Here is a 1,022,025-nt window from a genome sequence, read left to right on the forward strand (position 1 = left end):
CTTAATTTGTGATCTTGTCTATGCATTTCAGGTCAAAATTAGCAAAAAATAGAAGTTGGTTTTGCGAAAAAATGAATCACAAAAACCTCATCCAATTTGCAATTTAATGTTGACCCCAACCCTTTTCTACGTAATGGCAAAAAGTTGTCACAGGAAAGTTGCTTTGGTTGCCCCCTGGGACTGTTTTTGCTATCCTATAGGACATAAGATCCTCCTGGAGGCTCCTCAGATCCTTGCTGTGTCTTGTCCGATGCAGCTGCAATCAATTTTTTTCTCTTTAAATAGTTTCAGTAGTTCGTCATGGGTCACCGACCACAGGAATTGTTGTGGACAAACAAGCAAATCACTTAGTATGGATATTAATGTTGATGGCCTTCAAAACTTGAATTTGGGGATTTATCACTGATATGAGGCCTAAATAATCACTATCAACTTTGCCAGTTTGTTTCAGTTAAGTGCAAAAGAGTGTAAATGGCTTTTCTGTGAATGCAGAAACACTATGTCTGTGTTGCTGTCACTGGCTGATAGTTGTATACCTTCATCACGGCGTTACTCGCATGCCTTTTCTTTCCTGCACACAAGACGGACACACCAATCTTTTTTGTCAATTATTTGCGACGCATTGTTGTGGAAAACGCGCTCGACAAACCGAAGTAGTATATTCCACGTAACCGACGTAACACATTCACCAGGACTCGCACGAAAAAGATACAAATTTTGCCCAGAAAGATACGGTACCAACGATTTACACAGGACTAAACGCATACGTACCCATACCGCGAAGGTATATTTATATGCCCACCCCCTTTTGGGTTTCTCTAAAAATAAAAGCCTTCGTGGCTTTCTAGCGATTACAACCTAAAATTTGTACGACAACGGCAGCGGGTAACTTTAACGTACACCTTGGTGCCATATTCGCTCGGGACAAGAGGATAAAATCAATTTGGGGCAATTTCACACACGGTAATTGAGACATTTACAAACGTCCACTTGATTGGACAATTCAGAGTAATACTGGAGGAAACACACATACAGTCTGATGAGGGTTTCGGATACGATATAGCGTTTTGGCTCGATTTGCCCGGTTCAATGGCAAGGCGACTGCTTTATGGCACAAAAAGTGTGACTATTTCAGCAAAACCAAGCGATAGAAAGGAAAAAATACTGCAGAAAGTTGACGGCGAATCTCAATTTATCAAATAATATTTTCGTTTTGTCAAAGGGCTTCTTCTTTCAAGGGAATTAATCGAAAAATTCAATCTAAGCAATCAAATTAAATAATGTCCTACTGCAATTGGAGTATGTTTCCGTAATCTTGCCGATTACAGAAGAAGTACACGACACAAAAAAACAGTTATTTCAGGTGCGAAATGAACACAAATTTACTCAGTTTCGACAGCCGGTATTTTGATAGCTTTAACACCAAACCAATCCTTTCCTAAGGCAGCCAGCCAAGCGCCGACGACATGAAAAGATCACAATACAAATACACAGAATCCTAATTGAAATATTTTGGTAACGACGCGGTAACATTTCAAGCGTTTGTGTTCAACACCTGAGTGGGCACATGACGAAGTTACGGGAGTCGAGCACTGCGATTTACGATAAGAAAATGGTTCGATATTTTTTTCGGAGTTCTCGCAGTGGTAAAAGCCATAAAATCTTTCGGGTAAAACGCGAACAAGTGCTTTTTGCGAAACAAGAAAGGTTTACGGAACTTGGTGCGAGCTGATAATAAAATTCGCTGCATTTTAAGAAGCCATGAAATGATAAAAATAAAATGTATCTAGGACCAGGTGTTTGCGCCCAAATATAACCACGATGGGAAACTTCGTAGCAATGTAGAAAGCCTATAACACCCGAAATTAGATGAAGTGATTTGGGAACAAAGAAATGTACGGCGCTTGATAAACGCTCGCCAAATTCGCTTCTCAAAATCTACTCTACCTCTGATACGACAGCATGAAAGTGCAGATGCAGTAATAGGAATTACGCGAAAAAAAATAACGTACACGATATACATGATCGCTGAAGCAAGAGGAAAATCTGCGCCCGGCCATAAAATGCCAACCGCATGTATAACGGGAAATAAATTGCCTGTGCGGTAACTGGAGGAGCTGCATGCTCACAAACGATTAATGCCCTTCGACTTCGGTGCCGCCGGTTTATTGCTTCTTGTTGGGACTTGGTATGAATGGAAGGCTCGGAGTAGGAGTAAAGGCTGGAAGAATCTATCTGGAAACAATAAAATACAGTTTATGTTGTCCGAAGCACGCGAAGGCCTGCATCGGCCCGTTCAGAAAGAGGCTCCCAAAGCGCTGTGGGGAACTATGTTTCGAACATATTTTGCTAGAACAGTAACGACAAGACATGTCTTCCGTGGGTCTTTCTCGCGTTTTGAGCATTTCAATTTATCCGTTACTACCATTAACCCTTCAAATTGTTTTTTTTTCATCGAGCTGAAATATAACCAACCCCATTTTTGGCGCAAATTACTTATTTTCTGATAACCCATGGTACATACCGCACGAATCCTTTTCAGATTTTCTATACTTGGTAAATGCGCAAGAACGGCCAAAACCGACAGCAAGGCCTTAAACCAGTGAACATCCCTCTCCTGCGCCACTAGATAGCGTAGGTGGGCATCAACGGCGGCGACGGCTTGACGCCGAGTCGGGACAGTGTCAAACACATCTCCCATAAGTAATGTCGGCTAATATACAGGGGCATTATGTCAGGGGACTTATTTTCCTATCGCACGACAATGTGGTTATGAGTGGGGAATTAATCATTACGACGCGCTGCTTACCTCATTATACGATAATAACTGGCCCACGTAATCTAATTGTGGAGCCACACTTAGCAAGGTTTTTTATGCGCAGGATAATATGAGTTTATGCAATTCGTATATACACATGCATTGTTTGGAAAATGGACGGTTTTTCGCATTTTGAAAGTAAGCTGCAAAAATATTCCAAGGATCGCACCACCATTAGGATATATCAATTGTGGTTCTTAAAATAAGCGTAAATACCACAACGCAGTGATTGCATTGCATGTACTCGGCAGTTCGCTGCAACACCGCACTGCGTCATGTATATTCCTTTCACAGCAGTGCGTGTCAAACGGGTTTGCGACCGTATCCTATAAACCCCTGCGGTCGCCACACGCCTGCGTGTCTATGGTCCCTAAGTAGCTTATGCTAAGAAGTCAAGTCGGTGGCAATACTCACCTTGGTCGGCTTATGTTGCAGGCTTCTGTTGCTGTGACGACACGTTCATCATTCGAATTCGCGCCGTTGCCGTGGCGACGTTGATGGCTTGCTGCGGGTTAAGAAAGCCGGGGTTAATTGTGGGTCTCTTATTACGTGACGATACAAGCGGTGCCAATGTTATCAATTCCTTTTTTTCTTGTGTTTTCTTACGTTTTTCTTGCGTTTTTAGTGTTTATTATGCGCTTGATGCATTATTGTTGACATAACCCTGAGGACGTCTCGCCGGATGGAAGACGAAACGTTGGTTTTAAATAAACACTTTAGAAACTTAAGTGCCAGAAGAACAATTCTGATTAATTAGTATGCCTGGCAGCAAAAAAGAAATAGTAGTATATCGGAATATTACGTTCGCATGAGCTTAAAACTAACAGGGAGTGATTGCTAACAGGGTTCGTAGTAGTGCAAATATGCGGGCACATGTAAAGTAAGTAAAATTACAACAAAAACCAATCACAGCAAAAAATGTCTTTTGAAAAAAGTTACGGGAACATGTTAAGGAAAAATACACACAACGAATTGTTATTTCTTACATCACTACAAGTGAAAAATAAAGGCAACCAACTTTAAAACCATCCAACCAGTTAATATATCCATAAAATTAAAAATAACCGTTTTTCTCAAAAACGGTACGTCTATTTTATGCACTTCAATACGGCACCTGTAACTTGACAGCATCACGGTCACCAAATGCCTGGCGCGCCCCATAGATTCAATGCGCATTATCTTTAACCACGCTCGGATCGTTTTACACGAGCCCGTCCTTCCACGTATAAAAGCTTGCCCTAAATTGCGACTTGAGAGCTTACACTTAATCCCAGCTATTGTTACCGAGCAAGCCCTGTGAACAGCGTACAAGGTAACGAGCAAGTTTGGCAGTTTGTCCGATGTCAGGTAAACTCCTCTTGTGGGGACACCTTCCTACACTGGAACTGACACGTGTCATATGTGACAAGACGTGGCACTAACTCCAGTTTTCGAATGGTATCTTGTAGCTGACAGGGTCATTTAACGGTTATTTTAGTTCAACAACCTGCCGTTTGTTTATGTTTTTCGTACTTCCTATTGACGCCTTCCGTTCTCTCGTGTGTTACGAAGTAACCTTTGCAGCGAAAACACGTTTAAAACACTCGCACGATATCCGAGACTTTTGGTAGACCATAATATTATTTTTAGAAAAAAATGGAGACAAGGTCACGTGACTTGGGGAAATCACCTTCCATTTGTTCCTGGCGAAGTTCTTCTTGATGTTCTTGCTCACGTGGTCGTGGATGTTCTTGCTGCTGGCCGCGTCACCGGCGATCCTGACGTAACAAAGCAAACATTATTACATAACACAAGCGCATGGGCGTCGGGGTAGTGGGCGGCATCGATTCCAAAAGCTGTATGCCTGAAAAGTCCCTAAGGTCGTGTTTCGACCACAAAAAGAACCAATCAGTTGGCCTGCGGTATGGGCAGTTCATGCAGTGGACGATTCTCATCACTTTTTTAAGGTTTTGCGACGACCTTCAGCGGAACTTTCAGTTAATGCGTCGGCGTAAAATGGTTGCTAACTTTGTTAAAACAAAAAGAAGCCGCAACCCTCGCGGGCCAACAACTGTTCTGACTTTGAGCGTTGATTTATGACTGATCATCACTTAGCGACATAAAAGCCAACGCGCTTTTAAGCTAATGGCTAGTTTAAACACTAGACAGGGTTGGGTGAGCGATACTGAGATTAAACAATTGAAACTTAATGGGAGTAGGGATAAAATAACCCCCCGGTAAACATTTTAAAGATAAAGCAGACCCTGATGGTGATATAAATTCCGCATCATCAACAAACCACAAAGCCAAAGAAAAATAAGTTGCAATCTTTGAATGAACCTACAGCAGAGCAACAGAATTGCATCGTTGGTTTAGAAGAGCTTCTGAGAAATCAACTAAACGCGAAAGCAAATAGAGATTTTATGAAGTGGCTTTTGACCGAGATCGATAAATGATTTCTTTATTTCAATATTCGGACGGTTTATCGATATTCGTGCGGCAGAGTGAGCTCACTTATATTCGAGTGGCATAATCATGGAAAAATCAAACGAACGAATGTACTTTCAATTGTAAAACAACGTTGCTTAATCCTATACCGTATAATTTAGTTTTGTTAAAATATATAATTTCAAGGCCAAAAGCTATACTGACCACGAATATCTCTAACGCTATATAACAAGACAGATTCGTTTACCCTTCCCATAGTTTGCCCGTGCAAATTTTACTGAGTATCAAGGAAGGATATTACGCGACAACACTGGTTGCATCAGGTTGATTGTTCTATACTTCCATCTTACACAACTTGTTACTTGAGCCTCTCCGAGGAAACACAACAGGGCAATTTGCAATAATCAAAACGGCCAGTCTTTTTTATTCAAAAAGAACAGCGGTCAATAAGTTTAGTGAAAAGCCGACAGACAAAACAGGTCTGGGAGAAAAAAACCTTGCGAAAATAATGGCCTTTTAGTCTGCCCGCGTTCGATAAATCAAAATGCCTCGGCCCTGGCCCTTTGACTGGAAAACGTGAAATCAAAACCCGAGGATTCGTGAATGGAATGGGAGGCAAAATGTCGCGCAAGGCGTTTGCCCAAATTTTGAAAGCCATTGCAAGTGAGTTTAAAATCAACCTATTGCACTCAAAAGTGGTGGGAAATAAAATTTCTACATAGAAGGACAACAATAGGGTTTTTTGGCCATTACTTCATACCATGCAGGTCACTATATGAGCCTCCGGTCACGTACGGTTCGATTTGACCTTCATTATTGTCCGGTCGGCGCGCGATTATTTGAATGTAATCAGTAACTACGGTTTGTGAACGTAATCCTGGTTTGCATTGCCTTCGATTGGAAGACAGCGTTACCAAACCCACAAGTGTAACCCTGATGATGGGCCGTTAGCCATTTGGTAGGCATGTGACTCTAAATCAAATCTAGGGATATATTTGTTCAAGTTGTGTGTCGTTAAAAATTTGCCTCAAGAGGTCGTTAAATTTAATAAATTGTTGTTTTTACGCTGGCAACGTCGATACATCGATACATCGATACGTAATTAATATTATGTCGCGCGTTGGTCAAAAGTCTGAATTATTCAACACAGGAGTCACAGAAAAAAAAGCACCAGCCGCCATTCCGGACATTCAGCATTGGATTCACCACAAAGAATGTTCCGCGAGTTCACGAACAAGCAGTCGTTTCAGGCGGTCAAGTTTTCAATCTTGGTGAGGCACATAGATCGATACGAGACCCATAATGACGCCAATTCAATCGGCGCGCCACCAGTGTCCACCGGGCCGGCACTTTTGTTCCCACTCGGACGGAAGGGGCCTCCCGGGACCGAACGGCCCCGCGCGGAAAGGCAATTAGGGTCGGTCACAAGGGCGATGGAAAGTTTAGTGATGGCCTCCAATTAGACAGAACAACGACGTGTCGTTACAAATGAAATCGTGGTCGCGTAATGTTAAGGCACATGGTTAAAAATTTAGGGGCTGGTCACAAACGCTGTGTTTGTGGCTGGTGGTCTGATTGAAAAGGGGGAATAACTTGAATTAGGCATAATTGAACAAGGCAGTTCGATGCCACACTCCGTTTGAACGGATCAAGTACGAATCAGACTAACATCTCATGTCCAAGTGTCCGAAAATCAACAGTTTTTAAACTATTTAGGAATTTAAATGCTATGCTTGGTTTAGTTGGAAGACAAGTAGTTGATTGCACTCACCAAGGATCATTGAGGGCTTGCTTGCACGTGTATCGCTTCGACACTTGCTTGTGCATCAGATTTCGAATAAAGGCCTTGGCTGGAAAAATAGCACATAGTTTACGAAAAAGTAACTTTGTGTTTTTCGTCTGGCAAAGTATCACAGAAAACGGTAGGCGTAAAAGTAAACAAATCATTAGTCTTCAAACCACGACGGCTGGCCCGAGGTCATTCGAAGTTGATGCCATTGTTCTCTTGACATTACGGCGTTCGATTCCATTGTTGTGGTATCAGCACACAAGCAAGTGCTACGGATTCATTAGGTCACTTTACGATAGACAACGTCTCTTGTGGATGTTTTAAACTTCGAAAGCAAATTTGTGACAATCGGCTACGTTGCCTTGACGTAATGGAAAGTGAATGTGACGGACTTACTGGCACCTTCTCCACACCAAGGCATTGTACAACACGGGACAAATCGTATATGTTACAAGCTGGATAATAATTTCACCTGATTCAGAAATGTCGTCCCAGTATGGCGAATCGAATTCGTATTCTGCCTTCATAATTTGCTCGAAAAGTTTTTGGTCGTTTTCGTCGTAGAACGGTGGATATCCACAAAGTCTACAAACAAAATTGAAAACACTGCAGTGCATATGTATTTTCTTGTAAACAATTGGAAGCATAACACCATAGGAAACTAATCTCCACTGCGAAAATTTGTTTGGTTACATGTTGCAAGCAATGTAACTGACGATGGTTTTGTGACATTTCTGCGATTCTGTGGGAAAAGCTCTTCGACATTTCGCCGAACGCACAAAATAATTCAAATGCACTACAAATAAACTCGTACAACAGCTGTGGGAATGACCCCATACGCCGGGATATCACTGCAACATTAAGCCAACGCCTGACAGCTATCAAGTACGTAGCAACATTTCAGAAAGGGATTTCCTACAAAAGTCAATCGTAATGTCAAAGTTATGTTGCAATGAAACTGCGACTGGTTTATTTCCAAATTCGCCATCTAGAACTTCTTTTCGACATGTTGTTGATTTACATTCTGCGGCAGTTGAGTTTTGTGTTTACATATCGCATGACAATAGAAAGCATCGGGCAACCTTTTCCCAGGGAGGATTACAGGCTTAATCCAACAAAAGCACCGGGTACTTACACAAACATGCCTGTTTAAGCCTGATGCGTGGTTTTCAGATCACATGTCAAACACGGTTTAGGGATATATTCATGTATGTAACCAGAAGGCAAAAAATATGCCTTAACTAGTACATGATAAACAACAGTAGGGGGTATAACACACAATTCCCATAAAATATTACCTAAGTCAGAAAAAACGCCAATTAACAAACTACACACAATATCACAGAACAAGACCAACTGCTTGGTCTCAGTTTACTTACAAGATGTACGCGATGACACCAATCGACCAGACGTCTACTTCCTTCCCATAGGGTTTCTGCTTGAGAACCTCAGGTGCTGAAATTCGAAAGGATGCAAGACTTATGATTCAGCAACAAGTGACACAAAATGCTGATTATGATTTGTTTCGGTCTCCCCATCAGGTGTATACAAAAGTAATATGTAGTTGTGTATATGGAGAAATTATAACCTTATTTGTAGCGATTCATGCACATACAAGGCACACTTGCAAAAGGATAGTAAATTATACACTGCTATGCATTAAACATTGAACATGTCCGTACAAAACAATTAGACATGTCACTAAAAGCCAGGTACATGGATGGCAAGCATAATTGCTGCAAGTACTGAGAATTATGTTGCCCCAGGGAATGTGATATTTTTGCGCACACAAATACGCAAAGCAGGTTTTACTACAAGAATCATATTTTTTGCTAAAAGCCATTGCCTATTTCCCAGAAAATAATAAAAAAATCTCATAGCATTACAAAAGCAAATCACATCTGTGATTTTGGCCATAAAGGAATTTGCATTATTTACAAGGACAACAATGTGAAGGAAAACCAGGGCAACCACTAAACATTGCCATCACAACTTTTTCCACTTCTTGGGAAAATGGAAGCCTAGGTACCAAGCACTCCTTGATACAGTCAATCAAACAACATTTCTATTACATGAACGCAGTTAGGCCCTTTTGTGTGCCGAGATGTATTTTGCCTGGCTGCTTTGAAGGCCATAAATGCCCCACTCGTCAAAGCAAACAACATGTATACTCGGTGGGCTGTGCCTCCTGGCAGTTCGCCGGGCTTTGGTGACTAGGTCACAATAAGGGATTATAAGTTGGAACTCGGTGTATTGCAGAAAAACATGACAGCAGTTGTAATTTTTGAACAACAGGTGGAGGTCTGAGGGATAAATCGTTTGGTGAAATATTATGGTGCAATGATTTTATTGATTGAGCACATATTTGGAAATATACAAAATCAACAGAGTTATATTGGCGTTTTGTTTATGTCAACATTTCATCCCAGGTACATTAAGCCACACACATTTCTAAAATCAGATTCCAGTCAAAATTAAATTCAACACTTGTGACTTTTAATTAAGGGGGGGCAATGCAATAGTTCCAATACAAAGTGAGTTAAAAATGAACTTTGGTTGAGTTACCTAAATGTAAAAATAATGTTTTTCCTACATTTTTAATTCTTTCTTCCTTAAAAAAGAATACAATCATTTCTCCACAGATCCAAACTATCACAGAATAAACAACACTGAAAAATTCTGGGCCAAAATCAAAACCAGCTTAATCAGTCGCAAAGCCAACAAAAACATATTGGCAATGAATAATTCATGCCATGTTTGGCAGCTCATTTTGAAACCACATGCCAGTCATGATTTACAAAGCTCATCCTTTCCCAACCCTTAGTTGATAATTATACGCTACAAGCATGCAAAGCGTGCATAATGGGGCTCTCCGTAATGGACACTGTAATGGGTACGGCCCAAGGCCTCACATAAATTATGCACTACAATGTCGAACATTGTTTGCTATATGTTTGACTATACTATTGGCAATGAGTTGCGTCAGCAACATTTCACCAATTTTACACAATCATAATATTTTTACCCAATGTTTTCGAGTTGTAACCATATTTCATTGCTCTGCTTTAGACGGGAAATATAGAAACAGTTTGGCAGAAAAATTATGGTGCCTTGTACACTCATTTTTTTATTTATAAATCTTACACTTACATTACCCTTTAAAATCTAGTTTCCCAACAGGTTTGCTGCAAATGGCAGAGGTATCACTGAACATGACTTACCGACATAACCTGGTGTGCCACAAGCAGTCCTCAGCATTTGGCCATCCTCCTCCACTTTCGACAAACCAAAGTCACTGATCATAATCTTGGAGTCTTCATTGCTGCTGTGGTATAGAAGGTTTTCCGGCTGCAATGCACAGCATAAATTGTTAAGTTTGGGATTTTTTCAAAACTATCTGGCCCAGTCAGGCCACTGTTAAGTGTTAAATACATTGGTTGCATCCTTTTCAGTTGTAATGATTAAACATGGCACTTTTGACAGAAGGCTGCAGAATTGCAACTGCAGGAAATTCAATCAAAGAAACAAAAAAAATCAATCACAAGCGGATTTGAGTTTAATAATTTATTATGAGGGCGTAAATATCTGCACAGATTTTTTTGATTTTTGCATTGTTTTTTTTCCAACTCAGACTATGAACAAAATTAGGTGACCAAATGTTGTGTGACAATAATAAGTGCTACATGCAAAAGCTAGAATTGAAAAGAGAAACACACCAGACCATCTGGAATTACAATACAGTGGCAATTTTGTGCTGTGTACACACAAATTTTGCACTATTTTTGAAACAGCACAAAGTCTCGAATGCTCAGACATGCATGCCAAGCAGGAACAACAACCACTTATTCTTCTATTTTGGGACATTGTGTCAACAGTAGCAAAATTTGAACGCAAAACAAATTTTATCATAAACTTAAAGTTGTTTTCATGTGCGCAGGTCAGGACACCAAGGTCAATCTATATTATCCACAGGTCATACAAAATTTATATTGCTGGAGTTGTATAACTAACATGATCTTGAAAACACTACAATGGCTCTGTGGTTTGAATTTCTAGTCGACTACACACATGATTTACACAAAACATTTCTGGGAAGTTTACACCTGACTACCCATGCTTAAAACCACATTTTTGCTGTTAATTAACGCCTCAAGATACAGTAGCAATTGTTGAAAAAAAAAAAAAACTTTTAACTTAGCAATTCCCCTATTTTTGCAATTTTACTTGTTAACAGGATTGATAGATGTATCAAACAGTGCCTCAACTGTGGCATGTATTTGTTTCTAACAACAGCATTTTGTGTTCTTCCAACAACTTCTACAACAATAGTTAATTTATGGTTGGAAATTTACAATCAAGGCACCAGTGGTTATAGCTTGAGGCACAATACTATCAAAACCGAAGCCCAAAGTGGTTGAAAGTTACCCATGCATTTGCAGGAAGTAGTCGATTGAAATATGTGTTATGGTTGACAGGAAGCCGTGATACACTGTCAGTTCTGTTTATATCTTCACATTGTGAACACAAATTTGTTCAATATTGATACAGTATTATCTTGGAATACACACTAGCTACTAATAAAAACCATTTCATGGTTAAATATGAACAAAAATAAATTAGCAATGCTTTGATAATTGCCTTTAAATCTCTGTGCACAATATCCTTGGTGTGGAGGTATGCAACCGCATCCAGCACTTGAGAAATAACATTGCTTGCATCTTTTTCTGTGTATGAGCCTTTCTCAACGATTCGATCAAATAGCTCTCCTCCGGTAACTCTGGAATTTTAAATATATTCAGCAAAACAAATCGTGAGTGCTCGAGTACCATATGTCTGCTAAGTTAAGGTCAAAAAGTTTTAGCACCAAGTAACATTTTTCTTAATACTTTTAAGGATTAATTAATGGTAGCCTAGTTTCAACTACAGGTACGCAAATTTTACTTACAATTGCATCACCAAGTATAAATGGGAAGGGTTGTCATAAATTTCAGTCAACTCGACGATATTTGGATGTCGTAAACTGCATGAAAAAAGTACATGGTATATACACAAATGCTTGCACTTGTTGTTGCTACATCAAAAAAAACTACCATTTTAATACTGCAATTTCATTGTTTATGCTGTTTTCTTTTCCCTTAATCAGTCTTCTTTGAATGCACTTTACTGCCACCATTTTCCCCTCTTTTCGGTGTTCCGCTAGCCATACTTTGGAAAAAGCACCTCTGCGGAAAAAATGCAGCATTCATTCGTTGTGCGTTGTGGTTCAGAGACACCCACACAAAAGTATGGCATTCTGTATAAACTATCATGTGGGCGTGCTATATCGTTTGTCATATTATTGTTCGAAGTTATAGGCATAATGTAATTAAATGGGTAATTATACTGCTTTCAAAATGAACTGGAACTGGAATAACTTAAAAAACAGAACAACCATTTACAGAAATTTACAAAATGCAGAAACTAAATGCATGAGGATTCACTTACGTGCCCAAAATCTGCTTAAAGTCGTACTTTGTCCGAATGTCGACCTTATATGAATCTGCACTCATGATTGTTGCTCGGCTGTCCGCACAATTTGGTCTTTAAAAGCTGCAAGATTTGTTCTTTAAGTTCCCTACATTAACGCAACATTCTAAAAGCAAAACAATTAACAGCTACAAGCAAGCTCGAATAATTGCAACTTCAAAAAACTTTTCGAGTTAGATGTTAGACAAAACAACGTGCTATCATTTGCCGCCCAAAAACAAGTCAGACGATTTCGTACTCGTTACCCACGCATAGTTGGGCTAACATAACCAGTCTATTCTTGTAACACCTGCAGGCACGAAACTACGCGAAAAACAAAATTATCCGTAACTGCTCCGCCGCCACAAAGGCAAACGCGATGACGACGTAACCACAAACGCAACTGTCCAACTTCTCCCAGCAATCACTGCTGCCCGCTCGCATGTCATGTGAACTGAAGCTAATCGGAGAGAAGGCGTGGTAAAAATAGAGCGGGCTGTGTATCTTTTTCTTCCGCAAGCGATGAGGCATGTCTGCATTTTGAAAATCATCGCACTCGCTTCGTTCACGTTTGGGGCCCGCGTTAACTAGAATTTTTTGGTAGTGCTAATTCATTGTGGCGTAAAACGCTTCTGCGCTGTCACACTACGTTATCACACGCTAGAGCCGCGTTGACCTGCCTTTAAACTCGTTTCGCTCCTTACAGCGCAATGCAACAGTGAATCGCAAAATATTTGTATGCAGTCGGCCAAATTTGTTTTTTTATTAGTGGTCTTGCTGCAACTCGAGTGCCTGCATTGCGAATAAGCCATCAAATACGCTGCATATTGCTTGTGCACTGGAAAAGTCAAATGACTATTATAGTTCAAATAATTACAGGCATTTTCTTTCAATTGCGTATGTCACTTTTGCACAATAGAAAAAGGTCTGTATTTAAACGCTAAGTGCATTGTATATATAGAACTGAAACAAGTTGTCTACGCTAGTACCTTCATTGACAAGTAGTTAAACCTTAAATATGCTGGTTTTGACGCTACTTACAAGCTTGCATTTTGTCAGGAATTTGTCACAAACTTGTAAGTTGATGGCGCCGCGCGCTTTACAAATAAAACGATTTTTGTAAGGTACCGCCATCTAACGGTTATAAAAATTTGGGTGAACAATACGGATTCTTTGAAAACGAACTATGCTATTTATTGTGCAGATTTGGGCAAAAATTGTTGAAAAGTAAATAATGAAACAAGCAAACAATGTACAAATATTTGAAATATTTGTAACAAGTAAGGAACGGGTTAATGTACACCGAAATGTTATATATTTAAAAGTTGTATATTTTGAGCCAGGATAGACAAATTACGAACGATATATAAACTCCCGTTTAAACGATAAGTGGATCACGAACACGATAGATTAATGTACACATCACACAAGAACGACCGTTCTATAATAAAGAACAAGTGGCATAAAAGTTCTCTCCTAAATCGAAAGCAATACCCACTGGAGGGCATCCACGAGCAAGTTGGTTGAACGATGTGATTTTTTTGCACAAGAACATAACCATTGTTAAGAGTTTGTGGCTTCAAGAGTCAGAAGATGAGCGAGTCGAACGAAAGACACCAACCATTAAACATTCAAAAATCATGCGCACCTTTCAAATAAGGGATAAATAAAATTTAAGCGCACCTCGTCAAGACCTTTCTTCCACGCCCATTTAGATTTAACCCCGGCGCGTTGTATTATAGGGTTTTGGTGAATCAATCATCGCTGGCTGTCTGGGTGTTTTGATAGTTCGCCATGCTTTCGATTTCCCAAAAAGTCATTAGCCCACTCAACTTCCTGTTCTTGTTTTCTTGTTGACTTTTATCCTGAGAGCTGATGACCGTGACCTATTTTTAAAATATGATTTCTATTTTGCGTCCCGAACCCTTTTCCACGAGTTTCCTTGATGTTACATTCCTTTGCTTCAATATGGTTGAAATTCCCCAATCACAAAAAAAAATTCGCACTTTTAATTATACAAAAAGTTTTTAAGTCAGCTCTTTTAACGGGGAAGTAGTTTTGTTGCAAACGTAAAGCAAGGATACCTGCGTAAGTTACATTTGGGCAAGGTGTAAAAGACCATTAAACCACGTTGGAAAACAGGACTTGGATATTCACAGCTTTGGCGGTAAACTCAAATCAGCTTACGTTTTCCTGTCATTTCTCACCACTTCAGGGTACAGAGGGTCCACGCTGTGCTGTACCACTGCGCCACCATAATCGTTAATCACGACTTGTACGTATAGACTTTGACTCTACGGCAGTGCCTTTGAAGCGGCTCGAGTCGGCGCGTAAGTCCTGTTTACTGTAAACCTTCGAATATCGGGATCATGGAAAGTAGATTGGCGTGACTTTGATCGTGCAATAGTCCGTGTTTACGCCGTGTTATGTCCGATAGATTTTCGGCACCGTCTTGGCGTCGACGCCACCATATCAAAACCGTCTGAAAGCCGATTACAAGCTGGTTAAGGATTGATTGTTCCAGAAGTTGCCGTCGTCCGTTTATTTTAAGGCGTCAGGCAAATTTAGCTTCGAGATTTTGAGGTTTTTTGAGCCAGCCGCAATTTGGAAACCGCGATCCTTCATTTGCTACGTTGTTCAGGCATAGTATATGTCCAATAATCGGATTTTCTCGTGTGCCTTTGATCCCGATTTCAATTTTTTTTGAAGAGTTAAATTAATCATCATTTTGTTATGAGTTGATAATTTTGTCCATCAAAATTAAACAAAAGCATAGTCCGTCCACGTACATGCTTTCTGACTCTTTTACATTTTCCCATATACGGACGAGCTTGACTTTTCTCTAATTTTAGCTTTTTCCAGCTGAACTTAATTTGATTAGTATTCGTAATTGAAATCATAATCTGTATTTTTAGCGCAGGGCGTTTTCCCAGCTAAATCACATTAAAAAAATTTTTCCAAACCATAAGTTTTGCATGGTACATGTGCAATACATCAGGGCACATCCGTGATTAGTTTGGGAAAACGCCCTTTCACATCCGTGATTAGTTTCCACGTGTCAGAAGCGGCACATCCAGAAACAAACCCCATTCGGCAACCAGAATTCAACTTCGATTACTGCGTTTAAGCAGGTCGTATCTACACCACAAGGGTAGAACCATTAAAGCCGACAATGGGGCCGGAATTTTAGCCTGACAAGCTTTTATATTAAAGAGGCACGTCGCCGCGTTCACGATAAGGATAAAAGCTGTGGACTCACAGCGGGCACCTTTCCATTTGCATCTGTCGCTCAAACAGATCTGTGCACTGGAAACCGGCCGCCTGCTTTTGCAGGCAACATTTATCCCTTGTTAGCAGCTAGACAACAGATGTGGCTTATACGGGGTCTGGGAAAACGGACGTGACTATTTACGCCTTTGTGTAAACACCAATAGGTTTTCTAAAATAAAAAAATAAATGCAATGTGGGTTTTCACTGGGAGCGTGGTTCACGTCAGTTTGTTATACCCGTATGCGTCGACATTATTGCTGTATGTCACTTACAACTACCTTTCGCCGTACCTGTGATAGGATATAGTGCAGGGCTGCATTGGCGTGCGTAGATATGGGCTACTACATTTAAAGAAGTGCCTTACCCCCAAACGGATTTCCAAGACAAACTTTCTCAGGTTCTAAGTGGTTTTGTCAAAAGCAAACTTTACCTTCATGATTTCTAACCTTACACATTTCGCAAGAATAGGAGCAGGTCAACATACTAACCCCCGAGCCCTAAAAGAGGCCGTGTTTGTTCAAGTAATTCATCCGCACGTCGAGAGGAGCGGCAAAGCGGTGCAATCGGTGACAAAGCACCGTGAATTTTTCCCATAAATTAGTCGGCAGACCGCTCGGCTCCTTTAGTAGATCTTCAGGCATTTGCTGGGAGTCTTGTTTTAATCTTGCGTGGTTGCTGCCGACAAACAATTTGTTTACCTCTCCATTTTGTCCGGCTTTGGTGTAATGACCGTAAACAGACAAGCGCGTGTGATTTCTATGTTATGCCCTATCCAGTGTCCATTGATTGTGTTGAATTCAAAATGGCGCCTATATCGGGAGACAAGCTGGGGAAGCAACATGTCGCCAAAACGTTGCTCGGCCGATTTGGCGACTAGTGTTGCATGATACTACGCGGATTTGGATTTGCACAAACATTAGATAGAGCATGCTATTATTTGCAAACGATGGAAAACGACTGAGACAGGTATTATAGTTTTAAATGTTTTTTAAACAAACTCATTGTTATTTGTTCCCCAACTTTTCTCCCTAACGTCCTTAACAAAAAAACAGCATGTTCAACAGACTATGTCGATTTTGAATCTATGTTGGTATAGCTTGCAAGTGCTAAGAACAAACATACATAAATTCGAATTTTGCGTGGTGATGTGGATCCTAAAATGCTTGTTAAACTACCAAATTAAACACTGGTAAACAGCAAGTACGTTGCGTACGACGTTTCCTTTTAAGTGGTCACATCGCATCTCAATTGACAACTGTTTACGTTTAAACGTCAGAACAGAGACTGGCCATTCATCAAGTGGCTAGCGACAAAGCGCAGATTATGACGTGACAATGATATCTTGAGTGCGAGCGACACTCGCTTTTCCAGAAACGTCGGAAGCGGCTTGTCGTCGCAACTGATAATTAAACCACTGAGCAAGATAATATAAAAGTATTCACGCGCCTGGAGGAGGAGTGATTTGACAGATAGAAACTTGAAAACCACTTCTTAACGAGTTTATCCCAAAGCCTAATTCGCGGAGTCATTTGAAACGGCGACCACCTCTACGTTGTCTTTAACGTTTTTCGAGTGCCTTTAATAACGTGTGAACTTTGAACAAATTCAAAAAAGGTCACCAGCGTTTAGTACGAAAACACGCCTGTATCCTCAAAAACATATTCCCCACATACATAGTTTTATAATTGTAGTTGTATATTAAAGTGAAACACATTTTAAGAGATAAGATGTATGGTCGAACACACTGTAAACGTAGCCAATATTTTCTGCAAAGCTCGTTTCTCTGCGTAATGGAGTTGATCGCCGTGGCATCGTACAGATGCAGTTTCAGTGATGGTTGAGTCACGGCTTACTACAGAGCCAATTCTTTATCAGACGATAATCGCGATCTTGGTTTATTTGCGGCTCTGGAGCTCGCCTGATACAGCATGGCCAGCTGTGTATAATCTCCGCAAAATTTCAGAATATACATAGCGTCGTGCGTTTGTTTTGGTCAAAACAATATCATTATTGCGACATACAGTGCGATTGGCGCTGGACATGTCCGATCAAGGAATGGAATTACTGTTATTCAGTTGGTCAGGTATATTGAATTACTTAAAACGTATATAGATGGGCCTACTGAAAATATTAAAAGAGGGCATTTTAATGCGATTTGATTGTTTATTGAACGCACAAACAAGGTAAACCGTATATTCTATTATATGTTAAACATGTTGGACAAAGCGAGTGAAAATCTTGAACAAAAAAGTTGCACTTTAGCGGAAATGTTTCAGCTGAAAAAGCGGAAGACTTGAAAGGGAATTTTTGACCGTCGCGAAAATGTTAAAATTATTTAAAAAACACGTTGGTTTTGGAATGAACTTTAGTGAAGACAAAATGAAAGAGCCGACAAGGGAACGAAGTGTAAACAGTGAAACTCTGCGAACACGATTTCGGGAATGAAGAATAGCAAAGGCGTGAAACAAAAAAAAAGAGAGAAACCATTTTGAAACGACGCAAATGCAGTTTTCGGCATCCAAGCTGCCAGAAACTGCGCCCACTGGACACCACTACGATAAAACGGCAAAATACAACAATTGCTCTGTGACAAAACTCCTTCAAATAAAAATATCCATTCAGGGCTGAACAGAATGTTTGTGGCGTCTGTACAAAATTGCTGAGATGTTTAGGTTACACTTCCATGACGCGCGCGCAAAGTCGCAGGCGCTCGTGAGGTTTACACATTTTCCTGGGGTTTTCACATAGATTTACGGGACGTAATTTTCTTTTCCTTTTTATTTAAAATGACGTTCAGGCGTTTTGGAGCCGAGCTTGGAGATTGTGAAGTGCGAAGAGGGAGGCGTTGCGTAGACACATGGCGTCTGGTGCTGGAATCGGAGTGCGCGCCAATGCTTCCTGTTGAAGTTGGCTGATGAGTCGTTGAGCTGCCTGTCGTTCCGCTTCTCGTTCTTCTGTGGTTTGACGCCTACATAGAAAAAAAAACGATTCAGTCAAGATATATTTTTGGGTAAAAACGGCTTCAATGGCAATTTTCCAGCCGGCCGTTGAGACTGTTTAAAAAAGTCGTCACATTCGCACAAAGCACTTGCCTATGGGTGGGGCGAATATTCTTTTCTACATTATACCAGCTTCATGCTGATGTTTAAACATGTGCTTTGCGAATGTATTGTTATACTGAGAAGGTCATAAGTTGTATATTTGTCATCGTCTGATGAATTGTGGTTTAAATCCACATATTCCTTACTAGAAATATTCTTTTTAACCGACAGTTTATTTTTTTGCTGTAGGTCGTCCTAACCTTGCTTCCACCAAACAATTGAACTGTCAGGTGGTGAATTTGCACCAGAACCAGCAGCAGAATGTGGACTTAAACCTAGGTCATTAATTATCCACACCCCGCCGTACACAATTCGTCACAAAGATTCCATCACCTTCATACTGCGTCAAAACGATCCGGACTAATTTGTTTCTGTGAAAGATTCGCATATAGCGGGTATACCGCGCGAGCGAACGTCAAACCAGCACTCTTAAAATGCGTGAAATTTGTTCGCGGGCGCGTGACACGAATCTGGTCGAGGCAAAACAAGATGGCGCGATAACGACCCGGGGTCAATATCTCCCAGCGTTTAAACACGCTACATATTCACCAAAAGGGACGCCATCGGGTTTCAGAGTGAAAGCATCGTTTCAAAATATTACCACACCATGTTGGGGGCAGCAGGTGTTCGCAGATTTATCGTAAATGGCCGTGACATCATTTTATTTGCCGTGTACCTCATGAGTCCGTATGCCAGGCCGTCATAACCGCATTGCTGTCACGCATCCCCCAATGCTTTTATACTGAATATGTCACGGATTATGGTTGCAGGCACACAACAGGTGTTGCGCTGATACGTTATGAAGATGGTGTCAGGACCACACTGGAATAAAGCTTCGGAATTCGACTAAAGGGTGATATTACTATTTTTACGAAAAGAATGAGCTTTTAAAAAGTTTTGCAGCTGAAGGGTAACCCGCATTGTTGTTTTGGTCAAGCAGCTTTTGAAATTATAACAAGATAAATTAATGTAACAAAATCCATGAAACGCATTGAAAATGTTTTGTCATTTTGACACCAGAAGCACAACTAAATTAAGAAATCAAACCAAAACACATAAAAACAAAATCTGTCGTGTCCACCTACGGAAGTAAAAATTCAAGACCATATCAATTTTTCTAGTAAGCAGAAATTACAACCACAGAGAATTGTAGACATGGCACACCATGTGGTCCCCATTTCATCAACACATGGGTAATGCCCAAAACCCTTTGAACACTTGACCTTTCGCTTACGTGTAAGGCGGGAGCTCGGGCAATCAACGCGAGCCGTTTGTCACGGCCAATTAAGAAGAAATTAGGCAATTGCGCGGAACTTACGAAGCGCTAAAAACGATTCTTATCGAAACGAGATTCGTCTCTCTGCACATCCATCCCAATCGGCCGTGGGATGAAGTTAATGCTTGCGGAATATTCAAAATATTATGAAGACGTGGCAAATTTAACGTTAAGAGCACTTCTTTTCTTTCTAAACATCTTTTGGGGGCAATTTTTGACATATTTTTTCCGAACCGTTGCTGCTATGCCAGCCAGGGAGTAAACAGCTTCTGAAGTGAAACACAGGAAGAACATCGTTGCGTAAAAAGCCGCCACTTTTACAAAAACGCCGCAAGTAGAACGTAAAGTGCTCCTTCAACGAGCGGAGCTTACCCAGTGGGGTCGAAGCCCCTTTACCCACACTCAAAAACACCCCCGAACCGAAAAAAACAGCTCATCGCCGGAGGGCGGGAAAGTATTTGGCGTTGTAAAAGACGCGTGAGCGTTAAGCCCAGGCAAAAACAACACCGTCTGCCCGGTACAGCTGCGCCCAAGCCCGGCGAAAGCCCCATACAGTCACGATGTCACTCGGCACCTGGGATAAGGGGGGTGCGTTAAGGGGGCAAGAGATAGACATCTTCGTTTGAAGAGCCCGTCGGCCGACGAGTCGGGTTCATACCAAGTGATACGAATGGCGGTCAGCAGCTGCTTTTGCGATTGCAAGGCGCATCGCCCGGGTCACGGCAAAGACTGAATGGACTGACAGTTGTTTTGTCAATGTTGGAACAAGTGTTTTTACCTTTCGCCAAGGCATAGCTGGATTACATATTCGTGCACCCAAACTGGATTTCCTTGTACTTCCAGACACCGAATTGAGACCAACAGTAAACCGTGCATTGTGTGGCGAATCTAGTCATTCCTGGAAAACCACCGTGAGTTAGCAAAAAAAACTAAATCACTTCTGAGTCACAACTTTTCGCGAAAGACTTTTTATTTTCTATCGCCAACGCCAGCGGAAAAACTTGATTCAAAGTCATTGCCTGGAACGGAAGAACTTGCGTCATACATTTTTTTATGCCAACAAACGTACGAATGGTGACGGTAATAAACTTGCATTGATATTCTGACGATATTTACGCCTTCACAAAGGCAAACTTTGTCAATTTTTCCCGAAAAATTATGTGTGAAAATGTGGGTCGAGTGGAATTAAAAAAATTTTTTTTCGGTACATCCGGAAAATAAAAAGATGCAGGAAAATAAGCGGTTTGTGCTGTGTATGTAGATATATAATCCGCATATGAAATATTATCCGCTTTTAGGGATTGTATTGTCTGTATGATGCCTTAAAAGAAATTTCACCGTTTGCTACATAGATGAAACAAAATGGCGGAATGCAACGTTAGCAAAATGATTTTATCAGCCCCAAGTTATAACGGTATTTCGTAACCTGGACGCATTTTAGCAGTTGTCATACTTTTGGCGAAATAAAAGTCTAACCAGCGATTTCCCCCTCATAGATTTTAACATCAAAAGGGGAGTGAAACTTTTCCTTCGAAACTACTTCCATTCTCGCGATATTTTCACATTTGAAAGAAAATGGGCCATACGCTAATCGTCTCTAGTGCGAGTTAACTACGTTCACAGAGTTGGCCCGGGGGCCAAAGAGGTCCCTTGGCAACGTGAATCTTTCGGCAGTTTGTGCTCCCGCCCCTTAGAGTTCGCAAATGAAATGCTTCGTTTCCCAACGCCGGGGCGGTCGCGGCCTTACGACGAAACTCGATAACAAACAGGCGCGAATTGATTCGTCCGCGCACACTTGACTTTTATGCGGCCTTTATTGGCCACTAATGTTGGCCAATTGATTTGCTACGCGTCGGCGTGCTCGACGTCGGACAGCCAGCAGCTCGAATCGATGCGGAATCATGGAGGTGCGTTTTGGGATGGAAATCGCGTTTCATCTGTCTGACGTTAACGCGTTTATCTCCAGTCCCCCCCCGCCCCGCTCATAATCAGGCGCGGCAAATTAAAGCAAAATTAAAAACTCCAAGCTGCAGCGGTTTGTCAAACGCGTCTTGCGAAACAAGGGCGAGGGAATATTTAATGAAGTTATAATCACGGCCAAATTGAGAATGAAATTTCGCCTTGAACGAGAGGTCCCGGCTAATGTCAGAGCTTGGTGTTTGTAGCATAGGAAAAGGATTGGGCCCTCAGGGAAAGGGGTCGCTTTTGAGTAATGCTCTTTGTCCCGTGGCGGGTCGATGCAAAGCGAATTGGCGCGGATTGCGCACGGAATTATCGCCAATTAAAAAAATATTGCTAACCCTTTTCCAATATGAGGGAAAACCGGGGTGTTCATTAAGGGCGCTGAAAATAAGTTGTTTTGTTATTTGTTCGATCGATTACGAAGAAAGCTGGGAGAAGAGAGATATCCAATGTTTGGATGATGGTCCGGTTGGTAGAAGTTACTGGGCGACCTCATATTCTATCCGATATACAGTGGCATTGCAGCCAAGCTGAATAGAGGCTCCTTTTTGATAAATGGAGGCGAACCTTTCTTATCATATGACACGGTATGAACTGTTTCTGCGTTATATTCTGGGTTTAGCGATAACCTTGAGAGGTTGCTGATATGCATAAACTTACTACTATTGTCTCGTTTTGCCTATCTGTGCATGCGGAATGCAGAGCTGGGGTCATTTGATCTGAACATTATACCCATAAAAATAATTGGCTTGATAGTCTTTCCTACGAAAGCAAAAATTGGTGCTTTATAATTTGGCTTACCGTTTTGTACATAATTTAATAGTTTTGTACAATTTTAAATGAACTATAAATTAAACGTGCCCGCGTCCAACTGTTGCAAGTAAGGCCGATAACAAGTGCGTAACTTTCAAAATTCCTAATGTTCCAAACCGTTTTTTTATGATTGCATATTGATTTCCGACTACAGTAACGTTATTAACTAAACGCAAATCCCTTTGATATTAACAGGGAGAAATTGCCTACTAGTAGTTTATTAGAGACCATGAAGTTATTGATGTTTTACTCTAAGCTAAATTTCAACTAGCTATCTCCCCGCCTCGGCATACGCTGACAACTAAACGTAAACAACACGGAAATATCAAAGCGTCGACGCCAAGGAGATTACAACAACGATCCAATCCAATGACGGCAAAAAAGCACTTCTAATCTTCAAGTTCGACGTTAATCGGATGAGGCAAATGTCGACGAACTGCTTGTTTCCCATGAGACCAACGGTTGGAACAAAAAAATATGAGAAAGTTGAAGCTCAAAAATAACCGTTTCCATGAAGGTTCTTAATTAATATTTTGAAATACAACGCTTTCCATTCCTTTCATGTATGATGTATGTAAATGTCTGTTCTATGACGTCATAATAAAACTAAAACATTGCAAACGTCGAAGTCGCCACGAACTATAAGTGTAAATTGATCCCCAGAATATATTTCAACGAAACCAGGGATTATTTAATTGCATTGGCGACACTGTTATGTTTTTCGTTTTTTGATCAAATCCAAGCATTTTATTGGCAACAGCAGACGAGTGTTGTTGAAGTGACGGGCTCCAGCCAGCAAAAATTGACGGGACGTCATTACTGCTATGAATAATGCACAACACGATTTGACCAGCAGTTTCTGAATGTTGCCAGCTTATATCCGATACAGTTTATCATCTCAATTTTAATATATTCGCGATTCGCGCGATCGTTATGGGGTTTTGACATCGTCGACCGCTTATTGAGTCGAATTTAAAAGAAAATCGTTGGCGGTTTTATCGAACGTGTCAACTTGTCTCGCGCGGGTGTTGTGGCTTCTGAGAGATGAGGGATTTGCTTCCAGAAACGAAAGAAGTGTTCGGTGTTTGGACATTTTTACTGGAGAAAACGACTTGCCTTGATTAAAAAACTTTACTCACATGCAATTTCTTTGGTACACGCCTTAATAGAGTATTTTAAGCAATATTAAATTCCTTGCCAAGCGCGTATGTGTGACATCTTTTATCATTTTGCTATACGTGACAGCAAACTGACGCTGAGATGCAAAAACGTAAACAACCGAAAAATATCAAATTGTTGTCGCAAAGGAGATCATACAATAGATCGGAGGCGAATCAACAAAAATGGCCGCTAATTGTATATTCGTAAGCAGCATCCTTACGACCGCTTTCAAACGTGTTTAAAATACATTAACCCGTAAGAATGCATGACGGGAAAAAGCAAAAACTTTGGGTGCTAAGAACATGACAAAAAATGTGTTATTAACTACCAAACCGTACTCCACCTAACTTAAAGAAACCTTTAACGAAAATGCCATTGATAAGCGCATTTGGACGCTCGCAATGAAAAATGCAGAGTTAAACGCGATTTCGCCGCCCGCGTTGAATGGAACGTCCGGTATTGACGGTCTGTTTGCCATCTTTTACAATCCTACTCACATCTGCGATGCCCCGATGCACTCCTCCTGTAGAATTGAGCTTTAAAAATAGACTAACTCCAGTAACATTGTCTTGGGCCGCGAGACGCCGGTGCTGTTTGGAAAGCAAACATGGACGTGGACTTTATACGAGCACTTGTGGTACCCCACCTGCAGCAGGCCAAAAATGATTCAAGGAAAGGGGGGTACGTACAACGCGCTGTATAAACACTGCCACCTCGGGTGCCATATCTGCGTCGGCGTAAAAACAGACCGGGGCTTGAGGCGCATTTTAAAGTTTATTTGCGGTGTCCCGCAGCCTGGTTACGAGTCCGACGTGGTCGATTTCGCGAAAAGCTGTGCAGTAAATCTTGCTTTTATTTTCGATATGAGATTGGTTTTCCACCATTTCCTGCGGCCGGATACGTAGGCTTTTTGTGTACAAATAGCGGAAAATATATGGCGGTCGGTTTGCCCCTTTACGTAAAAATGCCCTTTTGTTGTAAAACATCCCTAACGGAAATTAATCCGCGAATACAACTTATATTTTGTGAATCTAGCGTTTATAAATGTACTACTACAATATGGAGAAGAAATGCCCATATTTCCCCTTTCAAAAACGGCAAGAATAGCAATGTAATCTTCATGGACAGTATCACCGAACAAAGTGTCCCCAGACTTGTTTACAGAAGATCATTTTGTGCGCCAAAATACGATCCTTTCTGAAAACGTCCGCCTGACAAAACAAAGACATTTGAAAACCTCTAAATATAGATCAACGGCGCTGCTCCCTAAAATCAACGACCTTACTTTCAAAACATCTCCAACGTTACAAAATGCCCCATAAAGCGTCGCTCGGCGAATACACAAGAAATGCGGCGTTGTTTTGACAGTCAGAGCCAAGAAAATTGATCTGGGCGCTTTTCCATGCTCGCCTTGAGGCCTTTAGAGGGTCGGCGTGAAGCCAACGACCGACGGGAGGCCCACGCGGACCTTTAAATTAATTGACGTTAAACAGTCAAACGAAGTGACTCGGGTTATCCACTGACGTAGGAGGGAGTTTGAACGGAAGGTCTTTGGCATGGGAAATTGCGATATCTAAAGAATGCATCCTCCTTTACGCCGGTATGTTGAGTCATTCTGCACCGGGCGAAATATTGATGTTGCGAATTGCTTTCTGCGACCTCGTAAATCAACTCAATTTCAACGTCCAGCTTATCTGTACTTACCACTGTTAGTGTGGAAGATGTGGGGAATCGAAGGTGTAGATTGGGATATATGACTTAATGTCCATTAAGGAGTTCGGTAGTTGTGCAATTCTGTGTTTATTTTCTCGAGTAATAGCTTAAACGATATTATACACGGAGAATAGAACAACAACCTTATTGTAACTGAAACTAGGTTTAGATTACCAGGTAACATGATTAATACGAAATTGTTCGTTTCTTCCGTTGAAAAAACAAATTCTTTTTAAACAAAACGTGCAGGTTATTGTTTTTTTTTTACCGAAAAAACGACCAGTTTAGTGTTCAAGCTTTTTTTAAGTCAGCCATATATCAGTCCGACATTTTTTCTTTAGCGCGTTTACTTGTGGTTGAAGCATGATGCGCCATTTACACCTGACAAAGTGAGGGCGAATCCCGTAAAGTTGATGAATAAACAAATCATGCGCGAAGATCGGGCAAACGGTTTTAGGAATATACACTGCCGCTGTATTCCGACAAACCGCGTGAGTTTTTGTATATTATTGTTGTATGGCGTTTTTATACTGATATATAAAACGCGCCGAACTGTGGTGTAATTTTGATTGAGAAATAATTTTAAAACTTTCTCCAAAAGTTTCGAGCCCCCAAAATTACAAATTTTAAAATTGCTGTTTTGAGGTTAGTGTAACAGGAAACGCCTTTTTTGCAATTTTACCTCCATTTCGTTCGCCTGTTTTGGAACCACGTTTTCACTTGGGCGTCGGTCATCTTAAGGTTCTTGGCAAGCGAGGCTCGCTCCGAGCTGGCGAGGTATTTCTGTCGGTGAAACCGCTTTTCCAGCTCACAGATCTGGATTCGACTGAACGATGTGCGGGGTTTCTTTTTCTTCGGAGGAGTCCGATTCTGGTAGGGATGCCCGATCCTCCGCGTCACTGCAACATAGAAATCACACTCAGTGTTAATTTTGTTTAAGCGGGGAGTAAACATTTTTAATTTTTTTAGTGGGGAGGGAACAGTTTTGTTAACGACATCTGTCTGTTTAAACGCGAAGTTTTTGGTAGGCTATACTAGGCATATAATGTAACAGTCTGTGCTGTCAATGCAATAGTTTGATTTAATTTGACCAAAACAAACGCTATGGTAACGTTTTCACTTGATAAGTCACCGAAAACGTAACAGTGTGTTTCGAATCTTGACTCGCTCCATTTCAGAATGCATTCAAGGTCATTTGGTGCCAGTGTGCCGCTGAAACTAAGCACCACAAGAGCCACAACACTACTGGCACGGCGCACCGCCCGCGCTTTGTTTATTGTTTCAAATCCAGCGCAGGCCGTAAATAAATCCTCACAATTATTCGTTATCCTGAAGGCCAGTGAAAGTCTTTCCCACAAAGCGCAACATTCCAGAGGGCCCCGCAACCAACCGGCCAAACCGTACAAGCCGGTCTGGTGTTTATCGCCATTCGGGCTCAATCGAACCGCCCAGTCCGCCCTGCGGTTTCCCGGCGAAACATCAGAAGCAAATGCCAAGGGCAATGCAACACAGAGGGAAATGGATGGGATGTAGCATTTGTGTGGTTTACTTGTTACGCCGGTATGAGAAACAATGGTTAAAAACCATATGTTGCTGCCATATGCATTGATTCTCACTAAATTCCGCTCAACATTTATCCACATAGTGCATTGGTTGGGAAACGTCAGTGTAACATAAGGTATTAAAATCATAATACTTGACACCCAAACAATCATGGACACAAGCCTTTTTAGTAAAAACTACAAGACCTTATAATGATGGAGCTACACTAACCGCGTCATTCAAACTGATGATGGCATAAGTTCTTCCCGAAACGTTTTTCAAACATGACAATGTTAATAACAGTATGGGCCAGTCTTTTTATTCTCAGAATTACAAGACACATATTTGGCAGTAACGTTTTTGGCATCTAGTTGACATAATTTAAGGAAATATATTGCAATCAAAATGTGTTGTTAAATTGAAAGTTAAACTCTGTGTTATACACAACTAAACACACAATTACAAAGTTCTTTTTCGATTTATGTAAAAAATGAGACCTACATATTTCTGGGCAAGTTTGCTTGTCGAAATTATGAAATCTTTAAATCTTCTGTCCTATAATTATTTTGGGGGTAACAGCACTGGCCACCATTGTGACATAGGGGCCTTGTTTTGTGAATTTTCAACAAAAATTCAAACCAAAAGTACAACTTGGAATATTCAAATGTTTTTGTAACACACGAGACGAAATGGCCTCAGGAAAACTACACGAAATGTTTCAACTTAAAGTCTCATGCAAAATCAAGTGTTTTGCTTTCCCACTTTCAAAAAGTAAACTATCAATTTCTTCTTTTTGCGCAACGAGGTGTCGTGCACCCGGTTTTTCAGCGATATTTGAGCAATAATCCCGTATGTTAGACACAAATAATCGGCATTCCACAGGCAGAGACACCAGAGTTCGATCCAATAAGTCGTGGCTAATTGTTCCAACCCGCATGACTCCACGCCAGATTATCCGCCCATCAAAGCTCGGGCTGCACGAACTGCTGGCGCAATACAACATTTCAGGCAAGTAATCCACAAAAACTTGGCGGACACTCGCCAAGATCACAGCACTAAATCGTATCGCTTATGTCCACACAACGCATACCGGCCATATATACAAGAACGTGCTTAATTCCTTCGCACACAAATCGTTCTTTGATTAGCCGTTTGCCGCCTAAACGAGATCCATAAACCGTCCATTAATACCCAAACTTGCCGCAAGCATTAGTTAGTTTGTTTTAGAGTTGTATGTACGTTGGTGGGGTGTTATTAGTCCTTACTTGGTTGCTCAAAGGATTTTGGAGAAAAACAAATAGTTTTATTGTTTCTGAATATTTTATGTTTTTTTTCTTTTACTCCTAAGTACATTTACAAAAACATATATCTTAAGCATAGATTAAAGTGCCATGCATTGGATTGCGTGATAACTTGCACAAACAGGACATGTCAAAAATAAAATAATCCAGATGTGTGTACAAAACCTAATTTCGCGATATTTTTACCTTTTTGGGCTCATTTTGGTGTGAGAGTCAGTCTCTATGAAACAAAATTGAAATGTGAACCACGCAGAAAGACCAAGAGCGCAACAAAAAGAAGCACGAAACAGCACAAGTCAATTGAACCAACCCCATTACCAAGTTCTAATAAACACCCCAACATACGAGACAAAATGGCGCCAGTCAAGGAGAGGGCAACGAGTGCGTTGGAAGTTTGCGGTTAAACGCACCAACCTTGCCAAACAAGGGGTCTGACGGAAGAGGTTTGGGACACATGCACAAATCAGCTGCTTTCAAAACCCGGTAAGATGGACGTCATTTATTATCAAGACACACTGTAAAATGTTACTAAACTGTTGGATGATTTTGGGACAAATTTATGGAGTTCTGCGCAGATTCCCCTAGTAAACAACACGGTCTTGTCATTAATAATAAATGGGAGGCGACTCTGGTTTGAGTTTCAAGTGTGGGCAACCTTTGTTGAGCGTTTTCCGTCTTTTAATTTAAACAAACGAGGTTAAAGATGGGGTCAGTCATGTTACCAGCGGTTTCAATGACCCACGTACGTTGCTGAAACCATGCGCTAAAGTTGTTGTGCAACTTATTATTGGCTTTTAGTAAGTGGCAATCTTTGTCTCGGGCAGTTTCGCGCACATAACTGGGGGAACACAGTTTTAATTTTGAAAATGAGAATTTTGGTCACATCAACGACAACTGAACAGAAACAGTCACTTGTGTCTCCTGATAACACTAACAAAACAAAGCACTTCGGAATATCATTAAATACAAAAGACTTACTCATTTATACTCGCTAATGCTTTTTTTGGATTAAAAATTGCGCAAACTGTTATTGTGTGCTTGTGTGACGACTAATGGTTTCATCTTTAGTCCATCACAAATAGTTTCTTTCATACACCGCGTAATCGAGAAGTTCTACCAGAGTGTAACATATACGCTTAAGGCTATGCAACCATTACAACATAATCGCTTAACACCCAAACAGAGATGAATCTGATTTCAAAGCTTGGCGGAATTGTCAGGCACTTTACTGGGTTCAAGTTAACCGTTAATCAACCGAATTCAAGTCGGTGAGACCTTATATGGACGGGAAAATATCTTTCGCAGCAATTTATCTGTGGGGAATATATATACTAAAATTAACTTTTATTTGAAATATTTTGCAAATACTGTATTGTGGGAATTCTATCGGTGCTCTGTGTTTCGATGCTCAAAACAATTCATTTGATCCATGCAATTTAAATATGCCTGTGCGTGCAAACGTTTTGTGTCGGGCAACAGTAAATGACATTTCATGTAGGTCGATGTTTTGAAATCGTGGTTTATGGTCCGCAATAGGAATTCACCCTTTGGTAAATTACACTTATGAGTAATTTGGTTAAAATTTAAAACTTATTTTTATCTAAAATTCTTTCACAAATTGTGCTGAAGTAGTAGAGTATTAAAACTTGATGTCTGGCCTCCCACATCAAGGTTTTCTTATCGATAAATTTTGACGTGTTAGCTACTCTATATTTCAACACATGGTTTTAACGTTGAATTTGAAAATGCATGCTTTCAAGGAGTACTGAGAGTAAAGACTTCTTCGGGGACTTTAAGCTGCTTCACGAACCCAAGCAAATTAACGTGGAGAAATGCTTTACTCACGTGCAATCCGCTCTCTTCGGCTTTCCATCCAAGGAAAGGTTAAAAGGGAGGGTCTTGAAAGCTGCCGGTGAGTTGGCATCCTTATTAAACTCCCGTTGCCGACCGACACTGCGGCTACAGCTGTGTCCACTGCAGCCATGGCAGCCGCCTGTTGGTTTAGAGCTGTTTGGGAGCTATTTACGGAAAGCGCCGGTCCCGCAAGCCCTGAAACGCCGCAGGATGGCGGCTGTAGTCCTGAGGAAAGCAGTGCGGCCGCTGTCGCATAGCCGTTACAACAGCTTCCATAGCATTTAGCAGCAGAAAATGCGCCTGCGTACCCCGCGTGTTGTCCGGTTGTCCTTTCGTGTGCACACCCCCCAGAGTTAATGACGTCATCACCGCGTTTGACTTCACTAGAACTTGCGTTTGCCTCATGGTGATAACGACAAGTGCTGTAGGTCGGAAAATGGCCGCCGGGCTCGTCGCCCCCTTTGCCTCGGGGGCCTTCGGTTTGCTGATGGCTGTTTCCGGGTGACCCTGAATCGGACGAGTTTAGGGACGGGTAGCCATAGCAACTGTTGTTGTGGTCGGCTATGGCGTTGCTGGCACCCTTGTCATAATTGTTTATTGTGGCGTCGACGTTAAGCTTCTGAGAGTTCGCGTTGTCGAAGGAAAGGTGATGTGCGGGGTATTCGTGACCGTAAAGCCCGGAACTGCGGTTGTTGTAGCCTGGATAGTAGAACGAGGAGTCGCGAATACGACACCCATTGTAGTACTGACCGTTGTACAAATCCCCACCCCAGTAGTTTCCAAACTGGGGATAGAAGTAGCCGTTTCCAAAACTGCCCCCACTGTTGCCGTTGTCAGTTCTCTGCTTGTCATGATTGCTGCTGTTTTTGTTTTCACAGTAGGGGTTGTACGCATAGTGGTCTCTGTTATCGTCTTCCATTGGTGACCCGTCCGAATTAGGACTGAGGATTTGGTTGATGCTGAACGAGATGTTTTCCTGACCTTGCAGATGGGGTGGCATGGGCCTCGTCTGGTGCATTTTTGAAGTGATTTCTGATCCAGTTGATTCAGGCTGGTCGTGCAGGGTCGGCTATACCATTTCTGCTAAAACTACCTCAACGACTGCATTAATTATACTTGTCGTTATTACAACTGTTGGTCAAGCAACAATGGGTAAGTTAGTTACACTTATACTTAAACATGAAAGGGGACAAAACTGTCACAATATTATCCTCTAAATATGTGGCAGTACATGGGTCTGTCCTGCCTAAATCAGTTAAAAACACAAGTAAATTGGTTTTAATAAACAACAGCTGCTAAAACATTTACACTTGCGGTTACACTTGGTTGTTGAAAATCTAACTGGTGCTTTTACAATGTGCTATCCAATGCACCTAAGCACAACACAATTGCTGCACCTTCAAGATTCTGGTTCTCCAGGAAATACACTGCCGTCAACAACAGTTCAGCGAACTTCTTGAAACATGACTGACCAAAAAATAATCTCCCTTGTTCTCTCTCCCAGGCTGCGTTTAGCTTCAAGAAACCTTTTTCTCCGGCCTTCGGTGGGCGTTCTCTCTGTTCATGGTCGCTGGCCCGTGTATGCTTATACACAGGCGCCCATTTTGTGAAAGATTTCCACGTAGTCTGGTGTGTATCCATGTGTATAATGGTTTGTCACTGCACCTTAGGGTGGAGCACGAATTTTTTTATCGAACAAGAAACTGTGTGTAATTGACGACTTATTCACTGCTTTGTAATTCTGTAACAGGCTGAAAGGAAAGTAATTGCCCCTTGTAATTGCAAATTTCGTACATTAAAACATCATTAGTAAAGAAAGCTTTACACAAAAATGTGGGTAAAAATATCAATTGGCATTTATAATAACGTTGCATACTTATCTGTACAACAATTAAAAAATAAATTTGCAAATGAACGTGTTTGTGGGAATGTATGTACCCCAGTATGCCATACGAAGAGCATGCTGTGCCCAAATTTTAGTCAATTTCTTGCCATTAAAAAGTTTCCCACAAAGAGGGGTGTACTCCTTCTAAAGCTTCATGATTCATAATATCGAGTCGCATCGCGTTTGGTGCATCGAGCACCCAAATATGTGAATGTGCTTCCAATTAACGGTAACAACATTCCATATTTTCATTCCGAAATCGACCTTTTCTAACGCTACTTGTTGTGCGTGACGCAGGTGGAAACTTCACGTTTGCAGAATTACAATATAAAAGGTAATTTTATATTGTAATTCTCCAATTAACGGTGGTTTACATACATTCCACATATTGTCACGCTAAACGCAAAAGGTGCGCAAATTTCTTCCAACGGTAACCATATTCACCTTGATTGACATCTGTTTCAAACACTGGAAATCTCTAAATGTCAAAATATACTAAATTCACGGCATGGATCGTTAAAATTTAACCGCGTTTTCCCGTCGAAAGCTTATTAGACCCCCATTATTTTTACTCCCGGTTTCTTTCGGTCCGCGCCATTAAACCGTCGTTTACAATTATTGCCTGATGCCTGTCAATCAGTGGCGGCCGTGAAGGCGTCAGATTCAAGGCTCATCAATCTCTACAATTTCTCCTATAGGGTGGAGTGTGAAATTGTTGACAGGCGTGCGAGATTCGGTTAGTGGCTCGTCGCGCAGGTTTTTAAGCGCCCGTCGGGACCCGGTAAAGTTGTTTCAAGCACGGGGTTATTAAGTTGGCATTGGTCTCGCCCAAATTCGAGGAGTCGGTTTGAATTTCGCGGCAAGAAGGGAACCAAGAGAAAAACACGGTCAATTGACAAAAAATAACAGATTTTTAATGATATTTCTCATTGGTATAATCATTCAAATTTAAATATGATGAAAACAAGGCAAAGAACTTTTGTTTTTGCCATCTGCTCGTTTGCATAAAGCACATTTTGTCATCTGTTCGTTTTGCAATCGCCAGTTAACGACCACTTCGACTACATAGGTTTGAAGAAAGGTTCTACGAAACTTGCATTATTACCCGACCCAATAAAACGCAAAATTTATTGGCCCGAGGGTTAAAGGTTGAAATGCACTTATTAACAATTTGTCACTACTTATCGAATTACATCAGCGCAATTTCAATATAATTTAGGCCTGATAATTTGCCAAAAGCGCTGATCACTCCCAAAGCAACTAATATTGTGCAACTTCGAGCGGCGGCAGACAAAAACTCCTGTCTTCCTTTTTTACGTCTAAACAGATGGAGTGCCGCACGAACCGCACGAAACGCACGAACCGCACGGCGTTTGGTAAAACCTGCAACACTTTAACAAACTACCTGCTATAAACCGACACGACGAGATATCAAGCTTTAAGGTAACCTGGGTCGACAAAATGACGGCTCGCGCGGACCTTTTACGTTAAGACCCATCTGTGTCGAGACATTCCTCAACGAATTAGCTCCCCCATGCGGACCCGAGGCGGCCAGCGATCAAGTTCAAAGTCGCCCCCGGCTCCCTGGCAGTCGATAATCACATGTTGGCCCAACAGGGATCAGGCGCTAATGGTAGAAGGGCTTTGGATTAATTTCCTCAGGGTCCGCCGAATCCTGCTCTTCTGACCAAGCTCCGATATTCCGGGGTCATCCGATAGCCATCTCCCCGGCTCCGTCATCGATGACGCTAATGAGGCGTAGCGTAACACCATTCAGGCGTGTCGCTTGTTGTGATTGGAGAATTCCCACTTCTCGCGCCGCCCGGATTGTCATCGTAAGGATCTTATATCGATAAATTATGATACAACGGTCTCTCCTAGCTATAAGTACACGTTTTTTTTGGTAAAGCCTTCTGACATCGGGGCGTTGATTTAGCTTCAAGTAGTCGATATTTCAGAGCTGTTGTGTATTTATTTTGCAATATTTTTAAGGCGATATTGTTCTATGCAAAAAACTGCAAGAATCAAGCACTTGTTTTTTGGACAATGTTTCCTTTCAACAACAAATGTTCTATACATATTATATCATCCGTTCGAAATAAACGTTTCAGAAGGTTGAAGATTGTATAGCGACTGGGTCGTTCTTTTCCTAGCTTCCCTTACCTACAGCTGCGATTGCCAGTTCATTTCAACAAATCTGACAAGTTAATCTTGTAACGCAAATTGCCCATCAAACGTATTGGTAGCAGTTTCGACAAGCACTTGACTCGCAACAATCAAAGCGCAACCCACAACTTACGGCAGAGCGAACAAGCCCAACAAAATTTTAACAAATTTGGTCGTCCTCTTTTCAAGGTGGAGATGTAACAAGTTGAGCAAGTTTGGCGGCGCGAATTTAATCCTCTCGGGTTTTGGTTACGAGACCATGTTTATAACGCATCGGTCAGGAATAAACGGATCCATTCTTCGTAGTTTTAACACCCTCGGATCATCAGGGGGTGCGTGGAACCTCTTGGGCCACACAGAAGCAGGCGGTGGGCTAGTTTTTGCCACAGCCGGGGGCACGCCACCCAGCACTTCAAAGCCGTGGCTAAGCGAGTTGTTCAACGGCGACGCTCTATGTACAAAACACGCCGGTATATCTTCTTCAATTAACGCCCTCTCAACTTACCAACCCCTCGGCCGGCCGTCAAAATAATTCCCAATCTGTGTGTTGTTTTAGCGATGTGCCCCCGCGGGCCTGCCGTTCGACGCCCGCCGACGCCGCGTGGCCACTTCAGGGCCCACGTGCAGGACCTATCAACGGCCGCTTTCAATGGGCCGTGGCACGGTATTTTCTTGCCGTCAAAACGATTAGCTCTCGCCCCACAAGAGTTTAAACACCAGCGATTACAAGGCAGCACACGCGACACAGAAGGCACTATGACATCACAATTCCAGCAGTGTCATCGATCAGGCACGCGGACGTTTAGCGTTACAGCTGAGACCTGTTTGTGTTTTTTGCCGCAATTTTTCGGAAGGCTCGTTTCTGTGGAATCGCCGGCCAATTGAGCAACCCTCTTAGGATGACAGGAGCCTTTTTTACGCTCATTTCACCGTAAATCGAAATATTTGCTCCCCCCTCATTAAGCCGGAGGGGCTTTCGTTTGCTAAATCAACTACGGCGGTGTCACGGCACAGAACAACTTCTTGAGCCAGTTGCGTGGAAAAGAAATGTAGATTTGATTGATACGAGACGTAAGAACTAACTTTCTCATTAGAGCCGCTTTCAGAAGTTGGTTTTGTAGTTACGTCACTGAAAACTCTTCTCGCATGTATAATCCCAATACTCTATACATGCATCTTAAAATATTGCCTATATTTTTGCTAATGGCAATAGGTTGGTGACAAGGCCTACAGTCTTTATAGCCTACTCTTTAAAACTGAATTCGAACCCAAGTGGAAAACAGTGACTTTATACATTTTTTTTTGTTTTTAACACCTTGGGATTGGAACCTAGTTTAATCTGAGCAAGAATCCCTATCAGTTTTTTTTTACTTGGTATATGATCGAGCGCGATTTTGCCCGCCAATTGCCCGTCCGGTGATCTTACTTGGCCCGCGGTCCTATGGCGACATCTTGGGAGTAGCAAAAAATTGAGTTGTTGTTGTGTCAGCAAACAACATAAAAAACACATATCTGGAGATGTCCTATGCAGAACATTCAATCAAAGAATAGTATTTCACTAAATTTTTTTATTGGTTAGTTCCTGTAGGACCTACACAAAACAAATTGCTGGATCTACTAGTTCTTTTCTGCAACTGCAAGATATACTAAAATGCTATCTATTGACAAAAGTATAGCCGAATTAACACAAGCAGTCAGAGTTAAAACCAATTTGCTTTCAGAATATATCAAATATACATTGCTGAACACAGTCGGTTTTTGTACAAACAACACAAAACAAATGTTATTAACCTGGAAATGCTGTATCTGACGTCACATTTCTCGTATGTTATGTTGTGTTTACGTTATGTTGTATATCCATATCTTAGATCCCTTCAAAAGGATGTTTTGCCGGTACAGTGCATTTAGGGCCCATGAATATCAACAATATTTCAATAAATATTATTGTTTGTTTTGAAACTAGGAGTTTCTACCACAAGAGCCCTGTCATATTTTAAACACGCCCTGCACACAACCAAAAGACCTTGCACGTCGAATAAACAAGCAATAAAAGATTGCTGAAGTTCAAAGGTTGCGTCCCTAAGAAATTATGATGGTGATAATCTAAGCATGTTTATATCTTTCAGAAAATATTACAATCACTGCCTTATCGCGATTAATGAACCATCCGAAAACAATACATGATTTGCACCAAAACAGCGCCTCTAGTGTCAGGTCGGGGTCAGGGGTTAAGTTGTGCTACGCGAGCGAAATGCTGTTTGGTGTGATAGGAAGTTTTGGAAATAATCACTTATTTTGTTTGTTATACGGCTTTGATTCTAAACTGAATGTCAGGACTTGGATGTTGCGTAATTGGTTGCAGTAACAATCGAAGAAAACTGCGTCGGTGGAGATCTAAACAATGACATGGTGAAATTCATGAATGCAATCTTGAATGTAGTCGGTGCCGCGGTGCGTATGTGATTCTCCATTCGTGCTTCACCCGTTTCCAACGAATTCAAAACATAAAGAAGATCATGATCGATGGGTGAATTTTGTGAAGGTCGTGAAAAAACGCAAATTGACTCACAATTGCTCCAAACAACACTTTGTTAAAGGCAGGCCAACAACACAAAATGCAGTTCCTAATTTACACAGATGTAAGTGAACTTATTAAACCGAAAACAAATGTATTGCAATGATGTCGATGTGAATTTAACTTTCTGACATCTTTTGAGCTGTTAAAATTGAAAAAAAATGAATTTTTTCAAGTTACTAGATAAGAGATCTGTTGGGATGAATTACTGGAAAGATTCAAACTTCAATGCAACAAGAAGCAAACAAATCTGCATATGTCTGTTATTTGATGATGAGTTGGTGATGACATTCATGAGATTTTGATTTGAACTGTTGGAAAAATGTTTAACACTGAGATTTGGCATTTCTTGCTCATCGGTTTCAAGAATCATTACAGCATTAACAAAATTTATTTTGAGGCAACTAAAAAGTCATAGTATTGACTTGAATGTTGACCTATCCGAGCCTTTTCATAAACCTCTTTACAACAAAGTTAATACATTATTGACTGTACAGAAACTCCTAAAAATGTAATTGCAAATTTTGTTTCTGATGGAAGAGGCAGTCGACACACCACTGTTTGGCGACTTTGTGATGGCTGACAGGATTTTTCACATTTGTGAGGAGTTGCTTGTCAGACATTGTGATTTATTGAAGCCATGGTAGGAAGTCCGGAAAACTAAACAATTGGCCGATCATCGTATATATGTTGAAAATGTTTTTTATTTTGTTGCTGATATTGCCATGATATGTGTAATCTAACAGAACTATTTAGTCAGAAGAAATATTGTTCACATGATTTATTTAAGTTGTTGCTTACTTAAAAGTTTTTGTCACAAAGAAACGTACTTAAGTGTTAATACAAATGTTTGCACATAACATTAATAAATCAGGACCACGGTGTGAACACAAGAATTTTCAATTACACGAGGTAATATGACAGTAAACTGAAAGGAACAAACAAAGGCATTGAACAAAGTACAACATAAAAAGGGCAGTTTAACAATGTGCATTTAAATATATAAAAATAATCACTTGTTTTGTCTAAGCCAGATTGCTAGAAATCTATTTCTTTAGCTTTCAATGAACCTATAAAATTTGAGTTCGATACATTCCTCTGAAAGAGAAGTGAAGTGCACGATTTCTCTTAATTTTGTTGCTGTAGCTTCGGCTCGATGCTGCAATGTGATTGCAGTTTTGATTTAATCTAAAAAAATGCTGGTTTCAAGGCATATATTGATTTTCTATTTTAGGCTACTTCACAATTAATAGGACTACCCAAACAACTTACCTGTACAGATGCAGAATGCCCGCAAAATTTCTCCACATGGTCTAACGCAAGGAGAATCTTTTGGATGGTGTACACTTTTGGATGCGAAAAATCAGTACTCAAGCAATAGGCAGCATTTTTAAGGTTTAATATAATGAGACTCCAGGTATTCAAATGCTCTGCTTATAGGTTGACATTTAGGAGCTTTTTGCCCACGTAAATCGACATCGTTTTCATTTAGACACAGCAGATTGTCCTTTGCAATGCCATCACATGGGTCAAGGAGTTGCTCTTTTTCAGAAAAACATAAAATACTTATGTAGGCTACTTCCCTTGCTGGTTTTAACAACTTAATTTTACACCCATAACATCTGAGGAAAAGACCAATATGTTCCGACTTTGTTTTGTTATTGGTTTGCAAACCAAACAGCTTACAATGTTCGCGCAAACTCCCAACTATCCACGTCCGCAACGCCTATGTCATACTTAGGGTCTTTGTTTTCCATTTTGCTACAAAAAAAATTAAAAACACCCCAGAACCGTTGTTATACTTCACATTTACCAACCAAGTCCTATCATTTTCTACACAACAAAACGCGCGTAGCACAACTTAACCTATGACCCCGATTCTCGCGCATGCGCATTGGCGTTGGTGCAAATCATGTATTCCATATGACTAATGAATGTATTTTATTTCTATGAGAAAGGGGTATTCCCCTGAAAAAAGTTCTGTAAATCTGTAAGTGGAACCTTAAAAACTCAAGACAGGAAACTTAACAATGCCTTCCTTGTCCGATATATTGGAAGGAATTTGGGAAACGATTCGTTGGGACGATCCGCGCCATGTTAAGAGAAGAAAGCCGGTTTGTCGCGAATGCGAAATCATAGCGAGTGGTACTTGCCTTACAGGAGCAGCCTATGTTGCGCATGTAACGCGGATGGGACGCATCATGCCTTTACCTGGAATGACAATAAGCATTGGTATGTTCTCTCCTGTTTCAGACCATTGCTACATTGCAAACATGTTACGTATATTTAAAATGTAAAACAGTACTTAACAATTCCTGGCAAATTTGCAACTAACTCTACTGTCTGTATTAGGTTGAATTGTGTTTATGTTTTAATAACAATTGTACAAGTCAAGATGCACATACATCTTAAAAAAAAAATAATTGCCACCTTGCTGTATACATCTATGCAAAGTAGTAATGCACTTTATTTCAATTTCACATAGGTATTTTATAATTAGAATGGAAGAAACCATTTTGTGAAAACAAAATAGATAATATAGTGCCCCTTTACCAGCATTTTCATGTAATGTTTTTACCATGAAACATGATAGACATTATCGGACAAACGTCACCGGAAACTAAAAATTTTCATTCTGTGTTTTAGTATTGGCCTGTGCTGCAGTTTCTTTAATGTTCAGCTTTCCACCAGATGAGAACCTGTCCATAAGACCAACAAGTTTGTATTTAATCTTTCAGTAAAGTTATTGCAAAACTAAAACTGTTTTCTGTTAATATGACACAAATTTGCATTGTTTTTTTATGATCTTTATCTAAAAACTACATTGAGTGATGTTACTGCACAGATAAAGAACCTACTACAGAAAATAACAACAAGAAAGACTGAAGATGGAAGTACTCCCTTGATTAAAAAAAAAAAAAATAAATAAAAGTGGATGCAGTGTTGCACAATTCATAAACAACTGTGTGCCTTTTTGACAAGCCTGGCCACAAAATGTGGTAAACCAAAAAATTGCCAATTATTGAAAAACAATCAATTATTTGATACAAAACTTCTGATCAACTTTCTTCGCACATATTTTATGTATTTCGAAAACATTTACATCTTATTTCAAAAATAAAACTTAATTTAATCTCAGCCTTGATGCGTAGCAGCACCTCAGATAACCCTGAAAGAATGGTATGTAACAACGTTTGCAGAATTGCAGAGATGGTCTTTGCAAACTTGCTTACCTTCCTTTTTATCGCAGGTGTTTTATAACATCACGTGACTAAATCAACTAATCAGCTTCCTATAGTTCAAGCATAAATAGTCGTGTGTGTCTGCAAATGTATTCTATTGCGGAATAAACATTGTAAAACAGCCTATGATTCTGTTGAAATTAACGCTATGTTCCTTCGTGCTGACGTCTTACAAGCTAAGCCAATCGTGGAGATTGTGAATACAATATATCCCAGAATTCTATTGCAGGACTGAATTTATTACGAGGACGAGAAGATATAGAACAAAGGTTCCTAACCTATCTCATTTTCTACTTGTTTTAAACGGACGCCTTAGTTCCCATGTATATAATTTTAAGAATTTAATTACTCCAATTTTACTGTTATTGAAATTTTCCAACCGCATGGCATGACCAGCAATTGCCGAAAAGTATACGACACACAGTGAATACAGAACATAATGTTTCTCCTCCGACTACTTTGTATATTTTAGTGCCGACTAATTACCCATCTACAACTCTATGATTTTCCACCGGTCAAGATCCACTGATATAAAACAATTGGTACTTTGTTCGGGTGCTGTTATCGAGGCTCATACGCTGGAAAAGCGCCTTACGGGATTTGTAAAGTTCGTGTTATCCGTACACAATAGCATTACGAATACAACACACGAAAGCAACTTCCACACGAAATAATTTGACTAAAAAATGCATATTTATTGTATGACCAAGCACACGTTGAATAATGTTTTAAACATTTTGGCACATTAGTGGACATCATTAAAAACTGAATAAAAAAATGATATTTGGGAAGCATAGTTTCGCATGTTAGTAATTTTTTTTCACCCCACCATTGGCAAACGCCCTGGAGTTTCAGACGTCCAAACCTGCCAACAAGAATGCCCAATGCCAAATAAATAAGAAACCATAGAAATCATTTTTTTATTTTGTTTAGGCTGAACTGAAGGAAAAGAATGCGCTTGACGCAGTCACAAAGAAAGAAAGAAGTTGGATTATTGTTACATTGCGCTATTACGTATGCAAGATTTCAAGCTGTTGCGTAAATGAGACACCAGGGATGTTTTTCGCGTTGTGATCATAACGGTTAAATATGAAATGCGAATTCGGAACTTGTATGTCCTTGTGCTTATGTGTCCCCCAGTAAAAACTGTTAATTTATGAAAAAACGTCTTGAAATTCTTCTATTGTTTATTCACAAGAATCTTCTTTATTTTAACAAGTAACATAACTTATTGACTGCCAAAATGTTTCGTCCTGGATTTTCTGATGATCCGTTTTTTCAGTAAGTTATTGATTTTCTTTTAATTTGGCAACATTTTCTGTAGTTTTTGAAATGATAAACCTCTATTTAATATTTTGTATGTATTGACTACCCATAACATGTCAACATTAACATTGTGTTGGTGTACAATAAACCACCCTTTGATATTACAGACCATATGGTTTTGTTTGTTGTCCTTTTGTTGTGCTTTTTCTAAAATGTTGTATCCTTGCGACCTTTTTGCCTTACTTAAGTTGTTTTGGGTTTAAACATGGTGTTTAACAAGTTTGGAATATTGTTGTTGAACTTCCTTAAAATAAAAAAACAAATCTCTTTGTGATAAATTCCAACTTTTCCACCAGCACTAATATCTTATGTTTTTGTCCTTGCAGGGACCCATTTCAAGATATGCACGCAATGATGTCACCAAGTTTACACAGAAGTTATACATCAGCGGGCAGAAGACATACAGAGGTATAAATTTGTTCTAATTTATGTGAGGTCTATGTACAATGTATATTAAGTCAGCAACTGCCTGATTGTAAAAAAATTGCAATGAATTATGCTCATAAATTTTTGCAATTTTATCGACAATCTGTAAAAAAAAACAATTACTTTATCTATGAACATACAAAAAACATCCGCTTGTCCATGCAAATTACAAACTTTCCAATGTATTTTGAAGTTGATGAACCATTTTTGTTGATTCCAGCTGTATTCTTTTGTACACTATATATAATTATAACATAAAACCATATTTTTGTTCAGCCACACATGGCACTTACCCCGTTTGGAATGTTCGGAGGAATGGGATACGGCAACATGTTTTCTCGAATGGATCAAATGATGGGTGGAATGCAATCACAAATGCAGATGATGCATTCAGGAACTGGGGTGAACAAAATCGAACAAAACATTTTGTTTTTTCTGACTAAATTCACCAAAGGCGTTGTTTGGTTGGACTGTGGCCTGCCAATCCTGATTTAACTGGTGACACGTATTTATGTCATAAATACCCAGCAATTATTCTTGTCGTAAACAAATTTTGTTGAAAAACAGACCCAACTGAGGAAGAAACTGACACCCAAGTTTTATTGTGGAAACAATATTTCTGAATTATCTTATTATCTTAAACAGTGTATGATGTTTCCTACCATACTTTGCTAACATGTTTCGTACCATACTTTGCTTGGTATTATGAGTTTGTGACAATAATGCATTCTTGTGTTTAGATGCCTGGCTCTTCCTTCCACTCTTCTTTTACATCCATTAGTTACGGTGGAGACGCCGGCCAACCAGAAGTTTATCAAGCTTCTTCATCAACTAAAGTCGGACCAAATGGGGTAAGTATCCCCTTTTATTATGGTAGATACCCAGGCTTCTTTTACATGGCTGCTGTAATTTGTAGGTAAAAGAAACCCAAAAATCAGAAAGAAACTCTACAACAGGAATGCAAAAAATGGCTATTGGTCATCATATAGGTAAAATCAAGATTTACTTATAAATATCTATGTCTTCATGCTTTAGTTAATGTATTGATATTCTGTTAATGCCTTTACGCTGTGGAATCAGTTCAGAACTGAAACACTGTAAAAATACTTGTAAGCTGTAAGACAAATTTGGTTAGTTGTGGTTTAGCATGTACTTTGCCTAACATGGGACTTATTTTCTGAAAGGTGAGCGAGCTCATGTCATTGAAAAATCCCAAAACAGCAAAACCGGAGAAAACGAAGAATCCCAGGAGTTTATCAACATCGAAGAAGGTATATTACATTAGTAGCTTTGTGTTCCAGCCTGTATGTATGTACACTGTGGCACTGCTAATGTTTTTATTGACCACAATTGGGTAGGGATGTGATATGATGTCATGTGCCTTTTTTAACAACCTTGACACATAGACTGGAAAACTGGGGGCGCCACCACTTATCTTCCATCTGCCAATTAGTTTAACACTGTATCCTATTCAAAAGGGGAAAATCGCTGGTATTAGCGTATTTCAACACCTGTTACTGTAATGCACTACTGGCACTGCCCAGCTTAGCGCGAGGGCTTTGAAAGCACCCAGCCAACGCTTTACTATGTTTAAGCTAGGACTGGCTTTGTTTCGAATTGACCCACTTCCAAGCATTATTGCAATCGCCGTTGCAAACCTCATGGGAGCGGACAGACCTTTGTGACGTAACGGTGCTGCGCATTTGTTCGACGTTGGACGTTTTTGCGCCGACTGAATAATTAATACGCGCCGCGTGGGCCTTTGCTTAGTTATTTGGCGATTGCTTGCGTGGTGGATCGCGATGACAAAAAAATAGCCCACGGCTACCATGGCAGTGTTGTTTAAATGTTAATTGAAAGGGATTATTTATGTTCATGTTTCACAACATAGCAGGTGCAACAGTCAAACAGGTTGCTCTTTTGGTCAAATGTTAGCAAATCAGTAAAGGAGATGGTAAAAATGACATCGTCCTTTCAGCCTGATTTTGTAAATTACACTCTTGGAGAAGGAAAACCGCAAACACTATTAGGGTATATAGCTTACTCTAAGTTGCATACAGATGGCCACTGTTTTGACCTATAAGGTCTCATCAGTCCAGCCTGGTATGACTATAGACGATACAACCTTGTTCACCTTGTTTCTCCGAATTTGTATAGTCATCACATAGCGGAAGTCGCTGCCTGGGCGTTTGAGAATAGGAGTTTTTTTAACTTGGGTGTTTGTACCCCGGGCAAACACTCTCGTTTAGAACACTTGCCTGACAAATGCTATATAATAGTATATATAAGGATGTAAGTGAGCCAACCATCTTGTTGCAGTTGTTAAAACACATTGACTTCACCATGTAAACTTAGAAGGTTCTTTTAACGTTTGATGAAATGTAAATTCGCTTATGGTTTTTATGTTGCTGTTGTTGCATTACAATCTTACTTATTTCATGTCAAACTAAAACCGTGAGCCTTTCATAGCAAAATCGTAGATGTGTTGTGTAAAGATGGGGATCTAAGTTTATTTGGTAACAATCGTGCCGTAATTTCCTTTCCTTAAAACCATTCCCATCAACTGTATGTCCGCAGACGATGCCACGAAATTCGACCGAGAATGGAACCAGAGAATACGCAGTGCCCCCCAACAAAGAGGGGTCAGCTACCACCCTGAGCGACACAGACCTTACCATCCCCACCACCGGCAGCCACAAATGGCGATCGAATACACTGGCGAGCCGACACGTCACCGACGCAGGGAATATTGAAAACAATTTAAGTCACAACCGACCGGGTATTTTTCCTACATTGTCCTTCGGGCGCCTTTTGCAATTATTTTCAACGTTTTTAGTTGTTCGCTGAACGTTTTCTTCTTTCGAACCGTCATCGTGATTTATCAATGTGCTCATACATAAAGCTTCCATGCAACTAAAAAAAAGTCCGACAAGTTGTTTTGGTGTTTTTGTGTCGTTATGACAACATACTTGTTATTTCTGAAGCTACCGTAAAACGGCTCCTGTGTGTCGTGTATTTATTTCAACCTTAAACAACCAAAACATATTTGTCCGCTATTTAGATGAGGTGGAACAACACGGTCGGGTATATTCTCGAACACCCACCGACAGTCTTTTAATTTTGGTGATTGTCTTCTGTTTTTCGGTGTCTTTTGTACCTAAACCTGTATTTTGTAAACGTGAATAAACAACTGGCAATGGAACATGTGGGGCTTGTTCACAGAAAGCAACGTATAGTATTTACTCAAGAGCAAAAAGGAGGTTAAAATTTATGTTACTTTCGTATTTTCGCTTTCGTAAAGATCAGGGTACGTTGGCGAACTGTAAACTAATAAGTTGTAAGCTGTGTTCACGTGATAACGGCAAAATCGTTGCGTCAAAAACCCAGTAAGTAAAAGCAATTTGCTAAAAAAAGCACCAATCATGTGGCAGCAATGCAAACCAACCTACTTGCATGCATAAATCCAACCCTTAAAACAGGATAATCTGCGCCGTATTTGGCGAAAAAAGTTGAGTGCGACTTTCCGGTTTAAATTTGAACTCTGGGAACACGTGTTGAACTACGTCACCTCGAGCATCAGTGAGGTCACAGAAGCCAAAAGACAATCGCTTTGGTCACGCTTGCTGAGCACGCTTCGTCGATCAAACCCTACTGAGAAAGGTAATCTGTTTACTGCAAAACAAGGTTTTTTCCTGTGCGTAATTTGGCAACGTAAACCACTTTCTGGGTACAAAAGGTTGTCGTATTTACTGTTTTCCTCTGTCTTCCGGAACTTTAGGGTATAAAAGCAGAGGCTTTGAAAACCATGGTGATAAGCTTCGAAAAACACTGCTGTATCGCATAGTTTATGGTGGACTCAGCACAATCGCAGAAAATTTGTAAACGCAATCTCTTGTCTTTGGGTGCAAAACAGTCAGTGCAAGATTCAATAATGGCAGGCGCGAAGGAGTTGCGCACCAAGTTGAACGACGAATTTTTGACGTGCCAAATATGTCTTAACATCTACTCGGATCCAGTGGCCCTCGAATGCCAGCACTCTTTTTGCCGCGAGTGCGTTGGTCAGTGCCTTGCCAAAGTGTCAGGATCACTCCATTGCCCTATGTGCCGACAACGGACTGCACTTCCGAAAAAGACTGGATTATTGAGCTTAAAGAAAAATTTCTTTCTACAGGTAAAGCAGTTTGTTAAGTTGTTGCAAAATCTGTTGTCACTTTGAAACTACACAGCATGTATAGTGTGATTTAAATTGCTGGCATTTTTACAGAGTTTGATCGACGCTTTAAATGAAAGACGAACGTCTTATGTATCTGTTATTTCGAACGACGACTTGGACAGAGTAGGAACAAGCCGAAACAAACGGTAATGCGTGTTTTTGTTGGCAAAGTTCGTCCCATATCGTTCCACAAAGTAAGATGTTAGTTACGACAAAACGTTTGCTGGTCAAATTATGTTTTAAGTTGTATCCATGCAGCTATGGTTGTTTTATTGCACTGTATGTTTCAGTGGTAGCAGGTTGACTTGCGACAACTGTCAGGCGGAAAAGGCATACGCTGTATCACGTTGTCTTGACTGTACCGACTACCTCTGCCGAGACTGCAACCTCGTGCATTGCCAGACTAAGTTCACTCGAAAACACAAGGTAAACTCGCACTGGCAGTGCGTAACCAAATACAAATACCTAAAATTTGGCTTTTGCTGATAGGTTGTCCCGTTAAAAGAGTTACGATCTGGAAATTACGCTGCAGAAATCCAGTCACGCGCAAAGATATTTTGTTCTTCTCATCCAGAAGAGGTTTGTCTTTATTTCACTATCATAACGTTTTGCGGATTTTACGCAACAAGTGTGCCTATATTTTGACGTTCGCAGATTTGTCGTTCGCTTTGTGAGGACTGTTCGATTCCAGTGTGCCACGAATGCATCGAAAATCAACACAAAACTCATATGAAAGTGGACATCAAAGGTATTACATATACATTGAATATGTATTTTGTCGAAAGTTTTTCGTGGCTTTTAAAAAACGGATTTCCGACGATCTCGATAAAGTATATGGTTGTAAGTTCTTTTAAAATGGACAGATGCGGTAAACCACCAGAAGAGCCGCGTCGTCCGACTGCTCGCATCCAGTGAAGCCAAAGAGGAGGAGCTGAATGCCTTTTTGTCGAACGTGCGACTGAGTCGGGATAGGACGAGACGCGAAAAGAAGAATGCTCTGGATGAGGTACAGAAGCGCACCAAGGCGATAATGGCGGCGGCCAAGGCGCACGAGGATAAGTTGACAAAGGTTAGAAATAGAAAAATTTCAAATTTGTATGACGTTACACATCCGTTTATTTAGACCCAAACAAAAATGGCACCAGATGCCGTACTAAGTATTTCTATGTAGACGGGCGCTTCAGGATAACATACACAGAGAAGAATATTGCGGTGCCCCGCAACATTACGTCGTATTTTGGCCTCCAAAGCTAGTATGCTTGACGCCTCATGTCGCTTTTCAGTTAATCAAAACTCTCACGAGATCGCGAAAGCAGGCTCTAAGCACGAGCGAGGATGAGTGTAATGACAAAGTGTCCCTGCTGCAATGCCGGATATCTACGCTGAAAGAAAAATCCGACCAATTGCTGACATCCGGGACACCGCTGGAAATCCTGTCGCTGAGATCGGCGTGCGATGACGTAGAGGACATTGTCACACGCGTTTCCGCGTGCCGGATGAGCAAAGATAAGGAGAACTGCACAGGTGAGCGGACTGTTTCTTAAACTAATCAACATTACGGTATTATTTTGCGAGAATATGTTTTTTTGTTGCTTGTACGCGTTTGCATTCTTTATATTTTACATTTCAATTACTCAAAAATGATTGGTGTAGCTCTTTATTTAATTGCGTCTGATGTTATAACTTAACTCTATTTCAGATTGGAATATCGTACCTGCTGTCAATGCCGACCAATCATCAAGCTTTGTTCTTGACCGGATCAAACCGGTTCTCAAAAAGCTGATTGGCTCCATACAAAGTAATGCCGACGACTTGACACCCGATCTTGTGGATGAAGATGTTCTTACGCACACCACTAGGGGGAGTAATGCTGTAAACTCAAATGGCGATCTTGATAACGATGGAACTTACTGTTATATGAGATCCTGTAAGTGCTCACATCTTTGTCGGCAAAGCTATATGACCTAAAATTCGCGCTGTATTTCTTTAAGCTATATATAAAAGCTTTATTAATAAGGTAACTGTGCTCATATTGCAGCAAATATTTTGAAACTAAGACTTTCGGATTTAACATAATTTCCGTGTTGATTTTGTTACATGTTCTTTCCGTGACAGTGCTGCCTCCATCGGACGACTCTCGCCCGACATCAAGCGGACACACACTTGACTTCACGAGCGATGATGACGAGGAGGAAGCGGTGGCTGGAATGTATTACAAGCTGGGTCCTGTTGCTAGAAAGAAAGGTTTAAAGAAAGGTTAGAAACACTCTAAACAACAAAAGTAATAAATTAATGGCTGGATAGTGTTTTTTGTCAACCTGTGCTAAATTGCAATGTAGGAAAAGTTGTAATTAAAAGTAATTATACCCTAGTTTTCACCCCTAGTAACACATAGCTTGATTGAACGTCAGAAAAATGAACTGTCATAACTTAAACTTTAGCTCAACCAAGTCGTCCTGCGCCTCCAGCGGTGGCGGAATCCCCGAGTCTTAACTTGATGAGAAAATTCCCACCTCGCGGCGAGGACGCGAGGAGAAAAAATGGGGTAAGCGAACCCGAAGACGGCGAAAAGGCAAAACTGGGCGCCCCGAGAAATGCGTCTAAATCCGACGCGGCCAATAAAAGCAAGGTCGTCATTCGGTGGAGGAACAACAGAAGCAAAAGCGCCGATCGCGGTGTGTATTAATTACATGCTTCGTTAAAAACAATTGTTTTCGAAAAGAAAAATATCAAATAATGTCCAAACTTTAGTGTTGGACGAATCTACCACCTCGTCAGCCCGTCCACGGCCGTACTCGGACAGCCCCAAGTCATCATTAATGACGTCATCACCAGAACGCCCTCTTTCCGCATCACGCGGTCGAAATCGGCGTCGTAGTCTTCCTGGCTCTCCCGGGATTTCGACTTTGAGAGCGCTATCCTCACCCTCTGGGAGTTGCAACTCTCTGCTGCACCTGGCGACGTCGCCCGTCGCCGCTCTGGCCGAGAACCCGGCCCGCTTGGGCATCTACCAGATCCCGGACCCGACCTCGGATGCCGCAGTTGCGTCACTAACTCACACTATTGCGTCGGCGCCGACCATGGACGTGATTAACGGCACCGATGGCGGGAGAGTACCGGTTTTGGCACAAGGGGCTACCCCTAAGTCGTTCGAAGGACTTTACCCGATGGGATCCGACGACAATGTGTTTGTGAAGTCGTTCCATGTCGGCGGTAAGGTGACGTCATTCCGTTCCGCGCCGAAGCTCGCCGTCACGCCTGACGGTCATGTGATTGCGACCGACTACAAGGTACAACTTGTTTTTCAACGTATGCGGTTTCACAACACATTTGCAACAATTTTTAACGTCGGTTTTGTTGTTTGAAAGGCCCAAAGGGTATTTACGTTTGGTGGAAACGGGGCACCGGTTTTTTCAATCAAGACGAAGGCATTCGGGCAGAAGTCCTTGCATCCCATCAGCGCCACGTCGACGAAGAAAGGCAAATTGCTGGTGGCTTGTGGGGATGCGCTGTACAAGTTCACAGCCAATGGGAAGCTAACGAAGTGAGATTTACTTTTGTTTCTTTAAATAAAACGTAAAACACAATATCAAAATTTAAGAAGCTTCTAAACCCTGTTGCATTCCTATGTTGGAATTCCATGATGGTTAGAATTATGAACATACACACTTTCATGCAAATATGGGTTGGCAATATACAATATAGCGTTAAAGATAGCGGCTATTTTTAGAAAACTCGGCGCTGGATGCTTCCGCAAATGCTGCGGTGTTGCGCATGACGTCAAGAACGACAAAATCGTTGTCACAGACATCGAGAAAAAGTAAGTCACACTTATGTGTTTTAACAAGCGCGAAACAACTCACAAACGATCTCTTCTTTCAGGAGCGTGTCCGTGCATTCTGCGGACGGTAGTCTGGAAAGAATTTTCCGCGGCGACGCAGCACCAGACAGCTCTGGTGAAGGCGGGCAGGTTACGGGTTCGAAACCCGACCTCACCGTCCGACTTGAAACTCCGTATTTTGTTGCGGTCGACCACACGAACAGCAACATTATCGTCTCGGACTGGGCAAATAATGATGTCAAGGTAAATTACGTCTTTTGGTTAACATACGTGTTTTGTGCCAGTTGTAAATGCAGCAACTCCACAGCCTTAAACTTTTCCCACCAGAGTAAGCACAATATGCCCATTAAATAGAGTATATGTCTATATGTTTTCATTGGAATTGAAAATGAGACTGTTAGGCCTCAAAATCATAACTGATAAAATGAAGAAATACAGCAGCAATAGCATGATATTCACAAGAGTTTCGTGTAGATATTCGACGTCGAAGGTTCCTACATATCTTCCATTTCAACCTGTTCCCCTCCGAATCCGAACACTCCCTTCTCTCCTCCTCCCGCCGTTAGCTTCTCGAATCCCGCAGGCGTGTGCTGTGACGTCAGCGGCAATTTGTTCGTCGCCGATCACGGGCGACACCGAGTGGCGATGTTTAACAGAAACTGGCAGTTTCAAAGGTACAGGATAATGACCGGTATTAAAGTTCGAAATATTTTACATCCACAAAAATACCTGACCTTGCATTATATTTTAGATTTATTGCAACTGCGACGGACGGTCTTCAAAATCCGTGGTCTCTGGCGGCATCTAGCGATAGAAGTCTTTACGTGTCCGAGTACTGGAGTAGAACCATCAAAAAATTCAAATACTGATTACACAACGCGCCGATTTTCGGGAACTTGCTGTGGATGTTGCCACTTTTTTATGGCTGTGTAGTATTTTGCAACTCGCGAATATTATTCTAAATAAACGTTTATCGCTGCCTCCTAGTGTATATTGACTTATTTGTGCCCAGTGTCTGGTAACGCAGAAGTAATGCCATGCTTACGCATAGCAAGGCGGGATCGCCCCACTGCGCAGGCCCTTTATGCAATGCCTTGGCTGCGAAGCCTGTGAACCAGTGTCTGGTAATATTGTTGACATAATATGTCTGTAGGTGATGGAATACACACCAGGTTTAGAAACACAAGTTTAAACATTTAGAAGTAAAAGTATGCTGTACCTCTCATGATATAAAACCTATGGGTTCGGCCCTATTGTCCTACATTGAGCCATTTTTATTGTTGTTGTCTTTGATGCTTCACATCACCGCATACTATGTAGGAACATTTTCTAAACATTAATTTCGTGGACCTGTGTATACAAAAAAAATTCCAATACAACTTGAATAAAATTCTGACTTGAAAGAAAACCAATCGAAACTGGCACGAACGTCCGGGAAAAGATCTTTATTAACATGTGTCTTTAACGATCCTCAAGACAACACCACACCATAAATACGAAGTTCCGCTAAACGATTCAAACTGCCATTGCACGCTATTTTGCAGCATGTTTCCTTAAATAAGCGTCCCGAGCTTCTTTGATGAAGGCGTCTTTCCTTTCCTGCAATGACGAATGCCGATGCGTGGGGTTACGACTGAACGACTTTTGGCCCTCGCTGGGTGACGGTTTGACCTTCGACACAAGTCAGAGGATTGACAATAGAAACATAGTGAAGCAAGTAAACTTTGAGTCAAAGTCAAGTACCTTGGAAGTACTTGGCGACGATGTAGAAGTTATGGGTTCTTTTCGTTGTTCAGGAACGTATTTCACAACCCCTTCCAATATGTTTGCAACAGTCACGTCTATTGATTGTGTTTTTTCTGTGACCAAAGTATTTTTTTGAATTAGTATGTTGAATAATACCTTAAAAACGTGCCCAGTAAATATGGGTCTACAACAACGACTTAGACATTGAACGAATAAAGTAACATAAATATGTCAGAGCACATGGTAAAATTTTTGGTCTAAAACTGTAAAAATTCTCACCAATATCTGTAACTATAACTGCAAGTGGTACGTGTGGTAAAATGTCCTTCACTTGTTTGGCCATTTGTGTCGTCCGATGGTCAAGCACACCTAGACCACGCAATTTATTTAAAAAAAAAGACAATTTAAAAAAGACACCCAGGTTTTGAAGTCTAATTTATATTTAATTTATCCATAGGAACCTCTAAAATGAGACCAGTACAAAATACTCATTCATTATATAGTTACACAGCCAAATCCCATTTTAACATAACCTACTAAATAAACATAAGAGCTAATATTGCACTGGTATAAAGAATTTTTCGGAAAATTTACTACATGAATAGCATTACCATGCAAATGCTGTTGTGGTTTTCTAGCTTCAAATCTCATACGTTTTAAACATTCGTTTACATCTGCGGATGTAAAATGAGTGCAAGGGACATCGAGAGCACCAGCTATGGACTGTAACCAAAAAAATTTTTTTTAAGCATAAATTTGCACTGGCCATTCACTCTGACAGAGTTAAAAAGTTATAAAATAAGCATGTACCTATGTTAACAGTTTCCAGTTGACACAAATTAGTATAGCATTAATTCATTGTCAACAAGTTACACTGCATATCACTTTGGAAAAATTCAAACTAACAATAATATCAATGAAAATTACCAATATTCTGTGAATAGCATATTAAAAAAAAGAATACTACTGTGGTTAAAAGCCACTTGCTTAACAACATGTTGTTTACTCATATTGGATCATAACTGCACTATTTATTTTGCATGATGACTTTAGAGGTTTACCTTTCGCACACGTTCACCAAAGGCGGCAACATCTTCATCAGATTGCATGGCAATTGGTGGCAAGTACGTGATGTTGTAAACAGTACAAAGAGAAAAATATGTCCAAAGAAGATCCTGCCACCATGTACTGTCGATGGTGCTCTAATAAAAAGGAAATACTCTTGTGTCATGGTTCAAAATTGCTGAGTCATCCTCAAATACTTACACATGATACAGGTAGCAGTCTTGTGGTTTGCACAGCAACAGGCTGGACTGAAACCCCCAATGAAAATGGCCATTCACTAAAATATGCAATAATTTGATAAATGCTTGGCATTGCACATCAACACTAAAGTTAAATGCAAAGGTTTGCACAAAATATTGTCTTTATCGACCTGATCAAAACATGCAATATTTGTTAAAACACAGGCTATCACAAAAGTTACTGACATGAATTTCATGAGGCCAATGTTGTTTGTTGGTTGGTGTTGTGGAAAACATATCACTGACTGCTTGTTTTCATGCAGTACTTTGATAATTTTTAATGTTTCTTCTTTGTTTTCTGGTAATTTCTCAAAACGTAGCAAATCTTTTAGTACATTGGAAGGAGCACTTTTGTCCAGCTGAAAAAAATTTTGGTTATGTTGAAAACCTAACAATTTGGGAATGTGTACTAGTCTAGATAGGCTACCATCCTACCAACCAAATCTTGTGATGTATTGTATCGCATAATATATGATAAACCTATAGGTGTATCTTACAGAAACATAATTGCACAAAGCTGGAAGAACCAAGTGGTCACATCTACAAAGATTGTTGGCAACCACAATAGATTTGGTGTCACGAAGAGTTGACTTCTTCTCAACAACAAAAACTCCTAAAACTGCTAGAATGATTTTTTCCAGTAATCTGTCAATATAAAGTCAAACTTAAATTTTGATTGTGTCTTTTAGTAATTCTACAAGATAGGGAAATACAAAAAGGTACATAGTTCACAAATAACTACTTTATAAAAACGAACCTTCGAGCAGCATTGCTGTGTAAACAGAGTGCATTAAATACGAGTTGAGAAAATAATAAATTCAGCGTCAAAAACAATCGGAAAAGCAGCAGAAGACTTCCCAATGGCAAATACAGAAATATGACAATGGCTCCAATGGTGGTTTCAATTCTAAGGAAAAAAATAAACGTTTTAATTAAATATTCATACAATTTTTTTGTGACCAACAACACTAAACAAAACGCATTTTTTAACGCATATTTCCCACATTTGGGCAAATTTTTACCTTTGTAAAGCAAAAAGCTGTTTTATATCCATCTTGGTTATCCAATACCAACTTTAGGAATCATATAAAAACGCACATGAACGTTGTCTAACCTGATGACATAAATCTATCATAGTAATAGAAGAAAACCAATTGGACGTCAGAAACCCAGCGATTTAATGGGTAGATTGGGTAGATATCAATATCCAAGTTAATTTATGAAATTGTACCCGTAACGTGATTAAGGACAACTGGCTGATACTTCCTAATATTATTATTTTCTTTAACTAAACTTTTTAAAACACTTATTTCGGGTAATACTACATTGTAATAATGCTAGATAAAGAAAGTGGCCAATGCTTTTAAACCTTTTTTGACATACGGCGCACCCCAAAGTACAAAAACATTTCTCGGCAGACATTGGGGAACCAAAGAACGTCCTCATCGAAACACTACCATAGATGTTACAAAAATTTTCATAGCAAAAAGATCAAGAAAAGCTAACGACATATTCCGTTATAGAATGTTGATGTCCACGATGACATGAAGTTTGCCTGTTGTAAAAGCTGAAACAAGAAAAATACAATCGTGTGAGTTTATAAGTTATATGGGTATGTTGGTGCGTCTGTAAACGACAATATGGGGGTCATACAGGTTTAACAATGGCGCGACGTGTTGGTGAGTCGTTGAATTGTACGTTTTATTTCTCTGATATTTTCTGCCTCGTCTGGTTAATTAATCAGGACTCAGAAAGTTCTTCGCATAAATAGTGTATTCATATATTTCAATAGGCTCGGCATAACAGTATATAACGGTTTCTTCGGTTAAATTGTAGAGTATTTCGATCTTGATATGATTCAGTTAAAAGAACGAATTTACAGGTGCACACAGAGCTTTTATGCTTGGGTTTTCGGAAGCTGATTGGTTGGTCCAGTCACGTGATGTTATTCAACTTACATTTTAACATATATCTCAAACATAAGGTACATATTAACACTAAAACAAGGATGCAGGGTGATATAAACGTTGGCGCATCGTTGTTATTTGGCAAACAGGATGTTAGGTGATTCACGTCGAACTGAAGACGATCGATTATTGCGGACACATTTCGGGGTTATGTTTACACAAAATGCGTGGTTAACAGGATACTATGCTTCCCGAAGACGTTGTTTGGTGATGTTACGCAAGAGGCTGCAATCGGTTGCGATGTCAAAGTGCTTAAGCAATGCCGAAAAGGTTATGACGACACGACCATACATATTTGGGCTTTTATTTACAGAGAGCACGACCATGTACACATTTAAGACACACACGAAAGCACCATTGCAATGAAAACAGCGTAGCAAAGCGTTTGCATACAAACGAATCTAATTCTAGGTGGAACTTCAGTCTTGATATAGGTAGGGAACCCGCGATTGTTGATAGGAACAGAACAGAAATATCTAAATTGGTAATTATCACAAGAAAATGTTTCTATAATCAAAGGGGCGCGCGATACGTTTTTATTCGACAAAGTATTTTGATTGTTCCTCCCCAACCCTCGTTAATTATTATTTTGTTAGAGAAGAAGCATCCAATAAATCCAGGCAGATAGAAATCATACACGTGTAATGAAAACAGTATTGTTTTTTGTAACTGTTGGTTGATCATACACGAAATAAAAACCACCTGAATCATATTTGCATTAGTAACTACAGCAGTGTGCGTTGTGTTTGCTTAAAACCCACTGAACGATACTATACGCAGATAGAACACACCTTTACCATTACAAAAACGTGATGCACGTAAATAACTGGGCATAAAATTCCACTGTCTTGTTGCATGAAAAGAAAAATCTTCGAACATTACGCATAGAGAAGTTTGCATCGCACCGATGAATAATGACAAGCAAGTTCACAGCATTTCAGCTGCGCGTAAAGCTAGCTAAAAGGTTGAAACACGATAAAAGGTCAAACAAACTGGAATGCGACTGAGCATCAATCTTCATGGGCTATTTGGACGGGCACACGATGCCATGCATTTCTAAAAAAATAAAAATGACATACGGTTATTTAATTGAAAATAAAATCGGCTTAAAGACTTGTCGACAGTGGAGCGTATAATTTCATATTCAGACCCCATAGAACACGCCACAACACTGAAAAAAAACCTGCAGTGGCAGATAAAAGGGTTGTCTTAAAATTGATTTTCATTTATCACACCATCGTCATTCTTCAGTAGTGCGTTATATTGCACTTTGAATATAGAAAAGGAAATTTCTGGGATCCGCCCTTGGTCGGTAGCAGATCTGTCATCAAAAATTCTTTACTCAAAGGTCCCATAGTTTTGGAAAATACGCTGTAGCACTATGTAATTTACGAGAGGGCAAGCAATAAAAAATCAAATGACTGCAAAATGCAAAAGAGCAAACAGCTATGTTAGTGCTTTAACTGCTCGCTCTCTCTTGCATATTCCAGTAGTTTACACACTGTAATATTTGATTTTGCTTTGCTGATACTTTGAATGCACGCAGTAATTCCAATGACAAAACAATATGAAGCATATATGACTCACGTATGGTCCCAATTACACGGACGAAGACACAGTTACTGTTTTTGAAAATACTTGTTCGCATAACTGTGGTTTTCAGACGCGAAACAACGAATAACACGCAAACAACTGTTTCACAAAACTATGGATGCTGTTAGTAAAGATTTTCTTCCTACAACAAACTCAATGGAAAACTTACGACAGAAATCCACGGAGATTCCAGATTGCTCCCATGCCTTCAGGCTGGCAGTTGAAGGCGGAGTCGACGGCCTACATAAATAAGGCGGTATAATTATATAAGAAGTAACCCCAGTGCTATAGCTGGGTAGTTGCTATAGCCGGGCTTCACATGCATATAAATCACCATAACGTTAAAAAAACGTGACACTTTCCTTTAAAAGCGCGAAATAAAAAACGGAACACTTTCCTTTAAAAGCGCGATATCAGGAACATGAATATATTACCTTGCACACTAGCTCCACCTTTTGACCGGGTTTTACAGGAACATCGGCACTCCACAACGTCCACGACCAGCAGTGGGCTGAATCATCAGCATTCGGTTCGTCTTTTGTCAGTTTAGCCTCCTAAACGAGTTTTCGAGCGTGCCAGTCAGGGTTCGAATTAGGGTAACGTGTTGCTACAACTATGGGGATAACTAGGCCGTCTTACGACTGTCCCTGCCCCTTTAACAGTCAAACCTGCCAGGTCTTTCCGCCGTCCGAAGAAACGTCGACACGGACGATGTCTCTTCCGCCACCGCTCCACGCGTAACCTTTGACCTCCACGTGACCTTGCTCATCGTAGACGGTCGCGTTGGCAGCTGGTGAGGAGATGGCAGATATGACTGGCATTTCCTGTTTGACCAAGGTTTATAATTTACCACAGTATAGTTTTTTCGTATACGGGGTTACACCGTTTGTTAGTTTTTGTTCCTTATAATGGAAATAATTATTAACTTGGATAGGTTAATATTTTAAACTAATCAAATTTTAATGACAGCATATTTGACGCTATTAACCCAATTATTCTATAGCAATACCTCACACACTGGCGGCAATCGAGGTTGTTTTGAGTGCGGTAAACGTATAAGCTTATACATATTCTAATCTCGGGGCATTATTTTACCCATACCCAAGACTTGATTAAATATACACATTCATGTTGTCATCAGTAATCTTCTTATATGCTGTGGCGCTATTTTCTACCACGTGTTGCCTATACCTGTATGGAAGGCGCGGTCTTGTAGTTGGCCGTTTCGAACGTGGTGCTGGGAGAGAAGGCCTTGTAGTCGTTGCGTTGCCAATGGGAGTGACTTTCTTCGTGACTCACGCATACCTTGTGGACCCACTTGACGTTTCGGGCCCCAACGTACCCAGGTACAATCGCACGGACGGGGTAACCGTGGTCCCTTGTGTAAAAAAAATTTCGTCAAAAAATTACCCTCGACATTGTTAATTCTTGGAAACCCTTTCATTTGCAGAATTAGGTTTGCGATACTAATGGTTATAAATTGCAAATATTCGGACTGGGGCCTACATTTATTTACTAATTAACAAAAGCACACATTAGACAGCAGTATATTGTCACGTGGCCACCCATAGTAACAAACGGGAAAATTATTAGCAAGTTTCTAGAATAAAAATTTGAAGCGAACATTTGCTACACTGTAACAATTAAAACGTTTTGCACTGCACTGCAGTCAATCGTAATACACACAGCCCTCGTGCACGTTTCGTCCACTCGGTTATCTCAAGTGCGCGTCAATAATAACAAACTGGCTGTTACGCAACGATCGAACGTGACCTTTTCCTAATATCGCTGTAGGCGACCGAAGATAGTTATGTAATAGCTAATACGGCGAAATTTAACGCAAAATTCAAGCGAAAATCTGCGCCTTTTGCTCTACAAAGGTCTGATGCAAATACCCTCAGCAATAAGCAATAAATAAACAAATGAATGATAACCTTCCTATTTTAAGCATGCAAATAAATTGATCGTAGTATCAAAGTTAACAGACTGAACTTGTGCAACTGCACATTACCCAACAATAGCAACGTGTAAGCAAACCTTGGAATATCAACGCCGTTCATTTTATAAGCAAGGATGACGTCACCATCCGCTGCCATTGCCTTGCCAACTGGTATCGAGCCCCCGTAGCAAGCCTTGGTAATGTCGTCGTCCTTTCCATCGAAGTGGATGTGCTTCACATTGGGATCCTTAGGGTTAATGCCCGCATCCAAAAGTATATCTCTGAGTCTACATGAGAAAGGTAGCTGATACATTTTAAGTCGTTAAGGTGGAGGTTAGTTCTCACAGCTAGAAACTGGATAACGTTTTTGTGTGTCCAATACAATCAGACAACCAGATGCAAAAGAGGTTTTGACAAAAGATATAAGGCCGATGAAATGCATCATTTTCATACATGTTAACAAAGGCTTTACCTCTTCACAGTGACCACATCAGAACTTAAGGGGCTGCACAGGAGCAACCCACACAAACAGAGATAAGCAAAGTCACACTGTTAAATATTTATTACCAACAGACGTACTAGGCAACTTTCAACTATAATTAAAACCCTTTATCTGCGTTTACCAAGAAGTGAAAGAAAATGTTTAACTTATTCCGAACGTTAGGTCAGGCTGTTTATGTACACGCTAATTAAAACGTAGCCTCACGTGAGAGAATCACGTTTATGAAAGGATACAAGCACAAAGTGATTCGTAAGGTTAAAAAAAACAACAATTTCCATTTAGAACAGGTGCAACCTGCGTCTTTTTCCAAAAACACGGGCAGACAAAACAAAACAACGTTGTGTCCCACCCACTTGACGTTGCAGCCCAGGTTGAGCCGTTTACAACGAAATTACGACATGTTGTATCAACAGCAGTCGCTCAACTGTGTGCAATGGATTTATGTGCTGACGCAGACCATTTAAAACGAGTTCCACGTGTATGCGGTGACCGATATGCGAACGTTCGCAAGCAATATGAAAAAACATGTCACAATAAGCAGTTATCGGACACGTTTTCCAAACCTTGTAGCCGCATTGTATTTTTCTTTAACAAAGAAAACATGTTTTCTATGTAATAAGATCTATTTAACATTATGATAAACAACTAAATGTTTATAGCATGGTCATTTGGCCATGGGGATAATTAAACACGTAGTTGTAACGCGTAACCACCAAAATCTTGGAAACTCGGGTTTTAAAGCGTTTGGAAACAAATTTGGCCTAACTGAAAAATTTGCCTGCAATACTACATTGTTCTCGAGAAGGTTGTCCCAATTTGTTTTAACCGAATATTGCGTTTTCGTGACGCGGTTCTTGTGATGTTTCTTTTGAATTTATTAAAAAGTGCTGATAGGGCACCCAACAAACTTGAACCGGGTCAACCGTAGGCTAAAATGAGAGCAAACAGTCGCCCACCGACGTTACCTTTATAGCGCAACAAACCAGACGTGTGAGTTTGCTGAACCAGCATTGAACACCGGGTGAGCATATTTACATTGCTCGGTTCAAACCTTACGCTGCAGCGACAGGTTTCAATCACAAGCCAAGGCTTTCAGCATTGTTGCTAGGGTGTATTTCTTGTACTCTACAATAGTCATTCGGTACCTTTCGTTGCATATTCCAAATAGATTTCAATTACCACTATCCATTACAACGTGATGCTTATTCTCCTCACAATACACCCGTGCTTACCTTACTCCGGTCCATCTAGCCGTGCCGATTGCGCAGGGGCCCCAGGACAGTCCTTTCACCGTTTTGAAGTTTGACATCTCTTCGCGGCGATTTCCAGCGCACTGGATGGTGGTCGTTATGGTAACGGGCTTATAGCGTTTTTTCAGTTCGTCCAGCGAGAGCTTGATAGTCCGGCGGCCAGCGTTTACCTCTAGCCTGGAGGTAGCAACATAGATTAAGATCGTGAAGTTCAACTGTTATTTTACCAAAAACTGAAAACCATATACCGTTATAAATGAAACTGCACTGTTACATTCGTACATATAAACGCTCGATGTCCATTGGTTCATGCTAAAAACGCGTACCTGAAAGTCTTGGGGTCTATGGCCGGCACTGGAAGGTGGTTGCGTACGTAGAAGAGTTCGTTAGGCGTGATATAACTATCGGTCAGCACTTCCAGCGGCGGTTCGGCGTTAAACGGCTTCTTCGAATTGACTTTAAAAACAGGCAGGCGAGAAGGTTCGTTGGCGAAAGGGTCATTGAGGTCAAGCGCTTTCTGTCATAGAAAAAAATGTCATTAAAATACAGACTGAGTATTTCCTGTCACTGTCTGTTAGGAATTGTTATATCAGCAGGGCTAAATGAATAGCCTGCCAATCGGTCCACTGTTATACATTACCTCTTTACATGATACAGAATATTGTACATACATAATATGTGTATTTTGTTTATAGCTAATAGTTTCTATTTGTTACAGCAAACAATAAAAACGTAACGGTTTAAACAATTTAGGGAAAAACACAGACAAGTTTGTTGAAGTTAGAGAATAACTTAACTTCAATTTATGTCACAATAATGATTGCATGGTTAAGACAACCTGGTCTTTCTTGGACAGCGTTCCAATCTTATACTGTTCTAATATTTCCAAAACTTCTGCTGTCTGGTGGACAGCATACATGTTCCAGAAGGCATCAATTGGACCACCAGCTCCAAGAAGAATTTTGTCTCCTAAAGTCAGAAGCCAATATTGAAGTTGTTCCTTCCAAACAGTTATTACCCAGTAAAAAAATGGTAAATTACCTCCAGGATGACCCTCTACAAAGTCACTAATGTCATATACAGCATCCTTATATGAAACCCAAATCCCTGATGATTTTGTTGAATGCTTTGCAACATCATCTGCAGAGTAAACTGGTATTGCCTGTGCAAGAACAGAATACACTGGTAAGAAATTGGCACCAATGCCAGGACATACAGTACCTTGGCATGGGCAATCGTACTATTTCTAATTTTCCACTCATCGGGCAAAGCTTTATAGAGCAGATAGGCTGAAAGAGCTCCTGCACCAGCAAGAGATGCTTTTTTCCATCTAGATTTGGTAAAATGTCATTTGTTTAGGTAATTTGTGCACTGACAGCTACAAATCTACCAAAGATATTTACTATAACCAAGCCAAAAATATATTTTAAAACAATGCAGAGCTGTTAGAGAGATTTAATAACAAAACACTTGAAAATAAAATAACACTAATAAGTACATGAACTACTGGACAGTAGCATAATCATGGTATTTGAAATATTGATTACCTGGAGCTTTCATGGAAGTGATTAGAGTTACTTGAGTAGGCAGAAGTGAGTCTGAAACATAAAAGTGTGAGTAAACATTTGCTCACAGTCTGACGCTATCTCATGTGTTTGTTTAAGATTAATCCATTGTTCATAGTTAATCACATGCAAATATGCACAGCAAAATTTTCAGAAACGCTACAACATTATCAAACATCTTAAATGATTGTTATGGTTATATGTACTTGGACAACAAACAGAGGTCTTGAGTTTTTTAATGTAATTTTTGTACATACAACATATGGCAAATGCATTACCAAAGATCATTTTATTGAAAGTGCACTATTACTACATTGCCACTGTTGCAAAGATCAAAATACCACCTAGCACATGGCTGAACTTTGATGAGCTGAACAATTCCCCTGCCTTGGTTTACTCTGGTTAAGACCTGTAACATACATTTGAAACACTGCTGTAAATACATGCAATGTCAAGATTGCGTCATAAAAATCACACACAAGTAAGTTTTTTCACTAAAACCATTTTAATTGGTTTTTTATGATAAACGCTGACCAACAGCTTGCTAAAAAAACATTGTATATACTAGGCACAAAATGTACAAGCAAACTTACACGGAATGCCATGATCCTTCGATGCTACAAAATAAATAAAAATACTACGGGAAAATAATCCACAACTTGCAATAGGTTCAATTTTACGCTCCTTATGTGAACGTGACTGTCTTGAACTTTTAGGCAGAAAGCCACCAGAGCGTGCAAGCAATATTGGGAAAGTACCGTGTTCGAGGTGATTCATCAAATTCTCAAGCCGTGCAGGTTAATCTTAAACTTAAAGGTTCGCAAATAACTCCACAAACAAATTGTAGCGATTACGTACGTTTACAGTATACCAGCAATCGACAGTGGAAATTACAAAAACGCATTCCGTCACACTGTACGGCTCAAAAACCTGCTAACACATTAGTTAATAATGATGCACCGAAAAACATGTGCTTGAATGGATCTGATCCTATCATACAGCCTTTTATTGGCACTTAAAGAATGCTGTACCAACTGCTTAAAGTTGACAATTTCGATGACAATTAACAAATAAAACAAACTAGTACAGTTTGAACAATGATTCTAAACTGTACTAAACTTTGCGTATCAGTGTTACATGCAGTAACAAAGTTTCGGTTTCGGCCGAATTTGGCAAAAATATTCGGCCGAAACCGAATAATTATAAAAACCTTGGTTTCGGTCGAATAAATTCGGCAAACCGAACTTTCGGTGCACCCCTAGTAGTTATATACAAATGTTTTTTATTCAAGTTACAAAACGACATGACAAATCGAATGCTTGCATTTGTATATGACGTCACATTTCTCGTATGTTATGTTGTGTTTACGTGGCATCTGTATTTTATTAACGTCGAGTAATACGCCACGAACCCATTTCAACATACGGCGGATAACACGCTGTTTATTGTATGCACGGAAGACAGCTAATTATCCGGCTATTCAAATTACGTGACCCTTCCATCAACACAGCTGTCATTTCAAATGAGTCACGTATCAGTCCGAACCCAAACGACCCTGTATGCGTTTTCTATATAAGCCACACCACTTTGGGTAAAACAGGAGGAGTCAGATAGAGTCACATAGAGAAATATAGAGTCACGGAGAGTCGCATAGAGTCATTTTAAGTCAAGACATTAAGTCGATAATTTTCAAGCCAAACAGACATACATTTTAGTACGCGTGGTTTGTAACGTTTTATTGTAATATTCGTGCGACTGTTATTTATGCATTAAACTGACAGATTAACTTTGGTTTAGATAGTAGACTTTTTATCAGGAGTCAGATATACGGCAGTGTTAATATTTTGTGTAGACGTTTTAAAGAACGCCCTACACATTGAACAATTTGAGAAAAACCTAAAAATACAAGTGTCAGCCCCCAAGTGCGCTTATTGATAAAGGAAAAACATGTGCCACTGCGAAAGAGACTTTTTTAATATCACAAGCGATTGCTGGGATGATCAAGCCTTTGCTGTGCAAATTTCTTAGTTTCGAGGCAAACAAAGGCGCCCATGGGCTTGTAACATACGTCACAGAAATCAGTGTTTATATTTCGTAATGTTTCGTGTGCAGCAATGCACAAGTTTTGCAAAATCCCATACTGCGACCCATATGGTAAACTTATCGAATGTTCTCGAGTAAAAAGTGATTCATTCAACATCCTGTTTACCCCATAAAATGTTCTCCTATGCTTATGTCACATCACACATATGTTCTTGTATTATATTACTTCAAGCGCCTCATGATATCACGTGACATTATTGACCAATCAGCTATCATGCTGGAGAGCGTTAAAGAGCCCAGTTTTTACCTGTAAATTCAGTCTAGTCTTCGCCATTCTGTACGCTGACATTCTATCAACGTTGTATTGAAAAGTTGTAATGTACCGTCGTAATGAAGCAGATAACAGAAATGAATATAATTATTCGGAAAGATATCCTAGTTCTGGGTGCTTTATAGGACGGGGTAGAAGCAGGTTTAACAATCGAAGAGACTCAATTCGCGCTCAGGCCATCGAAACACTGTTAAATATCTCTGAGACACTTAAAGTTATTTACAGGCTCCCTTTTTTATTTCCCTGGCCCTCTTCGGCACAAGTAAAAGAAAGCCGCCTCGGAACGCTCTCCGGCAAAAATCCTGGGCCGTTTATGTCAAAAATAGATGCAAAAAACCTAATGCCAGCACAATTAAATTAATGTTTTGCACAGTTTCAAAAACCTTTTGTTTGTTTATCGTTCTAATGTTCCGGTGAGGAACATTATCTACTCATACATCTGATTATACTGTCACAAGACACATTCTGCCGGTCAGCACCTGAATTAAAGCACCTAAGAGTTTAACTTTACTTTGCAACACAATACATGCCGCATGTAGTCCAACAAGACACTTGATACTTACTCGAGAGTTTAAATTGTATTTTATTTGAGATTTACCTCCAAAAATCAACTGTGTGATATTATGCTTTGGATTTCTTTGAAAAAAATCCCATGATGGAAGCCTGTTTGTTCTTTTTTACATTAAGTTTCACTGCAGTCGGCGAGGTTGCTGGTGTCGGCTCGTTGACGCCTTCTTGTGGTTCAGTGCTTCTCGTGACTGGTGTTTCGTCTTCGCTTGAGCAAGAAACTTCTTCATATCGTTTTTCAGTTAACATTGAACCGTCCTTGTCGACATACGTGTGGCTTTTCAGAACCCTGTTCGGTGCAAAGAAATTGGAAAATCACATGACGTATTAAGGGACGCTAGCGGGATTAAAAGCAGCAAATTAATGTTTCGTCATGGAACATTCTACTTTTTTTTAAATTCGACTTTACCAAATTAGTAGAAAGGAATCACGCCTGCATACATTAACAACTGGAAACCTTATGGTCTCCTATGCAGTATGTAACATCCAACTTCTCCTAACATGAATCTTATTGTTAACACACAATATGATCCATAATTACAATTATAGCCAATATATTGTTTCAAACTTTCGTCATAAAATATGGGGAAAGATTAATCGGAGTTTCAACTGTTCAACAAAGAGTTTAATTATCAGGTACACCCAGTAAAAAAACATCCCCATTGGTAACAAATGTGCAAACACCTCCTTTTCCTTGCATTCTTTGGCCCCACTTTTATTACGCTGGTGCTTTTTGCCATCACTGGCTCAGGGGAAGGAGGAATAATATCCTCGTTAAACTCTTCTTCTGAGTCATCTTCACTGGACGAGGACACTTCCTAAAATGCAAAAGTATTTTGTTGCTGTAGGAATTTGCCATCATCATTTGCAAACCTTGATTCTTCTGCGTTTCTTTGCAGGTAATTCCCCAGAGTTGGTTCGAGGCTTCTTCACCTTTGGCTTGTTTCTTTGACGAAAAGAATAATGTGACATAAATGTGACACACTTTCAATATACTATTTACCGTTTCTCTTTGGTGTGTGTTTTGCTCACAATATCTTGCTGAATTGCCTCGTCTTCTAGCTCATCAAGAAGCTAAAGATTTCCAAGGAATTATTTGTGTTTGTTTTTTTCACAATGCAAGTTTAATTTGCAACAATAAAATTACAACAGAGCCATCTCGATACTTGAAAATCTGAAGGCACACTTTTCACACACAAAGACAGTTTTTCATTCACAAATTTGAAGCTGCAGTACACTAAAAGTAATGCTTGCATGCAATTATGTTATGCTTAAAATCCAGAAGGTTTAACCCACATCAGGCTTAGCGGTGTCTCTAGTTGAATCTGTTACTTCTATTTCCATTTCTTCGACACTGTCAACAGCATCAGGAACTTTCCCAGATTTTGGAGGAGATTTTTTTAATTTAGGAGGCGCTGCTTTTGTTTTGGGCGGAGATGTTTTGGATTTTGATGAAAACAAATCTTGCTTTCCTGCAAAGAATTTATTTTACCACCAAATAACATTTCACAACATGTACAAACCTTTCGTCATAAATGCACCCATTCCAGAGCTTTTCTTTGCTGGTTGTTTCGCGGAATCCTCCCTGCTTTGTTTATCTGTCAACAACTCTAAACTGCTGTATTCCCATATTTATTTCGGGGTAATATTTAAAATTCAGTGAAGTACCTTTCTGAATTGGCGAAGTATTAGTTTCAGATTTCAAAACTTGTTCTGTCGTTTTTATCACCTCTCTGCTATTAGTATCTACAAGAGGAATTAGGTATATATACTTAATTACTGTAAATCAAGGATATATTTATTCAAGCAAAGGATGGAACCGTAAAAAAGTCTGGAAATTGCTTGATATTTCTTAAATGACTAACCTCGATCAGAAGCAGCAGCTCCTTTTGAAGATTTTGCAAACAAAGAGCTTATACCCTTTTGTTGAGTTGACTTTCTGCATTTTTAAAACAATCAAAGAAAACAAATATAACATTTAAGTTTATTCATACTTAAAATACTCATACTTGGATGGAGGCACAGTACTACTGGATGTGTGGTGTGAGTCTGCAACAGTCACTTTCCTCATGGAATTCTTAACTTCAGTTATTTCTTCATCTGTCATAGACTGCGCCCCGTTGTATTTTACAGAACTGTAACTAACAGAGATTGTATTTTACAGGTGGAGAAAGGCCGCAATAATAGTACAGTGAAAAATTTACATTTGAAATAAAAAAAATACTTCTTTGCTTGTACACACCTCCCACATTTAAACAAACTTGCTTTGGTCATGTCATAGTCGGCAGTGTAGAGTGGATTGGGATCCTTTAGCTTAGCTTTATGTACACTGTAGGGGTGACAGGACACCACAACGTCCAAGTGAGACTTTGCAGCTTTTAAATCCACATCGCGAATCAGTGCCACATGCAATCCTTTAGACGTCTTTCCTGTGACAAAAATGAACTGTGAATGCCTAAAAAAGAACAGAAAAATCTAAAAATAAAATTTTACAAAAACAGGCCCGTGTTTACTTGCACAGTTGTAACCACACTTAAGGTAAGTTATTCAATAACAAAGTTGTTGAAAAGCGCCATACCAACTAATGAATAAACTACGGAGACCATGTTCTTTTCATTAGCTTCGGCATATTGTTCCAAGACCCTGAAAAGTCAATCAATTAAGATTCTAAAAATGAACAGAAAAAATGCAAACCTACCGTTTTGCTTGACTTATTGGTAGTGCAAGGTGTTGCGACACATATTTATAAGTTACCTAAACAATATTGTGAAAGGTCACATTATTTCCATTCCTTTAACATGTATATTATAGAGATGAGCTGAACTAAATACGAATAGTAGGTTTTTTTTAAGTTTCGCTGAATTCAAATATCGACATTGAATCTGAATATTGACTTCAAATCAAACATTTGCTGTATTTTAAATTGTAGCAACGACACATGGAACTGCCCATTCAAATTGAACACATAAATAACGACATTACAATAAAATTATGTTGCTATAGAAAAACCTGTTGATTTTTAACGCAAATTTATTAATTCATTAAATATTCGCATTCGGCCGAATATTAGGTGCATGTATTCGGATTCGAATCTTTGCTGTTTTGCCGGAATACCAGCATTAGGTGCAGGTAATCGGATTCAATCTTTGCACATCCCTAACATATGAATTGAAGTTATAAGTTGTAGCAAAAGATAAAGAAACTTACCAATTTGTTTTCATCATCAACTAGTTCGTCAATGGCTGCAAGATGCATGTCTAATTTCTCCATGTTTAAACAAAGAAATAGCTGGTTGGAGTGTAAACAATGTCTTGAAAAATAAATAGAATTAAGAATAACTGTAGAGTGTAGAACTGTAGACTAGCGAGAGACTGAGGGTCATGAACAAATCAAATTTGCATTGTAATCAGTCAACCGTGATTTCCCGCGAAATAAATATTGCGTCAATGAGTTACAAAATAAAACAACAGAAGATTTTAAATTGATTTTAAAATGATTGCATCTTTTTTTAAATTAAATTTGTTAATATATCACAAAACAAGCCGAAAAGTATTACAAATAACTTTTATTAGAACAGTAAAATTGGAGTTTTGCGACGTCTTCGCCAAATGGAAAACATAACCTTGCAAAGGTTTTCATTTAAAGTGTGTGCATGGCTTGTGACTTTGTTATATCGTCAAAAACACTCACGCGATGTCGCCATTAAGTAAATAGGCAAGGACCTCGTTTCTCCCTTTGATCGTCACAAGGCCGTCGGTTTCCTTTATCTTGCTTACACACATTTGTGGGTGCGGCGTTGCACGTTCGCGCTAACGTACTTGAGTTCCATAAATAAAACTGAAACTCACAGCGTTTGCCCTACGATAAGGGAACATATGCTCATCGAAAGTAAGCCAATTTTTGCAGATGTTGCCCATTTGCTTGCGGTAAAGCTTGGGCGCTACAGTTCAACTCCATTAAACTCCCTTGAGAAAGCAGGCGTTTGTGTGAAAACAATGGGTGTGTGAACATGTTGAAGTGTATTCCATTTTTGCGCGTGTATGAGCCTTGGTGGGTGTGCATGCGGGATTGTAACGCCAAGTGTGAGTAATGACCTTGGTACCATATACTTGTTCCACTACAAAGCGCTTTTCCTTTCTCCCCCCCAAAAACATTCTCGGCGCCCAGTAAGTTGAAAGGGTGACCCCCATTACATATGGTATTTTATGTGAAATCATCAAACCACTTCACTAACAGGCCCAGCGTTTTCGTTTTTACGATAGGACAAACAATGGCAAACAAAGAGGCCTGGTAAAATTGCACGCCAACGCAGGCTTGACTTGGCAAATGGGCTGAAAGAAGGGAACTTTAACCCAGACGATTTAATAAAATGATTGTCACAACAATATGTTATATTTTGGGAGAAGTTTTTCGCCCTTTTGCGTCCAATTTATTGGTCCCATCACGCGAAGCTAATAACTGCAATACGTCGTGCAGGTTGCTTGTTAAGTATGCTGTTTTTATAAGCCCAAGCCTTCGTGACTAACAGCAAGCAGGCGATTGCTGGGTGTTTTGCGTTGCGTTGGCGAAAGGAAGTGCTGTGCCAGTTCGCGTCCCTGTGAAAGAACCTATATCACGTCTGTACTGCAACTGACTGAAACAATAGAGTTTGGCAGCAGGCACAGGTCTGTTGTTACGTCAGCAATCCCATCGATTTGCCTGCGCGTGCGCTGGTGGGCTGATTCTTGCCACTGTAGGAGACAAAATGATGACATGGCAACAACTCCCAAGCAATTACGCAAAAACGGACTGAATTACATTTTGAAACGTTCATAGATGTGTAAGGTAAACAATAAACCTATTTTTATTTCGCGAAGCCACGGAACAATGACAATAAAACTAAGATAACAGAACAGCCAACGAAATCGTTTTATGAGTGTTTATAGCTTGCGGTTCACCGATGACGTGGCAATTTCACAGCTCAACAGTTCATTACACTGGTTCACATGCACAATGAACGGATATTTATGTTGCGCAAATATGCAACACCTTGCGGTTTTGAATGCAAGAGTTGGGCATCAGGAGAAAATCTCATACAAGATGTAAAATTTCCACAGCACCAAGACAGGCTGCAACAACGATACTAATAAGGCTGGGGCTGATATTGATTTTCCGCCTTGGCTGAAGTCGTCTTTTTGGTAATGTTTAACTTTTGGCTCGCGCGTGTATGCTTCCGAGGAACTTAATTCTAAGCGTTGGCGCTCCAAAATCTGTTGTGCAATATCGGAAGCGCGTTAGTCCCGCAGCCTTTTAAAGTAATAGCGTCCCCGGGCGGCATGACCATATTTGGAACAAGGAAGAAGGAGGTGTTCCACGCGTTGATGCTCCGGGCTTCGACTCTTTTTTATCACCATCACAAACTTTTTCTACGCAACACCGACTAAGACCCAATGACAACATGTTGCCACGGTGGAAATGACGCAATGTCCTGGGCTATTACATGGTTTCCGTGAGGGAGCAAAGAGCACACGCGGCAACAGGGTGTGTGCACGCGCGACCGTCGCGGAAATCATTGGCTGAAGGCAGCCATGTGCGCGCCTGTGCGAAACTATAAGAGAGACAAACCGCTGACGTCACCCGGCGGCGGTCGCAGAGGATTGGGAAGTACTTTGTTGACGCTTGAATCCGAGATAAACGTGTTTCCTCGTGAAGATGTGAAACTTTAATTGCCCTTTGGCTGAAGCAACCAAAATAAGATGGTTTGATTCCACGACTCGAGCAAACCTAACAAATTGGTCGAAACACAAATGTTTGCAATTTGAAAATGTGTTTTCACTATTTTCGCCGGCTTTATAGCTGTGGTTGTTTGAGCCATTCTTGCCTGGCAGTCGATACATCAACTCACCACTGCATGTTGTATCCGTGACGCTGTGCAGTGAACAACAAAACGCATATCCACACTAACGCCCCTAAAATAAAGAAATTGCTAAGGTAAACAAAGTTTGGAAGGTTTAACAGGTTCGTCACCTTAGTGAAACCATATTGACTGATGGTACATAATGCCTGCTCTGAATACTTTCGCATTCGGTCATCGTGACTTATTGACAGACTAACTAAGGTCAAAAATTTTGCATCGCCAAGTTGGGCTGTACCTTTGTTTAAGGAGTTGTTCGCACACAACAACGTCCTCATTTCGCTAGCGAAACGTGCTTTTCCAGAACATTCTGGCTCGAATTTGCGGGCAACCGTACAAGAATACTGATGTACATATAATTAAGGGTCATGTTTTTGAGGTTTGCTAGAGAATATTGATTAGCGCTGATGTTATTTACCGCAAAGCGCTGGCGACTTTCGCCCGTTCATACAATACAGTTACAAACAATGCTTATTTTGCTTACTAATCATTGATTGTTCTGGAAACATTTTGTCGCATACTGCAATGCAGTTGTGATAATATTCCGAGGCCATATTTGTGGACAAGCAGATGCGCAAAATACCATTCTCGCAAGTATGTAAACAGGCGGCAGCATGAATCATTAAACTAAAACTCGCTGCTCGCATCAAAGAATTTTTATGACGCCCTCCTTTTGTGAGTCAAACGGAATCGAGGCCTATTTGAAATAAAGTTGCAAAACAGAGTGGACAACTGGGACAAAAGGTACATTGATCACAATAATGGGGTTACCTATTAGTTAATAATCGTTTCGCACCTGTCGTCTTGTAGTGTGTAGTGATTAGTGTCACATTGGTTTGGACCGGAAGATTGGAGCGAATTTATTCCAACGTAGTCTTCTTTTACCAGTTGAAGCCAGCGCAAATACCAAGGCCATAAAAACCCAAGTGACGCCAGTGATCAAAAAGCGGCTAATAGCTAGCTCACACCACGTGATTCAGACATGCCGACAGGGAGAAGGCTGTTTCCTCATCGGACCGATGCGTCACAAGGCCTTAAAAGGCATAAACTCACATTGTGCGATTTCGCTAGCACACGCCTATTGTCAATACTCGAACTCTTTAGGCTTGCTGGCCAAAAAAAAAGATTAAAAGAACTAATCAAAATGACAAGTATGTGGCAACAAACACGACGTGGCTTCATGCTGTAAGAGAAACAAGACTAAAGCGATTATTGTGTTACAGCTGCTAATGTTACAACCAAGTAGTTTATTGTTGAATTTGCAACAGCCTTTTTACGGGGCGCCAATAAAATATTGATACCTTCGGCACGTTAAAACATATACGCCAGTAACCTCACCACAGAGCCTTGGGAATGCATGTTTAAAACTAAACCACGATTTTAGTCCCAAGTGTGTTTTAAAAATCAAGCATGCACCGTTTTAAAGCTATGAATTCTTTCTTTTATGCATAAATCAGAAAATGCTAACAACTAAACTGACGTCTAGGCGATATTTGCAACGCCCTTAATCACTTTAACAACTCCCACACAGCTTTAATTCTTTCTATTTATTGGTCCGGGTATGCGGTAAACTATCCACGTGACAATAAATCGAAAGTCGCCTGATGGCAGAGGTTAACACATTCGGAAAAGGAGAATTTACGAATAATATAATTACAGCTATACACAGAATGTGGTTGCGGCGGTTACTTCCCGGAAGCAAGTTGCAAGTCAGGTACTGAATGCTGGAAATATGGAGTAAGGACATATTCAATAAATGTATACTGCATATGCACACTAGGAAAAGGGTAACTTTGCTTGAAATACACGGAGATTGGATATAGACTTTTTGCGAGTTACACTGTATCCACCTTTCCACACTTGCTGGATAAGCACTAAAACAAAAAAATAACATTTAGGACTTATTTTATTTATAGGCACAAAGCATTTACTGACCTTTCATTAGGCATTATCCAACTCAGCTAATAGATGTTCAACCAGAGGTATAATTGCATTGGCCTTGGTTCCACAGTCACCAGAAACAAACACGCATCCTTGATAAAAAAAAAACTTAATAAAAACAAATTCTCCAAAATCAGGTTTTTTTAACAATGAAGACATCAGTAAGCATGGTAGCAATGGTAGCATTTAGCACTTTGCCACTAGGCAATAAGTATTAATTTTATTTTCTCATTTTAATAAACTTATACCACCTGCACTGGTATGCCAGCTTTGAAGTGAAACATTTACAGACCCTTTTAAACATAGTAACACATTCTTCTCTGGACTCCAATGTCAAACAAAATAAATTAAAACTGCTTTTTAATGGAATTATACTCACTATGTTGTCCTGGTGGCACCACTACAATTGCCATTTCTTCTCCTTTAGGGCTTTTAGTCACAAATATCTTGTAATCTGTCTCATATGGGGGAACAATGGCCTGGAATTTGGTATCTCCAATCTTCCATCCTATTCCAACTGGCAAGGTTTGCATTTGTTTGATATCATTAAACTAAAAAAAAAAAAATTCTGGAATAAGATGAAAGCTTTTTTCTGAATATATCCATTATTAAATAACAATTTCAATTTAGGTGATCAACAAAGACAGCATATACAACTTACAGATACTTTGGGTATTTGGCAATGCGCATCTTCATCTGCCCAAACGGCTCCATCCCTATCAAACAAGCAAATTTGTGCGTATTTGATACCTTTTGCGCAAGCAACATCCTTACAGTGGGCGTTCCATGCCATTTTGATGGTTTGTTAAAATAAACAATTTTTAAAAATCTAAATCTGAAAAATTCACTTAATTAAAATAAGTAAAATTGTTGTTAAAATCTCCTTGTGATGATTTTTTTTAATGCATTCATAATACAAGTTATCAACAACAAAAATTGTTTTTTATTTACAGCCTCAAGAAGATTTATGCCAGTCACAGAATCAAAATATCATTTTTCATTATCATAATATAGGAAACCATATGTGTATTGTATGCTGTAATTTGTAAGGGGATGATTTTTTGGCAAACAATTATCGCAGCCAACACTATTTAATGTTTTATACTGACAAACTGCACACAGCATTATTACCAATCAAAAAATTCCCACCCTGCATAATACAGCAAATCATATTCTTTTTAATCTGCAGTGCTTGCTGACAGTGACACTATACCCTTTCTTAGTGACATTGATATATTTTAAACTGCCAAAACGCCTGGTTGTAAGGAATGGCGTGTAATTTTGTTAGCAACCCGAAAAAAAACAATAAACTAATGCATTAACATACGAAAGACGTAAGTTGAAAAAAAAATCGACATCAAACAATACGGGCAAACCGTAAAATAACATCTATGTCATAAAATTAAACATTTTATTTTTCATTGAAGAACATTGTTGATTTAGAGAACACTTACATGTGCGATATTTTGTACTAAAATGCCTCAACTCAAAATTACCCAACTGATACGCTAAGTGCCGGTAAGCACCCCTCCCTGCACGCGGAGAAAAAAGAAGCACAACGCGGAAATACAACAACTAACCAACAAAGCGTGACGGAAAAAATTGTGAGATTGTGGTTTTAGATTGGATCATAGCGCCCTCTACATAACAGGCCTGAACACCGGTCGCGATTGTTTCAAAACGTTGTTATGGTTTATTTTCCAAAAATTAGACAGGCAGTTTATATCTTGCGGCACGATATGTTTTAAATGAATGTCAATAAAACAGGCATTTCAGATATAACAACTGAACCATTGTTGTCTATTAACGCAATAATAATAAATTTAAGCGATTATTGTGTCCTTATATTATCCGATCGATAGCATAGTAAAAACTATCTCCTGTGTATCATCTTATTAATAACACAGTAAAAAGTATTTGCACGTCTCGCACAACCGCAGAAACCAGTTAAAACACATCCGCCTTCAGTTTTAAAACGAGGGCATGCGGTGTCCAGGCCTGTTATTTAGGGCGCCATGGATTGGATGAATTTTGAATTGTTTTGCATTCTCAAATGCCAAAATGGATGAACTACCAACTCACTGACCCTCTCATATGATTCATAATTTTAGAAATCAGTAGACCAAATCAGCCAACATATCCATGTCCTTTTCGTTACGTAACTTACCGACATCAAACATGCTCTTTGTTACGTCACAATTACACCTGCATACAATGAAAAAAATGTGTGTAAACGCACAAAAATGCAGCACCAAGGGATCGAAACTTGCGAAGCGTGGAGAGACTGCGATTCCATCAGCCATAAGCATTGCGTTAAAAGCTGGCGTAATCTTGTGCGTTTATGGAGAGCACAAAAACTTTGCGACGTCACTGTTACTGTCAACTGCTGCCGGTTCAAATGTCACGGCATTGTTTTGGCCACTGCAAGCCCATTTTTCCGCGAAGCATTTGTGAAAAAAGTGGAAATGTCGGCGGCGGAATCGTTTCTCAGCGACCGCGAAGTGATTGTGGATTTTCTGAGTGAGGATATTTTTTCGCAGGTGTTGATTATTTTTCCTGGTTATTGTTTGACCTAAAAATTGGCTAAACAGCAAATAAAGACTTTATATAAATTGTTAAGGATGCTGCCAGGCATATTTTTATTGCTTTATACTGCTCTTCTGGCAAACTTTATTGTATTTACGTTTCTTGACGTTTCGGCTATTATGCAACAGCCTTCATCAGGAGGAAGTATCTAAGTTTAGCACAGTGGACACATTTGTTTCTTGTCATTGAGTGATGACGCATGCACAAATGTGTCCACTGTGCTAAACTTAGATACTTCCTCCTGATGAAGGCTGTTGCATAATAACCGAAACGTCGAGAAACGTAAATACAATAAAGTTTGCCAGAAGAGCAGTATTAAGCAATAAAGACTTTATAATGGGGTGTTGAAAAGAACATTTTTAAGTCGGACTTTTGTGTGGTAGGTGCTGAACTTTATGTACGCCGCTGAGATCAAGATAGAAAAAGAAAACGTGCGCCCACTTCTCCTAGCCGCCGCACGCCTGGAAATGCAAGGGTTGGTAAACGCCATCATGAGCGTAGTTCTGAAGTGGGAACAATTACCGGCGACCGAGACCCGCGATGCGAGGACACATTCACGGAGCAAGCCGCCACATAGGGCATGCAAAAAGGTTGAAGAGGAACACCGGAGACGTAGAAAGAGGAATGACTTTGGTGCCAACGATCAACATGGTTTGGAACTGTTGTTATTTTCCCTCGCCGCATTGAATATACATGAACTATATGGGGCACATTCTCCATTGCAAAGAATGAAAAAAAATATATTTACAATTTTTTGTAAGAAAATTTGCTGCAGCCTGCATTTAAATTCATTGTTCCAAAAATAATTCGGGTGTCCCAGAGCGGCCCATTCCCTTTTTTACGGAATCTACAACAGCAGAACGTTAAGCACAAATTACTTACCATTTATGTGTGCCAATACCTTACATTTGCAAAAAACTGCGTGAATATTCAGCCGCAGGTGGATGCTTCGGCGATTTTCAAAGCGAATGTACCTCCGACGAGGACGATTCCACCTTCCTAAACATAGGAGATAAACACCCCGCTCCAAGCGACGAAAAAATAACTGTTACGGGAATCATGGACGAGTTGCGCCTGCAGGGAGATCTGAAAATGCTTGAGCTGGTCCGCAATTTCGCCGCGCGCAACTTTGGACAAGTTTCACGCCTGGATTCATTTCTGTAAGCCCACAAGTGTGCGATAATTTGAAATTTATAGGTTTATCAGAGGTATGAAGTTGCTGGTGTTTTTTTTCAAATGCTGCAACATTGGTTTGTCGAATGCTTGGTGTTTTTAGAGGTGTGATGCCTGGCATTTTTGAACATACTGTAGGTATTTAAGCCTGCCGTGAATGGCAAATGTTAAAGAAAGAACTCAACGACAGCTGTTCGAAAATGCAAAGTGTATTGAGAGTTGCAAGAAATTGTTTTTTTGTTTCAGGGAGGCAACAGTCCATACTGTGGCATGTCTGCTGGACGACGAAAGATTGAATGTCAGCGAATTCAAAGTTTTTTCGGCGCTTTGTAGATGGCTGGAGGCCGATCCTTTGCATTTGGTACACGCCCCCTATCTTCTATCAAACGTAAGGCGATTGACAGTTTTATGGTTTTGTTTGCGACATAGGAAACACAACTCTAAATTACTTGCCCAAAACCAATAAGTTTGGATGGGTCTTGTGTGTGGAATTAACCTCGGTTGTCATTCCTTCACAAGTCGCAAAACCTTTTTTTTTACTGCTTCAGCTGCGTCTACAACTGCTTTCCCCTCAAGAGCTTGCTGACCATGTGGAGACCAAGGACTATCTGATGGGCAAGAAGAAATGCAGGGTCCTTATATTGGAAGCATTTAGGTTTCACTGTCTGCGAGCTCAATCTGGGGAAGACTCGACATCACGACGAAAGCCTCGTGACCAGCAGCCTAGAAAGGGTGCCACGAAGTACGTGAATAGTTGGCAATTCTCAATTTCCTATTACGACTCAACATGCTGTTATAACAGCAGCAAAAATGCACGAAAGCATTTTTGGTAAATATTTGACATTGTTTTTTCTGCTGCGAAAGCTTTTTGGTGGTCAACGACTATCCTTTACTGATATTGGCACCCAGTTCGGGTGTTCGGACCACGTAAGTGTTTGGTCCCATCAAACCCTTTTAATACCAAGAGTTCCTATTTTAAAATTGGTCAAATTGTTGCGCCACCTTGTGTGTTTTAGAGACTACGACTCTGACGAAAATGATTTGAAAGTCGACGAGAATCAAGTCTTTGTGAAGAAGAACCCAAAGTCGCCATTTTGTCCTGTGAAGCCCTGCGCGTGTTGCCCGGATTACATTCTTCTGTCTGGAGGTATGTCGCTCTACAAAATACGCTATATGCACCAAACTGAAATAATTCTACTGGCAAAGTTTACTTAATATAGCAAGTTTGTTTCATGTAATGAAAACTATTACATTGTTCAGTTTCGTATGATGTTAGAGTCGGCTAGACACCAATATGTTATCATACCAAATATGTTATCATACCAAATCATTCACATTAATAATTTGTAAACTCGCGACTCACGCAATATTAAAAAATCACTTGCTTTTGTAAATAAGCTTTGTGCATGTACACTTACAGCAATAAATACGGTACATTTATATTTACAAAGAGTTGTTTTTTATGAATTTCACCAAAAGTAAGGGGAAACCTGATGTTTACTGTGCCTTGAGATTTGTTCGGCCAACAATGTTGTAGAAGCATTTATGTAAAATAAAATACTTGCATTCGCATTGAGCAGGAATCGACGTAAAGGAGAAGTCGCCATCAGACGGAGTCTACAAGTACGAAGAACGCGAAAACACGTGGCTGAGATTCGCCAAAATCCCCCAGGCCAGAAACCACCATGCTGTCGTCTACTGCAAGGGGGCGCTATACGTTTTAGGTGAATCTGAAGATGATTTGGAGCTTTCTTAAAAGCGACCGAGCCCTTTCGCATGCGTAAACTTTAACTGACTTAAACTACATTAAATTACATCCCGTTGTTATAAACATACAATTAGTAGGTCATATTTTGTTTAAAAAAATAAACAAATGCAATGGAGATTTAATGACTATTTAAGCAAAATTATAATCAAGACACATTGGTTTTGAATAACGCGTTGCTGAAATTCCAATACCAGTTCGTATGTTTCGACTGGAGTGTTATTAGTTGTATGATTTGATTTTCGGGTGATATTGATAACTTGTGTTATTTTTCTTGAAACTGTTTATATTGATGTTGGCAGGCGGATCAGATCCATCCATGACCGGGCCTGGGGCAGAAGTATGTCCGGTCGGCAACTGCTACAAACTCTCACTTGGATCTCTCAAATGGACCAGGATAGCGTCCATGTCAACACCGCGAATGTCGTTACAGGTTTTTATTTTATTGCTGCTTGGAATATTTTTTCTTTTCGTGCAACGCCATATCGCTGTTGCGTCGAGTCGAGAACTGGAAAACAACTTTGGCCTTTGCTAAGGAAAAGGGTTGTTTTTAAAGAATACACAACACAAAAGATGAGGGTCAAACGAACGTGTCAAATGCAATCGAACGCGTAACCTGCAGACGTATTTGGTCTCCACAAAAACACAAAAAAAACCCTCAAAACTCTTTATCAGTCAGGTGTCGTTCTACACAGGCAGTTCATCTCAACGAATACATTTACGCAATCGGGGGTCAGGACCACAAGCAAAGGATGTTGCGGGACGTGGAAAGATATTCTCTGGAGAGAGGTGCATGGGAGGGCACCGGCTCTCTCTCTAGCGCCCGCGCGGGAATTGCCGCTTGTGCGTTTGACGGCCGCATCTGGGCGCTAGGGGGTTACTGCCACAAGCAGGGCCAGGTTCTCGATATCGTGGAAACATTCCAGGAAAAGTTTGGAAGGCAAGTATATTTTTGCACAAATGGAAATCAATTTTATCCATTGATCCCTTTTGCTGGATCGATCTTTGTATCCAGCTGGGAAAGTGCGATACCCTTGCGATTTCCGAGATGTTTCGCGAACGCCGCCGTGTGTCGAACTCGACTCCACATTATCGGCGGAGCGTGGCTCGATTCGGAGTTCGACTGTTCCGTTTTCAGCAGCGTCTATGACGTAGACGTGTACAATGACGTCAGCAAAGTGTGGGAGGGGATTACGGCGCTGCGCATTGGACGTCATGACGCCGGTGTTGCTGTCTTGGGTAGGATGAAAAATAACAGGATATGAAAACTACAATGATTTAGATTCAGTTCTTTTTGACAGATTACCTCTAAATTTAAACAAATGTCCATGATATGTTGTTCCCAAAGGGGATTTCCGTTGTTTGTATGAGAAACATAAATAACAATAATATTTTTTTTGTCGGTACAATGGAGTGCAGCACAAATGTCGTAAACGACGAACCAATACGTTAACAAGATTTTATTATTTGTTCTTTCCAAATGTTGCAAGTTTATCCGAGCTTTTTTTGAACTGCATGTATGCAGGTCCACGGATTTACGTTGTCGGCGGAAAGAATTGCGACAACGGCTCAATAAAGAACCTGGACACGGTCGAATGCTTCGACGTGGAAAAGGGCGATTGGTTGGAAGGTGTCTCTTCACTACCTCTGCCTCTCCTCGGGCCCGCCGTCTCTTTCACGTGTTAATAAAAACTTTTTTTACATGAAAACTCGCAGTCTGTTCTGATTTGTTATCGCGTAACCCTTTACACGCGGTTACATTCCGTTCCCTCCTGGCAACCCTGACCAATACTTGACAGTTTTGTTTCGTACTTGTACCCTCTCGGTAAAGGAAGGAACACACAATTGTTTACAAAAGCAATTACTTTATTTCCAACAGAAGAAAGGGAAGGACGAGTGTCCCGCCAAAAATGCAGGACGCCAAAAAGAGAACAATTCAAAAATAGTGTGGGCCCGACAAAGGCAAAATCGCCTTTCGGCCGCGAGCGTTTGTTGCCGAAAAGGTAATGGAACAGTTGGAAAACTAATATTTATCCAAGCTCATGAGTTCATCAACTGAATTGCAGGCGGCGGCGAAGAGGGTCCTCAGTTTGGGGTATTCCCCGATTCGTGTCCGTTGAAATGGTGGGGGTGGCGTGGCTGGGAAGCTCTACGCCGCCGATTTGTACTTCGAGAAGGTTCTGCAGTTGACAGATGTACTTGGCTGCTTCCACAACAACCCGTGTGTTGGAGTTGGTGCCGCCATTGCACGATGGTACGATTTGGCGAAGACGGGAATACAGGAACCTGAACGAAGGAAAGTATTTGCATTAGCGAGCTGGAGGAATGGAATAAAGCACACTGCTGTGTATTATTCTTATATTTTAATTAATTGTAGAAGGTGTTTTTATAACTAACTAATTTATAAATTTGTTGACTACAAATTAAACAATTTTTTTTTATTTTACATGCAGAAAAATATGTTTACGTAATTGGAAATCTTACTTTAATTCTTCGGTTTCGTTGCTCTTCTTTATCTCTTTCAGCGTGTGTTGGTGACCTCTAGCGACAAACGTCGGCTTCCTGGAGGTAAACTTCTCAGGAGAATTGATGCTCGATCTCGAGATTGCCATCTTCACGAGTTTTACCGACTTTACCATATTTGTTAAGCTGTTCTTGCTGTAATGCTTGTGAAATGAGACTGATGTCGAGTGTGCGTGGGCGCCCGGGTTTTATGCAAACGCCGCGGAAACAGTTTCAGTTTACCGTTTGTCTTCTTTTGTCGCGCACAATCTGTCGGTTTACTGCACGGCTGTGAGTTCTAAAGCCGCTTCCCTTCATTAGCAGTCCCGTTGCTCGCTCGTTACCTTTTGTTCCGCCGTCAGCGCTCCTCATTAACCGCTCGCATTCGCTTTTGAACGCAATCGCGCCGGATTTCCTTAAAGGGCGCGCGGACGCTCGTTTCCACCACTTTAAGGCCCATATGTCTTCGACACCTTTTGACGAAACATGTCGGTTAATTAAGCAGCGCAGAATGCAGTTGTAAAGTCGTTGTAAAGGTAACGGATGAGATTTCCCCTGACAATGTAAAAATTATCTCCCCTTATCTCATTCTAAGTGGATTACCAAATCAGATACACGTTACAAAGAGCCAGCGTTTTGTTTGGCCGTTTCTCCAAACTTGTTTTGTAATAAAAATCCCATACGCTGGAAAACTCGTTTTCATTTTGTTAGAACGATTTGTGACATTATTCTGGACAGCATTTTGGATTTCATTGATGGCAATATAACAAGCAATAATATTTATGCATCATTTACAGAATAACACTGACGTGCATCCTAACAGTCCCATGCACGTACAGCAACTGGTCCGGTCATTGTAATCATCCAAATACGTTTCTTCAAATATACTCCGCACTATAGAAGTGACCACCAACTGCGCATATACGTAATCGCTGGAAACCCCGCCAGCGGTAAAGATCAAAAGGTCTGGAAATTGACCGTGGAAACGCAGCGGCAACACTTGCTTTGCCCCCGTGTGACCGCCGACTGACTTGCGTTTGTTTATAATTAACATGGCGTCGACCCCGACTTTGTAGCACGTTCTCACACACACCTCTTATTGTGTAGAACAGGTCAATCGCTGGACGTTGGGGTTACGTTCGTTGCATCGGCTCAATCCAGAGGTTCCAAAGGCTGCGTCGCGCGTTTTTGTGACGTCACAAGCTTACCTTCAGGTTTTGCTAAATTGATTTCTATGTCAAACTGAGCAGCCTCGTAATTGTTGCAGAGAAAAAAACTAACGTATTACGCAAGCGAATTTGTATCCAAAAAAGCTCAACTCTTATTGAGCGCGTCACAGGTTTATGATATTGGGGAACCACATGGTTAATTCAATGCATTACCAAGGACCGTTAACTGCCCGAGACTGAACAACGTCATCAGCGTCATACTTCTTGCTGATAAGCAGCTTAACCAACATACATATTTATGAGACAAATCCTCTGCATTTTTACTATCTGCACTGATCGAAGTATATTCATACGAATAACAGGGTTTTATTTTCCACAATTTCTTTTCTTTTTGGACAACTTGGTAAACTCTACCTAAAGTTAAAAGCCACCCAGAAGGCAAACATGAAAGGAATACTGTAGCACAGAAAAAATATCTTATACACGCGAAAAACGCGTAATGACAAAATGACACGCCACATTAAAACATAACAACAATCGGAAAACAAACTGGGGACTGCACTGCGCATCAAGGGTGGTCAGGTCCGAAAGTTACGGTATCCAACTCTGTGGAGGAATGCTTGTACGAAGAACCGTCGGGGAAGGTGGACGAAAAGGTGGAAAAAAATTCGCCCGCGAAGCCGACGACGTCGTTGGGCCGTCGCAACAGCAGGAACTGAAAAAAATCGGCCAGAAGTGCCGACGCCTCGGGGTGCTGACGGAGGTACGTTTCGTGGCCTGCCTTCAGCTCTTCCTTGCGCTGTAGGAAACGGGAGTTCATCTCCATGTCCTCTTCCCAGTTGAGGGACTTCTTCCCGAACACAGGTTTAACCTCCACTTCATCCCGCTCGATCAAGCGTGGAACCTTCTCAAGGGTTGCAATGGCTGGTGAACCCACCTGTACCCTCATGGTCATGTGACCATCTTCCATAAAAAAGGTTTGCCAAGTGTATGGAAGGTCTCTATGTGAAGAAATGCTGCGCTCGATTCCGTACACCTGCAGCTCCTGCATTCCCACCTGTTGCTTTCGTTCCTCAAGAGGTTTGTACTCAGTGTCCACCAATTTCCCGGAGTCAGAATCGAGAGTAATGAAAGTCATCTCATCGCGCACCTCTTGTCGAATCAACAGGCGCTGCAGAAGAAGATTGGTACCCTCCGTGATAAAACCGCTTAGGTCTTGCGGTTCAAACTTGTGGACAGTTTTTTTAATTTCATCACCCTGTATAACTTGTCGCTTGACAGTGAGGATTCCTGTGTCAGCTTCCACAGACATTTGTGTCTTTTTTTCCAACTCATGCCCAGGGACCTTCACATACTCTATGTGATCTTGCTGCACAAGGGACAGATCATTCGGCTTTAAATAGGTGGTAATGGTTGTTCCCATTGGAGTGTCTTCTACCTTTCCATGACTATTTGCATGAATAAGAATCAAAATATCTCCAGCACGTGTAACTTTTTCAACGTTGGTGGTAAATTCACCAACAGTTTTTCCATCATCAGACACTGTTACCAATTCATCTTTGAAAATGCATAAATTCAGATCGTCTTGATCAATATTTTGCAAAAACTGAACAGCATTGTCACTTGCTTGGGCCAACTCCTCTTCTACTGGAGTGGAAGCTTCTGGATCTGAAGGTTTTGGGATCTGTGATTCTATGTCATCCATTTGTAACCAATACCTATCCTGTGGTTCTGCAAACAATGTTATGATGTGTTAATTGTTTAGCCTTAATCATGAAATTTGGTGCAAGGAAAAACACAAAAACAAGTATAAAACATTCAAAAACAACATTAACACATAGACACAGCACAATTTTTTGAAATAGTTACAGTTTATTGCTGACAAATGTCACATTACGGCAATGGTTTCGATAATGTAAGCATTAAACATATGTGTATGGTGATGGCCAATTTAGAATTTACATTATTTTTTTTGAAAATGGTATGTTCTTGTCTAATCTGCAACATATATTGTTAAACCTAATCTTAAAAAATTAGCATTCTGACTATACAATGAACAAGGGAAGCTGCTTTTTTGAATTCAGTTATGTCATATACCAGAAGTACTGTCGTAATCCATTCTTGAGCAGGTAACAACTACTAAACATGGGATATTCTGTTGGTTAGTTAGTTTAACAAGGAATAAGTACAAAAATTATTAAATATAAAAAGAAACACAAACACGGCATCAAATTACTTTGTAAAAAGAACTCTAATGGATCAGTCCTTTCGCTGCTCCGATATAAACGCCACTTTTGTGGTTGTCATGGTACCCATAGAAATCATAAAATTTGCAGTTCTTTTTTAAAGTTGGCCATCTTGTTTAGTTGTTAGCTTGTGTAAGTATTGTATCAGATGTATTAATATTTCCAACTAAACTTTTACTATGGAATAACAGTAAAAATTTTCAAAATTTTATACTAATTCTTCATCTCTCAAAAAGTATGAACAGGCTAATTATACCATAAACTTCTGGACAACAAAAAAACAAATACTTTGGGTCGGGCGTGATATTTTATTTTTATTGATTAAAGCAAGGCTGTTTTTTTTCGAAACAGGTAAACAGGAATCATGTCATAAAAAATTATCAAGCGCAATTTATGATTTTGAAATGTACGCATTAAATTTAAATTAGTCATATTACTTTCCCTAAATGTAATCATTTCGATTAGGCGAATATGAGACTTTGAAAGGGTGGAAATTAACCAGTACCATTGTCTGTATCCGGATTTGTGACAGCGGTCTCAGCGGATCATGACGTCATCAAAACATCTTGCCATCCCGCTGTGAGTTAAATTGGATCGGAAATGCGCTTGGTTTTGGCTGGACTTCGCATTGGATGATCCGCGTTCGCTTTAGCGGCGCTGCGAAGTTTATGAAACTTTTGACGAACAATGACCTCCCGCTAGGAAGAGTGTGCGTATCACTCTCTACTTAATTAAATTACCAGCGCGAGGATACTTTTGTGAAGGCGATGCTTTTCGGGAAACAGCTGGCGAAGAACTTGCACAGTGTCTTTCGCGTTCCACGATGAACGATAAATTTCACTGAAATATTATTCTCCCTGTGCTATCATTTTTTTGAACTGCTGTTTTTATTAGGGTGTGATATGATTTTAATTTTATATGGTAGTTTTGTAAAAATTGTTTGTGGTAACTTTCGCACATGCTGTTTGTACTTCAAAAGTAATTTTTACCGATAATCGTTTAAAGATTTCGAAGTAGCTTGAAAAAATAATTAGTTTCAAATCTATACAAAGGATGATCGAATAACTGTCAAAATTTCGCACAGATGCATTACTTGCTGCAATCAACTTTATCAACACGAATTAAAACAAAAAATAAACTTCCAAAAATTAAAAACCTCATGTCAAATGAAGAATCTACCGACATAAAAAGTGATCGAGTCTTTGATGTTCCGAAAAAAGTTTCCTAATCCGAGTCACACCAAGGAGTAGTCTAAGAAAGTTTGATTATATTAATGGAAAACCGCAGCACGGCTGCATGCAATTAAATAGCGTGTGAGGTCGTTTGTGTAGGTCACCCAAATGCGACAATAAAAGCATCTCGGTGAATTGCAACGGGTGCAACGCAAATCAAATTATCTCAAGTCGACGTTCTCAGCTCTGGAGTTTCCAGTCCGCGACTTTAACCTCAATCGCCAATACCGTAACAGTGTGATAGCATTATAACCACTGGTCTCGCACGACTTTTAATATACCCTTCCCCTCCATAAACCGATTATGCGCTTCGTCGATCCGGGTCGGTGGGGGCTACTTTATCCGGCACGTTTACGCCAAGTCGGGCTTCCAACCGCTGCCAGGTCAGGCTTTGACTCGGAACAGTTGAATTACGCACTAATTGCCCCTGCACGCTTCGAAACAATGGCGGGCGGACTGGGTGCGTTTATGAGTGATTGCTTTTGCGCTGTCATTGCCTTTGCCGCGTTGGCGTTGCTTTGAAATAAACGCAAGCGCCTTGACTTGATGACCCCTTTGGGAGTTGGTCGTTGTTTGGCAAGGTTTTACATCAGGTCTTGTAACTTCAAATGACCAAAACATCCAGAAATGTAGATTTTTAGCATTTAATGCAAAATGTTCGGAGGTGGACTTTCAAACTTGAAACAACCGTGGGAAGGCGTCGCACAACTTTCTTTAAGTCAACCAAAACTTTTTAAACTCCCAACTAAAAACCTAATCCACATTCACGCGTTCGGTCCAACCACTTAACACCCACAATGCACAAAACCGCATTGCACTTCATTTAAAAACCATCTCGCGACTCCTAATCCGCCATTAAACGGTGGATCGCGGGCGCATGTTTATATTTCCCATGCTGATGTCGATTGCATTTGGCGCCAGGCGGCTTACCAAGTCTCGTGCGCGCGATTTTCTAAATCCACATTCTCGCCTCCTGCCCGTCCGGTGGCGCCCGGCGGTCTGCACCCCTCACCGTTCCGGTATCGACGTCCAATTAACCGGCGGTGCACGATTGATATTAATTGTTGCCGCATAATGCACGGGGCGGTCCATCAATGCTCAATCATCCTGGCGCCTTCGTGTACTCCTTGCCCAAAGCATCACATTTTCCCGTACAAAGGTTTGAAAAGTTCGAGGCAAGTCTTGCGTCGGTTGTAAAACAAATTGCTGACTTCTGACGAAGTTTGATGTCTGGAGTTTGTAGTAATTAAATCATAAAATAGTTATTTTGTTTGTGGCTAATTCAAAAGTCTCGCCGCCCTGTTAACTGAAGTTGTCAATAATACCAATGGAAATTCCTTCTACACTCATTCCACATTTTGAATATATTGTATCAAATTACATATCTCGCTACATACTCTATCAAAAATAGGCATTATACATAGTTCCTTAGCGAGAGTTTTGCCAATATGCGGAACGGAAGATGTACACTCAATGCAATTCGAATCACAACGTGATCGAAGTTACATAATCCTGTGTGGGAATGTAAAATTTAACCAAACACCCAGCGTCGTTTACCTTCCACTGTCACGAACTTTGTGCAAATCTCCCGCTTGTCCAAGGGACACGCAGAGCTCGACACACCGGGCGTGTGGGAAAGTTTGTCCTCACCGTTGGAACCACAATCGCGTGTCCAATGCAAACACACTTGACTCCAGCATGCAACAAGTCACGGGAAATTATTTCCGTTCGTCTGTGTGCGATGCTATTGACAAACGTGGCTGGGTGGAGTTGTTTTGGCAAAGGTTGGATGTTTGACGTTTGTTTGAAATAGGTAATACAATTTTAGGTCCAACAAACAGAGACGGCCATTGTTTTTTAAAACTCGAAAATGTTTTGATGGAATTTCGTATTCCTTAGGTGAGCTCGATCTTGATTCTATTGTATCTTTTGTTTATACATGTTCGTGTTCCTCGCTTGTTGGGAATAAAAAAACTTTTTTTCCAAGCGATAACAAGTCTATCAAAGGCGCGCTTGAGACATGTTGTTTGTGTGTAAAAACGAACACAAAATGCATTTGCTTTAGAAAGCGGGATCAGACTGATTTGATAAAACAGAGTATTTCACCTTACGGGCACCTTATTCAAATAGTTGTGTTATATATGAAACGGTAAAGCACACAAACCAACAAACACTATCCACTTGTTATGCAGAGAGTACGCAGCTTGCATTTAAAATTGGCATTCCGACGTCACGTGCAGCATGTTTTTTGTATACTTGCTTTTGTAAGCTAAGTTTTTTGCAGTTTTTGAGGAGTATCGAAATTGACACTGAAGACGACGAGCCTCGAAAGACGTAAACAGGATGTGGGCAGATGTTTGAAGCGACCTTGACGGGCGGAAATGCGGCTTTGAACTAATCACGTCGAAGGCATTGGACGCAGGAGAGAGTCTCCCTAAGGGGAAAAAAGGGGGCAGCGGAAATGTGAGAGAAGAGAAGTAAGCGAGAAAATAGAAGAAGGGAAATGTGGTACAAAACCGAGAGGCCATTACCTGCATTATCATTCTTGCTTTTTTGACAACTTAGAAGTAATCCTCAATTAACAAGATATTAACATGGTGAAAGCACCCAAATCGTTTTCTGTCCGCGGTGCAAGATTTGAGCCCTTTTGTCACCAACGTGAGGTTAAGAAGGTCCTAAGGAGATCGTTGGAGGAAAACGTTCTACAAGAGATTGACCACCGACCAGTTTCCGACGAAAGGCAAGAACTGAGGTATATTAAAATTATGCTTATTTTTCTCTATGCGCGCTAACGCAACAGCGCACGTTACGAAAAATCTTCCATGGAAGTTCAAATGGATTGCTGTTTCCATTCTTTTGAAAAAAGGAACGTATTTTGTGCTCGGACAAAATTATATTGAGAAATATACAACAACAATGCTGTTATATAACTCACATTGTTGCTAAAAAATTAACAAATTTAATATTTAACCGACGTTTCGTCCGCCTTGCGCCAACGGTTAACCCTGGTCCGTATATTTCTTTGCCTAACGCAATTGCATTTGTTTACTTCAGAAACTTGTACCAAAAGTTGCGCGACGTCATTCCGTCTTGTCAGACGAAGCCAGTAACAAGCGTGGACATCGTGTTGGGGGCGGTCGACTACATTCGCAATCTCCATTCCATGCTGGAAGACAAACTCGTCGAGTCGGGCAAGGCCGACGAAGACCTTTTGGTGCTTCGAAACTTGTGCGGCCCAGAGCGTGTGGGAGCCATTGCGAAGGTACGTGTGCTAAAATTTGGAAGATAGAAAATGTGGAAGTGTTATGTGGACAATGAGTTAATTTGCATTTTAGACTGTGTTACTTAATAAATGGACAATAAAGTCGTTAACGCATTTTATTTAACGCGTCATTTGCAGCACCTGATGAAGCGAGATTAGGCTCGCGAAAGCTCGTGCAAATAAAATTATGTAACATTCAGTCTGCTTAAAGTTGGTTAATTTTTTGCGGGTAAAGCCCTCCTCGTATACCGTTAGTAAAAGCGTTGTTTGATTTTTTGCAGGAGATGTCTTGATCGCAAAACTTCCCATAGAAGTGCGATGCAACTTCTACTGACTGAAGGTGGGACATTTTTGCATTTTTACTCTTTCAAAAATAATATTAAAGGGAATAATCCGCTCGATTTTCTCAAACTTTTTTGTCGTAAACTTGGACACAAGCAAGTATTTACAAACCATAAATCACTTTTGGCATTGTTAGTGGCGGAGGTAAGACTAATTCTCAACCCTTATCGTAAACGCCCAAGTTTATGGGCGTTTTTAGATCACCTAATTGTCCACGGGTCGTAACTCAGGTTAATCTTACGACTGATTACAGGATGGTCAGCGGAGCGCGACGGAGGTCACGTGACAAGGTCGCAGAGACCAGGAGACGAACGTTGAGCGGTGGTGAATGCTGGGAAATATAACATTTTTGTATTTTGCCTCTGCTGGTGCTTTTTTTCTGCAATAAAATGAGAATCACGCAGTCTGCCAAGGCTGATGAACTACTTTGTATTGAAAAACTTAATCTGAAATTGAATAAACAAACTATGCAAGATGTCATTATTACTACGGGTTATTAAGCTGTGATGGCGAGCATTTGAGACAGTTTTGGTTTTTGGCTGCGCCAGAAAGTTAGAGTTAAAGAATGTGAGAAAACGCGGCAATTGTCAACACCGATTCTCCTATTATCAACAGCTCGGGGTAAAAATGTCGGAGTAAAATTGATAAACGAGCAAGACAAAAACACACATTTTGCTACGCCATCAACAAATTCCTGGCGGGACTTTTGTGTTGGTGTGGATTCGAAGTGAGATTTTGTGCATTATAATATTACACTACATGTGATTAAGGTTTAGTCGACTACAAAAATGTTTTGTCGACCAGCGTTTCTTTGATGTTAAAAACACTGCAAACGACCTTTATTTCTTCTTCTTTCGTGGTCTTCGATACGTTTTGATGCCAAATCTGCCTCTGGGCTTTAAAGTAGAATAACCATAAACGTTTTGCACATGTACGCCAGCGATGGTACGATGACCCGTCAATCGACTGTTTCAAGAATATCTCGAATTGTTTTTGACGTGGTATGCGTTTTATTTGAGAACATGCCCCACCATAAAGGCGAATAACCCGATATCCCCGGCTGTATGTAAAGGGCGTCAACCTAATCCTGTGCAAGGCAAAAGGGGGCAAGCTTACATAAGACAAAGGTGAGTTGCAGGTAATTACTGTAATCAAGGCTACTTATCCGCATTCACCGCCTTTCTAATTGCCCCAATGACGTGGAGATGACTTTGAAACACCCTTCAAGTTAAAGAGAGAGACATTTACATTGCTGAAGGATTATTTTAATTGCATTGAGGTACTGCCACACATTTGTCGTGGACTATGGTAAAACTTTCCGACGACAAGATAATTTAAACACATATTGGTCCGGGGTCGCAAGCATTTACAGGCCAAACGATTTTTTTCTTTTTTTTCTGCGAGAACGCCGCTTGATGTCGCAGTTGAGTAATGCCCAAACCCCTCGACAAAAAACTTTTGCATTTGTCTGTGGCAACAAAACACCCAAGTGACTTATCATCGGCAAAAACAATGTTTTTTTGACATGGTAATAGGAGCGAGCAACAATAACGTTTCAGTTTCTTTGACTGACTTAATATACGCGAAACTTTACGATGGTTTAGAAACAAATGTTGCACAGTAACAGTTTTGCTCCAAGAGTAAACCCTTTCCCATCAGTACAAGCAATCTGTGAGATGCATTTAAGTGATGGTACGATTTAAGCACCAAAGGTTTTGATCCTCGTTTTTTTGCCCTGTGTGTGGAAATACCGAGCACATTAGAATTAATCAGAGGAAGTCGTATCCCCGCTTCGACCTCACTCTTCGCATGATCACATAACAACCAGGAATTCACCATATTTGCATTTTCTGAAACAATGCCCTTTGTGAAAGAAACCAATCTTTGATATAAACGCAACTGCAACTATAAAGCGAAGATTCGATCTCTTTGTGGTAATTTTGTGTTTGATTTATGAAACTATGCACAATTTGCACCAGAAAGTATCCAAACGTGTCGTTGCAATCGTAAAACACGCGCGCTTCCGGAAGTATGCATTCTAATTCTTCAAAACACTTAATTCGGAGGTCGTTACGATCCTTGGTCAAGGATTCAACTTGCGTGTGGATTTGCACGTGATCCGATCCGCTTTGAGGTAAAAGAAACGAATAAACTCCCATGAATGAGTTTAAACAACGGACTAAAAAATAAACTTTATGTCTACCCTTCACGAACTATTTGCAACTGTATTTACTGTAATGCAACCACATAAGCCAGATATAAATGTATTTATTCACAATAAGAAATATACTACGACATGGATTTATTTATATTGCAACAAAATTTTAAATAAATACAAACATGCAAATATACACAGCATGAACTCCAGGGTGCAACTCTTCCGACTCTGCTGCAAATAAATAACAAACAAAAGTTCAATAAAGTGATATATATCACCAGATGGTGCTTCGTAGAGGTATTCCAACACTGAAAATATTCGGATTCAGCCGATTTTATTTTTGTTTTAATTCAACTTTTCTTTGTTGTGTCGCAAGCCAGTTTTTTTATTAAGGAAGAGAGACGTTTACTGAGGCATTCAAGCATATTACAACAAAACGATTGCCTCACCTTACTACTTGCCGTCTTTGTCAGACTTGTGCTGGCCTGTGGAAAAGTTGTTCAAACGATTATTCAAAGAATAAAACTTGTCACAATGAAAGATAATGCAATAATACGGAAGTCGCCTGTTGCAGGTTTAAACGTGTGCGAAAAAGCGGATTTACCCTGATTTACAGTCCCATGATCACCAACGTTTGCAGCGTGAACTGTTGCACCAGGAAAAATATATTTTGATCCACCGTATGAGTCACCAGTGTGTTGTGACCATGAGTAAACAAAGTTGAAATTGGCAAAAATGTTTTTATGGTTTTCAGTGGGAAATATAAAGTTTCGTTGCGTTCTTTTTTACTTGGTGGACAAGAGGTTCCATTTACCAGTGATACAAACTGCAAAACTACCACATTTAAACCCTTTTACTCACCCGTGTTCACGTTCCTTTGCACCCCCACAACCGACCCTCCACTGATATTCGCACCTTGTATGTTCACTTGTTGCACCTTGCTATCCTTGTTTTCTGCACACAAATATTTTAAATAAGTTTCTAAATAATGGTTGGTTTGTGCATGTCGACTATCTTATGTGGATTTGTCGATGTGCATATATCCTTGTACTTCGTTTATCTCAGTATTACCAGTAAAAGTGCAGAAGTTGTTTCGGACAGACATGGCGCCACCAAAAATGTTTTTAATAAAGTAATTGCTTTCTTGATGATACTTATAAGTAGGGATGCACCGAAAGTTCGGTTTGCCGAATTTATTCGGCCGAAACTAAGGTTTTCGCAATTATTCGGTTTCGGCCGAATATTTCTGCAAAATTCGGCCGAAACCGAAACTTTTTTACTGTATAAAACGCTGATACGCAAAGTTTAGAAAAGGTTAGAATCCTTGTTTAAACTGTAGGATTGTGTTCGTTTCATTTGTTTATTTTCACAGAAATGATAAAAATCAAGTTATAGCAGTTGGAACAAGTCGAGGTTATTCTTTAAGCGCCAAAAAGGCTGTATGATAGGATTAGATCCAATCCAGTACATCATGTTTTGTTTAAATTTATTGCGTTGAAAGAGATGGATACCAAAATTAGTTTCGGTTTATTCGGCCGAATTAATTCGGCAACTTTTGCCGAATATTCGGTTTCGGCCGAATATAAAAATAGCTGTTTCGGTGCATCACTACTTATAAGCAATATACCTGGTGGGTTGTTGGAAGGCCTTTCCATTTCACTAGAAAGTAATTGCTTGCAATCTGAAAAACCTTGCACATAAAACCAAAACAAAAAATATATTAGTTGAACTTGAAAAAAGTTCGCGACGCTCTTCCGACACGTATGTGCTTGTCTTTACTCAAAAGGATTTTGGATTGTACGAAAAGTGCATTAAACTGCGTTATTCACATTATACATTAAATTATTAAACGTGCCGTATCAGTCTTTATATGTGTACATTAGTTTGTACATTATAGGCTACATTGTTTCTTTACAAAGTAAAATTATATATTCTGAAAATGTTTTCTGTCGAAGTCCTTTACATTGAAATTAGTTGCCCACTTGCCGCACAGTCAACTAGCAAACAAACCAAGCAGGAAGCTTACAAACTTCTCGCTTAAATACGCGAAAGGACTTATGCAAACTTGGGTTACGCCACTGATATCTAATAAACAAAGAGATCACTATTCACCAACGCCTCTTTTGTCGCAAACTTATGGTGTCGTTTGAAGTAAGAAAAATGTAGGGTCGGACTGTATAGCAGTGGTGTTGTATATGCCGACTATGGCAGTACAGTTTCTTGGACAAGACATACAAATCCCATTTTTCTGGTTCCCAAGACGTGCTTTAGTCCGACATGATGGTTGGAAGGAATTTTTTAGAAACCAACTGATATTTCCATAATCAGTGTACAAAGGTCCTGTAACGTGCTTTTTCTGCGGATCGGCGGCGCTACACACTAGACAGCAGTTTTTTGGCCTTTAGCCCAAACGCGTCCCATCCAATCTTCTAGGTAGCCGAGCCCGCGAAACACAACAGACACTTGTATTCGATACAGGAACGACCAGCACAACAACGCGCCAGAAATGGAACGGTTTCTAGTTAAAGAAACACAATTGTACATTCAATATATAGACAAATTCAATCGCACTTACCGAACTGTTTTGCGACCGATCTTATTCCGTAAATTATCAGTGGTGACAACACATCTTTCAGTTGCATTAGTAATCCAGTAAACTTTGCAATTGTTGCAAAGCAGTCATCAAACTATTTCGCGTTTTGCAACTAAAACCTTATTCAAATAGAATCAGTATTATTATATGTACCACAACAACTGGCAACACAACTAGCAATGAAAAACATAACCATGCGGTCTGCACGCGCACGTCTACTGCGCAGCCTTTGTCACATAATAACGAGACTTGTGCCAAACATAGAAAACATAACGTGAAAGAATTAACGAAATTGGGTTTGGGAATCTACAGTCCAAATTCTGGAAGTCACCTTGCAAGGCGCGGTTGCTAAAGAAATAGAACAAGGATGAATCAACTGATTGACTATTTTTCAAAATGAAACTGCTTATTACTGTTGTTTCAATTAGTCAAGTCACATTAGCATAGTAAACAATTAGGAGAAAGAAATATTTTCATTTATTTTTCCGCAAATGTATTGGACGTGGTTTTAGGTAACTGTGGGGCAACAACGCACTAATAACGTGTATGGGGGTCTAAGTGTGACTTTAACGTACTGCAGTGACCAAGGAACGGCGAATCAGGGTATGCTATGTTTGACTAACGTTAGACAATTATACCGCAGGTCACCACAGGTCACTAACGCGTATAAATCGGCTGTTTATCAATTTCACGTAAGGCAAACCCGCCTGCGTATTAGTGGTTATTTTTGTCAAATGCAATTAGACCCTGCAGCGTAATAAAGTATAAATCACCCTCAATGTTGTCATTTTGGTAGAGCATAGGTGTATTGTTTGAACTTGCCGTAACATTCTTACATATATACAGCGTACGGAATGACTCACTAAATTGGATTTTGTTGGTAGATGAAAAATCTAACACAACGCTTACTTGGTTATTGTGGTTTATAAAAATACGGCAATTATTAAAAATGCAGTTACATCGTGTTTTTTGTGCTCGCCTAAATACCGACATGAGACACAATAAACGAAACGTGGTAAAAATAAAATATATGTTCGAGAAACCAACAAACAAACCACTATTATGGGTAACGTCTGAGTTACATTTAATGTTTGGGTGAAGTAATTCCCCTTTGCTGCAAGTTTTACACTAAACAAAATCATTTACAGCAATATTGGTAGTTAGTGGGAAATCAACATCATCGTTTAACGCAGATCAATTTCCTCATTGCTTTCTCTTTTCGGTTGCATCGGTGGCGGTTGATCTAAAACGACAAAATCAGAAACTGTTGGAATGGAGCAATTTTATAGATTTGCACAGATTTGTGATAATACTACTGTAAAGTATTTTTTTTTACTTGTACACCATGACATTCGCGTAGCCAAGGAGAGCCATGGCTCCCAATACCTATGATAAAGATTTGTAAGTTTCGGCGTTAAAGAATGTCCAATTTGTGGCCAGATTTTTGGGGAAAACAATTTGCCATTAGCAGAACAAAGTCGCTTTGTTGGGCGAAGTTTTATACCGTATTCTTTTACTAACTTAAACCTGCACCCCATATATTTTTAGCCCCAACCAAAACTTTCTTCCAAGCGTGTACATTGTATTAAGATAGCACTTCTGCAAGGACCTAAATCGTTTACAAAACGAGTCTAAATACACCACAATGTCACTCAACCGTAGAGAGATTTGTCCTGGTCTTGGGTTGGTTTTTGAATTTCTTCTTCAGATGCATCGCTAATAGGTGATGTATTTCCTATGCACAAGCATACGCGTTGATTGCTTTTGTGATAAAAACAATGAGCAACTTACGAGTTATCATAATTTGCGCCAAATAAGTGGACAACTAATATAAAATTTATGATAAAAAACATAAAATAATTTAGATTCATTAGGTTCACTGGCATCACAGCCAATATGCATCAGTCTCTTCCCCAAAATCCCTGAAAAATCAAACTTGAGATTCGAACTAAAGACTCTGGAGTTACCAGGCCCAACTCCATATCGACAAAGCTGCAAGAGCTCAGCGGTTAGTAGGTGTAAATTGTGTCAAGAGAGCATTTCTGCAAAGACCTAAATCATTTACAAAAGGTTAGTATAAATACACCACAACGTCACTCAACCGTAGGGAGATTTGTCCTGGTCTTGGGTTGGTTTTTGAATTTCTTGAGCATTTTGGTGCACGCCGGTTTCTTCTTTGCCTATGTATGATGTTAAAAAAGTTGTAAATTGGTTTAAATCTGGCAAAAATCTAATTTATAACTGCCAGGGCAGAAATTAGGTATCGTTACCCCCATCATGTTGATACACGGTCATGTCTTTGCCGGATGTATGAAACGTTGGGTTTCCTACTATTTTGGAGTTACCGCTGAATTGTACAGACATGGCGTTGGGAAAATTATTTACTGTCGCTTGAAAATCTTTTAACTCAAAACAAAAACAAGAATGTGGATAATTCAAACAGAAAACACCATTTTATTGAATGTAAAAACTATCTTGGTTCTTGTTCTATGTTTAGGTAAAAATTATATCTGACAGTCATGGCACGAGAACAACCAATGTTAAGGAAGAAAAAACAAATTCCAAGAGTTAAGGAATGTGACAGGTAACTCAACTAACCCTTCACCAACAAAGCTTTTCGGTTGTTCTTGTGTCATGCCTGTAAAATTACAATAACTATTATATTTTGCATAAACTAACTTAAAGTGACACCAATTTCACCTTTTGTCTGCAACTACCTTTAGTTTTAAGCCTGCACACCTGACAAATCGCCCCACGTATGGCTTGATTATTCCTGTTATGAGTTTTACGTTTTGTTTCGAGTTCCTCTTTCACCGTGACGTAGGCAAGCTAGTAACAGCAGTGAGCGCGTCCTCGCTGTAATCTAGCTCTAAAATCTCCTCGCAACAACGCTGAATTAACCGCTTGATGCGACAAAAGTTGATCATTTTTACCTTTCCTGGTCAAAACAAAGAAGAAACGGTATTGTTTATTCCATTTACGGGTTTACTGGAAATTTAGCGATGCAACAAAACCTATTTTAATATATCTCACAACCAAACAGTCTTAAGAGGATTATATCAGCAATGTAACGTTTGTGAAGTTCAGTAAAGTTGAAAACAACTGTTATGTATTGTTTGTTGTGGTAACAACAACGCATCTGCGTCTCCATGTAAGCTGAAAACAATTTTACATTCCAAAGAGGTTGTTTGTTTCTGTTCGGACACGATGTTGGAACCAGTGGGCTTCTGTGACGCCAACAAGGCAAATACGTCACAGGAATCGCCCACCTGAATGAATGTGGGGAGTCTGTATTGTCAAACCCAGCTCTTACGTGGGTTACCAAATATTGATGCATTACTCACCTTTGAAGTGGTTACTGTATAGTCAGCATCGTCTGTGGGTGGCTTTAGCATTGCGCAAAGTGTGGATATGGATGTTATTTACCATCTATTGTGACCAGATACATTTCATACATTACAAATTTATAAAATGCCTTTGCCTAATGGTTAATAAGGATACATAGTCCAAGGCTTTTTGCATGCCTTACAATGCCTGAATTCAGTATAATGAAGTCGGTTCCAAAATTTCATTGGACTGGTATTTACACATTGCAATATAAAGCTTCCTCATTTTGAAACCAAATGCGAGGAGTCAGATAATTTACAACGGTAAAGACCATCGGCACAAATTTAGCCGATAAGTAGTTGGGTAACCACGATTTGGTTTGAATTTTAACTGTTTGATGTTGACATTGGTCTTGATTCCTTAGTGTAATTAGTCGCATTCGTAGATTCAACGCAGAAGTATTACCATGCTTTCGCATAGCAAGGCAGGATCGCCCCACTGCGCAGGTCCTTTATATTTGGCGATCTCAGCTCTCGTATTTTGATCATAAGGTTCACAGGTTTCGCGGCTAAGAGGTTTGAACTCACGACTTGATTTTTTAGATCTCGTTCCGACTTGTCGGGAAAAGTGGCTGATCCGGCTTGGCTGTTACTACTAACTTAGCTCCCTCGTTTAAACAGAACTTGCTGTTGCAGCTTTTGCTGTAGTGTAACCACATAAGCCAAGGAGTATTTTATTCCCAACAACAAAAATATTTGGATATATGTGTTCAATGTAAAAGTGTTTCTTTATGCAGCTTTTCATACCTCTGTGGTGCAAACAATGTGTGCACATAAACGTATAATGTTCAAATATCTTGCCCCCACGTCATTGCATTTGGGCCTATTTACGACGGTCATTAAAAAACTATCATTGCACCATATGACGTCAGTCAAGCAGTAATGAGCAAAATACGTTAATGAAGACGCCAAAATTAACTTTACCAAGGACGAATCAGTCCAAGTCGATTTATAACGGTTTGTTTTTGTTTTTCTGCTACCCTGTCTATGTACGGTTACTAGTTTTTGTTTGATGTTGACTATCTGCAACGACGGATTTGTTATTATGTTAAATCTTCATTGGCGTTGAAGCGAAATACATTCAAACACACATTTATGTTGGTTTGCGTCTAATGCTGCCTTCAAGGAAACAAGGACTGGATAAAAAGATAGTTTTGTAGGAGGACGCTACCATTGGTACGAACAAACAGCATACGAACCAAAACACCCAGCCATGTACATGCTTCCAGCAAATATACCCTCTGTATCAACTAATACAATCATTTACGACAGTGAATTCAAACAGTGCCTAAGTGAAAATCCAAACCATAATCAGATATTTTTAAGTTATTGTTATATTTCCAAAATATGCTTACACTCGAAGCGTAGTAATCAACAGCACATTAATGCAGTATGTACATTTATCTAAAGTAGTAAAAATCAAATAGTTCACCAGTTAGAAAACTTAACAGTTAAAAGAAGTTTTATGTTACAGTACTACAAGAATAAACTTGGAAGCGAACAAAATGTGTGGAAAAGCGGTTACAAACGATGAAACTCTTACATAAAAACGCAAAACACTCACACCACATAATTAAAAATAGCGCACTTTGAACGGCTCCATATGGGTTGTTAAGTAACTTGTGGATTATTTACAACGTTAATCATTTCATGTTTTGCACATATTGATATAATGGCCAGCCAGGGTGGTCAGATGTGTTTAAAGAGTTTTGCAAAATTTTCTTCCATATTTCCACTTGAAAAATCATAGCAGGTCTTTCTGGCCACAATGAAATCTTAAAACATAAATTGGCAGTTGGAATATATAGATGTTTTAATTTTTGTGATGTATGTAAACATAGTTTACTTTATTGAATTCAGATGAAAATTCCTACAGTTAAACTTCCAAGTTTAGTAAATGTTTGGATCGAGCAAAAAAAACTTGTAACAGACAGATGACACCGTGACAAACACGTTTCAACATTTGACATGTAGATGACTCACCTAACTCATTACTCAGGTGACCAGAATGAAGTTTAATTGGAATGATTTTTTTCTTGTAGCCAGCCGCCAGGCAGGCTTCCCGCATACACTTCTCGCTTTTGCAGTAGGCGTTAGACATACAAATCAACACCACATCCGCTTCGTTTATGGCATCGCCGAGTTGCTCGTACATGTTGCCGCGCATCTCTTCGGTGTCAATCCAATCGTGTCCTAATTCTTTCAGTTTTGCTCCCAACTAAACAACGATTAAACACACACGAAATAATTTGTTTTGAAATTTCTTGTGCGTACAAACAAATTTACCAACTGAAACAAAACAAGCCTACATTGCAACAATGTGTTGACCAGAAAGGAGCTATTGGTTTTATGACCATCATTATTCCAGTGTGTGATTCGATATAGACGTTATTTTTTCTCGGACGCAATCATGATTAACAACTTACATAACGTGGAACTTTCTTGTGTTTCCAAGAATAACTGATCATTATCTTCTTTTTTCTTATCTAAACAGACTGAAAATATTAAGGCACATATAGTGTAGAACAGTGATTCTCAACCGATGGAAAATTTCCCAATAGTGGGAAGGGTAATTAGGCGGCACCTAAATATACAGAAGTAGTTACAAGAGAAAGACTATGTTTTGTATTCACTGTGTGTCGTACACTGTTTGAAATGTGATCACGAAATGCTTTAAAAATACAATACTTAAATTTTAAGTTTCAAAACTTCAAACAGTAGTGGGAAATAACGATTCCGTTTAAACTAAAAGAGGAAAATCATAAAAATCTTATAAACCACTTGTTTACAATATTATATTCAAAAAGTGTTTTTTGTTTACACCAAACTCCTCAACCCACATGAAGTTCGGCTAAAATTGATAACAAGTAATTAATAGTTTGGGTCCAAGAGTGTGGCAATAATTTACCTGCGACGATCCCGGGTTGGTTTCTTGCGGACTTCCTTGTGGCAATTGTGAGTCACCTTTACGTATACGATGTGTATCAGTTTAAGTGCAACTTGTAGTATACAGTGTGCTGGATAACTTAAATAACAATCACAAATGTTTCTTGATTGTTTGGATCGGTGTAACCAAAAGATTTACTGATACAATTTTTCTGATTCTTTTGCACAACCGGTCTGGAAATATTTTTGATACACCTTATTCTTTTACCCTTGCAGCATGTGAAATTGCCATTAACCTACCTTGTTTGGCAGTACCCTTTTCCCCGACGATTTGCGACTTTACAGTCGCACCTCGCATGTCGAATTTCGATCCACCATAACTGTCACCGTGGTTGTGTTGTCCTGCAAAAACACAAATTGTTCCATGTGTTGGAACAGTAAACGATAGTAATGTGTTGCAAGCAGTTGCAAGCAGTTTCAAAATCTATTATAAATATGAGTTCTCTATACATATGCTCGAGCACCGTGACGTAAGCAAGTTACTGATTAACAGTAGTCGTTGCACCCACGCTGTATCCAAAGTTCTAAAATCTTCTCGCGCGAAGTGGTATGCCTACTTTAACTGGTATGCCTACTTTCTTGTGATTGATTTAGCAAAACTGACCCTTTTCCCAACTAATTATTAAATTTCCTTAAGTTAAAGGCACACCAGTTTCAACTTTTATCTCCAACTGCCTTTAGTTATAAGCCTGCACACCTGACAAAAATCACCACATGTATGACTTGTTTAATCCTGACATGAGTTTTACGTTTTGATTTGAGTTCCTCTTTCACCGTGAATAAGCAAGCTATACTAACAGCAGTGGGTGATTCCTCGCTGTATTAAAAGCTCTAAAATCTCCTCGCAACAACCCTGAATACACCGGTGGACATGCCATTTATCATATGTGAAAAGGAAGACTTGAGGTATCTTGGCCACGGGTGGGATATTAACCATGCAACAATGAATTGATCCAATACACTTCATAAGCTTTTAACTGTTTGTAAACACCATTCTTTTACCATTATAACGACATATGAAATCGCTATTACCTTGGTTGATTGTACCGTGGTCACCGACGTATTGGGCGTTGATAGTTGCACCTCCCTGTTCAATTTTCGATCCGCGGTAATTGTCACCATGGTGAGCTTCAAAATACACAGTTTACGTATGTAAGGACAATATAGTAATTGAATTTGAAGTCAAACAGTAAACGAATTTCGAAAGTAGCAAAAGGGTTTTCAAAATAAGTTTTAATGCTCGAGCATATCTCGTGCAACAAGTTTAATTAACTATCGTCATGCAATTGAATTTGCGCAATAGGTCAACTTACAAGGGAATGTCAGGATATATTAGATCTAGTATATTTATTTAATTTTAAACGCGTCCATTGTTGGAAAATAGGAACAGGGTTTGGGGGCACAATGGGTTTACAGTCATGCAGCTCAAACTGTATGGTTTCAAAAAAATGTTTTTAATTTTTAAAAGATTTAATTGAATAAATGAGAAGAACCGTTGTTTTAAATGCCAGCTAATAACTCACTGTCCTCCTAACTCTAAACATCGATCATGTATTCATTCAAAAAACTTTTACACTGTGACAAAGTTATAAAAAGTATATGTGTCTTAAATCGTTTGCTGAAATTACCCCCATAATGTTGATTCACGGTCATGTCTTTGCCAGATGTATGAAACGTTGTCTTTCCTTCTATTTTGGCGTTACCGCTGAAGTTGACAGACATGGCGCTGGGAAACTATTTACTGTTGCTGGAAAATCTTTCAACTCAAAACAAAAACAAGAATGTGGATAATTCAAACAGAAAACACCATTTTATTGAATGTAAAAACTACATGAGTTCTTGTTCTGTCTTAAGGTAAAAAATTATATCTGACAGTCATGGCACAGGAACAACCAACGTTAACGAAGAAAAAACAAATTCCAAGAGTTAAGCAATGTGTCAGGTTACTCAACTAACCCTTCATCAACAAAGCTTTTCGGTTGTTCTTGTGTCATGCCTGTAAAATTACAATAACTATTATATTTTGCACAAACTAACTTAAAGCCACACCAATTTCACCTTTTGTCTGCAACTACCTTTAGTTTTAAGCCTGCACACCTGACAAATCGCCCCACGTATGGCTTGATTATTCCTGTTATGAGTTTTACGTTTTGTTTCGAGTTCCTCTTTCACCGTGACGTAAGCAAGCTAGTAACAGCAGTGAGCGCGTCCTCGCTGTAATCTAGCTCTAAAATCTCCTCGCAACAACCCTGAATTAACCGCTTGATGCGACAAAGGTTGATCATTTTTACCTTTCCTAGTCAAAACAAAGAAGAAACGGTATTGTTTATTCCATTTACGGGTTTACTGGAAATTTAGCGATGCAACAAAACCTATTTTAATATATCTCACAACCAAACAGTCTTAAGAGGATTATATCAGCAATGTAACGTTTGCGAAGTTCAGTAAAGTTGAAAACAACTGTTATGTATTGTTTGTTGTGGTAACAACAACGCATCTGCGTCTCCATGTAAGCTGAAAACAATTTTACACTCCAAAGAGGTTGTTTGTTTCTGTTCTGACGCGATGTTGGAACCAGTGGGCTTCTGTGACGCCAACAAGGCAAATACGTCACAGGAATCGCCCACCTGAATAAATGTGGGGAGTCTGTATTGTCAAACCCAGCTCTTACGTGGGTTACCAAATATTGATGCATTACTCACCTTTAAAGTGGTTTCCGTATAGTCAGCATCGTCTGTGGGTGGCTTTAGCATTGCGAAAAGTGTGGATATGGATGTTATTTACCATCTATTGTGATCAGTTACATTTCATAAATTACAAATTTATAAAATGCCTTTGCCTAATGGTTAATAAGGATACATAGTCCATGGCTTTTTGCATGCCTTACAATGCCTTATACAGGGCATGCCTTACAGCCTAGCGTTATAACTGTACCTGTTCCTGAGTTTCTTTATCTAAAAATGCCTGCCAATGAAATGTATGACGAAAATTAGGCATGGTTTTGTTATCACAAAACTTTTTATTTGACATCCTAATTGATTGTGTTGTAAAGTTTGACTAAAATTGGTAACAAATACTAAATAAATTAGATCTGTGGCAATTCAACTTACTGATTTCAATTAAGTAGTTCACTACTTTGACCAATTATGTCGCCTGCGTCACTAAACTGTTTTTCAGTGTTGTCGATTTGGTGGCAATTTGTAAAATGTGTAACACGGAAATATCGTTGGAATCGCTACGATGCGACAAAACCTATTTAATCTCACAACCAAACTGTCTTAAGATGGTTATATCAACAGTGTAGCGTTTGCGAAGTTCAGTAAAGGTTGAAAACAACTGTTATGTCTTTTGTGTCATGGCAACGACAACGCATCTGCGTCTCGATGCATTTATCAACTGAAAAAATACTCTCTAAAGGTTGGACACAATGTTGCAACCAGTGGGCTTCTGTGAAAGCTTCCGCCAACAAGGCAAATACGTCACTGGCAACGCCCACCTGGATGAATGAGGCGACTCTGTTTGTCAAACCCAGCTCTTACGTGGGTTTCCCAGTATTGTTGCAAAATTGCTCACCTTTGAAGTGGTTTCTGTATAGACTGTTTGTGTGTGGCTTTGGCACTGCGCAAAGTGTGGATATGGATGTTGTTTACCATCTATTGTAATCAGATACATTTCATACATTACAAAATTACAAAACGCCTTTGCCTTATGGTTAATAAGGATACATAGTACATGGCTTTTTGTAGAATTTATACAATGCCTTATACAGAACATGCCTTACAGTCTAGTGTTAACTGTACCTGTTCCTGAGTTTTCTTTATCTAAAACTATCGGCCAATGAAATATATCATGGTAATTGGGCAATCAAATAATTCACTACTTTGACCAATTATGCTCGTCTGTGTTACTAAACTGTTTTTGCAATGTTGTCAATTTGGTGTCAATTTGTAAAATGTGCAACATGGAAATGTCGTTGGAATCGCTATATCTTTATAACATCTTGCAATGGTGGGACAGTGTGTTAAAAAAAAGCTTTGCTGGCATTTTGCAAGCATTTCTAATGGAAGCATCAAAAAAATTGTTTTTGACGATTTAGAATGAAAGACCAAGCACATATGTTACAAGTAACTGAACTTCCTCGTTTAATTAGAACCTGCTATTGCAGCTTTTACTATAGTGTAACTAAAAAGCCAAAGTGTACGTGTATTTATTCCAAGAAACCAAGTGGCGAATGGCGACACATTCCGGCGTTATGTTTCGACACATGAAAAACGTCGATATTTATTTTCTGCACCAAAATGGCGTATTCCTTCAGCGTCTATATTCGACGAAAATTTAACGAGAAGATTTTAACCACGGTTTATGAAATGTTTGCAACACAACATACCACAGATGGCTGTTATTTGGCGTTATACATAAAAAAAAACACGCAGATCGTCAAATAGTGTTGGACGGGTGACTTACGACATGCATATCAATTGTGTGTATTTGTGCTGTGCGTAAACTATATTTTACGCCCTAGCTGATAAATTTGTTACAATTAACAAAGCAAATAAATATAACGCAGTGGTTCCCGACTTTTATAAAGTGGCGACGCACTCAAAAACATATTATGATTTCCATGTCAAATATAGCTGCACTCTGACCTCTTGTGGCTGGAATTTTATTCATCTATCCATATAAAAGCATCCGTTACTTAATCCAATAAAACATTCCATAGTTGTACAATAAAAATTAGAAAAGTAATTGCAAACAAATGTATTTACATGCGAAAATTAACCGTAGAAATGAACTGTCGTAACATCAGGTCTGTTCTTTGCAATTGCTTGTTTGGTGCAGATAAAAGCAGCAAAGAATTAGTTGTTTAATAATGGAAATTAGAGAAAATAATTTAGGTTTCGTCCATAGCCTCCATGCTTTTGGTTTCCTTTTGCATATTTCGTGGCGGTTGATTTCCTTGTTGATTTTCTAAAATAATATAATCCCTGTGTACTTAATGCAACCAGAACATACATCGTAGAAATGGAGCAACAAGGTATATGAGAATACCAGAAGTACTTTAATTGCATTACTTTTAGTTTAACAACAAACTGTGTTTCGAACAAAATGATTTATCCGTTATGAAATTACAGGAACATTACCACAGCATTAGAAATGATTGATAAGAAGAGAAACTATTTGTTATTTTACAAACAAATCCACATATTTAATACCGAAGTTGCAAGTTTAAGTTTCAAGTAAGTAGGCTATAGTCTTACGTTTGAGCCAGCTGGCTGTACATTGTGTACTAATACCATCACTACCAATTGCACTTACTTATACGAAGATGGTTAGTTACACTTTTGACATTTTTAAAAATTAGTAATACTACTATTTGCGTAATATTCGCAGTACCATCTCTGGCATCGTTTTTGTCCTCCGTTCTCTCACGTCTTTCATTTGTCTCGCGTTGGGGTGGTACTCAATTTACAAAAACAAGTTATTAGCATCGAACCAAAACACAACAAAACAAAACAAAGTAAGGTAATATGCGTTACATTTGGCAATAACGTATATAATTAAATTCAAGTAATAATTACCCATATTCACAGTGTTATTGTCACCGATGCTTCCGGCTTGAACTGGACCTTGGAAGCTATATTTGCTTTGTTTTTGACCTATACACAAACCATGTAAATTCACTATTGAATGTAGACTTGAAGATATATAAGATCACTGATAAAGACAAATACCCTATTTTTAAACCTATTTACTCAACAAAATTATAAAACCAAAATGCCTTATGTGTGTATATAATTACCTTGTTGGTTATTGGTCGGTGTCGCCATTTTACCAGGAAGTAAAAAGTTACGAACTATAAACTGACAAAACAAAAATACGGGAATAATGCAATTGAACTTTTTATTATGAAGTACTTTTTCAAATACCAATTATTAAAGCTGCACAAGTAAAAAAGTCCTGTGTTACTGCAAGTCAAAATCTGTACCTGAAAATCGGGTTACTACAACTTTACAGTCAACTGGTACTGAAGGCTAGCGCAAAGCAGTTCACAAATACTTCACGCTTTGCTTCACATGTTTAGCTACTGGGTAACGGACGGTAACATGATCTTTTTACCTTTAAAAGTATTTGGATGGAAAACTGCAAACTTAACCATGTAAAGCTTTCTTGATATTTAGGCCCTAGTCTTTGTCAAGTAAGCACACATATAGTTGTTGTTCTGGTTCCCCTTCTCGTGTTGCTGTTTCAATATTTGTTGAACTGTTTCAATATTTGTTGCGCTCGAAAAAATTGTTCGACTTACCATATTAAAGCAAAGCGCAAAGCACTGTTATATTAAATGCTAACTCTACTTAAACCCGCGTTTATTGTCAAACATGACAGTTAAACAACAGACAAGAACGTTTTTGTTGGTTGGTCAACCGTGACTTAATTCCGAGCTATTTATGTGAAGAACTTACATGTTGAATAAACGGCAATTTCAAAAATAATGGCAGTGTTTTCCACAAAACCTGATACAAGCGTCATTGTCGCAGTGAAAATAATTGTATATTATATAAATTTAAACTAATACACCAACGTTAATTTTTACCGCCTGTTACGTTTTACTACACCAGGATTCGAACCCGTGTTATCCTGCTCATGAAACCCGTCTGAAATTTTTACTGGTGATGTGGTTCTTGTGCCTTGGTTAATCTCGCCAAAACTTGTCAACCTGTGGGCACTTGTACTTACTGCAACTCCGATGTACCAGTAGCCACAATTGCCAACAATGGGCATAAACTCAAGCAGTAATTTTTGTATCCAGTTTTCAACCTGTCGCTGTGTTAACAATTATCTCACTTTGCCACAGGCTGGCTTCAAATTTTGACAAATAGCAAGGGATTTGTAATTAAGTATTAAGTTTCTCTTTTTTAGTGAAGATGTAGTTTTTTATACATAAAAACGTCTTATCGACTGTTATGTTGCTCGCAACAGTTCACCAAATCTGACATAACAGATGTAAACAATTGCATATATGTTTATGATTTTAGAATATTGGTAACGAAGCAGTCCTAACCTAAACTGCGAATACGGTCTGACTAGAAAATTATGTTTTTGATGCTTGTTCTTCGTTTGCAGTACACCTTCAATCGCTGTATTGCAAACCGCCTAAAATTGAAACCTCATTACTTGATTTACGCTTTGTACAGAACTGGGCAGCGATCGTTCCAAGCTTGAACAAACGTTTTGTCCAAGGGTGCTCAGTTGCCGTTGATTTTGACACAGTCAGTGATGTCGCAAACGGTCGCGTTGGCTACTTTGTTATCCACCAAAACATAACAAGCGCCTTTCAAACAGCTGGTTGTTTTGACAAAGATTTCTTTCAATTGTGTCTGATCACTGTACTGGGCGCCTTTGTGATTTTCTGCTTCGAAGGTTTAAAAGTACAACTTTTTACATTTTTATTGGTTGTCTGCACTGTAATGTGTCATAGATGCAGTGTCAAAGTACCACATACAATGGCCAAGTTAATGTTTAAAGCCTATAAAAGATGTTGTTCCAAATCACTTAACCAAAAAAATAAAACAAAAATGCGTGAAAGGTATTTACAAACAACTTCTTTACCTTTTTATTGGTTGTTTGCACTATGAAGTGTCCTACATGCAGAAGTAATATACGCAGTGGTGACAAATATAAATTTTATATTTAAGCTCAAGGAAATTGGAAAATGTTTCACATAAATATATGTTTATTTTCCGGAAGAAGAAATAATTAAGCTTCGGACCCTATTCTATCTGTACCCCCTACAAACACAAAACGAGCAAAGGTTTTGGTAAACAAACACAACTTTGAACCATTGGGTTTTTATATTTGCCAAAAAATGTTTCACGTCATGGTGCAACGCGTCGCAGTCATGGCGCAAGAACGCACTGCCCTATTATTCACAAAACGAACCGAGTATTGTACAAAAGGCTTTTGTTACAGAGCGACCCGGCGAGACAATGACTCTTCTCTGCGTGGGACCCACATGACTATGACTTAATCGAGTTGCTGGTTTTAGGTTTATAGCCGAACTATGGTGTTGTTTCTTTGTATCGAAATCTACTGAACCCAATGTGATAATTTAAAGTTCAAATATATCTCATGGAATACTGTCAATAAAAGAATCGCTGTTTACTTTATTTCTGTTGTTGCATAGAACTTTCCTTGTTGAACTTGCAATGCAACAATGTTGCCCTCGAAGCTGGTTTTAACAGTCATTTGATTGAGCAAATTTTTTTGGTTACAAAACAAACCTTTAAACAAACAGTTGTTTACAATTTGTTTGGTTGCAAGTTAAAAGCACATTGTTACATTGCAAGTATATTCTGTTACGTTTGGGGATACAGTCAACTTGCCGGACATTTTGCAACAAATTTAAAACATTATAATTTTTTAAACATTTTTATAAACATACACAGGGCGTAAGAATTGGCATATGTTTTCATTTGGTTTTTCCCCTAGTGGTACAAACATGTACCCGTGGCGCAAGAAGGGGTTCTTTTGTTTGGCGAACCGGGACGGAAACAAAAAGGCTTTAATGTTACACAGGTGGCCCCAAGCTAACAAAACAATGGTCGTTTGAATACAGTTTGATGAAAAAATGGAAAGCAAAACAGCGTTCTTTAATGTGTTTTGTTTAACTTGAAAATGTGGTTATCGATAAACTGATGGGTTAACTAAAAACAAAGATATGAAATTTAGTAACATAGATGCAAATTCCTAACAAACTATATTAACTACGCTGCTTGTTGACCAACAAGCGAACCGCTAATATTCGCATCTGGCAACATATACAACTTTTAATTGTTTTTTTGGGAATCGTTATTTTTGATGCCACAGTTACCTCTTGTGGATTTATCAATGCACATATCTGCTTGGTGTATCTCTGTCGTCATATGAAACGTGGTGTTGAGGCTGTTTTTAAAGACATTCTAGGAAGCAAAAATGTGCCTGTTTTATGTATAAAATTTCTTACTTAACGTCTACCAAAAAGCAAAAACAAACGATGTTACTTTGAACGTACATTCTATTGCGTTTAGTGTTGTTGTGCTTTTGTTCCGCTTAACGAATTTCTTTCAATTGGCATTTCGGCTGCAATTCACCGCACAAAAATCCTAAATTGAAACGCATTGGCTTAACGCAGTTGGAATTGTTTTATCAGACTGTGCATTTTTGTAAACAGACTGGGTGTTGTCCAAAACCCATTTTAACGAGTCTTCTGCTTCGTTTCTCTCAGGTTTACTGTTAAAACTGCAGTTACTGAAATTGTTGCAAACAGACATGGTGCCAAAAAAACTATACAGATCACCAAACAAACGTGCAAAGCTTGCAGCGACAAAGTAATCGTAATAGTGTACTTGTAATGCTGACTACAATAAACAACTTGTTTGTTCTAATGAGCGAATGTATGTTGATCGATGAGCTAACCTAAACTTGGATTCAAGTCAAACCTTACAAAATTTTTCCCACGTATGACTTGTGAAATCCTGCAAATAGTTTTTTGTACTGGTTGAGTTCCTCTTTAACCGTGAGTCAGCCGTAATGCGGTTGACGTTATTAAGGTTGATAATTGGATTAATTTAGAAAATTGATAATTGGTGGTTAGTTTCTGGTCGGACACGATGTTGCAACTATAGGGTTTATGTGACGCCCACCAGGTAAATACGAACCGAGTATTGTGCAAAAGGCTTTTGTTGCAAAGCGACCCGGCGAGACAATGATTCTTCTCTGCGTGGGACCCACATGACTAAGACTCAATCGAGTTGCTGGTTTTAGGTTTATAGCCGAACTATGGTGTTGTTTTTTTGTATCTAAATCTACTAAACCCAATGTGATAATTTAAAGTTCAATTATATATCATGTGGAATGCTGTCAATAAAAGAATCGCTGTTTACTTTATTTCTGTCGTTTCGTAGAACTTTCCTTGTTGAACTTGCAATGCAACAATGTTGCCCTCGAAGCTGGTTTTAACAGTCATTTGATTGAGCAAATTTTTTTGGTTACAAAACAAACCTTGAAACAAACAGTTGTTTACAATTTGTTTGGTTGCAATTTAAAAGCACATTGTTACATTGCAAGTATATTCTGTTGCGTTTGGGGAGTTTGTGAACTTGCCGGACATTTTGCAACAAATTTAAAACATTATAATTTTTTAAACATTTTTATAAACATACACAGGGCGTAAGAATTGGCATATGTTTTCATTTGGTTTTACCCCTAGTGGTACAAACATGTACCCGTGGCGCAAGAAGGGGTTCTTTTGTTTGGCGAACCGGGACGGAAACAAAAAGGCTTCAATGTTACACAGGTGGCCCCAAGCTAACAAAACAATGGTCTTAACTTTCTGCCTGTCGCGTTTGCGCTAATGTGCGGAAAATGCGTTTGAATACAGTTTGATGAGAAAATGGAAAGCAAAATAGCGTTCTTTAATGTGTTTTGTTTAACTTGAAAATGTGGTTATCGATAAACTGATGGGTTAACTAAAAACAAAGATATGAAATTTAGTAACATAGATGCAAATTCCTAAGAAACTATATTAACTACGCTGCTTGTTGAACAACAAGCGAACCGCTAATATTCGCATCTAGCAACACATAAAACTTTTAATTTGTTTCTTGGGAATCGTTATTTTTGATGCCACAGTTACCTCTTGTGGATTTATCAATGCACATATCCCCATCTGCTTGGTGTATCTCTGTCGTTTCGAAAAACGTGGAGTTGAGGCTGTTTTTTAAAGACATTGCGGAGCAAAAATGTGCCTGTTTTATGTATGAAATTTCTTACTTAACGTCTACCAAAAATCAAAAACAAACGACGTTACTTTGCACGTACATTCTATTGCGTTCAGTGTTGTTGTGCTTTTGTTCCGCTTAACGAATTTCTTTCAATTGGCATTTCGGCTGCAATTCACCGCACAAAAATCCTACATTGAAACGCATTGGCTTAACGCAGTTGGAATTGTTTTATCAGACTGTGCATTTTTGTAAACAGACTGGGTGTTGTCCAAAACCCATTTTAACGAGTCTACTGCTTCGTTTCTCTCGGGTTTACTGTTAAAACTGCAGTTACTGAAATTGTTGCAAACAGACATGGTGCCAAGAAAACTATCACCAAACAAACGTGCAAAGCTTGCAGCGACAAAGTAATCGTAATAGTGTACTTGTAATGCTGACTACAATAAACAACTTGTTTGTTCTAATGAGCGAATGTATGTTGATCGATGAGCTAACCTAAACTTGGATTCAAGTCAAACCTTACAAAATTTTTCCCACGTATGACTTGTGAAATCCTGCAAATAGTTTTTTGTACTGGTTGAGTTCCTCTTTAACCGTGAGTCAGCCGTAATGCGGTTGACGTTATTAAGGTTGATAATTGGATTAATTTAGAAAATTGATAATTGGTTGTTAGTTTCTGGTCGGACACGATGTTGCAACTATAGGGTTTATGTGACGCCCACCAGGTAAATACGAACCGAGTATTGTGCAAAAGGCTTTTGTTACAGAGCGACCCGGCGAGACAATGACTCTTCTCTGCGTGGGACCCACATGACTAGAGTTGCTGGTTTTAGGTTTATAGCCGAACTATGGTGTTGTTTCTTTGTATCTAAATCTACTAAACCCAATGTGATAATTTAAAGTTCAAATATATCTCATGGAATGCTGTCAATAAAAGAATCGCTGTTTACTTTATTTCTGTTGTTGCATAGAACTTTCCTTGTTGAACTTGCAATGCAACAATGTTGCCCTCGAAGCTGGTTTTAACAGTCATTTGATTGAGCAAATTTTTTTGGTTACAAAACAAACCTTGAAACAAACAGTTGTTTACAATTTGTTTGGCTGCAATTTAAAAGCACATTGTTACATTGCAAGTATATTCTGTTGCGTTTGGGGATTTTGTGAACTTGCCGGACATTTTGCAACAAATTTAAAACATTATAATTTTTTAAACATTTTAAAAAACATACACAGGGCGTAAGAATTGGCATATGTTTTCATTTGGTTTTTCCCCTAGTGGTACAAACATGTACCCGTGGCGCAAAAAAAGGTTCTTTTGTTTGGCAAACCGGGACGGAAACCAAAAGGCTTTAATGTTACACAGGTGGCCCCAAGCTAACAAAACAATGGTCTTAACTTTCTGCCTGTCGCGTTTGCGCTAATGTGCGGAAAATGCGTTTGAATACAGTTTGATGAGAAAATGGAAAGCAAAATAGCGTTCTTTAATGTGTTTTGTTTAACTTGAAAATGTGGTTATCGATAAACTGATGGGTTAACTAAAAACAAAGATATGAAATTTAGTAACTTTGATGCAAATTCCTAAGAAACTATATTAACTACGCTGCTTGTTGAACAACAAGCGAACCGCTAATATTCGCATCTAGCAACACATAAAAGTTATAATTGGTTTCTTGGGAATCGTTATTTTTGATGCCACAGTTACCTCTTGTGGATTTATCAATGCACATATCCCCATCTGCTTGGTGTATCTCTGTCGTTTCGAAAAACGTGGAGTTGAGGCTGTTTTTTGAAGACATTGCGGAGCAAAAATGTGCCTGTTTTATATATGAAATTTCTTACTTAACGTCTACCAAAAATCAAAAACAAACGACGTTACTTTGCACGTACATTCTATTGCGTTCAGTGTTGTTGTGCTTTTGTTCCGCTTAACGAATTTCTTCCAATTGGCATTTCGGCTGCAATTCACCGCACAAAAATCCTAAATTGAAACGCATTGGCTTAACGCAGTTGGAATTGTTTTATCAGACTGTGCATTTTTGTAAACAGACTGGGTGTTGTCCAAAACCCATTTTAACGAGTCTTCTGCTTCGTTTCTCTCAGGTTTACTGTTAAAACTGCAGTTACTGAAATTGTTGCAAACAGACATGGTGCCAAGAAAACTATACAAATCACCAAATAAACGTACAAAGCTTGCAGCGACAAAGTAATCGTAATAGTGTACTTGTAATGCTGACTACAATAAACAACTTGTTTGTTCTAATGAGCGAATGTATGTTGATCGATGAGCTAACCTAAACTTGGATTCAAGTCAAACCTTACAAAATTTTTCCCACGTATGACTTGTGAAATCCTGCAAATAGTTTTTTGTACTGGTTGAGTTCCTCTTTAACCGTGAGTCAGCCGTAATGCGGTTGACGTTATAAAGGTTGATAATTGGATTAATTTAGAAAATTGATAATTGGTTGTTAGTTTCTGGTCGGACACGATGTTGCAACTATAGGGTTTATGTGACGCCCACCAGGTAAATACGAACCGAGTATTGTGCAAAAGGCTTTTGTTACAGAGCGACCCGGCGAGACAATGACTGTTCTCTGCGTGGGACCCACATGACTAAGACTCAATCGAGTTGCTGGTTTTAGGTTTATAGCCGAACTATGGTGTTGTTTCTTTGTATCTAAATCTACTAAACCCAATGTGATAATTTAAAGTTCAATTATATATCATGTGGAATGCTGTCAATAAAAGAATCGCTGTTTACTTTATTTCTGTCGTTTCGTAGAACTTTCCTTGTTGAACTTGCAATGCAACAATGTTGCCCTCGAAGCGGTTTTAACAGTCATTTGACTGAGCAAATTTTTTTGGTTACAAAACAAACCTTCAAACAAACAGTTGTTTACAATTTGTTTGGTTGCAATTTAAAAGCACATTGTTACATTGCAAGTATATTCTGTTGCGTTTGGGGATTTTGTGAACTTGCCGGACATTTTGCAACAAATTTAAAACATTATAATTTGATAAACATTTTTATAAACATACACAGGGCGTAAGAATTGGCATATGTTTTCATTTGGTTTTTCCCCTAGTGGTACAAACATGTACCCGTGGCGCAAAAAGGGGTTCTTTCGTTTGGCAAACCGGGACGGAAACAAAAAGGCTTTAATGTTACACAGGTGGCCCCAAGCTAACAAAGCAATGGTCTTAACTTTCTGCCTGTCGCGTTTGCGCTAATGTGCGGAAAATGCGTTTGAATACAGTTTGATGAGAAAATGGAAAGCAAAATAGCGTTCTTTAATGTGTTTTGTTTAACTTGAAAATGTGGTTATCGATAAACTGATGGGTTAACTAAAAACAAAGATATGAAATTTAGTAACTTTGATGCAAATTCCTAAGAAACTATATTAACTACGCTGCTTGTTGAACAACAAGCGAACCGCTAATATTCGCATCTAGCAACACATAAAACTTTTAATTGGTTTCTTGGGAATCGTTATTTTTGATGCCACAGTTACCTCTTGTGGATTTATCAATGCACATATGTAAACGTCTATGTTCGTTTTGTTTTTCACACGCTTTATTTCTTTTTGTATTTTCACTTCACCTTCACTTTTACTCACATGTTTTTCTTTGTTTACTTACACTCACCTTTTATAATATATTTGTAATTATTTCTATTTTACTCGTTTTTATACGCCCGAGCAGTCACGCTTGCGTGGCAAACGTGGACAGTGATAATTGGTGTAAGTGCTGGCGGCGAAAAGAATAAGCGAAAAGCCAGGCAGTTCTCTGGTGGTGGCGAGTAGAAAGCACTGTTTTTATTGTGGCGAGAAGTGATTGTTGTGAACGCTATATGTGCAGTGGAAAGTCCTTTTTGTATAAAAAACAACCGTTGTTTTATCCGTACTTTTACCATTTTACGCTTTTATACCTATTAGCGCTTCCATTTTATTACAAAACTAGCCACCTTGGGCGTGTGACTCCAGGTCTTGGCGATAGGCCGTTAGTGCGGAGTAACCTGGGCGTTAGCCGGTTTAGAGAGAAGCTAATTTCGGTTACATTTGGCGAGCACGCCAGGACTCTGCTATCGCTTATAAGGGGTCACACGGCTTTCAGAGAACTTAATGTCTTTTAATTTGTTTTTATCGCCACCGCGCTTTGTACCGGGACAAGATGTTGGCCAGTTTGTTGCCTTATTTGAATCGTACTGTGAGAGTGTGAAAGCTAGTGAGGAAGTTAAATGTCATCTTTTTTTGACATCAATTGATGATGACCTCCGCTGGCTAGTTCAGGGAAACGACAATAATGTTTTTCAACTGAAGTACGATGAGTTAATTAGCCGCGCCCTAAAGCAAGGTTCTGACCACTCGCGCCTCCATGAAACACGCGCAATGTTGTTTGGCCGGCGGCAGTTGCCACAGGAAAGCATTAAGGACTTTGTGTATGCTTTGAAAGCTCTTGGCGACAAGGCTTACCCTACGGAAGAGGCTGTTAAAAATGAGGTGTTATATTCATTACTCTTTGTTGGCATGTTGGACCAGCACATGGCCAGATCCCTGCCGCAACGGTTGGAATATAAACGGGACTTTTGGACGGCCGCTCAGATGGTCTTGTCCACGCATGTACCGGAAATGTCCCAGGTTTTAGGCGTGTGTCGTCGTGATGTTCAAGGTCCATCAGTATCAAAACAACCGGAAAAGGATGCAGACATCAGCGTTCGAGAATTCAAAAAAACTGTGACCGCGCTCCAGAAGGACATTGAGCTTGTACGCCGCGAGGTGCAGCGATTGGGGAAACCAACACCACATCAGATGGCAGACAGGTTGGAGCGACGCTGTTATGCCTGTGGAAAACCAGGACACTTGCAAAGATTTTGCCCAATGCAAGGTAAGCGCGGCTTTCATACCAGTTTTACGCCTCGCAGGAATTTCAATAAAAGACCTGGTACCCCTGTGACCCAAGAGGCAAAAGCAAGCGTATGTTTGAAGGACACCGAACCAAAAACTTCGAATCCTACCAATAATCAGAACACGAGCGAGAATCCCACCAAACCCCGATTAGTACGGTTTGTCAACATTTCTATCGCTTCAGAGCCGGTATGTGCTTTAGTTGATACTGGTGCAAGTGTCTCTTTGATTAGCCAAAAGTGTTTAGAGACGTTGAACAATGATCGCCTCAAAATCTCCCCGCTGGGCCAAAACGAACGTTTTTCTGGAATTAACGGTAGTTTGGTTTCAGTTATTGGGAAAATCACTGTAAATGTTAAACTGGGAGGGCTAGATGTACCCACGTGTTTATATGTCGCGTCGGGCGTCGCTCACCACTTAATTTTGGGTTTGGATTTTCTGCAGAAGAACCGCTGCAGTGTGTGTTACGACCAAAATTTGTTGACAGCGGGCCGTGCTAAGGTGCCATTACTCTCGTCGTCTTTCGTACAACGTACCAGAGATATTTGTGTGACCGATGCCACAGAAGTCCCTCCAATGTCGGAGGTGTGGGCCACATGTCGTTACCACCTTGACGTCCGCGGAGAAGACATCCCTGACTTTGAAGTGTATATTGCGCGAAGACCGGGGTTCACAGAAAAGATTGGACTCTGTACAGCGAACTGTGTTTCAACTGTGCGGAAAAATGAGGTAAACATACGTATAGCCAATTTTACCGATGACCCAATCCTAGTACCATCAGCAACTAGGGTTGCTGTCGCGATTCCAGTACACGCTTTTGGCAACGTTGCATGTCCATTATCGGAATGGTGTGTTGTTGTTGAAGATAGCAGTGTGCAACCTACAGAGGAAGTTTGCAATATCTCCTATGCACAGACACCGACCAATGAAGAAAGTTGGGAATGCATTCACCAAGGCGTGAGTATCGGAGATGGGTTGTCAGCAACCCAGAGGGAGGATGTTTAAAAACTTCTTCGTCGCCATCAAAAAGCATTTTCGACATGTAACTTTGACCTAGGCCGGACTGATCTTGTTCGACATTCGATCGTCACCGGGGATGCGGCGTCAATCCGTCAACATCCTCGAAGAATGTCCATCCATCATAAAACGGAGGTTGAGAAGATCATCAACGAAATGCGAAGCCAAGGACTCGTGAGACCTTCAACCTCGCCATGGTCAAGTTCGATTGTTCTGGTGAAAAAGAAGTCTGGTGAGTTACGATTTTGCGTCGACTATCGACAAGTAAACGAAGCAACCAAAAAAAACAGTTACCCTATTCCCCGGGTTGATGATAGCCTGGATGAAATGTCTGGGTCACGTTTCTTTTCCACCCTTGATCTAAAATCTGGCTACTGGCAGATCCCCATGGACGAACAATCAAGGGAGAAGACAGCCTTTGCCAGTCACATGGGTTTGTTTGAATTCACCGTGATGCCTTTGGGATTATGCAACTCAGCGGCAAGCTTCCAACACCTAATGCGTATTGTGCTGCAGGGTATAGAGTGGCAAGGAACACTCGCATACTTAGACGATGTGATTGTTTATGGTAGAAATTTCAACGAACACATGCAGCGTCTTGAAGATGTTCTTTCACGCCTAGAGTCGGCTGGACTTACACTAAAGCCCACGAAGTGCGACCTGTTCAAAGATGAAGTGCGATTCCTTGGTCACGTAGTGTCAAAACATGGAATACGATGCGACCCCGATAAGGTGAAAGATTGGCCAGTACCAAAATCTGTAAAACAGGTACGTCAATTTGTGGGTCTTACATCGCATTACAGAAAGTTTGTTAAAGATTACGCTCGTATTGCCTCCCCCTTGCACAAATTGACAGAAAAGGGACGTCGTTTTGTCTGGACGGACAGTTGCCAGCAGGCGTTCGCCAGACTGAAAAGAATTCTGACAACAGCTCCAGTCCTACAGTATCCCGACTTTAGCCGACCCTTCGTGTTGGACATGCCTCGGACACAGCCGTAGGTTGTGTTCTCGGTCAGGAAATTGACGGTAAGGAGCATGTGATCGCTTACGGCAGTAGGTCATTGAGCAAAGCTGAAAAGCATTATTCCACAACTCGCAAGGAATTGCTGGCCGTCATATTTGCGACTAAGTTGTATCGCAGTTATTTGCTCGGATCGAAATTTTTGTTGCGCACAGACCATTCATCCCTTCGCTGGCTGTGGAGATCCAGGGAACTCTATGGACAATGTGCTCGATGGGTTGAACACCTGGCTAGTTACAATTTTGATCTTCAACACCGGCCCGGAAAGAAGCACACAAACGCAGACGCGCTTAGCCGGAGGCAACCGGAAGATGACGGATTCCCTTACACAGTTCGTGAGGATGAGTCATTGGAAGAGGTACTTGCACTTGATTTAAAGGCGGAGTACGGGTATGAGTCCACCCATGTAGCAGAAGCGCAGTATGGGGACTTAAGTTTGCGTCCTGTAGTAAAATGGGTGCAACAGGGTATAAGGCCGTCTTTTCGCCACGTCAAACGCCTGTCGGCAGAGACAAAACACTTATGGAGCCTTTTCGAGCGGCTATCATGTCACGGTGGGGTGCTATTCATTACTGACCCTGGTGCGGTGCCAGGTTTAAACGATGTTCAGAAAGTGTTGGTACCCTTTGCCATGCGCAGCGAAGTGCTGTCCGCGTGCCACGACCAGGTACACGGCGGGGGACACTTGGGAATGGCTAAAACCCTGAGCAAACTGTCACAGCGTTTTTACTGGCTAAAATGGAGAGAAGAGACCGAGGCTTATTGCCGTAAATGCGAACACTGTCAACGAAACAAGAAACCAACCACTACCACCCGAGCACCGTTAGTTCCATCACAAGAAATGCGACCGATGCAACGCGTTGAGATTGATGTGCTTGGTCCACTTCCGTTAACCAGGACAGGATACCAGTATATCCTAGTCGCTTGTGATTTATTCACAAAATATGTCAGAGCGTGGCCTATGCGGCATCAAACCGCACATGAAACAGCGAGCATTTTGTTTCACAGGTGGCTAACGGTACATGGGGTACCTGAGGTAATTCACTCCGATCAAGGGGGGAATTTCGAAAGCAAATTATTTGCAGAACTGGTGAGGTTGATGGGTTATAAAAAGACCCGAACAACGCCATATCACCCCGCGAGCAATGGGGGAGTCGAACGCAACAACCGCACCATCATAACAATGCTCCGCAATTACGTACAACGCGATAGTAAACAATGGGATGAAGCACTGTCGGCGGTGGTGGCTTCGTACAACGCAAGCCGGCATGAAAGCACGGGGGTATCCCCTCACTTTCTACTTACAGGACACGAACTGCGCCTACCCGCCGATCTCATTTCTCCAGATCATAAAGTGGCAACGACTCCGCTGGTTCATTTGGATGGGCTACGAGCTCGGTTGCGACTGGCCGAGGAGGTAGCCAGAGAAACCCTGACGACCCAACGAGTTCACATGCAAGAACAATATAATAGACGACGGCATGGAGACGAAATCACGAAAGGCGACATCGTTCTGTTGGAGAATCCGGTGGTTCCGCCTGGCGAGTGCCGAAAATTCATCAGACCATACAAAGGCCCTTTTAAAGTTATTGAGCAACACGGTATGGTGAATTACCTTATTGAAGGAGAGGATGGCAAACAGCAGCAAGTACATTTTAACCGCTTGAAAAAGGCAAACATGCCTTACCATGAAAAAGAACGCCGAAGCACGCAGCCGGATGAGCTCGGGCTGCACGACACAGACAATTTTGTTATCTACACACCACAAAGCGAAACACGCACGGACGCACCCACTGCGCAGGATACTGGGTTGCCTACACGGCCATTGATGGACGTTGGTCAAGGTTTGGGCGCCGACATAAATGACGCTGCGGCGACGATGAATGATAGCCGGCCACAGCGAAATCGGCGACAAACCAAATTTTATCAAGCGTCCTAACGGAGTAGGACAATTTTTAACGTGGGGGGTGTAAACGTCTATGTTCGTTTTGTTTTTCACACGCTTTATTTCTTTTTGTATTTTCACTTCACCTTCACTTTTACTCACATGTTTTTCTTTGTTTACTTACACTCACCTTTTATAATATATTTGTAATTATTTCTATTTTACTCGTTTTTATACGCCCGAGCAGTCACGCTTGCGTGGCAAACGTGGACAGTGATAATTGGTGTAAGTGCTGGCGGCGAAAAGAATAAGCGAAAAGCCAGGCAGTTCTCTGGTGGTGGCGAGTAGAAAGCACTGTTTTTATTGTGGCGAGAAGTAATTGTTGTGAACGCTATATGTGCAGTGGAAAGTCCTTTTTGTATAAAAAACAACCGTTGTTTTATCCGTACTTTTACCATTTTACGCTTTTATACCTATTAGCGCTTCCATTTTATTACAAAACTAGCCACCTTGGTCGTGTGACTCCAGGTCTTGGCGATAGGCCGTTAGTGCGGAGTAACCTGGGCGTTAGCCGGTTTAGAGAGAAGCTAATTTCGGTTACACATATCCCCATCTGCTTGGTGTATCTCTGTCGTTTCGAAAAACGTGGAGTTGAGGCTGTTTTTTAAAGACATTTTGCGGAGCAAATATGTGCCTGTTTTATGTATGAAATTTCTTACTTAACGTCTACCAAAAATCAAAAACGAACGACGTTACTTTGCACGTACATTCTATTGCGTTCAGTGTTGTTGTGCTTTTGTTCCGCTTAACGAATTTCTTTCAATTGGCATTTCGGCTGCAATTCACCGCACAAAAATCCTACATTGAAACGCATTGGCTTAACGCAGTTGGAATTGTTTTATCAGACTGTGCATTTTTGTAAACAGACTGGGTGTTGTCCAAAACCCATTTTAACGAGTCTTCTGCTTCGTTTCTCTCAGGTTTACTGTTAAAACTGCAGTTACTGAAATTGTTGCAAACAGACATGGTGCCAAGAAAACTATCACCAAACAAACGTGCAAAGCTTGCAGCGACAAAGTAATCGTAATAGTGTACTTGTAATGCTGACTACAATAAACAACTTGTTTGTTCTAATGAGCGAATGTATGTTGATCGATGAGCTAACCTAAACTTGGATTCAAGTCAAACCTTACAAAATTTTTCCCACGTATGACTTGTGAAATCCTGCAAATAGTTTTTTGTACTGGTTGAGCTCCTCTTTAACCGTGAGTCAGCCGTAATGCGGTTGACGTTATAAAGGTTGATAATTGGATTAATTTAGAAAATTGATAATTGGTTGTTAGTTTCTGGTCGGACACGATGTTGCAACTATAGGGTTTATGTGACGCCCACCGCAGGTAAATACGTCACTGGCAACGCCCAATAGTCAGCATCGTCTGTGGGTGGCTTTGGCACTGCGCAAAGTGTGGATATTTTACGTGTTTGCGTTTGCAGGGACGTCACGTTTGCAAAAAGAAAACACCCGGAATCCTATGACTATATAAAAACATTTGCCAAGGACTACCTTCGCGACCTTTTAATCAAAATATAACGATGACGAAACATATCTTGGATGACAACATATAACGTTAAATGCGGCGACGAGGGCTAAAAACATTAAATAACAAAGTTTTGATGCACTTTTTCTGGGCTACCGATGCGTAACTGGTGAAGCAAAATTGTTTCAAAGAATACAATTAGAAAAGTGAACAAGAACAGGTACGTCGTGAGACATTTGCCGGAAGGCCTTGTCAAAGAGAAAGCTTTGCATCGGAACGCTACCACTGGTGCGAATATGTTTTCAGCAAACAGATTATGTGCCAATTAATTATAGCATTTACGACCACGAATTCGAAAAAAGTATCAACAAATATACTATAGGCTGGTCTTGCGAAATGGATTAGGCTTTCATTTGGTTTGTCCCTTGGTGGTACACACAGATGTACCAATGGCACAGGAAGGGGTTCGTTTGTTTGGCATACAGGGACGGAAACAAAAAGGCTTTAATGTTACGCAGGTGGCCTCAAGCAATAATGTTACGCAGGTGGCCTCAAGCAAAACAAAACAATGGCCTTAATTGTTTGCTTGTCGCGTATACGCTGACGTGCGGAAAATGCGTTTGAATAAGCGAAATAGCGTTTATGTTGCCGAGCAACCGGTATTAAGCTATGTTTTGTGTGCGGTGTGTTTCCGCTTTTACCCCAAGTACGAGGCAATAAAAAAGCGATTACTTCTGTCTCTTGCCCGAGTCAGAGTTTAGGATTAGCTTTCCATCTACCCTTTGCGAACAAATAGCGATTTGTTTTTGTTGCAATGCAACCACATATCCAGTGTTTAGTCTAAGCATCTTTAATGCCTTTTGTTCAACTTGTAGCAAACTTGGCATTTAACAATAGCTGTAGAAAACAGTACTCGGGCTACATTTTCGTGAGTTACAAAGGAAAGTTACATAATACAAATTGCATAATACAAAAGTGATGACTCACACAACGTGAGAAACGTTTGTTAATTTTACTTCACCCACGCATTGCTCCCGTGTGTTCCCAATCCACACATACGGATGCATTTCGTTTCCCCTACATTGTATATTTTCTTTAGTCTAATCCGCGCGATTGGCCCTGCAGCAAAAACTTCTACGTATTTGCTTTTTCTTGGCGACCAATGCGAAACTGGTGAAGCAAAACTTTTCAAAGAATACAATAAGAAAGGTGAACAAGAGCAGGTACGTCGTTAGACACTTGCCTGAATGCCTTAACAAGCTTTGCAGCGGAACGCTACCACTGGTGCGAATATTATTCCAGCAAACAAATTCGCAAGGCACACTACACTGCAGTAAACATGGTGTAATAGTTATAAACAAACAACATCATGCTATAAAATTCATCAAGTTTTACATGCTTAGTCGTTTGAAACTACATTTTAAAAAGGTACAACATGCTAAAATTAAGAAAATTAAATATATCAAAAAAAGAGTGTGAACGTTTTGCTCTTCTCACTAAAAATTGATGCCATCTGTATGCAAATTTTTTTCATTTTAGATATTTCGTGCTCATGGATTATTCAAAACTGAGAACTTTTAGCAAATTTTAATTTTGCTACTTGCCTGCATTTTTAACGTTTCCCACAACACCAACCTTTCCGTAATAATTATTTTGGGGCCCTGCGAAATATAAAAGAGATTTTGGTAAAATTAACACAAACAGTAACACAGAAGTTGACCGTAGCCAGAAAAATTAAGTCCCATGATCACCAACGTTTGCAGTGTGAACTGTTGCGCCAGAAAAATTATAATTTGATCCACCGTATGAGTCACCAATGTGCTGTGGCCCTGAGTAAACAAAGTTGCAATCAGCAGAAATGATTTTATGGTTTCCAGTAGAAAGTATAACCATTCATTGCGTTCTTTTTAACTTGGTAGGAGAAGATATACCATTTACCAGTGTTACAAACTGCAATCACATTTAAACCATTTGACTCACCCATATTTACGTTTCTCTGCACTCCCACAACCGATCCTCCACTGATATTCGTACCTTGCAAGTTCACTTGTTGTACCTTGCTATCCTTGTATACTGCTCACAAAAAATTGAATAATTTTATAAGGAATGGTTGATTTGTACAGGTGGACTACCTTTTGTGGATTTGTCGATGTGCATATCTCCTTGTGCTTCGTTTATCTCAGTCTTCCCGTTAAAACTGCAGTTACTGAAATTGTTGTGGACAGACATGTGCCAAAGAAAACCTTACAGATCACCAAATAAAGGTGCACAGCTTGCAGCGTAATCGTAACAGTGTACTTGCAATGCTGGTAACAATAAACAACTTGTCAAATGAACTAATGTCTTTATATCTCAGACCAAAAACGGAGCTTATTTTCAAACCACATCTGACAAAAGTCGTCCCACGTATGACTTGATCAATCCTGTCATGGGTTTTACGATTTGATTCGAGTTCCTCTTTCACCGTGACGTAAGCAAGATATTAAGCGAGCTACCGTGACGTAAGCAAGCTACTGATCAACAGTAGTCGTTGCACCCACACTGCATCCAAAGTTCTAAAATTTCCTCGCGACAACACTGTATACACTTTTAAAACTTCGTTTTCTCATTTTTGTATGTTGCTTATAGCGGCGCAGATCAGATGACATTACAAAGGTTGATGATAATAATAAAGAAAATGCGGAATATTTGTTGTAAATTGATCGGTACCACACGGTGATTAAGGCCAAACTTGACGGGTAAACCACAGAGTAGTTGCGACTTTTAACTGGTATGCCCACCTTATTGTGATTGATTTAGCAAAGGTGACCCCTTTCTCAGCTAATTACGAAATTTCCTTAAGTTAAAGGCACACCAGTTTCAACTTTTATCTCCAATTGCTTTTAGTTTTAAGCCAGCATAGCTAACAAAAATCGTCCTACGTATGGCTTGATTAATCCTGTCATGAGGTTTACGTTTTGGTTCGAGTTCCTTTTTCACCGTGACGTCAGCAAGATACTAAGCAAGCTACTAATAGTAGTGAGCGCGTCCTCGCTGTATTCAAAGATCTAAAATCTCCTCGCAACAACGCTGAATTCACCGGTTGATATGACATACAAAAGTTGATAATTGGATTAAGTGAATGCGGAGTATTTGTTGTAAATGGATCGTATCCAAACGGTGATTACGACCAACCATGGCGGTTAAACCACAGAGTGCTTACGACTTTCAACCTGTATGCCTATATTTTATTGTAAATAATTCAACAAACGGTTACTCCTTTCCTTCACAGTTACAGCAAGGCGAAGAACTCCGGAAATTAACAATGGCTGTGAAAAATTAAAAAAAACAATCTAAACTAACAAGAAGCGGTATTGTTTATTCCATTTACAGATTTAGGGCAAATCAGCGGTGCGTCAAAACCAATTTAGTTATATCTTACAACCAAAACAGTCTTCAGATGCTTCATATCAGCAGTTTAACGTTTGCGATGTCTGGTTTATGTTGAAAACTTTAGGCACGGATCGGTATACATTGTTGATGGTTATGGAAACAATGTTCATAATTAGGTGTGTTTGAAATATATTGTGAAAACAACTGTGCTCATAAGTTTTAAAAGTATAAACGCACAATGTCTGATAATTTCAGTGCGGAAAAAGTATTTACACGCAAGCAACAAACATAAAGTGGATACAGGTGACAGGTAAACCATGGTGTCACACGGTGTTGGGAACTGTTTGTCTGCAAAAAGAGATAATATTTAAACAACCACAAACACATTATGCATCCCTCACTGCTCACCTAATCTCCACCTTTAACAACCTTGGCCGTTTGGTAAACTTCAGATGCATCGCCACTAGGTGGCGGATTTCCTACGCACAAGTGTAAGCGGTGATTACTTTTGTGATAAAAACAATGAGGAATTTAGGAGTTACCATAATTTGCGCCAAATAAGTAGACAACTAATGTAAAATTTATGATAAAAAACATAAAATAGTTTAGATTGATTAGGTTCGCTGGTATTACAGCCAAGCTGCATCAACCCTTCAACAAAATCCCTGAAAAATCAAACTTGATGTTCGAACTAACGACTCTGGGGTTACCAGGACCAACTCCATATCAACAAAGCTGCAAGAGCTCAGCGGTTAGTAGGTGTAAATTGTATCAAGAGAGCATTTCTGCAAAGACCTAAATCATTTACAAAAGGAGTCTAAATACACCACAACGTCACTCAACCGTAGAGAGATTTGTCCTGGTCTTGGGTTGGTTTTTGATTTTCTTAAGCATTTTTGTGCACACCGGTTTCTTTTTTGCCTATGTATGATGAAAAGAAAGTTGTAAATTGGTTTAAATGTAGCAAAAGTCTAATTTATAACCATATGTAACAGGGCAGAAATTAGGTATCGTGGTCACGGGTATGGTATTAACCTTGTAACAATGAATTGATCCAGAATAACACATCACAAGCTTTTAACCGTTTGTAAACACCATTCTTTTACCATTATAACGACATATGAAATCGCTATTACCTTGGTTGACTGTACCGTGGTCACCGACAATTTGGGCGTTGACAGTTGCACCTCGCATGTCCATTTTCGATCCGCCATAACTGTCGCCGTGGTGTTGTGGAGCTTCAAAATACATCGTTTAGGTATGTAAGGACAATAGTAATGGAATTAGAAGTCAAACAGTAAATGATAGCAGATTTCGAATGTAGCAAAAAAGTTTTTGAAATAAGTTTTAATGCTCGAGCATTTCTCGTGCAACAAGTTTAACTATCGCCATACGATGGAATTTGCGCAATAGGACAACTTACGATATATTAGATCTACTATATTGATTTAACTTTTAAACGCGTCCATTGTTGGAAAATAGGAACAGGGTTAGGGGGCACGATGGGTTTACTTTACAGTAATGCAGTTTAAATTGTATGGTTTTTAAAAATTGTTTTTAATTTTTAAAAGATTTAATTAAATAACTGAGAAGAACTGTTGTTTTAAATGCCAGCTAACAACTCACTGTTCTTCTAACTCTGAACATCGGTCACGTATTCATTCAAAAAAACTTTTACACTGTGACAAAGTTATAAAAAGTATATGTGTCTTAAATCGTTTGCTGAATTTACCCCCATAATGTTGATTCACGGTCATGTTTTCTTTGGATGTATTAAACGTTGTGTTTCCTTCTATTTTGGCGTTACCGCTGAAGCTGACAGACATGGCGCTGGAAAACTATTTACTGTTGCTGGAAAAACTTTCAACTCAAAACAGAAACAAGAATGTGAAAATTTCAAACTGAAAACACCATTTTATTGAATGTAAAAACTACACGAGTTGTCGTTCTGTCTTTAGGTAAAAAATTATATCTGACAGTCATGGCACAGGAACAACCAACGTTAACGAAGAAAAAACAAATTCCAAGAGTTAAGGAATGTGCCAGGTTGCTCAACTAACTCTTCATCAACAATGCGTTTTCGATTGTTCATGTGTCATGCCTGTAAAATTACAATAACTATTATATTTTGCACAAACCAACTTAAAGCCACACCAATTTATCCTTTTGTCTGCAACTTCCTTTGGTTTTAAGCCTGCACACCTGACAAATCGACTCACGTATGGCTCGATCAATCCTGTCATGAGGTTTACCTTTTGGTTCGAGTTCCTCTTTCACCGTGACGTAGGCAAGTTACCAAGCAAGCTACCGTGACGTAAGCAAGCTTGTAACAGCAGTGAACGCGTCCTCGCTGTATTCAAAGCTCGAAAATCTCCTCACAACAACGCTGAATTAACCGGTTGATATGACAAAGAATAATGATTGGATTTTAGGGCAAATTTAGCGATGCGACAAAAAACCCATTTCAATATACTTCACAACCAAGCAGTCTTAGAATGGTTTATATCGGCAGTGTAACGTTTACGATGCCTGGTTTATGTGACGCCAACCAGGTAAATACGTCACTGGCAACGCCCACCTGAATGAATGACTCTCTTTTGTCAAACCCAGCTCTTACGAGGATTCCGAAGAATTGTAGTATGACTGCTCACTTTTACTGCAGTTTTTGAAAAGTCAGCATTGTCTGTGGGTGTCTTTAGCATTGCGCAAAGTGTGGTTATGGATGTCATTCACCAACTATCGTGATCAGTTACATTTCATGCATAACGAAATTATGAAACGCCTTCGCCTGTTGGTTAATAAAGAGACACAGTCCACCGTCATGCGTAAAATATGTATCACAATTGAGGATCAATTACATACTTTTTGCGAAGTAATAGTTCATGGGAAAGTAAGGTATCATCAGAACATGCGTCAAACTATATTTATTGCTGAGTCTAGAAGTGGTTGGCTTTCTTGTCTGCCAATGAAATGAATTATGTCCGCCTGTGTTACTAAACTGTCTTTTTAGGGTTGTCAATGATGTGCCAATTTGTAAAATGAGTAACATGGAAATGTCGGTGGAATTTTCATAACTTCTTGCAATGGTGTGACAGTTGTATTAGAACGTTTTGCTGGGATTTTGCAAGCTTTGTGGAATCTGGTGACGAATACAAATATTGACTTTTGAATGATTTCCTAGAGGAAAATGTAATGGAATCATTAAATATGTGCGTGAAGCCTTGAAATTCGTCTTGACGATTTAGAATTAAAGTATAGCGAGCAAGTCTGTTACAACTAACTTAGCTTCCTCGTTTAATTAGAACTTGCTGTTGCAGTTTGCTTTTGCTGTACTGTAACCACATAAGCCAAGGTGTACGAGTATTTTATTCCCAACAACAAATATACCAGGATATGTGTTCAATGTAGAAGTGTTTCTTTATCCAGCTTTTCATACCTCGGTGGTGCAAACAATGTGTGCATATAAACGTATAATGTTCAAATATCTTGCCCCCCACGTCATAACATTTGGGCCTAATTACGTCGGATATTAAAAAACTATCATTGCACCATATGACGTCAGTCAAGCAGTAATGAGCAAAATGCGTTAATGAAGACGCCAAAATTAGCTTTACCGAGGACGAATAAGTCCAAATCGATTTATAACGGTTTGTTTTTGTTTTTCTGCTACCCTGTCTATGTACGGTTACTAGTTTTTGTTTGATGTTGACCATCTGCAACGACGGATTTGTTATAATGTTAAATCTTTATTGGCGTTGAAGCGAAATACATTCAAACACACATTTATGTTGGTTTGCGTCTAATACTGCCTTCAATGCTGGGAACTTACATTTTATCATGTCAACATATTTAAACAGTAAAAAACAGTTTCGACAAAAAAAAATCGGTTTATCCTCAAGGAACCCAGTTAAGCGTCAAATTCCGGCACCAAAATGCCATATTACTTCGGCGTCTTTATTTCACCTAAATTTAACGAGGAGATTTCCACGTATGTTTATGCAAGGTTTACAACACAGCTTACCATAGATGGCCAGTATTTGTCGTTAGATTGTCAGCAAAAAGCTTTTCTGTTTGTGAGCGTTTTGTGGCAAAACATGTTTCATCATATGTTTATAAACGTGGGGCAGATAGAAATCCCGTACATCGCCCAATAGAGTTGGACGGGTGACTTACGATATGCATATCAAATTGTGTGTATTTGTGCTGTGCATAAACTATATTTACGCCCAACCTAGTAAGTGCAATAAATTTGTTACATCATTGTAATATGGAAATAATTAGCAAAGCAGATAAATCAAACGAAGTGTTTCACGACTTTTATGAACTGGCGTCGTACTCATTCCTAATGATTGTTTTGATGACGTACGAGACCAAGCGTACAACAAGAATTCGTTTTTAAGGTCAAGCAGTTTGATGTGAAAATAAACTTGTGACGCGATAACAACATTAAAACGATGCACCAGTGAGTCGCAATGCATAACATTTGTGAACCTTTGGCATAACCAATGCAAATGACAATTTTCGACCTTAGCTACTGCATCTCTCCTGATGAGATTTTAATTTTACCGATTCCTATTTTTGTATTGACTTTGCGGCCAAACAAAAAGGGAATCAATCAACCCTTTTGGTAAACTGACGAGGTCATCAACTGTGCAGACGTTATGTACTACGCAAGTCTGTCGAAATACGGTTCAGTTAAAAACAAACATGGGAGACTCACATTTGATATATTGTAGTGCGTGGAATGAAGTAGAACTTTCGGAATTCCTAATAGCAAATCACAAATCATTGACTATTTTTGATTCGCAATCGATTCGCAACAAGAAAACCAATACATCGAAGGTATTTACATCTTTCCTAAATTTCATTGTGAACGGAATATGACTGATTTTGGGCATGCCAAGAAGGGTAATAGAAAAATTAAATGATAACAAATCACGATTTTGTGAAAAAGATATGATGATTTCTATTTGGTATATGGCTGCACCCCGACCTCTTGTGGCTGGAATATTCATTATCTACTCACATTAAATTTCAAATATCCGGCATTCTTGTTTTGCAAAATTACATCAGGATCGGCACGTTATTTTCATGTTATTATTATATTTCTCAAATATGCTTACACTCGAAGCGCATTAATAATCAACAGCACATTAATACAGTATGTACATTTCTCTATAGTGTATCAAATAAAATCTATAATGTATCAAATAAAAACTTAACAGTTAAAAGAAGATGTATGTTACATTACTACAAGAATAAACTTGGAAGCGAACAAAATGTGTGGAAAAGCGGTTACGAACGATGAAACTCAGAAAGTGGATTTGGGTGCGTGGTGTTAAAATTTCTCAGGAGTATACACATTGCAGCAGCAATGTATATTACAACACATACAGCACTTAAAGCAAAATTCCCCCTCATTGGTTGCTGGCGGCTCCTAAACATACAAAGGTAGTTGCAAAAGAAATATTATGTTTTGTATTCACTGTATGTCTTACACTGATTGACATGTGGTCACGCAATGTTATACAAATATAATGCTAAAATTTTAAGCTAAAATTCATAACAAGTACTCATTAATTTGGATTCAAGAGTGGAAATAATTTACCTGCGACGGTCCTGGTTGAGTTCTTCCTTGTGGCAATTGTGAGTCACCTTTACGTATACGATGTGTATCAGTTTAAGTGCAAATTGCAGTATACAGTGAGCTGGGTAACTTAAATAACAATCACAAATGTTTCTTGATTGTTTGGATCGGTGTAACCAAAAGATTTACTAAAGCAATTTTTTGATTCTTTTGCGCAACCGGTCTGGAAATATTTTTGATACACCTTATTCTTTTACCCTTGCAGCATGTGAAATTGCCATTAACCTACCTTGTTTGGCAGTACCCTTATCCCCGATGTTTACAGTCGCACCTTGAATGCCGAATTTCGATTCACCATAAGTGTCACTGTTGTGTTGTCCTACGAAAACACAAATGGTTGTTGTGGGGACGGTAAACGGTAGTATTGTTTTGCAAGTAAATTTAAAATATATTATAAATATGAGTTCTCACGCTCGACCAATTTACATGCAGCAAGTTTTACTTTTAATACACGAGTATTGATAACTAAGCAGTCCAAACCTAAACTGCGAATACCATGTGACTAAAAAATTATGTTTTTGATGCTTGGTCTTCGTTTGCAGTACACCTTTAATCGCTGTGTTGCAAACCGCCTAAAATTGAAACCTTATTACTTGATTTACGTTTTGTACAGAGCTGGGCAGCGAACGTTCCAAGCTTGAACAAAACGTTTTGTCCAAAGGTGCTCAGTTGCCGGTGAACTTGACACAGCCTGTGATGTCGCAAACGGTCGCGTTGGCTACTTTGTTACCCACCAAAACATAACAAGGGCTACATACAATGGTCAAGTTGATGTTTAAAGCCTAGAAAAGTTTTTTTTCCAAATCACCAAATCAAAAATGAAAATGCTTCCAAGGTTTCAAATACAACTTTTTTACATTTTTTGGGGTTGTTTACACTATGAAGTGTCCTACATGCAGAAGTATTATATGCAGTGGTGAAAAATAAAAATTTTATATTAATGCTCAAGTAAATTGGAAAGTGTTTGCAAAGAAATAGATGTCCATTTTCCGAAAATAATCACGCCTCGAACCTTATCTGTACCCCTTTATTTCTGTTATTCTATAGAACTTGTTGCCCTCGAAGCTGGTTTCAACAGTCATTGTTATATTCCAAGTATGTTCTGTTGCTTTTGTGGATTTTGTCAACTTGCCGGGCATTTTTCAGCAAATTTACTTTAAGTTGGTCTTGCGAAACAGATTAGGCTGCAGTGACACCGATTACTCGAGGTTTGTTGTTTTGCTTATTTTGTCATCAAAGATGTTTATCCGTTGTGAACTTTTCTGTCTACATTTTTCTACTTACCCCCTTTATGTTTTTATGAATAAATCTTTAACTTTTGTTGGTTTTATTGCTTGTTGGCTCATGTTTGCAATGTGCGTTGAAAAATAAATATTGCACGTTCACATGTAAATATATCTACACCATCGAGCCCCAGGCCCAGGTATATTCATTTCTTGCGCAAGAAGGGGTTCTTTTGTTTGGCAAACCGGGATGGAAACAAAAAGGCTTTAATGTTACACAGGTGGCCTCAAGCTAACAAAACAATGGCCTTAATTGTTTGCTTATCGCGTTTACGCTGACGTGCGGAACATGCGTTTGAATACAGTTTTATGAGAAAATGAAAAGCGAAATACCGTTTATGTTGCCGAGCAACCGATATTATGCTATGTTTTGTGTGCGGTGTGTTTCCGCTTTTATCCCAAGTACGAGGCTATAAAAAAAAGCGATTGCTTCTGTCTCTTGCCCGAGTCAGAGTTTAGGATTAGCTTTCCACCTGCCCTTTGCGAACAAATAGCGATTTGTTTTTGTTGTAATGCAACCATATACACAGGGTTTAGTCTAACCATCTTTAATGCCTTTTGTTTAACTTGAACAACAACCATATGTGGAGTTTGTTAAAACTGATGGTCAATTCCAAAGAAACCATATTAACTAATCCGCTTGTTCAACAATAAGCGAACCGCTAATATTCGCATCTAGCAAGACATAGAATTTTTAATTGGTTTCTTGGGAAACTTTACTTTTGATGCCACAGTTACCTCTTGTGGAGTTATAAATATGCATATCCCTTTCTGCTTGGTGTATCTCTGTTGTTCCATAGCGCTTGTTCGGGCTGGTTTTGGAAGACATTTTACAAAGCAAAAATGTTATGAACGAAATTTCTTACTTGTCGTCTACCAAAAAGCAAAAACAAACGATGTTACCTCTATTGCGTTTAGTGTTGTTGTACTTTTGTTCCGCTTGACGAAGTTTATTTCATTGGCATTTAGGCTGCGATTCATCGCACAAAAATCCTAAATTAAAACGCATTGGCTTAACGCAGTTGGAATTTTTTTATTAGACTTTGCATTTTTGTAAACAGACTGCGTGGGTATTGTGAAATACTCATTTTAACAAGTCTTGTGCTTTGTTTTCCTCAGACTTCCCGTTAAAACTGCAGTTAGTGAAATTGTTGAAATCAGACATTGTGCCAAGAAAACTATACAAATCACAAAATAAACGTACAAAGCTAGTAGCGACCAATCGTAATAGTGTACTTGTAATGCTGACTACAATAAACAACTTGTCACATAAACGAAAGTATTTTGATCGCTGAGCTAACCTATACGTGGATTCAAGCCACACCTTATAAAAGTTGTCCCACGTATGACTTGTGAAATGTTAATAGTTTTTCGTTCCGGTTCGAGTTCCTATTAAGCGTGGCGTCAGCAGGTCGGTTGACGTTACAAAGGCCGACAATTGGATTAATAAGGGAGTACTTGTTATGAATCGAATCAAACGGTGATTAAAGCTGTTACATCAAAGGTATGTAGCAACCCCGTCATTTAACAATAGCTGTAGAAAACAGTACTCGGGCCACATTTTCGTGAGTTACAAACGGAAGTTGTCTACAGAAATCTTTCATTTTCTTTGGAAAGATTGTTTGCTTGCGTTATTACATAATATAAAAGTGATGACTCACACAACGTCAGAAATGTTTGTTGATTTTGCTTCACCGCATTGCCCTCCTGTGTTTCCAATCCTCACATGCGGATGCATTTCCTTTCCCCTACTTGTATATTTTCTTTAGCTTAATCCGGGCGATAAGCCCTGCAGGAAAAACTTTTACGTATTTGCTTTTTCTTGGCTACCAATGCGTCACTGGTGAAACAAAACTTTTTAAAGAATACAATTAGAAAAGTGAACAAGAACAGGTACGTCGTGAGACACTTACCGGAAGGCCTTAACAAGGAGAAAGCTTTGTTGCGGAACGCTAACACTATGGTGCGAATATATTTCCAGCAAACTGATTGTGTGCCAATTAACTACTGTTGTTGGTTTTACTGCTTGTTGGCTCATGTTTGCAATGTGCGTTGAAAAAAAAACATTGCTCATATAAATATCTACAACATCTAGCCCCCGACCCAGGTGTATTCGTTTCTCCTGTTGACAAAATTTGATAAACGTTTTAATAAACATACACAGGGCGTAAGAATTTGCACATGTTTTCATTTGGTTTTTATCGTGACCTCCTTACCGCCTCTAGCGTCCGCTAATATGCTATCTATATGACCGCTTCTGGGTATGGTGACCTGAGACTATGTATGCGTGGCAGTAATGTGAAGGACTCGTTGCGTGATATATACTCTACTGTAAATGAAAGGTTTGCAACACAACATGTCACAGATGGCCGTTATTTGGCGTTATATGTAAAACACCACGCAGATTGCCAAATCGTGTTGGGCGGGTGACTTACGACATGCATATCAAATTGTGCGTATTTGTGCTGTGCATAAGCTATATTTACAACCAAGTGCAATAGGTTTGTTACATCATTGTAATATTGGAAATAAAGGAAATAATTAGCAAAGCAGACAAATCAAACGCAGTGTTTCCCGACTTTTATAAACTGGTGACGCACTCAAAAACATATTATGATTTCTATTAGTTTTATAGCTACACTCTGACCTCTTTTGGCTGGAATTTTATTCATCTACCAACATAACACCATTTGTTACTTAATGCAATAAAACAAACCATAGTTTTAGAAAAATTAGAAAAGTAATTGCAAACAAATGTATTTACATGCGAAAATTAACTCGTCGAAATAAACTCCTGTAACATCATGCCTTTGCAATTGCTTGTTTGGTGTAGATAAAATCAGTAAAGAATTCGTTGCTTAATAATGGAAATTAGACAACATGATTTATGTTTCGTCCATAGCCTCCATGCTTTTGATTTCCTTTTCCATATTTCGTGGCCGTTGATTTCCTTGTTGGTTTTCTAAAATAATATAATCCCCCGTTTACTTAATGCAACCAGAACATGCATCGTAGAAATGGAGCAACAAGATAAATATACTTAAAAATCACCAAATAAACGTGCACAGCTTGCAGCGACAAAGTAATCGCAATAGTGTGCTTGTAATGCTGGGAACAACAAACAACTTGTCAAATGAACTAATGTCTTTCGATCTCAGACCTAAACGGAGATTATTTTTAAACCACACCTGACAAAAGTTGCCCCACGTATGGCTTGATTAATCCTGTCGTGGGTTTAACGATTTGATTCAAGTTCCTCTTTCACCGTGACATCAGCAAGCTACCGTGACGTAAGCAAGCTAGTAATAGCAGTGAGTGCGTCCTCGCTGTATTCAAAGCTCTAAAATCTCCTCGCAACAACGCTGAATTAATCGCTTGATATGACAAATGATAATTTTTACCGGTATGCCCATACTTTATTGTGATTGATTTAACAAACGGTGACTCCTCTCCTAGTCAAAACAAAGAAGAAACGATATTGTTTATTCTAATTACAGGTTTACAGCATATTTAGCAATGCGACAAAACCCATTATAATATCTCTCACACCCAAACAGTCGTATGATGGTTTATATCAGCAATGTAACGTTTGCGAAGTTCGGTAAAGGTTGAAAACAACTCTTAGGCCTTGTGTGTTGTGGTAACAACAACGCATCTGCGTCTCGATGCATTTATAAACTGAAAAAAAATTACTCTCTAAAGGTCTGAAACGATGTTGCAACCAGTGGGCTTCTGTGAAAGCTTCCGCCAACAAGGCAAATACGTCACTGGCAACGCCCACCTGGATGAATGAGGCGACTCTGTTTGTCAAATCCAGCATTTACGTGGGTTTCCAAATATTGTTGCAAAATTCCTCACCTTTGAAGTGGTTTCAGTATGGTCAGCATCGTCTGTGCGCAGTGTGGATATGGATGTTATTTACCATCTATTGTAATCAGATACATTTCATACATTACAAAATTATAAAACGCCTTTGCCTTATGGTTAATAAGGATACATAGTCCATGTTTTTTTGTAGGATTTATACAATGCCTTATACAGCGCATGCCTTACAGTCTAGTCTTAACTGTACCTGTTCCTGAGATTTCTTTATCTAAAAATATCTGCCAATGAAATATAGAATGGAAATTGGGCAATCAAATTATTCACTACTTTGACCAATTTTGCCGCCTGTGTTACTAAACTGTTTTTGCAGTGTTGTCAATTTGGTGGCAATTTGTAAAATGTGCAACATGGAAATGTTGTTTTAATCGCTATCTTTATAACATCTTGCAATGGTGTGACAGTGTGTTAAAAAAACGCTTTGCTGGCATTTTGCAAGCATTTCTAATGGAAGCATCACAAAAAAATTTTTTGACGATTTAGAATGAAAGTTGACCAAGCACAACTAACTTAGCTTCCTCGTTTAATTAGAACTTGCTGTTGCAGCTTTTGCTATAGCGTAACGAAGAAAGCCAAAGCGTTTTTTTTTTACATATTCTCAAGAAACCCAGTGAATGGCGTCAAATTTCGGCGTTATGTTTCGACAGATGAAAAACGTCGATATTTATTTTCTGCACCAAAATGCCGCATTCCTTCAGCGTCTATATTCGACTTAAATTTAACGAGAAGATTTTAACCACGTTTTATGAAATGTTTGCAACACAACATACCACAGATGGCTGTTATTTGGCGGTATAAAAAAAAAAATCACGCAGATCGTCAATTAGTGTTGGACGGGTGACTAACGACATGCGTATCAAATTGTGTGTATTTGTACTGTGCGTAAACTATATTTACGCCCTACCTGATAAATTTGTTCCAATTAATAAAGCAAATAAATATAACGCAGTGTCTCCCGACTTTTGTGAAGTGGCGACGCACTCAAAAACATGTTATGATTTCGATGTCAAATATAGCTGCACTCTGACCTCTCGTGGCTGGAATTTTATTCATCTATCCATATAAAAGCATTCGTTACTTAATGCAATAAAACAAACCATAGTTGTACAATAAAAATTAGAAAAGTAATTGCAAACAAATGTATTTACATGCGAAAATTAACCGTAGAAATGAACTGTCGCAAAATCATGCCTGTTCTTTGCAATTGCTTGTTTGGTGCAGATAAAATCAGTAACAAATTCGTTGTTTAATAATGGGAATTAGAGAACATGATTTAGGTTTCGTCCATAGCCTCCATGCTTTTGGTTTCCTTTTGCATATTTCGTGGCGGTTGATTTCCTTGTTGGTTTTCTAAAATAATATAATCCCTGTTTACTTAATGCAACCGGAACATACATCGTAGAAATGGAGCAACAAGATATATGAGAATATCTGAAGTACTTTAAGTGCATTACTTTTAGTTTAACAACAAACTGTGTTTCGAACAAAATGATTTATCCGTTATGAAGTTACAGGAACATTGCCACAGTATTAGAAATGATTGATAAGAAGAGAAACTATTTGTTATTTTACAAACAAATCCACATATTTAATACCGAAGTTGCAAGTTTAAGTTTCAAGTAAGTAGGCTATAGTCTTACGTTTGAGCCAGCTGGCTGTACATTGTGTACTAATACAATCACTACCAATTGCACTTACTTATACGAAGATGGTTAGTTATACTTTTGACATTATTTAAAATTAGTAATACTACTATTTGCGTAATATTTGCAGTACCATCTCTGGCATCATTTTTGTCCTCCGTTCTCTCACGTCTTTCATTTGTCTCGCGTTAGGGGTGCTAAATTTACAAAAACAAGTTATTAGCATCGAACCAAAACACAACTAAACAAAACGAAGTAAGTTAATATGCGTTACATTTGGCAACAACGTATATAACTAAATTCAAGTAATAATTACCCATATTCACAATGTTTTCGTCACCGATGCTTCCGGCTTGAACTGAACCTTGGAAGTTATATTTGCTTGGTTGTTGACCTATACACAAACCATGTAAATTCACTATTGAATGTAGACTGGAAGATATATAAGATCACTGATAAAGACAAATACCCTATTTTTAACCCTATTTACTCAACAAAATTATAAAACCAAAATGACGTATGTGTGTATATAATTACCTTGTTGGTTGTTGGGCGGTGTCGCCATTTTACCAAGAAGTAAAAAGTTACGAACTATAAACTGACGAAACAACAATACGGGAATAATGCAATTGAACTTATTATTATGAAGTACTTTTTCAAATACCAATTATTAAAGCTGCACAAGTGAAAAAGTCCTGTGTTATACTGCAAGTCAAAATCTGTACCTGAAAATCGGGTTGCTACAACTGTACAGTCAACTGGAACTGAAGGCTAGCGCAAAGCAGTTCACAAATACTTCACGCTTTGCTTCACATGTTTAGCTACTGGGTAACGGACGGTAACATGATCTTTTTACCTTTAAAACTATTTGGATGGAAAACTGCAAACTTAACCATGTAAAGTTTTCTTGATATTTAGGCCCTATTCTTTGTCAAGTAAGCACACATATAGTTGTTGTTCTGGTTCCACTTCTCGTGTTGCTGTTTCAATATTTGTTGCGCTCGAAAAAATTGTTCGACTTACCATATTAAAGCAAAGCGCAAAGCACTGTTATATTAAATGTTGACTCTACTTAAACCTGTATTTATTGTCAAACATGACAGTTAAACAACAAACAAGAACGTTTTTGTTGGTTGGTCAACCGTGACTTAATTCCGGGCTATTTATGTGAAGAACTTACATGTTGAATAAACGGCAATTTCAGAAATAATGGCAGTGTTTTCCACAAAACCTGATACAAGCGTCATTGTCGCAGTAAAAATAATTGTATAATATATAAATTTAAACTAATACACCAACGTTTATTTTTACCGCCTGTTACGTTTCACTACACCAGGACTCGAACCCGTGTTATCCTGCTTATGAAACCCGTCTGAAATTGTTACTGGTGATGTGGTTCATGTGCCTTGGTTAATCTTGCCAAAACTTGACCACCTGTGGGCACTAGTACTTACTGCAACTCCGATGTACCAGTAGCCACAATTGCCAACAATGAGCATAAACTTAAGCAGTAATTTTTGTATCCAGTTTTCAACCTGTAGCTGTGTTAACAATTATCTCACTTTGCCATAGGCTGGCTTCAAATTTTGACAAACAACAAGGGGTTTATTAGTATTTGCTGTACATTGCAGATTTAGCCACTGGGATTTATCGTTTAATGCAATCAGTAATTATAACAGTTTCTATCAATTCTCAAAATCCAATGGTCATCTGTTTGTTTTTGTAATTATTGGTAGTATCACAATTTCAGACATTGCTATGCAAGATAAAGTTGCCATACAATTCTCCAATACGTTGACAATAAAACATTTTCATAAAATTTTCAAATAATAATTGATTTTTATTTAGAGCATTGATTACATATAGTAGTGTATGTTTTGTTGGATAGCTACGACAGCTCAGACAGAAATGCAAACAGTTTTACAAAAGGTTGCACCACCACGAAGAATTCCCACTTTTACTTTTTTCCCTGCGGGAATCAAAGAACAAGTTTGAGCTTATTTTCGACACACAGGGTCTCATCAGTGCAGGTGGTGACTGAGCCTGGTCGATTAAGACTAGCCAGGCAACAGGTTTTTACACTTTGTGAGAGTAAAAATCGATCCTTCATCAGCTGCACTGCTAATACGTTATATAGACAGAAACAGCGTGTACTACGTGCAAATCACCGATCGTTATAACGCACTTAAATTACCATTGGTGATTTACCCCACTGTGAATTATTCGCCTTTGTTGTAAATGTTTTTGAAGGTGTTGTATTACAGACATACGCAACTCTAGCGAAATGTTTGGTTGGGACCATCACATTTTAACTCTTCAATTATCTTACCTGTCTTCCTTCCTACTTTCATTATGTCTTCCCTGACCTGAATACCAAAATACATTAGAAAAATCATTAGTAAACATACAAGAAAAAAGAAGTTATGGTCAACAATCCTGCTGAGTTTTAAAATCACAAAAATGAGACAAGCATTTGCTACTGCAACTCAAATGAGAGCTCCGCTGCGTTTCGCTTTCGACAACTCCAATTGGTCTGACCACAGCATAAAACCTACAGATGCTCGTTAGCCCACCGCTAGGTGTCGCAAAATCAATTTTCTTTTGCAGGGCGGCGAAGGATGACCTGGGGTCAATCCCGGTTTGGTGAATAAAAGTTTCGTACTAACAAAAACAGCTGTTTTTTGAGGAATGTCTTTGGTCCCCAAATCTAAGCACTTATGGCGAGACACATGAGTAAACGTAATTCCACTGTGGGCAACTATAGGAACTGTTTTTGTTTCGAAGATGTTGTAACGTAATTTTACGTTACATAGCAACGTTTGCATTCTTGGAAATATGAACTATGGTCACATAACAGCCAGTTTCGTCATCAACGTCCGGAATCTCTTTCCATGGGTTTTTTGTGTAAAGGCATTCTATAGGTAGCGTCTTGTCCAGCATCTCATTTCAAAATGTATAGCAACGGTTGTTTTCTCACGTGATTTGATCTCGTTACTAGTTTCTACGCAACAGCTGTGTTTTCATGTGATTTTATTGGCCAGCTTAAATGTGTCGCCTTAGAGAAGTCCTTCATTGTTTTGTGTGAGAGTGCGTCTTTTGTTAACTGTTCGCTGACCGTTAGTCCTTGGATCGCCTTTCTTTCACGACACTTCGTTCGCTTTGTTTCTCTCCGGTTTTAAATAATGAAACTTTCCGTGTGCGTTCAGCTGAGGTGGAGCGGGGCAGTGCAGCGGTACTGTGCTCTCCTCAGTTCGTAAATTCACTTAGTTTGGCGTTGGTATAATTGCGTATGTTAATTTCGTATCCAAAATTGTTCGTGGTAAATAAATATTGTTGGAATGTTTGCATCGAGAGTTAATTAAGTCAGGTTAGGAAAACACAACAATTAGAACTCACGTGCGATCTAATGTCAAATGCGCTAATCAAATAGGATTCCCGTCGATCATAAATATATTGTTAAGACCCAATTTGAGACTAATAATTGACATAACAGATACGCAACAGATGTGTGAAAACAACAGTGGCAGCTTTGTATTAACGATATTATTATAACCCGACGCGATAATGCTCGTACCTGTAGTGGAAGCTTGTTCCCAGCTACTCTCAGAGACAGTGATATTTTCAGGTTGACCACCATCTGTATTTTATCCTATAAGAGTAAAGTAAGTGTTTTTTCTACTTCCGAGATAGCCTAAAATGTGCATTAAAATTAATTGCTTTTGGAAAAAGGGGTATATTTAGAAAGTGAACACAGCCTGCTGATCAGTGTTATCATATCAGCAGTCAATGAGCTGCTACTTTGCATAAATATATCAATACATTAACTTTTTGACACATTAACTAGATCCATGCAAATACTGAGACCAAACATCAATCGTCTTACTTATTTCATCTTCGGTTTCTTGCCTGTTTTCCTCGTCTTGTGGCTTTCGAGTAGTTGGTGGAACACCTGCTGTATAGAACCTATATTAGACACAAGCGGATTCAACATTGAAAATACAATGATAAACGGTGGCCCCATTTCCAATATTTTTGGCGTCGACAGTTGCATCAGAGAAATCTAATTTTGGTCCATTGCACTTGTCACCTGCGTGCTGATGACCTACAACAACACAATTACAGAGCACAGCCTGCAGAAGAAGTTTCCATTCTAGCCACTGAAGAAAAAAATTTTACGTTTTTTATGGAACTAATTTTTTACCTGAACTTGATCCAGCATCTGATTCTTGATTGCTTTTCCTGACTCTTTTCCTCTCAGTCTCATCTACCTTCTCAGGTGCAGCTGCTGTTTGTGTGAAGCGTTTTTAGCCATTGTATAACTTTAATTAGGGCAAATACTTACGACGTTTTGCAGGTTTTGAACCATTTGATCTGTTTTGTTGATCTTTAAACCGCTCATCTCGAGAATCTAATAAATTGTACAAACTTTGAATAGATATTGTTTTTCAGAAAACGTCAGTTCATGGAAACAATATTCAGCCCAATATTCAAGCAAGAATGTAAAAACGGAAGAGATTTTGCTAAAATTAATACAAACAGTAACACAGAAGTTGACCATATCCAGTTTTTAACATGTACGTAAAAGTGGATTACCCTGATTCACAGTCCCATGATCACCAACGTTTGCAGCGAGAACTGTTGCACCAGGAAAATTAAACTTTGACCAAACGTTTGAGTCACCAATGTGCTGTGGCCCTGAGTAAACAAAGTTGAAATCGGTAGAAATGATTTTATCGTTTGCAGTGGAAAATATAACGATTTATTGAATTCTATTTTATTTGTTGGACAAGAGGTTACCAGTAACACAAACTGCAAAACTATCACATTTAAACCCTATGACTTATCGACGTTCACGTTCCCTTGCACTCCCACAACCGACCTTCTACTGATATTCGCACCTTTGTGGTATTGTGGAACTTTAAAATACACCGTTTACGTATATAAGGGCAATAGTAATCCAATTACAAGTCAAAGAGTATGATATATTTCCTACTATTTTGGAGTTGCCGCTGAAGTTTAAAGCATGGCGCCGGGAAATATATTTAGTGTCGTAAAACAACATATAAAACATGTATTAATTTAAGTGCAGCTTGTATTAAGGTCTACTGGGCAAGAAACTCAAATAACAACCACTACCTGTATCTCAAATTTATAGCAATTGAATAATTTTTACCTGTGATCTTTTGTTTTGTAAGAAAAAGTGTTTCATTCAGGACCTCTTTTCTCCATTGTTCTGTTGTTAAAGTGACGTTGAGTTTTTTGTCAGCCAGGGTTTCGTTTGGTCGACTATAAAATTTTTGCCATGTCTCACCTGTTGACTAACGCTTTAATACAGATACAGCAGTACCCATGGCGCAGGAGGTTCTTTTGTGGGCAACAGACCGAGACGAATACAAAAGGGTTTTAAGTTACAGAGTACCTCAAGCTGAAGCATTGGCCTTACGTTTTCTGGTAGAAAGAAACTTTGAATACAGTTGTATGAGTTATGGAAAATAAAACGGCGTTGATGTTGCCATAAACTATGTATTATTGTCCTATGTTTTGTGGTTTTGCTTTTACCTCCAGTTAAGTGCAATAAACTTTGTGTCCACCCTTTACGAACTATTTGCAGCTGTATTTACTGTAATGCAACTAAATAAGCCAGATGTAAATTTATTTATAAACAACAAGAAATATACTACAACATGAATTTATTACAAGCATTTCTTTATCCAGCTTTATATACCACAGATGTGCAAAAAATAAATCCTAAAATTTATTGTCCATCTGCAGCAACGGATTAGTTACAAGTGTATGCCAAAGTACACTATGTTAAATCTTCCTGTGGGCGTTGAAGCGAAATACATACAAACATGCTAATATATACAGCGTGAATTCCAGGGTGCAGCTCTTCCTACTCTGCTGCAAATAAATAACAAACAAAAGTTCAATAAAGTGATATATGCCACCATTTGGTGTTTTGTAGAGGTATGCCAACATTGAAAATATTCGGATTCGGCCGATTTTATTTTTGTTTTAATTCAACTTTTCTTTGTTGTGGTGCAAGAAGCAAGGTTTCTTTGCTATAGGAGGGAGCCGTTTACTGAGGCATTCAAGCATATTGCATCAAAACATTTGCCTCACCTTACTGCTTGCCGTCTTTGTCAGAATTGTGCTGGTCTGTGGAAAAGTTTTTCAAAAGATTATTCAAAGAATAAAACTTGTCACAATAAAAGATAATGCAATAATATGGAAGTTGCCTGTTGCAGGTTTAAACGTGTGCGTAAAAGCGGATTTACCTTGATTCACAGTCCCTTGAGCACCAAAGTTTATATTTTGAGCAGGAGCAGTGATACTATACTTTGGCGCACTGCATGCATCACCAGTGTGCTGTGGCCCTGTGTGCACAAAATTGAAATCAGCAAAAATGTTTTTATGGTTTCCAACGGAAAGTGTTTAAGTTCAAAAATTTGACTCACCCGTATTCACGTTCCCTTGCACTCCCACAATTGCTCCTCCAGTGATATTTGCACCTTGCATGCTCACTTGTTGCACCTTGCTATCCTTGTTTTCTGCACACAAATATTTGAAATAAGTTTCTAAATAATGGTTGGTTTGTGCATGTCGACTATCTTATGAGGATTTGTCGATGTGCATATCTCCTTGTGCTTCGTTTATCTCAGTCTTGGAGCCACCATATACGTCGCCAGTCTGTTGTGTGTCACGTTTACCTGTTTTAGATTCGTTGATGTACATATCCCCCTTTGCGTTGTTTACCTTCACCTCGCCTTGAAAATTGTTGTTATTAAACTTAGTAGACATTGTGTGACAAATCAATGTTCAAGTCGGTCTAAGCTGTTGGTCAAAATCACTTTCAACAAAAAATAAAAATAACAGCAATTATAACCCTGCATATCCCAGTTGTGTACATATTGCAATGCTGGCAACGATTGAAATCCTGCAAACTTGTAATAACTTTCCTGAGATTTAGGGCTCCTGTCTTTGTCAAGGAAACCCAAAAATAACTAGTGCCGTTGAATGCCTTTTTCGTGCTGCTTCGAGTTCCTCTTTTTCTCATGACCCGTAACAGCTTTGTGCCTTTCTACTCTCAAGTTTCAAAATACAACTTTTACATTTTTGGTTTGTTGTTTGCACACTGTAAGTGGTTACATGCATTTTTAAAGTAATATAACCAGTGATCACAAATGTAAATTTTATATTGATGTCCAAGTAAATTCAAAAATGTCAACCGGACCTTTATATTCATACTTGGACCCACTTGTGTGAGTCACCATTTTGTTGTAATTCAGCAAATGAACCAAACTGCTATCAGTAGAGTTGCACAAAAATTTATGTAATCAGCAAAACTCCTTTTCTTAATTTTTTACCATGTTACCCGAAAAATTTATTAAATCAGCAAAACAACAACAATATGTCGTTCCCGTTTAACAGATTGGTTAACCGAAAACAATGATATGAAATCTAGTACCTTTGATGCAAATTTCCAAGAACCCATAAAATAACCACACCCTTAACAAGCAGAAATACAACAACAAGCCAAACGCTGAAATTCGCATGTTGCAAAACAAAGAAATATTAACCTTATATTACCTTGTTGGTTATTGGACGGTGTCGCCATTTTACCAGGTAGTAAATAGTTACCAACAAAACATAACCCTGTAACCGCAGTACTGCATTTGTTGATATGTTGGTAATGCTAAACACCCTGCAATTAAATCGAATGACTGGATCTCAGAGATAAAGCGACACCTGTTACCAAATGAGCCCTAAGAATGGCTTGTTGAGTCGCACGAACATAGCATGGCATGTGGCTGTTTGTTGTTTGATTCTTCCGACACCATCACTGTTTGTTCGTAACTTGATTTACGTGTCATTGGATGCTGGGTTTATGCGAACACATCTCGCGCACGTAGGCAGACTTTGTTTAGTTTTAAATGAATATTTGCAAAACATTTGGCGTGTATTGCGAAACAAAGGCAATATCACGATGCGATGGTTAGTGTTAAAAAAGAAAAAAATATATACTGAAGTTTACCAAGAATATTAAATTTTAAAATTTTTGCCGTTAGGTTTTGGAAAATGCATTGCTTTAAATCTGAGAGTTTGCCAACAACCTTTTGAAAACGTTACGAACGTCAAGCGTGTGCTGTCTGATTGCCAGGTATAGAGTGCATTTACCAAGTGGGAGTTGAACGACTGTTATCTTGATATTTGCACAGCTTGCTTTGTCGGTACTGAGAAAAGAGTTTTCACCTGTGCAATACGTTGCGTAACCAAACTGAACAGAACGCACAGGGCTGTCATGCTGGTTCTACTGCCAACGGAAATTGCCAGTAATTCACAACACTTAAAACTAGATTGAATGCAGCTTGTCTGTTTATTTAAAGTAATCTGCATCAATGTATTTTTTTGGGGTCATTGCTTCTCGAACATTTTGGAACCAGACCTAACTTTTACCACACAAGAAGCAAATACCTACCACGTACATTTATGTTTGTATTTCGGTCAAATATGAACAATAACCATGAGTGAGAAGCAATCCACTCGTTCATCACGAGTCCAACATTTTTTTTGCCTTTTTTATTCCATGATTCCTCTGGGCACCAGTGTTATTAGCCACCCTTGTTTTGTATTGGATCATGTAATAATCGACATAATCAATTATCATGCTAGTTATTTAATGTTTCGAAACGGTTTCCAACTACAGTCTCGCACAAACATGATATTGTATGTGGCTGCTTGATGTTTGATTCTTTCGACACCGTCATTGTTTGTTGAAAAGTTAATGTATAACATACCAATGGATCATGACCTTATGCAAACACATCTCGCGCACGTAGGCAGACTTTGTTCGCATGGCAACGGTTGGTTTCCTGTACGTTACAACGATTGAATACAGCATCGCAAACATTTGGAATGTATTGTGTAAAAAAGACAATGCAATGGATTGTGCAGAACTCAAATTTCTGAAACGTCAATCTTTTACAGTGACTTTTCATGATCCTATGGCCTTACTAACATAATTGAAAATGAAATAATAGTGTTGTTTCAGACATTTCATGTTTGTTTTGTTTTTTATTTGTAGTGCATCTTCCATCACTTACTTATTTATTATTTCTATTTCTTGTCATATACGTTTTGAAAGTCAAATGATTGCTGTAGGGGTTTCCAGATATGTATTTACCAATTGGAAATTGATATAAATTTGGGTTTACCGACTGTCGTTGCTACAAATAGTCTTGATATTTGCACAGCATCCTTTGTCGGTACTGAGAAAAGAGTTTTTACCTGTGCAATACGTTGCGCAACCAAACTGAACAGAACGCACAGCGATGTCATGCTGTTTCTACTGCCAACGGAAATTGCCAGTAATTCACTACACTGAAAACTAGATTAATTGCAGCTTGTCTGCTAATTTGAAGTATTTTGCATCAATGTATTTTTTTGGGTCATTGCTTCTAAAACATTTTGGAACAAGACCTAACTTTTACCACACAATAAGCAAATACCTACCACGTACATTTATGTTTGTATTTCGGTCAAATATGAGCAATAACTATGAGTGAGAAGCAATCCACTCGTTCATCACGAGTCGAACATTTTTTTACCTTTTTATTCCATGATTCCTCTGGGCACCAGTGTTATTAGCCACCCTTGTTTTGTATTGGATCATGTAATAATCGACATTATCAATTATCATGCTAGTTATTTAATGTTTCGAAACGGTTTCCAACTACAGTCTCGCACAAACATGATATTGTATGTGGCTGCTTGATGTTTGATTCTTTCGACACCGTCATTGTTTGTTGAAAAGTTAATGTATAACATACCAATGGATCATGACCTTATGCAAACACATCTCGCGCACGTAGGCAGACTTTGTTCGCATGGCAACGGTTGGTTTCCTGTACGTTACAACGATTGAATACAGCATCGCAAACATTTGGAATGTCTTGTGTAAAAAAAGACAATGCAATGGATTGTGCAGAACTCAAATTTCTGAAACGTCAATCTTTTACAGTGACTTTTCATGATTCTATGGCCTTACTAACATAATTGAAAATGAAATAATAGTGTTGTTTCAGACATTTCATGTTTATTTTGTTTTTTATTTGTAGTGCATCTTCCATCACTTACTTATTTATTATTTCTATTTCTTGTCATATACGTTTTGAAAGTCAAATGATTGCTGTAGGGGTTTCCAGATATGTATTTACCAAGTGGAAGTTGATATAAGTTTGGGTTTACCGATTGTCGTTGCTACAAATAGTCTTGATATTTGCACAGCATCCTTTGTCGGTACTGAGAAAAGAGTTTTCACCTGTGTAATACGTTGCGCAACCAAACTGAACAGAACGCACAGCGCTGTCATGCTGGTTCTACTGCCAACGGAAATTGCCAGTAATTCACAACACTGAAAACTAGATTAATTGCAGCTTGTCTGCTAATTTGAAGTATTTTGCATCAATGTATTTTTTGGGGGTATTGCTTCTCGAACATTTTGTACCCAGACGTAACATTTACCCCACAAGATCCAAATACCTACCACGTACATTTATGTTTGTATTTCGGTCAACTATAAAGCAGTAAATATTAGTGAGAAGCAATCCACTCGTTTATTATGTGTCGAACTCCGCGCCCCAACAAAATTTTGTCCTCTCTATGTTAGAACCATTTTTAAAATGATATCTTTTTTTTTAAATGCAACTAAATATATACTAGCGGGATTCTACATGACAAATAACCTTTGACAAATGTTTGGACGCGTGTAACTCAGCGATCTTACATGGTAGCAGCATTTTTTTTACACGTAATATTTCATATGCTGATCTTTCCAAAATATTAAAATTGACGAAGTAAGCATAACACTATTTGAGTTTGCATATAAGAACAATAACTTCTCACTGCGCAAACATAGACGATGGCAAAACAAATCCTTTGCATCAAACAACCCAATGCTGCCCTGCTTGCAAATGATATCAAACTTCACTTCAATATAATTTCTATAAGTAATTGCAGTAATCAGTCAAAGGCTTGTAGCCAAAATGTAATGCTTGGGCGTAAATTCTTAACAAATTAAAATTATGAGGTTTACAGGCTTGGCAGCCCAGGCAATGTGCAGCCTAGCTGGATCAGCCACTTTTTCCTGACAAGTCGGAGCAAGATTTGAAAAATCAAGCTCCCGGTGAGGTTTGAACTCACGACCCTGGACTAACCAGGCCCAACGCTCTACCAACTGAGCTTCAGGAGATCAGTGGTTTCACGGGGTATATTGTGACCAAGGTACACTGGTGCGCAAGCGCACAACTTGCCAGGCGACCTTCACATATACGTAGGGGATCTCTACCACCGTATCAGATAACGCAGTAATGTTACATGCAATGGCATGATAGGCAGGATCGCCCCACTGCGCAGGTCCTTGCTTGGCGATCATAGCTAACGTAACGCGATCATGAGGTTTACAGGCTTGGCAGCCCAAGCCATGCAGCCTAGCTGGATCAGCCACTTTTCCTGATTGCATTGCCTGGACTGTAAACCTCATGATCGTGATACGTTAGCTGTGATCGCCAAGCAAGGACCTGCGCAGTGGGGCGATCCTGCCTATCATGCCATTGCATGCAATATTACTGCGTCAAATTAAAATTATGTTTAAATTGTATAATTTTCCTACACTAAAGTCTGTTTAAACATATGCTTAGTGATCATGACAACTGTATATTCTCCTTTTTTTGCATTTTATTACATTTGATATGCTTTAAAGCACGCATCGGTATACGTTGTTGAAGTTTATGGACATAATGTTCATAATTAGGTGTATTTGGAACATATTGTGAAAACAACTGCTCATAAGTTTTAAATGTGGTATAAACACACAAGGTCGAATAAAGAGAAACCTTCCATTGCGAAATACGTCACATGTGAAACGACCAGGTATTTACACACAAGCAAGAAACATAAAGTGGATACAGGTGACAGGTAAACAATGATGTCACGGCGCTGAGAACTGTTTGTCTGCAAAAAGAGATAATATTTAAAGGATCTCAAACACAATATGCATCCCTCACTGCTCACCTAATGTCCACCTTTAACAACCTTGGCCGTTTGGTAAACTTCAGATGCATCGCCACTAGGTGGCGGATTTCCTATGCACAAGCGTACGCGGTGATTACTTTTGTGATAAAAAAATGAGCAATTTACGAGTTACCATAATTTGCGCCAACAACTAATGTAAAATTTATAATAAAAAAACATAAAATAGTTTAGATTCATTAGGTTCACCGGCATCACAGCAAAGCTGCATTAACCTTTCCCCACAATCCTTGAAAAATCAAACTTCCGGTGAGTTTCGAACTAACGACTCGGAACGTGGGTAAAAAATGTTAGTAGAGGTGTAAATTGTGGTCATGATGAACTGGTGCCCAATATATCAAGATAGCACTTCTTCAAAGACCTAAATCATTTACAAAACGAGTCTAAATACATCACAACGTCACTCAACCGTAGGGAGTTTGGTTCTGGTCTTAGGTTGGTTTTTGGATTTCTTGCGCTTTTTTGTGCACGCCGGTTTCTTCTTTGCCTATGTATGATGAAAAGAAAAGTGTAAATTGGTATAAATCAGACAAAAATCCTTTCTGTAACGGACAGCATCATGAGGTTTTCAGGCTTGGCTGCCCAGGCAATACACCGTTCGAGCATTTCACGTACAACAAGTTTTACCATCGCTATACAATGGTAATTACGCAACAGGATAACTGTTTGTTCACGCGACACCTGTTACCCATTGAGCCCTAACAATGTCCTGTTGATTCTGTCAAGCGGTTATGTTAGTTAATGATCCTTTTTTGTCAGGGCTGGCGGCAATGACGTAGCCAAGTTATTTATTCACAGGTTCTAGGGTAGTTGTTGTGTTCAAAACTTCACAAACTACCCCAGGATAACATCGAACACATTTAACCTAAACTGCGAATACTGTCTGACTAGACGGTATCACCAGGTGGATGCGTTATGCAATATTGTGACTCACGTTTCTGAAATGTCAATCATTTGCAATGAGATAATACCACGGCCTTGCAATCATAAACTGAATAATAGCAGTGCTTTTCCGGACATTTCACGTTTATTTGTTCTTTTATTTGCAGTGCACCATCACTGCATTATTTTTTTTCTATTTCTTGACATATTTTCTTGGATGCTTCATGCCTACTCTTAGGTAAATATAACATTTCACAGTCAAGACGCTACAGAGCAACCACTGGCAACGAAGATTTATCCGTAAACGAAGGTAACAGGCAACTCCACTAAATCTTCACCAACAACGAGTTTGTTTATTCTTGCGTCATGAAATAACAATAACGAATATATTTTATATAATTAAGTTAAAGGCACAGCTTCATATTTTTTATTGCAACTGCCTTGCAAGAGTATTATAAACGACAACGGGGTTTGTGAAGATTTTTTTAAATCCATGAAACACTTTTCCTTTCATGACATGTTGTTTGGGGCTTGGTTAAACTTTAAAAAGACGCCTAGTTGGAAACGGCACAAATTACACCCGTAGTGGAAAGAGATCTTACAGTGTACGCAAACTTTCAGCACTTTCATATATCAAACCTATTTTGTGACCCTTGCAAAAAAATTCCTGTCAAAATTTTAATTCGTGCCTTTTCGATAACGGTTCCATGGTGGATAACCTTTCTCGTTTCGCTATGCATCAGTTTCTGCCGATCAAAAATGTTAAGACAGATTTGTAAACCTTGTTAACGCCTAAATGTGTTTTACAACAGATTTGTGTATCAACGAAAGGTTTAAAGACCTAAGCTTTTAGATTGGTATTGTTGCTTCACGCATCCAGTCTACATTAGGTGTGCATAGTAAAAAAGTAACATGCGAGTTGTGAACAAAGAGCTTCGATACGTTTTTCATTTATTGCACCACACGAACATAACATGGTGTTGTTTGCTTCTCTTTGTGACGGTTTTATAAATGTTTGTTCGAAACTCGTTAAATGGCATGACGATGGTTGGTGACCTAATGGAAACACACTTCGCGCACGTAGGCATACTTTGTTCATTTCCAAACAAACTATTGCAAACTACTGGGGTTACAAGAGGTCAGGTACTGGCTGGAGGAGTTCGATTATATGTTATGAATATCGACATACTGTGGGTTTACTTTGTATTTGGCATTGCGTGTGTTCATGTGCATGGGAACATTGTACTGATCCTTGGCCAGATCATATGAACATACTTGGGTAGAATTGATTTACGAAACGTTTTAAATTTAACGAATGGGTTTGGGAAACATATTGCTGTATATTTGAATATTCGCCAATAATCCTTTTAATTCTGAGAATAAAGAGACTGGCCTACACTGTTGAAAATATTAACATGTTTTATTTATTCAAAGCGAAAAGTCGAACTGATTAACCTCACAGATCGTAGATAAGGCGTCTTTATTCTCAGAATTATAAATAAATCCGCAAAAAAACTGCAGATATTTCGATATCAACAATTCCAATGCCCACACTATGCAATCCTATGCACGCTTGTTTTCTTTCCGCTGGGTGTCGCCAAATCGCAAAAAGCTAAATGTCAGCATTGGTCAAACGCCCGACCGATATAAGGAGGAAATCTGATCGGGATTCGTAGCCAGGATGCCCTGGGTTTAAATCCAGGTGTGGTCAAGAAAAGTTCATATTTATTGGCCCGTGAACATGGAATTACGAAAGAAGTTGATACGTATAAAAAGTTTCACTAAGAAAATTTCACAAGGCACTTTTACCCCAAAATCAAATGAATTTCAAAATTTCGCACAAGCTTTTTTAAGTAATAATTTTTGGTTAAAAATCAATGCATTCAAAATGACAAACATGAGTACACGCATGTGAACTGCTGGTAACTATGGAACTTCTTTCCTTCGGAGAATTGCAAATCCGATAGTGGAGCTTTATGACTCTTCAGGTCAATTTCCTGTAAACGCAAATGGAAAACTTCCAGTTTTCGCTTGTAGAAGTTACTTTACTTTAAGCTACTTAAGGAAATCTGTTTGTGAAACTTATTTCTACATGATGCGAGAAAAGTTTTATACAACTGCGTTCCGTAATTGCATAACCATTTAACACCTCCAATCTCGTTCTTGCTTATCCTTTGTGCAATACAATCTTAGCAATCAAATTTTGAAACAGCTCAAAACCTTGCTCGTGTTCGACTTTCGGCAGAGTTGTCGCCCTATTTCCATCCTCTATTTTGATGGCCAAAGAGATCAGCTGTTTTGGCCAAGTACTCGGCCTGCGTCATTTGCGTCACTTCCATATTTGGTCACATGGCCCAAATACATGGACAAAACTCGCGACATGGAAACGTAGCATTTTGTGGAGTTGCAAAAAATCAGCAACTGTTGCCGGAGCGATAAACATTTCCTGAAATCGTTGCAACATCATGCAAACAAATTTATTGGGTCGTCGACCTGCTCTTGTGCAAACGTAACGCCCCTAGGTTGGTGAACTTTGTTGCCTTGCAAAATATCAGCAACTGTTGTGGGAACGATAAACATATCCTAAAACCGTTGCAACATCGTGCAAACAAACTTATTGGGTCGTCGACCTGCCCTTGTGCAAGCGAAACGCCCCTAGGTTGGTGAACTTTGTTGCCTTGCAAAAAATCAGCAACTGTGGTAGGAACGATTAACTTATCCTGAAACTGTTGCAACATCGTTGCAACGTAGCTTTTGAGTCGTTGACCTGTATTGAAGGCAAAAACCGACCGAAAGCTAGCAACTAACTGCCGACATGCGCGCGTTTGACCGTCTATCACTGGTTGCAAATGTATTTTTTAAGGTACTGGATTCTGATGCATTCGACCATTGCATTGTATATGTTTCAAAGAAATTTCTACTAGATTTAGGTAATCGCTTGGATAAACGTAGGCAATGTAATCAAATAAAATTGGGATAAAAGCATGCGTTTTCAGTGGTGACGGAAGGTCACACAAAAAAGTCCAATTACCTACGATTTGTGAAATAAAAGTCATTGTCAAAAGCAGGGATTCAATTACCTGTTGACAGTTTCTCTTGTTTGCCAAAAATAATGGCTGGGTCTGATGTCTCCTGAAAGGGGACTACTGTTGCTCAACAGTAAAAAAATGATTGCAGCTGCATTTAGAGAGCATATGGGGAGGTTTTGCAAGGTCCTGTAGCAAAATTGCCAATCCTAGGAGGAACAAACAGCCCTGGTTGCTCAAGATGTGGAGCTTGGTTAACGTTGTTTAAGCTAAAGACTAAGTAAGCTTGTATTTATTTTTAAAACTTTGAATTATTTGTTGTTTTCCGTTGTAATTTGTTTAAATGAACAAAATAAACCAATCAAAAAACGATCGTCTTACAAATGGCCTTATCGTCTAACTACAAAGGAAACATCTCATCACAAAACTTGGGGACTAATGTATTTAGTCTTATCGCCGTCATCCGTCCGTCACATTACTTATCTCGACTATCGGTTATGGTAATTTTATAGAAAAGTATAAAGTTTGAAAAAGAGAACGTGTAAAGCGATTGAATCGGGAGACCAACGACCCCCATAGTTTGTTTTTAACGGTTTTAAACAGTTTCGGGATACGTTTATGGTTCTCGTAACAGTTGCTTCATTTGGAAACCAACAAAGTTCATTAACCTCGTGTCATTGCGTTTGCACAAGGGCAAGACAACGACCCCAAAACAATATTTTTACAATGTTCAAACGGTTACAAGAAATGTTTATCTTTTCCACAACAGTTGAATTGTGAAAAGAGGCTATTCACAACTAATACAACATACATATTTTCACGATCAAAAATTATCTTTGAGATTAATAGAGGCGTTTTCTTTCATTAATGCAGGTCGACGACCCTAAAACAAGAGTAAACATTGTGCTGGAAAAGCTTTGAAACATATAACCATATTACTAGTTCGTCGGTCTGCACTTGTGGAAACGCTCGATTGCAACCTGGGAATTGACCTTGCTTTTAAGTTGTTTGCAAAGATATGCTGTAAGGGCTGATATTATGAACTCAATGATACTACACGAAAAATAATTTACCCTCTAAAGCACAATACGCTTTGGCCAGAAATTCGCTAGGTACATACGGACGGAAGTTGTCTTTAGAAATCTGTTAATTTTCTTTGGAGACATTGTTTGCTTGCATTATGACGTGAAGTGAGACTTATAACCTAATCCACACTATAGGTCGTGCAGTAAAGCGTTTTATCATGATAAACACGGTAAGTTCAAAATTGAACATATAAACGACTCACGTAACTCAACATTCAGCTGACCACGCTCAAGCTTTATTGGAATGATTTATTTCTTGTAGTCAGTCGTCAGGCGGGCTTCCCGCATACAATTCTCGCTTTTGCAGTAGGCTTTAGACCAGCGGTGCACAACCTGCGGCCGTACGGCCGCATGCGGCCGCGGACGCTATTTTTCGCGGCCGTGCACATTTATATCAAAATATATGCATTGGCGGCCGTCGTTGCTTCTGAAACTTGTTTTTCTAGTGGTCTCAAGAGTTAAGCTTTTAATTAGGCCCATTTCCATTTCCGCGTTATACACATTCGTTCTCTGTAGCGAGTAGTAACTGGTGCAGCCACCGCAACCGAGACACAGCGCAACAATAGGGATGGTGACGTCATAAAACATCAATAGCATATCGGTAATTGTAATGTATGCATGTACAGTTGTCGTAAAGCTAAACGTTGGAATCACTCAGTCATGTCGCTGAAACGTAAAAGGTTGTTAAAACAAGAGAAAAGGGCGTTTAATCCCAAATGGGAAGTGGATTATTTTGTGATGTGGACGTGAACCTGGCGTGCAAGAACAAGGCAGTCATTGAATAATTCGACATTTCATTACATTGTAATATACGTAATTTGGCAAATGTAAATAATAAATAGTGCACATGTATGGGACATTCCTTTCTAATAATGCTCACGTCAACTTGTCGTAATTATCAGCAGTATATCGTTGGAAAAGCAGTATATTCAATGGCGGCCGTTAGCACACAGTGGTGTGTGTGTTGCGGCCGGCAATAGCAAAAAGGTTGTGCACCCCTGCTTTAGACATACAAATCAACACCACATCGGCTTCGTTTGTGGCATCGCCGAGTTGCTCGTACATGTTCCTGTACATCTCTTTGGTGTCAATCCGAACAATGAGTCACAACTCTTTCGGTTTTATTCCCAACAGAACAACGACGGTTAAAATACAACATGTTAATAAAATGACATTATTCTCCTTGCTATTCTTAAAAAAAACACAAGCTTTTTCCATAAATTCATTTTTTAAATCGCACCATGTGACTGCGTAATACGTTTCTTAAGGCTTTTAAGTGCTCTTTCATTTTTGCAACCTTTTTATATTTATATTGTTGTAAAATGACAGTTTAACATTTACTATTGTTGTGAATCTCAATGTCTACAATGCTTGGGCAAAGATAACAATTGGTTTTACAAACATGCAATTTTTAGGTCTCCCACCGACTTGCGCAACCAAGCGTAAATTCGTACGATAACGGATTCTGTGTACAGTGCCTTTTAACGGATAGTTCAGAACAAAATTTCGTTCCGTTTACGTACGTAATCTGACGGTCCTTTTCTCATACGATTTACACACGTTAACGTAATACGCATCCTGTGTACAGCCAGCTCTAAACGCAAGCAAATACCTCGCGTGGCTAGTCACATGACATGTCTGCTTCACGTTATACATTCTTAGTTTATTGTTGTACCAATGCGTTTGTACATTTGGTGCCTTAAAATTGCAGATGTACAGTCGGTTCACCAACAAGTTTTATCCGCACAAATCTTGTGTATGGGCTTTAACATCAAACGTATTATCTTAAAGTTCTATATCGTTGTTTAAACAAACACACAGTAAATAACAACTGATCAAGTAACAGAAGTATTTTTTACCAAATACCCATGCACAACAAACAGTGTTTCACTGGTAACTATGCAAATTTATATTTTTTTTGATGAAAAGTTGGGCAGGTGGTAAAAACAATCAAAAAACTGATAATCTATCTTTATTCGCTAAGCAGACTACACTGTAAAAATGTGAAAAAGTTAAAATCGTAAAACATTACGCTATAAAATCCTACACTATTTTACATGTGTAGATGTTTGCAACTGCAGTTTTGTGAGATACAACATCTAAGATTTTTAAAAGAAACATTGTTTTTTTACATGATTACAATGCAGTGTATTTTTTATAAGAGATCTTTTTCCAATATATTTTCAGATTACAAGGCTATGCACTAAAATTGCAAAAGGTTGCACCATCCTGAAGAATTTCCACTGCTACTTTTTTCACTGCAAGAATAAAAGAACAAGTTTAATAATGAGCTGCAGACAGTGCACACAGCTTCAACCAATAAGACCTCAATTAGTGCAGCTGGTAACCGAGTTTGGTCTAGTTGCTATAACCTTTCCCACTTTGTGGTACTTTGCAGTAAACGCTTGCCACGAAATGCACTTTGATACCGCATAGGTCGAAACAGCGCACATCAGATCACGTCGTTATGACTTACTACTATAACGTATTTAAATCATACGTACGTAAATTATCATTGCTGTTTTGGCACACGGCACAGTATCCTGTATAGGCGGCTTTGTTGAAAGTTTGCAAGTTTTTGTGTCACAAACTTACGCAAAGCTAGCGAAAACTTTGAATGAAAACATTTTAATTATCCAATATTATACCTGTCTCCCTCGTCACTTTCATGACATTTTCGCCGACCTAACTATATGAATACTTCAAAAAGTTCATATAAAACAAACAAGAAAAAGATAGCTTACCCTGTTTATAGCAGCATTGTCACCAATGCTTAAAGCGTCAACCGGACGATTGAATTCATACTTGGATCCACCGTATACGTCACCAGTGTGTTGTTGCTCTACAGATAAACGAAATCACGAACAGTTGAGTTGTATAAAAGTTTAGTTAAGCAGCAAAATTCCTCTGAATTATTATTTCGTCATGTTAATACGCTTTGTTTTAACATAGAGCTCCCGTCTTGGATTAACTGTAAGCAATAATATCAAATTATGCGAAATCTCGGAAACCATAGCCCTCCTGTAGAACAACGTATATACAACATGTATTAGTTTAAGTGCAACTTGTGTTGTACGGTGTGCTGGGTAAGAAAATCAAATAACAATCACTAAAGGTATCTTAAATCTATAACATTTCAAGAAATTTTACCTGTGAGCTTTTGTTTCGTAAGAAAAAGTGTTTCATTCAGGACCTCAGTTTCCTTTTGTTCTGTTGTTAAAGTGACGTTGAGTTTTTTGTCAGCCAGGCTTTCGTTTCCTCGACTTTTTAGGCGATACATTTTTTCAATTCTTTGTTTGTACCAAACATCTTCGAATTTCTTCTCCTTCATCGAAATTCCTTCATCGAAATCAATTTCATCGCTTGTCAAATTTCCGTCTAGATTTTGATCTGCATGTCTGAACAAAAAATTATGTAATCGCCAAAAACATCTTCCCAGGTCGCTTACTCGATGAAAAATGAAGTGTTGATAATTTCACCAGGCTCGCTCTTGTCTCCTGGCAGATTATCGCGAATCCTAATGGTGGCGACAAGTTTAGTTGGTTCTTCTGTTCCTCGAGGAACAACAAAAGCAAATGACTTTTCTTTCTTCATTTCTAACCGGTCTGGTTGTTCGGCTGCAACCTTGAATCTGTATAAATATTTCATTTTGAAATTACTTTAAAACTATGACACATTATTAGTTATACTTAGTAAAATGTTCGACTTCAAATTTAACCAAACTCTGTCCGCGTTCCATTGCACCTTTTTTCAGTGTAGAAAAGTCAGTTTTTGCTTCTGCGCTTAAAATCTAAAAAATACATTAAATTTGTGATGCAGCTTGTTTACCAACTATCATTTCTGGACCTGTGACGGTGAACAGTACTTTAAAGACCTTTTTTGATGTTTTGGAGGGAAATTGAACGGAACGTTGTATTAGACAGTTTTGCTGTTACAGTTTGACTAACAACTTGTGTTTTTAACTTCCAAATGTGGCGTCCTCTTGATAATATATGAATTCGTTTGTTCTTTCTTACCTCAATATCAACTTTTTTGTTTGTTCGGTAGCAGGTGGGAAGAGTAATTTCAACAGGCTTTTTAAAGTGCAACCCATCTGGTTTACACACTATTGTAGGTGTGAGGTCATCATCTTCATAGTATGTATCAACTTTAATCTTTACTTCTTTATCTAAGGCGCCGGAAGGAATTGAAAGTTTGCAACCGTCCACATCAATTGTTCCTCCTTTGATTCCTATTTTCCTCGTAACTGATCTGTGACTCTGTAAGTGTTATGTTAATGTTGCCATGACAAGTTACCAGTGCAATACAAGCTAACATGGCATGATGATTTCATCTTACCGAGGTAACGTCGATAATGCTTGTTCCATCTCCGATATGTTCTGATGTGCTTGATTCGTGTTTAAGATATTTGTTTCTCCGATTGGGCTTCTGTCGTTGATCAGCTGCAGCTACATAACAAAAACTTATTTGTATGTGTGTTTGTCTCGAAGGGAAACTCAAGCCCGGTTTTAAAATGCGATCTAGAAGTGTGTAAAATTGAAGGTCAAACATTGTGCAAAAAGTGTGCCTATATATGCAACTCATACTGAGGTAGGGTGTAGGCGTCACAATTGAAGTTCAGTGCATGCGTATCTAATTTTATAAAAATAAATAAATAACATGTTCTCTTTATGTTTGTAACATGCAGGCCCAACGAAAGTGGGGTGAATTAGGTTTGGCATAACAGGGCACATGTCGTTTTGGGGAGCCCATTAGTAACAAAAGAGGAGCCCCCGAACACCATTGTTCGGAAAAAAATAATGGATTTCTATCGTAATTGCTGGCTTTCACCTATAATTTAAGTGATCGCCCAAAAAATGGTTCTCGTTTCGGCACATTTTTTTTATCTGAAGGGCCCAGGTAACACGTAGACATAATTTTGGTAATGATGATGAACTGTAGACACAATTGCACAATATTTATGTACTTCAATTATAACTCAACTAACATGCACACCTGTCTGGCGAATATCTATCACATTTCTATATGGGTTGTAAGTTTGCAAGAAAAACGCCTTCCTGGAAACGGCCCACAAGTATAGGTCGTGAATAATATTTACATAGCTACTTAAATTTACGAAAAACCTTAAATCTAGTTAATATCATCAGGTAAAATTAGTACCTACTTCCAAAAATTTTTCAAAACACGATGAGGAAATTTCAGTTTGAAACGTTTTTATAAATAATCTCCACTACAGCAAGCCAAAATAAAGCCATTTGATTTCTATCTTGATCAATCTATTTATCTTTACGATGTTGCGAAGTTGCAGTTGGTTTAGTCACTTACGGTTAGACTATTGAAGGGTTTGTGGGTTTGTATTCACCTACGTATGGCTCTTGTTATTAACATTGCCAATCAATTAAAAGCAATCCTTGTGTGACACGTACGGTATCAAATGGAAGTTAGGTTGCCAGGTTTTCACGTATAAAGAGATTTACCCTGATTCACAGTCCAATGATCACCAACGTAAACTGTTGCACCAGGAGTATTAAATTTTGATCCACCGTATGAGTCACCAATGTATTGTAGCCCTGAGTAAAAATGTTTTTATAGTTTCCAGTGGGAAATATAAAGTTTTGTTTCTTTTTTTTAACTTTGCGGTCAAAAGGTTACATTTACCAGTGATAAAAACTGCAAAACTACCACATTTATACCCTTTGACTTACCCATGCTCACGTTTCCACACACTTCCACAACCGATGTAGTGATATTCGCACCTGGTGTGTTCACCTGTAGCACCTTGTTATCCTTGTACACTGCACACAGAAATACCAATAAGTTTCCAAGAAATAGTTGGTTTGTACAGGTTGACTACCTTTAGTGGATTTGTCGATGTTCACATTTCCTTGTGCTTCGGTTATCTCAGTGTTACCAGTAAAATTGGAGTTATTAAACTTGTTTTGGGTAGACATGATGTCAAAGAGTACGATCAAATCTATTGGATCTCACTAACCTTCCACAATCAATAGAACAAAATCGTAAAACTATAACCCTGTAACCTTACTGATCACCAAATAAACGCACAAAGCTAGTATCGACCAATTGTAATACTGTACTTGTGATTCTGGCAACAATAAACAACTTGTCAAATAACCTAATGTCTTTCGTACTCTGAGCTAAACAGAGCTTTGTTTCAAGCCACATCTGACAATAGTTGCCCCACGTATGACTTGTGAACCCTGGTAATAGTTTTACGACTTGGTTTGAGTTCCTTTTTACCCGTGATGTCACCAACCAAAAATGTCCTCTCGACAACACTAAATGCAGTTTTCAAACTTCCATTTCTCGTTTTTGTATGTTGCTTATAACGGTACAGATCGGGTGACATGACAAAGGTTGATAATTAGAATAAAGGCAATGCGAAATTTTTGTTGTAAATTGATCGTAACCACAAGGCGATTAAGGCCAAACTTGACGGTTAAACCACAGAGTAGTGGCGACTTTTAACCGGTATGCCTACTTTATTGTGATTGATACAGCAAAACTGACCCCTTCCCAGCTAATTACTAAATTTTCTTAAAAAGAAGGCACCCAAGTTTAAACTTTTGTCTGCAACTGCCTTTGGTTTTAAGCCTGCACACCTGACAAATCGACCCACGTATGGCTTGATTAATCCTGTCATCAGGTTTACGATTTGGTTCGAGTTCCTCTTTCACCGTGACGTAGGCAAGATACCAAGCAAGGTACCGTGACGTCAGCAAGCTGCTAACTGCAGTAAGTGCGTCCTCGCTGTATTCAAAGCTCTAAAATCTCCTCACAGCAACGATGAAATAATCGGTTGATACAAGAAAGAATAATAATTGGATTTTAGGGCAAATTTAGCGATATGACAAAAAAACATTTCAATATATCTCACAACCAAGCAGTCTTAGAATGGTTTACATCGGCAGTGTAACGTTTGCGATGCCTGGTTTATGTGACGCCAACCAAGTAAATACGTCACTGGCAACGCCCACCTGAATGAATGACTCTCTTTTGTCAAACCCAGCTCTTTTACGAGGATTCTGAAGAATTGTAGTATGATTACTCACTTTTACTGTAGTTTTTAAAAAGTCAGCATCGTCTGTGGGTGTCTTTAGCATTGCGCAAAGTGTGGTTATGGATGTCATTCACCAACTATCGTGATCAGTTACATTTCATGCATAACGAAATTATAAAACGCCTTCGCCTGATGCTTAATAAAGAGACACAGTCCACGTTTTCTGCATGCCTTGTACAATGCCTTATACAGCGCATGTCCTATTGCGTAAAATATATATGACAATTAAGGATCAATTACATACTTTTCGCGAAGTAATAGTTCATGCGAAAGTAAGGTATCATCAGAACATTCGTCAAACTATATTTATTGCTGAGTCTAGAAATAGTTGGCTTTCTTGTTTGCCAATGAAATGAATTGTGCCCGCCTGTGTTACTACACTGTCTTTTCAGGGTTGTCAATGATGTGCCAATTTGTAAAATGAGTAACATGGAAATGTCGGTGGAATTTTCATAACTTCTTGCAATAGTGTGACAGTTGTATTAGAACGTTTTGCTGGGATTTTGCAAGCTTTGTGAAATCTGGTGACGAATACAAATAATGACTTTAGGATGATTTCCTGAAGGAAAATGTAATGGAATCATTAAATATATGCGTGAAGCCTTGAAATTCTTCATGACGATTTAGAATGAAAGTAGACCGGGTACATATGTTACAACTAACTTAACTTCTTCGTTTAATTAGAACTTGCTGTTGCAGCTTTTGCTGTAGTGTATCCACATAAGCCATGGTGTACGAGTATTTTATTCCCAACAACAAATATATCAGGACATGAATTCAATGTAAAAGTGTTTCTTTATCCAGCTTTTCATACCTCTGTGGTGCAAACAATGTGTGCATATAAACGTATAATGTTCAAATATCTTGCCCCCCCACGTCATTACATTTGGGCCTAATTACATCGGATATTAAAAACTACCATTGCATGAGTGCATATACGTTAATGAAGCCGCCAAAATTAGCTTTAAAGGGGACGATTGAGTCCAAGTCGATTTATAACAGTTTGTTTTCGTTTTTCTGCTACCCTGCCTATTTACAGTTACTAGTTTTTGTTTGATGTTGACTATCTGCAACGACGGATTTGTTGTTATGTAAACGTTCATTGGCGTTGAAGCGAAATACATTCAAACACACATTTAAATACACAAAATGCCATATTACTTCGGCGTCTTTATTCCACCTAAATTTAACGAGGAGATTTCAACGTATGTTTATACAAGCTATACAACACAGCTTACCATAAATGGCCAGTATTTGTCCTTAGATTGTCAGCAAAAATACATTCTGTTTGTGAGCGGAAGAAACTGTTGTTAATTGATTATCTAAACCTTTTGTGGCAAAACATATTTCATCATATGTTTATAAACATGGAGCAGATAGAAATCCCGTAGATTGCCAAATAGTGTTGGACGGGTGACTTACGACATTCATATCAAATTGTGCGTATTTGTACTGTGCGTAAACTATATTTATGCTCAACCTGTATTGTTTAAATTTTACCGCGTTAATGCGATTTGTTTAACTTAAGCAACATTAACATGGAACTCCCGTTATGGGGTTAACTGTAGGCAACGATATCAAATTTGGCAGGGACCCGGAAACCACTGCCCTCCTGTGGAACAACGTATACAACATATATTAGTTTTAGTGCAACCCATGGCGCGAAAGCCACAGACCAAGACGAATACAAAAGGGTTTTAAGTTACAGAGTACCTCAAGCTGAATCAATGGCCTTACGTTTTCTGGTAGAAAGAAACTTTGCATACAGTTGTATGAGTTATGAAAGTAAAACAGTCGGACTGTATAGCAGTGGTGTTGTATATGCCGACTATGGCAATACATTTTCTTGGACAAGATATGCAATTCCCATTTTTATGCTTCCCCAAACTTGCTTTAGACCGACAAGGTTGGGAGGCATTTTTTAGAAACCAACTGATATTTCCATAATCATTGCTGTACAAAGGTGCAAATACTGGCCACCTTGCAAGGGGTGAAGCGGTTGCTGAACAAATAGGGGAACAAGGATGAATCAACTGACTGAATATTTTTTGCTGTTATTACTGGTTGTTTCAGTTAGTCAAGTCACATTTGCTTTTTTTCGCAAACGTATTGGACGTGGTTTTTGGTAATTGTGGGGCAACAACGCACTGATAACATCTTCGGTGGTCTAAGTATAACTTTACTGTACTGTAGTGATCAAGCAACAGTCAATCAAGGTACGTTATGATAGACTAACGTTAGACAGTTATACCACAGGTCACTAACGCGTATAATGTTGACTATTTATCAATTTCACGTAAGGGGAACCGCCTGCACATTAGTGGTTATTTTTGTCAAACGCAATTAGACCCTGCAGCGTAATAAAGTATAAATCACCATCAATGTTGTCATTTTGGTAGAGAATAGGTGGATTGAAGCAAATGACCAGCAGTACACAGCAGTTTGTATTTCTTTATCACATATACGTAAGGTATAGAGACGCCATTTGAAAAAAAATCATGCCTTTGTTTGAACTTGTCGTAATATTCTTACATATGTACAGCGTACAAAATAACTTACTAAATTGGATTTTGTGGGTGGATGAAAATTAACTAACACAACAAACATAGTTATTGTGATTTATGAAACTACAGCAACTATTAGAAGGCAAAATGTCGATGCATCGTAGTTTTTGTGCTCACCTAAATGCCAACATAAGACACATATATACATTCGAAAAACCTTGTGCTAAATAAAATCAGTTACAGCATTATTGGAAGGTAGTGGGAAATCAACATCATCGATTATCACAGATCCAAATACTCTTTGTCTTCTGTTTTCGGTTGCATCGGTGGCGGATCTGAAACGACAAAATCAAAAACTGCAGAATTTTTGCACTGATTTGTAACAATACTACAGTAAAGTCAAGTTTTTTACTTGTGCACCATGACATTCGCATAGCCAGGGAGGGCCATGGCTATCAAATTCTAAGATATAAAGATTTGTAAGTTTGGGCGTTGTCTAATTTGTGGCCGGTGTTTTCGGGATAATATTTTGCCACCAAGCTGACCAAAGTCGCATTGTTGGGCGATGTTTCCCACCGTAATCTTTTACTAGCTTAAACCTGCACCCCATATATTTGTAGCCCCAACCAAAACCTTGGTCTGGCTACCACACTTCATCATCGGTGGTTTACCAAAAATGTATAAAAATGTATAAAATGTATATGCGAGCACTGGAATTTCACCTTGAGCGCAAAAATAAAAGGAAATACGTACCTTGTTTAACCGCTGCTGGTTGATCAGGTTCAGCCTTCTGCTGAACCTTATTTGCATCTTCGTTAAGTGGTAGCTGTCCTAATACCCAAATAAACAAATTACACATGACTGACATATGTTATGCCTCTGTCTACCTAACAAAATGCGGTTGTTTTTTGCCAAATGTTTCTTGATTCCTTACTTAGTGTATTTAACCGGTTTTCAAATATCTACATATATTCAGCGGTAGCTTGTATTTAATTACCGTAGTGTCACAGGCCACGCAAAATAAAGTACTGCATATTTTTTAGTTCCTTTTGGTCAAGATAAATACTTTTTCCACAGATATGTGAATACAAAGAGCCATGATAGATTTGTAAGGTGATGAGGATAATAATCACATACATAGGAGACAGGCAACATTGGTCTTTCATCATGTTAGCTGTGCAAGCCAGGCGGAAGAAGGAAATACGTACCTTGTTCAGGTTTAGCCTTCTGCTGATCAGGTTTAGCCTTCTGCTGACTTTTATTTGCATCTTCGCTAAGTGGTAGCTGTCCTATACCCAAACAAACAAATTATACGTTGACTCACATATGTTCTATACGTCTATGCATCGACAATTCCTAAAAAAACATTTCAGGCTATGACGTTAAAAAACTAGGTTTACTTCGACACCGAAGTTTCATAATTTTATCATATGAATATTATTTGACGTCACCTGGTTTGAAATCCTGGTTATCCTGGCCATATTACAAGTAATAAACTCTAACCTTTGTTATTTTTCTGATCATCTGGCTTGCCTGATTGCTGTTGTCCTGATTGCTGTTGCCCTGATTGGTGCTGGCCTACAGAAATATAGGAAAGAACAAGTTGTGTGTTGTCAAGGTAACAGATAGCATATTTAAATCTATCTTTAATAACATTGTGTGCAACTCCCAAGTACAATTCGCTGATTTGTATAGAGTACAGCAGCAACATAATTTTTTATTAATTTTGATGAAATTTACAAACGTGAACTCTAGCCGATTGTTATAAATATAAGGGAAAACTTACCCTGATTTACTGTCCCATTGTCACCAATGATTGCAGCGTAAACAGGGCTTTGGAAGTTGTTCTTAGAGCCACCAAATACGTCGCCAGTGTGTTGTGTGTCACGTCTACCTGTTTTAGATTCGTCGATGTACATATCCCGCTGTGCGCTGCGTACCTTCACCTCGCCGTGGAAAGTGTTGTTATTAAACGTAGTAGACATTGTGTGCCAAATCAATGTTCAAGCCGATCTAAGCTGTTGATCAAAATCACTTTCAACAAAAAAATAAATAAAAGCAATTATCCCTACATATCCCAGTTACGTACATATTGCAATGCTGACAACGATTGAAACCCTGCAAACTTAAACCATGTAATAACTTTCCTGAGATTTAGACCTCCTCTCTTTGTCAAGTAAAGCCAACAATGACTAGTGCTGTTGAATCCCTTTTTCGTGCTGCTTCGAGTTCCTCTTTTTCTCATGACCCGTAACAGCTTTGTGCCTTTCTACTCTCAAATTTCAAAATACAACTTTTACATTTTTGGTTTGTTGTTTGCACACTGTAAGTGGTTACATGTATTTTTAAAGTAATATAAGCAGTGATCACAAATGTAAATTTTATATTGATGTCTAAGTAAATTCGAAAATGTCAACCGGACCTTTTGAATTCATACTTGGACCCACTTGTATGAGTCACAAGTGTGTTGTAATTCAGCAAATGAACCAAACTGCGGTCAGTAGAGTTGCATAAAAAATTGGTAAATCAGCAAAAATCCTTTGCCTTAATTTTTTGCCATGTCTCACCTGTTGACCAACGCTTTAATACAGATACACTGGGGTACAACCAGCTGTACGCATGGCGCAAGAGCCACAGACCGATACAAATACAAAAGGGTTTTACGTTACAGAGTACCTCAAGCTGAAGCAATAGCCTTACGTTTTCTAGTAGAAAGAAACTTTGCATACAGTTGTATGAGTAAAACAGTGTTGATGTTGCAGAATATCTACCCATTACGAACTATTTGCAGCTGTATTGTACACTGTGTCGTCATCGCGGGACGGAAAAAAACTACAGAAGGCCTCGGAATTGACCTTAACTAGCAATTTTATTAGATAATTACGGTACATAGTAACCAAACTAATGACAGTGGTAATAATTAAAGAAAGCCGCTCACAGGAATGCATGATATACACTTGTTTTGGCGGGAGTACTATATGAATTGATGTATACAGCAGGACGTCTTTCTTGCCATATTCACGTTCAAGGACTGTGACAATTGACTTTTTCTACCCATGCCGCTTTGGTAACATTAACCCGGGAGTAAGTTTTTAAGATAAACTATATAGTGGCCTTTGAATACACCTTTAGCAGCCAATATAGACCACAGTCCACAGTCCCGTTTGACGTAAATTCAGCTAATAGAGTATATAGCAGTCAAGGTACTGCAGCGTACCAATTGAATCCCCGGTCGGCTGCTTTGTTAGAGCTAAAGTCTGCTTGCGTGTTCTTGATGTATAGGTTACTAAGTTCGACTCCGTGGCAGACTTGTTTATTAATTGAAAGGCACGATTGCAATACCAGGTGGCTTAAGTTTAATTTGTTTCGAGCGCGTTTAACACGTGACTGAATTGCAGCGAATTAACTATTAAAAGAACGTGCGAACGTTTACAGCGCGATGGCGAGTAAACAACAGGGCCGAGAGAGTACGAGCGACTAAGAGAGTAGACTAGACTAGACTCAGTTCAAGGATTACGAAATGGGCGTTTTATAACAAAGTGTCAGAAAAAATGTGTTATCCAGCAGGATGCCAGAAATTAAGCTTGTGGATGCTCCTGCAGGAAAGCCTAACTCCGTCTGCAGTCTTTGGTCCGTATGTGTTCAAAATGTGTAAAGAATTAAGTAGGGAAACATGCGTGTTGCTACAGTACGCTATGTTGGGCAAGCGCAAATCAAGCTGGGTTCACATTAGACGTTTCACATTTCCTGTAGTAAAAAGCTGCTGGAAAACTTTTGAGCTGGCTGAAGATGTTACAACTGCACGATTATCACTACATAATGTACAAGAAATATAAAATGTAACAAAAGCACACATATACACATATTTTCTCCCAAATGTACAAATTTTCATTTCTTACAGTGAGGTCTGGGGCAGTTATAGGTTTATTTATAACTGCTTTCAAAGGTTTTCACATGTGCTGCAAATCGAACGTGCTAGACCTAAGAACCAAAAAGTCCGTCTAAAAAGTGATGGCAACTTGTATGTCCAGCTTTTGGCACACCCATCAATGTGTGCGCTATTACAAAATTTTAATATTTAAACATAACAAAAACTTTTCTCTTCTTTTCAACAGCTTTCAACAATAATTGAAAAGTTGATCGACAATAAAACACACTGAACTTTGCAAAGGCAAACAAGCAACTCGCCGTTTACAATATATACAATGTTATTCACGTTGACAGTGCATAACATTTTCAGCTGTGAAAATGTCACAATAGCCAATATACTAAACGTACATAAAAAATGTGACCATTTTTATGACGTGGAAATGGGATATACACAATCATGCGCAGTACAGTAACCGCGAAAGCAAAGTAAATACGGGACAAAGTAAGTGCTTTTGCTCTCAGGAATGGATCTTTGACTTGGTGATAAGTTACTACAGTTGAACTGCAAATTGCTAAGCCTGTTACTGGTTCCAGTTAGTCACAGTAACATCTCCCATCACACCACGTATAAACCTTTGATGGTTGCACCTTTAAACGTTTGTTTTTTCACCTGCCTTTGTGCAGTTGGGCGGGATGCTAAATATAGATATACCAATTGTAACACACTTTTATGTTACACATTAAGTCAGCAAATTGGTTGCACGGACGAATAATGAACACGTCGTAATAGCTTTCAATTCAAAATGTAGTCAGCATTAAAATTTTTCATCATTAAATAATGCATTTCAAAAAAGAATCGAGCGTCTCCATTTAATCCTGAATCCACACAATTATCGGAACATAAACTTATGTCCGGATGGAACGTTCCTGTCCTGCACGTGTTGACCTGTGGTATCTACAGTAAAACATAAACATTTTATTGAAAAAAAAATCTTTTTAATGATAAAATATGGTATTGTAGTCCGAACCGTTTTGCACGTTGCCCATCACCCCCAAAGTGGAATTCTCCATCGTTGCCCTGGTAAAGTTGTTGGTTTGTTTCTGGCTGTTGTTGTATTCTGCACAAATGCATGAGCGTTTGGGTATTGCAATTTTTTATGGTCAACCGGGGAAATCACAAATGCCCCAAGCGGTCAAAAATGCATTTGAAAAATATTCACGATTCCCGACTATAACTGCTCGAAACAGGCTCGAATTCGCCCTTGCATCAGCTTATGCATGTGTGCTCACTCAACCGTAAAACTCACCCTATGCATCACTGATTGCTTTGTGGCGTCCTCCTACTATTGTGACACATGACAGAATACAAGGTGGGCTGTCTGAACTGATTTTAAAGAAATGCCATCGTGCTTTAACTTTTGCGTACTGTAGATTTACGGATGTGACTATATGAATCATTATTACAACTTTTGCCGAATTGCCCTCCCTCAATCGTTTCTGGTGAAGCTGTATCTGCCACAACAGACGTTTAGTGCCGAATGCCTTTCTCTTCCTACTTATTAGGAGGAAGCTAAAAAGTCGTGGGAGGTTTCTTCATGTGTATGCATGTATAAAAATCTTAATGTTTTTGTACTCTGCCTTAGGAAGCGCAACAAAAACAGCAAATAACAGCTCATTTCGAAAACTTTCATAAAACGCATACTTAGATTGAAGACTATTTACTTATGTTAACCTTACCGTTGTCACCGATATGATCAGCAATGACTTTGACACCTTTAATATCATATTTCGGACCATTGTATGCATCTCCAGTGTTTGTTTCTGAACAAAACCGTATGTAATTATTTGAAGCAAAGAGAAACTGTTGTAAAAACTCAGTTTTTATTTCTCTGTTGTGGCCGTGAAATCTGACCCCACCTGCCAATATCCAAAGAATACAATGGAAAAGTGGCAGGCGATCATCGTCATTTCGATATCATATTTTTTATTTCAAAAATGTCTAGTTTCTAGTCTAACAGACATCGCTTTACCCACTAAGCTACGGGAGCTCAGAGGTTTTGGGGGATAATGCCTTGACTACAAAGTTATCAAACCTAATGATTTTTGTTCAACAAATATTTGTAAATGAAAATCATTAGCTACACTACAAAATACTCAAAACTTACGTTTGTTATGATTAACTTCACAATTCTGTAAAACCATCATGGCTTGAACAGGTGTTTCAGCACTGCCCACTAGCAACACAAATATTTTTTTACCGTTTTCAATAATAACCATACGAACGTATTTAACGTTCCTAGAAAGCAATAGAATCTTACCTAGACTTTGTTTTTTTATGTAGAAATGTTTGTTCACAAGTTCTGTGATTTTGTTCTTCGATGCTATTTGAATTTTCATTTTTTTATTTGCCAAACTCTCTCCGTTTTGGCTTGTTAAGCGGAATTGGCTTTCGTCTCTTGATCTGTCCCAAATTTCAGTTATCTTTTTCTCCCCTTCATCTATACTTACTTCGTTACTGGTCAGTTTTGCAAGAAGATTTTTATCTAAACGTCTAATAAGTGGCAACAAAGAAAAGCACATGTATTTTTTACTCAGGTAATAAACTGATATTACTAACTCAATGGGAAAGTTTGAGTGCATAATTTCATTGAGTTTATTCAATGTTTTTGCCAATGGAGTGTTGTCACAAATAAACATGGAGGCAATGATTTCTGTTGGTTCACCCGCGTCTGGTGGAACAGCAAAAATGAGAGACTTTTCCTTTTTTCCTGGCGTTTTTCCTGGCGTGATATTTTTCATAGAAATCTTAAACCTTTAAGAAAATATTTTACTTATTCGACAAGGTTTCCTGCTGTGCAAAAAATAACTTATTCCTTACAGAGAAAAGTGTTTGGTAACAAATGTAAACGTTTTGGTGTTTTGTTTCAAATAAATATCACTGACTTTGACGAAGTCTGAAGTTTCATCGGGTGCATTTTGTACCTAGATAACAAAAGTACATCTGACAAAGATAACTGGTATAAATAAAAGTGCAATAGACTGGCAAACTTCGTTACCTCCATACATATATCTTCCTCTGATCGGTAACAGGTGGGCAGAGTGATTTTAACTTCCTTCTCAAAAGTTAGTCTATGTGGCTTGCAGATTAAAGTAGGTGATACATCATTGTTATCGTAGCAGGCGTCCACTTCAATTTCAACGTCCGTATGCAAGGCATCAGGAGGAATCGAAATTGTACATCCCCCAATGTCGATATCTCCACCCTTTTTTCCAATCAATTTTGAGGTATGTTGACGGAATAAGTATTTCTAAAACAGTTTATTTTGTGTAAATCTTGTTTTCTGTTATTAAATGGTTCGTTGTTGTTTTGACAATCGGAGACTGACGATTAGTACGCGTTAAGCAAGTCGATGCTCCCAGCGCAATTATACTTTCATCGTGATAAAAAATGGATTCAGTAAATACTTAAAGCAAACGTCCGCGCAAATTGGTCCTCCTGTGTCAAATTTTTATGATAAATTATGAGAAAAAATTTCAGCAACAAACCTTTTCTGGAGCGTTTTCATCTAAACCAGTCTTAGGATTTTCTGTTTTGACTTCTTGGTTTGAATTTTTACATGTTTGTTCCATTGCTTCGTTCCAGTTAGTCAAAGTAACATTTCCAATCACACCACATATGGATCTACTAATGGTCACACCTTGAGCGTTTGCCACCTGCTTTTGTGCAGCTGGGCGGGATGCTAAATATAGATATACCAATTGTAACACACTTTTATGTTACACATAAGGTCAACACACAGGTTGGACGAATGAACACATCGTAATAGCACTCAATTTAAAAATTAGTCAGTTGCTTTGGGGGCAAGCAATTTCATGTTGGTTGGCATATTAAAGCCACAAATCATATCCTTTTGGATGATCACAACATTGGAAAAATTATATCTACCCTCTGCAGGCCCCACATTGCCCATGACTACTGTTGTCGAGTCTATGATGGTTGCACCTGCAAAGTCGTTCTGTATTTTCGACGCATTGTGAACTGAAACAACATTATGTTTAACTTTTGTGTTCTAAGGCGCATGTGCTGCTCCGACTTGTCGGAAAGAATAAAATGGCTGATCCAGCTAGGCTGTGATGCCTCGGCTGTAAAGCCTGTAACCTAACGTTGCGTTGTATTGCATTTTAGATATGAACTTGATTGCGGTATTTTGTGTACTGTTACAGCAAAAAAGATCTTTGAGATCAAGAAATATATCAATGATTTCCACCAACCTGTTCGGCTCTGGTCGATGTTGATATTGTTTCCGGCTGTGTTAAAAGTTGCATTTCCGCTCATCTTGCAACCTTTAAAAACGGTTTGAGCAGAAGACATAGTGTATCCAATCCCTATAATTCATAAACGATTTTACTTCTGCGTATACAATTCAGTTTTATTCGGCTTTCTCAACAAAAATCAAATACCTTTAAACCGTGAAACAGTTTAACTGTTCTGCAAAATTAAACTTTCAGCCTCAGGTTAACCCCGGCAAAACAAATCGTATTGGCAACATGCTGGCAGCGAGCACTGTTTGTACATAAAAATACCATGCAAAGTAGTAGGGGGGATTTCTGCGTGTTAAAATGACCATGGCGCCTTGTTCGACTACGTATTGCAATTTTAATTGTCGCTATGGCACTTTAATTTGGATGTCTGTGTAATTGCAGAATCGGTAATACTATACGCCGAGCATGGTGTTTTAGACAACACGGTTTATCGAAACAAACGCGCTGTGAACAGCAGAGGTGGTAATTTTTTCAACGCAGAGAGTTGCATCATTATTGTATCCATCGAACTGGGTCAAGATTGTGATACAGTTAGACAGCGATTTTGTTTGAGGAAGCCAAACTCTGTGGCCTTAACCGTTAACAAACCAAAAGGACTATTTGTTTGTTTTATGACGCAATCTATTTTCTTATTATGATGCATTTGTTTCGTGGACTCAATTGATCCTAGCGACAATTCTGCATCCAACTTTTACTGGGCCCATCCAGTGCATTCAGTTATTAGTTGTCGCTGATGTTGAGCGCAGTATATATTGTTCTAAACGTTTACCTTGTCCTTGCTTAACAACATACTTTTGAATCTATACGTGTTGCAACGATATAATTTTAACCAGACGCGATGATGCTCGTACCTGTAGTGTGAGCTTTGTCTGAACTAGTCTCAGAGACAGGATTATTTTCAGGTTGATCACCATCTGTATTTTCTCCTATGAGAGAAAAATAAATGTTTTTTTTCTACCAAAAAAATCTGCAGTAATATAAATTAGATATAAGGACTAATTCGGAAAAGAAAAATATTTGAAAGTGACCACAGACTTTTGTTTAGTATTATCATATCAGCGGTCAGTGAGCTGTTACCTTGCATAAATATGTCAACGCAATAACTTTTTGACGCATTAACTAGCACATGCAAATAATGAGACCAAGCAATCGTCTTACTTATTTCATCTTCAGTTTCTTGCCTGTTTTCTTGTGGCCTTCGCGTAGTTGATGGAACACCTGTTGTATAGAACCTATATTAGACACAAGTGGATCCAATAATGAAAATACAATGACAATTACCGTGGTGTCACAGGCCACGCAAAATAAAGTACTGCATATTTTTTAGTTCCTTTTGGTCAAGATAAATACTTTTTCCACAGATGAGAATACAACGAGCCATGATAGATTTGTAAGGTGATGAGGATAATAATTACATACACAGGAGACAGGCAACATTGGGCTTTCATCATGTTAGCTGTGCAAGCCAGGCGGAAGAAGGAAATACGTACCTTGTTCAGGTTTAGCCTTCTGCTGATCAGGTTTAGCCTTCTGCTGACTTTTATTTGCATCTTCGCTAAGTGGTAGCTGTCCTATACCCAAACAAACAAATTATACGTTGACTCACATATGTTCTATACGTCTATGCATCGACAATTCCTAAAAAAACATTTCAGGCTATGACGTTAAAAAACTAGGTTTACTTCGACACCGAAGTTTCATAATTTTATCATATGAATATTATTTGACGTCACCTGGTTTGAAATCCTGGTTATCCTGGCCATATTACAAGTAATAAACTCTAACCTTTGTTATTTTTCTGATCATCTGGCTTGCCTGATTGCTGTTGTCCTGATTGCTGTTGCCCTGATTGGTGCTGGCCTACAGAAAAAAAAAGAAAGAACAAGTTGTGTGTTGTCAAGGTAACAGATAGCATATTTAAATCTATCTTTAATAACATTGTGTGCAACTCCCAAGTACAATTCGCTGATTTGTATAGAGTACAGCAGCAACATAATTTTTTATTAATTTTGATGAAATTTACAAACGTGAACTCTAGCCGATTGTTATAAATATAAGGGAAAACTTACCCTGATTTACTGTCCCATTGTCACCAATGATTGCAGCGTTAACAGGGCTTTGGAAATTGTTCTTAGAGCCACCAAATACGTCGCCAGTGTGTTGTGTGTCACGTCTACCTGTTTTAGATTCGTCGATGTACATATCCCGCTGTGCGCTGCGTACCTTCACCTCGCCTTGAAACGTGCTGTTATTAAACGTAGTAGACATTGTGTGACAAATCAATGTTCAAGCCGATCTAAGCTGTTGATCACAATCACTTTCAACAAAAAATAAAAATAAAAGCGATTAACCCTGCATATCCCAGTTACGTACATATTGCAATGCTGACAACGATTGAAACCCTGCAAACTTAAACCATGTAATAACTTCCCTGAGATTTAGACCTCCTGTCTTTGTCAAGTAAACCCAAATATGACTAGATCTGTTGAATGCCTTTTTCGTGCTGCTTCGAGTTCCTCTTTTTCTCATGACCCATGACAACTTTGTGCCTTTCTACTCTCAAGTTTCAAAATACAACTTTTACATTTTTGGTTTGTTGTTTGCACTGTAAAGTGGTTACATGCATTATTAAAGTAATATAAGCAGTGATCACAAATGTAAATTTTATGTTGATGTCTAAGTAAATTCGAAAATGTCAACCGGACCTTTAAATTCATACTTAGACCCACTTGTATGAGTCACAAGTGTGTTGTAACTCTGCAAATGAACCAAACTGCGATCAGTGGAGTTGCATAAAAAATTAGTAAATTAGCAAAACTCCTTTGCCTTAATTTTTTGCCATGTCTCACCTGTTGACCAACGCTTTAATACAGATACACTGGGGTACAACCAGCTGTACCCATGGCGCAAGAGCCACAGACCGAGACGAATACAAAACGGTTTTAAGTTGGGCAGACATGATGTTAAAGAATACGATCAAATCTATCGGTTCTCACTAACCTTCCACAATCAATAGAACAAAATCGTAAAACTATAACCCTGTAACCTTACTGATTACCAAATAAACGTGCAAAGCTAGCATCGACCAATTGTAATATTGTACTTGCAATGCTAGTAACAATAAACAACTTGTTAAATTACCTAATGTCTTTCGATCTGTGAGCTAAACAGAGCTTTGTTTCAAGCCACATCTGACAAAAGTTGCCCCACGTATGTCTTGTGAAACCCTGGTAATAGTTTTACGATTTGGTTTGAGTTCCTTTGTACCCGTGACGTCACCAACCAAAAATGTCCTCTCGACAACACTAAATACACTTTTAAAACTTCCATTTCTCGTTTTTGCATGTTGCTTATAACGGTACAGATCGGGTGACATGACAAAGGTTGATAATTAGAATAAAGGCAATGCGGAATATTTGTTGTAAATTGATCGTTACCACATGGCGATTAAGGCCAAACTTAGCGGTTAAACCACAGAGTAGTTGGGACTTTTAACCGGTATGCCTACTTTATAGTTATTGATTTAGCAAAACTGACCCCTTCCCAGCTAATTACTAAATTTCCTTAAAAAGAAGGCACCCAAGTTTCAACTTTTATCTCCAACTGCCTTTAGTTTTAAGCCTGCACACCTGACAAATGGACCCACGTATGGCTTGATTAATCCTGTCATGAGGTTTACGATTTGGTTCGAGTTCCTGTTTCACCGTGACGTCAGCAAGATACCAAGCAAGCTACCGTGACGTCAGCAAGCTAACAGCAGTAAGTGCGTCCTCGCTGTATTCAAAGCTCTAAAATCTCCTCACAACAACGATGAAACAATCGGTTGATAAAAGAAAGAATAATGATTGGATTTTAGGGCAAATTTAGCGATGCGACAAAAAAAACATTTCAATATACCTCACAACCAAGCAGTCTTAGAATGGTTTATATGAGCAGTGTAACGTTTGCGATGCCTGATTTATATGTGACGCCAACCAGGTAAATACGTCACTGGCAACGCCCACCTGAATGAATGACTCTCTTTTGTCAAACCCAGCTCTTACGAGGATTCCGAAGAATTGTAGTTTGACTACTCACTTTTACTGTAGTTTTTGAAAAGTCAGCATCGTCTGTGGCTGTCTTTAGCATTGCGCAAAGTGTGGTTATGGATGTCATTTACCAACTATCGTGATCAGTTACATTTCATGCATAACAAAATTATAAAACGCCTTTGCCTGATGGTTAATAAAGAGACACAGTCCACGTTTTCTGCACGCCTTATACAATGCCTTATACAACGCATGCGTTATACTGTCATGCGTAAAAGATATATGACAATTAAGGATCAATTACATACATTTTGCGAAGTAATAGTTCATGCGAAAGTAAGGTATCATCAGAACATGCGCCAACCTATATTTATTGCTGAGTCTAGAAATGGTTGGCTTTCTTGTCTGCCAATGAAATGAATTATGCCCGCTTGTGTTACTAAACTGTCTTTTCAGGGTTGTCAATGATGTGCCAATTTGTAAAATGAGTAACATGGAAATATCTGTGGAATTTTCATAACTTCTTGCAATAGTGTGACAGTTGTATTAGAACGCCTTGCTGGGATTTTGCAAGCTTTATGAAATCTGGTGACCAATACAAATATTGACTTTATAATGATTTCCTAAAGGAAAATGTAATGGAAACATTAAATATATGCGTGATGCCTTGAAATTCTTCTTGACGATTTAGAATGAAAGTAGACCGGGTACATATGTTACAACTAACTTAGCTTTCACGTTTAATTGGAACTTGCTGTTGCAGCTTTTGCTGTAGTGTATCCACATAAGCCATGGTGTACGAGTATTTTATTCCCAACAACAAATATATCAGGACATGTATTTAATGTAAAAGTGTTTCTTTATCCAGCTTTTCATACCTCGGTGGTGCAAACAATGTGTGCATATAAACGTATAATGTTCAAATATCTTGCCCCCCCCACGTCATTACATTTGGGCCTAATTACGTCGGATATTAAAAACTATCATTGCATGAGTGCATATACGTTAATGAAGCCGCCAAAATTAGCTTTAAAGGGGACGATTGAGTCCAAGTCGATTTATAACAGTTTGTTTTTGTTTTTCTGCTACCCTGCCTATTTACAGTTACTAGTTTTTGTTTGATGTTGACTATCTGCAACGACGGATTTGTTATAATGTAAATGTTCATTGGCGTTAAAGCGAAATACATTCAAACACACATTTAAATACACAAAATGCCATATTACTTCGGCGTCTTTATTTCACCTAAATCTAACGAGGAGATTTCAACGTATGTTTATACAAGGTTTACAACACAGCTTACCATAAATGGCCAGTATTTGTCGTTAGATTGTCAGCAAAAATCCATTCTGTTTGTGAGCGGAAGAAACTGCTGTTAATTGATTATCTAAACCTTTTGTGGCAAAACATATTTCATCATATGTTTATAAACATGGAGCAGATAGAAATCCCGTAGATTGCCAAATAGTGTTGGACGGGTGACTTACGACATTCATATCAAATTGTGCGTATTTGTACTGTGCGTAAACTATATTTATGCTCAACCTGTATTGTTTAAATTTTACCGCGTTAATGCGATTTGTTTAACTTAAGCAACATTAACATGGAACTCCCGTTATGGGGTTAACTGTAGGCAACGATATCAAATTTGGCAGGGACCCGGAAACCACTGCCCTCCTGTGGAACAACGTATACAACATATATTAGTTTTAGTGCAACCCATGGCGCGAAAGCCACAGACCAAGACGAATACAAAAGGGTTTTAAGTTACAGAGTACCTCAAGCTGAATCAATGGCCTTACGTTTTCTGGTAGAAAGAAACTTTGCATACAGTTGTATGAGTTATGAAAGTAAAACAGTCGGACTGTATAGCAGTGGTGTTGTATATGCCGACTATGGCAATACATTTTCTTGGACAAGATATGCAATTCCCATTTTTATGCTTCCCCAAACTTGCTTTAGACCGACAAGGTTGGGAGGCATTTTTTAGAAACCAACTGATATTTCCATAATCATTGCTGTACAAAGGTGCAAATACTGGCCACCTTGCAAGGGGTGAAGCGGTTGCTGAACAAATAGGGGAACAAGGATGAATCAACTGACTGAATATTTTTTGCTGTTATTACTGGTTGTTTCAGTTAGTCAAGTCACATTTGCTTTTTTTCGCAAACGTATTGGACGTGGTTTTTGGTAATTGTGGGGCAACAACGCACTGATAACATCTTCGGTGGTCTAAGTATAACTTTACTGTACTGTAGTGATCAAGCAACAGTCAATCAAGGTACGTTATGATAGACTAACGTTAGACAGTTATACCACAGGTCACTAACGCGTATAATGTTGACTATTTATCAATTTCACGTAAGGGGAACCGCCTGCACATTAGTGGTTATTTTTGTCAAACGCAATTAGACCCTGCAGCGTAATAAAGTATAAATCACCATCAATGTTGTCATTTTGGTAGAGAATAGGTGGATTGAAGCAAATGACCAGCAGTACACAGCAGTTTGTATTTCTTTATCACATATACGTAAGGTATAGAGACGCCATTTGAAAAAAAATCATGCCTTTGTTTGAACTTGTCGTAATATTCTTACATATGTACAGCGTACAAAATAACTTACTAAATTGGATTTTGTGGGTGGATGAAAATTAACTAACACAACAAACATAGTTATTGTGATTTATGAAACTACAGCAACTATTAGAAGGCAAAATGTCGATGCATCGTAGTTTTTGTGCTCACCTAAATGCCAACATAAGACACATATATACATTCGAAAAACCTTGTGCTAAATAAAATCAGTTACAGCATTATTGGAAGGTAGTGGGAAATCAACATCATCGATTATCACAGATCCAAATACTCTTTGTCTTCTGTTTTGGGTTGCATCGGTGGCGGATCTGAAACGACAAAATCAAAAACTGTAGAATTTTTGCACTGATTTGTAACAATACTACAGTAAAGTCAAGTTTTTTACTTGTGCACCATGACATTCGCATAGCCAGGGAGGGCCATGGCTATCAATATCTAAGATATGAAGATTTGTAAGTTTGGGCGTTGTCTAATTTGTGGCCGGTGTTTTCGGGATAATATTTTGCCACCAAGCTGACCAAAGTCGCATTGTTGGGCGATGTTTCCCACCGTAATATTTTACTAGCTTAAACCTGCACCCCATATATTTGTAGCCCCAACCAAAACCTTGGTCTGGCTACCACACTTCATCATCGGTGGTTTACCAAAAATGTATAAAAAAGGGATAAAATGTATATGCGAGCACTGGAATTTCACCTTGAGCGCAAAAATAAAAGGAAATACGTACCTTGTTTAACCGCTGCTGGTTGATCAGGTTCAGCCTTCTGCTGAACCTTGTTTGCATCTTCGTTAAGTGGTAGCTGTCCTAATACCCAAATAAACAAATTACACATGACTGACATATGTTATGCCTCTGTCTACCTAACAAAATGCGGTTGTTTTTTGCCAAATGTTTCTTGATTCCTTACTTAGTGTATTTAACCGGTTTTCAAATATCTACATATATTCAGCGGTAGCTTGTATTTAATTACCGTAGTGTCACAGGCCACGCAAAATAAAGTACTGCATATTTTTTAGTTCCTTTTGGTCAAGATAAATATTTTTTCCACAGATATGTGAATACAAAGAGCCATGATAGATTTGTAAGGTGATGAGGATAATAATTACATACATAGGAGACGGGCAACATTGGTCTTTTATCATGTTAGCTATATGCTTGGCAGGCACCTTTGTTTCGAGCTGTTTACAATGAGTTGTATTACGGGCTTAGGCAAGTGTGGCGAAATGTTTCGTTGTGAATATCATATTACAAGTAATCAACTCTAATCTTTCTTGTTTTTCTGATCATCTGGCTTACCTGATTGCTGTTGCCTTGATTGCTGTTGCCCTGATTGCTGTTGCCCTGATTGCTGTTGCCCTGATTGCTGTTGCCCTGATTGGTGCTGGCCTATAGAAATATAGGAAAGAACAAGTTGTGTTTTGTCAAGGTAACAGGTAGCATATTTAAATCTATCTTCAATAACATTGTGTGCAACTCCCAAGCACAATTCGCTGATTTGTAAAGAGTACAGCAGCATCATAATTTTTTATTAATTTTGATGAAATTTACAAACGTGAACTCTAGCCGATTGTTATAAATATAAGGGAAAACTTACCCTGATTTACTGTCCCATTGTCACCAATGATTGCAGCGTTAACAGTGCTTTGGAAGTTGTTCTTAGCGCCACCATATACGTCACCAGTGTGTTGTGCGTCACGTCTACCTGTTTTAGATTCGTCGATGTACATATCCCCCTTTGCGTCGTTTACCTTCACCTCGCCTTTAAAAGTGTTGTTAGTGAACGTAGTAGACATTGTGTGACAAATCAATGTTCAAGCCGATCTAAGCTGTTGATCAAAATCACTTTCAACAAAAAATAAAAATAAAAGCGATTTTTGCACTGATTTGTAACAATACTACAGTAAAGTCAAGTTTTTTTCTTGTGCAGCATGACATTGGCATAGCCAGGGAGGGCCATGGCTATCAATATCTAAGATATATAGATTTGTAAGTTTGGGCGTTGAGTAATGTCTAATTTGTGGCCGGTGTTTTCGGGATAATATTTTGCCACCAAGCTGACCAAAGTCGCTTTGTTGGGCAATGTTTCCCACCGCAATCTTTTACTAGCTTAAACCTGCACCCCATATATTTTCAGCCCCAACCAAAACCTTGGACTGCCTACCACACTTCATCATCGGTTGTTTACCAAAAATGTATACGTTATGCGAGCACTGGAACTTCACCTTGAACGCAAAAATAAAAGGAAATACGTACCTTGTTTAACCGCTGCTGGTTGATCAGGTTCAGCCTTCTGCTGAACCTTATTTGCATCTTCGTTAAGTGGTAGCTGTCCTAATACCCAAATAAACAAATTATACATGACTGACATATGTTATGCCTCTGTTTACCTTACAAAATGCAGTTGTTTTTTGCCAAATGTTTCTTGATTCCTTGCTTAGTGTATTTAACCGGTTTTCAAATATCTACATATATTCAGCGGTAGCTTGTATTTAATTACCGTAGTGTCACAGGCCACGCAAAATAAAGTACTGCATATTTTTTAGTTCCTTTTGGTCAATATAAATACTTTTTCCACAGATATGTGAATACAAAGAGCCATGATAGATTTGTAAGGTGATGAGGATAATAATTACATACATAGGAGACGGGCAACATTGGTATTTCATCATGTTAGCTATATGCTTGGCAGGCACCTTTATTTCGAGCTGTTTACAATGAGTTGTATTACGGGCTTAGGCAAGTGTGGCGAAGTGTTTCGTTGTGAATATCATATTACAAGTAATCAACTCTAATCTTTCTTGTTTTTCTGATCATCTGGCTTACCTGATTGCTGTTGCCTTGATTGCTGTTGCCCTGATTGCTGTTGCCCTGATTGCTGTTGCCCTGATTGCTGTTGCCCTGATTGGTGCTGGCCTATAGAAATATAGGAAAGAACAAGTTGTGTTTTGTCAAGGTAACAGGTAGCATATTTAAATCTATCTTCAATAACATTGTGTGCAACTCTCAAGCACAATTCGCTGATTTGTAAAGAGTACAGCAGCATCATAATTTTTTATTAATTTTGATGAAATTTACAAACGTGAACTCTAGCCGATTGTTATAAATATAAGGAGAAACTTACCCTGATATACTGTCCCATTGTCACCAACGATTGCAGCGTTAACAGGGCTATGGAAGTTGTTCTTAGCGCCACCATATACGTCGCCAATGTGTTGTGCGTCACGTCTACCTGTTTTAGATTCGTCGATGTACATATCCCCCTTTGCGTTGTTTACCTTCACCTCGCCTTTGAAAGTGTTGTTAGTGAACGTAGTAGACATTGTGTGACAAATCAATGTTCAAGCCGATCTAAGCTGTTGATCAAAATCACTTTCAACAAAAAATAAAAATAAAAGCAATTATCCCTACATATCCCAGTTACGTACATATTGCAATGCTGACAACGATTGAAACCCTGCAAACTTAAACCATGTAATAACTTTCCTGAGATTTAGACCTCCTCTCTTTGTCAAGTAAACCCAACAATGACTAGTTCTGTTGAATCCCTTTTTCGTGCTGCTTCGAGTTCCTCTTTTTCTCATGACCCGTTTGTGCCTTTCTACTCTCAAATTTCAAAATACAACTTTTACATTTTTGGTTTGTTGTTTGCACACTGTTAATGATTACATGCATTTTTAAAGTAATATAAGCAGTGATCACAAATGTAAATTTTTTATTGATGTCCAAGTAAATTCGAAAATGTCAACCGGACCTTTTAAATTCATACTTGGACCCATTTGTATGAGTCACCAGTGTGTTGTAATTCAGCAAATGAACCAAACTGCTATCAGTAGAGTTGCATAAAAATTTATTAAATCAGCAAAACTCCTTTTCCTTAATTTTTTACCATGTTAATGTGTTTTGTTTAACTTGAACAACAGCAATATGTGGTTCCCGTTTAACAGATTGGTTAACCGAAAACAATGATACGAAATTTAGTACCTTTGATGCAAATTTACAAGAACCCATAAAATAACCACACCCTCAACAAGCAGAAATAGAGCAACAAGCCAAACGCTGAAATTCGCATGTTGCAACACATAGAAATATTAACCTTATATTACCTTGTTGGTTATTGGGTGGTGTCGCCATTTTACCAGGTAGTAAAAAGTTACCAACAAAACATAACCCTGGAACCGCAGTACTGAATTTTTTGGTATGTTGGTAATGCTAAACACCCTGCAATTAAATCGAATGACTGGATCTCAGAGATAAAGCGACACCTGTTACCAAATGAGCCCTAAGAATGACTTGTTGTGTCGCACGAACATAGCATGGCATGTGGCTGTTTTGTTGTTTGATAAACAACCAACGTTAACGAAGAAAAAACAAATTCCAAGAGTTAAGGAATGTGTCAGGTTACTCAACTAACCCTTCATCAACAAAGCTTTTCGGTTGTTCTTGTGTCATGCCTGTAAAATTACAATAACTATTATATTTTGCACAAACTAACTTAAAGCCACACCAATTTCACCTTTTGTCTGCAACTACCTTTAGTTTTAAGTCTGCACACCTGACAAATCGCTCCACGTATGGCTTGATTATTCCTGTTATGAGTTTTACGTTTTGTTTCGAGTTCCTCTTTCACCGTGACGTAAGCAAGCTAGTAACAGCAGTGAGCGCGTCCTCGCTGTAATCTAGCTCTAAAATCTCCTCGCAACAACTCTGAATTAACCGCTTGATGCGACAAAGGTTGATCATTTTTACCTTTCTTAGTCAAAACAAAGAAGAAACGGTATTGTTTATTCCATTTACGGGTTTACTGGAAATTTAGCGATGCAACAAAACCTATTTTAATATATCTCACAACCAAACAGTCTTAAGAGGATTATATCAGCAATGTAACGTTTGCGAAGTTCAGTAAAGTTGAAAACAACTGTTATGTATTGTTTGTTGTGGTAACAACAACGCATCTGCGTCTCCATGTAAGCTGAAAAAAATTTTACACTCCAAAGAGGTTGTTTGTTTCTGTTCTGACGCGATGTTGGAACCAGTGGGCTTCTGTGCACCAACAAGGCAAATACGTCACAGGAATCGCCCACCTGAATAAATGTGGGGAGTCTGTTTTGTCAAACCCAGCTCTTACGTGGGTTACCAAATATTGATGCATTACTCACCTTTAAAGTGGTTTCCGTGTAGTCAGCATCCTCTGTGGGTGGCTTTTGCATTGCGAAAAGTGTGGATATGGATGTTATTTACCATCTATTGTGATCAGTTACATTTCATACATTACAAATTTATAAAATGCCTTTGCCTAATGGTTAATAAGGATACATAGTCCATGGGTTTTTGCATGCCTTACAATGCCTTATACAGGGCATGCCTTACAGCCTAGCGTTATAACTGTACCTGTTCCTGAGTTTCTTTATCTAAAAATGCCTGCCAATGAAATGTATGACGAAAATTAGGCATGGTTTTGTTATCACAAAACTTTTTATTTGACATCCTAATTGATTGTGTTGTAAAGTTTGACTAAAATTGGTAACAAATACTAAATAAATTAGATCTGTGGCAATTCAACTTACTGATTTCAATTAAGTAGTTCACTACTTTGACCAATTATGTCGCCTGCGTCACTAAACTGTTTTTCAGTGTTGTCGATTTGGTGGCAATTTGTAAAATGTGTAACACGGAAATATCGTTGGAATCGCTACGATGCGACAAAACCTATTTAATCTCACAACCAAACTGTCTTAAGATGGTTATATCAACAGTGTAGCGTTTGCGAAGTTCAGTAAAGGTTGAAAACAACTGTTATGTCTTTTGTGTCGTGGCAACGACAACGCATCTGCGTCTCGATGCATTTATAAACTGAAAAAATACTCTCTAAAGGTTGGACACAATGTTGCAACCAGTGGGCTTCTGTGAAAGCTTCCGCCAACAAGGCAAATACGTCACTGGCAACGCCCACCTGGATGAATGAGGCGACTCTGTTTGTCAAACCCAGCTCTTACGTGGGTTTCCCAGTATTGTTGCAAAATTGCTCACCTTTGAAGTGGTTTCTGTATAGACTGTTTGTGTGTGGCTTTGGCACTGCGCAAAGTGTGGATATGGATGTTGTTTACCATCTATTGTAATCAGATACATTTCATACATTACAAAATTACAAAACGCCTTTGCCTTATGGTTAATAAGGATACATAGTCCATGGCATTTTGTAGAATTTATACAATGCCTTATACAGAACATGCCTTACAGTCTAGTGTTAACTGTACCTGTTCCTGAGTTTTCTTTATCTAAAACTATCGGCCAATGAAATATATCATGGTAATTGGGCAATCAAATAATTCACTACTTTGACCAATTATGCTCGTCTGTGTTACTAAACTGTTTTTGCAGTGTTGTCAATTTGGTGTCAATTTGTAAAATGTGCAACATGGAAATGTTGTTGGAATCGCTATCTTTATAACATCTTGCAATGGTGTGACAGTGTGTCAAAAAAAACGCTTTGCTGGCATTTTGCAATCATTTCTAATAGAAGCATTAAAAATATTTTTTGACGATTTAGAATGAAAGTTGATGAAGCACATATGTCACAACTAACTTAACTTCCTCGTTTAATTAGAACCTGCTATTGCAGCTTTTACAATAGTGTAACTAAAAAGCCAAGGTGTACGAGTATTTATTCCAAGAAACCCAGTGAATGGCGACACATTCCGGCGTTATGTTTCGATACATGAAAAACGTCGATATTTATTTTCTGCACCAAAATGCCGTATTCCTTCAGCGTCTATATTCGACTTAAATTTAACGAGAAGATTTTAACCACGGTTTATGAAAGGTTTGCAACACAACATACCACAGATGGCTGTTATTTGGCGTTATACATAAAAAAACACGCAGATCGTCAAATAGTGTTGGACGGGTGACTTACGACATGCATATCAAATTGTGTGTATTTGTATTTGTGCTGTGCGTAAACTATATTTACGCCCAACCTGATAAATTTGTTACAATTAATAAAGCAAATAAATATAGCGCAGTGGTTCCCGACTTTTATGAAGTGGCGACGCACTCAAAAACATATTATGATTTCCATGTCAAATATAGCTGCACTCTGACCTCTTGTGGCTGAAATTTTATTCATCTATCCATATAGAAGCATTTGTTACTTAATGCAATAAAACAAACCATAGTTGTACAACAAAAATTAGAAAAGTAATTGCAAACAAATGTATTTACATGCGAAAATTAACCGTAGAAATGAACTGTCGTAACATCAGGTCTGTTCTTTGCAATTGCTTGTTTGGTGCAGATAAAAGCAGTAAAGAACTTGTTGTTTAATAATGGAAATTAGAGAAAATAATTTAGGTTTCGTCCATAGCTTCCATGCTTTTGGTTTCCTTTTGCATATTTCGTGGCGGTTGATTTCCTTGTTGTTTTTCTAAAATAATATAATCCCTGTTTACTTAATGCAACCAGAACATACATCGTAGAAATGGAGCAACAAGATATATGAAAATACCAGAAGTACTTTAAGTGCATTACTTTTAGTTTAACAACAAACTGTGTTTCGAACAAAATGATTTATCCGTTATTAAATTACAGGAACATTGCCACAGTATTAGAAATGATTGATAAGAAGAGAAACTATTTGTTATTTTGCAAACAAATTCACATACTTAATACCGAATTTGCAAGTTTAAGTTTTAAGTAAGTAGTCTTACGTTTGGGTCAGCTGGCTTTACATTGTGTACTAATACACTCACTGTCAATTGCACTTACTAAAACAAAGATTGTTAATACTTTTGACATTTTTTTATGTTAGTAAATGTAATATTCGCAGTACCATCTCTGGCATCGTTTTTGTCCTCCGTTCTCTCACGTCTTTCATTTGTCTCGCGTTGGGCTGGTACTAAATTTACAAAAACAAATTATTAGCATCGAACCAAAACGCAGTAAGTTAATATACGTTTTATTTGTCATAACGTATATAATTAAATTCAAGTAATGATTACCTATATTCACAGTGTTATTGTCACCGATGCTTCCGGCTTGAACTGGACCTTGGAAGCTATATTTACTTTGTTTTTGTCCTATACACAAATCATGTAAATTCACTGTTGAATGTAGACTGGAAGATATATAAGATCACTGATAAAGACAAATACCCTATTTTTATTTACTCAACAAAATTATAAAACCAAAATGACTTGTATGTGTATATATATTACCTTGTTGGTTATTGGGCGGTGTCGCCATTTTACCAAGAAGTAAAAAGTTACGAACTATAAACTGACAAAACAAAAATACGGGAATAATGCAATTGAACTTTTTATTATGAAGTACTTTTTCAAATACCAATTATTAAAGCTGCACAAGTAAAAAAGTCCTGTGTTACTGCAAGTCAAAATCTGTACCTGAAAATCGGGTTACTACAACTGTACAGTCAACTGGTACTGAAGGCTAGCGCAAAGCAGTTCACAAATACTTCATGTTTTGCTTCACATGTTTAGCTACTGGGTAACGGACGGTAACATGATCTTTTTACCTTTAAAACTATTTGGATGGAAAACTGCAAACTTAACCATGTAAAGCTTTCTTGATATTTAGGCCCTAGTCTTTGTCAAGTAAGCACACATATAGTTGTTGTTCTGGTTCCCCTTATCGTGTTGCTGTTTCAATATTTGTTGAACTGTTTCAATATTTGTTGCGCTCGAAAAAATTGTTCGACTTACCATATTAAAGCAAAGTGCAAAGCACTGTTATATTAAATGCTAACTCTACTTAAACCCGCGTTTATTGTCAAACATGACAGTTAAACAACAGACAAGAACGTTTTTGTTGGTTGGTCAACCGTGACTTAATTCCGAGCTATTTATGTGAAGAACTTACATGTTGAATAAACGGCAATTTCAGAAATAATTGCAGTGTTTTCCACAAAACCTGATACAAGCGTCATTGTCGCAGTAAAAATAATTGTATAATATATAAATTTAAACTAATACACCAACGTTTATTTTTACCGCCTGTTATGTTTTACTACAACAGGATTCGAACCCGTGTTATCCTGCTTATGAAACCCGTCTGAAATTGTTACTGGTGATGTGGTTCATGTGCCTTGGTTAATCTTGCCAAAACTTGACCACCTGTGGGCACTAGTACTTACTGCAACTCCGATGTACTAGTAGCCACAATTGCCAACAATGGGCATAAACTCAAGCAGTAATTTTTGTATCCAGTTTTCAACCTGTCGCTGTGTTAACAATTATCTCACTTTGCCATAGGCTGGCTTCAAATTTTGACAAACAACAAGGGGTTTATTAGTATTTGCTGTACATTGCAGATTTAGCCACTGGGATTTATCGTTTAATGCAATCAGTAATTATAACAGTTTCAATCAATTCTCAAAATTCAATGGTTATCTGTTTTTTTTCAAATTATTGGTAGTATCATTTCAGACATAAAGTTGCCATACAATTCTCCAATACGTTGATAATAAAACATTTTCATAAAATTTTCAAATAATATTATATTTTTATTTAGAGCATTGATTACATATAGTAGTGTATGTTTTGTTGGAGAGCTACGACAGCTCAGACAAAAATGCAAACAGTTTTACAAAAGGTTGCACCACCATGAAGAATTCCCGCTTTTACTTTTCTCCCTGCGAGAATCAAAGAACAAGTTTAATAATGAGCTGATATTCGACACACAAGGTCTCATCAGTGCAGGTGGTGACTGAGCCTGGTCGATTTAGTCCAGCCAGACAACAGGTTTTTACACTTTGTGAGAGTAAAAATCGATTCTTCATCAGCTACACTGCTAATACGTTATATAGACAGAAACAGCGTGCACTATGTGCAAATCACTGATCGTTATAACGCACATAAATTACCATTGGTGATTTACCCCACTGTGAATTACTCTTTATAGGCGCCTTTGTTGTAACTGTTTTGGAAGGTGTTGTGTTACAGACATACGCAACTCGAGCGAAATGTTTGGTTGAGAATATCACATTTTAACTATTCAATTATCTTACCTGTCTTCCTCCCCACTTTCATCATGTCTCTCCTGACCTGAATACCAAAATACATTAAAAGGAAACATTATTAAACGTACAAGAGTTTACGAGTTTTAAAATCACAAAAATGGGGCAGACGTTCGTTATTGTAACTCAAATGAGAGCTTCGCTGCGTTTTGCTTACGCCAACTGAACTTGGTCAGACCACAGCATAAAACCTATGGATGCTTGTTAGCCCACCTTTAGGTGTCGCAAAATCTTTTTTCTTTTGCGGGGCGGCGAAGGATGACCTGGGTTCAAATCCCAATTTGGTGAAAATAAAGTAAAAAAACAAAAGTTTAAATTTCGTACTAACAAAAACAGCTGTTTTAAGGAACGTCTTTGGTCCCAAAATCTAAGCACTTATGGCGAGACACATGAGTAAACACAATTTCACTGTGGGCAACTACAGGAACTGTTTTTGCCTCGAAGATGTGTGAAAACAACAGTGGCAGCTTTGTATTAACGATATTATTTTAACCCGACGCGATAATGCTCGTACCTGTAGTGGGAGCTTGGTTCGAACTACTTTCAGAGACAGGGGTATTTTCAGGTTGACCACCATCGGTATTTTCTCCTACAAGAGTAAAGTATGTGTTTTTTCTACTTCAGAGATAGCTATAAATCTGCATTAAAATTAATTGCTTTTAGGAAAAGGGGTATATTTTGAAAGTGAACACAGCCTGCTGATGAGTATCATCATATCAGGAGTCAATAAGCTACTACTTTGCATAAATATATCAATACATTAACTTTTTGACACATTAACTAGATCCATGTAAATACTGAGACCAAACATCAATCGTCTTACTTATTTCATCTTCAGTTTCTTGCCTGTTTTTCTCGTCTTGTGGCTTTCGAGTGGTTGGTGGAACACCTGTTGTATAGAACCTATATTAGATACAACGGATTCAATAATGAAAATATAATGATAAACGATGGCCTCGTCCCCAATATTTTTGGCGTCGACAGTTGCATCAGTGAAATCGCATTTTTTTCCTTTGTACTTGTCACCTACGTGCAGATGACCTACAACAACACAATTACAGAGCACAGCCTGCAGAAGATTTTTTCTACGTCTGCTGTTTCAATATGTAGGAAAACTGTAGGAAAATTTTTTACCTTTTTTATAGTACCAATTTTTTTTTACCTGTACTTGATCCAGCATCTGATTCTTGATTGCTTTTCGTGACTCTTTTTCTCTCAGTCTCATCTACCTTCTCAGGTGCAGCTGCTTTTAGAACAAATATATGCATGGAGCTGTTTTTCAGAAAACGTCAGTTCATCGAAACAATATACAACCCAATATTCAAGCAAGGATGTAAAAACGAAAGAGACTTTGCTAAAATTAATACAAACGGTAACACAGAAGTTGACCGTAGTCAGTTTTCAACATGTACGTAAAAGTGGATTACCCTGATTCACAGTCCCATTATCACCAACGTTTGCAGTATGAACTGTTGCGCCAGAAAAATTATACTTTGGCCCACCGTATGAGTCACCAATGTGCTGTGGCTCTGAGTAAACACAGTTGAAATCAGCAGAAATGATTTTAACGTTTGCAGTGGAAATTATAACGATTTATTGAATTCTATTTTATTTGGTGGACAAGAGGTTCCATTCACCAGTAACACAAACCGCAAAACTATCACTTTTAAACACTTTGACTTACCAACGTTCACGTTCCCTTGCATTCCCACAACCGACCTTCTACTGATATTCGCACCTTGGTGGTATTGTGGAACTTTAAAACAAACCTTTTACGTATGTAAGGACAATAGTAATCCAATTACAATCAAAGTAAACCGTAAAAGATTTCCTACTATTTTGGAGTTACCGCTGAAGTTTAAAGCATGGCGCCGGGAAATATATTTACTGTCATAGAACAACATATAAAACATGTATTAGTTTAAGTGCAACTTGTATTGTACGGTCTACTGGGCAAGAAACTCAAATAAGAACCACTTAAGGTATCTCAAATCTATAGCATTTAAATAATTTTTACCTATGATCTTTTGCTTTGTAAGTAAAATTGGTTCACTCAGGACCTCTGTTCTCCATTGTTCTGTTGTTAAAGTGACTGTGAGTTTTTTGTCAGCCAGGCTTTCGTTTCGTCGACTTGTAAGGAGACACATTTTTTCAATTTTTGATTTCCTCCAAACATCTTTGAATTTCTTCTCTCTTTCATCGAAATCAATTTCATCGCTTGTCAAATTTCCGTGTAGATTTTGATCTGCACGTCTGAACAAAAAAATATGTCATCTCAAAAAATAACTTAAATGTCGCTTACTTGATTAAAAATGAAGTGTTGATAATTTCACTAAGCCTGATCTTGTCTCGTTGCAGTTGATCTCGAATCCTAATGGTGACAGAAAGTTTAGTTGGTTCTTCTGCTCCTCGAGGAGGAACAACAAAAGCGAATGACTTTTCTTTTTCCATTGCTAACCGGTCAGATGGTTCGGCTGTAACCTTGAATCTGTATAAAATATCTCATTTCATAAATACCTTTATACTACGTCACTTTATTTGTTATACTTTGTGAAATGTTCGACTTCAAATTTAATCGAACTCTGTCCGCGTTCCATTGCGCCATTTTGCAGTAGAGAAAAGTCAGCTTCTGCTTTTGCGCTTAAAATCTAAAAAATACATTAAATTTGTGATGCAGCTTGTTTACCACCTGGTATTTCTGGACTTGGTGAACATTTCCTTAAAAACCTTTTTTTGATGTTTTTGGAAAAAAAATGAACAAAACCTTATATTAGACAGTTTTGTTGTTACGGCTTGACTTACAAATGGTGTTTTTAACTTCCCAGGTTGCGTCCCTTTTAAAATATACAAACTCGTTCGTCCTTTTTTACCTCAATATCAACTTTCTTGTTTGTTCGGTAGCAGGTGGGAAGAGTAATTTCAACAGGCTCTTTAAAGTGCAACCCATCTGGTTTACACACTATTGTAGGTGCGAGGTCACCATCTTCATAGTATGTATCAACTTTAATTTCTACATCTTCATCTAAGGCGCCGGAAGGAATTGAAAGTTTGCAACCGTCAACATCAATTGTTCCTCCTTTGATTCCTATTTTCTTCGCAAGTGATCTGTGACTCTGTAAGTGTTATGACACGTGACTAGTGCAATACAAGCTAACATGGCATGATAATTTGTTATTACTTTGGTATCATCGGTATTGCTTGTTCCATCTCTGATATGTTCTGATGTGCTTGATTCGTGTCTGAGATCTTTGTTCCGTTTGGGCTTCTGTCCTTGATCAGCTGCAGCTACGTAACAACAGCAAATTTGTATATGTGTTTGTCCCGCAGGGAAACACAAGCTCGTTTTTAGAAATGCGATTAAGACTATGAGCTGTAAACTTCATTTGAAGTTGAATATTAAAACCCATTAAAGCATTTTTAGTATTTATTTCCTAATAAAGAAAACAACATAAAGTGGTCTAAAAATGTAGAAAATAAAAATATAATTTCTTACTGATTATAAAAGTGGTCACACTGCTTATATTTGAAGGCCAAAAATTGCCTCAAAAGTGTGTCTATATGCACCTTATTTGTACGGTTGTATATTAGTAGTGTTTTTACCTGCTTCAGAACCTTTTCTTTCAGCTGTCTGCAAAATCTTGCTGCGGAGTGGATAGCGTTGAGTAGGGATTGTCCCACCATGCACCTCTATATTTCGTGTTAAATCACAAAGAAGCTGGCATGAATTATACAAAACTAAGAACGTTCAGCAAATTTTAATTAGACTTTTTAACCCACATCAGGTACACAGCTTCCCTACTTGCCTGCATTTTCTACGTTTCCCACAACACCAACCTTTTCGTATTTAATATTTTGGGGCCCTGTGAAATATCAATAAACTAAAACTTTATAATGTCAACGTCTTTATCAGCAAGGTTGTGTTTGACATAAATTATATTAGTTTGGCCTAGAGTGTAGAGTTGATTTGTGTGATTTTCTCATAATTATGCATGCAGCTGTTTCAATGATACAGCAAATCCCATGAAAATTATTGAGAGAACGTAAGTTCATCGAAACAATATACAATCCAATATTCAAGCAAGGATAGAAAAACGGAAGAGATTTTGGTACAATTAACACAAAAAGTAACACAGTAGCCAGTTTTACATGTACGTGAAAGTGGATTACCCTGATTCATAGTCCCATGGTCACCAACGTTTGCAGCGTGAACTGTTGCACCAGGAAAATTATACTTTGACCTACCGTATGAGTCACCAAGGTGCAGTGGCCCTGTGTGCACAAAGTTGAAATCAGAAGAAATGGTTTTATGGTTTCACGTGGAAAATATAAAGTTCTGTTGCGTTCTACCTAACTTGGTGGTCAAGAGGTTCCATTTACTAGTAATAAAAACTGCCAAACGACCACATTTAAACCCTTTTACTCACCCATGTTCACGTTTCCTTGCACTCCCACAACCGACCCTCCACCGATATTCGCACCTTGCAAGTTCACATCTTGCAGCTTGCTATCCTTGTACACTGCACACAGAAATACCAATAAGTTTCTAAGGAATGGTTGGTTTGTACAGGTCGACTACCTTTCGTGGATTTGTGGATGTGCATATCTCCTTGTGCTTCGTTTATCTCATTGTTACCTTCAAAAATGCAGTTACTAAAATTGTTGTAGGCAAACATGGTGCGAAGAAAACCTTACAGATCACCAAATAAACGTTCAAAGCTAGTAGCGACCAATCAAACTTCCTCTAACTCAATATTTTACCATGTTAATGCGCTTTGTTTAACTTGAACAAACTGTAAGCAATAACTGTAAGCAATAATATCAAATTAGGCAGGAATCTCAGAAACCATTGCCCACCTGTAGAACAATGTATACAACATGTATTAGTTTAAGTGCAACTTGTATTCTACGGTGTGCTGGATGAGAAACACAAATAATAAGCACGTGGGTATTTTAAATTTGTAGCGTGTAAAGAATTTTTACCTGTGATCTTTTGTTTTGTAAGAAAGACCGTTTTATTCAGGATCTCTGTTTTCTTTTGTTCTGATGATAAAGTGATGCTGAGTTTTCTGTCAACCAGGCTTTCTTTTTTTCGACTTCTTAGGACACACCTTCTTTGAATTAATGATTTATTCCAAACTTCGTTGAATTTCATCACTCTTCGATCGAAATCAATTTCATCGCTTGTTAAATTTAAGTGTAGATTTTGATCTGCATGTCTGAACAAAAAAATATGTAATCGCCAAAAATAACTCCCTATGTCGCTTACTGGACAAAAAATGAAGTGTTGATAATTTCACCAGGATCGCTCTTGTCTCCTGGTAGCTCATCGCAAATCGTAATGGTGGCGACAATTTCAGTTGGTTCTTCTGCTCCTCGAGAAACAACCAAAGCAAATGTTTTTTTTTTATTCATTATTGGCCGATCAGATAGTCCGGCTGTAATCTTGAATCTGTACAATAATTTCATTTTGAAATTACCGTTATACTATGACACTTTATTTGTTATACTTAGTAAAATGTTCAACTTCAAATTTAAACAAACTTTGTCCGGGTTCCATTTCACTTTTTTTCAGCAGAGAAAAGTCAGTATTTGATTCTGCGGTCAAAATCTACAAAATACATTAAATTTGTGATGCAGCTTGTCAACCTACTATCTTTTCCAGACCTGTAACGGTGAACATTTCTTTAAAGACGTTTTTTGATGTTTGGAAAATTTGAAAGGATATTTTTTATATTAGAACATTACGTGAGATTCATTATTACAGTTTGACTTAAAACTAGTGTTTTTAACTTTCAAATGTGACATCCCTAAAAAATATTCAAACTTTGTTCCTCATTACCTCAATATCAACTTTCTTGTGTGTTCGATAGCAGGTGGGAAGAGTCATTTCAACAGGCTTTTTAAAGTGCAACCCATCTGGTTTACACACTATTGTAGGTGTGAGGTCATCATCTTCATAGTATGTATCAACTTTTAACTTTACATCTTTATCTAAGGCGGCAGAAGGAATTGAAAGTTTGCAACCGCTAACATCAATTTTTCCTCCTCTGGGTCCTATTGTCGTCGTAATTGATCTGTACCTCTGTTTCTGTTGCCATAACACGTGGTCAGTGCTATGCAAGCTAACATGACATTATAATATCTTCTTACCAAGGTAACGCTCTTTTTTTTTCTTTGATCCAAATCTGATTTGCTTGATTTCTCTTTGGAAGCTTTGTTTCTCTGTTTGGCCTTTTGTCCGTGATCAGCTGCATCTATATAACAACAGCGACAAAATTTGTGTATGTGTTTGTTCTGAAAGGAAACACAGGCCTGGTTTTGAAATGTAACTAAGACAATGAGCTGTAAATTCATTTGAAGTTGAAAGTACGAAAACGAAAACACTGCGAAATTAAGTCACGCCTAATTTCGAATACCATGCAGGATCACTCTGCAGCGTAGGCCTCACCCATGGTACGTTTTAACTAAGGACACTGGGCATTCAACCACTACTTTTCTGATAAAGCTATGGCATAAAAGTCACACTGGTGCGCAAGCCCAAAACTTTATACTATCTAATCACTGTATCCTAATAACGCAGGTATCAGAAAACGCAGAAAGTGCTTTCGTGTTGTAAGGCAGGTCGCCCAACTGAGAAGTGCGGGAAAAAACGAACGTTTTGTGAATTTGCTTCCGGTTTTCACAAGTATAATTTTAAATAGACGATTTTATCATGTTGCAAAATTTTATTAAAATTTAATTAAAAATAAGCAAATGACTGCTTGTCAACCTCTTTGCAAACCGGTCATGACCAGCAGGACTCCATACAAATCAGCCCGTTGCAACGCTTATTCGTTTCTCAAATCAAAGCCAAAGTACTTAGAAGAAAACTGTTTACACAATTCAGTTTTGTATAGACGGTAATATCGTGTTGCACAATGTGATTAAAATTCAACAAAAAAACAAGCAAATAACATCCTGTGAAAATCTATGCAAACCGGTCATGACCTGCGGGACCTTACACGATCGGCGCCTCGAAACACCTATTTTTTTCGCAATGAAAAGCCAAAGCACTTTGAAGAAAACGGTTGACACAGTCCAATTTGAACCAAATCGTATTATCATGTTGAAAAATTTTAATAATATTTAACTCAAAACAAACAAATCACAGCCTGTCAACCTGTTTGCGAACCAGCTACGACTAGGCGACTATTCGTTTTTCACTTAAAAGCAAAGGTCTTTAAAACAAAAACGGTTTGCACACTTCAATTTTAAGTAGATGTTACTATGATGTTGCAAAATTTAAAAAAATAAGTAAAACAAGCAAATGACAGCTTGTCAAGCTGTTGTGTACAAAACTGGAATCCATACGAAACGGCGCATCAAAACACCTATTCGTTTTACGATTTTAAGCCAAGCAACTAAGAAAACTGATCTATTTTTAATAGACGCAAGGATTATGCTTCAAAAGTTAAGGTTAAAACAAACAAATGTTAGCCTTTCAACATATTTTTGGACGAAATATATATTTGTTTCATAGAATATGAAAGCTTGAAATATACGTTTCCATGACTAGTAAGTCATAGCTTGAGAAAAACTGCCGCCCACATTATAATGACCACTGTTAACACAACCATAATATAATGTCCAAAGAGAATGAAAATATACATGCACGTCTTTGAATTCATATCCAATGTAGCCACCTAGCAAGTCATATATTCAACCCCTCCTTGCTTCCAATGTTGGTGAAACATTTATTTTTGTTATGTTGGATCGTGCAGAGATAAAACTGCACAAATCAATTCGAGGAAGTCATATCTCCTCAATGACGTCACACTTCACACGACCACATTTCAATTTATAACAACTTACCTTTCTGGTGCTTAAAGCAAACGTTGCAACTCATTAAGTATCATTGTATACCTCGCACTAACAACAAACACGAAACAGTAAAAGTTACTACTGGACCGCTATCTACATAATAACTACGTAGCTTACTGACGATTGCCCGATGAAGTTGGAAACGAAACCAACCATTAATAAAGTTGCCACCATTTTCCAACAAACTTTACAATGTCAACGTCTTTACCAGCAACGTGGTGTTTGACATAAATTATATTAGTTTGGCCTAGAGTGTGGAGTTGATTTGTGTGATGTTTCCACAATTGTGCATGCAGCTGTTTAAATGATACAGCAAATTCCGTGAAAATTATTGTGAGAACGTCAGTTCATCGAAACAATATACAATCCAATATTCAAGTAATGGTGAAAAAACAGAAGAAATTTTGGTAAAATTAACACAGAAGTTGACCTTAGCCAGTTTTACATGTACGTAAAAGTGGATTACCCTGATTCACAGTTCCGTGTTCACCAACGTTTGCAGCGTTAACTGTTGCACCAGAAAAATTATATTGTGATCCACCGCACGAGTCACCAATGTGCTGTGGCCCTGAGTAAACAAAGTTGCAATCAGAAAAAATGATATCATCGTTTGCGGAGGGAAATAGAACGTTTTATTTCGTCCCATTTACCAGTGATACAAACTGCAAAACTATCGCATTCAAACTCTTTAACTCACCCATGTAAACGTCCCCTTGCGCTTCCACGTCTGTTCCTTCACTGATTTTCGAACCTTCCAAGTTCACTTGTTGCACCTTGCTATCCTTGTATACTGAACACAAGTATTTGCAATAAGTTTCTAAGAAATAGTTGGTTTGTACAGGTTGACTACCTTTTGTGGATTTGTCGATGTGCATATCTCCTTGTGCTTCGGTTATCTCAGTCTTCCCGTTAAAATTGCAGTTACTGAAACTGTTGTGGACAGACATTGTGCCAAAAAAAATTTACAGATCACCAAATAAACGTATAAATCTAGTAGCGACCAATTGTAATGGTGTACTTGTAATGCTGGCAACAATAAACAACTTGTAAATTAACCTAATGTCATTTAATCTCTGAGCTAAATAGAGCTTTTTGTTTCAAGCCACACCTGACAAAAGTTGCCCACATGTGACTTGTGAAACCATGTTGATAGTTTTAGGAATTGGTTTGAGTTCCGTGACGTAAGCAAGCTACTGATCAACAGTATAGTCGTTGCACCCCGCTGTACCCAAAGTTCTAAATCTCCTCGCGTCAACACTGAATACACTTACAAAACTTCCATTTCTCGTTTTTGTATGTTGCTTATAACGGCGCAGATCGGATGACATGACAAAGGTTGATAATTAGAATAAAGAAGATGCGGAATATTTGTTGTAAATTGATCGTTACCGGAAATTAAGGCCAAACTTGGCGGTTAAACCAGAGAACATATACGACTTTTTACTGGTGTGCCTACTTTATTGTGATTGATTTAGCAAAGGAGACCCTTTTCCCAGCTAATTACTAAATTTCCCAAAGTTAAAGGCCCACCAATTTCAACTTTAAGCTGCAACTGCCTTTAGTTTTAAGCCAGCGCAACTGACAAAAATCACCCAACGCATGACTTGTGAAATCCTGTCATGAGGTTTACGTTTTGTTTTGAGTTCCTCTTTCACCGCGACATAAGCAAGCTACTAACAGCAGTGGGTGCGTCCTCGCTGTATTCAAAGCTCTAAAATTACCTCGCGGTTGACATGACAAAGGTTGATAATTGGATGCGAAGAATTTGTTGTCAATTATTACCCTGCAAACGGTGATTACGGCCAAACTTGACGGTAGTAAACCACAAAGTACAAACAGCTTACCGGTGTGCATATACTTTATTGTGATTGATTTAACAAACAGCGACTCCTTTCCTAGTTAGTTTAAAGACAAAGATTTGTGAGTTTGGTTTTGTCCAATTTGAGGCCAGATTTTTAAGGAAACCATCAACTTTTACTAGCTTAAACATCAACCCCACCAAAACCTGTGACAGCTTTGTGCCTTTCTTCTCTCAAGTTTCAAAATACAACTTTTACATTTTTGGATGTTGTTCGCACTGTAAAGTGATTACATGCATTTTTAAAGTAATATAAGCAAAGAAATCCTGTGTTACTGTAAGTCAAAATATGTACCTTGAAATCGGGTTACTACAACTGTACAGTCAACTGGTGCTAAGGTCTAGCGCAAAGCACTTCACAAATACGTCACGATTTGCTTCACACAGTCAGCTACTGGGTAAAGGACAGTAACATGATCTTTCGCAGTCAAGAGAGCAGTGCCATTTTATTCACAAACGAAGCGAGTATTGTACAAAAGGTTTCTAGTTACAGTAACCCCGTTTACATGACGGTTTAAGACGGCTTCGAAGCTGACTCGCCGATCCGACTCTCTCGTTTTCGGCGAAGAGAAAAAGGCAAGCGTCTTAAGCCGTCTCGGCCTTCGATCTAACGCGGAGAGTGGTTTACTGGACAGCTTAAGCGATTAAGTCAGCTTAAACCCAGTTGCGACAAGTGCCGCGAAGAAGTTAGGACTAGGTAATTTGTTTATGAGGTTGTGCGTTGAGGGTTTGCTGTTTACAATAAACCTTAAAAGTAATAAACTAGTTCTAGTACAACTACGTGAGTATGCTCTATGCTGCAGGGGCGAGAAGGATGTGCTTACTCGAGTTAATTTTGATAAATACTACGCAAGTGTTAACTGAATTGTACAAGCATCAAGATACAAACAAGCAGCATTCGTTTTGAGGACCTAAGTTGCATTTTGGAGACCTGAAGGAAACAAATGCATTGCAGGAATGCTGACACTTGTTTGAAAGAAGAATGCACTTGTGTTAACTGTTTTCATTTGCTGCTGGATGTGCTATAATATAACAAGTCAATGCAAAGTGGTTGTTTATTCATATTTAGGCTACTGCATCTTATTTATGCAAGGATTATGTGAACAACAATCAACCATAAAATACAAAAGCAGGCTTATGTAAACCTTTTCTGTTTGTAAAAAAAAACAAATATGACAAGAATGCCATGACACAAGTTTATGTTATGTAACTATCACATCTTCTGTATATTTGTTTCAAATTAATTAACATTGGGCTGGTATGAAACATTCCATTCAGTCTTTTCTGACACTCAATTGTACATGGGATTACGGGATTAGACAGCTTCTGAAAAGGATCCTGTGAAGAAGGACAGAGATAATTAATACTACTAAACATGAAATTTTCACTTGCGGAATACTCTTACCATGGTGTTGTTGTGAACACATTCCAGGAAAATGCAGCCTTTTAGTTTAATCAGAAATTAAAAAAATATGGGTTGCAGCAGGCTTTTTAGTTAAATCATCTATTATATCAGGAAAAGTAAACTCACATTATAATCAAGGACCAATTTGCAGCAAGCATTTGCGTAAACTAACTGCCAATAACTTTTCTCTGCATGCTTAGATTAGAAATATTGATAATTTATTTAGTACAGAGTCTGAATTTACAGCCTGTCAGCCCGAGACCGCTTAACTTAAGCTGACTTAAAAGCCTGTAAATTCGTCGTTTTCGCGCGTCGAATTTGAAAATCACGTGACCCGGTCACGAGTCGACTTGATGCTCAAGTCGACTTGGCCATGTAAACAGGGTTAGTGTTACTCTGACGAATCAACGACCTCACCTGTTAACTTGTTGCTTTTAGGTTTAAGTACAGTTGTATAAAATTTAAGGACAATTTTACTTTGAGTTTTGGAAACAAAAATTTCTTTGTCGCGTTCTATTTAAATTTGGGCATCATTAGACAGTTCACTTAATCTGATGGAACATCACTAAATAATTTTAACTTACCCATGTTCACGACCCCTTGGACTCCCACAACCGACCTTGCACTGATATTCGCACCTTGCAAGTTCATTTTTTTTTAACTTGCTGGTCTTGTATACTGCACACAGAAATATTAAATGGTTTCGTGAAAAGGCTGTTTAATTTTTGTGTCTCTTCCACCTGTGAAAAGTGTTGTCATTAAAGTTAGCAGACGTGGTGTATAATTATTGTTCAAGCATACGAAAGATGTTTTTTTCATCAGTTTATTTAGTAAAAGTAGACCCACATACGACTGATATGACGTAAGCAAGTTCTCATTTTAGCCTGAGCGTTGTTTTTCCCATGTATTCAAACCTACACTAAACCCAATGACAAAAACCTTTTGATTTTGAATATATCTCTTGGAATGCTGTCACCGAAAGAATGGCAGTTACGAAAACTTTGCTTGAAATGAGTAACGTGGTAAGCGAATGAAGAATACAGCAAATATAGTCAACAGCCAGCATTCTTCGTCGAAAATGCATGTGAACCCCCAAAAAGGATTTTTAACTCGTAGGTCAACCGTGACTCCATTATCTATGCAGCTATACCTCGCTTTGTGTTCTTTATTATTTTAGCAAGCAAATTGGCTGTCAATATGATATGTTCCCATAACTGTTTATTTTTACTTGCTTTGTGTATGGAGCTATTGCATATTGCATAAACGGCAATTTCAGAATTCCTGGCAGTATTTTCCACAATACGATTTGACACAACACTTTTCTCCTGTTTTGTATTTTAGAGGTTCAGATGCATATTTTTAACTTCCCATATTTGAAGTAATGAAGTTACACAGAATGAACACAATAATATGATATAATCCAGTATAAGATTTCTATTTGAATGATGGTTCATGTGTCTTGAATAATCTTTGCCAGAACTTGACTGTATTGTTGAGGCAACTTGCACTTACTGCAACTCCGGGGTGCCATCAGCGGTCATTGCCAACCATTAGCATGAATTAATTTTTATCTATTTTTCGACCTGTCGATGTATGGATTTTATTTTATAGAAGTACTTTTTGCATTAGGACAAATCTTACAACAACTTTATCAAACAAACACACAACGAATACCAACTGATCGTCTAACGTAAGTGTTTTTTACTAAATACACATGCACGTTGCAACGAGGAATGTTTCACTGTCAACTTGGTAAATTATTCTTTGTGTTTACTGAGAAGTTGGGCAGGCGGAAAAATCAATCAAACATCTGATAATTTGTTTTTATTCGCAAAGCATACTACGCTGCAGTAAACAAGGTGTAATTGGTGTAAAAATTACAGATGTCAAAGGTAGAGTATGATCGTTTTGTTTTCCTTACGAAAAATTGATGCCACCTGCATACCAAATTATTTAATTTTAGAAATAGTTTATCTTTTAGCATACATTTCGTGCTCAATAACAAAAACGCTGGCATGGATTATACAAAACTAAGGACGTTTAGCAAATTTTAATTGGACTATTTAACCAACATCAGGTACACAGCTTTTCTACTTGCCTGCATTTTCAACGTTTCCCACAACACCAACCTTTTCGTATTTAATATTTTGGGGTCCTGCGGAATATAAATAAACTTAAACTTTATAATGTCAACGTCTTTGCCTGCAAGGTTGTGTTTGACTTAAATGTATTAGGTTGGCCTAGAGTGTAGAGTTGATTTGTGTGATTTTTTCACAATTGTACATCAACTGTTTAATTGATACAGCAGATCCAAAGGAAATTATTGAGAGAACGTCAGTTCATCGAAACAATATACAATCCAATATTAAAAAAACTTGACCGTAGCCAATTTTACATGAACGTAAAATTGGATTACCCTGATTTACAGTCCCATGGTCACCAACGTTTGCAGCGTGAACTGTTGCACCAGAAAAATTATACTTTGACCCACCGTATGAGTCACCAGTGCATGTGTTGTGGCCCTGAGTAAACAAATTTGAAATTAGCAAAAATGTTTTCGTTGTTTCCAGTGGGAAATATAAAGTTTCGTTTCTTTTTTTAACTTTGTGGTCAAAAGGTTACAAGGTTACAAAGCTACGGTTTTCGATGTAAGGTGTTTCATTTCTTCAAAAACTACCTACAGGGCCGCAGTCAATATACCACAATAAACTCGGAGCAATCCACATTAAAAGACGTATTATATGGAATTCCTCAAGACAGCATCCTGGGGCCATTGCTTTTCATTATTTACATAAATGAAATACCGGACGTCACCTCCATGCACTCAACCATATTCGCTGATGACACCTGTCTTTGGTTATCAAACTCAGACCCAGCAAAATTAAGCCAAGAAGCTAATTTACAAATGAACCGCATACACCAATGGCTTTGTGCTAATAAATTATCATTAAACTGTAAAAAAACAAATTTCATAATTTTCACAAAAAACAAGAATTACAACTGGTCAACTGTTCAGGTGCTTGTAAATGGGAGTCCTCTCACACAAATATCCAATGTGCAGTATCTTGGTATAACTATAGATAATAATCTAACATGGCAAAATCATACAACAAAAGTTGCAAAAAAGTTGGCACAGTCTGCAGGAGCTATGCTAAGCTGAAAAATTATGTAAATAAATCAACGCTTCGTGCAGTTTATTTCACTTTAGTTCATCCTCATTTGCTTTACGGACTGTTAATTTGGGGTTTTGCACCCTCCACATACTTACAACCAGTTTTATCCCAACAAAACAGAATCATAAAAATAATGCCAAACAGCCCTTACAGGGCACATCATGGGCCCTTGTTTCATCAACTCAAAATATTGCCTCTTAAAAAAATGCACATCTTACAAATCTCTATGTTTGCCTTTAAATATTTCAACCATACCTTGCCGTCAGTTTTTAAAGACAAATATTTGCGTATCAAACAAGTCCATCACCACAACACACGTTCCGCCACAACAACAGCTCTACACCTCCCCAGTGTGCGCACAACCACCTGTCAAAAATCATTAAATTATTTCTCAGTTATTGTTTGGAATCACCTACCAGAACAAATTAAAAAGTACAGCTTACATAGTTTTAAAAGAGGGGTTATTTCATTGTTGGCCAAGGATGCCTTTGTTATACAACCTCATTTCCTGTAATTTCCACGTGGTCTTGTTCAACTTGTTTTTGTTTTGATTACGAAATTCATGCTTTAGGGACTATTTACTGTGTTTACTTCATTATTGCCTTATTGTACTTGTTGCCTCCAACCCTACTTTACATCAACTGCTAATTATTTGATTATACTGGATAAGAAAATTACTTTCGCTTCAGGCTGTATTTTAAACTGATGATTTCTTTTTCGCAAAGTGAGTTTTCACAACGATTCGCCAATGCAATTATTTGTGCTTTTTTTTTTTCAAAATTACTTTGCTTTATTCAGCAATTATGATGCTTTCTTTATTTTTTTGCAATTATTTCTTGTACTTTTTTTCTGTGCCTCATTTTGGAATTATTGTGTTTGTTTTCTTTTGAAACTAGCGTAATGTCTGCTTCCTGGAAATCAGTGGTACTGGTGGTTGATAAAGGATTTTTGTGTCCTATAGCCAGCATCACCCGCTGTACACAAAATATGCACATTACTTTATTTTATTTTAATTCGCGGAAATAAACGTTGACCGAGCACATATGTTACAACTATCTTAACTTCCTCGTTTAATTAGAACTTGCTGTTGCAACTTTTGCTATAGTGTAACTAAAAAGCCGAAATGTACGAGTATTTATTCTCAAGAAACCAAGTGAATGGCGACACATTCCGGCGTTATGTTTCGACACACGAAAAACGTCGATATTTATTTTCTGCACCAAAATGCCGTATTCCTTCAGCGTCTATATTCGACTTAAATTTAACGAGAAGATTTAAACCATGGTGTATGAAAGGTTTGCAACACAACATACCACAGATGGCTGTTATTTGGTGTTATACATAAAAAAACACGCAGATCGTCAAATAGTGTTGTTGTGACTTACGACATGCATGTCAAATTGTATGTATTTGTGCTGTGCTTTAACTATGTTTACGCCCAACCTGATAAATTTGTTACCATTAATAAAGCAAATAAATATAACGCAGTGTCTCCCGACTTTTATAAAGTGGCGACGCACTCAAAAACATATTATGATTTCCATGTCAAATATAGCTGCACTCTGACCTCTTGTGGCTGAAATTTTATTCATCTATCCATATAAAAGCATCCGTTACTTAATGCAACAAAACAAACCATAGTTTTACAATAAAAATTAGAAAAGTAATTGCAAACAAATGTATTTACATGCGAAAATTAACCGTAGAAATGAACTGTCGTAACATCAGGTCTGTTCTTTGCAATTACTTGTTTGGTGCAGATAAAAGCAGTAAAGAATTTGTTGTTTAATAATGGAAATTAGAGAACATAATTTAAGTTTCGTCCATAGGCTCCATGCTTTTGGTTTCCTTTTGCATATTTCGTGGCCGTTGATTTCTTTGTTGTTTTTCTAAAATAATATAATCCCCCGTTTACTTAATGCAACCGGAACATACATCGTAGAAATGGAGCAACAAGATATATGAGAATACCTGAAGTACTTTAAGTGCATTACTTTTAGTTTAACAACAAACTGTGTTTCGAACAAAATGATTTATCCGTCATGAAATTACAGGAACATAACCACAGTATTAGAAATCATTGATAAGACGAGAAACTGTTTGTTATTTTATAAACAAATTCACATACTTAATACCGAAGTTGCAAGTTTAAGTTTCAAGTAAGTAGGCTATAGTCTTACGTTTGAGCCAGCTGGCTGTACATTGTGTACTAATACAATCACTACCAATTGCACTTACTTATACGAAGATGGTTAGTTATACTTTTGACATTTTTCAAAAATTAGTAATACTACTATTTGCGTAATATTTGCAGTACCATCTCTGGCATCATTTTTGTCCTCCGTTCTCTCACGTCTTTCATTTGTCTCGCGTTGGGGTGGTACTAAATTTACAAAAAAAAGTTATTAGCATCGAACCAAATCACAACAAAACAAAGTAAGTTAATATGCGTTACATTTGGCAACAACGTATATAATTAAATTCAAGTGATAATTACCCATATTCACATTGTTTTTGTCACCGATGCTTCCCGCTTGAATTGGACCTTGGAAGTTAAATTTGCTTTGTTTTTGTCCTATACACAAACCATGTAAATTCACTATTGAATGTAGACTGGAAGATATATAAGATCACTGATAAAGACAAATACCCTATTATTAACCCTATTTACTCAACAAAATTATAAAACCAAAATGACTTATGTGTGTATATAATTACCTTGTTGGTTATTGGGCGGTGTCGCCATTTTACCAAGAAGTAAAAAGTTACGAACTATAAACTGACAAAACAAAAATACGGGAATAATGCAATTGAACTTATTATTATAAAGTACTTTTTCAAATACCAATTATTAAAGCTGCACAAGTGAAAAAGTCCTGTGTTACTGTAAGTCTAAATCTGTACCTGAAAATCGGGTTACTACAACTGTACAGTCAACTGGTACTGAAGGCTAGCGCAAAGCAGTTCACAAATACTTCACGCTTTGCTTCACATGTTTAGCTACTGGGTAACGGACGGTAACATGATCTTTTTACCTTTAAAACTATTTGGATGGAAAACTGCAAACTTAACCATGTAAAGCTTTCTTGATATTTAGGCCCTAGTCTTTGTCAAGTAAGCACACATATAGTTGTTGTTCTGGTTCCCCTTCTCGTGTTGCTTCTAAACTGTTTCAATATTTGTTGCGCTCGAAAAAATTGTTCGACTTACCATATTAAAGCAAAGCGCAAAGCAGTGTTATATTAAATGCTAACTCTACTTAAACCCGCATTTATTGTCAAACATGACAGTTAAACAACAGACAAGAACGTTTTTGTTGGTTGGTCAATCGTGACTTAATGCCGCGCTACTTATGTGAAGAACTTACATGTTGAATAAGCGGCAATTTCAGAAATAATGGCAGTGTTTTCCACAAAACCTGATACAAGCGTCATTGTCGCAGTAAAAATAATTGTATAATATATAAATTTAAACTAATACACCAACGTTCATTTTTACCGCCTGTTACGTTTTACTACACCAGGATTCGAACCCGTGTTATCCTGCTCATGAAACCCGTCTGAAATTTTTACTGGCGATGTGGTTCATGTGCCTTGGGTAATCTCGCCAAGACTTGTCAACCTGTGGGCACTTGTACTTATTGCAACTCCGATGTACCAGTAGCCGCAATTGCCAACAATGGGCATAAACTCAATTAGTAATTTTTGTATCCAGTTTTCAATCTGTCGCTGTGTTAACAATTATCTCACTTTGCCATAGGCTGGCTTCAAATTTTGACAAATAGCAAGGGATTAGTAATTAAGTATTAAGTTTCAAATTGTGTGAAAATTAGTGAAAGTTTCAAATAGCAGTCTGCTGATTTTAGTGAAATTAACTGAAAGTTTCAAATTGCAGTCAGCTGATTTGTTAGTAATTATTTGCTGTACATTGTTGATTTAGGCACTGGAATTTATCGTTTACTGCGATTAGTAATTATAACAGTTTCAAACAATTTTCAAAATTCAGTTGTCAAGTTTTTTTTAATTATTGTTAGTGTCATGATTTTAGACATTGCTATGCAAGACAATGTTGCCATACAATTCTCCAATAGGTTGAAAATAAAGCATTTTCAAAAAACTTCCAAATAATCATTGATTTTATTGATATTTAGAACATTGATTACATATAGTAGTAAATGTTTTGTTGGAGAGCTACGACAGCCTAGACAGAAATGCAAACAGTTTTACAAAAGGTTGCACCATCTTGTAGAATTCCCACTTTTACTTTCTTCCCTGCGAGATTCAAAGAACAAGTTTAATATTGAGCTTATATTCAAGCTACAAGGTCTCATTAGTGCAAGTCTTGACTGAGTCTGGTCGATTAAGACTAGCCAGACAACAGGTTTTTACACTTTGTGGGAGTAAAAATCGATTTTTCATCATCTGCACTGCTAATACGTTATATAGGCAGAAACAGCGTACACTATATGTGCAAATCACTGATCGTACTTAAATTACCATTGGTGTTTTACCCCACTGTGAATTACTCTGTATAAGCGGATGATTTGAAGAGTTGTGTTACAGACATACGCAACTCTAGCGAAATGTTTGGTTGGGACCATCACATTTTAACTGTTCAATTATCTTACCTGTCTTCCTCCCTACTTTCATTATGTCTTCCCTGACCTAAATACCAAAATACATTAGAAAAATCGTTAGTAAACATACAAGGAAAAAGAAGTTAACGTCAACAATCCTGCTAAGTTTTAAAATCACAAAAACGAGACAAACATTTGCTACTGCAACTCAAATGAGAGCTCCGCTGCGTTTCGCTTTCGCCAACTGCAATTGGTCTGACCACAGCATAAAACCTACAGGTGCTTGTTAGCCCACCGCTAGGTGTCGCAAAATCATTTTTCTTTTGCAGGGCGGCGAAGGATGACCTGGGGTCAATCCCGGAAAACAGCTGTTTTAAGGAATGTCTTTGGTCCCCAAATCTAAGCACTTATGGCGAGACATGAGTAAACGTAATTCCACTGTGGGTAACTACACGAACTGTTTTTGCCTCGAAGATGTGTGAAAACAACAGTGGCAGCTTTATTTTTTACGATATTATTTTAACCCGACGCGGTGATGTTTGACCTGCAGTGGGAGCTTGGTATGAAGTACTCTCAGAGACAGGGATATTTTCAGGTTGACCCCCATCTGTATTTTCTTCTATAGGAGTAAAGTAAGTGTTTTTTCTACTTCAGAGATAGCTATAAATCTGCATTAAAATTAATTGGTTTTAGGAAAAGGGGTATATTTTTAAAGTGAACACAGCCTGCTGATCAGTATCATCATATCAGGAGTCAATAAGCTACTACTTTGCATAAATATATCAATACATGAACTTTTTGACACTTTAACTAGATCCATGCAAATACTGAGACCAAACATCAATCGTCTTACTTATTTCATCTTCAGTTTCTTGCCTGTTTTTCTCGTCTTGTGGCTTTCGAGTAGTTGGTGGAACACCTGTTGTATAGAACCTATGTTAGATACAACGGATTCAATCATGAAAATATAATGATAAACGATGGCCTCGTCCCCAATATTTTTGGCGTCGACAGTTGCATCAGTGAAATCTAATTTTTGTCGTTTGTACTTGTCAACTACGTGCAGATGACCTACAACAACACAATTACAGAGCACAGCCTCCAGAAGGTTTTCTACGTCTGCTGTTTTAATTCCACTGTAGAAAAATTTTTTCGTTTTTTATAGTACTATTATTTTTTCACCTGAACTTGATCCAGCATCTGATTCCTGATTGCTTTTCCTGACTCTTTTCCTCTTAGTCTCATTTACTTTCTGAGGTGCAGCTGCTGTTTGTGTAAAGTGTTTTTAGCTATTGTATGACATTAATTAGGGTAAATACTTACGACGTTTTGCAGGTTTTGAACTATTTGATCTGTTTTGTTGACCTTTTAACCGCTCGTTTCGAGAACCTGAAGAAATGTACAAACTTTGAATAGATTTTTTGGACATTGGTACCATAAAACATAATAATGCATGCAGCTGTTTTAAATGATACAGAAGATCCCATGAAAATTGTCCAGAAAACATCAGTTCATCGAAATGTCGTAGTAGTTACACAAATTAAACGTTTGTTACTGCAAATCAAATGAAAGCTTCGCTGCGTTTCGCTTTCGCCAACTGCAATTGGTCTGACCACAGCATAAAACCTACGGATGCATTTTTCCTTTGCAGGGCGGCGAAGGAAAACCTGGGTTCAAATCCCGGTGAGGTAAAAAACAAGTAAAAAAAACAAGTAAAGAAACGGGATTAAAGAAAACCTGATCGGGATTGGTGTCTAGGATATCCTGGGTTCGAATCCCGATGCGGTATGGAAAGTTTTGTTATATTTTTTGGTCCGAGAAGCAATTTTCAGCTTAAAAACTGCTTAAGTTCGTTCATTATTTATTGGCCCGAGATCAAGGAATTTACGACAGTGGATGATGTGTATAAAAAGTTTCACCAAGAAAATTTCATGAGACACTTTCACCCAAAAATCAAATATTTTTTTAAATTCGCACAAAGAAAAAACTGCTGTTTTAGGAAATGTCTTTGGTCCCCAAACCTAAGCACTTATGTCGAGACACATGAGTAAACGTAATTCCACTGTGGGCAACTACAGGAAATGCTGCTGTTTGTGCAAAGTGTTTTTTGTGATTGTATGACTTTAATTAGGGTAACTACTTACGACGTTGTGCAGGTTTTGAACTATTTGGTCTGTTTTGTTGATCTTTTAACCGCTCATTTCGAGAACCTGCAGAAATGTACAAACTTTGAATAGATTTTTTGGGCATTGGTACCATAAAACATAATTATGCATGCAGCTGTTTTTTGAGGAATGTCTTTGGTCCCAAAATCTAAGCACTTATGGCGCAACATGAGTAAACGTAATTGCACTGTGGGCAACTACAGGAACTGCTGCTGTTTGTGTAAAGTGTTTTTAGCGATTGTATGACTTTAATTAGGGTAACTACTTACGACGTTTTGCAGGTTTTGAACTATTTGGTGTGTTTTGTTGACCTTTTAACCGCTCGTTTCGAGAACCTGAAGAAATGAACAATCTTTGAATAGATTTTTTGGACATTGGTACCATAAAACATAATTATGCATGCAGCTGTTTTGAATGATACAGAAGATCCCATGAAAATTGTCCAGAAAACATCAGTTCATCGAAATGTCGTAGTAGTTACACAAATTAAACGTTTGTTACTGCAAATCAAATGAAAGCTTCGCTGCGTTTCGCTTTCGCCAACTGCAATTGGTCTGACCACAGCATAAAACCTACGGATGCATTTTTCCTTTGCAGGGCGGCGAAGGATAACCTGGGTTCAAATCCCGGTGAGGTAAAAAACAAGTAAAAAAAACAAGTAATGAAACGGGATTAAAGAAAACCTGATCGGGATTGGTGTCCAGGATATCCTGGGTTCGAATCCCGATGCGGTATGAAAAGTTTTGTTATACTTTTTGGTCCGAGAAGCAATTTTCAGCATAAAAACTGCTTAAGTTCGTTCATTATTTATTGGCCCGAGATCAAGGAATTTACGACAGTGGATGATGTGTATAAAAAGTTTCACCAAGAAAATTTCATGAGACACTTTCACCCAAAAATCAAATATTTTTTTTAATTTCGCACAAAGAAAAAACTGCTGTTTTAGGAAATGTCTTTGGTCCCCAAACCTAAGCACTTATGTCGAGACACATAAGTAAACGTAATTCCACTGTGGGCAACTACAGGAACTGCTGCTGTTTGTGTAAAGTGCTTTTAGCAATTGTATGACTTTAATTAGGGTAACTACTTACGACGATTTGCAGATTTTGAACTATTTGGTCTGTTTTGTTGATCTTTTAACCGCTCATTTCGAGAACCTGCAGAAATGTATAAACTTCAAATAGATATTTTTGGACATTGGTACCATAAAACATTGTTATGCATACAGCTGTTTTAAGGAAAGTCTTTGGTCCAAAAATCTAAGCAATTATGGCGAGACATGAGTAAACGTAATTCCACTGTGGGCAACTACAGGAACTGTTTTTGCTTCGAAGATGTGTGAAAACAACAGTGGCAGCTTTATATCAACGATATTATTATAACCCGACGCGATAATGCTCGTACCTGTAGTGGGAGCTTGTTCCGAACTACTCTCAGAGACAGAGGTTTTTTCAGGTTGATTACCATCTGTATTTTCTCCTGCAAGAGTAAAGTAAGTGTTTTTTCTACTTCAGAGATAGCTAAAAATCTGCATTAAAATTAATTGCTTTTGAAAAAAGAAGTATATTTTAAAAGTGAACACAGCCTGCTGATCAGTATCAAAATATCAGGAGTCAATAAGCTACTACTTTGCATAAATTTATCAATACATTAACTTTTTGACACATTAACTAGATCAATGTAAATACTGAGACCAAACATCAATCGTCTTACTTATTTCATCTTCAGTTTCTTGCCTGTTTTTCTCGTCTTGTGGCTTTCGAGTAGTTGGTGGAACACCTGTTGCATAGAACCTATGTTAGACACAAGCGGATTCAATAATGAAAATATAATGTATGAAAATATAATGATAAACGATGGCCTCGTCCCCAATATTTTTGGCGTCGACAGTTGCATCAGTGAAATCTAATTTCTGTCCTTTGTACTTGTCAACTACGTGCAGATGACCTACAACAACACAATTACAGAGCACAGCCTCCAGAAGGTTTTCTACGTCTGCTGTTTCAATTCCACTGTAGGAAAAATTTTCACGTTTTTCATAGTACTATTTTTTTTTTTACCTGTACTTGATCCAGCATCTGATTCTTGATTGCTTTTTCTGACTCTTTTCCTCTCAGTCTCCTTTACTTTCGCAGGTGCAGCTGCTGTTTGTGTAAAGTGTTTTTAGCCATTGTATGACATTGATTAGGGTAAATACTTACGACGTTTTGCAGGTTTTGAACTATTTGGTGTGTTTTGTTGACCTTTTAACCGCTCGTTTCGAGAACCTGAAGAAATGTACAAACTTTGAATAGATTTTTTGGACATTGGTGCCATAAAACATAATTATGCATGCAGCTGTTTTAAATGATACAGAAGATCCCATGAAAATTGTCCAGAAAACATCAGTTCATCGAAATGTCGTAGTAGTTACACAAATTAAACGTTTGTTACTGCAAATCAAATGAAAGCTTCGCTGCGTTTCGCTTTCGCCAACTGCAATTGGTCTGACCACAGCATAAAACCCACGGATGCATTTTTCCTTTTCAGGGCGGCGAAGGATAACCTGGGTTCAAATCCCGGTGAGGTAAAAAACAAGCAAAAAAACAAGTAATGAAACGGGATTAAAGAAAACCTGATCGGGATTGGTGTCCAGGATATCCTGGGTTCGAATCCCGATGCGGTATGAAAAGTTTTGTTACATTTTTTGGTCCGAGAAGCAATTTTCAGCTTAAAAACTGCTTAAGTTCGTTCATTATTTATTGGCCCGAGATCAAGGAATTTACGACAGTAGATGATGTGTATAAAAAGTTTCACCAAGAAAATTTCATAAGACACTTTCGCCCAAAAATCAAATATTTTTTTTAAATTCGCACAAAGAAAAAACTGCTGTTTTAGGAAATGTCTTTGGTCCCCAAACCTAAGCACTTATGTCGAGACACATGAGTAAACGTAATTCCACTGTGGGCAACTACAGGAACTGCTGCTGTTTGTGCAAAGTGTTTTTTGTGATTGTATGACTTTAATTAGGGTAACTACTTACGACGTTTTGCAGGTTTTGAACTATTTGGTCTGTTTTGTTGATCTTTTAACCGCTCATTTCGAGAACCTGCAGAAATGTACAAACTTTGAATAGATTTTTTGGGCATTGGTACCATAAAACATAATTATGCATGCAGCTGTTTTAAGGAATGTCTTTGGTCCCCAAATCTAAGCACTTATGGCGCAACATGAGTAAACGTAATTCCACTGTGGGCAACTACAGGAACTGCTGCTGTTTGTGTAAAGTGTTTTTAGCGATTGTATGACTTTAATTAGGGTAATTACTTACGACGTTTTGCAGGTTTTGAACTATTTGGTGTGTTTTGTTGACCTTTTAACCGCTCGTTTCGAGAACCTGAAGAAATGAACAATCTTTGAATAGATTTTTTGGACATTGGTACCATAAAACATAATTATGCATGCAGCTGTTTTGAATGATACAGAAGATCCCATGAAAATTGTCCAGAAAACATCAGTTCATCGAAATGTCGTAGTAGTTACACAAATTAAACGTTTGTTACTGCAAATCAAATGAAAGCTTCGCTGCGTTTCGCTTTCGCCAACTGCAATTGGTCTGACCACAGCATAAAACCTACGGATGCATTTTTCCTTTTCAGGGCGGCGAAGGATAACCTGGGTTCAAATCCCGGTGAGGTAAAAAACAAGTAAAGAAACGGGATTAAAGAAAACCTGATCGGGATTGGTGTCCAGGATATCCTGGGTTCGAATCCCGATGCGGTATGAAAAGTTTTGTTATACTTTTTGGTCCGAGAAGCAATTTTCAGCTTAAAAACTGCTTAAGTTCGTTCATTATTTATTGGCCCGAGATCAAGGAATTTACGACAGTGGATGATGTGTATAAAAAGTTTCACCAAGAAAATTTCATGAGACACTTTCACCCAAAAATCAAATATTTTTTTTAATTTCGCACAAAGAAAAAACTGCTGTTTTAGGAAATGTCTTTGGTCCCCAAACCTAAGCACTTATGTCGAGACACATAAGTAAACGTAATTCCACTGTGGGCAACTACAGGAACTGCTGCTGTTTGTGTAAAGTGCTTTTAGCAATTGTATGACTTTAATTAGGGTAACTACTTACGACGATTTGCAGATTTTGAACTATTTGGTGTGTTTTGTTGATCTTTTAACCGCTCATTTCGAGAACCTGCAGAAATGTATAAACTTCAAATAGATATTTTTGGGCATTGGTACCATAAAACATTGTTATGCATACAGCTGTTTTAAGGAAAGTCTTTGGTCCAAAAATCTAAGCAATTATGGCGAGACATGAGTAAACGTAATTCCACTGTGGGCAACTACAGGAACTGTTTTTGCTTCGAAGATGTGTGAAAACAACAGTGGCAGCTTTATATCAACGATATTATTATAACCCGACGCGATAATGCTCGTACCTGTAGTGGGAGCTTGTTCCGAACTACTCTCAGAGACAGAGGTTTTTTCAGGTTGATTACCATCTGTATTTTCTCCTGCAAGAGTAAAGTAAGTGTTTTTTCTACTTCAGAGATAGCTAAAAATCTGCATTAAAATTAATTGCTTTTGAAAAAAGAAGTATATTTTAAAAGTGAACACAGCCTGCTGATCAGTATCATCATATCAGGAGTCAATAAGCTACTACTTTGCATAAATATATCAATACATTAACTTTTTGACACATTAACTAGATCCATGTAAATACTGAGACCAAACATCAATCGTCTTACTTATTTCATCTTCAGTTTCTTGCCTGTTTTTCTCGTCTTGTGGCTTTCGAGTAGTTGGTGGAACACCTGTTGCATAGAACCTATGTTAGACACAAGCGGATTCAATAATGAAAATATAATGTATGAAAATATAATGATAAACGATGGCCTCGTCCCCAATATTTTTGGCGTCGACAGTTACATCAGTGAAATCTAATTTTTGTCCTTTGTACTTGTCAACTACGTGCAGATGACCTACAACAACACAATTACAGAGCACAGCCTCCAGAAGGTTTTCTACGTCTGCTGTTTCAATTCCACTGTAGGAAAAATTTTCACGTTTTTCATAGTACTATTTTTTTTTACCTGTACTTGATCCAGCATCTGATTCTTGATTGCTTTTTCTGACTCTTTTCCTCTCAGTCTCCTTTACTTTCGCAGGTGCAGCTGCTGTTTGTGTAAAGTGTTTTTAGCCATTGTATGACATTGATTAGGGTAAATACTTACGAGGTTTTGCAGGTTTTGAACTATTTGGTGTGTTTTGTTGACCTTTTAACCGCTCGTTTCGAGAACCTGAAGAAATGTACAAACTTTGAATAGATTTTTTGGACATTGGTGCCATAAAACATAATTATGCATGCAGCTGTTTTAAATGATACAGAAGATCCCATGAAAATTGTCCAGAAAACATCAGTTCATCGAAATGTCGTAGTAGTTACACAAATTAAACGTTTGTTACTGCAAATCAAATGAAAGCTTCGCTGCGTTTCGCTTTCGCCAACTGCAATTGGTCTGACCACAGCATAAAACCCACGGATGCATTTTTCCTTTTCAGGGCGGCGAAGGATAACCTGGGTTCAAATCCCGGTGAGGTAAAAAACAAGTAAAAAAAACAAGTAATGAAACGGGATTAAAGAAAACCTGATCGGGATTGGTGTCCAGGATATCCTGGGTTCGAATCCCGATGCGGTATGAAAAGTTTTGTTACATTTTTTGGTCCGAGAAGCAATTTTCAGCTTAAAAACTGCTTAAGTTCGTTCATTATTTATTGGCCCGAGATCAAGGAATTTACGACAGTAGATGATGTGTATAAAAAGTTTCACCAAGAAAATTTCATAAGACACTTTCGCCCAAAAATCAAATATTTTTTTTAAATTCGCACAAAGAAAAAACTGCTGTTTTAGGAAATGTCTTTGGTCCCCAAACCTAAGCACTTATGTCGAGACACATGAGTAAACGTAATTCCACTGTGGGCAACTACAGGAAATGCTGCTGTTTGTGCAAAGTGTTTTTTGTGATTGTATGACTTTAATTAGGGTAACTACTTACGACGTTTTGCAGGTTTTGAACTATTTGGTCTGTTTTGTTGATCTTTTAACCGCTCATTTCGAGAACCTGCAGAAATGTACAAAATTTGAATAGATTTTTTGGGCATTGGTACCATAAAACATAATTATGCATGCAGCTGTTTTAAGGAATGTCTTTGGTCCCAAAATCTAAGCACTTATGGCGCAACATGAGTAAACGTAATTCCACTGTGGGCAACTACAGGAACTGCTGCTGTTTGTGTAAAGTGTTTTTAGCGATTGTATGACTTTAATTAGGGTAATTACTTACGACGTTTTGCAGGTTTTGAACTATTTGGTGTGTTTTGTTGACCTTTTAACCGCTCGTTTCGAGAACCTGAAGAAATGAACAATCTTTGAATAGATTTTTTGGACATTGGTACCATAAAACATAATTATGCATGCAGCTGTTTTGAATGATACAGAAGATCCCATGAAAATTGTCCAGAAAACATCAGTTCATCGAAATGTCGTAGTAGTTACACAAATTAAACGTTTGTTACTGCAAATCAAATGAAAGCTTCGCTGCGTTTCGCTTTCGCCAACTGCAATTGGTCTGACCACAGCATAAAACCTACGGATGCATTTTTCCTTTTCAGGGCGGCGAAGGATAACCTGGGTTCAAATCCCGGTGAGGTAAAAAACAAGTAATGAAACGGGATTAAAGAAAACCTGATCGGGATTGGTGTCCAGGATATCCTGGGTTCGAATCCCGATGCGGTATGAAAAGTTTTGTTATACTTTTTGGTCCGAGAAGCAATTTTCAGCTTAAAAACTGCTTAAGTTCGTTCATTATTTATTGGCCCGAGATCAAGGAATTTACGACAGTGGATGATGTGTATAAAAAGTTTCACCAAGAAAATTTCATGAGACACTTTCACCCAAAAATCAAATATTTTTTTTAATTTCGCACAAAGAAAAAACTGCTGTTTTAGGAAATGTCTTTGGTCCCCAAACCTAAGCACTTATGTCGAGACACATAAGTAAACGTAATTCCACTGTGGGCAACTACAGGAACTGCTGCTGTTTGTGTAAAGTGCTTTTAGCAATTGTACGACTTTAATTAGGGTAACTACTTACGACGATTTGCAGATTTTGAACTATTTGGTGTGTTTTGTTGATCTTTTAACCGCTCATTTCGAGAACCTGCAGAAATGTATAAACTTCAAATAGATATTTTTGGGCATTGGTACCATAAAACATTGTTATGCATACAGCTGTTTTAAGGAAAGTCTTTGGTCCAAAAATCTAAGCAATTATGGCGAGACATGAGTAAACGTAATTCCACTGTGGGCAACTACAGGAACTGTTTTTGCTTCGAAGATGTGTGAAAACAACAGTGGCAGCTTTATATCAACGATATTATTATAACCCGACGCGATAATGCTCGTACCTGTAGTGGGAGCTTGTTCCGAACTACTCTCAGAGACAGAGGTTTTTTCAGGTTGATTACCATCTGTATTTTCTCCTGCAAGAGTAAAGTAAGTGTTTTTTCTACTTCAGAGATAGCTAAAAATCTGCATTAAAATTAATTGCTTTTGAAAAAAGAAGTATATTTTAAAAGTGAACACAGCCTGCTGATCAGTATCATCATATCAGGAGTCAATAAGCTACTACTTTGCATAAATATATCAATACATTAACTTTTTGACACATTAACTAGATCCATGTAAATACTGAGACCAAACATCAATCGTCTTACTTATTTCATCTTCAGTTTCTTGCCTGTTTTTCTCGTCTTGTGGCTTTCGAGTAGTTGGTGGAACACCTGTTGCATAGAACCTATGTTAGACACAAGCGGATTCAATAATGAAAATATAATGTATGAAAATATAATGATAAACGATGGCCTCGTCCCCAATATTTTTGGCGTCGACAGTTACATCAGTGAAATCTAATTTTTGTCCTTTGTACTTGTCAACTACGTGCAGATGACCTACAACAACACAATTACAGAGCACAGCCTCCAGAAGGTTTTCTACGTCTGCTGTTTCAATTCCACTGTAGGAAAAATTTTCACGTTTTTCATAGTACTATTTTTTTTTACCTGTACTTGATCCAGCATCTGATTCTTGATTGCTTTTTCTGACTCTTTTCCTCTCAGTCTCCTTTACTTTCGCATGTGCAGCTGCTGTTTGTGTAAAGTGTTTTTAGCCATTGTATGACATTGATTAGGGTAAATACTTACGACGTTTTGCAGGTTTTGAACTATTTGGTGTGTTTTGTTGACCTTTTAACCGCTCGTTTCGAGAACCTGAAGAAATGTACAAACTTTGAATAGATTTTTTGGACATTGGTGCCATAAAACATAATTATGCATGCAGCTGTTTTAAATGATACAGAAGATCCCATGAAAATTGTCCAGAAAACATCAGTTCATCGAAATGTCGTAGTAGTTACACAAATTAAACGTTTGTTACTGCAAATCAAATGAAAGCTTCGCTGCGTTTCGCTTTCGCCAACTGCAATTGGTCTGACCACAGCATAAAACCCACGGATGCATTTTTCCTTTTCAGGGCGGCGAAGGATAACCTGGGTTCAAATCCCGGTGAGGTAAAAAACAAGTAAAAAAAACAAGTAATGAAACGGGATTAAAGAAAACCTGATCGGGATTGGTGTCCAGGATATCCTGGGTTCGAATCCCGATGCGGTATGAAAAGTTTTGTTACATTTTTTGGTCCGAGAAGCAATTTTCAGCTTAAAAACTGCTTAAGTTCGTTCATTATTTATTGGCCCGAGATCAAGGAATTTACGACAGTGGATGATGTGTATAAAAAGTTTCACCAAGAAAATTTCATGAGACACTTTCGCCCAAAAATCAAATATTTTTTTTAAATTCGCACAAAGAAAAAACTGCTGTTTTAGGAAATGTCTTTGGTCCCCAAACCTAAGCACTTATGTCGAGACACATGAGTAAACGTAATTCCACTGTGGGCAACTACAGGAACTGCTGCTGTTTGTGCAAAGTGTTTTTTGTGATTGTATGACTTTAATTAGGGTAACTACTTACGACGTTTTGCAGGTTTTGAACTATTTGATCTGTTTTGTTGACCTTTTAACCGCTCATTTCGAGAACCTGCAGAAATGTACAAACTTTGTATAGATTTTTTGGGCATTGGTACCATAAAACATAATTATGCATGCAGCTGTTTTAAGGAATGTCTTTGGTCCCAAAATCTAAGCACTTATGGCGCAACATGAGTAAACGTAATTCCATTGTGGGCAACTACAGGAACTGCTGCTGTTTGTGTCAAGTGTTTTTAGCGATTGCATGACTTTAATTAGGGTAACTACTTACGACGTTTTGCAGGTTTTGAACTATTTGGTGTGTTTTGTTGACCTTTTAACCGCTCGTTTCGAGAACCTGAAAAAATGAACAATCTTTGAATAGATTTTTTGGACATTGGTACCATAAAACATAATTATGCATGCAGCTGTTTTGAATGATACAGAAGATCCCATGAAAATTGTCCAGAAAACATCAGTTCATCGAAATGTCGTAGTAGTTACACAAATTAAACGTTTGTTACTGCAAATCAAATGAAAGCTTCGCTGCGTTTCGCTTTCGACAACTGCAATTGGTCTGACCACAGCATAAAACCTACGGATGCATTTTTCCTTTTCAGGGCGGCAAAGGATAACCTGGGTTCAAATCCCGGTGAGGTAAAAAACAAGTAAAAAAAAACAAGTAAAGAAACGGGATTAAAGAAAAGCTGATCGGGATTGGTGTCCAGGATATCCTGGGTTCGAATCCCGATGCGGTATGAAAAGTTTTGTTACATTTTTTGGTCCGAGAAGCAATTTTCAGCTTAAAAACTGCTTAAGTTCGTTCATTATTTATTGGCCCGAGATCAAGGAATTTACGACAGTGGATGATGTGTGTAAAAAGTTTCGGCAAGAAAATTTCATGAGACACTTTCGCCCAAAAATCAAATAATTTTTTTAATTTCGCACAAAGAAAAAACTGCTGTTTTAGGAAATGTCTTTGGTCCCCAAACCTAAGCACTTATGTCGAGACACATAAGTAAACGTAATTCCACTGTGGGCAACTACAGGAACTGCTGCTGTTTGTGCAAAGTGTTTTTTGCGATTGTATGACTTTAATTAGGGTAACTACTTACGACGTTTTGCAGGTTTTGAACTATTTGATCTGTTTTGTTGATCTTTTAACCGCTCGTTTCGAGAACCTGAAGAAATGTATAAACTTCAAATAGATATTTTTGGACATTGGTACCATAAAACATAATTATGCATTCAGCTGTTTTAAATGAAACAGAAGATCCCATGAAAATTGTCCAGAAAACATCAGTTCATCGAAATGTCGTAGTAGTTACACAAATTAAACGTTTGTTACTGCAAATCAAATAAAAGCTTCGCTGCGTTTCGCTTTCGCCAACTGCAATTGGTCTGACCACAGCATAAAACCTACGGATGCATTTTTCCTTTTCAGGGCGGCGAAGGATAACCTGGGTTCAAATCCCGGTGAGGTAAAAAACAAGTAAAAAAAACAAGTAAAGAAACTGGATTAAAGAAAACCTGATCGGGATTGGTGTCCAGGATATCCTGGGTTCGAATCCCGATGCGGTATGAAAAGTTTTGTTACATTTTTTGGTCCGAGAAGCAATTTTCAGCTTAAAAACTGCTTAAGTTCGTTCATTATTTATTGGCCCGAGATCATGGAATTTACGACAGTGGGTGATGTGTATAAAAAGTTTCACCAAGAAAATTTCATGAGACACTTTCACCCAAAAATTAAATAATATTTTTAATTTCGCACAAAGAAAAAACTGCTGTTTTAGGAAATGTCTTTGGTCCCCAAACCTAAGCACTTATGTCGAGACACATAAGTAAACGTAATTCCACTGTGGGCAACTACAGGAACTGCTGCTGTTTGTGTAAAGTGTTTATAGCGATTGTATGACTTTAATTAGGGTAACTACTTACGACGTTTTGCAGGTTTTGAACTATTTGATCTGTTTTGTTGATCTTTTAACCGCTCGTTTCGAGAACCTGAAGAAATGTAAAAACTTTGAATAGATTTTTTGGACATTGGTACCATAAAACATAATTATGCATACAGCTGTTTTAAGGAATGTCTTTGGTCCCAAAATCTAAGCACTTATGGCGAGACATGAGTAAACGTAATTCCACTGTGGGCAACTACAGGAACTGTTTTTTGCTTCGAAGATGTGTGAAAACAACAGTGGCAGCTTTATATCAACGATATTATTATAACCCGACGCGATAATGCTCGTACCTGTAGTGGGAGCTTGTTCCGAACTACTCTCAGAGACATAGGTTTTTTTAGGTTTATCACCATCTGTATTTTCTCCTATAAGAGTAAAGTAAGTGTTTTTTCTACTTCAGAGACATTGGTATAATAGAACAAAATTATGCATGCAGCTGTTTTTCAGAAAACGTCAGTTCATCGAAACAATATTCAACCTGATATTCAAGGATGTAAAAACGGAAGAGATTTTGCTAAAATTAATACAAACAGTAACACAGAAGTTGACCGTAGCCTGTTTTCAACATGTACGTAAAGGTGGATTACCCTGATTCACAGTCCCATGATCACCAACGTTTGCAGCGTGAACTGTTGCACCAGGAAAATTATACTTTGATCCACCATATGAGTCACCAATGTCCTGTGGCCCTGAGTATACAAAGTTGAAATCAGCAGAAATGTTTTTATGGTTTTCAGTGGAAAATTTAACGATTTATTGAATTCTATTTGATTTGGTGGAAAAGAGGTTACCAGTAACACAAACTGCAAAACTATCACATTTAAACCCTTTGACTTATCGACGTTCACGTCCCCTTGCACTCCCACAGCCTACTGATATTCGCACCTTGGTGGTATTGTGGAACTTTGTGGAAATGTTCATATATATTACCCTCGTGTAACTAGACGAGCTCAGAGGTTTTGAGGGATAATGACCACGAAGTTATCAAACATAATGATTTTATTTCAAAAAACATTTGTGAATGAAAATTATTGGCAACACTACAAAATACTCAAAACTTACGTTTGTTGTGATTAACTTCACATTTATGTAAGTTCGTGACTTAAACAGTTGTTTTAGTACTGCCCACTTGCAGCACAAATATTTTTTTACCGTTTTCAATAACAACCATACCAGCGTATTTAAAATTCCTAGAAAGCAATAGAATCTTACGTAGACTTTGTTTTTTTATGTAGAAATCCTTGTTCACAAGTTCTTTGAATTTTTTCTTCGATGCTATTTGAATTTTCATTTTTTTATTTGCCAAACTCTTTCCGTTTTTACTTGTTAAGCGGAATTGGCTTTCGTCTCTTGCTATGGCCCAAATTTTAGTTATCTCTTTTTCACCTTCATCTATACTTACTTCATCACTTGTCAGTTTTGCAAAAAGATTTTGATCTGAACGTCTAATAAGTGGTAACAAACAAAGCACATGAATTTTTTGCTCAAGTAATAAACTGATATTACTTACTCAATCCGAAAGTATGTGCGCAGAATTTCATTGAGTTCATTCAATGTTTTTGCCAATGGGGGGTCACAAATTAACATGGAGGCAATGATTGTTGTTGGCTCATCCGCGGCAGGTGGAACAGTAAAAATGAGAGACTTTTGCTTTTTTACTGGCTTGGCATTTGTAATAGAAATCCTAAAACTTTAAGAAAACATTTTACTTATTCGACAAGGTTTCCTGCTGTGCAAAAAATAACTTATTCCTTACTTTGAAAAGTGTTTGGTAACAAATGTAAAAGTTTTGGAATTTTGTTTCAAATAAATATCACTGACTTTGACAAAGTCTGAAGTTTCATCGGGTGCATTTTGTACCTAGACAACAAAAGTACATCTGACAAAGATAACTGGCATAAATAAAAGTGCAATAGACTGGCAAACTTCGTTACCTCCATACATATGTCTTCCTCTGATCGGTAAAAGGTGGGCAGAGTGATTTTAACTTCCTTCTCAAAAGTTAGTCCATGTGGCTTGCAGATTAGAGTAGGTGATACATCATTGTCATCGTAGCAGGCGTCCACTTCAATTTCAACGTCCGGATGCAAGGCATCAGGAGGAATCAAAATTGTACATCCCCCAATGTCGATATCTCCACCCTTTTTTCCAATTACTTTTGCGGTATGTTGACGGAATAAGTATTTCTAAAACAGTTTATTTTGTGTAATTCTTGTTCCGGCTTTTGTTCTTAATTGGTTTCCTGTTGTTTTGACAATCGGAGACTGATGATTACTACACGTAAAGCAAGCTGATGCTCCCAGCGCAATTACTTTCATCGTGACAAAAAATGGATTCAGTACATATTTAAAGCAAACGTCAGCGCAAATTGGTTTTCCTGTGTCAAACTTTTATGAGAAATTACAAAAAAAACTTCAGCAACAAACCTTTTCTGGAGAGTTTTCATCTAAACCAATCTCAGGATTTTCCGTTTTGACTTTTTGGTTTGAATTTTCACATGTTTGTTCCATTGCTTCGTTCCAGTCAGTCATAGTAACATTTCCAATCACATCCCACATGGAATCTTTCATAATCGCACCTTGAGCGTTTGTCACGTGCTTTTGTGTAACTGGGCGGGAATAAATATATATATAATATATATAACAATTGTAAAGATCGTTTTGTTTTCCTTACGAAAGATTGATGCCACCTGTATGCAATGTTTTTTAATTTTAGAAATAGTTTATCTTAGTATATATTTCGTGTTAAATCACAAAGAGGCTGACATGGATTATACAAAACTAAGAACATTTAGCAAATTTTAATTGGACTTTTTAACCCAATCAGGTACACAGCTTGCCTACTTGCCTGCATTTTCAACGTTTCCCACAACACCAACCTTTTCGTATTTAATATTTTGTGGCCCTGTGAAATATAAATAAACTTAAACTTGATAATGTCAACGTTTTTATCAGCAAGGTTGTGTTTGGCATAAATTATATTAGTTTGGCCTAGAGTGTAGAGTTGATTTGTGTAATTTTCTCATAATTATGCATGTAGCTGTTTAAATGATACAGCAACTCCCATGAAAATTATTGAGAAAACGTAAGTTCATCAAAACAATATACAATACAATATTCAAGCAAGGATAGAAAAACGGAAGAGATTTTGGTACAATTAACACAAAAAGTAACACAGAAGTTGACCGTAGCCAGTTTTACATGTACGTGAAAGTGGATTGCCCTGATTCACAGTCCCATGGTCACCAACGTTTGCAGCTTGAACTGTTGTACCAGAAAAATTATACTTCGGTACAGATGCTGGATTACCAAGTAACAGCCCGGGAAGTTGCCCGATAAACAAAACATAAGCAGTCCAAAGCAAATTAATTTTTATTGCATTTTACTAGAGACTTCACACTCCATTGGTATTGCGGAGGCTAAATATAGATATACCAATTGTAACACACTTTGATGTCAAACATTACTTCAGCAAATAGGTTGCATGGACGATTAATGAACACGTCGTAATAGCACTCAATTTAAAATGTGGTCAGTTGCATTGGGAGCAATCAATTTCGTGTTGGTTGGAACATGAAAGCTACAAATCATATCCTTTTGGATGATCACAACATTGGCAAAGTTGTATCTACCTTCTGCAGGACCCACATTGCCCATGATTGCTGTCGTTGAGTTTATGATGGTTGCACCTTCAAAGTAGTCGTTTTTCTGTATTTTCGACGCACTGTGAACTGAAACAACATCATGTTTAACACCTTCATCATCGCACATTGAGCGTTTGTCACGTGCTTTTGTGTAACTGGGCGGGATGCTAAATATATATATAATATGTATAACAATTGTTATGATGGTTTTGTTTTCCTTACGAAAGATTGATGCCACCTGTATGCAATTTTTTTTAATTTTAGAAATAGTTTATCTTAGTACACATTTCGTGTTAAATCACAAAGAAGCTGGCATGGATTATACAAAACTAAGAACATTTAGCAAATTTTAATTACATTTTTTAACCCACATCAGGTACACAGCTTGCCTACGTTTCCCACAACACCAAATTTATATCGTATTTAATATTTTGGGGCCCTGTGAAATATAAATAAACTTAAACTTGATAATGTCAACGTTTTTATCAGCAAGGTTGTGTTTGGCATAAATTGTATTAGTTTGGCCTAGATTGTAGAGTTGATTTGTGTAATTTTCTCATAATTATGCATGTAGCTGTTTAAATGATACAGCAACTCCCATGAAAATTATTGAGAAAACGTAAGTTCATCAAAACAATATGCAATCCAATATTCAGGCAAGGATAGAAAAATGGAAGAGATTTTGGTGAAATTAACACAAAAATTAACACAGAAGTTGACCGTAGCCAGTTTTACATGTACGTGAAAGTGGATTACCCTACAACAACACAATTACAGAGCACAGCCTGCAGAAGATTTTTCTACGTCTGCTGTTTCAATTCCACTGTAGAAGAAATTTTTACGTTTTTTATAGTACCATTTTTTTTTACCTGTACCTGATCCAGCACCTGATTCCTGATTGCTTTTCCTCTCAGTCTTATTTACTTTCTCAGCTGCAGCTGCTGTTTGTGTAAAGTGTTTTTAGCCATTGTATGACATTGATTAGGGTAACTACTTACGACGTTTTGCAGGTTTTGAACTATTTGATCTGTTTTGTTGACCTTTTAACCGCTCGTTTCGAGAACCTGAAGAAATGTACAAAACTTTGAATAGATTTTTTGGACATTGGTACCATAAAACATAATTATGCATGCAGCTGTTTTAAATGATACAGAAGATCCAATGAAAATTGTCCAGAAAACATCAGTTCATCGAAACGTCGTAGTATTTACACAAATTAAACGTTTGTTACTGCAAATCAAATGAGAGCTTCGCTGCGTTTCGCTTTCGCCAACTGCAATTGGTCTGACCACAGCATAAAACCTGCGGATGCTTGTTAGCCCAACGCTAGGTGTCGCAAAATTATTTTTCCTTTGCAGGGCGGCGAAGGATAACCTGGGTTCAAACCGCGGTGAGGTAAAAAACAAGTAAAAAAAAACAAGTAAAGAAACGGGATTAAAGAAAACCTGATCGGGATTCGTGTCCAGGATATCCTGGGTTCGAATCCCGATGCGGTATGAAAAGTTTTGTTACATTTTTTGGTCCGAGAAGCCTGCTGCTGTTTGTGCAAAGTGATTTTTGCGATTGTATGACTTTAATTAGGGCAACTACTTACGACGATTTGCAGGTTTTGAACTATTTGATCTGTTTTGTTGATCTTTTAACCGCTCGTTTCGAGAACCTGAAGAAATGTATAAACTTCAAATAGATATTTTTGGACATTGGTACCATAAAACATAATTATGCATACAGCTGTTTTAAGGAATGACTTTGGTCCCAAAATCTAAGCACTTATGGCGAGACATGAGTAAACGTAATTCCACTGTGGGCAACTACAGGAACTGTTTTTGCTTCGAAGATGTGTGAAAACAACAGTGGCAGCTTTATATTAACAATATTATTATAACCCGACGCGATAATGCTCGTACCTGTAGTGGGAGCTTGTTCCGAACTACTCTCAGAGACAGAGGTTTTTTCAGTTTGATCACCGTCTGTATTTTCTCCTGTAAGTGTAAAGTAAGTGTTTTTTCTACTTCAGAGACATTGGTACAATAGAACAAAATTATGCATGCAGCTGTTTTTCAGAAAACGTCAGTTCATCGAAACAATATACAGTCTAATATTCAAGGATGTAAAAACGGAAGAGATTTTGCTAAAATTAATACAAACAGTAACACAGAAGTTGACCGTAGCCAGTTTTCAACATGTACGTAAAAGTGGATTACCCTGATTCACAGTCCCATGGTCACCAACGTTTGCAGTGTGAGCTGTTGCGCCAGAAAAGTTATATTTTTGGCCACCGTATGAGTCACCAAAGTGCTGTGCTGTGGAGTATACAAAGTTGAAATCAGCAGAAATGTTTTTATGGTTTTCAGTGGAAAATTTAACGATTTATTGAATTCTATTTCATTTGTTGGACAAGAGGTTCCATTTACCAGTAACACAAACCGCAAAACTATCACATTTAAACTCTTTGACTTATCGACTTTTACGTTCCCTTGCACTCTTGACCACGAAGTTATCAAACCTAATGATTTTATTTCAAAAAACATTTGTAAATGAAAATTATTAGCAATACTACAAAATACTCAAAACTTAAGTTTGTTGTGATTAACTTCACATTTGTGTAAAACCATCATGGCTTGAACAGGTGTTTCAGCACTGCCCACTAGCAACACAAGTATTTTTTTACCGTTTTCAATAACAACCATACGAACGTATTTAAAATTCCTAGAAAGCAATTGAATCTTACGTAGACTTTGTTTTTTTATGTAGAAATGCTTGTTCACAAGTTCTTCGAATTTTTTCTTCGATGCTGTTTGAATTTTCATTTTTTTATCTGCCAAACTCTTTCCGTTTTGGCTTGTTAAGCGGAATTGGCTTTCGTGTCTTGCTATGGCCCAAACTTCAGTTATCTCTTTTTCACCTTCATCTATACTTACTTCATCACTTGTCAGTTTTGCAAGATGATTTTGATCTAAATGTCTAATAAGTAGCAACAAACAAAGCACATGTATTTTTTGCTCAAGTAATAAACTGATATTACTCACTCAATCTGAAAGTTTGTGTGCAGAATTTCATTGAGTTTATTCAATGTTTTTGCCAATGGAGTGTCGTCACAAATTAACATGGAGGCAATGATTTTTGTTGGTTCACCCGCGTCAGGTGGAACAGCAAAAATGAGAGACTTTTCCTTTTTTCCTGGCGTGACATTTGTAATAGAAATCCTAAACCTTTAAGAAAACATTTTACTTATTCGACAAGGTTTCCTGCTGTGCAAAAAATAACTTATTCCTTACAGAGAAAAGTGTTTGGTAACAAATGTAAACGTTTCGGTGTTTTGTTTCAAATAAATATCACTGACTTTGACAAAGTCTGAAGTTTCATCTGGTGCATTTTGTACCTAGACAACAAAAGTACATCTGACAAAGATAACTGGTTTAAATAAAAGTGCAATAGACTGGCAAACTTCGTTACCTCCATAGATATATCTTCCTCTGATCGGTAACAGGTGGGCAGAGTGATTTTAACTTCCTTCTCAAAAGTTAGTCCATGTGGTTTGCAGATTAAAGTAGGTGATACATCATTGTTATGGTAGCAGGCGTCCACTTCAATTTCAACGTCCGTATGCAAGGCATCAGGAGGAATCGAAATTGTACATCCCCCAATGTCGATATCTCCACCCTTTTTTCCAATTAATTTTGCGATGTGTTGACGGAATAAGTATTTCTAAAACAGTTTATTTCGTGTAATTCTTGTTGCAGTATCTGTTAATAATTGTTTTTTTGTTGTTTCGACTATCTAAGACTAATGATTAGTACGCGTTAAGAGAGTTAATGTTTCCAGCGCAATTGCTTTTATCCTCATAAAAAATGGATTCAGTACATGTTTAATACAAAAGTCCGCGCAAATTGGTCCCCCAGTGTCAAACTTTTATGAGAAATTATGCGAAAAACTTCAGCAACAAACCTTTTCTGTAAGGTTTTCATTTAAACAAATCTCAGGATCTTCCGTTTTGGATTCTTGATTTGAATTTGCACATCTACTGATGGTTGCACTTTGAGCTTTTATCACTTGCTTTTGTGCAACTGGGCGGGATGCTAAATATAGATATACCAATTATAACACACTTTTATGTTAAACTTTACGTCACCAAATTGGTTGCACGGATAATCAATGAACACGTTTTTATAGTATTTACTTTAAAATTTAGTCAGTTGTTTTGTAGTCAAACTTTAGAACTGTTTGATCAGCAAATAATGTATTACAAAATAGAATCGAGAGTCTCCATTAAATCCTAAATCCTCACAATCATCGAAACATAAACATCTGTCAATAAACACAAGTGTTATTCCTAAGGAGAATTATCTTACCGGGTGAAACGTTCCTGTCCTGCAAGTGTTGACTGGTGGTGCCCACTATAATGTTGATGTTCTTCTTGGTAGTATTAACATTTGGTTTTCCGCTGTAGCGAACACAACGTATATTAATATGAAACATGTATTATTGACATTGTTTATATTCGTGACCTGTTTCCGACGTACAAAAGGACAAACCCAAACGCGGTGCAATACTAACTACAGACCTTTAAACAACCACCGCCCTGGCTCTAAAACAATAAAGGACTCTAAAATGCGTAACCTGTTGGTCCGCCCTGACATGCTTAGCGGGCAGATGTGACTTGTGTTCATGCTTTATATGGGCCTTATTGAATTGCATCAGTATTCCATTTTACATGTGGTTTCATTTGGACTGCTGCCGTACGTTTCCGCCATCTTATTAAAAGATTGTTTACCTGATTGGTGTCGGACATACGGAGTCTATGGAAGAACACGCGATAAACTCAACATCGCCAATTTCACAATCGCCAAATAAGACTTTAGCAGACGGTTCCTTTTCCATTTCAAGTTCTGCATGAAATTAATCTTAAACAACTGCAGTTTTGTCAACTGTAACCAGAGTAATGCAAAAAAACAAACAAGCCCGATAAATATATCCAGATTCAAGTTACCTGTTTCTTGTTGATTTGAATGCAATGAAGCGTTTTTTGGCCTTTTTTTGGATTGCGGTTGTTTAACGCTTCGAGCAGTATCACCTGAACCCAAATGCGCACAAGCATTGCGTAAACATATACTGTACTTAAATACATAGTAAGGTCAGCCAACTACATACACAACACGAAAAAGAGGTAGATACCACACATCAGCAGTGATAGGAACCAGCTTGCAAATACAGAAAAAAATGTTGGTAGGCATATTCACAAATTATATTCTTTCGTCTTGTAACAACATTGGAAAATTATATCTACCCTCTGCATGTCCCACTTTGCCCATGATTGCTGTCGTTGAGTTTATGATTTTATGAGAACGAAAGCACTGCGTCATTAATTCACGCAGAATTTCGAATATCATTCAGGATTACTCTGCAGTGAGGGCCTCAGCCACGGTAAGGTAAGGACACAAGGCATTCAACCACAACTTTACTTAACAAATAAAGTTCACCCTCGCACTGCCCTCTGCATTCCCTTTACACAATACTTGTCAAAACTTTTCGCTTTTATTATTAAGTGAAGTGAGGCTTATAACCTAATCGCGTGATAAGCCCTGTAGTAAATCCTTTTACGTATGCACTTTCATTGATACCTACGCATAACTGGTAAAGTGCCAATTGTTGTGAAGAAAAACTTTGGCAATCGTACATGGACTGTTACCTCGTGATCCAAAATTTGATGTGCTTGATTTCCGTTTGGAATCTTTGTTTTTACGTTTGGTCTTCTGTTTGTGATGCATCTGTATGACAACAGCAAAAAAATGCATATGTGTTTGTCCCGGAAGGAAACACAGGTCTGGTTTTTAAATCCGTTTTTGAGGACACTGGACATTCAACCAATAATGTACTGATTAAGCAAAAGCCTAAATTACGCTGGTGCACAAGCTCAAAAAATTATGTTATCAGAAATCATGCGTGGTTTCGCGTTGCAAGAGAAGGTCCCCCACTGAGAAATGCAAGAAAACAAAAATGTTTTCTGAATTTGCATTTATGTCCCCCCTCCCCCATTTCATAGAAATATTGATTTTTTTTCTCTAACAACCATTAAATACGTATTTTAGCAATAGAAAACACCACAAAGTACTGTATGAAAATTCGTAATATATATTTTAGCTTGCTATCTTATTTTGTTTTTATTGTAATAGTGGATACACCACTTATATAAAAAAGGGCAAACAAATGCGCAAAAAATGTGCCGATTTCGCATTTAATTGATGTGGTTATATATTTGCCGGGTTTTCCTTTTAGCGCAATTTTTTGTCATTTCTTTTAGCTATCTGCGAAATTTTCCGACATTGTTTATCTGGAAAATCTGAAACAAAGAAATCAGTGTAACGCAAACAAAAACTCCTAACATCAGTGCATTTAAAAACGACCTATCTGTGTTTTTTGTGGAGTAGATAACCTTGAATAGGAGTTTGCCAACTATACCGAGGTCGAGTGAATGCGCCGCAATTGATTTCCAGGGTATGCGCACCTTTTTTTTTATAACGCATAAATAATTAGCCCTCTTCATGTTTCTAACATGCTCGCCCCGAGGGAGGGGTGTGCAGTAGGTTTAGCGTACCAGGGCCAATGTCTGTCTAAGCTCATCAATTGCATAAGGGGCCTCTCGAACACCATTGTTTGAAAAAAATAATCAATTTCTTGCGCAATTGCTTGCTTTCACATATAATTTTAAATGCATCCATACATTTTTTCTCTCAAGGGCCCAGGTAACATAAAGTGTTCTGTGGTCCTGAATAAACAAAGTTGAAATCAGCAAAATGTTTTCATGGTTTCCAGTGGAAAGGAAAATATAACGTTTTATTTCGTCCAATTTACCAGTTTTACAAAAACTATGACGTTTAAACACTTTGACTCACCCATGTTCATGTTCCTTTGCTCTCCCACAGTCGCTGGTTTTCTGATTTTCTGCGATTTTGGCATCTTGCCACCCTTGTATACTGCACACACAAATACCAATAAGTTTCTAGAGGATGGTTGGTGGGTACGGATCTCATAAACCTTTCACAATTAAAAGAACGAAATTGTTAAAATATAGCCAACCGCATTATCGTACTTTTGTATGCTGGTAACGACAAACAACCTGTAATTAAATAAAGCGACACTTACAACCAAAGGTGCCCCACGAATGGATTGTTGGTTTCTATCAAGCGGTTATATGTATTGGTTCGAGTTTCTGTTTTGCAGGGCCCTTACAATGACATAAGCAAGTTACTTATTCAGAGTTTTGTAATAGTCATTCCATTGTATTCAAAACTACACAAACTATCCCAGGATAACATCTAATACTCTTTTTTAGTGAAGATGTAGTTTTTTATACATAAAAACGTCTTATCGACTGTTATGTTGCTCGCAACAGTTCACCAAATCTGACATAACAGATGTAAACAATTGCATATATGTTTATGATTTTAGAATATTGGTAACGAAGCAGTCCTAACCTAAACTGCGAATACGGTCTGACTAGAAAATTATGTTTTTGATGCTTGTTCTTCGTTTGCAGTACACCTTCAATCGCTGTATTGCAAACCGTCTAAAATTGAAACCTCATTACTTGATTTACGCTTTGTACAGAACTGGGCAGTGATCGTTCCAAGCTTGAACAAACGTTTTGTCCAAGGGTGCTCAGTTGCCGTTGATTTTGACACAGTCAGTGATGTCGCAAACGGTCGCGTTGGCTACTTTGTTATCCACCAAAACATAACAAGCGCCTTTCAAACAGCTGGTTGTTTTGACAAAGATTTCTTGCAATTGTGTCTGATTACTGTACTGGGCGCCTTTGTGATTTTCTGCTTCGAAGGTTTAAAAGTACAACTTTTTACATTTTTATTGGTTGTCTGCACTGTAATGTGTCATAGATGCAGTGTCAAAGTACTACATACAATGGCCAAGTTAATGTTTAAAGCCTATAAAAGATGTTGTTCCAAATCACTTAACCAAAAAAATAAAACAAAAATGCGTGAAAGGTATTTACAAACAACTTCTTTACCTTTTTATTGGTTGTTTGCACTATGTGTCCTACATGCAGAAGTAATATATGCAGTGGTGACAAATATAAATTTTATATTTAAGCTCAAGTAAATTGGAAAATGTTTTTTTAACAAAAATATGTTTATTTTCCGGAAGAAAAAAATAATTAAGCTTCGGACCCTATTCTATCTGTACCCCCTACAAACACAAAACGAGCAAAGGTTTTGGTAAACAAACACAACTTTGAACCATTGGGTTTTTATATTTGCCAAAAAATGTTTCACGTCATGGTGCAACGCGTCGCAGTCATGGCGCAAGAACGCACTGCCCTATTATTCACAAAACGAACCGAGTATTGTACAAAAGGCTTTTGTTACAGAGCGACCCGGCGAGACAATGACTCTTCTCTGCGTGGGACCCACATGACTATGACTCAATCGAGTTGCTTATTTTAGGTTTATAGCCGAACTATGGTGTTGTTTCTTTGTATCGAAATCTACTAAACCCAATGTGATAATTTAAAGTTCAAATATATCTTCGCTGTTTACTTTATTTCTGTCGTTGCACAGAACTTTCCTTGTTGAACTTGCAATGCAACAATGTTGCCCTCGAAGGTGGTTTTAACAGTCATTTGATTGAGCAAATTTTTTTGGTTACAAAACAAACCTTCAAACAAACAGTTGTTTACAATTTGTTTGGTTGCAAGTTAAAAGCACATTGTTACATTGCAAGTATATTCTGTTACGTTTGGGGATTTTGTCAACTTGCCGGACATTTTGCAACAAATTTAAAACATTATAATTTTTTAAACATTTTTATAAACATACACAGGGCGTAAGAATTGGCATATGTTTTCATTTGGTTTTTCCCCTAGTGGTACAAACATGTACCCGTGGCGCAAGAAGGGGTTCTTTTGTTTGGCAAACCGGGACGGAAACAAAAAGGCTTTAATGTTACACAGGTGGCCCCAAGCTAACAAAACAATGGTCGTTTGAATACAGTTTGATGAAAAAATGGAAAGCAAAACAGCGTTCTTTAATGTGTTTTGTTTAACTTGAAAATGTGGTTATCGATAAACTGATGGGTTAACAGACAACAATGATATGAAATTTAGTAACTTTGATGCAAATTCCTAAGAAACTATATTAACTACGCTGCTTGTTGAACAACAAGCGAACCGCTAATATTCGCATCTGGCAACATATACAACTTTTAATTGGTTTTTTGGGAATCGTTATTTTTGATGCCACAGTTACCTCTTGTGGATTTATCAATGCACATATCTGCTTGGTGTATCTCTGTCGTCATATAAAACGTGGTGTTGAGGCTGTTTTTAAAGACATTCTACGAAGCAAAAATGTGCCTGTTTTATGTATGAAATTTCTTACTTAACGTCTACCAAAAAGCAAAAACAAACGATGTTACTTTGCACGTACATTCTATTGCGTTTAGTGTTGTTGTGCTTTTGTTCCGCTTAACGAATTTCTTTCAATTGGCATTTCGGCTGCAATTCACCGCACAAAAATCCTAAATTGAAACGCATTGGCTTAACGCAGTTGGAATTGTTTTATCAGACTGTGCATTTTTGTAGACAGACTGGGCGTTGTCCAAAACCCATTTTAAGGAGTCTTCTGCTTCGTTTCTCTCAGGTTTACTGTTAAAACTGCAGTTACTGAAATTGTTGCAAACAGACATGGTGCCAAGAAAACTATACAAATCACCAAACAAACGTGCAAAGCTTGCAGCGCCAAAGTAATCGTAATAGTTTGCTTGTAATGCTGACTACAATAAACAACTTGTTTGTTCTAATGAGCGAATGTATGTTGATCGCTGAGCTAACCTAAACTTGGATTCAAGTCAAACCTTACAAAATTTTTCCCACGTATGACTTGTGAAATCCTGCAAATAGTTTTTTGTACTGGTTGAGTTCCTCTTTAACCGTGAGTCAGCCGTAATGCGGTTGACGTTATTAAGGTTGATAATTGGATTAATTTAGAAAATTGATAATTGGTTGTTAGTTTCTGGTCGGACACGATGTTGCAACTATAGGGTTTATGTGACGCCCACCGCAGGTAAATACGAACCGAGTATTGTGCAAAAGGCTTTTGTTACAGAGCGACCCGGCGAGACAATGACTCTTCTCTGCGTGGGACCCACATGACTAAGACTCAATCGAGTTGCTGGTTTTAGGTTTATAGCCGAACTATGGTGTTGTTTCTTTGTATCTAAATCTACTAAACCCAATGTGATAATTTAAAGTTCAATTATATATCATGTGGAATGCTGTCAATAAAAGAATCGCTGTTTACTTTATTTCTGTTGTTGCATGGAACTTTCCTTGTTGAACTTGCAATGCAACAATGTTGCCCTCGAAGCTGGTTTTAACAGTCATTTGATTGAGCAAATTTTTTTGGTTACAAAACAAACCTTCAAACAAACAGTTGTTTACAATTTGTTTGGTTGCAATTTAAAAGCACATTGTTACATTGCAAGTATATTCTGTTGCGTTTGGGGATTTTGTGAACTTGCCGGACATTTTGCAACAAATTTAAAACAATATAATTTGATAAACATTTTTATAAACATACACAGGGCGTAAGAATTGGCATATGTTTTCATTTGGTTTTTCCCCTAGTGGTACAAACATGTACCCGTGGCGCAAAAAGGGGTTCTTTCGTTTGGCAAACCGGGACGGAAACAAAATGGCTTTAATGTTACACAGGTGGCCCCAAGCTAACAAAGCAATGGTCTTAACTTTCTGCTGTCGCGTTTGCGCTAATGTGCGGAAAATGCGTTTGAATATAGTTTGATGAGAAAATGGAAAGCAAAATAGCGTTCTTTAATGTGATTTGTTTAACTTGAAAATGTGGTTATCGATAAACTGATGGGTTAACTAAAAACAAAGATATGAAATTTAGTAACTTTGATGCAAATTCCTAAGAAACTATATTAACTACGCTGCTTATTGAACAACAAGCGAACCGTTAATATTCGCATCTAGCAACACATAAAACTTTTAATTGGTTTCTTGGGAATCGTTATTTTTGATGCCACAGTTACCTCTTGTGGATTTATCAATGCACATATCCCCATCTGCTTGGTGTATCTCTGTCGTTTCGAAAAACGTGGAGTTGAGGCTGTTTTTTAAAGACATTTTGCGGAGCAAATATGTGCCTGTTTTATGTATGAAATTTCTTACTTAACGTCTACCAAAAATCAAAAACGAACGACGTTACTTTGCACGTACATTCTATTGCGTTCAGTGTTGTTGTGCTTTTGTTCCGCTTAACGAATTTCTTTCAATTGGCATTTCGGCTGCAATTCACCGCACAAAAATCCTACATTGAAACGCATTGGCTTAACGCAGTTGGAATTGTTTTATCAGACTGTGCATTTTTGTAAACAGACTGGGTGTTGTCCAAAACCCATTTTAACGAGTCTTCTGCTTCGTTTCTCTCGGGTTTACTGTTAAAACTGCAGTTACTGAAATTGTTGCAAACAGACATGGTGCCAAGAAAACTATCACCAAACAAACGTGCAAAGCTTGCAGCGACAAAGTAATCGTAATAGTGTACTTGTAATGCTGACTACAATAAACAACTTGTTTGTTCTAATGAGCGAATGTATGTTGATCGCTGAGCTAACCTAAACTTGGATTCAAGTCAAACCTTACAAAATTTTTCCTACGTATGACTTGTGAAATCCTGCAAATAGTTTTTTGTACTGGTTGAGTTCCTCTTTAACCGTGAGTCAGCCGTAATGCGGTTGACGTTATTAAGGTTGATAATTGGATTAATTTAGAAAATTGATAATTGGTTGTTAGTTTCTGGTCGGACACGATGTTGCAACTATAGGGTTTATGTGACGCCCACCGCAGGTAAATACGAACCGAGTATTGTGCAAAAGGCTTTTGTTACAGAGCGACCCGGCGAGACAATGACTCTTCTCTGCGTGGGACCCACATGACTAAGACTCAATCGAGTTGCTGGTTTTAGGTTTATAGCCGAACTATGGTGTTGTTTCTTTGTATCTAAATCTACTAAACCCAATGTGATAATTTAAAGTTCAATTATATATCATGTGGAATGCTGTCAATAAAAGAATCGCTGTTTACTTTATTTCTGTTGTTGCATGGAACTTTCCTTGTTGAACTTGCAATGCAACAATGTTGCCCTCGAAGCTGGTTTTAACAGTCATTTGATTGAGCAAATTTTTTTGGTTACAAAACAAACCTTCAAACAAACAGTTGTTTACAATTTGTTTGGTTGCAATTTAAAAGCACATTGTTACATTGCAAGTATATTCTGTTGCGTTTGGGGATTTTGTGAACTTGCCGGACATTTTGCAACAAATTTAAAACAATATAATTTGATAAACATTTTTATAAACATACACAGGGCGTAAGAATTGGCATATGTTTTCATTTGGTTTTTCCCCTAGTGGTACAAACATGTACCCGTGGCGCAAAAAGGGGTTCTTTCGTTTGGCAAACCGGGACGGAAACAAAAAGGCTTTAATGTTACACAGGTGGCCCCAAGCTAACAAAGCAATGGTCTTAACTTTCTGCTGTCGCGTTTGCGCTAATGTACGGAAAATGCGTTTGAATACAGTTTGATGAGAAAATGGAAAGCAAAATAGCGTTCTTTAATGTGATTTGTTTAACTTGAAAATGTGGTTATCGATAAACTGATGGGTTAACTAAAAACAAAGATATGAAATTTAGTAACTTTGATGCAAATTCCTAAGAAACTATATTAACTACGCTGCTTATTGAACAACAAGCGAACCGTTAATATTCGCATCTAGCAACACATAAAACTTTTAATTGGTTTCTTGGGAATCGTTATTTTTGATGCCACAGTTACCTCTTGTGGATTTATCAATGCACATATCCCCATCTGCTTGGTGTATCTCTGTCGTTTCGAAAAACGTGGAGTTGAGGCTGTTTTTTAAAGACATTTTGCGGAGCAAATATGTGCCTGTTTTATGTATGAAATTTCTTACTTAACGTCTACCAAAAATCAAAAACGAACGACGTTACTTTGCACGTACATTCTATTGCGTTCAGTGTTGTTGTGCTTTTGTTCCGCTTAACGAATTTCTTTCAATTGGCATTTCGGCTGCAATTCACCGCACAAAAATCCTACATTGAAACGCATTGGCTTAACGCAGTTGGAATTGTTTTATCAGACTGTGCATTTTTGTAAACAGACTGGGTGTTGTCCAAAACCCATTTTAACGAGTCTTCTGCTTCGTTTCTCTCGGGTTTACTGTTAAAACTGCAGTTACTGAAATTGTTGCAAACAGACATGGTGCCAAGAAAACTATCACCAAACAAACGTGCAAAGCTTGCAGCGACAAAGTAATCGTGATAGTGTACTTGTAATGCTGACTACAATAAACAACTTGTTTGTTCTAATGAGCGAATTTATGTTGATCGCTGAGCTAACCTAAACTTGGATTCAAGTCAAACCTTACAAAATTTTTCCCACGTATGACTTGTGAAATCCTGCAAATAGGTTTTTGTACTGGTTGAGTTCCTCTTTAACCGTGAGTCAGCCGTAATGCGGTTGACGTTATAAAGGTTGATAATTGGATTAATTTAGAAAATTGATAATTGGTTGTTAGTTTCTGGTCGGACACGATGTTGCAACTATAGGGTTTATGTGACGCCCACCGCAGGTAAATACGTCACTGGCAACGCCCAATAGTCAGCATCGTCTGTGGGTGGCTTTGGCACTGCGCAAAGTGTGGATATTTTACGTGTTTGCGTTTGCAGGGACGTCACGTTTGCAAAAAGAAAACACCCGGAATCCTATGAATATCAAAAAACATTTGCCAAGCACTACCTTTGCGACCTTTTAATCAAAATATAACGATGACGAAACATATCTTGGATGACAAAGCGGCGACGAGAGCTATGCTTCAATTGCGTAACGTTTCTTTCTCCCTCAGTCTTAAGGCTGATTCCCACTGGCTAACGATACGACAACGATTGGGAAATACCCGCGCCTCGCCCGATTTCGCAAACCGTCTCTGATACGACGCTGCGATGGCGCATGTACACTGGTACGATCGTACGCTACGCAAGTGCTTCGGTGTGTTTTGTGTATAGTTCCAGTAAAGTTAAAAGTTCGCGTGCAAACCTTCTTCAAAGCATCTTGTTTATAGAGAAATAATTGATAGAGCTCCAAAACCACAATGTTGATGCATTCAAAATTTATTCACGCTTTCAAAACACATGATCAACAATATGAAAGAATTGTAAATGATTTGCTGCTATTATTTTCACAAAACTTAATTTGTTGTTTTTTGAATATGTACAGAACATGCATTTTGTGAAAAACAACCCAATTACAAGCCTAGTAAGTAGGTCACTTCATTACCAACTGCTTGAAATACAATCTGTTGTTTTTTTCTCTTCTGTAAACAATAAATTTGTCAATTTTATTAAGAACTGAAGGTGTTACCAGGAATACATATAAATATCTGACAATATTAAATGCTTAAGCATCAAGTACAATTCAAATTATAGGTATTCTGCTAGCAATCACTGTTCCATTTATCTTTTTAAATTGTCAAAATATTTAAAAATATATATTTTTTTGAGTTTAATTATTACTGACAAACCACAAAAAGCTATACTGACACTACAATATTAAACATTATGTAACTTGAGCAAACCTATACACACATTCTGTGTGAAAAATTCCATTACAGGTATATGCAAAAATTCCTGGTCCTAGTAATAGTAAATGACTGTAACAAAAGCACTTTTTGATAAACTGCTGCTGCTACATGCTAACATCTTGTACATATTCACTCTTACATATATTGAGTCCTAAAATTGCATTTATTTGTAAGCTATTACAATTGTTATAAAGATAGTTGTTTTAATATAACAGATGTTTACAAATAATAATTAAAAACTTTCATTTGTAGTTTGATCACACATGAACCATCACAAATTTGTTGTAAATATCATGAAAAATGGGGAAATTTTTTTTTTTATATAAACTTGAATCATTATTCACCAGTAGTGAGCATTAAAACAATCCTAAATCACTTGTGAACAGCACAGCGAATCATATTTTCAACTCTGCAACAAGCCATTTCGTTACGACGTGCTTACGACGTACGACGGAGTAGAATTCAATTCTACTCGATCGTAGCGTCGTTAGATCGACTTCTTTCGTCGTAAGCGGCGCCGCCGAATGCTTCTCCGACGGCGCTCCGACGCAGTGGGCATACAACTGCTCCGACGGTCGTTACCGTCGTATCGCAAGGCCCTTACGACGCGCTTACGACGGCAGTGGGCATCAGCCTTTAGGGTGGAATGCAGAAACCCCGCTTAACTTTAAGCCCGGCTTAAATCCCCGCTTAACTTTTAAGCGCTATGCAGAAACCCCGCTTAACTTTAAGCCCGGCTTAAATCCCCGCTTAAAACGTCATAAGTTAAGCGGGGATTGTCGGGCGCTTAAAACCCCGCTTAACTTTTGGACGTAGCAACTGCTTGACGACGGCAAAACTGCGCTACCAGGTCCCTGAGTTCGGGTGTAGTCGACAGTCGGTAAAAACGGCAAAAATAGCTAATATTTGTGCTACAGGTGGCAGAATGTAAGAATTTTTGTTAGATTATTGAATATTTGTTCAAAAGAGAGGGTGCTGGGGTGTTTTTCAGTGGTAAGTTGTCTGAAAAAGGTGATAGTATAGTCAATTTTTTAATTTTATTGGGCAAAATGATTTGATGTACATTGACATGTTATATTTTAAGTAAATTTTACAACAACATGATTTAGCAATTAGACTATTACCAAATAGAGCATTTTTTCTAACTTGGTTTCAAATTTTATTAAATTTAGGCATTATTTAAAGAAGTTGATCTATAACATTTAAATAATCTGCTAAAATGGAAACCTTGGACCTTCTATCATTTCTTGATGATGATGATTTAGATCTTGTGGAAGAAACAACATCAATTCCACACAGGACTCTTCATGACTGGCAAAACCCTTTGGAGCGTTACACTGATGCAGAATTTAGATCCCGGTACCGTTTTACAAAAGATGTTGTTGGTGAACTATATACCAAATTACAACCTGGTATTACACAGCGACAGCAAGCCATACCATCTATGATTCAGCTGCTGATTACCTTGCGGTTTTTTGCAACTGGTCATTTTCAAACTAGCGATGGAGATTTGGTTAAATGCCATCAAACCACTGTGTGTCGTGTTGTAAAGCGAATTACTTGTTTAATTGCATCGCTACACCACACTCTAATCAAGTTTCCAAGTGCTAATGAACTGTCTTCTGTGAAGCAAAAGTTCTATTCAATATCTCGGTTTCCCTCTATCATCGGAGCTATTGACTGTACTCACATACCAATAGTCTCCCCTGGAGGTGATAACGCAGAAGTGTTTCGCAACCGTAAGGGTTATTTTTCCATCAATGTCCAGTGTGTCTGTGACCCATCGATGCAAATTACTAATGTTGTTGCACGATGGCCTGGCTCCACTCATGACTCCAGGATTTTCGATAACAGCAGGTTATGTGCAGAGATGGAAGACAACCAACACTCTGGCATTTTACTTGGTGATGGGGGGTATGCATGTCGTAAATATTTGCTAACCCCCTTGCAGAATCCCCAAACACCAGCTGAAATTCGATATAATCGCAGTCACATAAAAACAAGAGGAATTATCGAAAGAACTTTTGGAGTTTTGAAGCAGCGGTTTCGATGTCTTCGAATTCCTTTGCGGACAAAACTTGAAAACTCTCTTCCAATTATAGTTGCAGTTGTGTGCCTCCATAACTTCGCAATTCAAAGAAGAGATGTTATTCCTTTTGAAGCCAGTGATGAAGAAATCAACATCACACCACCTGCAGAGGCACCATCATCAACTAATGGTAGAAGATTTAGACAATACTTTATTGAGCATCATTTTTCATAATTTGTATTGTATAATGCCTTTGAAATTTTGCAGTTTTTGAAATATGTAATAGTTTTTTTCATGTAAAAGCAGGTATAATAGAGCTCCTGGCGAAAGGTCCTGCTTACCAAAAAAACCTAATGATCGCACAGGGATTACCTCATGGGTGCGATTGGAAAATCTCAAATTTTGTGTACAAATTCTATTGTGTTTTATTATTCTGCCTGCTCAGTCCTTTATTACCCTGCCGCTTTTCTTGCATGCACTCATTGTAGTACTGATGATGAACGCAGTTAGTGTTCGAAACGTTTACTATTTCTAATGTATAACAGCATTTTAGCTTTGGCTTTCATCTTCAAAGTTATTAACTCCAAATATTTTGCACCCAAGTATTCTGTATGGCTTATGGAATAAATACTGTAACTGCAACAAGTGTTCGTTATTGAACCAGGGGCGCCTAAACTTTTTTAAATGAGGAATTTCTACAGGTGAAGACGCCCGCAGGCCGGTGTTTTTCTTCGTAGGCAAAAATGCAAATATACGACTGCATAACAATCGTTTCGTTTCCCAAACTGCTAAGAAGGACAGTGAAGCATTTTATTTAACTTACATTTTTAAAGAACTTAAATGCCCAAATCAATACCGCAGCGGTCCACTTTGGACACCCATACATTAAAAAAAGTGCATATGTCTCGATGATGACAATGTTATCGACTGAAACAAAAATCCATCCATTTATTGCGCATTTATGCAATGGTTCAAACTGTAAAAATAATGCACTTTATTTAGCCTTTTGACTCGACTTTGTCGATCTGTCCTGCTGTCCTACCTAATACATCACTTCTCAAGGTTTTTTTTGTTAAAGCAGGACAGAGGCCCTTCCTTGAGATCAATATTAGGATTATAGGACAAAAACAAACACTAAAATAAAAACAAAGTAAAGCAATGAACAAGCAGGCCCTCTTGTTCATTGTAATAAAGAAAGAAGAATGAAAACAAGAAAAAATAAAGTTCAATAAAGTTTTTTTATTAAAATATTTAATTTTTAAAATTTTTTGTGTTAATTTTATTTACAATGATTAAGGAGGGAACAATTGGCCAAGTGATTAACCTTAGTGACAAAACAACAAGAACAAACAATTGCACTAAGGTTAAATTACAAAAACATCAAGTAGGTAAACAAACTGTTATATGCACTAATGTGAAAATGCATCAGAGTAATGTTTGTTAAACCTACATAAATCAAAAAAACTACAAATTAACTCTGCTACATCTTCATACAAGAATACATACAAAAATTCATAAACCTAGCTGGTGTTTAAGAAGCAAAACTTTAAGGTCATGTTCGATCTTTTCTCTCTCCTCCTTCCGAACCTCTCTCTCCTCCTGGTTGCGGAGCCACTGATGTTGTTCGGCTCTCCGAACCATCTCCTTCTCTAACATCTCCCTTCTCAGATCAGCATAGCTGTGCTGAGGGGCAGACCTTGCAGAACTGCAACACCCTTCAGCATTGCTCAGGGGTGCTGCAGCCTGCACAAGGAAGACGACAGGATCCACCTCTGCATGACCATTTACAAGTTCTGCCATATAATAATTCTTGCATAAAAATCTCTGTGTCTATAGAAAACATTTTGTCTATCATTTCCTTTTTTTCTTTAACCTGTCTCTGAATAACCCTGCCATAACTGTTTGATACTATCTGTCATAAACTACTTTGATGATCTAAGCTTTAAGCCCTCAACACAAAAAACCTCACCAACTTCTACTTGACCAGAACCAAGTTCCGCGTCCTTGTCGAACAGGTTGCACAGCGGGTGTACCTGCCCGGTTATCATGGCTACAAATGCAAGCAAAACAATTTTAGCAAATCATAACAAAAATTTGTCAAACGATATCTGTATAGGCTACCTGAGACTCTGCTCGACAAAGCATCCAATGGCTCAGCTGGCTTGCCGCCTCCAGTTTGGAAAGTGGCTCTTCGCTGGGCGGTTGACCCCTTGCGAGCCTTGTCTTTGAGGTTTTTCCATAACCTCTGCAAGGCGGCCACATTCCTTGCCTGCGATGATGTGCAGGCATTGAACTTGTCGGCAACAAGCAACCATTTTTCCTGCTTGGTCTTCAAGCTTGCCCCATCTGTCCTTTTGTTTTCAATTATGGAGAAGAAATTATCTTCTCCAATAATGTCAACAAAGAGACACCGCTCAGTTTCAGTGAAGTTTTCACTGCGCGGTCTTTTCGCCTGTGAGGGTTGGATGGGGGTGGATGGCATATTCTGAGCCATTTTCAAATAAGATTTTTTAATATTTTTGTTAGGAATGTAAAATAACAAAGGTACACCTATCTGCAAATACAAGAAAACTTGTTTATTTCCCCAAAAAACTGTACTACGACTACTTAAACTAGTAAATTATAATTTTGTAGTTCACCTTTGGTAAAATAATAAAAAAATCTTCAAATTCAATTCACTACAAACGTAAAAAGCTCTATTTTTAACTTTTTTTGCGCCGCATCTTCGAAAGAAGTGGCCTGTAATGTGAAAACACTGCACTGCCAATCCACCGAATGCCTGACAACCGGGATCTACAATTTCCCGCCAAAAGTTAAGCCGAGCTTAGCTGAGAAGGAGTTAAGCGGGGTTTCTGCATAGCAATTTAAGCCGGGCTTAGATAAGCCGGGCTTAAAAGTTAATCCCGGATTAAGTTAAGCGGGGTTTCTGCATTCCACCCTAGTCCGCACTTAGTTTATTCCCTTTTTAGCTTATGGCCGTGTCGATATCTATAACGTAGGCGAAATGAGAAAAAATATTAATATGGACAGGATTATTAAAAACGTCGATTTGATTATTAAACCCAAAGCCGATTTTCCATATGTCAGAGATTTACCCGTATGTCAGAGAGAAGCGAAGCGATCACCCCGAAATACCATATGCGCATGTACGCGACGTAATTACAATTTGGCACAAAAAAAAACATTAAATAACAAAGTTTTGATGCACTTTTTCTGGGCTACCGATGCGTAACTGGTGAAGCAAAATTGTTTCAAAGAATACAATTAGAAAAGTGAACAAGAACAGGTACGTCGTGAGACACTTGCCGGAAGGCCTTGTCAAAGAGAAAGCTTTGCATCGGAACGCTACCACTGGTGCGAATATGTTTTCAGCAAACAGATTATGTGCCAATTAATTATAGCATTTACGACCACGAATTCGAAAAGTGCGTCAGGCAAAAACTGACCTGCGACTAACTCGAGTTGTTTTCTTGCAGGTTTCCTTGTGGTTTTTGTGAGTTAACTGTACGCATGCGATTTGTATTAGTGCAAGTTGTGTTGTACAGAATATCACAAAGGTTTCTTATTGGATGGGTGTTAACCACGTAGGCAGATTCACTAATACGACTTTTCCGATTCTTTCGCACCACCGGTCTAGATACTTTATTGAGATACTTTTTGCATTGGGGCAGAATCTTACAACAACTTTATTAAGCAAACACACAACGTATACCAACTGATCATGTAACAGAAGTGTTTTTTCCAAATACACATGTTGGCTACAACAAGCAATGTTTTACTGTTACTTTATAAATGATTCTTTGTGTTTACTGAGAAGTTGGGCAGGCGGAAAAATCAATCAAACATCTGATAATTTGTTTTAATTCGCAAAGCATTCTACACTGCAGTAAACAAGGTGTAATAGTTATAAACAAACAACATCACGCTACAAAATTTATCAAGTTTTACATGTTTAGACGTTTAAACTTGCAGTTTTGAAAGGTACAACATGCTAAAGTTTTTAAAATTAACGCAGGTGGCCTCAAGCAATAATGTTACGCAGGTGGCCTCAAGCAAAACAAAACAATGGCCTTAACTGTTTGCTTGTCGCGTATACGCTGACGTGCGGAAAATGCGTTTGAACAAGCGAAATAGCGTTTATGTTGCCGAGCAACCGGTATTAAGCTATGTTTTGTGTGAGGTGTGTTTCCGCTTTTATCCCAAGCACGAGGCTATAAAAAAAGCGATTACTTCTGTCTCTTGCCCGAGTCAGAGTTTAGGATTAGCTTTCCATCTACCCTTTGCGAACAAATAGCGATTTGTTTTTGTTGCAATGCAACCACATACCCAGTGTTTAGTCTAAGCATCTTTAATGCCTTTTGTTCAACTTGAACAACGACAATATGTGGAGCCTGTTAAACTGATGGTAAATTCCCAAGAAACCATATTGTCTACGCCGCTTTTTGAACAACAACCCAACCGCTTATATTCGCATCTAGCAACACATAGAAATATCAATTTGTTTCTTGGGAATCAATATTTTTGATGCCACAATTACCTCTTGTGGATTTATCAATATATATATCCCCTTCTGCTTGGTGTATCTCTGTTGTCCTATAGAACTTGTTCTTTGGGCTGCTTTTAGAAGACATTTTTCAAAGCAAACATTTTATGAACGAAATTTCTTACTTATATCGTCTACCAAAAAGCAAAAACAAACGATGTTACTTGGCACGTACGTTCTGTTGCGTTTAGTGTTTTTGTACTTTTGTTGCGCTTAACGAATTTCAGTCAATTGCCATTTGGGCTGCGATTCACTGCACAAAAGTATTGAATTGAAACGCATTGGCCTAACGCAGTTGGAACTTTTTTATCAGACTGTGCAGTTTTGTAAACAGACTGCGTGGGTGTTGTCAAAAACCCATTTTAGCAAGTCTTGTGCTTTGTTTCCCTCAGACTTCCCGTTAAAACTGCATTTACTGAAATTGTTGAAAACAGACATGGTGCCGAGAAAACCTTATAGATCACTAAATAAACATACAAAGCTTGCAGCGACAAAGTGACCGAAATAGTGTGCTTGTAATGCTGACTACAATAAACAACTTGTTACATGAACGAATGTATGTTGATCGCTGAGCTAACCTATACTTGGATTCAAGCCACACCTTATAAAAGTTGTCCCACGTATAACTTGTTAATTCCTGTTAATAGTTTTTCGTTCCGGTTCGAGTTCCTATTAAGCGTGGCGTCAGTAAGTCGGTTGACGTTACAAAGGCTGATAATTGGATTAAGGGAGTATTTGTTGTGAATTGAACCAAACGGTGACTAAAGCTAAACTTCGTTGTTACAGCAATGTAGCAAACTTGGCATTTAACAATAGCTGTGGAAAACAGATAGAAAAACTTAAACTGCAAATACGATTTGACTAAAAAATTATGCTTTCTTCGTTAGCATTACACCTTCAAATCGCTGTATTGCAACCGCCTAAAAGTGAAACCTCATTACTTGATTTACGCTTTGTACAGAACTGGGAAGCGATCGTTCCAAGCTTGAACAAACGTTTTGTCCAAAGGCGCTCAGTTGCCAGTGATCTTGACACAGCCAGTGATGTCGCAAACGTTCGCGTTGGCTACTTTATTAACCTCCAAAACATATAACAAGGGTTACATGCAATGGTCAAGTTAATGTTTAAAGGCTACAAAAGATGTTTTTCCAAATCACTGAAAAACCAAAAAATAAAACAAAAATGCTTTTGAGGTTTTAAATACAAGTTTGTTTAGTTTTTTGGGGGTTGTTTACACTGAAGTGTCCTACATACAGAAGTAATATAAGCAGAGGTGACAAATATAAATTTTATACTTAAGCTCAAGTAAATTGGAAAATGTTTTCAAAGCAATATATGCTTATATTCCGAAAAAAAGTAATCAAGCCCCGGACCCTATCTGTCCCTTTTATTTCTGTCAATCCACAGAACTTGTTGCCTTTGAAGCTGATGGTTTCATCAGTCATTGTTTTATTATATATTCTATTGCTTTTGTGGATTTTGTCAACTTGCTGGGCATTTATCAACAAATATACTATAGGCTGGTCTTGCGAAATGGATTAGGCTGCAGTCACACCAATTTCACGTGGTTTGTTGAACTTTTATCCGTTTCATTGCTTGTTGGCTCATGCTTAAAATGGGTGTTGAAAAAGGAAACATTGAAAGTTCGCATGTAATTACCTGCAACATCAAGCCCCAAACCCAGGTGTATTCATTTCTTGTGTTGACAAAATTGGATGAACATTTTAATAAACCTACGCAGGGCGTAATAATTAGCACACGTTTTTTATTTGGTTTGTCCCTTGGTGGTACACACAGATGTACCAATGGCACAGGAAGGGGTTCGTTTGTTTGGCATACAGGGACGGAAACAAAAAGGCTTTAATGTTACGCAGGTGGCCTCAAGCAAAACAAAACAATGGCCTTAATTGTTTGCTTGTCGCGTTTACGCTGACGTGCGGAAAATGCGTTTGAATAAGCGAAATAGCGTTTATGTTGCCGAGCAACCGGTATTAAGCTATGTTTTGTGTGAGGTTTATTTCCGCTTTTACCTCAAGTACGAGGCAATAAAAAAGCGATTACTTCTGTCTCTTGCCCGAGTCAGAGTTTAGGATTAGCTTTCCATCTGCCCTTTGCGAACAAATAGCGATTTGTTTTTGTTGCAATGCAACCACATACCCAGTGTTTAGTCTAAGCATCTTTAATGCCTTTTGTTCAACTTGAACAACGACAATAAGTGGAGCCTGTTAAACTGATGGTAAATTCCCAAGAAACCATATTGTCTACGCCGCTATTTGAACAACAACCCAACCGCTAATATTCGCATCTAGCAACACATAGAAATATCAATTTGTTTCTTGGGAATCAATATTTTTGATGCCACAGTTACCTCTTGTGGATTTATCAATATATATATCCCCTTCTGCTTGGTGTATCTCTGTTGTCCTATAGAACTTGTTCTTTGGGCTGCTTTTAGAAGACATTTTTCAAACCAAACATTTTATTAACTAAATTTCTTACTTATATCGTCTACCAAAAAGCAAAAACAAACGATGTTACTTGGCACGTACGTTCTGTTGCGTTTAGTGTTTTTGTACTTTTGTTGCGCTTAACGAATTTCAGTCAATTGCCATTTGGGCTGCGATTCACTGCACAAAAGTATTGAATTGAAACGCATTGGCCTAACGCAGTTGGAACTTTTTTATCAGACTGTGCAGTTTTGTAAACAGACTGCGTGGGTGTTGTCAAAAACCCATTTTAGCAAGTCTTGTGCTTTGTTTCCCTCAGACTTCCCGTTAAAACTGCATTTACTGAAATTGTTGAAAACAGACATGGTGCCGAGAAAACCTTATAGATCACTAAATAAACATACAAAGCTTGCAGCGACAAAGTGACCGAAATAGTGTGCTTGTAATGCTGACTACAATAAACAACTTGTTACATGAACGAATGTATGTTGATCGCTGAGCTAACCTATACTTGGATTCAAGCCACACCTTATAAAAGTTGTCCCACGTATAACTTGTTAATTCCTGTTAATAGTTTTTCGTTCCGGTTCGAGTTCCTATTAAGCGTGGCGTCAGTAAGTCGGTTGACGTCACAAAGGCTGATAATTGGATTAAGGGAGTATTTGTTGTGAATTGAACCAAACGGTGACTAAAGCTAAACTTCGTTGTTACAGCAATGTAGCAAACTTGGCATTTAACAATAGCTGTGGAAAACAGACAGAAAAACTTAAACTGCAAATACGATTTGACTAAAAAATTATGCTTTCTTCGTTAGCATTACACCTTCAAATCGCTGTATTGCAACCGCCTAAAAGTGAAACCTCATTACTTGATTTACGCTTTGTACAGAACTGGGAAGCGATCGTTCCAAGCTTGAACAAACGTTTTGTCCAAAGGCGCTCAGTTGCCAGTGATCTTGACACAGCCAGTGATGTCGCAAACGGTCGCGTTGGCTACTTTATTAACCACCAAAACATATAACAAGGGTTACATGCAATGGTCAAGTTAATGTTTAAAGGCTACAAAAGATGTTTTTCCAAATCACTGAAAAACCAAAAAATAAAACAAAAATGCTTCTGAGGTTTTAAATACAACTTTGTTTAGTTTTTTAGGGTGGTTTACAGTGAATTGTCCTACATACAGAAGTAATATAAGCAGAGGTGACAAATATAAATTTTATATTTAAGCTCAAGTAAATTGGAAAATATTTTCAAAGCAATATATGCTTACTTTCCGAAAAAAAGTAATCAAGCCCCGGACCCTATCTGTCCCTTTTATTTCTGTCAATCCACAGAACTTGTTGCCTTTGAAGCTGATGGTTTCATCAGTCATTGTTTTATTATATATTCTATTGCTTTTGTGGATTTTTTCAACTTGCTGGGCATTTATCAACAAATATACTGTAGGCTGGTCTTGCGAAATGGATTAGGCTGCAGTCACACCAATTTCACGTGGTTTGTTGAACTTTTATCCGTTTCATTGCTTGTTGGCTCATGCTTAAAATGGGCGTTGAAAAAGGAAACATTGAAAGTTCGCATGTAATTACCTGCAACATCAAGCCCCAAACCCAGGTGTATTCATTTCTTGTGTTGACAAAATTGGATGAACATTTTAATAAACCTACGCAGGGCGTAATTAATTAGCACACGTTTTCATTTGGTTTGTCCCTTGGTGGTACACACAGATGTACCAATGGCACAGGAAGGGGTTCGTTTGTTTGGCAAACCGGGACGGAAACAAAAAGGCTTTAATGTTACGCAAGTGGCCTCAAGCAATAATGTTACGCAGGTGGCCTCAAGCAAAACAAAACAATGGCCTTAACTGTTTGCTTGTCGCGTATACGCTGACGTGCGGAAAATGCGTTTGAATAAGCGAAATAGCGTTTATGTTGCCGAGCAACCGGTATTCAGCTATGTTTTGTGTGCGGTGTGTTTCCGCTTTTACCCCAAGTACGAGGCAATAAAAAAGCGATTGCTTCTGTCTCTTGCCCGAGTCAGAGTTTAGGATTAGCTTTCCATCTGCCCTTTGCGAACAAATAGCGATTTGTTTTTGTTGCAATGCAACCACATACCCAGTGTTTAGTCTAAGCATCTTTAATGCCTTTTGTTCAACTTGAACAACAACAATATGTGGAGCCTGTTAAACTGATGGTAAATTCCCAAGAAACCATATTGTCTACGCCGCTTTTTGAACAACAACTCAACCGCTAATATTCGCATCTAGCAACACATAGAAATATCAATTTGTTTCTTGGGAATCAATATTTTTGATGCCACAGTTACCTCTTGTGGATTTATCAATATATATATATCCCCTTCTGCTTGGTGTATCTTTGTTGTCTCATAGAAAATGTTTCTTGGGCTGGTTTTAGAAGACATTTTGCAAAGCAAAAATGTGCCTGTTTTATGAACGAAATTTCTTCCTTATCGTCTACCAAAAAGTAAAAACAAACGATGTTACTTGGCACGTACGTTCTATTGCGTTTAGTGTTTTTGTACTTTTGTTCCGCTAAACGAATTTCATTCAATTGCCATTTAGGATGCAATTCACTGCACAAACATCCTAATTTGAAACGCATTGACCCCACGCAGTTGGATTTTTTTTATCAGACTGTGCAGTTTTGTAAACAGACTGCGTGGGTGTTGTCAAAAACCCATTTTAGCAAGTCTTGTGCTTTGTTTCCCTCAGACTTCCCGTTAAAACTGCAGTTACTGAAATTGTTGAAAACAGACATGGTGCCAAAAAAACCTTACAGATCACTAAAAAAACGTGCAAAGCTTGCAGCGACAAAGTGACCGAAATAGTGTACTTGTAATGCTGACTACAATAAACAACTTGTCACATGAACGAATGTATGTAAGCGACAAAGTGACCGAAATAGTGTGCTTGTAATGCAGACTACAATAAACAACTTGTCACATGAACGAATGTATGCTGATCGCTGAGCTAACCTATACTTGGATTCAAGCCACACCTTATAAAATTTGTCCCACGTATAACTTGTTAATTCCTGTTAACAGTTTTTCGTTCCGGTTCGAGTTCCTATTAAGCGTGGCGTCAGTAAGTCGATTGACATTACAAAGGCTGATAATTGGATTAAGGGAGTATTTGTTGTGAATTGAACCAAACGGTGATTAAAGCTAATCTTCGTTGTTACAGCAATGTAGCAAACTTGGCATTTAACAATAGCTGTAGATAACAGACAGAAAAACTTAAACTGCAAATACGATCTGACTAAAAAATTATGCTTTCTTCGTTTGCATTACACTTTCAAATCACTGTGTTGCAAACCGCCTAAAAGTGAAACCTTTTTACTTGATTTACGCTTTGTACAGAACTGGGCAGCGAACGTTCCAAGCTTGAACAAACGTTTTGTCCAAAGGCGCTCAGTTGCCAGTGATCTTGACACAGCCAGTGATGTCGCAAACGGTCGCGTTGGCTACTTTGTTAACCACCAAAACATGACAAGAACTACATGCAATGGTCAAGTTAATGTTTATAGGCTACAAAAGTTGTTTTTCCAAATCACTTAAAACCAAAAAATAAAACAAAAATGCTTCTAAGGTTTCAGATACAACTTTATTTGGTTTTTTTGGGGTTGTCTACACTGAAGTGTCCTACATACAGAAGTAATATAAGCAGAGGTGACAAATATAAATTTTATACTTAAGCTCAAGTAAATTGGAAAATGTTTTCAAAGCAATATATGCTTATATTCCGAAAAAAAGTAATCAAGCCCCGGACCCTATCTGTCCCTTTTATTTCTGTCAATCCACAGAACTTGTTGCGTTTGAAGCTGATGGTTTCATCAGTCATTGTTTTATTATATATTCTATTGCTTTTGTGGATTTTGTCAACTTGCTGGGCATTTATCAACAAATATACTATAGGCTGGTCTTGCGAAATGGATTAGGCTGCAGTCACACCAATTTCACGTGGTTTGTTGAACTTTTATCCGTTTCATTGCTTGTTGGCTCATGCTTAAAATGGGTGTTGAAAAAGGAAACATTGAAAGTTCGCATGTAATTACCTGCAACATCAAGCCCCAAACCCAGGTGTATTCATTTCTTGTGTTGACAAAATTGGATGAACATTTTAATAAACCTACGCAGGGCGTAATAAATAGCACACGTTTTCATTTGGTTTGTCCCTTGGTGGTACACACAGATGTACCAATGGCACAGGAAGGGGTTCGTTTGTTTGGCAAACCGGGACGGAAACAAAAAGGCTTTTTAATGTTACGCAGGTGGCCTCAAGCAAAACAAAACAATGGCCTTAATTGTTTGCTTGTCGCGTTTACGCTGACGTGCGGAAAATGCGTTTGAATAAGCGAAATAGCGTTTATGTTGCCGAGCAACCGGTATTAAGCTATGTTTTGTGTGCGGTGTGTTTCCGCTTTTACCCCAAGTACGAGGCAATAAAAAAGCGATTACTTCTGTCTCTTGCCCGAGTCAGAGTTTAGGATTAGCTTTCCATCTACCCTTTGCGAACAAATAGCGATTTGTTTTTGTTGTAATGCAACCACATACCCAGTGTTTAGTCTAAGCATCTTTAATGCCTTTTGTTCAACTTGTAGCAAACTTGGCATTTAACAATAGCTGTAGAAAACAGTACTCGGGCTACATTTTCGTGAGTTACAAAGGAAAGTTGTCTATAGAAATCTTTAATTTCTTTGGAAACATTGTTTGCTTGCGTTATTACATAATACAAAAGTGATGACTCACACAACGTGAGAAATGTTTGTTAATTTTACTTCACCCACGCATTGCTCTCGTGTGTTCCCAATCCACACATACGGATGCATTTCGTACATTGTATATTTTCTTTACCTACATTGTATATTTTCTTTAGTCTAATCCGCGCGATTGGCCCTGCAGCAAAAACTTCTACGTATTTGCTTTTTCTTGGCGACCAATGCGTAACTGGTGAAGCAAAAATGTTTCAAAGAATACAATAAGAAAGGTGAACAAGAGCAGGTACGTCGTTAGACACTTGCCTGAAAGCCTTAACAAGCTTTGCAGCGGAACGCTACCACTGGTGCGAATATTATTCCAGCAAACTGATTATATGCCAATTAATTATAACGTTTACGACCATGAATTCGAAAAGTGCGTCAGGAAAAAACTTACCTGCGACGAACTGGAGTTGTTTTCTGGCCAATTAACTTGTGGACTTTGCTAGTTAACTGTAAGCATGCGATGTGTATAGTAAGTGCAACTTTGTTGCACAGAAAATCACAAAAGTTTCTCATATACGATTGGTGTTAACCACGCAGACAGATTCACTAATACGACATTTCTGATTCTTTTGCACCACCGGTCTAGAAATTAGCTGCTATTCTGCCTTGCATGCATACATAAATTACAGCTAAAATGAAAAAAAAACTTTCTAATATAATTTTATTTTATTGAGATACTTTTTGCATTGGGACAGAATCTTACAAAAACTTTATTAAGCAAACACACAACGTATACCAATTGATCATGTAACAGAAGTGTTTTTTCACCAAATACACATGTTGGTTACAACAAGCAATGTTTCACTGTCAACTTTGCAAATGATTCTTTGTGTTTGCTGAAAAGTTGGGTAGGCGGAAAAATCAATCAAACATCTGATAATTGGTTGTAATTTGCAAGGCACACTACACTGCAGTAAACATGGTGTAATAGTTATAAACAAACAACATCATGCTACAAAATTCATCAAGTTTTACATGCTTAGTCGTTTGAAACTACATTTTAAAAAGGTACAACATGCTAAAATTAAGAAAATTAAATATATCAAAAAAAGAGTGTGAACGTTTTGCTCTTCTCACTAAAAATTGATGCCATCTGTATGCAAATTTTTTCATTTTAGATATTTCGTGCTCATGGATTATACAAAACTGAGAACTTTTAGCAAATTTTAATTTTGCTACTTGCCTGCATTTTTAACGTTTCCCACAACACCAACCTTTCCGTAATAATTATTTTGGGGCCCTGCGAAATATAAAAGAGATTTTGGTAAAATTAACACAAACAGTAACACAGAAGTTGACCGTAGCCAGAAAAATTAAGTCCCATGATCACCAACGTTTGCAGCGTGAACTGTTGCGCCAGAAAAATTATAATTTGATCCACCGTATGAGTCACCAATGTGCTGTGGCCCTGAGTAAACAAAGTTGCAATCAGCAGAAATGATTTTATGGTTTCCAGTAGAAAGTATAACCATTTATTGCGTTCTTTTTAACTTGGTAGGAGAAGATATACCATTTACCAGTGTTACAAACTGCAATCTCATTTAAACCATTTGACTCACCCATATTCACGTTTCCTTGCACTCCCACAACCGATCCTCCACTGATATTCGTACCTTGCAAGTTCACTTGTTGTACCTTGCTATCCTTGTATACTGCTCACAAAAAATTGAATAATTTTATAAGGAATGGTTGATTTGTACAGGTGGACTACCTTTTGTGGATTTGTCGATGTGCATATCTCCTTGTGCTTCGTTTATCTCAGTCTTTCCGTTAAAACTGCAGTTACTGAAATTGTTGTGGACAGACATGTGCCAAAGAAAACCTTACAGATCACCAAATAAAGGTGCACAGCTTGCAGCGACAAAGTAATCGTAACAGTGTACTTGCAATGCTGGTAACAATAAACAACTTGTCAAATGAACTAATGTTTTTATATCTCAGACCAAAAACGGAGCTTATTTTCAAACCACATCTGACAAAAGTCGTCCCACGTATGACTTGATCAATCCTGTCATGGGTTTTACGATTTGATTCGAGTTCCTCTTTCACCGTGACGTAAGCAAGATATTAAGCGAGCTACCGTGACGTAAGCAAGCTACTGATCAACAGTAGTCGTTGCACCCACGCTGTATCCAAAGTTCTAAAATTTCCTCGCGACAACACTGTATACACTTTTAAAACTTCGTTTTCTCATTTTTGTATGTTGCTTATAGCGGCGCAGATCAGATGACATTACAAAGGTTGATGATAATAATAAAGAAAATGCGGAATATTTGTTGTAAATTGATCGTTACCACACGGTGATTAAGGCCAAACTTGACGGTTAAACCACAGAGTAGTTGCGACTTTTAACCGGTATGCCCACCTTATTGTGATTGATTTAGCAAAGGTGACCCCTTTCCCAGCTAATTACGAAATTTCCTTAAGTTAAAGGCACACCAGTTTCAACTTTTATCTCCAATTGCTTTTAGTTTTAAGCCAGCACACCTAACAAAAATCGCCCTACGTATGGCTTGATTAATCCTGTCATGAGGTTTACGTTTTGGTTCGAGTTCCTTTTTCACCGTGACGTATGCAAGATACTAAGCAAGCTACTAATAGTAGTGAGCGCGTCCTCGCTGTATTCAAAGATCTAAAATCTCCTCGCAACAACGCTGAATTCACCGGTTGATATGACATACAAAGGTTGATAATTGGATTAAGTGAATGCGGAGTATTTGTTGTAAATGGATCGTATCCAAACGGTGATTACGACCAACCATGGCGGTTAAACCACAGAGTGCTTACGACTTTCAACCTGTACGCCTATATTTTATTGTAAATAATTGAACAAACGGTTACTCCTTTCCTTCACAGTTACAGCAAGGCGAAGAACTCCGGAAATTAACAATGGCTGTGAAAAATTAAAAAAAAAAATCAAAACTAACAAGAAACGGTATTGTTTATTCCATTTACAGATTTAGGGCAAATCAGCGGTGCGTCAACACCAATTTAGTTATATCTTACAACCAAAACAGTCTTCAGATGCTTCATATCAGCAGTTTAACGTTAGCGATGTCTGGTTTATGTTGAAAACTTTAGGCACGGATCGGTATACATTGTTGATGGTTATGGAAACAATGTTCATAATTAGGTGTGTTTTAAATATATTGTGAAAACAACTGTGCTCATAAGTTTTAAAAGTATAAACGCACAATGTCTGATAATTTCAGTGCGGAAAAAGTATTTACACGCAAGCAACAAACATAAAGTGACACAACCACAAAAGTAAACAACCACAAACACATTATGCATCCCTCACTGCTCACCTAATGTCCACCTTTAACAACCTTGGCCGTTTGGCAAACTTCAGATGCATCGCCACTAGGTGGCGGATTTCCTACGCACAAGCGTAAGCGGTGATTACTTTTGTGATACAAACAATGAGGAATTTAGGAGTTATCATAATTTGCGCCAAATAAGTAGACAACTAATATTAAATGTATGATAAAAAACATAAAATAGTTTAGATTCATTAGGTTCGCTAGTATTACAGCCAAGCTGCATCAACCCTTCAACAAAATCCCTGAAAAATCAAATTTGATGTTCGAACTAACGACTCTGGGGTTACCAGGACCAACTCCATATCGACAAAGCTGCAAGAGCTCAGCGGTTAGTAGGTGTAAATTGTATCAAGAGAGCATTTCGGCAAAGACCTAAATCATTTACAAAAGGAGTCTAAATACACCACAACGTCACTCAACCGTAGAGAGATTTGTCCTGGTCTTGGGTTGGTTTTTGATTTTCTTGAGCATTTTTGTGCACACCGGTTTCTTCTTTGCCTATGTATGATGAAAAGAAAGTTGTAAATTGGTTTAAATGTAGCAAAAGTCTAATTTATAACCATATGTAACAGGGCAGAAATTAGGTATCGTGGTCACGGGTATGCGGTATTAACCTTGTAACAATAAATTGATCCAGAATAACACATCACAAGCTTTTAACCGTTTGTAAACACCATTCTTTTACCATTGTAACGACAAGTGAAATCGCTATTACCTTGGTTGACTGAACCGTGCTCACCGACAATTTGGGCGTTGAGAGTTGCACCTCGCTGGTCAATTTTCGATCCGCCATAACTGTCGCCGTGGTGTTGTGGAGCTTTAAAATACATCGTTTACGTATGTAAGGACAATAGTAATGGAATTAGAAGTCAAACAGTGAATGATAGCAGATTTCGAATGTAGCAACAAAGTTTTAATGCTCGAGCATATCTCGTGCACAAGTTTAACTATCGCCATGCGATTGAATTTGCGCAATAGGCCAACTTACGATACATTAGATCTACTATATTTATTTAACTTTTAAACGCGTCCATTGTTGGAAAATAGGAACAGGGTTAGGGGGCACGATGGGTTTACTTTACAGTAATGCAGTTTAAATTGTATGGTTTCAAAAAATTGTTTTTAATTTTTAAAAGATTTAATTAAATAACTGAGAAGAACTGTTGTTTTAAATGCCAGCTAACAACTCACTGTTCTTCTAACTCTGAACATCGGTCACGTATTCATTCAAAAAAACTTTTACACTGTGACAAAGTTATAAAAAGTATATGTGTCTTAAATCGTTTGCTGAATTTACCCTAGGACAACATCAAGCACAGTTTTTAAGTTACTATGTAGGTTTATCAGCAGGTGGATACATTATGCAATATTGTGACTCACGTTTCTGAAATGTAAATCATTTGCAATGACTGTATATAATACCATGGCCTTGCCATCAAAAACTGAATAATAGTAGTGTATTTTCGGGCATTTTATGTTTATTGTGTTTTTTATTTGTAGTGTACCTTCCATTACTGTATTTTTTATTTTTCCCATTTCTTGTTATATTTTCTTGGATGCTTCATGCCTACTTTTAAAACCATCTGACCAGGCAATTTGTTTATTTTATTAACTTCTTATTCCATTCTTCCTCTGGGCACCAGTGTCATGACTTACCATCAACCAATTTTCACTGCCATGCACACCACCAAATTGGATCATGTAATAATCGATATTATAAATTAGCATGCAAGTTATTTAGAGTTTCGAAACGGTTTCCGACTACAGCCTCGCACGAACATAGCATGGCATGTGACTGTTTGTTGTTTGATTCTCCCGACACCGTCACTGTTTGTTCGAAACTTGCTTTATTCAATGGCTGGTGGGCTTATGCAAACACATTTCGCGCACGTAGACAGACTTTGTTCAAAGAATATGAAATGCTGGATGGCAATGGTTGGATTCCTGTACGTTACAACGAATGAATACAGCATTGTAAGCATTTGGCATGTTTTGTGCAAAAAAGACAATGCAACTGCTTGCAAATTATATCAAATTGACTTCAATATAATTTTAATAAGTGATTGCAGTAATCAGTTATGTTTGTGGTCAGAGTGTAAGGCGGGTGCTTGGGCGTAAATACTAAACAAATTAAAATTATGTTTAAATTGTATAATTTTCCCGCACTATTGACTGTTTAAACATATGCTTGATATTCATGACAACTGTACATTCTCCTTTTTTGCACACACATTTTATTACATTTGATATGCTTTAAAGCACGGATCGGTATACGTTGTTGAAGTATATGGACATAATGTTCATAATTAGGTGTATTTGCAACATATTGTGAAAACAACTGCTCATAAGTTTCAAAAGTGGTATAAACGCACAAAGTCTAATAAAGAGAAAGATTCCAGTGCGAAATACCTCACATGTAAAACGACCAGGTATTTACACACAAGCAAGAAACATAAAGTGGATACAGGTGACAGGTAAACCATGGTGTCACACGGTGCTGGGAACTGTTTGTCTGCAAAAAGAGATAATATTTAAACAACCACAAACACATTATGCATCCCTCACTGCTCACCTAATGTCCACCTTTAACAACCTTGGCCGTTTGGCAAACTTCAGATGCATCGCCACTAGGTGGCGGATTTCCTATTCACAAATATACGCGTTGATTACTTTTGTGATAAAAACAATGCGCAATTTACGATTTACAATAATTTGTGCTAATGTAATGTTTATGATAAAAATTCATAAAATAGTTAGGATTCATTAGGTTCACTGGCATCACAGCCAAGCTGCATTAACCCTTCATGCCCATTACCAAAAATCCTTAAAAAATCAAACTTTCAGTGAGTTTCGAACTAACGACTGGGAACGTGGGTAAATAATGTTAGTAGGTGTAAATTGTGGTTATGATTAACTGGTGCCCTATATATCAAGATAGCATTTCTTCAAAGACCTAAATCATTTATAAAAGTAGTCTAAATACATCAAAACGTCACTCAACCGTAGGGAGATTTGCCCTGGCCTTGGGTTGGTTTTTGGATTTCTTGCGTATTTTTGTGCACGCCGGTTTCTTCTTTGCCTATGTATGATAAATTGGTATAAATCAGGCAAAAATTTTTTCTGTAACGGACAGCATCATGAGGTTTTCAGGCTTGACAGCCCAGGCAATAAAGCCTAGCTGGATCAGCCACTTTTTCCTGATAAGCAGGTGAGGTTTGAACTCACGACCCTGGGCTAACCAGACCCAATGCTCTACCAAATGAGCTACAGGAGCTCAATGGTTTCACAGGGTATATTGTGGCCAAGGTAAACTGGTGCGCAAGCGCACAACTCGCCAGGCAACCTTCACATATACGTAGGGGATCTCTACCATTGGAAACGAAGCAGTCTTAACCTAAACAGCGAATACGGTCTGACTAGACGGTTAATCACCAGGTGGATGCGTTATGCAATATTGTGACTCACGTTTCTGAAATGTAAATCATTTGCAATGACTGTTTATAATACCGTGGCCTTGCCATCAAAAACTGAACAATGGTAGTGCTTTTCCGGACATTTTATGTTTATTTGTTCTTTTATTTGTACTGCACCTTCCATTACTGCATTATTTATTTTTTTTCTATTTCTTGACATATTTTCTTGGATGCTTCATGCCTACTCTTAGGTAAATATTACATTAGACAGTCAAGACGCCGTAGAGCAACCACTGGCAACGAAGATAGAATAAATTACCCGATTTATCCGTAAACGAAGGTAACAGGTAACTCCACTAAATCTTCACCAACAGCGCATTTGTTTATTCTTGCGTCATGAAATAACAATAACTGTTATATTTTATCTAATTCAGTTAAAGGCGCACCAGTTTCATTTTTTTGCAACCGCCTTGCAAGAGTATTTTAAACGACAACGGGGTTTGTGAAGATTTTTTTAAATCCATGAAACCCTTTTCCGTTGATGACATGTTGTTTGCGGCTTGGTTAAACTTTAGCAAGACGCCTAGTTGGGATCGGCACAAATTACACCCGTAGTGGAAAGAGTTCTTACAGTGTACGCAAACTTTCAGCACTTTCATATATCAAACCTATTTTGTGACCCTTGCAAAAAAATTCCTGTCAAAATTTTAATTCGTGCCTTTTCGATTACAGTTACTTGGTGGATAACATTTTTATCGTATCGCTACGCATTAGTTTCTGCCGATCAAACATGTTAAGACAGATTTGTAAACATTGTTAACGCCTAAATGTGTTTTGCAACAGATTTATGTATCAACGAAAGGTTTGAAGACTTTAGCTTTTAAATTGGTATTGTTGCTTTCACGTATCCAGTCCACATTAGGTGTGCATACTAAAAAATTACTTGCGGGCTGTCAACCAAGGGCTTCGATACGTTTTCCAATTACTGCACCACACAAACATAACACGGAAGGTCGCGCTTTGTTGTTTGCTGCGCTTTGTGACCGGTTTGTAAATGTTTGTTCGAAACTCTTTAATTGGCATGACAATGGTTGGTGACACTGCGCAAACACGTCTCGAGCATGTGGGCAGACTTTGTTCATTTCCAAACGAACTATTGCAAACTACTGGGGTTACAAGAGGTCAGGTACTGGCTGTAGGAGTTCGATTATATGTTATGAATATCGACATACAGGGGATTCACTTTGTATTTGGCATTGCGTTGGTTCATGTGCATGGGAACATTTTACTGATCTTTGGCCAAATCATATGAAGTTACGTGGGTAGAATTGATTCAAGAAACGTTTCAAATTTCACGAATGGTGTTGGAAAACATATTGCTGTATATTTGAATATTCGCCGATAATCCTTTTAATTCTGAGAATAAAGAGACTGGCCTGCACCGTTAAAAATATTGACAAGTTTTATTTATTCAAAGCGAAAAGTCGAACTGACTTACGTCACAGATCGTAGATCTCTTTATTCTCAGAATTATGAGTAAATCCGCAAAAAACTAAGCAACTTAAAAAACTACGTCATGCAAAGGTCTAGCAAAGTTTCATTAGCACACAAAATGGAACAGATGTTTGCAATTTGAAACATGGATAGTAAATAAAATAGGAGCTTCGCTACAGACATTTGGCCATCGACAATCCGAATTGGTCTGGCCACTATGCAATCTTATGCACGCTTGTCTTCTTACCGCTGGGTGTCGCCAAATCGACAAAAAACTAAATGTCAGCAGTAGTCAAGCGCCCGACCCATACACAAAGAAGAAAACCTGATCGGGATTCGTAGTCGAGATATCCTGGGTTCAAATCCAGGTGTGGTCAAAAAAAGTTCATATTTATTGGCCCGAGAACATTAAATTACGAAGGTAGTTGATACGTATAAAAAGTTTCACTAAGAAAATTTCACAAGGCACTTTTTTACCCCAAAATCAAATTAATTTCAAAATTGCGCACAAATAAAAAGAGCTTTTTAGGCAATGATTTTGGTCCAAAAATCGAACAATTCAAAATGACAAACATGAGTAAACGCATGTCAACTGCTGGCAACTGTGGAACTTCTTTCGTCCGGAGGAATGTAAATCCGATAGTGGAGCTTTATGAATCTTCAGGTCAATTTCCTGTAAACGCAAATGAAAAACTTCTAGTTTTTGCTTGTAGAAGTTAATTTACTTTAAGCTACTTAACGAAATCTGTTGTGAAACTTATTTCTACATGATGCGAGTATAAGTTTCACACAACTTCGTTCCGTAATTGCCTAATAACATCTCGTTCTTGCTTATCCTTTGTGCAATACAATCTTTGCAATCCAATTTTGAAGCTTATCAAACCTTGCTCGTGTTCGACTTGCGGCAGTGTTGTCGCCCTATTTCCATCCTCATGTTCGTCGCCCTGGGGGGCAGCCGTTTCTGTAACATGCAGGAAATGTATTATGATTGTTACATGGTTTTTCATTACTATGTTGTCATTGAATCAGGAAATGTAATGTTGTTGGTGTGCAGACAACTGTGCGACATGTTGTGTGCCGTTCACGTACAGAATTTGTGTACAATAACAAACTTTTTGAGCGTCTACGGGCAAATGTTACGAGTAAACAGACGATAATATGAGCAAGTGATTTGAATATTTTCAGTGAAACTACGTTATTTCTTACTGGCAGGCCTACTCCATTCAAAACTTATTTTGGGTTGGCGTCACTTGTTATTGGTTACACTTTCATAACGAAATCGTGATAGTAAAATTCAATACGTTATAGATGCAAATTATTTGAAGCGTATACTTTTAAAAGGAAAACTGTCGATGCTACTTTGTAGGACTGCTTCAGACCTTCAGACTCACTTCACAGTTTCTACGTCACTTGCTTTCCACTTGCTGGGGTGAGTCAGTGCATTCAGTTACCACTTGTCGCTGATGTTAAAAGCAGTGTATATAGTATTGTAAACGTTGCCTTCCTTAACAGCAGACTTACAGCTTTTTCTTTCCTTAATCTATACGTGATGCAACGATATAATTTTAACCCGACGCAATGATGCTCATACCTGCAGTGGGGGCTTGGTCTGTAGTACTCTCAGGAACAGGTGCGTTTTCAGGCTGATCACCATCTGTATTAGGTATTTTTACTTCAGAGATGGCCCAATATATATAAAGATATTTTGGGTAAAGGAAAATTTTGTGAACACAGAAAATAATGTTGTTTGGTATCACCATATCTGCAGTCAATTAGCTTATCAATTGCATAAGCATATTAACGCCATGGTTTTTTACAGATTAACTACATCCATACTAAGATTAAACAATCGTCTTACTTGTTACATCTTCAGTTTCTTGCCTGTTTTCTTTATCTTGTTGCGTTAGTGTAGATGTTGGAACACCTATTTTATAGAACCCATGTTAGACAAAACAGATTCAAAGATTAAAATACAATGACATGCAAGTGTTTCACGTCAAGCGTAATTAACCCTGATAAACCGTGGCTCCGTCCCCAACATTTCCGGCGACGACAGTTGCATCAGTAAAGTCAAATTTTGCTCCATTGTACTTGTCACCTACGTGCTGATGACCTATAACAACACAATTACAGAGCACAACTTACAGAAGAAATTTTGTCGTAAAACCTCCAATCATGCCATTATAAAAGTTTTTTCTATTTTTTGTCGTGTTATTTTTTTTTACCTGAACTTAATCCAGCACCTGATTCTTGATTGCTTTTCCTGACTCTTTTCCTCTCAGTCTCATCTACCTTCACAGGTGCAGCTGCTGTTTGTGTAAAGTGTTTTTAGCTATTGTATGACTTTAATTAGGGTATAATAACTACTTACAACGTTTTGCAGGTTTTGAACTATTTGGTGTGTTTTGTTGATCTTCTAACCGCTCATCTTGAGAACCTGAAGAAATGTATATACTTTCAATAGATTTTTTGGACATTGGTACCATAAAACACCAACACCTATATAAAGAAATATATAAGAATGTCAAAGTTACAGTATATGTGTTGTTCTACAACGTATAGGCAGTACCACATCACGGTCGGGGCAGTTACAATACCTTGGTACACAGTGCTGTTGTCACCGACATTTCCAACTTTCAGGTTTGCCCCTGAAAATGCAAACTTTGGTCCTGTGTAGCTATCTCCAATATGTTTGGTACCTAAACATTGGCTGTAATCAACAATCTCATACATATGCAGTTAAAACTGTACAGATTTTTTTTCAAATGGTTTACTGCACTTAACAATAGTTGCACATCTGTCAGATGTTCAAAATGATGTCTTATATGTATGCTGTGGTAGTAACACCTAGCAAATTGGTTTAAACTTGCAAACAGTGTCTTATTGTCGTACCCAAACTTACCTTCATTCTGTTGATTCATGGTTATGCTTTTATCGGATGTAATAAACGTTGGTTGTCCCACAATTTTAGAGTTATCGTTGAAGTTAATAGACATTGCAACAAAAGAAACTAAAAATCTTATTTTAAAGATATTGGAGCTTTGCAACTAAACAGATACACTACCTCCTGATCGGACTACAATGTTACAATTACTTGTCGATTAAACCAGGTACATTAATTTGAGTTATATTTTAGCTCCAAACTACTGGCTGACTGTTGCACTACAGAGAAGCAGTAAGCCTGTCTGAGATATAGAATTTGAGGGTGTTTTCCCAGGTTGCTTCCCCTGAAAGTTTCCGGGGTTTGGTACAGTGTGACGTCATCGCGGGAGGATAAAAAGAACTACAGAAGGCCTCGGAATTGACCTTAACTAGCAATATTATTAGATAATTACGGTACATAGTAACCAAACTAATGACAGTGGTAATAATTAAAGAAAGCCGCTCACAGGAATGCATTATATACACTTGTTTTGGCGGAAGTACTTTGTGAGTTGATGTATAGAGCAGGACAAGTCTTTCTTGCCATATTCACGTTCACAGACAGTGACAATTGACTTTTTCTTTCCATGTAGTTTTTGAAACGCCAAATTAACCGGGGAGTATGTTTTTGAGACAAACTATATAGTGGCCTTTTAATACACCATTAGCAGCCAATATGGATCACAGTTCGAGTTCCCGTTTGAAGTCAACTCCCTGTCAACTCAGCTACAGAAGTTCAGGTATTAGAGTTTACGGCGGTCAAAGTGCGCTCTGTTGGGAATGCGCAAATCAAGCTGGGTTCACATTAGACGTTCACATTTCGTGTAGCAAAAAGTTGCTGAAAAACTTTCGAACTGGTGGAAGATGTTGCAACAATACGATTATCTCTATATAATCTATACAAATACAATATGTAACAAAAGCAAACATACACACACATTTATTCACAAATGTACAAATTTTCATTTCTTACAATGAGGGCTGGAGCAGTTATAGGTTATTTATAACTGCTGTCAAAGGCACCTAGTTTGGTGCCCTATGGATGACGTTAATTGTATAGCCACCACAAAGTGGAAGTTTTGCTTGGCCGTTTGGTCAGCAACGTCGTCTGATAGTCACACCAGCTGCACTGATGAGACCTTTTAGGTCGAAACAGTGGTCATCTATCTGCAGCTTACACAATATTAAACGTACGTAAAAATGTGACCATGTTTATGACATGGAAATGGGATATACACAATCATGCGCAGTACAATAACCGCAATAGCAAAGTAAAACACGAGAGTAAGTGCTTTGCTTCTCAGGAATGGATCGTTGACTTGATCATAAGTTGCTGCAGTTAAACTGCAATAAGTTGCTAAGTCAGTTACTGCTTCCAGTTAGTCACAGTAACATTTCCCATAACACCACATGTGGATCCTCTGATGGTCGCACCTTGAGCGTTTGTCACCTGCCTTTGTGTAACTGGGCGGGATGCTAAATATAGATATACCAATTGTAACACACTCTGATGTCATATATTACGTCAGAAAATAGATTGCACGAACAATTATTGAACACGTCGTAACAGGGTTCAATTTATAACTTAGTCAGTTGTTTAAGAGTTAAACTTCAAAAAATTTTGATCAGCAAATAATGCATTACAAAAAAGAATCGAGAGTCTCCATTTAATCCTAAATCCACACAATCATTTAAACACAAACATCTGTCAAATAAACACAAGTGTTAAGAAGATGTAATTTACCGGATGGAACGTTCCTGCCCTGCACATGTTGGCTGGTGGTACCTACAATGAAACATAAAAAAGTTATTTAAAAAGATATTTTCAATGTTTAAATATGCTTTTTTTATAGTCAGAACCTTTTTGCACGTTGCCCATCACCCCAACAGTGGAATTCTCAATCGTTGCTTTCTCAAAGTCGTTGATTTGTTCCTGGCTGTTGTTGTATTCTGGGCAAATTTTTCAGCATTTTAATATTGTTTTGGAACAGAAAGGTAGTCGACGTCGAAGTCACACAATAGGCATCAAATTACCTTTGGTTGACCTGTCGATGTTAATGTCCTTCTTGGCAGTATTAAAATTTGGATTTCCGCCAATTTCACAATCGTCAAAGACGGTTTTGGCAGTCGGTTCCTTATCCATTGCAGGTTCTTTAAGAAATGAATGTTAGGACATTTACGGTTGGCACAATTTATCGCAAATATATGTAAACAACTGCAGTTTTGTCAATTGTAACCAGGGTGATGCAAAAAGAACTTTATACACGAACAAACCCGATAAATATATCCAGATCCGACCGACGTTTCAAAATCCAACTAACCTGTTTCTTGTTCATTTGAATTCAATGAAGCGTCTTCTGGCTTCTTTTTGGATTGCGATTGTTCAACGCTTCGAGTAGTTTCACCTGAACCAAAATGCGCACAAGCATTGCGTAAACATATACTTTACTTATACATGGCAAGGTCAGCCAACTACATACACAACATGGAAAAGAGGTAGATACCACACACATGCAGTAATAGGAACCAGCTTGCAAATACTTTGTTGGTTGGCATATTAAAGCCACAAATCATATCGTTTTGTATTGTAACAACATTGGAAAAATTATATCCACCCTCTGCAGGTCCCACATTGCCCATGATTGCTGTTGTTGAGTCTATGATGGTTGCACCTCCAAACTTGTTCTCTTGTATTTTCGACGCATTGTGAACTGAAACAACATTATGTTTAGCTTTTGTTCTAAGGCGCATGTGTCGCTCCGACTTGTGGGAAAGAAATGGCTGATCCTGCTGGGCTGCAATGCCTCGGCTGTAAAGCCTGTAAGCTAATTTTGCGTTGTATCGCGTTTCAGATTTGAACTTGATTGCGGTATTTTGTTCACTGTTACAACGAAAAAGGTCTTTGAGATCAAGAAATATATCAATGATTTCCACCCACCTGTTCGGCTCTGGTCGATATTGATATTGTTTCCGGCTGTGTTAAAAGTTGCATTTCCGCTCATCTTGCAATCTTCAAAAACGGTTTGAGCAGAAGACATAGTGTATCCAATTCCTATAATTTTCAAACAGTTTTACCTCTGCGTGTATAATTCAGTTTTATTAGGCTTTCTAAACGAAAAATCAGATAGCTTTCAAACCATAAAACAGTGTACCGCGAAATTAACCTCACAGCAAGTGGCCTGTAGCTAACCACCCCGTCTTATATGCTACTCAACATTAGCGACAAAGAGGAACCTTCTGAGTTCCGCCTATGACTGTTCAGCGCAGCTACCAGCAGGGACTTTCCCAGGTTATCACAGGTGAAGCAAATTAGTCTGACAATAAACAATCAGCATACATGCAGCCAGCCAAGTGGGGGATTTTTCAATGTTAAATTGGACCATGGCGCTTTATTCGACTCAATATTCTCATTTTGATTGTCGTCATGGTACTCTAATTTGGATGTGTGTGAAATTGCAAAATCAAAAATAATGTGCAAGGTCAATCATGGTTTATTGAACAACACGGTTCTAAACCGACTCCCTGTGAACAGCAGAGGTACAGTAATCGTACCACATCATTATGACTTGACGTACCTTGTGTTAGTACTTAACAACAGACTTAACAGCAAACATTTTTGTCTTTTCCCTTTTCAATCTATACGTGTTTCAACGATATAATTTTAACCCGACGCGATGATGCTCGTACCTGTAGTGGGAGCTTGTTCTGAACTACTCTCAGAGACAAGGGTATTTTCAGGTTGATCACCACCTGTATTTTTTCCTTTAAGAGTAAAATAAATGTTTTTTTCTACTACAGAGATAGCTCAAATTTTGCATAAAAATAAATTGCGAGGTTTGTTCTGGGAAACGGAGAATATTTTTAAAGCGAACACAGCCTGTTGATCAGTATGATCATATTAGCAGTCAATGAGTTTTTACTTTGCATATCGTCTTACTTATTTCACCTTCAGTTTCTTGCTTGTTTTCTTGTGGCCTTCGTGTAGTTGATGGAACACCTGTTGTATAGAACCTATATTAGACACATGCCGATCCAATAATGAAAATACAATGACATGCAAGTGTTGTGCGGCATGCGCAAATAAGCCAATGCTAACCCTGATAAACGGTGGCCCCGTCCCCAATATTTCCGGCGTCGACAGTTGCATCAGTGAAATCGAATTTTGGTCCGTTATACTTGTCACCTATGTGCTGATGATCTACAACAACACAATTAGGGCACAGCCTGCAGATGTATTTTCCATTATAGCCACTGTAGTAAAATTATCCACGTTTTATAGTACCGTACTAATTTTTTTACCTGAACTTGATCCAGCACCTGATTCTTGATTGCTTTTTCTGACTCTTTTCCCCTCAGCCTCATTTACGTTCTCAGGTGCAGCTGCTGCTTATGTGAAGTGTTTTTAGCCATTTTTTTGCCTTTAATTAGGGTAACTACTTACTACGTTTTGCAGGTTTTGAACTATTTGGTCTGTTTTGTTGATCTTCTAACCGCTCATCTCGAGAACCTGGAGAAATGTATATACTTTAAATAGATTTTTTGGACATTGGTACCATAAAACACCGATATCTTAATGAAGAAATATATTTAGGAATGTCAAACTTACAGTACATGTGTTATTCTCCAACGTACGAGGCAGTTACAATACCTTGGTACACAGTGCTGTTGTCACCGACATTTCCAACTTTCAGGTTTGCCCCCGGAAATGCAAACTTTGGTCCTGTGTAGCTATCTCCAATATGTTTGGTACCTTAACATTGGCTGTAATCAACAGTCTCATACATATGCACTTAAAACTGTACAGATTTCTTTTTCGAATGGTTTGTAGTACTAAACAATAGTTGTACATCTGTCAGATGTTCAAAATGGTGTCTTATGTGTAAACTGTGTTAGTAACACCTAGCAAATCGGTTTAAACTAGCAAACAGTGTCTTATTGTCGTATCCAAACTTACCTTCATTATGTTGATTCACGGTTATGCTTTTATTGGATGTAATAAACGTTGGTTTCCCCACAATTTTAGAGTTATCGTTGAAGTTAACAGACATTGCAACAAAAATCTTATTTCAAATCTGTTAGAGCTTTACAACTAAACAGATACACTACCTCCTGATCGGACTACAATGTTACAAATACTTGTCGATTAAACCAGACACATTAATTTGAGTTACATTTTAGATTCGTAGTACTTGTTGTCGCAGGTGACTTAAGAGGAACTGGAAAAGAGGAACTGCTGAATTTCGTTTTTTTTTACCACCAGGGGCAGCCCATGGGTTCAAATCCCGGTGTGGTCAAAAAAAATGGGGAAATCTTTTATGTTAAATTGATCAAGGCGCTTTATTCGACTCAATATTGCCATTTTGGTTGTCGTTATGCCAATTTAGTTTGAAGGTATGTGAATTTGCGAAATTGGCAAAAGTGTGCATAGAAACAACACGGTTCAAAAACAGACATCGAAACTGACGCGCTGTGAACAGAAGAGGTAGTAATTGTTACAACGCAAAACTGTATCAGGTTTCGTTCCACATTATATTGACGTGACGTTCGAATTGCGTCTTTTCTTTAAAACAGCATTGAACTGGCGCAAGTTTGTAATGGAGCAGGGCAGCGATATTGTTTTAAGGTTTAAGGCTTTTAGGGCTGAAGCAGTTGAGTGGGACAACAAAGAGCGGTTGCTCACTTCCAGGGGAAACACCACTCGGTTCAGTAAACGTTTTGCGGCCGATGATGGCGCAACGTCTGTGTATATTTGCCCACGTAGCTAACAAACTAAACAGACCACCAAGAACGAATCCATTTTCATTAATGTGATGAATTTTTTGTGGATTTAGTTGACCGACAACTAATTTCTATGCAGTAAAACGCGATGGCACAACTTGAACTATGACCCCGATTCTCGAGCATGCATTGGTGCAAATTATGTATACTGCCAACTTCTATGCAACGTTGCGCTGTACTCACTATTTTGATTTCATTAATTTTGTTTTGACTTTTATTAATGTTGGTTTTAACTGCGTTATTTTTGTGTTTTTAGCGATACTGATGATGCCTGCAAACACTGGCGAACGGGTGCGCTTTTGAAATCGTTTATTGTTCAATCATATATCAGGTATAAAAATCACACAAGCTTTACTTTTTTCTGCTATTCAGCATCTTTCATAAAAAGGAATAAATTTGCTACAAACATTGAAACTTGCAAAAGATATAGCAAACAAACAACATGCTTTAACAATAAAAAGACAATGTAAACACGATACAAAGTAAGTGGTTGGATTAGGATTTGCTTATCAGGAATGTTAGTTACTGATTCCAGTTAGTCTCAGTAACATTTCCCATCACACCAAATATGGATCCTTCGATGGTTGCACCTTGAGCGTTTGTCACCTGCCTTTGTGCAGTTGGACGGGAGGCTAAATATTGATATACCAATTGTACCACACTTTGATGTCATACATTACGTCACCAAATAAGTTGCACGGACGATTAATGAACACGTCGTTATAACGTTCAATTTAAAATGTAGTTAGTTTTTTTGGAGCCAAGCTTTAAATTTTTTTTCTTTAGCAGGCTAAATGATGCACTACAAAAAAAGGCTCTAGCGTTTCCATTTAATCTGAAATTCACACAATCTGACAAGTAAACACAAATCTTATTCTTTGAGAAGAATAAACTTACCCAATGGAACGTTCCTGTCCTGCACTTGTTGACTGGTGGTACCTACAATAAAACATTAACATTCCATTAAAAAAATACGTTTTTTATTTAAATATGGTGCTGTGGTTCAAACCTTTTTGCACGTCACCCATCACTGCCACAGTGGAATTCTTTATCTTTGCCTCCTTAAAGTTGTTGGTTTGTTCCTGGCAGTTGTTGTGTTCTGGTAAATATTTTAGCGCTTTGGTATTGCAATGGAGCCGTGTCAATATCCATAGACTTGGAGGTCATACTATGGGCATCAATTTACCTTTGGTTGATCTGTTTATGTTAATATCTTTCTTGGCAGTATTAAAATTTGGATTTCCGTCAATGGCGCAATCTTCAAAGACCGTTTTGGCAGCCGGTTCGTCATACGACTTATTTTCTGTCAGAATCACAGTTTTAGTTGCGTAATTTGTGGGTTATTACTGCAATCATATAACAAAATTGGCATATCCAAACAAATACAGCATGCTTATAAAACAGTAACCTGTTTCTTCTTGCTTTAAATTTGATGAAGCGTCTGGCCTCTCTCTGGATGCCGTTTGTTCTACGCCCCTAGAAGTTTCCTCCAAACCTGAAAGTTTTGTTCAATGCATGGTAAAGGTAACCCGACGATGGTTTCAGTTAATACTGAGCATATTCAGTGATGCATATTCAGTGATAGTTACCGGTTACAAACGCAAAGTGATATTACATAGGTTGTTAATGTACAAACCATACATGAAATTAATTATTATACTAAAGCAATTAGTTTATATTTACCTTCCTGAGGCCCCACATTCCCCATCACCGCTGCCGTCGAGTTTGTGATCGTTGCACCAACAAAGTTGTTGTTCTGTATTGTTGACTCATTGTGAACTGTAACAACATTGTGTTTAGCTGTAAGGCGTATTTATTGCGAATCTTAGATTCACACGTTATGGATATTATGTATACGTTTTCAGCGAAAAAAGGTTTTTAAAAGATCAAAAAAAGGTAAATAACTTCCATACACCTGTTCGATTTTGGTTGATATTTATATCCCCTCCAGCTGTATTAACAGTTGCGTTTCCACTTATCTTGCATCCTTTAAAATGAGTTTGCGCAGAAGACATATTGAATTCAATCCCTAATACTTTTAAACGTTTTTTGTTTCTGTGGGTACAATTCAGCTTTATTCAGCTTTCTAACTAAACAAAAATCAGACAACTTTCAAATCGTGAAACAGTACTGCGAAATTATACTTTCAGCGGGCCTTGTCTGTGGTGTTGTTTGTATGCCTCACCTTGTGTGCACATTCACGAAAAAGAGGAACTGCTGAGTTTCGCTTGTTGTTTTTCAGGCAGCTATTAACAGGGACATCCCCAGGTTAACACCGGTAAAACAAATTACAAGTTGGGGAATTTTTGTGTGCTGAATTGATTATGGCGCTTTATTCAACTCTTTATTGCCATTTTGGTTATCGCTATGCCAATTTGGTTTGAATGTATGTGAATTTGCAAAATGGGTTAAAGTGTACAAAGGCCAATCATTGTTTTGCTGAACAACACGGTTCAAAAACCGACATCGAAACTGACGCGCTGTGAACAGAAGAGGTAGTAATTGTTACAACGCAAAACTGTATCAAGTTTCGTTCCACATTATATTGACGTGACGTTCGAATTGCGTCTTCCTTTAACAGCATTGAAGTGGCGCAAGATTGTAATGGAGTAGGGCAGGGATATTGTTTTAAGGCTGTAGGCTTTTAGGGCTGAAGCAGTTGAGTGGGTGGGATACAACAAAGAGCGGTGGCTCACCTCCAGGGGAAACACCACTCGGTTCAGTACACATTTTGCGGCGGACGATGGTGCAACGTCTGAGTATATTTGCCCACGTAGCTAACAAACTAAACAGACCACCAAGAACGAATCCATTTTCATTAATGTGATGAATTTTTTGTGGATTTAGTTGACCGATAACTAATTTCTATGCAGTAAAACGCGGATAGCACAACTTGAACTATGACCCCGATTCTCGAGCATGCATTGGTGCAAATTATGTATACTGCGCCCAATTTCTACACAACGTTGCCCTGGACCCACTATTTTAATTTCATTATTGTTGATTTTCTTGTATTAGTATTGGTTTTAACTGCGTTGTTTGTGTGTTTTTAGCGATACTGATGATACCTGTAAACACAAGCGAACTGGTGCGCTATTGAAATCGTTTATTCAGTGACAAAAAAAACTCGGTAATAAGAAACACACAAGCTTTACTTTTTTCTGCTATTCGACATCTTTTATAAAAAGGTATAAATCTATTGTTAAAAATTGGAGCTAGTAAAAGATCTAGCAAATAAACAACATGCTGTTAACAATATTTGCAATGCCCTTAACGTTGCCGATGCATACAATCCATTCATTTACTTGCTCCATGAGATGCAGAATTTTTAGTTAAAAAAATGCCACAATAACATTATTAAAAACGGAAAATTAATAAAATCGACATGAAAGCTAAGGAAATTGTCAGCAGTAAACATGATCCTGGCATAGAAAGGTGTATACAAAACCATGTACAGTAACCTTGAAAGCGAAGTAAACACGATACAGAGTAAGCGGTTGGATTAAGATTTGCTTCTCAGGAATGAATCTTTGGCTTGGTCATTAGTTTTTGTTTTTCCGCAGTTAAACTGCAATAAGTTGCGAAGTCAGTTACTGCTTCAAGTTAGTCACAGTAACATTTCCCATCACACCACATATGGATCCTTTTATGGTCGCACCTTGAGCGTTTGTCACTTGCTGTTGTGTAGCTGGGCGGGATGCTAAATATAGATATACCAATTATAACACACTTTGATGTTACACACTACGTGAGCAAATAGGTTTCATGGACGATTAATTAACACGTCGTAATAGCGTTCAATTTAAAATGTAGTCAGTTGTTTTGCAGTCAAAACTTTTTATCGGTAAATAATTAATTACAAAAAGAATCGAGAGTCTCCATTAAATCTTAAATCCACACAATCATCGAAACATAAACATCTGTCAAAAAGTCTCATCCTTACGAAGAATTAACTTACCGGATGGAACATTCCTGCCCTGCACGTGTTGACTGGTGGTACCTACAAAAAAACATGAAAAAGTTATTTAAAAAAATATTTTCTATGATTAATAGGATGTTTTTTTTGTAGTCCGAACCTTTTTGCACGTTGCCCATCACCCCAACAGTAGAATTCTCAATCCTTGCCTCCTCAAAGTTGTTGGTTTGTTTCTGGCTGTTGTTGTATTCTGGGCAAATGTTACAGCGTTTTCATTTTGCGTTGGAACAAAAAGGTAGTCGACGTCGAAGTCACACAATAGGCATCAAATTACCTTTGGTTGATCTGTCGATGTTAATGTCCTTCTTGGCAGTATTAAAATTTGGATTTCCGACAATTTCACAATCGTCAAAGACGGTTTTTGCTGTCGGCTCCTCATCTATTTCAGGTTCTATAAGAAATGAATCTTAGAACATTAACGGTTGACACAATTTATCGCGAATACATGTAAACCACTGCAGTTTTGTCAACTGTAACCAGGGTGATGCAAAAAAAACATTAGTCACGAACAAGACTAACCTGTTTCTTGTTGATTTGATTTCAATGAAGCGACTTCTGGTTTCTTATTGGATTGCGATTGTTCAACGCTTCGAGGAGTTTCACCTGAACCCAAATGCGCATAAGCAAGATATACTGTACTTGAATATGTAGCAAAGTCAGCCAACTAGATACGCAAAACGGAAAAGAGGTAGATGCCACACACATGTAGTGATAGGAACCAGCTTACAAATACTTTAGAAAAAAATGTTGGTATAGGCATATAAAAGCGCCAACTCGTATCATTTTGTATGGTCACAACATTGGAAAAATTGTATACCCTCTGCAGGTCCCACATTGCCCATGACTGCTGTTGTTGAGTCTATGATGGTTGCACCTCCAAAGTTGTTCTCCTGTATTTTCGACGCATTGTGAACTGAAACAACATTATGTTTAACTTTTGTTATCTAAGGCGCATGTGTTGTTCCGAAAGAAAAGGCTGATCCAGCTAGGCTGCAAGTGCCTCGGCTGTACAGTCTGTAACATAATTGCGTCGTATCGCGTTTCAGATTTGAACTTGATTGTGGTATTTTGTTCACTGTTACAGCGAAAAAGGTCTTTGAGATCAAGAAATATATCAATGATTTCCACCCACCTGTTCGGCTCTGGTCGATGTTGATATTGTTTCCGGCTGTGTTAAAAGTTGCATTTCCATTCATCTTGCAACCTTTAAAAACGGTTTGAGCAGAAGACATAATGAATTCAATTCCTAATGTTTTCAAACAGTTTTACTTCTGCGTGTATAATTCAGTTTTATTCAGCTTTCTAAACGAAAAATCAGATAGCTTTCAAACCCTGAAACAGTTCAACTTTACTGCGAAATTAACCTTACAACAAGTGGCCTGTAGCTAACCAACCCGTCTTATATGCTACTCAACATTAGCAACAAAGAGGAACCTTCTGAGTTTCACCTATGACTGTTCAGCGCAGCTACCAGCAGGGACTTTCCCAGGTTATCACAGGTGAAGCAAATTAGTCTGACAATAAGCTAGTAGCATACATGCACTGCTTGTATATAAAAGTACCAAACAAAGTGGGAGATTTTTTCATGTTAAATTGGCCATGGAGCTTTATTCGACTCAATATTGTCATTTTTATTGTCTTCATGGCACTTTAACTTGGATGTGTGTAAAATTGCAAAATTGGTAATAATGTACAAACGCCAATCATGGTTTATTGGACAACACTTTTTCAAAACAGACGTAACAAACGGACGTAACAATTACGTTATTATGTACATATCGAACTGGCTCAAAATTGTAATACACTAAAGAAGCGATCTTGATTCAAGGCTAGGCCTACGGGGCTGGAAACAGTTACACGGGTGGCATACGACAAAGGAAGGTGACCCACCTGCAGGGGAATCACCAGTCGGTTGTGTTTAATTTGAACAATCGGTGGTGCAACCCTGTGACGTATTTCTGCCCACGCCGTTAACAAACGAAAAGGAGTCGTTGTGTGGGTGCAACTAGTTTATTTTTGACCCAATGTGTTTTCTCAATATGATGCATTTGTTTTATGGACTCATTTGATCTCAGCGACAATACTGCGTCCAACATCTACACAACATTGCGCTATGCCCACTGTTTTAATTGCATTTCAACTTTCAACGAACAGAACAAAATTTTGCTATTTACGAAATTATGCGACATCGAATGTTTTTGATAAGGCACGGCATGTGCAGGGGCTATTTTGCATAAAATTTGGAAAAAAGAAAGACACAGTTCGTGATTACCGTTGGGGAACTAGGTGTAACAAAATGAATACACAGATTCACATCAAAGTTGTGAAACAAAAAATCACATAAAGATAGCACCAGAAATGTTACAAAAATGTTCGTATAGTCCCCGTTGAACTGTTGAGGTGGCTTTAGTTACATGACGTTGATAGGAGCTTGCAAAAATGCGTAATATGCTGGAAATTCGTTTAACGTTACTCACGCCTGGTCCCACCGCCTGCAAAATACAATAGCATAGACAACGACTCTTATCCGCAGCAGATCGACAACATATGACGACTGTATAGGGCATAACTATGCATTTACGCATTCTATCATAAACTTACAACTATCTCTCACTTAGCATTACACCAGATTATGAGTGGAAATTACGTCAATGTTTCCGAATAAAACATTTCCGCGGAATCCTGCAAGGTTTTTTTCACCCTCAAGACGTCAGAAACGGCAAATAAACCAGATTCAGCCCGAGACAAGTTAGTGGAAGCATTTATATTTATTTGTAAAACCCTAGGGTTGAGCGGAACCTAATTTGTGAGACGCTTGTTTACGTACCACGTTGTTGTGAAGCTGTCTGATATAGGTGCTGTTGGGAATTGTCGCTGCTTGGTGCTATTTGGTCTGAAAATTCATATGTTATTTAATATAAGAAGTACACACGTGCTCGCGCAAGGCGTATAGTGGAAAACTGCATTGTAGTACTTTAAATATAACAAACCAAGCTATTGGAAACCACGGTTCGAAATGCATATTCTTAATCATCCTTCTGTGTACTGGGTACGTGACGTGAGCTTACTTGGTCCTGATGTTTGCGGTTCGCATTCACGACTTCCGGAAGTTTCCCCACTTGCCTGGCCTCGGTTCGCTTGGTTTTGCGGCGTTGTGGCTGCTGGCTTATTACTTTCATTTTGTCCTACATAAAAAGTTACACATTTGAAAGTCGTACTGAACGCAATGCATGAAAAAATTACACTGGGATTGGAACAGGTGTTTAATGAACAAAACCAACTAACCAAAATTTACCAAAGTTCGCACCTTTTTCGCCTTGATAAACGGTAATGCTCTCCTTGGAGGTATTGAATGTGGGATCACCAGTAATGCTCGAGTTCGTAAAGTTTACCGACATTTCTTACCAGACGAAATCTTTTCAATTGTAACACAATTTGTCACTATTCAAAATAAGCTGTACAAGATAACAGTGCGAAATAAAACATCGCGCGCACAATTGATTCACGGATTAACCCAAAAACCTAACGAAAAACATGCATATTCGTCTCCTATAACGCCCACTATACTAAACTTAGCCATTCAGTAAAACAGCCAAGCTTAATGCTGAAGCACACAGAGCTTCTTCTTTTTTTCAACGGTGGCTTGAAATCTGATATAGCTAAAGCCGTCGTATCTTTGTTTGCACGGGTGAATGCTTCGCTATACTTGGGCCACATGTATGGTTTAGTCTTGTGTTGTACTTTTTTGTTCTTGGTGTGTGTGTGAAAGGCATGTCTTTCGGAAGGGTTTGCTCAAGGTTTGACAAAGGCAAAAAAAATTTTTAGACAGCTTGTGGGAAAGAAAAATGAACAACACCCCACCCACCCCAGAAGAGGTAGTAATTGTTACAACGCAAAACTGTATCAAGCTTCGTTCCACATTATATTGACGTGACGTTCGAATTGCGTCTTTTCTTTAACAGCATTGAACTGGCGCAAAATTGTCATGGAGTAGGGCAGGGATATTGTTTTAAGGCTGTAGACCTTTAGGGCTGAAGCAGTTGAGTGGGTGAGATACAACAAAGAGCGGTTGCTCACCTTCAGGGGAAACACCACTCGGTTCAGTACACATTTTGCGGCGGACGATGGTGCAACGTCTGAGTATATTTGCCCACGTAGCTAACAAACTAAACAGACCACCAAGAACGAATCCATTCTCATTAATGTGATGAATTTTTTGTGGATTTAGTTGACCGATAACTAATTTCTATGCAGTAAAACGCGATGGCACAACTTGAAATATGACCCCGATTCTCGAGCATGCATTGGTGCAAATTATGTATACTGCGTCCAACTTCTACACAACGTTGCGCTGTACTCTCTATTTTAATTTCATTATCGTTGATTTTCTTGTATTAGTATTGGTTTTAACTGCGTTGTTTGTGTGTTTTTAGCGATACTGATGATACCTGTAAACACAAGCGAACTGGTGCGCTATTGAAATCGTTTATTCAGTAATAAAAAAACTCGGTAAAAAAAAGGTATAAATCTATTGTTAAAAATTGGAGCTAGTAAAAGATCTAGCAAATAAACAACATGCTGTTAACAATATATGCAATGCCCTTAACGTTGCCGATGCATACAATCCATTCATTTACATGCTCCATGAGATGCAGAAATTTTTTAGTTAACAAATGCCACAATAACATTATTAAAAACGGAAATTATTAAAATCGACATGAAAGCTAAGGAAACTGTCAGCAGTAAACATGATCCTGACATGGAAAGATTATGTACAAAACCATGTGCAGTAACCTTGAAAGCAAAGTAAAAAACGATACAGAGTAAGCGGTTGGATTAAGATTTGCTTCTCAGGAATGAATCTTTGACTTGGTCATTAGTTTTTGTTTTTCCGCAGTTAAACTGCAATAAGTTGCGAAGTCAGTCACTGCTTCAAGTTAGTCACAGTAACATTTCCCATCACACCACATATGGATCCTTTTATGGTCGCACCTTGAGCGTTTGTCACTTGCTGTTGTGTAGCTGGGCGGGATGCTAAATATAGATATACCAATTATAACACACTTTGATGTTACACACTACGTGAGCAAATAGGTTTCATGGACGATTAATTAACACGTCGTAATAGCGTTCAATTTAAAATGTAGTCAGTTGTTTTGCAGTCAAAACTTTTTATCGGTAAATAATTAATTACAAAAAAGAATCGAGAGTCTCCATTAAATCCTAAATCCACACAATCATCGAAACATAAACATCTGTCAAATAAACACAAGTGTTAGGAAGATGTAATTTACCGGATGGAACATTCCTGCCCTGCACGTGTTGACTGGTGGTACCTACAATAAAACATGAAAAAGTTATTCAAAAAAATATTTTCTATGATTAATATGATGTATTTATTGTTGTCCGAACCTTTTTGCACGTTGCCCATCACCCCAACAGTAGAATTCTCAATCCTTGCCTTCTCAAAGTTGTTGGTTTGTTTCTGGCTGTTGTTGTATTCTGGGCAAATGTTATAGCGTTTTATTTTGCGTTGGAACAAAAAGGTAGTCGACGTCGAAGTCACACAATAGGCATCAAATTACCTTTGGTTGATCTGTCGATGTTAATGTCCTTCTTGGCAGTATTAAAATTTGGATTTCCGACAATTTCACAATCGTCAAAGACGGTTTTTGCTGTCGGCTCCTCATCTATTTCAGGTTCTACAAGAAATGAATCTTAGGACATAGACGGTTGACACAATTTATCGCGAATTTTAAAAAAAAAACATTAGTCGCGAACAAGACTAACCTGTTTCTTGATGATTTGATTTCAATGAAGCGACTTCTGGTTTCTTATTGGATTGCGATTGTTCAACGCTTCGAGGAGTTTCACCTGAACCCAAATGCGCATAAGCAAGATATACTGTACTTGAATATGTAACAAAGTCAGCCAACTAGATACGCAACACGAAAAAGAAGTAGATGCCACACACATGTAGTGATAGAAACCAGCTTGCAAATACTTTAGAAAAAAAATGTTGGTAGGCATATTAAAGCGCTAACTCGTATCATTTTGTATGGTCACAACAATGGAAAAATTGTGTACCCTCTGCAGGTCCCACATTGCCCATGACTGCTGTTGTTGAGTCTATGATGGTTGCACCTCCAAAGTTGTTCTCCTGTATTTTCGACGCATTGTGAACTGAAACAACATTATGTTTAACTTTTGTTATCTAAGGCGCATGTGTTGCTCCGAAAGAAAAGGCTGATCCAGCTAGGCTGCAAGTGCCTCGGCTGTACAGTCTGTAACATAATTGCGTCGTATCACGTTTCAGATTTGAACTTGATTGCGGTTGTACTGTTACAGCGAAATAGGTCTTTGAGATCAAAAAATCTATCAATGATTTCCACCCACCTGTTCGGCTCTCGTCGATATTGATATTGTTTCCGGCTGTGTTAAAAGTTGCATTTCCATTCATCTTGCAACCTTTAAAAACGGTTTGAGCAGAAGACATAATGAAATCAATTCCTAATGTTTTCAAACAGTTTTACTTCTGCATGTATAATTCAGTTTCATTCGGCTTTCTAAACAAAATTACAGATAACTTTCAAACCCTGAAACAGTTCAACTTTACTGCGAAATTAACCTTACAACAAGTGGCCTGTAGCTAACCAACCCGTCTTATATGCTACTCAACATTAGCGACAAAGAGGAACCTTCTGAGTTTCACCTATGACTGTTCAGCGCAGCTACCAGCAGGGACTTTCCCAGGTTAACACCTGTGAGACAAATTAGTCTTACAATAAACTAGCAGCATACATGCACTGCTTGTATATAAAAGTACCAAACAAAGTGGGGGATTTTTTCTTGTTAAATTGGCCATGACGCTTTATTCGACTCAATATTGTCATTTTGATTGTCTTCATGGCACTTTAACTTGGATGTGTGTAAAATTGCAAAATTGGTAATAATGTACAAACGCCAATCATGGTTTATTGGACAACACTTTTTCAAAACAGACGGACGTAACAATTACGTTATTATGTACACATCGAACTGGCGCAAAATTGTAATACACTAAGGAAGCAATCTTGATTCAAGGCTAGGCCTACGGGGCTGGAAACAGTTACACGGGTGGCATACGACAAAGGAAGGTGACCCACCTGCAGGGTAATCACCAGTCGGTTGTGTTCAATTTGAACATTCGGTGGTGCCACCCTGTGACGTATTTCTGCCCACGCCGTAAAAAAGGACTCGTTGTGTGGGTGCAACTAGTTTATTTTTGACGCAATGTATTTTCTCAATATGATGCATTTGTTTCATGGACTCATTTGATCTCAGCGACAATACTGCGTCCAATATCTACACAACATTGCGCTGTGCCCACTGTTTTAATTACTTTTCAACTTTCAACGAACAGAACAAAATTTTGCTATTTACGAAATTATGCGACATCGAATGTTTTTGATAAGGCACGGCATGTGCAGGGGCTATTTTGCATAAAATTTGGAAAAAAGAAAGACACAGTTCGTGATTACCGTTGGGGAACTAGGTGTAACAAAATGAATACACAGATTCACATCAAAGTTGTGAAATAAAAAATCACACAAAGATAGCACCCGAAATGTTACAAAAATGTTCGTATAGTCCCCATTGAACTGTTGAGGTGGCTTTAGTTACATGACGTTGATAGGAGCTTGCAAAAATGCGTAATATGCTGGAAATTCGTTTAACGTTACTCACGCCTGGTCCCACCGCCTGCAAAATACAATAGCATAGACAACGACTCTTATCCGCAGCAGATCGACAACATATGACGACTGTATAGGGCATAACTATGCATTTACGCATTCTATCATAAACTTACAACTATCTCTCACTTAGCATTACACCAGATTATGAGTGGAAATTACGTCAATGTTTCCGAATAAAACATTTTCGCGGAATCCTGCAAGGTTTTTTACACCCTCAAGACGTCAGAAACGGCAAATAAACCAGATTCAGCCCGAGACAAGTTAGTGGAAGCATTTATATTTATTTGTAAAACCCTAGGGTTGAGCGGAACCTAATTTGTGAGACGCTTGTTTACGTACCACGTTGTTGTGAAGCTGTCTGATATAGGTGCTGTTGGGAATTGTCGCTGCTTGGTGCTATTTGGTCTGAAAATTCATATGTTATTTAATATAAGAAGTACACACGTGCTCGCGCAAGCCGTATAGTGGAAAACTGCATTGCAGTACTTTAAATATAACAAACCAAGCTATTGGAAACCACGGTTCGAAATGCATATTCTTAATCATCCTTCTGTGTACTGGGTACGTGACGTGAGCTTACTTGGTCCTGACGTTTGCGGTTCGCATTCACGACTTCCGGAAGTTTCCCCACTTGCCTGGCCTCGGTTCGCTTGGTTTTGCGGCGTTGTGGCTGCTGGATTATTACTTTCCTTTTGTCCTACATAAAAAAATACACATTTGAAAGTCGTACTGAATACAATGCATGAAAAAAATACACTGGGATTGGAACAGGTGTTTAATGAACAAAACCAACTAACCAAAATTTACCAAAGTTCGCACCTTTTTTGCCTTGATAAACGGTAATGCTCTCATTGGAGGTATTGAATGTGGGATCACCAGTAATGCTCGAGTTCGTAAAGTTTACCGACATTTCTTACCAGACGAAATCTTTTCAATTGTAACACAATTTGTCACTATTCAAAATAAGCTGTACAAGATAACAGTGCGAAATAAAACATCGCGCGCACAATTGATCCACGGATTAACCCAAAAACCTGCATATTCGTCTCCTATAACGCCCACTACACTAAACTTAGCCATTCAGTAAAACAGCCAAGCTTATTGCTGAAGCACACAGAGCTTCTGCTTTTTTCAACGTTGGTTGAAATCTGATATATTTAAAGCCGTAGTAGCTTTGTTTGCACGGATGAATGCTTCGCTATACTTGGGCCACATGTATGGTTTAGTCTTGTGTTGTACTTTTTTGTTTTTGGTGTGTGAGAAAGGCATGTCGTTCGGAAGGGTTTGCTCAAGGTTTGACAAAGGCAAAAAAAATCTTTTAGACAGCTTGTGGGAAAGAAAAATGAACAACACCCCACCCACGCGACCTTGACACGCACCAGTAAACTTCACGCTTCCTTGAAATTGGTAAAAGGTCACTGATAGTTACTGTTATTACAAATGTCAAACAAAAGCTGAAAAACCACTCATTTGTGCATAATCAAATGACGAGGTAAACACCCCCAGGAATGTTATAATTCAATCAGACACGACACCAATTAATCAAATAATTATCGCAAACCTGCCGCCAGCACGTGCCGACATCACGTGCCTCAACATAAGTCCACACTCCACAGACGTGCCTAGATATATCTTCACACCGTCTAATGTGTTCTGCCAAGCTTATTAATGATAGATACGTAACACATCTTTTGTTGTTGTTGTTTTGTTTTGTTTTGTTTTCAAAAAACAAAAAAATGTAAAACTAGTTGATATAAAAGGAAAAAAAAATGAAAAGTTTTTCTTCCAGTTGCCGATATGTGTTTGTCTTTTTGCAACGCCCGTACCTTCCATAGGGCCGGTCATATGACCAAGAATGGTTCCACCGGTCCTTCGTCACGTCACCAGTCGAAATGATTGCTGCAAGTTGTTGTGCGTATTCGATGACGTTTGCGAGAAATAAAATGAATTGAATTGAATTGAATCACATGCCTCTTGAGACCCTTGAACTCAATTTTGGACTTGTATCTTGCCTTACAGCACATATTAGAAAACCGAACTTACAATACTTGCAACACTTCTGTAACTGCATACAACAACGTGCAAAACAACTTACAATACTTGCAACACTTCTGTAACTGCAAACAGCAACGTACAAAACAAGGCTATCCTTTGCCGCATAACTTGTTGACTTTTCGATAACAAATTCAACCTCCGCCCATCCCTTATTTGTTCAACGGTGAGTTGACTCTGGCGAAACAGCATAAAGCGATACGAACGAATTCAACATTGGTGGCATGGTCGCGGTCGTGCTAATTTTAGGCCTGCTGCTTTTTGAGTTTCACTTCCTAACACGAACGGAGTGCACTGCAGGCAAACAATACAATTTTTCATTTCATAGGCTTTTCATCAAGCGCAATATTATGCACACACGGGATTCTTGGTCAAGCGGTCCATTTTATTTCGACCAGTTTAACATTTTTGCTGATTTTCAAGTAAAGATCATATCATCAAAAAAAACAAGCGGATGGTAAGTGGTTATCGAATCGTTTATCTTTCTGCAAGACTTGTGGACCTATCACAACAACTTGTTGCATAATGATCGGGTGGATTGTTTCCTGTGCAGTTCCCACTGTAATCGCACATTTGAGATCGATGTAACGTTTATGCAGTTTGGCACATAAGCGTTGGTTGATCATACTAACTCGTGAGTCGTGACTAGATTTGAACAGGCAAGATACAAAAAGAACGGTGCTCAACCAGGCGGGGAAACACCAGTAGGTTCTTTGGAACTGATGGCGCAATACTTTGTCCTGTACCTACGCTGCTATACAATTTCACAAAAGTCCAACTACGCGGTGACTCTTTTCAGGTCATAAAGCTTCTTTACTGTAGATTGGGCGCAATTGACACCAAATACCCCTTCACAGAAACTGTTTTTCGCGGATAAAACTCTGTTTATTTGTAGCTCTGTTTTAATCAACACCCTTGTTTTCCTATGTATATTCTGGCTAATTCGTGAGGTTACCAGATACCTTTTTAAATACACCTTGACTGAAGAAGCAAGTTTGAACTTATAATCGCGTTCCTTTAAAACTGTTTTATTGAGCGAGGCGAAAAAGAAGCAGCACATACACACACAAAAAAGCCGGATTTATTTACAAATGTACAGTTCTTCATTTCTTTAGTGAGGGATGGCATTGTAGAAAAACAAAAAGCAACCACAAACATTTTACAAGAACTTGTTGGTATCGCAACCTGATGAGTCAAGTACGTTTCTCTCTCTCCATTTGTCTTTTATGCAGAAGCGATCTGGTAAGTAAAGGATTAGTTTGAAAACCAACGGGAACAGAAGATTGGATTTACCTTGTTTATTCACAAATACATTCATCTTGTTATAGCAGAGCGTTGGCGTACAGTTCCCAGTTCTCTGCTTAATGCTGGACAGGGCTGTGTCACGCAGTAGAAGAACTACATTTTCCCTTCTTCGTCGACCAACCAAATAAACACGCGAGGTACTTTACCCATATAGAGAATGAATAATAAATTCTGAACGATAAACCGCAACACAACACTAAACCATATATGGCCGACGGATAGCGAAGTATCCATCCATGCAAAGTTATAGGCCAAATCAGATTTCAAGCCACCGTTAAAAAAAAATCTTTGTATGCGTTTTTACCGAATAGCCAAGGTTAGTGTCGTAGGCGTTAGGCGAAAAATACACAATACAAGATCAAAGTAGTGATGTACTGAACCCTCTAAAGTCAGGCGAATCGGCCAAATCATTTGTGACGTCACGCAAAGCGCGTATGCTTTTGACAGAGTTTTACTGCAAGACAGACAGTCGTGCTACAACAGGATAGTTGTTCAAATTTTATCGTAGTTCTATGGGTTTTAAGGTTGTCTTGGCCCTCGTTGGTAGTTTCCAAGTGTATTACCGATCCTATACCAATACATGTATGGTATTCACAAGTATCCATTAGGTCCACACGCTATTGTTGGTATTCCAGAACGTTTTTCTTGGACGTCAAGGACCTATGTGGTAATTAAACCAGAAAAATCCTGTTTTCAAGGCCCTTGCCTCTGCAATAATGCTCCTGGCAACTGTCTGCTTGTTTCCTCATGACCGTTGCTGGATCTTGTGACTTATACAGGGACCTAATATTCATCAAAGTTTTTTAGGACTTATTGCTCCTAAATGAGACAGTACACAGCAAGGACTTGTTGAGCCTCATGGAACATCTTGTGACCCTGCAAGGGGATAAACAGCCCAACTAATTTTGGTACTGCTATGCAGACGAGAGATTGGCCTTGTAGAAAACCAAAAAAGAACTCATTAGTGAAACGATCATGAGGTATTCAGGCTTGGTAGCCCAAGCAATGCAGCCTAAAATGAGGCTGATCCAGCTAAGATGCATTGTCTGGGCTGCCATGCCTGAATACCTCATGATCGCGATACGTTAGCTGTGATCGCCAAGCAAGGACCTGCGCAGTGGGGCGATCCTGCCTATCATGCCATTGCATGTAATATTACTGCATAGAGAAACGATTCATGTTTGTGTAAAAGCCGATTTGCAACTTTTGTTGCTCTTTCACTCCAAACAATGTCCAACCGGGTGAATTAAATGCCCCCAGGGGCCAAAATTGCATCGGTCCAACAACCAATTTTGATCAGAATGTGTAACTGAGGGATGGATCTTTAACGAAACCACAAATAAATGTGCACCCTTCCATTGTGACAGAGCACTACACGGTGGCTATTTCCAATATGTGTCCTAAAAGTTCGGTTTTGGCCGAATTAAAACATATTATTCAGCCGAAACCAAATCTTCGTCAAAATCGCTGATTTGGCCGAATAAATTCGCCAAATTAAACCTTCGGTACATCACATAATTTAAAGTGTATGCTCTTACATTCCAAGAAAAGAATGTCCATTGCCGTTCTGTTGGCCAATTTAGGGAGACAAATTGGCTTCTTAGAACTTGTGGCATTTCATACAGTTTTTAATAAACTTGTAACATTTACTAACAGCATTGAATGCAAACAATTTTGAAGGTGCATTGCCATGATTAAAGGTTGACATTTGTGAGTGTTTTTCAATCTATTGCTGTGGAAATCATGTAGGCTACAGTAAAAAATGTTGTGTTGGCGCCGTCTACCGGCACTTGTTAAAAAAATTGCGAGACACTTGATGTCAGCAAAATCTTACACGGTCACGCACTTGGTTGATCGATCAATGCGCTCAATCCACGTATAAAGTAGAAAATCTGTTGTGGTTTCTTGCCCAGGATAACCCAGCTACCAAGTTTATCTGCGCATTTTGTTGTTGGGAGAAAAATAGTTTTCGCAAAGCTTTGATCGCAAAATGTCTATGTTAGGCCCGCAATCAGTGTTCTACCGACTTGAATAAACTCATGCGCCGGGAGTACGAACTTTACGCATTTTAGTGTAGATTTTGGCGTTTAGACATTTAGTTAAAAATCACTTCTGCACTGTGTTAAAAAAATTCTTTGAATGCAGCAGAAATTAGATGGATTGTAAAGAAAAAAATTTAACCAACGCACAATGAAGGGTGTCTGTATGTTAGTTCTTTGTTTGCTGGAAAATCTATATCAACTACACATGGCCCAAGGTTTTAAAAGGCTCTACAAGTGTGCCCTACAGTTGCAAGTTGCAACCACATTTTATTCCACTAAAGATCAGCTGTGTTATTCCTTACACAGTAAGCCCCAGCCATTTGTTCACATGAAAACAGTCCGTAGTTCCACCCTCATAAAACTTTAAAATCAAAGCTTGGGCCTCCTTGGTTTGGGCCTGATTTTGTGAGATAAAGTTCTAATATTAGATGGCAGAGAGATTGCAAGTTGACCTCACAAACATGTTCGGAATCAAACATCCTCGGCTTTAACCTGGGCTACTTCCTTTTAAAACAAACTTCCTCGAGGTCACATGGTAACATCAGGTTTTATTGAACACAGAATATTTGAACCAATGGGTGACAAATTTCAAAATAAACTTCACAACCAAAAATCCAGGAACTTTCAAGAGTAAAAACCTGAAAAAAGACAAATATGATCACTAGCATCACATGACATTGTCCACAAGTAATGTCAAGACATCAAAAATGCCCAGGTTTCTGTAATACTTGGTGGATGTCAACTAGAAGTTTGTTGCCACTTGTCCTAATAATTCACACTTACTATGTTAACATAACATGATATAAGATCAAGTTGCTAAACCGTGTTTACAGTGGGGGGTGTAGGGTTGAAGTGTATTCGGCTCTTACAGCGGCAGCTCAATGTGTTTTTAGACATGTTTAATATTTTTGGAAAGCTTGATTTTTGAGCTTTTGTATGGTTGTAAATTGAAACTTGGGCCATAACGATAAAAAAAGTTATTAAGGAAAAATCGATATTTTTTCATGTTTCAAAAATATAAATTCATTTTTCTGTATAAGCCCCAGCGAATTTTTCAAAAGTTTTGATATCGTTTGAAAGGGTTTAGCGCGTAGAATGTTATGCTTTAAAATTTAGCGAAGCGAATCTTGTTTTCGCGACTTATGTCATAATACGCATATGATATTAATAACCAAATTTGAATATATTTTTTTTTAATAATTTTGGTATCGTTGGAAAGATCAGCCTATGATCTGTATCGTGTGAAAAAATCATGGCGCTACCTCGTAAGGTGGCCGAGTAACGCGCGTTCAAACTTTTGTTAACTGGCGATTTTTTTTTTGTCAACTAACATCCCTCTGGTCATAAATATGGTATGTAACATTATTTGCAAAGTGGTCTGGGTTGATTAAAAATCTAGGTCGAAAATAAGACCCACAACATGAAACAAAATGTCAACATCACTTTCCTACACCATTAGCAATATTGTTAATCTCAAGTTTCTTGTGCACTTCACACAAAAGTAATAAATACTGATAAAAATACAACAATTACTCACTTATTCTTGCCACGACGCCTTGGCACTCCTTAGAACACCAAATTCACGAATTTCATTGAAGACCTTCTCTTGGTCAAGGTTGTTGTAAAACTTGTTGATTTTCTGACTGTGTCTGTAGAAGAGTCCATACTAAAAACAAAACCAAAATGAATTTCCAAGACACAATAAAACTTATCATTGAACAGCATATACTTACATACATAACTCCAAACACACCGTAGCAAAAAACTGCAGCAGGAAGAGAGGCTTTCCTGACTGCCTCCAATCGAGGTCTATACATGCCAGTAGGTTTTTGCAGTGGCCCTTTTGCCAAGGGTGCATATGCTTTTTTAACCAGACTGTCTGCCATTTTCTTGATTGGTTATCAGTTTTAACCTGTGGCGCAGTTTACATGTTAACACAATATTTCAAAGGCAGTTTATTTAAACAACTTTTAAAAAACACATTTAGGTGGTGAAAGTTTAGCACAAATAATTTTGATGGAGTTTCTTTAAATGTTCATAATGTAAAATGTAATTATGATTTATTACAAAACATGTTGTAAGATGCAATATCGACAGCGGATGCAAAACCTGACACTTTTTCAAATATTATGACAGTGTCGCTACAACATCACACATAATTGCTACAAGTCACAAAACAGATTTCTTACCAAAACTTCCGACAACCAACTCTGCAAACCAATGAACGCGTAAACTTCTCAACCTTCACGAATGCTTTATTTTCACAACGGCAAAAGAGTCACGTAGCTGACGAAGCTAAATAAATTTAATTTTAAACATTGCTGCTGTCTAACACTTGCCAGACTTGTCTGCTCAAAACAAATGATATTTTATGTGGCAAATTTATGAAACGTTACTTATATTTAAAGGTATCGTGATTCAACTATACAATATAATCGTCGTTTTAATTCAACAATATACTTGTCGCGAAATTTAAGGTAATGAAATTAAATTGCAATTTTTTTTAATCTAGTATAAATTCAAACAAAAGAATAAATTTCAGGTTGACCCCAAGAAAAAAAAATGGTAAGCGTTGGGTATATAACAAGATGTGATGCGCAGTTGGTGGTCAGTTGGTTTGTTTCGGTGTAGTGAGCGGAGCGCTGTGGTAGAGTGGAAAGGAATAGGGAAGGCGGAGTAGCGTTGACATTAGTTGTTTTTGTTTCGTTTTTTCGCCCTAAGCGTAAGATCAGCGTTCGGTTTTAAACAGTTACAATACATTAATATTAGTGCTAGCAGTTAAACAACAAAACGCGAGTCACCTTGGATCACTAATCATGCTTATCGAGTTGGCGTGGCCATGCTATGCGTGTGATTTCCGTTAATTAAACCTACACAACTTAATTCCTGTGGTTCGCAGATCAGCTAAATTTAAAAACATCATTGCAACAGATGACCTTTGGTAATACAAAAAAACTAATTACACAACACAAAATGCATATTACGATGATATAGAATAGGCTACATATTTTGTGTCTTTTATAATTGATAAAGGTAGACGAGGTTTTAATGTTGGAATTTTACTAAAAGATTAGTGGTAATTATTCAAACATTTTGTTTTGATTCAAAAACATTTTCAGCACTACTTGCGGCTAGGTTTGGTCATACTATTGTATCCTTTAAAATTGCTGGTTGCCAAACATGGATGAATATGGTGGAACATTTTTTGATTTGGTCTCTTCCACCCCATCCTACCCTCTGTGCAGTGGAGGAGCTTATCCAAATGATCTGGGCAGTTTCACAAATGCAGAAACATACAGTAAGCTGCCCGGAGCCTCCATTCAAGAACAAGTCAGTGATCTGGACTCCTTGCTGTTACCGGCTGCAGAAATTGCGACAAATGCTAATACAATGACCATTGAGAGCAAGACGTCAGAAATACACAGAGAAGTAAATGGCAACAATGAAGGGATGTTCAACTTGCTCTCGAACAAAAGCATTAAAACTGAAATTATGCAAGACTCCTTTTTCCAAAACTCTTCAGTTGGCTTCATGGAGCAATCCCAATCCCTTGACGCAATTTTAGATCAATGTAACACTTCAGTGATGACAAACAATGCAACCGTGCACAGTCGAATAGCAACTGCACCAGTAAAGTTAGAAAAATTACCTAATGTCCCAAGAATAATTCGTCCAGATGGGACTGTACAGACTTTAACTGCTGGAAGTAAAATCCAGATACAAGGACTATCTGCAGGCTCAAAAATGATAAGAGTATGTGTAGCAAAATCAAATACTCAACTGAACGCAATGAAATCAGTTCCGAATGTTCAAATCGCACCAGTGCAATGTAAACAAGAAGTATTTGACAATAACCCAGAGACATTTACAATCAGTGCAGAGAATTTAAAACCAGTGGTATGTTATTTTTGGTATTTTTTTTGCTTTGGCAGTTCATGTACTTTAATATAAAAGTTTAAATACTTTAATATGTAAGTATAAAACTAATTGAACTTATTGCAGGAAAACATGAAAGAAGATCTTGACAACCCAAAACACGTCAAAGTGATTGTGTCCAATGTTGTTGCCTCATTTCGTGTGAGATGCCATTTGAGCCTTCGGAGGATCGCACTTGAAGGTGTGGATGTTGTTTATCGAAGAGAATCGCAGGTAAGGCCCCAAATTCTCTTATATTATAAGTATGTTTTATTGCTTTAAAAAGCATCACAAATTCTTATTCAAATTAGTTGCAGTAAAACAAATGTTGATACACTAATTAATAACCATTGTGCATTCTACACTAATATGACCTTTTTGGTTTATGATATAAATATTCTGTTGATTTTTTTTTGTTCCTTTTTATATTGAGTAAAAGGGACCTTTTTTATGTATTGATACAGAAGGTGGTCATGCGCCTTAGAAATCCAAAGTGCACAGCTTATATGTGGTCATCAGGAAAGATTGTTTGTACTGGCTCAAGTTCAGAACCAAATGCAAAGAAAGCTGCACGAAAAATTGCCCGTCGTTTAGAAAACATTGGCTTCAAGGTATTACTATAGCACTGTTTGTAGAGTATGTGATATGGCTTTCACCTAAGATTTTAATCTCAATGACAAAAAAAATAGTTTACTTTTAGAAGCATCTGTTTTGTTTCATTTTTATTTTGTAAAACATCCTTTTCATGTTAAATGTCAGGCCAAACTGACTTACATAAAATATGCTGATGGTTTTAATTATACTGTGACTCTGTAAGCATTTCCCAAATTAAGCTATCTTTATTTTTGCAGATTCGGTTCTCTGAATTTAAAGTGGTGAACGTGCTGGCAGTTAGCAAGATGCCGTATGCAATAGACATCAATGAATTCTCTCAAGCTCACCGTGGCAGGCATTGCAGGTTTCTACATATTATGCTAATATTCAAATTAATTCATAGTATCTCATATGCATATGTGTGTATGAATATGCATGCACCATGCCATTTGTATGACTTACTGGTCGAATGTGGATATATTAAATCATTTACTGTGCAAGGTAAGACTATGGCTGCAGGGTGACACCAGCATGGTGAATAATTCATTACTTGAACATCTTTTGGGTCTTCAGTGGAAAACAATATAATCAAGTGGTGTTTGTGATTTTGGCTGGGTTTGGAATGACAACAGTAAATATTTATGCCCTGCAAATAATATATGCATTGGCCTTCCTATAAGTGTTTCAGTTGAGGTCAGCAGATGGGATAAAAAGGGCCTTGTTGCCCTGTCATGAAATCTTTTAAACATTCCAATACAAGACGTTTATATCCAGCAAAAATAAGGCCCAAACAACTGCAGCTGCAGTGCATCATTTTTAAACAACTATCGCCAGGACGGAAGTTGCCATGCACTGTATTGAACTTTGATATGGCAACTGCCTAGAGTTATATTTTTTTATGTCCGCCAATTTCAATGACGAATCGCCCATGGTAGCAGCCGGCCACTGATCTAAAGATGCAGGATATCGCGCAACAACCATACATTGCACCCTTTGTGAAAAGTGTGAACATTTCGCACGTTTACCAAGATGCGTGTGAACGTCATTCACACCGCGGCCACCCCGCCATGTACAACAAAGGGGTGTTAGATTTTGACCCTTGCGCAGCCAGCGGCGTCACCCGCCACAGCGGCAATACGGCCTTTTGCGTTAGCAAGCCAGGAAGCTGCGTCGGGACTACCTAATGACCGTAATCTGCCGCTGGTAATTGCCGGCAACACGTACCTTTAGCGCCAGACGCAGGTATTAATTCGGCGTTGTTAATTACTCTCGCTTACCTCTTAAGTGAGGAGACGAAAGAAGGGAGACGAAAGTGAAAGTGTGGGACCCTGAATGCACATTTTGTTCTCCCTGTTGTCAGAATCGCGTTTTGCCTGTGCTGTTTTTTTCGCACACTACCTTTGTGCCACCCACAAACATCGACAATACCTTTACAGTTATTTGAAAGAAACTCTCCATTTTTGGGGGCCGCCTGCTTGCTCACATGTAATTTGTATCATGGTTCCTTCATCGCTGACAACACAGCCGTCATAATTTTTAGCTGCTTTTTGTCCACTCAATGCTTGGGAAACCTAGTTCCTGTGCCAGAAAACAACTGTGTCACCGTCAGTATGCTCCTCAGCGTTTTGCGATAGCCCGAAATAATGTCAGTTCAGTGACGACTGAAACTCCGCCATGTCACGATGACATTATGCCACACAGTCGTTCTTTCTGTCCCGCCCAAGCCAGTCTGATCACGTTGTCACGACTCTGACCCTATGAGGCTCGTGGCAAGTCCACGAACCAGTCGCTTGTCCAAAGCGACGTTCAAGCCTGATGCCCGAGTTCCTGCATGCAGTCTGTTACAGGGTAAACAACAAAAATCACATCAGTTAATCGCTGTATTATCTCCACAAAAAGCCCACTTCCCAATTCAGATCATAGTTAGTTAATTGCCTGCAAAAGCATTGGTATTATCACCCCGGACATAGTAATATATGATAGGTTGACGAAAATACAAAATCACATCAGTTAAGTGCTGTATTATCTTCACGAAAAGCTCACTGGACCATAGCTGGTTATTCGCCTGTAAAACCTTTGTAATATAGCGCGGTGACGATGAAAGTGGTTCGTTGCCAATGTACCGTAAAGTTTTACTGCAAGCAGACCACAGTTGTCATGTTCATGAAACCAATCAAGGGTATTTACATATGAGTTACATGCTGATAGTCGGGCCAGTAAGCTAGGATCAGAGGACACAGGCCCATGTCGCTTCCTCGAGTTTTTAAGGAAACGTAAACAACATGACTGAAGCCCATTGGATGAAATTCTCGGTGACGTAGAGTCGCCGGCGCTTTTCCGTCTGTGGACTGGCATCGTTTTCCGGGGTTCAGCAACAGTTTGTATATTGTCTGGCGTGTGAAAGGCTGTAGCGAAATTTATTAGGACTTAAGTAAAGGTTGTAATAATGTCAATATGTGAAGCTAAACTTGCTTCTCTTTATCAGCTACGAACCGGAACTGCACCCTGGCGTCACCTACCGGATCAACGACCTGAAAGCGACTTTAAAAATATTCTCAACTGGTTCTGTGACGGTCACAGCCAGGTCTGTGCAGCGGGCGGAGGACGCGGTCAAACAGGTCTATCCATCCTTCAAGCCATTTTACAAGTAAGCGCCATCGCCCTAGATGCGTGTTTGGGCAAGTTTTGTTATTTGTTTTTTTTCTTTACCATTGAACCGATTGATTAAAAAGCGTTGAAGTGAGTTCAATAGACGTGTCGTGGCTGTTTTTTGGGAAACTTTTTTCGGAAAACGTTTAAATTCGTTGGCTTTTTTGGGGAAACAGCAGCGTTGTAAAACCAGCAGAAATGTTCATTACACTACCAAGGCTCTGTTCAACGAGAATTTCCGTGCAAGTTAAGCAAACTTACAACAGCGAGATCCTAAAATAACGCAAGCCCCGTAAAAAATGTATTGCTTATTTCACAGATTCGACCGTCCTAATCACTGGGGCGACTTTGAAGATGCGTTGCCTAGCGACACCGAAGACTGCAGTTGATGACGCCATCATAGTGTTTATGCCTGTATCGTTATTTGGCCGGTTTGTATAAACCCCGCAAACTGCGGAATTCCTCGAAATTTTCGCTGCTTCCAGGACGAGAAAGCAACAACTCTCGTGACGCATCCACGATATTCGTCAGTTCGAAACCGACCCATTTACCCACACCGTGGTCGGTTTGCAATATTCGTTTGATTTATAAAAAATCCGCTGCACGGAAGTTTTCCGTTTGTCTAGCCATAAGTTGCCTTTTCCTCTTTCCGTTCTTGTCTATAGGCGTCAGTGTCCTTACTTCTTCGTATTAAGTCTGTGCCCTTTTTAAACGCGAATCCAAACGGCTTTAGTAAAAAACGTCTGTCGTGACGAGGCTTTCCTCTGCGCACTACATTGGATCTTAGCTAGTTGGCCGTTTGCGACTAGTTTACAACAGTAAAGTGTGCGGTTACTGTCTGTTGTTTGCTTTCTGTTTTTTGACGACCTCGTGTCACACTTTTCTTTGTGTTGTTCGTATTTTTCGCACCCGCACACCATAGGAACACAATGCGTTATCTTTATTACGCGTGCTTTGATATTCTTCTGTGCTTAATGTATACAGCGACACCCAGCGGTTTTGTACCTTTAGTGTGTTCTGCCGCTATGGGTCAGTCGCGCGCATCTATATGCTGTTTTCCCGCTGCGCGATCTCTTTTGGCTGTGTTTGTCAAATAAACGATTTTGTTATGCTGTTAAGTTGCCCTATTGCTAAATATGCATCGAAGTTACTAACGTTTAGGGAGTTGTAAGCTGTACTTGCCACGATATAAGACAGTGTTTCTCAACTTTTTTGAGGTGAGTTATGGCCCAGTAAAACTCGAACATAAAAAATGCCAAAGATATGATAGGTTGAAACAAGGGCACTTTCTGCAGTTTACTTTTATTATTGCATGTACTGCATTTTAATCATTTTTTATGTCGACGAGATGCCCGCGAACTTCATTGAATTCATGGACTCAGGTAAAGAAACACTTCAAATATATCAAAATGGCGCGTGACAGACCAAGTAAAAAATGTTAGTGAAGTTATTGCGTCACGGGTTCGCTGATCACCAGCAGCTGAACTTTAACAAGGTTGGGTAGGGTTTGCAACGTTTAGATCCCGCGGGATTGTTTAAGTTGACGTTGCAACTTGGCGGTCTTGTGCTCAGCCTGTTTAGCGATCGACGCAAAGCGAGTTAATTACGAGGCCGTAGGAATAGGTACAAAATAAATAGTTACAGGCAACTCCAGAACCTCATGTTTTAGTTAGCATTGTCGTCTGACTTAATAGCCTTTATGGTTTTATGTCATTCTATTTCTTTTTCGTTTTAGTTCATCTGCGTAGTTAATTTTTTGCGCAAAATATACACATGATTTGACTTGATTTTGATTTTTGTGAGATTTTGTAATGACGAAAACTTGGACTTCCAATGTTAAATGTTCTGAATTTTGCAGAGAGAACCAAAATGCCTGATGTTTGTTTAGTTGTCGTCCTCCTTTGCATGCTAACGTTTGGTGCTCAAAAAACCATCTCATCACCGGCAAATTTCTCAACGGAAGCCCGACTAGCCACAAACCTCTTGTTAAAGTATAACAAACAGGTATTTGTGCATTAACACTGCGATAAGAAGGTTTCGAATCTATTACGCCAGTTGCGTTGTGTTGTATAATTTCCAGATTCGACCAGATGGGATAAATGGTAGAATTGTTGTGAAAGTTGGTATGGACCTGCTGCAGATCATAAGCGTGGTAAATGAGACACTTTTCAGTTTGTTCAAAAACACCAACTAAAATACTTGTGTACATATTTCGACAACATATTGAGCTGTGAATTATTGATATGCAAAGCCGCCCTTTTAAAGAACGCCAAATCCGAGCTTTTGACAACGACTTCCTATATGACGTACGTGTGGGTCGACAAGCGCTTGACTTGGACCCCAAGCGACTACGATGGAATCAACCTGACACGGATTGGCGTAGATTACATTTGGACACCCACAATAATACTAGAAAACAGGTAGCACATTTTCAGGCTGCTACAACAGCACAATTTTAACACGCTTGGTTTCAGTCAGGTTCGTCACATGCAAGAAAGTCTCCGAGTTATGGCTCTGGTGCATTTCGATGGTGAAGTAGAATGGCTTCCTCCAGCTATTTACAGAAGTTCTTGCATAATGTCGGTAGGGTTTAACAGCATACGAGTGGCTTTGTTTAAGGCTTTTATATTATTTGTATTTATTGGCCTTTCGTTTTCCCACTGTCAACATATATAGGTCTTGCGAGGTACACTTGCCTGATGTCTTATTTTTCGGTTTGTTAGATGAATATGTTTCCGTTCGACTGGCAAAACTGTTCGCTCGTTTTTCGTTCATCCAACTTCGACCAATCGCAAATGACGTTTGACTTTGCTTACACAAATCAAATCACTGTGGACAAAAACGGTAGTGTTTTTTGTTTTGTTTCAACATCCTTGGCTAATAACGTATATGTTTCCACATCAAACCACATGAACGTACTTGTTGAAAAAAAACTTGTTGGCATGTGTCTATTTTTTTTGGTGATGCAGCTTTTGTTCCAAACGGGGAGTGGGACTTGCTCCAAAAGCCAATTACAATCCTGCAACAGAAAGACGACAGCAAGTTCCAGAAGGTCAGCTTCAACTTAATAATCAAGCGACGTCCACAGTTTTACGTCATGAATCTTCTGCTGCCGTGTGTGATGCTCTCCATATTGGCTTGTTTCGTATTTTACCTCCCAGTGGTGGCCGGTAGGTGGCGTTTTAGCTTTTTCTACATGATTTTTTTTGGCAGCATTGTTCAAGCGCTCGACCCATATACCGAGAAGAAAACCTGTTTGGGATTCGTGGCCAGGGTTTCTGAGTTCAAATCCAGGTGTGGACAGTGGTCAAAAAGAAATAAAATAAAAATAACATGATAATTTTTTTAAATTTGTTTTATTTCACCGGGATTTGAACCCTGAACTTTTCGGCTACAAACCCCATTCAGGTTTTCTTCTTGCCACATGGGTCGGGCACTTGACCAATGTTGCAAATAATAAGAATAACTTATTTATTGTGATCACTTATTCTGCTCAGGAGAGAAAATTTCTTTGGCGATTTCGTTGCTGCTTGGCTATACTATTTTTATTTTTCTTCTTGCCCAAGTCATGCCCTCAACGTCGCTGGCTGTCCCTATATTTGCTTCCTATTTGCTCTTCACGACGATCCTGCTGTGTTTTTCTATATTGTGTTGGTAGGTTTGTGAATAACATACGCGTTTTCTGCGGGTCTCATTCCATGAACGTATTTTCAGCAAAATGGAGTTATGTTCTTGATAAATGTTGTAATGGTGTAGATTGCAATATGTTGCATTGCAATACACGTCTTAAAACAAACAACTTTAAGATTAAAAACTGTTTGCGACGCCTTCAGGAACGTGTGGTGTTTGAATATTGTTGTTTTTTCGACAGTGTTATCGTTTACAACTTCCACTTTCGATCTCTCAAAACTCACAAAATGCCGAAGCGTTTTCGGGACGCTTTCCTCACGGTCATCGGACCGTTTCTGGGCTTGAAACAACCAAATTTGAAATGGAGAGCCACGAGTGGCAAAGCCCAAACAGGTGAACCCAGGTCTAAAAATACCCTATATGAAGACACATGTTAACTGGTGCATATGAATACAACATAATATGGCTGATTCGCAAAGCGAACAATTAAGTTACCCGAATGTTTTTACTGTTGTTTAGCAACCGAGAATAAATCTACGCCAAGCAAGCAAATGTTGAATGGAAACACACCGAATCCAGATTGCGGAACCACCATCTACCAAGAACAGGTTTCGTATCAACAAAAAAACTTTTAGTTTTCATCAATAATACTAGCTTCTTTATTATCATGAAAGAAAAATTGAAATGTCAGGATTTTCTTTCGCTTTGCGCATGCGCACAGGCACAGAGGCTTGGATTTCGACCGCGATTCAAGCAATCACGTGACAAGGAAAATGGCGAAGGATTGTTCGTACCCTTGGCTGTCCAAAATGCCCCGGTGGAACTGAGACCCACGCTCAACTTTATCAACTACGTTACTGGGCATGTGAGACTAGACCGTAAAAAGGAAATCGTAAGAACTTTGTCATAGATTTAATTCATTGGAGCTGTTGAATTTAGTTATTTTGATAATGCGACTGACGTAAATTAAGTGCTAGGTTTTTTCCACCAAATTATTTGCTCGAATCATTTAACGTCGGCAAAGTAACATTTCATCAATAAAGAAACAAAACTGAAATCTTTCACCAGGCAACGGATGACTGGGCCTTTGTGGCGTATGTGTTGGACCGTCTTGTTTTCTGGATATACCTGATGGCTACCCTTGGGGGACTCGTTGGCTTCTACGTGCGCGTTCTCACCGCTCATTACCCTGAGCTGATCTAAGCGCAAAAGAGCAATTCTACGTCTGTCCAGAGAATTGATGAATCTTGAACAGTTTGTCTTCCGCTAGCTGCCGGTAAAGAGCACATATTATGAAAATCGCTTCCAGCTGTTTTTCTTTCGAAAGCGAATGTATATTCAACAGACAAAAGATTGCAACACATTTTCATCAGTAAACGAAAAAAGTCAAATAATGTTTTGAAGGTTATTTTCACTGACAAGGAAGGACGTCGTCGATTGTGAAATATAAGATTGTGCGTTGTTTTCGCTTTTGCTTGTATTCAGTTCCCAGACGAAAATTAACAAAATAAATTAGTAGTCACTTTTTCCCCAGCAGCACTTCACCGGCATGAGTCCACAAAACTGGTCGAATTTGTTGCAAACTTTTAAGAGTTCTTTTTCGGATAGTCGGCAAAGGTCGTCTGCAGGAAGAAGGCGAGAGTTCCGAGACCGAAGACAGCGCAGTATAACCACAAGAGGAAGTAGTCGAGCACGCGAGCTACGTACGCCCAATCGTCCTGAGACTGTAAAGCAAATGTGTCATGATATTTACTATCTCGGTCCCTTGCGGATATTTTTTCACGCAAGTTGATTGCTAAGGAGAGCACTAGACTTTCTTGTAATGCCATAGTAAGGTCTTATATTATGGTAAACACAGTGGTTTCTGTTACAAGAAATTATACAGCTTGCTTTAGGATGTAATAGGAAAAAAACCACTTAAGCACTGACAAATCAATACCAAGTTTATCTAAAGTCTTTGACAATGCAATAATTAAAAAATCCACTTCTATGTTCTAAGACTGGTTCCTTAATTTTCCCAGAATCCAGCCCTCTGATTGGCATTGTATTTTCTCGGCGACACCAATTTATTTGAATTCTATTTGAAGAAGAAATTGATGGTGCCTTTGTAGGCGAAATCGATTTTTCGTATTTCATAAATTAACCGACTGACGGTAATCAGAAACACTTGGTTTCAAACTTTTGCTATCCGCTAATTGCTGTCGCTGGTTTTGAGACAGTGCCACATCAGGGGCTAGATTCTGTCTATTTTAGAGATTACTTTTCGACACCAATTTTTTTTGATAATAGGTCAATGTTATGAAACTATCAGTTGACTTTAATTGGAAACGTCCATGTTCTATTTGCGAAACAAAAGCATGAAATAGTTTTGGGCGTACCGACGATTTGTGATCCTCCTCTTTCTTGTGTCGCACGATGTAGTTGATTGCGTCTACTGCTGGTTTCAACGGTTCCGGGACATTTTGTACGGTGGGCGGAAGCAGTAAGTTGTCCGCTTCGCTGTTGCCATTTGACAAGTTTAACTCACTAAAGCCGTATGCGTTCTTCGTGTGTCGGGGTCGGAAACCGTATCTCTCCGCCTGTCAGTACATTAAAATGTTTGAGTTAAACAAGAGTGGATTGTAGGTCACTCTGATGCAGTAAAGTATTTTAAATTCGACTTTTAATGGACGATGGCAGTATGAAGACTGCCAATATAATCAGGGTTACCATTTCGTGTTAACTTTTGAAGTTCATGCTTATTTTGAGTCCTCGCCAATCAGCGCTCCAATACTCGGTCTGGGCAATAACGCACACCACATGTTACCATTGGTCAATAGGTATGAAAATTTAGTACTTCTTTATAATGGTTCATCATAATTCGAAATTAAACGTTACCCGAAAATAAAAATTCACTTATATGTGGACTTTTCCCAATGTCCTTACCGCAAAACCAGATGGTTTAAATCTACTTATACACACAAACCTGCTGGTCGAATATAATCTCGCTCGGCGCTTTCCAGTTGCTCCTGTCCCTCATCGCCTTCCGCACTATCACCGAACTCGCGCGTCTTCTCATCACCACTGCAACACACAAGTTCAAGATCACGCATAGACTAACAAAACACGCTGGGTCTTCTATTCGACACGTAAAGCGCGAGCCGACGACTGAAAGAACGTGATTTATGGCGGGATTTGGTGAAGTAACTCCTCGAGTTTTCGGTATAACTTTATCGCCAGTTTAAAAGCGGACATGATGAAGTTGAAAGATGCGGTTGTGTTGGTCATGGTTCAGTGTCAACCAAACGGGAGCGCAATTGACCGTGATGCCACAGGTGTGGCAGATTAGATACACAAAAGAAGACTGATTTACGGTTTATGCGATTTGTCTAATCTCTGCATTCACACGCCAAAGTGATAAAAGTCTAAAAAATTCCTAAAGTTAAACAAAATTGATCAAGGCAGTAACGTGACTAAGTGTATTACGTCACTTACCGCCGGCAGGCTCTTCCTTGCTCTCATCCGATCCTGGTCGCTCCACTTTTAGAAAAGGACCCAACCAGTCCATGAAAATCTTCACCACCCAATCGGACATGACGTGTGTGACGTTGGAACGGTAATGCACGTTGCACACAATTACGCTGCCAGAAAGAGGAACGTTATAGGCTTGAATGCAAAGATACCGATCTGACTGTTACCAGATGAGAAATATTTGTTTTCACTCTGTTATATAATTATTTTTACAAACAAAAATAGTATGTTTTCTGATTTGTGAATTATGAAGCTTAGCTGACAAATATAAGTTACCCTAAACCGTATCCCTCCAAACCTTTAGCGTGTGCTAAGTTGTTTCAATTTCAATACCTTGTTATGACGCTGAGAATAACGAGAGTCATGCAAAAGAGAAGATAGCCGGCGATGAGTGGGACGGCCAGTGACGTCTCCGGCATCCGCTGTGCGATAAGGAAGAGGAACACAGTCTCGCCGAGTAAGATGGAAATGGAAAGTGTCATCTTTTCACCTTCAAGAGACCACAAAAGTCATTGGTCTTTTTCACACGAAACGAATGAAACCGTAAATGGTCGATTTAGTATTTACGCAAGCAAATGGTCTTTTTACACACGAAACGGGTAAAAGCGTATTACGAATCACTCTCCAGCACGATAGCTTCAAAACCATACAGTACAAACGATTATTTTTTTGTAACTGACACAGTAATTTGAAGGTTCACTTGGAAATTCCTCACTATGGGACTCACATGAGATGGACGGAAGATAAAAGACGAAGCAGGAGAGAGACGACATGAGGATGCACGGCAGTATGAGGTTCATCACGTAGAACTGGGGTCGACGAATTATGACGAAATAAAAGGTGACGTCCTGGTATAACTCGTCCTTAGCTTTGACGTTTACTCGAACTGGCTTTTGTATTAAATCCCATTCACCGTTTGGCTGAAAAGCTGAGAAGAAGAAGAAGTGCAAAAACGTGATTCATGTTCGACTTGGGTCTTAAATAAGTCGGTTTTACAAAAACACAAACTATAACTATACCGTTTTGAAAAGCAAGCACCTTCTGAGAGTTTTCAGTCGTTTCATTACAATAAACTGTTGCCATAAAATATCTGAATACCACTGTCAAGCAGGAAAAGCATGTGCACATTGCTTGATTGGCGAACTATAGCTTTGAAAAAGGCAACAAAAGCTTTTTTTTTACCTGCAGGGTCAACGTAAATCTCGCTGCCATACGCAAGGCCTAACTCCATTTGTGAACGATCGTACGTCGCCGATTTAAAAGTCATGGTGCAGTTCTGCCAGTCGAATGGAAATAAAGCCACCTAGAGTTAAAACATGCATGATTATAACTTCTATCGTGACATTACGTCCCAGGTTTGAAACAACCCTCAGAATACAATACATTATTGGGATTTCTGAGCAGGAATTTTACCTCAATGGTGCAAGAGCTCCTGTACAAGGCTGGAGGAAGCCACTCCATGTTTCCGTTGTGATGAACAAGAACGTTCGTCATTAAAGAAACATCGAAGGAATCGTCTTTGCTGTAAATCAAGTTTATATTTACGACCAAATTGCAAATGGAAAACATTGAGTAGCTTTTACGTAATCCAAACTGGACAAACGTGTTGTGGACTTTTACTACACGACGAAGCTGAATTTTCATTTTAAACAAACGGAAGCAGTTTGGCGGCTCCTTAGTGTTTGACAGCACAATATAGTAGTACTTCCGACACAACATTTTCTAACGCCGGAAATCATGGCCCAGTCTGAACCTGTTCTGCAAGATGATTCTTGGAGTCCACACAGCCGATGGAGGAAGACGCATAATCGTGATTCCGTCGTAATCTCCGGGACTCCACCCGAACCGTTCGTCAAACCACTCGTGTGTCATGTATACCGACGTTGCCAACTCTTGCGATTTCTCTTTCTGTGTACAATGTATGTGGTCAGAATTGCTATAGATGTTAACCCGAAATTAGGAACGATAAAAAAGGACCACGATTTACCTTTAATGGCGTTTACAAGCCTGCAATTTCAATTTAATGACCTTTTTTAGTCGCAATGTCAAAATTCCCCAAAGTGCCTGTGTTTAACGTTATTTGTGCCAAAACATATAATTACATAAGGACGCCTGTGGCTTAAACAGCTTAAAATGTCTAAAAATGCGATTCCCTGTCACAAGTAAGGACAAATATTTGAAACAAGGAAGCTCGTATTTTTCGACATATCGACCTTTAAAACTAGAAGAAAATGGCAAATCTGTATATGGTGGCTACTTGTTTACTTTTGTTGCCATGGAATCACGTTTAATTCGATCTTGAAATACTCGAGTTTTTCGAACAAACCACAATTAAAATGTTAACTACACAAGGTAACATGTGTAGTTAAGTCTATTAACTTTGTCCTTGGCTTAAAGCCATGACGCAAAAGAATTCCAGTCGTTAGTGTGACAACATGCTGAAGTTTGCCGCCGAACACCGAAGACAAACAATATATACAGTCCTGAAGTGAGTTGTGGCGAAGTAAATTGGGGAATATCAATTCCCTACGGAGAGCATATTGAAGAGTTAATAATGAAGTGTTCCTTGAATCGTGGGCCGTTGGGTGCAAGCAAATACCAATGCCTGTTCCCTATGTACGGTCTTCGGGAAATACGACCGTATTGTACTGTATACAAACCTTGCAGCAGTACCCTTGTGTCATACTTGCAATGTAAGTGAACAACAAAGCGCATAAGCGTATGATCACAAATTAAGGTACAGATAAAACTAGAAGTACGATTTAACGGAAAATGTGGGAAGTGTAAAATATGATACCCACCACGCTAATAATCTGTGAAAGGGTCATGCCAAGCTTCACCAAAGTGCGGTTTTGGTAGTTTGGATTTGGAGGTCGCATCTGTCGAAAATAATACAATTTAAATGTACGGAGAAAAATCTCTATGTATAAACGCAAGGTCGAAAAATAATAAATGGGAATTAAAATTATAAAAAATGGCAAAGAAAAATCCTATATTTTCTATGTAGATATTCGCACTTCTCATTCTCATTTTCATTGTCAGTGAAATCACTTCCAAACTTAACACTCCATTTTGCGAACATGCGAATCCTTTTATTAATCCATGACACGCAAAATGGCGCCAGAAATAGCTCGAATCGTAAAACGAAAAAGCGCGTCGCCATCACATTTAATAAGACCTTGGCTCAGGTGCCAAACGGCACAATTCAAACACCGCTGTGTCCCGGCCCAATATTTGTGGAGCTGTGCAACTAGAACATTCTATCCCGATTTTGCGAGGGCCGGTTTACATACCTGGGCGTTGTAGTTTAGCAACAGCTTCTCCGTTAACGCTGACTCGAGCGACTTGAACTTGGCGCAATTCCCGCAAGCTGCCAACGCCGTACACGTGACAAGAAACCGCACAATAACCGAGCCTGTACAAAACCGCGACATCGGTTTAATGTTAAACACTTACTTTACCACAATTTGATAACGGAGGCGGGATTAGAAGAATTACAAATCGCATTTCATCGCATGAAAACAAGCATTAAAATTCCTGTCGACAGCTAGGCATGTGGAGAAACAGTGTTCTCTCATACATGGCGCAGGTGTTTCTAATTAAGCGCGACCACATTATTATGAAAAAGCGCATCTGCTTTCAGCAGTACCATCAATGGTGAGGAAATACTTTTATTAAGCATATGTTAATATATTTAATGAGTAACCTACCTTCCATTTTAAAGAAGTTGTTTGACATTCGAAGTGCAGAACCCGCAAACTGCCCTTTACCCTAAAACCAAGTCAGCATGGCCGTTACCTAATTTAAATAGCTTCCCTTGCAATTATCCTGACAGTAGACTTGTTGTTCTGGGTCTAGTCAGCAAGCAAGTATGTCTCTCCAGTAACTGGGGATGTCCAAATCGCACCATGGTGACGTCACAAACAGCTGCGTCCTGCCAAATGTAATAAAGTTAATTTGCCGACATCGCGCTCGTCTTGTCGCAAGGTCTGTCGACAACCATCCTGGCTTAACCTGTGAAAATGTTGGCCGAATGCTTGGCAGCGCCAAATGAATTTGTTACAATTCGGCGAAATCAAACCAGTGATCTTTTCGCCGGAATCGGAAATCGTAAAAAGGAGAATTAAGCAAGACAAGGACCGCCCATTTTCTTGATTATGAATATCGCGTGCATTATGAAACAGGTACTGTGTAGTTTAGAATCTTTTATACAACAAAATGGGTTTTAAGGACTTACACGCGAATCAAAACAGACCTCTTTGCGCTTTGGAGGCGATTGGTGTCCCGATAAACCTGCAGATCCCTACTCAAAATGCACAAATGTGAAAGCCTTGTAAGAGGTGACAGAAGCGAGCACGAAGCGTTAGACAGGGGGCGCCCATTGATTACGAGGCTGTGAGTTTTGACACGTTAGATGCGCGGCAGTCTCTTATCATTGATCGATGGCACTAATTGGTTTCTCCTGCGGTTGCGACCGCGAAAATCTCAGCTTTCGGGCATTTAAGTTTTACCGTCAGTGCTGTCATCGGCCGATAATATACAATAACCATTGGGCCGGTTCCCCACCTCCCGCACACTCCGAAACGCACATGCAAGATAAATATGCGCGACGAGGTTTGGGGCAAATCTCCTTAGATCCCTAGCGATTACGCTGTGCCCAAGTTCGAGCCTGGCGCCGCGCTGTCTGCCGGTGAGCTTTCAAGCGCTCGTTGACAAACATTACCTGGCGCTCAACAACCCCGTGTTGCGCCGCCTAAGAAATATCTGCGATAAAACTGCTGGAATTATGTGGGCCCGTATTAACAGCGCTAACGTTGAAACCAGGGCGCAGAGTTTGTTGTGGGAGATACGCTGGCTTGTGAGACCAATGCTATTTCACGGCAATTAGCCGACAATTAGTCTGCGGCATGCGGACGGATGGTGGCGCCAAAGATGACGGCCTGGTGATCCGCGGTCTTGCTTCCGATTTTGATTAACGACAAGTTGATGTTTTTCAATGACAGTTTGTCGGCCATAAAATGGTTAAACACGGTTTGTGTGCGGATCGACTTGAGGCGGGTTATAGGTTGTTGTCGTCATAAACTTCAAAAGAGAAGAAAATGGGTGTATTGGTTTGGCTTGACCTTTACCTTAAATGTGACCTACGTTCCTGTTGACTCGATTTTTCTTCGATTTACAAATATGTTTTTTTCCTGGGCTTCGAATCGGCTCGCAAGACTCGATAACTTTCATGGTTTTATCGATGCCAATTCCATTTTGTTTCTTTCGTATGTTGTTTATCTGCGTAATTGCTTTTTTGTGCAAAAAACTCATGATTTGAACTTCACGTCGTTTTAATTTTGATACTTGTTGTTCGTTTGCGGCGTGTTAGTTCACTAGGTAAACTAACACATTTAATTGGATTGGATATCCTAGGCACGCAAAGACGTTTCGTCCACTCATGTTTCAGTCGACCACATCTCGTAAAGGAAACAGTTATATTGGGCGTTCAGGGAACATGGGCGAATAAACAGTGTAACCGGAAATGCAGCGCAAATACAAAAAACACAAATTTGCAATGGAGCGTGGCAATATTGTTGGGATCACTGGATTGAAAAGGGATAATAGCTTTTTTTCGGAAAATGTGATCCACCTTGCAACAAGTCAGTTTGGAAAGAAGAAATTAAGCAGATCGTCGATAAAAAAGGGCTCAAGTTGAAATTCGGAACAATATGTAGTTTGCGTAAAGTGATTGTCGCTGGAATGGTTTGTCAGTAATCAGTAAAATGGTATCAAAATTAATACCAACAATAACAGCGCTTCAACAGAAGCAGAAGCACTATTGAAACACACTTCTACAACGTGCGAGCCAATTACCACTGATGACGTAACATACCGTGCATAGCGTTTCAAAATTTTCAGAACAAAATTTTCGGCCCCTTGTCCTTCAACGCGACAGAAAATAAATACGCGATACCTGAAAACTGGGAAAATTGCCTGTCACGTATCCGCTCGGCAATGAGGCCCGGGATTTAACAGAGAAGATTCGACAGGCGCCGTAGCTGCAACACTTCTGTGGACAAATCGCGTAGGGATCAAATCGGCGTTCTGTACACCAAAGGAGTTTTCTGGCATTCCGAGAATCGATTTTAGAGTTCGAATATACGCGATCGCGTTGTCGATTAAGTCCACAGCTTCGCGCTCGTTATCGCGCGTCTCCGTCGATCCGCAGTCATTCCGAAGAGGATCTGAAAGGAGATGACCGGGGACAACGCGTCTTAACTGCTCGAGGAGTTCCTGCAGTTGGACAGAATCGCTTTCCTCCTCATTGGAGCGCGGCAAAGTGTCCCTCTCATGCTCGCTGAGGATGCGGGTGACGATTGGATCACTTGAAAGGTCTCTCTGGTTGGATAAAAGGTCCGTCATCGCCATCAGGGATTCGTTTGTAAACGCGGATGGAGCTTTGCAAAAGAAAAACTTGCCCCTTACCGTCGGCTTAAACTCGTTCGTTATTCTACTACGTTCGTCCATGTCGCTGCGCAAGAAAAATAAAATCGAAACGTTAAAATCCAACTTAGAATGCCGCAACTTCAATTCGAAACAACTTTATGGTATTCAGAAAGCGTGCTGGAAAAGCAATACTGTTCCAAAATCACGGGCGCAGAACGTTTGTTGTTCAAGACCCTCGACAACCAAGCGGCCTCTAAGCTGTTTAACAACTGTTGGCACGTGCGTCACTGCCTTGACAGACCTATAAAGGAATGCCTCCCTGTCGGAAGTGCTAAAAATAAGACAGAGAAAAGTTTTTTACAAATCGAGGCGTCGGGTTTCGGGCAGATTTTCAAGCGGCTCCAAAACGCGATACAACTGTCTGACTAAGCCGTTGAATCGTGTGTATTGCCCTAACCGCGTCTGTGGATTAACGACACAGCGGCCCACAGAGTCGGCGCCCGGCGCCGTGCCCGCGTGGGCCACAAAGGCCTGGTCCGACCCTGGCGCCGGGGCCCTCTTGCGCGGACAAAGCGTCTCTGCCCAATTGTGGGTTTGTATCGTGTTTGCGCAGGTCGTTGATTGTGTCACATTCGCGTGCGACTGTCCTCTGTTTGTTTCTGCCCCGTCGGAAGCGACGAAACCGAGTCTATCACGCAGAGATACCCTTTCCTTCGAAAACGGAATAGTTCCTCTTAAGTAATTTCAAAGTAATGGTGCAATTCGTTTTTCCAGATCTGATCTGAAATTATTCCAATACTTTTGCTGCGGAACAAACTTGATCGCCGCTTTGTTCACCAAAAAATACGTTTTCTACTTGTCGCTGTCAACAACGATGTTATACATCAATAAATACTGACACCTTTTGACTGAAAACCTCGCAGTAGCGTATACCAACACATCTATACCTTTGCCCATTTACCGAATCGACTCTCACATACCAAATCTACGCATCTAATTCCAAAATCGTAAAGAATTCCGAATAAGGCTCTCGTAAGTCTCGAGCAGGACCCGGTACAACGTCTCTGTCCGCTGTGAAGATCTCAGCTTTCCATGCATCTCAGCCATCAGCGGGTGCGGCGACGGCAGGAACGCAGAGCCCGATTTCGGGTAAACTTTTTTGCTCGCCACTTTCGCGCACACAGGTGCGCTGGCGCCTGGCAGTCTGGACACGCACGGCGTTTCGGCAGGCAACAATCCGCTAGGTCAGGGACTGTTTACGCCCGGGCCCTCGCACCTTGCATAGAGCCGGTGCGTTGTCTCTCCTTGTTCACGCCTGGGCGTACAAACCGCGACCGACCGATAGAAAGATTAAACCATCTTTGTGAGAAGATGCCCGGTAACGATATGAGACCTGATTTATGTGTTTTATGTATTTTTCGTCAACAAAGAAGTAACGGCGCAAAAGTAATTGTTACCCGTAAAAGACTTGCAATTTGTTGTTCTAATAGACGACAACACATTGCAATAATTCTTCCCTGTGGTGTGTCCAAAAGCTCATAGCGTTGTGAATACAACTTCACCTAAACTCGAAGATGGCCAAGCGCGCAAGAACGATTCGTCAACGTCGACCGAACGCGGGAGATTGATGTTTGCTCAAGGTTCGCGAACTTCCCATAAATGTCCTCACGCTTCGCCCTTGCCTCAAATAAACCACTTGCTTTAATTAAGGCACATTCGTTGCCAAATTGGGATTCGGTTTGCAGTCATTTGCAGCGTCGATTGGCCGATTAAAGCTCTTATTTGGGGTTTGATCACATACCGGACCGGTCGCCAATATGCTGTGAATTGGCCCCTTAGTGCACCTGTGCCTTCTTGAAAGTCAATCACAGCGCTTTAAACTGCAAAATAGGTTGAGACGTTGGCAACCTGCGTTACCTAAGGAATCGACATAGTTGTTTATCCACTAACGCACACATAAGGAAAATATATTTTGTGCACTACCTACTCCAAACAATGATTTGATTCATCCAATTTGACACTTTCTACAATGCCCTTCAGCTATACACTGCAGTGCACCATGGTACATTACTATTTGTTGCTCCCCGCTTGTCTGCGCAGAAATCAAGCGTATTCCACGCCAGCGCCACTCGACGAGCTTATTCACACTTTGCCAACAATCTACTGACACGGACAATCAACGCAAACCCTTGATGCGGGCGCTCGGGTTGTAATTAAATGTTTTCGTCGGCCGAAATTCGATTACAGGGCCGGCGCGTTTGCCAGGCGTTGGAGGGGCACGGAAGGGGGCCTTTACCCCTTTGCTGGAGGGCACTCGCGCTTGCGGAGAGCTCTGGAAAATCGTTACACAGGCGTTTGGGATCAGGTGCAACAGCGCTGCAGATGACAGCTGTCTGAATACTGCCAGGCAGCGAGCGCCAAAGCGCGCAGAACGCTTCCTTCCTTCTCTCGGCGAAGCAGGGAGTACTCCAGGGCAGCTGGGAACGCACTTCGCCATTGCCCAACTGTTGGGAGAGTGGCGTGGCGCGCAGGTGGACAACTAACCCGGGTCTGCAGCCGTCCCCTCGCTTTCGGCCATCGAATCCCTGTCAAGTTGCCGCCGGGTACTGTTGACGATTTTAATTTTCTCCCTTAATTAGTTCCAGGCGTCGAGTAGTGGATTTGTTAAACACGCCGGTGGCGTATAGTGTTTTGCTGTGACGCGGTCCTCCAAACTGGTTGTCATCGACTTTTATGTAGTCACAATTATTTACCCTATGCAACCAAATAGTCTTGCAAAAATACTAGTAAGTTTTAACCATTAAATCGTACATACCACGTAACTCACGTTTGGTTGAATTTCACCAGGTGACAAAAAGGCTATAAAACAAGGGTGGCAATTTTCCACGTGTGGTCCTCAATTGTATGTTGTTTTAAATCCAACAAAGCTCATCTAAGCCTTTTTGCAAATCGGTTTTCAGAAGTCTATTACTACGTTTCCATGGCCACTTTTCAGGCGCAGTACTCGGCCCGAAGGCCGAAAAACGGAAGTGACGTAGTAAAACGAGGCGCTTTACTGCGCCTGAACTGGCGATCGGTCGGGCGGTCTAGAAGGGGTTGCCTGACCGAGTTGAGGCGGAGTATACTCGGCCCGACGGATTTCGTTTTTTTTGAAGTTGTAACTGTGCAGTCGTGTGGTGATAAGAAATAGTTCTACGAATGGCGTTAGTGTTGTTAACTTGAGTAGTAACAATTTATTGAAAATATTATCCATGCAGGGAGACAAAAATGTGATTAGCCACCTTGCAAAAATGCTATGAACCGGATTGTGGTAGACTCACTGTACAGCTGGTTGCTGATGAAATTTTCACCATTTATGACTAATTATTTGCAATTTAATTCTTTTTTGTAAATTTATGGATATTAATTGTCAGGTAGCTACTGGCTTGAAAGTTCAGAAATCAAGTTGTATTTGAAGGAACTTCCCATTCTACAAGGATCACCATATGCTTCCCTTGTTATCACATACATTTTGATGACTTGTTATCACATACAAATGTGTTGTAAACAATGCATTAGGTTGTTAATCCAGTAAACATTTAAAGCACATGCAGACATATGAAAATGGTCAGTCATTAAAACTTCACATGAGCTTGATCATGGTGCACAGTATTATGTGTGTATGGACCTAACCATTGAAAGCAAATGGGCCTGGTGAATGCTCACCTATGAATGAATTTGTGTACCATGTTTTGTTTCAATTCAATAAATAAAATCACAAAGTTTTGTGTGGATTAAAAAAATCAAAGATATAGAAAATATGTCTACCAGCATTATGATGAACAGCATTCTAGCTTTGGCTTTTTTATTTAGACTATTTAACTCCAGATACTTTGCACCCTAGAAAATATGTTACTGTCTAATGCTGGGCACAGTTATATGATGGAATCTGTAATGTGTACAACTGTTTAAAACTTCTTAATTTTCACAAAAAGTGGAAATAGACATGGTTGGTGGTGTTTTACAGTATTTTATAATTTTCTTGGGAATTCAATGTTCTGTGGCACCCTTTTATGTCTAATGACCAGAAAGACAGCATTATTTGGCCGTACTTTCCACAACATGCACAAGTCTGAACGGACATGGAAACGCAAGCCGTTTTGCGCCTGTTCGTTCGGGCCTAGTATATGATCGGGCCATGTTTTCGGGCTATGTACAAATGTGGCCATGGAAACGTAGTATAAGACTCGAAAAAAGTCTCACAAATCTTTTTCACGCGGTAGATCGTATGCAAGAGAAATGACATGCATTGTTGTTTCATTTGTGTACTCCCTGACTACAAAAACAGGTTGTCAAAATTTAACGGCTCGTTTCACCACATTACAGGTTATCTACATTATTCGTAACGACCTGGTTTGCGGTGGTTTTCTTGGGTATCCGATCTACGGATGTCCGACCCCAATCACCCAAAAATCACAATCGGAGCCAGCAATCGCCCATTAGTATTAACGTAACGCGATATAAATTCGTTGTGTGTTGAGGGTTCCAGCCGGACGCCGGGCGCCAAGCGGTCGCACCAAAACTCGACACCTTCGTTCGGTGGGGTCCGATTACAGACACACTTTCGACCTGTTTTGCCTGATCGTCTGTTTGATGTTGTGATTTCCATTGAAAAACTATTTATTGTTCCTCAATCCCAGTGAAGGAATGATAAGATTACGTCTTAAAATATTGTCAACTTGGTTTAGGAATTTCCTCGGTCTCGCCAGTGTCCGTGATGTGTTACCTCTACGAAATCATTCGGTTTCGCGTTAGTTATTCTTGTATATCTGCAGCCATCCCATAGGTCAAAATAACATACCTTAAACCTTGGTAGCATAATCTGCACCGCCTCAAGTACGACGCGGATAGTATCCTGCTGACTGTTGTAAAAAAATTGCATTGAAACGCGAATACGCTGCTTCCCTCCAAACCCACTGGTGCTAAAACTAATGCATGGTTGTCATAAACCAATTTTCATTGGATTTTTTTATCATACCGGAATTCGAACCCAGGATATCCTGGCCACGAACCCATCAGGTTTTCTCGTAGGTATATGGGTCTGGTGCTTGACTGGTGTTGCCAAGCGCCCGCTGTTTTTATCTCTCTGACCTTGTTGTATAGCTCACTCGTGTGGCCAGGCTGTATTGCTGATATTTTCCGCTTGAAGGTTGCAACCTGGTACTTGGTCGAAATGCGCGTGGTCAAGCGCCCGACCCATATATTAGGAAGAAAATCTGATCGGAATTCGTCGCCAGGATATCCTGGGTTCAAATCCAGGTGTGGTCCAAACAAATGTTGCTAAAACGAGATGCTGCCGCGTAAAAAACAGCGGGTGAAATTTCGACGCCATGCACTTATATGAATACCATAATATTTACGGTGAAACCATACAAATGCTATTTAAGATCTACTAAAAGCACCAAGTTGTCCTTAAATCATGGTTTGAGTAATGAAACGTGGAAAAGTATGTCTAATATTTTTTCAATTTGATCCTAATGTTTTTCCCATGCAAGCACTTGGTTTGGGTTAAAGCGAAACATGAGGGATTGACGATTGCATTGCAGCCAACCATTCACATACAAAAGTATAGATACTTTCGGTTGAAAGCTGAGTGACGAAAATGCTACAACGTTGGATCTGGAAACAAAATCCATGAAACCGTTTCACTACTACAGGCTTCCCACAGTATTTCTCAAACACAAATGTCCTTTAGAAACGTCGATCTTGATGTCGCTCACCGGATTCAGTTCTGAACAAAATACGTTCAGGAACAGCAGCAAGCGACAAGCTAAAAATAAGTAACGGTGGTAGCGAGATAAAAGGCATGTTTGCCCAAATGAATACAATAGAGCATTTTCGCTTCCTTCCTACAAAATGTCATATCTTTTGTTGTTGTTAAATACTACTGATTTTCCTCGTATGTTATTGAGTTGACAGTCATATAAACAAGAGAAACACGATTACTGATTCAGAATAATGGTAGAGCAATGTAATTGGGTAAAAAAAGGGATGTGAGAGACAGTACAGACAGAATGGAAATCCTTGATAACGTCAGTTGAAATATTAAAATCGAACCTATTACATCAGCCTGCTTTTCATAGGAATCTTCAAGGGGACAATAGAAGATGGACCCAAGTCCGACAAACGTGAGCATTCAGTCGAGCCCGGAAAGATATTTTGTAGCCATTATTATTTTTCTCGCATCTTTCATTCGCGGGTTCAGTGCAGCAGTATTCGGAGTCATCAACGATGTCCTCTCCAAATACTTTGACGTAAAACCCTGGCAAGTTGACTGGCTGACCAATATCGGTGCCGTTGTATTCACGACAGCCACAATACCACTGTTCTTGTTACTGAAACGAATAGGACTAAAGCAAGGAGTTTGCCTGATGAACATGTGTGTTGCCATTAATGTAAGCCTGATTTGCATCGCCTTTTCATTTCGCGCTGGCTACGCGTTGGCTGCGTTTGGCCAAGCGTTTGGCAGTGCAGCCCTGATTGTTTATGTACCTCTACGAAGCACGGCTTGTTCTGTTTGGTTTCCAAGAAACGAAGTTTCGGTTGCCCTTGCTTTTATGATCGTTGGATGGGAATTGGGTGAAGTTACAGCTGTGGTGGCTGTTCCCCATTTGGTTTCGCCTCTTGAAGAATCCTCCATCGTAAAATTGAGATTAGTTGGACTCTTCGGTGCATTTGCGGTAATAGCGTGGTCTCTTTTTGCAGTCGGAGCAATATTTTTGAAAGAAAGGCCTAATTTTCCTCCAAGTTTGGCGGAGGCCGAAAAAGCACTAAAGACTGCTGAGTCAGATACACGCACTTCGGTTTGGAGTGATTTCATTCAATTCAAAGACTCACAACTAAAGTTGATACGAAATGTACCTTTCCTAATAGTTCTTTCGAGTAAATTGATATTTTCTCCGTTGATACGAACTAACACGACACTCTACACTTCTGTTTTACAAAAAACTTTTCCTCATGCGAAAAGCATGGACATTCCAGGCGGTTACATGCTGTTGGGAATGTGGTTCGCGACGATAACTGGAAGTTTTGTTGCCGGACCAATATTAGCGAAAACCAAACGCTTCAAAGCGGTGACTTTGGCAGCCATATGCACTGGAATCGTATCAAGCGTTGCAGGCATGGTGGGGGTAGAACTTAAACGAATTGAATTCTTGTACATCGGGCAAGCTCTGTTCGGCCTTGCTGCTGGAATCAACGTTGTTTCCCTGTCAGAACTTAACGCCGAAGTTACCTTTCCCATACATTTCACGGAGTCATTTGCTCTAATGATGACGAGCTTGGGCATTACTTGGATGGTCAATGCCGTAGTATGCAGAGTAATTTTGAATGCTTTTGGTTCGTTGGCCTTTTTTGCGTACCAGCTTGTTCTCACGCTTGTTACTGCGATCATTTTGCTTTCAAAAAAGTTGGAATTTCGTCGACAGCTAGCGGAGGATGCTTCGCTGCAGCCGCTTTTGGGTGAACATTCTTCTGACTGACACCAAGCTCAAGCATGTATATAGTATAGTACACTTTGCGCTAAACGCCCCTTTTGTTTTGCCACATACTTTCAATCATATTGTGTTGCACGAATATGTGAACGAGCAAGCGAATTTGCATACAATTGAGTTTGTGTACGGTATTCATTTTGTTTAAAAATAGGCTAGGCAATCTGGTGCATCAATCCCATAGCAGCTTGAAGCACCAAGCGGCAGGTTTGTGAGTTGTTTTAGAAAGAAATCCATCTGTTTCACAAATCAGAAGAATTGTGGAAAATGTTTCTAACGTGTGATATGTCAATTACTTTGTAGTTTTGTTTAAGTTTAGGGAAGATTTTCCTTTCCATAGCAGCGTAACACTGCGATGTCTCCAATTGTCGCCTAATTTTCGTCTGTGTTTAAATGCTTGTTGTTGAGCTCGCTCATGCGTCTGGAATGTAAGGTACTCTATTTCCGCTTGAAGGCAGGGGCCACGCAGCGCTCATTTGCATTATAATAACACAACTACATCCTCTAAACAGAGAATTTCGACACAGTATGTGCAAAGCTAAACAGTTTTACTTTAAATACTTCCCCTCGCCCAAAAGGCATTAAATCCTGGTTTGTATATGAAGGCTTGCAGAAATTTAATTAAATGAACTCCAACATCCTACTTGCTGAATAAGAAGATTTTCCCGGTCTCGGTTGGATTAACTTTTGAAATTACATTTCTAAATACAGCTCACCTAATGTTGTAGGAGAACAATATATTTCTTACCTCTGTGCCCAGAAGTTAACACATGACCTTTGTACAAGCTGTGCTACTACTAGTGTACAAATTTGCTATAGGTGAGAAAGCCAGGTATGAAACACAGCCGTTAGACCCAAATTGTTTAAAAAGTCTGTACTGGCCATAGTAAAGCCCTGTTTTTAAGGGCGAGAGGCTGGTTTTATTTATTATACTCAGTTCACACGCATTAGACTGAGTCTTCATCAACCAGATTGTTAATGATTTATATCTGGAATAGTGATAAAGTTAACAGTCTTCTAAGGAAGGGGTCATACCTATGCAGGTGTACTCAAAAATATATAAAGTATTTTTAACGTATGTTAAACTATCTCTTTAAGACAGATGGCAAATTTTGGGCAACGTTTCTGTTTTATCTTCAACCATTCTTAATGTAATATTAAACAATTTAGCCTGAAACACAAGAAACTTATTTTAGTAATCGCACTGGCAGCAAAATATACATGGTACTATTAGAGCTGACATCACTTTAATAGCACGGTGACAATTCTCAGCCTCTTCATGTGGCCTCCAAGCCAAGTTCAATTTGAACAGTGTATGTTCGTAAGATACAGCTGCTGGAAAACTTGCAACCACGGACATTTTACAATAGATAGCACTTGGCACTGAACGCAGCGCTGCCTCTTTGGCGTTCACCTGAAAGGGTCAAGTGAGTATTTGCGCCAACAGCTGCCTGGCTAACAGGCATCGCTTTTTCGAAGTGGCGACCTTTGACATGTGAAAAACGTCAGAAAGTCTCGTTTATATCGTATTGTAAATGCTATTTGGTACTCGACCGCCCTCGAAAACGCACAATCCATTTAACATTGCTTAGAAAACGTGCTTACAAAGGTGTATCTGAACTTCGCTTACCCAGCTTACCGTGCGTCATTGGCTTTCAACACCAATTCCTTTTGCTTTGCAGCCGTCCATCAATCTTGCAGGATTCACAATCGCAATTCGATGCCAAACTTTGAAGCACAAACCCTCTTCCCCTGGAGCACCTAAGGGACTCTTCTGCGAGGGTTAGTTCGGACAGTATCCGGGGAAAAAATAGCATAAATATGGACTTCGACGGACAAGAAATCCAATTACTAGAAACGGAAGATCGAAACTGCACACATGATGAGACTTTTGATCGCACTCTTTCTGGTTGGGGCGGCAACCGCCATCGACATCGAGATCCCAGGTATGTTCAACTAATTGCACTGCAGGTGATATTTTCACTAATTCGTCGTGGTTCGTGCAGGCGTTTCCATTTCAACAAGCAGCTCTGCTTTCGCCAGCAGCAGCAGCGGCAGCGGATTTTCAGGTGGCGCATCGGGCCTGATTGCTGACTGCTTCAAGGAAATTCAGGACTGTTTCGGAGACATTCCATGTGCTCCAACGAAAATCGTCACACCATGCCCAACGCCTGAGGTTATAATTCCTGACCCTTGCCCAACACCTCAAGTCATTCCAGATCCCTGTCCTCCCAGAAGGATAATCAGACGCCCTAGACGGATCATTAGACGTCCGTGCCCACCAACCAGGACCGTCTGCCCTCCTTGTCCTCAAAGAAAAGTTATCAGACGTCCGTGCCCACCAACCAGGACCGTCTGTCCTCCTTGTCCCCAAAGAAGAGTTATCAGACGTCCGTGCCCACCAACCAGAACCGCCTGTCCTCCTTGTCCTCAAAGAAGAGTTATCAGACGTCCGTGCCCACCAACCAGGACCGTCTGCCCTCCTTGTCCCCAAAGAAGAGTTATCAGACGTCCTTGCCCACCAACCAGGACCGCCTGTCCTCCTTGCCCCCAAAGAAGAGTTATCAGACGTCCGTGTCCTCAACGTAGAGTAATCAGAAGACCATGTCGCAGGGTCATAAGACGTCCTTGTCCAAGTGAGTGACAAGTGAAAAAAAATTACCTTGTGCTTTATCTGTAATAATTATAACATTTTTCTGTGCAATTTGCCCAGTGTTAGTCTAAATTGTGCGTTATTGTTGTTTTACAGCACCAACCATTATTGAACCATGCATCAGTAAGTGCATAATTGTTTTTCCTACATGCAAATATATGTTATTTTAAAATATTTTTACCTCATTTGCAGCACCAACTGTTATCGAGCCGTGCATAAGTAAGTACAAATACTTGCTATTAAAGATATATTTTTATGTGTTCTGTTCACCTTCAATCTTCGCTAAACTGTAAATGAGTTTGCTTCTTTTGAACTGTAAATGAGTACAAACTAGTTTCGCTTCTTTTGACCTAACTTATTTTGTATTGTTTTGTTACGCAGCACCAACTATTGTCGAGCCGTGCATCAGTAAGTGTGTTTTTCTTAAATGTTTTTCTTAAATACAGTTATTTGTTATTTTAATATATTTTTTCGTCATTTGCAGCTCCAACCATCGTTGAACCGTGCATAAGTAAGTCTAAAAAATCATTTTAATTAATATTTTTATTGCTGTTTTTGATTTTAATAGAAGGTTGCACCACCATCTGTTATCAAACCGTACATCAGTAATTACAAAAAAATTCAACATAATTAAAAAACATTTAAAAGTTTAAAAAATCTAATGAATGCTGTAGCGGGTTTTCAGTATCTCTTTTACTCGGCAATTCTTTCGGTATAACTTTTCAACAGCTTGAATGTTGAAATAAAAGTTCTTATTTTGCACCCGCTATCGTCGAGAAGCGCATCAGTTATTCAAACACTGAAAATATAGAAGAAGCTTTTCTAGCAAGAACCACTTTATTTCCGGAGGTATTGTTGCAGACGAGCCTGTATTGCCTTGCGATGAACCCGTCATCATCATTGATGACCCGGTATTGCCGCCGTCCAAACCAGAAATCATTATCGATGACCCGGTGTTACCGCCGTGCGATGAACCAGACATCATCATCAAAGATCCAGTTTTGCCGCCTCCAGTGGAGCCAGTGATCGTCAAAGAATCTGCATCAGTCATTCCGTGTCTCGACGGAATATTTGACTTCAAGTTGCCGAGTTTAGATGGCACTTTCGCAAGTGCAAGTGCAAGTGCATCTTCCAGTTCAGGCGGAAGCACTTTTATAGTAAGTTACTAATATCTTGTGGCTAATATCTTGGATAAATTATGAGATGGAAATCACATGCCATGCAAACAAAGGAAGGGAATTTTAAGCCTTCCGAAGGCAAGTAAGACGCGTAAAGTACTTTTATGCCGAAAATTAATGTGTTTTTGTTTTGTTTTCGGAAATCAATGGGTGTCTTATAACAAAAAGAAACAACCTGTCTTTTTTCTGTTTGTTCAAATAATGTATATTTGTGACTATGTTTACACATTTTTCAGATCAGCAAATGAGCTGATGGCACCCGGGAGCACGCAGACTAGGTAAGTGTGCGTAGATGAATACGTAAAACATACGCTAGAGTATTTGGGATTAAATTGGTTACAGTTCCTTCAGTGCTCTCAAATACATTCTGTGGTTTTGAACAAAGCACCAAAAACTGTTCACTCAAGAAAATTATGTTTTTCAGAGGTAGTGAAAGTAAAAGTCTCCCAGTATAGCACAAGCGGTGGTCATTTATTCCGACAGATCAGCAGATGGAACTTTGAATTGCTAAAAGTTTTTCGTCCCAACTAGGGGATAAGTGTTACTAAACAAGTGCTTTCAAAACCTTCTTCTTCTTCTTCATGTTCTTCTCTTCCTTCTGTGTGTTTTTTTTGTATCTTCGCTTTTTCGCATCGCTTGTCGGTAATAAATTGACCACGCAAAACGCTTGCTGTGCTGACTGAAACAAGTTTGATGAAACGGTTTTCTTATACAACATATACGCTATTACTATAACTGTTTCGAAATGACAAAAACCTTGACATATTGCCAAATGTTAACAAGGAGAAAGCGTGGAAAAACACTAACAAATGTTCTAATCTACTTTAGGGGTGTTAAGAGTGATCGTGAGTATGAAAACCAATAAGCAATCTTTTTTCTTTCGATCTCTAAAATGAACTCGCAAGAGGGGTGCAAAGCTGCTATCACTTGCACAACTGTGGAAACAAGTTCGACGCTTGTCGCTACTTGAACTAAACGCTGAAGCCAAACAAAGTTGAAACAGAGAAATCAGCTGCTAAAGGACTTGTCAGCAGGCCAACGTCTGCAGCTTTCAAAGCAATTTACGCTTGGCTCTGTTTGCAGCGCTAGCATCTGTCGTGTACTTAAAACGTGAAGTGCGTATTCCGCGGGCACGCAACTGGTTGATTGACGAATGTTATTCGTTCACAGTACGCCCTTTGACATGGAAAAAACAAACGAGTTTGTCCGTAAACGTATTTATTATAAGGCGTAAGTGCTGTACAACAGTCCAGCACATGCCACATAACACAAAAATGCCCCGTTGAGTAATTTGAGTAGCAGTGATCGACTACGTATCATTAACTTCGCGCGCACTAACGCTTTCCATTGCAAATGTCAATCTATGTCCCGTAGCTTACCGCTACGCTTGACAAACACGTCTACAGACCAATGCCAAAATTTCAAGGACAAATTATCATACCCTTGAGCACACAAGGGACACTTCTGTGAGCGATAGATGTGGCAGTATCCGGGAAAAAATAGTATAAATTCGGACCTGGTCAGATCAGTAACCATATCACTGGAAACGGAACAACGAAAGTAGAAAACAAGATGAGACTGTTGATCGCACTCGTTTTGGTTGGGGCGGCTTCCGCCATCGACATTGAGGTCCCAGGTAAGACGATTTTGTCATATTTTGCGAAACGTCGAAGTGCAATGCGTTCTTCTCGCTGCAGGAATCTCTATCTCCACAAGTAGCTCTTCATTTGCTGGTAGCGGCATTGGTGGATTCTCCGGAGGTCCATCAGGTCTGATTGCTGACTGCTTCAAGGAGATCAAAGATTGTTTCAAAGACATCCCGTGTGTACCGACTAAGAGGGTTATTCCATGCCCACCAGTTCGCACCATTTGCCCTCCAAGAAAAATAATTAGGCGTCCTTGCCCACCTTGCCCACCTTGTCCCCAAAGAAGGGTCATTAGACGTCCTTGCCCACCACCCAGGACCTACTGCCCACCTTGTCCTCCAAGAAGAATTAGGCGTCCTTGCCCACCTTGTCCCCAAAGAAGGGTCATTAGACGTCCTTGCCCACCACAAAGGACCATTTGCCAACCTTGTCCTCAAAGAAGAATTAGACGTCCGTGTCCACAATACTACAACCCATGTCCTCAACGTAGATGCGTCAGAAGACCAGCATGTCGCAGAATTGTCAGACAACCATGCCCACGTAAGTTAACCAGCAGCAATTCTTTATAGGTAAAGCTGTATCTATAACTGGTGTGTTTTGCAGCAGCAACTGTTGTCGATCCATGCAGCATAGGTGTTTATCTTTGTAAACTATTGGATTGTTTATAAATATGAATAACATATGTTTGTAATAGTTTTACCTTGGTGTATGCAGTGCAAATTGTTTTAACACATCGGGTATCTTTAGTACAATGTGTGACGATCTTGCCAACCAACTAGCAATCTACACTTATTTTTGAAGTTTGTACTCATTTTAATATTACTAAAACTCACATTTATTTTTAGCGACCAAGATCATCACCCCATGCATAAGTAAGCACAAATAATTTATTCACAAAAATGAAGTAGAAAAAAAAACTAAGTGACAATTGGCTGGAGTATATGAACTTTTCCCCTTTTTTCTCCAGTAACCAAATAATCAACCATTGGGATGTATGTTATGTCTGTTGGATAAGGTTATGCAATTACAAACAGATTTGTACGTAACTATGAAGGAGGGTTTCAGAAATCTTAATCAAGCAAGATATATAAGTGCAAAATATTCACGCAACTAAATTCAACTCACTCATTAGGATTTTACTGAAACTTGCATGTATTTTTAGCTCCGACCAAGACCATCGATCCATGCATCAGTAAGTACAAAAAACGTATTCAAAAAAAATACTATTAAAGTGTACAAATATGTAAACCCACGTCACTGTAATATTAGATATACTTGCAAGAAATCAATTAAAAGTCCCCCCTCTAAAACAGCTTACAAATAATAAATTAATACCTCTTGTAAATGTTTCTGGAATTGATTCTTTACTTCTTCGTACAACAACTTTGTTGGGCACTATGCAAAAGTTGTTTAGATTCTATTTAGCCTAAATCGTATTAGGTGGCGTAGTTGAACTGTGCGACCTGAAAAGAGTCCCTAGACACCCGAAAACCCGGCGGATTTACCGTTTGGATCTTTAAAAGCATATATGTTAAAAACTCCAGTCGATCCAGTCATCATCGATGACCCCGTGTTGCCTCCTGGAGAACCCGATATCGTCATCGATGACCCCGTGTTTCCGCCTGGAGAACCCGATATCGTCATCGATGACCCCGTGTTGCCGCCTGGAGAACCCGATATCGTCATCGATGACCCCGTGTTGCCGCCTGGAGAGCCCGATATCGTCATCGATGACCCGATCGTAGATCCAGTAATACCAGCACCAGTGGCACCAGTTGCCCCTGTTTTGCCAGCACCCGGGTCAATCCTTCCCGACATTTTCAACTTCGACTTGCCGAGTTTTGACGGTGTATTTGCAAGCGCAAGCGCAAGCGCCAGCACCAGCGGTGGAGGCACTACTTTCACAACAGTAAGTGGTAGCTGGCGTTTCGTGTAAGCTTCACTACCATGCTCTATACAAATATTATTTTTCAGGTGTGAGTCAAGGCAGAGGCCTTCGGGAGCATAAATAGGTAAGCTTGAATAACATGTTATCGAACAATAATCGAGTAGCCTTTGTAAATAACCTTTCAATGCAACATTAAAACTCAAAAAGCACGAAAATATAAAATTTAATTTAAAATAGACTGACCTTCTGGTATAAAATTAACGTACTTTATAAAATTAATTTGATGCCAGTCTATTTTGAATTACAATATTCCTGGCAGCAATAGTACAACATCTAAAATTCAGTTCAAAATATAAATGCTAAATTTGACGTTGTTTTTCAAAAATAAAAGAAAAAACTTATTTTTCAGATGTAGTGAGATAAGTCTCCCCAATACAGTGGCTGCATACAGTCATTGATAGAAAATGCGTGGTCGTTTGTTCCGGCAGAATTGGAAGTTCGAATTCTTTGGTGTTTTTTCGCTGCCTACCTAAGGAGCAAAGTCTGTTGTAATGTTGAAGAGGTGTCTGGTTTTTCGCACTCTTCCTCTCTTTTTCTCTTTTGTTTTCCAGTATGTCTTCTTTTTTTCCATTACTGTCGACAATAAACTGACTGCTATTAACATTTGCTGTCTGGTTATGAATTAAGGTGAAAATAAGAGAACCTCATTTTTTTCTACTAGTTCAGTTGCCTGACCAACTCTGCGCTTTTTTATAGCTAATTCGCAAAACGTACTAATGATGAACGCAGCAAGTGTTCGAAACGACTATTATGTTTAACAGCATAACAGCGTTGGTTTTCCTGTTTAAACTAATTATCAAACATAATAACTCATACAGAAAACCCAAGCATCGACGAACTGAAATTTCCAACTATTGCCCCCAAAATAGGCATTTCAAAACGTTGCTCAAATCAAAGCCACAAAATGTGGACATGCAAATCACAGTTCATACCGTTATAAATTGTTGCTTCAGACAATTATAAATCTCTCGATTTTCAATCAAATTGGCTGACTGACAGACAAAGTGCGAACACAGCTGTTTTACTTGCGACAACGGGACGACCGATATCAGAATATACCAACACTTGACATTGATTTTAAAGTACAGCAAAGTTGAAAAAACTTGAACAGCGACACTTGGTAGGCTCCAGCTGTCGCAAAACCTTGTTAACTTTCCCGCATTGCGTCTCTTCTGCGGTAATTCGCATGTGAATCACCTTTCGCAAAGTACTTTAACAGTCAAGTGCCTAAATTCTCCTTTTCGGATGTGCTGGTGACGTGCGCAAAGGTATGCTGTTTAACGTGAGAAAACACCAGATTTGCTTTTGTTTTAAGAAAAATATATACAACGCAACTCTGAGTCTTTCGAATTCACACAAAAAATTTCACTCTTGTTTTATTTCGTAGCCATTATTAAATTACACATATATTTCAGTGCAAAGAACCAGCCAAAATAGCATGTAAAGTCTTTATAAATATTATTGGTCAATTATTCAAAGGCTTAGAACACAAAACCATTTGCTACGCTGCCATCAATCAAGCTTGTATCAGCCTTCAGCAGCTTTTACCACTATAGGCTGACTAAACAGCTCGTTGCGCTCTTGAATATTTCAAAAACCCTTTCGCGTGAAAGGGACTTGAGTGAAATCCGGGATAAAATGATATAAATAAGCACATGTAAGAATAAGAAACCCAATTATTTGAAACGGACGATCACAAGTGCAAACAACATGAGAATTTTGATTGCGCTCGTTCTAGTTGTGGCTGCATCCGCCATAAGCATTGAGACCCCAGGTAATATTATTTATTTTTACCTCTTCTTGTCAAGCGTTTTATTGATGCCCTATTTTAGGTGTTTCTATTGCGACCGGAAGAGGCCTAGAAGACCCAAGACAGCTGTTTGCCGAATACTTACCCAGGAGAAGTTCACCAAGAAACGTTATCAGTCGTCCACGTCTCCCGGTTAGAGCTCCTTGTCCACAAAGAAGAGTTAGACGTCCTTGCCCACCAGCCAGGACCTACTGCCCTCCCTGTCCTCAGAGAAGAGTTAGACGTCCTTGCCCACCAACCAGGACCTACTGCCCTCCCTGTCCTCAGAGAAGAGTTAGACGTCCTTGCCCACCAACCAGGACCTACTGCCCTCCCTGTCCTCAAAGAAGAGTTAGACGTCCGTGCCTACCAACTAGGAGCAGTCCACCGCGCAAAATCAGAAGACCTTGTAAGTTAGTCGCCGTTGCGTTATTAACCACTGAAAATAATCCATGCATATGTGAGTAAATTATGTACTTCAAATGTTTGTTTAATCTCGAGTCGATATTCTCATCATCAACAACATAGAATGGGCTAGATTCTGAAAAAACTAAGCAACTAGTTCAACATAAGAAAGTTGCCTTTTTTGAACAAAGTTCGTTCTGAAAGTATGCAAGCTACTATCTGGTACGGATGATGTAATAAATACAAATTATGCATATGCCGACGTTTTCTTTTATTTTCTATATATGCAGTTTTTATGTATCAACACTAATTGCATTTTTTGCAGTTCCTGCGATAGTGGATCCGATCATCAGTAAGTACTGATAATAAAAGTTGTTGTTTATTCCATAATTACGAACTGTTGGTTGGTTTGCGTCTATAACAGCAGATTGAAATGCGTGCTTCAAAATAAAGCTCAATTCAGTGTGCGCAGTAATGTTTAGGTGTCGACCAAACGCTGAGGCCTTTGTTGAAATGTTCACCTTATGTGCGCAAGTAACGATGTGTTTTCTCTTGATTCTAAACTTTTGGGATAAATTTTAGCTGACCCCGTCCTCCCACCGGTTGATAACCCCGATATTATCATCGATGACCCCGTATTGCCCCCTGGAACCCCCGATATCATCATCGATGACCCCGTGACACCTCCTGGCGATGAACCCGACATTGTTATCGACGATCCAGTGCTGGAACCAGCAGAGCCATTCGAACCACTCTCGATAGCACCAGAAGAGCCATCCGAACCAGTCTTGCCAGGACCAGAAGAGCCATCTGAACCAGTCTTGCCACCACCCCCAGGATTTCCAAACTTGCCGGGAATAGGATCCACTCTACCTGACATTTTCGGGATGAATCTGCCTGATTTTGTCGATAACGTGATTGCAACCGCAACTGCCAGCGTTAATGAAGGAACACCCTTTGCTGTAAGTGATCCTCTGTGGATAAATTAAAGAATAGAAATAAGTTATTCCACGGCGTGAATAATATGTCTTTCCTGGTACCAGACAAATAAATCGTTGGCAGAGAAACATTTATTCCACAATAAAATTATAAAAAAATGTTATTTATTTGTGTTTTAATTAGTTAAAATGAGACGCATCTCATGTATGTCCCACAAACTTTTGCTATGACTAAACGTCACTTGTTTTGTTTCATTTTTCAGAACGTTACCCCCTAGGGCAGCGGCTACGGGGAGCACAAGATAGGTAAGCGTGGTGAAGAACCATTTATACTTCATTAATTCATTGCATAATATGTAAATCTATAAGCGAGTTTTTCCAAATTATTAAAACGTGTCTCACAGTGTCTGCTCATTGATACTAATGACACCAAAAGCCTTTTTAACGTTTCTGCCCAAAAGCTAGCTGTCCATAAAGAATTGGATTAAAAGCTATTTATGTCGTTGTTTAGTTATCTTATGACAGTAATTTACTGCGAACTCGTATTTGTCATTTAATTTATTGAAATAAGAAAATAAAGTCACAATGTAAATGTATATATGCAGAAAATCCAAAATTATTAGTTTTGCTTAATACTTGCCGCAAACACTCATTATAGGAAAAAAATAACGGCTAAACCAAAACGATACGTTTTTATTTCAGATGTAGTGAAAGTACAAAGTCTCCCAAGAATGTAGTGACTGTACACGGTCGGAAGTAGCACAAACGGTGGTCGTTTGTTCCTGTCGCTTAGATGGAAGTTTGATTTGTTGGATGATATTCCCTTGTCTTTCTGTGGTAAAGTCTTTTATTGGTTGAATTCGTATCTTGTTTTGTGCTTTTCTTTTTCTCTTCCAATTTCCACCTATCGTTTTTCCGTCGCTGTTGGCAATAAAATAAACGACCAGCAAAGTTCCATGAGTTAACGACCAGTTTTTATCCCATATTATTGTTAGTTTAAAGTACGCTTAAAAGAAAACACAATTCTAGTGTCAGTTGTTAAGTTATTCAAACATTGCCCATAAACGCGATCCATGAAGCCGAAGACTTGATCTAATTAGCAAAGGGGATTAACAGTTCGACGTGCAAACAAGAATAATAGCAATGAAAAACGGTGGCAGGCCAAAGAGATTAACGGGGATAAACGCGCCACGTGCATTTCAAGACATATTGGCCACCGCTTATGGAAGAGGGCCATGACCAATCTGTCAACTGGTCACCATCTTGGTGAATGGGCAGCAGGAAGCCCAAGGAGTCTGGCACGCGTTTGATGCAAACTCCGTCTGCCGTTGGGCCCATCTGCTTGCTTGCAGGGTCACCTGCGTAGTTATTGATTCTGGGCTTAAAACTTCGGGTGCGGCCAAGTGTTGTTCCTAAATATTACCGCTCCAGTTACGTAAAGAAATTTCTATACAATATTTCCTTTTGTTCCATCAATGTTGTCATCACGACTACATTTTTTTACCCCTTCCAGAGGTTCTAAAATTGGTCGTCGCTAAGCACGGGTGCACCGTATTGTCAAGGCTTACTGTTATATAACATTTGCAGAATTCATCTTGATTTCTAAAGAAGCATCATAAAGTTTAATCCCGACTGACACACTATGTTTGTGCGGTGCCGGTTTTTCGGTTGTTAAAGAGAAGTTCAAACGGGGACGTTGGGAAATGCGACTCGCTGTTTTTTAAATTACATCGCTTTTTTGAATTGTTATAAGTCGCAGCTTGTGAGAGGATCTTTCACGATGAAATAACGAAAGTAAATGTACGTCGTTATCACATTTTGTAAGGGATCGCAGGTTAATGAAAGTTTGGAGCCACTACCCTATTCTTTTGTAATAAAATCAAAATGAAACACGTTCTTGTGGAAAACTCGGGCTTCAGATCGATTAGCACTTATTGTTAGTTAGCAGTTCTCTATCAAATATGCTCGACAAATAACAGTCGTTGCAATTGAATCATTTTACTTTTAACGCGTGTGCATAATTTAGGCGTAACATTTGGTTGAAATATAGAAAAGAAACTAAAAATTCAGCTTACTTTTCCCTGATTTCCTTTCGTGAGGACTCTATAAACCGCACAAAAAATGGCGTTTTGTGTTTTATTAGAAAAGGGGAATGAAAATCAATAAACATGTAAAAAAAATCGCAAACGACGCGGGTAAACGTACAGTGGGCAAGTCGGTCTAGTCAAAACACAAATAAATAACAAAAACGTGAAGCAAACAGTGTCGGCAAAACTGATTGTCGACCAGCTGTGTGATTGTGTCGTCGACGTTGTCTCGCTGAACTGCTGGGAGTATTGAACTTGAATGCGTGTCGTCTCGCGCTGTGGGCGGTTGCCCTTGTTCAACATTCTTGTTGGTTGTCACGGCTTGGTCTCTCTGGACTGTTTGGCAACGCGCCATAACATGGTTTGATTTTAACCAAGGATGGGGGAGGATTTCTGTGAACATAAGAAAGATATCGTTTAATTTTGTGATTTTTGGCGAATGCATCGGTCGAAATATTTCCACAGTTGGTAAATACGCGCAAATATACTAAATACTTATTACAGCGGCTAAAAAACAAATGTAGTATAAATTGGCTTCTGGATTGACTAAATTTTACGTGGAAAATGCTTTCAAGAGGTTAACCCACAATCATATATGCCGAATCTCACCTGTACAAATTTCAGTAAACTTCAGTGGGCAAAGTGTGCCTCGTACACGAAGTTGTGGTGGAATTCTCAGGTATCGCGCTTTCTTCCACGTCCAAAGCTGACCACAGATCGTGGATGTAGAAAATTGCATGCTGGATAATGTCCAGAGAGGTTACGTTGTTAGCTGTTTTGTCATGCAGACTTGGCACTGCTTCCTTCAGTTTGACCATCAGGTTTTTTAAATGTGGTTCTTCGGGTGACTCCTTTTTGATTGTAACGGACTGTTGCGATACGCGCAGTGCTGCGCTCTCTCTAGATTCTTGGCATCTTTTCTTAGCTGCGGTTGCCTTCACCATTTTGACTGTTATGCTGTTGTATAAAGACTGTGTACAATAGTGCTGTTTGAAGCTGATAGCGATATGTCTTGCCTGAGACTGCAGCGCGCCTTTTTATGCGATGTCAGTCGCGCGTTTTCTTTTTTCCACGCGCAAGCATGTTTTCTCACACTAGACAAACAAGGGCGCCGCGGGCCGTCTGGTACTGCCGCGCCGTTGAAATAAAGGCGAGCCAAGATTAAGCTGCCTTTGTTTTCGCTCGCCATATCGACGGCCAGCTGGGCACGTGGAAAAATTAATCAAATCGAATGCGCGCAGAGAATAATGTTATCTAAGCGGGGGAGGCATGGGACGATAAGACTGGAACAAGAACTTCCAGACATATTGTGCTGGCTTGTAACGACTGGCGCCTCACTGGTTGCTTGCAGGTGCTGTGTTTTGCGACATCGTGTTTATCTTGCGCAAACGTACGTTGCTTACCTACCCTAAAGAGAAAATGCGGGAAAATGTGTTTAGGACTCACTTACTGACGTCTTTCGTCTGCTGATGAAGACATCTATGTCATTTATTTGATACATTACAGAAAAATGGGCGAATCCTTCATGGCGGTGATAAATTAACACGATCAAACACCGCGGCGCGAGTTTATACGAGCAATTTTCCGCATGTCCTTTCACGCAAAGTTTCCCACGCGCGTCGCACCTGCCCCCGTGCTCTGCATCGCAGTTCAGGCTCCAGAAAATCGCGCGCTCCACGCCTTACCTGACGTCACAAACGCGTTGACAATGAGGACGTCACGCCGACGCGAATCGTTCCCACGGACGCTTATGGCTTGTTTACGCTCCATAAATCCAACGCTGCATGCTTTGCTAATCACCAATTAACCCGGAATTGCTTGCGATGGGTGCCATAAACCTTGTCTTTACCTTGGTCCACGCGCCGTTTGTTGCGGTGTCTTCGTTCCGATGGGAACTGGGTTGTGGATCGTCAACGTTACGGAAACTCATTGTCGACTTTGTGAATGGGAAACGCGAGCGGACAAAACGATACACGATGAATGTCACTTACAAAGTGACTGGTCGGCTGTCAAGTTACATCCGCATCGGTTGAATGCGTTGTGATGGATGTGGACGTGCTGGTTTATTATTTCTAGCTCATTCTCATTTCGACGTATTTCAAATTGTTTTATAAGCCCAGATGATATTGTGAAGTTTGTTTTCTTCAACAATTTTGCCCTTTTTGGTATTTTGTGTGCTTCACATTGGTCAGCCTATTAGGGAAAGCCTTGTTGCGTTCCAACTTGGTAACTTGGAATACACCTGAGGATTGCGTTGTTTTCTTGTGTTGTTACTTACATGCTGTACGTATATTTATTATATTCGTCTCATGCAACCTGTTAAAAGATTTGAACGTCCATGGAATTTGCAAAGCGGTTTAGCCCGAAACGCCCTAACAGTTCTGTGAAAGGCAAAGAGAGCGAAATGTTTCCACAAACGAAACAGTTTAGTATATTGCCACAATTCTTAATTTTGTCAAGACTGTTGCAGGGCATATGGCATACCGCAAATCAAATAAATCGATGTACTTCGATGTCGATTGCGCGTGGCATACGGCGCGGTCATCCACACAACCTGACGTAGCTTCGTTAAAAGCCATTCCCTGGCGACACAACAGGCATATTGTCCATATGCAATGTACGCAGCGCTGGACATTAGCAGAAGATAATTGCATTGACTCGCGTGGCCGGCTGCCGGACTTGGTTTCCCCGACGACAGCTTGCGACTTCTTAACACGACATAAGGCGCACTTTCGATTTTTCTTGCAAGTTTTATGTTTCCGCGGTGTACGTGGATTAATTTTGATTTCTTTCCAAATCGATTTAATTTTTTGTCGAATTGTTTTATCAGATAAACGAACTAGAAAATACGTAAAATTAAATGATGAAACCTTGAGTCAAAAAATGATCGATTCCTTGCGAATGTATAGGATCGCATTTTGCTTGTGGAAATTACATGTATTCCGTTGTCGTGACACACCGAATCGAAGCAAGAATCTTGTTATGAAAACAAAATATTTTTGTGCCTCCGCAATTATTTGTGGTTCTTGTTTGGTATTTATTTTCTTGTAAGTTCTTTCACTTTAACGTTGTGTAAATAAAAGAATGATCTCAAATACAATCACGTATTTTGGAATAGCGATTTGAAAATAACATGTCGTATGCAGCAAAGTCAAAACACAAAGAAAATTGCAAAGCCGCGGTGGCGAAGCAAATCCAGGTACCTCGCTGCGTTTTCAAATCGCGCGCTAAATTTAAAATCAGCCGTCTTAGGAATTCAGCGCGCCACCCGATTCCACCAACATGTGGCCTTCGTTGCTATTACCTTAACAACATCAATATGTCGTGACTCTTATTCAACGGCAAATGCTGTCCGGGCATCTGTCTCATTCGCAGGGGCGGTAAAAGGCATCGATTAAGTCTGCGCATTAGCTGGGAGTTCTTACATATGTCGTTTTCGAATTTGCCGCCTCGCGAGGCAACGCTCTCTCCTATCCGACGCCGGCAGATGCCCAGCGTACCGTAGACCGCTTCACTCGATTCTCGTGCCGTTTTATGGTGTATAAGGGGTGAACCGTTTGCCGCCTTTTTGGGTTTACCGTTGAAGAAATTAGCTTATGACACGCCGCTTAACATTCGTCTCTATGGTTAGAGACCGCCAAAATATCAACGGTTACCGTTGGTAAAACAAAAGCAAACATATACCTTCTGTTTGAATAAGCACAGAAATTGACGATTTAAATATTTCTGTAAAATTTTAATTGAAAGATCGCACTTAGGCTGATCGTCAATCACTCTTTGCGAGTTATTTCAGTTACCTTGACTTGTTATTTTCAGAAATATGATTACCTTATCTTTCAGTACTCGCCGTAGCTTGTGGGTTGTTCGTGACCCCGGTTGGTTGTTTTCGTCAATTGGTTGTGTTCGACCACATATCTTTGCATTAAAAAAAACGTGTTTATGTACATAGGGTGAACAAATTCATTTTTTATTACATCGATATTGTTTGGGAAGCGATGGCAAGTATATAAACGCATCATATCACTTAAACTTTTATCAGAAGTGACCAACAACGAGTAAAATTACCCGAAATATTTGAGACATAGCTTTATTAAATATTAAATCAACCCTCGGTTTATGGTATGTAATAGTGATACCATGCTTTCGCATAACAAGGCAGGATCACCCCACCGCGCAGACCCTTTATATTTAACGATCTCAGCTCTAATTTTCCGATTATAAAGTTCACAGGTTTCGCAGTGCAGCCAAGCTGGATCAGCCACTTTTCCCGACAAGTCGGAGCGAGATCTGAAAAATCAAGCTCCCGGTGAGGTTTGAACTCACGACCCTGGGCTAACCAGGCCCAACGCTCTACCAACTGAACTACAGGAGTTCAGTGGTTTCACGTGATATATTGTGCCAAGGTACACTGGTGCGCAACTTGTTAGGCTACCTTCACATACGTGGAGGATCTCTACCACCGTGAAACCACTGAGCTCCCTAGTTCAGTTGGTAGAGCGGTGGACCTGGTTAGCCCAGGGTCGTGAGTTCAAACCTCACCGGGAGCTTGATTTTTCAGATCTCGCTCCGACTTGTCGGGAAAAGTGGCTGATCCAGCTTGGTTGCACTGCGAAGGCTGTGAACCTTATGGTATGTAATATTTTCACTACTAATGATTAGGTCTTTACTATGTATTTGTTTTAATATGTTTTTTTATGTATTTAAGATAAAGTAAAAGCAACTTGCCCAATTGTTGCTGCAAACGTGGTTTGAAACAAAAATGTTAAACTTCGTAAATCGCCTTTTATCCAACATAAAAAATCAAAAAAGTTTCAAAACTTAATGCCCTATGATTCGAACACAGTGTATATAACTCGATTAACAGCAATAACACGATTCGCTTCTGCTTTTTGCGTGTGGTTGGACCGGTGAATGTCAACATATCTTGATATATTTTGCGAAATCCATTATGGACAGTCACCTGGCATACTTACATCTACATATAACCTATAAAAAAACGCCGCAGACCAAACCATTTGACAACGAGTGGGAACCAAAGGCGCCCATGGGCGGTTAGGTTTGAAGATATTTTAAGCCGCGTGATAGCGCTCCTAAGTAATATGCTGAATTGTTAATGCGGCGATTGGCAACATCGGTCAAGCGCCCGACCCATATACCTAAAAGAAAAGCTGAACGGGATTCAAGTCCATGGCATTCAGGGTTCAAATCCCGGTGTGTTTAAAAAAAAGTTGAAAAACAAATTGTACGCCAGATCATTGTAAAGGATTTGCCAAAGCAGAAAATTTTCAGATTTGGGTTGTAAAATTAAATGCTCACCTTTGTATTTTCGCTTTATCGATCTTTAGTATTTTACTGTCGTTCACAAAACAATTTCACAAATAACTCTTTATTGCAAATTATTTCAGGTGAATTTAATTTGTTACCAGGTTGAACTCCTTCATTAACTTTCTTTCTTTTTTTAAATTTGTCCCTGTAATTTCTTTGCACACTGGAATTCGAACCCAAGTAATCCCGGTCGCGCATCCGCATCAGACTACCTACTTTTTTGTCTCTTGGGCACTGTGCGACGATGTACCATAAACGCCATACAGCGGACAAAATCAAAAATAAATTGGCCACAAGGTGGCGAAAAAGAATAAGTTATGCTCACAATGTTTTGTTGAAGGTTACGCTTCAAGAAGAGAAGCCGTGTATTTAAACTGAAAGTCCAACAATCAGCCTCAAAAACATCTTTGTAACCCCGTCCATTTTCATCCAGTGTGCCTAAATCAGAACGATAGCGGTAACTTCTACTTTTGCTGTAAATTCTCGCAAATATTATTACTTAAAACCACATTTCATTGCCAAATTATCTTCTTTCTTTTGCAGTAGTGCAATAGCCTATGTTCCGTGTACAAGCTGCAGACAGATAGCCACAGCTTATGTTCCGTTTGACGAAGCAATCGTGGTGTTGTACACTGTGACAATTGTCACTAACAAACAACAAAGAAGGTAAATATATGTTTTGTATTAACTCGCGCCATATAGCTGGTCTGAAAAACCTTTCTGTGTGCAGTTTTGTTGTGTGGCTTGTTAATGTTTTCTCACGCATGGCTCATAAAGTTGCCACAACCCATGAAAATGCTCCTATTACAGGACACTTGTCCGCGGCAATACTTCGCAGCTGGCATACAACGTGCAATTTCCTGAGTTCAGACGGGGAAAGAGACCATAAGCGATTAAATGCTTTGCAAGGATAATTAAATGCAACGAACGCTGGCAGTTTCGCGGGTCATTCGAGTTCGTACAAGCCGTCAGAGTTCGGACGCAATCCCTCGTCGCCCACACGCGTTGCGATACCCCAATAAAATTGCCTTTAAAGCGCCGGTTATTAAATGCCAGGCAGCTGTCGAGGAGGGGTGGGTTCGAACAACAACATGAAACTGCGCTGCACGTGGGGGATGGATGGATGGCGGCAAAAACTGATAACCTGTGACTGCAGAAACGCGTGGGAACGTTCATGCCCCACGCGAGCTTTTGGCCCCCGAGGGATTCATGTGAAAATCACAACTTCACACAAGCGCCTTGCAATCCGGTGTTTTCCCCTGCGGATAGTGACGTCACAATGGGCGGCGGACAGATGGCTGGCGCGTGGGAATCGCCGTGTAAACGCTAATATTATGACGGCATAATTGGCGTGCGCGCTATTCTTATAGCGATGCAGTTTAGAGCTAGGGGAGTGGCGGGATTCTTGTTTGATGATACCTGATGTATTGTGACACTTACGATGGGAAACGACAGTCGCGCATTCGGAAACTGTTTCATCTTCTTGCATTGCATCTGGGCCGGTGATTCGGGAATTAAATTCCGTCGCCATAACGACCTTCATTTCCCATTCGCCCATTCATGTCCAACTGTCCGAAGGTATTCGCCTACTCAATTAGGATATAAAGTTTACTTATTGTTTCAAGGTGGTATAATACAGTCATAACAACGGATCAAGTATGCAAAAAGAGAATATTAAACGTAAGACGCTATCTAGTAAATTTGTCAGAGCTTAATTTAAAGCAAGGCTTTTTTGGTTGTACGGTTATCAAATAATTTGTCTCAAATCAGAGGTACGCAACTCAAACTGTTATGCGTGCGACTATTTATCACGTGCGAAACATTTGTTCGAAAATTTTTTTTTCTTATTTCATCTAAACCAGCAAACAATAAAGAAAAAACACAAAAAAATGAGTCTGTGTGCAATTTTTAAACCAATGGGTTCCAAACTTGGTGGGCATTCCCTGTGTTGTTTACCCCTGGTCCAAATTATACGCTGTTTGTCACATATTACCGTTTACGGTTTGGCACTGAATATGTTCGTTGCACGCAGTTTGGAAAACCCCGATATCCTATATTTCAGTCTGCCTCAAATTTCCATTGTGTTGATTTCGAATAAAAAAAAGCACCAACCAACAGAATTCCCCAATTTAGGCGCGTGTCCGTGTAAGTACAAAAGTACAGCAATCTGACACGTATCAAACAGAGACAACGAAAAAAACTTGTTTACGGTGCCACAGGTGCGCCGAGGCAAAATCCTGAGTCATGACACAATTCTAGTTTCCCTTCGCTGCTCAACCGTTCCTCACCCCCTCGTATTTCCACCATGGTCCCTTTTTGTCGTCGATGACGAATTTGTGACGTCATTGACCCTGACACGTGTTTGTGTGTAAACATTAGCTGTAGTGGAGGCTTAGGGCACCGGGAATGTTGGGACAAATCATTGTTTTTTTCCGCATCCTGTACTGAATACTAAAATTCACCAATAAGACAATTAGCCTGGGCAAAATGTGAACAGGAATGATGGATAACAATGTATGCAGAATCACTTTTATTTCCGATTATTTTGATCACCAATCGTACATTACCAAATGACGGAATTTGTTTTTGCGTATCCATGATTAAAAACATTTGTCCATATAGTTACGTTCTAAATTTTAGTGTGCGTATGTTATTTCAAAATTAAGTTAAGGCAGTGCCAATTCGTGAAGTTTTCACGATACTTATCGAAATCGGAGTGTATTTTTGTGTGTCTTAGTTTTTTGGTTCTGTCTTAAACGCGATATTTTTGGTCAGACAGTCAAGGAAATTCTCTTCTAGGATTTAAATCCCACAAGCGTCGTCGGTGTATAAAAATAGCCTGAAAACAGGTGACACTAAAACAGCTCCCACCTGTGGGCACAAGAATTTATATACCAGGAAATTTTTAGACCGTTGGAAGCGGTTGAACTTATAGCACCTATATGATTGAAAAGCATGTGAGTTCACACATTCGATCGATCTGTTTGTGCGGTAGTGTTTGTGTGACACTATAAAGATTGGGAAAACGTACTGTGTGATATGTGACAAAATAACGGCGATCTTCAATAAAGCACCCGCATACACCTGTGAGGTATTAACTCTTCAACGTTGGGAAACGCTTACCTTTCACGTCCTTGTGCACGAATGTATCGTTTTTTCAAACGCGTCTTTCGCAGCACGAACGACTTTCGTCATAAACCGGATTATCGCCAATGTTGTGGGCGCAATCCAAGGTATCAAAGTCGATATTGTTTGGCGGACAACTCTTAGAGTCGCTTAATCCCGTTGATGAGGCCATACACAGCAGGTGCGTTCGCGATTCGCAAATAAATCATTCCTCTGTGCATTGTGGCAACCGCATATGAGTCATCTCGACTCTTGTGTACTTGGAAATTTCGCCCTTCCACCGAAACAAAGTCAGAAATCCAAACAGGTGTTGCGTCACTTTCTCCCCTTATTTGGCTGCGAAGATATTGTCGATAGATGATTTGCTCTTATGGGACCGCGATTAGGGCGCTTATCGTGGGGAAGAATCTCGTCAGAACAGGATTTCAGCATTAAGCGTGCGTTTACATGGCGCAAGAACCCTGGTTTGAGGCGTCTGTTGGTAATCTGGCGTAAACAGATCATTATATTTCCCAGTGCACTTCCTTCGACCTTTAGGTTCTTACCCGGCCACATAATTACTGTAGTGTTTGCCCTATTATAATTGAGCGTATTTATCCTAATGTAAAATATACGAAAAATCTTAAAATGGTGAACTTGTTCATCCTGTTGTCGTTGTCGAAACATCCATCAAGTAAGGAAGAAAAGTCAGTTTAGGCATAACAAATCAAAGGAGAAAGGTACAACAAATACTCATTTCACATTACCTCCCAGTTAAGCTACACAAACACTATCACGGAGTACAATAGAAAGATGTATGGACGATAACCATCATTCGCCGCTGTGTCAACGTTGCCATAGGTATCGTATCGTACTCTGCAATCGCTGTTTAGGAAAGCGACTTATTGTCTTTTCCCACATCCATCCTTCACCCCATTGTCCCCGTGTGACGTCTATTGCGCCAGGCCTAGTTGGGCCATTGCCTTCTGCCAACAGAAGCCGGCCGCTGTTCAAACGACCAGCCACTGTTGCCCTGGTGCGGTCGTTGCAGGCTGTTTGCATTGCGATCTTTTGATGCTAGCACAGAGTATCAGCTGCACAAACTTGGCTCTGCGACGGCAGCTGCGTGTCAGTTTGCGCAGGCCGAGTGTCCCTCGGATGGGTTGTCGCTGATATTGACCAACAAGATCAATTGCCTTTGCTCAAACAGTTGCCCTCTTCGTTGTACCAAATCGTATCAGTGGTACTAAGTTGTGCCTTTGGAAGCCTATATACGAGGATTCGTGTTGTTTTGGTGGCGTAAAAAAAATCAATGAAAAAGTCATGTATGGCCGCAACGACTAAAATATTTACATAATTCAGATAAAAGGGTTTACAGCAGGCGTAGTTGCACCGCTCTCTCCCGGCAGTTCTAACGCCAACCGCTAAAAACCACATCCAAAGCGTTTCCGATTCTCGTCCGGAGAATGTGACTCCCATTTGCACATAGGTCGCTGAAAATTCACGCATAATGCCCCTGTCCGGCACCTACTGTGTTGGCTTAAACCGAACCAGATGTTTTGGCACGTGCACAAACACTAGACTTATGCATTCCGCCGTAGCGCCCGGCACTTTCAATGACGAAATTCAGCCGCTTGAACACGAAGGCTTGGCCGCCTGTGTCAACTCCCCCGACGCGAGGCGGTTTGTTTGCCTGTCGTGACGTTCTCGCTTCAAGTGGCAAATAGTACGAAGTACACGTTGTTTGCTGGGCGTTCTTTACCGTTGCGGAGTCCATTGTGCAAGTTTAGGCAAAATCCTCACCCAATCAATGTGAAGAGCATGCGTCCAGGATTGAAATACAATTATATGTTTGAACAAAAGACTGCGGCGAAATCGTTTTTTTTAATGTTGCAATAAACCTCTATATGAAACGTGGTGTTTCAATTTATTGACTTCAGAGGATGTTATGGCAAACAAATTATACCCATGTATTTTATAGCAATAATATTAAACTACATATCCCTGCTATTGTAGAACAAGTCGCTTTTATTTGATCAAAGTCCAAGTTTATAGTTAATCTTTCGTAACATTAAGTAAGAACTTGGAATTAAGCGCCTAAAAGCGGCTCAATGGGATTTTCCACAAACGGAAGTGTACAGGACGTTATTTGGCAAAAGTGCAACCGATTGCATGCAAGTCCTGCATTTGTCATGCAATTCAAAATAGATGGCTGTTCGCCGAGCGGCACCGAAACCCGCAGGTGTATTTATTTGTGTTGAGTTCTTTATTTGTGTTGAACAACTGTCAGCTTAAAGTGGTGCACTGTGCCGGTTCGAGCATCCACACCTGGTGCTGTCATAATTTTAACACCTATGCCTCCGCATGCGTTGTTTGGGCGCTGAGAACGGTCGCCATTCATCAAAGCTCTAATCTGCCTGTTTGAAACACAGAAAAATACCACATACGTGCGCATGTGTTTGCTAAAGGTTGCGTGATGTCATTGCGATAAAACCGCTATACCTATTTTTGCCTTGGTTGTATTAAAACGTGAAAGTTTATCGCAAACACGTGCTTATTCACGACATGGTTGAATACAACTAACAGGGCCTGCGGTAAACCTGCACGTGTCCAATATCATTAGTATATTCGTATGGTTAAAACTTCAACACACGAAGAATGATGTAACCTCGTGTTAGCAGCCATCATATGGGGAGTTTCGCTCGACGCGGTTGAGCGCGTGATTTGCTTTCCACGAAATCGCATTCCTTCTCTACGGAAATGAGGAAACCTCACAAGCGGCAGCATCAAATTTCTTCGGCGGCCACAGCTTGGTTTGGGGACTTTGGCCGCAATTAAACGCGCCCGGCGACGCTTAAAATAGCATCATGAGGAACACGTTTTCGATGGTTACTCAGTAACAGTTGCCCACGCAGGTGCGGCGTACAACGGCTGCACCAGCCTCTGTCGTCCCAGCTTTCTCATGCAGCTGCGGCTTTTCAGTTTATTGTGGTGTTCTATGTCAGCAGGCCGCCATTCAATACATCCGGATGCGGCGTAATCTGTAACACGATTTGGCGTTTAATATACTGGGAGGACTGGAGCCTGGCAAAGGCGACTATCAAATGTTAATCCGTTTAGCCTGTAATTGTTCAGCGAGGGGTGACGTTTAATTGCTCGCCCCGCAAAGCCTTTATAACCACAACACACTGCTTGACACCCGTTGCTAGGCGCTTACGCCAATTAGGCACATTTTTGTTGGAAAATTCCTACTGGAATTATCCCACGGCAATATGCAGTAACAGAGCAAAGCCGCTTGTTACGCGACCCAGCACGGCATGCATATAGTAACTCAAATCCTCGCTGTTGTACTTTGATTTTAAGCGCGGATTTGTTCTGGGTTGCATGCAAATTAACTCTATCGTGATGTATACACAATACACAAAACGCACTACGCGATACGCGATACGCGATAAACTTGTGTAAATTGCATCCGTTTGTATCTGTAACTGTAGCTGATATTTGCTTTCAGTGAATACAACCTTGATTCGCATGGATACATATTCAAGTGTTGTCTTGTGTTCAAAAACAGCGCCGCATTTTTTGCAAGCAGTGCCAGAATAATGGACGGGAAATCAAAATTAAAAAATAAATTCCTTTCCGTTTATTCGCACATAAATGATAAAAAAATGAAGGTCACGTTATGTTTTCGTTCGTATAACTTTTCCAGTGCAGGTTCTTCAACCACTATTCCCCAGAGCACACTATTTCTGATTATTTTACATGTATTCCAATTTTTAGCATTTTTATCTATTTCTTCCTGAAAGAAATTTAGCACCTCAACTATTTTACTAGGTGGCAGCAAAGAATGCCCAGTTAATTCCCAAACTTGTTTTGATTCGACTTCACGCAGCGATTATAAATAGAAAACTTTAATAAAAATAGCTTTGAAAGTATCCTCCCATATGTTCAAGTTTGGTTTCGGTTTCCAGTCGGTTGTTACACCTACCGGAACACGGCGCACGTGGCATCAGGCAGCGGCCAGTCGCGTTGTGTGGCATTGCGCTGTTCGGTTGCCGAATCCAAAAACACCACATCACAGCGCCTGTCAATAATCACAAGCAAAGGTGGGCAACTAGTGTGGTCTCCAACACCTGAGCGAGTCCGCACCCAGTTTATGTATGGATACGCTCACAGTCGGGCGTAAATAAACCCCTGGTAGCTGCCACTAGGGCGTGTCGTCCTTTCACACACCGAGTTCCGTACACGGAAGTTTAATCCCAAGGGCCTGAAACTCACTGACAACAGAATCTGCGGCAATGAGGTCGCGTATACAATATGAGGAAGTTAACTTGTCCCTGATGGGCTTTTAGTAGGCGGAAATGCGGCCGCATCAGTTCGTCCCTCGCTTTGATCTGTGACAACGATCGATAGGAATGAGCATTCTGTAGGACAACTGTCGTGGGATCAGTGGCAACAGATCAATACGTTGTTGTTGAAAACTTCCAGAATTAATCTACCATGTCATGTTGTCCTTGTTTGGAAGTCGTCCCAAAATTGGGTAAAGATCGTCATATGTTTTTTTGAATAAAAAAGCCAAAGCTAAGATGCTGTCAATCTTTTTCAGTAAACGTTTCCTATACTTGGTTCATCATCAGTAGAACTACCAAACCAAGTATAGGTTCGAAACATTTACTAAAAATGATTAACAGCATCTTAGCTTTGGCTTTTTTATTCAAAGTTGTTAACTCCACTTATTTTGCACCCATCGTCATATGTTTTTGAAGATTCTTGTCTCGTTGTGACGATTTACCATCATTAAATCTTTCTTGGTTTGGAGAAAATTTGCTCTATCAATACTATGTCGCAAAGAGCACGGAGTTCATTTCACATGTGTTACCGCAAAATATTTTTCGACAATGTAGATTTTATTGCGTTCAAAACGAGTCAGAGTGAGTGAACGGAATTTTTCGCGAGCCTTTTAAAGTGTTATGGTGTGAGTATAAAGCACTTCGCCAACACCGTGGCCCACGAAGGACATATTCTCCTCCCAGTCAATGTATATTGCCGTCGACGTCACTTGTTAATCATGCTGAACCGCAGCGTAAAAATCGCTCATCAACTTCACTTCAAAGCAGCGATCGGGTGTAGAGACGGCTCATCGCGACGCTCATTTTTGTCACGTGGTTACTCGGGTCGTCTTGTGTGCCCAGGTGCAGTGGCGCCTCGCTGTCTGCGGGCGGTTGATTGGCCGGTGTTTGACAAACTTTGCTGCGCAGTGCTCTGGGACGCGCTATCCGCGGCCTTTTATTGGCTCCGCAAACACCACAGCGCTTTTCCCAGATTCGTGTTGCGCACAAGCGATTAGGTGGAAATTTTGAAACATTTTTCGAAATGCGGAGAGATAAAGAGTTCCTGAACTGGGTGCAACCTCAAACGTTGTAACGTTTGTAATCAGCGATTTCTCCGACAAACATGTCTACCTGTTAGCTTGGCCAGCTGTTTATCTTATAATCTTTTTCTCCATTTTTTGTCTTTGAATGCATATGGAGCTATTTTGACGATGGAATTTTGGAAGCCCACCAATTACACACAAGCGGGCGAGGGGTGGCAAAAAGAAGTTCGGCGTAATGGGGATAAAAGTGCAATCATTTACTGCGGCATAAATCCCCGTATCGAGTGACCGGGCAACCCTCATCACTTTTCGTTATGGGACGCGAAATTTCAAAGGCCCGCGCAAATGTTGTGCAGCTGCAATTACATCTTGCCCTTCTCCGTTGCCTTCTGCAGGTGTGGACGCGCGCCTCGATCGCCGCTTATACGACCGCGCATAATTTGCGAACAAAACGGCCAATTACATACTCGTTATGACGTCGCTTCACGGTGGCCGGCTCCGGCCGTTGCATAACCCCGATTCGGGCACAGAGTTATGTTTCTCCCAATTCCTTCAACGCATTCTGAATAGTGACCCCTGAATATCACATAGCCGTGGTGTAAATCAGCAAGGATGTGCGTCAGAGTCATGATTTTCAGCGGAATCAGGGTTTGAGCACGGTCGTTGGGGCGAGTCTGAAACCACACTGAATGGGCTTTAAAACCGCTGTGACATTGCCATTGTGTAACGCCATTGTATGGTAATTAATTAAACGATTTTAATCTGCTTGGCGCAGGTGCATCCCGCGTCATTCAGATCCTGTTAGGTGTGACAGGCAGCGTGTGTGTGAATATGACTCGAACAGGTGTGGGCCAAACCATGTGGGGTGATGGGAAAGCGGCGTGACCGTACCAATGTAAGGGCACAAAAACATTCCATGGTTATGCGAGTCGCCTGTGAAAAGGTGTCGACGCTATGATTTCCAAGTAGACATGTGCGTCTGGCATCACCCAACAGGTGCTGTTCCACGTCCTCTGCACTTTGGCGATGTGTTTTTCGCACATGTGTTTTTGTGCTGCGCGGGTTGTGATTACAAGCTTGTGTCTTGGCTGAAAGGAGATAGGTTCGGGTTCGGACGAACACAATTCGTTTCCCACATCCTTGTTTTAAAAATATCTTGCAAATCCCCACCCTCCGTGAAGAAATATTAAACTTTAACAACTAATGACCAAACATATTAAATTAACATCTTCGATACCGCATATTTGTTTTTCTGCCATTGTAGTTGGAACACAAAACGATAGCTTTAAAACAAAATCAAACCGATAATTTAACAATGGCCTGCTGTTACTCAATAATAGGATAGCATTACATTTTTAGTTTAATACTTTTGGATTCGGTGAATTTTTAACTTACATATACCAAAATCGTCAGGTAAATATGTAACACTAATCTGAACATGATTAACAGAATCCTGCCCTGACACAAGACTGGTATGTGCCCGGACTTGACCTGGCAGAGCGAAGCGTCGTAAAGGTGGTCAGACGCAGGTGCGGCAAACAGAAAAAACGCCATCACTTGTGGAGGTGCTGACTTACACAGGACTTGTTTTTCCCAACCACTCGCTGCAATGCGAGATTGATGAGCTTTTAGTTTAATTAGTGGCCTACTGGGTCGCGCAGACCATTTTAGTTGCCGCACAAGAGTTAAGCTGGATTTAGACTCTTAAGTAGTCGTAAATCATTGACTGAAATTTTGAAGGTGTTTACGAATAAGAGTAAAATCCCAGCGATTCAATACATTATACGCAAAAAAATATGTGTGACTTACACGCATTGAACACTGACAGTTATTACGTGCTTTTTTACCCGTGGCACTCGTCGCCCGGCTAGCTCAGTCGGTAGAGCGTTGGACTCTTAATCCAACGGTCGTGGGTTCGAGCCCCACGTTGGGCGCACTTTTTCGTTCAATTTTCTTTCATAATTTTGCATTGCCACAAACGCAAAACAAATTTACAGTTTCAAATACACCATAAGTGCATACTTGGCAGTTTATTTATTATACCTATACACGGCACCATAATTTTCCCTTTTATTTTGAGCTCAAAAAATTGTCGCTTCTATACAGAAGCCTACACGACACACAAGCCCCTTTTTATCGTAAGTCTGGGTGATTCGGTCCACAATGAGCCCGACGACACAGTGGCGTCTTCTCACGGGTGGCACTCTCACTACACAATATATGTATATCATTATTTGGCGTCGAGCGCGGCGTGGTCAGCATTCCTACCATAAGGGCAGCCATTGTTATTGCGTGGGTTTCAAGATGATACGCCAGGGGTTGCGGCCTTTTACAGATCCACAGCACCTGGCTTCTGCGCAAAAAGACAGATCATGTTTTAATTACAGGCGCGGTTCCTTGTTTTGGCTTTGTCCACGCTCTTTGTACAATACGCGACGAAGTGCTGGGGCCAACGTACCCTTTGTACCAGGCAAGTTTACAGCAAGCGGCGTCGCAATGCCACAGACTGTTCAATAGCGTGACTGTGAAATTTATTGCGAACACCTGTCGAATAAAGCACCTCAGCTTAATAAACAACACCTGTTAACAGCATTTCTTTCAGCAACTTAAATAGTTTTAATAGCTGGGTTGGAAGAATTTACCTTTTAGCTTTTCCCCCGATATTATGGACTTGGTATTGAATGTTTGTCAGACAAACGACTCAATTCCTAAAACCCATTTGCGAAACGGCGCCAGGTCGGGAGGTTTGTTTTGTTGTCCAGGCCACATAGGCGCCAGTGTAATGCGTTTTGGTGAGCGTGTTACGTCTGTGGAGTATTTTCATCGAATTTAAGTCGGGACGAAAATGGTATCTCGCGTCTAATGGGCAGCAAAATAGATTTAACCGCCTATGTCTCTGTACAATTGACAACGATTATGTGGGTCATAAGCGACAGAAGATGAATGGGTTCGCCAATTCCAGTTAAAGTCTCGACTAAAAACACAAAAAAACTTTATACAGCATAATGTTCACAAAGTGTTGCCACAAATATAGTAATACTGCGCCGTGCGTGCTGCAAAAAAATTGTAGTAAACAAAGTTGTTTGTCAGACTAGGGTATTTGCAACGGAAGACTGTCTCGCATTGTCTGATCCGGGTATGTTTACTTTGGCTGGCACCCCCCTGTCAGATTTAGCACTTCCACTTCCATGCCAACTTTCACGTGCAAGTGTTGTTCGTTATTCCGCACCAAGGGTTACCGCCTTTGAATGCGCGTATTGTAAACGCCAAGTTCACTTCCTCTTGGCGCTGTAAACAATAGGTGTTATGTTTTGCTTAGAGCACACTGTTTGTTGTACCGCTGTTTGCTGCTCCAAGGTAACCGTAGCAGTCACTTCCTAGAATCGTACATTATACATATCGGTGGATCTTGTTGTATGTTGGTAAATAATGGACATAATGCAAAAAAAATTATCTGCATACAATGCAGAAGTATATGGTGACTGTTGAACACCAGCAGAAAACATGCTCTGTATTATTGCGCTTGTTTCAAATCCTGTGATAAACACGCGGTTTATATTAAAACGCCCGTCGATATTAATTCGTTCGTGCATCAAAGCATATCCGGACGCGCATAGGAAGTTTTACTATTGAGCTGCGGAATTAATTTCGTCGCCTTGTCGGAGCATCATCCATAACTAGATTAGCGCGGATGGGCGCTTGCCGGCTCAACGCCTTTGTGTCTCTGATAAGGCATCGCAAGCTTTCCACATCCTATCCCGAATGCGACGCAGTCCAAGCGTGAATCCCGTTTGCCACAAAACCCCCTTTGCTTCATGTCTGTCGTGTACACATGCAACAGTATAGAGTAGAAGCCACGACAAGGGCGCAATTACGCGGGTTTTACAAGCGTCCCGGAGCAGAGCGGCGGAAGACGCCGGCGTTTTAGACCCCATGTGAATTGCTGTTTCCTTGCGTTTCCAGGCAATAAAACTGTCTCTAAGTTACGTGTGTGCTTATGGGAAAAGGCGGCGGTTATTGCGCAAGGTGACGATGTAAACGCTTCCGGTGCGGTCCCTTATGCAACGGGCGTCCGTTCATTGCGTTGTAAAATTGCAACCGAAATTGGGGGCGTGCCCTTCGCTGTGCATATCAATTACGGTCGCGTAATAATTTACGTTGTTACCTGGCATCCGTCGTACCATCTTGTAAACCTCCATATGCCGCTTACCGCAGAATGCACCCTGTCACACTTGTGCATATGTCGAGTCTTCCGGTCGAAAGTAACATGTAATTTTGGTTTGCGGAAAGCGGAATGAACATGTTTTGCACTGGTTTCTTCTGCTCATACAGAGTTGCCCTTGAAAAAATATCAGCGCCTGTTAGTCATGTTTTTCCGTGATATAAAAGTGTTTAAGTCACAACCAACGCAACATCTCAAGTATGGTCTTTACGTTTGATCAATATTTAATCGAAACCCTTTGCGTGATACGAAACTACTTGCAAGCCAAGCTGCATTGCAAAAGTTTCAGAGTAGTCATGTGGCCGGGCAAGTTTGGTGGCTGGTTTGCGGTACAACAGTTGTTTCGTTTGTAGTTTTGCAACGTTTGACAGCAAGGCGTATCAATGGTACGCCGACTATTGATTTAAAACACTGAGTTACAAGGGTTTCAGGGATTTGCGCGTGCAAATCTGGAATATACAGCTCGCAACACTCTTTGATTGGGCCGCGAGGACACGCCTGACAAAAATCGCTATACAAACAACATTGCGATGACACAATATTACAAGATAGCGACAGCGCGGTCTGACTGGCGGCGCTTTGATCGCGTCGAACAACAGAGAAAGCCCGCCTAATTTACAACGACTGTTGCTATTTTAATTGGCTGTAAAAGCGAAATAACCGAAAGAAAAGCGGATTGCGGCAATAAGCGCGCGCGACTTCTCTGTGTTCTGTAGCGACCGCGACGCGTAATTCCTTCGGGATTATGACGTCCGCAAAGCCGATTTGTGTGACGTAACAATCGGGGAAGGTGAAGCGCCGGGGAAAAAGTGAGAGGCGAGCGAGAGAGTGTGCGGATCGATTTGCGAGGTAAGCGAAAAAGGGGCACAGCATCTTGGCAGTTTAAAAGCACTGGCCAAGGGAGTGTCAGTCATACAACCGTTTCACCGGTACAGCGATAAGATACAACGTGAATACGGCATATAGCAAAATGGTGAAAGCTAGCCCATCAAAGGACTTTGCAAGGCACATTTCGTGCAAGAATCTTAACCTCGTTGCCGAGGCCAAGTTAAAGGAAACGACGACTTCCCCAAACCATATCAGAAAACTCAAAGAAAAGAATGAATTACGGTGAGTACTTCATATGTAAAATTATGATTTTTTGTATGCAATATTTGAAACTAAACAAAACGTAAACACTTTCTTGCAATGTTTTAAACGTTATTTTCTCACGCAGAACTCTGTATCGTCAACTGAAAGACGTCATCCCGTCGTGCAAATCAAAGCCAGTTTCGAGTCTCGACATTGTCCTTCGTGCTGTGGATTATATCAATGAGTTGCACAGCATGCTTGAAGAGCAGCCGGTATCCAATGACAACACGCGGGACCAGCCGAGGCAGTATAAGCAGATGGCCGCCGAGAACGCAAGAAACCTTTCGATTCAGGACATCACGAATGTGGTAAGTTTCCTCTTATCGTGAATAGCATTTAACACAAGCTCCCCTGAATGTGTCGTAATGCTGATATTCTGTCGCAGCTATCTAACCACCTTATCTGTTTGCTTACAGACAACATGCACTGAAATCAGAACGACGCCCCGAGTCGGCTGATCCGATACCGCAGCCACAGCAACGGCGGCTTCACGTCGTCACAATGCGACTTTTATTACGTCACAATACAACGGATAGCGTTCGGTTTGGAAGAGTTGTGGACGAATCTCGCTCGCTGCAGGGAGCCAAGATCAAACACCAGTGGAGTAAAATGACGTCAAGAGTGACGTAGTCGATGACGTGCATTCGTATGTGCCTTAAACGGACAAAGCCTTGTGCTGCAGCGTGCTGTAGCCAGGCAAGCGCCTTCAGTAGAATAATTTTGTATCTGTGCATCTTGTATTTACTTGTGGCTTTAATTAGTCAAAAGGGCCAAATATTTCGCATTCCGATCAAACTGCAATTTATCAAGCCTTAATTTCGCCTTGTGTACATTTTCATTTGTTTTCAGTGCTCAAGCAATTATTGACACCGTCTTCCATGTTATTCTCTGTCCTATTGTCGCGGCCTTCTCGAACACAGACCTCAGTGTCTTACATGTAGAGCCTTCCACTTTTGTATAGTTTTGTACATACTCCTTGTTTGTTGCTCGCGTATCCCGTAAGACATTCACCGTCTTGTGCCTTAAACCACGCGAATGCTAACACGTACATTCGCCCTTATGCAAATAAACCATTGCATTCCCGAAACTCTGTCGTATCTTTACCCCCTCTTACTGCTCGAAAGACGTGGCTGAGACAGACAAACAGGACAGGCGGCTGTTGCTGGGCGAAAGGGCCGTGGTCGATTTGTTGGGAGGCGTTTAATTGAGCATGTCGGAAAACAGAGCCGGTATGCACAGGCGACTGGGCGATTTTGAGGGTACACGTTTCGCTGCTATGAAATTGCTGAGTGTCGATAGACGGGCAAAGTTAACGCGGGAGGCCACGCCGGAACCGCTCCGAAATTCCGCGGCATGTGTGCTTAGGATCAGGCCTGCAAAAACACGCAGTGTGTTAATGGCTTTCCAACTTGGCCTGCTTGTTTCTCCAAGAAGTCTGGCAATTGGCACAGGATGGTCTTACACAAACAACCTTAATTGGGTAACAGCATTAGGTCTGTGTAATGGCGCGTGATTAATGAAGGTTGCACGGGTTGGCGCAAAATGCCGTGTTTGTTTGTGCCGACAACCTTTAACAGGCATCCACACTTGCATCCACACGTTAACAATTAGCAAGTAAATATGTCAAGAATGCAAGTTTCGCGGCAAGGGAAAATGCTCGACTCTGTTTTCAAATCTATTTATGTTTTAAACTCAAGGTGCGAGTGATTCGATGGATAAGACGTGGACGTTGCCACCAAAAAGAACTCGCAAAACTTTTTCTTTCTGTCGCAATCATTCGATTAACGACACTGTCTTCAAACACTTATACATGAGCAGGGTAGTTGGGTGCAACCGTGCGCATTCAATCAAAATGAAGAGTTTCTTTAATTGTTGCGAATCAATCATCAATTTTTCGCGCTTGAAAACCTGCAAGCCCAAGCGACCATCAATCAACTGCATCCAATAGAAATCATAAACCTAAAGCCAAAAGTGCTTTGCCAAACAATACAACATTTAAGCACAAAAGAAAAGCGTCGAAAGCGTCCCGTTGCTTATTGATTTCCTTACCCAGCTTGATCACAAGATCGCCGCATGGTGTCCTGTGCGAGTTCAGGCGAGTTCATTGTCCACTGGTATTGGCCAGGGCCCAAAGCCTTCTATGACCATCAGGGATAAATCCTGTTCGTAATTGGGCGCCCGGTAATTCCGCGGCGCCCCCAGGTCACCGCCTTTTATTAGCGACGCGGAAGAGTGTGGGAACTGACCGTTTCCTATCGTAAAACGGTGCGGGGTTAACAGGTTTATGACCGCGCGATTTTGCATCTGCCGCGTGACGGACCTTGCCCGGTGTATTGCGTTATAGAGTTCGCTTCGAGGAAGTCGAACGACGTGTTCTCGGCGACGAGAATTTTATTACGCGCCTGCGTGTACCGCCGACAAAAAACGCCAATATCGGAAGCAGGGATACCATAAAATTGCGTTTGACCTCATGCTGCCCGACAAACAAAACGGTGATGTCAAGCTTAAAACAGGTTGTTGTAAAATCGTGACTTAAAAACACACACATCGCACATAAACAAACCTATAACGTAAGGTAGAGGGGCAAGAGGTTTCCAAAATATGTGGTGTTACAGCAACAACATGGTTAAGTGGTAATATTGAGATGAGCGTAACACCCCGCCAAATAAACAGTGATTAAGGCGGGCGGCTAAACTGATCCCACGTAGCTTTGGTTCCCATTCGTCCAACATCTGCCTATTCGTGACTCTGTGTAAAGGCGGCAATCGTTTGTACAGGTCGCTGTAATATTTACGCCTCTAATCTATTATGGGTCCAAACGCGTGTGCGTTTTATTGTGCAGGCAAACCAGCGAAATGGCGAAATACAAGATTTCGGGGTCTTTTTTTACATCGTCAAGATTCTAAGGAGAAGCAAACAAAATAGCGATTCACGAATTATTTGTAATTAGATCTTGTTGTGAAAGTAAAGTATTGAAAAGTTTCATGTTTCACTAATTATTGGATTGCTGCTTTAAATAAGAATATAACTAATTAACATTTAAAAAATATTTATATTTCGTAAATGTTCAATCGAAACAACACGACGCACATAAATAATCGGTCGAAGTTATAAAAATCACAGGTGCGAAATGACGGTAATCGATTTCCAGTTTAAGCAGACTCGCGTTATTTGCTTCTAATCACACCAAGTGCGGTTCCCACGCGTCCAACATCTGCCAGGTTACAGATGATAGTGGCGTGAAATAATTTTTAACAGAAAGAGCGCGATTTTGCCATGGCAAATAAGGAGCTGAACCTCCAAAAGAGCGACGACCGTTTCCCGCTGAAATATCGTTCGAAATTGGTCCCCGCGGAGCCCCGAAGACCAAGGCCGACAGGTGTCGGCTCCGTTCCCACGCCCGGCGACATTTACGTCGCCCCTAGGGGCTCGGTTGCCTAAAATACACTCCAGTGACGTTTCGCGAACCTTTTTGTGTAAAGCCCAGCTAATTGTCGTCAGCTGCCCTTAAATCGCGATAATCGAGACTACGGATGTCTTGTCTGAGAAATTCAACCCACGGGGAATAGGGATTTTGGCGTATCGCCTTGTCTTCCCCCTTCCAACTTTGATGCCTGGCTATTTCGCGTTGATGAAAGTCCGGTACGGCATTTCACGTTTTCCCCTGCGCGTCGTTGAAACGAATCAATGGGATACGGTGTAGTGTGCGGTGTTTGTTCGTTTGAAGCATCCGCGCTTCCACCGGAAAATGAAAGTTTATTACTTCCAGAGACTGATGTCCGGTGTTGCGTAAGAAGATGTGATTGGTGGTTGGGCGGGAGGACCTTAACGTGGGCTCCCATAATTTTAACAATAAAATATCGTATAATAGGAGAATATAACAAGTGTTCAACCCTAAATAGTACTAAAATATTTTGGGTGGATTTTTAATATTTTTCTTTTGAATTTTGTATCGCTTTGCAAAAAAATAGGTCGGTCATTTCATTTGTACTTCTTGTTCATAAAAGACAATATGGATTTTGACCACACTGAGAAGAACATTATCAAACAAAATTAATAAACATTATTTCATGAATTGAACTTGAAGCGATTTCGCATTAGAACGTTGCGATATCTCTAAGCAACAAATCGTAACCTCCCATCTCGCTGATACCGCTGAACTCTGGGCACACAGATTAGGAATCCTGCGAAGCTAAGCGAGATTGTAGGCCTTTGCGTCACGCGAGGCCTCAAAGCTCACCTAAAACGCACGGGATCTTTAACAAGCGCGTCGCGCTCACGAAAACAAACAATCCCGGAGGCTGCCACGCGACTAGGAGAGTGCGTTTCCCATCCGCCCTGCAGCTGCCGCTTTCCGCTGCGCAGTGTTCGTTCCCACGCTTGTCGGCGGCATTGTACTTCCAACCGGTGCGTTATCGCCGTTTGTTTGATTGATTCGTGCCTTTTCTGTCATAATGTTGACTGCTGCGCCTGAGACAGGTTTATTTTAGGTGTGAGAGGTCGCTGTAATTCGCAACAGGGAACCGCCTTAAATGGCCAAGGTCGTGGCGACGTCCTCGAAAACATTGAAGCTGCATTGGTTTTGCAAACTCCACAAGCACGCAAACAGACAAAACAACGACCACCGTCCTTGTGAAAAACACAAAATTTCAATACATGCGATATCGATTGCAAACTACTGAGATTATCGTGGAGGAGATATTCAATGCTGTGAAAGTTAATCTTGCTGCTCACTTTCCATTTGCAAAACAAATTTCTAGACGAAGGGAGATTAGTATAATCGCATCGGTCATACGATAAACACCCTTCGGTTAATATACATCCCCGGAGGGCGGGCGGTGCGTCAATCAAACGTGTTTGTTGATTCAAGCGGGAGTTCACACGGTTTGTGTTTGAGAACATCGGGGCGGTTCCCTTGATTCTTCAATCGATACGACGCACCGTTAATCAATCGCCCGACTCTTGTAATCCGCGACTGAAAGTCGTTTTCGCGTGCAGCCAATCGCCTTACGAAGAGGCCGTCGCCCGTCGAGCTCGTACAACAAACATGCGACTTGAGATTAGCGCTTAATCAGCTAATAAACACAACGGTTACGTGGCGAATTACCGCAAAACGTCTCGACCGGTGAGTTTTCACCAGCGAGTAACAAATAAGCGAAAGGCGAATTTCCCACCCGAGTCCCACCTGCCAGTATTGTTCGTTCCCACGCCTCCGTGGCCTTGTGGGTCCGAGGCGCTGGTGCTTGCGTGGGGATCAGAGGTCCCTGTGGGGTTAATTATTGTCGCGTACCGCGGGGAACGTTTATGCCGCGTTGTCGGGTTTATTCCCAAACTTCCAATTTCGAACAAGTTTGTGAAATTTCAGTAAACAATGTTTTTGACAAAATTGCCTTTTTTACATACAATTACGCGCTATCAAGGCAACTCTAACCAAAATCACTATTACTGAAAATTACCGAAAACCGTTCGAAACTAATTTAAATTTATACACAAGTGTTTGGTTGGGCGTAAACAGAATGAAATCAATTTCGTCAAACCCAACCCATCGGTTCCAGACCATGTTATTGCTAAGTTGAAATATTTTCAAAACACCATTAACTATTCAGGATGCGTCCGAATGTTTTATATTCATAAATATGAATGAGTGTTGTGATTTCTCACGACCAACAAACGACCCTCATGCATAGTTTATGACGGTGGGAACTCTTCCCAATCATTCCCCAGGGGGGCAGTTGCCGATTGACAAATTCTTGCTGGTCACGCAGTCTGTTGCGTTTGTGTAAGTCTGTTCTCTGTTGCTATGTAACGTTCTTGTCGCCAGAACAAAATTTACACAGCGGTAAGATTCCATCTTGGAATTTGTCAAGTATGGAGTGCAACTTTCGACTTGCTAGTATGTAATAAACCACATCAACAAGTTGCAAGTGATTGAGAAGTTTGTGTCGCACGATAGACGAACTTGTTTGTATAAAGAGTGATCAACACGACCTTACGTAAACGTGCTGCTATAGGAAGTTTCAACATCGTTTACGATTCATTAAAACACACATTTTTAAATAGGAACATGACAGAGTTCCCGTTGCGGACAACCCTAAACCGCATACGTGGCTTAGGAACATGACATTCCCCTTACTTTACATGAAGTTTGTTTCCTGTTGGGCCTGACAGGGTAACACGATTACCGTTATACATACCAGCTACAGGCGCGGCCGCCATTCGTCATGCAACCAATAGAAACTGTAGGAATCGGTTAAACACATCCGAACTCGATATAACTCATTCACTGAGTTTCTCTTTCAAACATGCGCGGTACGGTATTTCCGTCACGTAAAAATGCCAAAGGAGGCATGTTTCACCCTGTGTGCAGAACACAGAACAGGCTGTGGTGTTTCTTGTTACTACAGCTGCGTTTACAGGTTTTTTTGCCTGGCGATGTGGAGGGCGGTATGTCGCCGACAGAGTTGTGTGAAGATAAGGCGGTGCCTGTAGTTTGATGCCAAAATACACTCTTCCCAGAAGTGGTGCTGCAAGTCAACTTTGATCTTGCCAGGGAAGTGGTGACGTATAAGTAATAAACTTTTGTGTGCTCGAACACACCTATACCATGGTGTGCCAGAAAACCCATTGGCAGGGCAGAGTAAAATAGTACCAGTATACGCACATATTTTCTATAATCTGTCCTGGCACAGTTAACGTGACTTTTATTGTCCGATGTTTCACCAACTATACAGCTAGGCTTCATCGGGGTATATACGCACAGCTCAATCAATTAGCTTAGGGGTCCACCGAAGGCGAGTATAATAAACAAGCATCGCAAACCCCATTAAAATGCATTGCGATTTTTTCCCTCGCATAACTAAATTTCCGGCCCGAGCAAACAGCCAGCTTCCCACCCAGTCCGGGACACCACAGTGCGTCGCGGCCCTCACGAATGGATAAACAACAGCCCGCGCTATACGCATTCCGGCAACATTTTCACACACGCGCACCATCTGCCACCGTTGATCTCCGTCACGTGACCGCGTCTGCTGAGGTGAAGTTGTTCTTTTTGGGGTTTAACGAGCGCCGACAACTTTCCCACACACCTCGCAGCCGGCCCCGAAATACCGGATTGTTGTTTGTGATAAATCGGCATCGTAATATTGTCTTGGGTTATCTATACGTCTGACCTCGGGACGCTGGGTGGAAGAAATGACTTTCCATAAGCTTGTCTTACACATTGTGGTGTGTTTCATCGCCGTTACTGAAGTATGGATAATGTTGTTTTAAAAACACAAACGCCGTTGCCTATGATGCACACATTAAGACAATTTCGCTTCAATATACGATTTTTAAAGTTAAATATGAGAATATAATCATGACGATTCTTCCTGATTCCACGGGTTCCGTCCAAAGAAAAATCAACAATTATTTTCTTCGCACAAATTGAAATACCGGTTGCGGGTATTTGAATGAACAGTTGTGACACAACACATGTCAAGGTGATGCAGCTCAACGGATTACGACTGTCGGCGCACACAAACATGCCCACCAACGAGCAGGGCATGCAACAGTTATTTTCAGACGCGGTAACGGCACGGAGAAACCGATAGGTAGGTGATGAATTGAGAGTTCGCCTAACAGTTCTTGTAATCCGGTCGGGTTTGTGCTTATTATTTGACAATTACAAGTGACATAATGATTCGATCACTCCACTGTGCCACCCGAGGAGAAATAGGAGAACTCTCCCTCGTTTTGTTTCTTCTATTTCTCCGGCGTCGAGCAGCTCTCGGCGAAAGGCGAAACGTCAGGGCGGTGTTTGCGCACAGGTGTGCAAGGGCGCCTGGCAGTCTGGCGTCGGCCCGGGCCCATCCCAGTGTGTTTGTTTCCCCGGGCCGCTACGGATGCCCGACGCTGCGCCGCGCCGGATTAAAGCTAAACTCTCAGTTGAGTTTGACCGTTGATGGATCGACTCCGAGCGTGGTCTCCTGTACGTTGGCAGATTTACGAACGGCCACGCGGGCATTTCGTAGCCTCAGCTGCGACAACTCGGGGCGTGCTAGTCGCAGGTGGGCGGCCGTATGTTTAACGAGGCCAAAGCGGTGCGCCAATCACCGGACAATTAACCCTCGCATGTTCTAGCGGCAGCGTATATTGCCATGGTAATGGCAGGTGAAAGTCAAATAAGGCGTTTGTATGCACGTGGCGTACATTGTAATTACGCAATTACTGTTGGAACGCTTTACCTGTTTATGCCATTCGGACATTTGTTGTTCGAGGGAATGCGTAATCGAAAACGCATTCGGATTGTTTCGCCCTCCCTGAAATACAGTACGATCGACTTGGCTGCGTTTTAGCGACATCCGCGTAGGTGGGCAGCTGATTGGTGTGAATGCGGCAATCTCGGCTGCCCTTTGAAAGTCAAGCGGCCGCGACTGCCCCTACGTATGATACACACAAGTGGCATCCTTACTTTAAGGGTATGTCGTAAGTTCTGAACGGAAGGTGGCGCGATTAAAACACTTGAACCGTCACTGGCACCGGTGCAGGCCTTCAGCTGCGACCCCACGGCCCATTGATCCTCCATCGTTTAACAGTCGACTGGTAAATGAAGAGCATTCCAGGGGCAAGGGGCGCGCGGCAGGTGCTGTCACACCGGGCGAATATTAACTGCACAAGTGACTACAAAGCCATTCCTCTGCCCCTCGCGGCCTCACAGAGCACACCCGGCCCAACAGTCAAGTACGTATTTACAGCAAATCGGAGATAAAATGTCGCACGTGCGTTGAGGCCTTCGCAGGTGCGCACAGGCGCCAGCGAGTCTGCCTCCTTGTTTATACTCTGACGTCACGCGCCGTTCCTTCGCACCCCTGTGTAGGGGAGCAATACATTGTCGGCACTTCTCCGCGGCTAAGTACGGAGCGAACGTTTTGAGACTATTTAAGGCCCGTAGTTGAATTTCGTGTCTGTGTAATTGGCGTTAAGGTATTTTGGGGGAAAATTAAACTGTCAAAATTTACCCAAATTTCGGCGGTTACCAATCTCCTCTGAGAATGACATCTTTTATATGTCCAATTTTTTGGGAGGTAAAATGCTCGCTTAATTATAATACTGTTGTGTCCACACCCAAATACTATTTTTCACTATTGAGTTATAAAAAAACTAATATCTGTGATTACGCTACTTCATATTGGGAGTGTGTTGACCATTTCATTCAATATGTTTAACTTAGACATGTCAAGGGCGAAAGTGTACAAAAGAGACGAGGGTTGTTTTGTCGGAACATTACGTTTTTCCGGCGAAACTTTGGTCAGTTCCAAGCTCTTCTGCATTGTTAATGTTGCTTGTCACACACACGAGTGACGTTAAACCCTCGCTGTGTATATTCTGCATGTTTGCTCAGGTGCTAACTTAAACGAGTCTCGACGTTTGCACTCGCACTAAAACGCTAACGATTTTCCACGGTTCACTGCGATCCGGTTATTTCCCCTCCGCATCGCGCTGTATGTCGATATGACGTCACCGCTGAGCGCCGTAAAATTCTCAAGCGCCGCGGGGCGCGAGGACGGGAGGCTTCCAGGTGCAGGGGCGCCGACAAGTCTGGCGAAACAGTAGAGCTAGCGATTTAGCGGCGATCCACTTTCGCGCTGCGATTGAATCGCGCCGCTCGAGCGGTGGGCCAACACAGAACTGTGGCGCCTGGGCCCGGGTTTGTCGCGCAATAATTGCGCATAATTTCGCACGTTTTTGAATGGCCCGCTTGAAGAAAATTTCCGACTCCTTAGGCCGAAGGCTCGGGATTTTTAAAGTATCAATTCCTGCAACATGAGCCACTTAAATGTTGCGCAAATTCGGCTACAGCTTTTCGTCGAACCGATTTATAATTGAGCAAGTTGCGCATCTTTACGTTTTTGATTACGTAAATTTTGCATTTCGGTACTTTAGTTTAATTTAGTGTGAGTTGGCATATTTCAATTGCTTCTTGTAGTTCGAAACCAACTTTTAATTCTCCTATGTGGCAAAATACTTGCAGGTTTTTCTGACATCCGACACTCAGCGTCCCAATGTAAACTGCCATTTGTTCAACCGTGTTATGTTTGCATTACAATTTCCTGAACTGTCAAATGTGTTGATTTCAAACCTACAACAGATTTTAACACCTGACTAAACCAAACAAGTATTTCTTTCCAAAGTCACTTTATTATGCAATTACACAAAGGCACGAATTGTCGCGATGAAAAGGCACAAAATGAATAACGTGCGATCAAGACACGACACATACACTTCGGTAAAACGATAAAATCGGTGGACAACCGTCATATAATAAAAACCGCGATCCTCGTAGCCATCCTCGTTGCGAAAGCTCGGCCAATGTCGGCGCGAGCCCGGTTTCTGAGAACACTTCTCAGTTTATTCGCCCCTTCTGGCGATTCAGTGAACATCTGGCATGCAACCGTCGCACACATGCGCCCGATGTTACATCCCTACAAGCCGGCTGTGCTTGCGTATTTGATTGAGGGAACCGTCGATAAGCCATATGCCATCTTGCACTCAAAAGACGGGCGTACGAAGGCGAGTAGCTCCGCAAGGCGGGGTGAATGGCGTCGTGTTGCCGCCCGACATCACTTCGGGTACCGATAGGATGGTAGCTGCGACCTGCTGCGAAGGTTCCGCCTCAGGAGTGGGCGATCTTGGCTCGTCGGCTTGCGTTAGCAAATCATTCAAGTCCTGGATGTAGAAGATTGCATTCTGAACGATGTCCAGGTCGTTGCCACTGGAAGCGACGCCGGGAAGAATGGATCGTAGTCGGCTCATAAGCTCGCTGACGTTGCTTTCTTCTGCATTGTGACGATTAATCGTCGCTGACTTTGGGCTGGTCTTGCGCAAAGCGTCACAGCTCTGACGTTGGCTAATGCTCTTCACCATTTTGAAAAATATAGAGTTGTTCTGTTGCTCACGTAGTAAAACTTTTTATCTTGTCGTATCGACTGCGAATTCTGACGATTGGAGACCACTCCGCTGCTTTTATACACGCCAGCGATGACCCGTCGCATTTTTTCCTCTTTTCTCTCGCGCCAGCAATGTTATCATTGCCGCTCTCTTGTTTACGCTATTTCGCGCCTTTGTCCACGTCCTTCTTCTCTCTTGCATTTCTCACGCGCTCTCAAGATGCGAGTGCACGTGCGGCCTCTCGCTCCGACGCAAATTGCTCGAGACTGGGCGACTTCGCGTCGCCAGTGCGCACCTGGGCGCAACTTACCAGCGAAGTTGGCGGCGCGAATGAAAACAAAACGGTGGTTTGCGGCTCGCGGCGGCCCAGACAGCCGGGCGCCTCCACACCTGGGTGGTTGATAAACTCCCTGAGAAACGCTCGGCGCCTCAGACTCGCTGTCGCCCAGTGGTTTTCAAACGGCTTGCGGTAATTTACCGGTGCACATCCGTTAATTGCTTGTCTTGTGTAAAAAGGTGTTGTGTGAAGCGGGCAAATCCCCCCCACAAGAAGTGAGCCTGAAACATTTTTATCTCACAGTGGTTTGGTTGTGAACAGTTTCATACAGATATTTGCCGGTGTTTCATTCCCCCTTAAAAGTCTAGAATATAGCCGAAACGATATCTTAAAACAGTTACATTAATATAGACAGCTACACAGAAGAAAAATTTATCCGTTTCGGAATAGTTTCAAGAAAAAAAAGTGTTAACCTCCCTTTTCCAAAATGTTTCCAGACACAAACATTTTTAACGAAGCTTCAAGTTCGACGCGAGTCATATCTTGACGAGAAGGAAAGTTTCCTCCAAACTCCCCTCGTATCTGACATGTTAAATGTAATTGCCGCGAGCACACGACATCTCGGCGCCTCGACTTCACACTTGAGATAATCACCGCGCGACGTCACCACAACGCGCACCTGTGCCTTCGCGCGGACCCTCGCGAGGAAACAAAAGGTACTTTTAAACTTGAACTTCTAATTGTCGGCCTTCGGCGTGATTGGACATATGCGGTCAGGTGGTGCAACTGACAATGGTGGTCACGAAGGTGAGGTTGGGAATCACCGGGCGAAAAGGCGCAACGTCGGCCTTATGGCAGAAGGTGTACGTCATATAACAATGTGTAATTGAAAAAACGGGTAATCCCAGTAAACTACAGTCATCGCTGCTAAATTTCCCGGAAAGTATTGCGGAAAGTGGGATAATAAACACTATTAAGGTGCCATTTTGCATGCACCATTACCTGATTTCGATGCAATTTTCCAATTTTGGGAGCAAAAACGTACGTTGACAGTACATATTGCGTGGAAGCTTATAAAGCATTACCAGATAATTTAAAGAAGCACATTTCGAAAAACCTTGCTATCATGTTTGTCTGAAGTCATCGAGACAAACTATGGGCCCAGTTTCCGCACTTTTGAAAGCGTTGCAATCATCCGTTAGTGTAACTCCATGTCACCACCTAACGGCATAATAAATTCCGTTTCCCGAAAACATTGCACTGAGCGAGATTGAAGTATATACCCGCATCCCATATACTGTAGTGCAATATTTTATACCGTTACTGACAATATTCTTTAAAAAAATCTATAAATATAAAAGTATATTATATTTAAAATATAAAAACTAGAAATATAAAAACTTTCTGATGGCCTAAGCAACCCTGTCCCTCAACAAAAGAACCTTGCCAAAGAAATCTCAATATTTTGTGCTTTTGTCACATCGATCCGAAACTACTAACGGAACCAAATAGTGTTGTTTGAAATAGTTGTATAGCTATATGGGTTTTCAGAAAATATCATCAGGTTTGCAGGCAGCCTAGCTGGAAGTTCCAGGTTTGTAATTACAAACCATTATACACAGAATACGATAATTAATTCAAAACAACAAATCACTTACTTTTTCTGGTCCTCTCTTAAGTCAAGACCCCGAATCCGTTTTTTTAGTATATATGCGAGTGGTTTTTATACTATTTGTGACCTGGGCATATGGGTTCATACAGGGTACTTCGACGAAAACGTTTCTTGCGATAACAAACGTTAGGGAAAGAGTTTACCACTTGTACCACCTGATATTTAGAAGCAATTACAATTACAACCAAAAAGTTTAATTAAACCTTTGCAGCAGATCTGTTATGTCGTAATTTCCAGTCTCTTGTGCGCTCAACTGGACATGTGTCAGAGTTCTTTAAAAGGAAGCACATTTCAATAACTTACTACCGAAATATATTTAAAATTGTTTTACCTCTTTGGTTTATTTGGACAAATACTATAGTACCTGTTGAGCCTTGCATGTTTCTCCGATAAAACCTTTATCTAATACTTACCTCAAGAGAAGACAAACAACTGTAAATAGTAGGCTATGTGCATATAATTAAAATTTATACCTCAATAGGGAGATTGTCGATGAACTTACGAGCACGCATAGGCCTAGTTAATTTTTATGCATAGTTTCGTTTAATGTGGTAAAGTATGGGCATGTTAACACATCCAAATAAACTGAAAATGAAAAAAACAAGAAAGCTTCCTCAATATTGCCATGTCGTGTGCGCACAGGGTTTCCGCAAAAAAAATCATTTAAGCCTGTTTCCCACGCATGCGCTGTGCCGCAAGCCATGGTTACAACGTAAATTACTTTTTCCGCTGCTTGTCTGCAAGCTGACTCTTCCACCTCCACTCTATGACATTTTATTCATGGTTTTGTATTTGCGTTATCAACACAACGATTCTGCTGATTACGATTGGCTGAAAAACGTATTAGTTAAGATATGTACAGCGCAGCGGTATCTTTTTCTGAAAATGCTTGGAAAAGCATTCATTGAAAGAAAATTCGAAGAATAGTTACCAAGCGCGAAAAACGAAAATTTACGTTTTGATGAAGTAAAACCTAAGTCGATCATCTTCAATTCGTGTTTTCCACGTGTGAATAAAATCGAGCACCTAAGCATTTACGTCATCGGCAATACTGACCACGTGGTATATAGATGCGTGCAATTAGCGTATTTTTTCCCGATACTCTACCAACGTAGGTAACGTTATGCTTGAAATAAACCTCTTAGGAGAATCCGGAAAATCGTATAATCCAAATTTATCGATCATATCGAATCCGGAGTTGTACGCTCAATAGTAGTTCAACAAAAAATCCGCCACGCTCGACTTACAGGATACTATATTAATTGGAGTAGCCAGAGAGTAGCCAAAGGATAGGTGAAAGCTGTTAAACAGCGCCAGTCCATGTTAGAGCGTGAATTATTTTTCGACTTGCGGAGTGCACAAATCACGTAAAAAAACACCAAAATCGAAATCAGGAAATTTTCGTTTTTAATTCGCAGTGAGTTTTTTTTAGTAAGGTATATAGGTCACGTTTTTGAATTTTACTTTTTTTGTAAGCGGTACCCTTGAAGATTTATCAAGCTGTTTTTTAGGTCAGGATGAGCCAAGGCATGGGTTGCGAAGCGTTGTATCATTGGAGCAAGTGAGCAATCTTCAGGCAAAATCGCTGAGCGTGTTGGGGCGAAAATTTTCAATTTCGTCTCTCCATCATCTTCGTTCATGGCACGAACTGCATGTCATAAATGTCAATATTTAATTAACAACTCTGATTTCAGTTTATTGTTTTTCAGTAGAAATACAGAAAGACCCGAATTGTTGGATTTTTTTACTTTTGTCTTTTTATAGTGCACAGTTAATACGAAACTGTACCCAATGTCGCAAAAGCAATTTTTTACTTACTAATGTACACTGTGCCTTGATGCAGTATTGTCAAATTAATTTCATCCAAATCTTCGTCTAAAGTCGTTTTGGTGATCCACTCATCTTTAGCAATGGAATATACGTCAACTGTCCTTACCGGGGAATCAGAACGACCAACTCCGCCGACAGCACACAGTTCTCCTTTGCCCACATGCGGTTACGTTAACTTTGTACATTTTGTCAAAAAAAAAGCGTTACTGTGGTTTACCTTTATTAGGCACAAAAGCAAACTCCGAACGACATCCCGACATGGGGCTGAGATTGGTCCATTGATTATTTTCGAAGCATTCCATGCTATATAGTCGTTTCTTGTTGTGACCAATTCCACCAGCCACGTAAATCTTGTCTGCGGCCGAAAATCTCATTAACCGGCTGAATTTTTTTTAATACTTTTACTTTTATGTATGTATATGTTTAGGATATTACAAAAATAGCAAGGTTTTTTTCAAAAAAAAAACAGGGAGCTATGGTTAAAAAAGTAGTAAAGTCTGACTGGAATTGAATAGAGCTCCAGCATCAAGTCTTGCTTCTATCATACAAGTTTTGTGAAGCCAATTTCCGTTGGAATTACAAGAAATCACTTCATCGGTTGGATTGATTTCATCATCATCATCATACCCCCCGAGAAAATACAAATTCCCTCCCCCATAAACCATGCTAAAGTTGCACCTTCCTCCCCAACCAGCTCCTGACCCATCCTGTAAGTATAACAGTACATTAATTTGCTACGTACGTTTCGGTTTGTTGGTTTGGTTTTCGCAACATGCTTGATTATAGCACAGGTATACGGACATGATGTAGCATATGACAATTAGGTCGCACTGTGAGTTTGTTGCTTGTCCGCGTATTTTTGTTTTTGACAGATAAATTATAAATGTACCGCGTGAAGAGTCCACTGAGGCACGTAGAACATGTCACCACGGGCAATCTCCCTTTTCTTGTCAAATTTAGACAAGTTACATTTGTAAACGTCGTTGTCAACACCAACTACCACGAACATTGTCCCGCAGATCGCTAAAAAGTCAAACTTCGTAAAAAAGTTGGCAACTGGTTTCAGCAGTTTTTTAAAAACCTTTTGAAAATGCATTTTCTAATCTCTGGTTTTCCAAGTGGCGTCTGGTAAAAGTCAGAACTGCACGCAATGTATTAGGGTTGCTGGACAGCAGCCACTGAGAAAACAAGTACATACAGGCGTGTTACAAGATTAATGTAAACTAAATGCAATGTTACAAAATTTATAAGAAACGTTTGGACAGGGAGTGAAAATTTTTTGAATAAAACCCTAAAATGATTGTTTAACTTGCCTGTTTATCTAGCAACAACTTCCAAGTTGCGAAATCAAGCTTGCTAGTATTTATCATTTGAAACAAATTGTCGAACATCTTGTTGCGTTCTATAAAGTCGTACCTAAGCCATGCTAATGCAGTCCTACAAAACTCATCTCCTGAAATGCGATCCTAAAAAAATATTAAATTCAGGACATTGACATTACCACAAATTTGGCGATAGCTGTCAGAATAAATCGGTCATATAAAAAAGAAAGGATTACTGACTGAAACGTTGTGAAATTAGATTAAGTTAATGAAAAACGTCTTTTTTGTTAAAACTAAAATAAAAAAAAACGTTTTACTGCAAACAAAATTTTAGGTTATATTCCTAAACCCAAACCCTAAGATAAAATTCCCTCGTTTTACTGTACATGACATGGCAATTTGAGGATATGAATCTTTTGCAATTAACGTCATCCGAAACACTGCATCACAAACCTTAAAAATTTTCATAAAATCTTCAATGTTCGCATTGTCTACAGCGCGCAATTCTTCAGTAAAGTTGACTTGTTCAACTTTTTGAGCAGATACAAGTTGTTGTTCCATGTTTTTCTGTAAACCGCCCATTTGGTGCCTTCGGGCTATTAGCCACAATTCAACCCGGCTACGAGGCGAGGTCCAACCAAGCAAGTGTGTTTCGAGATAGGAAGCTGAGTTAATTTTTTTACACAAGGTAAAAAACAAAAACAATATACTGGTTCTAAAGAGCCAAAACGAACATTATATTTTGAGCTTAAGGTTTTGTAGATTCAATGTTGACTTATGTGCAAATATTGGTAAGCTGCAGACAGGGTGTGTACACGAAACAGGTCGAAACAGTGCGTGTACACACCCTGTCTGCAGCTTACCAACAATGTTGACTTTATTCAGAAAAAATCTGTGCAAGAACAAACCTGGTAAGCTGTGAATGCACAAATAGTCGGTGGCTGCCAGTAGGTCAACAAGCCGGTCATCTTCAATCCACATCTCCTTGGTGTAAATAAAATCGAGCACCAAGGCTAATACGTAATCGTCGATGCCTGTCACGTGACACACATTCTCGTATTTTTCCTTCATCTGTAGAGATAAGTCGTAAATATTTAGAGACGAACGAAACATTACAGATCCATACAAATACGCGTAAGACCTCTGTGGTGAAGAGTTTGGAGAAGAAGTCTGAGTGAACGGCGACCATGCATTTGTGGACTGGAAAGTCACGTGTTTCGGTTGAAATAACTCCGTCACAATATTTTTGCAATCCTAGTCGATCCCTTTTAATAGTTAGGTCAGATATATTCGTTATCGTAAAGAACTCATTTGATAAAGACCACTGACCTATTAAGCCACTGACGAATTCTTTTGTCCAAAGTGCTTTTGTCCATATCTTCATCAAGGTCTAAATCAAACACAAATTTCCAACAATTCGTGATTATGGCGTAATTAATTCACTTACCTGATTGGTTGCAAATGGAACCGTATCTGCACAAATCGTGAACATAGCCATTGTAAACATCGGTAACGAACAATTTTGCTTCTAGGAAATCCTCGTAATCATCCAAAGGCACAAACATGGTTTTCTTGTCCATCTATTTGCGAGCATAAAGGAGCATATTTTTTTGTAAAAGTTTATAAAAGTAAAAGTTGCCGAATGCAAGCAACTCCACCTTGGCAAACAGTTTGCCAAAATATGCAAACGTCAGTCCGAACATGCACTTGTGGAGAACCAAGCTCTTTTCATTAGCATTTGTAATTACCACATCACAAAAGTTGTTTTCTTCCTGTCTTTCCCTGTTGGGCAGCCCAAGGTTTTTATTAGGCGATCGGAGTTAGGTAAGGTTTCAAAAAGACAAGATGTAAGGTTTGTTACTTATGAAAGTGAATTTTTTATTTACATATATATTTAGTCTTAACCTTGCCAATGCTATACGTTTTTACATTTCATCGTAAATGTTTTGCCACCATGTTTTTGACATAAAGGTAACATTATTATTATTCTACACTTAAAACCAGTTATTTTAAAGTATTGCTCGCAGTGTAAGTTAACTGGGGTAATTAGGATGGGTAGATAGTTTAGTTCATCACACAGAATTTCATGATAGTCGTATAAATGCAAATTTCTTTCGATCTCTGAGACATTAGGGGAAAATCATGTTATTTCCCCAGATATTTTTGTGGTAGCCTTTAACAAATGAAAGTAATCAATACCAATAGCTTTACTCAACCTTTGCAGGAGATCTGTTATGTTATATTTTCCAATTTCTTGTTCAGCTATGCGAACATGTGTCAGTGTTCTAAAAAAACCTCAGTTTAAAAATTTTAGCATGGAAAGTTCAACGAATTTTCCTGACCTCTTTGTTATATCCTGGCCTTGGATGCTAGAACGAAGCATTTTAACAGTATTTATACAGGCCAACGAAAAAGCAACATGGACCTAACCGAGCTATACCTGAACAAATGCCTGTGATACAATTACAACGGGCAATATTTGATATCCTGCAGTTTTCAAAGTCCAGTTTCCAATAGCAAATGCGTAAAATTGCTACAAGCCTTTGTCAGTTATAATTCGTTTTACTTGCCTATTGGTTCTATATGTCTGAGGGTTTAAAATCTTGGTTTCTTGTAAAAAAAACATGCTTGTTTTCAAATACTTGTTTATTTTACCCAGATACTAGAAACAACATGGCTAATAACGGATTTGATTTGATTTGAGACGTTTCAACTTGTCTTACAGTTCAATTCTATTGGCTGAACATTTAAACGGGCCAATATGTCTTGGTTCTGATTCGAACTGAGTAATCACTACAAAAGACATATCATATACTTACCTGCAGTGTTTTGTTACGAGTCTTGCCTGCAAACAGAATTGACTGAAAGTAACAGTTGTAACAGACAATTTGGTAGCTGGCCAAAACAGGTCAGCCGACCCTATCTTTGAGACTTCATGCTTTATGCCGTATAAAGACGAGGTGTCAGCGTGTCATAATCATCCTTCGGTCCAAAAACAACAATCCAGCTGATTTTCGTTGACTAGTGTCATTTTAACACGAGCTTTTGTTTACTAAAGACCCACAGTCCAATACAAAAACAAAAGCAAATACGCCCAAGACATATAAATTTACTATACACTTATCCTGCGCATTGGACTAACGTGTTGTTCAAAAAGAAATAAGTCCAGAATAACGATATTACCAACAAATAGCTGTCACCTTTGAAGACTTCAAAAACTGCATTTCGGCATATTGTTTGTCATTGCAAGCACCATGAGAGTTGTAATTATATCTGGTTTAATAATTTACAGCGTACCAATAGGCTGAACCAACACCATGTAGTAGTAGCAGCCTTGCGCAGACAGCAGGCCCTTGGGGACCCCGACAAATACCATTCAAGCGAAAACAAACACGAACATTATCAAACGATTTTGCCTCGGAAAATTCTTCGTAACTGGCCAAATGCACAGACATAGTTTCCTTGTCCATCTGTTTGCATGAGTTTAAATGAGAGTTAGATTAATTCAGCAAAGTTGTTGCTACCGTCGAAAACAGTTTGACAAAATATGGAAATGTAAGACCGAACAAACACTTGTGGACGACTATGTTCTTTCCCTTGACAATTGTTATAGTTAGATTGCAAAAGTTGTTCTCATCCTTCCTATTTCTATGAATGATTGTAATTCAGCTACAAACCCCGATCACCACCACAGGAATCGAAGTACTGTATTTACAAAATTGATCACGTGGTTATCACAGGTTCGCACCAAGAGAGACTGAAATATATCTGTTTTATTATTTCACAGCAATCTTGAACTATTTAATTGAATGAAATCACCAGCACTTCTCAGCTGGTTTTGTACAAAACGAGACAATATCGCACATCTTGTCAAAAAAACACCGAAATGAAAATGTCGAACGTTCATAATCCGAAGCGAGTTCATCAAACTTATTTTTTAAATATTTTTACTGACTACTTTTTTGAACTCGACTGTTTTGGCAAGGGGTGCCTTTCGAGTATTATCAAGCTGGTTCCCACACAGGGTTGAGCCAAGGCAAATGCTGCACACCGCTGCATCGTTGCAGTAACTGAAAATTCTTCCAATATAAACGTCGAACTAACTGGATCGAAAATTTTCATTTTCGTCCGTCCAGCATCCTCGTACATACCACGAACTACATGTAACAAAATATCCGATTTTTGAACACGACTTTTCAATTTTGAGCAACAATTTCTGATTATATGATGTGAATACTCAAGACTTTTTTGTAGCAGAATGCAAATAATATACGCACTTCAAATACAGATTTAGAACAAACTCTGAATCGTTTACAAATCTGGCAAAAGCTCACTTACTAATATACGCTTTGCCGCGATGCAGAATTGTCAAATTAATTTTATCCATATCCTCGTCTAATGTCGTTTTGGTGATCCACTTATCTTTAGCAATGGAATATACATCAACTGTCCTTACTGGGGAATCAGAACGACCCACTCCACCGACAGCATACAGTTCTCCTTTGCCCACATACGAATACGTTATGTTTACCCTTCGTTATACAACGACATATCAGCAGTATCACCTCCATTGGGAACAAAAGCAAACTCCGCACGGCAACTAGGCATAGGATTAAGCAAGGTCCATTGACTGTTGTTGAAGCATTCCAAGTTGTATAATCGTTTTTTGTTGTGGCCAATTCCACCGGCTACGTAAATCTTGTCTGCAGACGAACATATTTTAAATAAAGATGACGTTTTTCCAGTAATTGTATTTCGGTGCATGTCCATGACAATAATAAAACAGCTAATTCTTAAAAAAGCGAAAAATCTTACTGGAATTGTAGACAGCTGCGGCATCAAACCTTGTTTCTATCATGAAACTTGTGTGTCGCCATTTTCCCTGGGAGTTACAACACAACACTTCGTTGGTTGGATTTATTATATCATAGTCGTCAAATCCCCCAAGAAAATACAAATTTCCGCCACCGTAAACCATGGTAAAGCAGATTCTGCCTTCCAAACTTCCCTTTGAACCATTCTAAAAGCATAACCAATTGATCTCTTCTGTCTAAATATTTCGGCATGTTGCCTTGGCTAACGCCGTTCTATGAGCACAAATGTATTGTTCAACGATTAAGCAAATCAGTAGGCTATTTGCGTGTGTATGCTATATTGACGTAATAACTAATACAGTACCGCCAATCGCGACCACCGAGGCACGTAGAATGTTCCACTAGCAACATCGCTTTTGTTTTTAACTGAAAATTCACATTTGTACACGTCGTTATCTTCACCTGCTACCGCGTACACTGTTCCGCAAAGCTCTGGGAAATAAAACTCCGTGACAAGGTAAAGTCAATTAGTTTCCAGAAATGTCCTACCTTGTAATGCTAATTTCTCTCTTCTGTTTTTATCCAGGCGGCATTTGGTAAACGACAGAACGTCATGCAATGCATGCGGGTTACTAAGCAACAGTTTCTGCAAAACAAGCACAGGATAAATCGACTGTAAACCAAATGCAAATCCAGTAGAACTTTTGAAAATAAACAAGAGGTCGAAAATAAACAATTGCTGCAGTCAAACTTGCCTGCTCGTCAAGCAACATCCTCCATGTGGAGTAATCAAGGTTTGAGGTTTTTATCATTTGGAACAAAGAATCGAACATAGTCGTTCGTTTTGTCAAGTCATGTTTAACCCATCCTATAGCAAGCTTACAAAACTCATCTCCTGACAAGTGGTCCTAAAATAATCGTATTTGCGATGAATCAGGTATAATTTTCGGTAACTGGAAATGTATCAGGAAACCAAGTTATCGGATAATACGTTAATTGCAGCTATTTGAAAATAGGTTAATTGCAAAAAAAAATCACGTTGGCTTTAATTTAATCGTTTAGCTTCCTGTTTGAAACACCCATTATATAACAGAAACAACTGAGATAAGAAACCAACCTTAAACACTTTCATGAAGTCTTCAATATACGAAATGTCAATAATCTGCATTTCGTTGGCAAAGTTGACTCGGTTTGCTTTTGAGACAATTTGTTTTTCGACTTTTTCCTGTAAACTGCCCAATTTGTAACTTTGTGATACGAGCCACATAATAATCTGGTCGTAAACATGGTCGAATAATCCGATCACGTCAATCAAGTGTTTTTCGAGAGACGAAACTGAATTATATATAATTTTTTAAAGAAAGCAATAAAAAGGCTGTTTACCATCCCCACAGACCCTGTGAGTTACAATGTTTTAAAGCTTTTTACAGCTAATGTTGGTTTCCAAAATATTCGCAATTTTTAAAAACCTGGTAGGCTATGGATGCACAAGTAGTCGGTGGCTGCCAAAAGGTCAAGAAGCCGGTCATCTTCAATCCACATTTCCTTGGTGTAAATAAAATCGAGCACCAAGGCCATTACGTCATCGGCAATACCGGTCACGTGACACACATTTTCGTATTTTTCCCTCATCTGTAGAGATAAGTCCAAAAACGTTAGCATTCATCAAATCACAGATACAAGTGTAAATTATGACCTCTGTGGTGAAGAGTTTGGAGAAGAAGTCTGAGTGAACGGCGACCATGCATTTGTGGACTGGAAAGTCACGTGTTTCGGTTGAAATAACCCCGTCGCAATATTTTTGCAATCCTTGTCGGTCTCTGGTAAATTGAAGCAAGTCAGTGTTTATTATTGAGTCTGGGAAGTCTGAAGCTGTATGCGTTTAAACCTGAATGAAAACGACTGACTGACCTATTGAGCCATTGGCGAATTCTTTTGTCCAAATTGCTTTTGTTTATATCTTGATTTATGTCTGAAAGATACAAAATACAATTAAGTGTGTGTTTGTAAAATAACATTACATACCATTACCCGATTGCTTGCAAATGAAACCGTATCTGGACAAATCATGAAGATCGCCGTTGTAAACATCATTAATTAACAATATTGCCTCAAAAAATTCTTCGTTATTGTCCAAATGTACAGAAATAGTTTCCTTGTCGATCATGATTGTATATGAATGTTAAATTTTTTCAAGCAAAGTTGCTAAACACAAGCAGGTACCTTCGCGAACAGTTTGTCAAAATATGTAAATGTAAGTCCAAACATACACTTGTGGAGGACGATGCCCTTCCCGTTGGCGTTTTTGATTGTGACATCACAAAAGTTGTTCTCGTCCTGTCTAACCCTGTAAGCGAAGGTTTGGTTACTGGACAAGTTAATATTGGGCATTGCTAGTACCATGCGTTAGCTTTATTGGTTATAAGGGCCATTCCTGTAAAAACGTTCATATCTGCGTTAATATAGTTTGTTGGCGTAAAAAGGACAGTCTTGGATGTCGTCCTTATTTGTAGTTCTTGCCCTGGCTATACCACGTGAAAGCAAATAACGTATTTTTAGTTTTACTTTACCTTTGCAGAAGATCTGTTATGTCATATTTCCTGGATTCTTCTCCATCTATGCGAACATGTGTTAGAGTTCTTTAAAAATGAAGCTCAATTAACTAAAGAAATTATAGGCTAGTTGAAATTGCTTTACCTCTTTGTTAGATCCTGGCTGGAACTCTGCATTTTTGGTGCATTTATGCCTTGTCTTCCGGAAAACAAGATATACCTCACAGAAGATTTTGGCAAAAAATAAACTGTTTGACCACAAACGCAATGTTTGAGGAGACCAACAAGCAGCTAATCCCCGATCGACAATATCTTAAAATCTAAATTAGGTGACAATTTTACAGTTACAATTCTATCACCCGTTACGATCTTATTTAAGTAAGCATACATATTATACTTCCAACATTGCCGTGCACTACATTAATCACACGCTAACAGCTGAGAGACCAGAGACCACGTTTTGCCCTAGCAGTTAAGCTGGATTGTTTTTATGACATCACAAAGACGTCACTGCGTTTGTGAGCAGTCCTACAATTACAAAGAAATTAGCAGTTACTGCTATATAAATAAAACAAATCATCTCTAGATATTAACCTGGAAAATACTGACCCTGGCATCCCTATTTTTGCGTTTGTATTGAGTTAAACAGTGCCAAAAAAACAAATATTTTTATGCTCAAAATGTTCCCCTACTGAAGAGGTTATTTAATATCTTCTTGTAGAGGTTCGTTAAAAAAACTTACAAGCCATGTGTGTGTTTTTGCAGAATTCTGTTTACATTGTCCTGCTGTAATGTGGTAAAAATGCAAGTGTCAAACCCTAACAACATAAAAATCTACAATCTAAGTTGTGGAAAGTCTCTGCCAGAAGTGAGTGTACAAATCAATTGTATTTATAACATGCATAAATTTATTGTAACGAGTCAATTGCCTTTGTTAACAATGTTCGCTCTTTGCTAATTTTGTCTTCGATTTGCAGTTTATCAGTGAACAGAAAAAGCGAGCATTATTAAAAAAAGATGAAAGACTGCGAAGACGCATCGAACTTATCCAGGATTTCGACATGCCAACAGTTAGTTCCACAGTGCAAATGTCTCCAGATGGACAGTACATATTTACAGCAGGTATATCAAGAAAACTTGAAATAAAAATGTTAAAAACATCTCTTTCTGTAGCCTACCTATATTAGAGTTTGGAAAGTTTGACTAGTAAACCTTTTTTATGTGTGGTTAGCTTAGTTTTTTGCATGGATTGCCAATAATCTTTATAAACAATCATATATCTTATGCACAGGCCTTTTTTACAATCTGGCTCATAACTGCTACACATAGTCTAATGTTAGGAACTGTAAATTTACTAGATTGTATTTTGTTTGATCATTTTTAGGCACTTACAAGCCAAGAGTAAAATGTTATGATGTGAACCACTTGTCCATGAAGTTTGAAAGATGTTTCGATGCAGAAGGTAAGTCTAAATGTAAGTTGTTGTCATTTACAAACAATTATTACCAATATCATTTGTTTCCAGTGGTAGCATTAGATGTGCTCTCACAAGACTATGCCAAGGTAGGGGAAAATTAAAATGTTATGTTTGTGCTTGCAATGACCTTAGCAATCATTTTACAATAGAGCTATCGATCAATTTTAATTTTTAAGCTAATGGGTGCATAATGTGTTTGGCACTGCTGTGTTTAGTAGTTCACTGTGTCTTCTTATTTGTCAGCTTGTATTTCTTCTAAATGACCGCACAGTTGAATTTCACACACAACAAGGCAAACATTACAATGTTCGAATACCAAAGTTTGGTCGTGCTATGGCTTACCACCAGTCAAATTGTGACCTAATGCTTGTTGGGGCCGGGTGAGTTGCTTTATGAACCCTTGCTCTATTTGTTGTATATGCCTTTAAAAACCAAATAAAGTGTCCTTGTACTGGCTGAGTAAACACAGGTTTTCAGTGTTTTATACACCAACTATAGTTAGTGGCTGATTTTTTTGTCAAAATATGTTCTAATACCTTCAAGATGGTGGAGTGATTAATGTAGTTTGCTTACACAGGTCTGAAATATACAGACTCAACTTGGACCAAGGAAGATTTCTGAAATCGTATGAAACACAGTCACCGTAAGTCCATTGCTAAAGTCATTTAAATTCATTATTACAGAATAACTGCTGGAACTTTGCCAAAACGTATTTCATATTCTATATTAAATCTTGCAGGGAATTGCACTGCTGTGTTATTAATCCTGAGCACCATCTAGTGGTGGTTGGAGGAAGTGATGGGCACATAGAGTGTTGGGATCCTCGTTCAAGATCAAGGGCAGGGATTATGGACTGTACTCCTTATATACAGGAATTCGTTGAGTATGTCAAGTCGTTAACATGTTTCATGTGATTGTGACATTTACATGCAAATATTTAGTACTTCTGTTCATTAGATTTGTAAGCATTTCTAAAGAGGTTAGTTTTATATGATCAGTGCTATTTTGCTTTATGTTCCTGTTTTTCCCATCTGCCAAGCCCATATGGCTTAATGAAAAGGAGAAATCGCAAGTAGCTGCTACGCTATTTTCCTAATGCCCATTGTTTCAATTTCAGGGACAATTCCACGCCACAAGTTACAGCTCTGAAGTTTAACGGAGCGTTGAACATGGCTGTTGGTACCAGTAGTGGACAGGTGATACTTATTATAAAACCAATTTCACTCGGCAAACTTTTGCCTTGACTTACCTTATATTCAGGTTCTCTTGTATGATATGAGAAACAACAGACCTCATGTAGTAAAAGACCATAGATACGATTTGCCAATCCACTCCATTGCCTTCAACAATGAAAACAACCTCGTCGTTTCGTCTGATGCTCGTTGCGTCAAACTGTGGCATAACACTACGGTATGAGTTGAAGTTTGTGTAAATATACTACTGCAATTCGACTTTTCTGGCAATCAACGCACATCACTTTTCTACATCCTGATGAAGGCTGCTGCATGGCAACCGAAACATTAATGTAATAAAATTAGTGCCAGAAGAGCCGTATTGTAGTAATAAATCATACCTAGCAGCATCAGTAGTAAGATATTGTGTAAGATAAGTTGTTGGGAAGTACTTTACGTATATTGACTAAATTGCCCTCAAAACAACCGTGTATTTTTCTCACAAGACCTGTTTAGGTATTAAAAATTTATCAGGTCGAGTTGTAGCCATCTGCCAAGAAGTACTGAACTCAATGTCTGCTGTAGCCGGCGAAAGCTAACTTTGTCGATAAAACATTATCCTGGAAGGCCAAGCCTCACTGGGAGCAAGAATTATTAGAGTTTCCAACATAATTGTAAATTTGCTGTTATGTGTGTAGGGCGAAGCAGTGACAGCTGTGGAGATGGAATCGGACATCAACGACATGTGTTTAATCGACAATTCCGGTTTGTTCTTTCTCGCCAACGAAAGCCCGAAGCTTCACACGTATTTTATTCCGGTAAAAAAACAAATTCGAATGCAGTCACGTGATTTACTCAGCAACCGACCCCTATCATAGATGGTTCAACTAACGACCCTTTTTTTATAAATTAAGTATTAAATGAAACAAGCGAGTCTGTCGCCAATGTTTAACCCGAAAAATAACAAATTTAACGATTACCAGTATATATATGTTAATTATTGTTAAACAAAACCGCGTGGAGTTGCCATATGCATAGAAGAGAACATCATTAAAATATTCACAATATTAATTCTACAGATGCTCGGCCCTGCACCGAGGTGGTGTTCCTTCCTCGACAGTTTAACTGAAGAGATGGAGGAAAACCCGGTGCAGGAAATGTACGACGACTACAAGTTCCTGACGCATAAAGAGGTCGAATCGCTCGGTAATAATTTCAGTATTTTGTGCTCTCAAAATGTCTGGTACAAGTTTGACACATATATTAACGTCACCATTTCTTTGGTAAGATAGCTTGATTGTAAATGTTTTCGTTGCAGGTTTGTCAAATTTAATCGGATCTTCTCTATTGCGTGCCTACATGCACGGCTATTTCGTCGACATGCGACTTTATCATAAAGCGGCGATGATTGCAAACCCGTTTGCCTTCAAGTAAGTGTTTACAGACAACCCAAAATGATTTCGTTTTTCAAGTTGGGCTGTAGCTTTTGGTTGTTGATACCTTACTTTTAATGGGGTTTATTATTGGGTTTTGCGAAATCATTGTCAGTGTGGTTCTAGCAGTATCACGGGTAGAACTAAATTCACAAAAAAACAGATGCGAAGAGCATACTTTTAAAGAAATTATAATTTGTCACGGGAATTAAAAATTTGTACCTATTGTGGCCATTTGCGTGGTACTTAATATGGCCACCTATTGTGTTTGAAAACGTTTGTATCTTAATTTTAATGCACTACAGGGAATATCGCCAAAAGAAGATAGCGGAAAAGATCGAAGAAGGCAGAATGCAGAGAGTCCAGATAAAGGTAAGTAAAGTCTTTCCTTTTCCCATCGCCACTATAAATGTATTTGCTCAATAGAAATTACCCAAAGTGAACAAGCACTTAGCTGAACGACTGATGAGCCGAGCGACGGAAGATGACGTCAGCAGTGGAAAGAAGAAGAAAATGAAGGTTATGATTTGTTGCTGTGACGAAATATGTAAAACCTGTCGTGTGTATTCGTTGCACCAGGTTCTCCTGCCATGAACTACATTAATCCGAGCCATAATTTATTCAATAAACTTGTGAAGGTAGTCATGCGTTGCTTCGTATCCTACAAACAAAGTTGGGGTCCGCTGTTTGTGACTGACTTGTAGGCATAATTGTCTGCTTCATATTTGGTTATGACATCATTACTAAAGTTGATCTCATTAATTTCACGCTCAAAGGCGAAATTCAGATAATGTTTTTACAAATTCGGTGATTTTTTTTATGTTGACACTGTTTCCTACAATTTACGCCCAGCAACCCACCCTTAACATTTAAAAAAAACTTCTTTCAAAATCAAACACTCGTACCGTTTCCACACAGAGGGAAGCCGCGAGCTTGTTGGACGATCCACGTTTCAAGGCCATGTTCGAAGACACGAGTTTCCAGGTCGACCAGGAGTCGGAGGAATTCAGGTTACTCAACCCCGTCGTTTCGAAACAATTCGAGAAACTGAAATCGAACAAAGATCGCAAGACCGAATCGTCACTTGTCGAGGTATTGCTTGTTTGTTTGTTGTCCCAAAGACGGGCGTATTATTATTTTGAAACGTTAACCTCTCTCGCTAGTTTTGACTTAAAACTGTCGCCTAAAAATAATAATGTTGTACATTCTGCCAGCACCTAAAGCGCTCATGTGTTATGGGGAAATATATTGCAAGCTATGAAATCTAAGTATTCGTTTTTTCTTGATATTTTTTCTCAATTTCCACCGAGTTACAAAATTGTACTTATTTAAACGTAAATAATGCAGGCTACCAGTGATAATGAAGACGCCTCTGGAGCGGACTCGTCGTTGTCCGAAGATGACGAAAAGGAGAGAAAGTGGGTGAAAGAATCGAAGAAGGTAATCGCCTTTTTCTCATCCTTCTCTTTTTCTCACCCAACGTATCTTTACCCGTCAGGCCTACAAAGAAGTGCACAACAAGAAAGCAGTAGCTCGCGAGCGCCAACGTGCGGAAGACGCTAAAACAGTAATTGAGCCACGAATGTTCGAGATCAAGGGCGACGAGGCGCTGAACGGACACAGGTTCGCGACTTTGAATGACCTTGAAAAGTTTGCGGGAGATGAAGCGAGAATGGAACGCAAGAGAAAAGCGAAGTAAGTTAATGTATATTCTTTTAATAAATATCTGAAACAAAACTTTTGTTATCTTTGCCTGTGGTTTAATTTACAGACTGATATGTTTTCCCTAATGAGTGTTATTTGTTGCTCCACAGTTGCTTTGGACCATATAATGTATTCAGTCAAGATCTTTCAAATTTCGTATGATATATAATTATATAGATAGTATTTTTAAAATCGACAATTAATTCTTGACATTTTTTAACAGAGCTACGTTGGGTGAGAGAATCGACGAAGCGGAACGAAGCATGAGTGTAAACGTCCGGAAACGCTCCGAATTTAAGAGCGGAGCAAAAGAAGCAACATTCCGTATTGCCAAGGTAATCACAACTTTCCAATTCAAGGCTACGTATGCCGCAAATTAACAATCAAAACGACTGCTTTTGCAAAAACAGTCGAAAGGACAGCCATGTTTTATTTTCTTTCTTTGGCAACAATAATAAAAACAATTGCCAGAATTCACACAGTTTCAGCTTTCACGTCTGTGGACAGATTTCTGGGCGCCTACATTACAAAGAAGCATCTTGCTTTAGCATATTCGTTTTTCTAATAATGAACAGATCTTACCGACGATTTGATTTTTATCGTGACAAAACAATTTTTATTATGACGTCACAGACGGAAAAGAAGGACAAGGAGCGAAATGCAGAAGAGAAACGTCACAGGGACGAGCGCCGCTCAGTTCGTCGGCCGGCAAACAAATTGAAACGCACCAAGGCCGGTGGCAACTCGTTCTTCAAGCGGTGAAACTTTTTCCGCGACCAAGCCTCTGGGTGGCGCTGCTGAGTGGAGCGGTGGAAATCGACGTGAAAGATGCCGGCTAGGGTGTGGCGTTCAAGACTTTCGCGACGACACCGAGCCTTCCTGTTCTGTTGCGCGGATTCCCTTAAACAACAATACACCATATGTCGACCCTTAGATAAAAAGGAGTTAAAGCAACCTCCCAAGCGAACAAAAGTCATTTGTTTTATTTGTTTGCGTGTTAAAATCAGCGAATGCAACCGAAATACAGAGTAATTTTTGTGCGGACTGGCAAGAAGGCATAGATTAAAGATTTTTTGTTTGTGGGAAAAATCGATCGCCCGTAAAGGTTTGTATGGAGGGAATTGGCCCGATAAAAGTTGAAAATGCAACGCAGAACAATATACATTCTCGCAATTTTTATGTAAACTGTCCATCGCAGTGCCAGAATGTGCTAATGCTTTATCACTTGCAGTCAACTCGCTCCTGTTTACAACCTATACTCAGTATGGTGATAAATGTCTCGACCCAGTTTGCGCATTTCATCAAATAAAATAAAAACACATTTTTGACCCCCACAGACAAACCGTTTACGAATTGAGTTAAATTTCGATTACGAATCGCGATGCTCGAAAAGTTTGTTTGTGCAACCCCGTAAGCCGTCCGCGCGTTGTTTTCTTTACGCTAACGACGCTCCACGTCGCAGCGCGTTGAACGCCACTGCCTTGCAACCTTCCGAAACGCACGAATCTACAGCGAATGGCAATCTAATTGCAAAATTTACACCGCTCCCTGTGACCTTGTAATGATGTTCTTCGAAGAAATGCGATTGCGTCAGAAGGCAGCAATTTCGCGGTGGTTTTAAGGGATATCGACAGTTCCGTGTTTGCCTATGTCAGTAAGACTCGCATATGCGCAAATTTACTTTTGATCAAATCTGTGTTGATTGACATGATTTCCTGTTGGCATGCGAGTCGTTATCTGAATTATTAACAAGCACGCTGTTCCGGAATCTATATACTGTCTGCGTCCGTCGAGCTAGAATAAGCAATATTTGCTCGGCAAAACTTGTACCATATTTCTGAGCAGCACTTGTTTCGTTATTTTTGCAGGAGGTTGGCTTCTTCAAGGGAATCAAACGATTGATTGCAGGCAGCAAACGGAAAACTGCAATAAACGCTTTGCACGAGTGATTAGAGGCGAACACTCCCTTTCGACGAAGTATTTTTCATCAATTTGTCTTCATTAGTCCATATTGGATTAGCCCGACTGTCTACACCCTGCCAAAGGTTGGAATCCCTTAATTCGCCCCGAAAAGTACAATTATCAGACGTTAGGGACAGTCTTAAACCATTGCAAACTCGGCGTAACATATTTGTTCTCCCCCAGCATTGTACAGCCCAGTGTTCTTAGGCTTTAAACTTTACATACTGCCCAGGTTGCAATATCACCGTGAGTTAGCAATTGTCTGGAGTTAACAAATTCGTTTCGGGGTTGCTTAGGTGTATACGGTGACTTGCACAAAAGCCCGAAAATTTGACCACACTCCATACTTCCTGTGTGCCATTTATTGTTCGTTTGTTTATTGTATTTTAGCAAACGTTTTGGATTGGGATGACAACTGTGTATAACGAGTTGGGCCATGAACACTATATTTACTTTCAATATTTCCAAGAATCAACAGGCTGGTCGGTAATGTAGAAAACCTAAACTTGTTGCGTTTCTCCACGAAGCTGTTTTATGCTTGTTCAAATGGTGAACGCCCCTAAAATGTACAGAACCTTTTTGTATATTCAAGTTTGGCATCTTAACACGGTCCCAGAAAACGATCAGCCAAAAATACCATTCAGCACTAACTTGCGGTCTGTGACATTCCTTTGTATTCCTTTTCTCTGATCGTCTTAGTTCAAGAGAATTCATACAATTGAGATCTTGTTTAGTTTCCTTCCCGTATAACGACGTGTTTATAAAACCAACGATTTCATTTCACGCGTTCGTTTCCAAGGCAACGCGGGTTTTTCTATTCACCCCACCGGAATTCTATCTCCCAATTGGAAAGGAATCACGTGCGAGTTCACCATCTGTTTGCTTGTGCAAGGGATTCAGGCAAACTCGTATGCGAGAATTGGGGGAAGGAACAACAAACTCTCCAACTGGAACGTTCCAAAAGCGTTCTCCGAGCGGCAAAATTGCTACAACGCGGCCACAAGTGGGGCCACTATTAGCGGAAGGCGTTTATTTTGCTTCGACCGTAAACTGCGTGGTTGAAAACTGAGCCACCCACGCCTTTACGTGAGTGCACGCACAGGGATAACTTTCTTCTTCTTTCTGCGTCGATGTCGCTAAGAAGTCGTGAGATCCGGTTGAAGTCGTAACAGAATCAAGGGCGCAGGCATTAAAGTAGCAAGTCTTTGAAGTTAACTTAGATTGGGGCTTTAAAGATGTATAGTGTAGAAACTGATGCCTTGCTAGGTCATGCAATAAAGCCGTGCATGTCTTAAAACATAAGCTTCATGTGAATTGTTAAAATTATAAAGCTAATCAAGGTTACTAATATTGAACCAGAATAACTTATATTTTATAGCGGGCTAATACATCAGTGCAAGGTAAGTCTTAAAAATACGAATCAGCACAACAGTTGCTAAAACGTGTCGTCGTTAACCGGATGATTCAGTTCCACGGCGTGTAGCCTTTTCAATATTACCATGTAGGATGTATACATTGTCACAAAAGCGAAGGAGACGAAACTTATTTTCAATCACTGTCAAATCGTTTTCAGCGACAGTCAAACCTGATATTTAGCGCAGCTCCGGGGTGCCATGAACAGGTGCCAATGTTAGCAATTACACGGCGCAAAATGTCTGTTTGATCTTTTTGACCGTTTCCGAAGTGGAGTCGAAGGTCGAAGAACGCAGGGTTTGGAGAATTTGATCCAGGCTTCCGGTCTTCCAAGGCTTATTAGACGGAATAGGTGATAGCCAATTATACAGAAAGTCGCTTGGAAAGTTAATTGGAATCTACGGGCGTCTGGAGGACTTGAAACAAAGATTTGTGATAAAATTCGGACTGACAAATCCGCATTCGTGTATTCCACCTTGCACGCAGTCGAGGAACGACGGTTTGTAATTGCGAAATAAAGCTCATTTGATGACTACTGAAAGGGCAAACTTATTTATCTGCTTCAAATTTTTGAGTTGTAGCATTGCAAGTTAGTAAGATTTGACCGCTTTTGAGTTGCAGCACCGCGTGTATTTCACACTGTGCGTCTAAGAATGTTTTTGAGCATTTTTTCTCAGCGTTGTTTTTGTGTCCGTTATTACCACGACCAACTAAAAACTTTATAAAGCATTTCTTAAATACCGAATAAGGGCGCATACGGGCGTAAAAAATACCCGCGGCCGTGTCGCTAACCGTCTTTATTTTTAACACATCTGCCTCGATAAATACGTCACAGCGCTGCGCCTCGGGGCAGAGAGGCATCACATGCAGTAAACGTGTGTTTCACGAGCGAGATTTAAATTCGGCGCCAAACCGTTGCTGGAGCTGCGAAAAGTAATAATTTTGCTACAAGTTTTTCGAACCCGCCTCGCACGAAAACATCGACGGGAAAGTTTTTTTTCTCCATGGATGCCCTTTGGGCGATTTGTTTGTCGATATTTTTGCGAGTGTAATAGGGAGTGCCCTCGTGCGTCAAAAGAATTTGCTTCATGCTCACATTTCAATTCGCAGGATTTTTAATCGAAGAAGAAACAGGTTCAGTTGAAATGCAAGTGCGGCCGCTTCCTTTAAAAGAAACTAGTGCCAGTTTTGAGTTTCACGAAACTCATTTCCGACAACGTTTGTGTCAGTGAAACGTAAATATGTTGATAAACACGTATCAAAATGGTAATGCAAAAATCCGTAACTGCTCTCAAATGTAATCTACTTCATGGGTGCAATTGACCTTTACTTTAAGGTGGCAAATTGGTGTCTATGCCGGCAGTATGGACACGTTAACAAGGAGGGATTTTTTAAAACGCCGGTTGTAAGGTGTGATATGTAGTTTGTGGTGGTAACACGCCCTATTGGTGCTTAATCGTCAGAATTGTAAGACTTTATCATGGAGGTCAAACGTTTATGTGCGTAGTATTAAGTGCAAGGAAACCCGACGTTGAACTTAACGATATTTGGGAAATTAATCCAATATCGTGACTTCGTTTGACCGCTATTTCTTGAATGGAAATGCGCCAAAGAATGCTGTCTTCCAGCAAGATAAAAGTGCTAATGTAAAATTGAATTAATAACGCTTAAGTAATGTTTATACGATTATGCAAAGATTGATGTACTTTCTTTCAACGAAACTACAACCGCTAAACGCTATTTAAAGCACATCAAAGATGCACTGCGATGCACTTAATTGCTGGAAGATAGGTGTACAGTTATTGTAAGATGGTTATCACTTTTCGTAAACACTCGCCACCGGCTAATGTTGACTTGTTGGGGGTCGGCAAACTGTGAGCCATGTCGTGACCAATTTAGGCGTATTATAACTCTGTGTAAGGCCGTATTCTATCACGTGGTTACGTTTAAAATCACGTGACTTTCGCCTGCGGAAGGCGGAATATTTAAAACGGTCTCACTGGCGCAAGACCGTCGGGCATCAGAGTTATTTAAAAGTAGATCTGCCAGAATCTTTTTTTATGTCGGCAACCTGTGAGGTGTCAATAAACCTGCAGGGCATTATATGTGCTGTGTTTGCATTTGTGTACTGTGAATGTGACGGAAAGGCAGCGTCGTTTGTATTTACATTACACCAAGGAATTGTATGGCGGTTTTTGATCGGATAAATATCTTTCACATTAATTTTGTTTTGTTTATCTCCTTTTTAGCAAATAGACGTAAATGCAAAAATAAAAACTTAAACATGTTGACGGCAAGTTTTATTTCTTGCGTTGTGTTTGCTTCATTCGCCGGAAACAGCTACGGGGTGGAAGGTAAGCTAAGTATAAATCACTGTCGATAAAAATTTAGCATCGTACAAATTGCAAAAGCAGCAAATATCTCATAAAAACGCCTAAAAGTGTGCACAGATTATTTTTAACTATCCATGAATTATGATTTAGAAAAAGTTCTCAGACCGAATTTTCTGATGCAAAGTAATAAAGCATTTATTTATTTTCTATGCAAATTCCATTTTGAACTCTACACCTTTGTTAAATCTATTGTGTGTTGACATGTTTCCACTTAAGTAATCGTCAATGGGTATTTCAGACAACTGCAAGATGGGTACGATACAAGCCAAGTGTTTCAAGTGTCTCACATGCACGACCATCATCACAAGTGATCAAATCTGCGACGGCAAGTTCGACTGCAGGGACATCACCGACGAGTTCCTCTGCTCACAGAAACGCAATAAATATCAGTCCCAGGTATGGATCACGACCGGCCATGGTGCGGTTTTGATACTTGCACAACAATAGAAAAAGTTCGCTTTTTGGAATAGAAACATGCAAGACCAAATAACTAGTATTTTGCACCCAAACAACTAAATATCTGTTTTTTTTATTAACCAAAACCCAAAGTATTGCTTTTATGTTTCTAAAGAAAACATGTAAAGGATTGTTCCTTATAAAAAAGTGCTTGGGTCTGAAGGTGGAATACTATTGGACACAATCCATACAAATTGTAGTCCCAACCCAATGCCCCATAGGACGTTTACAATAATAAAGTCTTACACGAATTTCCATTTCTCCAAAAGCTTCATTACATCTTCGCACTTTTCCAACCTATCCCGTGGGATTCGGACTCAGCGGTGGAGTTGGCTCAACGCATGTGCATTCCCGACTGCCCACTGCACGAGTCTCATAGAAAGGCCTGTGAGCATTGCAAACCGGGCCACATTCAGTGCTCACCCTACCTGGGGCCGAATGACACGCATCACACATGCATAGGCAAGAAGTGTCTCTGCAACGGGGTCCGTGACTGCCCGAATGGCGAAGATGAATTGTATTGTGGACCAGGTAAATATTACTTTTGAACTGTCTAAGTACATTTCACGCGCTTCATTGGAATTTATATCGATCCCGACTCTACAATATTTTACAGCCAATATGTTGTGTGTTGAACTTGGAACGTTAATAGCTAGGATTTGTAAACAAACTGCCGACCTCGATGGGTGTTGAGCGCGTTAACTGTCGATTAGTCATTTTAGTTTACTAGACGTAATAATGGAATGCTGCCGTGTTTAGGCTATACACGAACTTGCACCGTGCTTTTATCTCAACACTTAGTTTATAGCTTTAAGTATTATGGCTCTAAAACACGCGAAATGTTCGCAGACCTTCTGAAAAACCTACCCGAGAAGACAAACAAGACCAGCTACATGTCCGGTTCGGGTTCCTTGCAACAGACCCTTGACCCGAGCCAGGAGGAAATAAGGTCGTTAGACAAAGTGCAGATAAGTTGTAGCTTGCTGGAGGAAAGAACGCACAGGATGTTTAACGAAGAAATGGAACGCGCACATCGCCCACCACCAATAGGGGCATTTCCCCCTCCGAGAATGGGCCTTCCTCCGCATATTGTACAGGGCTGGATTCGGAGCAACAGCACCCGGGGAATGCGTTTTCCCCAAGGTCCACCACCACATGTTCAGCAGGCGTGGATGAACAGAGCTAGGGCCCCACAGACACGAATGGGCGGCACCGGTCCAGGCAACGTCTTAACCGTTGGCTTTGGTATGTTTGCATTAGGCGGACAGGAGGATATGTCCTTCACGAGTATAATGTCCCGTGTGCTGGAAGAACATTTAAATGTGAGCGCGGAGCAAGCGGAACGTTCTCCTGCTATTGAAACCGACCGCATCTGCGATGGAACGAGCGACTGCCCCGGAAAGGTGGACGAACTAATCTGCAGGGATAAGTTCTATTGCAAAGGCGAGTCCCCACTGTACGTGGAGAAATCTCGCGTGCTCGACGGCGTAGAAGACTGTGATGACGGAAGCGACGAGGCGGCACAGGTCACCCCAAAGTTTGTATCTCGGTATAACCTGATAGACAACTGGACACTTCAGGTGCTGGTGTGGATCATGGCCTTTACGGCGCTGATTGGAAACCTTTTGGTCATCTGCAACACCACTGTAGACCTTATAAAGCACAATCGAGTTGCCACGGCCACTGCTCTGTTGAGAAGCAGACGCACTTCGGTGCAGGAAGTCGACCCGAAGAATGGAAAGACCAAGTTGTCGCGAGTGTCTGTCTCAAGTATTCGGACAACGACGACTGGAAGCAGTCGGTTTCGTTCTGTTGGAAGCGGAATTAGCGGACATAGGCGCCTTGTGCGCATCTGGAATTCTGTGTTGGTTCTTAATCTCGCCACAGCGGACTTGATAATGGGTGTATACCTCATGTGCCTTGCGGTGATGTCGTTTCTCTACGAAGAGGAAAGTCAAAGCCACCACCAGTACGGTTCATTTGACCGCGAGTGGCGCACAAGCTCTACTTGTCAAGTCCTCGGCACGATGTTGGTGATATCTTCACAGACCTCGGTTTACACGCTGGTCTCACTTACGTCTCTTCGCCTGCACACAGTCTTGCGCCCATTTTCATCCTACCACCTAAAGTTCCGCTATTTAACAATGGCCGTTCTCGGCACCTGGTCCGTTGCCTTAATTTCTGCGGTGGCGCCAATTCTTCCTTCGCTGCGCGACTTCTTCGTGCAGGACGCCTGGGTTCCCTTCCCCCAGTTTCAGCCTCCAGTAATCAACCGTACAACGGCTGACGCCCTGGTACGAGGGATTGCCTACATTACCAACACAAATATAACTGACAACCAAGAGGAGCTAAACTCGACTCTCTCCTGGAACACGATGTTGAGTTTTGTAAAACAGGTGGCGCCCTCGCACAGCGACTGGCACTTCTACTCTTACTACAGCGAAGATAGCGTGTGCATGCCGAAGCTCTATGCCGACCAAAACGATCCGTTTTGGAAGCACGCACTCGCTAACATTGTCATCAACTTTGCGTCTGTTCTCTACATCAGCTGCGCCTACATCACAATCTACTGCAAGTCCGCAAAGGAGGGAAGATCTGCCCGGCAGTTTTTACACGATAAGAAAAAACGTCCTCAAACCGATGAATGCGGGAAAAACTGGAAAAGGCAATCCGCGGTAACCAGACGTGATCGGGCGTCCATTGATCAGAGAAAAACCGGGGGTAGAGCCTCGTATATGAGCCGCAGAGGGGCCTCCTCTAATAAAAAAAATCGTCGCACTTCCAGGAACAGCATCAGTGAGATGCAACGCCGTATCGCTCTGCTTGTGATCACAGATTGTGTATGTTGGATTCCTATCTGTATCATGTCTTTCTGCAGTGTTTCGGGACTATATATCCCCGATACAGCTTTTGCTATAACTGCCATCGGCTTGCTCCCAATCAACAGCGCCTTGAATCCTCTTCTCTACTCCAGAGTGCTGCAGACCCTTTGGTCACGCGGACTTTCCTCTTTGCGAGTCCGCGTTGCCTCCGTCAGGCAATCATTTGAATCCTCCGATTCCTCCATTGGGGGTGGCAAGCAAACGCTGGACAAGAAGTTGTCTTCCATTAGTGGAATCACAGTGGAGGAGAGTTTTCCCAGTGATGATCCTCCTTCGTCGGGAAGAGTCCTTCCGATTGCGGAGATTTTTTCCCCAGCTGTTGACAATCATAAAAGTTCATCGCTCAGGAGAAGTTCTATCCACAATTTATCACGGCTGCCTCTCGAGGCAATACAAGAACACCCAACAGCCATCGAAGTGTCATAACGCATTGTCGCCGGTGTGATTCTCGTCACGTGTTTACATTTGTATTTAAAGATCACCTTGGGCATATCTGTTTAAACTTGACACGCTTGTATGTTAAGCCGAACCCTTTTTTTCACGTTTTTAACTTGTTTTTTTCTCACTTGTCACCAACACCTACTATCGATTTCAACAGATACGAAAATACAATGTCCTTGCTCTAACAGCAAACATGTTTATTAGGTGTAAAATAGTTGTTTTTCCTGTGTTGCACATTGCTATTAAATTTAATGTACCTATGTTTGTCATTGTTTACCATTTGCACTTTTCTGTCATTTGCATTCTTGTGAAAAATACATCATTGCCACAAATTTTCAATGGTATTTCCCACACTGATTTCCGATTAATCTTAACAAAGAAACTTTGATTCCAGAAGAAATTCCAGGCAATTATGACGTAACTGGGCGGTTCTGCAGGCGAGAAAACCCGCGCCGAGTGCTTGCCAAGTTCCATGATTGCATTGTTTGAATCCCTTTGCTGTGGGCAGCAGCAGTGGTGAGGCACAAATGGAGTTAAGCAGCCGATAGTAAAGTGCCTTGTTTTCAGTCATTAAGCAGCCGATAGTAAAGTGCCTTGTTTTCAGTCAGGCCAGCCCTAAGGTACTGGCTATGGTTAAACTCCAGCTACAACGTCGTAGAATTACATAACAGTGGTATAGTGATTTGCAAAAGTTTAATGTTCTTAGCTCTCAAGCAAAATTAAAGCTTTTGATGGTTTGAGGCATTTTTCTTACTGTGGGCTAGTAGGCAGTTGTTATTCGTATCTAACTGGTGCCCGCTGCCACTAATTTGTAAAATACCTAATGTAATCTCACACTCGTTACAGCATACATAATACGATGTAACGTTTGATGGAGGTGCAAATTTTTAGTGGGAAAAAATGGACGAAAATAACAATAAAGAAGACACCGAGGGCAGTCAGTTAATTCCCACTCACCCCGGGGGTATAATTTGCACTGGATGTACAGATATAGACACAGAAGATGAAGACGACGGTGAAGATCAAGAAAAAAGCTACCAGACGCTTTCGTCAGTCAAATACGGGGAAGCCCCGCCTCACGTGATAGAGGCTGTCAAAGGTTTAACTGCGTCATCGGCCGAACAAAACCAATTTTGTCCTGCGGAAATGTTTGAAGATAAAACAGGTTGCTGTTCTAATGGCGATTTTGAGTTGAAGTTGTGAAATTTAAAAATACATTTATAAGTTTAGATTTCCTTTAAGGTTAGATATTTTGTAAGGTAATGTTTTGTCTTATTTACAAAAAAAGCACTAAACAATACGTTTTAGTGCAGGGCTTCTCAAAATTGCGACATTATTTGGGGCCACCAAGTATAATTTTGAGGTTACATATTGACTTTTGTTGGGGCACAGTTGCTGTTCACTAGAGGTCCTGTACAAATTTCTCTTTTGAAATAAATTCGGATAAAATATCGCTTTGGGGGTCGCGAAAAAGTTTGTAAAGCCCTGTATAATAGACAAATAAAATTGTGTTTATATCAGTTGTGTTTTAAAGGAGAGACTGAATTGACGCCAATAGCTTTTCCCAGTGCTACCGATGCATCAAGCACTGTAAGCAGTCAGTCCACGTCAGCTGATCCAATCAACTGTTCATTTGGTGTGTTGCATGCAGGATATAACTTTGAAAACGTTAAACAGAGTCGTCGTTTTGTAAATCCGGTATTTCCAAAGTCATGATGAGACGAAAACTGTTTCTCATTTGTCAATTTGTTTGAAATGTTACCGGTGGTAGATTTTAATCAAAGCAATTTTCAGCTTACTTGAACCGTTCTACGTCAGACTGCAACACGAACAACGCCACTATTTCTTCGCGTAACAACAGCTCCGTTGCTTCTGGCGATTCAGATCAAAGGCAGCATACAGTAAGAGTTGGCAATAAAGGCAAAACCTTACTAAAAATAAATTTGACAATACGCAAAAAGCAGACACGACCACTTTCTATAAGCAAGCGACCAGTAAAGGGGTTTCGGTCTCGTGTTTTATTTGCATATTTTGCAGTGTTTTATCAAACAATGCAATGTTTTTTTGTAAACATATTTTCCACAGCGTGTGCACATGATGCTGTTCCCCTAAGTTTTGTCACAACTTTGACTGTAGTTCATTATAATACATGTGTACAGAATTCCCGAAAACGACCACTTTGCGACGACCAGCAGCATAGCCATGACGATGGACCACATCAACGAAAGCAGGCACGCAGCGGCGGCAACTTCACACAATTGTCACAGTCCGCGTCCCCAGCAACCAGAACGGCTTTCAACGTGATACAAACATCCCGCTCCTTTAAACCTCGTCCCAATTGCTGGCAATCGTCCCACAACACAGATGCTCTTGGCGTACTGCCTGCTCGCTCCCATTGGGCAGTCTTGCGCGGCTGCGATCACGACAACAGCGACCAATCTGCAACGTCCTGTAATCTGACCCAAACCCTTCTGGTTCCCGATCTGAGCAGGCCTGCGTCGTTCGCTAGCAGCGGGCCAGCAAGACCCCAAAACCAGTGGCCGAATTTCCGCCCTTTGGCCCCTTGGGCCGACGAAGGTGACGGTAACCAATGTGCCAGCAGCGACCACAGTGGAAGTAGCAGCACTCCAAGCACGTGCGACCAGGAAATCCGCAACGAAACGTTTCCAATGACTCGTCGGTACATTATCCGTAATATGGTCTCTTCAGGTTCACCGACCAACGTCTTTGCGCCGCGCAGTTTTATGTCCGGCCATCGGGGGACTGGAGACGGCGTCAATGACCCTCCGTACCCGCCTGTGGTACAACGACCGTACGCCTACCCCTCCGTGATACCGAAGAGCATGCAGATGCTGTCGCGCAACGTGCATTTCGTCAACAACTACGCAGCGAAAGGTCTTTCAGGTTTTCCCTGTCTGTGTATATTTTTCATGGGTTAAGCATATAAAACGATCAACCTTGGAAGTATTTTGTTATATTTAGGCCTGACTAAATAAGTATTTAGGCCTGACTTTGTAAAAGTTGTTCCAAACTTACTTGCCCTATATACGGTTTAACAATTTCTTCATGCGTATATGTGAGAACTGTCTAAGAAACTTTCGTTTCAGGTTAAAATCTTTCAGTCTTCTTTAATTAGAAATATATAGTTCGCTTCGTTAAAAGCATCATCAGTGTCTTATTCAAATAGAATCATTAAAAGATTCTTCGTAAAAGAATGGGAAATGATTCCCAGAATCAAAAGTTCCAAACTTACTTGCCCTATACGGTTTAACAATTTCTTCATGTGTATATATGAGATTCACAGTTATACAGATTTATGCTGTTTTAGGTTCTACAATACCATCGTCCTTCAAAAACAAAGTCACTATAACTGAGTTGCCACAGGGTTGTGAAATAATAACCAAGGGACTTCCCTCCCATATTTCAACCAAAGACGTTTTCTGTCTTGTCCCTGGAAGGCTTGGGTGAGCGTAACTGGATCCTTACATTTGCGTCACTGACTTATTTAACCGCCAATCGCTTAACTTGACGTAATGTAAAAGTTTTGTCACTATCTATCTTGCTGTAAAAAAAGATTCGCGCTCGTTGCGTTCAGCTGGTATGTTGAGTTTTCGGTGAAATTATTATTTATAAATAGAATTTGAATTTCTACTGGCGAGGACATAACACGTTTTTCTCTGACTTGTTTAACTTTTCTCAACCGATTCGGGGTACATTACCATAGAAAATATAGCGTCTCTTGCATTTATGTATGTACTCTTAACAGCATGCCGAACCAAAGCAAGAGACACGAGGTGTTGGTCGGAGAAATATTGCGTCGTGTCCTCACTCCGGAAAGCCTGAACATCTCACTGCTCGGACCGATTCTTCGCAAGGCAAAATCTAAGAACGGGACGCAGTATTTGCGCGAAAAACTACAGCAGATTGGCGTGGAATTGCCGCCAGGGAGACGAAAGACAGCGAAATGTACCTTGTTCACATCGCTCACAGAAAGTAAGTGAAATTTACTTCTATACTGCAACATAAATATTGCGTGTTTTTTCTTATCGGACCACGTGTGATTGAGTGTTTGTAAATATTATAACTCGAAAAGACATTTTCTCGAGGGGGCGTCACAGTGGAACTATATATTTACAGCTTGGGTTTTTACAATCGCGCCAATATGGCCGATTGATTGTCAATCGTGTACGTATTCCGCAACAGAATATTCTTTTCAATAATACAGACAGAAATCACATCTTCAAGTACCTCAGGAGATCCCAAACAACTAGTTATGGTCTAATTTAGTGGTTTACAACTTTTTGTGGTCACGGCATTCTTTGATCCTCAGTATTAGTTCGCGGCACACCAAATTTTGCTGTCAAATCCACTTTATTGGAACACCACTATTTACAACAGTAACTTTTGGGTCGACCGTTCCAAAACAGCACAACAGTGATGATTAAAGTTTGTGACTTTACACAACGTATGCCGTAAATTTCATAACTTATTGTTTGACAAAACTTTCGCGGCACGCCCGAGCTCGTTTAAAAAAACCTTGTCTAATTACCACAATTACACACAACCGTGTTCGTACCCACAGTTATGAACATTGTGCAGGCGAAGCTGGTCAATTATCCGAAGACTTCTCCAAGTTGTGCCAGTATGAATTTCCGGCTAAGGCGTTGGCCAAGAAAGCTCTTCAGCGCCAATGTGCGGACGAAACTCCATTCATTACGTCAGAGTCGATCGCAATTTCCTTGTGAGTGTTTGTTGTTCTGCAAACAAACCTATGCTTCTGTACATAAATTGAAACTTTTTCAGAAGACATATTACTTTTTTAGAATTTAAAAAGTGTAGTAGGCTACACAACCTAGTTATCATATATATTTCTTTGTATTAGTTTTCCCCTAATGCCCCAACATTACAGTCAGTGCAGCAGAGGTAAATATTTAATTGTTGAAAAGTTGAAAAATGGCCGCACGTTGCTGGGATTCCGACAAAACCAGTCACATAAAGCGCGAAGCTGCGCCCATGATGTAAAAGATATTCAATACTTATTTTTTAGTGGATTACAGAGTATTCCACTGTTTTGACCCAAAAGGTCTGATCAGTCCAGTTATGGTGTGACTTTCAACAATCTTGTCAGCACAATCTATTGTTTATACACATGCAATATTTATCTATTTACAGAAAACTGCTTGACTGCTTCACCGAAATTCTCGGCATTAAAACGCACGATCCTTTCCATGAGTCGAACATGTCTTTCTCCAACGGCCGCTCGTCCCACGCAGCATCGCAACTTTACAATTTCGAAACTTTGACACACGGTTTCGGGGTGAAGGCCCTCGTCAGCTCATTACGCACATTCCGTGCCTTTCTGCTCTACCTCGATGAGTAAGCAGCATTTGGAATGCATGTGACCGGGCGGCGATGAAGAGTTCCAGTTTAATTCCGTTTTGTTTTCTGACCATTGTGGTGCAGTGCTTTTCGTCTGGCAGCGTTCTGAACGTTCCTATTCGGTTGGCACTCGGTTTCGTTTCTGTGTTTGTGTTTGAAGTACAGAATGCCCCTCGCTTTACGTGGCGTCCTCTGATTGGCAAATACATTCGAGGGGTGACTTGCAGGTTTAACACCTATAATAGAGTGCAGCATATACGAGTCTGCGGGAACCATGGATGTTAAATGTTCGCCTATGAAAACATTGTTTGCCCTGTCTCGCACAGGCGCATATAGGCTAAACCATAGATGTGCATTTTGGCTGCAATACGAATGGTGCTATAGACTTAACTTGTTACTGACTAAGAAACGCAAAAGATGCTTTCGGAAAGGAAAAAAACAATTAATTTTAAATTTGCTGTGTATGGTTGCCGCCAAGTGAATACACACAGGTGTGTTCCTACACAATAGGCTGTGAGCCTAATTTCATTACTGTGGGAATTAAAATACCACAAACAATTGTTTGTAAAACGCTCGCTTCGCCGGGCAACCCAGTCATTAATCTCTCTCCCGCCCGCTCCATTCCTTCGGATGAGTGGGCCACTCGATTTCGGCAAAAAGTCAACACAAGTCATTGTAGCGCGCTGTAACAAAAGCCGCGACTGAATGGCAGAAGCTCTGAAACCCAGTCTCAAAGCGCGCACGTTCAGCTATTAAAATCCAAAATTCAAGGCGCGTATTGTTGGCACACAGGAATATTGCCACAAAACCATTGTTGGCGAAGGCGTAACGAGAATACGTCTGAACATATGTTGCCCATTCGTTTCGAGTCGCGCAGACAGCAACACAGCTTCGTGGGAACCAGCACAGTTCAGGACAAGTCCATTATTGTCGCAGCTCGTCTACTGTTACGTTCAGTCTGTCGCACGAGGTTAAGCGGAGTGCTACAGCATACACAGTTAACACAACAATCGAAGACAAACGATGCGTTCTTAAACCGTTATGACGCAAGAAACCCGACTGTCAGAACTTCTGGAAGTGTGCGCTGCCGGCGATGTCGATTTGCTGGAGGAAAAGCTTGCAACGGGAAAACTGGACGTCGTTAACTACAAAGACCCGGATTGGAATGACAGAGCGCCACTGCACTGGTGTTGTATTAAAGGTAAATTTAAAGAAAATTTGTCTCAATAATTCGCATAAAATTCATTTAAATTCTGACAATTCCCCGATTTGTGGCAATTTAGTTCATAAAGGGTTGCGTCATGTATGGGCTGATGTTTGTGTTACCGTGACTTATTGACATAAGTCGAACGTCTTTGATTTCCGAAAGTAAACGTGCAGCGGATGATCAGCGAGGACTTGGTACAAAAATGACTGTTTTTACAGGTAAAAGTGATATGGCTCGCCGCCTACTGGAAAAAGGAGCGCACCCAGGTGTGAGGACATCTACCGGGTGGACGCCAGCACATTTTGCTGCCGAGGGAGGGCGCATACATGTGTTAAGGTTAGTGTCATAAGCGCCCGACCCACATAACAAGGAGAAAACCTGGTCGGGATTCGTGACCAGCATATTCTGGGTTCGAATCCCGGTGTGGTCAGGATATACTGAGTTAAAGTCTCGGTGTGGTAAAGAAAATAAAAAAGAAAAAAACAACTGGCAATTGGCAACATTGATCAAAACACTCGATTTCTGTAGCAAGTAAAAAACTGATCGGGATTCGTAAATAGTATAGTCTAGGTTGGAATCCAGGTTCGACGGAAAAAAATGAAGTAGCCACCTGTATAGAATCAAACTGCTATATTCACTTTGGTAACAGTAGCAACAAAACCTGTAGATTAGACGATCATGATCGACCAGCAATCGGATTATATTTTACTATATTATATCATGTTGTACGTTTGCTAAAGGGCCCTGCACAGCTTTAAGGCGCCAATGGACAGAAAAGATTTATACGGCGATAAGCCGCGAAGAATCGCGGAAATCTACGGACACAGAGAGAGCGTTGACTTCCTCGTCTTGTGAGTATCGAATTCGGTAATAATTGACAACACGAGAATTGGAAACAACCCCCCTATTGTGACCCTGTACGACCCCGGTAAACTTTGTTCGTTGCAGAGCTGAGGCCGAATACAGAGAACGGCGTCGAAAAGCCGAACTGTCCGGTGAAGCGGAACCATACGACGATGAGGACGTTCAGTGGTGTTATAACAACAACGTAAAACCCGAAGCATTTGTCACAGAAGACGAACTTGCCGGTAAATTGTTTGACAGACAATGTAGACTGATTTAAATCACTAATATGTCTATTTTGACTCAGAGATTAACAGCACGACGACCTCAGTCAGCGGCAGCTATGCATCTGCGCCAAAATCGCGCCACTATCCGAAAGTCTCGTCCCGACGTGGAACGCCCACCAGCGGCAGACATTCACGAAGCAGCACGCCACAAGGTGGCCGGCGAAAATCACGAAGGACTTCAAAAACCACCAAAAAGTGACTTGAGTGGTGTTTACTGCGACGAAGTGTATTAGTACATTCAGAAGTGGCTTCAAACGTTAAAGCACTGTTTAACCCTTAATGCAGTACGCCTGCTTGACCGTGCAGTTTTTTTCCTGCCTATATTGTTATTATTGTGCCAAAAAGTTGGAACATGCTTTTGATATTTGCTGAAACGTTTTCTTTGTTTCACTGGAACGTTAAACCGCGCTCAAGGGTTTTTGTTTTTGAATCGCGTCCTTTTGGTGTCACTGTGGTCGACTTGTTTTGCCATTTTCCGTATACCTGTACGACCCGGCGGTTTTTGGGAGGATTTTTTTTGGCATGTAATTTCAACTCGGATTATTTCCCTCTCCACGAGATAAACAGATTTGGTTACAGGTCCATATTATATCTGCATTACAACTCTCGTACAAAACAGTATAAGCCATGGGCACAATAACGCATCTATCACGAAGTCAATTTTGGCATGATGTTACACTAAAAAATTTAACCGCCGCACTTCATCAGGCGCTATCGACTTTCGGCACAAAGGCCTACCTAACCACCGCTTGTCGAGCAAGTTTTATCGCGGCGCTCGACTGAATCACAACACTTACTGCACTTTTGCCCGAGGCCATCGGAGGAAGCGACTTCGGCCGCTCAATTTTCTCTTTATTTTCGTGGCGTCCACGCTCGACCACAAGCAAACCGTGCTGGAAATACACTCACTGATTATTGGGTTGAATTTGTGATACGTAGCGGTTGCGTGTTGATTCTAGAAGGCACTGCAGCGGTGCTGGTGAAGATGCAACAATGTTTTGGGGGCTCAGGTGTCTGTTATGTCTTGTTATTTTGTCGATAAGTGCGGATGGCAGAAGAACTGGGACCACTTCAAGTAAGTAATAGCGATTTATTTTTTAGTTTAAAATTTTATTTAAAACTACGTATTTTGCGCCAGTATAGTTGCTATCTTTTTTGTCAATACACGTTACGATGGGGTGACCGCTATTTGAACATTTAGTTGGAATATCGCCTCTTTTTGTCAACAATTATATAAAAATACTTGCTTAGGTTGCCAGGAGATGATAGCGAAGGCCACGAAGCGAAGAAAAATTTTCACCAGTCCGAATTATCCTAACGAGTTTGCGGAACAAACGCAGTGCAGATGGATGTAAGCCAATATATATTTTTGATAACTAACGACCAGGGCACTGCCCACCTTCAATACGCATGTCTGAAGCCATTCGCCCGTAAAGTAAATAACAACAAACGGCTGTTGCTGACAGGCGACATGTATTAATCATCTCAGTTTTATGATGCGGCGTCGATTCAACTTGAGTGTCTGGTGCCAATTAACGTTAAGTTTGAATTAGCTTTGCTCGTAAAACGATCACCTTCCAGTATGATTAACTATAAGGTACATATTATGTCGCTTTTTAAATACTAATGTTTATGTTGATTTTAACGATCAGCTCATTTGACATTAATTTTCAGCGGGTTAAATTCCCTCGGATACACTGAAATTGTCTGCCTATACATCGCTTTATGACCGACATTTTTTATTTGAAGCGTCCAAGCACCTTCGGGGTACCGCGTTCGAATCAGTTTCAAGTCCTTCTACCTGATAGGAGCCACCATGGTGAAAGGCTGCACCAGGCAGAAATTAAAGATTGTTGACATGTACACTGGCATGATAGACGGGCCGTATTGCGGCAATACACAACCACCCGATGCTGTTTCCGCAGGCAAGCAATTAATTTTTCATACCCATTAACGTCTACGAAAACATGTTACTTTATGACAAACAGATGTAATAAGATAGACCAGGGGTCGGAAAACTAGAACAGTGTGTCGGATTCTCAAAATGGTAAAATGTCAATGATTTCACGTGACAACTTTATTTACACGCAAAAGTCACCTTCAGTGGTTGCCAACCCATGGGACCCATGGTATCGATGATCAAATACAAAAAATAATTATATAGATCAAACAAGTGTCGTTAGATGATGTGTGATATATGTAAGTAGTAACGCATAGCAAATTCCATCCAATTATGATGTGGTCGGGCCAAAGCTGCCTTGCAGGCATTTATGTAACATATGATACCAGATTAATTATTTGTATGCAAAACTCGCAGGTCAAGGATTTCGAATTATACTGGAGTCGAACGCGGTCGGAGTGCACGACACTTACCGAGGGTTTCAGATAGTTTACCACGTCACAACCGCACCGCCTTCAGAAAGAAGTAAGATAAACAACATTTTGTTGCCCCCTTTTGTTGTATCTCGTGGTTACTTCATGCATTGGTTAGAATAACAAAACGCACGCAGAGTTTCGCGACTTTACAACAATTTTCGGCATCGAACGGCGTTATATCTATAAATTGTGCAGTGAGGGATTTGGCTGGACAGTGGAGGAACTACCAAATAGCTCGAGATGGTTTCACGCTCGCCCCACAGACGGTACCCACACCGACGCGAGGCCCAAACGAGATTGACGAGAACGACAACGCTGCAATTGACGCCGTCAACAACCAAGTGAACAAAAACGCGAACAGCCACAACGTGGTTATAAACAAAAACAACAATGAGCAGGGAGTCGTTTTGTAAGTCGAATGTTGAGTGTGTTGATTACAAATAGAGACTAAATCACATCCGTGTTTTGGAACTGCTCGTAGTGACGAGAATATTGAATATTGGACAATATTGTGGACTGCGATATTTCGTACTTAAAATATTGTTTCAAGAAGAATGTCTCAAGAAGTAGATATTATGGCATATACGATTCACGGAGTGTTCCGACTTCCTTAATACTCTGTCATTACCCGCACACAACAATACAGAAATAGTAATATGTGCACTCATGTGTATTTCTTGAGACATTCTTCTTAAAATAGGAGTCCGGGTTTTTTTTAATTTATCATTATATTACCGCAGACCAGACGCTTTCGACGATGGAAGGCCTGTTCGGCCAAATCGACGCATTCCACCGACTCGAATTCATGCAAAAACGCCCCCAAGGCGAACGACAGGTACCTTTTTAGGACCCTGATAGTGTTGCATATAACGCTGTTGCTGAATTACGGAGATGAAATTTATACGGTCAGATTAAAACGGATTTTTTAAACCACAAAAATAAGCCTTAAAATATTCGGTGTATGAGTTGGTGATGGTTCCATATTTGGAAATGCCATTGGAGAGTGGAATTTTTTATTGACAGGAACAGATTTGCGCGACGGTGTAATTTCGATATATATTTGTATTATAAATTCAATATGTATTAATTTTTTTCGTTTGGAACATGAACCAAGTGATTCTGACTTCGTGTGTATGTTCTACGTGCCAAATCATCCTTAACGCCTACTGGTTTCAAGAACCCCTAACTTGCGAACAAATTTCAACTGACCTTGAACGCAAACATTTTCGGAAGAAAAGTTTAAAATTTTGGCGTTCATTGTTTTAAGTAAACTGGCCGAAGCAACCTCCACCCGTGCCCCCAAGAAACAGATCGGACGACAAGAAGAAACAAGACTCGCTGCCAGGGGGCGCCATAGCTGGGATTATAATCGCTATTATTGTCGCTTTGGTGATAGTTTTCCTAATATTATACTGGAATTGCGTAAAACGGTAAGACCTAACGGTTATGAGGAACTTGAATTTGCTAAATATATTCACTTATTTAAGAACTCCCAACTAGTACACGAAAATACAACGGTTTGTTTTTTTCTTGTAAATTTAATCGTTTCGGTAAGAATTTTTGTACCTTCAACCCTGTCTAAACGATAACTTATGTTTAAACCCTGTCCTACTTACAACAGGAAGCGAACCAAGACCAAGGGCAAGGAGATGGGCCGGAACACAAGTCCAAGTGGGGGCAGCAGATACTCGCCCGACGGCCGCCCAGCACCCAGCCACGCCCGATCACCACACAAAAACCAAGAGCTTCCAAGACCACGACCCCCTGTGCATTCGAACAAAATGGGTCGGGCGCCTCGAACACGGCCATATTACAACGCGAGGCCACATGCGCGCGTAGATAATCGTGCACACACCCAACACCAATACGTGCCTCGAGGTTACGGAACCTGACAAGTTATGGGAGGACATTAAGTGATGTACGAGTGCACTACTCGCGTGTAATTCTTGTGTTGTTTTGACGAAATACTTAAAGAGCACCTCGTAAATTGATTTTTTCCCCTTTTTTTATTGACGTCGTTCCTTTTCGTCTTGTGTATATGTATACCTCTTTGGAGCCTTGACTTGCCTCTGCTGGGCCCTGAATTAAAGATTGCAACAGCATCTCATCTTGTTTCCTCCACAGCAACTGAAAAGCAATGTTTTTTGTCCTGTTCTATTTTGCTTTTACACTATATTTGTTGTAAATGAACGAATGCTTGTAATTCTGGTAGTCACGGCGCTTGTGTTTATTTTTATGTGAGCACCCGCGTTTTATGTCATGGTTCTGCCGCTTTATCGTACATAAGCATTAACAAAACGCAGTTGTGTTAACTGAATAGCAATTATTTGCCGACAGCAATTGTCGAATTTTTTTAAATTTTTGTACATCGTTTACATAGTGTAACAAGCACTAAATCGCCCAACACACGTTCCTCATGCCTCCGGGTGCTTCCACACAGCGTTATCTTTGCTTACACATAGCGCCGATTTGGGCACATTTGACCCTGGTTATGTTTCCGCTATGACCTTTGCCCTCCCGAAAAACACAACGCTAACATATTTCGGGAAGTGTGATGGTTAAAATATCGGCTGCAGGGTACTTAGATTATCGTTTGTGAAACTTTTTGGCAATAACCTTCACAAGCTGGTTGTCTCTTTCGGTGACAATTTGCATTGAACGTATTTTAACCGCCATGGCTCGTTTTAAAGGTTGATAGTTCAAACTCAATGCACTGGAAATATCAACTGATACTTATATGCACGTAACATTTTGGGCCCATCTTACCCTTTTGGCCCATTCGTTTTGTTAAGCGATTTAATAAAAGCATGTATTTAACTGAAGAGTACGCACGACCACATTGTAAGAACAAGCATTAGGCACGTTTCTATGCAGAACAGCTTTACGAAAAGAATGTAACTTTATATTTTCAAAAACATCACAAAATCGTACAAGACATGCATGAACAAGTTGCGATACACAGCATCAAAATTACACACGTTTCTCAGTGCATTGCTTGATCGCAAGGGTGTTTCCACACAATGATGGCGCCATCTTTGCTCACACTGACGATATAACGCCGATCCGGGCACATTTTCACCCTGGTTATGTTCCCGCTGTGTCCCTCGCCGACATGTTTTACCATTCCCTCGTCGTAATCCCATACCTGCGTGAGAATCAACAAGTTTTTAGGCAGCCTGGTAAAGTTTTTCCAAACCGTAGCCCAACGGCACTGGCATTTCGGTTGAGCTTTCATGCGATGACCGAACCATTGACTGCGCCAGCATTCATAACTAACATGTTTTACAACTTGTGGGAATTCGCAGCAAGAAGCAATTAGAGTGGCAAAAATGGCCTAAAACATGTCGAGAGTGTTACAATCACCTTTATGAGTTTGTCATCTCCCCCTGTTATAATCTGGCAACCATCCTTTGATATATCCATCCCATTGATGGCTCCTGACTGCGAACCGTCAAGTTCACGGATCTGGCTGCCGTCGTAACACTCCCAATAGACAATCTTACGGTCTGTCCCAGACGTCATAATCTACAAGAAAAAACATCGTCATTTACGACTTTGAAGTTAGCAAAGTTATGAAGACGACGAAGCTGCTTCTTGTCAGCTATATATAGGCTCAATCTAAAATGATATTTACTACAAACCAACACATTTGAATTTACTTTCGTTTCTGCGGCTAATCCATTTTTTACGTTTTTTTGTGCATAATTTCCAATATCTTAAACTGAAAAAGGGCAAACGTATTTTGCCGTTTGTGTGGTAATGAGCCATTTTCCCACCTGGTAACCCTTTGGGTGATAGCACACGCATTGAAACAAAGTGTTGGACATCACCATCTGCAAGCGCGTGAAATTGAACAAGTCCCAAATAATGCATGTACCGTCAGATGACGCTGTTACGCATTGAGTGTCACAATCAGCCACCTGACAAACACAACACAGGTAGACTAAAAAAACTTAAGCCATTTAACGTAATGATTTTTTTACGCTTTACCTTGATGCAGGTGACACTGGACTTGTGTTCCTTCATGGTTTCAGTTAGCTTCCGTAAATTTTGGCCGATATCCCATACACGCACCTGGAATACAACACAATCGGGTTTTTGTAAAGCCAGTTAAAAACTCATACACAAAGATTTAGTTGTTGAAGTTGCGAAACCAAACTTGTTGGTCTGTAATACTAAAGTGCACCGTGTTGTCGGGTTACCTGTCCTTCGCCACCACCAGAAATGATTCTTTTGCTGTTGGAGGTCACTGCAATGGACGTCACGCCAGAGTTGTGCGCATTATCGATGACGTAGAGCGATTTTCCGGATTCTGGGTAGAAAGCTCGTATCTTTCCGTCGTTCCAAGCCGATATAATAGAATGTCCGTCCTGAATGCATAAATTTGCGCTGATTGGTGGCATAAAGCAATAAACAACCCAAACACTTTCTTTGCCATAAACAAACAAGCCAATTTCAATAAAAAAGCTACATTCTTACATAACAATTGAATTTAAACACTTTGCAATACTTACAGGCATGAACTCAATAGCGTGGCAAATCATGTTGGGGACATTGATTCTCAGAAGTTCCCGAGAGGTTGTCGTGTTCCAAACACGGATGTCATCTCCGGAGCAGGTAGCGAACAACTCTGATGTCCCAAGTGGGAACGCTATGTCCAACACTGGCTGGTTGTGCGCAGACATAACCAGGTCTTCCTTGAGGTCGATAATGTTGAATCTACAGGATGGGTAACAGAACTGTTGCAAGATAGGTAGGTTTTTGTTGTAATATAGCTGTAGAATTAAAGTTGCGAATTACATGCCTTTTTTAAGTTAATGGTAAAACCATTTTTTTGAAAATAAAAGCATGTAGATGTTTAATTAACTGACTTTTCAGTCACATAAGCCCAAACAAAAAATGATGTGTTGGAATAAAAACATTTAATTCTTTTGCACAAACCTGTAAATTTGGGCTTTGCTTGTGCCAACAAAAAACTGATGGCCCTGGCCACGTAGTGCAATTGATGTAACTGCACCACGGAGCTTCTTGTCGCATTGTTTAAGAACCGTGTATTTGTTGTTGGTTCCACTGACCTCGGCTATAGTGCCATCACCAGCGCCAATCAACAGATTTCCAGATTTCAAAAGCTGGTTAAGTACATGGAATTAAACTATTTACAAAGAAATTAGTAACAGATATAACTGTATTGTTAATAGCATGCAATTGTTCAAAGTATTTTGAATTTTAAGACACTTTGTACATCTGTGTTTATGATGTTACATGACTTTAAACCACTTAAAAAACAAAACTATAGTTTTTACAATTTAAACTTTGCATTGTAGTTAAGTTAAATACAATCACATTTTAAACTTAACTCACTTTTATGTCTGCGATTCCTTGACTAAATTTTCCCTTTGCAGGGCCATGGTTGGACACCACCCTGTTGTTTATGTTGATCTTGAGAATATCACCACTAGTGGTCCCACAATAGAAGTATTGATCATTTTCATCCACCTTTGAATACAATGAAAACTAACTACAACAAGAATGAAGTAGCAAATTTGGACAGTTTATAATGTCTAGTAGTTAACAAAACAATATTATTACTCAATGCAATATTGGAAAGACATTGTAAGTGAACCACTTTATTGTTATTTAAATCTATTTTATGCATTTTCCCACCTCCACACATTTAACGATGCGTTTCAGTTGACCAAGGTTGCATTCTTGGGGTCTGATTTTGCGGTTAGCCAAGTCCAGTTCCCACACCCGAAGTGTTCCATCACCAGCAGTAACAAAGAGATCATCACTTTTGCTTGCGTACTTAACCGTAAATGTTACACCAGCAGACTGAACAGCAGCTGGCGATCCACAAACCTATCAACAAACTAGTTCAAACTTCCATCACATAAAAAGTGCACCCAAAAGCAAAAAATAAAATAACAGCTGGCTTATTTTAATTTTTTATTAAAGACCTTACAAATCTGTGGACAATATTACCAACTATTTACTGCATATTAAAAATGATTTACTCACTGCCTCTGCTGTGTGCAGGTTCCAGACTACTACAGAATTGTCGTCTTGGCCACCGAGTGAAACAAGGTACTTTTCATTTGGTGAGAATGCCAATGCTTCAATTTTAACCTTATGAAGGATTAGACGGTGCAGGAGGCATCGTTTTTCATAATCCCAAACAATAATGTCTGCCTTGAATCCCATGTGGGTAACCTGCAAAAATATTTGTTGAAATAAATACAATTGGGATGTAGGTTGGACAATTTACCTGTCCAGATGCAATATATTTTCCACTCTTCGAAACAACTAAACATGACACTGTATTGGTATGGCCCTTTAAAAAGTCTTGTTTGTTGGTGTTGATGTTTCGAACAATTACTGTATTTCCAAGTGGGTATACCATGTGTTCTCTGTAACATGGTAAAATTGGAAAAAAAATTATAATCAGACAACAGTTTTGGGGTAGAGCCTATATCCAAAGTACATTAACAAAGCCATTGAAGTGATTTGTAAATTTGTTAAAAAACACTATTATTCCCCAACAGTGTAAACAGTTCTACTTAAATAATCTGCATTGTTAAAACTACCTATCGTATTGCATGCAACTTTTTAGTTACCACTTTATATAGCTTAATCCTTTTTTGAAAGATGCGAGAATAAATAGTTTCCATCTTTTTATCACCTGTCTGGGTGGATAATAAGACCCCCGTTGACGAATCCATTAAATCCAATAGTGGAAACAACCTGGAGCCTTGGAACATCATCATCATCTGTCCCCATGTTCTTTTTAATGCTGCTTTTTAAGTGATTGATTCTACAAACTTATTCACCTAACAGCAAAATCATTTCAACGTCAGTTGCAACATTTAAAACAGTCATACACCTTTAACTAGCGATAAAATACTTCTAAATGTTTTACTGCTTACGTCAGTTCATTCTTTGTTGCAGATATACGGAAATATGTGTGATTTTCGGCTTCTGGTAATACTTCTCACCGAAACTTTTAAAACAAGCGGGTCGCGTCAACAACTTGTCTGCGTTGTTGCCATGACCACAGTGCCCAGTTGAGGTTAAAGGAAAACCATTCTAATTTTTTTTTAATTTGTTGGGTTTCGGCGGCAAGTAAAGCAAAAAGCATTAGAACCAATAAACAAAAGGTTTAAATTTTATAGCAATTATTGATACTATATGAAGTAAATATACGATTGAAAAAAAAGCAAATACAGATATGCTACACATTTTGCCTCATTAGTGGGAAAGTGGTTTTGTTGGTGTATCTTTTTCGTTTTTAGTTGGCAAACCTTTTTGGTTGGCAAAAACTTCTTACCAATCGACTTTGGCTCGTTGAGCATGAACCATGAGCTCAAAACAAAAGGTTTCCCTTGCGGTGAGTGCACTTATAAGCACGTCTCACCAAGTGCTACACAATACATTGTCCCTTCAACACTGACTATTCGTTCTGTCGCAGGAATTAGAAACAGCTCCATGCTTACAGTGGTATTGAATCTTCTATTAAAAAAGCTGGAAATTTTAGTTAATGCAGATCGGAGGACATGCTAGGTAATATTGTGTATGGCCTGCAGGTGCAGGCGAAGGTTTTGTATAGCTCTTCTGAGATGTTTTTAATTAGTAATAAACATTTTATTAGTACACACAAATCAGCACAAATGTGAACTTGCTGCAGAATGACAAATTGTCAACCCTAAAATCATGCTTTGGAACCACGAAACACAAAAATCAATTATCGAAAATGGTTAAACTTTCGAGCACTTGTTGGGGGGCACGCGAGAAGTTGATCCGAACACAAAGAAACGAAACGCACTTCAAAGCCCGGTTTTTGTCAAGAAAATAAACCAGTAGTCACCATGGTTTTGCCACTATAGGGAGGTCTGAATTGTCGTGAAGTCTTCCAAAGTATTTACGCTTTGTTTTACGTCAGCACCGAGCAAAATTTTAATGGATGATCAGATGTAGATAAAATGCTCGTTTTGCCCAATATCTTCCTGAAAATCTTCAGCACGTAAATACCCGATTATACAGTACAGCATATTACAAAGCAGTTGGGTTGCATTGATCAAGCCTTGCAAGAATCATTTTCTTTGTAAAATCAAGTAATCCCCGGTATAATTTGACCAGAATGATTCAATGCTTGTTGCGTTCGCATCGAAAACGGTTTATTGAGTCATACGGTTGTGTTTTGTCGTCGTAGCACTGGGATGTATCGATCGATGTCGGATAACAAGTATCAAGCCAGCACCCCCACGTAGACGCAGTCAAAGCGCGGGAATATTCCCATCATCTCGAGGATGGGGGCACTTAAATTAGCTGCTCCACCCTCGTTACTCCTCTAGAATTATCGATTTCAAATAGTTTGTGGTTGAAGTAGGTGGAGTATTTGAGCCATTTCTTTTTGGGTCTATTGTAAGGTATTGGGAATGAAACTTAGACTTGATTTCGTTTGCAAAAAATATCAATGTTCAGAAAACTGTGAGTTTAAATTTTGTTTCTTCTATAACTCTACAATTTCAGTTCAACCTAAGCGATGGTGACGTAATAGGGTTGATCCACATATTGATAAAAATGTCAGCTTAAGCTCAAATAATGTCGATCAGGTATAATGGGTGCGACGACTATGGGTTCCTCACCTGTCGTCCCGTCGACCTTCGGGATGCCACAACTAACCTTGCATGCCACCAAAATGCGGAAAGCGGTCCAACGTTTGTCTCTGCGCCACTTGACCCTCCCCTTCCTACCGAACATGAAAATTTCAAACACGAAGAAGTGGAACGTAGGACAAGGAAAAAATCTTGGTGGAAGTGGATGTTTTCTTCCGGTAAGCACAAAAAGAAACAGCGCGTTGATGAAGGAAAGGTGCGTCTGGCAAGGCACAAGTCAGACGCCGGGCCGGCCAATCGATTGCTTTCAACGAAATCCTGCACAGAGGACGAGAGCGGCGCCAAGTTTAACCGCGGCAGCACTTTTCAGCCCGAAGACAGCGTCATTGTTGTGGACGAGCGCTCGCTGGACGAAGCCAAGGACTCACCTATTAAGGTAGATATTAATGAGCTCCACGAACGAGTCAAGCTTCGCGCCGGTGTCCGGAAAACCGTGTCCTTCTCCGATTTGCCTCCCCTTCTCAAGCATAAGTCGGCTTCAGTGGACTGTATCGAGTCTCTTCGTCACCGACAGCCGGTTCAGACAAAGCCGCCTGCCTTTCACAAACCGACTGGTGATAAACTCTTCACGGAAACACAGCCTCATCTTGCAGACGACAAGGCAAGCACTAAGGAAACCTCAGCCGCCCCGCAGAAGGTCACAAACGCACCTAAGAGTGTTAAAAAGCCGCAGAAGCCCGAAAGAAACAAATCAAAGCGTGAACGTGCAAAAAAGAAGAAAACCAGTTCCTCTGCCGATGATCTCTTGGACGTTGCTTTGGAAAACAACACACAGCAGTCATCATTACAACGAAGCAGATCGATGATGAGTTTCAAGGGTCTATTTGCCAGAAAGTCGAAGTCAGGCAATAAGAAAAGAACAGGTTCCACAAACATGGACCTTTTGCTGCACGCTGAAATCAACAAAGCTTGCGATTCAACCAAAGACGAGGGTGGGGATAAACAGGATGAGATAAACGTTTACGAACGTTATCCTCGCCGCAAGTCGGAGCAGCGCAAGGTTCTTGTCCATATTCAAACAAAGTGGGTAAACCGCGACGGGTGCTTTAACCTATATGTCGGTATAAAAACTATTACGTTACAAATTTCTGAAACTGAAACGTGAACTGCAGTAGAGCTGTAGTCCACGCCAATTTGATCGTGATTAACATTCCCAAAAGGGCTTTAAAGCTTGAATGTCCGTACATCAGTACAGCTTAAATGTCCGCGCCATTTTTATTGTGATTGACATTGAATAATTTTTTGTTGCTGATGCTGCCAGGCATATTACTTAGTAATTTAAGGTTCTTCTGGTATTGAATAATTGCGGGCGAAAATAATATCACAAACAAACTTTACTTGCAGAGAAGAAATACCAGTGGAGAATGGTGTGCCACAGTGGGACTCCGCATCCTATCAATATTCAAGTGTATCCGGGAGAAGTGCTTCCACTCTGAGAAGGGAACCACATCGGATGAAGAGCAATCCCAATTTGATCGAATCCTCCTTCGTTGGAACCAGCAAGCAACCAAGCCAAAAAAGTCCCCTGACAAGCAACCAATCTGACGGTAACGCAGTTAAAACTTGAAAGTAAACAAAAATGTTTATTTTGTAGTAATTATCCTAAAGGGAGAAGATTCGTGTGTAAAATTTCGTAATGTTTAAAAATATTTTAATGCTTACTGTTAACACCTAGTGGAAAATGGGTACAACAACAATAATAATCACTGTACCTGGTTGGCATAAAACTGACCTCTGTCACTTAAAAATTTTAAACCAAGTGTCATTCTTACTTACAGATCCTACTGTTTCCACAAAAGAAGAGAAGAAGCCAATAAACATCGTTTCTCTCGAAAACGAACCGAAAAACCTGGAACTCGAACGAAGAAGGAGAACAAAGTCTGACGGAATGTTGATAGACATATTTCATAAAGAGTTGAACTTACCGCAAACCATGAAAGAAAATGCCGGTATAGTTATTACGATGAATCGTACAAATGACATCGGTTTGCAACAAATGCCACTAGTTTCACTTTTCTTATTTGTTAGATACTCCCAAAGGTGATAAGCCGGCGTTTCATGCCAAGTCAGCTTCTTGTTGCGAAGATTTGCTGTTTGGACGAACTTTTGCACTCACAGGTGTAGCCACTGACAAGGTAGAATATTTAACACATTTTTGGGGCATTTGGTGCATTGCAATAGTTGAACTACAGTTCTTAATAGAGGGAGATCTTCCCCTATGGCAACGTTTGACTTGGGGTTGTGGGTATTTTGATACCTTATTATTTCTGTATCAGAATGGGGTGTGACAACTGACTAGTGATTTGAAATTGGTATCGACATCGTTGGGAACCACTTTCTACTACTTTGCACCAAAAAAAATCATCAATTCGGCGAAATTTTGAATTCAATACCTTAACTCGGCGCCGACATAAGACCTAAAATCTTGAAATATTTTTCTCTACATGAAATATAATATGGCTTGCGCTGATACGTTCATTGGGATTGAATGCAGTTGCGAGTTGAAACCGCAACCGTTGTTTCAGCTCAAATATATCATCACATAAAACTCGCACTGTCCCGTTGCCAAGTTACTTCGTTCAACTATCCACTGCCATTGATCCACGATAAACCAAAGCATGCTATTTACTTGTAGATACCTGACGTCATTGCCAGGAACTACCCGTACATATCTACGTCATCGCCAGTGCGCCACATGGCGCAATGTTTGCGTCTTGCCACTGCTATGCCACAGAAGAAAACCTCGCCAAACAGAAAAATCTTATTCGAAGATCCAACTACCGATACGAAGGTGTCACCCAAACGTTTAGAAAGGTAACCGCAACTAGTTGGCCAAAATTTCCCTTTTCTTAAGTACACTCGGCAGCCAATTGTAGCACACCGTTTGTGTCAGGCAATAAACTCCCACTTAAACATGTTATATTCATGTACAAAGCGCTAGTAACCCGACTGCCCAACATTCACATGAGATTTCGATAACTGCTGGGAGTCACGAGACCCCCGAGGTGGAAGTGAAAGCAACACCGACGAAACAAGTAAAAGCTTCCCCCTATCAACCCCGTCGATGCTTCAGCGATTCAGACCTCTCTTCAATCCATCTCAGTCCAATGAAAGTCAACGAGATATATCAAGGTGAAGGTCGGGTATTCGCCCAACAGGCGTTAATCAGCTTTACATCTGCTACAGTTAATGCACAGTCTAACACTATTTAAGAATCACATCCGCTAATAGAAGTTATGTTCAAGTGATAATTAAACTAACCAAGTCGGCACCCACCGTATACACATCCCAGTTTATCTAGAACCAGTTATACAGTAGGCTACATGGCAAAATCTGAACAAAAGACTCGATTACACAAACATCGCACTACTTATAATGTTAAACGTTGGATCATTGTTGAATTTGTTTCTTATTTCTCAACTTCATGACATATATTTGTATTCCTGTAGTTGATATCGTGATTATGAGTGAGGTAATTGTTGCTCACCTATGACTTTTCCCCTGCGTGGTTGATTTTGTGGCAGCGAGTTTCCCCCTAACAATTTTGTTGTGTTTAGAAGATGACAAAGCCAACACCAGCCGGCGCGTGTCCAGGTAAGAAAAGTCGACATAATGGATTAAACCGCCCGCGGCCTCAAGAGACAAAAACGGTCTAAAATCACAACCATCCCAAAATTACCGAAACTATTTCAATGCGGTTAAAACACATTTTCCGCAGAAAGTCACAGCGTAGGCAATGACTGACGATTACCGCGGGTAGTATTTCAAATTTGTCTAAGTCGAGCGAGATGCTTGCTTTGGCTCTGAGTGGATTGGCAAAGTCAGTTAAAGAGAATCGTCGCAAATAATAAACCATTTCTTCTTTCCCGCGTCTCAAGATTAGTAGACGTAAAAAGTACAAGCTTCAAAGAATTTGCGATAGGAAACACGTAGGCGTATATAGGATGAGCGATGGATTTCAATCTAAACATTTACGACAGAAGTCGCAGCGCAAGAACAGACCGCCTGCTTCATCGCATGAGAGCAAGGATAATGCGCTTGGAAAAGTTGAGCGATTTGGCTTCGAACACCCAACCGAAACAGGAACTTGCAACTGAATTCTCAAATGCAGAAGCTTCCAAAGTAAAGGTTGATCTGACACGAAATTTTGTTTCATTTTTGAAGCGTTTTCCCATGCTCGCACATACCATCATTCAAACTTGTATTTTTTTAATACATTCTGATAACAAAAACTATATAGCTATACGCATTGTAAAAAATATATATTTTTAAAGGGTCCTAAGGGTTTGGGATTCTTTTCAAATCATTCTATGTGTATCTTCTTACTTTAAATGATATATAGTTTTCAATGATACAAACAAAACACCCTATAAACCACATGCTTTGCGTCGCCCTAAACTGCTGCAGCATTCGTCGAGTTGGTTCTTTAGCACCTTACTTCAAATGTAAATTCTATTCCCGCGTTGTCATAGGAAAGTACAGGCGAACCCAAAGCTCTAAGCGACAGCTGCGAACCGAGACAACCATCCACAGACAAGCGAGTGTCCACGTTGGCGAGCATCACGCTAAAATCCGACGCTTCCAGCATATCTAACGCACAGACGTCAACACGAAAGTTTCACCGACTGATCAAGTCGAGGGTACAAAGTCACCCGGATGTCGTCGGCAAGCAGACGAGAGTTGCAGGTCTCCAGCACATTCAGAAATCTCTGCGCACGAGAAATAAGGAGTCGAAGCAAATTGCAACCAAACTTGATTACGAGAATCTGTGGCCGGAGGAGACTTCTCCTTGTGTAACCAAGAAGAATGAGGAAGAAAACAGCGACGAACTTATTCAGCCCAATGCGAAAATTGGAGCAAAAAAGTTGTTTCGCGACGTCGACGTGGTTGAACGAAAATTACAAAACGTGCAAAACCACTCACAACCATTTAAGATCAAGGAGAATCGCGTCGATGCCACACAACTTTCAGCAGAACGCACTAATGTCTACCCGGCAGCGTCCTCCGCGAAGGTAGGCGATGACGTCATCGGAAAGCACGACATATTTCTATCAAGTACTCCTGTTAAAGATTACGCGCGTCACGCGGACAGCGCGAACAAAGCGGCGAAGAGCGAAAACTTTGACGTTTACCCAACCCTCATGGACCGCGACGAAAGTCACGTGACCTGCTCCGACACGCCGTTTGAAAATAGCGACTCGAGGGCAACGCCGTGCAACGATCTCTCACCAAACCCGAGCGTCCTTCCCAGTGCATCCGACTTCTTCCTGCGGTCGCTCCTCCAGCATCAAGACGAGATAAAGAGGACGATGCTGCAGGAGATGCAGAAGATCAGTCATAAGTACTCCGCATCCGTCGCTTCCGAGGCGCCGACGGTCGCTCGTCAAACCGAAACCGTTGCCACGCAACGCCACGCCGATGTGGATGGGGATCAGTCCTCCGAGAGTGACTCGACGTCACAGAGCACAGTGACTTGGGGGAAGGAGTGCGACAGCCTTTCAAGCGGGGACACCATCACGAATCTTTGTGACGCGGAAGACGGTTACGTCACTATGTCTTCCAACGACAGCACAGCCGCACAATGCGGAAGCGTGATTTCTTCCGAGGATTTTACGCCCTGGTCGCAGCGTGGTGAAAGGAGCTCGTTAGCTCCCAAGCGGTTGACGGCGGTTGAATATGTGATTCCGTTCCGGCGCGGCGACTTCGTCGAGGAGGCGAGCGACTTTATGGAATGGGACTGCGACGAGACTGATTTGTGAACCAGCGTATATGCGGGATGATAAGTAAACGGAAAATTGAACCTATTCGGGCGATTTGGAAATTGGAAATTGAAAAATTGGAAATTTATTTCCTGAAGGATCAGTTATATTAAATATTGCAGCATGCCCGGCAGCAGTAGCAACATGATATGAAAATTGGATATTTCTTTGTTTCGTAGATTCTGGCTATATGTTTTTGTCTTGTTTTTGCCCATGGTTGACTTGGTTCACCACTACTTCACGCATTAACCTTTCCTTTTGCCTGAACATGTCATGCGTATTTTTGTTAAAGCTTTCCTTGTAGCATTGCTTTTAACTGATCAACCCCTATACTTGCTTATTGACTGGCTGCCTTGTGAAGTGCGACCGCATCCGTTTTTGGAGTGCAGCACTGCATAATTTATGTCTAGCCATCGATATCTTTTCGTCGCTGCCTTGTTGCTTTACTTACTTGACTTCCATTATTGAACAACGTAATAAACCTGGACAAAAACATTGAGGATTGTTTGTTTATTTACACAAATCGTCAGCAGCTTGTCACATGTATTTACAAATGTACAGTGAGAGTATTTACAAAATAATATACAAAAGATATTGCACAGTTCCATAGGATTCTATATACATTCACAGTGTAGAAATCATATCACAAAATGTCTTATTTTTCTAAAAAGGTACATCGTATATTATATACAACGCATAATTTCATTCTGGCAATAAAATCAAGAAAACGCGTAAAAAAACTATTTTTTTATTTTTTTAAATGGTATTTTTTAAAATAATTAGTCTAGATACTTTCAAATTTAGTAGGGGAGCATTGTCACAGTGATTGTACCAACAAAGCGCAAACGACAAGGAAAGCGAGCGCCCGAGTGCTCCGGATTGGAGCACGATGGAACTCATGAACAGACGTCAGTTGAAGAAATTGGTGGCTACGGAGAAAATAACTTCTCTAGTTTTTCTACAACATCGAGTTTATGTGCAAAATTTACAAGTTGCTGCGTGAGCCGCGGTTAAGTGGAACTTTTTAGATATATATCGTTCTGTGGTGCCAAGTGTGTTTTTTGTCGATAATTTCGCTTAAAGCAAGACCAGTTTTACCGGTAAAATTTCCGAAAACCTTTATGTTGAAAAATTTGACAGTTCATAACTGTTCTCTATGAGTGAAAACCATTCATAGAGACAGAAGTTATCCAAAAAGTTTTTTAGCTTTGTCCTGCTTGTGTGATTGTCACGCGCCGAATGCGGGTCGATTGTTGGGTCAACGCGAGCTTCTGCGGGTGTCTCTTGTGTCAAATGCCCGAAGCTGATTTGCTGCCAGGCTGGAACTTGACGGAAGAAGTCGGAACGGCGTCCGGCCGTTTGCAGATGGAACTTACATCATCTCAGCTTTTAAACCTAAACAGCAATTCTGTTGTTAAATCGTGGTGATGGAAAATTAAGAAGCAACAGAAAAAACAGCTTTGAAAGTATTCGACTTTAGTGCAAACCCACTCTCTACTAGAAACCATGTATATGAAACCAAACCCACATCCTGATCTATTTTATGCGAGCTACAAGCTTTCCTGCACGAGCACGTGAGTGTTGATTATATCATAACTTTGCTGGCATTCACCGCGTGCCTTATTGTCTCAGCAGTAAGGTCCACAGCAAACGCGGGCAAAGTCAGACCAGCACACTCCAAAACACAGCACTGCCAAAAAACGCGCATGTTGACTGCAAGATGTGAGGAAACCAGCAGCTTGTGGGCGCAACTCCGCAGGCATTCACCGCGTGCCTTATTGTTTCACAACAGTAAGGAGCACACACTAAATACGTACGGAATCCGCCAGTGCCTTGGGTATCACACAATGTTGATGGGAATCAAGTCTGCAGCTCTTCTGAACTGTTTTCAGCACAACAAAATCGCACATGACTGAAATTTTCGAGCACGCTAATTGTGTGACTAATGAACAGGCGACTCCCACTATATACCCCGCTCGTAGCCTTTTTTCACTTGTTTTGTTTAATTCTCAGCGCATAAGACAATACCCATCGCACGCAGGGTAATTTGGGGCGTCCGGCTCACGCTTCTAAAGCCTTTCGAGCCAGTTCGGTTTTGTGACAATGCTCACGCGGAGAGCAACAATGAACTCAAACAAGCCAAATTAATCGTTCTAAATAAATCCAAATTAACGGATTACTGGAACCACACGAGCGCACGCATTAATTCTCGGTTAATTGCTTCTACGCTGCTTTATGGACGTTTCTGTATACCAATGGCAAGTTGTTGCACACAGATGTTGTACAAAGAATGCCCGTGGTTGGTATTGATTTTTTTTGCTTAGGTGCACGTCATAAACCGTTACGCAGATGTCCCCGGCGCCCAATTTGTGCCCTTGGAACCAGTACTGTCGTTGCCACCTGCCTAACCCATCAACATGCAGCTTTACGTATTGATAAGTCAGCCCAGGTGCATGAGTCAGTTTGGTCCCGTTTCAAACAAGATCAATGCAGGATGATGACGAGCAAACAAAAACTGCTTTATAGAGCGCCGCTTTTTTATAAAAAACGAATGTTTAAAAAAGAAATCTTACCTTTTATGTGCGGCTTCTGTCGTGACGTCATCCAAATGATCCACAGTTTGCGTTCTAAGAGAAAAAAAATAATTATGCCAAAGTTGGTACACAAGCGCGTTACATCATACCAATACCATTCGCCTTTCGAAAGTGGCGATTAAAAATTGTGCACCACGTTTAGAACTGGTGATGTTTGATTCAAACCATTTTCGCCACCCTCATAAGATTTTAACCCTATTGCGCCCAAAATAGCCCTTCGCAAAAAGCACTGAAAGTTGGGCTTCTCCGCCACGGACGCATTTCTAATGATTTAGTGAAGCCGTTGCAGGAGCTCTCTGCTGACGTAACGGCATTTAAATCAATTATTCATCGGTTACCATGAGCAACCGAGCGCCACAGCCGACAGTTAGTACGTGCGCGACGGCTGCCATGGCCCGGACTCCAGTGGGCCCCAGCGCAAGTGACATTTCGGCCCTCTTATCAATTATGCAACGTCGCACTTTTCGGAATGCGCCGTTCACTTCGGCCTATCGACCCGTTTTCCCGCCCGTAGGTTGTCCCTTGCATGCGAGCACCAAGGCAACGCGTTTTCCTCTCCTATTTTACACGACCAACACGCAGCCCCCAGAGCCGTTATTGTTATACGACAAACGCTTTGTTTTCCCATTTAGAATCGAAATAAAATTTAATTGAAAAAAATTTCTTGAAATTTCAACAGTCGTCCCCGGAAGAATGTTTAGCGAAACAAAACAAAGCAATGAAACACAACTCACCTGCTTGATTCAAATTCTTCCTTGATCGCCCACATTCTCCTTAGGTCCCAGGCCGACTTTCCTCGGCTCGTCTCTTGCTTTGCCGCTTGTTAGAGGACCAGATGCAAACTGCGATGATGTTAGACTGGACGCCTCGCTTTTTATAGGAGTCGCCGGCTACCGAGACATCTGCACCCCCGCTTGTTTATTCCATTGGACGACGCTCTTTTTTCTCGCGGTCGCGGCGCCCCAGGAGAGCCGAGATAATTTCGCGTGCTTTTGCATTGAACGGAACGCGTGCGGCACGGGATAGCGAAGAGAAAGTGGCCACCAGCTCTCCTCCCGTCTCCCTTTGTTTCTTTATGCAACAAAGACGGTTCGAACGGCATATGGCTATCTGCCCAGCCCCATGCGGATTATTGACGGCACAGGGAAATACACGCGGCCAGCCGGCGTCCTATACGACCTTGCAGTCCACCGTGCGTGCGGCGGTTTAATTAGCCACCTGCATTAGTCGACGCCCAGCGGGGCCACTGGGGTTCAAACGGCCCTCGAGTCCATTTTCAAAGGCTTACGGCCTTGATTAATATTTTCAACGTTACTTTGAAGATGGTTCACGGCAATCTAGCCATCGATTTGTTTTGGCATTGCTACTGGGCTGCTTCAAAACATCACTTAGTTTCGTGTGTTACAGCGTTTTATTGTGTGTCTTAAATACGCGTTGGATTATTAAACAAAACATCATAAAAACAGGATGAAAACAATCTTTAATTGGTATTTATTTAAAAAACAAAGGGCTTCTTTTTAGCTTTGGAAGACATAACCAGTCCAATTATTCAACAAACGAAACAACGCAAGGAAATCTGTCCGCATTCTAGTTCAATGCTTGCGAACAGCAAGTTGGAATCCTGGGACAGGGTTGAAAGCATCGAATCGTGAGAATTGTGGCTTATATGGGACGTGTAGTGAAGGACAATTACGGCCGTTAATATTTCATAATGATGCATGGCTATTTCGGCTGTAGTTTGATTCCCAGCTGTGAGAAAACCGAAGGACAATCATGATTGCTCTCTATTTCACGTCCAAATTAACGCCGTAATCCAATTTGTTATTTACAACTGCGTGCAACGACGTCCTAATTCTCCATGACGTACCCGATCGCAACCCGAGGACCGACGCCTTTACACCCATTCGAACGATTGTAACCTTAAACTTATTTCCGACGGATAGTGGAGGAATTAACCTCATCGGGCGCGAAAATTGTCAACACCAGGTATCATCACTTCCTGCCAAATGAACGCGCGCATTTGTCAGCTGGTGTATTGTCCACCAAAGTTTCTTATCTGCCCAAAGAGGGAAGGAAACGTTGGCTTTTCGGCCGCCGCTAATCACCGTGGATTTGCGTGCGCCTGCAATGTGTTTGGCAGTTGGCACGCTTGCACCTCACCTCAAACTGTTTGTATTATTGTTAGCCGGAAAAGCTTGAACGGTAATACGCTTGTTTGGTCGCAGCGAACCGAGTTTGTTCTACACCAGATGGTCGCATGCATTGGGAAGGGCGAAGCGTAATTTTGGAATTTCCTGTTGTTATCAACTTAGTGTTCAACTTTAAATGATTGACTGTTTCTACCAAACTCAGACTTGTTATGCGGTATATTTCTTCAACCTATACTGAAACCAAGTGTTCCCCGGCATGCTAAATAGCCTTGGAAACCCACACCCAAAACCATAGTTTACTCAGATGCAGTAATATTCTGTCGTGTAAGAACAATACTTGGGAAAAAACCAGAGGTTGTGATAAAACCAATTTTCGTTCAAATGTCATTTAAAAATGTTTTCAACCGTTCCAATACCTTCCAATCAAGAAGTCTTGTCCGCTGAGCACACGTTCATGATTGCTGTGGGCGTTCATATCCCCAAGCAATTCCAAACGCACCCATTTCAACTCGTGTAACGTTATGTGCGGACAATAGGTCGATACGTGTTGCGTAAATTGTATTTTTTTTAGAAAGCCCCACATTTTGCCTATTAGTCGAAACTTTTATTTTGTAGCAACAAACGCAGAGGCGTCAAATGGCAATTGTCCATAGGTGTCATCTCCAGCAGGGGAGCGAGCCCAAAGTCGCAATATTCGCAACATTTCTAAGGCCGCAGTTTCGAACTTGTTCACCATAACTACTGGGAACAACCAAGGACCAAATTGAAGTCACACAATGTCCACATACTAAGATTTACTATTGACGCCCATGAACAGCGCACCCTTCATATAGTTAAAGTCACAACAGCTGACTCGCAGAAATCAACCTTCCAAGCGCTTGGTCATGAATTTTTGATCACACTGCCCGAAGAGAAGCTGTCGGCTGGGATTTGGCTGTTGTGTTTGAAAGCTAAAATTTGCATTATGTGTTGGACTGTAGGAAGTGAAACATGTTTGTATCTCCACCATTACCCCGAAGTAGCCTCATTCGATAGCTTGCTTCCGGTAAATCAAAATCAACGTTTTGTTGTGTCATCAGGTTGGGTTATTCAAAACTGCTAGAAGTGCTTGGTATCAAAGGAAAACCCCTTTATCAGGACACCATCAACAAAATTTCAATAGCTTCGAACTAAATGACATTTTTGTAACACGGTGGAATTTTTTTGAAACACAGCTTTGCTGGGCCGATGTCGTTCTATACATCACCAACGTACTTAGGGTATTGTTTTATAAATCGAGGTTAATTGCACTTTGTTAACTTGCTCTAAAAAGCACCCATCGCTGGCGAGTTTTTCATATAAACCATTTCGAACAACCGTCGTAAAAGACATATTTCTGTATATTAAACTTGATATATTTCGGGCTTACGGCAATGCCGTGGGGTTTCGCCAAACCCAGTTTGATTTAAAATCGCATTGAACAATTCAGATTCGGGTAAGGACAGACACCTTCAAGTGCAGTCAGTTATCCAGAGTGTCAATTAGCAATGAGTAATTAGCGAACGCAGCGACGGCTCGTGCGTCACTTGCAGGAGAATAGCGGGATGCGCGGGGAACGCGAATATCGGTCGGTCTCGGTAGACGAACAATGCTTACCCGCCGTTTCGTCTCAAACCCATCAATCCCCGCCCGACTTCGTCGAAAGTCCAACCCAGCGCCTCGCTTGGTAGTGAATCGTCTTAAATTATTCATCCCCGAGTGCTCAGCGCGCTCTCCACATTGGGTCGTCCTGTTCGTTGCAACTCTTTTGTGCCCGTTCTTTCTAGTTCAAGGGCCGCGCGTATTGAAAGCAGAAATAATGCGACATTGAGCCCCTCCCCTGCTGGACATGACACCACCGGACAAACGCCAGTTGACGCCACCGCGTTATTTGCTTCAGCGCACCCATTGTGTTGTGGAATGGAAGATCGCGCGGGGATTTTCCTGCCTGCTTCGTCGACTTAAATACATCTTTGACACATTTTCGGGCATTAAAAATTTAGAGAAGTAATTTGAACGATTTGCGTTTGCCCCGTTGTGGGTTCCTATTTGGTGAAACATAATGCTTTTATGCGAAGTACGTATGGACACGTACGTTTGAAGCAGACAAAATACAAAGAAAAGCGCCTGTGGGCGCAGGCCTATGATAACAATAGTTTTGCAGTGTTTTAATTGCATCAAAATTTTTTATTCATAAAAATTCACCGTATTTCTCAAGGGATTTTATTGTTTGCGCGATATTGCGATAATTTACTGCTGACGCTGCCAGGCATTTGTCAACTTTAAAGCTCTTCAGGTAAAAGAAACTCGACATTTCGGCCGACATACAATTGACCTTTACCAGGCAACCTGCGTGAGTGCAAACTACACGGTAAATACAAGCAAGCGCGGTCGTTTTGTCCTAATGAAGGTCGATTGTATGACGACCGAAATGTCGATCAAATAAATAGTTTTCTTTTGGCAGAAGAGCTTCAAAATTAACTTAATATTGCAACGGTGGCATTGCGGGGAAAAACAGGAATGTCAAGGCACGTTTTAGAGAATATCATATAGCATGGCTTCCAGTGTCGTCCGCGTCATCACGAAGGGAAACTTTTGCACGGAATCCGCCTGCAAACGAGCGTCCAATGGGGAACAAGAGGGCATCTGCCACCCGACGCAAGTGCAATAAAGAACGGGCGCTCGTGCCATGCCCGACATATGGAGCAATTAACGTTGGAGAGTCGCCGATGGCCGATAGCAAATCCGCACTCTCTGTCGTGCTTCAACATATGGTTATTGTTTCCCTCCGATGTTTGGTATTGGCGCCAATATGACATCCGCATATAGGAGTATTTTACAAGTGACTGATTTTGTTGCGTTTGTGTCCAGCTTTCTTAATATTAATGGCGGATGGTAAACCCATGCAGAGTCCCACCTAGTTACTATTGCTAAGGCAATCAGCTATTTTGGTCATCGGCTGACCTGAACCCACTTGAACTCGCGTTCGGCACGAATCGATTTCAGTCGCTGTCCAATTAGACCGCTAGTGGGCGGTATACACATCGAAATGGTTTTTATCGATTTCTCGCAAATTACATGTCTTGTAGATTTCTGTTGAGCACTAGAGTAATTAAACCAGCATTGGTTTGCTTTTATCCCGTGTGGAGATGAGAAAGTCGACCTCTAACCAGGGTTGAAAGTAAAAACATTTCCTACCGGAACGATGGAATTTGCAGGAAAAAATAAACCATTGTGTTTTGGTATACCAGGTGAGGTTTCTTAAATTGGTGAATAAATTTACTAAATTTAAGTTTCTTATAAATATTTAGGACCGGAACGACTTTCCGAGGCACTGCATCTGACTCTAATCAAATTTTCGCATGCGGTTAAATTTAATAGAACAGAGAGATGCACTGTATTTGTATGGTTATTACACGTTTTAGTGAATTGCAATAAAGAACATTGCCAAAATACAGCTGCATATCGTTTTGTTTCTCTAGCAAGTAACACAACCAGCAGGTTGGCTGTACTCAGTGCATCTGTCCCATGGATTTGTACGGTCCGCCAAATTCATTTTCCAAATGTCAATGTTGACTTGTTAATCTGTTACATAAATATTTGTGTGCTTTCAAACCAATTTTTGTTTATGTTGGACGGCACTGAACCAAAATATCCACTTGTTTGACGCCAATTATATTACTTTTGTGACCTGGCTTCCTATGCACAAGATCTTCCAAATTGAAACGAGCATAAGAGTGCGAATTCCCACGCTCACTCTTCAAACCATTTATGCATGGATTAATATGGCGACATGTGACGGTTCCATCTGTTTTCTACTATCTGGCGCAGGGTTATTATCTGCTGTAATCCCTTGATAGCGCAGATTAAGTGCAAGGACTGATCGGGACATGTGGTAATCTGCCGTCAATACGACGCAGTAAAATTTAATGAAATTCTGAACGCATGTCAATTGGGAAGCAAGTGTCCCTATTTTTATTTCACACAATAAAAAACTTCAAGGTTCTAAAGCGTTGTTTCAAATTTGTTCGCTTTTCAAAAAAAAAAACACCTTTTGAAATACAAAAACATGAGCCCAAACAGCGCCCCAACCCCTGACCAACAAACAATCACGAAAATGTTAAATGATCTGAGATGAAGGTTGGACAGTTCTCAGTAAAGTTAGCGAGCAGTTTATGGGTAGCATTCAAAAAATAGATTTCGTGTAAGTTTTTTCCGGGGAAAACGAATGAATCTCGGAAAAAACTCAACCTCTTCATAACCCACCGATCATTTGCAAGTTTCTTGGATTCAAAAGGCAACTTTTGCCCTGAAACAATCAAACACGAGGAACTTTGCGGCCGCAAACACATGTGAACTGTGGGAGGAACTCCCGATGACCACGTCCTCAGAAAACTCATGAATTATGAAAGTATGGACGAACCCCCTAAGAACTCTCGACCAATGGCGAAGAACCTCGAGGTTATTGTCACTGAGTTAAAGCCACTCTACTTTACTTATTAATTAGTTAGTTATAAAGACCGAGTCGGCCGAGTTCGAAGACACCGGGCTTTGGTTTTTCAAAATTGCCTTCGCACTTCGTAAGGATGTCTTTCACTGTTGATGACGACACAAAAGTCAGAACGGTCGTTACGTGTATTCTTGCCAACGTCGTGACTTTCGTCATTTTTTTACGTATTGAAAGACAGGAAAACAAAGAACTGCATCTTTTTTTAAAAAATACACGGATTCTAAAATCTGAGAACTATGTAGTTGTATACTAACGTCTTTTCCGCTGTGTGGCGCATGAACGCACAATGAAGTCGCAATGCAAAGTCACCTTGCATCTTACTCGTGTACAATCAAAGTTGTTTAATGTTTACACCTCTAAATATTTGTTGAGAACAGGTCCTATCTACGAAATACCGACCTTTAGGTTATACGAATAATGTTGGGAAAAACAACTACTTTGTCTTTCATTTCTTCAAAAATATCGAAATAGGCTGCCGAGGTGATAATATTGAGCCAATAGTGCGTTTACGTATTGTTTATTCGTGATATAACTTGCAAGACAGAAAGGAACTTCGCGCTACGTAGAGCTAACAAGTGCACGCGGGTAAATTGCATAAAAGCCGAATCACCAGGAAAAAGCGCAAGTCGCTATAAGGAACGTAAACTTTTGTATTGCACTCAGAAACACAGACGTCGTTGCGACATGGATCCCGACACACGCGGTGTCGTGGAAACCTGCCTTGGTGTGGTTTGCGGCGGTTGCAGGCTCCTCTTTTTGTCAGCCTTAGTCACTTCGCGTATGTACAGCTCGCAGTTGGAGATCAACGCCTCCAGTTTTTCCTTCAGTGTTTCGCCGCGGAATCGACTCTGGGCCAGCTTGAAAAGCGCCTCCAGAAAGCCTTGGAATGGTAAACCGGGTGGTTGATGGGTAGATACGGGATTGCGCCCGCGGTGCGAGTCATAGAATGGCGAAGAGCGCTCGTGAGTGTAGTTCTGCCACTGCCGCATGGTGTCGATAAAGAGTATGTCGATCGACGGCATGGCGCCCTGCTCACACAGCCTACAGCGTCGCGCCATGTTGCGAAACGCCGTTGCACTGATGCGGAGACTCGGTTTTATTCCGTTGAAAAAGATAAAAACCGCTGCTGCGCGATTTAACAGCATGACTTCCCTCATCGCAAACGGTTTCCTCCTCAAACTCTTCGTTTCCGTGGAAGACGATTCGCGGGGTTCTTGTTCAATGCCGGAATGCAAACTTCGACTTCCATGCAACGCTCCTAACTTTGGAGGTTCGACGTCATACTCTGATGACGTAATAGAGCCGACGTCGTAGCAGTTGTCACACAACAGGTCAACGACTTCGTGACATTCCTTTTTCGCCTGGGCTTCGCGCTCTTCTTCTGCGCGTTTCTCCTCCTGCCAGAGTCGCTGTCTTCGTTGCAAAAAGTCCTCTTCCTCTTCCTGTGCAGCTTCTCCAAAGTAAATGCTCCTCAAGGGCAGCATCTTTCCTCCGAAATTCGCCCGGTCGCTCTCCCAATCGTCTTCCGCATCCAAAAACACATCGCTGTGCTCAGCAACCCCATCTAGCGGCGTTACGGAGGCTGGCAGTTTGTCGTCGTTCTCCTCAGTCAAGGATTTGTATTCTTGTTGCGCATAGTAAAGACCTGGCCCAGCGCCGCTCACAAAGCTACCACAAAGTTTGCATTTAGGGAGAGTTTTGAACATTTCCACGTCCAATTGCTTTTCTGGCTGCTTCTTCTGTCGTTGTTGCTGTTGTTGTTGCCTTTCTACACTGGGTAGGACGGTGCTGGAACGCTGGGCGCTCGGGTGCAGGGAAAGACGTTGCCACGGCTTGCGCTTGGGATCGAAGAGTCTCCATTCGTCATTCGAAATTGCGTACTCCTTTCACAGAAATTATTTACAGATTTTGAACTTTGCTTGCAATTACGGCTAAAATATCATTAGTTTCTTAGCAACTATTTGTAATGTTTACATTGTACACAACCAACAGTTCACGAGGTTTTTGTGACTTACTTGCTTATATTTAATCACTGTGAATCCCTTCGACCGCCTGGTGGCGTAGTGAGTCCTAGCCAGTTGCGGTTGCGGCGTGTCGTGACTACAACGCAAATAATTATAAAAACCCAATCCGTAAAATTAAATTTAGCCAATAGTAAATGTTTACCTGTAGCACCTGTTTAATCTCGTGGGTGCTGGAAGCGATCTGCTCGAGAGAGGAATGTCTGTCTCGTCTGTACAAATATCAGGTTACTGTTATTGTGTAGATTCTTTTCGGAACGTCAAATACAATGCCCTTGTAGTGCCTTTAGCTAAGGAGAAAAACAAATCGTACCGTTGCCGTACTCTTGAAAACTTTCTTTCGGAGTGCTGGACGTGGCCTCTCTATTTTCATAGTACTGCTGCAAAAATAACAAGGATCGATCATCATATTCAAACGGATATGAAAAGATTATTACCCCAGTAGAAAAAATAAACCGAAATAATACCCTACATACCTTGTATTTTTCAACCACGCTTAATTGGGCTTTGATTTTTTCCTCCAGATCGCGAATCTCTTTTCTTATGACCTCCCGACGGGGAAGCGAACGCGCGGTTTCCGGGTGATTTTTGCCGCTTTGTCCGTTGTTTTTCTTCTCCTGGATTCCTTTTCTCGGCGAAACACCACCTGATGTGCTGTGATTTGGGTAAACCCGTTCCAAACAGGATTTCTCCATGTTTACCTCATTCTCGCCGTATGCAATGAGTCGAAGGGAATCCCTAAGCAACGGAACTTTGATCTGCGCGCAAGCACAAAAACGTAATTTTTTGAAAAAAGAAACTGCCCTTTGGGTTTTTTTTACGTATCGTCTGCCATCCGGCAAGTTTTTATCTCTGGAGGAAACAACAAAATAAGAACATTTTTAAAACTTAATATATATCTGGTAAGCAACTATCTTTTCCTCTTATATAATTTGCATTATCTAATGATAATCACCAACAGCTCAGTTTCACAACTGCATATCTGAGAGATTTTACTAAATCTGAAACATGCGCACCTGTTCATCAACGTGGCTTGTAATTGTTTCCAGTAACCCCTCCTCGTTTTCTTGTTCCCCATCAATGCACATACTTGGCGCCGAGTTCACTTCCAGCAGGTGAGCTCGCAAGTCGGATGAGAGCAGGATATCGAAACCGAGAATTTGAAACGACCTGCAGAGGTTACGGCGCTTACATAAAATTCACCTCAAAACGCTCGGTAAAAGTACCAACAATTTACCTCACTAGTTTCGACTTATTTGTGACGTGTTCCCAGATGGTGATGTCGGGCAACATGGATAGAATGGTTTTGACAACCAGTGTTTTGATCTGATCCTCAATTTCAACGACATCGTAACCTTTCTTGCGCAGAAGCTATAAATAAAGATTTAGATGATAATTATACATAAAGCTTTATCCCCAGTTTATGGATAAACTTATATCCTAAAGCTTCGGCATAGCCAGGGAGGAACCAAGAGAGTCATATCCCAATCCACATCTCAAGGCTAAAGATTAAAGTTTGGATTTTTGATGTTTAAAACAAAAGACCCATAAAACCTTTGACTCCACCTAACTTTTGGCCTGGCTACGCCACTGTACAAAGGGATATTGTACCATATACTTTATCAAAACTTGCCATTTTAAAAATATATGTGTGCTATACCTGCTTTACACTGCGATATGAGCGCTTTGATCCGGTGCCCTCAGCATCCGTGTAAACGAAGTCAGAACTGAATTTATTCAGGCTGTAGTTGGTCAAATGCATGTAGGTTTTATGGATGTTCGCCGCAGTGGGTGCTTCGTATTCCTCGGTGCAGAGACGCGCCAAACCGTCCTTGAAAAAGAATATCATAAGTTCGGAAACTCAAGTGAAACCGAAAACTCTTGAAAATTTAAAGAATAAACATGTCTCGATTACTACATAGCATCACTTCAAAGTGGAAAAACCTGTTTTCTGGGTTGATAACCAAAATCGAAACATGACTCGATTATTGTGATCATATGGTTCACAGGCTTCGCAGCCAAGGCATTTAAGCCAAGCTGGATCAGCCACTTTACCCGAAATGTGAACCATATGATCACAATAATCGAGTCATGTTTCGATTTTGGTTATCAACCCAGAAAACAGGTTTTTCCACTTTGAAGTGATGCTATGTAGTAATCGAGACATGTTTATTCTTTAAATTTTCAAGAGTTTTCGGTTTCACTTGAGTTATATTAGAGCTGTGATCGCCAAATATAAAGGTCCTGCGCAGTGGGGCGATCCTGCCTTGCTATGCGAAAACATGGTAATACTTCTGCGTTGTCGATTATTTTGAAGTATACGTTTACCAGGTCACATATGTTAATGTAGGAAAATAAATACCTTGCATAGGTAGATCTCCACAGGGTTGAGTCGCGCTACTACGACGTACATTCTCAAGTCAAACTTGTAACCGTCAATAAGTAAGGGGTCGTCGATGTATTTCTAAAAAAAATGGGAAGACGGATAAAAAATTAAAATAGTTCTTGTCTTAAATGGGTGATTATCCCCTTGAATGGGTGACAGGTTGACTAAGTAAAATTTTGGAAATGGGGCAAATGGCGGCGTGGTGACCACCTGTATAATGGCAGGCTTTCTTCCGTTGAAATCTTGCACATCACGGGGGTCGTTAACCAAATATATCCCCTCCCCCTGACTCCCTGCGTCAGGTTTTACGATGTACGTGTTTCGCTCCTTGCGTTTTTTCGAAGCTGCAACAAAGCAATATTGAATTAAACGTATACAGTACACGCGTAAATAGTTCATGTATATATATTTGAAACACTCACACACAGTAAAATATAATTGTTTTTAATCTATAGTTAACAAAACATTCCCAATCCCACAAAGAATATGTTTCCACAAAATGTTGGTATTATAGCCTATAGTGGCTGACCCACGCAATTACCGACTCTAATTTGATAAATTGCAACGACAAATATACTTGCAAAATGTCTAACTGTCTTCTACATCAAGCAACAATAACATGACGTAACCACTTACGGTGCGGAGATCGGGTGCTTCCCCTTCCCGGAGAGTTGGGATTAGAATTCGGTTTTGATTTGCTTTTATTTTTCATCGTGACTTCGGCGAGGAACTGGTGGTATTGCTCGGGCAAGAACCATGTTGGAGGATAGAAATCAAACTCACCCGGAAAGAGCAGCTGCATCCGCTTGATGATGCGCGAGAGGTTGACCTGTCAAGAAATACTGACGTTGAAGACGTATACAGGCAAAAAAGCGTGAATTTTCCTGTTTTAAAATCAATTTTATATTGATATGTTCGACCTTTTTGATATATAGCCACGTAACTTAATGTTCTTCTAGTTATAATGCTGACTTCTTTTATAATTTTCGAGACAACTTTTTACATGAAACGAAAGACAGGATTGCTTTCTGGTTATGAAACTTTTTGAAGCGTTTGTGTTTGTCGTCAAAAGTAATTGAAAGTTCCTAAAACGTCCTGAGAGATCGTGGCATCCACAGTTCTAACCTTTTGGGCAAGCTCAAACATTCCAGGCAGTTTGTTGACTGCGTAAACCCCCCTTTTGTTGTAGGCGCTCTCCTCAAACCCCAAGCCGTGCCAATACACGTCCGCTCCAAGACCTGAAGTACACAAAACGAAATATAAACAATATACAAAAAAATGACGTGACAAGTTTGCTATTTGCATTTCACCATTTACGAAGGTTTGAAAGGAAGTGTTTTGCATATAATGAGATCGCTTAAACTTTCAGGACAATATCAATGTGATTTCAAAGTTTCACTGTAAAGTTCCCTTCTGTCTACTCAAGTCCTACGTGAATCAGTGAATTAAAAAATTACGCTGCGAAGCAATCAGTTACAAGGTACTTCCTTTTTGTTTATTCAACACCACTAGCGTCAGACATATAACTTCACATAAATATTTAAATTTGACTTGACATATTTATTTAACAAACGTCACAACTTATGCATCAAACTTGCCTGATTTTAAACTCGTTTTTGATTCCCTCCATTTTAGTTGATGAAGCACCGTCGACAAAGCCTCGTTGGCAGACGCTCTAGCGCCGCTGGTGTTAATTTTTAGCACTGGCCTCTTCTTCTTCTTGGTGTCACCGCCGGAGTTGTTTTTAATTGGTTCGTCATTTTCCGTTTCTTTCTTGTCTGTAGATGTATAAAATTGTTTGCAATCTTCGAAAACGAACAACAAATACAAAGTTCCAAATAAAATAACATGTGTTTAAAAATTGATTGCTTCGATACACATTGCGCAATATTTGTATAAACAAGAAGCAGATTTGTGTTTTAAGATGAAACTTTTGGTGATGAGGGAAAAACAGTCTCGCATATGATACCACGATTAATATATTTAGTTTAACAAATGTTATACGAAGCAGCATGACCTAAAAACTGCATGAGGATCGAAATTATGACAAATAACCAAAGGAACGAAAGTAAAGTTTTCCACGTTTTTTTCCGCCAAAGTACAAGGTATAGCGTATACCGTTCTCGCATCCATGTTTATTGACTTGAGTTCCCAAAATCCCCTGTTCGTCATCCCGTGGAGTGACAACGCTCACAGAAACCACCCCGTCCCGTCGTATTGTTGTTCCGTTTGCGATTGACCGACCGTTGGCGATGACACTCCATTTCGCCTCGCTGTTTCGCTGTCTCCTGTGGTAAGCACCATCCCCGAATATAGGCCCATGCACCATCTCACTTACGGGTGTGCTAGATTACATGCAACCTGTTTAAGAAATGACAATGGCGTATCTATGTTTACAAACATCCAGTATGTCCTGGTAAACTGTAAGCAATTGCTATACGAATGTGAGTTTGAAGTTGTTGGTTAACTGCTGTTACTAGCATTTTTGTCACGCTGTGAAGGCATAATTCTCAATGTTCAAAATTACTTAAATTTTCTCGTGCTTTAATGCACAAACAGCATTTTTCTGTATCAAAACGAGCCTTTCTTACAGAACATAGCTGATGCTACCCTAGACTTAAACGTTGTAAATCAAACCACCAAGCAAGCATTACAATGGCCTAGGTAAAGATACGTACGAATGTTACGACCACAACGGTCGGGCGAACGTGGTACACAGTCAACTAAGACCAGCCGAATGACTTTGTCGAAGGGCTCTTTACAGAGAGACACGAGTAGCGTTTGAAGACAAAACAAATAACTTAAACGCGACTGTCGGTGGCTTAGGAAGGAATATAGTTTCGACAATGCTTGCCTTGGCAACTTACGTCTACCAAAAACCCAAATTCTGTTCTGTTCGGTACTTTTTACCGTATTCCCATATTGTGCTGCCAGAACCATTTGAGCTTGTTTTGATTAAACCTATATTGTGTGCATATTGAGATTTACGCGCATTTTGTAATGGGTTGTATGCATGCGTGCAACACACTGCACGAAATGTTAAGACAAAACGTGGACCTGTGTTTGACTGCTGTAGTTTTAGGATTTGTAAAGTACTCTACGATCATGTCCAGACTTTCGGCGAAACAGGCTGCGGTAAAATAAAGCTTTCAAGCCACATGTCCACAGAACGTTCGATAAACTCAAAAACTGCTTGTATTTCCCCGGCTATTTACTACAATGGTACATCCAAACAAAACCTACACAGCATACAGCTCCGTACCCTTCACAAAATACAGCGCCGGCGCGACTATTGGTTTCGGGTCGCCTTTGGTGCGGTAGCGGTACGCCAATACCCAGTCGTAACCCAGTAGTGACTCGTCACAAAACGGCCCTATTGTGACAATCTGCTCGGAATACATTCTCATACAAACAGGGCATTGTTTCCTCACAGGCCTCACGACCTCGCACAACAATGGAACAAGAACGACGACCGCCCTTACTGTATCGGTGAACAGGCGAATGTCAACATATTTAAATGTCTGCTACAAGTTGCGACGCGACACTTGGCCGGGACACGGTAGGAATGCGAAGGCGTTTCCTGACGACCAGCACAAATGTGTTGCACTTCTTGAGTTACATATTTAAGGACTAGTTGTGCATTGGAAAACAAATAAAACGACAATGTGTTTCAAACACACAAAAAAAAACAGTTTGTTGGAGTCGTTATGTGCAATGAACTTTTACATTTTCCTTCTATATGAATTTTGCTAAACAACCTTCAAATGTGTCATTGATACAGAACATATATATTTCAAGATCACTAGTGCAACCCTTTCCTCCGAGTAGTTGTTTAATAATTTTTGCAATAGGGTTACAAATCGATAGGTTACTCCAGTGCTTTAAAGTTTATTTTGCTTATCGCGAGAAATTTGTGCATCGCGCGATACATTTTAGCCGTTTTTCGGTTTCACATAAATTTATATCTTTGTGACGATTATCCTTGACGATTAGAAACTCAAACTCAAATATATTAAAAATTTTAAATTTCATGTGCAATGTAAAATTTATAGAAATCAAAAAAATGTGTCACGTGATCACGTGATTGGTGATATCATTGTCTTGGGTGTATCAAAATAATATTCAACGATATTCTCAATATATAGTTTCAAATAAAAGCCAAACGTCAGAAAATGTTTAAAACCTTTGGAATTGGTGAAATATTTGTAACATTTCATATGTTTGAGTTAAAATTTTAGAAATAAATTTATTGTCTTTACTTTATTTTACAACGTTGAAACACCGTGTAAACTCAATTTGCTAAACAATAACTAAATGCAAAGGGATCTTAAATATGTATAAACATTTTTTGTGTTTATATTATGTTGTAGTTAACACGATACAATAGACGATTGATATTTATTTTAATAAATACAATTTTGAGCAGGCTTTTTATTCAAGAAATAACGTTTGTATTTTACATTTTTCTTTTATCTTTGTTTTTTAGAGAAAGCTGTATTAAAAATTCCAAAAAACTGCAGCAAGATTAACATATTCTACTGATTGACTTGAATCTTGTCAATAAGATGTCGTTTGGAAGAGGAGATCTTACTGGGTCAAGCTCAGGCGGTTATAATGATGAAGGAAACTTTTACCAAAACAGTAATTCCTACCAAAACAATGGTCGCTCACCGCAGGCTGATTATACAAGACTTACACAGTTGGTCACCACAAATATACAGAAGATTTCCCAAAATGGTAAACTTGTGACATATATCATGAAAATAGCTTAGTGACATGTTATTGTATTTGACAGTAAATGAGATCAAACGCATGGTGACACAACTGGGCACAATGCAAGACACCCCTGACCTGAGAGAAAGATTGTAAGATTCAATTGCCTTTTATGCTACTTTATATGGTACTTTCTTTTGAAGCAATTTTACACCTAAATTGAATGGGGTTAAACTCTAATATTTAATAAAATTGTCTAAAACACATACTTGTCACATTTAGACATCAGCGACATCATTACACGAACCAACTTGCTAAAGATACCAGCAAGTACTTGAAAGAAATAAAAGCACTTCCCTCTGCCGGGCCAACTTCCGAACAGGTTTGTATGAAATTTAACCATTAAAGATAGTGTATGATGTAATGCTGGTAAGTCCTGTGACACTAAAGTCAATGACTATGATTTAAAGTTTTCTATATAAAAACATAAGATTGCAGAATTATGCATACCTTTCACCAAACCCAAAACTTTAATTGTTTTATTTTGCGTGTGGTTTTTTTCTTTCCATGAAATCGTGCCATGACGTTTATACAGTTGCTGTATCTTGATCCCATCTGATTTTTAATCAAACAGAGACACAGAAAGACCCAATCTGAAAGGTTGATGGGGGATTTTAGTGATGTCCTTAACACTTTTCAAGCAGCGCAAAGAGAAGCAGCAACTGCTGAGAAGGAATACGTAGCGAGAGTTCGTGCAGCCAGCAATGCCCCACACGATCAGAACAATGACGTGCTCATCAACATTCAGGGGTAATATAAGTTGTACTTGACTTGTTAAGATGTACAGCAAAACTTTTTTTCGTTTCAAAGTCAGGTATGTTTTTACACTTTTAAAATATATGGCAGTGTTTTTCAACCCTGTGTGCAAATATGCTTGTACTCCCAAAACATTAATTAGCATAACATAAGAATGGGCCCAAGAAGGAAAAAAGATAAAGAAATGCTGTTCTTTACCCCATTTTCTAATAGTGTTTAGATTGTAGGAAAAAGGTTATCCTATTCGGTTTCATCAAGTCTTATATTTGTTTTACAAGCCTATGTGAGATGTTTGATATCTTTCATTTTCTTGTCTTTTAGTTAGGCTATTACATGTCTGTTCAAAATTAGGCTACCATGATATTATAAGTTGTTTTAATAAATGGTTGAAGTTTATGATAGTTTTTTGATATCCTGCAAAAAAATACATAAAAGTAACAACAAATAAATTGGCTCAATCATAATAATTGAATTTTTCCTTTGCCTGTACAGTAATCTACAAGAACAACAACAAGCAACTGTGACTGTGGAGGAACTACAAGAAATAGAGGAAAGGGAAACGGCCATTAGACAACTAGAGGTTAGAACCTTCATATTTACCAATGGCAATCCCCATCTTTGTGTGTATTTATATGGCTGTACTTACTTTTGTTTGTACAACTGATTAAGTTGGCTGGTGAGGACTTTACATCGCCAATGATGTAACTATATCAACTGTAATATGCATAAAATAATAATGTAACCCCTTGACATGCATTTGAAGTTTACCTTGTAAAATTCCAAATTTGTAAACCATTTTTCTTTGCTTTGCCTAATTGTACTGCATTGTGTTTATTTAGTCACATTAAAAAGTTAACAAGCTCTAAAACTTTACAGGCCGACATCCTTGATGTGAATATGATTTTCAAAGATCTTGGTCAGATGGTTCACGAACAAGGAGATATGATAGGTGAGAATGACTGTGAACGGCTTGTAAACCTGCAGTATAGTATACTGCTGTTTTTGCTGCCAGGCATACTTATTAATCAGAATTGTTCTTCTGGCACTCAAGTTTCTAGTGTTTATTTGAAACCGACGTTTCGTCTGCCATCCGGCGAGACTTCCTCAGGGTTATGTTAGCAATATTGCATCAAGCGCATAAACACAAAAAAAACGTAAGAAAACACAAGAAAAAGGGGGGGAACTGGATAACATTGGCACCGCTTGTATCAACACGTGAATATTGCTAACATAACCCTGAGGAAGTCTCGCCGGATGGCAGACGAAACGTCGGTTTCAAATAAACACTAGAAACTTGAGTGCCTGCAGTATAGTGTAGGATTTGCATGTGGTCCTTTTATAAATACATACTTCTACCCATTTCATAAACTAAATATTGCCGCTGAAAGTGCCCCTGCAGTCAGTTTTGTTATACCTAAGTATATTTGGTCACAGATTAAGTAATACCAGGGTTTTTTTAATCGGTTCTGTATTTGTGAAGATATCAAACTTTTGAAATAGAAAACACTGGTGGGTTTTTTGTTGTAATAAAAAAACATGTGGTGCACTGTGGGTGATGTCATCCTTGCCCTTCAGTGTCAAAACTGCATTGGGGGATATGGCTTACTTCTTTTAAACCGTTACTAAAACTTTGTTTAGGGTATTGCTTGCTTAAAGTTTGCTTTTTACAACTTCTAACATATAGTGATGTGTATGGATACCTAAACAATTAACTACAAATGGCAAAAGATAATGTAATATTATCTTCCCTCTTATTTCTATGAATGTTAAGTCAATGGCCTGGAGAGTACTCAAGAGGATGTGTGACATCTAAAATACAGAGATTTAGACCAAAACGTCTTACATTTTCGTCACTACGATTGCCAAAACATTTCTGCATAATTATTTTATGGTAGTAAACAGATGAATTTCTTCAACAAGTGTGTATATGTCGCCTTCAAACACCTTTACTTTGCTTATTGCAGATAGCATAGAAGCGAATGTGGAACATGCTGAAGAGAACGTACAGCAAGGAAATGTGCAATTAAGACAAGCCAGGGCCTCCCAGGTTGGTGTAAAAACGACTTTCAGCTTTGTTGTAATGCTTTATAAATGATTAATTATGTTTTGTACCTAATGAAGAATAAATCCAGCTTTATTCATTGATTTTGTTGTACAGTATCTCACACATGACATTTTAACCTTCAAAAAAAATTATGCCACCAATTAGCAATTGTTTATTTTTGTTTCAGTCATCGGCTCGGAAAAAGAAGTTTATTTGTGCAATAATTGTGCTTGTCATTATCGCCATTATTATTATAATTATTGTGGTAACCACGAACAAAAACAAATAGTTTTTATTGTATTTTGTGTGTCATATCAATATCACCATTATTCCATCCAAGAATTCATGAAAATTATTTCTTGCAAGCAACCCAATAGACCGGTAATAATTATAACATCTTTTCAACCATACTAATGTGCAAATATTGGGCAAATAAGCAACTTCATATGACCTCAACATTGCCATTCCCTGTACATTGAACTTTTTACAGTGGGCCTGATTACAGTGGAGTTTGTTCTGTACAAGCATGCAGTTGGTATGATTTTACAGGCTATTATGTGTGATATGTGTGCTTTGGTAACGGTCTTAGTAATTTACAAATGTTTTTTCTTCGAACCATAAAAATATAACCTTATCGAATATAATGGTAAGACATATTACGTAACCAAGCAATTTTGTCCCCATAACCTCTTTTGGGGAATTAGACTGCTGTATATTTTTTATCACTCAAACTTGATCTAGAAGGACAGGGTTACAATTTACTTTTTTTTTTTTGTATGCAGAAATTAGAATTTAACGTCTTCTATACAATCTAATTTATAATTCAGTTTAGTAACAAAAACCCCTATTAACCGCTGTATATGTCGCTCTGGTCCATAAATTTTATTTTACATTTCCAACTATCTATATTGTACAGCGATTTTATTATAATGAAAACTCAAACGCCTTTCATGATTCTAAAAGCATTATTTAAGTGCGATCTTCAGTGCTGTATATGCGCGTGTAATATTCTGTTCTTTTGTGTAGTAAAATTGTTACTATCGCCGTTCTGATTTTTCGTTTTTCATTGCTTTGTATATACGACAGTAAACATGTTTGATGTGTAGAGTAGTTGGTCGGAATCTTCAACTCAAGGTCAAGGGTTCATTTATTACATTTATTTCAGGTAAACGAGTGAAAATAAATAGATTTTCACATAGATAGATGTATGTATAAAATTACAGTGACACGGGGGTGTGGGTGGAAGCCTAGGAGTTCTGCAAGACGCACATAAATCAGCAAAATCAAACACTGCAGTTATTCAAACACATAGGACGACATACAGCCAAAAGCTTGCTTTGGAGCCAGTGCTGCCAAGTTTAAAATGCTTAAGAAGGTTAGAAAAAAAAGAAACTTACCCGAAAGCATAACAGTGAAAATGGCACAGCACAGATATTAACAATGTGGCTAAGCGATCTCTTTGCCTAGTCGTTTTCTTTTTACAAAATAAAAACATTTGCTGTGTGGGACCGCGCTCGGTCAAGCATTCACACTGGTTCGGGAAAAGGAATTGTTCCGTGAGCGCTTGGTGGAACCAAAAAAATCGTCGGTTGAGCTTACGGCGCCCCCTTGCGGTGTACCGACTTCGTCCAAGCTGCTCATGCTGTCTGTTTCGAACACCGAAGCGCGCGGTGGCAGTGGTTTGCCAGTAGGCGCGCCAATGTGTTCGCCTTGGCCATAATCTCGCGCACCGTTGCCAGTAGGTTGAGTCACGTGATCAATGTTATCGGCATAATCGACCTGAAAACAGAAATGGAAGATATTTTTTGAACAAAAACCGGTATCCTGTTAGATTCTAATTCGATATTTAAAAAAAAAATTGTCGAACTAGGAAAAGACAATGCATTATTGGAATCAACTAGATATTTTCCTCCACTGGGTACAAAGCCATACAATAAATACGCACCTCATTACGATCATGCATTTTGTTGGCAATTTCCTGATCTTTTGCAATTTGCAACGCCAGTCGACTCTTCTTTTTCTCCATTGTTTGCTGCAAAATTTGTCAAAAAAATATTTAACCGTTGTAAAGCAAAGTCAACTGCACACACCCAAGGAAATTTAATGGCATATTTTCATTGCAGATTTCTGGAAATGAAGTAAAGTATTGTATTCAGCGCCACACTATGTCAACATGACTCCCGTCTTTCAATGTTAAGTCAACATTTAGCTTTTGTGTTTATATTTGGTTCACACAAGGGACAGACCAAATAAATTGTGAGGCGTCTTTCATTTACTCGCATATTGGATTCTTATACACTGCAATGCTTTTAAACCAATTCATCCAATTATCCGCCATTTTATGGAGTGTTTTACTTATTCTAGAGCCTTGTTACAATCAGCCTTATTTTCAAACTATTAAAAAAAAAACTACATTTATGAGAACTATAATGTTACCATTCTCCTCTCATCGGCCAATTTCATTTTCTTCTCCAAGTCTGCCTTAGTGACAATCTTTTTTTCGCTCTTCATACGTTCAAGTCTTGGCGGAGGCCGGCGAATTGGCGCTAAAGGTTCCAAAGGTTGAAGTGGCCCAACGCTTACTTCAAATGCAGCACCACCTTTCTGCACTTTTGTCCCTGATATAAAAAAAATGTACTAAAAAAATTAATTGAAAAGCTGCATTTAAACCTAAATAATACAAACATAATAGTTTTGTAACAAGAGTATGTTTTGGGGGGTTATTTAAGTAAACAAGACTAATATACCCCCTCAAAAAAACATGGAAAAATATCACAGTGTAGCTTAACTTTACACAACACATTATGCTATTTACCAGAAATCAACCCTTGTGCCTCAAGTTCTTGTAGAATTGCCTTGGATCTCATTCTCTCTCTGCCAGCACTCTTTGGGTTGAACTGTGTCCCTACTAGTTCAAAGTCTGGATTTAAAAGTTAAAAACTACATTAATCTACAAGCTAAAAGTGGGTCAACATGCATATTTGCGTCTTTGGCAGAAAGTGAATGCCATGGAAATTTCTTACTAGGTGTCTTTGGCCGAGACAGTTGTTCCACATCTCTTATCCTATTGGGGTCGGAATCTTCTGTGATAATGTCATCAGTCGCATTTTTCTCAAAATCCTAGTACAAAATTCATGTGATCGTTTTGCTACAGGTAGGCATGTTGAAATATTTTAAACATTACATCTTGATAGCCACTGTCACGACTCTTCGCTGAAGTTGACTTTCCTATGTGAATGGCATTGGATTCATCAGCCATACTTAATTCTGAAGAAGCCACTTTAACTTTTTTGGATTTTGCACTCTTGCTCCTCTGCATAATAAAGTTTAGCGCGATGAATTGACTTACTATCATATGAATATTAAAGTTTTTGTTTTCTACACATACCACCTCTCCATCTTGCATTTGAATAGCTTTAACAGCATCTTTAGAGGATCCACAGCCCATTTTAGACTTTCAATATTTTAAGTGTGTTTCTGTAACCACATAAAAATCAATCTTAGTTCTTGCCTCAATTTTTTAGAACTTTTCCACTCGGTAATAGAAAACCAGGTTGAAATTTACTGCATTCCAAAATCATAGAAAAATATAGCCTACCCATTAAAACAAACCTCAAAGTAGGACAACTGCCCATAACTAGGTCAATGAACCTATGGATGCCCACAACTATTGCATGTCATTCTTAAAAATTGAAAGCCATTTATTTATTTTCACAGTGGAGAGACAAGCCCAAAAAAACAAAATTGTATTTAAAAGTGAGATCTGTGATGCAAAATCATTAGATTCCTTACCTCTGTAAATTTCAAAACAATTTCAGACCTATACTCCTTATTTATGCATATAACGAACAGTGTGGCCCGGCAAGAAGTCGACAAATAACAGGAACGCTGCCGGTAATGTGGGACCTCTCACAAGCCCATGTCCTTTATAAATCTCACGGCAGGAGGGTTACCACAACAAACACAACAATGCACTTGAGAGCACACAAAAAGACGTCTGGACACCAAAGCCCACACAGCGCACGTGAAATGCCCAATCACCACATTAGACAGCGCCCTCAAAGCTCCAGTTGTCAGCTGTGTTGACTGGAGCGTTTTCGGTTGTCAAGGACTTGTTGCTATGCAGGAGTGTGCCTTTTGTACGCGCGCACTCGAGCGGAACAAAAATCGTAAAGATTTATTGCAAATCGTTGGATTGTCTGTTGATCTTGATTTTTTTTATTATATCTGGAACGTGCCCAAGCTTGATGTTATTTGTAGTTGAGAGCTTCTTGACTTACTTTATGAATGGCATTACATGCGTCATGCGGAACCTCAACAATCCATACAACGTCTATCCTAATAGGAATGACTAATGCTTCACTAAACAATCAAGATAAAAGTCAGCCGCTAGGAGAAGGGTTGAATCTTTAATTTGTTGGGTGGTTTCTTAAAATAATATGTCTTTTAATCCCAATTAGAAATTGAACACATTTTATTTTACCACACACAGTATTTTGATTCTTTTATTGTTTGTTTTGCGATTTTAATTGCTAACAATTAGTCAAAGGCACAATTTCATTATGTGTTTGGAAGTTTTGTTTTTTGCAATCCGAACGCTGGGTTATGAGCGAGCCCACTTCCCTCTAGATTCTTGCTTCTTTGAAGTGTGTTGCAAACCATTGGCAAGTCTCGCGAATGGCTGCATAAAAGTACAACAAGTTGTGGTTAGACTTCATTCATGTATCAACTTTTCATTAAAAAATGCTAAGCATTACCTTCGTCAATCGGCGTGAACTTGAATTCAGGAAGATACTTTCGCAACTTTGAGTTACTCGCAGTCTTCTTGTATTGTCCGTCGGAGCGTGTCGTGTCGTACTATAATAAAGGCGACAAATGTTAAAGTTTTTTTACCACATGTATGGTTTTAATGGTTTATTTAAATTGATGGCCACAACGGAACAGTTTCATCGCAACATCGAATTTCAAACATGTTGTAGACCAGTGATTCTCAACCTTTTTGTGGTTGCGTACCTCTTGGAGGTAAAACAATTTCGACGCGTACCACCTATAGTTGAGTGTTACAAAGAAGTAACAAACATTTTGAGATCACTTGATCCGTAAATTACAGAAAGGTGCTCGCGTACCACAGGTTGGGAAACACTGTTGTAGACCTACAGTTTCGTGGCTTTACTAAAAGGCGACCTACCACGAATTCTCCCTCGAAGTCAAAACCCTTCGCTACCAGTTCGGCGGCTTCTTTGATCGATATTTCGTCCTCTTCGCTCACCGACAAAATAATCGGCTCTGTTTCGTCATACTCACGCAGCACCCAAAGAAACAGTCGACCCAAATCCTGAATAATAACATCAAATTATAAATATAAAAACTCAATGAAGTTAAACTGAATAAATAAAATATACGGAAAAATTGACTCGCTTATCCTAATTATTCGTCATGTTAAAGTGTGGCATAGAAATATCATTGCTATTTTAAAGTCGTGTATTGTTTCTGTGTATTTGTATATATTCAATAGACCAAACAAGTTGGCGAAAAAACACAGGTTGTTTTAATTAAGTAAAAGATTTAAAATTAATATTAAGATGCAGCAATAAACAAGCTTTTTTAGATGTAGAACCCGTTCTTACCTGAGAATAAATGAATTGTCTTCTGGCGCTGCCAGTACCCCATACTGTGAGAGGCGTGTTGTTCTCTATAGAGAAAGTAATCAAGTGGTGTTATTTTAGGTCTTTTTTTATATCTCCGCAAAGCATGCTAACCTGAAAAGCGAATAATTTTGCTTTGCACCAAAGGAATTTAATTCGACCGCAAAACTTCAAAATCAGTTTTTTTGTAAACTATTACCAAGCGTAGAGTCACATTACAAGGCTATAATAAAGGTTTTTTTGGAGCATTTATTGGATCGAAAACCTAAAATAAGTTGATAATGTAAAACAGTTGAGGCCACTGTTTCTTACCTTTGCATTTGTAGACCTTGTGGATAAGGCCTGGCATAACATGACCCTCCTCGAGATTAAAATTGTCGTGGGGGCCGAAAACGTTGGTTGGTACAACAGCTGTGAAGCTGGTGCCGTGCTGTTGGTTGTAGCCCTTGTTAAGGACGTCAATCATTCGCTTCGCGTACGAGTAGCCATAATTGGACGTGTGCGGCGGTCCGTTGTGGATCTGAACCAAATGTACATGTCGTTTGAGGCATGTTTGCTGCTAACATTGCGGCCTTCGCAGATTACCACAATCTAAGTCACATTTGACACTCGTTTTCATACAGTAAGGCAGAAAACGTTGAGTATTATGAGATACACGTTATTTCCAAACTGCTTGCTACATATGTAATTGGCAACCGCATCGTCAAAAGCCCGCCTGCGGAACCTGCGCCTACAATGAAACGTTGGATTGGCATCTCGAAAATCTGCTCAAAAAATCTGCAAACAGTGGTCGTGGCTACATTTCCAAATAGGCGAGGGGCGATGCTTTACGCGCGTCCATGCAAATACAATACAGGGTAAAAACAACATCCAGCCGAGGAATTGCAGTAAGTCCAGTGCAACAGCTTAAGTGGCGAAAAACCCTTGTGCAAGGAGATGCAAATCAGGGTGAAGTGCGGACAACATGATGTGTGCCAACCAACAGGTGTTATTGGCTGCATCGTTGTGGTTTGGACATAGCTTAGGGTCGGATTAGTGACATACACAGTACTACCCACCATAGTTTCGTCGATAGGGTAGGTGGTTTTGTCTGGAAAGATGCAGGTGGAGAGACAGGACACCACTTTCTTTACTCCGGTCTCCTGAGCTACCGATAGAACGTTGTCGTTGATCGCCATGTTGATTCGCTGGAACGAAAGGTATTCATAAAAATCAAACGCTACATTTTATTGCGCACCGTCAGACTTTAATTGAGAATTTCAAGCGCTTGCATATAAAGACGTAAAGCACACAAACGAAGTCATTTTTTCAAAAAAAATAATGGGCGTTTACCCGTTTTAACGGTTTACGTGGGGAGCGAAATATTGACTTTTGTCTTCAACGGTTCCGCGCAGTTGCATTCGGAAACAAGACAATAAGGAGACCAGCAATTAGGTATGTTCCATTGCATAATTTATTAGTGATGCTGTCAGGCATATTACCAATATAGTGAGGCTTTTCTGACAATAATATTTGTAAAAGTCAACGTGTCGGTTGCTATGCAACAGCCTTCGTCAGGGTGTAATGATCCATTGCTTATTTTACGAGTGCGTGTTTTCGACCACTTAAATAACAAATGGCAAATACTTACGAAGAACTGCAGATTCGCTTTCATGTTTCCATAGAGACCACCAACCTTCGCTGCCAGGTGTATCACGTGGGTAGGTTGGTATTTTTTGAAAACCGCCCGGGTCGCTTCCAGGCTTCTGTGAGAGAGAAAAAAATAAGGATGGTAAAGTTTATGTTGATTTTTTATTTTTAATGCTGTGTGTGAAAAATCCAAATAGTTCAAATGCTCGCCCATATGTCGATGAAATGAGTCCAAAACAAAATTGTTTTGGACCCCCTTTATTAGCATATAGGTAGACCATGGATGCATGGCCGTACGTCAAAAAAAACTGGTCAATCGATTGCAGGCAGTTGGAACCACGGCCATGGCAAAGGTTATTTTTGCTTTCTTTTTCACATATCGGGTGCGTGCAGACTGTAAGCAAACGCAGCTGGACTTCCAATTAAACGGCAGACCAATGTCAGGGTACGTGTATGCTGTTGTGTTATGTCAGCTACACCGTGTCGGTCGAAAGTCACAGATTCCAAAACATCGATGAATAAAGGTTTTGTTCTTAGAAAGCAGCTTTTTTTTATTTTAATTAAACGTTGCCCTGTCATTTTAGTCAGTAGGTATATATTTTATATTTTAAGACAGGATGTTCAGGGAAGTGAAGATGACAGTACACAAGTGCAGTCGGTGAATGCGTCTGGTCTAGCTACGTACCTAGCTGTAGACACAGGTTTTTCCCACTTTGTTTTATACGCCTAGTTTGGTACCCAACGAACTATATTCACAGCAAAGTAATACAAAGAGGAAAAAAATAATGTCTGGTCAGTCACACAGCTAGATAAAAGAAAGTCCATTTGTTTTAGATACGGCACAGAAAAATTCAAAACCGCATATTTAATGTTGTTTTGTGTAAGCTCTTTTTAATTGCCTGCTGGATAAATCACAAAAGTTTCGTTCAATTTTAGCCTTAATCGTGCACGCAGACCCACATTAGGTTATGGGTAGAATCCCTCCCAAATTCCAAGGATAAAGTAAAAATCCACGATTAAATAATCCACTTACGTCAAATCGGCGTCTTTGGACGACAGAAATACAAATTCCTCATCGTCTTGCGGTTTCTTGGCGGCCGCGGCCTTGATTCCCTGTCCCACCAAACCTGTTCCACCGGTAACTAGTATCACCTTTTTGCTGCAAGCCATTTTGTTCAATTATTTGCTATAAAAGGTCAAAATACAGGTTCCTGGGTCAAAAAAAAAATTAAATATCAAGAAAAGGGTATCGTGCAATTGCATTGTAAGTTTGAACAGGCTAACTGCAAAATATTTGAACGCAAGGCGAAAATTAAAGCTGTATACACGACTATTTTTGCACGAAACAGTCAACCTGTGAAACCGTGACTGAGCTGAGAACTTCATTAAACGTGAAAATAACCTTTTCGTTATAAAAGTTTGCCCCAAGCTTATTTTGTCATTCATTTTCACGATACTGCGTGGCTATTTTGCCGCGGTCAAGCAGCATGCTAATATTGTGACAAGCAAACATAAATCGAGCTTGTATAGCAGACCTAATCTAAACCTGTGCTGTCTACGTTTCTTTGCGTTACGCCTGCAACCCCCATAGATTAACGTGAAGTTTGGTTGCAGTGCTTTTAATGCTTCAATGTGTCTACGTGGCAACTAAACTGGATTTTGCGTTCATAACTTTTTTGTGATCTAACTCTCTGTAGCCTCCAGGTACTTGCACTATTCGCTTGTTGCGATCAAACGTCTCGCTTGCGCCTTGATAGCTGGAGGCAAATCACGCCGGCATATCTGATGTTGCAGTTGGTGAGCTTCGCGGTGATTATTTCGTCAGACGACTGGCAGTCTAAAATACTGTGTTCCTAATATGTTAATGGTTGGGTAAAGAGGGCGGTACTCAAACGATGGCAAAAGTTATTTTTTTATTCAATGAATTCCATACATTTGCAAAGCAGTCATTCCTATCCAGTGGTGGCATTAAAAAATTTTAGTAAGGGGTTTTCTCAAAAACACATGGAATCAATACAGTAACCTGTGATTATTTTTCATGAGCAGTATCGCGTACATATCGTTGTACATCGTCCTGGTGTAATCAATAATGCCGCCGAAATCGAACGATGTGTTACTGAAATATTAACTTTGGACTATCGAAAAGCATCGCGCTTATTTCTTTTATTCAGGCCTATGATATAACACTGACAATGTGATTACATGCTAAACCTACACGTAAACATCAATGATAATGTTTCAAACGACAAATTCGCTAATTGTCGGACGAGGTTGGCATGAATCACTGCAAACCTCCTGACTTTCAACACTGTCATCCCTTAGAATTATTGATATACTTTTTTTATAGAAAATTGAAAATAAAGCAAAACACTTGACACAAAGATCGGTACTTTTTGTAAAAGCTTGAGTTGATTTCAAACTGTTGCAGCGAGTCAGCGACCAATGCATTCCTAAACCACTAAGAGGGAGAGATCGCATAAATCACTGCGCAAGCCAGTTCGGATCCGTTGCTGGCTTAAATAACAAAAATGTTCTCTGTGTTTCTTAAGACTTAGCTTATTTCGACGTGTGCTTCTTCCACCGTTGGAATGCTGCTCAATACAAAATGAATGGTTTTTTTTCCGGACTATCCAACAAGCAGGATACGAACTCACATCGAATAACGATGTCGCTGTGGCTTAACAAGCATCGTGCTTCCATTACACCGGCGCAAGAGTGCAACGGATCTTTGCAGCCCACCCACTTTACAAGGTATACTCTGCATAAGTCACATGTAACAGAAAGGGACAATGAAAGAGTCATTCAAACTAGCGTGATTTTTTAACATGCAAAACCATATGCCTGAAATACACGATGCAGTTGCAGCCAATTACTTGACAATATGCTATTGTTGACAATATGCTAAGAACAGATAAATCGCAAAAGCAGAAGCCAAAAAAATAGTTTAGTGACATTTTGCTGTAAAGCGTAATTTTCTTTTCAGTATATCAAGCGCCCATTCCGTTGCTGTGGGCCATTATGTTCCTCCGACAAGCGAACAGATGTACAAAGACATGCCGCGCGTGCAAGTGACGATGGAAAACAACTCTTTGGAAACAGATCAGAGGGGGTTTAACAGCTACCAAAACACGCATTTATCCCAATTCAGCTTTGGGAGTCATGGATACGGAACGCCGCAACACCATTTTCAAGTGGGCAACAGTTTCTATTTTCTCTTGTATATAAAAATGCTACAATGCTAGAACTACACAAAAACATAACGTGCGTCTTCTGGTAATCAGCAGACTGGGTGACTGTGAATTGACAGCCGCAGGTGGACGCTGTTGCGCCGCAAGTTGCACCTTGCCCGCAAGCATGCGATGTAAGCAGAATGTAGCGCTGTGGTGGAAAGGAAAAGAGTGACGATAAGCGTGTTGATAAAAACCAGATAAAAGCACTATAGAGACCAATTTGCAATGAAACCGCAACGACACTACGTAATTGATACCAAATAATTTTAAATAACAATGCTCTGCCATCATTGTGTGACGTAACAGGAAATAAATTACACGTCCAATGAACAAATCGTTTGTTCTCTGGTGCGTCAAATAATACACACATGTTTCAACGATTGGTCAAGTGCTCTAAACGTATGACTGAACAGGGTTACGCTATAGTATGACGACAAGCACATTTAAAAAAATCAGTGAAACTTCCGGCGCTGACATGGTGCTAAGTTTAACTACATCGTTTGATGAATTGGCCAATATCCTGCTCACCAAACATCGGGAAAGCGCCAGCGCGCTCAAATAACGCACGACCCGTTCAAACTAACAAATCGTGCCACTACGAAGACTTGCCAGAGACGAAACTCGATCTGCTACCAAGGCAGTCACGAATGACTGATCCGGCAGTAGAGCGAAACCTCTGTTGTGGAACAATGGGCAAAGTTGAAAGAACGTTCTATAGTTCTGTTCTCGCAAATCGAACGCATTGAATCCCTCCAGACTTGAAGACAAACTTATTTTTGTTACGCGAGTCTAATTTTGCATAAGCTGGAAGCTCTAGAGTTTTGTAACTCCTATAAGACTTGCGATGCCTAATTTGCAGGCAGCTTGGGGAGGTAATATTTATTGAAGCTGTTAATGTTGCAAAAGTTGTAAGACGCTTTATCTGAACACGATAATTCTTGGTGTTGTTGATGCTGTGGACCGTGGTGCGTGTTTTCCGCTTTTACAGGACCCGTTCAGCACCCGAACTTTACACAGCCTAGTTTTCTGTCGCATTCTACAGATCGGGCATTATACGCCGCCCAGTGTTGCGGGGAACTTGTTTAAAATAGGCGCTCAACATAACTGTTGTTTCGCTTCAGGCCATTCAGGCACAGTCGCACTGTAGTGGAAATTACAAAGAGCGCGGAAGCGCAAGCATGGAGCTACCAGCCTTGCTTTTGTAACAAGGTAATTGTAAGGTTGATACAGCCGGTTGGTTTCTGACAAAAACGTTTCATTCACGCGGTTTTTACAAGGACATGGTCATGTAGTAAACTGAGGGTTAATAGGACACTGTAATCAAGCCGGTTAACTGTCACGCAGTGCTGAAATTGACATTACTGTCGCCTATCAATTGTAACAATGTTGCATGGTAACACAATGGTGTCCATCCTTCCGCGTCGATCGTGTACGGATTTTGTTACAGCGACAGGCAAGCAAGCAATTAGTCAACGTCTCATATAGCGGATGTTTTCCATGGCGTAGTAGAAAGGTTTAAAACCAACAAATTCTCGTTGATTCTGAGCAGAAAATGACTGGTCTATATTGTTATTAACATTGTCATGATTGACAAAAAAATGATGATGTCATAAGTTCTTTCGACAAGAACTTTGTCAAACATGACAATGTTAATAACAATATGGGCCAATCTTTTTATTTTCAGAGTTGAGAGGAAATCCGTGACTGTGTTCCTTCTCGTTGATTGTTTAATAGAAAGGTGATAGATGGACCGCTGCGGTGAAAAATATGTAGCGACTGCGACATAGTTTGTAATGTTACATGAAAGTGAGCGCGTTCTGGATTAGAAACATGTCCCATTAGCCTCCAGCTGAAAGGCTCACGTATATCGGTACTTGGTTATTTATAGCAGGTATCTTGCTCTCGTAAGACACACTGGTTACACCTACAGGCTGAAACGCCACTAATAACTGGGTAAAATGGTTAACACCGCTGATTGCTGACTACCACATGAGCATAGTTAGTCACTTTTGGTCGACAATTTTACCACAGTGTTGCACGGTTTGACAGCCATCCATTGGCGATGACGGTGGTGGCCGCTTCGGTTGTTTACAGTAAACACGATTAGCCTACTGGCAATTACGGCGCGTGCATTTTGTCGCGCTTTGGCGAGGAGTAGCAGAAAACATTTCTTTTGGTAAAGACAATCTCAAAAAAACCAACAGCATGTTTGTCGTTCACCACATTTCGCCAACCCAGCATTTGTGTTCCTCGAATATAACCGACCGATTGGGTTTAGATTATCGCTATAAACGTGTATGTGTATATTTGGACGAATGTTTGCGTTTCTAGTCTTCCGAACAGGAGGGTGCGGCATGTATATTTGTGTAAACGACCTGACATGTTGTTTTACAATGCCGCTAAACAAAAATAGCACTCTTTTCATGTCATGTCAATCTACGAAGCATGGTGGCTTCTCTTGTCAAAGGTAAAGGTAGTTCCCATGGTGTTTACTTCATGATGTATTCATAATATTCCTCATCCTTTTTATTCGGATTACTATTTATGATGTTTTGAACATGAGATATTGCGTAAACTCAATAATGCAAAAGTCAACCCAGTTTCTCACGTAGTTGGAGACTTTGAAAACCTTTCATGTGTGGTAACCGAATCGGTATGTCTGTAAGACAGCTGTAAAGCGCATGAAGTGTGTCTTCATGTTGAAAGCAAAAGTGATATTGCTTTTTATGTTATGGTCCCTCTTTAGCTACAGATCGACTAAGAAAAGGCGTCTCCTATTTACAGAATACCAATTAGAATCGCCCGTGCTCGCAGTGCATTCAAACCCGGATGTCCCCAGTCGCGAGTCGACCGCCAGTGAAGTTTTCTTGACGTGGCTTGTCATCCTTGTACAAACTAAATGTCAGGCGTCCGCCGTTGATGCGCTTGGTTGCACGTGGTAAGCGATATGGTTGGGTCGTGTTGTAGACTAACCATGGCCTGTACAATAGCTTGCAAGCCAAGTATTGTTTTATGTGTCATAGCCCACGAAAGCCAAATATGCCTGTGAAATTAATACTCTGCAAAATATCCAACAGCCTTGTACTGTCTTTAAATCTTGATGGACTGCTAGACTCTTCACCCATTGTGTATGAACTGCCAGGTTTTTTTATTTCACTTTACCCATTGTGTATTCGTCGTGTTAAAATTTTGTGTCAACTTGTGGTTGAGCTTGTTCGTGTTACCGCTTGATTCATAAATAAGGCGCCTTGGTATGACGAACGCAAAGTAGTACCCATGTATCGCTTCGGTACAAAATGCTTATCCCATCAGAACTCGTTTTTCCACAGAATCGCTACTTTGGTAATCTATCTCCATTTCACTGGGACAGACCAATGGAAAAGGCGCCCCTCTGTGACAATCCGACCCCAAAAGAATGCCTTTCTCCCCGACCCATCCCCTTCACACTCTTTCAATTGTCATTATTCACGAAAAACATAAACGAGCCTCGCTGTGTCCCCTGCAAGCAAACCTGGCAAATCACCACCACTTATACACCGTCCACGTCCGAAGGATTGAACCCGCTCCAAATCCCTTTGGTCAAATAAACGTGTAATCGCTACTCGGGGGTCTGTTTGTTTGTTCAGGGCAGTGCGCCGGAATGTAGACACGCGATCGGGTCTAAATTTACCGGGTCGGTTTGTCCCCCTATATTGAGGCGTATAGGATGCTTTTGAGAGTGGGTTGTTGTACATGTGCTTGATTGAGCGTGGCTCTAAACAAAGTGCATTAGTGTATCTGCCATACACAGCACTCTAAAAGCTTGAACCTCGATGTGGCTTTGTAAATCGTTTTTCGCCAGCTGTGGGTGTGAGGTGGCGGAAAATAAAAACGGAGCAAAAACAATTTAACGTCAATTGAAAAGTTATTTGCAAGACAATGATTTCTTTGTTCAAACCCCAACATTGCCTTCGCATTTCCAGAAAGAGCGTTTCCAATCGCACCCATTAACAAATTTCAGCGTACTCAAGCCAACCGAAATCGTCGGCTGTCAAGGGAACGGGTTATCCAAGACGTGCTTTTCTCGCTTTGGAAAGGGACATCCTTTTCTCATCTGTCAGATTTGTCAGTCGGTCAAACCATGGCAAACTCAGGAAGCAAGTTTAGCAAAGGCAACTACGGCAACAGCTTGTCTAGTTTAGTTTGACTTTTAGCACCTGCAAGGCGGGGCGAGATTACAAGATTTGATCTGACAAAAGCGAGCTACCCGACAGCTTAGTATTTCACACCCTTTCTTCCACTACTTGAGCAAGTTTTTTGTTGTTCGTTTGTGAATGGAGTGTTCACATTAGTGGGCATCAAAATGAACGGAAAAGTGGTATTTTGTTTCTTGAGTGAAATCTAGGACAAATCTTTAAAGTGAACATTATTGGGGTTTTCGTATGCGCGTGTAGCGACAAATTTGGGTACGTTTTAAGGACTAATCTGCTGAAAATAAAGCATATGAGACCGAAAAATTTAAATGGAACAAAGAAAAGGGCAAGTTGTGTCAGTTTGTAATATTGAATGGATGGTATTTGTTGTTCAGTTATGTATGCAATGAAAGTTTATGGATTTACTGATCAGGTCAAGCAAAATCCGTCAATCCGCTATTTTCGGTCAGTGCGCTTGACATGTTTTGGACGTAATGTTGAACCTTTCCATCGATTAGCTTTCTTTGCCGTTTGTTTGGGGTATTTGCTTTCGCCCATTCTTTCCAGTCGACACAGGAAACTGCTGTTTCTACTAGGTAGGCCATAAAGATAACGTTCGCCGCGCGATCGATTGCCAAAGCCACGTTTGCCCTAAAACGTCTCCAACAGACCAACTGTTTAAATACTGTCTGTGGAGTCGATGTGCTTTGCCACTGAGATTTCCCATCTTTTAATCGATCTGTGGCCTTGGTTATCTGTTGCATTAGCTGTGATCTGCGCATTTGCCGCGGTGGCGCAGCGCGCGGTTATAGGAAAGAACCTGGATTGTGATCGGGATTGGTGGCCAGGGTTCAAATCCCGATGTGGTAAAAAAAATAAAGAAAGAATGCGTTTCGACACGACCCCGCTTTCCAATGCGATCTTTTCCTGTGCGAACTACGATGACGCCTTTATGACGACATTAAATTGCCGAATTCTACCTCTGACCGGCTTGGAAGCAGGTTGTTTCGAACTTGTGGCATTTCTGGAACCACATGTTCGTATCCTACGTCACTAAACCCCTCCTAGGAGTACCTGCTGCGTCATCGTACATTCGCTACGGCTTTCGGAATGACTCCATCAAGCTTTGAATTGCGTCATGCAAGCACTTGATTGACAGCTGTCTTTGGATTGTCTGTATTTGTCACGTGATATGCTTGCATTTTTGTGGATTGCGCAACGGTAATTCCTATTTCTCCCGTGTGCGTGTAAAAGACAATGACGTTGCACACAATATTATTACCACGACGTCCTGTTTTTCGCCACATTGCGAACCCTCTTCACAGATATTTTTCATGCAACATTGCATATAAGGCGAGACCTTGCATTACAAATCTCACAGTTGTTCGCTTTGGACGGAGCCGTCGCACTTTGCAATCTGGACCACGTTAGAAGTAATTGATCGTTTGACCATGCACTTAAAACGGTTCGCATAGTTCATCTGCGTTCGTCTGTCGGCAGTAAATATGCTTTAGGCCCATTTGCTACTGAGAGCTATAGTCGCCTTTTAACTTCTTTGTGTATGTACGTCATTACTAACCACGGTTTTTTGACAGAGCCAGCGGTCGAAATTACTTTGGTCGGGCTAAGGGTTTAAATACGTAAGTATGGTAAAGGTTACATGCTGCTGGAAAATGTGTGGTTGGAACACCTACATTTTGACGTTCATCCTGTGGTCTACCAGTGTCAGCGTAGTATTTGATATTCACGTGGTTGGCAGGTTTTGCCCCAGTTAAAAGATGGGAGCCGACCGATCCGGTGCTCAGGGCGAATTGGTTTGATGTCAAATTTTTCTGTATATTATCATGTATATCTAGGATATGCCCGGCTTCTTTAAAGGCTTGCTTTTGACAGTTCGCAAGACTATTTCGTACGTTTATCTTGTGATGTTGTCAAGCATTGTGCGCCTCGGTTTCTGTGTTAAAGTCGTCGTTGAAAAGTTTTCTTCGGACAAATCGCGGCTCAGTAAGCATTTTGTGAATATTTCAACTCAGTAAGCAAAGCAAGTTCTAGTGTCCAGTACTGCGGCATGGAGGTCTTGATCAATAATACGGTGTAAATTAACGTGACCATGACATTGCCAGGAGAAGTACTGTATGCCCTTTACGTTTCCGCCGTGTCGAAAGCGCCTTTAAGCGTTTCTAACATGTCACTGCACTCCCCGTGGGCTGGGCACTGTTGGTCAGGATTTCTTACTCACCTTATAAGCCAACAACAGTGCATATTCCGTAAATATCACTCTGGCAGTCACAACGCAGAGTGGTCTTTGTGTTTTAGTTAGTTTGATTCGGATCCCTGTTTATTCCAGGAATACGGCGGACAAATCGCTTGGAGTGGTGACGCGAGCACATTACTACCAACGTTTGTCAGCAGATAACCATGCGATACCCCTCGTTTCAACCAGTGTGTCAGGCCAAAGTTTGATTTCTGGTGTAAATGTTTCCAGCTCTGTGTATGGATTGTTTACGTTTGTCGTGTTACACTAGGCTATATGAATTAAGTTAGACTCGGAATGGCACCGAACAAGGTAGGAAGGGGTGGTTAGTGGATTATTATTGGCTATCGGGACCGTCCTGCTGATTTCTATACCATTGCAATTTAAAGAATCGATATTTTTCAATCTATAATTTCAATCAAGGGTATTAGTTCGGTGTTGAATGTATTGGCAAGTGTCGGATTTGTGTCAGCGCATGATCACCTACGCTCGCTCACTGTTGATAGAAAATATTCAACGGAACCTGAATTACGGCTCATGTTTGCCTATGGTTTTAGATTGTGTTCAAATGAGGACAGATGTAATGAAAGTCGCACGGTTTACAATAAAAAAGTGTTGGTTTTAGTGATTAACAATTATGTACTTCGAACTTAGGGTTGTCATACAGTCCTTAAAATAGGGTTCTACAAACACTAAAATTCATATCAACCCATAATATTGTGTTCTGCAATATCAACATTGTCTTTCTAATTTTATTATCCAAATCGATGGCGACCCTGCATAAAATTGGCGATTACCGGTCTCCCAAAGGCTGAGTGTGAACAAAATGGTGATGCCCGTAAAGGTATGTTCAGTCGCGTGCAATTTTGCAACTCTTACTCGTAGTTTCGTGGAGCAACCGCGCGTTACATATCCCAAATAATTTCACACCTAATTTTTTTGTCGGTGACGTTGCACTTCCGTGATCCATGGCAACCGAAATTCGCCGGGTCGAGTCGCGCGGCGTTTCCATTCGATTTCCATCGATTTGTTTGTGAGGCCGGGAAACGAGTACGCGGCGGATTCCTGCACATAACAAAGCCAGGGGAGGCGACCGGACAGCAATCTTAACGTTTCCCATTCCTTCTTCTTGCTGGGGTAGTCGATTACGCAGGAAAAAGCTTGTTCCAGTCTTGAAGCCACTATTTGGTGTCCCAGTCTCTTGTCGAATGCCGTGTATGTCGTCGTACTTGGGAGTGTTACAAAGATAAGTGAGTGCACGGAAAGGAGAGAAGTCTGTGTTTGATAGACATCCAATGACAGACTTTTTATAGACAAGTGAGTGATTTTTTTACCACAGTTAATACAAGCCTACAAAATATCACCACTTGCAAGCTCTTAAATTATCATTTTCTTGTGTTTTGTGGCGACGGATAAAGGTTCAGTTAACTCGTATGGTTATTAAAGTGTTTTGCGTCCTGGGTTAGAGGCAACTCCATCGTCGTTATGCGTGACTCCGACATTCGATCTAAAACCACGTTTTCAGCCTCCTGTATAACGATGTATTCGGTTTGCGCACGAACCGAAGATGCAGAGGTCGACGCCGTTTATCATGCAATACTCCTTGACAGATTTGCAGCCATCGCGATACCGATTCACTTGTCGCTCGGTCAGCGAGAAACTCTCCTACGCACCTCGGCAGTTCAAAACAAGTTCGTGATCCATGTCACAAGATCGTCACGGTTTATAATTCGCGCCCATAGATGGTCAGGTGCCGAACATCTCGCGTCCCTTGTCATGTCCACGCCACTCGTGTTGGAGCAATAATTGGAAAAATTTCAACGTTTGTTTCGGCCAGCCCCTCATGGCTTGCACGATTACGAAGAAATCTGAACTGGCAGATAACTGGTTTTCTAGATGTCTTGTCAAGATGTGTTCGCAGTAATGGACCAGAGCAAACGCTGAAAAAAAGGTCGTCGTGCGCGGAGTTAAGACTTTTTAAAATCGACTAAAAGTTATGTAAAAAGTCCTTTTTAATGTGATGCGGAAGTGTGGCATTAAACTATTTGAGTAAATTCGTCCTTTTCAATGTCCTAATTAAATGTCGGTCACGTTCAAATTCTAGCGATGTCTGTCATCGAATTCGTGTACGGTGTAATACTATTTTGGTTGGTATTTCAATGGTGTTAAATTAACCCCCTGCGGTAGTATAGTGTTGATCGATCACGATATCTTCTCCCAAAAAGGCTTCGGCGCTTAGAAACGCTTATATTCCTTCACGAACGTTACAGATTTTTCCGCCCGACACGTATACGATCGAAAATAGCTTGCTCCCTGTCTCATGCCATTGTCATCGAGGTGAAATGATCCGTTCATAGCTGAAGGCACAGCCCGCAAATCCGACCAAGTAATTGCTTCCTGCGGTTTTCTGCCCTCTTCTCCGACTCCCGTCAATTAAGCATGCGTCTCGTTCACAAGGCAAGTTTATTTTCCTGCGACAGGAGGCGATACCAGCAGTTACGCAATTGCTCTGTTGGTTTCGTCGGCTTGCTTCCACTGGCTCCACTTGTGTTTGTATCCAGCAATACACTGTGACGTCCTTCGGGCCGTTGCGCCCGAGGACAATGTATCGGGTGTCGGTCGTTTCCCTTCAAGAACTGACTTGTTTTTGACTAAATATCCGCCATGTTGCGCTACTGTGTCAGGCGTTACGTCGTTACCAGTAGTTCATGTGTGATACTCAGTGTATTGATGACTTCCCTCTATGCGTTCCTAGGACAGACACAATTAACTCCAAACGCCAAATTTTTACGCATGACAACTGTTTTGGTGGAAACAAATGTCAATTCTCCACATCCCTAACTGTAAGCCCGAGGGCCGCGACGGTGTTGCGGGGAAAGGGAACGCTGGCCTGCATTTCAAGCACGCTGCAACTCCCGACGTCGCCGCAGCCGACATTAGAATGTCAAATTTAACCATCGGCCTCCCGAAGCGCGACCCTAAATGCGAAGGTTATTTTTCTTCCGCAAAAAAAACAAACTTTCGAGCGTGGCGAAAATGCACTCAAAGCACTGTTTGTTGTTTCTTGCCTATTCCCATCCACTAGCCGCTGACCTTCTGTGTTTCCGACTCAAATGGAGTTTTGCATTGTCATTGTTTTCGATGCCCAATCGGGGGCCTGTGTGTACGTCCAAGAGAAATAGGTGAGGGGTGGAACGGCGACAAGACAAGTCAAAAGTTCCATCAAATATTTAATTTAGTGAGTGGGGCCTAGCGTATGGTGTAGAGGGGCAAAGCATCTCAGTTTCAAACACTTTGTAGCGTTCTTTGCACTTGAAGTAATGTGGTCCGGTAAGTCCTAGGAACCGTTACTATATTTTGATTGGTACACAAGTTCTAATTCCCTGCGGTGCGCTTTATTGCAATCGTAACTATCCGATCATGTGGTTTATGAGCAAACCGTTCGTGTTGAGGCGTACCAATAAAGCAATGGAGCATTACGGATGTTTATAACTATCGGTGATTCTATATTTCTTCCAAATGAAAACTGTTATATTTCTATAGTAAAAGCATTAATCATACTCTTGTGTTCTTGGTAAACCAATATTAAAATTACTAGCACTTGTTGCCATTACGGTAAATCATCAATACGTATGATACGATTTACGTTGCAATTTCCCGGATGCTGTGTCGCAGTATTTATCTGCCTGGCTACATACACCCCTTGCAGGCGTTGGAACCGTGCGACAACCGGATTTAATTTTCCGGTGGAGCATTTGTGATGCGTGTGCTTATGTCGGTGTTCATCAAGGGCATGTTTGTCCCGCAAATATCGCGAGAGCGCACACACAGATTGCCAATGGTTGACTGGTGGGCGCCCGACCAGCTCTTGTCGAAGTTGTGGAATACGTTGCGAGTATCCGCGGCAATACAACTGACAGTCACGGACGTGTATTAAAGCAATTAATTCGGTGAGAAATCATACAAAAATACCCCTACAGAAAAAGGTAATGTTTGTAGTCAGTATTTTTGCGAGACACGAAATCAGGCAAGTGCGTCTAAGCTATAGTATGACGTACGCGAACGAAGTCGCGGACGAACGGAACGCAATTTGTTAACGCCACTCAGCATGGTTTTATTAACGACAACAACCTCGTGCGCATAGCAACAGATTTTCTTACGTTGATATGACGTGTGGCGCTAAAACAGAACGTTACTGAACCATTTTAATTTACGATAAAGGTAGCGGAACACGACGTCACTGGGTTTCACCTCTTCCTGATTGTTGGAGCATATTTAGTGTTAACCTCGCATTTCTTTAGGGCAGCCCGTTTGCGGGGTCAATATTCTAATTAACGTCCGGCTTTGATTTGCATGGGAAGTTGCTTTGTGCTAAATCACGCGGTGTTGGATGGTAACGATAACTTGCTGGTCAGCTAGGGGTGAAGTTCCCGCATGTCCGAGGAACCTGTCGGCAGAAAATGTGCCAATAGTCGAAAAGATTTATTTCGAGTTGATCGAGACGCTAATATTGCTTTGAGGTCGTTTGTGTTTAGATGTACATATTTAAAACTATTTATTAACCAAATGAAAAATGTCTACGCTGACTATAAATTCGGCAATCTCGATCTTGTGTGTGACAACAAATGTATTGTAGCTAACGTGCATACTGCTGGCGTATTCGGTTGGTCACTGATTTTACTATTAAACCCATTGCTCTGTGCTAACAATGGACTTAAAAAGCTTTCGTGTCCCTTCGAAGGTGTACGTGCGTGCGTAATACGTTACAGTTGCGTTTGTTTTGCGCAAAAATAACTGCTATTTTAGGCGCTGTTTCTTTAAACAAGTGACGTACGCGACAACCGCTGACACACGAATTTCGAGAAAACGCACGACCGCAATTGTACGTACATTTTTGTGCGTTCAGATCACTGCTTTGCTTTCTGCACTAACATTGGTATGGATTACAACCTTTACAAACGGGTGACGATTTTGAAGCAGACAGACGCTCAAGCCGTGGTTTCAATGGAGGTAGTTTGGTTTGGTAAAAATCAAGCGGCTAAATAGAAACAATGGCAGGGTGAAATGAGGATTTTCTTGGTGTAAATGCTGCAGTCATTTGTTAAACTCCGTTTACGTTTTGAAAAATGCGGTGTCTTTGCGTGAACTGACTGTACAGTTAAAGCTTATAGTGTGTCAAGTTAACGTCGTTTCCTGCAACGTTGATACCAGGCATCCGAGTTGACTTAAACTAAACAATGGAAGGGTTGCTGAAACTATATTTAACGCATGACATCCGCGTTATTGTAATTGCAGTATACGAGGAACAGTGGACCTACATCATGGCTGCCATTAATTTCGCATTCGTTAACGCTTTGAGCATGCAGTGCGTAAATACATCCAGTACGGGAGTGGTTATAGTCGTTGGCACGCGGGGAAATGAGAACTGGTTGTGGCTGTTTGTCGTTTGTGTAGTTGGAACACGAACGAGTGGGGGGCATTAGATAATAGCTGCAGAGAGTTGCGCCGCCAGCAGTTTTATGTATATAGCAAAATTTGTACGCCAGGTAGTTCGGTAATGGTTCGGGGATTGTCATTGATCGCTTAGCCCAGTGTTTTCCTCATTTCATACCGACATAGAATAGCCTTTTCAATGTCGCATACATGCATGCAGGAAACCGCTGTAGATTGAAGACCAAGCAGTGCATGATCCTATGCAGAAAATGATAAAACGGATCGTGTTACGTTGTTTTGTATCACGTGTCTGTATTTGCTTCAGGAAGAACAAAGCACATCTAATGTTTTTTAAGCTGCCAAAAGATGTAGGTCATTAATAGGAATTGTTCTTTTGGCACTTAAGTTACGAAAGTGTTATGAATTACTATGCCTGGCAGTAAGAATAGCACTATGTTTGATGTAGGTCATGTTACTTACTTTTCGCTTGGTTTTGTTTTACTTGAGGGAGGTGTATTTCTGTTCCATATACGTGAACAGTTTTAAAATAGACCTTATTATACGCAAGCATTGGCCATTAAGACGTTTAATGACCTCGACCCAATTAACCATTTGGATATGAGTCCATTATTCGGATGCTGAGTGAAACGTTTTGTCGGAAGCACAATTCTAGTGTAAACGCTTGTCGAAGCTAGGGAGGTCAACTCCATATCGACATAAGTTTGTATTAACTTCGAGATGGAGGTGGCTTGATGTTTTGCATACAGGTTATGATCGATATGCGTGTTTGCAAACAAACGCCACCTGCCCTTTCGCAAAAATGCATTTTTTAACGAGCAATCGTTGCCGCTGCATTTAGACGCAAGCACGTTTGACGCATAAAAAGAAATAACATAGGTTTTGCCTATTTTTGGAACAACCCTATGCGCCCCGTCGTTGAATATACACAATGCGTGAATCGCGCTAGCCCTGCCGCATAAATCACCTTCCTTTACCTAAATATAGCCCGTGCGTTACACCGTATTTCACGTGCGTGTGTGTGTATGTATCGCAGGACTACATTGCTGTGTCCGCTTAGTTAGGTATTATTATTATCATTACTGAGGGAGCGTGCCACTGTCGGCGCCCTTCCACTGTTGTACTGTGAGGATCACTACGTGTACGCGGACATTTCCTTTCAAATTCCCACTGGGTAGCTGGCAGAGCAAGGTGGGCCGGGCACCCAATCTATTCCATTCATTCTGGCGTCGGAGATGAAACAGAGAAAGCAGAACATGACAAAGCAGACAGAATGGGAGCGACTTCTCGAGGCGAACGTATGTGGGCCGGTATTTGTTTTTCAAGAATTCTGCTTTGGTTGCAGTGCGGCTGTGTTTGCTGCTCATAGGCTATGTACAGTTTTTTTTACAATATACGCACTAACATTCTTGTTTTGGAAAACAATCCTAACGCTAAATGTAAAAAATCTAAATGTATCCTTGAAGAAAGTTAATTCCACCACCATCACCACCAGAGGGAGCAAAAGATCTTTCCTCGTTGTACGACCGTTTATAGACAAAAGACCATACAACGCATTTCGCCTGTACCCCATTAGAGTTTAGAGCATTGTATATTTCTTGAAAATATTTGCAATACAGCGAAAAACACGGGAGAATATTCAATATCTCATTTAAAAAATGTATGTGATAATGTAAGGCAATCCAAAATCACGAAAAAGGCATTCGATTGGTGTTTTACGTTGGGGTCGCTTGCGTGAGTTATTTCGTTTTGTTAAAACGATCAGTGCATGAACACATCTGGTGTGTTTTTGTTCCACAACATAACAATGGCAATGATTTTAATGGTTTTGGCGTTTTCCAACCATACATTCGCATTCCAACAATCACACGAACGGCGCCCGGTGAACACAGAACAACAATTTGCACCTTTGCCAATACCCACTCAGATACATCAGAAAGTAGTCACAATCTTGAACGAGAATCGGGTAAAATTCCGTGCTCTAGGACCACCGCGTTTGCACGCGAATCGATCTTCTGAACACGTGCCATCATTGATTTTCCCTGGACGCATATTATTTGTCCTTTCATACCCGCTCAGCTCATCTGTCTGGAGAAAGCGCAGACGCGTGAAGCCAATGACGAGTAGGCAGCTAGTGGGTGGGAGTTTAAGCTGTTGCATATCGTGCTGCACAAACCAGTCGTTAAACGTCCGTACGCAGGACTGAGCTTTGGCGCTATGGATCACGGTCACTGTCTTCCGCGTCGCCGACACACTCAAAGTGGTCGGTTTGGTGAAAGTTTGCTGTTTGAGTCGCTGGGCCAGATTTTTTGCTTTGCAGAGGCACCCGAGACTATTGAATGTCGCCAGGTAAGTGCTATCATACAAATTTGAAACAATGTTTAAAACGATGCGCTACGTGCGTTTGCTTGGGTCTGGTATCAAGTTTTGGGAGACATTTAGCGCTTTGCGAGGACTGGCGTGAGTAACAGTCAGACTCCCATTCTGTCGACACGACTCGGCTTATTGGAATTTACGCAGCGCTCTTCTCCATAACGCCGCTACTGGATTTGCTGCTGGTCGTGCCTAATGGAGCTCCTTTCATCGATTGAAACTGCAGCGAAACGCCTTGGAGACTCGGCAATATATCTCCGATTCGCCGTGATGATGATTAGAAGGGCCTCAATGGATGCTGGTCGGCTAATCCTCTCTTGCCAGACGTGCGGCAAGACCCTTTTTCTTCTCCCTTTGGTCATTACGAGAGGCATTATGGTGGTCAATGCCACAACATATGGTCAATGAGGGTGCGACAGGTGTTGCATTCGTGGCATTGGACACCGGCGCAGCGAGCGGACATACTTTGCTTTGTCGCTTTACAGATTAATGCCGCTATGGGCGTACCAAAACAGTGCAGCTATATGTACAGACCTCGTAAGTTAATTGTATTCGTATATTGGGCAAAAGTTGGAGTTCAGTCAAGCAACAAGGCTATGCCGCTTCCTGGGTCAAAATGTTTCGGAGAACAACACCCGGATGAGGCAATTGTTCTTTTAAGCGACTGTCGCAATTAATAGCAACAGACGGAAGTTCCTTATTGAACTGACAGTGCGTTACCTATGTCGCGTAGTGTTTATTATTTCTCTGTAGCAAACATGCTAACCAAGCGCATGCAGTGAGTCAGCAGGATACATCAGGTTGAAAGGGTTTCCAGGCGTTCTGGCACTGGTCGCCCGCTTCAGCAAAGCTAATGTTTGCACAGAAGAAACTAAACTCCTTCGATGTCAGTTGAGCTGGCAGATCAAAAAGTATAGCATATCGTCGTTTTAAACCACAATAAGTTGGGTTACGTGGTATTTTAAAACAAATAGTTTAAAGCTGCTGTACTTTTCAAAGTTTGCAGAGTAAAAGCATAGTCGTGTTTTGGTGAGGTTTGCTGATTGGCTTGGATGATCTCCTGGCTAAACGCGACACCTTTGCGTTAACAAACAGATATTTTAACATACTTCAGCATGTAGCGGCCATTATCGTCAATCAAGCAAAAAACTGTCAGTGACTTTTGGTGTCGCACAGCTTGCCCGAGGGCTTGGATGTTGCATCTAGGGTTCATGCAACGGCCTCTTGTAAGGCGTTTGTTGTATCGATTTACAGTTATATTGCCTCACGAGGCTGTATGTCGCGCTACAAGGGCCCAAATTGAAATCGTTTGGTATATAGATATATGCGGTTGAAATGTGACATAGAATTGCCGTGAGTTGTATGCAAAACACGTAGGTTGAATGATTGGAGGCTAGGGCTAAAATAGGGTTTAGGAGATAGCTTACTGGTTTAATGATGACTAGCAGAAAATATAAAAGTTCGATTTGTGGCTAAAACCGACTTAAAGTACGTTTTTGTAGCAATTGCAGGGCACAAGATATCACAGCAGCTCTGAGTTGGAGATTTAAAGCAACAAATAGAGAAGATAGTGTAGACGGAGAAGTGTGGTGCAACAGAATAAGTTTATAATTCACTTCGCGAGGGTTTACGTGGGTTTTCCTGCATTTGGCAATCCCACAAGACAAGATATTGGGCAGCGTGTGGACGATTTATTCACAGCGCAAGTCAGGCCACGTTTATAAGTTCCCAACGGAACCGTGGCTGGCGACTCACCGCGTTGTGGCCAAGAATTTATGAGACATACTAGAAGCATCCGAACTGTAGCCGAATATACGGAGGCAGTGAATTGAGAGTAGTCGAGGAGGACTTAGGACAGGGTATTAGGAGAATTAAGCCTAGTCCTGGACTTGCCCAGTCCATGTCCCGATGCTGTCGTATCAGCGAACACCTTGACGTGCAGGAGGAGGCTGTAATAGATTTTATCCATCAAGGGGGGAAAAAAACTATTGGCTCAAAGGGTTGCTTTGGCAAATAACTGTTGTGTTGTGTGTTAATTTCCCACCAGCGAGACTGTTTGTTACTTGAGGACAGACGGGTGCCCTTGGTATCCTTAGTTTTTACGGTATCTGTAATAAACCGAGACCAAATCCCGATTTTGCTAATGCATGTTTTTCGTGAAAATAGGTGTTTGTTTGGGCGCTGAGACGTGCGTTCATGTAAAAAGGCATCGCTTTGGTATTTTTGGTACAAAACAAACACCTATTTTCCGAAGTATTCGTGTTTCTATAATAAACTTTGGCCTTTCATCGTGCCGTACATACTTTGGAGCTATAATTCGCAGGAGTTCTGATTTGATTAGATCGCGAGACATCTGTACTTGTCGTGGGAGGCTCCATGTGCAGGCAAAGTACAGCAAGCCTGCGTGTAAATAATTGATGTCCGGGTACGGGCTGTTAATTATGCACAATATAAGATGGGCGACCGTTGCGATTTCGACAGCATCCCACTAACGCGCCATGTATTCTCATGGCCCCGTTGTTTTGAATTATTGACACAGACTGCTACCACGTAGGGTCAGTATAAGTTTGCTGTGGTCGTTTCTGCCGTTTGGAGCTATCGGCACTCTTACCAACTGGCCAGCGCGTTGCGTACGGTCTGCCCGAGTTCCCAGCTTGGAAGTCATGTTCTCAAAGGACGCTCTAAATGGCGTAGGTCGATGTTTATCTTTCCGGCTGCTCGCTTATTTGCTTTTATGAGGTGGTACTGTCGTTATGTGGCGTAACCGCTGCAGAAGTTCTGTACGGGGAAACCTTTGCCCGTCAAAATAGGAACAATGCAACGATTTACGCATATTTAATCTGTATTTTGTTTGTTTGTGAAGTTTGATTTCAGTAATGTACCATAAAAACCTCATTTTTAGGCTTTCTAACTCCTGAAAGTAAACTATCCACAACATTACTATAGACGAGCACATGTTCGGTCGCTCGTATACGCAACCATTACGTGTAGTACAAAATCAAAGGACTATTTTTTCCACGTCTTTTCTAAATAAATCGTGTATTGTATCGTTATATCACACAAGCACAGAACACAAGAGTCACCAATGGAGCTAAATTTTTCAACCGTGTCATCGCAGATTTACATCGGTGATCACATGACCCGGTCATGGACGAAAGACGGTCGATCCACGGCTGTTTCACCTGCCAAGAGCAATTTAAAACAAGACGATACCGATGATAAAAAGCAAAACTCACTGGCTCGACCCTGCCCCAATAAGACTCCAGTCGGGTAAGTTTTCTTTGGTTCTTGTGTTTCAAGGCTTTTAGTCGTTATTGTGGTTTCCCGTGCTACAACTTATGCCCTTTGACTGTAAATCGCAGAACGCGCATCTGCAAAACGTATACAAGCGATAGAGAAATGTTTTAGTAGGCTGCAAAGAGGTCCACTGTTTCCACCTTAGGTATAATTAGTTTAGGCGACTCACTACGAAATTGCCAAGCAAGACTTCTACTCTGTGGTGACTACAACGCAGTCGCCGTGAAGCTAACTATGTACAAGGCGTCTCGTTATGATTATGGCGTATTAATTATCATCCACAATTCGATGTTCCGTATTTTACTCACAAGTTTTCGATGTGGTTTTAACCCAGACCCATTTTTGTTGTTGGCTTTATACCGCTTGTAATAAACGAGGCAATCCCAATAAATAGACACCCCTCTAACCTGCGCCTCTCTAGGTTCAAACATTATAATGCATTACCTGTTTCGGCGAAATATCCAAAATTAACAGAATGTTGTTTTTTTGATGGCCCTGGGTCTGATACCTACATCGGTGCGGAAAACATTAGCAAACCAAATCCATCCTTTTTGTCGGTGCATTAACTCCAGGTTGTTGCTAATTGACCACCTTTACCGTCGGTCGCTTTTACCGCGCCTATAATTGGAGGCGTATGAATGTAACGGACGCATTATTCCGGCCTTGTAATTATTCCGAACGGCCTTTGTCGACGTCACAGTCCGACGCGAACTTTACATTCCGAAGATCGAGAAAGGTCTGCCCCGTGTACGCGTCTACGACGTGACGCAGTCGGGCGCGTATTCTAAGTGTGACGGGGAAACGAATTTAGAAGTGCATGACGTAACATACCAGCTCCGTGATTAGATAAGCCAAGCCAGAGGTTATTCAAAACCACAATTGTGACGTCACCTGTATTGTGCGTTGGGAATTCGTGATGGGCGTTTGTTGTTTTGTTGTAATCAATGTGGGGGATATATTTACATTCTTGATTCCAGGTGGGCCAGCAGAGCAATGTCTTAATATATTTTGAGGATTTTAAATGACTTTGACCTTTTAAAAAATGAACAGGGAAGGCAGTTTCCTCCGACGTCTTGCTACGACAAATATTTAACAACAAAATTCGGGGTAAACGTTAAATACGTTACTGGTGTCGCACTCTAGATTTGGGCTTAATCGTGCGTCATGCCGTTTAAATCTTACCTATTGCACTTTATTGGGGTCTGATGTCAGTGCGTATTGTGTTCCACATATATAGGCCACTTAGCATACGTGTATCCATTGAACCCGAAATCCTTACTCAAATTCTTTTCGATGCACTCGGAACAGAAAGCTATTCACCCGACCAGTATTGCTTTTACGTTCCCACGTAAATTCCCGACTAGATACAACCTGGGCTGTAAAGCTTAAGACGCGTATTGCCCCCTAGATGTTCCGTAATGGTCAAAAGAAAAGCAAAGCAAATCCAGGCGCCTATTTTACCGCACGGGAGCGCAGTCTTGGTAGGTTTGTACTGGAAAGTAGACGAAGCGGGGACGCTGCATATGTGCCCTTCTGGTTCTTCCAAATCTGAAAATGCATTTTTAATGAAGTGACGTGTCCTGTTGCCTTAAATACACGCCCCGTTTGTCGCTGCAGTGCACAAAACGGCAGACCTATATTGATTTCGTCCAAGTTCCGCTCGGTCGTAACTCCTGTTGGCCCGTCACGTCGACTTAATGCTCAAGGAAGAGACGAAAACACCCCGTGTATTCTTTTTTGTAGTAGCTGACTGCATAACGCGGCGTGGTGACACAGCAAAGAACACTTTATCTTATTACAAGTGTTCGGGAATCGCAACGATTTAAAAGTAAATTCCCGTTATGTTTTAAACTAAAAAAAACGCAGATCTGGGAACTCTTCTGAAGGAGGACCAGCTTTGTCTTTCCCCTTCATTGCTTCACGGTTGAGCCACAGGTCCAATGTTAATGAGTTTCATTGCACTGGGCGGTATTTTAATCGCGAGACATCTTATCCTGATAGATATCATTTTCGATTCGCTACAAAGCCTATTTGAATGCACGTTGTTGAATATTGGGAGCAACGTCTTCGGGCCCCGTGGGAGACCTATCACAGCCGGTCAAAGTGACCGATCCGTTACATACTACGCAAAGAGTGAAGGCCTGTCAGGTCACTATTTGTATCGAATTTCTACTTTCGGATCGATGTTAGTTAAGCGCTTGATCCGTTTAAATTCACCTTCCCGCTATTATCCCCTCCCATGCCTCCTCTGATTAAGATTGACCCCCGGGATTCGAACGTTGCCTTTTCCGTATCGCGGGATCTCTGTTTGCGTTGCTCGGTCAGAGGCTAATTGAGTGCAACTTTTGGTGCAAATGCTGAGTGTATTTTTTTAGGCACTGGTAATGTAATTGATATAACAACTGTTCAAATTATTGTCAGATGTAAAAATTGTAATGCTTTTTCTTGTGCATCAATTCTGTATTGAAAACGTAGCATTGTAAGTGTACGTGCATTTGACTGCCTTAAGTGCACGTATACCCGTATTCCCATCATAAGCAATGATGTTTTGGTTTGCAGATCGATACCCGTCCGATCTCAGTCTCTACGCCTGCCCAACGGTAAGAGGAGGCATGCCAAAGACATTTTGGCACACTGCACGTAAGTTTAATTTTAATTATACGCGCTTTTCGTGCCTCCTTGTTGTCCAAAAGGGACAACTTTGCTATGAAGCGAATATCGTCCAGTTTAAAAGTATAGAAAATTTTCGAGCCCCATAAACCCTCACTCTTATTGCCGAATCGTTAAGTACCCAACGGTCAACTTAAAAGTAACTGTAAATACCGCTAAATAGTCATATACGTTTTTGAAGGTGTTTTGCCAAAATAGTTCTTTGTCTGAAGTCGCGTTACATCATTACCACTAGAGGGCGTCGGGTTTATGTCACGAAACATTGATTGTTTTGGGGCGTGTTTGCTGAGTAGCAATCGATTCTATCAGGGACCTCGTCTATCGCTCATCACGCGGCCTCAAAGGTCCTCCGGTTACTATGGTTACGTGATTCGGCTTTGATTATGGTTTGATGCGAAAATCGATGACGAGCTCGCCTAATAACTGCACTAAACCTGGTTGTATAGGGCGTCCATACGGTTTGATTGGAGCGTTCGAGAGCATTCTGATCGGTAACCGAATATATTTCTCAAATCGATACCGTTCGCTGAAAATCGATTAAAATATCAGGCGACTTTGAACTTAAGGTCGGCGGCCAAGTCGCAAATGGCTCAAACGATGAAGGGCTGTGGGCGTTTATGGTGAAGGCTCTGACGTATGATAATATACTGACAGCCGGCAACGTATAAGCACTCTTAACTTTGTTATCAAATAATTTTCTTAATTTTTTTAGAATTACGGAGGACGATCTTAAGATATGGCAAAACTCGTTCGACGATCTGCTCAAAAATCACGGTAAGTCTCCCCGCTGTAAGCCGGTCTGTCACCAAACCTTAAACCGAAGGCGATTTTTTAATCTGCCACAAGGAAATTCTACCGCCGCAGTAATACGAAAATTGGGTTCAATGATATTCCCAATCACATAGGCATTCGAAATGTTTCATGTGCTGAAAAGTAATTGTTTTCATTATTCACGCATTTATTTTAATGTGTTTATTATTCTCCACCCCCCATCCTCAGTAAAAAATATGTATTTTGAGGTTTCAAAAACGCTGATTATAATAGAAAAAATTGTACATTGCATGCGCCAAATTGACGTAATGCCGCTCGGTAAAATATTTCAATAAAAAGTCACGACGAGGGTCTCTTGGCTCCCAAACCCAAAAATCAACTCAACTTCCCGTCTGTGCGCAGCCGGACGCCACGTCTTCCGTACTTTTCTGGAATCGGAAATCGCCGATGAGAATCTCAAGTTCTGGCTCGCCTGCGAAGACCTGAAAAAGATGACGAAACAAAAACGCGCCGAGAAGATGGCGCAGACGATCTACGACACTTACATCAACGTCTACTCGCCGCACGAGGTAAAGACCTCTCAATGACGTCAAATCCAAAGCTATGACGCCATGGCCGCATGTTGTGATGCACGCGATTTGAGTTATTACAGCAAACTATAGTACAAAATACTGCCATGCTAACGTGCGAAAAAGCAATACATTCCTCTTGTCCGTGACGCTTTATTATGAATCATGCTCTGGTCAAAAAGGAATATTTTTATCGCATTCTGTTCGGATTCAGAGCCCATTGCATCATTGTAAGCCAAAACCCTACCAGATATATTTGCGGATAATAAAAACATGAGACAACACATGTCTTGATGCGACCTTCCAAGTTGGCAGTTTGCCATAGATAATAAGACTGTTATAGAAGCGGTCGATGCGCGGCAATGCACGCGACAACGGTACTCATTATCCTTTATTACGTTGTTGGCGATCTGGAGCCCGGGCGAAACTGGCATTTCGTCTATCTTGTCCATCCTTTCCTGTACATTCGTCATGAGCGCAGTTTCCGTCATTTGTTTAAAAAAATAGTTCAATCAGTCACGTGTTCCTGTTGTTGGTATTTCTTTTGGAGGAAGGCCCAATAGCAAGCTAAAAAGCTTCACATTTGTGTGCTTTTGGCACTTCTACCTGTCACAAGACAATACATAGTGTTAGTTATCACTTAAAGCCACAAAACATTATAAACCAGCACACCGACGCAGTGGCAAATTTGCACACAGCGCAGTTTTGAGGCTTCCACCCTGCAATACCAACAGTGCTGGCTTTTCGCAAAATAATGCCTCGTTTTTGCTCTGCAGGTGAACATCGACTATAAGATGCGCGAGGACATTGTGGACCAGCTGAAATACAAGACAGACGCGACAGTCTTCACGCAGGCGCAGCACCAAATCTACACGCTCATGCACCGCGACTCGTACCCGCGATTTCTGTCGTCTCCGCTGCTCGCTGAACTCACAGAGGAAATCACGCGTGAGTTCATGGTTGTGACGTATATAGGAGAATGCGACATTACTGTTCGTCCTGATGAGGGGGGGGGGGCTTCAATGACAAAATTAATACAAACATATTAGGGCGGAGAATTAAAATTACACAGAAAAACAAAATTTGCGCCACCCCTGAATTGTTTTTCTGCGGACGTCCGTGGCAACAATACCTTGGTTAACGTGAACAGTGATGTTGTTCGCTGTGTGTCTGGTCAAGTCCATTGTTCATGTTCCTGAATCATGTACATGGAAGTGGAAACATGCTAAACCCCTGCTATGCATTCGGCCATAAGGGGTAGTAACATTGCGCCATAAGAGTATTCTAACAGTTAGTAGTTAAGTCACTTATATTCTTAAGTTTGACTGTAGCCAGTTGTGGGGTTTAAAATTCACACTATACTTGAAGTTTCAGTTATACGTGAAATGATTGCGCTGCGTCACATAAAATTTTCATAACGACTGAACAGCAGCGGTTCAGTGCAATCCGTGCGCGTATTGCGCAGCAGGCGCGCCGGTTCTCTCGCTTCTTGTCCGAACCCATCGGATGCCTTGAATAATTGATGCTCGCGACTCGTAAACCTCGTTTGTCGATCTCCGCATATCGACTGCGCAACGCATTGGGGTCCCAGGGACGTTTAAAGTCCTCTGGTGTAATACCTTACTGTTCAACTCTTTCAAATGTACTCGTACACTTTGCAGGGCGCAGCGCGAAACTTGGGCATAAGACGAAATCCGAAACATCACTGCGTCGGTCTAACATCATGTGCTGCTGCTGCCGAAGACGCGAAAGCGTTGTCGTGGAAACGACGGAAGGAAGTCGACCGGCTCCTTCGGGAGAAAGTGCGCCCCCAGCGGCGATGGAGATGTCCAGGGTCGCCCAGTCTGACAAACTGTCTGTTGCAAGTTCCGATGGCGAGGACGAAGAAAACAACGCTGACGATGCTGCTGCCGCTAGCGACACCAAGCGGTCAAGCGGCGTTAAATCGAAGGAATCAGACCCTGCCACTGCAGAGGAGGGGCCATGAAGCCAAGTCGTCGTAATTGAGATCAGAGCTCCCGATACGTCACTCTTGCTGTGGTCTTTCGTGGCGCCGACGCTCGACGGTTGGAGCGATGCAGTACACAGTTCCGTTGTTGTGTCAGCCAGAAATACTGCCACCCTTTCAGTATTACACAAACTGTTTTTTCACTATTTCAAGCGTCGTTCGTGTGTTGGTGGTGTTAATGTTGCCGTGATTGAGCGGCGTTGAAAACATTGACTTTATTTCGGGAAATATTTTCAGAAATAGTACAGAACCGTTTCGAGAAGAAAATTTACACGTTTTTTGCGAGATACGCGTTCTACATTGTTTCTGGAACCCACACTTTCATGCTGGCGTGATATCAGCCTAAATGTTCCGTCCAACTTGCAAAAGTGTTGCTACTATTTTTTCTCTACTTTATAGTTTTCCCTATAGAAATCAACCTGTTTGTTTCAGGTTTCCTCTTCCGTCGAGGATACAGTATTTAATATTCCGAACCCTGCCCTATACCCATAAACATAACAAAGTTCGTTTCTGTATTCTGTTTGATCTAAACCACACGGAAAACATTTGAAGATTGAATGGTGCAATATAGGCGGTCTTATCCTCCCAACTTTCCTGACGGGTGTACGCGTCGTTGTAATTTCGCAATATTTTCGTTTATCTTGTGCGCGTTCGTACGAAAACGTGCAGGTATCTAGCGCCGGAGCGCCCTCCAATGGGCATATCTACTATGACGCTACGGGCCGCGCTTTTTTTGTAAATTCTTGAAAAATTCTAGCACTGAACTGATTCTAGCACACAGTATTGTGTTTTTTTGGCGCACAGTTGTTTTCATCAGGCCGTACAGTAATGTTGTACGCATTGTCTGGGGAATCTTTTACCACCCTAGCTTTTTGTTTTGGTTCAACTGAAAACGTCGAAATTGTCATTTGATTTTTGGCGGCGTTTATTTCATTCACTTTTTATTGCATTCCGACTCCGCACCACAAACCGACACTGATGCTTTTTAAGCCGATACAACAAAGCACTTACTGTACCATCCACCGATGCACATCCGGCACCAATCGCACATTCGTGTACGTGAATTTTCCTATTGTTTTCCATGTTCCTAAAGAACACGATTTATTTTGTCCCGGACGCCCGTAATGGTTTGCGCGCTGCTTTCTTTTTTAAAAGTATTTTCTTTCGACTCGCTGCCCGTCCTGACTCCCCACCAGGTACGAGTTCACGTTTTCAGACGTTTGTTGGGCTCCACTATTGCTTTACATTTTTATGATTTTGTTTGTAGGATATGGCGGCCCAACATCGCTCAAAAATGGTAGAGGCATTTTAACAGTGGCCAGTATTGGCAGGGAGGTCATGCACCTCAATAAAATTGTTCTTTCAACTTGGGCCCGGGGTACGTGCAACTTTTATTAGCTGCGACCGCGTTCTTGTGTTTATGTACAACCGTTCTCTCGCGCTCACCAACGAGCCGGCGTATATGTTTGTGTTATCTTGCTACGTGCATTTGTAAACGTATTATTTTCCTACGCGCGTTGTCCAATAAACGAGCGAACATTGATGAGTTTTCAGCAGATTTTTTCAGGCCAGCGCAGACACCTAACATGGTTTAGTTTGGGCACTTTGAAAAAAAAATTGCCCAGGCGAGGACCTTCTTTGAGATCACATCAAATTGAAGTAACATCCAGCCTTGACGATGGAAATCCCTCTGGGGCCTGTTATAATTCTACTTGCTTTAACAAAACAACAAAAATGATACACAAAATTAATCAATACAAATGGGGAACTTTGCCATTTATTTTAGACTTTAAAACATAATGTATATTAAAAGCTCTCAGTATTCCTGTCAGTGGGAAATGCCCTACTTGAACCCTGTCCTCTGGCACTATGTGTCATAGCACGTCATAAAGCAATCATTGTTGATGCAAGGGTAACAATATTGCGGTTAAATGAGCACAGATGCGTTGGTGGAGTTTTTGGTGTTTTATGTCTGCTTGTCGTCTTGGTGCTAGATGCAGAAATATTTTGCAGAAAACTAATCTTAAAGTGCAACTTTATTTGTGATTTTATGTAAGGTACATCCCTCGTCCACATTCCCCGGGTCAATATCAGTTGTTCAAGAAACGTTCAAGCTCCCCAGCCTTTCTCCAGAGTCATATGACTCCTTATTGTGTTATTTAGATAAAACACCCCATAACACACACGGTTTACCAAGAGACGCAATAAAGCCAAAGTAAGGACTATCGGCCAACTGCTTGATAGGCTCTCCTCACTGTCAGTCAGGTATATTTTCCAGGAATCACGGACAAGCAAGTAAAATCCGAATAAACAGTTTATTATCAGGCATGTAGGATCAAATCCCAAGCCGACAAACAGCTTATAATATGGAAAATTGTTCATGCAAAAGACTGATTATTAAATGGAAATGCACTGCGTTTCAAACAGTAGATCACGTTACATATGCGACACTGCAATGTGGAAAAATGTATTGGCTGGTATTTACTACCGTGTGTTTTTGTGGGACATCCGTTGACGATACAAGCGATTTGCTTAATGATATATATACATCATTAAGCAACTGTTACATGATTACAATAGCCCATAGAACGTGGGCAAAATGAGTAAGCAATCTGTAGGTGATTTAATGCAGTTTTAATTTTGATTGACAATTATCCAAAAACTCTGCCAAGTTATTACTTTTGTGAACTTCAAAACAGTGGGAAATGCAACAAACTGAAGGAAATTGCAACTTCCAGTTAAAAACCACAAAAAAAATATTGTGTTTAAAGGGATTTAGTCTGGACCAAAAGACATTGGCATGAGCTCTTGAAGAGTAAATGCTTTGTAGCTTCCATTCTTTCTTCCACAATAGATTTTCATATCCTTTCCAAACTAAATTAGAAGTTATTAATATGAAAATATGTTAACCTTGGGAAACAACCTTGACAACAAGGTAAAAAGAAGTAACACAAAGTATACAACAACAAATGCACAATCCTCACCTCTCGCAAAGTTTGTCTGCAAAGCCCACATGGAGTAATAATATCATCTGTGTCACTGCAAAGTAATGCAAAATAATATTTGTGTGTGAAAAATTCCAGAAACAGGGAATATTGAATACAATACTTACTATGTTATTATGACTTTAAACTATTACCCTGCTTATAAATAAACATGAACGCAAGTAGTGGCAAAATGAATACAAACTTACGCAATGACCGCACATGCAATGATTTCTCTATGCCCTGCTGAAACAGCTTTCACTGTTGCGGTTATCTCAGCACAAACACCAACAGGGTAGCAAAAATTTTCAACATTACACCCAGAAAATATGGTTTTATCGGCAGTCATTACCGCTGCACCAACAGGAAATTTGCTGTAAGGACTATGTGAATTTTGTTTGGCCATTCTTGCTAACTCGAACATGGACTCCACATCTTTTTCATTGTGCATTGTAACCTTCTACAGTCATGAGCTAAAAAGAAGTCATTATACATTTAAAGATCTAATTAACAAATATATTTTGCAAAGTTTTGCTTTCTTTCGGTACTATTTCTTTACTCATTCAATCCTCATGACCCAAGAAATGTTTCTATTTTTCAGAACTTCACTTCACAAACAATTAAAATCATTTTCCCAGCATTTTTAACGTTCTATTGAAAATATAGAAACAGCTATAGAAAGTAAATGACTTGGCAAAATGCCCATATGCCATACTATTACTAAAAAGCTTTTGGATACTTCCAGTTGGCAAACAAAACCTTTGTGTCAACAAAGCATGTTCCCACATCAAACAAGCAAGTCTGGATTGATGATGAAAAACAGATGCCGTTTTTCTTTTGTTGAACTGCTTCATGTTGATGTTCCTTTGCCGATATCCAAATCCTTTTTTCTTTTTGGACATTTAGATCGAAGACACGTGTCAAAATTTGTTTATGTTTTTCCAATGTCACGTGGCTTGCACCGCTTTAGTGAGCATAACTACCGAGGCTTGACCAAAATTACCGTGGAGAATCTACCTTACAATAGCAAAATACAAAAATGTTTGACAAATGAAATGTATTTCCGAAGCAAAGAGCACCACCCATACAGCCTTTGCAATAAAGAACAAAACGCGGTGATGTTTCAAAAGGACAGTAATGGTCTATTATTATTACGTTGCTAATTTAAGCAATATGTTTCGCTGAATAGACAGCAGGCTGTTTTAATGTGCCGGCAACCAGTAAATCCAGCTACTGTTAAAGTGACGATTCGGTATTTCACAAAACAGAAGATAATTCCATTGTTAACTTCGGACCTAAAGCAGCCACCCACAAAATGTACTCAAAAACGCAACAACTAAAAAGTTTTTAAATGCTTTTGTGCTTCTTCAAGAGCCTCAGGTGCAAATGACATTGGCAACAAATCGTTTTCCAGTTTGAACGTCTTGTACTTCCCATCTTTGTTGGCGCAGTGAATAATCATGTCTTTTCCAAACTGTAAACAGTGCTTATAAAGTTGGTTAAATGCAAAAAATGTCAAGGTTGTGAATCTAGGCGTCAAATTTATGTTTTTCGAAGTGGATAGAATATTCAAAGCATCAGCGTATAGTTATATCGCTGGAACTGGTTCACAAAGTAGGCTAGGTTAATTCCAGAGAACTTTTTTAAAGGTATATAAGCAATATTGGCCGTGAATATTATATTTTGAAACGGGTTTGCATGATCAAGACCAACCTCTCGCAAAGCCTGTCTGCACATTCCGCACGGGGTGACAACATCTTCAGTCTCTCTGAAAAGGATTAAATTAACATTTACCAGTCTGTGTCTTCGAAAACAATGGCATAATATCAGTGTTGGAAGTAAGTCGGAACGGTCTGTTGAAATAATTCTTGCCGGTTAGCCGTTGCGGTAAAAATTCAACGACTGGTGTGTCCTAAATAGTTTTGAGTAGGCTACCTTAATTTAGTAAATTTGTTAAACTTATTTAAGAAATCACACTATGCACGAAAACACAAGCAATCCTTTATTTTTTTTTCTTGTAAATTCAATTGTTCAATCGGTAATTTTTTGTTTTACTTTCAAGCCTGAATATTATTTTAACGTATTACTGACCAAAACTTACGCGACGACAGCGCATTCAATGAACTCCGTATGACCTTCCGAAACCGCTTTGACAATGGCCGAACGTTCGGCACAGACGGTCACAGAGTAAGAGGCATTTTCCACGTTACAGCCAGTATAAAGCTTGTGGTCTTTCGTGACGATTACAGCCCCGACTGGGAAGTTGCTATACCTGCAGTATGCATATTTTTGGGCCTCCTTCGCCTTGCTAATGAGACGTTTAATGTGTTCTTCGTCGGCCATGATGTCCTATGATAAGTCAACTTTGCACTCTATAAAAAGTAAAGTTTTGAGTCAAGGTTATTGATAATAATTTATTTCGTAATGTCTTTGTTTTCTCAACTGCAGGACATCCATCATAAATACATAGCTTTTGACCTTTTCCGCTGCTTTTTCCATATTTTGACACGGTGAAGTCCATTAAATTGCGTTACACGGTCGTTGTACGCGAGAGTGTATTGGACTAGAAAGCTTTCGATGCAGTCAAAGCAACAACTGAACAGTAAAATTACTTGACGCTCTGCACTGCCACGCGCTTGCTGTTGAAATGTGTAGCTACAATCAGTATCTGTATGAAAACACTCGCTCCAACGTTGTCGATCCAACCCGACCCTTTGCTTCTACCGCTAAACAAACTATAGCCTCTAGTGCGTTGTTTTATACCTTGTTGGAGTTTATAATGCTTGCCTCGGAAGATTTTCCCCCGTGCGTCTGTTTTTCTTCTTTGTATCCTTAAATGAGCTCAAATGCCGCGAGAAGTAGCAATGTTTTGACACAACTACTATGTCATCCGTTTATCCGCCCATCACCGGAAACGGTTATTCCATGACATCATTACAAAACAATCACGACTTCTGCATAAAATGGTATACACGATTTCACAGGGTAGTTTCAAAGGCTGGTAACACGTGACCGAGTTCCGCAATGGCGTTCTAGTAAAACGTAATGAAACTCAAGAGAGCTGTTGTTTTATACACAAAGCACATAAGCGCAGGCGTTCCACATAATACAAGCACTTTGTTTACTGTCAAATCCTTGGGCTAACTCAGCTGACGAGTTTGCCAAGACGCTAGCGTTATATGGAAACTATATGAAATTTTAAGAAGAAAATAAACCGTATGCACATTTAACAGCACAACTGTCGTATAGAACATGTGGGAACAGCTGACTACGTGATAACACTTGAATAGGACAAACAAAGTGTGTCTATTTTAGGGTGAAAAAATTAACACATTCCAGCAATTGCTGTGGGTTTAACAATATCGAAGCAAAACAAACATGTGTGAAAATAAATTAAATATAATCACTTGCATATTACAACATAATACTCATTTGGTGGGCTCTAAAAAAAACTCTACTTTTCAAGGGCGTCTGGCCCGAACGACACGGGTAGCAATCCTTCTTCCAGCCGAAAGGTTTGGTATTCACCTTTGTTGTTGGAACAGTGGATTTCCATGTCTTTGCCGAACTGCAAAACCAATGTGTAACAGTTATCAAGAGCTTAGACCCCTTCCAATTATCAATAGCACCGAAAAGTTCGTTCGGCATGTTGCAATTGTATACTTAGTCCTTACCTCTCTGAGGGCTTGTCTGCACATTCCGCAAGGTGTCACTATATCATCGATGTCTCTGAAAAAATCTCTGGTTAATTTTTATGCAAACAAAATGCTGCCGGTGTAGAGTGAAATATATTTTTCCATACTTTAGCTTACTGCCTCATACATAGACTCCCTTTACTGAGCCTTAAAGACCGGTTTTATGATTTTAATCCAAAATTTTAGCCTAACATTACGTTGTTGCTTCAGCCAACTTACGCAATCACTGCACATGCTACGATCTGTTTATGTCCCTCCGACACTGCCTTGACGATTGCAGTTCTTTCCGCGCACACACCCACGGGGTAGGAGGCGTTCTCAACGTTGCAACCGGTATAAATCTTTCCATCGTGGGTAAGTACAGCTGCCCCTACGCGGAAATTGCTGTAAACGCAGTAAGCGTTCTCTTTGGCTGCCTTCGCCTTGTCAACCAAGTCCTTTGCGCCGATGTTATGCGCCATGCAACCGTTGGTATATTGTTAATTGTTAAGAATCGAAAAAAACAGCTGTATGTACACAAAAAGAATTAACTTGTAATTTTTTTAACAATGTAAATGATACGCACAATAAGAAATGACTGCAATAAGGAAACAGCATCCGGAAACACGTTTCGAGAATAACATTTCAATGCCGATGGTGTTTGTGTTCCGCGATTGAGCGAAATTTTACACAAATGGGAAAATGCTTCTGCATATAGGCAGGAACGTACAATCGTCCGACAGGAGTTGACGTCATATTTTGTTGCTAACACTGTATCACGCTAAACGAGCCTAACACAAACAGAACTTTGCTTAAGTTATGAGAAAAAGCTGTCAGTTCTTTCGCATTTACTTCCTCCTCCATTTAGTTCAACAACTTTAAACTGCGACTTGCGAATTTCACTGTCATGTTCTGATATACTTATGGCACCAGCTGGATGGAAACGTCATAGCTGCTTCCTAACGAATGTAATGTTTATAACACGACTTTGTCGTCTAAGCTATCATATTGTTATCGCCCACAACTTGACACACCACTGACTATATTGTGGCCCGTATTTAACTACGTTCAACCGTCACAAGTCAGATTTGTTGCCACAAACAAATTAGCAACAAACTCAACGACTTTCAGTCAATGATTCAAAATATAAAAAATTTAGGCGCTGCCCCACAAACCCCACATTATCTCTATGTACTTCTGTACTCGTATTAGCTGAGTATTGCACTGTTACACACGTATGCCTTGTTATGCTTTGTGTGCGCTACTGAAACTTGACACACCCACCAAGAAGTGAAAGCGATCAGAGACAAAACAACGACCTTGTATGACATTGGAAAAAATAATATCATTTACATACACGCTCGCTTTGTTTTGCGAGCATTTGCTGCTATTGCGAAACATGGCACATTGTAAATCTTGGGTTTAAACACCCAGTGCGCCTCTGTGCTCGATTATTCCCCAACCTATTACTGTTGCAAGTTTTATTTTTTTGCGTCACTTTATGGCACGGAAAAGCAGTTTGATGTTTATTTATTAACTTGACAGTCAGTCAGTCAGGCAAATACACGTATCAACTTGGCAAATATACATTGCGTTCCATACGTGTATGTTGGCACGCAAAGCTTTCGGGCATCAGGCAGCATTTATCACTTCGCATTTACACTCACGAGCAAACAAACGTGAGTGAAACCGGGGTTTCAGGAAAACGATGCAGAAGATTAATGTTATGGTTAGATTTTAATTTGATGATGACGTACAAAGTTATGCTTCACGTTTGAAGGTTCTTTTGAAGATGACGTTCGCTACAGACAAAATCTGTAAACACATATAAACAACCCACAGTTATTTGCCATCCCAGGCTTCAACATTTAACTATTCTGGGTCAAACCCAATTTTTAAGTTTATATCAAAAAAATAATTATAACACAATATGTTATATACCGGTCGTTTCAGGGCTATAAATTGCTCATTAGCGCACTAGAATTATACCAGAATTATAGCTTTGCGTAACTTTCCAAACAAGAAAAGCGTCTGTGTCTGAACGATTAATATTATAGCAACGTATGTTTGCTTACGTCGTAGAGTAAATCTCCGTCCACCTCCCGGCACGCTCGTATGGTGGCTCCAGGAACCTTGTACTCTCCGAGAAGCTTTCCGTCCTCTAGCCTCACAACAGTCTAAAACATAGAGATCGTAAAGACTACATGAATTTGACATTCAAAGTCAAATAGCAGAATAACAATATGTATTTAACATTGCCAAACAATCCTTAATTTTATTTCTTAGGCCTGTTTTCTTATCTTTCACAGGTCTTTTTCCATACTTCCATTTGCTTCCTTCCTGGGCCTGTGATCATAGCAGGCTTTCCGATTTCAAACTTGTCCGTCCACGATTGGGGTCCGGTCTTGGTTTCAACCGAAAAACTGTTATCGTCCTGGTTTATCACAAGCGACACCGGTGCGCTTTTCCCCGCTTGTATGTACTGGATAGGGACTCCTAAAATAGTACAACATACGGAATAGTCCGAATGACAACATTCCATTAAATTAAATCTTCCTCTTTTTTAATCCAATTGCTTTGCAGCATTACGTGCCAACTTGCCCCACACCCTATTGCTACGAACTGTGATGGGACAACAACATTTTCAGTTACAATTTTTCAATCACTGCTCCGACAACCAAATGTCAGGCCCTCTACAATAGTCTTTAAGTCACAGATTTTCCACTCTTCCTTTATTAAAAGTGAATACTTTACAAACTTGACAAAGTATACTGCCGAGATCAAACTTTCTTGAATATAGTGGTTCGCAAGGTAAAATTTCATAACTACCATAACGGCCCGCAGGTAATTCTTGAAATCTAACTAAAATGTAATGGAAAAAACACATCAATAAAAGAAACTATTCAATAAACCAAACACCTCGTACTGAAAGAATATGATTTTGGAGTTTACTGGTAAAAAAATAAAGCGATTGTGAAACTTTCATCTATATTTTATTCAAAATAATTTACAACATTTATCAAAACACAAGTTTGCATTTCATAAGTACGTTTTTTTTGCAAGTGCGCTGGAAACTTCATATTTTAGCAGCGATCGTGGAGACCAAACCAATTGCGTGATCGATAATAATTAACCCGCACGGACTGACGTGTACAATTCCATGCACGAACCCCGATCAGTTTTTCGGGGAACGGGTACTGCTATTTGAATTGATACGTGACGTTTAGCTGCTGGTTACTGTCCTCAAACAATGAACCTCATATACGATATTATGTATTGTTATTTCAATGCTGGAAAGGCACTTTGTTGGTACCTACCCATGAGGGTCATGAACTCCTCGTAGCCTTCTTGTGATTGCAAAACCCAAGTACCGGAAAATACCATCTTGGTCTCTTTGATCTCAAACGCTAAATTCGTCGAATTGAAGATTTAAATACTTATCTACGGTCAGCAGAAGGTACAGTGTCAGCTTGAAAACTAAAAAAAACACAGATGCATGAGATTCTGTTTCTATCCGTGCTTTACCACGGGGGCGGAATAAATGGGACGGGTCTACAGGTTATCAATGTTTATTGCATTGTAATTTCCAGTTCTTTCGTTAAATTCAAACACCTTTTTTTCTACCCAAAATATTCAATTCCAAACTGAAATTCTCCATTTACTAAGAACTTGTACTTCTTGCACGAAACATCTTACTTTGTCACGCGAAAAATCTTTACTGGCGGACTTCCCAGGCCAGCCCTACCCAGACTGTCCTTTTGCACTTCTGGCGCGAGCCTAATTGCTCTTCCGATTACATTTCAACTTTTTTTTGGTCCCTCACTGATCGCTATCTATTGCCAACGTCCTTTGACTGACCTGGTGCAGTGCACGGAAGCGTGAAGTTGGCGTACATGGCTCCAAAGGTTAATAGTTTGCAAAGCAAACACTACACTGGTTGGGATTGCTTCCGTACACGTCTTCCAAACGTTTGAGCTTGAAATATTAATTATGAATCGAAAAAAGATGACCACGTTTCATATACAAAAGAAACTTTTCGATAGATTCGCGTCACCGCTCATGCGCTTGTCCCAAAACAAACTACTTTGGTCGCCAAGGTTAAAATTCTTCTTTGAAATTAAAAACCCTTTACTTCTGCCCCAGCAATTGGGGCGTAAAGCCCGCATTTTCATTAAGGCCTACGGCGCACCATTGTTTCCAAAACTGTGAGCAAACTGTGTCTGTATTTTTTTAAAACATCTGTTAATTTTGCTACTTCAAAGAACTGAACTTATGGTTCCGTAAATTTCTTGCTCCCCGCACAACTAAAGACACTCGTTCAACTGCACGCTGACAGATCCAAGTCTCGCCGCGAAAGTGCATCCCATGAGAGCGTCTGACCCTAATGAGACAATCCACGGATGAATCAACCTCCTTTCGTGGATCCCAATTCTCTTATTGGCGCCTTTTCAATCGAGTCCAAAAACCGCAAAACACATCCCCTTCATTACGTGTTATGGATCGAACTGCAATCAGTACTAATGTTGCTTCTGGTAGCGCTCCCTCACTGTCGTTGAGTGAAAGGAAAGCTTGCATAAATTGCATCAATTGATATTTCACGTTGTAACATGTTTTAATTTGCAAAAATCTAACCTGCGTGTGAGACATGTGTTAAAACATTACATAATCCTTCGCACAGAATGGAATGGCTTTGAACAAATCTAACCGGACTCAAACCTTCCTTTCACAAGTAGGGTTTTGGCCATCTGTTGGTTTTCACTCGTTTCTACTCGGTCATGGGTCGGTCGCCATGACAACCTTTTCGAAAACGAACTTTTCACTTGTCCTGTACAAACTTGTGGGTAAGTGAACCGTACAGATATTTCTGCCTCTTAGGGTCAGTGATGAAAGCGACCGTTTGAACCAGTCCATTAAAGCGTATGCTATAATTGTTCTCGTGTGATGAATTAACATTCTGAAGGCAGCTATAAAATATTTGGGTAAGTTCGTTGCCAATATAATCGTGAATTTCGGTATATAACCTTGACTCTTTGTCAGGTTTGTGTTGTACTGGATAACTGATATTTATTCGTAGTTGTACACTGATCTTAGAACATATAAGAACAATAGTTAAACCTAAACCATAATTTAATTACCGATTTTTCCATAAATTTGGCTAACATAACGTGAAATTCACATGTGGCTCTGTTGACCAGGATATTGTTGTCGTTTCTCTCAAACAATGACGCGAGATGATGTATTATGACGTATGATCACGTGTGTCCACTAGAGCAGAAAACAAAGAAAAAAGGGCGGGATATCTAGCTGTAAATAACTGCGGGACGTGAAGTTGTGCGATATATACAATGTGTATAATGGATCCGACATTTGGCTGACGCGTTTTTTTACAATTTTCATTCAACTCGGATCAGCTGTTAGTTTGGACTATGTGAAAACAAAGGTTGTTTAAAATCGAGGATTTTGATTAAAAATTTTACTATGTTTAGTGTGACGTGAGTCTAAATATGGCCAAGTGTATGTTATGTACCTACCAAGAAGAAACAGTTTGAAGATTGTAGTATATATTAAACCACCACTCAGCACATAAATTAACAGTCATATATTGTGTTGGTGTGGAACAGCTGTTCTTGTCGCAACGTCAAGACAACAGTTACAATACCTTGTTCTAAACAGTATCTACTGTGTGCCCGAAAAGGTGTCTTGTTTTGACCGTGTGGGAGACTAGGCGCATTTTGTACACACAGTACGTGTCAGCGAAATGTTGTTTATAGTTGCTGGGTTAGTCAAGGTATTTGTTGTCGAATACTTCTTGATCATTTATGGTGAAAACAACGAGAGGCAGTTTACTTTCTGCTCTTGTTCAGACATATGGTTGGGCTACAGGTGTCTACAAAATTGACGTACGGTCGGTGCCAGTCTGCTGTACGTGCCCAAGGCTAGTTGCATCATCCATTTTCAATGGTTCCTGACGTGTGCCTGAAAATCGTAAGTAGTAAGGTGAATGAGTTTGAATAGTTCATGGCCTTTTGTGTTTGACACGACATGACGGAGAAGTTTTGCAATTCTGACCAGTTTTACTGATGTGAAAAGTGTTAAATTTGTGTTGTAAAGCATTCGTATGGAGAGCAGCTGTTGAGATGATTGTTTGATATTTGTAAAATGTACAAATGCGGTTAGCTGTAAGTTTGCCTTATTTGCGATCATGCACTCTTGTGCCCTGCTCAAACAAACGTATCGGATGTTTGTATCACAAAAACAGGATGCAAGTCTGTTTTCTGTTAAATGTTGTAATGACTAACATCCGACTTGCGGTAGCTTTGTTTGTGTAAACAGATGGTATTCTTCACGAACAAAGCAACTCAAAACTATTGTTATTGCCCTGCGTACTTTAGAGTTGACACTTACTAGTACATACAATTTTGTAGCGATAAGAAGTGCTATTACTGCATGATAATCCCGTAGGGCAGTCTGAGGTCATTTACAAGGTGGTCAAAACCTTGCAAACGTGAATGAACGACAGAAGGTAACAACAGATCAATTAGAAGTCAGTTGTGGCTTGGACTTTGACAGCCGCAAACATAACGAGCTACAGAAGCTACACTTGCGAAGTCAGCAAATACCAGAAGTTCCAGAGTCAGCATGGTGTATTTTAGGCATAAAGGTACTGATGTTAATTAATCTGATGTGAGGCAATGTGACCAAATCTCTGCCTGGTCACTGCAAAGATATAATGCTATTCCTATCAAAGGGCCAATTTCAAGCATAGTTATACAAATATGCCCAGAGTATTCCTGGCAAAATGCAGATTTCGTGGACACACAATGACGGTGCGATTTTAATCTCGTGGTTTTGCGAGAGTTGAATTTAAAAGAATCTGTTTCACATGTCATGACTGCGTAGAACTCGATTTTTGACCACATACAAAGATGGGTCATTTTTTGAAAGGGATTATCATTTCTAGTGCTATGAGGAGGCCACGATGTTATTGAACGTTTTAATGCTAATTACAATTATTTTCAGCTCATTTGCAAGCAATAAAAGATTTATTTATATTATACAATACGGCATTGTTAAACCAAATGCTGCAGTTATTTGGCTCAAAATAAACTCAGTTGTTGCAAAAATAACGCTGTGGCCATTTTCTTCGGTATACTCTTGATGAAATGCCGGAAACATAATTCATTTGCGGTTGCGGGTGCGGGTGCGGTTTCACTACTTATCTAACCCCCTGGTTTTCTGGACCTGGGTGATTTCATCACCTTCTTTTCGTAAAAAAATGACCAAGTGTTTCTCAACGATGACCTATAGAGTCCCCCTGCAGAGCCACATGCGGTCGGCGCTAATTGCATTACACAAAAATTCATTGAATTCATTTGGCTGGTTTTTGCGTGCCATTTGCGTTTTAGTGGATATGCAGGGACCACGGGCCCTTGAGCGTTACTGTGAGGGTCCACGAAGCATAAAAGAATCACTCAAATAGGCCATGGTTTGTCTGTTGGAGAAGCAGCCAGCAGCGAAGTCGTCTTTCCAAAAAGTGGGTCAATGGGTCGTTTAGTCCATGCACCTGATAAGTACATGGGAGTTGGGTATGCAGCTATGTGCTAAAACCCTACCGCTCTGTTGGGCGTTAATTGCATTGCCGATGCGCGAATGTACAATATTTGTCTTGTGTAGGCAAACGTGATGTTGCACGTCGCAGCTGCTGCATCGCAAAATTTGGGAGCCATGTTTGTTCATAGGTTTAAGGAGATTACCGTGGATCGGTGGATGTATTGTTATCACAGATGAGAAGGTAAAGTAAATAACACTGGGCACCTCTCAATGTATTGCTTTACTGGGGGGGAGTAACGGTAATGATGTCATTTAAGATAACTTCTGTAAAAACAGTGGCGTGTTTGTCAAAGTTTCGGCATGTTAGTAACACATGCGTAAGATCAGAAAGGTTTATTGTCTTGCCTTGTTATGGATGACGTAATAGCTCGTGCTTGTTGTTTTGGCATGCTTTTTAAACGACCGTTTGCGTTGCTGCTAACATCACTTTCACATGCAGCTTTTGCAAGGCAGCTCAGACAGGTTTTGTGAGGGGTTGGGGCATTGAAAGAATTTGGAACAATCGAAATGTGGAAGATGAAAGTTAGGTTTTGTTGGAAATTAACGGAAAAATATTCTTGCCATGTGATAAATGCTGCATTATTATCATTAAGCGAAGTTTCGGTTTCGACCGAAACATAGGCTTTGTTCGAGGTCTCGCTAGTAACAATACATAATTTATAAGCGTTGCGTCATGGAAGTGTATGTCGCTATGCAACGTCTTTCAAAAGGATTGCATGTCCAAGTGCGGTGTGACTTTGCTCTCCCAGGAAATGACAATCTCTGGTACGCTGGCGCTGCTTAATTGTTACTCGTCAGTCGTCACGGATTCCATGAGATTTTCAATTTATATGGGCGTGAAATTGAGAAACTACAGAAAAGTATACGCTTTTGAGGATACTTAGAGGACTGGTTATTAACACAGGAAAAGAAACGGCGAAAGCGGGTTTAAACTCGACGCCATAATGCGGATGAAGAGATGCCACAACAACTCCTCGTCAGCTCTTTGCGTTTCCGCTCTTTGTTTCCACTATAACTACGGCATGCCGTCGTACACAATGCAGCACAACATACGAGAGAAAGTGCTTTTACGCTAGCACTGCGAAGTACATTCGTCTTTCTCAATCAGCTTAAAACCCGCGGCGTTCGGATACATCTGCACAATGTGCCACTTTTAAACCGAGCGTCTGGCAAGCGTTATTAGCAGTCAAAAGGCGACATGGTAAAATGAGGGCACAACAGCCATGGCCTACAGACAACCTGAGACATAATCATGGAGTTTGTCGTCTGTGTGTGACATGTAAAAGTGTTAATCAATGTGTGCGGTGTAGCCTATTGCCGCCAAATCACTCGCGCGTAAATATACTGTATTTGATTTGTTCGGGCGAAATCAATATAGACCCTTCAGTGTTGAAATAACGTTAACTCGGGTTTCAGTTCCTCTTCTCAGGAAGCATGGGCCGCGTGTTTCCCCATTATCAAAGTTGGTCGCCTTGCTGAGGGTAAACGCGGAACCAATTTCTCTCCCTCGTGATTGAGTCTACAGAAGAAACCGACTCACGTGCAGGTTTCGTTATTTCTGCCAATGTAGTCAAGTGACCGTACAGCTATGGCCTTTTCAGGCATTTAGTTAGCACAGAAATTAGTTAAAGTTGCGGTGATATACCGTGAGCATTAAGGAAGAAAAACTCATCATTGTGTTGTATTTTAGGTACGTTTTAGTGTACTTGTTTTAGCTTTAACGCCTGGTGTGTTTTATGTTTCGCGAAGAAACCTACATCTTGCCACAATGCAACGGAGAAGTGCAAGCTTATATGTTGGATCTCATCAGAAGGTTTGTTTTGATCCATAACGTATAAAGGCAAAATGCAGATTTAATTTAACAGTCGTTTTGATGGCACAAAACCCAAATATGTTCTGACCAAAAAAAAATATTGAGTGTTTCCGACATTTCCGTCGTTGCAACCGAAACGCCGGTATCTAAAACAGTTTTTTTGGCCGGATCGATATAAATTAACGTACTGTATACCTGCCAGCGGCAGAAACAAAACCTTTAACAGCACGTATTCGGGTGAACAGTCGCTTATGCTCACATTCTGTTTTGTTTTCAGGAATACATCTCGGTCAGGGTGGAAAATCCAATAATACACAACACACACGACGAAGGGAGATACACAACATATGAAGTCTGCCTTCAGGTACGGTCTCTGTTAAACAAAGCAACTTTCCAATTCCCTGCTTGAATTTAGTTTCCGTTCAACGGAATGCCTACTTTTTACTGCAATTACAGGTGGTAACTCTAGTGTATATGGAGTGTTAATTGTGCCGGTGTTGCGGCATTGATCCTTATAGTTACAACAAAAGAATTTAACAAGCCACATCTTACATTTCTTATTAGAAAGCAAACTTAGCGTTTGATTGCTGTACAATTTTAGGAAATTTAATTAAACATTACCATATTAGACCAGTCGGTCGTGATTGTCTTAGTGCCCTCGACAAAAACCATTCCATTTTCCACAGACCAACAGTCCGTCATTCGCCTTGAAGCATTCCATCGTTGAAAGAAGATATTCAGACTTCGTGTGGTTAAGAAGAGCGCTTGCAAGGACGACCGATGTGTAAGTATATTGGAACGTAACTTTATATTACAGCTACCGTATAATGGAAGGCTCTGGATCTGCGAAATATACATTCGGTTGTTTTGAAATGCGTTTCTGTTTTGCTTATGTTTAATTTGGTGTAACCCTTATGCCTGGCAACAAATTCTTGAACAATTTCGGGGCTCTTGACTAAAGCGGGCAATATTTGATTTCACTTTGGTGGAATATGTGGTTGCGCCATTTGCGCGGTCGTTACACAAAACTTTTTGTTGTTTGGTTTTGAAAAGGCCACACTTTCATTGCAAACCAACGTCTGTTTCGGCAACAATTTCTTTTGTGTAAAGGGTTTATTGGCAACAGGTACAGCGTTGGTCTGATCGAGTTGCGCAAATAGAACAAACATGTTGACTGTTGCTGCGTTGCGCAATGTGCTGTTGTTGCGCTATAAAGGCGAATCACAAAGAATTTGTCAAAAGCTCCGTTTTACGGACAAATGCCACATCCGTGTCATCAGGAGTTAAGAACAAACATCTGTTTATGTTGTGGCGTCGATATTCCCCCTGGCTGGTTGAAAACAAACCTGCGATTTTATGTCCTTGCGTTGTTTCATTGGGATCCGTTTTCGTTTTTTTTCTCGATCCACTTCGTGTAATAAAACTCGTCACCACAACAACAACAGCTCACCAATCAGGTCGACACTCGCACCGGGCGTGGCAGGGGTTGGACCGGTTCACGAAAATATTTGTCGCCACGCCAACTCGTGACGTAACGATATCGCCCTGAGACTTCTAAACCAGGCGGGTCATCCCCAGGCTGGCAGGTCGCCAGTTTTAGCGGCAAACAGTGATAGCGTGTTTGGCAAGCTTAAGTCATTCTTCACTGCGCAATTGTTGCGAAAGCACACTGCATTGTTTCGTTTTTAAGAATGTAGCTCGGCTATTGTGTGGGTTTTGACACAGGCTTGACTTCTTGTTTACAAACATAAAATAACAAGTCATCGAAACTGTACTCATGGAGGCCTTTTGCGTTAATTTTTATTCTTTTGTTTGGCAGCAAACCGCCGTCTCTTCCAATCGGTCGCATCTTCGGCCTCTTCACCTCCTCCTTCCTCGAGGAAAGGCAAAAAGTCCTGACGGAATTCATGCGACAGTAAGTTGGCTTTCTTCAAACCTTTCCAGACGAAAAATACTTCGTACCCGTGTATCGTTGCATCTTGTAACACCCATTTTTTCTGCAGGGTCGTCCAGGAAACCCTGTTTTTGTCCAACTCCTCACTACATCTGTTCCTGCAAACCAGCCTCAAACGTTCCCAGATGGATTCGATCATAAAAGATGCCAAACGTCGTGGTTCCATGGACTGTATTTCACGCGCAGTGTCGGTCTATGGTGCAGTGCGACCGTCGAAGCCCATCAGGCTCTCCGCTTCAATTACCAGCCTTTCAGACTCGGGCGAGAATCGGGACGGCGCTTCGCCCATTCTGTTATCACGCTCAGCGCCCAACTTTAACGGTCGCAGCTCCCCGCGCAGTTTCGGAAATCTTCGGGGTATTTCGGAAACCGAAGCGGACGGCAGTTGCCTATCGAGCAGCGTCGACAGCTCGCAGCCGTTAAGAGATAACAATAACGCCGACAAGGACGAGGATTGGGTTGTGTTGGAGCCTGAAACAGGTGTGGACGATGATATGCAAGACGCCATTCCCTGTGGTAATATTGACGAAAAGTCCTATACCCAGGTCACGTGGCAGGTCGGCACTCCTCAAAGAACCAACTCGCCATTGCCCAAACCCACTTGGAATGAATTCTGTATGTCCAAGTTCTTGTCAAGCAACGCCCTTTGCGTGAACTCGGCGCCTGGTGAAAGTTTAAACACGACCCGTACGTTGGAATTTCGCGCCAGAAGTCTTGAAAACATGCGCGACAGCAGAGCCAAGCGGCGATTGCGCCAGACCCTCAAACGTGAGGGTTCGGTCCATCGCTCTACCTCGGATAGCAACATCGTTTCTACAGAAGTATCAAGAACGAAGAAAACCTCAAGCGCTGATATACCCAAAGTTGCAAGCAATTGGACGGAAAAGCAAGGAAACGCCACCGAACCTCCAATTGATGACAAAAGCCTTCCAGCCACGCAATTAGTCAATACTTCAAAAGAAGAAGAAAAAATTAAAGAACAGGACACACCCACTGCGCAATGTGAAAAACCTAAATTCGACACCCAGGATACTGTGGCAGAAACTTTAGAAGAAGACTCCAGTGAGGTAGTCAATTTCGAGCCAATAAAACACTCTTCCCCTCCAATTCCTATCAAAAAATCGTTTCTCAATGTCCGCTCGCATTCCGAAGATTACCTGCGCTCCTCCCGAAAGAATCCGAAAAGTTCCGACGGATGCCAAAAATCGTGTCCTGTCAGTCTGTCGTCAACGCCCAATTGCGAACAAACGATAACGTCATCGATTGACTCCGGTGTCGGTGGAAGTGACGATGACAGAGCCTACGGAAATCTTTCTTTGTTAAACACCTTAAAACCCCAAGTGAAGCGATCCATTTCGCGTCCAGAGTTAACTGTACTACAATAAACACTGAGTTTATGTTTTAAGGAACTTGTTTTATTTATATCCGAACGGCAGACATTCTTCTTGCGTACAAATACTGATAGAACATATTTCAGCAATTTACGTGTTCATCACTATGTATTGAGTATGATGATGCACCGCTGTTTTTAACGAAACAAATTTGACTACAAAAGTGATCAAACTATTACTGTTATGAAATCAAACTGAAACTGTACAAAATCTACAAAGTGATGCCATAAACACGTGTGCCAACAAATCGGGTTTAGCACAAATTCATTATTCCAAATTATTCTGACCAACGAACTTCATATAGTTTTGTTATTCCAAAATGAATTTTTCTTTTTAATTGCGAGGAAGATATGCTTCTTACTCTTTCATTTTTCGCATCAAGTTTTGAAAACTTGTACTTTTATGTAGCCTGTGTCAGGACGGGTTGTTTTAAGTTTGCTGTGTTGCAATCTCTTTCCTACCGTGACAGTACACCCGTTCAAAATAAAAGTGCAATAAACAAACCGTATTCCGAACTTCTCAACACCTGCAGAAAGTAGATTAACTTGGCAAAAATACTACATGAACAGTGACGCAAAGTAAGTATTGCCACAGCCCTTTATTTTACGCAAGTCCCAGTCGTGTGAATATAACCCATAACTGGTCCAGTGGAAATCTACTTGCGAGCAAAAATGAGTCCACAAGACTTTTACCGCAAGACGGAAGTAAAGAGCAATTTGCTGGTAATATACTCACACCGCTTGGTGATAATTTCACCTATTTTAATGCTTTTGAACACCCGTACTAGTGTATCTAACAGCAGACCACATGCGATTGTTGTGACAGACGCTAGTCAGTCAACTCCGTGGTGATTGATAGTGCGTTTGGTTGAACGCGTTGCGTATTTTATGTAAAAAACTGTTTAAATTGGTACAAAGTGTAACCAACTTAGACACTGTACGTGACGTCGTTGTAGCCTGTTGCATTTTTTGTAGAGGTTGTAACAGGCCATGACCTATATAATTTGGCACGATTGACGCGACAATTAGACAGGCAGTTAATGCTTATGAATGTTTAATGCAAAGAGCACTTATTCTTAAGAGACGAAGAAGAAACGAACCATGACAAGTAATGGAATAACATGTTAAGGCGTGTTATTGGCGGAAAGTGACTGTGTGTTTTGTTTGTTTATTTAAGTTTGTAAACATGCAGAATGTAAACTAGTATAGTATATAAATGCTGTATGCAAAAGGCCAAATGCAGTTATGTAAATATTTAATTGTACATTACTTCAACACAAAGCAGACAGTATCTGTACAAGTTTTTTTGCTCATTCATAGTAGGTATTTATGGTGTTTGTAGGACTTTATAGCAGTCAAAATGCAGTCTATCTTGAATGTGGTGCTATGCTTGTTTTTAACAACTATGATGATTTCTTATTCAAACTCCACGTCAACTAAACATAAAGGTTTGTACAAGTTTGCATGTTTAATGGTTGAACAAATTAAAAAGTGATAACTTTTGCAGGCATGAACAAGCACAGTCCCCATCTGTCACCAAAGTTCAGTGGAAGTATAAAGCGTGATTCAAAACAAGTCATTTTGCGCCCTGCTCTGTTTGCTGTGGACAAAGATGCACCCCGACGACCGGGTAAATAATAAATGGTTTCATTGTTTTTCACACTTTTAGTCATTTCAAAAATATTGCGATTTTAATAATGTGACCTAATGAATGGTATAACTTGGGTAAAGCGTATTGATAGGGAATATTTGCTATTACAAAATTAGGGTGTTCATGACTTGAAAGTTAATTTAATCTTTATCTATGTAGGTTTAATTTGTGACTATCGCCTTCACCCTTTGGGTAATGACAGCTTGGACGACATCCCATTTGAGGTAAAGGTTGCAGATAAGCAAACTGGAGAAGGATTTATGTCTCTGAAGCCTGGAGCTGATTTAAGAAGTTGTGGAACTAGAACCAGTTACACATTTCAAGTGACAGCCTATGACTGTGGTCTCGGCATTAATGCTAAAGGGAAGAACATTCGCCAAAGAAAATCTCACAGGTGAGGAATCTTTTTGTAAACAAGTACATTTATATAATGTTGAAATAATTGTGAAGAGTAATGTATGACACATATGTGCATACACTGTTTGCAGAGTGAGTCAAAATAAATCACTTTTCCAGGTCCCGAATCACAGTGGTTGTTGAGGATGTAAATCTAAACAGACCGTATTTCCCTGTATTAAATTACTCCCTTGAAGTTGAGGGTCAAATCGACATCGGTCAACCTCTTGTAAGCCTAGAGGCACTTGATCCTGACTGTTCTTCACCATACAACAAGATTTGCGATTACACTGTTATCAAAGCAGAAGCTGATGTCTTTAATGTCTCAGAGGATGGTGAGAGTTTGTAAATTCAAGAAAATAATAAAAAAGTCTGAAGATCAAAAAGCAATCCCATGAGGTGCTTTGTTTGCTTACAAAACATTAACCTCAATATGTGGCAAATAATCCTCAGTATGTATGGGACAAGCGAGCACACTTATAGTGTGTAGATAAATATTTGCTTCTACATTTATTGATGTCTAGTCTGGTGTGCTTTGGCAGTTGTTGAACAAATATAATAATGAAAAATGTGGCGCATAATGCCTTTCTGTGTATGTTGGAACAGCCCAATAAAAAGGCTTTATTTTGCTCCACACATTCTGTGGACAAAACAATAAACACTTTTCTGGTATTTTCAGGCATACTTCTCTCGCGCAAGCTGACAAAAGCATTCCACAAGCCCAAGATTTACAACGTATCGGTTATTGCACATGACTGTGGGAGCAAAAAATCGGAGCCTGCTACAGTCTTGATCACGATCAAACCACATTGTGTTGCTAAATGGACAGGTGTGGATTTTAACATAGAATTATTATTTAAGATGTGATTTCATAAATGTTGGTCCTGACATCTACTGTGTTGTGGGGTAAGTAAAAATATTGATTGATTGGTGATGGTTTCTTATGAAGCTGTACAGCCGTTCTTTTATTTTGACAGGTCCCAAATCAATATCATTATTGGCCTGACATATTTTGTGCATGTACCAAAGGTCACTAGTTTTCCTTCAGGGGTTTCTGCTCTCATTTTACTTCTCAATTTTCTAATAAATATTTCAGGTCCTGCTTGTGCTGTAAGATGTGCATAATTCATGTGGTTAATTAATTGCCTTTTGACATCCGATTACCCTTTGACTGATAGATGTAACAAAGTGTGGGTCTTCCAGAAGCAAATCCCTGTAATGCACATTTTTAACTATAACATCCTTGCAGCAACATGTTTTCGTTGCATTTAAGCATTTAATAACAGTTCATTCTAATAGAATGTGACAACATTATAGCATGAAATGTCAATGTACTTATTGTCACAGCTATTTTTAATGAAGAAATTTAACACCAAACTAACATAATGAACAGAAAATGTCACAATCTGCATCCCTGCACAAACTTTTGTTCCATTGTGGCATGAATTTTTTATGTGGATCATATACACCTCTCACCACTACCTTTCCAGATGTTCTCTGGGGGAATTAAAATATAAAAAAAATCCTGGTTTTCTTTAAAAACTAATATTATGCAATCTGTTAATTCCTTGATTACGGAGTAAATTGATTTTAAAACTTTGTTTAATGCAAATCTGATTTTATTTGTAAGGTTTCGAAAGTCGTGTGGAGTTCATTTCAACACTTTCAAAGTCCGTGCCCATTGTTGAAAATCCACAAATACTAACCTGCATTCCAAACAACTCAATACAACAAATTGACATGGCAGTTTCCCTCGATGTCAGTGATGTCCTTGCCCTTACTGGGTGTGATCGGGACACATATTCCACCGCAGACAGCAGAAGAAAGTGCTGTAAGTTTTTGGACAACCAAATATTTTACTGTCTATTTGGAAAATTGTTTTGTTGTCCTAAGTTTTGATGTAACAAAAAACTTTATTTTATGTTTCCTCCAACAAAACCTACATCAGTTAACATGTAAACTGTATTACTTGTGACAATATGCATGCCTTTTTTGTACTTGCAGCCAGAGAAGATAAGCAATTGCTTGAACTGCTGCCATCTTATGTTGAATATGACAACCTCATTAGCCAATACTCTGCTGATACCAACCACCTCAATAGCTTACCAATTTTAAAGGTAAGTGAACATAATTTTTTTTATGATTTGTATTGGGTTGCATATTCAGGTAAATTATTATTGGACATGTTGTTTTTTCAAGGCTTTTGTTTTACTGTCAAATTGGTTTCCTGTATTGTATGGGCATAAATTTTGCATTAAAGCAATACAGTCTATTGGTATGCCCCTGGGAGGCCTGCTCATACATGGCAAGCAGAGTTCATTTTCTGATCCTGATGTTTCAAGGGTGTTGCCATTAACCTAGTTATGTGTTTAACAATTAGCCACAAATCTTGTGTCAAAAAATATTATGGTATAAATAAAATTCACACAAACATGTTATTTCAAAAACTGAGCTTGTGTCGCTTATACATATATCAGTGGTACTGTTTTGCCCTTCTTATGACAGAAAGGCAAAACATAGAAAAGGTCAACTTGGGCTCATCAGTTCAGCCTTCTGCCACGGATAAATGGAACCCTATATCCGTCCTTGACGTATTTTCTCGTGCTTACGTCACTCGCCACCACGATTGAACTGTTTTTGCCTACCTGTGCATTGAGCCACCCAAGACCACCACCACGGTGCTGGCGTCGCGTTTCTGTCCCAAAAACGTCTTCGGATGTCGATCGTCGGTCTGTAAACTTGTGGTTTTAAACAACGTTTGGTGGATGCCGACCCGTAACTCCAAACCATGTTTTCGCCAATTTCGGCGTGTCTGACTTTGGAAAAGCTTGGTGCGTGGTTCTAAACGTCCCAGAAAAAGAATGATTTTACAAAAAAATATCGCAACCTTTTAATTGTGAGAAGGGAGCCACGCCAAAATTCCTGACAAAACTAAATGAAAACAATGCAAACCATTGCGTAGAGCTTGACCCAAATCCCTGCATCAAAAAGTTGTTTTTGTAGCATACGCCAGCTTCGGGATACTTGAAACTTTGGCAATCAATCCTTCAGAGCGTTAACGATCCCTTAGGCCTTACCTTCTATCAACAAGCCTTCATGTGAAACGCTTCAATCACAGAGGGTGGTCGCCCACAACGGCGGCAGAGTCTACGAATTCAACGGCTTCGATCAAGCCCTGGACGTTCTCGAAAACGGGGTTTCCTCTGCCCTTGGCGCGCTGGAGCTGACGTCAACTTTCGCCGTGTCTTTCCGGATGTTCCTTGACGTCAACCGAGACACCGACGAAAAGCAAGTGATTCTGAGCAAGGCTGACAGCCGGGGTAAGCACGCCGAGTGAATTAAGCTAACGACAGATGTCATATGATTGTGAATACGCTCGATTTGCAGTGTAGACGTATCCGTTCCCACCTATTTCTAAACTCCACTCATGTCAATACTTAATATTAGCTAAATGTCGCGAGACCTAACCCATTTAAAGTCAAGCTAGTTAAGGATTGATGGCAAGCTTGCGGTTGGGCGCCGAGTTTTATGTGTTTCACAAACATTATCTCGTCTTTCTATTGGTTTCTGGACGTTAATGTATATGACCAGCTGCACTGATGAGACCTCATAGGTCGAAACACTGGCCATCTGTATACAGCTTACACAATTAACAGTTTATGTATATAATGACGACATTTTTTAGGATTAAATCGACAACATCTGTCGGTGTACGTACGTCACTGTCACGTGATGCTGCTGTTACGCAACGAGAATGGACGGAAGGGAGAACTTTCACCTGCTGAATGGCACTGGAAACTGTCCAAAAACGAGGTGTTTGTGAAATCCTGCATGTCTGTTTTAAACTTTCATATAGTACGTTTATTTTCCAACGCCAGTTTCAAAATCGTTTTTTTCGGGAAAGCTGGTCTGTATTAGGATAAACAAAATGCATTGTGTGACAGACAGATTATAGAGATTTTATGCTTACCGGTGAAAGTGGGCAAAAACGCCCGCAGAAGCTTAAACTCGAGGAAAGATACAATGGATTATTACGTCACACTTGTTTCAAATGCGTCTTAGTCTTATCGGGGCGGTGGCGTCTTACGACTGGTGCTCCTGCAACGCGATATTAATAATGAAAAAGCGTGGGCCGACAGCTTGCGCAGGTCTGCGATCGATTTAAGCTCACCGCTTCGTCCTTGTACCGCCAAGCTGCACCTTCTTAACGCAGGAACACAGAGCTGCATAATTTATCGGACCTCGTAGACTCCGCATTTGTATGGTTCATGTCGGCAGTAAAGCGTTCGTTGTGGCCTCCAATGTCGCACCGCGTGTACAAGGTGAAGTTTACTATCGCAGTTATATGCGTTTGTCCCTTCCCTCGACCCACTTGGTCGCATCTTTTAGTATGTATTACGTCATCGTCAAATACGTTGACAATTCTAAAGCTTCAAAATGTATGTTCTTAATTTTGTTGGGCCACAGCGCTATCGAAAGTGTGTTTAATATATATTCTCGTATATAGGATTGCGACAACCGGTGGTACCGAATCCTCATCAACATAGACTTTCCGAACGTGACGTTATATTTGGACGGAGCACCAAAAGTTCCATTCCTAATTGCGGACGATTACCCATTGCATGCTTCTCCATACAGCGCTAAGTGGACCGTCGGCGCCGCTTGGGCAGGTAGGCCAAACCTGTCGTATCAATTTCCTGATACAATGAACAATAATTTCTCGTGCAATCTTCGAAAAAAAAACGTTTAATCCTTCATCCTGCCTATATTATAGGATCGTTTCTATATGAACTTTCCCTAAAATTAAATAGATGCCAATAGAAAAAAATCACGTGTTTAACAACATTCGCAACCCTGTTTTTCCACTCACAATATATTCCGGTCATGGATTTTCCGAACTTTTGGGCAACAAATATTTCCCTGCAGGTCGGGATTCGAACTATGTTCAACATTTCGCCGGTAAACTGTCAGATCTGGTCGTCCACGTGGGTTTCGTGGAAGAACCCGAAGTATTGCAATGTGTTGATAGGTGCCGGGAGGGCTTGCATCTGTGGCCACGAGAGGAACTTTCCAGTGATGCGGGAATAACGCAGGTGAGATTACAGGGTAACTGAACTCCCCCTACAGCGCAATATGTATGAATAGTAGACATACCAGATTGGTGATCAAGGGTTTTTTAGAAAGGAAAACAACGTAAAACTATACGTTAAATTGAGTCGCAGTGTTACTTAAAGATCACGTGAAGATTTGTGTGTTAATCTAATCGTAGTAAATTGCATTAAATTGGGAGCTTACAATAGTTTAAGTACTATTTAGCAGCTATGTTTGCTTTTCTTCCTCACTGCCATGCAATAATCACAATGTTAAGCGGACTCGACCACATAATCCCCCCTCCCCCAACCATCTAGGAAATTGCCTTCGCTACCCACGCAGACTACTAATTACCAAATCAATGCTCAAAGCTCGTGTTTCTGTGACCGGGGAGGTTTTGCGGATTTCGAAACGATCAATTTACAATCACGATGAATTGCGATTGGCACTGGGGCCTCAAAGATGCTTCCATATTTTCCATTGAGTGACGTTTGAAAATGACAAGGGCTCCCATAGGCATTTTCCTCGAGATTAATCGAACGTCGCGATTCTGTTGTGATTGTGACATCACCGTAGCTTTTATGACGTGACAGAAGATTGGAATTGTTTTCGTGGGGAAGCTTTGTTCCTGGAAGCCGAGAATCCTTGAACTTTTCGAGACGGATTTCTTATTTTCAGTTCCGCCACTTAATTATTAAAAGCTTGGTTTGTATATCCGGGCGCTAGACGCTCATATTCGTCCCATGTTCAGTATTATCTGGTTTTTTGTTTTAGTGAAATACTTGTTCAGGCAATTGTCTATTTCATAAACCTGTTGTTGCTTTCACGCCTTCACGCATGAATTAGTAAATGTTCGAGGACAGTACAAAGTTTTACCCACCCATGAACACAAACACTCTCTCTGAAAGTACAATTGAAAAGCGATTTCAGTTCGAAACAAAGTGGTGTTTTTATTCCCATCTACAAAAACGCCTTCGTGTGCCCTGGGGGCCAAATCAAATTACATCTCGGCCTTCCCAGAAGGTCTGAAAACCTCCTGTTCTCAGATAACTCCACCGCCAACCTTTCGCCTTAAAACGGCTACGTAATGCTGTCGACAACGGTTGACTGCACAAGCGTATTGGTAGAGAAAACTTGCGGCGAGATCGTTCGGCCCATGCGGATAAGAGCGGTTTCACAGTTCTTAGGCTTGTTTGTAAAACTGTATGAGCGCGGAAGTGTGTGACGGAACTTCAACAGTCAGGAGTCGAAAATTCACTTTCCGCCCGGTTTTTTGGTAAACGCTCTGTTGCGCAACATCAAAGGCAAACCCAATTTATGAACTATTTATGAATCCTGTTATGAGTCACAGACGCTTAGGGCTTGGTCACCCACACAGCATACCGGGTGGAAATTTGAGAACTGCTCTGTCGTGCAAATATACGTCTTATTTCTACTAATCTAAGCTTTTATGGCGCTCTGTTCAACGTTTAAGGCATTTTAACTAATCATTATCAGCACGTAATCCTCATCAAATTAACAGATTGAAGCTGCATTAAATAGTAGAAAATGACCAAAAAAAGTGAACACTTATTCCTTGATATCACTGCCTTATATTTTGCAGGACTTCGAACCTGAGTTTATTTTGCATCTATCCTCCAATGGAAGCGACACGACCCAAATTGCGTCCGCTCTGAGCAAAATTGTTTACTTCAACAACAGAAAATTTCCGGCCACCGGGAGACGCCGCATCAACGTTAAAACCACTCTAACGTGAGCTTATTTACGAACATCAAAATTAAGATGAAGGATTTTCTGATAAAGGAAAACACATCAATCACACGAAATTTAAAGCATAAATTGTAGGGTACTTATTTAATCAAGCGGAACAGCTATATATTGATTCCAGTTGTTAACATGATTAACCTCCTTTTACAGATGCACGACCAACTCCACCAGGTGCCCGGTGTTCGATGACGTCAAAATGTACGTCATGGTGGTTTCCCCGCCCGACCCGAAAATAACTCTGACTGGCGGAGGCCACATTGCTCGCTCGGCAATCGACATTGCCACCAACAGCGCCAACGTGCGGTTGTTCGACGACATTTCGTGCTTGACGAAAGTGGACGAAGGTCGGTAGAATGACGTAACCATTTTTGGTAATGTAAATTGACTATCATTCGTATCTGGGCGACAGCCGACAGAACGAGCGACTTCGCCGAGGGCAGCGTGGATTCTTGCGTCATAAAGGAGCAATGTGACGTCGATGGGATGGCGGGAAGGTTTGCTGTCCACCCCAAACGACTCCTGGCGCAGCACGGTCTGAGCATGGAAACAAGACCGAACGGTGTTGTGCTTCGGGGTATTTACCGACTTTTTGCGCTGTATATCACAAATATGAAAGCATTAATTTTTCAATGCCCTTCCAGGTATACAGAGCTTGGCCGTGTACGAAAAAGTTCTGCGTTCGGTCACTTACCACAACCCTAGTGCCGAAGATTTCGATGAGCGAATTTTCACTTTGACCTGCTCCGAACTAAATGGGCGTTTCCATAGCAATGAATACGAACTGGTGGTAAGCAGTACACCCACAGGCTCCCTCCTAAAATTTAAAATTAAATCTAAAGAATTAGTGAAATTGCCATGTAACATTCCGAGAATCTGGTCGAAATTAAAGGACTTTTTTGCGCAGATGACGATTCTTAGACCTGGAGTTTCTATAGCAACAGCGAAGGTGTCGGAAGTGGTCGAGGAGACGGTGGAACCACCACAGGCGGACGCACCTTACCCAGCCGCGTTGGTGGCTTCTTCTTACTTCGGTTCTGTCGATCTTAAGCAGATGCCTGAGAATGGTTTTAAGAAACTCACCGCGGATCACAGTTTCGGTTTGTTGCTTGTGTTGTATCTACGACTCTGAAGCGAGCAAAGTTATCACGCGTCCATGCCAAGCGCAAAAACTTTTCGCCAGAAATAAAGGTAGTAGGTTCCGAGGGGCGTTGTTTTGGGTCAGGAGTTCAACCCTCCTCAATCGAGTAACTATGGCCACATTCATGCTTAACTAAATGCAATATCACGTGTTCTCTTGGTCGCTATTAATGCCATAGTACTCCGTATATAATTAGCCTGATTTGTTTCGGTTTCTAACCTTTCTTCTCCGCTACACTCAGGTCGTTCTTTTGACATCGCAACGCCGGCGATCGTGATCGGTTTGTGTATCGGCCTTATGGCGCTCCTGGTGGTCGCTGTTGCTGTGCACGCGCGGTCGAGAAGTGGCGCCGAAGAGGTGTCGTATTTCGACGAAGGCCACATGGAAGAAACAATCGAAAAAGTGATGAATGAGGAGGACCTGGACTGGGACGACTCGGCCATGACAATTACCGTCAACCCCTTGGAGGTTTATCGCCCTGCCATAATTTATTCGTCTTCCATCGTTGTCGTAACACCGATTTGTCATTGCAGGAAAACCACGTAGCGGACGCCGATGAAAGTGGCGACGAGTTTTCTGAAATTGAAGATGACGTAATGTTGGATCAATCGACGCGCAAGGGTGTGAAATGGGTGACGAAGTCTGATGACGTAGGCTGCTCGTTGCGCGAAGACGTTCGCCTCTGGGACGAAGATCCCAACAGCAAATACTGACGTTTTTATTCGTTTGTGTGGTCGTCGAGTGTACATATCTTGGTTAAGTGTCGTGCACGTAAAGTGGGTGTCCTACATTTCTGACTTGCCATCCACGTAACCAGTAAAGTCAAGTCTAGTTTTGCGTGAAAACTTGCGCCGCGTTTTTTGTCGTTAGCATCCATTTCCGTGATTTCATAAGTGCAACTGAATGTTCCATCCTTAAAAACTGGAGTATGACTAAAAAAAAGGTGCTGCTGTACAATCAGTATACGTCTCTTCGCATGTATCATTTTACTACCCTTTTATAACAATCGATGCTGTCATTGGTGCATTTTTGCATTACCTGTGCGTAGTATTATATCCGTGACCATGTAAGCTCGCTCACTGTGTACGCGTCAGTCCAACATTTGTCCAACTATTCCGAAATCTTTACAGACTTACCTATTTTCCATACCCTTACATCCGCATGACTTTTGCTATGTTGCCAATCTTGTTAGCAGTATTTTTGTGTCACAACCAACCAGTCTTCAATACCCTCTTGAGCCCAATACTTCTTTCCTATGTTGCTGTGCTGACTTTTATTCTTTGCAGTATTTGTTATATATAGCAGTAGGCTCTCGCGGCCGTTTGTACAAAACAACGCATTGCAGTGTTAACCGTCGAACGACTGTTTTTTCTTCAGGCTTACGAAGGGCCGTTCAGCTAAGTGCAGAGCTTGCTTTTTGTCAAGTTAAGATTTTAATTGAAAACTACATTCAGCGCACCTCAAACATTTTGGGAAAACACCAAAATTAGTTTTATGTAAACAAACAAATCTAAACAACATGCGACCACGTTCAACTTCGTGCCTTTACTCCGGATGTTTGCCAGCACAAAGAAGTACGGCAGGCCTACATACCTGCCTTAGTTTGGAGACAGGAATCGGTTTCAAATCGCACTGGCCGACAAAATTATCTAATTCCATCATTCCCCTTATATTCATGAATCATGATCACCACAACAAGAAATTTTAATGCGCTTGCATTGAACAAACTTGCTGTTGCGAAAGTTTCAAGTAAATCAAAAAGAACTAGAAATCAAAAATTGCAAATTCAGTCATCGATTATTGCTCCGGAAAGTCAATTTTACGGTGCAATGTCCACAGAACTGGAATGTTGGGTGCCTGCGCCAATGGCAGCATGATTTCGAGTGGTCAGTTTGTAGATCAGTGTCAAAAGTTAAACAGGGGTCGGATCTCTCACAATAGACGGGGAATGTCGGGAATGTCATACAGCGGCAAATAAAGCAAATTTTGGTTGCAGAAAAACATCAATTTTCGATTGGAATTGGCATAAAAAATCACAGTGATCGCTGTTTCAGGGTTACATCTTCTCTTCGATTGACAATCCACATCCCTCATCTAATTAAACTCCTCCATAAATCGACCTTCATCCAGCTTGGTCGTCAGTTATTCGCAAGCCTCGCGACGTAACCTTACAGCGCCGCGGCAACTTTTGTGAGCATTTGCGAGTAGTCTTGCGTCAGCTGAGGCAACGCGATCATCTCCTGGCGCGCCACCGAGTGGTTGGAAGTGCCCACGTCCATGGGCACATCGGTGCCGACCGACAAGTCATCGTCGTAGAAGTTCATTCGGCCACTGCCCGAAAGGCCCAGCAGGCCGAGCTCCTTAGCCCCGGAATCGCCCAAGGAATTGTTGTTTCCATTACTGTTAAACGACACTAGGGTTTCCAGCTCAGAAGCGAGGGACATTTTTGAAGTCGCCGAGTCGATGGCTGCGTAGGAGGCGCAAGAGGGCGCGCGAGAGTGCGAAGGACGGGCGAGGTTGCGACGGTCGATCTGCAGCTTGGGAAAGAGCTTCTCCGTGACCGACTCCATGATGCAGGGATTGTCGTCGAGTTTCAGACGAGGGGATGGCATAACTCTAGCAGTCCGCTTTGGCCTGAAAACAGAACTTTTTTATCGTGGGCAAAACGATTTCGAATAAAAAAACGAAAACGCCCGGCACGTCAGGGTAAAAATTAAGAAGTGTGTGTACAAAGGTTTTTGGCTAACATACGTAATCCCTTGTGAACTGTTTCGTTTTGGGTGTTCTTTTGACATATTTATTCCTGGACTACAATGTTTATAACTAGCTATATAACGAAGGTTGTTTATTTAAACATATTTCAAAATATTGCCTCATAAACTTATGCACTGTAAACAGCAAAATCGTCTGTTACTGAGTTTATTGCAATTTATCAAAACTAACTGTATTTTTGTCATCAGAAATCAACACTGTGAATGTTTTGTGTAAAAATAGACCAATTCCGTAACGTGTAACACGCTAAAAACACGTTTTAAACCAGTAGCCTACGCTCTATCTCTGTTTTTATCATTGATCACACAAAAACCCATCGCCACCACGACGAACCTCTATATATTGTGCATATTTCGATTTGGAGAAGCGCGAACCGTGGACCAAATATTGATGGCGCAACCCCACGCGACCAAAAACTCCGCGAAGACAATCAATACACAACCTCAGAACACGCGCCAAGGAGTGTGGACAAGTCGAGACGGGACGCAGTTAATGTTTTACTGGCGTTGGTTTGTTTCTTCGCTACGGCGACAAACACAAGTGGCTACGTTTTAAATTTGGCGGGAAAGACAAAGTTGCGTAAAAGTAAGTTTTTGCACGTTTTGGTGATGAATTTTACTGTGTTGTGTAATGACCGCACATCGTTGGAAATGTTATTTCAAAACAGATCAGTGGAAAAGAGCCATCATAAACATTGAGAGTTGCAGACAGGTGTGTTTACTGTAATGACTTACAAAACTCTCATCAGTGCAGCTGGTGATTGAGGCTTGCTTTTTAAACACATTTTTACTTTAAGCTACCTTTCAGTCAATCGTAGGATACCCAACTGGGTGCCAAACAACAGAGACAACCATCGTGAAGTTTTTTTTAGATCTAAGTGTTTGTATTACGTCATACAGTGCCCAATAAATAAATGCACGTCGACAAACAGAATTTGCCATAATATATCCACAAAAAGCGAGCAGTCACATAAACTAAACACAAAACACCAACATCAACCCACCTTCCTCTGCGTACTCGAATCCCCGTGCTGCGATTTTGCGGCTCCACGGGTTCGAAAAGTCGCTGGAGGAGCTCTGGATCGTTATTGTGGATGACCGACTGTCCCTCCTCGTAGCCCGGCACTTGAGGGCGCACCATTTCGTCTTTAGGAGGTGTCACAGGGCGAATATCTGTCAGTCATACAATAAACAAGGATTATTTTTGTACACTGCAATCTTAGATTTGAGTTTTTTTGCTTTTTCTGTTATTGGCTTTGATTCAACAATCCCCTTTCCGCAAATCACTTTTTGTGGGGTTATTTCACTATTGTCAGATGCTGAAACAACGGTGTGGCGTAACAGTGTCAAATAAAATGTTTCAGTGAGCCGCCTGTAACATTTTTTATCAGACCTATTGCACATTATTCTTCGACGTAAAACCAATAGGAAGACTTAGGTTGGTTATCAGAATATTTTGTCGGCGCAACTGCATTGAACCTCACCTGTGATGTCATTGATTGAACCCTGCTTGAAGAGGGGAGGCACTGGGGGCAAGACGTTGTAGGGTGACGGGTTAAGTTTGTTCGGCTCCTGCCAGAATGATAACGGCAAAGCACGAAGTCTCATAGGTAGAGGATCTGCACGAAAACACACGATTACTCATTTTACTGACCTTCCTCTATTGATGTATATGTATATGGTATTTAACTTCTGCTCGCATTAGATTGATTACACCAAAAAAGATTGAGTAACAAATGGACACACCGATCATTGCAGGACGTCTATGTTATAAGGATGTTATGGTAATTCTGGTCGGTTATGATCATGTGGAAATACCTTTCAACACGGTTGCTCATTTTATTGGCTTTCCAATATTGATATATATGTATGGTATTTAACATCTGCTCGCATTCGATTGAATTACACCAAAAGAGCGTGGGGCAAAAAACGGATTACTCAAAGTTGCAGTCAGAAACATTAAAACGATTCTATTTGAACTCCAAAATAATGTTTTTTACAGGTAATTTTGACTGCGACTCGTACAAAAGATACGGCTGTAAAAGCTGGTACGCAAGACCGGTCCAACCTTGCCCGGTCACGTGATTCCAAACGCAACAATAAAGACAGTGTCACAACAAGCTATACACACGGAACCCAACACTGCACCTCGGTAATAACACCCATTGTTCGCTTCCCCGTGACCACGAGTTCCAAACAGTCGCGTTCCTTTTAAAGGGTCGGGGTAGGGTGACGTCACTTTTTAAGGTGCGGCTCAGCCAAGATCGTTTGAGCGTGACTTAGCAGTAAAGTTTACTTTCTAATAAGATTGTATGGCCCGGGAACCCGCAACACTGTTTGTATTACGTTGATTTATTTGCTATGACATGCCTGTCAAATTAAAAAATATATGTATATTTCCAAACCTGTTTGAACACCTAAAGAACTCTTAGTGCACAACATTTTAATCCATTTAAGTGCAAAATTTAATGTTAACCAAACGTATATGTTTAAAAGCCTCAACGACAAGGCAGATTTTCTCTCATCAATTTTGGTAAAAGGAAAAGAAAAATTTGTATTGACATTGTTGTATAGACATATGTATTGTGCAAAGCTGTACGGTGAACTGCTTGACTGGTTGTGTAGGGATATGTATACGTAAACAATAGTGTTCTATAAACTAACCTCTCTTAGGGTGCGGCTTGCGCGGGGGTGCTGGGACAACTGGGGTTTTGCTGGGAACTTTTTTACCACCAGAGTTCTCTCTTTGACGTAGGCATTTCTTGCCCTTTCGAGTGGTGACAACTCTGTGGCCGCGATGGCTGTGAACTGATTTCCCACTCGAGGCTCTGTGAATGAGATATATTGTCCACATGTTGTTTGTCAAAAACTTTTCTTCGCCAATAAATAACCACAAATTTATGTGCAATAAAAAAACACACAACACACACCACAAGCATTATCTACTTCCCACATAACAGCTACAACGAAGTTGAAGTCTTAGGATATATATATATATATATAGCACATCATCTTCACATGAACACTTCGACAATGCCACCAAAATTTAATGCAAATATTTAATACTCCCTACCTGGAGGAGTCACTTCTCCTTGCACTTCCAGGCGTCGCGCACGAAGTGTCCTTTGGGGAATCGGTGTCCTTGCTTAAACTCCTTGGTGACGTCATCGAGTCGCACTCCGAGTCATCTTCGTCGCTGGATGTCACGCAAGTGGACGAAGATGAAGATGATAGGCTGCAGGGAGCGACTCGCTTGCCGCCAGACGCGGGACGAGTTCCCGAAGGGGGCCGAGTCCTTGATCCAGGCCTACTGTCACTCCGGAAGGCTGGAGTGCCGTTACTGGTTGGTGGAGGGCTTATGACTGATGAGGCCAAAGAGGAGTACGCGGAGTCGTTGCCCACCGTATCTTCGAGATTATCCGGGGATTCGTCGGCCTTTGGCCACGGAGTTACCGACGGTCGGGGTGAGTTTATGTTAAGGTCGAATTTTAAGGGTAGGTCGTCGCTCGGCTGAATGGGGGTGGAGTGACGCGGAAGACGGTCACCGCTATCCTCTTCATCTCCTGACTCCTCCTGCACCGGCATGCCCTTCCTTCGCTTTTCGTCTTTGACCATGGACTGCCACGCCACTGTCAGCTCGTCTTTTGTGACGTCAAAACATTCAGGAGACAAGCAATCATCGCTGACTGGCGTTTCTGTCTTGATAGCAGCTGCTGGGGTAACGGTGGAAGCCGGCTTCGATGAACCTGTTGATACGGAACTAAATCCCGGTTTTCCGTGCTCTGACAAACTTTCCGTTTCCTCCGGGGCTTTGTTGGTTGTAGACTTTCGCTGGTATCTTGGCTTCGTCGGTTTGGGTTCCGCAGTCCGTCCGTTGCTAACGAAGACGAATTTCGCACTTTCACTGTCCACTTTCGATCGCCGCGAAGTCGTTTTGTTGACGTCATTAGTGATGGAGGAGTTTTCCACTTTCATATATCGCCTCCTGAGCTTACTGCTGGTGATACGGGTCAACTTTCCGTCCCTGGGCGAGTTAGGTAGCTTCGGCGGCGCGGGTGCCGCTGGTCGCTGCAGCGATCGTGGCGACTCTATGACATCATCGTTCTCCCCATGGCTTGTCTTTGTGGGGGAATTGGAACGGACGTCTCGACGGCGGTGGGAAATAATTTGCGCAGGAATTTGCGACGAAGGAATGTTTTCACGCCAGGAGTTGTCGACAACGGCTATGTAATCGTGGTCATGGCTACAGGCGTTTGCCATGGCAACGCACGCCGCCGACGCCCCACTCGCAGGCGACAAGGGTGAAGTTGCGCAGTCCGATGTCGACTCGCTTCTCTTTGATTTTGAAGTTTTCACGCTTGCACGGTCACGTGACGCAGCGAGACGATCCGGACTTTCGCAGTCATATTCGCTTACGTCATCAATCGGAGGGCACTTGTACAGTTTCGATTCGTGATAAGGATTTGGTGACATCTTAACTGGTGGGGGAGGAGGGTTCTGCAAAACGGTCTGATGACGACGATGCAGTTTGGGGGTGATGAGCAAACGGCCCCTGGCCAGGCCTTCGCTGGAACTCATTTTGTTTCGGTGCAAGAATCAAATGCTATCACTTAAATGCACTGCAAACAACAAATACTTGCATGGTAAAACGATAAAATTGAAGATAAGCATACGCAGTGGCCGATAATCTCGTACAATCATTACCTTCAACAAAAGTAAACGATGTCAAAACAACAACAGTTTATGTAAACATGTCAGCTTTCTTTCACACAACTCGGCACAAAGTAGACTAAACAAAGCAGCCTAACGTGAATCGTCTGTTCCAAACCTCTTACCATATATTTATGTACATGTCACCAAACCTCCAGTCAAACGTAACTGCGCGGCACTCAAGCTTTGGAGCGCTGAGAAATTTGATACTGGCCGTGTCGCAACTTTCCGCGCGTTTTTTGTTCCGTTCTCCAGGGCAATAGACATGTTTGTAGAAGTTGGCAGATGATCGCATTGCGAGGAAGCGACGTTTACTCATTGTTTATTCATAGGCGAGAGCGCACAACCTTATAGTACGGACTGGAACAAATTAAAAATTTAATACACGGCCCGTAGCACCTGCTGTTGACGTCTGCAAACGATTGACCTACCGTCCTACACCAATGCCAGGTGCTGTTCGTATGTAAAGAACGTTTTTAATCAGCAAAAAAATCAAGAGCTCAGGAACATATGGCAAGGAATTGCTGCTTTAAACATTAACACGTAACACTTGATATATGTTGGAACGCTTTATTGTTTTTTGTGACATACTTTGTCACCATAACCCGATGTATTGAAGATTTTGATAATTTATATGCCTAATGTAATAACGATTTGGATAATTGTGTCCTATTGCATCCAATTTACTCACATTGTACAAACAAATCCAATAACATAAATTTTACCAACAAAACTAACAATTTTATTTTCACCCAAAACTTCAACGCATACCTCATATATAAGTTAGAACAAAACAACATATCTCAAGACTAAGTTTATTCCGCTTTTGTCAAAAATGCAAAACAAAATATGTAGGCTACCACAACAAAGTACACTAATCTCATCTTACAAGTCGAGCTCACAGAACTTCCAAATCGAACACACTACTAGCCAGACGTCGAGTTATGCTCCGTTAAGCCCAGAGGCATTCACAGAAAATCGGCGCAAGCAACTCATCTTTTTTCGTTCAAGCAAGCGGAACAACGAAGCCTAAATGCGCCCTATTAGGCCAACTGGCTACCAAGCACACGTCGACTGATTAACTGATAAACCGTCTTTGCAGACTTATGGAACGCCTTGTATTACGTCACAAATATTTAATGTTAGGCCACTGATTATTTTATTTTCATGAGCAAATGTTCCATTGCGAAAATTTTATGTCAACCTTTTTGTCAGTGATGTTTTTGTTTCGTGAAAGTTACACGATTGTCTTCATTACAAATGTGGAACTAATAAATTAGCTTGTACGAAAATCGCACAAAGGTCCGGAACCGCAAGCGATTGTTGAGTGCGTCGAGTGACTGCTTGACCAAAATTCAATAAATAATTGAGCGCTTCTCTCCCAGCGTGCCATTGTTGAGAAGCTAATTGAAGTACCACCATATACGAGGCCGAATAATGTTACTGCAGTTTTAATGGCGTTGACAAATGATATCAGTGAACGTAGTTGATCTGGGGATTATAACATTGGTATTTTAAAGCAAACGTGTTAAATCAAACATCATGCGGGACTTAAATCAGCTTTGAGGCAATGTTAAATATTGTATTCAAAAACAAGAAACCAAAGCTTCCAGTAAACATAGTTCGAAACATGCAAGTAGGATGTGAACCGGTCCACCGAGCTTTCTCACGCATATGCACACTTCAGACCGTAACCGTGATCAAACATTTTTCTGATAAAAAAAACTTTCGTTTCCGATCCTACTGTCGAAAAACTCATACAATACATGGCTTTTGGCGTCCTGAATAACCATTGTTTAACAATGTTATGACGCACACCTCAATAACGAGCCTACTGTCGTCACAAGAAAATCGATCCCACAAACAGCAAACAAAGGATGAATTCTATTTACTCTTTGTTAAACAAATTCAATCGTACGACTTGTGATATGTGGCCTCACGTAAGTACGCGGCTTTCCGTACGGCAGCTCGTACCTGTCTGGCCGTTCAGTGCAGCTAAAACTTTCAAATGTTAAATCCAACGTGATCCTGCATGTGGTAACCGAATTTATGTCCTAAAATATGTGGTCAGAAATTAGCCTTTTAAAGAAATGTTGACTTTTAATAACTCTGCGGTTTTAGGCTATTGTGGTCGCAATCTTTACACATCTGCAACATGATTTGTAATGTTTTTGTACATAGTTAGTCTGTAATATAAGACGTCTCTTCCTTACAGTTGCCAGTAACAATAAATTTACGCTTCGCTAACGTTGTCTTCTCTCAATGGAAGCGAACACGCAAACATATGTTCTGGAGGCCAACCGCATTATGTACCATCAGGGTAGTGGGGTTTATAACGACTCATGGCACAGATTATCTGTGATGGAAACCAGATATCCATCTGCACTCCGACGGAACGAAATTCTGCTTTTAACCACAACAATCGTGCCAATTTCAACGAAATCTGCAGCTCCTGGTCAGATTAACTAATTCCCTGCACCATATTCTTGCAACACACTTGAACTATTTCTCATAAGCTTCCAGATTTTTGGCGCCAATATTCTAATACCACGCTGTCTCATATAACTCCTCAGACGAGCAAACAAGATCACTGTCGCAATGATACGGCGTGCCAATAGTTCTATATACCCTCACATACTCAATGCCCTCATGTTTACAGTGGCGCTGATACAGCGACATGCGTAGTACACTGCTCACCAACTACACCAGCTCCAACAATCATGTGCTCAGCAAGTGCCCGGGCAGATCAAGTGGCCTTTTGTCTGTGATAACGCTCTCCGGAAAAACGCCCTTTTTTCTAAACTAAACGAATCTGCTGGCATCAGTTATCATTATTGCCTGATGCCGTTGTTATTTTTAAACTATAGCTCTGCAATAAACAATTGAAACCAATAATTGAGCCATATTGCAAAATGGAAGAAAATTTCGAGGTTTTGTGACAACCAGTCGGTCAGCGAATTTATGGCACTTGCGCGCACTGATTTCTTTGTTTTCGTCTCCAGCAGAGAAATAGGTCTACTGTGTCGTCGCACTCATTTAAGACTAGTTTTGAACATGTCAATATTAATGACTGAAATGGACCAATTAAACAAAAGTTTTAAAGCTGCATTTCCAACCTAACTGCCCAAAAATTATGCTTGTTCTAGAGCTTCCAGTAAAAAAATTATTAAAAAGAACCCAACCAACAATATTGCTGAAAGTACCTTGCAAAAAGAAAGCAAAAATTCACAAAACGATATCACAAAGCTTAAGTGATATTTTAACCTGAGATGACTTGAGTTTAGTGATGCGAATGACACACTTCTGCTGGAAACAAACAACAATTTATCAAATGTGCCGGTTGACGCAAACAGTTACACCTGTTTAAGCATATTTGAACGCCAAATACATGTCATTGTGGTTTTCCTCCTGCTGGCTCTAGTTAAATTGAACACAAACCCCAACCTTTGCCTGTTTCCTACCATCTCTACACAAGTGCTTCAACTGAAACAGGGCTTGGAAACCGGTGAGCAATCAAGCATGACAATCGACTCATTTATGTTGCTTAGCGACAGTAAACTGAGCTGACATACGAATAAATGGTAATCTGCCAATTATGCTCGATAAACTTCTGTTCAAAGCATGTTCCAACAACGTTCAGAATATTCACAATATTTTGACAACAAATACATATTTTGTCTTGTTTTTGCATAATCAACAGCAACCCATTTCATTGATACTTTTTTCTAATTCTCGGACGACTGTTATTTTCGAACTATTCAAAATTTTGTTGATTAGTTGTTAATATTTTAGGTTATTAACTCCATTTCTTTAGGTAGACTTAAAAAAATATATATTTTATGTGCGTTTTAAAAAAATTCACTGTTTTCGCCGTTCTCTTAAAAGTACTCTAAAACGACTGCGGGTGTTACCGTTAAAGTAGTACGTGGCTTTTGGAAAAAGTAAAATGCAAGTGTGTCGCCTTTACTTTATTAGGAATTTTTTTTGTTAAAACATTGACAAACTTAGAATGAAAGTAAAAATAACCTCACCGTGCATGGCTATGCTGGTGTACGAAGCCAGCAAGTCAAACGGTCAAGTAGAAGGGTATCTTTGTGGGGATACGACCAAGGAAACGACGCGGCAAATCACCGATTCCAATGTAACAACTACAACAGAAGATATTCTCTGTAAGCGCACCAATTTGTTCAATTTTGTTGCCCTTCTTTGTTAATGATCCGGTTTCAAGCTTTTTACATTTTATTGTTTATATAAATTGCGCACAGGATTTTTTAGCTACATTGATTATGTGTGCACTAAAAGCACTATATGTGTCAGTTAATTTTTTGTATGGGTTACTGAAACAATACCGCAAATAATGCGTTTTTTCCAAAAATCTATGAGCAATTTTATAATTCACTTATAGTTTACACAAACACAATAGTTATTTTTTTTGTGTAAATTCAATTGATTCTGTAAGATTTTTATACCAGCTTTTGCATTTTTTAATGACTTTCATTCCTTTTAGCCATACACTATATCAAGCCACCATGCAAAGACATCTTAGGGACAGTAACGAAAGATGCAAGTACCAATGGCAACACAACAAAAATTGTTGGTCGATTCAAGTTTTGTAGACGCCCAGTGTTAAGTCTGACAGTACGTGAAAAGGTATGTAAAAAACTTCTGACAGTTCCAGTTTCTCAATGAAATAGTTAAGGTTCCAGTTACATACTAATGTATATTCCTAAAACTGTATTTTTTTCAGTCAAATCATCGTAAGTTGGTTCGGTGCACAGGAAATGGTGATCGGACAGTCACAATTTTAATGCAAGAAGCGTGGGTGGAGATGCAGTCAACTTATGCATGGAGATGTGTTGCTTTCATTGAGCAAACAGGGTAGGTGAAAAACACAATGTTGATAAAAGACAAAGAATCTTATCTCAGGAAGTTAGTTGTTTTGATTTTGTGAAACCACCTAATCACATGTGTACAATTATTTATAATTATCATTTAAAGGCCTAAAATTATGCCCAAAATGCAATTCTTAAGAGTGCTTTTATAGTTGTAAACTGCACTTCTTTTTGTAGTTGGTACAAACATATATGTGTCTTAAAAAATTGGAATCTAACTAAGTCTGCAGTTGTATGTTTACTGCCATGATGAATCATGCATGCAGAAAAATGCTTATATGTTGCAGGCGATTTGTACCCATTCCTGTAGAAATTGTCAACCTGAAGGCGACCACTTGTGGAACATATAAACCGTATCCCAGCATCCACCAGGAAGAGAGGTTACCCCAGGTCAACAAAGCCCTTTCAACTTTGGAAGCCACTTGTACAGGCACCACCAACAATTCCATGAATGTGCTACACATGGTTGAGGCAACTAGGTAAGTCCTTTCTTATGAGGTTTACTATTTCGAGGAATTCTTTTGAATGAATATGTTGCAACACTTGCCGAAAGCCTACAACTATTGTATTTCAGAGCTGTTATTTGGCACTCAATGTAAGTTAAATTAATTAAAAATGTAAGTAGCTGCTTTTACTACTCATAAGCCTTGCAATTGATTCTTAAATTACAGTAGTTGGTTTAATTCAGTGGGTCCCAAACTGTTATGAGTGTTGTATGTAGTCGCATAATAATTTAAACAAACAAAAAGTTGAAATGGAGGTAAATAGCAAAAATAAAAATTGACATATTATAAAAGGGTACTTGCTTTATTGAATTTTTACTCACTACACATATATATTTAATGCGTTAAGTCTTTCCAATTGCACTGCACATGAAAAAGTTGGGAAAACAGTGGTTTTTGTCGTTACAGAAGCTGTATATCTGACCTTTTTTACATTTATAAACAATGTCAATTGCAGAAAAATGAGCAGTGACATCACCAAGTCATTGGACAACTCAGTAACAATTTTAAGGGTCACAGAAGCTGCGTTGGAAAAAGCATATGCCGAAAAAATCAGGCTTAAGCGAAGGATACTGGAACTACAAAGTAACACACATGAATAGATTTAGCTGTTAACTTGACCACTAAATATTAATACAGTGTAGGGTAAAGGGCCTGTAGTCTTTACAGGTACAATGCTAAGCATACAAACAATGCTCTAATTATAACAAAACTGTAGTAAATCTTAATAAATAGAGTAGACTGTAACATGATGAGCTATTAGATATATTTTTTATTCACCAATTTGGTAACTGTTTTAATTTCTGCTTAGAATAGTCACACAGTACATTAAATAAACATAATAATCATTTTCTTGTTTTAAGGCCGTAATAGCTCTGTCAAACCTGAACAAAGTGAGGAACCGAAGGATGCATTTCATGATGAAGCAACAGATTCCAGTGACTCTGAAGGCTCATATGGATGTGACAAAGCCAATGAACTTCTTCAGGAATTTCAGGAAACCCCTTCAGCCAAATGCAACAGCGTTGCCACAACTGAATTTGATGATAAACCTGAATCCAAAAACAGTTTGGCCACAGTGCAGACTCCGGTTGCAGCAAACACCAAGAAATCCCCCGAGGACCTTTTTGTAGGGCTGGTCGACATAGCCAAAGCAGACTTGGTTAAGAAAGATTTCCCAGGTCAGGATCTTGTGGTTAACTTGGATTCGCCATGCTCTTCAACAAAAAGGCCAAAAGATGAAGGAACATGATAAGGGGTCAATAACCTTTGGGGAAAAGGACAAGGACTAAAAAACGTAAACTGAACTACTGAGTTTTTTCATACTTTAGGTTTATAACATTCATCAGAGTTACAAATCATATGTCATATTTATATGGTGTGAGTATGCTAAGAATACTAAGTGCAGTAAATCATAACTGAACTTGCCACAAGCACTCTTGGCTTTCTCTGTTTCCTTTTATAAGGTATTTATAACCACAATAGAATTTGCAAGTTGAATTTTTTTGTTTTTTTGTCATTTTTATCCATATGTGAGGAAACAGTTCACTGATCACTAAATGTAAAAGCCACAGTTAAGAGTTCAAAATGCCATACATTATTGCGCTTACCACATTCATTTTATGTAACTTTTGACATATTAAGTACTTACTTGTATGTAAGGATTACCGAATCTTCACAATAAATGCTTATTTGGATTCCTTGTACCTTTATTTAATTCTGTACATAGAGGGAAAGTATGTACTTTTTACAACCTCGTGAAACTGATATATTATACAATGTCACTGAAAGTGATATATTATAGTAAATATTAACTAATTGTTAGGATTGTCAAGTAAACTACTAATTACCTTTGTTGTAATGTGTGGGATACCCTTTCATTGAACTCTCGCATTAGGTACTTGTTAAAAGTCATTTCATATCCACTGATTTATTTGATAAATTAATCTTTATTAGCTTACACAAAAATGTGTATTTACTGGTACTAGTCAATAAATGGCAGTTCAACATCAGAATTTATTACGCATGTGACTGTGCAATAATGAATCATGTATAATCCGAATCCGGTAGTGAATATTTGTTTGAAGTAAAACGCAATGTTTTCAATTTTTTTTGGTTGATGGGTTCATTATCAATAATGATTGTATTCCAAAGGAAACCCCATACGGAAAATTGAAATACAATTTACCAAAGTTTTAAATGCCAAACATGCTATTGTCCTTACAAGAACACCACAATTCATCATAGTATGTTTGTATTCAGTCTTTCAAAAGAGTAGTGACAAAATTCATTAAATTAGAAGGTAATCCAAAGCGGATTGCAAGTCAAAATGCAAACATCATTACCACCATAGTGTAGTCTGACCAAATCGACAATAAGTCCTAGTCATTGTTTGCATTGTATACAAAACGAACCCACAACATGTTGGAAGAAATGCATTCTGTGTTAGAAGAAATCGGGTCAAGTGTTAATATACGATAAACCTTATACCCTGGAATAAATTAATTTACGCTATAAAAGCTTCATAGTGGCCCAAATCTAGGTTGGCAGTTATGTAACAAGTTAAAGACTGGAAGAATATTAAAGCACATTAAGAAGACTTCACTTCACAGATTCCTTTTACATTAAAAATGTGTAAAATGCAAGATGAGATGTTGGAACAAAGAGCTTATTCATACCAAGAGAAAGCACAAGCAGAAAAATGACGATTTCAATTTTAGAATATTGATATAAATGCTAAAACACTTCAAAAATGCAGGTATTTCAAAAACGAGTGCAATACTATTTTTTTATATCTTTCGTAACATGCAACACAAATTGCATAATGCACAAAAAATATGGTAAACATGTTTCATAAATTGGTCACTGGCATTGCATGAAAACATCAGAGTAGTGTTTTTAATCAATTTAAAGCAGCAATATTCCACATGTTCACACATAATATTAGGTCTGACAGTTTAACCTCTTGCCAGACCACTAACAAATTTTTAAGACGTACCGATCACAAAGTAATAAAAACTAATGCATCGCAAGCGTGTTAGCAATTACCATCAATATAAACTATAGCAACATTTATGCAATTGCAGAAAAAAGAACAAGGCAGAAAGTGAAAATTAGGCATTTCAGTAAAACATAAGATTGTAAAATGCAGTAAAATTTATAAATTCAACTTTGTAGGGCTTTAGGTGTTTTTTCCTGAAGTGGGAAACAGTGACAAACTTATGTGAATTCGCTCAATGGAGTTGGGCAGAAAAAGTTACATTAAGAATGTTTAAAAATACTGCATCACCTTCATGTAGCTGTACAGGTACTTTGTAATAGACAGCGCAGGAAATTTACAACTAAATGCAATAAGTCAACAGTAACTTCAATACAAACTTTTTTACCATTAAAACTGTCCCATCCATATAATATACTTTGCCGGTCTAATCACTTTCTGTCTCTTCTGCAACAAAATGCTTCTGTTCTTGTCTTGAATTCCAGTGCAAACATTCACTGAGCGAAGTGAACCAATCATCAAAGGGATTGTCTTTGCATACACAAGGCATTGGGTGCACAGAGGTTCGAACAGAAACAAAGTCACCTTTCCTTATTGTGACACTGTGACGACCATCAAAGCACACAGCGGCTGTTCCACGAGCACTAGCAGACACTGTTAATTTTAACTCAGCACCAGGTGGCACAATTATAGGCCGAAATGACAAAGAATGTGGACAAATAGGCGTTATCATGATGGAAGGCACATTTGGGTGCACTACTGAGGCACCAGCTGCAACAGCATATGCAGTGCTTCCAGTTGGAGTGGAGATGATGAGTCCATCTCCCTGTACTGATGTTATGCGTCGACCTTCTAAATACAAGTCGATGTTGCAAAGGAAATGACTGCTTCCTCTGTCCACCACCATCTCATTTAGAACTAGGTATGAGCAACCTGCATCCCTGCTTGAGTTGCCAGTGTTTGCATTTACATCTACAGTTCGATCTCCATCTTCACACACTCCGTTTATCTCCTTTTTCTTGCCCCTGCAAAAGAAGATTTCAATTTTAAAATTTTTTAGCTAATCAGAAATTCATTTCCAGTTACTACAACAAACCTTTGAACTTCACAGCGGAGACGACTACGCAACATAAGAATAGTGCTACCAGCCAACACACTATTAATAGTGTCACGATAGTTTTCAAACTTGTGGGCAGTCAGAAAGCCTAGTGACCCCAAAGAAAAGGCCACAACCGGGGGCATACTCTTCTGAAACAATGAAGCCGCATACAAAAGGGTTCCATCGCCTCCGAGGCAAACTACCAAGTCAATTTGGTCAGTGCCAAATGATGTTTTTAGTTGTTTGTGAATCGCAGCAAAGGAACTGTCACTTTTTAAAGGGACATTTTGCAGCACCTTTTCTTCAACAAACACTTTGAGATGTTTTTCCACAACGAGCCAGGTGACAAGGTTTTTGAAATATTTGTTCACATCAGATTCTATTTTCTTTATGACCAACACGGTTTCAGGTGGCTTAGACCATTTTAGCTTCTGGTCATATGGATCGATTTCATACTGTTCACTCACATGCTCTGTGGTCAGTGCTTTTGGGCCAAACCTACAATCAGGTGATGGGCCAATTAATGACCTGCCTCTCTTGAGTGGTTTATTCAAAGGTCTTGGTTTCTGCAACTTCTTTACGGTGTCACGACTTTCACTTCCTTGTCCACGTTCCTTCGAGTTCAACATCGCAGTTGGTGAGCCGGTTTTTGCGCCTTCAGTCATACTCCCTAGTGAATTTTTTATGATACACCATTCCTGAAACTAAGAACATACGTCTAGTAAAGCTTGGCTATGGCCATAGGCTAACAACACAGTGGGTATCGCGTTTTCTTTATCAAACGATGCAGGTGGTGCTTGCGGCAACATGACAAACACGCGAATATCGCTTGCCGCACTGTTAACACATGCAGCACACTGGATGTAATGATCGACACCTGCGGAAAACCTATGCATGCGCTGAACGCGTTTATCATGATGATGACTAATGGAAAACAGCTTTGTAACTGGAAATGCACGTCATGCCACATATTACATAATACCTCTTCCTTCAAACCCACTTTTGAGTGATGGTGTTTTTCCACCAATAGTGTTACCCATACCTTCCTTCAAGGCTGCTTGTTGGGAGCAACTAACTCTCATCGCCTACACAACGACCAAGCAGAGGACAACCCAATACAACGACCTATAGAAACGTTTTGAACTACCACTCACATTTACGTAATGATATTTTCCACATCTATGCTTCAGCCATTTAGTCCTAATCACTATATCACTGTGTTTTGCTGTGAGCAAATTGTCGTGTTGACTCGTATTCTTCCGAACAGAACACAAAACATTCTTTGGAGGGGAGCGTGAACGCCCCTGGGGCTTTGCAACGCTACACAGTTTTTGCTGACATCAACCATGTTCACAGTTAACGATGCTCAAGGCATGCGTACACCGCAAGCGTTTTATGACATGATAAGCGTCCGGCTTATTATTTGCGTGCAATGCATGGTCTGCAATTAATTACCCTCTGTTCTGTTGTAATCTCAAGCCAGTTCAAAGCTGTGTGCAAGTGACAGCTTGTGCCACTCTGTTGCAGATCCTGTTTTGGCAAATTGCTATTTCCAACTGCAACGGATATTCGTGATTGTCTGCGCGCGCGCAAATCCCTTTCACAAACACGCCTCAAGACAAGCCGTTAAACAAGATGACAGTTAAACTGTCGTTCCACGAACTGGTAAATTTGGCAAGAAATTTATGTCTGTCACGCTGCATTTCAAACGAACAATAAATGAAGTTGCTGGCATAAAAAATCTTCGCCTTGCTCGTGAAGGTAGCTGTTACGGCCCCAAAAGGTTATTTGTTCTCTGTTGTCAAAGTGCATTCAAGCGTTATCATGCCTAAGACTGGAATGTGCCATTAAGTGTTGTTCCACGAACGCACTTCCCATGGCATTTTCATTTCTTTGAAATCCTTAAACTTTGTTGACTTTTTCCACTTTCACTTTCATGCTTTGGTAGTTGAACGAAACTTCCTCTTTAGCGGTCGACTATATTTCGATCTATAGCCTACTGGTATTCCACGAAGCATGAATAGGACATCCACACGAAAACAAATCTCATGGTGGCAAAAAAATTGTAATTAAAATTTAGTCTCAAAATTGATCCGCTCAAAGAAATGCCCATTAAAATTAGGGCAAGGGCTGAAAAAGCCCGCGAGCTGAGGCGATCATAGTAGTTGTTATTTACTGTGTTTTTTGTGCCATAAATTTTGCATGCATTTTCCAGAGTTTGTGCACTACAAAAGGGGCTTTAGACATTTGTTCGTGCGATTTCCGTGTCAGCTCGATCACTATAAGCTTCCGTTCATCCTTGAACCAAACTTTATCGGTGGTTTACAGTCATAATAACGACACCGTAGTTTTGTGGCTTTATTACTTTAATTACTCTTGAGGTGTATAGACAGTTTATCCGTATAGTTCAATACTTTAATTCATGATCCCCCACATTAACTTTACAGTTACCAGTCACGAGGTTGACATTGGCCATTAGATATTACAAGTTGAATAAAATCTAGGCGTATGTTTTTCAACCAGCATCTTATCTTAAGCATTCCGATTAGTTTAAGTATTTAAAGTGTTTGAAATAAAAATGTACAAATTGTTCCGCGCAGCTCATACAGGACACACGTGCTAAAATCTTGTTCCACAACTTTCTTACGACGAGAAGACACATCATGCTATCTTAACTTTTATGATGTTGCAAATCTAAAAGTTTAATTGCACAATAAATTTTACCAAAAATAAATATTTTTACTTCTACCAGATAGTAAGATTTCTACCAGACAGTAGTGGGTATTTCCCTTCCTCGAACATTTTGTTCCGGATCGCTGGTTTTAATTTGTTTTGTGATGAGTCATGCAGTAGGTCACGTACAACGTTTGTTCGTCCCAATGTTCTTTTTTTTGTACTACAGACTTTTCTTGTAAAATGGAACAATGATTTGACTTTTTTATTTTTTTTCTGTAGTGTTCATTTTTGTGGTTTTACTTGCTTCGTAAAGGTAGAATTTGTTAAAACAATTATGGGCAGAAATATTTGTGACCTCCTTTTTACTTCTTAGATTGTTTGTACTATTTGACGAGTGTATGCTAGCTTTTATAATGGCCTCAAGATTTGGGAAAGTTTTTATTTCAAAAACCAAAATAGTGTCAGCTGCAGCAGCTGGCTTCGCTGGTACTTGTCTTTGCATGAAGTATGTGGGCTCCAAACAAGTGGATTTTCCAAGAACTTTGCTTAAACCAACACACTGCTTTGAGCACTCATCCAAAGAAGCTCAATACATACCCAAAATACCAGACATCACAAGTTTTATGGCACCTCCAGTTACTCACTTATCCACACTGAGCAAAAATTCTGAAAGCATTGCGACCAAAATGGAGCTTTTAATAATGGAAACACAGGCAAAAGTGTGTAAAGCAATTGAGGCTTTGGAAGATGGCCAAAAGTTCATTGTTGACACATGGAGTAAAGAATCCAAAACTGGCGGTGGTGTTACGTGTGTGCTGCAAGACGGTAAGGTGTTTGAAAAAGCTGGAGTGAACGTATCTGTGGTTTATGGGAATTTGTCTGAGGGTGCAGAAAAACAGATGCGTGCTCGTGGCAAAGACTTTGAGAGAAAAGCTGACGGGAGCTTGCCATATATAGCAATGGGTGTAAGCTCAGTAATTCATCCCACTAATCCGCACTGTCCCACTATACACTTCAACTATCGCTACTTTGAAGTGACCAGTGCAAACGGTACAAAATCATGGTGGTTTGGAGGTGGAACAGACCTGACACCCATGTATTTGGATGAGCTGGATGCAAAACATTTCCACAGAGAATTAAAGTCTGCCTGTGATGCCCATGGTGTTGAACTTTACCCCAAGTACAAAAAATGGTGTGACAAGTACTTTTACATACCAATTAGGGGTGAATGCCGAGGAATAGGTGGAATTTTTTTTGATGATATGGATCAGCCAAGTGCACCAGAAGTGCTTGATTTCGTGAAATCCTGTGCCAATGCCATTGTGCCATGTTATGTGCCAATCATAACTAAAAACAAGAATAAGCCTTTTACACCTGAACAAAAACATTGGCAGCAATTAAGAAGAGGGAGGTATGTTGAGTTTAATCTGGTGTATGACCGTGGCACAAAGTTTGGGTTTCAAACCCCAGGGGCTCGCATTGAGAGCGTTTTGATGTCGCTGCCTTTGACTGCACGATGGGAATATATGCATTTGCCAAAACTGGGATCTGCTGAGAACAACATGCTACATGTTTTAAAAAACCCCAGGGACTGGGTTTAACAATTCAGGAACAAAACTGCTTAACAATTGCATGTGATGCAGTGTTTGCAAATGATTTTCCATTCAAATTGCCAATCATTCTTACTCTCATGGTTTGAAGCAGTACATTCCTTTTCATGCAGTTTGTTTGTTTTTTGAAACAACAAAAAAACATAATAGATGCTGTTTATTACAAACTCAACTGCTTCCATGTAAATTAGAAAAAACATTATACTTAAATATGCCTGTTTTTAGGTTGGTGTCTGGTGTCAGAGTTATGATAGTCCCATAATAACAGCTGAACTTTTTCAGGCTGTAGCTAAGTTACATTAAACACAATGTTTTAGATTTGGATCCAGTGGTTTCTTAATTGCATACAATAGAAAATTTATTTTGCCTGCTTAGAAATCATCAGTTTCTGCATACAGAAAATACAATGCCAATTCGAGGTCTGTATTCTGCCAAAATTAGGCAACCAGTTACATTATTGTACAAGGTAAAATATCAAATTGCAGGTTTTTAGCACAACTGTGTGAGTAATAAAGAAACAAAAGTTAGGTGGAAGGAATTTTGCAAAGTCCCAACGTAATAACTGTTTGCCTTTGACAGTCGTAAGCACAAAGTTATTTGCTGCTTTATAAAATATGTTGGCCACAGCTTCCAGTCGCAGAAATGCGTTGAACAAAAAGGAAAAAAGGTTTCAGCGGGAAAAAGATGTTTGTCATCGTGCGATGACACTCTTGATAACAAAGCGCACGAAGTGTGTCGTGAACGGCGCAAAACCACGACCTCACACTTACGCACCAAACAATGACGTATGAATGGCACAAATGTTTGCTGGTGTTGCGTCACACTCGCAGGCAAATTGACCTCGATAGCTTGGGCTTCGTAAATGAGGTGTTAATTTTAGGTCAATAGCGCAGAGCAGAAGTTGAAATAGCCTCTGTTAAAATCTAAGAAAATTCAGTTGAGTAATCAAAAATGATGTCGGTGTAGTATTGGAAAGTTCGAGAAACCACAATGGCGTTGCCATTTACAATAATATGCCTTTACAATAGACCTTGGAAGTTGTTGCTTACCTCTGTTTTGTCTTCTTGCAGGTATATAGATTTAACTTAATGTTTAGAGAATAATGAAATTCGAAAAAATCATGAACTGCCTGCCCTATTTCTGCCAAGGCACTGTGGTGAAAGGATTTGGTAGAGGTAGTAAAGAGTTGGGAATTCCCACAGGTTGGTAGGCACATATTTGTTGTGTGGCCAGTAAATAGTTGTTAAAATTTAAACAGTCGGACATGTGTGTTTGTAAAACATATACACTGTGTTCACTAAATAAGACTATTGTGTTTTTCAGCAAACTTCCCTGAGTCAGTTGTGGACAAGTTGCCAACTGATATGCAAACTGGTATCTATTTTGGATGGGCACAAGTTGAAAGCGGGAACGTACACAAAATGGTCATGAGTGTAGGCTGGAACCCATTTTACAAAAACACAAAAAAATCCATGGTAAACCTTTTAATTCAACTCAAAAACTCGACATTGTTTGAGTAATCATAATAATAATTCAAAGCCCATTAGGTTCGTAGAAATGTGTTACCTTTTAACAAATTAATGTAAATGCTGTGAAGACAATGTCAAACAGAGTCCCAGATCACCAAAAATTGTTGACAGTCCTAGCAATGCCTTGAGATTTGTAATTAAACCCTCAGCTTGCTTATTTTAGGAGACACACATCATGCATGAATATGGTTCGGATTTCTATGGTTCCGTATTAAAATTGGTTATATTAGGATATATCCGTCCAGAAGAAAACTTCAAATCATTAGGTAAACTTCAACTTTATCATGACTTATATATATACATAAGTAGTGTGTAAACAACATAGATTACATTCAATATTTTCATTCCAAAATTGACCTTTTTTCAACGCCACCTGTTGTGCGTGACACAGGTGGAAACTTAACATTTGCAAAATGTTAATATGAATATCCTCGTGTCAAACACAGTTTCACAAGTGTATTTTTTGCTTTTGCAGAAAGCCTGATTGGTGCAATACGTAATGACATTAATATTGCATCAGGCGAACTGGACAAACAGGAAATGGTGGTCTTTGCAAAAAACAATTTTTTTGACAATTGCAACAACCAAGTCAAAAATCTATCCAAGAAATCTGTTTGTGATAATAACATTAACAATGGGATAAATGGTGAATCTCAAACAAAGAGTTAATAACACATTAACGACAAGGCTGTTTTGTATTGAACAACCTCATTTCCTATGCAATGCGACAACCCATCTTTAAATTGATATACTGGCGAAAATGTTTTTTTTGTTTTATTGCAGTAAACTGTAAAATGTGATACAACAGTAATGTATTTTTTGTTATTTTCCATCTAGCATCTGAAAAACCGTACTAACCACAACTACTAATCTTTATTTGTTCATTTTTGAAAAACCTGTGTTTTATTTAATATATTATATATCCTAGTGTCTTTTGTTTTGTTAAAGACTAGTACCTACCCTTACGTCAAACTAAAGAAAAACTTAGCTCGTTTTGGTGCACCCGTTTACTCTGTACAACAACAAGTTGTTATGATGTTTTTTGAACTGGTTTATAAACATGTTTATCTGTCCAAGATTTGAATCTACTGTTCCAATAATTTTGTGTTAGGAAATGTTCCATATCTGTTATGCACTGTAGAAAATTAAATATAAGTTATTGTGATAACTGCTGTTAGTGGCATTCCATAACAGTTAATAATGTTGCAATGTTTTTATTTTGATATCACCAATGTGGGGTATCATTTGAAATTTTTAAACATTAATGAGGTTTTGTCATTAAATTGTGTATTACATTTTTTGGGTTTGCTGTATATGTTGCATATCAGTGCCGGGGTAGTAAAAATGCAGTGGAGCCAACATATTTAGCGTGGCAGTGGAAAAAGCGTTATCCCACGTCAAACCATATACCGCACATTAAATGATTGAATAACAACGTGGTAAATTGAATAACTACCTCCCTATTTCTCAATCATTCATGATACCATGTGACGTTTGGTGTAGGAAACCTGCATTTATTAACATCGGCTTTTTGTTTCCCGTATCATGAATATTAACAGCTGTTTGTTTCCGACCCGAGTCCTCGAACGATTGGAACGCAGATCGAACATAGAATGCAGAAGGCATGGGGCGTTTTTCCCGCATGTTATATTCATTTTAAAACAGCCCCTAATATGTTTGCGACAACAGTAGGCCTACATAAATTGCTCATTACTGTTTACCAAACTGCTTGTCCGTAGAACAGCACGTCCACAGTGTTATTTTTGCTGTCAAAGCACCCAAAAAAGTCAGAAAAATCCAATACCATAGTGTAGCCAGAGGGGGAACCTTAAAGTTTCTTCACCTAAATTGCTAATGTGATGCCTGCTATCAACTTGACACACATAGTAAGCTTTTTAAGGACGAAATACTAACCCTATTTTAAGAGTACAAACTCGTGTTTGTGACGTAACAATTACATTTTACGTCAGTTTTAATTGGTAACGAAAAAGTGACATACAACAAACATACGTAAGAGTGGACGAAGGCTACAATAACTAACGATAAATATTCGGGAAGAGACAGCGTACTTAGTTGCGCGTTATAACGATTATGTTTTGTATATATTGGTAATTGCAACATGTACCATTTTTATTTAATGTTTGTGTATTGTCAAACATTTTGCACACTATCAATGATCCGCATATGCATCCAAATTGTCCCAAAAATCACAGATCTCTTTGTACGGATCATTCACTAGAAAATCCTCCTCAGCTTGCAGTGTAAGAGCGGTATAATGTTGTTTTGTGGTCGGGTCATTAAAAAATTTCCAGTTACGTGCATTTACTGCGGCACCTTCGGTACGTAATGTCTGGAAAACAATTGAAAATGCGATGTTATAACTAACAGGCCTACAAAAAATTTAGTGTTTCATGCTAACTGACCATTTCTCAGCGGCAAACTACTTACGCAGGTTTTTACGGAATGAGTTTTGAAAGGACACATTTCTAAAGCAATCATGCCAGTGATGTAACAAGTCTACCTTTGTGTTTCCCTCTGCAGGGCCGTTAGGGTTTCCATATTTGGCGAAGTTGCTCCAGTACCAAATCAGTCGATGACCAAAAGTTATTTCATTTTGAGTGAAAGTATACGTTACCAACTCTTCAACATTAAAGAGGTACGCCAGTTCGGCGGCATGACAAACACGATCATAACAGAGTGGTTGCTCCCACACTTCCTAAATCAAAACAGTAGGCTATTAATATTTTTCTTGCAACGTAAACAATTGGAATTACCTTAAACGACCAGGTTTGGTTAAATATGTACCACCATTGGTCAGTCCCATCCGATGCGTTGGCGGCAATTCTTTGTGGACAAATAAACAATCCTTCAGTAGCTAATTTGTTAAATAGCACTCTATTATCGCAATTTATGTCGTTTTCAACACACTGTAAAAAAATAAACAGTTGATGTAAGTGAATTGAACTACAATAATGCCTGTAAACGCTTTGCGGCAGTTGGTCAGCAAATAAAATTAATTTTAGCTGATGCAAGCTTCATCCACAGAGCAAAATTTTGAATTCGTTTACCATAGGAGGATACATCTTCAATATTTCCCGCCCATCACGCTTAAACGCAGCCATGACTAATGCTGTGTATGCCAAGTTGCTTATTTTTTGACGAAGAGCTAGGGCAACAAAAATCATTCCTTCATCGACAGTTGATCCCAAAATCATAGGTTTTTTTTGTGCTGATCCCTGCAGTAATTTGAAAGCAGTGCTTTATGTTTGTAAACTTTACCAATACGCTAAAGTACTTTCATAAACATGTCGATTGGCTGCTGTAGAAGTAAGTCTCCGTCAATTACAGGACTCCAAGGTTGAAATATCAACATAATTTTGGAAGGATCAGTCACTACTGAAGTAGTTTCCTTGAAAGCCTTTTCTAATTCCAATAAAGTTCTAAAAATGTCGCATAACGCAGTAATATTTGATTGGCACGATCGCTTCACAGCTGACGTATCGCGATCATGAGATTTGCAGGCTTGGCAGCCCAGGCATTGCAGCCTAGCTGGATCAGCCACTTTTTCCTGACAAGTTGGAGCAAGATTTGAAAAACCAAGGTCCTGGTGAGGTTTGAACTCACGACCATGGGCTAACCAAGCCCAACGCTCTACCAACTGAGCTACAAGACCCTGAGGAAGCCTTGTTGGATAACAGGCGAAACGTCGGTTAATAAAATTACGTTTTTAATGTGTCAAAAGAACAGATTATTAAATTAGGAATACTGGTTAACTGGAATATTTGATTTCAGTAGTCTCAGCGCCCCAATTCGCACCCTTAAATTTACAAATATGGTGCAAAAGCCTAAAAAATATTAAGAAGGGGGTTTATTGGGTTTTCAGTTTTTGCTTACTTTGATCGCAAGCAACTCATGTCATTTTCGTTGCAGTTGCATGCTTTCGCAAAGTTACTACCAAACTCTTGAGCATCTTTCATGTCCCGAAATGGCAAACCAAACGGATTGCTCTGCATAATAGCTTGATGAAATAAGGGATCGCTGTACTTTGAACCCAAATGAACGCCAACTGATTCCGCACCAGCACTTTGACCAAATAAGGTCACCTGCAAAGTTATCGAAACTTTGGTAAAATGTGCACAAATAGTTTCTGGTTTTTAAACAGCACCTTTGAAGCATCGCCACCAAAATTCGCGATGTTGTTTTTTACCCATTCCATAGCCTTTATTTGGTCCCAGATTCCGAAATTACCTTTTCCGTCATTTGTTGAACTATTTCCTTGCACCAAAAATCCCAAATGTGCAAGTCTACACAGAACAGTGGTAATGGTGTTGTTATTTCGTTGCAAAATATATGATACAAACGTCACCAAAAAATTTTGTGTGCAGGAAAAAAACTATATGAATCACATACATAACTTACCTATAATTTGTTGTGACTACAATAACATCACCCAAACTGGCCATTTTGCGACCATCATATAAAGTGCACGAACCGGCTCCGATTACAAAGTTTCCACCATGAAACCATACAAGAACAGGCAGTTTTTTGTGTCTACCATCCAAATACTGAGGAGCTATCTTAAAATGCTCGTGATTCAAAACCGCATCAGCTTCCACGTATGCCAATAACTTTTCGGGAATGAAAACATTCAGATATAAGCAGTCCTCGTCAGTCTACAATAAAATATTACTTTGATTGCAATTCTGTGCAAACTATACATTGAAGAGATGAGAAATCAAGCCAACACAATATTATGCAAGTCTTATACATAATTTGGGAAATAGTATTGATTTCCAAATTGCTATAAAGTTTTATAAACCAAAAAAACGAATCCTTAGTATCTATTTAAATATAAACATTTGGGCGTAGCGTCACTTATGTAAACTTTTTTTTGCATGATTTTAAATTAACTTACATCTAAAACCAAGTGTGGTCTCTATAGTTTACACGTTAAATTGTAACCACACTGATTTTCCAACCTTATGTGGACAAGAATAATTAGCAGCTTGTTGGTAACATGTTTGTGGACACCCAGGTCGTTTGTATCTTGCATCCCAAAACTTCTCTTCATAGGGAATTGGGTTTCTGGGATTCTTCCATCTATACTCTCCAGTTGGAGGCTGACTAAACGGGATACCCCAAAAAATACCTGCTTCTTTCGACTTGAATCCAACCAATGAACCTTCGTTTGCTACAAAAAAGGCCAATATATAAACGATTCGGAATGTTTTATTTATTTAAACTTACTTGCTACAACCACATCAGTGCCTTGTTTCTCGGGTAAAAGCAACGAGGTAGGAAGCCCATCTGCCAGGGTTGCAACGAGTCCCCACAATGCAATACCAACCAAGATTTTCGGGTTTTTCATTGTACTAAAAAACTTCAGGTGCCTACTACTTATCACCTGAAACAGAATTGCAATTCTGTGAAAATTGCTTCCAATGTTGACCATTACACTGTCGCCGCACAAAACATGATGTTAGTATAAAAAAATATTGAATCTATAGTACTGATGATGAACGCAGTTCGTGTGGGAAACGTCTATTTAACTTGAAATGATTAATAGCATATTAAATTCGGCTTTCATATTTAAAGTGATTAGCTCCAACATTTTTCAACTCTTCATTATTATTCAACTGAAAATAAACTGCCTCTGCACGAAACTAAACAAGCCAGCAGATGCCCAAGTGCCAGGAAACGCCATCCTATAACAATGCAGCAATTACAGGAGGAAACAATCCTCGGTGACAACAGCAGTCTTCTACATCGCAACAAAAACCGTATACACCAACTCTTCTTTTTCCGGTGATGCTCGTAGAAAATCTATTTCTAAATTCAACGGCAAACATCAGTGGTTGCGACAGCCGACATATTGATACAATTGTGCGGTTCACAGAGATCCCTACGCTTAGTATCTATTCGCGATAGGTCTCCTTTCCACTGAAGCTGATTTGGGCCCGTCGAGTGATGTGAAACAGGTTTACTTGCAACAAAATAACGTGGATCTTTACCTCATTTCGCGATTTGTATCTACCTCGAGGAATGCGAATCGCGTTTTATCTTCAAAATACAAACCATTAGTTCACAATTTTATCATTTACATCCTTGTTCGTGAAGACACTTGTGTCGAATATCTCACTTTTATTAATATTTAATGGCATAAACGTTGAAGTAGTTGAAATCCTACTAGACATCATTTTCCACAGCTCACAATTGTTTATCAGACCTTATAAAAATCTATTGGAAAGATCACAAAATTGGAAAACAGTTCAACTTATTATGAAAGAAAGCGCAAAGAAAATAAATACAGTGCTTGTAAAAATCCCGCATCGAGACAGTCAGGTATACGACACTCATATCAAAACAACTACATAGGACAAGTCTATAGTGTCGTTATTGCAAACACACTTAACTCAACAGTCCAACAGAAAACCAAACTTAATCTAATTGTAAATAAACTGCCTCTGCCCGAAACTAAACAGGCTGGATGTCCAATCGCCAGGAAACGCCATCTTATAACAAAGCAATAATTCAGGAGGAAACAAACTCGCTGACCACAGCAGCCTTCCAAATCATATCAAAAACCTTATGGCAACAACAAAAACCTCTCCTTTTTTTGGTGAGGCACGTAGACAATCTTTTTCCAAATTCAGCTGCAAACGGTTCCACATGCATCAGTCGGGGCCGCCCAACACTCGAAATTACCGCCATGAACTCTCAATGTCTGACTACTTCGGTCTTAGTGAAGTCATCCATAAAGTCGTAAGCCCATGGAATTTGCAAATATAGTAAGCCATCTGTGTTTACTGAAGGTCGCATAATATCTGCCAACGGCATTTGCAAGAATATTGATTAAACAACAACGCACACTTTTTGCATGGATTCGTTACATTTTTTTTTGTGTTTGAACACCTAAACTTTGTTGTGCATTCAATGCTAGTACGGTTTTACTCAGGCCATGTAATCGCATGCGACGCACATCCTTCAATACGCAACTTCAGCACTGATCAACCGCTCAAAGCCTTCAAATAACTAAATAAAGGGATCGCTCGATCAGTGACTGCGACCACCGACACATTGATGCAATTGTGCTGTACCGGGACCGAACCGGAACCGAACCTTGACCTTCGAACCGGTTGAGCGGGTGGCAACTAAAAACTTTTACTCCTCTAAATATTTCGTCCCAAAATTTCTGGCTGCCTATACGTCACTAGTCAAGCAAAATAGTCATTGGACCAAGTAAGGAAATCTCAAGGTTTCTTCACCTAAATTGCCGATGTTTCTTTTGATTTTGGCTTTGTTTTCATGCCTGTGTTTTTGGCTTTCACAACATGATAATTTTATACAGCGTAGCCACGTTGGGCCGTCAAGTGTTTTGATCATCTGGCAACCCTGGATGAAACCTTCTCTGTTAAGTGTAAACAGACAACAGTAGTGACGTTTCACGATGAGCCTACTGATGCCAATATTCACGAAGACTGTTCTGTACTTGCCAACCTTGTTGCGTTAGTGTACAGGCATTCAAATTTATAAAAGCATCTCTATGCAATACAAAGCAATAATTGAACCTAACGTTATCTGTTTTGTGTGGAACTTCAGATAATGTAGTGTTTAAATTTGTAACATTTCTATGTATTCACCAACAAGAGTTAGCATAGCATGTGTGTGTGCAATTGTGGACAGTGTTTACAGTTTTTTGTTACGCACTGAAGAGCGATTGTTGTTTGAGACCCTTTGTGTTCCGCATTTGACTTTACTCTTTCGTGTATAGTGATATTGAGTATCGTATCTTACTTTTTTTAATATAATACAGAGATGATTGCTACTACTTTTTTGCAAACAAATCATTATCTTCACGATTGAGTTCTTCGTCCTATAAACATTACGAAATGGAGCAGGTTTGTTTGTGTACTTTTTAATAAAATATGTCAAACCAAATCCACTTCAGAATGATTTCAGAGGGGTGTCTTTCTTTGTGTCATACAGGAAATTTTGAAGTTGGAGCAAATTTGTACTGCAATGTACCAAACAAATGATGCAAGCATTCGCCAGCAAGCGGAGAAAGTGCTTGTCGATCTTGTAAATGATCCTCATGTTCTTGATAAGTGCCAACTACTTTTGCAAAGAGCTGCAGTAAGTAACAGTTTTGTGGCTGAATAACATTTGGTTTACCGTAATGAGTTTGTTTTCAGACACCTTATTCTATTCTGATTGCTTCTTCAACACTTACAAAAAGGGTATCAAAGCAAGGCTCCCCACTTCAGCTACAGCAGAGACTTGATATCAGTAAAGTTCCTGCTTTTGTAATTTTTGAGCAATATTATTAACTTATCTTTTGTTAAGGAAACTATGTGTTAAGTTACCTGTATTCCGGAACAAAACAAGTGACATTTGTCCAAGAAGCACTGGTTTTGCTTTATGCGCGCATAACTAAAATTGCATGGTTTGATTCTTTCAAAGATGAATGGCCATTCCGAAATGTTGTTGCTGATATCAGCAAATTCTTGCAGGTTAGGTTTTGATCATGTATGTGGCGATTAGGAGTTAAATTACCACAAAGACTTCTTAATTTGCAGGGAAACACTTCACAGTGCATCATTGGTGTTCACTTGCTAAGTGAACTAGTTGCAGATGTCAATCGATCGGAAAATGTCAAACCACTTACGCGACACCGTAAGATTTCGGCTTCATTTCGGGATACAACATTGTTTGAAATATTTCAGCTAGCTTGCAGTATGTTGAATCAGGCTCTGTTATCTGGTGATCAGATACAAAGCAATGAGCAGGTCAGCATTGTTTTTATAATACTTTGCGAAGAAAATAATTGTTTGCAACTTTTTTACAGTGCACTTTGTTAAGTGGTGTTTTGAACCTTACGCTCAACTGCCTTTTGTTTGACTTTATTGGAACCTCATATGATGATTCAGGCGACGATCTCATTACAGTTCAGATTCCCACTGGGTGGCGCTCCACCTTTGTTGATCTCAGTACATCACAGTTGTTTCTTAATCTGTATAATCTGTGAGTATTGCAGCTAAAATATGTCTTCTGGACAGTTACAATTGTACTTGCCATTGCAATTCAATGTGTTACAAAGCTATTTTGCATTTGTAGTCTTCCAGAATCACTGTGTTCGATTGTCATGACTTGTCTTGTTCAAATTGTGTCTGTACGTCGATCGTTGTTTAACAACACAGAACGCATAAAGTTCCTCGGAGACATTTTAAAGGGAATTAAAGGCATTTTGGAAAACCCACAGGTAGGAAATTGAAAAAATGTTTATGTTTGCTTGCATCCTGTCTGTTTGTATTATTTTGTGTTAAACAAAACATTTGCCAAAGTAAGTACAACTGACCGGACTACGTTCTTGCCCAAAAATCATTGATTAAAGTTACAATTAAATCCTATTTTAGCCAAAAAGTAAGTTAATGTTTTCAGAAAATGTCAGATGAATCTACATTCCATGAGTTTTGCCGCATGGTTGCCCGTCTCAAAGCCAACTACCAACTGGGAGAGCTGGTGAAAGTTCCATGTTACTTGGACACAATGCAACTTGTGGCCAACTTTACTGTGACCTCACTGAGAATGTGGCATTTTTCACCGAATTCCATTCACTATCTACTCAGTCTGTGGCAGGTGTGTTATTGTTTCACTGCAAATTGTCGAGTGATTTTGCTTGTCCACAATACTGTAAGACACAAGACTTTTGTCTAAAAACATTCATGACAAATTTTAGGTAGTATTCACATTACACAAGTAGGTCAGTATTTAGAAAACAAATTGACATTGGTGCAAATAAATCCATGTTTTAAAATTCAAAAACTTGGTGACCATAGTGTATTATTTAGTCATAGTCTAGTCTACTGTTTGACGGATGTGTTTCATGACATTTTGTTTTCCCAGAGAATGGCTGCCAGCGTGCCTTACATCAAAGCTCCAGAACCACATCGACTGGAGAGTTTCATGCCGGAAGTTATGAAAGCTTATGTGGAGTCTAGGCTTGCTTCAGTGGAGGTGATTCTACGTGATGGCCTGGATAGTCCTTTGGATGACATGTCCTTCATCAAACAGCAGCTAGAGCAAATATCCACCATTGCAAGGTGTGAATACAGCAACACTTGCCAGGTTAGTGACAGTCATTAGTAGGATTGATTAATGCAAAAGTTTTTAGTGCCTTTGATACAAATACTCATGTCATATATTGTTGAAACAACGCTAAACATTACCCTGACTTGTGGGGCAAAACACATTTCTAATGTGAGTTAAGTGACTACTTTCATGTTGATTATTTTTCAGCTTCTTGTGCAAACCTTTGATGAAGCTGCAGCGAAACTTGAAGAATTTCTCAGAAGCAATGCTGACAATCAACAACTTCTTCTTCTTCCTCTAGGTTGGTTTCCCTCTCACCCTAATCAAAACATTTGCTTTCAGCCACGCAATACACTTTAGCAGAACTAGTTGTAAAAAAGCGTTTGTGCTGCGCCGTTGTTTTTCCCATACGAAGCCAAATAGAGCGTCATTCATTACCAAAGCCTGCAAATTTAATTAAATTTTAATTTCGTTCCAAAATGCATTTAAAATTATTAGTTTAGAGCGACTGTCATTGGACTTTTGTTGGGGTCGATTGCGTGTAGGTTGCCTGTTTGTTTTCTTGGGGGTTTTCTGGTTTTTGACGCATAATATTCGTAAACTTGTTTCGTAGAATGAAACTTGTCATTAATATAGTCCCTCAGACGGGTAAAAATCGTTGATATATCAATTTTTATTTCGAAACTTGTTTCCGATTTTGTTGGAATGGCTTTTGTTAACGTAAAGTGGTCTGCACAATGCGACGTCGTTTCGCGTCGCGGTCATGTTTCGTTACATGCTCATTGGTGCCCTCTTGTGGACAGGCAAACTTACATGGATCATCCACCTGGTGGGAGCAGTGATTGGTGGCCGTGTTTCCTTCGCCGCCACCGACGAACACGATTCAATGGACGGGGAGTTGGTGATCCGAGTACTTCAACTTATGGCCGTTACTGACCAGTAAGCAAGCCGTATTTTCCGAAACTAGTTCGGAGATTTGTTTACTAAATTTTCTCGTGTTCCAGGCGCCTGCCTTCCGGAAACGGCAACTCCACTATAGAACTCGCGTTTCTTTCATTTTTCGAACAATTCCGCAAGATTTACGTCGGAGATCAAGTGCACAAAAGCTCCAAGGTCTGTTTAACCATTTTCACGTGATATAATATTGCGCATGTTCTGTGATTAAAAAGAAGTTTATCGTGTTCAGGTTTACAAGAGGCTTGGAGAGGTTCTGCAACTTGGAGACGATTCTGCCGTGCTCAGCGTCTTCGTTGGCAAAATGTAAGTGTTTTTGGGGTAAACTTTTGCCTGTTTGATGTTTAACAAATAATGAAGTCGGGAAATACTGTACAGTATAGGGTTGTTCCATTTTTTGGCTTTTTCATTTTCTGTTTGAATAAGGTCTCTGTGCTTTTTTAAGAGCTCATCTTTGATTTCTGACAAATTATGTTTAAGAGAAGCGGAATTAGTCTTGATTTGAACATTTTCCTTTGTAGTATCAGCAATTTTTGCTTTGAGCAATTTGACTTCCTCATTAAGCTTTTGTTCCCTTCTTCTTTGTTGTTCAGCAATTTCCCACATAACAGTATACATTTCTCAGTTGTTTAGTCATTTAAAACAAACAATTTATGTGAATTAATCATTTTTTTAATAAAAAAAACGTCTCAATGCACAGACTGAAACCAGTTATTTTTATCTACCAGTATCACCAACCTTAAATACTGGAGTCACAACGACGAAATAGTGAACAGGACTTTACACCTGCTGGGCGACCTCTCCGTCGGTTTCAGTTCCGTTCGCAAACTCGTGAAACTCGATTCGGTGAAGTTCCTCCTGGAGAACGACCCCGTAAGTTCTTTAACAAGCTATGTTAAGAGTTCAGCAAGTAGAGCGTGTTGTGGGTCAAAAAGTTCCCTTTATCACAACTGGTAAATTCAGTGGTAGAACGTCAGCTTGACGCTTTCAAAAATTGTCCCTTCGAAATATAGGAAGTTGGTAGCTGGAGCTAACCTAACGCTACTACAAGCATTCGTCGTTTCGGTCAATCTTTTATCGCTAACTTCAGTCAATATACAATTTTATTTGTACTTTTAACGTCGCTATTGTACATTGAAATGACAGAGCTTACATTTTCCTTTTCTTGGAGCCGAATCGAAAGTAAGCGACCTGAGATGCCGAACTGTATTCCACATTGCTCTGGGCAGGTTGCTTGCAGTCGATCTTGGTGAGTTTGTCATAAACTTATTTTTCTTGTAAGTTTCTAGAAGACATTTTCACGATATATTGCAGGCGAAGATGAGGAGCGTTTTGTCCGTTTCATGCGACCGATGTCGGCCACTTTTAATAAACTGAAGCAGATGATGCAAAATACTGCAAGCAACCACAGGTATGTTGTGTACATGGTTGTATTCCCTACCAGGCCAAGCTATAGAATACCTTGTTTTGTATGCAACTCTATCGGGGTCTCTTACATTAGTAATATTTTAATAAAACACAATTTAATCAATTCGTTTCGAACACATTGCGGCAAAAGCTTGTGACATTGATTTTGTTTCAGTCGAGTATTTCTCATTAAACTTCGCTTTTTGTTTATACATCATTTTTGACAGCGAGTTGAGCGCCCTTGTTTTTACTATAAACGGTACATAAGCAAAACTACTAATTAATGGTTGTTATTACGAGTGATTTTTTTCTTTGTGCAGTTCCCTCCAGTCATCCGCCATACGGTCGTTGATCGGAATATCGCGAGACATCCGGGGACTCACCTATTCATTTAACTGCAAAAACACATACGCAATGCTCTTTAACCTTGTGTATCCTTTGTCGTAAAGCAGAACACATAACATTGTTGTCCCACCACCTCCACGTAATCAAACGAAAAGCGCTCATAAAATTTCTTATAACTGATGCTAAAATAAACACAATTACATTGAAACGCAAATGAATTGATGTTCAGCATTCCGGCGGTTCCTTTTACGTTTTATGCTCGGTTAACTACCTTAACGATAGGGTTTTAGATACCCCACGTTCACCGACATCGTGCAATCAGCCATGGAAATGTGGTACCACGACCCCGCCCTCACAACGCCCCTTTTGAAGGTATTTTGACGTCCTAAGCGGCCCTTGTGACGTCACTGAATTCTGTTGAATTGCAGATGTTCGGGGAGTTAGTGCTGAACAGGGGCCAGAGGTTAAATTTTGACGTTTCCTCACCCAACGGAATCCTGTTGTTCAAGGAAGCGAGCAAGTTAATGTGCGCTTATGGTAAGGTGCTGCGAGACTGCTGTATGTGCAAGGAAACGAAACTTATCCTTGCCAGGAACGAGGATCCTCACCCTCGGGGAACCACCGAAAGACCAACTCTACACGCACCGCTTCAAGGGGATTTCCCTCTGCTTCGCATTGTTAAAGAACGCGTTGTCGGGGAGTTACGTGAACTTCGGGGTGTTCCAGCTATACAACGATTCGACGCTGGACGATGCGCTCAACGTGTTCGTGAACCTCGTCATGTCCATACAGACCAATTTTCTGCTGGTATGTGTTGTCTCAGGCCGAATCTTGTCGTTCCCCGTCGGTTTTGATGCTGTTGGTGATACGCCCAGCAAATTACAGTTCTTTTGGTAAACCAGTGAGCAAGAGAAGTACAAAGCCAAAATATTGTATGAAGGGACGCTATTTGCTATACTGCTATACACTCCACATCACAGAACTGTGGACAATCACGTTCCTAATTTTTGCTGGTCGGACATTTACTCTAAAGAGCTACCATTATTACATTAAAATTCTAACTTGCGTGAACAAGGTTCATTGATATTCAGTGTTTGTTGTTCTAAACATTTTAAGCAATGGTCGCAATAGTTTTAATTTTTGTATGTTGTATTCTCAATCCACAGGAATATCCCAAGTTGAGTTACAACTACCACACTTTGCTGGAGCTGATCGCCCAAGATCACATGGGTTTTCTCGCCAGTCTCCCAGCCTCGGTTGTCTATCATCTACTTGGCACTGTCACCGACGGCCTTACTGCCTTAGGTGCATTTTTATCCAGAATATTTGTTATTTTTCCCGCTAAGATTTGACAACGGGGTACCGGTATTTGCACGTAAAGTTGTCTCGGTTGCATTAACGGGACGCCTGGAAATCGCCGTCATAAACCACCTTGTTTTTTCTCCCAGACACTGTAATTTGCACTTGCTGCTGCACAACCCTCGATCACGTGGTCACGTACTTGTTCCGCATCGCCGCGCGCTCCCCAGCCCTCACTAACGGTGACGTGACGACTGTGTCCACGACGAAGACGCATCACGGGCGGTTAGAGCGGCAACGCGAACAGCACTTTCTGCAAGTGATGATGGAGCGCCCGCAGATCTTGCAAAACGTATTACTACAGTGTGGTTTACTTTTTGGCGAAGTTTCTAATATGCTGGTCGTAAAATGTATTGCATTTAAGGCTGCTTGATGGTGGTATTTCGTTTCAGGCACTTTCCACTGTTTTGCACACAATCCTCTTCGAAGACTGTCGGAATCAATGGAGCATGTCGAGGCCTCTGCTGGGTTTAATTTTGTTAAATCAGGAGGTAATGTTCATGTACCCTACAGCCTTGCTTTTCGTTACGCTAAGGCGTTGTTCAATACGACTGGACAGATAGGCGTCGATTTAGGGGTGACTGGGGTGACATGTTACCCCTCACAAACAAACAGGGGTGACAACGCATGCCTTGTGCCCCCTGGATTATGTTTAAATTAAAAATGATTGTCAAAAAAAACACATACATTATACTATGCAATCAGAATCGTTCTTCTGGCACTTAAGTTTCTAAAGTGTTTATTTGAAACCAACGTTTCGTCTGCCATCCGGCGAGACTTCCTCAGGGTTATGTCAACAATAATGCATCAAGCGCATAAACAGTAAAAACGCAAGAAAAACGTAAGAAAAACACAAGGAAAAAGGACACCGCTTGCATCGTCACGTGACTAGGTGTGTAGCGGGGCGTAACACTTACAACAAGTTGTTGCAAACCGCTGGAAAGTACATGTGCGTTTTCAGTGTTTATGCGCGTGATGCTTCACTGTTGACATTACCACGAGGAAGGCTCGCCGGATGGCAGACGAAACGTTGGTTTCAAATAAACACTTTAGAAACTTAAGTGCCAGAAGAACAATTCTGATTAATTAGTATGCCTGGTGACCTGTATTATCACCGTCACAATCAGGATAAACACAAGTATCTCGTGAATTGTTACGCAACAAAGTGACACGGAACGAAATTTGCGTTGTTTGTGCTATGTTTAGGGCGGTACGACTGATGAAATGTTTTTTTGCGTGTTCTAAAACCTGGAAAAGCCACCCTTAATATTTTACAAAACGTTAAAAATTCGACGCCTATGGGCACCAGTATCATTCATTGATGGCCCTTCAACAAATGGGTTACAATGGTCGATATGCCCTTTGCTTACAAGTCATACATCCATAATGCAAAACAACAAAATACATTTTTCACTGCGAACCAATTTAAAATCTTTATTTTTCTACTTTCTTGCAGCATTTACGGTCGTTGGAGAAATCCCTGTGCGAGCCTGGATCCGATCACGGAACGCTGGATCCAACCGTGCTGCACAACGCATTCACGCAACTAATGAACGGAGTTGAGAAAAACCTGCACACGAAAACGCGCGACAGGCGAGTATTCTACACCGCCAATTTTCAACCTAATTCACAGTTCCATATTCTACCCCTACAGGTTTACACAAAATCTTTCCATTTTCCGGCGTGATGTCACCGACTTAATAAAAGCGGACGGTCGGGCGTCAACCAGCAACGCCGTTGACCTTACAACAAGTTCAAGCAGCATGATGACGTAGTGTGTGACGTTGAAGAGGCGTGTTTGAGGCCGCTTCGGTGCTTCGTGTGCTTCGTGTGCTTCACTATTCATATGCAAAATTGAGATTTTTTACGCTTGAAGCGCTTTGGATAGCGCGCAGAAGTGACTACAAGGGCACAGCGCATTTGCAAAACAATTCACCTTTTCAAACGCAAAGCCCATATGGGATGCAAAAACTAATTTAGTTTAATTTAAAGCAATTCAATACGATGAGCTTCAGAACAAAAACAGGTTTGTGGTAATAAAAAACCTTTCCAATTTTGTTTTCAAAGCGCCAATATCGTTTTTTTTTTTGCTCCCATTTCAATCAAGAGCAATTGCAAGAGGGTGTTGCTATTTGGTAACAACAATTTGACATTTTCCAACCTGTCGTTTGTCTCGATTTTCTATTTTGCAAGCGGAATAGGATTAGCAAAGATGCATTTCAGAAAATTTCCTCTTCATGTTGCTGCAACCCGGGAATCCGTTTCATTATTTTTCACGACGTTCGAGAATTTTGCATTTCGCAATAAAGTTCTGCCCAAAAATTTATGTTTATTATCTTGTGATCCAATTTTGTCACAGAACAATGTGATTTCACGGGTGGTTGCAGACGTGTAGTAAAACCGTTGTATATTATGAGAAAACTGTGGAAGTCAGTAGGCTATCGTCAAGAGTTATTGTGACAGAGACTTTTTGGTCGGTAAATTGTCTTGATCTTTGAAGATATAATGCTATTTAGTGGAAGATAATAATATTTGAAAAGCCATGAATTTGTTTCGTTCGTAAAAGAAACCAATTTTCACCTAAAATGTAAAAATGAGTTTTGTAAAGGTTAGCGAATAAAAATATGGCCAAATGTGCACATACGTGTTGCCTATGTATTGATCGTGCATTGAGAAAGCAAATAAAAATGTGGCAAAATGTTTACATAAAGATATTTATTGATCGTCTATAGAGGTGGCAATTAAATATATGACTAAACGAGCAATTGCCTGACAAATAACTCTAATTATCGACACTTTCAAGGCTTGTTTGCACAAGTCGATCCGTGATTGTGACGTCATCTTCAGGCATTTGTTTTGGCACAAGCGCGTGATCTCTGGAACTCTGGAGTCTGGATAACATGCGATCGCGATGCATTGCGTTTCACAGCGGATGTAACTTGTTTGTGATTTACAAGCTTATTTTGTGCATGTTTGTGCATCTGGAGTATAAGTTTCATCTTCTATTAGTTAATATATACCTTTTCTTAGTTCAACCATGTTGCTTCCATTGATCAGTCAGAGCCAGTAAAAACTACGTAAAGAAAAAGAACCAACGACGAGATAGTAAATTTGTTTACAAGGCCTAGAAGGCTATATGAATGTTCCAATTACTGAAGTTGTGGTTTTGGTTATAGCAGATACATGCAAGTGTAATGCTTTGAATCAATTAAAGTTCAAATAATGTTTTTTTACAGGCACACAGCAGGTTTAGTTCACATACATGCACAATTTCTCACACAATGCAAACTGCAGAGCAGAAACACAAAAATGACAGCACAAACTTGCTGCTGTTTGTTGCTTTATTGCTGTTAACCATTTTTACAATATGGATTTTAAAGTACAAGAGGCTGCGGTTCATCCATGAAACAGGCTTGGCTATTGTTTATGGTATGTGCATGCTTTAAACTCCAAACTAGCTTGTGTAAACAAATGTTTATTCGGCATGTATATAGTTTGCTGTTTGTACACATAAAATTTAGTACTGTTGCATTCACGACTTTTGGGTGCAAAGAAGTTGTATGTTTTAAAACCCAAAGACCATGGTAACAACTGTTATGTAAAGTTTCTTATATATGTTTTCATTGTTTTCAGGTTTGATTATTGGAGCAATAATCCGATACACAAGCAACCCAACTCCAGCAAGCACGCCGGGCAGTAATTCCACCAATATCACTTGTCAGCAGTCTACCACTTGTTCAGGCCTGCAGTTTTCAAACCCAGAACTACGTCAGGTAGGAACTGTACAGGAAGTCATTCTGCCCAGACATTTTAACTTGCCAAATGGGCCACTCTCTTCACAGAATATAATGGCTTTTACTTCTTATTGAAATCGAGAATGTTGTCAGCATACTAATAAACATGCTTTGTGCAGTGTTCCTGTGTATATGTATAATCTCCCTATTTTTATATCTTGGTATGAAAATGCCTAGTTCCTGTGACAAGAATGTATTTAGTCATGATGCGCATACATCATAGTTTTGACTCATAGAAGAGGTTCCTGTTTGAAAAAAAATACTGCAACATCAGTTATTGCTACATCAATATATGCAACTTCAAAGTCACTAGGTCTAAAAACAATGGCCTTCTTTTATTTGACTATCACAAAAGTGTTGTTTTTGTAGGTTACTTTTAATCCAGAGCTTTTCTTCAATGTTCTGCTTCCCCCAATTATCTTTCATGCTGGCTACAGCCTTAAAAAGGTAAAAACTCTCCAAAATTTATCCCTTGAATATATTTTTAAAATACCCAAACTTATGTTGTGTCCATACAGTAAGGTATGTAGTACATTGTACAAGAAAATTAAAAAAAAATTAAACATAAATGAATTGAAAAGTTTGTTAGGTAGATAAACATTGCTTGCATCGTACCCGTGATTTTATTGCTTTGATAATTGCAGCGTCATTTCTTTCGAAACATCGGATCAATATTGACTTTTGCGTTTATTGGAACACTTGTGTCAGCTGCTGTAATAGGGTGAGTGAATAAGACAGAGGAAAAGTGTGTCAAATTTTAAAAATTACCATTGAACCCAACATAGCTAAAATAACTAGGTTGGGTTCACAGGCTTCACAGCCAAGGCATTGCAGCCAAGCTGGATCAGCCACTATTTACTTTTGCGTCGTCCATAGCTAAAATAACTGTCTGATTTAAATATCATAGTCTACATATTTACATTGGCAATCATCTTCTGCCTACAAGTTAAAGAAACCCATGTCGTTCTCGTACAGGTCAATTTGCTATGGATTCGTATCAGCTATGATGTTGTACAACACAGATCCCACTTTTCAATTTGGTTTTGTGGACTGTTTGCTATTTGGAGCCATTGTGTCAGCAACCGATCCTGTCACAGTTCTTGCTGTGTTTAAGGAATTAAAAGTAGATGTTAACCTGGATGCTCTGCTCTTTGGTGAAAGTGTGCTCAATGATGCTGTGGCCATTATCCTTGTTTCGTGAGTTTATTACTTTGCAGCCGAGTGTAGTCATATATTGTTGCTAAAACCGCTTGATCATTTTATTAGAGTTGCAAACAGGTAATAAAGCATTCACACAAGCAGTATTTTGTTTAATGAATAAACGTATAAAAGCATTGTACAATATTTATTAGCATTGTTCTTCTATTTTATATCGTTTAGCATCAACATCAATATTAGGAGTCGATGTTTTTTAGATTTGAATAATTTATAAACAAGAGAACACTCCTTGTAGCTTGTTGCATGATCGGTTTGTGCCCCATAGTCACTTCATCCAGTTATAAAGAGACCAATGCACAAAAATCATGAAGATGTTTTTTGTTCGTTTTCAGGACATCACTGATGTCAGCAACAAAATACTGCATGATACTCATTTTTACATTTGAACAATGTTGATAAACAACTACAACAGATTTCTCTACATTATTGGAAATTTTGTCAAAATTTTACAGGTCCATCACAAAATACAAAGAAGCCACCAGCACTGATTTTGATTCTGGAGCATTTTTCTCATCATTGGGACTTTTTGTTGGCATCTTCCTGGGAGCTTTTGTGATTGGTGCCATTGCAGCCATCATAACTGCGATTATTTTCAAATTCACTAAAATAGGACAGTTCCCTGTATTGGAAACCTCTGTGTTCTTTCTGATGTCCTGGGGATGCTTCCTGATGGCTGAAGCTGTTGGTTTTACTGGCATTGTTGCTGTCTTGTTTTGCGGGGTTCTGCAGGTATGCTCTTCAAAACCAATGCTATGCATGATTCGGCAGATAAAAGCCTTGCCATTTTAGTAGGCCTTATTATGTTTCCAAATACAAAGTCTTGCAGTTCTTTTTTTTCTGTAGAATTAATGTGACTAAAGCAACTTCCAAGTGTTTTCTTGTTGTTTGTTCAACCTATTAATAAAGTGCCCAAAATAATAAGCCTTCTGTTGCACATCATAGCCCAGTGGATTAAAACAGTTTGATCTATGCTCTAATAAGTACTGAGCCATGTCCCACAGTTTAAGAACCACTATCCTAATCCATTAATATGAAAGGATGCGATTGCTGTGTTTTCAAAAAAATTAATTTGGCATGAAACATAAGTACATTAACTGTTTGCTGTGAAAGTTTGGTTGTGTGTGCTTCTTCGACAAACTTATTATATTGTTTCAGGCCCACTACACCTACAACAACCTGTCGGCAGAATCAAAGATTCGAACCAAGCAGCTATTCGAAATTCTCAATTTCCTCGCTGAAAACTTTATCTTCAGTTACATGGGAGTTTCCATGTTCACCTTCAGTCATCACTACTTCAGCCCCATTTTCATCGTTGGAGCATTTGTATCTTTTTCACAGCTGCTTTTGCAAACAGTTGAACAACAACTTAACTTTTGGAATAATAATATTGATTTTAATTCTTTGCCATGCAATGCACAGAGTCTAATCCTTGCATTACAGATACTCTATATGTTACATAGTTACCTAATTTCCTTAATTTGATTGTATGGCAGATTGCTGTGTTTGTGTCAAGGGCCTGTAACATTTATCCACTTTCCTTTCTTCTGAACCTGGGAAGAAAAAACAAGATTCCCATGAATATTCAGCACATGATGATGTTTGCAGGTACGCTTGCTGTGTTTATACCAGGAAATGTCCTGCTCTCCAACTGTTTGCCATAGAAGTTACTAAAACGACCATTTACTACATGTAAAGTGCACTTAAATGTGGCCCATAAATTCTGATCCTTGCCAAGGTTAAATGTGTGATGCATTAACATAATTGTTAAAGTTATGCAGGGTGCACAAGTCTGCATCTGTCAAAGCTTGTACATTTCTTTGCAAAAAATTATCAAACTTGCGCAAGTATTAGGACTTTGGGTTGTTGTAGGATTAAGAGGAGCAATTGCCTTCACCCTCGCCATTCGGGAGACTTGCGACAAGGGGCAGCAAATGATCTTCAGCACAACTTTGCTCATAGTGTTCGTCACTGTATGGGTGTTGGGTGGAGGAACCACGCAGATGCTCACCTGGCTTAAAATAAAGTAATTGTTTTTGTCTGCACAGTGTCTATATTTAGCTCCATTTATGTATCTTTATGCAGCCTATTGTTTGTTGATCACTGACATTATTATCAACCGTCCAGCTGTGATTTTAATTTTCTGTATAGTGATGTGAGATTTGCTTTTATCACATAATCTACTGTATGATTTATTCCCATTTTCAAAAATTTCATATTTATTATATATTTTCCTGCTGGTAAAAGTTAATTTTTTGCGCAGAGTTGATGTGGACCCCGATGCAGTTGGCAATGACTCCTCACACCAAACTAACAATGTGAGTAATTGTGCAAAAAGAAATTCTGTAATTCTGTACATTGCAAAACTTTGATTACTAAAGCAAATCTGCACAAACTGCTGATTTAGCTTCCCATTTTAATCCCCGAAACACTTACATGGCAAAAAATATCAATACAAGGGCATTGGGTCATAGTGATTAAATAGCTGCATTCAACAACCAATGAATTTAGTATGTGCATTCGAAGCCATACAGACGTGGTCATTTTAGGCAGTATATACCTATTGTTTTTAATCCAGTTATTTCATTGGTTTGGTTATTTGAATGACATTTCCCTTCCTAGGTATATATTCTCCCTAAACATCATTCATTTTTCCAAATCACGCATGTATTGCAATAAACACTTTCACCACAGCTTATCTTAATTGACATTATGATCTTATCAACAAGTTTTTGACACAGGCAACATTTTTTCATCACTGGTCCCTAAAAAACTGTTGGCTATTAGAACTTCCAACACCTTTAAAAACTGGCAATTAAATTAAAATATAACACAACCAATTACCATGACTTCTTGGGACGTTCGAGTTTTCAATTCAACTGTTTGTTGACAAATTTCTGGTTTATCGAGTCTGAAAGACAAATTCTTGTGTTTTGTATGAATTTTGTAACATGGTTTGTGCACTTATTATATCGAAGGAGTATTATTACCAAAGGTGTCCAGGATCTCCAAGCGATGTTGTAAGTTGTATGCACCTCTTAGGCATGGTGTGTCTAATTCATTTCGTCTTGAAATAGTTTTTCATGTGGTTTGTCCCACGCAGCCATTGTGGACAAACCATTTAAAGCCACTGCTTTAAACTGTAGTGTCTGTCATGCATTTTGAGGTTACTACGTGTATTTAGGATTTACAAACCTCCAAAAGACTTCTTGTGCTAATTATTGGTGATATTTATAAAACTTTTTGATACTGGTGTACCTTTGTCTTCATTTGTAAAGCCTATCTTTCTGCTGCTAATTTCTTCGCTTGTCATCTGCACTTAACGACATATTGCATGTTTACTGACAAATATATCAGACATATTTAATTTTGCACAATTTTATTACACAAAACATAACCATCAGCGACGATGAGTTAATGATCAAATTTTTGAAAAACCTTATGAAACCATCAAACTGCACCAATTTTTTCTCAATTAAAAACCAATTTGATACAACAATGGTCAAATCAGAAAAATCATCACTTAGTTGCCAATATTAAAAATAATTTGTAGTTTTATATTTACATCCTTGTAGTCTAAATTCAGTTTCAAAGAATGAAACAGAATGTGTAAATTGTAAGCAACGTCATTATTTCTATCATTGGTCTTTCCAAATATGACTTCCTTTATTTTTACAGACATTTATAGTATTTAAATTCCTCTAACATCTTTTTAGTATTTTTAAAGGATAGAAAGTGATATATTTTTTTCCATTCAGGTTACAAATGGCATTGAACCAGAAACCCCACCGGCTCGCAAATATGCTGACAGTGCTTGGATGTTCAAATTTTGGTACAAGTTTGATCAATAGTATCCTTTGTATGTTATTGGATGTGTTGAAAATATAAACTATGTAAGCGTTTGTGGAGAAGAGCTCCATAACCCATAGTAAATGTAGTTACTACTTATGCTTCCACAGAGGTAAATACTGCATTGCTAGGTACCGCACCCATATTAACTTTTCCTTTTAGGTTAAAAATATGTCGCAATGTTTTTCCTTAGCAATTCTACTACCCTAGTTATTTGAAGCCAATTTTAACACATTCTGGTCCACCACTCACCAACACAATGCCCAGCTGCTGTTTTCCTCTGGCCAAATGTCTCACAAGTCCACATGCTTATGCGGTGGGTATTCAGTAAAAGCTCTCTTTCCAATGCCAAAAATCTCAACCTAACCATGTTCTGTTTCTTAAAGGAAAACCTTGATGAGGACAGTGATGCCGATTTTATTTTAAACGACGATGTGAGTTTCGGTGACAATGCTCGTTCACCGCGAAATTCCACATCCAACATCAATCCAAGGACTGCCACGGACTTGGAAGGTGTTCATAAAGTTGCAAACTCTGCCATTGCCGATAAACCACACAGTGCTGACGTTTTTCCTAACACAGCAGAGCCAGAAGAAGCAAGAGAATCTGCTGTCAGCAGTGGAAATGGATTTGTTGATTTACATGATGTTAGTTTAACAGTTGACCCAAGACCAAGAGAAAATGACCAAGTTTAAATAATGTAGGACATACTATTTGCTTGGAAGAAGAGGACAATGTTAACTGCCCAAACTTCTAAAGCAGATATTGCATGGAATAGTATTGTTTGACCTAGGATATATCAGACTGAAAGCTGATTATAGAACGAACAATTGTTGAACAAACCAGTTGAACTCTGTCGTGACTACTTTTTTGCCTATTGTTGTATTCTTAATGTTTGCAATTGTTGTTCAAACAGTGTATGACTGTGAAAATAGAACTATAAAACTGTATTACTTTAAAATGTGCTTATAAGTTCGTCATTAGTCATCTCTCTGTCTAAAAGTAGATCTATATGTCATCTCTCTGTCTATATGAGCATTTACAAGCATGTGTCTCTGCAAGTTGGTTGTAGTTGTTGCAAAATGTGTGCAGTGTTTTAAAGATATCTTTTTTTAGTATCATGCAACTTGAACTCATTTTTTCTTACTTTTTCTGTCATGTTGGCAGGTATGCGCATTGTTATTTTCTGAGCAAACTTCTTATGTTGAAAATATACTTGTTATCTGAGATATAGATCTTTTGACTCTGATTGTACCCGCCATTGTTAACATACATCAAAAACAACTATTCTGTTTTTTTTAACAAACTGAAGTCGACTTTGCTGTATTTATGTTATACTTAACCCCACATTTTATTAATTTTTTTTAGTTGAGCATTTCTTTGTCATTTCAATTTGTATTTATTATGTATAGATTTGAAATTACTCCGGACACATTTTCCTCACAAGACTTCTCCATAGCGACCTACACAAATAAAACATCTTTACACTTTAATGACACAACAGTTCATTAATTATCAAATATTCAACTGCCGAAATGTACCAGTGCTACAGTTTAGTGGTATAACCATTCCCTGTGCTCACGATATCCTTAAAGCTTATTTTCATCTGCATGCATTTCTCCATTGTAATGTAAGCTCAGAAAATGATTTCATGTTTATTGTAGATATAACGCTGTTCTCGAAAAAACATTATCTACACATTTTTGTGATTATTATACCAAAACAGACAATGCATAATGGCAAAACTATCATTTCAATGTTTTGATGCACTTTGTGTCTTGCCTGTAATTGCTATCGCAATTTTATGTCAAATATACTTACGTACACCATTAATGTGTGGAATTGATGGTTAATATAATAAAAATAACTGTTTTGAGTGTGTTTTTTGGCCTAGTTTACTTGGCTCAATGTAGATTCAAACAAAGCATTCCGTACACAAAAAAACAAACAAGAAGGTGTGTTAAGGGAGATGTTTTTTTTGAATATAGTATTGTTTGCACCATCCGGTTTGCAAAGATATGCATCTGGATTTTTTTTCACGAAAAGCACACGTATTTGCTACCGTGCTCTCTAAAGAAATCGTTTCTGCTTCGCGAAAAAGAAAAAAGTCCCTTTTTTTCTTGCGTCTGAGAAGGAGTAATGAGACGCCATTTGCAAGGCGAGGCTGTTCGAAAATTGCCCGCTATTGATTTTTATTGACTCAACATGGCGGAAGAAAGTGGCGTTTTGCCAATGGACGTGGTGGTGTTGTCAGGTTAAATGCAATAGAATATTGTTTAAGTGATGGTTTTAGCTGTTTTGCTCGAAACTATTCGTTATGTTGTTCCAATTTACGGCCACAATGGCTGCCACGCTTGCTGCGGTGCTGTGCTCCGTGATGTACACGCGTTGGCGTTCGTCGTAGGTTTGCCGCAGGCCACCGAAACTTATGTTAAAAATATAATTTGATATATATATGTATCACAAAAAAGGAGCTTAGCAATTTGTTTTTTTTTATCACAATGCAGGAACATTTAATGATACACGGCTTACAGTTGCTGCATGTGTAACATTGTCAAATTGTTGACAATGAAGCAGCCAGAGCTTGAGCCTTAGTTCATGCATGTGAAACTCACTGGTTCGCACATCATATAATAATGAGGGAAACGCGACATTTGTGGGTGGGAAATCTTCCTGATAATGCCCGAGAGGAAAAAATTGTGGAGTTCTTTAAAAGGTAATTTATTTCTTTGATATTTCGGCTGTGATAGGTGTGAAAGTAAAATCTTTCTTTTATTGGACGTTGCAATAGATATGGAAGAATAGAAAAGGCAAAGATTCTTTCAAAGCGAGGTTCGGATGGTGACCTGCAAGCTGTTGTTGCGTTTGTTGATCTCCGAGCAGCAGAGAAAGCTCACAATGCAGTAAATACCATAGGCGACAAACAACTGCAAACCAATTACAGTGAACCTGCTGGTATATTACTCTTCAAATTTATGTATAGCTCTTGTTAACTTAGCTGACAAAAATTTTGCAGCAATGAGCACCTCTGGCAGACCTGACAGTTCACCATCGTCCAACATTAGACATGGTCAATCCATACATCGGGGACATTCTTCCCACCGTACTGACTCGAAGACAGCAGAAGGGTATGTCAATTGAAAGTGGAAACTATTTTAAATAATGCTTCCTACTATTGAACATAGTACCAGCTGGTATTGTTGAATATATAAAAAATGTCTGATGTTGAATAAGAACACTGTGCTCATCTGTGGAATTGTGATTTCACAGGGTATGTTTTGTGCATGGTGTTGCCATTTTAACTGTGGCCTCATGAACAAGCCCATTGGCTTTTACTTCGGGTAAGGTGGATTATCACTTTTGGATTTAGCAGCCAGTGCTCAGATGCAATCGATGGTTGGATTACTCAGCAATGTGGGATATATATTTTGTTGGCACTGGCAGTACAGCTACAAAAACTTTTTCTCGGCAAGTTGTTGGAACAAAAACTATTGCCTTCAAGCTACTTACCCCTGCCTACTAACCCACTCTGTGGAGTTAACACTTGGATTTACAAAGGGGATTTACAACTCTTGTACCGTTTGAGAGACTGCCGACTTATGATTTTTAACAATAAAGACTTGTTTCCTCACAATGCCATCTACTGAAGTGTAGTGAAGCATACATTTTCAGCACTGTTAAATAAAGTTAGCACAATTTACCTCGCGGCTTGTGAATTACTTATCACAGCGGCAAGGCAGTCCAGCCTCTAGCGCTAAACCACACTGGTTGGCACTTAATGGATTATTTAAACTGGATGTAACATGCCTTCATCGAAAAATTGTGTGCATTAATAAAGGTAGGTGATTTGGATTCATACTTATAGCTTAAAGCAGTATAATGGTCCACTAGTGTAAGCCAAGGAATGCATATACATGGCATGGTTCACAATAAGGAAAAATTTGGGGTTTGTTAAAATTTTCAATATTTGATCAACTCTGGTCGAATGCGTCTACTTGCAAGAAATATCTTTACTGGAAGCAGAAGTACAACATGTTTGCCAACTGTATTTCTTGGAGTTTGCTTTCATGTGGGGCAAAATATTGTAGCTGCATTTTTACATTGTATGTTAATGTAAAATGGAAATGTTTTAATTCATATGCAACAATTATATATGTTCTAAACCGTAAACAAACTGACAAAAAGGTTTTTGTACTTTTTAAGCTCTCATGCTTGTGTAATGTTTGCTTTTAGATGTGTTTTTTCAATAAAAGTGAAAACCAAATCATTTTTAGGCAGAAACAGCAAATGTTTTTTCTCATCCATATTTCACATGATTCCCTTTTTTCTGTGTTTTCCCTCTTTTTATTCTGTGACACGACAACAGTGAACACCTGTCAAAAATATTGTATTGCAGAAATCCCGCATTTTGTACACTGTCTGCCTAATTAGCTGCCTATGAACAGGTGGTCATGTTTAACAAGCAGCTTTACATTGTTCTGTCTGTGCTAATCCACCCAATATTGACAGCAGTGATGAATGTGCCTTTATATATTGGACAGGCACATTGGAGAACGTTCACATTCAGATCGCCGGCGCTCTCACCAGGGCAGCTCAGATTCAAGCCGTAATCCCGAATTGTCAGATTCAAAAAGTTCACAAAAAGGTGCCAAGGATTTGGCTGTTGAAGGTGGAAGCAAAAAGACTGAGAGGTTGTTAAAGTAATTGTAGTTTGTGTTTATTTTAGTATCACTGTATTATGTGAATCTTAATCATGATGCACCAGTCCAGTGCCATCGTGGGTGTTTTACAGTTCGTTTATGTTGTAGAAAACAGAAGATTGACTCAAAAACAAAGAAGAAGCAGAAAAAGACAGAAGACAATGGTAAATACCTGTACACAATGGTTTGCTAATTAGCCACACATAATCTTTCAAAAGACGTTTGGTATCTTTTGTTAGTTAGAACATAATTTAGTGATTCATTTAAAGCCAAAACACATTCACATTGTGATTTCTAGTCACTCCAAAGTCAACAAAACACAAGACTTCCAGGGGAAGATCGCCGACAATAAAGAAAAAGTCAAGTAAGGACAAACTTTAAAATGACAAAGTTTGATGTGATTATATGCTAGTAAATTACTTCTTCCACTGGAAGTAAGTTAACTTTCACAGAAAAATAAATGAGTCCAAAAAATTCAAATAAAATTAACACATGCCCTTTTAGGTTCATGTGCATAAACTGACGTGTTTTTATATTTTTAGCCAATCGAAAGCAAAGACGGCCAGGAAGCTCATCAGAAGAAGAACGAACAACTTCATCCAGTTATTCTAGTGGAACAACTGGACGAAGCACATCCAGTTCATCTGGTTCCACTTCTGCATCATCATCCAGATCAAATAGTTTAAACTCCTCCAGGTAAATCACCAGTAAACTATAAACATATACAAGATTGATCATAGAGAAAATATGCTTTCAGCCCACTGTCTACAGCTGCTGAAAGTGATTCTGAAGGTGGGCAGAAGCTGGTGACAATGATAATCAAAAAGTTGCCTGCAAGACCAAGTGGTAAGTTATGTGTGCAAAAAACATAGTTTACATTACTGCCCTGTGTAAGGTAATATTGATATATTTCGTAAGCTTCCAGGAAGTTGAATTATTTTATTTTTCCTAAAGTTGATTTCGTTAACAAAGTTACAAGTGCACACAACTGACCCTATATTTTTGCACAATCTTTGTTATATACATGTTGATGTCTTGATCAGGCCACTCTTACAAAACAATTCCTTGTAAAGTGCACTGTGGTGGTTGCATAATCAATATTGGCACATGTATTATGCACACCTAACCAACTGTGTTTTTGTCAGTTACCAATCTCCGTGAAGGAATATACCATGAGTTCAAGAAATGTGGAAAGGTGAAATCGGTTGTAATTCGTGGTGACAACAACAACAGACATGCGTTGGTTTTGTTCCGAAATTCTTCGGAGGCAAACAAGTCGGTTAATCACGCGAAAAGCAAACTGCTGTTCGGTGCCGCAATCGAAGCTGCTATTTATGAAGGAGAAGGTAAAAACCTATGAAATTTGCCATGGCTAAGATAAAATTATCAGTACTGAAACTAACCTATAGGCCAGGGGTGGCCAGACCTGCTTCATGCTCGAGCCGCATATAACAAAATCCAGTTTTAAAAGAGCCACAACACAAACACAATAAAAAATACGAATTTATTCACTCACAACGAAGTGTAGCTATTGATTGATGTTAGTGCTGCGTGGTGATACTGCGAGTCTCCACCTGGGCTGCAAGATGTTTGAAATTAGGCTGATATGATGTTAAAGCAGTTCGGAGAACGCATTGTTTCATAATGTGATCAAACTACTCGCCAAAACCGTGAAAATGCATGTCAATTCATCAGTGCTAATTCATTAAGAGCCGCAATCAAAGGCTCAAAGTGCCGCATGCGGCTCGAGAGCCGCAGTTTGGCCACCCCTGCTACAGGCCAATAAAAAAAAAATTTGAATTTCTGCCCCATTACGCTGAATTAGCCTCTCCAGATGGCAGATAAAATGTCACTTGGAATAAAATCTATGTTACTTTTATTTCAAGAAGGGCGATTCTTCTAAAATTACAATGCCTGGACCGCAGCAGTGTCTTTAGAAAAAGAGCAATTTTGCTTAATCAGCCACCCCACAATTCTGCACATTTATTTTGCTTTCATAAAACTGTAACCCCTGACATAGTTATTGCCCAAGGCAATCACTTTGCATCGTGAATAATAGTGAACCAATTAACGTTTTTACCAGGTTATATACGATGCACATCTGCTCTGTAAATCTACGTCGAAAATCGGGGTATGCGTTAGTTTTTGGAATTTAATTTCTGTATGCGCTCATATGCACATCTGCATTGTCTTCAGACGCACGGCGTTACAAAGCTTCCAATCTAAAATTAAACAGACAGCAGAGTATTTTTCTTGGTTTTTAATAAACAATGATCAAGCAGAAGCATCCCCCAATATAGTTGTAGTTATAAGTTGCTGTACCAATATAGAAATACACATATATCTGTTTATATAGCTCCAATGTTCTCGTTCTGTAACTCCACCATTTCATTACACGTTTTGCAATAAAGGCTTTAATGCTGCAAAACTCGCAGTTTAGTTGCAATGTTTTCTCAGCCATACAAAATGCTTTCGTTGCTGAAAAATAGACGGCTTGCTTAACCAACTCACGTTTACATTCAAAGCAACAGCACGTTTACACAAATTCCACGTATACGACGGAACAATTGCCAAACTCGTTTTCCCAATTCTTTCACCAAACTGCTCTTCTGGACTGAAGTGGTTGTTATTCGTGTCATTTAGGACATTGACCAACGTCCTTATTGTATCAGACTCCAGTGTAAAACAATTCTTTACCACAGTTTCTTGTATTGTTTAGTCAGCGGCAAAGAATTGCAAAAGTGTGGTGGAATTATTGACGAGTTTCATCCCAGGGCGTCAAGGACACTTTTTGTTGGCAATCTCGATAAAACTGTTGGCTACAGCGACATCCAGAACATTTTCGTTAGATTTGGTGAAATTGTGGTACGTCATGGCAACCTAATTAGTGTAATAATAGTTAGCGTTAAATTTTGCACCCAGCTGTCTGCAATTCCTAGAGAGCTGAGCTGGCTTGGTTTCTTAGCCAAATAGTTTCGTGTGTGTCGGTTACCGATCACGATTTTTTTTTATCTGTACAGGCCATAGAGATCAAACGACAGAACAACGTCCCTCAATATGCCTTCCTACAGTACACTGACATCGCAAGTGTGGTGAAAGCAATCCAGAAAATGGACGGCGAAAAATTGGGAAAGAATACTCTTAAGGTGGTTATAAAAGTATTTGTAAATAAAAAGCGTGCTTGTCACAATCTAAATTCGAAAGTAATTCATCCGTTCGTTCGCGGCGTCGTTCAAATATCTGTTTCGTTTCAGCTTGGTTTCGGGAAAACCGTCATCTCTTCTTGTGTTTGGGTCTCCGGCGTCACAGAGAGTTTCACCGAGCACTACCTTGCCAGCTGCTTTCAGAAGTAATTAACACAACTGTACAGTCATAATCCTGAGTATAAAGAATCTGGCCCGTATCCCTAAACAGTGACATGTGTATTTACAAGATGTTTTGGCAAAAAGTCACAAATCGTTAATGCGAAACCGAAATATTCGGGAACCTCGCTATACGACATGAAAACTTTACCCTATGCATATCACCCTTATTTTTTCAATTTCTTTGATCCGCATGTCAAGCTAACCTGATGTTATGTGCCGAAACCAAGTAGTCCGTATTAACGAAGAATGACTGACTTTCGTTATGAAAATCTCCCATTCTAAAGCAACGTCAAGCCTCCATAAAATTGCTTACTCACTGCTGGAGCACACAACAAACCCTTATTTGCGTTGCAGGCATGGACAAGTCGAGTACGTTGTGATCGATCGAAACCGGGGACAAGCCCTGGTTTTCTACTGCAAGTTCGAGCACGCCCAGCAAGCGCTGAGCAGTCTGAGGGGCAGGAAAATGAACGGAAGTCGCTTAAAACTTGACTACGCCAGTCACAAGTTGATTGAGCTGTTCCTTAGTGACATGCAAAACTCAGGTAGAATGGTTAAACGATTTCGTACAGTGGCTTTCCTACGCTAAGACTAACATGTATATGTGTGGTAAAATTGTTATTTAATTAAATTTCCACTAAATGCCTTACGGTGAACGCTTCACAATACGTATTTCGTTACCACGCAACTAATATTCAGGTCAGACGGCAACGACTTTCGACAGCATCCGCCACCTAATTCTATCAGCCCCCACAACCCCGTCAGCCCCAACCCCCGCTACGTCAACGTCCAGAAGCAGTTCTCGACCGAGCTCCGGTCACCCGTACATAGGAGCTCCAGACTCATACTACGATAGATATCCACACGCACCTCCTACATACGATCCATCCGCACCTTCGAGAAGCGACTGGAGATCACGGGAAGATTGGAACAGGGGCAGGCCTCCCTATCACAGCGTGTCGCCACGCGGCCGGCGTGCATTCGACGAGGACCGTCCCGAGCGGTCGGAATTGTACCATCGCGATGACGAGTGTTTCAGTGAAAGGGTGCCGAATTATGAGCCTGAGTACTCGGAATACAGACGCGAGCATGGGCGTGACTACCCGGCGGCGCCGTTGCCAAGGGGATACGCAGATGACTATCATCGTGGCATGAAACCGCGCGACCGAAGAGACCCGTTGTACCACTCGCGCCACAGCCCGAGCCGAATTATTAGACGAAGTCGGAGTAATTCGCCGAGGCCTGGAATACAAAGGAACAGAGGCAGAATAAGAGATTTCGACCCAAAACTAGAGCCGCGAATGCACGAGCACAGGGACATGCCTCCGAGAGGCAGAAGCCCTGTCAGGTCTCCTGGGTCGAGGGAAGACCGTGGTTCTGGATCAGACACTTATTCTAGAAAGTTCCGGGACCACAGATACGGTTCTCCGACCCATTACTACAACTCTCCACCGAAGAGGGGGCCTTCGCCGTACGGACGTCGTACCGATGAAAGGCGAGTCGAATTACGCGAGGGTAGAAGCCTTCCTGGCAGCCCTAGGTCTGGCGGCGTGCGTAGCAAAGTTGTACAGGACACCAGTTCCACTCAATGGCCCACCCCAAGCAGCAGATCATCGTCAAAGCCGTCAGACAGCGGTGAGACTTGGCCTGCTGAACGCACAGACTACGACCGTCGCAGTGAAACACCAACTCGCGATGAGAACTTAGATTCGATCGGGGAAATTATAATTAAACAACCTGCAGTGTCGTCCGTTATAACAAGGACCATAAAACAGGAGATAGGTCGGCAGAAGAGCATCGACGCAACGTCGACCAAAACAGATTTCTCGAACAAGTCCAGCTCTAGGGCTTCGAGCACTCATTCCGACAGAGAAGTCGAATCCAAGCAGAAAGTGAAGTTGGAGTCGGTTGTATCGGAAAGGCCGTCCTCATCATCGCGCAGTGCTCTTCTGCAGCGGGTCCACTCACAGTCGCCACCTGTGGACGCAGGTTCGAGCAAATCAACACGACAACCTCACAAGGAGAAAGGTAAGAAGTCCCAACACGAAGAGAAGAGAAAGGGCAAGACCTCGCATCGTGATAACGTCCAGATAAGCGGGAGTGACAGCGAGAGCAGTAGGAAGGACCAGAAGCAGAAACAGAAGACCGGCAAAGAATCCAGCAAACGACGCAGAGACTCCAGGGTAGCGGGCCCTAACCTCATAAAACGGGAATACTCCCCTACTGGTGATAGGGCCGGACTAAGGCCCAAAGATTCCGCACAAGCTAAGGAAGAAGTTGATAAAGTGGAAAACGAGCGCAAACATCGTAAGGATGATAAATACTCGGACGAGCGTTCGACCAGCGACAGGGATAGATCGAGTTCCACCAGCAAAAAACGGCGGCATTCGGAGGCCTATTGTTCCGGTAAGTTAGCTCGTAATATTTCTTGTACCAACGATTTTATATGTGTTCTTGCTTGGCATGCATTGCTGTTGGTGGTTATTGGCAAAGTCGGTGACGTTTTGGTTGAATTAACAGCGCTACTAGTGTAACTATAAGCAAGGCTGCTTTTTGATGTTATTAGTAATTACGCTAGTGTTTTCCAACTTCAAAATATTGACCTGATTTTCGAGAAGAATTTACTTACATATGACCACACTTGGTTACTTTGGCCACGCAATAAATGCTCAAACAACGATTTTTACAGCATATTTTCGTACAAGAGTCAAACATAAACTAAGCATACGAACCCAAAATAAACTAACGCATTCTATTGTTTTTAGACAACGAAGATCGGAATTCCCCGAAAGACAGAGAACGGCATTCACCCGTTGACCGACATCACACCGCCCACCCCCGTGAAGACGACGAGCATGCAAAACCAATAAAACGTGTTCGAAAAAGTAGCACAAAACACGAGGCTCCCATGTCTATCGCAAGTCAAAGTTTCATGGACGAAGTAGCGGACGAGGAAGTTGTGGACTCGGGGCCCGAATCCAGGGAACCGCCAGCGCACTTTCGTCCGCGCTTGACGGTCAAGGAAGAGGTAGTGGAGGTAATGCCCGAAATGGAAGTTGTGGAAACGGAGGTTATTGAACATTCCGAACTCCCTGAGACTTGTACAGAGGTGATGGAAGATGAAATTGACCACGAATTAGTGGCTGAACCTACGCCTGAAGTTGAAAAAGCACCGGAGTCTGCTCCTGTTGCTGATCCTGTTACTGCATCAAACCTAACAGCCGGAAAGGTTGTCATGGCGCAACCTTTCGTTTCCAGTTACAATCCATATTCCTCCACCATTTCGTCAGCTGTGGCTCTTATGCCGGTGCAGATTTCAAAACGAAAACCCTCCACTGATGATACCAGTAACAAGGGTGGTGGTGGTGATACTGTTGAAGGAAAGGAACCGGCAAGCAACCTGACCCAGCTGGAAAAGGAGAAAATGCATTTGCAGCAACTGCTCTCCAAGTTGGATTCTGAGCAGAGGCTGGGGCTGGAAGAAGCGAGTGAAGTCGCTGACATCTACATAACTGGTATTGCACAGAAAATTAAATCACGAGTTAAAAAGGAAACCAAACCAACTTCTGATAAAACACCGAAAGATGAAGAAGAGTCGTCCAATACCAAAGTGGAGACGGAACAAGTAAATCCCGAGACAGAATCAGCTGCAAAACAAGAACCTTCGAATCCTGTGGAGTTTCCCACCGAACAAACCATCATCGAGGAAGTTGTGGCAGATGAAGTCGTCACAGAAGTGATCGAGGATGAAGTGGAAGTTGAAATGATCCCAGAAGTGGCGGAAACCATTCCTGCCGTCGTGGAACAAGAAAAACCAGTTGAAGACGTGGATTTGACGAAGAGCTTTCGGAAGCAGATGGAGGCAAAGAGGTTGAAGGAGCAAAAACGAAGGGAGAAGGAGCAAAAGTCGTTGCTAAAGAAACAACGCAAAGAGCGTGAGCGACAAAAAGAGTTTGTTGAGAAGATGAGGCCAAAGAAGTTGGTCATCAGTGCTGTGGATGTTGAGGAAGAGGAGGAAGAAGTGGTTTTAACTAAATCCAGCAGTGCTCAGAACACTCCTATGTCCACTGCATCACCATCAGTTGAAAAAACCTGTGACAAAAAGGTAAATCCAAAGGAAACATCTATCGAAATAGAAGAAGTCGTCAGAGACGAAAGCTCAGAGATGATTGACTCCAGTGTTCCTGATAAAGTCGATACAGATGCAAAAATGTCTCTATCCGAACAGGATACTTCTGAAGTCCCACCAGAGAAAACTCCCGATGATGTCATATCGGAACAAAGTCGTAGTTCTAACCCGGATGTCGTCAGTAACAAAAAGGAAGACCAGAATTCCCCTTGTGCTTCATCAAAACCAATGGTTCCACCTAGTTCTGGTGATGCCACCAAACCATTGCCTGTTGTAGCTAAGCCATCGGGAAATACACCTTTGATGGCCCCACCCACAAACAAGACCCCGGTGACTGCATCTCCTTACACACCTAAGAGTGCATCTTCCCAAGGCAAATCGTCGCACACATCCCAGAAAAGCAGCTCATCGAATACCAACACGCCATCACCTTCCCAGGCCAAACGAAAACCACCTCAAGCACATCACCATGCCGACATCCACGGCCACGTGCGCAGGTGATTATTCAGTTGTAGGCCTTGAAATATCATCCATGTTTCCGTCCTTAATAAAAATATTTGTATTAAATACGTTGAGATCAAATTCAGTTAGTAAGTATGTAAATTCTATGTAAATTTTAAGATGCTTAAATGCTCATTGCCGAAAGTCAATACGTTCTTGCCCAGGTCAAGCTCTAGTGGGCACAGACCGGATAAACACGCACAGCGTCACCACTCTAGCAGCAAGTACCACCCGTCCGATCCCAAACGACGGAAGGTTGAACATCGCCCAAAACACCACGAACAAGAGCGAAAGCGCACCACGTTCAGTCCACCCAAAGCAGTTACAAACCTGACTGTTGCCCTGAATGTCAGCCCTTCGGAGGTATGATTTGGCTTGTTACTCTCTAGAAATAAAGTTCGGTGTACAGTGTTATGAACGGCAATGCGTTTCACTTCATACGAAAACTGCACGTTGTTATGATTATGTGACGCAAAACACGGAATGCTTTTTTTGGAAAAAAAACTTAACGGCTATATGGCAATAGGAGGTTCTAGTAGCCTTCAAGGCCCGTAAGGGGAAAAATGTGCCGGTGCCCTCGCAGCTATTGCAATGGAAATCATATGACGTTATCGGTGGAACATAGCCCAAGGCTTGGTAGCATTGGCCGATAACGTGTGTTATATAACGTTTGCATCTGCTATTGCAGTTTTAAAGTTTTAATTCCTTTCAATCTAACGTAACTCAAAAAAGTAATGTATCTTCATATAACACATCCTTAATAAACCGTTTATCTTTAAAACTTTAGCCCTTGGGTAAAAAGGAGCTGGAGATATTGAAGTCTGAGCTGGAATCGATGAGGAATCAGCTCTCGTTCGACATGTCCCCTGGATTCCTGTCTCCTTCTTCTGAGGACGATTCTGAAATTTCGCCCATGAGTCCCATCCTCAAGAGCCCAACTTCCGAGCGGTTTACGGGGATTGTGAGTTATTTATTAAAGTTAAACAAGTTCAATTTAGTTGCCACTGTTGCATTAACGCTAATGCTGATGATGTCGTAGAGGCGAAATACATATATATCCTGTAAACCAGATCTTGAGAGATTGTGCAATAATCTAGGTCAGTCCTAGTGATCACTTTATTAAACGTTAAAATTCGTTTTCACAGAAAAAAGCTTCAAGTTGAGTCATTTTTTGACCCTTCATGCATTGGGGATTTGAGTTTAAAAAATTATTCGTTGTTGGTATTTTAATACGTTTTGTATGCTAAGCTTGCTCGTTTGCGTACGAAATCGTTAAGGGATAAAACAAACGAACCCAGCATAAATTTCGTTTTATTCCAGGTCGATCCCTCATCGGAGGGCAAAAACCTCATGGTGTCTCCCTCCCAAAATCGGGCTCATCGCTTAAAACAACTCGGAAAAGTGAAGAAGAAAGTTCCGCTGGAAGATCTGACAGTCGTGACTGTGAAGGAGGAGGAGAAAATCAAGGAGATGAAACGGAAGTTGGAAGATCAGAGGCAGTTGGAGTTTCGGCACATGCGATTGTTCAGGTTTGCTTCTTTTGTTTTTGCATGTGGCCGTCGTTCTTATATCTATTAAACAGAATCGGAATCCAAGCGGTGTTTATGACAACAAAACAATTCCGAAATAACTTTACAATTGTGAAACTGATTTTTCGTAATAAATTCTGCGTTTATGAGAGTTTCCGTTACTGCCGTGTATACGTCCGTTTTTTACCCATTACTAAATTATGCGAATACTCAATATATGGACGAATTAGCATTCATTTCACTCACCGACCAATTTGTTCACCAAAAATATATTCCCAAACCCCCGATATTTTCATTCAGATCGAACATTTTCGAGCAAGATTTCGCCCGTCTGTCTCATCTTAAACAAGGCAACGAGCAAACAGCCCAAGAAGCCGCACCCAGACCTGTCCACAACGCCACCCTCTTCACCGGGCTGGTTGACATGGAATTAGACAACAAACCCCTCTTCAGTTCCTTCGTGGAGAAACTGATTCCCACTGACCCGACTTCCAACCTGAAAACTCGCCCCGCTTCCGATGATCGTAGTCAGGTGCCAAAAAACGTGGTTCCTCTCAGCAGTGATATTAGTATTCCGGCGCCTGTTGAGAGTGTGTGTGTGATTGCCGGAGAGACGACACTTGATGGCGCTGCAGCGCCGACAGACATGAAAGTTGACATGGCCGAACCTGAACCAGACTCAGTTAAAGCGGAAAAAGTGGACCTGGCTGAAAGTCGTGTCGCAGAAAAAATTAAGGAGTCTGAAGAGTTTGATTCCCGAACAAATCAGGATACTGAGGTCCCAGCAGTTGAGGCGTCACAAGAAGTTAACGTTGGGTCTGTTGTTTTGAAGAAAACTGGGAAAAATTTGTCAGAATCGGCAGTAGAAGAACAAGCTACTAAATCCACCAAACTTCCTGATACCCAACCAGTAGTTGAAGAACTTCAGTCGGAAATGGAGATTGGTCCCAGCCAAGAGGAAATACCGCTCTACAGTGAAGACGTACCGTCAGATTTGCAAGACGTCGTCACGGTTTCAGGTGTGGAAATAGGTGCGGATACTGAAATCGCGGCACCAGAATCCGTTGATAATACGCCAATAACACTACACTCTCCCATCCATACTGCGATTATCACCGGTGAAAGTCATCTCGTGGAGGAATCGGTGACTGCGTCGAAAGAGGAAGAAAAAGAACAGCCCAGTATTGAAGTGATGGACCAAACAGTGGATGTCGTGCAGGAGACGTTTGTTGGTGGAATAGTGGAAGAAGCAGTTGTGTCTGAAGTGCTGCCGGATGTGGATGACGATTACGGTGATTCGAGTCTCGTTATCGACGCTGGTGACGATGTGGAAACTCCGAAACTAATAGTTGAAGAAGAAACTGAGGATAGTATCCCAGCACTAGTGGAAGAATCCGTTGCGGCTACAGCACCCGACGTAACAAATGTGGAGTTGGAATCGTCACATGAGGCACCTGATACGATTACGAAAGGAGCTGATGTGACGCCAGTTCAACCTTCATTGGTATCAGAGCCAAAAAAGCTGCCGGAGGCTTCTGTTCAAGTTAAGAAGGAGCACAAGTCATCTTCTTCCGTTCACGATCACAAGGAAAAACGAAACAGTCCAGCTCCTGTCAAAAAGGAAAAATCGCACGGTCAGACGTCAGGTTCAAAACACTCCAGTAAGTCTGGTACCTCAAAAGATGACGTCAAAGTAAAGAAGAAAAAGGTCGAGAAGAGCGAAGAAAAGCGACCGACGGCTACTGAGAAGATGGAGTCTAAGGAAAAGAAAGTGAAAAAGTTACACAAGAAAATCTTCAAGGAGTCTACATCTACCAGTAGTTCCCCCCGACCGAGTCATGCCCCAGAGACAGCGGAAAAAATTTCAAAACCGGCCGATGCCGCTGAAAAGAAATCGGAAAAAATCAAAAAGGAGAAAAGCTTGCAAAAAAGCGAGAAGAAACACGTATCGGACAAGTCAAAGTCCGAAAGAGTTGCTTTTAAGGACAGAGACGCGCCTAAATCTCACAAGCAGGAAATGAAAAAGGAGCGGAAAGACAACGAAAAACTTGCGGGCAATCCCAAAGTCCAGAAGTCGCACGGAGACATGAAACACCAGAAATCCACCAGTCAGGAACGAGCTTCTAGTGATAGTAAGGCATCGAAAATGGCGAGCCAAGACAAGTCCGGCGCAAGTTCGACCGAATTAAAGTCGCATAAGTCTTCGTCTAGCCACAAATCGAGCGATTCCAAGCAGACTAAACATTCATCCGACGCAAGTAGTAAGTCTGAAAAGTCGGCATCGGGCGGTAAACCTTTACATAAGTCGAGTGGGGACAAAAAACTGAAACTGAAACATGCAGAAGACAAGAAAAAGCCTCCCAAACCATCCAAAGAAGGTAGTTCGGAGGCAAAATCGAGCAAAACAGACGAAAGCAAGTCCTCTCATAAGTCCAAGCCCCACTCCGCCGAACGACACAGCGACACAGCCAAGTCGGCTCTCAAGAAGGACAAACATAAGCACGACGTGAAAAAGGAAGCCACCTCGAGTCCATTCCGCGAAAAAGAGGAAAAAAAGAAACACTCGATAAAAGTAAAAAGTCAGAAGCAGTCGACGGTAACGGATCAACCAGTGAAAAAGAAACCCCGTCTGGAGGAGGTGACGAAACCATCTTCAAAGTTGTCCAAAACTTCTTTTTTTGATTTGTCAGACTCAGACGGTGCAATGAGTAGTCCGGCGAAAAAGCCTGAACCTTCGCATTCTTCTCACACAAAACATTCGAAACATTGGTCCTCGGACAGTGATTCAGATGAGGAAATTGCAACAACAAGAAAACCGGCAAAAATCGAAGTTCCCGAGACGAAAAAGTCAAAAGTTAGCAAGCTGCCCGAAGCAAAACCGAAACACCCGTACATTTCCAGTGACTCCGACTCGAGTGATAATTACGACAGTTTCATCTCCGCCATCAATAATTCAAGCGGCAGAAAACCGAAATGGGAAGAAAGGTCGGATATTTACTCTGCCAGCGACGAAGAATCGGATGAGGGCGACGTTAAACTTCCGGAAAAACCTGTCAAACCGGTAGCTGTGCAAAAAATCAGCAAATCCGAAAGACAAGCTGACTCCGACCATTCTGATAAGTCATCCCATCACAAGCAGAGCCCGATGACCCAGAAAGACTCGCCTTCTGTCCGTCATCACGACCAAAGCCGAGACAAGAGCAAGGAAAAACACAAGGTTGTGTCTGAGAAGACGAGCAAGAGCTCCATAAAAAGTGATAAAAAGAATAAACTGGAAAAGAAGATAAAGAAAGTCTCCAAGAAGCCTCCCCCCGAGCAAGAAGACGAGAAAACTGTTAAACACTCGAAGGAGAAAGTTAAAACTCCCCGTGCTGTTGATTCTGACGACGTGGAGGAAAAACCGAAGCACACCAAACAGAAAGTAAAAGACTCATCATTTTCCCCATCCCAACAAAAGAGCAAAACACTGGAGGAAAAGAAGCATGCGCCTGTTGCATACAAACTCAGCTCCTCATCTTCCTCAGGTGATTCCCTGGAGTATCCTCCACCGTCTCCTCCATCCTCGTTTCTCACAACGAAAACTATTAAGTCCGAAACTTCCTATAACCCAGACTACAGCGATCAGTTTTCCGCTACATCCTCTCAAAAGAAAGACCAACCTGGCACCGGCGTTACTTCCTCCGCTCCCAAATCCAAGTTTGATTCGAGCAGGATTTACTCCTCCAGCAGCTCCGACATGGACAGTGATTATTATCTGGAGCCGAAAATCTCAAGTTCTCGCGTCCACAACCTCAGCAAAGAGGAGAGACGGAATCTTTTAGGAACGGATTCCTCTGAAACAGAAGAAGAATTTGAGCGGATCAAAGGTGCGCCGGTGGTCCAGGAAATAGAAGAGAAAGTAGACATCAAACCGAAACATCACGCATCGGAAACAGTCTCCGGGAAGCATTCCGAGCAAGATGCAGTGAAGCAAAAAAAGAAACTGTCGTCTAAGTCGTCCTCTCTCGATCACAAGCCTTCCTCCAAGAAGCAGCATGACCAAAAAAGCAAACCTTCTTCAGAGAAGGCTGTGAGCAAGTACAGCGACGTGAAATCGGAGAAAAAGAAGGAGAAATCCAAGGTTGATGTGGAAATCAAAAAAGAGACTGGCGACAAACCGAAACACAGCAAAGCAACGGAACACCACAAAAAACACAAACATCCATCGAAGGTCGTCGATGAGAGACCAACCTCAAAGCATGAAGAGAAAAGTCGAGAGAGCAGCAAGAAACCGTCAACAAAACCACATACCAAGCATGAAAAATCTATAAAAACAGAAAAGCTCGACAGTAGCAAATCACATGAGTCCCATACCAAGCCTGAAAAACCGTTAAAACCAGACAAACCTGACAGCATGAGATCTATAAAAACAGAAAAGCCCGACAGTAGCAAATCGCATGAGTCGCACACTAAGCGCCACGAAGGTGTTAGCAAAACATCCAAGCATGTTGGTGAGAAAGCAAAACGCAAGGGTGAACACCACAAGCTGAAGCCAAAGTCGTCCAAATCTCATGACTCAGTCACATCTGATGAAAAACGACTGACTTTTAAAGATGAACACGGCCACAAATCGTCGAGTAAGCCAACATCGGAGTTGCAGTCGCAGGATAAACTGCATTCGAAGGACAAGAAAAGTCACTCAAAACTGACAGAGCAAAAACTGAAGAAGCATGGTGATGGTAAACATCAAGAAGCGGCGATCGAAAAGGTCAAAGTCGAGAAAAAACAAATTTCTTCTGATAAAACGCAGCACCCCGAACCTACGAAGCAACAGTTTTTGGAAGAAACACCAGAAGTGAAAAATAGAGAAGAGGAAGTTGAGTCCGATTCCTCCATGCCAGGAAGCAGCTTCTTCGAGAGCTCCGACATTGAAAATCGAGCAAAACTCCAGCAAGCTGACACACCCAATCTCCCTTATGTGCAAGACAAAACTACAGACAGTCGTGAGAAATCATTTTCGCCGAAAACTCACAGTTCGCCCTTGCAAACCCCAACCCAATCCAAGTCCATATTTTCGCCTTCGCAGTCCTTTGAAGTCGAGGATCGGTTTTCTGACCAAGAGGCAAAAAGCTCTTCAAGCGGCACGAACGACGGCAAACACGAGACAAGGGGAAGCACCTCACGCAAGTCGTCAACTTCATCAACAAAGTCGCGAGAAGCCAGGAAAGACTCGTCGGATCGAAATCGTTCCAAAAGCCGTGAGCTCTCGCCCTCTGAAAGCAGAAAACTCGCTATGTCGGCGCTGGAACGCTGCCAAATGCAACACGAGCGCAAGCGAAAGGACCTGGAACGCATGAAAAACTTGAGCAGGCAACGGGACGAGGAGGCTGTGAGGTCCATAATGGGGGAAGACGACAATGAAGACATTGTGTCGTCATCGAGCGACGCCGACTACAGGCCAGCCAGAGTTACCAAGTCATTTTCGGACAACGAACCTTCAACCGAAGTCCCTTACTACCAGCAGCCGGTTGTTCCCAAAGAGGAGACGCAATCCCTGCCAGGGGATCTCACACCGGAGGCAAGTATCTCGACAGAGAAATCCGACAGTGACTTGGGAAAATCCTCTGATATCGAACCGAGGAGCAAAGCAGAGGAGAACGAACTAGCGGCTGCCATCAGTTCAATCGAGGGCTTTTTCGACGACTTTAACAAAAACAAGCAAGACGACGACATGGGTTCAAGTTATCCTCCGTATGAGGAGACGACCAAACCAGAAACCCCCAAAACGGTCATGCCACCAGAACCGTACGAAGACAGCGGGAGCCTGGAAGCTGCAACAGCCGCGTCTGCTCTGCTCTCCGCTACTACGTACCCCGCTCAAGACAGTTTGTCAACTTACAAACCAACCGTCTCCCCTAAAAAATATGATCCTACCCCGCCGCCGGTTGAGCAGATTTCGTTGCCAAGCAGAAGATCGCCGGAAACTTCTTTTGTGGAGCGCCCTCCTCCAAGCAGAGCTGCGTCTAGGTCGCGTAGCAACGAGCGAACAGCTGAAACAGTACCGTCGATTGAACCCAGGCCGTCGTATGAGGTAGCAAGGCATTATAATATCCCAAACGAATGTGATTTTAATAAATACATGGTTTTTAGGAACGTGAATCGCCGTTACGGGCGCCATCTCCGGAGTCCAAAACTATAACTCGGAAGCAAATTCCTGTTCAACAGCCCAGTTCTCGCAAACCCAAGCCCCTTATTACCAGCCCAGTAACAACGGTAAGGATTGTAACCTTTTTTATTACTTGTAACAGCAGATTTCTCCATGTTTGTGTTTAATCTTTCAGCCTAATTATGACGCAAGTCAACTCGCACAGACGCCCGAAAGACCTGGCGCGCTTACTACCGAAAAATGTCAACCAGCTGCGCAGAGCGTGCCAGAAAACCGACCGTTTGTTCCACTTTCCACGTCGAAACCAAGTAGGACTGCACATTCACAAAAAAAACTCTTGTTGCACTGATATAGTGGCTGATGTTTTTTTTTAATGTAAATGTTTGGAAAACTCGTAATCCATATGATATCTTACTATGTTATTTTACCTTTGCAGTACAACCAGAACCGACGGTCAAGGAAACGAAACATTCCCCACAGATAGGGGTCCATGCCGAGTTACCCCAGGCCCTGCCGCTGCCAACCCACCGGCCCGCCAAAGACGGCCTCACAGTCGCGACGCCTGAACGGAAGCCAGCAGGTTTCGGTCATGTGCATGCTATCGCTTCGATGAAACAGCCCGTTGGTGCGGTTGGGGCTAAAACTAACATTCCGTCCCCTTTTGTGGTGCATCCCCATAGTGCTGGGCCTAGGGGCGAACCCTGTGCCCCCTACGGCCTTCCAGGACCCCAGATTTCACCACAGAAGCACGTTTCAAACCCTTCCCAGCATGCCCCCTTTGCGTACCCCAAAAGTTCCCCACAGGCATCACCCACTTTTAAGTTCCCATCAACGTCACACGTGACCCCTTTGGGGGTGGTGCAGTCGCCCCAACACCACCCCCAGGGTGCTGCCCATGTTATTTCTCCGACAACTTTTGTTTCGCCACAGCCAAGTAACAAAGCATTTGCAACCTCTCACCAGCATGCGGCATTTACTCTTCACCAAGGTAACTATGCGCTTACTTTTCCTAATTTCCGTTCTTCCCAAGGCTGCCAAAATAAAAGCCAATTTTTACGGGAATTATTGGCGACATCTTCCTCAATTTAGTGTAGGTTTGTCACTGTCCACACAACTTGAAACGTTTACGCTAAAGTATTCCCTCGTCTTGCTCGATAACAGGGTGTGTAATTAGACCCACTGTAAGCATCTAGTGCATGTCTCGGTTGGTACTAACTTATTTATATACGTGTTCTGCTTAGTGGTTCCCAACGTTTGTGATCAGTGGCCCAAATATTTTTATCACAAGCGATTTCTTTTGAGTTTGTAAACGTAACACAGCAGGAAAAACACTTCGCAGTATCTTTTCCAATATCAGAAAAAATTGGAAAAATATTAAACAACTATTTTCTTTATAAAAACAACAAGGCTTATATGTGCGAGCTGCAGACAGGTGTACATATTGTTTCGGATTAGTGTAGCTGTTAAGACCTCACAAGTCGAAACAGTGCGTACACCTGTCTGCAGCTCTCCACAAGGCTTATTATTTTACAAAATAATATAATCCGTTTAAATAGCTCATTAGTCCGTTAAAAATGTCTACGTTGCGCATTATTGGACCATGGCCCACAGTTTGGGAACCTCAGAACTTAAACCAACCAACCATTTTTTGACCGGGAACTGTTTTTTCAGCCAACCCAACACCTGAACCAACTCCCCCCCCAATACCGACACCGTCGCCCACTGCAGTCCCGCAAAGCCACCATTCACCTGTGATGCATGGCAGACCACCCCCTGTTTCCCCAAACCAGGTTTCCCCTAAGCTACCGACCAATCTGCCATCGCCGACAGTCAGGCATTCGCAGCCAATGCATCCACTGCAAGCGAAACCAGAACCATTTCCCTCACCTCATCAGAATGTCCAGGTAACGTCATTTCCTGCATTTTTTCTGGCACATCCCAAAGATTGTCCTGCTTTTGTTATTTAGTCTCACGTGATCCCTTTGATTTGTTTAATGATTCGGTTAAAGTAACTCGACGTTTTGTGTTTACATGTGCTTGTGTTGATATCGCCATATGAACACTAGTTTCCAAATACAGTAGACTTCTGTTGGTCCGGATAGTAGCGTAATTCAAGTTAAATTGCAAAAAGCTTATGATAACACTGATTTCACCAAAATTTGTTTCATCTCGTAATTCGGATTTAGGTGGATTTTTTTTAATTCCACTGTGTATTTGTACTCTAAATCACTTTGCAGTTACATGTTTATACGTAAATGCTTGCTGTAATGTACCATTTGTACTGCGCGTGTGACGTGACAATCAGTTTTTATGTCCAGACATCCCAGTGCCCATGTCAGGAGTATTATGAAATCGTAGTTATTATTTTTTATAATATTTTTAAATATATATATTTTTTATTATAACTGAAACCACATTTTAAATGTTATTAAATTCCTTACAGGTGCCAGGTTCCACTCCAACTTCAATATATTCCCCACCCGCAGCGAGCAGACATCACATGCGCACTCCAACAAGTGCACCAACTGCACCAGCTGCACCAACCGCACCAGTTCACAAACCACCAGGTATAAATTTTGATTTCCTTAGCATTATTTCATAACGTTGACTTCAATCAGTTGCATTAACTAAAACCGAGCGTTTGGCGTTGTTATAGAAACCCCGCCTGAACCGATAAGGCAAGCACCACCTCAAACCATCCACACCAGCCAACCATCGCCGCGACCAACAGGTTCCCAGTCGTTGCCATACCCCCCACCACCAGCATCTGCACAGCAATACATGATGCCTTTCCAAGGCGTAAGTATTCCTATTTTGAATTGATTAAAAATAATAAAAACAAGCTGGTTAAAGAAACGTTTTAACCAATTAGAGGTGCAGCAGGTTGCGATTTTTGTCACAAATCCTATCACGCTGGCCTGTTAAAATAAAACCTGACTGTTTTTCTTTCTCATATTAGTTACCCGGTCAGTCACAGCGTCTGCCTCCGCACTGTGTTGGCGTGGAACCCCCGTCCGCCGCCTCCACTGCTGCGCCAGGCAAGGTTGAAGCAAAGCACGGTCAGCAAATGCAAATTCCCGGCCACTACCTTTACCAGCCTGGTGCAGGTGAGCCTTTTGTATATCAGGCAGACTTGCTGTTAGTTTTTGGCAAACTAAGTTTGCTTACTCTTATGTTTTCAGGTTTCGTTTACCCAAACTTCCCCATCGGTCCCGGCGTGTCCTTCCCACGTTCATTTGGACTTCTTCCAGGAATGTCGTTGCCCATTGGGTTTCCCCCACAACCTTCCAGGCCCCAGAGCACTGGGGAACCCCCCCGCCATTTTGCCCAAACTCATTCGCATCTGGGCCAACCTCAGCCCCCAGTCACCCAACCGGCCCATACTGAAAAGTCGGTGCCGCAGACTCCAGTGAACAAAGGGCGTGCGACGCCGGGCACCCCCAAGCCGCCGACACCGCGGTCTCCGCACGTGCTGTCCACTCCGCCTGCTCAGACTGTCCCCCCACAGCAGATACCCTACAGCGCCGGGAGAACGCAAGACCCCAGGCCAGCGGCGCCGGAACCTTCCCCAAGGGCCGCGAGTGGATCTCAGCAGGATGCCTCGGCAATGGTGGCAAAACACTTTCTATTGTCCGGTGAGTTGCTAGGCAATAAGCGTTAAAATTAAGAAAGGAGCCGGTAACGTTTGTTAACACATTTTATGTGTTTAGGTTTTCCTTCTTCACCACACAGGCATCAAGCAGCTTCTGCCTTTCCGCCGAGACCAGGAATACCAGGTGTGTGTTTTGTTTTAATTTCACGAAAATATTTGAATCCACTCTTAGAAACTTTTTGTGACATCCAATCGTGTCATAATTTCTTTTTAATACAATTTAGTTTTTTTAATTTAATAATCAACCATCACGCATTTTGTGATCTTTATTGTTGCGCATACATAACAGGTTTCACGCCACAAGTGTATCGACCAGAGATGGGCACCCCTCCCTTTTCGCACCACTTACCTGCGCACCAGCCGACGACCAGTCAACCAAGAATGGCAACCAGTGGCCATTTCTATCCGCCACCAGACCAGCACCTCGTATCTGCATCCGCACTACCCCCTGCCTGGAAACAGGAGAAACATGAACCATCGCGACCAACCAAGCAACCAACGGACCATCCTGCAATGTACCATTCTACGGTGCTAATGCGGAATGCACCTGAGGCACCTCACCAACATCAACAGCAGCCTCGATTGCACCAACTTGCGCACCATTCGCAACAACAACCACCTCGCCATCATGAACCAACGCACCAGACACCACCACCATCTCAGCAACCACACAGTCAAGCACCGCGCCTGCACGTACAACCTCAACCGACGGTGTACCATCCACCAACCCAACCATATCAACCGCGATACCAGCTGCAACCAACCGAAAAGCCACAACCACAACAATCGCCGTACCAACCGCCGCACACAACGCCACCACCCTTAAATCAAGTTGCTCGTCGTGCACCAAGTCCTGCACCGAAGCAGGGCGAAGAAGCCCAAACATCTTTGGAAAATATTTTCTCGGTACGTTTAAGCCAAGTTCTCTGCAGATGATAATTGTTAGTATTTTTGAAGATTAGTAAAAAAATGTGTTTTGTTTTTAAATCAAGTACCCAGACGGTAAAGACGGTTAACGTCGTTGCAAATTGGGTATTTTTTCTAAAACATTACTTCGTTAACACCTAAACGGGACTGATTGGGGTAATGTACAGTATATTGAAACAGTTTTTTCTGTGCAGCGTTACCCGGTCATATGGCAAGGCAAGGTCGCCCTAAAAACAGAATTTGCTGCGGTTCACCTTCATTTCGTGTGTGGTAACGTGGACTTGGCCGAAACCGGTCTACCCAAAACGGTGGAGGACAAAAGCGGGTTGTACGTTCTTAGGATTGTGCGGAGAATGCGACTCTACCCTGCGCAACTGGAAAGTCTCCACTCGAGAATGGGCGTAAGTTTAACACGTTTATTTTTGTGCAAAAAGAGCCATAATATTTATTGAGATCTACAAACGTAGTTTAAAATCTAGCCCAGTGCCACAATTATCAGCTGCACTGATGAGACCGTTTAGGCCGAAACAGTGTGTACACCTGTCTACAGCTCTCAACAATTCATTTTTATCTCATATGTTCACAGTGCCTTCAGTTTTTTCACAGTGCCTTCAGAAATTTCCATACTTTGTGCTCTGCTGTCCATATTTCTCTTATTGAATCGTGGAAAGCTGTATTTGCGCCTTATTATTTTTAAACTATTTATTGGCAACCTTGACAATGTAAATACGCTTTAATCGGATTCAATGCATTTCACCACCAAATACAAGTGTATATATGTTCCGTAAGTTCAACTAAAAATCAATTTACATTCATAGTCGGAGAAGGACTTCTGCATGCTTCTAGCGCTACCTTGCGGGCGAGACAATGAGGACATCGTGCGACAGACAAGTCAGCTTGGCACAAGTTTCATCAAATATATGAAGGATAGAGAAGTTGCCAGTATCGCAGAGAGCAGGACGGCCACGGGGCAAGAGGTGTGCATGCTTTTGTAAATTTGTGATGAGTTTTATTATGTGCCGATATCAGGACATATATTTGTTATATATTCGCCACTGAAACTATAAAAGTCAAAAAGCAGTTAAACAGATGGATAATTAACTTGTATGTTGGTAGGTAGATTTATAACGAATGCAGACATAACCATGAAGTATAAAGACTCCAAAACGTGACCAACACGATTTTAATTAAAGCTCCAAGGTATAGTAACTAAACTATTTGTACACAGCTCATCCTCCACATATTTCCCCCGTGTCACTTCACGAATGGCCACCTTCAACGTAGAGCTCCCGATCTTCTTTCAAGCGTTGGCGACATTGAGCATCTTCTTATCGTCATCGCACCTTCCGCGTGACGTCATCATCTACGCAGCCTGTTCCATTTTTTCGCGGCTGCCGTGGCCACGCAAGTCGTCACCATTTCAATATTGTGGAGTTGTTGTTTGGCTATAACCTGCGCACAGTGCGCTTATATGCTGTGCGAGTGCGCTGCTCTTTTGGTCGTAAGTCTTAACCGGACGGTTGAAGAAACCACTGTGTTACGGTGCTTTTCCGTCTCACGCTTACCTCCCTATTTACGTTCATGGACATGTGACCAACATCTACGCTGTTGTAATTCGTTGCGTATCACAAATTTTGTGTTTTCCCCGTGTACGCTTTTCCGGTTGCGCACCAATCTCGTCTCTTAAACTGGGACGTAATTTTTAAGGAAGGTGTTCGAATCTTGTCTTTGTTACAATAAATCACGTTTGTTGCGTGTGATTTGTTACATGGTCTATCATGTTATTACGTCAGCAGGAATCTTTCAGGCTAGATGTCGGTACGTTTATTGAGAGCAACAGTAAAACTACTGCAAGTTTTATGTTGTGAAATGGTGAAAACAGACAAATATTCCACATTTACATTTCTTTGTCAGCTAGTCAAATAATACGCGTACGCCAACAGAAGCTCCTTCTCTGTTTACAACCCTAAACCCAGTTTTATGATATTTTGAGCAACATTATTTTTTTGTTAGCAAAATCTTACACGATTGAATAAATTTACGTCATTACAATAGGAATCAATGAAAAGTAAATGAGACCTCAGAATACCGTATTTTACGGACCATAAAGCGCACCCGATTATAAGGCGCACTGTCAATAAATTGCTTTGATTAGTTTTTTGTTCATACATAAGGCGCACCGGGCTATAGAACGCAACGTATTTCAAGGAGTATGGGTTACCGTATAAAGCTCATTAAACAAAAACTTGTTACGTAATAAATGTAAGCAAGTCACAATAGTATGAATATCATAGTTGCTAGTTGCTTTTACCGTAGTTTATTGTGTAAGACGGTGGTTTATTTATAATAGTATCGGTACTGGTTTTGAGTGTAGGCAATAAAGCACTACTTGATCCATACATTAGGCGCACCGGCTTATAAGGCGCACGATCAATTTATGAGGAAAAAAAAGGATTTAAGTTGCGCCTTATGGTCCGTAAAATACGGTAACCAAAATCTGTGCAAGACGATCACTTTGGAAGATCTGTGAACTCAAATGAAAAAAACATAGTGAGCTAAAAAAATGCTCGAACCACAGTTGAAATATTCCATCACAAATGTTCAAGAGTTTAAACGAGACTTTATCCTTCATGGATCTTAAAATTGCTAAATATTTCTGTCCATAACCGTTCTGCTTTTGTGCTTGGCGCGAATTTCCGCTTGACTGATCCACAGGTGATGAATGTAACACGTGAGTTTGTTTTGTTTGTAATGAATCGCAGTTGTGTTGAATTGCTGCAGTGTAAAATATAACAGGAACGTAGGTACCCCAAACAACAACCACTTCGAATTCACTTCTATTAAATTATATGTAACATGGAGAAAGTTTACAAGCTCTTTTTTGTTTTGTGTGTGCTGTTCTTCATAAACTTGACAGTTGGAGATGAGCCTTTGGAAACTAAAGGTAAATTATATTTCAAAACCAAATAAGACATTTTATATATTATTGAAATTTAAAAAACATTGAAAGGAACTATTTGCTTGCATGGTAAAAATAATAATCAACAATCAGAGCATTGGAAAACTAAAACGACTAGCCTAGTTGTAAAACTACCTCAGAATTAGCTTTCAGTGAAACCCTGAGCAGAGTACAAAAAAATGCTAAATATCTTTGACGTTACTTGCCAACTGTATTTTATCTTCTTTGAAGTCAATGCTATTTGTTCGTCACATGCAAGTACTGAAGTTTGTGTTGGGCCCAAATACTTTCCCGATTGGAAAGAATGACAAATTTTCACATCTGTGCAAATAACTTTTAGCTAATGCATCTGTTTGTCTGCTTAATTGCTGTTCGCTAAACAAAAACAAATTATGAACTTTCCAATCTAGAATACTTTTACATTTAGGTTGTTGTGATGGTACCGACCGCAAAGAAACAGTCACTGATGACGATGAAGCAGTGGTGGAAGAGGAAACAGATGCTGAAGCACAACAAGCTAAAGAAGCAACCATCAAAGAGGAACCGGTAGTCAAAAAAAGAAGGGAAAACAACCAAATTCTTTCCACATTTAAGGATTTGAATGACCCCGAAGTAAAGCGTTACAACAGCATGCAGTTAATCCCAGCAGGAACATTTACAATGGGCACCGATGAAATGATCACCAAAGATGGGGAAGGACCAACCAGACAGTGAGAATTTTAATTTGATTTGTCAACTGCCATTTTAATCAACAAGTTGTGTGCAAGCATATATGCTAGCTCTCTGTTATAATAGAGGGCTTCTGAAACTGGGGGGCATGACACTGTTGGGGGTCATATGACAAACTTGTGGATTGCAAAGAGTATACCCATGTCTCACAAACGCAACATTCATTTATCTGTACTATTTTGTAACCATGCTGCCCTAGTCATGCATGTTTAAATAGGCTTTTGTGACATTTCATGCAAACGGTCATGGGACATTGTCAACAATTGAAAAGGGGTCATGAGCAAAACAATTTGAAAAGCTTTGATGGAAACCTACTGCATTGATTCAATAATCCTTGTTTAAGAATATATCCTGTGCAGTTTTTCTATTTTAAAACCCAAAGATTTACATACTTTTAAAATGGAGTTAACAAAGTAATTTTGTTTCAGAGTAACTTTAGACGAGTACTACATGGACACGTATGAGGTCAGCAACTTGGAGTTCGCACATTTTGTGAAAGACACAGGCTACGTAACAGAAGCAGAGAAATTCACAAACTCCTTCGTTCTTGAAAATCTCATCAGTGAAAAAGAGTTGGCCAAAATCACCCAGGTTGTTGCATCATCTCCATGGTGGCTTCCAGTAACTGGTGCTGACTGGTTGCATCCGGCAGGTCCCGATACCAATATCAATGGAAAGTATGACAAAGTTAATAATTGTTGTTGGGCATGTACAGCAGATGTCTTTAATGCTTATGACTAACTTTTAACTTCAAAAATAGGATTTTTCATGAGTTTTTATAGCCTGTACTGTTCTTATAGGTGCAGAAAAATATCTACATATGTTGTGCACTTGAAATGTAATGCACCGAAATTAAAAAAAAAACTTTCTTCCGATGCATTATCCAATACTCTTGACTGTAGGTTAAATCATCCAGTTCTACATGTCTCTTGGAATGATGCAGTAAAGTATTGTGAATGGGCAGGCAAGAGATTACCTACTGAAGCAGAATGGGAAAAAGCTGCCAGAGGGGGATTGGAGAATCGATTGTTTCCCTGGGGAAATAAACTAAACCCTAAAAACCAGCACATGTAAGGTTATTTTTATAGATTTATTACAACTAGCATACTATAATTCTCTTTAAATTGCTACTGATGTGGCAAGCAACAGTAGTTTGTAACATGACATCAATTTCCTTACAGTGATTAATTTCTATTAGTGTTAATTTTCAAGTTGTGCTTGACAGGGTTAACATCTGGCATGGCAAGTTTCCGGAGAAAAACACAGTGGATGATGGTTGCTACACCACTTGTCAAGTCGATGCGTTTCAACCCAACAAGTTTGGCCTCTTCAACACAGTGGGCAATGTATGGGAATGGGTATCAGATTGGTACAACACAAATCACGAACCACATCCTGTCAAAAATCCTGTGAGTCATATTTAAATTAGATCAATGCAATTTTAAACAATGCTTGATGTGGCTTTTTAATGTTTCAGAAAGGACCTGAAAATGGTACAATAAAGGTGAAGAAGGGTGGGTCTTACATGTGTACAAAGGTAAAAAGTTACTTAATTTATTTGTATGTGATGTATATATTGCACTACACTGGGATAATCAGCATTGGTAAAAAATCAATGCAAACAAAACATGTAAACCACAAAGAAAAATTGAAGTTTTGGTACCTTAAAAGCTCCTTTGACTTACACTCTGTAGGAGACTGTAAAACCATGTTTGTTGCCATTGCAGAGCTGTAAGATCATTCGTATATAAAAACAATTATTACAGTTTGTAATTAGTGAGCCAATCGACCATTTTTTCCATCTTGTCTGTCAGGAATTTTGCTATCGCTATCGTTGTGCAGCCAGAAGTGAAAACACCCCTGACAGTTCTTCTTCCAACCTTGGATTCCGTTGTGCTGCAGACAAGCTGCCTGAATACTTAAAAGAACCTGAAAAACAATCGCATACAGAATTATGATTGTTTTTAAATTGGCTGACTTCTACTTAGTTCATAAACAAATAAAGCTTGTTTAATTTGAGATTAATAATGAAGGAATGGGTACCTGAAGCATGAAATACTGTATTTGCATAGGAATTATTTTTATTTTTGAAGATTTAGGCATGTTTCAGATGTAATGCAGGAAAATGATTAGAAAATATTAAAAAAAAAAGTTTAAAAAAAACACTGTTTTCACTTATGTGCAATTTATTTTGATTGCCCGTCAATCTTTATTGGGACTTACAAAATTGTTTTTTCTATTTTCAGTTTTGCAAGCAAATTGTTCATTCCATTTCATTTTAATCATCTAAAATTCTGTGGTTTTGTGTTTCATATATTTATGACTTATGCAGAGCCATGTTATCTTTCACCTCTCTCCTACATGCTTATTTTCCTTTTTGATTTTATTGTAGTGCTTCCACCTTTCAGAAATATAACATATGCTTGGTATATTTCAGGTGATCTCACACCATCCCATCAAATTGGGTTAACATAACCTAAAAACATAATTTTAATGGGTTGTAAATCTAAAGACTACGGGATGAGATGGTGTCGAACATTCCGGTAATCAAGATCTTCTGTCAAAAATGTGGCATGTTGCTGTTGCAATACCGCAAAGGCGGTTCGGGAACTTTGCAAAAGTGCTTCAAGCACAAAATCACAAAGGATTATACCAGCCAGTTGGGGGAATGCCCCAAGTGTGGGACGACATTCGGGCGTCCTACAATCATCCGCCAACTCCCCGCACTCAAGATCATCGGAGGCAAAGTGTTCTGGAGATAGAAAGGACAACAAAGTGGAAGAAACAACAATCACTGAATCCTTTACATGGTATTTTCTGTTAAAGCTTGACAAATAAGTTTTTTTGTCTTAGGTGAAGGTGCAGGTGAATTTTTGCAACAATTGTTTGTGTATTTGGTCCTGTTTCCTTATTCATGACAAATTTCTTTCTTTAACAATACAGCAGTATTTGTTCTGCTTTTTAGGCTTGCATGTAAAAAAGCAAGATATTTTGAATCGCATTCAAGAAACAAAACGAGCATTAAAGCAACTGGAGGCAGCCCAACAACTCGTGGAATTTAAAATTAATCAATCCACCGGAAAAAAAGATTTAGAATGGGCCACTGCACAATCAGCAAAACTCAACCTAACTCAAGAAACAGTGGATGATTTGACAAATAAAAGCAAGTTTGTTTTATGTTTAAAATGCCTGTTGTCATACTGTTTATCAAAAACAGAGATTTTTAAATCCTTGTGAAATATTAATTAGGTTTTACTTGGAGTGATGAAGTCAAATCTAAAATGAATCAAATCTTCAATATGGACAACTTTCGGCCCCAACAATTGGAAGCGATCAATGCTACGATGAGCAACAGAGACGTCATTCTTGTCACATCTACTGGGGGTGGTAAAAGTCTTTGTTACCAACTCCCCGCATTGCTGTCCACAGGTTGGCCTATTTATCTCAACACTTTAATGGATAGAAGTCCAAATTTGTTACGCTTTTGTTAATACCAGAAGAAAGAAGTATTGCTGCCAGAAAATATTTTACTTCAAGCATTGAATTTCAGTTTTGTTTATTAGGGATAACTGTTGTGGTGTCTCCGCTTGTTTCACTCATAGAAGATCAAATTCTCAACTTACGACGATGTGGTATTTCAGCAAAAATGCTCTCATCCAACACAACTGCTGTAAATTCTCAGCTTAAAACATTTGCTTTCTGTTATTAAAGTTGCACATTTTTCATAGGATGAAGCCTTGGAAATTTACCATGGCATGGAGAGCAATAATCCTGACTTTAAATTACTTTACCTCACTCCAGAAAAAATATCAAAAAGCAAAACCCTGATGTCACAGGTGAAAACCTTTGGTTTTGTTAAACATTTAGTGTCCCTAAATTCCCTGTTAAATGTTGTAGCTGGATAAATGCTACAAAGCAAACAACTTATCAAGGTTTGCGATAGACGAAGTGCATTGCGTCAGTATGTGGGGAAATGACTTCAGACCAGGTAAATTCATCATTAGATACATTTGTTTTGCTCTTAAAAAACTTTTTTTGTAGATTACAAATACCTTGGAATCCTGAAAAAACAGTTTAGGACAGTTCCAATTATTGGTTTGACTGCTTCAGCAACAAAAAAGGTTTGTTTTTGATATTGTTTTTTATGCAGTGGCCAAAACCTCATTATATGTAAAATGCAAATGTCACCGGACATCCAATGAAAAATTTTTAAATCCTGAATTAGTTGCTCACTTGGTAGTTAGCTTTGTTTTGAAGTTCTGGTTTTTGTAAATATTCAAAACTTTTGTGGTGCCCTATATGTAAAACAGTTCCCCAGTCGCTATAAAAAAAATTTTAGGTAACTGAAGACACAAAGGAAATATTGAACATAGAGAATGCTGTTGTGCTGCGAGCCCCTCTCCACCGTCCAAACTTGTTTTACGAAGTTCGGCCTAAACCCGAAAGCCATCAGAAGGTGGTCAGGGACATGGCAGACACAATCAACCAGCACTTCAAAGACGAGTCTGGTATATTTAAATGTACATAGTATATTAAGCAACCAAATAAATAACTATTTATCATGCACAAGATGGACCTGCCTGGTATATTGGGACAATATTGGTTGAAGGGTGACTGCATACCAAATATTTTCTAATAAAATTGGTATTGGTGTTCATCCCTCTATAAATTTAACAGACAGATTGTTTTGTTTTTTGGCTTCAAAATGAACTTCGCAACGGTATTTTTGTTGGCGCAGGTCTGGTGTACTGTCTTTCCCGACGCAACTGCACTGACGTGTGCAAGGGACTCAGCGACAGAGGGATAAGTGCAGCCGTTTATCACGCTAGGATGTCGGCCCAAGACAAACGCGCGGTACACAACGCTTGGGCTAACGACGAAATAAAAGTAACCATTTTGTAGCATATCAATCTTTCACGTTCCTAAAATAAACTCCTTTGACGTTTAAGGTGTTGTGTTCGACCGTTGCATTCGGGATGGGAATAAACAAGTCAGACGTCCGGTTCGTCATCCACCACTCCATGAGCAAGAACTTCGAAACCTATTTTCAGGTGAGTGATGGCACTACTCCTTGCGATATACAGAGCTTGTAAAATCGTTTGCTAAAAGTCTGTCAAGTAAAGTTCTGATTGCCAAACCAACGAGTGTAGATGTGGTTTGATTCGTAATGTTCGTATGACTTTGGGCGTTGCAAACCAGAGAGTAAAGGCAACAGAAGACAGAACATTGAAACAACCCCAATTTTATAGAGGAATATTTTTGAAGGAATCTGGGCGAGCAGGGAGGGACGGTCAGCCAGCTCTGTGCCTCCTTTACATGGGATTTAACGACGTTTTCCGACTCTGTTCAATGGTGTTCGACGAAAACTTGGGACCACAAAATCTAGACAAAATGCTCAGCTACTGCAGCTCGTCCACTACGTAAGTTCATGTCCTTGTTAATACAACATGGACAAAATCGACATCAGTAAAGGCGCTTGACCCACATACTAAGTAAAAAACCTGACCAGTGATTCTCTGGGTTTGGCAAGATTTGCGGCAACATGGGTTCGAATCCCGGTGCTGTGAAACACGTCTTTAGGGGGTTTAAAGTTCTCGGTAGCGCCACCTTGCACCAAAAGTGACAAAAAACATGTCTGGTTACGATAACCCCACCTATTTCCGCTTCTAGATGCAGACACGAGTTCATCGGCAGCCACTTCAGCGAGGAGAATGACAAGATTCAATGCAACGGGATGTGCGACATTTGCGCAGGTTTACAAAGTAAGTCCCGATGCCTCATCGCAGTACGATATTCTACAATCAATCAAACTTTTTAGAAAAATCCACTCGTGACGTCACACAGGCGTGTCGGGCGCTGTTGGACATTGTGAAGGCCAATAAGGGCGCATTCGAAGACCTAACTGCCAATAAATTAGTGGAAAGAGCAGGAAAACTCTCTTCCGCACACCCGGATTTAGCTTCCCTCGCCAAGGTGGATTTGCAGATGATCCTCCTTCACATGTTAAAAGAACAATACCTGGGGTACTCGTTTTGATAATATTGGATTTGTTAGGAACAATGTTCACGCCAGGAGCGGACCCAGAAATTTTCTTAAGGGGGGCGGTTACTATTTAAAACTCATTGTGACGCAATAATAGCGATTTGGTGGCTATATGCGTAGCTGTGCAGCGCGAGACAAAATCACTCTGGTGATTGATGAAAACTGCAGCGTTTTTCAAAGTTAAAGTCATGTTCTACAGGGGCCGATCGAACCTTTCTTGATCCACGCATTATTCACACACAAAAGGCTATTCAAAAAACGTCATCACCAGTGACATAAAATGCATTATAGGCCGTGATTTCTAGAATATAACCAGTTAAAGAGCACAGTTACGCGTTATTTTGCAGCTTGGAATACTGCTTCACTAGGTACCGAAAAGTGCCTTACTTGGTCGCCGGCCCGAGGTCGCGACACATGGAAAAAGTGGTGGTAAGTTTCTGCACTCAATCACCATCGACAAGCCAAGTTTACTCCCAGCGTCTTGGCACAAAACTTTCTTGATGCGACTTCTTTGACAGAAAATACTTCATTTGATAGGTGTTCTTACTGTTTATTAGCAATATTTTGCAATTACCAAAAGCAAAAACAGGAACACGCGCATTTGCTGCCGAAGGTGCTTTAGTATCATCATTTATTTTGCGTTTTTGCGATGCACCATATCTTAACCGTTTGTTTGGCTTTAGTTAAAAACGATTTTGGAAAAGTATCAAATAATTTTTGTTGACTGCAATTAACCTATGCACTGCTGTCATCTTGAGCCTTTGCTACACAATAACATGGTTCTTTATTCCACTTGTCTGTTTCCGTTGGTAATGTTTTCATTTTAACGTCTTCACTGCCTTAGAAATTTTCTATTCCATGTGAATAGACTATGTGTTATTTGTTTTCAATTCACACAGTGGTAAAGTGCTTTTCGTTTTACTGCCATGACTTAATTTGCCTCTCAAAGTTTCTTAGTTGTGTGTGTTTTTTTCCGCCCCAGTCAATGTGAGTTAAGCGTCTGTGGAATCATGATTTGTTTGATGATAGAATACCAACATATTTTAGTATTCTATGATTTGTTGTCTCTGGTTTGACCATTCGGCAATCCGAAATTAAAAAGCTCTAGTGTGCCGGATATTGAAGGCAGCAGACCGTGACGCACAAAGCATGAGATGGAGATTTTGAGAATTTGTGAATGTGAAACACCAGGATAGTTAATCCAGTAAGTAATAAACAACAGCAAATAAATGATTCTATTTTAATAAGAAACTGATAATACTTACATTATTGAAATCAATTTTTCTAAATAAATCTGACATAAATTAGAGGCTACCAGTTGCAGTAATAAAGACAATGCCCAAACAGATTTGGGCAAAAAAAAGCCAGATTATATGTACAGTTAATGAGCAAGAATATAAATCTTCAGGTAATAAGGTTACGCAAACTTAACGTACATGTCAGTGCAACAAAACTTTTAAGTAATATTTTGTTATTTAGAATTTCTTAAGTATAGGACACAGGTTAATAATAAAAGGAATGGCAACATCAGTGACATGTTTAGAAGCACCAAAAGGTGGCTTCTCATTTGAAAACTGTGCAAGAAACGCAAGGCTAGAGAAAAACGGGGTCGTGGCGCCCAAGGTGAGAAAGACAGGAACCACTATTGTTGGATTGATATTCGATGGAGGGGTCATACTTGGTGCTGACACCCGAGCCACAGAAGACACCATCATTGCTGATAAGAACTGCAGCAAGATCCACTATATTGCTCCTAACGTATACTGCTGTGGAGCAGGTACGGCGGCTGACACTGAAATGACAACTCAAATGATTTCATCAAGCCTACAATTGCATCGTTACAACACTGGTCGACCCACAAGGGTTGCGACAGCAAACAGGATGCTGAAGCAATACTTATACCGATATCAAGGCTATGTCAGTGCTGCTCTAGTACTTGGTGGTGTGGACTGCAAAGGTCCACATTTGTACAGTATACATCCCCATGGGTCTACTGACAAACTGCCATATGTCACCATGGGTTCTGGATCACTTGCAGCAATGGCAACTTTCGAATCTGGCTACAAGCCCAACATGAAAAAAGCAGAAGCAATGAAGCTGGTCCGTGATGCTGTGGCAGCTGGTATCTTTAACGACCTCGGATCTGGCTCTAATGTTGATCTTTGTATCATTGGCAAAGATCAGAAAGTTGAGTATTTGCGACCGTATGATGTGGCCAATGTTAAAGGAGTTCGACAAGGATCATACCGCTACAAACCCGGTACTACTCAAGTATTAAGCAAATCTGTCAAAAAGATTGAGTTTGATGTGGTGGAAGAAAAAGTGCAAGAAGAAATGGATACAACTTAACTTTGAGGCTGGTAGTAGTTTTGTGATATTGATGAAGATGGAAAGTGACTTTTTTTGAAATGTAATAGAGAAATTCATGGACATGATCAATACTGTTATCCTTGTGTGCAAACTGTTGAGCTATTTCTCACAAGTTCATTTTATTGTTTTGTGTTTTTCATTGAAGGTTTCTGGCAAAGTTTTTGTATTGTAATATGTGTCATGAAACAAAAATTAAAAAGTTTATCAATATCATTAGAATAATTTGCTTTGTTTCAGTAACATTGAAAGCATTTTTAAAATACAAACACAATTGTAATTATACCTTAATATCTTGTCCTTGTTTTTTCCAAAATGTAGATTTGCGTAATAGTTCGTAAGAATGTCACAAGATTGGCCTGAAATCCTTCAGGTGCAGACAGAGAAAAGGCGCGAACTTGTCCTCAAAGGTTCTGATGAAACCGTAAAGAAAAGAATTGAGGATGCTGAAGGTCATTTGCCTTCTGAGCTGTACAGTCTTGAACTTCTGAACTTTCTCCAGATAAACTCACTTGCCATCCGTGAACTGAGCAGTGGAATATCGAATTTATGCCATTTGACTCAGTTTTTCTGTCGGCAAAATACACTGACAACAATTCCTGATGAAATAACCAGCATTGTAACTCTTAAGTATATTGACATGTCAGAAAATGAAATTAGTGAATTACCGGAGAACATCGGTAATCTTACGAATCTGCATACGCTCAATATGGCACACAATAAGTTGTCAGCTCTACCACCTACTACTTGTAACATGGCAAGCTTGGCAGTGTTGGATATATCCCAAAATCAGTTTACTGAATTCCCGAATGTCCTGAGCTCTTCACCAGTATGTGACCGTCTGGCAGAGCTTCATGCATCACACAACGAAATTGATGACGTTCCAGACACAATAGAAAAGGTCCTTCTGCTCAAAGTCTTCGATCTATCCAACAACCATGTCAAGGAACTTGGCCGTGCAATTGCTGGGTGCCTTAAACTGAAGCAAGTCAACTTTACCTCAAATCCTCTGAAGGACAAGAGACTGAAGAAACTTATTGATCAGAAGAACACACAAAAGTCTATTATGGACTACATTCGCACTAAGGGAAGGGCAAAGCAGAATCAAAGCAATGCAAATGGAAAATCCCAGCAAAGCAAAGGTGGACGCAAAAAGCTGAAAGATCAAAAGGCTCATGAAGCAGTGGCAGCAGATGAAGAGGCATTGGTGAAATACTTCATAGACGTGTTAAAGGTGGATACATCAAGTGAGGGTATGTATGCTCGTATCCACACCACAGCAAATAAATTTCCTAGTAATGTTATTTTGAACTGTTATTTAAAAATAATTGCAGAGGTTCCATTTCGTGTGATTGTTGAAAATGAAGTCAAGGAAATTCGTCCTTTCATGGTCGCTTGTATCATAAAGGGCCTAAATCTGGACCAGGGTGACATGTTTAGGAGTTTCATCACCTTGCAGGTAAGGAAACATTTGTGACAATTACATTTTTTGTGTTCACTAAAACTTTTTTTAGACAAGACTCCATGATGAGAGTTGTGGGAAACGGACAATTGCGACCATTGCTACCCATGATATGAAGCACTTGCATGGATCCTATGTGATCTACGATGCCCAAAATCCTGCCCTTTTCAAGGTATAAAACAAAGCACTCATTATTTTCTTTATGTCCAAACATGCTATGTGTCCAAAAAAGCTAGATAACTGCAGAACAATGTTTAAAAGTATACAAATATTTGTTGAACATAAAATTAATTTGCCATTCACATTTCAAATCTTTTGGGAGTGTTGTATAATATATATATATAGATTCTCTTTGAATAAGAAACTGACGATGCTTACATAAGCGAAATCGATTTTTATACAAATAAATCTGCTGACTTCAATCTGAGCCTTGTTGCTTCATGATATATACATAGATACATACACATATAAATATAATAAAATCTTGCACAGATTCGTCCATTAGGAAGAAAGGCAGAGGTGACGGCACTTGACCTTTACCGAAAGCTTTGTAAAGAAGCGGAAGATGTGAGGAAGGATAAGAAACGAAACCAAGTGTCAGGAATTCACAAGTAAATGACATGAGTTTTGAAATTTCCTTTGCTTTGTTTATTGTTATTACTGAAACTGGTTTGTAGGTACTTGACGTTATTGAAAGGGCAGGAGAAGTTTGCTCTTCTGAAGCGAAGTAGTGACGACTGTGTAATATCTCTTCCACCTCTTACCAATGCTGATGCCACAAAGATTTCGAAGGACAGCTCTGACATTTTTGTGGAGGTAAGTGTGTGGATTGTCGTATGTTTATTTAAAATGGAATTAGTGGTGCAAACTCTCTGAAAGATATACCTGAAAGAGGTATTTTTATAAAGTATTATATGTTGTAATTTTAGGTCACCGGAACAAAGTCACTAAATGCCTGCAAATCTGTGATGGATGAAATGCTAAAACGAATGGTGGAGTTGGGATTTTACTCTGAAACACAGGTAAATGTTTATTGATTAGACAAAAAAAATCAATACTAAATACAAGAAAAAATATGAAGTCATCATCCTAATTTGCTCATTCACTATATATCAGTATTATGATCCCACCTAGGGTCACCAGGAGCGGGATTTTTTCGACGATTCCAGTGAAGAAGAGAGTACTGCGACCGATGCTTCCCAAACTCCTCGGAGTCTGGTTGTCCAGCAGGTGATGGTTGAAGACGGTGAAGGAAAAATGAGGGTTGTTTACCCCTCCAGAACCGACATGGCGTACGACAACAAGGAGATAAAAATTAGAAGACCAGTGTAGGGAGACTGAAAATTTTGCTGGTGTCGAGCGGTTTTATGCAGGAAAACAGGCCAAGAAGGTGTATGACGGAAGTTAACACCTTGCTTGGTGTGTGCAAAGTCTGATTTTCTTGGGAGGATCGCAGCTGCTTGATTTTGCTCCCAGAACATGTTTGTGGTGACGATGTACACCCAAATTGGAGTACATAGCAATAAATATTCCAAAGATATTACGTGTTTTAATGTAAAATGAGATCTGGATTTGAACATATTAAGTTTATCAGGTTTAAAAAGTACAAGCTTTCAAATTGAAAAATTTCAACGTAGCAAGTGTTTTATCTAATAATAATCAACTGTCTCAAACAATTGGTAAAAAAAATCGGCAGTGTGTTTGCCAAATATATAGGCATGTGCAGTGTAACAGCTCAACTGTTTATTTAGGCTTAATGCACATAAAGAGTTTACCATAACCAAAGATGGGATTCTGCTCTGTCGATTTATCTGTAACTCGTATCTTATCAAAACACGAAAGTCGATCCAGGCCCATTAAACTGATTTTTCGAGACAGTGCGGTTTGTCGTGACACTCTACATGATTTCAATCGCATGGAACTGCGATTAGATCGCTCTGGACCAACGATCATTGACTTTTCAGGTAAACCCAACTCAATTAGGTTCAATAATTTCAAAATCATTAGTACCGCGGGTTTATTAGACCATATTAGATAACCGACTTGCGTCAGTTCAGTAGGATTTGACGTAAAAGTCAACAACCCAAATCACGTGAGGAGCGAAAGGAATTTACTGGGGTTTGTCTAAAACAACCTTCTCATAATAGCGACATTTGTTCTGTGTTTGGCTACTTACCAAATCGTCAATCGTACACCGAACTAAAAACTCTTTGATTTTTGTTCTGATATTCAGGTTAACTGTCCATTGCCTGCTATTACTGTCAAGTACCTACAAAATACCTATTTCTTTACGTTGTCTTATGTCCCAAAAGTCCACTTTTATTGCAGAAGTTGCAATAAGCCAGAGATAGGGTCACAACGGTTTCGTTGTAAAAAATCAGGAACTGTATCGGTTTTTTTACGGCTGGTGTAATAAGCAACCTCGCAGATTCATGGAATTTGTCAATCAAACGTTTTTTTGGACCACTTTGGATTTGCCCCCATACCGTTTTTTCTTTAAACATTGCGCTGTTTGCAGATAGAAACGTCGCCGTACAGTGAGGGGCAATTATAAATTACATAAAAGCCCAAAACAGTCACAATAGCAATGAAAAATAAAGCTTTTCATGTATTAAAAACCGAAACAAACAGATTGTTTTTTTTGGAAGAAGCTGTCCTTCAAAATAAGGAGAAATCTCTGGATCCCTGCCTCTGGACAATGCGCACATATATATAAACCTGTCTTATCTTTGCAGTCAAATAAAAGTATGAGATGCTATCCAACTAAGCTCCCAGGCATCGATTTATACGGTTATTTACTTGAACTAAGTTAGTTTCCGTTTGTAAATATTCTTAATTCAGTAAAGCCTAGCCCTATTGTTGACCCTTAGTAGAGCTCCAATGCCATTTTCCTCATTTCTTTGCATGTTCGCAGCAGTTTTTTGTGCAAAGTCAACTTGATCTGCCTTTTGATAAAAATACTTGAATTAGTCGAACGACTGTTTTGGCGCGAAACTAAACGATTACTCAAGCGTGACGGTAAAATCACTACAAATGTTTTTATTGTACAAAAACAGTAGTATTTGAGGCCTATAAGGGTTTGGTTGAAACGTTTACATGACCTTTGGCGTGTTTAGTTAGCCTGTACTTAGGCTTACAGTTCATTAGGCTTTGCTTTGCACTGCAGAGTTTATGAATAAATAAAACAACTGTACAAACAATTTTCTTGATTCTTGCAGATTACATTAAATTTTAAATGATTCTGGTCGTGGCCCTGGCCTTCCTATGGGCTTAAACATACCCGCTTCAAATATGACCATCGCACGAAAAAGTACCAAGGATTTTTACAAGTGAGCTTTTAATCGATGCCTCGAAGTCGGGAGGCGATACGATAATGAATGCACGCGGAGCCGAAAAAAACAAAACAAAAAAGGGAAAAAAGAAGAACAAGAAGTAAAAACTAAACGAAAAAAAACGAAATGTCGGTTTGGGAGTCGTTTCTCCAGCCAGCGGAGATCACAAACAATAGAGATATGTACAAAACCAACAGGGGCGCAATGAAACAAAGCGTGGAAATAACAGGCAGATGTTACTTTTGTGGGTAACGAGGGGAAAATGGGGAATATAGCAAAAGGAAATTGGCAGCGAGCGCGGAAGGAAAAGGAAAATTGTCGTCATGACTTTAAGGACAAGCACGCTTAGGTTCCGGAACAAAACGGTTTCATCTTAAGATTTTACTTCGGATTTCGTACACAAACAACAACCGCCTCGCTTAGATTTGGAACCTGCACAATCACCCCCAGTTTCTGGGGGGTCACGTATGTAAGCGAAGACGTTTGTACGTATGACATGGCAGCAATACGTCCTCAATTTTCAACTCTCGGTCAATAACGAAAACGAAACGACGAACGAATCAACAGACAGCATACCCAACGTGTGACCGAAATGCAGTACAGAACATGAAATCAACAAAAGGGCACGAGATTTTATTTGCTGCGGGAAGGCGAGATCTGTGTACATAGAAATTTAATGAAAACGGCACAACTACTTGCTGTACATCGGACGACGAATCAGGCGCGGTAAACACAAAAACGACACGAAGTCGGGAGATGTGTATGTACAGGACACGCAGGACACAAAACATGAACGCTAACGCAGCATCTGTCTCTACATAAACGCAAACCAGGAATCGGCTAAGTTCGTTTGACGGAGGCTCGCTGGTGTTGTGGGTTTTCGCTTCGGGGTTGGAAATCAAATGCGCGACAGAAGTTAAGCAGAAGGTGGGTGGTGGGGGCTGTTATAAAAAGATTTTGGGGGCGCTATGAAAAAGGCCTTAGAGGAAAAGCAGAGTGGAGGTAAAATTGAGGTACATAATAAATCGTATTTAAAGAAACGGGGCTCTTTCGGTTCGTATAATGGGTGTACCGCGAGCAGGAACGTTGGGAATTGCACTTGGGCGTGGCTTTGCGCGAGGGGTGGGCACGGGAAGGACGCTCTGTCTACAACAGGAGGTCGCTCGTGAGCCAAGAATTGTCAGAACTTTCGATAAGTCGTCGCACCTCGTCATTGTCGCTGTCGAAGAAGTCGAAATGGGATTTGCTTCGGCAAGGGTCGGCCAAACCAATTCCGCATCCCAGCGTTATTTGGTCAAGGTCGATGGAGTCTTCCTGCGAATAAAAAAAGGTTTTGTTAGATCCAAAGTTGTTATCAGTACGTTGTAAAGGGGCCACTGCACATTTATAAACACCATTGGTGCCCTGTTTTACACATTGCTTTGCTCACGTTAAATGATGCAGAACATGTACGAGGGTTTGGTCCATTTCGGCCAGGTATATTTCAATGGTTGAAAACTACCGCTATTACCCCATGACGCACCTTATCGTCCAAACCCACGTGGCACTGAGGGCCAGAAAAAACTGTGTTTTTAAAGGGGAGTGGCATGCGCACAGCAGTAAGCAAAATAAACCCAGTATTTCCGGTGCCCGGGGTAACAACTAATGGAAGCCAACGGCGCATTGCACCACGCGCGTGTCGGGTAGATACCACGCGTTCGATATACCTGAACAAACAGGAAACCAAAGGCAGCGTCAGTCCGTCGAGAATATGTCGAGTGTCCATTTCATTTCATTGCGCGATACCGATTCGAACCACATTGTGCGGCTAAACGCAATTCGTGCTTTAATTTCCAACGTATCCAATAACCCACTGTGCTAAATGTAGCGCCCACGCTGAGCTTGCGGTTTGTTTTGGAGCATCGAAAGCGATTCGTTTAACTTCGTCGAGGGCGCAGCCAAATTGCTTGTGTAATAACCTCATTATAACCACACGCAAGTCTTTGATTGACAGCCGAGGTCGAAGCGATGTTACCAGTCGTTCTTGTCTGATCAATGGGTTTAACCAGATACAACACTACCTCAAGTAAAAGTCAGATCTTCAACCAATTACGCACAAACAAACACGATCCGAGTATTTCATCACATTACAACTTTGTTTACGAGGATGTTCACGAGCGCCGAGTGCGTAGGCAATTCGCATGAGTAAACCGTGGAACATGATTCACGGTTAAGCATTCCCGACTTGCACCGTAATTCTCACGCATGGTTGAGGGTATTGTACACAAAGATCCAATGTGCGACGGGTTCACATACTCTTATGTCAATAGAAAGCAGTGTACATACGTTTTCTACGGTCGCAATCGACCGGACAGTTCCTAGAACCACACAGACGAGGCGTTCGTACTAAAACCGCGAAAAATCCCCGAAACGAAGTGTTACACCACTGCTGCTATTTTTACGTACAAAATCACCTGTTGCGTTTTAGCAGTTTCGGTGTAACATTCAACTCGATTGGAGCGCTGTATGCAAACTAAGACGAATTTGCGAAATCATGTACAAATGTTTTGAAGCGAAACGCCGTGCCAAAGAAGGCAGAACATGAGTCAATGCTTTTTAAGTCGGTTGTTTGCGGTAGGCTTGTCGATTTATTTGTACAGCCGCTTCAACATCGCATGAGAGGTGGCGGGGAATATAATAATAGCCAACCGCCGTTATAAACGCTGCACGAATGACGCTGCATTTTCCGCAGAGGATGAAGGGAAAATTTTGTTTTTATCACAAGCGCTATCGAAATTCCCGTTCGGTTATTACTATAGCTTGGCATCAGTTTCGAAAAATCTCGTTAGCATGTAGCAAAATGCCGAGGCTTTGCAACAACAATGTGATTCAGTCCAGAAACTTCCACACGGCGGTCGCGTTACATGTCTTTTATCTTTACAATATCTTTACAATATCACCCACGTTATATCCCGTATACCACGTAACCGAAACCCAGTGGCCGTACCAACAATAAGCGGGATGCCGGTGCTTTCGCAAAGAGACGATGCGACCGAGGTTACTCAAGCGCGTGGGCATTGTGGATCTGGCTTTTAAGGACAAAACGTTCTTTTCTATGTTTTCGTCGCTTGCTGCCGAGCAGAAAACAAGGGCAAACAACACTTTGTCTGTAGGTTTTGGTGGAAATAGCAAACGCAGCAAGTGGCGAGTGCATATTGAGCGAGGGGCTTCAAAACTTGGTTTTTGGTCGCCCCCTGGGCTCTGCGTGCGGGAGGGCGAGTCGAATTGTGTTTGCTCGGTTGGCGGAGGCGCGCGCATGAATAATGCATGGACCAAGCAGTGGTGAGCAGCCGGACACCGAGTGGCATGAAAAATTTACCAACCCTGAGCCAAGGCTCCAAGTAAAAAGAACTGCCACCAAGCTTCGACTTCGGCAACTTGAAGCGAATTGGATCGGACGGGGATTGGTTCGAATATTGACCGCACCAGTTTTGCAGTGCGCGGCCAATGAGCGCAACAAAAGGCTTTTCACTGCGCGGTTTCGGTTTGTGCTGACTGCTCCGAATTACAATCTTTGTTTTCGGCGACCACGCGCGAGCTCGCGGTTGCCTGTTTTCAAAATAAAAGGATATTGATCGCGCGGTACGCGGGAGTTGTTCTTGGTGTGTTTGCGGAGGTCAGTTCACGCTACCTCATATGATGCACGCAACAGGCTATTTCCGCTATATGGTGGAGAATAGACAGCAGGCGAGCAACCAACGCTCGGCAAATTTCAGGTTGTCTTCTGTTCCAAATATGTGCATTTAGGATAGCATTCTTATCTGCCCATTACGAACTGGAAGCACACCTCGGCAATATGTCGATTATCTTTGCTCCGCATTTTCGTCAACGTGAAAACGACAGTTGGTCATCTGTCAGCGCCCCGGCTAAAATGAGAGCGCGGGGTCCAGAGGTCGTCACGGTAAAACGTTTGCGGCGGTGGGGGACATTCGATGAAATATTGAGCCGAGCCTAGGCCTGGCAAAATGCCAGCTGGTCGATGGACTTAAAATTAACGGGTTGTAACTGGAATACAATCAGAAGAAAACCGGCTTCTTTCTGTTTTCCTTCACACTTAAATTGCGTACGACGCAAGCGCTGTCAATCAAATGCGAATAAGAACAAAAAGGGCATCGGACACTTCAGTCTTCTGTATACAATCCCTGTTGTAACTTTGTACTGTCTTCTGTCAATTGAGGGTTGACAGGATAAGGTTGGGACCGGAGTTACCTTCTTCCGTGTGTTTACGCCTCGCGTTGTGGGAAATGCACTGTTTACGTTTCTCTCGTGCTTCTGGCGCTTAGGCTCACCGAAACCAAAACATCCCGCGAACACGGCGTGCCGCGCCACAGCATGAGCGATGGGCTGATGATGCAGGCAAGTAACAACAAAAACACAGGCGCTCGACATGCGACTTTGATGCGGCTCGGCGCCAATGAAAACTTTCAGATACGCAGAAAGGTGCCCATTTTTATCACAATTCGGCGCCTGTTTGATGTTTGTCTGGACTGGCAATCACAAAGCGTTTTTAAGGCCCTATGGACACTTTGCGTCGCCGTTCGTCTGTTGGGGGCGAAGCTGTGGTTTCCGCGGGGGGTCCAACCACAGTTAGTATAGAGTGACGGCGACCTGGGATGCCTGGCTTTTGGGCCTGACATGATAACCGCGAAGGAAAGGGTTTTTATAATTGAATGCGGCATAGTTTGTGAAATGATCGCACGAAAAGAAGTAACAACCATTTAACACCCCCCCCCCCCAAACACACACACACACGAGTGGACGGGATTCAAACGGTTTGCACACTCCGTGCAATGCATTGTGGTCAAACCGAACGCCGACGATAAAATTACTGTTGCGATCCAAATGCATATCTAAGTGGGTCTCGCAAGACGGACGTATTGTATGAAATTCGCATACGCATTTCCCACCACTGAGCAAGCGGATTGAACAAGTTGCCCGACAAGTTTTTAGTCGAATTAAACCGCACCGCTATATTTAGGCACTAAAGCGAAACGCTTCCAACAGAGGGAGGGACCGTCCTGTTTGCCCCGTGCCTAACATCGAAATGGTGTTCCGACTTTGTAGGATATGGAACTATGCAGAAGAGTTACTCAAAACAGGCGCATTTTTCCGACTTGTTAAAGCGTGGTGGCTGGAACAGGAGACGTGAACCTTTATAAAGAAAGTTACACCTCGAGATTTAAGCGCAATCCCTATCATTGTCACAGTGAGGTAAGCTGATTAACCCTTTTCGACGAAAGCCGAAATGTGTCGCCCAAGTGTCGTGATGTTAAGCATAGCCTGTGGCTCTGGCTCCATGCACTGTCAACAACAACGAGAAAACGGACTGCTTATGCAATCCACACATATAGCAGCGACGTAACAAGGTCAATCGTACAAAATCCAGAGTTAAGCTAGACAAGTGAGCCGTATTCTTTGCGTGGATTAAACTTTAGCAGATTAAAGCCAATGCTGGTTCATGAATTCTAACATAAGGTTAAGCCTTCTGTGTCGACAATATACCATAGCAATCAACTAGCCAAAGTGAATTATCTAACGCTCATGACCTGTGATTTTGAGGCCTGTAAAGGGACATAAAGGCGGTTGAACCCAAGGCCTCAACGTCACCGTGTATGAACCGAGCTTTAATATAGCTACGGCGACAACGGGAGATACGGTTCATCATCAAAGTGCATATACGTCGAGCATACAGGGGAAAATACCAACCTACTCGCGCGAGATAAAAACAGGCAAAATTTCCCTCAATTCAATTAATCAAGGAAGCTAGGGCACGCTGATCAATGGCCATTGATTCAGAGCACCGTTGGCTGTAAGTGCCCCGAGTGACTCAGAAGCTGTTGAGCACAGCAATAAGGCTCGTGTTTTTGTTGCAGCCACAAGAGCGCCACTTTTCCCACGCGGCCCGGACCGCGAGCACCACCACAAAGGGGCCAATTTGAGTCGCAAGAACACCGTTGAATTGTCCGGCGTTGCACTGTGGGAATAACTTACAAAGGCTACCGACAGGTTTTGAGATAGTACACAATTGCCAATAAATAAAAGAGACAAATGTGGTGAGTGTGTCAAACTTAATCCTCTGAAAGGTTTAACGTCACTTAACTCTTATCAACAAGCATCTGATTCAACATCGGTTTCGTAGCGACTTGTAATCCTGAATCACACAATAAGTGTCTTCTTTTAGGCAAAACCGCATTCTGGCCACTAGCTCATTTGTGCGCTTAAAGTTACTTAGTAAAAACATCCGCACCCAACAGCATAGCATGTGCTGCCCAAGTGCGCTGTGTGCGCCATGGGTCTTGGAAAAGCAAAACCCCGCGTACATTCCCTTTTCGATCACACAGGGTGATCATGATACTGCAAACACAAACACAAAACCGGTTAAACCCGGAAACGACTGGAGGAACGGGGGGATTACAAAATAGTTGATTGTTTATGTAGAAAAGGGATGACGAGTCCGAGGAAGCGGAAGCTATGACGCACGAACGACGGGCTTACGGTATGCGATTGGTTTATAGTTGTTAACAATTCCAAACGCAAAAACACCTTTCGGAGTTTCATCAGCAATTGTTTGCACAATCGAAGACCCTCTTACATGAAACCTTATAATTCGTTTAGCACGGGGCTCAGAATGGGTTTGGTGCTATTCCAGTCGAGAGGCCACTATAATTGCAACCATTGCGAAAAAATTATGGATAGGTTTACACAAGCCTTTTATTTATACTGTGAGTAATGTTGTTAACACGGTTAAACAAGGCGTTTGATCTAATCCCAGCTGCGCATGCGGTTGCATCAACGAATGCCGTGCATAATTCCAGCCTCTGATGAATGGACGGCTTCCCGGAGATTTTCAGGGCCCTGCGTTTGGCACGTCAAAGGCATCGCCAGTGCCTTTTGCACGGGTCTAAGGTCATGTGGGGGATTAAGAGACTCAAACAACTGCATTGGTCTGAGTGCTGCTTCGCTGTCTGCAGATAACCGTACTTGTACCCTTGTTCTGTATTGTTCAGGCAGGTTAGCGCGCGCCCTCCGCAACATAAACAAACGCGATTGCTGCTCGTTAATCTTGTTTCCCGTGCCGAACCCAGAACAGGGGCTCGTGATACCGAAGTGGTGATAACCGCTCGCCCTTGCGATGCGATAAAAATGGTCAAAAATCAATCAGGATCTTAAAACAACAGCGTGTGGGCTTCATACTAAATGGGCGATTAAACGTTGATTCGTTGTCTCCGTCGTAATGCAGTAATATTTGTAGAAATACATTGCCTGCAACACACCTGGGTCATCAAATGCAAGTCATCCGGCCCACGGCACCCTTCCTAACCGGTAATGCCAATAAAATGTCAAGCAAATGTCGCCATTGCAGCGCAAAACGCTTGTGCGGCATTCGTGCGCCGCTCCACAATTGCCACTCGACTAGCGCTCGGCCGAGGAGTTCTTGGAAAGGCGAGATCAGCTGTTTTCTGTTTATTTTGAATTGGTCCCGTTGTGTCGTCACACCAGCGGCGCCCCCGCCTTATTTCTTTTTTACTCTGAGCGGCTCTCAGTTGCCAAGGGCGGCCTAAAGCTCGCAAGCGCCGGACTCGGGGCTGGAATTACGTTTTGACGCCAAACGGCGAACCGAGCAGTCAGGATTCCCTGACCCTGCTCTACACGATCACCCGATAAGTGCGGCATCAAATTAGTCTGTCAAGTCGGAGGCGGCGAGGCTGTGCGTTTTGCGCGCAGGTCGGCCCATTTAGGGCTGCAGCATTTCGACGCTGTCTCCAGCAAAGGGAAACCGAACAGCACTCGACTCCTCTCGAGCACGTCTGCTGTAACTTTAACACGATGGGCACGGCCTGTCGAGAGTCTGAAAAAGTCGTGAAACTTTCCCCCGTCAAGACCCCGCTCAAGAGTTTAAATGGGCTGGGAATTCCCCAACCGATGACCCCGGGTCACCAAGACCCTTAGGTGGTAGATAAACCTCACTTTATACGTTCGGCTCCAATTAAAAAATCGCACTGCAACAGCAAACAAGTGAAGCGTCTTGCCTTGGGCGGCCCCTTTCTTGGAAGGCTTACGAAACAGTGTACTTGGAGGCGTTGCATAACCAGGCGACGTGTTTACTGTTCCAGCGATGCCGTGTTGTTTTTGAGCTTGATCTGGCGAGTTACATTAATCGTCCAACCGCACAAACTGCCAGCAGGTCTACGAGGTCAGGTGACACATGTATGACGAAGGCAACCGATAAATGGCGCTTTGTAATGTGGCGAAAGTGATCTATGCTGGGTCCTCAGGGCTGATTGCATAACGGGTTTCATCACGAACACGTTGTTTACTTTGGCGCTGTCATCAACCCATTTGCACGCAAAGTACACGGTTATACAAGGGACAACTTTGTTTGTAACTCCAAACTGCAGTTGTTGTCGTGCCCAGTCGCGACAGTTTACGATTGCGCCACCAACGCTTCGCGGTCACACCGCACGCACGCCCGCACGCACCCTTCCTCCTCTTCCAGTAAAAACACCAATTGGATCACAAAAGCGGGATCATTTTATCGGGGCGGGCAGGTCCGGACAGGCCGCCAGCCAATGGCGTCGCAGCAAAATTAGTCATCGCGCTTGGTTATGCTAATGTGGGTGCACTCGTCGCTGCGCGGGCAAGTCTTATCTTGTTTGAATGCTAACGTGTGGCGCAACCTGCAGTCTGCGGTAGGAATAAAATACCGCCCACTACCACAACTATAGAGCACCTTTTTAATGCGGTCATAAACTTGGTCATTACTGGGGCCGTTTGGGCGTTGTTTAGGGTACGGATGACCCAGACAGGTGCCAGTGCGTCGCGCATGGTCCGAACACAATGTGTGGTCTAAAATTAGCCCTTGGTGAAGTTGCCAGGTCCCACTTACGTCACAAACTAGGGCGCGTGAACAAATTGTGTTTTTATGGGAGTGGCTTGCTGGGTGATAGGGGATTTGACCTGCACACCTCGAGGCTGCGGTTGGTTTCACCATGATGTAAGAGTTGTTGGTGTGGAGTAAACTATATCGAAAAAAACCGACGCCATTTACGCCAGTTCAAACATATTTTTGATGCAACATCTGCATCATGTCAGTCGGCAATCTTAGCAATGCTTGTTACAAGTAGGAAATAGCTCCAATACCCAAGCAATGGGTAAAACGTTATCCCACTGTAATCGGACTTGCAAAGCAGTCCAAGTGGGCCTCGGTCAGCTAGACGGGTCGTGCAGCGATTGGTGCACGTTGCCACATTGCACCACGCTGCGCCTTGCCTTGTTATCAAACAAAGCGCACGCTTGTCGACTGATTCAGGGCCAATGGCGCAATCTGCACCCAAGCATGCAAAAGTACGTGAGCAATGCGTGACAGAGACACGGGCGCACTTACGATTTATGGTTGCCCAATAGTTTGTTATGGGGACCACAAGGTGGCACTATGTAAAAATCGAATAAGGATGACATGGCATTTTTGGACCAACTAGCGCTGATCGGTGACTTTTGCACACAAGTCGCTCTAGGCAACGATTTGTGATGCCACGACGACATGCGCTTCAGCGAACGGCAATTACTCAAATTAACGCATTTTTTCTGATCTTGCTCGGTGCAAATTAAAGCTCAATTTCGTACTGGGCGCTGAAGGAGGGACTCCTGAAGACGAATCGAATCGATTTTCGGTGGAAATTCGCCTACACGCCAAGAGCCCACGGAACGCCATCAAAGGAAAACGGTCCCGCAGCGGTCGGGGTCAATATTTGCCCGCGGCTTTACAACTCACGACACAACAGTGGATAAATACGTCACATTCACCACCATTTTTTACCTTGTCATTTGACTGTTTGACCTCAAGGCGAAGAGACGGCCAACCATGTTACGAAAGTGGAAATAACCAACACAAAGAAAACGACTGTCATGGGTTTCGTTAAAGGCAATACGACGGTGATTCATCGCAGCACTGTAAGCACGAGTCGTTTTGTTTCCACTTCCCCTCCCTTCCAATGCTATCGCTTTCAAACAGAGGCTTCTTTGTTTGTTTAAAAGCAAAACCAACGCCCAACGCACCATGGAAACACATTCAACCTCCACCACTTGGAAAACACCGTCCTTTTTATCAAGCGACCCTCTCTTCACGACCAAAAATCAATGCAGGCCTGGTCGTCATTACCACCATTCACAGCTACATAATAACCGTATGACTAATAAGTGTTTGACCAATGTGCGTGCTGTGAGCTTTGTTCATGCGTCAACTGTTACCAAGCAACCATGTCGTGTCTTACGCCACCTGTCAATCATTTGTTCAAGGCGGTGCCTCGCCGAATCCCCGAGTTTCGATAAAGGAGGCAAGAAATTGCGACCACGCGTAACGGGCACGACAAAACCACGACCACGTGGCGAGAGAACCTCAGCGCACGATGTTTCTGCGCGGAAACGGGCAGCGCAAAAATTCCACGGCACCGTTTATATGAAAATTTTTAATTAAAAATGCTTAGCAATTGATACGATTGAGCTTTAATTATCTTTAAATCTTCAAGGCGTTGTGCTGTGTGCACGTAACGCCCCAGGGTCGCTTACACAAGTGCCGGGTAACATATGGAACACGGAAAGCCAAGCACACGCAATAGCCGAAAAACGCGCCAGCCATATGTCGATTTGGTGGTTAATGAAAATCGTAAATGTTCCTACTGTGCCAATGGGTTTACTGGCTCACGGAATCTTGAGTCGCGAAAATCGCAGCAACGCGATATGACAGGCAAATGCTGGCCAGATTTCCGGGATAACCCCCCAGTACAGTTGAAAACGTGACTTCGCGAGGACGCAAAGACTTTCTACGAGAGTCGGTACCAAGAAACGCATCCCCACGTGGCACAGTGTGGGCTCTTGGTACAGTTGGCGCCACACCGAGGGCGGAAAGGCGGGTATTTGCGGGTCAACCGTCGCGTCGCTCCAACAATGCCTGCCCGAGAAAAAGTAAACTATTGCGCGCCCCCGTTTCCTGTGCCCCCCCCCCCCATAAAGGCGGATTCCCCACGCGTTTTTTGCCCTCTCCCCTCCGCGAGGGTGACAGTTTCAGGCACGAGGGTGAACACAAAACATGCCCAGAGGAAGTAATTTGCAGCGAGACAATGGGGCCAGCGACAACAGGGCTGACAGCGCACGGAGATGGGGTCGATTCAAAACCAACCGCTGCTTTTTTCCACTTTCGCATTCACGTACGACAGGGAAGGAAAAATGAGGTCGAGGCGAAAAGTTGCCTTCATAATTTATTCACAAGGTAGGATTGCCTTACGGGGACCCTGTATTCGTGTTGGAGTCAATTTTCCAGTTGGGTTTGCGTCAAAAGAACGCATTCGAACGAGCTGACCGTGCACATAAAATTTCTCCCTGCTACGAGGGCGAAATCGATATCTCCGCCCTGGCCTTATTTCAGTAACGAATACGAAATGACCGCAGTATACGGTATTACCCTCGAACATGTTCTGATAACGTAATATTCAAATCGAGAAGGGCTCTTACCTGTTGTGTGTAGATTAATGTGAAATACAGTTGGTGTGCGACGTCAACATCGTAGATGAAACATGAAAAATAAGAAAAATAAAACACGGTTAGCCTAAACGATCATCGAGTTTCATTACATAACAATACACTAATAAAAATGCGAGACAGTCACGCTGCGGGCAGGTGTCATGTTAGGGTATAGAGCAAATCTTTCCGCTGTAGGCGATACGGACGAACCAACAAGCCCTGCAGAGCGGAAGCGTATACACGGTATTAATGGGTTTGGATCGGTTACTCTAGCCCAGGTGAGGGTGGGTTTCAGCCACTGGTTTGACGTTTACAACGCTCCATTACCCCCGACAAGCCCCAGAACAGAATGATATAGTCCACGTGTGTATACTTTTGCAGTATCGCCGTGTTTCGTATATACCCTTAGCTTGCTTTGAGTTAAACCGCAGCAAGGATCGGTCCATTTGGATAAAATAACAGGCAAGTAAGTCAGGGGAAATGATCTTGGCCTTGCATGAACTTAGACTCACCCTCCATTGCACTAAATAATGGGAGCACGTGGGAACAGACAGGAAGAGAACGGTTTGTGACGCAATAAGCGCTATTGTGAACTTACAGTCAAGCGCGTCGCGACGAAATGTTCGTGCGCGCGTCCCATTAAAGTAACAACACGACAATGGTGCCACGCCACATAACGCCGTGGTCCTTGGCGACACGGGAGCTCACGCGGTTAATTTTAAACAGGCGACGCATTTTTTAGCAGGTGCAACACGTGTTCAGAAGTATATGAGTCACATGGTACTCACGCGATATCCTGTAATTTGTTTAAGGACACAAGGTCATTTTTAGCCTCATGTTGTAATGGTGATAGTACGTTGCGTCATGGTCGTATTCAAAAACGTCCTATGCATGCAAGTGATATACGAGGTGATTTCCTTTTATTCATCAATAAGATTTTCTCATAATTTTCCCAGAGTTTTTGACTGGCTGAGCAACAAAAATTAACGCACAGGTTAAGACTAGCGGCTCAACTGGCTGATCCACTCTGCCTTCACGTTTCAATTGTTTTTGCGCACGCAGGATTACGAGATCCCCACAGACGTGCGGGTAAAAACATGACCTTTATCGGCGCAGGCAAACTCCGCTACGACCTCTGCGGTCCTGGAATCACGCGGGGAGAATCTGTGGCCCACGAAAGCACAGCACATCACTCGCACTCGCTTGGCCCGAGCCCACAAGATAAAACGTCAAACCCAGAGATTGGTTTATCGGTGACTGTGCTCTTGTCGTCAGAGATACTGTGTCGTGCGGAAAGGAGTTTAAGAGGCAATTTCACACAGGGCTTGTGGAATAACTAGGCGTGGCGCGTGGTTTGAAAGAATTTGAATGAAAACTATAAACACCGCATACACACGACAATTATTGCTGCATTATCAATTTGGCTGTTGTTCACGTAACACTAGTCCCCCGTTGAACTTATACATGGCGTGATTAATGCCAGACTGCACACACACCCATGTGACAGAGCGACAAACACCACATTGCGACGTCACAATGTCCCGTTTCCGGCGCCAGAAATTGCCTCTTTCAGCAACCTAAGTGTTATTATGACGCGCTATTCATTGTGACGTAATAACGACTTTACTTGTGAACGCGGGGTTGTTCTATTTTTAAGTAAACTGTGACTTTTATTTGCATTAATCTGCGTAAAGTAACCTTTAAAGTCGAATGATTCAGCATGGACAATTGATGACGTTAGTATCAGTTGTGGGCGTTGGTCGCACGGGATTGGTCGCGTTGTGACCACGCCCCCATTTATTTCACAGTAGTATTACTACCTCTCCGACGTCAGATCCTGCGCCACGTGGTAATAACGTCATAACATGCCCGCGTAATGGAAACTTTCTCTTCTACTAGTTCAATTGCATCAGCAATAGTAACATATTGTAAGTCAAGTATAATTTTTGATAGAAAAGTAACGTTTATTCCGTGTCAAGTGGAAACAGGGTAACTATATAGCCACACATTTTGCTATATTACTAACGCTTTAAAATGAAACGTAACATTTTAAATTGCTTCTCTGTGCTTTGCTATCTATACACAAAGGGTAAGAGCGGTCGAGCCCATAAAATTATTCTCGGGGCGTGACATATTAGCCATTACCCTGAAACAGCTCGCGTGATAATGAGATGGTAAATATACCGTTGCCACGAGGTACCCGGAAACCTGAGAGGCGAGCGAATGTTACCAGGACGACTGGCGGGCACTTGATCCTTACCTCCGCGGTTAGATTAATTGCGGGTCGCACGCGGAAGATCAAACGACAGCGCTTTAAACATGAAACCGCCGTCGCGAATCTGTCGGAAGTCGCAAGTTCGGCGATGACCCGCGAATGTCCGGCCGAAAAAACGCCTGTGCGTGTTCTTTGGGCGGGGATTAAGAGGTGTGACGACGTTGCGTTTCTACTCTTGGGAACGATCGAACGATTGCCGCTCCGCTGAGTCATAGAAACAGTGACTTGTTCGGTTTTCAAATTGCAAGCGATTAAACAGGAATTGTCGCTTGTCGGTCGATTGGACCAAAACAATCGGTGCAGTTTCAGAACGATGAGGGGGAAACGCAGCTGTCATGACCGCTTTCTCGGTAACAGGTTGTAAACCCAAGCTAATAAGCTCGGTGAACTTTCTAAACGCCGTGAAATGTGCCATTGCCTGGAAACACAGCGGGCAGCACCGACCGGTTGTAAAAGTTTGGCCTCGCCGCGGGACTCTATTAAATTTAATTTCGACGTCGGGGCTGCGGGTGCCGACAACATTTAACTTCAAGGATCAAACGGACATCACTGAAGAGTCGCCACAGAGGCTACGCGAGCGATGGTGCGCGGTTTATTTACACACCCTCGGAGACAGCGTTGTCGTTTTAATACATCAGTTGCGATCTACAAATAGACACCGTGTCTCCATTCCGCGTGGGCCAATTATCCCAACACGGGGAGAGGGGTTGAAGAAAAACCAGACTATTTGCTTAGATGCCTGTCTTGCATTAGCAACGATGTATTTTGAATTCCAAGTTCAAAGTCGGTTGTGAGCTTAAATCGACGGGTTGTGGAGCCTATGACATGAATGACCAAACAAGGTTCCCACGATTAATTGGCAATCGGGTACAAACCAGCGGCGAAATCAAATAGGCGTACAACGCGACGGCGCGGTAATTGTATCCGTGACATTGTAGCGGTTTCGCATGAAACAGCCTTAAATCGTCTCTCGCTGTTGTCTGGTTGCTGTGAACGCAAGCAAACCCAGACGATCACACAACAAACGCCAATGAACGATCGGTGAAATTGTCCGTGGAAGACTTCGCGTTGCTTCGGTGTGAAAGCCGATTGTCGACGCCCAGACTGCGGAAGCGACCCCGAGGAAACCCAAACTACATTGGTCGGCGCACAAGAAGCTCAGACGCACTCTCATTGGATTCAAAATTGCACTCCACAGCGAAAAGGCTGGGTGGACAGAACCGAACACGTGACAAGACACTCTGACCCAATTCCTAGCACGAGAAGCGCTCTTCAATGCCGAGCAGCCAAACGTTTGTGCGTTCTCCACCGCTGAGCGCCAATAAACTGTCGATGAAGCGCGCGCGTCAAATGCCAGGAAACCGGCTGGTCGCTCGGAAAAGCGCCAGAGCTTGCTTAATTACATAAGCACCGGGCAATCGATTGCAAGCTGAGGGTCGGCAATAGGCGGCATTATCGCACGCGGATGCGAGGTTGGAAAATGCCAACGAGGCTCTCCGAGTCCATTCGATGAGCGCACGACCCAGGCAGTGCGTAAGGACCCCCGCTTGCTTTGATGACATATAGCGAGTGGTTGACACGGCGATGAGCCAGCAGATGGGCAAGAAAACATCGAGATGTCGTCGTCCCGCACCGAACGAGATTGATAACTTAATGTAGGGTTTCAATATTTCCTCGTAGCCTCGCAGGCAATGATCTGCTGTCTTGTTGATCATATATTAACAAAAAGTGACGTTGCTATTCCCAAAAGGCAGGTGCAACTGTAAAATCTCATGGGACCAGTCCGGTAGTCCGCTCCCAGGGGCAACCGCCGCGCGAGCACCTGTTGTCGCCAATTGTGAGGTCATGGCTCAGGCAAAGAGCTGTTAATAACCCGAACGACTGAATGTACGGGATGGAAATTGTCATGACGGCGACGATTGTACAGCCAGTCATGTATTTGCTCAATGGTTAACATTAATCCCGACACAATACATAAAGCAGAGGACTTCAAAAGAGACGCTGACGTTTGAAACGTGGGGAATTGGAACCATAGGCGTGCAGAAATAGGCGCCGAAATCGCGCTCGGAACACGAAAACCTCGAGAAGTCGCTTGTTCACAGAGGATTAGCCGCAATGCGTTGAGCCTCCCTCATCTCCGTTGTTACCCTACTCTCGGCATGACGTCATACAAGGGGGCACTCAAGGGGCCCCTCGACCCTTGATCGAATTTGGCGACGGCGCTGGTTGTGTAGCGTGACGCGAAGCGGCGAAAGCGAGGCCAGGTGCTTGTGTGTTTTGTGCAAACCAAACAGCATCGTTTTCTCAACTGTCGCCGGACGCGTTATTGTAAGTGATTGGAGGCTACTCCCGTCCCAATACGGCCTACTCCATTGCGCGTGACATTTCAGGAAAGCATATTACTTGGAAACTGAAGAATCGGATGGCAGTTTAAAGTTTCGTTTTCACGGCTTTAGCTCTTGTCCAAGTTGATTCCAAAGCGGATTTTGATGGGACCAAGTCTATAGATTGGTCGATGAAACGCGGTGCGTCCGAAGCATTAGACGAACGCATTTCGACTTGTTCTGACGTCAGCGAGGATCCGACAGCTATCGCTCGAGCGTCTAATCCCAACAATTATGGTTGGATTTCCGCGACGTGGGCGCCCGGGGGTATCGGTGTTGCACCTAACTGCCTCTAATTAAATCGATATTTGACAAATCGCTATCATAGCGATAACAAGGTGATTAGGTCTAGTTTTAACATGTTTTCAATGACGACCTTTACCCCGTTAAAAGTTGCCTCCTATTAGCATTCCACGTGCGTGATAGGCACTGGTACGTGGCCGGTAACTGGGTCCAGCGTTGTGGAAATGTGGCGCTAAAGGCCAGCGGCTGTGCTCGGGACTGATATGGTAACGGTCGAATGCAAATGTGCGACTAGACGGGGGAAATATCAACACGAGCCCGGAAACAGAAAAAAAATCGCGTATGAAAAAGTCTAGGAAACGTGCAAGGCAAAGTGGGCAACCACATTCGCATTTCCGTTCGGTGACGTGTACGGGCGATGACGCAACAGCTTCCACCCATCGCAAATCTAAAGCCGGGAAACAAAAACTTTACACACATGAAGAAATCGAGATCTGCACTCCGATGACGCATGTCAGAGAACACCCAGGTCTTCATCTCATTTGGGCGGTGTGTTTGATATGTGGCCTGGCGTGGCCGTTACGCTGATTGTTTCGCAAATATATCGACGTCGCTCGAGTGTCACGCGGTTTGAGCACACATGAAAAGAGTTTGAAAGCGCGAAGGGCGCGAGTGTCGAGAGTTCCAAATGAATACGTGCCGAGGGACAGGTGACTAACGCGACATTTGTCACGTGGAAGTTCGCGACGAGGTCGGAAGCAAAATCGACTAACTTGTGCCTTTCCAACGAGAACCCCGCCTCTCCAGGCAGACATATGCCGCCCGCTCAGCGCAATCTCTCTCCGAGCGACAGATGGTCTGCTGTTTGTCCCTGCGCCACATAGAAAGGCGGTTCGCGCTTTTGAAAACCCATTGCGAAAAATCAGTGACCAGCTGACCAGCGTGACACAATCGAGTGAGAGCCATCTGCCCTCACAATATGTTTTACGATTGTTTGTGGACAGGCCCTTTGCCAACGCTCAGAGACGAAACACAGAAGGCTTTTATTACGTGGACCGCAAGACAGAACGCCCTTGGCGTGACAGTCGTTCGTGGCCACCAGGCCTGCTCTGGCAGTCCACGATCGCAGTCAAAACATGACCAATTCGACGAAAAGTATTTGTTAAAGGTCGTAACAGGCGTGCTTTCACATCAGCACAAAATCGCGTGGAAAGTTGGTTAATTTGCGACAATCAGTCATCGTCCTGTACAATGATTGGTGAAGGCCGTACGTCGTTGCGCGTTGATCAAATACTTGGGCAGCGTGAGCGAAACCTGGCCCTTTCCAGAGAGAAACGTGAAACGAGTTTCGTAACGCGGAATACGCAAATTATTAACCAATACTGGTGAGGTGAAAAGTTCAACTCCACATTCTGGAGAGCAACATCTTGCGGAAAAGCAGCCGAAGAGGCCAAAGTCAATAATATCTTGTTTTTCAGCAACGGCTTAGAATCCTGCCCCTTGCGCAGCAGGTCGAACAACAATGCACCTGCCCAAGGGCAGCTGGTGCAGTGTAAAGACAGACAGCCGCATGCCAACCGCTTTGCGGTAACCTAGGGCCCGACGAGCTGGGAAAACGCGATAGACGGTTCAGAGTCTCCACTGTGCGACACATTCCGCTTGTTTTTGTTTGCCTGCAGCACGGGAAGCTGACTCACCGTTTTCGCTCGCTGCAGCATCGAAATCAACAACCGAACGCCCGAAAAAAACGCCCTCATCACGCGATGGATTGATCGCGATACGACGTCGACCAAACCCCCTACACTTTTATTTGTTTCATCACGGGACGACCCAGTTCGCCAGTTCAAAACAGACTTGGAAATTATCTGATCACAACAGGTCTACCCTCTACCGCAGGCGCGGGTTTCCAGTACCAAGGTCGGTAACCTCGCTTGCGCCACGCGGTTTATCACGTGACAGGAGTCTTGTTATTGGGTCCCAGTCGCCCAGAGGGGTTTGTTTTTCGCAGACGGTAGTAAACAGGCGATGATGATCCTTGATCGATGATTTCGACGTGTGTGGACTTGTTGTTTAATTCGCCTGCACTAACACGCCGTGCATAAACAAGCAGCGCTATGTAAACAAGTGTTTATACCAGAGTAAAAGTCAAAGCAAAGTTCCGAGGTATGTTAAATGTCCCACTTAACGAGCATAACCTGCGCGTTCGCACTGGCGTTGATGCCCCGCCCACCAAGTGTTTGTGTCGACCAATCACGTCCAGCGAACTCACTGACCCGAGTGTCGGGAGTGGCGCGTATGCGTAACGTGGAAAACACTCAGGTCGGTGTTTTCATCGTGCATCCACGATCCCGCGAGTCACGTGATACGGGCGCCAGCGAAGCGGTAAACATGTTTAGGTGATTTTCGAACGAAACTCACCAAAGATTTACGCGCGGTGCGCAAAAGCGACGCCAGGCATCCACGTAAACAAGCTCAACATGGATGCATGGATATTCACTCCACAAGCCTTCAGATCGATACAAATTGCCTGAACCTATTGACCTGGCCTTGCATTTTTCCCATTTAGCCTGCTCTGCCCTTTTGCAAACTCGCAAGGGAAAAAAAGACAAAGTTTTGGCCGTTCCATAACACGTGACTGGAATTATGTAAGCCAAGGACCGCAGGGTTCGAAATGAGGTTCATAACTCGAAACAAACAAAACCCTCATGTTTCGGGGTATGTGTTTTTGAGACTTGTTTTGCCCGAGGGGATTCAATCGCTATTATTCCAATACTACTCCAACGTCAGCGCAATGAATCTGAGCCACAGACCGTGTAATGACGTAGCAAGACAGCGAGGACAACATTTCGGGGAAAGCGCTTGCTAATTGTAAAGTTAATCTCGAACGATTACGCGACTCACGAGGCAAGGTATGACGCACAACGCATGGCCCGTGGATAAGGCTTTGACACTGGATAAAATAAGTGATAACACTGCTGATTAATAACATACTATATATATATACATATTTATATATGTAAGAATGCTTATAATGGTCTCGATTTTGGTTATACGTTTGACGTAAAGCGCCCTGCATGGGTTACGAGCGTTGCAAATGAAAAGTTTCGCCTTTGCCACAGACCATAAACATTCCGCGGGAGCTGGCGTGACGCACAGCCGTGACGTAACAATGAGTTTTCCGGGCGCGTCTCGCGTACTACAAACAAGCAAAACAAATTAGGATTCGAGTCTGACAAAACGTTGCGCTGGTTTGAAAAAGAGCCTTCGTTACAAGTTTTCAATACTTGTCGGAATCAGGCTAAATTTAGGCGTTGGCACCCAGTCTAACGGTTGGCCAGAGCCGGAACGAAAACATACGCTAGGGAAATCCGCGCGCAATCACAACAGAATCTGTGATCGGCTACTGCTCTTTGTCAAGGAAATGAATTTTGTCGAAAGTAAAAAAACTCCAACACTTGTCGCCTTGCGGAAACTTCCATAAACGGTCAATTCCGCCCCTCGTGACGTAGGCAGTGAGTAACCGGAGCACAATGACGTAATCAGTCCGTCGCGTACAACCGCTGAAGTAGATTCAGCCGCTGCTTATGCTTTAGGTATCTCGAAAGCGCGGAAGGTGGGAGAAAGGGAGGTGCGTGAAGTCAACTGGGTACACGGGGACTTGAAAGTTGTCCTAACCGGCTGGTCCACTTCCGACAACCAAAACTGCCTTGTGGCTCGCGCGTGAGAAAGTGTCTTTCCTGTTGACATGCGAAGCGCCCGGGGACAGCATGTTTGGGAACGTACGCGAGGCTGCGCGAAAATCCCCCTAGTCTAAATAGAGGGTGGTATTTAAATACGACTGGGACGTGCTCGTTACTAGCCTAGTCACTGCGAAAGACTGGGGGAGACGAGTGGGCATAACATTTCAGCCAAAACTAATCACGCAAGTGAATGAAACCAAATGGATGTAACTGACGCCAGTCGAAGTCCCCCAAGTCGTTCTCAGGCGGCGTCTCGGAAAGCCTCAATAACCACTCAAAAGCGCTTCCACTTAAGAAAGGAACGCCACTTGTTTCAAGACACAAAGCACCCACTTCACCTATTGTATACAATAAGAGACCCAGAACAAAGTGGAAAAATCCAAAATGCGACCGAAAACAAGCACATGAGGTCGCGGTATATTGATAAGACATTTCGAAAGGGCAACGCATTTAATACAGAAGGCTCATCATCGCTTAACATGTAATTTCAATTTGCGCTTCCGTTGTGGTGGTGCGGTTTGCTTCCAAACTGTGGCAATTAACTCCAGCGCTTCGACGCGCGGCTTTACGACGCGATGCAGCCATTGCAAACAGGAGCAGATTCGCGTGGATTCCAGTTCGCTGCGCCACGCATCCGGTCGTATAATGGATTTACCGCATCACCAACACAACCGCAGTGGCGCGAATAGCCGTTATGCCGCAAAAGGCGTGCCCAGCACCGAGAACATTGGGCTCAGGCAAGCTCGATTCATTGAGAAGGCGAAAGTGCCACAAAGGGACAAAACTTGACCCCAAGCGTAAATACACAAGCCGGGCCATTGTGACACTGCTGGGTCGACTCTGGCCCTTAGTGTGCTCTGTGCCGAGGCTACTATGACAACCGGGAGACTTATGAAACGTTACAAAAGCGAGAAGCGCGTCGAGGCCGCCAGCGGGTTATATGATACTCCTTGCTCGCATAAAAAAATAACCATAAGGGTGAGGTCGTATAGCCGCCCTGCAACGTGCTGGCTTCTGACCTTGTTACAAACAATTTCCACGTGCGCGCAACGCTGTTTGAAAGTTTCTAAGAATTAATAATTAAACGGGCTCCTTACGGTCGGTGTGAGTTTGCAGAACGCGCACCGGAGCTAGAGAAAGTGCAACGACACTGGTATATGCAAACTACACGAGGATGGTACAGCTGCGCGCCGTTGGAAAGCCCGAGTAAAATGTTTCAAACTACCTGGTCCATAGGGCACAAACCACAGTGAGTCAATACAATTAAACCCATTAGGGTTCGCATAGTTGGGTGTCGTGACAAGGAGGGAAGGCATCACACAGCTGACAGCATCCCGCTCAAAGGCGACGCGGAATTTAGTGGAAGGCCCATTCTCGTCAATCGCTTTCATCGCTTCGTGTAATCCGAGATTTCCGCACAGTTTAAATTGCCGGCTTTTGCTGACAGTAAAACGACTCAAAGTGCGCGGGGCAGGTTTGTCATTAATTAGCAAGAATCTCGGGCTTTCAAAAAAGTGGGTTTTTACTATGAAAATCGCGCTCTGAAACAAGGGCAACGTGGCGAGCTCCCACGAGGCGCAGATGTTTTAACAGTCGCCAAGGTCGCCAGATGAGTAAGCGTTACACGCCTTGCGGGTTAATAAACAGCACAGCAACATTGCACAGTGTGGCATGCTTGACAGTACCACAAATCAACTAATACCGATGGCCGCCTTATGTCAAACTTGGAAACATTACCCCGAGCATTTAAGAAGCGACCTCCTTGTACTTAACTGTATCACAAAGTTGTACGCTGACTTGGCGCAATGTAAACTGGAAACATTGGTTTGAACCATTACTGAAAACCGCAATGAGTTTCACTCAGCTCACAAAGCCTCAAGCGGAGTGGTAAAGGGAAATCTACATGGCGACGCCTATTTGGGGAAACCGCACGGTGACTCACGGCCTGACGGGTCTATGAAACAGGCGTTGGGTAACCGATAGTTCTGTCGAAACTATCTTTTTCCACAAAACGATGAGTTTTTAATGGACGCCATGGACTTTGCTCACAATACCTGCCCGCAGCGTTTTCCGTGAGAAAGTTCGGATAACACATGACAGATATATGCGGGAGAAACGCGGCTTTCCTGTAAGTTAACGCGATTATCGACCTGGCTTACCTGAATTTGCTGTTGAAAACAGTTGCTTCCCAGAGCTTCACACATGATCCGCGTGTCATTCGTACTGATAACGTCCACTTCCGTCTTCGGCGTAACACTGGATGACGACTGCACACAACCGTTCACAATGCTGACGCTGCTAACGTTTTCCTGGTCGGGGTGGACCTTGGCGATGGGCACAAATCCGTTCGTGTAACAAACCACGGTATGTTCCTTGTTGTTGTGGATCTGCGGTGCGCTCCCCGGTCTGCTGTTGGTGGTTGCAAAAGGGACGTTTGCTCGAACCTCAGACGTGCTCGGGACGAGAATGAACTGACGGCTTCCTTCGGCGACGGCGTGGATGAGAGTGCCTTTCATCAGGCCGATCTTCGGGCTCATTTGTTCGTCTCGTCTGGTCGTTGTTTCGGATTGCGTTCGTGGGCGCTTTCGCGGCGGAGCTGGAGTAGCGGTGAGACTGGATAGTCCGGCTCCGCTCGGTTCGACCTTGATCGTTACTGTCGTTGTTGAGTTTTCGACAGCCATAGCACCCTGGTGTACGCTGCTAGGCGTAAGAGCTACTTGGATCGGATTGAAAATGGCTTTTGACACTTGCTGAGGCTCATAGGGAATGTTGGTGGGTGATGTAGGCCCGGCCATCGCGACGGAGACCTTAGGCTGGTTTGGAACCACTTTACGTTTGCGAGGGCGTTTGGATGACGGACTTCCCCGCGAAACGCCGAGTTTTGGGACAGGGGCGATCTCTGGGCTGTCGACCTTAGCCTCCTTTTCGTCAGCGGCTTTTTTGCCCTGTGGGCCTTTGGCCTTCTTTTTCGGCTTGTACTTGTAGTCGGGGTGGTCGCGCATGTGTTGTAGACGGAGACGCTCGGCTTCGATCATGTACGGCATCTTTTGCGACTCTGGCTGCTCTCGCCACAACTTGCCAAGGTTGCGACTGATCTCGGCGTTGTGAACATCCGGCGTCTCCTCCATAATCTTTCGTCGCTGGATTTGCGACCAGATCATGAAGGCGTTCATCGGCCTCTTCACGTAACCAGGGCGGGCGGCCAGCTTTTTCTGGCTGCTGATTGATGGTGGAGGCAGCTCGATTTTGGTGTCCGGCAAGTTATTGAGCTCGGCCAATATCTCAGCCATCTTGCTGTCGTTGCTGCACTGTGGCATATTATCCTCGAGCTCGGTCTTTATTTCTTGCTTCAAGACGACAGGTGCGGGTCCGTTTACTTTGGCTAAGTTCCCATCAAAAACGTCGTGAGGGGCGTCTTGCATTTCAGGGCAGTTAATGCACTCCAGCGTAGGTGAAGGCGATGACGCGTGAAGGCTGCTCATGGCCTTGTGTTGGCTGAGTCTGCGATTCGTGACAACTTCTTCTTCATTGTCAATTTCACTCTCATACCCCATGCCAGAATCAGGGGAGCCCGGAGGTTTTGTAATATGTCCGCGGGAACCGAGGCTCATGTAGACGGCAGACATCGCTTCAGAGCTTGATGTGCTCGCGTTTTTTGGCTGTAACATGTTTGTGATGAATTCTTCTGACCTTTACGTCCTTCGTTTGTGCGTTCGACGAAGTAAATCCACGGGGTTGGTACAGAAAACGATGGAAACAGTACACAGTACACAGAACTAAGCGTATATATATATTCTGGGTCGTTAGTTGTCGCACGCTGCGAAACGACGAAAAGGCAGCTAGTGATATGATCATAACCAAAACAGGAAATTTACGTCAGCACAGGCGCTGGTGGCCATTAAGTATTATTCAAAACACCTCCAGCGGCACTCGCTGCCGATTTGCGTAAAAACTCGAACGTTGTCAGTCGACACTGAAGCCTGGTATCATGTAACTGTACTGCAATAACAGCGTCGACATCACGAACAACAAACCAATTCATAACATCCTGCCTTCGCGGGCGCGGAGGGCGGTTACAGTTAACAATATCACGTTTTGCTGGTACCTATCAGTTGACAGCCAATCTATCAGAGGTAATAAGCAGGGCTACGTAACAGCAGACCTCGGTATCATGAACTGTCCAGAACTTACTATGTTGCTGGACCACGAGTTAGGAACCCGTGTACGGCTCGATCGAAAGCCTACCCATATTCTGTCTGTAAACCTAGTTAAACGAAGACCTTTCAGGCACGCTGTCAACTGACAAATAACCCGTTCCTATTGCTGGCGGGCGCTTAAGACGAAAGTGGAAATGAGCTCTCGCCTTTTTTTCTCGCGCCCTTCTCTCCTCGTTGTCGTGACGTAAACGCGATCAGCTGGTATCCGAACGCCGTATCAACCACCTGATAATGTTGACAGTTCTGGCCACGGATTTCTGTTAGCCCGAGGCCTTGCAAAGCACATATATACATCGTGCTTCACAGTTTCTTGCCGACAGCAGCTCGGAGATAATGGCCGTAGTAGTGCGCGGGTGACATATGCCTCTCGCAAAGCCATATGCCTGACTGGTTTTGTTTTGTCGAAGGAAAAGATATGTCACTAATTTGTCATAGTTACTGGACCGATTCAGAGCTCTAGTGGGCGTAGCCGGAGGTTTTTCTCCTTCCCTCTAAGCTATCGAAGCATATGTTGCCTTCCACTTTCTAAAGGTAAACGTAGCAAATTAAAATTGCCACCTGCATGTGCCAGCTGTTGCGACAAGAATCGCCAACCGATTCCTGCATACGTTACTTGCGCAGTCGAATTCTCCACAACCAAACATATACTTGGGTTTAACTGACAAACACACCATCCACTAAAGGATAATGGATAAACTCATGGGCGTGGACATAGACATGTATCAACACCGTGTACCAGGACGTAATAAACTGGAGAGTTTTAACGTATTACCATAACATAACAGAAATTCGTGTAATCCGACTTTTCGTTGTAAAACGCGTCCGACTATTACCAACTGGTCCTTTCCACTGACTAATCATTACGTTGCTAGATCGTGTTTTGTTTTGCTTGGGCGTCTAAACAAATAACACTACGCGCTCACGACCGACCGACCACCCGCCCGCCCGCCCGCCCGCCCGCCCGCGCGCAAGCTGCCTGTGCTGACTGCGCTGGATTTGGGACTGGCCTCGCCACCAATAATATTCGCGCACGCCACTCCTAATCATTGGAGGGCATTAACGCGACCTAGTTTCGAAGCTTGGAATTGATTGACACGCTTTCGTCGCGGGGTCCGGGAAAAAGAGCTATAGCGCATGGACGCCTCAACGGGAAAGGAAAGCAAAGGGGCGTGGTTTTACTTAGGTTAAGCTCCCATTGTTTTGTCACAATTCTCGTAGGCAAAGCACGCCCAATACACAATGAGGACTGTGTTCCAACAGAGCGTGGTATATGTGCAACGCCCAAGCGCATTATCTGTGTGTGAACGTGATGTGTTCAGCGTTGCTAAGGCGTTCACAATAAAAAACGGGAAGTGAATGCTTTTCCCACGCGTGCAACTATTTCGTCATTTGCATCCATCCTCTGTTGATCGAAAATGTCAACATTAAAGGCGCTAATCAATATTTACCGCTACAGAGCATCCTCCCTTTCTCGTAGGCGATCAAATCTTCCGCATCTTTTCTCCAGTCCCACACGTGATGCAGTGCTGACGTATCATGCATCGGGAACCGCCGAGCCCGCAAAGCTCACGAACTCCAAACGGGAGTCGTTTTGACGAGTCAGAGGTCCCACAAATGGAAAAATACGACTATGGATTCACTTTAGGCGAGCGAATATTGGCGCAGTCAGCATGAAATGTGCGCATATTGCAACAATCTTGTCCCCGGGGCATGCGTAGCCTTTGCGCGCTTCGTTCCGCTCACCAGGCATGTCAGGACTTGTCGGACTGCCTGATTAAGCTCGCTTGTGCTACGGAAATAGAACAATAACACCTGACACGGTTCGACTTGCATCAGCTGCGTGCAGCGTCATCAAAACAACGCAATACGCGATTCTCGCAGTACGGAAAGAACATCTTGACCCGGTTTTACTTTGTATCTTTCCGTTTATGATAGCGTTAAAAGCGAAATTGTTCTTTGAATAAATGTGGTTTCGTTTGACTGCGTAAAAAATAATACCGTACACATTTTCTGATTTCGCGTTAAAGTCTTGCTTTAAGCGCCCGAGGTAAGTTTTGAATCCACACAAAGCGATTTTCAGCATTTAAAATGAACCACCTCCGCGCAAAAAAATCTTAGTGGCAGGTGCAGGCGATTTCCGCCGACTTGAAAAAACTAGGGATCAGGAACACCTGCTCTTCAATGCCGTCAAACCAATTGTCCTTTACCTTTTACCCGCGCACTCTCTCGCGTTTCGACCTCGCGTTGGTTTCCGCCTCAGCGCCGCTGCCGTCTACTGTGACGTCACACATAAACAATACGCGACACGCAACAACGATCGGGGTTTCGCGAATTGGGGGCGAGGGCATTGTTCGGCCTGAACGACATGGCCGACCTCCAGCCGAAGATCAAAAGCCTCTTTCTGTTTATTTCACGTTGTTTAACGATCAGAGCACGGTCGGTGATCTCGGCGCCGTAAATCCATGTTTGCTTTTATTGCAACGGCGACATTTAGTTAAATTGACGAGAAATGTTGAACAAATCCGTTGCAACATACCGTGTTGCCCACCAATATAAGGGTAGGTAAATGCTACGATGCATCGTAAACGATTTAATTGCGTACTACACGCTTTTTTTCGATAAATAAAGGGCGTTATGTCACTGAACAAACTTTGCAAACCTCGAGCCGTGTCGGCAATAACATTTCCATGAAGCGAAAGCAATTATACCACGCAGAAAGAAGAAGAAGAACCAGTCTTTCGTAACATGTTTTGTCGAAAATATCAGCATAACATGGCGGAGTGGTGCAATATTAACCACCTTTTGGCCGTTCGGTACTCCAGCCAAAACCGCACAGGGAAAATTGCAGGCCACCCAACCCCAGCACTGTGAAGACTTTATGTCGTCACGTCACACGTGACTTGACCGTCACGCTTGATAACACTATTGCTTTGCTGATGTAATTTTACGTGGAGTAAATTCCTTATGAAACTCACTTTTCCTCGTGTCGCCAGGAGCGTTAATCACGGTCACGAATGATACAGCTTAGCACCGATTGTCGTAATTGCCCCATAGTTAGACCGCGATGACGTTTTCGTCAGGAAAACAACAATTCCTTCCCGCTGATCTAAATCCGTCGACCCTGTTTTCAGCGGGTTTATATTTCCAATTACTCCAGCGCAAGAGATCGCGTAATACCCTTGTGATGACGCATGTGTGTATCCAAGTGAGAGCACCAACATGTGAATCACAAGCAAGCTTGTCAGCCATATGACTTTCCCCGTGGCGCGTCCAAAACGAAACTAAACCCATCGGCTGTTGAAATGACATCTGTAAAAAACTTCCGCACTCATATACGCAAAGTGGGTACTTCCCAAAGGCCGCTTTTTCAACTGTTCTGCCACCAAGACCCCTCGTTAAGCCACTGCAGTGACGCGCTTGCGGTCTCTGTAAATGATTTGCCCAACAAGATTTCACCAACGTGGGTTCCCCGTCCCCCCTGGCCTGTTGCTCAGCTGCATGACTTGCTCGACTGAAAGCGGATTTATTCCATTGCAAACAGGCTGCGAACCGTGAAAAGTGGTTTCGCTCGACGATACCTCGCACTCAGCCCTAACATTTCGAAATCCGCGTACGTTTACACGGGGGTAAATTGTTTATTTCCCGGTATTAACGACTTATCTCTGCTTATTAAAGAAAGTAAAGGAGGATGCCTGTTTATTGCTGTGTCATGCTCCCAGTAAGGCGCAATGACATACTGCTTTAACGTCGGATTATAACAAAAAGCAGATAAACAATTGGTTGTCATAGTGACCAGACAAAGATGGAAACGTAGCCCATGTGCTTCAACTCGCACACAACGTTTAAGTTTGGCAACGTGGAGAGTATGTAAATTGGCATATCAAGTAGATACATAAGCACCTTTTTAACTGTTATGCAACCACATTTCACGACAGCCTTTTGGGTTACGCTGTACCTCCCTCTAGCGGATGTTTGAAAACTCAGCACATGACCACAGTATTGAACGTTTGCACTTTTGAAGATGATTTTTTTTAAACATGCTCGTTTGTAACATGAATGGTTTTAAGCACAAAATAACACTGATGAAATTCGAAAAATTTCATACAACAGAAAAATATACACAAACTTGAATACTAATCAAAAAGTAAGTTTTTCAAAAAAACATCACGTTTAAAACGCAGGAATTTGTCGATCAAATCGCACGTGACTTCCAGTTTTTTTTCCCATTAACATGTTATTTCCTTACTCAATTCAGGCGAAATTGCATGTGTCATTCCCATTCAGACAATACTTCGATAACTTGTTTGGTGTCAGATATTTTTACTCGACAAAATCTTGGTTGCAGCATTTCTGGCGTTGAAAATACAGTCATTGACGCTGACCGCCCAGTAGGAAGCGCCAACGAGAGAGATGGGAAGTTTGTGTTGCGAGATAAAATCCTCGCAATCTTCCACAAGATCCGTGTGGCCGACTCTGTGAATAAGACGATGTTAAAATGTGGGAGTAACAAAATGTCATACATGCAAAATGATTGTAAAGAAGAGTACTGCAATGGGTTTCCTGTGGGAAATCTTAACAAGAAAAAAACAACACTAGAAGACCAAATTGATACCTCTACCACCGCAACGCTGTGGCACACGTGGTTTTCACAAAAACTACAAGTAAAATATCGAAACAATATGCATTTTAGTCAAAGGAAATCAGGATTTGGAAAATATTTAAAAAAAGCAATAAATGGACAAACACAATATTTAACAACCCAAAGATCGCAACCTGCATATAAATTTTACATAAATTTTCACCTGTTGTTTTGCATATTATACTTTTAAATCCAAAAGCTCACCGCTGCAGGTTCGAAGTTGGTTTCGCGGATGTACGAAACCCGCGAGGACGTGAGTTAAAACAATAATTGTACCCGAGGCGGTTTGTACGCAAATAAATGGCTGCGCGGCGTAAGAGAATCGGACACCGCTTCCGCGCTTTCGCGAAACTTGGCCGGAAATTTCTCAACGCGCCCCGAGCGACTTCGAGGAACGGATTTACGGACTATTATCTGTTATCTTCCTAAAATAGGTCGCGAAAAAGGAATTAACAGGTTTTTGTAAGTGGCTATAGTGTAATGGCAATGCGTTGTGGCGCTTTGCTTAACACGGCCTAAATGGAACGGACGAAAAATGAGCGTTGCTCGCTAAACCGGGCGTTAGTTGAAGGGGCGATTAGCTTTGGTTGATGACGAAATTTATTCGATCAATTTTACCACAAAAGGTCGAGATATGATTGGGCATTTTTTGTTATTTAGGTAAACTTTTCAAAACTAACCACTACGATTTCAACTCAAAAACAATACAAAGCACGATTGTAGTATTCGGAATTAACAACAAAACAAATACAGATAATGGTTTGAAAGCAATATACTTACTGGTAGGTGGGAATGCATTGCCTGTGTAAGTTTATTTGCAGGTCAGTGGGATCTTTCATAATGTTAAGTTGTTCTGCCATACTCTCTAATACCGCCTTCTCCAGAGTAGCGAGCGACACTCGATCGGGATCACCAAATAATTCACGAAACCACGAACCACCCATCATACACGTGAGGCGCGTGGAGGGAATCTCCTGTCTGCGGAAGATGGACTTTGTTTGCATTTAACTGTAATTACCAAATGCGATCTTAAAGCATAAAGAAAACATGCGATTGCGTCATGTTCAGAAAAACAAAATTTTGCATATTATTTCACAGACACTGATTGAAGTATTGGTACCACCACCTACATTAATAGCAAGTAAGCTGTATGTGTAACAAACGTTCTCTGAACACATCATCTACCTGTCATGCTCTGGAAAGACGCACGAATCGTAAACGATCCCGAGCACCTTCGAATCCTCCACAGATGGCACAAGATGACCGAAGCCCACCTTCGGAAGGTTGCTTTCTGGTGGCCCCGCGAACTCGACGTTCGCAACAGCTACATCCACCCAACGTATGTGGTTAAGCATTTGTCCGAGTATGACTAATGGGAAAGCTTCTTCGCCCGGTCCTTCCTTCGTCCGGCGAAGGATTTTGCTCAAAGCGTGTGATGGGATTGCCGACACCATGTGATCAATGTTTTCAATTTTTTGCTTTTCGCCATCTGCAAGAAAAATTTTGTAAAACGGTTTGCTATTGCGGGGGTTTCCTTAAACGCTGGTATTTTTAAGGGAATACAAAGATTAACAACAAACACCAAATTTGGTTAATATTGGCGATGACTTCCTATGCCTGGCAATAATTACCACAAAGACTTACTTTGTACAGACAGGTCACTTACCACCAGACTTTATGTGTAACGTCAGTTTGCCATCACTGTGACAAGATACTTGGTAAACTTCTGTGTTTCGCAAAAATTCCACACCTAGTTCTTCCTTCAAATGCGATGCAAACTGTTCTGTAAAATGGGTGAGTCCTTGCTTCATTGTCCATTGGGTCCAACCCTGTTTGTGTGCTCTTTTCACAAATGGATTAGTCATAAGTGTTTTGTTAAAGGCACTGGAATTTGGAAAACTTGGTCTGCGGGCATTTTTTATCTGCAAACAACAATAAAACCGACAAAACAATGTAACTTATGGATCCAACATAAACTCTTTGATGTGGAAAAACTGTGTTGAGATGTTATCTGTTTTTACCTGTTTAGGGCCCAAACGAGGCCAAATTTGTGGGAAAGCTGCCTTCATGCTAAGTTTTCTTGCATCTGCAGCGAACACTCCACGGGTAAATGGGTCTATCAAGTAATCTGCAACCTCAGGACCAAATCTTGCATTGGCAATTTCATGCATGGACTCATATGAGGGTGGTATCTAAATTCAAGATGTACTCATAATGCCATTATTATATCTTTTGATTTGCCACCAAAAATCTTATCTTTATAGGACAAATCAAGACAATACATACTTAAAACATATATACATACCTAGACAAGAGGCACAGTGATACAATATGCTATACTTACTCTTTTGAACAATCCTGGTCCAATGAACCTAGCCAGTGGAGCAGAAAATGGGCTTTGTTTTTTAAACGAAGCCAGTAAACTACTTGGTAACTCATGGAGATGCTTCTTGACATAAATTAACCTCTTTTTTGCAGCTGTGTGGGAAGATGTTACCTATATGCAAAAAAAAAGAAAAATTACATCAGTGGTGCAAACAAAAGTTCACAAATATATTTACTGGCAGAAGTTCATCTTCCAATCCCAAGTCTGAAATAAGTTGAAGAGAATTGTTTCCAGCAATACCAGCAAAGCGGACGCTTCTCGGGCCAATTTCATTAATAGGTCCATTGTATTCTGTGGACAAATGAGGCCAGATTTGAACACTACAAACACACACATGTAAATACTGCAGATAAGTAGTTGAAGAGTGTATTTACACAACAAAAAACATCAATGATCTTAGATACTTTACAAATAAACATATTTAATTAGCAAAAATTAATCCACTCACCAGCTCTGTCAGCAGCCACTACATTTGTCTTCAGCCATCCTCCAACATTGCTTCCCTTTTCAATGACAACGATTTTGTTTTGCTTCGATGATTCTCTACCCAGTATATGGCTTGCATAGAAAGCAGTTGACAAGCCACTTATTCCGCCACCACACACTACGAGTTTCATTCTAAAACATTTACCCCTTGCCAAACTACTTTAACATCTAATATAATTGTAAATAAAGCACAGTGGTGAAGTTTTACTGCTTTGTTAGGTGGCTTACTGGTTTACAGATTTTACATTCACGTAGGTCACGTACGAAATATAAGTATAGAAATTCTACATCGATAATATTATTAGTAAGCTACCAACGTATGGTCACGTTAACTTACTACTATTGTGTTGTACAAACACTTTTACACCACCAGGGGGGAAGCACCATTCAAGACACGGTCCACTAATTACCACGAACTGTTTCCCACATTTTCTTGCAAGAATATAGCATTGTATACTCTTGAGAGTATACTATGATGATAGATTCTTTAAATTATGTGAAACTGCACAAACATCTAAACGATCTTGCTTCAAATCATGTATCACCAATGCATACATTTTACAATGCCATCACCAGTTATACGCCGTGTTAAGTATTCACTGCAACACACTCGCAACAATTTTGTTGGAAAAAGGTGCTTAGATTGTTTTTGCAACGACTTTCGCAGTACATTTTTGAGCTGAAACATTCTGTTTTTAATGAAATAGAGTAGACGGTTCTACAAAAAGTTATGCGTGAAGAAATGTAATCTGTATTTCTGAGTAGCGTTCGATAATAATACAAATAAGAACACAGGTAAACATTGGAACAAAAAATAATCGACTTTCGATGTTGATGAATTGAACATCAATGGAGATATGAGCGGATCGATTCATCAATTCTCCTTGTTTTTCATGATTGTCCTTGAAAAAACAGTTGATCTGGTATACACAAAGTTCTGCATGCTGTTCAACAAAGACGATATACCTGTGTTTGTCTTTTAGCATGACGGCAGTGCGATTGTTGAACTTAAACCTGTCCAGTATCATCGCCCACTGACCATGCCCATATCGATCAATGCCTTTCATGAGGTTGTCGACTTCCCATTTGGCCCACGCCTGTGAATATTCAACTTTCAACTCAAATAAAGCATACATATTCTATGCAAAAAGAAAACTACAAAATAGGAGTACGAATTATGGAGCTGTTTTAGCGAAATACGTTTTCTCAAAGTAAAGTGCGCTTGGACGCGAGTTTTTTTTGATATTGTGAGTTTAATTGCAGAAACTGGTACATGACAGTTTTGTTTGATTTTGGATTAAGGAAAATGTAGTTCTTTTGACGCTGATCGAGACGTTTTTCCTTTCATCCCTACTGTTAATTGGGTGTACCGCAATGCTTTGACCGGCCACCAGAGCCCAATTAACTGTTAAATTCACGAACAAACTCATTTTCAACACGACATTGCTTGTGTTTTCCGACCGACAAGTCACACTTTTACGACAGAACACAAATCTCACCACTTTCTTGTGTGTTCGCTTCGGAACTTCTTCGATCGTGTCGAACGCTTTGGCCGCTTTCCTCCGTGGAAGGATGGTAGGTTCCAGAACCGGATCGTCCCACGTCATAACTTCACCTTCGACATCCCATAGTCGCCGTCTCTTTGGCGGGGTAGCCTTTGAATGTCCAACCGAAGCTGCAGCATCGCCTTTATGAAATATGGTTTAAGATATTCTTGTCATAAACGTTTGTTCACTGCAACCAATGGCCCAACGGGCACAAAAAGATCATCTTAAAATGTAGTGATCAGTTAAAGAACAAATAATTTACTACTGATGCTGTCAGGCACGTTTCATCGCAACATTACGGCTCTTCTGGCAATCATTTTATTACATCAACGTTACCGTTAAAGTTATGAGAATTAACTGTCTTAGTCATGATGAACAATCGTTGAAAACAGCTGTTTTATTCGAATTCAACACCATATCGGAAGTTGGAGGAAAAACGGGACTATTTCTGTAATCATGACCTAACCATGTTTTTGAGGACTTTCTCGCTCGTCGGAGGAGCGGGACTGTTTACCCGCGGCTTCATCGGATGAGCCGGCGAGCGACACAACTTGGGAGATGTTGATGTTTCGGTCCGACCCTGTAGAATCGACTGTGGCGTCGCGGATTACCGAGTGATCTTCTTTTGGGGCCTCGTCAGCCGTCAGGGAATGGTCGTCATCTGTTGTGAAGTCGTCGTCTTCAGGTCTTGCGGGCTCTTTGGGCTGTACGATCAGTTGTGTTGTAATAAGATTCTTCCTCGCGATGTGGACGTTACAAGCAACCGTGAGACGCTATTCCCGAGAGACAGTGGTTCGGCATTACCACACAATAATTTGTTGGCACGCATTTTAACTTAACAAAAGAACTTTAATGTGTTTTTGATTCCTGTCGCCCAATTATGGTCATAACCTTGCGACAAATTGACACCCAAAATAAGGGACGACAACCCAGGGGTCGGCTCCTTCACCATTCTGTTTGCCTCCATAGGAAAGAAAGCTAATTTACGAAAAATATAACAATGCGAAGCAAAAAATTTAACGGTGCGGTTAAACAGTTTTAACGCTGTGTTAAAATGGTATAGTGACGGATATTTTGATTCGTGTGCATTTAAGGTTCAACATAATCCCCGGCAACTTTAGTTATGCGGATACGAGTTTGTTTCAATTTAAGACAAAAATTGTCCCACTGGCCCTTTGTAAGCTAAAGGTTGTCGAAATCTGCCCTAAGTTATTGGCAGGTAAACTTTTTCTGGTTTCCCAATGAACATATTCGTACTGCAATGTTGCGCAAAACCTGACTTACCTTTGATCGCGGGGATTTCTTTCTGTTGTGATTCGGATCATCTCCCGCTGAATGTAGAAATATTTTTACAGAATTTCATGTTCAATTTTGCATTAGGTTTAAATCAATTTACGTTCAGGTATTTCGGTTCTTTCTGTTGTTTCTTCTGGCTGAGTTTCCGTTTCTGATTGTGTGGTAGGGGAACTGCTGGACTCGCCACTAGTGCAAACAACATATAGTCAAAAACAATGGGATCAGCTTATAAATGTTATTGAACATTTTTCACTTTAGTAATGTTCATAGCTTGCAACACAACAGGGTTCCCAACCTTTCCCCCCTGACAGCTTATGAAGACCAAATTTATCCCAGGTTTTCACATGACAATTTTGCAAAATACAAAAGCAAAGGCAGGTTTGAAAATACGCCCCCGAATGAAGTTGTATCAAACTTAAAAGCACTGCAGCTAAGCAGAAAAATAAAGTAAAAATAACTAATGGTTTTGCCAAAACATAACTGTTCAAAAACTACCTGACGTACAGTGAAAAGTTGCTTACAGAATTTACCCCAAAGGGTTAATGTACCCCAGGTTGGGAACTATTGCTGTAAAAAAAACTTGCTTACAAACAGTAACTTACAGGGTGTCTGGTTTCTTCGTAAAATCTATAAAAAATATATTTATTATTTGATTAGAAATGTCACCACAAACGTCATATTTGGTGTTAGAAGTTTTGAATGTTGTCCACCAGATTAAAATGCATTCACAAACCTTCATCAGCTGTTGCAGATGGAGTTTTTTCAGATGGGGCTTGCTTGTTAGGTTTTGTTCGCCTGAATTACATTTTAAAATAATTAAACCACCGGAAAGGGCAAAGAAATAAACAAAATTGTACCTTGGTAGAAAAATGGTGGGTATGCTTTTATCTAAAAAAAAAAATTAACGCACAAGTTAGTTACCACTCTGATGAAGTATGATTTTTTTTCTTTAAATTTGCTAAGGTAATAAATACTTGATTTATGGACTGGTTAAGTATCAATCAGCCTAAATGCTTCATCAAAGGGTGATATGACACAAAGCATTGTCCTGCATGCAACCCAACACATTTATCTTTCATTGCTACATTAAACAACCACACATACCACGTTTTAACTTTTCAGCTTCTTTAAATTGCTCAAGGGCAGTTTTGTGTGGTTCTTCAAGAACGTAGCCTTTGTCATCTTCTTCGACAATCTGCAACTTTGCCAAAGTTCTCCATCTGAGTTTCAAAAATTTAAGTTGAAACCCGACTGGTTTTGAAATAAAAGCACTTAGTTTAGGCTTTCACAACAAATGCTATTAATTTTTTGAAATATATACAATCTCAAACAGTGAGTTGGCAGTCGCATTGAATTTGAAACAAAACCATATGATGGTGTCACCTGTCTTTTAGATGACAAGCAGTCCGATAACTGGGAAAATCATAGTTTTTTAGTATAGCAGTCCAACACCCCACTCCAAACACCTCAACTCCATGTATGAGTCGTACATCTGAAGCTAAGGAAAATGCCTGGAAATAATTTTACCTTGTAATATTTAAAAATGTTCTACTTAACAGTGCAAATCGTATTATACCCTGCGCCGTGTTTTGTGCAAAGCAACAGGAGAGGTTCTCGAAGTACTCCCCTTCGGCTCACTGCGTTACAACAATGTTATCAGCACCATATATGTCGTATATTAAAAGTATTGTTTAGTAATAATTATAAGTAGATTCCAAGAATGAAGTTTAAGAGACTGTTTGTTGAACAAACATCAAAATATAATTACATACTGTTATTATATAAGTTAAAAAAGAGAAAGGTTTGCAATTGCACGAAAGAAAAATTTGCTCACCCAACAACTTTTTCAGTAGTGCATGGAACACTTTCAATATCAGAAGAATTGTTGTCGGCCTCTGAAATTGAATCCTCTACAGGTGCTGTTTCGGGCTCAACACTTTCTTCAACCACCGGTGCACAAACAGACAGTTCTTTCTCATAACTTATGACAGGGGGACACTCTGTGTCTGCTGAAGAGAGGCCAAGTGAAGAACTGATGCTGCTTGATAAATTACCATTTTCCTCTTCAGAGCTGTAGTTGCTACTGGATGTGGTGGTAGAAGAAAAAGTCACATCTGGAAAAAGAAAAAAGATATGCAAAAAATGTACTAAGTAAAGATATTAGTAACCAACCTGTTGTGCTGGATGCTCGGTCAGCAGAAGTTTTGCGCTCTTTGATGCGGATAAATTGATCATGCAACTGTTAGAAACAATATATATACTAAAAAGTTTAAATTCATCGTTTAATTTATGTTTTTAAATGTTGATGTGTTTTGAGCGTCCATATCAATTGAAATTGTCCAGTTTGATTGGAATTCAAGACAATGTACCTTAACCAAAAATGGCAAATGTTGGACTTGCTCATGATTTCGAACAAACTTTTCAGTGCTTGAGAAGAATTGTGAAACAAGAGAGACAACAATTTGGTCCCAGCTTGACAGAAGAGAGAGCTTTTGCAGAATATCCTGGGACTTCTATAAATGAGTGCACAAAGAACTTACATTATCCACACTTCAATTTAAAAGTTTTGTTAAAATGATAAATATTCCACCTGATAATACTCTTGATTTGCTGAACTTTCTATTGCCAGATCTTTTATTGCTTGTATCACAGCCTTAATGTCATGGGAAAGCTGTTTAAGTTGGCATAAATTTTGCATAATAGCTGCATAAAGAATGCATTAACATCAACTTACAAACACACCGCTTTAGTACAGAGTTTTTATCAGAAAAACTCACCACCCTGATTTAGTTCATGTGTCAAAAGTTTCAAACAATAAAGGTAACCTTTGATGCATGTGTTTACACCATTTATGGATGAAATTTTTACTGGGATATCTGCAAAAGCAGGTAGAAGGGTAAATGTATAATACCTAATTTGCAAGTACTTGATAACATATCATTAGTATACTTTGTGCACATACCTGAGAACTCTTCAAAATCCAAAAGTTCTTCATGCAGAAGGTACTCTTGGTCCCATGACCGTATGGATTCCACTGGAGTTTTACCAGCACGGTTTGGTTCAACACCACTGTCAGAAGTGGAAGTCATATCAAATGCCATGTAGACTAAAACACAGTTTATGTGTTCTAGTATGCTAGGACATGACAGCTATACAGTATACAATTATTCTACGTTACGATAGCAATTACTAAAGTTATGTAGACTAATGTTTAAAGCATGCAATGCAAAATAACTCGAGCCGTGCACAATTGTAAACAAACAAGATGGTAAAACAAATACTTAAATTTCCCGCTCAAGTGAAGTTTTGGTTACAAGCAAATCAAACCCAGGATTAATAAATTCGTTTGTGTTACCATGGTCATATTACAGTTTTATATTACGACTATGCTACATTTATGAGAAAAACGTTTCGAAAAAATAATGCTAAAAATAAATTATCTGCAATAAAAAACGACTCGTTGTGAATGTGATGGGTAGTGATTTTGATTGACAGCTTGATGAAAACTTTGAAGATGGCGCCACGTTCAAACCGGTTAGAAAGTATGGCACCTGGAAAGCACGTAAACAGGCTAGATCGAGATGATCTACATCAGTCCGAAATGATGTTTTCATCCATCCGACATGAAAGGGCCCATAAGCAAGTCCCTGTATATTGTTTTACGTTATTGGACATGTTTGTTGTTCTTGTGTCGATGGGAACATACCTCGCTGATATTGTCACAGGTGAAGGCATTAAAACTTTTGTGAATGACGTAAGATCTTTAAACTTCAATCGACAAAGAAATCCTTTTTTAAGATATTTTGGTCATGCTCGTTTACTGGAAAATTGATGAACCCAGTTGGGCAGGTTTGACCCTGACGTTCCTCATTGTTCCAGCAGTGGTTATGCAGGTAAGAACAAAATGTATTATTGTCACTTGAAAGTAGTTCTTCCCATAAGTTGTACTGCTCAATGTAAAAAGTGCATGCGCGCTCTTGGAAAGATTTAGTCCTGCACACAGCGCACCCAAGGTCTCATCGGGAACTGCCATCTTCTGCAGACTGGGCAATTTTGACAGTTTTCTTGAGGTTTACAGTCCTTTTAATATGCATTCCCTATTGCAAATAAACTAACACTGCATGTGATATAATTTTGTCATTTTCTGTTTCGCAGGTATTTAGTACTCGGTGGTACCTGGCAGATGGGCATAGAATGTCCATAGGAATGTTCTTAACACACTTATTAATGATGGGTCCGATGAGGAGATATGTCAATGTGCTGATTCATGGTTGCCGGGCGCGGAGAACCAAAAGAATTGAAGATTATCAGGTAACTTATATTGGTGTTAAATTTATGACAAAACTAATGTACTTTTGTGGATACTATGTAACACTTTTTATGCAGTTGATGTATTCGGAACTGAGTGATGTGAGTATGCTTCGACTATTTGAATGCTTTCTTGAATCAGCTCCCCAACTAATTCTACAACTTTACATCATGATTCGGGTAGAAGAGGGAGATCACATTTTAACAGGTTATTACATTTGTACTTTTTTAAGAACCTTGTGTTCTAAAAATATTTTTTTGTAAATTTGTTATTTCAGGAATCTCTGCCTGTTTCAGTTTGATGTCTTTAGCTTGGGCAATTGTTGCATATAACAAAGCACTTCGTGCAGCTGCGAGCAAACGGAACAAATTTTCTTGGTCCGGAATGTTCCTGCAGACTGTTTGGCGAGTTGGCATGGTGGCTGGCAGGGTAATTGCTATTGTGCTTTTTGCAACTGTCTTTCAGGAATGGACACTGCTTATTTTGGGTATGTTTAGGTTGAGTAAAATATTCAAATTTTGAAAAGTAATTTTTGTAAAATTTGTTGTTTTATTAAATAACAAATAAATGGAAACAACTATTTATATAAATTATAATACAATAATGTACAAGCTTTAACAAAATAGACATTAATAGCCCCATTCTGGCATTGTGTCAACACCTTTTTCTTAGGTGTCCATTGGCTGGTCATGACTGGTTGGGTTGTATTTCAAGACACTGATTTCTGTAATAGTTGGTGGGAAGAGCGCTTGTTCAATGCTGTAATTGGCTTTATTTACATATTTTGCTTTTTCAATATGAAAGAAGGAAAGTCCAGATTCAGAGCTGTGTTTTACTACACTGTAAGTATGAAATTTACACAAATTTTGAAACTAAATGTTTTTACATAAAGTAAAGGAATGTTGGGTTAAGGTTTATTGCTTGCCTGCTTGGTGCCTTTTCTAGTTTGCTTGCTGATAATGAGGTCATTTAACTGTGTGTAACACAGGTGGTTTTAACTGAAAACTCAGTTATGATATTACTGTGGTGGCCACAGAGAACAGAAGGAATGTGGTACAATATTCCTGCACTTTTTGCTGTTTGGGGCGGGTTTCTCTTAGGTAAGCATTGCTCTCTTGTCTTGATCATTATGTTTTGTTTCTTCAAGTTACCAAGGTTAATGTTTTTTTAGGAATCGCATCCATGTTGCTATACTACAAGTACTTTCACCCAGCAAGTCAACAGCGCTGCCATTGTTGCTTGGCATGGCACAGAGCTGAATTCATGTGTCAGTCTGCATTGTGCTGCTTTCAAGGACACCACAACATGAACATGAAAACAACACCCTATCGCAAAAGCCACAACTCGTCAGGCAGTAATGCATTCGAAACCACAGAGTCTTCTGAAGAGGAGTTGGATTACAGAGATTTCACTGATCTTCGCTGTAGCTATGAAACACCTACAACGATTGATCCAATCACCATTCCCCTGAAAACAGCAACATGCAACAAACACAAGCTCAATCCACATCACAGGCATTTGTTTTCACGAAGCTCCGCTCCAAAGCAATGTGGCATGGCTGTAGCAGTTGTGGGAAATGCACAAAGTGGATACAAGGTTCAGTCTTTCAAGCCTGAGCAAAAACAATTGGTAAAAATGGGGACACTTAATCGAGTGGTTATGCCCCGACCAAGAGCTACCTCCACTCCCGGAGATGATTTGAACCTAAAGCACTCTCATAGGGGAGATGCAGGCATTCCTGAGTGCCCAGAACCTACCAATAGCAGTGATTCCTCATCTGTGCTTGAAGAAGGAAATGACATGTTTGATGTGGTTGATACACCCAGAACCAAACTTACAAAACTGTGTCCTACGCCAAAGACACACAAACCTGGGTCTCCCAGCACTTTGGTGCGAAATTGGGTGAAAGAAAACCAAAACATGTATGTGGAGGGAAGGGGCTGCTTTTCATCATCTTTTAAAGAAGATGTAACTCCAGTTTGTCGGGATAAGCCAGAATGCAGAGTAACCATTGACCAACCTTCAAGTTCAGAACAAAAGGTGGAAGCAAAACCCAGAAAGAATCCACTTAGAATGAAGTCTTTCAGCAAGAAAGCTAGGATAAAAGGCAACAGAAAGCACAGACGTAATCGTAGCATGCGTGAATCATTTAGGGAGGCCTTCGGATTTCATGTCATTGATCTTGATGCTGTTTCACTAAATCACGATTGGAAGGAAAGCGACACTCTTGGAATGCCGAGTGAAGCCAAACCAAAACGTAAGGCAAGACCACAGAAGAAACCACAAAACTGCAACGCTATCAAAAGTCGCAGAGATGAGCCACCTGTTCTTGTGGTCCCAGCTCTGAAAAAAGATCTTAGTAGTAAAAAAACAATAGCAACTGGATTAAATGAGGACAAAATTCCTTATTATGATGAAACCGTGGGCAGTGATGGATGTGATGACACAGGATTTGTTACTGCAGTTCAACATTCAGTATACGACAATGAAAAGAATGATACGGAGTACGAACCCACACAAGAAGACAGAAAAGAAATATCTGTTACAGCTGCAGGTGAAATTGAATCAAATCAAAAAGAAAACATTTATGAGCCAACTTTCTCCATGGATCGAGTGGAGTATTTGCGGAAATTTGGCAAAACCGCACTTGATATCAACGCAAAAGATTCCCCTGCGAGAAAAAAATTGGCCTTCAAGCCAGGTTTCAATGCTATGAAGACACAAGACCAAAGCACTGACAAAAATGGTGCCAAAATGAATCGAAGCGTTGAACCACTCGGAAAAAGCATGGAAGGTGTGCTGGACAGTGGTGACAATTACAGAATTAGCCTCAAAGAAACTCACAGAAATTCATCTCAACGCAAACCTCTCACTGCAATTGGTAACAAAAGAAACATAAGGTGAATGAAAGGATACTTACAAGGTTGAAGTTGCGTAATTTTGTTCGACATATTTGCCATGTACTATTTTCCAAGTGTTGCTTTTTTAGAATCAGCAATTGCTTTTATCTGTGTTTTTTTACTTCTACCTTCAAATGCTTTGTCAAAATCATGCTTTTATTTGTTTTCTAATTGTGCGCGAGTGTAAATAGTCCTGTTTCTTACCTAAAACCCAAAACCATCACAGTATTTTAACCATGGTTGGGTATTTCAACGGAGGTGCATGTGGTACTGCAATTGTTTTTTAATTTGGAAATCACAATATTATACTTGTACATTGATCATGTTTGCTTGTACGGTGCGTTTGCTTATTTCATATATTTAATTCCATTTCCTTGCACTGCGATTTTCAATACACTTTTTATGCTTTGCAGTTGGTCGTTGTATATAGGTTGAAAGCATCAGTTTACTTTAAAATTTAAAAAGGGAGAGCAAGAACTAAAATAAAAAAGTGCTATTTCTAAGGTTGCAAACAAATATATTTGGCAAAAATCGTAAAATAAAAATCTCTTGGGCAAAACAGTGCAATTTGTAATAAAAAAAAATGGCCATGCATAACGAGGAAAAATATGAACTATTTGGTATGCAAGTAGTGATAAAACTGTTGAACGGCTTTTTCCTGTTCTTTGGACTCCACAGATCAGTTTACTTTAAAATTTAAAAAGGGAGAGCAAGAACTAAAATAAAAAAGTGCTATTTCTAAGGTTGCAAACAAATATATTTGGCAAAAATCGTAAAATACAAAACTCTTGGGCAAAACAGTGTAATTTGTAATAAAAAAATATGGCCATGCATAATGAGGAAAAATATGAACTATTTGGTATGCAAGTAGTGATAAAACTGTTGAACGGCTTTTTCCTGTTCTTTGGACTCCACAGATCCAGGTCTTAACTTTCTTATTTCGAGTAAAGCTTCATTGGCGTTCATACGTTTTTCCTTGAGTAGATAGCAAGCGAGCATTGTCCCAGTGCGGCCATTCCCATTGGCACAATGAACCACCACCGCCTGTGGCAAAATTATTAATTGAACCAGGTTAGAAATGTGATATGTTGCCATAACACACCAGACAAAGAAGGCAATCGAAGTTTGCCGCCACACCATAAGATGACCCTATTGTTTTAGTTACTATATATAATCGAACTGTTTGAAAACGGAGCTTGGTAGAGGATACCAGTACAGATTTGGCTTACCTCCTTTCTGTCATTCGCATCCTCAACAATCTTGATAAATTGACGGATTTGATTTAGAGTCGGCGCACAAAAATCATCAATTCTAATCTTCAGTCTGTTAAGTTTGGGAAGTTGAACACTTTCCATTGCTCCCCTTGGCCTTTCTTTCATCAGAGACACAACATGTCTGATCCCATTTTCAAATAAATAGCGATGATGTTCTGTGGCAAAGAATTGAAAAGTATGATTTCCAGCATAAAAGTTTGGTGCATGCGAATAAACAAAATCATACAGTGGATGCACAATATTGGACGAGATTTAAGGCAAATGCATACTTGGATCTGATGGAGAGCTACATCCTGCTAACCAACCCGGATCAATCCAAGAAAAATTAGGGGGTGACTCTGATGCTGATCTTCGACAATGAGCTGAAGCAAATAAATGTTTTTACAAACTTCTATGATGTTAAATAATGATCAAGGTTTGGTTGACTAATTACCTTATTTTTAATATTTTCATCATTAAATTTACTTGTGTTTTGTATACACTGACAGTTATTTAACTGTCGTCGGCTCTTAAGTTACTTTTACAAGATACTTGTTTATTGATTCTAGGAATTATTCCCCAGATGTGTTTCAAGATACTTACGTGTTGTGTGTGGCCTTGAAACCGCTGAGCCGCCTGTAAATGGTTTGCGACTAAAATAGGCTTTTTGGCGAATGTCACTTTCGTAAAGCTTGCGAAAGGGGGAGGTTACATCAGTCAAAGTCAACCGGTGGTCCCGTCTAAACGAAGGAAATGCGGTAGTTGCACGCTGATCCATGTTTACTCTCTGTCACCCAAGAAGTTTCATGTGACAATTTGTCAACTCATGTTTCAATTGGGTCAGTTAGTATGAACATCTGAAATTGATGTCCGAATTATAAACACAATTTTTTTTTACAATTGGAACATATAGAAACAGTTTAAAAGTATGTTTCTTCATAAATAGGTTGTTTTCTCAGTTTCTGGCCCAAAGAACACACCACAAACATTTGCAAGATTGGAAACTTAACTGATATACCTAAAAACAAAATAATGAACCAATTTGCCACAGACGACAAAACAAATCATGTGACAAAACCAGAATATATTACGAAAAAAAAAATAGTCAAGTTTGAGTGTTGGACATAATTTGTTCCAGTTTTTGATTGGCCCATTCAGGGTGAACTGCTGAAATTTGATCAACTATTGAGTTAACTTCCAGGCAAAGAGCCTGAATCTGGGTATCCCAAGTCGGCAAAGTTTCACGCTTTTCAAAATACACAATCCCATCAATTTGGTCAATGTATCCCTTCATTCGACCCTCGCAGATCATTTTGGAAGCAATCTTTTCAGCCATTTCATGGGGAATTTCCAGCAGCGCTCCCAACTCCGTAAACCGGATGTTATTGTAAAGTTTGCTGGCCGACAACAGGTTATGTTCAGTAACAGCTCGGTTAAGAATATTTGACCCATCTGCAGTTATGGCTTTTTGATGTGCCATAAGCTGTTTGGAGAATTCATGAACTTCGTCTGATTTAATTATGCGATCAAGGTACATTTTCTCAAGGATGCTGTATGCAGGCAAAAGCTGGCATCTTTCATCTTTAAAAAGCATGGCCAGCATACGAGATCTCTGTTGACCAGCTGGTGCCAGTATTGCACAGTGTAAGGCTTTTTCCAACGCTTTGGTGCGCTCTGTTTCATGAATAGCAGTTTTGTATGAAAGTTCATTGTATCTTTGGGCAGCTTCGATAAATTTGCGACGATAGTCAAGGACACGGGCATAACAAACTTTGTAATGGATTTGCAATTCCTCATTGCTGGTTTCATTTTGCAAAAGTGAAGCTCGATTAATATAAGCTTCTGCTTGCACAGGATCCTCATCCTCTAAATACAGTCTGGCAATGGTCAGGTATGTCTCTAACTTGTAATCAAGACTATACTGCTTCTGACCAGATTCAATAGGAATGCCAACTAACATCAGGGCAGCATCTCTCCAGTTTTCTTCCTGCTCAAAGATATTTGCCAAATGTTGCCGAATTTGTGCTACTTGCTCTTCAAACGAAATCACCCTCGGCTGAATTCTCTCCAATGTAAACATGGAAACCTCTTTGCAGGCTTCTTTTCCAATTTGTGGTAGATTCGCACAGAAGTCCGAAAGCAGTTGCCGTGACACCATCTGGCTGACGTTTTCATTCATCATGGCATCCATAAACGCTTTCAGACTTTCCACCTTTTCCTTGCCTTCCAATTTAAAGCATCGATCCAGAATTTCTTGATATCTGTTTGTCAAATCTTTGTGGGAGCTGCTGGCAGCTCGGCCGAGTACATTTAGATCAGCCTTAATGTTTACAGACATTTTTAAGATCCACCACAAAGAATACCTGAAACTAAAGTTTAATTATATTAGTGTCATTGCGTATTTCAACGTTTTCAGTTCAAGTTATATTGGTAAACTGATTAAAATAACTGTATTCGTGCACTCGCACAGGCTTATGTTAATATACATTGTGGGTATTGTGTAAAATCCTATGACGTGTATAGTGCATACACTCAGAAAGCTAGGGATTTTATCCCAGAGATATTGTCAAGGTTAGGGTTGGGGTTGGTTTTTAGCTGTAGTGTAACATTTTTATCTCGCAGCGACAAAACATTTGCAATTGCTTCTTTACTATGATGTATCATTCGTAGAATCGTAGTTGCGTAGTATGACGTAACAAACAAGTTTATCATTTATTATCAGCAATGGATTATAAACAGTCTATGCAAAACTCAGCGTGGGGTTGCGTGTTGCGTCCCCTAATTGGCCCAATGCGGACCGCGGGCTAGACGTCGCTCTCGCTGCTTCACAAATCAGAACGATTCGCGTAATCGCATTGCCAATGTTACCAATTGACAATTTGGGGGTCAAGAGTTCAACGTAACACGAAATTTACGTTCCCCTGATAGGACCGAGACCAAACTTTCGAAAAATCGAAAAAATTTCACCGTTTATGGTAATGGACGGATTTCGAAAAATTCTTTACAGATAAAGCCTAGATTAGCCCCAACCTTCCTAAAATAAAAAAAAAAAGGTTCCGAAATACTGTTTGAGACGGATATTACCATGCATCGTCATTAATCGACCATAACTTTTGTAGTCGCCATAATTTCGTAGTACGATAAATAAAATTTAAACCAGCATTGTTCCCTATGAGTAAAAGGGACACCGTATTAAAGGGCGGAGTTGTACAGTTTCCGCGAACTCCATTGTTTATTGATGGTGGCCAATCTCACCGATTGCTTCAGAAACTCCAAGAGAGCACTTTATTCATAGTTGCAGACAGGTTCCGCATTCCGCAACTAGAGGGGAATATAAAACTTAGGCTAGGGCAGACTTAGAAAATGCTAGTTTAACAATGTCCTTAAAACTGTTTATGTGTTTATTTATCTAGGTGTTCTTACATAATACAACTTGTTTACACTTGGGTTAAGGCCGTGAAAGAATAAATTTGCCGCGTGCGCTGATAATTTCACTGTACAATATATTTTCACAAATTTTACGTTGAAATCTAATTGTTTTAAGCATCAAACCTTTTCAAGTTGGACAAACCAGAAATTTAAAAACCCCACTGACGCGGATTTATCTTCTTTAACGGTAAACAAAAACAAACTGTGCAGGTGGGTGTTTGCTGACCTTGCAGCTGCAATCTTAGCACAGGCCTTTGTTTGAAGATAAGTAACAAAAAATGTCGGTTTTATACTCTTTCTAACTTTTTCTTCTGGAATTGTTATAATAGTTGTGAATAATGCTATTGAGGAAGTGGTGACGTATCAGTTGTGAAGATGTTTCGGTTATAGTCCAAGTCTATAATCACCTTATGGAAAAAAATATGTTTACAATTTTACTGGCAGAACTATCGGACCCTGTCCACTGGAACTATCCACGAAGGGATGAAGTATTTGTGCAAAAACGTTAGCTACAAACTGTCGACATTTTTTTCCAATCTGGGCTGTAACTTACATTTTTAAAGGAATATTTTCAGAAAAACTTGCATACTAAAGGTCTTTAGTATAATCATAAAAATTCTTGACCAGAACCATAACCATAATTCTTTTAGATTTATTAGGCAATAAGTATGGCTAATGATCTGTATAACCATGCTCCATCCGGGCGCGACTTCCTGGAAAACAAAAGGCATAGTCATCAGGAGGAACGGTCTGGATCACCAGTGAGAAAGACAGATTCCCCAAAACTATCCAGGAAGGCAATCACAGATCTAGGAGACACTGAAAAAACTGGAGTGCCCCTTAATACCTTGTGGACATTGTGGCTAGATAGGTAACGACAAATAAGTTTATTCTTTGATACATGCAAGCAAAAATATCAATTTGTTTGTTGGTTTGCTGTGAAAAAAAGTTGGCAGAAACTACTTGCTGGGATAGTTGGTCATGAGGATAAATTATCAATGTCTACAGATAAAATGTCTGTTTCTATTAATAGGTCGGTTCCAAATCTGACTGTCACAGAATATGAAGCAAACCTCAGAAAAATCTACACCGTTTCAACAGTTGAGGTAAAAGTAAAAGTGTTTCCATTAAAAAAAAAAATTATGATTGTAATTATTTTTTCATCGTAAATCTAACACTGAATAAACTTGTGTATTGTCGTATTTGATTCAGAGTTTTTGGGGTGTTTTCAATCATATTCCCACACCAAGCAATCTTGTGACAAGATACAGCTACCATTGGATGAGAAATAACATAAGACCTGTGTGGTAAGTGATTGACGACACAGTGTGAAGTTATGAGAATTTGTGACATGTCAAGTGCTTTGCTAAAGTGTTGAAGCATTGGCTAAAGTTTAGATGCAAATTCCTGTTTTGTAGGGAAGATTCAGTGAATGCCAACGGGGGAATGTGGAAATTGAGATGCCACAAACTTTGCACAGTAAATAAATACAACTATTTTTTCTGCTGCTTCAATATTTTTTACTTTTCTATGTTACAGGATAGTGTTTGGCATGAACTGCTCATGGCTTGCATTGGAGAACAATTTGCTCAATATGTAAACCCGGGTATGTAATGTGACTGAATAAATTTTAATATTTTTGCGTATTTTGTAAATAATTTTTTTTGAACTCATATAAAATATGCGCAAAAGAGCCATAATAATCAATGAGAGCTGTAGACAGGGTGTATACACGCACTGTTTCAACCTGTAAGGTCTCATCAGTGCAGCTGTTGATGTGGCACTGTGCTAGCTGTTAGACTAGCAGGCACACAGATTTCCACTTTGTGGTACCTTTCGGACAATCGTCGATATGTTGGTTACCAAACTAGGTAACAATCAACACAGACAAACCATGTGGAGCGCACTATGGCCAAAACAACTGTTTGGGATGATTTGGGTGAAAGCCGAGCCTAGCACTATTGGATCCCAAACAGTTGTTTTGGCCATAGTGCGCTCCACGTGGTTCGTCTGTGTTGATTGTTACCTAGTTTGGTAACCAACATATCGACGATTGACCGAAAGGTACCACATCAACAGCTGCACTGATGAGACCTTACAGGTCGAAACAGTGCGTGTATACACCCTGTCTGCAGCTCTCATATAAAATAGGTTTAAAAAAATATCAAATGTTTCCAATGGCAAGCAATGTGGAGCCAATAATATGAAGAGACCTTTTAGGTCAAAACAGTGGCCATCTGTCTGCAGCTTATAAACTTTTCCAATGGCGTTTGTAAAATTTGTTGGCCTTTTTATTCTGAATTTGAGCTTGGTAAAATAATTTAAGATTTGTTATTTATTTGCATATGTGAATGGTTTTTCCAAGGTGATGACATTATTGGGTTGAGTGTAAGTGTAAGAAAAAATGACGATCTCATTCAACTTTGGAACAAGGACTCGAGCAATGCAGAGGATTGCAAAGTTTTGCAAAGAGTTAAAGAACTTGTGCCAAATGTCACATTTGAAACGAGCTTTTACAAACGTAAGAAAAATGAACTTAACTTCACTCATGCAAAGAAAACATTGCAAATTGTTTGCTGACTTATGTTTGCTGATTTATTCCTCATATTTTGCAGCTCACCAGAAACACAGAGCATTCGAGAGTGGAAGAGCACAGACTTGAAACTTCTGTGATCATTGTTTTCAGGTCCATGTTTCATCAAGTTATATCATTGTGTACTGTGCAATGATGACAAACGTGTTTTTAAATTTTATGTCTGCTTTTATTGAAGTTTCTCCTTTTCCAGCAAGTTTCCACATCAAACAAAACGTGTTATTTAAATCAATTGTGCAGTTCTTACATCATACAACAGGCACTTGGTCCAAATTCATTTTAAGTATGAAACTATAATGGGTAAATGATAAATTATATGGACAAAATGCCACAAAAAAGTTTATGCAAGCTGGGCCTGCTGTGGTTTTTGTAAGAATTGCAAATGGCATCAAAACATTTAAAATGTTTAACTGCAATTTGGTGCAACTGTACAGAAACTAAATTTTGTGTTTATGTGAGTTGTGTTACTAGTTCCCAAAAATTATTCTAGCAGTTACTTACACACCTGGCATAGATTCATCAAATTTACTGAATAGTGTTGTAAAACTTTTGCATTGGAAATGTTGTGACTTTTAGAAAATTTTCAATATTGTGCCTTGCCTTTACCATATGAAAAAACGACTTTTATGTCATCTATAATGTTCAGTTAAAAACACTATTCACCTTTCACAAGTCATTGTATTTGACCCAAGGTAAACGTTTTCACACAGAAACTTACTTTTGTTACAAGTTTAATATGATTTAAGCCTTCAGCAATCAAATTGCATCAGTTAGTAGTGTTGTGTTTACATTCGACTAAGGTTTATCCCTGAACCTATTTACATTTTTCCTTTACACCGCCCTTTCATGAATTTCAATCTTCCTCTTTCTGCGTCTCTGCCTGGTAACCCCTGTTTCTTTATCATACTTGTGTATTGATGCTTTAGCGCACTTACAAAAAGAATGTTAGCTTTTAGTTTCTTGACAGATTGATGTGAAACTTGACAGTGGGTGTTGGAAGAAGTTTAAACTTTTTAAACTAAGACATTTTGTGTCAACATTTTTTGACCACTATTAGATTCGCTTGTATCTATAGATGGTTTGTGCAGAGAGCACCTTGGGATATAACTTTCACAATCAACCTGTAGAGGTGATTCTGCGTTCCACTGTCACTGGTTGGTTAGTACTGGTGTAAAGAAATAGGAAGTAGTGGAATCAGGTGTACGTTTTATTTCGAATTGAAACCTATCTGTCTGCTTAGAATTCCAACATAAAGCCTGTCTTTACATTTACCAACAACAGACGTTTGCCTGAATGCCATATAACTTTGATATTCAGCTTACAAGCTTAGCTCCAGTAATACACTGTGAGTCAAAATTTTATGCTTTTTTAGTGTTTACTGAATTTCGAAAACACGATAAAGAATAAAGAAGAAAATACGACGTAAAGCGCAGTTCAATTCGTACGATACTGGAAGGAACAAGCTGAACGCGATGCTTAACAGCGAAAAACACGAAAAGGAGAAAAATTTATCCAGCGAAGAACGTATGACCCACGCTGAAAAACGGCGCTACACTTTCGTTCAAAATGGCAACACCAATCAAATGAGTGATTCCAATCGACCGAAGTTAATCGTATCGCGACAAAAACGGGCATAAATATATGTGCGTGTGTGCAAAAGTACAAAGGACACACGGGGAATATATAGGACGCTTTGGTTTATAGTTTTAACACTCGAAACACTGTAGAAGATTTTCGAAAAACAGCGGGGCACCGAACACTTGACTGAACATTGTCGGAAATACGTCTGCATATCGGATATTCACGATCAGGTCGGTGCGCTGCTGATGTGCGAGTTCAAACAAAAAGATATTCCATGTTTTGCTTGTCATTGAACACGAACAAATGCATAGCACGCACTAGAAGCGCAGTACATTTCATCAAGGTAAAGTGGCGAAGAAACAAACAAAAGTTTGCAAATAAACGCCTTATTGCGGCTGAAACACAAACGCAACTGTTCACATTTTGGGACATACCGGTCTCAGAAAACAGTCGATTTGCTACGCAAAGTCTACGTATTTTGACACACGAATGAATGCAGACCAGTTCGACTTTTATGCTGCAAATCAAAAACCAACGCGACATTATTGATTCTAGCGAAGTTGAAACCACGATCAAAAACCTTGATAAAAAAAGAAACAAGAGCCGAACCGTAAGTAGCACCTTGACTAATGCGGATTCGGGGGAAAAACTTTATCATAAACGAAGAAAAATGCAATAACTCGCCTTCTTGCAACACGTCTCACAATACCATGTTGCAGTCTCAACTAGGTAATCTCAGATGTGTCGGATTGGCGTCACACAAACGCAAATCTCGCGTTGTTACACTTCTGCCGACTTAAGATTGGCACAAATGTCGAGCGCCTTTTTGTATGCAAGTTCCAGATCTGTGTTCAATTGCGTCATCATGCTCGTAAGCTGTGTGGAGCCGATGGCTTCCATTGAATGGGGACGCTGCGTTGGATCCGGTCTGCTGGGCCGCGTGCTGGCCCTGCTGGTACTACGCCGACCATTCGGCGCAAGGATCCTTTGCAAATCCCGTACCAACTTTTCGCTTTTAGGCGTTAGCGTACCCGATGGGGCTTCCTCCTCGTCCACAGGAGGTTTCCCGGGGTTTGGGAGGGTGTCGGGGACAATGGAGAGGGACATAGGGCGTTGTGCGGCAGTCGGGGTGCAAGGGAGAGAGTGGGCGTGCTCGATGAGGTGCGGGGTGGCGTGGCAGGGACTGGATGTGGCCGTGAGAGAACTTAACAACGCATTGTTAAAGTTGCACATATCGAACGAATCCGAAGACAGGATACTCGAATCGCTATAGGTACTCGCGGGACGAGTAAGGCTACCAACACTGCTCGCGTCGTCACTGCTTACGCTGGGAAGCCGGTCGTCTGCTGGGGGCGAGATGGGCATCAGGTAAAAGTCCTTCGTCGGGTTTGAGTGGGCTACGGGGGCACGTGGAGGTCGTGCCGAACTTCCCTTGACTGCACGGCTTGGTGTGGCCAGTGCACTTTTAATGATCGGCATCGGGCGTCCAGCAGATCCCGATGAGTTCAAAATCGAGTCAAACGAGTTGTGAGACGCACTGGAGATGTCGGGTACGGCAGTGGGACGTTCAGGAGACGAGTAGTAGCCGCTTTCTCGGTCCCTTTTGGTCCGCATCACCCGGCGTTTACCGGACGCCGTCTGAGGTTTCACTTTCAACTTGAGACTGTCCTTCGCCTGTAGGCCGCAAACTGCCGCTAGCTGGCCAGCCAAGGTGCTGTCACTGACGGCTTGCTGGGTACGGGCCACGAGAGGCGGACTCGGTGCTGACGTCACTTCAATAGTGATCTCTTTACGTTTCAAGATTCCCTTGGGTTGCTGTGAACCCGAAGCTAGAGATGCGGCGCCTTCGAAAACGGCCTCGTTTGTTTCTGTGGGCGTGTCTTCATCTTCCGCAGGTGTGAGCAGGATATTCTCGTTTTGATTTACGGCCAACTGGCTTGGGTCTACGTCAACAACCCTAGCGAAGGGGCATTGGGCGTCCGCAAGCCACGGATGAGCGCATATTTCGTCAATGGTGGCTCTTTGCTTGGAATCGACCGTCAACATTCGGGTTATGAGCTCGTGGGCATCTAAGACACAAAAAGGGTTCAAATAAAGGCGAGGGTAAGGTCAAATTATTCCCATATTGTTTGATGTCTCGAGAGGAATGCGAATTCCCTGGGTGTCGTTCATCAAGTTAACGTTCTCTTAGAAAAATTTTCGCGAACGCTTAAAAGTCAATAAGTGGCCGAATGAATGTTAAACAATCTTGAGTGTCGATAGAGCGAGAGGCCCAAAAAGCGATTTAAAACGCCCGCGACCCGGTGACCGAACCGCAAACCGGTTTCAAGTGGAGCCCGATTGATTTCTCGTGTTGAAAAAGAAATATAAGCGCGAACGCGCTCAGATGTGGAATGCACTTGAACGCACTCCCTACGAAAATTAGTCTAAAATTCCAGCCAATCGGTGTTGCAATTTATCGATTCAAAGAGCGCTGAACGAGGTCATGAGACATGTGAAGTAGCGCTGAGGTGAAATTATTTGTGCTAACTATTAACTCTCCAGGATGTGTTTCCACGTTTACACAATGTGTTTCAAAAGCCTTGAATTGGCAAGATTTTTCATCCCCAGAACATCGAACAATTTATCAATAGAAGCAAAATTCACTTCCTACCAGATTTTTGCGCTGGAAGACTGAAACTTCCGCTTGTGATTTGCTGTGTCAAAACTTGGTAATCCCGACCGTCGAAGGGCATTGTTCCATATACCAGAGCGTACAGAAGAACTCCAAGTGACCAACTGTCCACCTATTAAAACACAAAAAAATACAGTTTTAATTTTTCATATCACTTAGAAGAAAAATATCAATCAACATATTTAAATTATCGAAGCGGTTAAATTAGCAGCAACACAAACGGGCGGAATTCAAACCAAAACATACCTGAAAACAAACAACGCTCCCTGTGACGTCACAATAGCGATTGGTGTACGGCAAGGCTAATTCGGGCGATAGCGTTATGCAAACTGTGCGCTTGCGTCGCCGGACTGGCATTGTTACGAATATAAGTGTCATTGTTTGGTTCGGCGCAGGAATTTCGAGGACCGTGGGTATGTCTGGCAACATTGGTTGGCGTGGCAACTGCGCTGGTACATATTCAACCAAGCTAGGATGCACAGTTTTAACTCCTAAACCAAAATTTTTAACGGTTTAGATCCTAATTGTCGAATTTTGCGACGGCAATTGCGTCAACAAAGGGGTGTGTGCTGGTGCAACAAAATGGTGGTAAAATGGAACAAAGCGAAGAGTAAATAGTGGCGCAATAAAACAAGGTGTTTTCCTCCCCACAACGTGTATGCAAAGCCAAACCGACCAACGTGTTCCTTTGCTTTGCCACATACATCACATACTGCTGGGTGGGTGAATGTGCACATGGAATACTTTTGCCTCTCACCTTTGTCACAAAACAGCGAAATAGGGCCAAGAGTTGAACAATGAAAAGGCCAAAGCAACTTTATCAAACGATCAAAAAGCAAAATATTTGTGTAGTTGTTCCCGCAAAACATTTCCGCGAAATTGCAATTAATTTCACGGTCATAACTTGCCGTTGACAGGGTTCGACCGCGCACCCTGACACGCATTTCACATGGGTGTGGCCAGCAAACACTCGACACTTTTGTGCGTTACTAACCCAACAAAGAACAGGCGGCCACTTCTTGCCGCCATGCTGTACATCCACACAATTCACAATGGGTCAACGTGACCTTGCGACAATTGGCGGGAATGTTTTGTGAACTTGCACTGGTCTTTTTTCCGCGTGTTATTCGAAGAAACTAAAGGCTGGCACTTTTGAACTCTCGATGAGGAGTGAGGTTTATGGCAATGGATTGTTTTGTGAAAATGAAAATAATGCTGTGACTCTCTTCCTGGCGCAATCTAGCTTGCGCTTGGCGAGTCGATGAGTCATCAGCACACGACTGGTGCAACATTGAATCGCCCCCAAAACTTTCCACGGGGTCTTTTTGAAACTGATTACCCAACGGACTGGAAACTTTGCATGCACTTCCTAGGATCCCGCTGGACGTGAGCAGCGATACAAACAGTTTTTTTATAGAGGTTCTATGAATAAATTTGCATGTTGCTGTTGATTTTGATACCAGGTATAGACAATGCGCAGCAACGCCAAAGATTACCAACGTCCAACAACCTTTCCCGCGCCCTATGGGCAAACAGCATCGCGTGGGCGTCTGAACCGCACAACATACCTATTGGCCGCATGACTGCACAAGAATAATGGGGTACGGGCAAAACAACGACCAGCCACGTTAATAATTAACACCAGAACCTACATAACAACTTGTCCTATGCCCAACTGTGTGACCTTCAATTAACCTGAAAATTCTATGCACGAAAGCAGGTGCTACCTTTTCACGGAGTGACATCATCGGTCGTAATGCGAGGTGGGTGGCATTTTGTTTGCCTTTGAGTGGTAGCGTACCCGTATTATGACGTAACAAAGAGATGCGCGAGGTGGTATTTTATCAGCCCTGGAACTAAAGCAAGGGTGTCGGCGGAATGTTGAACCTTTAATCTTATTCCGCGCGTGTGTTTTGGGCATGGGACAATTTTTGACTCAGCAAAAAAATTGCGCTACTGTCTTTGTCACAAAAATGCTTTTTATTTTTAAAAACGGGTTTGTAGGCCTTACCTCTGGTCCAATGTATGGCACACCGTTGACGATCTCCGGCGACGCATAAAGTGGACTACCACAAAATGTGTGGAGCAGGCCGTCGCTGGTGAACAAGTTAGCTAGGCCGAAGTCCGCGATCTGCAAGAAAACAAATGACAGTGAAGTGTTTGCCTATACCTTGATGTTATACAGTGGGAGTAGAACACTAAACGTGCAGTATATGAAGATTCCAGGTAGGGTAGGAGGATATTACAGCATACAACACCAAAATTTCAACGCTTGGGGTCAAGACAAAACGCAAAGCAACAGCTATGGCAGATGATGCATCTAGAACTAAAGGGTGCCACTAAAATAGGCCACAATACATCGCCTTGAAATTAAAACAACAACTTCCGTGCTTGGCTGCGAACAGACGGCCAAAGGAAGTTCAAGTCACGCATGATCGATTGTGTGTTTTACGTCACGCGCGGTGAGAACTGTTTTGCTGTTAGAGCAGGTGGGTGGAAAAGTACTTGTAACTTGCGAATGTGTGCTTAATTGAAATGAAACGTTGCCCGGTAATATGTTGTTCAGACCAGCTGATGACTTACTGCCAACTTTTAATGGACATATGAATAACATTAGCGCGGTTGGTGTATTTCACATGTTCAATGAATTTCTGAACGTTATTGTATTTATATTTTATTTATTATGGGTCGGTCTCCATCACCAGTGGGAAAATATATAGTGCTTTATCCACTACCAGAATTTTAAATACCAAACACGCGATTGTGAAACGCAATTGAAATGTTGACTAGCCACGAGCAACACATTTCCCCACACAATTCAAAGGCGATATTTCATTCGAATGCTCAAAATAACTTCTGCGCAGGTCAATGTTTTAATTATGCCTTCGCACCCAGCTCGCGCGCACACCGCTATGTCATTGCGAGTTCACATTCGGTACATTCATTACGCTAAGTAAACAGGCATCGAAAGGTTGAGCATTTTCGGCCGCAGAGCTTTAAATCAATATCAATACATTCTTCGGTACATTCTTACCTTGATCTGGTAGTCTTTGCTCAGCAATATGTTCTCCAGTTTGAGATCGCGGTGAACAATCCCCATCTGTAATAAACGCAACAAATGTAAATACATGTGTGTGGAAAAACAGGCTGTGGATTGTTGTCAAATCACAACCTGAGAAAAGCATAGAAAACGGTAGCACAAGTGTTTCATGTGGAAACTTGGGCAACTTTCTGCTAAAAATGCAAAAAAGGGGTGTGGATGCTTTAGTGCAAAACCAATATGGATCAATAAAACACAAATATATGACAGCGTTAATGGCCTTTAGTTATATTCCTCGTATTTTGACAGCAGTAAAAAGCATTTTACGGCAGTTTTGTTTCGTGCTGGTAGAAACCGATTTCGCCCTAACACGCGAGGAGAAACGGACTAGAGCTGTAAATTAGCTGCCTTCACACAAGCCGCACAAACAGCGATGGCGGGTTCGATAAGGGCTGTGGGGTTGTTGTTTACCGGTCAGAGGCTGTTAATGGTCGCGCAGAAACCCAACTTGGTGTGTAAACCATCCCGTTCAAGCGACCGGCGGTTGATGAGAACGGGGCTAAATTGCGCTCCCAAGAAGAGTTAATTGAGGCTGCGGTCAGCAAAGAAAATCACGATGGTGGAAATTTGCAGAAGGTTGTTGTGCGGATGCTTCGCATTGTTTAGCGCCGCAGGATCGAGCATAGCGCGATGACTAACACTTCCGCTGGCGTCTGGAGTGCTATGTTGGAGCAATCACCTTGTGCCAGACAAATCCAGCATGAAAACGTGTTTATTATTTTTGCAAATAACAAATCGTGTACTGGAGCGAATAAATGTACTTTAATAGTTATGAGAAGTCGAATTCGCACCATCCGCGCTGCATATATCGAAGCGATTCCATTAAAACGTACAATACGACTTCGACCTTAACGATATCTTTGATCCCAACCTATCTGAAAAGCCAGTCTTTTGTTTCAGCTCCAAACTAAAGACGCCAAAGTTGCCTTAAATCTCCCACGCCACGAAGTATTTCCTCTTGGAAGCATTGCAAGCATCAAAGCCCTACGCATATCGGCCACAGCCAAATATGTACAGCAGCGGCACGAACTTTCTTGCTTGCGTGGTGGTGCTTTTAGGTGGGATTCAGGCTTGCCTCAGCGCCGTTAGACAAGTGCCATTTACGAGCGTGGGCTACCTTTTGTGGTGGCGGACGATATCGCGATCATTATGCCCTCCACAAAATTGCGTATAATCGCTGCTCGGAAAGCGATTGATTGCTTGGGAGGCAAAAGCGTTTGCTGCGTAGGTTTAGAGGACGTTGTTTCGGGTGCTGCAGACGGCGGGCGCCCGTTGTTCTCGTTTCCAGGAGTTGAAAGTTTATTTTCCAATTACTTATTATCGTTTTTACTCGAGTGGAAAATTTCCACGTCCATAAGCGTGGGTCGCGGAAATTTTCCACTCGAAAAAGTCAAGATTAAGCCTGCGTTGCTACCGGGAAAACACTTGCCGCCTGTCGCAAAACATTCGAGCCATGTCGGAAAAAAAAACCCAACTTGCATTACATTCTCAAAGTGCTGCATACCACTTGTACAAAGCCAACGGGCCAACAAATGCATTGGTTTGCGGAACAAGCATAAACATCACCATAAACGTCACTGCGCCACTACAACACTTCCACGAAGTACACGCAAGGTTGGCGATTCGGTCAGACTGATGCATAGGTTACTCGTTACTCAGGCTGCTCAATGCGTCGGTGACGTAACGAAACATATTGCTGATCGCTTTCGCTTACAACAAAACACACTCACTCAAACATCACATGGAAGCCGCGGTTTTTTTCTGCGTAAACCCGAGGCCAGGCGAAATACCGATGAATGACCTCTGGTTGCACACATTTTACCGGATACACTAGTGACGTCATGGAGTGCCGAGTTGTAACAAAACAATCGAAGCGTATATAGAGATGACACACTAATAGGGGCTGGTAACGAGATCATGATTAAAAGTCACTCGTTTATAATAGATGGTAGATTTTGTAGCAGTTTCGCTGGTGACGAATGGCTGATGTCAATTTTTAAATATAGGATGCGTCAAACGCGTTGTCATTGCGCAGTGTCACTAATTACCTTTTCGTTAACCTATGCATATACCACATTTTTTTTATTATTTGATTAAAATACCAGCATGACCATACAAAAAAATACAGTTATCATTCGTGTTTAACATTCATGGCATAACTGGGCAAAAACGAACATTTCGAGTTGAAAGCGATGCTTACCTGGTGGCAGTATTGTACAGCGGACACGATCTGCTTGAAGAAATACTTCGCTTCTCTGTCGCAAATCCCTCGCTTCGTTTCCAGGTAGTTGTACAGCTCTCCTCCACTCGCGTATTCCATCACAATTACAATCTTGTCTTGATTCTCGAAAACTAATAAAAAGTGTTTACTTTAGGTTGGCTCGTGAAAGAGTTATTGAAGGGGCCATATTGGTTCGAAGAAGAACTTCTTAACGATATTATTGCGCAATGGTTACGACGTGACAGCTCGTTTTGAGCCAAACTTGCATGTTTCGACCGTAACGGCGCAAATAAGGAGGTCGTTGGGCTCGCTTGACTCCTAAATGGCTAATTAAACCGAAATTGGACAGTTTAAGGCGTTCTGTCGCTCGAACAGATACTAGCATGCCGTGCCTGCTGTTATGGTCGTTAAAAGTATAGCGTCATTAGTTTGACAGCCAGCCATTGCCAGTCTTAACGGGTGTTTACGTCGCTATTAAAGCGTCATAACCCACTATCAATACCAACGCCAGAGTTGTAATACGCAAATGTTCTACAGTGCACGAGCAACTCTCTACACAAAAAAAGACATGGTTCGGTTATTGCTCTACCAAATCCACAGTTTTGGTGAAAAGCCTAAAAGCCATTTACAGTGGAAATAAATTCACTATATTTCCTCTCCTGTTAGCACCCAACTGGTGTATTATCATTTTCTTTTGAGGACGACAATCCCCCACAGTAATCCAAAATGTTTTTAGCTAGGTATTCGGAAATTGAGCATTGGAAGCGACACGCCCACTGTGCACCAGCCAAATGTAGCGAGCCAGCAGCGCCGAAAACCGGTCAAGCAAGAAGTCACGTGAGAGGTGAAGTGACTCAGCATTGCGGGGCAGACGAGTTCGCCACGAGCCTCACGTTTCCGACGCCATCTTGTTTGCGATCGAATGCCGAAGAAAAGGTCACGTCTTGGAGATACTTGATCAAGCCTGGCGGTTGGCCGCTTCCGACGATTAGGCGATTGCGCTTAGGGAATTCGCGATTTAATCAAGGTGTTACGTGCTTGGGCGTCAGTGTGACCCTCAGCTGTTTGCCAACCGGCAGGTGGTTTTGTGAAAGCGGCGAAGCCTTATTTGGAGGACATGTGATTTCGGCAAACGATGTTATTTCTCAAGCACCACCAACGTGCATTTGTAGATCGCAATGTTGTCGCAACGCCGCAGAGCAAGTTTTGCCTGTTAAATACCAAGCGGAGTGGCGCTTTGTTTTCTTACCTTCGTGAATCTGTATGATGTTCTCGTGTTGAATGGATGCCATGATTTCCATTTCGCGGCGAATGTGCTTCATATCCGAAGTCTCTTTGATTCGGTCCTTACGTATGGTTTTCACCGCCACCTGGTGACGAAAACAAAATTGCGTTGTGTTTTCCTGTTTTAGGAGCCATAGTTTAAGGACAGAAAGGTTAACTGGGCTTCGTTGTCTGGTAATACGAATCATCATTTCCTGGGAACGCGGGTGACTCATACACGGCAGTGGAATCATTCCGCACCACCGAACGCACACGCTGGCATTCTCTGCAGGTGCATGTGCCAAAGTTAATGCACTTGCAGCTGAGGCGAACTCTGCATAGCCGACGCCTTTTAATCTGCACGGCCGCGCGCAATGCAATGATGAAATACCAAATTCCGATAGTTTTCGACTGTACATGACCTCTTCCCAACACGCTACACGAAAAGAACGCAAAAAATAACAAGACAAGGTGGGTATAAAAACACATGTATTAGATTTTGCAGACCGGAATAGAAGCAATAGTTCATTTTACCTTCCTTACTGCATTGACCGCGCAGCGCAATCGAAGATGGGCGATAATACTTTCATAACAAACACGTGCGCAATAATCTCCGCCTCTGTGACGTCATAAGCGCGTGTGAGGAGGCGACGTGAACTTGTATGACATATAAGGTAACGCTTCGGGCAATCCCGAAAGTCATTGCCTGACCTTGAGAGTCCCAGCGCTCCAACCTTGATACAATAACAAGTTGATTGCTTCAGCTTTAAGGCGCACTCGCGGAAACCGCAAACAGGATTGGTTAGACAGCAACGCGGAGCGAATTTCTACACCAGACAACAAGCTAAGCAGGCCAGCTCGCGATCTGCAAACATCCTTGAGGCGAAAGCCGTGGGAATAATTGCTGAGTTAAGCGAAAATCATGATCGACAGCTCCCGGCCAACCTCTAGTTTGCCAAGTAAACAGCAGACCGCCTTCTGCGAACTTTATACCTTGATATCTTCAAACGCATTTTCGCGTCGCTTGGTTCGAATCGCACTTTTTTTACGAACAAGCTCGGTGACAGTCGAGGAACCCGCGCCAGATTTAGCAGGTGAGCGATTTGATGAATAACGCGCGTAGCGTTGTGGAACTGGTTTGTCGAGACTTCCATGATTATTGAAATTGTTTTCCAACTTTGTATCACTATCATATTTAGTGTGATTTGCTGGGTTAAGTCCGAATGACATGCCTTTATGTACGGACAGGAACACTTCTCGTTAAGACTTCATTGAAGTACCCCAACTTTTTGTGGAGCTACAACGCGTGCCACGAACTATCTTTCATAAAGAAATAGAAATTCTAGAAATCATCTTTCAGAATTTTGTTGATTCTCAAATCATAATCTACTGTACAAGGTTTCTGATCAAAAGTGCCAATTTTTCAAAATTCCCAAAAAAACGCCGATTCGGAAGCACAGAAATATTCCACAGGAATTCTTGCTCAAACAAAAGGATCTGCGGTTCACAAAGAAGCGCCATATGGCGACCACATAGTTTGCGCGAAAAACAAAAGACATGCGCGCGTGCCGCGGTGAAATCGGTTGAGGAAAATCGATTATCGGCAGAATGCTTGGGATGATCTCGAAGTGGTGGCCAGTATTGATAAAACCATTACGGCGCCAATCGATAGCCCGCGCCGTCAAATCAGAGGCAGGTCTGCGGCCCGTGGTCGACCCCTTGTTACGTCACAATGCCAGAGTAGGAATGTTATCTCTTGATGGGGGCGCGGCCTTGCACTTGTTTGGACATGGAGTCGTACAAAGTTTAAGATAACAAAGTGATGGCGTTATGGTTATTAGGCGCATTTTCCGCTCCGTGGTAATCTATTTATCTTCCAGATCGCCAGAAATTGACATCTATATGATATATGGACGGTTCGTTCGCCTTGTGAGGTAAAACAACATTGTGGTTATGCACATTGGTATGCTGTGCACATATTTTCCAAATCTTGCTGAAAAATACCCAGCTTTTTTTATTTTGTCATTTTTTTCGCCGATTAACGAAGTTTACGTGTTGACGTTTATACTTGGTGTGGAATTTCTTCTATTAAAATGTATTTTAGTGTTGTTACAACGAGAAATACAACGTAAAATAATAAACATCATTTGCCCGTAAAGTTGTTTTCGGTGTAAAGCGTTACAGAGAGCAATTGTACTCCACGTTTTCGAAAACAAGAGAAACGCCAGCGACTTCTGCTTTCACAAAGTCAAGGCAAATAGGAGAGCCAACGACCGAACACAAGTGTCGCCAAGTAACACTCGGGAGCCAGAAATACGAGCCACCGAGCACCCTTCAATTGGGTCGTGATCATGGGGAATGGGCGGCAGGCCGTGCGGGTTTAAATCTCTTGTTGAGCTTGAAAAGCACGGCCAGGCAGCGTATTGTTGTTGCCAGGAGCGCGGAGACACGCGTCGCCATTGTTTGCTCACAAAGGGAATTGATGCCGCGACAAATGGGCGAGAATGTCTGCGGCCATTTCAGGTATTCAACATACATAACTCCACATATGCGCTGACCTTGGAGATAGCGACCGCGCAAACGCTGATGATAAAGAAAACGCGGAAATATGTTGTTGACGGCTTGTGGTTGGGAAATAATGGACACTTGCTGATGCGAATGAAGACGTATTTGCACCATGGTGCGATTTCCTATATAAAATTATACACAAACGCCGCTTGCCAACTTCCGTATAACTTCTGCCGTGACTTGCGTTATTTGATAAAGTGTTTTTGGTTTCGTGCATCGAAAACATGGAAGTCTCCATAATTGAAATAAAATGGATTCTTACATCTCGGCCCACATGGCTGGAACAGTGCTCTGCGGATTTTACCCAATACTGTGTGTCTTGACCGCATTAAGTCGAATATGACAAAGAATATGGGCGTCGCAGGTGCGAACACAATGACATACTGACGTCGCTTTTATGCGAGCACCTGGTCGGCTCCGGCAAAACCCTCGCGTATCCCTTAAACAAGTGCAAACATCAATTCACGTCACGCAAGTCGCAAACGTTCCATGACGCAAATAGCCATTTCACTGGAAATGGAGGAGTTCCACGAACTGTAGCTGCCGTCTTTGTGTTAGTCGCTGGATAAAGGTGAAAAGGTAAAATATTTAACTTGAATGCTTAGTGCAATCAAGCGTGAACGCCGCACCGGGAGCCGCCAGCGACCCAAAGGCGCACGTGCCCTTCAACCATTGTGACGGATCAAACAGGTGTGTCATGATGCCCGTCAGAGCACCCAATCTAACCAAAGAGTCGCTCAATATTTTTTAATTAAGGCCAGGTTAAGGCCGGGCAACGCTAAGGCTTACGCCAAATAACTTGCGCACTGCCACGAGGACACGCGTCCAAGGAATTTCTCTTAATGAAAAGCCAAAGCTGTGACATTTCGTCGATAATTAATTTAATTTTAGGGGCGGTACAGAAAGTGACGGGTTCTTGAGAGTGTGTTGGGTCGGAACGAACACCAACAAAATGCTCCAATAGATTGCCAGTTAGGTTCACTGCAAGTTTATCAAATACCACAAGTAAACGTTTCAACCTATAGCAGTCCAAAGCCAACAAGCATTCATTGCACAAACAAGTACACAAGAACACGGAGAAATATCCGCTCATTCGACGATGACAGAAACTGGAGGTATATTAATACTTGACCTTTTTAACATGAGAAAGGTCATTTCAATCGCTTTGAGGTGTCACGTAGATGTCATATCGCAAGTCGACGGGTTTACCAACATGACGACTTCCCGTAACGCGACTTGAGCGTGTGAGAAATGCGGCTTAGTTCAACTTTCAATGACAAACCACGGACAGCGTCAAAGGGTTACACCGCGTCATTGACGCATTAAAATATTAATGCCAAACGGTAACAGGTGCTCGGAAATTAACGCAGTTTTCTTCGGATTGTGCGCGAGCGCCGAAGCGGGGAGTAGGACCCCCACTCGCGATGACGTACTGCCGGTGTCATGAAAGGAGTTTTAACGCGATAAATAATGCACACGGACGTGTGGTGGATGACAACCCTAACTGTGGCACGTGCTGACTGTTTGTTTTGTTAAATCCCCAACAAACTTTAACTTTAATATACGTGCATTGAGCACTTGCCGGTGCGAATGTGTTTGTAGGATAACTGCCGCCAAGAGCACTCGGGAGACACGCAAACCAAGTTCGCGTAGCGGTGACAAGCAATTTGCAAGGAGCAACCGGGTACGCCGAAACTAGATTATCGTTCTTAAATTACTCTTGGCGTGAGGCGAAGAATTTAATCGAGATGTTTTTCGGCGTGCCGGGAGAAGAGAAAACTAAGCAAAACCGATGCAATGCGGTCATCAATTATTTATTTAAACTGTTGCTGTGCGCAAATAGGCACTGCAAAGTTTGGAGAATATGAAAAGCGTTTGGTGTAACCCGTTGCATTGGTTAAAATTCAACGTGCTTGCAAATTCAAGCGGGCAATTTCAGCACCGGTTGAAGTCAGATGAAAGGATGAAATACCAAAATGCCGTTTACGAAATAACTATCCAAATCATTTCCACACAACACTTTGGACATGTTTAGCCTCTGCGTGTGGTAAACTCGCAGCGTGGCATGGGGGAGGGTGAAGGCCCTGCTTCGGTTGTTTACGTCAAACAGAGCACCGCCGTCACAAAGTCTCGTAAACAGGCGTCGGGGGGATGGGTTGGGACGAAGCTACTGCGTCAGCAATTAACATCAAGGCGTCCAAGCAATTGCGCGAAATAGGTTTACGACTTCCATCTGTGGTGGAGATTGCGTGTTGTGATGTGTGGTAATGAGCGCAGTGGGGGAAGAAATATCGCGGCGCGGTTGGCTGTTGCTGGAACATGCTCTTGTACTTGGTTTGAAACAGGTAAAACACAAACGTTTTTTTCATTCACGTCGCATAGATTTCAAATTCAAATCAACGTCAAACTGATCGTTGTCCCATTAATGTCGTTTAGGGGAAGCATGCAGCAAGTGCTTGTACGCTCCTGGCATACCACAGCATAGCCACAAGAGCAACCAAACCTTTTCATCTATCTGAATGCTAACAAACGATCGTTTGTTTTTGATCTCCCGGTCGATTGTTAACTCGTGTATAGGATGCGCAAAACTTGACGCTTATGCCCGGTTCTGCGATAGACTTGACGGTTAAGGGTAAAGATCGAACAAGAATGAAAACAGCCACCACCAAGCTTGTTTACCTCCACGAAAGCGTGATTTTACGCGTTTCAGTGGATGCTCCCGTACTGGCGCGAGGCACCACAGTAATAGTGTGGCTACCAGTGGTGAAAGGAAGAAGTGTACACATGATCGCTAACCTCCAGAGAAACGGGTCATTAAAAAGCACTTTAAAAAAACAAGGGAAAGGGCATTAAAGACTGAACGAACAATGGAAAAGTGGTCTTTCCTTCGAGTGCTGACAGGATATCAAATAACGCGAAACCGTATCAGTTCGGGCGCAGGTCGCACAAAGGAAAAGTTGAAAAGCCATGCTCGGCGAGCTTTTAACAATATGTTATCGCAAGCGTAGTCGATACGCAAACACAACACTGGCGAAATTGCTCAGCTGGCCCTTGGGACAATTTACAAGAATGTAAATACATGCTATTTTCGTTTACTCGCCTCGGGTAGACGGCACTGACTCTGACTGCATTACCACTATGGAAGAACGCGTTTTAGAAGTACCTAGGTCAAGTTTGCGTTGGGTTAAATTATAGAGGTAAGAATACTGGCGTTTATATTCAACGAAAATTCTGCATCTATACCACAAACGTTTTGAAATTGACAATACAAAACCTGCGCATTGAGTGGGAAGATCATGATATTCGAAAGATTTTTAAGCCAACGCCTCTGTATTCTCTTATAGAGTGGGAACCAAAACTGACAGACTGCCAGCGTCACTGACCAAAGATCATGACGTAGATTCTTTAGTGCTAATGTTGGACTATTTATAGGAACAACAAAAACGCTGGATCATAGCGCGCATGAATGTGATTTTGTTGTTTTTCGGTAAAGGGCGCGGTGTTATGTTGTGACTGTACCAACCGCGGCGAAGACCCACAGGTGGCGTTTGGCGTTAGGGGTGAAGTGCTCGAATAGACGCGGAACCATTGCAAACAGTATGGATATTGCATGTGCTTACGTCTTTAACTGGTGTGTGCGTAGTGTAGAAGTACTCCGAAAACTCGGGGACTTTCCAGCAAAAGCAACTCTTTACTGTGCTATGATTCAGCGGTGACATTAACAAATTCGCTGGTCCATATTACGAATTTAACGAAAACAACACATACCCAGCACTCAAGCGCGAAGTCGTTAAAATTAGCTTCAATTACGCCAACCGCCCTATTGGCACCCGCGCGCCACTGCCACCAAATATAGACAAGTCGGTTCGCCCACACGTGTGCGTTCTCACAAGCGCCCAACCCCAGTACTCCAATGCCGTGACGTCACGAACGTTTTGTTCAGACTCCAGATTGGCAATGAACGTCCCATTCCGACGCTGTGTTTTAAAGCGAGGATTTTGCATAGACTCAAGTTTAAACACGAATATATTGAGCGTTAGGTTTCTGTGCGTCACATTGCGAGGGACAAACACAAACGGTTGCCAAGAAAGGGCGCTGTGACGTGGAGAAGGTGCTGGTTGGGAGAATTGGTTGACAAACGCTACGTTGTGTACTTAACCCAAGGAATTGGTGGTCGAACCGCGCGTCAAAAAACAAGTTCCCTTTCCGTGTATTTCATATCACAACGCAGTGGACTCTCAGTTACTAGTCCGTATTGGATCAGCATCATTTTTGTATACCTGTCGAAATATAAGGCGGAATAGACACAAGCTGCCGTTAAAATGCACCAACCATCGTTTTGTTTGGCCGGCCAAGGCTGAAAAACAGCTCTCGAATGTAGTTTATTCACTTTGACGATCGATAACGTTTAAGATTTCGCATAGCGGCAAAGGCTGAAATGCTTAAAACGCCACATTGAAAGGTTGCTTTGATATCTTGTTGTTCAATGTGGCGTTTGTTACAAACCCTATTTCGAATTCGGGACAGTGCGGTGAGGATTAACCTAAAAACACAACGAATTACAAGCCATTGATTTGCCACGCGCACACGTGATTAGTTGGAAATATACATCTACGGCGCTGTGGATTGAATGAATAGTTGTGTTTGTCATGGGACACCCGAATCAAATGACAAAAATAATATGGACAGTTAAAATCGTGGAAATGAAACTAAATACATTTTCCCCAATAGCTACAGACAGGACCCTCAGTAAAAACGACTTATATCTAGTTGGTTACTTTCATGACCAAGAGGGTGCGTCAAGAAGGACAGAACACTAAACTGGATATCGCATGCCTTCTAATTCAAAACAGCCAGGAAATTTAAAGACACAAGTAATTGAAGCCGTTTGCTTCAGCGTAATTGCCATGTCCGCTCGAACATAGAAAGTGCATTTGCTCCGTAACGCAATACCTAGAGATTGCTTTGCAGTCGTACTAACTAGCAGACGGCTGCCCATAAATATTTCAAAGTCCATATTATGTGTATGTCGCATCCAGTCTAGCGCTACATAACAGCAACAACGTGATTGGCTTTGGTAGGAGTTACCCAGAATACGGGACTGGTTGGCAACAACGTTATCTGCCACCGTGAAATGGCTTCTTGGGTCGGAGCGAAGAGTTTTATCGAGGCGCGTAACGGCTAAGTTCGTCACGCTACAAAGCTTTCGCGGTAAAAACGGCGTGGAAGTTTCGAGACTGGCGCCCGTTTTTGTGTGGAGGTAGCGTGGCAAACCCACATGACAGTCATAGAGAGTATACACATTAAAACGGCGTCCAACAAGACGGTCTCACCTTCTTGCCTGTTCGACAACAACAACAGACAACAACGCCTAACTCCTTTCGGTGGCCAACCGGAACTATTACGTCACGATCACGCGATAATTGCACCAGATGTCTCGTTGAGGGCAGCCGGTCGTGTAACCACCAATTGACAAATCAGTAAGAGCTACTAACAGTTATTGAAAAGCCATTATACCAGAAACTCGCAAGGGAAATTTGACATGGCCTTTAACATCAAGCACATGACAAAGTAGCAGCCAGAATAGAAATTTCTTATTTTCAGTTCCTTTTTCCCAACCACAAACTTCCATTCCATGGTTATTACAAACAAGAAACAACTTTACAACATTTGTTTGTTTGCAAGCTTGGCTTGTCAAGTTGAGGTCATCTCAGATTTGATCCAAGAGAAAGTGCACTGATTGTATTTATGGATTAAATGTTGCAAAAACAGTATTGATCTAATGCCCTGTTCTTGTCCCACTGGAATTATTGAAATTAAAGTTACAGAATATGGGATTCTGTGAAGACTGGCATGTTGAAGCTAAACATTTAAAATCTGTGGTTTACTGCCAACAAGGACATTTTTGTCACAGATAAATCAAAAATTTATTTTTATGGTCTGTCACTTACCAACTTATTTGTGTACTTTTGTTCAGCCAGCTTCACCTTGCCATATGTTCCTTTGCCCAGGGTTTTCTGAAACTCATAACGACTTTTCACATTGTGCCGATGTTGATGTCGTTTCACCGGCTTCACATAAACATCAGTAAAAGATGGGGTGACTGGGTTTGATTTATGATTTACAGTAGTATTATCAGCTCGTATCATTTTGCTGCAAAAATATGCATATGTTTAATATATAGGCTACACCACATTTACATCATAAGTTGCACCTTCTCATGCATTGTTTTTTAATTTCCTTAAATTCCTATAATTGTAACTAGCACTGCTACACTGTATATGTCAACTTTCCTGTCAATCTTATCAATGCTACTTTCATTACTTTTTTTGTTATGTATTGTAGTTCTGCAACTATATTGGTTTTATACTTGATCCCATATGTGTCAAAACCGATTTTTGCCATGCATCATCTCATCAACAACTAATCTGGCAATTGCAAGTATTCCACTTATGTTAAAACAATACACTGTGTGACGTAGTGTGCGTCGTATGTGATACGTCGTAGCCCACGCCTGTGCGTTGCCCAATGATGCGTATTGACCTCCAAAAAACAAACCAACAGGCCATGCAAATCATTCAAACTATGACGGAGAATTATTGGTTGAACCTTTCCCACAATGTTAAAACGCATATGAACACACAAAATCAAACGGACCCTATCATCACGGTTATGCTTTGAGTTGATGTGCAGTATAGAATACAACAAACATTTAACAATGCCATGTTTCTGTTCAAATACGCCACGAGCGTGAAATATACACACTATCCACCTTCTCCAAAACAAACCACGGACTGATTTCAGACAGCAGTGCAATGGAAAATTTCAATCAACTAAAAGAAAAAAATACCTTTTTCTTCGCGCTCTCGAAGCAACGGGACTTTCCGCCAGCCGTTGCTGAGAGAGAACAAAACAAACAACACAGTATTGCGAGGGCGTCTGACAGCGCTTTTATTTAGGGTTCGTGCGCGGTCGTAGCGCGCCACGGTGCGACAAGATAGGTCAGACATTGTAATCTTTGTCACCTATATTGTTCACCGCAAACAAAAACCCTTATGACCTTTCCTTCGAAAGTTTTTTTTACATTAATTGTTGTTTTGTTCGACAGATCCTGTGGCAAACCACGTCCTATATGGGTTTTGGCACAGTATATGGCCAACAAATATCAAAAAAAAATCTGGGACCAATCATGCCGTTGCTTGAAACATTACTGCGATGTCTGATTGTAGTGGTTGAGATCGCCAACGTAGATCTGAAGGTTGCCTGACAAATTGTGCGCTTGCGCACCGGTGTACCTTGGCCTCAATAACCCCCATGAAGCCGCTGAGCTCCTGTAGCTCAGTTGGTGAAGCGTTGGGCCTGATATGGTAGGAAGATACTTTTACACCGGGTCACAAAGCTTTTTCCAAACTTGATCCACATATAAGCCTATGTAACATAGAAATCTGTGCGAATGTTAACGCTACGATTTCGTGTAGTATTTCAACTCAAATTTATGAACAAAAATAACAGGCGGTGGCCCTGTTCACGCCTAATCATTAAAATTCGCACAGATTTCTGCTTTATACATACTTATATGTGGATCAAGTTTGGAAAAAACTTTGTGACCCGGTGTAGTAGTATTTTCCGATATGGTAAGGGTCGCGAGTTCAAACTTCACAGGGAGCTTGAGTTTTTAATTCTTGCTCGGATTTGTCAGGAAAAAGTGGCTGGTCCAACTTGGCGGCGAAGCGTGTAAACCTACTAATCTGTGATCTTTTATTTGGGTAGTGAAAAAAAAACACACTGTTTGTGTTTATCTGGCTTTGTTCAAACAAAAACAAGATTTTTGGATTTGGTAAGCAGTTTTGAACTGCAAGTTTTTCCATAAAATACTGCAAGTTTTTCTTGCATATTACAAAAATTCATATGATTCGCACAATCATGCCCTCCGAACAACAACAAGAATAAACGGTTGGAAAAGTGCATTGAAATAGTTAGTTTTGGTGATTTCCCGAGTCCGCCCTCTCATCCAGCCTATCAACCGCTGTTCGGCATTGCGATTGCGGGAACATTTGAGAAGTTGCACAATGCAAACCTCCTGTTATGAAGTTGTTTGACAGTTTGATATGAACGAATTCTTTTGCGAATGGTTTTGGAGCATTTAACGTTATTTATTTTTTTACCAAGTTTGAAATCCAAACATTTCTGCTTCTTGTTTTGTATCAAAGAAAGAAATCCTGAACTATGATTTTGAAATATAAATATTGCTTTTTTTTCTTCCTTTACCTGGATGGCGTGCTCTGCACTACCACCACACAGTTTGAGGTGCAAAAAAGTGAAGATTCTGAGGTTGCAAGAAATCAGCTGCAAAAAATTTATCAACAAACCAAGCATATGCGTTACGGCAAGGTATGCGTTTTATATAAATATGCACTATCGATTAAGTCGACTGTATGTTGGAAAAAATGTCATGCTATTTTTTACAATTTATTGAGCAATCTGTGCGCCAAAAAATACAAGAAAGTGTCTAGTCTGCACATTGACAGTGCAACACGGCCCTGAAAACACCTAAATCCAATTTGGCTGATGGCCAACAGCCTATATTCATATACTTCATGTGCTTCAGAAATGTTTACTTATCAATTGCTTTTCTTCAGTGCTGGACAAAGGCACTGGAAGTGTTGCAAGCAGGCTGTCGAAATTTAAGTGATGAAAAACAACGTAGGATTGCTTACGCATTTGCTCGATGTCACTTGCAGGTAGTTTGTTTAAAGGCTTGTATCATTTTGCATCTTAACTAACACAAGAAATCTTAACTGTTGTTAATAATTATTATTGTTTATGTTTTTTTTGTGTTTATTCAAAAAAATAACAGAGATGAATTTTGGTATTTACAGAGTGCAGGAAGAGATATACCTGAATGTGATGCTGATATGCCCATTTCATATTGTGCCTCTGAAAAAAATCTCAATGATGCTGCTTTTAATAGCTACACAGAGTTTTTTACCCATACACAGCAAATATGCTTTCATCTACAAAGTCAAGTAAACAGTCTGCAAATTAAAATTGTCTTTAATTAAGCTTTAATGGCGATAAACAGTACTATGTAAGCACTGCATTAAATTGCTTCCTGTTTTGGGAAAATGTTTGTGTGTAATTGAAAAACATTGAGTAAATAAAAAATTCACAACTTGTTATGTCAATTAATATTTAACTGTAGTAATTTGGCTTTAGGTCTGGCATGAAGCAACTGAAAACACGATTACACGCCTCGCTGACAATTCTGAAGAGGTAGCGACCACCCTGGAAAAGAGTTCGGCAATTGCCCAGGAAATGGTAACGAGGCAAAACAGAACTTTGCAAAATCAAGCGGAGATGTTAAAAAATGAAAGGATGCTGCGTGAAAACATGCAGAAGTCTGTTCTCGATGTCCAGCGTTCGCATGAAGAAACAAAAAGCATTATTAGAGAGCAGAGAGTTTTATTTGCCGAAGTATTTGATCGTGTTGCAAGTAAGGACTGCTTGCTGTCTTACCAGTATAACTTTTGTACAACCAGAATCCCTTCAAATTATTTAAATTAAAACTTATCTCAGAAAAATCAATAAAAAACTACAAGTTAGCTGTTGTAAAGTTTTGGTATGCAACTTTCTGTGATAAAAAACTGTTGGCATGACAACCCATGTTAAATCTCTGTTGCTATTTTAGCTTTGCAGAAAACTGTGTTGGGGGAGTTTACAAGTGTCTACACATTCGGGTTTTATGTTGGAGCTGCCCTTCTAGCTTACATATTAACATCAACACATAGATCTTCCTCTGCACGATTCTGGCTTTTTATTTTGCTCACCCTTAACTTTATAACAGAAAGGCTCATTGTAAACTACCATATGGGTGAGTGACCTGTTACATATGTATTTCTGATAACATTACTTAAATATAACATAATGGCATTGTGGTGTACTAGATAGGGTTTATAACGAGTGTGATATTTTATTCATGCAATATTAAAAATGATGCCTTGACATTTTATTAGGTGGAACAGGTGTTTCTCCTAATGTATAATCTGCCTACCATGGTGCAAATATGCTGTCGATTTTATGAATTAAATGTGTCGTGGTTTGTCTTGGTTGTGATACCATCAATTAGTTGCTTTTCCATTTGCAGTATCTGGGCAAGTTGAGGGAGTGCCTGAGGACACAGTCCTGCCAGAAACTCTCTACCACGACATGTGGTTGTGTCGAAAAACATACAGCATCATTTCATTCATTGTCATGCTTGTATGCATTATAAGGTAACTTACATCTCAAATGGAAGCAGAAATAGAGAAGTCAAGTGTGGTGTTTGTTAAATGAACTCTGTTCTTTTCTGTGTTTAATTACTTAGCACTTAAAACTACACTCGTATCTGACAGGTAATGTTCATGATGCAAAAAAAAACAGTATGTACTGTATCATTTGTTTTTTACCCTGATTACTTCTTGTGTGAATTGTTTTTACATTGTACTTATTTCCAGTGATGAGTCATTGGTCTATCTAAAATATAAAACTATTTTTTTTATGTATTAGGTACAAAGATTACAACAAAATCAACAACGAACTGTTGAATCAAATAAAACGACAAAATAAGGAGCTCCAAGATCTGCTTAAAGAACAAAGTGTTCACAGCTTCCACAACCAAACAACATCCCACACTCCACAGAAACCAAATGGGGTAAACCTTTATGTTTCTAAAATTTAATTGATAAACTTGATTTTTAACTTATTTCTGGTTCAGACTATTTTTAAAGTTAAATAATGTGGTTAAAATTTTGCTGCAGTTCTGTGATTTTGTTTAACATAATCTAAAAGCATAAAATTTTCAGCCACTATTGATCATGTTTACAATTACAATCAATAAAACTTAACAGTTACTTTCAAAGTATCTTGAATCAAGTGGAATATTGTTTTTATTAGAATTTGGTGCCTGTCACTAGTCAGTCTTTGAGGCCATGTGAAGATCCAAACCACAGTCAGATGTTGAAAGTGGACGAACAACTTATCACCACCTTAACAAGCACTGTTGCAGGTATGTAGCAAGTCAAAAACCCCAAAGTTATGTCCATGTAAGCACAAAAATGGAATGAAATCTCTATGTTTATTTTATCCCATAGCAAATAAAGTATAAAAGTAAGAGTAAGAATAAATATTACTACGATTCATCACAAAACAACACCAATCCATCGTTTTGAGCCATTGGGCAATGTGTGTCATACTTCATGCTGGTACCAGTACCAATCACATTTGCTGGGTTACTAATAAGGTGACGTAATTGGGGCATTAACTTTTGCAGAGTCATCGTACTCCAATACATCAATGCTTAACTCACATCTTCTTTCCGATGATGAAGACCATACATTTATACCAGACGACAGTGGGTACGTTATTTACCAACACTTTTATAAATACTAATGTAAAGTTTGAATACAACAAGTATTTAATCAAAATAGGGGCCATATCATATGGTAGAAAAATTTAGGTACCCAAAAAGCTGTACAGCCGCAGGTTGGTTAATCAAGCGCCTTCCCAGTACGCAAAGAAAACAAACTGTACGCAATGTTAGAACATCATTGATTGGTGAAAATCAACCTGAACTTCTGCGTCGCCTTATCCGGACTAACATGACCGTTCTTTTTCCCGCGGTTTCCGGCTGATGAAGGAATTGTCAAACTACTGCCCGATGCAGTGGACATCACCGGGCTACTGTTAAACACCTCTCCATCTAGGCCGTCTATGTGTGGTAACGTGCCTTTTTTTCCGCGATTGTGCCCGGTGGGTGTCGTTGTCACCATGAGTAATTCACTTTCGTTGCCTAGCGACCGATGCCTGTTCTCGTTGGAAACGATGACAGGTTGAAACTTAGTGAAAACGCGATTAAAGTTTCCTTCCCTGTTGGTGATTTCCATTCTCAGGCGCTCGATTTCTTTCCTCGCTCGTTCAAGTTCTTCCAGGTGTTCGCGACAGGCTTCCGCGTCTCCGTCGCGCCCTCTCGCGGCGTCCTGCAACGATAGCTTATCAATTTTTTGCCAGTGGTTTGGCCGTTACAGGATGCGCAGTTTAACTATTTATTGTAGGAACTGCTTCCAGCCTAACGCAGTGCAAAGTATGGATCACCCTTTACGATTTGTTCTTATGGCGCATCAGGGTAAACTGAACACTTCCCCCTTAATAAGGGAAAATACATGAAATAAAACACAGGGCCTTTCATACTAAAACGTATGTAAAACTGTTGTTATTTTTCGAACATATATCTGTTATGTATATCGTATTCGGCAGCCAGCGTTTTATCACTCACCACAACCATAATAAGCGGTTGCTGCAGAATGCTCGTTATCCAATTCCAATGTGTATACGTATCGTTGAAACGTAAATTACATTACATGTCATAACCTCTTACCCACGGTCTTCCCTTTTGTCCCTTCTTTGCTCCCTGCTTCGCTTGCCTCCTGAAAAGGCTGTTTTCCGCCTCCTGTGCTTGCAATTTCCTCGTCAATTCCTCTGCGTTTCTACTGCTGTCCTCCAGCATCTTATTGGCCCGGAGCACTTGCTGCTGCGCTCCTCTCAGGTCTTCTTCCCTGCTCATGAGCTCTCTCCGCGCCTCTGCCAAGTATTTATCCACCGACTTTACCCGGTCTTCAGCCACCCTGTTTGCACGCTTGTAGTTCTCGAGTTGTTCAAGGCACTGGTCAAGTTTCCTGCTGCAATCCAACATCTGTTCTGCCAGTTTTGCATGTGAGCCTTTCACGCGTTCATTATCCTTGTGCGCGCGCGTGAGGAGGTCCCTCAACCGCCCCGTCTCCATCTTCTCTTCCAAAAGATCCTGTTTGCAAGCCTCCAAACGCTCCTGGGCTTCGTGCAGGATCTGCGCGCGGTTATCGGTCACGTGGTTCACCTGTCGCTTGCTGTTCCGTTCCATCTCGCGGACTTTATACTCTACTGAGTCCAGGTAGGACTTGACCAGTTTGGCCATGCGCGCAATCTCGCTGCGGAACTGTTCTTTCATTTCGTCTATCTCGATTTCTCGTTCGTGGTTCTTAGTGAACAGCATGTGAACGACCTGGGTCAATTCGGCGACCTTCTTTGACATCCGGTAGCCGAACGAACCCTTGAAAAAGCCGACTGGTTTCGTTAAATCCTGGTTTGTCTGTTCTTTGCTCGACATTTTTGGTCGTCACTACTACTTCGGCAGCTAACTGAGCCTATTAAACCGGTCAAGCTTGGCCCTCGCGACAAAATGTGCTTCTTTTAAATGTACCACGCCTATCTATTGTCTTTCACGAGCGATTCTGTTTCACGCCTTGATATGCGACACCGCCGCATTGGTTGCGTTGCCCAATGGCGCTTATTATCGCCACCCGATCTCGGCGCGTTCTTGTGTCCAACGTGTTTGTATCAATTCGACAATTATGTGGCACTCTCAAGACATTTCTGCACCAAGGCGAAGTTGAACAATGCTTTTCCGGTTGTCGAGGAGTTTTGTTCAAACAAGTTTGATAAACAGAAGTAACACGCGTACGTTCGCGTCCAGAAAAGTGGTTATTACCCAATTCGGCTTTGAAATACTATGTTAAAGTAACTTTTTCATCTTTGTTTAAAAAATAACCGGCCATTTTTCAAAATCGATGTCATAGAATGAAAAAATGCACATGTGCTTATTTTCGGTGCAACTTTGTTCATGCGCATGATTTTGTACTCAGTTTCATAGCCATATTAGCGCAATAAAACTGAAAACCGAAAATAATTCAAATCTTCGTCATCACAGGTCTGAATCGTCGTATTCCAGCTACAGAACCGGCTCAAGCCGAAGATCTTCTTCATTGGGAGGCGAGGAGCACGTTGTGGCAATGATGAGATCCTTCCGAAGGTCCTCCACTCCTCACAGAGAGTCGGAGAGTCCTGGCACTCCACCAGGAGGAGGAAGAAGGTCACGAAGATCAAGCGTGTCATCCGACATCTCCATAATGGAACAATTAAACCAGAGTGTCACGCAGGCCCAGGTACGTTTACATTTGCAACCGTTAGGTTGTAGGGCGATGGTTTGTTACTGGGTCGATTTCTGAAGCTATTTGGTTGTTGGGGTAAAATTTCGTGCAGGAGAGCGGTGAGTATACACTGGAAAGGTTTGCTGCAAGCTTTTTTGGAACTGCCTCTGTTTGCAAATTAAGAATCATTTCACAGTGCTCTTGCACTGAAGATATTTTTCACAACAAAAATAATTCACGATATTACCCTAATAACAATAATTCAAAAGAGAACGTTTTAAATTGAAGTCATCTGGTGTATCATAAACATTGATTTCACCTGCGCGGTCATCCTCAAGTTTTTGTGCGTGACAGTATTTTCCACTTGAAATAGCACTGTACGATTTGTTTCTACAGGGCGTCATAGTAGGCGGCCACAACCTCCGAAAACGAAGGTCCCCGAGAAGTCTCAACCCCATAGTTGAACGAGAAAGTGCTCAAGACTTCGCCAAGGCAGTCGCTCAAATGACAATGCAACGAAGAAGAATTCTTTACAACAGTTCGCGCTAGAGAGTCATTGAAAAACGGATACGGGCTGTAGGAAAATTCGTTTTAAAAGAAAGCCTGCAAGTTAAAGATGGTGCACACAATGCATTTGTTAAATACCTGGCTTGTTTGCAACATCCCTGTAATGCATGTTTTAAAGTTTTTATTCGAGATTTTATTATTTGTAGCAGCGTTTTGCATGCTTAAATCTGTATACTAAACTAAGCGTACAACAAAGCGCTTATGCAAGACTATGCCGATTTTTTCCTGACATCTTTTACACCTTATCGCCAATGGAACTTGTCAACCTATTCATTTTATATTTTATTATTTTTTCCCGCGTGATTGCATCGTGATCTAGAAATCATTTTAGCGTTACAGTTTTAAATAATAAAAATCTTTTAACGTCGAAATAGCTTTTAGTTAGGTTTCGGATGAAGTCTAACCCTTTATGAGCTGAATTTTAAATGTTACTAGAACAACTTTGTGTCCACGCTTTTTGAGTTGGTTCTCTACAGCATGAATATTGTTTTTGTAGTTACGAAAAATCGTCACTTTGTTGATATAGTTTTGAGGAACTTTACCTAGTTTACGATAGGGAATTTTTTTCGTGTAAATTTAATCATTTCTCATTTCAAAATTTAATTCTATCTACTTTCACTACAGTCGACTCAAAATTCGTAAAAACTCCCCAAGTTTCCACCACACGTGAATGTCTTTTCTCTGTAGACTAGAGAGTTGGCACAAACACACAACCGTTTTCGCGCGTTGTTTATTGACGAAAATGTATAGTATAACAAACAATTCCACTTGATGGTGGGCATGGACACAACGCAGAGGCGGCGATTGGTAAAATTTCCTAGCGCATACGTCATCCAACATCACGTTTTCTTGCCCTGTTGCTGACTCATCGCTTTTTTCGCTTTCACCATTTCAACTAGCTCCTAAAAGTAAAAAAATCACAATGAGTATCAAGTACTTCAAAAATGCTTCAACAATAGGCAGCAATAACAACTGCAATACTATGCCAACGAGGAGTATTAATATCATGTGTAGCATTGTAGCATTAAACACAATCTTCTCTATGACGTTTACCTTGTAACGCAACATACACTCTTTCTTGTTTCGACTGTTAACCGACTCCGCAATCTTGTCCCATCTTTGCGGCGTGCTGTTTGGAAAAGTTTTCAAAGCCTGCTCCAGCCTTTTTTGTTCGTCGCTCGCCCAAGCACGGGGCCCGTCTGTGAGGAAAATATTGAATGAGAGGCCAAAACCCATTATATCAGTTCTGTTCAATTTAATTCGCAAAACCAAAAATAGTTGTACGAAAACCCATCAATTGCTTTTTAAAATTTCATATGTTGGGTAAAAGTCATATGTGTGGTAGCCAGCACAACGGTAATTAAATATGAAATAAGTTAAAAGAAAGGTCATGTGTGATTGGAGTGTAATTGAGCATGAAGGACATTGATAAGTTAACAAAATAGGAAAACAGAAAAAATAATACAGCTTGTAATATTACTAAACAAGAAAAGCGAAATGGAAGATGAACAATAAGAACAAGAAAATTGTACAATAACGTTACAAAACTTACCAAACCGCTGGGTGATGACATTATCAGTGGGCTCTGATTTACTTTCGGCTGCATGCTTCTCTTGGAACTTGGCGAATGCTTTCTGATTCGCCTCGGCTCTTAATTCAGATTCTTTGAGATTCTTGGCACGACCAAGGCAGTCCTTGGCACTGCGATTCTTAACACTCGAATGTGTGTTTACATAATTGGCCACTGTATCCCATCTGCCAACAAAATGAGAAAACGTTTACTGATATAGTAAGAAATGTTAAATAATAAAAGCATTGCTGATCATTCAAAACATGGGTCAAATGACTAAGTTGGTAATAAATTTACTCATATACTGGGAAGCAATCTGTCACAAACAATCATTTACTAAAAAAAATCATTTACAACAACCACTGTATGTGCAAAAGACAAAAACCTTTTGTTTGTTCCTGCTGGAAACAAGTTGACTGCTTTGATTAAAACTTGCAGATCCTCGTATGACCAAATCCCACCACTTTTATTTCCAGAGCCAGTACCATTTTTAGCCTTGCCTGATGAGGTTTCAACATGCTTTCTTTTTTCCTCGTCCACTTTGGCTTGCAATTTGCATAACTAAAATTAATGTTAATTATTTTTGAAAAAAATTGAAAGACATGAGATCCTGCTAAAAGCAAAAAGCGCTGATTCCTAAAGTCAATTTCATTCACCCACCTCTTCTTCAACGACTGTTTTAGCTGCTTTGTCATCACATCCTTCAATATCCTTGTTAAGCTTTTGTATTTCAATAACGTCCAGGACAACACAGAGGTGATTGATTTTGTCCATCATTTCAAGCTGTTCTGCTTCTGATTCTCGAAAGTGGTTGTGTTTCTGCTCATGCAAGAATACAAAGATCAAATTAATTTTCAAAATAAGCAAAATGAACAAAATCATACCTTGCAAAATGCTTTTAATTTTTGCCTCTCTTTTTTCAACAGTTTTTTCTCTTTTTCTTTTTCCTTCTTTGCCTCAATCTGCTTTTGCTTTTTCTCTTCCTCTTCTTGTTTTTGTAAATCTGCTTTCTCCTTCTCTATCTTTTTCTCTGCAGCAAGTTTTCTCTCTGAGGCTTTTCGAACAGCATCAGCTTTTGCAGCTTTTTCTTCCTCCCTACAGAAGAACACATTGGCAATAAAAACAAACACGTGATGACAAACTGAAGTAAAGCACGACAATGTTACCGTTTCCTTTTCTCCTCTTCCTTGATACGTTTAATTCTGGGGTCACAGGCATATGCATTGTCCACAAGTTGACGAATTCTTTGATTTTCCTCTTTTTTCCTTGTGGCCCTCGCAGCACGGTTTTGCTTTTCCATCCAACGCCTTTCATAAGCACTACAGCACAAAATATTGGTTGCTTTTTGACATGTTTGGCTACATTACAGCAAAATTTTTATCAGCAAACATACTCTTCTGCCTTTTCTTTGTTTTCTTCATCCAGATATGAATACTCCCTCCAAGAGTTAAAGTTATACCAGAAGTTGTAAAATGTGTCAACTTCATCAACAGATGACCAGCGGTCTCCCAAAAATGGCACATTTGGTTCAATGGACCACCTGGAGTTGCGATCAAACACAGGACCAAACACTTCATAAAAGTTTTCCCTAGAAAAGAAAAGTTTTGGATGACTGTTTACAGCTTTTTAGTGTGGAATATAAAAACTAATGCACTACTATTTACACATAACATGCCAAAGACATCACAGAAACTCTTGTTTGATTTTGCACTACTTTTGATGAATTGAATAAAAATATTTTCTCCATTTCATTTGGGACATTATCGTACCTGGAATTTTTGTTTACGGAAGGGAAGTCATCATCGAAGTTTGGATCAATGCTGTCATAAGATCTTCTGCCCTCCAAAGAGCGCAGAGTCTCATATGCACGTGTAATACAAGTGAAGTAATCATCACAATCATTTATATCTTTTTCACCAGCACGACGACGCTTGTCTGGATGATGCTTCAAAACGCATTTTCTATCTGTGACACAGTGAGCATAAATCTAAATGTAAATAAGAGATGGGAGTGTGTATGGTCCAACTTATACCCACCTAATGACCTACATTCACAGTATTGGTGACGTTTTTGGTTTAAATACTATTTACTAATAACTGTCAATTCAAACAGCTGTGAATGTAGGTGTGGGGCGATCATGCCAATTATGTCATTGCATGAAATATTACAGCTGTGAATGTATTCATGATTTTGTGTAGGATAATATGAAACATCTTACATGCATTTCTGATCTGATCTAAACTTGCTCTGTGTCGGAGCTTCGGCAATCCCAAAACAGCATAATGATCTTGATCTTTCCAGTGATTAGGATCCAACGTCTATACATAAAAGCCAGTGTGGAAAGTTTATTATTTGCATGGGGGATGTTTTATCAGAGATCGTTAATTGCTCAGACAATCGCAATTATTTTCGTGTGTTAATGCATTAGCTAATATATATTACACAGACTATCGGTAAATTTTTTATAAAAATGTTTTAATTAAATATTTGATGTAAAGTTTCTTTTATATGTGCCAAACATAAGTTACCTTTAAGTCTGGATGCTCTTCCAACACAACATCCTCGTTTGGAATTTCTCCCAATTGTTTCTGCTTTCTGACAGTTTTTCTGACTCTTACCAGTTTGTGAGTTTGATATTCCGTTATAAATTGCCCAACAGGCCCTTAAATCGAACATGTTATATGATGGAAGACGCAAGACAAAAACAAAATTAACAAAAAACGTGGCAAAAAACAACCAACAGTAAAGATAAACAATACCTTGAAATTTGTAGTGTAGTGCAACTGTCAACAGTTTGTTTCGAGATTTCGACATATTTTTCGCTGGTTATAATTGGAACGTTGACCTTGGAGTCGACATTTACAATAACTTCCGTTAAACAAAAACCCACACTTAACCAACTTCCAATTGCGGGAATTTTTCGGAATCCCAACCTTCTATCGTTGAAGCATGACATAGATTTACTGAAGCGTATAAAATGTTAACCCCGGAGGCAATCATTTCATTTATTTTTTAATCGTGTTGGCGAAACGGCGGAGTTTCGATAAGAAGAAAAAAATAATAATCGTGAATACACTGATAGGAATATTAAGTAACTGTTTTGCCTGATTGTTGTTTAAGCTACAAAACTATTTTATCGCTCGCCGCTCAGAGGAAGCAATTTTTTTATCACATGATATGACATATTTTATAAAACGTTCTGTTGTGATGGTTACACGCTAATGTGATATTAATGTACTGGAAGTTGGCTACTAACTAACTTTGTGTACTGCGTGCCCCTTTGGCCAATCGAAATTGTTAGGATTTTTTATCTAATAATGCTGCTCGAATGCATGTCGTTTGTTTTTAATTTTGGAATTTCCATTCGTGATACGATTAAGATATTTAGAAAAGATTTAAAACTAAGAAGGACACTGAATCCTTTTATTTCCAGCAGTATACGCGTCTTGTTGTTCTTGTACAGCGGTTGCGACTTTGGTTCCTGTTTTTGCAAACGTGAAGGTCATCTTACGTAAGTCTTTAACGTCCATGGAAATGCAACACGACCGGAAATAATTCTTGCTTTGCAATGCAGACTTTTTTCAATAGGATAGCATATCATGCAAAATTTACATGTGTTTTTTTTTTGAGTACAAAAGCAATATTAATTGTTTTTCAGGCCTTCCAGTAACTTTACAGCTGCTGGTTGTTTTGTTTTGTTCTAAACTTTGTTTTCTATTATTGATATGGTTGTCTCTGCATCAAGTCCACCTACCCAGATTCGAATTTTGCAACTTGTGTATGGAGAACACAATGAAAGTACACTTTATCGCTTGCAAAAAGGCTGGACCTTGAGGTTTGTTCTTGGACCCACTCTTGCTGCTAGAGAGGTAACTGTATATACCAACTTACCACATGATGCGGAGTGCTTTAACCGCAGCCAATACAGACCAGTTAAATGGAAAAACACCAAGGCTGATTGCTATGCATCAGTAGAGCTATCCAGAGCTGGATCATTTCAGTATTATTTTAACTGTGATGGTGTAAAATCTGGCAGTGGGTACTTTTTAGTTGACCCCACATTTAAAATCGGAGCAGATGAGAGGGTTTTGCCCCTGGATGCAGTTTGCATGCACACAGTATTGACAAAGTCACTTGGAAAATTTTCGACTTGGTCTGAGCGTCTGATGGTCTCTAAAGAATCTGGTTACAATATGCTGCACTTTACCCCCATCCAGCTCCTTGGATCATCTAATTCTTCATATTCCATCGCAGACCAATTAGCTTTGAACACTAGTTTATCAGATGATGGATCTGTATCGTTTAATGATGTTAAAGTTTTTGTTGATAAGATGCAAGTTGACTGGTCAATGCTCAGTGCTATTGACTTGGTCTGGAACCACACTGCAACCAATAGTGAATGGCTAAAATCATACCCTGAAAGTGCATATAATTTGGTAAACTCACCATATTTAAAACCTGCATATATAATAGACAGAGCCTTGGTGCACTTGACTTTGGATATTAAGATGGGTAAATATGATAAGCAGTTTCCGGAGAGGACCATTTCTTGTGAAAAGGGACTGAAACAGCTGCGGAAGATTTTAGAAGAAGACATATTTCCAAAACTAAAGATTTGGGAGTTTTTTCAGCTTGATGTAGAAAAAGAGTTGAAGGCATTTTCTGATGCAATTAATCAAGGCAAAGCAGAAAAACTTGCTTTTGATCCAGAACAGAAAGTTGAAATGATACAGGACATGCTGTTTAAACGTTTTGGCTGCACCATTCATTCTGACATGGCACTAATTCAATTTTATCTTGGAACCAAGGGCAATGTTCACAAAGCCCTAGAATACTACAGTAGTACATTGAAATGGTTAAATGACAGTATGAAATTGACTATTTTGTCAGATATCAAAGCTGCTGTGGACAACATTATTGCAACAGTCAAATATGAAAGACTGGATGATCATGGCCCAAAGCTGAGGGAAATTAATGAGAAGCACCCGCTGGTTACATCTTACTTCTGCCATCCAGTTGCAGACACATCTGTGGAGGAGGAAGAGAAAACTGTTGTAAACAAGGATGAAAATGGAAGAATGGTGATGGCTCACAATGGCTGGGTGATGGGTGTTGATGTGTTGAAAAATTTCGCTGAGTATCCATCAAAGGTATATCTGAGAAGGGAACTTATTTGCTGGGGTGATGCTGTTAAGTTGAATTATGGACAAAAGCCCGAAGATAGCCCTGCACTATGGCAGAGAATGCGAAAATACACCGAAAGCATGGCAAAGATATTTCATGGTATTAGGATTGACAATTGTCACAGCACACCTATTCATGTTGCTGAATACATGTTGGATGCAGCTAGAAAGGTCCGTCCAGATATTTATGTCTTTGCTGAGCTTTTCACTGGCAGTGAACAAGTGGATAACATCTTTGTCAATCGGATAGGAATTACTTCTCTAATTAGAGAAGCTCTTCCGGCTTGGGATAGCAATGAGTTGGGTAGACTTGTGTATTTGTATGGAGGTGAACAGATAGCATCTTTCACCCAACCCGGGACACAAATTCTCAAACCATCCAGGGCACACGCACTCTTCTACGATGTAACGCATGACAATGAAAGTTTGATCAAGAAACACAGTATTCATGATGCTTTGCCATCGAGTGCAGTGGTCTTCATGGCATGTTGTGCTGTAGGCAGCAATAGAGGCCACGATGAGCTTGTACCTCACCATATCCATGTAGTGAATGAGAAACGCCTTTACCCAAAGTGGGGTGGTAATATCAATGCTGGTTGCTCACATCGCAAGTCTGGTATGGTGGCTGCTAAGCATCTGCTAAATGTTCTCCATCAGACAATGGCACTCAATGGCTTCTCCCAAGTGTTTGTTGACCAACGCACCCCTGATGTTGTGGCCATTACAAGACACAACCCACACACACATTACAGCTATGTAATGGTTGCTTACACATCTTTCCGTGACATGGAATCAAAGAGTGTCCCTACTCTGACCATTGAAGGCCAAATAATGGGAATATCAATGGAAGCCAAACCAGCAAAATCCAATGCTAGCACTTCAGAGATTTTACAGGCTTTTGCACAGGACACACAGTTTGTTAATGGAGTAGGAAATTATGCATATGACATTGAAACTGATATACCACTTGAAATGAGCACCTGCTGTGAGTTTGTTCCTGCAAATGGCGGCAGTGCATGTAATATAAAATTCACTCATTTTCCCCCTGGCAGTGTAGTTGTTTTAAGGATAAAAATGCTGGAGCAAGCTGATAATTCAACCTCAGCTGTTCGCCAGATTATTGCAGATCTTAAAAGTGATGATTCAAAATTTGACAAGATAATCTCCACGTTGGATCTTAGATCATTGCATAGAGCTCTTTACCAATGCAGTGAAGAGGAAAAATCAGATGGGCTTGGGATTTCTGCATATGACATACCTGGTTGGCAAGAACTTAACTACTGTGGAATAGCAGGTATAGCAGTGCCTATGAAAAAAATCAGGTCAAACAATGACCTCGGCCATCCACTCTGTGCCAACTTACGTGAAGGAAATTGGCTGTTTGACTATACTGCTACAAGACTTCAAAAGCACAAAGAAACCAAAGAGCTTGGAGACTGGTTTGCCAAGTGCTTTGCTGTGTTGGGACAAGTTCCACGATATTTAGTTCCAAAGTATTTCGAACCCATCATTACTGCTACTTATGCAAAGCTTCTCAAGGCAACGTGGAATCGCATGTGCCCTTTTGTCAGAGATTCAAACATATTTGTAAAAAAGTTGGCCTTGGGAGCTGTTTCACTATGTGCTTGTATCCAAGGTGCTAGCCTTCCAACTATCAATCCTGATTTGGAAGACCTACTGGTGGATGAAAAAGACAAAACCAAGCAGTTGACTTTGTCAATGGCTGCTGGTCTTCCTCACTTTAGTGCAGGAGTTATGCGATGCTGGGGACGTGACACTTTTATTTCACTTCATGGTCTTTTGCTTGTCACAGGACAATACCTCGATGCCAGAAATCTCATTCTTGCTTTTGCTGGCTGTCTTCGTCATGGCTTGATTCCAAACCTACTAGGGGAAGGCAAAATTTGCAGGTACAACTGCCGTGACGCTGTATGGTTCTGGTTGCAGTGCATTCAGGAATACTGTGAGATGCACAGCTACAAGTTGCTCAATATGCCTGTTGCTAGAATTTTCCCTGTCGATGACAGTGACCCTATGCAAGTTGGTGCTAAAACACAGCCACTGTATGATGTAATGCAGGAGGCATTGCAGCGCCATGTTGATGGCATATCATTCCGCGAGCGTGGTGCTGGACCTGGCATTGATAATGACATGTCTGATCTTGGCTTTAACGTAAGTGTTGGTGTGAATCCGGAGACTGGTTTTGTGTTTGGTGGAAACCAACATAACTGTGGAACCTGGTGTGATAAGATGGGAAGCAGTGAGAAAGCAGGGAACAAGGGAGTGCCTGCAACTCCACGCGACGGTTCCGCTGTTGAGCTAGTTGCTCTCTGCAAATCAACAGTCAGTTGGTTGCAACGTGCCAACAACTGCGGAAAGTACCCTTACGATGGGGTTTTTATAAAAAAAGAAAATGTCCCGATCACAAAGCTAGCCTGGTCAGATTGGAGCTCCAAAATTGCTGCCAACTTTGAGAAGTGCTTTTTTGTTGGAGATGATGATCAGTCACATCTGGTGCATAAGCGGCACATTTACAAGGACACAGTTGGAGCATTTCACCCATGGTGTGACTACCAGTTGAGACCGAACTTTCCTTTGGCCATGGTGTATGCCCCTGAGCTGTTTGATACCAAACATGCTTGGGATGCACTTAACATCGCCCAAAACAAGCTGCTGGGACCGCTTGGGATGAAAACTCTGGATCCAGATGATTCGCAATATCGTGGTGACTATAACAATGGAAATGACTCGAGTGACAAGACAGTAGCAAGAGGTTTCAACTATCATCAAGGTCCTGAGTGGCTCTGGCCGGTGGGGTACTTTTTGAGAGCAAAACTGCACTTTGCACAATTGATGGGTGAAAAACAGTTAAAAGAAACTGTTGTGTTCATCAAAAGGTACTTAGTGACTCATGAGCTTCACCTTGACAACTCTGAGTGGTCAGGCCTACCTGAGTTAACCAACCATGATGGAAGTTTCTGTCGTGATTCCTGCCCGATTCAGGCATGGTCCCACGCCACCTTGCTTGACTTGTTCTATGATTTGTCAAAAATCTGACTTTTGTATGGATTCGCCTGAAACTTGAACTATTGTACAAAACCAATTGTAGTATCACTTTAATATATTTGTGCATTGTATCTTCAGTATTAGTCACCATTTACACGTGAACAAAATTATTAATATTTTGCCTACCATTTAAGTGCCATGTCAACAATAGTTCAGTTTTGTCAGTAAACTTATATATAAACTTGCACACACAATGATTTAAATGTATGATACCAGATGGTTTTCCTGAATGCCAAGGTACTACATTATAAACTGTATCACATGTATCAATTGCTTTCTTGTGAAATGCTGTTCTGCACCATAGCCCCAATTGTTGCAAACTAACTAATGTATTGCAATTCACTAAAAACAAAATGAATGCAGTTTTGTTATATTCTTCACAAGCAATTTGCACTTTTTTGTTTCCTTTTGATGTAAGATATCTTCTGTTGCATTTAAAAGTCACAAGTTAGCATTAACTGTGATCGTTAAGAAGTGATTTTTGTATAGAAGTGCTATGCCAGGGTGTACATGTAAACAAACCCATGAAAACATGCAGTGTTATGTATGCCTTTGTCAACTTTTTTGTGTTTAATTCTCACATCTATAGCCATATCATAATTTATCTTTTTGTTGTGTATTCTAGATTGCAGTACATATTGTTTTTTACACAATAATAGTATAAAGGCAAAATGACTGCTACGGGAGAATTTACAATGTCCATCGAGGATGATTTTGCCTACAACAACAACGTAAAAGGAGCCCCTACTCAAGTCCGTCTTGGTAAGTTAAATAATGAGACGTACATTGTGTTTGACAATAATGCAGTAATGGGAGTACAAGTAGTCAAACAAGATTTGTTTAATTTTTGATCTCTTTTAGGATTTATTCGCAAAGTGTATGGAATATTGACTGCACAGCTTGCAGTTACAGCGATTGTGTCAGCCATGTTTATGGCCATCAAACCACTGAAGGAATTCACACAAAATAAGTATATATGCAAAACCCATCTTCTGACTTTATTATCTAACATTTTTGATGATTTTTGCAGCCAGTTTATGATGATGATTTGCTTGTTTTTGTCATTGGGATTAATTGTTGCCCTCCACATCAAAAGAACAGAGTTCCCAGTGAACATGTATTTGTTGGCTGCATTCACTCTTGTGGAGTCGTATACTGTTGGAACCGTGGTCACATTTTACAAGTAAGCTTCTTGGCGTGGTTGCATACTTCCTGAACGCTTGCACTATGAGTAATGCTGGCCATAATTAACACCTGTATCCTGAAATTTTATATGCAATAAAATACATGCAGGATGGACAGTGAATAATTTATTACCAAACACTGCTTCAAAGCAGTTTTTGCATGTGAACTTGTTTGGTTGTACAAGGCTATTGGTAATTTAAGTCATATCCCTTACTAAAGTAGGACTTTTTAGACATGATATATTTTACAATTCACATTGATAAATGAATGCATGAACATTAGTACCCTAGGGAACCTTGAATACATGCTTATGTCATGTAAACATGCTTACTCTGCACTGTTCAAACAATGCATGATCCTACTCAACCAAAAGATTTGTTCGTCTATAAAATAGGCAGTATCGAATAGTTCTAAGTGCATATTTTGTATTTTTTATCGAATTTATTCTTTGGTTGCCATTTATTGGTCATTTAGGCATTGTTGGTTCAACAACAACCACTTGTGTTGCATTTTAGAGTGGAAATAGTAATCCAGGCTTTTATTCTGACCATTGCTGTATTTGGATCTCTTACCTCCTATGCATTGCAAAGCAAGAAAGATTACAGTTCATGGGGAGCTGGCTTGTTTGCAGGTCTCTGGGTGCTCATTGGGGCAGGAATAATGGGGGTAAGTAACAATGTGTGCAGGAAAGTTTGTCATCACTGTCATTTGTCACTCATTGGATAGTGCACCTCCAAATTTGTCAAAAATTATGTTGTGGTGCATTTGTCTGCACAAAGTATTGCGCAACCACATTTCTGTCAATTCTGACGTGTTAAACATCTGTTGCAACTACAATGACTACATGTATGAGCTATTTCTGATATCACATGGGCAGAACCTTTAAATCTAAACTTGTGTATTTGGTTTCGTCTCCATGATTAATTTGTGTCATACCAGTTCTTGCACTTTCCTTATCTGATTTTTTTCAAACAAATAGTTTCATTTTTTTTCATAAAGTTGATAAAAATATTTTCATTATTTGGTCCAACAACGAATCAAGTTCCTCTTTTTTCTTCCCCCAAGGCATTTTTTAACAACGACACATTCGAATTGATGTGTGCCAGCGCGGGAGCCATGCTTTTCTGTCTTTTTATCATCTATGACACACATCTCCTTATGCACCGTCTCTCTCCAGAAGAATATCTCCTAGCATCCATCAGCCTCTACCTAGACGTCATCAATCTCTTCCTGGAAACACTCCGCATTCTGTCCAAGCTCAACCGGAAAAATTAATTTTTAAAAATTGTTTCCCAGCTTCACATTTATCCACTGCACAATGTGTGTTGTAAAGTGTACAAATAGATGCCCGATCGTAAAACGTTTCCAACATCTTCTTGAGATATTGCATAAATTTCCTTGGGTCCAGTAGTAGGTTTGTTTTCACCTACACAAATTTATTTAGAAATTGGTTTCAATGCACGGTGTTGTATAGTGTGGGCAATTGCGAAAACAATCGCTTGTTCACATTTAATTGTATAAATATATTTCATATGGCAGTAAACTTTATTTTTCCACAAATACTTGCAAATTTTATAGTTTTACCAAACGAACTGGAATGGTATCAAAACGTAAAAGTACATTCAAACGACATTTTGTTTCTCTTAACTCGCGTTTTTCAATCCTTTGTATCGTTATGGCGATGTAAACTCGTTTTGTTTGCGTTTCTAAAATTGATTTAGTTCGCGGGTACCATCAAGTTCCTGTAACTGACGCCGACATTCCTAAAACGGCAGTGATAACGCCGTTTGGTTTGTTCGAGTTTCTGCGCATGCCGTTTGGTTTAAAAAACGCTGCGCAAACTTTCCAACGTCTAATGGATTCTGTCTGTCAGGATTTGCCATTTGCATTTGTATACTTGGATGACATTTTAATCGCCAGTTCCTCGGCAGTCATACTGGGCATCATTATTTAACAGTGATATCTGCATTGAAAATGCTTTAGAAGGATTTTGTTGTGATGGCAACGATGCACCAGGAAATACCTTTTATCGATAAGCAATTGGTTGGTACGCACTTGCCCTTACAGTTTACGCAGTGCAATGTTTGTCTTTGTTGTTGTTTCGTGTTGTAAATAATAACAGCGGAGGTTGAATACATATGTGCTTACGGATGAAAAGAGGAAGTTTTAACGATATTTGTTTCCATTGTTGATGCATCAATATAATTGCTTTAATATCCACAATGTTTGCGGTAGCTGCATTTTAACCGATTTGGCAAATGCAGCACTAGCTACACGACAAACTGATCCGGCTTGAAATGTTATTGGGTGCCAAATATTCCAGGGGTGAAAGGGGTAAAATTGTTGGTTTAAAAACAACAGAAAATAAACAAAGGCGCGCTGAACAGCAAATGAATTTTAAAAACAAGTTTCTGCGCAAATTTAACATTTCGCAAAACAGAAACAGAAAATATTTTGGAGTTTCCTTGGCGACATTTGCACGCATATTTCTAAATAAACGTAACATTTGCACGAGTGCATGAAATGTAACATATATAATAAAAAGTTACTTTTGGCCCTCTACCATATACACAAGTTAACGGAGCAGTGCTTTCAAAACTTTGCTCGCTTTTATTACCAACTCGATCTGTAAAAGAAGGTTTGCAATATTCCGTAATTTTTCTAGCTTTTAGAAACGGCGGTTCATCTATTTGTTTTTTATCCGTAGCCGTGTTTTTCTTAATTTGCGTCCTCTCTGCCATGAAGCTTATCATTTTCTGTATCCCCCACTTCAGCTGCAAAGCGAGATTTTTTAAGGCGTTTCAAAGTTTCCCCAGGCGCTTAATGAAATATTAAAATGCATTTTGTCTTCCAGGCGTGCAGATAAGATTTTTCGTCGCATAGTGCAGTTTCTGAACAGCAATATTTGCATGATCAGTATAGCAAACAGAGCTCTAAGAACGATTTGTCGTGACAAACCAATGGGCAACATTATACGCTTTTGTTTACCTCGAATTGATTCAAAATTGTAACCAGCATGAGAAGCATTAACTGGATGTGCCTAGTCAGGAATGTGCGAAGTGTGTTTGGCGGGTAAAGCGTCTTTCGAAAAGTCGCAATCCAGCTGAATCCACACATCAAAACCTTCCACACTTCCTTCGCGCGCACACTTTCTTAAGTCGCAAACAACAACCTTCCGCCAAACCGCAGATACGCTATCAACACGAGGAGTTGACCGGTTGAGCTCAATTTTTATCGGAAAGGAAAATATAGTGTGAAAGTGCCGCGCGGTGCCGATTAGCAAACAACAATAGTTGGTGGGCGCGTTGTAGAAGCTTCTAAAGCCATCTGCACTGTCGCCGGTAAGATAAGCGCAGTGAAGACGGATACAATGGCTGTAGCAAGCGAGGTGTGATTTAGCAAACTAAAACATCGACAGCCCGACTATAAGAGACAACGTGCAGTTCTGTGTTCATTCATACGCTCTGTTTTGTCACAGTAGCAACACAACAGCAACCTGAAGGTCAAAAGCTTGTTTGTTACTGAAGTTCATTGTTTTTGAGAGTTTCAGTCTGTTTCTTGTCGGAAAGGCGCAGTCAGTATCAATTATCTGCGCTCCACTAATTCTGACCCAATTTCAAGGTTCAGATCGTGTTACTTTATGCGATTAAGTCACAGTGCTGGGAAGAAGAATAACAAGAACAAAACGCACGCAATGGCTACTTTGTTACAATTGTCGAGAAACAAAAGTCAAGCAAGGTCAACGCGTTCAATAATGAAGACAAGCTCAATCAAAGGCCAGTCCAACAGAAGTTCCAGCGCAACTTTAGATTCTGATTGGAGCGGCACAACCAAAACCAGCGGCCAGACTTCAAGCCACAAACCACCGAGGTCGAAGGTCAATCGCAAGAGGTGCGCACGAAGACAACATGGTGGCATTATCGAAAACCGTTGGAGTCAACCTGACTTGACAGCATCGCCGATCAAGCAACCGCTGCGACGCTACATCTCAACCCAAGACCTTCTGACCACTGGAAACGAGGTAGGACCGTCAAGGATGTCTCCAAAGCACCTGGCAAAACAGAGAAGCCAAGCTGCGCCTTACCACTACAAAAAAGCTGCTGCAAAAGATGAACCCTCCACTCCCACACGGATACCGGTTTTTAAGACTACTGCATCTTCAGCGGAATCCATAAATTATCCCAGGCAAAGATTCGGGAATAGTTGCCACAGCATCGCAAACCACAGGAGTGAACTCCAAGAGAATGAAGCAACGACTGAATACCGACAAATGAATCACGTAAGCAAAGTCGTTTATAAATGACTATAATGTATTGTGATGCAAAGCAATGCAGCATAGTTCTTCAAATTGAGGACAAAAGGTTTAATTCTGTTTGTATTACAGCCTACAGGCCATACATCGTTTTCAACGACCGAAATGGGCCATCTCCATTTTCGAATTGAAGAATTAGAAGAAAGCAATAAGAAACTGACCGGGCAAAACTATACGTTGGAAAAACAGGTAACATAAAGTTTACTAGAACTTTCCCTTGAATAAAAAACATGACTCACTAATGAATACCTCTGTTGATTTTTTCGTGACTGTAGCTTAAGCAAGCGAGCGAGCTTGTAAGAATTCTTCTTGGCAAAGCTAAAGATGCTGAAAAGAAGGCGAAAAAGGTTTCCGACTTGGAAATGGAAATTATTGTCCTACGACGCCAACTAGCCCAAAGCAGGTATACAACTTATGCATTTTTTATAACGCCAACGATCCGAGACCTCAAAAAGGACCACAAAACGATCAGCTTCAATGTAATCTTATTTCATGTGGGAATTTTTATTGAAATTGCTCGCTTTTGAGTTCTCGGATTGTACCGACACGTACAAAGGCCGATCTGTCGGACAACACCATGCACAAGCTAATTCCTGTAGACATTTTCTTGGCAGTTTTTGCGTATACTTGCAAAACTTTTTAATAACGCTTTTTTATGACGCATGCAGTTCCCACGATCGAATTATCTCGGTGAGTTCAACCCTTTCCGACGACGTTGGATGGAAAAGCGAGAGCGATAGCGTGTTCGACCAATCAGAAGCTCGCAAGTCTCCGATTGGCACCTCCGATTCGAACTCTCAATCCAGTTTCGACTTCGACGTTCAGAACAAAGGTTTAAACACTATTTATATTTGTCTGGTGCTAGCGCATGCGCTATGTTGAAGAACTGGACTTTCGCTATTTTAATGTGTACGCTACCGTTGTGGAAAAGGTTAAACAGCATGTTTTTGTATTTATTTTTCCAGAAAATATTTCGTTTCCATCCAGTTGTTTTTCGCGAACGTCGACATTACAGCGTAAAAGGGAGAGGGCGCCACCTCTCGGTTGTCGTTCTGTTGCGAAATCTCGTGACTTGCTGGATCGAGCCGACCTGAACGCAAATTACTCCACAGCGTACCCTTGTGGCGACAGTGACAAGTTTAACACGCTCCTTAGCGAACACAAGATGGCACTCAAACTTATTCAGGTTAGTTTTGTTGCCAGGGCTAGAAGCAGAAAGTTAAAAGTAGCGTCATGAAATAACTTTTGTTTCTCAGAATCTGGAATCTAAATTTTCTGCCCAACAAAAAGTGATTCGCGGGATAAAGCGTGACGTCACATCTGTGAAACATAAATCGAACTCGCAAAGTCTCGAGGATGTTCAGGATCAGCTCTCCTTGCTCATCCAAAGCCTGAAGAAAGAGGTAATCGTCATACTAGCAACATATTTAGAATTATTTAACCAAAATCCCGTCTGTAGAACAGAACTTAGGATAATGCAATTGCAGTTTCGGGGAGTTTCGTCAGAAAAAAAACATTTAATTTGTTTTCTGCAGAATATGTCATCACACGACATCGGCGATTATCTCGTTGAAACTTTTCACAGGAACCAATCGTTGATCACATCAGGTTGGTAGCTTCCATTGTTATGTTGGGACAACAAAAAGTCACATTATTTTTCACGAAAAAATTTTTAAACAAAAAAGTTTTTCTAAGTTGTTCATTGTGCTTCCGGGGATTGTAGCTAAACTTACAAACCTTGTTCCAGACAGACAACCGCGTTCAAGGTTTCCCGACGTTGAAAGAGAAAGTCACTCGGCGCGAAGATCCTTGTCGCTGTCCTAATTGCGTGCCATAAGTTCAAACATTTTGTTTCTGCGCCGTTTCCAACATGTCTGTGTATCTCGAAAGTTACGCAATAATAAAACCCACAAAACACACCTGGTATTGCGTGCAGATTGCGATGTAACCACGTATGTAGGTCAAACTTGTGCCAGGATCTAGCATACTGCTTGCAGTGCACATACAACTTTACGGCCTTAAATCGATCACAACCGCAAACAATTATGTACACAAATGATAATATTGGTCCGCGCAGCAGGGTTGAAAGTATAAAAAAATTCTTTAAACAAAAAAAAGAACGATTTGATTTTCCAGGAAAAAATAAGTCATTGCTTTTTCGTATACAAGGTGATATTTCTTCAATAAGTGAATAATTTACAAAATTTAAGTTTCTCGTATAACTATTTGGGATAACCAGCCGTTGTATTCTTATCCGGTACAATGTGCCGGTAAAAACTCTTTCACTAGAACGGCTTAACAGCACTGTGGTCTAAAGTCTTGTGCCTATACCAGTTTTCATGAAGCACAACATCCTATATACTGTCCATGGGGACAGTACATAGTTTTACAATCTTTATTTTGGATGTGAGACTAAAATAAAATACAATGAAACGACTATTCCTTTTTCATTTGAAACGACACTCGTTTTGGTCCTGCACTGTTTTTGTTCGTTATGGACTGAGCGAAAGAGCCCGCTTTCCCCAGCGCTAATTTTCCGACTTGTTTACTGATTTTGGCCACATCGCTGTAGTCATCAATACGCTGCAACCCAACAAACCGATCGTGGCCCTGACGACAATTCCTCACGATCCACTCGTGCTCGTCGTCAGTTACGTTGCGTACAAACTTGCCTGGCCTCTCTGGTAATGTATTTGCATAAAAAATAAGTGATTACTTGGACTGACCTGGATGATTGTATACAGTCGCCGCAAGACACCTATAATTGTTAGAAGAAAAAAAAACCAAGGCCAAACGACGTTGTTAGTGGGAGATTTATATGCGTTATGAGAATATGGAAAATACAAATTCTATAAAATACCGGGTTAAAATAAAGCTGTTCAAAAGTTGATAGGAAAGTAAAATAGGAAAGAGTGCAGTTACGGTTATAACCGCGGTGAAACGATCAGTTTCGTGCGTGCTGCCTAATTTGGGCCAAAAACGCAACGAGCTGCGTTGTTGCTAAAACAAAAGTAAAACAGAAACCACGTTAGAAATTAAAAATTAAAAAATTAAAAGCATTCACGCAGCAACCAGCAAACGTGTCCATTGAATGTTCTGACTGAATCTCAAACTACGAACCTGAATTTTCAGCGTAACTGTAAAGCACCCGACTTGAATGATCGTAATACCCGTCCCCTGTATCATAGCAGTTGTCTGGAATGCAGTGAACCGCTTTGCCACTTTCCGTACAGAGCGATGACATCATACATCGATCGACAGGGCGCAATCCGCCTGTTACTTCCTATATATAGTATAATCGACATTATCCTTAAATATACGTGATATATGCGTGGCCTTAATTGCTAATTACATAGAAAAATTAATGTAAGATTGGGCTTTAACGTGTATCTGAATAACTGTTTCTTGCTACCACTGCACTGACCTCGTAAAACCTTCGGTCCCATACACGATTACAATAGCGCCACCCCGTGAGCGTTTCGCTGTCTCCTTCAAATTCAAGTCCGTCACTGAAAACGTATTTTCCACCCAAATCGATGCCTTTGGACCACTTTGATATGTATTTCCCTCCATCCGGAAAATATAAGGTGCCTATTAAAAACCAACTTTCTTATTCTATAAATTAGTATAGAGCAAGGGTCACCAAACTTCTTTCACAAAGGGCAATGTATCTGTCTGTAAATATATGTGAGCAGTGGTGATCGTTGGCCGGAAAACCGTTCAAGACAAGATAATTTTATCAAAATGATCTCTTTGAGCAGAAGAATAAAAGGAATAAATCCTAAACTACAGCAGTCAAAAAGCAGTATCTAAACAAGATAAAAAAAGTGCCCAAAATAAGTGCACGTATACAAAATAAAACCCATATTTATCGTTCAAGCCAATATTTTGGTTGCAGAGTAATTACATCTTGACTCCAGCCTAATTCAACAGTTTCATACAACCTCTAAATCTATAGGGGGGATTTTTAATCATATGTAAATTTTTTATTTCCGATTCTCCACTCTGACAAGTAACTGTTCTCGTTTTCCAGGAGCGCCCACGATCTTCTGTGTTGGCGTTCAATGTTATTCACATTAGTATGCGTATCGCGAAAAGTTTTGTACTTACACGTGTTACACAAAAATGTCCAGCATGGAAAAAAATGCTCAATTATTCTGGCAGTTAGACGCAGTGCCAAGATGAAACTAACCGTTGCCATGGAACATTCCGTCCAAAAATTCCCCCTCGTATCTTGTTTCGGTATCAAACCAGTAAGTGCCACTTCCCTCCATCCGTCCTTTTAAAATATCACCGTAATAGTTGGCCAGGCGGTGGTTTTGCTTTTCGGCATCCATGTTATTAGTTAACTAAAACGGTTTCCCTATTGATTTGTAAAGAAGTGGTTAACTACAACGAACAAGGTTGGACAATGACAATGGCTTTTGTGACATCACTATGCACTTCAGTGTTCGCTTGCTTGCTAAGGTCAGCAGTTGGTTTGTTTGACAACTTACATACTGGAAAATTTAAATTTATGCTTTTAATTTAGTATTGCCATCTCTTTTCGTGCGTCATGTACCTGCTGCTCCGAACCATTAAAGCTCTCACTACATGGCTTGTTACATAAACGAAACAACGTTGTATGTTCATTAAAACTATAATGGCGTCACACTAACCAGAATGTATTTCCTGCTTTGTTTCACAGCAAAAAGGAAAAAATCTAGCTATAACAGCTGAAACAAAGTGGTTATGAGCCTGTGGAATATTTCCTCAGTCGCGTAATTGTCTTGATGACAAAACGTTGAGAAATGTTTATTATTAATTTGTATATTCTCGCCTTTAATACGCTATAGGTGCTTGGGGTGGGACGTCGGCCCTATAGCTCCAAAAATTAAATCATAATTACATACTCCGTGCTATAACATTTAGCGGTTTATTTTCAAGCTACGTCACCGTATAATAATAAGGTCAAGTGATATCAAAATAAAATATATTAGGGCATATAAACTTGAATTAACAAAAGGAATATATGATTTCCAAACCGAAACTCTACCAGCCTTTCACAATGCCTTTTTGCACCTGTTGCGACATTTCACGTTCATTACACAAGAAATGCTTCAGAAAAGATTTTTTTTTAACATGCTAAAATACAGGGGTCCTAAAATATGGGCGGAGTGTATCAAGATCCTCCCATCAGGTTACTGCCTTGTCTGCGCAGATATCTTTCGAAGAATAGTTGCATTTTTGTAGAAAATACAGTCGAGGCGCCAAAATAGGAAGCTATGCTGACAAACCAATCTTTTCCATGCCATTTGTTCTTTTGTATATGTGGAATGTCTTTTACCAGGATATAGGTCGTATAATTTGATAAACCAGGAGCTAATAAAAATAAAAGGTCAAACAAACGTGCGTCAAATGCCAATTTCCGCTGTTTGACAAAGTACTGTAACACACCACGTATATTTCCATCACACACAGTTCGGTAACAGTAGCGGGACTTCCCCTGCAATAGTACGCTATTCGACCAATCAAAAACAGCCAGATGCGGCATGTCCTGTGACGTAGGCATCGTGGCGCAAGCCTATTGGTCGAGATATGACAACCAGGAATGGACACGCAAGACTGCTTGCGCTACTTGACGAACGGTTGCGCTTGAGCGATTACAAAAAGACACGTTTTCAACGGATTCAACTAAAGTAACCAACCAAAAGGAACACTTGGCAGAAGATTTTTTGCCTGCTCATAAATCTAGAGCTGGTATTTCTACCGGGTTGTTGTGCATCTTCAAAAGAGTAGTTTCGACACGTGAAGATACTGTAGATGCTACATCGTACGTGGTGATACGTCTTCACTGTTTATGTTATTTCGTACAAATTGGTCAGTTTTCGAAGTTTGCTACAGGATATTTAAAGGTCGATGCTTTAGAAATATATTGTCATGTGAAGTTACTATTTTTGCAGTCGTGACAAGAACTGTTTTGTGCCAGAAATCCTGGTTATGTATACTAAATGCAGTTTCAATTTTGATCAAGGTGAATCAGGGTAGGTAGTTAGAACGGGTTACCTGGAAAAAAAACATGTCAAAATCATTTTGGATGATTTCATTGGTGGCCTTGAGCCTACTTTTATGTGAGTTGATGATCAATTTTGTTAAAAGTAATTCATGTGACACATTCATAAATGCATTGTTGCATATACAGCTTCCACACAAGTTCGATCTGATGAAACTGAATCAACGGAAGACGAAAATCCCAAGGTAGAAGCTGATATTGGAAAAGCCAGTGACGCGTCCAAAACTGATGATGAAGTGGTCCAAAGGTATACATGAATTATGGCAACAGTAGACCATTTTTGTGCAAAATAATACAGCCTTTTGCAAGAAATAACTTGTTAAAACCAAGCAATTCCTTAATCACATTATACTAACAGGGAAGAAGAGTCTATTCACATTGATGGTTTAAGTCCCAGTGAAGTAAAACAGCTTCGAGAACAGTCTGAGAAACACGTCTTCCAGGCTGAAGTAAACCGAATGATGAAACTGATCATCAACTCGCTGTACAGAAACAAAGAGGTTTGTGATTGCCTTTAATGTTGTTAACATCTTTGTGGCATGACTATGAACTAGTAAATTTGCATATTTATTATCTTACATTTTTACTGTACTTTTGTACATGGTGAATTGCTGTGCCATAACCCTGAAAAAGTATGACAGACAAAACATTAGTTACAAGTAAAATGTCTGATAATTTAAACACAGGAAGGACAGCTTTTTTTTTTAAATCACAATGCCTGGCTGCAACAGAAGCAATAGATATAATGATGGTTTTGTCATTAAGATTTTCTTGAGGGAGTTGATTTCAAATTCGTCTGATGCTTTGGACAAGATTAGACTTCTGTCTCTTACCGATGATGCTGCTTTGGCTGCCACTTCTGAGCTTTCCATTAAAGTCAAGGTTGGTATTGTTTAAAACAAGTGCACTACCCGCTAATGTCTGTGTTACCATTTGATTTCTTTGCATTCAGATTGACAAAGAAAACAATGTCCTCCATGTGACTGATACTGGTATAGGAATGACCAAACAAGATCTTATAAGAAATCTGGGTACTATTGCTAAATCTGGTACAAGCGAGTTCTTCGAGCAAATGTCCAGTGTACAAACAGAAGACTCTGTTTCTGATTTGATTGGTCAATTCGGTGTTGGCTTCTACTCTGCTTTCTTGGGTAAATAAATGTTTATGTAATTTTATTTGTATTTAATTATATTTCAAGCTAAGTTTTTAAAATGTTTTCTAAACATTCAATTATCTTGACAGTTGCGGACAAAGTTGTGGTCACCTCTAAACACAACAATGATGAAACCCAGCATATCTGGGAATCTGACTCGGATTCTTTCTCTATTGTCGATGACCCCAGGGGTAACACTCTCGGTCGTGGAACCACTGTTTCTCTCTACCTCAAGGAAGAAGCATCTGACTACCTGGACCCAGGAACCATCAGAAACCTGGTATGATTTATTTGTGATTTGGCAGTTGAACTTCTGATGACCAAACAAGAAAAGCATGTTACTGTTTTGTTTTTCTTTTTCGGATTGTGTGCAAGGCGTGACCTTGAATTGCATATTTTTCTCCTTCAGATCCAGAAGTATTCTCAATTCATCAACTTCCCCATCTACTTGTGGGCAGAGAAAACTATCAAGGAAGAGGTTCCCGTGGAAGAGGAGGAAGAGAAGAAGGACGAGGCTTCCGAGGAAGAAACCGATGAAGAAAAAGATGACGAAGCAGAGGTAAGAACATCTACGATGCTGTCTCACATACTTTTGTTTCCTGAAGCTAATCAAGCTTGCTTGAAATATGCAGGTGGAAGAAGAGGCTGAAGAAGAAAAGCCAAAGACCAAGACTGTTGAAAAAACAGTGTGGGATTGGGAGCTCATCAATGAGATGAAACCTGTCTGGCAGCGTCCGGCTAAAGATATTTCCGATGAAGAATACAACAAGTTCTACCACTCCATATCCAAAGTAAGCTTAAGTTCTGTGCTACTTGGGATAAGTAAAAAACAAGACCATGATGCTCAAAATGTGCTTTAAAAACTTTTAATAGTCTTTGTTTGTGATTTAAAGTACAGAAACATAGCTCTTTGTTTAGGTATTGATACCCTTTAAATTGTTAACTGGTGTGTAATAGTTAATTTTTTACTGGAAAGAAATAACTCACTGTAAATTGCAGATATATATTTGTAACATGCATATCTTAAAATAAAGGAATCAACAGATCCACTTGCCAAAACCCACTTTGTAGCAGAAGGAGAAGTTTCATTTAAATCGATCCTATTCATCCCTGCCGGTGCGCCAGGTGGCATGTTCCAAGATTACGGCCAGAAAAAGACCGATTTCATTAAGGTCGGCTCGTTGCATGCCTCTCTTACAGTTGCATGGGCGTTTGCTGCACCCCCTTATACACCCTTACAAACCTCTCCCACGAACCTTTGCATGCAAATTTGCTAATCCTGCTTGTATTTTTGTTTCTTTTGCTACCGAATCGCACAAGGACACGACAGATCCACTTGGGCATACCCATTTCGCTGCCGAAGGCGAAGTGTCGTTTAAGAGCGTCCTGTTTGTGCCCGAGGTAGCCCCCAAAGCGATGTTGGACGCTTACGGTAAAAAAGTGGACCACATTAAGGTAGACTGCGCCGAAAACGTAGTGTTGGGCTGGTCGGTTGATTAAGTTGACATGCTTAACATTCAACTGTTCAATGGTAGTAAAGGGAAACGAAAATCGGGTGCATTTTTCACTGATCCGTAAACAAACATTTAAATTAATTTTTCGAAGGTATTCCACAACCACTTATCTTCCTTTAGCCCTACTTCTTTTTTTTTGCTTTACCCATTTTTAAAGCACTTGCATGCCTTAGTGTTGCTTTTATACTGTGACCCCACACATCCGTGAATAGACTGGCATCTTTATGGAGTTCCAGCCTATTCATAGTACAGCAGGTTGCCGCCACAATGCTACAATCTGAAATATTTAAGTGTTACGCCAAACCGGATAGAGTTGTGGCGGATGTCTGCTTGGGGCAATGCAAATAGTTTTTGACTCTTTCCAATTTAACGTTTTTTTTGCATGGCTTATTGCTTTGTGTGTGCTTTTTATTAGTGTATTTTTGTTCAATGCCACGTGTTTTATGCGGCCTAACCGTTGGGGTTTTAATTGTTGACCATTAAATTTTTTGCATAATTGAACAGCACAGCGATAAGGTTTAAAATTCTAATAATGAAAGTTACAAAGTCTGCAAATATTTAACATAGCTCTACGTTCGCCGGGTTTTCATAACAGACGACATGAGAGAAATGGTGCCAAACTACCTCAACTTCGTGCACGGTGTGGTGAGTCGCACTGGCGCCACCGCGCGGACAGTAGTAGGGCGTGTAGAGGGATTTTGGGGAGTCGCACACAACGTTCCAACATGTCCACCGACATGGATTGGCCGATTGTAGTTTAGATTGTAACCGTAGATTTTTTTGGTGGCGTGCAGATGTACGTGCGTAGAGTGTTCATCACTGACGACTTCCAGGATATGATGCCAAAGTACCTGCAGTTCGTCAGGGGAGTGGTAAGTTCCGCGTTCTGAATCTCGCATCTTACCGTTCTGCATTCGTTTATAAGAATGGTGTTACCGACTTGACCAGTTAAAAAATTTCAGCTAATCGTACAAAAGTTGCTGTTAAACGTACTAGCCGTTATGTATATGTTCACTGATAAACTAGCGTTTCTATCAAACAGCACACGTTTACTGCAAATGCTCTTGCTTGGAATAATCTGATTTCATCTTGGTATAATATGGTTTGACAGAAATGACAACGGTGTCTATGCAGTAGGCTGCAGGAAATGTCGCATCACGTTGTGAACTTCCTGTACGTAGCACGCGACCCAAAGTGTCGTCGTTGTAGACCATTTTGACACAACTACGTAGTCGTAGCTAATGTACTGAACTTGTTTTTAATATGTGTGAAATTATTTGCAAATTTGAGGTTTACACACTTTTACGTATCAGGTGGACAGCGATGACCTTCCTTTGAACGTGTCCCGTGAAACCTTGCAACAACATAAACTCCTCAAGGTCATCAAGAAGAAGTTGGTCCGCAAAGCTTTGGACATGATCAAGAAGCTTAGCCCAGAGGTTTACATGGAAAAATTCTGGAAAGAGTTCGGCACCAAGTCAGTATAACACAATATGTCAATTAGTTTTGCCCATTTACCAGTCCTTGACCATTGAAATTTGTTGCGGTTAATTCAGAGATTGGCATCTTAGAAGGCTAAACTAGCATACAAAAAGCCAGTTACAACCTTTTAGGCATCAAACGCCAAACCTATTTCCAAGTTAGCAGGGGTGGGTTTAACACCCACGTAACAAAAAAAAAAAATTTGGTCTTTTTCACACTAACTTGTGTGTTGTTAAACAGCATCAAGCTCGGTGTGATCGAGGATCACAGCAACCGAACTCGTCTCGCCAAACTTCTACGTTTCTTCACTTCGAATCACGAAAGCGAACAAACCAGCTTGGAAGCCTACGTCGAACGCATGAAGGAAAAACAAGACAAGATTTACTTTTGTGCCGGCAACGGACGCGAAGAGGTATACTAGATTTTTGTTACATCTTTGTCTTATCCACGTTACAGGCATTATTACTCGTTCGTTTTTGCACGCTGCCCTAGAACACATGACAATGCTGTAGCGTTCTCAGAATGCATTTTTGCCGCAACAATGCCTCACGAAACACCGAGATTTCGGTCTGTGCAAAACTTCCATGTTAATATTATGCCTTTCTCCGGTTATTTATGGTACACAAAACTTAAAACCGTTCTGTAGGTCGAAAAATCGCCGTTTGTCGAGAGGCTTCTCAAGAAGGGCTACGAGGTCATCTATCTAACCGAGCCAGTTGACGAATACACGATCCAAGCTCTCCCTGAATTTGACGGAAAGCGATTCCAGAACGTGGCCAAGGAGGGTCTCGGCTTGGATGATGGCGAGAAGGCCAAAGAGCGCAAGGAGGCTTTGGAAAAGGAGTTTGAACCCCTCGCCAAGTGGCTCAAAGAGAAAGCATTGAAGGACAAGGTGAGGTTTGACAACAGGAAACTTTATCACCCCTCAGATATTAAATAATATATAAAAGAACATGAAGCCATAAACATGAATTTTGTGAACTACGTACAATACATCGTTTTTCCGGATGGTAGCATCCAGTTGGTTGCCCAACGGATGACAGTGATTGTATTTTCACTAAAAGAGTCTTAACTTAGCCGGAAGGATAGAAAATTAAATATTGTATTGGAACTTACACCAACCATTTATTTTTCAGATCGAGAAAGCCGTCGTCACCGAACGCCTTACTGAGACACCTTGCGCACTGGTTGCCAGCCAATACGGATGGTAATGGTCAAAATCAAAAGTTTTTTGTCATATTTTATGCCTTATTGGTGTATATACAAAAAGTGTATAAACTTGCTGTCGTTCACTTGCTATTAACATTATCAAGGATAAGTTTTAATTACATTTTCCTTGTTTAACGTTTCCTTGCTTGTCAGGTCTGGTAACATGGAAAGAATAATGAAAGCACAGGCCTACCAAACACAGAAGGACTCTTCCCAAAAGTAAGTCTCTCCCTTCTAGAACTTTCTAACGCGCGTCGTTTTATTACCCCCTCCAGGTCCCCCAATATGGAACGACTGCAGATGTCGCACAGTTACCGAAACCAAAAGTCGTGAGTGCCGATATAGCCTCGCGGTTTAGGGCGCACATTTTCGTTGTCGGCGAAAATGTGTTGAAACATTCTCAAACTAGTGTAGTGTGAAGCTGTACATCGTGGTAGTCGCCATTGTCGAAGCCCAAACAGGGGCTCCACTTCATCCGTGTAGCAAACATATCTTTTCGAATCAGAATTCACGGTTTTAGTTCTTTTACCCAAAAAGGAGAGCTGGAAATGGTGCACAGTCTTAAAATTAAGGATACGTTTTTGTGTACGCACCCTATAGTTTTTACATGAAATACAGCAGCTTTACATTGTGACCATGTTTAAGTTGACAATCGGCTTACGGTGCAAATTAGTGTTTGGTGGAAGGTTGCGGATCGACAAAACGCGTTATGTCACCTAATTAACGCCAACATTCTTTTTTTAAGCTTCTACTCGAATCAGAAAAAGACCCTGGAAATTAACCCTAGACATCCTCTCATCAAAAACCTTTTGGAGAAAGTCGAGGTAAAAGCAATTTGTAAATAAGGGACTTTGCTTTGAAGTACTTGTGGCAGTACACAACAAAAACAATAGTTTGTAAAGTAAAAAATGGAAGTATTTGTTGTTAACCTACGCGCTTTCTGCTTGCAGACTGACGAAGAAGACGCTCAGGCTCTTCAGATCGCCGATGTGATGTTCGACACCGCTGTCCTGCGGTCTGGTTACTCCTTGAAGGACACCGTTGAATTCTCCAAACGTGTGCTCGATATGCTCTACAAGAACCTTAACATCGACGCCGACACGCCGGTTAGTGGCAAAAATCGATAAAAATATTTGTTCTCCTTAGTGTTTATGTTATTCCAATCTCCACAGCAAGTAAATTCGCAACGTCTTATTAAGTTGGACTATAGCTCTGTATTTCTGGTAAGATTTGACCAGTGATGAAGCATCATACCAGCGATATATATATATATCTATGTATGTATATGTTGTATATGGCAGATACACGTTTCCTATGAGGCATCCGGCTCATAGGACACATAATCATCATGTCGCTTTTTTAGTTTCAAATACGTTAAAGTTTTTTGTGTGGACGAGAGATAATTTTGTAAATTTCTCAGTCAATTCCCAACCAGGCTTAACTTCTCGTGTGCAGATTGAAGAAGAACCAGAAGACGAAGAGCCGGAGGAAGAAGAAGAGGAAGAAGTTGACACGGACGACGAGGAAGATGATGAAGAAGATGGCGATGACGAGGGTGAAGTAGAGGAGAAAGAAGAAAAACAAAGCGAGGAGCCAGCTTCCCAAGAGGCTGAAGAGGTTTGTTATTGTTGTGAATGAAAGAGTTGATTCGTTTTGACCGGATTTGTGTTAGCGAGAATGAAAGACTCCTTTCGTGAAGTATTCTCAAGCTTGTAGAGCTCATTATTACAAATTATAGTGACTACCGGTAGTCAAATTCTGGTACCACCCGTGAAAACAGTAATTGGCGACAATCATTTTCTGGTCAAGTTGTTGAAAAATAAAAATCGCCTGCAGGCACATGTGAACTGTATCCTTACATGTTAATAAAATTTCTACTTTTGCAGAGCCACGATGAGTTATAAAACCTGCAACAACAAATGCAATCCGCCTTCAACGGTCGAGACGCTGTCTCCTGGCGGCCACGCAATTACAAACAACGTTCTTGCCAACAACTGGCGCGACCAAAATAAGTGATTAAAATCTCACGTCCCTCGTTCCCTTTTTCGTGTAGTAAAAATACTTCTATCTATATCACATATTGTTTTCCTGTTACGTTGATGTTAGGTAGTTTTATTCACTCACGTATTAAACGCAGCACAGGCTGTGATCCGTTCCAACTTGTTACCACGCAGCACTCATTGTGTAGTTTTGTTGACCGGAGTTTTCAATCTGTGGTTTCCATTTTCGTGTGCCCTTATATTTTGGTAAGGTCGTCGCATTTTTGCGTGAATTTTTCCCTATTGCTAACCCTCCCAGCCCCCTTCCTTTTGTGACAATACCCTCCACAATATTCCGTATTACAGATTTATCGCCGTTTCCTTAAATGAAGCCTCTTCTACTGTGAAGCTACAACCTCGACCTTCGCAATGACTCCCCCATTCCCCGAAAATTTGGTCGCCCTCACAATAAACGCGTTTTATTTAAACTTTTCGTTATGTTTTGTGGTTGCAAAGACTGAGATTGGATTTCAATTTATGAAAAACTTGAAAGGAAGTGTTTGTGACACAGGTGTTTTGAAACCCAATTGTAGATCCCTGAAGTAATAAGCTTAGTTTGGATCAGACAGCTTCTTAATATTGACACTCGCGCCCCATTTTGTATTCTACTTTCATTAACACGAAAGCGAATGCAAAATAGTTCTACTTCTGCGCAACTATAGACTATGGTCGTAACTCATTTACGCAGAGACCAACCCAGTGTCAGAGAAAGTTACGCCTCAACAACAGGGTACGTCACAATTGATCCCGGATGCGTCACCGCACGTCATACGCGATTTACCGACGGCCGTCGCGAAGCTGATCCACTTTAGTCAAGTTGAGCCAAGCGTGCAAACAGTCCGCAGTGCATAAAGCTTTCACAGACCATCGCACGCTTTGAAACATGAAACGTGTTGAAAAGAAGTCTGCTATGCTTGGCTGGGTTTGCTGGCCCCACATAAGTCCAGCACCATTTAAAGAAAGGTTCGAGCGGCCGGGTCGTTATAAATTGGATGTAAACTTTTACTGCTTTTGTCGTAGAGCTTGTGATTTTGCCGACTTGTTTGCTATCCTATTTGCATCCGTGTCAGTTCACGTAAAAGGTAATTTTTATTGACAGGTTATTAGGTGTCTTTTGTGTAACTTTTAGGGTATCAATATTTGTGATTTGTGTATTCTGTTCTTTGAGATCAGGCGATTGCAACACAACCAATTTACCTTATTGCCGGACAACCAACTTTTCAAGGTAACTGCCCGAGTATCAGGCGTGATTTATTGCTGTAGCCGGCGGGCATTTTTGACGGTATCACTGCGGCACTATCTTATGCCCAATGAAAAATATCTGAAGCTGTTTGCCGCCATCGCACCACTGCTCGTCCGAACCAGATCAGCAAAACCAACAAATCTATTTGCTCGTGCGCCATTTCAATGCCCAGTTAAAACATTCATTCAGGAGCCCTTTAGTATTGTGGAAGCTTTTCGGACAATACCTCTTTCATATATTCGTCCGAGCCTTCGTGGGTCTTTCGGTAAATATGTACTTTTGAAATCTTTTCGCGGGAACTCTTGAATTCAAACCCACTCTATTCCAATACGACCCGATTGTTTGGTTATGTCGTCACTGCGCCGTTTGTTCAATTGACGTCATTCTACGTAGGTTGTGCTCTGTGGGCAAGTTTCATTTGCGCTGCGGCAGTTCCAGTAGATAATGTAGGGAGTGTGGGTTCTGCGCGTATCTACATGGAGAAAAAGAAGTAGGGCGTTTTGGGAATAGGCCTGGGGACATGCACTTATCCAAAGTGAATACGAAACACGTTAGATTGTTATGTAGACCTGGGTGTTCTGTCATTACGATGTCTGGTTTAATTTGTTGGTAGATAGACATGTGACTTGTGCGACCAGGCATGTTTCGTCCACGACGAATGTTCAACTGAAATGCATGTGATCGATTCCGAGTATTGCTTATTTCTCGCCGGTCAAGTTTATCTGTTTCTAGTTGAAGATATTTTTTTGCTAAGAACCATGTTTGAAAGCTCAATGGCAGCTTATCTCCTCTGGCGTCAGGATATTGATTATTTCAGTACAGCACAGGCAAAAACCCGATCGTTTTCTTCCCCAGTAGAGTAGGGTTAGCAGGCATCTAGGAAATTATAACTTCACATCAACAAACCTGTTACGTCACCTTAAATTGCAAACATCAGCCAGTGATTGAATCTCAAATTACAGTTTGCATCCGGGCAACTGGAAGTGTGCGGGATCTCCTGTAAATATTTAAATATAGCATGGCTGATGTGCCAGTTCCACCAGGATTGCATGACTTGTTACAGGTATTTGGGAATTTTGTGTCATGAAAGTTTGTGAATGTTGTTTCAAATGCAAAATGTCGTTTGGTGGTGACAGTTATCCATCTTGAATTACTCTATTTGAAACTTCTAGTTTATTGTAAACTATGACCCAGGGTGGTGGTAGTGCCTTTAGATAGTTGTTAGTTTTTTTGTCATATGAAAACCAAGCCATTCCATATATAATGGGTATATACTTTATATTACATACAGTTGTGAACCTAAGGCAAACCATGGCAATTAATTATATTCAAGTCACAATTTAGGCCATATTTTCACATTTTGTGGTTATGCATGTTATTTGTGGATATGCATCGGTGTAATTGTTAAATACTTAAATGCAAAGTTGCACTAAAATATTTTTTTTTGCCTGTTTACTGATCAGAAATGAGGAATAAAATAGTTCTAATTGACAATTTGCTCTGCAGGGATTTGTTGTGAATGTGTTACGCCACCAGCCCAACGATTTAGTCGAATTTGCAGCTCAATATTTTTCCGATCTTCTTGACAATCGCGATCAAACACAAGGTCCAGCCATGGGAGCATTAGCAAACCAAGATGATGATGAAATGGCAGGCAGTGACAATGAGGACCATATGGATGAAGCTGAAGGTATGAAATTTTAAGTTGTTACTCTATCTAAGACAAACTCTAACTCTAGCCTGCTGGCCAAATGTGTCTGGTTGAGTCTTTCAATCTGGCGGCTTGCCATTGATCTGTTTAAACTAGCGTCTGTTAAGAGTACTGGTCCATACTGCTGCTAAATGTAATTTTGGTGTTTGTTTTGTTTACTTTACGGATGCAAATTTTTAAACATTTTTTACATTAACTGGACCATTGGCTCGCCTGTGAAGTTTATGATCATTTTTGGCATTAATTTAAAAAGTTTGCTCATTCCAGCTCTATCTTGTACTTCTTGGTTTTTATTGCAACTATTAAAACATATGTGGTAGCATTGTTTAGTGACCAAAATACTACACAAATACATAGTGTATTTTCTGTGTGTATGTGATTTCATAAATGTCTTAATGTACATTGTTTGTCTGCCTTATAGAAATGGCAATGATGGCAAGGAGGACAAATACGGGCAGAAGAAAATCAGGTACAATTTGCACATCTTGCTGATCAGTAAAATGTTCTTTCGTCAACATATAATCTATAAGCGTCAACTTAAATACAGTATTTAAAAATACACACAACGTTTTTATTTTAGTGAGTGCTGAGGGATTTGATCCTGATGCAGATGATGATGATGATGAAAGGGTTATTCACCCTAAAACAGACAGCCAAAGAGAACGATTATCCAGAGTCATTGCAAACATGCTTATTTTTTCAAGTCTAGACACGGTAAGATTTCCTTTCGATGTGCTTGTTTTTTTTTATTTTTTATAATTTTGTTGACAGGAGCAAACCCAGCAAGTTTTGGATGCCATGTTTGAAAGAACTGTTTCAGCTGGTGAGCATGTGATTGACGAAGGTGATGACGGTGACAACTTTTATGTCATAGAAAGGTGAGTGCATTAAAATGTATTTACGGTCATATGTATATGTGGCTACATGGTATCTTACACACACATTAAATTATGCCAACTTTTTAGTGTTTGGAAGTTGTCACATCAAAAAAACTTTTGACATTTTCACCAATTTACGGAGATGACATGAAAGTGCACTTAACCAGTGCCTTGTTAATTTACAGGGGGAACTTTGACATATTTATCAATGATCCTGTTACGAAAGAGCCACAGCATAAAGGGACCTACAAGGGTAGTGGGGCCTTCGGAGAGCTGGCACTTATGTACAATTGTCCGAGACTTGCAACGATTATTGCAACAGATGATGGGTCTCTGTGGGGAATGGTGAGTGCATTCCTGTTTTGCAAAAGAGCCAGTTACTACATTTTGAAGTTCAACTATGGATTTTAAGTGGGCCCAAAATATTGGCTGACTTTACAGAAAAAGTAGTCAGTGCAACTTTTCCAAACAAAAGAAATCCAACTATTTTAGATTTTTTGCACTTAAAAAAAAATATCCTGTTGTGTCGTTTCTGTGTTTTTCGAGACGCCTCACTATGTTGCGCAAATTAATATTTGATGCTCACAGTATGTAGTGCAGTGGGTGTGATAGCACAATATAAATCATGTCGCTCGCTTATTTCCAAGGTCCAGTGAACGGTTTATTTACTTTCGTTGCTTCAATAATTAACTGGTCATCTCTGTTAGTAATGTTGATTCTATTTATGATACCCACTCCAATGCACAGATATTTAAACTACTAAATTTTTTGTTAGAAACTCGAGCAAGCATTTTTCACAATTGCAAATATCTTTACCTCTTATCTGCACTTACATATTTTCATATTATTTGAATGGCACACATTTCTTTAATCTCTGCAGTCATTTTTATAAACACAAATTTCCATTTAACCCAATTGAGGCTACCACGATTTGTATCTTTTTGTTGCAACAAATGTCATTGTCCTGAAAAGGGGTCAGTTTACGCGACACGAACTCCTTTGAAAGACGACAGGTGTATACCGCGATAGTTACGGTGGCATCAAACCGCGTATCCCCTCATCCACGCCTCGCACACTGCCGGTTCAGTCCAAAATAACATTGCGGTGTAGTAGGATGAAGGCGCACGTTCGTCCTGCGGTCTGCAGCAAAAACCTCCAAAAATAACCATTTCGGCATTGCCTAGTATTTAAGTGTCGTTTCATTATATATGTGTAGACGACATGTTCAAATTTTACTGCCGAAAGACGTGTCAGCTATAACATAGATAACGCGAGCGGTGATCCGATCATAACACTGTTCGTTTGTGCATCATTTATGACAGGATCGTACAACCTTTCGGCGGATCATTGTAAAAAATGCTGCAAGAAAACGCAAGCAATACGAAGACTTCCTCGCAACGGTTCCCCTTCTCAGCACACTGACTGTAAGTTTGGTCGTGCGTTGGATGTTGTTCGATCTCGAGTCATCCGGCTATATTTTGTTTACCGCGAGTGATTTAAAAACTGATAATCTAAAAAAACTACGTTTTTTATTTAAAAACTTGCATTTTTGTAGTTTTTGACATTATTTCCAAATTATGCAGGGCATAATTTTTTTTTCTGACATTATTTTCGTGCATTCCGAAAAGTCAAAAAAGATTAACAAAATAATCAGCGTCAGTGTATATGTGGTGTTATTTCATGGAAACCTTTTACTATTATATTCGTGCAATTTAGCTCAACTCTTAATTTTGCATTGGTCGATCGATCTTGCTGATACTGCATTGTTTTCACAGACTGAAGAGCGAATGAAAGTGGCTGACGCAATGGCGACGAAGTCATTTGACGATGGTGACGTCATCCTACGTCAGGGCGACCCCGCCGACAACTTTTATATCGTCATCGCAGGCGAGGTGATAATCAGGCGCAGAGGAGATGACCCGGTAAGTTGTTATTGAACGATTGGCGAATGTGGAATGTTGGAAACACATTTTCTGTGTTGACAAACGTTGTGTGACTTACCCATATGAACGTACGTTTTGGGAAAACGATTTGTTCGGGCCCGACACACTGGAATTTTGTGAAGATGCCCCTGCGCGAATTGCTCTTTGCAGCTTATCTCTATAGAGTGGGCCTTATATGGGCTTCAGGGCGACTGGATCGATATTGTTTAATCGGTGACCGCATGCAATTTTGTTCTTCACATTCTTGTTCCTTTACAAGGTACAGTTTATCATGTAAAAATAGAGCGAAAGAAAATAAACAAAATACCCACCGAAAGTGGGAATTTGGGTCGAAATGCAACGAAGTTTTGTCATTTTCTCTGCGACACTTATATCCTAAACGTTCACATTTACTTTTTCAGCACGATTCAGACACAGAAATCGTGTTGAACACTTACACCAACGGCCAATACTTCGGTGAACTCGCACTCATACAAAATCAGCCTCGAGCCGCCTCGGCCTACGCACAGGGACCGTGTCGTTGTGCAGGTAAAAAGTTTGCCCTATCTGTTATCATGCCCATATTTATATGGGCGGCGTTTGGCAAATAAGCCTTGGAACGGGACATATTAATTATCACTTGTTAGTCGTAAAATAGAAAAAAAAATCGACGTGATAAAAAATGTTCTTTCTCATACTAAAGCATTTATTGGTCGACCTGGCTTTGTTATATTTTATACGCAGCTGATATTGAATTTTATATACAGACAAAAGTTCATACGGCAGTGTGTGTTAATGTTCCACTTAAGCAAGCACTTACCTCCTATTTTTCGATCCAGTTTTGGATGTTCAAGCATTCGAGAGGCTTCTCGGGCCGTGCAAGGAATTGCTCATGCGTAACATTCCTCTCTACGAGCAGCAGCTAAGCCAAATCTACCAAGACCTCAACATGAACAGCGAGTGACGTCATCGGGCGTGACGTCAAAATGCGACAACGTGCCAATGCGGAGTTACTTTTTTTCTCTGTGGGGGCACTGAACTCGGTGCCTACATATAGTACCTCTTTGGCGGCCTCCAGCGGCTCCTATCGAGACACCACAATTATTCGTTGTGTTTTAGTTGATTTTAGTTTCGCTGTTTTTTCGTTCTTTCGTTTTTATTCCCGACCAGTCCGAATCGATCCCCTGGATGTAGGATTTATTGCAGCCGCGAAATACGTGTGCGAACGCGGGACAAGTTTGTGAGAAGCAACATTCCGGCCCTCGCCGTTATCCCGTCGTCAATGTTTTGTCTGTGATGTTGTAACGAAACCGCGCTGGGACAGATCCCGCGGTAAAACGAACCCCGCTCGGATTCTTTTCACCTTTATTGCGACGCAATACCAACCAGTTGCTGCGTTTGTTTTGTTTTTGAGTTACTGTTTAGCATTTCCTTTTTTGCAATAAAGGTCGTTCCACGTTCTTCAAACGATTTTCCGGCAAAAACCCTGTTTTGGTTTGAGCACTGAATTATTGCGGGTGAATTAAAGAGCATTTACACACCGTAAAGCAGTTTTAGCATAGTACATTTTACACTACTCAATTCAAACAGAGCACACTTTTTGTATTATCATCAGCCATGTTTTGTACAAACCCAGTATTTTGTACAGATTACGTATACGCACCAACTAATGTGAAGACAAAATCAGTAACTTGGTGGAATCATGCACTTATCACATACTCAAAACACAGGTTAGCATAGCAAGGTGGTTATTTGTAAAAATAGGCAAATATTACATAATCAGTAATTTTATTGTGCAGCTGCGCTGTATCGCATCTCCGAGTTCAGGAATTCTGTATCCTGCATAAAAGCAAAAAAAATCATTGTGTTAAAATGCGCAAAGCAGAGTAAGAAATGCGGAAAATTTCGAGACAAACACTTCTTGTTTTTCTTCCTTTCCCCAAACAACTCCCGCAACAGGGCCCAGTGGAGCGTAACCGCAAAACCCAGCCAAGCGAACACAGTGTGTAAATTCCAAGCGTCGCGTTTCACTAAGAACGAAGCAACTAACGCTCGCAAAAGCCTTGTTGTTCTATTTGGCGAGAAACACGCCATAAACGAATTTAACCGTTCGACTGATTTCTCAAAAACCCAAATTTGCATAATTTATGGTCATGACAAATATTCACATGACCAAGGAAATACGCCGTCGGCCTAATTGGTTCGCCTTTACCAATAATGATTACAATGATTTTAATGTGTGTCACTTGACATGCCATCAGATATGAAAAAGGCATTAAAAATAAACAACACAAAAAAGCTTTTAAACTTCAAACTTACTTCAAGCATGAAGAAGACAATCCCTGCAACTATGGCTGGCGGAATGGCGCACCACAGAAGAGCAAAGCTGAAGCCATAGGTGACGTCTTGTGGAGTTTCCTGTCCCATAAAGATACCAAGCGCGACGATGAAGACGCAAGCTGCGTTTTAAATGTTAGTTAGCATTGATATATCTGCGTTTCTGTACAAAAAATCGTGCATGCATTCTGTGCGTTCTTTTGACTTGACAAGGATACAGGAGTTCAGGCAATTACGCATTTAAACTAAACAACATGCGTTACTTACCTGAAAAAATAGAAAGAACGCCCCCCAAAATTGCCCTTCCCTTTCCGTGGTTGAAGAATCTTGCGAAGAGGATTATCGCCGCAATGCTCAAGCAAATTATGCCGAGAATAATGAGAACTGCGCACCCCACGATCCATACTAGAAGACAAAATTTCACAAAAGTAAAGCTTACATCCGGAAGCGCTTTACAAACCAAGGCAAAAAAACTCACGTAAAGTTTTTTTATTGGTTTGGTAATGGTTCAGCAGTGACATAGTGATGCGGTTATCCCATCCATCTGAAGCAACAGAAATAATGGAAAATATGAAAGATGCGAACAACGTGGCCGCAATGATAATGAGATGGCCTATTCTGTCTTCAGTATTCATCTTGATCTTTTGTTGTTACTTTCAAGCTTATTTACTCGACCTAAAACACACATCACAGCTTTAAAAATGTTCATCAAACACAGTAGAATTTTTAGCGCTACAACTAGTGAATACTTCGTTTATTTTAATGAAATTAAAGCAGCACAACAGGGAGCGGTTGTTATTTTTTTTTCCTGAACAGCTACTTTTCGGTGCAAAATATCTTTTACGTCACTATCTTGAAATTTGCGGTACTTCGTCAAGCTGCAACAACAACTTACAAAAAAACCTCGCTACCACACCCAGCAGTAAGTTACCTCCACTTGTTTTGCCACTTTTTACGGCTCGTCTGTTTCTCAAGCACGAAACCAGATCTGTTTCTTTTTTTTCTGGCGCTGATCTGCTTCGCCTGAAGGCACAAGACTCGACGCAAAGTTCTTTTTCGCTGCTATGATAAATTAAATTGAGTTCTTTACGCATCGCCGGTTCTTCTGCCCCGAGGTGCATCATTTTGTGTGGAACGGCTGCAGCTGATAATAGAATTACAAAACCTACAATCAAAGGCGATCTATTATAAGCCTTTTTGCAACAACCGTTTTTATTGTTTTGGCGTACTGATTAAAAGGGAACAAGACTTACACAAAAATAAATAAGAATTTGCCTCAAGATCACTGATAAATTTTGAATTTATTTGAGTCTAATTGCATTTTTCCTGTAGTTTGTAGCAGAAAATGTTGCTGGTGCAAATCTCTTGTGATCTAATTCAGGCGGTTTCACAAACATACAGTAACAATATTTGTGTTTTTAAATATGTAAAATGTAAATTGGTTGTTGCTTGTTACCAAGGAAACAATATCTCAGTGAATAAATTTAATTCAATCTTGCGATTACATCACTTGTTCATTAACAATATCAGTTTATTAGAAAAAAATAAGCAAGATATGAATAAACAACAAAATAAAAAGGTAAAGTTAACAAAGACTGCCAACAAAACAAAGAGCAACGAGGATAATAAACACAGTGTCGCTACTGCCAAGGAATGTGTACAGAAAAGTATTGTGCACAACAAACTGCATGTTTTCCAGCCAATCACATTTTTTGAAGGACTTTGCCACATTTCAACCAACCAGTGAACAGTCTTTTGCTAAAATAAATAAATGTGTTGATATGTTTATGTTTTGGTGGTAATATCTTTGAATAAAACAGATATTGCTGCTTTGAAGTCTGTCATTTCCCCTTCAAGGGCACATACACTTCCAAGGATGCTATATAAGTACTGCATCTGTAGTAAAACAATAATATTTTGAAGAAAAAAAATAATCTCTTTAAACATCAGGTACTAACTTTTACTTCAAGTTGTTTGTTTGTTTCTTCATATTGAGACATCAAATGCTGCTCAAGTTTATCACAAGTTTGTTCAACCTAAACATGCAGCAAAATTTAAACCAAAAAATGATTGCTAAAGAATTCCCTTACCAGATCTGTCATCTTCTGTCTAAACTCTGCTGTCATTTGTTTGTCAGCTTCACGTTTTTGTTCCAACTCATGCATAATTGTATGAACTTGGTGCATGGCCAGCTCCTGGGTACCTTGTCCACCTTCTGTAATGTACAATCAGCTTTTATTATTAACACATAAGAGAATTACATACTTGTTTGCATAAACACTGGGCGGGAGCCATTTATTAAGAAATTAAGCTAAAGCATGTTTGCATTATTTGCAATAGTATTTACTATGATTAAAAAGACCTACAAACGCAGCCAAAACGTGAGAAACCCAGGTAGGCTACCTGAACTGGACAAAGAGTTGGATGCATCGCCACTTCCAGCTTCACATTCAGAAGAACTTATCTGTTAACACATTTAGTATTCAACATGGTTGATTTATTTATACTGTGGTTATTGCGTACAATATACCCATAAAGGTAAATATGTGGAGTGAGATTGGAAAATCCGCTATTGGAAAGGTAATGACGATTGGGATTGTTTAAGTTAAGTCACGGAAACACTTACCTTCAGTACCGGTTTTTGCGGTGACTGCATACAAACTTCCATGCTAGATAGTTTGTTAAATTGGCTACCAATAGAAAAATATATATGACCAGCTGAACATACAAATTATTGCATTTTTTGTGTACTTGTTTCGTCACAGAGACTTGTTGTCAAAGGAATATTTCAATTGTGGTTATTTCCCCGTATGATTTCTATTACAGCAGCATTTTTTTAACTGGACCGAATTTGTTTGGTTTGATTTTATAGGTTTCATTTCCATTTTGTAACACGTAAAGTTGGCATATGGAACAATATGCGATTTAGATATCAAAATCTCTGATTTCTTGTTGTTCTAAAGCTGTATATTGATGTGTTTAAATTTTATATTTAAATTTCATCCGAAAGCCATTTTTTGAAGAAAATAGGTTGTATAGCTAACGTGTTTTTTCACAAATTTTTTACACTATATTTTGGGGGAATTTTAAGTGATAGTTTTAATTAAATAAAAGTATCATAGAAATCACGCAAAATATTCATGTTGTCGTGGCGCAATTATTTTGCACTCATCGGATTAAAAGAACAGCTGTTTTCCAACACAAAACGTGAGGAATTGTGAATGGAAAGATCTTGTTGTGATATTAGAATCGAGATGAACACTTCGTTAAAATACTACCAAGACCTTTTGCGATCTTTTGGCATCGACGACAATGCTTTCCCTGTGATCGTTGCCGTGGTTGTTATTATATTTAGTGCCGGTAATACTGTTAATAGTTACGAGATTTTAAATAACACAAATTTACCTGTTTGACTTTTTTGATGAATTTCTGCAGTTATTTGGAAACTGGTGTCCGGTGGAAAACGACGAAAATCCGAACTTCTTATTCTTGGAATTTCCAATTCTGGAAAGTCAAGACTGTTCTCTCATGTATGCTGCTTCTTTTTGCTTGGTCATGTCTTGACTAAGAATTTACTTATATATGTGAAATAAATTTCAATTAACCGCTGTATTTTCAGTTGGTCAATGGATCCACAAAGGACACTCAAATTTCATTAAAAGAAAATGAAGCTCCATATATGCCTGATGAAAACAAGGTGGGCAATTTTTTAACATGCATTATGAGTGACATCCAGATTGGAAAGTTTGTTTTTTAGCGAGGAGGATTTATTTTCGGCGATCATTAATTGCGCAGACAATCGCAACGTTTTTTCGTATGTTAATGTATTAGCTCATTAATATTGCGCGGATTATCGGTCAAATTTCGGAAAAATGGTTAAATCCTCTCGGGCACAACATTTTGCTAATCTGGCTACAGACACTTTTTATAACATTTTTTTCCAACTTGGACTGACATTAACCACTGCTATGTCAACGAAGACATAAGTTATCAAAAACTAATTAAGTGTAGTTTATGCTTTGTTTCTATAAAGTTATACCAACATATAGTATCTTGAAAAATCAAAATAATAAACAATGTGTTGCTACTGTCAAGGTATTTTGTAAATCAAACTGTATGTTCTGCAGTCTATGTAGTTTTCGTAGTAAAATCTTTGAATAAAACATATATTGCTGTATATATGGTTGACACAAAGTTGTCCGAACACATAGCTTTTCAATTTATTTTGTTGTTTCCAGAAAACTGTTCTATCATTAGTCGATGTACCAGGGCATGAATCAATCCGAAGTAGATTTTTTGATGACCACAAAAATAATGCACTGTAAGTGTTCTACAAATTAATGGAAATTAGTGCTTGTTTGCTGTAAACCAGTGGTGGGCAAACTTGTTGACTTACAGGCCAGAAGTTATTATGTCCTTGACAGGCCACATGGATACAAAGTTGACAATGAATGCTTACACTACAGTTTATGAACCAACCTATTTATAGTAATTCACATTTAAAAATTACAACCAATAGCTGAAAAATAATGCTTTCAAACTGCAAGTATGAATAGTGTTAAGTGGTATCATTTATTGCAAAGTTTGGTGGGTCAAATTGTCAACAATTACTTTATATTATTATTTTCAGGGGAATTCTGTATGTGATTGACAGCGAGGCATTTCAAAAAACTATCAAGGATGTTGCTGAGTTTTTGTTTCAGATTATGACAGACAACATTGTCCATAAATCCCACCCCAACCTTTGCATTGCATGCAACAAGCAAGGTAAAGTTATAAGCTCTTTTATGTGTTTTTTTCCCAATTTCCTTTTGTGTGTCATATGTAAAACAAACCTCTAAATGTAGCTTTGGATTTTTGCAAAATTGTTTGCTGCTCTATTTCCTAAAACGTTTTTTTGTTGATAATCATGCTTTATCACAAATGCATTTAATTTACAGACCTCTTGATGGCAAAATCAAAAAGAGTTATTCAAAACCAACTGGAAAAAGAATTGTATGTACCTGGTTCTAACAGTAATGTTATTTGATTTAAATTTACTTATTTTCCAACATCTGACAGAAACACAGTTCGAAAAACCCAATCAGCCGCACTCAGTAGCACCTCTGGTGGTGGCAACGACAATGTTTTTCTTGGTGACAAAGACAAAGATTTCCAATTTTCTCAGCTAATCAAATTTAAGGTATTTTTCACAAACCTAGTATATATTAATAAAAAGTTGTACTGTACACCCCATGCACATCATAACTTTGCACATGTTGTCTTGATGCAGGTGCAGTTTATTGAGTGCAATGTAATGGAAAGCGAGGAACATAAAGTAAATGTTGATGAAGTTACAGCATGGATTTCAAGCCTTGTTTAAGACAATTTAGGTGTCAGTAAAAGTGCAGTTTTTTAAAAAAAAAATGTTGGCGGAACCAAGTTGTCTTCCGGAAAAGTGCTTGTTTGAAGATGCAGTTTATTACCACTTTTAAAATGCAAAAACTTCTGTTTATAAACACTGCTTGTGAAATGAAGAACAATGGTGCCAAGTGCAAGTTCGTTGTGGTGGCTTTATTCCTGTCGTGGTGTTTAAAGGCAGCTGTTACCATTTGTGCCATTTGTTTTGTGGTGATTGTCATTTGAAGTGGAGTAATAAAAGAAAAAAGATTGGTATAAGACAGACATAAATAGCCGTGCCAGAAGGCCGGTCGACAATCAATATGTTGCGTAAGAACTCCCACGAGCTTTAATCCCCGCTCTGATTTTCGTTGTTATGCAACGCTTGGTGCAGACCGAATGTTGCAGCCTATACGGTATTGTCAGGTTTGAACCTCACCAGCAAACCGTTGTATCCGAATAAACAGTTTATTATCAGGCTATGGGAATAAATCCCAAGCCGGCGAATAGCTTGTAGAGTCTCAGTAATAATAGCAGTGTAACAGTAATACGATAGAACAAGTATAATCGAATGGAATCAAATAGAATGAATTTACAGGTACACCCTGGGCTTTAAAGCTCTCCATACTGAGAGCTAATTGGTCAATGATGTCACGTGATATCACGAACCGCTCGAAGTAACATAATACAAGAACATAGGTGTGATGTGACATAAGCATAGGAGAACATTTTATGTGGTAAACAGGATGTTGAATGAATCACTTTACTCGAGAATATTCGATGGCTCAATCATTTGGGTCACATTATGGGATTATGCAGTACATGTGCAAAGCTGCGCGCAAAACATTACGCAATTCAAGCACTGGTTTCTGTGACGTATGATACAGTATAATTCTGGTCGAAAAAGTATTCGTCGAACGATTTAAAAAAAAACATGCTTTAGCAAGGCACAAGGATGTAGGTAGTTGTAGCGTGTGATATAGAAATGTTGTTTATGTAATAACTGAAAATGAGTATTTACGACGCAAGATTTAAAATCGAGCTTGAATCGTTGATTTCCCAGAACATCGATTTACGGTTAAAACAGAATAAATTCGTGAGTCGTTTTGCCTCCAACAATATTTGCACGATAAACGTGGATAAGCAAAAATAAATCGTGCTTTTGGTAAATGAAGGAATGCATGAAACCATATGTGGAACAGGATGTACAACACATCCCAAGCAAGAAAATATCCAACGAATACAGCCTCTACACTTAGGCAGAACCGCAGCAAATTTATTGTGGAATAAATTAAAACAGTCAATTTTCATCAGGCAGTGTTTATTTTTACGCACAGGAAGTGTTTATAATTACTCCCTAACGCAAACAAGGAAATCATTAGTCAAGTCACCGAAAAGTTACTTGTTTGGTGGTCAAATTGGCTTCTAGTGCCTTGCGGGCTTAAAGTGCGGCACAGTGCATTTTTTGACAGGCGACGCACTGGTCAGTTGAAGGTATTAAGTCTGTTCCAGCAGGTTGTAACTCTTGCTTGCAAATTTAAGTAAGATGGCGTTTTCTAATGTGGAAACGATAGTGTATTGGGTATTGATGTGTTGATGAATTTGGTCATTAGTACATATTCAATTAAGTATTGGACAACAACTGCATTGGGTTCCTAAACATCATTCTGTACTTAAATATGGATGTGTTGGTATGTATTTGTATTTACTTTGCAGAAGCATGGTGGGATCAGCTAACAAACTGTTTTGTTACTCTTTATTTTCGAACTTCTATTTCAAACTGCTGTGACAAACAGCATTTTATACTTTCTCTTTACTTTGTTACGCCTGCATGTTGAAAGTTGGTATATGCCTTATAGTTTCTTTGATTTAATTTCTTGCGTTGTGGGTATTTCGTTTGCAACATTAACCATCTTTGTGCACTGAGTTTGCCTGTCATTATTTCTTTTGCATTTTGGTAGTGCCTGAAGTTTTTTAACTAACCCACTACATTGTGCTACATATAGCAGCTACGTTAATGAAATACATAAAGGTTGCAAGCGCCATGTTTGGATCAGCTCTGCTCGTTGTTGCTGGCATAGTTATACACCAGTACGCCGGCGCAAGTTTTGCTAAAAGTGATCAAGGTCAGCCGTGGTTGTTGTGTTAAGTTACGAATTTAAACAGCAAAGAGCGGTTCCGCTCCATTGGGCATAAACAATTTAGCAACAACTTAGTGTTTGGGTTTAAATTCTACTTAATAAACAGGCTACATTCTGTGTTAAATACAAAATCGATTTGTTTCACAAGGTTTTCAATTGATTTTGCTTACGCTTGTAGCCATTATCTACTAATAGGGAGATGAACCACATTACTGATAGGTAAACTCTGAACTTTTTCTAGTGGCCATGCGACGACCTGTAGTGTTCGTCCCGGGAGATGGGGGAAGCTTAATGGAGGCTGCTGTAAACCGGCCTGATCCACCACGTGGCTGCTCGAACGACAACACATGGTTTAGAATTTGGCTGGATTTGACGGTTTGTATATAGTCGATATAGTCGAGTTGAAAATGTTCGGTCGGTGGAGCAAAAGCTACATCACATTACACTACAAAACTGACTACAAAACGTAAAAGAGTTGCTTGGTGTGTTAGATGCTTCTGCCCCACAAAATTAACTGCTACGTGGAGAATATAATCATGGACTTTGACCCCGCGACCAACACAAGTAGCAACGTTCCGGGTGTTCGAACCAGAGTCCCAAATTTTGGGACAACTAAAGCAATGGAGTACATCGACCCTGGCTGGATTGCGTTTTTATTCGGCAATGCAGGAGCATACGGAAAGGCATTAGCGAAAAGTAAGTGTTTCGGGCTTTCTCTGGCAAGATACTACAACTGTAAAAATGTCAACTGAAAATGTTTGTGCACTTTTAGGGCTAATTAAATCAGGTTACCAACGGGATGTTTCGGTCCGCGGTGCGCCGTATGACTTCAGAATTGCAATGTCCTCCAACCAAGAATACTTCAACAAGTAGGACCGCATTTTTGGGCATGTCTGTAGTTTACGCGTTAAAATAAACCCCATACCCTTTATCAGCTTAAAAGCTCTGGTGGAGGACACTTACACAACCAATGGAAATAAGAAGGTGGCTATTATTTCCCACAGTCTTGGTGGTCTCTACGCAACATGGTTTCTTAATCACCAGACGCAGGCTTGGAAGGTAAAAAGTTCCACATGGTATTATAGTATATAATGAGTAAATGTAAAATGTAACTTCTGCCACTCTTAATGTTTTGATATCGCAAGGAACTTTGTTTTAATTACGATCACGTGCTTGTTTAGGATCAGTACGTTGACACTTTCATTGCGATCGCAACCCCGTGGGGAGGGAGTAGTGATGTTCTACTTGCCCTTGTCTCCGGATATAGTTTTGGGATACCGTTCGTAAAACCTCTGGTGGCTCGAAAGCAGCAGAGAAGGTTCGAAACCAGTAAGTTGCTCCGTTGCCTAAAATTGTTTATTGATGTGACTTTTTAAAAAAAACTATATTGAGTGTCATTTTAAATTAGTTCAATGTGATGAATGCGCTGTTTGCCTACTAACGTTTGTCTCAAGGTTAAATTATTGCACTATGGCACAAGTCAATAGTCAGTCTGCCATTGATATTTTTCAATTCTTTAAAAAATTGCATAAAGACTATCGAGTATGATTTTTATAACTCAGTGTATTGTTTTAGACTTTCTGCTGCTCCCACGCCCACAAGTTCCTCCACCTGAACAAGTCATTCTCTCCACCGACGAGCGGAGTTACACAACCTCCCCGGAAGACCTTACAGCAGTCCTAGAGCGAGCTGGCGTCCCAAACGCCGCCGCGTTGTTCAGATACGTTCGAGAAGCCAACGAGGCCGATTTGGACGAACACGGACTTCCTCCACATCCAGGGGTCGACACGTTTTGCATTTACGGCACCCAAGTTAGCACAGAGGATATTCTCCATTACGAGGGAAAGACGTTTCCCGACGATCAGCCTTCGTTTACTAATACGGATGGCGACGGCACCGCTCCGCACCGTAGCCTCTCTGCTTGCAAAGGTTGGAATCTAGGTAACCCTGGTGGTGGCGTGATTGAACTTCCTGGAGTCGACCACACTGGGGCGCTAAAGGGCGATGCAGGAATTGAAGAAATTGTCAAGATTTTGTTTCGATAAATTTTGGTTGACAAGCATTGAAATTGTTCTCTTGTTGTTATTGTTGTACTGTTATTTTAGCCGTTGTACATCTGATACCAACACTTAACAGTAAAACTCTAAAAGGTTGTTGTCATTTTTCATTGCATTGTTCCATAGTGAAGTACAACGATGGATGTACAACTTATCGTTATAATGTGACTTAGATTTTGCTTTTTGATTGTTAATGATATGGGAAATACAACAAAGGTGTTTCTGACGGGCTATATTTTCAAAACTGATCTATGTCACTGTCATGACCGACGTAGTAACACTGAAACAAAATTTGGTACAACAACACTACGTTGCTAGGCTTGAGAGCAGCAGTAAAATTTAGTTGACTCGACGGCTGTTTTACGACCAAATGTTTGATTAATCTCAACAAAGGAGCCCATACAGCGCGTCCACAAATGCAGGTGTTAAGTCAATTTGCTTTATGTCACGGCCCGGATTTGTACAGAGTTTACTAGGAAAGAGCAACACAGCAGGTTATTGTCATTGTGCTTATTGTGACACATACTCTGATTTTCCCTTTTCTCACTGAAGAAAAACCGAAGAAAAGTTTAGTACATTAGCAACTTAGGTTTAATGGCAGTCAGTAACACGAGTGCTCAACAGAATGGATTAGGTCACGTCCACACACTTGCTGATGCAATTGCAGAAACCTGCGATCTTTTGATGTCAGCAACCACGGAAAAGAAACAATGGTCTATTTTAGACTTGGGTGCAGGTATGCAACTTAATACATTTTTCTTATACTGATGATGTTGGGCTACTAAGAAATGACATGGGCATTTTAAGCCTTTTCTTTGTACCAAGTTCATTGACTTGATGCAGCAATTACTATTTATAGAAACCAATTCTGTTGCAAAGGCATTACGCGGGCGAGGATACAGCGGTGAAATGACAGCAGTGTACTTTACTCAAAATCAGCTGCACCTGAATCAACCAAACCAACACCAGTACAGGTGACTTCAAACCGTTTTAAATCGCGTAGCATGTTTCGACTAAAAACTTGGCGTGTCAAAATTAAAGTACTTTTTGCCGCGCATTATCAAAATTAGGCGAAATCAATAATTATTATGATAAAATATCTACATCGCTTATTTGTCCTTAAGCTTACATCTTCTTCTCAGTTGGTCAATAAACCACCCTGGGGCAGTTAAGCCTCTTCCCATAAGAGATGAATACTACGATCTTGTTGTTGCCTGCGAAAGGTGTTTCTCCAACGAAGCGAAAAATTTGAAAGCTACATCACCAGCGAAATCTAAGGTAAAACACATTACTTATAAATCAGGGAAAGTAAAAAAAAGGAAAGCAAGTTTACCTTTGTATTTAGGCAGTATTCAAGCCGGAAGAAAAAGACCACAGGAATGATTGGTTTAAAACTGAAAGTGGTTGTACGTTCCTCTGCAATGAAGCCATGCGCGTTACGAGACAAGGCGGTTACTTTATGATTGCACACAAGATTAACGACATTTCCGCAAAATGCTTCGATAAGATTGTGGACAACCTGACTAAAGACAAACAAATTGAAGAAATTGAAAGTCAACGTTTTTTCTCACAGAAGATTTTGCTTGATAAGGCGATGAAGATGAAAGTTGTCAAAAAGCTTTAGGGTAACTTTTTAACTGTATGGCAAACTGTGACACACACATAAATGTAAAAAAAGTACAAAACACAGTACAAAACGGATACAATGCAACAGCCTGCTTTGTATTGTAAATCGTGTTTTCGTGTAATAAACATGTCGCAATTTTTTTAACTGTTAGATCAGGGTATCATAAACTGGTGGTCACAAACCTGCGGGGCGTCGCACGACGAATTTTATGGGTCGCAAAGAGTATAAAGAAGTAGACACAAACAGTGCATATTGCATTGTTGTGCGTTCTTGAGTTCTTGTCGTTTTTTAGTTGTTTTAAAAAATTTCTGCTTTAATAAAATATCGTGGTAGTGTAATAGCATCCAAGCAACTTCCACCGGCGAAAAAGTTGTCAAAGTCATCCGATACGTGTCCAAAATTACGTTGCTAATAAACGCGTACCAGTAAGCCTTTTTAAACATCACTAAGTTCCAACAAAACGTTGTTCATTTCTAAAAGGAGTAAATAATTGCAACCAGCATTTGCAACTAAACCATGCAGCAACGGGTATGTAATCAAGCGTGGCACCCGCGGGTATAATAAACACACTGTGATGAAACAAGCAAGCAGCCCGGAAACTACTCAAGCATGACAAACAGCACGTGTCTAGATTAAAAAACACTAAAGTACTGAGAATTGTTTTTTTTGTTTTTGCATTCTTGAAATATGACATTTGTGAAATGAAATCATTCGACAAAAGCAGAATTTTAAGGTGTATTAAGATTGACGTTTTCGTTTGGACAGATTAAAAACATGATAAAGCACTAGCCTTTTTCACAGATTCATGGGTGCTTTATCGTGTTTTTTTTTAAACAAACCTCAGTGTAACCTGCAACGTTGGTTTTTAATAAAAATAGATATGTATTTCGCAAGCAAAACCGCCAGGTTCCTTGTTGGTTTTAGACTATGCAAGCAAAGAAAGGGGCCTTTGTCTGTTTTATTTATTACCCACCTGATTTACTACAACTTCATTCACGCTTGCTGGGAAACCGGCGTAAACTGTAAAGCCGTGGAGCTTCTAACTCTTCTGTTCATAGAAATGTAATTCTTACTGCTATGTGTGGTAGGGGTGTTCAAGGTTTTTCGTACAAATGTGGGAAATTCTAGCATAACTAATATTTTAAAATCAATGTGATTTTGTGCATTGAAAGTAGAGAAAATGTTTTGATCCAAGTTAACTGGTTTTGTACTTTTTATGTTATTACTAGTACAGTTGTCACTAATATTCAAATTAATCATTTAAGTTAAAGCAAGACAGTCAGAGTAAGTGCCAAAAGTGGTGTTTTGTGCTTGTACCACCCTTGACACAAGTAGGCCTATGCCACAATTAAATAAAATTAGGTGATCAGTGATAATGTTGCAGACAATTTTAAAAGATGAAAGTGAACAAGTTTTGTTTTTGCAAAGGTTGAGTTAAATTAGTTTTTCTAAATATATATTTTACGGACTTTAATAGCAAAAATTTTTTGGGTCTTATGCAGTCACTATGGATTTCTTTCATTGTAAGCATGTTATATGGAACTTTCAGAATGTGGGAATGTGTAAGACTAGCCATGATAAATGTGTAAAATAATATCCAGTGAACAAGTCAAAGTTATGGTGGAAGATTTCTTGAAATATGCCCTGTTATGTTAACACGTAGGGTTTTGCCCATTTAATTTAATGTACCTGCTGAAATTTCCACCTGCTAATAAGTTTTTAAGAATTATTTTTTGTTATATATATATATGTATTTATTTATTATATGTACATATTTTTAGCAATATATATTTCACCCTTTAAACATACAATACTATTTAATGTGTAAATGTGACCAAGCAACTTCGCAACCCTATCTCTGTCCAAGCCAAACCAAGCGCTTATAACAAACTTAGCTTTGTACCCAAGCTTTTGTGAAACCCAATGAAAAATTAAGAAAAACAGTACATGTCCTTTGACAAGAGACAACCATTGCTCTGACGTCACAGCACAGGAAGGGCAATGTCTGTTAACAAAACATGCCTATTTTATTTTATGAGGTTGCAGCATGATATTTTTACAGATTATTGTTTGTATGCAGACGTCAAGGAAACAAAAATGCACTGAATGTAACGTGTATAGCTAGCCTTTTCTTCGGGCATACCTTTTCTTCAGAAACGAATTTATCAGCTGCAGTAGTTCACGTTCGGGCGACGATATGTGACGCAATATTCTCTCCTTGGCAAAAGAGCAGGAAGAAATGATGGCGGTTACTTTGTGACGGTTGGTTGCTCAGATGCAATGGTTTCATGTAAAGGTCGACTGACCGTACAATTGCTTGCAGTTGTCTACGCGACGTACGTGTGTGCAAACAGCCTTTAAAATTTGAGTTCATGTCGATCTTTGTCACAAAGTTTTGAAACTAAGCAGGCATGTCTTCTGCGGCGGCGTAATTACGTCAATAAACCAGGCTGTGTAAACACTAATCTAAACCAGGTTCGTGCAATGCGTATCTTTTGAGGGTTCTAAGGGTTCTACTTCATAAGCGCTGTCAATGCTTGTTTTGCTCCGTAAGCGTTTTTGACTGGACTTTGACTCCAAAGTCTAAAGGTGGCATCTGTGGTAACTTACCACATTACTTGTTCAACTATAAATTATGATGTAAGTTGTCGAGCCTCTTTATTACATATATTGTTTATTGACGAACGAGCTAATGAGTAAGATTAAAATCAGTTATTGAAGTGCTGGAACTGTTGCTTGCAAATACAGGTTTAAAAGTAAAAAGGTCTCATGGGCACGATTGAATTACCGGCAAAAATTCTTTTATCGGAACAACGTTCCAGTTCGTTTGGCATACTTTTAGCACTGTGTAAATGGGCTTTCGAAAATGATGATATACCTTGAAAAATTCAAATAAATTGGCAATATGTTATAACTTGTAGAAGTTGAAGTTTTATGTAAAAATATTATCCGTAGCACAGACTGGGTATAGATTAGGCGCGACGCGCGAAACGGTAAACATAAATTTTGGACTAGGCTCGTGTACATTATGTGATTACTTCGTTTATTTACATGTAGTACATGAAAAAGGCAAAATGCGATTGTCTTCTCTCAAATTTCACTTCCATCCGGCGGTAACGCAATATGTGACGAAAGTCCATAGTTTGCAGAATTACAATATAAAAAAACCTTGTGTCAAACGCATTTGTTGTTAAGAATACATGTTTCGCGCAAAATAAGCATCTTCAGTTCTTGTTCAAATCTGCAAACGTGAAGTTTCCACCTGTGTCACGCACAACAAGTGGCGTTAGAAAAGGTCGATTTCGGAATGAAAATATTGAATGTTGTGAAACTCCATAGTTGACTAACTGCTTTTTTACTGCAGCATAGACATTTCATTATCAAGTTTAATTAAGTTAAAAAACAAGATGTCTGGGGAAATTCTTGCTGGCGGACAAGCTCTGGATGCAGCCGATTTGGGCGTCGTTATCACCTACTTCATCATAATCATCGCTATTGGAATATTTGTAAGTATGGCTGAATGAGATACCTAAAAACTAGTGTTACGTTGCTGTTTCAAAAAGTATTCGTCTGCAAAAAAATAATATTGTTTTATTATGGCGCCAACCTAACGAAATCAATACGTTTGTCCATACACCTAATACCTTTTTCCGTTACATTATTACCAGAATAGCAGTATCTTTGTTCTGATTTCTCAGACCGACAGTTTTTTGCAATGTTGCAACCTTTACGCCCCCCCTTAAATTTTTAATTACGGTTTACTGTTTAGGCGAGTTGCGTTTCGAAAAGGAACACAGTTCAAGGCTACTTTCTTGCCGGGCGGAACATGAGCTGGTTTTTGGTAAGTGACATTGCATGTTTTATTGTTTCCCCTTGTGTGCGTTCACGGAAAATTTCGTGCTTCATCTGTATGCACTAAGTGCAGCTGATATGATTGAATTTCCCCAACACCACGAATAAGTGCGAACACCACTAAGTATCGTGTTTCTTCCATCAGTTACCACGTATATCAATATACTATGTATAAATTTGAAGGAAAGTATTATCCTAATCACCATTGAAACGACAAATTCCATTGATGGTTCAATTAAATCTTTCGCTGTGTTTTATCACTCCAATAAAATTCAACTACCATAAAAAAATTTCCAGGTGGGTGCGTCGTTGTTCGTCAGCAACATCGGGAGCGAGCACTTCGTCGGACTTGCTGGCTCGGGAGCGGCCGGTGGAATAGGGGTCGGAGCCTGGGAATTAAATGCTCTCATGCTTCTGCAGCTTCTTGGCTGGGTATTTGTCCCAGTCTACATCGCGTCGGGCGTGAGTATTTATTTTTTGCAATTGTAAAGTGCTAACGCGAGTCTCATGAATTTGCATATTTATTTGGGGGCTGCATTTTAGTGTTGCTGGTAAAATAGCGGTTTGTCTGCTAGACTAAATAATCGTGTATGTTATATGACGTAAACCATACGGTAAGACGATACAATGAAAATAGTCTTCACTGTAAAACATTCTGCGTAAGCGTTTATATCAGATTTGTACTTTTTAATTATCATAACATACTGATACCAGTGTAAATTGTCGAATTACTATTGACCCTATAACCCAATTCAAGAGTTCACGTTGGCTACTGCATAGTGGTTAAATTAATTACTTGTGTCGTTAAAAGCACTGGAATTTGTAACTCCATCACCGAATATGAGTAGGATATTGATAATACAGCAGCACCCAGAAGGAACTCATTAGTAACTCAATACCATCCGGATTCCATGTCCCTGTTTCGTGTTAGTACGTGCGGAATCATTTGCCACAGTTAAAAGCGTCTTGTAGTGGCTTTATTGTTAATTAATACCAGACTGCCTTTCCGTGGCAGAGGTTGGCAACCTTTAGCCTGCAAAGAGCCAATTATAGACTGGAACTGGGAATAATTTGATTCTTTAATCCACATAAAACAAATTAACTATCATTGTACGTTTCGGTAAACTTGCAAAACCTGTCGGTTCAACAAAGTGCATCATTGTTTTGCATATTAACATAACTGTCATTTTCCTTATTGAGTTTTCTCTCTCATGGAGTCATATAAGAGGTTGAAAGAGCCAAATGCGGCCCTAAAGCTAGTGCTGACAGTATGCCGGAACTCCGTTTTGGTAAGAATTCAACGGTTGGTTTGTCACAAATAGTTATGGAAAACCTCACCCAATATGAAAACACAATGGTTAATATACGCAAACGAGCCATAATGATCAATGAGAGCTGCAGACAGGTGTACACACTGTTTTATGATCTAGGTGGAAGCCGAGCCGATAGCACTATATTGAATCCCAAACAGTTGTCTGGCCGTGGTGCGCTCAACGTGGTTCGTCTCTGTTGGGTACCTAGTTTGGTACCCAACGGATCGATGATTGACCGAAGGGTACCACGAAGTGGAAATCTGTGTGCCTGCTAGTCTACCAGCTAGTATGTGCCACAATCACCAGCTGCACTGATGAGACCTTACAGGTCGAAACAGTGTGTGCACCTGTCTGCCGCTCACAATGGTTTAGTTTTTCGTTTTAATTAACTCGTTCCTGGGTAAGAATTTTTTTTACTATTCACCCTGCTTTGAGCCATGGGTTGTCAACCTCTGTTCTAGGATTAGTTTGATCGAAGTTAAGATACAGGTATTTTATCATACAGTTCGATCAATCAAGCTTTATGTCTGAAAGCTTGCTTTTCAGTTATTGCCGATCATGCACTGTGCAGCATTCACGTTGTACAAGTTGAAAGCAAATAGAACGAAAGTTAACATGCAGCTGGCATAGTTAACTTGCGGTCAAACGCAATGTGATTTTTGACATGCATCGTGCAAACAATATGCATCCTGTTCGAGATGATAGAATTACCGTAAACGATTACAACATTCCTCTGCACCCATGCAAACTTTGACGATATCTTGAATTGCGTTGAATAGAGACACCTTTGGTCTCCATATTCTTATATATTGACCCACAACATGTGGACAAAGAAACGGTTGTTGGGCCACAAGGAGTAAACAATTTGTTTTCGCACTTTCAATGGAACATTTACCGCTTTATTAATATCGTGAAGTGGTCCACGATACAGTGTTTTGCGTATGTTGCCATGTTTCGAGTAATACTCATATGTTTTGCAGATATGTACAATGCCTGAATACCTGGAACGGAGGTTCGGTGGTCGACGATTGCGCGTGTATCTCGCCACTCTGACGCTTATTATCTATTGTCTCACCAAGATATCGGTATCACATGCTTCATTTTCTTTTAATTAACACAAAACATTCTCAAACGTTTGTTAGAACTACCACCAGTAAAAAAATGCGATTCATTGCTTTCAATGCGTCAGTGGCCCAAGCAGATTGAATAAATGCTAATTTTTTAGACGAATTCCTTTGCGTATAAAGATACTTCGTTACTTTGCTTCAGTCATGTATTTGTCTAGATATGCTGCTGGGGCACGTCTCACAAAACAAGCCACGGATATACTTTATTTTTTGTGAATTAACGTATTGTCACCACATTTCTGTTTGTGGTCGTTACTTTGTACATACGATGATATCAGGCGCTTTCCGCACAGCAAAATCATTTGTCTGATTAATGGTTTGTTGCCTACAAGTCCTGCTCTTATTTCAAACGGTTTCCTTTCGGATTAATTCCACCACCACCATCCATATGCTACAAACGTAACTTGTGCAAAGTTACTATGAAATCTGTATTTACAAACATTTTTTAGTATAGGTTTGATTTTTTTCATAGGGTTCATCCTACATTTATTTTTAAGGTAAATCTGTATTCGGGAGCACTATTCATCCAGCAAGCGATCGGATGGCCCCTCTATACTTCTGTCACGTTGCTTGTGTGTCTCACTGGCGTTCTCACAGTCACAGGTAAAACTAAGCTAGGCTAATCATTTGTTTCTGAAATTTAAATAATCCTAATAAATATCTGTGTGTACAAATTTTATGTAGAATAATGTCTGTATGTTTGAAGCTCCATCTAATGTTACTTTTGCAGGTGGTCTTACTGTTGTGATGTACACTGACTCTATGCAAGCCCTCCTAATGGTTAGCGGTGCTCTGTATCTCACTATCCAGGGTAAGGTTACAGCCATAGGTTCAATTCTAAACGAATATATCTAGTCACCGACTTGCACACCTGATTCCTGTAGTCACTTTTGACATTTTCTTTGTATATATATGGCCATATTTAGTATTGTTTGTTAAAAATTTCATTCACGAATTACTTTGTGTAGCCTGTTAGTCAATTTTGTAGTTTGTGACGAGTAAATGCGATAGAGCCACCTATGTGCCCGTGCGTCTTCGGCGGCTACCATGGTTCAGGGCTGTTACGTCATTTAAGTGGAAAGAATTTACATTATATTACGACGTGTTTGACTATGACTTCATTTGCTTGCAGAGTTAACGCGACATGGCCTCACCGCAAAAACACTATTTATATCGTTGCTAGCAGAAGAACTTTAGTCAACTCGGTTCACCGACTAAATACTTTCAAGAGCCAGTGGCTAAAATCTCGTATAACATTCAGGTTTTCTTCACATCGGTGGTTACTACGAGATGAAGGAACAGTACATGAACACATCCGTCAACCTCACTCTCATACAACAAAAATATAATCTCAACATCAGCGCCAATGATTCGTGTCTACCAAAGCCCCGAGAGGACTCTTTTAAAATGCTCAAGGTGATTATTGTAAATAAAACAAATCCAAAATCAAAAGTTTTCCAAGCTCCCCTGCGCGTTACGTTAGTGGAAACTACGCTGTGAAATACAACAGCAAGTTTCAAAATGCCTGTGTCTCATTTTTGTAGGATGTTGCTGACGACGAAATGCCCTGGCTCGGATTTTTGCTCGGCCAGACACCCTCTTCCATTTGGTACTGGTGCACAGACCAGGTAAGCTCTTGTAGTGTGCCAGCGTTCTTAACAAAGGAACTTGACGAGCATATCGATGTCTCCATTCATCATGCTTGCCTGTAACCTCAATTCCCCGCCTGTAACCATTGTGTAGGCCTGTGTAGCTATCTAGGCAACCCTAATCTTCGCTGCCATGAAACGTAAAGCTACTTTTCAGCTCTCCGTGACAGTAACGACAGACTGACAATTACATAAACTTGTCATTTCGAACATAGTTTTTTGAATTTCTGTTGCCAACGTCGCTATAAAGACGGCGAAACCTTATACCGAACCCGCCTTTTGGGCAAGAGGGAAATATAGTGCATATTATTGAAACTTTAAGTGTTTATAAATGAAAATATGTCTTTTACTGCAGTGGTTTGTGAGCAAAACTGTGTTAACATTTAGCGGTGTTAAGATTAAAAGCAAAATGCTAGTTCTATAAACATTCATCTTCAAAGTGATGTGATCTAGGTAAAATAGGTAGACTTTGAGTCAAATATATATATATATATGTATACATTCAATGCCGTCTCCGTCACCAGTTCCGTCGTAAGCCGCAACAAATATTTTAAAAGCACAGCAGTGGTGATATCCGCATACACGTATAGTCTGTTTCCTCTACCAGCTAGAAAACTTGTGCTATATTTCCCAGTGAAAAAATCGTTTGCTGAGTTTTATATTGTGTGGCAGGTGATTGTACAAAGGGCTCTTGCCGCTAAAACGCTGTCCCACGCACAAGGGGGAACCCTCCTTGCCGGTTTCATCAAGATTCTGCCCATCTACATCATGGTAATGCCCGGCATGATTTCCCGAGTGCTTTTTACTGGTAAGTGTGAAATGTGTGGATAACATTCCTGGCAGTGAACATTCAACAACGTATATGTGAACAGGAAGTTATCATGTTTAATCATCCGTTAGATTTCGAGTTGTTTTTGCATATACCACGGTTTGAACCCGAGTAATGGCGAAAAACACCATTGTAATTTTGATGAATGGCAAAAACATAGAGACTGGACCGTTTTCGCTGTTCACTCTTCATTATAAACCAAACCGCAGTGCAAAATGGTTGGGACCTTTGCTCTAAAGTACCTGTATAACGCTAGCATCTCGCAACTTCAATAGATTGTCTTCAGATTAACTGACACGACATGTTCTTGATGAGCGCCTGGGCCAAACTCGCGCGGACATTATTCACAAACCCGCTGACTTTTATTAAGCATTTTCCGATGACAACAACGCGTCTACTTATTATTTTGCAGACGAACTTCTCTGCGTTCCTGGTGAGCATTGCATGAAGATGTGTGAAAGTTCCGCGGGATGTACCAACCTCGCATACCCACGTCTTGTTCTTGGCATCATGCCCTCAGGTTGGAACATAATCATTATCTACCGCATCGTATGTTTACAGTTCAACGTATGCATGCTCATTTGCATGTTGCCAAATGTGGAAACTTATCCGAGTCGCCTGCACATTTTGATAACATTAGGACATTTTGTGGTTCACTAGTAAATTATGTATAGTTTGAAAAACAGAATGCAAGGTCATTTGTAACATCATTATCAAGTTACATTTTATTCCGTTTGTTTTATTTTAAAACAAAACATTTTCTTTTAGATATATGTGTACACAAATACATTCAAACCGTTGTCAACCTGTATAAAGAAATGTTATCATGTCTGCTATAAACAAATGTCTCAAGATTCACATTTCTTTGATATCTCAAAACACTCATAAACCGCTGCGACAACATTTCTTAAAAAGGCCACGGCCGCAAACAAAAGTGCCCATACCATCTGGAAGCACCACGCCCTTCTTTTTGCGGAGTCTTAAAGCATTTAAATCCAATCGTGAACTTTAGCAAAACCAAGCACGTCGCACTTTCAACTGGTTCTTCACTGAGTTGCTATTTATACCCACCTTTATATAAACAGGCGCACGCGGACTGATGATGGCGGTCATGATTGCAGCGCTTATGAGCGATCTCGACTCGATCTTCAACAGCGCCAGCACCATCTTTACACTTGATCTATGGAAAAGGTTCCGCAAATCCGCTTCAAATACCGAACTGATGATTGTTGGCAGGTACGTCACTGTTTTGGCCGTTGCACTTACGCACTTGAACGGACTGACAAAATGCTTGGTAAAAGCTTCTGTATACACGCACCATGTCGTATGTTTGTTATATTTTCCTTCATTTTGTGCCTGCGCTCGTAAGTGTGTTAATTATTACTCCAATGCAACTGTCGGAGGATATTTTTGGGCAAATCTAAACATTCATGTGATTGTATAATTTCAGATATTAGAAATAAGGCATATATGACCAGTAGAAGAAAAAACCCTTCCCTAAAATATTCTCCTTTTACTATTTGACGTCATATGATGTCGTTCTTTTCACCCCAGAATCTTTATCGTGGTCCTGGTGCTCGTGAGCATTGCGTGGGTCCCCATCATCCTGCACTTCCAGGGAGGACAACTCTTCTTCTACATCCAGGAGATCACCAATTACATCTCCCCACCGGTGGCGGCCATCTTTATGACCGGAATCTTGTGGCCTGGCTGCACGGAGAAGGTTTGTTTTGCGTTCCACAAAAGTACACTGTATTTTGCCTCCCATAGCATGCAAACTGAACAAAAGGGTCAGTTACACTTGCGTTCACATATAATTCCACGGGTTTTTATTAAACTCATTGTTACACGGGCAATAACTGCAATGGATTGGTTCAGTGGTGAATTGCCTCTGCCACAACTTGTTTTCGTTTGCTTTGGGACAAACTTTCAAAATCGGCTGTTTAAAAACAGGCTGTAAAAACCCTCAGTAATAACAGCAACAAAGTATATGCGCATTTCCTGGTTCCCTAGATTTGTTACAACCGGGCTGTGTGCTTTCTGTTTCCTGTAGTGACTGATATATTTTAACAGGGCGCCTTCTACGGTGGTCTATGCGGCAGTGCTCTCGGCTTGGCTCGCCTCATTACCATATTCCTCTATACCGCTCCCAGCTGTGGAGAAGTCGACCAACGCCCTGCCTTCCTCTCCAAGTTCCACTACATGTATTATTCGGCAATGCTCTTCTTCGTCACCATAATCGTAGCCGTGATCACCAGCTTGTTTACGAAGGAAGATCAACCGAGAGATGTGCGTATTTGAATTGACTGGAACAGAAAAAACTTTTTACATAAGCAAAGCCAATGGAGCTAATAATATGAATTTTTGAGCTGCAGAAAGATGGCCACTGTTTCAACCTATAAGGTCTCATCAGTGCAGCTTGGTGTAACTCTTGTAGACAATCTTGCCGATCAAACGGCCATGCAAAGACAAACAGGCCGTTTGATCGCCTATATCGTCTACAAGAGTCATACCAAGTTGCACCGATAAGATCTTATAGGTCGAAACAGTGGCCATCTGCGTGCAGCTCACAGCGTAAAAACTATTGTTACACGTATCAGCATTTTTCTTTTAACGTCACATACTCTGAACAAAAGAGTACTTGGTGTCTGGAGATGAAAAAATAAACTGACTAATTTATTTGAAATCCCAGCTTTCACGCCTTACTTACTGGACGCGTTACGACCAACCTCAACTGGCGAATGGAACAGAAATGAAATCAATTAATGGCAAAGGTACTAACGGGTGAGTTGATGTTATAGCAGCTGATTTCGGTCAAACTCTGTGCACTGTTTCACAACAAACACTATTACAATTAAGAATAATAAAAGAGGACCACGACAAGGGTGATTTTGAAGCGAACCCAATGCTCGCGGGCAAAGATGAAGCTGAAAACGAAGTGGAAGTTGAGGGTAGGTGTTTGTTCGTCCACTCGATTCTACTTTTTAGTCGCATTCGGGAAAAAGATTCGTAAACTTAAGAACATGCACTTTTGTTCGCGATTGGAGAATGGTCTCCACCGAGTAACTCTCCAAGCGACTAATGTGTGTTTGCGTAACAAGGTCACGCGGAGGACTCCCGTTGGAAGAGAACTTGCCGCAACATCTTCCACTTCATATGCGGGATCAGGGAGGAGGGCGAGGATGAGGAGCCGGAAGTGGAATTCCCATCCCTGGAGCAGAGTAGGAAGACACGTTATCTTCTCACTGCAGGCGTGGTCTTCATCATGGGCACCGGCATTTTTCTCTACATTTTCTGGTCGTTTTGACGGAGCGTGGAAAATGACGTCACAGTGGGATGACGTCGTCGATGAATTGTGAAAGAATCCTTTATTTATTTTGCATAAAAAAGCACTGATCGTTTTGAATTGGCCCACTGATGTCATTGAACATTATGCTAAAATGCGAACGAAATATAAAAAGGAATGTTTTTTGTTTGGCGCTCCACGTGGTTGTTCGTGTCGCTTTCGTCCAGTTGTGTTTTACAAAATGTAGTATTTGCAAACCGTAGGTATGTAACTTGTGGCGCTGCTGAGTGTTGCAATGATTTTTTTGTATGTCGCGGAATGTCGCTGCTTCAAAAAGTTTCATCATTTAGGTAATTTTTTCAGGCCGAATTCCAACTTTATCAAAATTTTGAGTACAGTTCGTGAATGCAACGGTATGTTAGTTCATTCTTGCCAAAATAACTTCATGCTTGTACACAGAGGGCATCGTGCGTTTCATATTTATACCAGGGTGTTGCTGACTAAATTTTACCTACCATAACCCATGCACGCTTATTCGGCAATACACAATATTTGAATGTTGTGCCTAAAATCAGTTTCTTGTACTTTATGCCCATATGTGGTGCGCATTTTCACCCTGCAGTTAATTTTCTGTGCTTTTTAAGTCACGACACGCTCTTATTGTAACTGTGCACTATGATGAAATATACGGCAACCCGAACCCTCCACGACATTCCAAGATGTCAGTTTTGAGATACATACTTTTACGAACTGATTAGAAGTTGTTTACTGGCACAAATTATGATAGAAACTGGCACAAATTATAAAATGCAACGTCAACTTTTCGATGGAACTCCTATTTTCATAAGAATTACGTTATATGTACACAGTAATATTGTTTAAAGAAAAAGTTGCACAACAGGAAACAAATAACGTGTACATAAGCTATATATATCAGAATTGACTTCCAACCACCTCCAGATCCTCTGAATAATCTACTGGCAGGGGCAGTGTGGCGTTGCATAACCGCCACGCATTCGCACGTGACACCCAACATCATGTGACTTCGGGCGCAAACTTCCTTGAGCAACCTTAAAAAAAACAAAAAGAATAACAGTGCTGGGTACTTTTGTATTTTGAAGGGGGCTCATGTCACGCAATTGTGGCTTGCCAAAAAGAGCAGCCTTCAGTAACTTGTTAAACAAAGAAAGAAAACAACACCAAAAAACAAAAACCAAGTCTCAAGGTCCAAATGCCTGTTTTCAAGAAATCTCTAACTTGCCACATAACAACAAGAGCTTGTAAATGTGGGGCCCGATTTGAATGGTTCCAAGTCCAAACTTAATTTTTCTTACAGTAATTCGTTAATGTACTGGTCTACAGTTTTGCTGTTAGTTTTTGAAGTAGGTAAATAGCAGGACCCTGTCGAAGGAGGAGACCCAAATTTGAACAATTCCTCAAATATACCAAGGACCAACTAGATATATCAATCTGCAATAATTGAAATTATTCCAAAATGAAACTAAACCTACGCTTATCTGGTTCACGTAGCCCCTTCTTTCCATAACTCGAAATAGGTAAAGCCTTCTGTTGTCGTTGCAGTACAAACGCCCGTCGTTCCTGCACCTTCCAACCGTAAGTGGCAAAAAACTTCTCATCGCATCAAGGCGACTTTCTCCTGAAAGCAGCGCTATCTTATTGATTACTGTGTTAATATCGTTGCCGTTGCTAAAAGTGCTGTCAATCGAGTCTTGTGTAAATCGCAATTCGCTGGGTCTCATCATTGAAGCCATGGTTGATGACAAATATAACTCCTATCGGCTTTAATTCCTATATTTATTTTGTTGATTTACTGTGGGACAAAAAGACAGCAAGGTACCTTTACCAAACCAAGTAAACAACTTTGAAATGGCTAATTGATTGTATTTGCTACAATACCATTAGCTGAACCAGTTACCTTTTCATTACACACTAAAACCAGATTTGAATGTGTTTCTTTTATTCTTTGATATATCTAATCATTACATGTTTTGACAATTAAACAATTCTTGTTTTTGTTTCAGCTTTTGTATCTAAATATCGTTTTCTTGACAAGTTCTTACTTCATAAACCAACTCACGCGAAAACATCTGTCAACTGAGATATCATACCAAATAAACTGCCATGTACCAATGTGTTGGCACTGTGAATTAACCAGCAAAGAAGCATCCGATTGTTGTGCTATAAGGGCGGCACCGAAACATATTTTCTGCTATTGGGGAAGTCCCAGTGTAGTGCTTTCGGTTCTGATGGAAGTCAGCGGGGGAATAAAGTTTCGCCATGGTGACTTAATGTTGGTACGTGGCCGCAGTTTACTTATTAGCTTGTCCAGACAGTAAGAGGCTAGAGTTTCAATGTATTTATTATTTTCCCTGTTGTTACGTATTATACGCCGAGTAACTAGGTCTGCCATAGAACTGGAACATAAAGCAAGGGTGTCTAAAAAAGGAATATGATTTGGAAACAACGATCAATTATTTAACGCTCCGTTATAGCAACCCCTCAGTCATGGACGCCCACAGAAAAACTTCAAGGGGGCAAATGCTCCCCGTTGCCCCATCCCCCAAAAGTTAGTTTCCTAACTGTTCACGAACGAAATTCATTGATTAGTTACTGGTGTAAATGTTTAGTTTCTACAAAAAAAAACATTAGTCGCATTATGATTTTAAACCTTTGTAGTCATTGGAACATAATCTTTGTTAAAAAAATTACCGGGTAAATGTCAACATTGTATTACACAAGTGTGTTTTAGAATGGTAAAAGCTATTGGGCCTGCCAAAGCTTTATATATATACATATACATAGACTGTGTCATTTTTATTTCAACACGGCCGCACCCAAAACAATGACGTAAGTCCTCGTAACAGAGGAAGTCAACCAAATCAATCCAAATAAACGCTTCAAGTACCAAGTTCGTCATTCAAAGTCCTATTTATAGCTCTGGCCGTACCGTTTTTATCATATATAGGCTATACCAACTTCCAACAACTTTATAGTCATACACAATCACCAAAGGAGTCGTAGCTTCAGCAAAATTAAATTATGCTTCACCTTTTTCCGTACACTATATGTTTCTCTAACAATATCATTGAAGAAAGGTTGGCTCATAGCCTTAACCTTAAGTTATCGAAGATGCTGTTCATGGAAAAAAGTGAAGTTTTAAAAGAAATTCAAGCCCTTCCTGTACTGAGAGTACACAAATGCAAACTGGACGGCAAATACTATACGAAGAATTCCGCAACTTTGTACACCCTGCGAGTCTTGCAGTGTCAGCACGATTCATTTGCATCAATGAAAAGGCCTGTAGGTACAAATTGGTTGATTTGGTTGAATTATGCTATATTATGACATATATAGTTTACGCAAAGATTTTTTAATATCATTGGTTTACGTTTCAGGTGTTTGAATTGAGGTGTACTTGCACACAACAGTCAGTGAGTCAATCAGGACGTGGATGCCATGCTACTTTGAAATACTATGATACGTTTAAACATTGTGGTTGCTGAAGAACACTATAGCAATGAAATTGATTCTTGTCCACACTACTGATTTTTTTGTAATTGCTTGCAACAAGAATAGTTGCTTGCTTAAAAACTTGGGATTTATGTGTCAAAGAAGCAATTTTTTTCGCATTCTTTACAATCGCAAAATACATTCAATTCCTTTCTACCTATGTTTATATAAGTTACCTGTATCGTCGTATTCGAAGGTTCCGATTGACCATGTTAAAAAATGAACTTGTACAACTTTAGTAAGATATCTGCTACAGATTGGAAAAAATATTTGCTTAGTTTCCCATTTTTTTTAATTTTCGGTCGTTAGGTGGCGGTATAAAAAATGGTTGCAAATTTTTAGCGTTGTGTGGTTCGATACGGCAGTCGTAACTCGCAACTGGAACTTAGAACGTCCCACGAGGCAAATGCACCTAAACCTGCTAGGAAGGTATGAAGTTTAGAAATTTATCTTATCTTCACCTCTTCATTACGCACTGAAGATTAATTGCAGGTTTTGAGGTTCCATTGAAACTTTAGTAGCTTCCCATATAACATGGCCAGATTGGATAGTTTGTTTTTTGCGCGGAAGATTTCGTATCGGCGATCATTATTTGCGCGGACGATTGCAACGTATTTTCATATGTTAATGCATTAGCTAATTAATATTGAGCGGATTATCGGTAAACTTTCGCAAAAGCAAAATTTTGACATTGCCTTACATGTTAAGGCATCAAGTTAGGCCAATGATGTGGTTTTAATTGGATAGTCTTTTGCTTTTGATAAAAAATACAAAAATTTTAGACATTGCCCTTCAATTTTCACTGCTTCTTAATTTGAAAAGATGATCTCAACATCAGTCAGTAGTAAATCTTATTCTCATATTTGCATGGATTTAATATGCTGAATCTGTAACAGGTAGTTTTAACTTAATGTTGTAGGCAGTACATACAAAATTCATTGTCACAAGGGCCCTATAAACATCCACATGACTGCGGCTGCTGTTCTTAATATGACAAGCAACATGCGAGATGCAGACAATAATAACCTTGGAAACAGCCTTACTTCCCTTGCTTGGCTGTAAGTATTAAATTCTTTTGGTAGCTGTAAGTATCACAAATTTATGTGCATATATTTTGGTTAGTTACCTAAAGTAGCCTTAAAGGAATATTAGTCCAGGGCTATAGTAGAGCTACTTGAACCTTTGCTGTTGAGACAAGTGTGGAAATACATGGATGTTTTGTCATGCTGATGCAATATATACTATAACTGGCCCTTTTGTGTTTACGATGATGTTAGATTACACGGGTATAAAGGTAATACAAAGATGTCATTATGTAGCATCAAGCCATGGAAAAGCATTTAAAAAAGTTCACACAAAAAATTGCACTTTTTTTCTCAAACAAATTAATGGAAAATGCTTAAAATAGACTTTGAGATGTGCAGTATGTAATTTTATTTACCTATTTCAGACCAGGGTTGGGCAAAAGAGATGGTAATTATATGTTCAGGCTCATGTCAGTATAGGACATGGGAAACTGGTCAATAATTTAGTATGGGAATTGTTATGTCTAACAGCTTTTATTCATTGTCACTGGACCAAACAGGACACGAGAAGCGTACTTTTATCTAGCAGACAAGGTTTTCACCCAGTAACCCAACCACCTACCCAACATATTGTTTTATTCTTCTGCCATTCATCTGTTTGTACTTTTATGAGCCAATGGCAATCGTACCCTGTAAAATTAGGTTTTTATCAAATATTATTAAAATATCCAGCATAGTGTATTTTTCCCAATTTGCTTGTAGTAAACACTTTTTTTCTGATAAAAATATATTAATGAATTGGTAAATGTTTAACCCAATACCATTTAACTTTGCTTCAATGCTATACACAGGACTGGTGTAAACTCAGCCAAGTCCGACAAGGAAAACAAAGGTAACTCAAAATCAGGAGAAGGTGAAAATGGTGATGGCCAAGGCAAAGATGGCAAACCTCCTTACAGGTAAAATTATTTTTCCTTAAAATATAATTACCTAATATATATATGAAAAAGTGAATGCTTTGCATTTTCCATAACAAATTACAATGTTTAGTTATGCCAACCTCATAACACTTGCTATCAACTCATCTGAAAAGAAGAAAATGACTTTAAGTGAAATATACAAGTGGATATGTGAAAATTATCCCTACTACAGTGAAGCTGGGAACGGTTGGAAGGTAAATTATTTGCGAATATATTTTAAACTTATGTGCAAAAAAAGCCATATTACTGCAAAAGCTTTTTTTTAAACTTAGTATACTGTTGTCTGATTTGACATAATTGTTTATGCTCGTTCAGGGAAGTTGTTCAATGTGTGCTACAAGCTTTCCCCTACTAGTTGTTTGATACTGAGCTTTATATTGCACTTTTGCAGAACTCCATACGTCACAACTTGTCACTAAACAAATGCTTCACCAAAGTACCCAGATCTAAGGATGACCCCGGGAAGGTGAGATTGCATGTTTGTGAGGAGGTATTTTGCAACAATCCACAATATTGAGCAAATGAGTTAATCAAGAGCTCATGACCTTTTTACGCTGCCAAGGTGCGCTTAGTCACGTACTAGTGTATCATTTTAAACACTCACCGAGAGATAACAAAATGCCAGGGTTGCGAGAATTGGAATGAGACAGGGAATAAGTATCAAATGACAGTTGTATGAGGCTTGCCAATGGGCACATAGTATTGTCTTTTCAATCCGAGTTCTCTTGAACCACGGTAAAGTGTTTTCAAAGTCACAAATAACTTTTCACATAATTTGTGAAAAAATTGTTGTCTCACTGACGACAAACAAGTGTTTGACGGTTAAGCATATCCGGTTTGTGACACTGTGTATGTTTTGTTCACCATACATGTTTTTCTTGTTCAAGTGCTTTACATTGGGAAGGTGTTTGCAGTGGGCATGCCACAACAATGACACAAGTGTTAAAATACTCTTGTTTTCCACTTTTATTGCCTCCTTTTCATGATTCACTTTCCAACAAAGCTTTTTTCAGTTTTTGTTTAATTTTCCATTTGAAATAACAAAATAATTTATTTTTACACTTTACAGGGTTCATACTGGGCAATAGACAACACACCTGCCAGTGACCAGCCCAGTGCAAAGAGAGCAAAGTTGGGGTTCAAGGATGTAAGTGCTATAGAAATATACATTGCTTTACTTCTGTCCACATTGCATTTTGATTGGTTGTCAAAAAAATCAAATTGGTTGATAATTGCAATGCAGGTAATTGCAATGTGTTATAAATGAGCATTTATTTTTTGCACATGTTGTGCTTATGAGTTTAAATCTGTTGCAGAATTTTTAAATGCATTGTGGTGGTGTAAAGACCTTAATACCATGTCATAATATGAGATTGGCTTTGCTACAGAATCACAAGTACTTAAAAAATAAGTAAAAAGCTATCCTAATAACATAAGTATGACGCAACGCACTTTCATTGTGTTTACTGGGTATAAATTCAGCCTGGCATCTACGTTTGCCACAATGACGCCAATCCCATAGAGTGAAATTGATCGAACTTGTTTGTGTTTGCCTTCTGAACGTTTGTCCATTGTCTTGTCTTGAGAAAGGTGGCCTGCTCATGTTTGCTGTCAAACACTGGTGTGTTGGTTCTTGAGGCGATTTAACTTGATTAGTGGTTTCGGCAGATCTTGTAAATATTTTGTGGGTATAAAAGAATTTTGCATGATATTTTTTGGTGCTGAAAATTTGATATGTGAAGTGGTCTTAAGTAATTACAACTGTTAGGTTAATAATGTATTAATCAAATCAATGTAATGGATAGAGTGTGTCTGGTGTACTTATATTAAAGTTTTTTATAAAAGCATATAATCTCATGGATGATTATTTCATGGTGCAGTTCATGCTAAATGTATTCAACGGAATTCCTTCTCTATTTTGTTCCTATTTTCTTGTAAAAGTGAGTCAACTGGTTTACAATCTGGCAAACATGGCATGGATATTTGAACTGTTGCCCCCTGCTTGTTTGGCAAAACACGGGTGTTTGTTTTGTTAGGGAGATATAAACTACATCATTCCTAGGATAATTGGAAAAGCAATGGAATTTCCCAGCCCTCCATTTCTCATTGCTTACTCCCATCGCTGAGTATTGTTCTCAATCAGTTTTATGTAGCAGTTAAAGTTTTTGTCCCCTTAGCGGACAAATGAGCCCATAAAGTATGTGTGTCTTGGTTATCCAGTTTTTGTAACCTTATAGTTAACATTTTTTTTATATTTTGGTCAATATAAATGTAAAAAATCCTCCGCACCATATTAATTTAGGTCTTTTGCAGTCATTTTATTTTGAAAAGTTATTGCACTAGTCTTACCCATGCTGTTTATTTAAATCAAAATGTTTAAAAGTATTGAGCACGTGATTATACCAACAAAATGGAAAGCCCAGGCTGAGACACATGGGCCCGACTGCAAAGGAGTGCCACTCAACATGCCTGGAGTCTGTTTTGTGTGGCTTTCCCTGCTTAATTAAGAGACCGGATTCTTTTTCAGACCTTTGTTCTCAAGTATTTTAACAAGGCTTCAAAAGTGGTGCGCCCCAATGGCTGGTTTGTTTTGCTTCAATCAAGTTTCCCTCTGCTTTACAGGATCCAATCAGAGTTGTTCTTATTTATACAATTATTAACAAACTCTACCTATGAAATTATTTTGGATAATCTGCCTTGAATTTATTGTTATGGATGGAGTTGATCGTGATTCTATGTCTGCTTACATTTAATTGTAGGAAATGTGTACTCTATGTAAGCCCTAATTTTAAGTCCTTGCATGAAATTACTGCTGATGCTGCGAGGCATGTTTTATTACTACAATACGGCTTTTCTGGCAATAATTATTTTTTATTCTTGCATTTGAAAAAGCTGAAGTCATTTTGGTGTAATCCAAGTTTTCGGTATCAAAAATGTCGTCTGTAAACAGTTTACCAACAAATTTATAATTGTTCTAAAAAATAAAAAAAAATAAAAATTCTGATTAAGTCCCACAAGGTTATTTACTAATGCTAAATTGGTTTTGTTTGCTGTAGTAACGCTGGCTTGCCTTTCCAGCTGGTTCACTTGAGATATATTTAGGTGTTACAGCATTTTGTTCCAACCATTGTAAGTGAAACAAAATTCTTGTAAGTGAAGCCCCATTGTAAACCATGGAGAAACGGTCCCCATACCCTTTGTATGTTGCTTCCGATTGTGGTACAAAGCAAGGACGCCTTTTCACATACATGTTTAAGAGAGTTTGTTTTTATGTTTGTTTACCTTCAAATGCACCGTTAAGAAATTGGTGTCATGTTTCTGGTAGTAATCCGTACTAAGTGATGTCACGAACTTTGGCCCATTTAGTTGATTATCAAAGTAATTCAGCTGTATTGATGCAAAGTTCTAAGTATTTTCACACATGGGTCAGCAAAAATGTTTCTGAGATTATGTGCTTTGGAAGGCATGTAATATTTGTCGTTGTTGTAAAAATTTCCGGGCTACTCTTTTACAAGTACTAAAATATGTACAAATATTATCCTACACATTCCAATCTGATTCCAAACACGAGATTGCTTCCTGCTGTTACACTTCACTGTTTGTGTAGCCGACCGATTTAAACCAAGCATTGATTGTTTATTTTGCATCTCTTTCCATTCGTTCAAGTGGACACTTTTCCACCTCTGTGAAAATTGTAGGACATTAGCACACATGAGGTACTAAACAGCATAGCACTGTGGATTATAAAAGGATACATTAATTTACCGAGCAGAGCATAATATGACAATCAACACAACATGCATCAAATATATATAAGTATGGCACACATTTAACTGTCGTTTAAAATTTTTTTTGTGTGTGTGACTGGTTATGATAAATTACAAGTTTACCTTTACTCTACCGTTTTTTCTCTAGTCGTAGAATTATTGACATTTTTGGCATCGATGCAATTTATTCATAAATCTCAGTAAATAGGTAGATTGTGATTCCATATTGCTTTTTTGTTGCAGCGGGTTTATTACCAAGGATCAACAGAAAGCATTCCAAGGATAATGGTGTATGACAATGGATATCTTGTAAGTGTGTTAATTTAAACCATCCAATCTACTTTAAATTACCATTATGACAAAGTATTGCACTGTATAAAAGAGAATTTTGTATATATTACAGTGTATGAATGTTTAATAGGTTTGGGTACAAGTAAGAACTTGCTGCCAATTGTTAGTTTGCTGTGGGTTAAATTGTTCTTCTTTTTTTAAGGCATCTCCTCAAGGAAACAGCCCAATGCCTTCCACCCCATGCCATGCTTCAACACCATTAAACCAATCACAAGTTTCGCATGTGAGTATTATTTCACAAACCTCAGACCTGTACAGCTATTCGGCTTCTAAAAATAGTACATTGAAGTCAAAATGCCATGTTCTCAAAGTGCGGAGGTGGAACAAGTAAAGGCACGCGAGTGCTATTGGTTTACCCCAGAGTGGCAATGGTGCATGTCCCCATCAGCAAAATCTAAATTTATAACGGCAGGTGGTCTATTTTTGGTACAATTCCATGTGAAGATTTTTCCGTGGTTGAATGGTAATGTGAGACCTCATTGTGCTTAAGGCTTAAAATATATATACAACCTTGATTACTTTACTAGTTTGGCACAAACCTACAAAACAGAAAATTGAGAGCTCCAGGCAGTGCACACTGTCTCAACCTTCGACCCTCTGACAAATTGTGTGAAATAAATTTTTATATCTCCTCAGAATTCAAGCTGTGGCGACAACAGCTTTGCCGGAAGCCGAGGTTTGGAAGGGATGGAAGACCTTAAAGATCTCAGCTGTTCATTCAAGTCTATCTATCGAACTGTGTTTGAACCTCATTGCCATGAAGGTTTGTCAGAATTTTGTAATGTATGCCATTTTATTTTCATCTGAAATTTGTATGCAAAACATTTTACAGAATATATACGTAATATGTTTAGTTTGTAAGGCCCATTTTTGCTAAAATATCCACTATTTTATTTACATAAACCAGAATCCAAGCACTGGCCATAAATAAAAAATGTACATAACATTTACTGCTATTTCCTCTGGTGTGTGGTAGCTTAACATATGTTGCTTTATGCACACATTGTGCTTTTATGGGAAAACAAGCATCATTTTAAAATTTACGTAGGAAAAGTAAAAGTGTGTCGTTGAACGAATTTTCTACGGCTAATGGCAAACAGTGTTTCAACGTCCTGTGTTTTATTTGTATGTTGACAGGAGGAAACTCCATGAGTGGGCGAAGTGTGATGAACAACTCCCATGCAAGTTCATGCGTCTTTTCAACGTCCTCACTAACTGCCGGCTCTTCTGAGAACTACTCCAAGTATGTTTGCTCAGTTGCGCATTCTTGAAATATGGGGTGTGCAGAACGACTACTTCACTGTTTAAACGGACAGTTTGGCATTTGAATCTCAATTTAAACACGGTTGTTTAAACTCTTGCAAGGTTATGAAAACTTGTTGAGTGAATGAATCTCACATTCATCACTAAGTTTTGCATAACTTTTTTTTATGTGGGATGCCATAACTAAAAGTACTTGACCTGAAACAGCATTTGCTGAATAATTTCACATTGTGTCTAGCAAAACATTGAGGGACAATAGTACAAAGTACCTTTATTACCGTTTGGTCAAATTAGGAGCCTCACACTTTTTTGAAGGTAAACGCCAATTTTCTTTGCCTAAGTTCCAGCTCTTACAACTACAACATGAACCAGAGTAGTGGACACCATCCTCACCAGAACCCCTACCTTCACCTCTCAGACAACAACGCCGGCCCACTGCGCCACGTTCGACCTGATGGCCACATGGGTGGTGGTGGAGGTGTCCTTGGGAGGTCGGCAACCTTGAACCAAATTAACAAAGCTTCGGCCAGTGCTTCTGGTGGGTGTTTTTAATTGCATTTGTAGTGTTATAGAAGTAAATATCATTTACATGTGGTGTTAGTTTGTGGCAAATGCAATGCCATAGTTTAACTCTTTCCTATTCTCATGCATCGTATTTAGGGCATTTTCAAGATGTCTAAAAATATGCTAAAGAATCTCGTGATGGCATGAGCTAACGGTTCAGTAACTCGACACGCCAGACGCATTTTTTGGCTGCTTGTTGCGTCACAAGCGGGCCATTGTTACGCAGTTCGCGTGAGGATTCGTTCGGGGCGGAGTTTAAAACTGCACCCTCGTCCTTACATAATCGCTATATCAACAATGGAAAGCGCCAGTCTGGTCTGATAAGTCCAGGCTTGTACCCAGTATGCCTGAGTATTGACATGTATTTCTTTGATGACACATCACCTTGAACAAAAAAAAACGCATTATGTGTGGATCGTGTGTATTTTGGTCAAAGCTAAACCCCCGTTTCAACCACAAGACTTTCCCAATATTGTGTTTAGTTTGAAGGATCAACTGTAATCAATTCTAAAATTTGCTACTAAGTTTTTGATGGCCATAAATATATCAGCAGATTTTGATAATAAACACTCTAATCTAATTTAAAGGAAAACGGATGTTAATTTTTACCAATCTAGTGACTTTTCTATTCTCCTTGTGAGTTGTGACTGCACTGAATACAGAAGCACCGTTTCTATAGTAAAATAATTCTGAGCAATGTTTTTTGATAAAATTTTCCATTTTCTGTTGTATTTAGGCATCAGCTTCGAGTTCGGGAACAACAGGGAGGCGTTACGTCAGAGTTGCGAAATGGCGCGAAACCACAATTTCTCCGACGTCGACTTCACCCAGTTCCAAGGTAGCGAAATCCGCTTTATTCGCCAAACCCGTTTAATAGCCTTTAAATCATCCGGAAGTAATAAGCGTGGCCTTTATGCCATTTTTACTCGGCCGCAGTGCGATGCTGTTTGGACGTTGACTGCCAAACCCTTTGTAGATTATAGTACTTTTGATAAAGTAGTACACGAATGTTGGCATTATTTTAAGACAGTGTTTCCCAACCGGTGGTACGAAGGCATTCCAGGTGGTACGCGAGCACATTTCCGTAATCTGGGATATAATTCGAATATAAAAAATCGTAATTGATGTCAAAATGCTTGTTACTTCATCCCCTAAGTTACTTTGTAACACCCAACTAGGTGGTACGCAACCACAAAAAGGTTGGGAATTACTGCTTTGAGACAATACCGGCAAGCGAAGGGTTGAATTTTGGTTGTCGGTGCACTGAGCGTCTCCAAAACCTGTGAGACAGGCGTAGACCTTCATCATGTGGAAAAAGGGGGCTTAAGGTTCCCGCGAACCGTTTAACATACTTACATTTCAAGGAACAGAAACTACTTTTTTTAAGAAATGCTCGCCGGAGCTGTTTGCGCCCCACCGATACTGACGTCACGTGTGGTCGATCAAAACATCTTGTGACGTAATTTTCCGTCGCCTGCGCGCATTCCCGTTTGTAGTATGACACACGCGGCCATTAAAAACAGCAATTAAACACAGACACGGTTTGCCTCGTAAACGCGTTTTTTTATGTTTGTCGAGGTAGTGCTAACACCTTGTACTTTGGTCGATTCGTACGCTCTGAACATCTATGTTACCCGCAATCTTTCTTCCCACCATGGTACTGATAGTAGTGCAAGTTTAAGCGTTTTCTCTGTTCCGATAGTAGTTTTAAGTACTGAAACAGTAGCTCTTGGCCTAACCGCAGCGAATCCTTGCGCAGTTGCGAGCCGCCAAGCTTTCTGCTTAGTCTCTTGACATTTGTCTTGCGTTCCGGTGCTGCGCAAGCCCAATATTTGTTCCGCCTCTGAGCTTATCGCGAGTGAAAGCTGTCGCGAGACCCGCTGTGTTTTAAACACGCACGCTGCGAAGGTGAGCTGCGGTCACGTGATATCGAACAATACCTGACTTCTGCCTAAATGTCTTTCGCGCAGCAATCGCGTTGAAACGAATCCAGTCCGAATTGTTATTTAATATGCAGTGCGGGATAGGGTACGCAGGCCCAAGTCAAATTGTGATAGTGGCCCGAAAATAACACACATATTTCTCTCCCCAAGAATAAGGGTAAAACACTAAAAAATATAAAGACAAATCCATCGATCTTTTTTCGAAGTCAAGTTTGTGGAGGGATTGTAACTTTCGATCGTCGACCTCTCCAATCTTGAATATCCGTCATAAAGTTATTTGGGTGGCCCACATTATTTGCTGGCTTTAGACATATGTTTACCTAATGGTTTGTCAGACTCTTAAAACATGTAATGTGCACGCCTCCTTAAACCACAATTTTCTCTCTGGGAGTTAATTTTCTTGTAGTAACCCGACTCCGTTACATTTGCAGTCGTGCAATGTTTAAAACAGTTTTCAAAGATAATCGTTAGGTCTTCAGTGAGAGTTGCAACGATAGACTTGATTTTTACCATAATGTGTCGTAAACCTTAATCGAAAATTTCGCAACGACATATTTATGCTCGGAAAAATAAAACAAGACCGCATAACTTATGTTGGTTCTGCCTCATTTTTGGTCAGCTATTAGAAGTTTCTTTGAATAGATTTAATGGAAAACATGCAGCAAGCCGACCAGAAGAACTGGGACCTTGACCAACAGTCGATGGACAACATCTGCGTGAGTTTGAACGAGTTTTTCCATCGGACAGGGGTGTGGCCCACCCAATCACATTCAGCCTCAGCCGGACACGCCTACCTTTCTCCACAGCCTCACTCCATGCGAGGTAAGTTTAAAGGGCAGAAGCAAAACACGTCTTTGTGTTCAATATCGATTACACTTTGTACGGGTAACGACTGGTTATATGTTGTTTTGGAATTGCAGCTGCAGCAACTTGGCGAAATCTCATTTGAAACCATAACAATTGGGTTGTAAATTTCTGTACCATCCGCAGTGTACTTTATTTGTTAATTTTAGAGACACCGCAGGTCTTTGGGGGTAGCGCAACCAAGGTGCCCCCGCCACACAGTAGGGGAATTCCCCCCTACCCAGGTCACCGGTCATGTCGGGGTCAGTAGTCTGGTAAAACTCATTGTGAAATTCCACGTCTTGTCCAATCATCTTACGCTGTATTTAGTGTCATTCGATATGTGTTTTCATTTTAACTGTAGCCCGCTAAAGCACCTGCTAACTGAAGCTTTACAAAGGCCCGCTTAACAGTTTACTAACCACGACATTGGAGTAGCTATTATTCCTTGTAAACCACGGACAAACTGCTGTGCCCTTACGGACGAACCTGTCCGAACCCAATGGTGGCGGTTCACCCTTAATTTGTGATTTCCCTTTCAGCCTGTCGCCATACTTTAATGTCATTGTCACACGTAGCGCTTCTACTACGTTGCAGTTTGTTCTTGCCAATAAGTTGTCGGTGTATAATGTACTTTATTGCTACAGGTCACCATCCCAACCAACATAGTGCAGGCATGGGCGCACAAATGAGCATGGGACACCCGAACCCTGTAGTTGTTCCCAAGTAAGTAAACAAATTTTGCTTGTTAGAATTTATTGAACACGGAAAACTATATTTTACAATTATAAAGAAACCTTGCAAAGCCCCTAACGCTACATGTGACAAAAGCAAGGCCTGTAGTCTTTTATATACTCCAACAACAAGACCTTACAAATCCGCTTTCATTGTCACAGGACTGCAATCTAGATTGTGAATGCAATAAAAATGCACAAACCTTTCAGTTTATATGACTGGCATTTTTATCAGGACATAAAATTCTACATAACAGAAGTGCCTTCGTTGCGATTCCATGAAAAATATTAATTAACGCCCTTGGAGTTACGGGCGCTAGAAATAAAATCCCTTTGTTTTAGGTACAACGCCACTGATTCACAAACCGAGGAGATTGACGACAATTTTGATTGGGATTCGATATGTTGAACGTTGCAACCGCCAGCCGGTCGGTTGTTTTTCTTCGTTGTTTTTATCTTTTTTTTCCCACACCAAGCTCAAGTGCTTGCTTAAACGTTCTCATTTGCATGGATCACGAAAGGATCTGTTTGCGCAACAAAAATAATCGATTGGTAGGAATTGTTTGGCCCCAAAAATGTTCCTCTTGTTTTATGCGTCCCGAACCCGCGAAGTTCATCTTTATAACGGTAAATTCAATGTAAGGTGTTATAGAAAACAGGCGTGTTTTTAACTTTCGGTGGATTTTGTTCCATTTTTATTGCATTGACTTATTCCGACTCTTCACGTGCCTCCTGATCTTCAGTTTTATCGTCGGGTGCTCCGCAATCATGGAACTGTGAAGGGCGCTTTTCATCATATGTTACTTTCCCATGTTTTCGGTGCGCCGCCCTGCGCTTTCCTATCGCTTTCACTGCGACCTGGCTTTTGTACATATGCTTCAACGCGTCGCTTTGCCCTCTCTCGTTTTTCGAACTTTGATACACATTCGCGACACTACTGTATATCAGTCAGAACCCCAGGGCGCGGTAAATGATCCACACTGACCCAGTCTGTGGAGAATAATGCCAGCTCGGCTTTTGAGTTCGGTAACAGTAAATTGCTTTTGCGCAGTATTCTCTTGTACGTTGATGACGTCATTCGCTGAAGGTCGGCGTTTTGTATGTGTACATACACACAAGCCGTATGTCAATCCTTCGACTGCCACTTTTGACTGGGTTGTCTTGTAAGTGCATTGTACGTTTCTGCGTACTTCGAGATGAGGACGTTTGTACAGGGGTTACACGAGGGTAAAAACTATGTTGTTGAATACGATTGAACGACATTGCGTGCAAGGAGTGAATATCACCCGTTGAATTGTCCGGTGGACCCGACCCAGTCGTTTTTTTTGCTTGTGCCTTTCCCTCTTCAGCCTTTCTTTTTCAAAATTTCTATATTTTTCTATTTCGCCACTTTCCTTTTTTGGGTGTCGCTGCGCGTTGCTGTGAAATGTGAAAACCGACTTTAACAGTGAAAACTTCTGTTTAATCCAATTCGCAACGTTGATTAACTGATTTGCATATTTGCATGCAATAATGACGTAAACATGAGTCTTTGCCTTCAAGTGTGGAGATTTCTATAAGTTCTACCAGCGTTGGTCTCGCGGTCCACATATGTATGACGTCAATGATTGACCACTAGCCATAGAAATCGTAAACGGCGTGTGTCGCAATCGTAGTGACTTGTATTGTGTTGTTCACCAGTTGGTGTAAATAAGCGCAAAGTACAGGTTCTAATGAAAAATTTTGTGTGATTATGAATTTGTCAACGAATGTGTTTATTTAAAGTGAGCTCGTTCAGAACATTAATTTCTCCAATGCAGTTTGGCTGCATCAGCAGGTGATTTGTTGCTTGCTAAGTAGAAACAGTTCATACAGATTTTTCTGTGCATGTATTTTCCACAGACAAGTACATTTTTCCGAGTATATACTGATATAATGGTAAATTCAACAAGTGAAGTATTCCAGCTGAGTAGCTGGATGTCCGATGAAGTTTACCACATACAAACGCCAGAACCGGGCAGTGATAGGCTCCCAAAAACGGATTGCAACAGCCGTTGTTTGATCGGTGTTTCCTTTGAAAATCTGAAAACATCGATAAGTACAAACTGTTCCGCTTTACATATGTGTTAATGAGCCCATGTTTCAGTCTATATGCAAGTTCGAATTATGTTACACGCGACGGTTCTGTGTCGGAGAAGATTTATGTTGTTATACTCGCGCAATCAAAAAACGTCAAACCAATTTACCCTGTCTGTGTTATTCTTTCCCTTAACATACAGCATTCCGATAGTGGAATCACCATAAGCAAGTTTGTATTTTGTAACCCTCTGGTCTTTCCCTGGTATCGGACGCGCTTTAGTAACAACACCATAAATCTTCCTTGGCCAAAGAAAGTCGACTTGAATCCAATCTCCGGTCGTTGCGGCTGCCACATAAACCGATAGAAGAACTATTACTGTGCGTAGAATAAATTATGTTTGCGACTGTTATTTGGAGCGCATCATACACAAAAAGGTGCCGCGTGTTTACATTGTGCATGTTTGTTGGAGTTACGTTCAACGGAACGTTTAAGTTTAAATAAAACGATTTAAAATTTTGAAAGCTGCAGACAGATGGCCACTGTTTCGACCTAAAAGGTCTCATCAGTGCAGCTGGTGTGACTATCGGACGACTTTGCTGACCAAACCGCCAAGCAAATACTTCACTTTGTGCTGACTATTGGTCAGCAAAGTCGTCTGCCACCAGCTGCACTGGAGACCTTTTAGGTGAAAACGGTGGCCATCTGTCTGCAGCTTTCACAATTCATATTATTGGCTCCACTTTGCTTATGATTTAAAATGATTAAGTTTTTGCACATTTTAGTTATAGTTTTGCATGGTGAATACATTTGTGGGCATTTGGCACTCACCTTTCGCAGCCCAGGCACCAGCGGACACTGATGTCACGACGCTATTGAGTCGACCGTTGTACGGTTTGAGGGTGTTGTCGAAAAAGCTGGAAGCCGTGATTTGTGCGTCGTTTACAATCGATGAGTTGTATACTCCCGCATAACAAGAAGACACAACTGCAATAGAAAAGTTACGACCTCGTCAGCCTACTTACGTCCACCGCAGTTTTTCCAAAACTTTTATGTCCACGGAACCATGCACGGGTATTTAAGTCGACAAGAAGCATCCGAAGGGACATTATTTTTTCTTATAACCAGATAGTAGCTTTAAAACCCAGTGATTTTGTGAAAGAACCCTAGGGTTCAGCGGAACATGGTATCGCTGGTTTACTACAAGCCGGATAATTTAATATAAACAAATTTAAACAAGAGGCATACGCAGGCCACAAAAAGGTCCAGTGTACAACGTTCCGACGCATGAACATCTCGATAAAATGGGCTTCTGGGATCTTTTGCATTGTGCCCCATTTTTGCAGGGAGTTTGAACGCAGTTGAGCAGATCTGTGTAAATATATATTGTAGAAATATGGAAAGGCCAATTAAATTCAATTACTATTTCATAACAATGCATAAATCGGCGTCTTCGTACTTGTTGTAAACAACTGTGGTCCTGGGCACACTTACTGGTATTGCAATTGGGTCCTGAGTAACCGTATCGACAAAGACAGGTGAAGCTGTTTACGTTGTTTACACATGTTCCTCCGTTCTTGCAGTACGCGCCCATCCCAGCACAGTTGTCTACATCTGAGAAGCATAGTTTTTTTATATGTGTTTGTTTTCATTAAAAGAAACTTCGTGCAAGAGTTAAGATGTATTATTTGCAATTTGATTTTACTTTGTATAAATGAGATAACTTCAATAATAAGGCCGGAAGACACAATGCAAGAAAAGGATGCGACAACTTTTGAGTTTGCTTAACTGTTCGTAAGTGCGTTTCCGCATGATCCGTCAGACGGTCTTCGATAGAACGCCGTGGTAGTAGTTGGTGCAGCTATAACATAAACAATGGTGTGGGTGTGTATTACAGATACATAACGGATCAAAGTTAGCATCAAATCATTAATGGTTAAGGTCAACTCCTGTTTTGCTATGACATTACAACTTTGTTGTCAGTTCAAGTTGCTCGCAAATTACTATTTCCTGTTTGTGACAAATTAATAAAGCCCACTCTAACAAAGTATTTTTTCGTGAGGGAAAAGTGGTTATGCTAAAAGTCGTTTCTGTGGGTTTTGCGCAGCACCGGGCAAGGTCGCCATGTTGAAGATCAGTGGTTCTCATCCATTTTTGGTGTTTTTGGGATAAAACAACTAATTACATGAAGAAAAAAAATACATGAACACAAATTTACATGTGTAGCAATTTAATGTAAATTTACGTTGTATTTGGGTGTTTTATTGGAGAAGACCGTAGATTTTTATTATAATATTTTAATGCGGACCACAAAAAAACAATGGTATATGCGGCTTCAAGCGTCGCGATTAAGAATTAGTATTGTAGTTTAAACAGATGCATATGTTTTCTTACCACCAAACGAATATGAATACGTGGATGCAGCGCATGAGATACTCGTAACTCCCCGTTGCAAACTACCACTGTAGCTGGTCAAAGGTGCCGAACGATAAACCGTCAAAATCCCACCAGTCTTTGCTGACAGAGAATAAAACATTCAAACATAGAAATACTACAATGCTCCGTAAATAGCCAACGGGAGGTGTGGTTGATAAAGTAAATATATTTTGTTCTAATCGGTGAATAATGCACGTGAAGGTTACAAACTGCGAGTCTCTCATCGCTGGAAAGGCTTTTTTATCACTTCCCCATTCACAACTTGGCAACTGCTGCTAACATTTAAGCATAATAATGCGGTGCGTTTTTACAATATAGTTGTTTAAACATCGTACATGCATTTAGACTTACCAAGCATTTTGCTGTCGTGAACGGCGCCAACGCAAATACTGCCGCTCGCGTAAGTACCAGTGCCGCACAAACCCTCGGTGTTAGTGCGGAAACAGCCAGAGGGACATTTAAGGTCGCTGCGTTGTGATGTGAGTGATCCGAATGTTGCCAAACAGGAAACTGACGAAATTTCGCAATCCAAATGTAAAAAATCGAAGGGTAAAAGCACAAGTTTGTAACTTACTTTCCGTGTAAACGGCGCTGCACTCAAATATCCCAGCCAGGAGAACTAGTAAAACATACCGAAGAATTTCATTGTTGGGCGCCATTTTTTTGCGTGCTTGTAGAACTACAAAATCGGACAATTAGCAATAATTCTGCTCCACTTCCGGCTTTGGTCTGCCTTAACGAAAAAAATTTAAAGAAATTTGGGGTAGTTATATGAGAAAAGAAACGAGGTAATTTTTTGTTACGATCGTGTTTTTTCTGATACATATTTCGTCTACTTTTAGGCACCCTCAGTATCTCCGAAAAACATGGCGTTTCAAAACAAAATAGTCAAGGCACAAATTCGAAGACTTTTTATTTGACTTTCTCACGCCTGTCGCACAAAACCACATATAAACTTTGAACTTGATCAACAAAGGTGGACTACATAAAACCTTTTCACAACATGAGGCATCTTTTCTGAGAGGCTTATTGGTATATCCTCTCTGCGCCCGACGAACACTTGCTTTACCATCATTGCGACAAAGACGGATAGTGCAAAACGGGAAGTTTTGAATTTCTCAGTCAAGTTGCCTGTTATGTAACACAATAACATCCCATCAAAAAAAAAGTCGTTGTAAAACCGCTATTTGTTAATGTTGAGGTGATGTACTGAGGTGTTGTATAATATCATATGGCTAGTTGTTCCTTGTTGGATATAAACAAACTATACATATTGTAAATAAATATTTTTCGTGGCCAGGTGTGTCGATGTAATAAGGCTGTTTTGCACAATAGGGGAGTTTTTATTATTTCGTCCCATTTCACCACATTTCTGAATGTAAGTCAGCAACAAAAGTTGTGAATGTCTTGATATTTTAAACCTGAAACGCTGTATTAAATTACTTTAGAACAGCCACAAAATCGGTAATAACAAACATGTTCTGCGCCCTCGAATGGATGTGCGCCTTGTCGGCCTTCTAGTTTGTCCAATGCATAGCTTCCCAAACTTCTTCGCTCGCAAACTCTCTCAATTAAAAAAAAATATTCCGCTACCTCTTATGTTTGACAGTAATCTGAGACGACATTGCGTGCAAGGAGTGAGTATTACCCGTTGAATTGTCCGGTGGACCCGACCCAGTCGTTTTTTTTTTGCTTGTGCCTTTCCCTCTTCAGCCTTTCTTTTTCAAAATTTCTATATTTTTCTATTTCGCCACTTTCTTTTCATGGGTGTCGCTGCGCGTTGCTGTGAAATGTGAAAACCGACTTTAACAGTGAAAACTTCTGTTTAATCCAATTTGCAACGTTGATTAACTGATTTGCATATTTGCATGCAATAATGACGTAAACAGGAGCCTTTGCCTTTAAGTGTGGAGCTCCGATATCTTTGGTCTCGCGGTCCGCATCTGTATGACGTCAATGATTGACCACTAGCCATAGAAATCTTTAACGGCGTGTGTCGCAATCGTGGTGACTATATTGTGTTGTTTACCGGTTGGTGTAAATATGCGCAAAGTACAGGTTCTAATGAAAAAATTTTTTTGTGTGATTATAGATTTGTCAACGAATGTTGTTTATTTAAAGTGAGCTCGTTTAGAACATTAATTTCTCAAATAGAGTTTAGCTGCATCTGCAGGTGATTTGTTGCTTGGTAAGTAGAAACAGTTCATACAGTTGTTCCTGTACATATATTTTCCACAGACAAGTACATTTTTCCGAGTATATACTGATATAATGGTAAATTCAACAAGTGAAGTATTCCAGCTGAGTAGCTGGATGTCCAAAGAAGTTTACCACATACAAACGCCAGAACCGGGCAGTGATAGGCTCCCAAAAACGGATTGCAACAGCCGTTGTTTGATCGGTGTTTCCTTTGAAAATCTGAAAACATCGATAAGTACAAACTGTCCCGCTTTACATATGTGTTAATGAGCACATGTTTCAGTCTATATGCAAATTCGAATTATGTTACACGCGACGGTTCTGTGTCGGAGAAGATTTATGTTGTTATACTCGCGCAATCAAAAAACGTCAAACCAATTTACCCTGTCCGTGTTATTCTTTCCCTTAACATACAGCATTCCGATAGTGGAATCACCGTAAGCAAGTTTGTATTTTGTAACCCTCTGGTCTTTTCCTGGTATCGGACGCGCTTTAGTAACAACACCATAAATCTTCCTTGGCCAAAGGAAGTCGACTTGAATCCAATCTCCGGTCGTTGCGGCTGCCACATAAACCGATAGAAGAACTATTACTGTGCGTAGAATAAATTATGTTTGCGACTGTTATTTGGAGCGCATCATACACAAAAAGGTGCCGCGTGTTTACATTGTGCATGTTTGTTGGAGTTACGTTCAACGGAACGTTTAAGTTTAAATAAAACGATTTAAAGTTGTGCAAGCTGCAGACAGATGGCCACTGTTTCGACCTAAAAGGTCTCATCAGTGCAGCTGGTGTGACTATCGGACGACTTTGCTGACCAAACCGCCAAGCAAATACTTCACTTTGTGCTGACTATTGGTCAGCAAAGTCGTCTGCCACCAGCTGCACTGATGAGACCTTTTAGGTGAAAACGGTGGCCATCTGTCTGCAGCTTACACAATTCATATTATTGGCTCCACTTTGCTTATGATTTAAAATGATTAAGTTTTTGCACATTTTAGTTATAGTTTTGCATGGTGAATACATTTGTGGGCATTTGGCACTCACCTTTCGCAGCCCAGGCACCAGCGGACACCGATGTCACGACGCTATTGAGTCGACCGTTGTACGGTTTGAGGGTGTTGCCGAAAAAGCTGGAAGCCGTGATTTGTGCGTCGTTTACAATCGATGAGTTGTACACTCCCGCATAACAAGAAGACAAAACTGCAATAGAAAAGTTACGACCTCGTCAGCCTACTCACGTCCACTGCAGTTTTTCCAAAACTTTCCAAAGAAGCATTCGAATGGACATTATTTTTTCTTATAACCAGATAGTAGCTTCAGAACCCAGTGATTTTGTCAAAGAACCCTAGGGTTCAGTGGAACATGGTATCGCTGGTTTACTACAAGCCGGAGAATTTAATATAAACAAATTTAAACAAGATACATACGCAGGCCACAAAAAGGTCCAGTGTACAACGTTCCGACGCATGAACATCTCGATAACTTGGGCTTCTTGGATCTTATGCATTTTGCCCCATTTTTGCAGGGAGTTTGAACGCAGTTGAGCAGATCTGTGTAAATATACATTGTAGAAATATGGAAAGGCCAATTCATTTCAATTACTATTTCATAACAATGCATAAATCGGCGTCTTCGTACTTGTTGTAAACAACTGTGGTCCTGGTTTGGGCACACTTACTGGCATTACAATTGGGTCCAGAGTAACCGTATCGACAAAGACAGGTGAAGCTGTTCACGTTGTTTACACACGTTCCTCCGTGCATGCAGTACGCGCCCATCCCAGCACAGTTGTCTACATCTGAGAAGCAAAGTTTCTTTATATGTGTTTGTTTTCATTAAAAGAAACTTCGTGCAAGAGTGAAGATGTATTATTTGCAATCTGATTTTGTTTTGTATGAATGAGATAACTTTAATAATAAGGCCGGAAGACACAATGCAAGAAAACGATGCGACAACATTGGGTTTGCTTAACTGTTCGTAAGTGCGTTTCCGCATGATCCGTCAGACGGTCTCCGATAAAACGCCGTGGTAGTAGTTGGCGCAGCTATAACATAAACAATGGTGTAGGTGTGTATTACAGATACATAACGGATCAAAGTTAGCATCAAATCATTAATGGTGCAGGTCAACTCCCGTTTTGCTATAACATTACAGCTTTGTTGTCAGTTCAAGTTGCTCGCAAATTACTATTTCCTGTTTGTGACAAATTAATAAAGCCCACTCTAACAAAGTATTTTTTCGTGTGGGAAAAGTGGCTATGCTAAAAGTCGTTTCAGCATCGGGCAAGTTCGCCATGTTGAAGATCAGTGGTTCGCAACCGTTTTTGGTGTTTTGGGGATAAAACAAATTTTTAGAGCAACTAATAACATGAACTTAGAAAAAAAGACATGAACACAAATTTACATGTGTAATTTATTGTACATTTACATTATATTGGGGTGTTTTATTGGAGAAGACCGTAGATTTATTTATGATATTTTAATGCAGACCACAAAAAAATGATGGTATATGCGGCGTCAAAGAGTCGCGGTTGAGAATGAGTATTGTAGATTAAACAGATGCATATGTTTTCTTACCACCAAACGAATATGAATACGTGGATGCAGCGCATGAGATACTCGTAACTCCCCGTTGCAAACTACCACTGTAGCTGGTCAAAGGTGCCGAACGATAAACCGTCAAAATCCCACCAGTCTTTGCTGACAGAGAATAAAACATTCAAACATAGAAATACTACAATACTCCGTAAATAGTAAATAGTGATGTGGTTAATAAAGTAAATATATTTTGTTCTAATCGTTGAATAATGCACGTGAAGGTTACAAACTGCGAGTCTCTCATCGCTGGAAAGGCTTTTTTATCACTTCCCACTTCACAACTTGGCAACTGCTGCTAACATTTAAGCATAATGATGCAGTGCGTTTTCACAATAGTTGTTTAAACATCGTACATGCATTTAGACTTACCAAGCATTTTGCTGTCGTGAACGGCGCCAACGCAAATGCTGCCGCTCGCATAAGTACCAGTGCCGCACAAACCCTCGGTGTTAGTGCTGGAACAGCCAGAGGGACATTTAAGGTCGCTGCGTTGTGATGTGAACCCTCTTCAGCCTTTCTTTTTCAAAATTTCTATATTTTTCTATTTCGCCACTTTCTTTTCATGGGTGTCGCTGCGCGTTGCTGTGAAATGTGAAAACCGACTTTAACAGTGAAAACTTCTGTTTAATCCAATTTGCAACGTTGATTAACTGATTTGCATATTTGCATGCAATAATGACGTAAACAGGAGCCTTTGCCTTTAAGTGTGGAGCTCCGATATCTTTGGTCTCGCGGTCCGCATCTGTATGACGTCAATGATTGACCACTAGCCATAGAAATCTTTAACGGCGTGTGTCGCAATCGTGGTGACTATATTGTGTTGTTCACCGGTTGGTGTAAATATGCGCAAAGTACAGGTTCTAATGAAAAAATTTTTTTGTGTGATTATAGATTTGTCAACGAATGTTGTTTATTTAAAGTGAGCTCGTTTAGAACATTAATTTCTCAAATAGAGTTTAGCTGCATCTGCAGGTGATTTGTTGCTTGGTAAGTAGAAACAGTTCATACAGTTGTTCCTGTACATATATTTTCCACAGACAAGTACATTTTTCCGAGTATATACTGATATAATGGTAAATTCAACAAGTGAAGTATTCCAGCTGAGTAGCTGGATGTCCGATGAAGTTTACCACATACAAACGCCAGAACCGGGCAGTGATAGGCTCCCAAAAACGGATTGCAACAGCCGTTGTTTGATCGGTGTTTCCTTTGAAAATCTGAAAACATCGATATGTACAAACTGTCCCGCTTTACATATGTGTTAATGAGCACATGTTTCAGTCTATATGCAAGTTCGAATTATGTTACACGCGACGGTTCTGTGTCGGAGAAGATTTATGTTGTTATACTCGCGCAATCAAAAAACGTCAAACCAATTTACCCTGTCTGTGTTATTCTTTCCCTTAACATACAGCATTCCGATAGTGGAATCACCATAAGCAAGTTTGTATTTTGTAACCCTCTGGTCTTTCCCTGGTATCGGACGCGCTTTAGTAACAACACCATAAATCTTCCTTGGCCAAAGAAAGTCGACTTGAATCCAATCTCCGGTCGTTGCGGCTGCCACATAAACCGATAGAAGAACTATTACTGTGCGTAGAATAAATTATGTTTGCGACTGTTATTTGGAGCGCATCATACACAAAAAGGTGCCGCGTGTTTACATTGTGCATGTTTGTTGGAGTTACGTTCAACGGAACGTTTAAGTTTAAATAAAACGATTTAAAATTTTGAAAGCTGCAGACAGATGGCCACTGTTTCGACCTAAAAGGTCTCATCAGTGCAGCTGGTGTGACTATCGGACGACTTTGCTGACCAAACCGCCAAGCAAATACTTCACTTTGTGCTGACTATTGGTCAGCAAAGTCGTCTGCCACCAGCTGCACTGGAGACCTTTTAGGTGAAAACGGTGGCCATCTGTCTGCAGCTTTCACAATTCATATTATTGGCTCCACTTTGCTTATGATTTAAAATGATTAAGTTTTTGCACATTTTAGTTATAGTTTTGCATGGTGAATACATTTGTGGGCATTTGGCACTCACCTTTCGCAGCCCAGGCACCAGCGGACACTGATGTCACGACGCTATTGAGTCGACCGTTGTACGGTTTGAGGGTGTTGTCGAAAAAGCTGGAAGCCGTGATTTGTGCGTCGTTTACAATCGATGAGTTGTATACTCCCGCATAACAAGAAGACACAACTGCAATAGAAAAGTTACGACCTCGTCAGCCTACTTACGTCCACCGCAGTTTTTCCAAAACTTTTATGTCCACGGAACCATGCACGGGTATTTAAGTCGACAAGAAGCATCCGAAGGGACATTATTTTTTCTTATAACCAGATAGTAGCTTTAAAACCCAGTGATTTTGTGAAAGAACCCTAGGGTTCAGCGGAACATGGTATCGCTGGTTTACTACAAGCCGGATAATTTAATATAAACAAATTTAAACAAGAGGCATACGCAGGCCACAAAAAGGTCCAGTGTACAACGTTCCGACGCATGAACATCTCGATAAAATGGGCTTCTGGGATCTTTTGCATTGTGCCCCATTTTTGCAGGGAGTTTGAACGCAGTTGAGCAGATCTGTGTAAATATATATTGTAGAAATATGGAAAGGCCAATTAAATTCAATTACTATTTCATAACAATGCATAAATCGGCGTCTTCGTACTTGTTGTAAACAACTGTGGTCCTGGGCACACTTACTGGTATTGCAATTGGGTCCTGAGTAACCGTATCGACAAAGACAGGTGAAGCTGTTCACGTTGTTTACACACGTTCCTCCGTGCATGCAGTACGCGCCCATCCCAGCACAGTTGTCTACATCTGAGAAGCATAGTTTTTTTATATGTGTTTGTTTTCATTAAAAGAAACTTCGTGCAAGAGTTAAGATGTATTATTTGCAATTTGATTTTGCTTTGTATAAATGAGATAACTTCAATAATAAGGCCGGAAGACACAATGCAAGAAAAGGATGCGACAACATTGAGTTTGCTTAACTGTTCGTAAGTGCGTTTCCGCATGATCCGTCAGACGGTCTCCGATAAAACGCCGTGGTAGTAGTTGGTGCAGCTATAACATAAACAATGGTGTGGGTGTGTATTACAGATACATAACGGATCAAAGTTAGCACCAAATCATTAATGGTTAAGGTCAACTCCCGTTTTGCTATGACATTACAGCTTTGTTGTCAGTTCAAGTTGTTTGCAAATTACTATTCCCAATTGTGACAAATTAATAAAGCCCACTCTAACAAAGTATTTTTTCGTGAGGAAAAAGTGGTTGTGCTAAAAGTTGTTTCTCTGGGTTTTGCGCAGCACCGGGTAAGGTCGCCATGTTAAAGATCGGTGGTTCTCATCCATTTTAGGTGTTGGGGCCAAATGGAAACATGAAGTCCGTAAGAAGCCGCACAGGGACAGTACAAGGATAAAACAAATTTTATGAGCAACTAATTACACGAACTTAGCATAAAAAGACATGAACACAAATTTACATGTGTAGCAATTTAATGTAAATTTACATTGCGTTTGGGTGTTTTATTGAAGAAGGCGTAGATGATTTTTACGATGTTTTAATGCGGACCACAAAAAAACGATGGTATATGCGGCTTCAAAGCGTCGCGATTAAGAAGTAGTATTGTAGATTAAACAGATGCATATGTTTTCTTACCACCAAACGAATATGAATACGTGGATGCAGCGCATGAGATACTCGTAACTCCCCGTTGCAAACTTCCACTGTAGCTGGTCAAAGGTGCCGAACGATAAACCGTCAAAATCCCACCAGTCTTTGCTGACAGAGAATAAAACATTCAAACATAGAAATACTACAATGCTCCGTAAATAGCCAACGGGAGGTGTGGTTGATAAAGTAAATATATTTTGTTCTAATCGGTGAATAATACACGTGAAGGTTAAAAACAGCGAGTCTCGCATTGCTGGAAAGGCTTTTTTCATTGCTGGAAAGATCACTTCCCACTTCACAACTTGTCAACTGCTGCTAACATTTAAGCATAATGATGCGGTGCGTTTTTACAATATAGTTGTTTAAACATCGTACATGCATTTAGACTTACCAAGCATTTTGCTGTCGTGAACGGCGCCAACGCAAATGCTGCCGCTCGCGTAAGTACCAGTGCCGCACAAACCCTCGGTGTTAGTGCTGGAACAGCCAGAGGGACATTTAAGGTCGCTGCGTTGTGATGTGAGTGATCCGAATGTTGCCAAACAGGAAACTGACGAAATTTCGCAATCCAAATGTAAAAAATCGAAGGGTAAAAGCACAAGTTTGCAACTTACTTTCCGTGTAAACGGCGCTGCACTCAAATATCCCAGCCAGGAGAACCAGTAAAACATACCGAAGAATTTCATTGTTGGGCGCCATTTTTTTGCGTGCTTGTAGAACTACAAAATCGGATAATTAGCAAAAATTCTGCTCCACTTCCGGTCTTGGGGCAATTATATGAGAAAAGAAACGAGGTAATTTTTTGTTACGATCGTGTTTTTTCTGATACATATTTCGTCTACTTTTAGGCACCCTCAGTATCTCCGAAAAACATGGCGTTTCAAAACAAAATAGTTGTCAAGGCACAAATTCGAAGACTTTTTATTTGACTTTCTCACGCCTGTCGCATAAGACCACACATAAACTTTGAACTTAATCAACAATGGTGGACTACATAAAACCTTTTCACAACATGAGGCATCTTTTCTGAGAGGCTTATTGGTATATCCTCTCTGCGCCCGACGAACACTTGCTTTACCAACATTACGACAAAAACGGATAGTGCAAAACGGGAAGTTTTGAATTTCTCAGTCAAGTTGCCTGTTATGTAACACAATAACATCCCATCAAAAAAAAGTCGTTGTAAAACCGCTATAACTTTATTGACGTTGAGGTGATGTACTGAGGTGTTGTATAATATCATATGGCTAGTTGTTCCTTGTTGGATATAAACAAACTATACATATTGTAAATAAATATTTTTCGTGGCCAGGTGTGTCGATGCAATAAGGCTATTTTGCACAGTAGAGGAGTTTTTATTATTTTGTCCCATTTCACCACATTTCTGAATGTAAGTCAGCAATAAAAGTTGTGAATTTCTTGATATTTTAAACCTGAAACGCTGTATTAAATTACTGTAGAACAGCCACAAAATCGGTAATAAAAAACATGTTCTGCGCCCTCGAATGGATGTGCGCCTTGTCGGCCTTCTAGTTTGTCCAATGCATAGCTTCCCAAACTTCTTCGCTCGCAAACTCTCTCAATTAAAAAAAAATATTCCGCTACCTCTTATGTTTGACAGTAATCTGAGACGACATTGCGTGCAAGGAGTGAGTATTACCCGTTGAATTGTCCGGTGGACCCGACCCAGTCGTTTTTTTTTTGCTTGTGCCTTTCCCTCTTCAGCCTTTCTTTTTCAAAATCTCTACATTTTTCTATTTCGCCACTTTCTTTTTATGGGTGTCGCTGCGCGTTGCTGTGAAATGTGAAAACCGACTTTATCGGTGAAAACTTCTGTTTAATCCAATTCGCAACGTTGATTAACTGATTTGCATATTTGCATGCAATAATGACGTAAACAGGATCCTTTGCCTTTAAGTGTGGAGCCCCGATATCTTTGGTCTCGCGGTCCGCATCTGTATGACGTCAATGATTGACCACTAGCCATAGAAATGTTTAACGGCGTGTGTCGCAATCGTAGTGACTATATTGTGTTGTTCACCAGTTGGTGTAAATAAGCGCAAAGTACAGGTTCTAATGAAAAAAAATTTGTGTGATTATGAATTTGTCAACGAATGTTGTTTATTTAAAAGTGAGCTCGTTTAGAACATTAATTTCTCAAATAGAGTTTAGCTGCATCTGCAGGTGATTTGTTGCTTGGTAAGTAAAACAGTTCATACAGTTGTTCCTGTACATATATTTTCCACAGACAAGTACATTTTTCCGAGTATATACTGATATAATGGTAAATTCAACAAGTGAAGTATTCCAGCTGAGTAGCTGGATGTCCGTTGAAGTTTACCACATACAAACGCCAGAACCGGGCAGTGATAGGCTCCCAAAAACGGATTGCAACAGCCGTTGTTTGGTCGGTGTTTCCTCTGAAAATCTGAAAACATCGATAAGTACAAACTGTTCCGCTTTACATATGTGTTAATGAGCCCATGTTTCAGTCTATATGCAAGTTCGAATTATGTTACACGCGACGGTTCTGTGTCGGAGAAGATTTATGTTGTTATACTCGCGCAATCAAAAAACGTCAAACCAATTTACCCTGTCTGTGTTATTCTTTCCCTTAACATACAGCATTCCGATAGTGGAATCACCATAAGCAAGTTTGTATTTTGTAACCCTCTGGTCTTTCCCTGGTATCGGACGCGCTTTAGTAACAACACCATAAATCTTCCTTGGCCAAAGAAAGTCGACTTGAATCCAATCTCCGGTCGTTGCGGCTGCCACATAAACCGATAGAAGAACTATTACTGTGCGTAGAATAAATTATGTTTGCGACTGTTATTTGGAGCGCATCATACACAAAAAGGTGCCGCGTGTTTACATTGTGCATGTTTGTTGGAGTTACGTTCAACGGAACGTTTAAGTTTAAATAAAACGATTTAAAATTTTGAAAGCTGCAGACAGATGGCCACTGTTTCGACCTAAAAGGTCTCATCAGTGCAGCTGGTGTGACTATCGGACGACTTTGCTGACCAAACCGCCAAGCAAATACTTCACTTTGTGCTGACTATTGGTCAGCAAAGTCGTCTGCCACCAGCTGCACTGGAGACCTTTTAGGTGAAAACGGTGGCCATCTGTCTGCAGCTTTCACAATTCATATTATTGGCTCCACTTTGCTTATGATTTAAAATGATTAAGTTTTTGCACATTTTAGTTATAGTTTTGCATGGTGAATACATTTGTGGGCATTTGGCACTCACCTTTCGCAGCCCAGGCACCAGCGGACACTGATGTCACGACGCTATTGAGTCGACCGTTGTACGGTTTGAGGGTGTTGTCGAAAAAGCTGGAAGCCGTGATTTGTGCGTCGTTTACAATCGATGAGTTGTATACTCCCGCATAACAAGAAGACACAACTGCAATAGAAAAGTTACGACCTCGTCAGCCTACTTACGTCCACCGCAGTTTTTCCAAAACTTTTATGTCCACGGAACCATGCACGGGTATTTAAGTCGACAAGAAGCATCCGAAGGGACATTATTTTTTCTTATAACCAGATAGTAGCTTTAAAACCCAGTGATTTTGTGAAAGAACCCTAGGGTTCAGCGGAACATGGTATCGCTGGTTTACTACAAGCCGGATAATTTAATATAAACAAATTTAAACAAGAGGCATACGCAGGCCACAAAAAGGTCCAGTGTACAACGTTCCGACGCATGAACATCTCGATAAAATGGGCTTCTGGGATCTTTTGCATTGTGCCCCATTTTTGCAGGGAGTTTGAACGCAGTTGAGCAGATCTGTGTAAATATATATTGTAGAAATATGGAAAGGCCAATTAAATTCAATTACTATTTCATAACAATGCATAAATCGGCGTCTTCGTACTTGTTGTAAACAACTGTGGTCCTGGGCACACTTACTGGTATTGCAATTGGGTCCTGAGTAACCGTATCGACAAAGACAGGTGAAGCTGTTCACGTTGTTTACACACGTTCCTCCGTGCATGCAGTACGCGCCCATCCCAGCACAGTTGTCTACATCTGAGAAGCATAGTTTTTTTATATGTGTTTGTTTTCATTAAAAGAAACTTCGTGCAAGAGTTAAGATGTATTATTTGCAATTTGATTTTGCTTTGTATAAATGAGATAACTTCAATAATAAGGCCGGAAGACACAATGCAAGAAAAGGATGCGACAACATTGAGTTTGCTTAACTGTTCGTAAGTGCGTTTCCGCATGATCCGTCAGACGGTCTCCGATAAAACGCCGTGGTAGTAGTTGGTGCAGCTATAACATAAACAATGGTGTGGGTGTGTATTACAGATACATAACGGATCAAAGTTAGCACCAAATCATTAATGGTTAAGGTCAACTCCCGTTTTGCTATGACATTACAGCTTTGTTGTCAGTTCAAGTTGTTTGCAAATTACTATTCCCAATTGTGACAAATTAATAAAGCCCACTCTAACAAAGTATTTTTTCGTGAGGAAAAAGTGGTTGTGCTAAAAGTTGTTTCTCTGGGTTTTGCGCAGCACCGGGTAAGGTCGCCATGTTAAAGATCGGTGGTTCTCATCCATTTTAGGTGTTGGGGCCAAATGGAAACATGAAGTCCGTAAGAAGCCGCACAGGGACAGTACAAGGATAAAACAAATTTTATGAGCAACTAATTACACGAACTTAGCATAAAAAGACATGAACACAAATTTACATGTGTAGCAATTTAATGTAAATTTACATTGCGTTTGGGTGTTTTATTGAAGAAGGCGTAGATGATTTTTACGATGTTTTAATGCGGACCACAAAAAAACGATGGTATATGCGGCTTCAAAGCGTCGCGATTAAGAAGTAGTATTGTAGATTAAACAGATGCATATGTTTTCTTACCACCAAACGAATATGAATACGTGGATGCAGCGCATGAGATACTCGTAACTCCCCGTTGCAAACTTCCACTGTAGCTGGTCAAAGGTGCCGAACGATAAACCGTCAAAATCCCACCAGTCTTTGCTGACAGAGAATAAAACATTCAAACATAGAAATACTACAATGCTCCGTAAATAGCCAACGGGAGGTGTGGTTGATAAAGTAAATATATTTTGTTCTAATCGGTGAATAATACACGTGAAGGTTAAAAACAGCGAGTCTCGCATTGCTGGAAAGGCTTTTTTCATTGCTGGAAAGATCACTTCCCACTTCACAACTTGTCAACTGCTGCTAACATTTAAGCATAATGATGCGGTGCGTTTTTACAATATAGTTGTTTAAACATCGTACATGCATTTAGACTTACCAAGCATTTTGCTGTCGTGAACGGCGCCAACGCAAATGCTGCCGCTCGCGTAAGTACCAGTGCCGCACAAACCCTCGGTGTTAGTGCTGGAACAGCCAGAGGGACATTTAAGGTCGCTGCGTTGTGATGTGAGTGATCCGAATGTTGCCAAACAGGAAACTGACGAAATTTCGCAATCAAAATGTAAAAAATCGAAGGGTAAAAGCACAAGTGTGTAAGCTTACTTTCCGTGTAAACGGCGCTGCACTCAAATATCCCAGCCAGGAGAACCATCAGTAAAACATACCGAAGAATTTCATTGTTGGGCGCCATTTTTTTGCGTGCTTGTAGAACTACAAAATCGGACAATTAGTAATAAGTTTGGTCCACTTCCGGCTTTGATCTGCCTTAACGAAAAAAATCTAAAGAAATTTGGGGCAGTTAAATGAGAAAAGAAACGAGGTAATTTTTTGTTACGATCGTGTTTTTTCTGATACATATTTCGTCTACTTTTAGGCACCCTCAGTATCTCCGAAAAACATGGCGTTTCAAAACAAAATCCAATGAAATATCAATGTGGGCTTCTTAATGAGATTAAGTGCTTGGATAAAAGTTGTCAAGGCACAAATTCGAAGACTTTTTATTTGACTTTCTCACGCCTGTCGCATAAAACCACACTGAAACTTTGAACTTACTCAACAAAGGTGGACTACATAAAACCTTTTCACAACTCGAGGCATCTTTTCTGAGAGGCTTATTGGTATATCCTCTCTGCGCCCGACGAACACTTGCTTTGCCAACATTGCGACAAAGACGGATAATGCAAAACGGGAAGTTTTGAATTTCTCAGCCAAGTTGTCTGTTATGTAACACAACAACATCCCATCAAAAGTCATTGTAAAACCGTTATTATTTTGTTGACGTTGAGGTCATGTACTGAGGCGTTGTATAATATCATATGGTTGTTTCTTGTTGGATATAAACAAACGATACATATTGTAAATAAATATTTTTCGTGGCCAGGTGTGTCGATGCAATAAGGCTGTTTTGCACAGTAGGGGAGTTTTTATTATTTTGTCCCATTTCACCACATTTCTGAATGTAAGTCAGCAATAAAAGTTGTGAATTTTTTTATATGTTTACCTGAAACGCTGTATTAAATTACTGTAGAACAGCCACAAAATCGGTAATAACAAACATGTTCCGCGCCCTCTAATGGATCTGCACCTTGTCAGTGTGTTTTGTACAGCTTTGCATCATCTTATCAGTTCACTAACCACGATATTGAAGTAGCTATTATTCTTCGTAAACCACCGACAAACTGCTGTGCCCTAACGGACGAACCTGTCCGAACCCAATCGTGGCTGTTTACCCTCTGTTTGTGATTTCCCTTTAGCCTGTCGCCAAATTTTAGTGTCATTGTCACACGTAGAGCTTCTACTTTTTGTCTTTTTCATTCACCACATTTCATTTGAATGTAAGTCAACAATAAAAGTTTTGAATTTTTTGATATATTTACCTAAAACGCTGTATTCAATTTCTGCAGAACAGCTACGAAATCACTAATAACAAACATGTTCTGCGCCCTCTAATGGATGTGCGCCTTGTCGGCCTTCTAGTTTTCCTAATGCATAGCTTCCCAAACTTTTTGGCTCGCAAACTCTCTCAATCAAAAAAAAAATAAATATTCCGCTACCTCTTATGTTTGACAGTATTCTGATTTTTGGATTCTTCTAGAGCAGTAATTTATAATTTTTCTCCCATCGGCAATCGTTTTTGGAAGCGTTTTTACAGTTAAATGTTATATTTTTTGTGAAGCTGGTGAATAATTTGCGACCCCTCAAATTCGTAGTGCAAACCCCGCAATGTCAAAAACCACTGTTTGGAACCCCAACCTAATTGACGCGGAGGACTTGCGTGGGTAAAACCATCGTTTGTCGCTGTCCCAAGGATGAAAGATGTCACGTTGGGTTGTAAAATTTGTCTAATCTTTTGCTTACTGTTTTTCTTATTAAAAAGTTAACACTAAACAATAAAGTCGTTTGGAAAAAGGGACTTAGTCATTATCCGTGTTTCCAAAATGAACAAATGGCCTTGAAATAAACGATCAAGTTTAAAAATATTTTCTTAAGCATAAACACGGCATAATAACACCACATTTATTTACTATTTCTGTTTAACGAGCAATACACAACACAGCGACATTTGTGCACACCAATCATTCAATCCATAACTACACTATATAGTTGTGCAAACAAAACAAAGACCCTTGAAAAAAACGATGTCATGGAAGTACACCTAAACAACAACTACGCTATTGAAAACAATGTTTTTGTACAGTTTTCCATCATGCAAATAGTTTTTTTAACAAGTAGTGTACTCTAACTGTATGGTTGGGTAACCGTAATACCCCTCTACAGTTAGACGCCAGTAGCGCGCGGCGTAGGGGTAACCGAAGTGATTGGCAACATCCTGATTGTAGTTGACATTTCCATTGAAAACCTCAAGAAAAAAAACATTTCAAGGGTAGATTTTAAAAACAAAACAAGCTCGAATTTAAACGAAAATGAATGGAATAATAACATGAATGTAAAACTGTAAAGTATATTTCACCTTGTCCGCACCAGACGCATCCTTGATGAACATAAGATTGTTTTGCAAATCGCCATACGAGATCTTGTACTTTGTAATCCACTGAGCAGTGTTCGGTCTTCCCCTTGTGATGACGCCGCTTATTCTTGTTGGTTTTAGAAAATCGACTTCAATCCACTCGCCCACTTTTGCACCTGTATAAGAAAGGCATGTTTTGCTTTACAAGAAAGATAGTGGAAGGTATTTTGCTTGTATACTGCAAGTAACTTAAACTAACGAACATTGCCGTGGACTGAATCTTCTGTGTGACTTATCGAAGACGCAAAAGTTAGTTACCGAAAATATCGTCATGTTCCATTCACATGGTTTTACAAAAGATATTATCTAGTTCTTTAAATACTCTTGCTTATCCAGCATTGGGAGTCGCCCAATCGACCACGGAAAGCCTCCCAATTGGTGCCATATATGGAAGATGAAGTCATCTGAGAGTTGGCTATGATCGACGAATTGGTGACTCCAGAGTAGCATTGAGACAGAGCTGCAACACAAACATATTGTTTAAATGTTTTGCAAACTTTTGTCCACTTTCTGGAATTAGCTTTCAATTTCTTTTTTTGTGGCATTTCTGGATACAGTGCTTGGCGATTCCTTAGTGCCAACCACACTCAGTTTAAAATATCTGACAAACTGTCAAACAATTTTACTCAGTTGGCTCAGCTTTTTATGCTGTAGCCGACAAGTGAAAGCCCGGGCTTACAACGCTGAACTGGGACATGACAAAGTACCACCATACACGTTCTCATCTTATCTGCAAGCGAAACTGGTTATGCATGTACTTTAAGCATCTTACGTGTATCGCAGAATACTCCCCCGAAGAAACCGACACACTGGCACTGCTTGACTCCTCTCGCTACTTTTGTGCAGTTGCCGGAGTTCAGGCAAGGAGACACTGAACAATCGAGCATGTCTGAAAAAGCATGATTGGGCATTATTTACAAAATAACGTAGCAAATATGGAAAATATATGCAACTCTAACAAGCTTTAATCACATTTGCACGGTTTATGTCGCATTGCGGCTCCTTTACTACGTACTGTACTGGCATTTGGGTCCCGAAAATCCATGTTTGCATGAGCAAGTGAAGCTGTTGACGCCGTTAATACAGGTCGCTTGGTTCTTGCAAAAGTTTGGGATGTCCGCGCAGTTGTCCACGTCTAAAAAAAGGTTAAATTACAGGGCGTGCTGATGCATTGCGCACACGACTGTTGTGCATGGTTTGAAAACAACATCAGTGTCCAACTGCTTACTGTTGGTCAGGGAGTCCGCGCAAGAACCGCTTGCCGGTCTTCTGTAGAAGGAGGTCGAAGCGGAGTTTTCTGTAAGTGAAAACAAACAGTATGAATACCCGGAACGTGCATTCACTCGTTCCAGTAGGGGTCTGGGGCCGGCTTGCAAGAATGTTTTTTTGGGGGCGGTGTCTCTCCCGACTACGGAAATATGCTGAACAACACGCTAAAAAATTGAAAAATCGGCGTTTGCTTGAGCCACGGTGCGCCCTTTTAGGCGTGCGGGGCCCATTTTAAACTCGGGACCCGCATTAGTTAAATCGGTCCAATGTGCTAAGGGCCGCCCTAGTGTTCAAGTATCGCTGGGAATTATTATCGAAAATAAAACATTTCTTGATATATACGCACGCACCGCGACACATGGCTTTATACCTAGAATATTGCTTTTTTAATTTTTTACCTGCGATAGTGTACGAATATGTAGATGTAACGCATGAACTAGTAGTCACTGCATAACGGTTGGTTCCTGTGTAACTGCCTGCCGCACTTGCGCGAGTAACGGTAACGGTACCTCCATGTAAACCTGAGGTGAAAAAATATTGTGTGATAGAATTTTGCCAAATTGGAAGATGGCATTGACTCACGTATGAGTTTTCCATCGTGTACAGCCGCCGCACAGATCCTTCCCCTTGCGTAAGTGCCTGTTCCACAGATGTTGGCGTTGTTAAGGGAACATCCTGGAGGACATTGAACAACTGTCCGTGTGCTGGTCAAGGAGCTGAAGTCAGCCAAACAAGAAACTGAAAAGCAAAATGTTAATACTTTGTTTAAAGATTTAAAATGTAGCGCTACTAAATTGAAGACATAAATTTTAGAACTAAATTGAAGACAATTGTCCTGGCACAAAACGTAGAAAAAACTTCAGGGTTATGGTATTTATATATTAAAATATACTTTAGCTCTAAAATTTATTTGCTAGATATAAATTTAATAAAGCGTATACTTTGAATGACGTTTCCGGCACTTCTGTGTGTTGCTACGAGGAGACACAGCACAGCTACCAAACCAAAATGATCCATGATTTGTTTGAAAAAAGTGATGCAATTTCACTTCTGCAAACACGTATTCCTAAACAGACGTACAAGTGTTAAAAACCAAGAAAATTGTGTCGCGATATGCAAACACGACTAAATCTATATACAATAAAATTCTACTTCCAACCTATAAGTAAAATGAAAGCACGTTTCCCCCTTGCGCCCAACGTAAACTGACCACATCTCTGTAGAGAAACTAGTATTCAAAGGGCCAGGAGGGGACGGGGACGAAAAAATGTAGAAAAAAATTAGCCTGCGCTGCAACAGATCATCCGCTCTACCAACTTCCGAACTTTTATCAGAAAAATCCCTTTCACGGATGCGCATGACGTCCGTGCGCGCTCTGGGTTAAATAAGGATGTTGCTGCCAAATATCAACAAAGCCCGAAAATCTTGCACGTTGAACGGGAAGCGTCGAATTTATCAACAGGACTTGCGACACCCTGCTTCGTTAAGAAATTGCATTCTGTGGAAGGAATTAAATGAGGTTATAGGCGTTTGGATACTGGCCTTTGTTTTTGTTGTACGTGCGGGACAAAAATCTTTTCTAGTCCTGAACCTTTCACTGTTTACATCAGCAATATTTTTGTTGGGTTCGGATCCAATATTATCAGCTTAAAATTGATGTGGGCTTTGTTTGAATATTGTGCAGGCGTTCATCAGGTCGCTTTCTTAAACTTGTGTGATGATCGCTTTGGGCACTCGCAGCAGAGTAATTTAAACAAAGATAATTTACATCTCGCAACAAAAAAATATTATATTTCTGTACCATCATGTGATTGCCACGACCGTCTCGCTCCAAGCACAAAATACGCCCTCAAATAATGTTCACATTTATTACACTAAGAACATAGAGCCTTCAGCAATCACTTTTACGTCATTACTCTCCACAAGGGCATCACTAATTTTTGCAGTCGTTCTGCTTAACCGACAACGTCAAATCACGCATTGCATATAAACTTCGCACTATGCAATAGGTGATTTTCGTTAAGCACGGTTTGACAATTCCTGGTGCTATTCACATGAGAAGCCATGTAGTAAAAACAACACCGATCCTGATATTGTAATGGGCGTCAACAATGCTGGCTCTGCGTTATGCTGGCTTTGTCGGTCCACATAGTTCAAATTATCCTCGCTCCTTCAGCCAATAAGCTTACAAAAAACTTTTTTTTTAAATACCACAGTTTCTTTCAATACTTATCCAGCAGCCTCGAGGCCCTGCAAGGTTTCAAGTATCGATTAGCAAACTTGTGCTTGCTAACAACTGATTAACATTGTAATGCATATGGATACCTCTTGATGGGACGGTTGATATGTAAAATCCTTGCGTAAATGTGCACCTATTTTACATGTTTTGTTTAGCTGTATTTTTGTTAGATGGGATTTAACTCACTGCCTTCTGGTTATGACTACGATGCGGCAGGGAGAAAAAAGGAAGTTTCAACAAAAGTTTAACAATCAGATGTGCCCTTAAAAGTCGACATGTAAAAAGTATTTGCAATATTTCTGTTGTTCTTGTCACGGTCGGTAATCAAGTTCACTAATTCTTATAATACGAACTAAAGTAAGTCACGCACTAACCCAAGCAGGAAAATACGTTTTATTGTGCCAAAAAACAGACTATTAAAATACAGTATGCCTGAAACATTATAGCAACAGAAACATCATATTTGTAGAATTAGAATTACCGACATTTTGCTATAGTTCGTGTGAGAATTCGAATTATTCTGGTTGACACCAAAATAAGCCACTGCTGATTGGGTGAAAAAAGTTTCGTCTCTGCTGTTTTACGACAACTTGACGGCAGCCACGGAATGAAAAGCTAAATAACCTTTAACAAAACTCAAACACGACATGATAACATTTATTTACTTACTGGCAATATACAACACAGCGATATTTGTGTACATCGATCAATAAACTATCCCAATTGTATTTACAAAAATCAATCACTTTTAAAAAGCTTTTTGAGCATTTTTGTAATATGTAAGACACTAAATAGTGTTTGTTAACAAGTAATATATTCCAACTGCAAGGCCACTTGACTAGAATAATTTACAACAGTAAGACGCCAGTAGCGCGCGTAGTATCGGGTTCCAAAATGATTGACAACATCGCTTCGACTATCGGTGTTTCCATTGAAAACCTTTTGCGAGAAAAGAAGATGATTTAGGAAATAAAACGTTCCATACTGCTAAATAGTGGTGTGCTATATTTCACCTTGTCAGCTCCGGACGCATCCTTGATGAACACAAGGTTGTTCTTCACATTGCCATACGATATCTTGTACTTTGTAACCCACTGGCCAATGCCCGGTCTTCCCCTTGTGATAACGCCGCTTATTCTTAACGGTTTAAGGAAATCGACTTGGATCCATGAACCAATTTTGACAGCTGTACAAGAAAGACGCGTTTTCCTGTTACCTTCACGTTACTCATAACATGCAGCATCTTTGTGACTGACATACTCTTTATCATGTAACTGTAATCTGACATGTGTAGCTGAGTAAAAGCCCATCTTATGGTTAAATTCGTATATTGTGAACACAAATGTGGTTGGTTTAAAAAATGTGCTGCACCGTATATGCCATATGGTTTTATACATTACAACTTCTTTGTATACCTCCGCTTATCCAGCACTGGACATTGCCCAATCGAGCACGGAAGGCCTCCCAAGATACTCCATTATCAGAAGACGCAGTCATCTGGGAGTTCGCTACAATTGATGAGTTGAAAACTCCAGAGTAACACTGAGACACGGCTGCAGATAGAACGACGAACCAGGTAAGCCATAACAATAATACTTTAGATATCGATAATAATACATATATGCAGCACTTGCACATTGCAATTGGTAATAATTGTGTACTTTTAAATAAATCGCGTATTATCGGCGCGCACTAGAGTTTGTCATAAACTGTACCTCATATGTAAACGTTCTAGATTGTTGTAAAAAAAATCTTACGTGTATCGCAGAACACTCCTCCATATTGACCAACACATACACAGTACCTATTACCGGCCACTTTCGTGCAGTTGCCTGAGTTCTGGCAAGGTGACCGAACACAGTCGAGCATATCTAGAATGGGATAAAAGGGATAAATGTGACAAATGGGGTAAATTGAAAAATGGGATAAATGGGATAGTTTTCCTTATTTGGCACTGATGATGAACGCAGTGGTGCCCGAAACGTCTTCTCGGACTAACAGATTAACTCATATAGGATAGTTTTAATTAATAGAATCTACGAAGGGTAAAAAAAATGCTCAATAAAAGAGTGTTTGTTCCAAAAAGTTTGAAGACATTACTCCAACTTACTGTAAATGCAATTGGGTCCGGAAAATCCGGGTGCACATGCGCAAGTGAAGCTGTTGACGCCGTTGACGCAGGTGCCTCCATTCTTACAAAATCTTCCGGTATTCGCACAATTGTCCACGTCTGAAAAGGCAAACAGGTTTTTAACCTGTCTTGAAATATCACGTAAAATGCAAATGTAACAATTTGGTGGAAGTGGTTAACAACAAAACAACTTGTAACACTTACTGTTTGTTAAACTGTTTCCACAAGATCCATCAGCCGGTCTTCTGTAGTAAGACGTAGAAGCAGAGTTTGCTACAAACACAAAGTAATTAAAGGGGCATTTACAACGCACTGATTTACGAATATGCGAACCAGAATCATTATTGACACTGCTGGACGAATTAAAAACGTAATCAATAATTTCACTTATACCTGTGAACGTGTATGAGTAGGTCGACGCAAAGCAAGAAGTAGAAAATACGCCATAGTGATCACTCCCTGTATAACCGTTTATTGGAGTCGACCGAGTTACTGTAACGATCCCTCCTGTGGTCGCTGAAAAGGAAAAGGAAACGTTGCCTTATACTGAACCGGTTGCATGATTGAACAAAGTACTCGCATCATGAACGAGGCTACTCCTATTTGCAACTCACGTATGAGTTTTGCGTCGTGTACAGCCGCGGCACAGATCCTTCCCATTGCATAAGTGCCTGTTCCACAAAGGTTATTGTCGATAAGAGAACATTTGGGGGGGCATTGAACAATCGTTCGTGGACTGGTTAAGGCAGAAAACTTCGCCAAACAAGAAACTGAAAAAAATAATCTGGCCTTCAAACAACGCTGTCTAAATTTGATTGGGATGGAACAGACCAACAGAATTACATTTGTGGATAAAAGATATTTCTGTTGAGAGCTGCAGACAGGGTGTACACGCACTGTTTTGACCTGTGAAGTGTCATCAGTGCAGCTGTTGACTGTGGCACCGTGCTTCTGGCTCCTCACAGGTCGAAACAGTGCGTGTACAGCCTGTCTGCAGCTCTCAATTATTATGGCTTTTTTGCACATATATTTATGTTTGTTTAAATGCTCACTTTGCACGACGTTTCCTTCGCTTCTGTGCATTCCAACGAGAAAAATTAACGCTGCTACGAAATAAGTATACGCCATACTTTGCGTATTTCAGTGTTATATTATTCCTGCAAACATGCAACATTTCATGATTGTTTCGTAATTGCTGTCGCTCGTGGAATTGCCTAGGTGCCATGTGTTTTTTTTTGTCACAAAACGCGTCGGTAAACTAATTAGAAACTTGACCAACATTGCTAATCCAAAGACTCTCACGATGACTGCTGCATATATTTTTGGTTTGTGTTCTTTTCAATGCGATGGGCGAAGTGCATTTCTTTCTTGTGTCAATTTATCGTTTCCCCCCTTTGTACGTGATGATAACACAGTTGGCAGGAAAACGTCATTTAACAAAATCATCAACTTCCATCAAGGTACTTGGTTACAAAGATAGGTTGCATATCCACTGTAGTTTTAGTATGTTCTTCAATGTTGATTGAAGCCGCCCATCCACAAAAGGAAGTGATATCAACGTCATTCTACTGAAGGTCGGTGCTGGTACGCATTATACGTAAACGTTCGCGCGACACAAACGTTTAAATCACAAACCCGCGTTGGCAAGTCCAGATTGCACTCAAATTAATCATGTTTTGGTCATTCTGACTTGCGAAAACCAAGTTTTGTAAAAACAATTAAGAGAAAACAAGCCTTTGAAGGGGTTTTGTAAAGTTTATGTACCAACTAAGGGCACAACACACATATTTAAAAATGTGCCACCCTAATTGAACGTGTAGAAAGGTTCATTGGACCACTTCCAAACACGTGTCCAAGTCGAGGTGAATAAGTAACAGTTCGGAGAAAGGCTGAGATATTGGTCAATCCATTGATGCAATATCCACTTTGAAAAACAAAATATAATAGCTCGCTTGTTGCAAACTGTCGAAAAAGACCAAGTGATCTTGAGCCTGGCCACGCCATTGTGTTGTTATATTTCCATTCAAAATCCCTTTATTCACTCAGCTGTACGTGATGGCAACCTCTTTCACATTGTCAAACTAGGTTGTATATAAAGATCACAGGCTTCAAAATGCGCGCGTGAGTATACGACGTAGGCAATAAGGTGTTCAGCGAATATTTTGTTACACAACACGGGGCATGCGAGCCATTGGTTGAAAAATGGCCAGTGCAAAGCATAAAGCTATTTTCAGCGAATGATTTGTTACTTATATGCTGTTCATTTCAAGTTGTTAATGCAATGTTTTCAAAATACTAGAAATTACTTAAAAAATAAGATGGAGAACGCGACCGAATAATATCAAATATATTGAGGTACGCAGCATCCTCATTTCAGTTGTGTGCCTCTGTGTTAAACACTGAAGGCAATAAATATGAATTATCTAAACCTTTTTATGTATTTTGAAATATTCCTGCTGTTTCATTACTTTTGAACCACCTATTGTATTCAACGGGAAAACTTTTTTGACGGTTGTTGGGTTGCAAAGACGTGAATGACCAACGCTGTAAATGAGTAACAGACAACATTCAAGGCACGAAAAAACCCCAGGGTAAACAGGAGGTCGGTAGTGACTAAACCCATGGCAACGCGTAATTGCAATTTGCAGCACCAACAAACCATTTATCAACAACACCTTGTGCAAAACAACCAACTGTTCAATCCTGCGCAAGCGGTGCTATCGAGGGGGAAGAAGCCGTCCTACTTCCGCGCTGTACGGGGGGGATGTTTTGCTTTAGGCTGTTTTGGCGTTTATCTCTGTCCACTTTAGAGATTAGGGTTGTTTTCATTGTTTAGGGGAACGTCGCTTCAGAGTTAATCACCGGTTCCCGCGAGACTTTTCATCCTACGTATGCTTGTGCAAGTGTCTCTTGCAGAAACCCAATCCTTGCATTTCTTGCAGAACGAGCTGGACAATGTTTTTGTCACTGGAGTTCTGCTTCTTCACAATGTGTTGTCTTCGGAACCTGGTTTCGGCAGTCCAAGTGCTTTGAACCGACCACAGGAAAGTGTTACTCTCGCTACACAACACCCGCTCAACTTCGGAAATGATGTCGTTGATGACATATTCAGGCTGCCGCCGGCAAACTCTGAAGAATAAGGACGGCATCGTTTATTACATCCCATTTGCTTACAGTTTGTCGGGACTTGGGCGGGTCAACAACGTATACGCACATCTTTGGCAACATTTTTAAATAAGGGCAAGTTGGGCGTATGCGAGGCATATTTTAACTACATAAGCTTACTAATGTCTGCTATTGCACTTACTTCCGCTTTTTCAAAACAAACTCTTTGAGTGTGTCGGAGGAAAATATATCAATGGGGAGATTGTTTTCTTTGGCAAACGAGCGAAACACGGTTTTCACTGAATCCATGAAGTCATGTAACGAGGGTGGTGCCGCGACATACACCGAAGATGCATTTTGACTTGACGCCACATTTGCCACGGCCCTTGCCAGAGCGGTGTGATTCATTGCCTTTTTTATGTTGCTGCATGCCGATGACCTTTGTTGAAGTGCATGGTCGGCGCAGAGATAAAGAAGGAAATCCTACAAATCCCCAAAAAACATTATCATGAATTGGTCATTTTTTAGGATTTGCAGATAAAATTCTATTTACCTCTGTGTCGTACCTCCAATGCACAGCCACGTATTTTTTCTTGTCTCGTCCGGGCGTTAAAATTGAATCCGTAAACTCTTGCGACACCTGGAGAATATCCTTCCTAGGTTGAGTATGCCGCTTGATGTCGGCCAAGAGAACGCCCGCGTCATCATTCGTCAGTATGTTCGTCCACGGATCTTTCAGAATGTGGCTTGGCTGGCCTATTGACAGTTTAATGTTTTAGTAGATACTTGTTATCTATATTTCCTTACGGTCAAAGTCAGGGTGAACGTGTAGTTGTCGAAAGCACATCTGGCGTTGGATTTATGTGGTTTTTGGGCTTCCAAGGCGTCAGCGACACCGGAATGCAAACGACCAAATAGAAAACTTCCGTTGCTCGCTGCGTATAAAATATTCGCCTGTTAGGGAAAAACGTACTTTCGACTAAAGTTACTCGTTGACAAACCCTTTTAATATCAAATATAAGGAGGTACGCAGCATCCTCATTTCAGTTGTGTGCCTCTGTGTTAAACACTGAAGGCAATCATTTATGACGCGAATTCGCAGGCAACTACTGTCGGATTAAAAGTGGTACTATGACAAAATAGCAATGTTGTGTTACATAATTATCTAATTTGGTCGGTTTTTCTCTGCGGTCTTTGCCAGCCTCAAAATTCAATTAACCTACTTTTATCTTTTGCTGTGAGTGGACAAAACGAAAATGCTAAATTGACGGTTTGTCTCTGTCGTGTTGTCAAAAGTTCATGTATCACGTTAGCGATCATAAATGTTGTAACAATAAAAACACCATGTCCCAGTAGCTGTTTTATTATAACACAACTAAATAAGATATAATAAGTCGAAACAACTACCATCTGTCTGCGGCTCAAATTAACATCAAAATCCGTTTGTTGCACTTATTCACTTGTTGTCCCCTGTTTAATGCAATACTATACTAAACCAGTTTCACAATGTTTTCTATTCCTACGTATAAGACTTCCTGCTAGCACTTGCACGACCAAATCCTATGACGTCACGCAACAATAATCTCGCTTTCGCACGATTTCGTTCGCAGCAGTAAAAATGCCACTTTGATCAGCTGTGTCTCAGGAACCAGTCGCCGTATCAAGCTACTTTTTTCGCCAAAAATGTTTTAAAGTTCAGAAAATCTCTTAGTTTAATTATTAAATGTTTTATTTTTTCGTGTCACACGCACTTTAACAAAACGCAATACAACATGATAACATTTATTTACTTAAACGGCAATATACAATACAGCAATATTTGTGAACACCGATCAATAAACCATCCCAATCGTATAAACAAAAATCAACAACCGTGAAAAAGAGTTTTGTGCATTTTTGTAATATGTAACACACTATATTTCTTCAAACATAGATTTTATTATATTATCGCAGAACACTCCTTCATATCGACCAACACATACACAGTGACTATTACCCGCCACTTTCGTGCAGTTGCCTGAGTTCTGGCAAGGTGACCGTACACAGTCGAGCATATCTAGAAAATGGGATAGTTTTACTTGGTTAGCACTGATGATGAACGCAGTGGTGTCCGAAACGTCTCCTCGGTGACTAACAGATTAAATTGAATAGGATAGTTTTAATTATTTAAATCTTCGCGGGGTGAAACAAATGCTCAATAAAACAGTGTTTGTTCCGAAAAGTTTCAAGACATTACTCCAACTTACTGTAGTTGCAATTGGGTCCGGAAAATCCGGGTGCGCATTTGCAAGTGAAGCTGTTGACGCCGTTGACGCAGGTGCCTCCATTCTTACAAAATCTTCCGGTATTCGCACAATTGTCTACGTCTGAAAAGGCAAACAGGTTTTTAACCTGTGTTGAAATATCACGTTAAAATGCAAATGTAACAATCTGGTCGAAATGGTTAACAATAAAACAACTTGCAGCACTTACTGTTTGTTAAACTGTTTCCGCAAGATCCATCAGCCGGTCTTCTGTAGTAAGAGGTGGAAGCAGAGTTTTCTACAAACACAAAGTAATTGAAGGGGCATTTACAACGCACTGATTTACGAATATGCGAACCAGAATCATTAATGACACTGCTCGACGAATTAAAAACTTAATCAATAATTTCATTTATACCTGTGAACGTGTATGAGTAGGTCGACGCAAAGCAAGAAGTAGAAATAACGCCATAGCGATCACTCCCTTTATAACCGTTTACTGGAGTCGACCGAGTTACTGTAACGATCCCTCCTGTGGTCGCTGAAAAGGAAAAGGAGACGGTGCCTTATACTGAACCGGTTGCATGATTGAACAAAGTACTCGCAACATGAACGAGGTGTCTCCTATTTGCAACTCACGTATGAGTTTTGCGTCGTGTACAGCCGCGGCACAGATCCTTCCCATTGCGTAAGTGCCTGTTCCACAAAGGTTGTTGTCGATAAGAGAACATTTGGGGGGGCATTGAACAATCGTTCGTGGACTGGTCAAGGCAGCAAATTTCGCAAAACAAGAAACTGAAAAAAAACCTGCCTTTCAGAACAACTCTGTCTAAATCGAATGAAACAGACTAACAGAGTTACATTTGAGTTAAAAGATATTTCTGTTTATTCAAATGCTCACTTTGTACGACGTTTCCTTCGCTTCTGTGCATTCCAACGAGAAAAAACAACGCTGCTACGAAATAAGTATACGCCATACTTTGCGTATTTGAGTATTATAATAATCCTGCAAACATGCAACATTTTGTGAATGTTATGTAATTGCAGTCGCTCGTGGGCCTAAACCTGGCTTGTGGAATTGCCTAGGTACCGTGTGTTTTTTTTGTCACAAAAACAATTCGGTAAACTAATTAGAAACTTGATCAACAACAATTTTTGCTAATCCAAAGAGTCTCACGAAGACTGCTGCATATATTTTTGGTTTGTGTTCTTTTCAATGCGATGGGCGAAGTGCATTTCTTGGGCGTGATGATAACAGAGTTGGCAGGAAAACGTCATTTAACCAAATCGTCAACTTCCCATCAAGGTACTTGGTTGCAACACCAAAGCTCATATCCACTGCAGTTTGATGTGCTTCAATGTTGATTGAAGCCGCCCATCCTCAAAAGGAAGTGATATCAACGTCATTGTTACTGAAGGTCGGTGCTGCTGGTACGCGTATTATACGTAAACGCTCGCGCGACACAAACGTTTAAATCACAAATCCGAGTTGGCGAGACCAGACTGCAATTAATCATGTTTTGGTCACTCTGACTTGCGAAAACCAAGTTTTGTAAAAACAATTAAGAGAAAACAAGCCTTTGAAGGGGTTTTGTAAAGTTTATGTACCCACTAAGGGCACAACACAAATATATAAAAAAGTGCCACCCTAATTGAACGTGTTAAAAGCTTCATTGGACCACTTCAAAATGCGTGTCCAAGTCGAGGTGAATAAGCAACAGATGTGAGAAAGGCTGAGTATGGTCAATCCATTGATGCAATATCCACTGTAAAACAAAATATAATAGCTCGCTTGTTGCTGTCGAATAAGACCAACTAATACTTTACCTGGCCACGCCATTGTGTTGGTATATTTCAATTCAAAATTCCCTTATTCACTCAGCTGTACGTGGTTTTCGTAATATTGTATACAATGAACATGTGAAGGCAACCTCTTTCACACAAACTAGGTTGTACATAAAGATCACAGGCTTCAAAATGCGCGCGTGAGTATACGACGTAGGCAATAAGGTGTTCCGCGAATATTTTGTTACAAAACACAGGGAACGCGTGTCATTGGTTGAAAAATGGTCAGTGCAAAGCATAAAGCCGTGCTCGGCGAATATTTTGTTTCTTCATATGCTTTTCATTCCAAGTTGTTAATGCGGTGTTTCCGAATACTAGCAATTACTTGAAAAATAAGATGGAGAACGCGACCGAATAATATCAAATATATTGAGGTACGCAGCATCCTCACTTCAGTTGTGTGCATCTGTGTTAACCACTTATGGTAATAAACTTTAAAAGGCAATAAATATGAATTATCTAAACCTTTTTTTGTGTTTTGAAAAATTCCTGTTGTTTTTGTTGTGGAAAACGGGAAAACTTATATTTACGGTTGTTGGGTTACCAACGCTGTAATGGTGAACAGACAATGTTCAAGGCACGAAAGAATCCTCGAGGTAAACAGAAGGCCGGTAGTGAGTAAACCCATGACAAAGCGTAATCGCAATTTGCAGCACCAACAACACCTTTGCAAAACAACCAACTGTTCAATCATGCGCAAGCTGTGCTATTGAGGAGGAAGAAGCCCTTTTGCTAAGGTGATTTTGGCGTTTATTAATCAAGTTGTTTTCATTGTTTAGGGGAACGTCGCTTAAGAGTTAATCACAGGTTCCCGCGAGACTTTTCATCCTACGTATGCTTGTGCAAGCGTCTCTTACGGACACCCAATCCTTGCATATGTTGCAGAACGAGCTGGACAATGTTTTTGTCACTGGAGTTCTGCTTCTTCACAATGTGCTGTCTTCGGAACCTGGCTTCGGCAGTCCAAGTGCTTTGAACCGACCACAGGAAAGTGTTACTCTCGCTACACAACACCCGCTCAACTTCGGAAATGATGTCGTTGATGACATGGTCAGGCTGCTGCCGGCAAACTCTAAACAATAAGGACGGCATCGTTTATTACATCCCATTTGCTTACAGTTTGTCTGGACTTGGACGGGTCAACAACGTATACGCACATCTTTGGCAACATTTTTAAATAAGGGCAAGTTGGGCGTATGCGAGGCATATTTTAACTACATAAGCTTACTAATGTCTGCTATTGCACTTACTTCCGCTTTTTCAAAACAAACTCTTTGAGTGTGTCGGAGGAAAATATATCAATGGGGAGATTGTTTTCTTTGGCAAACGAGCGAAACACGGTTTTCACTGAATCCATGAAGTCATGTAACGAGGGTGGTGCCGCGACATACACCGAAGATGCATTTTGACTTGACGCCACATTTGCCACGGCCCTTGCCAGAGCGGTGTGATTCATTGCCTTTTTTATGTTGCTGCATGCCGATGACCTTTGTTGAAGTGCATGGTCGGCGCAGAGGTAAAGAAGGAAATCCTACGAATCCCCCAAAAACATTACCATTAATTGGTCATTTTTGAGGTTATGCAGATAAAATTCTATTTACCTCTGTGTCGTACCTCCAATGCACAGCCACGTATTTTTTCTTGTCTCGTCCGGGCGTTAAAATTGAATCCGTAAACTCTTGCGACACCTGGAGAATATCCTTCCTAGGTTGAGTGTGCCGTTTGATGTCGGCCAAGAGAACGCCGCGTCATCATTCGTCAGTATGTTCGTCCACGGATCTTTCAGAATGTGGCTTGGCTGGCCTATTGACAGTTTAATGTTTTAGTAGATACTTGTTATCTATATTTCCTTACGGTCAAAGTCAGGGTGAACGTGTAGTTGTCAAAAGGGATGTTCATACATAGCACATCTGGCGTTGGATTTATATGCTTTTCGGGCTTCCAAGGCGTCAGCGACACCGGAATGCAAACGACCAAATAAAAAACTTCCGTTGCTTGCTGCGTATAAAATATTCGCTTGTTATGAAAAAAACGTACTTTCGACTAAAGTTACTCCTTGACAAACCCTTTTAATATCAAATATATGGAGGTACGCAGCATCCTCATTTCAGTTGTGTGCCTCTGTGTTAAACACTGAAGGCAATGATTTATGACGCGAACTCGCAGGCAACTACTGTCGGACAAAAAGTGGTACTATGACAAAATAGCAATGTTGTGTTACATAATTATCTAATTTGGTCGGTTTTTCTCGGCGGTCTTTGCCAGCCTCAAAATTCAATTAACCTACTTTTATCTTTTGCTGTGAGTGGACACAACGAAAATGCTAAATTGACGGTTTGTCTCTGTCGTGTTGTCAAAAGTTCATGTATCACGTTAGCGATCATAAATGTTGTAACAATAAGAACACCCTGTCCCAGTAACTGTTTTATTATTACACAACTAAATAAGACCTAATAAGTCGAAACAACTACCATCTGTCTGCGGCTCAAATTAACATCAAAATCCGTTTGTTGCACTTATTCACTTGTTGTCCCCTGTTTAATGCAATACTATCTTAAACCAGTTTTACAATGTTTTCTATTCCTACATATAAGACTTCCTGCCAGCACTTGCACGACCAAATCCTATGACGTCACGCAACAATAATCTCGCTTTCGCACGATTTCGTTCGCAGCAGTAAAAATGCCACTGTGATCAGCTGTGTGTGAGGAACCAGTCGCCGTATCAAGCTACTTTTTTCGCCAAATATGTTTTAAAATTCAGAAAATCTCTTAGTTTAATTATTAACATGTTTTATTTTTTCGTGTCACACGCACTTTAACAAAACGCAATACAACATGATAACATTTATTTACTTAAACGGCAATATACAATACAGCGATATATTTGTGAACACCGATCAATAAACCATCCCAATCGTATAAACAAAAATCAACAACCGTGAAAAAGATTTTTGTGCATTTTTGTAATATGTAACACACTACAGTTGATTCATAATTTTATCGCAGAACACTCCTTGATATCGACCAACACATACACAGTGACTATTACCCGCCACTTTCGTGCAGTTGCCTGAGTTCTGGCAAGGTGACCGTACACAGTCGAGCATATCTAGAAAATGGGATAGTTTTACTTATTTAGCACTGATGATGAACGCAGTGGTGTCCGAAACGTCTCCTCGGTGACTAACAGATTAAATTGAACAGGATAGTTTTAATTATTTAAATCTTCGCGGGGTGAAACAAATGCTCAATAAAACAGTGTTTGTTCCGAAAAGTTTCAAGACATTACTCCAACTTACTGTAGTTGCAATTGGGTCCGGAAAATCCGGGTGCGCATTTGCAAGTGAAGCTGTTGACGCCGTTGACGCAGGTGCCTCCATTCTTACAAAATCTTCCGGTATTCGCACAATTGTCTACGTCTGAAAAGGCAAACAGGTTTTTAACCTGTGTTGAAATATCACGTTAAAATGCAAATGTAACAATCTGGTCGAAATGGTTAACAATAAAACAACTTGCAGCACTTACTGTTTGTTAAACTGTTTCCGCAAGATCCATCAGCCGGTCTTCTGTAGTAAGAGGTGGAAGCAGAGTTTGCTACAAACACAAAGTAATTGAAGGGGCATTTACAACGCACTGATTTACGAATATGCGAACCAGAATCATTAATGACACTGCTGGACGAATTAAAAACCTAATCAATAATTTCATTTATACCTGTGAACGTGTATGAGTAGGTCGACGCAAAGCAAGAAGTAGAAATAACGCCATAGCGATCACTCCCTTTATAACCGTTTATTGGAGTCGACCGAGTTACTGTAACGATCCCTCCTGTGGTCGCTGAAAAGGAAAAGGAAACGTTGCCTTATACTGAACCGGTTGCATGATTGAACAAAGTACTCGCAACATGAACGAGGTGTCTCCTATTTGCAACTCACGTATGAGTTTTGCGTCGTGTACAGCCGCGGCACAGATCCTTCCCATTGCGTAAGTGCCTGTTCCACAAAGGTTATTGTCGATAAGAGAACATTTGGGGGGGCATTGAACAATCGTTCTTGGACTGGTCAAGGCAGCAAATTTCGCAAAACAAGAAACTGAAAAAAAATCCTGCCTTTCAGAACAACTCTGTCTAAATCTAATGAAACAGACTAACAGAGTTACATTTGAGTTAAAAGATATTTCTGTTTATTCAAATGCTCACTTTGTACGACGTTTCCTTCGCTTCTCTGCATTCCAACGAGAAAAAACAAAGCTGCTACGAAAAAAGTATACGCCATACTTTGCGTATTTGAGTATTATAATAATCCTGCAAACATGCAACATTTTGTGAATGTTATGTAATTGCCGTCGCTAGTGGGCTTACACCTGGCTTGTGGACTTGCCTGGGTACCATGTGTTTTTTTTGTCACAAAACGCGTCGGTATACTAATTATGAATTTGACCAACAACAATTTTTACTAATCCAAAGAGTCTCACGATGACTGCTGCATATATTTTTGGTTTGTGTTCTTTTCAATGCGATGGGCGAAGTGCATTTCTTGGGCGTGGTGATAACAAAGTTGGCAGGAAACGTCATTTAACCAAATCGTCAACTTCCCATCAAGGTACTTGGTTGCAACACCAAAGCTCATATCCACTGCAGTTTGATCTTCTTCAATGTTGATTGAAGCCGCCCATCCCCAAAAGGAAGTGATATCAACGTCATTGTTACTAAAGGTCGGTGCTGCTGGTACGCGTATTATACGTAAACGCTCGCGCGACACAAACGTTTAAATCACAAACCCGAGTTGGCGAGACCAGACTGCAATTAATCATGTTTTGGTCATTCTGACTTGCGAAAACCAAGTTTTGTAAAAACAATTAAGAGAAAACAAGCCTTTGAAGGGGTTTTGTAAACTAAGGGCACAACACAAATATATAAAAATGTGCCACCCTAATTGAACGTGTAGAAAGCTTCATTGGACCTCTTCAAAACGCGTGTCCAAGTCGAGGTGAATAAGCAACAGATCTGAGAAAGGCTGGTCAATCCATTGATGCAATATCCACTGTAAAACGAAATATAATAGCTCACTTGTTGCTGTCGAATAAGACCAACTGATCTTGAGCCTGACCACGCCATTGTGTTGGTATATTTCAATTCAAAATTCCTTTATTCACTCAGCTGTACGTGATGGCAACCTCTTTCACACAAACTAGGTTGTACATAAAGATCACAGGCTTCAAAATGCGCGCGTGAGTATACGACGTAGGCAATAAGGTGTTCCGCGAATATTTTGTTACAAAACACAGGGAACGCGTGTCATTGGTTGAAAAATGGTCAGTGCAAAGCATAAAGCCATGCTCGGCGAATATTTTGTTTCTTCATATGCTTTTCATTTCAAGTTGTTAATGCGGTGTTTCCAAATACTAGCAATTACTTGAAAAATAAGATGGAGAACGCGACCGAATAATATCAAATATATTGAGGTACGCAGCATCCTCATTTCAGTTGTGTGCCTCTGTGTTAACCACTTATGGTAATAAACTTTAAAAGGCAATAAATATGAATTATCTAAACCTTTTTTTGTGTTTTGAAAAATTCCTGTTGTTTTTGTTGTGGAAAACGGGAAAACTTATATTTACGGTTGTTGGGTTACCAACGCTGTAATGGTGAACAGACAATGTTCAAGGCACGAAAGAATCCTCGAGGTAAACAGAAGGCCGGTAGTGAGTAAACCCATGACAAAGCGTAATCGCAATTTGCAGCACCAACAACACCTTTTGCAAAACAACCAACTGTTCAATCCTGCGCAAGCTGTGCTATTGAGGAGAAAGAAGCCCTTTTGCTAAGGTGATTTTGGCGTTGATTAATCAAGTTGTTTTCATTGTTTAGGAGAACGTCGCTTTAGAGTTAATCACAGGTTCCCGCGAGACTTTTCATCCTACGTATGCTTGTGCAAGCGTCTCTTACGGACACCCAATCCTTGCATATGTTGCAGAACGAGCTGGACAATGTTTTTGTCACTGGAGTTCTGCTTCTTCACAATGTGCTGTCTTCGGAACCTGGCTTCGGCAGTCCAAGTGCTTTGAACCGACCACAGGAAAGTGTTACTCTCGCTACACAACACCCGCTCAACTTCGGAAATGATGTCGTTGATGACATGGTCAGGCTGCTGCCGGCAAACTCTAAACAATAAGGACGGCATCGTTTATTACATCCCATTTGCTTACAGTTTGTCTGGACTTGGACGGGTCAACAACGTATATACGCACATCTTTGGCAACATTTTTAAATAAGGGCAAGTTGGGCGTATGCGAGGCATATTTTAACTACATAAGCTTACTAATGCCTGCTATTGCACTTACTTCCGCTTTTTCAAAACAAACTCTTTGAGTGTGTTGGAAGAAAATATATCAATGGGGAGATTGTTTTCTTTGGCAAACGCGCGAAACACGGTTTTCACTGAATCCATGAAGTCATGTAACGAGGGTGGTGCCGCGACATACACCGAAGATGCATTTTGACTTGACGCCACATTTGCCACGGCCCTTGCCAGAGCGGTGTGATTCATTGCCTTTTTTATGTTGCTGCATGCCGATGACCTTTGTTGAAGTGCATGGTCGGCGCAGAGATAAAGAAGGAAATCCTACGAATCCCAAAAAACATTATCATGAATTGGTCATTTTTTAGGTTTTGCAGATAAAATTCTATTTACCTCTGTGTCGTACCTCCAATGCACAGCCACGTATTTTTTCTTGTCTCGTCCGGGCGTTAAAATTGAATCCATAAACTCTTGCGACACCTGGAGAATATCCTTCTTAGGTTGAGTATGCCGCTTGATGTCGGCCAAGAGAACGCCCGCGTCATCATTCGTCAGTATGTTCGTCCATGGATCTTTCAGAATGTGGCTTGGCTGGTCTATTGACAGTTTAATGTTTTACTGAGGTAGATACTTGTTATCTATATTTCCTTACGGTCAAAGTCAGCGTGAACGTGTAGTTGTCGAAAGGGGTGTTCATACATAGCACATCTGGCGTTGGATTTATATGCTTTTCGGGCTTCCAAGGCGTCAGCGACACCGGAATGCAAACGACCAAATAGAAAACTTCCGTTGCTTGCTGCGTATAAAATATTCGCTTGTTATGAAAAAAACGTACTTTCGACTAAATTTACTCCTTGACAAACCCTTTTAATATCAAATATATTGAGGTACGCAGCATCCTCATTTGAGTTGTGTGCCTCTGTGTTAAACACTGAAGGCAATCATTTATGACGCGAACTCGCAGGCAACTACTGTCGGACAAAAAGTGGTACTATGACAAAATAGCAATGTTGTGTTACATAATTATCTAATTTGGTCGGTTTTTCTCGGCGGTCTTTGCCAGCCTCAAAATTCAATTAACCTACTTTTATCTTTTGCCGTTAGTGGACAAAACGACAATGCTAAATTGACGGTTTGTCTCTGTCGTCTTGTCAAAAGTTCATGCATCACGTTAGCGATCATAAATGTTGTAACAATAAGAACACCCTGTCCCAGTAACTGTTTTATTATTACACAACTAAATAAGACATAATAAGTCGAAACAACTACCATCTGTCTGCGACTCAAATTAACATCAAAATCCGTTTGTTGCACTTATTCACTTGTTGTCCCCTGTTTAATGCAATACTATACTAAACCAGTTTTACAATGTTTTCTATTCCTACGTATAAGACTTCCTGCCAGCACTTGCACGACCAAATCCTATGACGTCACGCAACAATAATCTCGCTTTCGCACGATTTCGTTCGCAGCAGTAAAAATGCCACTTTGATCAGCTGTGTCTCAGGAACCAGTCGCCGTATCAAGCTACTATTTTCGCCAAAAATGTTTTAAAGTTCAGAAAATCTCTTAGTTTAATTATTAACATGTTTTAATTTTTCGTGTCACACGCACTTTAACAAAACGCAAAACAACATGATAACATTTATTTACTTACCGGCAATATACAACACAGCAATATTTGTGAACACCGATCAATAAACCATCCCAATCGTATAAACAAAAATCAACAACCGTGAAAAAGAGTTTTGTGCATTTTTGTAATATGTAACACACTATATTTCTTCAAACATAGATTTTTTTATATTATCGCAGAACACTCCTTCATATCGACCAACACATACACAGTGACTATTACCCGCCACTTTCGTGCAGTTGCCTGAGTTCTGGCAAGGTGACCGTACACAGTCGAGCATATCTAGAAAATGGGATAGTTTTACTGATTTGGCACTGATGATGAACGCAGTGGTGTCCGAAACGTCTCCTCGGTGACTAACAGATTAAATTGAATAGGATAGTTTTAATTATTTAAATCTTCGCGGGGTGAAACAAATGCTCAATAAAACAGTGTTTGTTCCGAATAGTTTCAAGACATTACTCCAACTTACTGTAGTTGCAATTGGGTCCGGAAAATCCGGGTGCGCATTTGCAAGTGAAGCTGTTGACGCCGTTGACACAGGTGCCTCCATTCTTACAAAATCTTCCGGTATTCGCACAATTGTCTACGTCTGAAAAGGCAAACAGGTTTTTAACCTGTGTTGAAATATCACGTTAAAATGCAAATGTAACAATCTGGTCGAAATGGTTAACAATAAAACAACTTGCAGCACTTACTGTTTGTTAAACTGTTTCCGCAAGATCCATCAGCCGGTCTTCTGTAGTAAGAGGTGGAAGCAGAGTTTGCTACAAACACAAAGTAATTGAAGGGGCATTTACAACGCACTGATTTACGAATATGCGAACCAGAATCATTAATGACACTGCTGGACGAATTAAAAACTTAATCAATAATTTCATTTATACCTGTGAACGTGTATGAGTAGGTCGACGCAAAGCAAGAAGTAGAAATAACGCCATAGCGATCACTCCCTTTATAACCGTTTACTGGAGTCGACCGAGTTACTGTAACGATCCCTCCTGTGGTCGCTGAAAAGGAAAAGGAGACGGTGCCTTATACTGAACCGGTTGCATGATTGAACAAAGTACTCGCAACATGAACGAGGTGTCTCCTATTTGCAACTCACGTATGAGTTTTGCGTCGTGTACAGCCGCGGCACAGATCCTTCCCATTGCGTAAGTGCCTGTTCCACAAAGGTTATTGTCGATAAGAGAACATTTGGGGGGGCATTGAACAATCGTTCGTGGACTGGTCAAGGCAGCAAATTTCGCAAAACAAGAAACTGAAAAAAAACCTGCCTTTCAGAACAACTCTGTCTAAATCGAATGAAACAGACTAACAGAGATACATTTGAGTTAAAAGATATTTCTGTTTATTCAAATGCTCACTTTGTACGACGTTTCCTTCGCTTCTGTGCATTCCAACGAGAAAAAACAACGCTGCTACGAAATAAGTATACGCCATACTTTGCGTATTTGAGTATTATAATAATCCTGCAAACATGCAACATTTTGTGAATGTTATGTAATTGCAGACGCTCGTGGGCCTAAACCTGGCTTGTGGAATTGCCTAGGTACCGTGTGTTTTTTTGTCACAAAAACAATTCGGTAAACTAATTAGAAACTTGACCAACAACAATTTTTGCTAATCCAAAGAGTCTCACGAAGACTGCTGCATATATTTTTGGTTTGTGTTCTTTTCAATGCGATGGGCGAAGTGCATTTCTTGGGCGTGATGATAACAAAGTTGGCAGGAAAACGTCATTTAACCAAATCGTCAACTTCCCATCAAGGTACTTGGTTGCAACACCAAAGCTCATATCCACTGCAGTTTGATCTTCTTCAATGTTGATTGAAGCCGCCCATCCTCAAAAGGAAGTGATATCAACGTCATTGTTACTGAAGGTCGGTGCTGCTGGTACGCGTATTATACGTAAACGCTCGCGCGACACAAACGTTTAAATCACAAACCCGAGTTGGCGAGACCAGACTGCAATTAATCATGTTTTGGTCACTCTGACTTGCGAAAACCAAGTTTTGTAAAAACAATTAAGAGAAAACAAGCCTTTGAAGGGGTTTTGTAAAGTTTATGTACCCACTAAGGCAGGGGTGCACAACCTTTTTACTGTTGCCGGCCGCATCACACACACCACTGTGTGCTAACGGCCGCTCCTTAATATACTGCTTTACCAACGATATACTCCTGATAATTACGACAAGTTGACGTGAGCATCATTAGAAAGGAATGGAAATGATTCCATACCTGAAAAATGTGCACTATTTATTATTTACATTTGCCAAATTACGGATATTACAATGTAATGAAGAGTCGAAAAGTATTTAATGGTTGCCTTGTTCTTGCACGCTAGGTTCACGTCTCCATCATAAAATAATCCACTTCCCATTTGGGATTAAACGCCCTTTACTCTTGTTTTAACAGCTTTTTGCGTTTTAGCGACATGACTGAGTGATTCCACTGTTTAGCTTTTTGACAACTGTACATGCGTACATGACAATTTAGCGATATGCTATTAATGTTTTAAGACGTCACCATCCGTATTGTTGCGCTTTGTCTCGCCTGTTTTTTAAAAGTTACGGTGGCTGCACCAGTTACTACTCGCTACAGCGAACGAATGTGTATGGAAATGGGCCTAATTAAAAGCTTAACTCTTGACACCGCTGGAAAAACAAGTTTCAGAAGCAACGACGGCCGCCAATGCATATTTTTTGATGTAAATGAGCACAGCCGCAAAAAATAGCGTCTGCGGCCGCATGCGGCCGTACGGCCGCAGGTTGTGCACCGCTGCACTAAGGGCACAACACAAATATATAAAAATGTGCCACCCTAATTGAACGTGTTAAAAGCTTCATTGGACCACTTCAAAACGCGTGTCCAAGTCGAGGTGAATAAGCAACAGATGTGAGAAAGGCTGAGTATGGTCAATCCATTGATGCAATATCCACTGTAAAACAAAATATAATAGCTCGCTTGTTGCTGTCGAATAAGACCAACTAATACTTTACCTGGCCACGCCATTGTGTTGGTATATTTCAATTCAAAATTCCTTTATTCACTCAGCTGTACGTGGTTTTCGTAATATTGTATACAAGGAACATGTGAAGGCAACCTCTTTCACACAAACTAGGTTGTACATGAAGATCACAGGCTTCAAAATGCGCGCGTGAGTATACGACGTAGGCAATAAGGTGTTCAGCGAATATTTTGTTACAAAACACAGGGAACGCGCCTCATTGGTTGAAAAATGGTCAGTGCAAAGCATAAAGCCATGCTCGGCGAATATTTTGTTTCTTCATATGCTTTTCATTTCAAGTTGTTAATGCGGTGTTTCCAAATACTAGCAATTACTTGAAAAATAAGATGGAGAACGCGACCGAATAATATCAAATATATTGAGGTACGCAGCATCCTCATTTCAGTTGTGTGCATCTGTGTTAACCACTTATGGTAATAAACTTTAAAAGGCAATAAATATGAATTATCTAAACCTTTTTTTGTGTTTTGAAAAATTCCTGTTGTTTTTGTTGTGGAAAACGGGAAAACTTATATTTACGGTTGTTGGGTTACCAACGCTGTAATGGTGAACAGACAATGTTCAAGGCACGAAATAATCCTCGAGGTAAACAGAAGGCCGGTAGTGAGTAAACCCATGACAAAGCGTAATCGCAATTTGCAGCACCAACAACACCTTTTGCAAAACAACCAACTGTTCAATCCTGCGCAAGCTGTGCTATTGAGGAGGAAGAAGCCCTTTTGCTAAGGCGATTTTGGCGTTTATTAATCAAGTTGTTTTCATTGTTTAGGGGAACGTCGCTTAAGAGTTAATCACAGGTTCCCGCGAGACTTTTCATCCTACGTATGCTTGTGCAAGCGTCTCTTACGGACACCCAATCCTTGCATATGTTGCAGAACGAGCTGGACAATGTTTTTGTCACTGGAGTTCTGCTTCTTCACAATGTGCTGTCTTCGGAACCTGGCTTCGGCAGTCCAAGTGCTTTGAACCGACCACAGGAAAGTGTTACTCTCGCTACACAACACCCGCTCAACTTCGGAAATGATGTCGTTGATGACATGGTCAGGCTGCTGCCAGCAAGCTCTAAACAATAAGGACGGCATCGTTTATTACATCCCATTTGCTTACCGTTTGTCTGGACTTGGACGGGTCAACAACGTATACGCACATCTTTGGCAACATTTTTAAATAAGGGCAAGTTGGGCGTATGCGAGGCATATTTTAACTACATAAGCTTACTAATGCCTGCTATTGCACTTACTTCCGCTGTTTCAAAACAAACTCTTTGAGTGTGTCGGAGGAAAATATATCAATGGGGAGATTGTTTTCTTTGGCAAACGCGCGAAACACGGTTTTCACTGAATCCATGAAGTCATGTAACGAGGGTGGTGCCGCGACATACACCGAAGATGCATTTTGACTTGACGCCACATTTGCCACGGCCCTTGCCAGAGCGGTGTGATTCATTGCCTTTTTTATGTTGCTGCATGCCGATGACCTTTGTTGAAGTGCATGGTCGGCGCAGAGGTAAAGAAGGAAATCCTACGAATCCCAAAAAACATTATCATGAATTGGTCATTTTTGAGGTTTTGCAGATAAAATTTTATTTACCTCTGTGTCGTACCTCCAATGCACAGCCACGTATTTTTTCTTGTCTCGTCCGGGCGTTAAAATTGAATCCGTAAACTCTTGCGACACCTGGAGAATATCCTTCCTAGGTTGAGTATGCCGCTTGATGTCGGCCAAGAGAACGCCCGCGTCATCATTCGTCAGTATGTTCGTCCATGGATCTTTCAGAATTTGGCTTGGCTGATCTATTGACAGTTTAATGTTTTACTGAAGTAGATTCTTGTTATCTATATTTCCTTACGGTCAAAGTCAGCGTGAACGTGTAGTTGTCGAAAGGGGTGTTCATACATGGCACATCTGGCGTTGGATTTATATGCTTTTCGGGCTTCCAAGGCGTCAGCGACACCGGAATGCAAACGACCAAATAGAAAACTTCCGTTGCTTGCTGCGTATAAAATATTCGCTTGTTATGGAAAAAACGTACTTTCGACTAAAGTTACTCGTTGACAAACCCTTTTGACATGCTCTAAATGGTTACAATTTTAAATGGACTCAAAACGCGTTTGCAAAAACCAACAGGAAGAAATAAAAATATCCATTTAGTTCATCTTGACTCAACCAGTACTGGACACAAAACTTGATGTTTTCTACTACAAACTAGTAAAAAACATTTACGTACACACATCCAACAAAGATTTCACTGTTTCGTATTTCCAATTTTCAGATCCGTACAGTTCTAAAAACATACATTACTTGTGTTAAAACCCGTCACATTGTAAAATACATTTCATAAATTCACTTGAAAGACGTGTTTGTTGAAAAATTGGCAAAACCGCGCGACCTCAAATAACACATGATTGCAGCGCAGGGCTTAAAACTCGCACCTGTCAAATCGTCAAGCGTTACACCTTGACGGTATTTCGCGCCCTGCAGTCCCGTTTCGATGTGAAAGCGCGGCAGGGCGGTCAGCAACGAGATCTAAACACAAAAACAAGAAAAACAAACACCTTGTTTAAATTAGAGGTAGTATTAGCCAGTAGCAAGTTTAAAATCACGTTCACGCGGCCTTGTTGATCTTGCCGTTTGCGCGGAAACAGTTGCGTCATTTTGATCTTATCATTGTTGTAACTGCGGTTAGATAATGGCTGCGCCTCGCATGTTATCGTTGAAGTTGAGGTACTATTACAGTAATCTGTTCCCTCGCAATGTCATGAAAATAGCTTGACGTATAATTTGAAATGTGCGTTTTTACGGCAATGGTTCCCAAACTACGCATCGAGACGCTCTGGTGCGATTGTCCAACCACATAATTCTAATTCTCAATTGCGACCATAATTGTAAAAAAATAAGTTAGCTGAAAGTTTAATTTCCTTGTTTTTACAAATTTGCTACTTTGTCAATGGCCTTTTTCATTCGGGCAAATTGTAGAGCGCAAAAAAAATCTTCACAATATACCTAATGGTCTTTCGCACGCGTTAAAAGTCTCCACAGTATTGCCTAACACAATACCTCTTTTTGTGACCATGCGTGGAACACCGCATCCAGGATTCCCCCGCAGAAATCCACTGCCTCGTCCAACGTGACCACGGACAAAAGTTTTCGCAGTTGATTTACGTCCAATCGCTGATCTGCACTCGTCACTTTCTTTGTAGCATTTGCTTGGATTGAGTGGTAGTAGAACGGGGGAAGTACCAGAGTGCTGAAATTCGAAACCCATGAGCAATTCGCACTATCTATATCGGCTAGTACGTGCCGCGAAACACGGTTAATGTTATGCGTACAAATATGCTATGCAAAGCATAGCCTGACAACTTACCTCACAATTTTTGCGCATTGACATATAGTTACCCCTAAATCATAAGATCCATACGTAGCTTTTTGTTTTACTAACCGGTTAAGTAGGATAGCCATTAGGATACTTTGTTGAAATCCAATCATCTGATTGCATGGTCCATTGTAAAGATTGGGGATCAATAGCTTCCGTGGATTCAGCTTGTAACGAGGCGTCACAGAATGTTTCCAGTCAGTTGTGCCCTCAAAACAGTTGTCAGACGTGTTTGGAAATTCTTGTATCTCTTCGAAATGTTCCGGGACTTGCACGGACGGGATGTTAGTTGCATTTTCGTTGAACTGTTTGTTATTTGAAGAGTATCTGACATAAATCTTTGGGTAAGACTTTTTGGATGGTAAAAACCTTGCTACCCTCCAGTATACCAGCGTGAGAAAAACACTCAAAGCAAAATTCACATACTTCTTTTTCATTCCTAATTTAATAATAAAGCTCAAGGCACGCAAAATAAATAAGGTATCGTGAATACATTTCATTAATTCGTACACTAGTGCAGAAAAAAAATCAGGAAGCCTATTTCTCATTAAATCCTTGCACTACAACCAACTCAAATAAACTTTTTCTAGCTTTGACCGAAACGGTTTTGTCTGCAATTCAGGCCTTGCCGGTCAAATTCAATACTTTTAGTTTTCCATCGTGGTGTAACGAAGATGGCTATCAACGAGTAAAGACATCTTGGTCTCAATATCTGTGCAAACAGGCAGACAAGCTCCCCCACAGTAAGCAACATTATAGCATATACGATGCAACTATTGCTTGACTCGTTTTGGGAACTGGCGACCTTTTCAAAGACAATCGGTGCGAAATGTTGATCAATTATTAGTTGGGGTTCCTTAGTCCTATATTTTCTATTGGTTACAATTCGTGTTGGGTGACAAGCCACGTTTAAACACGTAGTGGTAAACCAGCACTGTAGCTATATACGATGCGCAAATAATGTACACACTTGTTTGGCCTCAATTTTAATTGTGTATTAGAACATTGTTCGTTTAAAAAACTCTTTCCACCCAATCAGAGCCTGACTTTATCTAGCCTTTCGTAATTTGACTGAATGACCAACCTCAAATGGCGTAGAGTCATCAAGGAGATGCCCAATCCCCAAATAACCTAACATGTGCGAAGTTCATGTCTGTAACACTGGCGAAGCATTTGAATAGTCTCGGTTAACAATAGCCCGAGGCAAACGGGTTTCGTTGATGTATGTAATTGCTATTCTCTGGTCACTGTATCACCACACTAATTATAAAGTGGGCTGCTATTAAATATGAACTCTACACAATTATGAATCCAACAAGAATTGGCTTTCGGACGTGATTTAGAAAAATATAAAGGATTAATCCTAACAACTTCCAAAGTAAAAATAAATTCGTTTGTGCAGCGCGAAACGTACTGATTAATATTAAGTGAGCGTGATACCATAGAAATTGTCTATTGTGATTATACAACGTTTTTGGCCCATACTATGAGTAGTGGTCAATTTATGTCTGCTTGCCTATATTGAGCAATTAAAATGATTTCCTTCCAATTCAGTAAATTCTAAATCCAATCAACAATAAAATGTCCGAGGTTGAAGTAACTATTTTAGTGATACGATTTCCATGGTTTGGTCACAGGTTTCGGATATCTATGTGTGCAGTTCTGCTGTCAATAAACAAAAACAGTAGGCTACAGTAAATTGCAAATAACTATTGTATTGTAGCAAAACTTATGTCGCGACCAGAACTGTATCAAGAAGTTAAACTCTACAGCTCAGCAAGGGAAAGAGAAAAATATGACAACTTAGCAGAACTGTATTCTATCATTAAAACACTGCAGGCACTGGAAAAGGCGTATGTAAAAGATGCGCTGACCGCCAAGGAGTAAGTAAGTGTGATGTTAGGATCAAAAATATACTAACCAAGATTTCCACTTATTTATCAAGTTATACTGGAGCTTGTTCAAAACTTTTGGAACAGTACAAGGTTGCGTTTCGTCAAGTTAAAACGGAGGTGTCAAGCCTCGATGAGTTTATAAAACTATACAAACTTGAAGATTGCCATGCTGCACTTGAAAGAATAAGAGAAGACAGGCCCATAACCATTCCAGACGATAAAGGAAACACAAGCAAATGCGTTGCTGACATAGTTTCTGTATGTATGGAGAGGCAACGCAAAGCCATGCTTAAATGTTTTTTACTGTATTATTGTTTTTTATCAGCTGTTTATCACGGTTATGGACAAGCTGAGGTTGGAAGTTAGAGCAATGGATGAATTACACCCAGAGCTGAAGGACCTCGCGGAGAGCATGAGTCGCATGAGCACTCTGCCATCAAACTTTGAAGGAAGGCAAAAAGTAAATACATGGTAGGTATTTAAATCTAGGGCATATTGTAGCTAATATGATTTAACATTCCCATTTGTTTTACAGGCTAGTAACATTCAAAGGCATGTCTGCTTCAGATGACCTAGATGATGCACAAGCAAGACAAATGTTATTTGACATGGACTTGGCATACAATGCCTTCAATCGATTTTTGACTTGATAATCAGTTCGTTGTTTCTTGATTTTGAGCACTTTTTGTTCCAGGTTAAGTGGATAAGATTGTGAACGTCTAGATTGAATTGGTATGGCCTGGTACATTGTTAACTTTACCTGCCTTTGAAACAAGGGTATATTAATGAAATGCTCTAGTAATTTGAACTCAGCAAACATATCAGGCACCTGTATTGGTAATTTATATTTTATTTCATTTAAATATATTATTGTGACACTAAAGGCAGTTTTGATATTATTTTTATCAGTGTATATAATCTGTAGTCACATGGTGTGAACAGCCGTACAGCATTGACATAAAAAAATGCAAGATGAGGTTGCGAAAAAGGCAGCAGCAATAAATGGTTGTACATCTAAATAAACACACATTTTGCTTCATTTCAGGAAATTTCGCAAAAAAATATTGAGCCTGATACCATTAGTATAAAAAGTCTCACTACACCCACAAAAACTTGGCTGTCAACATATACCTCTCACTGATTACAACTGCTGATGAATAAACTTTCCAACTACTTTAATCCATATATCTCTTTTGCCACCTCAGATAAATTTCCAGTGGGTATGGAGCAATCCTCAGGTGTGTTCTAGAACCAGGCCAAGATTATTCGATATAATGTCAAGTTTTTGAAAAAGAATAGTTTTCACAATATTCTCACCAAACAGTCGCTGTACTGGATGACCCTTTTGAGCCACTTATTCCAATAGTACTCCATAGCAAAAGTATTTAAGTCAAATGCTGCTGCAGGGCTTCCATCATGGTATATTTTAACTATTAGTCCATGTTTAATCTATAAGCAAATGGGAAATCACATTGTTAATTACTATTATCCTGACCCATACTTAAGTAAGAACCTGATCTGTAATGGGATTGTTGAAATTAAAGGCACCGGCATAAGCAGCCACTTGTAAAGGATCATCATAGCAGTCTTCCAAATTTCTCCTTGGTTTTTGTGAGGTTTTCCAATCGACGATGCACCATTGGCCTCTGTGACCGAAGCAAAAAGTCATATCGCAACATAAAAGTTATAAATGTAACTAAAAATTAATAACCTAAATTTAGCAATACAATCAACATAGCCACTGTAGCCCAAAACTGGATGGAACACTTTTTCTTCTATTTGTTTTACATCAGTGACATCTTTGAGTAAAGGAAGGACACTGGACCAAAGCAGTTCTGCTTCTTGAAGGACCTCCACATCACCAAGTGGTGTTCCATTCAAATGATCTTCAATAGATTTGTGGCAGTATTTTCCAGCTTGCAAGGTCTCTTTTTGTAAACATAAATTTGCATTGATCAAAGATTCACATCTACAAATTATGTACCCTGTCTCATTTGTTCAAATCTTTCTTCTCCCAATTGTTTTATCATCTTTTGTTTCCAAGCAAGTAATTTTAAAACAACTTCAGCGGGTTTAGTGGCTGCCAAAATCCTAGTCACACCAGGCATCTCCTGCAAATTTATGGCCAGTTTGTTTTAGAACTAAGCAGTCTGACAATATTTTGATTACTTTGAGCAAAGTGTGCTTTTCTGTGAAATCCCATTCCTCTGACTTAAACAGTGGAAAAGTAGCATCTTGACTTGTACGTCTTGACTGAACCTTAAAACAAGGTTTTCTTCAGAAACATCAATGCAAATGCCACTGACAGTAACTTACACATGATTTAAAGTTGCTGGTGAGAGCTATTCGCACGGCTACCAACATGTTGTCTCTCACAAACTCCTCACTGAAAGTTAGTGGGAGTTGTTTCGATCTGCTTTAAACTTTTTTTTCCCCACCCTTGTCAAGGCAAATCATTTTGACAAGCCTTTAGGCCGCATCTCTGTATTTCTATGGAAAAGACTTTCCCGGTTGGGAATTGCCCTTCTCGAACTCCTGCGTAACAGAGTAAAATTGTGTGTAACAATGCAATGGGTCATGCATGGGCGCCAGTGTTTTGGTTGAATGAGCGCAGATGAACAGGCTGTTGCCAGGGCGATTTTCAGCGTGTTTGGGGCAGTTTTAGTTTGTTTTTCAGGGCTATTAGTCAGGCAGTAAATTGGTAGAGGGTGCTGTTGTACATGTAGCTGAAAAACTACCCAAATATTGAGGTTGATTTTGTGAAAAAATGAATCACAGAATGTATGTTCAATTTGTGATTTTCTGTTAGTGCGGACCCTTGGCAAGGAATTGTGGCCAAATTTATAATCAAAATAACTACTTAAACTGCTCCCCCGGGGGCATTTTGACCCTCTGTTGGCCATTATTTTGGTCAAAAAAGCAGAAAAAAGTGTAGGTTTGTTTTGTGAAAAAATGAATCACAGAAAGTTACCTCCATTTGCGATTAAGTGAAGCCACCAACCCTCCTCTACACAATTCATGAAGAATTAGATGTCTTGTAATTGTCTTGGGGCCCCACCGGGGCTGTTTGTACACCCCCTAGGACTGACAATTTAGCAGTTAGCCTTTGCAAAACCCCCCAATGTGCTGTCTTAATGCAGCTGCAATCAATTTTTTTTCTGTTCAGCAATAGAAGTCCCCCTTCATGAGTCATCAGACCCGGCAATTGTTTTTGGCAAACAAGAGAAACTGTAACCAGGTGCACAATAACAAATGACTTCTAAAACTCAATTTTTGGGATTTAATTGAGAGATGCGGCCTTAAAAAACCATTTATCTAATACCTAGTAAACACAAACCAAAACGTCTGTCAGGGCACAAAAGTAAAAACCCAACAATTAACACGTGTTCAAGAGAGAATTATGGATTAAAGCGGAGATACCAACAATTTTGGGTGGCAGCAAACGCTTTTTGCAGAAGTCTCTGCACTGAAAATTCAGCACAAAATGCTGTGGGACACATAAAGAAAATGGAGCAGTGCTGGACAATAAAAACAAAAAGGAAACCGATGAACAGCATTGTACAAGTGGAAACCCCAAAAAGATTGTTCTATGGCACATGAAAAGTGTTCAACAAGTTTATGAAATTACAATCTCCACGGTAATGCCCAGGTTAAAGCAAATGAGCACAGATGATAAATGTTACAAAGCAGAAAAGTGTGTGGCAATATAAGCAAAAACCTATGTATATTTTGTGAGTATTACATTTGTAATCAACGTGAAAGAAGAAAATGCCTAAATGGTTCAAGCACCACCAAGGGTTGTCAATTAGTTCACAGTACATTAGTGTTTTTCCAGCTTTTAGCATAAACTTTTTCAGTGAAACCAGAAAATACAGTTTTTCTGCAGGATGTTGTAAGTTTCATAATGCAATCAAACTGTTTATTGATTAGTTGTACTTATTTTCATTTAAGTGTATTACAAAACCTTTAAAAGAATGGTCACTTTGGAAGTTGGTGGAACAATAAAAACACAAAATGATACCCTTTGTCTAACTTGCAACTGCTTATGCAAAGCATTATACCCCCTCCTACGAATATTTATCTATTCAATTTTTATTCTTTTTGGTTGATTGTCTGAATTGCCGTTCATGCAAGTTGTTGAGTCATCAGTCCTGTTTCGTTTATTGGCTGCCATGTCACATTCCGTCACTACATCCTCCGAATGTTTGTGCAATTTTACCAAATCGATATCTGTGTTGAGTTCATTTGTGGAATGATTATTTACTCGTGCGGCGCCTTCAGACAATGTCTGTTGGTTTTCGCAAACATCTGACACATCTTCTGTTGTGTCAGTTGTCTTGGCAACCCTTTTCAGCCAATCCTGATCAAACTGTATAATGATACAGGTCATATTATCACAGCCGGTCCCATCCCCTTCTGTATTCGGTGCAAGGCACTTGGTGAATATCTAAAGTTAACAATGACGGTTAATACAAAAATAGTGATGGAAGACTAGTGATAAAACAGCGGGCTATAAAGCGGAGTAACAATAGAAATACAATTATAGACCTCTTCACAAATCTTGGACAGCTTCGTCTTCTTATCCTTTTCTGCATTTCCATTCTCAACTGATTGGTCTTCATTTGGTTTTAGCCTCTCCCGAACAAAGTCTACTACCTCCTGACTTGACATTACGTTCCTGCCAACAGAATATGTTACTGTCCTGAGTATGTAGAGTTCGTCAGTTATTTTACTGTGCATTCATTTGATGAGGATTTGCCTTTTAGCAGTGCCATAAAGGTCAGCTTCAGCTGACGAAATCTTTTTATCAAAGTTGCATTGTTAATAAATCTAATCACACAGGCAAACAATAAAAGTGTCACATTGGAAGTGATTTTCTTTTAAATAAAAATCAAACAGGGCTTTAGAGTATTCCAAACAACGGCAGCTTAACAGTTTTTTGCACAAGTGTCAGTAAACTTACCATATACCATCACAGGCAAGCACCATGAATTCATCACCAGGCATTAAAGTCACACTTCTAATATCAGGAAGAGCGCTGATCATTTGCTCTTCAAGAGACAAATTTTTGTTTGTCTTGTAGCAATGGTCTCCTGCAAGTGGTGGTAGGATTTAGGTTTTTTCATAAGAAACAAACCAAAAAAAACAAGACACTTACCTATCGCACGACTCAAGTTCAGACCTCCATTAACTCTTCCCTGTGGATTGACATGTCCGCCTGCTGCCCGGATTCGTGTCAGCTCACGCTCATCCTCAGGCTAAATAACAACACAAACATATGTTGATTTTTTCCTTCTGTAATCAACCTTTCTCCAACGCCACTAGTTGTGGGTGATACAAGTGGAAATGTCAATTACAACATAAAAAGACTGCATGTCCAAATGCAGTATATCTACAGTATATAAACATATTTCTTCAATTTGTCGTGTCAGTCTCTGATCTATGACTGTGCACAAGCAAGCAATAAAGTATATAAACATGTATTCATAAAATATTCTCGATTTAGAATCGAGAAGTTAGTAACCTAACTTATTTGTTTCTGTTTTTCACCAGTGGCAGTTGCAGAAACTGATGATACCTTGTTGTATGATGATAGGTGAAATATATTTTCTAAATTCAACTAACAGAGCTATCTGTATGATTGTGAACTTATTAATACAAACAAGTCAAAAAAAGTACATGTAAAACAATTGGCAATGGTAATTTAGACATATTTTTTGTAAACAAATCAAACTAAAATACAACATTATAAAAAACAAAAAAAAACAGCTTTAGCTATAAGTATTTGTAAAACTAACAACGTCATTTAAATTTTGCTACTGCCAAGTTGTATATATATACATATATATATACAGTGTGTTGTTCAAAAGTCAGTCATAAAATCGTCCATGTCATGGACATTTACACCAAAATTTCTGATATAAATATCCAACCTTGTGGTCATCAGACATGTCAAAAGCCTTTCCATCTTTTCTACACAACACACAACGGGAATCACCAGCATTGGCAACATGCAGGCTGTTTTCTCTAAGCAATGCAACCACTGCTGTTGTTCCACTGTAAACATATTGGAAAATATCATGTATGTAACATTTTCACACCACATAACATCAAGTTCTACACACATATCAGAATTTTTCTGATTATGTAGAAATAATTAATATGGCATGGATATGTGCAATAAAAAAACATGGGTGTGGAGTTTGCTTCTGAAGGACAACGAATTACAAAAATCTATGTCTGACGCAGCTGCTTTAAAGATGGTTTGCAAGAAAAAAAATAAAGCATCAGCACAAAAGAATTCCATGCTTGTGCAGTTTTCATTATGAAATGGTAGTTAAAACATAACAACCATTTTGGAATACCATTTCATGATGAAAACTGCACGAACATGGAATTTATGTTTTTCTAAAAGATGGAGTCAACATTATCAAAATTACCTGTCTGAGCCCGGCTCATCAGTTCCTGATCCCAGAGCCTCCAGCTCAGAGAGGGTTGTGGCTCCATCTTTTTCATCATTATGTTCATCGTCTGGTTCCTCTTCCTCACCCTCTTCCATTTCATCCTCCTCCTCATCATCTTCCTCTTCTTCAGACTCTTCCTCACTGCTGCTTCCACCCATTGCTTCATCACTTTCGAATCCATCATAATCTGCAATCCAAACACACAATTAAAGAAACATGGCTTATATTATTCTGTGAGTGAAGTGTTTTTGTAATTCCATTCTGCATTTGTATGAAATTTTATTGTTCCTATTCCCACATAACAGCTTAAAACTGTACATGGCTTCATCAGTTTCCTAACTCTCATTACAGCACTATTGCATGGGGACTGTGACTATGATGGTTGGGAAGAATTCTGCTCTGGTACAGTACAATATATATTATGACTTTTGAGGGTTTAAGTTTCTCCAAGACTTATAACAAAAAGGTAATGAATTACTCACCGTCATCCTCAGACTCCGCATCATCATCAACTGCTTTGGTTGGTTTAACTTTCACGAACGTTTTCTTCAAAACTTTTTTAGTTTCCACAGTCGTTTTGCTGTCAGCGGTTGTTTCATCTTTAAAACGACAAACTACTCATTGCTTTTCAACTGACATCGCAGTAAAGTAAGAACTTGTTTAGTATATACCTGATTTTTCTTGTTTAGTCAACTTTGCATCCCCGCCAGCCTAAAAAAACAACTGCAGTGATCAACAAAGTTTAGTCAAAAATATATTTTGGACAATGTGGTTTATTTAAACAATGACAAATTTTGACAAACATTCTCAGCTGTCTTAGCAGTTGTTTTCTCATTCTTCTTAGTGTCAGTTTCTTCTTTTGTTGATGAATCAACAGTTTCTGAGGAAGATAAATAGGATACTGTGTTTAATTTTTGAAACTACTAATTATGTTGTATTGTTCAGGGTTCGAATTAGCGGTAAAAAACGTATCGCAAAAATGTTACAACCTAAATTGCAACACTTAAATTTTGCCTCGTACGTGACTGTGCATTACGCTTAAAACCTGCTGTTAACCCAATATTTGTTTCGTCATACATCGACATCGTTTCATTGACTTGCGCAATAGAGGCTTGACAAAATAAGAGGATTAAAAAAAAATAGTCGTTGACATTGTCAAGAAACTTTAACAACGTTGTTTGCATCAGCGCTTGTTGCGTGTGCACGAATGAATAGATGAAGAAGGATGCGGCGCCTTATGATCTGCTGCATGTTGCATTGCAATAATCTCATAAACATGTCGCAACAACCCCCCAAACGGTTCGCAATTTGCGAATTGCGAACTGCTAATTCGAACCCTGTTGTTGTTACAAATAAGCTCATGGAAAAATGTTTATAATCTAACCATTAATTTTAGTCGAGAGCACCTTCACTGACACATTTTACCTAAATATTGTTTTTCTACTATTTAAACTAACCCTTTTTTGATCCAGTGTCAATGGGCGTTGCTTCCTTTGAAGAGGGGGGTGAGGTTTGATCAGCTGTTTGTTTTGGTTTCTAAAATGATTGATTTTATGCTAACTTGGCTAAAAGTACAAAAGCTGTGTGTCACAACAACACATGTATCTCATACCTCTGTTTCTGAACCTCGACTGCTTTCCTCTCCTTTAATGCTTTTGATCATCTCCTTTGTTTCATTGGCAACCTATGTTAAAAGTATGATGTTGCAATGCAGTTTGACCAACTTTCCATTACAAATACAATGTCAGCCACACTAGCCATACATACAAAGACTTTTTTCTCACCCTCCCATATCTTGCGAGAAGGTCATCAATGTTCATAGTTGCTTCTTCATACAGAAGTTTTGTTTCATCTTCATCTGAACAAGTCCTTATTTAAGTTTTTTTTGCAAAGGTAAACTCACCTTAACAGATTTTTGGACACACATGTACCTTCTTTTTCTTCATCTTCCATCTTTTTATAGTCTTCTTCATTTGGTGCAGGATCACCAGGATCTTTTTGGCTTAACACTTTTAACTCCTACAAAACAAATAGGAGTTAACAAGCACATTTTTTCAAAGCATTTCCACATAAAATTATTCATATAAATGATATTATTTTCATGAAATGCAAAAAACTTACTCTTTTGGCAGCAGGTTCTTTAATTTTTCGGTCAATATCCATAAAAGTTTGTGAAAGTGCCTCCTCAAGTTTTCCACTTTTATAATCACTAGTTTTCTTCAGCATGTCAGCAAAATGCAGAGAACAGTAAATAGCGACTTCACCACCTGTAAACAACACATAAATAAAATGTCGATTGGATTGCCTTATTATCCCTGACTCTGCTTTTTATTAATCAGGTGATTAACCATTTATTTGTAGTAAGTTTAAATGCAAAGTAGCCTTACCCCCATGACCATCATATACAGCAAACAAGCTTGTCCCATCACCGATATCAGGAATACAATTGTGAGCATCCTTTAACACAAAAAAAACAACAACAACAATAAATATAAAAAGGGACAGGTGGCCAGCAAAGAGAGTGTAGAATGAGGTTTGTACCTCCATGCTTATTCTCCACCCTTGCATTCCAGATAAACCACAGCTGTATTGACCATTTTCTTCAAAATCCTGAGAAATTTTCTCCAGGGCCGGAGATGACAGATAAGCCCCCATAGTTAAAACTTATACTAAGTTTTCATTTATTAGAAAATTTGAAATATCTGCAACGTCGTAAAGTAGTCTGCTTAATACTAGATTATAATAATTCGTTTCCAAAAATGTTAACTTTCTTTGACGTATTAAAGCCAATTGCGAGCACGTAACAGGGCAAACACATTACCCAAACAAACTAAAAATAGTTGAACAAGATTATATTGCATAAACACCATAAATAATCGGATTGCATTTCAACAAAACAATGTTCCCAACCGCGCACACATGGCCAGCGCCGAGTAAAGAGAAATGCACAAACAAAATGGATGAGACGAAGAATATTAAGGGTTTTTTTGCAAGTTTTTATGGCAACAAATTGATTTTGTAGCGAACGAACATTCGTGTATTTACTTTAACATTGTTTTTCTTTATCCTTAACTGGCGCAAACGTTATGACGGAACCTGCCAAATATGTGCGCATGTACAATATTCCACCACGACGGGATATAGTCTTACAAGTCAATCGTGTTTTGGGCGGAGTCAACAAATCGAAATACCTGGAGCTTCAATTTACTACAAAGGCGAACCGTATAGAGTCGAGTTTGTCGTTCTGGTTGAGCAATGCTGTTCAACAGTGGAAAAGTGGATTTATTTATTTAACCCGAAGATAGTATTTTTATCAAAGGAGTCAAAAACGTTTTGAAAACTATATTTTTTTGGACAAATGACCGAATACAGTGTTTGGGTTCGACACGGGCCATGTACCTAGTTCTTTGACAAACGTAAAAGTCTGCAAAATAATCGAACGCAGTTTTTTCTTCTTGTGCTGGTTGTGACGTTATAAGGCGTGTACAATGGATCTAAATGGTGAACCAACAATAGCAGAGATTCGAGTACAACCAGATACGCCTGTTTACACAGGCCACTGCAGAGTTGGCAGGTTCCATAGTTGAAGCTCTTTCGCCACCAGAAAAAATAACATAATAAGTCTGAGTGATTCAATAATATCACCCCTCATAGTGGATGAGCGTTTGTTTGTATTGCCCAGACGTTCGTGTATCCAGCTTCCAGGCATTGGCAAACGCATAAGGTTTATCACAGCCAGACGAGACGATGTTTTGACATATGTGCCGAGTTTGTCTGTCATGCAAGCCCCACAATTTTGCAGGCTTGTCTGGTTTTTAAAGGAGGATTTGTGTAGAGAAGACGTATATGAAACTATCGCAACAATAAAACTATTGCGTTTCGTGTTTAAAAGTGTAGATGAAAGTATCGCATTTACACAACGCATGTAAAATAAATATAGAAACCTTGCGCGGTATTGAGCTAAGGTTGTGGACATAATAAAGAAGTTACGTGGAATTTTCTTTCAGAGTGCATTGCAAATACGACTTTTATTAACACGCGAGGAAACTCATGCGAGCCGTGAGAAAGAACAACGTTCTCGACTTGATCCCAAGCAATAAGTTTATCCCGACTGTAATTGGCAACAACACGGTCAGGCGAGCATGACAAAGGCCCACCATTCACAACAGGAGTGTGCTGGATCGTTGAATCAACACCGCGGTTTAAAGCTGTTTGATGCGACCCGCAACAAGAAACGTGTTCATTTTCAGAGAAGTCGGATTCCGGTGCCAGCGCCGCGATCCCAGCTGTCAGAAGAAGCTGAGGCGCCCAACCAAACTGCACTGAATTATAAAATTGACCGTCAAGGAAGTAAAATTCCGGTCCACAAAAGTGCTCTCACCGGCCCAAGAGATTTTCTGGCAGAAGAAGAGATGCCGTTCAGTCGTACTCAAAATTCAAACGGATCGAAGTCGCTCAGATTGCGCGGTTTAGAACTTTCCACTTTGCCAAAGTCTGTTTTTAATCATACCGATGTCGAATCCTTGATACTTAGTCCAGAAAGGGAAGCATGTCTCGAGGTAAGCTCCGCCAGGAACAACTATGGCCTTTAGTAGTATTATTATTTGTTTCAGCCTATAACCGGACAATGAATTTTCAAATTTTTAAATTGTATTTTTTTTCTTTATTTGCCCTTTGTGGACAATTATATGGTTCAATAGTGTACAGTTGTTCTTATTTTACCGTTTTCAAATAGTTTAAGCTTTCGTCGCTTCCCAAAGAAATCGGCAATCTGCGCAACTTGAGAACTCTTGTTCTGGACACCAACGAACTTTCGTCAATTCCAAATGAAGTATGCGGTCTTGTCCACTTGGAGGCAATCGCACTCAGTAACAATTGCCTCACTGAGTTACCTGAACAGTTTTTTCGACTCGAAAAGCTTTCCAGTCTTCATTTGGCAAACAACAGGTGATGCATGACGTGAATGTTTATTTTATATTAGAAAATCCTGACACATAAGCTAATTTATTTGTATAAAATTACAGTTTGTTTTCTATGATAGGTTTACTGAAGTCCCACAGAGTGTTTGTAGTCTGAAAAGTCTCGGATTTCTTGACATGAGCGACAATGCAGTGCTACAAGTACCACCTGAAATTGGTAACCTTGCTGGGCATTTGCACTCCTTTCTTTTGTTTATGAACGACATTAATCAACTCCCCAAAGAGATATCGCTTCTAACGTCCCTTAGATGCTTGTGGTTGGGTAAGTTTTTTTGAAAACAATGCAAGTAGCAGGATGTCCGCAAACTAATATCTAAAGTTATTGCAGGAGAAAACAAACTAACTGAGCTACCCAGTGACTTTGGGGAGCTATTTCGTCTGGATTGGGGTTCAAACCCATGTTCTTCAAATATTGAGGGTAACCCATTAGTTAACCCTCCTTTAATCGTTTGTCGACTTGGCCCTAGTGCAATCAGGGAATACTTTCACAAGCAACGGGAAAGTGAAAAAATTAAACCTCTTCGACCAGCACTCTCCAGAAAGAAGCAGACTCTTATGTCTGGGTGGTGATAGCAATTTTTTCCCTAAAAAACATTTACTACATTGCTGCCAAGAAATTAGCATCTTGTACGCCTTTGTTGTGAGTGACCACTGTGCTTACATGCCGTTGTGCTAAAAAAATTTTATTCGTGAATGAGAAGTATTTTTGTCCAAAAGAAATTGTTTTTTCATATTTGTTAGCATTTTGAGGAAATAGCACTATATTTTTAAACATGATTTCATTTCGTAATCAAACTATATTTTTTCTTTGCCATCGTTAATGAAGGCGGGAAAACGTTAAATGAACTTTCACACTTATTCACTGTAAAAAAGCAATACTTTTGATTCTGCAATGCACTAATCGTTGTGTAGATTACCGAAAATAAACGCGCGGCTTGCTTGTTTTCGTGGGCCAGTACAGTAGTAGTTTGTTTGATCGTTTTTAGCAATTGCGTTTCACCTAAACATACCAACAAAGATACAAATATCAGCATGTCAGAGACAGAGCATGAAACCAAGCAGGAAAAATCAAAAGAAAAGGTTGGTATTCTTAACTATTTAAAATGTTGTAACATTATAAGTTGTAACTTATATGTGCAAAATGTCAAAGATTGTTGGTAATATTATGTGGACCGCCGTGCCAAAAATAGCGAATAATGTACATTTGAGTGAAACTGGAATTAACTATATTTATCCCAAAGGCTCCAGTAGACGCTGAAACAGAAAGTGCTGAAGCTAATGGAAAAGAAACAGTGGAAAAAGAGGACTCACAAACAACGATTGAGAGCAAAGAAAGCGTAGAGAGTGTAAATGATGAGTCTAAAATCGAAAATAAGAATGATGACACTGAAGACAAGGAAACTGAGGAAGACGAAGACGAACTTCCTCGTAAGTGTTAACCTGATTGGAAAGTTTCTTATTTGCATTGGGAATTTTTTTCTGTGTTCGTTATTTGTGCGGATGATCGTAATGTTTTTGTATATGAATTCATTCATTAGTTTGCTTTCTATTTTGATGCAGATCAAATGTTCAGGCAAAAAAAAAATCCTTCACACAAATTACAAACTTTCCAATCTGGTATAAATACTTAGTGCTTTAAAATATTTTGGGGTAAAAAGGGATCTTTTAGACATACAAATGTGACTTCACAAAGTTATTGAAATATATATTTTCCTGATAAAAAAACTTTATGCATCACAACACAATAAATTACACTAATTTAAATACCTTTTAGCTGGCTTGCTTGAACAACCAATTGCAATTATGCAAGAAAAGAGAGAGAGAAAGAAGGTGGCAAGGTTTTCTTATGATGATGCTCCAGCACCATCCGCAGAAAAAAAGAAGCTTGAAATAAAGGAAGGGTATGTTGTTATGTCCTAATTGCAGCAAAACTGTGTAAATGATGTACGTCAAACATTTTGCAGAAAGGGTAAAAAACTTGGCGAACATCCCAGAGTTGAGTGGCAGCTAAGTAGGAACAAAGGAGAGGACTTAAAGATTATCCACAAACTTTTCTTTGGTGTATTTGGTGATGTAAGTGTCCACAACAAGAACAGTCATGTTTAATAATTAGGCTGAAGAGATATATTATATTTAGGGTTGCTATACCATACTTATTTTGTAAAAATGCTAATGTTTGTGTTTAGGTTTTTCAACCAAACAAGTGTTTTTAAATTGGCCAACATGTCTAAAAGACAAATTATCATAGGACTTCTCAAGAAAATGGCAACATTCCGACATAATTATTAATGGCCTCCAAAATCGGGCGAATTGAGATTGAAATAATTATATCAAAAGCAACATGCTTGTTTTTTTTGGTCTAGACTGGTGGTAACCTCCCAATATGTAAGTTGTAAATAATACCTGTTATATTTGCAGGCCCATCATTGCAAAAAGAACATTCGAAACTTTAGTGGGTTTACATTCGATAAAGATTCAAATGAATATGAAAAGAAAGAAGAATACCTGGGAAGGTAATGCATTGGATTGTCCGTGACCTTTCATATATATATACATTGCTCTTATTTGACGTCACCTTCAGGTTCACGCTGGATAATTTAAAATGGGCCATGACTGTTTGTGATGTTGAAAACAAAAAGGGTAAAAAAGATGATTTAATTGATAGCCTTCTTGACTGGTGTCTTGAACCTAAAGCCTCAGGAAAGGTGAGAGAAATTCATTATGCCTGTGTACAGGAAAATGATATCACGATGACTTAAACTAATAATTCAACAGCCAATACCAAAGAAGCGTGCAAAAGGGGAAAAGCAAAAATCCAAGGGTAAGCGAAAGCCAAGGAAGTCATCCGATACATCCAAGGTAGCAGGTTTCAAAATGAATTTTTAAGCTTTGCTCACCCATTTGCTTTCTATTTAAATACAGAACACTTCCAATGAAACGATTTCTTCTGATGATCTTAGCTCTGACTCAGATTCTGATAATGAGGTAAGTGGTTAGCATTAGCACTATTATTTGTCTATATTATGGATTTTATTTGTTGACGTAAGGTTTCCGGTCCGAAAGAAACCAAATCTCCAAGTGCTACAAAAAAGAAAACTCCTCAAAAGCGAAAATCGACTAATGCTTCACCAAAAAAGATTGCAAAAATCAAAATAGGTTGGAAAGCATAGGATAAAAAAACACAAGCCCAACTTTTTAAATATTGCTTTATCAAGGTCAGTCAAAGAAGGACAATACATCTTCTGATGAGTCAGATGACGATGCACCACTCAAGAAGAAGAAGTCTTCACCAACGGTATATGATCCTTCCACCTGGTGATCATAACTAATTGTTCCAATGCTTACCTGATCACCAGCGGCAGAGTTTTGTGTGAAAATGAAATCATTTGTTTTTCTTATTTAGAATGCGCAAATACGCAAGTCTGTGGAAAAAATTTTGAAAGGAGCCGATTTGGAGGAAATAACAATGAAGGCAGTTTGTTTAAAAGTTTATGAAATGTATCCGGACTTTGATCTTTCGGATCGCAAACCGTTCATAAAGGAAACTGTTAAAAAGGTGACGTCAAATTAAATTAGCCCTGAATAATTTCCAATGGTGGTACGTATTGTACACGAAGTTTTAGTAAGCAAGCCCAAGTTCTCTTCTATAACCAGAGCTCAAGTTAAACGCATGGAAAACTCACATGTTGTCATTTTTTGCAGATTATTTCATGAGTGAGGATTTCGTTCATCAGGACTGTGTTTGTGTAACACCCAATCATGAGGAGAAGACAAAAATGTGGAAAGCAAAGTGCTTTGGGACGAGTATCTGTCTTATTGACAAAAGTCCAATATCTTATAAGTTGCTGGCATTGCTTTTAAAAGAAAATAGTGTAGTTTATTTTTATTATTGAAACACATTTGGTGATATTTTCATTGACCCAGTATCGGTATTGTCCAACCCTGCTTAAGAAGATGTTTTTTATATGCTGTTTTGCTGCACCATGAGCTTGTGCTATTACCGTTGTTTTGAGCGCAGTATTTTATTAAATTTTCTTCAGACTAGATTTTTTGCATCACTGCCAAATTGTGGCACTAAAACCAATTAAGACAAATCATAAACTTTTTTTTCTGTGTTTACCCCCTGTTTGTTTTTATTCATGTACATGTTTTAGATGCGTTTGTGATTTCCTCAATACACGTGTTTTACTTAGAATATGGAAGTTCAAGTGGGCCCCACGACATTTAGGTAGTAGTCTTTGAATGCAATTGAACCATTAAACAACAAACGTAATCTTAAAGTCTGCCAGCACTCGTTTTGCTGAATGAAAGTATTTGTTAAGATTAAATTTCCTAGGCGTTTCTGCAAGCAGAATCAATCACGTGAAATAAGTAAATCTCATATAATTGCAATGACTCAAAAGGGAGTAGGACAACTAGACAAAAATGCGAAGATCTTTTGAGGCGGCGCTTCATTGTCTATTTCGGGTTATGTTCACGCCTATTCAAACGTACGGCACTTCATCCATTCCTGTGTTGTACGCCACATTTTATTTTTGTGTAGCATAGATTTAGTGAAAGTTACAATCAGAAACAACCACATCGAAGGGCATGTTTATAATGGTTAATGTTGGGTGAGTGTGCGGTAAAAACAAATGAACTTTCATTCACCCAAGCAAATTTCATTCACTGTGCTGGTGAACTACAGAAAACACAAGTATTGTGGACAAGCAGGAGTGACGCACAGAACTGTGTACAACAGTACATACGATGTGACATAAAAATTAATTTGAAATTACATCCCGGGGACAAGTCGTTTATCACCATTGGTGTCTTACATTAACAGAAAAATAATTGAATCTCGGCATAATATTACACAAGTGAAAATATATCACACATACACCGGGATAATGCGCTTCAAACACTCTGGTTCTCTGCAAGCAACCAATGAGCTACAAGAGATGCTTCCAAGTTAAAAAAAATTAACTTCAATTTAGTTCTACTGCGATGGTAAGTACATGTGATTTTGTAAGTAAATCTGCTCTAATCGTTATACTTTACTAACACAGTCAATGGCATTATGCAATCTTTTCTGGAAACACTGCATTATGTTTCATGGGGTAACTGTCATGTGGGAAAACATATGGAAGCAATAGACTTAGGTCATTGCACAACACTAGTGGCGAAAGACAGAATAAATATACAGGTCACTACATAGTGGAGGTTTGCACGGACACAAAATATCCACATATTTACATAAGTAACATGTAAAGAGCAAACAACAACGAGTACATCAATTGTTCAAGTATGTGACTCTTCTCCTCTGGAGTTCATCTCAGTCTGTTTCGTCTTCTGAGTTGTTGTATGGCGCATCTAAAGGAAAACATTTCTCTGTGAGTTGCAGCATGTTTACAAACGTGTAACATGGGAGTTTTAGGTCTATATGTTTAATACAATAGCAGTAATTTCTGAACTATACCATCTCAACCCAATAATTTACATTGGTGAGCTCGGCTCTCAGCCATTAATTTTGTGACTGTCATTGATCTTTTTTTTCTGTGTTAATTTTTCCGAGTTCTTATGAACTACTTTCACAGTTTGGGACTTGGCGCTTTTCTACAAGCAATTGCCTTAAAATACGGCATTTTGCAAGGGATTACTGTTGTTATCGTTTAGTTTGGGGGTTTCAAAGCTCTCATATGGTTAGCATGAGCCCAAGGTCCTTTGGGTAACTGTACAGCATTCTTTATTTTGTATTCGGCCAAGTTGATTTACGTTTAATTTTAAATTAATGCACTTTGTGTCTGAACTTCACTCTGTACTCCCTCTTTAAGTGCATTTTTGTGCAATGCGGAGCGCTCGGTATATTTTTCGAACCATTGTCGCCTATTTGGTTTTACTTTTTGGTATAGCGGATACATGAATAGGATTTTTGTGTACACTACTAAATGTAAGTGCCCGTGTGGTATGCTGGATCCGACAACAGGTAATTGGGTTATCTATAACGAACAAAGTAATGATACAACTTGACTGAAGCTTGATTGAAATACAGGTCACAGTATGGTGCAGTAAAACCACAAAAGTTATTTTTTTAAGGCGGCGAAAAGACATCGAATTTGGTTTTTCCTTGCTACTGTAGTAATGGTTTCATGCAGCAACCCCTTCGCAGAAATTTTCCCACATTTTAAGGCATAGTAACCCCCTGTCCACACGGGTTCCATATTTGTCTGATCGAACTCCTTCTTAACCTTTTGAATGCCAGCACCAGTGCTGCAGACTACCTGCTCAAACGAGCCTGGAAACTCTTACCTACAGGTAATTAGGACCCCTGGACGTGCTGAGTAACCTGCTGGGCTATTGTGGACCGTTCTAAATGGACAAAACTGTCATTAATCATACCGATTTTGTGTAGGTTTTGGCTGACTTTTTAACTTTGAGGCAATTCCTTTGTGGATCATTTCAAGGGCTGCTAATCACTATTAGTTATTTCTCAAATTAAATCAGCACACATCAAGCGGCATTTAAAAACTTGCTTTTGTTTCTGACGGAAGTTTTTTTACATCTGCATGCTGCTACAAAGACCCTACCACTGTTGTTCCCAACAACATCTGTTTGCAACCTTTTCTTTAGATCGAGTATTTTTCTGCTTTGGTTTTTCTAGTATTGAAGTTTGTCTATCAATGTTCACATTTTTTCCTGATACCTAGTTTCATCTCTGTAGACTATATTTAACCTTGTCACAAAATTAACTGTGTACTCTGATGTAGCCTAACGCAAAACTGTTCCTAAGCTAGGAATTAGCTTCATGATAACTCCCTTGCATTCGAATTTACCAACAGTTCGCTGCATGCAGTACATACTGTTTCGACCAAAGAGGTCTTACAGTGCAGCAGGAGACTGAATCTGGCCTGATTGGATAACTAGCCACCAGACAACAGATTTTTCCACGTTATGGGGCTTTGCAGTAAACATTAATCCATTGAGTGCCCAAACTAGGCACAAACCAATAAAGATCGACGTTTACTGTAAAGTATACCATACAGTGAAAAACTCCTTTGTCTGGCTAGTTCAACCAGCAGGGCCAACCTGTCACCAGATTCACCTATGAGACATTATATGTCGAAACAGTATACACTGTTTACAGCAAACTGATCATTATGGGTCATTTGCGTCCTTACTGTCAGTTCATTCTGCAAGTTTTTAGTTTTATTTAGCTTCGCAATAAATGTCTGTTTGACATAACATTGTAAATATTTGCCTCCGATCGAACAGGACTACCCAGGATAAAATTGGACTGCTTTGAATGGCACGAACTGTGCACAGTGGTAGTGTATAGTAACACTTACTAACCTTCACCCAAAAGATGTACTCACGTTTTCTGCCAGCACTTTTTGGGGTGGGTAAACAAAATTGGAAAGTATTTTTATATGAAGGAATAAACACCAATGTTAGGGTCTGTATTTTTTTGAGATGCTGCAAAGTTTGCTTTAAAATATTAAGCCCAAGCAAAAATTTGGTATTACATCGTTTCTGTAAAACTAGAATTATTTTACCCTTGGTTACAACTAAGTGGCCTGCTTCAAACAAGCTGCAGCTACAGGGCTCTTGTGCATGTGTCTGCCACACCTCATTATCTTATGCATGTTTTGGTTAAAACTAAGGAATCTTTTTGCGACTTTTTTGTGTAAACATTTGGTACATTATCTATTTATACTTGTTTTATGAACCAGGCCCCGGAATGCACACATTTTGCATTTTTTGCCATTACTTATGCTGATAGTGTTGCCACTGTTTTTATGCAAGCAATAAGAAACCCGAACACTTACAAGAGTCGAAGAAATTTCTTCAGCAGTGTTGGGTTGAATTCCTGAACTGTGCCGAGCTGCACAAAATATTTTTAATAAAGCAACATAAAAAACAATAATTTTTAATATATTCACCTGTGGTTGAATATACACCGAAGCCATGATTATTGATATACGAAAGGACCTATTGTATATTCGAAGCGTGTTTCGATATATTTGGCTCGCACGGTGTCGCAGTGAATTATTTTCAAAAAAGGGGTCACTTGTTTTTGCTTATTAAAATATTGATTTTAAACTTCATATTTAGCATACACCAAGGCGCAGTGATATTTTGAAAGTGCATTCTATATCTGAAAAATGAAATGGAAATCAAACTTTCAAAGTCGAAAGAAAAGTTCCAAAAACACTTTCCCAGAACAAATTCGGTTGAAACGTCGTTGCATGAAACATTAGACAATGAACAATTAAATCAAGCGCAACGAAACCAAGGTGCCCTGTTTAAATCAAGCCAAGTTGTTTTTATCAAGCGTACATTTCCCACGAGATCATTTGCCACCGTAAGCGCTCTTTTTTTTCTTCGTTGAGTTTGCCAACAAACCTACTCTGTTGGATTCGTGTTATGAGTAAAGGCGGCGCCATTGGCCTAGTCTGGACAAAAAACTTGGGGTGCACACAAAAGTAGCCTACATACATTCTTTCGCCCTTTGTCTGTCGGTTTATTATTGTTGCACAATTACTGTTTCGCGACGTAGAAAATGAAAGGGCAGTTTGTTACTGTAACGCCGGAACCACGCACTGTTGGAAAATCTAATGAATTTTCTGTTATTACGAAACTCTCCAGAGAAAGTGCGCGCTTTATCAGACACACCTTTACAGACTTACCTGAAAGTTGGCGTTTCACGAATACTCTGGATTTGCTTGGTGGGTATGTTGGGATGGCAAACACCAGACTTCAATTATTTCCACTTCAAATATCCCAGTAGAACAGAAAAAAAGATTCATGTTGTTGATTGATGTCATTTTTTTGCACTAATTTATCCACAAATAAATTCATTCAATGACTGTTAAATTAATACAACAAGTGTGGGTTACATTATAAGGTTGAACAGGAGCGAAACTACAATGAAGTTGCCCCAATCTGCCTGTAAATGCTGCCTGTCGTACATACAATTTATTCAATGCGCAGTGTCAGTCTCTGGTCTATGACTATGGTACTTGCTGGTGCACCAGCAAGTACTTATATAGTTAGTTATCGTATATGCGTATATACATGTCAAATACAAATCTTTTACACAGCCAAAGACTGAGATTAAACGTTCTCAACTTAAACTGGCTTTGCTCCTGTGAATTCATTTCTTCTCAACTGATGCTCCAGCGACCCCATTGAAAAATCTTTCATTTGAATCCGGCCGGCGAAAAAGGGGTCCATTCACGTATGCGATTTGTATAGCACGGGATAGTTGCATACGTTATTGCACGAATCACTCTGAATCGTACGGACGTCCTTTTTTGGATGTTGTGATTTCTCATTTTAACAACTTGGTTAGTGGTTGGGTGGTGACAGGTTGCATTAATTCAACGACCGGCCGTGCAAAGGTCGGTTCAGCTGGCACGTATAGCACGGAAAAGCAAATTGATGCCCGTAAAGCATTATGTGTTCGGGTAGTTAAACATTGCAGCATTTCGCTGAAGTTGCAATCGTACTTTGTATTTGTTTGGTTGTGATATGTTAAGAGGCACCGGTTTGGCTCTTTCGGCTATGCTGATTTATCACAAAGATTTTTTGGTTATTTCCGATTTTGTTACTACGATCCCTAAAATCTATCATCCATGGTACAGTACAAAAATGTTTTTCCGCATTTTGATTTAGCGTAGGGCACGTCCAATCGTGGACAATACCGGTATACGGTTTGCAAATCACCTCGCGGGATACTTGACAGAGCGTTTATGTTGGTGGCATCACCCGAAATTGCCACCGTACGTGATGATTTCCTACAATCCTGGCCGTCCAGTCGTGCTTATCGCTGCAAATACTGACATGCATTGAATATAACATGGATATTAGTCGCCAAAATACGGAAGACAATTTACACACCCCTTGTAGTTAAGTTACGTCATTTCGTAAGTGGTGTCGCCGGCCACTCATTGGACCGCATATGATCCGCGGGACACGAGTTGGACCCCCCGATTGGGCAAATGTTGAAATACGTATATGCCATCAATAAGCACCGAAGCCGAAAGCATTTGTTAACACGCGATTAATGATCAACAACTGACGCAGCAAAATGCACTTTAGCAAGCACAGCCGGTTGCAATAAGGTCGTAAGCGATTGCAGTAAGGTCGTAAGCGATTATATTGCGGGGGGGGCGGGGGACGAATTTCCGCTTTTTCTGTTAAACTAGTTTTACAGCTTCTTTGTTGCATCATTTTACTCACACATGCCATACTTTTTACCTGTTGCACTCAAAATTGGCTGTATTAAAATCCTTATCCTGTTTCTACAGGAAGCAAGTTGTTTGTTGAACAGTCCCAAGATGCTTGATCTGACATTGACACGACAAACAGTCGTAATTTGGAATGACAAAGCCGAAGTTTACATCATTCTGCTATCATTGAGTCAAAAACAGGTATCAGGTGAAACGACCCCAGTTACAAACGACCCCCAGTTACACGACACAAGCAAATAACCAAACCGTGAAAGTGTTTGACTTGCATTTCAATTACACCCACTGTAAGTTGTAGTGCTTGTAGTTTGTGTTTTGATACGACACACGACCGTTGCGACATACCGCATTGAAACAACAGAAAAAGTTACCCGCAAAAATCGTGCAGTCATTTGCAGGGTCGTAAATCTTTCTGCAAAATGAAGTTTTTCGCCCTGAGAAGCGAAAACAAACCTTTTTCCGCTTCACGTTAATCTACGCGAGAGATTTGGTTTTGGCAACAAAGGATGTAAAAACACCACGATAGGAGGAAGTCAAACCCATGAATCCAAGTGAAAACGTTTGAAATGTACTCGGCTTTGCACAGATATAAAAGTTGGAATTTAAAGCTCGTAGTTTTAAGTACGTATACATTTGTAGTTTTGCGTCGAGTTGAAAGAATAAAAGTTCATCTTATTATGACTTGAGTGAGTTAACCCTTTCGCATATTTTATTCGCGGTAACAAAAAATATGACGCATCAGTTTACACATGAGAAAACTTGATAGAAGTCTGACAGTTAGACATAGAGATGACTTGTTCAAGGTATTCGTGTTTTTCGGTGAGAAAGTGCCCTTCGCTTAGCTGGAAACGAAGTTGTTTGTTCCGTTTTGTCGGCATGTGGCGTAATAAGGATACCTCTGACTGTCGGATGTTTTCTCCGAAGCTGCATTCATCAAACCATGTATAAGCATATCACATGCGGCGTCTTCCTGCGATAGAACGTGGTTCTTGAATGGATGCCCCTTGCTTACCAACTGTGGAAATGCCGCAACACCCTGGGAATATCCTGGCGAATTCGCACAAACGTGGAACAGCGAACGAACGTCAAAACTTCTGTGATGCTGTAGCTTCAGGCAGCAAAAAGATCAGGCGCTACACGCAGTGACATGCCTTGGTGGTTTGACAAAACATTTTTTTGCAAACAAAGTTCATTTAATTACAGCAAACGAGATTATTGTTTTTAACTGCAAACCAGAGAAACGGTGCAAAACCAGAGAAAAACACAACAACGAATTACAGGGTATTAGGGCTAGTGGTTGTGATAAAAACTTGTGACTGCAAAAGTTTGGAATCGTATGAAGATGAGGCTTATTGTCCAGTATGGTTTGCAAATTCAGGTTGGTTGTAGATATTTGTCGAAGTAGCGTTCATTCATGATTATATTGTTTCGTAAAAATATTATCTTTCCTATTTAGGTTTTGTTCCTCTTCCTTTTAAGTCTTAAAACAAAACAAGCTTGCGGCGGAAACGGTAAGAATACTTTATGCACTATTACCAAACACAAACTAACTGCTTTGTCAAAAACGTTGATAAACAAAAAATATATAGGTAGGCCTACAAACCAACCAAAGAGATTGAAAGTACCTTACGGCTACAAAAACATTTATTTTTTGACCGGCACTCGAATATGCTGTTCAGCAATTTTTCCTTGTTTTCAGTGTCGTATGTTTTCGAAGCTATGGGTTGTTTTACGAAACGTGACATAGTCATTATGGGTGAGCCAGCTCCAGATAAAGCAGATTTTACTCAGTACGATGTCAAATCTTGCCAGGTTTGTCATAACTTTTTTTCTCCACGTTTGGTTTTTGTTTCCTACGTGGGGAGCTTATAACACTTTTTACCATCCTCGTGTTCAACGCCAACAATAAAGAGAGACTTAACGCAAACATATATGAATACAACTGCTCACACTTGACAGAATGCCTGCCTGCGGTCTCCAAATTGCAAGATTTGGAGTTTTGATCCCGGGCAAAACTTCAGCACGAAACATTTCTACAACAAGGGGATGATACCGAAGATTAACGTGTATGCACCCATCGAAGAACCCCTGCCTTCGTGGCCTCTCAAGAAAGTGTCAAATTGCTTCTTAACGAACGGTTCGACGCCTGCAGCCGACGTGATCGTCAGATACGCCTTTCAAGCTGTTACTGGCTTCAAAACTTGTGGAGTAGGTACGGTAACCATGTGTCCTGCATTGCTTAGGCTATATTCGTGTTTAATGTTGACACTCACGCGGCATGTGTTTGTCGCGGTTTCAACGTTTTTACATGTCACTGTGTCGATTGTTAATTGTAGTTGCAAATTTACTGCCTTGGCGTAAGTTGTCAGTTCCCCAAGAAAGTAGTAAAGAACTGCCCGGAAAACGATACTTTTTGGACCTGTTTATGGAATCAACGAAAAAATATTCAATCTATTGTTTGCCAACCGACCTATACTTTACCACAAGGTCCGATTTTAGTTTTTCATGGCACTGCTATCGAACAATTACATTTATATGTTGCCAATGTTTCTAATAAACCACCATTACATATCTTGGTTGCCTGACAGACGTATGGAAGGATGCAATGAATGAATTAATTTCAGGTTCCATTGGCTGTTTTGTTGTTGTGCCGAAATCAAACGTTTCCGACGTCGACCAAATCGAAAAACTTCGTGGAGCAAGCGAACTTGGATGCAAAAACGGTTGCCACGGAAAAAACTTTACCTACGTGGGATTTACAGTAAGAAAAAACTCATTGGTTATTAAATATTATTGTTCTTTATCGCATTTAGCTTCTCAGCGACACGCAGATGGCTCATTGCATACCATTAATCTACAAATATAGCAGTCTTTAAATGACATCTTCACGCATTTTGTACAAGAACGTGCGGAACGAATAGAGATATAGTGTTGTATTTACATTATTGCAACCATGCGCAGATAAGAGTGGGTATTTTAACGCAGAAACAGTCGCAGTGCTTTTGTGGCGATGCCTTTGGACTTGGAAGGAAAGTTAACGATCACCTTTGCGCAAGACCTTGCTTCGGATATCCTCAAAGCAACTGCGGAGATAGCCAACACATTCACGTTGTCGCCACAGGTACGTTTATTTCCTACTTTACAAAACTGTTCGGGACTAATTTTGAAAATAGTTTGAATTTGCGTTTGCCCGACGATGGGCTTCGACATTTCAGGATTGACCGGACAAGACGAAATGTGCGTTATGGGAAGAATGGAAGCGGTCCATGACGATGCAAATGCGGCCGTGGTGTTCGCAGGTAAGTTGAACGTAACATAAAGACGTGTCTCCTGAAAGTACTTTTATGTCTTTCAATCTTGTCAATTAGGTAAAGAAATTGAAACTGATATAATTTGGCGCAGAAACATCTGTTAGAAACTGTCGTGAGGGATGCATAAAAATTGCCTCAATGGTTTGTGAGCTATGGTCGTTCAACACCACCCACTGTTCACTGTATTTTCGTTCGCACTTGACCCGTAACAAGACGGCGAAGTTTATGGCTAACGAGCAAGCATTCGTGGGGTTTGGTCGGTGCAATAAGCAACAAGGTAAATGACAACAAAAACCCATAAAAGTCGCTTTATGTGTTTCTTTGCTTTGTGCGATTTTTTTCAAGCAAATTTGTTTTCGACAAATACAATATTGAAATACTTTTGGAATGATAATAATGGGAATAATGGTGTTTTGCGTATTACCAATCATGCACTTGTGTTGCGCGGTGTTTGTTCTGGGCTGGTTTGGAAATAAAGACGGGAGAGGATTTAAGTTTGGTGTCAATCTTTCCTAAAATATGTTTTAGAGGTGACATACTTCGCAAGCATCAATGCACCTGCGTTGCTTTTGAAGTTGGCCAATGGCTCATGGTCTGTGACTGGACGTTTTATGGGGAATCACCAGTTTTCCAGTTGGAGGCAACAACCTCAGACCACCGGGGGATTTTGTTCCGTGGGTGATTATGGGATGTCAGCATTGAGTCAATCAACCCAAACAGAATATTTTGTGGCAAAGTCAGTTGGACCTTTCTCTTTTTTGTCAGTTTTGTCGTTTAACCTGTTGATTCTATTGTAATTGCGGAGTTAAAACGACATAACTTCCTCTAGCTTTGTGTTTTTTGTGTGAATTGTTTTTTCTTTAAAATAGTCTATGTTTTTAATTCTTCTTTCAATTTTTGTAAACGCACTTTTTGTAAATTAAACATTAAATGTCTAATGCGGGTAATTTTAATACCACAGAGATGAGTCTGGTGAGGCTCTTTCTAAGCCACTTTCCTTCGTGCAAACGTGGAATCAAGATAATACCTCCCTTCTCTGGACTGCTCGCTGTCATTCCGGATACACGAACGTGGGAGATGTGGCGAGTACTTCCATCACCGAACCTGCGCATTCTGCCGATTATCGTTGTGTTCAAAACGAGCTGGTCTCGCCTATTTCAACCTTTACCCAACTTTGGTAAGTATTTTTCTTTGAAGACTATTAGATAAGCGGCGAAACCAACCATTGCATCTGGCATGTTCCAACCAACAAGCAATAACAACCAACACAACCACTTGTTTTATACATTTCAAACATTTTAAGGAGCCAACCGATTAATGGCACAGCCCACTTTGGAGTTTGGGAGTTGGCGGCGCCATCAAACCAACAGCCGGATTTTCACTTCTACAAAAGTTTAATACACACGCCATCCCACTTCCGACACGATATTCCATCACTTAACCCGTTGGTGGATTTTGCGGGAGGTATTCACTTCTAGCTTATTCTTGCCTTTAGTAATGCATAAAGAATACCATACGCTTATTGTCCGTAATAACTGCAAAATGTTTCCGTTTATTTATAGTGGACAGACTTACTACTGTTTAGATGTTCAGGTAATGCACGGTATGCATAAACTTACATTATGTTTTGGAAACAAGGTAAATATATCTTCACGAAACAATCGGTTGCATTTGAAACAAAAACGGTGATTGCAACCCGGTCCCACGTCGTCTACCTGGTGACCTACTCCAACAAAACAAGTACGTCAGAATTTGAGGGTTTGATACATGTGGGTTTGCGTACTTGTAGAAGGTCGGCCAGTTTAAATAAATTTCTTATCGCACGCCAGTTGTGAATATGGAAAACCGCTTATGCAGGCAATTTTAGTCCTGCAAATTTAGCGCTTCAAAGAAAATGTCAAGATTTGGTGCAAGTTGCCGGCATTACAACAAATTAACTATAATTGTTGTTGAACGTTTTTGTCGTTAAAAACACACATGTTTAATCTGGACTATTGTTGTTTAAATAAAACTATCTCACTAGTTTACCATGTTCATTAAGACGTATATTTCCAAACGTTGCTGTTTCGTCTGCCCGCTCGGTCTGCATTGGAGGAGGGATGGTTGATATGTGGTCTCAATGCCGTCAGAGACTTTACCTTGAGGCTTGTCAGGTGAAAATTGTTTTTGGGCTATTTGTGTTGTACGTACTCACTCTGTGCATCATAATTTGTTTTGCAGAAAAACGAAAGGTTGGGCCATTGCACACCCAACCAGCTTTCAAAGAGTTTCAACATTGTCTGGATTTTCGAATTCAAGCAATCAACCCCAGTTTGCAACGAAATTAAATATTTGGAGGTACCGCATTCAACTGCAAGCCAGATCTCAAGTGATTTTCTGTTTGTTTTCTGTTTATAGAATGGTATGCCCACCTGACTATTTTTACCTTGGTGATGTGACAACAATGAATACTTTGGAACCCAACGCTACCGAATACGCATGCATACATCGAGTTTTCCTAATGCAAGTTCGACCACAAAACTTGACGTGAGTGCCTAGAGTGCATTTATCAAACTAGAAATAACAGTTTATCACGTCTAGTTTGTTTGTGCAGAACATTTGTCGGAACCACTTTCTACAATCCAATTCCACATTGCTTTGTTGACCAAACCATGTTTTTCGTCGCCTCGGAGAACACGCCGCCGAATGTTTACAGGCTTAAACTTCACGAAGGCAAAAATGTTTAATTTCATTAAAGGAAAAAGCAATAACGATTCTCTCTTGCAGAAATGGGGTTCAAGGTGTCGAGCTGCACTGACTTGCTCAATTTTAGTTACCGTGCGTGGCGCAGAGCTATAAGGAACTACAAATCTCAGTTGGAAAGTCGAATTAAATATGTTGCCGCCGAAAAAGAAAAAGAAAGGCTTGCAGCCGAAGCCATGAAAGAATCAGGTACCTTACGTCTTTTGTCGCAGGCAGTATACAAACCGCAACAAAAAAGCAAACCATCGGTGGTGTGCAAAGTAGGTTCAACAGGAGCATTATCAAGACAGCGAATCGGTTTCACAAACTTTTCCCAAACAAGACATTCACACACCGAGAGGAGAAATCCCACCGCACCTCTCATTCGACCACCTGGCCGAAAACATCCTCACAGAACAAACACAAGGACCATTACTCATGTAGGAAAAGGAAGCACTAAACATACTCACCAGATCCGCCCAAGAGGTTGTTGCTCGATACACAACAAGTGGACTGTTTTGCCGTCGGAGAGCAGGCCTATACTGGGTTTACCGACTGCAGTATGATATGGGGTGGACGGAGTAGATCGGGTATATAAATCGTCTACATGCTTTGCACACCCTCTTTCGATGTTGGTTACTTTATCGTATTTTATGTATTTCTAATAGATTATTGCTTGAAGTAGCACGCTTGTTTTGTAAGTTGAAACGTAGGCCTACAAACCAACCAAAGAGATTGAAAGTACCTTACGGCTACAAAAACATTTATTTTTTGACCGGCACTCGATTATGCTGTTCAGCAAACTTTTCCTTGTTTTCAGTGTCGTATGTTTTCGAAGCTATGGGTTGTTTTACGAAACGTGACATAGTCATTATGGGTGAGCCAGCTCCAGATAAAGCAGATTTTACTCAGTACGATGTCAAATCTTGCCAGGTTTGTCATAACTTTTTCTCTCCACGTTTGGTTTTTGTTTCCTACGCGGGGAGCTGGCAATCTTTATTACACGTTTTTACCATCCTCGTGTTCAACGCCAACAATAAAGAGAGACTTAACGCAAACATATAAATACAACTGCACACCCTTGACAGAATGCCTGCCTGCGGTCTCCAAATTGCAAGATTTGGAGCTTTGATCCCGGCCAAAACTTCAGCACGAAACATTTCTTCAACAAGAGGATGATAACGAAGATTGACGTGTATGCACCCCTCGAAGAACCCCTGCCTTCGTGGCCTCTCAAGAAAGTGTCAAATTGCTTCCTAACGAACGGTTCGACGCCTGTAGCCGACGTGATCGTCAGATACGTCTTTCAAGCTGTTACTGGCTTCAAAACTTGTGGAGTAGGTACGGTAACCATGTTTCCTGTATTGCTTAGGCTATATTCGTGTTTAATGTTGACAGTCACGCGGCATGTGTTTGTCGCGGTTTCAACGTTTTTACATGTCACTGTGTCGATTGTTAATTGTAGTTGCAAATTTACTGCCTTGGCGTAATTTGTCAGTTCCCCAAGAAAGTAGTAAAGAACTGCCCAGAAAACGATACTTTTTGGACCTGTTTACGGAATCAACGAAAAAATATTCAATCTATTGTTTACCAACCGACTTATATACTTTACCACAAGGTCAGATCATTTTAGTTTTTCACGGCACTGCTATCGAACAATTACATTTATATGTTGCCAATGTTTCTAATAAACCACCATTACATATCTTGGTTGCCTGACAGACGTATGGAAGGATGCAATGAATGAATTAATTTCAGGTTCCATTGGCTGTTTTGTTGTTGTGCCAAAATCAAACGTTTCCGAAGTCGACCAAATCGAAAAACTTCGTGGAGCAAGCGAGCTTGGATGCAAAAACGGTTGCCACGGAAAAAACTTCACCTACGTGGGATTTACAGTAAGAAAATCTCATTGGTTATTAAATATTATTGTTCTTTATCGCATTTAGCTTCTGAGCGACACGCAGGTGGCTCATTGCATACCATTAATCTACAAATATAGCAGTCTTTAAATGACATCTTCACGCATTTTGTACAGGAACGTGCGGAACGAATAGAGATATAGTGTTGTATTTACATTATTGCAACCATGCGCAGATAAGAGTGGTTGTTTTAACGCAGAAACAGTCGCAGTGCTTTTGTGGCGATGCCTTTGGACTTGGAAGGAAAGTTGACGATCACCTTTGCGCAAGACCTTGCTTCGGATATCCTCAAAGCAACTGCGGAGATAGCCAACACATTCACGTTGTCGCCACAGGTACGTTTATTTCCTGCTTTACAAAACTGTTCGGGACTAAGCTTGGAAATAGTTTGAATTTGGGCTTCGACGTTTCAGGATTGACCGGACAAGACGAAATGTGCGTTATGGGAAGAATGGAGGCGGTCCATGACGATGCAAATGCGGCCGTGGTGTTCGCAGGTCAGTAGAACGTAACATAAAGACGTGTCTCCTAAAAGTATTTTTATGTCTTTCAATCTTGTCAATTAGGTAAAGATATTGAAACTGATATAATTTGGCGCAGAAACATCTGTTAGAAACTGCCGTGAGGGCTGCATTAAAATTGGCTCAATGGTTTGTGAGCTATGGTCGTTCAACACCACTCACTGTTCACTGTATTTTCGATCGCACTTGTCCCGTAACAAGACGGCGAAGTTTGTGGCGAACGAGCAAGCATTCGTGGGGTTTGGTCGGTGCAATGAGCAACAAGGTAAATGACAACAAAACCCATAAAGGTCGCTTTAAGTGCTTCTTTGCTTTGTGCGATTTTTTCCAAGCAAATTTGTTTTCGACAAATACAATATTGAAATACTTTTGGAATGATAATAATAGGAATAATTTTCATGCACTTGTGTTGCGCGGTATTTGTTCTGGGCTGGTTTGGAAATAAAGACGGAAGAGGATTTAAGTTTGGTGTCAATCTTTACTAAAATATGTTTTAGAGGTGACATACTTCGCAAGCATCAATGCACCTGCGTTGCTTTTGAAGTTGGCCAATGGCTCATGGTCTGTGACTGGACGTTTTATGGGGAATCACCAGTTTTCCAGTTGGAGGCAACAACCTCAGACCACCGGGGGATTTCGTTCCGTGGGTGATTATGGGATGTCAGCATTGAGTCAACCAACCCAAACCGAATATTTTGTGGCAAAGTCAGTTGGACCTTTCTCTTTTTTGTCAGTTTTGTCGTTACACCTGTTGATTCTATTGTAATTGCGGAGTTAAAACGACATAACTTCCTCTAGCTTTGTGTTTTTTGTGTGAATTGTTTTTTCTTTAAAATAGTCTTTACTTTTAATTCTTTTTTTTAATTTTTGTAAACGCACTTTTTGTAAATAAAACATTAAATGTCTAATGCGGGTAATTTTGATACCACAGAGATGAGTCTGGGGAGGCTCTTTCTAAGCCACTTTCCTTCGTGCAAACGTGGAATCAAGATAATACCTCCCTTCTCTGGACTGCTCGCTGTCATTCCGGATACACGAACGTGGGAGATGTGGCGAGTACTTCCATCACCGAACCTGCGCATTCTGCCGATTATCGTTGTGTTCAAAACGAGCTGGTCTCGCCTATTTCAACCTTTACCCAACTTTGGTAAGTATTTTTCTTTGAAGACTATTAGATAAGCGGCGAAACCAACCATTGCATGTGGCATGTTCCAACCAACAAGCAATAACAACCAACACAACCACTTATTTTATACATTTCCAATTTTTAAGGAGCCAACCGATTAATGGCACAGCCCACTTTGGAGTTTGGGAGTTGGCGGCGCCATCAAACCAACAGCCGGATTTTCACTTCTACAAAAGTTTAATACACACGCCATCCCACTTCCGACACGATATTCCAGCACTTAACCCGTTGGTGGATTTTGCGGGAGGTATTCACTTCTAGCTTATTCTTGCCTTTAGTAATGCATAAAGAATACCATACGTCTTTTGTCCGTAATAACTGCAAAATGTTTCCGTTTCTTTGAAGTAGACAGACTTACTACTGTTTAGATGTTCAGGTAATGCACGGTATGCATAAACTTACATTATGTTTTGGAAACAAGGTAAATATATCTTCACGAAACAATCGGTTGCATTTGAAACAAAAACGGTGATTGCAACCCGGTCCCACGTCGTCTACCTGGTGACCTACTCCAACAAAACAAGTACGTCAGAATTTAAGGGCTTGATACATGTGGGTTTGCGTACTTGTATAAGGTCGGCCAGTATAAATAAGTTTCTTATCGCACGCCAGTTGTGAATATTGAAAACCGCTTATGCAGGCAATTTTATTCCTGCAAAATTAGCGCTTCAAAGAAAATGTCAAGATTAGTGCAAGGCATTACAACAAATTATATATAATTGTTGTTAAACATTATTATCGTTAAAAACACGCATGTTTAATCTGGACTATTGTTGTTTAAATAAAACTATCTTACTAGTTTACCATGTTAATTAAGACGTATATTTCCAATCGTTGCTTTTTCGTCTGCCCGCTCGGTCCGCATTGGAGGAGGGATGGTTGATATGTGGCCTCAATGCCGTCAGAGACTTTACCTTGAGGCTTGTCAGGTGGGAATAGTTTTAGGGCTATTTGTGTTATACGTACTCACTCTGCGCATCATAATTTGTTTTGCAGAAAAACAAAAGGTTGGGCCATTGCACACCCAACTAGCTTTCAAAGAGTTTCAACATTGTCTGGATTTTCGAATTCAAGCAATCAACCCCAGTTTGCAACGAAATTAAATATTTGGAGGTACCGCATTCAACTGCAAGCCAAATCTCAAGCGATTTTCTGTTTACTTTCTGTTTATAGAATGGTATGCCCACCTGACTATTTTTACCTTGGTGATGTGACAACAATGAATACTTTGGAACCCAACGCTACCGAATACGCATGCATACATCGAGTTTTCCTAATTCAAGTTCGACCACAAAACTTGGCGTGAGTGCCTAGAGTGCATTTACCAAACTAGAAATAACAGTTTATCACGTCTAGTTTGTTTGTGCAGAACATTTGTCGGAACCACTTTCTACAATCCTGCAATTCCGCATTGCTTTGTTGACCAAACCATGTTTTTCGTCGCCTCGGAGAACACGCCGCCGAATGTTTACAGGCTTAAACTTCACGAAGGCAAAAATGTTTAATTTCATAAAAGGAAAAAGCAATAACGATTCTCTCTTGCAGAAATGGGGTACAAGGTGTCGCGCTGCACTGACTTGCACAATTTTATGTACCGTGCGTGGCGCAGAGCTATAAGGAACTACAAATATCAGTTGAAAAGTCGAATTAAATTTGTTGCCGCCGAAAAAGAAAAAGAAAGGCTTGCAGCCGAAGCCATGAAAGAATCAGGTACCTTACGTCTTTTGTCGCAGGCAGTATACAAACCGCAACAAAAAAGCAAACCATCGGTGGTGTGCAAAGTAGGTTTAACCGGAGCATTATCAAGACAGCGAATCGGTTTCACAAACTTTTCCCAAACAAGACATTCACACACCGAGAGGAGAAATCCCACCGCACCTCTCATTCGACCACCTGGCCGAAAACATCCTCACAGAACAAACACAAGGACCATTACTCATGTAGGAAAAGGAAGCACTAAACATACTCACCAGATCCGCCCAAGAGGTTGTTGCTCGATACACAACAAGTGCACAGTTTTGCCGGCGGAGAGCAGGCCTATACTGGGTTTACCGACTGCAGTATGATATGGGGTGGACGGAGTAGATCGGGTATATAAATCGTCTACATGCTTTGCACACCCTCTTTCGATGTTGGTTACTTTATCGTATTTTATGTATTTCTAATAGATTATTGCTTGAAGTAGCACGGTTGTTTTGTATGTTGAATTTTTAGATCAAGTTTATCAACACACAGCCCCAAATGCAGCAGGTAGGCAATGGTAGTATTCTAATGCTACGTACAATACAAACTTGGCATATGACAATACAATATATTGATAAAAAAACTTGTTAAAGCTTGCCAAAGCCTTTTTTGTGTTTTTGTATCTTTGTTATCAGATATTTTACTCCATAATTTTAAAATCCACCCAGTTTCAATCAACGTAAACTTTCTATTTCAGGAAAGTATTCCCGCTTCGCTTTTTTGAACAAAACAGCGTACGACTCAATACTGCTCACCTCACAATCGAGTTTGGGATCAACTTTTGATACGTGGACGGTTGGCGGCGAGTATTATGAAGACGAGTGGAGGCTTCTGGGCACGAGCATAACTGGGAATGATCAGCAACAGTCCAACGTCACGAGTGAACTGGCCAGGTTATCAATTGATAGTGGATTGCGAAACTTTGGGCAATTGACATCTACTTTCAAAATTGTACTTATAGATCAATCCAAGGTCATGGAGTAACTCTGCCAACGGGACTATCGCTCATCGCTGAAGATTCCGTCAACAGGTACTGGAGAATTGAATGCCCGAGCGCCTATGTAGGGCTTGGAGACGTGGTGTCAAATTCAACCTCACAGCCAAGCGTGGATCACTTTGCCTGTGTACATGAAATTTTCTTGTCGCCTGGAAGACTTTCTCCGAAACCAGTTTGGTAAGGCGGATCAATGTTAATAAACTTTACGACACAATTTTGGTGCAGTGAATTACCTTGGTCCCGAACACAAGTTCATTGGTCTATTTTCAACAACAACGTAACATGCTTCTTTACCATTTTCTTATCTATTTCATTTTGTTACCATATGTATGTTAGGACGATACCGAACAGCGAACTAGAAGTGCGAGAAATATTTGCCTCTGAAGAATGTCCAGGCCGTAATCTGTCTCACTTCGTCGTTGTAAACTCCTCCGAACCTGCAATAAGTGTGCAAGTCCTGAAACCCATCGACAGTAAGTGTTTCAAAGTTTCATAAAGAGTTTTGCAAGAAGTAGAAGTAGCTCGTTTATCTGATAAACACAAATACCTGTTTGTCGCCGATGTAATTCATGACGTTGCTTTACATTTACTATGCATCATACTTGAGCTGATTATATGTAAAACAGCACAAAAATCACCGTTGAGTGCATAGAATGTTAAGCTCAAGAGCAAAGATCCGTGAGTGCAAAGCAATAATGTCAGCAGATAAATTCAGATAACCTTTATCTATCTGTATTGAACTTACAATAAACTTGTATTGCTTGCCAGATCCAGACGGTTCGTGTTCGTATAAATTGCAAGACCTATCAGAAATTGAAGTAACCTCAATCATGCAAATGGTTCCAACGATAGAGGCATTCTACAGACAGCCGAACGAAACATCTGTAATGAAGATCTTTAGAACGTTTGATGCCGGATCCTTCGTCAACAGCGGTTATTTCAAAATTGGCCAGGTTGCATCAGCGGACAGCAGTTTTGAAGCGGAGGTCTCCATCTCAAGGTAGACTGTATTTAGTGCATAACTGACATCATGAAAGCCATTTTGCAAGCTACGTATTCAACTTTTATCTTAGCCGTTTTTATCATGCTGCAATTTGAGGTAGCGAAAATATGCGCATATTATAAACCAGCACTTGGGTGCTCAACTTAAACACCCATGCAAAAAATGGAAAATGCTTTGATATAAAATAAGAACGGTGTTATTTACCAAGACGTTTGTTCCTAAAAAAACGGTATGACAGCCCTCATTGTGGACGTGCTACATTCAAACCAATGGCGTACCGCATTTATCTCATGTGCCCTGCATTGTTTACCTCTGTATCACCAACCCTGTAATGTAGAGAGTCATCACCAGAAATCACGGCAAAAACACCAAATCATTGATTTTAGAAACATACAAGGTGATCCGCTATCAGAGCCAACAGGAATAGAGCTTGTTGGTGGAGTGAGAGCATTTGCCGATCCAGAAGAAGTGGCCTCTATTCAAATACATTTCTGGAAGCTTGTATGCAAACCAGGCTACCACGCGTTGGGTGACGTGGCCACTACGTCTAGGAATCCACCGGATGTACGAAACTTTTCCTGCATTCATAGAAAGCATTTGACACCAGCGCACGCCGGAGGACTGATATGGTAAAACGGATTGAGTGACATGTGTAGTGCAACTGCTAAAAAGGAATTTATTTACCTCTGGCTACGACTGTATGCGTTTTGTATCAAAGGCAAACTTTTTCTGTCTAAGCACATTGGACATTTGGAATGATGTGTTAATGGTTCACCCGCAATAGGCAATTTAGGTCGACATACCCAAAATAACCAAATTCGTTGGGGTGATTGTTTAATCCAGTTCCTTTGATTTATTCCTGTATTGATAGGAGGCATCAATCTCAGAATGGTCCTTTGGAGGTGATTAGGGTTGAGCCCGATTCTTGTGACCTGGGTCAACAGATGAAGTTCTTCATAGCTTCAGAACCAAAAAATGTCAGTGGAAGAGATCTCTACGTCCTTAAGAAAAGCCCTGGTTAGTCTCCAAAACGCGTATCTTTAAATGCAGCCGTCAATAACACCAGTATCGATTGGTGCAGATCTTACGTACTATTGTCAACCTGGTGTGCGATACCCGACCAGCATTGTTGGTACCACCATCGTGCGCGAAATACCGTTACTCGCTGAAGGTAAAGTGTCCTTCGTTCATCCCATAATGTTTTATAAAGTCTTATTTAATCTTTTCAGTGCTGCAAGACAGCTACGTACCCTTTCTGCGAAACTACATTCTCCGTGGAAGTCTAGTTGCGGGGGTCACTGATCATTTGGCATGCAAGGTACGACCTTTACTACTTCCACAGAGTTATGAAATTATGCGTTTGATGCAAGATCCAAATAATGTTTTGATGTTCTCAGGATGCTTGCTTCGGATCGTGCGTCGCTTCGAGTTACCTCCCTGATTTAACGATACCAAATCGCTCCGTTTGTTATCATACGCCACGTGACACACTTCTAAGTGACGTGGACTTACGTCGCTCTGACGGAGCGTTTACGTACATTAACCAACGTCAGGTCGCTGCGGAAGGTAATGTTCATTCAAAATCTGTCAACATTGAAAATTTTTAATAATCTTGTTGAAAAGTAAGATGAAAACCGAACTGTTGAAACTATAGAATTATATTCCCATCAGACTTTCTCCGTGATACTATAATATACACTTGTACATAGTACATATAGGTCTACATACACCATTGTTGTCTAGGGACCAACGTCAGTCAAGCAGCATGCCCTCTCATGCCAGTTTATCTTATGACAAACAATTCAAATCAAATTGCTTCAACCGGTAAGATATTGATTTTTTAAGCAAAAACGAGGTAATCATATTTTACTCAACTTTATCGCTTTCCAGAAGGTTTAATATCTGCGGAAACGTGTGCTCGGCTATGTCGAAGCAACAAGTCAAACTGTGATGTTTGGTCGAGCAACTCAACCCACTGTATGCGTGCATCTTTCTCAAACCTCCAGAACGCTGGATTGCGTTTGGATGTTAGAGTGGGAGGATTGACCGGATTTGCTTCGTGCGACAATATGAAAGGTTGCTGGCCACTTGGTTGCGCACCCATACTAAAGCGTTGAAATTTATAATTCTAATTGTTTTCTCCAATTTGTTTGTGCCTTTGTTGTTTGCATAGTAAAGTCGAAAAAACTTGTTCCAGAAAAAATCCTATAATTTCTTTCCTACAATCACTTGAAGCTTCATTAAGACACATACTTATTTCTATTACATTACTTTAGGTCTGATGGTCTGCGACAACCGACGCAAACTTGAAGTTCTCCTTGGAAAAAGCAACGGACGCCTATCGCTGTCAATTACTTCCACTTCAAATATCCCAGTAGAACAGAAAAAAAGATTCATGTTGTTGATTGATGTCATTTTTTTGCACTAATTTATCCACAAATAAATTCATTTAATGACTGTTAAATTAATATAACAAGTATGGGTTACAATATGGTTGAACAGGAGCGAAACTACAATAAATTTGCCCCAATCTGCCTGTAAATGCTGCCTGTCGTATATACAATTGATTCAATGCGCAGTGTCAGTCTCTGGTCTTAGTTGTTTAACAGTCATTCTCTTATCAAAACAGTGCACCAGCAAGTACTATAGTTATCGTATATTCGTATATACATGTTAAATACAAATGTTTTACACAGCCAAAGACTGACATTAAACGTTCTCAACTTAAACTGGCTTTGCTCTTGTGAATTCTGTCATTTCTTCTCAACTGATGCTCCAGCGACCCCATTCAAAAATCTTTCATTTGAATCCGGCCGGCGAAAAACGGGTGATGCCCGTAAAGCATTATGTTCGGGTAGTTAAACATTGCAGCATTTCGCTGAAGTTGCAATCGTACTTTGTCTTTGTTTGGTTACGATACATGTTTAGAGGCACCGGTTCGGCTCTTTCGGCTATGCTGATTTATCACAAAGATTTTTTGGTTATTTCCGATTTTGTTACTACGATCCCTAAAGTCTATAATCCATGGCACAGTACAAAAATGTTTTTCCGTTTATTTTTGATTTAGCGTTGGGCACTTCCAATCGTGGACAATACCGGTATGCGGTTTGCAAATTACCTCGCGAGATACTTGACAGAGCGTTTATGTTGGTGGCATCACCCGAAATTGCCACCGCACGTGATGACTTCCTACAATCCTGGCCGTCCAGTTGTGCTTATCGCTGCAAATATTGACGCGCATTGAATAACATGGATATATTAGTCGCCAAAATACGGAAGACAACACACCCCTATAGTAGTTATGTTACGTCATTTCGGAAGTGGTGTTGCCGGCCACTCATTGGACCGCATATGATCCGCGGGACACGAGTTGGGCCCCCCGATTGGGCAAATGTTATTTTGAAAAAACATTAAATCCTTGAAATACGTATATGCCATCAATAAGTACCGAAGCCGAAAGTATTTGTTAACACGCGATTAATGATGAACAACTGACGCAGCAAAATGCACTTTAGCAAGCACAGCCGGTTGCAATAAGGTCGTAAGCGATTGCAGTAAGGTCGTAAGCGATTATATTGCGGGGGGGCGGGGGACGAATTTCCACTTTTTCTGTTAAACTAGTTTTACAGCTTCTTTGTTACATCATTTTACTCACACATTCCATACTTTTTACCTGTTGCACTCAAAATGGCTGTATTAAAATCCTTATCCTGTTTCTACAGGAAGCAAGTTGTTTGTTGAACAGTCCCAAAATTCTTGATCTGACATTGACACGACAAACAGTCCTAATTTAAAATGACAAAGCCGAAGTTTACATCATTCCGCTACCATTGAGTCAAAAACAGGTATCAGGTGAAACGACCCCAGTTACACAAGAAAAGAAGCAAACCGTGAAATTGTTTGACTTGCATTTCAATTACACCCACTGTAAGTTGTAGTGCTTGTAGTTTGTGTTTTGGTACGACACACGACCGTTGCGACATACCGCATTGAAACAACAGAAAAAGTTACCCGCAAAAATCATGCAGTCATTTGCAGGGTCGTAAATCTTTCTGCAAAATGAAGTTTTTCGCCCTGAGAAGCGAAAACAAACCTTTTTCCGCTTCACGTTAATCTACGCGAGAGATTAGGTTTTGGCAACAAAGGATGTAAAAACACCACGATAGGAGGAAGTCAAACCCATGAATCCAAGTGAAAACGTCTGAAATGTACTCGGCTTTGCACAGATATAAAAGTTGGAATTTAAAGCTCGTAGTTTTAAGTACGTATACATTTGTAGTTTTGCGTCCAGTTGAAGAAATAAAAGTTCATCTTATCATGACTTAGGTGAGATAACCCTTTCGCCTATTTTATTCGCGCTAACAAAAAATATGACGCATCAGTTTGCACATGAGAAAACTTGGATGGAAGTCTGACAGTTAGACATAGAGATGACTTGTTCAAGGTATTCGTGTTATTCGGTGAGAAAGTGCCCTTCGCTTAGCTGGAAACGAAGTTGTTTGTTCCGTTTCGTCGGCATGTGGCGTAATAAGGATACCTCTGACTGTCGGATGTTTTCTCCGAAGCTGCATTCATCATGTCATGTATAAGCATATCACATGCGGCGTCTTCCTGCGATAGAACGTGGTTCTTGAATGGATGCCCCTTGCTTACCAACAGTGGAAATGCCGCAACACCCTGGGAATATCCTGGCGAATTCGCACAAACGTGGAACAGCATACGAATGTCAAAACTTCTGTGATGCTGTAGCTTCAGGCAGCAAAAAGATCAGGCGCTACACGCAGTGACAAGCCTTGGTGGTTTGACAAAACATTATTTTGCAAATAAAGTTCATTTAATTACAGCAAACGAGATTATTGTTTTAAACTGCAAACCAGAGAAACGGTACAAAACCAGAGAAAAACACAACAACGAATTACAGGGTATTAGGGCTAGTGGTTGTAATAAAAATTGTGACTGTAAAAGTTTGGAATCGTATGAAGATGAGGCTTATTGTCCAGTATGGTTTGCAAATTCAGGTTAGTTGCAGATATTTGTCGAAGTAGCGTTCATTCAAGATTATATTGTTTCGTAAAAATATTATCTTTCCTATTTAGGTTTTGTTCCTCTTCCTTTTAAGTCTTAAAACAAAACAAGCTTGCGGCGGAAATGGTAAGAATACTTTATGCACTATTACCAAACAAAAACTAACTGCTTTGTCAAAAACGTTGATAAACAAAAAATATATACGTAGGCCTACAAATCAACCAAAGAGATTGAAAGTACCTTACGGCTACAAAAACATTTATTTTTTGACCCGCACTCGATTATGCTGTTCAGCAAACTTTTCCTTGTTTTCAGTGTCGTATGTTTTCGAAGCTATGGGTTGTTTTACGAAACGTGACATAGTCATTATGGGTGAGCCAGCTCCAGATAAAGCAGATTTTACTCAGTACGATGTCAAATCTTGCCAGGTTTGTCATAACTTTTTTTCTCCACGTTTGGTTTTTGTTTCCTACGTGGGGAGCTTATAACACTTTTTACCATCCTCGTGTTCAACGCCAACAATAAAGAGAGACTTAACGCAAACATATATGAATACAACTGCTCACACTTGACAGAATGCCTGCCTGCGGTCTCCAAATTGCAAGATTTGGAGTTTTGATCCCGGGCAAAACTTCAGCACGAAACATTTCTACAACAAGGGGATGATACCGAAGATTAACGTGTATGCACCCATCGAAGAACCCCTGCCTTCGTGGCCTCTCAAGAAAGTGTCAAATTGCTTCTTAACGAACGGTTCGACGCCTGCAGCCGACGTGATCGTCAGATACGCCTTTCAAGCTGTTACTGGCTTCAAAACTTGTGGAGTAGGTACGGTAACCATGTGTCCTGCATTGCTTAGGCTATATTCGTGTTTAATGTTGACACTCACGCGGCATGTGTTTGTCGCGGTTTCAACGTTTTTACATGTCACTGTGTCGATTGTTAATTGTAGTTGCAAATTTACTGCCTTGGCGTAAGTTGTCAGTTCCCCAAGAAAGTAGTAAAGAACTGCCCGGAAAACGATACTTTTTGGACCTGTTTATGGAATCAACGAAAAAATATTCAATCTATTGTTTGCCAACCGACCTATATTTTACCACAAGGTCCGATTTTAGTTTTTCATGGCACTGCTATCGAACAATTACATTTATATGTTGCCAATGTTTCTAATAAACCACCATTACATATCTTGGTTGCCTGACAGACGTATGGAAGGATGCAATGAATGAATTAATTTCAGGTTCCATTGGCTGTTTTGTTGTTGTGCCGAAATCAAACGTTTCCGACGTCGACCAAATCGAAAAACTTCGTGGAGCAAGCGAACTTGGATGCAAAAACGGTTGCCACGGAAAAAACTTTACCTACGTGGGATTTACAGTAAGAAAAAACTCATTGGTTATTAAATATTATTGTTCTTTATCGCATTTAGCTTCTCAGCGACACGCAGATGGCTCATTGCATACCATTAATCTACAAATATAGCAGTCTTTAAATGACATCTTCACGCATTTTGTACAAGAACGTGCGGAACGAATAGAGATATAGTGTTGTATTTACATTATTGCAACCATGCGCAGATAAGAGTGGGTATTTTAACGCAGAAACAGTCGCAGTGCTTTTGTGGCGATGCCTTTGGACTTGGAAGGAAAGTTAACGATCACCTTTGCGCAAGACCTTGCTTCGGATATCCTCAAAGCAACTGCGGAGATAGCCAACACATTCACGTTGTCGCCACAGGTACGTTTATTTCCTACTTTACAAAACTGTTCGGGACTAATTTTGAAAATAGTTTGAATTTGCGTTTGCCCGACGATGGGCTTCGACATTTCAGGATTGACCGGACAAGACGAAATGTGCGTTATGGGAAGAATGGAAGCGGTCCATGACGATGCAAATGCGGCCGTGGTGTTCGCAGGTAAGTTGAACGTAACATAAAGACGTGTCTCCTGAAAGTACTTTTATGTCTTTCAATCTTGTCAATTAGGTAAAGATATTGAAACTGATATAATTTGGCGCAGAAACATCTGTTAGAAACTGTCGTGAGGGATGCATAAAAATTGCCTCAATGGTTTGTGAGCTATGGTCGTTCAACACCACCCACTGTTCACTGTATTTTCGTTCGCACTTGACCCGTAACAAGACGGCGAAGTTTATGGCTAACGAGCAAGCATTCGTGGGGTTTGGTCGGTGCAATAAGCAACAAGGTAAATGACAACAAAAACCCATAAAAGTCGCTTTATGTGTTTCTTTGCTTTGTGCGATTTTTTCCAAGCAAATTTGTTTTCGACAAATACAATATTGAAATACTTTTGGAATGATAATAATAGGAATAATGGTGTTTTTCGTATTACCGATCATGCACTTGTGTTGCGCGGTATTTGTTCTGGGCTGGTTTGGAAATATATAAGTTTGGTGTCAATCTTTCCTAAAATATGTTTTAGAGGTGACATACTTCGCAAGCATCAATGCACCTGCGTTGCTTTTGAAGTTGGCCAATGGCTCATGGTCTGTGACTGGACGTTTTATGGGGAATCACCAGTTTTCCAGTTGGAGGCAACAACCTCAGACCACCGGGGGATTTTGTTCCGTGGGTGATTATGGGATGTCAGCATTGAGTCAACCAACCCAAACCGAATATTTTGTGGCAAAGTCAGTTGGACCTTTCTCTGTTTTTTCAGTTTTGTCGTTTAACCTGTTGATTCTATTGTAATTGCGACATTTTTGTGTGAATTGTTTTTTCTTTAAAATAGTCTTTACTTTTAATTCTTCTTTTTAATTTTTGTTAAGGCACTTTTTGTAAATTAAACATTAAATGTCTAATGCGGGTAATTTTTATACTACAGAGATGAGTCTGGGGAGGCTCTTTCAAAGCCACTTTCCTTCGTGCAAACGTGGAATCAAGACAATACCTCCCTTCTCTGGACTGCTCGCTGTCATTCCGGATACACGAACGTGGGAGATGTGGCGAGTACTTCTATCACCGAACCTGCGCATTTTGCCGATCATCGTTGTGTTCAAAACGAGCTGGTCTCGCCTATTTCAACATTTACCCAACTTTGGTAAGTATTTTTCTTTGAAGACTATTAGATAAGCGGCGAAACCAACTATTGCATCTGCCATGTTCCAACCAATAAGCAACAACAACCAAGACAACCATTAATTTTATATATTTCAAAATTTTTAAGGAGCCAACCGATTAATGGCACAGCCCACTTTGGAGTTTGGGAGTTGGCGGCGCCATCAAACCAACAGCCGGATTTTCACTTCTACAAAAGTTTAATACACACGCCATCCCACTTCCGACACAATATTTCAGCACTTAACCCGTTGGTGGATTTTGCGGGAGGTATTCTCTTCTCGCTTATTCTTGCCCTTAGTAATGCATAAAGAATACCATACGCCTTTTGTGCGTAATAACTGCAAAATGTTTTCGTGTCTTTGAAGTGGACAGATTTACTAATGTTTAAAAGTTCAGGTAATGCACGGTATGCATAAACTTACATCATGTTTTGGAAACAAGGTAAATATATCTTCACGAAACAATCGGTTGCATTTGAAACAAAAACGGTGATTGCAACCCGGTCCCACGTCGTCCACCTAGTGACCTACACCAACAGAACAAGTACGTCAGAATTTGAGGGCTTGATACATGTGGGTTTGCGTACTTGTATAAGGTCGGCCAGTTAAAATAAGTTTCTTTTAATGCACGCCAGTTGTGAATATTGAAAACCGCTTATGCAGGCAATTTTAGTCCTGCAAAATTAGCGCTTCGAAGAAAATGTCAGGATTTAGTGCAAGTTGCCGGCATTACAACAAATTATATATAATTGTTGTTAAACGTTTTTGTCATTAAAAACACGCATGTTTAATCTGGACTATTGTTGTTTAAATAAAACTATCTCACTAGTTTACCATGTTCATTAAGACGTATATTTCCAATCGTTGCTGTTTCGTCTGCCCGCTCGGTCTGCATTGGAGGAGGGATGGTTGATTTGTGGCCTCAATGCCGTCAGAGACTTTACCTTGAGGCTTGTCAGGTGGGAATAGTTTTAGGGCTATTTGTGCTGTACGTACTCACTCTGCGCATCATATGTTCTTTTGCAGAAAAACGAAAGGTTGGGCCATTGCACACCCAACTACCTTTCAAAGAGTTTCAACATTGTCTGGATTTTCGAATTCAAGCAATCAACCCCAGTTTGCAACGAAATTAAATATTTGGAGGTACCGCATTCAACTGCAAGCCAAATCTCAAGCGATTTTCTGTTTGCTTTCTGTTTATAGAATGGTATGCCCACCTGACTATTTTTACCTTGGTGATGTGACAACAATGAATACTTTGGAACCCAACGCTACCGAATACGCATGCATACATCGAGTTTTCCTAATTCAAGTTCGACCACAAAACTTGGCGTGAGTGCCTAGAGTGCATTTATCAAACTAGAAATAACAGTTTATCATGTCTAGTTTGTTTGTGCAGAACATTTGTCGGAACCACTTTCTACAATCCAATTCCACATTGCTTTGTTGACCAAACCATGTTCTTCGTCGCCTCGGAGAACACGCCGCCGAATGTTTACAGGCTTAAACTTCACGAAGGCAAAAATGTTTAATTTCATTTAAAGGAAAAAGCAATAACGATTCTCTCTTGCAGAAATGGGGTACAAGGCGTCGCGCTGCACTGACTTGCACAATTTTAGTTACCGTGCGTGGCGCAGAGCTATAAGGGACTACAAATCTAAGTTGGAAAGTCGAATTAAATATGTTGCCGCCGAAAGAGAAAAAGAAAGGCTTGCAGCCCAAACCATGAAAGAATCAGGGTTATACGACTATGGCGTTTTCGGAAATAATTTTATGGGTGCGGGATTTGGAGGTGATTTATCAGGTTTAACTCAAGGTATGTTTGGCCAAAGCATCGGAGGACATTCTTCAATCAGTGCACATTCTACGAGCGGAGGACTTTCTTCAAGCAGTGGGCAATCTACGAGCGGAGGACTTTCTTCAAGCAGTGGGCAATCTACGGGCGAGGGAGATTCTTCAAGCAGTGGGCAATCTACGAGCGGAGGACTTTCTTCAAGCAGTGGGCAATCTACGGGCGAGGGAGATTCTTCAAGCAGTGGGCAATCTACGAGCGGAGGACTTTCTTCAAGCAGTGGGCAATCTACGAGCGGAGGACTTTCTTCAAGCAGTGGACAATCTACGAGTGGAGGACTTACTTCAAGCAGTGGGCAATCTACGAGCGGAGGACTTTCTTCAAGCAGTGGGCAATCTACGAGCGGAGGACTTTCTTCAAGCAGTGGGCAATCTACGACCGGAGGACTTTCTTCAAGCAGTGGGCAATCTACGAGCGGAAGACTTTCTTCAAGCAGTGGACAATCTACGAGCAGGGGACTTTCTTCAAGCAGTGGGCAATCTACGAGAGGAGGACTTTCTTCAAGCAGTGGGCAATCTACGAACGGAGGACTTTCTTCAAGCAGTGGACAATCTACGAGTGGAGGACTTACTTCAAGCAGTGGGCAATCTACAAGCGGAGGACTTTTTTCAAGCAGCGGGCAATCTACGAGCGAAGGACTTTCTTCAAGCAGTGGGCAATCTACTTTCGGGGGAGATTCTTCAAGCAGTGGGCAATCTACGAGCGGAGGACTTTCTTCAAGCAGCGGGCAATCTACTTTCGGGGGAGATTCTTCAAGCAGTGGGCAATCTACGAATGGAGGACAATATCTGCAAAGTGCACATTCTATAAGTGGTGGAGGACAAAGCGCAGGCAGTATACAAACCGCAACAAAAAAGCAAACCATCGGTGGTGTGCAAAGTAGGTTCAACCGGAGCATGGATAGTGGGCAAAGTAGAAGACACATGAATGTCAGTTGGTTCAATCCTAGTGGACAAACTGTAGCGAGTGCGCAAAATTCAAGCAGAAATCAATGGCTGAATACGAGCGGTATGGGAAGCCAAGCGAAAATTCAGATCTTTCGAGGAAAAAATTGGACCTCTTTGATAGTTAACGGATCGGCGTCTCTACGGAATAAGATATCAAACCTAAATCGGCTGAGTCCGTTATCAAGACAGCGAATCCGTACCACAAACTCTTCCCAAACAAGACATTCACACACCGAGAGGAGAAATCCAACCGCACCTCTTATTCGACCACCTGGCCGAAAACATCCTCACAGAACAAACACAAGGACCATTACCCATGTAGGAAAAGGAGGCACTAAACATACTCACCAGATCCGTCAAAGAGTACGGCCATCACCCAGACCGGATTCCGCCTACAGTTACAGAACAACACTTTCTGGAAGTGCTGCACACAATTATCGACGTATTGTTTTGCCTGCTAGTAAGTAGAACAGTTATCACATATGAAGCATCGTAACTAAAGCAAGTGCATTGGCCAACAAATTGCCAACAAAATTACCTCGGTAAATCATTGTCGTGGAAAGAATTTTAAAACTTTTTTTTCTCAGCTTTCGGTGAGGCTATAGAAGGATGGGGCTGCTACAGGGGAATCGACGACTTCGCGATAAAGTCAATCAATGTTTTGGCAGATTTTCTCGGTGACTTGAAATACCATTGTGAGGTCTGTGCAATCTGCTAGATTTTATACTATGTTAAGTTAAAGTGTCATTTAAAAAACAATGCGACCACTCTTCAGAACGACTGTCGAAACAAGTCTGGTTGTTTGGCGTGGAGTTTCTTTCCGGATTCACTGAAACCGTACAGAAAAGCGCAGTGTTACCACACATCAGCGCAAACCGCGTTTAAGGCTGCCAACGTGACTTACGTGCCTGGCTCATACACTGGATTCATGAACTGCAATAAAGGTTTGGGGTAGTTATTATTGGTAATAAGAGCATAAGTGAATGGTAATGATGTATTTGGTCCAATGCCAGATGAAAAGTTGCAAAACTGTTTTGCAGGCTATGTCGGCTGTTTTAGTGACAACAACATAGTGCGCGACTTGCAACGATTAAGATCGAACCGCGGCGACTTGAAGCTCTGCTTGACGTTATGCAAAGCATACACGTATGCTGGACTGCAGGTTTGACTTTACAATACTGACACGGTTGACTTTGTGTATAATTAGATCGCTGTCTCAATTCTCAGTACTAAAGCAATGTAAAAAATATCAGGTGTTATATAAAAGTTGAAAATCATTGCTTTGGGAATTTACGCAGCGGTAAGATGTAATACATATTTAGAACCATAAAGAATGCCGTTGTGGAAACGGATTTGGTCTTTACAACCAAAGTTGGACCAATGGCTCCGAATGCAATAGCGCATGTGAGAAAACACCATCCGACAATTGCGGAGGCTTCCTGAAAAATTCTGTCTATCGAACAGGTTTGTGCTTGTGTTCCTCGCATTGATCATTGCTATTAAATGTCCCCAATCCTAGGTAACAGTCGTCATGACGAAATGTGCATTCTGGGAAGATTTTACTTGAAAGGAAACTTTACCAATGACATTACAGAAGGTAATTTTTGTTTTAAAACGTCATCAGCTCGACAAATGCCTATAACTGCCACATTTTAAGTTGGATTGAGTAAACATTTCATTTTTTCGCAATATGTCTGCGTCAGATTATCTAAATTCAATATTCTTTCCTTCCCACAGGCGTAAGTCTTAAGCGCTGTGTAGCAAACGCCCAGTCTAAAAGAAACCAGGACTGCAAAATGTGGTCGTACAACGGCACACACTGCAAGCTCATATATGAATCCTGGTTGTTGCTCGATACACAACAAGTGCACAGTTTTGCCGTCGGAGAGCAGGCCTATACTGGGTTTACCGACTGCAGTATGATATGGGGTGGACGGAGTAGATCGGGTATATACATCGTCTACATGCATTGCACACCCTTTTTGCGATGTTGGTTACTTTATCGTATTTTATTATGTATTTCTAATAGATTATTGCTTGAAGTTTAAGTAGCACGGTTGTTTTGTATGTTGAAATTTGTTTTGTATGTTGAATTTTTAGATCAAGTTTATCAACACACAGCCCCAAATGCAGCAGGTAGGCAATGGTAGTGTTCTAACGCTATTGAACGTACAATACAAACTTGGCATATGACAATACAAAATTATTAAAAAAACTTGTTAAAGTTGTTTTTTTCTGTCTTTTGTATCTTTGTTGGCAGATATTTTGCTCCACAATATTAAAATCCACCCAGTTTCAAGCAACGTAAACTTTCTATTTCAGGAAAGTATTCCCGCCTCGCTTTTTTGAACAAAACAGCATACGACTCAATACTGCTCACCTCACAATCGAGTTTGGGATCAACTTTTGATACGTGGACGGTTGGCGACGAGTATTATGAAGACGAGTGGAGGCTTCTGGGCACGAGCATAACTGGAAATAATCAGCAACAATCAAACGTCACAAGTGAACTGGCCAGGTTATCAATTGATAGTGGATTGCGAAACTTTGGGCATTTGAGATCTACTTTCAATATTGTACTTATAGATCAATCCAAGGTCATGGAGTCACTCTGCCAACGGGACTATCTCTCATCGCTGAAGATTCCGTCAACAGGTACTGGAGAATTGAATGCCCGAGCGCCTATGTAGGGCTTGGAGACGTGGTGTCAAATTCTACCTCACAGCCAAGCGTGGATCACTTTGCCTGTGTACATGAAATTTTCTTGTCGCCTGGAAGACTTTCTCCGAAACCAGTTTGGTAAGACGGATAAATGTTAATAAACTTTACTGCAAAGTTTTGGTGCACTGAAATATCTTGGTTCCGGAAGCAAGTTCATTGGTCTGTTTTCAACAACAACGAAACATGCTTCTTTACCATTTTCTTACCTATTTCCTTTTGTTACCATATGTATTTTAGGACGATACCGAACAGCGAACTAGAAGTGCGAGAAATATTTGCCTCTGAAGAATGTCCCGGCCGTAATCTGTCTCACTTCGTCGTTGTAAACTACTCCGAACCTGCAATAAGTGTGCAAGTCCTGAAACCCATCGACAGTAAGTGTTTTATAAATTTTATAAGAGTTTTGCAAGAAGCATAAATAGCTCGTTTATCTGATAAACACAAATACCGGTTTGTCGCCGATGTAATGCATGACGTATTTGTTACGGAATTATTTCGGCAGCTTTGCAATTAAGCGGTTAGATGTTTTTGGGTGGCGATGTTATCCCCCAATTAATCCTTCTACCTAATTCGGTACTTTTCACAAAACTGCCTCCCTAATTCTGATACTGCCCAGAACCCTGCAATAACGGCTCACCACAAAGCCAAAGTAACCCAGGCTGATTTAACTTATTGGACTCACACAACACTGAGATGTTCATAACGCGACGCCCAGAAGAAGACTCGCCCGTTTTAGGGAAATCGTTCGTTACACTAAAACACCAACCAATCAAGATGCGCCTTCCCGACACACGGCACATCCGGGGCATACAAAAATATAAGTGGAGCGTTAAATAATAGGAAAGGGAGGGGAGACGAAGGTAATAAAATAGTGTGGTGAAAGTAGGTGAAGTGGGAGACTTAAAAGCGATATACGTGGGTAAAACAACATGTTAAATGAAGTGGTACCAACGAAAGAAAACAGTGAAATTGCAAGGTGCCGGGAAGAAAGGTGAAAACAATGAAATACAAACAATAACAATGACTAACAAAAGTGTACGGTGACGTGGAGTAAATAAAATTCATTACATATTTCTGTTCATTGGTTTTTATCATCGCCCTTATTACGTTCTCATGTGTTGTCTTTACGGCGTAAGTTCGTGCTGCAGGAGGTGTTGTTGCGTTGCGTGTCGTGTCGTGTCATTCTGCTAATCTTATCTTTGCGCCACTGAAGTCTCGCCTTCCATTGCCGTGTAGTGCACAGGGAAGGCAGTAGCACAGGACTTCTTGATTTCGTACTTTAGTAGTTTTATTTTATTTTAATTCATTTTATTTATTTTATTTCATTCTTTGATTTATTTACCGCATAGCTTTCTGTGTTTACTTGCGAATTGGAATTTGCAGAAACTGAGGATGCCCGTCCAGGCGAAATCGATTTTTTAATATTGTTAATAAATCAGCTGACTTCAATTTGAAACTTCTGTTAGTTTCGCAATATTGACTTAATACGTTGCTTTACATTTACTATGCATCATACTTGATTAGCTGATTATAAGTAAAACAGCACAACCATTCTATTTACAGAACTGACTGTGCATTGCGAGCCAACTATTCCCAAGCCTACTCCGATATCAATGCCGACAACACCGACACCGATTTCAACCACAGCTCCGGAACCGCAAACGTCTCCAATTACGGCAGGCAAGCAATATTCACACACTCTCTACTTGATCCATCACCTATCTAATGGAGCGGCATCTGATTTAAACTGTGTTAAGGTGACGCTCTTTCTGGTTGGGGATGCTACAACGTGAGAGACGTGGTGCTAAAAGGTAGAGAAGTTAACGCAACCGAACTGGACGGAAAGATCTACAAAGACTCGTGTCGGGTATGCCACAGTATTTACTACCTTTTAGAATGCAATAACTCTGTTTTCTGACACTTATTATTGTCAAACTTTTACATACTGCTGTGTAAGTACTAACTTGAAAATCTACACCTTGCGATGGTGGTTCTTTATCTGTAAAATATTAAAATATTCGTTATAATTCGAACCAAAGTGATGCTGTGCATGCAAAGTATAAACCGAGCGACCATAAATATTATTGAAATAAGGATGCCTGCTTAAAAACACCCGACTGCCTTGTATGGAGTTTCGTTCCCGCTCTACTTGTCCCTTGGAGTAAAGAGCCGCACGTCAGCGAGCGTTGCTATCACGTGTTCGAAGACGACCTGGTGGAAAATCTTACCCTCGATGACGCGCCAGACGCTTTTATGGGCTTCAGCACTTGTCACAGTGGTAGGCTAACAACGCATTGTGTTAAAAATAATTCCAGCATAATAGATGGTTTAACAGGTTACATTGGCTGCTTTGCCGACACTGCGGGTTTGCGCGATCTCGAAGAAAACGGAACCATCCGCGGGGCAACGGTTGATGTTTGTAAGAGCAAGTGCCTTGCTAAAGAAGCGGCGTACTTTGGGCTTCAGGCAAGTAATTTGTAAACTTTTTGTCAACTTAAATCCTGCGAGGATTGCAAGCGATATAAAAATCATTCAAAATTAAATTAACCCAAGACAAAAAGACAAGGGTAAAAGGCAATACGCAAGAGAAAAGTTTTCTCGTTAAACAATTGAAAGATTTGCGAAATATTATCATGCTTTGATTATACATTCTCAGTTTGGCCAAGAATGCTGGTGTGGAAAGGCATTTGGAAGTCATGGCTGGATGCCAACTGAACAAAGTTGCTCAATGCCTTGCATTGCAAATAATTCTCAAATATGTGGAAACAACGCAACCAACTCCTTGTACAGAACAGGTGAGAACAAGAAACATGTGCATAATCATTAAACGTTTGCATTAACTTGTCTGTTTTTAGGATTGTTTGGAAACGATTCTATGTTTGTTCTTGGCCAAGTTCAACTGTCGTCGGACGTCCTTGCCCGGGCACGTGTTATTAGAGGTAATATTTTGCGCAACTAAAACAGTGTTCACTGGGCTGTTTGGCGTAGTTTCTCATCACAACTGACATAAAAAAGCAAAACGTAGTCTGATGCCATGTGGAATTTTATGCAAGTTGTGAATTCATCTGACTGCATACACAACAACAGATTTCACTTTACGCATTGGTTTTAACAGAAAGAGCAATATACGATTGTCGGTTTCGGTGCACTTGGGATTGCAAGTTGTGGTCGCACAACGGTACTCATTGCTTCCTGGTGAACGAGCAGTTGTCAAAGAGCCTGACTTTGACTGGGGGGCTGAGGTTGGCCCCTGGAATTAGATCTTTTCTCGGCTTTCCGGTGCAGTATCCACCTCCGAGTAAGTATTGAGTGTGTAAATGTAATTAGTGCCAATTTTTGATCATATTTTTTATTTCAAATAGGGGAACTCATTTCGTCAACAAGTACGCGATTGCAGATGAACGTTAAAACGCTGCGAGTCCCTATAAGAGCTGCCACCCTTTTCCACAAGATAAGCAATAAGGAGTTCTTTTCTGTGCTCCCTGATTTATTTAACCTTACCGGGTATTACCCTCTTGGTCAAATGGGTCTCGTCAACAAGACTTCAACGGTTAACCTCCAACCATCGGTCGTTTTAGCCAAGTAAGACTGTTTTAAATACATGCTTATATGGAACTTTTAATAGGTGATAATATTAATCTTACTTTCAGGGCAGTTGTCGGCCGGCCTCTTTCCCCTCCTGACTTTATGCATGCAATTTGGTCTCGCCATCTCTTGCCCTCCAGCACACAGATTCCTCTTTCCTTTTACCACATAGAGTGTCCGAACGGTGAGTGAAACCACCTTACTTACATCAACAACCTAAAGAAATTAAATCGTTGGTTGTATTTCAGGTTATTCTTCTCTCGGTGATGTGGGATCACTTTCAACAAAAGTCCCGGACAAGTACAAATGTGTCCATAATGACTTCTTAAGACCTTTGGCCGTCGGGCCAGCTTTGATGTACGTTCATTGAAGTTTATTTGCCTGATCTAAACGGCAAGGTATTACAATTTTCTTCAGGTCCGAAACTGACGCCGAGTTTCACGATGTATCGGCCTGGGAAACGAAACCAGTGAATCCCGAGGACTGGAACTTTCACTTTTTCAAAGTTGTAGATCACTTGAGTGAACCTGAAGGGGACCACCTGCACTTGTTCACCTTACCTAAGATTCTTCCTGGTTTGTTGTGGTGTTTTACAGTTTTTTTTTCATCGTTCAAAAATCACCGTTGAGTGCATAGAATGTTAAGCTCAGGAGCAAAGATCCGTGAGTGCAAAGCAATAATGTCAGCTGATAAATTCAGATAATCTTTATTTATCTGTATTAAACTTACAATATACTTGTATTGCTTGCCAGATCCAGACGGTTCGTATTCGTATAAATTGCAAGACCTATCGGAAATTGAAGTAACCTCAATCATGCAAATGGTTCCAACGATAGAGGCATTCTACAGACAGCCGAACGAAACATCTGTAATGAAGATCTTTAGAACGTTTGATGCCGGACCCTTTGTCAACAGCGGTTATTTCAAAATTGGCCAGGTTGCATCAGCGGACAGCAGTTTTGAAGCAGAGGTCTCCATCTCAAGGTAGACTGTATTTAGTGCATAACTGACATCATGAAAGCCATTTTGCAAGCTACGTATTCAGCTTTTATTGAAATCATTAGCCGTTTTTATCATGCTGCAATTTGAGGTAGCGAAAATATGCGCATATTATAAACCAGCACTTGGGCGCACAACTTAAACACACATGCAAAAAATGGAAAATGCTTTGATTTATTTTGCATAAAAAATAAGAACAGTGGTATTTACCAAGACGTTTGTTCCTCAAAAAGAAAACGGTATGACAGCCCTCATTGTGGACGTGCTGCATTCAAACCAATGGCGTACCGCATTTATCTCATGTGCCCTGCATTGTTTACCTCTGTATCACCAACCCTGTAATGTAGACAGAGTCACCACCAGAAATCACGGCAAAAACACCAAATCATTGATTTTAGAAACATACAAGGTGATCCGCTATCAGAGCCAACAGGAATAGAGCTTGTTGGTGGAGTGAGAGCATTTGCCGATCCAGAAGAAGTGGCCTCTCTTCAAATACATTTCTGGAAGCTTGTATGCAAACCAGGCTACCACGCGTTGGGTGACGTGGCCACTACGTCTAGGAATCCACCGGATGTACGAAACTTTTCCTGCATTCATAGAAAGCATTTGACACCAGCGCACGCCGGAGGACTGATATGGTAAAACGGATTGAGTGACACGTGCAACTGTTATTCAAGGAATTCATTTTCCACCGAATACTGGCTACGGCAGTACGCGTTTTGTATCAAAGGCAAACTTTTTCTTTCTAAGCAAAGAATATTTGGATTGATGTGTTGATGGTTCACCCGCAATAGGCAACGTGGATCGACATACCCTAAATAATCAAAATGGTTGAGATGATTGTTTATTTCAGTTTGTTTGATTTATTCTTGTATTGATAGGAGGCATCAATCTCAGAATGGTCCTTTGGAGGTGATTAGGGTTGAGCCCGATTCTTGTGACCTGGGTCAACAGATGAAGTTCTTCATAGCTTCAGAACCAAAAAATGTCAGTGGAAGAGATCTCTACGTCCTTAAGAAAAGCCCTGGTTAGTCTCCAATGCGCGTATCTTGAAATGTAACCGTTTATAACACCAGTATCGATTGGTGCAGATCTTACGTACTATTGTCAACCTGGTGTGCGATACCCGACCAGCATTGTTGGCACCACCATCGTGCGCGAAATACCGTTACTCGCTGCAGGTAAAGTGCTCTTCGTTCATCCCATAATGTTTTATAAAGTCTTATTTAATCTTTTTAGTGCTGCAAGACAGCTACGTACCCTTTCTCCGAAACTACATTCTCCGTGGAAGTTTAGTTGCGGGGGTCACTGATCATTTGGCATGCAAGGTACGACCTTTACCTTCCACAGAGTTATTAAATTATGCGTTTGATGCAAGATCCAAATAATGTTTTGATGTTCTCAGGATGCTTGCTTCGGATCGTGCGTCGCTTCGAGTTACCTCCCTGATTTTACGATACCAAATCGCTCCGTTTGTTATCATACGTCACGTGACACACTTCTCAGTGACGTGGACTTGCGTCGCTCTGACGGAGCGTTTACGTACATTAACCAACGTCAGGTCGCTGCGGAAGGTAATGTTCATTCAACATCTGTCAACATTGAAAATTTTTAATAATCTTGTTAAAAAGTAAGATGAAAACCGAACTGTTGAAACTATAGAATTATATTCCCATCAGACTTTCTCCGTGATACTATAATATACACTTGTGCATAGTACATATAGGTGTACATACACCATTGTTGTCTAGGGACCAACGTCAGTCAAGCAGCATGCCCTCTCATGCCAGTTTATCTTATGACAAACAATTCAAATCAAATTGCTTCAACCGGTAAGATATTGATTTTTAAGCAAAAACGAGGTAAATCATATTTTACCCAACTTTATCGCTTTCCAGCAGGTTTAATATCTGCGGAAACGTGTGCTCGGCTATGTCGAAGCAACAAGTCAAACTGTGATGTTTGGTCGAGCAACTCAACCCACTGTATGCGTGCATCTTTCTCAAACCTCCAGAACGCTGGATTGCGTTTGGATGTTAGAGTGGGAGGATTGACCGGATTTGCTTCGTGCGACAATATGAAAGGTTGGCCACTTGGTTGTGCCTGCGCACCCATACTAAAGCGTTGAAATTCTAATTGTTTTCTCCAATTTGTTTGTGCCTTTGTTGTTTGCATAGTAAAGTCGTAAAAATTTGTTCCAGAAAAAATCCTATAATTTTTTTCCTACAATCACTTGAAGCTTCATTAAAACACACTCCCTTTTTTCTATTAAATTACTTTAGGTCTGATGGTCTACGACAACCGACGCAAGCTTGAAGTTCTCCTTGGAAAAAGCAACGGACGCCTATCGCTGTTTGCAAACTCCAGTAATCAACCATACGAATTTCGCGCTTACCAAGCTGATGAAATGTCCGGTTATCTTCTGGTCGGAATGGCCGCAAACGGCACGAGCATAGATGTTTTGCCTGTATTTGCTCGGTGAGTGAAGTTAATTTATATTGGCGTTTCTTAATTTTTTCGCTTTTATTGCATACTATTCAAGTATGTACGTATTCTGTCCGGAAAAACAATACATTGTACAACGAAATACGTAAAATAAAGGTCCTTCACGGTATTATCTGAAATTTATTTTATCATTTGTCTCTGAGAACGACATTAAATCGGCACAGTGCTAAACGCATATAATATTACAGGTCACCCGACTCTAATGTACTACTTCATCCTCTTGAAATTACCGAAATTGTACCGAGTTCTACTTACCAATTTACACACGGTCACATGTGGAAAGTAATCTGTCCTGTTGGTTCTTCTTCACTCGGCCCTCTCACCACCTCTACCCATGCACCTCCAAACGTGGAGAGTGTGGGTTGCATTAGAAATCAGTTTCTTACACCCGCCCACTACGGTTCTGTTTTCAGGTACGGGTAAACTTTGTGCGTGTTTGCATTTATGGGTGCAAGTTCAAAAAGTTACTTGGTGAAACTTAGGCTGAAAGTTAAAAGTTTTTGTTTGGCAGCCACATTTCTGCGGGATCAAGTCTACGTATGATAAATTCTACCAACGGGTCCTCAACTCCTTTCATCTTCCTGGCAACTCAAGGCCTGGATACTGGGAATGCCACTTACACATTGCCGAAGACCAGTTCAGGTATGATAAAGATAAGGGTTAGTTTCGTGCAAATCGACAGGATAAAATGTACCTTTGTGGCGAATGCGAAAACTTCAAATCACTGACAGAAGTGTTTACAGTGAACGATGGCATTCACCTATATACTCACGGTGCTGCAATGATGCTGGAAAGTAGAAAACGTCAAGCACAAAGAAGCGATATTGAAATTATTTCAGTGCGGATCGCAGATACCCTGAACGACGTATGGAAGCCAATTAATTTCATTAATGGATGGATGGCTTTGGGAGAAATGTTTACTAAAACTGCTAATTTTGACAGAAAAATACTGGAAGTTCGGTAAGGGTGTAATTCCACACATCGGCTTTTTGTTTACTATTAGAAGTACGTGAGATGCATGTTTACTAAATCTTTGAATTTACTTAGCCGGTATATGTGAGCATCAGGCCAAAAACTTACACGAAACGTACATAATAGTGGCATATTGTTGTCAGAAACATATACGGAAAAGGAGCTGTGCCGGCCGCCGGGAGCACCACCATAGGTGCCATTGGCGTTAGCCGCAACTTCCACGAAGAGCATTTGGGCAAAATATTTAATCTAACTTTTTACCAACTAAACTGCCCACCGTCTTATGTCAGCCTATCCGATGTTGTGAAGAAAGAAAGTTCGGTTGACGTTCCACATGCTGGTTTCTCTTGCGTGCACAATGTTTTTGCTACTCCTGGTCGATTGGCGGCTCCAATGTTGTAAGTATATTTGGTTGTTGTGGGATGACAGAGAGAGGAAACTTTGGAAACACAGTTTTTATTTCCCTACAACCTTTGTTTACACAACCACGTTTCTCTGACACTATCAGAAAAGTTAAACGAGATATATTTATTTATTGCAGTTCGCTTCCGAATTCGTACTCAGCATCAAACGGCAATTTGCAGGCACAGAAAATTGAAGCAATATCCTCCGGGGGCCAGTCTTCATCCTTTGCTGCTGCGACTCACAGCATTGGTGATACGAGAAGACAATATTATGTCTTAAGAAAATCTGGAAGCAACATGATCGCAGGTATATCAATCGAACCAAAACACAAGTCTAACTCCACGATGACAACAATGTTTACATTAAATTTTCAGGGGGAACCAGAGTACTTGTTAGTTCATCTTCCAGACAATCTGGTCACATCCCTGCCATTTCGGTAATGGACAAGAGTGTGCCATCTTCGGCAAGACTTGCGTCAATACCCATGTCAATGATCACAAATCCCGCCACGAATACAGCCACTTCAACAACAACGCAAGTTCCAACCACCGTAAAAACAACCACTTCTACAACAAGCACTCCAGCCACAACCACCAAGTTGACTACAACGACAGCAAGCACAATGGCTCCAACCACCACCAAAACAACCACTTCGGCAACAACGCCACCAACAACAATGGCTCCAACCACCACCAAAACAACCACTTCGGCAACAACGACACCAACAACAATGGCTCCAACTACCACCAAAACAACCACTTCGGCAACAACGACACCAACAACAATGGCTCCAACTACCACCAAAACAACCACTTTGGCAACAACGACACCAACTACCACCAAAACAACCACTTTGGCAACAACGACACCAACAACAATGGCTCCAACTACCACCAAAACAACCACTTTGGCAACAACGACACCAACAACAATGGCTCCAACCACCACCAAAACAACCACTTCGGCAACAACGACACCAACAACAATGGCTCCAACCACCACCAAAACAACCACTTCAGCAACAACGACACCAACAACAATGGCTCCAACTACCACCAAAACAACCACTTCGGCAACAACGACACCAACAACAATGGCTCCAACTACCACCAAAACAACCACTTCGGCAACAACGACACCAACTACCACCAAAACAACCACTTTGGCAACAACGACACCAACAACAATGGCTCCAACTACCACCAAAACAACCACTTTGGCAACAACGACACCAACAACAATGGCTCCAACCACCACCAAAACAACCACTTCGGCAACAACGACACCAACTACCACCAAAACAACCACTTTGGCAACAACGACACCAACAACAATGGCTCCAACTACCACCAAAACAACCACTTTGGCAACAACGACACCAACAACCGTGGCTCCAACTACCACCAAAACATCCACTTCGGCAACAACGACACCAACTACCACCAAAACAACCACTTTGGCAACAACGACACCAACAACCGTGGCTCCAACTACCACCAAAACAACCACTACGGCAACAACGACACCAACAACAATGGCTCCAACTACCACCAAAACAACAACTTCGACAACAATGACACCAGTTCCAACCACCACTAAAACTGCAACTACAATATCAAGCGCAGGCATTGACAGCTTCGACTACTTTTTGCAAGAACGAGGACGTAAGGATTATGTTTCCTACTGAGCAACTGGTGACAATAAAAAAACCTTTTTCAACTTCTTTCAGAAATTTCATTCGACACTTTCCTGCTCTACATGAAAAACTTTACAAAACAGGGAGTATTGTTCAAGGGTGATTTTGTTGGAAGGATGACACAGAGTAGATGTAAGGTAAGAACTTCGATTACATTAATGGACAATATTTGATCTGATGTCGAATTTCACAACGTTTTTTTTTACAGGAAACCTGCGCCGAGGATTTTAATTGCCTCAGTTGGAGTCATACAATTGGTTTTGCGGGTCGGTGTTACCAAGTTTTCGCCATGGCTGGTATAAAGGTTAAAGTTGAAAGTTCACCTGGAGCAGTTCTTGGTTTTACGCAAACAGATTCAGGTAAAATTCCAACACGACAAGAAACCTTTTTTGTAAAATGTTAAACGGATTTCTCGCAGTTTAGTGAATTGTACCATTTTTATGTAACCATTAACTGCTTCTTGGTATAACATCATACACTGATTTTCACTCTTAGCATCATCTTATGGGGACTGCGTTATTCCAAACGTGAAACTCACAGTCAGTGGCAATCCTAATCTTCCAACATCCGGTGAGGATTTAATTTCATAATTACGGAAACCGATTCAAATGAAAAAAATCGTGTTTGTCCTCAAGGCACAAATTCGGACCTGGAATGCAGAAGGTTGTGTGGCAACAGCAAAACGTGCGTAATGTGGTCTCACAACGGTGGCAAGTGTGAGTACGTGTCCGCAAAGGTCATGCAAGATCACAACGTCACCGTGTCGTCGCTACCTGGCCCATCTGTCGGGTTTGGTGTCTGTTTTGATGAGACAAGTAAGTCGTGAATAACTGAGTTCAAAACCACAGCCACAATACAATTTTGTCCGCCAAGGAAAAGGACTGGGAGAAGCTGGGAAACAAAAACAGTAAAGATTACGATTTAGGGCGGTGGTTGTCAGTGGGGTGAGCAAAACTGTAGTGGGGTTCGAAGCTTTAAGACAAAATGAGCCAATCTCTGTGTAATCCTCCGAATATGTCACGTTAAATTTACTGAAAATTCAAAATATGTAATTTTTTTTATTTTGGTTGGCCATTACATAAGAAGTGCTGCCTGGGTCAAATATTGTGCAGAATCCACTAGTGTGGTGGATAATTAGTATCATTCCCCGTTTTGGAACAAACCATACTCCTACCTGTTGCAGCTAACTTCTACGAATGGAACATTACAACATCGTCACTGCAAACGTTCACACCGTCCTTACTTTCCGTGTCACAGCAGTACAGCACTTTTGCATCAGGAAATACAGTTGTGTCAGCTTTCCACTTGTCATATTTATATCCTGGATACCATGTCATTGGACAACCAATTTCTTTTGGAAGCGGGCGACCTTCGCACTTGCTTATTGCCAGGTCAGCTTTGTTTGATTTTTTTTGACATCTTGTTGCTATTTATGAGAAAGTAAATTATGAGGTAAAACAGAAGAATGAAAGAAAGCCTTATTTCTGATTTTCATGCTTTTAAAGAAACGCGTATGGGGGATCTCTAGCATCACCGTGGGATGCGACTGCCACGAAAACGCTAGTAAATGGAACGATATGGTCTCTCGTGTGTCCCACTGGCTACAAGGTATAGTTTGATTGGTGCTAACCTTATATTTTGCTAGCACAAAGCTGCTCTGTTTATCGAAATGTTTGTACAAGTTTGTGTGCTTTAGGCTATGGGAAATTTTATTTTTCCTACCAACGTGGCAAAGCAGGATATACTTGACACGCACAAGTGTGTGCTCGATTCTCTTCTTCAAAACACAACCATCACATTAAAGTGAGCGAAGCAACTTTTGTCTTGATTTAAGTTCTTCGTTATGTGTTGTGCCGATAATGTATGGCCGCTATTGACACTCTCTTTACTACTATTATGCATATGGCTTTTGTTTGGCAGATCTACCTATCTGTATGTACATTTAGCTTGTTTGAAAGTTTTAGGCAAATTTGATGTTTTCTTAGAAATCTAAACCATCAGCAAATCCAGACCGTAAGCGAAGGATTTTTCAAGCTCGGGACAAACACAAGACCGTACACTCTCTCCACCGAGCTGGGTGAGTAAACTTTCCTTTGCCGTGAGCGTTTGTTTGTGCAGCAATCCACTTGATAGCCATGTCAAACAGACTCTAGCGCAAGAAATTCCTACGAGACAACGAAATACGCCGCGATGCAAGTTCAGCTATTTTCGTCCAAGCGTGTGTCAACTTTGAAGAGCCTCGAGAACAATCCGCTGTACTTCTTTGGGGCGAACGTGAACGATGTTGGATGGATAGAAGGAGCGCAGCATGCATCGCTGTATCAGATATTTCCAGAGAGATTGGTCGCATACAGGTTTAGTATCAACGATATGTGTGTAATTTAATCCTATGTAAGGAAGGTTGAAAAGGACGCTTACAAATATATTACCAAACACATCATTGATCGCAGGAATTTGGCCGGGGATGCTATTGTCTTCCCAATAGGAATGCATCTAATTGGAACGATGAAAGGTACAGAAGTTCACCACGGTCTCCACAACCCCTCACAGATGGTCAACTACACATTTTGGAGGCTACAGGTAATATGTAGCTTCTTAATTTCCAATGCGAATATGTGATGCGTGTTTGCAAATCTGTTTTCTTGCAGTGTCCCGAGTTTTACCATGCATTGGGTGATGTTGTTGTAATGGATGGACCTTCGCCTGTTTTAAACCATCACGCATGTGTCCACAAGGACTTTCTCTACGAAGGTTACCTCGGCCAAGCAATGTGGTAAAAATTTCAAAAAGCAAATGTCGCAAAACTGCCATTGCATTTTGTAATCATACCACAATATATGTTTATTAATAGGATGGACGAATCAGGTACTGGCGATGGATTGAAAGTGTGGCAGGTAAAAGACTGCCAAGAAGAAACGCAGAGATCGTTTATTGCAACATCCGACACATCAGGACCAAGACGGGATATTTACTACCTCAGGCCACTTGGTGCAAAATATGGAGATGATGAACCGCAATGTTCGCAATTATACCAAGATCCAGGTGATCTACAAGTTTTGTGCAAACTTTACCTGTGCGCATTGTTGTTGAATCGAAGATGACGAGTTGAAATAATGATCTTGAAAAATAGAACAACCATCTTTTTAAACAACATAAACCCAGAGCACGCCTATTCGACTTTTGACTTTTCTATGATAAGTATTAACTTTTGATCCAACTTTAGGCGAATTATTTGTCAGCACGGGAAATGGTAACGAACTTGAGTTACGCACTGGCTGGGATTGGAAAAACACATTGTCTTGGAACAATTCTAATTCACCCATCAGTATATGGGAACCGCACGATCCAAATAATCAATATTTCGTTCTCGGTCACACAGCTGTGAAAGGCCTGGCTAAACCTTCGTCAGCAAGCGCAGTTATGGCCAGGTGGGTACTACTTAATTTTTTTGGTAAAAAGTGTTGTGTATTTGTATGGGACATATTTTATTCTTATTTGTGAGTTGGTTACAAAATAGAACTGAATTTTTTTGGACTGACTTTTGTAGTGAAAAATGTACACAATCTTTCGCGAGTTCCTCTTGTTTAATCAGATGGAAATACAAAATCGAATCATCCTAAAAAAGCTCTAGCCAAAAATAGAGTTACAACACTAAACGCAATGGACAATCGTGCTTTCTCTTTGCCAGGTCGCTGACCGGTAACGCACTTGCCGTGCCAGACGATATAGCCAGCTATTGGTCTGTTGGTTTTCCAACCATGCCTGGTCTCGCCAACGGCACACTTTGGCACATGCACTGCCCGAAAGGTTTTGTCTCGCTTGGAGACATTTCAACTCCCATACCCGCTTTCGCATTGAGCTCCAGTTCATTCCGGTTCAACAGAAACAAATACCGCTGCGTTGCCGAGGAGTTCGCTGTCCCAACTACGGCTGCTGACCAGCCTTTGTGGTAAGTTTATTTTGGAATATGAAATTGGGCCAGTGACAGTCACATTTTTTTAATCTTGAAACATAAATATCATGCAAAGGTGGTAAATTTAGACTTCAGTTAGTGTTTGTTCATAGCGTTCGGCAAATTGACGTCAAACCATCCACCGATGTGACAAAATTACGATACTAAATTATTTTGATTTGTCAAGATATGTTACCACATGCATAATATTTCCATACAGGTACGTCAACACATCATCATATGGCAAGGCGTCAATTTGGCCGGTGGCGATCCCAGAAAACGCAGACGAAATCACAGGGCAATTTGGTTTTATGAAAGGTGCAGATCACGTTACAAGGCCCGAGATAAAACTTCACACACTTCGACCTCATACCAGAAGTAAGTTCTAATAGGACAAATGATCTTTGTATTAGATGCAGCTCAAGTTACCGACGAGCCACAAGGGTAAAAAGCGATACTAGAGTTGTTATCAATTAAACTTCTTGAAACGTCGGTTGTGGGACCAAATAAATAAATAATACAACTGCACAACATAGTTTGTAATATACAAACAAATATAAACTCACGTTTCAGGTTTCAACAACACACTCATATACAGCAGCACGCGCGCTCTTTACTTGAAGAAAACGCAAGCTGTGGAAAAGGTCCAGGAAATTGTTGTTCGGTCGTTTGTCAATTTTATCTACTCGTTCTGGCAAGCGAAGCCAATGGAAGGCTACAAAATCATCGGTCAGGTCGCTGCGAGTGGAGCAAACTTTCAGGGCCACAGTTATGTGATTAGGTAAAAAACACGCTCTTACATAGAATGTGTGTTCGCGCAAAACCGGATGCCTTTTCAGGGCAAACGGTAATTTCATAGCGCAGTCATGTTGAAATGTATTTAAGGTTTCTTTAGCACTGCGCGACCGCAATATTGGTATGACTGTTTTTTTTACCTTTATTTCATATTATAAGTAGACGTCACATTTTTGAAAAACGATTCAAACATTTTGTTGCAGAGATGTCAACAACACGGCTTCAATTTCTTCCCCGGTGAAATACCAGTGGATTGGTACGTGTCGCTCAGCAGCGTGCGCGCTATGGAAAATAGTGTGCAGGGCCGACTACAGAGCTTTATCAGATTTTATTCTCCCTCTTGGTGAATATCCAAATCTCGCGAACATCGCCTGCGTTCACAAGGACTTCGTCGCCGCAGTAAAAAGGTGGAATAATAAACGTAGTTAAACTGTAACGTGACCAGAAAATAAGTACATATTGTTGCAGTGGCCGCTTCGCCTCCGTGGACAACTTCGATTTGGAAAAGATACGAAAACGTTCGAGGTGTGACGTAGTCGATTTCAACTTCTTCGCGGCTTCCGGGGTTCACCTGATTTACTCACTTAAAAATGGCACAGGTCAGTTTCCGGGACGTCAGAATAAATGTGCGTGCGCTCACTTGCAGTATTTTTAGACTTCGCAGGTTGTTTGAGGGACAACGCAGGTACAACGTTAGAAGGCCGCAGCAGCTCTGTGGGAGGTAACAAAACTGATTTTATTTTAAACACAAATGTTTAGCTGAACGACATGATAATAGTTGACTTGTGTTTTTATTCTCCCACACGGACAGATTCTACATGGTTTGGTTGCTTTTCAAAGCGCGACGTTGTTCTTCTTGGAAAAGCACAAAGTGCTGTAAATGACTTCGGTGAACCGGATCTCGTTACTTGTCAGGTATTAGTTGGATGAGATACCACAGCACCCACCTCGTTTCGTCAAACTTTCTTTTTAAATTGTGTTTTTGTGCAGATGTATTGCAGAATGAATCAGGAATGTTTCGCATGGAGTTATTCCATTGGGACTGAAAACGGTGACAACTGTTACTATGTTTACCGGCAAGACAACTTGCAAGACCTTGAGCTGAAATATTCTCCTGGTGCCTTTATGGAAACCAAGAGTTGCGATGTTGAAAGACTGAAAAGCAGTACGTCGTTATTTTCATCGAATTTTTGATAAAAATATAAATTTATCAGCTAAGTTACATCGTGAATAAAACCTTGATTCACTTTCAGCGTACATTGGGTGCTACGTTGATTCCTCTGAGTTCAATGTGGTCGCTATGGAAACGGGCGCAACAATAGACACGTGTTTAGCAAGTTGTTCCTCAAAAGGATATCCATTTGCGGCACTACAGGTATGCAGTGTAATAAAATGTTAACTAGACTGTATGTTGTCAGAACACTAACGCATGTTGCACGTTTGTGTTACAGAGAAAAACACCATCGTCGGAAAAGGTAAGATCGCCTCGAACACTCTTTCTGTACAATCACATTGAAACATAGGCATTCCGGTTCCACAATATATCGGCATTACTTTGCGATTTTACATTACGTTGTTCGCAAACAAAAGTGGCTTCGACTGGTTTAGATTCAAGATCAATGTCGTTGCGGGAAGACGTTTGGTGGTTCTGGGCCGAGCGATGAGTCCATGTGCTACTACCGCTGTCAGCTTCAAAGCTCGCAGACTTGCGGAGGAGATTCTGGCATGTCGGTGCATGCCACAGGTGCAGTACTAGACAAATGACTGTCAAGACGGCACGTTGTGGTCCAATACATTATATGTCGTTTTATATTAATCTTTTGTCCTAATAGTTCTATGGTGTGACTTTTAACAGTGGCCCTGTCTGTAGCTTACTATGAAAACATTATTGACTCTAATGCTAATATACATCATTTTTCTTTACTTGATAGGCAGGACCATGCCATTTCCATAAAATTGCAAGTTTACATAATTAATTTTCATTTCTTAGGATTGGACGATTCTGACCAAAACATGTGTTTAATCGGAAAGTTGCAGATAGTTCTTACCAACCAGACCCAAGCTCTGAAACAAGGTAAACTCTTCGCACAAACTAAATTGTTTCTCAATCGAACTAAATGTTTCGCATTTCAACTATTTATAGGCTCACTGACGCTGCCCCAATGCCAGTCAACGTGTGCACAGTCCACGAACTGTTGGATTTGGGCCTTCAACACCACACAGTGTTTACATCTTCCTGTTGAGTATTTTAACCAGTCGGGACTTTCATCGTTCAGGGTCGACAGATCGTTCTCTGAGTGGTTTGTTGGCTTCGCGAGATGTGCCAACGAATCAGGTGATGTTATTAATCATAACAGCTATCCATACACCAACAAATATCATTACTTTTTTCGATACGAATATACTGTAACCTGGTCCAACATACATCTTGCTAAGGAAAGTTACATATAGGCGGGATTACCAATCTGCCGATACCAAAATATAATATATATGTAATGTATTGAACAAAAATATGTGTTTTGTTCAGGTCTCATCTACGAGGAAAAGAACTATCAGACGCAGTTCGTTGCAACTTACCAACAATCGGGTAAAGTCCTCCTTGAAACTGTAACGTCGATGGCATCAGATAGTGAAGGTATTTCTTAAATTATTGAAATGAAAATAAACACAAATGCAACGCTTCTGCACAACAGGCAATTTCGAAGTTTTGGAACAAAGCGACGACGAAGGTGTTAAATTCGGCCAAGTCGGTCGAACCGATGATTCACAGTTGTTCGGGCCTCTTTTGGCAATTTCAAAGTAAGTTGCCGTAGGGAATTATTCATACTTTTAAGTTGTAACCCTTGATATCGATAAACAACATTTCGATTTCGGCCGTTCTGTGAAAATGTATGTCGCTGTCCGAGTTTCTATTCTGTGTAAAAACGCAAAATAAATATTATTTCGTATGCGATCAGCACCTCCAGCGTCAGAAACACGGTGGACGCCGAATACGAACAGATCTGGCCGGAGGTCCCCGACAACGACGATGAAGAACCGTATAGTGGAGGAAGGTTCTGGAAACTAATGTACGTAAAATCGCAAGAAACCTTGGCAAAGCTCGACTTGTTGAGACAAACATGTGTTTTTACAGTTGTCCTCCCGGTTACCAATCTCTGGGAGACGTTTCTAGCCCTGGTATTGATCCACCGACTGGGTTATACAAGTGCATTCACCAAAGTTTGGTGCGGGAGGCAAGAATAGGACCAAGAATGTGGTTGGTGTTATTTCTTGTTTTTCTAGAAATAAAAGAAAACCTGACTAAAAGTTTTACCTTTGCAAAACCTATCCCTAAACTTCGATGGTTTAGGGCGAGACAAGGCAGTCTAGATCTTGGAAACATTAGTGTGTGGTCAATAGAATCTTCGACACCCTCCTCCATTCAGAAGAGCAGTTACTTCGTTGTCAGCACCAACTTTGAGAAACCGAACAGAAAAGTCCATGAACTTAGACCAGACCTCGCAGGTGCAAAACTGTGTCAAAAATGATAAGCTTATCGGCTGTGATAAAAGTACTACTATGCTTAATATGCAACGAAAAACTTTTGTTTGAACGAAGATGTCACGGGACGATGGAAAAAAACGGTTCTAAGTGAAGATCTAAGATTCGAAGCAAAGTTGAGCTTCGACAATCGTAAAAACTTGGCGATCAAACCCAGCAACACATCTCCACTCCCGACTCTTCTTCACCAACGTATGTTTATGACATAAACCACAGAGTTTATCAATTTATATGAGTTTCTATGTTTAAAGCAGGAAGATTCTCTATGGGCAACAGCACCAGCTGGTTGGCACTCGTGGAGCCGAGAATTTACGGCGATTGGAAGATTTTCGGACAGCAAGTGAAATCAAATAAGCTTGACGAGTCGCGCGGCGTCCGAATGGGAAGGTAATGCATGATTACTTCGGGCTGATACTTCGTAGGTACAAAAATTTTGTGTAACTATTTTGTGTTTTGTTTACAGAAACTTAGAGGGTCATGCGCTCCAAGAAGCTTCAGCGTTAAAAGAAGTTGCCAGTTTTGATTCACTTAACGCTACCGGTTCCACTCTTCGGTGGACATTGATGGAATTCTCCTGTCCGCCACATCACAGAGCATTGGGTCAGATCGTAAAACCTTTCGGTTACTTGAGCGAATCGAGCCGAGATCAATACGTTTGCGTACATGAAGCCTTTCTTACAAATGCGCAGCTTGGGCATGAACTCTGGTGAGAAAATCATTTTGTTATATTTTTTAGATGAAGCGTAGACAACAATACTTACATTCTTATGGATTGTGATATCGTAACTTTAAAATGACTTTTTGAGCAGGAAATTTACCGCGGGTGTGCATGGAGTTGATTCAAATGCGAAAACGTTAACATTGTACCGTGTGGTGCCCGTTGATGACACTGGTGAGAGCCTGGGATTCTTTCACGCGGTGATTAACGAAGACGTAAAGTCTGTGGGTCAGCTCTACACCTTAAAGCAACATGCAGGTAATTATTATAAAATTTTGTAAAACTACATGAGGGTTAATAGTATAAGTTCTGCCAATGAATGTACCTTTATAGTTTTACTTAGAAAATAGAGTAATTTTCTGTTGTTATGCTTGCAAATCGCTTACATGCAACCATGTACTTCATGATTTCTTTTGTGTGCTGCTCGATGTATAATTATCAATTTTATGCAGACGGTATGTATCCAGCATTTATTCCTCCGCCACTTATCTTCGCCGACGGCAAGGAAGAATCCAATGTAATAGTGAAGCCGTCAGTTGGACGACCACCAGGTGGCGCTGATGCTGGGTCTCCGGACAAGAGCACGGGCAATCGAAGTCCGCATTGTAAATGCCAATTTTTTAAACAGCAATAATTGAAAATTTTAACAACGTTATTATTTCAGCGTGCGAGGTGCTCTCCCCATTTCTAATTGCTTTCATTATCGCTGTAATCCTTCTCCTCATTGTCCTTGCAATTCTCATCTACACTTGTCACAAGTAAGTTTCTCCATCTTAACAGAGTTAACTTCCTGTAGTTTTCGAAAGACATGTAAAAACATATGACTTTGCGTTTGGTAAAACTCAAAATAATCCGACTGAACCAAGATTGGTTCGGTAGTTACAGTGTTAACGAAATACATAAGCCCTATGATTGATTGCGGGGTTTACCTTATAGGGAACTCGTATAAATGATATATTTTAACTTTCAAAGACACCGGAAGGCTCGCTTGCGCGCCAGCGCCAAAAAATTTGCCCTGGGAATCGAAAGCTCTCGGGAGGATTATGAAGGTAGAAACCAGAAAAACAGTTTGCGTATCTTTGAACAAACACCTAACATATAATGATTTCATATACGAGTATTAAATTTGACTATTGGGAAAACTGGGGGCATGGGATTGGGCGCAAGCAGTAGCTTTCCTGTGCAGTAAAGTGGCAATGTACAAATTATGAGCGTATGTTTCGGTGTAGATATAGACAGGAAGCCGCAAAATAATTTTTAGAGTGAACGGCGCTGCATTCAACACAAGGTTGGTGAAAACAGCACTTACTGCACTGCTTGCGCCCACTGCCACAAACCACTTAATTTCTTCTTTAAACATCTCTGCAGCGTTTGCTTTTTTATTTGTAGTGGGTGGTGTACCTCTGCTTGGGCATGATTCACATGAAATCAGTGCGACTCTTGCGGCCACACAGCGGCAGCAAAGCGCACTCGGTGCAACCATGCTTGGAGGCGCTATGGCAAGCGCTAAAGCCTCAACCACCGCCCAGTCTAAATATAACGGGTCCGGTACAGTTCACGGTTTCACACAAGCGTCTAGTGCAAGTGCTTGGGAAAATGAGGCACTCATTTCAGGCAAAATCTCTCCAACTGAAAGACACGCTAAAGAAGTTATAGAGGGGAAAGTGTACTATCAACATTCACGCTATGCACAAGGCCCTAGAAATCCGGAGGTCATGGCCTACTCTGCAACTCTTCCCAGTGGTTTTAGGCAAGAAGGAAGTCGTGGTGAAATCGCTTTCAGGGGGGGCACGGCGTCTCGATTTAACAGAGAAGCCAACAAATCAGTATACAAAACAGTAAACAAACCAGTTTACAAAGGTAGCAAAGAATACTTGGAGCTGCAGTCACCCACTGATGGCGAGTTTGTCATCAACCAAACGAGCAAGACATTTGAAAATCACAGGCTTTTAAATCAAGGCGATATGGCCCAAATGGGTGAAGGTGCTTCTTCAACAAGCTCTAAGTCTGATTCCGATCGGTCGGCGATAATGTCGTTTCAAAGCAGCTCCCAAGATTCGAGTGTGGATTATGGGGAGATGGTCCTTGGTTCTGATAGCGGTGAAGTTACCGTGGTGAGGCAGGGCAATGTTGCTGATGTATATGGCTTTCCTGAAAACCAACAGGGATCAGGGAATATTATTCATTCCAAGGTGGAATCCAACGAATTGCTAACTGACGACCGGATATCAGCAAGCCACGATGTGGCAGGGAGTAACTTTGCTGCTCAAATGGCCACCAGAACATCCGTGAGCGGAAGAGGTTCTTCAGACCGATCAGTTGCATCAGTACATGAAAACTGGGATAGAAATAAAGGAATCAGCTCTTCGAATATCAATTCTCCAGAACCAACAACGCACAACGAAGCCAAGACAAACTTTCTAGACACCGAAATCTATCGACTATCTTCTGACAAAAGTATCTCAAGGAGTGGAAAATTCCCAACGGCCTCGGAAGTACAACTACTTGGAAGTGCAGTTAGTGCCACAAATGGACGATCACAGGGCAACACCCGTTACACTGGTTTACAAGGCGACCAACAATTCGATAAACAAAGCAAATTTGTGGCTCAAAATACCTACCATTATGATGCAGCCATGCCGGCAAGTGACGCATCACAATTTGTGCACAAGAACAAACGTGTAGAAAAATGTACTGACGAGCATATGAAAGATGAAAATATTCTAAAAGAAGGGGAAGATACAAATTACAATCACGATGTCTATAACACACACGAAATATTTGCAAAGTCTAGAGTAGATGGAGGTTTGAATAACTCACAGGATAGGAATACTGTGACTGGATACGGTGCTGCTCACGACCGAGGTTTAGACCAATTTACACAAAATGCTATCCGTGGTGTAAACTTACCAGGGGAATCTCTTCTTTTTAACGACAAGCTCAACACTGACCGAAGCATGGTGACAAATACCGATGAGTACCAATCACGGGAAAACGATCAGCAAAGTCTGTCAAATACGCTTGTATCACAGACGATTCATCAAAGCTCTTCACAAACTTCAAACGGGGTAGATTTTCAAAACGACGATAAAGAGTTTGGACAATTTGTACAAAACATTTCCGATACATCGCAACAGCGCCAGGATTCACCTGAAACAATCTTTATGAATGAGAAAAATTCGCATGTGTCGCGAAAATACGGTGAAGCACTTCGGCAATCTGACACTCTTTCCAGCCAAGCACCAGGCCAGTATCAAAAAGAGCCACACAAAGCCTTGAGGGAAGGTGGTGCTGATATCGACAAATTAACTCAAAATGAAGACAGACGGGCAGTGCTTGAGACTGTTCACGAACATTACCACGAATCCGATGATAGCGTGCAAAGACCGCAAGTACCAACGAATATGTCTCACAAAAAACAAGCTGTTGATATCCAAGCACCATTCTCCACAGGTGTTGTTGCAGCTGCCTTAGCGCAGAGGAGACATGGAGCTGAACAATTCAATCATGCAGATGCAATGCAAAGGGGAAAAACAACGGGAAGTGAAATTGACAATGTACGCAGGAAAGTTGGAGGAAGTATGCAAAACGGCGGTAGCATGAATGATGGCATTGCAATGCATTCTTCAAGTGCATCTGACAATATTCAGACACAGCAAAATAGTCAAGGTGATAATATTACCTCGTCCAAAGAAACCATCCGGACTTCTCAAACGGGGCAATCGCGAAATTATCAGTCACGTGGTTCCCAGAAACCCGTTGTTGGTGAAAGACGATTTTCATCCACATACCAACATGGCCACCAGACTCGATCTATGCTCAATCGCAAATCCAGCGATAACCAAGAAAACGACATAAACAGAAAGTCGAGCATCATTCCAGCCACTTCCAGACAAAAATATAACTTTGCTTCCAGTACCGAGCAGCAACAGTCACCTTTCTGCAACTCAAACCAAAGCGGGTTTGGCGAGAAATCAGGCAAAGTTGCACAAGACCAGCAAGAAGAAATAAGAAGTATTGATACAAGACATAGCGTGCATGATGAAACCAGTGGTTTACAAAGAAACAGTGTTTTTGGTCAAGCTATTCACAACTATGACAGCGAGAAAATGCAAATACTGAATCAGAAAAATGCTGACACTTCCGTACAGTCTTCAAACAGTCCGAAACCCCGGATGCCTATCGGTTATGCCGCTTCAGGAAGTAATGTTTCTGTAAACAAGAACGCAAAATCCGCAATTACCACATCGGATTTAACAGAAAGCCACGAAAGCGGGATTTCACAGCAAGCGTCGGACATAAACAACCGACAAGCTTCCACTGGACATAGAAACCTCAAGGAAAGAAGAACAAGCTTCTTGGAGCATGTTCATCACCATCATCACAATGCCGGTAATATTGGCGTTGCAGAAAGCCATGACCATTTCAAAGATGCTTCTACAGAAAAAGCTGAGTCGTCAGAAACGGAAATTACCCGAACCTCTAGCGCTGAAACAACAAACAATAGTACAAGCCAAACAAGGCGCCTTTCCTCTTACAATGCATTTGTTTATGCTGGCTCCCCCAGCGTAAAAGCCCAAGCAGAAAACTTTGTAAAATCTGGATCGGGACAATCAAACCAATTATCTGGATCAAAACAAGCAGCCAGTGTCGAAAATCACAAAGTTTCTGCCAAGTCCAGAGCGTATACCCCGCGAGGTTTTGTCAAAACCGACGACGCCAGAGCTTCGATCAAGCAAGTCAGTTCGTCGGAACGCCGTGAAAGCAACGTCTCATTTTCTGCGATGACAAAACAACAGGAATCAAACGGAAGTCGAGATAATGAGGACGAAGGATTCACAAAGTTAACGCAGATTAAACCTGGACCTGAAATGCGACGAGAAAATTTATCATCGAGACATGAGGAAGTCATCGCGAAATCCCAGGCGCATAAACAAGAAAATATTTCTCCCACAAAGCGCTTCAAGGAGCGATTTAATACATGGAATAAGTCATTAGAAAGCCGGCATCAATCGCCAAACTCCCCATCTCCGAAAAAGCCAAAGTCTGCACTTAAGCCCAAGCCTGCGATCAAACCCAAGCCAAGCCATCTGAAAAAGAAATTTACCAAGCCTGAAGACAAGCGGTCCCGTACGGAGGAATCCACTGCTACGTCTCACAACTTATCACATCTCAACACAAATATAGCCAAGAGGTCAAATTCAGTGGAAGGTCCTCGGCTTTACGCTCTGGAACCTTCTCCGGTACCCGAAAGGGTTTTAGTTCAATACGAACGTAACCAAGTCGTTCGAGGGAATTCCAGGATTCAATTACATCGTTCGTCCATACAGTCAAACCTGCCATTGCGAAGGTTCACTATCTCAGTGTTGAACGACGATAAATCCGCAAATTCGGATGATTAGGTAAAGCCCAATTGGGCGCTGCATGTTTTGCATCATTATTCTGCGTTCAGTTTTACTTTTGCTTCGCTGTGTAAACTATTGTATGCATTGTATCGATTTTAACGCCTTGCTGGTAATATTTCTTCAAACCAGAACTTAATCTGAGCAATTATTGCTTTTATACTCCTCTACATGTCTACACATCTAATCGTTTTTACCACAGAAACGATGAAGAGATTTGCGGCAATGACGTCACTGTACCGAGACGCGAAGTTGGCAACGTTGCGGGACTGGAACACGGCAGGATCCAAATGAACGCAGCGCGAGTCAACATTTCTGAGTTTCTTCCGCTAAACTGCATCTCCAGCCATTCCAATGCACATTCAGAAGCTTATTTGCGTTGTCGTTTTTTGTCCATTTCGTGTAAACAGAAATGATGACACTTGTACTGATATATTTTGCGAAGTGTCAAATGACTTTCAACTGCTCATGCGCTGCAGTCGTGAATAAATATTTTTGAAATGAAATTTGGAGAGGTAGACGCATGATTGTAAAACGTAATGCAAAACGACTTGTATTGTGATCTAGAAGCCTGTTATTCTCTAGACAAAACCAAAATAACGAGAACAAAAGTCCTGGTTTGGTGTTTTTGTACTTGAAATTCCGGTGAGACGAAGGCAAAAAGGAAATAAAGTCAAGTTTCAACTTATTTGTAAATCCAACAAATCAATCCCACCATACCAGATAATTTTTTTTATCCCATTGGGATTTAGGTTATTCTTGACAGGGATTCCAATTTCTTCACTTGGATTTCATCAAGCAAACTTGAAGGAGATATAGCGACACCACACGAACGTTTTTTTTGCGATATTTTTTTGTGGCTGGCGCTAATAAGTTATTACGTGTTAAATTTGTCATCGTTGCCATATTGCCAACTCTTACGGTTCCATGTATTAATTATTCAGCCTAATTGCCACACCACTGCAGTCAAACACTTAACTCGCAGTACGTTTGTGAAGTTTACAATTCAAGCACACTCCTGGGTTTGTTTTGTAATAGTGCCCAATGGTTATTGTGGCGATTGCTTCAACTATGTACGCAAGTGCATGCTCCGGCGCCGAGTTAAATAACTGCTAGTTGTTTGCCAACCATTCCAGCTATAGTTGGTAGTATGTTTGCAAATTTGAAAGTCCCAGTGCTGTTTAATGAGTTATGTGTGTGTATTTACTGATAAGGAGCTTGCATAAACTACTGATGGCCAAGGAATTGCAGCAGGGTTACGACGGCAGAAAAAAACTTGGAACATTGGCAATCTAAAACTAAACTTTTATGATAGTGCGCCACAATGCAGTTTGTGCATATTAAATTTTCGCACTTGCTGTGCACTCCTTGACGCCTAATTAAAAATGTGAATGTCACTAATCCAGGAATATGAAAAATAGCATTCAAGAAGGACCAAGGAGGTTTTATGCAAACTTAATGTATTGTTCCTCATAGTTGGTAGCTTCCAGGAAATGACGTTCTTCCACCGTGCTCTTCAATAGACACAATTGTGTTATACCAAGCTTGTTTATAGCAGTGGTTCTCCACATTTGTCAAACAAATTTTACGGTGTAGTCAGTCTAAACTCATCAACATAACCAAACGATGTTTTTAGATACTTTTTTAACAACCTTTCGTTTTTGGCAACTTTGGACGTTACCTTGGCCATAGGTAGTCAATTCGTCTCATCCGAAATCTATACCAGCAATACTGCATATATATGACTACGTCTATTATGACGTCAAACTTCCCACAAAGGGTTTTGGAAAAATTATCAGTGTGACATCAGTGAAATAATGTTGGAGAACTAGCACTGGTCTATTGGTTTTTGTTCAAGGGTAACCAACAGTTAATTGCAGCCCTTGTTACTGTAGCCACACATGGTTTATATTTTAAACAATGTAAAAGCCTACTCATTCGTTGTGTTGGCTTGTCATAAATCTACTGTTGACACAGTGCCGTGGTGAGCCTTTTACTGTGTTAAAGAGCTAGTCAATTATTAACCATATGCTCTTAACTGAAATTTTTGTATCGCACAAGTTATTGTGCAACATATTGTAGAAAGGTCTACCAGGCTTGCGTAAAGGTTTCCTTTGTTTTTTTGTGTCGGGGTATTCCTTTGATTTGGTCTATAATTCGACCAATCCAAATTTTGTGACTAATTCCGCAGTCAGTTTTCAGCTCAACTAGTACTTTTATATGGTATGAATCATACTCATTAGTGACTTGTCCATATCCTGACAATGCAGCAAGCAGGAAGCTGGGTCGTGACGTGTGATTTCACTGTTTCTTCGTTGGTTGCGGGTCAGAAAGGTGTACAGTGCCAATGGTGGTAATTTTCCTGTGAAGGAAGCGTCATTCTTTTTACCGCTGGTTAGCCACAGGTGTTCGCAACCAGTATTTAACCTATCTCTTGTTTTATTGCTTACTTTACGCTGGTTAAGCATGGCAAATGTTTAGCCAAGCCAAGCGGAACTGTTTGTGGCCAAAGGGCAAAACGACTGAAAGCGTGCATACCTTGGGCTGTTATTTTTTTCAACCTATAAGCGCCGTCCCGAATGTGGGTCGCTGAACCTTTGGCAGTCAATTTACGTCAAATTTTAGCCCAAATCTGGATTGATTCTTGTCTAGATTTATTTTATGCTTCGCACCTAAACTACGTTGTTACATCAGTTTAGCTCAAATTGTACAGTTGATTATTAACAATGTGATGTGTCAAGTACAAAGCAATGGTTTAACGCGGGATTTATAGACTTACTGAAGGCAAAATAAGTTGTTTTTAGATAACAAATATCTTAATGTTTACCAGTTCTCCACTTTTGTCTGGGGTTTTCAACGACTAGCGCTTTTAGGTCGCAAAAGAAAAAGGTTGAGAAGCGCTGCCTTAGGCCTTCAGCCAAGCGTTTAGGAAAGCCTGTTTTGTTTCGTTTTACGCCTTTCACGGTGCTGCTAGCTAATTCAGTGTTTGTGGCGCAACACACAATGTAAGCTTAAGGCACTTTATAAGTAAAAGATGCAAGTGGCTCGTAGATAAACTAAGCTAAGTTAAGCTTTGTTGAATATGCGTCAAGATATATGCTTTGGATTTTAAATGCGAAATATACTTGTTTTCGCTACATGGGCATTGTCGTTCAGCACAATGTTTCCAGGTTTGCATAGAACTAAAAACAGCCTAATTTTGTTGATAACTAATTTGCCAGTAACCTCAGTGTTGTAAGGCAAACATTTAGGTCTGTAGTTAAACATCGCATGTATAGGATAACAACTTTTTCATTGAGCTGAAATGCTGAATATCATGCTGCCCCTCTGTGCGTCACAATGGCAGTGTTTTGTTTTAAATTCCTACCTATCAGTTGCTCGCGTCCGTAAGTTTTAAGTGTCTTTTGTTTGAAGCCTAACCTTTCGCTTAAGTGTGGAGCTAATATAGTGTTGATCATTTTCGAAAGGAACTGGCTACGCGGTCACAAGGGAAGGTGTTCATATGGCAGTATTCCGTGATGACTGTCTGTTTGCATTATTTAGAAGGTACATGTTGTTTATTTAAACACCTGAGCTTTAGTATTTTGTTTCAGACTTTTAGTATTGCTGTTAACCTATATGCAGAGAATACATGCCGTCGTTTCAGGTTTATTCCAGACATTTATTTAAACAGTTCTAGTAATTCATTTTCTTTGTTTATATTAGTAGGTCACAGTAGTTTAGTTGCTTGCAGTGCTTGACGAAACCTAACAGTTGACCTATTCTATTGTATTGTCAAAATTTGTCAATTCAGGAAGACATTCAGCCGACCGCATCTTTTATTTCTCCGCTGCAGCAGTTCTATTCCCAAAGCATTATGGCGTTTATTGTACCATGCCTGTAACAATATCTTTCCAACAGATGCCGTTAGAATTGCAAAAAGGAAGCAAAATGGTTGGCGATGGCAAAGGACACCGTCTCAACGAAGATTTGATTAAAGTTGAATATACAACATGTGCTGGTGTCAGATTGCCTGCGTATCAACGCAAAGATCAACAAGTGATTCCTATTCGTGTTTTACATGCGGTACGTATTTGCAATATTACGAGTACTGGGTTACCTTCGTAACCATTAACATTTTTTATCATACCACCAACGATGCGTAGGACGTTTGCCTTGACTAAACGCAGACGTGCAACAAATCATTATTCTAATGGTGGGTAAAACGATATTTTATGACAGGTTGAGAAATAATAGCAGGAAGTCAAACAAATTTAAATGTGCAGAGTGGCTGCAGCCGTTTCGAACTTTATACAATACTGTTGGTGGACAACAGAGGTCTTTTGTTAAGGCTTAGGCGTCAGGCGGAAGAAATCTCAGACGGAGAAACAGTGGGCTGCGCGTTTTCGTGCACGCTTGGATACACTCGCGTGTGTGTGCACCCACGCGTACACGAACGCGGGCACACACGCACGCGCGCGCGCGATCTCTGACAAACAAATGTAAAAGACTGGCCTCTGTAAAGAGAGACGTGGCTCTCTGTCACTGGGCTTGTTTGGCAATTATAGCTTCCGATGCCTTTATCAACACATTAAAATGTGTTAGTTTACAGGTAAGTTGCGCAACATGTGGTGTGCGAACGTGTGTGTCGGAGCGGGCGTGTTTGAGTGTTTTGTTCGCCTGCCAACCAGTAGGTTGAAGGCATTGCGCTAAAAAGTTTTGTGTGGGCGTTTGTCTGGAGATTACGCAACGGTTTTGCTATTTATTACAGAAGAGCCAATTTTCGAATATATTAGGTTTGCTACATTTGGCACAAAACTATATTAAAGCGGTTTCTATCTGGAGCTTTTTTTTGGTTAAATGTACCTTATGTGCAAGTTCTTAAATGTGCCATACGTTGTGCGAGTTTTCAACATCAGTTGGTTGTGTGTAGCGTCATATTACACAATGTGTCTAAATTTAGGGCCACCAATTTTCACTGCGCGCTGTCAAGCAACGCCTTACTGCTACGACCAATTCATAGATACTTCCTGATGTCGTGACGTAAGGTTCAGTGCGCCTCGTTGTTAGCAATTGTCGATTGGTGCTTAGTCACGCGGAAAAGTTTATTTGCGCCAATTTCCTGTCTGCTATTTGGTTGTTGGCTAAAATACTTATTCGTTTGTAGTGCTGGGAAGAGTTTTCAAGAGTTCTATTTATACTTTTTTATTTTTTGTGCATAGTTAAAAGCGTGACGGCAAAATTGTGTATATGACTATGGATTGTTGTAAACTTTTTTTGAAGTTTTAGAAGAAATGTTGAAAGCTGCATGAATTTGTTTGTTTTGCAGACTATTTTTTCGGAGTTTGAATTGGTTGACGTGGAATATGTTATCGAACAAACAGTCGAAACTTATCCAATGCGTCCACGTCAAGTACGAGCTTATAATATTTGGCTAACTGTGAATCTACACACTGAATTTGGAAAAGGTTTTACAACAAAAACAAGGTCAAAAATCGTTGCAAGCGATAAAAGTTGTAATGTCATCACGACTGAGGTAAGTTCCAGACATTTACGGTTGTTTCTGATCCTACTATTGCTATTTTTAGATTAAATATTAAGTTTTGTTAAACTACAAAAATGTTCAAAACATTATTTTAAAAGCCAGTGTAGAGCTAGTTTCTGTTTCTATTCAAGTAACCAATATATGTTTTTTAAGGACGATTTCTCAAAGAAAGTAAAATCTTTATAACTAAAAAACAAAGTTAATGTTTTTAAGTTTCATAGACACAAACAAAATCAGTTTGATAATATATTTTCTACTTTTTGGCAATAATTTAGGTCGAAATATTAAACAAACATTACCATCAAGCAAACATTTTTTTAACCGTTTTGTTATTCATTTTATTGCTCAAATTACATTACTTTTGTTGCTATTGTATTGTATAATGCTTGTCAAGTTATAAAACAAAACACCTGATTATACAAGAAAGGCGTTCCAACCAATTTAACACAAAACTTCAAAGTTTAATTTTCTTTTGTTGCTCGTAAAAGTTGTGTTTTACTTGGTCAAACTGTGACTATATTGCTTGCTTGTGCACAAATAACCAGGTTATTTGCTGCACCTGAAGAAGCGAGATCAATCTCGCGAAAGCTCGTGCTAATAAAGTGGTTTCATAGTCAGTCTCTTATAAAAGCAGTGCGCAAGCAAGCAATATGGTCATAGATCAGAGACTGACACGGCAAATTGAAGAAATTGGTCAAACTGTGTAATACCATTGGCCCAAACTCATTGCAGAAATGATTTGGTTTCTTGTTTATATTTTTTATATTTATATTCATGCAGGAGTGCCAGAAGATTAAAAATATGATCCGATCTCGCGTGGAACAAAAGAAGAAAATAAAATCCCTGTCGGACAGCGTTAAACGTGTAAGTGTCAACAGTGGAAATGCAAAGCCTGATTGTGGTGTGGTTAACTACTCAGACTCGGGACAAGGCTCGACCGACTCGAGCGATACCTCCCCATCCCGTAAGGTAAAAACCAAAAAACAGAACGGTCAACGCAAAACAAATTCAGCTGACAATGACAAACGGTCGTCACACCGACGACATTCAAGATCTTCATCGAACCATTCATACAGCAGATCTGATAGAAGTCATTCAAGGAATTACAGGTCGCGATCGAGAAGGAGTTCGGAGTCTTACACTAGCTGTTCATCTCTATCTCGCAGTAACAGCAGCCGCTCGCGCAGTCGCAGCAGGCGTACCAAACGATACAAGTCCAAACGATATCGATCGCGATATAGCAGGTCCGCATCGGTCTCCACCAGAAGATCTAGTTCAAGATCAAGCAATGACACTTATTCAAAGTCGCGCGATCGTTCGCGAAGAAGTCGTTCTAGAAGCTACGCCAGATCGCGGTCACGAAGATCTTACGACAGGTATGACAGGCGAAGTTCGAGTTACAACAGGCGAACGCCCAGTCGCTCAGATTCGAAGACAAGGGATGAAACAAACGATTACGGGCGCCGAACCCATCACCACCGCTACTACTACGGTTCGTATAGGTCCTGGGAAAGAGACTCTCACAACACTTTGTATACAAGTCGAAACGGACGCCGAAGCCACGACGATAGCAGAAGGGACTACAGTGGGGAAAGAAATATTTCCAACAACTATCATCGGCCGCATTATGATTACTACCAACACAGGCGGTTTCCGAGATCCGATACGGACTCGGATGAACGCCAAAACGACAAATTATCCTCCTATCCAACGTATAGCGAAAAGCATCGGAAAGCCAGCCATGACACAAAAGAAGCCAGTACTTCAGAGGGTAACTCGAAACATAAATCACGTAAAGTTAAAAAAAAGAAGAAGAAAAAGAAGGAAATGCGAAAATTTAAAGGAAAACCGGTTCAGTCAAAAGAAAAGGACAAAAGCGAAACCGAAACGAAACGGTCTGTGAGCCCTCAAGAGGCAACTGACGTCAAAGTAAAAGAACCGGAGGTCGGTGAATCACCTAAAAGTCCAGTGCTTGACGAGACTGATGATGAACGCAAGACAACAAATGTGCACGAGGAAAATTCACAGGCACAGTCAGTCAACCTAAACAGCGCTGAAATAAAAGTCAAATCGGAACCAATGGAAATGGAGGAAAGCGGTGGGGAAAATATCTCTGAATTTTTCGGCCCTCGGCCGCCCGTAAAACAGCATGTGGTTAGGAAGTTAACCAAGCTTTCGTCACCGTCCAGTTCTGACACAAGCTCGTCTGAGTCATCCGAGCGACACGAGTCTGCTCCGACCACCACCAGTGAAGACGAATCAACTTTACAAATGCTTCGGGCTTTGCCTGCAAATGGTCCAACGTCGGAATCTTCTTCAGACAACGAAGCAGCGGACAAAAATGAGACAGATGAAATTTCGCCATTTAAAGCCAAAGGAAAATTCAAACCAACGACATCCGCCATTCTACCAAATCCAGTGCCAGCAGTTCCACGGGATGTCGTGTCACTTGACATTAACCGTCCCACATATGCTGTCAACATGCCAATCTTGTTCACACCTTACATGCTCTATCCGGGCCCCGCTGGTACTCAAACCAACATGCCAGGAAGTCATTTGCAACAGTTTGCCGCTTTCAAACCGGTAGCAGTGCAACAAAATCAACGTTTGGCACATGTTCCACCTAGTTCAACGTGTGTTGCTGCGCCGCAATCCCTTGATTTGCCCAACTTGGACCAAAGCAATAATGGCTTTACAGAAAACGCCAACAACAACAATAAGTCATTTATAGGCGCTGCAGAAATGTCGAGTATGTCGTCCAAGCAATCAAACAACTTGAAAACTATTGATCATTTAACGAACCATGTCAATGCTCATAGCACGAAAGTACAGCACACAACTTCCAGTGATTGTTCGTTCCCGGCTGTTAATACGCCTGGTTTTCAAGATTCGTCAGAAAAGTTTCGCAGTGCCTCGCCGCAATTTCGGAACAGGCTACATAGTATAGTGAACACCTTCACGAAACAGAGTACAAAGTTTGATGACGTGCTTCCGGCAAGGGCAAGAGATGAAGATGTTTCAGATTATCGCTGGCGGTTTGATAAGAATAATCACAGTGACCGTGAAGAACAATTACACGCTCCTACCTACCATCAATATTCTTATTTGGGGCAGAAGAAACATCGATTATGGTTGCATCGAAGTTCATCAAACAGAAAAGATTTCTGTAATAATGTTTTTGATCAGGACTCTAAAGTAGAGGCACCTCACCAAGAGGTAGAAGAGAATTTGGCAAAATTAATATCCATTATTAGGAATACCACCAGCACTGGGAGTGGTACTGATGACAGACAAAAAAAGATGGAACGCAAACAATCCTTTCATTTCGACCTAGAAGATATTAGCGATGCTCCTTTAGAGTTCAGTGACGACGAAATTACAAACACTGGCAAAATTCATGCGGATCAGCTAGTTGACGAACATGTGAGTATGGAATGGCCTTTTAGTGAAACTGAAGGAAGTCGTTGGGGTTCAGATGTATTTCGGGCACTCTGGAATGCATTTGAAGAAAAAGCAAATGAAATCATTACTAGAAGTTCACCGCGTTTACTAAATAAAGATTTAGAAACTGCACGCAGAAACTCTGTGGAATCTTCTTCGTCGAAAACTGATGACACTGAATCGTTGGCACAAAGACCAGCGGAAGATAATGATCCGCAATTAAAAGTAAATTCTACAGTTAACACAAATTTACCAACTGGTTTAGAAACACCTGTCAATCCTGTGTGTGAATGTGTGGCATTTCCAGTTTCCTCGACTTCCGTTGCGTTGGTTTCTACAAGCGGAACCGAACCTACATTCCAGCTTACCACAACTGCGTCCACAGGCAACACGTCGAAAGAAACAAGCACTCCCCAGCCAATTATGAGACAATCGTGGAAGAAAAAGCTCTTGGAAAAGGCTATTGTTGATACAGTACAGTCAATAAATACAGTCCCAACGCCGTGCGCGAACTCCGACCAAACATCCCAAAGAGCCAAGGATCAAAGCAAAACTATCCCAGATGAATCTATGCAGTCGGTCAGTGTCAAAGAAACCGAAGCGTCTAAGAAGACGACAAAGACCGCACCTACTCGTGGCCGAAAAAAGCGACCGGACAAAAAGTTCGAAAAAAGAGTTATGTTAAGGCGAAGGGCGAAAGTCAACTCGGAGTTAACAGTTGGTGACGGTGAAGTGCAGAAAACAGTTGGTGATGTAGAAACTCCAAAAACGTCTGAAAGTTGTGGACCGATACTGAAAGATATTTGCAACACTGATGCTACAGAAAGGGGAAAGGATGCACTTCCTCGAAAGCACGACAAATCTTTAGAAGAAACAAATCACAATGTCAGTGAAAAGTTTGCACAAAACCTGGCAACTGAGCACGAAACCCCTTGTGTTAGTGGGTCCGTAGATGAAGAAAACGTAATAACCACAGAAACTAATTCAAGCCCCACACCCGAAATCGTAGATCATGAGCAATTGTTGGAGACCAATTGCCAACCAATATCAGACGTACAGTCCACTGGTTCAAGTAATCTCGAACCGATGTTGTGCGATGCCAACGATAATCGTCCAGAAATATACACAGACAAGGAACCAATTGACGCAACGGCCATATTTAGGTCTGCCAATAGTGATGGGACTAATAATGAATGCAACAATTCAAAACTGGAAGCGCGCGCAAAAGCTTTTAACTCTGACAATAATGGCAAAGAATTCAACACACTGAACACTAATTCATCTAAGGTTGCAGAAAATGGTGAAAATTCAGGCGACGATAGGGCCGTTACCGATAAGAAAAATGGCAACATCGCATCCGACAATCGCATGGAAGCTGTTAAAAACCTGAGCACTTTTGACAAGGTAGTTTTGAAGAGTTCCGTTGACAAACTGGACAAAGCTTTCGTTGACCGTTCTGGAGATTTAAATGATCCAGGCCAAAAGCAACATAGTAACAATATCAAGGTGGCAGTTCAACACCAACAGCCGCTTGAAACAAATTCCGGAGTCCTTGGAACAAATCAAGTAAAGGTCATAACTTCGGTATCGGGCAACATTCAGAATTCAATCAAGCCTTCAAAAAATTTTCAATCATCTGAAGCCAATGCTGAGAAACTCGGCTCAAAACAGGACGTCTTAAACCCAACCGTGATGTTAAATGATTTTGCTAAAACGTACAAGCTGGATGATCTGTCCCGTCCATTACCACGGCGAAAGCCTCTTCCATCAATATCATCAGACGAGGAAGAAGTTCAGACCAAAGAAGAATCTGAAACTGTGAGCAATATATCCCGAGAAGCTGTGGAGGAAGATCAAGATCCGGAAGAGGAGGATTGCGTTTTTCTGTCGGTTCTCTCCAACAAGTTTAATTTGAAAGAAACGGTGTTAGATGGGAATTCCCCCAATCCGCCCAAAGTGGCCAAACAATTGGGCAACGGCATTGTGAAACAAGAAATCGCATCACCAACTGACGTTTTTCAAAGAGAAAAAGTTAAGGTGCAGCCAAGAAAAAAGGAAGTTAAAGATTTACATCCAGATGAAAGCAGTGCGAAACGACAAAAGGTATATTTCGGTTTAAACTCAAAACACCATTTGGTTTCGCTGGTTTGAGCATGGTATTTTCTATTTCAGTTGGACAAACACACAACGAACATGAACCCACATTTTTCTCAGACAGGAGAGTTACAGGAACGTGCCCTAAAATTTCCAATGGTTATCACGAATGAATCGAATTCAAACAAATCAAAGGTTTCACTTGGTATGTGTTTGCCGTTTAACAAAACTATTGGTTTGGGTAATTTGATTAAAAAAAATACCACAAAATGTTAACTTTCTTTTTGTAACTGAACTGAAAACAGAAATGTGAAAATAAGAGTGTGAAAAATAGCAGTAAAAAAAATCTTTTCGAAATGTGGTGTCAGAAAATGTTCTTTAGCTGTGTTGAAAAGTAATCTTATTAAACTTTTGTTTTCAGGATCATCCTTCCTGCCCCAAAACCCATTAAACACCATTTCATTTCCGCCGCAAAGAGATTTCAACACCACTGGTCATGACACTGAACGAATTGGTGAATATAACCCAGAACCACATTTTCCGCTGTCACATGACACGACTACAGGTATCGCTACAACGGAAAGCAGCAAACATCATATACCAACTATTGGCTCGGTATCCAGTGGTATACATTACCACGGCATCCTTGAAGTTGACATGCTAGTGCCGTTTCGATACATCAAGGGTGTCCGTTCTTTTGGCTTGCAACCAAGCAAATACAGAAAGCGTCGAATTGCGTACATGCAAACGCAATTGTCATGCAATGAACCTTTGGCAAAACCGCTGCCTCAACGTGCCGGTGTCACTCAGCTGAGAGTTCGTGACGTGGCCTTCGTGATTGGGATATCTCCACAGCAGCTTTACACCCACCTGATCTTCTCCAAAATTCCCATGTATCCACCGTTGGAGTTTTTCCGTGACATTTACTGTCGAATATACGGCCGCGAAATATCACAGGAAGTCCGTTTGGAGAAAGAGCTCGGTCCAATGGAAGACCCGAACCTCGACAAAATGTTGCACATGGAAGACTTCTTGAAAGTCATTCTTCCGGTTAGTCAATTCATGAGAAAATTATGCAACAAAAGTATGAAACAATTCTGTGTAACATGTGTGCCTTGTAATGTATAGGAAACAAGGCATATGTCAGTCATAATTGTTTTTTAAGGTTTTTTTTAAGTTTAGCGTTAAAGAACGCCGTCCATAATATAGAACGTAAAAAGTAAATTTTATTTTCCAAAAAAGTTTGTATAGTAATGAACATAAGTTTTGTCTGTTGGTAAAAGGTAGTTTTTTTGTCGTTTTTATAAACTCTGTTATTGATTTGAGTATTCCGTTTTTATTGGGTACTCATGTGGTCGTTTCGTAATAACAAAACATTTCACCAAACCAAGTTTTCTAATTAGAAAAACACAATTTTAGGATTTTTATGATAAGCATTTTGGAATCAAAAGCAACCAACTTCCAAACTTCGTTAGTGTTAAAACCTACCAACCAATCAACTTCATCGATGATAACATAACTGAGGTAATGTTGGCATGAAGAAATTTTGATATGAATTGTGTAATTTTGTTTTTAAAATTTTTTTTTTAAATATATTGTGATTAACTAGTTGTTAACTCGGTAGACATTAAACTTATTTGTTTTTAGCTGAAATTTAGTGAATTTACATGAATGTTTTTCATCATTTTGTTCGCATGCATTAAATTAATTTTCTTTTTATATTTACAACTTACAACACTTATTAAAATGAGAACCAAGGCAACTTGAAGATAAAACCTTTGTAAAGATAACCATATTAAAATGTATGTATTTAAATCATTGCATGCCATGTGTGTTTTTAATAAGTGGAAATATTGTCGTATGAGTAAACAGTTGCCGCAACGAAGTTATTTCTAACAAAATTTCTTTGACAAAAATTTATTTAAAAAAAAATGTTTACTCATTTTTTGATTCAATACGGTACGTTGAGAGTGATTGCTATCAGCTACAATAACAAGTGATTAAAAATCATATTTTTTACGTGATATGTAATATTTGGCGCATATAAATAACACCAGCAAACCAATCTTGGACAGATGTTTTCAACATCGTTCTCGTATAACATGCTGCTAATGGAGTCGGATGCAGAGCTTAAGCCCAAGGTCCTGCGGAAAGGAGTTCCGCAAAAGCGAAAACAGCGATCAGTTCCAAACAGCATCGAACAGTCTAAGAAAGGAAAGACTGGGGAACTGGTCAAAGTGCAAATAGCATCCATTTCTCCCCCTCCGACCATGTCCCAAAATTCCGTCCATCCGATCAATTCACCAAGCATAAATTTGGCAACGCAACCAGTAGTCAATATTTCCACACCTCGACTTTATAACCCGGCGTCTTTACCTGCTTTGGAGTCCGTTCACAACCAAAGTAAGGTTTGCGCAGGGTTGTCGCAACCTCTGCCCTCTTACTCCCCCTCCTTGATAACTTCAATGGGTCAAAATCAAAACCGCGCCTTGCCATCTTACCCAGGTGTTAACTTATTATCTGGACATACGGCACCAATGACCATCCGGTTTACCATGAATACTTTACCGCACGGTCAATCGATGGTTAACAACCATATTCACCATGGTTTATCCCTCATGGCACCACACAACCACCAGCAACGGTTAGGGACCCCGGTAAATCTTACGCAACATCACGTTGCCTTACCAAACAACCAATACTTGGTCAGGTTGATGAACCAGCAGGACTCGCAGCAAACGGTGGTGCGTTCAGAAACACCATCTCAACGAACACCCATAACGTTGGGATTCGATCGATCAATAGGTTGCAACAGCCCTTCACTCGGTGCCAAGTTTGTTAGCGGCAACGTGGACCACTTGGACGACGCAAATTCGTCGCAAATCACGCGCGAGTATCACGAAATTTTGCAACAGATCGAGACTTCGGAAAACGGTCCCAAGTTCCAGCAAACCGCATCTGTAAATGGCAACAGCAACGGCAACAACAATGTTGTAACCTTGCCTTTCGTAACAGCGGATAACCCACCTTTACACCCATCGTCCACTTTGTCCAATTGCTATCCAGATAGTAAAACGTCGCGTTCAAACTTTCGTGATGTTGAAATTCCCAGTGACCTCCAGGTTGCGACAAACTACGGGTTTGAAGGGGTTAAAGGCGATATTGCCATTTCATCGGTGTTTTCATTAAACCCAAGCGAAAGTCACAAGGACGAACTGAAAACTACTTCGGAATATTTGAGTAGCGCGAATCTACGGACAAGTGGTGAAGAAACCGATACCGCTCAGGAAAGTTCAGGTATAGGTGATCTCATTGTATTTACTTGATCTCAAGATTTCAAAGGTTTGCTTTCGATTGTAGTTGAACGCTTGAGATTGCCAACCGTAATTAATTCTGTTTCCTTGTTGGCAAGGAAAGTTTTTGTTAAATTATCAGATGTGCCGAAAGAAAAACTTTTTCAACATTTAGCTATTTCACACAAATCGCACTGTGGTGATTAATTTGTCGAGTAGACCAGTAGGTTTCTTCCCGTTAATTAATTCTTTTTGCATGTTGAACGCAATGATGCCTTTATTCATTTTGGTTTGTTTCTTCCTGTGTGTAGATACGAATAGCGTTGGCGCCAAAATCAAAAGCATCGTCCAATCAATCCAACACGGTATGTTCAAAATAGTGCTTCGTGAATCTTAATCGCCTTGCGCCTTTTCGAATATTTTAAAGCTGCATGTCGTATTTTTCAACCTGGCGTTAATCTGTGTGGCTTGGCGCAGTATTTTACATTTGGTTTGTATAAGTTAAGATTAGCAATCTTAACCCAGCAATATCGTTTGCAGCTGATGAAATATGTCCCGACAACGGGACGGAACTGTCAAAGCCAAAGCGTCGTTACTCACGACGGACGCGCGGTAAGATTTCACTTAAAAGTAGTTTGTATGACCAACTACGAAAAAACTCACAATCGCTAACGTGGAGAAGGGCCAAGCTTCCATGTATTGATCTCATCTTTGTTTTGAACTTTCGGTTTCCTCGAACAGAAAAACCTTAGAAGAGGAACCGAAACAGAATAACAATAGCCCTTCGTAGCCATGGCAGATCTTGCCTGCTTTGTTTGCTTAATGATTCATTGCACTTTCCTTGTTAACTTTGTAGTGCGTAACAGTTAGCTCGTGAACAATTGATCGTCAAGTTGTTAAATGCGCCTACTGCATACTTTAGGTCATGATACTGCGTTAGTTATATTGTTGAAATTGGAAGTTTAAGTTATTCGTCCATAACGAGACGAACATTGTTTAGTTATATATTGTGTGTGTTTTCCCATGTTAAAACTATTTTGATCAAAATGTCATCATACTTTTCTTCATTTTGTTTCAAACCTCCACTTTGGTAATTTGATAATATTTGAAAAACTATCATCTGCTTTTTTATGTTTCCTGCATATTAAATTTTACCTTGCGCAGGTGCAGTGAAAGCTACCGAGCTGAAGACGGTTGTAAAAAAGCTGTCGACCCGCGTAAAAGACAAAAGCTGAACATTGACTTACTGAGTATTGCCTAATGAGATGACATTAACCGCTGTTTCATGGTTCTGTGCAGTCACACCATCCTCAATACCGGCCAAATTTTTCTTTTCTTGCCTCTGGATGTAATTCGAAGATGTTTAAACGAAATCCATGTGCTGGATGTAAGTTAGGCCGGATAGTGTATTGTATTATTTGCAGTGAGATCATTGGACGTTGGACAACTAGTGATTGACTATAGCTTATCCAGTGTGGCTGAATCTTGATTGGAAAGGAAGTAATTTTATTTCGAAGAACAAATCATCTGTTGCGATAAATGGAACAAACAGCAGTCTCGAAAATGATTGTGCCAGCGAAATTATTTAAAATGCGTGCCGACCGTCGTTGTGATTAATTCGGTGCAGTAAGGCAATGCATTAAACACATTAAACGCGACAGCTTCCGTTACAAATCGCAACCCTGATCAGACACCTGCCACAGATTGACGTTTAACCTGTGCGAAACTCTGAAGTGAATTCATGTTTTTTTTCTTCTATAATTAGCCTTCTTATTTCATATGCGTGGTAATTGACAGGCAGCAGGCGTGATTAAAACCATTTAACACTAAACGATTCTCCCAGTTACTATTTTAGGCCGAGGGAATCTCGCGCGCAATGTGTGTGTGATGGTATGCGCTTGACTGTCTGTTCCACACATCCCAAACGCTGTACCTTATTTTTGTTTTGTACAAAGCTATCAACCCTCGCAGGTGCGGACAGTGTGCATCAAAGCATTGTTGTAGTGCTACGTGTTTGTGTAGTTTTACCGATAATGTGGGTTTAGAGAGTTGCACTGCCTTCCAGCACCCCGGCGAACAGCAAATTTATTGTACTACTTTTTACTCGTCTTTGTTTTTTTTTGCCAAATTCCGATTGGTAATTCGGGCATTTCGGTATACTGTATTTTACCATGTTTGAAACACATGCACTACACCAAGCAGATGTCAATATACAGTGTGTTAATTTCTTGACAAAACGATGTAATCGTGGGTGTTTCTTCAAACGAGTTTTAGTTCCATTCGTGTATTTGTCATCGTTTGCAGTGTGTTTACAGTATGCATAAAATCCCGCTTCTTCCTTATTTAATTGCTGTGAATTGTGTCCATACAACGACTTTTTTTACCATTCTGTCTTGTTGCTCAACCTTGTTTTTAAATACACCTTGTGTAAAATTATATTTCTTGTGCGTTGTTTGACGTACTATTGTCGAAATGATATCAAGACATTATGCTTGACTTGCAAGTTTCAAAATTTAAATATGTTCATACAGTGTTTCCCAACCGGTGGTACGCGAAGGCATTCCAGGTGGTACGCGAGCACCTTTCCGTAATTTACGGATATAGTTTGAATTCCAAAAATCGTATGTGATCTCAAAATGTTTGTTACTTCATCCCCTGGGCCTAGGTTACTTTGTGACATTCAACTAGGTGGTACGCGTCGAAATTGTTTGACCTCCAAGTGGTACGCAACCACAAAAAGGTTGGGAATCACTGTGTTTACACAATATTATTTGCCTGGTGGCACTCATCGTTGGTCATTTTTTTGTCCCCAACCTTGTTATAAACTAAATCGTCGCAAAAGGTATGCGGAACAGAAAATTTTAGATACGAATTAAAAAACCACCAAATCTTTTGCAATAAAACCTGAATTAATTGAAAAACGTTAGGTGCATGAGATGGTAAATAGTTCACATTTACATCAACAATATTGCACGGTTAATCGAAAGCCGTGGTGATTGTGTGCTCATTCCTCAAACACATTGGCGATTTACTTTATTTAAGAAATATACTCGTTAGTTCCTGCCTTCGTGGTGACATTTGTTCACGTTTCTAAGACTGAAATGTTGCATATTTGGAGCCAAAAGCCCCAAAACGATGAACTTGCGTGTCAATGTCCGTCCTCGTGCTGCAGTTGCATCAGCGTGTATGATACAGAAGTTGGATAGGCCTATTGTTAGTACTGCAGGTAATAAATTGATAGTTAAACTAGATAATTGCAGCAATTAAGTCAATGGAACAGCAAAATTTTATTAAAGTGCAAAGTTTTAAAATATAATGAACGAGTTTTTCGGTCTATCTATCTCTATCATAGTTAAGCATTTCATTGACATCCAAGGAAATGAATGTTCTCCTTCGAGCTCATGTAACACAGAAGATGCTATAGTGTGGGTATGATGAAAGTTTTACACAAAACCACTGTAAAATGGTGAAATTTTATTGTTTTATCAATTTGGAAAAGAAATCATTTAAAACGAGTTTTTAACCATGATCTTGACCCATAAACAAAACATGCATGTTTCTGGTGCAACAGAGTAAACAGCTAACAAATAAAATCTTCTACATTTTCATGCCAGTCAATACACGTGGCAGGAATTCTCATTTAAAGGTCAGCCCAAAACAAACACCCAAAAAACAATATAATTTTTAAATACATAGGTATTGGAATACACAGGCACCCCTACACGTTAAGTCAAACACAAATTACAGCAAAATTGCATCTTTTGCAAACATTTAAAAGCCTTTATTCATCACTTTGATTGCTTTTCCTTTGCCTCTTTCTTCCTTTTCTCTTCAGCATTAGCAATTACTGTTGGGGCTTTGCGACTTGGATCTTTCACATGGTGTTGTGCAGATTCTTTTTTTGTTCTTCCTGCGAACACAAAATATGTTGTAAAAAAACTCTGCAACCTTTAGAATTTTAGAATACTGTAGCAAATAAAACAAAAATCATGTTGTAGGTGCATACCTTTACCCCCGTGACCAGTCAACTTGTCTTGTTCATAGTTATAATGTTCGTACTCATCTGTTTCTTCCTGGAAGCCACCTGCTGCTGCTTGTTCTGCCATATTTTTTGCAGATTCTGAGTTTTCCTTCACAAATCTTTCCAACAACAACAGTTTTACACTATATCCCTGACCACACCTACAACTTACTTTAACCTTCATAAAAGTATAAAAACTTATATTTCAAAAGAAATGAATTGCCCTTAAGGGACATTTGTGCTAAGCCACAAAGGGTCAGCTGTGCTGTGAAGCCCTCCAGTCAAGTCAAGTGCCACATAATTGAACAACTAATGGCACGTTGAAACCTAAAAAATCCTCTACAGCGTTACAAAATAGGCCCTAATTTTTTTTGATAATACCAAAAATCATTAATATTATACAATAATTTTCAATATATTTTAATAAATAACAATACGAATTATTATACTTTTCGGCTTCTGGAAGGAATACGCAGATAATAAACAAATTGTTAACTGTACTGTTACGGATTAAAAATTTTAAATATCACGTGGCAATCAGGAGCATCACAACATAGAGAATTTGCTGAGAATCAACGAAGCATTGCAGCTACAATTGTTGTAACCATCACTTATCATTAGTCGCTTAACTTGTGCAAAGCAATAAATACAAGGTAAACCATTTTATTATGTGGTAGTTTCCAGCTACAACATATGTAAATGTTTTTCACCGTATCGAAGGTAACGTTTCGGAAAGAACTTACAACGCTGCTAAGTCTGTGACTGATGCACTGCTCACTGCTGCATCAGCGATTTGCGTAAAATAAAGGTTTTTAAAATATTGTTTGTAAGAAATCCACGTTTGTTTGATGGCCCCATTACATGTGCAACACGAAAATTAAACAGAAATGTGTTTCACACTGTATATCACTTCATTTTGGGTGTTTTGTTAAAAGCTGGTGAAAATGTCTCGAGGAGGTCGAGGTAGAGGTCGCGGGAATGTGACATTCAACATGGAAGCGATTGGTTTTGGGAAAGGGGATGCCTTGCCACCACCAACTCTTCAACCACCTCCGTTATATCCGGTAAGACATGTTTACAAGATATAATTTGTTGTGCTGTAGACAAACTCTTACAATCTACCATTGACTTGTTATTTCTCACACAAAATATATTGCCTTGGCGTTGGTAAAAAGCAGACATGACCAAATTGTGTCATGGAGCCATTACAAATGACTTTCAAGACCATGCGTTTAAAGACCAAGTTTAGTGAATGATCAAGCACACTGGTAACTTTAGCAAATGAGCTTAAGCTTGTGTTGCATTTTCAGCATATATTTTGTAGGCCTCTTGTGTATGTATATATGCCTTAAAATTATACATACATATATTTTTCAGGCACTTCGCCAACCTGCATTGCCACTGTTGTCTGGGGACGACGTGAATTATATGCTTGCCCTAAAGAAGGAATTTATTCAAACTATGAGAAACTCACCATATTACATACAAGCGGAAGATACCAAAACTGGTTTGTATCACAGAAACCCAATAAGTAAAACCCTACCAATATGAATTTAACAAACAATTGCCAACTGGCTAGCTTTGTAAAAAAATGTCTGTTCCTGATATGGAGTCATTTGCTTCCCCTAGTTGTTGTAATATTCAACTGTGTGTTACTGCTGTGTGGATGTTAAACTGCCTCAAATAACTAATTTAATGATGCTGGATTATACTTTTTATTTGATATTCAAAACAAAAAATATTGAAAGTTTCTGATCAACCAAATGCTGCTTTTTGAGACAAGTACATTTGTTTATTTATAAACAAGCAAGAAAGCAGATTACTGCTTTAATTTACCAAGACCTCATAGGTCAAAACAGTGCGTGCACTACTGACAGCAGCTCAATGATTGTTATAGCTGTAGAGCAGAATAAATTGCATCCTATGGCCGAGCGTTTTGTCCCAAAATATTGATAAAATCATGCATAAGCCACATTTTTCCTATGATTGCATTATACATTGGCCTACATCATTTTAGTACTTTGTGCAAGATTTTGAAAAAAATCCTTTTTTTGTTGGGCATTGAACAATGTTTTGTTGCATATTGAATAACTTTGCATAATTTTGCAAGAAAAACTAATGTTCAGAATGCATCAAAATGCCTGATAAATGTCAAAATGCAAGTGTTGTTGAGGTATATATCAAACCTATTCTAATGTTTTAGTCTGTTTAATGTTTAGTTCTAAAGCTTGTAGTTTACATTAACTTGATGTTATAGATGTTGATCGATATTCGGATAAATACAGAGCAATTAGGAACACTGACAATACCATCGCTTGGAAACCAGATTGGAAGCGATTACCAAAAGAGCTACAAATTGCTGTTAGGTTGTTAATGTTTCATTATTGGCTTGTTCACGCTAAAGTATGTTTTCAATGCATTACAGAAAAAAGCGTAAAAGTAGTTCCACAGCTGTCCCAAATGTATCAAAATCAAGAAAAAGATTGGTAAATGGTGAGTTTTTTTCAGCGTCTTTTAGCAATGTTTAGAACTTGTCTAAAAGATCATTGTTTATACACAGCTTTTGTGTTTGCAATATTGTGCTCGCAACGCTGATTGCAAGCATATTCCCCAACCCTATTTGGGAGCGAAAATTTGCTGAAAAAATTAAACCATGCACCTTGCCTGGAATAAGTGTTTCGCAAAGCACAGACGGAGAAATGGTCGGGAGTTTTGCGTAACGCATCATGCTATGTAATTGAATAATTCATTTGCCTACCCATATAGTATCCGCGTTGTGTGGTGCAACAAAAAACAAAAAAATCACCGACAGCTCAATTTGCTGTCACGTACGTGACTACTGATCAAGTTGGATCGTCTTTCAGGGAAAGTTTTATGGCTGTGATTTATTAAAATATCGGGTTACATCGGCTTGTATTAGTCTTTTTGATCAAATGTGTGTTTCATGTATGCTTTTAAGCGGATGAAAGCGACATAAAGGCGAAGTTGGAGGTACTTGAGAAAAAAGACGCCAGTGCTGAAAATCAAGGAAGTGATGAGGTACGCTCAATTACCGGCGCTTGTGATCGATTACGCAGTGAAAGTGTTGTAATTTATTGCTGCCTAATTATCTTTGTGCAAAACAAAATGTCTCTAAGCGACTTGTTGGGTTTGTATTAACCTCCTCCGTTGGGAGTGTTCGGCGATATCTTGGAAAATAATGTCTTTGAAGGAAGAAGATTCGGAAGCAGGAGAGGAGGAGGAGGTGGTGGTGGAAGATGAAGACGATAATGAGGAGGAAAACGATTACCTCACATCTTACTTCGATAATGGCGAGACTTACCTCGACGAAGAAGAAGACAACCTGGATGAGAAGGAAGGTGGAATTTATTGAATTTGTAAACGACGTGAAATGGTTTCTGTCGTCCTCGGGTTTAAGGGATTCAAGTTGGTTGAAGTAACTTGGCATAACTGACTGTAAGGAAGGGCTGTGGAATAAACTGGGAGTTTTACCTGACGTGCAAATACAGCGGCCAAGTGCTTCCCGAACCTAAAGCTGAATTTTGGTTCAGAAATACATCAGGCATGGAAACGAGACGCTTTGCACGGTTTTATGTTTTTTCAAGTTTGCTTTCTTTTGTCGTAAAGCGGCTTGATACAGAACGGTGAATAAAATGAAACGAGCCCACAAAGAATTTGTTGTTTGTTTTGTGTTTATTTTTACTTGCGGAACTGAAAAGTGCCTAGTATTCACTTCAACAATGCGCGGGCCGGAATGTCAGGAATACCTTTGTTGTGCACTCTTTACCACAACTTTATTGACAAAAGCGGCCGCCATTATAGTCGTTCATTCAAATGCTTCAGTGTTTTAGAAGCTCGGGCTCAGCAGCAGGGTATTGTTCCTGCCGGTGGCGCACAATATTTATGGAGGACTACCACCACACGGGTTTTTCCCCGGGGTTAGTGAGGTGGTACAAGCCCACTTGTTTGCGTTAGCACACTGTCGAACATCCGGGACTGCCATGGATTGGTATGTGAACCTCTTGCGCCACCTAACAGTTTCCCCACAATATTTTTTATTTTCCGTGAGATAAACCGAACGTTGTTCGCATGTTTTTCTTATGTAGCCCTGCATATTCCATGACGGGCCCTAATACTAAATACATATGCGACATGACGGTGCGCTCCTAAACGAGTAGGCTTCTATAGTTTCAAATTATTTTTGCCCCAAATAGGCCCACATTAACGAGCTCAATCAACATGTATGTTACAGTTTATAGGTTTACTATTGTTTCCATTCTCAAAAGCTACATGTTATAAGATTTAAATGTGGCATTCTATAATTCATTAGCACGGCTGGGTAGTTCGCGGCAGCTGTGTAGGACTTGTGGTATATGATAGAATTAAGGTTGCCACTTGTTTGAAGGAACTGTGTCGCCTTTTAATCGGCGCATTCTTTGTAATATCATAATTTTTACGGCAGCGTGTTTTTTTTATATATTCTAACTATATCCGCAAATTACGGAAAGGTGCTCACGTACCACCAGGAATGCCTTCGCGTGCCACCGGTTGGTAAACACTGACGTAGACGTGAAGTAACTTTTACTCAAAGTCGCAAAAAAGGTCGGCCAAAATTTTAATCTGTTGCTGCGTGCCAGTTGAACTCGGGGGAAAAAAAGATTTCTGAGATGTGGTTTTGATCATGCATTTATTCCCGCCCGTTACATGAAACAAGGAAGGGAAACGTAAAGAAAGTTACATTCACCAAAGCAACACACACTATATGAAGTCATCCGAAAACACCATATTATAACTCATACCGGTACATGAGACAACCAGCTAACCAACATTAAAATACCCTTTAAATACTTAACCCTCTCCCCGCGTTCACGTCACCGGGTCTCTGGAAACATTTTGTAAACAACTATTACCGGTAAAGAAACCGGATGGTGACGCACGCCACTTGGCGGAGGCTACAGTGAACTTGACGTCAGGACAGTTAAACACCAACACATATCAGTTACGGGACATACATACGTCTACGGGCTTTCTGTGATAAGGCTTTGCAAACTAAAAAGGCGGCGACTGTACAGTGTAAAGCAATAGGATTGTGTCGCGCGACTGCCGAAAACCCCGTTCCCCAACCAGGGCCAGCGACGTCACGCGACTGAAAGGACAGAAAGGGAAATGGTATGTGGCAAGTTTTCGCCAGAGACGGAAAAACGTCCCCAGATCGCTTATGTCCGTCAGGTTAATAGCTGCCGGAAAAAGGTGCCAGAGATAAGGCCACCAGAACATTCATGGGACTAATGCACTGAACTTGCAGACCGACTAGTTTTCGACGATAGCCGGGTGCAAATCAGCGCTGAATTGCTTAGTTACGTCGTATCGATCAGGATAAAGTGCCGTCCGAAATCCATTCGCGCTCTCCAGTTGCCATGCATGCCGTGTGTAAAATCAGTTGCACCAATAGAACCTTGTGGCAGTCCCGCCAAAATGACTGCGTCTGTGGTTTTTGTACAAAGGCATGTTTATCGATGTTTGCAGTCGTCAGGTGAAATGTTGACTTTCGGCATTGGAAACCGTGACGTCGAATCGGCCCCTCGATTTTCGACCACCAGCAATCCGCACTCTATTGTGATGTCAGAGGAAGAACGACATCGCGCGAAGCAAAAAGAACAGAAAGAATGAGAAAAGCACGACTAAACAACTAAAACAGGGCGGGAAAATAATATAAATAAAAGAGGGGGGTCAGTCGTGGTTGTGCAATGGTAAGACGAACGCGTGGCATCTTCGACAAGAGCCGACAAAAAGATTACGTTACAATATAAATATGTGGCAAATAACTGTCATGTAAGGCAAACAAAGTCGACTCACTTTATCCACTTAAAACACATAGTACAAGAAAATACACTCTAGAAAAATATATTAGACGTGAAAGTAAATAGCTATAGAAAAATTAAGTTATACAAACAAGAACATCCTTTACACCTTGTCGTTTATCGTTAGGTTTACTCCTTGTTTTGCTATAATATGGCAGACCAGCGCACGCGATACGTCCACCATGCAAGTCGTCAGCAGTAGGGTCAGTCCGTCAGTTTTCTGTTTGTTCCGTCAGTTTTTACAGTATGGGTTCAGCACCGCATGCCGAGGAGTGACACGCGCACTCTAGCGCCACCTCATACACGTACACCTTACTCGATCCGTCTGGACAGAAGAGGTCAGCTGTGCGTTTTTCTGTCTTCACCGTGCTACAGCAGGAACATTGCTTCTCGAAGGTTCCTGCCTCGGACGAGAACACTGATGCGCTGGTACACGCTCCTTCGCACATGGTCACGTTGACCTTATCAGAAGAGCGGCATCCGTCGTGTTCAAGTTCCTCAACGTAGTCGGTAACTGGTCGACACTTGCTCTCCGGAACGTTTCCTGTAGGCAATTACATTCGTTTAAAGTATGTTTCGTTTTTACATATGAACAAACTAAGGAACCACAGGGACTTACTTGTGAGACATACAGTACAGCAACCATCAGCAGTCGTGACGATGTTTTCGGGTTCACAGAGTGGATCGAGCGGAGCACAGGCTGGTGCACTACATTGACTGTAAACCTCGTTCGACACTGGATCGATCAAACACTCACACGTGGTACAAGAGTCGTCTGAGCGTAGTAACCAGCGTTAATTTTTGTTGGTTAAAACAACCACCCATGTGAAAGAAATATGTGGACAAAATATGGCCAAATACACACTTTAGCACAACTGCAGCTTTTCCTCACAAGCATACAATAAAATCGTTTCCCCCAAAAAAATTGTTGTTTTAATTTTTAATCAAGCTTAAAATTCGCACATTTAGGTAAACGAATGTTCAAAGCAAAGATAGTTTTCTCACCCGTCGCCACCCAAGTCTGTCCAGGGTGATACTGTTTGCCCTCGAAGTGACACACAGTTGGCACGCAATCGCCACAGCATTGTCCAGCCACTGGCACGTACGTGTATCCGGAACTGCAGCTCGGACACTTGAACGCGGTGCATGAGGTTTCGTATTCGCCGTCAAGGTTCGTAATTGATGAGCAAGTGCATTCAGTGCAGATGTCTTCTTGCCACGTCTCACCTAATAAAGGCCATTCAGCGCATGTTTAACCCTGACGTTTATTTTAACTTGCAAGGTAAGATTTTATGCTGGGTGCATTTGTCTGTCCCTGAATACGATCCACATTTGGTTTGCTGCTAAATGACCGTACGAATAATAGTAACCATTAGGAAAAATAATCTTCCACAACATAATTTTAATGGCAATTTCCTGTAAAGTTAACCCAATACCAGATTCATTTAGTTTGTTTTACATAACAACCGACTCAGCTACGATTACCCGATTTCCCCAATATGGTATTTCCACATACAATTAAGTAATAAAATCGCTGTGTAGTCTCAGTAACTAATCTACCGCATGCAAACAAGTGCGATCACACACCTGGAGCGTGGGTTTCTCCGTAGTAGACGCATTCGGTCGGTGGTTGGCATTCACGTTGCACGCAACCGCATTCATCGGTGGTATCGCACGGAGTCCATCCCTCCTTGCAGAGCTTGGGTTCCTCACAAACGTTGCACTCACAGAATGAAACCGAGCAGCACGGGTTAACGACCCTCTCGGACAGGTGGTAGTTCGATGGGCAACTGAACTCGCCCGCTTCACAGAGAGCTGCAAAAGAGTTTTTATGGTTAGCGGATGTACGGTCTCTATGCCACTGCGGCATCTTTATAATTTACAAAAACGTGAATTTCGAAATGGGAGCAGAACATATGTTTTACCCCCGCTGCACATCACTCAACTGCGCAGTTGTAATTCCAACCCTATTTAACTTCTAACAATAAATGGTAGCTTATGGCAAATCAGACCATATACGTTTGATCACGAAAGGTTTTTTGTTTAGTTGACAATGTAGTTGTATATTATTCGAATCTACAAAATATCACTTACTATTGTCGCATTCGCAGGCGTAAGTGGGACAGCATTCTCCTGGGTTGGTCTGATACTTGCGTTCATATGATGCGCAAACAACGCTGTCTACCGGGCAACTAGCCACGTCACAAACACAGATCTGCTCGATTTCGCTTGGACAGCAATCGGGCAAGCCTGGTTCTCTGGTCTCTTTGCCGGTCGAAATGAGTCTGAAAGATTTACAAGGCTTAAATGTAGGTGTAAGGTTATACAAACTCTACACTAAAAATATGTCATACATTATGAGGTGTAAGGATTCCTTATCTGCACAAAAATGCGCCTATTTTGATTTTTAGCATAACAATGTATGCGGATTCTGAACGGACTCGAAACGGATCCTTTTGTTCTTTTGTTATTGTAAACAACATTTTCTGCGTATGCAAGGACTACAAAAATATTATAATTTGGTACTTGCAATGTCGTTAGCAACTCATATTTTCCCACCTGTATCCCGGAAGCGCTGAGCACTTGGTAGTCTTGGTGGCCGGACACTGGGTCACGTCACACTCGCATTCGTACACATCACAGCAGTCTCCTGGCGCACTTGTCCTGACCAGCGTAAAGCCAATCGCGCACTTGGTGAGCGCTGGCGGACATTGCTCTGGCTCGCAAGCACATTCGTACACAGGACAGCATTCGCCTGGGTTCGACACGACTGGCACTTCTCCGCCTTCGCAAGCTGGTACCTCGCAGAATGGACACGAGTCACGTGAACACACGCACTCGTACGTCACACAGCATCGACCTTCGTCGACCACGTTAAGCACGTGACCAGGTGCGTCACACATCGGCTTCGCTGGACAAGTTTCCGGTCTGCATACACAGGTGGCAGTTGGGCAGCACTGGTCGGCTCCCACAACTTCCAATTCCTCGCCATCTTCGCAAATCTATAAACGTATACTCTGTTTTATATCAATCTTGGGTTTGGAGCTTGTTGCAATTAGACATGAGATGATTGCGAAACTACGCTGTATTAATAAAACAGTATCTTCACTTTTAAATATCCTGTTTCAGCATGATCAATACGTCCTACTTTTGGTCCCTTTGGTACCGTGTTTTATGTACCTTTCAAGGCGATAACCATTCAAAAACAAACAATTTGTGTGGTGATTAATATATGCGCAAACATACCGGCACTGGAGTGATGGGGCATGAGTCGGGGTTGCATTCGCAAGAGTAAGTCAAACAGCAACCGCTTGGTCCAGATGGAGTCGCTTTCCATTGTTCGCCAACTGCGCAGCGTGGTCGGATGATTGGTGGACATCTGAGTCCAGCGCAGAGCGACTGGTGGTTCTTCGGTAGGCAAATATAAGCCGGGCAACACACCGAGTCATCGTTGGCCGTTGCCAGGTTCTAGAACATCATAAATATTTTTAATTTGGGGGATACAAATATTTCCATACCACCAGAACAACACTTATATACTAACAGAATAAACACAACGCGACTGAAAGGTAACAGAAAAAGATACTGACCTCATCTGGTCCGCACAATGGTTCTGGTGAGCACAAGACCTGTGATTGAACGATGGTGGAATCTGGTTGACAGGTAGCAACAATGCAGGCATCGCTAGCGTACTGCCACTGTTCCCCTGCCTTGCGCCCGTATCCGCTTTCGTCGGCACACACAGGGCAAGCCATCGTTTCAATACATTTGCCGTCCAAGAGGACCTGATTGAACAAAAATGGTGTGTTAATTTATTTTCATAACAAAATTTACACGTCAGTCAACCTGTAACTCTTTGGGGTCATTTAAAAACCAAACAATACAATCATACAATATAAAAGTTTACCTTTCCATCTGAGCAGAAGCATCCCTCGTTGATGTACTGAACGCTCTCGGCGTCAAATGTTTTGAAGTTGTCGCACGTTTTGGTGACAGAAGGTCCGCATCCACTGAACAGAGTGTCGGCAACGGTACAACCAGTGTATGGACAGAAGTTGTCCGTTCGCCATTCCACGCATTTGCCCAGGCGAGCAGCGGCGCTGACGTAGGCGGAGAACACCGAGCAACCAGGCCAGTCGGCACCGAGCGGCGTTCCCTCCTTGAGGACAGGCAAGCCAGCTATAACTTGCACGCACGTGTCAACGTACTCTGCCGGATCCACAACTGAAGCCAAATCAGCAAAGACGCTGTTCTTGAAGAAACTCTCGCAAGATGAACGCACAAGCGAGGATCCGCCTCCGACAATAACGCCAGTGTCGGGAAGAGCATCAGTGAGACAAGATGGCAAAGCACTACCAGATCCTCCAGACGCGCCGGCCGCCCCAAGGGCAGTTGAACCGCTGTTGTCTGCCAGCCAGTGGTTGAAGAACAACGCAAGTTCGTCATTAGCAGTTGAAGAACCAGCAGAAACGGAAGCCACAGCGTAACTTCCCACCCAGAGGTCGTTGCGAATGTCTCCGTCAGCAAGGCCGCACAGACCTTCCGTTTTGCCTGAGAACCTGGCTGGTACGTGGACAGACCAGGTGTCTGAGACAGTATCGAAGACAACCTTGACTCCAACACTTCGAATGGTCACGGTCACAACCGATCCGACTTCTTCCACCGTGAAGCTGGCTGAAGCGTCCAAGTTGACCTGGACAAAGAAAATTACCCAAATTTATTTTCCATGCAAAACAAATATATCAAGATTCTTTGCAAAAATGAGCATTTTTAATGTCGTAACAACTGAGAGAAAAGAGCGATTTCAAACTCTTTGTTCATTGAAAACAACTCATATCGTACATCGCTGTGCGACTAACAAACGCACACATTCTCTTGTTTTTCTACCGAAAGCAAAGGTCAAGCCCCACCTGGCCATCCTTGTTGATGCGCATCACATCAGATGATAGAGTATCTGTGATCACCAAGGCCTTGGTACAAATCGAGCCTGCACAATAACCGCGCTCGACAGAAACGTCGAAGTCAAGGCCGAATGAATCCCTTGCCAGCACGTGCGAGCATGGACATGATCTCGCGTAACTGTAGCCGTCGAAGGTGTGGATTCTGCTGCTTCCAGCGTATCCGCGACACACGACTGGAGAAAATATGATTTGCTTGTTTAATTACGCGATAAGGGTGAAACCTGCAAATGCATTTTGCTTTGTGGAAATGAACAAAGGCTGGTGGTTATAATCAACTACTTCCCACATATTATTTATATATTTTTGTAAACATGTATACATTATGAGGTTTTCAGGCTTGGCAGCCCAGGCAATGCAGCCTAGCTGGATCAGCCAAGCCTGAAAACCTCATGATCGCGATACGATAGCTGTGATCGCCAAGCAAGGACCTGCGCAGTGGGGCGATCCTGCCTATCATGCTATTGCATGTAATATTACTGCGTCATGTATACATTATTTTGTTTTTGAAGGATACAAGTATTTAACAAAGTACATTAAAATTTTTGGTTTTACAATGAAACCGCATCTCTAGGTAACAAGCTCCACCATTTAAACAACAAAAGCATTAGAGAACATGATGTCTTACAATCGCAAACGTAGCTCGGACAACATCCCTTCACGTCCATTACAAGTGTGGGCTCGACGCCACTCGCGCATACTGGTTTCACATGTTCTTCACATGACAGTGCCTTGCACATCACGTTTCGGTCGCTCACACAAGTGCAAGTCTGGCAAGCGTCGGTTGACAGTTCCCAACTAGCCTGCACGTCATGGAAGGTACCGCAGTCATCCACGCATCCAATGCCTGCTCAACAAAAATTATGTTCCCAAATTTGATAGTTCCCAAATTATGCATCATGTGAAACCTTATTATTAACAGAAATAAAATTCATTTGCGACAAAGTATTTTAAGCTTCATAAAACAAAAAATGGAATATCGGAAATCTTTTTAATATCAGTTAGTTCTTGAGATTTTTTTCCCCGAAAATTTAATAACACCTCAATCAAGTACTTGATCAAGTACGTAATTTGTTTGGTAAAAAATCGTTTAGTTAGGTAAAGGTTAACTTAATCACAATATTGGCGAACAACTGCGAACCGAAATTCCACGAGTCTGATTTACACTTACGTTCACATCTGTAAAGACCGCAACATTCGGTGTCATCGTTGAGTCGCTCTCTTCTCTCATTGGACAAGCAGATAGGAGCTGGGGGACAAGTGTCCGGTCGACAAACTGTACAAAAATGGTAGAAATGAAGCGGATTTATATGAAATAAATGTACATTTGCTTTCCGAACTTTTGGTCAATTATATACGACAGGCATGTCCAGAATTAAATTTTTGCCGTAACATTAGAAAAGTCGATCACAAAGACAGGAGAAAAGGGATAAAAATAACGATATTTTGCTTACCACACTCGTAGATAGGACAACAGTCGGTGGGATTGATAACGACGGCAGTGTAGTGGTCTTCACAGGTTGGTATTACTGAATCACATAGCGAGCTGTCGCACACTAAACGAAAAATTCACCCATAAGCATTTAAACAGCACTTCGAGTTTTATCCAAAATTCCAGTACAAAACCGCGTGCCCTAAGAGTCAATAATGGCACATTTGCATTTATAATTGATTCCCTGCAAAACGTTGGTAGTAGGTATGGATAAACCCGCCTGAGAACTTACCGCATTCGTATTCTTCACAGCATCCGCTCTTCTTGGAAACTAGTACGTAACCCGCATCACAAACCGGTTGTGCCACCGCTGGACAAACTGCTGGATCACACACAACACCATCCGCACTGCATACGCATTCCTTGCAGCTGTCAATGGGATCTGTCCAACTATCACCAATCTAAACACAGCACAAATGATACAGTGAACATAGGTGTTTGAACACACCATCAGAAAACCAACAACCGGTCTAGTTAAGTTTAGTTGGTAGTTAAATGTGAGTGCGTTTGCTTTTATGTTACATCACATTCTTTGTGCTGTTTCTGTGCAATTAACTGTTTTTCAAAAACAGCAACTGAAGTGCTTACGTTATGAGGCACGCCGGCAGCATCTTTACAGCTCGTGTCGTCGAAAACACACACAGGGCAACAGTCATAGGGGTTGACAAGTTCGAGTTTTTGTCCCGCCGGGCAAGAGCTAATCTCACAGGTCTCTGGGACACATTGTGCCTTGCCGCCCATACAAATACAGTTCGTGCATCCACCATCCTCTTTCCAAACGGCTCCGGTCTGCAATCACAACAAATCCTAATTTAAATTACGCAGTCGCTGGCAGGCATAACAGACAAATACCAAAGGCGGTACTGGTCGAAACTTAATACACGTTTATGTGACAAACACGACTAAAATTCAGAACTCATTGAAGTTGATGAATTACGTTTTTTGAACATTTGTACTCGGCTGATACCAATAAAGAACTTACCGCTCTTCGGACCGAATCTCTGTAGCAGGGACAGTCGCTAGTGTAGACGCACGTCGTACCATCGCAAACTTGTTCTGCTGGACACACTCCGCATGTAGAAGCATCCACAACGCCTGGGCATGATCCATCCATGTAACCGGACTCGGCCGAAGCCAGAGCCTTAGCGTAAGATTCGGAGAGGGCACTATAACGGCCAGCTGCGTAAGCGTCGTAGTCGGATGCAAGAGCGAGCCCGGACTTTGCAGCAGCGTCGGCCCCGATTTCAACGCCACCGGCCGTGAACGACACCAACAACTCTGAGTTCTTTGAGTCAGAGGTATCGCTGACAACAGATGACCCGCCATTGTTTGCTGAGGCGCCGGCCGCCGAGGCAGCATTGTTGTTGGAAGATTGCGCAACGGCAGAAGTTTTGCCACTGCCATCTGATGACGACGTGGAGAAGAACAAATTGGGCGGCAGTAGAGAGCTACTTGCGCCAGAAACTCCAGTACCATATGCCATATTGATGCATTTTGAGACCAAGCAACATGCCTGTTTATCAACAGGGGTCTTGACGGAATCCGCAGGGCACTTGATATCATCAGAGGTCATACATTTGGAGGGATTGCAAGCACATTCGTATGATCCGCAACAATCGCCATCGTCTTCAGGGAGGAATAATATATCCTCGAAGTAATCGCAAACAGGAGCAGTAGTATCACATGACGAAATATCGCAGTTCTCGTCAACAACACGATAACTTAAACAACAGTCGTCTGTCTTTTCACTAACAACCTTCTTTCCAATTTCCGCGATTGGATATGCATCACATACCCGGTCAGAACAACTAAAACAAACAAAAAGATGAAGGATAAAACGTAGGAAATAAATTAAAATACAAACGAATAACGAAAACAAAACACTAACCTGACTGAAGAACCGCTTGAGCAGCTGCAAACAATGCAAGAATCGCCATATTTGTACCACGTCTCACCATAACAGCGACTGACACCAAATTCATCAATACAATCCGGGGAATCTAAATGACCATAACCAACGTCGCTGCCTTGAGCGTTCGCTGCCAGTGCCTTTCCGAGAGCCGCGTTGTCGGCCTTGTTCGCAAGTTGCACGTCGCTGCCCGAGCTGTCATCGTCGCCAGTCACCATTTCGAAGGTTGAACCTCCAAGCACGATGCCGGACTTGGCCGCTCCGTAAGCGTCGCCGCCATATTGGCCGCCGTACTCTCCTGGATAGTATCCGTGGCCCGCTGTACCGAGACCTGCCGCGCCAGCACCGATCAGAGTGTCGCCGGCGGTGAAGATCGCCTTGCTGCCCTTGCCGCCCTTCTTGCCGCCGTCCACAAAGACGCCGCTGTCCTGAGCACCGTACGCCGCACCGAGGCCAGCTGCCAGGTTTTCGCCGAACTGGTCAGCCTTGACAGTGCCGTCGTGGCCTTCATCTCCGTAATCCTCGATCATGAACGAGTGTCCGCCAACAATGATGTCGGAAGCGGCGGCACCCATCGCCTTGCCGTGTCCGCGGAATTTGCCTGGACCTCCGTAGGGGCCATAGCCGTGACCAGCGCCAGCGAGAGCACCCGCTCCAATCACCGTGTCGCCCATGGCGTGCACGAACTTGCTAAAGTCCGCGCCGCTGTCCTTGCCTCCGACGAACACGTCGCTGCCTTGAGCGTTCGCTGCCAGTGCCTTTCCGAGAGCCGCGTTGTCGGCCTTGTTCGCAAGTTGCACGTCGCTGCCCGAGCTGTCATCGTCGCCAGTCACCATTTCGAAGGTTGAACCTCCAAGCACGATGCCGGACTTGGCCGCTCCGTAAGCGTCGCCGCCATATTGGCCGCCGTACTCTCCTGGATAGTATCCGTGGCCCGCTGTACCGAGACCTGCCGCGCCAGCACCGATCAGAGTGTCGCCGGCGGTGAAGATCGCCTTGCTGCCCTTTCCGCCCTTCTTGCCGCCGTCCACAAAGACGCCGCTGTCCTGAGCACCGTACGCCGCACCGAGGCCAGCTGCCAGGTTTTCGCCGAACTGGTCAGCCTTGACAGTGCCGTCGTGGCCTTCATCTCCGTAATCCTCGATCATGAACGAGTGTCCGCCAACAATGATGTCGGAAGCGGCGGCACCCATCGCCTTGCCGTGTCCGCGGAATTTGCCTGGACCTCCGTAGGGGCCATAGCCGTGACCAGCGCCAGCGAGAGCACCCGCTCCAATCACCGTGTCGCCCATGGCGTGCACGAACTTGCTAAAGTCCGCGCCGCTGTCCTTGCCTCCGACGAACACGTCGCTGCCTTGAGCGTTCGCTGCCAGTGCCTTTCCGAGAGCCGCGTTGTCGGCCTTGTTCGCAAGTTGCACGTCGCTGCCCGAGCTGTCATCGTCGCCAGTCACCATTTCGAAGGTTGAACCTCCAAGCACGATGCCGGACTTGGCCGCTCCGTAAGCGTCGCCGCCATATTGGCCGCCGTACTCTCCTGGATAGTATCCGTGGCCCGCTGTACCGAGACCTGCCGCGCCAGCACCGATCAGAGTGTCGCCGGCGGTGAAGATCGCCTTGCTGCCCTTTCCGCCCTTCTTGCCGCCGTCCACAAAGACGCCGCTGTCCTGAGCACCGTACGCCGCACCGAGGCCAGCTGCCAGGTTTTCGCCGAACTGGTCAGCCTTGACAGTGCCGTCGTGGCCTTCATCTCCGTAATCCTCGATCATGAACGAGTGTCCGCCAACAATGATGTCGGAAGCGGCGGCACCCATCGCCTTGCCGTGTCCGCGGAATTTGCCTGGACCTCCGTAGGGGCCATAGCCGTGACCAGCGCCAGCGAGAGCACCCGCTCCAATCACCGTGTCGCCCATGGCGTGCACGAACTTGCTAAAGTCCGCGCCGCTGTCCTTGCCTCCGACGAACACGTCGCTGCCTTGAGCGTTCGCTGCCAGTGCCTTTCCGAGAGCCGCGTTGTCGGCCTTGTTCGCAAGTTGCACGTCGCTGCCCGAGCTGTCATCGTCGCCAGTCACCATTTCGAAGGTTGAACCTCCAAGCACGATGCCGGACTTGGCCGCTCCGTAAGCGTCGCCGCCATATTGGCCGCCGTACTCTCCTGGATAGTATCCGTGGCCCGCTGTACCGAGACCTGCCGCGCCAGCACCGATCAGAGTGTCGCCGGCGGTGAAGATCGCCTTGCTGCCCTTTCCGCCCTTCTTGCCGCCGTCCACAAAGACGCCGCTGTCCTGAGCACCGTACGCCGCACCGAGGCCAGCTGCCAGGTTTTCGCCGAACTGGTCAGCCTTGACAGTGCCGTCGTGGCCTTCATCTCCGTAATCCTCGATCATGAACGAGTGTCCGCCAACAATGATGTCGGAAGCGGCGGCACCCATCGCCTTGCCGTGTCCGCGGAATTTGCCTGGACCTCCGTAGGGGCCATAGCCGTGACCAGCGCCAGCGAGAGCACCCGCTCCAATCACCGTGTCGCCCATGGCGTGCACGAACTTGCTAAAGTCCGCGCCGCTGTCCTTGCCTCCGACGAACACGTCGCTGCCTTGAGCGTTCGCTGCCAGTGCCTTTCCGAGAGCCGCGTTGTCGGCCTTGTTCGCAAGTTGCACGTCGCTGCCCGAGCTGTCATCGTCGCCAGTCACCATTTCGAAGGTTGAACCTCCAAGCACGATGCCGGACTTGGCCGCTCCGTAAGCGTCGCCGCCATATTGGCCGCCGTACTCTCCTGGATAGTATGCGTGGCCCGCTGTACCGAGACCTGCCGCGCCAGCACCGATCAGAGTGTCGCCGGCGGTGAAGATCGCCTTGCTGCCCTTTCCGCCCTTCTTGCCGCCGTCCACAAAGACGCCGCTGTCCTGAGCACCGTACGCCGCACCGAGGCCAGCTGCCAGGTTTTCGCCGAACTGGTCAGCCTTGACAGTGCCGTCGTGGCCTTCATCTCCGTAATCCTCGATCATGAACGAGTGTCCGCCAACAATGATGTCGGAAGCGGCGGCACCCATCGCCTTGCCGTGTCCGCGGAATTTGCCTGGACCTCCGTAGGGGCCATAGCCGTGACCAGCGCCAGCGAGAGCACCCGCTCCAATCACCGTGTCGCCCATGGCGTGCACGAACTTGCTAAAGTCCGCGCCGCTGTCCTTGCCTCCGACGAACACGTCGCTGCCTTGAGCGTTCGCTGCCAGTGCCTTTCCGAGAGCCGCGTTGTCGGCCTTGTTCGCAAGTTGCACGTCGCTGCCCGAGCTGTCATCGTCGCCAGTCACCATTTCGAAGGTTGAACCTCCAAGCACGATGCCGGACTTGGCCGCTCCGTAAGCGTCGCCGCCATATTGGCCGCCGTACTCTCCTGGATAGTATGCGTGGCCCGCTGTACCGAGACCTGCCGCGCCAGCACCGATCAGAGTGTCGCCGGCGGTGAAGATCGCCTTGCTGCCCTTTCCGCCCTTCTTGCCGCCGTCCACAAAGACGCCGCTGTCCTGAGCACCGTACGCCGCACCGAGGCCAGCTGCCAGGTTTTCGCCGAACTGGTCAGCCTTGACAGTGCCGTCGTGGCCTTCATCTCCGTAATCCTCGATCATGAACGAGTGTCCGCCAACAATGATGTCGGAAGCGGCGGCACCCATCGCCTTGCCGTGTCCGCGGAATTTGCCTGGACCTCCGTAGGGGCCATAGCCGTGACCAGCGCCAGCGAGAGCACCCGCTCCAATCACCGTGTCGCCCATGGCGTGCACGAACTTGCTAAAGTCCGCGCCGCTGTCCTTGCCTCCGACGAACACGTCGCTGCCTTGAGCGTTCGCTGCCAGTGCCTTTCCGAGAGCCGCGTTGTCGGCCTTGTTCGCAAGTTGCACGTCGCTGCCCGAGCTGTCATCGTCGCCAGTCACCATTTCGAAGGTTGAACCTCCAAGCACGATGCCGGACTTGGCCGCTCCGTAAGCGTCGCCGCCATATTGGCCGCCGTACTCTCCTGGATAGTATGCGTGGCCCGCTGTACCGAGACCTGCCGCGCCAGCACCGATCAGAGTGTCGCCGGCGGTGAAGATCGCCTTGCTGCCCTTTCCGCCCTTCTTGCCGCCGTCCACAAAGACGCCGCTGTCCTGAGCACCGTACGCCGCACCGAGGCCAGCTGCCAGGTTTTCGCCGAACTGGTCAGCCTTGACAGTGCCGTCGTGGCCTTCATCTCCGTAATCCTCGATCATGAACGAGTGTCCGCCAACAATGATGTCGGAAGCGGCGGCACCCATCGCCTTGCCGTGTCCGCGGAATTTGCCTGGACCTCCGTAGGGGCCATAGCCGTGACCAGCGCCAGCGAGAGCACCCGCTCCAATCACCGTGTCGCCCATGGCGTGCACGAACTTGCTAAAGTCCGCGCCGCTGTCCTTGCCTCCGACGAACACGTCGCTGCCTTGAGCGTTCGCTGCCAGTGCCTTTCCGAGAGCCGCGTTGTCGGCCTTGTTCGCAAGTTGCACGTCGCTGCCCGAGCTGTCATCGTCGCCAGTCACCATTTCGAAGGTTGAACCTCCAAGCACGATGCCGGACTTGGCCGCTCCGTAAGCGTCGCCGCCATATTGGCCGCCGTACTCTCCTGGATAGTATGCGTGGCCCGCTGTACCGAGACCTGCCGCGCCAGCACCGATCAGAGTGTCGCCGGCGGTGAAGATCGCCTTGCTGCCCTTGCCGCCCTTCTTGCCGCCGTCCACAAAGACGCCGCTGTCCTGAGCACCGTACGCCGCACCGAGGCCAGCTGCCAGGTTTTCGCCGAACTGGTCAGCCTTGACAGTGCCGTCGTGGCCTTCATCTCCGTAATCCTCGATCATGAACGAGTGTCCGCCAACAATGATGTCGGAAGCGGCGGCACCCATCGCCTTGCCGTGTCCGCGGAATTTGCCTGGACCTCCGTAGGGGCCATAGCCGTGACCAGCGCCAGCGAGAGCACCCGCTCCAATCACCGTGTCGCCCATGGCGTGCACGAACTTGCTAAAGTCCGCGCCGCTGTCCTTGCCTCCGACGAACACGTCGCTGCCTTGAGCGTTCGCTGCCAGTGCCTTTCCGAGAGCCGCGTTGTCGGCCTTGTTCGCAAGTTGCACGTCGCTGCCCGAGCTGTCATCGTCGCCAGTCACCATTTCGAAGGTTGAACCTCCAAGCACGATGCCGGACTTGGCCGCTCCGTAAGCGTCGCCGCCATATTGGCCGCCGTACTCTCCTGGATAGTATGCGTGGCCCGCTGTACCGAGACCTGCCGCGCCAGCACCGATCAGAGTGTCGCCGGCGGTGAAGATCGCCTTGCTGCCCTTGCCGCCCTTCTTGCCGCCGTCCACAAAGACGCCGCTGTCCTGAGCACCGTACGCCGCACCGAGGCCAGCTGCCAGGTTTTCGCCGAACTGGTCAGCCTTGACAGTGCCGTCGTGGCCTTCATCTCCGTAATCCTCGATCATGAACGAGTGTCCGCCAACAATGATGTCGGAAGCGGCGGCACCCATCGCCTTGCCGTGTCCGCGGAATTTGCCTGGACCTCCGTAGGGGCCATAGCCGTGACCAGCGCCAGCGAGAGCACCCGCTCCAATCACCGTGTCGCCCATGGCGTGCACGAACTTGCTAAAGTCCGCGCCGCTGTCCTTGCCTCCGACGAACACGTCGCTGCCTTGAGCGTTCGCTGCCAGTGCCTTTCCGAGAGCCGCGTTGTCGGCCTTGTTCGCAAGTTGCACGTCGCTGCCCGAGCTGTCATCGTCGCCAGTCACCATTTCGAAGGTTGAACCTCCAAGCACGATGCCGGACTTGGCCGCTCCGTAAGCGTCGCCGCCATATTGGCCGCCGTACTCTCCTGGATAGTATGCGTGGCCCGCTGTACCGAGACCTGCCGCGCCAGCACCGATCAGAGTGTCGCCGGCGGTGAAGATCGCCTTGCTGCCCTTTCCGCCCTTCTTGCCGCCGTCCACAAAGACGCCGCTGTCCTGAGCACCGTACGCCGCACCGAGGCCAGCTGCCAGGTTTTCGCCGAACTGGTCAGCCTTGACAGTGCCGTCGTGGCCTTCATCTCCGTAATCCTCGATCATGAACGAGTGTCCGCCAACAATGATGTCGGAAGCGGCGGCACCCATCGCCTTGCCGTGTCCGCGGAATTTGCCTGGACCTCCGTAGGGGCCATAGCCGTGACCAGCGCCAGCGAGAGCACCCGCTCCAATCACCGTGTCGCCCATGGCGTGCACGAACTTGCTAAAGTCCGCGCCGCTGTCCTTGCCTCCGACGAACACGTCGCTGCCTTGAGCGTTCGCTGCCAGTGCCTTTCCGAGAGCCGCGTTGTCGGCCTTGTTCGCAAGTTGTACGTCGCTGCCCGAGCTGTCATCGTCGCCAGTCACCATTTCGAAGGTTGAACCTCCAAGCACGATGCCGGACTTGGCCGCTCCGTAAGCGTCGCCGCCATATTGGCCGCCGTACTCTCCTGGATAGTATGCGTGGCCCGCTGTACCGAGACCTGCCGCGCCAGCACCGATCAGAGTGTCGCCGGCGGTGAAGATCGCCTTGCTGCCCTTGCCGCCCTTCTTGCCGCCGTCCACAAAGACGCCGCTGTCCTGAGCACCGTACGCCGCACCGAGGCCAGCTGCCAGGTTTTCGCCGAACTGGTCAGCCTTGACAGTGCCGTCGTGGCCTTCATCTCCGTAATCCTCGATCATGAACGAGTGTCCGCCAACAATGATGTCGGAAGCGGCGGCACCCATCGCCTTGCCGTGTCCGCGGAATTTGCCTGGACCTCCGTAGGGGCCATAGCCGTGACCAGCGCCAGCGAGAGCACCCGCTCCAATCACCGTGTCGCCCATGGCGTGCACGAACTTGCTAAAGTCCGCGCCGCTGTCCTTGCCTCCGACGAACACGTCGCTGCCTTGAGCGTTCGCTGCCAGTGCCTTTCCGAGAGCCGCGTTGTCGGCCTTGTTCGCAAGTTGCACGTCGCTGCCCGAGCTGTCATCGTCGCCAGTCACCATTTCGAAGGTTGAACCTCCAAGCACGATGCCGGACTTGGCCGCTCCGTAAGCGTCGCCGCCATATTGGCCGCCGTACTCTCCTGGATAGTATGCGTGGCCCGCTGTACCGAGACCTGCCGCGCCAGCACCGATCAGAGTGTCGCCGGCGGTGAAGATCGCCTTGCTGCCCTTTCCGCCCTTCTTGCCGCCGTCCACAAAGACGCCGCTGTCCTGAGCACCGTACGCCGCACCGAGGCCAGCTGCCAGGTTTTCGCCGAACTGGTCAGCCTTGACAGTGCCGTCGTGGCCTTCATCTCCGTAATCCTCGATCATGAACGAGTGTCCGCCAACAATGATGTCGGAAGCGGCGGCACCCATCGCCTTGCCGTGTCCGCGGAATTTGCCTGGACCTCCGTAGGGGCCATAGCCGTGACCAGCGCCAGCGAGAGCACCCGCTCCAATCACCGTGTCGCCCATGGCGTGCACGAACTTGCTAAAGTCCGCGCCGCTGTCCTTGCCTCCGACGAACACGTCGCTGCCTTGAGCGTTCGCTGCCAGTGCCTTTCCGAGAGCCGCGTTGTCGGCCTTGTTCGCAAGTTGCACGTCGCTGCCCGAGCTGTCATCGTCGCCAGTCACCATTTCGAAGGTTGAACCTCCAAGCACGATGCCGGACTTGGCCGCTCCGTAAGCGTCGCCGCCATATTGGCCGCCGTACTCTCCTGGATAGTATGCGTGGCCCGCTGTACCGAGACCTGCCGCGCCAGCACCGATCAGAGTGTCGCCGGCGGTGAAGATCGCCTTGCTGCCCTTGCCGCCCTTCTTGCCGCCGTCCACAAAGACGCCGCTGTCCTGAGCACCGTACGCCGCACCGAGGCCAGCTGCCAGGTTTTCGCCGAACTGGTCAGCCTTGACAGTGCCGTCGTGGCCTTCATCTCCGTAATCCTCGATCATGAACGAGTGTCCGCCAACAATGATGTCGGAAGCGGCGGCACCCATCGCCTTGCCGTGTCCGCGGAATTTGCCTGGACCTCCGTAGGGGCCATAGCCGTGACCAGCGCCAGCGAGAGCACCCGCTCCAATCACCGTGTCGCCCATGGCGTGCACGAACTTGCTAAAGTCCGCGCCGCTGTCCTTGCCTCCGACGAACACGTCGCTGCCTTGAGCGTTCGCTGCCAGTGCCTTTCCGAGAGCCGCGTTGTCGGCCTTGTTCGCAAGTTGCACGTCGCTGCCCGAGCTGTCATCGTCGCCAGTCACCATTTCGAAGGTTGAACCTCCAAGCACGATGCCGGACTTGGCCGCTCCGTAAGCGTCGCCGCCATATTGGCCGCCGTACTCTCCTGGATAGTATGCGTGGCCCGCTGTACCGAGACCTGCCGCGCCAGCACCGATCAGAGTGTCGCCGGCGGTGAAGATCGCCTTGCTGCCCTTGCCGCCCTTCTTGCCGCCGTCCACAAAGACGCCGCTGTCCTGAGCACCGTACGCCGCACCGAGGCCAGCTGCCAGGTTTTCGCCGAACTGGTCAGCCTTGACAGTGCCGTCGTGGCCTTCATCTCCGTAATCCTCGATCATGAACGAGTGTCCGCCAACAATGATGTCGGAAGCGGCGGCACCCATCGCCTTGCCGTGTCCGCGGAATTTGCCTGGACCTCCGTAGGGGCCATAGCCGTGACCAGCGCCAGCGAGAGCACCCGCTCCAATCACCGTGTCGCCCATGGCGTGCACGAACTTGCTAAAGTCCGCGCCGCTGTCCTTGCCTCCGACGAACACGTCGCTGCCTTGAGCGTTCGCTGCCAGTGCCTTTCCGAGAGCCGCGTTGTCGGCCTTGTTCGCAAGTTGCACGTCGCTGCCCGAGCTGTCATCGTCGCCAGTCACCATTTCGAAGGTTGAACCTCCAAGCACGATGCCGGACTTGGCCGCTCCGTAAGCGTCGCCGCCATATTGGCCGCCGTACTCTCCTGGATAGTATGCGTGGCCCGCTGTACCGAGACCTGCCGCGCCAGCACCGATCAGAGTGTCGCCGGCGGTGAAGATCGCCTTGCTGCCCTTTCCGCCCTTCTTGCCGCCGTCCACAAAGACGCCGCTGTCCTGAGCACCGTACGCCGCACCGAGGCCAGCTGCCAGGTTTTCGCCGAACTGGTCAGCCTTGACAGTGCCGTCGTGGCCTTCATCTCCGTAATCCTCGATCATGAACGAGTGTCCGCCAACAATGATGTCGGAAGCGGCGGCACCCATCGCCTTGCCGTGTCCGCGGAATTTGCCTGGACCTCCGTAGGGGCCATAGCCGTGACCAGCGCCAGCGAGAGCACCCGCTCCAATCACCGTGTCGCCCATGGCGTGCACGAACTTGCTAAAGTCCGCGCCGCTGTCCTTGCCTCCGACGAACACGTCGCTGCCTTGAGCGTTCGCTGCCAGTGCCTTTCCGAGAGCCGCGTTGTCGGCCTTGTTCGCAAGTTGCACGTCGCTGCCCGAGCTGTCATCGTCGCCAGTCACCATTTCGAAGGTTGAACCTCCAAGCACGATGCCGGACTTGGCCGCTCCGTAAGCGTCGTCGCCATATTGGCCGCCGTACTCTCCTGGATAGTATGCGTGGCCCGCTGTACCGAGACCTGCCGCGCCAGCACCGATCAGAGTGTCGCCGGCGGTGAAGATCGCCTTGCTGCCCTTGCCGCCCTTCTTGCCGCCGTCCACAAAGACGCCGCTGTCCTGAGCACCGTACGCCGCACCGAGGCCAGCTGCCAGGTTTTCGCCGAACTGGTCAGCCTTGACAGTGCCGTCGTGGCCTTCATCTCCGTAATCCTCGATCATGAACGAGTGTCCGCCAACAATGATGTCGGAAGCGGCGGCACCCATCGCCTTGCCGTGTCCGCGGAATTTGCCTGGACCTCCGTAGGGGCCATAGCCGTGACCAGCGCCAGCGAGAGCACCCGCTCCAATCACCGTGTCGCCCATGGCGTGCACGAACTTGCTAAAGTTCGCGCCGCTGTCCTTGCCTCCGACGAACACGTCGCTGCCTTGAGCGTTCGCTGCCAGTGCCTTTCCGAGAGCCGCGTTGTCGGCCTTGTTCGCAAGTTGCACGTCGCTGCCCGAGCTGTCATCGTCGCCAGTCACCATTTCGAAGGTTGAACCTCCAAGCACGATGCCGGACTTGGCCGCTCCGTAAGCGTCGCCGCCATATTGGCCGCCGTACTCTCCTGGATAGTATGCGTGGCCCGCTGTACCGAGACCTGCCGCGCCAGCACCGATCAGAGTGTCGCCGGCGGTGAAGATCGCCTTGCTGCCCTTGCCGCCCTTCTTGCCGCCGTCCACAAAGACGCCGCTGTCCTGAGCACCGTACGCCGCACCGAGGCCAGCTGCCAGGTTTTCGCCGAACTGGTCAGCCTTGACAGTGCCGTCGTGGCCTTCATCTCCGTAATCCTCGATCATGAACGAGTGTCCGCCAACAATGATGTCGGAAGCGGCGGCACCCATCGCCTTGCCGTGTCCGCGGAATTTGCCTGGACCTCCGTAGGGGCCATAGCCGTGACCAGCGCCAGCGAGAGCACCCGCTCCAATCACCGTGTCGCCCATGGCGTGCACGAACTTGCTAAAGTCCGCGCCGCTGTCCTTGCCTCCGACGAACACGTCGCTGCCTTGAGCGTTCGCTGCCAGTGCCTTTCCGAGAGCCGCGTTGTCGGCCTTGTTCGCAAGTTGCACGTCGCTGCCCGAGCTGTCATCGTCGCCAGTCACCATTTCGAAAGTTGAACCTCCAAGCACGATGCCGGACTTGGCCGCTCCGTAAGCGTCGCCGCCATATTGGCCGCCGTACTCTCCTGGATAGTATGCGTGGCCCGCTGTACCGAGACCTGCCGCGCCAGCACCGATCAGAGTGTCGCCGGCGGTGAAGATCGCCTTGCTGCCCTTTCCGCCCTTCTTGCCGCCGTCCACAAAGACGCCGCTGTCCTGAGCACCGTACGCCGCACCGAGGCCAGCTGCCAGGTTTTCGCCGAACTGGTCAGCCTTGACAGTGCCGTCGTGGCCTTCATCTCCGTAATCCTCGATCATGAACGAGTGTCCGCCAACAATGATGTCGGAAGCGGCGGCACCCATCGCCTTGCCGTGTCCGCGGAATTTGCCTGGACCTCCGTAGGGGCCATAGCCGTGACCAGCGCCAGCGAGAGCACCCGCTCCAATCACCGTGTCGCCCATGGCGTGCACGAACTTGCTAAAGTCCGCGCCGCTGTCCTTGCCTCCGACGAACACGTCGCTGCCTTGAGCGTTCGCTGCCAGTGCCTTTCCGAGAGCCGCGTTGTCGGCCTTGTTCGCAAGTTGCACGTCGCTGCCCGAGCTGTCATCGTCGCCAGTCACCATTTCGAAGGTTGAACCTCCAAGCACGATGCCGGACTTGGCCGCTCCGTAAGCGTCGCCGCCATATTGGCCGCCGTACTCTCCTGGATAGTATGCGTGGCCCGCTGTACCGAGACCTGCCGCGCCAGCACCGATCAGAGTGTCGCCGGCGGTGAAGATCGCCTTGCTGCCCTTTCCGCCCTTCTTGCCGCCGTCCACAAAGACGCCGCTGTCCTGAGCACCGTACGCCGCACCGAGGCCAGCTGCCAGGTTTTCGCCGAACTGGTCAGCCTTGACAGTGCCGTCGTGGCCTTCATCTCCGTAATCCTCGATCATGAACGAGTGTCCGCCAACAATGATGTCGGAAGCGGCGGCACCCATCGCCTTGCCGTGTCCGCGGAATTTGCCTGGACCTCCGTAGGGGCCATAGCCGTGACCAGCGCCAGCGAGAGCACCCGCTCCAATCACCGTGTCGCCCATGGCGTGCACGAACTTGCTAAAGTCCGCGCCGCTGTCCTTGCCTCCGACGAACACGTCGCTGCCTTGAGCGTTCGCTGCCAGTGCCTTTCCGAGAGCCGCGTTGTCGGCCTTGTTCGCAAGTTGCACGTCGCTGCCCGAGCTGTCATCGTCGCCAGTCACCATTTCGAAAGTTGAACCTCCAAGCACGATGCCGGACTTGGCCGCTCCGTAAGCGTCGCCGCCATATTGGCCGCCGTACTCTCCTGGATAGTATGCGTGGCCCGCTGTACCGAGACCTGCCGCGCCAGCACCGATCAGAGTGTCGCCGGCGGTGAAGATCGCCTTGCTGCCCTTTCCGCCCTTCTTGCCGCCGTCCACAAAGACGCCGCTGTCCTGAGCACCGTACGCCGCACCGAGGCCAGCTGCCAGGTTTTCGCCGAACTGGTCAGCCTTGACAGTGCCGTCGTGGCCTTCATCTCCGTAATCCTCGATCATGAACGAGTGTCCGCCAACAATGATGTCGGAAGCGGCGGCACCCATCGCCTTGCCGTGTCCGCGGAATTTGCCTGGACCTCCGTAGGGGCCATAGCCGTGACCAGCGCCAGCGAGAGCACCCGCTCCAACCACCGTGTCGCCCATGGCGTGCACGAACTTGCTAAAGTCCGCGCCGCTGTCCTTGCCTCCGACGAACACGTCGCTGCCTTGAGCGTTCGCTGCCAGTGCCTTTCCGAGAGCCGCGTTGTCGGCCTTGTTCGCAAGTTGCACGTCGCTGCCCGAGCTGTCATCGTCGCCAGTCACCATTTCGAAGGTTGAACCTCCAAGCACGATGCCGGACTTGGCCGCTCCGTAAGCGTCGCCGCCATATTGGCCGCCGTACTCTCCTGGATAGTATGCGTGGCCCGCTGTACCGAGACCTGCCGCGCCAGCACCGATCAGAGTGTCGCCGGCGGTGAAGATCGCCTTGCTGCCCTTTCCGCCCTTCTTGCCGCCGTCCACAAAGACGCCGCTGTCCTGAGCACCGTACGCCGCACCGAGGCCAGCTGCCAGGTTTTCGCCGAACTGGTCAGCCTTGACAGTGCCGTCGTGGCCTTCATCTCCGTAATCCTCGATCATGAACGAGTGTCCGCCAACAATGATGTCGGAAGCGGCGGCACCCATCGCCTTGCCGTGTCCGCGGAATTTGCCTGGACCTCCGTAGGGGCCATAGCCGTGACCAGCGCCAGCGAGAGCACCCGCTCCAATCACCGTGTCGCCCATGGCGTGCACGAACTTGCTAAAGTCCGCGCCGCTGTCCTTGCCTCCGACGAACACGTCGCTGCCTTGAGCGTTCGCTGCCAGTGCCTTTCCGAGAGCCGCGTTGTCGGCCTTGTTCGCAAGTTGCACGTCGCTGCCCGAGCTGTCATCGTCGCCAGTCACCATTTCGAAGGTTGAACCTCCAAGCACGATGCCGGACTTGGCCGCTCCGTAAGCGTCGCCGCCATATTGGCCGCCGTACTCTCCTGGATAGTATGCGTGGCCCGCTGTACCGAGACCTGCCGCGCCAGCACCGATCAGAGTGTCGCCGGCGGTGAAGATCGCCTTGCTGCCCTTTCCGCCCTTCTTGCCGCCGTCCACAAAGACGCCGCTGTCCTGAGCACCGTACGCCGCACCGAGGCCAGCTGCCAGGTTTTCGCCGAACTGGTCAGCCTTGACAGTGCCGTCGTGGCCTTCATCTCCGTAATCCTCGATCATGAACGAGTGTCCGCCAACAATGATGTCGGAAGCGGCGGCACCCATCGCCTTGCCGTGTCCGCGGAATTTGCCTGGACCTCCGTAGGGGCCATAGCCGTGACCAGCGCCAGCGAGAGCACCCGCTCCAATCACCGTGTCGCCCATGGCGTGCACGAACTTGCTAAAGTCCGCGCCGCTGTCCTTGCCTCCGACGAACACGTCGCTGCCTTGAGCGTTCGCTGCCAGTGCCTTTCCGAGAGCCGCGTTGTCGGCCTTGTTCGCAAGTTGCACGTCGCTGCCCGAGCTGTCATCGTCGCCAGTCACCATTTCGAAGGTTGAACCTCCAAGCACGATGCCGGACTTGGCCGCTCCGTAAGCGTCGCCGCCATATTGGCCGCCGTACTCTCCTGGATAGTATGCGTGGCCCGCTGTACCGAGACCTGCCGCGCCAGCACCGATCAGAGTGTCGCCGGCGGTGAAGATCGCCTTGCTGCCCTTGCCGCCCTTCTTGCCGCCGTCCACAAAGACGCCGCTGTCCTGAGCACCGTACGCCGCACCGAGGCCAGCTGCCAGGTTTTCGCCGAACTGGTCAGCCTTGACAGTGCCGTCGTGGCCTTCATCTCCGTAATCCTCGATCATGAACGAGTGTCCGCCAACAATGATGTCGGAAGCGGCGGCACCCATCGCCTTGCCGTGTCCGCGGAATTTGCCTGGACCTCCGTAGGGGCCATAGCCGTGACCAGCGCCAGCGAGAGCACCCGCTCCAATCACCGTGTCGCCCATGGCGTGCACGAACTTGCTAAAGTCCGCGCCGCTGTCCTTGCCTCCGACGAACACGTCGCTGCCTTGAGCGTTCGCTGCCAGTGCCTTTCCGAGAGCCGCGTTGTCGGCCTTGTTCGCAAGTTGCACGTCGCTGCCCGAGCTGTCATCGTCGCCAGTCACCATTTCGAAGGTTGAACCTCCAAGCACGATGCCGGACTTGGCCGCTCCGTAAGCGTCGCCGCCATATTGGCCGCCGTACTCTCCTGGATAGTATGCGTGGCCCGCTGTACCGAGACCTGCCGCGCCAGCACCGATCAGAGTGTCGCCGGCGGTGAAGATCGCCTTGCTGCCCTTGCCGCCCTTCTTGCCGCCGTCCACAAAGACGCCGCTGTCCTGAGCACCGTACGCCGCACCGAGGCCAGCTGCCAGGTTTTCGCCGAACTGGTCAGCCTTGACAGTGCCGTCGTGGCCTTCATCTCCGTAATCCTCGATCATGAACGAGTGTCCGCCAACAATGATGTCGGAAGCGGCGGCACCCATCGCCTTGCCGTGTCCGCGGAATTTGCCTGGACCTCCGTAGGGGCCATAGCCGTGACCAGCGCCAGCGAGAGCACCCGCTCCAATCACCGTGTCGCCCATGGCGTGCACGAACTTGCTAAAGTCCGCGCCGCTGTCCTTGCCTCCGACGAACACGTCGCTGCCTTGAGCGTTCGCTGCCAGTGCCTTTCCGAGAGCCGCGTTGTCGGCCTTGTTCGCAAGTTGCACGTCGCTGCCCGAGCTGTCATCGTCGCCAGTCACCATTTCGAAGGTTGAACCTCCAAGCACGATGCCGGACTTGGCCGCTCCGTAAGCGTCGCCGCCATATTGGCCGCCGTACTCTCCTGGATAGTATGCGTGGCCCGCTGTACCGAGACCTGCCGCGCCAGCACCGATCAGAGTGTCGCCGGCGGTGAAGATCGCCTTGCTGCCCTTTCCGCCCTTCTTGCCGCCGTCCACAAAGACGCCGCTGTCCTGAGCACCGTACGCCGCACCGAGGCCAGCTGCCAGGTTTTCGCCGAACTGGTCAGCCTTGACAGTGCCGTCGTGGCCTTCATCTCCGTAATCCTCGATCATGAACGAGTGTCCGCCAACAATGATGTCGGAAGCGGCGGCACCCATCGCCTTGCCGTGTCCGCGGAATTTGCCTGGACCTCCGTAGGGGCCATAGCCGTGACCAGCGCCAGCGAGAGCACCCGCTCCAACCACCGTGTCGCCCATGGCGTGCACGAACTTGCTAAAGTCCGCGCCGCTGTCCTTGCCTCCGACGAACACGTCGCTGCCTTGAGCGTTCGCTGCCAGTGCCTTTCCGAGAGCCGCGTTGTCGGCCTTGTTCGCAAGTTGCACGTCGCTGCCCGAGCTGTCATCGTCGCCAGTCACCATTTCGAAGGTTGAACCTCCAAGCACGATGCCGGACTTGGCCGCTCCGTAAGCGTCGCCGCCATATTGGCCGCCGTACTCTCCTGGATAGTATGCGTGGCCCGCTGTACCGAGACCTGCCGCGCCAGCACCGATCAGAGTGTCGCCGGCGGTGAAGATCGCCTTGCTGCCCTTTCCGCCCTTCTTGCCGCCGTCCACAAAGACGCCGCTGTCCTGAGCACCGTACGCCGCACCGAGGCCAGCTGCCAGGTTTTCGCCGAACTGGTCAGCCTTGACAGTGCCGTCGTGGCCTTCATCTCCGTAATCCTCGATCATGAACGAGTGTCCGCCAACAATGATGTCGGAAGCGGCGGCACCCATCGCCTTGCCGTGTCCGCGGAATTTGCCTGGACCTCCGTAGGGGCCATAGCCGTGACCAGCGCCAGCGAGAGCACCCGCTCCAACCACCGTGTCGCCCATGGCGTGCACGAACTTGCTAAAGTCCGCGCCGCTGTCCTTGCCTCCGACGAACACGTCGCTGCCTTGAGCGTTCGCTGCCAGTGCCTTTCCGAGAGCCGCGTTGTCGGCCTTGTTCGCAAGTTGCACGTCGCTGCCCGAGCTGTCATCGTCGCCAGTCACCATTTCGAAGGTTGAACCTCCAAGCACGATGCCGGACTTGGCCGCTCCGTAAGCGTCGCCGCCATATTGGCCGCCGTACTCTCCTGGATAGTATGCGTGGCCCGCTGTACCGAGACCTGCCGCGCCAGCACCGATCAGAGTGTCGCCGGCGGTGAAGATCGCCTTGCTGCCCTTTCCGCCCTTCTTGCCGCCGTCCACAAAGACGCCGCTGTCCTGAGCACCGTACGCCGCACCGAGGCCAGCTGCCAGGTTTTCGCCGAACTGGTCAGCCTTGACAGTGCCGTCGTGGCCTTCATCTCCGTAATCCTCGATCATGAACGAGTGTCCGCCAACAATGATGTCGGAAGCGGCGGCACCCATCGCCTTGCCGTGTCCGCGGAATTTGCCTGGACCTCCGTAGGGGCCATAGCCGTGACCAGCGCCAGCGAGAGCACCCGCTCCAATCACCGTGTCGCCCATGGCGTGCACGAACTTGCTAAAGTCCGCGCCGCTGTCCTTGCCTCCGACGAACACGTCGCTGCCTTGAGCGTTCGCTGCCAGTGCCTTTCCGAGAGCCGCGTTGTCGGCCTTGTTCGCAAGTTGCACGTCGCTGCCCGAGCTGTCATCGTCGCCAGTCACCATTTCGAAGGTTGAACCTCCAAGCACGATGCCGGACTTGGCCGCTCCGTAAGCGTCGCCGCCATATTGGCCGCCGTACTCTCCTGGATAGTATGCGTGGCCCGCTGTACCGAGACCTGCCGCGCCAGCACCGATCAGAGTGTCGCCGGCGGTGAAGATCGCCTTGCTGCCCTTTCCGCCCTTCTTGCCGCCGTCCACAAAGACGCCGCTGTCCTGAGCACCGTACGCCGCACCGAGGCCAGCTGCCAGGTTTTCGCCGAACTGGTCAGCCTTGACAGTGCCGTCGTGGCCTTCATCTCCGTAATCCTCGATCATGAACGAGTGTCCGCCAACAATGATGTCGGAAGCGGCGGCACCCATCGCCTTGCCGTGTCCGCGGAATTTGCCTGGACCTCCGTAGGGGCCATAGCCGTGACCAGCGCCAGCGAGAGCACCCGCTCCAATCACCGTGTCGCCCATGGCGTGCACGAACTTGCTAAAGTCCGCGCCGCTGTCCTTGCCTCCGACGAACACGTCGCTGCCTTGAGCGTTCGCTGCCAGTGCCTTTCCGAGAGCCGCGTTGTCGGCCTTGTTCGCAAGTTGCACGTCGCTGCCCGAGCTGTCATCGTCGCCAGTCACCATTTCGAAGGTTGAACCTCCAAGCACGATGCCGGACTTGGCCGCTCCGTAAGCGTCGCCGCCATATTGGCCGCCGTACTCTCCTGGATAGTATGCGTGGCCCGCTGTACCGAGACCTGCCGCGCCAGCACCGATCAGAGTGTCGCCGGCGGTGAAGATCGCCTTGCTGCCCTTGCCGCCCTTCTTGCCGCCGTCCACAAAGACGCCGCTGTCCTGAGCACCGTACGCCGCACCGAGGCCAGCTGCCAGGTTTTCGCCGAACTGGTCAGCCTTGACAGTGCCGTCGTGGCCTTCATCTCCGTAATCCTCGATCATGAACGAGTGTCCGCCAACAATGATGTCGGAAGCGGCGGCACCCATCGCCTTGCCGTGTCCGCGGAATTTGCCTGGACCTCCGTAGGGGCCATAGCCGTGACCAGCGCCAGCGAGAGCACCCGCTCCAATCACCGTGTCGCCCATGGCGTGCACGAACTTGCTAAAGTCCGCGCCGCTGTCCTTGCCTCCGACGAACACGTCGCTGCCTTGAGCGTTCGCTGCCAGTGCCTTTCCGAGAGCCGCGTTGTCGGCCTTGTTCGCAAGTTGCACGTCGCTGCCCGAGCTGTCATCGTCGCCAGTCACCATTTCGAAGGTTGAACCTCCAAGCACGATGCCGGACTTGGCCGCTCCGTAAGCGTCGCCGCCATATTGGCCGCCGTACTCTCCTGGATAGTATGCGTGGCCCGCTGTACCGAGACCTGCCGCGCCAGCACCGATCAGAGTGTCGCCGGCGGTGAAGATCGCCTTGCTGCCCTTGCCGCCCTTCTTGCCGCCGTCCACAAAGACGCCGCTGTCCTGAGCACCGTACGCCGCACCGAGGCCAGCTGCCAGGTTTTCGCCGAACTGGTCAGCCTTGACAGTGCCGTCGTGGCCTTCATCTCCGTAATCCTCGATCATGAACGAGTGTCCGCCAACAATGATGTCGGAAGCGGCGGCACCCATCGCCTTGCCGTGTCCGCGGAATTTGCCTGGACCTCCGTAGGGGCCATAGCCGTGACCAGCGCCAGCGAGAGCACCCGCTCCAATCACCGTGTCGCCCATGGCGTGCACGAACTTGCTAAAGTCCGCACCGCTGTCCTTGCCTCCGACGAACACGTCGCTGCCTTGAGCGTTCGCTGCCAGTGCCTTTCCGAGAGCCGCGTTGTCGGCCTTGTTCGCAAGTTGCACGTCGCTGCCCGAGCTGTCATCGTCGCCAGTCACCATTTCGAAAGTTGAACCTCCAAGCACGATGCCGGACTTGGCCGCTCCGTAAGCGTCGCCGCCATATTGGCCGCCGTACTCTCCTGGATAGTATGCGTGGCCCGCTGTACCGAGACCTGCCGCGCCAGCACCGATCAGAGTGTCGCCGGCGGTGAAGATCGCCTTGCTGCCCTTTCCGCCCTTCTTGCCGCCGTCCACAAAGACGCCGCTGTCCTGAGCACCGTACGCCGCACCGAGGCCAGCTGCCAGGTTTTCGCCGAACTGGTCAGCCTTGACAGTGCCGTCGTGGCCTTCATCTCCGTAATCCTCGATCATGAACGAGTGTCCGCCAACAATGATGTCGGAAGCGGCGGCACCCATCGCCTTGCCGTGTCCGCGGAATTTGCCTGGACCTCCGTAGGGGCCATAGCCGTGACCAGCGCCAGCGAGAGCACCCGCTCCAATCACCGTGTCGCCCATGGCGTGCACGAACTTGCTAAAGTCCGCGCCGCTGTCCTTGCCTCCGACGAACACGTCGCTGCCTTGAGCGTTCGCTGCCAGTGCCTTTCCGAGAGCCGCGTTGTCGGCCTTGTTCGCAAGTTGCACGTCGCTGCCCGAGCTGTCATCGTCGCCAGTCACCATTTCGAAGGTTGAACCTCCAAGCACGATGCCGGACTTGGCCGCTCCGTAAGCGTCGCCGCCATATTGGCCGCCGTACTCTCCTGGATAGTATGCGTGGCCCGCTGTACCGAGACCTGCCGCGCCAGCACCGATCAGAGTGTCGCCGGCGGTGAAGATCGCCTTGCTGCCCTTTCCGCCCTTCTTGCCGCCGTCCACAAAGACGCCGCTGTCCTGAGCACCGTACGCCGCACCGAGGCCAGCTGCCAGGTTTTCGCCGAACTGGTCAGCCTTGACAGTGCCGTCGTGGCCTTCATCTCCGTAATCCTCGATCATGAACGAGTGTCCGCCAACAATGATGTCGGAAGCGGCGGCACCCATCGCCTTGCCGTGTCCGCGGAATTTGCCTGGACCTCCGTAGGGGCCATAGCCGTGACCAGCGCCAGCGAGAGCACCCGCTCCAATCACCGTGTCGCCCATGGCGTGCACGAACTTGCTAAAGTCCGCGCCGCTGTCCTTGCCTCCGACGAACACGTCGCTGCCTTGAGCGTTCGCTGCCAGTGCCTTTCCGAGAGCCGCGTTGTCGGCCTTGTTCGCAAGTTGCACGTCGCTGCCCGAGCTGTCATCGTCGCCAGTCACCATTTCGAAGGTTGAACCTCCAAGCACGATGCCGGACTTGGCCGCTCCGTAAGCGTCGCCGCCATATTGGCCGCCGTACTCTCCTGGATAGTATGCGTGGCCCGCTGTACCGAGACCTGCCGCGCCAGCACCGATCAGAGTGTCGCCGGCGGTGAAGATCGCCTTGCTGCCCTTTCCGCCCTTCTTGCCGCCGTCCACAAAGACGCCGCTGTCCTGAGCACCGTACGCCGCACCGAGGCCAGCTGCCAGGTTTTCGCCGAACTGGTCAGCCTTGACAGTGCCGTCGTGGCCTTCATCTCCGTAATCCTCGATCATGAACGAGTGTCCGCCAACAATGATGTCGGAAGCGGCGGCACCCATCGCCTTGCCGTGTCCGCGGAATTTGCCTGGACCTCCGTAGGGGCCATAGCCGTGACCAGCGCCAGCGAGAGCACCCGCTCCAATCACCGTGTCGCCCATGGCGTGCACGAACTTGCTAAAGTCCGCGCCGCTGTCCTTGCCTCCGACGAACACGTCGCTGCCTTGAGCGTTCGCTGCCAGTGCCTTTCCGAGAGCCGCGTTGTCGGCCTTGTTCGCAAGTTGCACGTCGCTGCCCGAGCTGTCATCGTCGCCAGTCACCATTTCGAAGGTTGAACCTCCAAGCACGATGCCGGACTTGGCCGCTCCGTAAGCGTCGCCGCCATATTGGCCGCCGTACTCTCCTGGATAGTATGCGTGGCCCGCTGTACCGAGACCTGCCGCGCCAGCACCGATCAGAGTGTCGCCGGCGGTGAAGATCGCCTTGCTGCCCTTTCCGCCCTTCTTGCCGCCGTCCACAAAGACGCCGCTGTCCTGAGCACCGTACGCCGCACCGAGGCCAGCTGCCAGGTTTTCGCCGAACTGGTCAGCCTTGACAGTGCCGTCGTGGCCTTCATCTCCGTAATCCTCGATCATGAACGAGTGTCCGCCAACAATGATGTCGGAAGCGGCGGCACCCATCGCCTTGCCGTGTCCGCGGAATTTGCCTGGACCTCCGTAGGGGCCATAGCCGTGACCAGCGCCAGCGAGAGCACCCGCTCCAATCACCGTGTCGCCCATGGCGTGCACGAACTTGCTAAAGTCCGCGCCGCTGTCCTTGCCTCCGACGAACACGTCGCTGCCTTGAGCGTTCGCTGCCAGTGCCTTTCCGAGAGCCGCGTTGTCGGCCTTGTTCGCAAGTTGCACGTCGCTGCCCGAGCTGTCATCGTCGCCAGTCACCATTTCGAAGGTTGAACCTCCAAGCACGATGCCGGACTTGGCCGCTCCGTAAGCGTCGCCGCCATATTGGCCGCCGTACTCTCCTGGATAGTATGCGTGGCCCGCTGTACCGAGACCTGCCGCGCCAGCACCGATCAGAGTGTCGCCGGCGGTGAAGATCGCCTTGCTGCCCTTGCCGCCCTTCTTGCCGCCGTCCACAAAGACGCCGCTGTCCTGAGCACCGTACGCCGCACCGAGGCCAGCTGCCAGGTTTTCGCCGAACTGGTCAGCCTTGACAGTGCCGTCGTGGCCTTCATCTCCGTAATCCTCGATCATGAACGAGTGTCCGCCAACAATGATGTCGGAAGCGGCGGCACCCATCGCCTTGCCGTGTCCGCGGAATTTGCCTGGACCTCCGTAGGGGCCATAGCCGTGACCAGCGCCAGCGAGAGCACCCGCTCCAATCACCGTGTCGCCCATGGCGTGCACGAACTTGCTAAAGTCCGCGCCGCTGTCCTTGCCTCCGACGAACACGTCGCTGCCTTGAGCGTTCGCTGCCAGTGCCTTTCCGAGAGCCGCGTTGTCGGCCTTGTTCGCAAGTTGCACGTCGCTGCCCGAGCTGTCATCGTCGCCAGTCACCATTTCGAAGGTTGAACCTCCAAGCACGATGCCGGACTTGGCCGCTCCGTAAGCGTCGCCGCCATATTGGCCGCCGTACTCTCCTGGATAGTATGCGTGGCCCGCTGTACCGAGACCTGCCGCGCCAGCACCGATCAGAGTGTCGCCGGCGGTGAAGATCGCCTTGCTGCCCTTTCCGCCCTTCTTGCCGCCGTCCACAAAGACGCCGCTGTCCTGAGCACCGTACGCCGCACCGAGGCCAGCTGCCAGGTTTTCGCCGAACTGGTCAGCCTTGACAGTGCCGTCGTGGCCTTCATCTCCGTAATCCTCGATCATGAACGAGTGTCCGCCAACAATGATGTCGGAAGCGGCGGCACCCATCGCCTTGCCGTGTCCGCGGAATTTGCCTGGACCTCCGTAGGGGCCATAGCCGTGACCAGCGCCAGCGAGAGCACCCGCTCCAATCACCGTGTCGCCCATGGCGTGCACGAACTTGCTAAAGTCCGCGCCGCTGTCCTTGCCTCCGACGAACACGTCGCTGCCTTGAGCGTTCGCTGCCAGTGCCTTTCCGAGAGCCGCGTTGTCGGCCTTGTTCGCAAGTTGCACGTCGCTGCCCGAGCTGTCATCGTCGCCAGTCACCATTTCGAAGGTTGAACCTCCAAGCACGATGCCGGACTTGGCCGCTCCGTAAGCGTCGCCGCCATATTGGCCGCCGTACTCTCCTGGATAGTATGCGTGGCCCGCTGTACCGAGACCTGCCGCGCCAGCACCGATCAGAGTGTCGCCGGCGGTGAAGATCGCCTTGCTGCCCTTGCCGCCCTTCTTGCCGCCGTCCACAAAGACGCCGCTGTCCTGAGCACCGTACGCCGCACCGAGGCCAGCTGCCAGGTTTTCGCCGAACTGGTCAGCCTTGACAGTGCCGTCGTGGCCTTCATCTCCGTAATCCTCGATCATGAACGAGTGTCCGCCAACAATGATGTCGGAAGCGGCGGCACCCATCGCCTTGCCGTGTCCGCGGAATTTGCCTGGACCTCCGTAGGGGCCATAGCCGTGACCAGCGCCAGCGAGAGCACCCGCTCCAATCACCGTGTCGCCCATGGCGTGCACGAACTTGCTAAAGTCCGCGCCGCTGTCCTTGCCTCCGACGAACACGTCGCTGCCTTGAGCGTTCGCTGCCAGTGCCTTTCCGAGAGCCGCGTTGTCGGCCTTGTTCGCAAGTTGCACGTCGCTGCCCGAGCTGTCATCGTCGCCAGTCACCATTTCGAAGGTTGAACCTCCAAGCACGATGCCGGACTTGGCCGCTCCGTAAGCGTCGCCGCCATATTGGCCGCCGTACTCTCCTGGATAGTATGCGTGGCCCGCTGTACCGAGACCTGCCGCGCCAGCACCGATCAGAGTGTCGCCGGCGGTGAAGATCGCCTTGCTGCCCTTTCCGCCCTTCTTGCCGCCGTCCACAAAGACGCCGCTGTCCTGAGCACCGTACGCCGCACCGAGGCCAGCTGCCAGGTTTTCGCCGAACTGGTCAGCCTTGACAGTGCCGTCGTGGCCTTCATCTCCGTAATCCTCGATCATGAACGAGTGTCCGCCAACAATGATGTCGGAAGCGGCGGCACCCATCGCCTTGCCGTGTCCGCGGAATTTGCCTGGACCTCCGTAGGGGCCATAGCCGTGACCAGCGCCAGCGAGAGCACCCGCTCCAATCACCGTGTCGCCCATGGCGTGCACGAACTTGCTAAAGTCCGCGCCGCTGTCCTTGCCTCCGACGAACACGTCGCTGCCTTGAGCGTTCGCTGCCAGTGCCTTTCCGAGAGCCGCGTTGTCGGCCTTGTTCGCAAGTTGCACGTCGCTGCCCGAGCTGTCATCGTCGCCAGTCACCATTTCGAAGGTTGAACCTCCAAGCACGATGCCGGACTTGGCCGCTCCGTAAGCGTCGCCGCCATATTGGCCGCCGTACTCTCCTGGATAGTATGCGTGGCCCGCTGTACCGAGACCTGCCGCGCCAGCACCGATCAGAGTGTCGCCGGCGGTGAAGATCGCCTTGCTGCCCTTTCCGCCCTTCTTGCCGCCGTCCACAAAGACGCCGCTGTCCTGAGCACCGTACGCCGCACCGAGGCCAGCTGCCAGGTTTTCGCCGAACTGGTCAGCCTTGACAGTGCCGTCGTGGCCTTCATCTCCGTAATCCTCGATCATGAACGAGTGTCCGCCAACAATGATGTCGGAAGCGGCGGCACCCATCGCCTTGCCGTGTCCGCGGAATTTGCCTGGACCTCCGTAGGGGCCATAGCCGTGACCAGCGCCAGCGAGAGCACCCGCTCCAATCACCGTGTCGCCCATGGCGTGCACGAACTTGCTAAAGTCCGCGCCGCTGTCCTTGCCTCCGACGAACACGTCGCTGCCTTGAGCGTTCGCTGCCAGTGCCTTTCCGAGAGCCGCGTTGTCGGCCTTGTTCGCAAGTTGCACGTCGCTGCCCGAGCTGTCATCGTCGCCAGTCACCATTTCGAAGGTTGAACCTCCAAGCACGATGCCGGACTTGGCCGCTCCGTAAGCGTCGCCGCCATATTGGCCGCCGTACTCTCCTGGATAGTATGCGTGGCCCGCTGTACCGAGACCTGCCGCGCCAGCACCGATCAGAGTGTCGCCGGCGGTGAAGATCGCCTTGCTGCCCTTGCCGCCCTTCTTGCCGCCGTCCACAAAGACGCCGCTGTCCTGAGCACCGTACGCCGCACCGAGGCCAGCTGCCAGGTTTTCGCCGAACTGGTCAGCCTTGACAGTGCCGTCGTGGCCTTCATCTCCGTAATCCTCGATCATGAACGAGTGTCCGCCAACAATGATGTCGGAAGCGGCGGCACCCATCGCCTTGCCGTGTCCGCGGAATTTGCCTGGACCTCCGTAGGGGCCATAGCCGTGACCAGCGCCAGCGAGAGCACCCGCTCCAATCACCGTGTCGCCCATGGCGTGCACGAACTTGCTAAAGTCCGCGCCGCTGTCCTTGCCTCCGACGAACACGTCGCTGCCTTGAGCGTTCGCTGCCAGTGCCTTTCCGAGAGCCGCGTTGTCGGCCTTGTTCGCAAGTTGCACGTCGCTGCCCGAGCTGTCATCGTCGCCAGTCACCATTTCGAAAGTTGAACCTCCAAGCACGATGCCGGACTTGGCCGCTCCGTAAGCGTCGCCGCCATATTGGCCGCCGTACTCTCCTGGATAGTATGCGTGGCCCGCTGTACCGAGACCTGCCGCGCCAGCACCGATCAGAGTGTCGCCGGCGGTGAAGATCGCCTTGCTGCCCTTTCCGCCCTTCTTGCCGCCGTCCACAAAGACGCCGCTGTCCTGAGCACCGTACGCCGCACCGAGGCCAGCTGCCAGGTTTTCGCCGAACTGGTCAGCCTTGACAGTGCCGTCGTGGCCTTCATCTCCGTAATCCTCGATCATGAACGAGTGTCCGCCAACAATGATGTCGGAAGCGGCGGCACCCATCGCCTTGCCGTGTCCGCGGAATTTGCCTGGACCTCCGTAGGGGCCATAGCCGTGACCAGCGCCAGCGAGAGCACCCGCTCCAATCACCGTGTCGCCCATGGCGTGCACGAACTTGCTAAAGTCCGCGCCGCTGTCCTTGCCTCCGACGAACACGTCGCTGCCTTGAGCGTTCGCTGCCAGTGCCTTTCCGAGAGCCGCGTTGTCGGCCTTGTTCGCAAGTTGCACGTCGCTGCCCGAGCTGTCATCGTCGCCAGTCACCATTTCGAAGGTTGAACCTCCAAGCACGATGCCGGACTTGGCCGCTCCGTAAGCGTCGCCGCCATATTGGCCGCCGTACTCTCCTGGATAGTATGCGTGGCCCGCTGTACCGAGACCTGCCGCGCCAGCACCGATCAGAGTGTCGCCGGCGGTGAAGATCGCCTTGCTGCCCTTGCCGCCCTTCTTGCCGCCGTCCACAAAGACGCCGCTGTCCTGAGCACCGTACGCCGCACCGAGGCCAGCTGCCAGGTTTTCGCCGAACTGGTCAGCCTTGACAGTGCCGTCGTGGCCTTCATCTCCGTAATCCTCGATCATGAACGAGTGTCCGCCAACAATGATGTCGGAAGCGGCGGCACCCATCGCCTTGCCGTGTCCGCGGAATTTGCCTGGACCTCCGTAGGGGCCATAGCCGTGACCAGCGCCAGCGAGAGCACCCGCTCCAATCACCGTGTCGCCCATGGCGTGCACGAACTTGCTAAAGTCCGCGCCGCTGTCCTTGCCTCCGACGAACACGTCGCTGCCTTGAGCGTTCGCTGCCAGTGCCTTTCCGAGAGCCGCGTTGTCGGCCTTGTTCGCAAGTTGCACGTCGCTGCCCGAGCTGTCATCGTCGCCAGTCACCATTTCGAAGGTTGAACCTCCAAGCACGATGCCGGACTTGGCCGCTCCGTAAGCGTCGCCGCCATATTGGCCGCCGTACTCTCCTGGATAGTATGCGTGGCCCGCTGTACCGAGACCTGCCGCGCCAGCACCGATCAGAGTGTCGCCGGCGGTGAAGATCGCCTTGCTGCCCTTGCCGCCCTTCTTGCCGCCGTCCACAAAGACGCCGCTGTCCTGAGCACCGTACGCCGCACCGAGGCCAGCTGCCAGGTTTTCGCCGAACTGGTCAGCCTTGACAGTGCCGTCGTGGCCTTCATCTCCGTAATCCTCGATCATGAACGAGTGTCCGCCAACAATGATGTCGGAAGCGGCGGCACCCATCGCCTTGCCGTGTCCGCGGAATTTGCCTGGACCTCCGTAGGGGCCATAGCCGTGACCAGCGCCAGCGAGAGCACCCGCTCCAATCACCGTGTCGCCCATGGCGTGCACGAACTTGCTAAAGTCCGCGCCGCTGTCCTTGCCTCCGACGAACACGTCGCTGCCTTGAGCGTTCGCTGCCAGTGCCTTTCCGAGAGCCGCGTTGTCGGCCTTGTTCGCAAGTTGCACGTCGCTGCCCGAGCTGTCATCGTCGCCAGTCACCATTTCGAAGGTTGAACCTCCAAGCACGATGCCGGACTTGGCCGCTCCGTAAGCGTCGCCGCCATATTGGCCGCCGTACTCTCCTGGATAGTATGCGTGGCCCGCTGTACCGAGACCTGCCGCGCCAGCACCGATCAGAGTGTCGCCGGCGGTGAAGATCGCCTTGCTGCCCTTGCCGCCCTTCTTGCCGCCGTCCACAAAGACGCCGCTGTCCTGAGCACCGTACGCCGCACCGAGGCCAGCTGCCAGGTTTTCGCCGAACTGGTCAGCCTTGACAGTGCCGTCGTGGCCTTCATCTCCGTAATCCTCGATCATGAACGAGTGTCCGCCAACAATGATGTCGGAAGCGGCGGCACCCATCGCCTTGCCGTGTCCGCGGAATTTGCCTGGACCTCCGTAGGGGCCATAGCCGTGACCAGCGCCAGCGAGAGCACCCGCTCCAATCACCGTGTCGCCCATGGCGTGCACGAACTTGCTAAAGTCCGCGCCGCTGTCCTTGCCTCCGACGAACACGTCGCTGCCTTGAGCGTTCGCTGCCAGTGCCTTTCCGAGAGCCGCGTTGTCGGCCTTGTTCGCAAGTTGCACGTCGCTGCCCGAGCTGTCATCGTCGCCAGTCACCATTTCGAAGGTTGAACCTCCAAGCACGATGCCGGACTTGGCCGCTCCGTAAGCGTCGCCGCCATATTGGCCGCCGTACTCTCCTGGATAGTATGCGTGGCCCGCTGTACCGAGACCTGCCGCGCCAGCACCGATCAGAGTGTCGCCGGCGGTGAAGATCGCCTTGCTGCCCTTTCCGCCCTTCTTGCCGCCGTCCACAAAGACGCCGCTGTCCTGAGCACCGTACGCCGCACCGAGGCCAGCTGCCAGGTTTTCGCCGAACTGGTCAGCCTTGACAGTGCCGTCGTGGCCTTCATCTCCGTAATCCTCGATCATGAACGAGTGTCCGCCAACAATGATGTCGGAAGCGGCGGCACCCATCGCCTTGCCGTGTCCGCGGAATTTGCCTGGACCTCCGTAGGGGCCATAGCCGTGACCAGCGCCAGCGAGAGCACCCGCTCCAATCACCGTGTCGCCCATGGCGTGCACGAACTTGCTAAAGTCCGCGCCGCTGTCCTTGCCTCCGACGAACACGTCGCTGCCTTGAGCGTTCGCTGCCAGTGCCTTTCCGAGAGCCGCGTTGTCGGCCTTGTTCGCAAGTTGCACGTCGCTGCCCGAGCTGTCATCGTCGCCAGTCACCATTTCGAAGGTTGAACCTCCAAGCACGATGCCGGACTTGGCCGCTCCGTAAGCGTCGCCGCCATATTGGCCGCCGTACTCTCCTGGATAGTATGCGTGGCCCGCTGTACCGAGACCTGCCGCGCCAGCACCGATCAGAGTGTCGCCGGCGGTGAAGATCGCCTTGCTGCCCTTGCCGCCCTTCTTGCCGCCGTCCACAAAGACGCCGCTGTCCTGAGCACCGTACGCCGCACCGAGGCCAGCTGCCAGGTTTTCGCCGAACTGGTCAGCCTTGACAGTGCCGTCGTGGCCTTCATCTCCGTAATCCTCGATCATGAACGAGTGTCCGCCAACAATGATGTCGGAAGCGGCGGCACCCATCGCCTTGCCGTGTCCGCGGAATTTGCCTGGACCTCCGTAGGGGCCATAGCCGTGACCAGCGCCAGCGAGAGCACCCGCTCCAATCACCGTGTCGCCCATGGCGTGCACGAACTTGCTAAAGTCCGCGCCGCTGTCCTTGCCTCCGACGAACACGTCGCTGCCTTGAGCGTTCGCTGCCAGTGCCTTTCCGAGAGCCGCGTTGTCGGCCTTGTTCGCAAGTTGCACGTCGCTGCCCGAGCTGTCATCGTCGCCAGTCACCATTTCGAAGGTTGAACCTCCAAGCACGATGCCGGACTTGGCCGCTCCGTAAGCGTCGCCGCCATATTGGCCGCCGTACTCTCCTGGATAGTATGCGTGGCCCGCTGTACCGAGACCTGCCGCGCCAGCACCGATCAGAGTGTCGCCGGCGGTGAAGATCGCCTTGCTGCCCTTGCCGCCCTTCTTGCCGCCGTCCACAAAGACGCCGCTGTCCTGAGCACCGTACGCCGCACCGAGGCCAGCTGCCAGGTTTTCGCCGAACTGGTCAGCCTTGACAGTGCCGTCGTGGCCTTCATCTCCGTAATCCTCGATCATGAACGAGTGTCCGCCAACAATGATGTCGGAAGCGGCGGCACCCATCGCCTTGCCGTGTCCGCGGAATTTGCCTGGACCTCCGTAGGGGCCATAGCCGTGACCAGCGCCAGCGAGAGCACCCGCTCCAATCACCGTGTCGCCCATGGCGTGCACGAACTTGCTAAAGTCCGCGCCGCTGTCCTTGCCTCCGACGAACACGTCGCTGCCTTGAGCGTTCGCTGCCAGTGCCTTTCCGAGAGCCGCGTTGTCGGCCTTGTTCGCAAGTTGCACGTCGCTGCCCGAGCTGTCATCGTCGCCAGTCACCATTTCGAAAGTTGAACCTCCAAGCACGATGCCGGACTTGGCCGCTCCGTAAGCGTCGCCGCCATATTGGCCGCCGTACTCTCCTGGATAGTATGCGTGGCCCGCTGTACCGAGACCTGCCGCGCCAGCACCGATCAGAGTGTCGCCGGCGGTGAAGATCGCCTTGCTGCCCTTTCCGCCCTTCTTGCCGCCGTCCACAAAGACGCCGCTGTCCTGAGCACCGTACGCCGCACCGAGGCCAGCTGCCAGGTTTTCGCCGAACTGGTCAGCCTTGACAGTGCCGTCGTGGCCTTCATCTCCGTAATCCTCGATCATGAACGAGTGTCCGCCAACAATGATGTCGGAAGCGGCGGCACCCATCGCCTTGCCGTGTCCGCGGAATTTGCCTGGACCTCCGTAGGGGCCATAGCCGTGACCAGCGCCAGCGAGAGCACCCGCTCCAATCACCGTGTCGCCCATGGCGTGCACGAACTTGCTAAAGTCCGCGCCGCTGTCCTTGCCTCCGACGAACACGTCGCTGCCTTGAGCGTTCGCTGCCAGTGCCTTTCCGAGAGCCGCGTTGTCGGCCTTGTTCGCAAGTTGCACGTCGCTGCCCGAGCTGTCATCGTCGCCAGTCACCATTTCGAAGGTTGAACCTCCAAGCACGATGCCGGACTTGGCCGCTCCGTAAGCGTCGCCGCCATATTGGCCGCCGTACTCTCCTGGATAGTATGCGTGGCCCGCTGTACCGAGACCTGCCGCGCCAGCACCGATCAGAGTGTCGCCGGCGGTGAAGATCGCCTTGCTGCCCTTGCCGCCCTTCTTGCCGCCGTCCACAAAGACGCCGCTGTCCTGAGCACCGTACGCCGCACCGAGGCCAGCTGCCAGGTTTTCGCCGAACTGGTCAGCCTTGACAGTGCCGTCGTGGCCTTCATCTCCGTAATCCTCGATCATGAACGAGTGTCCGCCAACAATGATGTCGGAAGCGGCGGCACCCATCGCCTTGCCGTGTCCGCGGAATTTGCCTGGACCTCCGTAGGGGCCATAGCCGTGACCAGCGCCAGCGAGAGCACCCGCTCCAATCACCGTGTCGCCCATGGCGTGCACGAACTTGCTAAAGTCCGCGCCGCTGTCCTTGCCTCCGACGAACACGTCGCTGCCTTGAGCGTTCGCTGCCAGTGCCTTTCCGAGAGCCGCGTTGTCGGCCTTGTTCGCAAGTTGCACGTCGCTGCCCGAGCTGTCATCGTCGCCAGTCACCATTTCGAAGGTTGAACCTCCAAGCACGATGCCGGACTTGGCCGCTCCGTAAGCGTCGCCGCCATATTGGCCGCCGTACTCTCCTGGATAGTATGCGTGGCCCGCTGTACCGAGACCTGCCGCGCCAGCACCGATCAGAGTGTCGCCGGCGGTGAAGATCGCCTTGCTGCCCTTGCCGCCCTTCTTGCCGCCGTCCACAAAGACGCCGCTGTCCTGAGCACCGTACGCCGCACCGAGGCCAACTGCCAGGTTTTCGCCGAACTGGTCAGCCTTGACAGTGCCGTCGTGGCCTTCATCTCCGTAATCCTCGATCATGAACGAGTGTCCGCCAACAATGATGTCGGAAGCGGCGGCACCCATCGCCTTGCCGTGTCCGCGGAATTTGCCTGGACCTCCGTAGGGGCCATAGCCGTGACCAGCGCCAGCGAGAGCACCCGCTCCAATCACCGTGTCGCCCATGGCGTGCACGAACTTGCTAAAGTCCGCGCCGCTGTCCTTGCCTCCGACGAACACGTCGCTGCCTTGAGCGTTCGCTGCCAGTGCCTTTCCGAGAGCCGCGTTGTCGGCCTTGTTCGCAAGTTGCACGTCGCTGCCCGAGCTGTCATCGTCGCCAGTCACCATTTCGAAGGTTGAACCTCCAAGCACGATGCCGGACTTGGCCGCTCCGTAAGCGTCGCCGCCATATTGGCCGCCGTACTCTCCTGGATAGTATGCGTGGCCCGCTGTACCGAGACCTGCCGCGCCAGCACCGATCAGAGTGTCGCCGGCGGTGAAGATCGCCTTGCTGCCCTTGCCGCCCTTCTTGCCGCCGTCCACAAAGACGCCGCTGTCCTGAGCACCGTACGCCGCACCGAGGCCAGCTGCCAGGTTTTCGCCGAACTGGTCAGCCTTGACAGTGCCGTCGTGGCCTTCATCTCCGTAATCCTCGATCATGAACGAGTGTCCGCCAACAATGATGTCGGAAGCGGCGGCACCCATCGCCTTGCCGTGTCCGCGGAATTTGCCTGGACCTCCGTAGGGGCCATAGCCGTGACCAGCGCCAGCGAGAGCACCCGCTCCAATCACCGTGTCGCCCATGGCGTGCACGAACTTGCTAAAGTCCGCGCCGCTGTCCTTGCCTCCGACGAACACGTCGCTGCCTTGAGCGTTCGCTGCCAGTGCCTTTCCGAGAGCCGCGTTGTCGGCCTTGTTCGCAAGTTGCACGTCGCTGCCCGAGCTGTCATCGTCGCCAGTCACCATTTCGAAAGTTGAACCTCCAAGCACGATGCCGGACTTGGCCGCTCCGTAAGCGTCGCCGCCATATTGGCCGCCGTACTCTCCTGGATAGTATGCGTGGCCCGCTGTACCGAGACCTGCCGCGCCAGCACCGATCAGAGTGTCGCCGGCGGTGAAGATCGCCTTGCTGCCCTTTCCGCCCTTCTTGCCGCCGTCCACAAAGACGCCGCTGTCCTGAGCACCGTACGCCGCACCGAGGCCAGCTGCCAGGTTTTCGCCGAACTGGTCAGCCTTGACAGTGCCGTCGTGGCCTTCATCTCCGTAATCCTCGATCATGAACGAGTGTCCGCCAACAATGATGTCGGAAGCGGCGGCACCCATCGCCTTGCCGTGTCCGCGGAATTTGCCTGGACCTCCGTAGGGGCCATAGCCGTGACCAGCGCCAGCGAGAGCACCCGCTCCAATCACCGTGTCGCCCATGGCGTGCACGAACTTGCTAAAGTCCGCGCCGCTGTCCTTGCCTCCGACGAACACGTCGCTGCCTTGAGCGTTCGCTGCCAGTGCCTTTCCGAGAGCCGCGTTGTCGGCCTTGTTCGCAAGTTGCACGTCGCTGCCCGAGCTGTCATCGTCGCCAGTCACCATTTCGAAGGTTGAACCTCCAAGCACGATGCCGGACTTGGCCGCTCCGTAAGCGTCGCCGCCATATTGGCCGCCGTACTCTCCTGGATAGTATGCGTGGCCCGCTGTACCGAGACCTGCCGCGCCAGCACCGATCAGAGTGTCGCCGGCGGTGAAGATCGCCTTGCTGCCCTTGCCGCCCTTCTTGCCGCCGTCCACAAAGACGCCGCTGTCCTGAGCACCGTACGCCGCACCGAGGCCAGCTGCCAGGTTTTCGCCGAACTGGTCAGCCTTGACAGTGCCGTCGTGGCCTTCATCTCCGTAATCCTCGATCATGAACGAGTGTCCGCCAACAATGATGTCGGAAGCGGCGGCACCCATCGCCTTGCCGTGTCCGCGGAATTTGCCTGGACCTCCGTAGGGGCCATAGCCGTGACCAGCGCCAGCGAGAGCACCCGCTCCAATCACCGTGTCGCCCATGGCGTGCACGAACTTGCTAAAGTCCGCGCCGCTGTCCTTGCCTCCGACGAACACGTCGCTGCCTTGAGCGTTCGCTGCCAGTGCCTTTCCGAGAGCCGCGTTGTCGGCCTTGTTCGCAAGTTGCACGTCGCTGCCCGAGCTGTCATCGTCGCCAGTCACCATTTCGAAGGTTGAACCTCCAAGCACGATGCCGGACTTGGCCGCTCCGTAAGCGTCGCCGCCATATTGGCCGCCGTACTCTCCTGGATAGTATGCGTGGCCCGCTGTACCGAGACCTGCCGCGCCAGCACCGATCAGAGTGTCGCCGGCGGTGAAGATCGCCTTGCTGCCCTTGCCGCCCTTCTTGCCGCCGTCCACAAAGACGCCGCTGTCCTGAGCACCGTACGCCGCACCGAGGCCAGCTGCCAGGTTTTCGCCGAACTGGTCAGCCTTGACAGTGCCGTCGTGGCCTTCATCTCCGTAATCCTCGATCATGAACGAGTGTCCGCCAACAATGATGTCGGAAGCGGCGGCACCCATCGCCTTGCCGTGTCCGCGGAATTTGCCTGGACCTCCGTAGGGGCCATAGCCGTGACCAGCGCCAGCGAGAGCACCCGCTCCAATCACCGTGTCGCCCATGGCGTGCACGAACTTGCTAAAGTCCGCGCCGCTGTCCTTGCCTCCGACGAACACGTCGCTGCCTTGAGCGTTCGCTGCCAGTGCCTTTCCGAGAGCCGCGTTGTCGGCCTTGTTCGCAAGTTGCACGTCGCTGCCCGAGCTGTCATCGTCGCCAGTCACCATTTCGAAAGTTGAACCTCCAAGCACGATGCCGGACTTGGCCGCTCCGTAAGCGTCGCCGCCATATTGGCCGCCGTACTCTCCTGGATAGTATGCGTGGCCCGCTGTACCGAGACCTGCCGCGCCAGCACCGATCAGAGTGTCGCCGGCGGTGAAGATCGCCTTGCTGCCCTTTCCGCCCTTCTTGCCGCCGTCCACAAAGACGCCGCTGTCCTGAGCACCGTACGCCGCACCGAGGCCAGCTGCCAGGTTTTCGCCGAACTGGTCAGCCTTGACAGTGCCGTCGTGGCCTTCATCTCCGTAATCCTCGATCATGAACGAGTGTCCGCCAACAATGATGTCGGAAGCGGCGGCACCCATCGCCTTGCCGTGTCCGCGGAATTTGCCTGGACCTCCGTAGGGGCCATAGCCGTGACCAGCGCCAGCGAGAGCACCCGCTCCAATCACCGTGTCGCCCATGGCGTGCACGAACTTGCTAAAGTCCGCGCCGCTGTCCTTGCCTCCGACGAACACGTCGCTGCCTTGAGCGTTCGCTGCCAGTGCCTTTCCGAGAGCCGCGTTGTCGGCCTTGTTGGCAAGTTGCACGTCGCTGCCCGAGCTGTCATCGTCGCCAGTCACCATTTCGAAGGTTGAACCTCCAAGCACGATGCCGGACTTGGCCGCTCCGTAAGCGTCGCCGCCATATTGGCCGCCGTACTCTCCTGGATAGTATGCGTGGCCCGCTGTACCGAGACCTGCCGCGCCAGCACCGATCAGAGTGTCGCCGGCGGTGAAGATCGCCTTGCTGCCCTTGCCGCCCTTCTTGCCGCCGTCCACAAAGACGCCGCTGTCCTGAGCACCGTACGCCGCACCGAGGCCAGCTGCCAGGTTTTCGCCGAACTGGTCAGCCTTGACAGTGCCGTCGTGGCCTTCATCTCCGTAATCCTCGATCATGAACGAGTGTCCGCCAACAATGATGTCGGAAGCGGCGGCACCCATCGCCTTGCCGTGTCCGCGGAATTTGCCTGGACCTCCGTAGGGGCCATAGCCGTGACCAGCGCCAGCGAGAGCACCCGCTCCAATCACCGTGTCGCCCATGGCGTGCACGAACTTGCTAAAGTCCGCGCCGCTGTCCTTGCCTCCGACGAACACGTCGCTGCCTTGAGCGTTCGCTGCCAGTGCCTTTCCGAGAGCCGCGTTGTCGGCCTTGTTCGCAAGTTGCACGTCGCTGCCCGAGCTGTCATCGTCGCCAGTCACCATTTCGAAGGTTGAACCTCCAAGCACGATGCCGGACTTGGCCGCTCCGTAAGCGTCGCCGCCATATTGGCCGCCGTACTCTCCTGGATAGTATGCGTGGCCCGCTGTACCGAGACCTGCCGCGCCAGCACCGATCAGAGTGTCGCCGGCGGTGAAGATCGCCTTGCTGCCCTTGCCGCCCTTCTTGCCGCCGTCCACAAAGACGCCGCTGTCCTGAGCACCGTACGCCGCACCGAGGCCAGCTGCCAGGTTTTCGCCGAACTGGTCAGCCTTGACAGTGCCGTCGTGGCCTTCATCTCCGTAATCCTCGATCATGAACGAGTGTCCGCCAACAATGATGTCGGAAGCGGCGGCACCCATCGCCTTGCCGTGTCCGCGGAATTTGCCTGGACCTCCGTAGGGGCCATAGCCGTGACCAGCGCCAGCGAGAGCACCCGCTCCAATCACCGTGTCGCCCATGGCGTGCACGAACTTGCTAAAGTCCGCGCCGCTGTCCTTGCCTCCGACGAACACGTCGCTGCCTTGAGCGTTCGCTGCCAGTGCCTTTCCGAGAGCCGCGTTGTCGGCCTTGTTCGCAAGTTGCACGTCGCTGCCCGAGCTGTCATCGTCGCCAGTCACCATTTCGAAGGTTGAACCTCCAAGCACGATGCCGGACTTGGCCGCTCCGTAAGCGTCGCCGCCATATTGGCCGCCGTACTCTCCTGGATAGTATGCGTGGCCCGCTGTACCGAGACCTGCCGCGCCAGCACCGATCAGAGTGTCGCCGGCGGTGAAGATCGCCTTGCTGCCCTTGCCGCCCTTCTTGCCGCCGTCCACAAAGACGCCGCTGTCCTGAGCACCGTACGCCGCACCGAGGCCAGCTGCCAGGTTTTCGCCGAACTGGTCAGCCTTGACAGTGCCGTCGTGGCCTTCATCTCCGTAATCCTCGATCATGAACGAGTGTCCGCCAACAATGATGTCGGAAGCGGCGGCACCCATCGCCTTGCCGTGTCCGCGGAATTTGCCTGGACCTCCGTAGGGGCCATAGCCGTGACCAGCGCCAGCGAGAGCACCCGCTCCAATCACCGTGTCGCCCATGGCGTGCACGAACTTGCTAAAGTCCGCGCCGCTGTCCTTGCCTCCGACGAACACGTCGCTGCCTTGAGCGTTCGCTGCCAGTGCCTTTCCGAGAGCCGCGTTGTCGGCCTTGTTCGCAAGTTGCACGTCGCTGCCCGAGCTGTCATCGTCGCCAGTCACCATTTCGAAGGTTGAACCTCCAAGCACGATGCCGGACTTGGCCGCTCCGTAAGCGTCGCCGCCATATTGGCCGCCGTACTCTCCTGGATAGTATGCGTGGCCCGCTGTACCGAGACCTGCCGCGCCAGCACCGATCAGAGTGTCGCCGGCGGTGAAGATCGCCTTGCTGCCCTTGCCGCCCTTCTTGCCGCCGTCCACAAAGACGCCGCTGTCCTGAGCACCGTACGCCGCACCGAGGCCAGCTGCCAGGTTTTCGCCGAACTGGTCAGCCTTGACAGTGCCGTCGTGGCCTTCATCTCCGTAATCCTCGATCATGAACGAGTGTCCGCCAACAATGATGTCGGAAGCGGCGGCACCCATCGCCTTGCCGTGTCCGCGGAATTTGCCTGGACCTCCGTAGGGGCCATAGCCGTGACCAGCGCCAGCGAGAGCACCCGCTCCAATCACCGTGTCGCCCATGGCGTGCACGAACTTGCTAAAGTCCGCGCCGCTGTCCTTGCCTCCGACGAACACGTCGCTGCCTTGAGCGTTCGCTGCCAGTGCCTTTCCGAGAGCCGCGTTGTCGGCCTTGTTCGCAAGTTGCACGTCGCTGCCCGAGCTGTCATCGTCGCCAGTCACCATTTCGAAGGTTGAACCTCCAAGCACGATGCCGGACTTGGCCGCTCCGTAAGCGTCGCCGCCATATTGGCCGCCGTACTCTCCTGGATAGTATGCGTGGCCCGCTGTACCGAGACCTGCCGCGCCAGCACCGATCAGAGTGTCGCCGGCGGTGAAGATCGCCTTGCTGCCCTTGCCGCCCTTCTTGCCGCCGTCCACAAAGACGCCGCTGTCCTGAGCACCGTACGCCGCACCGAGGCCAGCTGCCAGGTTTTCGCCGAACTGGTCAGCCTTGACAGTGCCGTCGTGGCCTTCATCTCCGTAATCCTCGATCATGAACGAGTGTCCGCCAACAATGATGTCGGAAGCGGCGGCACCCATCGCCTTGCCGTGTCCGCGGAATTTGCCTGGACCTCCGTAGGGGCCATAGCCGTGACCAGCGCCAGCGAGAGCACCCGCTCCAATCACCGTGTCGCCCATGGCGTGCACGAACTTGCTAAAGTCCGCGCCGCTGTCCTTGCCTCCGACGAACACGTCGCTGCCTTGAGCGTTCGCTGCCAGTGCCTTTCCGAGAGCCGCGTTGTCGGCCTTGTTCGCAAGTTGCACGTCGCTGCCCGAGCTGTCATCGTCGCCAGTCACCATTTCGAAGGTTGAACCTCCAAGCACGATGCCGGACTTGGCCGCTCCGTAAGCGTCGCCGCCATATTGGCCGCCGTACTCTCCTGGATAGTATCCGTGGCCCGCTGTACCGAGACCTGCCGCGCCAGCACCGATCAGAGTGTCGCCGGCGGTGAAGATCGCCTTGCTGCCCTTTCCGCCCTTCTTGCCGCCGTCCACAAAGACGCCGCTGTCCTGAGCACCGTACGCCGCACCGAGGCCAGCTGCCAGGTTTTCGCCGAACTGGTCAGCCTTGACAGTGCCGTCGTGGCCTTCATCTCCGTAATCCTCGATCATGAACGAGTGTCCGCCAACAATGATGTCGGAAGCGGCGGCACCCATCGCCTTGCCGTGTCCGCGGAATTTGCCTGGACCTCCGTAGGGGCCATAGCCGTGACCAGCGCCAGCGAGAGCACCCGCTCCAATCACCGTGTCGCCCATGGCGTGCACGAACTTGCTAAAGTCCGCGCCGCTGTCCTTGCCTCCGACGAACACGTCGCTGCCTTGAGCGTTCGCTGCCAGTGCCTTTCCGAGAGCCGCGTTGTCGGCCTTGTTCGCAAGTTGCACGTCGCTGCCCGAGCTGTCATCGTCGCCAGTCACCATTTCGAAGGTTGAACCTCCAAGCACGATGCCGGACTTGGCCGCTCCGTAAGCGTCGCCGCCATATTGGCCGCCGTACTCTCCTGGATAGTATGCGTGGCCCGCTGTACCGAGACCTGCCGCGCCAGCACCGATCAGAGTGTCGCCGGCGGTGAAGATCGCCTTGCTGCCCTTGCCGCCCTTCTTGCCGCCGTCCACAAAGACGCCGCTGTCCTGAGCACCGTACGCCGCACCGAGGCCAGCTGCCAGGTTTTCGCCGAACTGGTCAGCCTTGACAGTGCCGTCGTGGCCTTCATCTCCGTAATGCTCGATCATGAACGAGTGTCCGCCAACAATGATGTCGGAAGCGGCGGCACCCATCGCCTTGCCGTGTCCGCGGAATTTGCCTGGACCTCCGTAGGGGCCATAGCCGTGACCAGCGCCAGCGAGAGCACCCGCTCCAATCACCGTGTCGCCCATGGCGTGCACGAACTTGCTAAAGTCCGCGCCGCTGTCCTTGCCTCCGACGAACACGTCGCTGCCTTGAGCGTTCGCTGCCAGTGCCTTTCCGAGAGCCGCGTTGTCGGCCTTGTTCGCAAGTTGCACGTCGCTGCCCGAGCTGTCATCGTCGCCAGTCACCATTTCGAAGGTTGAACCTCCAAGCACGATGCCGGACTTGGCCGCTCCGTAAGCGTCGCCGCCATATTGGCCGCCGTACTCTCCTGGATAGTATGCGTGGCCCGCTGTACCGAGACCTGCCGCGCCAGCACCGATCAGAGTGTCGCCGGCGGTGAAGATCGCCTTGCTGCCCTTTCCGCCCTTCTTGCCGCCGTCCACAAAGACGCCGCTGTCCTGAGCACCGTACGCCGCACCGAGGCCAGCTGCCAGGTTTTCGCCGAACTGGTCAGCCTTGACAGTGCCGTCGTGGCCTTCATCTCCGTAATCCTCGATCATGAACGAGTGTCCGCCAACAATGATGTCGGAAGCGGCGGCACCCATCGCCTTGCCGTGTCCGCGGAATTTGCCTGGACCTCCGTAGGGGCCATAGCCGTGACCAGCGCCAGCGAGAGCACCCGCTCCAATCACCGTGTCGCCCATGGCGTGCACGAACTTGCTAAAGTCCGCGCCGCTGTCCTTGCCTCCGACGAACACGTCGCTGCCTTGAGCGTTCGCTGCCAGTGCCTTTCCGAGAGCCGCGTTGTCGGCCTTGTTCGCAAGTTGCACGTCGCTGCCCGAGCTGTCATCGTCGCCAGTCACCATTTCGAAGGTTGAACCTCCAAGCACGATGCCGGACTTGGCCGCTCCGTAAGCGTCGCCGCCATATTGGCCGCCGTACTCTCCTGGATAGTATGCGTGGCCCGCTGTACCGAGACCTGCCGCGCCAGCACCGATCAGAGTGTCGCCGGCGGTGAAGATCGCCTTGCTGCCCTTGCCGCCCTTCTTGCCGCCGTCCACAAAGACGCCGCTGTCCTGAGCACCGTACGCCGCACCGAGGCCAGCTGCCAGGTTTTCGCCGAACTGGTCAGCCTTGACAGTGCCGTCGTGGCCTTCATCTCCGTAATCCTCGATCATGAACGAGTGTCCGCCAACAATGATGTCGGAAGCGGCGGCACCCATCGCCTTGCCGTGTCCGCGGAATTTGCCTGGACCTCCGTAGGGGCCATAGCCGTGACCAGCGCCAGCGAGAGCACCCGCTCCAATCACCGTGTCGCCCATGGCGTGCACGAACTTGCTAAAGTCCGCGCCGCTGTCCTTGCCTCCGACGAACACGTCGCTGCCTTGAGCGTTCGCTGCCAGTGCCTTTCCGAGAGCCGCGTTGTCGGCCTTGTTCGCAAGTTGCACGTCGCTGCCCGAGCTGTCATCGTCGCCAGTCACCATTTCGAAGGTTGAACCTCCAAGCACGATGCCGGACTTGGCCGCTCCGTAAGCGTCGCCGCCATATTGGCCGCCGTACTCTCCTGGATAGTATCCGTGGCCCGCTGTACCGAGACCTGCCGCGCCAGCACCGATCAGAGTGTCGCCGGCGGTGAAGATCGCCTTGCTGCCCTTTCCGCCCTTCTTGCCGCCGTCCACAAAGACGCCGCTGTCCTGAGCACCGTACGCCGCACCGAGGCCAGCTGCCAGGTTTTCGCCGAACTGGTCAGCCTTGACAGTGCCGTCGTGGCCTTCATCTCCGTAATCCTCGATCATGAACGAGTGTCCGCCAACAATGATGTCGGAAGCGGCGGCACCCATCGCCTTGCCGTGTCCGCGGAATTTGCCTGGACCTCCGTAGGGGCCATAGCCGTGACCAGCGCCAGCGAGAGCACCCGCTCCAATCACCGTGTCGCCCATGGCGTGCACGAACTTGCTAAAGTCCGCGCCGCTGTCCTTGCCTCCGACGAACACGTCGCTGCCTTGAGCGTTCGCTGCCAGTGCCTTTCCGAGAGCCGCGTTGTCGGCCTTGTTCGCAAGTTGCACGTCGCTGCCCGAGCTGTCATCGTCGCCAGTCACCATTTCGAAGGTTGAACCTCCAAGCACGATGCCGGACTTGGCCGCTCCGTAAGCGTCGCCGCCATATTGGCCGCCGTACTCTCCTGGATAGTATGCGTGGCCCGCTGTACCGAGACCTGCCGCGCCAGCACCGATCAGAGTGTCGCCGGCGGTGAAGATCGCCTTGCTGCCCTTTCCGCCCTTCTTGCCGCCGTCCACAAAGACGCCGCTGTCCTGAGCACCGTACGCCGCACCGAGGCCAGCTGCCAGGTTTTCGCCGAACTGGTCAGCCTTGACAGTGCCGTCGTGGCCTTCATCTCCGTAATCCTCGATCATGAACGAGTGTCCGCCAACAATGATGTCGGAAGCGGCGGCACCCATCGCCTTGCCGTGTCCGCGGAATTTGCCTGGACCTCCGTAGGGGCCATAGCCGTGACCAGCGCCAGCGAGAGCACCCGCTCCAATCACCGTGTCGCCCATGGCGTGCACGAACTTGCTAAAGTCCGCGCCGCTGTCCTTGCCTCCGACGAACACGTCGCTGCCTTGAGCGTTCGCTGCCAGTGCCTTTCCGAGAGCCGCGTTGTCGGCCTTGTTCGCAAGTTGCACGTCGCTGCCCGAGCTGTCATCGTCGCCAGTCACCATTTCGAAGGTTGAACCTCCAAGCACGATGCCGGACTTGGCCGCTCCGTAAGCGTCGCCGCCATATTGGCCGCCGTACTCTCCTGGATAGTATGCGTGGCCCGCTGTACCGAGACCTGCCGCGCCAGCACCGATCAGAGTGTCGCCGGCGGTGAAGATCGCCTTGCTGCCCTTGCCGCCCTTCTTGCCGCCGTCCACAAAGACGCCGCTGTCCTGAGCACCGTACGCCGCACCGAGGCCAGCTGCCAGGTTTTCGCCGAACTGGTCAGCCTTGACAGTGCCGTCGTGGCCTTCATCTCCGTAATCCTCGATCATGAACGAGTGTCCGCCAACAATGATGTCGGAAGCGGCGGCACCCATCGCCTTGCCGTGTCCGCGGAATTTGCCTGGACCTCCGTAGGGGCCATAGCCGTGACCAGCGCCAGCGAGAGCACCCGCTCCAATCACCGTGTCGCCCATGGCGTGCACGAACTTGCTAAAGTCCGCGCCGCTGTCCTTGCCTCCGACGAACACGTCGCTGCCTTGAGCGTTCGCTGCCAGTGCCTTTCCGAGAGCCGCGTTGTCGGCCTTGTTCGCAAGTTGCACGTCGCTGCCCGAGCTGTCATCGTCGCCAGTCACCATTTCGAAGGTTGAACCTCCAAGCACGATGCCGGACTTGGCCGCTCCGTAAGCGTCGCCGCCATATTGGCCGCCGTACTCTCCTGGATAGTATGCGTGGCCCGCTGTACCGAGACCTGCCGCGCCAGCACCGATCAGAGTGTCGCCGGCGGTGAAGATCGCCTTGCTGCCCTTTCCGCCCTTCTTGCCGCCGTCCACAAAGACGCCGCTGTCCTGAGCACCGTACGCCGCACCGAGGCCAGCTGCCAGGTTTTCGCCGAACTGGTCAGCCTTGACAGTGCCGTCGTGGCCTTCATCTCCGTAATCCTCGATCATGAACGAGTGTCCGCCAACAATGATGTCGGAAGCGGCGGCACCCATCGCCTTGCCGTGTCCGCGGAATTTGCCTGGACCTCCGTAGGGGCCATAGCCGTGACCAGCGCCAGCGAGAGCACCCGCTCCAATCACCGTGTCGCCCATGGCGTGCACGAACTTGCTAAAGTCCGCGCCGCTGTCCTTGCCTCCGACGAACACGTCGCTGCCTTGAGCGTTCGCTGCCAGTGCCTTTCCGAGAGCCGCGTTGTCGGCCTTGTTCGCAAGTTGCACGTCGCTGCCCGAGCTGTCATCGTCGCCAGTCACCATTTCGAAGGTTGAACCTCCAAGCACGATGCCGGACTTGGCCGCTCCGTAAGCGTCGCCGCCATATTGGCCGCCGTACTCTCCTGGATAGTATGCGTGGCCCGCTGTACCGAGACCTGCCGCGCCAGCACCGATCAGAGTGTCGCCGGCGGTGAAGATCGCCTTGCTGCCCTTTCCGCCCTTCTTGCCGCCGTCCACAAAGACGCCGCTGTCCTGAGCACCGTACGCCGCACCGAGGCCAGCTGCCAGGTTTTCGCCGAACTGGTCAGCCTTGACAGTGCCGTCGTGGCCTTCATCTCCGTAATCCTCGATCATGAACGAGTGTCCGCCAACAATGATGTCGGAAGCGGCGGCACCCATCGCCTTGCCGTGTCCGCGGAATTTGCCTGGACCTCCGTAGGGGTCATAGCCGTGACCAGCGCCAGCGAGAGCACCCGCTCCAATCACCGTGTCGCCCATGGCGTGCACGAACTTGCTAAAGTCCGCGCCGCTGTCCTTGCCTCCGACGAACACGTCGCTGCCTTGAGCGTTCGCTGCCAGTGCCTTTCCGAGAGCCGCGTTGTCGGCCTTGTTCGCAAGTTGCACGTCGCTGCCCGAGTTGTCATCGTCGCCAGTCACCATTTCGAAGGTTGAACCTCCAAGCACGATGCCGGACTTGGCCGCTCCGTAAGCGTCGCCGCCATATTGGCCGCCGTACTCTCCTGGATAGTATGCGTGGCCCGCTGTACCGAGACCTGCCGCGCCAGCACCGATCAGAGTGTCGCCGGCGGTGAAGATCGCCTTGCTGCCCTTGCCGCCCTTCTTGCCGCCGTCCACAAAGACGCCGCTGTCCTGAGCACCGTACGCCGCACCGAGGCCAGCTGCCAGGTTTTCGCCGAACTGGTCAGCCTTGACAGTGCCGTCGTGGCCTTCATCTCCGTAATCCTCGATCATGAACGAGTGTCCGCCAACAATGATGTCGGAAGCGGCGGCACCCATCGCCTTGCCGTGTCCGCGGAATTTGCCTGGACCTCCGTAGGGGCCATAGCCGTGACCAGCGCCAGCGAGAGCACCCGCTCCAATCACCGTGTCGCCCATGGCGTGCACGAACTTGCTAAAGTCCGCGCCGCTGTCCTTGCCTCCGACGAACACGTCGCTGCCTTGAGCGTTCGCTGCCAGTGCCTTTCCGAGAGCCGCGTTGTCGGCCTTGTTCGCAAGTTGCACGTCGCTGCCCGAGCTGTCATCGTCGCCAGTCACCATTTCGAAGGTTGAACCTCCAAGCACGATGCCGGACTTGGCCGCTCCGTAAGCGTCGCCGCCATATTGGCCGCCGTACTCTCCTGGATAGTATGCGTGGCCCGCTGTACCGAGACCTGCCGCGCCAGCACCGATCAGAGTGTCGCCGGCGGTGAAGATCGCCTTGCTGCCCTTGCCGCCCTTCTTGCCGCCGTCCACAAAGACGCCGCTGTCCTGAGCACCGTACGCCGCACCGAGGCCAGCTGCCAGGTTTTCGCCGAACTGGTCAGCCTTGACAGTGCCGTCGTGGCCTTCATCTCCGTAATCCTCGATCATGAACGAGTGTCCGCCAACAATGATGTCGGAAGCGGCGGCACCCATCGCCTTGCCGTGTCCGCGGAATTTGCCTGGACCTCCGTAGGGGCCATAGCCGTGACCAGCGCCAGCGAGAGCACCCGCTCCAATCACCGTGTCGCCCATGGCGTGCACGAACTTGCTAAAGTCCGCGCCGCTGTCCTTGCCTCCGACGAACACGTCGCTGCCTTGAGCGTTCGCTGCCAGTGCCTTTCCGAGAGCCGCGTTGTCGGCCTTGTTCGCAAGTTGCACGTCGCTGCCCGAGCTGTCATCGTCGCCAGTCACCATTTCGAAGGTTGAACCTCCAAGCACGATGCCGGACTTGGCCGCTCCGTAAGCGTCGCCGCCATATTGGCCGCCGTACTCTCCTGGATAGTATGCGTGGCCCGCTGTACCGAGACCTGCCGCGCCAGCACCGATCAGAGTGTCGCCGGCGGTGAAGATCGCCTTGCTGCCCTTGCCGCCCTTCTTGCCGCCGTCCACAAAGACGCCGCTGTCCTGAGCACCGTACGCCGCACCGAGGCCAGCTGCCAGGTTTTCGCCGAACTGGTCAGCCTTGACAGTGCCGTCGTGGCCTTCATCTCCGTAATCCTCGATCATGAACGAGTGTCCGCCAACAATGATGTCGGAAGCGGCGGCACCCATCGCCTTGCCGTGTCCGCGGAATTTGCCTGGACCTCCGTAGGGGCCATAGCCGTGACCAGCGCCAGCGAGAGCACCCGCTCCAATCACCGTGTCGCCCATGGCGTGCACGAACTTGCTAAAGTCCGCGCCGCTGTCCTTGCCTCCGACGAACACGTCGCTGCCTTGAGCGTTCGCTGCCAGTGCCTTTCCGAGAGCCGCGTTGTCGGCCTTGTTCGCAAGTTGCACGTCGCTGCCCGAGCTGTCATCGTCGCCAGTCACCATTTCGAAGGTTGAACCTCCAAGCACGATGCCGGACTTGGCCGCTCCGTAAGCGTCGCCGCCATATTGGCCGCCGTACTCTCCTGGATAGTATGCGTGGCCCGCTGTACCGAGACCTGCCGCGCCAGCACCGATCAGAGTGTCGCCGGCGGTGAAGATCGCCTTGCTGCCCTTGCCGCCCTTCTTGCCGCCGTCCACAAAGACGCCGCTGTCCTGAGCACCGTACGCCGCACCGAGGCCAGCTGCCAGGTTTTCGCCGAACTGGTCAGCCTTGACAGTGCCGTCGTGGCCTTCATCTCCGTAATCCTCGATCATGAACGAGTGTCCGCCAACAATGATGTCAGAAGCGGCGGCACCCATCGCCTTGCCGTGTCCGCGGAATTTGCCTGGACCTCCGTAGGGGCCATAGCCGTGACCAGCGCCAGCGAGAGCACCCGCTCCAATCACCGTGTCGCCCATGGCGTGCACGAACTTGCTAAAGTCCGCGCCGCTGTCCTTGCCTCCGACGAACACGTCGCTGCCTTGAGCGTTCGCTGCCAGTGCCTTTCCGAGAGCCGCGTTGTCGGCCTTGTTCGCAAGTTGCACGTCGCTGCCCGAGCTGTCATCGTCGCCAGTCACCATTTCGAAGGTTGAACCTCCAAGCACGATGCCGGACTTGGCCGCTCCGTAAGCGTCGCCGCCATATTGGCCGCCGTACTCTCCTGGATAGTATGCGTGGCCCGCTGTACCGAGACCTGCCGCGCCAGCACCGATCAGAGTGTCGCCGGCGGTGAAGATCGCCTTGCTGCCCTTGCCGCCCTTCTTGCCGCCGTCCACAAAGACGCCGCTGTCCTGAGCACCGTACGCCGCACCGAGGCCAGCTGCCAGGTTTTCGCCGAACTGGTCAGCCTTGACAGTGCCGTCGTGGCCTTCATCTCCGTAATCCTCGATCATGAACGAGTGTCCGCCAACAATGATGTCGGAAGCGGCGGCACCCATCGCCTTGCCGTGTCCGCGGAATTTGCCTGGACCTCCGTAGGGGCCATAGCCGTGACCAGCGCCAGCGAGAGCACCCGCTCCAATCACCGTGTCGCCCATGGCGTGCACGAACTTGCTAAAGTCCGCGCCGCTGTCCTTGCCTCCGACGAACACGTCGCTGCCTTGAGCGTTCGCTGCCAGTGCCTTTCCGAGAGCCGCGTTGTCGGCCTTGTTCGCAAGTTGCACGTCGCTGCCCGAGTTGTCATCGTCGCCAGTCACCATTTCGAAGGTTGAACCTCCAAGCACGATGCCGGACTTGGCCGCTCCGTAAGCGTCGCCGCCATATTGGCCGCCGTACTCTCCTGGATAGTATGCGTGGCCCGCTGTACCGAGACCTGCCGCGCCAGCACCGATCAGAGTGTCGCCGGCGGTGAAGATCGCCTTGCTGCCCTTGCCGCCCTTCTTGCCGCCGTCCACAAAGACGCCGCTGTCCTGAGCACCGTACGCCGCACCGAGGCCAGCTGCCAGGTTTTCGCCGAACTGGTCAGCCTTGACAGTGCCGTCGTGGCCTTCATCTCCGTAATCCTCGATCATGAACGAGTGTCCGCCAACAATGATGTCGGAAGCGGCGGCACCCATCGCCTTGCCGTGTCCGCGGAATTTGCCTGGACCTCCGTAGGGGCCATAGCCGTGACCAGCGCCAGCGAGAGCACCCGCTCCAATCACCGTGTCGCCCATGGCGTGCACGAACTTGCTAAAGTCCGCGCCGCTGTCCTTGCCTCCGACGAACACGTCGCTGCCTTGAGCGTTCGCTGCCAGTGCCTTTCCGAGAGCCGCGTTGTCGGCCTTGTTCGCAAGTTGCACGTCGCTGCCCGAGCTGTCATCGTCGCCAGTCACCATTTCGAAGGTTGAACCTCCAAGCACGATGCCGGACTTGGCCGCTCCGTAAGCGTCGCCGCCATATTGGCCGCCGTACTCTCCTGGATAGTATGCGTGGCCCGCTGTACCGAGACCTGCCGCGCCAGCACCGATCAGAGTGTCGCCGGCGGTGAAGATCGCCTTGCTGCCCTTGCCGCCCTTCTTGCCGCCGTCCACAAAGACGCCGCTGTCCTGAGCACCGTACGCCGCACCGAGGCCAGCTGCCAGGTTTTCGCCGAACTGGTCAGCCTTGACAGTGCCGTCGTGGCCTTCATCTCCGTAATCCTCGATCATGAACGAGTGTCCGCCAACAATGATGTCGGAAGCGGCGGCACCCATCGCCTTGCCGTGTCCGCGGAATTTGCCTGGACCTCCGTAGGGGCCATAGCCGTGACCAGCGCCAGCGAGAGCACCCGCTCCAATCACCGTGTCGCCCATGGCGTGCACGAACTTGCTAAAGTCCGCGCCGCTGTCCTTGCCTCCGACGAACACGTCGCTGCCTTGAGCGTTCGCTGCCAGTGCCTTTCCGAGAGCCGCGTTGTCGGCCTTGTTCGCAAGTTGCACGTCGCTGCCCGAGCTGTCATCGTCGCCAGTCACCATTTCGAAGGTTGAACCTCCAAGCACGATGCCGGACTTGGCCGCTCCGTAAGCGTCGCCGCCATATTGGCCGCCGTACTCTCCTGGATAGTATGCGTGGCCCGCTGTACCGAGACCTGCCGCGCCAGCACCGATCAGAGTGTCGCCGGCGGTGAAGATCGCCTTGCTGCCCTTGCCGCCCTTCTTGCCGCCGTCCACAAAGACGCCGCTGTCCTGAGCACCGTACGCCGCACCGAGGCCAGCTGCCAGGTTTTCGCCGAACTGGTCAGCCTTGACAGTGCCGTCGTGGCCTTCATCTCCGTAATCCTCGATCATGAACGAGTGTCCGCCAACAATGATGTCGGAAGCGGCGGCACCCATCGCCTTGCCGTGTCCGCGGAATTTGCCTGGACCTCCGTAGGGGCCATAGCCGTGACCAGCGCCAGCGAGAGCACCCGCTCCAATCACCGTGTCGCCCATGGCGTGCACGAACTTGCTAAAGTCCGCGCCGCTGTCCTTGCCTCCGACGAACACGTCGCTGCCTTGAGCGTTCGCTGCCAGTGCCTTTCCGAGAGCCGCGTTGTCGGCCTTGTTCGCAAGTTGCACGTCGCTGCCCGAGCTGTCATCGTCGCCAGTCACCATTTCGAAGGTTGAACCTCCAAGCACGATGCCGGACTTGGCCGCTCCGTAAGCGTCGCCGCCATATTGGCCGCCGTACTCTCCTGGATAGTATGCGTGGCCCGCTGTACCGAGACCTGCCGCGCCAGCACCGATCAGAGTGTCGCCGGCGGTGAAGATCGCCTTGCTGCCCTTGCCGCCCTTCTTGCCGCCGTCCACAAAGACGCCGCTGTCCTGAGCACCGTACGCCGCACCGAGGCCAGCTGCCAGGTTTTCGCCGAACTGGTCAGCCTTGACAGTGCCGTCGTGGCCTTCATCTCCGTAATCCTCGATCATGAACGAGTGTCCGCCAACAATGATGTCGGAAGCGGCGGCACCCATCGCCTTGCCGTGTCCGCGGAATTTGCCTGGACCTCCGTAGGGGCCATAGCCGTGACCAGCGCCAGCGAGAGCACCCGCTCCAATCACCGTGTCGCCCATGGCGTGCACGAACTTGCTAAAGTCCGCGCCGCTGTCCTTGCCTCCGACGAACACGTCGCTGCCTTGAGCGTTCGCTGCCAGTGCCTTTCCGAGAGCCGCGTTGTCGGCCTTGTTCGCAAGTTGCACGTCGCTGCCCGAGCTGTCATCGTCGCCAGTCACCATTTCGAAGGTTGAACCTCCAAGCACGATGCCGGACTTGGCCGCTCCGTAAGCGTCGCCGCCATATTGGCCGCCGTACTCTCCTGGATAGTATGCGTGGCCCGCTGTACCGAGACCTGCCGCGCCAGCACCGATCAGAGTGTCGCCGGCGGTGAAGATCGCCTTGCTGCCCTTGCCGCCCTTCTTGCCGCCGTCCACAAAGACGCCGCTGTCCTGAGCACCGTACGCCGCACCGAGGCCAGCTGCCAGGTTTTCGCCGAACTGGTCAGCCTTGACAGTGCCGTCGTGGCCTTCATCTCCGTAATCCTCGATCATGAACGAGTGTCCGCCAACAATGATGTCGGAAGCGGCGGCACCCATCGCCTTGCCGTGTCCGCGGAATTTGCCTGGACCTCCGTAGGGGCCATAGCCGTGACCAGCGCCAGCGAGAGCACCCGCTCCAATCACCGTGTCGCCCATGGCGTGCACGAACTTGCTAAAGTCCGCGCCGCTGTCCTTGCCTCCGACGAACACGTCGCTGCCTTGAGCGTTCGCTGCCAGTGCCTTTCCGAGAGCCGCGTTGTCGGCCTTGTTCGCAAGTTGCACGTCGCTGCCCGAGCTGTCATCGTCGCCAGTCACCATTTCGAAGGTTGAACCTCCAAGCACGATGCCGGACTTGGCCGCTCCGTAAGCGTCGCCGCCATATTGGCCGCCGTACTCTCCTGGATAGTATGCGTGGCCCGCTGTACCGAGACCTGCCGCGCCAGCACCGATCAGAGTGTCGCCGGCGGTGAAGATCGCCTTGCTGCCCTTTCCGCCCTTCTTGCCGCCGTCCACAAAGACGCCGCTGTCCTGAGCACCGTACGCCGCACCGAGGCCAGCTGCCAGGTTTTCGCCGAACTGGTCAGCCTTGACAGTGCCGTCGTGGCCTTCATCTCCGTAATCCTCGATCATGAACGAGTGTCCGCCAACAATGATGTCGGAAGCGGCGGCACCCATCGCCTTGCCGTGTCCGCGGAATTTGCCTGGACCTCCGTAGGGGCCATAGCCGTGACCAGCGCCAGCGAGAGCACCCGCTCCAATCACCGTGTCGCCCATGGCGTGCACGAACTTGCTAAAGTCCGCGCCGCTGTCCTTGCCTCCGACGAACACGTCGCTGCCTTGAGCGTTCGCTGCCAGTGCCTTTCCGAGAGCCGCGTTGTCGGCCTTGTTCGCAAGTTGCACGTCGCTGCCCGAGCTGTCATCGTCGCCAGTCACCATTTCGAAGGTTGAACCTCCAAGCACGATGCCGGACTTGGCCGCTCCGTAAGCGTCGCCGCCATATTGGCCGCCGTACTCTCCTGGATAGTATGCGTGGCCCGCTGTACCGAGACCTGCCGCGCCAGCACCGATCAGAGTGTCGCCGGCGGTGAAGATCGCCTTGCTGCCCTTGCCGCCCTTCTTGCCGCCGTCCACAAAGACGCCGCTGTCCTGAGCACCGTACGCCGCACCGAGGCCAGCTGCCAGGTTTTCGCCGAACTGGTCAGCCTTGACAGTGCCGTCGTGGCCTTCATCTCCGTAATCCTCGATCATGAACGAGTGTCCGCCAACAATGATGTCGGAAGCGGCGGCACCCATCGCCTTGCCGTGTCCGCGGAATTTGCCTGGACCTCCGTAGGGGCCATAGCCGTGACCAGCGCCAGCGAGAGCACCCGCTCCAATCACCGTGTCGCCCATGGCGTGCACGAACTTGCTAAAGTCCGCGCCGCTGTCCTTGCCTCCGACGAACACGTCGCTGCCTTGAGCGTTCGCTGCCAGTGCCTTTCCGAGAGCCGCGTTGTCGGCCTTGTTCGCAAGTTGCACGTCGCTGCCCGAGCTGTCATCGTCGCCAGTCACCATTTCGAAGGTTGAACCTCCAAGCACGATGCCGGACTTGGCCGCTCCGTAAGCGTCGCCGCCATATTGGCCGCCGTACTCTCCTGGATAGTATGCGTGGCCCGCTGTACCGAGACCTGCCGCGCCAGCACCGATCAGAGTGTCGCCGGCGGTGAAGATCGCCTTGCTGCCCTTGCCGCCCTTCTTGCCGCCGTCCACAAAGACGCCGCTGTCCTGAGCACCGTACGCCGCACCGAGGCCAGCTGCCAGGTTTTCGCCGAACTGGTCAGCCTTGACAGTGCCGTCGTGGCCTTCATCTCCGTAATCCTCGATCATGAACGAGTGTCCGCCAACAATGATGTCGGAAGCGGCGGCACCCATCGCCTTGCCGTGTCCGCGGAATTTGCCTGGACCTCCGTAGGGGCCATAGCCGTGACCAGCGCCAGCGAGAGCACCCGCTCCAATCACCGTGTCGCCCATGGCGTGCACGAACTTGCTAAAGTCCGCGCCGCTGTCCTTGCCTCCGACGAACACGTCGCTGCCTTGAGCGTTCGCTGCCAGTGCCTTTCCGAGAGCCGCGTTGTCGGCCTTGTTCGCAAGTTGCACGTCGCTGCCCGAGCTGTCATCGTCGCCAGTCACCATTTCGAAGGTTGAACCTCCAAGCACGATGCCGGACTTGGCCGCTCCGTAAGCGTCGCCGCCATATTGGCCGCCGTACTCTCCTGGATAGTATGCGTGGCCCGCTGTACCGAGACCTGCCGCGCCATCACCGATCAGAGTGTCGCCGGCGGTGAAGATCGCCTTGCTGCCCTTTCCGCCCTTCTTGCCGCCGTCCACAAAGACGCCGCTGTCCTGAGCACCGTACGCCGCACCGAGGCCAGCTGCCAGGTTTTCGCCGAACTGGTCAGCCTTGACAGTGCCGTCGTGGCCTTCATCTCCGTAATCCTCGATCATGAACGAGTGTCCGCCAACAATGATGTCGGAAGCGGCGGCACCCATCGCCTTGCCGTGTCCGCGGAATTTGCCTGGACCTCCGTAGGGGCCATAGCCGTGACCAGCGCCAGCGAGAGCACCCGCTCCAATCACCGTGTCGCCCATGGCGTGCACGAACTTGCTAAAGTCCGCGCCGCTGTCCTTGCCTCCGACGAACACGTCGCTGCCTTGAGCGTTCGCTGCCAGTGCCTTTCCGAGAGCCGCGTTGTCGGCCTTGTTCGCAAGTTGCACGTCGCTGCCCGAGCTGTCATCGTCGCCAGTCACCATTTCGAAGGTTGAACCTCCAAGCACGATGCCGGACTTGGCCGCTCCGTAAGCGTCGCCGCCATATTGGCCGCCGTACTCTCCTGGATAGTATGCGTGGCCCGCTGTACCGAGACCTGCCGCGCCAGCACCGATCAGAGTGTCGCCGGCGGTGAAGATCGCCTTGCTGCCCTTTCCGCCCTTCTTGCCGCCGTCCACAAAGACGCCGCTGTCCTGAGCACCGTACGCCGCACCGAGGCCAGCTGCCAGGTTTTCGCCGAACTGGTCAGCCTTGACAGTGCCGTCGTGGCCTTCATCTCCGTAATCCTCGATCATGAACGAGTGTCCGCCAACAATGATGTCGGAAGCGGCGGCACCCATCGCCTTGCCGTGTCCGCGGAATTTGCCTGGACCTCCGTAGGGGCCATAGCCGTGACCAGCGCCAGCGAGAGCACCCGCTCCAATCACCGTGTCGCCCATGGCGTGCACGAACTTGCTAAAGTCCGCGCCGCTGTCCTTGCCTCCGACGAACACGTCGCTGCCTTGAGCGTTCGCTGCCAGTGCCTTTCCGAGAGCCGCGTTGTCGGCCTTGTTCGCAAGTTGCACGTCGCTGCCCGAGCTGTCATCGTCGCCAGTCACCATTTCGAAGGTTGAACCTCCAAGCACGATGCCGGACTTGGCCGCTCCGTAAGCGTCGCCGCCATATTGGCCGCCGTACTCTCCTGGATAGTATGCGTGGCCCGCTGTACCGAGACCTGCCGCGCCAGCACCGATCAGAGTGTCGCCGGCGGTGAAGATCGCCTTGCTGCCCTTTCCGCCCTTCTTGCCGCCGTCCACAAAGACGCCGCTGTCCTGAGCACCGTACGCCGCACCGAGGCCAGCTGCCAGGTTTTCGCCGAACTGGTCAGCCTTGACAGTGCCGTCGTGGCCTTCATCTCCGTAATCCTCGATCATGAACGAGTGTCCGCCAACAATGATGTCGGAAGCGGCGGCACCCATCGCCTTGCCGTGTCCGCGGAATTTGCCTGGACCTCCGTAGGGGCCATAGCCGTGACCAGCGCCAGCGAGAGCACCCGCTCCAATCACCGTGTCGCCCATGGCGTGCACGAACTTGCTAAAGTCCGCGCCGCTGTCCTTGCCTCCGACGAACACGTCGCTGCCTTGAGCGTTCGCTGCCAGTGCCTTTCCGAGAGCCGCGTTGTCGGCCTTGTTCGCAAGTTGCACGTCGCTGCCCGAGCTGTCATCGTCGCCAGTCACCATTTCGAAGGTTGAACCTCCAAGCACGATGCCGGACTTGGCCGCTCCGTAAGCGTCGCCGCCATATTGGCCGCCGTACTCTCCTGGATAGTATGCGTGGCCCGCTGTACCGAGACCTGCCGCGCCAGCACCGATCAGAGTGTCGCCGGCGGTGAAGATCGCCTTGCTGCCCTTTCCGCCCTTCTTGCCGCCGTCCACAAAGACGCCGCTGTCCTGAGCACCGTACGCCGCACCGAGGCCAGCTGCCAGGTTTTCGCCGAACTGGTCAGCCTTGACAGTGCCGTCGTGGCCTTCATCTCCGTAATCCTCGATCATGAACGAGTGTCCGCCAACAATGATGTCGGAAGCGGCGGCACCCATCGCCTTGCCGTGTCCGCGGAATTTGCCTGGACCTCCGTAGGGGCCATAGCCGTGACCAGCGCCAGCGAGAGCACCCGCTCCAATCACCGTGTCGCCCATGGCGTGCACGAACTTGCTAAAGTCCGCGCCGCTGTCCTTGCCTCCGACGAACACGTCGCTGCCTTGAGCGTTCGCTGCCAGTGCCTTTCCGAGAGCCGCGTTGTCGGCCTTGTTCGCAAGTTGCACGTCGCTGCCCGAGCTGTCATCGTCGCCAGTCACCATTTCGAAGGTTGAACCTCCAAGCACGATGCCGGACTTGGCCGCTCCGTAAGCGTCGCCGCCATATTGGCCGCCGTACTCTCCTGGATAGTATGCGTGGCCCGCTGTACCGAGACCTGCCGCGCCAGCACCGATCAGAGTGTCGCCGGCGGTGAAGATCGCCTTGCTGCCCTTTCCGCCCTTCTTGCCGCCGTCCACAAAGACGCCGCTGTCCTGAGCACCGTACGCCGCACCGAGGCCAGCTGCCAGGTTTTCGCCGAACTGGTCAGCCTTGACAGTGCCGTCGTGGCCTTCATCTCCGTAATCCTCGATCATGAACGAGTGTCCGCCAACAATGATGTCGGAAGCGGCGGCACCCATCGCCTTGCCGTGTCCGCGGAATTTGCCTGGACCTCCGTAGGGGCCATAGCCGTGACCAGCGCCAGCGAGAGCACCCGCTCCAATCACCGTGTCGCCCATGGCGTGCACGAACTTGCTAAAGTCCGCGCCGCTGTCCTTGCCTCCGACGAACACGTCGCTGCCTTGAGCGTTCGCTGCCAGTGCCTTTCCGAGAGCCGCGTTGTCGGCCTTGTTCGCAAGTTGCACGTCGCTGCCCGAGCTGTCATCGTCGCCAGTCACCATTTCGAAGGTTGAACCTCCAAGCACGATGCCGGACTTGGCCGCTCCGTAAGCGTCGCCGCCATATTGGCCGCCGTACTCTCCTGGATAGTATGCGTGGCCCGCTGTACCGAGACCTGCCGCGCCAGCACCGATCAGAGTGTCGCCGGCGGTGAAGATCGCCTTGCTGCCCTTTCCGCCCTTCTTGCCGCCGTCCACAAAGACGCCGCTGTCCTGAGCACCGTACGCCGCACCGAGGCCAGCTGCCAGGTTTTCGCCGAACTGGTCAGCCTTGACAGTGCCGTCGTGGCCTTCATCTCCGTAATCCTCGATCATGAACGAGTGTCCGCCAACAATGATGTCGGAAGCGGCGGCACCCATCGCCTTGCCGTGTCCGCGGAATTTGCCTGGACCTCCGTAGGGGCCATAGCCGTGACCAGCGCCAGCGAGAGCACCCGCTCCAATCACCGTGTCGCCCATGGCGTGCACGAACTTGCTAAAGTCCGCGCCGCTGTCCTTGCCTCCGACGAACACGTCGCTGCCTTGAGCGTTCGCTGCCAGTGCCTTTCCGAGAGCCGCGTTGTCGGCCTTGTTCGCAAGTTGCACGTCGCTGCCCGAGCTGTCATCGTCGCCAGTCACCATTTCGAAGGTTGAACCTCCAAGCACGATGCCGGACTTGGCCGCTCCGTAAGCGTCGCCGCCATATTGGCCGCCGTACTCTCCTGGATAGTATGCGTGGCCCGCTGTACCGAGACCTGCCGCGCCAGCACCGATCAGAGTGTCGCCGGCGGTGAAGATCGCCTTGCTGCCCTTGCCGCCCTTCTTGCCGCCGTCCACAAAGACGCCGCTGTCCTGAGCACCGTACGCCGCACCGAGGCCAGCTGCCAGGTTTTCGCCGAACTGGTCAGCCTTGACAGTGCCGTCGTGGCCTTCATCTCCGTAATCCTCGATCATGAACGAGTGTCCGCCAACAATGATGTCGGAAGCGGCGGCACCCATCGCCTTGCCGTGTCCGCGGAATTTGCCTGGACCTCCGTAGGGGCCATAGCCGTGACCAGCGCCAGCGAGAGCACCCGCTCCAATCACCGTGTCGCCCATGGCGTGCACGAACTTGCTAAAGTCCGCGCCGCTGTCCTTGCCTCCGACGAACACGTCGCTGCCTTGAGCGTTCGCTGCCAGTGCCTTTCCGAGAGCCGCGTTGTCGGCCTTGTTCGCAAGTTGCACGTCGCTGCCCGAGCTGTCATCGTCGCCAGTCACCATTTCGAAGGTTGAACCTCCAAGCACGATGCCGGACTTGGCCGCTCCGTAAGCGTCGCCGCCATATTGGCCGCCGTACTCTCCTGGATAGTATGCGTGGCCCGCTGTACCGAGACCTGCCGCGCCAGCACCGATCAGAGTGTCGCCGGCGGTGAAGATCGCCTTGCTGCCCTTGCCGCCCTTCTTGCCGCCGTCCACAAAGACGCCGCTGTCCTGAGCACCGTACGCCGCACCGAGGCCAGCTGCCAGGTTTTCGCCGAACTGGTCAGCCTTGACAGTGCCGTCGTGGCCTTCATCTCCGTAATCCTCGATCATGAACGAGTGTCCGCCAACAATGATGTCGGAAGCGGCGGCACCCATCGCCTTGCCGTGTCCGCGGAATTTGCCTGGACCTCCGTAGGGGCCATAGCCGTGACCAGCGCCAGCGAGAGCACCCGCTCCAATCACCGTGTCGCCCATGGCGTGCACGAACTTGCTAAAGTCCGCGCCGCTGTCCTTGCCTCCGACGAACACGTCGCTGCCTTGAGCGTTCGCTGCCAGTGCCTTTCCGAGAGCCGCGTTGTCGGCCTTGTTCGCAAGTTGCACGTCGCTGCCCGAGCTGTCATCGTCGCCAGTCACCATTTCGAAGGTTGAACCTCCAAGCACGATGCCGGACTTGGCCGCTCCGTAAGCGTCGCCGCCATATTGGCCGCCGTACTCTCCTGGATAGTATGCGTGGCCCGCTGTACCGAGACCTGCCGCGCCAGCACCGATCAGAGTGTCGCCGGCGGTGAAGATCGCCTTGCTGCCCTTGCCGCCCTTCTTGCCGCCGTCCACAAAGACGCCGCTGTCCTGAGCACCGTACGCCGCACCGAGGCCAGCTGCCAGGTTTTCGCCGAACTGGTCAGCCTTGACAGTGCCGTCGTGGCCTTCATCTCCGTAATCCTCGATCATGAACGAGTGTCCGCCAACAATGATGTCGGAAGCGGCGGCACCCATCGCCTTGCCGTGTCCGCGGAATTTGCCTGGACCTCCGTAGGGGCCATAGCCGTGACCAGCGCCAGCGAGAGCACCCGCTCCAATCACCGTGTCGCCCATGGCGTGCACGAACTTGCTAAAGTCCGCGCCGCTGTCCTTGCCTCCGACGAACACGTCGCTGCCTTGAGCGTTCGCTGCCAGTGCCTTTCCGAGAGCCGCGTTGTCGGCCTTGTTCGCAAGTTGCACGTCGCTGCCCGAGCTGTCATCGTCGCCAGTCACCATTTCGAAGGTTGAACCTCCAAGCACGATGCCGGACTTGGCCGCTCCGTAAGCGTCGCCGCCATATTGGCCGCCGTACTCTCCTGGATAGTATGCGTGGCCCGCTGTACCGAGACCTGCCGCGCCAGCACCGATCAGAGTGTCGCCGGCGGTGAAGATCGCCTTGCTGCCCTTTCCGCCCTTCTTGCCGCCGTCCACAAAGACGCCGCTGTCCTGAGCACCGTACGCCGCACCGAGGCCAGCTGCCAGGTTTTCGCCGAACTGGTCAGCCTTGACAGTGCCGTCGTGGCCTTCATCTCCGTAATCCTCGATCATGAACGAGTGTCCGCCAACAATGATGTCGGAAGCGGCGGCACCCATCGCCTTGCCGTGTCCGCGGAATTTGCCTGGACCTCCGTAGGGGCCATAGCCGTGACCAGCGCCAGCGAGAGCACCCGCTCCAATCACCGTGTCGCCCATGGCGTGCACGAACTTGCTAAAGTCCGCGCCGCTGTCCTTGCCTCCGACGAACACGTCGCTGCCTTGAGCGTTCGCTGCCAGTGCCTTTCCGAGAGCCGCGTTGTCGGCCTTGTTCGCAAGTTGCACGTCGCTGCCCGAGCTGTCATCGTCGCCAGTCACCATTTCGAAGGTTGAACCTCCAAGCACGATGCCGGACTTGGCCGCTCCGTAAGCGTCGCCGCCATATTGGCCGCCGTACTCTCCTGGATAGTATGCGTGGCCCGCTGTACCGAGACCTGCCGCGCCAGCACCGATCAGAGTGTCGCCGGCGGTGAAGATCGCCTTGCTGCCCTTTCCGCCCTTCTTGCCGCCGTCCACAAAGACGCCGCTGTCCTGAGCACCGTACGCCGCACCGAGGCCAGCTGCCAGGTTTTCGCCGAACTGGTCAGCCTTGACAGTGCCGTCGTGGCCTTCATCTCCGTAATCCTCGATCATGAACGAGTGTCCGCCAACAATGATGTCGGAAGCGGCGGCACCCATCGCCTTGCCGTGTCCGCGGAATTTGCCTGGACCTCCGTAGGGGCCATAGCCGTGACCAGCGCCAGCGAGAGCACCCGCTCCAATCACCGTGTCGCCCATGGCGTGCACGAACTTGCTAAAGTCCGCGCCGCTGTCCTTGCCTCCGACGAACACGTCGCTGCCTTGAGCGTTCGCTGCCAGTGCCTTTCCGAGAGCCGCGTTGTCGGCCTTGTTCGCAAGTTGCACGTCGCTGCCCGAGTTGTCATCGTCGCCAGTCACCATTTCGAAGGTTGAACCTCCAAGCACGATGCCGGACTTGGCCGCTCCGTAAGCGTCGCCGCCATATTGGCCGCCGTACTCTCCTGGATAGTATGCGTGGCCCGCTGTACCGAGACCTGCCGCGCCAGCACCGATCAGAGTGTCGCCGGCGGTGAAGATCGCCTTGCTGCCCTTGCCGCCCTTCTTGCCGCCGTCCACAAAGACGCCGCTGTCCTGAGCACCGTACGCCGCACCGAGGCCAGCTGCCAGGTTTTCGCCGAACTGGTCAGCCTTGACAGTGCCGTCGTGGCCTTCATCTCCGTAATCCTCGATCATGAACGAGTGTCCGCCAACAATGATGTCGGAAGCGGCGGCACCCATCGCCTTGCCGTGTCCGCGGAATTTGCCTGGACCTCCGTAGGGGCCATAGCCGTGACCAGCGCCAGCGAGAGCACCCGCTCCAATCACCGTGTCGCCCATGGCGTGCACGAACTTGCTAAAGTCCGCGCCGCTGTCCTTGCCTCCGACGAACACGTCGCTGCCTTGAGCGTTCGCTGCCAGTGCCTTTCCGAGAGCCGCGTTGTCGGCCTTGTTCGCAAGTTGCACGTCGCTGCCCGAGCTGTCATCGTCGCCAGTCACCATTTCGAAGGTTGAACCTCCAAGCACGATGCCGGACTTGGCCGCTCCGTAAGCGTCGCCGCCATATTGGCCGCCGTACTCTCCTGGATAGTATCCGTGGCCCGCTGTACCGAGACCTGCCGCGCCAGCACCGATCAGAGTGTCGCCGGCGGTGAAGATCGCCTTGCTGCCCTTTCCGCCCTTCTTGCCGCCGTCCACAAAGACGCCGCTGTCCTGAGCACCGTACGCCGCACCGAGGCCAGCTGCCAGGTTTTCGCCGAACTGGTCAGCCTTGACAGTGCCGTCGTGGCCTTCATCTCCGTAATCCTCGATCATGAACGAGTGTCCGCCAACAATGATGTCGGAAGCGGCGGCACCCATCGCCTTGCCGTGTCCGCGGAATTTGCCTGGACCTCCGTAGGGGCCATAGCCGTGACCAGCGCCAGCGAGAGCACCCGCTCCAATCACCGTGTCGCCCATGGCGTGCACGAACTTGCTAAAGTCCGCGCCGCTGTCCTTGCCTCCGACGAACACGTCGCTGCCTTGAGCGTTCGCTGCCAGTGCCTTTCCGAGAGCCGCGTTGTCGGCCTTGTTCGCAAGTTGCACGTCGCTGCCCGAGTTGTCATCGTCGCCAGTCACCATTTCGAAGGTTGAACCTCCAAGCACGATGCCGGACTTGGCCGCTCCGTAAGCGTCGCCGCCATATTGGCCGCCGTACTCTCCTGGATAGTATGCGTGGCCCGCTGTACCGAGACCTGCCGCGCCAGCACCGATCAGAGTGTCGCCGGCGGTGAAGATCGCCTTGCTGCCCTTTCCGCCCTTCTTGCCGCCGTCCACAAAGACGCCGCTGTCCTGAGCACCGTACGCCGCACCGAGGCCAGCTGCCAGGTTTTCGCCGAACTGGTCAGCCTTGACAGTGCCGTCGTGGCCTTCATCTCCGTAATCCTCGATCATGAACGAGTGTCCGCCAACAATGATGTCGGAAGCGGCGGCACCCATCGCCTTGCCGTGTCCGCGGAATTTGCCTGGACCTCCGTAGGGGCCATAGCCGTGACCAGCGCCAGCGAGAGCACCCGCTCCAATCACCGTGTCGCCCATGGCGTGCACGAACTTGCTAAAGTCCGCGCCGCTGTCCTTGCCTCCGACGAACACGTCGCTGCCTTGAGCGTTCGCTGCCAGTGCCTTTCCGAGAGCCGCGTTGTCGGCCTTGTTCGCAAGTTGCACGTCGCTGCCCGAGCTGTCATCGTCGCCAGTCACCATTTCGAAGGTTGAACCTCCAAGCACGATGCCGGACTTGGCCGCTCCGTAAGCGTCGCCGCCATATTGGCCGCCGTACTCTCCTGGATAGTATCCGTGGCCCGCTGTACCGAGACCTGCCGCGCCAGCACCGATCAGAGTGTCGCCGGCGGTGAAGATCGCCTTGCTGCCCTTTCCGCCCTTCTTGCCGCCGTCCACAAAGACGCCGCTGTCCTGAGCACCGTACGCCGCACCGAGGCCAGCTGCCAGGTTTTCGCCGAACTGGTCAGCCTTGACAGTGCCGTCGTGGCCTTCATCTCCGTAATCCTCGATCATGAACGAGTGTCCGCCAACAATGATGTCGGAAGCGGCGGCACCCATCGCCTTGCCGTGTCCGCGGAATTTGCCTGGACCTCCGTAGGGGCCATAGCCGTGACCAGCGCCAGCGAGAGCACCCGCTCCAATCACCGTGTCGCCCATGGCGTGCACGAACTTGCTAAAGTCCGCGCCGCTGTCCTTGCCTCCGACGAACACGTCGCTGCCTTGAGCGTTCGCTGCCAGTGCCTTTCCGAGAGCCGCGTTGTCGGCCTTGTTCGCAAGTTGCACGTCGCTGCCCGAGTTGTCATCGTCGCCAGTCACCATTTCGAAGGTTGAACCTCCAAGCACGATGCCGGACTTGGCCGCTCCGTAAGCGTCGCCGCCATATTGGCCGCCGTACTCTCCTGGATAGTATGCGTGGCCCGCTGTACCGAGACCTGCCGCGCCAGCACCGATCAGAGTGTCGCCGGCGGTGAAGATCGCCTTGCTGCCCTTGCCGCCCTTCTTGCCGCCGTCCACAAAGACGCCGCTGTCCTGAGCACCGTACGCCGCACCGAGGCCAGCTGCCAGGTTTTCGCCGAACTGGTCAGCCTTGACAGTGCCGTCGTGGCCTTCATCTCCGTAATCCTCGATCATGAACGAGTGTCCGCCAACAATGATGTCGGAAGCGGCGGCACCCATCGCCTTGCCGTGTCCGCGGAATTTGCCTGGACCTCCGTAGGGGCCATAGCCGTGACCAGCGCCAGCGAGAGCACCCGCTCCAATCACCGTGTCGCCCATGGCGTGCACGAACTTGCTAAAGTCCGCGCCGCTGTCCTTGCCTCCGACGAACACGTCGCTGCCTTGAGCGTTCGCTGCCAGTGCCTTTCCGAGAGCCGCGTTGTCGGCCTTGTTCGCAAGTTGCACGTCGCTGCCCGAGCTGTCATCGTCGCCAGTCACCATTTCGAAGGTTGAACCTCCAAGCACGATGCCGGACTTGGCCGCTCCGTAAGCGTCGCCGCCATATTGGCCGCCGTACTCTCCTGGATAGTATCCGTGGCCCGCTGTACCGAGACCTGCCGCGCCAGCACCGATCAGAGTGTCGCCGGCGGTGAAGATCGCCTTGCTGCCCTTTCCGCCCTTCTTGCCGCCGTCCACAAAGACGCCGCTGTCCTGAGCACCGTACGCCGCACCGAGGCCAGCTGCCAGGTTTTCGCCGAACTGGTCAGCCTTGACAGTGCCGTCGTGGCCTTCATCTCCGTAATCCTCGATCATGAACGAGTGTCCGCCAACAATGATGTCGGAAGCGGCGGCACCCATCGCCTTGCCGTGTCCGCGGAATTTGCCTGGACCTCCGTAGGGGCCATAGCCGTGACCAGCGCCAGCGAGAGCACCCGCTCCAATCACCGTGTCGCCCATGGCGTGCACGAACTTGCTAAAGTCCGCGCCGCTGTCCTTGCCTCCGACGAACACGTCGCTGCCTTGAGCGTTCGCTGCCAGTGCCTTTCCGAGAGCCGCGTTGTCGGCCTTGTTCGCAAGTTGCACGTCGCTGCCCGAGTTGTCATCGTCGCCAGTCACCATTTCGAAGGTTGAACCTCCAAGCACGATGCCGGACTTGGCCGCTCCGTAAGCGTCGCCGCCATATTGGCCGCCGTACTCTCCTGGATAGTATGCGTGGCCCGCTGTACCGAGACCTGCCGCGCCAGCACCGATCAGAGTGTCGCCGGCGGTGAAGATCGCCTTGCTGCCCTTTCCGCCCTTCTTGCCGCCGTCCACAAAGACGCCGCTGTCCTGAGCACCGTACGCCGCACCGAGGCCAGCTGCCAGGTTTTCGCCGAACTGGTCAGCCTTGACAGTGCCGTCGTGGCCTTCATCTCCGTAATCCTCGATCATGAACGAGTGTCCGCCAACAATGATGTCGGAAGCGGCGGCACCCATCGCCTTGCCGTGTCCGCGGAATTTGCCTGGACCTCCGTAGGGGCCATAGCCGTGACCAGCGCCAGCGAGAGCACCCGCTCCAATCACCGTGTCGCCCATGGCGTGCACGAACTTGCTAAAGTCCGCGCCGCTGTCCTTGCCTCCGACGAACACGTCGCTGCCTTGAGCGTTCGCTGCCAGTGCCTTTCCGAGAGCCGCGTTGTCGGCCTTGTTCGCAAGTTGCACGTCGCTGCCCGAGCTGTCATCGTCGCCAGTCACCATTTCGAAGGTTGAACCTCCAAGCACGATGCCGGACTTGGCCGCTCCGTAAGCGTCGCCGCCATATTGGCCGCCGTACTCTCCTGGATAGTATCCGTGGCCCGCTGTACCGAGACCTGCCGCGCCAGCACCGATCAGAGTGTCGCCGGCGGTGAAGATCGCCTTGCTGCCCTTTCCGCCCTTCTTGCCGCCGTCCACAAAGACGCCGCTGTCCTGAGCACCGTACGCCGCACCGAGGCCAGCTGCCAGGTTTTCGCCGAACTGGTCAGCCTTGACAGTGCCGTCGTGGCCTTCATCTCCGTAATCCTCGATCATGAACGAGTGTCCGCCAACAATGATGTCGGAAGCGGCGGCACCCATCGCCTTGCCGTGTCCGCGGAATTTGCCTGGACCTCCGTAGGGGCCATAGCCGTGACCAGCGCCAGCGAGAGCACCCGCTCCAATCACCGTGTCGCCCATGGCGTGCACGAACTTGCTAAAGTCCGCGCCGCTGTCCTTGCCTCCGACGAACACGTCGCTGCCTTGAGCGTTCGCTGCCAGTGCCTTTCCGAGAGCCGCGTTGTCGGCCTTGTTCGCAAGTTGCACGTCGCTGCCCGAGCTGTCATCGTCGCCAGTCACCATTTCGAAGGTTGAACCTCCAAGCACGATGCCGGACTTGGCCGCTCCGTAAGCGTCGCCGCCATATTGGCCGCCGTACTCTCCTGGATAGTATGCGTGGCCCGCTGTACCGAGACCTGCCGCGCCAGCACCGATCAGAGTGTCGCCGGCGGTGAAGATCGCCTTGCTGCCCTTGCCGCCCTTCTTGCCGCCGTCCACAAAGACGCCGCTGTCCTGAGCACCGTACGCCGCACCGAGGCCAGCTGCCAGGTTTTCGCCGAACTGGTCAGCCTTGACAGTGCCGTCGTGGCCTTCATCTCCGTAATCCTCGATCATGAACGAGTGTCCGCCAACAATGATGTCGGAAGCGGCGGCACCCATCGCCTTGCCGTGTCCGCGGAATTTGCCTGGACCTCCGTAGGGGCCATAGCCGTGACCAGCGCCAGCGAGAGCACCCGCTCCAATCACCGTGTCGCCCATGGCGTGCACGAACTTGCTAAAGTCCGCGCCGCTGTCCTTGCCTCCGACGAACACGTCGCTGCCTTGAGCGTTCGCTGCCAGTGCCTTTCCGAGAGCCGCGTTGTCGGCCTTGTTCGCAAGTTGCACGTCGCTGCCCGAGCTGTCATCGTCGCCAGTCACCATTTCGAAGGTTGAACCTCCAAGCACGATGCCGGACTTGGCCGCTCCGTAAGCGTCGCCGCCATATTGGCCGCCGTACTCTCCTGGATAGTATGCGTGGCCCGCTGTACCGAGACCTGCCGCGCCAGCACCGATCAGAGTGTCGCCGGCGGTGAAGATCGCCTTGCTGCCCTTGCCGCCCTTCTTGCCGCCGTCCACAAAGACGCCGCTGTCCTGAGCACCGTACGCCGCACCGAGGCCAGCTGCCAGGTTTTCGCCGAACTGGTCAGCCTTGACAGTGCCGTCGTGGCCTTCATCTCCGTAATCCTCGATCATGAACGAGTGTCCGCCAACAATGATGTCGGAAGCGGCGGCACCCATCGCCTTGCCGTGTCCGCGGAATTTGCCTGGACCTCCGTAGGGGCCATAGCCGTGACCAGCGCCAGCGAGAGCACCCGCTCCAATCACCGTGTCGCCCATGGCGTGCACGAACTTGCTAAAGTCCGCGCCGCTGTCCTTGCCTCCGACGAACACGTCGCTGCCTTGAGCGTTCGCTGCCAGTGCCTTTCCGAGAGCCGCGTTGTCGGCCTTGTTCGCAAGTTGCACGTCGCTGCCCGAGCTGTCATCGTCGCCAGTCACCATTTCGAAGGTTGAACCTCCAAGCACGATGCCGGACTTGGCCGCTCCGTAAGCGTCGCCGCCATATTGGCCGCCGTACTCTCCTGGATAGTATGCGTGGCCCGCTGTACCGAGACCTGCCGCGCCAGCACCGATCAGAGTGTCGCCGGCGGTGAAGATCGCCTTGCTGCCCTTTCCGCCCTTCTTGCCGCCGTCCACAAAGACGCCGCTGTCCTGAGCACCGTACGCCGCACCGAGGCCAGCTGCCAGGTTTTCGCCGAACTGGTCAGCCTTGACAGTGCCGTCGTGGCCTTCATCTCCGTAATCCTCGATCATGAACGAGTGTCCGCCAACAATGATGTCGGAAGCGGCGGCACCCATCGCCTTGCCGTGTCCGCGGAATTTGCCTGGACCTCCGTAGGGGCCATAGCCGTGACCAGCGCCAGCGAGAGCACCCGCTCCAATCACCGTGTCGCCCATGGCGTGCACGAACTTGCTAAAGTCCGCGCCGCTGTCCTTGCCTCCGACGAACACGTCGCTGCCTTGAGCGTTCGCTGCCAGTGCCTTTCCGAGAGCCGCGTTGTCGGCCTTGTTCGCAAGTTGCACGTCGCTGCCCGAGCTGTCATCGTCGCCAGTCACCATTTCGAAGGTTGAACCTCCAAGCACGATGCCGGACTTGGCCGCTCCGTAAGCGTCGCCGCCATATTGGCCGCCGTACTCTCCTGGATAGTATGCGTGGCCCGCTGTACCGAGACCTGCCGCGCCAGCACCGATCAGAGTGTCGCCGGCGGTGAAGATCGCCTTGCTGCCCTTTCCGCCCTTCTTGCCGCCGTCCACAAAGACGCCGCTGTCCTGAGCACCGTACGCCGCACCGAGGCCAGCTGCCAGGTTTTCGCCGAACTGGTCAGCCTTGACAGTGCCGTCGTGGCCTTCATCTCCGTAATCCTCGATCATGAACGAGTGTCCGCCAACAATGATGTCGGAAGCGGCGGCACCCATCGCCTTGCCGTGTCCGCGGAATTTGCCTGGACCTCCGTAGGGGCCATAGCCGTGACCAGCGCCAGCGAGAGCACCCGCTCCAATCACCGTGTCGCCCATGGCGTGCACGAACTTGCTAAAGTCCGCGCCGCTGTCCTTGCCTCCGACGAACACGTCGCTGCCTTGAGCGTTCGCTGCCAGTGCCTTTCCGAGAGCCGCGTTGTCGGCCTTGTTCGCAAGTTGCACGTCGCTGCCCGAGCTGTCATCGTCGCCAGTCACCATTTCGAAGGTTGAACCTCCAAGCACGATGCCGGACTTGGCCGCTCCGTAAGCGTCGCCGCCATATTGGCCGCCGTACTCTCCTGGATAGTATGCGTGGCCCGCTGTACCGAGACCTGCCGCGCCAGCACCGATCAGAGTGTCGCCGGCGGTGAAGATCGCCTTGCTGCCCTTTCCGCCCTTCTTGCCGCCGTCCACAAAGACGCCGCTGTCCTGAGCACCGTACGCCGCACCGAGGCCAGCTGCCAGGTTTTCGCCGAACTGGTCAGCCTTGACAGTGCCGTCGTGGCCTTCATCTCCGTAATCCTCGATCATGAACGAGTGTCCGCCAACAATGATGTCGGAAGCGGCGGCACCCATCGCCTTGCCGTGTCCGCGGAATTTGCCTGGACCTCCGTAGGGGCCATAGCCGTGACCAGCGCCAGCGAGAGCACCCGCTCCAATCACCGTGTCGCCCATGGCGTGCACGAACTTGCTAAAGTCCGCGCCGCTGTCCTTGCCTCCGACGAACACGTCGCTGCCTTGAGCGTTCGCTGCCAGTGCCTTTCCGAGAGCCGCGTTGTCGGCCTTGTTCGCAAGTTGCACGTCGCTGCCCGAGCTGTCATCGTCGCCAGTCACCATTTCGAAGGTTGAACCTCCAAGCACGATGCCGGACTTGGCCGCTCCGTAAGCGTCGCCGCCATATTGGCCGCCGTACTCTCCTGGATAGTATGCGTGGCCCGCTGTACCGAGACCTGCCGCGCCAGCACCGATCAGAGTGTCGCCGGCGGTGAAGATCGCCTTGCTGCCCTTGCCGCCCTTCTTGCCGCCGTCCACAAAGACGCCGCTGTCCTGAGCACCGTACGCCGCACCGAGGCCAGCTGCCAGGTTTTCGCCGAACTGGTCAGCCTTGACAGTGCCGTCGTGGCCTTCATCTCCGTAATCCTCGATCATGAACGAGTGTCCGCCAACAATGATGTCGGAAGCGGCGGCACCCATCGCCTTGCCGTGTCCGCGGAATTTGCCTGGACCTCCGTAGGGGCCATAGCCGTGACCAGCGCCAGCGAGAGCACCCGCTCCAATCACCGTGTCGCCCATGGCGTGCACGAACTTGCTAAAGTCCGCGCCGCTGTCCTTGCCTCCGACGAACACGTCGCTGCCTTGAGCGTTCGCTGCCAGTGCCTTTCCGAGAGCCGCGTTGTCGGCCTTGTTCGCAAGTTGCACGTCGCTGCCCGAGCTGTCATCGTCGCCAGTCACCATTTCGAAGGTTGAACCTCCAAGCACGATGCCGGACTTGGCCGCTCCGTAAGCGTCGCCGCCATATTGGCCGCCGTACTCTCCTGGATAGTATGCGTGGCCCGCTGTACCGAGACCTGCCGCGCCAGCACCGATCAGAGTGTCGCCGGCGGTGAAGATCGCCTTGCTGCCCTTTCCGCCCTTCTTGCCGCCGTCCACAAAGACGCCGCTGTCCTGAGCACCGTACGCCGCACCGAGGCCAGCTGCCAGGTTTTCGCCGAACTGGTCAGCCTTGACAGTGCCGTCGTGGCCTTCATCTCCGTAATCCTCGATCATGAACGAGTGTCCGCCAACAATGATGTCGGAAGCGGCGGCACCCATCGCCTTGCCGTGTCCGCGGAATTTGCCTGGACCTCCGTAGGGGCCATAGCCGTGACCAGCGCCAGCGAGAGCACCCGCTCCAATCACCGTGTCGCCCATGGCGTGCACGAACTTGCTAAAGTCCGCGCCGCTGTCCTTGCCTCCGACGAACACGTCGCTGCCTTGAGCGTTCGCTGCCAGTGCCTTTCCGAGAGCCGCGTTGTCGGCCTTGTTCGCAAGTTGCACGTCGCTGCCCGAGCTGTCATCGTCGCCAGTCACCATTTCGAAGGTTGAACCTCCAAGCACGATGCCGGACTTGGCCGCTCCGTAAGCGTCGCCGCCATATTGGCCGCCGTACTCTCCTGGATAGTATGCGTGGCCCGCTGTACCGAGACCTGCCGCGCCAGCACCGATCAGAGTGTCGCCGGCGGTGAAGATCGCCTTGCTGCCCTTGCCGCCCTTCTTGCCGCCGTCCACAAAGACGCCGCTGTCCTGAGCACCGTACGCCGCACCGAGGCCAGCTGCCAGGTTTTCGCCGAACTGGTCAGCCTTGACAGTGCCGTCGTGGCCTTCATCTCCGTAATCCTCGATCATGAACGAGTGTCCGCCAACAATGATGTCGGAAGCGGCGGCACCCATCGCCTTGCCGTGTCCGCGGAATTTGCCTGGACCTCCGTAGGGGCCATAGCCGTGACCAGCGCCAGCGAGAGCACCCGCTCCAATCACCGTGTCGCCCATGGCGTGCACGAACTTGCTAAAGTCCGCGCCGCTGTCCTTGCCTCCGACGAACACGTCGCTGCCTTGAGCGTTCGCTGCCAGTGCCTTTCCGAGAGCCGCGTTGTCGGCCTTGTTCGCAAGTTGCACGTCGCTGCCCGAGCTGTCATCGTCGCCAGTCACCATTTCGAAGGTTGAACCTCCAAGCACGATGCCGGACTTGGCCGCTCCGTAAGCGTCGCCGCCATATTGGCCGCCGTACTCTCCTGGATAGTATGCGTGGCCCGCTGTACCGAGACCTGCCGCGCCAGCACCGATCAGAGTGTCGCCGGCGGTGAAGATCGCCTTGCTGCCCTTTCCGCCCTTCTTGCCGCCGTCCACAAAGACGCCGCTGTCCTGAGCACCGTACGCCGCACCGAGGCCAGCTGCCAGGTTTTCGCCGAACTGGTCAGCCTTGACAGTGCCGTCGTGGCCTTCATCTCCGTAATCCTCGATCATGAACGAGTGTCCGCCAACAATGATGTCGGAAGCGGCGGCACCCATCGCCTTGCCGTGTCCGCGGAATTTGCCTGGACCTCCGTAGGGGCCATAGCCGTGACCAGCGCCAGCGAGAGCACCCGCTCCAATCACCGTGTCGCCCATGGCGTGCACGAACTTGCTAAAGTCCGCGCCGCTGTCCTTGCCTCCGACGAACACGTCGCTGCCTTGAGCGTTCGCTGCCAGTGCCTTTCCGAGAGCCGCGTTGTCGGCCTTGTTCGCAAGTTGCACGTCGCTGCCCGAGCTGTCATCGTCGCCAGTCACCATTTCGAAGGTTGAACCTCCAAGCACGATGCCGGACTTGGCCGCTCCGTAAGCGTCGCCGCCATATTGGCCGCCGTACTCTCCTGGATAGTATGCGTGGCCCGCTGTACCGAGACCTGCCGCGCCAGCACCGATCAGAGTGTCGCCGGCGGTGAAGATCGCCTTGCTGCCCTTTCCGCCCTTCTTGCCGCCGTCCACAAAGACGCCGCTGTCCTGAGCACCGTACGCCGCACCGAGGCCAGCTGCCAGGTTTTCGCCGAACTGGTCAGCCTTGACAGTGCCGTCGTGGCCTTCATCTCCGTAATCCTCGATCATGAACGAGTGTCCGCCAACAATGATGTCGGAAGCGGCGGCACCCATCGCCTTGCCGTGTCCGCGGAATTTGCCTGGACCTCCGTAGGGGCCATAGCCGTGACCAGCGCCAGCGAGAGCACCCGCTCCAATCACCGTGTCGCCCATGGCGTGCACGAACTTGCTAAAGTCCGCGCCGCTGTCCTTGCCTCCGACGAACACGTCGCTGCCTTGAGCGTTCGCTGCCAGTGCCTTTCCGAGAGCCGCGTTGTCGGCCTTGTTCGCAAGTTGCACGTCGCTGCCCGAGCTGTCATCGTCGCCAGTCACCATTTCGAAGGTTGAACCTCCAAGCACGATGCCGGACTTGGCCGCTCCGTAAGCGTCGCCGCCATATTGGCCGCCGTACTCTCCTGGATAGTATGCGTGGCCCGCTGTACCGAGACCTGCCGCGCCAGCACCGATCAGAGTGTCGCCGGCGGTGAAGATCGCCTTGCTGCCCTTGCCGCCCTTCTTGCCGCCGTCCACAAAGACGCCGCTGTCCTGAGCACCGTACGCCGCACCGAGGCCAGCTGCCAGGTTTTCGCCGAACTGGTCAGCCTTGACAGTGCCGTCGTGGCCTTCATCTCCGTAATCCTCGATCATGAACGAGTGTCCGCCAACAATGATGTCGGAAGCGGCGGCACCCATCGCCTTGCCGTGTCCGCGGAATTTGCCTGGACCTCCGTAGGGGCCATAGCCGTGACCAGCGCCAGCGAGAGCACCCGCTCCAATCACCGTGTCGCCCATGGCGTGCACGAACTTGCTAAAGTCCGCGCCGCTGTCCTTGCCTCCGACGAACACGTCGCTGCCTTGAGCGTTCGCTGCCAGTGCCTTTCCGAGAGCCGCGTTGTCGGCCTTGTTCGCAAGTTGCACGTCGCTGCCCGAGCTGTCATCGTCGCCAGTCACCATTTCGAAGGTTGAACCTCCAAGCACGATGCCGGACTTGGCCGCTCCGTAAGCGTCGCCGCCATATTGGCCGCCGTACTCTCCTGGATAGTATGCGTGGCCCGCTGTACCGAGACCTGCCGCGCCAGCACCGATCAGAGTGTCGCCGGCGGTGAAGATCGCCTTGCTGCCCTTGCCGCCCTTCTTGCCGCCGTCCACAAAGACGCCGCTGTCCTGAGCACCGTACGCCGCACCGAGGCCAGCTGCCAGGTTTTCGCCGAACTGGTCAGCCTTGACAGTGCCGTCGTGGCCTTCATCTCCGTAATCCTCGATCATGAACGAGTGTCCGCCAACAATGATGTCGGAAGCGGCGGCACCCATCGCCTTGCCGTGTCCGCGGAATTTGCCTGGACCTCCGTAGGGGCCATAGCCGTGACCAGCGCCAGCGAGAGCACCCGCTCCAATCACCGTGTCGCCCATGGCGTGCACGAACTTGCTAAAGTCCGCGCCGCTGTCCTTGCCTCCGACGAACACGTCGCTGCCTTGAGCGTTCGCTGCCAGTGCCTTTCCGAGAGCCGCGTTGTCGGCCTTGTTCGCAAGTTGCACGTCGCTGCCCGAGCTGTCATCGTCGCCAGTCACCATTTCGAAGGTTGAACCTCCAAGCACGATGCCGGACTTGGCCGCTCCGTAAGCGTCGCCGCCATATTGGCCGCCGTACTCTCCTGGATAGTATGCGTGGCCCGCTGTACCGAGACCTGCCGCGCCAGCACCGATCAGAGTGTCGCCGGCGGTGAAGATCGCCTTGCTGCCCTTGCCGCCCTTCTTGCCGCCGTCCACAAAGACGCCGCTGTCCTGAGCACCGTACGCCGCACCGAGGCCAGCTGCCAGGTTTTCGCCGAACTGGTCAGCCTTGACAGTGCCGTCGTGGCCTTCATCTCCGTAATCCTCGATCATGAACGAGTGTCCGCCAACAATGATGTCGGAAGCGGCGGCACCCATCGCCTTGCCGTGTCCGCGGAATTTGCCTGGACCTCCGTAGGGGCCATAGCCGTGACCAGCGCCAGCGAGAGCACCCGCTCCAATCACCGTGTCGCCCATGGTGTGCACGAACTTGCTAAAGTCCGCGCCGCTGTCCTTGCCTCCGACGAACACGTCGCTGCCTTGAGCGTTCGCTGCCAGTGCCTTTCCGAGAGCCGCGTTGTCGGCCTTGTTCGCAAGTTGCACGTCGCTGCCCGAGCTGTCATCGTCGCCAGTCACCATTTCGAAGGTTGAACCTCCAAGCACGATGCCGGACTTGGCCGCTCCGTAAGCGTCGCCGCCATATTGGCCGCCGTACTCTCCTGGATAGTATGCGTGGCCCGCTGTACCGAGACCTGCCGCGCCAGCACCGATCAGAGTGTCGCCGGCGGTGAAGATCGCCTTGCTGCCCTTGCCGCCCTTCTTGCCGCCGTCCACAAAGACGCCGCTGTCCTGAGCACCGTACGCCGCACCGAGGCCAGCTGCCAGGTTTTCGCCGAACTGGTCAGCCTTGACAGTGCCGTCGTGGCCTTCATCTCCGTAATCCTCGATCATGAACGAGTGTCCGCCAACAATGATGTCGGAAGCGGCGGCACCCATCGCCTTGCCGTGTCCGCGGAATTTGCCTGGACCTCCGTAGGGGCCATAGCCGTGACCAGCGCCAGCGAGAGCACCCGCTCCAATCACCGTGTCGCCCATGGCGTGCACGAACTTGCTAAAGTCCGCGCCGCTGTCCTTGCCTCCGACGAACACGTCGCTGCCTTGAGCGTTCGCTGCCAGTGCCTTTCCGAGAGCCGCGTTGTCGGCCTTGTTCGCAAGTTGCACGTCGCTGCCCGAGCTGTCATCGTCGCCAGTCACCATTTCGAAGGTTGAACCTCCAAGCACGATGCCGGACTTGGCCGCTCCGTAAGCGTCGCCGCCATATTGGCCGCCGTACTCTCCTGGATAGTATGCGTGGCCCGCTGTACCGAGACCTGCCGCGCCAGCACCGATCAGAGTGTCGCCGGCGGTGAAGATCGCCTTGCTGCCCTTGCCGCCCTTCTTGCCGCCGTCCACAAAGACGCCGCTGTCCTGAGCACCGTACGCCGCACCGAGGCCAGCTGCCAGGTTTTCGCCGAACTGGTCAGCCTTGACAGTGCCGTCGTGGCCTTCATCTCCGTAATCCTCGATCATGAACGAGTGTCCGCCAACAATGATGTCGGAAGCGGCGGCACCCATCGCCTTGCCGTGTCCGCGGAATTTGCCTGGACCTCCGTAGGGGCCATAGCCGTGACCAGCGCCAGCGAGAGCACCCGCTCCAATCACCGTGTCGCCCATGGCGTGCACGAACTTGCTAAAGTCCGCGCCGCTGTCCTTGCCTCCGACGAACACGTCGCTGCCTTGAGCGTTCGCTGCCAGTGCCTTTCCGAGAGCCGCGTTGTCGGCCTTGTTCGCAAGTTGCACGTCGCTGCCCGAGCTGTCATCGTCGCCAGTCACCATTTCGAAGGTTGAACCTCCAAGCACGATGCCGGACTTGGCCGCTCCGTAAGCGTCGCCGCCATATTGGCCGCCGTACTCTCCTGGATAGTATGCGTGGCCCGCTGTACCGAGACCTGCCGCGCCAGCACCGATCAGAGTGTCGCCGGCGGTGAAGATCGCCTTGCTGCCCTTTCCGCCCTTCTTGCCGCCGTCCACAAAGACGCCGCTGTCCTGAGCACCGTACGCCGCACCGAGGCCAGCTGCCAGGTTTTCGCCGAACTGGTCAGCCTTGACAGTGCCGTCGTGGCCTTCATCTCCGTAATCCTCGATCATGAACGAGTGTCCGCCAACAATGATGTCGGAAGCGGCGGCACCCATCGCCTTGCCGTGTCCGCGGAATTTGCCTGGACCTCCGTAGGGGCCATAGCCGTGACCAGCGCCAGCGAGAGCACCCGCTCCAATCACCGTGTCGCCCATGGCGTGCACGAACTTGCTAAAGTCCGCGCCGCTGTCCTTGCCTCCGACGAACACGTCGCTGCCTTGAGCGTTCGCTGCCAGTGCCTTTCCGAGAGCCGCGTTGTCGGCCTTGTTCGCAAGTTGCACGTCGCTGCCCGAGCTGTCATCGTCGCCAGTCACCATTTCGAAGGTTGAACCTCCAAGCACGATGCCGGACTTGGCCGCTCCGTAAGCGTCGCCGCCATATTGGCCGCCGTACTCTCCTGGATAGTATGCGTGGCCCGCTGTACCGAGACCTGCCGCGCCAGCACCGATCAGAGTGTCGCCGGCGGTGAAGATCGCCTTGCTGCCCTTTCCGCCCTTCTTGCCGCCGTCCACAAAGACGCCGCTGTCCTGAGCACCGTACGCCGCACCGAGGCCAGCTGCCAGGTTTTCGCCGAACTGGTCAGCCTTGACAGTGCCGTCGTGGCCTTCATCTCCGTAATCCTCGATCATGAACGAGTGTCCGCCAACAATGATGTCGGAAGCGGCGGCACCCATCGCCTTGCCGTGTCCGCGGAATTTGCCTGGACCTCCGTAGGGGCCATAGCCGTGACCAGCGCCAGCGAGAGCACCCGCTCCAATCACCGTGTCGCCCATGGCGTGCACGAACTTGCTAAAGTCCGCGCCGCTGTCCTTGCCTCCGACGAACACGTCGCTGCCTTGAGCGTTCGCTGCCAGTGCCTTTCCGAGAGCCGCGTTGTCGGCCTTGTTCGCAAGTTGCACGTCGCTGCCCGAGCTGTCATCGTCGCCAGTCACCATTTCGAAGGTTGAACCTCCAAGCACGATGCCGGACTTGGCCGCTCCGTAAGCGTCGCCGCCATATTGGCCGCCGTACTCTCCTGGATAGTATGCGTGGCCCGCTGTACCGAGACCTGCCGCGCCAGCACCGATCAGAGTGTCGCCGGCGGTGAAGATCGCCTTGCTGCCCTTGCCGCCCTTCTTGCCGCCGTCCACAAAGACGCCGCTGTCCTGAGCACCGTACGCCGCACCGAGGCCAGCTGCCAGGTTTTCGCCGAACTGGTCAGCCTTGACAGTGCCGTCGTGGCCTTCATCTCCGTAATCCTCGATCATGAACGAGTGTCCGCCAACAATGATGTCGGAAGCGGCGGCACCCATCGCCTTGCCGTGTCCGCGGAATTTGCCTGGACCTCCGTAGGGGCCATAGCCGTGACCAGCGCCAGCGAGAGCACCCGCTCCAATCACCGTGTCGCCCATGGCGTGCACGAACTTGCTAAAGTCCGCGCCGCTGTCCTTGCCTCCGACGAACACGTCGCTGCCTTGAGCGTTCGCTGCCAGTGCCTTTCCGAGAGCCGCGTTGTCGGCCTTGTTCGCAAGTTGCACGTCGCTGCCCGAGCTGTCATCGTCGCCAGTCACCATTTCGAAGGTTGAACCTCCAAGCACGATGCCGGACTTGGCCGCTCCGTAAGCGTCGCCGCCATATTGGCCGCCGTACTCTCCTGGATAGTATCCGTGGCCCGCTGTACCGAGACCTGCCGCGCCAGCACCGATCAGAGTGTCGCCGGCGGTGAAGATCGCCTTGCTGCCCTTGCCGCCCTTCTTGCCGCCGTCCACAAAGACGCCGCTGTCCTGAGCACCGTACGCCGCACCGAGGCCAGCTGCCAGGTTTTCGCCGAACTGGTCAGCCTTGACAGTGCCGTCGTGGCCTTCATCTCCGTAATCCTCGATCATGAACGAGTGTCCGCCAACAATGATGTCGGAAGCGGCGGCACCCATCGCCTTGCCGTGTCCGCGGAATTTGCCTGGACCTCCGTAGGGGCCATAGCCGTGACCAGCGCCAGCGAGAGCACCCGCTCCAATCACCGTGTCGCCCATGGCGTGCACGAACTTGCTAAAGTCCGCGCCGCTGTCCTTGCCTCCGACGAACACGTCGCTGCCTTGAGCGTTCGCTGCCAGTGCCTTTCCGAGAGCCGCGTTGTCGGCCTTGTTCGCAAGTTGCACGTCGCTGCCCGAGCTGTCATCGTCGCCAGTCACCATTTCGAAGGTTGAACCTCCAAGCACGATGCCGGACTTGGCCGCTCCGTAAGCGTCGCCGCCATATTGGCCGCCGTACTCTCCTGGATAGTATGCGTGGCCCGCTGTACCGAGACCTGCCGCGCCAGCACCGATCAGAGTGTCGCCGGCGGTGAAGATCGCCTTGCTGCCCTTGCCGCCCTTCTTGCCGCCGTCCACAAAGACGCCGCTGTCCTGAGCACCGTACGCCGCACCGAGGCCAGCTGCCAGGTTTTCGCCGAACTGGTCAGCCTTGACAGTGCCGTCGTGGCCTTCATCTCCGTAATCCTCGATCATGAACGAGTGTCCGCCAACAATGATGTCGGAAGCGGCGGCACCCATCGCCTTGCCGTGTCCGCGGAATTTGCCTGGACCTCCGTAGGGGCCATAGCCGTGACCAGCGCCAGCGAGAGCACCCGCTCCAATCACCGTGTCGCCCATGGCGTGCACGAACTTGCTAAAGTCCGCGCCGCTGTCCTTGCCTCCGACGAACACGTCGCTGCCTTGAGCGTTCGCTGCCAGTGCCTTTCCGAGAGCCGCGTTGTCGGCCTTGTTCGCAAGTTGCACGTCGCTGCCCGAGCTGTCATCGTCGCCAGTCACCATTTCGAAGGTTGAACCTCCAAGCACGATGCCGGACTTGGCCGCTCCGTAAGCGTCGCCGCCATATTGGCCGCCGTACTCTCCTGGATAGTATGCGTGGCCCGCTGTACCGAGACCTGCCGCGCCAGCACCGATCAGAGTGTCGCCGGCGGTGAAGATCGCCTTGCTGCCCTTGCCGCCCTTCTTGCCGCCGTCCACAAAGACGCCGCTGTCCTGAGCACCGTACGCCGCACCGAGGCCAGCTGCCAGGTTTTCGCCGAACTGGTCAGCCTTGACAGTGCCGTCGTGGCCTTCATCTCCGTAATCCTCGATCATGAACGAGTGTCCGCCAACAATGATGTCGGAAGCGGCGGCACCCATCGCCTTGCCGTGTCCGCGGAATTTGCCTGGACCTCCGTAGGGGCCATAGCCGTGACCAGCGCCAGCGAGAGCACCCGCTCCAATCACCGTGTCGCCCATGGCGTGCACGAACTTGCTAAAGTCCGCGCCGCTGTCCTTGCCTCCGACGAACACGTCGCTGCCTTGAGCGTTCGCTGCCAGTGCCTTTCCGAGAGCCGCGTTGTCGGCCTTGTTCGCAAGTTGCACGTCGCTGCCCGAGCTGTCATCGTCGCCAGTCACCATTTCGAAGGTTGAACCTCCAAGCACGATGCCGGACTTGGCCGCTCCGTAAGCGTCGCCGCCATATTGGCCGCCGTACTCTCCTGGATAGTATGCGTGGCCCGCTGTACCGAGACCTGCCGCGCCAGCACCGATCAGAGTGTCGCCGGCGGTGAAGATCGCCTTGCTGCCCTTTCCGCCCTTCTTGCCGCCGTCCACAAAGACGCCGCTGTCCTGAGCACCGTACGCCGCACCGAGGCCAGCTGCCAGGTTTTCGCCGAACTGGTCAGCCTTGACAGTGCCGTCGTGGCCTTCATCTCCGTAATCCTCGATCATGAACGAGTGTCCGCCAACAATGATGTCGGAAGCGGCGGCACCCATCGCCTTGCCGTGTCCGCGGAATTTGCCTGGACCTCCGTAGGGGCCATAGCCGTGACCAGCGCCAGCGAGAGCACCCGCTCCAATCACCGTGTCGCCCATGGCGTGCACGAACTTGCTAAAGTCCGCGCCGCTGTCCTTGCCTCCGACGAACACGTCGCTGCCTTGAGCGTTCGCTGCCAGTGCCTTTCCGAGAGCCGCGTTGTCGGCCTTGTTCGCAAGTTGCACGTCGCTGCCCGAGCTGTCATCGTCGCCAGTCACCATTTCGAAGGTTGAACCTCCAAGCACGATGCCGGACTTGGCCGCTCCGTAAGCGTCGCCGCCATATTGGCCGCCGTACTCTCCTGGATAGTATGCGTGGCCCGCTGTACCGAGACCTGCCGCGCCAGCACCGATCAGAGTGTCGCCGGCGGTGAAGATCGCCTTGCTGCCCTTTCCGCCCTTCTTGCCGCCGTCCACAAAGACGCCGCTGTCCTGAGCACCGTACGCCGCACCGAGGCCAGCTGCCAGGTTTTCGCCGAACTGGTCAGCCTTGACAGTGCCGTCGTGGCCTTCATCTCCGTAATCCTCGATCATGAACGAGTGTCCGCCAACAATGATGTCGGAAGCGGCGGCACCCATCGCCTTGCCGTGTCCGCGGAATTTGCCTGGACCTCCGTAGGGGCCATAGCCGTGACCAGCGCCAGCGAGAGCACCCGCTCCAATCACCGTGTCGCCCATGGCGTGCACGAACTTGCTAAAGTCCGCGCCGCTGTCCTTGCCTCCGACGAACACGTCGCTGCCTTGAGCGTTCGCTGCCAGTGCCTTTCCGAGAGCCGCGTTGTCGGCCTTGTTCGCAAGTTGCACGTCGCTGCCCGAGCTGTCATCGTCGCCAGTCACCATTTCGAAGGTTGAACCTCCAAGCACGATGCCGGACTTGGCCGCTCCGTAAGCGTCGCCGCCATATTGGCCGCCGTACTCTCCTGGATAGTATGCGTGGCCCGCTGTACCGAGACCTGCCGCGCCAGCACCGATCAGAGTGTCGCCGGCGGTGAAGATCGCCTTGCTGCCCTTTCCGCCCTTCTTGCCGCCGTCCACAAAGACGCCGCTGTCCTGAGCACCGTACGCCGCACCGAGGCCAGCTGCCAGGTTTTCGCCGAACTGGTCAGCCTTGACAGTGCCGTCGTGGCCTTCATCTCCGTAATCCTCGATCATGAACGAGTGTCCGCCAACAATGATGTCGGAAGCGGCGGCACCCATCGCCTTGCCGTGTCCGCGGAATTTGCCTGGACCTCCGTAGGGGCCATAGCCGTGACCAGCGCCAGCGAGAGCACCCGCTCCAATCACCGTGTCGCCCATGGCGTGCACGAACTTGCTAAAGTCCGCGCCGCTGTCCTTGCCTCCGACGAACACGTCGCTGCCTTGAGCGTTCGCTGCCAGTGCCTTTCCGAGAGCCGCGTTGTCGGCCTTGTTCGCAAGTTGCACGTCGCTGCCCGAGCTGTCATCGTCGCCAATCACCATTTCGAAGGTTGAACCTCCAAGCACGATGCCGGACTTGGCCGCTCCGTAAGCGTCGCCGCCATATTGGCCGCCGTACTCTCCTGGATAGTATGCGTGGCCCGCTGTACCGAGACCTGCCGCGCCAGCACCGATCAGAGTGTCGCCGGCGGTGAAGATCGCCTTGCTGCCCTTGCCGCCCTTCTTGCCGCCGTCCACAAAGACGCCGCTGTCCTGAGCACCGTACGCCGCACCGAGGCCAGCTGCCAGGTTTTCGCCGAACTGGTCAGCCTTGACAGTGCCGTCGTGGCCTTCATCTCCGTAATCCTCGATCATGAACGAGTGTCCGCCAACAATGATGTCGGAAGCGGCGGCACCCATCGCCTTGCCGTGTCCGCGGAATTTGCCTGGACCTCCGTAGGGGCCATAGCCGTGACCAGCGCCAGCGAGAGCACCCGCTCCAATCACCGTGTCGCCCATGGCGTGCACGAACTTGCTAAAGTCCGCGCCGCTGTCCTTGCCTCCGACGAACACGTCGCTGCCTTGAGCGTTCGCTGCCAGTGCCTTTCCGAGAGCCGCGTTGTCGGCCTTGTTCGCAAGTTGCACGTCGCTGCCCGAGCTGTCATCGTCGCCAGTCACCATTTCGAAGGTTGAACCTCCAAGCACGATGCCGGACTTGGCCGCTCCGTAAGCGTCGCCGCCATATTGGCCGCCGTACTCTCCTGGATAGTATGCGTGGCCCGCTGTACCGAGACCTGCCGCGCCAGCACCGATCAGAGTGTCGCCGGCGGTGAAGATCGCCTTGCTGCCCTTGCCGCCCTTCTTGCCGCCGTCCACAAAGACGCCGCTGTCCTGAGCACCGTACGCCGCACCGAGGCCAGCTGCCAGGTTTTCGCCGAACTGGTCAGCCTTGACAGTGCCGTCGTGGCCTTCATCTCCGTAATCCTCGATCATGAACGAGTGTCCGCCAACAATGATGTCGGAAGCGGCGGCACCCATCGCCTTGCCGTGTCCGCGGAATTTGCCTGGACCTCCGTAGGGGCCATAGCCGTGACCAGCGCCAGCGAGAGCACCCGCTCCAATCACCGTGTCGCCCATGGCGTGCACGAACTTGCTAAAGTCCGCGCCGCTGTCCTTGCCTCCGACGAACACGTCGCTGCCTTGAGCGTTCGCTGCCAGTGCCTTTCCGAGAGCCGCGTTGTCGGCCTTGTTCGCAAGTTGCACGTCGCTGCCCGAGCTGTCATCGTCGCCAGTCACCATTTCGAAGGTTGAACCTCCAAGCACGATGCCGGACTTGGCCGCTCCGTAAGCGTCGCCGCCATATTGGCCGCCGTACTCTCCTGGATAGTATGCGTGGCCCGCTGTACCGAGACCTGCCGCGCCAGCACCGATCAGAGTGTCGCCGGCGGTGAAGATCGCCTTGCTGCCCTTGCCGCCCTTCTTGCCGCCGTCCACAAAGACGCCGCTGTCCTGAGCACCGTACGCCGCACCGAGGCCAGCTGCCAGGTTTTCGCCGAACTGGTCAGCCTTGACAGTGCCGTCGTGGCCTTCATCTCCGTAATCCTCGATCATGAACGAGTGTCCGCCAACAATGATGTCGGAAGCGGCGGCACCCATCGCCTTGCCGTGTCCGCGGAATTTGCCTGGACCTCCGTAGGGGCCATAGCCGTGACCAGCGCCAGCGAGAGCACCCGCTCCAATCACCGTGTCGCCCATGGCGTGCACGAACTTGCTAAAGTCCGCGCCGCTGTCCTTGCCTCCGACGAACACGTCGCTGCCTTGAGCGTTCGCTGCCAGTGCCTTTCCGAGAGCCGCGTTGTCGGCCTTGTTCGCAAGTTGCACGTCGCTGCCCGAGCTGTCATCGTCGCCAGTCACCATTTCGAAGGTTGAACCTCCAAGCACGATGCCGGACTTGGCCGCTCCGTAAGCGTCGCCGCCATATTGGCCGCCGTACTCTCCTGGATAGTATGCGTGGCCCGCTGTACCGAGACCTGCCGCGCCAGCACCGATCAGAGTGTCGCCGGCGGTGAAGATCGCCTTGCTGCCCTTGCCGCCCTTCTTGCCGCCGTCCACAAAGACGCCGCTGTCCTGAGCACCGTACGCCGCACCGAGGCCAGCTGCCAGGTTTTCGCCGAACTGGTCAGCCTTGACAGTGCCGTCGTGGCCTTCATCTCCGTAATCCTCGATCATGAACGAGTGTCCGCCAACAATGATGTCAGAAGCGGCGGCACCCATCGCCTTGCCGTGTCCGCGGAATTTGCCTGGACCTCCGTAGGGGCCATAGCCGTGACCAGCGCCAGCGAGAGCACCCGCTCCAATCACCGTGTCGCCCATGGCGTGCACGAACTTGCTAAAGTCCGCGCCGCTGTCCTTGCCTCCGACGAACACGTCGCTGCCTTGAGCGTTCGCTGCCAGTGCCTTTCCGAGAGCCGCGTTGTCGGCCTTGTTCGCAAGTTGCACGTCGCTGCCCGAGCTGTCATCGTCGCCAGTCACCATTTCGAAGGTTGAACCTCCAAGCACGATGCCGGACTTGGCCGCTCCGTAAGCGTCGCCGCCATATTGGCCGCCGTACTCTCCTGGATAGTATGCGTGGCCCGCTGTACCGAGACCTGCCGCGCCAGCACCGATCAGAGTGTCGCCGGCGGTGAAGATCGCCTTGCTGCCCTTTCCGCCCTTCTTGCCGCCGTCCACAAAGACGCCGCTGTCCTGAGCACCGTACGCCGCACCGAGGCCAGCTGCCAGGTTTTCGCCGAACTGGTCAGCCTTGACAGTGCCGTCGTGGCCTTCATCTCCGTAATCCTCGATCATGAACGAGTGTCCGCCAACAATGATGTCGGAAGCGGCGGCACCCATCGCCTTGCCGTGTCCGCGGAATTTGCCTGGACCTCCGTAGGGGCCATAGCCGTGACCAGCGCCAGCGAGAGCACCCGCTCCAATCACCGTGTCGCCCATGGCGTGCACGAACTTGCTAAAGTCCGCGCCGCTGTCCTTGCCTCCGACGAACACGTCGCTGCCTTGAGCGTTCGCTGCCAGTGCCTTTCCGAGAGCCGCGTTGTCGGCCTTGTTCGCAAGTTGCACGTCGCTGCCCGAGCTGTCATCGTCGCCAGTCACCATTTCGAAGGTTGAACCTCCAAGCACGATGCCGGACTTGGCCGCTCCGTAAGCGTCGCCGCCATATTGGCCGCCGTACTCTCCTGGATAGTATGCGTGGCCCGCTGTACCGAGACCTGCCGCGCCAGCACCGATCAGAGTGTCGCCGGCGGTGAAGATCGCCTTGCTGCCCTTGCCGCCCTTCTTGCCGCCGTCCACAAAGACGCCGCTGTCCTGAGCACCGTACGCCGCACCGAGGCCAGCTGCCAGGTTTTCGCCGAACTGGTCAGCCTTGACAGTGCCGTCGTGGCCTTCATCTCCGTAATCCTCGATCATGAACGAGTGTCCGCCAACAATGATGTCGGAAGCGGCGGCACCCATCGCCTTGCCGTGTCCGCGGAATTTGCCTGGACCTCCGTAGGGGCCATAGCCGTGACCAGCGCCAGCGAGAGCACCCGCTCCAATCACCGTGTCGCCCATGGCGTGCACGAACTTGCTAAAGTCCGCGCCGCTGTCCTTGCCTCCGACGAACACGTCGCTGCCTTGAGCGTTCGCTGCCAGTGCCTTTCCGAGAGCCGCGTTGTCGGCCTTGTTCGCAAGTTGCACGTCGCTGCCCGAGCTGTCATCGTCGCCAGTCACCATTTCGAAGGTTGAACCTCCAAGCACGATGCCGGACTTGGCCGCTCCGTAAGCGTCGCCGCCATATTGGCCGCCGTACTCTCCTGGATAGTATGCGTGGCCCGCTGTACCGAGACCTGCCGCGCCAGCACCGATCAGAGTGTCGCCGGCGGTGAAGATCGCCTTGCTGCCCTTGCCGCCCTTCTTGCCGCCGTCCACAAAGACGCCGCTGTCCTGAGCACCGTACGCCGCACCGAGGCCAGCTGCCAGGTTTTCGCCGAACTGGTCAGCCTTGACAGTGCCGTCGTGGCCTTCATCTCCGTAATCCTCGATCATGAACGAGTGTCCGCCAACAATGATGTCGGAAGCGGCGGCACCCATCGCCTTGCCGTGTCCGCGGAATTTGCCTGGACCTCCGTAGGGGCCATAGCCGTGACCAGCGCCAGCGAGAGCACCCGCTCCAATCACCGTGTCGCCCATGGCGTGCACGAACTTGCTAAAGTCCGCGCCGCTGTCCTTGCCTCCGACGAACACGTCGCTGCCTTGAGCGTTCGCTGCCAGTGCCTTTCCGAGAGCCGCGTTGTCGGCCTTGTTCGCAAGTTGCACGTCGCTGCCCGAGCTGTCATCGTCGCCAGTCACCATTTCGAAGGTTGAACCTCCAAGCACGATGCCGGACTTGGCCGCTCCGTAAGCGTCGCCGCCATATTGGCCGCCGTACTCTCCTGGATAGTATGCGTGGCCCGCTGTACCGAGACCTGCCGCGCCAGCACCGATCAGAGTGTCGCCGGCGGTGAAGATCGCCTTGCTGCCCTTTCCGCCCTTCTTGCCGCCGTCCACAAAGACGCCGCTGTCCTGAGCACCGTACGCCGCACCGAGGCCAGCTGCCAGGTTTTCGCCGAACTGGTCAGCCTTGACAGTGCCGTCGTGGCCTTCATCTCCGTAATCCTCGATCATGAACGAGTGTCCGCCAACAATGATGTCGGAAGCGGCGGCACCCATCGCCTTGCCGTGTCCGCGGAATTTGCCTGGACCTCCGTAGGGGCCATAGCCGTGACCAGCGCCAGCGAGAGCACCCGCTCCAATCACCGTGTCGCCCATGGCGTGCACGAACTTGCTAAAGTCCGCGCCGCTGTCCTTGCCTCCGACGAACACGTCGCTGCCTTGAGCGTTCGCTGCCAGTGCCTTTCCGAGAGCCGCGTTGTCGGCCTTGTTCGCAAGTTGCACGTCGCTGCCCGAGCTGTCATCGTCGCCAGTCACCATTTCGAAGGTTGAACCTCCAAGCACGATGCCGGACTTGGCCGCTCCGTAAGCGTCGCCGCCATATTGGCCGCCGTACTCTCCTGGATAGTATGCGTGGCCCGCTGTACCGAGACCTGCCGCGCCAGCACCGATCAGAGTGTCGCCGGCGGTGAAGATCGCCTTGCTGCCCTTTCCGCCCTTCTTGCCGCCGTCCACAAAGACGCCGCTGTCCTGAGCACCGTACGCCGCACCGAGGCCAGCTGCCAGGTTTTCGCCGAACTGGTCAGCCTTGACAGTGCCGTCGTGGCCTTCATCTCCGTAATCCTCGATCATGAACGAGTGTCCGCCAACAATGATGTCGGAAGCGGCGGCACCCATCGCCTTGCCGTGTCCGCGGAATTTGCCTGGACCTCCGTAGGGGCCATAGCCGTGACCAGCGCCAGCGAGAGCACCCGCTCCAATCACCGTGTCGCCCATGGCGTGCACGAACTTGCTAAAGTCCGCGCCGCTGTCCTTGCCTCCGACGAACACGTCGCTGCCTTGAGCGTTCGCTGCCAGTGCCTTTCCGAGAGCCGCGTTGTCGGCCTTGTTCGCAAGTTGCACGTCGCTGCCCGAGCTGTCATCGTCGCCAGTCACCATTTCGAAGGTTGAACCTCCAAGCACGATGCCGGACTTGGCCGCTCCGTAAGCGTCGCCGCCATATTGGCCGCCGTACTCTCCTGGATAGTATGCGTGGCCCGCTGTACCGAGACCTGCCGCGCCAGCACCGATCAGAGTGTCGCCGGCGGTGAAGATCGCCTTGCTGCCCTTTCCGCCCTTCTTGCCGCCGTCCACAAAGACGCCGCTGTCCTGAGCACCGTACGCCGCACCGAGGCCAGCTGCCAGGTTTTCGCCGAACTGGTCAGCCTTGACAGTGCCGTCGTGGCCTTCATCTCCGTAATCCTCGATCATGAACGAGTGTCCGCCAACAATGATGTCGGAAGCGGCGGCACCCATCGCCTTGCCGTGTCCGCGGAATTTGCCTGGACCTCCGTAGGGGCCATAGCCGTGACCAGCGCCAGCGAGAGCACCCGCTCCAATCACCGTGTCGCCCATGGCGTGCACGAACTTGCTAAAGTCCGCGCCGCTGTCCTTGCCTCCGACGAACACGTCGCTGCCTTGAGCGTTCGCTGCCAGTGCCTTTCCGAGAGCCGCGTTGTCGGCCTTGTTCGCAAGTTGCACGTCGCTGCCCGAGCTGTCATCTTCGCCAGTCACCATTTCGAAGGTTGAACCTCCAAGCACGATGCCGGACTTGGCCGCTCCGTAAGCGTCGCCGCCATATTGGCCGCCGTACTCTCCTGGATAGTATGCGTGGCCCGCTGTACCGAGACCTGCCGCGCCAGCACCGATCAGAGTGTCGCCGGCGGTGAAGATCGCCTTGCTGCCCTTGCCGCCCTTCTTCCCGCCGTCCACAAAGACGCCGCTGTCCTGAGCACCGTACGCCGCACCGAGGCCAGCTGCCAGGTTTTCGCCGAACTGGTCAGCCTTGACAGTGCCGTCGTGGCCTTCATCTCCGTAATCCTCGATCATGAACGAGTGTCCGCCAACAATGATGTCGGAAGCGGCGGCACCCATCGCCTTGCCGTGTCCGCGGAATTTGCCTGGACCTCCGTAGGGGCCATAGCCGTGACCAGCGCCAGCGAGAGCACCCGCTCCAATCACCGTGTCGCCCATGGCGTGCACGAACTTGCTAAAGTCCGCGCCGCTGTCCTTGCCTCCGACGAACACGTCGCTGCCTTGAGCGTTCGCTGCCAGTGCCTTTCCGAGAGCCGCGTTGTCGGCCTTGTTCGCAAGTTGCACGTCGCTGCCCGAGCTGTCATCGTCGCCAGTCACCATTTCGAAGGTTGAACCTCCAAGCACGATGCCGGACTTGGCCGCTCCGTAAGCGTCGCCGCCATATTGGCCGCCGTACTCTCCTGGATAGTATGCGTGGCCCGCTGTACCGAGACCTGCCGCGCCAGCACCGATCAGAGTGTCGCCGGCGGTGAAGATCGCCTTGCTGCCCTTGCCGCCCTTCTTGCCGCCGTCCACAAAGACGCCGCTGTCCTGAGCACCGTACGCCGCACCGAGGCCAGCTGCCAGGTTTTCGCCGAACTGGTCAGCCTTGACAGTGCCGTCGTGGCCTTCATCTCCGTAATCCTCGATCATGAACGAGTGTCCGCCAACAATGATGTCGGAAGCGGCGGCACCCATCGCCTTGCCGTGTCCGCGGAATTTGCCTGGACCTCCGTAGGGGCCATAGCCGTGACCAGCGCCAGCGAGAGCACCCGCTCCAATCACCGTGTCGCCCATGGCGTGCACGAACTTGCTAAAGTCCGCGCCGCTGTCCTTGCCTCCGACGAACACGTCGCTGCCTTGAGCGTTCGCTGCCAGTGCCTTTCCGAGAGCCGCGTTGTCGGCCTTGTTCGCAAGTTGCACGTCGCTGCCCGAGCTGTCATCGTCGCCAGTCACCATTTCGAAGGTTGAACCTCCAAGCACGATGCCGGACTTGGCCGCTCCGTAAGCGTCGCCGCCATATTGGCCGCCGTACTCTCCTGGATAGTATGCGTGGCCCGCTGTACCGAGACCTGCCGCGCCAGCACCGATCAGAGTGTCGCCGGCGGTGAAGATCGCCTTGCTGCCCTTTCCGCCCTTCTTGCCGCCGTCCACAAAGACGCCGCTGTCCTGAGCACCGTACGCCGCACCGAGGCCAGCTGCCAGGTTTTCGCCGAACTGGTCAGCCTTGACAGTGCCGTCGTGGCCTTCATCTCCGTAATCCTCGATCATGAACGAGTGTCCGCCAACAATGATGTCGGAAGCGGCGGCACCCATCGCCTTGCCGTGTCCGCGGAATTTGCCTGGACCTCCGTAGGGGCCATAGCCGTGACCAGCGCCAGCGAGAGCACCCGCTCCAATCACCGTGTCGCCCATGGCGTGCACGAACTTGCTAAAGTCCGCGCCGCTGTCCTTGCCTCCGACGAACACGTCGCTGCCTTGAGCGTTCGCTGCCAGTGCCTTTCCGAGAGCCGCGTTGTCGGCCTTGTTCGCAAGTTGCACGTCGCTGCCCGAGCTGTCATCGTCGCCAGTCACCATTTCGAAGGTTGAACCTCCAAGCACGATGCCGGACTTGGCCGCTCCGTAAGCGTCGCCGCCATATTGGCCGCCGTACTCTCCTGGATAGTATGCGTGGCCCGCTGTACCGAGACCTGCCGCGCCAGCACCGATCAGAGTGTCGCCGGCGGTGAAGATCGCCTTGCTGCCCTTGCCGCCCTTCTTGCCGCCGTCCACAAAGACGCCGCTGTCCTGAGCACCGTACGCCGCACCGAGGCCAGCTGCCAGGTTTTCGCCGAACTGGTCAGCCTTGACAGTGCCGTCGTGGCCTTCATCTCCGTAATCCTCGATCATGAACGAGTGTCCGCCAACAATGATGTCGGAAGCGGCGGCACCCATCGCCTTGCCGTGTCCGCGGAATTTGCCTGGACCTCCGTAGGGGCCATAGCCGTGACCAGCGCCAGCGAGAGCACCCGCTCCAATCACCGTGTCGCCCATGGCGTGCACGAACTTGCTAAAGTCCGCGCCGCTGTCCTTGCCTCCGACGAACACGTCGCTGCCTTGAGCGTTCGCTGCCAGTGCCTTTCCGAGAGCCGCGTTGTCGGCCTTGTTCGCAAGTTGCACGTCGCTGCCCGAGCTGTCATCGTCGCCAGTCACCATTTCGAAGGTTGAACCTCCAAGCACGATGCCGGACTTGGCCGCTCCGTAAGCGTCGCCGCCATATTGGCCGCCGTACTCTCCTGGATAGTATCCGTGGCCCGCTGTACCGAGACCTGCCGCGCCAGCACCGATCAGAGTGTCGCCGGCGGTGAAGATCGCCTTGCTGCCCTTGCCGCCCTTCTTGCCGCCGTCCACAAAGACGCCGCTGTCCTGAGCACCGTACGCCGCACCGAGGCCAGCTGCCAGGTTTTCGCCGAACTGGTCAGCCTTGACAGTGCCGTCGTGGCCTTCATCTCCGTAATCCTTGATCATGAACGAGTGTCCGCCAACAATGATGTCGGAAGCGGCGGCACCCATCGCCTTGCCGTGTCCGCGGAATTTGCCTGGACCTCCGTAGGGGCCATAGCCGTGACCAGCGCCAGCGAGAGCACCCGCTCCAATCACCGTGTCGCCCATGGCGTGCACGAACTTGCTAAAGTCCGCGCCGCTGTCCTTGCCTCCGACGAACACGTCGCTGCCTTGAGCGTTCGCTGCCAGTGCCTTTCCGAGAGCCGCGTTGTCGGCCTTGTTCGCAAGTTGCACGTCGCTGCCCGAGCTGTCATCGTCGCCAGTCACCATTTCGAAGGTTGAACCTCCAAGCACGATGCCGGACTTGGCCGCTCCGTAAGCGTCGCCGCCATATTGGCCGCCGTACTCTCCTGGATAGTATGCGTGGCCCGCTGTACCGAGACCTGCCGCGCCAGCACCGATCAGAGTGTCGCCGGCGGTGAAGATCGCCTTGCTGCCCTTTCCGCCCTTCTTGCCGCCGTCCACAAAGACGCCGCTGTCCTGAGCACCGTACGCCGCACCGAGGCCAGCTGCCAGGTTTTCGCCGAACTGGTCAGCCTTGACAGTGCCGTCGTGGCCTTCATCTCCGTAATCCTCGATCATGAACGAGTGTCCGCCAACAATGATGTCGGAAGCGGCGGCACCCATCGCCTTGCCGTGTCCGCGGAATTTGCCTGGACCTCCGTAGGGGCCATAGCCGTGACCAGCGCCAGCGAGAGCACCCGCTCCAATCACCGTGTCGCCCATGGCGTGCACGAACTTGCTAAAGTCCGCGCCGCTGTCCTTGCCTCCGACGAACACGTCGCTGCCTTGAGCGTTCGCTGCCAGTGCCTTTCCGAGAGCCGCGTTGTCGGCCTTGTTCGCAAGTTGCACGTCGCTGCCCGAGCTGTCATCGTCGCCAGTCACCATTTCGAAGGTTGAACCTCCAAGCACGATGCCGGACTTGGCCGCTCCGTAAGCGTCGCCGCCATATTGGCCGCCGTACTCTCCTGGATAGTATGCGTGGCCCGCTGTACCGAGACCTGCCGCGCCAGCACCGATCAGAGTGTCGCCGGCGGTGAAGATCGCCTTGCTGCCCTTTCCGCCCTTCTTGCCGCCGTCCACAAAGACGCCGCTGTCCTGAGCACCGTACGCCGCACCGAGGCCAGCTGCCAGGTTTTCGCCGAACTGGTCAGCCTTGACAGTGCCGTCGTGGCCTTCATCTCCGTAATCCTCGATCATGAACGAGTGTCCGCCAACAATGATGTCGGAAGCGGCGGCACCCATCGCCTTGCCGTGTCCGCGGAATTTGCCTGGACCTCCGTAGGGGCCATAGCCGTGACCAGCGCCAGCGAGAGCACCCGCTCCAATCACCGTGTCGCCCATGGCGTGCACGAACTTGCTAAAGTCCGCGCCGCTGTCCTTGCCTCCGACGAACACGTCGCTGCCTTGAGCGTTCGCTGCCAGTGCCTTTCCGAGAGCCGCGTTGTCGGCCTTGTTCGCAAGTTGCACGTCGCTGCCCGAGCTGTCATCGTCGCCAGTCACCATTTCGAAGGTTGAACCTCCAAGCACGATGCCGGACTTGGCCGCTCCGTAAGCGTCGCCGCCATATTGGCCGCCGTACTCTCCTGGATAGTATGCGTGGCCCGCTGTACCGAGACCTGCCGCGCCAGCACCGATCAGAGTGTCGCCGGCGGTGAAGATCGCCTTGCTGCCCTTTCCGCCCTTCTTGCCGCCGTCCACAAAGACGCCGCTGTCCTGAGCACCGTACGCCGCACCGAGGCCAGCTGCCAGGTTTTCGCCGAACTGGTCAGCCTTGACAGTGCCGTCGTGGCCTTCATCTCCGTAATCCTCGATCATGAACGAGTGTCCGCCAACAATGATGTCGGAAGCGGCGGCACCCATCGCCTTGCCGTGTCCGCGGAATTTGCCTGGACCTCCGTAGGGGCCATAGCCGTGACCAGCGCCAGCGAGAGCACCCGCTCCAATCACCGTGTCGCCCATGGCGTGCACGAACTTGCTAAAGTCCGCGCCGCTGTCCTTGCCTCCGACGAACACGTCGCTGCCTTGAGCGTTCGCTGCCAGTGCCTTTCCGAGAGCCGCGTTGTCGGCCTTGTTCGCAAGTTGCACGTCGCTGCCCGAGCTGTCATCGTCGCCAGTCACCATTTCGAAGGTTGAACCTCCAAGCACGATGCCGGACTTGGCCGCTCCGTAAGCGTCGCCGCCATATTGGCCGCCGTACTCTCCTGGATAGTATCCGTGGCCCGCTGTACCGAGACCTGCCGCGCCAGCACCGATCAGAGTGTCGCCGGCGGTGAAGATCGCCTTGCTGCCCTTTCCGCCCTTCTTGCCGCCGTCCACAAAGACGCCGCTGTCCTGAGCACCGTACGCCGCACCGAGGCCAGCTGCCAGGTTTTCGCCGAACTGGTCAGCCTTGACAGTGCCGTCGTGGCCTTCATCTCCGTAATCCTCGATCACGAACGCTTGACCTCTTAGTTGAATTCCCGACTCTGCTTGTGCCTGCGCTTTGTTGTTTTTCTGATGCCATTGAATACACTTCCCCACTGTGCAGCATGTGTCTTCTTCTACAACTACTCTTTGTGACCCGTCGTTGCAGGGCACCATGTCTACTTCTGGACACTTGGATGGATTACAGGCACATTCGTATGTACTGCAACAACTGTCAATTGGATAACTGACTAAGTCCTCAAAATAATTGCATATCAACGGTGCTTCTGTGCACTTCGCTATGTCGCAATCAGCTGGTACACATCTGTATACATAGCAGCAATCGTTGGATTTTTCTTCCACCACGACATACCCTTCAGGCGCAAGGGGATATGGGTCGCAGGTGATTGCGTCACATTCGATTTCATGCGTGTTTTTGCAACGGCATAAGTTGCAAGCGTCCCCGTATTTATTCCACGTCTCACCATAACATCTGGTATGTCCTTGTTCGTCGACGCACATCGGCTCTTCCGCCAAAATTTCAAAATTATTTTCACTTACTCCGGATCCAGTAGCGCCTGCTTGATTATAATTGTCCATCCCAATCCCAACGGAGCTATCGTCTTTGTCCAAACTACTTATGAATGCCACGTTACCGTTAGGTGTCACTGCGGTGGCCTGTGATTTTGTTGTTGCTTTTCCGTACACGTCACCTGGTAAATTAGAATAGCCGCCAGTTTCTTTGGATTGAACGTGACCCAAACTGTCCGCCAGAATTTCCAAACCTTTCGTAGAAAAAGATATTAGGCTTGTGGTGTCCAACGCATTATCTTTTGTAATATGCAGATCGCTGTCCTGCACAGATTGAGCTGCCCCTAAACCATGTGCGTCATTCGCAAGTTTGGATCCCACAGTTACACTTTTTTCTCCAGAAGGTACGTCCGCACCCATGACAGCTCCAACAAACGCGGGACCAAGACTCGCTAGATTTGAAGCGGTTGCACCAACAGCATTGCTACTTTGGCGAACGCACTTCCCTACTGGACAACAAGTGTGTGGATCGATCACTTCACGAACGCACCCGTCAGGACATGGGACAACAGCCAATGTAGCACAACTTGTCGTATCACATACACACTCGTAAGTGGCGCAACATTTGTCAAGAGGGTACGTCTTCAACTTTTCGTGTACCCCACACGACATCGCAGTAAACTGGCATTTGCTGACTTCACATTCGACGCGAACCGTGCGGTATGTCGTGCAACAGGCGTCGCCATACTCGTCAACAATCATGTAACCTTCTGGAGCGGTCGGCCTTGCTTCACACACCTTTGCTTGTGCAACGATATCACCAACGTCAACACACGTGTAAACAGTGCACAGGTCCTTAGGTTCAGTCCACTGCTCCCCGTAACACCTTCCTATCCCGTGAGTGTCGACGCAAAGATCAGCTTCAGCAACAACTTCCGTGTGGCTTTTTCCAAAACCTGCAGCTTGTCCGGCCGCAGTAGACTTGTCTGTTGCTGAAAGTGTTACATCAGAAACACTTTCAGTGGGTTTTGATTTGAAACTGTCAAATGTCGTTCCTCCAACGACCAGTCCGCTTTTACCCATACCTTCCGCGGCGGCTTGGCCAAAGTGTCCAATGAGATGACCTAGACCTTTACCGGCACCGGCGCTATGAGCAAGGCTGGTGCTTCCAAGAACAGTATCTCCCGCAACGAAGGAAGTCACAGTGGTGGAACCACCACGTGGCTTTTTAGCAACCACAACATCGGACGCTTGTTCTGACTGTGACGCACCGACTCCGGTTGCTATGGCGTCAGTATCCATGGCTGCATCCACCATTCCACTTTTTTCAGGAACGCCGTAATCATAATGCCCGAAGGTGGACTTGGCAATGGTGGCAATGCTTTCGGCGTTAGCTGAGGAAGCTGCATCAACAAATACACATTTACCCACCGAGCAACACACGTCTTGCTCAAGAATCACTCGCGTGGAGCCTTCTGGGCAAGGCGGATTACCAAGATCCAAGCACTTGCTTTGGTCACACACGCACTCGTATGTCGAGCAACAACCGTCTAGATCGTATTGCACCATCTTTTCAAATCTTGCGCAAGACATTGGCTGGAATTGACACGTAAACAGATCACATTCTTCATCGATATATCTATATGAATAGCAGCAAGCGCTAGTTTTCTCTTCCACAATCAGCTTGCCGTCCATTTGAGCAGGGTATGGGTCGCATTCCTCCACTTTGCACCTCACATCGCCCGAATCGTAACACACGCAAACCTCGCAAGGACTTTCATTCCAACAATCGCCAAACTTTCTTTCAAGGCCGCTGTTGTCGATACACAATGCCGGTTCCTCGGCGATCCTAAGACCCAAACCAGTGGATCCGCTACTTGCACCTGCTCCTGCAGCATTAGATTTGGAATCACTGATCAGATCTACTGACAAACTGTCATCGCCCTTTCCGTGTTTCTCATGTGAAATCAAACTAGAACCTAAAACGATTCCACTATCGGCAGCTGCCATAGCTTTGCCCATTCCCGAAACACCAGAAAACAAGCCACCATGGTCAAAAGCGGATTCAGAAAGGGCATCAGCTGCAGCACCGATAACAGTGTCCCCGGCAGTAAAATACGTCTTACTGCTTTTTTTGTCTTTCTTGTCATGACCAACATATACTCCGCTATCTTGGGCACCATAGGAAGTACCCAGGCCAGCTGCAAGATTTTCGCCGAACTGGTCAGCAATGACATGACCATCATGGTCTTTATTTCCATAGTCCTCCATTGCAAAGCTAGATTTGCCAATCAAAATTCCAGAATCAGCAGCACCCATCGCTTTGCCGTGTCCTAAGAATTGACCCGGAGCTCCGTAGTGGCCATAGCCGTGACCAGCGCCCGCCAGAGCATCCGCTCCGATCACCGTATTGCCCACTGTGAACATGGACTTGCTAAAGTCCTCACCACTGTCCTTGCCTCCGACGAACACGTCGCTGTCTTGAGCGTTCGCTGCAAGTGCTTTTCCGAGAGCCGCGTTGTCGGCCTTGTTTGCAAGTTGCACGTCGCTTCCGGAATCTTTTTGTTTATCATTTTTCATGTGGAAGCTTGAACCACCGAGCACGATGTCGGACTTGGCCGCTCCAAAAGCTTCACCGCCATAATGACCGTCGTAGTGCCCGTCAAAGAACGAGTGATCCTCAGTACCGAGAGCTCCAAGGACAGAACTAAGAACATTATCGCCGAATGCAAATGATATTTCCTTCGACTTTTTGTCTTTTTTACCATCCTGCACATTTATTCCAGAGTCTTGGAAGGAAGTAGCTAAGCCAGCCCCAATTGCTAGAGCCTCGTCTGCAGTTGATACAGCAACATCGGTTGGCTTGGACTTCGGTTTTTCAAAGGTTTCGAAAAGCATTGACGCGCCTGGTAGTATGGCTGCGGACTCAGCTTCCGCCACTGCAGACGTTGAAACATCGACGCATTTACCAATGTGGCAACAGCTTTCCGGTTCGACGACCACGCGAATGGACCCAATAGGGCAGGCGGGATCACCCAGATCGGGGCAACTTGACGGGTCGCAGACGCACTCATACGTTGAGCAACAGTCGTCGACGGGGAAAATAGAGAGAATCTCAGAGTAGCTGCATTTGGGCGCTTGAAATTCACAAGTGGATACGTCGCATGTCTCCTTAACGATGCGATACGATACACAACAGTCGTCCGCCTTTTCTTCGACAACATAATGTCCTTCGGGGCAGACGGGATAAGGATCGCATTGTTTCATTACGCACTTGATCTCAGCATTATCAGAGCACGTGCAAGTCTCACATGGATTTGAGCTGTACACCCACGAGTCAGCGAACTTGCGCTCAAATCCCGACTCGTCGACACAGATTGAAGATTCGGTGATGACCGCACTCGCCAGTTTGCCGGCAGTAGCCGACGCGGCATCCGCGACCGCTTGTTGCTGGCTTAAAAGATCTGCGACCACCGCCTCATGTCCGCCTCCCTCTTCGTCTTTAGAGACCATGAGCGATGCAGCATCCTGGAAAATGCTTGCCGATCCGTCGGCCGAAATAGCGGTGGCCCCGTGCACATTCACGGCATCGACCTCTTGATCGGTGTAGCCCGCCTTACCAGTAAATTTGCCCTGCGCCGCCAAGTAACTGCCGGTGTCGGTAAATGCAAGGTGCTTTGTCATGGCGCCGTTGTCTTCAATCACGTCCGCGGCGATGGCGGACTTGCCGTTATTTTTAGCCTCTCCAGACGCTGCGGCACCCAGACTCTGGCCAGTCTTCGGCTTGACACCATTGTCATCCCCGCTGTAACCGGTAGTCGATGTGATAAAGCTAGATCCCCCAAGAAGTACATCTGAGCCTGCTGTTCCAATTCCACTGGCAACTGCTTTGCCAACTCCTGGGAGTACATCTCCGCCGGATTTGGTTCCCGCTCCGGCGCTTGCTTCGGCACCGATACCGATCGATGGCGTGCAACCCACCAAAAGTTCGTCTGTGAGGACGTTGTTCCAGCAGTAGTACCTGATGCAAGCTGACTGGTCGTTCTTCACCTGACCTGGCTGCAATGTTGTTGGAATATGAATGTTAAAATTTATTGTTAAATTTCAATATCGAGCAGAAAACTGTAAAACCCTTTGCAAAAGCAACTTTCAAGAAATTGTTTACCTAAAGAGCATTGATGATTTAGAAAAAAATCTGGAACGATTTATTACATACTCTATACTATTTATGCATGACTGACAATTATTGTTATACTTCAGGCAAACAAATACCAAAAATATTTTTGTGCTCGGGTCACACATAAGCAATATTGTGAATCATGTGCAGTTACCCCAAGAGTTTCTCCATCGGGCAACATGCAAAGACAATCTGCCGGTCTGACACAAGTTTTCGGATCGCGCAGCACGTAGTTGATAGGACAAGACACGCACTCCTCGCCACAAGTGTCCACGCAGGAATCAGGTTCGTCAGCGAAGGTACACTGATAGGTCGCCGTGCGCCAAGCATGGCACACCTGGTTGCAACGGAAGGCGCACTTCACCATGTTCTGCTTCCCGCAGGTCTCTGCCGAAAATGTAAATCGTGGACAGTTACAAAGAAGCACTTGGAATTTCGCGTATATTAAAGCTCGGTAAAGTAACGTTACTCGTGTACCCAACATTTCAAAGCACCATAACACAACCATTTGGTTGAAAATATGTAAATATGTACCTTCTCACTAAAATATTTTTTTTACATGTGTGTGATGTTACTGACTAATTTTTCGCGGTGCTATTTCAAGTGAACAATCCAACAAAAACATTTTTTTAAAGAAGCAGAAACGAATACTCACCACACATATTGTCGTAAAGATCATCGCACAAGGCTGGTGTCAGTTCAGCAGGTTTAAACTGGAATCCGCCGTATTCTGTCACGCCGCCAGCGAAGGCTCCTAAATCCCAAACATAAAATTCGATAACTAATTTCATACGCGTCAGTTAAAGTGAGTTATGTTGTCGCTGCAGGGAAAAAATATGCTGTTTTTTTTTGTTAAAATAGCAGTCATACCCATAGACGAGGACATGACCGGTACCAAATATTCTTTTTCACAAGCGAGCCCAAGACAGTGAACGTCGTGATCCATGCAGTAACTAAAAACATCAACGTGTATTCACAACAAATACGAAATAAGTAAACGAAATATAGAGATAGCAAATACAAGTAAACGAAACGTTGATATGAACGCTCACCAGCTTCTACACCCGTCAGACATGGAATCTATCTTTTCTCCGTCCGAGTACGCAACACCTTCGATGACCTTGCACACGCACGAGTCGACCGAAAGACAGACCTCGCCGTCCGCACTTGAGACCTTAGCAAAGCATAAACAGTGCAGATGTTTTTATTTCACTATACACACACTCCGCAATATTCTTTATATGGCTTTGGTGTGGTTCATTGCTTCCCTGTTTTTTTTTTATAATCGGTCAATGTGTTTGGTCGGGTGACGTATGTAACAGTTATCTTTTTCATAGCTCGTAGCGCCATTGGGGGTAGCCTATATATGCCTTATTGAAAAACCGTAAAAGTGATAAAAAAGTAAGTCGTTCTTTCCACGCAACACGTCCTTCGCGTTACTGGCACGCCAACATATTCTCTCCCCTTAAAGAAAACACATTTGATCACTAAAGGCGTAAAAGAGATGGCGATAGAAACATGTGTTACAGTATCACATGGCCAACACGCCTATAAGCAAACGCTTTAAACAATCCTCAGAGTGGTTGAATATAGCCCACATACGTGGTGTATAACGCTTGTATTTGACCGGACGCATTTAACTGAATCCCCAAAACATTATATTGGTCGCTTTCAAAATCACTTTATTAGCCCACAAATGTGTCGTATAAGCAATGTGTTCGAGCTTTACAAACTAACACAAGTCTTTCTTTTGCAAACTCGCCCTTACCAGTCCGTCACCACATCCACAGCCTTCGACACACGAAAACTCGCAGGTGTTCTTGATCTTGCTGTACATGTTGTAGTTGGTACAGGTCTTGGGGCAAGCCGACATACACGGGGTGTAGTCGCGATTGGCACCCATACACATGAGAGCTGAGGAAAACAGAAAAAAACATTACATCTGCACATGGCGGGACTTACCATTAAAGCAACGTAAACAAGCCCTTTCTATTACAAATGCCAGGTTCATACTCAGACAATTCAACGTGCTTTTGGTTATTTTTATTCGTGTTCTCTTGTCCTTTCCAACATTAGGCGGTAGGCGTTCACAACTTACGACAGAGACTCTGCGATCTCCAGTACACGTGGACTCCGTGTCGGTTGCACTCCTGGGCGTACGCATGAATGGCTGTACACAGACATTCACAGTCACCGCCCGAATCACAGGCACAAGCGTCGAATACACAAGCAGAATAGTAACTTCGTGGGTTTACTAAAGTGTGACAGGCCTGTGGAAGACATTGTAATTGGCTTAGGATAATTGCTCATGACATGTTTACAATCGCGCAAGTACAAACGATTTGCTCAATTAGGAGCATTTCAATGAAAAGCTAACTACAAAGGTTTGAATATTAGTTGGTTGTTTATATTCTAAACGCACCTCAAACAATTCTCCAGTAAGGACGGCGCACTTTCTCTCAGCCCAATACTTCCTGTGAGCGTTTACACCACACATGTCCTTTGGTACTTCTTCGGCATGGCTTCCGTTTAGGTAAGTCTAAATTAACAGAGTTTAAACCTTACTTAACGCGTATAAATTTAAATAAAAGAAAAAAATGGTCAACCATTTCTCGTTAATGGATTGACAAAATATACGTAAGACGCTAGTTTGGGCAAACGGTCGGGTGCAGCAATTTATTACATAAAGGCTGTGCAAATGCAAAACCTCACGTCATCCTGAAGGTACTGAATAATTGTCGGAACATACTGCATGTTCAGTTATACAACCACCCAAAGAAGGTGGCATTAAAATAAGCTTAACGCAGGCCTCAAATTTTCGTGAGGTGCTTTTGTGTTACTTGGCCACTGAGCTCAACAAGTTAGGTGAAAGTTTACTTTTACCTTCCAAGTGTTGACAAACGAAATTTCACTGATCTCAATCATGTTTTGAGGATTCTTGAAGTCGTTGTTTTCATTGTCATCAAAATCTCCGCAAAGACCTGATAAAAAGTCCGATGTCTTACTTAAAAATTTCGTCTTTTTTCAAGTTTCCTTACCTTCCACATTTCCCTTGTGCTCCGGATCAAGTCTCACCATCACGGTGGTGCCCTTGTCCCATTGCAGAGTGACTCCAATGTCTTTCGCTTTTACAAATACCCACAGGCCTACATAGGTAACTTCAAAACTGCCCACCTGCGGCATGAAAAATGTTTATGGATCTAATCTAATAAATAGAAAAGGTTTCGGCAACTTTCCCTACACAAAAGGTTATTGTCACACTTTGTTTTGCACAAAACGCGCACAATAGTGACACAATATCAATTATTCGACTTTGCTTAATTATGTCCTGCACATATAAAAGGCCTTGCCACACTATACTCTTGCAATAATAAATGAGTGTCCGAATCTGTTGCTTGTATTGCGGTGGTTATCCATTCTTTAATTTAAAGTAAATTAAGTTAACCTTTTTCTCGGCAATAGCTTTCCCGCGAACGAGTTCGACGCTGTTTTCCTTCAACCTATCGCCATGGTTGATGGAGAATATCACGCGTTTGGAGCACGTTCCACCTTGGCTACCGCAACCGATATTCTCAATTGAAATCTGTCCAAATAGAGGAAAAAACACGTTAAAAGCGCCGACCCTACAGGTTCCGCATGCAATGTAGTTGAAATCTCGCCTACCTGGAACGCATGTTCGCTTTCTTCAGTGGAACGGACGAAAGTGAAAACGTTGATGCCGTGAAACTGGTATTCCTTGCCATCGAAAGTTGTGTAATGCGATTCGCCGAAAGCTCTACACATTCCCGCGCATTCGATTGTATCGCAGGACCACATTCCAGAAAGGCAACGACTGTCATTAAGCGCAAGTAAATATAACCGGCAATTACGGACACAACATGGTAAACTAAAAAGGTATAAACTGACAAAAACATTCTAATAAATCAAATGCTTGTAACGGAAACACACACAATTTGATTGATTGCAACACTTGCATATCGAGCGTGTATATAGGAGTATGAACAGAACCGGCCTTACCAAGTGTTGCAATCCTGTTGCATCACTTCGTTTTCTTGGTAGCTCCTTCCGCCATGGTAGCATGGACAGGATTTGGGAGTGACGCACTGGTTACATGTCACATCCCATACGAAGCCGTCCGAACACTGGCAGCCAGCCACACACCTCTCAATCTAAATGATACAATTCAAGGTGCTGGTTATAGAACTAATTCTCATGTAGAAGGGATCAAACCTTTCTGTTGAGGGTAGGTAGATGCATGTTGGTGCAAGTCCTGACATCAGGCTTCATGCAGCTTGTGAATTCCTCATTGAGGCTACATTTGGTCGTGACAGGGCAAATATTATCGGTACACGCCCATTTGCCCCTGTGGCACTCGCTGTAAACACATATATTCACCGCTTTTAGTAACACGGTCGGAATAGCAAACGCCAAAGCATAACAAACAAGATACGTGGTAGTTTCGCACAGGCATTTACCACACGTTGCAGTCCTGCATTCTGGATTCTCCAGCTTGGTAAATGACCGCCTCGAACATGCAGTCGCATTGTGCTACTGCCACACAGTTCTCGGAGTAATCGAAAACCTGCCCATGGGGAACAAACGTTCAGCAAACAGAAACCAGATAGGGTATAAACGGAGAGAAAGATATGTACCTGGCCATCTGGACAAGTACATCCTGGAACACATTGCTCTTCGCAAATGTAGCTGGTCTGCAGGGATCCACAAGAGGAACCACAGGCGTTGGCACATTCCTTGAAAATAGTGCCAGCTGGACATTCGATTTCGTCGGCTGCAAATCCCGTGTATTAGTTTCATCACTTTTATCAATAATAATTTACATCATTGTTAGTAACATGAACGATGTGGAATGATGTTAATATCAATTGTATATCATATCGTATACTCGTAACACTAAACACTAAAAATACAGATTACAGCAAACTACCATAAACGCGCATCAAAAACAAGAAATTACACGCCACAAATTTAAATACTCGACAACAGCAAAGTTACCACATTCAGTGACGGTACTTCTCCAGTTTCCAAGTACAACCCCGAGCTTGGCGCAAGCCATCGAGTAGTCGGCAAGTGCACGACACTGTAGTTTGGTGTCTTCGGCGGAGCAGATGTCGTCCATGCATTGCGAGTAAAACAGCTTGTAGTTGACCACATCGTGGCATTCTGTGCAATATTTATTTCTTGAATTTCAACAAAAAAAACATAAACCATTGATTCTGCAAAGACCAAATGGTTGTTTGACTATAGGAAGGTTATTGCTTTACAGTCCACACATAGAGCATATTCGTTCTACAACCAAACGACATGTGAATTTCCAAAAGGTTAAAACTGTGGTTATATTGCGTCTTTGACCGCAGTAATGATAATGAGTTGTCGTCAATAGAATGATTGCAAGAATCTTATGTACTTACTTGTAAATGGAGCGGCGGTAATCACTTCACAGCTTTCGCGAGCTCTAGCTTTGAACGTACGTCGAATATCACAGGGAGCAGCAAGTATTATTGGGGTATCAGGGAACATACAATCTCCCACAGCCCTGATAAGCAAAAGATAATTCTGTGAGTTGCATGCAGATGGCCACTGTTTCGACGTATAAAGTCTCATCAGTGCAGCTGGCATCACTATTGGTGTTTTGCCGGCCAAACGGCAAAGACAATTCATTAAAAACCAAAACAATTCAAAACTGTAAACCAAAACTTTGCTTTCGATCAAATACTTTTTTCCATGCCACGCTTTGGTTTCGGACAAGAAACTCATAAAAAATATAAATTCCTATTTTGCAGTCCTTACCGGAGGACGAGGTGAAAAATATACGACATAACGAAAAACTGCATCACTGCGAAAGACTGTATACGGTAGAAATTCACGTAAACAAAGGCCGAGACCTTGAACATACTAACAAAATTGCCAGAGGAGCTTTTGAGTTAAGTAGAAATTCACCATTCGTCTCCGAAATCGTTGGCGTTCGCAGCCAAGTCTCCTCTTGGCGTGAGGAAATCGTCAGTGGTTTGAGCGTTGAAATTTCCACACATTCCCGCCATCTTTGAGCACAGGTCAGGTTTTGAGCGAATGTAGATGCTGTCTTTGCCGTCGAAGAGGATCGTCAAACCGCTGTTGATGGTGACCTGCAACATCAAAGTATCGCTTAAAAACCAAAACTTCTCACCACTGATGAATTCAACATGCAACAATTAACAAATTTTTAAAACAAAACCTTCATATTCAATTCACTTTATGTGGGGATTACCTTGAACCGGTGAGTTGTGACTTTTTCCATGGCGTAAAAGTAGTTGTGGTGTGGAAGGATCACGTCCTTGCCGTTCACCTCAACCCTGCCGTTATGAAGAATCTCCGCGCGGTCACCGTTAATCATCACTTTCAGACCACGGTCGCAGTTGAAACCTCTGCAGAGTCGACATCACCATGACAAATATTCACATTTATAAATTTTAAACAAATTATCTAAGAGCAAACCTAAGTCATTTGTCTTTCAGTTGTTTTAGATACATATATTTCTATACGAATAAGCGTTGTTTTTGGTGATACTGATGATGTCGAATTATAGGCGAAATATATATTTCTAAAACAACTAAAAAACAAAGGACTTAGGTTTGCTCTTAGATAACTTGTTAAAAAATCAGATACCAAGTTTTTGTTACCATAATACTGTCGGGAGAATCCCATACATGTTTTAAGAGTTATAATTTTAAATTAATGAACTTGTTTTTCAGTTTCAACCAACAAAGCGACGTTGGTTGTGAAAACAGAACCTCAAGATGCAATGAAAACCATTTACGTGCAAGTGTTGATTAGTTGAACTTCGAATGCGATATCCTGCATTCCCTCGCTCCTGGCCAGTATGTAGTTGCATCTGCCGTTGAAATCAAAGCTCTTCCCATCGAACGATGTGTAGTGGTTACCCACTGCCTTGCACACCGAGTCACAAACATTCTTCGTGCAAACCCAACGTCCACGCGCGCAAACGCTGTTTAAAATATTAGTATAAATTCCTGTGATGAGGCGGTGCATTCATGCCCTTAAGAATATGTCTAGAATTAAGTTTCAAAAATTATACTATTTGATATAAAAAGAATTTAAAACTGTATGCTTTTCATCATGTGGTTAAAATAATACGAATTTTTATACTACTTCATAAAGCGGGCACTATATACCCCACGCTGGAAAACACATTGGTTTATTTCTCGGAAATCAAATCGTTGCAATAAAACAAATGACCTATATAGATTATTCTGTTACTGATTTAATTTGCGTCTTTGGCGGTAATTACAATAAAGTTCATATGCATACCATCTGTTGCAATCCAATCTGATCTTGGATCCTGGCGAGTACTCTTGTCTGCCATACTGGCAAGGGCACTCATAGCGTGAGACGCAAGTTCCGTTGTGGAGATATTGGCCTGCGCACAAGATACTCATTGATTGTGGAGTTGTGGCAATCATCACAACCCTTTGGAGTTATGTCATGTGATATTTATGTAGCAAAGCACACCTTCTGGGCAGTGGCATCCCTCAATGCAGTGATCGTTTTCGCAGTTGTAGCTCGTGTCGTAGCAGGTTTTGGGACATGACGAGCCGCAAACGTCGTAGCACAGATTATCCGGACACGTGATGGCTGCAAGAGCACGTAAACTTGTAAACAAATGTGCACAAATCATCAGAAATCACCTATCTTTAGACACTTTAAAAAACAACAGTACTTGTTTGTGCACTGTTTTGCAAAGCGACTGACATTTATATTTGAACGAGTTTTCGCGAGCTTGATCTCGCTTCCTCGGGTGCTGCAAGATTTTGCTTATCAAAACAGTGCACCAGCCAGTACTATATAGTTATAGACCAGAGACTGACACGGCGCATTGAAGAAATTAAAAAAAACAACAGATAAGCATTTGTATGAAGCACTTACCGCATCTTCCCTTTTCGCGCCAATCAACGATCACTCCGTGGCGGGAGCACTCGCGGAAGTAGGCAGACATTGATTTGCACACTGTGTCGTCATCTCCACTCCAACAAACGTCCTCCTTACACGCTTCGAAGTATGGCGCCGGGTTCACAACCTATTATAACGCTTTCAGTGAACATTTTGTGCGTGATTTTGGCTGACAGTCGACTCACGTAACGGCATTTTGTTTCCATGATATACTTGCAACCTTGCAGCGCCTTGCCGAGGATTTTTTTCGACTCCGGAGTTGCTTTGGAACAGAAAGTTTTGCTCTCCGTCTTCTTGCAGTCTGAAGGGGACGTTGGTGAGTTTTAGGGAAGGAGGAATTTCTCACTTATCGGTAATTTAATCAAAGAGAATGAAGCGAGCTTTTTGCTCTTTACTGGGAACGCAACCGAAGTTTTGTACGGAAAACACTTTAATAAAAAGATTGCTAAAAGGTACCAAAGTGAAGTTACCATATCTCATTATGTTTAACATACTCCTAGAATATATTCTTTAGGTGCTTAATCTTTCGCCAGAGAGAATAGATAGATTTGTGCATTGTGTTGCCTTACCGCCCACAGCCCACGATTCGACAAACTCGATCACGTGCGTTGAAATTGCTCCGTTCTTCTTGGTGAAGTCATTTTGGTGATTTTCATCATAGGAACCACAAAGACCTTGTGTACGACGTTCTTGATCCTCGCCCACCTTAGTACGATAAAAGCTTTGTTTGAATCGGAAAAAAGTGCAAAAAAACTTTAAAGAAACCAGTTAAATTATTTGAAGTTTAACGAAATCTTTACGTTTTCGCCAGTCGTGGGCAATATTAGCCTAAAAGCCTTTTCCTATTCCCGAGTAAAACAAAACACTTACTCGGATGAAGACTGATTCGAGGCCGTCCCATTTAACATAGAGATCACTCTCGGGATCTCGCACCACGATGAAGTCGGCAACTCTCTGGATGAGGACTCCCGACATGGACGCGGGAAGAGCAAGTTTCGATTCATCCACGAATGCTCCTGGTGTTCCGTCAAGTGGGTCCGACTTGAGCTCAATTTGCAGATCGCCAACATAGATCGAGAGACTCCTGTTGGTGGAAGTTTTAAATGTGTTATTTTCTATTATTTTTCGCGACCATTTCAGGGTGTGCTGTGACGTATCAATCGCGAAAGGTCACGTGATGAAGCAACAAGCAGTGGAACGTACAACGTACGTCACAGAACGTGCAAGGCGGCATTAAACGAAAGGGATTGTTCGATTACAACGGTTCCGTGTAACGCGGAAAGGACATAACTACAAGTGTTCTTCAAGCCTTGTGTTCCAAAAAGTAATTTAGTGTACCAGCTTTAGTTGGTACAAGAGCTACTTTGGAATCATAAACATTTTCATGGATGAAAATCAAACTGCCAATGCAAATTGTAATATAACTTTGGTGAGTTTTGCACAAAAGCACTGCTTTGGTTTTAACAAATTACTGACAATGGTTCGTATACCTCTTGCAACCGTCGGTCATGCAACCGTGCTCGTTGTGCAAGTGTACTGTGAAAAAGTGGTCGGTATCCTCCACCAACACGTAACTGCAGTCACCCTGGAAGCGATAGACTGTTCCATCGAAAGTGCGATAGTGATGTTGTCCCCACGTCATACAATAACCGGTCTGCTCAACTGGAACGTTGTCGCGGGTGTAGATGCCGGTGGTAGCGGCGAGGCCCACTGGGTCGATCGGATCGTCGGTCACTGAAAGATACAAGTTGTAGAATTTGGCTTTCATGAGTTGAGTTTTAGGTTTCGACGAACAAACTTAAAAAAATGAGAATGCTACCTTGGATATTAAAAATCCAAAATAACTCACAAAGATTGACGGACGATCGGCGTCAGCATAGATAACACAATTTTTGAATTCTAAAATTTGCTGTTTGGAAAAGTGTCTTTTTTTAATGATTGCTTTTCTGTTTTTTCGCCGCGATCCAACTGCATTATTTGATGTGACATGGCTGCTACGTGGACAGTAAAATTGGGTAAGGTTCAAAGCCTTTATAAAACATTGAACACCAAAAAAAAAAACTCAATAGCGAATGCTGCAGCTAAGAAATTTTATTCAATTGAAATTAATTTGATCCCAAACTCCAGTAAAAACTTACGCATGCAACTTGGCCTCTCAAAGGGCATCCATTTTCCCAGTGTGCAAGTATAGTAGCCATCCTCTGGTTCATCAACCAGGGCATAGCCAGTCTTACACGACGGTTGGCATCTATGTTCCTCATCGACTATGCGGCAATTGATGTAGCCATTCACTGGCGCTTCCAAGTTGTTGCAGCTGTAGAAATTGAAATTTAAATAAAAGCTATGTAAGTTTTTAGTTGTACTGGGATATAGTTTACTAACTGTAGGCTAAAAAGCCTTTAGAACTTTTGGCATAAACTGTTGTATATGTACGCTGTTTTTGAAAAGATAAACGGAATTTTCCACATTAAACATTGTTGCATTACTCTAAAAAATGAAGACAATTCTTTCGCACTTTAACAAAAACAAAAGCAACACATCAATCGAAATGTAACAAAAGATACTGTCAGCGATTTACAAGTTCATAGTTACCAACCTTGCCTCGCCGAAAATACAACTTGGAAAGCGGTTCGCTTGTGGGAGGGAGGGCGACCATTCGCCGTTGTCGAGGTCGCACATGTACAAGTGCGTGTGTTCGGTTCTGTAACCAGCGTCACAGCTCACTGAACACAGCATGTTGCCTCCGACCTTCTCACACTCCACGCTGCCTTGCGTTGGGTGTTTGGCCTCACAGAGCGACTCTGGAGAAAAGACAGTGATCATAATTTTGTTCAAGAAAGGAAAACAACTCATTTCCTTGCTGTAAAGAATATTTGATTGGATTGTTTGGCCTAACAGTGAGCTTGAGTGAGCTTGCAATAAAAGTAATTGCTGGACATAGTTTTGCTTTGTCCGCAAGAATATGTTCATGATACATCAAAAGGGTGAAAACCTATTGCTGCACGAAATCGAAATGTACTAATAACAATTTCACCACCAAGTTCAAGCTAATGCATGTCAATTGAGAAACATAATGTAACTTTTATGTGCAACCAGGGGTGACTACAAGCCTTACTTTTGCACGACGGAAATCGCTTTCCCAGTGACCAGTAGCCATCGATGAATTCGTTTACGATCGCTTCACCTATGCCCGCTCCGCTTTTGAACATGAATCCCGACTTGCATTTGGCGCTGCAAGACCTACATCAAACAAGAAGTAAGTTAGGACATGTATGTTGCTGTTGAGAAGAAAGTGGATTATGGACGTACGTGATCCCATTTATTGATGTACATTCCACCTCTCCATTGATTGGTGGCTCAAGGTCGGCTGTTGGAGCGTAACAATAATATAGGTGTTAAAGTGGAATAACTTGTTTAATAAATGTGTTAAGTGGACCAAACTTAGAAAGACTGTATTTCAGGTAAGTAAATATAGAGTATTTGAAACTATGCTTCAGTTAGCTATAGGTAGCCATTTTGTTTTCAGACCATTTGGTACTTCGTCTCGGCGCACGCAATCAACGCGCTCCATCGAGAAACTTCGTTGTGACGTCACAATAATCATATCGCGTTGAAGTGGGAACAAGTGGCGATATAATAATTAGGGTCGCCAGGGCAACGGTTCTTTCGAAAACGATTGCTTCGACATTGCGTAACAATATTTCCACGTTAATAATTGCACAATTATCGATTGTTTTTTCGCACAGGATTTTTGAGGAAAATAGTTTTTAAATATTTTACACAATATCCAACCATACTTACGTCCTGGGGAATATTTCGGGGGGTCGTAATCCTTAGCTGAAAAATTTCCACAACAGGGTTTTGAATATGTAAGGACACGTGCAATTTTTAAAAATAAATACGCCAGTTTCGGCAAGATTTTGCATGAAATTTTTTTTGTATAAACTAATTTAAAGTTTACAAACTTTTGTCAGAAATAAGTAATAAACCACTTGATATAATAAAATTTAAAAAAGAATTACAAAAATTCGACTCACAATTTTCGAAAGCGGTGCTGCAACAAAATAGAGCGGCGTTAGTAAAACACATAAAAACATTTACAACGCTTTCAAAATAAACCATGACATGTGGTGAACAAAAACTACATTTCTAATCTGCCTACCAGCAATATTCGCAAAATTAAAACAGGCAAAAATGAATCCCATACCTGTGGGGAGCAGCTCCGCATAGTAACAGTAGTGATAAGGTAATGGCAGGAAATGCCATGGCGCTCCTTCTGCGCTCCTTGTATCAGTTGTCCTTACCGCTATGCCGTATCTGCTTTCTTGTGTTAGCCACTCAAAGCAGCAATAAGTCGCTTCCTGTTTGGAAGCTTCTGTAACCGAAATCACCCGGTGGGCGAACTTTTATACCCAAGCACAAGGCGGATGCCGAAAGATCCGGGTTTGCTTTCATAATTAAACGCGCACTTCGATATCAACTACAAGCAGGCGACCCACTTTAACATGTAGTTTGGATGGCACTTCGATATAAATGTTCAATGGTCTTACCAAGCGGATGGAGCGGTAATAATATCGATTCCGGGACGTACGTATGTACAAGGACAACTGCTATTTCCTAGTTATTAATTAGGCTTCATTATCAGAGAGCAGTTTCAAGCGGATTCAGGCTATTGCCCATGACACTTAAGACCCTTTCAAAGCGAGCCTGAATATAACTAATGTTTATGATGAGCACCACTGTTTATTAGCGACGATGACACGTCCATCTGCCTGCGATGGTGCTTCATTCTTCTCTATCTTCTGTGTCCGGGCTTGCAACGCCAAACCGGACGGCTGGAAGTTCACAAACATGTTATATATCCGGTATATTTGAGTTCATCTGAAATCAATTGACGATTCGAGAAACGAAACGGAAAAACTAGTTTGAGCCTTTAACTATCTGCATACATCGATGATTCTGATGTGTGATGAAAAATGTTTTGTTTACATCATAATGTACTTCGCGTCCGGGCGCGCGATTTTTGTACACAAATAAATCACAACACTGAATTTAAACAAAACAGCCTGTTCCATGATTTGTTTCCACCAAGCGGTGACGTTAATGCGAACGTGCAGACGTGTAAGGAAAAAGGGCCCTTTAAAAACCTGGGGCAAGAAACAAAGAAATGCGATAAAAGAAGATGAGGCAGTTGTAAGAATAGAAGGATTGTGCAACGCAACCAGAGCAAAAACTGTCTGACGTAAGTTTGTGCTCCTGGTAAAAGCGCATTTGGTTCTTGTTTGCAGCTTGCGCGGCACTATAAGAGGCAACGCCCTGACACCAATTATCCGTCTGTCGTGTAACATACGTCACAGAAATCAGTGTTTATATTTCGTAATGTTCCGTGTGCAGCAATGCACAAGTTTTGCAAAATTCCATACTGCGACCCATATGATAAACTCATCGAATGTTCTCGAGTAAAGCGAGTCATTTAATATCCTGTTTACCATATAAAATGTTATCACAAGATACGAACTCGTGTATTACACTAACCATTTCAATGCGTCCCAGATAATACAAGCAGGAACAACTTCTTCCGATAGTGAACACCAGGTGTGAACCAGTTGGCTCCTAACGCAGCACACGTGAATCACCTATTTCCGGTTTACATATAATCTCGATGTGTACTGTATTTTATGCTCTTGTATTATATTGCTTCGACCGTTTGGTGATGTCACGTGAAATTATTGACCAATCAGCTCTCATAATGGAGAGCGTTAAAGAGCCCAGTTTGTACCCGTAAATTCAGTCTAGTCTTCGCCATTCTATACGCTGACATTCTAATAACGTTGTATTGAAAGTGTAATGTACCGTTTTAATGGAATTGGTAACAGTTATGATTACAATAATTATTCGGGTAGATATCCTAGTTCTGGGTGCTTTATAGGACTGGGTAGAAGCAGGTTTAACAATCGAAGAGACTCAATTCGCGCTCAAACCTGCTTCTGCCTCGTTCTCAAAAGAAACCAGAACTCGGATAGCCTCCCGAGTAATTAGTGTATTCAAAACTGTTACCAGCTTCATTTAAACGGTGCATTACAACTTTTCAGTCGAAAACATTCGATAGGTTAATCATTTGGGTTGGAATTTGCGACATATTAATACATCTGGTAACGGGCAAATGCATTATGCAATACTTCTGCCATGCTGCACATGATATATTACGCAATATAAGCACTGCATGGTTTATGTGACGTATGTTACAGTATTAACTTGCGGTGTTCAAGATTGGAAACGCTAGTCAATTTTTCACTATGAGAGTAGTTTTTTACACCTCATACAATTTACAAGAAAAACTAAAACATCATTAGCGCATAATTTCCTATACAAATGCCGTGAATAGTCGCCCTGGAGTACATCTTTAACCCACCTGCCAGAGCCTCGCTGTTCATTGTTTAGGATTCATATATTACGTCAACACATAACTTCCTAATTATCATAAAGTGAAAATCTGTGTGCCTGCTAGTGTAAAAGCTAGCACGGTGCTACAGTCAACAGCTGCACTGACGAGACCTTGCAGATCGAAACAGTGTGTACGCCCTTCCTGCAGGTCTCAATCAACATAATTTATTTTTGTTAATCTGCAAGTAAGTTACCTGTAGGAGATTTTGTTTTCATTTAAATATATTCCGGCATAAAAACACCTTTATTTAATGTCGGTCTGCTACTGACTATCGGTTGCAATTACTGAACACACATGCAGACATTCGGTGAATGCCTAACCAGCATCTGTAGCTTGTATTTGATTGGACGTGAGGAGACGAGTACTGCTATCGAGAGGGAAGGGTTGGGTAAAAGAAAATAGAAAACGGTAAAAAATACGGTCGCTTGCTTGAGATAGAACACCATCAAAGAACGAACGAACGAATGTAGATCAGAGAGTTGGTTACGATCACACGAACCCACGTCCGGGCATAAATATAAAAACACGGTTGGAAAACGGCGACAACCATAACAATGCGTGGAGTAGACTTGCCTTATGTATTTGTCTAAAGGTTCCACTTGGACTTCTTCATATAAGTATAAGGTGCATAACAATACAATGGAGTGGGCATATTGATATGAACTGCGTTAATACTGCAACTGTCGGGAAAAGAACAGCACCGCTTGAAGTATATGAAGGACATAAATATTCGAACTCACTTGCACAGGTTTCTGAATTTTGCAACAGGGTGTTAAAACATGCGCTTCTAGAGGGAAGTGTTGCTACTCTTCTATGGATAAAAACTCGTGTTTTGCTACAGTTTGTTCGCAGAAACGACTAGACACAGTAATGACAGGACTGATTTAGACTTACAACGGCATGAATGCAAACACGTCAATGCAACACAAACTGTCAACACAACTGCTGGGCATTCATAAAAACTTCATTTTGAAGTTTGAGCAATGAAATAGTAATCCTGCTAACCAAATGCAATAGTGTTTTTTCTTCCCATCGCATGCAAACCAGATGTGCGTTGCTTTTATAAGGGAAGTACTCGCTGTTTATTTCCAGGGGCCATGGACAAATTTTCCCCGGTATCGATGACTCGTTAGGCGAACATGTGTACAATGGTGACGGTCCTATTTCTAATATCAGCAAGAGGTTCGTGGCGAGGTTTTTTAACACGTACGGGCAGTGACGGAAAAGATCGAGGTGGCTTGTTCGCTACGGCAAACCGAGGCCTACTACAACAAACAGGTTTGGATATCGGTAAACCGAGGTTACCCAGGACATTACAACGCATACGACGAGCAAGAGACGGACGACCATTGCTACCTCGGGTATGTAACGCACCAGGCCACGACGTAACAAATAACACACACAATGATTTTGAACATTTTCCCACAGTGCCTTCGGCTTAGGTATCTGGATCGCCAACGACGGGAAAGGTAGGGACTTCCCCCGATCACGTGACGCGTCAGCAGGTGTACGAGCGTACTTGTGCGTCAGAGTTGGGTGACGTCGCTTGGGTAACGCTGGACACGACGGTCGATGTGCTTGTGGCGACCGCTAGTGGCGAAGGAACTGCTAAAAATGGCGAATGTTACTGAAGGCGCACAAACCAGATTAAAACTCCGATGTAATAATTTTTTAAAATAAAAACTGACTATTTTTTGGAAAAAGTACATTACCAGTTACGGTACTTAAGTCGGGATATGGTTGAGATATACAGCATTTCAAGCAACGTGGTATTTAGTACTTTTACAACCCTCCGTACCACGATAACCAACAAAGCAACATTAGTGATACACTCATACACAATACATAATGTTAACGTGAAAACAACGACCGGATACCAAGTTTCGCTCTTCGGCCAATCACACGCACTCACGTGATCGTTTCGTCATCTGGCCTTCTTCTTTCCGCCTTGTGGAGAAACATAAAAACATGCATGGGTCATGCACACAACGTTAAAGACGCACTGGGAAATAATTGCCATTGAACATGTGCTGTATTGTTTAATTCCGGTAAAAAAATACATTATTAAGCACGTGACACAAAATAAATGGAGCCAACAGTACAGGGGAAGCACCATCACTGGATTTCTTTTGCAAATCCGAATTCACAAGCTATATCACATCTACTATAGTAATACAGCGAAAGTAGCTGACAAGCTTTATATACCTCTAAAAGCAGTTGACCGAAGCAGTACACACGGAGACAGGACAACCGTGCATTTACGAAGCAACTTTCGACAGCAATGAATCACTTACCATCACCACGCCGCGTGCCACTGTCAACAATATGATGCGCAGGCCGGAATGGGCTGGCAGGACGTAGTGACGAACCACCAAAGACTGACGGCGCTGTCCCGTGGTTTTCCAGACGTTGTCCGACCACCGAACTGTCCGAGTTAACTCCTGCCACCGTGGAAGGGGATGTTGTCACTACCGCCGGCCTGGAACGTTTTTTACGCCACGATGCGTTCCGTCGGAAGCCTTTGCCGTCGCCCTGAGCACATGGCCAAGTTGCTATTTTATTGTTCAGATTACGAGATATTGTTCTGAAATGTGTTGATCAGTGCGTGTCTACTGCAAATAATAAACTGGGGCAAGTGGGCGGAAAAATCGTTTTAACACTCTTCTTTCTAATTCTATTGATGATAAGACACTTTTAACTGCAGTAATGTACTTTAAAAATTACATAAAAAACACTTTGTTTTAAATGTGATACGAGTAACTGAATGCATGCAATTAAAAATAGCAGGCCTACAAACAGTTTAATAAATGTTCCAGCGCACCTCGTCACCTTCCAGTTGTCGTTCAGTACCGAGTGCAATCAGGTTGCTGAACTCTCGTTCCAATATCTGTCTCGCTTGTGTATTTTGGTTGGGAATCTGCAGGGCCAGAGCTAATGTGTCGGCTTCAAAGCCGCTGTCTAATGCCATCACAGCACCGTGAATTCCACTGTCTGCCAACCGGTGAGCGTACTCTCGCAAACCGATACCAGTGAGCCATCGAATCACCCGATGGTTGCTCCACACCAGCACGTCTGGGCGAACAAATGTGATATAGTTAGTTGACTGCATGGGATAGGTATTAAACTTGTACTTGTGACCCACTTAACCTGTTTATTTTTTTCTGTATATAAGCGTAAACAACAAGGATTACACATATTTCAGCGAAACCATAGGACAAGAATACACAGGTGCATAAAAAAAACAGACGGTGTGTAGTAACAGTTTGTAAAATGCTCGCATTTGTCAATGCCTATAATAAAATATGATACAAAACTGGCGATCATCTGATAACATATTCATTACAGCATACGGTCGAGTGCAAATGCATTGGCACAAGTTGTTGCTGTTGCGATTGAGCCAATGCACATACCTTTTACTTCGTCTTTTGACTCGTCTCTCCGCTGCTCCAACTCCTTCTTGTTGTAGTTGAGTCTCTTTAAACAGAGAATTCCAAACTGCAGACTTGACCTGGAGGTATTTAAACAGGGTTTCTATGATTAATGTGACAATTTATTTGGGTAAGCAGCAATAGATTTGGTAACGGTACACACGGATCTTCCAACGGTGTTCAATAAAAATACAACAGATCCTTACGATTGAAATACGTATCATTCGTTTAAAATAGAGTTTTGTGCCATCACCAGCATAGGGAATTTTCGAACATTCATCACAAAAGCCTAATACAGGGGTCGTCAACCCAGCAAAATCATACAGACCGCAGCCTGACACGTCACCTGTGAAATCCGTCCACCATTTTGAGGTGTTGGCGTAGGTCTTTCTTGGTGAGGTGGTCGAGCATTCGGGCGTCAACCAAACACTCCATGAAGTGGGAGCGATACTGGGCGAGTCCGAGGCTGGGAAGCCAATCGTTGCCGATCCACTCGTGGTTCATGTCGCCGTATGCGAGCGTCTGTGGAGAAAAGTTGAACATTTGGGATTGGACTTCGGAAGTTGATTTCGCACTCAATGGGCGATGCGTGGAGTTAGAATAGATAGTAATTTTCAAGTGTCAATTGCGCAATAATCTCAATCAGATTGTCTTACTTGCCACAATGAATATTGTACAAACACATTATAAGGACGCGTAGTTTAACTCGTAATACTACGAATTGTCGGTGTATTGAAAGACGGTGTATAAAGGACCCGCTACACTTAGTGGGAAAGCCAAGCCTCAGTAAAATACCACCAACATTAAAGGCCAGATCTAGTATATTACGGGCCAGCCACAACGGGCAACTACGGTGCGATCAATAAAGCGGCAATATTAATCTGTGGAGACCATTGGGAATGACAAATAACGACGCCCAGTACAAGTACTCACCTCTGCCCAGCCTGTTTCGCCATCCTTCTTCGATAGCAGAAAAAAATATACAAAAAAATGAGTTAAGAAACTGACCCACCCGGTCTTGTTGTTTTTTCGCGAACACAAAACAAACTGCAACCGCACTGGGAATTTACAAACATCAGTTGAAGAAATTCGCCTTCCAACAAACACGATACACATACGTCACCAGCAACAAACAGAGCTACAACACTAAGACTTCGCATTAGCTAACATTCATTAAAATTTGACAACGTTTCCCGACATTCTTTGCATACGATATTCTACCGTGAACTAATTTGACACAATGGCACGTGGTTGCATAATAACATATAGTGGGTGTTGTACCACAATGTGGTACCAGGGTCAGTAACCTATTTTTACCTAGACATTTTATATCTTCCACCTTTTTTAGGTTAGTGTGTTTAGAAAACAACATTTCAGTCGCAACAACACCAAAACCAAACATTTTGTGTACATAACATTGATACAGAAACCATGTATCGCGGTTTCACACCAAACACCGACAACACAAGTGCCTAAACTAAGCCAGTGCGAGTGTTCTAACTTGCGGTGCGTACACGCAACCAACTACAGGTCTACGTACGACGAATATACAACATGGTGTGGTGTTGATATACCGGGAGAGCTATCTGACTGGCCAGACTGTCGACTTCTTCGTGAGTCATCCAAACATTCCCTGTCGTCTGCAGCCAGCATTGGTGGGACAGAAAATATGTGAATTATAATAAATTACTTCTGCTGTGTAGTACACAAGTTACGTACACACAGGTGCGAGTTTTTCTTGTGTGTTGGCATTGGTTAATATTAGGACTGATTTTGAATAATATACACAATGATTTGCAGCCTTTAAGCGTGTGTGTGTGTGAGCCTGCCCAAAGAGGACGCATAGTTTGTATGCAGACTGGAGCTTCACAATTTGAAATCGCCGCCTACCAGTATGTGTAACCAAACTTGCTTTACACGCATGAAACAAACAAAACTGTGTTGTTGGGCACATAAACCTTACCGTCTGTGACGTCGGTGGTGCAGAGGGACTCGTAAGGCTGATCATCTCGTGTATGGCAAGACGCAACTTGAGCCGATGCAGAGGGTTGCTGATCCCAATCTCACGTTGGATTTCGGTGTCTGACAGTGCCGACATAATCGCCCCAGATTTGACGTTGGCGCGACAGGCGGCTACATACCACGCTGGCATGCCGACCCACAACTGTGATACGGTAAATCGGGTTTAAATTTTGTGTCTATAATTGGTGCCACAAGTTGGGATGAAGGAGAGTCAAAATTGTCACCAAGATACTTTTGTTTTCATCAGTTAAACTGGGATATGGACTGTTTACAGAGGCAAGTGAAGTCCGACAATTGCTTTTTTGAAGGTAGGTAATTCGCAAGGAATTGAATCAACACCTAACAACACAATTCTGAACGAACCTCGAGCCAGGCTACTACAGTTGGGCCACTCCAAGCAGCAAAGGGAGTTCCAGCACGTCGCACTTCCTCCAACATTTTGTGTCTGTAAATAAATCCATTGTAAATTTCAGCATGCAAGACGCGAACAGTCGCAAATTACCTCCCACAGAACTTCAATAAAATGGCAAAATGTCATTAAAAAAAAATTCCAACTTCCATTAAAAATTCAAGGTAGTAGAGGCCGCGAATAACTTCAAATGACGAAAACGAGCGCTCAAGAAATGTGAATTTCCAATCGTGTAACAAGCAATTACACATGACACAAGCAAATATCTTATACTGGCGCATATCGTCTTTTACATTGGAGTTCCAAGGACTTAATATATTACACAAGGCACTTGCTTTTACACGTTTAATAACCTTACAAACAAACAAATCTTTACACGATAAATTCCAAAAAAAGAGTGCCTAAAAGCCAAGAAAATTTTCCATACATTATCAAACCAGCAAAACCCCGAACTTACTTTTTCTTCATCTTGCGTTCCTGTTCTCGATGGTGCCCGGAGCTGACAACGTCAAGTGAGTCGCTCGACATCGACCTGTCGTCTGTGATGTTCGAACCTGAACCCGCAGAAAGTTCGCTCCCATCAAGAGATGTGTTTGGATTCAAGTGATGACGCGTCATCCGCATCTGCACGAAAACCTCCGTCACTACCGAGAGTCGTGTCACGTGTTATCGTTAACCGGCTGCCAGCTTGCAACCAAGCCAATATAAAACAAACAATATAGCCCCAAATAACTGCTCTGAAATTCATTAGAGAACGTTTTCACTGTATCTCGTCATTGGCAATGCGAAAATGCACGCAAGCGGACAAAAAGCTGCGGTGAAATAAGTTATTTTGGCTATATTGCTTGTCTTAAAGAGCTGTAAAGCCGTAGGTTATGTTCCAAGGCCAAGGTGGTTTTCGTAACTCGTCGACACTCCACCTTGTCTTTTTTGCCGAACAGGCGCCCGATGGAGGACTTGATTGTCCCCTTCTTCTTGCCGAGCTGCGGCGGTTGCACTTGCGGGGAAGTACCGCGCTGCACAGAGTCCTGGCTCCCGCAGCTGCTGCTGGGAGTTCCCCCTGAACCGTCGAGCGATCTGAGGCAGAAAAGAAAATGTTGAATTGTGGCCGTTGAAATTTCTTCAGATTGGCACAAGACCTACCCTTTCGATTCGTCGGGCTCCAAAAGTCTCTCGTTGAATCGCGTGGAGGGCGACGAGGTCTAAAAATACAGAAAAAAGCGTTTATGAGTTGATGACGTTGCAGGGACCACGCTTTCAACCTGCACCACGATAAGCAGCAAAGTTACACATTCGCGGCCACAATCACACCCAATATCGCACTGCGCGACCACAAATATAAAGTAGCAAGTAGGAACATTGATACAAAAAGTGTTGGCGCAACACAATGGAATGACCCTGTTGACACAAAAGCATCCGATTACGATACAAAGGGTCGGTTCCTCTATTCACTGGGTGCCCGATTCAATCAGGAGTGGGAAAGACAATACGATCGCCCCTCGCACGCCACGGTATACCGCTGAATGCTGTTTGTCGTGTTGCGGCGCCCGCAAACAATATTCACATAATCATAAACATACCTGGCAAAAGTATTGTCCATGCACTGCGGGTCTGATACCCGAATTTCACATTACGGTATGTGAAGCTTGAGGCTACGAAGGGCCATGAATGCCAGGAAAGTTTTGTTGTTTAATTGTAACGAATAAATGCCGAAGAAATTAAGTACAATAAAACTAGCGCATTGATGTTCACATTGTGGCAGGTATTCTAGTTTATACGTGTGTATTCAAGGTACCGCTAGGGGAAAATAGTGTAGATGTCCGTGCCGCAAAGCGTAAACAGGGCGGGAGCGGCTCAAATTGAGTTGGAATTGCCGCTAAGAGACGCGACCTCGACAACAAGGCCTGCCACCATTCAACGCAATGTTGCCAAAACAGGATTCCTAATGCCGGAATCCATGAAGGATCAGCACAGATCGGGGGCGGTGAGTCGAGCGGGCCAACACAGATGGCCACAGGCCACAATGGTAGTGATGGGCGGTGCCGAACGCCAGATTTTCGATAGCGAGATGTTGACGGTGTCAACACGCGGGAATGATTTAAAAAACGCGGTGGAGGAACGGACAAAGCTTGGAAAAGAGGAGGACGGTGTGGGCAAGCCACTGTTTCCAGATATCGTTGGGCGGACTAAGCAGTCTGCCTCTGTTGGAGTGAAGCCGAAACAAGAATATAGAAAGTCGAGGTTAGCGACCGGATCTCCAAGCCGGAACCTAACTACGTTACCGAAGTTCGGAAAAGGGTGAGGTTATAAGTTTTTTGCGTGTGATCACAGTCTGGGCATTGTCTTCATGTTATTGTCAGCACGCAGTGCAATAACGGTGCATGACTATACTCGCAAACAAGCAAAACTTTGGTGAAGTTATCGTTTTTAATTGTGTAATTTTCAAACCAAAGCCTAAACGGCTTGGGGTGAAATAAAAAAAGAGTTTTTTTGAACAGAGCAAACAGTAGTGAAGATCAAAAGGACCGCGAAGAACGAAAAGTGGTTCGGAACATCAAGTTTTGGAGGGGAACCACCCCAGTGACGCGAGAACTTCCACGTGACAAGCGTCATGAAAGGGATGACGTAGATCCTGATCCAGACCAAACCTTCATCACCCAGCAGAGCATCGGCGAACTTCAGGAACAAGAAGGGTAGGACAGCGTCGGAAGTGATAAACGACGCAAAATAGGAAAAAGAAACGATAAACGACGCAAATATGACGACTTTGCAGGGATTGCAGTTGGCATGAGAATCTGGCTTCGCCTTTCGAAACGAACAAGCATCAATACTACTCGTGGCACATGGCTCTACGCGACAGACTGCTGAAACACGAGAAGATGCGATACCACGAGGCGGTGAGCAGGATAAGCAAGTACAGGTGGGTGTTGTTGACATTAAAAAAAAATTGCCTGTTTACTGTCGATACTGTAACAGTATATTGCACATTGCATCCATACGATGTTGGTATTAGCTTTAAGCGGTATTAAATTCAAAGTGGAATTGGATGCAGGTTTAATCATTCAGCAGCCACGTTAGAGAATGCGTTTAAGGGGACTTGAGACACACTTGTACACCGACGAAACTAACACTAACTTGAAAAACACGATTGGCAAGCTTTTATCGTACCTTCTGGTGTAACACAACGGTATAGACCATTGAACTTGAAATCAAAAACCAATGCAGCGTTTGCCTACAAACATAGCAAGCGACCTTCGCCCGACTACATCTACGAACGCCGATATTCATGCATTATTAACAGACAGCGGCTTCGGCAGCGACCGACAGCACCCGCAAACCACAACAGCCAAGACGTCCAAGTGTGGAAAAACCTTCTGCAACGCCACGAGGAGAGCAAGAAGCGAGCGATCGTCGGCAACAACTTGCCGACGGGAATCCGTATGTCTCCCACCAAGGAGTGGAAACCCCACGTATTGGGAGAAGGTACCGTGAAGGCAGTTTGCGAAATAGTTAGGAATGGAGCGGAACGTTGCACTACACGTATCTGAAGTTTTTGTTTATGAACAAAGTACATTTCGATCGATTTTTCCTCTTACACCTAACTGTGGCTTTCAGTAACTTTAGTCCCAACGCATCATTTTGAACTTTTTAGTTTGAGAAAACAATCATGATGCGACTTTTTTGCGTTTTGACGTTGTTTTAGCAACCCTGACACTGGCGCTGGTGCTAAAGCCAAGAGTAAACATTGAAGATTGTCACATTTATCAACCAACTTCCTTTGTACAGATCCCGCACAAATAAAACCGCCGTTTTTCGGGAAACCGGCAGCCTTGGCCAACGACATCGCAAAGAAGCAGTTTGGAAAGCACGGCACCACGCTTCCACCTCCGGTCACGTCCCACAGCAAATCCACCAGCAAACCAGACCAAGAAAGTCCAACACAAAACTATCCTGTTCACGGGGAAGGGTTGCTGAAGAATGAGATTAGGGCATTGAGCGCATTGCGGGATGCAAGAAAAGAGGCAAATGAAAAGGAGGCAAAGCAAGGTTGGTGAAGATGAACAATTGGTGAACTATTTGCAAACGCAGACATGCTATATATAAGTACTATGTTTTTGAAATGTTCGGGAACATCAACGGACGTTTCAAAATGACTTGAACAAACACAGTTGTTCCTGAGTTATTATAGGTTTTCTAATTTTAAAAACATCATAACCCCAAAATGATTTTTTCTATGACTCATTTGTGAAAAGGACCTCCAGCTGAAGACGACGAAAAAGCCCAGACTCGGGCTCTGTTGATCGACCTGAAGCAGCAGCTCAAAGCGCCACGGGAACAAGTAGAATCCGAGGTCAAGAAAAAATCCAAGTCGGCCAAGAAAAGCGCCAAACGCGGCCAAACAGCTCCTCACCGGGCCCGAACTGACCTCGGAGCCAAACTGAACTTATTGCTACAGAACAGCGGTCAGTCGTCTAGAGGTCAAAGTCGAAGCGATGGAAGAGATGTGACAAGTAGGCAGAAGTCGACTCGATCAAGGATGCGGAGTCAGCCAAGCCGACAGAGCGGCTACAGACCACTGTAAGATGTAGTTGTTGTTGAGTTTATGGTTTGGTTTTTGAAAAAAATGGAGTCGATACTGCGCACATAACACATATGAATATGCAAACTCCATAGCATGTGATAAAAGTGTTTTGACTGTAAGCAATTTGTATCAACGCCACAATGAAGTGTGACTGTTCTAAATGTATCGAATAATAGCACAAGATTGGTTCCAAGTTGATTTGTTCCGCTAGCATAGCAGAAAAAACATTAATAGTATTACTACGGCAACATGTGAAATGTCCATACGTCTGGATCAGGGCAAGTTCTATAACTACAACATATTTCGCAGAACACGTCCGCGTACTTACGGGGAAGGCAACTTGCCCAAGATACACAACATCATCGCGTCGTCGCTATGGAAACGCGCCGGGGATCTGGGGGAAGACGACGAAGAGGCCGCAAAAGTTAAACACAGACTCACGTTAAACGGCATTGCAAGTCGCGAACCCTTTACATCGGGCGTTATAGCAATCGCTAAAAAGCACATCACCAGCAGAGGAGGTAAAGACGGGAGCGACGAAGGCGACACGGACGATAAAACGTCGTTAGCGCCGATGCACAATACTAAAGACGGCGCTGACCCCCTACTGCCTCCCAAACAAGCACCCCTGATATCGCAGCTGAGGGTCGTAAGCAAAACACAGGGCGACGAAGATACGGGAAAAACGGAGGCGCATTCGTATGGGATGAAAAAACGCACAGCGGCGCAAAGGCTTTACACGCCCTCAACTGTCGCTCAACCTAAAGTTAATGCAACGAGGTAGGAATGCTAACAACACTAATCCCTTTAATCCGAATGTTTTTTCTACAAGCTGTCTTATTTAATCCAAAGAATTGCTATTACACCAACTAAAACAAACGTTTTCTTTTTAGATTGGCAACAAGTTTACTTATTTGGGTTAATATAACAAAACTTACAAATATCTCAAAACACTCACGTAAACGATACTTAACTGTTTCATTTAACTTCGTATATCTCACTGTAACGGGCATCGAACTCTTTTCCCACGCCTCGAATCAGCTCCACATTAACATTTTTCAAATAAGAACAGTCGTAATATCCAAACTATACTAAAACTGTTATCTCTGTCTACAGTGCGTCGTTGTCCAAAGCCTTCCACAAGTCCCTGCGTGAGAACCCACAGCACATGAGCCTGAAACTGATCACCAGCCTCAGCGGACAGCAGCAGCAGTCCCTGAATCAGTCGTTGGATGGTGACGAAGTCGAGGCTATAGTCGGTCACGGTCACATGCGCGGCAAAAAACGTGCAGGTGAGTGCTGGCTTTGTGCATTTACCGATATGGTGTTGCATTAAAATTTCATCCGCGAGTGGTCGATTGCAATTGGATTAAGAATTGGTTGTAGTCAAATCGATTTCTTGTGTTCGGGAAAGTGGGAAAGAGCAAAGTGCTGCGCATTGCCGTGGTTGAACCTCCGCTAACTGCACGGGAACGACAGCGGCGACAACAGGCGATGGACACGAGCAGACAACGTTTGACGTACAACGCCACACACGCCGCAGTATCCAACTTTACCTCCGCTATGTTGAACAGGTACATGTAACAGTTTGATCTTTTACGTATGCTAGCTGGTATCAGAACCAAGAGCGGCACTATGGCTACAATTTTTAATGTCAAATATAGTGAGGAATTTATTCGATATCATTGTGATGTTATTCGGGTTTAGTGAACTGGCGCTGAGAGCACCGTCCAGCAGCCCTGTGGATATGTTCTTTCGAAGTCTCTATCAAAACCACCATAGCGAACCCATGACAACGGAACTTTGGAATATGCAGAAAGCAGGTAATTTTATACTTGGCTGCCATCTTTTTGCTGTACTACTACACTTAAGATCTTTAAACAGACGGAAGCTTGCACGTCCCCGTGAATGGAATAAAGCAAGGCCACCCAAGGCGACTGGAGCACATTGGAGGAGATGAGAGTGGTGATCATGTGACAGCTACCATCAACCAATCAGACGGCCTTGTGGCGCCCACGCAAAGCGAGCAAGAAAATCTGCAACAGCTCACAAGCCTGTACAACAAGATCAGCAAAGCGCCAATTGCGCCCAAGGTGAAGGACCTCATGGACTTGCAGCGCTTGTACAGGGTTATGAAGAAGCACGGCGATGCGTACGCCAACGGTGGCGCTGGGTATTACTTCAGTCAGTCCCCTGTGAACCAAAACGAGAAGCCGAGCAAAAATTCGCTGGGACGACGCCACACCGACCGCCGTAACTTGCACAAGCAACCGTATTATTACTACCCTTATGCCGATAACAGCGGCGGGAACCAGAATCAACCAGGACAAGGCGGGGCGCCCTTGTACGTGGTAACTGGAGCGCAGTCGCTGGCAATGCAGCGGCTTAACCACGGCCAGGATAAGCGCGTTGAGGGCGCGGTGGAAACGCCTGTTGTGCGGCACCGTCTGTTGCGGTTTCAAGAGGACGAAAATGCTGGCAAATGGTTGCAAGCAAAACCGAAACAACCGAAACACGAGATAACGGTGATGATGCCCAAGACGCCAGGCATAACGCAACTGGAGCAAATACAGGAGCACGTACTTCACTAACAACCGGTAAAAAATATTCATACTGCCACGGCAATAAGCACACGACGGGATACAAAAACTGTACAGAAAACTGAACTAACCGGAAAGGGCGGTTGGCTCCTAGGAGCGTTGGCGCCTCCAGGGTACACAAGGGCGCCACTGTCCAGTTGGAACATGGGCCTACGGGCGTCGGGGGGCCCGGATGCACGTTCTATCTCCTCAGCCTGTCGCTCAGTGGACATTTTTTCTTCTTGCAAGATGCTGCAGTTGTGCATAGGATTATAATTCAACATAGGAAAATACAGTGATATTTTTCATTCGTTGTGATTTTACCTTATTTCCTGGTTAATGGCGTCCAGCTGGTCCTGTAGCATGTAGGCTAGCGACTGGGCGTCTGTTTGTCCTGGCGAAAGGAGATCTACAGCCGAATACACGGTGTCGTCCATATCTGTAAAACACGTTACACGTCAAAAAATAAATCTTATTCATTTTTAGCGATTTTAAATTAACAAACTTTAAGGGAAAGACAATTTTTAATCGCAGTTCAGATATTTCTGCCGTAGATTTGCTTTAAGATTGACTCGATGCCAAGTAAAATTACGTTCCTACCGGTTGCATTGCTTATGGAGGGTGGCAGAGAGTTCGAGGTGCCATCAAACGCTTGTTGGACTTGGGAAAGTATCGCCGTTTGCTGAGCTCTCTCCCATTCCTGTTCATTCTTGGACAAAACAGAAATATATGGAAAACTTACAATGTCGAAATTTACGGCGAATCCCCGTTTGTTTTCTATGGTTTTAGTGGCAAGAGGTGAGATAAAACTTACTTTGTCATGATCGTTCCTAAATGTGTCCGCTCTTGATTTTGTGGAGCGAAGGTAATTGTCCCCAGATCTGTATCAAAAATACAAACAATTTTAATACTGGCAAAACGCCAAACGCCTTTACTCCCATTACATCAGTGCTTCCCAACCTCTTTTGTGGTTGCGTACCACTTGGTGGTAAAACAATTTCGACGCGTACCACCTAGTTTAATGTTACAAAGCAACCTAGGGGATGAAGTAACAAACATTTGATTATATCCGCAAATTATGTAAAGGTAGTCGCGTACCACTATTGTTACGCGACCACCGGTTGGGAAACAATGTAATGATTACAGCAACAATAAACCCAGTACCTGCTGTACGTGGCATAGTGGGGAATATTATTGCCGTCCATGTCCATGTAGTGATCAGAGGTGATCATGGGGATGGCAGACGAGGAGGAGGGAAAGATTCGGCGATGTTGGGTAAGATCGGGAGTACTACCGGCAACGTGGGGCATACCCCTGCCCCCCGAGTTTCCAAACGGTAGTGAGGTATTGCTTGTTCGGTCGAGGGACGCGGTCTAAGCAGAAACAAGATGTTAGGCTGGGATTGGGCGAGTATTCGGCTTACGGCGTGTTTATGGATTACCTTTGTAGATTTGAACACGGACATCTCGCTTTCCAATTTCTCAGTGTTTCGCTGCAAGCGTTCCTTGAGAGAAAGACGTGTACAAGTTGGAGTGGTTTGTAAAGGGATATCTTTTCGCTACCAACAGTCACATTTCTTACCTTTTCTTGTGTAAACTCATCCAGCTTTTTCTTCACTTTTTCTAACTCGTTGTTCAACGAATTCTAAATAGTGGCAAAAAACGGTTGAAATCTCGCCGTATGGCAGTGATAACGTTGGTGGAATAAACATCAAGTTATTTTTTTGGACAGAAGCTATTTTGAGAGTTGCACTATGCCTGTCAGCAACAGCAACCCAATATCCATTTTTGTATTTAAAATTAACCTTAGAAACGTGTATAAGCTGCAGACAGATGGCCACTGTTTCGAACTTTAGAAACATCTACATTATAGCCAACAAACCTTTTCCTCCAGGGCAGCCATTCTCTCCTTTAAGTGTTGCTGAAGTCTTTCGTTCGACTCGGCAAGCAGTCGATCCACGGTACTGGAAAGCCTCTGGTTGTGCTCCTCGTTCATTTTCTCCCGCTGACGAGCCTAAAAAACACAAACCTATTTCTACACTGGCAAAACTGGAGGCGTGAGCCGAACCGAATTTCATAATTTCAAAATCAATCAATTATTTTGTAAAGCACCAATTTTGAACAGTGATAATTCCACACGGAATGTGAACTAAAGACATCGTATAGTAACTAGCTGCATCGTCAGTGGCAGAAAGGTATTTACCGAGTGCACTTTAAACTTACAACAAGCAGAGTAAAGTTTCAGAAGCCAATATAAGATGATATGCAATATACAAATATCACCCAGTTTAATAAGCAGACCTAGCGAACACAATATTTCTGCAGTCGTGAATTGTGAAAAACACAAATGACATATATAGGAAGTGTAGTTGGAAAAAACGTCACCAACCCGGACAACTTCTTGGCCCTTCTCGTCGAGCTGGGATTCAAGGGCTCGGAGACGTTCTTCCACATTTCCATGTCTCTCCTCGGCCTTCGTCAATGCGGCCACTCGCTGTGCCAATTCCGCTTCCACCTGCAAAGAATTTGATTTGGCATAAATATAGTTGTTTGCATTATTTGCCGCAAGGTTATTTCGCCGTGCTTGGCATCAACGTATTGAATTCCATAGAAAATACGACTTTAAATAGATCAACATGCATTTATTCCGATCAAAAACTGATATCACTACAATTTAAATTATTAAAACAAGCAAATTTAAGCAAAAAATTCACATCCAACTGGGAGCAATAGTATTACTGGCGGTAATGAAATCTAAAAATCAATATCAGGCTGTCTGGGCCGTACGTGCCTCTTGTGGGTTATTTAAGACGCATAACTTGATAGCTGCGCGATATAACTTTCATGACACATTGCGATATGAGTACTGACCTCTGGCAGTGCTTCGGCCCTTCTCAAAGATTGCTGCAGTTTTAAATCTGCACCTTTGATCCTCTGTTGCATCAACTCATTCCGCTCTTCCAACTGAACGAAAAACATAACGAAGTACTTCAACAGGCATAAAAAACTTTGCAGATGCAACTCACACAACACCATATATTTATTAGAGAAACTGATATTTTATTTTCAGTAAACTGACGAGAAAAAAAATGGAGTTAAGTCATTTTAAGTAAAGAAGAGTTGCCATTTTGTAAAGCAAAAAACTACCAATTTCAATAATCACCAGAAATTTACCGATCATTTAGTTTTTCCGTTAACTGGCATTTTTTTAATCAAATGGATTGTTAACATTGGGTATACAATTGTATTGCATATACTGAAATAAATGCTTTATAAACCATAAAACCAACCTTGACTGGTTAGATAAAAAATGCATTAAAAGTAACAAATTAACTTTGTCGCGCTGAAAATAAACTTTAACGTTTAGGAAACCAAAATGTCAAATATCGCATACAGTAAAACCATACCTGTTGGATGGTGTCTTCCCTGTTTGCAAGTTCAGATTCAAGTCTGTCATTGAGTTCATGGACTGATGCCGCTTCCCTTTGAGCATTCAGGTATCTTCGCTCCAGTGTGGTCACTCTGTCTTCAGAGTCTTGCCGTGATTTCTGGGACTGCAAGATAATATATCTGGTAACAGCAGCAGACAACTTTACAATCTCACTGCAGTACACAACTGGTGATAAAAAAAACAGTTTGACTTATTGGCATTAAAGTTGTGTTTATTAAAGCACTCTTTCTAACCAACCATAGATCTTCATATCCAAAGGCAACACTGAAACTTACCAGGTATGTAGTGACATTGATTTGCATCATGTCGATTGATGACCAAAACTAAAAATGTAAATACCTCACGAAATTCCTTCTGTGCTCTGTTATTCAGTTCCTCAGACTTGATAAGGTCTTTTCGGGCAGTATCCAAACATTCTTCAAGTTCACTAATGCTAAAGAATACATAAAAATCAGTAAGCGCCAACTAAATGGTTAGTTTTAACAGATAGCTATGAAATGTGCATGTATTTGTATAAGAAGGTGTAACATTCTGTGGTGCAATGATAGCAAACACTTTTTGGAATTTTAAATGATTGATGATATGAGCAACCTTGCTTTACACAAGTAGAGATTGCAACTCACAACATACAAAGCAATGTGTAAAACAAACATGCCCCTGAATTTTAAAAAATTGATGGGGATGATTTCTGTGCAAAACAGTGTGTTTCAGGTACTTTTACCAATTTCAGATCGAAAACTTTAATTTCCTTATTTAACACATTTTGATGGAAAAATGAGTATACAGGTCATAAACAACAGTTACGCCTCACTGAAAAACAATTATCAGCAAAAATCAACTACTTGCATGTTGGTTTAAATAAAGCGAACACAGTCGACATACCGAGTAAGAGATGAGTTGACTCGTTGGCGGAGGTGATTCAATTCATTTGCTTGTTTGTCGTTCGTTTCTTGCAGCAGAACAATACGATTCGCTTCCTCCTCTGCTTCACAGTTACCATTCGTAATCTATTACAACGTTTGGAGAAAATCATTAAATGTGTTATGTATTTGACCGCAAGCAATGCCACATTATTATCTTTAAAACACAAATCAGTTTCTCGGAATATGTTAACGTTCCCACATACGTTTTCAGTGTAGCATATAAATAAATAATGTAAAGATATTTCAAACCGAAATTTGAGAAAAATTAAACCACATCCATGATTCAATGTGGCTTAACTACAAACTGTCGTAATTGTGTTTTGTCACCATAAAGTAACGCCTCAATTCAAGTGCATATTTAGTACAAGGGCTGATGTAAATATGACATTTCTGTTTTTGCAGCAAAATCATATGAACTTTTATATGCACTAAAGGGGCATAAAAATGAACACACAAATTTAAGCAGCTTTGTACAGATCATAAACTAGTATTTAACCCACATTATTTGTTCCATTTCTCTCCCTTTGGTGGTCATTCTTCTTTAAACTCTCATCACTTCCAGATTGGTTTTGAAGCTTTAGTTGATTTACTTGTTCACGCAAGACTTTGCACTTAAAACAAACATCATGAGTTTTATGACTATTCTTTGACCACTGCTTTACAATTTAAATGCCCTGCTATACAAATACTACCACAGTTCTCTGCCAAACACAAACATTCGTAACTTATGTAAGTGTTACAAGTGCTCTGTGAGTTTCAAATGAATTTAAAAAGTTCCATGTAAGGATTTAACATACTTGTTTGAACAAAAATGGATTCAATTGTGAAATGTATTTCTATCAAGACACTCATATGCAAGAAAAGTTTGTAATTGGCAAAAAAGCATAGTCAAACATGTTTACACACAGCGGATGATGACACATACGTTTATCATGGTGCACAATCATGGTCATTATGGCATAAATTTTACAAGCCATGTTGGCATCTGTACATCAGAGAGTTAAAGTAAGATGCCCAAAGCTAGTTGGCAGTAATGCACACACCTACTTGAAATATGGTTAGTCAAAGTGACAACAGTAATACAGTCGATACATCAAGGCCTAAACCACCAAGTGACATGTTACATACCTCTCTATTTGATGATTCCAACAGCTCTTCAAGGTGCATTTCTCGCTCTAATGCTGCTTTTAGCTTTTCCCTCACCTTGCATAAACAAATCAAGGAAAATTAACACAAAATCCACCAGGTTTTTATCATTTTACGCATTTAAAAAAAACTAAACCTTTTCATCAAGGGCCTTGTGGTGTTCAAATAAAGATTTGAGTGCCTTCAGAACTTCAACTTCACTTGAAACTCCAGCATTTTGCTGCTGTTGCCGCTTGACTACCGTCATGCGTAAAGCACGCTCATGCCTTGCAACCAGGGTCTCCAGATGTTCCAGCAAAAGCTAACCAAAAAAAGATTACATACAAAACATAACAATCATTTTTAATGTGTGCATTTTGAAAACAATTATGAAAAAATTTTAATTGTTAACAAGACCAATGTCGTTCTAAAAAGAAAATTGTTTTGGGGGATATGAATGTATCATTGGCATCAGTCAAGGAACATAGATCAATTAATTTGATTAAATTTGAAACATTAGAATCTGGAATAACAGTATTGGACGGTTTGGACTAACACCACATCCATGGATCATTTTAATAAAACATATTGTTAACTTTAGTGTGTGAAAAAATATAGAAATGAAATGTTTAATTTGCAAATTGTTTTATTTACTTACCCTGGTGTTATTTCTTTCAGATTTCATGTCATTTATTTCCTCCGTGTATTCCAGCAATTTCTCACGAGTTTGATTAAGTTCTTTGGTCAGCGCAGCATAGTCCTTGAATAATTGAAGAGATTTTAATGCAGGAAACGCACAAACAAATCTCCATTGCACTGATGCTCTAATGCCTCCTGGCAAGATACTTGACAGTGGACGTGATATAATTTAAGATAGGGTTTGACAACTCACATCAGATACAAAAAACATATCACGGAAAATATTATTTTGTTTTGGAACAGTTTTTAGAAAAGCCAGTGTATAAAGCTGGGTTTTAGACAGTCATCTTTGAAGATGTCCATGTCTTGCAAGGTAACATTTGTAAGAAATAGAGGTTGGTCATAAAACAATAAGACCTTATGAGATTTTTATTACCCAAACAACAAGTCAGCAAGTTAAGATTTGGTAAAGTTTGGCCCACAAATGCATTAGTGTTTGAAATGCATCTTAGGGCAACACACCATGGATTTGTGAATATCCACATCTACTACAAATGTGGCACTGCAGCTCGTGGGAATTCTGGACATGCCAACAAGAAGGAAAACTACTATGTAACTATTACCACTTAGAGTACAAGCTGTAAAATGGCAAATCTCACACAGTCCACTGAGAGAACAAGGGCATACATGCAGTGACAGGGGAAAGCCAGTGACAGCAAAGTGACCTATTAATTTTTTATCAAGGCTGGGCCACTGTGAACCACACATGTTACACAAAGTGAAAGCCCTTGAAAACTTTTATTACTATGTAGCAGAATGCATTCATACAAGAACGGAATAACATGTTTTGTGACTACATTTAACTTTTACTAAGAAGTAAATATTTTAGATACATTGCATTTACACTTTGAATTACTATTGTATATCCGAATTGCCCCACTACAGAACCTAAATTTAGTACATACTACACTACAAAATAACATTGTAATGGAAACACACTTTACTTCATAAAACCATTCATTGAACTCACTGCGGGCATAGTGTTGTTCAACCGCTTCATCAAAAAATCTCTTTCTTTTTCGATCTCTTTGAGTTTGGAATTACTTGACGCTAAATTTTCTTTGCTTTCCTGTAATGTTAGAACAAACTTAACAGGTTACATGAACAAACACACAGTTCATACCAACCTGTAATGACTCAGATAGTTTGTCTCGTTCATCAAGAACAGTCACCATTAACTGTTCCAGATTGGCCTATGAACAAATAAAACTAATCAATTGGTGTCAAAAAATTATGTAACAAAAGTATGGTAATGGTGTCACTAGAGAAAACAATGTGGCTCTTTTTGGTGCAAGAATACAAACATAAAATGCACGACGAAACATACTTTGTCTTCCTCCTCTTCTGCACCATCAGCCCCTATGTTGCTGATGCGATCTTCGCTGATGGTGGGCATGATATCGCACATCATCTTGAGGCCTTGCCTTTTGTCAAACCTTAAACAATAACTTAATTAATTTCAGATTCACTCTTTTTGTGGAAAAACTTACCACAAAGTTTCCTGATATACAAATATTTACATTATTGTTGTATATTCAAACAGAATGCTCTAGCAAAACATACAAGGGCCTACTTCATAACAAAGAATTCATCTGCTGAAATACAAATAACCTTTTTGAAAGGTATTTTAACACAACAAGAATCGTTGACAACATCTGTTTTAAACTAAAAAGTATGCTGCATAATGCAAAAAAAACTCAAAATTTTGAAATATCAAACTGGAACCAAATAAGTAGGCATACATAAACATATTGTCACAGCATAATATTCAAATCATCAGATATAATCTATGTTAAAACAGTGCAACTGTTTGCTTACATTTCAATATTTGTTTTATTGCTACAAACTGACTTTTTAGACTTGTGGCTAAACAGTATATACCTTCTACAACAATAGAATCTATGGGTTTATGTAGACAGGAGTGATTCTGGTTATTACCAGTGCAATATAATTAATTAAAAGGACAACAAAGGTGATGGTTTAAGAAATACCATGATCTAAACAAATGATTTATAACAACAGAAAAGAATTAGGCCTACGGGAAAATTTTTGGACAAGTGTTTAATATTATACTGAAAAAGGTTGTATATAGGGAGTATATATCAATATCACTACCAATGAAATTTGAAATATTTTAACCTCCAGCTTTCGTTGCAGCTGCTCTAGTTTGTAACTGCCCATATAAAAATACATCAACAGTAAATAAACGCAGTTTATATGTGCTCACTTTTCACCCACAAAGTAATGTTCACTTGCTTTCATAGAACAAACAAAAATAAAACACACTACGCAGCTTAGAAAAAGAAATAAACAAAGCTGATGAAGAATAGCGAAGAAAGCAAACTAAAGTCTGTCACATAGAAATCCAATCAGCGTTTTAAAATCGGAAATAAATAGATTTCCAAACAAAGCATGTATTTAGGCATATAACATAAAATTTGTGACATAAAATCATGCTAAAAAAATTGACGCAAAATTTGAAGTAAGGCCGGTTTTGTAAATTGTCTGTGGTAAAATTAATGTGTCGCTTCTCATCCGACAAAGCGCAGAATTGAAAGCGCAGCGTTTTTAAATGCTCAGAAATATAATTTATAGTGGTTATAAACCGTGCATATCTAATCACAACATATTTTAGCACAACATCCATGAAATGAAATGACTTAAAATTTTAATTTACTACAATGATAGCCTAGAATCCTTGACTGCCCACAAAAAATGCAATCAAGACAGGCTGCAAAAACAGCAAACACTCCGATTCAACTGAACTTCAAATTCGTTAATTGAACAAAGAGAGAAAGTGGGGTATGCTTATAAGGATATAATAAACCTACAAACACGAGGCACTACTCAGAAAATGATACACGTTGGGAAGATGGCGATCATCGCTATGTATAAACAACACTTTTTGGGCACAGCCTTTAAACATTGATTGTAATTGACTCAGTGAAAGCTCGTTGATGCCCACTTTGTGCTCACAGGGTCCACTTTGCGCCGTTCAAATTATGGATTACTTCAAGCCCTCACAAAAGTGCGCATTTTTCATCAAGATATTTTACCGACCACGTACGCCCCATTTGCGTGACGCAAGTTCATAATCACTTCACGAGAAAGGCGTCAGGAAAACGTTTTTGTTCCGATGAGTTAACACTGTGTTGGGCCTCATAGGACGACTATATATCTGGGGCCAAAAAAACACAAAACCTTCCATTACGTTCATTTTACGCTATTCCTTTCAAAAAACGATGTTGGAAGTTATCTTAGGTCCAGGTATTAGCCTATAGCTATCCTTTACACTTCCTATCTCATTAAGATTGTGTTTCTTTCATTTCCGCATTACATGTGTCGCCTTTTTAGTAATTTTTTTTTGCTTTTGTTTTTGATTTTATTTTATCGTGTTTTTTCTGGCAATCCCCTACGTTTACGATTTATGTTTACGATTTACGTTTACGAACAATTTACTGTCGTAGGATCAGTTGCAGACCTAGGCACACTTCACACCTTCAACCACCTTATATGCGATCGATCAATAACAACAAGATCCGCTTTCGATTTTCGATTTTAACTGAACTAAAAAAACTCGTTATTTCTTTTTTTATGAGTTATATTTCCATGTAAGTTGCGAACAAAAACACTTTAATAATAGGTTAGGAGATACGAACAATTACAGGCTCATGTTGCATTCTCGCCAAGCATTCTTGCCATTAACCCATATCAACAAGGTAATCAAAAAGTGGGTGGCCTGTACGAGTGTGGATCAGTAAAGCAAACACGATTAAAGTCAGTATTTTGGTATCAATGACCGATTTGACAATGTGCATTGTCGCGCGGTTAAGTAATCTGAACCGTTTGATATTACACTTTTGGCTGAGTCGGAAAGAAGGCTTTCAATTGGCGTGGATCGAAGTTGATGACATACTTCCGCAAGCTTCGTGCTCTTGCCACGTTCAGATGCTTACGGTTTTTTTCTATTTCACCAAGGAA

At 42.3% G+C, this 1,022,025-nt stretch overlaps 118 protein-coding genes, 13 long non-coding RNA genes and 1 other non-coding gene across 180 annotated transcripts; 54 read left to right on the forward strand and 78 right to left on the reverse strand.

The window, feature by feature from the left end:
• Positions 1-607: 607 nt before the first annotated feature.
• LOC145903804 (calcium/calmodulin-dependent protein kinase type 1D-like) lies at positions 608-12,662 on the reverse strand. The gene is made up of 11 exons (XM_082991963.1): positions 12,519-12,662; positions 12,125-12,256; positions 11,980-12,054; positions 11,673-11,811; positions 10,256-10,382; positions 8,414-8,489; positions 7,507-7,619; positions 7,017-7,095; positions 4,488-4,575; positions 3,233-3,323; positions 608-2,235 (listed from the first exon to the last, which is right to left on the reverse strand). The coding sequence occupies exons 1-10, from the start codon at positions 12,581-12,583 to the stop codon at positions 3,243-3,245; spliced, it is 975 nt and encodes a 324-aa protein (XP_082848089.1). The 5' UTR covers positions 12,584-12,662; the 3' UTR covers positions 608-2,235; positions 3,233-3,242.
• A 5,940-nt stretch (positions 12,663-18,602) lies between these two features.
• On the reverse strand, positions 18,603-31,550 carry LOC145902003 (uncharacterized). The gene is made up of 3 exons (XM_082989837.1): positions 30,524-31,550; positions 26,518-26,734; positions 18,603-18,777 (listed from the first exon to the last, which is right to left on the reverse strand). The coding sequence occupies exons 1-3, from the start codon at positions 31,548-31,550 to the stop codon at positions 18,603-18,605; spliced, it is 1,419 nt and encodes a 472-aa protein (XP_082845963.1).
• A 7,585-nt stretch (positions 31,551-39,135) lies between these two features.
• Positions 39,136-40,531, forward strand: LOC145903549 (uncharacterized). Its single transcript, XM_082991637.1, has 3 exons — positions 39,136-39,390; positions 39,805-39,876; positions 40,004-40,531. The coding sequence occupies exons 1-3, from the start codon at positions 39,189-39,191 to the stop codon at positions 40,042-40,044; spliced, it is 315 nt and encodes a 104-aa protein (XP_082847763.1). The 5' UTR covers positions 39,136-39,188; the 3' UTR covers positions 40,045-40,531.
• A 996-nt stretch (positions 40,532-41,527) lies between these two features.
• LOC145902163 (myeloid leukemia factor 1-like) lies at positions 41,528-45,354 on the forward strand. Its single transcript, XM_082990035.1, has 7 exons — positions 41,528-41,681; positions 42,053-42,134; positions 42,429-42,554; positions 42,893-43,003; positions 43,069-43,141; positions 43,337-43,423; positions 44,730-45,354. The coding sequence occupies exons 1-7, from the start codon at positions 41,644-41,646 to the stop codon at positions 44,903-44,905; spliced, it is 693 nt and encodes a 230-aa protein (XP_082846161.1). The 5' UTR covers positions 41,528-41,643; the 3' UTR covers positions 44,906-45,354.
• A 536-nt stretch (positions 45,355-45,890) lies between these two features.
• On the forward strand, positions 45,891-51,192 carry LOC145902164 (uncharacterized). Its single transcript, XM_082990036.1, has 16 exons — positions 45,891-46,323; positions 46,417-46,511; positions 46,656-46,791; positions 46,855-46,944; positions 47,020-47,113; positions 47,229-47,434; positions 47,649-47,889; positions 48,065-48,292; positions 48,481-48,621; positions 48,807-49,040; positions 49,117-49,655; positions 49,734-49,909; positions 50,096-50,185; positions 50,248-50,449; positions 50,681-50,880; positions 50,958-51,192. Exons 1-16 carry the CDS (start codon positions 46,000-46,002, stop codon positions 51,073-51,075), a joined length of 3,114 nt encoding a protein of 1,037 aa, XP_082846162.1. The 5' UTR covers positions 45,891-45,999; the 3' UTR covers positions 51,076-51,192.
• Positions 51,193-51,643: 451 nt separating this feature from the next.
• LOC145901521 (lipid droplet-regulating VLDL assembly factor AUP1-like) lies at positions 51,644-54,416 on the reverse strand. Its single transcript, XM_082989241.1, has 10 exons — positions 54,279-54,416; positions 54,014-54,163; positions 53,754-53,901; positions 53,443-53,615; positions 53,219-53,294; positions 53,014-53,154; positions 52,564-52,675; positions 52,232-52,321; positions 51,950-52,065; positions 51,644-51,877 (listed from the first exon to the last, which is right to left on the reverse strand). Exons 1-10 carry the CDS (start codon positions 54,308-54,310, stop codon positions 51,740-51,742), a joined length of 1,176 nt encoding a protein of 391 aa, XP_082845367.1. The 5' UTR covers positions 54,311-54,416; the 3' UTR covers positions 51,644-51,739.
• A 1,095-nt stretch (positions 54,417-55,511) lies between these two features.
• LOC145902124 (sulfite oxidase-like) lies at positions 55,512-62,801 on the reverse strand. Its single transcript, XM_082989992.1, has 14 exons — positions 62,666-62,801; positions 62,417-62,481; positions 62,055-62,105; positions 61,729-61,837; positions 61,549-61,669; positions 61,346-61,476; positions 60,834-61,024; positions 60,490-60,684; positions 58,854-59,042; positions 58,008-58,194; positions 57,485-57,640; positions 57,251-57,370; positions 56,986-57,056; positions 55,512-56,279 (listed from the first exon to the last, which is right to left on the reverse strand). Exons 1-14 carry the CDS (start codon positions 62,675-62,677, stop codon positions 56,234-56,236), a joined length of 1,644 nt encoding a protein of 547 aa, XP_082846118.1. The 5' UTR covers positions 62,678-62,801; the 3' UTR covers positions 55,512-56,233.
• Positions 62,802-65,016: 2,215 nt separating this feature from the next.
• Positions 65,017-68,780, reverse strand: LOC145902736 (DNA polymerase delta subunit 3-like). 4 transcript variants are annotated; one of them, XM_082990831.1, is made up of 14 exons: positions 68,704-68,780; positions 68,221-68,323; positions 67,712-67,767; positions 67,592-67,656; positions 67,256-67,442; positions 67,023-67,154; positions 66,879-66,952; positions 66,682-66,759; positions 66,537-66,623; positions 66,310-66,485; positions 66,017-66,087; positions 65,887-65,959; positions 65,698-65,831; positions 65,017-65,302 (listed from the first exon to the last, which is right to left on the reverse strand). In XM_082990831.1, exons 2-14 carry the CDS (start codon positions 68,281-68,283, stop codon positions 65,068-65,070), a joined length of 1,431 nt encoding a protein of 476 aa, XP_082846957.1. In that variant the 5' UTR covers positions 68,284-68,323; positions 68,704-68,780; the 3' UTR covers positions 65,017-65,067. The 4 variants fall into 4 exon arrangements, with proteins under 4 accessions (XP_082846957.1, XP_082846960.1, XP_082846958.1 ...); XM_082990834.1 differs by lacking the exon at positions 67,712-67,767 and having other exon boundaries at positions 68,704-68,750; XM_082990832.1 differs by lacking the exon at positions 68,704-68,780 and having other exon boundaries at positions 67,023-67,148; positions 68,221-68,381.
• Positions 68,781-72,438: 3,658 nt separating this feature from the next.
• Positions 72,439-73,716, reverse strand: LOC145903348 (uncharacterized). The gene is made up of 4 exons (XM_082991424.1): positions 73,509-73,716; positions 73,227-73,398; positions 72,842-72,939; positions 72,439-72,780 (listed from the first exon to the last, which is right to left on the reverse strand). Exons 1-3 carry the CDS (start codon positions 73,638-73,640, stop codon positions 72,848-72,850), a joined length of 396 nt encoding a protein of 131 aa, XP_082847550.1. The 5' UTR covers positions 73,641-73,716; the 3' UTR covers positions 72,439-72,780; positions 72,842-72,847.
• Positions 73,717-75,090: 1,374 nt separating this feature from the next.
• LOC145903373 (kelch-like protein 38) lies at positions 75,091-80,151 on the forward strand. The gene is made up of 11 exons (XM_082991453.1): positions 75,091-75,387; positions 75,817-76,027; positions 76,380-76,593; positions 76,853-76,994; positions 77,155-77,348; positions 77,623-77,753; positions 78,187-78,330; positions 78,674-78,804; positions 79,067-79,311; positions 79,387-79,610; positions 79,897-80,151. The coding sequence occupies exons 1-11, from the start codon at positions 75,091-75,093 to the stop codon at positions 80,055-80,057; spliced, it is 2,094 nt and encodes a 697-aa protein (XP_082847579.1). The 3' UTR covers positions 80,058-80,151.
• Positions 80,152-80,422: 271 nt separating this feature from the next.
• LOC145902004 (uncharacterized) lies at positions 80,423-81,207 on the reverse strand. The gene is made up of 2 exons (XM_082989838.1): positions 80,856-81,207; positions 80,423-80,657 (listed from the first exon to the last, which is right to left on the reverse strand). Exons 1-2 carry the CDS (start codon positions 81,008-81,010, stop codon positions 80,423-80,425), a joined length of 390 nt encoding a protein of 129 aa, XP_082845964.1. The 5' UTR covers positions 81,011-81,207.
• A 1,199-nt stretch (positions 81,208-82,406) lies between these two features.
• On the reverse strand, positions 82,407-83,769 carry LOC145902680 (ciliogenesis-associated TTC17-interacting protein-like). The gene has a single exon (XM_082990754.1). It carries the CDS (start codon positions 83,745-83,747, stop codon positions 82,611-82,613), a length of 1,137 nt encoding a protein of 378 aa, XP_082846880.1. The 5' UTR covers positions 83,748-83,769; the 3' UTR covers positions 82,407-82,610.
• A 4,345-nt stretch (positions 83,770-88,114) lies between these two features.
• Positions 88,115-89,900, forward strand: LOC145902006 (uncharacterized). The gene is made up of 3 exons (XM_082989839.1): positions 88,115-88,272; positions 88,575-88,786; positions 89,857-89,900. The coding sequence occupies exons 1-3, from the start codon at positions 88,115-88,117 to the stop codon at positions 89,898-89,900; spliced, it is 414 nt and encodes a 137-aa protein (XP_082845965.1).
• Positions 89,901-91,450: 1,550 nt separating this feature from the next.
• On the reverse strand, positions 91,451-91,982 carry LOC145901528 (uncharacterized). Its single transcript, XR_014402542.1, has 3 exons — positions 91,887-91,982; positions 91,732-91,767; positions 91,451-91,513 (listed from the first exon to the last, which is right to left on the reverse strand). It is a non-coding gene; the product is annotated as an uncharacterized LOC145901528 (long non-coding RNA).
• Positions 91,983-91,995: 13 nt separating this feature from the next.
• Positions 91,996-174,326, reverse strand: LOC145901518 (uncharacterized). Of its 9 annotated transcripts, none has more exons than XR_014402538.1 (18): positions 174,084-174,326; positions 173,800-173,874; positions 173,505-173,585; positions 173,173-173,232; positions 172,866-172,940; positions 171,638-171,730; positions 171,238-171,431; positions 170,748-170,999; positions 170,570-170,673; positions 170,010-170,503; positions 169,857-169,925; positions 169,429-169,512; positions 141,499-141,564; positions 141,358-141,441; positions 141,040-141,105; positions 140,731-140,805; positions 139,486-139,522; positions 138,766-139,125 (listed from the first exon to the last, which is right to left on the reverse strand). XR_014402538.1 is itself a non-coding variant. In XM_082989233.1 (16 exons), exons 1-16 carry the CDS (start codon positions 174,280-174,282, stop codon positions 140,993-140,995), a joined length of 1,890 nt encoding a protein of 629 aa, XP_082845359.1. In that variant the 5' UTR covers positions 174,283-174,326; the 3' UTR covers positions 140,891-140,992. The 9 variants fall into 9 exon arrangements, 7 of the variants coding, with proteins under 7 accessions (XP_082845356.1, XP_082845359.1, XP_082845357.1 ...); XR_014402537.1 differs by having other exon boundaries at positions 141,040-141,108; XM_082989233.1 differs by lacking the exons at positions 138,766-139,125; positions 139,486-139,522; positions 140,731-140,805 and having other exon boundaries at positions 140,891-141,108; positions 170,010-170,152; positions 170,309-170,503.
• On the reverse strand, positions 94,708-126,859 carry LOC145901524 (uncharacterized). 2 transcript variants are annotated; one of them, XM_082989246.1, is made up of 5 exons: positions 126,434-126,859; positions 125,838-125,939; positions 95,978-96,055; positions 95,533-95,610; positions 94,708-95,118 (listed from the first exon to the last, which is right to left on the reverse strand). In XM_082989246.1, exons 1-5 carry the CDS (start codon positions 126,525-126,527, stop codon positions 95,060-95,062), a joined length of 411 nt encoding a protein of 136 aa, XP_082845372.1. In that variant the 5' UTR covers positions 126,528-126,859; the 3' UTR covers positions 94,708-95,059. The 2 variants fall into 2 exon arrangements, with proteins under 2 accessions (XP_082845372.1, XP_082845373.1); XM_082989247.1 differs by lacking the exons at positions 94,708-95,118; positions 95,533-95,610; positions 95,978-96,055 and adding exons at positions 124,668-125,049; positions 125,110-125,180; positions 125,545-125,622 and having other exon boundaries at positions 126,434-126,594.
• On the reverse strand, positions 98,399-106,046 carry LOC145901522 (uncharacterized). 2 transcript variants are annotated; one of them, XM_082989242.1, is made up of 8 exons: positions 102,266-102,316; positions 101,836-101,970; positions 101,240-101,335; positions 100,448-100,549; positions 100,170-100,225; positions 99,688-99,747; positions 99,245-99,479; positions 98,399-99,036 (listed from the first exon to the last, which is right to left on the reverse strand). In XM_082989242.1, the coding sequence occupies exons 2-8, from the start codon at positions 101,927-101,929 to the stop codon at positions 98,951-98,953; spliced, it is 729 nt and encodes a 242-aa protein (XP_082845368.1). In that variant the 5' UTR covers positions 101,930-101,970; positions 102,266-102,316; the 3' UTR covers positions 98,399-98,950. The 2 variants fall into 2 exon arrangements, with proteins under 2 accessions (XP_082845368.1, XP_082845369.1); XM_082989243.1 differs by lacking the exons at positions 101,240-101,335; positions 101,836-101,970; positions 102,266-102,316 and adding an exon at positions 106,008-106,046.
• LOC145901562 (uncharacterized) lies at positions 123,064-123,573 on the reverse strand. The gene is made up of 3 exons (XR_014402556.1): positions 123,462-123,573; positions 123,310-123,402; positions 123,064-123,158 (listed from the first exon to the last, which is right to left on the reverse strand). It is a non-coding gene; the product is annotated as an uncharacterized LOC145901562 (long non-coding RNA).
• Positions 129,847-132,506, reverse strand: LOC145901525 (uncharacterized). Its single transcript, XM_082989248.1, has 4 exons — positions 132,370-132,506; positions 130,578-130,667; positions 130,310-130,356; positions 129,847-130,138 (listed from the first exon to the last, which is right to left on the reverse strand). The coding sequence occupies exons 1-4, from the start codon at positions 132,458-132,460 to the stop codon at positions 130,040-130,042; spliced, it is 327 nt and encodes a 108-aa protein (XP_082845374.1). The 5' UTR covers positions 132,461-132,506; the 3' UTR covers positions 129,847-130,039.
• Positions 136,545-137,755, reverse strand: LOC145901529 (uncharacterized). Its single transcript, XR_014402543.1, has 4 exons — positions 137,694-137,755; positions 137,473-137,550; positions 137,290-137,353; positions 136,545-136,863 (listed from the first exon to the last, which is right to left on the reverse strand). It is a non-coding gene; the product is annotated as an uncharacterized LOC145901529 (long non-coding RNA).
• LOC145901526 (uncharacterized) lies at positions 142,774-144,030 on the reverse strand. Of its 2 annotated transcripts, none has more exons than XM_082989250.1 (5): positions 143,867-144,030; positions 143,615-143,707; positions 143,435-143,533; positions 143,280-143,315; positions 142,774-143,054 (listed from the first exon to the last, which is right to left on the reverse strand). In XM_082989250.1, the coding sequence occupies exons 1-4, from the start codon at positions 143,955-143,957 to the stop codon at positions 143,281-143,283; spliced, it is 318 nt and encodes a 105-aa protein (XP_082845376.1). In that variant the 5' UTR covers positions 143,958-144,030; the 3' UTR covers positions 142,774-143,054; position 143,280. The 2 variants fall into 2 exon arrangements, with proteins under 2 accessions (XP_082845376.1, XP_082845375.1); XM_082989249.1 differs by having other exon boundaries at positions 142,775-143,057; positions 143,867-144,028.
• On the reverse strand, positions 163,743-165,923 carry LOC145903595 (uncharacterized). 2 transcript variants are annotated; one of them, XM_082991691.1, is made up of 6 exons: positions 165,911-165,923; positions 165,608-165,839; positions 165,325-165,399; positions 165,030-165,110; positions 164,575-164,652; positions 163,743-164,156 (listed from the first exon to the last, which is right to left on the reverse strand). In XM_082991691.1, exons 2-6 carry the CDS (start codon positions 165,804-165,806, stop codon positions 164,104-164,106), a joined length of 486 nt encoding a protein of 161 aa, XP_082847817.1. In that variant the 5' UTR covers positions 165,807-165,839; positions 165,911-165,923; the 3' UTR covers positions 163,743-164,103. The 2 variants fall into 2 exon arrangements, with proteins under 2 accessions (XP_082847817.1, XP_082847814.1); XM_082991688.1 differs by lacking the exon at positions 165,911-165,923 and having other exon boundaries at positions 165,608-165,852.
• Positions 174,327-178,535: 4,209 nt separating the features above from the next.
• On the reverse strand, positions 178,536-182,005 carry LOC145903494 (uncharacterized). Its single transcript, XM_082991579.1, has 7 exons — positions 181,761-182,005; positions 181,463-181,552; positions 180,893-180,970; positions 180,234-180,398; positions 179,936-180,025; positions 179,366-179,443; positions 178,536-178,946 (listed from the first exon to the last, which is right to left on the reverse strand). Exons 1-7 carry the CDS (start codon positions 181,957-181,959, stop codon positions 178,894-178,896), a joined length of 753 nt encoding a protein of 250 aa, XP_082847705.1. The 5' UTR covers positions 181,960-182,005; the 3' UTR covers positions 178,536-178,893.
• Positions 182,006-187,965: 5,960 nt separating this feature from the next.
• On the reverse strand, positions 187,966-231,682 carry LOC145901515 (uncharacterized). Of its 15 annotated transcripts, XM_082989219.1 has the most exons (39): positions 231,526-231,682; positions 231,276-231,356; positions 230,072-230,150; positions 229,373-229,456; positions 229,157-229,271; positions 228,735-228,826; positions 223,166-223,302; positions 222,674-222,925; positions 222,496-222,599; positions 222,250-222,429; positions 221,952-222,184; positions 221,327-221,428; positions 212,729-212,794; positions 208,724-208,807; positions 197,227-197,319; positions 196,996-197,097; positions 194,820-194,923; positions 194,509-194,757; positions 194,177-194,277; positions 193,936-194,118; positions 193,650-193,885; positions 193,246-193,302; positions 193,094-193,186; positions 192,837-192,938; positions 192,473-192,529; positions 192,270-192,356; positions 191,848-191,954; positions 191,540-191,782; positions 191,217-191,317; positions 190,972-191,157; positions 190,687-190,922; positions 190,354-190,425; positions 190,097-190,198; positions 189,832-189,915; positions 189,493-189,558; positions 189,184-189,258; positions 188,883-188,932; positions 188,661-188,697; positions 187,966-188,285 (listed from the first exon to the last, which is right to left on the reverse strand). In XM_082989219.1, exons 3-39 carry the CDS (start codon positions 230,148-230,150, stop codon positions 188,215-188,217), a joined length of 4,422 nt encoding a protein of 1,473 aa, XP_082845345.1. In that variant the 5' UTR covers positions 231,276-231,356; positions 231,526-231,682; the 3' UTR covers positions 187,966-188,214. The 15 variants fall into 15 exon arrangements, 11 of the variants coding, with proteins under 11 accessions (XP_082845345.1, XP_082845347.1, XP_082845343.1 ...); XM_082989221.1 differs by having other exon boundaries at positions 189,832-189,912; positions 231,276-231,682; XM_082989217.1 differs by having other exon boundaries at positions 231,276-231,682.
• LOC145901527 (uncharacterized) lies at positions 204,718-205,740 on the reverse strand. Its single transcript, XR_014402541.1, has 4 exons — positions 205,684-205,740; positions 205,463-205,540; positions 205,283-205,348; positions 204,718-204,854 (listed from the first exon to the last, which is right to left on the reverse strand). It is a non-coding gene; the product is annotated as an uncharacterized LOC145901527 (long non-coding RNA).
• LOC145901530 (uncharacterized) lies at positions 216,855-217,880 on the reverse strand. Its single transcript, XR_014402544.1, has 4 exons — positions 217,820-217,880; positions 217,475-217,540; positions 217,166-217,240; positions 216,855-216,918 (listed from the first exon to the last, which is right to left on the reverse strand). It is a non-coding gene; the product is annotated as an uncharacterized LOC145901530 (long non-coding RNA).
• Positions 231,683-253,670: 21,988 nt separating the features above from the next.
• LOC145903463 (uncharacterized) lies at positions 253,671-254,768 on the reverse strand. Of its 4 annotated transcripts, XR_014402650.1 has the most exons (4): positions 254,581-254,768; positions 254,432-254,524; positions 254,172-254,280; positions 254,056-254,112 (listed from the first exon to the last, which is right to left on the reverse strand). It is a non-coding gene; the product is annotated as an uncharacterized LOC145903463 (long non-coding RNA). The 4 variants fall into 4 exon arrangements; XR_014402652.1 differs by lacking the exons at positions 254,056-254,112; positions 254,172-254,280 and adding an exon at positions 253,671-253,965 and having other exon boundaries at positions 254,584-254,768; XR_014402651.1 differs by having other exon boundaries at positions 254,022-254,280; positions 254,584-254,768.
• Positions 254,769-256,176: 1,408 nt separating this feature from the next.
• On the reverse strand, positions 256,177-257,007 carry LOC145902009 (uncharacterized). Its single transcript, XR_014402569.1, has 3 exons — positions 256,911-257,007; positions 256,616-256,693; positions 256,177-256,251 (listed from the first exon to the last, which is right to left on the reverse strand). It is a non-coding gene; the product is annotated as an uncharacterized LOC145902009 (long non-coding RNA).
• A 1,615-nt stretch (positions 257,008-258,622) lies between these two features.
• Positions 258,623-259,792, reverse strand: LOC145902012 (uncharacterized). The gene is made up of 4 exons (XR_014402570.1): positions 259,703-259,792; positions 259,197-259,274; positions 258,768-258,838; positions 258,623-258,707 (listed from the first exon to the last, which is right to left on the reverse strand). It is a non-coding gene; the product is annotated as an uncharacterized LOC145902012 (long non-coding RNA).
• Positions 259,793-261,047: 1,255 nt separating this feature from the next.
• Positions 261,048-264,278, reverse strand: LOC145901523 (uncharacterized). Of its 2 annotated transcripts, XM_082989244.1 has the most exons (9): positions 264,005-264,275; positions 263,700-263,801; positions 263,474-263,539; positions 263,328-263,411; positions 263,114-263,215; positions 262,961-263,026; positions 262,694-262,756; positions 261,986-262,063; positions 261,048-261,775 (listed from the first exon to the last, which is right to left on the reverse strand). In XM_082989244.1, exons 1-9 carry the CDS (start codon positions 264,096-264,098, stop codon positions 261,768-261,770), a joined length of 663 nt encoding a protein of 220 aa, XP_082845370.1. In that variant the 5' UTR covers positions 264,099-264,275; the 3' UTR covers positions 261,048-261,767. The 2 variants fall into 2 exon arrangements, with proteins under 2 accessions (XP_082845370.1, XP_082845371.1); XM_082989245.1 differs by lacking the exon at positions 263,114-263,215 and having other exon boundaries at positions 264,005-264,278.
• A 671-nt stretch (positions 264,279-264,949) lies between these two features.
• On the reverse strand, positions 264,950-269,213 carry LOC145901520 (uncharacterized). Of its 4 annotated transcripts, none has more exons than XM_082989237.1 (14): positions 268,979-269,213; positions 268,673-268,774; positions 268,466-268,531; positions 268,324-268,410; positions 268,121-268,222; positions 267,962-268,021; positions 267,712-267,786; positions 266,963-267,076; positions 266,640-266,735; positions 266,346-266,429; positions 266,059-266,175; positions 265,885-265,974; positions 265,769-265,810; positions 264,950-265,500 (listed from the first exon to the last, which is right to left on the reverse strand). In XM_082989237.1, exons 1-14 carry the CDS (start codon positions 269,070-269,072, stop codon positions 265,391-265,393), a joined length of 1,239 nt encoding a protein of 412 aa, XP_082845363.1. In that variant the 5' UTR covers positions 269,073-269,213; the 3' UTR covers positions 264,950-265,390. The 4 variants fall into 4 exon arrangements, with proteins under 4 accessions (XP_082845363.1, XP_082845364.1, XP_082845365.1 ...); XM_082989238.1 differs by having other exon boundaries at positions 268,324-268,407; positions 268,979-269,212; XM_082989239.1 differs by having other exon boundaries at positions 267,971-268,021; positions 268,979-269,212.
• Positions 269,214-270,096: 883 nt separating this feature from the next.
• Positions 270,097-271,884, reverse strand: LOC145903513 (uncharacterized). Its single transcript, XM_082991598.1, has 7 exons — positions 271,718-271,884; positions 271,486-271,581; positions 271,211-271,297; positions 270,989-271,105; positions 270,812-270,901; positions 270,700-270,741; positions 270,097-270,434 (listed from the first exon to the last, which is right to left on the reverse strand). Exons 1-7 carry the CDS (start codon positions 271,815-271,817, stop codon positions 270,325-270,327), a joined length of 642 nt encoding a protein of 213 aa, XP_082847724.1. The 5' UTR covers positions 271,818-271,884; the 3' UTR covers positions 270,097-270,324.
• Positions 271,885-272,891: 1,007 nt separating this feature from the next.
• LOC145903248 (uncharacterized) lies at positions 272,892-275,150 on the reverse strand. Its single transcript, XM_082991312.1, has 7 exons — positions 274,911-275,150; positions 274,596-274,691; positions 274,298-274,381; positions 274,053-274,169; positions 273,879-273,968; positions 273,761-273,802; positions 272,892-273,502 (listed from the first exon to the last, which is right to left on the reverse strand). Exons 1-7 carry the CDS (start codon positions 275,008-275,010, stop codon positions 273,393-273,395), a joined length of 639 nt encoding a protein of 212 aa, XP_082847438.1. The 5' UTR covers positions 275,011-275,150; the 3' UTR covers positions 272,892-273,392.
• Positions 275,151-275,884: 734 nt separating this feature from the next.
• LOC145902502 (uncharacterized) lies at positions 275,885-277,254 on the reverse strand. The gene is made up of 4 exons (XR_014402612.1): positions 277,086-277,254; positions 276,847-276,963; positions 276,606-276,671; positions 275,885-276,270 (listed from the first exon to the last, which is right to left on the reverse strand). It is a non-coding gene; the product is annotated as an uncharacterized LOC145902502 (long non-coding RNA).
• A 993-nt stretch (positions 277,255-278,247) lies between these two features.
• Positions 278,248-280,413, reverse strand: LOC145903278 (uncharacterized). Its single transcript, XM_082991349.1, has 7 exons — positions 280,175-280,413; positions 279,866-279,961; positions 279,569-279,652; positions 279,364-279,480; positions 279,191-279,280; positions 279,073-279,114; positions 278,248-278,812 (listed from the first exon to the last, which is right to left on the reverse strand). Exons 1-7 carry the CDS (start codon positions 280,272-280,274, stop codon positions 278,703-278,705), a joined length of 639 nt encoding a protein of 212 aa, XP_082847475.1. The 5' UTR covers positions 280,275-280,413; the 3' UTR covers positions 278,248-278,702.
• A 297-nt stretch (positions 280,414-280,710) lies between these two features.
• Positions 280,711-283,623, reverse strand: LOC145902503 (uncharacterized). Its single transcript, XR_014402613.1, has 4 exons — positions 282,334-283,623; positions 282,095-282,211; positions 281,854-281,919; positions 280,711-281,518 (listed from the first exon to the last, which is right to left on the reverse strand). It is a non-coding gene; the product is annotated as an uncharacterized LOC145902503 (long non-coding RNA).
• A 924-nt stretch (positions 283,624-284,547) lies between these two features.
• On the reverse strand, positions 284,548-284,990 carry LOC145903767 (uncharacterized). Its single transcript, XR_014402691.1, has 2 exons — positions 284,860-284,990; positions 284,548-284,805 (listed from the first exon to the last, which is right to left on the reverse strand). It is a non-coding gene; the product is annotated as an uncharacterized LOC145903767 (long non-coding RNA).
• A 2,451-nt stretch (positions 284,991-287,441) lies between these two features.
• On the reverse strand, positions 287,442-289,221 carry LOC145903389 (uncharacterized). The gene is made up of 4 exons (XM_082991471.1): positions 289,103-289,221; positions 288,647-288,825; positions 288,451-288,579; positions 287,442-287,551 (listed from the first exon to the last, which is right to left on the reverse strand). Exons 2-3 carry the CDS (start codon positions 288,797-288,799, stop codon positions 288,451-288,453), a joined length of 282 nt encoding a protein of 93 aa, XP_082847597.1. The 5' UTR covers positions 288,800-288,825; positions 289,103-289,221; the 3' UTR covers positions 287,442-287,551.
• Positions 289,222-290,036: 815 nt separating this feature from the next.
• Positions 290,037-295,162, forward strand: LOC145902118 (uncharacterized). Its single transcript, XM_082989983.1, has 6 exons — positions 290,037-290,810; positions 290,916-291,062; positions 291,293-291,439; positions 291,680-291,786; positions 293,908-294,069; positions 294,391-295,162. Exons 1-6 carry the CDS (start codon positions 290,094-290,096, stop codon positions 294,458-294,460), a joined length of 1,350 nt encoding a protein of 449 aa, XP_082846109.1. The 5' UTR covers positions 290,037-290,093; the 3' UTR covers positions 294,461-295,162.
• Positions 295,163-295,480: 318 nt separating this feature from the next.
• LOC145902014 (neuronal acetylcholine receptor subunit beta-2-like) lies at positions 295,481-298,911 on the forward strand. The gene is made up of 13 exons (XM_082989847.1): positions 295,481-295,499; positions 295,644-295,694; positions 295,930-296,075; positions 296,152-296,223; positions 296,337-296,491; positions 296,546-296,654; positions 296,795-296,915; positions 297,041-297,241; positions 297,569-297,725; positions 297,943-298,094; positions 298,221-298,309; positions 298,423-298,593; positions 298,770-298,911. Exons 1-13 carry the CDS (start codon positions 295,481-295,483, stop codon positions 298,902-298,904), a joined length of 1,578 nt encoding a protein of 525 aa, XP_082845973.1. The 3' UTR covers positions 298,905-298,911.
• Positions 298,912-299,284: 373 nt separating this feature from the next.
• LOC145902127 (neuronal acetylcholine receptor subunit beta-4-like) lies at positions 299,285-305,063 on the reverse strand. The gene is made up of 12 exons (XM_082989995.1): positions 304,922-305,063; positions 304,505-304,626; positions 304,013-304,090; positions 302,965-303,119; positions 302,625-302,733; positions 302,394-302,514; positions 301,939-302,139; positions 301,545-301,701; positions 301,176-301,321; positions 300,667-300,764; positions 300,080-300,280; positions 299,285-299,425 (listed from the first exon to the last, which is right to left on the reverse strand). Exons 1-12 carry the CDS (start codon positions 304,947-304,949, stop codon positions 299,288-299,290), a joined length of 1,554 nt encoding a protein of 517 aa, XP_082846121.1. The 5' UTR covers positions 304,950-305,063; the 3' UTR covers positions 299,285-299,287.
• Positions 305,064-306,669: 1,606 nt separating this feature from the next.
• LOC145903521 (uncharacterized) lies at positions 306,670-307,842 on the reverse strand. The gene has a single exon (XM_082991606.1). The coding sequence runs from the start codon at positions 307,719-307,721 to the stop codon at positions 307,191-307,193; it is 531 nt and encodes a 176-aa protein (XP_082847732.1). The 5' UTR covers positions 307,722-307,842; the 3' UTR covers positions 306,670-307,190.
• Positions 307,843-313,786: 5,944 nt separating this feature from the next.
• On the forward strand, positions 313,787-315,160 carry LOC145902017 (choline/ethanolamine transporter flvcr2a-like). The gene has a single exon (XM_082989853.1). The coding sequence runs from the start codon at positions 313,787-313,789 to the stop codon at positions 315,158-315,160; it is 1,374 nt and encodes a 457-aa protein (XP_082845979.1).
• Positions 315,161-320,550: 5,390 nt separating this feature from the next.
• LOC145903500 (uncharacterized) lies at positions 320,551-323,189 on the forward strand. Its single transcript, XM_082991587.1, has 7 exons — positions 320,551-320,636; positions 320,698-321,186; positions 321,492-321,518; positions 321,809-321,838; positions 322,191-322,555; positions 322,621-322,658; positions 322,944-323,189. Exons 1-6 carry the CDS (start codon positions 320,573-320,575, stop codon positions 322,624-322,626), a joined length of 981 nt encoding a protein of 326 aa, XP_082847713.1. The 5' UTR covers positions 320,551-320,572; the 3' UTR covers positions 322,627-322,658; positions 322,944-323,189.
• A 1,093-nt stretch (positions 323,190-324,282) lies between these two features.
• Positions 324,283-326,641, forward strand: LOC145903599 (uncharacterized). The gene is made up of 6 exons (XM_082991693.1): positions 324,283-324,368; positions 324,427-324,792; positions 325,114-325,140; positions 325,371-325,750; positions 325,990-326,032; positions 326,429-326,641. Exons 1-5 carry the CDS (start codon positions 324,305-324,307, stop codon positions 326,002-326,004), a joined length of 852 nt encoding a protein of 283 aa, XP_082847819.1. The 5' UTR covers positions 324,283-324,304; the 3' UTR covers positions 326,005-326,032; positions 326,429-326,641.
• Positions 326,642-328,433: 1,792 nt separating this feature from the next.
• On the reverse strand, positions 328,434-328,757 carry LOC145903667 (uncharacterized). Its single transcript, XM_082991777.1, has one exon. It carries the CDS (start codon positions 328,755-328,757, stop codon positions 328,434-328,436), a length of 324 nt encoding a protein of 107 aa, XP_082847903.1.
• A 14,721-nt stretch (positions 328,758-343,478) lies between these two features.
• On the forward strand, positions 343,479-343,551 carry Trnak-cuu (transfer RNA lysine (anticodon CUU)). Its single transcript has one exon. It is a non-coding gene; the product is annotated as a tRNA-Lys (tRNA).
• A 3,190-nt stretch (positions 343,552-346,741) lies between these two features.
• LOC145903355 (uncharacterized) lies at positions 346,742-348,051 on the forward strand. Its single transcript, XM_082991432.1, has 3 exons — positions 346,742-346,949; positions 347,056-347,278; positions 347,387-348,051. Exons 1-3 carry the CDS (start codon positions 346,810-346,812, stop codon positions 347,426-347,428), a joined length of 405 nt encoding a protein of 134 aa, XP_082847558.1. The 5' UTR covers positions 346,742-346,809; the 3' UTR covers positions 347,429-348,051.
• A 9,078-nt stretch (positions 348,052-357,129) lies between these two features.
• Positions 357,130-357,933, reverse strand: LOC145903520 (uncharacterized). The gene has a single exon (XM_082991605.1). It carries the CDS (start codon positions 357,873-357,875, stop codon positions 357,501-357,503), a length of 375 nt encoding a protein of 124 aa, XP_082847731.1. The 5' UTR covers positions 357,876-357,933; the 3' UTR covers positions 357,130-357,500.
• Positions 357,934-361,054: 3,121 nt separating this feature from the next.
• On the reverse strand, positions 361,055-365,454 carry LOC145902018 (kelch-like protein 38). Its single transcript, XM_082989854.1, has 15 exons — positions 365,343-365,454; positions 365,217-365,285; positions 364,659-364,782; positions 364,448-364,580; positions 364,330-364,390; positions 364,142-364,265; positions 363,909-364,071; positions 363,454-363,665; positions 362,992-363,144; positions 362,760-362,856; positions 362,568-362,701; positions 362,181-362,385; positions 361,896-362,033; positions 361,667-361,828; positions 361,055-361,496 (listed from the first exon to the last, which is right to left on the reverse strand). The coding sequence occupies exons 1-15, from the start codon at positions 365,381-365,383 to the stop codon at positions 361,309-361,311; spliced, it is 2,004 nt and encodes a 667-aa protein (XP_082845980.1). The 5' UTR covers positions 365,384-365,454; the 3' UTR covers positions 361,055-361,308.
• A 2,073-nt stretch (positions 365,455-367,527) lies between these two features.
• Positions 367,528-369,981, reverse strand: LOC145902019 (kelch repeat and BTB domain-containing protein 3-like). The gene is made up of 10 exons (XM_082989855.1): positions 369,840-369,981; positions 369,726-369,786; positions 369,511-369,634; positions 369,284-369,446; positions 368,932-369,149; positions 368,570-368,722; positions 368,364-368,460; positions 368,179-368,306; positions 367,816-368,020; positions 367,528-367,703 (listed from the first exon to the last, which is right to left on the reverse strand). The coding sequence occupies exons 1-10, from the start codon at positions 369,979-369,981 to the stop codon at positions 367,528-367,530; spliced, it is 1,467 nt and encodes a 488-aa protein (XP_082845981.1).
• Positions 369,982-371,104: 1,123 nt separating this feature from the next.
• LOC145902007 (nucleolar protein 10-like) lies at positions 371,105-377,427 on the forward strand. The gene is made up of 19 exons (XM_082989840.1): positions 371,105-371,234; positions 371,344-371,488; positions 371,751-371,828; positions 371,892-371,929; positions 372,087-372,223; positions 372,421-372,486; positions 372,583-372,726; positions 372,961-373,039; positions 373,104-373,253; positions 373,714-373,833; positions 374,095-374,221; positions 374,334-374,445; positions 374,754-374,820; positions 374,875-374,967; positions 375,367-375,540; positions 375,796-375,888; positions 375,947-376,143; positions 376,376-376,487; positions 376,786-377,427. Exons 1-19 carry the CDS (start codon positions 371,169-371,171, stop codon positions 376,912-376,914), a joined length of 2,127 nt encoding a protein of 708 aa, XP_082845966.1. The 5' UTR covers positions 371,105-371,168; the 3' UTR covers positions 376,915-377,427.
• A 4,353-nt stretch (positions 377,428-381,780) lies between these two features.
• Positions 381,781-385,850, forward strand: LOC145902730 (uncharacterized). The gene is made up of 4 exons (XM_082990824.1): positions 381,781-381,881; positions 382,159-382,316; positions 382,646-382,907; positions 383,226-385,850. The coding sequence occupies exons 1-4, from the start codon at positions 381,812-381,814 to the stop codon at positions 385,682-385,684; spliced, it is 2,949 nt and encodes a 982-aa protein (XP_082846950.1). The 5' UTR covers positions 381,781-381,811; the 3' UTR covers positions 385,685-385,850.
• Positions 385,851-386,599: 749 nt separating this feature from the next.
• On the forward strand, positions 386,600-391,079 carry LOC145902020 (uncharacterized). The gene is made up of 8 exons (XM_082989856.1): positions 386,600-386,864; positions 387,234-387,335; positions 387,518-387,600; positions 387,859-388,603; positions 389,028-389,163; positions 389,466-389,692; positions 390,299-390,440; positions 390,872-391,079. The coding sequence occupies exons 1-8, from the start codon at positions 386,600-386,602 to the stop codon at positions 391,077-391,079; spliced, it is 1,908 nt and encodes a 635-aa protein (XP_082845982.1).
• An 873-nt stretch (positions 391,080-391,952) lies between these two features.
• On the forward strand, positions 391,953-393,614 carry LOC145903964 (ankyrin repeat domain-containing protein 66-like). Its single transcript, XM_082992163.1, has 5 exons — positions 391,953-392,279; positions 392,504-392,621; positions 393,026-393,136; positions 393,234-393,373; positions 393,436-393,614. The coding sequence occupies exons 1-5, from the start codon at positions 392,120-392,122 to the stop codon at positions 393,612-393,614; spliced, it is 708 nt and encodes a 235-aa protein (XP_082848289.1). The 5' UTR covers positions 391,953-392,119.
• Positions 393,615-394,327: 713 nt separating this feature from the next.
• Positions 394,328-398,887, forward strand: LOC145903963 (uncharacterized). Its single transcript, XM_082992162.1, has 9 exons — positions 394,328-394,490; positions 394,667-394,766; positions 395,165-395,340; positions 395,733-395,840; positions 395,987-396,200; positions 396,532-396,626; positions 397,059-397,221; positions 397,413-398,217; positions 398,798-398,887. Exons 1-8 carry the CDS (start codon positions 394,409-394,411, stop codon positions 397,681-397,683), a joined length of 1,209 nt encoding a protein of 402 aa, XP_082848288.1. The 5' UTR covers positions 394,328-394,408; the 3' UTR covers positions 397,684-398,217; positions 398,798-398,887.
• On the reverse strand, positions 398,577-402,819 carry LOC145903962 (cilia- and flagella-associated protein 52-like). Its single transcript, XM_082992160.1, has 13 exons — positions 402,715-402,819; positions 402,471-402,618; positions 402,057-402,198; positions 401,810-402,001; positions 401,456-401,650; positions 401,153-401,287; positions 400,733-400,920; positions 400,306-400,510; positions 399,994-400,161; positions 399,782-399,865; positions 399,568-399,711; positions 399,155-399,316; positions 398,577-398,936 (listed from the first exon to the last, which is right to left on the reverse strand). Exons 2-13 carry the CDS (start codon positions 402,566-402,568, stop codon positions 398,775-398,777), a joined length of 1,875 nt encoding a protein of 624 aa, XP_082848286.1. The 5' UTR covers positions 402,569-402,618; positions 402,715-402,819; the 3' UTR covers positions 398,577-398,774.
• A 1,570-nt stretch (positions 402,820-404,389) lies between these two features.
• Positions 404,390-410,222, forward strand: LOC145902021 (uncharacterized). Its single transcript, XM_082989857.1, has 9 exons — positions 404,390-405,486; positions 405,808-406,018; positions 406,268-406,412; positions 406,492-406,598; positions 407,099-407,277; positions 407,399-407,595; positions 408,021-408,057; positions 408,444-408,570; positions 408,936-410,222. Exons 1-9 carry the CDS (start codon positions 404,390-404,392, stop codon positions 410,220-410,222), a joined length of 3,387 nt encoding a protein of 1,128 aa, XP_082845983.1.
• A 9,833-nt stretch (positions 410,223-420,055) lies between these two features.
• On the reverse strand, positions 420,056-426,254 carry LOC145902514 (uncharacterized). Of its 2 annotated transcripts, none has more exons than XM_082990521.1 (14): positions 426,020-426,254; positions 425,500-425,679; positions 425,027-425,139; positions 424,538-424,730; positions 424,112-424,245; positions 423,878-423,979; positions 423,176-423,346; positions 422,753-422,886; positions 422,532-422,685; positions 421,992-422,273; positions 421,829-421,892; positions 421,661-421,727; positions 421,510-421,594; positions 420,056-421,377 (listed from the first exon to the last, which is right to left on the reverse strand). In XM_082990521.1, exons 1-14 carry the CDS (start codon positions 426,228-426,230, stop codon positions 420,154-420,156), a joined length of 3,114 nt encoding a protein of 1,037 aa, XP_082846647.1. In that variant the 5' UTR covers positions 426,231-426,254; the 3' UTR covers positions 420,056-420,153. The 2 variants fall into 2 exon arrangements, with proteins under 2 accessions (XP_082846647.1, XP_082846646.1); XM_082990520.1 differs by having other exon boundaries at positions 421,829-421,895.
• Positions 426,255-428,391: 2,137 nt separating this feature from the next.
• LOC145901753 (syntaxin-7-like) lies at positions 428,392-432,579 on the forward strand. Its single transcript, XM_082989524.1, has 8 exons — positions 428,392-428,638; positions 428,697-428,766; positions 428,897-428,996; positions 429,249-429,424; positions 429,923-430,010; positions 430,307-430,379; positions 431,395-431,477; positions 431,662-432,579. Exons 1-8 carry the CDS (start codon positions 428,467-428,469, stop codon positions 431,761-431,763), a joined length of 864 nt encoding a protein of 287 aa, XP_082845650.1. The 5' UTR covers positions 428,392-428,466; the 3' UTR covers positions 431,764-432,579.
• Positions 432,580-432,661: 82 nt separating this feature from the next.
• On the reverse strand, positions 432,662-435,556 carry LOC145901752 (uncharacterized). 2 transcript variants are annotated; one of them, XM_082989523.1, is made up of 8 exons: positions 435,267-435,556; positions 434,863-434,951; positions 434,659-434,787; positions 434,498-434,594; positions 434,290-434,382; positions 433,911-434,092; positions 433,420-433,506; positions 432,662-433,253 (listed from the first exon to the last, which is right to left on the reverse strand). In XM_082989523.1, the coding sequence occupies exons 2-8, from the start codon at positions 434,920-434,922 to the stop codon at positions 432,993-432,995; spliced, it is 909 nt and encodes a 302-aa protein (XP_082845649.1). In that variant the 5' UTR covers positions 434,923-434,951; positions 435,267-435,556; the 3' UTR covers positions 432,662-432,992. The 2 variants fall into 2 exon arrangements, with proteins under 2 accessions (XP_082845649.1, XP_082845648.1); XM_082989522.1 differs by having other exon boundaries at positions 434,290-434,394.
• Positions 435,557-435,980: 424 nt separating this feature from the next.
• LOC145901808 (GDP-L-fucose synthase-like) lies at positions 435,981-439,955 on the reverse strand. The gene is made up of 8 exons (XM_082989609.1): positions 439,782-439,955; positions 438,750-438,864; positions 438,178-438,306; positions 437,432-437,639; positions 437,102-437,166; positions 436,663-436,809; positions 436,232-436,331; positions 435,981-436,155 (listed from the first exon to the last, which is right to left on the reverse strand). The coding sequence occupies exons 1-8, from the start codon at positions 439,916-439,918 to the stop codon at positions 436,100-436,102; spliced, it is 957 nt and encodes a 318-aa protein (XP_082845735.1). The 5' UTR covers positions 439,919-439,955; the 3' UTR covers positions 435,981-436,099.
• Positions 439,956-455,209: 15,254 nt separating this feature from the next.
• LOC145902252 (uncharacterized) lies at positions 455,210-467,086 on the forward strand. The gene is made up of 7 exons (XM_082990150.1): positions 455,210-456,204; positions 459,347-459,498; positions 462,085-462,165; positions 462,908-462,969; positions 463,369-463,535; positions 464,312-464,483; positions 465,197-467,086. Exons 1-7 carry the CDS (start codon positions 456,073-456,075, stop codon positions 465,520-465,522), a joined length of 1,092 nt encoding a protein of 363 aa, XP_082846276.1. The 5' UTR covers positions 455,210-456,072; the 3' UTR covers positions 465,523-467,086.
• Positions 467,087-467,881: 795 nt separating this feature from the next.
• On the reverse strand, positions 467,882-469,514 carry LOC145902048 (cytidine deaminase-like). Its single transcript, XM_082989892.1, has 3 exons — positions 468,737-469,514; positions 468,528-468,582; positions 467,882-468,417 (listed from the first exon to the last, which is right to left on the reverse strand). Exons 1-3 carry the CDS (start codon positions 468,976-468,978, stop codon positions 468,319-468,321), a joined length of 396 nt encoding a protein of 131 aa, XP_082846018.1. The 5' UTR covers positions 468,979-469,514; the 3' UTR covers positions 467,882-468,318.
• Positions 469,515-469,742: 228 nt separating this feature from the next.
• On the reverse strand, positions 469,743-470,892 carry LOC145902046 (cytidine deaminase-like). The gene is made up of 3 exons (XM_082989890.1): positions 470,629-470,892; positions 470,241-470,295; positions 469,743-470,001 (listed from the first exon to the last, which is right to left on the reverse strand). Exons 1-3 carry the CDS (start codon positions 470,868-470,870, stop codon positions 469,864-469,866), a joined length of 435 nt encoding a protein of 144 aa, XP_082846016.1. The 5' UTR covers positions 470,871-470,892; the 3' UTR covers positions 469,743-469,863.
• A 687-nt stretch (positions 470,893-471,579) lies between these two features.
• On the reverse strand, positions 471,580-472,732 carry LOC145902047 (cytidine deaminase-like). The gene is made up of 3 exons (XM_082989891.1): positions 472,442-472,732; positions 472,202-472,256; positions 471,580-472,095 (listed from the first exon to the last, which is right to left on the reverse strand). The coding sequence occupies exons 1-3, from the start codon at positions 472,681-472,683 to the stop codon at positions 471,982-471,984; spliced, it is 411 nt and encodes a 136-aa protein (XP_082846017.1). The 5' UTR covers positions 472,684-472,732; the 3' UTR covers positions 471,580-471,981.
• A 998-nt stretch (positions 472,733-473,730) lies between these two features.
• On the reverse strand, positions 473,731-475,674 carry LOC145903583 (fatty acid-binding protein, liver-like). Its single transcript, XM_082991678.1, has 4 exons — positions 475,519-475,674; positions 474,525-474,697; positions 474,277-474,378; positions 473,731-474,016 (listed from the first exon to the last, which is right to left on the reverse strand). The coding sequence occupies exons 1-4, from the start codon at positions 475,583-475,585 to the stop codon at positions 473,963-473,965; spliced, it is 396 nt and encodes a 131-aa protein (XP_082847804.1). The 5' UTR covers positions 475,586-475,674; the 3' UTR covers positions 473,731-473,962.
• Positions 475,675-480,522: 4,848 nt separating this feature from the next.
• Positions 480,523-485,455, forward strand: LOC145902045 (uncharacterized). Its single transcript, XM_082989889.1, has 5 exons — positions 480,523-481,625; positions 481,903-481,989; positions 482,312-482,409; positions 483,445-483,540; positions 483,629-485,455. The coding sequence occupies exons 1-5, from the start codon at positions 481,581-481,583 to the stop codon at positions 484,962-484,964; spliced, it is 1,662 nt and encodes a 553-aa protein (XP_082846015.1). The 5' UTR covers positions 480,523-481,580; the 3' UTR covers positions 484,965-485,455.
• Positions 485,456-486,287: 832 nt separating this feature from the next.
• LOC145902131 (calsyntenin-1-like) lies at positions 486,288-496,367 on the forward strand. The gene is made up of 18 exons (XM_082990000.1): positions 486,288-486,417; positions 486,477-486,599; positions 486,780-487,014; positions 487,137-487,351; positions 487,696-487,845; positions 488,647-488,847; positions 489,021-489,133; positions 490,135-490,336; positions 490,702-490,829; positions 491,524-491,686; positions 491,943-492,109; positions 493,711-493,859; positions 494,025-494,218; positions 494,284-494,448; positions 494,516-494,661; positions 494,779-494,971; positions 495,254-495,480; positions 495,546-496,367. The coding sequence occupies exons 1-18, from the start codon at positions 486,330-486,332 to the stop codon at positions 495,723-495,725; spliced, it is 3,039 nt and encodes a 1,012-aa protein (XP_082846126.1). The 5' UTR covers positions 486,288-486,329; the 3' UTR covers positions 495,726-496,367.
• Positions 496,368-496,696: 329 nt separating this feature from the next.
• Positions 496,697-502,398, reverse strand: LOC145902468 (uncharacterized). The gene is made up of 5 exons (XM_082990446.1): positions 500,857-502,398; positions 500,448-500,611; positions 499,268-499,402; positions 498,788-498,956; positions 496,697-497,646 (listed from the first exon to the last, which is right to left on the reverse strand). Exons 1-5 carry the CDS (start codon positions 502,359-502,361, stop codon positions 497,181-497,183), a joined length of 2,439 nt encoding a protein of 812 aa, XP_082846572.1. The 5' UTR covers positions 502,362-502,398; the 3' UTR covers positions 496,697-497,180.
• A 4,037-nt stretch (positions 502,399-506,435) lies between these two features.
• LOC145903312 (uncharacterized) lies at positions 506,436-509,576 on the forward strand. Its single transcript, XM_082991388.1, has 6 exons — positions 506,436-506,662; positions 507,001-507,143; positions 507,241-507,371; positions 507,673-507,864; positions 508,346-508,473; positions 508,752-509,576. The coding sequence occupies exons 1-6, from the start codon at positions 506,503-506,505 to the stop codon at positions 509,138-509,140; spliced, it is 1,143 nt and encodes a 380-aa protein (XP_082847514.1). The 5' UTR covers positions 506,436-506,502; the 3' UTR covers positions 509,141-509,576.
• A 685-nt stretch (positions 509,577-510,261) lies between these two features.
• Positions 510,262-512,683, reverse strand: LOC145904020 (NAD kinase-like). The gene is made up of 2 exons (XM_082992232.1): positions 511,983-512,683; positions 510,262-511,911 (listed from the first exon to the last, which is right to left on the reverse strand). Exons 1-2 carry the CDS (start codon positions 512,648-512,650, stop codon positions 511,314-511,316), a joined length of 1,266 nt encoding a protein of 421 aa, XP_082848358.1. The 5' UTR covers positions 512,651-512,683; the 3' UTR covers positions 510,262-511,313.
• Positions 512,684-514,998: 2,315 nt separating this feature from the next.
• LOC145904021 (oxygen-dependent coproporphyrinogen-III oxidase, mitochondrial-like) lies at positions 514,999-516,438 on the forward strand. The gene has a single exon (XM_082992233.1). It carries the CDS (start codon positions 515,060-515,062, stop codon positions 516,260-516,262), a length of 1,203 nt encoding a protein of 400 aa, XP_082848359.1. The 5' UTR covers positions 514,999-515,059; the 3' UTR covers positions 516,263-516,438.
• Positions 516,439-517,339: 901 nt separating this feature from the next.
• LOC145902544 (riboflavin kinase-like) lies at positions 517,340-519,098 on the forward strand. The gene is made up of 4 exons (XM_082990558.1): positions 517,340-517,473; positions 517,595-517,746; positions 517,964-518,066; positions 518,276-519,098. The coding sequence occupies exons 1-4, from the start codon at positions 517,374-517,376 to the stop codon at positions 518,467-518,469; spliced, it is 549 nt and encodes a 182-aa protein (XP_082846684.1). The 5' UTR covers positions 517,340-517,373; the 3' UTR covers positions 518,470-519,098.
• Positions 519,099-519,970: 872 nt separating this feature from the next.
• Positions 519,971-523,168, reverse strand: LOC145902758 (crystal protein-like). Its single transcript, XM_082990857.1, has 10 exons — positions 523,048-523,168; positions 522,780-522,991; positions 522,220-522,473; positions 521,966-522,104; positions 521,695-521,903; positions 521,096-521,240; positions 520,869-521,036; positions 520,575-520,727; positions 520,322-520,516; positions 519,971-520,150 (listed from the first exon to the last, which is right to left on the reverse strand). Exons 1-10 carry the CDS (start codon positions 523,166-523,168, stop codon positions 519,971-519,973), a joined length of 1,776 nt encoding a protein of 591 aa, XP_082846983.1.
• A 2,343-nt stretch (positions 523,169-525,511) lies between these two features.
• LOC145901855 (exportin-7-B-like) lies at positions 525,512-534,280 on the forward strand. The gene is made up of 25 exons (XM_082989660.1): positions 525,512-525,698; positions 525,787-525,933; positions 525,993-526,086; positions 526,144-526,310; positions 526,377-526,586; positions 526,646-526,821; positions 526,915-527,059; positions 527,239-527,436; positions 527,704-527,925; positions 528,097-528,190; positions 528,693-528,828; positions 528,894-529,002; positions 529,076-529,149; positions 529,572-529,716; positions 529,990-530,092; positions 530,158-530,254; positions 530,571-530,681; positions 530,886-530,967; positions 531,024-531,132; positions 531,188-531,402; positions 531,762-531,900; positions 532,044-532,246; positions 532,347-532,445; positions 533,411-533,547; positions 533,609-534,280. Exons 1-25 carry the CDS (start codon positions 525,690-525,692, stop codon positions 533,727-533,729), a joined length of 3,342 nt encoding a protein of 1,113 aa, XP_082845786.1. The 5' UTR covers positions 525,512-525,689; the 3' UTR covers positions 533,730-534,280.
• A 914-nt stretch (positions 534,281-535,194) lies between these two features.
• Positions 535,195-542,683, forward strand: LOC145901861 (sodium/hydrogen exchanger 6-like). The gene is made up of 14 exons (XM_082989667.1): positions 535,195-535,383; positions 535,588-535,727; positions 536,118-536,195; positions 536,393-536,469; positions 536,724-536,945; positions 537,419-537,695; positions 538,122-538,289; positions 538,460-538,571; positions 538,836-538,989; positions 539,227-539,281; positions 539,942-539,983; positions 540,722-540,813; positions 541,023-541,128; positions 541,199-542,683. Exons 1-14 carry the CDS (start codon positions 535,236-535,238, stop codon positions 541,505-541,507), a joined length of 1,980 nt encoding a protein of 659 aa, XP_082845793.1. The 5' UTR covers positions 535,195-535,235; the 3' UTR covers positions 541,508-542,683.
• A 646-nt stretch (positions 542,684-543,329) lies between these two features.
• On the forward strand, positions 543,330-567,519 carry LOC145901852 (uncharacterized). Of its 2 annotated transcripts, none has more exons than XM_082989657.1 (32): positions 543,330-543,528; positions 543,604-543,767; positions 543,829-543,940; positions 545,354-545,503; positions 545,621-545,676; positions 545,811-545,876; positions 546,055-546,208; positions 546,270-546,358; positions 546,658-546,858; positions 548,232-548,377; positions 548,533-548,658; positions 548,767-548,861; positions 549,232-549,422; positions 549,577-551,283; positions 551,643-553,503; positions 553,672-553,870; positions 554,295-554,468; positions 554,828-555,036; positions 555,337-561,106; positions 561,166-561,288; positions 561,357-561,489; positions 561,618-562,169; positions 562,853-563,085; positions 563,625-563,748; positions 563,838-563,980; positions 564,141-564,288; positions 564,364-564,816; positions 564,892-564,957; positions 565,123-565,739; positions 565,955-566,161; positions 566,579-566,737; positions 566,989-567,519. In XM_082989657.1, exons 1-32 carry the CDS (start codon positions 543,449-543,451, stop codon positions 567,112-567,114), a joined length of 14,634 nt encoding a protein of 4,877 aa, XP_082845783.1. In that variant the 5' UTR covers positions 543,330-543,448; the 3' UTR covers positions 567,115-567,519. The 2 variants fall into 2 exon arrangements, with proteins under 2 accessions (XP_082845783.1, XP_082845784.1); XM_082989658.1 differs by having other exon boundaries at positions 561,618-561,761.
• Positions 567,520-568,505: 986 nt separating this feature from the next.
• On the forward strand, positions 568,506-571,406 carry LOC145901872 (formylglycine-generating enzyme-like). The gene is made up of 7 exons (XM_082989680.1): positions 568,506-568,704; positions 569,147-569,429; positions 569,877-570,125; positions 570,351-570,518; positions 570,674-570,857; positions 570,926-570,985; positions 571,263-571,406. Exons 1-7 carry the CDS (start codon positions 568,617-568,619, stop codon positions 571,404-571,406), a joined length of 1,176 nt encoding a protein of 391 aa, XP_082845806.1. The 5' UTR covers positions 568,506-568,616.
• Positions 571,407-572,014: 608 nt separating this feature from the next.
• LOC145901859 (ATP-dependent DNA helicase Q1-like) lies at positions 572,015-576,516 on the forward strand. The gene is made up of 14 exons (XM_082989665.1): positions 572,015-572,258; positions 572,414-572,611; positions 572,698-572,877; positions 573,012-573,118; positions 573,177-573,284; positions 573,346-573,436; positions 573,490-573,569; positions 573,788-573,956; positions 574,187-574,335; positions 574,398-574,499; positions 574,714-574,868; positions 575,119-575,210; positions 575,267-575,471; positions 575,838-576,516. The coding sequence occupies exons 1-14, from the start codon at positions 572,015-572,017 to the stop codon at positions 575,989-575,991; spliced, it is 2,034 nt and encodes a 677-aa protein (XP_082845791.1). The 3' UTR covers positions 575,992-576,516.
• Positions 576,517-576,973: 457 nt separating this feature from the next.
• On the forward strand, positions 576,974-578,173 carry LOC145901874 (proteasome subunit beta type-7-like). Its single transcript, XM_082989682.1, has one exon. The coding sequence runs from the start codon at positions 577,009-577,011 to the stop codon at positions 577,837-577,839; it is 831 nt and encodes a 276-aa protein (XP_082845808.1). The 5' UTR covers positions 576,974-577,008; the 3' UTR covers positions 577,840-578,173.
• Positions 578,174-578,182: 9 nt separating this feature from the next.
• Positions 578,183-580,846, forward strand: LOC145901865 (leucine-rich repeat-containing protein 47-like). The gene is made up of 7 exons (XM_082989672.1): positions 578,183-579,110; positions 579,192-579,316; positions 579,372-579,491; positions 579,812-579,930; positions 579,997-580,135; positions 580,249-580,341; positions 580,454-580,846. The coding sequence occupies exons 1-7, from the start codon at positions 578,201-578,203 to the stop codon at positions 580,649-580,651; spliced, it is 1,704 nt and encodes a 567-aa protein (XP_082845798.1). The 5' UTR covers positions 578,183-578,200; the 3' UTR covers positions 580,652-580,846.
• A 1,799-nt stretch (positions 580,847-582,645) lies between these two features.
• Positions 582,646-606,680, reverse strand: LOC145901866 (uncharacterized). The gene is made up of 2 exons (XM_082989673.1): positions 605,009-606,680; positions 582,646-583,965 (listed from the first exon to the last, which is right to left on the reverse strand). The coding sequence occupies exons 1-2, from the start codon at positions 606,515-606,517 to the stop codon at positions 583,798-583,800; spliced, it is 1,677 nt and encodes a 558-aa protein (XP_082845799.1). The 5' UTR covers positions 606,518-606,680; the 3' UTR covers positions 582,646-583,797.
• A 4,155-nt stretch (positions 606,681-610,835) lies between these two features.
• LOC145901867 (protoporphyrinogen oxidase-like) lies at positions 610,836-614,738 on the reverse strand. The gene is made up of 8 exons (XM_082989674.1): positions 614,540-614,738; positions 614,267-614,382; positions 614,050-614,202; positions 613,727-613,897; positions 613,372-613,627; positions 612,891-613,194; positions 612,486-612,683; positions 610,836-611,539 (listed from the first exon to the last, which is right to left on the reverse strand). The coding sequence occupies exons 1-8, from the start codon at positions 614,706-614,708 to the stop codon at positions 611,377-611,379; spliced, it is 1,530 nt and encodes a 509-aa protein (XP_082845800.1). The 5' UTR covers positions 614,709-614,738; the 3' UTR covers positions 610,836-611,376.
• Positions 614,739-615,396: 658 nt separating this feature from the next.
• LOC145901860 (uncharacterized) lies at positions 615,397-620,695 on the reverse strand. The gene is made up of 18 exons (XM_082989666.1): positions 620,383-620,695; positions 620,198-620,296; positions 620,011-620,123; positions 619,790-619,933; positions 619,593-619,659; positions 619,255-619,534; positions 618,997-619,057; positions 618,804-618,931; positions 618,525-618,640; positions 618,278-618,308; positions 618,154-618,215; positions 618,023-618,047; positions 617,521-617,606; positions 617,409-617,455; positions 616,591-616,828; positions 616,077-616,264; positions 615,544-615,674; positions 615,397-615,479 (listed from the first exon to the last, which is right to left on the reverse strand). The coding sequence occupies exons 1-18, from the start codon at positions 620,519-620,521 to the stop codon at positions 615,452-615,454; spliced, it is 1,983 nt and encodes a 660-aa protein (XP_082845792.1). The 5' UTR covers positions 620,522-620,695; the 3' UTR covers positions 615,397-615,451.
• Positions 620,696-620,934: 239 nt separating this feature from the next.
• Positions 620,935-625,051, forward strand: LOC145901856 (uncharacterized). The gene is made up of 8 exons (XM_082989662.1): positions 620,935-621,145; positions 621,219-621,313; positions 621,576-621,731; positions 621,807-621,936; positions 622,007-622,216; positions 622,402-622,571; positions 622,718-622,829; positions 622,901-625,051. The coding sequence occupies exons 1-8, from the start codon at positions 620,935-620,937 to the stop codon at positions 624,631-624,633; spliced, it is 2,817 nt and encodes a 938-aa protein (XP_082845788.1). The 3' UTR covers positions 624,634-625,051.
• An 83-nt stretch (positions 625,052-625,134) lies between these two features.
• On the reverse strand, positions 625,135-626,672 carry LOC145901879 (dual specificity protein phosphatase 23-like). Its single transcript, XM_082989686.1, has 4 exons — positions 626,486-626,672; positions 626,173-626,265; positions 625,859-626,058; positions 625,135-625,673 (listed from the first exon to the last, which is right to left on the reverse strand). The coding sequence occupies exons 1-4, from the start codon at positions 626,658-626,660 to the stop codon at positions 625,482-625,484; spliced, it is 660 nt and encodes a 219-aa protein (XP_082845812.1). The 5' UTR covers positions 626,661-626,672; the 3' UTR covers positions 625,135-625,481.
• A 304-nt stretch (positions 626,673-626,976) lies between these two features.
• Positions 626,977-628,247, reverse strand: LOC145901868 (COP9 signalosome complex subunit 4-like). The gene has a single exon (XM_082989675.1). It carries the CDS (start codon positions 628,218-628,220, stop codon positions 626,988-626,990), a length of 1,233 nt encoding a protein of 410 aa, XP_082845801.1. The 5' UTR covers positions 628,221-628,247; the 3' UTR covers positions 626,977-626,987.
• Positions 628,248-629,940: 1,693 nt separating this feature from the next.
• On the forward strand, positions 629,941-632,870 carry LOC145901878 (eukaryotic translation initiation factor 4E type 3-B-like). The gene is made up of 7 exons (XM_082989685.1): positions 629,941-630,182; positions 630,345-630,417; positions 630,524-630,618; positions 630,730-630,790; positions 630,851-630,917; positions 631,677-631,832; positions 631,927-632,870. The coding sequence occupies exons 1-7, from the start codon at positions 629,980-629,982 to the stop codon at positions 631,971-631,973; spliced, it is 702 nt and encodes a 233-aa protein (XP_082845811.1). The 5' UTR covers positions 629,941-629,979; the 3' UTR covers positions 631,974-632,870.
• Positions 632,871-633,261: 391 nt separating this feature from the next.
• On the reverse strand, positions 633,262-651,460 carry LOC145901858 (NUAK family SNF1-like kinase 1). The gene is made up of 7 exons (XM_082989664.1): positions 651,263-651,460; positions 642,730-642,850; positions 641,460-641,611; positions 639,194-639,259; positions 638,171-638,290; positions 636,139-636,271; positions 633,262-635,554 (listed from the first exon to the last, which is right to left on the reverse strand). Exons 1-7 carry the CDS (start codon positions 651,458-651,460, stop codon positions 634,266-634,268), a joined length of 2,079 nt encoding a protein of 692 aa, XP_082845790.1. The 3' UTR covers positions 633,262-634,265.
• A 2,064-nt stretch (positions 651,461-653,524) lies between these two features.
• On the forward strand, positions 653,525-660,179 carry LOC145901864 (uncharacterized). Its single transcript, XM_082989671.1, has 11 exons — positions 653,525-653,702; positions 653,951-654,052; positions 654,191-654,337; positions 654,528-654,804; positions 655,000-655,182; positions 655,456-655,582; positions 655,857-656,001; positions 656,244-656,355; positions 656,620-656,704; positions 659,089-659,323; positions 659,705-660,179. Exons 1-11 carry the CDS (start codon positions 653,538-653,540, stop codon positions 659,855-659,857), a joined length of 1,731 nt encoding a protein of 576 aa, XP_082845797.1. The 5' UTR covers positions 653,525-653,537; the 3' UTR covers positions 659,858-660,179.
• Positions 656,787-658,505, reverse strand: LOC145901869 (uncharacterized). 2 transcript variants are annotated; one of them, XM_082989676.1, is made up of 2 exons: positions 657,724-658,505; positions 656,787-657,325 (listed from the first exon to the last, which is right to left on the reverse strand). In XM_082989676.1, the coding sequence occupies exons 1-2, from the start codon at positions 658,486-658,488 to the stop codon at positions 656,894-656,896; spliced, it is 1,197 nt and encodes a 398-aa protein (XP_082845802.1). In that variant the 5' UTR covers positions 658,489-658,505; the 3' UTR covers positions 656,787-656,893. The 2 variants fall into 2 exon arrangements, with proteins under 2 accessions (XP_082845802.1, XP_082845804.1); XM_082989678.1 differs by having other exon boundaries at positions 656,787-657,337.
• A 417-nt stretch (positions 660,180-660,596) lies between the features above and the next one.
• LOC145901863 (dnaJ homolog subfamily C member 2-like) lies at positions 660,597-664,361 on the reverse strand. The gene is made up of 12 exons (XM_082989670.1): positions 664,205-664,361; positions 663,974-664,107; positions 663,664-663,763; positions 663,215-663,410; positions 662,839-663,033; positions 662,612-662,764; positions 662,330-662,540; positions 662,106-662,264; positions 661,831-662,006; positions 661,428-661,630; positions 660,929-661,074; positions 660,597-660,777 (listed from the first exon to the last, which is right to left on the reverse strand). The coding sequence occupies exons 1-12, from the start codon at positions 664,257-664,259 to the stop codon at positions 660,715-660,717; spliced, it is 1,791 nt and encodes a 596-aa protein (XP_082845796.1). The 5' UTR covers positions 664,260-664,361; the 3' UTR covers positions 660,597-660,714.
• Positions 664,362-665,107: 746 nt separating this feature from the next.
• On the forward strand, positions 665,108-670,291 carry LOC145901854 (glycogen debranching enzyme-like). Its single transcript, XM_082989659.1, has one exon. It carries the CDS (start codon positions 665,171-665,173, stop codon positions 669,683-669,685), a length of 4,515 nt encoding a protein of 1,504 aa, XP_082845785.1. The 5' UTR covers positions 665,108-665,170; the 3' UTR covers positions 669,686-670,291.
• Positions 670,292-670,298: 7 nt separating this feature from the next.
• On the forward strand, positions 670,299-673,016 carry LOC145901876 (protein lifeguard 4-like). Its single transcript, XM_082989684.1, has 5 exons — positions 670,299-670,456; positions 670,556-670,664; positions 670,725-670,877; positions 671,395-671,545; positions 671,945-673,016. The coding sequence occupies exons 1-5, from the start codon at positions 670,366-670,368 to the stop codon at positions 672,152-672,154; spliced, it is 714 nt and encodes a 237-aa protein (XP_082845810.1). The 5' UTR covers positions 670,299-670,365; the 3' UTR covers positions 672,155-673,016.
• A 1,557-nt stretch (positions 673,017-674,573) lies between these two features.
• On the forward strand, positions 674,574-677,015 carry LOC145902759 (uncharacterized). The gene is made up of 8 exons (XM_082990858.1): positions 674,574-675,162; positions 675,271-675,380; positions 675,467-675,594; positions 675,860-676,023; positions 676,157-676,377; positions 676,448-676,594; positions 676,727-676,799; positions 676,939-677,015. The coding sequence occupies exons 1-8, from the start codon at positions 674,574-674,576 to the stop codon at positions 677,013-677,015; spliced, it is 1,509 nt and encodes a 502-aa protein (XP_082846984.1).
• Positions 677,016-677,627: 612 nt separating this feature from the next.
• LOC145902760 (MORN repeat-containing protein 5-like) lies at positions 677,628-679,528 on the reverse strand. The gene is made up of 4 exons (XM_082990860.1): positions 679,384-679,528; positions 678,616-678,782; positions 678,308-678,474; positions 677,628-677,868 (listed from the first exon to the last, which is right to left on the reverse strand). The coding sequence occupies exons 1-4, from the start codon at positions 679,526-679,528 to the stop codon at positions 677,628-677,630; spliced, it is 720 nt and encodes a 239-aa protein (XP_082846986.1).
• A 1,666-nt stretch (positions 679,529-681,194) lies between these two features.
• Positions 681,195-689,069, forward strand: LOC145901857 (endoplasmin-like). Its single transcript, XM_082989663.1, has 19 exons — positions 681,195-681,301; positions 681,373-681,490; positions 681,602-681,743; positions 682,009-682,125; positions 682,196-682,394; positions 682,487-682,677; positions 682,807-682,956; positions 683,030-683,188; positions 683,432-683,569; positions 684,706-684,783; positions 685,225-685,388; positions 685,634-685,805; positions 686,040-686,285; positions 686,530-686,600; positions 686,756-686,821; positions 687,348-687,426; positions 687,553-687,708; positions 688,058-688,219; positions 688,489-689,069. Exons 1-19 carry the CDS (start codon positions 681,250-681,252, stop codon positions 688,504-688,506), a joined length of 2,478 nt encoding a protein of 825 aa, XP_082845789.1. The 5' UTR covers positions 681,195-681,249; the 3' UTR covers positions 688,507-689,069.
• A 669-nt stretch (positions 689,070-689,738) lies between these two features.
• LOC145904051 (cAMP-dependent protein kinase type II regulatory subunit-like) lies at positions 689,739-695,856 on the forward strand. Of its 2 annotated transcripts, none has more exons than XM_082992274.1 (10): positions 689,739-689,866; positions 691,391-691,574; positions 692,017-692,064; positions 692,176-692,309; positions 692,367-692,473; positions 692,659-692,818; positions 693,796-693,897; positions 694,249-694,395; positions 694,818-694,944; positions 695,235-695,856. In XM_082992274.1, exons 2-10 carry the CDS (start codon positions 691,499-691,501, stop codon positions 695,357-695,359), a joined length of 1,026 nt encoding a protein of 341 aa, XP_082848400.1. In that variant the 5' UTR covers positions 689,739-689,866; positions 691,391-691,498; the 3' UTR covers positions 695,360-695,856. The 2 variants fall into 2 exon arrangements, with proteins under 2 accessions (XP_082848400.1, XP_082848399.1); XM_082992273.1 differs by lacking the exon at positions 689,739-689,866 and adding an exon at positions 689,917-690,947.
• Positions 695,857-695,970: 114 nt separating this feature from the next.
• Positions 695,971-697,428, reverse strand: LOC145904052 (peripheral myelin protein 22-like). Its single transcript, XM_082992275.1, has 4 exons — positions 697,211-697,428; positions 697,000-697,137; positions 696,715-696,854; positions 695,971-696,234 (listed from the first exon to the last, which is right to left on the reverse strand). Exons 1-4 carry the CDS (start codon positions 697,365-697,367, stop codon positions 696,184-696,186), a joined length of 486 nt encoding a protein of 161 aa, XP_082848401.1. The 5' UTR covers positions 697,368-697,428; the 3' UTR covers positions 695,971-696,183.
• Positions 697,429-698,073: 645 nt separating this feature from the next.
• LOC145903480 (uncharacterized) lies at positions 698,074-699,501 on the reverse strand. The gene is made up of 5 exons (XM_082991560.1): positions 699,359-699,501; positions 699,136-699,196; positions 698,823-698,947; positions 698,691-698,768; positions 698,074-698,628 (listed from the first exon to the last, which is right to left on the reverse strand). Exons 1-5 carry the CDS (start codon positions 699,398-699,400, stop codon positions 698,518-698,520), a joined length of 417 nt encoding a protein of 138 aa, XP_082847686.1. The 5' UTR covers positions 699,401-699,501; the 3' UTR covers positions 698,074-698,517.
• A 425-nt stretch (positions 699,502-699,926) lies between these two features.
• On the forward strand, positions 699,927-702,381 carry LOC145903273 (signal recognition particle receptor subunit beta-like). The gene is made up of 8 exons (XM_082991341.1): positions 699,927-700,092; positions 700,168-700,262; positions 700,352-700,429; positions 700,971-701,053; positions 701,363-701,499; positions 701,673-701,727; positions 701,794-701,914; positions 702,005-702,381. Exons 1-8 carry the CDS (start codon positions 699,954-699,956, stop codon positions 702,092-702,094), a joined length of 798 nt encoding a protein of 265 aa, XP_082847467.1. The 5' UTR covers positions 699,927-699,953; the 3' UTR covers positions 702,095-702,381.
• A 1,291-nt stretch (positions 702,382-703,672) lies between these two features.
• On the forward strand, positions 703,673-706,425 carry LOC145903372 (uncharacterized). Of its 3 annotated transcripts, XM_082991451.1 has the most exons (8): positions 703,694-703,802; positions 704,144-704,237; positions 704,494-704,627; positions 704,744-704,948; positions 705,025-705,121; positions 705,188-705,311; positions 705,434-705,581; positions 705,828-706,425. In XM_082991451.1, exons 1-8 carry the CDS (start codon positions 703,791-703,793, stop codon positions 706,295-706,297), a joined length of 1,284 nt encoding a protein of 427 aa, XP_082847577.1. In that variant the 5' UTR covers positions 703,694-703,790; the 3' UTR covers positions 706,298-706,425. The 3 variants fall into 3 exon arrangements, with proteins under 3 accessions (XP_082847578.1, XP_082847577.1, XP_082847576.1); XM_082991452.1 differs by lacking the exon at positions 704,144-704,237 and having other exon boundaries at positions 703,673-703,802; XM_082991450.1 differs by lacking the exon at positions 703,694-703,802 and having other exon boundaries at positions 703,841-704,237.
• A 4,881-nt stretch (positions 706,426-711,306) lies between these two features.
• Positions 711,307-720,658, forward strand: LOC145903919 (sodium/myo-inositol cotransporter-like). The gene is made up of 16 exons (XM_082992109.1): positions 711,307-711,442; positions 711,706-711,777; positions 712,086-712,250; positions 714,082-714,186; positions 714,726-714,831; positions 714,959-715,039; positions 715,490-715,644; positions 715,773-715,856; positions 716,550-716,685; positions 717,119-717,226; positions 717,792-717,942; positions 718,261-718,429; positions 718,780-718,995; positions 719,399-719,490; positions 719,566-719,657; positions 719,808-720,658. Exons 1-16 carry the CDS (start codon positions 711,344-711,346, stop codon positions 720,011-720,013), a joined length of 2,037 nt encoding a protein of 678 aa, XP_082848235.1. The 5' UTR covers positions 711,307-711,343; the 3' UTR covers positions 720,014-720,658.
• A 152-nt stretch (positions 720,659-720,810) lies between these two features.
• Positions 720,811-722,079, reverse strand: LOC145903491 (uncharacterized). Its single transcript, XM_082991574.1, has 2 exons — positions 721,504-722,079; positions 720,811-721,062 (listed from the first exon to the last, which is right to left on the reverse strand). Exons 1-2 carry the CDS (start codon positions 721,762-721,764, stop codon positions 720,967-720,969), a joined length of 357 nt encoding a protein of 118 aa, XP_082847700.1. The 5' UTR covers positions 721,765-722,079; the 3' UTR covers positions 720,811-720,966.
• Positions 722,080-724,423: 2,344 nt separating this feature from the next.
• On the forward strand, positions 724,424-736,707 carry LOC145901653 (forkhead box protein J2-like). The gene is made up of 14 exons (XM_082989408.1): positions 724,424-724,581; positions 725,400-725,507; positions 725,599-725,722; positions 725,920-725,994; positions 726,598-726,675; positions 729,539-729,604; positions 729,789-729,869; positions 730,283-730,409; positions 730,784-730,889; positions 731,251-731,447; positions 732,210-732,311; positions 734,059-734,238; positions 734,907-734,985; positions 735,336-736,707. The coding sequence occupies exons 1-14, from the start codon at positions 724,490-724,492 to the stop codon at positions 735,400-735,402; spliced, it is 1,482 nt and encodes a 493-aa protein (XP_082845534.1). The 5' UTR covers positions 724,424-724,489; the 3' UTR covers positions 735,403-736,707.
• A 209-nt stretch (positions 736,708-736,916) lies between these two features.
• Positions 736,917-740,196, reverse strand: LOC145903601 (EGF-like repeat and discoidin I-like domain-containing protein 3). The gene is made up of 9 exons (XM_082991695.1): positions 740,060-740,196; positions 739,837-739,995; positions 739,444-739,566; positions 738,839-738,910; positions 738,544-738,663; positions 738,298-738,420; positions 737,881-738,036; positions 737,219-737,397; positions 736,917-737,054 (listed from the first exon to the last, which is right to left on the reverse strand). Exons 1-9 carry the CDS (start codon positions 740,142-740,144, stop codon positions 736,917-736,919), a joined length of 1,155 nt encoding a protein of 384 aa, XP_082847821.1. The 5' UTR covers positions 740,145-740,196.
• A 1,527-nt stretch (positions 740,197-741,723) lies between these two features.
• Positions 741,724-744,857, reverse strand: LOC145903693 (EGF-like repeat and discoidin I-like domain-containing protein 3). The gene is made up of 8 exons (XM_082991821.1): positions 744,654-744,857; positions 744,264-744,386; positions 743,660-743,731; positions 743,366-743,485; positions 743,115-743,237; positions 742,732-742,887; positions 742,068-742,246; positions 741,724-741,903 (listed from the first exon to the last, which is right to left on the reverse strand). Exons 1-8 carry the CDS (start codon positions 744,658-744,660, stop codon positions 741,766-741,768), a joined length of 918 nt encoding a protein of 305 aa, XP_082847947.1. The 5' UTR covers positions 744,661-744,857; the 3' UTR covers positions 741,724-741,765.
• Positions 744,858-744,994: 137 nt separating this feature from the next.
• On the reverse strand, positions 744,995-748,723 carry LOC145903579 (EGF-like repeat and discoidin I-like domain-containing protein 3). The gene is made up of 9 exons (XM_082991673.1): positions 748,583-748,723; positions 748,360-748,518; positions 747,954-748,076; positions 747,285-747,356; positions 746,991-747,110; positions 746,745-746,867; positions 746,328-746,483; positions 745,666-745,844; positions 744,995-745,501 (listed from the first exon to the last, which is right to left on the reverse strand). The coding sequence occupies exons 1-9, from the start codon at positions 748,665-748,667 to the stop codon at positions 745,364-745,366; spliced, it is 1,155 nt and encodes a 384-aa protein (XP_082847799.1). The 5' UTR covers positions 748,668-748,723; the 3' UTR covers positions 744,995-745,363.
• A 1,467-nt stretch (positions 748,724-750,190) lies between these two features.
• LOC145903571 (EGF-like repeat and discoidin I-like domain-containing protein 3) lies at positions 750,191-753,648 on the reverse strand. Its single transcript, XM_082991664.1, has 9 exons — positions 753,479-753,648; positions 753,255-753,413; positions 752,849-752,971; positions 752,180-752,251; positions 751,886-752,005; positions 751,640-751,762; positions 751,223-751,378; positions 750,561-750,739; positions 750,191-750,396 (listed from the first exon to the last, which is right to left on the reverse strand). Exons 1-9 carry the CDS (start codon positions 753,564-753,566, stop codon positions 750,259-750,261), a joined length of 1,158 nt encoding a protein of 385 aa, XP_082847790.1. The 5' UTR covers positions 753,567-753,648; the 3' UTR covers positions 750,191-750,258.
• Positions 753,649-755,391: 1,743 nt separating this feature from the next.
• Positions 755,392-758,240, reverse strand: LOC145903433 (EGF-like repeat and discoidin I-like domain-containing protein 3). Its single transcript, XM_082991516.1, has 9 exons — positions 758,114-758,240; positions 757,755-757,910; positions 757,571-757,693; positions 757,132-757,200; positions 756,919-757,038; positions 756,676-756,792; positions 756,226-756,363; positions 755,847-756,019; positions 755,392-755,735 (listed from the first exon to the last, which is right to left on the reverse strand). Exons 1-9 carry the CDS (start codon positions 758,187-758,189, stop codon positions 755,598-755,600), a joined length of 1,110 nt encoding a protein of 369 aa, XP_082847642.1. The 5' UTR covers positions 758,190-758,240; the 3' UTR covers positions 755,392-755,597.
• A 1,698-nt stretch (positions 758,241-759,938) lies between these two features.
• On the reverse strand, positions 759,939-773,181 carry LOC145902710 (EGF-like repeat and discoidin I-like domain-containing protein 3). Its single transcript, XM_082990793.1, has 10 exons — positions 773,125-773,181; positions 762,595-762,699; positions 762,157-762,312; positions 761,936-762,058; positions 761,747-761,815; positions 761,522-761,641; positions 761,169-761,282; positions 760,827-760,964; positions 760,425-760,597; positions 759,939-760,350 (listed from the first exon to the last, which is right to left on the reverse strand). The coding sequence occupies exons 2-10, from the start codon at positions 762,668-762,670 to the stop codon at positions 760,213-760,215; spliced, it is 1,107 nt and encodes a 368-aa protein (XP_082846919.1). The 5' UTR covers positions 762,671-762,699; positions 773,125-773,181; the 3' UTR covers positions 759,939-760,212.
• Positions 766,466-767,897, reverse strand: LOC145902711 (uncharacterized). Its single transcript, XM_082990795.1, has 6 exons — positions 767,792-767,897; positions 767,530-767,685; positions 767,309-767,431; positions 767,120-767,188; positions 766,894-767,013; positions 766,466-766,703 (listed from the first exon to the last, which is right to left on the reverse strand). Exons 1-6 carry the CDS (start codon positions 767,865-767,867, stop codon positions 766,561-766,563), a joined length of 687 nt encoding a protein of 228 aa, XP_082846921.1. The 5' UTR covers positions 767,868-767,897; the 3' UTR covers positions 766,466-766,560.
• On the reverse strand, positions 771,553-773,130 carry LOC145902712 (uncharacterized). The gene is made up of 6 exons (XM_082990796.1): positions 772,936-773,130; positions 772,673-772,828; positions 772,452-772,574; positions 772,263-772,331; positions 772,037-772,156; positions 771,553-771,846 (listed from the first exon to the last, which is right to left on the reverse strand). The coding sequence occupies exons 1-6, from the start codon at positions 773,009-773,011 to the stop codon at positions 771,716-771,718; spliced, it is 675 nt and encodes a 224-aa protein (XP_082846922.1). The 5' UTR covers positions 773,012-773,130; the 3' UTR covers positions 771,553-771,715.
• A 3,486-nt stretch (positions 773,182-776,667) lies between the features above and the next one.
• Positions 776,668-778,149, reverse strand: LOC145903740 (uncharacterized). Its single transcript, XM_082991868.1, has 6 exons — positions 778,043-778,149; positions 777,781-777,936; positions 777,560-777,682; positions 777,371-777,439; positions 777,145-777,264; positions 776,668-776,954 (listed from the first exon to the last, which is right to left on the reverse strand). Exons 1-6 carry the CDS (start codon positions 778,116-778,118, stop codon positions 776,812-776,814), a joined length of 687 nt encoding a protein of 228 aa, XP_082847994.1. The 5' UTR covers positions 778,119-778,149; the 3' UTR covers positions 776,668-776,811.
• A 2,165-nt stretch (positions 778,150-780,314) lies between these two features.
• LOC145903714 (uncharacterized) lies at positions 780,315-781,665 on the reverse strand. Its single transcript, XM_082991843.1, has 4 exons — positions 781,556-781,665; positions 781,297-781,499; positions 780,947-781,227; positions 780,315-780,768 (listed from the first exon to the last, which is right to left on the reverse strand). Exons 1-4 carry the CDS (start codon positions 781,602-781,604, stop codon positions 780,525-780,527), a joined length of 777 nt encoding a protein of 258 aa, XP_082847969.1. The 5' UTR covers positions 781,605-781,665; the 3' UTR covers positions 780,315-780,524.
• Positions 781,666-784,724: 3,059 nt separating this feature from the next.
• Positions 784,725-786,100, forward strand: LOC145901880 (vacuolar protein sorting-associated protein 28 homolog). Its single transcript, XM_082989687.1, has 4 exons — positions 784,725-784,962; positions 785,025-785,232; positions 785,300-785,445; positions 785,510-786,100. Exons 1-4 carry the CDS (start codon positions 784,811-784,813, stop codon positions 785,622-785,624), a joined length of 621 nt encoding a protein of 206 aa, XP_082845813.1. The 5' UTR covers positions 784,725-784,810; the 3' UTR covers positions 785,625-786,100.
• On the reverse strand, positions 786,080-787,486 carry LOC145901875 (mitochondrial genome maintenance exonuclease 1-like). The gene is made up of 7 exons (XM_082989683.1): positions 787,291-787,486; positions 787,144-787,233; positions 786,959-787,085; positions 786,686-786,902; positions 786,488-786,620; positions 786,292-786,423; positions 786,080-786,219 (listed from the first exon to the last, which is right to left on the reverse strand). The coding sequence occupies exons 1-7, from the start codon at positions 787,336-787,338 to the stop codon at positions 786,145-786,147; spliced, it is 822 nt and encodes a 273-aa protein (XP_082845809.1). The 5' UTR covers positions 787,339-787,486; the 3' UTR covers positions 786,080-786,144.
• A 43-nt stretch (positions 787,487-787,529) lies between these two features.
• On the reverse strand, positions 787,530-794,136 carry LOC145901862 (protein phosphatase 1G-like). Its single transcript, XM_082989668.1, has 16 exons — positions 793,980-794,136; positions 793,826-793,895; positions 793,560-793,705; positions 793,370-793,457; positions 793,223-793,296; positions 793,051-793,122; positions 792,896-792,974; positions 792,242-792,318; positions 792,110-792,149; positions 791,921-792,037; positions 791,415-791,625; positions 790,908-791,031; positions 790,133-790,232; positions 789,938-790,067; positions 789,523-789,652; positions 787,530-789,421 (listed from the first exon to the last, which is right to left on the reverse strand). Exons 1-16 carry the CDS (start codon positions 794,091-794,093, stop codon positions 789,056-789,058), a joined length of 1,938 nt encoding a protein of 645 aa, XP_082845794.1. The 5' UTR covers positions 794,094-794,136; the 3' UTR covers positions 787,530-789,055.
• Positions 794,137-795,319: 1,183 nt separating this feature from the next.
• Positions 795,320-797,014, forward strand: LOC145901873 (uncharacterized). Its single transcript, XM_082989681.1, has 4 exons — positions 795,320-795,997; positions 796,174-796,385; positions 796,480-796,679; positions 796,746-797,014. Exons 1-4 carry the CDS (start codon positions 795,581-795,583, stop codon positions 796,985-796,987), a joined length of 1,071 nt encoding a protein of 356 aa, XP_082845807.1. The 5' UTR covers positions 795,320-795,580; the 3' UTR covers positions 796,988-797,014.
• Positions 797,015-797,328: 314 nt separating this feature from the next.
• On the forward strand, positions 797,329-800,606 carry LOC145901871 (protein DEK-like). The gene is made up of 12 exons (XM_082989679.1): positions 797,329-797,497; positions 797,659-797,845; positions 798,192-798,318; positions 798,382-798,490; positions 798,836-798,930; positions 798,999-799,122; positions 799,193-799,276; positions 799,340-799,402; positions 799,465-799,573; positions 799,633-799,712; positions 799,821-799,973; positions 800,120-800,606. The coding sequence occupies exons 1-12, from the start codon at positions 797,450-797,452 to the stop codon at positions 800,129-800,131; spliced, it is 1,191 nt and encodes a 396-aa protein (XP_082845805.1). The 5' UTR covers positions 797,329-797,449; the 3' UTR covers positions 800,132-800,606.
• Positions 800,607-807,860: 7,254 nt separating this feature from the next.
• LOC145902761 (uncharacterized) lies at positions 807,861-822,477 on the forward strand. Its single transcript, XM_082990861.1, has 45 exons — positions 807,861-808,024; positions 808,103-808,157; positions 808,346-808,458; positions 808,606-808,858; positions 809,271-809,407; positions 809,632-809,767; positions 809,862-809,945; positions 810,049-810,234; positions 810,486-810,693; positions 810,919-811,134; positions 811,261-811,421; positions 811,596-811,697; positions 811,999-812,110; positions 812,178-812,294; positions 812,355-812,483; positions 812,551-812,669; positions 812,724-812,888; positions 813,499-813,611; positions 813,767-814,019; positions 814,437-814,573; positions 814,797-814,932; positions 815,011-815,094; positions 815,198-815,383; positions 815,616-815,823; positions 816,050-816,265; positions 816,391-816,551; positions 816,726-816,827; positions 817,122-817,233; positions 817,301-817,417; positions 817,478-817,606; positions 817,674-817,795; positions 817,850-818,014; positions 818,519-818,554; positions 818,745-818,940; positions 819,009-819,221; positions 819,381-819,517; positions 819,813-820,044; positions 820,434-820,676; positions 820,919-821,064; positions 821,129-821,218; positions 821,277-821,365; positions 821,445-821,613; positions 821,791-821,871; positions 821,938-822,123; positions 822,324-822,477. Exons 1-45 carry the CDS (start codon positions 807,983-807,985, stop codon positions 822,473-822,475), a joined length of 6,546 nt encoding a protein of 2,181 aa, XP_082846987.1. The 5' UTR covers positions 807,861-807,982; the 3' UTR covers positions 822,476-822,477.
• A 13,881-nt stretch (positions 822,478-836,358) lies between these two features.
• On the forward strand, positions 836,359-836,906 carry LOC145903942 (uncharacterized). Its single transcript, XR_014402701.1, has 3 exons — positions 836,359-836,465; positions 836,526-836,609; positions 836,786-836,906. It is a non-coding gene; the product is annotated as an uncharacterized LOC145903942 (long non-coding RNA).
• Positions 836,907-837,067: 161 nt separating this feature from the next.
• LOC145902762 (uncharacterized) lies at positions 837,068-847,788 on the forward strand. Its single transcript, XM_082990862.1, has 33 exons — positions 837,068-837,252; positions 837,321-837,439; positions 837,504-837,612; positions 837,673-837,830; positions 838,008-838,239; positions 838,653-838,895; positions 839,139-839,284; positions 839,349-839,438; positions 839,497-839,585; positions 839,663-839,831; positions 840,009-840,089; positions 840,159-840,341; positions 840,540-840,735; positions 840,951-841,175; positions 841,274-841,404; positions 841,506-841,722; positions 841,878-842,132; positions 842,276-842,445; positions 842,514-843,803; positions 843,869-843,972; positions 844,044-844,194; positions 844,331-844,405; positions 844,471-844,650; positions 845,019-845,226; positions 845,341-845,443; positions 845,532-845,638; positions 845,821-845,912; positions 845,982-846,189; positions 846,286-846,415; positions 846,484-846,608; positions 846,687-846,877; positions 847,059-847,263; positions 847,524-847,788. The coding sequence occupies exons 1-33, from the start codon at positions 837,068-837,070 to the stop codon at positions 847,786-847,788; spliced, it is 6,432 nt and encodes a 2,143-aa protein (XP_082846988.1).
• On the forward strand, positions 847,652-858,715 carry LOC145901938 (uncharacterized). Of its 2 annotated transcripts, none has more exons than XM_082989757.1 (27): positions 847,652-847,784; positions 848,008-848,165; positions 848,361-848,568; positions 848,786-848,989; positions 849,051-849,181; positions 849,238-849,303; positions 849,394-849,497; positions 849,573-849,747; positions 849,836-849,957; positions 850,034-850,057; positions 850,191-850,326; positions 850,573-850,656; positions 850,726-850,917; positions 851,110-851,217; positions 851,276-851,381; positions 851,540-851,650; positions 851,716-851,838; positions 851,932-852,086; positions 852,180-852,314; positions 852,374-852,509; positions 852,586-852,828; positions 852,932-853,098; positions 853,293-853,445; positions 853,505-853,598; positions 853,813-853,889; positions 854,230-858,242; positions 858,445-858,715. In XM_082989757.1, the coding sequence occupies exons 2-26, from the start codon at positions 848,099-848,101 to the stop codon at positions 858,240-858,242; spliced, it is 7,134 nt and encodes a 2,377-aa protein (XP_082845883.1). In that variant the 5' UTR covers positions 847,652-847,784; positions 848,008-848,098; the 3' UTR covers positions 858,445-858,715. The 2 variants fall into 2 exon arrangements, with proteins under 2 accessions (XP_082845883.1, XP_082845884.1); XM_082989758.1 differs by having other exon boundaries at positions 852,377-852,509.
• A 2,938-nt stretch (positions 858,716-861,653) lies between these two features.
• LOC145904057 (uncharacterized) lies at positions 861,654-875,030 on the forward strand. 2 transcript variants are annotated; one of them, XM_082992280.1, is made up of 11 exons: positions 861,654-861,788; positions 862,143-862,307; positions 863,551-863,757; positions 864,547-869,310; positions 869,380-869,506; positions 869,723-870,351; positions 870,721-870,825; positions 871,377-872,598; positions 872,906-872,959; positions 873,135-873,206; positions 873,759-875,030. In XM_082992280.1, exons 2-11 carry the CDS (start codon positions 862,143-862,145, stop codon positions 873,827-873,829), a joined length of 7,416 nt encoding a protein of 2,471 aa, XP_082848406.1. In that variant the 5' UTR covers positions 861,654-861,788; the 3' UTR covers positions 873,830-875,030. The 2 variants fall into 2 exon arrangements, with proteins under 2 accessions (XP_082848406.1, XP_082848407.1); XM_082992281.1 differs by lacking the exon at positions 872,906-872,959.
• A 1,001-nt stretch (positions 875,031-876,031) lies between these two features.
• LOC145904059 (uncharacterized) lies at positions 876,032-876,790 on the reverse strand. The gene is made up of 2 exons (XR_014402713.1): positions 876,601-876,790; positions 876,032-876,504 (listed from the first exon to the last, which is right to left on the reverse strand). It is a non-coding gene; the product is annotated as an uncharacterized LOC145904059 (long non-coding RNA).
• Positions 876,791-877,184: 394 nt separating this feature from the next.
• Positions 877,185-880,604, forward strand: LOC145904058 (DNA-directed RNA polymerase III subunit RPC7-like). Of its 3 annotated transcripts, none has more exons than XM_082992283.1 (7): positions 877,185-877,268; positions 877,551-877,679; positions 877,993-878,122; positions 878,873-878,981; positions 879,041-879,108; positions 879,575-879,654; positions 879,827-880,254. In XM_082992283.1, exons 2-7 carry the CDS (start codon positions 877,560-877,562, stop codon positions 879,986-879,988), a joined length of 669 nt encoding a protein of 222 aa, XP_082848409.1. In that variant the 5' UTR covers positions 877,185-877,268; positions 877,551-877,559; the 3' UTR covers positions 879,989-880,254. The 3 variants fall into 3 exon arrangements, 2 of the variants coding, with proteins under 2 accessions (XP_082848409.1, XP_082848408.1); XR_014402712.1 differs by lacking the exon at positions 877,185-877,268 and adding an exon at positions 880,335-880,604 and having other exon boundaries at positions 877,540-877,679; positions 879,827-880,219; XM_082992282.1 differs by lacking the exon at positions 877,185-877,268 and having other exon boundaries at positions 877,540-877,679.
• A 104,442-nt stretch (positions 880,605-985,046) lies between these two features.
• On the reverse strand, positions 985,047-994,150 carry LOC145902763 (SCO-spondin-like). The gene is made up of 26 exons (XM_082990863.1): positions 993,873-994,150; positions 993,253-993,466; positions 992,952-993,087; positions 992,568-992,683; positions 992,359-992,509; positions 991,945-992,067; positions 991,744-991,852; positions 991,232-991,420; positions 990,683-990,839; positions 990,376-990,560; positions 989,847-989,971; positions 989,431-989,598; positions 989,070-989,206; positions 988,893-988,999; positions 988,648-988,792; positions 988,435-988,586; positions 988,081-988,249; positions 987,863-988,000; positions 987,456-987,591; positions 987,301-987,398; positions 986,840-986,956; positions 986,516-986,687; positions 986,186-986,331; positions 985,470-985,591; positions 985,288-985,370; positions 985,047-985,171 (listed from the first exon to the last, which is right to left on the reverse strand). Exons 1-26 carry the CDS (start codon positions 994,148-994,150, stop codon positions 985,047-985,049), a joined length of 3,798 nt encoding a protein of 1,265 aa, XP_082846989.1.
• Positions 994,151-994,473: 323 nt separating this feature from the next.
• On the reverse strand, positions 994,474-998,816 carry LOC145902764 (P-selectin-like). The gene is made up of 5 exons (XM_082990864.1): positions 998,795-998,816; positions 995,692-995,749; positions 995,498-995,622; positions 994,979-995,183; positions 994,474-994,696 (listed from the first exon to the last, which is right to left on the reverse strand). The coding sequence occupies exons 1-5, from the start codon at positions 998,814-998,816 to the stop codon at positions 994,474-994,476; spliced, it is 633 nt and encodes a 210-aa protein (XP_082846990.1).
• Positions 998,817-999,137: 321 nt separating this feature from the next.
• On the reverse strand, positions 999,138-1,019,641 carry LOC145903377 (liprin-alpha-1-like). 2 transcript variants are annotated; one of them, XM_082991456.1, is made up of 33 exons: positions 1,019,535-1,019,641; positions 1,019,372-1,019,480; positions 1,019,172-1,019,237; positions 1,019,015-1,019,113; positions 1,018,004-1,018,105; positions 1,017,503-1,017,667; positions 1,017,349-1,017,423; positions 1,016,721-1,016,831; positions 1,016,180-1,016,304; positions 1,015,637-1,015,730; positions 1,015,254-1,015,400; positions 1,014,718-1,014,810; positions 1,014,236-1,014,361; positions 1,013,729-1,013,860; positions 1,013,429-1,013,491; positions 1,013,289-1,013,351; positions 1,013,012-1,013,220; positions 1,012,662-1,012,728; positions 1,012,445-1,012,556; positions 1,012,172-1,012,292; positions 1,011,940-1,012,099; positions 1,005,830-1,005,888; positions 1,005,607-1,005,763; positions 1,005,144-1,005,310; positions 1,004,641-1,004,722; positions 1,004,219-1,004,419; positions 1,003,830-1,003,895; positions 1,003,189-1,003,215; positions 1,002,602-1,002,777; positions 1,002,238-1,002,335; positions 1,001,649-1,001,899; positions 1,001,122-1,001,359; positions 999,138-1,000,432 (listed from the first exon to the last, which is right to left on the reverse strand). In XM_082991456.1, the coding sequence occupies exons 2-33, from the start codon at positions 1,019,453-1,019,455 to the stop codon at positions 1,000,326-1,000,328; spliced, it is 3,843 nt and encodes a 1,280-aa protein (XP_082847582.1). In that variant the 5' UTR covers positions 1,019,456-1,019,480; positions 1,019,535-1,019,641; the 3' UTR covers positions 999,138-1,000,325. The 2 variants fall into 2 exon arrangements, with proteins under 2 accessions (XP_082847582.1, XP_082847584.1); XM_082991458.1 differs by lacking the exons at positions 1,003,189-1,003,215; positions 1,003,830-1,003,895 and adding an exon at positions 1,000,705-1,000,774 and having other exon boundaries at positions 999,138-1,000,435; positions 1,012,172-1,012,286; positions 1,012,448-1,012,556.
• Positions 1,006,503-1,011,966, forward strand: LOC145903378 (uncharacterized). Its single transcript, XM_082991459.1, has 11 exons — positions 1,006,503-1,006,984; positions 1,007,185-1,007,379; positions 1,007,460-1,007,606; positions 1,007,988-1,008,169; positions 1,008,473-1,008,733; positions 1,008,940-1,009,264; positions 1,009,578-1,010,048; positions 1,010,385-1,010,560; positions 1,010,683-1,010,842; positions 1,010,976-1,011,091; positions 1,011,153-1,011,966. Exons 1-11 carry the CDS (start codon positions 1,006,503-1,006,505, stop codon positions 1,011,857-1,011,859), a joined length of 3,222 nt encoding a protein of 1,073 aa, XP_082847585.1. The 3' UTR covers positions 1,011,860-1,011,966.
• Positions 1,019,642-1,022,025: the final 2,384 nt, after the last annotated feature.

This window comes from Ascidia mentula, chromosome 5, assembly GCF_947561715.1.
Source record: "Ascidia mentula chromosome 5, kaAscMent1.1, whole genome shotgun sequence".
NCBI classification, from domain to species: Eukaryota; Metazoa; Chordata; class Ascidiacea; order Phlebobranchia; family Ascidiidae; genus Ascidia; species Ascidia mentula.

Bases quoted from the DNA above. Each gene is read 5' to 3' on its own strand.
- LOC145902711 (XM_082990795.1), bottom strand. From the start codon at position 767,867: ATGGCGTATACTTATTTCGTAGCAGCGTTGTTTTTTCTCGTTGGAATG. The intron at 767,686-767,791 runs GTGAGCATTTGA...GTTTTTTTTCAG, and splicing joins CGAAGGAAACGTCGTACAAA to TTTCTTGTTTTGCGAAATTT. The intron at 766,704-766,893 runs GTAAGTTGGAGT...CCCATTTTCTAG, and splicing joins CGGACCCAATTGCAACTACA to ATATGCTCGACTGTGTACGG.
- LOC145901526 (XM_082989250.1), bottom strand. From the start codon at position 143,957: ATGTCTACTAAGTTTAATAACAACAATTTTCAAGGCGAGGTGAAGGTA. The intron at 143,708-143,866 runs GTAAACGTGACA...ATTTGTGTGCAG, and splicing joins CATCAACGAATCTAAAACAG to AAAACAAGGATAGCAAGGTG. The intron at 143,316-143,434 runs GTAAATCCGCTT...ACTTTTCCACAG, and splicing joins TCAAGGGACTGTGAATCAAG to ACCAGCACAATTCTGACAAA.
- LOC145902006 (XM_082989839.1), top strand. From the start codon at position 88,115: ATGGTGAAAGCACCCAAATCGTTTTCTGTCCGCGGTGCAAGATTTGAG. The intron at 88,273-88,574 runs GTATATTAAAAT...TGTTTACTTCAG, and splicing joins GACGAAAGGCAAGAACTGAG to AAACTTGTACCAAAAGTTGC. The intron at 88,787-89,856 runs GTGTGCTAAAAT...ATTCGAAGTGAG, and splicing joins GGGAGCCATTGCGAAGGTAC to ATTTTGTGCATTATAATATT.
- LOC145902018 (XM_082989854.1), bottom strand. From the start codon at position 365,383: ATGCTTCGTTCTAGCATCCAAGGCCAGGATATAACAAAGAG. The intron at 364,266-364,329 runs GTCAGTGGTCTT...AACTATTAAAAG, and splicing joins ATTCGTCAGTGGCTTAATAG to GGATCGACTAGGATTGCAAA. The intron at 362,702-362,759 runs GTTTTTAAAAAA...TTGACTTTTTAG, and splicing joins AGAAAATGCATTTTCAAAAG to CGATCTGCGGGACAATGTTC.
- LOC145903278 (XM_082991349.1), bottom strand. From the start codon at position 280,274: ATGTCTTCTGCTCAAACCGTTTTTAAAGGTTGCAAGATGAATGGAAAT. The intron at 279,653-279,865 runs GTACACAATTTT...ATTTGGGTTCAG, and splicing joins CAATGTGGGACCTGCAGAGG to GTGAAACTCCTCGAAGCGTT. The intron at 279,115-279,190 runs GTTCGGACAACA...GTTTTATTGTAG, and splicing joins GATGGGCAACGTGCAAAAAG to GTACCACCAGTCAACACGTG.
- LOC145902007 (XM_082989840.1), top strand. From the start codon at position 371,169: ATGCAAGTGTCAAACCCTAACAACATAAAAATCTACAATCTAAGTTGT. The intron at 372,727-372,960 runs GTATGTCAAGTC...TTTCAATTTCAG, and splicing joins TATATACAGGAATTCGTTGA to GGACAATTCCACGCCACAAG. The intron at 374,968-375,366 runs GTTATGATTTGT...GTTTCCACACAG, and splicing joins GAAAGAAGAAGAAAATGAAG to AGGGAAGCCGCGAGCTTGTT.
- LOC145903963 (XM_082992162.1), top strand. From the start codon at position 394,409: ATGTTTTGGGGGCTCAGGTGTCTGTTATGTCTTGTTATTTTGTCGATA. The intron at 394,767-395,164 runs GTAAGCCAATAT...TTTTATTTGAAG, and splicing joins CAAACGCAGTGCAGATGGAT to CGTCCAAGCACCTTCGGGGT. The intron at 395,841-395,986 runs GTAAGATAAACA...TAAATTGTGCAG, and splicing joins CGCACCGCCTTCAGAAAGAA to TGAGGGATTTGGCTGGACAG.
- LOC145902736 (XM_082990831.1), bottom strand. From the start codon at position 68,283: ATGGAGAAATTAGACATGCATCTTGCAGCCATTGACGAACTAGTTGAT. The intron at 65,960-66,016 runs GTAAATAGTATA...TTTTCGTCAAAG, and splicing joins ACACACACCAAAGAGAAACG to AAACAAGCCAAAGGTGAAGA. The intron at 65,832-65,886 runs GTTTGCAAATGA...TTTGCATTTTAG, and splicing joins AGAAACGCAGAAGAATCAAG to GAAGTGTCCTCGTCCAGTGA.
- LOC145901852 (XM_082989657.1), top strand. From the start codon at position 543,449: ATGAGGGAAACGCGACATTTGTGGGTGGGAAATCTTCCTGATAATGCC. The intron at 543,529-543,603 runs GTAATTTATTTC...ACGTTGCAATAG, and splicing joins ATTGTGGAGTTCTTTAAAAG to ATATGGAAGAATAGAAAAGG. The intron at 566,162-566,578 runs GTAAGTTTAACA...TTACATTCATAG, and splicing joins GTCTCCACTCGAGAATGGGC to TCGGAGAAGGACTTCTGCAT.
- LOC145901878 (XM_082989685.1), top strand. From the start codon at position 629,980: ATGGCTAATGATCTGTATAACCATGCTCCATCCGGGCGCGACTTCCTG. The intron at 630,791-630,850 runs GTAAATAAATAC...TCTATGTTACAG, and splicing joins GATGCCACAAACTTTGCACA to GATAGTGTTTGGCATGAACT. The intron at 630,918-631,676 runs GTATGTAATGTG...GGTTTTTCCAAG, and splicing joins TGCTCAATATGTAAACCCGG to GTGATGACATTATTGGGTTG.
- LOC145901865 (XM_082989672.1), top strand. From the start codon at position 578,201: ATGTCACAAGATTGGCCTGAAATCCTTCAGGTGCAGACAGAGAAAAGG. The intron at 579,111-579,191 runs GTATGTATGCTC...AAATAATTGCAG, and splicing joins GGTGGATACATCAAGTGAGG to AGGTTCCATTTCGTGTGATT. The intron at 579,492-579,811 runs GTATAAAACAAA...AATCTTGCACAG, and splicing joins AAAATCCTGCCCTTTTCAAG to ATTCGTCCATTAGGAAGAAA.
- LOC145901876 (XM_082989684.1), top strand. From the start codon at position 670,366: ATGACTGCTACGGGAGAATTTACAATGTCCATCGAGGATGATTTTGCC. The intron at 670,457-670,555 runs GTAAGTTAAATA...GATCTCTTTTAG, and splicing joins CCCTACTCAAGTCCGTCTTG to GATTTATTCGCAAAGTGTAT. The intron at 671,546-671,944 runs GTAAGTAACAAT...TCTTCCCCCAAG, and splicing joins TTGGGGCAGGAATAATGGGG to GCATTTTTTAACAACGACAC.
- LOC145902680 (XM_082990754.1), bottom strand. From the start codon at position 83,747: ATGGATGACATAGAATCACAGATCCCAAAACCTTCAGATCCAGAAGCT.
- LOC145903693 (XM_082991821.1), bottom strand. The intron at 743,486-743,659 runs GTTAAGCAAACC...TTTGCTTCTCAG, and splicing joins CGGAAACGCACTTACGAACA to ATGTAGACAACTGTGCTGGG. The intron at 741,904-742,067 runs GTAAATTGGTTT...CGATGTTTTCAG, and splicing joins GAAAGAATAACACGGACAGG to ATTTTCAAAGGAAACACCGA.
- LOC145902712 (XM_082990796.1), bottom strand. From the start codon at position 773,011: ATGGCGTATACTTTTTTCGTAGCAGCTTTGTTTTTTCTCGTTGGAATG. The intron at 772,157-772,262 runs GTAAGTGCTGCA...TTGCCTTTTCAG, and splicing joins CGGAAACAGTTTAACAAACA to ACGTAGACAATTGTGCGAAT. The intron at 771,847-772,036 runs GTAAGTTGGAGT...CCCATTTTCTAG, and splicing joins CGGACCCAATTGCAACTACA to ATATGCTCGACTGTGTACGG.
- LOC145903579 (XM_082991673.1), bottom strand. From the start codon at position 748,667: ATGGCGCCCAACAATGAAATTCTTCGGTATGTTTTACTGGTTCTCCTG. The intron at 748,077-748,359 runs GTAAGTCTAAAT...ATTCTCTGTCAG, and splicing joins TCACGACAGCAAAATGCTTG to CAAAGACTGGTGGGATTTTG. The intron at 747,357-747,953 runs GTAAGAAAACAT...TTTATGTTATAG, and splicing joins GTATTCATATTCGTTTGGTG to CTGCACCAACTACTACCACG.
- LOC145902047 (XM_082989891.1), bottom strand. From the start codon at position 472,683: ATGGCGCATAACATCGGCGCAAAGGACTTGGTTGACAAGGCGAAGGCA. The intron at 472,257-472,441 runs GTAAGTTGGCTG...AGATTTTTTCAG, and splicing joins GTAGCATGTGCAGTGATTGC to AGACATCGATGATATAGTGA. The intron at 472,096-472,201 runs GTAAGGACTAAG...TTGGTTTTGCAG, and splicing joins GCAGACAAGCCCTCAGAGAG to TTCGGCAAAGACATGGAAAT.
- LOC145902764 (XM_082990864.1), bottom strand. From the start codon at position 998,816: ATGAACAGCGAGGCTCTGGCAG. The intron at 995,750-998,794 runs GTGGGTTAAAGA...ACGCTCCAACAG, and splicing joins GAACAGCGAGGCTCTGGCAG to CCGACCTTGAGCCACCAATC. The intron at 994,697-994,978 runs GTTGGTAACTAT...CAATTTCTACAG, and splicing joins TGTATTTTCGGCGAGGCAAG to CTGCAACAACTTGGAAGCGC.
- LOC145901521 (XM_082989241.1), bottom strand. From the start codon at position 54,310: ATGGATATAAAACAGCTTTTTGCTTTACAAAG. The intron at 53,616-53,753 runs GTAAGATACACC...AATTTTTTTCAG, and splicing joins CTTTGTGCAATTATGTTTCT to CTGGACAAAAGTGCTCCTTC. The intron at 52,322-52,563 runs GTAATGCTATTC...TGCGTGGTCTAG, and splicing joins ACCACAACAGCATTTGCATG to GTGTGCTTGACCATCGGACG.
- LOC145902544 (XM_082990558.1), top strand. From the start codon at position 517,374: ATGAAATTCGAAAAAATCATGAACTGCCTGCCCTATTTCTGCCAAGGC. The intron at 517,474-517,594 runs GTTGGTAGGCAC...TGTGTTTTTCAG, and splicing joins AGAGTTGGGAATTCCCACAG to CAAACTTCCCTGAGTCAGTT. The intron at 518,067-518,275 runs GTAAACTTCAAC...TTGCTTTTGCAG, and splicing joins AGAAAACTTCAAATCATTAG to AAAGCCTGATTGGTGCAATA.
- LOC145903740 (XM_082991868.1), bottom strand. From the start codon at position 778,118: ATGGCGTATACTTATTTCGTAGCAGCGTTGTTTTTTCTCGTTGGAATG. The intron at 777,683-777,780 runs GTGAGTTGCAAA...TTTCCTTTTCAG, and splicing joins ACACGACGCAAAACTCATAC to CGACCACAGGAGGGATCGTT. The intron at 777,265-777,370 runs GTAAGTGCTGCA...TTGCCTTTTCAG, and splicing joins CGGAAACAGTTTAACAAACA to ACGTAGACAATTGTGCGAAT.
- LOC145902468 (XM_082990446.1), bottom strand. From the start codon at position 502,361: ATGAGTTCCAGCGAAGGCCTGGCCAGGGGCCGTTTGCTCATCACCCCC. The intron at 499,403-500,447 runs GTTAGTTTATAG...GTTTTCGTGCAG, and splicing joins CAAGCCGCACCCTAAGAGAG to ATCCTCTACCTATGAGACTT. The intron at 498,957-499,267 runs GTGAGGTTCAAT...TATGACTGACAG, and splicing joins TTCAATCAATGACATCACAG to ATATTCGCCCTGTGACACCT.
- LOC145902760 (XM_082990860.1), bottom strand. From the start codon at position 679,528: ATGGATGCCGAAAAGCAAAACCACCGCCTGGCCAACTATTACGGTGAT. The intron at 678,783-679,383 runs GTTAGTTTCATC...GGTTTTTAATAG, and splicing joins CGGAATGTTCCATGGCAACG to GCACCTTATATTTTCCGGAT. The intron at 677,869-678,307 runs GTAGTTTGAGAT...ATTACCAGAGAG, and splicing joins TACGCTGAAAATTCAGGTTC to GCCAGGCAAGTTTGTACGCA.
- LOC145903372 (XM_082991450.1), top strand. From the start codon at position 704,129: ATGAAATACATAAAGGTTGCAAGCGCCATGTTTGGATCAGCTCTGCTC. The intron at 704,238-704,493 runs GTCAGCCGTGGT...AACTTTTTCTAG, and splicing joins TTTTGCTAAAAGTGATCAAG to TGGCCATGCGACGACCTGTA. The intron at 705,582-705,827 runs GTAAGTTGCTCC...GTATTGTTTTAG, and splicing joins GCAGAGAAGGTTCGAAACCA to ACTTTCTGCTGCTCCCACGC.
- LOC145901864 (XM_082989671.1), top strand. From the start codon at position 653,538: ATGATTTTGAAATATAAATATTGCTTTTTTTTCTTCCTTTACCTGGAT. The intron at 655,583-655,856 runs GTAACTTACATC...TTTATGTATTAG, and splicing joins ATGCTTGTATGCATTATAAG to GTACAAAGATTACAACAAAA. The intron at 656,705-659,088 runs GTACGTTATTTA...TCGTCATCACAG, and splicing joins TTTATACCAGACGACAGTGG to GTCTGAATCGTCGTATTCCA.
- LOC145903549 (XM_082991637.1), top strand. From the start codon at position 39,189: ATGCCTTCCTTGTCCGATATATTGGAAGGAATTTGGGAAACGATTCGT. The intron at 39,391-39,804 runs GTATGTTCTCTC...TCTGTGTTTTAG, and splicing joins TGGAATGACAATAAGCATTG to TATTGGCCTGTGCTGCAGTT. The intron at 39,877-40,003 runs GTTTGTATTTAA...GTTACTGCACAG, and splicing joins CCTGTCCATAAGACCAACAA to ATAAAGAACCTACTACAGAA.
- LOC145903804 (XM_082991963.1), bottom strand. From the start codon at position 12,583: ATGAGTGCAGATTCATATAAGGTCGACATTCGGACAAAGTACGACTTT. The intron at 12,257-12,518 runs GTAAGTGAATCC...TTTTTTCCGCAG, and splicing joins TTTAAGCAGATTTTGGGCAC to AGGTGCTTTTTCCAAAGTAT. The intron at 4,576-7,016 runs GTGAGTGCAATC...TTGTTACGTCAG, and splicing joins CAAGCCCTCAATGATCCTTG to GATCGCCGGTGACGCGGCCA.
- LOC145904020 (XM_082992232.1), bottom strand. From the start codon at position 512,650: ATGACTGAAGGCGCAAAAACCGGCTCACCAACTGCGATGTTGAACTCG. The intron at 511,912-511,982 runs GTTTGTTGTAGT...CTTCTTTTGCAG, and splicing joins CTCCGCTGTGAAGTTCAAAG to GGGCAAGAAAAAGGAGATAA.
- LOC145901874 (XM_082989682.1), top strand. From the start codon at position 577,009: ATGGCAACATCAGTGACATGTTTAGAAGCACCAAAAGGTGGCTTCTCA.
- LOC145901520 (XM_082989237.1), bottom strand. From the start codon at position 269,072: ATGTCTGTTAACTTCAACGATAACTCTAAAATTGTGGGGAAACCAACG. The intron at 268,223-268,323 runs GTAAAAAAATTA...GTGTTGTTGTAG, and splicing joins AGGTGCTGGATCAAGTTCAG to ATCATCAGCACATAGGTGAC. The intron at 266,430-266,639 runs GTGGATATAATT...ATTTTGGTTCAG, and splicing joins CAATGTGGGACCTGCAGAGG to GTGAAACTACTCGAAGCGTT.
- LOC145902164 (XM_082990036.1), top strand. From the start codon at position 46,000: ATGGTGGACTCAGCACAATCGCAGAAAATTTGTAAACGCAATCTCTTG. The intron at 46,945-47,019 runs GTTTGTCTTTAT...TGACGTTCGCAG, and splicing joins GTTCTTCTCATCCAGAAGAG to ATTTGTCGTTCGCTTTGTGA. The intron at 49,656-49,733 runs GTACAACTTGTT...GTTGTTTGAAAG, and splicing joins TGATTGCGACCGACTACAAG to GCCCAAAGGGTATTTACGTT.
- LOC145902048 (XM_082989892.1), bottom strand. From the start codon at position 468,978: ATGCACAATGAAAAAGATGTGGAGTCCATGTTCGAGTTAGCAAGAATG. The intron at 468,583-468,736 runs GTAAGTTTGTAT...ATTACTTTGCAG, and splicing joins ATTGCATGTGCGGTCATTGC to TGACACAGATGATATTATTA. The intron at 468,418-468,527 runs GTGAGGATTGTG...CTTCTAATTTAG, and splicing joins GCAGACAAACTTTGCGAGAG to TTTGGAAAGGATATGAAAAT.
- LOC145903964 (XM_082992163.1), top strand. From the start codon at position 392,120: ATGACGCAAGAAACCCGACTGTCAGAACTTCTGGAAGTGTGCGCTGCC. The intron at 392,280-392,503 runs GTAAATTTAAAG...CTGTTTTTACAG, and splicing joins GCACTGGTGTTGTATTAAAG to GTAAAAGTGATATGGCTCGC. The intron at 393,137-393,233 runs GTGAGTATCGAA...TGTTCGTTGCAG, and splicing joins AGCGTTGACTTCCTCGTCTT to AGCTGAGGCCGAATACAGAG.
- LOC145903521 (XM_082991606.1), bottom strand. From the start codon at position 307,721: ATGGACGAACGTAGTAGAATAACGAACGAGTTTAAGCCGACGGTAAGG.
- LOC145901863 (XM_082989670.1), bottom strand. From the start codon at position 664,259: ATGTCGAAATCTCGAAACAAACTGTTGACAGTTGCACTACACTACAAA. The intron at 663,764-663,973 runs GTAACTTATGTT...TTTTATGTATAG, and splicing joins AAGAGCATCCAGACTTAAAG to ACGTTGGATCCTAATCACTG. The intron at 663,411-663,663 runs GTAAGATGTTTC...ACTGTGTCACAG, and splicing joins AGATCAGATCAGAAATGCAT to ATAGAAAATGCGTTTTGAAG.
- LOC145901873 (XM_082989681.1), top strand. From the start codon at position 795,581: ATGACAAAGGCCCACCATTCACAACAGGAGTGTGCTGGATCGTTGAAT. The intron at 795,998-796,173 runs GTAAGCTCCGCC...GTTTTCAAATAG, and splicing joins AAAGGGAAGCATGTCTCGAG to TTTAAGCTTTCGTCGCTTCC. The intron at 796,386-796,479 runs GTGATGCATGAC...TTTCTATGATAG, and splicing joins CTTCATTTGGCAAACAACAG to GTTTACTGAAGTCCCACAGA.
- LOC145902710 (XM_082990793.1), bottom strand. From the start codon at position 762,670: ATGGCGTATACTTATTTCGTAGCAGCGTTAATTTTTCTCGTTGGAATG. The intron at 761,642-761,746 runs GTAAGTGTTACA...TTGCCTTTTCAG, and splicing joins TGGAAACAGTTTAACAAACA to ACGTGGACAATTGTGCGAAT. The intron at 761,283-761,521 runs GTAAGTTGGAGT...ATCCCATTCTAG, and splicing joins CGGACCCAATTGCATTTACA to ATATGCTCGACTGTGTTCGG.
- LOC145903378 (XM_082991459.1), top strand. From the start codon at position 1,006,503: ATGTCCGTGCCGCAAAGCGTAAACAGGGCGGGAGCGGCTCAAATTGAG. The intron at 1,008,170-1,008,472 runs GTACCGTGAAGG...TCCTTTGTACAG, and splicing joins ACCCCACGTATTGGGAGAAG to ATCCCGCACAAATAAAACCG. The intron at 1,008,734-1,008,939 runs GTTGGTGAAGAT...ATTTGTGAAAAG, and splicing joins TGAAAAGGAGGCAAAGCAAG to GACCTCCAGCTGAAGACGAC.
- LOC145901875 (XM_082989683.1), bottom strand. From the start codon at position 787,338: ATGTTGGTAGCCGTGCGAATAGCTCTCACCAGCAACTTTAAATCATGT. The intron at 786,903-786,958 runs GTACATAATTTG...GTTTACAAAAAG, and splicing joins ATTTGAACAAATGAGACAGG to AGACCTTGCAAGCTGGAAAA. The intron at 786,220-786,291 runs GTGAGAATATTG...GCCTGGTTCTAG, and splicing joins TCCAGTACAGCGACTGTTTG to AACACACCTGAGGATTGCTC.
- LOC145901854 (XM_082989659.1), top strand. From the start codon at position 665,171: ATGGTTGTCTCTGCATCAAGTCCACCTACCCAGATTCGAATTTTGCAA.
- LOC145903348 (XM_082991424.1), bottom strand. From the start codon at position 73,640: ATGGCATGGAACGCCCACTGTAAGGATGTTGCTTGCGCAAAAGGTATC. The intron at 73,399-73,508 runs GTAAGTTGTATA...TTTTTTTTTTAG, and splicing joins GCCAAATACCCAAAGTATCT to TTTAATGATATCAAACAAAT. The intron at 72,940-73,226 runs GTGAGTATAATT...TTTTTTATCAAG, and splicing joins GGTGCCACCAGGACAACATA to GATGCGTGTTTGTTTCTGGT.
- LOC145903248 (XM_082991312.1), bottom strand. From the start codon at position 275,010: ATGTCTTCTGCTCAAACCGTTTTTAAAGGTTGCAAGATGAATGGAAAT. The intron at 274,692-274,910 runs GTGGGTGGAAAT...ATGTTGTTTCAG, and splicing joins CATCGACCAGAGCCGAACAG to TTCACAATGCGTCGAAAATA. The intron at 274,382-274,595 runs GTATACAATTTT...ATTTGGGTTCAG, and splicing joins CAATGTGGGACCTGCAGAGG to GTGAAACTCCTCGAAGCGTT.
- LOC145901871 (XM_082989679.1), top strand. From the start codon at position 797,450: ATGTCAGAGACAGAGCATGAAACCAAGCAGGAAAAATCAAAAGAAAAG. The intron at 797,846-798,191 runs GTAAGTGTTAAC...AATACCTTTTAG, and splicing joins AGACGAAGACGAACTTCCTC to CTGGCTTGCTTGAACAACCA. The intron at 798,931-798,998 runs GTAATGCATTGG...CGTCACCTTCAG, and splicing joins AAAGAAGAATACCTGGGAAG to GTTCACGCTGGATAATTTAA.
- LOC145902046 (XM_082989890.1), bottom strand. From the start codon at position 470,870: ATGGCCGACGAAGAACACATTAAACGTCTCATTAGCAAGGCGAAGGAG. The intron at 470,296-470,628 runs GTAAGTTTTGGT...AATCCTTTTCAG, and splicing joins ATTGAATGCGCTGTCGTCGC to AGAGACTGAAGATGTTGTCA. The intron at 470,002-470,240 runs GTTGGTCTTGAT...CACTGTTTACAG, and splicing joins GCAGACAGGCTTTGCGAGAG to TTTGGAAAAGACATGATTAT.
- LOC145903595 (XM_082991691.1), bottom strand. From the start codon at position 165,806: ATGTCTACTACGTTTAATAACAACACTTTCCACGGCGAGGTGAAGGTA. The intron at 165,400-165,607 runs GTAAGTTTTCCC...ATATTTCTGTAG, and splicing joins CAATGGGACAGTAAATCAGG to GCCAGCACCAATCAGGGCAA. The intron at 165,111-165,324 runs GTTAGAGTTTAT...GTTTGGGTATAG, and splicing joins TGATCAGAAAAATAACAAAG to GACAGCTACCACTTAGCGAA.
- LOC145901869 (XM_082989678.1), bottom strand. From the start codon at position 658,488: ATGTCGAGCAAAGAACAGACAAACCAGGATTTAACGAAACCAGTCGGC. The intron at 657,338-657,723 runs GTAAGAGGTTAT...AAAATTGATAAG, and splicing joins GACAAAAGGGAAGACCGTGG to CTATCGTTGCAGGACGCCGC.
- LOC145901856 (XM_082989662.1), top strand. From the start codon at position 620,935: ATGGCGCCACGTTCAAACCGGTTAGAAAGTATGGCACCTGGAAAGCAC. The intron at 621,732-621,806 runs GTAACTTATATT...CTTTTTATGCAG, and splicing joins AAAGAATTGAAGATTATCAG to TTGATGTATTCGGAACTGAG. The intron at 622,217-622,401 runs GTATGTTTAGGT...CCTTTTTCTTAG, and splicing joins ATGGACACTGCTTATTTTGG to GTGTCCATTGGCTGGTCATG.
- LOC145902762 (XM_082990862.1), top strand. From the start codon at position 837,068: ATGAACGTTAAAACGCTGCGAGTCCCTATAAGAGCTGCCACCCTTTTC. The intron at 840,090-840,158 runs GTAAGATATTGA...GCTTTCCAGCAG, and splicing joins AAATCAAATTGCTTCAACCG to GTTTAATATCTGCGGAAACG. The intron at 846,416-846,483 runs GTAATATGTAGC...GTTTTCTTGCAG, and splicing joins ACACATTTTGGAGGCTACAG to TGTCCCGAGTTTTACCATGC.
- LOC145901879 (XM_082989686.1), bottom strand. From the start codon at position 626,660: ATGGATCAGCGTGCAACTACCGCATTTCCTTCGTTTAGACGGGACCAC. The intron at 626,266-626,485 runs GTAAGTATCTTG...TATTTGCTTCAG, and splicing joins TTCAAGGCCACACACAACAC to CTCATTGTCGAAGATCAGCA. The intron at 626,059-626,172 runs GTATGCATTTGC...TCTTTGCCACAG, and splicing joins TAGCTCTCCATCAGATCCAA to AACATCATCGCTATTTATTT.
- LOC145901861 (XM_082989667.1), top strand. From the start codon at position 535,236: ATGCAAACTGCAGAGCAGAAACACAAAAATGACAGCACAAACTTGCTG. The intron at 537,696-538,121 runs GTATGCTCTTCA...ATATTGTTTCAG, and splicing joins TGTTTTGCGGGGTTCTGCAG to GCCCACTACACCTACAACAA. The intron at 539,984-540,721 runs GTAAGTTGTATG...TTTTCCATTCAG, and splicing joins CAGGATCTCCAAGCGATGTT to GTTACAAATGGCATTGAACC.
- LOC145902014 (XM_082989847.1), top strand. The intron at 296,076-296,151 runs GTATTTGTGCAT...TATAATTTCCAG, and splicing joins TGTTAAAGTATAACAAACAG to ATTCGACCAGATGGGATAAA. The intron at 298,095-298,220 runs GTGAACCCAGGT...ACTGTTGTTTAG, and splicing joins GAGTGGCAAAGCCCAAACAG to CAACCGAGAATAAATCTACG.
- LOC145903377 (XM_082991456.1), bottom strand. From the start codon at position 1,019,455: ATGATGTGCGATATCATGCCCACCATCAGCGAAGATCGCATCAGCAAC. The intron at 1,019,238-1,019,371 runs GTATGTTTCGTC...ATTTGTTCATAG, and splicing joins CAGAAGAGGAGGAAGACAAA to GCCAATCTGGAACAGTTAAT. The intron at 1,001,360-1,001,648 runs GTGCGCTGGAAC...CCATGTGCTCAG, and splicing joins GACAACTGGAAGGTGACGAG to GGCGACGGCAAAGGCTTCCG.
- LOC145903520 (XM_082991605.1), bottom strand. From the start codon at position 357,875: ATGGTGAAGAGCATTAGCCAACGTCAGAGCTGTGACGCTTTGCGCAAG.
- LOC145902758 (XM_082990857.1), bottom strand. From the start codon at position 523,168: ATGAAAAACCCGAAAATCTTGGTTGGTATTGCATTGTGGGGACTCGTT. The intron at 521,904-521,965 runs GTGCTGTTTAAA...ATAACTTTGCAG, and splicing joins TTGGTGGCGATGCTTCAAAG to GTGACCTTATTTGGTCAAAG. The intron at 520,728-520,868 runs GTAAACGAATTC...ATTTTTTTACAG, and splicing joins TGAAGATGTATCCTCCTATG to TGTGTTGAAAACGACATAAA.
- LOC145902118 (XM_082989983.1), top strand. From the start codon at position 290,094: ATGGATGAATATGGTGGAACATTTTTTGATTTGGTCTCTTCCACCCCA. The intron at 291,063-291,292 runs GTAAGGCCCCAA...GTATTGATACAG, and splicing joins TTTATCGAAGAGAATCGCAG to AAGGTGGTCATGCGCCTTAG. The intron at 291,440-291,679 runs GTATTACTATAG...TTATTTTTGCAG, and splicing joins TAGAAAACATTGGCTTCAAG to ATTCGGTTCTCTGAATTTAA.
- LOC145902252 (XM_082990150.1), top strand. From the start codon at position 456,073: ATGGATCACGGTCACTGTCTTCCGCGTCGCCGACACACTCAAAGTGGT. The intron at 463,536-464,311 runs GTAAAGACCTCT...TTTGCTCTGCAG, and splicing joins ACGTCTACTCGCCGCACGAG to GTGAACATCGACTATAAGAT. The intron at 464,484-465,196 runs GTGAGTTCATGG...TACACTTTGCAG, and splicing joins ACTCACAGAGGAAATCACGC to GGCGCAGCGCGAAACTTGGG.
- LOC145901867 (XM_082989674.1), bottom strand. From the start codon at position 614,708: ATGAAACTCGTAGTGTGTGGTGGCGGAATAAGTGGCTTGTCAACTGCT. The intron at 613,628-613,726 runs GTAAAAACAGAT...TGTTGTTTGCAG, and splicing joins CTCGTTTGGGCCCTAAACAG to ATAAAAAATGCCCGCAGACC. The intron at 612,684-612,890 runs GTAGATGATGTG...CATCTTCCGCAG, and splicing joins GTCTTTCCAGAGCATGACAG to ACAGGAGATTCCCTCCACGC.
- LOC145902761 (XM_082990861.1), top strand. From the start codon at position 807,983: ATGAAGATGAGGCTTATTGTCCAGTATGGTTTGCAAATTCAG. The intron at 808,025-808,102 runs GTTGGTTGTAGA...TTTCCTATTTAG, and splicing joins AGTATGGTTTGCAAATTCAG to GTTTTGTTCCTCTTCCTTTT. The intron at 817,607-817,673 runs GTGAGTGCCTAG...TTGTTTGTGCAG, and splicing joins GTTCGACCACAAAACTTGGC to AACATTTGTCGGAACCACTT.
- LOC145901518 (XM_082989228.1), bottom strand. From the start codon at position 174,282: ATGTCTACTACGTTTAATAACAGCACGTTTCAAGGCGAGGTGAAGGTA. The intron at 170,504-170,569 runs GTAAGGAATAAG...ATTTTCTTAAAG, and splicing joins GTTACCAAACACTTTTCTCT to GTTTAAGATTTCTATGAAAA. The intron at 169,513-169,856 runs GTAAGTTTTGAG...GGTTTTGTTCAG, and splicing joins TGAAGTTAATCATAACAAAC to AAACAAACACTGGAGATGCA.
- LOC145904057 (XM_082992280.1), top strand. From the start codon at position 862,143: ATGCCGTTAGAATTGCAAAAAGGAAGCAAAATGGTTGGCGATGGCAAA. The intron at 872,599-872,905 runs GTATAGGTGATC...TCCTGTGTGTAG, and splicing joins TACCGCTCAGGAAAGTTCAG to ATACGAATAGCGTTGGCGCC. The intron at 873,207-873,758 runs GTAAGATTTCAC...TACCTTGCGCAG, and splicing joins TTACTCACGACGGACGCGCG to GTGCAGTGAAAGCTACCGAG.
- LOC145901857 (XM_082989663.1), top strand. From the start codon at position 681,250: ATGTCAAAATCATTTTGGATGATTTCATTGGTGGCCTTGAGCCTACTT. The intron at 683,189-683,431 runs GTAAGCTTAAGT...CTTAAAATAAAG, and splicing joins TCTACCACTCCATATCCAAA to GAATCAACAGATCCACTTGC. The intron at 686,286-686,529 runs GTGAGGTTTGAC...TTTATTTTTCAG, and splicing joins AGAAAGCATTGAAGGACAAG to ATCGAGAAAGCCGTCGTCAC.
- LOC145902514 (XM_082990520.1), bottom strand. From the start codon at position 426,230: ATGGTGCATGGGCCTATATTCGGGGATGGTGCTTACCACAGGAGACAG. The intron at 424,246-424,537 runs GTAAGTGGTTAC...GCTTTGTTGCAG, and splicing joins AAGCACCCGATCTCCGCACC to CTTCGAAAAAACGCAAGGAG. The intron at 421,896-421,991 runs GTATGTAGGGTA...TTATTTTTGCAG, and splicing joins GCGTGGTTGAAAAATACAAG to CAGTACTATGAAAATAGAGA.
- LOC145903355 (XM_082991432.1), top strand. From the start codon at position 346,810: ATGGTGAAAGCTAGCCCATCAAAGGACTTTGCAAGGCACATTTCGTGC. The intron at 346,950-347,055 runs GTGAGTACTTCA...TTTCTCACGCAG, and splicing joins AAAGAAAAGAATGAATTACG to AACTCTGTATCGTCAACTGA. The intron at 347,279-347,386 runs GTAAGTTTCCTC...GTTTGCTTACAG, and splicing joins TTCAGGACATCACGAATGTG to ACAACATGCACTGAAATCAG.
- LOC145904052 (XM_082992275.1), bottom strand. From the start codon at position 697,367: ATGAATACTGAAGACAGAATAGGCCATCTCATTATCATTGCGGCCACG. The intron at 697,138-697,210 runs GTGAGTTTTTTT...TTTGTCTTCTAG, and splicing joins AACCAATAAAAAAACTTTAC to TATGGATCGTGGGGTGCGCA. The intron at 696,855-696,999 runs GTAAGTAACGCA...TTTAAAACGCAG, and splicing joins CGTTCTTTCTATTTTTTCAG to CTTGCGTCTTCATCGTCGCG.
- LOC145901938 (XM_082989757.1), top strand. From the start codon at position 848,099: ATGAAAGGTGCAGATCACGTTACAAGGCCCGAGATAAAACTTCACACA. The intron at 851,382-851,539 runs GTAAGTTGCCGT...GTATGCGATCAG, and splicing joins CCTCTTTTGGCAATTTCAAA to CACCTCCAGCGTCAGAAACA. The intron at 853,099-853,292 runs GTAATTATTATA...AATTTTATGCAG, and splicing joins CACCTTAAAGCAACATGCAG to ACGGTATGTATCCAGCATTT.
- LOC145901862 (XM_082989668.1), bottom strand. From the start codon at position 794,093: ATGGGGGCTTATCTGTCATCTCCGGCCCTGGAGAAAATTTCTCAGGAT. The intron at 793,706-793,825 runs GTAAGGCTACTT...TGTTGTTTACAG, and splicing joins TGTATATGATGGTCATGGGG to GTGGTGAAGTCGCTATTTAC. The intron at 793,458-793,559 runs GTAAGTTTTTTG...TTTGTTTTGTAG, and splicing joins AAGAACCTGCTGCCAAAAGA to GAGTTAAAAGTGTTAAGCCA.
- LOC145903919 (XM_082992109.1), top strand. From the start codon at position 711,344: ATGTCTGGGGAAATTCTTGCTGGCGGACAAGCTCTGGATGCAGCCGAT. The intron at 712,251-714,081 runs GTGAGTATTTAT...TATGTTTTGCAG, and splicing joins CAGTCTACATCGCGTCGGGC to ATATGTACAATGCCTGAATA. The intron at 715,645-715,772 runs GTGATTATTGTA...TCATTTTTGTAG, and splicing joins ACTCTTTTAAAATGCTCAAG to GATGTTGCTGACGACGAAAT.
- LOC145901872 (XM_082989680.1), top strand. From the start codon at position 568,617: ATGGAGAAAGTTTACAAGCTCTTTTTTGTTTTGTGTGTGCTGTTCTTC. The intron at 569,430-569,876 runs GTGAGAATTTTA...ATTTTGTTTCAG, and splicing joins GGGGAAGGACCAACCAGACA to AGTAACTTTAGACGAGTACT. The intron at 570,126-570,350 runs GTATGACAAAGT...TCTTGACTGTAG, and splicing joins GATACCAATATCAATGGAAA to GTTAAATCATCCAGTTCTAC.
- LOC145903480 (XM_082991560.1), bottom strand. From the start codon at position 699,400: ATGGAAGTTTGTATGCAGTCACCGCAAAAACCGGTACTGAAG. The intron at 698,769-698,822 runs GTAAGGGAATTC...CTGCATGTTTAG, and splicing joins GACAGAAGATGACAGATCTG to GTTGAACAAACTTGTGATAA. The intron at 698,629-698,690 runs GTTAGTACCTGA...GTTTTACTACAG, and splicing joins ACAAACAACTTGAAGTAAAA to ATGCAGTACTTATATAGCAT.
- LOC145903312 (XM_082991388.1), top strand. From the start codon at position 506,503: ATGAAAGTAAAAATAACCTCACCGTGCATGGCTATGCTGGTGTACGAA. The intron at 506,663-507,000 runs GTAAGCGCACCA...CATTCCTTTTAG, and splicing joins TACAACAGAAGATATTCTCT to CCATACACTATATCAAGCCA. The intron at 507,144-507,240 runs GTATGTAAAAAA...TATTTTTTTCAG, and splicing joins GTCTGACAGTACGTGAAAAG to TCAAATCATCGTAAGTTGGT.
- LOC145901752 (XM_082989522.1), bottom strand. From the start codon at position 434,922: ATGGGCTGTGGATCCTCTAAAGATGCTGTTAAAGCTATTCAAATGCAA. The intron at 434,788-434,862 runs GTATGTGTAGAA...TTTATTATGCAG, and splicing joins AAATGCAAGATGGAGAGGTG to AGGAGCAAGAGTGCAAAATC. The intron at 434,595-434,658 runs GTAATGTTTAAA...ATTTTGTACTAG, and splicing joins GTGACAGTGGCTATCAAGAT to GATTTTGAGAAAAATGCGAC.
- LOC145901866 (XM_082989673.1), bottom strand. From the start codon at position 606,517: ATGTTACAGCCAAAAAACGCGAGCACATCAAGCTCTGAAGCGATGTCT. The intron at 583,966-605,008 runs GTAAGCCAGGTC...TTTTATTCGCAG, and splicing joins GTTTTCAACAGCAAATTCAG to GAAGACTCCATCGACCTTGA.
- LOC145901523 (XM_082989244.1), bottom strand. From the start codon at position 264,098: ATGTCTATTAACTTCAACGATAACTCTAAAATTGTGGGACAACCAACG. The intron at 263,216-263,327 runs GTAAAAAAAAAT...GTGTTGTTATAG, and splicing joins AGGTGCTGGATTAAGTTCAG to GTCATCAGCACGTAGGTGAC. The intron at 263,027-263,113 runs GTTAATTACGCT...TCTATAAAATAG, and splicing joins CGGAGCCACGGTTTATCAGG to GTGTTCCAACATCTACACTA.
- LOC145902759 (XM_082990858.1), top strand. From the start codon at position 674,574: ATGGCTACTTTGTTACAATTGTCGAGAAACAAAAGTCAAGCAAGGTCA. The intron at 675,163-675,270 runs GCAAAGTCGTTT...TACAGCCTACAG, and splicing joins CCGACAAATGAATCACGTAA to GCCATACATCGTTTTCAACG. The intron at 675,381-675,466 runs GTAACATAAAGT...TCGTGACTGTAG, and splicing joins ACTATACGTTGGAAAAACAG to CTTAAGCAAGCGAGCGAGCT.
- LOC145903667 (XM_082991777.1), bottom strand. From the start codon at position 328,757: ATGGTGAAGGCAACCGCAGCTAAGAAAAGATGCCAAGAATCTAGAGAG.
- LOC145901525 (XM_082989248.1), bottom strand. From the start codon at position 132,460: ATGTCTTCCAAAACCAGCCCGAACAAGCGCTATGGAACAACAGAGATA. The intron at 130,668-132,369 runs GTAACTGTGGCA...GTGTTTTCGTAG, and splicing joins TATTTATAACTCCACAAGAG to GACAACACAACAGTGACACT. The intron at 130,357-130,577 runs GTAGGTTAATGG...GTATACGTAAAG, and splicing joins TAAGGGTACTGCCAAACAAG to GTGACTCACAATTGCCACAA.
- LOC145901753 (XM_082989524.1), top strand. From the start codon at position 428,467: ATGTCGTTTGGAAGAGGAGATCTTACTGGGTCAAGCTCAGGCGGTTAT. The intron at 429,425-429,922 runs GTAATATAAGTT...TTGCCTGTACAG, and splicing joins GTGCTCATCAACATTCAGGG to TAATCTACAAGAACAACAAC. The intron at 430,380-431,394 runs GTGAGAATGACT...TGCTTATTGCAG, and splicing joins CGAACAAGGAGATATGATAG to ATAGCATAGAAGCGAATGTG.
- LOC145903500 (XM_082991587.1), top strand. From the start codon at position 320,573: ATGAGACTGTTGATCGCACTCGTTTTGGTTGGGGCGGCTTCCGCCATC. The intron at 321,519-321,808 runs GTAAGCACAAAT...ATGTATTTTTAG, and splicing joins GATCATCACCCCATGCATAA to CTCCGACCAAGACCATCGAT. The intron at 321,839-322,190 runs GTAAGTACAAAA...TAAAAACTCCAG, and splicing joins GACCATCGATCCATGCATCA to TCGATCCAGTCATCATCGAT.
- LOC145903433 (XM_082991516.1), bottom strand. From the start codon at position 758,189: ATGGATCATTTTGGTTTGGTAGCTGTGCTGTGTCTCCTCGTAGCAACA. The intron at 756,364-756,675 runs GTAAGATGCTTA...TTTGTGTTGCAG, and splicing joins GGGAGTATTCTGCGATACAC to CTCTGTCTCAATGCTACTCT. The intron at 756,020-756,225 runs GTATTTAAAGAA...TTTCTTATACAG, and splicing joins CCAATGCTGGATAAGCAAGA to GTGCAAAAGTGGGCGAGTGG.
- LOC145901855 (XM_082989660.1), top strand. The intron at 530,682-530,885 runs GTATCCTTTGTC...ATAGGGTTTTAG, and splicing joins GCAATGCTCTTTAACCTTGT to ATACCCCACGTTCACCGACA. The intron at 530,968-531,023 runs GTATTTTGACGT...GTTGAATTGCAG, and splicing joins TCACAACGCCCCTTTTGAAG to ATGTTCGGGGAGTTAGTGCT.
- LOC145903513 (XM_082991598.1), bottom strand. From the start codon at position 271,817: ATGTCTTCTGCGCAAACTCATTTTAAAGGATGCAAGATAAGTGGAAAC. The intron at 271,106-271,210 runs GTTACTGTTTTA...TGATTCTGACAG, and splicing joins TTTAAAGCAAGAAGAAACAG to AAAATAAGTCGTATGACGAA. The intron at 270,435-270,699 runs GTAAGTTTATTC...ATCAATATTTAG, and splicing joins GGACAGGAACGTTCCATTGG to CCTCCCGTCCAACTGCACAA.
- LOC145903714 (XM_082991843.1), bottom strand. From the start codon at position 781,604: ATGTATGAACACCCCTTTCGACAACTACACGTTCACGCTGACTTTGAC. The intron at 781,500-781,555 runs GTAAGGAAATAT...AACTGTCAATAG, and splicing joins CGTTCACGCTGACTTTGACC to ATCAGCCAAGCCAAATTCTG. The intron at 781,228-781,296 runs GTAAATAAAATT...TGGGATTCGTAG, and splicing joins ATTGGAGGTACGACACAGAG to GATTTCCTTCTTTACCTCTG.
- LOC145902020 (XM_082989856.1), top strand. From the start codon at position 386,600: ATGGACGAAAATAACAATAAAGAAGACACCGAGGGCAGTCAGTTAATT. The intron at 387,601-387,858 runs GTAAGAGTTGGC...ACATGTGTACAG, and splicing joins CAGATCAAAGGCAGCATACA to AATTCCCGAAAACGACCACT. The intron at 390,441-390,871 runs GTGAGTGTTTGT...ATCTATTTACAG, and splicing joins GAGTCGATCGCAATTTCCTT to AAAACTGCTTGACTGCTTCA.
- LOC145903571 (XM_082991664.1), bottom strand. From the start codon at position 753,566: ATGGCGCCCAACAATGAAATTCTTCGGTATGTTTTACTGATGGTTCTC. The intron at 752,252-752,848 runs GTAAGAAAACAT...TTTATGTTATAG, and splicing joins GTATTCATATTCGTTTGGTG to CTGCACCAACTACTACCACG. The intron at 750,740-751,222 runs GTGAGTGCCAAA...TTTATGTGGCAG, and splicing joins TGGTGCCTGGGCTGCGAAAG to CCGCAACGACCGGAGATTGG.
- LOC145902127 (XM_082989995.1), bottom strand. From the start codon at position 304,949: ATGTCAAACAACTTCTTTAAAATGGAAG. The intron at 304,091-304,504 runs GTATGTAAACCG...TATTTTCGACAG, and splicing joins TGCTAAACTACAACGCCCAG to ATGCGACCTCCAAATCCAAA. The intron at 302,140-302,393 runs GTAAAAAAAAAG...TCTTCTTCTCAG, and splicing joins GATTTACGTTGACCCTGCAG to CTTTTCAGCCAAACGGTGAA.
- LOC145901859 (XM_082989665.1), top strand. From the start codon at position 572,015: ATGTGGCATGTTGCTGTTGCAATACCGCAAAGGCGGTTCGGGAACTTT. The intron at 572,259-572,413 runs GTATTTTCTGTT...TCTGCTTTTTAG, and splicing joins ATCACTGAATCCTTTACATG to GCTTGCATGTAAAAAAGCAA. The intron at 575,472-575,837 runs GTACTCGTTTTG...GTTATTTTGCAG, and splicing joins TTAAAAGAACAATACCTGGG to CTTGGAATACTGCTTCACTA.
- LOC145902763 (XM_082990863.1), bottom strand. From the start codon at position 994,150: ATGAAAGCCAAATTCTACAACTTGTATCTTTCAGTGACCGACGATCCG. The intron at 993,467-993,872 runs GTATACGAACCA...TTCCACCAACAG, and splicing joins ATGACCGACGGTTGCAAGAG to GAGTCTCTCGATCTATGTTG. The intron at 986,332-986,515 runs GTAAGTTGTGAA...TGTTTTCCTCAG, and splicing joins GAGATCGCAGAGTCTCTGTC to CTCTCATGTGTATGGGTGCC.
- LOC145901868 (XM_082989675.1), bottom strand. From the start codon at position 628,220: ATGTCTGTAAACATTAAGGCTGATCTAAATGTACTCGGCCGAGCTGCC.
- LOC145903601 (XM_082991695.1), bottom strand. From the start codon at position 740,144: ATGGCGCCCAACAATGAAATTCTTCGGTATGTTTTACTAGTTCTCCTG. The intron at 737,398-737,880 runs GTGAGTGCCAAA...TTTATGTGGCAG, and splicing joins TGGTGCCTGGGCTGCGAAAG to CCGCAACGACCGGAGATTGG. The intron at 737,055-737,218 runs GTAAATTGGTTT...CGATGTTTTCAG, and splicing joins GAAAGAATAACACAGACAGG to ATTTTCAAAGGAAACACCGA.
- LOC145902124 (XM_082989992.1), bottom strand. The intron at 61,477-61,548 runs GTAATTTACCAT...TTCTGACTTTAG, and splicing joins TGTAGAGGGTCATCCTGGAG to GAGACAAAATTCTTCTTGGA. The intron at 57,641-58,007 runs GTATAGGCAACA...TTGGTCAAACAG, and splicing joins AGACCGCGCCTTCCATACAG to GAAATGCCAGTCATATCTGC.
- LOC145902730 (XM_082990824.1), top strand. From the start codon at position 381,812: ATGTTGACGGCAAGTTTTATTTCTTGCGTTGTGTTTGCTTCATTCGCC. The intron at 382,317-382,645 runs GTATGGATCACG...TTTCTCCAAAAG, and splicing joins GCAATAAATATCAGTCCCAG to CTTCATTACATCTTCGCACT. The intron at 382,908-383,225 runs GTAAATATTACT...AAATGTTCGCAG, and splicing joins TGAATTGTATTGTGGACCAG to ACCTTCTGAAAAACCTACCC.
- LOC145904021 (XM_082992233.1), top strand. From the start codon at position 515,060: ATGCTAGCTTTTATAATGGCCTCAAGATTTGGGAAAGTTTTTATTTCA.
- LOC145901858 (XM_082989664.1), bottom strand. From the start codon at position 651,460: ATGATACGAGCTGATAATACTACTGTAAATCATAAATCAAACCCAGTC. The intron at 642,851-651,262 runs GTAAGTGACAGA...TTTCGTCACCAG, and splicing joins AAAAGTACACAAATAAGTTG to GTGGCGGTGAAAACCATACG. The intron at 636,272-638,170 runs GTAAGGCCTACA...GTGTTTTAATAG, and splicing joins TGCCATACATTGGACCAGAG to GTGGACAGTTGGTCACTTGG.
- LOC145903373 (XM_082991453.1), top strand. From the start codon at position 75,091: ATGCAGCACCAAGGGATCGAAACTTGCGAAGCGTGGAGAGACTGCGAT. The intron at 76,594-76,852 runs GTAAGCCCACAA...TTTTTGTTTCAG, and splicing joins TCACGCCTGGATTCATTTCT to GGAGGCAACAGTCCATACTG. The intron at 77,754-78,186 runs GTATGTCGCTCT...CGCATTGAGCAG, and splicing joins TTACATTCTTCTGTCTGGAG to GAATCGACGTAAAGGAGAAG.
- LOC145903273 (XM_082991341.1), top strand. From the start codon at position 699,954: ATGGAAAGATCTTGTTGTGATATTAGAATCGAGATGAACACTTCGTTA. The intron at 700,093-700,167 runs GTAATACTGTTA...GAATTTCTGCAG, and splicing joins TGTTATTATATTTAGTGCCG to TTATTTGGAAACTGGTGTCC. The intron at 701,915-702,004 runs GTATTTTTCACA...GTCTTGATGCAG, and splicing joins CTCAGCTAATCAAATTTAAG to GTGCAGTTTATTGAGTGCAA.
- LOC145904051 (XM_082992273.1), top strand. From the start codon at position 690,903: ATGGCTGATGTGCCAGTTCCACCAGGATTGCATGACTTGTTACAG. The intron at 692,310-692,366 runs GTAAGATTTCCT...TTTTGTTGACAG, and splicing joins TTTTTTCAAGTCTAGACACG to GAGCAAACCCAGCAAGTTTT. The intron at 694,945-695,234 runs GTAAAAAGTTTG...TTTTCGATCCAG, and splicing joins GGGACCGTGTCGTTGTGCAG to TTTTGGATGTTCAAGCATTC.
- LOC145902017 (XM_082989853.1), top strand. From the start codon at position 313,787: ATGGACCCAAGTCCGACAAACGTGAGCATTCAGTCGAGCCCGGAAAGA.
- LOC145901880 (XM_082989687.1), top strand. From the start codon at position 784,811: ATGTCGCGACCAGAACTGTATCAAGAAGTTAAACTCTACAGCTCAGCA. The intron at 784,963-785,024 runs GTAAGTAAGTGT...TTATTTATCAAG, and splicing joins GATGCGCTGACCGCCAAGGA to TTATACTGGAGCTTGTTCAA. The intron at 785,446-785,509 runs GTAGGTATTTAA...TTTGTTTTACAG, and splicing joins AGGCAAAAAGTAAATACATG to GCTAGTAACATTCAAAGGCA.
- LOC145903583 (XM_082991678.1), bottom strand. From the start codon at position 475,585: ATGGTATTTTCCGGTACTTGGGTTTTGCAATCACAAGAAGGCTACGAG. The intron at 474,698-475,518 runs GTAGGTACCAAC...GTACTATTTTAG, and splicing joins GGAGTTCATGACCCTCATGG to GAGTCCCTATCCAGTACATA. The intron at 474,379-474,524 runs GTATGGAAAAAG...TCTATGTTTTAG, and splicing joins CAGGAAGGAAGCAAATGGAA to ACTGTTGTGAGGCTAGAGGA.
- LOC145903491 (XM_082991574.1), bottom strand. From the start codon at position 721,764: ATGGCTTCAATGATGAGACCCAGCGAATTGCGATTTACACAAGACTCG. The intron at 721,063-721,503 runs GTAGGTTTAGTT...GTTTTTTTTAAG, and splicing joins GCTACGTGAACCAGATAAGC to GTTGCTCAAGGAAGTTTGCG.
- LOC145902019 (XM_082989855.1), bottom strand. From the start codon at position 369,981: ATGATCGACAAGGAAACTATTTCTGTACATTTGGACAATAACGAAGAA. The intron at 369,635-369,725 runs GTCAGTCAGTCG...TCAATTTACCAG, and splicing joins ATTCGCCAATGGCTCAATAG to AGACCGACAAGGATTGCAAA. The intron at 367,704-367,815 runs GTAAGATTTTTC...GTTCGTCTGCAG, and splicing joins CGCAGCTGTCTACAATTCCA to ACAAGATTTACGTAGCCGGT.
- LOC145902131 (XM_082990000.1), top strand. From the start codon at position 486,330: ATGCAGTCTATCTTGAATGTGGTGCTATGCTTGTTTTTAACAACTATG. The intron at 486,600-486,779 runs GTAAATAATAAA...TTATCTATGTAG, and splicing joins AGATGCACCCCGACGACCGG to GTTTAATTTGTGACTATCGC. The intron at 490,337-490,701 runs GTAAGCACGCCG...GACATTTTTTAG, and splicing joins GAGCAAGGCTGACAGCCGGG to GATTAAATCGACAACATCTG.
- LOC145901522 (XM_082989242.1), bottom strand. From the start codon at position 101,929: ATGTCTGTCAACTTCAGCGGTAACGCCAAAATAGAAGGAAAGACAACG. The intron at 100,550-101,239 runs GTAATAGCGATT...GTGTTTTTGCAG, and splicing joins CCACGGTACAATCAACCAAG to GACAACACAACCACGGTGAC. The intron at 99,037-99,244 runs GTGAGTCATCTA...TTATGTTTTAAG, and splicing joins TCACCTGAGTAATGAGTTAG to ATTTCATTGTGGCCAGAAAG.
- LOC145903599 (XM_082991693.1), top strand. From the start codon at position 324,305: ATGAGAATTTTGATTGCGCTCGTTCTAGTTGTGGCTGCATCCGCCATA. The intron at 324,369-324,426 runs GTAATATTATTT...GCCCTATTTTAG, and splicing joins CATAAGCATTGAGACCCCAG to GTGTTTCTATTGCGACCGGA. The intron at 325,141-325,370 runs GTAAGTACTGAT...GATAAATTTTAG, and splicing joins GATAGTGGATCCGATCATCA to CTGACCCCGTCCTCCCACCG.
- LOC145901524 (XM_082989246.1), bottom strand. From the start codon at position 126,527: ATGTCTGTCAGCTTCAGCGGTAACGCCAAAATAGAAGGAAACACAACG. The intron at 96,056-125,837 runs GTAATAGCGATT...CATCATACATAG, and splicing joins CCACGGTACAGTCAACCAAG to GCAAAGAAGAAACCGGCGTG. The intron at 95,119-95,532 runs GTTGAGTGACAT...TTGTCGTTTTAG, and splicing joins CCAGGACAAATCTCTCTACG to ATCAACCGCCACCGATGCAA.
- LOC145901515 (XM_082989219.1), bottom strand. From the start codon at position 230,150: ATGCATCACAAACAGAAGACCAAACGTAAAAACAAAGATTCCAAACGG. The intron at 228,827-229,156 runs GTAAACAATCTT...TGTTCGCTACAG, and splicing joins GTATGTCCGACACCAATCAG to CGGAAAACCAAATGTTAATA. The intron at 194,924-196,995 runs GTAATCCACTTT...GTTGTTATATAG, and splicing joins ACACGGAACTGTGAATCAGG to ATGCAGCTGATCACGGACAA.
- LOC145902163 (XM_082990035.1), top strand. From the start codon at position 41,644: ATGTTTCGTCCTGGATTTTCTGATGATCCGTTTTTTCA. The intron at 42,135-42,428 runs GTATAAATTTGT...ATTTTTGTTCAG, and splicing joins CGGGCAGAAGACATACAGAG to CCACACATGGCACTTACCCC. The intron at 43,142-43,336 runs GTAAAATCAAGA...ATTTTCTGAAAG, and splicing joins GGCTATTGGTCATCATATAG to GTGAGCGAGCTCATGTCATT.
- LOC145902045 (XM_082989889.1), top strand. From the start codon at position 481,581: ATGCAACGGAGAAGTGCAAGCTTATATGTTGGATCTCATCAGAAG. The intron at 482,410-483,444 runs GTAAGTATATTG...TTTGTTTGGCAG, and splicing joins CTTGCAAGGACGACCGATGT to CAAACCGCCGTCTCTTCCAA. The intron at 483,541-483,628 runs GTAAGTTGGCTT...TTTTTTCTGCAG, and splicing joins CTGACGGAATTCATGCGACA to GGTCGTCCAGGAAACCCTGT.
- LOC145903494 (XM_082991579.1), bottom strand. From the start codon at position 181,959: ATGTCTACTACGTTCACTAACAACACTTTCAAAGGCGAGGTGAAGGTA. The intron at 180,971-181,462 runs GTAAGCCAGATG...TTTGGGTATTAG, and splicing joins ATCAAGGCAACAGCAATCAG to GACAGCTACCACTTAACGAA. The intron at 179,444-179,935 runs GTAAGCCAGATG...TTTGGGTATTAG, and splicing joins ATCAAGGCAACAGCAATCAG to GACAGCTACCACTTAACGAA.
- LOC145902004 (XM_082989838.1), bottom strand. From the start codon at position 81,010: ATGGTAAAGTCGGTAAAACTCGTGAAGATGGCAATCTCGAGATCGAGC. The intron at 80,658-80,855 runs GTAAGATTTCCA...TCCTTCGTTCAG, and splicing joins AACGAAACCGAAGAATTAAA to GTTCCTGTATTCCCGTCTTC.
- LOC145903389 (XM_082991471.1), bottom strand. From the start codon at position 288,799: ATGGCAGACAGTCTGGTTAAAAAAGCATATGCACCCTTGGCAAAAGGG. The intron at 288,580-288,646 runs GTAAGTATATGC...TTTTGTTTTTAG, and splicing joins GTGTGTTTGGAGTTATGTAT to TATGGACTCTTCTACAGACA.
- LOC145902021 (XM_082989857.1), top strand. From the start codon at position 404,390: ATGTCGATCAGGTATAATGGGTGCGACGACTATGGGTTCCTCACCTGT. The intron at 406,413-406,491 runs GTATAGTTATTA...CTTATTTGTTAG, and splicing joins AACCATGAAAGAAAATGCCG to ATACTCCCAAAGGTGATAAG. The intron at 406,599-407,098 runs GTAGAATATTTA...ATTTACTTGTAG, and splicing joins CAGGTGTAGCCACTGACAAG to ATACCTGACGTCATTGCCAG.
- LOC145902003 (XM_082989837.1), bottom strand. From the start codon at position 31,550: ATGCACCAGACGAGGCCCATGCCACCCCATCTGCAAGGTCAGGAAAAC. The intron at 26,735-30,523 runs GTGAGTAAAGCA...TCTATGTTGCAG, and splicing joins CCGAAGAGAGCGGATTGCAC to TGACGCGGAGGATCGGGCAT. The intron at 18,778-26,517 runs GTAAAATTGCAA...TTTTCTATGTAG, and splicing joins AACAGGCGAACGAAATGGAG to GCGTCAAACCACAGAAGAAC.
- LOC145901860 (XM_082989666.1), bottom strand. From the start codon at position 620,521: ATGGCATTTGATATGACTTCCACTTCTGACAGTGGTGTTGAACCAAAC. The intron at 618,309-618,524 runs GTATGTGTGGTT...TTTTTTTTTTAG, and splicing joins AGCTGAAAAGTTAAAACGTG to ATAAAAGCATACCCACCATT. The intron at 618,048-618,153 runs GTTTGTGAATGC...TATTTTTTATAG, and splicing joins ATCTGCAACAGCTGATGAAG to ATTTTACGAAGAAACCAGAC.
- LOC145903962 (XM_082992160.1), bottom strand. From the start codon at position 402,568: ATGGGGACAGATGATGATGATGTTCCAAGGCTCCAGGTTGTTTCCACT. The intron at 402,199-402,470 runs GTGATAAAAAGA...ACCATGTTACAG, and splicing joins CTTATTATCCACCCAGACAG to AGAACACATGGTATACCCAC. The intron at 401,288-401,455 runs GTGGGAAAATGC...TTGTATTCAAAG, and splicing joins GCATCGTTAAATGTGTGGAG to GTGGATGAAAATGATCAATA.
- LOC145904058 (XM_082992283.1), top strand. From the start codon at position 877,560: ATGTCTCGAGGAGGTCGAGGTAGAGGTCGCGGGAATGTGACATTCAAC. The intron at 879,109-879,574 runs GTGAGTTTTTTT...TATGCTTTTAAG, and splicing joins AAGAAAAAGATTGGTAAATG to CGGATGAAAGCGACATAAAG. The intron at 879,655-879,826 runs GTACGCTCAATT...ATGTCTTTGAAG, and splicing joins AAAATCAAGGAAGTGATGAG to GAAGAAGATTCGGAAGCAGG.
- LOC145901808 (XM_082989609.1), bottom strand. From the start codon at position 439,918: ATGGCTTGCAGCAAAAAGGTGATACTAGTTACCGGTGGAACAGGTTTG. The intron at 438,865-439,781 runs GTAAGTGGATTA...TCTCTCTCACAG, and splicing joins TCCAAAGACGCCGATTTGAC to AAGCCTGGAAGCGACCCGGG. The intron at 436,332-436,662 runs GTAGGTCGCCTT...CCTTTATTATAG, and splicing joins ACTTCGAGGGAGAATTCGTG to TACGACACGACACGCTCCGA.
- LOC145901653 (XM_082989408.1), top strand. From the start codon at position 724,490: ATGACTGCGGCTGCTGTTCTTAATATGACAAGCAACATGCGAGATGCA. The intron at 724,582-725,399 runs GTAAGTATTAAA...TGCTATACACAG, and splicing joins CTTACTTCCCTTGCTTGGCT to GACTGGTGTAAACTCAGCCA. The intron at 725,995-726,597 runs GTGAGATTGCAT...TACACTTTACAG, and splicing joins CTAAGGATGACCCCGGGAAG to GGTTCATACTGGGCAATAGA.